This window comes from Anser brachyrhynchus (genome assembly GCF_964034855.1).
Source record: "Anser brachyrhynchus genome assembly, chromosome: 2".
Taxonomy (NCBI): domain Eukaryota; kingdom Metazoa; phylum Chordata; class Aves; order Anseriformes; family Anatidae; genus Anser; species Anser brachyrhynchus.
Genome location: NC_137695.1, coordinates 10,010,692 through 11,164,124, shown reverse-complemented (window position 1 = coordinate 11,164,124; position 1,153,433 = coordinate 10,010,692). Strand labels below are relative to the sequence as shown.

Sequence of the window (1,153,433 nt, the reverse complement as noted above, 5' to 3'; positions counted from 1 at the left end):
ATTGTGTCTGGCTTGTACCGTCCCTGAGTTTTGCTTTTCTTTTTGTTTGTTTGTGTGTTTGTTTCCTTTCTTCCTTTTCTCTTCTCTTCTCTTCTCTTCTCTTCTCTTCTCTTCTCTTCTCTTCTCTTCTCTTCTCTTCTCTTCTCTTCTCTTCTCTTCTCTTCTCTTCTCTTCTCTTCTCTTCTCTTCTCTTCTCTTCTCTTCTCTTCTCTTCTCTTCTCTTCTCTTCTCTTCTCTTCTCTTCTCTTCTCTTCTCTTCTCTTCTCTTCTCTTCTCTTCTCTTCTCTTCTCTTCTCTTCTCTTCTCTTCTCTTCTCTTCTCTTCTCTTCTCTTCTCTTCTCTTCTCTTCTCTTCTGTTAACCATTTAACAAAATTGGTGACCATGTACTTGGACCTTAGCACTTAGTTTATCAGTATATAGACATTGTTTCTTATTTATACTACCTGCATGTTCCAGTTTATGCAATTTTATGTGAGCTCAATTCTTAATCCAGAATAAGTTGATTCACAGACCACCCTGAAATCAAAGCAGATTTCCTGTAACTATTGCCTTAAAAAACTAAACTTGTTACTGCTAACGTTAGCAAACTACAAAGCAACTACAAATCTAGCAAGCAATAAGAGGGTGATTTGAATGTGCTAGTAGGAACTACTTCTTAAACAAGTTTTCTTAACTTGTCAAGACATGTTTAAGTTAGCAAGAACAATAATATCTGAATAATTTATTTAAGCATAAGTATACAGCCTTCCTTCATTAACAACATTAGAGATGTTAAAAGTATAAAAATAAGTTTCATAAGTAAGAAAAGTTGATACAACTTTAAGGTCCTTAAACCTTTTTTTTTTTTTTAAGAACACAATTAGAAAAATTGGGAAAAAAATAGGGTCTGTAGTAATAGCAACAGCTATCATATATTTCTTTTTGTCTCTGTCAGATGTTAAAAAGGGCTAGATAGAATTGTTTAAACTTTTCTTGTTTAAACTTTTCTCTAGAACTGCCCTGGAAAGGAAGCAGGTATGACAGATTTCATCCAAGAAGCTACAGATTTTTAAAATTGAGGCTTATAATAAAAATGCTTGCTGTGATTATGTAGTATTCCTCCTGTGGCTCTATGAAATAGAGAGTAATAGGGAAACTGTACTGCTGTTTGTCGTATTCAAACTGTAATAGCCACCAACACCCACTGAAAGATTGCTGTAAGCCACATCACGCATGTGGCTTACAAGAACATATTTGTGAATTTTTCAGTTTAACAATAGAAGACAGATCATACTGATTATTTCTTTACACAGAAGTATTACTCATTGTTTCCTATTCCAGAGTTTCTTTTTGGAAAAATATTTTTTTGTCACAGTCTAAATACTCAGTGAGAAGGCACAACAAATTCATATTACTGGATTTTGTGATAGGGGCAATGGGAAAAGAAGGAACTGATCCCCAACAACTTGGTCTGAACATATCAAGTAAGGGTATATCCATCTGACATTTATTAAATCCATAAAGGCTGTACTACTTAGGTGTCTAAACAAAGGTATAAAAATATGAGTTTAAGGAATCACATATACATTTTGGCCAGAAACTGAGATGTCAAACCCCTAAACGTGATATATATGTAGAGACTGAGAAAATTCAAGTTACAATGAGTTTCTAAAATGCTTTCCACTACCTGATGAGAACCACTGGTAAATGTTTAGAACTTTGAATGCTCTTTGTAAAACGTAGTAAGAGTCCCTGCAATGCCAAAATTTGTAAGCATAACTCTGAGAGTCAAAAACAATGAATCATGTATGATTCCTCATGCTTTCATATTCCCATGTCATCTGTAGTGTTGGACCCTCTGTGAAGCTGCATTCTGTATCTCTGAATTCAGAGAGACTTTGAAGCCACTTTGAAGTTAAGAAAATTTAGGTTGAGTGAGGCCTTTAGAAAGGCTGTTCTATTTCTTTTGTTTACAATGAAACCTAAAAAAATGCTGTCATGGTTTTGCAGAATTTTTTTTTACAGGCATGCATACAAAAGAGAAATAGGAGCCCACTTTTAATATTTTATAGAAGTGGTTTAGCACAGCAGAACAGGAAACTTCTTTCTTTCTTTCTTGCAGACTCAATAAATCATTCCAGTTCTCCTAAGCTCCAAAGTTTGTTGAATTTCTGAGTTGTAAATGAGCTGGGGCCTACTCCTTACCTTGGGAAGTTTTTGTAACTGCTTGAATGAATGTGAGAGGCAATAAACCACTCTATGCTACAGTAAGAACTTAATCTGTATTCCAGTGAAACTGTGTGGAGAGAGTCCTGTGACTCACACCGTGAAGAGATCGCAAAGCATATACAGTACTTAGCCCATGTGGTATGAGAACAGGGGAGCAAGTCTTTAAGAAGAAAACATGCATATGCCAACGTTGAGACATAATAGTATTCATTTTCTATCTGCTATGGAGTGATATTGGTGGCAGCCAGTAAGGTGAGGACAAGAAGGTCCCGAGAGCCTGCTCAGCTACAGATGAGCAACTGCAGAGAAAACAGAAGTACACAAGGAAAAAGAAAGATCAGTACAGTATTTTTTTTTTTTCAACAACTTTCTTCCGTTAATATAAATTTTTTCCGATTTTATTTCTTATTGTTATTACTCTTCAAATTGCTCCTTTAACTCCATTGACCATGTGAGTCTTCCATCACACAGGCCGTAGGTGGACAATCAGTTCTTATGGGGGTCTAGGCCTTTTGCACAAAACACTGTATATTTCTGAAAAATGTAAAACAGATGCCTTGCAGGCAAACACAGAATACGTACTGCCACAGTAAACTGATGATTGTTTTCAAACCATTGCTTTCGATTTCCCTGCTCATAAATATGATTGTCCAAGCCTCTTTGAGTTTGATAGGAAGAAAATCACAAGACTTTCACTCAAGAACAGCTAAAAGTAAACTTTTTTTTTTTTTTTTTTTTTTTAAGGAGCTCTTTAAAAAGAAGGAGCACTTCAGAGAATAAGGACAAACAGAGCTCATTGCCATAGCTATGTCCTTAAAGCGCGTGCTCCTAGTGAATGTAGTCTAAGACATCATTCTCCTAGCTGGCTCTGAAGAATGACTAACTGTCACCAGGTCTACATTTGAAACAAATGCTTGGTATGTCCTGTTGAGTCACTGAAAATAGAAATCTGACCTGATTATGCTGTCTGTGAATGGTTGCATACTTTTCTATCACAATGAGTAGGTTTTTTTCATTTTAAGATGTGGTTTAGCCCCAGCAGGCAGCTGAGCACCACAGAGCTCCTTGCTCACTCCCCTGCGCTGGGATGGTGGAGAGAACCAGAAGGGTAGACGTGAGGAAACTCCTGGGTTGTGATAAAGACAATTTAACAGGTAAAGCAAAAACTGTACCAACAAGCAAGGCAAAGCAAGGAATTCGTTGACAACGTCTCAGCAGCAGCAGATATTCAGCTGTTTCTAGGAAAGCAGGGTCCATCACATGTAAGTTACTTGGGAAGACAAGCACCATCACTCCAAACATTCCCCCTTCCTCCTTCTCTCCTCACAGATTTTGTTGCTGATCGTGACATGCTACAACATGGAATATGCCAGCTTCCTTGCTGGCAGCGCAGTGCGGGAGGCACAGAAGTCCCTGACACTGTTCAGCAACCACTAAAACATCCCTGTGTTCTCAGCACTGTTTTGCATCATATATCCAAACTACAGCACCATGCAAGTTACAGTGAAGAAAATTAACTTTATCCCAGCCAAAGCCAGTACATGAGATTATGCTATTATAATTCACCATACAACTCAAATCCATTAAGAAAGGTATTCAGCAGCATCCTTACTACCTGAGCTATTTGCAGTAAGGATAAGACACCAGTGGCTTCTCTGATCTCCTTGGTAAAGACCAGAGTGTGACTCCTCCATCTGTGCTACAGCTCAGTGTGGGACTAGTTTGCTAACCAAGGAGAGCAGCTTCTAGTAATGTTCTTTGTGTAAAGGCCTTCTTTAAAAAAATCTTTGTTGAAAAGTTCTTTAGAAGTTGGTTAAATTTGTTGCCGCCCAGGGCATACTCAACATTTTCTTCTTCAGCCTTGGGAACATGAAGGTGAGAACAATGTGATTTAATTTTGCTGGTTGGAGATTTAAATATTGAAGAAAATTGCTGCTCTTCCAGTATTGAAATAGCTTCAACCGATGGCAATACATTCATTTTGAAGTAGATCCTATTTTAAATGCTCTTATCTGAAATAAATTTTAAAACTATTCCAGAAAGACAGCAGGAAAAAAAAAAAAAAAGGAAAAGGAGGAAAAACCACCAACAACTAGAATTTTTATTTTTGAAAGAGTGAAGTTTTCTGTAGCAATACTTATATAAAAACTATTATGTAATGAGAGATTGCAGGAGGTGATGAAGGGGGACTTTAGGAGGAGATAAGAAAGGAGACACTCATAATTGCAGTTATGAAAGCTTTGTAATAGAAAAGGACTTCAGACTTGGTATATATCAAAGATGGAAACAGAACATAAAGTTTTTAAACAGCCTGAGATATTGCTAAATGTATACTCCATCCACTTAATAGACATATCTAAATGTAAATGAGAAGGAAATCAATTCTTGATATGGATACTAAAACATGCACATCAGGATATATGAGTTTACCATCTATGAATGCGTCATTTAACATGCATCATTCAATGCAAAAGAAAGAAAGAAACAAACAAACAAACAAAACCCTAGCTGCACCTTAATTGCATGGGCATCTTCAAAAACTACTCATTTTTCCTATTGATTTTCATTACAACTGAAGTTATAAAAATAAGATGGTCACTATGTGGTTCGAAGATTTGTTTCTTATACCTCGTAGAGGTACTTGTACAGTCTCTGTAAGATTATTTTTCCTGTCTTTGAAAGAACACAGGAAAGTTAAGGACTATATGAAATTTCTTCTCAGGCCAACAGACTGCTTATCCTGCAAGCTACTGTTAGTGACAGTGCAATGATCTTACCCTCCATCTTGAAAATGTGGCTTGTTTTTCTTCTGTTTCTTCCAGACCCTGGAAATGTTGTACTAGATCGGTTGATGATACAGATGAGAACCACGTAATCAAGGTCAATCCAGATACAATGACAGTGTTGCTGAGAATGTGAAAGCACCTACTGAATTTGCCAGTGTTGCTTACAGACTCAGAATCGTCTCAGGTCTGGTGATCTGAAAGATCATTGCTCATCTTGCGTTCCTTCATGGCATTTGCTTCTGTCCACTTTGCTGGAGCAGCATGTTCCCAGCGTTACACCTGACAGAAAGGAATTCAGAACCTGTTCAGCAGAGGGGTCCTGTTTCTGCAGCCTGCTGCTGATGGACTGAAAAATACAAGTTTTTGAAAGCTCCATGTTGCAATGTAAGAATTTCTTTGTATATGATTATTTGGAGAGGGAATGGGGCATATAGTGAGGGTTTATTCAAATCATTTATTTGCTGATAACTATGGTTTAATTATTTAGCTTCCCACATGCCAAACAATGGGCATGCTAGTATATTTCAAATAAATGTTTTTTATTTTTAAATAGTCATTTGGAAAATATTAAGAAGCAAGAGAAAGCAAAGTACAAAATGGATAAATGATTCAAACACTGTGTTTTCCAGCTTGAGATAAACATCAGATAACAAACCCAGGCCCAAAGGGGATGTGTTGGCAATCAATTCTTCTGCTCAGCCAGACATTTATAAATATGATTTATTTCAATTATGTGCTTTTCAATAAACGTCTGAATCTTTGTTTATAACTCTTGATTTGCCAAAATGTTTTGCTAGGAATTTAGAGGATGAGAATATATGATAAAAACTACTTTGACCATCTGTTAAAGGAGAAAACTTGACATTTTTTGGAAGAAACGTGCATTTTCTTCTGAAAAAAATATTGTGAAAGCCTGCTTATGGCATGGTCAAGGAGCAAAAGGAACCTAAAACATATTTTAGCCTACTCTATATGTAGGCGAGTAGCTAAAATAGTTTTTTTATTATATTTATTATTATTATTTTATATTAATACTATTATTTTAACAGCATAACAGGGTTATAGGGAAGTAACAGTGAGTTTCAGTAATCTTCCACTACCTTTACTTAGACAAATTATATGGTTGGAAGAAAGTCTTCTTGGCATTTCATTTCTTTACCACAGTAGTTTGTTATCACAAAAGCAGGCTGGTTTGTGCACAAAAGAGACACGTCACTTCAGAACTTTTTGGAAAAAAAATAATGGAAGTTATTTTATGTTAAGCAAATTATAAACAAGCAGGAACATGACATTTTGGCACATATTAACAAGTCAAACCCCAAAAAACTTGTCGATTCCTATTCACAACGGTCCCTGTAAATATTCTAGTCTTTTCATTGGCTTCAGTTCATTTTACTACAGTGACAGCTAGGAGTTATGTGTTATTTTAAATCTCCAAAACCATAAAGGGATTAGGTCCACATTGTGCTAAATTCTTTGAGGATATATAGAAAAATGCTCTTCCTCCCTGAAGATCTTACTCTGTTATCTTTAGGGTCAGACACAGAAAAGGCAGGGAGAAAAGTTTTATTATGTACATAGAAATATTAATTTAGCAACTTCTGTATTAGATTTTAATTGGATTATGCTGAATTATATTTAAACTATTCTTATCATTTCATTATATTGTTACACAATGGTTTCTTTTTCATGTGCTTTTTGGGTACTTCCTACCCTTTTTCACTCCTACTTTCTCATACAAATACTAAATCCTAACTGCTCTTTTCACCCTTGTTTCCTACGGAAATGAGACATGATTCCGTTTAGTTTGTGTGAGAGAGAGGACAGGAGAGAAATAAATTGTTGTTACAAGTTTTGTGGAAGTATATGGTAAAATGGGTAGAGCCTAATAAAGGGTCTACAGAACCCTTTATTACACACTGGAGCAATGTTTTTACAAAAGGCCACAGGAAGCAGCTCTGCTGTATGTCAAACTGCTTGTGCATACTGATAAACTTCTACTCTTCTGGCACTTTGTTTCAGCATATAACATCTATTTGTAGTTTTAATGATCATTCATACATCTATCTGGCTATTTAAAAATGCAGTTACCTACTCTGCACAAAGAACTATGGCATCTAAATATGCAGTAGGACAGAATTATTATAGTAATTCTCTGTTCCTTAAAATTTAGAACACCCTAACTTTCCTTAGCAAACACCATCCTTCAACAAGAGATTAATCACAAACGAAGGACAAAGAATAATATTAGATAAATATTACGTGTTGAAAATCACCAGGAGTGGTAAAATAACCACATCATCATAAGCAATCCAAATAATTGTAACAGGTATATTGTCAGGGCTATTACTGATACTTAATTGTGATTGCATACAGGCATATATACATATACACACCTTTCTGTGTCACCTTTGACTGTTCAATCTGTTGTGTCTGCAAACAATACCATCCCCATTGTTCTACAGAGATAAGAATCTACAAAGCACCCTTCTGTGGGCACTTCAATGAGCTTGGAAGTAATAATAGCTTTTGAGAAAACACATCTATCATGACTATTTTGTACATGTTTGACTGTCCAGACTGCAAAAAAATATTGAAAGGTAACTACAGATTTTATAGGAAAAATAGATTATGTATTATATATATAATGTCTGACTTGGCTTAGCTTAGAGGAATTATAATCAATTTTCCGGTGAAGACATTTCAGTGTTACACTTTTGAGAAGGTTTTATTAATCATAAGCCCTTAGGCACATCCTATATGAAGTTCTGGCATGCAATGGTATGCTTTCAGCTACACTTCTGCTATTCAGCTGAGTCCAGTATGTAATGCTTTTCTCATCTCACTCTCATATAATTATGTTTATAGAACTGAAAGCACAACGGAAGAGCAATAAAGCCTGAATGTTGATGGAAATGGAGCACAAACACTTGACATCTTTCTTCCTGAGAAAGTACAGTGCATGGACAAACATATCAACCAGCACCTTTGGTATGGTTAGTGTATGAAATGCTTTTGTCTTGAAGAATATCTAATAGTGACCAATTTTTACTTAGCCTCTTATCCATAGGATGAACAAGGCATATACAGTCGGTGCTTTGCTGGTAGATAGATGGACTCTTCTTTCCGGTGACTTCAAATAATGGCACCTTGAGATTTTATTGACTAAACTTTGGAATTCTCTGAACATTAAATCCCTTCTAAGTGTCACAAAAGGGACATCTGAAAATTAGGATACCCTTGTCAGTGTGCATTTTTAATGTTCTGAAATAATGAAGATGTTGCTCAGTTTAAAACCTGCCTTGGTTCCCATTTAAATCAATGGTAAAAATCTTGCTGATTTAAATAGGAACAACAACAAGAAAATTGATGTATTTTTCATTTGAGATTTGCAAGCAGTTTTGCTTGTTCAGCATTCAGAACTATGCTCTACTTGAGTTATGCTCATAGGAATTATTTTTTAAATATAGGAAAATACAAAATCCAAAGCTTTCTTTCAAGCCTTAGTCTGCATATTCCCGGGGATTTTAATGCTGTCTCTTTTTAGCAAGTTACATGTATAAATCTGTAAGAAACTGAACATTAAAAAAGTCAGGGTATTTATATGTTGTCTGATATGAGACAGCTATGCATATATAGAAAATGGAGACATACCACATTTGTTATTTATAATTTAAGTCCTATGAGCAATTTTTCAGAGGAAACTCATTATTTCTTTGAAGAAAGGCTCAGCTGGCATTGAATCTCTATTGGTTATTAGGATTAAGAATAAAATTAAAACAGTGAATCCTCTTATAATAGGGCCAGATCCTCAGAAAGTATAAATGATAACAGCTCAATGGAAGTAAAGCAGGCTATGACGGTTTACATCAGTTTTGGATTTGACCTTCTCCCCAGAAAATTATTTCTCTGAAGATCATACTTCCTATATTTGTCTTACTTTGTGCCTGGCAGAGAATTAATTAACACATAATTGCTTTGGTGAACTCAGGATAAAACTTCTCTGTTCAAGAACTCTATTCATTTACTGATTAACTTGCTTCATGGCTGAGTTAGTCCTGCAGGGTCATGCTGTACTAATGACCAGAGCACAGGAACATTGTCAAGCCAATGAGGACGAGGTAGGCTTGGCGGCATTCCAGGTTCTGTTCAATTAATCACTGAAATTTCAGGAGCTTTGGGGACAGAGTTGAAAAGTAAGTGGAAGAGAAAGTACATGAAGAATTAGATTCATATCCCAGACGGAGGGAGTGGGAGGGAGACCTTACTGGATGAGGCTCAAAGAAAGAGGCATCAAACAGAAATGTGGGGAAATTAAAATAAAAAAAAAATGCAAAAAATAATATGTTACTGTTTTTTTTAACTGTTATTTAATTTTATTATTTTTCTTCTTGATCTTTGCCTGACTATGCAATCTTTAAGTTTGTGTGGCTATTTGCATACATAGAGACCATGCATACATAAAAACTTGTAAGCTTAGATCTCTTTTAAAATTTTCCACTTTCTTTTCACAGTCCAGATTTTCTGCCACAACATGCTATTATATGTGACCTAAAAATTGCTGTGTTTAAGACCCCAAACTTGATAATTCTTGGTAAGGGCATTGAGAATTGCAGATGCTTAATAGCTCACATTCTCAAAGAAAGGTATGTTGTCTGTGATTCCAAATCCCATTAGCGCTACTGAGATAATGCCATGTGCAATGGAAGGAAAGCAGGCTGCTGAAAGATTAGAAGAGACCATGTTTTTTTCGTAATCAGCAGTTCAGTTATTGATTTTTTTTTTTTTAAAGTAACACTTCAGCTAAAACCTTTCAGCAGGTGCTGTAATATGCCAGATTCACGTATGTAAAGGCAAAAGCTGGATTTTATGAAATCAGACAGAATCTTCCTAATTTTGTCTTGGATTTCTGACTAACCATTTTAGACTGCTAAGCCCTGTTCTTTCAAGTGAATTGAAACTGAATTACAGATTTTTTTTTTTTTTTCCTAACTAATCCAGGTGATATTTTTCCCAGGGAAAAAATATTTTAGCTTTAGTTAATTGAGTCAACTAAGATGCAATTAAATTCTATTGAAAGCTGAACTCTATTTTCAGTTTTCATATCAATTAATAGATCGGGTGAAAGCTGCACCTAGGAACTTATGTTGACCTGCAAACTCATGTCAAGGTTGCAAACTGTCTGGACTTGAATTATACCTTATGTTATTTAGCTTGACTTCATAACATATTATGAGAACTCAAGTTTTATTCTTGCAAAGATGAGACACTAGTGCTTCAGTTTTTCAGTCTCTAGAATCTGCTTAGTATTTCGATTTAATTTTGAAAGTGAGAAGTGAGACTAAATTAATTATGTTTGCTCAGCTTTCAGAGTGCTGGTCAAAAGGTTCCACAGAGAAAATCAATAAAGGTAGGAGTTGCTAATAAACTGAAATTCGGCACTGGATATCAAATACTATAAGGGCAGTACAATTACAATTGTGCTGTACAAATTGTGAGGACAATTTTGATCATTTTTTAGATGAGAATCGTAATATTGCAACAGCGTTAGATTAATTATAATGGCAGATGAAGGGATTTTTATTTAAAATAGAGTGAGTTTCCAGAAAAAAAAAAAGGAAAGAAGAAAAAAAAAAAAAGGAAATTAAAGGAAATGGGGAAAGGGAAGGGAAGGCAAGGCAAGGCAAGGCAAGGCAAGGCAAGGCAAGGCAAGGCAAGGCAAGGCAAGGCAAGGCAAGGCTAGGCAAATGAAGGCAAATGAAGGCAAATGAAGGCAAGGCAACGGAACGGAAATGAAGACAAGGCAAGGCAAGGGAATAGGAAGTGTTTCTGAGGCTGTTTTTTTTTTTTTTTTTTTTTTTTTTAATAATTTGGTAAAGTCTAAGCCTCATATTCCAGAGACAAAAAATCCACTACACTGCACATCTGGCCTCTGATATTCTGTATATTATGGCAGAACATTTCTGCAGGAATTTCTAAATATTTCTCTGTGAACCAGTTACTATGGTTTAAAATCCTACCAAATTCCAGCTAACAATATTAATAACATACATGAGATCAAGAGGAGGTTAGACTATTTTTTCAACTATTTATCTTCTTGAACATCTTTCTTCCCAAATAATGAGGAAAATATGCTCTCTTACACTTTTCCCACCCATAGGAGACAGAGTTCTTCATTAAGAAATAAAAGTCTTTGTTAGATTTTTAACCTACCAAAGCAGATAACACATCATGCAAAAAATTCCTCTCTATTTCTGAGTTAGCTGAGATACAGTCAAATGTTGTAAAACCATGCATTGACTCTAGCTAACATTTGTAGATTACAAAATTAAGTTTTTGAAAAAGATCCAGGAATGTGGCTGTGCTGTCTATCAGACAAACTAATTTAGGTAGTGTAAACCTTGCAACAAGCCTTGAGAAAAATGACTGATGTTACAGTGATACAATATTGACTAAAAAGATGTCTGAGAGTTGTTCTTTAATTTGCTACATCGTTAATGCATTGTTGTCTTTGTACAGTGAGGATGGCATTCATCTAACTAAAGGCTGGTTTTCTTTTGAGCTAGTTACCTCAGTCCATGGAGAAGTAATTACTTTTGTCGGTATGGTCTAGGTGGAAATTAGTCTCTTTCTTTAGGTAGATAGCTGAAATATATCAGAAGAATGGCATCCCACAGTACCTCTTAACCTATAAAGAGACTCTGGAGTGACTAGTTTAGTTGTGAATATCTACGCTATTGATGTCTGAAGTTGGGTGAGATGAATGCCATACCTCAATCCTGAATATTAGTTTCTTATTTTGAGGTATTCTCTATTGAAAGTTTAGGACTTTGTATGTGGCTGTATGTTCCTTATTTTACAGCCAAATGACATCAAGGGACCAATAGGTTTTCTAGATTTCTGGGAGAGTGGGAAAAGACAAATCCCAAACTCTGCCATAGCAGATATTAGCTTACCTTTATATACTGCAGCAGTAAAGAGTCAGACAACTCAGGTCTGCGAAAATTTACATCAGGAAAAGCTGGGCACTGTATGTACAACCAGTAAAAATATAGATGAATTTCCAAATTAATTATATCAATATAACTGGAAATTTTACAGTCACATATGAAGTATAGATGTGGTATTGCTCTTTTCTTTCAGTTTTAAACTATACATCAAATCCAAGTGCAAAAGAAAAAAAGCTAGGAAAATGCATCTGATTACTCATGCAAGTTTACCATGGAAATAAGGATTTATATTACCAGAGATATGTAGAAAAGAGAAGATCAGTAGAAAAGTCTTTTTTCTTTCTTCATTTTAAAGGTATGTTTTCTACCATTTTAGGTCTCAAAATAAAGATATCACAAATCACTAAAATAAAGAGGAAATAATTTTCTATTTGGAACTCATTAAGGCAGGGAGACTTCTGTATTAATTATCCAGAATGGCCTTCCAAATGGGAATGTGAAGAAGCAATAAATGGTCAGTCCTCTGCTGTTCACCCACCCCTTCCCTCCCCAGTTCCATTTAGCAACCTGCTATCCCTCCACTTGAGTTTCTGGGATGGGACAGTACATATTGCTGACTGTCTCATGGCAGAGCATCTCTAGGTCTTTTTGGCAATGGAAAAAAAAGAAGTTCTTCAGAGAAAGCAGCAGCAGCAGTAGAACAGCTACAAGCTGGACATATCTAATCACTTGGAGAGATCCAGGTGAACGGATGAAAGGATCTGATTTTGAGTGTATCAGTTTGCCCTTGCAGGTAGTTTGACTGATTCAGAATGCAGGCATACTGTCCTGTAGAGTGAAATAGCTTAGAAGTTAGCAGCTGCTGCAAAAGGCTATAGATTTTTGGCTTGAGTAATCTCATAAACTGGTTTTGTTTTTGCTGTTCAAATTAGTCTTTTTTTTTTTTTTTTTTGATCTAAAGCATCTCAAATCTCAGCATTGCTAGGGTTTTGCTGAAAATTTTGAAACAGGTTACTGGTATTTGAATTTGAATGAGAAGTTGATAGAGAGCCTTTCCCATGGCTTACGTTACAGTAAGAATAGTAGCCTCAGGTTATACTCCCTCTTCTGGCTTCTAGCCAACACCACTTTAAGGTTTTAGTGGTACTTTTCAAAACAGCCAGTCTAAGACTCAGGCCCCTCACCTTCATTAAGAAGGAAGTTATTATATTTCAAACTATTAAATCAGCAATGTGCCATCAGAACAATACAGAGCATGAGACTAGCATCAGAGAGCTGGAAGTAAAGCATTTGCAGCTAGAAAGGTCCAAAGAAACTGCCAAGAGATCTGTTGAACATAGGAGCCTGATCTTTTATGAGAAAAGCAGCACTCTGAAAGATCCTTTTCAGCAAATGAAAGGCATTTAAGTCTTCAAACTCTGCCAGCTTTGCCCCCTCACAAGACAAAACAAACCAAAAAGTTAAATGGCTTTTCTTTTTTTTCTTTTCTTTTTTTTTTTTTTTTTTTTAATTTTAATTGGCATGGCTTTTTAAAAGTTAATTTACTGTTCCCAGACTGGACCCTTGTCTGAAATGGGATATGGAGACTTGTGAAGACTATGTGACAGTTATTGTTATTGAATTTCTTTGAGGAATGTTCAAAATTACAGTGATTCATGAAGTTCCAAAATTCCAGAGGAATAAATTAAAAGTAATGAAGGACATGTGGCTAATTAGCAGGCTGACCACATGCAGTAATTTTCAGAAGCATGTTATTGGAAATTGCTTGTAAGCACTATTTAAAAATACTTTTCTATTTAAAATACTAACACTTTACTAATACTTACTATTTAAAATACTCCATCTGTTACATTTAACAATCCGGAGTGCACAAATTTTTCCTTTGCCTGTCACAAGATGGCACTGTATGAACACACATTGTATCTGCACACCCTGCTTCCCTTGCCACAAAATGCTGCCACAAACCCACCTATACATCCTTCAGACCCTGACAGTCTCATTGCTGTCTCCCTGAAGGGGTTTTGTCTGTGGATGAGTGTTCTGGCTGATAGCAAGCTGCTGTCTATGAGACCTCTTGGAGTTAAAGCTGAACAAGGTGTGCAGAGCTCTGCTCCATGCTCACAACACGTCCAACGTGAGTACAGGGTCTCACCAATTCCCCATACAATTGAGGGATGCCGTAATGAGTGTACATGGAGCCTGTAAGAAATTCAAATTTCTTGCAGTAAAGAATCGGCCCAGCACATCATCCCACATTTCTTGAGCCCAGACCTTTAGGAAGCTCTCTGGAGGTTAGTCTGTTACCTGCTGAGAAGTGTCTTCATTTCATGGTAGGGGTGGCCATGGCACAGGGTGCCTTAGTATCCTGAGCCTGATAATGAGTTGTAAAACAGGCAGATGAAAAGAGCATGGCCAAGTGAAAAGTTCTGTGTGAAAGCCCCCATGCTGCACAGGGTCCATTTACATTCTCCCATCATGTTACTGGCAATGGTGAAACCCTGAAAGATGGTCCCTCTCACAGCTCCTCCAGAAGTTTTAATGGTCAAGGAGGTTGAAAGCTCCTGAGACCACCGACCTGAAATGACAGCAGGTCTGCTTTGGAGGCAGTGGAGTGCTCTAATACAAGGTACAAACATGTCTCGGGGTACAACAGAACCTTGCCAATGGGTTTGCTTTGGAGGCCATGGAGTGGCATGAGGTACAGATGTGTCACCAGATCCTGTCTGGGCATACCTGGCTTTCTTAAAGGCCACTTTTTAATCTCTTGAATTTTAAGTAGCATTGAGAGTGGCTTTTAAATGGCTTGGTGCTGTGGCCATGTTCGATAGCACTAAGCTGTTGTGCCATCCTATGGCCCAGGGGCAGCCTCCTGATCTTGGGGATGAAGGGGATTTGCTCACAGGCTTCTGTGAGATGTCCAGCCTTCAAGGATGACTCTGCCCCTGTGTTAATGATGATAGCAAATTTATTTGTCTCAGAACATCCAGAGTCCTGCTCTGCAGCTTTGGGGGTGCCTGTACATCAGGAGTAGTGGGACCTTTGTGGTGGTGCCAGAGGAATGTGGTGGCCACATGTGAATATGCTCTCTCTGGACCACAGAGGGGACTATTTTGTAACCAGTATGCAGGTTTCCTCTCAGGAATATCTAGCTCAATATCCAGATATGTTATGTAGCATTGTTAACAATGACCCAGGTCCCAGGGAAAAAAGGGTGGTAAGTCAAACTGATAGCATAGCTGCACTGTAACACTGAGTGTACTCATGCAAGCAATTTATCTCATCCGAGACAGCACAAATATTCTTTCTGTTTAATTTCCCACCCTTCCCTTGACTAATTAAACCTGGAATTTTACACTCTGTATATTTATAAAATACCTTTATCACATCTGCTCCATAAGCTAAGTATTCATTTTGTTTTAAAAGTGCTTTTGTAGTGCAAAGAATTGACATTTTATGCTATTTGTGCCTTGTATGGACAATGTTTAATTGCTGGCCCATGTGCAGCAGAATAAGGGCCTGTTTACTCCTATGCTTTTGGTACTTTTAGGCTGTAAATCCCAGTTTGCCCAGAAATGTTTCTGCACCCTGGACAACCATTATCTGTCACATAAGCTGTCTGCACGTTCTCTAGCAGGAGCTTTGCCTGTAATGGTAGCACTTACCTTACTCAGACCCTGCACAGGGACCATTTGTGGTGAGGACCGGCCAGGGACCAGCCCAAATAAACATTTTGTAGCAGGCATTTCTTTTGGAGAACAGGACAGTTCACTACATAGCTCCTTGCTTCTGCCTGTACCTGCCCCAGCATGCTCAGCTGGGCTCAGCTGGGATAGACACGGCCCTGGCGACTGCTATTTCTAGACCCTCGCCCCAGTGAGGGGTGAATATCTTTCTTTGACTTCCAGGGAACATCTGTTGTCTGAACATTATGGACATAATTTATTCATCTTATTTCTCATCTTCTTAGAGGAAGGGACCTCTAGAGATCATCTTACCACCAGCCAAAAGCCAGGCCATAGCTTAGGTTTACCAGAGCACTGTCTAGCCAAGGAATATTTCCAGCAAATGAGATTCTACCACTTCTCTGGGCTGCCTATACCAGTGTTTAATTCTTCTCAGAATTAATATTTTTTTTCCCTTAAATCCACATGAAATTTCCCATAGAACAACTTGTGCTTGTTGTCTCTTGTCCTGTTACTGTGCATCCTAGAGATCTACGGTGAGCTCTTCTCATCCTAGGAAGAATGAGAAGCTTCTCTATAACTACCTGTAAGGTATTGGAAGAGGGTGGCAAGGTAAAGCTCAATTTCTGAGGAAGGTGGACAGACACCACCTCCAAGAGATTTCTGTGTGGTTGTGGGCACCCTGTTAGCTCTCTATACATATAGATATGTATCTCTCTCTACATAAATGTTCTGTATTTCATAAAGGTTTTCTGAATCCATTACATTCTGTTAAGATGCATGTCAAAGGATGTTAGAAATGCCTGAAAATGGCAGGCTCAAAACCCACACCTATTGATGGGAGCTGAACCTGAGTCAAAATCTGCATCTTTTTAAGTCCGAGTGTCTATCACAATTTCAAAAGAGCTTGGCGTTTGAATCACTCCTCTCTCTTTCTGAGGTTTGAAAACCTAACATGAGCTGTAAACAGTGTGCAATGTTTCATTGTGAGCACTGGAATATCATTTAATTGCATTTAGTTATCCTGTCAGTGCTGGTTCTGCATGTTCTGAATTTTTCCAATGTATCACCGAGATCAGCAGTTAATCACAAAAATAAATCAGACCTTACTGTTTAGCTTTTTTCCGTCTTCCTCTGCTTTCTGTGGGAAATTGTTGTCACCAAGCTAGTTATGCTTTTGCAGTTACTTTTCAATGATTAGCTGCACTGAATTCTTCATAAAGCCCTTTTCAAGTGAAGAATCATGTGAAAGTAATAATGCACCTAAATAGTATAACAAATCTTAAGCATAGAAGCAACAAGTTCAATACATTTCTTTCATAATTCTCTCCTTTTTTTTTTTTTTTTTTTCCTCTTCTTGGAGCTGGAGTCATCAGGAGAAAGCATTTATATCCTTGTTGCAAACTAGGAGCTCTCCAATAGAGGCAGGAGTGATACCATCAGACTTTCCAAGGAGCTTCATTGTGGCCATTTATCACAGTCAGATCTTTGAGTCAAGTGCAAAAATGTAGGAAACTAAGGTTATATCAGTTGTCCAAAAAGGATTAAAAGAAACCCAAATAGAAAGAAAAAAAGCAGAAAAAGAAAAACACATTATTTTCCTCTAGCATGCTGAAACTTTATCTAAGTTTGCAGCCAAGATGAGAATATTTTCCATGGAGAAAAAGGATGAAAAGCAGGATGAAAAATGCAATATACGCTGAATCTTTTTTCCCTGAAAATGTGCAATCCAGTTTCCTGGTAGTGATGTTATGAAGTTTGTAGCTGACATTAACTTCATTTCCACACTCTTTCGGAAAGATGTTACAAAGGAAGGGGTTGTTTCAAGGGGAGTTTGGGAAAGTAGTCAACAGCAATCGGGACCCCTACACTATTTCTGAGTGCTCTATTTTTTTTTGTTTTAGAAATTTTAGAGCCTCAAGGCAAAATATCCTACTAACCCCAAATTTAGAGCAAGCATTACTGTGACACAAGAAGTTATTTCTACAGCTTAATGCTTACTGATAGCCAAATCACAAAAGTGTTATTATAACCCTGAAGTCAGACCAACTCTAAGAATAAAACATGCTCTGTATATGGGGGTCCTCAGTGTCAGGCTCCTCGTTTGAAGGGCTAACAGGTGCATCTTGTATGATTAAGAAGTCTTTTTATTCCCCAGCTATTTGCAACACAAATCTTGGTTGTGGAGAGCACTCAGTGAAAGCTCCACAAGAACGAAGACCATGCTGCAAGTAAGCGTGACGTTTTTTACCATTGAATTTTGTGTACAGATCTGCTTAGGTATTTCCCTTGTTAACCATCGGGACACAGTCACTGTCTCATAGGTGAAGTATTGATACAGTAAACAATAACCTTCACTCACCTGTAGTTTTTTCTGAGATACAGAGATGCTGAAGAGGGCAGGCAGGGTTTACATTTGGGACACCCAAAGTCCTCAAGTTTTCATGCAGCTCTCAGGACATTTTTTTTTTTTTTCCCTTATGAAAACTGTCTATTTCTCTGCTGAAGAAACTCTGCAATGGCGTTTGGAAAAATAGAGCAACACTTAATATTATTTAGTTCACATGAAGTAAAATCTAAGGTTCAAATTTATTTGTTTCACTTACTACATATTCAGATAAAATTCCCAAAACAAAATAAGTTACATTTTTGTATACTTTCTCTGGTAGAAATAGGAAATACCTTTGCAGGAACCAAGTCCTTTTAAGTTAAATTTTATTTTATTTTTTTTTAATGAAGGCTGTAGATTTAGGCTGTATCCACACAGAGACCTGATCAGTGCAAGCTGTAAGTGTTAACAGGTTAAATACTTTCTTTTTTTGCAGATATCCTGTCAGTTAACAGGGTTGAAATTCCGGCCTTGCTCAAATCAATGAAAGAACTCCTGTTAACACCTGTGGGGCCAGAAGATTGTTCAAAGAATATTTTTCAAACCAGCAAAATCTTTCCAAGTTCAAGAAACTTTTAGAACGTGACTAACTATGTGGCAGATTTCTGTAAGCTCAGGGAGGGTTTAGAACAAGAAAAATGTCTGCAAGATGCATGCTGCTGAAGTGTGCGGCAGGAGTGCTCAGCACGCAGCAGTGGCATCCATCATAGTCAGACCCACTCTTTGAAATCATATGCTCCCAGCAGATTAGTGAGAGTTTTAATCTCAAAAGACAAATCTGACCCACAATTGAATTCACAGGGCATTGCATTCCTCACGCATGAGTATATGAAAACCCTGTAAGCTCGCGGCTGCACTGCTAAGGACTTCGCAGCGGTATGTGTGTGTCCTCCTTGCACAGACATTGTGCCAAACCCCGGATTTCACTCCTTGTACTCTCAGAACAAATTTACAAGGGTTTTGGTCCTGAATGTTCAGGCCTGCCTAGCAGTAATAGACAAGTACCAGATTTCTTTTAGGGGGGAAAAGTGGCAACAGGTGGTAATCACTGTTGAGGTAAAGATTTCCACCAATGCTCAGCTCCTAGGAGCTTAAACACAGTTTTGAGAAATGGTCCTTGTTCTGTCTTGATGCCTGGCAAGACAAATCCACTCCTTTCCTTAAAATGTTTTGCTCCGATTTGCTTCTACATAAATCTGAGGTTACTTGGTAGAAACACTCCACCAGTGAGAAGTATGAACACTGGTGAATTAGTGAATGTTTGAAAAGGTAAAATTCCTAACCTTACTGCTGCAGTGATTTTGAATACCATACATCTTTTATTTATTTTTTCCCTTCTCTCTATTTTTTATTTTGTGTGTGTGTGTATAGCAAGCCTGGAGAAATGCAATGTTAATGGCACGCTTATGTCAGACTTATTTTTCTAAATGAATACTAAGAATGTTTAAGAGTTCACATAATCCATCTCTAAAAGGGACATTTAACTAATCTTTCTCATTTAATATATATACAGAAACTAGACAGGTTTTCACCCATAAACCTCCTTGGCATAAAACTAACAACAGCAACTTTGCCAGCAATCCATTTTATAAATATTCTGCTAAAACATCTTAGACATGTTCTTTTTCTGGGACTTTAATATTCTGGAGGTAATAAGCTTACACCTTGGAAGCAGCTGACAGTTTGTAAACTCAAGCGATCATGAGTGCAGAAGCCAAAATATTTCTTGTCATAATACATCAGGTCAACTTGTAAGAAGATTTTGTTTGTTTGTGTTTCAAACAGTTGCTACTTGGGTGATTTATTCCAGCTGCTTCAGAAACCAGGATACAAACAATGTCCTGTCTGACAATGAACTGATGTTGGTTAAAACATGGCTTTATTAGTATAAGTTTATTTGCTCATATCTTTGGGTTTGGGTTTGGTTGGAAGAAGTTTAGTGATTTTTTTTTTTTTCCCTTTGGTTTCTTCATAATTATTCCCTTGCTTTCCTGGGCAGTGCAAACAGCACAGTTTTAGGGAGGACATTGAAACAGCTGTTTTTGTGGTATTCCTGCCCTGATAGTCCTCATTATCATTAAGTTTCATGAGGAAAAAAAATAATTCTAATAATTCTGGACTTCTCCCATCCATACTGCTTCTTCAGAAGATAATGGCTGTCTTTTTCAAACTGTCTCCCTGGCAGAATAATGATCTGCTGGGCAGAAGAATGATTGGGCTGCATCTCCTCCCTCACCTCCCTCCACACCATGCATCATTTCCTTTACAAAAAATCTCATATATGTGCTGTCTCAAAGCACATTGCCTTCTGCTGTTTCTGCAAACTTTGGTGCACTGCAGGCCTTCCTGGAAACAACAGTAGCTGAAAATTATTATTATTATTATTATTATTATTATTATTTTAAGTTCAGTTACGCTTCTAAAATAAGAAATAACAAAGAAAAAGGGCTTAAAAGCAAAAGTATGGTATTAACTAAATATAAATATATCCGCTGGTAATGGCACTTTGAAGGGTGTTTCTCAGTCGATTTCTTGCTGCTGGACAGTCCAAAGAGACCAGGAGAACTCTCTGAAATGTACCTTTGGACTCTCAGACTCTTATAGTCTGTTAGGCTACAGGCAATCTCTTACATGTTTTGTAGCAATTATCATACCTAGAGCTGTATTTACACACAATCTGGGAAGACCAAAGCCTTATAAACAAACTGGTGAGAGCAACACGCAGTGAATAATAACATACATGCTCTGATCCTTCATTTATTCCCTCCTGGTCCTCAGCTAGTCCTACAGCCGCCGAGCCATGTGAGGGGAAGCAGCGCTCACGTTGCACAGGGACAGAGCAGCTGTTCTCATGGCTTTCAGCGGGCGAACGCATATGTCTTGAATTACCCTTCTGGAACACAGGGGACATGAAAAAAGAGCCAGGATTTGTCCCCGAGTCTGGGATCGGATGGGACCTCTTGGGACGAGGAGCCTAAATTTGTAGCCAAAGCGTTCGCTGTTTCCCATCACATCGGCAAGCAAGTTTACAAGTGGAAGAGCGCGGCGCTGCCTGGCTGCTCCAGGGAGGGAGCGGCGAGCCTGATGCGGGCTGACAGCAAGCCCCGCTCCGAGAAAAGAGCCCTGCATCACCCAAAAAAACAGGGGAATGCAGATCTGGATGTAAATGTTATGACTTAGGCTCGTTTTTCAGATAAATAGTGCATTTAGCAGCTGTGTTACTTTTTGTGTTAGCGCACATGTATTGCAGTTTTAGGGCACTGAATTATTCAATTAACATGCAGATGGCAAACAATACGAGTTATGCAATAGAGAATCTTAGTTTAAATGTAAAACCTAATAAAAAAATCTAGTAAAGCTATTTGCAGATTCAGAGCGCTATATTATTATGCCCTCCAGGAAAGTGTATACAAATCCAGGCACTGGAAATAAACTAAAACAAGCAGAGCCTGAGAGCTACAAATTCATATGTTGTGACATGTGCGAAGGATGTATATTATACTTCAGTGCTCTAATACCTTAACACTGTCTCCACAGAATTACTGCCAAATTTGTTCTAAGCCAGAGTATCTATAGATAGAAACAGAAATACTGTATGCAGAGACAAAAAAACACTGGTATCTAGAAAATGAAACAAAACACTTTTTTCTTAAAACGCCTAATCAAAGACAAAGTGCTTTTTGAAGAGAGTTACTCAATATCTCAATAACACAAGAACACAGAGGACAGAGGAATATGGAAAGATTCTTCTCTGTAAGGAAACCTTTTGATTAACCCTGGTCATGTGTAGAGCTTGCTAAAGGCAAAGCTGAAGTAGTAGATGCTTTTTCAAAAATGTTTCTAGATTTTCTGGAAGTTGTGGCCTGGACAGGCAGAATTTACCCCTTCCATTATGTATGAAGGAAAACAAACCTCTCCAGTTTGAAGACTTGTATCCTACCACGAGGACTTGTGTTTTGGCCGTCCGGTATTCCTGGCCCATCTGGTTCATCCCATTTGCAGGACCTACACTTTTGTGAACCCTCTTTTTGCTCTTTCTAATACAGATAAACACACAAGATAAGGTCTAGAGGTTACTAGAGTAGTTACTATGGTTTTGGTGGTTTGCCATGCTGCGTTGCTGCATTTAGGCTCTCTGCTCGGTTGTATTGAGACTATTAAATGATGAAATAAATTTTGATGAAATCAATTGATTGTTACTGAGGTAGATACCCATTGTGCATAGTGTTGATTATCTTTTGCTACAGTGTACAACAGCGTTTGTTTCTTCGCTTCTGCAGACAATTTTTTTGCAACCTCATTGTGGGTGCGTAACAGAAGGCGGGCCCTATCACAAAGAGCTGAACTGGATGTTTTTTTTATTTCTGCCTGCAGTTTGAACCCTCCAACAGCATTTAATACCTTCTCATACATGTCCATTTAATTTTGGTCATCTACCTGAAGGCTGTCCATCTAGTAACTGATAATTACTTCGCTCATTTGTGATATCTATGCTAAAAACTTTCCTTTTGGCAGTTGTGGGGTTCACCTCCACCCAATGGATTCATAGTCTTCTCTTGCCCCAAGGAATGCTTATGCAATTTTGAAAAGAAAAATGTGAAGCTTTATAAAGCTTTAGTCCCATCATTAAGCCACACTTCTGGGTCCTTGGCCCTTGTTAGTTTGGTATAGAAGAAGTTAATATCCACAGCGTTGTTAATTCAAGCAACTCCTCAGTTGCCTTTCAAGAATGCAGCCTTTCTAGCAAGCAGCCTTTTTTGACAGTTACTTACTATAACATTAATCCTTTATTTCAAGTACAAATTAATGAATTATTTCCAGGGACCCAAAATAAGTACTTTTCCTTTTAAAAAATTTCAAAATGTTTGGGAAGATAGAATTCCATTAAAAGTGTGAGTCTTTAAAGACAAACCAGGGCACATAATCTTTCCAGGGCATGCTGTACTCCTACAGTTTATGATAACAGTGTTGAAGTTAGGTCTCAGAGCCAAATTCTTGCTTGTGTGCTGAAGTTTGGAAATGCTAGTCAGACAGAGAAAACCCTGGAAAGGGGGCTTTGAATGTCTGGGTATGCAGTAGTGGTAGTGACAGCTGCTGTAGGAGCGCTAATCATGGCTCAAGCCCTGCAGAAAACCAAAGCAAAAATGCAGACATCCCCTCACAGCAGGGAAAATGCAAAATACAAGAGGCAAAAGGCTGATTCAGAGCTAACTACTAAATTGAATTACCCCTGGGAAAGGGTAACTCTCTTGTCTTGTGAGGTTTTTCTACAAGGACATTCCTAGTTTGAACTGCTTTACAACCATCCTTTCCTAACATAGAAGCAACAAGGCGTCAGCTTTCACTTTCTCTTTTTTTGAAAATAAATTGTGGTTGTCATATTTCTGGTAAAGTGTTTGCTCTGCTAGGGGTAATTCCTTGTGATAACTTTAGCCTTTTTCTATCTTTGGGGAAAAGTAATGTGTTACTGGGATGCTAATTCAAGTACTTGGTTGAAATTTAAGAACACCTTGAAATAAAATGAACAGCCATGGTTGGAAAAATCACTGGTATTTAGTTCTTGGCTACCTGGGGAAACATAGCTCCATATCCATTCCTACTGGCATATGCTAACTTGTTTTAGTTTTAAACTGTTATCATTAGACGAAATAGAGTGTGTCAGGCCTTAAAGATTCCAGATAATAGGACATGGCAGTTTGTCATTTTGGACAGAAATAACTACTGCTTCACAGTCAGAATTCATTACTGTCAGAGTAGATCCTGGTTTTAGTTACCATGTACATGACTGACCACGTGCTATGTACTCTTTGTTTTTGTGAAGGGTTGTATGTACATAATAAATACACTTAAGGTAAGAACTTCATGCTCAGTCCTTGCAGTTGTTACTACCCAGGGTGAAAAGACGTGAGAACTCCGACAAGTTTATGAATGAAGGCTAAAACATTCACAGTTGCCAGTCTAAAGTCAGAATGAATCCTTTTTTAATCCGTATAGTTAGTGAAATAACTGAGGTCATTGCTTTTCCAGGTATTTAATAAATTAAAGAGCTGGGATAAGAATCTGTAGTTGAACTTGGCCTGTTTTCAAATACATTTCTGAACCTTCACTGGATTTTGAGATACTTGGTGATTTTCAGATAAGGGAGATGACCTTAACTGACCTATACCAATATTTTTCCTGACTTTTGGTTGTAAATATAATATCAGTGGAACTGAAAATGCCAAATCAACAGCTAGAACTGCATAAGTTAAGTGTTAATTTATTTCTTTACCAACCAAATTCATGAATGCAATGTACAAGCCTAATATGCTTGGACGTCCAGGCCCAGAACAGCAGCCCACAAATATGTCAACATTACATTATAAGGAACAAAAACACTTGTTGAGATCTGATGAGAAATTTTCTCATTAGTATATTATATTGAAAGATAACTACTAATAGCCTTGTGCTCTGCGTGAGCTGTCAGGAGGTCCAATAGCTCTGGGAGTTGTAGAAATAATAATAATGTAACATTAGCAAGTTCCACTTATTTATTCAGTCCTGGAAGGAGAAGATCAGCAGAGCAGCTTCCCCACAATCTGTTGACATCATGGAAAACTATACTTGAGTAAGAAAAATAAAGACGGTATCTAGCCTAGTAAGCAAAGGATGATCATGAAATTCAGGAGAGAGCCAAACTCAACGTTAACTCTGTTAACAAGAACAAATCACTCAAAGTGGGAACAAAAGGCTGCCCACAGTAGTTCTCGTCCAAAATCCACAAAAGGCTCTGGTAAATTGTGCTTCAGAGATTCTCAAATGTCCTGCATGTTTTGTCCTGACATTTCAGTAATTGCAGAAATAGTCCTCTGGGTAAACAGACGCCTTGGTCCCTGCTGTGATTCACACCAGCAGGTGCCTACATTTCTCCATCAAAGACCAGGTCTCTAAAGTTTTCTTCTAGCATCCCAATACACAGCAGGGTGCCTGAATCCAGCACAACACATGGACGCTGCCTCTGTTTCCTCTCCAGAAGAGGGGCAGAGGACACACCACTGCCTGCTCTTTCATAATGACCTTGTTGGTTCCACAGACTAACCAAGAAAGCTGGGATGCCGTGTGGTGGGGATTGCCCATAGCCTGCCCAAATCACCAGGTCATGGGAGAAGCTTCACAACACAACTTTCCCCTTAAAATTGACCCATGATATAATCTCAAACACAAGAAATGCACAATAAAAGGAAAAAAAATGAGTAAACTGACTCTAGCCTCCTTTTGAGGGAATGTTTGGCCTTACGGTTCTTTTTGCAATGGTTATTTTTGTGTTTCCTAGTCACTGTATTTTTTATATAGTGCTGATTGCATGTAAAATGCATGAGCTAAGATGCTGGCAGCAAGTAGCGCCAAAGTGTTTGCTCTCTGGTGAGGCTGCTTCTGGCTTCCTATTGATTTTTACATTCTGCTGAGATTATATAGGGATTAATTAACCCTTATTAATATTTCTTGGTTTGTCTCACCAAACTGAGATGAAAGGAAATTACAACCTTACTTAGAAAACGTGCAGCAGACTGAGCATTATTTATTTCTAAAACAGGCAAAGCATTTTTTGCTAAGCAAACCTTGGCAGCAGTCACCATCCTCTAAAGCATTCCACGTATTTGGCAGAACAAGATGAGGAACAGATGTAAAACCTACCAGTTTGGTGAAACTTCTAAGGGGAAAAAAAAAAAATAAAAAAAAACAACAAGCCAAACCTGTTTTTAATCCAAACCATTTAATGTATATATTTGTATATATTGCATGGTACACATGGAATAATTTTGTTTTTCATTTCTATGTGCATTTTGCTGGATTTCTAACATCATGTAGGTCTTGAAGAGCTTACAAACTTTTGGGGGTTTGATATCTTTTCAAAATTGTACGCTCTAACAAAAGTCTTCCTTAAACTCCCTGATCACCCAAATTTAGGTATTACGGGACATGATCTCATTCTAACAAACTATTTTTGCATTGTTAAAAGTAATTCCTACTTCTGTTACACATTCCTAGACCTACCAGAAGCCAAATTATTTTCAAGTTGTGCTTCTTCACTCAACACAATCTTTGCTCTCTATACCTCTTCTTCCTTCTGATTTCTTTCAATAATTTCCTATTGTCTAGCTCTAAGCACTGTTTGTGGAACACCCTCCAAGGGACTTAATTCTTCTCAGTCACTGAACATTGACCTTTGGAAGGGTTCCACTCTTCCCATCGACTGTGCAGACCAGCCTCTGGCTCTCTTAAATCATCCTCTGACTCCAGCCACCTAATTTTTAGGCACTGCAAGACCTAAATTGGAAGCACACAAGCTCCAGAGTGTCTTCTTGTCCATAATATTTGTAAGATGGCAATCATTTACCTGTGTTATTTTAAGGGGTGTTAAAATATTAACTCTCATAATGTTAATGTGTTAAGGTTTGTGAAGTGCTTGCAGATATGTAAGAATAGATATAGAGGGCTCTGCTACATACCATGAGAATTTTGTGGCCAATTATTTAGCATTAAAATATGTGATGATTATATTGGACAATCCAGGTTGTGGAAAGCAGTCTGTGTAACAGAGGGAGCTATGAGTGCAAATAGTATTTACCACCTTGAATAAAAGTTGCATATTTTCTGCTGTTTACTTCAGACATTCAGCAAAGGAGGAAAAATCTGAATATGGAGTGTTTACTACTGGAGCGAAACACTGATGAGAAATTCACTTTTAGAAGCTAGGCTAGTATACTTTTTCATGGTTTACACTTGGCTGAAGCAAGTAAGCAGAAGCCATTTAGTCCTGAGTAATGCACATATATCTCTGTGATTCTGGTGTCATTTTTTGCTTTGTAACTATGCAGAAGATTTAGTTATGTGGGAAGCTATGAGAGAAAACAGCTGTCTGGCACACATGATGGCTTATCTTAAAGTGGGTGAATCAAAGTAAAACTTGCGGTGTTTGACATTCAGATGTATTAAGCCTGCTGTTATCCAGAGGTCAAAAAGATATTTATAGATTAACTGGTGTTAAAGAAAACATTAACTATTTACAAACTTAGGATACATTCAGGAAAAAAAAGAAAAAAACACTTCTGTAGCCTATTTCTAAGGCATTATTTTATCCCTTGTTTAATGAAAAGACATAAGTTTACTTTTTCCTCTTTTGTTATTTTCAATAGAAAGACAAAATGTGCACTTAACCAGAATACTAGTGTTTATGCGAGGGTGAAATCCCCGCACTCTGACTCTTCAAATGCGGGATTTAAAAGTGCCCATATACTACATTAACAATCCTTCAGCATTATCCAGAAGATGCTTTTTTTTCTTTTTTTCTACTAGTTACGTGGAAAACTGTAGTGACTTTGAATGCCATTGTACAGGAATTCTTGAGAGATGGTGACATTTAAATAATACTTAATAGATAAAGTTTTAATAAAATATCCTTTTTAGGATTACTAGAGGAGTGCAAACTTGCAGAACATCCTTGAGACAGGAGCTCAATAGAAAATTCCTTGTTCAGCTAGTTAGTTGTAAGGACAAAAGATACTGTATTTAAAGTAGCTGTATTGTATACATCTTCTATTTGATATATTTTGTCAGTAGCATAATCACAGGGAGATAGGATTAAATAAGCTAAACTGAGAGGCACATGTTCAGAGCATATTCATATAACATCCCTTAGGGTCTGGTGAAATGGAGCTCTGGAGGCATGGATGGGACTAAGAACATCCCTGGAGGGATTCAGGTCATGGCCTGCTTTAGAAGAAACACCCTGAATATCAGGTATCCCAAAAGGCATTGTATTCCAATAAGACACTTCTGCAGAAAAGTGGTTGGCTATTTTTATTTCTTAGATAGTAAAAGAGCTGAGGCTATGGAAAAGAGTTACAGATTTCATGCATATTGCCAGATAGTTTTGAAATGAAAAGGCAGCTACAGCTGTTTGCCCAGGATACCCCAGAGGTGTGGGGTACCTCTTTTATGGCTGCTGTAACTATGCACTTCAATAATAACCGCATGATGGCAGAAGAGAACAGACATCTGCAGACACAACTTGACAGCCTGACTTATGAGAAGCAGCAAGTTTTGATATTTCTGTAAAGTATTTTCTATATTTATCTACTAAAATATATAAACATCTGGAAGTATTTAAATATACAGCATAAAATGTATGTACATAGTGAATGTATATATATATATTTATAGTATGCATTTAGAAATATATATTTCTGGTAAGTATGAGGAAAATTGATTTGGTTTTAAATTTTGATTGGCCCTACCAGAAACCTGAGAAAGGCACATATATACAAATATATATATATATAAATTAATAAATAAATATATATATATATAAAATAATTGACTCATATTTCCCTCTCATTTCTACAATGCTAAAGATTGAAGAAACTACTTACATTAGTAAGTTGATGGTAGTTTCTTCAGTCTTTAGTGTTATAGAGGTAGAAAGGTGTGATTGAGTGAGTCTAGGATCAATCTATGAAATGGGGAAAAAGATGTACTTTTAAGAGCTTCCATGGTTAGGGAAACTCCAATTTCACTAACTTTTGTCATCTTGTATTAAGTAACTGGAAGAGCAACAAGTTCCAGTCACTTCAAGCAAGAGTAAAAAATGAACTTTGTTGTTAACTATCTACATAGTTATGCTGAATACATTATACATACCAATGTTTAAAATCTCCCAGCCTCTCTAATTCAAAACGATCTCAGACATGTGATGTATTTTTATAGACAGCCTTGTAAAAATTACTTTTCTTGGTTGTATGTCTGGAAAGTGTCAACAACATTGTAGGCACTAAACCAGCTGATAGTAATTACTGGGGGAAAAAAAATGAAAGAAAAAGAATTGGGAGCAAAATTAACAAATGAATTATATGAGGAAAATTAAAAGAAACTTAATTGAGGAAAAGGCTAAGAACCACTTCCCCAGAAATCCGACTGCCAGCTTGCCATCTCATTCATTGTACAACACCAAGTAAATCTAATGTTTCTGTTTCTCATTGTTATGAGGATTAATTAGTGAGTGGTTGCACAACACTTGGAAGAAAACCAGGAAATGCTGAGCACTGTTATGATGAAGTTGAAGCTCCTTGATTTGACGTGGGTGCACAAGTGGATGGCCTCTTCATTGCAAACTGCAGAGAAGTGATACTTTCACAGTGGCTGATTTCTGATTGCAGCTGCATATTTAAACTAAGGAAAAAAAATGTAATTAATGTTTTAATTAGATTGTTATTAAATGTAAGACACAGGTTGCATCAGTTGGCTATCTTTTGCTTTGTGGGGTATGCTATTGGTTTGGAGCGTGTTACTGCAAGGCAACTGCAACAGAAGCAGCAAGAACTCATTTGTGTAGTTTTGATGCTGTGGTACCTGCACTGCAGGGTAAGTAATAATGGCTGGATCCCTGCAGGTGCTTAATTACACAAAGGAAGGAGGGAAAATACGGTGCAAATATCGGCAACCTGAGGCTAAGCTCTGTTTTCTGCAGTGCTGTTTGAAAGTGAGAATAACACGATCCACCTGTGCCCATGGGGCTGAGTGCCTGAGCCTGCAGCCTGGAGGGCACGTTGGGGTTCAGTATGCTGCCGCAGCCCCGTACCTGTCCCTGTCCTCTGCTTTCCATGGGGAGAAAACCAGCCCTTCTGGCAAGCTCTGGTGATATCCAGAGCAGGGAACTGGGATTGCAGGGGATACCCTCAAATATCTCCACCCAGAACCACGATGCAGCCCACAGTTTTCAAAGCAATACACCAAGCAGTTTGCTTTTCCCTTTTTTCCAAATTCCACTGTTCAGAAGAAGCATAGATGAAACACTGTTTGAGACAGCTTTGCCTGAGACAACAGAGGCATTTCTTTCTCCTTCTCTCCCTCTTTCTGTACCTAGTGCTCCCCCATGTTCATACGCTCATCTGATGTTACCTTCAGGAGCAAATTTACATGCTTTAATACTGGGAACTTGTGTACAACCTAATACAGGGATTTCTTTCTGAATTCCTGTCCCCACCTAGAGAAGGAGGGAGTTGAGTCAAATTTCTTTACTGAAAGAGTTGTGCAGCATTGGAATAGGCTGCCCAGGGAAGGGGTTGTGTCACCATCCCTGGAGGTCTTCAAGAAACGTGTGGATGTAGAAGTTAGTAGCGTGGTTTAGTGGTGGACTTTAGTACTAGGTTAAAGTTTAGACTAGATGATCTTAGAGGTCTTTTCCAACCTGAATGATTCTAACTCGTTCTGGAAGATCCATGTGGTTTCTCACACTGGGGCTAATGGCAAAGATTTTCTAAAAAGGGCTTTTTTCATTCATGTCTCCAAGCTTCTCTGCATCAGACCTCCACCTGCCACGATGAGTCTGCTACATTATAATGGGACTCCCAAAATTATGTCTCACCCAGTGCTGCCATTCCTTCTTCCTGCCCCCCAGCCCCAGAAATTCTAGTGAGAACAATGGGTGAAACCTCGTGCAAATGGCCCCACCAACACCTGCACAACTGTGTGAATAAATGGTCACCGTTGTTAAAAGCTCAGTGTGCTCTCTCCGCCCATTCTGTATTGTGGTATAGTATTACTACTGTTGTGGCTTTGATTTCCACTGTAGTCTTTCATGCCGGCTATTGAAATGGGAAAAAAAAAATCCAGAAGTGTCTAAAATCAATTACCATGCAACCTCTGTCTAGATTAATCTCTCACAAACTAACTGGAGCTCCTAACTACAATACCAGTATAAACACTGTCACTTCATTAAAAAAAAAAATCCATAATAAATACTAATTTTCAAACTTTAATTTGTCATTAGAGAATGAAGTGATTACTTACACTCTGGCTTCATTAAAGCTTAATTTTGTGGTTCCAGCTGCCTGCCCACCACCACCTCATCCATGGCTAAGTAGATTTGCCTTGGTGGAATTAGGAACAAGAGTAATTTTGTAATCTGGTTGTTTAACACTAACTGAAAAGGATTATCCAGCTGGATTTTTATTTTTAAAGAATCTGATTCCCAGGGCAAATCTAATCATCCGAGGGGGAAAACCCACATCATTTAGTTGCATGACATTTGGCCTTTCAAGCAGCAAATAGCAGCTACCTGTGGCAACACTGGCAAACTCAACACAGCCTCTCCTTTCAGCAGATGGATCCATTTTTCTGGAATTCAGTCAACAGGATTGAATTGTTTTAATTTTATGCAGCAAGAACTGTTCTGTGCCAAAGTCTGTGCCAAACTCTAGCATCACCTGCGGTATTAACAATCTTAGTGACAAAAATGTTTGTGTTTGTAATCTAAGAGCTGTTAATGAAATATGATTGTAATGTGTAGTCTGTAAATGAAATATGATTGTAATGTGTAGCCTTAACAAGTTTATTAAAAAACACAGAATAAGGGAAACCTGAATGCTGGAAGAATATTTAAGTTCATGGAGGAAGCATATGGAAACACATTTTTTTTTTTGGTAAGCACGATTGTATCAAAATGCAATTAGAAGGGTACTGGAAACCTTTTTAAAGAATTTTATTAACCTCAGAGTTAATCAGTTACATGAGCTGGGACAGGCCCCAGCTAGGGAGCCTGAGTCAGTGGTTAGGGGAGCTAAGGATGCTTAATTCAGGCGATGACTGAGCAGGCAAGAGGATTTGAGTTTTAAGTCTGATTTAACTTTTGTGCTTGAAGCACATACAGCAAGACTGGTTAGGAAAGATTAATTTGTCTCTAAAATTAATTATAATTAATTAATTAATTTCTCCCTAAAAGAAAATACGTTGTGAGTCAGAACACGTTGCTTGGTTCTTTGCTTCTTTGTTTAAAAAATAACCATACTTCTGACTGTACAACAACAGTACAACAATATTCACAATCGAAAGTGACAGCCTGAATTCATTCGTGGGTCATATGAATATGCTTTGCACATTGAGGAAAATTATGAAAGAAATAATCTGGATAGAAGTAGTTTTCTGAAATCTGATGGCAGCAATCACACTTAATCTGGACAGCTGCTGCTTTGCTGCTGCCATGGGATGCGGTAGTTGCTTCCCTTCTGAGGGCACAAGATTAAAGAAAGCATTCAGTATCACTGATCAAAATGTTAAGTTAGATAGCTTCTGTAAAGATGCCCTGTCAGAGCCTGTCAGTAACAGGGTAAGATAATCTGGGGCACAAGCCAATAAGACAAAAATGGAAAAGAGAAGATGAAAAGCAGGCTCAGTCCTGATATCTAGGAGACTATTTGGTTCTGTATACATTACCACAGTGATGTCTGAACACAGTTTATCTGTTAAAGCAGGCATTGTTTTTTTTGACAACTTTAATATCTAAACAGATATTCAGATTAAGTTTTGTCTTTTATCTTTCCAATGAATTATTTATCAGATTTAGCTGCTTTTCACTGTCTCTGTGCATTTATTTTCTTCTATTACTAAAACTGTTACGGTCTCTGAATCTAATATGATTTCATAGCTTTTCCACCTTTCAGTTAATGGTAACTTTTTATTTTTTTCTTTAATAAATCCGAATTTGGTTCAGGGGAGCCTACTTTTAGTTTGAAATTAATGTTTAATCTAAATGTTCTGTGAAAGAGAATCCACAATGATCTTGAACAACTCACAGTCATACTCTTGCTAGAGGTATCCTGCTGTGATAGGAAAGCCAAAAGAACAGAATATTTATATATGTATGTATTTTATTGTACATGCTTCTGGATTTGTGTTCAATTCAGGAGATTGAAGTGTTTCTCTAGGTGTCTAGCCTTCTAGCTTCCATTGGACTGGACCTTTGAAAGCATCCAATAGTGTGTGTTCTCATACCACCTGGCATCTTTGAAATATAATCAAATTCAGCTTTTCCAGTAATCAGTCTGGGAATCTAAAGTGGGGAAAACTGTGCTTAAGACCTGGACAAAATACAGTTCTTGAACCACATGTGCCTGGGCTCACATAAGGCAATGGTCCCCTGTTATTTAAAATCCTTGTGGGATCTGTCAGGGGGTGACAATGAAGGTTACATAGAAGGTGGAGAAGCTGGAGGAGCCCTTCGCAGGGCAGATGTCCCAGATGGTGATGTGGCAAGGCTCTGTCTTGTCGCTGCTGCTTGTCTCCCTTCCCCACCCCTGCAAAGGCAGAGGGGAGACTCCCGCATGTAGTCACCCTCCTGGAGAGCAGATTAATTGCACTCTTGATTGCAATTAAGAATTAGGTAACCTGCTTTGTGAGGCTAGTGCAGTTGTTCAAATGAACAGTTTGTAAGGGATACCAGAAGTTGGACCTCTCATTTTCAAAAAAATTAGTTATTTGAATCGTAGTTTGTGTTACTGCATTGTGCACGACAGCTTGATACTGGTAAAGCAGTATTTTTTTGCAAAGGTGTCATGAGAACAACAGACTGAAATTCAGATATTCACTGTTAGGCTATACATTTGGGGGATTTTTTTAGTGTTACTTTGTATTACCTTTTGCTTGAACAAGCAGTTGCACATGATGGATTTTGACAGAATCAGCAAGGATATTCTGAAAAGCAAAAATTATTTACATCTCACAGCTGACAGAGTAACGGTCCGTCTCTCTGTGCTGAATTCAGCCCTGTGAATTCTGTCTCTTGTGCTTCTGTTCTAGCTGGGAATCAAAACAACACTGTGGCTTTCCAGCCCAAGCAGTTCTGGCAGGGAGCTCTTCGCAGGGTTTTCTGTGGGAAATCCGTGCAATCTCAGCATGCATTTGGCAGACGTGAAGTCAGTGCCATGCTCTGCTCTTTCTGCTATTCCACCACGCTCTGAAAGGTGGGTGTCAGGAGTGTAGCTTTACAAGATGATGTGGCTGCAATCTTCTTAATAAAAAAGTAGGGTGATATTTTACTGCTATTTTTAAGATATAATATATCAGTATTTTCATATAAAGAGAATGCATGTGCTAAGCTGGAAACCTCAATATCCAGGTCAGTGAAGTTATATAAATGAGTGTCTGGCGTTGCTGGTTCTTGAAAAGATAACGGCTGGAGACCAATGGTAGATAGTCACCCTTGTTGCCAGTAGTTTCTTAGTAAGGTAGTCATCCTGGCCTGGAAGATGCTACTTATTCTGTTGCTATAGTTGTTGGATGCCTTAAGTGACCTTCTTATGCCTCTGCAGAGAAGTAATTTAGAGGAGACATAGAGCAGAACGTTGTAACTTTGCAAGGTGAGTTTAATCAACAGAGAGAATTTAAAAAGAAGGGGGGGGGGGGGGGAGGGAGGGAAGTGTCTTCTTTTGATCATTCCATATAAAGTTTGTTGACATTTCAAACTGAAAGTTAGTCCTCTAAAAGCAAACGCTATGAACCCCCCCTAAAGCCATACTGGGACTTCTCACTTCCTCCAGCTCAGTAATACACTGACAGGTACCTGACACTGTTACTCACAGGGCAGAATCAAATGTGGCTGCCGTGGAAAAGTATTGATATAGCAAGAGAGAATGACTTTTACATAGCCTCTAACAGCCAATAATATCTACTTAATTGTCTTATCTATTTTTAACTACAAAAGCACATCTACCTAAGAAAGAAAAACAGCTGACATTTCTCCTGTACATCCATTACTGTGTGCTCTGAGTTGCCTTTATTCATAGCAACCTGAGATCACACTGTTTGCATATGATTTAAATGAAAAGAAATGCCTAAATGTAGCCCTTGGAGTCAGTTCAGACTGACCTCTTTCTGTGTGGTGAGGATATCGTTTTGTGATCCAGATTTATGTGAGGTATGATTACAGCCAGAAAACAGCAGCTTGGCCACAAGTTTTCAAAAGCAGTCAGTAATGGGAGATTTTTCAGAGCCTGAGCAAATTCAAGTTGCTTTAATGGGACCTGCTTTTCCAGAGCTCACATTTGTTTGTCTTCAGTGATGTGAAGGTGCCCAGCTTCTCACTCCCAAAATTCACAGAGTGGTTGAGGTTGGAAGGCACCTCTGAAGGTCATCTACTCCAACCCCAATTTGGAGCACTCCTCAACATTTTTCAGGCTGTTGAGATGATAGAAGATCTTGGACCTTGTTTTTCTAAATCTTAAGTTGTCTTGAAGGTGAAACTTTGGCTCCTAAGCTATGCAGTGATTTTGAACATTTTCATGTCCTGCTCTCCTGCGAGGAGGTGGAAAAGCAGAGGCACGTCACCACGGATCAGAATGTATCTCCCTACAGAGGAACGTGCATCTGAGTCTCACTTGGACTGAACTGGTCTTTGCTAAAGACTGCTTCCAAATGACTGCTGTAAATAGCTCTTAGTTACTGGGGCCAGAGAGGACCTCCATATGGCATTTCCTAGTTGCATCATTTCCTTGCTGGCTGTTGGGACGTTGCAGCCCTGCAGCTCCTAGGTGATGCTCCGACCTTTTAATGACACTCAGCACCATGCACAGTGTTGTCTTCATCTTTCTCATTTGTTTCAGCCTGTCAAACCCTCACAGGAAGAAACTGGAAGAAAAAAAGCTTTTGAGACTTGGGTCTAATGCACTTCGTTTCTCCTTCAGAAAAGTAAATATTTGTGTAATAATCTACAGAACTCCTAAAGCAACCGTGAAATGATCTCAACATAAGATCTCTTGAATGGATCCAGGACATAGGAAAACAACCATCAAAATCTTGTCTACTCTACTTTGACAATACTCCAAACTGGAATTATGGATAAAACATCTGTCCAGGAAAATACCGCCAATAATTCAAGTCTGAAATATAGCTGTAGTATATATATACACGCAGTATAGCTGTACCTGTTGTGCTGGTGGTGAGAAAGTTTCAGGGGACACAGCAACCAGAGTGGTGCTGGGCAGCTGTAGCTCTCCCTCCCGTGAGCAGGGTGTTCCCGATGCCACACTGTGCTCCTGTGTTTACCCCAGTTCAACTCTCCTTAGTTTGCAGAGCCTGGCTTTTTCCCAGCCTCGTCCCTGCCCTTGGAAGATTCCAGCAGGTCTGACCTCCAACTACCTTTTCTGGGCTATTTATAGCACGCCACCTAGGGAACATAAATGCAACAGATATGTACGTCAATATTTTGAAGAATGACTTTGGTTTTTATTTGCATTCATGTTAGTTCAATAAGTCATCTGGCATCATTTGGACTTTTCTAATCAGGCTTCCTTTGCACCACATTCATCATATTGCCTACTCCAGTTTTGTTTTCCCTTTTCTTTTCCCTGCCATCCCTGATTCACTCCATGCTCGAGTTTTCCATTCAGCTGTCTCCTTTGTTTGGAAAAAATGTAGCCCAGGGTATATTCTTTCTTCAGAGTCATTTGTTACTAGGAAATATGCATACAGATCAGTTGGAAAGTAGACCCCAAGTCTGTCTTAGTATGCTCATTTGATTTCTTTCAACGTCCTGTGTACAGGATGTCTTTCTTGTAGATGCTGTATGGTCTTTTGTTTCAACACCTCGATTGTTGTGCACTTTGCTCATCCTCAAGTCATTTCCAGCCTTGCTGTTCTGCTTTGTTTCATGTCTGCACTTCTTGCCCTTTCATCTGCCCTTCCAGATACAAATTTTTGGTTATATCTGACTTCGGTTTTTGACTATTCCAACTTCTCAGACATAGTCTCCTCTAGTCTGATTCCAGACTCTGAATACTGCATGTGTAAATATGGGGAAATACTCAAAGGAGTAGATACAAAGGGAGCAAAGGACCCTTCACTCTTATTTTTTTATTTTTTTTGCTGCTTAGCAATAAAAAGTGAAAAATAATACTGTACATATATATTGCTTTAATAACTGTATGTCATCATTATCTCAAATTTTACTGTGCCCTTATAAAAAAGTATATGCTTCCACTGTGCCGTGAGGCACTATAATAGACTCCATAGTCAGTTCTTGTTTTTTATAGCCTGTGAATAGTACATAATGCCTCTCTTCACAGACAGATGCATTCTGCAAGCATTTAAGTGCTTAACTGGTGGATTCACTTGTACCATGCTCAGCCAGTATCCTGTTTGTACAGAAGTAAAGCTCAGTGATGCATTCGCCAGTATTTAGAAAGTCACCAGAGAATAATATTTAACCACTCTGACTGGCTTCATTTCTACAGCTGGAACTCCTTGATATTGAAAAAATAATATTTTTCTTCCTTCAGCTAACAACTAATTTATGAAACTCTAAGTTGTGGTTCCTGCGCTGACACAAAGAATCTGCTACCAGCTACTGCAGCTGCTGAAACAGGGGATACACATTGGGTGCCTGCTCTGTTCTCCTCTCCAGACTTCCAAATGCCCTAAAACGCTAAGATTTGTCATTTCAGATGCTCATGCGTGACACAGGGGATCAAGAGTTATTCTCCCACTGTCCATTAGGTAGATTTTAAGCATTTTTGGCTACTATTTAGTGGGAATATTTAAATAATGAAGAAATTAGGATGGAGAGTACCCTAAGCTCTGTGGTTTTTATACAACCTCACAAACTGCTGTATCACACCTCACTTTGATCTGCAGAAATTAAATATTGCACCATGGGCACTCCACGAATGCCTCACAGAGATGGCAGCATTCAACACAAATAATGCATAAACAGCCAGGGTATCTGACTAAGCCAAATGTACTACAGTCAGTTGGAATGGTAAAGCTAACTATTTGGCAACATGCTGGTTGGATGTAATACCAAATGTACTGTTTCAGGCTAAAAAAAAAAATAAAGTATAAAAAATAATCGAGAACCCAAAGGAATCAAAGGACTGGATTTTCTTAAGTGTTTGTAGTAGAGTGCTTATGGCTTTCTTCTTTCCAAAATGTCAAAATAACATACTAAAATTCTGTTTCACCTGTGTAATCTATTTTTTAAAACGTTAAAAAGACACTAATAAGGTATGGAATGAAAGCTGTATAGGCTATGTTGACACCTGCAAGTAGTGTAGATACTGAGAGCAGATAAGAAAGTAAACCTACACCATACACACTTCACTAGGTTTTGAGTTGGGCTGAACTGCACCTGTGGATTGGAGCCCAAGAATGTGCTTGGAGTCACCTTCTGGTTTCATTGAAAGGAAAGTCTTTATGCTCTCAGAGACCTCTGTGTGAAGTGAATAGAATCACGGGAAGTGTCAACAAAGCACCATTCTGATCTGGATTAAAGTACTAACATATGTGTAATCTTAGTCATAGAAATTCACTGAACTTTCTTGTAAAATAAACCATCATAGACTATTCTTGCTGCAATTGGACCTATTTTCTCTCCAAACATAGTATCTTGCTATTCAGTGGCTTGACCAGAAACTCATACCTTTGTGAATTTAAATCGCTGTTTTGTAGAAGGTGTAAAATGTACGTGTTTTACTTCATCCCATGTCAGCCCTCAGAATAAGTTTAAAACGTTTACTTCTGCAGGACAATTGCTTCCCTAGGAGCAGCTGTGAAAAATGTGTCTTTTTCATAGTTTGTGGAGCCGATATAGTTAGTCCCATCTGCAGTAATCTCTGAGCCGTCCGTTTTCCAGGCACAGGAAGTGCAAGCTCGTGCACTTGCTTTACCTGCATTAGTACATTATTAAGCCCTGAAGAAGGGTGGCACATACTGGCCCATACTGGGCCATACTGCTAACTGCAACCAGTCTTTCCTGTCCTCTGAACTGTGTACACCTTGCCTAGGAGAGTGCTGAGTCAAAACCACGTTGAGAATTTAATGTTCTAGCCTTGTTAGCTATGTCTCTTTTGCTAATGAAGCAGGACAGGAACCCAGCAATGCAATTCTTCCAAACACTGTGCTGTAAAGGTTGGCCTGGCATGACTGCAGCTTCTCCCAGTTGTTTCCGGCTGTGAGAAGCCCAGGCACTGTGTAGGACGTGATGCAGACCAGAGCAACTCACCGCTGAGGGAACTGGATGCAGCTGGTAGTAGCTCTCTGATAGGTGACAGAGAGCTGAACTGGGCCCTTGGAGCCAGCAGCGGTCTGTGCTATTTACTGCTGTAGATGTACCAGTTATTTTACACGCACAGGCATAACCTCAATGACCTGTTTTATTTAATGTTTTCTGCTAGGCTGCTGTGGGTAGCAGCACTTGTGCAAATGGAAGTTCTTCAAAATGAGAAAGCATCCTGCTCCCCAGCCAGGCCAGAAGAACATGATAAGGTATGTTACGTCCACATTTGTCTTCCTTTAACCACCTCTTCCCTAGCCCAGCACTCACTGTCCCCTTCATATTTTGAGCCTTCATAGAAATGTTCTTCCATCATTGTGACCCGCATTTTGGGGAATGCTAACCTCAACAGGAGCTCTCCTGACATGGTCCATGTACAAAGATGGGGGTGTGCTGGTGCAAGCAGAGGAGCACACGGGGTGGGGGGCCTTCAAGCCAGGACTACTACGATGCACCACCTTAAATTGCTGCCCAGGAACATCCCGTAATTACTGGCTGCAACGTTGATGCCCACCGGTGAGCTTTTTTTTCCAGCCAGCAGTTCTTCTGCAAGGAGGGGAGATGGGACAGGAGTTGGTAGAATTTGTGCTTGCACCCGCAGCAGCAGCTGTGCCTCTTCTCTCTTCTCCCACTGGTTGGAGACTGAACTGCTGCAAGCTTTTATTAGCAGACCTTAATCTTCTTTTGGTTTTCTAATAGTTCCCTCAGTGGCTGTACCTCAGGGCATGGCACACACTGATCTGCACTGGTTTTATTTAGAAGAACAACATTTCCTTCCCCTGTGGAGTCCCTCTTTTCCCTCTTATCTCAGTTCAGAAAGAAACAGGGACCAGGAAAATGCAGGAAAACAAAATGCCAACATCAAATTAATGCTCAGAGTTGCTGAGAGAAAGAAATATACTTCCAGACTCTATTAAATGCATTATTTATTTCTCTAGAAAGCTGAATTTGATGAAGTCTGGAGTTCCATCATCTTTAAAGTGTTTTGCTCAATTCCCCAGCGAGGACAGAAAATGGCCAGAACACGAGGCTGGCTTGAAAAGCTAGCAGAGCATGTCTGCTGCTCAGAGCACAACAAGTTCCCACTTTTCCTCTGCTTCAGAGGGAAGAGACCAGCCTCCTTTCCAGCCATGTCACAGCCCTGACTCGCTGGAAGTTTCTTGGAAAGCAAGTCCCAGTTCTGTTTGTTCATACAAGTGACCATTGCGCAACGTTCTGGCAATACAGTTAATAACACATTTCTTTACTATTTTTTCTCGTTGTGCTGTTTTCTCTATTATCCTTTTGTCAGCTGTTTTGCTTTTTCCTCATCCTTCAAAATATGGACATATGGTTCTTAGTTTTCCTGTGGGTGCATGTATTTAGGTTCTTATGGGAAACGTGACTGTTACTCCAACTTGTTTTCCTGACAAACTGAAGTAGCGTCTCTGTACATCTTCACTGCTATAAATTAAAATCACTGGTTGCATTAAAATAATTTTATTCTATTTTATACCTTTTGTTTCTGATCTAACCCTAGACCGTACTTTTATCTCATTGTAAGACTTCTGCACCTTCAGTAAAACCTGATACTAATGACTAAATTGCAGTTTTAAATCTAAATGTTAGTTAAATTCTAACTGATTTTTCCTCTTCATTTTCTTCTTTCATTTAGTTCAACACATTCCCTCCAATTGGTTTGTGGGATCTGTTATTCCTGTCTTGTACCTCATCTGGGCAGAGGTGACAGGTACTCCCAAATGGTAGTTTTACTTTATAGGGGAATACATTCTAGAGAAACCTTTTATTTTATTATTTTATTTTATTTTATTTTATTTTATTTTATTTATTTTATTTTATTTTATTTTATTTTATTTTATTTTATTTTATTTTATTTTATTTTATTTTATTTTATTTTATTTTATTTTATTTTATTTTATTTTATTTTATTTTATTTTATTTTATTTTCACCCCTGTTTGAAGCCTAAATTGGATTCATGGAGATCAACAAGTTCCAAGGCTACCCATATGAGATGTAGCTATCCCACAAGGTTTATCTTACTATTTTAATTCTTTGCCTCTGGCAAAAGAAATATGTTTCTGTAAAGCTGAACTACTTTATCTGATTGGTTGTTTGTTTTTTATCCCCCAGCAAGCCCAGGTGGTTGGTCACTTTGGCTGAAGGACTGAGACTCTGGTGTTCAGCTCCGGGTTTGGGACTGATTCACCGAATCAAATGTTCTTGACAAAATCTTTGGGGGTAGTGTCAGGCCAATTTACAATCAATCGTTACAGACAGTAGAAGCAGCTGCTTCCCATCCTCTTCCTTTCATTCACCGTTCAAGACAATTTTGGCTAAAGTAGGAGAAATTGTAGGATGCCCATTAACATGCATTACTTTATTTAGCATCTGTATTTTACTCCTCTTTCATTTGTTTCTAAACTCATCTTCATCTGCTGAGCCAAGAACAAATGCAAAAAGTACAAAATCTGGCGAGGCAGCAACAACTGGCAAGTGACTGAAGGGGACAAGGGAAGGAATTTGTTTCACTGAGATTTTCAGCTCATCACTGACATCAGACAAACCCTCCAAGACTCTCAGTGCAACACTTAGAAGAAAAATATTTTGAAACCATGTTTTTAAAAATAAAAATTATTTTGTTTTTCCATTGTGTCTAAAACAGTGACAGTCAATGTTCAATTCATTTGCCTTCACTTAGGTGTGTAGTGACATCTGGGATGCCCTGGACCCACTTGGCTCCAGAAGGGCATGGATATCCCCACAGGTCTTCCCAGCCCCATGCAGGTGACCTGGGTGTCCTGCACCATCTCAAATCCCATAACAAAGTGACTGCCAGGCAGCTGAATTGAGTGCTGAGAGATTTGTACCTAGGGACAGAGGCTGACCACCTGTTGAGAATGCAGTATGAAAGTGATGTTCAGACACTTAACACTATTTAATGTGAAAATAATGTGAAAAAGAATAATTTTTTTTTTTTAATTTATAGTTCACTTTTTTTTTTTTTTTAACTTTAAGATGAGGTTTAGGCATAGTCTTGCAGTGACTTTGATGGCTTGTTGGACTATGTCACCTGGACTTCCCCTTGCCCTGTCTTCCCCATGTTTCCAGCCAACAGCTGACACTAGAGTCAGCTGTTCGATGTTTTTCTGATGTTGGAAGATTTGGTGTGATGCTGATGCTGCTCAGGAGCATTCTGCCTCAGAGACTGTCAAACCCAACCGTTGCATTCAGCTGAAGGTGTCCTGTGGGCCATAAAGCCTGACTGTCAATGTGCTCCTCTGCATAAAGCAGCACGGTCCCTCCTGCAGGACTTCCTCTGGGACAGCGGTCACCAGCACCTCCCTCGTGGATGTGGTGAACTTCCTGGAGAAAATCACCCTGCTGTCCTCTCCCTCACCATTTCTGAGTTAACTGTGTTGATCAGGATGTTAGGAAGGATCTGACTGTGTCCTAGGAAAAAACTGTATGGGGTGACTTTTACTTGCACCGTAAATAGGGAGTGAAAAGATTAAAAAATTGTGCCTTCTTTCTGTCACAAGCATCCAAGGTTTAAGCATCATCTCTTCTGAGTTTGTACGTTCTGCAAAGCTAAGGAAGGACTTTAAAAGAAGGTCCAAAACCCTCATCATGAACCAAATGCTTCTCCTCTTTCTGTCTGATGGGAAGGTGAATTCACTCATTCTTCCACAATGATCTTATGTATAGAGAAACAAAACAAATCAAAAACAACAAACTAAACCAAAACAACAACAACAAAAAACACCTGTGAATTACTCAAGACCTTCACCTTTTTTGTGGCTGCCAAAATACTGGTCTCGACTCTATATTTTACACAGAATGAGATTCTTTTCCAAAGAGCGTATCAGTACTGCCCTATGGCATTTGAAATTGTTAGAATTCTTTCCAAAGAAGTCTAGATCTATGAATGATTTCTTGTAATAACAAACTGAAATAGCTACATCTCCTTTGAAGCTAACAAGGAGCCCCCCCAAACTTCAGAGTGAATCCCACCCCAAAGTATTTGAATAACAAATGTCCCATTTTCAGCTGGAGCCCAACATATACATACATTATGTTGCCTGTTTTCTAGACCACACATTTTTATCACTGATCAAAGCTTAGTATCTAGGTTTATTTTAGTCTTTCACAGAAATAGGATGAAAGCTCTAGATCATTACTTCTTTCTGCTTTTATTTACTGGAAAATATTTCATAACACTTTTAGAGATTAAGATTTGGTAACACTTTATTTTAGCTGTCTTATTATTTTAATTTATGTGGTGTTCTCAGTAATAACAGAGATCATAACAAATACCTTTGGAACTGAAGTGGGTGGTATATGAACACTAATGGAGAGCCAGCTATAGATATTTCTATTACTTTCCTGTTTAAAATTTTACACTGATTTTGAAGGCTCAGATAAATGAATCTGGAGATGTTTATATTTTTGGTGATCAGTCAAACTGGCAATGGAAAAATGGCAGTGTAATAAAATTTAACAACAGCTGAAATGGGAGGAAGTTGAGGTCTAGCTGTAATTAAAATATTGATAGGATGGTGATTCTTCAGCTATCTTGAGAAATACAGGTCGTGTATATTTATTGGATGACTTGTCATTTTCTTTGCTTTTCATGTTCTTTTTGTAGGCTAGCAATGCAGCTGTATCTGAGCCTGTATAGTAAGTGTGCAGTAGGAAGAAAGAACTCAGCACAGTGTGATGTTTAGAACAGTTGTACGCTCTTTTTTTTTGTTTGTTTGTTTTGTTTTGTTTTTGAAGAAGGCTGTGGGAATGAGATGTTCAATTTTCAAAGAATTTCAACTATATTTGTCATGAGCAAAATGCCTTAGCTGTGAGCAGGTCTTCAAGAGCTTTAAAAGCCTCCTGTTTTGCTGAGAACATATCCTATCAACAGGAACGGTTCAACAGGCAGGAGGTAAGAAAGAAAGGCAAATGTTCTTATTCAAAGGAGAAAGACATGTGGAGGAAACCTACACAGAGGTTAAAAACTGCAGGAGTTCTGAATCTCTGACCTAAAAGAAGGAGAAAAAAAAAGTGAGGGAAAAAAAAAGGCTAAAAATATCACAGGAATCCTTGTCTAAGCAACCTGAGGTCTATTACATAACTGTAAATCCTGGCAGCGAGTAGTGCGCGAGCACAAAGTACTCCTCCAGCACTGCAATCCATCTGAGTTTAAAGAGTATTCTATTTCCATTTATGTCCAGGTGTAGTAGTGTTTTATCCCTGACACCAGAAACTGAGATTAAAGAAATGTATACTGCATTGACTGGGACTTCCATGGGTGAAAGGCAGTTCACAGGAACAGAGGGAATTTCTCTAGAAATCATTCATTCCTATAATAGTTCCTACTAAACATTCCTAAGAGAAGCTTTATCCTCGGTATATTTTGCAAAATGTGATGTTCTAGAGATTGATATCTTTTCTGGGACAGTGAATGTGGTGTATGGTGAGCGTATTGCTGGAGGGTGATTGAAGTAACCTGGGATGTCCCTGCATGATGGGACACTCTGGGAGACAAAAGTGCTAGTGAAGTAGACAGCATTACATCAGATTAAAGATGTTTTTTTAGAGCTGTTTTTTAGAGATTCTTTTTAATGCTTTTGCAGACTTCTGGAAGAAATTATTCAATGCAGGAGAGTGAAGGCTATCTGTGAAAGCCACTGAAAGTTGTCTGCTCTCTTCTCAGCTCTTGGGGAGAGCAGAACTGTTCTGTTTTGCCAGAAATGTTCTCCTGAGGTTTCCAGCTCTTAAAAAAATTAATTTCATGCTGTGGGGTGGCAGATGCATGAGATAGGAGACTATCTCTGCCCTAAGGCCCAACTGGCAAGATTTGAAATTGTCCCTCTCTCCCCTAATTACAGATCTCTATTCACTCAAGATCAGTCTGGATGTGAGCATCGGTTTTTCCTGTCCTCGCCATGAGGTGTAAAGGCCTGCAGGATCAATTAAGCAGATCTGACCCAGTTGGTTCTCTGGCACTGTGGAGGCCAGAGGTGTTTTGGTGTCTCCTGTTACCTTTGTGCCATGACTCTTTTCTAAAGTTGATTTCAATCCTTAATATCTTCAAAACTTCAGTGAAAAGTGCTATACAAGTAGTCAGACTAACTGATAAAACAGCTACTTGTAGTCTGAAATTCCATAAAATTTTATGAGTTTTTAAAGATTAACTGAGGGATAAGCAGCGCAGTTAGTTCTCCCCGAGACCTCACCCGCTCTGCAGAAAAGGACAGATAACGATCAGGCATAACTCAGCATCATGTAAGACAGGTAGTTCACTGTGGATTAAAACTTAATCCTTTTAATAGAAACTTCAAGTCCCTATCTCAAATTTCAAGTTACAAGAAGTTTTTCTTTTTCATTGAATAACTTTTCCTTTTAGCCATGTGTTAGTCAAGTCTATTCCAAGGTGGTAGGAACAGACAAAAAAACACATCGACAGCAGAAAAAGGGAGCTCCTCATCCATATTTAGGCAGCTAAATAAGTGCCCTCGCTTGAAGCTGTGCTGCTCACTTGAAGATGTGCCCAGTAGTGTAGGACCCACAACAGATGCTGATGATTATTGACATTCACTTTTAGCCAAACACAAACCACCCAGCTGACAGCTGCACCGGTAATTTGCTGGTAGCCTCAGAGAGGTCAAGGAGCTGTACGGAATTTAGTAACCACCCCTTCTCTTGGTATGGCACGCAGCCAGGGGAAGTTGTAGGGTCCAATACGCAATCATCATAGAGAGAGCGGTAGGATCACAGAATCAAAACAGATGATTAAAGGCTCAAGCAGACTATTTAGTTAGGTCGTATTTATGTATTAGAGGAGCTGACAACTGTAGGGGGACTAATTACGGGACTCCTGGTCACAGCATCCTTTAGCAAAACTAAGATTTCTGTTGGGAAAGGAATCAAAAACCCAATGAAATATTCAGTGCTGCAACTCCTAATGTTTGCTATCTGGCACCAAAAATTTACAATGTTTTGATGGACACCTAAATTGCTATGCCTTAAGTAAATATTAAGTGGGACAAAGAAGGGGATTTAGAGCCACCACAAGCTTAATCAGCCAAACTGAGAGCGTCAGATGAAATTATTTCTCTGTTGCACACAGGTGCTCAATTCGAGACTTTTCTCAGTTGCCTCTGAGTATTTTTATGTTGCACAGTACATCTTTACCTTCTGCTGTCCAAAGCGTGGACTTCCCATACCTTGTGTCCTCAATCAGTTCCATAGACAAATTTTTGGACCTGTGATGACTCAGACTCCAATAAATGTTATTTACAGACATTCTCAGCAGGAGAACTGGAGTCCAGAGTGCACTACAAGGAGAAATGTTTTTAGAACAACTTGCAAACTTTGCTTGGGACTGATACACCTCAGTATGTTTTATATATACAGATATACACCTTCTTAGCTGTAAATTCAGTTATTTAGGCAAAGATAAAGTCCTTTTCCTTTTTTTTTCAAAGGTGACCTGAGTTTTGATGCTTTGTTAATGGGTGGCATATAATACCTGACCAATGCCAGGCTACTTTTTTTGAACTCAGGGCCTAGAAAGATTACAATGCTAGCTCCATTTACAATGCTACCACAAGGCACAGTGTGACCTTTTCACTCCTTTAAGAAATAATTTAATGGGTTCAGCTTCATGAGAATCATGACGACATTTCCAGTCATTTATGTAACTATCTAGAAACTAATTATATCATACGTCAAAAATGGAGAGGTTACTTGGCTAAAGTGGCAAGGTTTGGTAATGTAGTAGGTAACTAGACAGAGTGACTGCAATGCACTAGAAATTTAGGAATTTTGAATTGCTTTGGAAAGGACAATGAGAGGTAAATAATTCTGATCAAAAAATGTGAATGAGTAATAATTAATGAAAGCTGGTAGAAGCATAGCATGGGTAGGAGCTACAGACCTGTTTTTTCTCAACATACAAAGTTGCTACTTGGAAAACTGCAGAGGTGAAATTTGTGAAGGTTTTGTATATGCTCTATGGCATAGATGTAGCAAACAGGTTGTATTTTTATCGTTAAAAGATAAATGGTTTAAGTAATCCTTTTGGCAATCAAGTACTATATTAATGAAGTCATAGATGAAAGAAAAATGTCTGCAATGTCTGCAGCCAGTGGAATGGGCCAAACCCACTGCTTTAAAAACAACATGTGGATAGAGATTTCTTGACACTTTAATTCTCTTATCTCTATTCTGGGAAATACTGATGTATTGGGAGCACTACTTTCTGGTGTTTATATTAGCAGGTAAGTACATTTTATTCCAGTCATGCATTCCAAGATACAGTATTAGAGTAGTTCATATTAATCTTATGTTTAGAGGCAGAATTTTCTTCATCCTGCCTGGAGTGTTCTCATATTGAGACTCAGAATCATGATAATAATTAAACAAACAAACAAACAAACAAAAATAACCCACCTGTTAGGCCAAAATAGACATAATGGAAGAGAAGGAACAGCAGACAGCCTTAGGAACAGATGCCTGTAGCTGCTTAACAGAGTAACCCCAGTTAACAGTTTGTGTTATGGTTTGTGAAGTAGTTTAGGATCCTTCAAAACTTGAATAATGGCAAACTGCCATTAAACACAGTTATGACAAAGCTAACAAGTTGCCTTCATAAAACATTATGAAATGGATAGCTTAGTTCCCTTGGCTAGAAGAGGCTTAAATAATAGAGGCAGAGGGCATGTAGTTCAGAGAAGGGGAATTTCTTGGCTTTTTTTCTGCATCTGAATTAAAGATTTTAGCATTTCCTTTATTCAGAGTATTGGCAGGTGTGTAGTACCTTTTGTTGCTCTGCATGACCTTGAATAATGCTGGGCGTTGCTTTTGCATGGCTGACTCTAATGCACAAACACTCAAGTGTACAAAAGTTTTCGTGAAAGAGCTAAAATATAACCTAATACGACACTTGTACAAGAAAAACTGCAATGCCTGTAGTCCTCAGTGGGAACATACCACTAAAACTTCAGCAAACTAATCAACCAAGAGCAGCATTATTGAAAAAAATGAATCTGCTTGCTGGGTCTTGCCAGTCATGTTGACAGAGGAGAGAGGCTTGTCTTTGAGAGAGAATGAAAATAAAAGCAACTCTTGGATTTGTTTGCACATGTTGTTAGCAGAACAACTTAGCAGTAAAAAGTACTTAGCAGGAAAAAAATGCTTTTCATATCTATTTTATCATTTATTATTGTTTTTATATAGAAAATCTCTTAAGCTCCATAAGATAACACTAATGAATTAAAATAAATACGTGCAAGTTTCACAGTTTGTTCTTGTCCGATGTATATTTTTGCTTTCTGATGAGAAAACAGTGTAATTCTCCCTGAGAGCTGCAGACGTGGTCACTTCATACAGCTGACAGTGTTTGTTATACAATATGAAGAATCACTGTGCTACTACATGAATGTGATGAACTTCCACAGCACTGAAGTGTGTTCTAGTGTGGTGATTATCAGAAGTTTTATTTTGTGGGCTTGACTGTATCAATTTTCTCTTTTGCCCTCCTTCTTTCACCACCTCTCCCTATCCCATCCTCTTCTGCTTGGCCTGGACCTTGGAAGGATGTTCCTTCTGCTAATGTTGTTCTCGTATTTGGGAGTCATTGTGCACCTCTCTGCTGAGCACATCAAAGTCATAGGTCCCTGTGACTACTGAGGGAGAAACCTCAAAAATAGTGAAATTTTGATATTTTGGTGCAAACTGACCTAAGAGAAGGGAAAAGCATCCACAGGCAGGCAACTGAATTTGTGAAAAATATTCTGGGTGCAAATACTAAAGAAATAAGGTTAAAAAAGAAAGAAAAAGGAAAGAATACATAAAAAAAAAAACAATAAAAAAAAAAAAACAGGCTTGGAATCTACTGAAGGATCCATCTGCCTGCTTAAGTAACCAATTTTCTCCCGCACTGAGACTTCTCGTGAACATAAATGAAACATGTAAATTCTCTATATAGTCAATAGAGAGAGAAAGATGACTCCAAGGCTTCCAGAAGGAGACCCCATGCTGCCAATGGAAGGCAGCTGCGTCCCCTCCCTGTACCTTCAGCCTGAGCCTCCTCGGGGCCTACCTAGCATGCTGTTCTCCTGGGACAGCTCTGGGTTTGTTGTGGTGCTCAAAGCAGCAAGGGTGCCGAGTTACAGCCCACCTAAACAGAAGTCTCACCCATCTTCGTCTTCAAAAGGTCACATTAAACTGACCACTTTATGCTGATGATTAGACTGTTCTCACCTAAAATACTATACAAAATATATCATCACATGCTTAAGAGAAGAAACTAATTTCTCACTGTTAGTGAAAGTCTTTTAAAAATACCTTTATGCTACCCCCTTCTTAACATCACACCTGTAAAACTCAACAGATGTATTGATATGAAACGAACACCTCTGAGTTTTAAAAAATACCTTAGTGAGGAGGCTGAAATTCTGGTGTAGCCAGCTGTGTGTAGAGACACTACTTCTGCTAACACAGACAGAGCTAAAGCTAGCAGAGGCTGCAGAGACAAGATGCAATGATATAGGGGTATATACTATTTAAAAATTGCGTGGTTGTTATTTCAGTGGGGATACACCACGACTAATACTGGCTTGATCTTGTAAATACTATCAAACATTCTTTGTAGTGTGGAAGTGTTAGCAGCCTTTGACTTCATTTCTCATGGTGCTTGTAATTCTCCTTTCAAAGAAGGAAAAAAAGAAAAAAGCAAGCAAAGTCTGTATGAAAGAAAGATAATCTGTCTTATGTTATTTAATAAGTTCCTGCAAACCCATGAGCTCAATTCTTGTTCAGCTTTCAAATAGATGTTATCTTCTTTAAAAATGATCGTATCCCAAATGCAGTAATTTTAAGTGCACATTCACTGTGTAGTCCAACAATTCTTGGGTTTAAAATCACATTTTATTACAAGCCAGAACAACAGCATCTTGAAACAACATGTGGATATTCTTTGGAACAGGGACAGAATAACAGATATTCTTGGTCCCAGATGAACTGTGAGGATGAAAAGTCATTTTCCTCTTTTCTCTTTCCTCTTTTCCTTATCATATGCGTGAATGCATATCTAATTTTCTCATGCAAAAAAGCACTTCATCCACAGGACAGGTCACAATCCTCATCTATCTTCTGACCTAGTGATTTAGGACTCTCTACGGAAGAGGTGGGTTCAAATGCCCTGTCAGAGAAGTGTTCCTTCACCTCCCACCCTGCAGTATGGACACTCTTTCCCCATAGCTGAGCATTGCACGAGTCCAGCTGGGTTGGGGTTTTCACAGCAGGACTTCCAGATCAGACCTCGGGAGGGTTTTGAGATATTTTCAAGGCTTTGTGATCAGCTAAACGCCTAATTGCTCAGCACTGTTGAGACATGTTTTTCTGGGCATGGACAAAGCACATATGGGCTTTCTGGCTCTGCAGCTTTTGGAATCTAGAGAATTTAGTTCCAAAAGTTTCCTCGGTTAGAACTAGGAAACTTAAGGGTTATGTTGCCTCTAAGGGGATGTGGCATCTGAACTGATATATAGACGTATTCCATTTCAGCAAGGGGACTGGTCCTTTATATAGACCTGTCTGAGAGGCTTCTGTATGGCATTTGAATTTAAGTTGTTTGTAGGGCTTGCAAATAACAGTAAGTCCCTCCTGGAAATGCCCTGCCACACTGCCTCTGGCACAGGTGGAGTGAGCCACACCATGAAATAATTTGGTTGAGCTGTATACACGGAGAGAAGCCGGGTCTCCTTCTCTTTCTCTCTCTCACCCTATTTTCCCTCTGCTCTCTCATTTTGTCATTCATGACTGATAAATCTGGCAGACAGGGAAGAAACTGATTATTATTATCAGCTTGAAAGAATATAAACTTTCGCAATTCTCTTGTGTAAATGCTGTGCAGCTGTTTGACGGCCTGACTGTCAAGGACCAAAAAGATATTTTAAAGCTTGGACTTTTGCAAACAATGTACTTCTGATTGCTTTTCAGTCAGCTCAGAGGCAGCCTGGTTGTGGAGATGGGCTGACTCTGCCATTCAGGCTGCTTTAAACTGAGAAGCAATGATGAACACAAAATGGAAGCCAGTGTTCAGAGAAGAACCCAAGTGCGAGGAGAGGATGCAGAGGCACCTCGAGGTTTACCTCCGTGCTGTGGGGTGCTGGAAAGTGAGTAGGACAACGGAGTAACACTTTTCAGAGTCTGTACTTTGGTAGTTTCATTGTTCTATAGGGTTGGAGACTTCTAAATTCATATATAACAGATAAATATTGTTGAAGTCTTTTTTATATAAAATGTGGTGGCACTGTGAAAAGAGATGAATGGGGAAGAAAATCAGGTACTCCAGTCTGGAATAGCAAGGGAGAGAAATGTCACACCTCACTGGGATAAGAAACACATTTTAAATAGGGGTATCAGGCTTTAATATGGAGTTAGAGGATGTTCAGGAAAGGATCCTGGGTGAAATTACCCAGATCCTTTTTCATCCATTCATCATGAATACACTGGTAGGCTTTGTTACCCTTGCTTTTCATAGCTGGTACTCCGGGGTTTTCCCTGTCCTAAGACTGGGCCAGGTAGGCAGCCCTTGACTGATTCCCACCCAAATGATCTGAAGAGTCCAATTCATGTTTCTGCAAGGAACCTTCCTCTCAGAGCTATCGTCTGCTTTCCCACTCGTACTGCTTGCTGATCCCAGCATCAGCTGAAGAGTTTTTGGAGTGCTAGAGAAAGTGCTGATAAGCGAATGGGGCATGTTGCTGTGAGTAGAGAGAATGACATTTGTTTTAAGAGGATATGATTTGTTTAAGTGGATTTACCTCTGGTGGTCATCTGTCAGATTTTAAAAATACCATTTGCAAATTCTTCAAATGATACTTTTAAAGCATAAATACTGTTGCACTGCGTTTATGACCACTGTGTAGGGAATTAAACAAGCCCTTTGATTTCCATCAGTTTGGCTGGCCTGATCTTTCTCTAAACCCTCTCCCTGACACAATGCTGTAGAGGGAAATGCTGAAATTCTTACATCAAAAATTAAACGGAAATCCTATTATATTTTATTTATTTTGAATTGGAGGTGAGAGGATGGGGACTACTGCATATTGTGGTTCATACTTCCAGTGTCAGAAAAATTATGTCACTTTTCAGCAAAGCAGAATTCTTTGGCTTCAAAGTGCCAGTTGTAATTAGACCTTTCCTTTTAAAAGAAATTCCCAGTGTGTGTGTAGGCAAGATCAGCTGCTTTCTTTGTGTGAATTCTCAGATTACAGAGCCACTTTTCCTCCATCTGATTTCCTTTGAAAAGGCGTATTTCTTTAGACTGAATTCATCCATTTCCATTGTAAATGTAGCACAAAACATAATTACTTTATAAGAGCTGGAAACTTGGAATGGCTATATTTAGAAGGCAGAAGCCTTAGGATCATTGTCAGTTTTTGAAAAGTTATGACTATGTTACTGTGATGTCAGACAAACACAAAGGAATGTTGTTATGTACTTTAAAAAACAACTGTGCGAATCTAATCCTGCATTACCGTAACACTCATGGGTCCCAAATTAAATCAGTAAAAGTGGCTTAATCTTTTCCTCTTCATTTTCAAAAGTTAGAAAGATACATAAAAGGTTTCTATCTATCAGTTTTCAGTTGTGGAGCATAATCTGATGCAGATGAGGTGAAAGGAGTTTTTTGTTTGTTGGTTTGAACTAGCAAGAATGGCAAGAAAAGATGATAGAAATAGCAGTGGGGGCTCTTGAAAGAGAAGAAAGAAGGGAAATCAGAGGGTGGTCTGAGGGACTAGAGGCAGAGGGGAAAACACAGGCACAGCAGTGAGAAAAAAAATTGAGGACGCAGCCTGAGAGGTGGAATATAATTAGAGGCAAAGAATTAGAGACTTTCATAAGTTGTCGCAACAGATAGAAAAGCATTAATATATCTGGAAAAGGGGGAGAAAAATGTAAATCAAAATGTGAAGGTGGTAAATCAGAGGGGTAATAGGGGGATCCCACAGAGAGCAAACAGTTTTGTCAGTGGAAGGGACCAGAGCCTGCTGGCAGAAAAGCTGCAAAGGTGAGAGCAGCTGCACAGCAGCCAGAGTAAAAGGAGGAATGCGGGGAGCTGAATACAGAGCTGAGCGATGGCTGGCGTGGGCTTGGCACGAACAAATAATGTCAGACCTTTCAAACTTCCTTCTGCAGCTCTGTGAATGAGCGAGAAGTAGAAGATTCCCTGTCTGTGCCTGTAATAAGGCTTTTGACAATGCTTTATAGAGCATTTTCACAAGCATGCTTTGAAAATAAGTTTCTAAATAGAACTTTGACAGGCTGAGGTGTAAAACAGTCTGGGAATAGGTACTCTGCGCTGATAATCAAGGGGGATGCTTCAGAGCCTGGCCTTATTAGCTGTGGAAGGATGGAAAGCAAGAATGCTAATTAAACATACAGAGGATGTGAAGCTGTGAGGAACTATCAGGAGGTTGTGTAATATGATCAGAATTATGGAAGAAGAAAGGAGAGAAAAAAACATCAGAGGAAAAAAAAAGCCCCCAAATTAGGACACGTTTCAATGAGAATAAATCCTGGTGCACACTTTTTAGGTCGGTATAATGAGCTACTATGCAGGAAAGACCGGATCTAGAGATCTAGAGATTGGGCCGGTTTTCTTCTCTCCTTTTTCCCAAATAGACTTTTACTCCTTGATTTTCCCCATCATTATTTGAGAACAATGGATTCACCATCCATTGACATGACCTGATATCACCGTCTTCCCCTTATGGCACTAGAGGTAGAAGGTCTAAAAGCCAGTTTCAATCATTTGCTCTTGCAAATTTCACTTCCTCTGGAAAACAAGGGAATGAATCATTAGCAATCCCAGAAGAAGCAAAGTCAGAATTGTGAACCATCACTAAGCATTTTCTTAAGAAAATGCATTTAATAGTTTAAGTTTTTTGGTAAATCAATCTGACAGCTGGACTCAGCAGTGCAGTTTTTCTTAAAAGTCGAGTTACAGTTTTTGAGTCTTTATTTCTATGTAAAAGTTCAATTGTTGTAATGATCAGAAGATACCTCACCCTCTTTCTCCTAACAGAGATTAGCAATGCCCCTCTAACACCTCTTCAAGTCCTGCTGATGTGGGTCGGAAAAATGTGTTTGCCTGGTGGCAGTTTAACTAAAATTCATTTATAATGATGGGCTTCACTCTCCAAGGACAAGACTTTAGATGCTGTCTTTCCGCAGCAAATCTCTGCGTCTAGAAGCCCTGGGAAGCACTATGGATTCCTCCCAAGCCAGCTCATTCCCCAGGATTTCACATCTTGCTGCCAAAATAAGGTTTGACTGGGATTAAAAATACAGCCACTGCCCAATTGCAGTCTTGACAGGGTTTTAGATGCCACCCTGAATGGGGATCCAGGTGCCAGAGCCAGAGCCCATCCTGATAGGTATTTGCATTGAAGAACGACAAAACCAAATCATTTTAAACCACCGAAAATCATAAAGTTCTGCACATACCAAGCCCATGCAAAGCATCCGTCTGCAGTACTTTTGCCACAGTGTGGAAATCATTGTTCTGAAATTTAATACCTAATCCTTTAAGCGTGGATCTTAGTTACTGTACCCTATGCCCAGAGGACAATTGTCTCCAAAGCCCATCCACTGCCTGCCACTTGTCTTTAACCTACAAACGTTGTCTTGGGCCCCTGGGAAGTTTCTGAACATTTTCCTAGATGCCAATGAAGTGTGTAAGTAAATTGGTATTTCCCCAGCAGTTGGTTATACCACCAAAAACAACAACAACAAAATAAAATAAAATAAAATAAAATAAAATAAAATAAAATAAAATAAAATAAAATAAAATAAAATAAAATAAAATAAAATAAAATAATAAGAAGAAATCAATAATTAAGCGGCTTGGGTTTTTATGCCAGCTTTTGGCATTTGTCTCTGGAAGAGACAGGAAGGTATGTTTATGAACCACTACTCTTACTTGATAGATCAGTTCTTATGTATCCTTTTCTGCATGAATAGAACCAGGGAACAAAGACTGAAATAAAAAAATAATAATAATAATAATAAAAAAACAGGGAATAAAGCACTGAGTTATTTCCTTCCTACTGACAGTTCTGTAAAACCATTGATTTAAATGATGTTCATGAAGCTATAGTTTTTTTTTGTTTTTTTTTTTTTTGTCCTTGCATGTTGTCAGACAGGCCTAGTTATCTTTTAAATAAAACTTAAAAATAGATGTGTTAATGTATACACTCAGAAATGCAAAGTTCATTAGGAAAATGCAAGTATGAATACTTCAAATAATCTACTTATTTTCTTTTAAAAACCTTTGCAAATTGTGTTCCCCTTAATGACTGCTAAACAGAAGCTTTTTTTAAAAAAAGCAAAAACAGTAGGGGAAGGTGGATGAGCTCCCATGCGTAGATTGCAAATTCCTCATATGGGCGACTTACAGTTTACAAAGAAGAGTGCAAAAAGCACCACTGGGTTCAGATGCATGTATATTAAATCCAAATTCTATGTTAACAAAATGACTATTTAAAGCCCTTTATTTCTGCTGGGCTTTTACTGAGCAAAAAGCAGTTGACAACTGTGGACAAAAAGCCCTGAGTGCTTTGTGTTTGTCAAACTGCCTCTTTAGTGGATGTATTAGGAAATCAGAAGCACAAGAAAAATGCAGGTTGCTTCAAGCTTTTGTGTTGAAAATTCTTTAACCAGAGACCTTATCCGACCTTCACAACACATGCATCTTTCATTAACCTGATAATAATACTGTCAGGTTTGTTTTAGGACAAAGAAACAAGAAGAGGAAGGACTTAAGAGCAAGTAACCCATTAAGATTCATCCTTTATTAGACCCCTCATCTCCACAGGTAACATTTAACAGGTTCTGCAGTGACCCATTGCCAATATTTTCACAATTGTGAAAAGAGATATTCTCTGTTTAACTTTATTTTAGCATCTGTATAGATTACATATTTCTTCTGATTGTTCTTTATTTTCTCATAGTCCATTATCTTTATTAGTTAAAATTATAATAACTGCTTTGTTGATATAATATGAAGGGGTAAGTTAATAGAAGCATCAGTTGAATTCCAGGTTACTATTGAAGCCTGTAAGTGAAATGAATGTGATTGAAAAATCTGTCGTGAATAACCCCTTTCCTATTTATTCTTTGGGAATTCACTTGTCATTCATGAGAGTCACAGATGGCTCTTGGACTAGAGGCAATGGTCTAAATAAGATGTGTTGGAAAAAAACTAATAGGTAAAAGAAAAGCACTTCACTAAATAAATTAGTGTGTCAGGGATTAAATCTGTTTTTTTTGTTTGTTTGTTTGTTTGTTTTTCAGCTCCTGCAGAAAAAAATAAGCCTCTTAATTTGGATGATGATCTCCAGGTTATGATGGACCAAGAATCCAGAAATGTTAGTTCATTTTTCCCCTGTATGAATGAGAGTTGCAGGAGTGAACAGATGCTGACCCCTACTCCTCCCTCCATTGTCAGGAGACATTTTTAACCAAATATCTTTAATGTTACAGGTGAGAGGTGGAAAGTTCATAGTCGGCCTTGAGAAAGACAAGTATTAAGACAATACTAAGCTATATATAATACTGGACTACGAATAATATTTTATGATACATGTTATGCACTACATATAAACTGAAAAGTTCTCGTTTGATCTAAAGAACGTACATTGTTTTTCATCATATAAATGAATGAATGTATGGAAAACAATAGTTTTCCATTATGAATGAATGGTTTTCCATGCATTGTTCCAACCTATTTTTTTCCATAGATGGGTGCGAGCAAAAGCCTTATAATTAGTGGATTTTAAAGGGAAACCTTAAAGCTTTTAGAAAAACTACAAATCAAGAAAGTGATGTTACTGCAGTTTTTGTCTCCTTCAGCTTCATTCCTGAGAATTTGCAGCTGTTGAGGTGTTTTATCATTTGAGCTCTGGTTTCAGGCATGCGGATATTCCCTGCCTGAAAAGGACATAGAAATGTGAGGGTCATGTTCAGAGTTATGGAATGGTCCCAGTGTAAGAAACCAGTAAACGAACCGGGGTTAGTCAGTCTGGAAAAACATTTCTAAAAAAGCATATGAAATCAGGAAGGGCACATGAAATCTAGATAAATAGGAAATTGTTTTTCACCTTTCTTCTTAGTTGCATTAATGCCCCTGATTCATGTAATATGATATGACAGATTCAGCATGTACAAAGAATTGTTGTGGATTTTTGTTGTTGTTGTTTCTACATAATATGACTCTGTCACAAGACTATGAATGCCTAAAGAGCAAAACGCAATGGAACAAATGTCCCAAAGAAAAGCCACGCCTTTTGATGGCACAGAAAACATCTGAGTCAACAAGTTCCAAAAGCAGCATGCTGGAGGGGAGGAGAGCACATCACAGGAGCACGCACTTTATGCCTGCCCCTGTTCCCATAGTCATTCCTTGGCATCTGCTGTCAATAGGAACTGGCCTCAAGGTGCTGAGCTAGAAGAGTCATGGAGGCATTATAGAATCATAGAATATCCGGAGTTGGAAGGGACCCATAAGGAAATCAAGTCCAACTCCTGGCACCACACAGGTCTACCCTAAAATTCTCATGTTCTTACTGTGTGCATAGTGTGGCATTTTATTTACAGTCTGTTTCCTAAGATGTACGAATCCAGACTATAGATACCTTTTATTCTGAATTTGGCAAGGCACATCTGGAGCATACATAGATTTCGAAAGAAAAACCTCAAATCTCAGCAGACTGAAGAGCCCAAAGAAGTGAAGAGTCTCTGCCCCATAAGGGTGCCAAGCAGTTCCCCCATCCCATTCCTTACTCTCTTCTTTCCTTCAAAGTTGATTTCAAGACTTCAGAAAGATCACAGAGACTGAAGAAATAAACTATTTTCTGAGCTATTACTGGAGCTTTGCAGTAAATCACATTCTCCAAGATAAAACATTTAATGTCAGAATTTATTAACTTGGAGGTCTTTTACCTGACACATAGATCATCCAGTGACAGGAGCTCTTGAAGGAGGTGGTCAGTTGTAAATAATAAGTTATTTTATTGAGATGCCACACGAGCACCTCAGTTAAAGTATGTCTAAAGTTAATTAAACTTTAAAATCTAAAACAGAATGAAGTAACCAGCTTCTCACACAGGCCATGTGGGAATGGCAACAAGGCCGAGCTCTGGACTAGAGGAAGAGAACACGAACATCTGCAACATCGCTCGGTACAATCCTGTGGCAATTTCAAAACCAGCATTGACTGGGGCTGAGAAGAAAGGCATCCAGCACTCCTCTCTATCAGTGCGACTGCCTTTCACACGGTGCCTTGAAAGGGACAGGAAGGCTGTGTTCCAAAGCAGAGCCCTTCCTATGAGGCAGATGACTAGAGGGATCAAATGCATTTGTATTGTCCTTATGGGTTGGTCTCAGTTTTACTTAGTTCTGTGCCTAGAGCAAGTTAGTTTCAAGAAAAAAAGAGAAAAAAAAAATATATAGAAAGAAAGTGACCTGGTGGTTACCTGTCTTGGGGCTTCTCTCAGCCTCCTGGCAGTTACCAGCTACTGGAGCATGTAGCACTATATCCCATGATAAAGTCCTGGTATTTATAGAGCTGTATTCTTCTTGAAAAACATTATTTACCATAATTTAAAACACAATTGAAAGTCCAATGAAAACATTTCTGTAGAAAGAGGATAAACAAGCAATCTCCTTTTTCAAGGCTGCATCTTAAACCTTTTGTCCATCTATTTTCTCTTTAAACAGCTGCATGTGGCCTGAGGGAAACCCTGCTCGTCTGGGCTGGCTGCTCCTGCGGCAGTGAGAGCAAGGCACCTCCAGGGTAAGCTGGGCTGGGCTCTGCAGTGCTGAAACCAGAGACTGCCTCTCTGCTTTGTGAGATGAGGGCAAAGAGCAGACAGAGAGTAGAGAGGTGCTGCCAAAAGGCAAGGAGCATGCCGGGTCCCAGCCATGCGGCCGAGGCAGGCTCCATCACCACCACAGAGCTCTTAGTGACGGCCTCATTGGGGTGCTTTGGTGAGAAGCACGCTGGTGTAAATGAAGGACTACACATACTGCCTCAGCTAGTTTTTTAGAAGCATCTTGTGTCAGGATGTTGGTACCTGAGTGTGGGTCATCCCAAACGTGTACAGGTGCCTTGGGGCTGTCTCCAGTTAATGCCACGCCTCTCTTGGGGCAGCAGCCCTGGTGCAGCCCTTTCCTCCTGGAGCCCCATCCAGCCATCCTTGGTGTGGGGATCGGGGGTCAGGGCTTGCAGGCGCTCCTGGGAGGGGAAGGGGGGCTGCTGGAGCTTTGCAGATGCCTCTTTGCCTTTTAGGATTAACAGAGTCGAAAAATAGTATAACAGATCATGAAAACCATTACAGGAATATTAATCTTTTCTGTCCCTATCAGAGCTGTAATCATGTAAAGTGCCATCTATCTAGATTAAAATCACGAAAAACAACAACAACAAACAAACAAAAAAAAACACCCTGTGCTTTTAAAATGCAGCAATATCCCCAGTTTTTATACCCTGAAATCAACTCCTTCAGATAGGGCGGGCACTTAACTTTGGGAGCTGTGTTACCTCTCCTCACAGCAAACTCCTCCAAGTTCTGCTTTCTTCTAGGAGGGTTCCCAGCACAACAGCTGATTTCTTTGTGTGCTTCACACAGGTTTGAATCATGGTAAAAACAGTAAAATGGTCAGATTACACTTATCAGGTGGTTTATAATGTATGTCTTTTGCTACTCTGTGGGATTGCATTTTGCTTTTTTTGTGCCCATAAGGAAAAGAGTGGAAAAGAAAAAGGGAAGTTGTGATTTCTTTGGAGGTTTTTGTCATTTTTTTTCCCCAAAAACCCTAAAGTTAATAGTGTTATCATTAGGTGGCATTTGGCAGGGGCACTGTACAAACCTTGTTTCAGAAGTTAGATGACTGAACAATTCACAGCATCCTTACCACGGGTCCAAGATGCTGAATTTCTCATGCAAGGTGCCGCATTGGACAGCTCATGATTGCCGAGATTTCTTGGCAGCACCTCTCAGAAACAACCCCTCTCATTCTTCCAGTCCCTCATGTCCTGCTACAGAAATGCTCTCGGAAAGTAACTCCAGCAGCCTGCTGCAGTTGTAATACAGCATTATGCATGGCGCTCTGGGTTTTGACAGCAGAAAAGATCTCCTTTAACAGAAAGCAGACGTGCCAGTATTGGTCCACAGATGTAACACAAATATGATTATCTGAGGATTCCCACAGTACTGAAAAGTGACCACTTCCCATGTTACCCCAGAAAAGACTTCCTTACTTTCCGTGCTGGCAGAATCCTGGAAACCAACGCCTACTCTGCTGAGATGAGCAATCAGATGAATTTGCTCTGATAAGTTATACAGCAACTCCTAAGCATGATCTTGTGCCTAGTGTAAAATCTGTGGGCTTGTTACATTTATTGTAAACTCAAATATCCCATATAGAATATATGCTAATTTATCCTGCTATTTATTAAAGTCATGCTCATCTTTTTAGACAGTGAATGTTTAAGAGCAGCTGTTTAATTTAGCCTTGGAGGAAGTTTTTTGTGGATCAGACAGTAATATTCAACCTCCTCGTCAAGGGTTTTCCACGTGGGTATTTGTATTATTTTACTGAAAAAAGTACATATTTTTCAAGATTCTTTAAACCAAAGGCCAGGCTGTGTGACTTAAGGAAGCATTTCTGACTGCAGCAGGCTGTGACCATTTACCATGGCAAGGGGCTGGTCCTCAGACCCCAGGCTGGAGTCAGAACCCTTGCGAAGACTGCAGCAGAGGCAGTTTAGTAACGGCGGGTTGAGAATAATGTTGGGCATAGCTCCTATAGTTACAGCATGCATCCTGATCTGAGAGACACTCAATTTTCTCTTTTTCAGGACGCATATTTTTGTGAGGCTATCAGAACAGCAGATAAGCCCCATCTCTTTTACCTGCTGGAAAACAACCCACAAGAAATAGACATCACCTCTATGCAAACTTGCACCAGGTTTTCTGTTGTAATTCTTAAAGGAAGACAAATCTTCATTGCCAGACTTATTTCTGCATAGCTGACAAATGAAAATAGAATGCAAGAAAACCACAATCTGTATGATATCTGCTTTTTATCATCCTCTCTTCCCTTTAGCTCCTTTTCTGAACGGGAAACAGCAGAATGGAAATCAAATGTAAAAGAAAATACATAAATGCAACATGGGAAAATATCTTTTACAAATATTTAGAATAGTGTTGACTTTATGGCTTTAATTCTTGGTAAAAATAGCCCCCAAAACTGAGTGCATGTGGAAAAAATGCAAACTGTGCTCTGTGTCTTCAAAATATAATTGTGTTAATGCCACATACAAAGTCAAAGCAGCACCTTGGGAAAAAAAAAAAAAAAAAAAGGATTTCCTGGTGTAACCAGAATGGGTAGCACAAGCCTATAACACAGTAAATGCTGTCACGTCAGGTCCAGTTTTCACACAGTCTCGATACCACAATGTGTTCAAAGGTTGCCTTTCAAGGTTGCCTTTCATATTTGCCTACTGATACTGTTTTCACAGTTGCAGATTGTTTGCCTCTTCTGCAAACACCAGGTTAACATATTTTGTGAAATCTGCCCTAGATGCTCCATCAAGGCCTCCATGTAAAGGCAAGCACCCACTTAGCTGTTTTCAGTCTCTCAGGACATGCGCTGCACGTGCAGCCTCTGGCTGTAATGACAGCAGTGGTTGTCTGTCACTCCGGTAGGAAATACCCTTTTTCTCTTTGGTTGACACAATTCTGAATGCATGCAGAAGTCCTCAGAAATGAAAAAATCTATCTTCAAATCCATTTGCAAAATAAATACATCTTTGTATAGCGGGGAGGGGGTGCCCTCAGGAGGGTGAGCTCTCCCCAGCACATCCTGCTTGCCTGTCCTAAGATCTGCAGCTACTGACACAGAAAACATTTTCGAAACATGCCACTGCTTACTGAAATATTGGTTATGTTCTGTTTAATCCTTTCAGCATTCTTTTTTTGGCTTTTTTTTTTTTTTTTTTTTCCTTTGCTGCCTTTCCATGGAAACATAACACAGCCTATTGTTTTGTTTAATTTTTGTCATTTGACTTTCTTCTATTGACCTCCTCTAATATGTGTCTGATTCTATTTTTTTTCAGACAAGTTAATGATTCAGGAAGAGGAAAGACATTTTCAGGGCGGCTCGAATATAAATGATAAACTGCAAGTCACATTTGTTTGCACATGGATAGTATTTGTGGTTTCACACTGTTCCAAAGCAGGGGCTCTGCTTCCAAGAGCTGGCTGGGTAGTTGGCCTGTTATTTATCAATGTCCCAAGCAGATGATTTCTGGATGATTTACAGGGCCGTCATCACGCTCTTACATGCAGGCCGAACTGATCCTGCTGCTTGTGAAATACTTAAAGTTGTTAGAAATAAATAAATAAGACTAGAAATTTTCATCAGATAAGCTTGTTGCTAAATGTCTTTCAACATTAGCAGTAATTTGTCTGTAATTAAAGCCCAGATGAATTTTCCCAGCCTTCCCATTCTACATGGTTTGCAAGCAGCTGCAATCCCAACCTGTCCTCAAATCACAGTGAGGTGATTACGCCAATGATTATCGACTTCTCAAAGTGAGAAAGGCTCTGCGGAGATAATAACATCTTTCAAGGTGTACAGGACAGCTTAACTTCATTATTCCAATGGGATTAATCCAGACAGTAGCCTAAACTCCAACATATTCCAGGTGGCTTTTCCTCCTTTAGTTTAGAAACTAGGTTAGCAGAGCCCCAAGGTAGGGATGACACTGCTAGGGAAGAGCTTTCCACAGCCCAGGGAGCATCTCCAGGTTTCTCCTCTTTAGTTTATGGAAGTGAATGACCTAATCTGATGCTGTGCTTGGAAATACAAATTGATCCTAAAAAACCACAGAGCTGTGTGCCTTCTTACTTCACGTGCTTAAAAAATCTGAATTGCATTTCTGTAGTATGTTGGGGAAGTTATCTGTGGTCTATTTAGGAACTTTTTATGATTAAATGATAGGAAATGATTATTTTTACTTCGATCAGTTAAACCGCTCACATTGCACTGCGGTCACAAAGTCTGTGACCTGAGAAAGTTTGCCAAGTTCCATGACACATCTTTCAGTACAACTAAATCATATATAAACCAGTCTTGGGTTACTTTATTTTCCTTTTCTGGGCTGTGGGGAGCTAAAAGAGAATCCATGAGTGTTATTATTATTGCTACATTTACTTGTTTCATTCACTGAGCCTGGGCATCAGCCCTGTGGTAACAAGAAAGAGTCAATAAATATTCTTTAAATCCCTTGCCAGGGTTTCTAAGCTGTATTTACTGCTATATTTGCTGTTTATTTATGTGATTAATTTATATAGATATTTCAAAGAGGATTAAATCCTAGAATATGTAGAGAAGTACGTTCAAATATATTTGTTGGTAAAGATGAAGTGGAAACATTGTAGATTATTCAAAAGCAAATAGGCTGCTTTTCTACCAGTTTCTTCATAGCTTTTATTGTCTGTAAGTAATGTAGGTGCTATCTGAAAGGAACATGGTATAGAAAAAAGGCCTAATTTTGCTAAGAGGTGAACTGGCCAAGGTCAGCCATCTGCCCCTGCAGTAGTGGGTTTTTGTCAAGCTGAAAATTGCTCCTTTTAACTGTGTCTTTGAATATCTCATACGCACTCATCAACACAAAACAGAGGAAAAAAGGCCTGTTTTTCTCAATGAAGACAATTATTTTTACTCTTGATTACATTCGAAACCTAGTTCTTCCAGTAAAGTATTTTATCTAGTTTTTGATAAACAGAAAAATAAACCCAGTAATGTCCCCTTTCTTTACCTATATATAACAGTAGCTTAAAAAATGTAGGGAATGATACTTCATTGTACTTCTGTGATACATTCAGATGGAGGGCTATTTTGATTCAGTTTTCATAAGGACAAGACTCCTAACCAGACCTGCAGCATTTTTTTTCCTTTCTTGCTCTGTTTTCCAAAAGCTATATTCTACCCTGGCAGTATGGCCATTTCCTGTCAGACAAGCACACCAAAAGGAGGAAAACAAATGCAAATTTTCCTACTGAATGATTCAATTCACCTGGAATAACATTTGAAGTAATAAGAGCAATCTTCCATTAACAAAGTCCTGTGCACACTATTTAAATGAAAATGTGTGCTGTGGAATTGCAGCCCTGTCTGTTTCTGTTTGGAAAGGTAAATGAAAACTTTCCAGAAAAATCGGTTATCCTGCCTAGAGGGCACTGATTTAAAAAAAAAAAAAAAAGAAAAAAAAAAAAAAAAGAGAAAAAGCTCAAGTTAAAATACCCCAGGGACTTATAACAGTCATATCTAATATAAGAAAGGACTAATTTACAGGTTATTCACCACAAAAACAAAATTGTAATTTTTTCAGTGCCCACTGTTACTGCATTATGCAGTGTCCTGTTTCCCAGGGTCCTGTCAACTATGTCTAGAGGATGATAAACGTTGATTCTTTCGTAAAGTTGTATTGAATTCTCTGCTTTCCATTTGTTTGAATATTTCTGAGAAAAAAAAAAAATCAGATAAGTTCTGGTATTAAGCTCATAAAAATAAATGTCCTGAATCAGGTCTCACTGAATATTCTGTTTCTGCCTGAAACACTGATTGATGTTAAAAAATATTGATCATTAAAAAGCACATTATTTGGTCGAATACTACAAGGTCAAACTGTTATATGTGCTATTACTGCCTGTCTAAAAGATAGCAAAGAAGGTGAATATGCATTCATTCCCTTTGGTGTTTTTTGTTTGTTTTGTTGTTGTTTGTTTGTTCTCCTGTAAACGGTCTCAAATAGTCATTTTCATAGGTTTAGTTCAGCCAATAGTCCCATTGTAACCACTGCAATAACTGGTTTAATATGGTTATGTGTATGGGTGTGTATGTAATATGTGTATGGGTGTGTGACCAACCAAAGATACTGAACCATACCTCTTATATTCACAATGACTTTACTTTTTTAACACAAAGCATGGCAAACATATCCCATGAGGCCTTAAGAAGGGACTCAGGACAGTAGGAGGGAAGCCAAATAATGACTCGTCTTTTTTAAAGATTTTTGATGAAAACTGTGCAGTGTTTTTCTAGCCCTGAAGTCTCATTGCAATAGAGGATGTGTTTCTGGATTCCTGTGGTTTTTAAAACTACTAAAAGAAGCCCAGTCCTCTAGGTTATCAAATATGGGGCCTACTCATGAGCATTGGAGCCAGAATATGTCAGTGAGGGAGTTCACCAGGAGGTTCAACTCCTCTGAGCAGGCAGGATTGCTGTAGACCCTGCTCTGTGTTGAGGAAAGGATAGGGTTGTGGCATGAGGCTCCAGCCCAGCAAATCTGCAATTTCTGTGCCTATTGGCCCAAGATATAACTTTGTTATCCTTATCCTGTGCTTTTTATTTTATGTTATTTTATGTTATTTTATTTTATGTTTTTTATTTTATTTTATTTTATTTTATTTTATTTTATTTTATTTTATTTTATTTTTTAGGGCTTTTTTTTTTTAAAATCAGTGGTAATAATAAACTCCTGGATTCTTCTAGAGAAAAATTAGTGGCATAGAGTTTTTTTTTTTTTTTTTTTTTTTTCTGTGTGTGTGTTTGATTTAATATGCATGACAACGAAGGAGAGTTGTATTGGGTAGTAAACCAGGATGTCAGTTGGAGGTGTGCAGAATACTGTAAGTCCTGTCATTTGCACCAATGCATGAAACTTGTAATCAGAAAAGTCAGTAAAATGATGCACAAGGAACTGTCCTGGCAAGGACTTTGCTATGTTCCAACTTTTTGCTTTTCAGAACAGGTTGCATTGAAGTGAAATTCAGGATGGGGCTCAGCCATGAAAGTGAATTTTTGTTCTGCTAACTGCTCAGCTTGCAGTTAGCTGTAATTAGCTCTATTGCCCCCCTATTCACGACTTGCTGGCCTCCTGCCACTCTGCTTCATAATGGTAATATAAAAGAACTGAAGTCACATATAGTCTGCTACAACCTTGGGGTGCCAACGCGAGCTCTACTGAGAGGCTAATTAGAAATGTGTTTGTAAAAAGAAACACCCCCATTAAATACAGGATGCCTATAGATAAGAACAATTCAATGAAAGGGGAACAACAAACTGAGACTTACCACCTGCTGCATCTTATTGCTGTAGTTTGGTGTATTCTTATAGTTTTGGGCTCTGCTTTTACATGGTGGGAAGGTTTCCAGTACCTGGATCTGGGATTGGGGACTTCAAAATCATCATTTAATCTAGACTCATTTTTTTCTGGTTCCTTGCTTCAGTGACGGTATATCACGCAAAGGAGCTTAAGCGCAACTCATGTGTTTATGAGTTCCTGAGTGGTCTACCAAGAAGCCATCTAACTCCTGAGATCTTTTGATTCCTGAAGGCATCCTCAAGTTTTGCCCAGTGGAGCCCTCACATGTAAAAGTGTTTTTGCCACTGGAGAGATAAATGGACTTGTAGGTCTTTCCCTGCTGGATGTCTGTCTAATCTTTATTCAGTTGGCACATAACATCTAACACCAGAGGGCTTTTGTAGATAGCTCCTTACCTGAAATTAATGTGAACTCAGTCCTGACCTGCAGGAACAAGCTATGAATGATTCAAAACAGAATTGGGGTTCAAGCTCAAATTCAAATCCCTTCAATCTTCTGGGCATTAATTTTTCCAAAGGGTTGCAGTGCTGATACACAAGAGAAGAAACAGTAAACACCAAGCAGCATTTCTGAAGGAGGTTAAAATTGTCTAAGTTATATTTTCTCTTCATAATTGAGATGTCCTCAGGTTACTGCTACACTTGTGGTTCTCCACAGTACCTCCATGTAGTCACTTGAGAACATTTCCCCAGCTGACTTGGAAGCTCAACTCAGAGTTTGGCTAATTTCTCTGGATTCAAACTGGTTCTCAGCATCCAGGGAATGTAGTCAGACTTCAATACCTGCACATGAACAATAAGATTAACAAAAAGTATAACAAGAAAAGAGTATGGGATAGTAATTACACTATAAAAATTACATTTAATCTCACCCTTTCTTTCTGAGCTATTAGATTCACAAGGTTGCTTTCAATTTCAAATTATCGTAATTGATTTTCCTCTTTGAAAATTGTCCGTCTTTTCTTATCAGAACCAAATAACCTTCAAATTCTTTGACATTATGCACGTTTTTACACCTCTTAAAGCACCGATATTCACATTATTACCCACGCCCACTGAATATGATGCTAAATTTAAGAACATGGAGTTCGCATTTGTGATTAAAAAAAAAAACACTTTGTAGAATCCTAGAATCCTAGAATGGTTTGAGTTGGAAAGAACCTTAAAGCCCATCCAGCTCTAACCCCTCTGCCATGGGCAGGGACCCCTCCCAGCAGCCCAGGCTGCCCCCAGCCCCATCCAGCCTGGCCTTGGGCACTGCCAGGGATGGGGCAGCCACAGCTCCTCTGGGCAGCCTGGGACAGGGCCTCACCATACTCATAGTAAAGAGTTTCTTAAAGGTGATCTAAACCTACCCTCTTTTAGTTTAAAGTCATCACTCCTTGCCCTATCACCGCACCCCCTGACACAGAGTCCCTCCCCAGCTTTCCTGTAGGCCCCCTTTAGGCCCTGTCAGGCTGTTGTAAGGTCTCCCCAGAGCCTTCTCTTCTCCAGGCTGAACAACCCCAACTCCCTCAGCCTGTCTTTGTAGGAGAGGTGTTTCAGACACCTGGTGATCCTCATGGCCCTCCTTTGGACTTGCTCCAAGTCCATGTCCTTCTTGTGTTGGGATCCCCAGAGCTGAACACAGTACTCTAGGTTATCATTACTTACCTCCACTTAAGGGCTCAGAAAGGTTACTGTAAGGAAAAATCTAAACAAGTTAAATCTGAAAATGGCATCTATTGTACTAGGGCAATTGTAAATTTAGTCTACTGTGAAAACATGCAATGGCCCTATTATCATGTCAGGAGCATTTTATTATTCGTACTTTTTAGATTATGTATTTCAGAAGAAGTGGATATTTCCTCTTTGTGAGTTTCCTTCCAGGCAAACATATGGTTATTTTAGTTCTATATCTTTCTGCCATACATTTGTTGCCTTAATATGTTTTGATTTCTTTTAAAAGGAATTTTATTTCATTTCTTTATAGCAGCCTTCATCTTACAATCGCTTCAGTTTATCATCTGTGCTTCATTTGTAGAGGAGAACAGGACACATCTTTGTTTTGAATTCATCTTGTTTTCAGCAGTAAGTCTTGAGATAAAGTGGAAATAATGAGGTTGAAAGCATCATTACACCTGTATAGACACATTGCAGAACTAAAGGAAAGAGAAATAACTACTGTCTACTTGGTAATCAGACCTTTCCAAGTAGCACAGGAGGAGAAATAAAACAGATTTAGCAAGGCATAGTGCTTTTGAAGTAGACAGAGGGAGGAGTGAAGCACAGTGTCTTTCTTGTGCCAATATTACAAATACTTCCTTTTAGTCTCTTACTAATTTTTTTGATTGTTTGAACTAGCACTTTCAACAGTTGGAGCTAGCTAAGGAATGGATTTTATTATTTTTTTTCCATCATTCAGTTCACCTTCAATTAGCTCCTTTTACTAGCCATGTTCAGCATTTGTTCACCACTGAAGTAGCACCTTAATGATTCTGTGTGAGGATCACTTTGTATTTTTCAGAACCTGCTGCTGCCCAGAATTGGTAACACAAGAGGGAATTGAAACTCCAGCTCCCCCAGGTAAGGTTGGATGACAGCTTTTGCACAGATTTTACAAAATAACACTTTGAGTCTCTACTGTGTAACAAAAGCCATTTGTCCACTTAAGAAACACTTTAAAAGCATCGGTCTCTATCTTTGTTTTGCCTCAATGCACTATGCACTAAAAGCTTTATTTCCACAAGGGAAATTATTTTAGAAAATCCACCTGCAAAATGTCCTTATACCTCCAACCTAACTGGAGAATATTCACAGGGGCTTTTTGTTGTTATTGGATTTGGTTAATTAAGAATGCAATATAAAGCCAAGTAAAAATAATTAAATAAACAAGTGGGGTTTCCTTTCCTTCCCTTGTGCCTGACAGTCATATTAATACATAAATATCCTTTCCCTTATTGCCTATTGTCTTACGACAAATCATTTATACTTTTAAAACTGTTCTGTAAATTGACAGTCTCTTATGCTCTGCAAGGGTAAGTTGTTTTCTGCTGGGAAAAGAAATAAGTATAAATAAATCAATTATGGCATAATATAGATGCTTCATGAACATGTTGGTCAAAATCCTTGTGTCTGATGAATACTTCTAGTAGAAAAATTGTCTGCAGTCTGACACATTTGCTGAGTTGGAGGAGCTTATGTGGTCTACTTGAATGCACATGCTGGGACTTTGATGTTGTAGGCTCTGTACAGAAAATAATAATAATAATAATAAAAGAACAGAAACGTGGTTAAAGCCCTGAAAACTTGGAATCTAACCTGCAGGAAGAGGCAGCAGATCAATAAAATTCAGTTAAGTGCATGAAAACAAGGCAGAGGATGGTGATCCCATGAAATTACCAAAATAACCAAAGGTCTGTTGAATCATAGTGGAAAAGGAAAGTTTAGGAAAGATTTTGAAGATAAATTGGTAAGTTTTGCACATATTTGTAGGAGGCTGCTCTCAAACATGAGCGGCATCTGGAAAGAAAGCACTAAGCTGCTATTTGAAAATCTGGCCAAGTACAGGCTAGCCACATCCTCTGAACAAAGATTGAAGTTGGCTTCAGAGGAGAAAAAAAAAGAAAAAGGAAAAAAAAAAAAGATATTATTGGCTGGGAAGGTCCTCAAAAGCCTTTCTTGGATATGATAGAGATGAGGAACTTCAGAGAGAAACAGAAAGAGACTAGTGGCATCGATAAACAGACTTGAAAAATTATCCTTGCAAAGATATTCTTGGTATATATGCAAGACAAGGGACTTACTCAGGCCCAAGAAAAGCATGCTACATTCATGAGAGAAGAATCTGATGACAATCTTATCACAGAATCATAGAATGGCTTGGGTTGGAAGGGACCTCAAAGACCATCCAGTTCCAACCTCCCTGCTATAGGCAGGGATGCCACTAGATCAGGTTGTTCAGGGCCTCATCTTACCTGGTCTTGAACACCCCCAGGGATGGGGCATCCACAGCTTCTCTGAGCAACCTGTTGCAGTGCCTCACCACCCTATGAGTGAAGAATTTCCTCCTAACTTCTAATTTAAATCTCCTCTCTTTTAGTTTAAAATCATTCCCCCTCATCCTGTCATTATCTGATTAAGCAAAGAGTTGCTCCCTATCTTTTTTATAAGTCCTCTTCAAGTACTGAAATATTAGCTGCGTGAATGAATCAGAAATGGTGTATTTAGAGATGGCAGACAGAAAGACACTGTAAGGCTTAGACTGAGTGCTCAAGAACATGAAGGTCAGGCTATGGTCTTGTGTAACCAAATGCTTGATATGTCTGTCCACAAGAACAAGCAGAAAAATACCAGGGAGAATGTTAGTTTTAAATTAGCCATGTTGAACCTAAGCATCTACAAAGTGTTAGAGACAGACTAGGATTTTAGTTTGGAAAAAAGAGTAAATTTAATCTCACCTACATTTATATAGCTACAATACAGATATTACCCTTTACAGTAAACAAAAACAAGGACATTTTGGATATCATTCAGGTGCTTTATCTTAGAGATGCTCTTCAGCAGTAGGATGATGTGAACCCTACAGTTCTTTGAATATTATTGGCTTGATTTTCAGACTACACAGAGAGCCTGTTTTTGTTGATTCAGAAATATCTATATTTGTAGATATGAATCCCATCCATAGGGACAGAATACAGATGTAGAAGTGAGGCATAGGAACAAGGGAAGAATTTATGTTTGTAGATGACATTTACTTAGATAAGATGTACACAGAAAATATAGCTGTAGGGAATCCCCAGAGGGGGATGGAAGAGGACAAAGATTCACAGAAGAACTTTCTGAAGGAACAGTTAGAAAGGTAGGAGAGTTTATTTACTGAAGTCAAGAACTAGAGACTAGGGAAAAGCACAGGAAAGAGGACAAGATGTGGTGAGATGAGCATAAAGGGAAAAACATATCAGAATTTGTCAGCTTTCTCTTGGAATATATAAATGAGGATAAGGAAGCATAAGGAAGATTTGAGGAATGGGTCAAGTTTCTGAGCAAATTCTTTAGCTTTTCCAGAGCTCAGTCTCCATACCTGTAAAATGGGACCACAGCAAATACTGTATCCTGAATCATACTGCAGAGCATGGAGATACTCTTCCTGGAGGCGACAGACAGCAGGAGCCAGAGCCATTCTGGGTCCTTAGCAGAACTTTCTAATTCATTTTGCTTCTCATTGCACTGCCCCAGCTGCTCTGTTACGATGAACCAATGTACTCTTGTTTCCTCCCAGGCCACGTTTTGTAGTGTGCGATGCTTCTTGATGAAGTATAATATGGCAACGCAAAATTTGATTCATTCACTTTATGCCATAGTTCACATATGGTGCACATGAGCAATCGTGTTTCCGTGAAGGTTCTCCTCATTTTGTTTCTTTTCCATCCTTCCTGTCTCTCCTGTCTTCTATCTCTGTCTTTAGGGAGACAGCCTAAAAAGGAAAAATTGCTTAACTGTTCATTGGATGCAGTTAAAAAAGCCTGAAAAGGATGAGGTGGATGTTGTTACAGATACACCAGGAATAAAGCTGGTTAGGGCAAATTGTTGCCCATATATTACTATTCTGGAACACAGACGTCACAAGCAATGAGGAAAGATTTTCCAGTAGCAAAAACTAAGCTGCTCAGCTTGAAACAAGCAGCACAGATTAGGAATTAGGATTCTCTTCTTTCCAGCATAATTGATAAATTGAAATGAAGTTTTATAGCAATGACAGTTCTGTTTCAAATGTGTATCCCACCATTCATTTCTGAATTTCCTGGGGTGGGAGGCATTGATGGTTTTGTTCCATTTTTAAAGCACAGCACTAGTATTTAGTAACAGTGTCATTCTTCTCACTGCAAGATGGTAAAAACTTTCAGTTTCAGTCTGATCCAGGCACTTAAGCAAACTGTTCTTTCTGTATTATGGGAGGAATGAAAAGTTCAGAGCAAAACTACGGGTATGCCTCAAATTTGGGAAAACTCAGACTTTAAGCAGAAGTCTGATGTTGGTTCTTCTCTGCTAAAAATAACGTGCTGTTGGCTGTAAGCCTACTTGGCAGGGGACTTGTGAGTGCCTTCAGGTTTGAAACTCTCTTCAGGTGTTGATTGTCACCTTCTACCCTTTTGGCAAAAAAAAATATGCAGGGAAATTGAATTTTAGGCTAAAAAGACTCAACAGAATTTCAGTAAGTTTATTCATATTTGCAGCTCCATTAAAACTTCAGAAAGCAATTTAAAAGACTCCTTGTAACTTCAGGGGTTACATTTGCAGTGTATTTTAATTCCAACAAGGTTCATGAGTCTCTTAAAATAGAAATCCTTGTTTTCCTTCTTTAGTTCAACAGTGAAAGTTCTGGTTGGATTACGGCTGGTAACATAGGCACTGATAAGAGAGTTTTCAGGCAACGTTAAGACCCAGAGGTTTAGATTTTCTCCTAAAATGGACTACTCAGGATACAAATACTTCCAAGCTTTTTGAAAATGTCAGTGAAAACAATAATATTTTTTGAAATTAAACCTGTTTCTGCCATGCTGGATACACATACCTCAGAGAATCACACAAGTGCATGAGAACTGCAGACTGACCTACATCAATTTGTGCTCTAAGATGAGGGCATAATTTGCTTTGAAAGCCAAAATGCATTTCTTTTCATACTCACAACTACTCATGCCATAAAGGAAGCTAATTTCAAAATGTTTTCCTAATTATAAAGCAACATCACAATAGCACTTTCCTCCAGAATTTTTCTGTATTATATTATACAACACTGAATTATTTATATTTCTACTTAAAATATCCGAACACCTTTGAATCCAGGGCTGTGGAAATGGAATGCTAATATTTAGTACATTTAACTTTTTTTTTTTCCTAATACTTCACAGTTCATTTACATTAATGCACCTTTGTGAGATTATAAATAAACTACGTTATTACATGCACATTGCTATTGTATGTACAATAATGTGTGGCATAGGAGGATAAAACACCACAATAAACTGCACTTTGTGACTTGCTATAAATAAGGTTTCTTGTTTTACTTTTTTTTTTTTTTTGTGTAGCCTTCACCTTCAGTCTGCTTTGGATTTTTGTGTAGGTTGGTTGCAGTGGTCCTGAGGTTTTTAACTGCTTTTTTCAGTGCAGAAGTAGCACGTTTGGGAGCAGAGCTGAACGTGCACTGTACAGGTATAATATGGATAATACAAACGAGTTCACTGGCTGTTGTTTATCTCTTCTTTGCACTGAAATAAAAAGAAATCCAGCTGAATTAGTTGATTATAGAATGACTTTGATCTGTTGTTATGGTGCACCCATCAGAAATGAAAGGCAGTGGTAGGATTGCTGTAGGCTGTGTACTTTCTTTAGAGACAGAGTAGCTTTAATGACGTTGTGCAGGTTGTGGCTGGGACCCTGCTGGAGTACTGCATGCAGATCTGACCCCCTATGTACTGACATCAAACCCTATGAGATTGATTCAGTGCAATGGAATTTAAAACTTCAGAGCTACTAGGAAAAAAGAACCCCTTCTTCATGCAAGGTGGGTTTGGAGGAGCATGTGCTGAGCAGGATGCTCCTTGCCCACTTGCCTGCAGTAGAGAGATGGATGGGCCATGGTCCTCCAGGAGACAGGGTCTTAATGCAGAGGCTGTGCATTGGGTAGCTCTGTGTCCTGATAACCAACTCGCCTCCCAAATTTAATTTGAAATAGATTTTGTTTGCATCATTCAGTTCCTTAACTTATTTGATCTCAGGGGAATCAGCTATTGATTCATATTTAAAATATCTCCAAGAAATGGGTTATTGAGCATTAGGGTAATAACTCAATAATATTCTCATTAAGATGGCAGTTTTAATTCACAAATATAAATTTTGTCTTCAGCCCAAGGTTCTATAGGTCAATTTGTGGGAGAACCTGGTCTTAGCACAGCCAGTCTGGTTTCATAACAACAACAAGGAAAAAATTATTGCCAAATAAAATGTAACTTGAAAGCTCTAAGTATTTTATAAATAGTATTGATGGGGTTTTGCATCCAAGAAAGATCATAATACTAGATATATTAAGTCTCTAGGTTCACTAATACCTGTGATTAGACGCAAATATCTACTTATAATAGGATCTGACTGGAAAGAGTGGAAAGAGTGTTTTTCCAGATGCACAACAGTTTAAATAATTCAAGGACAGAGGAAGATGCAGTTACGTGAATAATAGATAAATCAGCAGACTATGAGGAAAAGATCTAAAATAAAACTGGCTATCTGAAAAACCCTGTTCAGTGACAGGGGAGACAATTTTGATGACTCAGAGGTTGCCTATCTTCAAAAATTAAGTGAAATAGCTGTTTAAGAAAATAGTGGTTTGAGGGTTTACATTGAAACAGCTATTCTGACTATTCCACCACATTTTCAAATATAAACAAGTCTTGACTTCTGAAGTATTTATAAGTTTGGCTGCTGGTGCTTATTTTAAGTTGATGTTTGCAAAAGTTGGATGACTTCAATGATTAATAATAGTGTGAGAGACTGAATAACTACAGCCATCCTAAATGTTTCTGTGTAATACCTTATTAGCACTGTGCTCTCTGCAGTAAAGGTGTCACTACAGGAGATCAGACAGTAACAATATTCTTGTTATTAAGAAGGTAAAATAAAATAATTACTTTTTCTGTTATAGACATTCCTAGCAGTAGTCTAGCTTAATCATGCATGTTCACACCTCTGAATAAAGTTGCTGTTATATATTGAGCTACCTGATAATGGAGAAGAGGTTTGTGTGTTCTCTAACATGGCTGGATACCAGCCCAGGGACCTGATGTGCTGGCCTGCTGTTATGCTGCTACTCAATATGGTTGATATTGAAGGAGATGTTGGGAAATGTAGGTCTGAAGGTGAGAAAAGTGTGAGTGAAGGATTTTTTTGATTCTCCATCCAATAAAACTAAAGCCCAGTTCTTTGAGCCATTATCCCAATTCTGCTGGAAGGAGCCATGTAAAATCAGGCTTACCTGCATAAAGGTTGCACTGGCAGGCAAAAGCCCAAAGTGTTTGGGTTGGAAAGGCTGGAAAATTTGGTCATGCGTTCTCATCAGTCTCCCCTCAACACACACTACTCACAGCAATTAGTATGGTGATTCATATTTGTTAGTCACTACTTTAGTGAATCAGTCCAAATTGTTCTTTCCTCTAAGTGTGTCTTGGAAAACTCCTTGTTCTTTATGCAATTTTCTAGGTATATTTATCCAGACATCAGTCAGGTAGCCAAATACCAATTCTTGTGGGACATTACCAGCCAATTTCTCTCTCCTTAATGAATTATTTATAATTTTCCATTGTCAGTAGCTCACAAACCAGTTTCTGATTGGGCTAATTATGTTGTTGTCTAAGCCAAATTGATTTAATTTTCTCCCTAGACTATCATATGCTACCTTATCAAATGCTTGTCTGAAATCCAAGTATATCCGTGGCACTCCCTCACTTTGATTTTCTGCCTAAAAAACTATCAAGCTTGTCTGGCCAGCTTTATTTTTAGTATTTCCATGTAGTTTTGTTTCCATGACAACCGCCCCATCTATGGACTAGATAGTGAGTTTCACACGGGGCCTACGAGGGCTCTGGGACACCTCGTTGTTTCCAAGCTTTGCTTAGACGTTCACCCAGGCCATGAGAGGGGGTGCAAGGACTGCTCTCCTGAAAGTCCTCTGAAAGGGAAGGACCAAGAATAAAGAAAAAGCATGGCTGGCTTTGGTCCATGCTCAAGCTAGAAAACCTAAATAGACAATAAATGGTTCTATAGAAACAGGAACAGAAAGACATTCCCACTGCACAATGGGAAAGCAGCAAGAAAATTAGGATTGGGAATATCAGAGGCACACCAAACCCTCACAGGGTATGGTGGTTATGACATGCTGCCAATTGCTGTGAATGAAGACATCATTCAAGACAGGATCTATTCCTCTTGTTTCCTAAATTCACAACACCAAACAATTTCAGCTGGCTGGCACACCAAAGGGGCAGGCAGCAATTTGCATCCATCCAGGCTAGCTTCCCGCTCTGCACACTCACAGTCACCGATGGGCAGCACACCACTGCCAGCAGGAACTACAGGATCCCCTGGAGACTGGACACAACCCCGGGCAAGGCAGGTTGTATTAGCTCTGCTGCGGTCCAAGTCCATCTGATGCGATGTGGTGTTTGCTTCAAGATAACCTGAAACTTCAACTGAACTGAAGGATGAAAGCTGAGGCTGGATGGCTTTGACTTGGTCTATCAAACAATTCAGGTTTGTCTTGATGTAAAGCAAAGGTTTCCTTCATGAAAAGTTATGCTTTGGGGAAAAAAATAATACATTCACAATGAGTTTGCTGTCATGATTGCAAAATACAATAAACTGGCACTCTATAGTAAGGGAGGGTTTGTTTATCAGATCAGTAGGAAGTAATTTAAAACTGTATTCCAGTACAATCCTGGGTTCCATATCTGACTCAGTCTTTCTGACAAAGCCTTTTAAATAGCAACCAAACACTGCACGAATGACGTTCAAAGAATGTTTTGTATATTGAAGAATGTTACAATTTTCATAGACCATAGAATCATAGAATGGTTTGGGTTGGAAGGGACCTTAAGGATCATTTAATCCCAAGCCCCCTGCCGTGGGCAGGGACACCTTCCACCAGCCCAGGCTGTCCAAAGCCCCATCCAGCCTGGACTTGAACACTCCCAGGAATGGAGCATCCACAGCTTCTCTGGGCAGCATGGGCCAGGGCCTCACCATGCTCATAGTAAAGAGTTTCTTCCTTAAATCTAATCTAAACCTACCCTCTTTTAGTTTAAAGTCATCAGTCCTTGTCCTATCACTACACCCCCTGACAAAGAGTCCCTCCTCAACTTTCCTGGCCCCCTTTATGTACTGGAGGGCTGCTATCAGGTGAGGGTCTCTCTTACAAGAAAGGATCTGAATAAATACAGGTGGTTAACTGCAGGAGACAGGTCCCAGCTGGGAATGCCAAGGTAGCTGTGATGCTTCACACTGTTGGGGAAAAGCAAAAGTTAACTGCTCCACAGGAACTTCATGTGTTGTGAAGGGGATCCTGAATTTTTGAATTCCTCTAGAATTGGGGTCCTTTCCAGCTTAATTTTCTTTCATTTTTTCATAGCTGAATAGTGAATAAACAAACAAAATTGGTTTTGTTACATGCATGTTATAACTTGCCATGTACTTCCACACTGTTTTTGTACCACTCTACTTTATCGTCTTTACGTTTTAGAAGAAGTCAATGTTTGTACTTAAAGAGATATTCTGTGATTATGTCTAAGCAGTAACATTGAGCATTCTTACATGACTACCAGTAGAATGCTTCAACTGGACTGCTGTTTTCCGCTGCCTTCCAAGGATGTGCTCTCTTAATGTTTCAGCTACCTTATAATTTTTTTCCATAGTTGTAATACTTGAGCAGAGACAAAGGTGAATCACAAATTTCAGACACAGAGACACCTGTGACACCTCAGACATTTATGTAAATGAAATTGTTGATATGCAGAATTATCTAGCAGGAGTTAATATATATGATATGCTTACAAGAATTATTTCAAGTGAAGAGTAATCAAGTATGGTTTTGTAATCCTCCTCTAACTCAGCTTCTGTTTAACAAATTTGTGCTGTCCAAGATGTGCCTTTATATCTGTACTTTCTGTTATTAACTCTCCTTGCTATGACTTCTACCTTTTATTGTGTTTGAAAGCTACTTTTTTTCAGACTGCTAGTTAGAAGCCATGGGTCAGACACATTTATATAGAAAAGCACCACGTGTGGGATGGATAACGGCAATGAAATTAGCATGAAAATCGTTTAGTCTGAAAGAGTAAAATTACATCTATTGTGCTCTCAAGGAGACAATGCATGAAGTACTAAGGGAAGGGTTATAATCAGATACTTTGATTAGGCTTGTGAAGAGAAATACAAAATGCTGCTATTATGAGTACCCATTCCCACAGTCATTGGCAATTTTCATATTTAAGTTTTCAAACAAACAAACAAAGCAAAATAACAAACCCTCCCCACCTTCCTCTTCTAGATTATGAGAACAAGTAGTACCAATTCAGGTCATGCTTTTTTTCCAATACTTGTCGTGAGCTAGGAATCAACATTTTGGCAGTAAATTTTGGCTTAGACTAAACATCCAAAATCTTGGTGGCTTTGCTGAAATTTTTCAGTCTTTAAAGCAGACCTGGAAAGACTAAAAGGTAGAAAATGAATGTACTTTTTTTTTTTTTTTCCAGATATGCAATTCTATCTGTCTATAGTCAAGCTGAGAATTTAGATATGTCAAATAAATTTATGCAATTATTTGGCTATCCATTCCTTTTTCTATCTTTTTTTTTTTTTGACATGAAAGACCTTTCTATTCCCAACCTGCCCTGAAGTGCCACTGAGTTATTTCAAAAACAAAGCCCCTTTTTCCAAAAAACTATTTTCCCTCAAAATGCATGAAGCTGCGCTATCTCTTGAGTCCATTAAATCTCTTTCTGGGTGAAAGCTCAGCAACTAACTCAAGACAGACTGCATTTTTTCAACTTATCCAGACACTGACTACAACTTGAAGGTTCCAGTGAAAGCATCAGTACTCATTTCTGGAGCAGAGACGGCTCTCTTCTGAACATTGCGGAACATGGAAAACCTTTGCTTTGCAAAGAAAAATCAAATTTACCTTGAAATTGAAAAGTTGGAGCTAAGCAGCCACGGCCAAAGTGGGAGTTATATTCTGAATACTGTAGTTTTAAGACTCAGTAGAAATGCTTTTTACAAACAGATTGCATTTCTCTTCTAAATAATACCTTTGTGTCTGGCTGCTAAATAAAAGTCTATGTAATTCCTCTGATAATCCAGTCTTAAAATACCCCCTAGTTTGGAAAAGTCAAGTCCTCCAGGTAAGCTGTCTTGAAGATAAAATGAGAAAATACAAGCTTTCTAGTAACTTCTAATATTGTATTTTTCATGCTTTTTTTTTTTTTATTTTTTCTAATCAGAAAAAGTGAACTTTTCTTGTTTTGTGCTGTATAGAATAAAACTATTTGCCAGTTTATTGCAGGGCTGACTCAAACCTAATCTATAATTAGGATTTTTTTTTAAATTTTATTTCTTCTATGAATAATATCCAGCTGATCTCAGTAAAGCTGTTTGCCAGGTAATTCAAATAAAAAGTAGTGCCCCTTGTTCTGTCATTTAGAAGAATGAACCTACCTAAGCAACTGTTAGGTATAATTGCGTTAAACAGGTTGATTGCAAACAGAATGTTACTCTGCTGCTTTCTGTTTTGTTAAAGCTCGTTGCTAGGGGCCTACAATCAGATTTACATTCTTAAAATGTTGGGTGCGCAGCAGGTGAAATTTTAGCAGCCATGACCTTGTCCTTCCTTTGTAGCACTCTATGACTGGAGAAATCACATTGGGAATGTATAGATAACATTCTTACATACATTATGTTAAAACTAAGGCTTTCTTGGCTGAAATGTTTGAAGCAAAGCTTGGTTTGGCTTAATATAGAACTAATCAAGGCTTCATCTTGATGTGACCCAAAAAAAAAATCACTATCTTTTTCACAATCAGCTCTACTGGCAGTAGACAATTATGCTTTCTTTCACTTGCAAAAATGTGTATTTATAGTGTAGCAGATAACTGTGCACTGGATATATTCTTGGAAGCCAAGATAAAGTCCTCACTTTTCTGCATAAATAATCTGGTTTTGAAAAGCTTATTATGCAAAAATGATGTTAGCAAGTATGCTGCAGTAACTTCCATCAGCAATACCATTGTAACTTATCAGGTAAGCAGGAGTTTACAATGCCACAGACATCTTCGTCTTTGTGGTTTTCAGAAGGTCCATTTTGACCTCAAAGTGTTACTCTTGACTAAAATAACAACCTATCTTTGGGTTTTGAAAAGTCTTTAGAAACTGAAGAAAATTTTCCTCTAAATCAAGACAGTCTTCTCAAGTCATGAGTCTGTCTTTTTCTGTCCTTTCACTATAAACAGATAATCTCGTTCAAATGCGGTTGATTGGACTGGAAACCAAAGTCTTTGCAGACTCTGCAAGTGTTAATTTCAACTGCCAGGGGAGCAAAAGAACTGAAAGGTTTGCTGCTTTGAGAGTTTTGTTTCTTTTGAGGCTTCTTTGCACAATAAACCATCACTAAATTTTCTTGCTGGCAGAAAAAAAACATTTAAACTACAAAATGATTTTTCGACCTGTATTATACTGCAACAGTCAGGAGCTAACTCTGGTTATATATGCTACTAAGCCCTCATTCATATGGACAGCATAGTATTCAAAACTATGAAATATATTATAATAACATGGTTATGGCAATGGTTTTGTTTTTCTTTCTGACAGTGGAACTATTCTCTGCTTAAAAGCTTTAATTTCTTATGCAGGAGGGAATTTCTCCAGGGAAAATCACACACATCAGTTAGAAGGAAGGAAAAACTTGTACTCATAAATTTTAATGTGTAATTTATTTGCTTGTTTCTGTGGATTAGTCGGAAGAAAAATGTGAAGGGCAAAAGCCAGTATGGCTTGATTAATGGTCAAAAAGGCATTTCAGGGATTAGGAATTTGGATGAATTTTTTAAAGGCATTTGGAGTTCTAGGAAGGCTTTTCTAAATGTTTTATCTTAAAACAATACTTTACCTTTGTAAATTGCATAATAATCATTCTTACCATATGGTGAACATAACTGAATTTAAGAGGTCTCATTCCAATTTCACTTTCTCTCATTTAACTCTATTCAATCCATGGCAATATATTCTTATCATGTACTGCAGTAGATGAAAATTGGTCACTTAGAGATAAGAAAAACAAAAACATGTGCTACTAACCCCTAGTTCATATCAACAATATAGTACTAAAAAAAGTTATAAAATATTTGTAAATAACATGGTTATGGGAATGGTACTTCTGCCATCTACCTCTGTCTATAGCAACTAGCTAGGTCCCTAGCTAGAAGGAAAGTAAGGTTTACCTCTAAATTCAACTAAAGCGTATGTTTTAAAGTAGAATTGGAAACATTGGTTATTCCTGTGAAGTAGAGATTAATGTTTACTTTGCAGGCTTAAGCACAACTTGACAGCAAGGATACGCAGTAAGGATCTACTGGAAACTAAACCCGGATTGCTACTACACCAGGCATGTCACCTCTTACCGGCACACACTCCTGTTTACAAAAGTTATATTTTTAAAATTGTTATAGATAAGTAAAAATGTACTTTCAATGACATTGAGAACATAATTAAAGAAATATTTAATGCCTTACTGTGTCTCATTCCATTCCTATAATAACATCTAGGTCTAAATCTAACTGTGTGAAACTTTTTGAGGACTAGAAAAAGTAAAATAAAATAAAAAGAAACAAAGAAATAAAAAGCAAGAAGAAGTAAATCTGAACTAAACAAAGAATAAAGGCAAGAACTTTTCCAGTTTTCAAATAAGCTTCAACCTCATCTTGTTTAGATAAGCCTACAGCAAACTGGCTAATGAGGAACTTCAAACCCAGTGGCTGGGAAAACAACCAGAAATAAATGTACAAATATAGCATGAGTTTCCAAAACAGAATGATGCATAGATGTCTGAATTGTTTCTGGTAGAGAGGCCCATGAATTATATCTGTTTCCTCATGAAGATATTCATAAAGTAAATTTGGACTTCTCCCAACAGAGCTATCAGGTACCATATATATATAGGAAAACATGTACATGAATATCTGGATATCCAGATCATCATAACTAAATATAACAAGTTATATGTGATAAGAAAGGAGATAAAATAAAAGAAAACAAAATCCCAAAAAGTAAAACAGAACTGACTGCAATGGACCAAGAATAGTGCCATTTATTGCAGCAATTTCAAACTGAAAAAAAGATTGAGATGCAGAAAGTCTTGACTTATCACAGGATATCATCTTCAAGCCCTTCCTCTTTGACAGTATCATAAATTCTAGAAAAAATACAGTCTAAATACAGAAGTAATCCCCTCACATATATAAATGAGAATATACAGACCTCTATCAACAAAACAAAACTAGCCAAAATAACCATTAATTTCTCAAAAACATTTCCAAAAATTTCAGCAGAACCACAACTCTTCAATGTGAAGCAAAATCAATAAAAATCACATCAATATAAGCAGTAGAGAAAAATCCAAGAGGATTTACATGAGTTATAAGGAAATTGATACAACTGTTGGAAGAGGTGGTAGTAAATAACAAGATTTGCTATATTCATCTATACTATTCTAAGTTATAATGGCTAAATAAATTATGAAGCTCAAACTGAGAAAAGATCAACAACAGAATTAATAAACCAAAATATGTTACAAAAATATCTTTAAGAGAATAAAGACAAAGCTTAGTGAGAGCAGGGTAGATTTTAACCTGTTTTCAAACACATTTTCAGCCATAGAAGACAAATCAAAGATTCATCAAACAGGAGTGAATATTTAAAATGCACACTACAGATTTTACTATCAGAGAGGTTCTCTCAACATGGTGTTTAGCACTGAATTTGTAAGATTTGGAGATGAAGTCAAGACAGATAAAATGTGAACAGAATACTCTGACAGCAGAACATTGCTTGTGTTTTGCTAATGATATGGCTCTTTTATAACACAATCATCTAGCAGGCAAACAAAATAGAAGTTTTAATCATTAAAAAAAAAAAAAGGATGGGCTAATAAGCAGTCATAAAAAAACAATACTGAGCATACTGAGCACCCAATATTTTCTAATTTTGGCTTTCCATTAGAGGGCAACAACTTGCTTTCATGTACCTTATTTGTAACATGCAGATACAAAGAATAATCAGATGATCATGATATTATGAATTGGGAAGTCAGATGCATTATTCATTAAATCAAATGAAATTTTGTCTCTGCAAATTTAGGAACTCAAGATCAAACTAATCTTTGTTTCAAATATATTATTTCAACATTTATGTATGATTGACTCCACAAATTTAAAAGTAAATGCCTCAGGAAAATAGTAAATACTGAACATAAATGAATTTATAACAAAAGTGTAGACTTTTCCAAAAGTGCACTAATTTCAGTATGCGCTAAGAATTAGGCAATGGAGATATTATAACAGGGGTATCAATACCTGACAGAAAATATGGAAAAGAGCAAAGCAATTTGTGGTACAGCAATGTGTGGGGGAAACTTACAGAATATCAAGGGGATGAAGAAATGGTAATAGAAAAGTTGTTTATTTCTAGATCTCATCTGATTGTATGGGAGAATCCAAATTGAGACAAACCATTGACAATTTTGACACTCAGATCTTTGCACTGTTTTTGTTACATTTTATGCCATGGGGAGAATTATGCCATGGGGAGAACTAATTTCTGAAAGAAACTATTACTTCTCACAAAATCCCTCATTATATCTTTGAAGTTGTTGTTTTTCATGAATGCGGTTTCCTTTCACTTTTCTAACAGAAATACTGACCTTGGGTATTTCGAACCTGCATTTATAAAGCTGATGATGCTGGCAGAATGAATCACACATGCTTACATTTCCAATTCCATTCATATGTCTTTTGAATTGTGTCTTTTTTACACATCATAGCCTGAATTTATACCTTGGAAAATTGAATTGCTGGTTGAATTATAGTGCTAAGTAGCACTTTAGAATGCCCATAGAAAGTTCTTAGCCTCTTCTATTGGCAATATGCAATACTAATTTTTGAAAGTCATTAGGGTTAGATTATCCTTCTGAGGAACTATTTTTTGAAATGAAGAGCTCATTCTTCCTCCCCTCTACCTGCAAATATTCATATGCAGCCCAGAAGACTTGCTTTTGTTGCCAATCACTAGTGCCCAAGCCCCACAGTCACACTCAGCTAGTGGGTGGAAATCAGGGTATGCAGATGCCATTGCAGAATTGGCCTTGCAGGTAACATACTGGGCAGGGTAATTTCTAGGCACAGATAAAATTCTCTAAAATCACTGTAGGCCCACAACTTACTTCTGCCCTGAAACCCTGAAAAAAATAGTCATTGCTGCATTGACCATTGGGTATGTGGCAGGAGGTAGGGGTTCTGGTAACCCCTTTTCCTGTCCCCAGAAGCAGTAGTAACCTTTTCTGTTACTGGCAGGCAGCTCTCCATTGCTGTGTTTTATCACTCCCTTGGTCTGACTTGGATTATTTCATGCTTTCTTCCCTTTCTTTTTCAGCAGAAATGGCCAGGTCTGAGAGTCCCTTATTTTTGGAGCAGGAGAATGAAAATGAAATGGTGTCTACACTCTGGAGAGGCTCTGATCTGGTACTAAAGACTGAAAGTACGTCTGTACGTATAGTGTGGATGAGCTGAAGACCTGGGTTTTGTCAGTATGGGCCAGCCGCACTAAAAGCCTGCCGGAGTATGCTCTCCTAAAATGATTTCCAGCCTGGAGAAAGTTTATGTCCAGACAGGTCAGAGAAGTAACAGAAGAGCTTCAGAAAGTCCCATCCATCTGTAAGATCATAGCACCCAGGATAATCTTCTCCATAACTTCCAGGTACTGAGACTGGACTAACAGGCCTGTAGTTTCCTGGGTCTCCGTTTTGTACCCTTCTTGTAGATCAACAGGCTAGCTTCCAGCCAGCAGGAATTGTTGAAAGAGGTTTATATAAAATCCACAAACTCCTTCAGTACTCTGGGGTTAACCCCATCAGGCCCCATGGACTTATGAACATTCATCTGATAAAACTGGCCCATTACAATTTTGGTGACCACAAATAGAAAATCACTGTTCTCCTGGTCATGGTCCTCAAAATCAGAGGACTGGGCAACCTAAGATCTATCATTTATATTAAAAGTTGAGGCAAAAAAAGGCTTTATATGCCACTGTTTTTTCCTCATCCCTACTTGTTTGGTGACCATCTTCATCATCACTAATATTTTCCTTAGACCTCCTCTTGCTGTTGACATGCTTTAAAAAAGCCTTTTTTTTTTGGTTGTCTGACACCACAATGGCTACTATCAGCTCAAGTTGAGCTTTGGCTTTTCTTGTTTTCTCCCTACAAATGTGAACTGCAGCTCTGTGATCTCATTGTGGCCTGACCTTGCTTCCAGAGATCATATACCTTTTTTTTCTGCCCAAGTTTCAATAGGAGTTCCCTGTTCAGCCAAGCTGGTCCTCTGCCCTGCTTGCTTATGTAGGAGTAAATCCAAGGTGGTATCACTGCCTCTGCTGTGGTCACTCAAACATTATACATGAATAAGCCCTGCGCCTAGAGCTGAGACAGAATCACCTGAACACACTGACTGGCATGCCAAAGAGCTAGTTTCCACTTTCTTTCAGGGGTTTTCTGTCTTTACATTATTGTTATCAGCCCTAAGTGCATCAGTTCTTGCTCTGCTAATGAAGAAAGTAGTCCAGTGTTTTATTTTGTGCTGGAAAAGTCTATGGAATAACTATAAATATATACCCTGCTCCAGGGCTAAGTTCCTTCTGAATGCCATTTGTCTTGAAAAATGTGGAAATTCCTGTGGTTTTAGGCCTTAAATATGTCAAGATACATCCTTTATTTCACTTTGTTCCATATGGCTCGAATATGAATGGATTATTTTTTCATTCTTCCTTTTTCCAATCTGGAAAGACATGATATTTATTTATTTATTTATTTATTTGACTGAAAATTCATTTTCACATTCTTGATATTTCAGTGTTTATTTTATGATTGAGGTCATCATAAAGGGCATCTTTGAGATGTTTTTCTTTCATCCTAGTAGCTTTTTTGATTTTTATTTTTTTTTTATTTTTCTGTGAAAACATTCCTTTTAGTTGAGTGAATTCCATTATTTCTATTGTCTTTTCTATTAGGCTTCTTTAAAGTGAAGTGAGGGAGAAGGAATTGAAAAGAAGAAATGGAACACAGTTCAGATGGAAAAAAATATTTACAGCAGTATTGTTGAGCTACCATGACTGTATCTACTATATTTCTATCATAATATGTTTATAATTTCCTGAATGGCCTGTGCAGTTCTCACAAAGATTGTGGTCTATGTCACTTACGGTCCTTAGAGATAAACAAGTCAATCTTTTTGCCTCAACTGCAACCTTTTCTTTCTGTTTGTTCATGTATTATTTTAGATATTATAGATTAGGAAAAGGAGAAAGCAGATAGCTTGTTTCAGATATATTACTTTTAAGAACAAATCTGTATCTAAGTTACAATTCCAGAAAAGAAAATCTCTTTTTTTTTCTTACATCAGAGCACGTATGAGGTAATTAAAATAAGAGTAAGGTCTTATATTTATTTTTTTAATGAGATTATTTCATCCAAAGTAAGATTCTTATTTAAAATGAGAATATCTCATCCAAAACTTTGTTACATGCTCCAGAACTGAAGGTTCACAGAAGATTAGAAACAAATTTGTGTTCACATTGCTTCGAAAATCGAATCACGTAGATTTGGGCCATTTCTAATGAGCATCACATGGAACTTCCTTTTTTTGGCAAAAAATCGGCAAAAAGACTGTCTTAAATATTAACATCCTTGGTTTTCAGAAAACAAATAATCTATTACGTCGATTACATCAATTACAATATTTTTAAGTACAGACTTGAGTTCATAGGGTCAAAGGAGTCTTGAAAACATTCTGCTCTACTAAGAAAAACTATGAGGTCCCAGTCAACAAAGCAAACCTGCTGGTGGGACCTCATTGACAATTACACACTTTTTTTCATACAGAATCAACTTGTGCAGTAACTGGGCCTTGATAAGTATATGAAGGAGTTCAAGATAGCTCTCACATGCAAGCAAATAAATGCTACATTCAGGACCAAAAAATAAAAAATATAAATCAGTACACTAAATATCTGCTTCTGAGAGTGCTGAGTAGATGTGCTTTAAGCATATTCCTATATCAATCTTATACTTCAGTGGGGAGACTAGCCCATCTCTTGTGTGTAATATGACTTTGACAATAATAGAGGAGACTAAACAATAACAAAAGAAAAAGGGAAGTAATTTTTTTCAGAGGTGCCAGCTCTGGAGCCAGCATGGAGCATTTCTCATGATGAATCGGTTAGCTGGGCACAAACAAGCAACTAAACAAGCTAAAGTTAGTAATAGGCAGCCACAGGCTGAAAGCTTGCCCAGTTTCTGAAGAGTGGGAAGATGAAAGACAGCAGAAACTTTATTCATGCTCTGTGTGTTTGTGTTTCCCTCAAAGTGGGTTATGAAGAGTGTTAAGAGGAAGAAATCTATTCATACGTCCTATATTGTCTGCAACCTTGTAGTCATTCTGTTTACAATCTGGACAGTTGGCCACAATCAAGAGCTTTAGCGGTTTCTTTTGTCTCCTGTGTGTCCCAGAACTCTGACTTTCTGCATTTGCATCAATATGCCAAGTTCTGTGATCTTCTTGTAAACCTTCTTCAAACAAAATTTTGGTTATGCATCTCAGAGCATAGCACCCAAATATTGTTTACTTGCTGGAAGTGCAAGAAAACTCTGTGCGTGTTCTCTTCAGTTTATATCAGGGTAATTCAGAATAAAATTCAGCCCATGTTTTTGGTACTTATTGTGCTTATTTTTTGCTGCTTTTTGGCAAGATACGTCATATTCTGTTTAGATAATGCAGTCTTGGTAACAAAAGATGTTGCTTCATCTCTTTGCTGTTGAAAGTTGGTGGTGTATGGGGATTTGAATGCTGCTGGATTTACTATGAAGCATTAGTGGATTTGTGGAGAACTGGCTACATTGCTTCTCTAATAATAATTGCCAAGAGTTTTAACATCCTCTTCAAAAGTATTGAACTTTCACTGTAGTGGTCCCTCCCTAAGAGCAGAGGTCTGAGTTATATCATTGTTTGCCTGGTCAGAGATTTTGTGAGTCCTGGGACGCAGAGCTCCATGTGCTGGGAACAAAAAACAGCCCAAGGGGAGTGTAACAACACCAGATGTCCACGGTCTTTATACTCAGAGGATAAGAAAGAAAAAAAGAATTGAGAATTTACTTCAATCTTCCTTCCTTACACACAGGGCATAAGTAGCAGTACAACTGTGGTTGGGTGCATGGACATCCGAGTAATTTGTATTAATGCCATTGTTGCAGTTTGTGAATCCCTTTGCTTCTTTTTCTTTTGCAGATGGGAAGTGTGCTCCCCTAAATGCAAATCAATGAGAAGATGAAAATCTTCTGTCCCATGCAACACAGTCAGTGTGAGATAGGGAGTCCAATCCTGTTCTCACTGCAGAACTACTCAGATTTACATTAGCATTGTCGCTGGAAAAGATTTTGGGGTGGTTAGAGAATCTCTGATTTTTTTAACCAGTTTTGTTCAAATATAGTTCCAGATGTGCTTAACACTTCATATTTTCTTCATTTTCCATTGTCAGAAATGGAATTTTGCTTCATTTACTTGCTTGTCTGTTCCTTCTTGCTGTGTTTTTCGTTTGGGGTAACATTCTTATGTAGACAAAAATTCTTTTTTTATCCTAAGTACCTAGATTTCTGTATAGGTTTTTTTTATATTTAAAAATAGGAGAACAGCCCACACTAATCCTCTAACTGCACTATAAATGGGAATTGTCCACAACTAATGTCAGAATCACAACCTAGATACCACTGCATAGACCACTGGTGTTCTTAGTATATTTTTGTGCAACTAGATTAAAATTTCAGCATGAACCTATTATTTTCATTATCTCTGTAGCTGACTGATTTCTTTCCTCGTATTAAAATATTTTTGTTACAAAAACTCTTTGAGTCTTCAGATTGAAGATTTTCTCTCAGAAATAGTAGGTTAAATCTTTGTAATCATGCACTATATGTATTTTTTTTAATCGGTCAAAATATTACCCAGAATGTGTGAAGTATTTTTGAAATAAGTAGCGTAGAATTAAACTCGCCATTTAAAAGGTAGGTAGCACATCTAAGCACCATCTACTAATAATGGGACAAAAGCAACTCCTGAAGAGGAATCCTCTCACTTAAATATCCCAGACAGCTGGAATGAATTGCTACTTCCCAAGTCCCTTTTACTATAAATTGCTGGTAGAAGGGGACAAATAGCTCTGTTCTGACACTTCCTTCTTAGGTGAAGTGACTCCCATTTAAGAATAATAAATTCAAAGAAATGTTGGAGGAAAAAAACAACAACAAAACAAGCAAAAAACTACCACCACCACCAACAACAACATAAAACAGAAGTTCTGTAACTCATGGCATTTGTGTGTCTTCCCACAAGTAAAATTATGCTTTGGATAATAAATGTGCCTATAAATATCAGGTAGCTATGGGAATTTTTAAAGTCTATATGCTGCTGGAAGGGTAAACAGAGACTGTCAGTGCTAATAGGATGGTCCTCTTCCCCTCAAAACAAACAAACAAACAAACAAACAAACAAACAAAAAACGTTAGTCTAGTCACACGTGAAACATTGTAGAGGACAACATTTAAGAATTAAATAAAATAGAAATTGGATCAAAATGATATGCTTAACACACTGGGTAGATTTTACTAGTGAACAAAAACTGTAGCCCACCAGAGCCTGTGAAATCCTGAATGCTCTACAGTGAAGTTCCTTTTCACCACATAGCAAAGTATAACAACCTTAAAAGGAAATTAATTTTTTACCTCAGTTTCAAATGGCTATTTTTTTACCCAACTGGCCTGTTGGCCTTATTTCTTCACGCCTTCTGGGTGTGGTGCAATTGCCTAAAGTAACTAGGAAAATAAAACTAACATTCACATTTTAAAGAAAATGTAGAGCATTGAAGAGGCTTTCAGGGTAGGGTGTAGCTGCATTACCTAAGCGTTCCCTAGGCTTCCAACCTTAGATGCTATCGCGCTGGGGGAACCTGGTGTGCTAGCTTTAAGGAACAGTACGGAGCGTAGAGTGGAGTGGAGACACCACAGCTAGGCTCTGTGACCAGGTGGGGACTCGATTGTTCTTGTGCGTACCGAGACCGATAAGCCGCACTTTTTGCTACCCTGAGCCAACGACCTGTCATGTTTTGACAAATGTTGTACTCTAGTGTACTTTTGCTCATTATAATATCATTATAATACTAAAACACACCTCCATCCCAAAAGCTACCTGCCTCCAAGGTGTGACCACCCCTCACTGAGTATGCGCTCTGGATTTCTCGGAGCCTATTACTTTAAACGGAGACGGGAACATTTTCACCAATCATAACTAAGATATGCTTGACTAGAGTCACTCAAGCTCCACCTAAAAGATAGAAAATAATATAAATTGGCCTAAGAGAGAGGGGATGTTAGGGAAGATACCATCGTAAGGGAAGATATCACTGTCAGGGGAGATACCATCCCAAGGGAATACACCGTTCCGAGGACCTCCTGACTCCTGGGATCAGTCGATGGGCTGAGCCTCTCTTCCCCCCCATTGAGACGCCTTTGGGTGAGATTTGAACACTTGGTTATACTGTGTATCTCCGCAGAAACTTAGAAATCTCTATAGAGTCTTTGTGCTTTTTAACGCATTAATTTCCAGGCTGCGCACCTGTGTATTTCATGCATGCTGGCTTGCTTTTGCAGACAGTAAATATCGCCAGCAATCCAAAGAACCTGTGTACCTGTTGCTGTAATAAATTGCACTTAACTGCATTGTTTCTAGCAGTGATAGTTCTCATTGAAAGCGACAAGAGTAAGGGCTCTATACATTGTGAATACACTGGTGAATCTGTGATTGTGATAGTTCAGTACCCTGAATCCGACTGGACCCGTAACGGTTAATCAGCTACACCCCTTAACGCAACACTGGAATAAGTAAACTTTCAGAAACTTAAGCATACATCTACAGATTTAAGAACTTAAGAGTTACATGCTTTATCAGATTTGATGCTGTTAGATGCTTCAAACTGCTAAAGCCTTGCCCTGAACACGGACCACTGCACTTATCCTTGCTCTGCACATGAGGTTACCCAGCTCTTGTCATACTCATCAGAAACCTCAAGCAAACTAAAAGCAAAATCTGAGGTTACATGAGAAACACAACCGACCTTGCAGTACTTTTCTCTGAGCTGTACAAAGGCTCCACTATATACCCAAGTTCTATGGTCTGTAACTATCCATTGAAGAGGAATGTGTTGTTCTCTCTTTTTCGGCCTGAGTAAAACATTTTTTCCTCTCTAAACATAGGTATGATTTCCCTATTTTTACACCATTGTACTTAAGAACACATAGTCCTAAGTGAGAAAAGGAAATTAATGTATGTCTTAAGCTTAACAGCTCTGCACCCATCTCTTCAGAAAACTCCCTCAGCACAAAGCTTCGAATTGTTCTGGAGGTGGGTTGTGCTCAAAACTGTTCCAGCTGAACCCATTCCAATGTGCAGAAAACAGGATACAAGGAAATAACATATACTTTTATTTGACCAAAATGACCTGGAAAAAATGACAAACTTTGGGATCAAGGTGGCATTGTCAAGACTACCCAGACGCAGGAAAGAAATGGGTCACTGTAGCAAGTACATTTACATTTCACCTGTTTGGTAGTTTAATCATATAATTAGTTAAGTTTGAACCAGGACAGTGTTGTGATGGCATTTAAAAGCTTGTGACAAGAAATCAAAAAAAGAATACTTGCCTGTAGTCTTTGTTCTGGCTGACATCTCTGGGACTGGGTCATCGAGAGGCCCCAGGGTGTTGGGGATTGCTTTCACGGAAGGAAAAGCTGAGTATGGAGTATGGTCAGCTGGAGAAACCTCTATGCTACATGTGAAGGGATGGACAGTTGATATAAGGTACAAAAAACAGGAGAGAGAACAGAGCTGGGAGATAGCAAAAGATGCAGGGAGCAAATACATTCAGAAATGTATTTCAGAAACTGTAATTGTAACAAGGCTTTCCCAGGGACCAAGGGAGATTTTGAAGTGTTTGCTGCTATCCAGTAACAACTAAAACTTTCTGGACTCAGTAAAAGCTGTCCTGCAGGTATATAGGAAGGAAAACTGGTTTTAATACATTTTTATTACCATATTATCCTATCTTCAAAATCAGAATTCTATCCATTTAATGTCGTCTTCTTTTAGTTTGCATTCTAATAAAAGTTTATATTAGTCTGTAAAACCCCCTCAATTATTATTAGCATAGTCATAGTTTTCTGGACAAAGGACTCGCAGTTCTACCTCCAAACCCTGATGAACTTTGAGTCCCACTAAATCAACCTTTAATACATATTTTGTTATGAGAAGACTGAGAAAATGCCATCAGATATTAAGGAATTTCCTCAACGATTACTTAGGAACAATTAGGAACAGTTTCTATCACTGTCCTAACTTGCCTAGTCTAGTGTGACTTAGAAATCCTTATGCCAAGTCATCTTTTCTCTTTCCTTAACAGAAAATATCTTCATTTTCACAGAGACCAGCAAAGATAAATAGCATGTTCACTCACCTTCCTCCGTGAGCACTAAGCTTATCAAGGGATCAGGGGAAATATTAAAAGAAGTCTATTGTCTCAGTGTTTGCTATGTGTAATTGGCAGCTAAGTGAGGGGAACAGAAGTAGCCTGATACTCTACTCAAGGCATATATTCAAGAGGATTGCTCCTTTCCAAGAAGGATTACACAAACACACACACACAGTTTTTCCATTCACATTCTTTGATTCATAAGTTGATGAGGCTAGGGCTGTCATACGACATCTCAGCCACTGAAGGTGAGCACTGGGTTCAATGAGATGATTTCTTTTTGTCTTCTCTTGGATCCATGACATGTACGCGCAATACCAAGGGTATGGCTCTAAATTGTCACTTACACAAAATCAATCTGCATACCTGCAGCCAAGAAGTGTCATGTCTGCAGCATGAATGCACCACCAATTTCTGGTATCCAGTGTTTAACAGTCTTACAGAGTAATAGTAATGTCTTTTTTGACAGAGAAAATTTTTTATTTTTTTTCTTTTATTTTATATTTTTTTTATTTTTTTTTCTTTCTTTTATTTTTTCTTTGAAAAAATATATATTCTGGGATATTATGAGATATTAAGAAATAGATATTTGAATGGAGAAATATTGTTTTACTCCTGCATTGTTTAAGTAATTCCTTATCCTAGAAATAAATCCACTGTTTTCTCCATGGTCACGTGCATCACAGATTGCTTGTGAGCCTGCCATTTCTATCTGCAGAAACTTCCCTAATGTAGGGATGGGTCCTGTTCTTGTAGCATTGCAACAAAAAGAATATCCCTTACACCAAGGAAGGCATGGGATGAATGTAGCCAATGATGAAAATCTAGAGTATTCTTTTTTTGATGACAAATGAGCAAAATGAGTTCCTGTGCACGACAGGATGATGGACAACAGGATGATGGACTTCACCTGTTTTTCAAAATTCTGGAGCTGGAGATGAGTTTTCTCAGCCTTTGACTTGTTTTTCACTCAAAGTGACTATAGGTGTGACTACTATCCTGAAAGTGCCATATCCTCTGGCTATATCAGGCTTCATTGCAGTTCAATCCAATTTATAACTGAAGTTCAACTGATGTATCTAAATATGACTCACTACATTTGGGCAGAATTAGCATGGAAATCAGCTTATTTGCATTTTCCAGACTACATGAAAGTCAGTAGACAAGACCACTATTTCCACAGAGATTCTTAAGCTAAATGAACATGTTAGTCGGCATCTTCATTAATATAGTATTCAAAATGTTATTTCTTAGACTGTCTTCCAGTTATTGCACAATATTCTGATTTCATTTATAATATGTGTAGTGACAAATTCTGTTGATGTCAGTTGTAGTTCACTCATCGCAATTATTGTATAATACTCTTCTCATATTCAAACAAAGAAGTGGAGGAACTATTAATTTTTCTAAAATAATGAAATTGCCATTAAAATGTAATAAAGATAAGAAAATTAAACAAATTCTCTTATGAGTCTGACTGAAAATTAAGCTCAAAAAAATAAATGACTACCAACATCTGTGTTTTTTGTTGCTGTTGTTGTTTTTTCCAAAAGTAAAATAAACTTATTTTAAAAATAAAGCGTTTTGCTGGTGCCATGACAATTTTGTACATCTGTCACATTAGGAGCAACTCCAAGCACTTAAAGAAATGAATAATTAAGGATATAATAAATTTTATGCCACCCACATAATTGTCACTTTAGTAATGTATCACTGCATAAAACAATAGACTTGGAAGGATTCCTCTGGTGCGGAAATATCAGTGCTGACTTCCACCTCAGAGCTACCTTTGCCTCCCATCAGCCCTTCTCCTGAGCCTGAAATCAATACATTTCACACTAAAATCAATGGAAAAACTCTTAGCGATTCTAAAATGCCTCAAAAATGAAGATCTCTTCATAGACAAAAGACAGGATCTAGCCTGTAATCCATTCCTTTTCTAAGCTTGAAGTAGCAATTTTAAGTCTTGATTAAAAGCAAAGCAAACCAAAATTCTAGTGGGCTAGTTCAAAATGTTATTGCAGTTAAAAAAAAAAAAAAAAGTATGATAGTAGATAAAGAAAATAATTCTCAAGAAGCACATAAGAACCAGCATGGTCAATACATCCCCAAAGCTTCCACTGCTCATTTGCTTTAACCTTTTGCCACACTGCTTTGGTAAAACTGTGCTTTAGGAGGAAATTTAAGGGTTAACCCAAGACTAAGCCACAGACACTTTGTTATATTCAAGACTATTGGAGGATTGAAGAATATCTGTTTTGTAGAAAAGAATCTGAAAAAAATTTCTTCAAAATATATTCTACTTCCTTCCCCCACCCCAATTTCCAAAAAAAAAGGTTACTTTTCATTGTTGAAGAAGACCAACTTTGTATCTTTTGGCATGACCAAAGAGATGGTTACATCTTGCAGATAACATCTCTGAGAGCTGCCAAACCTTGTAAGGACAGAAAATCCAATGACTGGGAGCATTATTTGTTTGACTGACTTTGAAGAACTCAGTGATCCGTGAGCAGACAGAGACAAAAGATTCATTTGCAAGGTAGAGCCGTGGGTATGTAGGGCTTTTCTGAGTACTTAGTTTCAGGCCCAGCTAGCCCAGCACATACAGCTAAGAATCTGCAGCCTATTTTCCAGCTTCTAAATAGGGAGAGACTTGGGACCTGATCCAAATCTCAGTGAAGTCAATGGGCATCTTTCCACTGATTCCAATGGACTTTGAACTGGGCTCTTTGTTCTGAACACTGCTAGTAAGCAAAGCTCTGAGAACGTATTATGAGTGTTTGCTTTACTGAGCCTCTTTAGGGAAAAAACTCGTTTGTAAGATGTAGCTATGCACATGTGAGTATGTGGTTGTGTATATAAATTATATAGAAACAGGAAAAAAACATTTTCATAAGCAAACTGCTTTCCTTAAATGACTCCCTCCTGTCCAGCTATTTTTGACTGAAAGTGCTATAAACAGAGCAGGACAGATATTTGTATCTTTCAGGCATGGATTTCTCTTGGGCCAGTGTGAGATCAAACAGAATTAAGTCTCCACTTGAGTGAGACATGGGAGATGTCTTGGTCTCACCACATGTGCATGCAGCCTAAGCTTTCATTGACTCTGTTATTTCTGTTGCTGTCCTTTCACATCTATTTGACATCACCCTTATCGGCCTTGCATTCCCTCCCCACTTCCAAATGTCCTGTGGCTCCTTGCCCTTCCTCCCTCTCCTCCACCACTGCACCCTAATCCCACCCATCCTTCAGAAAATACTGCCTGTATCCTGAATAAACTGCCTCTGCTTCTCCAGAGCAAACCTTAATGACTTGGAAAAAGAAAAAAAAAAAAAAGAAAAAAGAAAAAAAAAGCAAGCCAATGGGAATTTACTGTTAATTCTCAATGAATTTCCATTGAATCTAACCATGACTCTGTTTTAGCTGTATCTGCAATGGAAGAACTTTGCAAATGCAAGCTCAACCTTGGACACACTAACTACTCTTTCTTTCACTGCCAGGCCCCCTTGATTCTCTTCTAGTCTAAGCAATTTTTGCTCAACTATGCATAGGGACAGTTTGAGGATTTTGCATCAACTTTGCTCAGAAAATCATTTTACTATGCCATAAAAAGGAAGAGAAACACAAACAACGTGTGAAGAGAGCAGGTCCCCAGATCTGCATAAGCAGTGCTAGCCTGCTTGCATTTGGCGTGGTGGGACACACTTAGCTGGTGGGCAGCTACAGTGTTAGCTGCAAATAGGTAAGTTGCAACCTAAAAGGAGAAGATTTTGTTTCAGCCTGAGTTTTGGCTGTAGAAAATCATACACTGCTCTCCATCAAGCTGTTTCCCATTCTATCCTTATATTTTGGCTTGCTAAAGTGTTTTTCTTTAGGGCCTGGACAGAGTAGTGATGAATGACACAGGGCCTCATTCATTAAAACCTTGTCCTTGACACTCTAGCATTACACAAGCGACTAAAAAGAGAGAGTAGAGCTACAGCCTGCTCTCATACTGTTTGTGGTCCATTCTGTTCTTCTTGATAATCAGTTCTGGATAAATGACTGAGTGTGATAGGTACGACTACGTTGCAGGCTGATTCTCAGTATGATTAATAAGCCTTTGTTAAGGTCTTCCGTACCAGAATTAACTCAAGCAAAGGTACCAAAACACTACTGATCAGGCAGCCACTCGCCTGCTCAAAACTGAAGAGCAAAAGTTCACTTTTGTACTACATTCAGGGATTTGGGGTTGATTTTCTGGTTGGGGTAGAGGGGAGATGGAAGGGGGCTGGACTCTCCTTATAATCATGTCAGTGCTCCAAATTTCAGTAATATAAATTTTATTTGTTCTTTGAAGACGCCTCAGGGAAAAAGCTCTTTATTGACAACATTATCTGAGAGAAACCTGGATCCAGCTAAAGGCAATGAGGGTTTTTCCACTGAAGTTATTGTGACCAACGTTGTACCTCAAGGACCGTAGATGTCTTAGAACACTGTTGGATCTGTTCTTGCTATATCTGATAAGACATTTCCTGCTAGGGACAATGCTAAAGCACTTACCTGTAGTGAATCCTCTTCAGTACCAACTTCCTTTCAGCTTTCAAGCAAGGCATGAAATGTAAAACAAAGAGCTCCCTTCTCACCTTCTGGACAATCTCTCAGCCGTCTGTCTGAAAAGCCACGATATAGAAGCTTGAAGACTTTTTTTTTTTTTTTTTCTTCACAAGTAGCTTTGTTTATGGCCTGAAAAACAATTTTCACTTGTTGAATGCAACCACAACAGGGACACTCTCAATGGTGACTTCAGGGCTGCTGTTTTGGGGCAAGAATTTTGTCACATTGAGGCTCACAGGAATATTCGACACTGATTCTTAAGCAGGTGACTAAATAATAAGCATAAGTCCAACGTGTTATCTCTGGTGGCTCTAGAAATGCATGCAGTGCACATGAGTTAGGCACCTATCAAGTCAGGACTGAGAACCACCCAAAATTGTGAATAGTTCTCAAAACTATTCAAATCCCTTTTATCTGCTAAATTGGGTTGGACAGTCTTGTGAGAACTGTTTTTTTTATGAGTTTTTTTAGTCCTTTCTGCTTCTCTATAAGCTGTAAATAGCCTGAGAAAAGGCTTTCTCATAGTATTTCAGTTATTCCCGTTCTAGTCCCAAGAGACCTGGGCCAGTGTGAAAACAAAAATGGAAAATAATTTTTAAAATTGCGTAAAAGAAGTTGAAAGAGAGTCTCATGATGAACGGGTTGAGGAGAGAGGACTCAAGTAGATGGTGAGGCCAGTAATTTGATCTGAGATGACTTCCTAAACATAGGAAATTAATGTGACAGTTGACAAGGCCATAAAAATGCAAGAACAGCTCTGCTCAGACCAAAGACTTGTCTAGCCTGGTATCTAACCAGCAGCAGATGCCAAGTTAAAAGTACGAGAACAGCACAAGCACACATTCATACCTCCCTGGGGCTGCTTCCAGTGGGTCGTGTTTTATGGTTGTCTCGAACTGGTGATGGCAGCCCAGTGCTGAGCACTGATTGTTCAGGAGATGGGTTTTGCAGTCCCTTCCCATGGGGTGCGGGGAGACTACAATTGCTACATATCTTCTTTCTACCTCCAAATTCACCACCCACTTACCAGCAGCTTTCCTGCTTTTCAACAAGCAATGCCTGCTTGTCTGGGCCGGTCTTTCCACGTACAGCAGACCATTCACAGGGCACAAGCATTTTATCAGCAGAGTACTGAGTGGAAGTTTGCCTTATACCTACCTAGGAAACAATTTCAAAACAACTGATGGGGGTGAGGGAAGGGTGGATGGAAAGATGGGAGATCAGCCTCCCTCCTGTTAACTGCTACTGTTAACTACAGCTAATTTCTCCCTGTATTCAGGTCCCATCTCATGTGAACAAAAGCAGTGTAGAGCTCTGTCTCCCAGGAGAGAGGCATCAACACAGAAAAAGGCAGCTTCTGCAGTCCAGAGGCAGGCTTACCTGTCAGAAAGGTATTTATTCAGGCAGAGGTGTGTGTGTTTCTTATGAACATGCTGTCCCCCACAGTGTCCATCAGCACACATTACTGGGGGAGGAAGCATCACCCTGAGGACAGCAGTGCATTCATGCCCAGGGCTGAGGGCCACATGCTAAGTGGAAAATGGCAGAGAGCATCATGTTAAAAACAAATCCCAGTGTCACAAGAAGCAATTACAGTCTTTTAAATCAGGATTAAGCTTCATAAGGCAGAGAGGAAGGGAGGAGACCACTTGATCTTGATCCATTTTTTTATTATTGAAACATGTTTATGACCATGTAATATATCTGCATATTATAAAAGGTTCTGCTACCACTAAAACAAAAATCACAGAAAGTCCTGTCATTTAAAAGGAGGCAACATTTAACTCACTAGGGTCACAAGTGTACTTTCTAATCTGATAGGTCAAGTGGTCCCCTTGCAAAGAATGGTATAGGAAAGGGCTCCCTTAGCTGCGGCGTTAAAGTGGATGAAAGAGAATATAGCCATAAGAGGTACTACTTCTGACTTTGCATAGCTGACTGAAGAAGGTAAGGCCAGCAGTATTAAGAAACTGAATAAACCCCATGGCATTTATAAAATCCTGCTCAGCAACACAGCAGGGTGTAGGAATATTCTCCTTACAGACAAATTGTCCTTCCTTTAATGGCTAGGCAGCTGGCCAGCAGGGATTACTAACCTCATTAATATCTCATGTTTAGTTCTAGCTTATAAATAGAGCTGCAATTATGCATGTACATGGTCTATGCAACTAAGTGTTCTTATCATTGTTTCGCTCCTGTCCTCTTCTCCAGTCTCTCCATTTATTTTATTTGTTTATTGTGTCTGAATTTAGACTGTAAGCTCTACAGGTCAGAAACATTTGTTTGTACAGTTAGCATGATAAGATGATCCTGTTCTGACTGGAGCTGTTGTAATGCGAATATAATACAAATGCTGCTAATTTGTTAATGTTGTTAATTTGTATGACAAAATCCTTTTACAGATATTTTTCCAGCAAAGGAATAAGCACTCTGTTTAGCATTATCTGGATTAGAGCACTGGAGTCTCAGGCCAGAAGCTACAGCACACCCTCATTTTTTCCTCTTACCTTAAATACAAAAACAGTTATTAATAACTTTTAATAATATATAGCAATTGCATATTAAGTAATAATTTCCATTATCAACTGTTCTCTGAATTTGATCTGTGACTACAAATGCTTGCGGTTGTTCAAAAGCACACTTCCTAATGAGTAAATGACTTGCAGGAAGAAATAATCCAATGCTAACAGTAGCTACAGATGAACATCATTCTCCATGTTTACAGACTGTTGTTGGACTCTTCATCATTTCATGTTGTAGATGAAATATTATGATGACTGTGCTGCAGAAAAGTAGTTACACAAACATCTTGTAGCTGTGAATTTATAACAGGAAAATTTTTACACTGGTCAGTAAAGCTCAGCTGCACTGATTTCCATTATAGTATCATGATGCAACCCTGAGATTTTGCAGAAATTTCTTGATATATTCCATATTGATATTTCACAGCATCTGAAAATGTCTTTTTTTTTCCTTATGAAATGGCAGTCAAGACATAGTCTGCAATTACTGAAGCAGAAACCAACAACCTCTACCAGCCAGTAATCCAGCAAATCAGTTCTTATTTTTTTTAAAGAAGGATTACTACAGCCTGAAGTTGTGAAAACGAGTCTTGCAACAAACCCATCTCATATTACTTCATGGTAGCTAGCTAGTTCCCCTTTTGCCAGCTTGTCTTTTTCCTACACCCCTTCTTTTGATTTCAGACAGGCTGTGTGAGTGAAATTTTGGGTCCAGCTAACAGATGTCTTCATATTAACCTTCACATAGGAAAAAAAAAAAAAAAGAAAACACATCAGCTGTGTCTGTACAAATAGCTTGGCCTATTCTTGAACTCCAGAAAGGGTTTAAAATTATTTGTATCCTTTCATAAAAGTCAGCATTTCACTTAAAACTTGAGTCCACCACTTCAGCTCTCCTCTCTGGTATTAATGAGCCAGTGATGAAGACTGGAGGCTTGGCTGGCCACATGGACATGAAAAGCAGTCAGCATGGGAAGTGCCCATTTGTGATTGACACCGTGTGCATGTAGTCCTGCTCCTCTGCATCCTCCTCCTCTTCCATCCCTGACTGCACAGTCACTCCAGGGCTCAGGACTGGGACAGGCAGTGAGAGAAAGCACTTGAAATCCTGTTGGTTTGCACCTGTAGCTGAAAAAGGAGCATAGCTGGAGCTATGTGCCTGGCAAACTCTGAATTCATTGCCACAGAACAGATTTGAAGACAATGGTTTGAACCCCAGAAAATATCAACTGGAGATTAAACCTGAAAAGAGTGAAAACAAAGGAGAGCTCTCTGTGCAAGACCCCTGAAAGAGAAAAATGCCTGCTTTCTTGAAGACCTTAAGGATGTTGGTTTTCCAGATTCAATACGGAAAACCTTATTTTTCTTCTTTTTATAGCTGCCATCTAGTCTGGGTTCACCACCAAGATCTTCAAAAGCCACTGAACTTGCTCTATCATTTAATTAATAAATTTATGCATAACTGTAAATCTCTTAATATCTAGACTACGATGTTTTTGTGTTATTTTATTATTTTTAAGCAAGATACTTACTGTTTCCTGTTCTCTGCAACTCACCAATTTCAAATGAAACAAGAGTACCTGGAAAGTAAATAAAGAAAAAATCAACATTGTTTTGTAATGCTCTAGGGACAGTACCAGCACTTTCCATGACCTGCAATTATCAGCTGTTTAATAAAAAGTCCAAATATACTGCAAGTTTGCTTGTTAAAAGCTGACCAATGTCATGATGATAAGGTTAACACGGCATTAATAAAAAACAAAAAATAAAAACCCACAACTATATATTATTCCAGAAGAGATTAATGCAGTCAGAATTGACCAATATTGACTAGCATTTTCAATTTAAGACTCCGTTTGAGGTTCCCTGCAACATTTTGCTTATAATAATTTCACATTAAAACAATACTCCACTGAGAAGTTAGGGAACTCCTGTGGTTTGGAGGATTGTCCTGGCTTCATTCCTAAGTAAATCTTCCAAAATTTGAGCATGTTGCAAAGTTCTGAAAAATCATTCAGCAGAAGAAGCTTGTGAGTATTTCATAGCTAGGTAACTCTCCTGAGATTTTATTTGTACTCAGAATGCTGCAATCCATGCCTGCGCAGCTTGAACTGTTCTTTCTTTGCAATTGCTCTTTTCTCTTGATGGTGCTGAAACCATTATGAAAGTTTCACTGTTCTCTCAATATGTCTACTGTAGGGATGAAAAAGTAATGGCATGGGAGCAGGGGACAGAAGGTCTGTATGAGGGAGGAAACAGAAGAAATAGAGGAAAAATTGTTCAGGGCATAATATAAATATGATTCATAGTTAGCAAAAACTGGAATCCTGAATCCTGAATATATGCCAGAAGAGCACGCTGAAATCCACGAGAAACACTTATCAGCAGGATAAGTCCCTATGCCATACACAAGGATGTTATTTTCCCTTCGTGGCAACTTGCAATGACATCCAAAATTAATCTAAGTAATGTAATGGTTGAAAAAATAAGCTTTTAAAAGAAGAAATACAACAAGATGTGCATAGGTGTCACGTGCATAAGTGTTATGGTGAGGTCTGGGAGATCTAAATCTCGGTGATCTTCTACATCACCAGTCTGGGAGCACTTACCCATGCACCTGTGGTGGCTGCAGAACACGGTAGACACAGAGGAGAGGGCAAGAATCTCTGTCTTTTGGTCTAGTCGCATCCTGTTTATAACTCTGTCCACAAAATTCCCTTCCCCTGATCTTTTTAAATCGTTATTATCACAGATGGCTTTGTCTTGGGACTTTCAAAGCTCATTGTGCTAAAGAGGGAAAGATCCTCTTGTTATACAGCATTTATGCTGGTTTCTTCTCAGTTTGACTGCTTACGTTCTGATGAGACAACAAGGTCTACAGATCTCTCAGGAACCATTTGTTATATTTATCACAGGAACATTTTGGCCAAAAGGCCCTCCCAGACCTTCCTTATGCCACCTGTGAAGCTGAACAGTAAGAACAATCAAGGGCTCGTGTTTTTGAAACAACCTGCTTGGTGAGGGAGCCAGCTGTGAAAGGGCTGCTGTACACTTGAGGTCCGGGTCTGCCATCATTTATTTGCTATTTTCCTACTTGAGATTGGGTTGCCGTGTCTTCTGTCCAGTTCAGTTTCACGTGAGGATATAAGCCATGCTTTTGAGCTGAAGGTTGAACTACAAGTAAAGGGAGGCTTGAGCTAGGACTGAGGAGATCTGTCCTAGGTAGTGTAGTAAAGTTTTGTCTCCCAAATATGCACCCCACAGATACAAAAAGCCCATGGAGAGTTGACTGCTGTCACCAAGGTCCATGTGAGGTGCTGATGTGTTTTGTTGGCTTTAGCCTGGCACAGAGGCATCCTGCAGGAGGTGGTATCCAGTACCTAGAAGATGATGGCCATGGGTCATGTTGGTAGTCGGCATGGTGTGTGAGAGGAATTTTCCCCATACTTACTTTCAAAAGAGTTGAGACTGTAGGTGCAGACAGGCCCTTGGAGGTAGAAGGGAAAATAAGAAGTGTCATAGAGGCTGAAGTTCAGCCAGGCTTCCCTGTCTCTCTGCTACAAAAGACTGGTTGATCATGCCAAACTCAAAGTTGATTTCACTGACATTGCTTGGAGCACTGTCACCAAAGTGTCTTAAAATTGCAATATGTAGGTTGCTAGAAAGTACTGGAAGAAGTCCCAAGCAATTAGACCCCAAGCATTTCAGCCTGGAACACAAAATTAGGTAGTTAGCTTTTGACCTTCATCTCTAGGTTCCTACAAAGGGCTAATAATAATTCCTCTCACCTCAGCTGGGTACTATGAAAATTAATCCATTACATTTGTGAAGTATCCAAATACTCTGAGTGCACAGAACAGCTGTTGAGAAAATTGACAAATCTCCGTTCTGAGGAGGGTTTGGATAGCGTGAATTAAGTAGGATCTCTAAGGTCACATACTGAATAAAAATAAAAGGAAATGTTATATATGCATGCGCTGAATGAGGCAGAGATCTGGGGAAAAATATAATCACATAATAATAGTCCGAATTGCAGTGCACACACCAGAAGGCCAAAAACAAGTTACAGGCAAACTCAAGTCTTCCATTTTGAAAGTTTTGTATGTTTGCCTTTACTGTGGTGCATCCGTCTTCCTTCCTTCCTTCCTTCCTTCCTTCCTTCCTTCCTTCCTTCCTTCCTTCCTTCCTTCCTTCCTTCCTTCCTTCCTTCCTTCCTTCCTTCCTTCCTTCCTTCCTTCCTTCCTTCCTCCTTCCCTCCCTCGCTCCCTCTCTCCCCTCTTTCTTTCCCTCTTTCCTTCTCTTTTTAGAATATCATTTTTGAATGTAGTACATTTTCTGTCACCATGAAAGTGACTTTTAGAGAGAAAATACTTCCAAGCGTCTCAAATTCACTGGATTTTTCCCAGACTTTTAGAGCCTGATAGCATCCAGATCTTGTATAGTGTTCAAAGACATCTAATTAAAAAATCAGAATCTTCAGATGTTTCTGCTCTAATGCACTGAGCATGTGACTCTCGTCCTTACTGTGTGCTGAGATCCAGCAGAACTTGGATCAAGGACTCAGAGAACAATAAACCAAAGTGACAGTTAAAGTTTGTTGGTTTATGTTTGTAAGAGGAATAAAATTCCTAAACCAACAAGAGACTTTGGGCCACTGATCCATACAGCTACATTTACTGGCTTAGAAAATGTTTTAAAATTATAGTTGCAAATCATTACACAGTGCTGATGGGCAGGGTGAGGAAAGAATTAGATAATACTGAGGTACGGGATGAAAATCAAGCTTGTAGGTTCTCTGCCCTGCAGCAACACAGACAAGAGACAAAGAACGTCTCATCCACAGCCATCTCAGGGACTTGAGCAGCAAAAACACTGCCCACCCTTAGTGTTAACAGGTATATACAGAGTGTGCACTTGGCATATGATCTTGGAAAAGTCACTTCATTTCTTTTTACCCGCAGTTCTTGAAAGTACATGTTTGAGCAGCACCTAACAGCATGGAGCCCAGGGCTAGAGCTGTCCCTGGAGGTGCCACAGAAACACAACTCCTTATTAACATTCGGGCTGTGCTGAATCTTTACAAATGTTTGGCAGCATTTGCAAAACACTAGTTATGCTTCCTGCATATTGAAGGTTTCCATGTGTTTTAAAGTCACAGCAGAGGAAGAGCCACACACTGAAGGAGCTGGTGGGAGCTTAGCAGTTCTGCAAATCTGATCGCTTTTATTTCAATTACAGGCTCGTCTTGTCCCATCTTCTTCCCATGTATTTTTGTGAGCACTTTGTGAGAAAATTAATGTTAGCACAATAACTAAAAATCAGGTTAATATGTTATAAAAACAGAATGGAATATTATTACTGTGCAATCCAACCTCCTGTATAGGCGACTAAAATTCTCTGTCTGATCCCTTTACCAAGTCTCAGTTCAGCTACAGCAGTTATTTCAGGAAAAAAAAAATCTCATCAGTTCAACATCTGTCTTTGTTTAAGGATATCTACCCCATTGCTAAATGAGCTACTTAGTAGATGGCTATTAGTATAGGTCAGAAAATACTTTTTCCAGAGACAAAGGAATTTGAGAGTGGGGGTAGGATCCAATTTGGAAAAGCCGGCAAAAAGTTATCAAGGAAATGCATTTCAAGTAAATTTAACCTTCATTCTTCTCTATAAGCACCTGGTTGAATTACAACATCCTCACTCAACTCAGAAAAAAAATAAATGCGAATTGCAACAGAATTCCAATTTCAGGCTGGCAATATGATGATTATACCAAAGCTAAAATATTTTCTATGTGAACATTTATATTCAAAATTATGTGAAAAACAGAAGCATGTTGAAAAAAATATATAAAAATATATAACTATATAAGGTAGGTGCTCAAAATAAAGCTAAAGACATATATTCTTAGAGCAGTATGAATCAATTGTCTCACTCTAAAAAGGTGGTATCCAGAAAAATATTTTTGGTCTATTTAATTTTTCCTTTTTTTGTAGTGGACTTTTGTATGCAGTAAAGTATACTGAGGACAGAGATCTTTGCATTCAACTATGAACCCTCCAAATTCATGCCACCTTATTTATCATGGAAAGATACTAAGTTCCCTGAAGTTTTATGAAAATGAAAGCTGGATCGAACAAGGAAAAGCTCTATCAAACCGTCAGTCCCCATATAGGAGAAGAATGCAATCATAGTTCAAGCCTTGCTACAAAGAGGACAGAAATGTTAGAAATGTTCTAACCATGGGAAAAGTGTCAGTGGGAACCTTACCTTATTAGGCACTGATGAATTCGCTCCTCCCTCAAGATTTTCCTTCCATGGGAGTTCCCTGCACTCATGTTCTCACTTAAACACAAATCCTTAAAAAATAAAAAATAAATAAAAGTTGTATCTTTTTTTTTTTTTTTTTTTAAATATGGGCAGACTGTAAAGTCTGTCTGGAAAAATTAGTATAATAGCAACATATCCCAGATCAAAAGTGACACCTCAAGGCCTAAAGCAGTGAAATTTGAGCTATTCAGAACAGAAAGGACTTTCTCTCATGCTAACCACAACGTTTTCATGGCTTTTTATTATTTCCTATTTAACTTCCAAACCCTTTTAGAAGTGTTTGGCATCCCATTTGAAAAGAAGATATTAAGAACTTACTTACATTAAACACCTCTAATTGCTCAAAAAAAAAAGATCCAACAAAACAAGGTAAGAGTTGATATTTATGGGGGTTTCAAATGGCAGATAACAGATCTATATCAGCAGTGCAATCACAAAGGGCTCAGAGCCTTAGGAAACCATATACTTTTTTTTTTTTTTTCATACTGCCTTTAAATGAGAGGGCTTCAAATTTGCAGACGTATCTCCAGATAAACTTCTTCATCTTAAATCTCAGTATGCAAGTTCATGAGAGATGATAAATTTTCTCACTTTAATGTCCGAGACCCAGCTGACATACAATTTACAGGCTATAACCAAACAGATGTTTTTCTCCACGGTCAGTAAATGAAAAAATATTATAAAGAAATGTGTACACAAATGTTAGCCTAAAATGAAAATGTCAAAGTAATGCTCTAAGATTTGGAACTATGAAAAAAAATTATTACTATTTTGAGGCCAATTGATGTGAAACTGAAAGCACCTTAACCAAAATTATGTTGACACAGCATTGCGAGAAATTTATGCCATCTTCTTAACCCAGTAGTTTTAATTCAGCTTGTTTTCCTGTGTTTATGCATCTTGGGACAGTGCATTTGGGAAAGTGGTGGAGAATATTTTACAAGCTGGAGGGGGAAGTGGAGAATATCTTACGCACCGAGTTCATTCCCTTGTGTGCCTATGTGTATGCAATGAAGTAAAGAAATAAAAGGCAGGACATGAGAAATACTACAGTCTCATTTTGGAAAATGCTAAAAGAAAGTTTACTTTTTGTTTAATTAGCAACTGGAGTAGACAAAAAAGAGAAGAATTGAGTATTTCCTGCCCTACTGGTGTGATTGGAAATACAGTAACTATGTTTGGTCATGTTTTCCGCAGTATTTTGAGCAGATGCCCAAATTTAGTCTCAAGGAAATTTCAAGACCATCTCTTCATTTTATTCAGCCTTGGAGACTGAATGCTGTCTTAAGGCTCTGGAGAATGGAGTTCACCCCCTGGCCCACAGACCAACCTCAGGAAAGATACATCATCTCCCAGGGACTTCCAACATGGGAAATGACAAATGCTCATTCCCTGAAATAAACTTTTTCTGAGAGATGGGCTTAAACCCCATAAGGTAAAGAAAGACCAGGCTACCCTGCATGCTAACTTGATACTTTAATTGCAAGGCTCTGGAGCTAAATGATAATTGTTCCTCTCAGTGGACTTTACAAAAGTGGATCTGTCCAAGGGTGGTCCAGGAGATGAATCCTCACAATGTGCTGGCCTGAGCCGCAGTGCCCCAGTGCACGTGATGGGGAGACAACCTTTGCTCACAGATCTGTCTTCAGTGTTTTTCATAGGTTGGTTTGGGCTGCCCCCACTCACAGTGTTTGTGGTTGCAGTTCTGAGATGTGAAAAAATCCCACATTCACTTTACAGGCCCTGGGGATAAGAGGCTATTAATACATAATAATACTGTTTAATGGATAGAGACAGGTCATGCACAAATCTCTGAGAAACTACCAGACAGATGTTTGTAACCGGGAACAAAGAACTCATGAGGCAAGGTTTGACTCAGGGTGACTAGGAACAGCTACAAGAAGAAAGAACCTTATAGAGCTCTGTAAATAGTATGAAAGCTTGGATTTGATATAATAGTTGCATTGGAGGTATTTAGAAATAAGAATGACGATCAAAACTTTTGGCATGGCAGCAAAGACCTGTGCGAACGCTCAGGAATGTATTTAATTTTTTTTGACCTGATACACAATTATATATTTTTAAATCTGGAGGAGAAATTCTCCATCTTCTGTTTGTGGATGGAACTGGTTTATAGCTGTTTATCTGATTTGTTTATAATTCAGTAGGAAGGATTTGGAAATTAGATTTATCTTTCAGAGAAAGTTATTATAGAGGAATGAAGCAGTTTGGAACAGAAATAATAAACAAGGATATGTATTCATCTTAGCAATACTGACCTTGCAGGAAATTAATTTTTATTTCTGTTTCTGGGTAATTCCAGAGAAAACTTTGCTAAATAATACACAGTTTGTTACTGAAATACATTTTTAAAGTATAAATATTTGGAGCTGGCTACACAGTTTGACCATTTGTATTAGGACCCAGTCCAGCTTTGTGGTGTTAAGGCTGCTTCACCTTGCAGCACCTTTTTAGGATGGACTCCTAAAAGCATAGCCAAGGTCTAGAAACACTGTCAAAAGCTTTTGCAAACCACAGTCTTCCAGGAACATGAACAGGAGTTGGAAATATACCAATTCTTCTCATCGGTGCAGCCTGCTAGCACCAGGATTGAGCCCAGAGTTTTCAGAAGCACATTTTTATTTTGTCCACTAGCAATTGGGGTTGGGACTCACAGCACTCTTCCTTTTTAAAACCTTCCTTTTAGCCATTCCTTGGACAATATTTTTTAAACTTACCCCTGCAAGTTTGTTCTTCATTAAAATAATAAGTAAAATCAAATAAAATGAAATAATAAAATAAAATAAAATAAAATAAAATAAAATAAAATAAAATAAAATAAAATAAAATAAAATATAAAATAAAATATAAAATAAAATATAAAATAAAATAAAATAAAATAAAATAAAATAAAATAAAATAAAATAAAATAAAATAAAATAAAATAAAATAAAATAAAATAAAATAAAATAAAATAAAATAAAAACTTGTGGGAGAAATCTGGATAGTCTTTAGAGAGAATCCAATCAAAGCTAGCCATACTGTCATAGTGAATATTAAAAAATAACCATAAAATAACATGTATCATATATCTTAAGATGACCCTGACATACAGTGCTTCTATAGGAACAGTTAGCACCTTACTCATATTTGCCTAACAAGATTCAAGTAAATAGCCCTTTCTGTGTGCACACAGACTTTTCTAAAACACCCCATACCCCACTTTTCTGCATTAGCCATACCAGCTCAAACTTGTGTGCAATGTTAAGGTCTGTGAAGAAGTATCCCAAATTCCCACACCAATATGGAAGTGATTGGCTCATTCTATCAAGTTACTTATTAATCACTGTAGGAAACTACATGTTCCCAAGTAACTCGTTTGGTCTTGCTAAACTAGTAACTTCTCGGTTATTAGTAGAGTAACAGCAAGCTCTCTAAGGATGACATTAGCCGACTGTCCTAAATCACCGTTGACATTCATTTGAGGATAGCTCTCCTTTGGGAGACAACCTTTATGGATATGTTTACATAGACACTCATGTTCTTAAGCCAGAGGCTTTTCAGTCCTACCAGTACCTGCAAAAGATGTTCCTCCTTTGAATGTCCTACACCTGAGCTGGGAGGAAACCTAAGCGTGCTTCTGGCTGCAGCATTACACATTAGAGACTCATGGAAATTTATTACTTTTTCCCTCTGTAGCTTTACAAAACAGTATATTGGTTTCCCCTTCAAGAGACATATTGCTTTTTTTTTTTTTCTTTATATTCCACTTGTTTTTTGTTCCATGATTTTGCAACGTTCAGTCTGTGTAAGGGGTTGTGTTAAAGGGAAATTCCTTGTGATTATTTTGCTTAGGAGAATATGATATAGCACAGAAATACCACATTCATGCTGCCGAGAACTAATAAAAGCATCTTGGAAGATCTTTCAGTTCTGCTTCTTGACAGAGGTGAGCCATGCTGCAGACATTAACTGATTGCTAATGCAAATTTTGTTTTGGGAGCAGTGAGTTACTGTGGTCATTACTGATACGTTACAAGTCTTTGGAGCTCCTGTTCTGAAATATTACGTTAAACTTCAAGCATAAGACTCCTAGACTTTTTGAGGTATATTTTACCTGATTAATTTATGGAATAAGTGGTGTAAGAATCAATTTATTTGCCAAATAAAATGTCATTTAAAATGGATCTTTCTCTGCTTGCTAGTTTGGGAACACGGTGTACCATGGGTTTGGCTAATACATATTGCTAGTTGATGTTTCTGCCCTTTAAAAAAATATTTTGAGGTCAATATGATTGCAGCTTTCATTTTCTTACAATTAAGTGGACACCAGAAATTCATTTAAAAAAATAAAATAAAATGGCAGATATAATATCATTAAAAATATGAATAATTTTGACTGTCAGCACAAAACAAATGTGCACTTCAAACTAGTTAGCAAGGTGTTTATTAATGGGCACACACTTACACAGTACATGAAAATCCAAAGAGCAAATTAAAACTAAAACTAAAGTGAAAAATAAAAAAATAAAAGGTTGAGTTCTGATGTTGGCTGCCCTTCTGTTCTTTGTTTCTTTATCTGTTTTCAGTTTCTTCTTACATATTTTGGGTAGAGCTGTAGAGGAGTTAAAAATACAGGGATTAATTCCATCACTTGTTCAGCTCCCAGGAAATCACAGCTAATCCCAGATCCTGCACAGCTGCAGGTTACCAAGGAGGATTCTGGAGAAGAAATTTTGTCCTCTTACTGTTTCCTACTTGCCGAAGAACTACTTGCTAAAGACACATTTTCTTATTCAAACTGCTAGAACATGAAATCTAACACCAACAGGACTTCCATACTAATCCAACACCCTGTCCTGAACAGTGGCAAACAGCATGGAATGTAAGGAAGAATATAAGAACAGGACAAAGATAGTTGGCATTTCATAAGTATTCCCTCAGAATCAACTGATTTGTGTTTCCTAATCCAGAGGAAACATCTTTGTATTTAACCTTCTGCAGGTTGTTCTTCTATTCTTTCTTTTCAATGTTTAATCTGTATAAACATTTACCAACCCTAACATCATCTGTAAGGGTCCCTGCATTGTCTGTGTATTGTGTGGGAAAAAAAAAATCACCCTTGCTTGTCTATAGCTTGATAGTTTAATTTCATGCCCCCTAGTCTTTGTATTGAGAGAGAGTACCAGCAATCTTTCAGTATTTGTCTTCATGCCACCTATTTATCTCCCCTGGAATATTGTTTAAAAATTTGTGCCATATAAACTTACTGCTAATCTTCCACATCAAAGAAGGTTTAAGTGAGAAATTGCATGCTATTGTTAGCAGCTCAGTTCTTTCACTTGCAAATTCTTTTAGGATCCTTTGGGGATAATGTCAGCCCTGGCAGTTATGGTTTTTTTTATGTATTTGTTCCATAACTTCTACCAAAATTTTACTGAATCATTGCTTACAAACAAGTCTCTGCTAAGGGCTCTCTAGACTCTTCTGGTGAGATCACAGGTGTAAAAAAATCTATTTGTTTTTTCTTCTATGGCTTATCTTTTTAAAAATGTTGATGTACTTTGATCCTCTATTTGTTATACTGATGCTCTGGCAGGCTTGCTGCTTCTGCAGTGTTTGGAAAAGATTTTAACTATTAGTGTTGATACAATTTTCTGAGTGACAGAGGAGAACCAGGGAACACCAACACTTTAGGAAGCAACAGGGAAATATCTGTGAATTGTCCCAAAGGAATTAGAGAGCGCTGCTCTAAAAAGGTGATGTGGCCAACAGATCAGCTGAAGTTCCTCTACACCAATCCAGGCAGTATGGGAAACAGCAGGAGGAGCTGGAAACCACCACAGTTGGAAACTATGACTTAATTGCTATCACAGAAATGTGGTGGGATGAAACACATGCTGGAATAGTGCAATCAAGAGCAACAAGCTTTCCAAAAGAGATAGGCAGTGAAGGAGGGGCAGGGATTTTGCCCTCTAGGTTAAGAACTGGGTAGATCATGAAGAATTGCCTCTGAGAAACAGACACAAACAGGTCCAGACCTTGTGGGTAAAAATTAAGGACCAAACCAATAAAGGACACTTAGTGGTTGGGGTCTACTATAGGCCACCTGATCAAGGGGAGCCTGTTGACAAGGCCTTCTGGCTTCAGCTACAAGAAGCATTACACTCACACTCTCATTGTGATGGGGTATTTCAACCACCTGGATGTCTGCTGAGAAAGCCACACAGCAAACTGTAGGCCAGGTTGGATAGGGTTTTGGGCAACCTAATCTAGTCAGTGGCATCCCTGCCCATGGCAGGGCGGTTGGGACTAGATGGTTTTAAGGTCCCTTCCAACCCAAGCCATTCTATGATGCCATGACTCTATGATTCATTTGGAAGTTCATCTCCAGTTCTATTCTGCTTTTTCAAGTGCAATCTGTCGATCTTATTGGTTTTCCTCATTTGGGAACAGTCTCAGCTTTTGGAAGTTTCTTTTTTTCTTCTAATAACCTTCCCAACTCTTCTGTACAGCCATACCAGATTTCTTTTTGTCTTTCTATAATTGAACACTTGCCCTGAGTTCCTATATGGAGTCTTTGTACATTTTCCTTGCTGCTTGCCACAGTTTTGCCCTTTGACCATCCCTTTTATTGAGCTTCCCCCCCTGTATGTAATTCTTATTGTTTAAAACAAGAATAACAAGAGTGGCATTTTTGTTTATGTAGCTCCTGTCACAATTCAAAATGACACCAACATCTAGGACTTTCCCAGAGTCATCACTAATCTTTTAACTCACGAGGCTCAAGGGCATCACACTCCATAGAAACTGTATGACTGTTGAGGATCATCCTAAAAATCTTTTCATACTTTATCAGTCCATGAACATTTAATGAAACTCATCATTCTATGACCAATCATCTATTTCTTCACTTTGTGTTAACTCCTTGAATTTGATTTTTCCCTAATGCATCCTTTCTGCAGTGTCATGTCTGCATCTTTTTATTTTTTCTTTCCCAACAGCATTAACATAATCAATGCACTCAGACCTTGGCAGAATGGCAAACCCTTCATATACAAGAGTAGCTACAAAAAAGCTCTGTACCATTCATTTTCAGAAACAATTTTTTTTTTCTTTTTTTCTTTTTTCTTCTTTTTCCAGAAATAACAGAAAGGACCTTAGTTTCAAATTTAATTAGGTAAGTGACCTCTATGAGCAATATATTCAAAATGAAGTAGTATTGAAGTGACCGTGGCTACTGTGGTCAAATCATAGCTGCTGGGTATTTTGAAATCCAGATATTCACCAAATATTGCATTCCCCTGGTAAGTTAGCATCATGGCTTGACAAGTGGGAGTTGGTTAATGACCTTAACAGGTTGCTGAGGAAGACAAGAGTGAAATTACTACCATATGCTATCTAGTGTTCAGTTAGTACAAGGTGGATAGACAGCAGTGCAGAAAGGCCAGAAGGCAAAACAATAAACAGTGAGAACACAAGTAGATGATACTTTGAATCTGAGCCCTGTAATTCATCATTATATTGCAACCAAAATGCAAGTCAGTAACACAGGGCGATGAATAGCAGTTAAGGCACAGAACTGTACCAAAGACTTACAAGATGTGAGAGCTGGGGGCGCTTTCACTAACACAAAAGAGGTAAATAAATAACATCAACATGTAAGCTTAGCATTGCATGAAAGCTGTTGTTAGCATTTGATCTTACAGTCTTTCATGTCTTCCTGTGCCGCTGTGGACTGAGATACTTCTAGTGAGTAGACGCAGTTAGTTCAAGCATAATGTAATTTGGAGCTCATTTACTTCAGAGCAGTCCATGCAATCAAATCTCTGGGATGAAAGCTGTTTTTCAAATAAAAAATATCAACATTAAGGGTTTGTTACCAGTTGGTATATGCAAATGCATTAAGAAAAAGGGGAGAAATGTGGAATGATTAGGAAGGGAAAGCATGCACTGTGTATGTTCTTGCTCTGCTCTGTTTGGACAGAACTTTAACATCACAATCCAGCCTTTAAAAAATATAAAAATAAATAAAAACACTTGAAAATCTCCCCAATTCTTCATAATCATCTTCTAGGACATTCTGAGCTTGTTCCTTTGTTTTGGTTTCTTGTCTCAGCTGCTTTGTGCCCTGTGTCATCTGTAACAATTGTGGAAGGGATAAGTTAAATACCATCAAATTTGGAAAAACAGCTCATTACATCCACTCCAGTCATTTTGCTCCAATGTAAATCACCACATAAGGTGCAAGGCAATAAAGACTGAGCTCCATTGTACTTCCATAGCCTGACCTTAATATTAAGTCCTGAGACTGGTGAGTCAGTTTCTGTCTGGTATTTTGACATTTGCCTCACTAATCATTCTGCACAATTCCATTAAAAACACTATATATTAAAGCAGAAAAATTGCATCTCTTAGGATTAATTTCTAAGTTTCCAACCCAAAACAACATTGTGATTGGGGAAAAACTGAACTGACATTTCAGTTCTGGAGATTTGGTCAGCTAATTGCTGGCATATGTAGTTAATGAACATCATTCCTCAATATATAGTTTGAGTATATAATATATAGGTTGGGCCACAAATGTAGGGCTAAAGGGAACAGGACAAGACTTGGTTTCTCCTGAGAGTTCAGTGATTCCAGTCAGAGCTTCCTCAATATCCACTGCAGCTACTCAAAACCAAGGACACTCAACACCTCCATGGAATCAGAGCAAGAGAAGTTAGATTGAAGTTAGATTCTCAGGTTTTTGTTGGTATTTGGTGAAGAAAGATTCGGGGAATATGGGGCAAGATTCAGCCCATGTATATAGATTTCTCAAGCAAAATGTAAGCATCTAGGGCTTACACACACTTCATTACACTTACTAAAAGCTGTATTTTATGTAATATCCACATTTTGTGCAATACTTCAGTAATAAATGCATTTTCTCAAGAAGTGGAAAATGTGTGTGTCCAGGGCCATGTAAACCTAGACACAACAACTAGATGTCCAGTCCACCAGGCTCTCTGCTGAATGATGTCCTTCATGTGTCCTGAAGCTGGGCCATTATGCAGCCACAAATGTGGCCAGGAGAACACCAGACAAAAAGGGTTGCCATCAACTGGGTGTCAGGAAGTCCTGGTCCCTGCTTCTGTTTTGTTAAACTAGTGCTGTAATAAAATCAGGCCTATCAGTGAGCAAATATTTGTGGGGGTGGCTGTTATTTTCTATCCATATATTTTTAACAACTTTAAAACCAGTTAGCCCGTCTTAGCCTGAGAGAAAGTATCAAAGACGTAATTTTCATGGAAACAGATGACCAAATAGGAAAGAGGCTTATCTGTCACCACCACCAAGTGACAGAGAACGGCACAATCTCAACCCTCCTCCGGTCACACTCTTCTCAATCACAACAATAGCCTTGATTCAAGTTGGACCAAAGAAGACATGGAAACAAAGTCTTCAGCAAACCTGACACTACTACACCACAACAGTTCATAGCTACTTTAAAGTTATTTTTTGGTTTTCAGGTTTTTGTTTTGTTTTGTTTTGTTTTTAGGAATGAATTCTGTTCAGGTAGGCCTTTGTTCTTCACAGAGCTTTCTGGATCCTGAATGGACAAAGGCACCCAATCTCTACAGAATGACAGAGCACACATACGCTCCTAATATTTCATTTTGTGGACAGATCCCTGTTTACCTGAATGCCTATCTTTCTTCACCCACTAACACTGGCAGCCCGCGTCACAACTACCCTGACTCTTCCTGCTTTTTAGATGCTTACTGTTTAACTTGGACACCTGAAGTGGGCGGTATTGATTTTGTCTGTAGAACATTCCTGTGGATTACAGGGGTTTGCTTTGTCAACATGTATTTCTCTCATCCTCCTATTACGTGGCAAAATTTCTCATATGACCTTCATTAATCCATTCCTGATTAGAATGTCATTCAACTCACACTGCTTTGGACTATTAGGCTGTGCTTACTACCATATGCTATTGAATTTTTCTCTTAATGGAGACAGCAATTTTGGACTTTTTAAAAGTTTGGTTACACTAGAGATGAAATTTCTCCTTTTATGTCTCCTGGGTAGACTTGAGCTAAGCAATAGAAATCACACACCATATTGATGATGACATTGAAATCTCATATCTCATCTTTCTAAAATTCTTGTTTTTTGTATTTACCATTAGGCTGATGGTTAGTTGAAGTTTTTGACAGAATGGTGTTCTGAATTCCTAAAGCATGCTGAGCTTCAGTCTTCTTCCTGAAGGGAGTGAAAGAAAAAAATAAAATAAAATCATGTCCTAAACAATATTCTGTCTCTACTCTAAAGATACAAAAAAAACAAGAATCAAAACAACCTCAAACTGTAACTTACTCTAACTAAATATTCACTACATATTTGTTTGGTTCTATTCCAAGATTTTAAAGTCATGCAAAATAGCACTCAATCTTTTGACTATACCGATGTTATTTCTCCCCCTCTTCCTTTACCAGAACTAAGGGTGGCCTGGATTTTTCATCCTTTTTCTATCATCCTTTAGTACATTTTCCCCTCTTGCTGGAGAAGAGCCCAGTATAAGGTTCCTGATACAAATACACTCAGATTACCAAAAAATGAAAATCCAGGTCCAACTCTTGTCAATTGACCTTGAATTTCCTTTGTTTTGAAGGTGTCACAGAACAAAATTCCTCAGAAGGTAGAGGCTGGTAGACTTCTTTTCCTCTCTAGCAAAATTTATGTTGCTTTTGAAAAACCCCAAATGGAAAAATTTATCCCAATGCTTAATATTTGTATTTCTGCCCAAAATAGTCATCATATTTCTTATTTGTGATGGAAAATAGAAATTTTCCACAAGGCGGGCACTTTATATAGAAAACCAATTTGTCTCTGCAAAAAGCCAAAGAATCCAGCAGTCAATTTTCTATAGAACAGCAATATTGATGGAGACATTTGGAGAGGGTCTGCTTACCACAAAATAGCACAGGGGCTTGGGAAAGACCTCTAGAAAAGCTTGATCTGCTGATGCACAGAGCTTACAAAATCCTTTTCACTGGCTGATCAAGTTCTACCCTACAAACCAATTTCTTTCTTTGCCATCACTATTAAAATATTTGTCCTGAACAGCTACCTGGATGTCAATCCCTACATTTACTCTCACCTAGGTTAATCCACCTGCTTTTCTGCCAAATTTTCTTTAGCCTACATAATTCCTTTTCTTTCCTTTTATCTCAGTTTATATTTTAGCAGGTTACTGAACCAAGCTTTCTCTAAAATTCTTATGTCTTCATTTCTTTGCTCTGCACCTGCTGAATTCATCTTCCTTGACCATGGATTGCTAAAATTATACACAACACTCCTGATGAGATCTGAACGGTCCTTTGTGTGTCACCTAGCTTCATTACTTTTCTAACTCTACAGCAATTATCACTCCTATATGTCCTAAGATCACATTTATTTTTCACAGCCATGTCGCACTAATACTCATGTTCGCTACACGCTGTCTTGTACGCACACAAATTCCTGCTACTGCACTTTATCTTATAGAGGAAACACTTGTTCATTGTTCTTTAGCACATGACCTTCCATTGTGCTCTATTAAATTTCCAACTTTTTTCTAGTACTTCATTTTCAGGTGCTCCAGTTCCATAAGATATCCAGATCCTGCTTTCTATTGACATCTTGAATCATTAAGAGATTTTTTTTGTCAAAATGAAAATCATTACTGAAATTAACAAAATAGGACCCTAGCCTGATCTCTGAGGAAATTCACTGTTATTTCTTTTTATCCACCTATTTACATATCTGCATTATTTGCCAGGTTCATTTAACCCCATTTTGGCCAAATAACTTTTTTTTTTTTTTAAGCTCCATCATTTCAGTTTTAACTAGCTATTTCTATGACACTGTATGAAATGATTCACTGACAGCTATTGAGACTAAGTCTGATGCATTTTCTTTGCATAGATTATATGTCTTAGTAAAGTATATGATTCTATTTTTCATTTGTCTTCCCTTCTGTACTTACTCTTCTTTACATTTCTAAAGCCATGTTTGCCATTTTATCAGTTCTATTTTTCTGTAGTTTTTGAGTTTTGTTAGGTTTGCTTGTAGGGCTTGCTGGCATTAAAACAACCCTAAAACCAAGAGGGGCAATTTTCCCTTCATTGTATTAGTATATAAAATACTTGTAATTTTCAGAAATACAAATATTTAATTTCGTCATATCCAACAGAGGACTCAAAAATCACTGATCAAACCTGAAACTTTGTAGTAAATCATAGTTGTCATGGCATTAGCCAAGTATTTTCCGGCAAGTCATATACCCAAATTATGTATATTATTTTTTATTCATAAATTTAAAATATTAGATTCTATTTTCTCTATCTATGTTAATGAACAGAATACCCATTAATTTAATGCATTCAATAGTTATTTATGAAAGGACCTGCCTATAAGGGAAATAGGAAAAACTGAATAGCCTGGTCACAAAATTGGAAAATCTTCTTGTACTGAAGAGACCTTCTCTCACTCTTTTGAAATCACAGAAGACTTGAGAGTCTTACAAATTTTAGGGAGAGAGGACGAAATTGCGTACTTTAAACTAACTATTACAGATTACACTCTAAGTCTTCTGTGAACTGTGTCCCTGTGCCATATTTAGACTGAAGACTTCATTGTTACAGACATCTCTTTAATCAAGCCAATTTAAAGTATATGAGTTCTGAGATTAACATAGCAAAAAAAAAGTCTTCCTTTTTTTTTTTTTTTATATAGAACTTCTCTGTCTTTAGGAATATATTTTTAGTAGCCAAGCTACTTGTAAATTATAGCAAGATTACGCCAAAGACTTCTTTATATCATTATTTTATTGGTTAGTTATTTGCTCTGTTTGGATGTATTTGGCATGTATTGGGCAGTTGGCAAACTGTCATTTTGCAGGCCATTGATAAAATAAAAAAGCAGTTCATGGAGGTATTTGAACATTATCACTAACAGACACAATCCCAGCTATAGCCTCAAGCTACTCTTCATGCCTAGAAACAGAAAGGCACTGTTGGTGATGCTGAACTGGAAGACAATGAAAAAGCTGAGATTACACTTAAGCATTTCCTTAGAGAACTTCCTCTCTATATCACGCTGCTTCTTTGTCTAAGAAACAAGAATAGAATTCAAGAGATTAGGTAGACAGAAGATGACCAGTAATGACGGCAAAATTTCAAAATAGCTAGGCGGACTTTTTGAACGTGAACATCTGCTGAAGGTGTAGATGAAACCCACTGATTAATGTTTCTTCTGTTCATTCAGAGAATCTGTACATCATTTTCACCTCTGAATGCAACTACTACGTTTGGTACTGATGGGTCATCTGTTGCACTGTAGCAACACTGATGCTTCTCACAGGATGGCATTGTAGCCAACAGTCCCCCGGAGCCTGGCAAGGTTTGAATTCCCGGCACAAGCCGGACGCAAATAGCTTGCCCCACTCAGGCATACATACATAGAAATGGCACCTTTTCTGTTGTGCTTTGATCTGTTCATTGAACCAGGCTCAGTAATATCATGCATTAACAGTTCAGAAAAATTACCAAGGCTAAAAATTGGGGGAACTTTCATTTTCTTCAATACAACAGATCCAAACAGCATGTACGTTAAAGGCAGAAGCAAACCTCCCCTTTTTCATGGAAACCCTCTCTAACGTCTATTTCTATTGCTGATGAAATCTTCCCTTAAACATCTTGATTGCAGAAAAACAAACAAACGAAAAAGGATAAAAAAAAATGCAAGATAACTGTAGAGTGAATCTTTGGGAGATTTAGGAATATCTCATGAAGGCTTAGTGTGAAGAGCACTCCTTTTGCACTTTGACTTAGTACTGTGTTCTGCACAAAGTGAAAGAAAAAGATCTCTCTGAGGTCTAGAAAGAAGGACTGGAAACACGTAAAATAACTTGAACAGCTAAAGAGATAACCAGCTCTGGAAGTGGCACGTTGTCTAAGACAGCTTGTACACATGCTTTGAGGAAAATCCTTCTAAGTTTTTCATGCTGCTTGGATATTTCTGGCAACCGTATGTTATGAATTCAGTAAACAATAATTGTTAGATGATTGAAGAAAAGAAAAACTTTTAAACAATAAAAGCAACGGTTTTTTAGTCTCTATATACATGACAAGAACATGATTTGTGGATAGAATGGAAACTGTCAAAACATCTTGAACTCCACAAACAACATAAATAAAGATTCAGCTCAATGGGGCTGATGTCATTGCTTCAATATGGAAAGCTGTCAGCTTCTCCATGTGCCTGACAAAAATCAGCTACTTTTCCCACACCATGTATTAGAGGTTTCTGAAGAGACAGCTGGCCAGGCAGAACAGAAAGTACTTGTCACAGATAACTACTGACATGGACCTTTCCTGTGAAGGCAGACTTTTCCAACATCTGGAACTGGAGCAAGCCTTTTGGCTCCTCCAAGTATTAGGGGAGCACAGAGCTTGCAGGACTTTGGCATTGCTCATCAATGGGTCCATTACCTGATGACGAACTTTCCATTATCACTTTACTGCCCCCTCTGTAACACCTGGGCCTTGCTGATTCCAAGTAATAACCATTTCAGTCAAACTTCTCCACCACCTCTTTTGTAAATTCTCTCCCTTTTTTGGACTTCATCCTTTTCCTCCATGTCTGTGCAATCTGTGCCTAGAGGATACCTCCACAACCTCCACAAAATATCTCTCTTTATTCTTTCCTCCAAATTCGCTAGGACATTCTTGGAAATGACATCAAATCTACACCAAGTGTCTAAATTTATATGCCATAACGCTATCCAGTCTTCGTTGCATAAGTGTATCAGGCTAATTTTTATATATCTCCATATATCAACAGCTGTTTTAATTTCTTTTTGTTCATTATTTTTTCCCTCAACAGCTGGCACTGAACGGTGCTATGTTTAAGTAAAAAGAACTTTAACCACACTTTCCAGGCTTCATCTGTGAATGATTTGTATTCTCTTCAGGAAAAAAAAAAAAAAAAAAAAAAGCACTCAGCCATATCTAAACAAAATCTTAGTATTTGATGCATCTCTTTCATCTGTTGCCTCTTTCATGTCAAAGAATCATCATTAGGAATAGTGACAGAAATAATAACCATTGTTATGGTTGTTGTTGTTGATGGTTGGGAAATATCTGATAATTTTTCTTTTTGTCCCATAACGCTGATTCTTTGAAAACAAAACATGACAAAAATCTGGTTCTGGACAACCTTCTGACAGAATGTATATAAGTTTCAAAAATTCTTTGCCAGTTCTGGGACATGGGGACTGCCTTATACCCAAGATACGAGTTTCTGTCATTCAACAAAAGGAGTAATGATGACAGTTCCCAAGACTGTTTCTACACAGAACGTTAACACTAATTTGTTAATTGGTTTCCCAGGCTACTCAGCTTCAGCAGCCTAATGAATCATTTGCTCAAAGAATCAAACACTGGGATTTGGTGTCTGGCATCCCTTGTGTCCTCAGCTGCTGGGGGAGTCCAGCTGGTGGATAGTCTGCCTGATAGCTCCTCTACACAGGGACTGCTGTTGGGTTTACTGCTGTACCTGAAGTACCTGAAGTACCTGAAGAGCCTTGACACGCAGAAATTTCACCCAGAGTGGTTGCATTTAATGACTGCTTTCTTAGACATTCATCTCACAAAGTGCAAGAAATAACTTCTAAAGAAAAAGATAGTAAGGATTTTCCAAAACCTTGAAATAATAAGACATCAGATTCCTGTAATAGGGAAAAAATAGATAAACTGTCTTGAGATTGCTATTTCGGAAAGCCGTATAGCTCTTAAGAAAGTGCTAAGAGCACCCCCAGCCAGCATATGTCAGCAACCAGGAGTCCAAAGGGGAACCCTGGACGCTGGTCTCAGGAATCAGGGGGGATGCAATGTGCAATTCTTCATTTCCAAGAGGTTTGACCTGGGATTCTGCCCTGGAGTCTGAGAGCTAGCGGCATACCCGGGTTCTTCTCCAACCCAGCTGTTTTAGGAGTAGGCGCAATCTGACATTTCAGTTCAGCTGTCCTGCACAGAACAAAGTCAATCTGAAGGGGTACAATTTTCTGCTATAATGAAAATATTTTCATTACTTGATCATATGCCATCCTAGAAAAAGGTTTTATTTCTACATTAATATGTCCCTCTGCTCTCAGCATGCAGGTCATAACACTGTTCATTACAGTTTGTAGTGTTTCTTTTTAATGATATCGCAGAGGTTATAATCAGATCTATGTTCTTAAAATATGAAGGGAATTTTCTCAAATACATTAAAAAAATATGAAAATTCTCTTCAGCTTTGTCCCAGAAGTGTCCTTGGCTTTGCTTATAGCTAATTATTTTGGGTGGCATAAGACTATTTAGAAGTCTTATGTTGCCTACTGAGCCCCTTTCAGTATATACCACTGAAATTACAGCACATGTGAGACAGCAGAAAGATAAATCTAATTTATTCTCATTCTCAGCTAAAAGCCAGCACATGAACTCTGCTTTTTCTGTGACAATAGACATGGATTAACACGATTCTCACTTTATTATATATTGTAAATGCCTTGTGAGGCAAAAGCAATATCTATACCCCAGTATAAACTGCCCGGCAATCTTACAAAGTTGCCTTAAAACATTGTGCTGTATTGACACCTCGAAAAAAAAACAGCTAGGGGGCACGAAAGGTTTTGTAATACAGTTGCTGATCTGCCCAGGGGTCTCTTGGCTGACCCCACATCACCGTGTAGGTTTGTGTGTGCGTGTCTGCTCCGGGGGGACCGGGCCCGATCGCCTCGGTGTTTTGACAGGCAGCAGGGATCCCAAAATCCCAAAGCTGGCACCGATGCCCCGGCACACCGTCGGGACGGGCACCCGGGACCCTCAAAAAGAAGCCTGAGGGGGTTTCTCGGGCTCCTGGAGGCTGGCAGCGAGGGGCGAGCGCTGCCCACAGCCCCATGGCGGCGCGGGAGCACCTGAGGGGCGGCGGGAGCGACCCACACCTCATGAGGGGAGCGGGAGCGGCGGCAAGGGGGAGGAGGAGAAAAGCCAGCGGCGGAGAGGGGCTGAAGAGAGAAGCGGGAGGGAAGCGAGCCGGGGCGTAGAGGAGGAGCTGAGAGGCGGCGGGCAGGGACTCGGCGGGGCCGGGAGCTGACGGCCGCCGGAGCGGGCGGCGGCGGGGGCAGGTGCGGGAGCTGCCTTCAGCCGCAGGGCGGCGGCCGCCCGCGGGGCGGGGGGCTCGGCTCGGCGCCCCGGGCAGCGGCGGCCCCCGGGCCCTATGGTGCCGCGGCGGGACCCGGCTCCTGCTCGCCGCTTTCCGAGGGGGCCCGCGGAGCGGCGCGGGGCAGCGGAGCCCAACGGCGCTTGGCTGGCATGAGGAACCTGCCGATCCTCCTCCTCCTCCTCTGCTGGAGCCTGGGGCGGGTAAGTCACCCTGCGGCGGGAGGGTAGCGCTCGCCCCTCGCTCCGCACCGCCAGCCCTGCCCCGTCTGCCCCGCTCCTGTCCCGGAGCCGCCTGTGGCGGTTCCCTCACAGCTTCCCCTGTCCCCCTGAGGGGGCTCCGAGGCAGCCGTAGCAGGTGCGAGGGACCTCGGCTGGGCAAACTCTCTCCGGGCGGGAGATACGCGACTTCTGCCGCTGTAATTGCGGAACGGCGAATGATCCCCACCCATCCACAGGGATTTGGGGCTCCTCAGCCCCGCCGGCACCCCGGCAGGTGGCGGTGCCGGGGGGACCCCGCGCCCCCGGCCGCTCCTCAGGGGCCGAGACGGCTCCTGCCCCGGCCGAGCTGGGCTGAGGGGAACGGGCGGCGGGGCCGGACTCCCCGGGCCGGCGGCGGTTGGGTCTTGTTCCCGGTGGTTGTGGCTTCTTCCCGGTTATTGTGGCTTGTTCCCGGTGGCTGTGGGTTGTTCTCGGTTGTTTTAGTTATCTCGGCTGTCCCCGAAAACTACTTCACCGAGAGTTTCTGCAGACACCGCAGAGCATTGCCGTGGTACGGTCTAGAGGGTCATTAGCAATTGTAGTACGTGCACAGTTAATTCCTCTGTAATATTAACATAAAAAAGCATTCAGAATATTAAAATAGTTTTTTTTAAGGTATCTTCCTTCAACATCTGTATATTTTTAAGTGTTTCTTCAGTTGTAAGAAACTTCGGTTTCTTGCAGTCTTTAAAAGTCTACAATGTTTCCAAAAACATGACCTCAAATAAAATAATAATAAAAATCTACCCTCTGAATCTTACCGTTTTGTTACTGTAAATTTAAAATCTGAGACCATTTCCAACAAGAGTTGGGAAAACATGCTGAAGATAAATGTAAACTACTTGTCAAACAAAATGTTTTTGCCAACTGATTGCTATTCTGGGTGCCTTAAAGGTTGTTCAGCCACTAAGAATGCTGAGAGACTCTTCAGCTGGATTTCCAAGTCCCTGTGTACCTTTGTAATACACACTACACTGCACACAGGTCTGTAATCACTACTTACAAAGAATAGCCTACACTTGGTAAAGCAGAAGGAAAGACAGATACGCATATCTGGCTGGCCCTGAAGGCTGGTGAGTGCCCTCAAAATTCATTTTGGGGTTCTCGATGTGTTTCGGGACACCATCAGTGCCACACAGGACTGAGCCCTAAATCTCCTTAGCTGGGTGAAGTACATCTGAAGGAAACTGGGCTGTGTATTGGAACAAAGTATGTTATGGTTTGGCATGCATCCCGTATTTGAAAAGTAATGTTGCATTACCTTAGGGTACTACCAAATATATGTTCTCGAAGTAATCTTCAATATTAGATCACCGGTAGTGGGAAAGTTGTGGTTCTTTTCTAAGTACTTATTTTGCAAATTTCATTCATGGCAGTAGCTGCTTTGATTTACTCCTCATTTATTTAACATTTCCATTAACTGGAATCCACCTTTCCAACACCCATTAATTCTTATACTTTTTGATGAGTAGGAGGTCTACTGTCAGCTAGTGAATGCTTGCAATTGACAAAATAACATTTTTTTATTTTTTTTTTTACAAAATCTGTTATATGGAAGGAAAATGCATTAAAAGTCATTATGTTTACATGAGCCTTTTATTCTAAGTAGGAGCTATCTGGAAAGCACATAATACATAACAATATGCAGTTATTTTCAGTTTAACTCTGAACTTTCTACGATAACTGCTAGGAATCCTAATTTAAGTTAAGGATTTGTAAAAATTCCTTTAAAAAAATACCTGCCCAGAAAGCTTATAATTTAAATAGTCAAAATATGGAAAATGGAAATAAGGTTCTGTTTTCATAGATGATGAAATGACAAACTTTGAGGAGAAGAGACAGATTTCTGGAGTTTCCGTAGAAAACATCTCCTGCTGTTATCTTACAGTTAAGCTACGTTATGTTATGCTTATGGTTATCACGGTGTATTTTTAAAAGCTGTGCAACTGGCTTGCCCACAGGGAGCCCGTGGAATAACCGGGCTCTCAGTCCGAACTCCGGTCCCAGGTTCCAGGTCCCCAATCACACCTTCATTAAGTATTGCAATTTTGAAAAATAGTGTCTGATGAATCAGAGACTATTACCAGATCCTGCTATTAAATGTCTCCCAGAAAAAGTAAGAGACACCACCCTTTTCTCTGTAGCTAAAAGTGTGAGGATGACTGAAGTACAGCATATTCGTGTTTTACTTCATTATGATCTCTGTGAATCCCACTGATGTCAGCACAGCTTCCTAGTGTCTTGTTTCTCTCCCCATCTATATCCCTGTCTCTTCCCATGGACATAAATAAATAGGGGCAGGGCCGTACGTGAGTAAAGGTAATATTGTGTTCATTTAAAATAAAATCTTTTTTTTTTCTTTTTTTTTTTTTTCTCCTGTGTAGGACTTGCTTGAATCAAATAATCATGCTCTGAGGCCTTCATGACATAAAATATACATGGTGGAAAAGGGAAGAAAATCAAAATTTACCATGTCAAAGATAATGCAGTTTGATTTGGTTTTATGTTCTGTGTTTACGTTCTTGCTTCAGTTTAACTCATTGTTTTGTTGGAGGAAGAAAGTATTGGCAAATGCACTAGAAGGTTAAATATTTTCTTGTAAATGACAGTTAACCTTAAAATGCTACAGGCAGGAATTAGTGAATGCTCTAGTGCATTATTTTAACCTTTTGTTTTGAAAAGTCAGTGTGTGAGAAGCTAAAATGGGCACCGTTTGTGTACGTAAAATGTTGAGCACATACTTAGGCAAAAATAGTATCAGTTTAAGTTGTGGATTTCGTTATTAGTAGTTGGATCCTTTATAAAGCATTTTAATTCGTGTCTCAAGACCCTGGCCCATTTGTTAATTTGACACAGGTGAATGGTGTCCATCCAGAATGCAGATTTCATTTGGAGATTCACAAGGAGGAAACAAGGTGCATGGAACTTCTAAAGAATGCAAAACCACTGGACTACAAAGGTAAGAAAAGATGAGCTGTAATGTTGAGACAACTGGAGTATTGAGGTTTTTCTCCCTTTACCTTCTTTGCTAGCTCAATTGCAGTTGTCATATTTCTTTGTATTGTGCTTATAATTTCTATGTATTTTAAAATGCATTAAAAAAAAAAAAAGCTTTAAAAAGCTTTTTGCCTTAAAATTACAGCCACAGCAAATATGTGGTGAGAGGTGTGCTGGGCTAGGCATGCTAGATGGGAGAAAATATGCACTGATGTTTTAGGCTGTTGCTGCTATTATTTTTCACAGGCAGAAAAGCTGCAGGGTGGTTCTGATAGGACCAGCAGAAAGAGCACGTCTGAGGAAAAGTTGAAAGTCTTGGATCCAAGTGTCTCACTCTAGCACTGTTTGAAAGTAAAATACTAGTGGCAGGAATGATCACTGGGTTTTCCAGGCAGGAGACGTTTTAGATACAAGATCAGATTCACCTGCATAAGGCCACAGTCATGCAAAGGAAAAATTGGACACTAGTGTTACATTCAGAAAACAAATTTACTCTGTTACTATAGCATTTTTATCTTCTGTCTAGATAGAAAGAAATACACAGATGCAGATATAGCGAACAGGAATTCGACAGAGGAAAAAGGGAAGAGGAGAATGTATTTTTTTATTATTTTTATTTTATTTTAGATTTTCCTAGATTTCCCTGCTACAGTTTCACGTGAGTAGAACGTAAGATTGTCAAAAACGAACAAACAGAAAAGTATGACAGTTTTCTTTTAAGCTGGTGCTGTGGATAAAGCCATTTGTTCAGCAAGCAAAATGTGAAGGTGACAGATAAATCCAGCCTTGGGCTTCTTAGGAAAGTTGAAAGTCTGTATTTATTATATATATATATATATATATATATATATTTAACTGCCAAATGTACTAATGTTTTGTAATTAGTTATCTTTTGTAAATCATATGCAGAACTTGTGAGCAGAAAGCAGTCTCTATGTCCCTCCTGGTGAAAAGGTAAAAGTGCTTCTTGGAGCGCTTCATTTGCATACGTTACTTGCCCAGTGCTCCTCTGGTAGCATGCAGAGTATTGAAAGAAAGGTGGATTCTCAGCGAGATGTAGAAAAATGGAAGGAAAATTTAGATCTAAGGGCACGTTTTGGGGTTCAAAAGAGAATTTTGATTCTTACAAAGTAAAGTCACATCTAAAACTAACCATTAACTTTCTGTTGTCAAATGCTTTTCAAATGGTTGGAAGGATTTCACTTGAAATTAGTTGAAATGTCTCATTGGTGTCCTGCGTTTTGCTGTTGTAGTGCCGTTATGTGTCACCTCAGAATAACTTGGCTCCTTGGAAGACTCTTGCAGTGCAGTATTTTTTCTTTGGCTGAATTAGGTGATATGTAGTATATTTGCTTTTCCATAATCTCTCCGTTTTGAACAGTCTCTGAAGATGATTATGATACTTCAAGGACCTGCCATCTGCAGTGCCCTTTGAGCATAAACACAAGTCCCAAATCATAATCCCTTCTCCACCTCTTTTCTTGATTTGAATTTGTAAATCCCTCAGTGCGTATTCTAATACCAGTTTGTATACAATGATTAAAAGGATCATCATCAGTTTTGTATTTTACTATTATTTCTCATTTTGATTAATCCAGATCAGTAATTAGAAAAATTATAATAACAGTGAATCTCTTCCAAGCACATTCTTAATGGAATAATTTATTTACATTTAGATTTTTTATTTATATGAGCGATAAGAGAGATGTCTGTTACATAAATAATACCAGTGTGAAGCCATATGGAGAAATAATTACTAGCCTTGCTTAATGAATTAAATTATGAATTAATAAACTCACTATTAGCTGTTACAAGGTTTTGAAAGTGAAGTTTTCTTCAAAATGCATTTTTGTGATCCAGATGCTGGACTGATTTAAGGGTATCCTTGTCACGCACACCAGTTTCATTTTGGGTTTCTCTGGTGAAGAGGTTTTCTGGCAATATTTCTTTCAAAGCCTCTTTTCGCTGAAAGAGTGGGGTTTCCTGAAGACAAAATGCTGTGTAAGAACTTTATAACCTCGAAGCAGACAGTATCTCTGATGCTGTTGATTTAGCCGTGCAGGTAGAGATACAAGAGCGGTGGAAGGATTTATGAATTTAATTGAATGCCTGGCTGAAACAAATGGAATATTCAATTTTGTAGGAGACTGTAATAAAGCCCCTATGGTAATGAACCAGTAGTAACTTTATGTTTAATGTTACAGGAGAATTTATCCTATGCTTCACGTTACAGATACCTTTACCAACAACCTGTCCAGAAGAGCCTGTGTTAAAAATATCTGTTTGTATTTACTAAAATATTAATGTGTCCTTATTTTCCAAATAAAATCTCTGAATTCATACTAAGATGTAAGGAGTATTTTGAACAGAGACATGCAGATTTTCACAGCAATACTCTGGCTGCTAATAAAGAAGAGTTACTAATGAAAATGGGCAAGCTGGAACTAGTCCAAGCCCTAGCTCCACACCTAAAACTTGTATTGCTCTTGAAACATAATTCATTACAATAAATTCACAAAACCCACTTCACTTTTTCCTGAATGAGAAAGACAGTTATACAACCCTTGTCACGCTTTTCTGACTTCAGTATATGATACCTGCCTCACAAAAGTTACAATGAAATACAAGGTCCTGTCTAGAATTTGGAAATGAAGGTTCACTGGAGGCTTGGGTCCCCATTATCAAAATCAGTGGGAATTTTTCCATTAACTTCTTAAGCATCTGGGAAGCCTTCACATCTCTGTGTAACATGCTCCAGAATTTGACTGTCATACACAGTTAATGAGTTTTGGAGGGTCCAGATTTCATAGGACAGGCAGTTTGTCCCTTTGGCCTAAATAGCAACTATGTGTGGAATACCGTATGTGTACTAATACTTCTCATCTCTGTGCTAGGAATATATAAAGGAAAGATTTAACGATGACTGTGGGTTGTTTTTTTCTGACATCATAAAATGATGTTATAGTCATCACTAGCTGCTTTATAAAGTGCTGAAGAGTTACTTCACTGCATAATTTCTGTAGTGTGCCTAAAATTATTGGCTATGAAGTCCATGAAGGACCTGCTTGCTTCATGGTTTAATAAAGCAATAGTGGGTTTTGCAAGGAAACACTGTATAAATACTGTGTAAACATCCTCTGAACAATGTTAAGGGTATATTAAAAGCACATGACTTTCTGATTTGCACCCTTTGGGGGAATTTCAAGCATTAGCCTTTCTTCCATAGTGGAGAGTATTACACTATATTTAATGAAAAAGACACTCTCCAAAGATCCATGGCAGTGCCTTCATTTGTGTAGTGATCGTGATCTTAGCAGATCTAGTTGTTTATTTTATGTAGACAGCATTAGCTTCCATCCACATTTGTTTTCTCCTTCTATAATTTGACATGTAAGGTATGGATGTACCTGAGCTAGAAGCCCAAGAGACCTCTGGCTGTTGTCTTGTTTTTGGCGGGCAGATTAATTCCATTCTAAGTTGCCCATAACTTATGGGCTTTGAGGTTCATATGAGAAAACACTATTTCATACTTTACATTCTACCTATGACCTGTGTTCTCACACAAACACACAAAAAAAAGGTCCCAATTCAAATGATTGCAAATACACAAAAATACACCACCAGTTTCCGTCTTTGCTCAGTATTGAGAATTTTACCTTATAGAGCAACTGATTAATTTCTGTTCACCTTTAAATGAAAAGGGAAATCTTATAATCAACAATGTTGAAACTCAGTTAATAGGCTTTTTAACAGGGTTCTACAACAAAAAGTTCTAAAACAATTTCAGTATGAAAAAATGAAGTCAATTTAAAAAAAAAAAAAATTGGCCTGAGTGGCTACACAGTTAAATAAATCTTTTGAGTTCTTGCTTTCCAAAATGTTTTTTTTGTGAGACCCATATGACCAACAATGTATTTATTTTTACATATGACATCTTAACTTTGAGGAAAGGATGTAGATGGAAAGAAAAATGGCTTTGGAAAGAATTTTGTAAACCTTTCAAAGAGCAGCTTCTTAATGCCCGTAGTAATGGGAAATTAAAATGGACAGGACTACCAAAACGATATGCTCACTTATTCATAAATTTAAAGCAAGAGGAAGCAATGTTACTGTATAATCTAATCTCCTGAACTACACTGCCAGAATTTCCCTCAGTGACTGCAGCACCAAATTTCTCTGAAAGCTGTTCACAATGATGGGAATCTAATATTGGTTGAAAAGTTAGTTTGTCTGACAAATCTCTGCTGTTATGGTTACTTCTACAGTTAGGTGCCTATCGTGCATTCCAAACCCACACATATACACACATACGTATCTCTGTATCACACAAATGAAGGACTGACTCTAAGTATACCAACCTGAAGATCACTCTCTTCTCCATATCAGTAAATAAGAGACGTACACAAAGCTGGATGAGGTCTTTCTTTTGCTGCATGAAAAGAAACCTTCTCAAGGTTCTCTCTTTCTTAATCCTCTCAATCTCATCAAGGTCTTTAATCAGTTAATGTTTGTTTTTGCAGCTTTCTCTGTAAGATGAATCAGTAGTTTAGACTGCAGCACTGCTTAAGAGTTATCTGAGGTGGCGTTAAAAGTAGAGTTTAAAGATAGGGGGACCATGGAACTTCCTTTCACACAGCACCAGTAGCTCATGTCAGGACAACTCTTCTGAGCTGAGTTGCTGCTTTTCTAGCTGCAGAACAGGCATGCTGCTACTTTTTGGTTCATGCATTTTTTTTTCAAATATTTAAGAAGCTGAGGGGACTGTTTTGAATGTTTGGTTATTTGTGGCTTTCATTAATTGGAGTGTCATTGTTAATGAAACCACATAAAACTGTCAACATCTGGGCTTTGGTGTAAGCTATACTTAATTATTTGAGAGCGGAAGACAGAGTGAGCTGGCTAGTCTTTTAAGGAGCTGGGCCATAGGTGAGAAAGCACCTTGAATGAAAGGAGGTATGGGAAGTGTAGTAGCCTATGGAAAACTAATCAACATGAAAAAAAGTGGAGAAGAACAAAAAAATGTCCTGGTCAGCCTCATTCCAAATCTCACACCATGAAGTTACTAAGAGTGACCGAATGAAGCTTTTCTGAAAGGAAAAGAAGCAACATGTGGTTCTATTCTACAATTTTGAAGGTCTAAAATTTCTACGCCCCCAGAAGGTAAGTAGAAATTCATCAGTGGATATTAACAGATGGCATTTGGTACCCTGAAGAAAGTAATTGTACAACCATAAAGGAATTTATTGTAGTTTTTGGAAGATTCTGAAAGAAATTCACAGAAACACACAGTTTTGAATTTGAGTCTTGATAGAGACAACTTTGACCTTGACAGTCTACTCTCCACGACATCCAAAGTTCAGATGCCGTGAAGAAACAGCCCTGAATGCACTAAAAAAATTCCAATTAATAAATCAAATAGCACATAAGTGAGAAATAATCCAAACTAACAGAAATTTATAGTCCCAGTACCTTACATGGACTTTTTTTTTTTGTGTGTGTGTGGGGGTGAATTTTATATGAAAAGAAGATTGATATTTAATGGTATTTTATGAAGAATGGACGGCATGTCTAAATTGGGGCAAGCCAAAGATGAACATAGTTCTTACAGCTTTGCCTATAAACACGTATTTTTCCAGTATAAGACAAAATTATGTTCTTATGGTAAGATAAGAGTGCTGTCTATTCATACAAAAACACATTCTGTTGTCTCCAAGAAACATTTTAAGTAATTAGAAAGCAAGATTTATTTGGTAGAAAATTTGAATGGAAATGTGTTTTCTTTTTCAGAGCTTTTTTTTTTTTTTAATGTTTAGCTCAAAACTTCCATATTTCATTACAGTGCTCTAATATATAAATTACCTTAAAACTGAAATTGACCTACATATTTTTGATATTCTGGTGGGAAACTGTTCTTCAGAAAGGAAATACAGTATTTCTGAAATTTCTTAATTTAGTGAAACCCAGTAATCCTCCAGAAGCCTCAATAACAGCATTTTTGCCATTCCTAGTAATAGGACTGGCTTTTAAAAATCTATAAACAGAAAACATTTTAGATGGATATGAGATAAAGCCTATTGTATTTTTCATTTTGTTTGACTAGTTAAATCTGGTGTATATTGTGTAACGTCCCTAAATTCTTCTCGTTGTGTGGGTGTCATTTTAGTTGATCAGTAATTAAAAAATGTTTATATTCACGTTTCCTCAGCATTTGTGCCTGATCAGAGCCTGTATACATTCTGCAAGGTTTCACAACAGTGCTATAGTTCAGCATAGGCATTGTGGAGCTGCTTTTGGACAGTTTTGCAGCTCGTGACCTCATGTACACAGGAGCGAAGGCCACCAGCTCCCAGGGCCTGTCCCACCCACAGCCAGGGAGCAGAGCAGGCCGGGGCCATCAGGCACCTCCTTGGCGGCATCAGCCCTTGGGTGAGGGTCAGGATCGAGCCTGGTGCAGAGTACCAGGGTTGGGCATAGCCCTGGGATGGCTGGGCAGGACCATAGGGGTGGATCGGAGCCCAGGCCAAGGCAGGCACAGGCGTCGGTGATGAAGCTGAAGACAGGTTCACCCCCAGCACAGCTGAAGGTGAGCCCAGACCTGAGCTTAGCTGGGCAGGGGGAGCGGGGCAGCCCCCAGGTAATGCTGGTCAGGGACATTAAGGCCTATTGGAGTGTTCAGGGTCCAGACTTACATAGATGCAAATAACTTCGGCAAAGTACCTTGGAGCAGTGGTGCTTTTGCTACTGTCTTCTTATTATTACCACTTTAAGCAGTTCTGCTGTGTTTTCTTTGCTTCCAATTTGCCAACTCACTTTTTCTTGATCCCCCTTTTTCCTTTCTTTATTATTACTTGTTTGAAATTGCAGAAAAAAAAAAAAATCAGTCTGTAGTTTCTATATGTTCATAATGTTTCAGTCTTTCAGTTTCTATATGTTCATAAATTCTCATGCAGCCTAAAGTGCATGTTGCAGTGTTCAGACCTACAGTCTAGAAAAGATTGCCCGTAAGAGGTGAGTTTGCTTTTGCTTTGTCAAGTTAAGTACAAAAATCGAAATGTTTCCCTGTTTGAAAAATAAACTATAGACTAGCTGACAACTTCCTGTCAGATTTTCTTTCATTTTGTTTCATGTATCATGCACACTTAGTTTGAAGAAAATTGTAAACTTCTCCTTGAATCGGCAATTTTTAAATACAAATGCAAAGTGCCACCTAGTGGTTAATATATGGGTAAAATGTGTGTATAAACAAAGCTTTCCTGTACAAAGCCACTGTTACAAATTTTTACAAGTGAAGAAGCACGCATAGGTAAGCAAACTTGTCGCTCAAAGACTGGATGTCAGACAGCAGGATGATGATGTGGTAAGCTGAAAAAAATACGTAAGCTGAAAAAAAAAAAAGAAACAAAATTTTGCTGTCTTTTTCCTTTCATTATGAATTATCTACAAATATATTATCTGCAAATGCATTACAAGCACTAAAGACCAAACATTCAAATCAAGTAAGTAATCTCTTTTCAACTAAGAATATCATCAGTAGTATCATCTGGAGGAACAGGGGGGAGCATCAGAGTAGTGACACGGTAGCCAAGCTGATGAGAGAGTCATTGAAAAAAGGTTTTCTGGGAAGATGGATTGTTTGCTTGGATAGTCTGAGTGACTCACCAGGGAAGTAACTGATGGAAATGAAGAGGATGAAAAGAGTTTGTTATGTGTAGGGTGCAGGAGGGTTCTTCTAGGCATCACAGAAAAGAACCCTTTTTTACCTTTTTTTTTTTTTTTTTCCCTTTGCTAGCCTTATTAATAGGTAAAGTAGGAGGCAAAGAGAAAGGCAGTAGAGATACTCAGAAAAGTTAGGCAGCCAAGGCAGAGCAGCAGCTGAGCTGATCTTATAGTGTAAATATCAGGGTGAAAGTACAAAAACATTCAAGGCTTGAGAATTTATTAGAGCTGTATACAAACACAGAGACTAAATCCATGAAATTAAAAAAAAAATGAACATAGATATACTTTTGGATACTTAGAATAAAAGAAACTGTTTTGGTTAAATGTGATAAATATAGAAAACTGCAGAGACTATATGAAATAAACATTGGAACATTTTACTTTTTTTGACATTTTCTAATAAACTTTTAAAAATATTACTGCAAGTATTGATAGAATACTTATTATAACTAAAACATAAAACCTTATTTAAAGATGTTACTTCAAGTGTTTTATATCGGAATTACTTAATATCCTTTCGATACAGTAGGAATCAGGTTTATGTATGTGGGAGATGGGTGAAACTTCCAGAGAATGAGCATACAAAATGATTTTCTGAAATGTGGAAGTGATGAATAACAATCCAGAAATCCTAACACTGACTGAATAAATGGCTTGACAGAGTAGTAGAGAGTGAGTATAGAAAGCAATCAATCAAGCTAGATATTCAATGTGCAGAGGCACATTAAACCTAGCCCTTATCTCGCCTTCATTTTCCAGCAGTATAGATATTCGCAGCGCTCTAGGGAACTCTGCAGCCACTGGGGAAAACCAGTCAATTGTAGGAAGCAATCAATCTGGCCTATTTTCATGTGTCTCAGAATGGGGTGAATTGTGTTCTGTCACCCTCTGACAATATTTTGTGTTTTTGTGTTAACTGTAAAATGAGACTATGGTGGCTAAAGAGCAGTATCTACTTGAAGTCCTGTGAATCCCACCTAGGTCTCCAGGTGTGACACATCTTGAATTTCCAAGATCAGTGGGAAACTAATTGCTATTTTCAGTTGTGCATAGTTAAGCTTATGCTGTACAATAGAAGGATGTTGTTGGGGTGGAAGAGACAAACTGATGCAAGTGTATGAACTTGTTAATCGTATCCCACTTCTGCAGAACAGGTACATTTTGCTAAGAGAAGAAAATGATATATGACTGCAATCTTGTCAAAACTATGTAGTAATAGGAGGGGGAAATGAGGAAAAGTGTAAGCTGAGAGACCAGAAAAGTGCATATTGTTTAACAGTTGTACTTCCAGCAGTCTTTATGAGCACCGTGTTCGGTAACACCAGAATTTCAGCTTTCATCCATAGACCAGTTTTCAGAAACACACTGTATCATTCAGTGAATATAAATGCCTCCAGGACATTTCAGCAGTTTTCTCAGATTTCCTGTACAATAATAAATAAGCCAGTAAATATGCATAAATCGAGACCTAATGTTTTTGGAATTCTGATGACAGCCACTCAGGTTTCACTTCCATGATTGCTGATGCATTTGAATGTAGTCTTTTTTTATAGAAATACATCTTTTGTGTTATTTCATCTATTTGATTTAAGGAGTATGAAAAAGTGTCTTTCTTTTCTCTGGGGTATATACCTGTAAAGTCCTAAGATACTGGGGAAAAACTGGGGTAAAGAGTATATTCCCTGGAAATCATTTGTGACTTGTAATGTTTTGAACAACAAGAACTTGTATACTGTTTTACTTTCTACAAGCTAGCTTCAAGAACTGTTGCAAATTGTATTGATGATTTTGGTTGGAATAGGACTTGGACCTCCATATTTCTATATGATATTTTATGTAAGTGATGCTTGAATAAGAATTGGGGTGCAGGGCGGATACTGATCAGCTGCTTTTTTAGCAAAGCCTTAGCCCAGTCCATATAGTTGCATGGCACAAATTTGTAAAGGCTTCTGAACAGTTTGTGGCTTGCTGTAGCAAGTCCACCATCTTACAGAGTATGTGTTAAATAAAAGAGAAAATTTGTGAAAGTCAACAGCTCTTACAGGCGTGCATGAACACTTCCATGACTCATCTCAGCTCTCACTTGTTACTGAAAATGGGGATGAACTAAAAAGGTCTGAAGTCGCACAAGATGCTAATTATTCTTGTGTACTCCAGGATTTGTTTATGCTGGCTCAAGCAGTGCATCCATCCAAGCCAAACGAGTTTCATTTTGCCGCTATAGTTCTGAGTGCTGGTGGATGAAGAAAATAGTTTCTTTGTCTTTCTGATTACTTCTATGTGATGTTGTCGACATTGTTTCTGGCTTAAAACCAATTGGAAAGGAAGCATGACCTGAATTGGCTAGGGTTAGCATTCTTTTACTTTGCATAAGCCCTGGTGTTACATCATAGAGAGTACGACTTAATTTTAAACTCAGAAAGCACCTAAGCACATTTAAGTTCCATTGACTTCAAAGGGTATAAAGATGACTTGCTCAGATTTAAAGTTTGTATTTTAAATTACGTACAGATGGCCAAGTCAGCATGGCTTCAAAGGTAGTATTACTAACACTAAAAAAAAAAAAAAAAAGCTACAAGTGCCAGAGGGAGTGTAAGGTAAACAGATAAAACACGGGATAGATAAAACTCATGAGCCAATTCTTAATGAAATGCGTGAATGAACTGTAGGGGCAGAAACACTGAAAAGGACACATGCTTTGTGTTTATGAGGGGAAAAAAAAAAAGAGTGATTATCGAGTTTAAGGAGTAGAGTTGCACTGTCAGTCAGTTGCTAAAAACACTCATTCAAGGGGTAAGGATGAAAAACTTGATAAGAGTAAGTTGTGTGCAGGAAGAGGCACTTCTCAGCAGGCTGTGGGATACAGCTGGAAAGAATGCTACTCTCATAGTTCCTACTCCTAAGTAAGTGTCCCTTACCCTAAGGTAAGGCTAAAAGAAGTCAGATATATTGGTCTAGGAGTCAAGAGTCACTAAAGGAACCAAAGTAATTAGTCCATTTTGAAGTAACTGGAAAAAGTGACAAACCAAGGTTAGACACAAAGTACTAAGCAGACAAGGGATCAATTAGAACAAATGCAAATACTTGTGGTCTAGATTTTGCAACTGAATTAATAACTTCAGACTCTCTTGGGAAGAAATAAACATTTTTAGGATTAAATTCCTCTGAACTCTGTTAGGTGTCTGCTTTAGAAATATATGAATTTAAACGTGGGGCAGCAGTGCACCCTTATGGAGATGAGGTTTACCTGTATATGGTGCTGCATTAGCAACCTGGTAGATCAAGGGAAGCAGCTATTTGACACTTTTGAGGCTACATCTGGGCTCCATTTCTGAGCTCCTGTGTACAGAAAAGACATTAATTGGTTCAGCAGAGGGCACGCAGATGACACTGAAATATATGGCATATGAGGACTGACTGAAAGCTGGGTTTGTTCAGCTTGGAGAAGAGTGATCTGATTGCTGTCTTCATCTACATAACGGTCTTAAAGGGAATATGGAACCAGATTGTTCTTGGAGGTGCACAGAAAAGAAAAGAAGCCCGAGCATCAATGAAAGCAGTCTGTAGCAAGGGAAATCCTGGTTAGATGCATGGCAGAATTCTTCACAGAGTAGTCAAACACTGAGCTGGGTTACCCAGACGGGTTCTGATATCTCCATCTTTGGAGATTTTTGACACTTAACTGGAAACGCCACTGACTAATCTGATACAACTTTAAAGTTAGCCCACTTTTAAACCGACCTTGACTAAAGGTCAATATTCTGTGTTTCAATGAATTATACCTTAGGTTCCACTAATTATATTCACTGAATCACCACTAATAATAAAGAGAGCCTGGGGTGGCTAGTGTAGTGCAGATGTCTGCATTTAGTGAAGTAAATCTTAATGTTCAATGTGCTGACAAATGGCAAAACTGCTTTTGCATAGGGGCCCAAATGTCCAAGTGGCAGAATAAGTCATTGCGTTTGGTTAATAAGTTGAGGATAATCATATGGAAATTTGTGTCCACACCTAGAAGAGAAAGTGCGATATTGAGCAGGAAGCCTCAGGTGGTTTTGTTCACCAGTTATAAGTAATGTGGGAAGAACAGTGCAAAAGTGTCAGCTGTGTGAAACACAGCCAGTGGGAACTGCATGACTGTGGAAGGCCTTTCTCAAATATTGTGATGCCTTTTGACAACCACAGCTTAATTTAGTAGAGTATACTACTAATCTTCTACTACTACATTTTCTTTTAATAATGAAGAATGAGGATAACCCAAACTCCTTTTTTTTTTTTTTTTTTTTTTTATATCTCCAAGCTATGAAGAGTTTTCTTGCTCTTGTAACTGTAAGGAAGAAGCAAAGTTTAGTGGACCTGCCCAAGGGATATTTACCCACAATTTACCCACAGCTTGCCTCAAAAAATAGCCCCGTCTCCTGGAGCTCACTGCATAAATATTCATGCATAATACATACAGACATGGAAGGACCTGGCCTAAGCAATTGTCATTGCTTGGATCTTCTGGTCTTACTAACACGGGTATATGGGATGTTGAGAAAAGCTTTGCTATTTCTGAGGTTGCATCAATACAAGGATTCCTCCTGTTAGCTAACAAGGACAAGGATTGTTTCTTCACCTCTTTCCACCTCCTATATTTAACAGAGGTCTTCTATCAGGACAGTTTCTCCAATCTAATAAAATAGAAAATAAAGTCATGGAGAGGAAGAGGTGGAGAGAGAGAAGGAGCATGTACTTCCAGGAAGAACAACGGGCATGTCTGGCCAGTAGAATATATTTCAGGACCAGGCCTGCTCTAAGGACAGTGAATGAATCTGCGTGCTGAGCTCCATATACTACTGGAGGACATCCTGGCTGCTCAGTGCCATCCTGCAGCCTACTGCGTAAGCAAAAACATGTAGTAAAGCTGCCTACAAGTAGTCTGTAGCAGTGAGGCAATACAGAAGATGGGAGGTGGCATAATCGAGAAACACTTAGAATAATATCCCGAGTTGGAAGGGACCCATAAGGATCATCAAGTTCAACTCCAAAACTTCTTCCCCCTCCTCTTACCTGCCCATCAGCTGCCACTAGCAACACTTAGTCCATAAAGCTATTAGACTGTGGCAAGTACTTATGCATTATAAAAGAGATAAATAGCGTCTTCTTTATTACAAATTGCATAAAAGGTGACAGTGGCAGGATGTAGGGGAGGACCTAACTTAGAATGGAAATTTACCTGGGTTTCTGGACCCCCAGCTGAAATAAATACACAAAAGCTTTCTTTGTTTGATTCTCTGTTACTTAGTTTAGGAGAGATGATTTTGTAAGTCCAGACACATTGTTCCAAGAATTCTCCAGTCATGATGCACTCATGATATCTGTGTTGCTGAGTTCAACAAACTACATAAATATTTCTTTGTTATTATCAGTTTGTCTGTTAATGCAAATTGAATAGTTCATTAAACAGTGATTAAGAGATTCTCAAAATTTTGGAGTTGCCTCTAATCTATATTAATACTCATAATTTGCTTATTACATTTTTTATTGTATCTTAGCATTATGCCATCAAAATGACATAGTTGTGATGAGACATATTGCAAACAAGTATATTAACTGACTTAAAAGAAGCTGGTTAATCAGCAGACTTATGATTCCCTTAAAATTTTCATAGAAAATATTATCTTTGCCTATTTCTTAAAATAGTCTAAACTTTCTTGAACTACTCATCCAAAGCTTCTACCAAGTCTTACCTATTTACAAGATATATGTAGCAGGGTGGTTAGAGCCAAACTGAGCTTTCATGTCTGTTATTAATGTTTTTGTTACAGGATGTGTTGGAGTTTGGGATAACATCACCTGTTGGCGTCCTGCAAAGATTGGAGAGACTGTCACTGTCCCTTGCCCAAAAGTATTTAGTCTTTTTTCTGGCAAACCAGGTATTTCATTTTAAGGTTTATTTTTGCTGCCTGCACTTTAGTATTTGATAAAATAATATGTTTAAAATGTTTACTTGCAGTTTACAGGTTTTACTTTTGTAAAGAGTTAAAATAGTAAATTTTTAACAAAGCTATTCATGATACATTGTGAAAAAAAAAAAAAAACAACAAATAATTGTCTTTGTGGTCCATATGGTATTCCTTGAGGAGCTAAACATACATTCTGATACTGCTCATCAAGGCTGAAGACATTGCTTGCTTTTTCTGACCTGTTTATGTTAATTATTAATGCAGCTGAGCCTAACAGACCTCTTTAACAGTTGCCAACGGGTCACATACAGGTTGTTCCTTTTGTGCTTTTTATGCTCCTTTTATACTGTTTTTTAGTGAAACTTGAAAGGAGCTCCTCAGTTGTCTCCTCAGATTGCTGAGACCTGTTTTAAGTCCACGATCTTCTGCACAATCTTGTTGATATATCATGCCATATTGCAGTTTAATTTTGCACTTTGCCTTGTCACTGGGTTTTTAAAAATAGATCATGGAATTACAGCTTTTCATATATGTATCTCAAAATGCAGAAGGAAAATTCTTACCCTTGTTGCCCAGGTGAGAAATCTTTGTCATGATGAACTATGTAAAACTTACCACAGTAAATTAATTATGCCCTCTAAATCTGTCTGTGGAGCCCTTTTCTAAAAATAAAACTTTGTACAGAAAGACTAACTTGGGATATGAATAAAATGCCTTTATTCTGAAAACTGCTGATTAAGTCTTTCTCCAGTAAAAAGCAGACAAATAAAGCAATTTACAGATGAGCAAAGGTTTTCATTCCTGGAGCTGGTGAATCTTGATCAGTTTATCACGGACAGTCTAAACAGTTTATAAAGGAGCAAGTATGTGTAATCTTGACAAAATCTTGTGAAATCTATAAAAGTATTCAAATTACTCAGTAGAAAATGCTATGTTGGCATAAGACAAGGCAAACTAATAAATATCAAAAATTCTTAATGTGAATTAAATCACACTGCTTCTCTTAGCCAAAAGCTAGAGCATGCTTACTCTCTATGCAAAGTTTGGACATTTGATATTTAACAACTCTTAGTATCTTATATTACAGTAACATTTTCTTTTTCCTATCTGAACTCTTCCCAATATTTTAAACTCTATCTCACTTGGGCATCAGGACAGAAAGGTCATTTCCTTTTTATCATTTGCCATAATTTGTCTTATACAGAGCTTTTTTCATAGCCACCTGTTTACTGTTTGCTTGTGGAGCTAATAGGGGGATTTTTTTAGAGGTGCCTGTTCAGTTAAGAGGTCTTTTAAAATCTTGTCATTCTGTAATTTCAGAGAAGGAAGACAGCAAACATCTTGCATGGGTGATTCAATTATGGCCTAATTAAGTATCTCAGCACCTTTATAACTTGTTTATGTTCCACAATATATTGTTTATTTAATTTCTATACAGAACATTGCAACTTCACTTGATTCTTATGGCAGGAAATTATCAAAATATCTTTAAATGAGAAATCTAAATCTTTTTATTTATCCAAACTAGTGAGATTTTTTTTTATTTTTATTTTTTTTTTCCTGGGAGGAAATTTAAATTCTTCTACAAGAATATCTGGAGTACTTTATTATTCATAGAATTCTTCCAAGTCACGTTTAGACATTTTTAATACCAACAATTCTTTAAATGATTTCTTAATTTAAACTGGGAATTTAAAAAAGTAGTTGTCATCTCATCTTTACAGCTTTTGGAGAACTGGCTCTTAATTTCTTCTGTGATGATCAGAATTATAGCTTAAGCATACCACACAATTCTCTGCTGAACATTTAATGACTTCATCTTAAATGACTGCTATAAAAGCAGTCATATTATCCTATAGTGCTTCTGTATTACATGACAATGTACATATATGAATATCAGGTAGTTAATCAGTGAAGTTTCATATTAAAATGTATGTGTCAAGTAACATTATAGGTTTTAAGTGAGGTTGTTATCTGAAATACTAATTGCATAGAAAGATGGTACAGAAATAACCAATGCCTTCCATAGAACATGGCCTAACTGTGTTTAAGTTAGATGGCCTTACAATACTTAGAGAAGAAAATACTATAGCATATTGCGTACATAGTCTTTTTCTTGCAAAAATGGCTTTGACATAGTTTGTGGTTCTGTTAACATGTTCCTCTGCTCTGCCTGATCAGAGAATCTTCATGTACTTTTAAAGTGAAGACTCTTCAGAATGTATAAATAGGTTACATTTACTTTAAAAAATGTCATACCTATGCCAAACTACAGAAGTGGTTCTGTAGTTTGAGAAGATACTGTGGGTTGAGGTCAAAGTCTAGTTACAAGTTGCAGTTTGCCGGTCAACCCTTTGTAGGATATTTACAACTTTCAGCTGAAGACTTTATACAAAGAAGAAATTCCAGTAACCAATGAGCAAGATAAAAATCACAAAGGTTTTAGTTTGGAGTGTATATAAATACATTTAGTTATTTTTGGACAAAGCTGATCTGTGACACGTAAAATTGTTCCTGGGTGATGGAAAACAGACATCTCCATATCATTTAAAGACCAGTAGTAACCTCCAAATCACAGCAATATGTTGTTATAAATTCAAGCATCATAGATATAAAAATTGCTCTAGGAAAGGTGAAGGGAAGTAGCTCAAGATTTAACATTGTAAGGACGTTATAATAATTTTAATGACTGTTCTTTACTTTGACATCGGACTCTTCAGTTTTCTATTGAAGCTGTTCCATATTATATACACATTAGTACATATTCGTTAGAATAAGGAGTAGTATCATGGGTTGCCCCAATTTCATTTGAGTGACTTTGCAAGGGAAAAGAGTCAACTTCTCAGTTCCCATCAAAAGCTTATTTTGAAATAAACTGTTCAAAATTACTTTCCAACTATACTTGCACATTTCCTGTACCTTCCATAACTACATTGTTTCAGTGCTTGGTTCAAAGGATGAGATATGTATTTATTTCATTGTTCTTCAACCTATCAGCAAATTTGGCCTTTAGAATGGATTACCAATCCTACCAAAATTTGCTGTAGCAGTAATTTTTCACCTTAATATTTAAGAACTTTAATAACTCATAAGTTCATTTGTTACTGCCTTCTCAAGAAAGCTTAAATAGGAGTTTAGAACAACTCTCACTTGAATTTCTTTCCTATCAGATTACCTTATCTACAAATTAGCCCTTTTATAGAGCGAGCTGAAAGCCTCCATCCAGTATACTTTAGACAAGATAAATTTCAGACTTTTGCAGATGTCACAGAAACAGCTATTATACCAGAACAGAAGCCTGCAATCACAGCTTGGAATTGTTTTTGTTTTTCTTCAGTGCAAAGGCAACTCAGAACAACATTAAAAGCCAAAGTAAAATTAATGACGAGCACATGAGAGGAAATGGCTGAGTATGCAGGAGAGCTAGGAAATAGAGCACGTTAACAGCATATTTACAGAAGATGACGTTAGATTGGTTAACAGTTCATTGATGAGTAGATTTTTGAATCCTTCTGATTTAAACTCTCAAATTTTGCTTTACAGGAAATATTAGCAAAAATTGTACGAGTAATGGATGGTCAGATATTTTTCCTGACATCTTAAGTACTTGTGGATATAATGACTATGAGGATGAGTATAAGGTAGGAAAAACATTCTTTCTATTCATTTAGATGCTGGGGTTCAAAAGAGCTATGAAACATGGTCTGCTTCCAAATAATTCACATTTTGCTCAATCAGAATTAATGGAAATCTGTAGATGTTTTTGGTAACATCAATTGCCATATGCTTGGATTGCAAAGGTCATATAAGACAAAAACAGAAATGTAGAACTCATTAACCTCTTGAAACTCAAGACTATAAGCAGGTGTTAATTTCAGTAATGGGTCTGTATTTCTGATACAGCAGTGTTACTGGGTTAGTGCACAGTGTATTTTGCATTGTGTTATTTCTAGATATTTCTATTAAAACACACCCTAATACAGTAATAATCTGTTGATAATATATGTACCCCTTGATCACTTGTGTGTGTTTAAGCTATCAGATTTGCATTGGACTTCAAATTGCATTAGCGAGCAGAAATGGTTCAAAAAGCTATTGAGATATCATAAATATAGCAAAAATGGAAACCTTAATTTGTTCAGTTTGCAAAACTATTCCTTGTTTTCTGTTGTTGAGGGTAGTGCTTTTTCCATGACATTTTACCTACTGTCTATCAGTTTGTCTGCTGAGACTAGCAGTGCAAGATTTTGTTCACAGGCATGAGCTCACAGTGTCAGTAGAACTTTTGTTATCATGAACAGATGAAGTCATCTCATGAATACTTTGCTGTTTTTTTCCTGAATTGTAGTATGTGCGGAACAACTCTAGCAGACCTCTTCCAGCTGTTTTGCAGAGGTGTGCTGGTTTCTAGCTAAGACATGAAGTTCTTGTCATCACTTTCTGTATTTAAAAGCCCTTCCATCACTATAGTTGAAAACAGGTAATAAAGAAAATGGTTATGGATGGCTTTACCATCCTTTCTGTATACACATTCCAAAATATCGGTGTCATCTGATTGCTTGGGAACACACACACGCTACTGCTAAAACAGCTGTTTTAAACACTAACATCAACTGAAATATTGTCACATAGTGGCAAAATTGGTCAAGACTTAAATCAAATTAACAGATGATATTATTTCAAGTAGTGAGATGTACTTAATTAAAAGAAGAAGGAAGTAGTATAAATAGAAACAGTTCTTGTTTGATGTATTTATTAGTAATTTGAAGTAGTAATTTGAAATACAAGTTGACTGTACTTGCAGGAATTAACCTAGAGAAACTGGAAATAAGAAGTAGTAGTGACATTTGAATAAGCGTGATAAAGAGCAAATAATAAACCAAAAAGGATAAAAATCAGAAGAAATATGGAAAGCAGGTACAGAAAAAAATATTAACAGCACAATAGAGAGAATATCCTAGACATCTACCATAGCTACTATATGACATGAGTGCATAGCAAGTTGCAGGGATGGAAAATGGAAAATACATTTCAAGCAACATGGCCTGAGGGTCCTTGTCCTCTTTTTTGACGTACCGGTGTCATTGCTCTGAGAATGTTCTTTGCCTGAATATCATAAGTTGGTTATTTTGGTGAGACATGGCAACAACTCTTTTTTAACCTCAATTTGACAAGTCAAAAATAAAAATTTATACAATAGTGCTGGCTTGCCACATGGTAAGTTGTTCCTGTGCAAATACTATATTTTAATGCAAATATGCAATTGTCTTAGGGTTGTTTGGTTGGTTTTGGTAGCTAAAGAAAGGATGAAATTATCAGAATAATCTGAAAAGGGAAACAGGAAAGCATGTGTTTAAATCCACCTCTTTGTGGGAGAAAATATAAATAATGAAAATATCTTTCAGTAGATTTCAGAGATTTCAGGAGGCATTTAAATGCCATCTGTTACACAGAAAGGAGACGTTTTCTTCTATTTGAGCCTTAGAGCTCAGTAGTAGCACCTAAAAACAAAACGTTTTTCCTCAACATTAGTCAGCATAGTACATTTACATTTGACCTAGAATTTCAACAAAGAGTTAAAAATGAAATCCTAAGTCTTCAGGTAATAAATACTTTGGACACAAAAATTTCATGTGACAATATGATTTGCAGGCAATGTATGAGGTTACTCTCAGAGTTACAGTAACTAAGGACATAATATTTTAGGAAAGGTGACAAAATACTTTTCTTATTGTTTTATTTATTTATTGTATTAATTGTCTTAAATTTTCTTTTGTATGCTTTCTCTGAAGAAAATGTTTGCAGAGGAGGTAGAAACTCTCTTTGCAGTTTGCTGCCTGTAACTTCACTGCTGAATGAGTTTCCACTAAATATCCAATTAAGTATTTATTCTGGTCTTTTACGTATTTTTAAGTATTTATTCTGTATTTTTATGGTCTTTTAGGAATTGGACTTATATCTCTAACTTCAAAAGATATATGTATATTTCTATACATATGTGTGTAAAGTATGTATATTTCCATACATATTTTATATTTATTTAAATATGTGTGTATGTACGCACACACACATGTATATGTACCTCCAGATATGCTCCTGTTTGGAGCAATTTTGAATATTATGGAAGAGGTTGAGAGAAAGACATTGGCAAACAAATATTGAAGAGGTGATTAATTCATAGGTACCAAATTTTTAGACTGAAAATGTACTGAAATGAGAAAGTTTAAATAAGACACTGAAAGCAGGTCACCCATTATTTCTCTGCCAAGTTCACTGATACTGTTCAGGGTATGAAAAATTTCACTGTTTCCACAGCTTTCATTGATTTTACTCAGAGTTAAAACATTCAATTTTTATTCCATGTCAAATGGTATTTTAGCAGGTTTTATAAAAATAAAATTTTTGCGTAACATTTTGAAATTAACAATAAGTTGCTGATACAGAATACTTAAATAGAATGTTTTATTTGATATTAGATCTTGGTTTAGTAGTCTTCAGTGCTTGTCTGTATTTATAGACTACTTTGACAAGTGTGACTGAACAATTGTTGTCCTCACATCAAATTGCGTATTTAAACCTTTATTATATACTTCCAATCTCGTTCCTATAAGAAAATTAAACGCTGCTAACCTTCAAGATCATGTTTTAGCTTCATCCCAGTCGTTCAAATAAGTATCTTTTTTTTTTTTCCGTGTGTATTTGTTGAGCTCATGGCACCACAATGCCAAAATGAGTGAATTGATTTGACCGTGCTAGAAAAATATGTCAAGGTGTGTTAACCCAACCCAAGTCTTGCTGCAACTTTTTCTTTCACGTGGACATATTTTGACATCTTTTATCTAGACTGATGAGTATTAGCTGTCCTCATAGGTTATTAGTATCTCTGTCTGCATTACTAACACAAGGCAAGATGCATGGTGAATGTAAAGGACTGCAATATGTACACTTTATTTAAAAGTAATGACTGGGTCAGCCAACACAGCTTTATCTAATCTTAGTCTGAATTGGCCCAAGGTTTATTAAATCACACACCGTACAATAAATACAAGTCACAGGCTACGTGATTTGAATACTTGGGTCATATGAAGACATATTCATGAAGAGAACGATCCTCAGTGCTATTATACATGAGGATACTGTTGCTGTTTGTGCATAAGTGGAAGCATTGTTGGTGAAAGAAATATCCTCCTGTTTGGCAAGTTTCCTGAAGCAACCACTCTTAGGCTGCTGTCATAATATCCTAGGTGTGCTCCTCGAGGTACACAACCCAAGACAGTTGGATTCATGGCAGCAAGGTCAGGTTTGTCTGACTCGGACAAACTCTGTCTTGAATTTCTATAGCTACCTTTAGAAAACAGATTAATTACTACTGTCCATGAAGTGGATCATTGCTCTAGATCATTTGTCATGAATCTAAATTGAATGCTTCCCTCTCAAGAAAATGTAATGCAGGTTGCTGTCTACCAATGCTATTTTGTGTGCCTGTGAGTCATGCTATTGTTATTTACATTACATTCTGCATTTTTCATTACTTTTTCATAAGATGTAATTAAGAGATCAGTATTCCTTAAAATAAATACAAAATCTTCTTCCATTGGCTTCAAGTGAGAAGGACTGGGCTTGAATCTGATATTCTCTCCTGTGGGAGTACAGTGGGAATTTAATTTATTGATTGCAGATTGCCCACAGACTCTGCAAAATGTCTGTACATACTGAGAAAGTTCACATTCACAGGTACACATATACTGGAATATATTTACACAGGAAAGTAATGAGGTTTTTGCGTTGTTAAAATTGTCATCTCTCCTTCATGATTTGAACTTTGAATAAGATGATATTCTTATTAAACAGCTAAAATTAATCTCTATTTTTAGTAGGTACTTTAAGCATTGCTGGTTTCTTCTTTTCTTGGATGATATTTAGGCTTAAAGTGAACTGAAGAGAACCATGTTGAAAAAGGAATATCATTTATTTGTTATATAAAGATTGTTGAATACTGAGGAATACAAATTTTGTTAGATATATTTTTAGTAAATTCTGTTCTGTGCCATGCCATCAAAAAATGTGTGCCTAATAAGAAATAAGCAAATTGTACATAACATATCATCCATTTCTTTAGTTCAGTATATATTTGCACTCTTATATTAAGTGCTACAAGTGTTTAGAAATGGCTACTAAGTTGTTGAAGTTAATTTTACAAAAGGAATGAGCTTTTTTTTTTTTTTATAATATTCACATTTACATTTGCTGATTTCAGTATTTCTAATGCACTGAACTAATTTACTAGGCCCAAACAATTTTATATTGATTGTGCAATTTAAGGTTTTCTGATACATTCTTCCAATATCAATATTTGAATATTATGGAATGTACTCTGACATCTATATTATAAAAATATGAGAGCTCATATTTTAATATAATTGCAAATATCACATCTGTGAATACTAAACTCTTACGTAGAGTATTACAGGAATATACTGGACCCCAGAATAAACAAAATAGCGTCATCTGTGATGATAATGATCATACTTTAATAGTGATATTTTAGTAGTTATATTTTTTAGTAGTTACATTTTTTGATGAAATAAGTAGGGAGGTTTGTGTTCATCTTTTATGTCAAGGGTAATATCTGGTCAATAGTGAAACTCCTTTGGACAAAGAATCCAGTCCTATACTTCATTCGACGTCTTTTGTCCTTTAGCACAGAATTACCCTCTCACCCCTAGAGGTCCTTCCAAACCAAGGCTGACGTGGAAAGATCCCCTGGGTAAATGTAACCTTTCCCAGGAAGTTTCTGCACTGTGTCTGTTCTATAAGCAAACAGAATACTTCTGTCCCCTAAACTTAATAAAAATAACATGAAACTAACTTTAAAGGAAGCATTAGCAGAAAAAGTTGTCCATTATAAGTAAACAAAACAAAACAGTACATAAGAACAAATCTTAGCAAAAATGTATTGAAAGTTACACAAATTACACAAATTTGTAATAAAACAATTTATTTTTATGTGTAGTGTTTTCATATACTTGTAAAACCTATTAAAATTAGTTAGCCAAAAAAAAAAAAAGTTTAAACTTTTTAGCATTAGGTCTTTATTGTCTAGAAAACAGACATAATGTAAATGTTTCCATACAATTGTGAAAATCATAAGCTACTGATTTTTGTAGTGCCTAACCACCAACTGAGTTGGTTTACTGGTTGTAATTTGAGTGTTTTCCTCAAAACATGAAGAGTAAATTGTTGAATTTCAGTTTTGGAATCGGTATTGCTCAAATAACCATGTGAATATTTTGCAAGGCCACCTATTCTTAATCACGTTGCAAAAATACCATTTTTGTTACACATGCAGAAATTTTCATGTCATTTCAATTTCATAATTTTCATTTCAAATTCATATGCATGCTTTAAATCAGTTTATGATTTGAATAGAGTTACAAATTCTAAAGGGGGATTGATATTTTCTCTTTGTTAATATCTTTAAAAAATATATATATAATTTAGTTTTAAATTCTGCTTTGGTCAGTCTATACCTTCTTTGTACTCATTTTACTCCTGTCAGTCTAATTTTTTTATTAAGTCTAGAGGTTAAGCTGAGGTTTAACTATGGCAGACTATGGTTGTCACAAAATAGTAAATAAGGAATAAAATATGCCCAGATTACATAAAAGAGATTAATTTTCATGTGTTATCGGATTTTGTATTATTTTGCCTGTTTTGCAGTAATACAATATGAATAATCTGTTTCTAAATTGTACAACATAAAATACAGAGTAGTGACAAATATTTAATAGCTATATCTAGGTCAGTATTAATCTAAAGTAATTTATTTTTCTGTATTTCAACTGCCACAACACACTGTGGAATTTCATCCTTTTTTTTTTTAATATTTATTAAATACATAATTTCAGAACATCATTTGCCTTATTTCTTTATTTATTGCTGAGTCTGTAAGAGTTATATAGGTCTTACAGGCGTAGTAAGACACTTCTATTTACTCTCATACATAAAATTTAAGGAGTATGATTACATCCATTCTGATAGTGAATCTGGTAAAGTACTTCATGCTAATCAGCTAAGTATTTTGGTTGTTTTTGCAAATCTTAACACACAAATTGAAATAATTATAAATTTTGAAATAATGGATTCAAGATCTATTAGCATCAACTTAGCTTTGCAGTACTTTGAGAAGCAGAGTTATCTTCTGATCAGTAGAAAATCATATAATACTTGACCAGTAAAATGGCCTGAAAGAAGGAATGTGCTTATTCACCACATTTTCAAGCTTGGAATAGATTTACCTAAAAATCTGTGCGTTGTGTGCTAGTATGTTGTATGATAAAATCATTTTGATTGTGTAATTGTTCCTTATTTGCTTGTACTTAGTTTGAACAAAATGGCATGGTCAGTGTTATGGCAATGTCAAAGTACTCTTGGCTGATTAGCTGTCTGCTCCTTCAATGTTGACTTATACCTCCATGTAGCTATTTCGTGTTTGCTCATTTGGCAGGTGGATGGCCAGCAGATAGACTCAGTCCTACTGGCACTGAAAGCTAAACTAAAAGTACACAGGATTCTTGTTTTAGTTTTAGTCAGACTTTTTGTTGTAGGGGTCATGTGTGTGTACAGAATTCCAGAAACATTATTTTAAATAATGTGTGTTTTTTTCTACTGCAGGAAGACATCCTCTTCCTACTGGGTAGAAGAGACAGGAGTCATTTTACATCCAAGCTGCCTGACAGTTACTGTCAAGCTCAGAGTATGTAGCTAGAGGCTAAATTAGAGGCACAATTACATCAGTGCGGTTGGACAACTGATGTTTTGTTAGAAAGTTCATGTGGGGTTTCATCCTTTCTTCATTTAATAATTCTGAACTCAGATACAAGTAAGATAAGTCCCATTTCAAAAGATTTGGTCAAAGGAGTTTCTCTGAAATAAAATATATGCAGATTTTTCAAGACAGTACAGAGGTAACTTCTGTCAGAGAAATTCGGATAGAAGAATGAAACAAGTCCAGCTTTATCTTTGGGCATGTTTCAATCAACCCAACACTATTTAGATTGGATAGAAGGAAGAAATCCTTTACCACAAGAGTGGTGAGACATGGGAACAGGCTGCCCAGAGAAGTTGTGGATGACCCATCATGGGAAGTGTTCAAGGTCAGGTTGGATGGTTTTCAGCGTTGAGAAACCTGTTTTAGTGAAAGATGTTTGTGCCCATGGAAAGGGAGTTGGACTAGGTGATTTTTAAGGTCCCCTCCAAACTAAACCATTCTAAGACTCTTAGATTCTATGATTAGAACAACAGATATTTTCTTTACACCAAATTAAAAACCACTCTCTTATTATAGTCTAATGGCTGAAAAATATTTAAAGTAATGTTTTCAGTTCTGTATTCTCAACACCTGTCATGTAAGTTTGTTCATTGACTGCAAAGACTTTTCTAAGCTTATGCAGCTGAATGGAATTTATATACAAACATCCACAATTGGTGTTATTACACAATAGTCCAACTCCCAGCTTGAATTATGGGGTTTTACTATGCCTTCAAAATCTGACAAGATGAAGGACCTTTCAATTTTCAAATCATATGAATACAGTGAATATAGCTGATATAGTTACATCTGCTTCGATAGGTGACTTGTAGTGTATAAATGGAGGGCGTGGGGAGAATGTCAATATAATGGCTCAGATATCTCTTGTTGTAGAATAATCTACCAAATTTCATAGAATCAAAGAATCATTTACTTTGGAAAAGACCTCTAAGATCATCAAGTCCAGCTGTTAACCCAGCACTGCCAAGTCTACCACAGAACCACGTCCCTAAGCACCAGATGTACACGTCTTTTGAATAGCTCCAAGGATTGCAACTCAACTGGGCAACCTGTCACAGTGCCTCACAACTCTTTCAGTGCAGACATTTTTACTAATATCCAATCTAAACCTCCCTTGGCACAACTCAGGGACATTTCTTCTTGTCCTATCACTTGTTGCCTGGAAGAAGAGACCAGCCCCACCCCATTACAACCTCCTTTGAGGTAGTTGTAGAGGGCAATAAGGTCTCCTCTGAGCCTCCTTTCTCTAGGCTAAACAACTCCAGTTCCCTCATCCGCTCCTCATAAGACTTATTCTCTAGACCCATCGTTAGCTTCCTTGCCTTTCTTTGGACATGCTCCAGCACCTTGATGTCCTTTGTGTAGTGAGGGGCCCAAAACTGAACACAGTATTCACGGTGTGGCCTCACCAGAGCTGAGTGCAGGGGGACAATTCCTTCCTGAGTGCTGCTGCTGGCCACACCATTTCTGATACAAGCTAGGATGCTGTTGGCCCTCTTGGCCACCTGAGCACACTGGTGGCTATCAACCAATACCCCCAGGTCCCTTTCTTTGAGGCAGCTTTCCAGACACTCTGTCCCAGCCTGCAGCATTGCATGGGGTTGTTGTGTCCCAAGTGCACTTAGCCATGTTGAACCTCATACAGTTGGCCTCGGCCCATTGACCCATCCTATCCAGATCCCTTTGTAGAGCCTTCCTGCCCTCAAGCAGATCAACACTATTTCATCTGCAAACCTATCCCTATCTTCCAGTTCAGGGGACTGGGTAACAAGAGAACCAACTGGTCTTACTACTAAAGTCTGAGGCAAAGAAGGCATTAAGAAGCTCAGCCTTTTCCTCATCTCTTGTCACTGTGTTTCCCCCCACATCCAATAATTGCTTGAGATTATCCTTAGTCCTCCTTTTCTCATTTATCTATTTATAAAAATGTTTCTTATTGTCCTTAACAGCAGAAGTCAGATTGAGCTTAAGCTGGGCTTTGGTCCTTTTAATTTTCTCCCTGCACAGCCTGATGACATCTTTGTGGTCCTCCTGAGTAGCCCTCCCCTTCTTCCAATTTCAAAAACTTTTTTTTTTTTTTCTTTCCGAGCTTTAGCCTAAGCTCTCTGTTCAGCCAGGCCGGTCTTCTTCCCTTCTGGCTCATCTTTCAGTACATGGGGACAGCCTTCTCCTGTGCATTTAGGGGTTCCTTCTTTAAGAGTGTCCAGCTTTCCTGGACTCCTCTGCCCTTCAGGAGTGCCTCCCAAGGTATTCTCCCTCCCCCCTACCGATTTTCCATGAAATTTCTAAGGAAATCACCTCAGTAACAAGTTGATAATAGCTGAATCAGAAGAGAACTGGAGTAAAGGACATGAGAATCCCGTTTTGCCTTCAGGGGTTTTGTGGACCATTCACCATTTGCTTTAGCAGATTATTTACTACTGACTTTGGAAATTCACTATTTAAATGACAGTAATGTCAGAAATGGACACATTTGTATTGAATTCTGAGACAGCCTGTAAATCCATTTAAATTGCTTTCATTCTCTTTCAGTGTTCATAAACAATTTTAATAGGAACATCCTTCATTTTTTTATTACTATATTATTGCTTTTGCCCATTCATTTAATGCCTTTGCAAAATTACAGCAGCCAAAGTTGGGTAACATGGCAACATGATAGCAGATCATAGTCTGGACCAGCCAGCTGAGAGCAGACCTGAAAGGAACAATTTGTACATTTAACCAAGAGCACCCAGAGGTTATGAATTAGATATCAACTCTCCAGGAAATTATGGAAATATTACTGTGGACAGCTCAGTCAAGAACTCAATACAGTGGTGTTTACTTCATTGGTAAAGACAGAAGATAGAATTTTATTCCTAAGGTAAGGAGGCCATGAGGCAAAAAAAACCTTTCAATGATATCATTCTCTCACTATCTACCTATTTAAGTTTAGATTCACATCTCAGAAAATAGAGGGCACAAGTCAGAAAGGCAAGTTATATGATGAGTTAATAAGAGGCAACATAGCTGTAAGACATTGATTGTAAGATACAAAATATGTTAGAGAAGGGATTTTAACTTTTGTTAAAGTTTTTATCAAAACTTTTCTTTGCACAAATGTAACATAGGGATGCTATTAAGGAGGAACAAATTTGAAATGGACATCCTGTGTTTTTTTTGACATGCTCTAAAATCATTCTGCAGTATTGTCTTCTGCAAGATGCACTTTAAGAGAAAAGGACAGGATATGCTGAACAAAAATAACATCTGCAGATTATCATATCTAGAACTGGAATGTGTTCATGTTCTCTGTGTGAAGAACTCTGCTCATTTTAGATCTGTTGAGAATGACAAGTCCTTTCACCGATGTCTTACTCTGAATAAATGTAAATAGTAACAGAAGAAAGGAATTAAAAAGATGGAGTCTCAAACTCTGGCTATGCTTTCATCAGTTAAACTGTAGTTTTGAACTAAGCTGAATTGAAGAACATTGTCTTTAATTTGATTTAAATCAGGTTTACTTGAACTACCTTAGTATCTAACTGATTTATAAAATATACATAATATATGTGCACACAGCTGTATATACATATTAAAGTTCCTATATATTGTAAGAATGGTGCAACAGAATATTAAAATCCATAATTTTTATATATTTCTATTTCAAAAGATTATTTAAAGCATACCATAATCAGTAGCTTCTGACACCTGATCTTTAGGTAAATTTCCTTTCAAAAATGTCTCCTCTCTCACTTCTCTGTGATATCTGTGTACCAAAAACTACTGCTTTCTTTTTCATTATTTCAGTAACTTTGAGATACATGCTCGTTTTGTTACATGCTGGCATCGCTATAGGATTGTCTGTAGTTACCAAAAATAATAATATAATGGCTGGTAACATAAGGACACATCACAAAACTGATATTTCTGAATAGTAAGCAAAAAAATACACGCTTTTATGTGGCTAAGATTTAAAACTCTGACAAACTTCATCTGACTACATTGCACAATGTACGCACCTGCATATATTCCAGACAGCCCATGCCTTCTGTACTATCAAAGTAGACCAAGTCTTTGGAGCCTGGATGCAAATAATTTCCTCCTAATTTCTTTGAATCATCATGAGCACAGTGAAGAACATGAATCATAGCATAGAAGAGTCTGTTCTCCTCCACTGACTCCCTCTCTCTCAGGAGAGAGAATGACTAGTTCTGTTGAGCTGATTACCTTTTAGAAGGATTAGATACCATCATTATATGGATTAAGCTAAAGGAGACCTACATTATTGATTTCACCTAGTCACTGGTAGTTACTTGAATTTTTTTTTTAAAATATATTAGGGTTGTCGCTTTCATGATATTATTACTGAGAAAACGTGATATCTGAAATTCTGTGGGAGTTGAACCTCAGTTGCAAAAACTACCAAACAGAGGCAAAAACAAGTGCTAAACTTCATATGATGGCCTTTAAAACAAGATAGGAGAAAAAAAAAAAAAAGAATAAAGGAAAAAAATCTTAAATAAAGAGCCAAAGCTGTGTAATACTTTTACTGCCTGATGGAAGGCCAACAAAGTCAGTGGAGAAACTCCTGAGATAGAGTCATATTGGCTAAATGTAGACACCTATCATCTGCATCTGCTCTAGTCTTTCTAGGTTCCCTTTGTACTTAATGAAGAAGTAGGTGTTTTTACTTCACTGTCCCTCCAAATTATTTTAGATGTCTCTTGTAGGACAAGATGAATAACACTGCTGCTTCTATTCCAAGGTTATAATAAGAAAATTGGTACCTAGTTCAGATGAACTCACCTCTGCAAAATTCAGCAGCTTAAGTGCATCTGTTGCATTCAACAGATGTAACATTAACAGATGAATTAGTGCATCTGTTACTTCACTGTACTATCCTGCACTTTATTCTAACTTATTTTGAGGAAGTAAACAGAAACTGTACATTTCTGGGCATGGAAAACATTTACAGGGAAGTGAAATTGCTTTTCCTAAGATCGACTTTACAGGGATCTCCAAAAAAAAATTATGCCATAAAAAAAAAAAAAATCTAAGTTGAATTGCATAAAGCAGAGAAATTTCAGTGTTTTTACTCAGTGTAATGGAATCCCTTATGATTCCAAGAACAGGGAAAGGAAAAGATATATTGAGTTCAAATTGTTCTTGACATGGAGTAATTCAGAACATATAAGCAGAATTGAGGGTTTCCCATGGGAACAGTGGTCTGACTGCAATTTCCCAATAATAAGTTCTGGTCCAGAATCATTCCTATAAACGTCTTGGTGCATGCCATCTAAGGAGTGGAGTGACCGTGGGTCATTCGTGTCTGTAAATCAGTTGATTCTGTGTTCTTTATTTATGCAAGTGTACAAGGTTCTCTGTCTAGAGCAGCAATGAAGGGAAGAAACGAATGTAGGACCAATGCAAGTCATTCTGAAGTGAAGATGGGCAAAGATATGGAAAAAGTGAGCAAAGGCAATGCAGACTAAACATAGATATACATGTGATATACTTGGCACCAAACAATTTACATATTTCCCAAGCAAATACTTCCAAGCCAAGACAAAAACTAAGGAGAATATACTATCTCTCTCTAGATCTGGTATGCTTAGGCCTTTTAAAATGTTATTAACATCATAAAAATGCACTACATAGATGAGAATTAGATGATGACACAAGTGGTGTCTGTTTTATAAGCAATGGACTTGTTGAATAGCAAATATTGCGTCAGGAGAAGTGGTCCGAAGACAAGAGATATGTTCTTTTCCATTCAAAATAGAACTCAAATGTGAAAACTTTCACTGTACACGGTAGCTTTTTTTTTTTTTTTTTTTTTTAAATCTGGTGGAAACTGACTATGTTCAGAACATCAGACCTTGTCCTGGAACAAGTTTCTTATGTCTTTCAGTCTTGTCCATATCTGTACAGTTAACCACATTGAATTCTTTCCAGTCATTTACATAAGCTTACTTACCACGTATTTTAAAACCTGGAAGGCTGAAATTCAACTTGCAAATCAGAATTCCTAAAGTTAGATATTTATTTGAGACGTAGCTGACTAATCACTGGTGTGTGGAAACAGGGCTTGATGTGTTTGCCTAAACATAGACATCTAGCATCATTTTATACACCACTCCAATTCCAGCTAAGAGGCCCTTTGTCATATCTGCCATGCAGGTATCTTAGATGCCATGGGGCATCTCAAGAAGTACTAGTTGACTACATTTAGGCAAGTACGTACTTAATTACATTGGTGGGATTGTGCTGACCAAAAGGTAGTGTCTACTTAAGAATGAACTGAATGTCTCTCTTGACTGCATTTTTTTTTTCAGGACTTGTTTCTGTAATCAGTATCTCTGGCTGCAGAAGGAGAGCTAGTATGTGTGTTGCTATGAAAGTCAGAAAAGCTGGGTAAACATGATGACAACATTAAACATTGCAAGTGGGACTGTTGCAGATGAGACTGATCTCCATGTGTGAGATTAGATCTCCATGTGTGAGATTATCAGATGTGATAATCCTTTGTGTCAATTAATAGTAAAAGATTTTATGACTCATTTTTGAGAAATTAATGTTATATTCAGTGTCAGGCAGAAGTCAAATACTTGAGTAATGGGTTCTCAAAAACGTGAAATGTTCAAGAATAGCTACTTCCTACCGTTGAAAGGAAGTGTGTAAACTGAAATTACTTCTCATAGTTGCTGGACGATTTGATCTCTCAAGTAAATGTTGGATAACTAGTCATTAGCAACAGAATTATATAAACAGAATTGCTAGTATCTTTATTGTAAGTACATGTATTTTATTAATTCAAATATTCTTATGGTTTCTTACATCAAAATAGCAATGAAAAGTGCATGCTGTCTACCTAGGCTTTAGTAAAGCTTTTGACAGTTTCTCACATCGTTCTCCCAGAGTAACTGGCTGCTCATGGCTTGGACAGGCGTATACTTTGCTGGGTAAAGAACTTTGGCCAGGCCCACAGAGTGAATGGAGTTAAATCTAGTTGCAGATCTGTCACAAGCGGTGTCCCCCAAGGCTCAGTATTGGGCCCAGTTCTCTCCAAGGCTCTACAGAGAGATCTGGATAGGATGGATCAATGGACCAAGGCCAATTTTATGAGGCTCAACAAGACACTGAGGTGCTGGAGCATGTCCAAAGTAGGACAATGAAGCTTATGAAGGGTCTCGAGAACAAGTCTTACAAGGGGCAGATGAGGGAACTGGGGTCATTTATCAGCCTAGAGAAAAGGAGGCTCAGGAGAGACCTTATTGCCCTCTACAACTACCTCAAAGGAGGTTGTAGTGGGGTGGAGTTGGTCTCTTCTCTCAAGCAGCAAGTGATAGGACAAGAGGAAATGGCTTTGAGTTGTGCCAAGGGAGGTTTAGATTGGATATGAGTGAAAAATTCTGCACTGAGAGTTGTGAAGCATTGGGACAGGTTGCCCAGGGAAGTAGTTGAGTCGCAATCCTTGGAGCTATTCAAAAGACGTGTACATCTGGTGCTTAGGGACATGGTTCCGTAGTAGACTTGGCAGTGCTGGGTTAACGGTTGGACTTGATGATCTTAGAGGTCTTTGCCAACCTGAATTATTCTAGGATTCTATATATTTCCAGAGTTTTTCACAGAATCTGCAGAAAAGGGGTTCAAGGCCTAATATAAATATCAGCAGTAAGAAAGTCAACACAAGAGTTTTTGAATGAAGTGAGGAAGTAAAGGAAGGTTCTAGGCAGAGAGAACTAATCTTAAGTCTGAAGAATAGAGACCATGGTACTTAGGTGTACATTTGAGTCAGCTGACTCATCTGTTTAGCAGCAAATGCATGAGCTTGCACGTGCCAAACTCACAAACTCATCTTGGAGTTATTTCTGCTGCTTAGCCAGGCAGACCTAAGACTGTCTTTGGAGCAGTTCTTATAACCAATTCATAGAACTACTCCACTACTGTGCAGCAGAAAGGGTCCTTACAGCTTTTTTAAGATTTTCTAGCACAGTGAGAAACCTGAATGAGAGGGAAGAAGACATTTCCACTGGGCCAGGACACAATTTACATCAAAAGTCCTGGTTTACATGATTACCTTTTGAAGACTATTAGCAAATACAATTTACAGGAAGACAATGTTTGTTTGTTTGTTTGTTTTAAAGCTACTTGGTTAAGCTTTGGTTAAGCTACTTGGTAGTTCCCAGTACAAGATGAGAGCATTTTAAAGTTCTCCCTACGTCCTCTCTTACCAGATTTTTCATGCATGCCTTTAGCATACCTGGAGAGACCCTGCCTCTACTCTGTTACAATGTGATGACTTCTGTTTAGCTGAACATCATTGTTAGTAAAAGGGTATCTCTGCTAATCTTTTTTTTTTTTTTTCTGAGAAAGAGAACAATAAAAATTTCCAGTCAGTATTTAAACAACACAGATTTATTGTCATTGCAACTTCTTTTGCAAATGACATTTATCTCCCTCAAATTTACAATATTTACATAGTGGATGTTAAGAAGTTTTGATTTAGAGACCCTTCTGATTTCTGTTTGTACGTTCTGTAGAAATGTGTTTTAATGGGGCCTCCAAATACCAACAAGATGATAACAAATAGAACATACTGTGGTTCTGCTGTGCATTGTTTCCAAACTTTACAGCCTACATTTGCAACTCCTGATCTGCACAAGATCAGGATTTTTTTATTTTTTTATTTTTTCCCAGAATACTCATGACGCGTGTATAAGGCTGCCAAGTCATTTATTGGAACATCCTTTCTTCATGATTTTGCAGAGCAGGTCAGGTTGAATAGGTGAAATAGGGTGCCCAATGTATTTGTAGCATTCCTGCTGCCATGATCTGTAGTAATTGCTGCTGAGAAACTATCACATTATTACCATAAAATTGCCTGGAGATTGTCTGATGTTCCTTTTGCTATGACAAAAGTCAAATTAAAGAAGCACAGGGGTGCTCATAAGTAGTTGTCTCCAGGCATAGTTTTTAGAGCTGTCCAAAAATGAGCCAAATTGGAGAATATAATTCTGCCATTCTAGCAGGGAATTGAAGGGCAGTTCAGAACTGATTTTTTATGAAATTATGTTGATTTTGAAAAAAAATTAATTTAGAATTATCCTAGAAAACTATTTTAGAAATAACTTCAAGAAACACTGAACTATTTAGAGTCCTATTTAACAAACATGGGATTCTTGTGGAAAAAAATGATCTTTGTCAGGCATCCATTGAAGTGCAAGCTGGTAGTCTCTGGGTAGCTACACTAGAATTAGTCCTTGTGAGGCTTCTCAGTAGAAATATATCCAGTGAAGTCCATATTGACTGCTTACATAGTTACATGAAGTGCTTCACAGAAGTCCTTATAGAGACCCTACATTGTCTTAAATGTTAATATTTGCAGTATTGACACCTAATGCTAGGTGAAATAGAGCCTATAATTTATGCTTGCAGAGTCCCTAGGAAGGCAGTAGGGTTCTCCAAATATGCTGCAGACTTGTTATAGAGTCAAGTCTTGGAGAGAGCAATAAAATAATACTTTATCTTTTACTATTTTAATCAGTCAGGGATGCACCCCCCCCCCTTTTTTTTTTTATAGTAATATTTATTCTTCAGGATTTTAACTGAAAAACTTTCTTTTGGTCATTCTAGTCACACTGGAAACTTCAGTAAGTCTATATTTTTGTATTTAGTCTGCAGTACATGAATATTATGTTAAGCTTACAAAGCGTTACAATGTCAGGACTGCTGTCAAAAAGGTCATCACGTCTTCCTTCTCTAATTAAAAAAAGAGATTTTTGTTTTCTGTGATACCTTGCATACCACTTTTAGCTCCTAACAAGCATGACAGTTGCAATGAATAGTCTTAAGAACTACTGCAGTTAATCTGTTTTCCTCGTTTTTCCCCTTTAACCACAGCTTGTAGTTCCAAGATTCTTAATTTCATTTAACACATTTCATTTAGTCTTGTTCATGATCTGTATAATATGTGTTAAATGAATGTCCAGCTAATTTCAGCATTTGAAATTAGTTGTTGAAATTGCCTCTTCACTTGGCCGTTTAAATTTTATAAAAATAAATATATTAAGTGATTTACTTTTCTTTCTGCTAACTTGGTTTATTTAAAGGTATTGCTTTCTCGCTACTTTTTACAGACACGGCTTTAGAAGCTAGGTGTTATAACTGTGCAATAAATTGAAATTCTGTCTCTTTTACATAGCACATTCTACACTGCTATGAAAAACAATTTCAGAATATTAAAAAACTCAACATTTTTAATATTTTATTTAGCTTCGGTTGAAAATAATCTCAATCTAATGTCTTCGTTGTAAGCACAAATGAAGAAGCTGCTTAATTCTAAGGTATTTAGCATTACTCGATGTTGTCATTTAGAATGGGATTTAATGTAATACGTAGCTGGTAAATTTACACATAACTGCAACCAACAGACTGTGTGCTTCAGTCTGCTTTTCCTCTACTGAAAAAATTCCTTTCCAAGTTATAGCAAAGAACTTAACTAAATAAGGAAAGGGTTGTTTGGGTGGCAAGTATTTGAACACATAGATTACAAAATTAATGGGATTTAGACGTCATTAAAATTAGACTCATGTATAAATGCATTGCTAAGCACACTGGAGCAGAAGGACAGAGAGACTGTCTTTTTCGGAGATGATACATTCCTTCAAACTGTGGCTCATTCTTTATTTCAATTGTTTATGGAAGTTTTTAAATCTCATACTTTCTTTGACCTCACTGACATGGAATAATCAGCTGAAATTGCACCAGTTTGTGCATCTGAGTTCCTGAGGCTGAATTTTCTGCAGATGTCAATTGGCTTGTTATGTTGGATTGCAAAAATATGATGGAATAAGGATGTAAGACATTCTCATCACATTCTGTAGAGCAAAGAATGAAAATAATGCTATTTATTTAGTCTCCAGGTCTATTTAATGGAAAATTATGTAATTTCAGTCAATTCTGCATGTCAGTAAGTGCTTTCTGCATATATATATTTCTGTGCAGGTCAACTTCTATGTAAGGGTGAAGGCAATTTATACCCTTGGACACAGCGTATCTCTGATTGCTCTTACAACAGGAAGTATAATCCTTTGCCTTTTCAGGTATGTATTTTTCATGAGTAAATATGAACAATGGTAAGGCAGTTTTAATTGTTGTTTGATAACTCATTGCTCTGATTTTTAGAAAATGCATAATTTTTACATTTTTTCTCAAACAGCTGACAGTAATGTGATGCTAACATGATTTTTGCTAGCACCAATCATATTAAAAATGTCAAAGCACTTAACAAATGTACAGACATCACAGCCTATGTAAAAAAGAATAGTCATTTAGGAATGGACTTATAAAGTATTTTTTCTTTGATTTTAAAAATTTATACCACAAATTGGTCTTGAAAATGAGGAGGATGCTGGTCTTAACACCAGACAAGTGGGCAGCCATCCTTTTCAGAAGCTTCTGAGTTGTCTTCAGGGGTACTATAATTGAAGGAAATCATTAATTTGTCCAAGAGAAGTTGCAAGGGTGTGGGTGATTGTGCTGAAGGATAGTGTTGAATGGACAAAGTTTTCCTTAGGCAGTGTTGGGAAAGGCAGTACTGTGTATTGTTTTTGCCTTATTTCTGGGAGTTTTCTGAGATGGAAAGGAATCCCCAAGTGGCAAAATACAGAGCAAAATCTTATTATTGATGTCATAGCTTTTCTCACTTTCTCCACCTTCATGCCTTTAAGTTTCACTACTGTCTAATAGAATAACTTTTATATTCTCCATTATTAACCTCATACAACTTTTCAGTTCCACTCTGCACCAAGAAGAACAAGCAAATACATCTCTCAGATTAGCAGGAAAAAAAAGTACATGCAATTTGTAGAGGGCTGCATGTTTGTTTGACAGAGCCTCAGTCCTCTGATGAACTGTTCCTATGCCACATTCTGTAAATCTTTCAGACTAACATAAAATTTTCTCAATAATTAAATATTCAGAGATGATTAAGAGCAGATACATGACCTATGATTGTCTTTTGGAATATCTTTAAAAAAATAAAAAAAAGGAGTCATTCATAGTTATCTTTGGTTTCTACTACCAAACACTACAGACAAATCATGCATCAAAACTGCTAAAACCTACTAACACATTGAAGACATTATATTATAGACATATGAATGTTGTCCATATCCAGAAGTCAGTTGTAACAAACAGATTTTGCAGAGCAAATAACTTCTCTAAGTGAAACTATCTCAAGGAGATTTGGTAGTTAGGCAGTGAGTTATGAATCAGAAGTTACTAAAGCAGTGGGGTTGTCAAAATCCTGACTTTTTCCAGCAGGATTAAGTTTTGAACTCTGGATATTACTAAACCCAGAGATAATTAAAATTGTGCATTGCTGGATTTGTATATGTATGCTTCAAATTATACTGCTTGTAATCCCAAATATGTGCAGTATTATTTTCTGAAAGAACATCGAGTGATGTGGAATTTAATTTAAGTGTAGGCCGTGTGTTCGTGACAAAGAAGTGGAAATTCTTTTTTAGGTATTACTGCTTTACTTCTGCACTCCACTGTAAATTGTTAGTGTTGTCTGGCAGAGCAGATTCAGCCTCAGGGCTTTGCAGTTGTTTAGAGTATCAGCTTAAAGTATCAGCTGTTTTAAGCACATGAAAGGCAGAACTGTTGGGTGTTGAAAAGTGTTTTGTTTTGGTTTGGTTTGGTTTTGGTGGAAGTTTCTGTGCAGTTGCAATATTCTGTTTTACATTTCTTCAAAAGATGGTTGCCACTTTACCAGATTTTAATTTTTATAGAAATAGTACATAAGCTCCCATTATTAATATAAACGACAGGTTTAGAAGCATTGTAAAACAAAAGGATCTTATCTCTGGCTGATCTTCTAATCTCAGAACAAAGACATAGAATGTGAATATCTCAAAATACCTTGCTAGACTAAGCTGGCAGCATTTTTCAAGTTACTACAGTGTCACTCCCCACATAATACTCTATGTACTTACTGTGATTAAAGCTAACTGTAAATTTGCTGGCACAATACTTTTCTCTTAGAGGTTGCCAATTTGTCAGGCACACTCTCATTTCTATAAACGTTTTATGAACATCAAAAGTAATAATTTTGATTTAGTCAAGAGAAGTGCCTTTACCATTCTTAGAATGCATGTTTCTTCATTTTGAATGTCTGAATTTTAATGTCATAAAGTTTTAGAAAAGTGGAAACAAAACAATTGATTTGAAAAGAAGTATTTTTCAGATATTTTAAAACATATTGGTTTGTTTCAACTCAGAGTGAAAACAAATTGTAGAACAGCATATTTCTGCTTAACACTGAAATTCTAGTTACCTTAATATACTTTCTTCAGGGTAACTCCTGTATAGCAAACCTTACCAAAAACATGTCAGTTTTTCTAATATGTGTTTATTAACAAGGAGAAAAATATGAATCTCAATCATTTTTATAAGATGTGCTCCCATGCATTAACTGTCAACATTCCTCACATGACATTTTTCTATCATAACTTAGCCTTATCACAGGAAAAAAGGATAGCACCTTATGTTTCACTGTTAAAAAACAGCATTTTTTTGTTATTCTGAATCATAGTACCTAACCCTAATTAAAGAGACTTTCTTGCCCACCACCTCCAAAATGTTGGTTTGACAGCCTTTTGTAGATCTAACATTTATAATTTCCTCTATTGAAAGGGATGAAGAACTAATAATCTAAGTTAGTCACTCACGAAAAATATTTTCTCCCACTCGCTTCTTGCACGTATCTCTGAGTCCTATAGGAACATGTGATGCAGTCCAGAGTAATAGTGGTATTTCAGTTTTTCTCAGAAGCATTTTCAGCAAAGGACACATACAGCCACAGAAATCACTGATTTTTTAACAACTGATATAAATTTAGCCTGGTATTATGTCCTTTGCCAAACCATAGGCTAGCAAGATGGATCTATTATTTATTTCCCAATGCTCACTGTAACTGTGCTTACTTTAGTCATTGCATTATTCAGTGTTCTGTAAAAATCAAAACCTGAAGACTGCTTGGAAGCTGACATCGCACACCACAATGACTAGCCATAATATTCTATTGTATCTTCATTCTTTCATTGTTCATACTTGCTAAAATGCCCTGGCTTCTGGTTTATATCCTGATGTAGTTCAAGGTTCTGTTTTTGACCAAAAAAAATCTTAACAGTTTGGTTTCTGGCCATTTGCTAAAACAAATATCTGCAAAATGGGAAGATCTTCAAAGGAGTGTGTCTTAAGTGAAATGCCCTCGGCTTCTAACTCACTCCTCCCGAACGCTCATTCACTTACTTGGAAGATTTAATTTGTCATTTGTTTGTAAGGCTTTTGCGTGACTGCTGGACTAAAGAAGCAAAGCTTTACGTCTCACTGTACAGAAAGGATAGGCTCTGCATGCTCTGCAAGCATTTTTAATTGTTCTTGCATAGACTCACATAGTAGGATAAAAAAAAAGCATTATTTAGCAAAATAAAGGAGTTAAAGAAGTAAAAAATGAAACCAGAAAAAAATAGAAGGTAGCATTTCTGAAATATTTCCAGGCTAATCAACGTTTTATTTGCTAGAAAATGAGTGCACACACAAAAGGATATGATAACCTATGTTTACTGTCAACTTATGTTAAAACACCACTGTGATCTTTTGGTCTTTGATATTGAAAAGGTGTAAGAGAAACTTTATTTGTATATTTTGGACAGCACATAATAATGGTGATGGTGATGATGACAAAAGAAAACAACAAGGCAGTACTGACAATATGACAGAGAAAGAAAGGGTAGGCTCTTAAGGTTCCTATTACTAAGAAACAACCAGAGAGTAATACAAGCCTGTTCAAGAGCCTTTCTGTCTTGAAATCTAAAATGCCTGTTTTTTAATTTTTTAGAAAACTTCACTGTACTCGGAACTACATCCATCTGAACCTGTTCCTCTCCTTCATTCTAAGAGCAATCTCTGTTTTAGTCAAGGATGATATTCTCTATTCCAGCTCCAACACTGCTCCCTGTGAAGAGGATCAAACCTCATGGGTAATAAACCTCATTTACTACCTGGCATAATACTGTTGTGTCACTAAATTGTCCTCCTGGGTCCTTGTAAATATTCAGAAATACCGAGTTGTCAGTGTACACAGTTCTGCGGAGAATATAATGACCGGTCAAGAGGTCTATTAGAAGTAACCAGAGAAGAAGTAAGAGAAGTTATTGTTGGTTTGCATGTCCATGTACGGACAGCAGATCAATCTGCCAAAACAAATCACAAACAGCTATAGATGAGAATAAATATAGCCACTGCATTAATCCTGGGAGATTTTAAGATTAAGAGGAGTGCCATGAGATGGGAAGGGTGAAAGGCAGCTTGTCTGGAAGTTTTCCAACAACTCTATCAGGGGTCCAGGGACCGGGCAGATACCAGTGGAGGGAAAGAAATAAGGAAGGAGGAGTTTTCTTTATCCTTTATTTGCAGGAGTTACCTTTAACAAGTCCTTTGTACTTTCTGAATAGGACAGAATTGCTGTGGTCTGTGTCCTTGGCAAGTACACTGGTTCTGGGTGGGATGGAGTTAACTTTCCCCACAGGAGCCCACACAGGGCTGTGCTTTGCACTTGCAGCTGGAATGGTGTTGATATGGCACCACTGTTCTGGCTGTCGCCGAGCCGTGGTGGTACAGCATCAAGGCTGTATCTCCAACCCCTGGCCACAAAGGCCAGTAAAATGGGGCAGGGCAAGAGGTGGGGAGGGACAGCTGGCCTAAATTGACCAACAGGATATTCCATATGACGTCAGGCTCAGCAATAAAAGCTGGGGGTGAAGGAGAAGGGGGAGCTCTTGCTATGAAAGCATTTGTCTTCCCCAAGATCCCACTGCACGTATTGAGGCCCTGCCTCCCAAGAAGTGGCTGAGCATTACTCACTGATGGGAAGTAGAGAATACAGTTTTTCTGCTTTTGCATCTATATAGCCTTTTTTTTTCCCCATTAAGCTACCCCTATCTCAAACTCACAAGTTTGTCTCAATCCCTTCCAGAGGAGCAGGAGCAAGAGAGTGTCTGTGTGGTGCTGAGCTGCTTGTCAGTGTTAAACCACAACAGCACGCTAGTGTGTTTACTAGATTTTCATGCACAAGGGTTAGAAAAACACCAAGTCTTGCTGCTAAAAGACTGCCGACCATATAATATTCCCCATTCTTTACCTCTTTTGTTTCAGCAAAAGAACCCTACAAATATTGCTGAATACCCTCAGAAGTAATTTACTAGAGTTTAAGCTTTTGAAAATAAAATGGATGGAAGATGTTTTTATACAGATGAAGCCACATTATCCCAAAGAGTAAAGTCCTTAGCAGTGACTACCAAGCTGTATGTATGACTCAGTAATCTGAGAGCTTTCCAATGAAGAAGTAACTGTTTTGGATTAGTAGGCCCAAAGTAGGCAATGTAGTCAGGCAGACTGCCGGGGGAGTAAACCATTGTTAAGTGCTTCAAAGGTTGGTCAAAGGACCCTCAAATACCATTTGCTTTTTGCAATTTCTTTTATCCTCCAGTTATTCTTGGCTGCAAAGCCTCATACTTTCCTGTTTGAATTTGTCCAGTTTTGTGGACTGTTGAATAATTTCTGTTGCATTGTACGTGGGATGATCTGACACCAGATGGGTAAGGCTGTTTTGCCTTGCTCTGGCTGGATCCTACCTTCCTTACATAACAGCACACAGGAGTGACCCCTTTCATCATGGGTGTGATGTTCCACAGTTCTGCTGCACACAAAGATGTTTAAAAGTGCACACTTCAAAATGCAGGGTAATTAGATCTGAATAACACAGATCCGTAATTCTGGCTGACTCTTTAAAGAGAGATAGACCGTTCAGCATCTGGAAATGTGCCCGATACAGGATTAGCTGCAGGAGGAAGGGAAAATATTTTAATGCAGGTTTCTGGTATGTAAGTCAAGTATATAATACACAGGAGTATGTGTGGTAAATCTGTAGTGGAATTCTGAAGGGATTTACAAAAAATTTAGACATTCACTGCCAATCTGTTTGCGAGCAGCCATAAACATCAAAACAAATTTTAACTTTCATTTTAAAATACTTAATGTTCTCTGTGTTATATTTTCTGGCCCAGTACTGGTCTGCAGTGGATATCCCTTCCACGCGTACGAAGTCCAGAGGCAAGGTTAATTTTACCAAACAAGATGACTGAACTAAGCTGTTTCTCTGGGTTTCTGTCTTTCTCACTGGATGGCTTATGTCATCTGCTGCAGAGCTTTCTCAGGACATGCCTGTCTATGAGCTGTAGAAGGGGCAAGTAGGTGTCCAGCTTACACCAGAAACCTTACCTTTAGGCAGCTAACATTGGGTGAAATGAATTCGAGACTTTGGACTCCTCTAGTTGTCTGAATGTAGACATGTATACAGGCATGTAGTGTTACTGGGGATGCAGTGAGTTATCCAACACACATGATGGATACAAAGAAGTATCTCTGGGAGACCCATGTCATTGTGGACCAGCAGCTGGAGGCTGGGGTACCTGGGAGCGTTTCACCTAACAGACACCTGTTTAGACAGCGGAATCAATCACTAAACGAGTAAGTTACTTACTTAGGTATTTGATGTACTTGGAATTTTAACAGAAACAGTGCAGGTATGAAGGGTATTTAAAGTGGGGAAAAGAATAAAGCAGGCAGAAACTAGAAGTTTTATTTAGTCCATTTTGTTTAGTCTGTTACATTCACCGTATCATCACATTTCTCAGCTCAGTCTCAGCAGGAGCATTTTTATGTTCAATTCACACATCCCAGATTCCTGCTGGGGAGTGCCAAAGTAGCAGCAGCCAGCACTGTGGAACATCAGCAGAGCAGAAATCTGAAAATTAATTCTGAAGAGCAGCACAGAGACTATAAGTATGGTGGGACTTCATTTTATGATACATGTTTATGTGTCTTGTTAATTAAGAAACACTAAAGAATTTTATAAAGGGAAAACATTTTTAAAAGTCCATTCAGAATTTTTTTTCTAAGTCTGGTTAGAGGATTCAGCATATGAAATTATTCTTTTCACTCAGTTTCCAGTTTAGCCTTTAAAAACTAATAAAGCAATTGCTTTGTTAATTTTTACTGTTAGGAAGACAGATGAAATTTTAATGTATTTATCAGCCACCTAGTGGACGATCACTTAATCTAATAGCCATTCATTAATTAACTATTGAAAATGTATGCTTTTTTTTTTTCTTAGAATTCAATTTCTTTATATATATATATACTGTAACATTTTAAATGTCTCAATTTGCTTGACTGAGGGAAAATAATTTCTACTGAACCTGGGGCTAGCATTACATGGACAGTTAAAATGTGTAGGATATATTAGTAACAGAATTATACACCATCTTTCCTGCAATAACTTTGACCCCTGTTCTCACATTTCAGGTGGGCTGCAAGGCTATTTTGGTGTTTTTTCAGTATGGTGTTATGGCAAACTTTTACTGGCTATTAGTTGAAGGACTTTACCTCCACATCCTCCTTGTGCTAATATTCTCCCCCAACAGACACTTCACAGTCTATTTGCTGATTGGATGGGGTAAGAACTTAAGCATCTTCCAATAATATATATATATACATACATATATATATATTTAATGTGTGTATTAGTCAAATTCAGTATTTCATACCAAGCATTCATGCAGTTTCTGTTGGATGACTTTGGTCGGTGGGCATGAGCCCTTGGGCACATTAGTTCTTCTGTTCAGCTCCAGTGTAGGTACAGCCACTGTGGCATGGAGGAGAGTGGGCACAAAACCTCCATGCTCGTCCCTCTAGTTCCTGCAGACCTGTAAATGCTAGCTTGCTTCTTGGCTGGCTCCGACCTCTGCCAATCTGCACTCCCTGACAACACTCATGGGTTGTTCAGGGATGGGATGGTGTGGGACTGCCACCACAAAACATAATTCAGGCTGTCCTAATTTAGCGGGGGGGGAGAGGAAATTTAGCTGCACAGCAACAGGCTACTTGCCTTTTACAAAAGCACAATGATATTTTCCATCTGTTTCTAAATACACATTCCATTCACTTACAGAAAGTGCAATGATATATATATTTGGAGCAGTTTAAAGCTTCCGGTAATAAGTGGTCATAAAACATTAGGTATTGCTTGGAAATGAGAATAAACCACTGTGGGAATGGTTCCGTATGAAATGATTTACTCTTCGGTTTTATATTGTAGTCCTTGCAAATAGATTGGGAATGCCTAATTTGTATCTATACCCTTATAGGTCATTGTGACAGCTTGCAAGAAATCTAACATACATGTTTTGTGTATTGGTGGTTATAGCTACATTTTTATAAGAAATATGCTCACTTCTCTACAGTATTTGAAACACATTGCTTACATCATATAGCTCATCACATGGGCCTCTCCCTCCATTCACTAAACTGTTTTCTATATGCTGCATATTTGGGAAATAGATGCTTACTAGCAGGCTGGACTTACTTTCTTATGATCATTCTCTAAACCTCTTTATTTTATTTTTTTTTTTAGGAATTCCTACCATATTCATTATTACATGGACAGTGACACGGATTATTTTAGAGGATACTGGGTAAGTATGTCAGGGAGGGAAAGCTTACAGCCTCCATCTGTGCCCATGCTAGTCTTGTCTTGGATCTGGTGGTGTTCATCCAAAGGTAGTTTGCTGTTCTGAAGGAGACAAACACAGAACTTAAAATTTCAGAAATGGCAGTAAAGGGACAGGTGTTTAGGAGCTCTTTGGCATGCAGCCTATACTTCCTGTTTATTTGGAAATGCTAAGGGCAGGAGTGGGCAGAGACAGGTTATTACTAATGTTAGCCCTTGAAACCCACATGTAGAGCTATCTGCCTTGGAAGACAAACTATTAAAATAGGAGTGGGGGTCCTTGTGTTCAGTGCTGCCATACGGTGGTTGTAAGTTGCTGGGCATCCTAATTTGCTAACTAAAAATGCAAAAGATTGAAATCTAGATTTTTTTTTTGGTATATCTAAAATACATTCCCAGAAAAGAAGCAATGTAATGTAAACATATGTAAGATGCATGTGTTCAGGTAAAACTGTCACTAACTAGAGCTAAGCCTGGCTCCTGGCATGGGAAGGGGAGCTGAGGTAAGAATTTTGCAGGAAGATCAGACTTCCTTCTGCTAGCCCCAAGGAATGGGAGAGCATTCCTAGTTAGTGGGGCAAATGGTTTTCACACTCCCATTTTTTGGATTTGTCTTATATTTTTCAATTGACTCTGTTTTTAAACTGAAAAATCATGTCCTAAATAATTTCTAAGTTTTCCTTGCAAGACCTCTAACACGTAGACTGAAGGCTAACTCCTTTCTCCTTCATTGTTACTATCACAGTTAGAGGAACTCTGAAGGGTATTGCTGTTGCTTCTAATTAGTCTTTCAAAGCATTTATTCTCAGAGTACTCAGACCAGAATTGTTGAGCTGACAGTGAAAATTAAATTTTCATTTTTTCAGACAAAGTTTCAGGTTCAGTCTCATATTTTCCTAAACCAGTTCCAGCCATCCGCAACCTAAATATCCCACAAGGAAATTATGTCATTTAAATTGTATCTGTCAGTTGCTTTAGATCTTCCTGCTACCTAGAGGCTATTGTTAAGTGCTTACTGTAGAAGTATCCTGACTCAAAGTGAAACTAAGCTTACTTTCCCTAAAGGCCAATGATCTCCATAATTTCTAATGGCATGGTCCAGCGCATGGTGTTTCAGCTGATTTGAATATGCATTTTGAAAACAGGGAAACAAAAAGTAAACATGGAAAGAAATAAATACCAAATTCTAGGCTAGAACATTATTTTAGTGCTCTTTGACTTGTATATACCAAATACTTCTCTTCATAGGTCATGCTTGCCAGATGCTATTAGTGTCAACACCATTTTCCCTCTTCTTTTTTTTTGTAGTTGCTGGGATACAAATGAGCATGGTGGTCCCTGGTGGGTTATACGAATACCAATTTTAATTTCTATTATAGTAAGTAAACTTTGAAGCATGAATTATATATCAGTTCAGCATTGTGCAGTACATATAGCCATTATTCTTTACTGCTAGTTTCAGACAGGCCAGAATTCTGTTTTAATGAAAAGAAATTGCACTGTAGGAGACATGTTAAACAGATGCCAAGGCCATTAAAATTTGTTGCCTTCAAAATTTATCTGCCTCCTATTAAATGAACAGTTGCTTTTATTTGTATGTTGTTCTTTCTTTAACATCCCTTCTGTTTATGAGCCTGGGGGAAGCAAAAATCTAATTACACTTTTCAATGAAATGCAGATTTGATTTTGCTTGTAAATAGATAGCCCTGCAACTAAGAATCTGATATTATTGTAGCCATAAAAAATATAGCTGTGTATATCTTTCTTTAATTGGTAGTGTACTGAAATACATAATGAACATGAAATATTTGCAAAAGAATACTATTTGAGAATGTTTCATGGAGCTTTTCGTGTATGGAGCTCATTAGAATTACTGGAGTAGCATAATAAAATTCCTGTTCATTGTGATGATAGTGTAATTAAATTTGGGCATAATAATCTATTGTCCATGTCCATTTCTGAAAATAGTCACAGTGCAAATTAATTCATTTCAGATACACGTGCTTTGTTTTTAACATTTCAGTCAGAAAAGTTAAGGCATTATTAGATTACACAAGATTTCAAGAGTCCAGACTAGTCCAGTATTTACACTTGGGCTTTCCTTTCAATCTGTGCCTACTGAAAATCATTTTGAGAGAACTTCCTATCATTTTCATCAGAGTGAATTCTACAGTGTTTAAAGAGAAACAGAGTACATATATGTGTGAAATGACATGAGGTAAGGAAAAGATCATCCCAGAAAAGATGTTTTGTTATACAAAGTAATAGGTGTGCAACAGAACTACAGCATGAAGAGGATACGTGTACCTCAGAGGAGCTGGAGGATGGGGGACGGTGCAGAGAAAAGAAAATATACTCAAAGATGAAAGCAAAACAAACCACCTGGTGTTTACAGAAAGATAAAAGCCTGTTCTCTGGAGGTTCTATTTAAACAGCTATCTGGTAGACAGATGAGACTTCATGTGCCAGAAAGCAGTGCATCTCCAAAGAAATCCTAGACCAGGAGACATAAGTTATCCAAGTGTTCATTGGCAGGCTTGAACTCCAGCTGGCTCTTAGCATAGACTAGTAAACGCATCGGGCATTAAGAAAATGGAGTACTAACTAGTCAGTCAGCAAAAGTCCAATGTATCATAAAACATGGACCGTAATCATGGAGGTGAAGGAACAACCTTGCTCCATTTTTATACTGGTTCTATTACTGCTATCATACGACGGGATTGTACGACATGCAGAAACATTTTGCAGATGACCTTTTCTGGTTTGCCAGGTGCACATGTTTAGAATCTGCTGTTGCCTTCCAGAGACGTCTCTTGTCTTAAGCGGCGTGTTTTAGGGATGAGAGCAGCTAAAGATGGCCAAGTGATTCTGCAACATGATGTACTGTGTTCTCTGATTAGATGAGTCTCCAGAAGATTTGATCATTTTCACATTTTGCGTTTAGGAAGTAAAGCTGTGAAAGGAGAATTCAGAAGTACAAGGAGTTATATAAAGCAGTGATACTCACCCTTTCCTGCTGGATAAGTAACGTATCTTGTTGGAGCATCAGCCTGCAGACATCACATTCGTTATGGCATCTAGGATGCCATACAAGTTTACTGCTGTGCAGAATGCATTCAAAGAGTAAAAGTAGCTAGTGAAATGTCATGTAAAATCAGTCATTGATGAGTGAAAATACTGCATTCATGGGAAAATCGTTTTCAATATATATAAGTATTTTCAGTTACCTTTAAGAAAAAAATAAAATTTGAAGATTTGAAAATTTGAAGTCTTTGAATAATGAGGTCGGTGCTGCCTCCCATTCAGAGATGAAAATAGATCATTGCAACTTCTTTGAATAGGAGTTGTGAAAGTCATGACATTTCTGAATGAAATTATGATGTGCCAACGTCATGCTCACACAGAGCCTTCAGTCAGTTCTTGAGAATGTAGAAGGACTGGAAAACTTAGAATAGTGAAAACAATGATGAGTAACAAATGGTTTCATTATTAGGAAGGACAAAGACTTATAATTAGTCAATTAGATGGACAAAGCAGGATTCTGAGAGAAGCTAGATTTCAGGAAAATAAAGGAAAGTAGAACACAGGAGTTGAAAACCGTTACAGACTGTCTTACGTAATGGCACAGAAGAAAAACACAGAGAATGGGTGATGCTGAAAATCTTTAAGATCAGGAAGAAGAGAAAAGGAGAAAGATTAAAACAGAGACTTTTTGTGAAGATGATGCCATGAATATACTTTCAAAAGAAGGAGGAAATCAAATAGTACTTAGGGAGCAGTAGTTTAACTGCATTTGATTTATCTGTAAGTCCACTTTGTCTTCATGCCATAGTCACTTTTTTCCATTTTCCAGACTTCTCTGTTACCTCCCAACATTTTCACTGGTTAGAAGACTGTATTATCTATATTGTTATCATCCAACAATAAATAGTCTGGTGAGAGCAAGTTCTGAAGTCACTTCTCAAAGTGGGAATGGCTTCAGTTAATGCAGTGTGTCAGAAGCCTTCCCTGGCATCTCATTTTGATAATATTGGCTTGAGAAAAGTTAACTGGCAGGTTTCCATGCTTCATGCTGTACACATTTCAAAGTTGTTTAATTGGAGATGACTATTCCAGGCAGTTAATTTGGAGTACCACCCATTTGGCAAATGCTTCCACAGCTGCCTTCTCCATACTTCCACTACAATAAACTGCTTTCATTTGAGAAAGAGTGGTGAAAGGTTTTCAGGTGGAAATAGTACTTACCTTACTTCAAAGTATCTGAAAAATGTTCATCTTGTTATCTCACATTGCAGCTAGTGTGATAGACTAAATAGCAAGAGAGAAGCAATATGAAGATAGTTTAAATGATGCATGCTCGGGCCATGTGTTTAGACTCAAAAACTCAGAAGTCAGCAACTAAAACAGGGTATCAGCAGCATCTTGGGTTTATTCCAGCAAAGAGGCATCATTTGTCATCACTCTTGCAGTTTCTCTGCATTCACTTAATTTTCTTATTTTACTGTTCTTAGATACTCATTTAACAATATATATATTATATTCTGTTTAAAGAGATCATGTTCAAAGGATCTTCACAAAATCACAGAATGGCTGAGGTTGGAAGGGACCTCTGGAAATCCTCTGGTCCAACCCCCTGCTCAAGCAGGGCCACCCAGAGCTGCTTGCCCAGGACCATGTCCAGGTGGCTTTTGAAGATCTCTCTGGGAAACTCATTTCAGTGCTTGGTTACCCTCAGTAAAAACATGTTTTCAGATACTCAGGAGGAACCTCTTGTGTTTCAGTTTGTACCCACTGTCTCTTGTCCTGTCGTTTTAAAGGACTGAAAAGCCGCAATACTAAAAGTGAAATTTCAGGGCACTGCTTGTTTCATAGTTCATTTGAAACGTATTATTCTAGATCAGATGTATATTTTAAAGGATTTTAACAAATGATTTATTCAATGATAATCTTACAGAAATGAAATTGCTGCACTGCAGTAAGGCAGTGGCAGTTGCCACTTTTAGATCCCAATACCCAGTTTCCTCTGGCTGGATTTACAAGGTCAGTAGCGTCAAGGAGTGTTACAAACTCCAAACAAGAACTCCTTTTTTTCATTAATCCAAAATCGTGCTTACAGAGAGAAAGAAACTTGTTTGAAAACAGATGTAAAGGTAGTACATGAATGACAGTCAAGAATGTGAGTCACCTGTGTCTAGTTTGGCAGCTGATGTGATGCCTCAGAAACCAAAAGGATAACAGTTGTAGTAGAATGACTATTGCAGTAGAAAATAGGGAGACCTGTCAAGAACAATAAGTTATTCTGCTTCTGTGCAAATGCAGAGTAAAGATTTTTTTTTTTCTATTTTCTCCTGTTTTGTGGCTAACAAATATACAATGAAGTGGAAGCTCTCTCCTTGTTCACAAATAATAGCTCCAGTGCATGTGCCATATCAAATGAATCTCCATTGATCTGTACACTATGCTGTGATACGTAATTCTGTAGATAAAATCAGCGAGAATACTGGCTGCTACCTATTACTTTTATAGGAGACTTTAATCAAGTAAAACTTGAAATTTGTCTTCCTCCTGAAAAAGGTGTGTTTACTTCATTAAAGGCCTTCATTAAAGGCCTATATTTTCTAATAACTTCTTTTTTATTTTTCTTTTTCAAAAATACTGAAATTTCCCAGCTTTTTATTTAATCCCTCTCAGTTTCTGTCACTTCACACTACCTGTCATTTCAAACAAAGTATAAAGTACAGAGGGATATGCAGTTGTTACAGTCACAGTTCATTTATTAACATCACAAACTGTACTGGGTATTTCAGAGAAGACACAAAAAGTCAAGTCATTCAACTTGAAAACTTGGTGAACACAAGATGCCAGAAGCCAACAAAGATACTATGGGAATGAGATTTAGGATCTACTGAATTTTTATCTTGAATGTTCTAGACTGATCAGGACCTGATCATAATGATTATAATGAAATGCCTCCATTCTCCTTCTATGAAAGAAGACAATACTACTGTTCCATCTCAGAGAACTGTTATGAGGATAAAATCTTCAACTGCAAGGATTCATTTGCTTCATTCATCAGTGTTCATCAGTACCCAAGGCAGACAGATATGTGAGAGGCCCTCTCCATGCTTGATGGGAGTGGGCAGATCACCCATGCAACAACCTTCTCTTCCCCTAATCCAGACAGAAAATAATAAAAGTCAAGATGAGGGGCAAGAGAGGGTCAAAACTATATGGGACTCATGTTGTCCTTTGGGCTTCCAGTTGTGAATCCACATGAAAATTTAGGGCAACGCTTGATGGCACCAAATCACATCCCATGTCCCATCCTGCCAAGAAATCTGTCTTCAGTTGAGATTTTGGAAGGTCATTGCTGACAACTGGGGCTTTGAAAGGCTTTTGCCAGCCAGACTGGAACTGGTAGCCATGTAGAGGTGCACTGGACGTAACAAAGCTAGTGAGGCAGAAAACAGACAATAGGTTTGACAGTGTAGAGCTTAACATGTTCTGGCAGGAGGTACACGACACTCACTGCTGAGTTGATGAGTCTGACTTGATAAGCATTTCTTTGTGCTGCGTATGGAATGGAGAAGTCAGAAATAACTGTTCTGTTTGTTTTCTTTGCAGTTGAATTTTATACTTTTCATTAGTATTATAAGAATCTTACTGCAGAAGTTAAGATCTCCAGATGTTGGAGGAAATGACCAGTCACAGTACAAGTGAGTCATATTTTTAGACATTACATACAGAACCAAAATAATCTCGGTAAGATTTACAGTGCTGAAACCTGTTAGCAGCCATTGCTGTGATACTATAACTACATTTAATTCAGGAGTACCTACTTTTAAATGTGGTTTAATAAAGATCTTAACATTGTGTTGAAATAGAGATTAACTTTTTTTCAAATACCAAATTCAGCAAACAATAAGCAATTTCATAAAGGCCAACAAACTACTCTTGAATTTGAGTTTAATTCCATGAATGAATATGCTTATGCAAAAAATATGAGGACTACTGTCTTTCATTTAATGTATAGTTATTACATTTCAAGATTAAAAAAAGTTTTTGGAAGGTCAGAATTTATTGCTTCAACCTAATCTAAAACTTTTTTTTTTCCATTTCCAAAATACATTTTAATATTTACATATATTTTAAGAGCTGGAAGGAAGTTATGTTGTTCTCAGAAATTAAAAAGAAATAGCATCTTTGGTTTAAAATAGCGCCTTTGTTTTTCCAAAGGAAAAAAAAAAAGTTTCTGATTTTAGATCAACATAATTTCTGTTTAGGCTTTCTTTTTTTGTGTTGCGATTTCATCATTTAATCCTAACATCTGTTATTTCCACAGCTTTAGAATCACAGAATTTTGGGGGGTAGTTTAAATACATTGCTAAAATTGGATTTATTCTTTGTTATATTACCATATCAGTTATTATTATTTATTATAGTAGCTGCTGAATACGGTAACCTAGAGTCGAGATTCTGTTGTACTGTGTCTTATTTGAAAGCCCAGATAAAGACACCGAATTGGCACTTTTTGACACTAATATGATGTTTCAATGACAAAAAGTAAAATGAACGCTGAAAATTCAAAACCACGCAAGTGTCAATTGGAAATGGGCTCCTGGATAATACCTCTTTAGTTAAAAAATACTGAATTCCTGTTCTAAAACAGCTAAGATCATAGTGTGCTACAGTAAAGGATAACTTTAAAGCCAAGAGGACATTTTGTGTTTTACAATGTGTGACATGTTTAAATGCAAAAAGAATTTTGATGCATCAAGAAGATACTACTAGATAGGCAGAAGGCTGTGCTTCATAGACCTACACAGTTCCTTTTTTGTGTGTTTTTTTGATTGATTTAATTGAACATCTGGGAGAGTTAAATCAACCTATAAGAAATTATGCAGTCACCACAGTATTATTTAACACAATGACATATATACATATATACATACACATATATATATACTGGCATGAAATCTGCTCAAGTTTACTTCTTGTGACACAAACTTTTCTTTGTTTCCCTGTGGTATTTACGTATTTTATGAAAATGAGGCATTCTCCAGCTATCATTATCATTATCATTGCGTCCCATTATTTTTGACAGTTTACTGTAGTGCTTGTAATAGCAACCTTGTCCTTCATTGTTAGGCCTGTGAATTCTTTGCTTTTAGCAATTGATTGCCTGATTAAGTTTGGATTGGATGGTCTTTAGCAGATACCCATGGGAACAGTAGATTAACCTCCTCAAGAAATAGTGCTTCTACAGATCAAATTAAAGGTCTAGGAGGCTCATTTTTCAAAATGCAAATGCACTTTCTAAAATATAGGGAAGAATAAGGCTATTTTTGCCTGGCTCTTTCCTTCACTAAAATGTAAATGAAGTATACAGAAATTATATCACCTAGACAAAAATTATTTAAACAAGAGTGAATTGGAAGTGAAAGATAAGTTTAAAACAAATACTACTCATTTCAAGGCCTGTTTTTCTTCCCTTCCTGTGTGTCCCATTTGCTTGTACCTGGTTCTGTCCTTTTTATTGCTTATTTTACTTCTGCAGTGGGAAGGGTTATGTTGAAATAAAATCAGTTTTCCACTTCACTTGGGAAAACAGGAAATTTGCTGACATCATCATCTTCAGTTGTAAGTGAATTTCTTCTGCCATAAAAACCCTATTGGTCCCACTTACTGGTATCTCCTTTAAGTGTGAGGGTTTTACTATTCTTGAGAAACTTCGCTGTCAGAACTGATTATTTCCACATAGACAGATGCAGCCTCTGCGACACTATATGCAAAGGAAGGCCATGAGGACTGACACAAGAAAAAGTAAAACTGCTTGTAATACTGTGACCTTTTTCTGTTAAAATAGGTGAAATCACAGCAGCTTCCTTTCTTTGTTGACTCCAATTATATTCATCAAAACAGTGATGAATTCTAGGACTCAATATTACAATTTCTTGAATTTCATCTGATGACATCCATAATCATGCATGACTGGTCCTGTATAATCTATAAAACTGATGTTATTAGAGTGAATTGAGTGACAGATTAGAGATAATTAGCAATTCAGCATCTCAGTGGATTCACAGGCAGTTTGTCAAAACTGCCCGGTTTAATAATTTAAAGGTCTTCTTAACTTCAGTAGTGTCTCATGCTAAATTGTATTACAGAATTGATGACATTACAATGATTCATGGGTATATGCTTCATACCATCAGTATAGTTATGAGGTTTTAGGAATTGGGGATAAATCTGAAATTTCTGATGAAAATTTTACAGCTGAGATTATTCTGGATTGCATCTTTGAGGTACTGTTTCCATACTGTGCATATGAAACGTACGGGCAAACCTTATGGTTGCAAATGTAAAGGAAATGAAAATATTAATTTCAGGACATAGACCTTACCTTCCACACAAGAGGAAATGTCTGTATGATTTTGCAGGAAGGAAATATTTCTTTCCACTATTAACCCTTTATGCCAAGTACAAAATGTCCCAAAAGGCCTGATCACAGCTCATGATGCTTTATCGAACATGGTCCTGTGGAATAGAATCATAGAATCACAGAGTCATAGAATGGTTTGGGTTGGAAGGGACCTTAAAGACCATCTAATTCCAACCCCAGAGGCTGTCCAGAGGTCAACAGAAAAAGGATCTTTTGGTTTAGAGAGGCCTTGCAGCTTTTTACCAGCTTTTGGAAGACTGCAAGATCCAGAAGATCAAATACAGCATGTAACTGCACACATTAATTTATAATGTTACTGTGTGGCTAATCTCATAGCAAGCTTGAAAGGAAAACAATTTTCAATAAATGACACTTACTAACTGTTTATAAAACTAAAGTTATATGAGGTTTATCAAAACGACATTGCATCAGGTTCTTATCTTAGTAAAATAACAATTTATCATTAAACGTTTTCTTTATTTTTCTGTTTTATTTACCCAGGAGACTTGCAAAATCCACATTGTTGCTTATTCCATTATTTGGAGTTCACTACACAGTGTTTGCTCTGTTTCCTGACCACACTTCCAACACTTACAAAATAATCTTTGAGTTGTGTTTGGGATCTTTTCAGGTAAATTTTAAGGTTTTTATTCAAGCTTTATTGACTTGGGTTAATGCTGCATACTAACTAATGAATATTGTCTGTTTCCAGGGATTGATTGTTGCAGTCTTGTATTGTTTTTTGAACAGTGAGGTAAGTCTCACCTTTCCTACTGAGGGCGTTAGCTATTGTTTTCAATAAATGTATAAGTGTCCCAATATTCTATGTAACATGAAGCTAATTTAGTAGATTTAGCAGATGTTTGCATTCCTGCTTATAGAATATACTTTTCTGTGCAACAGGAGAAATTAGTGTACTTGGGTGAAGACTTAAGACCCATTTGAAATCTAATTCCTTGGTAACTGAGGTGTTAGTAAGGGCATCTTTATTTGGTGTGAACTAATTCTAGCCTTTTGTACAATCAATGTGTATTGTGCAAGTGAGGTGCAACAAGACTAGAAATTCATCCAAAACCTGAAGCATCTTTCAGTAGGTATTTAGGGGTAATTTGAGAGAATCTAACACCAGCACAGCAGCAGGGTTTCAGAAGTGCTCGGCATGTAGCAGCTTTTCTCATCTTGACTAAGGAAGATGGAAGGAATTCCTGTTGATTCCTTCCTTGTTCCAGCCACTTTTTAAGGTACAATATATATTAAACAGCATTCAGTGTATGACAGGAGGAATCTGTCTGAAGAAGACGCTTGCTTGCACAGGGAATTGACATACAGGTCTCCTGAGTGCTAGTTTGGTCTTTGGTATTCATGAGATGCCTGATTTGGGCCTAATAACTTGATTTGGTTTTAAGTACAAGTGATTAATAACTAGCTAGTATTTTAATAAACACCACTGTGGCAGCACAAGTGATGCAGATCTGATTTTGAACGTGCCCCTGGGGCTTCTCCTCACAGACAGCATAGGTACAGTCTTCTCCTCAATTTTGTAAAACCTGTTTAGAAGCTGTTCCCAGAGCTCCCCATCTGATAGCCAATAAATGTGGAAAAGTTCCTCACATAGAAAGGATGTTTTCAGCCCATCTTGTGCATTTACTTTTTAACACAGGTGCAAGGAGAGCTGAAAAGAAAATGGCGGAGTTTGTGCTGGAAGCAGACAGCAGGCAGAGATTACAGACTCCACAGCTCTTCAATTTCTCGAAATGGATCGGAAAGTGTTTCTCAGCTCCACCGGAATTCAAGGGCTCAGTCATTTATGCAGACAGAGACCACCATGATCTAAGTCAGCTATGTCCCCCAAAACATGCAAAAACTGTGGGATATATCATTCGTTACATGCAGCTTGATGTGGTATTTTCTAAAATGTAAAATTTAGTGCTTTGCTTTTCTACATGTTGGTATTTGGGAAATTAGTTAGTGCAGCCAAACAGGTAATAACAGAAACACCTGCCCCATGGATGCTTTCTGCTTTTTTTTTTAATGACATTCACATTAATTCTGATGTTCTCTTGCCATTTACTAGCCGTAACTATTCAAAACTCATTTGCTGTAATGGTCCCTTTCCCCTCCAACCAGTCTATGAGATAGATGTGTGGGATCCCGTTCAGTGCAGACTGCTTTGGTACATGTTGAAAAGGTTATGATGGGAAGCAGGAAAATTTCTTACATTATATTTATACTTCAGGTAGCATTTATTTCCTTAAGGACCAGGAAATTCCTTCCTAATTATGGAAAACAAAAGAAAAATGTAAGGCTATAATTAACTACACTGGGAGTTTAATGTGCTAATCCAGGAAATCATTAACATCACACAGGAAAAAAAAAAAAAGTAAAAAAAAAAAAGTAGTGCTTCTTGGCTAACTGTATGAATTTCAAAGATGATGTTCCACAAAGTTTGATTCCTATCCTGTTGTCCCCTTTGAAAGTGCCTGGTTTTTATGTTTTGGTGCACAAAGTAGGACTGCCTTTGCAGTCCACACAGAAATGGCTACTGTAATAGTTTTGATTAAAACGTCAGCATTTGCCAATAGTGCTGTTGTAATCACCAGTTGTACTCTTCTGTTTAAAATCAAAGAGATTTGTGTTGATCTTTTATTAAACAATTTTCTGAAGAGGTGCTTTATTGCTAGAGCAGTCTGGCATAGGATAAATAGCCTTGGATCACATTACCCATTGAAAATATCATTTTTATATAATAGTTTCATTGAAGTATATCTAGAACTACTTACTTGGCAGCTAAAACAAGGAATATTGCAATAAAGATGCAATTCCCATTTAAGGAATAATAAAAGTTTTTTAAGCTTAATTCTATTCCTTATCTATCTAAGCTGATTTAATATTCAGTCCTGCCCATGACTCCAGCAAAAAAAAAAAAAAAAAAAATTTACAATCCCTAAAAATTACTATAAAAGGCATAAACAGAAGGAATTCTCAACAACACCAGGTCTCTTATGTAGCCACTTTCTCAAAGAAGATGTAGAACTGATAAGGTCTTATAAATACACATGGAATATTTGCAGTCTTAAAAGAAATAAACCCAGTGATGTTTACTTCTCATGTCACGCTTCACCATGTCCACTCTAAATAACAAGTGGGACTAATGTATATTTGCATGAGTACCTCTGATTGATAAAAGCAATTGCACTGATATTTCAGATAATAGATCATAGGAAGCCAGCAGAATCCAAGGTCAATAATATTGCCAGGGAAAGTGAAGAATAGCAGCAAGGGCATGTCTTGGCAGGCATACATGTACACTCCTGAACATATTAACAAGACTGGGAATATTGTTGGCAGCCATTAAAATGTCTGTACACCTCTTGTTCTGATTTAATGTAGCTATTTATCTGTCAAACACAATTTATTTTTGAGGGGGTTACCCTGGAGTGATACATTGTTATGTTAGATCAAAGAGAGAAAATGCTCCGTGACTGCCCCATGGGGTACACTCGTGAGTGTTGCATGACACCAACCTCCATGTAGTAGGTATTGTTTGAGTTAAACAATAATCAGTTGATGAATTGTTACTTTGCCAGATTTGACTTTAAAGAAGCTAGCAATCACCTCCAGTTATTCAGAGTGTTATAGACTGTTGCTTGGTGAGCTATGACATTCTGGAGTGAAGTAGGCTGCCTAATGGCAGTCATGCAGGGTCAAAAGATAAACCCCTTCACCTGTATTTAAACCATATATATTCATATTCCCAAAGGCTTTAGTCTCAGAAACAGCTACTAACCTTTAGGCTTTCTTCCTGGATCTCTAAACAACCTTATCAACAAACTCCACAAATATATGAAGACACATTTGATCCCCGGGGGCTGCTCCTGTACCTCAATTAAATGCATCTGTGCACTTTAGGCTTTTTTGCCTGAAGTGTCATTGGGACTGCTCAGCTCCCTGAGATTTGAAATGTACGATGTACTTTTTTTTTCTTTTCTGGAATTTCTAGAGTGGACAGGCATACTTGACAAGCATTCAACCACACTTATCTTTATGTTCAAAGGAGATTCTTTGAGTTGACAGAGAAAAAAAACACGTTATAGAAATAGAGATTTCAAGCAATCAGTTCCATCGGTCTATTCTGCAAGATGCATCATCAACTGTATGTATTTAGAATTCATTGTATCCTAGACAGAACTATCTTCATAAAAACCCAGAAGGCGCTGTTCTTACTTCATTTTACTTCCAGAAAATTCTGATCTTCAGATAACCTTATGCAATGTTCCAGCATCAACCCCATCATCATGGGATCTGCTTGACTTTCAGCTGCCTTTTCACACACAGGTATACAGTATATTAAAATGCGTGCACAAACTGAAAGCCAGTTGATGAATCTAGTACTTGATCAGTGTTTTGCATCTTTACAATGCACAGAAACAAGATAGATTCTTATGGCTTCGTTTTGCATTAGATGTTGCACAAAACTGGAGTTAAATGGTCCTGCTCTGCGCTGCGGTAACTCTTGACGGTCAAAAGGACAATACAAGAAAACATCTCTCAGTCCTCTGTCATCGCTAAACATAATTCTTAGGCAGACATCTCTTTTGCTCACATGGCCTTGTCACTTAGTTCTCCTGCTCATCTTTATTCCTTTACTGCCTTTCTCCCTTTGGTGAAAGGGTCCAAACTGCATCATAAAGTCTTCAGAGCAGGAAACCTGTTCGTTTCTTTTGTGCCCATTGATAAGCCATTGAATGGCTTTGAATGGTGGCACCATTCATTCTAAGTGATTTGTATCAGCATTATCTGCTGCTGATGCCCGAGGGACAGTGACAGATTACCCTCCAGTTGCTAATCATGACCAAAATCCAAATATATAGAGTTGACTTAAATTTTCCTTTTCAGAATCGACGATTCTAGGTGCTTGATAAACTCAGATGAAATTCATTGGTCCTGGTTTAGGTATCTAAAAGCTAGATGTCTTTTTCTGAGCTAAAGACTCTTTTTAAGTGCCTTCAGTAGTCATCATAGAGAAATAGGCAGTAGTTGTAAATGATTCATCCTATGTTCAGTTGCTCAAGCATGTAAATTAAACCACCTTTTTCTTTGTACTTACTATACAATGAGCCTAGAATAGAATAGAATAGAATATAAGAAAAGAAAAGAAAAGAAAAGAAAAGAAAAGAAAAGAAAAGAAAAGAAAAGAAAAGAAAAGAAAAGAAAAGAAAAGAAAAGAAAAGAAAAGAAAAGAGAAGAGAAGAGAAGAGAAGAGAAGAGAAGAGAAGAGAAGAGAAAAGAAAAGAAAAGAAAAGAAAAGAAAAGAAAAGAAAAGAAAAGAAAAGAAAAGAAAAGAAAAGAAAAGAAAAGAAAAGAAAAGAAAAGAAAAGAAAAGAAAAGAAAAGGAACTTATATTTCTCACTTCACATTTACAGTTAGGTTAAATGGAGCTCTCCAGAAGAGGCCATTCAGTTACGTTGCTAGTAGATGATACCTAAATACTAACTTTTAAGCTAAATAACTTGGTTGGTCAAAGTTATCCATCAGAAGTGTAATTCTAAAGTTCAAGCAATGGAGGATCCCTCAGTTCATTTGGTGGGGTGTCCCTGTGGTTGACTGCCTTCCATGATAAAACCAATGGCCTTCTGTCTTGTTTTGATTTGCCTGGCTTCAACTTTCAGTTGTTTCTTGTATTATGTTAGGTGTTTGGCTTTTTGTCTTTTGTAGAGGGGTCATACACCAAAACAAAGTGCTCTTGAATACCAGAAATTTTCTTTAAGTGAAGTCTCTTGAATCACTATTGAAATCAAATCTTAATTTCCCAAGAAACTAAACATATAAAATCTCTAAAACCCCGACTGCAAGGCATTTTCTCAATTTTTTCCTGTTTCTCTTCTATGCCCCATTCAGTTTGTAATGGTTTCAGCCACAAGAAGGTGGAAGTATTCCCGTATATCCCTTCAGGAGTGCACACACCATTGACCACATTTCTCCCTCCCAGTTGCAGCTCACCTGGTCATACCATTAAAATCTGTGCATAGTCATATCAGCTGCTGACCAGGAACTGGTTAATGGCATAAAGTGAAAACATTACTGGCCTGTTTTTTTACTGTATATACTAATAACTTGTTTAAAATATGTTGACCTTGGAGTCTGGCTTAGGTGCATTAATGTGCTTTGCAAAATAACCTTAGGATTGTGGAAAGCATCCTTTTAGCCATTGAGAGCCATGATGGCATTCATGACATTTTGAGTTAGACGTATTTAAGTAAGTACTCCATGCACACCATTCTGGAGTGCTCATGAGCGCAACAGATTGCACCCGACCAGGATGGTGATGGGTGCTGCACGTAGCCAGCTGAGGAACTGCTCAGTTTAATCATGTTGGAACTGTACTTTAGTGGCAATAACTTACTGGTGGCAAAAGGTGACAAAACGCTTTACAAAAATCATTCTAGAGTCAAGTCAGAGGCAGCCTGCCCATCTGTAGCATCGACTTCACACTCTGATACACCCCAAGACAGGCTTCCCTCTGCCTTTAACATGATGAAGGGGAAAGCAAGTCAGAGCCTCAGCAAACTGGAGAATCTGTCTGACTGCTTATGAAATAAGGCATTGCCAAGTGCACGGGTCTCACACTCCAAGTGTTAGGACTGAGATGAGTCACTGACATTATTTGTCTTCTATTTTTGTGAGTCCTAAAAAACTTTTCCTGTTGACTTTGAATATGTCCATTTCAGCAAAGTGATTATGAGTAAAGTCCAAACTCACTTTCCATGGGTTTTGTTCAGACATCTTTAATAAAAACTAAGTATTAAATATGCCTGATAAAAAATACAACTGGCAAGTAACCTGCAGAGAAGGCTCCTGTGTATGTAAGGGTTATTGCCTGAGCAATTGCTGTCTGTGATACAGGAAGACCTTTTACTAACGAAGTACCTTCACACTACCATGAGTGCCTATATAAGCTGTGGGCTGTCAGTACTACCCTGACATAACCAAATAGCAGAAGTTAAAATACAGTGCTATTCTGTTGATGGAAAAAAAAAAAAAAAAAGTATTGAATTAATGATGATAATAATAAATTCTGGCGTGTTACAAGGTTACATCAACATAACATTTAAAAGAGCATTTTTTTTATATGGTTTAACTATTCTGTGTTGAACCTGGTTCTGCCCAACGATAACAGCATGTAGTTAAATCTAAGTTGGTAACATTTCCATTGCCAGCTAAACCAGTGGCTGAAATGTCCCAAACTCCTTTATTTCCCAAGGCACTGTAGTAAATTTCTTATAACCTGCAGCTTTTTTCTCCTGGAGCATTGATATGAGCATTGTTTTGAAATTCTCTTTTGTTGTCTTCATAACTTTTTATCTGTCAAGTTCAGTAAAAATTAAAGATGATGTAAATGAATGTGATTATTTTTTACAAATTGTACAGACTATGATGTTGTATAGATTAATGTGTGTAAATAGATTTCCTTTTCATACTGTAACTCACCATACATTTCCTCTGGTTTTTCTTTTTTTGTTCTTTTTTGTTTTCAGTTTTTAATGTCACATACCTAACAGCCTTTTCTGTGATGTTGTATATAAAGCTGTGAACAAATAAGCGTTTACATCTTTATGCTATCAGTGATAATAGTAGTTAATAACACCATAATGGACTGAAGAGGAATCAGAGAATAAAAATTTTAAAGGTTTTGCACAGAACTTCTTTTATTTCTTTCAAGGCATATAACGATGCAGTTTTCTTACTGATTCAGAGGGTCAGGGCCATGCTGAAAGGTGTGGCTAGCTTAATACTTCACTTTGTAATTCAACAGCTGTAAGATGTGCATGTTCAAGAAAACCAGTCCCTACCCAAGTCACAGCACTGAAGAATACATAGCTTCATGGAACATAGGTGTGCTTACATGGATGTAAGAAATGCACATACACAGAGCATAGGTGTATGTCAATACCTGGAGGGCTGGCAGCTATTCTTACCTTACTCCATCTTGCTTAAATGCGTTGTCCAGGTACCTTTCAGAAGTACAGCATAATGGACCTAGAACAAAAATAAAGCTATAGAATTTCTTCTACAGGAATGCTATATAATTATGTATTTCTTCCCTAGAAGATACATGTCCCTATATCTATAATGGGTATTTTTTTGGAAACTAGATGTGCTCAGAAACCAGGTTTTCACAGTTGAAAATGATCTTTGGCCGTTGGCAGCCAAGGGATCCTCAGCAATATGTTTGAAACTGAATTTTATTGCATGGGAAATGAAATGCCAAGGCAGCTCCTGCCATGGGAATGAGACGCACAGAAGGGGGTTCACAGGAGCGAGGCTCACAGTGGTGCGGGCCAGCAAAGGAGGTGAGCACACACCAGAGAAGCTGTGATGTGACAGTAGCAAGGTGCCCCAAGGGACAGTGCGTCCCTCAGGGCAGCAACACCCAGCAGGGATAAATGGTGGAGAGCTGTTTTGCTGTTCCTAATGGACAAGGAAGTCTGGCTCCTTCCGTGTGTATCTGTAGGCACCACAGAAGTTATGTCACCAGGAGGGGTCTTCCAACCCTTTGAGAGAGCTGAGATCTCCCTCTCACAGCTCACGCGTGTGCCTTTATCAGCTGAGTGTCACTCTGAACCTTTTTACATTCAGTTACGTGCCTGCAAAGTACTTTGGTGCCCTTGCTCACACACATGTCCTCTTTCCCCCATTGCTAATCAGGTGGCCCCAGAGCCAGGTCACCTTGATGTCCACGGGTGAGCTGCTTTTAGGGCTGATGAGCCTGGATGGGCAGGAGAGCCAGGGTGCTGGTGAGCAGAGGGGCCAGCAGCCAGACATCATTTTCCTATCAGTGCTGGCAAGGTTTCCATGGCAGGCCTGAGTCCTGTCAGATGCAAAACCTAAAAGTTTTAACACTTTTGATGCTGTCAGACCCCCATAGCTAGAGAAATGGATGTCCCCAGAATAAAAGGAAATGTGCATATTGAGGAAAGGAGAGAATAAGGGAGACTGCACTCAAGAAGCCACTCCAAGAAGCAAGCACTTCTGTTACAACTTCTACATGGTCATGAAAGGCAGTACTAGCTGCAGGAGTCCTTACCAGTTTTGTAACCAACCACTGCCTTGCAGGCAGGCTTGGATAAAGCACAGAGCTCCCACTTTTCCTCTGATTGTACCAAGCAGCTTCTAACTGGGGCATTTGAAGAGCTAGAGGAGATCAGTGCCTGGGATGGTGAAGCAGTAAGAAAGTCTGGCTGCCTTCCCCTCTCCTCCATCAGGCTGCTGAACCTCAGAACCACAGCAAACAGCCCCGTGAGCCCTGACAGCCTGTGCTCAGGAAAAACAGCAGTCTACCCCACAAGCTGCAGGTTGCCGTACAAGGGCAGGGCTCCTGTAAAACCCCCCTACAACGCTGTGCTCTGAGTGGAGTCCGGGGGGGACTTCCTGGCAGAGGAGAGGTCATCCCGGTGTCCAAGGGGGAATAAAATAAAATGCTTTCTATTAATTAAGTCCTATTATGCATTTTAATACCCTCATCTCCCCCAAATAATGTAGGCCGGGATGTGTAGTGAGCTAGCTGACATGCAATTCAGGTTGAACAATCATCTCCAATCATAGTAGGGAAGTATATATTGTATCAAACTAGTTACAGATTTTTCACACAGGCAAAATAAATATTTCTTCTAGAGATATCCTAGAGAATATAATCAATGCCCTGGGTTATTCAATTAAATATGGATATTGGATTTGGAAAAGAAAATTGAAATGAAGAGCCAAGCTCTGTGTTGAAGTCCTTCTGCCTTTCTGAGCTGGTGCCTTTGTAATTGAGACTGCTTTTCAACTGAAGCCTGCTGAGCTGTGAAATTCTCTGTTCATAAAGGCTTTATTTAGCAATAGCCCCCAGCCACTGCTTATCCCTGGTTTCCTGCTTACATTCTTCACCTGCTCTTAATTAGTGCCTTGGGCTTTGGCTGCCTGTCTCTGTGGGATATGAAAAATATTTCACAAATAATGAAGGAATCAATAATCAAGTTTATAACAATATAATTAAAAATGGATTGTGACTACGGGGTATATTTTGTTATGTAGAGCCATATTCATGAGAAGCAATTTGAAAATTAAAATATAATCTAAGTATTATAGAAAATGGTGCTGTAGAGAATGATTGTGTCTTAGCCAGGTGATGAATTAGACATTTTAATCATTCCTGCAGATTCTAGCTTCTGTTATTCAGGTAAGTATCCAAACCATATGGCCTCTGTTAAAAAACACTTAACTTGACCTTATTACTCAACAATAAGAACATGAAGAAAAATACTGTTTTCCTCAAAAACGCAACATCTTTAAAGAATCATTTTCATGATTTTGCCTGTAAAGACCATAACATCCTGTTTCTTGAATAGGGACAACAATTTATCAACTTAGATGCTTGAACATACCCTTTTGAGTTGTAACATATGGAATTGATATTGTTAAAATAAATTCAAAATGATCTTTTAAAAACCCAACATATACCTTGTTCAGTCTGTAGCTCTGGTGACTTGTCCTGGTGCCCCAAATACGAGCTGACTCCAGCTTGGAAGACACAGGCAGTGCTGACTTTTTTATCATGTATCTAATTTGTTTCTATCTAACTTTAAATATCTCAGTTAAGCATTTTATTTACAAATCTCCTTTTTGGCTGAATACAAAGCCAAATATCCAGTGATCCCACCTCTGGGATAGCTCAGGTCTTGCCCCAAGGCAGGGCTGCACGTAGGACCTGCCTGATGCCTGCAAGGGGCTGCAGGGGGAAGAGCCCTGTCCCCATGGTGTGTTCAGCAAACCCTGGCACTGCTGCTGCCCCTCAAACACACGTTTCCCTTTCGCTGGCAGTCTGACAGGGCTGTGCTATAGATATGTTGAGGTTTTCCAATTCTTCCAGCTGCTTGTGAAATCTGAGTTTTAATTTAAACTGAGTGATCACTAGTTTTATTGTCATACTCCCATGACATTCAGTTATTTACTTTACAACCCTCTCTAGCTTCATTGCAGTGAAATATTGAATTTACAGCAATGCTTTGAAACAGCTCAATGAGAAGGGGGAGGGTTTTATTTAAAGGGATTAATATTGAGTAACTGTTCTTGGATGTACAAATGCAGGAGGATCTTTTTTGTTTGTTTTTGGTTCTGCTACCTATGCAAATTTCCATAGAAAGTCAGGTGTTGACTGGCATCCCATAAACTGGGGTTAGAAATTAGAAAAAATATTTGAAATCACCAGAAGACAGGTTTTGAAAAAGCCTAGTGGCATCTAAGAAAAATTCCACTTTTAGATCCCTATTTATATGGCTTAGAGGAATAATGTGGTATGAGTCTAAAATGGTGGAGCATTCAACCTCATGACCCATGCACATATACTTCCCCTTATATGACTACAGGATCTTAACTGCATGAATTTGTGTGATGTTTTGGAAAGAAATCAAAGAAGTTAGAAAAAAGTTACAAACTTTTCCAAATCACAAAAAAAAAAAAAGCTTAAGGTTTCTATACTTTGTCAGTTTTGTCAGATACTCTAACAATGCTATTTCAGACACTGGTTTCAGCTGTAGATTCAGTGTGACATGGCTCCATCGTGCCTGGGTGAACAGACAGCACTGTTGACGTAGATAATTTGGAAGAAAATGCGAGTACTATAAAGAGATTTTTAGTCTTAGATCATCTTCTCCCTCTATTGTGTTCTATATTCATCCCTAGCCTAGAAAAGTTCTTCCAATTACCTATTCATATACTGATCCATGAATAGTACAACTGCACTTCTATATGTGTTCCCAAAATGTCTGTGATGAATAGTTTATTTCCTCTGAGTTGCAGTTATTCCTCTCAGCATTTGGCAATGTTTTTGAGTAGTTTTTAACTTTTCTCATCTAATGTGTCATCAGGTTTAAAATTAAAAAAAAATAAATAGTGGTTTCTCTGAACAATCTGGATACTTGAGTGTTTGGTTAGCTTATAAGTTGGAAAGGGGCTTCTGACCTTCAAAACTAACTTGCAGTTGACTGCTTAAGGACATTTTTAAAATTCAGATTAACTCAAAATAATAAATTAAAAGAAAAACATACAGATTGGGTTTCGAGAGTTTGAGAAAGAAAAAAAAAGGTATGAATATGTGGAATGAATGGGGTCAAAACTAGGTTCTTACTTAATGGCAATAAGATTTTATGGCAGGAAGATAGAAGAACTAAAGGAAGCCTGGTTTGGGGGACCGCATGTAGTAGGAGGTGGATGGAAAAAGGGTTGTGATAGGAAGAGTTTTGCTGAAGAACCTATTTGAGTCGGCCACTCCTTAGGGACAATTTTCATGGGGAACTCCGAATGGTCTTCCAGAGCATTTTCTGCTCTATATACATGAAGCTGAACTAGAAGCTATATTTTAACAAATGTGCACTGCATATAAAACCTGAACTGTTTTGCTCCAGTTCACAGCTAAGGCTGAATAGTTCAGGAATTTAGGTATAATCCACCTATAAACTGACAATCTATATTTCTCTCCTCTGGAATAGAATTTTTACAAATTTTAGGTGATATGAAGGTCCTTTTTTTGGCTCTCCACATATGACAAAAACTTTTCTGAGTAAAGAATAAAGTCAGGAAACACTGATTCATCTGCTAAGGTAGAAAAGGCAAAAAAGCACCAACAGACCAATAAAGCATTTTTACACCAATAAGCAAATAAGGTAATAAGTTTTTTTGGTGAGGCACTTAATATAAATCATGATTCTTGGTCTCATCACCAAAATCAAACACTGGGATGTTGACTATATCAGCTGAAGGATTATGTTTACTGTGAATCCCATCTATAGCCAGTTTGGCTAACTTAAAGACTTTTAATAAATTACCAGTTGGAATGAAACCATAAGAACACGTGCCCCATGGCTCGCAATCCTATTAATTTAAGCCTGGCTGACCCTAGGCTAACCTGTCCTTCATTACAATCAATTTAACTCTGGGAAAAAAAAAAAAAAAAGGTAAGAAGCATATGGCTATTTGATTACTGTAAGGTTTTATCACTTTAAGTATTCAATTTTGAACTACTGCTCTACTGTATCTGCTGGAGGTGTATAGGTGACAGCATGGTACCAGTTAGGAATTTGTGCCCATCTCCTATAAAAGAACATTTTCTTAGAACCATTCAAATATCTAGCTTAGCATATTTCTAGCTTTAAACCTACATTTAATTCCCAACACATAAGATGATCTTAAGGAGCTCATCTGGGGTATTGTTGATCATAAATACAGCTTCATGGTTTCAGCTATACAAATTATATATGATCTTGAGAATCCTTTGCTGATAGTAACCTATCGTACAGCATGTTTGTAATTCTGTTTTTGCACTTCCACATGACACAGTTTATTCTTTTGCAATACTATGACTACTTTATGAAATTTTACATATTTCCCTTGAACTTATACATACGTTAGTTATTTGCTAGCGTTAGTTTCTACCTTGTTACTGTCTCTGGACACACTTTTCAGAATCATTATGGCAGGAGAACAAGAACAGAGCTACAGCTGAGATGACACAGTCATGAGACCCCTCAGAGAAGGAAGCAGATGAACATTAAGCTGGAGGTCCAATACCAAGGCTGGAAGACCAACACCTATAGCCATGCTGCTGGGAAGAGCCTTGAGCGCCCACATGGCCATGGCCAGAGACAGGCAGATATAAGCAAAGAGTGTTTATCAATACGGTGATAGGCGCTTTATATAAATAAATATAAATATATATATATAAAAATGGGTCTGAAACCCATTCCCAATGATCTTGGTGTTGACATAAATCGACACCCCACTAAAAGAACATAAGGAGACAGCTTGGATCAGCTACACCAGTGTTGTCTAAGGGAGTTCTTTTGTAGGCTTCAGTTTACTTATTTCAGTGGATGAGTTTAAGGGACAGCAATATTATCTGGGGCCGTTGTACAGCAGTGCAGACAGCTCTGACCTTGCAGGATGACCTCCAGTGTGGATTCCAGCGGGGTCTCTGGCTCATACATCAGAAGGTCTCACTATCATAGCTCAAGATTTCTGTTTATAATTTCAGATATCTTCTTGCAAATGTTTGTTTTGACTCCTGACATGGTGTGTCAAGTACTGAGGTCACTGTTAATTATGGATCTGATGTATGTTTTGAGAATATGATGGGAGTTACTTAAATCGAGATAGCTTTTATCATAGTTAATTAGTAAGAACTTGAGACATTTGCTGTAGCACTACTTGGAATAGTTTGAAATAGATGGAAATAGATTCTAGCAGGCCTATAAATCATGTTTCAGTGGAAGGAGAAAGCTTGAGTAAACTAACAGTGTCAGATGTTGAAGATATAGGATGCAGTACTACTCATGAGACATAAGAATGAGTAGCCAAATTGCACAGGGGCCAGTAGGCCAGATTTTGTTTCTCCTTTTCTTCATGAAAAATAACTCAGCATTTGCTTCTAACTGAAATTCAACTGAAATTGAACAAGGAAACCATTATGAAAGTCCATCTAGGTCTTTACCTTTCTAGGTCCCATCTAGGTCCACTTTTACCCATTTAGGTCCCGCCTTTACCCATCTAGGTCCATTACCTTTCTCTAAAATTCATCCATTGTAATGTAGACGAAGAATTCAAGCAAGTGGAGACATGAGCCCACTAGGTTTTTCCTTCTAACCCCAAATGCAATCCTATTTTTAAAAATGTTATGTGTTCTGAATGGATTATAAGAACAGCAGACTATATAACCACTTGAACAGCTGAGTAATTCTGAATGACATTTACAGTGATTCCTGTTTCTTCCTACAGCCTTGTTTTTCATACACACTTTCTTTCATCTTTTCTCCCCCACACTGCAATATTGTTTGTGATTTATTACACGCTGTTTTAATAGCAGATTAATGAAACACAGAGATGATGACTGGACTTTAAAAAAGATAGGATGGTGATCTCTGTTACAGAATTAGCACAGAAGTTTCTGAGCAATTAATGGTTATACTTGAGAATTGTAAAGCATATTTAAAGTACTTAAGGATTTCTAGTACATCTCACACCATCCAAATGAGATAATTGTTGTTAAATTCATGTCACTGACTGGGTAAAGTAAAAAAGCTAGAACTTGGACTTTTCCAAACTCAACTACAGTAACAATGATTGAAATACAGAGGTTGCCTACAAAAAAATTAATGTTCCAGAAATAGACAAAAAGACAATTATGTGGATTTACATGATAGGGCTGACATTCTATTTGTCTGCATAATGTCAGATTCTCATAAACTTACTTAAATACCCTCTGACTCCAAGAATCATTCAATTGGATTCTATGAGATGACCCTGCAAAGGGAAATAATCAATATAAAGTGATAATAAAGACTGCAAATATCTGTTATAAATTGAGTTACCATGTATATGCCTGCTAGTTTTCAAGATTTTTTATTTTCTTTTTAACCTATTTATAAATATTTCTACTTGCAGTGATGTATTATAGATAGTACAGCATGGCATATTAGATCACTTCAATGATCTTACAATTGCCTATACCAATAGCATCAGGAAAAAATCTAAATATTGTTACTGAATGGTCTCTACTTTTTTTTTAAAAATTTTTTTTTTACTTTTTTTTTTTACTTTTTTTTTACTTTTTTTTTTTTTACTTTTTTTTTTTCCTGCTTGGACCAGTGCATTTCCTAAGTGCAATGTTTCCATGTTATATAGCACAATACCTCCAGTAGTCTAAAGTTTTCAAACCAACACATTGCATCTCCTTACTGGCTTCTGGTCTCAGCATTGCTCCATGCTGCTTTGCTGCACACCAAGAGATTTTCTTGCTGTTGCTGATCATTGGAGGATGATTCTTACCCTCCCCCAGCCCCTAAGGTAGCAATTTCCAGGCAGCTTATGCAGATGAAAGCACTGTGATACACCAATGTGCTTTTTTTTTTTTTTTTTTTTTTTTCCCCCAGGATTTCCAGTACCAGAGGAATGGAAAGCTTCCTCGCACATCAAATTTCTCAGACTCTACTGTTTCATAAACATTACAGATTAGCAAAAACAGACAATTACAAAATAGCAGTAGACATTGTTTAATAATAAAAATCTTCCTTTTTTGTTTTCATCCCACTTTCCACCAAAGTGGAATTAACTCTGTGGTGTTAGGATGAAGTTTCCTTCTGAAACACTGAACACCAAAGGACTGAACACCAAAGGACTGAACACCAAAGCAAATATTCTCCTCGGTTGCCCACCCAAACTGGAAAGCCTTGCTGTGCCCATTTGTCTGCTACAGAACCTTGCTTTTGTGTTTCTTGCAGTTGCACATGAACACCTTATGATACTTCTTTTTCTGTAAGGGAAAATTTTCTCCTTGTAATTGTGTAATATTACCTGTTTTATACCTTTATTCACATATTTCTGCTTTCATCTGTCATGTCCTTCTGAACAAACTCTAGTAAAACCTTATGCATCATCTTGTGAACAATTTTAAATGCTTTTTTTTGTTGTTTTCCCAGATTCAAAGCATTTTTCTCCCTGTTCTCCCTGTGAGTCTGTGAAAAGATCTAAGGTGGTGGAAGTGGAACAAAGCTACTTAATTTGACTAATATCCCTGTCCCTAATACACAGTGTTTAGGAGCCCATTCCATTCATAGCCCATTCCATTCATTAATAAACCATGAAGCATATTGGCAGTACTTGTGGTTTCCAATTCACAGTATTTACTTCTGAGGGTGATTTGCAGAATTTAAATAATGCAGCACGTACCTTGTATAGCAAGCTCTGCGTGACTTTGTACAAGGAAGAGCAGTTTAATTCTGCATGATTTTGTGTAAAGAAGTGCAACTTGTTTCTGGATGTATCTGGAAAGAGCAACTGAACTGTTTTTGTTGGAAAGTTGTGATCAGGCTGTAAATTAAGCAATCAAACTTTAAATTTTGATACTTCAGAGGTTGTCAATTCACATAATTTGCTAGATTATTTTCACTGAAGTGCGGCTTACAGCTAAAGGATTGGTTTCTTTCTCTCTCCTGGAAACCAGCAGCAGCTAACTGGTGCAGAGCAATCTTATTTTTCAGTTCCTGGTCCAGCAGGCAAGGGAAGGGGATCTACGTATTTTAGCATAGACACAAGGTGTGCTGGTTAAGTGGTCTGACCTTCTGTCTCTGATCTTCTGCCTCCCTGCATAATTATCCCTAAGAAAATCAGCCTGCAAAATATGGTTATTTTTAGCTTAGAGAAGTTTCCCAGCTCTGTTTCACCATGCCACCCCACAAATGGTTATTTTGGCACACTGAGAGTTGGTGTAGGCAAAGAAATAGGGATGGAAGCGGGAAAGCCTTTCAGAGAAGTTACAGGTTGAGTTTTATTACAGCAGGAGCAATGAGTAAAATGTGAATCATAGAATCACAGACAGGTTGGAAGGGACCTCTGGAGGCCATTTGATCCAAACCCTCAGCTCCAGCAAGGCCACCTAGAGCAAGGTGCTCACGTCCATGTCCAGATGGCATCTGAGTGTCTCCAAGGAAGGAGACTCCACAACATCTCTGGGTGACCTGTGCCACACAGCTTTCTGATGCTCAGATGGAACCTTCTGTGTTCCAGGTTGTGCATACTGTGTTTTGCCCTGGCTCTGGGCACCACTGAAAAGAGCCTGGCTCCATCCTCTCTGCATCCTCCTTTCAAGTATTTATAGACATTGTTAAGATCTTTCCTAAGCCTCCTCTTGTCCAGCCTGAACAGTCCCAGCTCTCTCAGCCTTTCCCCACAGGAGAGATGCTCCAGCCCCTACATCATCTTTGTGACCCTTTGTTGGACTCTCTCCAGTGTGTCCAGGTCTCTCTCGTACTGGGGGGCCCAGAACTAGACATAGGACTGCATGTGCTGCCTCAGCAGTGCTGAGCAGAGGGGAAGGATCACCTCTTTTGACCTTCTGGCCATGCTTTGCCTAACACAGTCTAGGATACCAGTGGCCTTCTTTGTGGTTCAACTTCGTGCCCACCAGGAACCGCAGGTTCTTTTCTGCCAGGCTGCTTTCTACCCGGGAGGTCCCCGGCCTGTACTGGAGCATGGTGCTTTCCTCCCCAGGTGCAGGACTTTGCCCTTCCCCTTGCTGAAGTTCATGAGGTTCCTGTCAGCCCATTTGTCCAGCCCGCCCAGGTCCCTCTGGATGCCATCACAACACTCTGGTGTTTCAGCCACTCCTCCCAGTCTTGTGTCATCTGCGGCCTTGCTGAGAGTACGCTCTGTTCCACTGTTCACATCGTTAATGAAGATGTTAAACAGGACTGGACCCAGTACTGACCCCTCGGGTACACTGCTGGTTCCTGGCTTCCAACTACATTTTGTGCCACCGATCCTCACCCTCTAGGCTCAGCCATTTTGGCCACTTTTCCCGAAATGAACGTAGGGAAATTTTAGGACCGAAGAGTGAATGAAAAGAGAACTCAAATAAAATTAATTTTACCAGGTGAAAGATAAGATTATGCCAATATTTCATGTTTAAAATCTGCAGTCCATGAATCATTCAGACTCCTACCAAGAAACAGATTAAGCTCCAAGTGTAGACACCCTGCTACACACAGCAATGAAATATAATTTATATTAATCTTTTGCAGCTCTATACTATCTCAAATAAATGTGTCAAAGTCCTTGAAAGATTTCAGTTAATAAATTCTCCCAGTTTATTAGCTTGATAGAACAAATTGTGTTTTTCCTGGGAGGAAAATTGAATATTTCAAGTATGCTCAGTTGATACAGGAAGTCTGTGGCAGTCCAGGATATAATCCAGACCTTCTGAATCCCAGCCCTGCTATTTAGCTATGAATTCAGCTTTCCTTAGACTCGGCTTCCTCTGGGTCACATCTCTTAGTCTGAAAAAATGTCCCTGTCCCTCTCCTCCCTCCAAAAGAGCTTTAATCCAAAAAAGATAAAGGGTATGATTTTGGGGTGCATTTAGGCACTTTTGATGAAAATTTACACTGAGACAACCCTCAAATTTACCAGCAGATATCCTGGATTGGCACTGATAAAGAAGAGAGAACACAAAAACTTCAAGAACAGACATTCTGGAAAGTTTGAAGTCGTCATGTTGTAGGGTTGAACGTAAAATGCCCTAGAATGAATCAGACTGTCACTAACAAAATCTACTGTCTTTCTGCATCACAACAAAGTCAAACCAGCCATTTTTCTGCCAATTCTCTCCTCTTTTAGAAATATGTGCAAGTTTACTAGACACTTTGGAGACTGCCCTGGGCTATTCCTATGAAATCACTCTGGAGAAGATAGTCTTTGCAATGTGATTTTCTTGAGTTAAAACCTCTTATTCTCTGTTTCCTCCTTATTTGCTATCAGAGTATCAGTATGACTGAGTATCTCAAACCCTGCATTATTCAGAGCTTGGAAAAAAAATGTATGACAGTAACTTGATATGTATCCTGCAGTCCAGACAGCAGCCACTCCAGGATATTCTCCATATTAGGTTTCTTGATATTTATATTTTTTTTTACTTATTTATTTTTAGAATGTTAATTGGTCTAGCTTATCTTCTACTAAAGCTTGATTTTGTGTTTAAAATCCTAGTATTTTCACAACATGGTTCTTATAAATAAAAGGTCTAGGCAGATGCATCCCAAATCCTGGCTGACTCATTGTCCTACCATGCTTTGTTAACACCTTTTCAAGTTAAAATTAAACTTTCTTGAGAACAGGTTACTACAGTTGTATAATCACCTCTTATTTCTACCAGAAATACGTTATCACACACTTTCTGGGACTGCAGGTTCTTCCTCAGAGTAACAATGGCAGTTCATAGTCTGTGGCGTGACTATTGCAGCATTTTTTCTTACTGCTTCATTTTCATACAAACATAGAAAACTGGTTGGAAAAGATCTCTGTGCTACTGGTCCAGTGTTCCTCTCAGGGGTAAACTGTCGCCACCCTCGCTGATGACAGCTTTAGCTTTGTCCAGCCAAGCTTTGAAGCCTCCAAGGAAGGCAAAATATTTCATAGCAGCCCTTTGCTCAACAGGCTTCCATTTCACATCATTACACTTAACTCATTTCTAACATTTCAGTGCCCAAGGGCCCTGTAAGTATATTTCCATTACACAACAAATCTCTGTATAAGGATGTTTTTTCTTGAATTTGTGCCATCAGCAGGTTCCATCAGTAAAATCCTATATTTTTGGACAAAGGTCTCATCTCTCACTGCTAAAAAGATCAGTCTCAAGAATGATTACTGAGGAATTCCTCTGATATCTCCCTCTACCCCAAAAAGTATTGCCTGACATTTCATCTTGTTTTCTACACGGCTTACACTAATCCTCATCTTTCCTTTTTCTCTGCCTAACTAACATTTTTAAAGGGTCACATACCAAATGTTTTGCATTAATTGAAGTATATATAGCTCTTTCTTTGCCTAAGAGATCAGCTCTTATCAAACAGGGATAAGAGATTTTACAACACAGTTAACTGTGACAAACTCATATCTGATTTCCTCCCATTTTCTATTTAGTCCACTTTTTTTCTTAAAAAAAAAAAAATAATAAATTGTTTTAAAGCTATTCTCCAGACATATGAGACAGATTTGGTGCTAAGGACTATTGACATCTTGTTAGAGGACTTAGAGTCCTGAGTGCCAGTGAGTGATATGAATTGGTAGCTGGCATCTTTAATGGCAAGTGACACCCTGACAGTGAACTGACTCCTGTGCAACCAGTTTAACGCAGTTCAAATCTATTTCTCAGAAACTTGTGTCCTACGTGCTGGTAACTATTTAAATGACTGGAAATTATTTTCTGAGTTTCTTTTCTGGCCAGAAGGAAAGGAGCCGTTTGGGGGATTTATAGCCCCAAATTATTGTTTATAGAAACCAGCAGACAAGTCCCTGAAATGTATTATTGTAAATGAGAGCAGAGTTGTTTTATCATTTCCCATGCAGCTATGGCAACAGGAGCATTTTGCTGGAATACTTGAAGTGTGTCAATACACCTGACCCTGTGAGCTGTGCACCAGTTATTTCATGTGGTCAAGAGCCATGAATAATATTCCACATATGCTGGATAACTAAAAAGAAGGTGATCTCAAAAATTATATATAACAGGGATATAGATGATAGGATCCTCCATGGCTTCCCCTGAAGCCATGGGGTTCTTCCTTCAGGGTCCTGTGCAATATCAAGATGAGTCCACTGGCTGCAGCTGGCTCATTTTCACCCCAAAGTCACTCGGTTTATCTACCAGCCATCTAGGCAGTCCCATGGGACCCATCTCCCAGGACCTCCTTTGTCTTTCTGGACCTAGTGTCTTTTTTCCTGTTGGCCACAGCTGACCTTTGCAGTTGTGCTGGACTGGAAGCATAGTGAAGAAGACCTGGCAATCTGTCTGTGAAAGTGATGTGTTGCAGCCTAGGGAAAGCAGGAGTTCATCATTAAATACTTGGTAAATAATGGCCTATTAATAAAGAACAAGGATGGAAGCAGAATAGCTTGAAAATTCATGAGTGCTTTGAAATAGCAGGAGCCAGGTTACCCGGCATCTGAAGTACATTTAAATTCCTGTAAATGTTGTGGGTCGATGATAACTAAACTGCATACTGGAAGGAAACTGGTGATATAAAAAGTAATGAGAAAAGCCAGAAATGAACATTAGTAATTTTCTTCATAAAAAGCAAGTTTCCATGACTCATTCATATACTATCAATTACATGTGTTTAGAGGCTGAGTTTTAAGATTAAAATAGTCAACTAAATTTAACTATGCCATTATCTTTATGTTCTTACAGAAATGTTTTGCCCTGACAATTGCAGAAAACAGCAAACTGATTGTAAGAATAGGCTATGACTGCGTTTACTGCTTATATAAATGTGTGGACAGGGTTGAGAGGTTTTTTCCATTCTTTTAAATATTTGTTTGTCAATGTGAAACTGTTTAATTCACGTCTTGTAAGGGCTTTATTTTTACAAATGCATTTCAATTTATTCATAAAGATGCTATGAATGTGCAATGTGAACTAAATTTCCTAATATCCTGGATGGCAATATTTTTACAGGTATTTACCTGCTCATGTTAGGCCTGATGACTTTCACTTCTTCAACCTTAGTCTATGCTCACATGGAAATAATTTCTTTGAGAATAAGAACATAAATGCCATTATCTATCAGTCCAGAGATAAGTCTACGTGATTAGTCTGTCTGGCAGGAATTTGTGGTGGCTGCAGGGGGACAGTGATAGAAAAGAGAAAAAAAAACTATAGATAAAATGACTCTTTCCTGCTTGCGTTCTCACAGTTTGCAACTATTAGTAACCTGGCAATATTCTGAGTCACAACTTAATACTTATTGCTAGGTCTGTCCTCCATGAATTTGTCTCAACACAACTATATTCTTTTGATTTCCACAGCATCCTCTAAGATCAAGTTCTACAATTTGTTTATATGTCTGAAAATAAATTCTTTTTATTTTACTGTTGTAACCAAATAATTTAATTCAGTGTCCCTTAAGTTTACTATTACAAAGAAATTATGAATAATGCTTCCTTTGTTTTCTCATTTGTGAGTTGACTCTGATACCTCTCTACAGACATCACTATTCTAAATGAGAAAGTGCTAGGCTGTTTAATCTGTCCTCATATGAAAAATGTTTTGTCCCTCTGATCATGTTCTTCTCTCTTTTAATATTTTATCTTCTGTCTTTGCTACACAGAGCTGCACATAGCAATAAAGAAGTGGTTGTACCATTGATTTCTACAGTGTGATAATATGTTAAGAAATACATATAAATGGATCTTAAAGACCCTCACTTAATATTCTTTTACTTTTGACTACCTTTGAGAACCAAGACAGCATTTCCACAAAGCTATATAAAGGAACCTTTCTGAGTGGATATAACTCATATTCATGTGGCTATAGCTATGTATACATACACCTATGGGTTTTATTCTCCATCTGCATTACTTTGTCAGGAGTAGCTGACAGAAATCATTTCCCAAACAAAACTGACTTAAAACAAAATGAAGCTCAAAAAATAAATTTCTGAATCCCATCTGCAATCTATTTGATTTCTTTTTTTCAGAATATTCTACCTTGAAAGCCTCATATCACAGAAGTCCTATGGATTTACCTGAAATATTTGAGCAAAAAGAATTGCTGAACATGAACATGAATACTTCTCTTAGCAGAATTTTATTTCCTGTAACTTTTAGTCTCTCTTTTCCTCATATGGCACAGCAGGAGTGTTTTGAGTTGATTATAATCAGTTGAAAACAGAACATTAAAAAAAATGAATTTAATATCCATTTCTTCCCATTTCTATCTGTAGATGAGCCTCTAGCTTTTTTTCCTCATATGGTTTTACCTGTCTTAGAAAATACTGCAATTACACTCAAGTAAAATCAAGGCAGCCCTTAATTAGACTAATTTGATACCTAAGGAATTGAAAAAATAAAACCCAGTAACTAAAAAGTTACTTCAAATTTTTGGTATGGCTGTACTTGGAAAGCTTGTAACAGAATGTCTCTTCCTTCAGGAGAAATGTTTTTCTCTAAATGAATAAAACCACATAAATATTAATTCTCAAATATTAGCCTTAAGTTCTTTTCACTAACTGTCAGGATCAGAAACGGTTGAGGGATAGTGAGAGGAATTTCAGTTAAAAGCATGACCTTCTTATTAGTTTATCATGCAATATCTAAACTGTTTATAAAATGGGAAAAGGTGAACAACATCATGGAATTTAAGTTAATTAATTAAATTAGATGAATAAAAATAATCTAAGGAAGGAATTTTTTAGAGAGATGCATATTAAATGGTTAGGTATTTAAAACCTAACTGAAATACTACTACTTTCCTCTTTACAAATATGCGATTATTAACAATAGGTAATAACAGGAGGTTAATATATGTCTTCTTTTCAGGAACATATCAGAGCCTCAGTCAAGTTTTCCCCGTCTTAACATAATTGAATAGCACAGTTGCTTCCCTTCTCTGCCAAGTCCTGGGGCGTTCTGGGCAGTAGCTACCTTTGGAGCCATTGAACTGCAAGAGCCAGCACAGATGTGGGTGAGGAGATACCTCTTTAATCACTGTCTTCACTAGCCAGTATCCATCTTGCCAAGTCCTCCCCATGTCTTCTCTAATAATGAAAATGTGTTCATAGAATTATAGAATAGCTCAGGTTGGAAGGGACCTTAAAGACTATTCATTTCTAACCCCCTGCCATGGGCAGGGATGCTATCCACTAGATCAGGTTGCTCAGGGCCTCATCCAGCCTGGGCTTCGACACCTCCAAGGGTGCATCCACAGCTTCTCTGGGCTACCTGTTCCAGTGCCTCACCACCTTCTGAGTGAAGAATTTCCTCCTAACTTCTAATCTAAATCTCCTCTCTTTTAGTTTAAAACCATTGTCCCTTGTTCTGCCATTCTCTGATTGAGCAAAAAGTTGCTCTCCATCTATTTTATAACCCCCCTTTAAGTATTGAAAGGCTTCAATGAGGTCTCCCCAGAGCCTTCTCTTCTCCAGGCTGAACATCCCCATCTCTATCAGCCTGTCTTCATATCAAAGGTGCTTTAGCCCTTTGATCATCCTCATGGCTCTCCTCTGGAACCTCTCTAACAGCCCCACATCCTTCTTGTGCTGGGGGCCCCAGACCTGGAAGCAGGACTCCAAGTGGGGCCTCACAAGGGCAGAGCAGAGGGGGACAATCACCTCCCTTGACCTCCTGCCCACTCCTCAGAATGCAGTTGGCCTGCTGGGCTGCAAATGCCCATCAGCCACTGCTGGCTCATGTCAAGCTTATCATCTACCAGAACCCCCAAGTCCTTCTCTGCAGGGCTGCTCACAATGAGTTCTCCCAGTCTGTACTCATGTCTGGGATTGCCCTGACCCAGGTGCAGCACCTTGCACTTGGGCTTGTTGAAACTCTTTAGGCTCACATGGGCTCACTTATCTAGCTTGTCCATGTGTTCTTTCTATTCTTTTTTATAAAGGCTTTCTTTGCCTTTTCTTCCATGTTACAGGTTCTTTCTTTGCTATTTTTTCCTGTATCTAATATTGATTTGATGGTCATTCCAACATGTATTTCATATGGCTACTCTGACTTTGGCTTTTTCATAATTGCTGTGCACTTATAATTGTGATGCTTTATATTTTCACAACTCATGAAAAACAAACCTGGAAGGATAGAAATGCTATTTTTTTTCAGCAGGAGCACTGAAGGGAGAGGGAATACAAATTTTACTTTCACCTTATTATACAGTTGGTTTAAGAGTTCATAGAATCTTATTTGGGGGCACTTCCATCATTTTTTGCTTGTGTTCAAATTTTTGCTCCCTATTTTGCCATTGCACCTAGAACAATCTGACTTTTAACAAGACAAGATTTTAGTATATACTATATACTCAAATGACTCCAAGTTCTCTGACACAAAACATTCTATTTCATTTTCTGTGTTCTTACAATAAACATTTCTTTTAAAAGCCACAATTTAAGAAGATAATGGGTTGTTTTTCTCTAGAGTATTCCCCAGTCTATAGTCATGCAAAATGCTGTGCATACACAGAATTTGTCTTCCTGCCAGTGTAATGACTAAAGGTTTCTTTTGCACATTCCCCAGTCTCATTTCTTTTACAAATTTCATTATAATTCAGATCTTTAACTCAATCCATTCCTTGATTGTAAAGCACTTCCCCCAGGTGTGAGAGAGGGAGAAGGTTATTTGCACCACATCATGGCAATAGCTACACTGCTCTATTTTCACTGGGTCTTCAATAACTTGTAATGGTTTTTTACAAGGAAGGTTGAATCCAAGATAAAACCTTTATTAAGAAAGGCAAATGATGTACAATAATGAGTTAACATGCTTCTTAAAGACAGTATGTATGGCACTTGGGCCAGCATCTCTCATAGGCAGTATATCTTCTATGCACTCCCTGAAGGATCTGAGTTTATATCACACTATTTTCATGGAATTGTTTTGTTATTAGGTTCATCTCAAAAATAAATGATTTGCTTCTATCCATGATGCACGTTTGTGATTTTCTCCACACTAGATGATTTTATTCTGCCTTTTCCAGAATGATAGAAAATCCTCAAAGCAACTTGAAAATGGCAGATTTAATTTCTCTTTTAGTCACTTGACTTTCTGAGCTACTTCTTCCATTCCTGTGGGGTTTTGCAGTGGCTGACTTATTTGTGAAACAAATCTGACTGTTGCACAGATGTCTTAGATAAAATGTGGTTGTCTGGAATTTATCTGGCACACTTAACAGTCTTGTTCATGTTTAATTCTTAAAAAAAAAAAAAAAAAAAAAAAAGTCTCTAAATCTTGAAAAATGTCACTGAAACAAACTGCCTCTTCCCACCTGCCCCTGCAGGCCCCGGCTGCAGGCAGGGCCAGGGCAGTGCGGAATGGCGGCTCCCCTTTGGGCTGTAGGCCATGGGGGATGTCCACGGGGCAGCAGGGCCCAGCCTGGAAGCCAGGGCCCCCATCCAGGAGCAAGGCAGCCAGGGGGCACCAGGGGCAGCCCCAGCTTCAGACATTGAGCACCTCCCTAGGGACAGGGAGGGCTGGGAGCCTCTCTCCCCAGCCCAGGGAGAGGGCTGCCTGCAGCATCAGGCCGTGGCGGCCAAAACATTAACATGGGGACACCCTCAGGGCCATGACAGCCTGTTTTTACAGGATTTAGTAAAGGATTACTCTTGAACAATGCCAGATAATAAATTTCACTCTTAATATAAATTATTTGTAGCTTTCTTCATTAAGAACCACTCACATCATTCAAGGCCCATTCTCACTTGCCCGTTAATCACGCATTATGCACAGAGCAACAGTTCCCATGCACGGGTTTGCTTGATGAAGGTTTCCATCAAAATGCAACAAGTTTGTGAATGTATTCTCAGCAGAGGCTTGTCTATGAACATTAGTATGCGGTTACTCCAAAACAAATCTATGAAATGCCTCATCTGCTAAGTACTTCAGTGAACTGAGTCAAGGCATAAATTGTCACAGTAAATAAATCCATTCAGATAAATCCAAATCTGCCTGCTCTGACAATTTTTAAACAAAGCCTGTATTTGTGCAGTGTCTTGCAGTCTGTGGTTTTGCTTGGCGTGAACCATTTGTAGAGTAGGCAATTAAATTGCTTCATGGAGTCTCAAAATCTGCCCAATGAGTTTCAAACAAAGCTTGGTTTTATGATCATTTCATATCTCAGCATTAATAAAATTACTGTGAGGTCAAACACCAAGGGAAAAAAAAAAAACAACAACATAATTTTTTCAAAATTATTTAATCAGCTGCCTGAGGAAAACAACAAGAATATATGGATTGTTAATCTCACATTCAGTAGCTCATACTTAAACTGATGCATCCTCAGCAATAAAAGTCCACGTGAAACATATCAGTCTGTAGGGACACCAGCGATAACCAATGATGTTGATCTATGCAATGCCAGCTGAGTTGCTGCCGGGTTGCTACAAACCTCTTTAAGTTAATTTAATGGCCCAATATCCCTGGTTCAGTGTTTTCAGTGAATTAGTATTGAATTAGTTCAAGTTACAAGGAAGTGCCTCAGAAGCCAAGCAGCATAAGATAATTACCATCATGTGCTGACAGGATGGTCTTATTTTTTTCATAGGCCTTGACTAAGCAAATCACTTATTTGCCTGCTTCTCTGGCAAAACATTTATATTCAATTAAGAATATCATACAGATGCAGCATGTGCCTGAGATACAGTATGACCGGTCATCACCTGTTTTTCATGAGATTTAAATAGACTTTGGATCAAGTCCCAGACTGCAGTGGTCTAGATCCATAGAACACTCCCTTAACCGATAAGAACCCGAGAAGGTTCTGAAACTTTATTTTATAAGCACTATGTTATTCAACAGAGTGAAGGGAGGGCATACAACACATTAAATATTATTGGGTTACTTCCTGGTCCTGCAAAATATTATATTACTAAAAATGTTATTGTCTATTGATTCTCTTTACCACTTCTTTGGGCTCACAGCTTGATACTAAAAGCAATACTCAAAAACCATGTGAAATTTCTTTGGGTACAAATGTTCAGTGTACATGTCACTCAAGCTGTGATTTTTACAAGCAGACTAAGTCAGCTCATAGCTATAATACACACTCAAGTGCGTGCTAGTGCACAGTTTACATATGCAAATATCCACTTGCATAGTTTATATGACTCAAGGTTGAGGGCCTTTGAGAATGTCACCTTCAGGGAGCCTAAAATAAAAGAAAATTCAGTGAGCTGCAGAGTAGCATCTAGAACTTTTCACTAATAGCAGCTGTGCTTTCATGTTACTACTACAGTCAAATAACAAATGCAAGAGTTATTTCCTTTATTATTCTTCGTATAAGATATATTGCTCACACAATACCAAATATATGTGTGAAAGAAACAAAATCATTTCACACAACAGTCATTTAAGTGTCCTTTTATTTAATCTCGGTAAGAAATATAACCCACATGCTATTGCTGCTGAATTCAATTGATTTTGTTTATTTGTCTGTTCATTTTTCTGCTTTTATGTTTGAGGTTTTTGCCATAACAGAGAGAGGTGAGATGTGCCATTGAGTGTTCTGTGATAAAATAGCACTGACCTACATATATATCATAAGGATTGCCATACAAAGAATATCAGAAGCTCATTTCCTCCAAGTTTTGTTTAATGAGGTATTTGAAAATATTTGATATATTGTGGGTAAGGGTTTATATGTATGAGAAATTATTCTTTATTCAGTTCTGGTCATTTTTATCCACCCTCTGAGGCTGTTTGTCAGCTTATATTAACATATACACTAGTGGTTTTGTATATCTTAGTTTTATTATTTATTATAATTTTATATAATTTATAATTTTATATAATTTATAATTTTGGGGGAAAACAGACCTTTGACATTTGTTTCTGCAGAATGGACTTCAACCAAATAAGATGGGCAGTATAGTTTAATGCACTGTAGCTATACATAATGTTAAATGCCTTTTGGTTAATGTGCTAACAAGCACTCCATGTAGCCTTAAAACAGGGACAGAGATAAGAATCTTGTATCCATAGCAGCAATTCACAGTAACCAGTCTCTATTTCTACATATTGTCTATTGTAAGGAAACTGCTTAAAATGTTCTGATCATCAGGGGGGAAAGAAACCTAATATCCCACTTGCTGCTTTTGTTAATAGGAAAGTGGAGTGATTAATTACTAAAGAAGGACAAAATGTAATATATTTTGTGGGAACAATGGTGCTATCAGTAAGAACAACACAAAGGGCACATACACAAGTAACAAATCCGTGCTAAATTGCATTTGGGATAAAATTCAACACTGAATTCCTAACAGTTTTCAAAACTGTGAACGTTTTTCAGTTTTCTATCTTCTGTGAAAGTGTCTTGAAGTAAAAAGAACATCTACTGACTCTGAAACCTAATTTCTTTAACATTTTAGTGATATTCATTCTCTCATTAAAGGAGTGGTTTTGCCCTGCAAGGTGACTGTGTTTGAATAATTTTATTCAGCTTGCCATCTTACTCAACTGTTCAGTCCCAGAAGCACATCTCAATATCATACCACCAATCATAGAACTGTAGAATCATTCAGGTTGGAAAAGACCTCTGAGATAATCTAGGCCAACCTTTAACCTAGTTCTGACAAAGTAGGTTAAAATCTAGTACTTTGTTTTTTGGTTTTGTCTTTTCAGTATTTCTTGCAGTTGGGTACAGTGTTCTGTGATTATTTCTACAGTAGCAGACCAAGCACACAAGAACCACAGGCACCAAGAGAAGCAGAAGGTATACCAAGATAGTGACTGACAGCACAAGAACCTGTGTTGTTAATTTAGTTCTTAAGGTCAGAATCATGAAGATAGGTCAATATTCCCTTTATTCTTTAACCTAAACTACAGAATGGGGTGTCAATCACCTTCTGAACAACTACTTTCAAAGAGCCATCTAGAGACAGGGAGAATCAGCTTTTTTTGTTCTCTACAAGGGAATTTTGTCATTTCCTTTTGCAAGGCATTAGCAAAATAATTAAAATTATTAATGAAATAATTTATTATTGACTGTTATTAATTATTTAATCCAGTCTCCAGTCCCAACTCCCACTGGTACTCATGTTTTTCATGCTAAAGACCACTGAGTAAAATACATAGGTGGGTGGTTGTCACCATACCCCAGAGAGACTACTCATCAACAAGAAACACTGGTTCAAGACCCTCCCTTTCCATTTCAGTCTAATGGCTCAGCTCCACTTGGAAGGATGAAGGGTTGCCTCAATTTGTAGTCTGGCATTAACCTTTATGCAAGAGAGTGATAGCATTTATGTATGTGACTGAATTGTCTAAATAATTTTTTTAAATGAAAACAAGTCAGTGCTGTACAAAATAGTTGTAGTTGGCCAGGGACAGGAATGACAGGAATATTATGGCTGCAGGACTGTCTCCTTTTTGTTGTCCTAATGAAAACAGGAAGCCATGGGCCTATCTTTATTTTCATGTGATATTATAGATCTTCAAGAAATTCTGTGTTTATCAGTTCCTTGGACAATTCCATCCTACAATTTTGTTGGGTACTTCTACGCAGAGGACCAACATGTTCTTCAGAAATGACATCTGCAGTTGGATAGAATAGCCACTGGAACAAGTCACTGGATTTAGAGTAGGTACTAGCTTGACACATTTGCTTTCTTTCCTAGAAACCTTAGGCTTTGGAGTCTCCAAAGCATGGACAAAGGTCAGGGATACCTATTCGTTATACCAATCTGGTACATGCTTAAGGGATGTGTTTAAATCCTAGCAGCCTGGGAAATGGTCAAATTATCTATGTGAAAAGACAGAGCAGTGTCAGTAAGTTTACAATGGAACAGACATATCTCAGTTGCAATATTCTCTGGGAAAGCACTTCAAAGAGCTAATTCCTGGAAGAAGCATGAAGTCATAGGCGATAAATCCAGCTAATGTTTATAAAATATGTAGAGTTTTGAAACTACTGAACAAAATACACTCGCAGAAAATCATACAGAAAGAAGACCTTTTGTCCTTGGCCTTATAGGTTTTTGGCAGTCAAAATAAAACACAGGGTGAGAGACACTCCTACTGTAGCGAAGGCAGGAGGTGAACATTTCAGCAGTGGGCTGTCCAGAGTCATGGCTAGGATACAGAGCGAGGAGATGAATAGTTTGTTTATTCTGAAGCTCATAGAACTTTTCACTGGTCCTGAGTGGCTCATTATGTACCAGGTCCTTGCCGAAGATGAAGATATGATTCTTAATATCCTGAAAATGACAATTGAGTTTCATCACTACCAAGCAAGTCATGTCTGCTGGTGAATAAGTGTGGCTTCTCAGCAACTTTGGTGATCAAGCCCTTTGTCAAGGCAAGGAGTCTGGCACTGTGACCCTGGAGAGACATAAATATGTTATCAGATGCCAGAGGGTGACTGGAACCCCAGAGAAAATCTCATCCTTACGGATACATAGGTATCACTGATGACACGAAGACACTTCAAAGAAGAGAGCATCTGAGAAGATGTATACTAAATCACAAAAATAAATAAATAAATAAAAATCTGATGGAATGTTACTTGCAGCATATCCTCAATGAGTTTGTTTCACTGGACTCCAGTCTGTGTGTACGGTGGGTTGTGCCACTCCAAACCCTGGCACCTTTTTCCCAAAGGTCAACGAAAAGCCAGCTCATGCTCTCCATGATTCAGGATGCTCCACATTTTGCAAGGAAGTTGTAGCCCACATGCTGGAGTGATGTGATAAAGTCTGTTATCCGCTGAGGCCATCCAAATATCTCTGCACCCAAGTAAAGTAACAATATTTCAAATATCATTTCCATGAACAGCCACAGAAGTACCAACCTTTAAGTTCCTGATGCAGAATGTTGTTCTACTTCTAGTTACATATGTGTATATACATACGTATTCATATGTATGTGTATGTATAGTATATATGTGTATTCAAAATATACATACATACGCTGCCTTGGAAAAACACTACATGCAACAGCTCATTTCTTGATTTCTTTTTGTTTGGTAAAATATCTATTTAAAGCCTATTTAGCTGTAATTTATTCAAGATAAAAACAAGTTGCAGCATAGTCTCAGTTATGGAAATATTCATAAAATAATGCAGCACCTTTAATAGCTGGAAAAGAATTGAAACTAATAATTAATTGTACTTGAGTGAAGGGCCACATAGGAGATTTTACCTTGGACTTTTACGTAGAAAAGAGGAAAAATAAAGAAATCAAAGGAAAGGGAAACTCAGCATACAGCTCACAGTTCAAGAATGTTTTCTGCAGTAATCAGTGATAAATGTTTCTTCAGAGATATCTATCTCTGCAGGAGGGAAAAACATCTAATGAAATATATGCTGCTGTACAGAAAATTAACCAGTGAGATAATTCATCGTGAAGAGAACACGGTGTATATAAAAATGAGTCAGCATACAGATACATCAACACCGTGATGTTGGAATTAGCATAAATATACAGGAAGAGAAAGAGATTTTTTCGGTGATAGCCACACTGAACTTTAAACAAAACAAAACAAAATGAACAAACCAGGAAGATCAGGACTTTTGTTCTAGTTCTAGAGGGTACTGCCTTGTCATATTTTAATCTTAATTTGCCCTACTTAATTTGACTGTTTTTGTAAATAAATCATAGAATCATGGCATCACAGAAGAGAACCCAGCCTGCTGTAAGAAACCTCAAGAAATCTACTGCCTTGCAACCTCTGTCCTCAAGGATTATCTGAATCTAAACCGTTACTTCAGCACTGTTGTAGCAGGAAGACTGAAGGACCTTTCCTGATAAACCTTGATAAAACATTTTTTTGAGGCATATTACCTCATCTCTATTAAAAATCTTCCATTATCAGAGGTTCACACAGTCATCTAGCAACATGCTTAGCAGCTAGAAAATTTTTATTTTTATTTGGTGGTGGTCAAGATCTTTCAGACTATCGGTCCCCTGATAAACTATTTTCTGCTATAATGGAGATAGGAGTTTACACTCAGACATGTCTATTTGCCATTAAATTACATTTAAAGACTCCAGTGAACAGTTCATTTGTTCTGCATTCTGAATTTTTATAGAAATACCATGCGGCAATTGCAGTAGAAGAAATGGAAAATACTTCTTAAATCATACTGTATTCTCATCTTATAATATTTCCAAGGACATCGGAGTTCTACTTGCTTTTTAACATCTTACTAAGAGAGGAAAAAAGAGAACAAGTGATATAATCTTAAATTCCTCTCTGGTTAATTACTTTCACTGACATTTACATGGCAATATTTTTCACATATTTCAGTTTCCTAAATAAAGGATTGTTCGAGAAAAATGGTTAAATAATCATTAGATCATTATTACCATCCAAAGAAAAAGCATTTAAAATGTCATTGAACTTCATATCCCATAAATAAAGCACTCAGAGATGGAGTACTGTTTTATGAGGGCCAAGCACTATTTTGCGTTAGTATGCTTTTCTCACAAAGACATGTAAAAGGATAGCCCTGCTGCAGTCAGAGAGATAGCCTCATCTTTTATAGGAATATGTTCTGTATCACTGCCATAACTTGACTACTCCCTAATTTAAACTAAGCTAGTGTCAGTGCCTTGTTAATGGCTGTTCTCTATTTGTTATACTTTATAGCTTGCTCTTGGATGTAGCAAACATAGCATATATCTCCCAGCGCAGTTGAAGTAATACAACACTTAACAGACAGTCTTCCAGAGCACACGATGCAAAGTATACAGCTCTGTAGCCGTGAGATGGGGACACATTCTGTCTTTTGCTTGCTTTACTGACTTTGGAGGATTTCTCTTCTGCATTAGAGCTCAGCACCACCAGCCCATGCACTGGCTTCTCCTCTGCTCCAAAGATACTCCGTGCATTTGCTCTTTCATGCTCATGTGGAGATTGTTTGCAGCCATGTTGATTATGAAGTCAGCAGATTATACTCTTTTGTAAGGAGATGCTCCATTGTGTAACATTCACTGTCATTTCACAGAATCACAGAATCACAGAATTGTAATGTTAAACACTAATTTCTGTATTGCACTCTTCCTCTGCTTTTTCTGTCATATACTTACTTAAAGAGATGGTACAGGAAAAAGAAAAAGCATTTAAAATGCTTTTGAGGAGATGTTAGTTTCCAACATTTTTCATTGTTGGTGGTAGAAAGCAGTGAGAAATTCAAGCTTATGTATTCTGCACACCAAAGAGCACTAAGGTGCTTCTGCATTACTGGCGAGAGCAGAGCAGATTTCCGTGCTGTCTCCAGCCACTGTCCCCTTGTGTTGCTGGCTGCTCCCCCTGATGCAGGGTCCAGCTGGGGTCACTTTGCTCCATACTCAGGTTCGGTCCCGGTGGTTTTGGCAAACTCAGCTGTGAGCTTTTCCTTCCAGCTCTGAGTGCACAAACCCAGGCCCAACCTGACAAGGAGAACATGCAGAAGTGTTCTTCAGGATGCCCTGGGTCTCAGGTGCCCAGGGCCCTGGCTCTGAAACTGATTGTGTTTTTGCATGGTAATAGTGTGAATGGCAAATGAAGCTGAATTTTAAACCGGCTTTTCAACCATACTTTTAACCAATGTTGTAAGTATATGAGATAGAAAGAGGAGCATAGAGGTCTGATTAAATTTGAATGTGATGTCCACCAGATTTATTCAGTTTGGAACGAGATGGCATTAAAGAAAGCTTTTCCAGAATTATCCTCCTTTCCCTGAAAAGTTTTAAATTTTATTTGCCCTTCATCCACTGACACGATAATTACTTGGGAAGGGCTATCAAAAGTTGAGCACTGACTTTTTTAGAGTGCTCCTTCCTCGTGAACATTGCGGCATCCATCCTAACAGCACGCTCCGGTGTCATTAAGGACAACTGGCTGAGCAAGAAGTGACTGTTCTGCCTAGTAGCAAATCTTCCATTTCCTTTGTTATCCAGACAGCTTCTTTCCACTGTGGCCAAGGACTGTGTGTTCAGTGACTGTGTTCAGTCATGAGCACACAGTGCAGGCCTGCAGGAAGGGGAAGATGCATATTTTATGCTGCAAGCCAGCACAATGTCTCACACACTTTAAAACAAGCACTTCCTATTTCATAACTTCAGCCAATTCCACAGCTGGAGAGTGCTTCTGTCCCATTGCACGTAAGCCTCTTTCGCATATTTCAAAGTCTCAGTCCTACAGCAGAATTTCTGTACTTAAAGGGAAATGAAAATTTCCTTCATGCTATCAGCAATCTCAAACTAAGTGTCTTTCTTGGCAGGAAGCTGTGGAGAGTAAGTGCTAGCCCAGAGAGGGAAGGATATATCTCTTGCTCCAGTTACATATTCTAATAATCAGAGAAAATTTGCCCTCATCTTGAACAGCAATTACTCTTTGGGAGGACACTGTGTTACTGTGTTCAATTTTCCTCGCTGCTTTGTTATACCAGGTGTCACATCAGCCCCCAGCTGCCCAGTGAAGCTAGGTGCAGACGTGAGCCCAGTCACCCTGTGGACTATTGGAAGACATTCAGATATTAAAATGGAGAGACGTTGCATTTCAGTCTGTCTTTGCAAGGCTGTGATACCTGAAAGATACTTAGGGTAGAAAATAAATCAGGATTAAATGGTCGCCAACGAGACTGGTCCTTTTTCCACAGCAGGAGCTGAATAATACCACTGGTCCAAACTAATGCCAGGGAAGCTTCTTGCTGGACTGGAACAGTAAGAAGACAAAGGAAAAAAACAGGATAACTATTTTATTAATCATCTTTTAAATTATAATAAATTAAGTGGTACTGGCAGTGGATGTATCTGTGACAGATTTGCTTTGGTCTGTACTCAGTGAGAGTAGTGATGGCAATAAATAATGGCATTTTAAAATAATTTTATTTTCAGTGCAAGTCATTCTGCTTTTCATTCCCTTTATACAGCTTAATTTATGTAATGGATTTGTTGCTGTAGAACAGCACTTTGTTCTGGACATTTCACTTAATGCCCTAGAAAAATGGGAAAATGTTTAGAGGAAAGAAATAAAATAACAAAATATATAACATTCCTCAACGTCTTAGAAAAAGCTGGAAAAATTACCTTTATTCATTGTAGAGTAATAGTCTTCATATACATGCAGGGGTTGTTACAGAGTAAGATAATTCACGGTTTCCCATTTCCAACAATGTAAAACCAGATGGAATCAACTTCATTTGCAGTCAGAGGAGATTGGGTTAAGAAAGCATGTGTGCTGCAGGAACTGATAAAGCCTAGAGTAGATCACCAAGGGAGATGAAAGAATCTCCAACACATGAATATACATTAAGATATATGTCTTGGATTATATGTTATGTGTATCTTTTAGATATACATCTGCTAAAGATGTGCTGTTCTTACAGAAGCAGAGTGGGGTAATGGAAGAGCAGGCCTTTCCCATTCCTGCTTTCCATAATTTATTTGAATTTATAACAGGGTATCTCAGAAGAGAGTCCAGCCCACTCAGCAGGTAACATGATAAGTAAATCATAAAACCTCTAGGGGAGATCACTAGCTTTCACTCTCTAGCCGTACCAGTGTCTAGACAGATGTTGAGAAATCTGCTTGCTGTTCTTCACACAAGTTTATGTAGACACGAAAAGGCTGCCTATTCTGTACCTCCCTGTAACTAACATTTAGTCTAATCAGAACCCACTCCCTCAGTTCCTATGAAATTAGTGCTGATGGAAGGTTGAGAGGGGCAGGTTGCTCTTCCTAAGCTGATGGGACTTACGCATCCTTTGGTTTCCCAGCTGAAGACGCCAGCTTGGACAGCACTGGTCATGTCATGGAGTAGAAATGCACCTCCAGGGTAATGACTCTTTAGATTGTGAGAGGTTATCTCACAAATTTCAAATTGAAATCTTACCTTTATTGGCCTTGATGGGAAATTTTCCACTGTCTTCAGCAGAAACAAGGTTTTTCTCTCACATCTGGGTTGGATACCTTTCAGAATGGAGGATGTTTAGTTGTGAACTGTCTGCAGTAACTCCAACACTTTCAGCTGTGGGAACACAACCTGGCTTTAAACTAATTGGAAAATCTGAAACTTTGGAGTCTGTAAAAGCTTATCTGACCAGACACGGCAGTTATGAAGTACCCTCATTGCTTAAGAAAAACAATACTGGGCCCTTACACCACACCACCAGGTTCCTGTTCTGAACATAAACAAGTTACCAACTTTTGGAGGCAGTGAATGCATTTGGAATAACTTCAGGAAGTTAGCAAGAGCTAAAAAGCCCTGGAGATCTGCCTTAGCTCCATTATTAGCCTGTCATGTGCTCATGAAAATTATGCAGTAGCTCCATGCAGGTTTATGTACTTCTCACATCCCCTCCCCTTTTTAGCACCTGCAGCTCTGCACTGTTGGATCACTACTGCCAAAACACTCAACCTGAGGCTTATCCACCCATATATCCAGCAAAGATGCATCTGCTGAAATAGTAATGCAAGGTACCACACTTACCATCACCACACAACTGTCTGCCTTATATATGTGAACCGATGGTTCATGCATAAGGCAGTTTCCCTCAGATATGATGTTTGATCAACCCTCAATGCAAAACATGCTGCCTGGCACTAAGTATGCCATTATCCTTTAATTCTTTACCAGGCTGCCTTTTCAGGATTTCACATGGCATTTCCCTTTCTTACCAATTCTGAATGTCCCAGAGCTTGGAAACAGGTGTGATTTCCAAAATTTGCAGCTTAACCAAACTGCCTTTCAACCATGTCTTCTACACTGTTTGAGCTCTTGACTTCTGCTTTAACAGGTATGCCTACATACAGTGATACAAACCTTAATCATTCTCCTTTTCCACTACTTACCCTCATGTATTAAGATCTTCATAGCCTTTAGACTTTAAAGAGAGATGTTCAAGAGGTTAGTTTATCTCCACTTCAATTGCTACAGAAAATTTAACAAGAGTTATATAGTTGGAGTCCCCATATGCTTTTTCTAAATTACTGTTTTAAAAATTTGAGGCACAGACATTGTTTATGAGGTATGAGATGCTATTTTTGTAATTAAATATTATAAGTCTTCAGAGGTCAGCTTGGCAAGATAGTGCCTAGATGATGGAAATCGCTAAAAGTAATACATGAAATCAAGTGAAGCAAATTAAGGTGAAATTGTAAACATCACTTTGACAGACAAAAACAACTATCAAGGGCTCTAGTAGATATTCCAATGCTGGAACAACATAGCAGGAGCAGAAATTGAGCAAATTTAATAGGAAGTATGTCTGCTGATGCCAGTTAGCAACAATAAATGTAAGAAACCTTGATAAAAGTATTTTGAAAATAGCCAGACACAATAGAATACTACAGAATGGATTTTTAATTTAAAAAACGATTACTGCACTTTTGAATTGTAAAGGAAAAAATAAAAATAAAATAAAAATGTCCTAAAGAAATATCTTGATATCTTTCAGGACATATACAAAGTATGAGGTCACCTGGTTCTTAATCAAAAGCTGAGAAGACCTGAAAAAAAATGCAAACCTACACAGTAAAATTTAAGCTAGCCTCCCTCTCTCTTTGCTGTAAAAAGAAAAAAATAGAATTGGCAAAAGGAAAATTTATTGCAACTGTACACCCCAAGGTTTCACATTTCTCTGCTCGACCTTGCTGTATTTTCCTCTGGGATGTCCTGTAATCATCAGAAACTGGGCTACAACCACTTCGTGCTGCTCCATCTCCAAAGAGCTGCTGAGCCAGCACTTGCTTTTTGCTTACGTTAATTGCAAAATAAAATGAGTTAGCTGAAACCACCTGACTTGTCTCAGCACATTTGGGACAGTCCAAGAGTATGTAAACAACCAGTTAAAGAAGCTGAAACTTGCTTTGCTGCTTGCAGTCGAGGATGTAATGTGAACAGTTCCTCTGATGCAAGGACGCCCACATGTTCAGTATTTATGACTAGTTGTACTTGTTTGAAAAGAGTCAAATGCTTAGGTTATTTTTCATCCGTAAGCTGCTTTGTTTTTAAATTGTATTTTTAACCCTGAGTACTGCCCATCTGTGAGAGCGGGGCAGTATTGTTTCTTCTGGGAACAGTCCACACAAACTGCCACCACAACTCCCAGCAGTAGTACAATGAGAGGAAGCTTATCAGAAGACTTTAGCTTGGTCAAAATTATACAGCTTTGCTGTCCCTGGTCTGTTCTGTCATGCTGAAAGAGACAGCTTTGCATTAAGGCTGTGGTCTCCTTACCATCCATGTCTTCTGGCTCATGCTCAGGCTCCTCTCTGGCACAGGCCAGAGAGCTCAAGGCGGGGAAACGCAGCTGGAACTGGAGGCTGGAGCTGTCAGCAATTCCTGCTCTACCTGTCGGATGGATATGATCAGTGACCAATGTACAAAAGCAGCTATACTCTCTTGAGGGGAGAGAACAACCAAAGCCATCTAGCAGAGATCCTGGAGAGCAGCTCTTGAGCAGTGGAGAACAAGCAACCATTCGGCCATGCCCTGCAGCACAGATTTGTTTTCAAGCGTATGCTTAAATCCACCCTAAGTCAACTAAGTTTACGCTTACCAAGGGTTTGCTGAATTTTTATCTGGATTCATGCCAAGAGAGACAGCTTGCCTCTGAGGGCTCAGAAGGAGTTGGAGAAAAATGTTTTCTGCCTTCCTTCTACCCAAGCGAAGGTTTATGCAGACTGATGCACTCTACTTTAAAAAAGTGACTGAAGTGCAGCGTGGAGCAGGCCTAGCCAAGCACTGATTGTGACACCCCAGTACTAATGTGAAGACATTCAGGATTTAGTAATTTTTCAAATTGTAATGATAATCAGTTGTTACCAACCACAACGACAACAAAAATACCTGAAATGGTATTTGTGTTCAATTTGGCATTTGCACAGTAGACATCATTGTATATATATATATTTATATTTGTGCATGTGTATGTGTATCTATTGTGTGCAACCATACACAGAACCGACAGCCAAAGCAAATGAGGCTTAAATTCACTCCCTGACTCTACAATGATTTCATCCTCAATAGTTTGTATTGTATTGCTAGTCTCCAAAGACAGCTGATGGGATGATGATCTTTGCTTGCATATTTTGGCTATTTCTGTTCTTCCATAGGAGCACACAGCATCATGTGCCAGTTACCTGGTCCCTGAGACTCTGTATGATGGAGGAAGAAGATGGGCAGGTTGTGCAGACACCAGTGAGAAGCAGAAGCACCATACTGTGTTTGTAATAGAAAGTGTCAAAAGACATTTAAAAGGATGCTTCATTTCAGCTTGTACTGCAGGGTGGTTAAAGAGACAGAGCTGAAAGGAGTGGACTGGTCTATGCCTTATTTTCTGCAGAGGGAAGAATTTCAGCTCTCGGCAGCATATCATGCATCATCAGGGCTGTGTGATAGGTAGGTGCAGCAAAACCATGGCCAGGAGGGGTGATGATGACATGAGCAAAATCATTTCATTTATGACTTCAGGCTGTCAGCAAGTACCATCCCCAGAGAGATGAGCAAATGGCACGTTCACCGGCAGCAAATCATATACATGCCAGCTGAACTTACAAAGCACTCACTCCATTTAACCTCATTTTCCCAAAGGAAAAAACATTTCTGAATTTTGATGGGCCTGAATTCTGACCCGCACACGAGTAACCCAGATGACCAGGATTTGTATGTGAGAAGTGAGGCTAGCTGAAATTTAGCAACCGCTCTGTAAAAGTGACTTCATTTTCCTTGATCAGCTCTGGAAATGTTCCCCCATCAGCAATCACCAAGTGCAGGCCCTGTCTCCGTGGGACACCACTCTCTGTCCCTTACACATAAGTTTTAGAGAAAGGAATAAATCATGATCTCACTGATGTAGATGAAAATCTTTGGAATTGACTTCAAATTGTACTTTTGGATTTCAGAAGTCTTTCTAGTGTGACTTATACAGTCACCCTGTTTGCTGCATTTGCAGAAAAACTAAAAAAAGACTCCCTTTCATCCAGCTCTCAGAAATCTTGTACCCAAATTGGTCTGAATTTGGGATAACTCATATTTCCTAGGAGCTTTGTGGAGTAGAGGGTACATTAACCTCTGTGCAGCAGCCATATGCTAGTCCCAGCCTTTAGTTTCTCTCCATGTTGATGTTCACTGAGACAGTTATAACCTCCGTTTTCCAGCCTGTCCAAAGCTGTTAAGTAGCATTCTGGCAATTTAGGGCCACATCTTCATTATTCTTGATGTTATCCTGACCTTTTGGTTTCCATGAAGATATTGAAAAATGAAATAAATGTAATTTGTTATTAAAATATTGTCCATATTTATTAGAGCTTCACAAATGCAACCTGGCCTCTGGATTGGGGACTGTGATTTTACCCATCCTAAGATGAGAGAGCTTTCCATAGTGGAGAGACGTGAGGGGACAGTTCATCCTCTCTTAAAAGAGGTGTTGAAGATACCTCCTTCTTCCTTGCTCCATTTAATAGGATCAGGATTTGTCTTCTGCAAAGATCATTTTTGCAGTGCTTTGTTCCACCTGGGAGAGGAATGGCTCCAAGTGGCAGGGTTCCACCTATGAGCAAGTGAGAGAAACCAAGGGAATTGTGTTATGCTACTCTAATATTACCAAAAAAATAGGCTTTTTTGCTGACAGATGAAGTTAGAAGCCAGCTGTCTAGTCCTGTGTGCCTTCCCTGAAGCAGTGTTTTTAAAAGGGAGAGATTTATAGAACTAATAACGCAAAGCAAGGCTTTAAATTTTATTGTGTAGATATGAATTTACTTCACTCTTCTGCAAAACTTTGGAAAGCTGTGAGCTGATTTTAGCCTTGCTAAAAAGGGGAAAAAAGAGAATAGTCTTTTCCTGCATGCAGAGAGATGAGCTGCAGCCTCAGCACACCTCCCCTCAGGGGCCAGGGACCTTGGACCCCTCTCCCAAAATGAGCCCTTCCCCTGCCAAATCCAACAGAGACACCAGATGCTTTGCAAGGATCATAAGCTAAAAAGGACTGTTTCAGTCAATGCAAGTGTAACTGCTACTGCTTTTCACCCTCCGGACCCATCTGGAAATGTGTGCATAGCTGTAAATAATGCCGTTGTTACTGGAAAGAGCCGGTGCTGCAGGCAGTCACCATCACTCAAGCACGACTTGCAGTAGCCTGGCAGCAGTCCAGCATCCTCATCTGGGACTCACACCTCACACAGACTGGGAGCCAGGCATACCTCCAGCTTACGCCCGGCACTGTTTGCCTGAACACATTTATTTTTAGAAAAAGCCATAAAGAGACTGGCTTGTTATTAAAAGAATAAGATAAAAAAAAATTAGAAGAGCTAGAGCATTTCAATCTGTATATTTTCCAAACAACTAAAATTCTCCTCTCAGGTCCTGACCCCTTCCTATTCTATATTGGATGGCAGGCAAGCGATGCTTAGTTTGTTCTATTTACTTAGCCGGGGGAGCAGTGCATTATAAGGAGATCAGTAATTTTTACCTCATCAGAATATCAGCAACATATATTTTAGAATATTATTATTTATTGAAGAATATTACCACTTATGCATGCATTTTTCCTGTATTTTTCATAATTCCTCCTCGCCAGGTCTAGTTAATATAGTTAATAATGATTTCCACCTCCTCCTCAGGAAGGGCACTACCCTGGAAAGCCTCACATCCTTTCCAGCAGCGAAGACACACAGGCAGAGCTAGTGCTGTCCAAAATCCAAGGATGCCTCACAGGACAGTGTAGCACCGGAGGGTACCTTCCATGTGGATTGAATGAGAAAAGGTCTGTAAGATCTGCAGTACTGATAGCCATTGGATTCGGTCTCTGCATTACATTTTTACAGCTATCTCAATGCTTTTGATCTTTTATCAACATTTTAACAAATGGGAATAAACAAACAGAGCCAAATTCACAGGAGCTGGGACTTGGATATCTGCATTCTTTCACAGAAATCATTATATAGAAACTCCTTCATATAAATCATTAAATCATAGAATCGTTAAATTTGGAAAAGATCAAATCAAGATCATCTGGTCCAACCATCCCCCTACCACCAGTGTCACCACTAAGCCATGTCCCTGAGCACCATGCCCAACCTTTCCTTGAACACCCCCAGGGACGGTGACTCCACCACCTCCCTGGGCAACCCGTCCCAGTGCCTGACTGCTCTTTCTGAGAAGAAATGTCTCCTCATTTCCAACCTGAACCTCCCCTGGCGCAACTTGAGGCCATTCCCTCTAGTCCTATCACTAGTTACCTGTGAGAAGAGGCCGACCCCCAGCTCCCCACACCTTCCTTTCAGACAGTTGTAGAGAGCAATAAGGTCTCCCCTGAACCTCCTCTTCTCCAGACTAAACAACCCCAGTTCCCTCAGCTGCCAGGATTATTCCTTAATCCCATTAAGTGCCTAGGTCTGATATCTGTGTCATCTCTGTAATGTACGCATCTCCTGAGGATGTGGGGCTGAGTGGACAACATCCAGTCTCTCACATGAGGTGCTTACTGCATCTGTTTGAGCTGAAAGGAGCATGGCAGGAGCGTTCCTGTGGCCCATCAGCAGTCCTCGAGGGTAGGAAGGCTCTGCAGGAGGATCTGGATAGGCTGGGCTGATGGGCTGAGGCCAACTGTATGAAGTTCAACAAGGCCAAGTGCCGGGTCCTGCACCTGGGGCACAACAACCCCAAGCAGCGCTACAGGCTGGGAGATGAGTGGTTAGAAAGCTGCCTGGCCGAGAGGGACCTGGGAGTATTGGTTGATAGGCAGCTGAATATGAGCCAGCAGTGTGCTCAGGTGGCCAAGAAGGCCAACAGCATCCTGGCTTGCATAAGAAGCAGTGTGGCCCGCAGGGCTAAGGGAGTGATTGTCCCCCTGTACTCGGCTCTGGTGAGGCCACACCTCAAGTACTGTGTTCAGTTTTGGGCCCCTATCTACAAGAAGGACATCGATGTGCTCGAGCGAGTCCAGAGAAGTGCAACGAGGCTGGTGAGGGGTCTGGAGAACAAGGCTTATGAGGAGTGGCTGAGGGAGCTGGGATTGTTCAGCCTGGAGAAGAGAAGGCTCAGGGGCAACCTTATCGCACTCCACAGGTACCTTAAAGGAGGCTGTAGCGAGGTGGGGGTTGGTCTATTCTCCCACGTGTCTAGTGACAGGACGAGGGGGAATGGGCTAAAGTTGTGCCAAGGGAGGTTTAGGTTGGATATTAGGAAGAACTTCTTTACTGAAAGGGTTGTTAGGCGTTGGAATAGGCTGCCCAGGGAAGTGGTTGAGTCACCATCGCTGGAGGGCTTTAAAAGATGTTTAGATGTAGCCCTTAGTGATATGGTTTAGTGGAGGACTTGTTAGTGTTAGATCAGAGGTTGGACTCGGTGATCTTGGAGGTCTCTTCCAAACTAGATGATTCTGTGATTCTGTGATTCATGCAATGCCACTAGGTCCTGTAAAGTCAGGCCTATAAAGTCAGGTCCTGCAGCCTGCAGGAAAAGCAGGCAGGCCCAGGGGGCCTGAAAGAGACCTTTGTGTGATATCAAACCCCAGGAGGGATGTAGGTGAGGCTCAAACTCCAAATATTTTGTCTCCTGACCAAAGGACTAGTGCTATCTCTGGATCCTAATTTGTTGGTAAGTTCATCAGCATCACAGCTAAAACTCATAGGGATGAAACATCCCATGTGCTTCACACAGCGAGAAAGCTCCCGATTTCCACTCCAGCCTGCCTGCCTTCCCTGCCAGCCCACTACACGAGGATCACACCTCATCACTGGTCCTTCTCTTGTCACCACTTATGTCCAGGTAAACAAGTGTCACTTTGATGAACAGCACAATTCTTATCACCGTTACTTTTCTAACTACTGCCAACTACCCAGCGAACGTAGCAGGCAGACTGTTACAGCGTTGTCATTTATGACACTATTATTCTTCTCTGAAGATTGTTTTCAGCACCCTCAGCATAAATCTTTGTAGCCAACACTTTTAGACTGAGCTCTAATAAAATGCTGGAGACCTCAAAGCTTTACAAACACTGTCTCTGCCAGGGATTTTATTTTATTTTCTTAGGAACTGACTGTCTTTAAAAATAAAAATGTGTTTTATGGCCTGATTTCAGGGAGATGTGAGAATCAACCACACTCTACTAACTGGAATAAAGGCTGTTGTCTTGAGACATCGCTGATGTCTCCATGGCTAACATGCATTACATTATCAGTGCTGGGAAGAAGACTATGAGATATTGTACTTGGGAATGTGAAAATGTCAGAAAACTAAAAAACACACACAAAAAAATATTGGGCATCGTCAGTCTAACATTTAGAAAATTCTGGAATTGATGGTGATTCACAGTGAGACATGGATTTGTTATCTTTGGAGTTGAGTATTGAAAAAATACTGATTTTCTGTTGTGGAATTTGGCAGCAGGCTGAAAGCACCAGCTTTACATCTAGGTGGACAAAACCCACAAAACTCTCCATGTGTCACTGGCAAATCAGAAATGCAAGCTCAGAGAAGGATTGCTTTATTTGTCTCTTTTTATATCATCATAAAGTTTTTACCTCAGAAATGTTGCATCATCCGGATTCTCGCTAATACTTTCTCTGGACAACATATATTTTTATTTATATATTTTTATTGAGGCCAAAGAAACAGGCATTGAAATAACCAAGATCCAAAATAGTACCAGCATAGATTATTGTCACTGTTGCTGTATGGGAGAAGAAGCCCTCTAACACCCTTTTTTTAGAGCGTTTCAGAAAGCCTGCTTGTGAGCCTGTTTGGAGGATGCTGTGGAAAGGCACCGGCCAGATTTTGGGCCAGCCTGATGGGCAGGGTGGTGGTACCCTAGGTGCTGGCACAAGGAGGTGGCAGGGGAGAGAATGGTAGGAGGAAACTGAAAAAAATATGGTAAAACTATGAGTGTGAACAATGAAGACTGCTGTCCAGTTGAGAGCATGATAGCCCAAAATGATATGCTGAGGAATTAGACATAATTTCCCATGCTGCTGGCACAAACAAATATATGAAATTACAGTGTCTTATAGGTGCTCCAGAGAGGAAAGGTGAACAGCCAGTCTGCCTGCAGAAAGAGAGGTCAGGAAAGGTTGATGTGATGATGTAAGAGGTTTCTTCTTTTGCTGTGTCCCTCGTCTTGCCTTCTTTTGCTGTGTCCCTCATCTTGCACACTGCCTATAGAGACAAATCTTGCCCAGATCCCAGCCCCTTCCTGAGCTCCTGCCTTTTCAAGGCTACCAACATCCATCCATACCTCCTGATGTGTCAATGCCTCACACTTTGATTCATCCCCAGCATTCATACAGAACTAGAGCAGGATAGAGCTGCTAGAATTTTATATTTATTTTCATTTATCTATAAGTATTTTATAGTTATTTTCTGTAGGTACACAAGTATTTACACCACTGGTGTACATCCATGCAGCGGCATAGCAGTGTTGCTCTGAAACGTGTAGTTAATTATTTTCACAGGATCATAACTGGGTGGTCAACATTAAAATGTTGATTCAATCAGCAGGGATGACTGTGCTGTTCTGTATAAAGTGTTTTTAAGGCAGCTGTTTCTGTGCTATTTGAGCATTAAATACAGTACATGAAATTTCAGCAGCCCCTTGCAAGTCTGCTGAGCAGTCATGGGAGTTAGGGGTTGAAAACATAATCAGTACTTTCATTCAGACGATGCTCAATACTTTACAAGACAAATGGAAAACAAATGCTAGTAAATCTGTGTTTTTTAATGCATGAACCACCACTGCAGTCTGTTTAGTCTACGCATATGTCAAGGCACATTTCAGTACACTCCAAAGCTCTCTGTGGGCAGTTTTTCACATTTGGATATATTTTCCTATCCTTTATGTAACTGGCATCAAATATTTACCCTTTTCTTCCTTCCTTCCTTCCTTCCTTCCTGTTGATGATTTTATTCTATATTAGAAACATATTTTTAAATTAAATGTTAGGTGATGCTATTGCTGCTATTGCAAATTAATATATAAACGTGCTATAATGCAAACAGCCTGTGTGACAATCATGGTACTTTTGACTACATTTTAAAGGTGTCACAGTGATTGCTAAGTAGGCCATTATGGATGTTCAAGTTTTAAGAATTTATTGATTTAAATTATGTATGTTAATGTACCTATCAAAGTTACAAATGTAGTTTGCAGCAAACTACTTATAAGATATGAATGATAAGCCATAAATAATGACTATGTCTGTAAATTAAATTACTCGATTATGCTGCAAAGATGCACTTTAATTTGGAACAGAAAATTACTTTAAAGTGATTTCAGCAGTTAATTCTTTTAGGATAGCAGAGCTGTATGAGGCATCGTCTTAAGTCAAGCATCAAACTTTGTGACAGTTTACCCACAAACCTGGTTCACTGGGTATTGCTGTGACCCAAATACAATGGATGTGACAGACTGACAAAATAATCACTGAGGACATTTAAGCCAAAATACAAAAGTGCTTTAAATCAAAGTCATTAATGTTTTTGTAATGGGAACAACCATGGGTATCAGCTAGTGCTAAGCTGATGAAGGGGTGAAACGAGTTAATTTTGAAAGAAGTTAATTTTGAACTTCTTTTGAACTTTTGAAATGAGTTAATTTTGAAAGAAGACAGAGACCCATTGTCTCTAAAGGAGTTACAGATACCTTGGAATTTTAGAATACACACACAAAAAATGTATTATAAAAACAACAACAACAACAACAAAAACTATAGTAGAATTTAACCTGAGACTCTGAAATACGAGCTGAGCAGAAATGCAATGCTTAAGCACTATTCCCATCATGTCTTACATTGCTGGCATAGTAGATTGGACTCTGGATGAATTTCAGTAGATGGAATAACCAAAAATAACTTACCAAACATGGACTTCTGTACTTGAAAATTGCATTAGTAGTTAGTATGTACCTAAATGGAAAGGGAAGAGGTTATGGAAGAGTCTTGGAGAGCTAGTGTTCAAGGGGTAGAGAGCCTTTTCTGTACGCCCCAAGTAAATTACTGCATCCACCTTAACATCAGAGCGTAAACCTCAGGGTTGTTAAGGCACAAAGTAACTGCTCAAGGCTTACCTGGAGCTCAGGGCAAAGGTAGCAGTGCTGGATATCCATAAGTAAACTCCTTCTCAAACCTTCTTGGCCCTAAGGGCTCCTAAATACTTGCCAGGGCTTGCTGATCCTTTGGGGACTGTTGTTTCGCTCAGCTCTATGTGTCCAGTATGACAGTGTTCAACGCATTCGTGAGCTTCTCCTTTAGAGTCGCCATTAACACTCACTAAGCAAGGGCAAAACATTGCAATGATTCATTTCAGCTGGATGAGTAATCAGATTTCTAGTTACAGAATGACAGCAAAGAGACACATAAACAAAATATATTTTAAAAAATCCCATTATAAGTCTAAGATCAGTGTCTATTTCTAGTTGTTCAGTGCTTTTTTTTTTCTTTTTTCTTTTTTTTTTTTTTTTTAATCCAGTATCTCTAAGTGTCCCAGCTATTATAACTATGTTTCAGGGACAATTCAGGGCCAATCTGTACTGAAGTCCTGTTGCTCTAATTATTAGGCCCTTTTTGGTTTTTCTTTCTCCGTCTACTCTTGTGAATGCAAACGCTGGAAGATGGTGTGATGATGCATTAGAAGATGCTGAAGTATATAACAGCATTTCAAGTAAAAGGCCTGTCCTTTGATCACTCAGTCTGATACTGTAAAAAGTCATTTAACTATAAGAATTGTATTTTTTTTAGTATATTTTGATTTCTCTTCTACAGGATCCAGTTGGGAGGCATCACTTCTGCAGAGGAAAAAATCTGATGTTTGGAAAGTTTCACCAGGTAACCACTTGTGGGTTCTGGTTCGGGCAGCTGAGAGCATATGGGCGAGATGCAGAAATGTCTGGTGGGAGAGAAGGGAACGTGCAGCACAAACATACCCTCCCCATACAGCAGTGGCTTGCCTTGCTGTGCCTTCCTCCTCACCAGCATGTGGGTGAGCTCCCCACCTTCATGCCCTTCCTCCTTCACTGGCAGGTCCCCACGGTCCTTGCTTTATTTATTAATATCCCCTGAGGAGGAGGAGAAAGTCCCCACAGTCCTGATCCACTTCTACAGCAACACTTTCCTCTACCTATCTATGTGGGTGCCACCTCCTCCCATGCCAGATGGCATCTTCAGTCTTCACCTTTACTATGGGATGGAAGAGAAAAGAGGCAGAACAGATGCCTTAGGATACAGGTTGTAGGTACACCCCCATTACATTTTTGTGGTCTTCATCTCCTTTCTCAGCAGCCGTTGCCATTATACCACAGGCAGCCCCAGCAGGCTGCCATCCTGAGATTTCCCCTGAGAAAGGAGCAGCATTTTGGGTAGTGCTGTCACAGGAGAGTTTTACTGGCTGTCTGAATGGAGATGCTCAGCCTCGGCTCCCCCAAGGTGCAATCCCCAGGCCACCAGTTAAAGTGTCTTCCAGAGAGATTTTGATGCAAACACCCTAAATCTGTGTCTTTTCATTCTGCTCCTGGGACACAGTAGCACCACTTCCCTCCCCTCTCACACCCAACAGAATCCATGTATTTTAATGCAGTCTGTCAGAGGCTTGATGGAGGTAAGGTAAAAAAGATTTCAAATACACTCACACAAAGGAAGATCTTTATGAAATATATGTACCTCCTAGTCTTGACTTGCTGTTTCATTTCATTTGGATCATGTCACTTTTAGCCAAAATTTTACCCAGCCATTCTTGAAGATCAGACATTAACAATCCTCAGGGAGAGCACACACTAGATCCTCACTCAGTTGCTGAAAGATACAAGTTATAAAAATATTGCAAATAACTCCAATATCAAGAACTTCAGAAGCCTGACACTGCAGATTTTTCCTCTGTCATCTGCCAGCCTTTTCAACACAATAAAGACCTATTTGCTAGATATGCTCATAGAGTTTTGGTACCAGTTTCAGCACAAACTGGAGTACGGCTGAAGGGCAGAGCAGTGGAGAGTTGTGCAGCCCTTTCTGAGGCAGTGCTAACCATGCTGCACTGCAGGATTACATATTTTGTCTCTAATTGTGCTCTGCAGCTTTCCACAACTAACTTTTTATTGCGAAGCTGGTACCTTGCATCTGTCATTTGAGAGCTGGAGATAAAATATAGCTATAATGAGAATCCTAGTCTGTCACACTGATGATGGGTTTGGGAGAGAGAATTCTAAATCTGCATTGACATAGATGAAGGCATTTATGAGATTTACAGAGGCTAATCTTCCTTCGGTATCTCTTCATTACAATTGAAGCATGTCAATTGTATCATGTCATAAAAAGCTCTAAGAAATATCACGGAGGAACATTTTTTCTCCCTTTTTGAAATACATCACCATAAAGGTGGAGTGAAGGTACAGAGGTTTTAGAACTCTAAATTTTATCTCCAAATTACCTAAATTTAGATATACGCTATCTAAGTTTTAGATACAGGGAAGTGTGTGTGTGTGTATATATATAACATATTATTTAGTTACCATTTATATTTAAAACTTCCATTGATCAGTATTTCCCATATTCCTTTCTCACTGCAATATTTCAGCAGAATATTTGAAAGTGAGTCTTAAAAAGAAGACAACTATATCTTGTCTTTGGTTCTCTCATAGGAATTGAACGATATCACTGTTCTTCATTATTTTCACCTTCAAAGATCAATGCTGATCAATACCAATCAATAAACTGTGTTTTTTCCAACAATTTCCCAGTAACTAAGTGCCAGTTTAATCCAATAGTTGCCAGCTTCTAAAGTATTACTTTTACTTGCTCTGATATTGTAATTTCCATCTGAAAAGATTCAAAATTGTCCTATTATGGAATAAATAAATATCATTTACATGAAAAAGATGCCTACTGAGGCATGATTAATAAAAACTGAATTACTGTCTTCTATAAAGTCAAAAATAATCTGTTCCTTTCCACAGTATCACAGCTTTTCCACTGCATAATGCAGAGGACTGATTCCCATCACAGGCTCTACCAAGCCTCCTGTAACTAGCTCAGGCTTGGATATCCGTTTGTTTTTATTTTTGCACTTTGAAATGGAACATCTCTCTGGAGACATTCAAAACCAAAACACTAAAAGGGCACACACTTATTGTTGTCAAAATGACAAATCTGTGTAAAGTCAGTCAAGCAGCCAGCAGCTCAAAGACAGCCCATCCTCTGACAGATGAGGCTTACCGGGTACGCCAACAGCTATGCCAAAGGAGTGACAGGAGTCACAAGAACCTGGAGCTTGCCTCTTCCTGAGGTTTGCGCGGATTTGGATCCTGTAACTTGCAAGCCCATAGTTTCCACTGGATTACTGGGCATTTGCTCTTTTTCAGGTTCTCTGTAAGGATGGTAACCCCTTCGCTCACCTCAGCTTGTCCTGTCCCACCTGTAACGCTCCTTTGTTACTGCTCTGCTTTGGAAATCTTCAGTTCTAAAGGAAAGCTACCTTCCTCATGTCTCTGGCAAGATCAAACATGGGTTGCTATTGCCATGTCAGCTACAGCCTGGCTGACCTACCACATCACTGGCCTTATTCTACACCAAAATATGGATTCTGTATTTTAAAGGGTAACAACATATTCCTTTACCGACCTTTCCTGGAGTCAAATAGACTACAAGGACACTGTGCCAGTGTCGAAACTCTCAGGCTCTGCTTGAGGCTAATTTCTACACACATCTGTCTTCCTTGTCTAAACAAGTGTCATTGCAGCAGGGTCAGATGCAATTCGTTGGTATTCCCAGGTGTGACTATCACAGAAAGCACCATTGTACTACTGGACAAGTTGAAAGCGAGCCAACGTTTGAGCATAAATCCTGCTCTAAATACAACTCATCTCAACGTAAAGATGGATGATGAGGATTTGGAACAGTTTCTCTATGAGGAGTCATTAACACACAGGGACAGTATGGGAAATAAACCTTTCTTTATTTACCTGCCAGCTAGTTTCCCATTTCAGATCACACAAGGTCTAGGACACAATGAATGAAATGATCAGCCAGTAGGCTTAAAAGAGTGGTATTTATTTGTGCAGTGTGATTATTTGGTGGAATATATTACCACAATGTTTTTGGAGGCAAAAAAAAAGGAAAAGAAAAAAGAGTTTTAAAAAAGTTATTAGATGAATTAATGGGAAAAATGCCTTCCTTTCGCTTAAACACTGTGAACTGTTACCATCTGAGTCAGAAAATTCCTATGCCACAGATTGCCAGAAGCTTGGAAGACATACCATACTTGGAAGAAAAATATCATAGTGTGCTTCCTGTGTTATTCTGTATTTCTTTCTTCAGCACTTGCTATTGGCACATGTGGGTGGGATGAGACTGATCTGTTGTCTAAATATGGCAACTTTCATATACGGATAGGTTTTAAAAAGACCTTAAACTTCATGGACCAATGAAGACACTGAACAGCTGGAGTGTTTGGTTGATTTTGTGTTTTGTTTTGTTTTCTTTTTTTTTAAGACAGGGATGAAAGGATATGAAATGTAGAACATTGTGCAATCCCTATCTTTGTAAAATATGAAAAGAATGTGAATTGGAGCTTTAACAAATGTAAACTACTAGTCTTTGAAATTGTGGGTAGGTGGTTTTCATTTATGTTTGCACAACAGGGACTCTGTACAGTCCTGATGTTAGTAACTATGTCTTTGTTTAGTGAAATGACCTCTTTGACCAGCCAAAATGCTAAGTATTGAGCAGGTAAACTGAAAGCCCGAGGAAACTCAGGGAATACACAGTAACGCAGAGTCTTTCTGTAACCTAGGTTCTAGGCTCAAACCCCAACAATTCCAGCGAAGGAATTTCATTATACTCGGTGCAAATTCCATCATTTTGGATGAATTAATCTTTAAATGAAGCCCTTTGACACTGTCCTCTGATGTGAAAAATAGTTGGATATCTAAAGTAACCTTAGTAATCATTAATCTTCCAAGTGAAGGTTCGAAGGGTGGTTTCACATCTATTTTTTGTCATTATTCTACTTCTCTGGAATTAATCAGTCTGCCCTTTGGCTCAACTGCATGGGCTTGAAGAGTATCGTGTTACCCTTGCAAATAAATGCAGCAATCAACAAAAATCCCTTCCACCTAAATCATATAAGCTCTGTGGGACAGGGTGTTTTCCTGGTCACTTATTTCAACAGCACAACAGAACTTGACTCCTGACTGGTTGTCAAAGACGATTTTAGATGAGGAAAGTTTATTAACTTTTTCTCTTAATTCTTTGCCTTTAAGGTACAGCATTTGAAGTCTGCAGTACCAAGCAGGGTCACGGTAATTCAAGTCTTGAAGTAGCTCAATGTAAGAGTTCATTGTCTGACTTTGCTCTTTAAAGACCTGATTATGGACTATCCTTTCTCTAAGCCTCTGGAAGAGCTTCTCTGTGAACACAGGCATTTTACCCAGGCTTCCATTTTTCTGTCTCCTGGAAGACCCAAGTGAATTAAAAATGTGGCTTTTAAAATACACATCTAACCAGCTGCTGTGGTACGTCTTTTTTCTCTAACAGACACACACACACACAAAAAAAAAAAAACCAACAAAACACTGCAGTTTGAGTATGAGGCAGGTTGTGAAATCCCCGATGTGCAACAACTGTGGTTTGGACAGGCTGAATGGTTTCGCCTAGTCGCAAGACAGGCAACAGAAAAGAGAAATGGCGGTGAAATTATCAGCTGGTGAGCTCCTGGCAGAACTCCTGGCTATGAGGAAAGACCTCTTAAGAAAACTGTAGCCATCCTGCGTTAGAAAACTAATAATATATTCTAACTGCTCTTAATTTATTGTATTAAACCGAGTCAGCAGCAACAGATTGTCTGACCTGTGCATGGGATTAGTTTCCAATGAGGCTGTTATATTTCAGGCTCCGAAAAGCGAAAACCACTTGACATCTGGGAGGAAAAAGGCAACAAATATATTACAAAATGTAATGAATCCAATAGAAGTAAGGGTTCAGCTAAAGGTGAAAAATAATCATGCTATAAATGTCAATGGGTAGTATGGACTATTACAAAATTTCTTTATTCCTGCTTTTACTAGGATATCATCATTTTTTTTCAATTGGGTTGCACCAGCATAAAATGCAAAGAGAGCACTTAGGCCTCTTTAATTTATAAATATGATATAAATTATTTGGAGCTCAGATTCAATCAGTTTAAAGGCACAATATCAAAAAGTTTCAACTAGATCTACGACCCATATAGATTTTTCTAACCACGTACAAGTGTTGGTGCTTTTATTAGTCTGCACGTGACACTGTCAATAACCCATATGAAGACAAAAGGTTCAGACTTCTTTGCACTCCAAATGAAGCCCCTTGACTTTACTGAAGAATCACCCTGAAGAATACCTCTCTCCATCTGGTCCGATGCCGTCATGTCTATCTAAAGCCAGTTTAACTCAAAGCCATGTTGCACTAAGCCACTGAGATTGATAAACCATATTTTGAGAGGAAAATACGTTTCTGATTACAAATGGAAAATGTGTACACAGCGCAGGCCCCGGAGTGCCTGAATTAGCATCATCACAGAAGGCACAATTACATCTGTGTTTCATATGTTCCCTTGTCATCCCAAAAGCGGATCTGATGGAACGCAGGACACCCGGAGCTGGCCTTATCTTGCTGCAAACGCTCGGGCGCACCGAGGTCGCGCTGAGCGGCAGCCAGGCAGGAGCAGCTGCGGATAACCTCTTCCCTCCCTGGCTGGGGCCAGTGCTCCTCCGAACATGGGAAATGCTGAGGGGTGGAAATGAAATCCAGATCTCTCAGACCTCCTCATGCCTCATACTCGTTAAATATCTTAATAACATATGTGACAGTTCTCGGTGTTTACCATAACCCCCTCGCAGAGAAGGGTCTCCGGGGGCAGATGCAGCACCTCAGCAGCGAGGTGGGGAGGCCAGGTCTGATCGTTGTTAGCCAAGACCGACCTCACACACACCAGTTCTTTTCTTGGTGTGCAGCTCAATTCATTCTGAGCATTTTACTGGATTTACAAACTATTTTCTTCAACACTTGTTCAGAGAATTTTTTTCTGCCTAAAACACCTTTAAATTACAGAAAAATGATCGAGTGCTTTTACCTCTCTCAAGTGTCATAGTCGCCAGCATCCAACCGTATTAGTGTTGGCTGTCCAGGAGAAAACAATCTAGTTTCTGAAAGCAAACACAGAGGAAAGAGCGTGTGTCTGGGAATGCAGGAGGGCGATCAGTGCTATAAACACATGTATATGAAAACAGGAAAAATGAAGACCTGCTGGGAGAAATTTACTTCGTATTACTTTCCACAGTCTTTATAGAAGAAACATCAGCTATGTATGGAAAATTTTCCATTGATTTCTATTGGCTTCAATTCCGTCTATGTGGTATATAAAAATAAATGAATAAATTCATTATGGACTGGTTCACTAGTGCACATTGTCAGACACAGAGGAAGTCTGCATTGCAGCTGCCAATGAACTATCTGCTCGGGAGGTAAAAATCCCCGGCTCCTGGCACCAGCTATTAAAACCCTTCCAACAGTCCAAGATCTCAGGTGATCTGATTGATGGGCATCTTTTCATCACCGGTACAGTGTGTGTATTACCAGTGGCTGCAGAACATAGAAAGGAAAGGCTGGATGAATCACAGCGTTTGTGGGGAGGGAAAGGCTGTGGAAAACCCTACAAGGAAGGAAGGGGACATCTCTTCCTCTCCCCAACTACAGTCAATTGCTATTTGCATAAATGCATTTGCTGACTTAAAAAATAGCTACTGCTGGACAGGACTCATATTTAAGTAGCTCCGGTGGGACATTTCATGTAGTAGTAAATAAAGAAAAGGATGAATAATTCCGCGTGCTACTCAGTTTTCACAGCACCCAAACCACCACCTACCATGTTGTAACATCCAGATGTAGGCCCTCTCATACCAGTTTGAATAATATAACATCAGGATTTACGGTGATTTATTTTCTATCGATATACTTTCTGAAACATTTAGGAACCACTGGTGAAAGAGAAGCTGACTGATTTTTTATTTTTTTTTAAGGGGAGCTGTAAATGGATTTGCCTTCTTCCTTTCCATGACTGAGCAGGCTCAGAAACATGCGGATAAAGAAGCATTCGTTTGTAAATAGACAACTGACAAGGTTGATTGGAAATTAAGTTAGCAATGAAAATATGTCTCATTAGCTATTTTCCTGTCCCAGTATCATGGTAAATTTCCCTTGTTTGCATGCCACTGCATGTGCTAGTGATGGCCAAACTCTGGTCACTTCCTGACTATGTGAATCCTACAGATAGGCCTATTCCAACAGCCTGTGTCATTCAATGAAACTTTAGGTTTGCCTGCTTTATTCCAGGCAATTTCTACACCTAGAATAAACATAGATTTCCATCTCCCTCAGGTAAAAAAAAATAAAATAAAAATAATAAATCTGTCTTTAAAAAGAATAACTATTTTTATGATTTATCTGTGTTCTGCTGAAAATTTTCTAGCTATTAGAATATTTTGCCTTTGCTATGGAAGCTGCAATGCTCCTGTGACTTTCAACACATCTCAGCTAAATGACAGCCACGATTAATTAAAGCAAAATTGCATTTGGTAGGATGGTCACCTTCAGCGCAATTAAAAATAAGTGTTCTGGTACAAAAGAAGAGCCATGCTATTTCTGTTCTCCCAAGCTCTACTGCAAATATAGGCTGACAGATTAATAAAAGCATTTCTAAACAGTTGTAAAAAATCAGCCATCTGATTCAGGAATTTTGTTCCTCAGCTAACTTCTTATTTAGCTACTGAAAACTTCATTTTCCCATCTGTGAGATGACAAAATCCAATGAAAACAATATTAATATTTATGTTCTAAATAGAAAGGGCTTTCAAAGCATGTTCATAAAGTGGAAAATAAAAGCAGAAGTTTATCCAAAACTTTCTGGCATCTTGCATATTTAAAATTTTTCAGCCCTGCTGCCAGGATTTGCTGGCTTAAGATCAAGATGTGATATTTTATAAAAGTTATTAATATGGGTGGATAGTGATTCAGCTTTTATATCATTTAAATGGTAAGATACTATTATATGGGTCAGTTAATTTTAACCACGCTTGATTCTGTAAAAAACACATATTCCAAAATTGCCCAAAGGTGATATATATATATATATTATTGAGACTATTTTAAATGTTTCACAATACCAATTTTTACCACCTAAATTAAGATCATAGAAGCACAGAGTGGTTTGGGTTGGCAGGGGCCTTAAGGACCACCCAGTGCCACCCCCTGCCATGGGCAGGGACCCCTCCCAGCAGCCCAGGCTGCCCCCAGCCCCATCCAGCCTGGCCTTGGGCACTGCCAGGGATGGGGCAGCCACAGCTCCTCTGGGCAGCCTGGGCCGGGGCCTCACCGCCCTCTGAGTGAAGAATTTCTTCCCAGTGTCTAATCTAAATCTTTCACCTTTTAGTTTAAAGCCATCACTCTGTGTCCTATCACTCCACTCCCTGACAAAGAGTCCCACCCCAGCTTTCCTGTAGGTCCCTTTAGGTACTGGCAGGCCGCTGCAAGGTCTCCTTAGAGCCTTCTCCTCTCCAGGCTGAACCTCAACTCCCTCAGGATGTCTTCATAGCAGAGGTGCTCCAGTCCTCTGATCATCCTCGTGGCCCTCCTCTGGACTCAATCCACCAGGTCCCTGTCCTTCTTGTGCTGGGGGCCCCAGAGCTGAGCGCAGGCTCCAGGTGGGGTCTCACAAGAGCAGAGCAGAGGGGGACAATCCCCTCCCTGCCCTGCTGCCCACGCTGCTGTTGGTGCAGCCCAGGACACGGCTGGCTTTCTGGGCTGCAGGCACACATTGCCAGCTCACGTTCAGCTTCTCATCAACCACCACCCCCAGATCCTTCTCCTCAGGGCTGCTGTCAATCCATTCTCTGCCCAGCCTGGATCTGAGCTTGAATCATTCAGTAGAATGTGTACACATATGTACACATATCAGAGCTGCCAGGAAAAATGCTGTAAATGTGAAAACACTTTGGAATCAACAGTGGATGTGTTTTCTTTCACACACAGCTTTTCATTTTTAATTAATCATACTTTTGCATGTCTCTGAAACATGAGAAAAATCCAATACCTTATGTTAACTATTTTAATTTCTCAATCATTCGAAGTAGGTGATGGAAAATTAAGTATTTTTTTTGTTGTTTGAAAAAATTAGTAAGTGCTTACGCATGGAATACTTTCTTTGTACTACGGCATACCAGTACTTCCTACTTTTCTGATCATATTCATGGTCAAAATGCTTACGTCAATAAGCCCCATTGCTAGGTTACAACACAGTGCCACTCTAGTGGTCTGCATTTACCCAGTGGGAAAATGAGCAAAAAAGCAGCAACTTCCATACATTTTTCTCATGTTCTCAAGATAGGCATTGCCAGCCCAAGATACAGTCATATTATTACTTCAGTTTGAAGTTTAAGGGAGAAACCTGGTCTTTTAGGCAAGAAACATTGGCTCAGTATGAGAACTGACTTGCACTCAAGTCTCCAGGCAGTACAAAATAACTGGACTAAAATATTTGGATCTTTGAATTCGAGCACACCTATGAACCATTCAGAGATAGCGACAGGTACTTCTGTATGAAGGTAATCACTGTTCTTTCCTTTTTGCATACCAGAGAAGGAAGAGGGAGAGGATGACTGCATACAGCACAAGACAGAAAAAAAACAACCCATTGTTTACATTTTCCATGCACAAGACTCTTCAGTATGAAAATTCAGGACGGTAAGCACTGAAAGTGATGAAACGATAACAAGTAACAGTTTCTCTCAGAAGACCAGTATAATTTCAACACTTTATTTTGACCTTAAGTTGGGTGGGTGGGAGAAGGGTGGTGGTTCCTTGCATGTGAGTGTGAGAGAGAGGGAGAGAGATTTGTGGTCTTTTTTTGTTTGTTTTTTTTTTTATATGGGTCCTAGTGGTCATGCTCCGCTACCTTACTACAAAAAGTACCTGCCATTTGTTCTCTACCTGAATTACTGAGGTTATTCTAGTGCCCCAATCCACACATATACTGCAGATGTGAAGAAGACAGCTGTCCACCTGGAAGCACCTAACCTAAAACTGAGAACATGATACCTTTCACACTGCAACTGTTGAGGTTACTTGCTTCAATAAGATATTTGAAAGGAAGCAATATAAACATACTATGTACAGGCATTTAAATATATTCTCCAATATATTTTAGAGGTTGATGAAGCAGTACTTCATCCGGCCCGCTGGACTGTGGCTGCTGCTTTTGAGAGGGGAATGTGCAAAAGAACACGAGTTAATTCCCCAAGTGATGTACACTGTGTAAGGCACTCTTCCTTTACTGCAGTGACTTGGCACCATCATGTGGCCACTCTGAGTCTGCTCACTTTAAGTAATAGTTTAGATAGAAAACACTTTGCTATGAATTAATTAAAATTTACAAATGATTTCAATCTACTTTAGAAGTAGAAAGTACATAGCTTAAACATACATACACTAAATTCTGAATGCATTAGAACATTTTTTTTCAAATTGTCCTTTTTTCCCCCCAAATCTCTGCTCTGGTTGACCATGTTTTCCTTCATGATCTTTAAATTTGAAGTTGTTAGCCTACAAAAGTTAAAGGTATTTTCTGTGGTTAATTTTGTTCCAAATTTTACCAATAATGTTCAAAACAGAATAACGTTAGAAACAACTATCCTCTGCCTCACTACAAGAGCTTTGAAATGATTTACAGGATTAAACAGGTCAGTGTTTTCTGTTTTACATCAGAAATCACAAAGGATTTAGAATTTCAGTAAGTGTCACAAGCTCATTATTTCCAGTGTTTGATCCAAACTCTATATATCAGGACAACCTGAGCTTTTGCTATGCTTCAGGGACAAAATCAGAAGTAATGTATCGTGAAATGGAAATTTGTTTGCATGATGTTTCAAGGTAGATATAAGAAATCTTTACCAAGCGTTAGTGTTGTAAAGTCCCAGAGATACAAGTTGCAATACATTCATGTTGCTTACACAGGAGCACAGTTTTATGCTCACCAGACAAAGGTTTACTATTATTTATTTCTGAGTAGAATAATGAAAAACTGTAGTGTAATTTATAGGAATATATTTTCAATATTTTTTTAAAATAAACGTATTTATAATTCTTTCAATAAGGAAATACAGTTCATCACCTTTTTGAGCACAATAAGCAAAATTTGGTTCTATCATTTTTTAAGATAAAATATATCTTTTCATCTGAAACAATGTATCAATTTTCTTTAAAATATATACAAGTTATATACAAATACAAAACTACACTACAAATCTTTTAATTGCGGTAAAAAAACATATAAATATTTTGCAGTAATAAACCCACACAGGTGTCCTGCTTCTAAAAGGACTGCAACAAAATCAAATTTAGTTTTTCAGATTCCTCAGGCTGAGGTAATGCCCACTTCTTCTTTACACATTGAACATCTATCTGTCCGGAGTCCTTGGCCAGCACAACTCCTAACAATCCATTTGTTTTTTCTGGTTCTCCAAGCAGAGCCATAGTTACAACTCTGAAATTAAAAGAAGGGAGGAGGGGAAGTGGGTTGAGACAAAATGAATAGAAAATGATCATTTCAAACGTGTTTTTAGCGAGTTACTTATTGTTAAATGATTCTTTCTTTTCTGCTTATCATCACAGTGTAATACTTTTCCCTTTCAAGTCCCAGCATTTAGCTTTTAACCAGTCACAACCATTTAATGTTTTAATAAGAGGAAGTTCTGCCCCTGTTCACAGATTCCATCATCATTTTCTTATCATGACTTAAAGTTATTTCAAGCTTGTAAAAATGAACTGGATACTTTTTATTGTATTTCCTAAACTGTACGGTATAACAACTTAAAAAAATGTATTACTTTCTCTCAAAACTAGCAGCACTTCGTTACAGCTTGGAAAACTACAAGGAAAATTTTTAGTTAGAAGGATCGTCACCAAGACTAATAACTTAACCCTAGGGAAGACAGATGCTCCTAGCAGGGCACCCAGCAGGGAGAAAGGAAAATCCTCAAGTCAGAAAGGTTAAATTAAACTTCAATTCTGAGTCAATCTACAGGATACCCAGTTTTCTACACTGACTACAGGAACAGCATTGTGTGACTGCCCTGGTATTAGTTTTGGTGAATATATGCTAGCCAAAAATGTTGTTTACTTTGTGACAATAAACACGATATATTTATTTATATTGGTAAACATATGGTAACGTAGGCATTTTAAAATATTCTCCAACATAACTTGCATATTTATTGGGTTGATCTTGATTCAGAAAAGTTATCTTTGAGTTTAAGCAGTCCAGTGATTTTAGTGGGAACAAAATTTTTCTCTGCATATAAACAGCAAGTCATCCACATATAGACATCCATCCATCCCGCTGATAACACCGTTTCTGAATTTGATTTATACTAACAGTATTTCTGTCAGATTATATAAATAATACATAAATATAATCTGAAATTACACTTGCTGTGTTGTCTCTTTCAAGCAGTTTAAAAAATACAGTTAGAAAAGCAAATTCTAAATAAGATTTTATGTTAAGCAAAAAAATCCTCACCCTAAATGCTAACCAAAATGTAGATGACAATATTATTAATATTTTGTTAAAAATACAGTAATGTAATGTACTTACTTCTCTGATGGAATAGTTTGCTTTGCCACAGGCAACAGATCATTTTCCAGGAGATCCCAAATGTAAATATTAGACGATGCATCCAGGACAAAAAACACTGCAGGTCTTGTTAAAGCCCACTGCAGAGCAATAATTGGTTGGCCATTTGTGCTGTCATTCCACTGCATGAGGGGATACTCTGATGTCATTTGATGTAATCTAATGCTTCCATCTGAACAGCCAACCTGTATCATCGGCAAAAACAAAATCTTAGCTGGGAGGAAAACAAATTAAGCAGGATAGAAACTACAAATCAATTCTTGAAAACACCAGGCAGATAAATATAGTTAACTGACTTAAATGATACATATCTACCACATTTTACTGCAAAGATTATCCAGATTTTACCTTTTAATATGACCTTGAGTTCAAAATCATTAAGTCCCACTGAGTATACAGAGTAATTTAATACACTGATCTTGGGAAGAAGCCCCAAATTTCCCTTAAAAAAACAAACAAACAACAAAAAAAAAACTTCTCAAACTATCAACTTCACTAATACTGTGATCACCACAACACAACAGTAGTCTGACCTGGGGTGAGGTCAGAGCCTAGAGGCTAATTCAGAAGGCTACTTAATTAACACGTAATCTGTAAAACCAAGAACAACTTTCAGTAGGACAGACTGTACTTAACAGTATGATGATATTAAACTGATTCATAGAGAACAGCTAGATCCAACGACAGGCAGATATCACTGCTTCCAGATATTCTGTTAAAACCTTTTGTCTTACCTAGTATAACGTTTGCAAGTTTGCTGCAATCTAGGTACAAAAGAAACTACTTCATGAAAACATAAAAGAACTTTTTCATATTACCCTGGGCCATCAACACATAAGGAGGACTTTCTAGGGTTTTCAAATTACAATGACTTTTAAAGATGACTCTGCAAATTGTACTTAGATTCAAAAGGATTCTGCAAATACAAACTTGTAGAAGTCAGTATCACTCTAAATAAATGCATTTGGGAAAAAGGAAAGAATTTCCACAGTGGTAAGTGAAAGTTCTGACTCGGCACATGGTGACACAAAATACATACACAGTAGCCAAACACATTCATTTTATACCTTAGGCAATCCCAATGTAAACCATAGCATATTTAGACATAATACATTATTTAAGAGAGGATCAAGTACAAGTTATATGCAGGTCTAGGTATTTAGGAAATCCTACCAGAGCTAGAGGCAATTTATATTGAATAAACTTTGAAAAGGCAGATAATTAAAGTATTGTGTGTCAGTTTGAACTGCAGGGGCCAGATTTGAAGATAACTGTCCACATGTAGGATGCATATGCTGCCAGGCATACCCCAAGAGCTTGTCAGCAGGCTAGCTGCAAAGCCATGAAGTGGAGAGGAAAGTATGACATGGAATACCCACAGCTGCTCCACAGAGTTTTCTTTCACAGATATCTTGTCTCCAAAATAATTACATCACTAAGAGATATGTGATAACAGTGAGAAACAGCTGAAGTTTCACTCACAGCAGAAGACCTGCTAGCCATGCTGAATTTCAGTAAATCAGAGTAAGTTACCAAGTTAATGGCTGCAGCGAGACTGACATTTGTTTCTATGACCCAGATCCTCCATCTTTCACATATCCAAAGTCACATCAGGACATCATATGTTTGTTACCCTTCATTTCAGGTTGGAATTAGTGAGGTAAATCAACGATCACATCTAGTTAAATACATCAAATTGGAAAACTTCCCTCCATAGGTAATTAAAAATGAAACTTGCATTAAATTATTTTCATACCAAAAAAAGTGACTTTCCAAAAGGGAAGAAATCAATTGCATTGACACGTGTTGATCTTATTCCACTCTCCTGCGGTCTGAATAGCTTTGGAAGAACTTTTAAATCATGTCTTGTACCATGGCCTATCAGACCCTACAAAAAAACACAAGGAAAAAGAATTAAAGCAAAAACAAACAAACAAAAAACTACATTATCAATACTAGAAGTTCATAATTCAAAACTTAAAACTTAAATATTTCATAGAGCAGCTACCTTGAAAGGTCCTTAACAGCTAATAAAAGACTGTAGTAATATTCTCAAATTACAAATTTTACATACAGTCTTCTGGTAAAAACCCAAGTAAATGGGTCTCTATTCAAAAAAAAAAATAACAAGATGAATTGTAGCACATTACTCACAATGTTTGTTCCAACAATGAAATGATTAGGATCAGAAGACAGAAATTTAATAGTCAGTGTTTGGGGTGTTCTCAGGCGCACGTCTTTTGGGAAAAGGCTATGAAAAACATACAGGTAAAAGAAGACAAAAATGTACAGGAATTTTCTCCTAAAGACATGCAAGTACATTACAGAAACTCTTGATCTAAGATTTTTATGAATAGCTCTAGGAAAAGTGTGCACTAAAAAAAAAACAAAACATGAAAATACCGTTAAATAGATCAGATAACAGTAATTTAGCAAAATATAGGAAAAATTAGCTTTATGAGATACACATGTATCACATGTGTAAAATAAAAATTAGCTTCATGAGATACACAAGCCCAAAGGTTTGTTTTCTTACCTGCTAGTCAATTCCATAGTAGAACTATGTACTAACTTCACTTTCCCTCCAGGAATTAAACCTAAAATTATATAAAATAATTATTTAAACTGATTCAAGAACTTTACATTAAGAAAGTGCTATCAGCAAATTAAAACCTAAGCTAATAAATGTAAGGATACTTCATAGTAAATTTGTTTCTTGCAGAAATAGCTTTTGGTACTTAAGAATCCTAAATCATTTGAACTCTTTATTTCAGAATTCAAATCTAAAGACTTGAAATCTTTGACAGAAATCAAAGAAAGAGGACAGATAAAGTGAAATATGTGAACTCAATTATGTGTTTCAGTTCTACGGTATGCACATAAGATCATGCAATATCACTATATAAAACCTAACTCTATCAATGGTGAAAATGCACATTTAATGTCACTTGGATCCTTACCATGAACTACGGTAATAAGAAATGGAACTAATGATTCCAAAAAGCTATTCCATACTACTTGTTAGTAGAGAATAGTGTAATGATTAAAATTATTCAAACCAAAGAACTTCTTGCAGATGAAAAGAAAATGAGTGCTGGCAGAAGCAAACTTGATAATCATCAGCACAGCCTAGCTTTAAAATACACCTCTCTACAGACATACATATCCAAATCTGGCAACTCAACATAGGCAGACAAGGCACAGGAGACTAAAAACTATAAAACTGATCAATATTTCTAGTTTGTTAGCATTGCTTCATTGTTTATATTTGCATTCAAAAATGGATCAGGATTTTATTGACAGCCTTTTCCAGCTAAGTAAGTCTAAGTTTGTTCCAAGAACAAAAAAGAACAAAAGTTATTCAGATGACTCAACAAGGACTGAGTGGACTTGCTTCTTACCATTTTTACAGAATCTTTTTTCTCACAATGAATTAAGTATCTTAATCAAAAGAGGATTTCCAGGATAATTATCAAAATGGAGATGCAGGCAACAACAAAAACATTATAAGAAATTTGGTTAAAACTAAAGAAAGGAGTACCAAGAAAGACATAAAATCTTATACTCCTTGGGAAAAAAAAAAAAAGCTGTTGAGGACACAGGTATCTGCTTTGATGTTCTAAGAAGTGTGGTTGTCCGTGGTAGCAATTGCCAGTGCAGAATTAGCAGATGAGATTCAGATCGCAGTGAAGATAAGGCTCGGGATACCTAACCTACAACCCAAAATAGGAGATATATGTCCTATTCAGGATGGATCTTTTTCCCTCAACAATTTTTCCCTCTTCTAGACCGTTTGATGTCACCACTGATTCTTCTTCCTCCTTAGGAACTTCACCATCTCAAAACCCATGCACTTTATCCTACCTCTACTATACAGTACTTACCTAAATCAGTTTGCGAACCAGACAAATCCACTTTCTTTAATTCTACAACTACCTGAAAAGTCAATATTCAACATTAATAAAAAATAAGTATTTACCAGACTTTAAAGTTTTTTAATTATCTGTAATAACGTATGACATGCCCATCTAAACATTCCTTTAGAGTTAAGTCTAACGTTACAATGATTACAGGTAGATTATCCTCTGTCAATGTCTGCAATGCTAAAAACACCTGCATGTGCCTGCTGGAAATTCCCTTCTGGAAGGCAGAAAATGGGAAGTCACTTCCTACACTTAATTGCTCGCTGGCATCATGTTGATTTGATTGGCAACCAAGAAAAAAAAACAGCGTAAATCCCCCAAGTAAGGAATTTAACACATTTCCTGTGTTTCTTACAACCTTTCCATGAACTCCAAAGGAAAGTCCATTTGGCTCAAACCCACTGCTACTGAAGTTACTTAGAGCTTTAAGGGACTTAACTAATGCTACAGAAGGGAAATACTTTTATCCCCTTATTATTCACATAGCTATTCAGTTCCTCAAGCAAGATAATTCATATGTGAACAACAGGTTCAGGGGTACCTGGGCCAAAGCTGCATCAGAAAAACAGAAGACTGAAAACATCTGATAGAAAGAAGAGCTGTCAGGACAGTATTTAAGAGCAACAGACCTGGTGCTTACCTGCCTCTCATATTTTAGGCAGGGTTATCTTATCCACAGATTTCCACATTTTGCCTCTTGAACATTTATTTAATATAATTACAAATATGACTTCTCACATACATTCAGTACAGTCTCTGAAACCACTGTGATTCAAATAAAACAAAGTAGATGGGTGAAAGAGGACCATAGTCCGTTATTCAATTATTAGAAATATTTGAACATATTCCTGTGAAGCTGAACTACCGTTTGCATGTTTTCATGAATTCATGCACCTGTTAACAGTTTCACCTAAAGATAACATCCTGGCATTAGGGAGTCAGGTCAAAGATTTTGAAGAGAATTCCAATAGTATGGCTAGTTTTGCTGTACTTTTCAGGGCGGAAATTCTAATCAGAAATCCAAGATTTGTGTTGCTGTATTTCAAGAAGTATTTTATTATTCCAACATGTAACACTCTGTTTTTTCCTACATATATTACTCACCCACATATTGAGGATTCCATTTTCATCCATTGAAGCTATCTGAAATGGAGGGCCTGACATTTCTATGGAAGGAACAGTAACAATTCATATTCATACACTGACCTTCATCCTGAATGATATCAAAGGATTTTAAACATTTTCTAGATTAATATATTCTCTTAGCTACATAAAGCACCCTAATTCTACCAAATGAGAAAAAGGCATGAAACTAGTGTGTTCAATTTCACCTACGGGAAAGGCAGATGATCTCTGTCCACATCTTTTAAAGTGTCTAGATTTTGCATGGACTTTGGAACAGAACCTAAACTGTTAATAGATGAAATCTAGTAAAACCTGCAATGTGTAGAACATTTCTTTGGACAATTATGGTTTTCAAAATGAAAATCTGTAATGGCATTAATGACCTCTCCTCTAGCACGCTGCCTAAGAATTTGGAGGCATGAGTATTAAAGTTTCTTTGCAAAGGTTGGTCATAAGAAAATTTAGGCAAAAGACACAGGAAGATGTCAGTCACACATTTTCAGTGCTGTCAGATACACATAAATTGCTGCACTGATATAGATAGGGATTTCTGGACATTACAGGAGGACTAGGAGCTTTCTAAAGGCAGTTTTTGGGTGGTAACTTGTTTTATCATGGAAGAAGAAAATATCTTAAAAAGAGACATTTTAACAGACAAGAACACTCATCGGATATGAAACTGCACTGAATGAACATTACATGAAAATGAGAACAGCAAGTAAATGTGAATGTTATTTGTAATTGATACTACATAGAACTTAGAAGCCAGAATGCAATTATAAACTGGAATTTGGCTATGACATATTTGTTTTAGTGGGTACCTAAAGACCGAGGTTGAGACTGATCCCTTGCACAGCAGTTTACATACCCTCCTGATAAGAGAAGCTTGAGAGCCCATATTTCTGATCAGTGCAGAGAGAGGTTGAGACAGGTTCCACTGCTACTATAGGAGAGGTGTGGTTTACTGAGTTTAGAACACCATCTGTAATTAAGAATAATTAAAAGTAAACACTATACTATTTTCATCAAAAACAACAAAACCTTACTCACTTACTAGCTTATAGGAGAATGATGATTACAAAGCTATGTGCAAATAATGAACTTCATGAGTTTGTTTGTAAAAGTCTCAAGTATATATTGCAAACTCTTTCCTAAATTAATAAACCACTACTAGACAAATCAATGTTTCACCTTCTGTTTCTACTTTTTATTTTCCAAATTACTGCTGCATCATTTATGCCACTGTACAATGCATTTCATTAAAATTTGCCATTTCAGAGCTAGCATGAAGACAGCTATGTTAATTTCATGCTCCACCAGTAACAGAGGAAAAAATAAATCACTGCTTAATAAACAGGAAAGACAAAATTGAAGGAAAATGGCTTTTATAAAGTGTTGTTTAACAGACAGTAGTTATCCTGAAACAAACATTTCACCATGAAAAAGTATGCATTTACCCTTGAATAACATTTTAAAATAAATGTGTATTTAGAGCTATTTCAATATGTGTTCTTTGTCAGATACTCCTGATTTCTGGATTTGCACACTGAAGTTAATCTCATTTAAGACTAAAGGCATAACACTTCTTAAGAAAACAGCATTAAAATCTGCTTGCTCACTTAAGCAACTACATGAAATTGTAAACATGTATATGACAACTAGCCTGCTGTGCAACACAAGACCAAATGTCTTCAATCTACTAAAAGAAATTTAATGTCCCTCAACAACCAGCTAATGTTTGCTTTAACATGGCTACTACAATTAAATATGCTTGTGAACAAGTTTTGGGCATGTATGTGTTTGTGTCCCATGTGTGTTCTTTTGTCTCCTGCACCAAAGAAAAGGAAAATTAAATAGAGGGTCTCATTTTGCAATAATAACATTATAAAAAGAAAAAAAAAAGAAAGAAAAAGAGAGAAAAAACACACCTTTATTGTTATGTGTTATTCTTCATTCCAGGGCACAAGTAAAATGGCACCAATTTACAAATGAGATTGAGATGGATCAAGGGTCAAACTGCTGGAATGTACATCTCATTCCCAGTCTCTCAACATACAACTACGTATATTGAAAACTTCATTAAGATTAATGACTTGCTCCTCTATTTAAATTTGAACTGAAAAGCAATGATAATAGGCATAAAGACCCATTTATTTCCAACAGATTCATAAACTCTGAGGATCTCATACACCAATTCAAATGCAGAGTTAAGTATTTAGGATTGGGTCTAGTATGTCAGTCTGTACTGACTGTCTGACTGTCAGTATGTCAGTCACATGCTGTAAATAAAGTTCTGTAGCTTTTGAATTTGCCACCTATGGATTATAAAGAAAAAGTTTAGAAAAGATTTTGGATCATAGACCAAGGGACCAGAGGTGTAGAAAAAGAGAAATACAATGACAAGAAAATGTCAACGGATGAAAGGTCACCCACAAACACTTCTTGAAAATAAAACTTTCTGAAAATAAAAAATTTGAAAAATAAACTTTCTTCTGGCTTCCCAATATGTAAGTAACGCTAACTTACGTTGTATCTAAATAATGGAACAAATGACTACCACATTATTTTTTCTTCCTGTGGTGGTATATTAGGAACCTTGAAGGAGCATGCCATGACTCTCAATTGGCACCAATGTTAGAGATTTTACTCATATGACAAGTCAGATGACAGAAAAGCATATGGCAAGGTTTTGGCCCAACGTGAGATTAATACCAGAGAGCTACTGGGCCACAAAGTTTAGTCACAGCTTCAGAATCCCTTCAACAGAAGACTGAAAGTAACGGACTTTTGGCTATAGAAGTTAGAATTCAACGTAGTCCATTCCATAAGTTACCTCTGACACTCAGCCTTCACGCACTACTTGTTTGCAATTACATGATTCCCCAAAATTACTCATATATCCTAAACAAATACTAGGTTATACATTGCTGCAATAATTGATAAATTGCCAATAAACAAGCATAAACCTGATTCAACATTTAGATTATCTACATTGAATTCAGAAGTGATAAAGTTACACAGGGGTAATTTTCAGAAATGCATAAGGGTGAGATTCAAAGCAAAGATTGAGATAAGAGTATCTACGTACAAATCAGCTGTAGAAGATCTGTAAGTGAACTAAATCTAATCTATACAATCTATCCAGTTAACCATGCACAGATATCTAAATTAGGATGAGATGAATAGCTTTCTAGATCCTATGGAGTAGCATTGCACTGATTTTAACAGAAGTTATGCATGTATATGCTTTACATATCTCACATGAAGAAACATCAACATCAAGGTGACAATTTGCACAGATTGTGACCTTTAAGTGGTGTTTGAAAAAACTGTGTGCTTGTCTTACATTACTTTGATTTTTTTTTAAATCAAAATTAATACGTAGGTTTAAATGTAGATAAAAAAAGAAACATATTAAGGCAGATAACGATGAAAATTGGTTAATCTAGTGGTTTCAGATAACTTAGTAGATGAGTATTCCATTTTAACATTACAGCAATCCTTAGGTTCTATATCTGGTTCATCTCCCAATTCTCATTGCTTGATGCATAGTTTAACTGGCTTACAATTCTTTACAGCTATTATTGATTAGTATCTTTTACTAGACTAAATATCATCTCTGAACTGTCTAAACTAGATTACTGAGAATCAGTGTTAGTAGAATTTGTAGTGGAATTGTTTCACTGCCCACAAAGTGACTAATCAGAATACATTCAGTATCAGAATGATACTAACCAGTGGAAAAAGTCGGAAGTCTAAATGTCCAGTCAGTTTCACCGAATGTCATACGAGGGTGCATTCTTGAGTCTTCTCGAAGATCCCACACCAACAACGAACCATCTGTTGTTCCAGCAAAAACTAAGGTTGTTTTACTGGGACTAAAGCAGCAACATAACACCTGTTGAGTAGGAAAAATATACATAGTTGATATTATGAAATAGACTAATGTTTGATAAGCTTGAAATATGTTCTTACTAGGCATGCAAAACCAGAAAAAACAGATTACAGATGTTTGCTGCAGAAGGATGATTTACTTAAAAGAGTAGCAAGAAGTTCCGACAACATCTGATCAACGAAATGGAGTCAACATTAAAACAACAACAACAAAAAAAGACTCTCTCTAAATTCTATTGTTAAAGAATAAAATGGAATGAGGTTAGTACTCTGCACACTAGGCTCAGATGTGTTTTTAGAAGATGACATATCTTGCAGCAAGACAAATACATATCCATGTATATATACATACATACACACACACATAATAAAGTCATTTACTCAATGGATGACTATACAATGTTTTTAAAACATACCTCTGAGTCACATATTAAAACTTTCTGAGGACTGGATGGCTGCCAGACATTCCAAACACATATGATGCTCTTTCTTTCCAGTAAAGCAACACCTGCTTTTTCAGGTAATCCATGAACTGAAAGTAGTGCCTGCCTCTGAACGTTAGACACATATAGGCAGGATATTTTCCGGTCTAAACCATTGAAAAAAAAATCAAGAAAGCAAAGAAACAAATAAAAAGTAAATTAACTGCAGATGAAAAAGCATAATTAGCTGCTATAGCAACAACCAAAGAACCTAAGACATAATTATGTCTTATGAATAATTATGAATTCTGTTAACAGTAGATTGCTTTTGAAGCTATACAAGAAAAGAGGAAGGACTGGAGAATGAATCCAACAAAATTAGAAGTAAAGTAGAAAGCAAAAGGGAATAGATTCAGGAAGTTAATAGTATGATTATTCTGGGCATAAGCAAGCCAATAAAGGAGTCTGATCTGATATTAGTATATACACAGAAAATTAAGCTAAGTCTCCAACAGGAAACAGCACAGGCCAGGCTTCTGGTTCATCTCACGTGTTCATGTTAGGATATGTATGTTTTTGTATTACAATAGGTCTTCCTCACACAATTACAGATATTTTTCATTTCTCTTTTCATCTGAACTGTCACTGTTTATATGGGGAAGATACAGCTGCAGTTCAAATATATCAGGCTATATTATCCCCATTCAATGACTTTGCTTTATTTGTAACTTTGGCCCTACTTTCAGCCTAAGAAACCTAGGTGAAATGACACTTTGCGGGACGGCTTTTCAGCAACCGGGGCAAGAAAATATATGCAGGACACCCTGATATCATGCTAATGACTGGCTATACTTCTGGTTCCACAGCAGCTACGATGCTCTGATGTAACCCATTTGAAACCATTCTGTACCGAGTTACAGCAAGATTAGAACAATTAAAACAAAAGTGAGCTTTACATCATCTATATCCTGATATGTGCTGTTTGCAGTTCAGTTATGACAAAGAGCATGGTACTTAGTCTAAGGAAGAGTTCACACTATATACTAAAAGGTGTATAATAAAGTTCCCTTACCATGGAGGAATGGCTGGTTAGTATTTAACTGGAAACAGCTATCACTAATAGACAGACTGGTTTGTCGAGATCTTAGTTTCCACCTGGGCTGTGTTGCAACTTGATCTTCCTCTAGCAAAACAGCAATCACCTTTCAAACATAATTACATTTACAGAAGTAAAAGGGTCGTCTTATCTTTCAGCTTTGCTATTTCTAGCTTTCAAAAGTATGTGGATGAATTTAATAAACCTTTATCAACTTTTTTATTAATTTTATACTTTTGCAAATACAGCTTAACACAGACGTAAAAGATGCATAGCTCTGGTTCCATGCCTTTGAAGAGAGATGAATCTCACTGATAATGAGTATTATTTAAGTAATTTATTTAAATTAGTCATAACAAGTACTGTGAGTGATCTACCACATGGTATAGTATACTTGCACACAACTCACAAAAGATAGCAAGTACATAAGTGTACCTGGCCAGCAGACCGGAGGAAATTTGCTAATCTTTGTGAATCAATTTTAGGTGTTAGAGCTGCATTGGCTGACATCTCCTCGCTTTTTATGGGACCTATGAAAAAACCACAACAACAAAAAACAAACTTCAAGCTTGATTCAAAATGGAATCAAGAAAACCATGAAAAAAATGTAATTCTTAAACCAGAGGAGAGCGGCAGGAATCAACCTCTCCTCAGCAATTACAGTACTGAATAACAAGTTCTGTTGGGGAATCATACCCACTGCCAATAGAAACAGCAATCCAGGAGGAAGAAACTATTTCTGCCACTTATTCCCCACCCTCTCCATCAGGGGATTCAGAGTGTCAACTGCAAGTTGCTACAACGCAGCCTGCCACGATACAAATTCTGACATTAGGAGGATTCAAAAGAGAAAGCTTATGTGCATACATCCCTAATTGACTAAGATTAAATCATTCTTTACCTCCAGATACAAGGGCACTTTCTCCTGGATGCTGTGTCCACTTCTCCAATGTCTCAACTTCCTCAGTCTGAACATCTCTCTCAAGATTGTCCTCATTACACTGAACATATGCCTAAAGTATAAAGACAAAGTGATATGGGTAAAGACAAAGTGATATAGGTAACATGGTGAAGAATGACAGCACGTAATTGAACAGAATTTAAATATTCATTTTAAAATTGATGTGCTCAACCTTTTCTATTTGTAAATTCAGACCTAAGCATCCTGACACAGACAGTGTAACCATTCTGTGAATGCACATTTAACCACATTTTGCACAAGAGTACTAGCCCTACTGAAAAAATACACAACTTCTCCCATTACACGTAAAGACAAAACCTAGGATACCTGGGACAGTGAGCCACAAACATACAGAAAGTTCTTTATAAAATGGGGAAGGAAAACAAGAAATTCCTTTTCTAACACAGAAAGGAAATGGTGTATCTGGCCAAAAAAACTTTGATATTATTGCTTTATTGAAATGATTTCACATGAAACATAACTATTTATTAATAAACTACCCTATTAGCGTTAGTAGCTTTGTTTTGCAAAGAAAACTGTTTTCCAAAACAATAAAAAGCACTTATAGGATTTAAATATTACTATTATGTTACTCACCTGTTTAGTGTTCATTTTACCATAATTTCTAATATACATGTCATACTCATTTACAGGAGGCAAATCCAATAATGAAAAAGTAACCGAGAAGTCCAGATCAATTAGTGGCAGAAGTTCTGCAATCCGTTTTCTTTAGAAAGCATTACAAGAAAGAAACACAAAAATAGTTAAGACCAAGTATGTTTTATTCCACAGGAAAAACAACTTGATTTTGTACAGTACTGCCTATTTAAAAATCCATTGATCTATCTGAAATCCTATTGTTCCACTTGTATGGATGTGTGGATAATGAAAAAACAATCAATCTCTGTCATTATGTTATGTTATTATTTTTAATTCTCCTTCACACCATTCATACACTTCATACACTACTTTTTCACAACCACTGTGGGAACAGATTGCTGAGATATAACTCAGACTCATGCAAGTTGCTTCCTAGTTACAAATCTTAACGACACATTCAGACAAATTCGTACATTAAAGGAATTAGCCTTATAATTATAGTTACGAGTACAGAGTGCCACAGTTCATTTAAGGGATCCTTTCAGTCTATTAATTGGTAGCAATGTATTAGCACGGTATTAAACTCCACAAACCCTTCACAAGCTGTTGTTAGCATGTACACAAAGTTATATACATAGTTACCTATATAGGTTCTATACAGTGGTGCTGTATACATTTGTGTGAAAGGCGTTTGAATCAGACTACGATGGATAGATTCACTCTACTGAACTTCAGTTGTCTGAAGTTATTTATCTGAACTGCTTGCCCCTATTCCCTCTATAATCAGGAGAGAGTGACAAATATTTCAGAAGGCAATTTTTCGAGAGAGGTCTTCCTGAATTTCCTAATCTTTCTCCACTACGGAGAGAGAAAGCCTAGGCAATGGACTCGTATAAAATCTGGACATATAAATTTAAGCAAGATGAGCTAGCCTAGACAATAACATTTCCCTTATGTGAAGATTAGCCACTGATAAGCAGCCAAAAAGCAATGGAATCTAGTATTAACAATAAAACTGAATGTTCTTGGTTTTATGCATCCAAGTGATTTAACTGAAAATCAGAGAGACATACAGAGCTTCATATAAATCAGGAACTCCTGGCAAGTTCCAGAAGAAACAGGCATCAATTTGTTTCTTTTATGTCTTAGAAGTCTCCAATCTAGATCAATTTTAAATCAGTAATAACATGTTTTTACACCAACTGGTGTTATCCCTAAAAGGGAATATGCTGTTTTGGCAACAGCACGTACTGTATAGCATGTCGAATATTTCAAGAAATTATAGTTCTGCAGAGTCCTGAGAACAGCTAAAAGGCTTGCTCTTTAGTACTGCAAGTTGGTATCTAATTAAGTGACTGATGAAACATACAGAGAAACGACAATGCTGGTAACTCACTGTAATAAAATGCTACACAAACTGATATACAGATAAATTTCCATTGTAAAATGACATATAGCAAAGCCTACTAACTAATTACTTTTAGGTTGCAAAATTATATTTTGACTCTAAAACCCACAAGTTTGGAAACTTCATGTATTTCAAATATGAAAAAAATGGCATCTCACATATTGAGGTGACATTTTATATGGATTATTTAAAACACACTTACTTTTGCTTACTAGCCACACTTCTGCTACTTTGTCGCTGATTTGCCTTTTCAAAATCCATGAATATTCCACAAAACGAGTTTCTGGCAGGAGGATATTGCCCTTCTGTGATATTATAAAATGTTGTTAGTGTTATAATTCACACTTTACACTGCACTAAAATGTAAAGCAGCAAGTACAAAAAGCGACAGATTTATTACCACAAAGCTACCAAAAAATTTACTTTGCACATTACACAACCTCTAGCACACTATCAGTACAGTAAGCTTTTTAACTTTAGTGATGAGACAGTCTTTTTCCCTTATTTTGGTCCTTTATCAGCCAATCAAGATGACTGACCATTGTAATTTTCATTTTTAGAAGACTTTGATGCAGAAAGTGACTCTTCCTTTCTTCTGTCATTAGCAGGTCCCTTGTTACTTTGTATACAGTAAAATGCCCTATGACCAATTTAAAAATCGTATCAAATTCACACACACTACACCCGGTACATACTACACCTCTAAATATGAAGTCATCTCTACAGCTACCAGAGAACCTCATCAACAGAAACATAACCGATGCCCTTGGATGAATAAGCAAAACATTGAAAACTGTTGTTATAAAAGCAGCAGTTAATAGAGTAAGTCCAGTATCTGATGTCATCTTGATTTTACTCTCTTTCCTGGCTAGGCGGTAGCCAATTGACCTTAGTATCTAACTTCCAGCCAGGATTGATGATGTTTCACTACCTTTGAGGAAGATTGCTTTTACTAGGTAGTATTTTTAAAGTGCTCTTAACCTTCAAAAAATTATTACTAGAATGATCAATAAACATTTTCACTAAAACAAATCAAAACTTTGTCAAAAAAAATTGTTGTGTAATTTACAATAGAGCAGTAAGTGCTATAGCTCGGAATTTATATTCTCTCTATATATTCTAATATATTATTTATTAAAATTCCATACTGTTTATTAGATCTAGAGTTTCAACTCTGTTATTGATTCCATATTCTTTATTAGAAAAATAATAAGAATAGCATAAATCTTCTGCAAGAAGAAATCCATATTGCAATATAATGTGTCTGACTTGCAATGACAGCTTAACTGAATATGTATTAATGCTGTAAAGACTTAGAGAAACTCCATGCTATATTCTTCCGTGACTGTGTTAGTTCTGCTTTACTGTATGATAACTGGAGTACAAACCTGTCTAAGATTCTTTTGCACAATGATTCTGTACCGCCATTCACATGAGTAGACAGTGCAAAGAGGAACAATTCGTTAAATAAGCAAATGGGATTAACAAATTGCAAAGGATGCGATTCTTTAAATAAGCAGATGGGCACTCAGAAGTATCAGATCAACTGAATGTAAAACTGCAATTCCACAGTCACTTTTCAGAGAAAAACCCTGCATCTTAGAAGTGACATAGAACTACACATTTAAGTAGTAGATGTATTTTTCTCACTTTCACAACCAGAGCAGTGGCTTCAACCTTGCTTAAAAGAAGGCCAATTAACATCACTAGAAGACCCAAACTGCCTGGCACTCCTCCAGTTTTCAAAATCTAAATTCTCTCGTTCTCCTTTTACTGAAAATAAGACATATGAAATGTTAGTCTGTAAATTTTTATACTTCACATTTTAAACGATTAGTAATGCCTCTGAATCATTCTTTAGCAATGTGAAAAGTTACAGCACTTACCCACAAACCCAAGTGACTCATCCAAAGGACCAGATTTCTGCCTTTAAGCAGACTTCCAGAAGAACTGGCGTGTTTACTCATAAGTTGTATGTGTTACTCATACATTTAGTAAAAAAAAAGACTGGTGCCTAGTCACATACCCATGATTGGTTCCTCTTTTTCATTTTTGATTTTCTTTGGCAGTGAAATAGAAATTCTATCATTTTCTGCATTAATTGCTCTTTGAATTTCTTCAATTTCTGATGTTTTGGAAAAAGGAATCTCTCCTAGTTTTTCTTTTTCATCTCCTTCTTCACCACTTTTGCCTTCATCATCATCATCAAAATCATCTTCATAATCCTTTAAAAGTAATAGTACTAATAAACATGGGTTGCAGATATTGTATTCTTCAGGATCTTTTTAACAAATTATGAAATGCGCTAGCAGTAAAACAAAAGTATCATACAGACGGCTACAAATCCTCTGACCGAAAGGCACTTAAAAATAACCATTTGATATAAACACAATGACGTGTTGATTGCGTAGCATTTTTAACTGAGAGAAGAAAATACCCCAGTGTTGTCCTTCAGTGCCCAAGTGCCCAAAATAGACTTTTTTTTTTAATATCCTAAAGTAGGAACTGTATGTTCAGGTGAGTTATGTGTTCTTTAAAGAAAGAACATAATGATCAGCAGCATAAATGATTCATAGACATAGAAAGTTGTTTATTTGCTAGTTTAAATTCAAGCTGCCCTTCAATGGCACCCTCAAATTTACCTAACTTCCATTCTACCTGTTTGCAAGTGCATGCTTAGACACATGCTTTAATAATTCTTTGGAGCACAGCTAAAACAATCCCTCTCATGCTGAAGTAATCATCTAACAAATGATATGAAGAAGCCTAAAAGTGCTTTCTTCTCTCCACTGAATGCAAAGGGAATGCAATTAACGTCTCAATGGCAGACACCACACATAACCGAAGTGGAGATGAATTCTACCTTGGCTGAACAAAGAGGACAATGTTGTTGGTTCAGCTAGCAATGAAAGCCCACTCAGCAAACTCTTCTATCTTAACTTTAAAGTAAACAAAAGAGAGCTAAAAATGGGAATCCAATTAAACAAATTAGTGAAGGGATTGCCATGCATCAATACCTTTTCCAAAGTATTTTTTCAATGAAAAGTAATGAGGCCTTTTCTCTCTCATTAAATTGATAATTTGATGCCATTATTTAAAATATTCAGCATTTTTCACAGTAAACTATTTAAATAATTGAAATCCAGGAAGATAGAAAAAGAATTTTATGAAGACTTCAACAAAAGAGAAAGTTAGTTCCCAACCTTCAATGAAATCTAAGTATATAGCAGAGAGTTTCAACATAACAGTGTATTTACATATTATTTAGACAAGTTAAGGTCACTGTTACCCAGAAAGTATAAGTAAAAACCATGTAACAACCTACAGTTTTCATTTCTATTAATAAAATTAACCGTTATTTTGATACCTGAGAATTATTTCAAAAAGGACAATTGTATGTTTTTACTTACTTCAAAATCATCTTCATAATTTTCTGAAAAGTTATCAAACCCTGTGTCTGAATTATAGATGTGTGGATCTTTAATTTCCTAAACAAAAGTAATAAATGAAACCGTTATATAATCTTATCAAGAATTAGTTTTTTAATCTGCTAAATCTTAGCATAAAGATAGACTAATAGTTGTTCTATTCAAGTATTTCTACATTTTCACAAAAATATGCAACAAATTCAGTTTAGAAATGCAAAGAAAGGTGTATCAGTGATTATTACTGATGTAAAATAACAATTTAAGATGACAAAGGAGAACTCAGCTCTACATTGGGAGGAACACCTGATTTTCCCACCTGTAATTTTACCAGAAAAGACACAAAAACTGATGTGTTGCCTATAAATTCAATAGTATACAGTAGCTTTCATGATGGTGTAACAGCAAAATAAGACTGTTGAATTTTTTAGGGGATTACACCAAAATATCTCTATACCTAAATAATACTGAGGGACCCTATCTGATAATAAAAGAGTGCAGATGTTGGAACCAGGAAAACAGATACATGGATGCAATGAGAAAATAAGTTTTATACATAAATAAATTTGTTAACATTGAATTTTCTACTATATTTTCTTGTGGTAAGATTTATGGCATCCCTGAAATAACTTCAAAGAAGCTGTCTTTCACTAACTTATTGATTAAAATAACATCAAGTAATTACCCTAGCATGATCAAAAAATAAAGAGCTTAAACAATACACACCAATATATCAAATTCTTACTCAGCCTTTTCCTTCAATAGTCTCTTCCAAGTAATAAATTAAATTATCTACATGCAAGGGATTTCAACAGACTTCAAAACAGAAAGGTTTTGAAAGCTTTTATGAAAATTTTCCAGCAGCACCTATTATTTCCTACTTCATTTATAATCCAAGGATAGCAGTTAGTTGTCAAACACCGAGTTAGGCACACATTTGATACTTTCACGACTGTTCAAGAGCTTTCTGTCTCAGATAATATGCTTCAGTCTAAAAACCCATTATCTTTCCACTCCCTGCCAGGACCACAAATTGGAAACTCATGAAATTCATTGTGGGTATTTCAGCAATTTGACTAGCTCAACACCTGCAATCCCATCCTATCAACTGCAACTACAGCATGATCAGTAGCCATTTCACAGAATGTAGTGCCTTCCTCTCCTAAGTAGCAAAGACATTATGCAAGCGTAAGCAGCTTACATGGATACCTTGTTTTTCAGAGTCTAATATCAGACTCCTAGGACTACAGTACTTCAGTCATTCTGGCTGCCACTTTGAGTCATTTCCCAGATCAGTCTTGGGATCAAGAATAGATTGTATTAGTCAGGTTGGCCATCTGGGCAAAACTGGCCAAAATTGGGCAAGATTTCCGCAATTTGTTTTGCCTATAAGGTTGCAGGTACCCAGCAGTAACTAGATCATATGGAAATGTTTTTTTTCCTTATTCCTTTTAGTGAAAATAAATGTAGTAACGCACATATAAATATACTCTTTGTTACACTAACATGTCTGAATCTTTGTATACAGAACTTTCATTTTTATTAATGTGTACGTTTATAACATTGCACCGATGCACATGTAGTTTTTAAACGGCAAAAACCTCCAGCTGTCAGTAGTTGTCAAAATGCTACTGTCCTCCTAAGAGCCTCTTAAGTTCTCATAGGAAATCAGAATCACCCTACCACAGCTAGGTTCCTACTTTAAAAGGCCTCTGGAAAATATATTGTCAACAGAAAGCAAGATGAGGAAGACAAGCTGGATTACCTGAATGACTCTGGCATTTGGAGTAACAAATATATGACGAAATTAAACAGCATAAAGTGCAAACCCATAGAATTTGACAATTATTCCTTTTGAGTTAGCTCCTAAGTAAGGATCTCATCCTCCTAGTTTGCCTCCCATTGTCAGTGAAGAAAGAGAAGTTAATGGAAAAGAAATCCAAACTGCTTTTTTTCCCCACAAATTACAGAGGCAATTTAGGTTCTCACCAGCCAACTCATGCCTAAAGATGAGATGCCTCAGCAGTTGGAAGCAATAGAGGAAGAGAACAGTTTGAATGTATTAGTCACCACAGGGATAAGAGCCGAGCCATACAAATTAAGTCAAAGAATACATCGGAAGGCTTCTTTTAGGAAGTAGTACATGTAAGTATTTATGTCACGTACGGTATCATGCGAAGCACTGATGAAAAGTCAGAGTTCAAGTCTGGCCACCCATATTCAAGAAAAATCAATGCAAACTGAAATAAAGAGATACTAGGATGATGAGAGGAATGAAGAATTTGGCTTGTAAAGGTCAGCAAAATTAAGTCAGAGAAAGAACAAACTTGCTTCGTATAAACTTGTTAGGGGAAGAAAACCCAAAAAAAGTATTTGAACTAAATGCTAACCCTAAGGCAATAATAATAGAAATGTATTGGAAATTAGAAGAAAAGAATAACAGATAACAGAGGTCTTAGAACAGCCTTGAAACAGACATATTCATGGCATGAAAACTAATAGTATGTTTTTGAAAGAGATACAGCTGAAGGATATATGAAAGATAAATATCTGCCCATAGCACAAGAATACAGAAAAGCATGTCTTCAGTCGGTACTAACACATTTTCTCAGATCAGGACCACAATCCTACAATATTCCAAAAGAGAATTTAGATTTTTGAGGATGGTTACAAACAGTTCAAAATATAGATTTTTTTTTTTTTTTTATGATAAAGTTAGGTTGTATCTGCACTGACTGGTCCAAATTAACCCAAATCTAACAGCTTGCATTCTACACTTGCCGAAAACCTATGTTAAGTAATGATTTTTAAAAACTGTCCATTTATAAAAATACTTTCCTCTCTCTTATGGCAACTGTTTTAAGTAACATATACAAATTACATTGCTAACTGCATTTTATTTGGCTTGCACTACATTTTATCTGCCTATGTCAGCTGTTTATAAAAAGAAATGATATAAGTATGTGTACATCTTTTATATTACTTATGTGTAAACTTTTCCCACCTACTGAGAATTACTTTTCATGTGTAGAAGATACTGAAATAAAGTTGAGTAGATGTCTACTTTTAATGCTTGGCAAATTTATACAGAATAAGTCTATTTTCTAATGCTGTATCCAAAAAGAGAGAGTAATAAATATCTGAAGACCAATCAATATACATAAACATTATTTTATCTTGGAATAGCATTGTATTGAAATTCTTATTGTAACTGTCATTAATCGCAAGAAAATCACAACATTCTAAGATCCAAAACTAAATAGTTTTACCTCTTGTCTTGTGTCCCTTCTCTCTTTTTCACTGATTTTTCCTTTATCTTTTGCAGTCCTATTGAAAAAGAGAATGACAATTTCATTTGTTAACTCAGAAGAAAGCACTGGGGTTATTTTGTTTGTTTGCTTTAAGAAAAAATTGCTCTTTCTTCCTGAAAATGAAAAAAATGAAACTTTCCAAAAAAAAAATTTCTACAAATACTTTTATAGATCTGTTTACGATATAAAATGATAATGAAAAAGCAAGTGATTAATTAGCCAAGAATTGCAAAAAAACTTGTTCAACACCTATAATTGCATCAATACAAAAGAAAAATTAAAGAGAAAAAAATATGAAACCTACACGTCTTTGAGTTATTGAGTCTTTGAGTATTAATAGCTGCAGCCAACTGTAGATCAAGATCAGATTGGTGTAATGTGCTCTAAAGCTGTAAATCGGACTGACATTCAAACCTGGTGTTTCATTGAGGGGTTTTATTTTTGAGGACAATGCAATCAGGGCCAGAGAGGAGGAGTAAATCAGCAACCACATCTGCCCTGTAGTGATTTGTTTGATTATTTCAGAAGCTGAGTATCAGACTTCAAGAAGGGAACGTTCTGAGTTCTTAAGAAGTGAGTGAGCGTTCATATATACTGGTGGTTGGACAGATGATTGTACTGATGAACATGAAAAGGCAACAACAAAAATTTGCTTGACACTGAACTGGGATTTAGGGACATTCCTATATGCTATAATGCTTTCCTTGCCATTCAGAAATAGCTAACTCCTTTTTACCAGCTATGCACAACCAATGTCTACCCCGCAACACCCCATCAGCAACAGCTGCAAAATCCAACCTTCTGTAGTCTGCGCTGCTTGACACAGCTGAGTACTGCTGCTAGGAACCATCCGAACATACAGGGCTTATTTTGGTTTTCTTTTTACAGGAATACACTTCCACAATGATAAACTGACTAATACGGAAGTGATTTGTCCCATTCTTAAGAAACTGTTATTATACTTAGCCAACAGCAGTAGGGACTTCAGTGTCTCTGTCGGTGTCCCTAGACACCAGCATGGCAGTCTTCTTTTGAGCTAGGAAGCTAAACTAGGATTCAGGAATGAGAATTGTGACATGACATCCACAGAGAGTTATACTCCAGAAAGCTGTATAGGAATTTCACAAGGCTGAAACATTAAAGAATGCAAAGAGAACTAGAATGTATAGAAAACTTCTAAAAGAGATTTTCCATTTGCTAATAAAAAAATTTGGAAATATTACCCTGAAATTTTACTCTTCCTACTCAGGACAACCTCGACCTTTCCCTTTTACAACAACAGTAGTACTGTAGATATCATCCAGTGGAGCAGCTAAGTAGAGATATTCAAATTGAAATAAACAGTTTAAGAAGGTTCTACATAGGTTGTCATGAACCATACGTTTGTCCACATGACTGCATAGTGAATTTCAGATGGTAGAGCACAGCATTTCTATCTCCCAAACTAAGTGCCTACATCAACATACCTGTAGTTTGCAAGGACTGCAAAATGTCTAATATTACCCTGGTGTAGAAAAAGAATTAAATGGAATAAAAATATACACATTTTTAAATAAATCATCTTGGAGGAAAAGCCCTAGATATTTTGAGAACAAGAGCTCATGCTTAATGTTTCGGTTGTGACTGTATCTTAGTAGATGCCATATAATATACATTTATTTTAAATCTCTGAACTTACCTTACATGCTGATGGCTCATTTTTTCTTCTTGTTGATTCTCCTCTTCTTTTTTGTAGTCACTGTTCTGTAAAAGAAGTCACACATTCACAATTTTTATAGGATATCTTCGTGTCACTATATTAGTAACAATGGCTAAAGAATGCTCTGGGCCCACTGTAAACTGCTTGTCTACACGTGAATTGTTAGCCCAGTTATTGGTCCTGTTTTGCCACAGGCCAAATTTCCTAAGCATTTTCCTAAATAACCCCCAGATATGGCTGAAAAACTGGTAGGGAAAAGGGCTATCCTCCTCCATAGGCATCTGAATGTGGCTATACTGCTTCAAAGAATGGTATTTTAACAGTAGAGACTGCAAAAATTCACATCTGTTGGATCCAAGGACAAAGAATAGTCTCATGCACTTCTAATTCCCAGTATACGACTTGCCTCTTAAACTCTATATTATGATGGCTTTGTCTGTGTTTGGAAATGCACTAAATAGGTGATTCAAGATAAAGTTGCTTTTATCAAAAAAGGAACTTTGAAAGAGAAACATCAGCATAGGCGACTATTATTTGTAACAGCTACTTTAGTAAATTTCCAAGGAAGTCAATCCCCAAGCAAGCTGCTGATAGACTTTTGAATTCTGGTGCAGAAAGTCAGTTACAGGAACTATTTGTGGTGGGTCCCTACATTGAAGATGCCTAGTATTTTCACTAGAACATGTTTCTGACCTTTTCTTTGAGAAGCATGTACATACTCACTCTTTAATAAGTAGAAGAAACTACCCTAGACTACCTGAGTGGTTCTTCGTGCCATAAAACTCATCTCAGATTTTAAGAGTTAAAAATTGCTACAGATTTCTTCTCTCATTCTAGTACAATGAGAACTTACAGAAAACAGTAACATTTCCAAGTTTCTGATTAAATCTCTATGATACATCATCATGCTCTGTATTTATATATAAAACATATTTAATGGCTTCAGAAGTAGAGACAACATAAAGGGATCTATACTCATATGCCTAATTGTGAGTTAGATGTACACGCTCCCTTTATAAGAAACATCAAAATAGCCTCTAAAAAAATCCTGATTTTTTTCAGGCATTCACTACACTTTAATGGACCTTTAGCCTAATCTCTACTTCACAGTGTTAATGAAAATTTTCAAAGTCATAGCAATCAAGAATTTTATGAAAAAAGAAATTTCTAACATACACAAGTTTCCCATTTAGATTTCATGGGTAGAATCGGCTCTGGTTTAGGACACTTAAATGCATATGTAGTATGTTAATCTACAACCTTAGCCTCAAAGTTCAGAAAATGTTGACATATGATCCTAGTATTTTCATTAAAAACAACATATCAACAATTAGAGTGATAAGTTAATGAATTTAAATGTTAAAAACTAACCCTAAGATCATGCTTCTTTCTTTCATTTTCTCCACTTTTTACTCTTTTATTAGCTTCTGTTGGATGTCGTCTGTCTCCATGGGAAGATGCCTCTTTATATCCCTTTGACTTGTGCTTTTCTTCCTCTTCCTTGTCATAAGGTTTATGACTTCTCTCTTTTGAAAGTCTCTCTTTTCCTGGCCTAAAAGAATGTTCTTGTTTTTCCCTGTATCTCCTCTTTTCTTCTTTATCCAGCTCTTGATATTTCTGTAACTTGTGTCCCCGTTCACTTTCTTCAACTTCGATTGCTAAAAATTTGTCTATGCTCTTTTTGGTATTGTTATCCTGCAATGAAAAAATAACATTTAAGAGTTAGAAAGTTCTACAAAACTGTTTTATTTTACAAATCCATCATTTTAATGGTCAAAAATAGACAGATTTGTTAAGTACCAAATCTCTTTCTTCCAGCGTGGATCTTCCAGCCAAATTTTTTATCAAATATGATGGCGAAGCAACTGACAAATTATCACATAACTTGAGATTCTGAATAGTTCTTCAGAAACATTGCGTACTTGGCTACAGAAACGTCTTTGGGTTAGGTAATCTTTACACAATAATTTAATTCTTTATTTACTAGGTGATCTATTGTAAAATAGGATGCCTACTTACCAATATGCTTGAAATAAAGGCATATATAGCAGACAGAAAAAAAATGATGAAGCTGTACAAAAATAAAGCTGTTTGCTATCCAAATTTCATTTTACTTTAAAAAAAAAAAAAGTGAAGTATTTCCTTAAAACAGAATGGTTCTGATATATTTTGTTATGTATTTCGTACGCCTGTGAGAACCTTACTATACATGGCACTCTTGAATTTCTAGAGAGCGGGGTCTGATTTCTTCATTATTTTGCAATTTTATCTTACTTCATTACAAAACACTTCATTCCTTTCTCTTTCTTTACCTTCTTTCCTGTATGTCTTCTTTCTCGCTCTTCATCTCTTGTTTTCTCCTCTTCTGAAAAATATATGTAAAAATTGATGAGCAGACTTTATTATACTCAAACTCTGTACGTAATTAACTCTAGACTAGAAGAAAGCATTTCAAGGATATTGATTTCTAAAACATAATAGCCTTCTACAATAACAGATCATTCATTTGAAATTCTCCCTCCAAAGCTGGTTATTCCTGTTTCCTTCCTGATGAACCCATCTGTTCTCAATTGTCTTTTGTAATGGTAAGAGAAATGACACATGCTACTAACTTCGGCAATAACCCTACAACTTCGGGATTCAAACTGATCACTCAGTACAGAGTGCCAGGGCAGGACTTCTTTCCAAGTCAACTGACCAACAAAAGCAATTAAATCTCTTCAGAGGAAAGGAAACCAGCATCAAAATTCAAAAAAGCACCAAAATAAAACTAAGTTATGACAGGATTCTGTAAAGATTTATATTTCAGTAGTTACTCCAACCTGCCTGTGTTCATCCTCTCTGTATGGCTGCACAGTACTTCTACCTAAATATCAAATATTTCAAAGTAAAAGAGCAACACAAAGCAACATACCCAAACGATGTCGGCTTTTTTCTCTTTTTCTATAATGTTCTTTCTCTCTTCCTTCAGATGGTTTCAGATTATTTTGCAGGTCTGTTTGCTTTATCTCATGTCTTTTATGCTTTTTATCACGTTCTCTATCACTCTCCCTGTCTTTATCTTTCGGTACACTGTATCTTTCCTTATCCAAACTCTGCTCTCGAAGCTTAACTTGGTGTCTCTCTCTGTCACGTTCTCTGTGATGTTCTTTTCCCCTTTCTCTCTCTCTCATTTTATCTCTGTCTCTTTCAACAGATTTAAATCTCTCTCTCTCTCTTGTTCTTTCCTTGCTCTTTCCTCTGTCTTTGCGTTCATCTTTATGAGTGCCTGCGTCATGAACAGCCTTCTCTTTCTGCAGTTTCTTTTCTCTGTGCTTTTTGTCTTCATTCTGACCCTCTGGTTGTGATGCCTGGAGCACAAATAATAATAGTAATATATTAATTAATTTAGCAATCTATTTAGATATAGTATATACACGTGAAAAAAAAATCAATTTCAGGATTGCTAACTGAATTTAATTTCCCTAGCTGTATTAAAATGCTGATATATCTCTATGCTTACTTTGTATGTAAAATAGCTAACACCATGCATGTATTTATTGTAAAGAGAACTAGTTAAGTGAGATTCATAAGCTGCGTTTTCAATGTATGTGGAAAGAATTTGGTAGAACAAACAGTGTAGAACTGCGCATCCTGTTTAGAGTTAGGTCAAAAAATTATCAGAGCATCTTAAAGCTGTTAGCTCACGTAGACAGAAAATGTGCCATCTTGTAAAATACGTAACAGAATCAAAGAGCAATGATAGATAACTGGGGCATCCCGTAACTGCCTTTAGAATAGAAGATTTGCTTTTACTTGAAGAGAAAGCAAAATACAGCATATAAAAGTTGTGAAAGAAAATTTTTGGCCTAGATCCCATGATGATGCTACTATTCCTATCTTTATTTTTATTTTTAACATTATAACAGATTATATTTGAACCTTCTTGAATCAAGTATCAAAACTCCCACTAGTTTCACTACATCCACGATTTTAGCTATTTATTTAATGCAGAACAAACAGAACTTTCTTTGATTGCAGTCAATGAGTACACTGAATTAAACTTTATCCATCTGTTTCACAGAAATGAAAGCCCAACCACACTACTTCTGTTGGAACCAAAACATTTTGTCTCAAATTTGTTTGCTTTAGCCTATGTGGAAGTAGAGGAAATGTTACTGAGTATCTAAAAAGTACAAAGTACTTATACTGTAGCACTGGCATTGAAGCAATGGGGAGCTTTGAAATGTAATTGGCAGAAAGCTAAGTGGACAAGATGAACAAGTAGGATACCTTTTATCAAAGAATTAATGAGGATCTGCACAAGACACAGAAAGAAATACACATATTGGAAAATACCTCTTAAAAAAATACAGCACAAGATGAATATAAACGGTGTTACTAACTGGAGACTGAATACACATTTGGCCAAATGCCTTTGGAGAAAGTAATTAACCAGCTTAAAAGCACATGACAAACATAATAGGTAATGACAGCAATTACAATATATAATACGCATGTAGGAAACTGAGTAAGTATATATAAAGTAGAGCTGTAACTTGGATTTGGGCAGTAGGCAAATCAGATCCCATTGTTTTATGTGGCCACTCTTTCTGAGAAGAAATGTCTCCTCATTTCCAACCTGAACCTCCCCTGGCACAACTTGAGGCCCTTCCCTCTAGTCCTATCACTGGTTATCTGTGAGAAGAGGCCGACCCCCAGCTCCCCACACCTTCCTTTCAGGTAGCTGTAGAGAGCAATGAGGTCTCCCCTGAGCCTCCTCTTCCCCAGACCAAACACCCCCAGTTCCCTCAGCCGCTCCTCACAGGACTTGTGTTCCAGGCCCTTCACCAGCTTCGTAGCCCTTCTCTGGGCACGCTCCAGGGCCTTGATGTCCTTGTAGTGAGGGACCCAAAGCTGAACACAGCACTCGAGGTGCGGCCTCACCAGACAGTGCAGAGTACAGGGGGACGATCACCTCCCTGGTCCTGCTGGCCACACTGTTCCTGATACCAGCCAGGATGCCGTTGGCCTTCTTGGCCTCCTGGGCACACTGCTGGGTCATGTTCAGGCGAGCATCAATCAGCACCCCGAGATCCTTTTCCTCTGCACAGCTCTCCAGCCACTCTGCCCCAAGCCTGTAGCGCTTCATGGGGTTGTTGTGGCCAAAGTGCAGGACGTGGCACTTAGCCATGTTGAACCTCAGCCCATTGGCCTCTGCCCACCAACCCAACCCATCCAGGTCCCTCTGCGGGGCCTACCCTCCAGCAGATCGACACTTCCCCCCATCTTGGTGTCATCTGCAAACTTACTGAGGGTGCACTCAATTCCCTCATCCAAATCATCAATAAAGATATTAAAGAGGATGGACAAGGCATAGCGTCTAGTGGAACAAGCAGTCAATCTTCTCTGTTTAGACTGTCAATAAATGACAGTTGCACCAGGGGAGGTTTAGGTTGGAAATGAGGAGACATTTCTTCTCAGAAAGAGCAGTCAGGCACTGGGATGGGTTGCCCAGGGAGGTGGTGGCACTACTGTCCCTGGGGGTGATCAAGGAAAGGTTGTGCGTGGTGCTTAGGGGCATGGTTTAGTGGGTGACATTGGTAGTAGGGTGATGGTTAGACCAGATGGTCTTGGAGGTCTTTTCCAGCCTTAATGATTCTGTGATTTCTGTAAGGTAACTTAGTATCAAAAATAATAAAAATAAAATAAAATTACCCTAAGATGTTTCTGAAGTTCTTCTGATTTCCAAGTATCTTCTTTGGTTCTTCTCTAGAACAGAAAAGACGGCAAAAGGCAGTAATGAATTTGCAGTAAGAAATCATTTAACAAAGAATATTTTTTCAAAGGAAAGGATCAAGCTATGTATGGCAAGTAGTACAGTATCCTATATAAAATCCCAAACATATAATACATGATTGTTAATTTTTTTTAGAGAAAATTTAGGTACATATTAGAAAACAAAGTAAGAACATTAATGATGCTAATAGCCTAAAAAGAGCATAGTCAATAGATATTAGATAATGTAGTTTGAGATTTATTTTAAAACAGACAAAAAAAAATGTAGCCAACATTTAGACTTGATTTTCCAGTGCCCAAAAAAGTACATCTGCCACTTTTCTGAGGTCAACAGTTTTCATCTCACCACCACCACCAGAATATGATGCTTTTTATATATGATGATTTCCCACTTCATTCTCTGCTATTGCAGGAGACTAACAAATAGAGAGGGACCCTTTTTAAAGCTTGATGAAATGTAATACCTTTGAGAGCACCGTCCCTCCATCAATGAGTACAAAAGTGTCAGAGGAATTGCTGTACACACAGAAATAAATGTTTAGGACAAACTTTAAAAGGATTTATCTAAGTTGCTCACCTGTCTACTAATTTAAAAGTCCTATACACTCATTTAAATCCAAATTAAGATTAGTTATTTAAGCCACACTCGAGTTTAACTCAATTCATGCACCTGACAACACAGGGTCAAAAGATCTGTCAAAAGATATTAAGTGCCACAATTTACTGAACTCAAGAAGTTCTGTGAAACAATTTGACTTTTAAGCATCTGTCCCCTAAACTAAATGTCAAGTTTGTTGCCTTATGAAGTCCGCAAACTAAGTATCCTTGCTACCTCAGACAATTATTTAAGATACCAAGAGGGGGCTCTTCACTCATAACCTAGAAAGACTGGAGTTTTTCAGAACTTAATCTTAAATTCTGTTTAAAATGTTATTCTTAATGTTGTTAAGAATTTTATGATTCTCTTTAACTGTGATTCTAAAGAAAAAGAAACAAAAGCAGTATGATATATTTCTGCAGTCTTAAAGCCAGAGAAAAGTACTTTATTATTTACATGTAAATATTTCTCTCTCTCATTTCCAGTATCAGTTACCTATCTGAGAGCTCAAACAGCATGAATGAGAGCCTTGATTTGACAGAAACAATAGAAGGAGGCTTTCTCAAACACTGTAGCTGTACAAATGCCTCTGGATCTTTGACAGCCTTAAAACATGCCAGCACACCTGAATAAAATTAGATCAAAGTTTAGCATTCCATCACAATTCACTCATCCATCTCTTTTCAATAAAGAGGTTTGTGATGCACTACAGGTAGGGAAACAGTGTCAAAATGAAAGCTTTTAGAGTGTATCTAATGTAATGAAGTATCACAAACCTTGCCACACTTTTTTTCACAGTACTTTGTTCTCTATATTCACTAATTAATTGTAAAATCCAGATTGAAAAAAATAGTAATAATAAGTGTTTTTCCTAAAATATTTTTTCTAAAACTTATAGTACGATTTATATATATATATATATATTTTTTTTTTTTTTTTACAAATTTTGGCAAAAAAATTCATTTTTCCAAAAAAGTGATATGATACCATTCCTTTTCCAAGTGAAGATGTAACATAACTGCACACTGATACGTTGCAGTATGTTTTTTGTCCCTTTATTTTGGAGCTCTAAGAACTTTTCATAACACAACAGCACCACGCAAAAGTTATGTGGGTCCCTAAAGCACTATAAGCCTCAGCCGTTACAGAAGTAGCAGCTATCCAAGACTTTTCATTTATGATCTGAATCAGGAACAGCTTTGGGTGTTTTCATCAACGACCAGGTCCCTTCAGCAGGGAGGTCTGCAGCTGATGCAGCCACACCAACGAGAAGAGTTACTCCTCTAGCGGAATAATCCTTATTCCTCCAGGGGATATAAGGAATAAGGGCTTCCTCATGCTACGTGGGTGAGGGTTTCATCGTTGCAGTGACAAAATCGTGAGACATGAGCCCCAGGGCAGCAGCAGAAGCGCTGGGGCCGCCAGCTGGCTGCGCCCCTTCACGCCCGGGGCCGAGCCTGGCGAGGAGCGGCCTCGACCAGCAGCGGAGGAGCCCGGCTGCCGGCCCTGCCTCCTCCCCTCCGGCTGCGGGCCCTCCTGAGGGGCACGGGGGCGAGGCGGGCCGGCCCCACCGCGGTCCCCTCACGCCTCTCCCGCAGCCCCGCCCGCCGCTGGCCGGCCCCTCACCTTATCGCCCTCCATGGTCGGGGGCGGCGGGGAGCCGCCACCGGGAGGGCACGAAACGGCGGCGGGAGGGCGTCCGGGCTCGCCTAGCGACCGGCGGCGGTGGGCCGGGCGGGGAGAAAGCGGGGAGCCCGCCCCGGAGCGGGCGGTGCTGCGGCCGCACGGCGTGAAGGGAAGAGAAGGGGAGGGCGGCGTGAAATGGCGGGCGGCTGCGCTCCCCTGCCTCCGGCGTCGGCGTGAGGAGAAACGGCGGCGCCTCAGCAACACGTGTAAAGAGCTGCAAATGTAAAATAATAATAATCTCATAAATAGCATCGGAGCTATTTTCTGCAGCAGGGAGCAAGGGACGGCCTGCGGGGAAGGCGGGCGCTGCTTGCACGGCGAATATTTGCACCCTGCTAACGTGCTGCGCGATTTAACAGGCTGACTGAGAACTCCCCTGGGCGCTTGAAGTTCGTTTTTTTGTGTTTTTTTTTTTCTTTTTATTGGGGAAAAAATAAAATTGTAACTACATGAAAGGGGGGAATGAGTTTACTGAAGTATTTGTTATTAACATTTGTAGAAAGCTGATTATCGAGGGGGGGCAAAAGGCGTTTGAGAAAGGCATGTGAGAAACAATCCTGAAGTTCAACAGTTGTTGTCATTAGACTTCAGAGATAAAATTTAACCCTGAGTTCTCGGCCTTAAATAGTCAGTTGGCAAATATATACAAATACGTACATCCTTGATGCAGATTTCTCCTATCCATGTTTTCTTGCTTTGTAACATAAATTAAAAAGGCTGTAAAAGTTGTATCTCTGTCTGGAATATGAGTTATTTTCCTTTATCATGTATCACTAAAGCAAATAAAGCAATTAGGATAAAAACAATGATATTTAAAAAGAAAAAACATTATGGCTTTTAAGAGCTATATTGCACTAAGCATCTATGAATGCTAAACTATTTATAAACATATGAATAATTTAGCTGTCTTTGGTAGAGCAATAATAATCCATAAGCATTTTTATATCATCTTCCCTGAAAAAGTAGAAATGCGTGTACAAACCATCCTGGATTAATTCCAAGAGCTTTTTAGCCAAGGTGGTGAAGTGTTATAAATACATGGAACTATGCATCTGCTTAGTAAAGGATATTCTGCACATGTGATGTCCTCCATACAGAAGCTGAAGGACAAAAACTACCTTTAAGTACTCTAGTTCAACTTGTTTTTAATAACAATACAGTAAGCACATATTACTAAAACCAGTAAATGCGACAGCAATACCAAAGACTGGACAGAACAAAATATCTTTTTTTTTTTTTTTCAAATTCTGGATGTACTATCTACTTCTTTAGAGTGTGCATATGTATTAGTTACCAAAAACAAAAAAAAACCAAAACATTTCAGCTGCCAGTAGCTTTTTATTCCCCCTAGTAGAGTACACTAGTCAAGCAGCTTTATGACGAGAAAAATCACAGATGTGGGAAGGCACCACTAGAGGGATTGTACAGAATTTTGCAAAGCTTAAAGCCAGTGATCAAACAAGCTTAACTGCTGCATGAGAGCACAAGTTGGAGGAACACCTGTGGAATAACAGAGCTAAAATTTGTGCATGTCGTTGTTTTTCTACCATCTATCAAAATAAATGACAGTTTATCACCAATCTAGTGAGGAAAAAAAGAAAAAGAAAAAAAATGTCAGTAGTTCTACTGTTTTTTCTAAAAATGGATGTTAGAGTCATGTGGACACATGAAAAAAAAAAGAAAAAAAAAAGACATGCATTTCTTCTATCACTATACAGCATAAAAAGAAGCCCTACCTTCTCTTGGAAATAAAAGTGTGTTGTAAGCTAGGCTTTTGGTAGCCCTGAGAATTTTGATAAGATTTTAGGTAGTACACGATTTTGTATTTTGTCACTTGTTTTTCACCTGCACTGCTATCTGAAAAACATGAATACACAATAACAGCTTTTTACACTTTATAGTAACGTGCTATTATTTCTCTTTGGATATTCTTCTAATCCTATGATGCAATATTGCTTTTTTCTCCATTTGTGTGTAGAGTGACATACCACAGAATTACAACAAAAAAAAATACCAAAAATATGTACTCTCACAGCAACAATGTGGCAACCCTACATCATGTTTAAAAATTATCATTAAAAACAACAAAAAATATAGGTTTTGTATGAAGGAAGAGACTTACCAAGATCTAGGTTTTGCAGTTCCCCCTCCCCCCCCCCCCACCTTTTCTGCTGAATTCTGAATTTCTGGTGAATTCTGGTGAATTATAAAATTCACCAATTTCTGCTGAAGATGAGAAGAAAACTCAAATACTATTATCAGTGTAGGTGCATAAGTGACCTCTCACAAAGTGTTCAAAATGCTTTTGGTAGTCATTCCTCCAGACCCATAAACAGAAACAGCAAAAATGCGGATCTCTGAAGTGACCTATGTGCCTCTAGTTTTGAACCATAACTTGTAAGAGTACTGTTAGGGGGAAAACAACAACAACAACCACAAACAAACAAAAACCAGATGATGATCAAGGTGAAAACTGAAGAACATATTATAGTGGAAAGTATATATGTCTTCAGCAACAGTAAATATTTGAGCATCTTATCATGGGACTACTATTTATGCATTCAGTGAAAATGAAGGCAGATTGGGTTATACCAGAGATCAGAGATACATGGGTTTGTTCCAAACAACAGAAGCTCTATATACTGATGGTAGAGTCTTCTAACTCTTTTTCTGCTACATATTAGATAATTTGAAGCAGGTAGAAAATATTTATGCTATATGCTAGATGATCTGAAGCAGGTTGAGACAGCAGGACAAAATCAAACCCAGAAGTACACTTAAAATATGTTTTCTATTAATAATGCCTTTTTTTTTTAGCTAAAAACTCCTATCTGTGTAAACATTCTCATATTTCTATTCATAGTTAAAGATTTCTATTCAGTAGTTAAAAATCTGTAGAGAAAAGTTACATATTGAAACAAAGGTGCTGACTAAAATAAGGTCAAATCAAATAAGTATCAAATACTGGTTTTCAGGAAGATTAACTGTTAATCTGGAAGCAACAATTAAAATTGCTTCCAAAACATATTTTCTTGAAGTTGGGGGAAACCTAGATTTTTCCTTTTCATCATATAAACTAAAATTAACCAATTTTTCTCATTCCCCCCCCCCCCAAAAAAAAAAAAAGATTTATAAATAAGATCTTTTTAGTAAGCTATTTTAAAATATATTACTATATATAAAATATAAAATATATTATTATATATGTTAAAATATATTATTGGTACTTACTGGATAAAAGGCATCATAGCAAACTATTGTAATCCCAGGTTTTACTCCAACGGAACCTATTGAGTTTTAAACAAATAAAAAAAGAATCCTATGAAAAGGGGGAACAAACAAAATTGACTAAGAATTTATATAAAGGAATATTGTAATAAAAAAGTATTAATTAAAATTCCAAGGAGGCAACGGGCCTACAAAGCAGGATAAGAAAAGAATAAATATTATCTGAGATAAATGTAATCAGCTCTGTAGCTGACATAATTCACTATAGGATACTTAAGGAAAAGCCAGAGTGATCTCTGTGGTATAAGTACCTTCAAGTGTTCTTGACATGTTCAAGAAGACAGCTATTGTAAGTATCAAAAAATAGGAGGATCAGGAAATAAGTGAATTAGCTTAACAAACCCAAGTTTCTGGAGCAAATTATTCAGCAATTTGCCAACACCAAAAAAGATAAGAGTAAACAAATAACTTCTGTTTATCAGGAACATTGTATCAAGTGCTCTAAGAGAGTGACTTTAACTTAACCCTCAAGCAGCAGAGTTTGTATCTTAACAAGGCTCTTTTGTCTCTATTATAATAATGGTATGCTAATTTCATACCACCCAGTTTCTTCACCAAAATACCATGTGAGGCCAAGTTGGTTATCTACAGAAGTTCTAAGAAGTCAGCTGTAACCTCTTTATCAGAACTTTCTCTTGATGTTACAGATAAATGCTTTCAATTAAATATTACAAGATCTCGCTTTTGTTTTCCTATTTGATTGGCGCTGTATCACTCACCTTTAGTTCTAATTAATCAGACTTCTGTATCGACTAATTCATCATTCTGGCCAGGATCAATGCTAGGTTGTCAGGCCTACAATTATGTGTTCGTCATGCCAAATGCTACTACAAGATTCATTTTTTTTATACTGTGCTTCTCTGATGTATTATTATTGGCTGTACGGGGTACTCTGCCAGTTCTATAACCAGCTCATTTGCAGAACGCACAGAGACATAAAGGACAGCAGAATAAAATGTTGCATATGGTAAAGTGTTAGTTGGCATAACATCATGTTAATTCAATCACTTTTTTTTTTTCTCCTGTTTTGAATTTTAATTTTGGTTTTTGATACAGTAATATTCTGGTTCTGATACTGTGAAGCTAAATAGGGAAGTAAAATGGAGCAATGGAGTCCAAGACCTATAACGAAGGACTTGAAAAAATGAGAAAATCATGACAGTATTTTCAGTAATTGAAGGAGCTGTCAAAGAATACAGCCACTTGTACTAGGTGTTACTCAACCTTAGGACTGAAGAATTCACAAGAAAGTTTATATAAGCAAACCAAGTATTTAGGAATATAGTAAATGCAAACAGACGGACAACACAAAACCACACAGACAAACAACCCCCCACCACATTTACTGTAGTTTGATATTATTGGTATCCAAATGGGTCACAGTCCCACTTGATATCCCCAGTTTAAAAGTTAAAAAAAAAAAAAAAAAAGCTATTGTAGAGTATTATGCTGCCTTGCAGTTTCCCAACCATTTGGGAGGAGTGTTGCCAGCAGGTCAGGGGAGGTGATCTTCCCCCTCTACTCAGCCCTGGTGATGCCACACCTGGAGTACTGTGTCCAGTTCTGGGCTCCCCAGTAAAAGAGGGACATAGGACTACTGGAGCGAGTCCAGAGGAGGGCTACAAAGATGATCAGAGGACTGGAGCACCTGTCGTACAAGAACAGGCTGAGAGAGCTGGGCCTGTTTAGCCTGGAAAAGAGAAGACTGAGGGAAGACCTCATTGATGTATAAAAATATCTGAGGGAAGGGTGTCAAGAGGTTGGAGCCAGTCTCTTTTCAGTTGTACCCATGACAAACTGAAGCACAGGAGGTTCCAGCTCAATATGAGGGGGCACTTCTTTACCGTGAGGGTGATAGAGCACTGGAACAGGTTGCCCAGAGAGGCTGTAGAGTCTCCTTCTCTGGAGACATTAAAAACCCGCCTGGACGCCATCCTGTGCAACGTGCTCTAGGTGATCCTGCTCGGCAGGGGGGTTGGACTAGATGATCTTCAGAGGTCCCTTCCAACCTCAACCACTCTGTGATTCTGTGAATGTATGGCCATTTAGTTTTCTTTGAGTCATCCATTGTGTCTGAGTGCAGGCATCAAGGGAATTTGGAAAGATGACGTAAGAAGAACACAAGTTCCAGTTTTGCTGTGCAATGCTAGTCAAACAGCTTTTTCTTTTGTACTATTTCCTTTCTGACTTTCCATTTCTCTGGATAATTGAGATGAGGTTGTTTTCATTTCTTAAGGATGTGAAGTTAATAGAGCTTCCCTTTTTGTCATTTGTATGTTTTTCATAACTATTTAGCCTATGGGCTAAATTTGCTCTCCCCTGCCTGCAAATGCTAGTCTCAGAGCCCTGAAACTTTTGTGAAAGTTGGCTGAAGAGAGGAGAAAGAGCCCTGACTGCCCCGCTGAGTGGAAGGTTGGGCACTTATATCCAGATGAATAACACTCCTCGTAAATGCTGAGATTAATCAGCAAGGGTGTACCAGCAAACTGATAAGCAAGGACAAGCGATAGCTGCTCCTCCCAAAATTGGTGGGGTTATATTATTGACAAGATAAAGGAATGGTAGGAGGAAGACATGTGAAGAAAGCCTATCTATAAAGGGACATGGGATGCAAACCTGTAGAAAATCAGGATTTATTAGTTCTGCAGATCAGGATTTGTGTAATCCCAAGAGTCTGGATTGTGGGTGCCACCCCAGGTACTCCTATATATTAACAAGATGACAAAGGAGACAGCTTTATCTGAGGATGTGAGAGCAAAACTTCAGGCAGCACCTGTTGTAACCCAGGCGTGGAGTGACCAACCCCTGGCTCCTCTAAGCTGTGTATCAGTCCATCTTTTAATAACATCCCTCAACAGCAAACAGAAAAACGCGAAGCTTTCCATAGAAGGGCGTAACAGGTGGAAACCTTTCAACCACACGCGTGGCTACAGAGACTGGGGAGAAGCCGCGGCGTGCCTGTGAGGAAGCACGAAGCAGCACCGAGGTGCCCGCCATCGCGTGCCTCCTCACAGAGCTCCTCCACCGAGCGGGGAGAGCTCGGTCGGGAAGCGACGAGGGGGTCCCCTCACGGCTCGACTCTTCCTCGGGCAGGCCCCGAGCGGCGGGGAGGGAGCCCCGGGGCCGCCCGGGATTGCGGGAGGCGGTGGCGGCAGGAGGGAAGGGGGCGGCCGGCGCCTCCCCGCGGCTGGGGCCGGGCCGGGCCGAGCCGAACGCGGAAGTGGGCGGCGGCTGGTGTCGGTGCGCGGCCAGCGGGGCCGGGCGCAGGATGCGAGGAGGAGGAGGAGAAGGAGGAGCAGCGGGAGGAGCGGCAGCAGTCGGAGGAACCGCCGCTGCGGCAGCATGAGCGGGGCCGCGGCGAAGCAGCCCCCCGGAGCGGGGTCCGCGGACAAGGCGGCGGCGGCGGCCGCCGGGGACTCGGTGCCGGAGCCGCCGCCGCCGTCGCTGCTGAGCGTGGACGTGACGGGTTTGGTGTCGCAGTTCGCCAGGAGCTTCGTGCTCATCTTCCCCGTCTACGTGCTGGGCTACCTGGGGCTGAGCTTCAGCTGGGTGCTCATCGCCCTGTGCGGGCTCTTCTGGATCCGCAGGCACCGCGGCGGCAAAACCTCCCGCCTGGGCCGGGCTCTCGCCTTCCTGGAGGACGAGGAGGAGGCGGTGCGGCTCAGCGTCTCCTCGGCGGATCTGCCCGCCTGGGTGAGTGCCCAACAACGCCCTTCGGCGCTTCCGAGGGAGCAGCCGAGCCCCGCGGCCGGCCTCGGGCCCGGCACCTCCGTGGTGGCGGCCGCCTTCTCCTCCCCGGGCCGCGGGGCACGGGCCCGCTGCAGGCCCGTAGCTGGAAGGGAGAAGGCGAGGAGCTGCCGGCCTTGGGGTGCCCGGCCCCGCTCCGCCAGCCTCCCTCGGGACCCGGGACCGTCCCTCGGCCGCGGTGGCCTGGCCCCGCCGCCGCCTCCCGGCCCGTTAGCGCCTGAGGCGGCCGCCCTGCCGTGCCCTGACCGCCGCCGCGGACCGGGCTTCCCTCGCAGAAATAAACTTTACCTCAGGCTTTGGGTTACCTTTTTATTATTTTATATCTTTTTTTCCCCCATCGGATGGCAGCGACGCCCGCGTTTGGGACGTCGCGAGGTCTCTGCGATATCTTGTGACTGGGGAAAAAGGTTTTTTTCTTGAAAAGTTGAGAGCAGAGGCTGACAAAATCAGCTTCTTAACGGTTTTAAATAAAGTGTTACTTAATAGGGAATGACAGAAAAATGAGGTGGTATTCTTGGCTGCTTTCAGGGCTGTGAGGGGAGGGCTAAGGTGAGGGCGCTCAGGTGGCTGTACTCAAGCATCGCCGTGGTTGGCTTTAAAAGGTTTTCTTCGAAAGTGGATCATTCCTTTGAAAGTTTGGGGCTTTCTGATAAATATTTACAGCTACCATTTTCAGCCGAAGCTCAGCTTCAGAGCTGACTACTAGCTCTTTGTAATTTTTACCTGTGGTGTTAAATTTCTTTAAACACAGCTAACAGCCAGCCACCCAGCAGCGCTCATCAAGGCCTCGGGTGTCCTGTTCTGCTAGGGTAATCCGCTGTGAGGAGCTTGATGCTATCTTGGTCTCCACATCAGAAGTCTTGGGGATTTCTGCTGAATCTTTCCATGTGATTTTGTTGCTGCCTGTTCTCTGCTGCTCAGTGATAGCCACCCACGTCTCTGCAGGGTGCTCTGTGCAGTGGCTAGGCACCTGGCAGGCTTGCAATGTTCAGTATCCAAGTTGTGGTCTCCTTGTCATCAAACTGTACCTGATGTTACCTGTTCCCAGCTCTAACAAGGAAGTTATGCGAGTTTCAGACATCCAGAGTGAATATAGGGTATAGGTGTGAAATTGGAGGCTTCTTACTTCTGTTTTCTTGTGTCTTTTACCCTAGTTCTTTTTACAAGATCGTGGTAAACATGGGAACTGTGTATAAAAGAGATGAGGTGGTTTTACTGCTTGAAGCTGAGATGTAAGTCTTAAATAAACTGGCCAATAGCTCTTACGTTAGCTCTATGATTGCTTTTTTTTTTCCCTGTTACCATGCAGTCATATAATGGAAATGTTCTGATTTGACGCATTTAAAATAAATTAATTGAACCTGGGTTTGTTGTGGAAGGTTGTGTAAGTAACTATGTGCCAGTAACTAGGCAGTGGATACTCAAGCTTAGTGCTGTGTGTAAACTCTAAATCATGATTAGTTACCTTTGATAAAATGGCAATTAATTCTTGCATGCAGTTGGCCAAATATCTAAAAATTGAGAAAGGGGCCTCTGGACTTTAGTGTACACTGTGGGTAGAAATTCATAGAGAGAAATGAGTGCTGGCTGCAAGCACCTGCATGTCATAGTGCTGTCAGAAAGCAATTGATCAGTATGCAGTGTTTCCCTGAAGGTGTGACCGTCTGATACATCAGTTGGCAGTTGTATTGTAAATCACTCTTTTCTTTTTCTTTTTCTTCCTCTCTTTAATCATATTGTTAAATCTTAAAGGTCTCGTTTCTTTTCCTTCTGCTAACTGTATGCTATATTCTGGAAGTATGCATCCAAATAAACATAGCTTCCAGATTGAATGCAGCCTGGAAAACAGAAGTCTGTTGAGGACTGAGGGCCAATCAAAAGTGGTCTTTGTCTGCTCTCATAGTCATTAAGCTTCTAATGACTCTTTTTGCTATCTGTGTAACTTGTCTTGGACAATGGCTATTCTCTTTCCTTCTGTTTTCTATATGTTATCCTAGAGAATCACAAATTTCAATCATATTTTGAGTAAGAGACAGTGGACAGTATATGGAGCCTGATATCTCTTACTATTGATTGATTACTGTTCCAGTTTATCTCTCTCAATGTGAACTCCAAACTAATGTGTGCTCTTTTGGTTTCTGATCATGGAAATAAAGTTAAAATGCAGCATTGTCTTACCCAAGTAAGTTAAAATATAGGGCATTTTCTATTCTTCAGGGACTAAAACTGAGATGCAGTAAGCTGTTTTTCAATTAGCATTACCTAACATCCTAAACACTTATTTGCTTCGTGGTATCTTTTTTTTTTTTTTTTTTTTACTATTCTTATTAGAAAAGAATTTCAGGTGAGCAGCAATGTATGTGAAGTGTGATTTTTATTATTTTTTCTTTTTATTTTTTACTCTTACCTGCATTACGATTGATTACTGCATAAGCCATTTATCTGAAGTATGCAGTAATACTTCACTGACTTACTTATTTTTAAGAAAGTGGTTATTGCAGGAGTAGTGTGTTAAGATTTGTCCTGTGACTATGCTTAGTTATGATTTGCAAGTAATACTATTGTGCTATCACACTACCGTTAGTAATGTTAATTATTAGTTTCCTAAAAAGATTTAATTTTTCCGTAACCAGATGGTTATATGATAAGAACGTTCTGTTCTGTGAAAGGAATGAATTCAACATGAATATTAAGTCATTTAAAATGTAAATACTCTGTTATTTAAAATATTATGCTTAAAGATCACACGCTAGAACATAAACTCTTCAGGAAGCAATTTTTCTTCTCTGTTCCTTGCGCTTTGTATTACTAATTCAAGTGGATGGGATCAAGAAATATTTTGTTCGCTGTCGTAATAAGATCTGTACTCATAGGCCTGCTAACATGTAGTTATAGCTCTGCTGCGTGTTTGGGAGCTGTCACTGGTTATGTGGGGTGGGAGGGAGGGGAGTTGGGCGCTTTTCCAAGTCATTTGAATTAGGCAGCAGAATTTACAATGCAAAATGACTGGAGATCAAAATGGTCTTTAAATAAAGTCAGTGTTTCCCCTGTCCTAGCAGCGTTTCATACGCTATATGTATTTTATACTGGAATAAATGTAATTAAGATGCAAACATACATAAGGAAAGCAGCAATTAAGAATCCTTACTTTGAATAGGGAAGGTAGGAAACCAGGACTGAAATTTTAAAGGCAAGGCATCATGTTGCTTTAGATGATGAAATTCCATCACTGTTTTAAAAATAGAAGTGGTGTAACCAATTTACTTCATTCTTTCTCAGAACAACCAAAAAGTTATCTAGTTTTTCCGTTTTAGGGGATTTGGGATTGTTTTATGTTACTTTCATGATGTATTTACAGTTACTGTTCAGCATTGTTTTGGATAAGTGAAATTTACTCATCTTTTCTTCAAAGTATAGATAAAGGCCATGCTGACTTTTTTTCCCCTGGATTAATTGTAAATTTGGCCTGGTACCAGGGCCTGTATCTGTGCAGTCTGTCAGCAGTCAGCAGGAGACCAAAATAGGAACAAATCTTAGCGGTTTTAGATAATTGATTCTGAAAACATGTTTGGACAAATTTTTTTGTTTCTCTTTCCAAGTATTATATTATAATGAAACTAAAGTAGTATACATCTTTGAAGTAAAAGTAGTGTCATATTAATATATTAATTACAAATTTGTGATAGTATTTTGTGTCCTATAGACTTGAGTTTCTGCTGTAGTTTGGAGTGATTTTTATGGTGGTATTAATTGTTTTTCTCACCTACCTTAAGGTAAGGGAAAAAGCCTGCCCAAACTGAGATAAACGTGTGACTAGTCACCTGTTCAAGTAAGCCGACTTAGAGTGGTAAAAAAATTTGCTAGGTACTCCTCTTGGGAAGTGGTATGAAATTCTTGTGCTCAGGTAGTATTTTGAATTGCTGTATCATTGCTGTACCTGTAGGGAAGATACTTGTGTGTACCATTTTTGGTAGATGCTGATGTACAGCTCCAGTAATCCATGAATTATCAACCCAGGATTAGATGAGTGTTTTTTCGCAGTGGTTCAGCAAAGTATGGCTTCTGTGGTAATTGCATACTTGTTAGCTGAGTGTTGGATTGAATGTTGAACAAACCCCTAGTGTTTAAAGGATCACAGACTGTTCTGGGTAAAAGTAGTCTTTGGAACATGTGTGAGAAAGGAAATTGTGATTTGTAACTATGAAATGATTTGTATTTAGTCATGTATATCCTTTTTTTTTTTTTTCAAACCCTTCTATGAGCTTCTTGTAAAATACTGTAGTTACGTGGTTAGGGGAATGAAGATTTCAGTATTTACTGATATTAGGAAGGCAGACCCAGTATGTTCGTGGAAGAAGATCAGTTAAGCAGGTCTAAGTGCAGAGTCATATCCTGTACTGAGTTGCATCTGCAGAGTACAGAGGATCGAGGTGGTGGTGCTCTTACTTGTATTTGATATGACAGCTTCTGGATGCTGTAAAATCAAACCTGTGAACTGGATCTTAGATTCAGGACAGGAAGCTCCAAAGACTCCGTACTGATGGCTATTGAATATGTACTCGGTAAACCTGATAAAGCAAAAGGACTTCTGCAATGCTAATTTGTTTTTTAATTCCCACAGAACAAAAAGAGCTTTCTCTCAACTTACAACTTCAGCTAACGCTGTTAGCTATGTGAATTATAGGTGAGTTTTTATGCAGCGTACTAAAACATAAAAAGGGGGATATGAGCCATTGTTACACATCCTCCTCATCCTTTCTCCAAATGTTAGTTGAGAATGTTAGATTCAATATAAAAATGACTTCCATGTATGTCTCCTTAATGCTAAGCTGCATCTAATCAGTTTAGATGGTGAGTGCTGCAGATGGCCATATCCTGTGGGCTGCCAGCCTGCATCTGGAAAGTATGAAACAGCGTGAGTGAGGATGGAGTAATAACTTGTGAGTACTGAACAACTGAAGTCCACATCCTTCTGCCTGATGCATTTTTTTCAAAACTGCCTTCTGTTCTAGATGCCTGATGGTGTATGTATACACACACATGTACTGGGTGGTTTAGTGGTTGTGGGTTTTTTATTTTTTTGGAAGAAGTTTAATTTGGTTCAGTATTACTTCTTGTACCTCAGAAGGTGACCTGGGTGGCTTTCTAAGAGTACGCCATAGGTAAGAATGATGGGTTCTAGGAATGGAGAACCAGGTGGAAAAAAATTAACTTTTATGTTTGACATTGATAATATCTTCTGTTTCTCAAATAAAGTTTTCAGATTTACTGTATTAAAACTATGCTGAGCTGACTTCTGTCTCATACTGCTTTCTGTCATGTAGTAATGGGGTAAGCATCACTGTATGATTCATACAGAAAGATCCTTTTTCAGAGTGTTTATGGTAGAAAACCGTGTGATGAGCTGATGTTTATCAACATGATACCAAATTACTGTAGAAAAATATTGACCTGAAAATATTAGTATGCTTTTGAACTGTTCTTAGGTACAACAGACATTCTAGCTATCTGTGTATAATGGATTTTTTTTTCAGTATAACAAACTGATGCTATCCAACAGTTACCAGTGACTTTTGTGATGTGCTGTTTGTCTGCGTAACTGAAGTTTTGTGCCTTTTTATTATGTTTAAATTTTACTTTCACTTTGGTCTGCCAGTGTTGTTTCCATGCCAGAATAGTCTTTGAATACAGGGGTGGGGCCACCTTGAGCCATATTTGAATAGGTAGGAGTCATAAAGATCTTGTCAGTAAAGACTGAAGCTTTGTGGAGGGGGGGAAGGAAGGCTAGAGTAACAGTCATCCTTTTCTGCCTCTTCCACGAGCTGCTTCTGGCTTTAGAGAAGGATTTACTGCTTCTTGAGACTGTCGGCACATCACAGAGTGTAGTTGGATATGCATTCTAAATTATATTTTTATTTTTATCTTTTTGCATGTGAGAGCCTGCTGGAAAATAGGGAGATGAATCAAGGTTATCATCAAAACATTTTCGTAGTAGTTTACAGTAATGACAGCCTGCTGTAGAAATTTTAAGCATTCAAAACAATTCTTTGGTGTCCCGTTCTTGTATTTTAAAATGAAAGAACAGGTAGCATTTTGTTTCTAGTAAGATAAAAATCTTTGTCTTAAATAATTTGATTTATATTGCAGTTTATTTTTCCTTTTATCCAGCTGTCACTAATTATAGCATAGAAAAAGTTTTCTAATTGCAGACATTGCCTCGAGTGTAACTTTTTGGAGCTTTGCAGCAATTTCTTGCTGACCATATGCCTGAATATGAGCTATGGGTTTACGGAAGCTGTTTTCAAAACGTGTTTTGAAATGAGGTTTTAAAAGAATGCAGTTTTTTTTAAATATCCCCTGTAGCATCTGAAAGATGGTTTGGTAGAGCTTTATAGTATATCAGTGTATCATAGTGTATAGTGTATCAGATTCTGAAAGCAATGGTTAATGATTATAAAGTGACCTATGTCACTGATTTGTTGTGTTTCAGCATGTAAATACAAAGGAATCAATAAAAAAAAAAAGAGTATGGTCCTTCTGGAAGCATTGCATAAACAAGAGATTTTTGCATTAGGCACTGATAATGTAGGTAGAGAGTTGTTCCGAACATTTTCAGCCCATGAAGTCTCATCTTTCTCTTTGTTTTCCTTATTCTCAGACAATATAAATTAAATCTGATACTGTTCTTTCCTATGGAAAGTGGGAATGTTCACCCCAGCAGCCAAACTTAAATCCTTGTCTTTGGATGATGTGTGTGAGCACTTAATGAAACAAAATACGAGGTACTCAAGTGTGAGTAAGAACAGTGGGAAAGAGTATTTTGGTAAGAAAGGGGTGTGTCTTAGTTTGAAACAACTGTTTGAATTAAGTAGGTTATGAAACTGAACTGCTTAGGTCTAACATTTTATCATTTGTATAACTTTTGGATTGTATGGCACTTCGATATTTCTGATTAAGATTTCTATCAGGTGAATAAGGGAAGTATTCTTTAAAGTAACGAAAGAAGATGTTAGATGGGGAAGAATCAAATAAAGAACTTGCTAAAAGTGGCCACCTGTGCAATGGTTGAAGCTGGTTGCCAGCGTGGTGTGTTTGACAGTGTATGTGGTTCTCCAGGATGGCTTGAACTCACCCAGGACCCTTTTCAGTCCCCTCTGCCATACACTAAATGCTTTTCTTATTTTGCAGCAAAAAAGAGGATCTAGACAGCAGTTGCTTTTCTTACACAGTCTTAATACTTTTTCTGCGGAAGCTTTGACATCTCACTGGATGGGAGAAAAGTTCTGTTGGGGCGAGCAGGGAAGGATGACAGTGTAACCGAAGATGTATGTGACGTTTTGTTTTGGAAAATAAGGATCTAATTTAATTTTTTCTTTCTGGCACTTCCCAACTTTTCTGTGTTCTGATTCCATGAATGTCATTCCTTTTACTATGCTTTTCATGTAAATTTTGTGACTAAAATGACCATCAAATCACAAAATGGATCATTGTCATGCCTGGTTAGTGGGGCTGTTCAAACTTGCCACGTGAGCTAATGGAGTAATTGGTAGAACTAATAGATTCCTTCTCCGTTGACTTCAATTAGTCCAGATTAAACTTGCATTGTATGGAAGTTTCATTACAAAGGTGAGGTTCAAGAATCAGAATCATAGAATCACAGAATATTTTGGGTTGGAAGGGACCTGACAGATCACCCGGTTCCAACTCCCTGCCATGGGCAGGGACACCTCCCACCAGGTCAGGTTGCCCAAAGCCCACTGTGTCCTTTACTGTTTTTGAGGGCTTGTGTTCAGCATGTATGTCTTGTTAAATCCATTCCATTTGCCTCATCTCAAGATACTTTGCGTTGATCTTTCTCTTGTTCCCTAACATAGTTCCGTATTTCTCGGAAGCTCACAGTTCAGGTGAGCTGTGTTCTGTCTCTTCTTGAGTCCCCCTGGGGTGTTGTTTTAGGAGGGGAGATGCTCCTCAGACTTTCTGCAGAGCCATTTGATCCCCATGCCCAGCCCAACTCTAGTTTTTATTCCCACATAGCTTCTACCAAGCTCCATGTAGCAGTCTTTGTTGGACTTGCAGAGCTCTTGTTTTCTTTGCAGTTTAAATGGTGCAGCCTTTTGACCGTTCTGTTCCATTTTTGTGCTTCCTGTGATGTTCTTAAAAGAAGAAAGTGAGAATGTTCAAGCTTCTTCCTATTGAAGTTTTATATACATTCTTATGAGTAAGGAACCAGTTTTATTTGGAAAACTTTTATTTGTAAGTGAAGTCCTGCTTTCCTCTGTGTTTCAATAAGCTTACTGCAGAGAGAATCAGGGAGACCAGTAGTTAAAAAGAACGAATCTGGAGTTTCCAAACAAAGTAAAAGTGCACTCCTGCCAAAACAGCTGTCCTGCACCCAGGTGTGTTCTCCCCCGCCTTCCTGTGCCAGCATTAGCGTTTACCTGGCCAGTTAATCACAGGCTTTGTCAGGCTGGATGGGGCTTTGAGCAACCTGGGCTGGTGGGAGGTGCCCCTGCCCATGGCAGGGGGGTGGAACTGGATGGACTTTAAGGTCCCTTCCAACCCAGACCATCCGCTGATTCTATGGCCAGTTCCTCTAGTTAGCTTACTGTGCAGCCACACGCGTGCTGGTGCCTACAGAAAGGAGGCTGGGGAAGCCAGTTTTGATATGAAATGAAGCGGTGCCTTTTGTGAGAGGACCCTCTTAGCAGGGAGTGGCAAGAAACGCTGCTGAGATACCTTTGATGGGAAGCACAGTGTGAACCTGAGCAGTTTATAATGCCGAGCTGCACATCCAGCTTCTCTGATAACATTGAAACAGGCCTGTTAACATACCTAATTATCAAACATATAAACCCTAAGTACTTTGAGCCAACTTCAAAGCCAGCCCCGTTTTTAGTGGGTGGTTGGATCAGATGAGCTCCAGAGGTCCTTTCCAACATGTTGTTCTCTGATTGTTTTTGTTTTAAGCTATCGTTTAATTAGCTTTCAGTCTCCAGCTGCGGCTTACAACTAGTAAGAAACCTTTTCTGCATAAAAAGCCAGTATTTACTTAACTATTAAGTGTACCAGCAACAAAAGTAGATGATGGCTATCTTTAGAGAGAGGTTCTATGGGAGGTAGTGAGACTTCTGAAGTCATTCAGATGCCTGTCAGCTAAATAGCTAGTATTAAGGCTCTGTGCAGCAAATTGCTAAAACACAGCATTTTTCCGATGGAACTCCAGTTATATAAATAACCTTTCGGAGAGGAGCGTTCCTGCGTGAGTCACTGCACCAAGTTTTGTCTGCTACACCCTGACGTGACTACAGGACTCTCGACAGCACTTGGGAACCTGAACCAGGGCTAACGGTTTTCAGCCGAAGCAGCCCAGGATTCTGCATTAGGAAGTTGTTACTAGAAATACGAAACTAGATTTACTTGGCTGAAAATAGCCATCACATGATGGACAGGCATTACATTGTCATTTGGCTGTCCTTATCGTATAGCAGCCTGGGTCAAGTTTACATTAGGTCAAAAGCAGGCTCTTTCCCCTGAGAGAGTTGTGATTGTGAGTTTAATTGCCCACCTTTTTACGTCTGTTTTAATGAAGACTTGAACTGAGAGAGTCTAGTTCAGGCTCTCGCCCTGTTGTTTTCATAACCTTTGTTTGCATTCCTTCCGATAGATACTGGCTCATGTGAATTATCCAAAGCGACTGAAATAGTTTCTTTGGGGAAGGTTTGGAAGATTAGCACCAAATACGAAATTCAAAATGTATTCCCAACCTGTTGTCTGTCGGTATCCCATCACTGTCTGTTTTAAAGGGCAGGTGGGAGGAAAGCAGGTGGATCTGCGTGGAAGCACAGTGTCTCCCTGCTTCATTTTTAAAAGTAACCGCGGGATATGCCGATGTGTGAAGGTGATCATAAATCCTGAAGTGTTCTGGTTTGAATTAACCCTGCAGTATTACCATCCACACTTCTGTTCTTAAAAGTTGTGCGTGTTCAGTTTGAAATAGCTTACTGGGGAAAAAAAATGATCGTGGGAAGGAAGAAAATGCAGGTAGAGCTTAGCAGCTGAGGAAGCTCTTAGTTTGGTGTTTATGCACTATTACTTCTTCTTTGTAATACATGGTTCTTCAAGCCTTATTTCAGCTCCCCATACCTTGATATAAAACAGTATGTGTGCTTTCTCGGATGCCGTTCTTCACACAGCACACTCCGTAGGCTGCTAAGCTTTGAAATCCAACAGTGAGTAAGTTTACAACTTCACATCCAAAATCTTGACAAGAACTCGTGCGGCATTCCTCTGCAGGGAAGAGTTTTACGAGACAGGCTCTGAGGTGTTTGTGCAGCCTTACAGAGCGAGCCCTCGGGGCTTGTTGGTAGTTAGCACGTTTCACCCGTTTGCGTGTTTCCAAGCAGAGTGCCATTACTGCAGCGAATATATATTTCATTTGCAGAAATACCTTTCAATTTCTTTCCTTTCCCTCCACCCAGCCTATTGATTGATCAGGTTAGTTGTTGAACTAGGATGCTAACTGCTTTTGTATGCATGGCTAGGAAGTTGTCTTAGCCTAGTAATCAGGTTTATGGTGCTGACTAACTATATATATTTTAAACTACTGTGTTCCTCACCCAATTACTTTCCTCCTAAAATACTTGGAACTGGAAAGAGAACGCTTTTCCACCCACCCACCCTCTGCCAGTTAAATGTCAAATAGCAGCCAGGAAATAAGGGAATTTTTCCGTGCGGTAGGGAGGGGGGGAATCTGGGTGCTGGCTTTTGAGTTGTATGTGGTACAGGAATATCTGATAGCGATAAATTAGACAGTTGATTAGGTGTGACTGATAAATTAGATTAAAATGTAGTTGTTTCTCTGTCTCTATTTGCTCATGGTAGTCTTCATTTCGGTTTATCTTTTAGGGAAAATATTTGAGCTTTGGAATGTGTCTTTTTCCCCCTCCTCTTTGTAGGGTGTGTTAGGTATGAGCACCGTGGTGATGCGAATGTGCTTCAATTGTCCGTGCTCCTTTGATAACATCGTTTTTCTTACTTCTGTCTTGTTCATTTAAGTCTTTATTGTGATAATTAGCTCTCTGCTAGATTTGTCTGTGTATAAAGCATTTTAAAGAGCTGTGCATAGTAAGTGTTTGTGTTATTTTTGGTCTTACATAGACGTATGGTAATTGAAAACTTCTGCCAACAGTTGTGTTTTTCCAGTTCCTTTGTGTTAGGTTGAACTTGTCTGCGATTTTTTTCCAGTACTTGCCCTACCTTTTACGAGTTCTCTGAAGTGTATTTGTGAATAACAAAATGTTACCAAGCTGTTCACTTGGTTACTTTGATGTGCTGAAAACCTCCCTAATGAATTATTTTTCCTTTCTAGTTCGTTAGAGCAATCCATAGAACCATGGATTTGTTTTGGAAAATAGCGTTTTGTTTGTTTGCTTGTTTACAAATCACTTTCTCGCATAAGAATAAAAACCTTAATTAACAACCTTAATTTTACTGTATGAGATATGAAAAACTACAAAAACGTTACTTTAAAGCAGGGATTCAGGAATTCCCTTCCGGCACACACGTGTTGTTTTTAGTGTACCTGCTTCCTATGTACTGAGCTTTCTGGTTTTCTGGCGCTGCTGGGAGGGAAGTCTGCTGTTCTAGTAACACCACAACAATGCTTCTGACAAAGCTGTCACTGGAAGTGGAGATACCTGAAAGTAGGTATCTTTTTTTATTTCCCACTTCTTCCTAGGGCTCTTTATGTTAAGTCTGGGGAGAGCCTGCACAGCATCGTTCTGGATGTTATGCAGAACTGGGGAGGGATTGTAGTGGGCAGTGAGTGTACATAGGACCTGCTGGAAAATTTTTAAAGATATTCAAGCATTTACCCGGGAAATGGGTAATAGGAAACCTATTATGGCATAGCAGGGAGCAGCGTGTGTTTGTTCTTGCTCAAGACATCCAGTCTTTCATCTTCATTTCAAGTGAGTCTGGTATTTGGGATGTAGAATACTTGGCAGTTTTTTTCTTCCGGTGAGAAGTGGAGACGTTTCTGCTTGAAGTGAAGCTCTCCTGAAGGGATGGAAATGATGGTAGCTTTTCCTTGAAGTTGCTTTAAAGCACTTAACCTTGACTGTAATAACATTGATTCACATCTGTATCCTCACAGTGCAAACAAGAAAACTGTAGAACATCATTTCAACTTTGACTCTTTGAAAAGCAATAGAAATATATCCACTTGCCAGAGAGAGATTATTCCTTATTCCTAAAATTAATGGGTTTTAAGCTCTTGACAAATCACTTTGGAATTTCTTCTCTGAAGTTCTCATTCTTGATTCCAATGGAGCACATGAGCTCCTAGATTAGATGTAACCCATGAGAAGTTGTAAGGTTGCTTGCTTCTTTGCTTGAGGCTTGCATTGCTTGGGGCAATGATTTTCCTTTTTTGTCAGTCTGTTGTTTTGTGGGTTTTGCTGTTCTAGTCTCTTCCAACAGTCAAAGTGATGAGCTCCAGCTCCACTTTCTGCTGCTGTGATTGTTTGCATTCCTGTCTGTCCTACTATAGTGAATGCAACATCTAAGTAAGACACTTATGCTGCAATGTCCCACTGAGTAAGAGAAAGGGAAAAAATCTCTGATTTGGGGTAGCTCAGATTAGTTAATGACATAGGATTTGACATGTCACTATTTTAACAGAAAGTGACTATATTCAGCTTCTGAGGACAAAAAAGAACATAGAGGCATTGAAATACGTATCTCAAAGACAGTGTTAATTTTTTTCACTGTACTTTACAAGTCACTTGATTGAGGACTTCTACATAGGCAAACAAATCTTAACTATGTAGTTAAGAGGAAAAAAAAATTCAACTTAGTTGAAACAAAAATTATCTGTAGGTGAATGTTAAGCTGGCTGACTATTTACGTCCGAACAATTTTTCAAATACATTGACCAGAGTCTGGGCTGTATTGGATGCAACAAATCATACCTAGCAACTGGAATGGTGCATTTTGATTGAGCATCCCTTCTAGAGTGAAAAGAAATAAAATATTTGTCTTTTTTTTTGGCTACTTGGAAAAGTCTATCAAATTCTTCAAAATAACTTTTTCAAGCTGAAATGGTATAGCTGCAAATTAACTACTATTTATGCAGATATCTGAAAGTGACTGTGGTATTTTACTCAGGGGGTTTGATGCTGTTTTAACTGTCATCGCTGCATTCTAAATTCAAGTGATATCTTGTGCAAGAAAGCTATTACATGCGATTAAGGGCTGGATACAGCCCATAGGCTGCTGAAAATATCTATTAATCATACGGGGCTGGGATTCAGGCCTCAAACAACAAAATCAGCAGTAAAAGCTGTAAAAAAAATCAATTGCCAATTAGTACAAATAATGACATTTGCTATTGCAGACTGAAATGTAGGTTCATCCTGCTGAATTTGGGCACCTCATTCGAGAGGTGCAAGCCTTTTTCTGCCATCTGTCTTCAGTCAGTGGGAAGGAGTGAGCTGAATTTTTTGCACGAGGTCCCTTTTCTCTGTATAATAAGAATCTCTGTATAATAAGAATGTAGAGTAATGAGGTCAAAACTCCATTGCTGCTTTTTACCTGCCTAAAATTAACAAAGAATGCTGTGGGCCACGGCTGCTGGATTTTAATTAATGTATAAAGTAAATATTCTACAATAGGACTTAAAAAAAAAAAAAAAAAGATTAGTATGGTACAGCAGCCTCTATTGTAAATCTGCTGAGAGTTTAGGAGATAAGAGTGGCTGGGCTGCAGATACCACTCCCTGCACGTGCACAAACATAACCTCTATCAAGAAAAGTCCAGATTAAGGAATGTGCTGCTTAGGGGCAATCCAATTAAGTGCCATAGTTATTCAGTCACTGTTGTGTGCACAATTCCGTGAAGCTAGATTTTAGGGAACTGATGGACTCCATGGATGATTCTTGTCAGTTCAGACTGTTGCCTTCAACTGATGTAAACTTATTCCCACTCATAAAACTGATATTCACTTTGGTTTTAGGCATAAGACGTTTGGTTTCCATTCAGAACTAGAATTTGCTTAACTGGAATTTAGACATAAATCGGTATTCATTGGAGATTTTCTTTATGATCAATGCAGGCATCTCCAGAGGACTCAATCTGCCCCTGGGGGAAGTGTTTCAAGGTGCCAGGTGTGTATCTGCAGAGGTCCTTCTTTTCTCTGTTAATGATAAAGCAGGTGCAGGTTGACTAGATTACTGTTGGACATGTAAAAGATGGAAATCTTAAATTAGCGCAGAACAAATCATCCTAATGATCACCAATATTTGAATCTTTAAAATTGGAAACCTTTGAAATTGCTGTGAAGCCGTATGTAGGAGAAAAGTTGCTGAGAGGTAAAAGGAGTCTTCCTGGTGTGGAGCTGCAACTGGGATCTAGTGGGCATGATCTGATTACCCCATTGGAGCCGCACAACGTGCAAACATCCAAGGTGGGACCACAGATAGAGATCAAAATGCAGAAATGGAGAGCTTAAGTGTCAGTTAGAAGTGACTCATTCCTTAAAAATCCCATTGTGTGCTTCATGTTATGATTCAATTGCAGGCGGCGTGCTTACAAAGTGACTTACTGCTGCTGTCACCAAGTAAAGCAGTAGTAGTTTATGTTGACCGTTTTTACTGCCACATTGCAAAGTGGAATATAGACTGTTTAAAGTGGTAGAGTTTAGGATAAAGAATATTCAAGAGATCCCAAATGCTTGGGTTATCTGCAGCATTGATGATAATCAGCAATATGAGGGAAGAGGTAACAGCCCTGTGCTGTGTTCAGATAAGGAAAAATGTGTCCAACTTCCCTCCACTCTGTTGCTCCCTCTCCTCCTGTCTGAACACCCAACAATTCCAGCAGTCTAAAGCTGGAACATCCCCTCTCTGTGTCCAAGACAGTACTAAAACGTAGTCACTTCCCTGCTTGCTACCCAGGGTTTGTTTGGAGGGCAGGAACTGCCTTTACACCAGGGCTGGTTACCTGGTGTTTACCCACAGCTGTAAGCACTTGCTGCGCAGGAGCCATGGCTGTGTGTACAGAAACAACTTTCTATGGTTCATGTCACTGCTCATGCTTGATTGGGCTTGGTACCTGGAAGTAAACCAGTGTTGTTCTTGAAAATCTTGGCTATATACTCAAGAGGGCAGTTATTTCACAAAGTTCCACTGAAGGGCTGGTTCTGTAACTGCTTCAGTAAATCTACAGCATATTCTCTCCAAAAATCGACGTCTCCCTCTCTAAATACATGCAAATAAAATAAGCATAGTGAATTTATATTAAAACTAGAGAAATGAAAATGAAGTATCCTTCAAGAAATATATTGCTAAACGTTAAACTTCCTGAACCAGGAGGAGGCAGATTCTTTAGTTTTTGTTTTTTGTATTTCTTTTGTTTTTTAGTATTGCTTTAAAAATAGCCAGGCTTAGAAAGAACACTTGTATTATTATTTTGTGTTTTTTTTAGAGTTTTGTGATTACTTTCTTCCCCTGTTTTTATGATGGAGGAATTCATAACAGAGGCTGAAGAATGTTTTGTCAGAGCGTGTTGCAAGACAACTGTTTTGAAAGATGGCATCGCTGCTGGTTTGCAGCCATGAGAGAGAGCATCTGTGTCCACGGGAAGCTGGAATCTCAGGGGATGTTATCTGGAACCAGGGCCCGCAGGAATTTAGTACGGTGAAGCATTGCCAGCTGACAGCTGGGCTTTTTACTTTATTTAGTCATTTGTATTTTTGTGTTTTCTACCGATACCTTAAAAGATGTCGTCATCTTGAAATCTACTTGTGAATTAAAAACAAACAAACAAAAAAATCAGATGTTGATTTTTAAACTTCAAATTTCCTACCCATAGCAATATTTTATTCTCCTTGGTTTTGTTGACTTGTAAAGACTCGCAGGGAAGGTCAAGTGACTGGAGAACTGCCGCTGCGTACACAAGTCAAACGATCAACAGGACGTTCAAATATCTAGGAGGGTTTTAACTATAACATTGCAACACGCAGCAGTGTCTTGGAGAAAAGGTACTGCGTGCCCGTCGGTATCCATGGACTAGAAGAGCTTGGTCAGTCTTTCGGTAAGTGACAGACTGAAAGCAAGGTTTGCCCTCCTGCTTACTGTGTGTGGTCTAGAACAGCATCTCGTAGAAGGCTTAAATCCTGTTTATTTCAAATTTAACTTTTTCAATGAAAATTGAGTTAATCGGTGTCAAAGTTAACAAATTTAAGTCTCAGTGCTAGCTTTCAGTCTGGTTTTGTCAGGTTTTAATTTAATATTTGTCATAGACACAGTCTCCATGCTCCATGGCCAAGCTGCCCGTGCCTTGTTCCTACCTGCAGAAGGATTCTTCCTGCAGTAGTTCTTGCAGTGTGCAATTTGTGGGATTCCTAGAATTTGTACGAGTTTGGCGGCTTACTTCCTTTGGGCCAAGATTTTACGTATTTTCCTAAGGCCACAATAATGAAATTTAGTTGCATTTAGATCTGAAAACCCTACTGCTTCTGAGCTTCCCACAATATCTTTCTGTTGGAGGCTGTGTGACTGACAATGGGTCTTGTGGCAGATTTGCAACTTGGTGGGTGTAAATGTGCAGATGCCACATGAACCAGTTCAGTGTGCAAAACCGGCGTGCTGCTTTTCAACAGTGGACGTGTTTTTCAGTGGTTTCTCTTCCTTCTGTGGGTCTGACTTAAGCATGCTCGCCGTACTTGCTATAAAATGCCTTCTTGACTAAGAAGTGTTAAGCTCAGTCATGGGACAGTTCGGCCAGGTGAAAGGCTATTGAAACGGACCCATGATTTGGATGAAGACAGGAATTGTGAGCTGTAGGCACAGACTGAAAACATGCTCATAAAACCTCCCCAGTATATAATGAAAATAACTTGTTCTACTTCAAAACCAAAGGATATTCCTGCAGAAGTTCGGTGGGGTTTTTAACTGTGTTGAACATTATCTTCTGTCATTTGATGACATTTTTTTGTTGTTTTTTCCCCTCCAAAGCATCTTTTGTTGACACCACCTAGAGCCAAAACAGTAAGGCTGGTGTACGAGGATAACAGTTAATTTATTTGGGTGGCAGGCTGGGTTTTGGCTCCACCGTGCAGCTCACACATATGAAGTCACACACCTGAGCTTAGAAATTGGTCTGGCTGAGCATGCTTCAGTCTTTCCTTAGCAACCCGAGCTACCCAAACCACACCAAGGCTGTTGTTCCTCCTCTGTGCTGAGCAATGGCAGCAAACTCCGTGGTGTTGGGGTGGGGTTTATAACCAGAAATAGCACAGTGATGCCTGCGATTGCACTGAGTTGGAACTCAATGGTCAGAGCGTCTTCCAGTTGCGTATTTCATTGGTTTCCTGTTTTCAGCGTGGTCCTGCCACGAAGGTTACTCAGCCTCTGCAGAATCTGGGTATATTCAGGGAGGGATCACATCACAGTGCTGCTTTTGTGCTTTGCCCTTGAACATCAGTTGTGGTTCCTGGGTGAGCTGGGCCTTTGATCTCACCTAGCGCAGGAGTCCTTATGTTAAGTGGTGCCAGGGAAGTGTGGGATGTGTTTTGGGTATCTTTTTCTAAGAAATAACAGCGTGTTGTGCTGAAATACAGTCTGCTGGGGCGGAGGGACGGGGACACAACACAAAATGCTCTTAGGGAGAACTGATGTTAGAAACCGTAGTGCATCTGCTTTTAGGTAATCTGATATGAAAACTATTGAGCTTTCTATAAGAAATATGCAAATAACACTTCCTGTCTGTGTCTGTGACTTTCTAAAGAACTTTGCTTGGACTTCCGAATGTTTTAGAACCTGTTTGGGCAAGCTTTTTGCCCTTTCTGGATCAAATGGTAGTGTTACCAGTGAGCGTGTTGTGACTGATTTGTGGAGTGGGTGGTGGACTTAAAGCAACGAAGAAAAGAAATGAATGCGGACAGCAAAGAGCCCGCTAGGTTTCAGAGGGCTCTGGTGGGTGGCTGATGAAGTGCTTGAACCCAAGAACACGAAAGATACACGTGTAAGCTGGCAATGCCATGGCTGGTGCTGTCAAGTTATCTCAGGTTTTCCTCCCCACCAATTTTTATCGCTATGTTAACTGAGACGCAAATAATGTGTTCATGTTGTTATAATGTTCTGCTTTCTGTCACTTCCTTAGCATAGCTTTAGAGTTTCGGAGAGAGTTTATCACAGAGTATTTGCAGGTTCAACAAAGCTGCCACACATCGTCTGTCCGTAAGCCTTACACTTTATGGATGTTATGTAGTAAATTTGTAGTGGTGCAGGTAGAAATGATACAGGAGGATTTCAAAATGTCCATTATATTTTGAATGACTTATGTTAAAAAAAATGCTTTAATACGAAGAATAAACTGGCTAGATGTACTGGATGAAGTTCAGGATGTAGGATGTTGCACACTTTTGCTTCTCTTATGAGTCAGTCGAAACATGTGTGCATATATACTTTTCTCAGTTTAAAAACTGAATAATGAGCATATTCTACAGACTTGTTTGACTTCTCAGGATGCAGGTTAACCCAGCTTTTGAATTTGCATGCTCTGATAGTCTGTTTTAGCTTCAATACTACACAAAAATGGAAGTTCTTCCTTTAGCTCGTTTGTTTGTTGCAGTTTGCAGTTTGCTCATCCCCAAACCAGTAACGTTGAAGTGGTCGATATTTGTCTGAGTTCGCTTAGATTTGTGCCGAATGTGTTGTGAATTATAGGTTTGGTTTTTTTAAAGGTTTCATGCCAAGATGTGCACATTGAGTCAAGAAGATAATTGTACTTTTCAGTAATTAGCTGCTGGTAAGCCAGTTAAATAACAGGAAAGGAAACTGAATTTACCTGCTAAGGAGAGCACTGAGTCTTGCAGAAGATGGTCAGTAGTTCTTGAACACTTTTATCTTTTCTGAAAATTGATGTCCATATTAATCTGCACAGAAGGGCTCCGTGGTCTCATTAGAGATCAGCTGTATAATTTACCAAGTGTTAACGGGGTAAGTTCTCCCTTGTGAAGGAACCTTAAGTGTAATGAGTCAGAACTCCTGACTGCAGGGGTTAGTTAGGAAAGTGGGTGGTGTGTCAGTGAAGTAAGACAAAATTTTCACTGCTTTAGTCTAGTAAGAGTGGTTGGCAATTTGGTGCAGAGCCCAGCGCTTCTTTTCGTAGCTATAGGCAATTCAAAGGATATTAAGTTGTGCTGCCACACTGGTTGTATAAGTCAGTTTGAAAACTAACATTTAGCAATCCAGAGAGGAAATTTTTTCTTCTGTTGATCATCAAGGCAGCGAAACGCTCTGGTATGCAGCAGGGTCCTTGGGAACATGTCTGGATTCCCAAGGGAATTGAAAAGGCATTTGTTATGTAGGCTTAGAAGTACAAAAGATGTTTCTAAAATGTGACAAATTGAAAAGAAGGTGTTAATACCTTTATAAAACTTACAAAGCCTGAAAGCTAAAATTTCAAGGTAATTAAACTTGCTAGGGAAAGGAAGAAGAGGAGTGAAATGACATCTGAGTTTAACAGGATAAAGTAGGCAACATGTCAAGATGTAGTACTGTGCAGCGCTTCAGGTAGCGAAATTCAGCGAGAGCCGTTACAGCTGCTGTTCATGCTACACCTTTCACAGCCTCACCGTTTAAAACCTGGGTTTCTGCTGCCAGCAGTGATTGCAAAGCTCGTGGGAATCCAGAGACATGCGAACGGGGGCTGTCATGAAATGCCCTGCCCTGTAACTACTGCTTACACCAGATGTCTGTAAGCTGGTGTGACAACAAGGCTTGGAGTGTAAATCCAATTCTTGGTTGTTTTGTTCGTGTGCAGTGTTGTGCTGTTCAGTTCTTTACTTAACTCTGCTTGTCCTGGACTGTCATTGGACATTGGCATTTAAAATACAACTTAGTGCAGTGAATGCTCCATGCAGGTGAGATGGGCAAAGGGCACTGAGCTTCTGACCACTTAAGTAGTGAAGGTCACAGCACTGCTGCAAATGTGGCTAGGAAGTGCTCAAAATGGCAAACCCAAGAGCTGGTGTCGCCTCCCGTTATTAAGAAGTGCTCGACATCACTTCTGTTCCAACTGGCAGTTTCCAGGAACGGTAAATCTTTTGTTTCAACCACTAGACGATGGATGCCTCGAACTGTTTTTGTTATGAATTTTCCACTCCCCCTAAACTTGGGGATTGATTTCAGTGAGCCCTTGTTCTTGATGGCTTCTGACTAGCGGGTGTACACTGAGCCCATGTAATGGGAGGGTTGGCTCTTGGCAGGTCTGCAGGCAGCGGCCAGGTGTCAGGGGGGTGAACACAGGGGGCTGTTAGGTCTCTGTGCATACTGCACCTAACCAGGCTTCTAGTCCATGCTTTGCTGCTGTATCCAGTGATTTCCTAAGTGCTTTTAAATTGAAATCCCTTTACATGAAGTATAATGGAATTTTTGTTATTATATTAGATTTTTAAAATGAAAATAAAAAGCCTAGCCATCTAACTATGAGAAGCATAACTTAATTTTCCCAGTCTGTTTTCATGCTGATGGTTTTGTTGGTTTGGCTGGTTTTTGGCCTTCTTGGCCCAGTCCAAACGGATCACTGCAAACTTAGGATCCTTTTCCAGCTGAAAGTAGAACAGAAATTTGGATACAGAGATAGTGAAAAACGTTACAAGATCCTCTTAAACTACAGTGGGAATGAAGCAGTTAGTTAGTCGACTTCGTCTCAATATTGAAGCCTGAGTTCTGGTAAGTGGTACTATGTGCTGGCACTTGAAGATGCTTCTGAAATGAGGCTGCACTAGATCAGTCAGTGCTGGAGGACTGATGGCTTAAAGCTTTCTATTTATAAAGAGGTGCACTGCAGCTGGGGATGGAATGGGCGGAGGGAAGCTGCGTGGTTCCTCTGGCAGCAGCAGTCTGCCCTGTAGGTAGGGTGGATTTTGCACGCGGATATGACAGAAACCCATGCCAATATATTTCCAGATGTTTGAAAGGAAATTGTGTAACCAAGAGTGGCACCGCAAGGATATAGTATTTGGTTTGTGTGTTCTGGAAGCTGCTGATGCTGAGTTTTCAGGCTGAACGGCGTTCCTCCACTTGGGCTTGCAAAGGCTGAGTGTCAGGCTAGAAGTAGGATTTCCCAGTTTCCTTGCTAGCAGACTACTGTTCTGTCATTTTTCCAGAGCAGCTGCTTAGAATGCTTATCCCGGAGGATTTTATTATGGCAAGCTGCTGCTGAATAGGAGGGCTCTGGGTAACTTTGTCTTGCAGCACGCTCGCTCCATCTCTCTTTGTACTCGAATGCAAAAATAGCAGCACTTAAGCAAATTTTATTTAGTTTTCGTGCTGGTGAGTCAAATTGATGAAAAGTAATGTAGTTCTCAACAAGCCTCGCTGCCAGTATGAGTGAAGCATATGTAATAGATGCTGAAGTGAGAGGTATGCGTGGTGAAAATTGAACTTGGGCTTTGTGCTGCCTCAGCATCCTTCAGTTCTGAATTGCAAGACCGGCTTCTGGACGACCATATCAGTCGTATCAGGGCACCGGAGCTTTTCTTTGCAAACACCAGCATCATTTTGAGTTTTCAAAGGCAGCGTTTGTCATTGCAGCTAGGTGGAATATCCAGATAGCAAAGAACTGCAGGATTGTCAGCTTTCTAAATGTAATTCCCAGTGCCTTCTGCAATGAGAGGGGCTGGGCTGGGGAAACAGGATGGCTTTCTCAATTAGTCTGATGTTCATAATTGGTATTTTTTTTTAATATTGAAACAAACTGGAATCCTTGTATTACTTAAATGAGAAAATGGTGGACATTTATAATCACTGAGGAAAAACGGATATACAGTCTTCATGCATTTAAAAACATTATATATTTTCAATTTAATTTAATGTTTTAATTCTAGCACAGCAGAAGGTTTGGGTGTGTGACCCCTCTCTATAGTTTGGGCCTTAGTGAAATTCAGCAGTTTGTGTTTAGGCAGCAGTGACTCTCCTAACTGTGCTGCAGCCTCTTGCAGCATTTTAGGAAGACTTGTTTTATGGTAGCATAGCCTGACTTCACAAAAAAACAGCCTATACACTGCTAATCATTTTCCTTGTCTTACAGCTATAATACACAGAAATACATGTCGGGAAGTTTCCGTTAGGAGCTATCAGGATATTTATCCCATCTCTGTGAGCTACTGTTCATATCAATTTTAAACGGGTCAACATATTGGACAATTTTAAATGGGTCAACAGTAGGACTTTAGCCATTAAGAAGAAGAGGAGAGGAGCAGAGGTGACAGAAGGCTGCAATGCAATACAACTTTCTTACACCATTTAAGGAGTTTCAGTTCCAATACTTGAGGGATATCACTGTTGTTATAGTAGCTTTCCTGTGTTACTATTTAAATCCAAAGGTGTTGAAAATCTGTTTCAGCCTTTCTACTAGAGCCAACCTTTTTTGTGTGTAATCGCCACCTTGTTGAAAGAATCACTTCTTCACCTTGGTGCTCCCTCTGACTGGGAGGCAGACAGCCTGTGGGACAGGGAAGAACACGGCAGACATCGCGCTGGAAAGGTTGTGCTGAGCAGAGCTCTGTAGCTTGTCGTGGCAGCTCCTAGGACTTGCTGAACTGATAGCAGCAGCTCACATGGGATGACGATGTTTGTGCCGGTAGGACATCGTAGGAACATTTGATGTGATACCAAGTATGTGTGTCTAATACCGCTCTCATCTCATAGGTGCAGAGCTGACTCAAAGGGCATGTAATTCTTTTTTTTAAAGGTTTATTTTGTTTTCCGACGTGTTGTCCAAGCATTTCAATGGCTCACATTCCAGTTTATAAATAAATACAATCCTTAACCTTGCTTGGCATTGTGACCGCTTCTTCCATTTAGATAAGTTTCCATTTTTCTAATATTTCCACTTTACTTTCAGGTTTTATAGTGCTCAGAGAGCCCTAGCAATTGATCCTAGGGCCCTTCCCCCACTCCTTTACATTTTCAGATGTTTGAGGTTTGGTTAAAGGCAATTACTGCCAAAACCTGTGCTGCTTATTTTAGGTAGGTTTTAGTTCTAGGACATGGTTAGTCTTGCTGATTTACATAGGCCTTCGTAATTACAGTTTTGAGGAGTACCCTGTGGCTGTAATAGTGTATATGACAAAACTGATTTCCTATATTCAGCCTGCTTCTGGATCTCCCAGATGTTTCTGTTAAAAGCCTTTCCATATGCAACACACGCCCAACGGTTCTCAATAAAGTTGTTTCAAGGGTCCTTGCCTAATTCCCGTACTGACAGCTTACAGCATTTATAATACTGAATATGAATTTTGCTGTGCAAAGGCTAATAATTTTGATATATTTAAGACTGCAAACACAGAATCCATGCCAAAGCATGCTAAACAGAAACAAACTGTGATTGCCAGAAAGTAATGGAAACAGCAGTTGTTTGTTAATTTAGTCAGCAAGTGCCTGTGGTTAATTGCAGTGCTTTGAAGAACCCTAATTATTAACTGTTTCAGCTTCTTTCAGGAATACTGAATCCAGCAGTTCTGCAACAGTGGATGTTTAGTGTTGTTTTTTTTCCTTGTAATTCAGATGATAAGGGAGCTGCAGCATTTCTGGGGTTGAAAAAGTTAGGAAAATTGCCAGAATAACAGTGGAGGTGAATTACTGGGAAGAGAAGATGGAGGTGGACAGTGTAACAGGAGACAGACTTGGCTGCTCTGCTTTCCCTTCCAGCTCACCCTCATTTTACTTTAAAATGACTCATTTTACTTAAAATTACTTTAATTCTCATTGGAGAAGAGTGGATGTCCCCAGCCTGGGTTTGAGGAGCAGCATTTTCATGTTGTGTGGAGCAGCAGAAGACTCGGAGCGTATTCCTCTGTGCAAAGGAAGATTCCTCTGCTGCTGCTCCTCGTTTCTTGAGAGAGGGAATTGCTGGCTGGGATATGCTGTCTGTTAGGCCACAGCTCTGTTCAGCTCTCTCTCGCCTAAAATGTTTTTAGGTCTGCCTGCCTTGCTGAGTGGGACACATTAAAAAGGTGCTAAAATGAGCTTGAATGCTGCTATATTATACTCTTAATTCTCTCGATGCTGGGATTCCTTTTCTTGAATCTTCTACCAAATTTCTCCAGTCAATTTGACTTAAAAGTGTAATGACTTCAGACAAATTAATCTGACAGTTATAATTCAAAGATTCACGTAATTTTAGTATTTTTTCCATGCCATTTAGCTTTAGGCTAAGTTTAAATAACTGCTGCTGGTGTGCTTTCGGAAGGTGATTTAAAGCAGCTAGGTTGCACTTTTGTTCTGAGGATCCCGTAGGATGCTCTCCCTCCACTGATGATGCATGAAGAGAATACGGAGACTAGTTGGGATACCTTTTAGGTTTTGATGTTTAATCTGGACAGATGTGCTTTTGATACAGAAGGATTTTTTTTTTCAGTTTAGCATTCCAAAGTAAGCAGAAGGTATCTAATTTGAGAGACATTTGTGAAATAACTGGAAAGCTGTAGTATGTAGAATATGTAGTTATAGCTATATCAAGGTTCTTGGTTATATCGTGTGACCAGATAATAAAACTGGAAGTGACTAGTCAAGTGTCTTTCGGGTCTTCAGCTGGATGGAGCAACAAGTAATTAAGTGCAATACAAATGGAAGGCACCAGATATAAACTAAGTCACGTGGCCTCAGACAGGCATTTTTTAAACGTAGCTAATACAACACGTTATTTTTACTGGAGTCTAAATTTTTGCCTGTAATCCTTGAGGGGAAATAGAAGAAAAAAAAAGCTACATTGTAGGGTAGCTTTTTTTAAAAAAAAACAGTTTTGAATTGCTTTTATTGCTCTCTTTTCTACATTGTTGTAATATGCTGTTCATGAAAAAATGATTGGTTTGTAGCAAGAAAGTTTTTTCATTTAATTTTATGGAATGTTCTCATCAATAGCAGAAGTTTCCTACTTTCTGTGTAGGTACCTTTTGCGTTGTGTCAGTCACCCTAAGGACCTCTGTACCATACTGTATTTATATCGCAATCACTAAATACAAGTTAAATATAAGGGTTGGCTGATAGACAGCTTGGAGAATGGCAATGTCTGACTACCTAGCCAATGATTTTAAAAAGGAAAATGTTTTAGGGCGAGAGGACCAGTGGATAACAACTACTACTGTGTATATACGTAATATTTATTTTATAGTTGATTATTGATACCTGTGACTTACGCTGAGAGCAGTTCACGATTCTTTCCAGAAGAATGCTGGAACCTAATGGTGTCTGACTTTCTTGTCAATGCTTGCCTTTAGTGACATCTATGTGGATATGTAGATATTATGTAGGTACTCTCTTGCACAGTACTAAGAATTAAATCTAAGGCATCAATATTATTCTTTGCACTTTACAACTCACAGTTTGTTACCCTTTAACATGTGCAACTGCAGGTGTAAACTGGGTTTATATAGTCCTAACCTAAGCAGTAGGAGCACAATGGGTGTGACACGCTAAAGGACAAGTAAATATTAATATGTCAAAAATTAAGAGTCGAGCCTTGTTAAGGTGTAACAAAGCCTGTAACGTAGATAAAGAACATTCCAAAATAATAATTTTGTGTAAGTGGCCTCTTGGTTCTTTCCGAGCCTGTTATTTTCTGTAATTCAGGACAGAAAGCAAAGGGTGCTTGGTGGGTGCAAGAGGGAGATGCTGCTGCCTCTGTCAGTGCATTCAGGTGCATTGAGTGTCAGCTGTGTGCCTAGCATCCTTTGTGTGGCTTATGCTTTAACGAATTTATACCTTAAATCTGGGCAGCAAATCAGAATGAATTACATGTGGTGGTCCAACATCATGCTTCAGAGATGAGTAATTACTGCGAATTAGCACATTTTCTGTCTGCAGATTCAGCAGGCAAATGTTTTAGGAAAAAGACCAAAATGTTGCTTATTAGCACTAGGTCTGGCATAGTGCTGGTTCTTTTCCTTCCTTTGACTTTTTGGCCACTGGAAGCAACTTGAGAATCCTGGGAGATAAAAAATTGGGCATAAGCTTCATTCAGCTGTAATTTCATGTACATATGGTAACCAAGTCGTTGAAAATGTGAAAATGTAAAGTACTTTTCTAAGAAAGCAAAAAACACCCTCTAAATACAGACTTCTGACATCCTACTCACCATAATTTTCTAGGAAATTAATTCTAAATAAAAACTATGATAATATGGGTCTGAAACCACTCAATTTTTAATAATTAATTATTTTTGTCATCACTAAGTGATAGAATTTCTTATAAAAATAAATCCTGCTGAGGATTGTTGCAGTCAGAAGCAGATGCTGTTGATCATTCTTGTGCCACTTGTAGTGGGTTTGGTAGATCTGTGATACACTTGTAAAAAGTTGTTTAGAAAAATAACTGACAATATTGATTCAGGGTCTAGTCCTCCAGCGGAGCTAAAATGTGTGTGGTTAGTAGAAATTAAGGAGTGCTGTGAAGATAACTTGAGCATACTCAAGAATATGGTGATGCTCATCATTAATGCAAGAATTCAATAAAAATCTAACACAAATCATTAAGGGGGCTTGCTTTCAAATTCTGGTCGTTTAAAATACAGTTTTAGAAGTGTATATCTAATTCGCTGTTCTCATTTGAGATGTATATATAATAAAAATAACCAGTAGGCATTGCTGTTAAAACCAGTAGTACAGTCTGTTATGCTATGAAGAGATTAAGAGTTTGCAGATCAGCTGAGACATTGCTTCACAAAAGTTGGTAGATGTAGGTCACAGTTTTTTCATGTGTTCAGGGGCTTTTTGTGCTTCAGAAGTGTGATCTGCATCCTGTCGTTGAAGCTGTTCACAGCTTAAAAAAAAAAAAAAGCGTAGGTCTGCTTCAGCTGAACTACTTCAATTTTTTACCTGTCTTTTGTATGTGGAGTATGTAAGGCTACTAACCATGCTTTCCTTCTGTGTCTGGAAAGCTGCAGCTATTTTTCCAGCTTTTAATTGGCATTTTCCTGTTGTATCGGGTACTTTCATCTACTAATATATCATCATATATATCATCATTCTCTTGTTTCTTGCTGACTTCTGCAGTTGCTTAAAAAAATAAGTTGTTGAAAATGTGTTTTGAAGGGCTATTGATGGAACTTAAATCCATATACCTGAGCTTCAGCTTCACTGAATAAATATTTCTGGTCATAATTTATTGATATTGCAAAAGATCTGGAACAAATGAAAGAAGTGCAGGCAAAATTCTTGCAGTCATGTATGTCATGTTAGAAACCCTTGAAACATGAGAGGTAAATTTTGTTGACATCTTGCACTAGCTGTGTCAGCTATGCTTATTTTTTTTTTTAATTTGTAGTGTTAAAGCAATACTTTATTCCAGATGTCACTATTAAATACATTCTTGGACTTGCACTTCTGTAGTTTAGATATGAGTTCATATTTTATTTCATTGAATTCTAGTATTTTTGTCAAGAATGCTCAGTACGTAACGTGTTGTTGTATATATTACTCATATGGAGATCACTAAGCTTTTCTGTATTATAAATGATTAACTAAAACATTTTTTATATTTGTATTAATTTTTCTTTTTTTTTTTTTTTAGGTCCATTTTCCAGATACAGAGAGAGCAGAATGGCTCAACAAGGTAAGGGTAGTAATTAGCACTACTTAAAAAAACAACAACAACAAAAAACATAGTGGAGGAGATGGGAGGATTTGAGTTTAAAAAAAAAAAAAAAAACACAACATGGAAGAATCGAAGAACAGGATGGTTTTTAACTTTTTATGCTCTTTGTGCATTTGAAGTTTGTAGTTGGTGATCCAGTCAGCCACAAGAAAGAATCATGATAGATTACGTCTATTTTCATGATGTTGAGATTACGTATGATTTTTGGACAATGACTTTAGATGACATTAAAATAATGACAGCTATAATTGCGTGGAAGTCATACCAGCTGTAAACACAGTTTTTTATATTCTCTTTGTCTGGGATGCTTTCCAGTTACTGTAGAATCCTGACCTACAATCTAAAAATAAACCAATTTTGCAGTTTTGATTTGTAACTGTAATAATAGAAGGTACAGATCTATGTACCTTGGGTATTTTAAAATATTTTTCATTCAAAGAGCAAAGAAGAACAAGTAAATTAGAAAATAGCAAATAATGCAAATAGACTTAACCCTCATCACCCTTCTCTCTAGTGTTCAGCATGTGCAGACTGCATTGAATTAATGTGATAAAAGACAAAATTTCTCAATATTACTTTCTTTCCTCCTCCTGTGGTTGATTTGTGCAGGTGTGTAAAATACACAATAATTGAGATGAGAAGTCCAGAAAGCTTTCTTGTCTGTTAAGTGTATGTAAATGTATGTAAAAAGTTACCACTTCTTATGTCTGTAATGAACCGTCTAGAGATCTGGTATGTTCAAAACTTTATACATTTCTTAACATATGCCTTTAAAATTATTTTTGATCATGTTGGAAGTTGTATTCAATGTAGTTTTTTCTTTTTTCTTTTTTTTTTTTCTTAGACTGTAAAGCAGATGTGGCCTTTTATCTGCCAATTTATTGAGAAGCTCTTCCGGGAGACCATAGAACCAGCAGTAAGAGGAGCAAACAACCACCTCAGCACCTTTAGTTTTACAAAGATTGATATTGGTCATCAGGTCAGTTTCTGCTGAAGTTTTTTAAGAGGTTCTACTTAATGTACCATGTTCATGTATCTTGTTTAAATCTACAAAAAAACACTTCTCAAGGACACTGGGTGGTAAGCCTGATTCTGGTTTCTGTTGTAATGTTAAAATAAAAATGTGTTAGGCTTTTTTTAACACTGTTCAGGTTTTGGGGTTCTTTTCCTTGCTGTCTCTCCTGTAGAAATCTGCTGGAGGACAGGTGGGAAGACTCAATGTAAAGTAATTCCTAGTCATGTGGAGTACATAACAACGTGATTTTAATACTGTTCATGTAATGCTTTACATTAAGCGAGCAGGAAACACTATCCTTTTCTTATCAGATGATCCAAGTGCAGTTACCTTGTCTTTTAACAAATTCGTTTTTCAGCATGTGATGTATGGAGTCCAGTCACAAGGCTGCTGGCTCAGCTTTTCCCAGGGCTGCATAGAACAATTTCAGGGAACAGATAGGTGTGTTCACCTGCTGTTCGTTCCCATGAAAGAAAGGGTCATGGTGTATAACTCTCACATGCCTGCAGAAGAGCCTGTTTGACCAGTCCAAGCTAAGAATAAGTTAACGTTATTTGCAATAGGTTGGGCACTACTTATTCTTACCTGCGTGGACCAAAATTTTACTTTCTGAGATTTAAAAAAAAAAAAGGCGCACAAAGTACTTTACATGCTATCTTTTTGTGGAGATTATGGACTATTTTCCATCCGTTCTGACCGGATTCCCCTAAGGAGTAGTTGTTTTAGTTGCACGGGGAGGTGACAAATTGCATTGTCTGAGAGTGTCAGATGTGCTCCAGTATAGAGAAATCAGATGTGTATTGACTTGGGGGGAGGGGAGGAGCATAGAAACTTGATATTAAATCTTTGGTAAATCTTGAAATCTAGCGGTCTAAACCTAGTCTAATTGCCAGAAGGGTTGTGATTGAGCGGATGCTTTTGATTGTTTTGAGCTGAACTAATAGAGTTGCTTCTTTAATAATGCTTAATGCCTTTTAATAATGCTTGTAGTAAATGTCTAACTTGTTTACCTTTGGACATGAATATTTGTATATTCACCTTTATTTCTAATTTAAGAGTTTGATATGATGTATACAGCAGAAGCGTCCAACTTTGATTTGCTTCGTTGTTTCAGCCGCTGAGGATAAATGGTGTAAAAGTGTACACTGAAAATGTGGACAAAAGGCAGATCATTTTGGATCTTCAAATCAGGTAGCCTTTATTTTCATATTACAGCTGTGTCCATGCTTTAGAATATGTGCCTTGTTTGATTGGACAGTTATGCTGGGGTGAGAGGAAAATAATTGCTTTGGTGCACAAATATAGTTACCTCTAATTGATTGCATATGAATGGAGGAAGGAACTGCATGCTGTAAATAGAATTAATCTGAGGGAAGTAGTGTATCAACTCAGTGTGTGACTGCATCACTAAACTAACATTGTTTAATTAAAAACAAAACAAAACAAAACTTTCCAGAGCTAAAGCATGATCGTTTTTTTTTTTTTTTTAAATGCATTAAAACTTTGTCATCGGGTTTAGTCTAATCTAAAATTTCAGTTATAAGATGTTTAGGTATTTTTGTCTTTCCTCAGTTACTTAGATTCTTTATAAACACACTATCAGATAAACAGAATGATAGTAACTTGTGCTCATACCACCAACTGAAGTAAATCTATGTATTATATAATGCTCAGCAGCTTCAGGTTTCTTTGCCCTTTCCTCGTGACCCCTTTTATATAGGTTTATAAATAGATCTAGCCAATGCTTGCCAAAGTCTTTCTCAACACTGTATCTGCAGTTACAGAGTTTTTTCAGAGCATGCTCAGTGAATCCAGTAGCATTTGTGTATTTAGTAGTCATAGAAAAATCGTACAGTGACTACTTTTGCCTTTTTGTAGCACGTGGAAAGGCCAGGTTTGTCAGTCACTGATGATCCATCCAACAGAAGCCTTCTGCGTTTCTTGCTGCTTCCCTGGCAGTAACCAGCAGGACAATTGGGCCTCTCAGCCCGTTTTCCAAAATCAGTTCTGAACTTTGAACTTGGTTATTCTTAATTTTGAAATATTTATCTAAATCCCAACTATGTTGAAGATTCTAGGCTTCTTTATCTAAGATGGGCCTCAGAGTGTTAAGAGAAGATCTAAAGTGGCTGCTGCATACTTTCCTGGGTTTTAGAGTTGGGAGGCTGACGACCTCAGCAAGCAAGGGCCAATGTCTTTATTGAGTTGAATCACTTTGTATCTGTAGGAAGAAGAGAGCTATCCACATCAGGGCTAGGTGGTGTTGGACAAAATACAAGCAGGACTTTTTCTAGAGAGTCTTTCACTGGATGGATGCTGCTAGTACTAAAAGAGAAAATATCTTCAGTTTCCTCTTTGCTAAATATTTGTAAAAATGAAATTTCAGGATCACATTTGCAAAGGAGCACTTTGCTTTTATCTTACTAACGTTCAAAATGTGTCAAAGCTCATGTTAAAATTTAAAAGTCTAGTTTCTGGTGACAACCATGTGTAAGGGGAAAAATCTTAACTACTTGAACAAAGATAAATTCTGAATAAATTGTTAATAAAATAGAATAAATAGAAATTTTACATTTGCTTACCTACATGAATGTAGTAAACACTTGGGGGAAGATAAAGGTTCCAAATCAATAAAAAATAAGATAAACTCTGTCCAATTAAATGTAAATAGTAGTAGAGAAGGCCAAAAACAATTGAGAGATTGAGGAAATTCTTAGTAATAGCATACAGGTGAGTTTTGTCACCTTCTTGTAGCACAAAAACTAGAGGTACCGAAAGAAAGTTTTAGGCTGCAGATTTAAACACACAATTATTATTTTTTTCAATGACATTCTTGAATGGAGAAATTTGCTACCGTTGCATTGGCAGAAGACAAAAGTAAAAATGGGTTCAGTAGACTTTCTAAAAATAATGAAGATAGTCCAAAACACAGAATCACAGATCACTGTAATCTGGGAAACAGTCTTAGTGCTATTCTTAGTTGTCAGATTTTTTTTTTTTCCCCTCTGGGTATCTCCTGTTGACTACATTGACCACATAAAGTATGCTTTGCTTCTGGTCTGATTGAGTACAGCCGTTCGTGTATTCATACACTACTGTCCTCATTAAATAGTAATCTATCTTTGTGATCTGTGCAGGGGTCACAAATATTTCTCAGATATTATGATCTGAATGTATAGAATTTGCTTACTGAATGAGTCTTCAACTTGTATGCTATGTTACAGTGGAATATTCTGTACTACGTTGACTGTTGATGGACCCAGCCAAGTATCTTAGCAGATAAAATCATATTTAACTTTATTACAGGGTTGAAAGTTGTTGACTTTGTATCCTCAACTGCAGTTTATTATTCTTTTACTTCAGTTAGTAGCCATGTTATTGTGGATTTTTCAAAGGAACATACTAATACCCAGTCTTCATTATACAAATAACTTGAGTTCACCTTTCTGCTCTCTCTAATGTGTTGTTACATAATTATATATAGATTGTTTAAAATGGTGAATTAAAAATTATAAACCTATTTTTAAACTGTACAGTCACACTACATTCTTTCTGTCATGATGTGGTCTATCAGTTCCCCAAACTCTGGACACTTAGAATAGTCTGAAATAAATTCCAATGTTGCACGTTACAAGAATTTTTTGGAACTATTGTTTATTTCTGTTTAAAGGCTTGATAAGATTGCATTTGTTTGAATTCACATAGACAGCATCATCTCACATGGAGTGCAGGAGACTGCAGATGCTTTTGAATAAAAGATGTCATGAATGCAGTAACTCTTCCCTTCATTTTCCTTTGATTGCACCTTGTGGCTATTGGTTGTCGGGGGAAAGGGGCAGGGGTCCTACCCTCCTGCTTATGCTGTGAGAGTAATTTGTTTTATCTTGAGTTGATCTTTAAGCCATGAAGAGAGCAACTCCATTTTCTTCATTATTTCCCAGACGTTTCCATAATGAGATTTCACCAGACTCCTAAAAAGTCTGAACAGTTTTTCACTGTACAAGTTAGGTCTTCTGGAAAATAAGAAGCTTTTTGAGAATTCAAAATTAATACAGTTCTGCAACTAGCATACCTTACATGACAATCCTGTATTGGTAGCCCCTTCTTGCTAATGGTTGATATTCCTGTGCACCATAGAAAGGAAAAGATTTCAAACTTGAAAATGTAGTTCAGTAGAGCTATTCAGCATATGAAGTCCCACCAGCATTAATTTGTAACCTCTGCAAATACTATTTTTTAAAAAAAAGTTTCCACGGTTAAGTTATAAAGCTAACCAATTCAGATTTCAGGACTGAAGTGTATCAGTTCTAGGATTTCTCAAGCAATTGATCTTGATGCAGCTTTTAATAATATGACACTGTTTTCCATGCTTTTGTTTATAGCTGTTTGGGCTTCTAAGGATAAGCTTGGAAGAACAGTAAACTACCTACCTGTTTTTATTAGCAGATATCAGATTAAAAAACATAATAATAATAATCTATCCAATTACTACTCGAACAAATTGAGGAATAGTAGTGCTAGAAGATTGAATTAAAGCTCAAAAGGGAATAGGAAGTCTTGCAGTTGCTCCAAGAGACAAAAGTTTAACTTGCAGAAGCCTTGCTTCTACTGCAGGATCTGGAACAAGGTGCCCTGTAGAGGAAAAATCTCTTTTCAACAGTGTCTGCCCTTGCTTAAGCTGCTTTATCTCCTCTCTTAGTTCCTTATTTCATTTTCTTTAATTAGGCAGTCTATTCAGGAAGCTTTTCAGATTTCATTTATCCTTTCCTTATAACCCATATCTTCATAGGTAGCCTTCTTCTCCAGCCAGTAGGTATGACTCCTAGTTTGTTCTTATTGTCTCTCTGTAGAATCATTGACAATACTAATTTCCTTGTGAAATGCCACGAGCTATCATCCTAAATTCCTTGTTAAATCTCAGAACTAGTTTGTTTTTAGACCCAATATGGCTCACTGTGGTGGTTTTACCTGGCTGGGCAGCTGAACTCTACCACAACCTCTCTCTCACTCCCCTTCCTCAAAGGGAAAGGGGGAGAAAATATTATTAAAAATGGGGTCAAGGGGTGAGATAAGGACAGGGAGATCACTCAACAATTATTGTCACAGGGAAAACAGACTCATGTAGGGAAATTAATATAATGTATTGCCTGTAACTAGCAGACTAGAACAGTGAGAACCAAAAGAAAACCAGAAACACCTATCCCCATCCACCTTGTTCACCTTCCTCTCCCCTGGCTGGTGGCCCAGGGGTTGCGGTCAGTCCCTGAGGCTTCATTCCTGCTGCTCCCTCACGGTCCCTCTCTGCCCCTGCTCCACGCGGGTCCCTCCCACGGGATGCCGTCCTTCCCGAACTGAGCCTGCGGGGGCTGCCCACAGGCAGCAGCTCTTCAAGAACTGCTCCCACACGGCTCCGTACCACGGGGTCCGTCCCCCAGGAGCAAACTGCTCCAGCACGGGTCCCCCACGGGCGGCAGCTCCCCCCAGACCCCCTGCTCCTGCGGGGGCTCCTCTCCACGGGCTGCAGCTCCGGCCCGGGGCCTGCTCCTGCGGGGGCTCTCCATGGGCCGCAGCCTCCTCCAGGCCACATCCACCTGCTCCACCGGGGGCTCCTCCACGGGCTGCAGCGTGGAGATCTGCTCCGTGTGGGACCCGTGGGCTGCAGGGGGACAGCCTGCTCCACCAGGGGCCTCTCCACAGGCCGCAGGGGAACTTGTGCTGCGTGCCTGGAGCACCTCCTGCCCTCCTGCTGCACTCACCTTGGGGGCTGCAGGGCTGGGTCTCACTCCTCTCTCCCAGCTGCTGTGGTACAGTTTTTTTTTTCCCTTTCTTCAATCTGCTCTCACAGAGCTGCAAACAGTTTTGCTTACTGGCTCAGCTCTAGTCTAGCCACTGACAGGTCCCTTTGGAGCCGACTGGAGCTGGCTCTGATCTAATGTTGGGCAGCTGCTGGGCCCTACTCACAGAGGCCACCCCTGCAGCCCCATGCTACCAAACCCGTGCCATGTAAACCCAATACACTCACAGCATGTGCAGTTCTGGAGAAGATTCGCTCTTTTAGGAGAAGATTCACTCAGCTCTCTGCTGATACATGTTTGACCTGTATGGAGCTTCAGGGAATGCAGCAGCTAAAATCTGAGGCTGTGTTCTGTGCAGTTAATTTTTCAGCCTTATCACATGGGCAAAATAGATGGGGATTTTACGATCTTCTACAAATCTCTCTGATATATAGGCCAGCATGTGCACAGTCTTAATCCTCTGACCCAGTAAGGGGTGCCCCCCAAAATGGGATGCAAAAACTCTTCAAGGGAAAATTTTCGTTGTTTTCTTGTTTCCTTCCCTCTCCTTTCAGAAAGGCTTGATTCTGTTTTGGCTTAAACCTTGCTCGGTGAATTCATCCAGCTCAGCATGCCCAGCTTATTGAATTTCTAAATATGACTGTTATAGCAAGTCTTTGAATAATTCAGACAACTTTTGATTTGTAGCAAAATAACAACCTCTGTATAGTGCTTCTCATGATTACACTGCATGAAAGTGGGTTTAGGAGCACATAGTGTCAATGAGCCTTTTATAATAGCTTTCCTAAAATGGAATATGAATTGTGCGTCTGTTATTTCCCCAAAATAAGGCTACACCTGTGTTTTGTCGTATGCATCCTTCTGGAGATGATAGCATACTTCTTTGTGTTAATTACTGAGTGTTTTGATGATAGCGGTGATGTTTTGAGGGGCATGTTTTTTTTTTTTTTTTACTGTCTTTATGTTTTAATGTTTACATGTATTTTTTGTGTAGACAGATGCAAAGTATTGCTATATGCAGAGTAAAACTAACACTTGCAGTTTAGTCTATAAAAATGAAATGTTCACTTTTTTTTTTTTTTTTTTTAGTTTCGTTGGAAACTGTGAAATTGACTTGGAGATCAAGAGATACTTCTGCAGAGCTGGCGTGAAAAGTATACAGGTGAAGTTCAATATTTTTCTTTTTTATTTTGATAGCCAGTCATCACTGAATTGTCGTTTGCTGATGAAATCATTTACACATTGCCAAATTACACCACTAATTGTATAATTTTGTTGCTTAATTTTTTTTTTCATGATTGCATAATATTGATATTATGTAAACTTCAGTAACATGACTTAGCTGAAAGGGTACATTCAGATATAGAGCTGTTTTAAATCAGTACCATTTTCTGCTGGAGAAGATAGACATAATTTCACATGAAGCCAGTGCAAGTGTACGTGTGAGATATAGGTTCATGAGGGGGGTTTGTGTACCTTAAAACTCTTTTTTATTTAATATCTCAGTGTTAGATGTGATTATTAGTTTTAGGTATGGGCGATCCTACCTTTTGATAATGTTTCACAAGTTTCCTCAAATTTCTGGTGACAGATCTCTCTAACATGGAGAAAAAAAAGTATGATTTTTTTTTGTCTTGAGATACCTATAAGCATGTACCTACTTTTCTTCTAACACGTATGGATTCTACTGTTTTGTTTGGTACCATATTTGTTTATGTTGAACTATATAATTAATCTACTTCATACTTTTAGCAAAATTACTACTGACATGACATAGTATCATGTAGATGAATGAAACGATCTGTAAGTCCAACTCTTTAGTGCCTGTGTAAATTTTTTTTTTATTTGGATGACATGATGATACAAATACATATATACACAGATAGATAGATATCAAGAATTCTTCCATACTCAGGAACTTCATGAATTAGGAGTGTGAGCATTGCCAGTGAAAAGATTTTGTTTAAAGCTCAAAATAAAGTAAATTCTATTGCCTTTTTTTTCCTCCCATCCTCTAGATCCATGGTACTATGAGAGTTATCCTGGAACCACTAATTGGAGACATGCCCCTAATTGGAGCACTATCACTTTTTTTCCTTAGGAAACCTGTAAGTACTATTATCTCTGTTTCTAGTCTTTTTAGATTGTTGATGATAATAGTCAGTAAACGATGAAGAATTAAGCAGCAAAAGGAAACAACTTGGGAAATCACTATTATTTGGTTGAACTTAGTTTCTCAGAAAAATAGTGCAACACATTTTATGAATGCTAGAAGAAAAGGTGAATAATAATTACTTTGAAATTATGAAACGTGTTGTGTCAGAGCTGTCAAATTTTCCTTACAAGCCTTATGATTAAGAGGAGAGCAATGGATACTGTCTAGGTGATTTGTAAGAAAGCTTTTGATGCTGTTTCCCCTGGCAGTCTGCTAGAGAGCATGGTCTGTGTTAAAATTCCACAAGATCTGTGCAGTTGTTTGGAAAACTGTGGCAGTACTACTCACCCCAAATTAAAGTCAGAGTGGATGTATTGAGATTACCTACTCTGCTGATTAAAGTTTTTATGTTAGATAGCAGGTAAGTGATTTCCATTACATTTACCAGAGACCCAAGTATGAGAACAGGCGAAGCACAGAGATAGAATTGGCATCCAAGTCAATCATGACAGTAGCAGAAGTTGGAGGGGGGAATATGTCACGTAATTCAGTTGGAAGAAGTGCTGGGCCAAAGTGCCTGTTGGAGCAGGAATAATAGCCAAAGCTGCGCCAGCGGTGTCTTGCTGGTATGAAGATGGCATAGCTAGACCAGGATGTGTAAACAAGAGGAGAGCCTGCAAGACATGTTCTGTTTCAGGTATGGCATTTCAACAAAGATATTAACCAACTGGAGAGTATCCAAAGTAGGGAGGTGAGAATTAAGTTGATTGTCAAGGACAGACCAAAAGAATGGGAATTATTTAGTTTAGAGAAGACTGAGGAGAACATATTCTTAAAAAATGTGAAGGGCTGTTATAATAAAGCAGCACACAATGCTTTCTGCATATCCATGGCAGATAGGATAACAAATAATTGCAGCAAGAAAGATTCAGGATGGACAAGTGGAATGAGAGAGAGTCTGAGTGGTAGTGCTAGTGAGGGACTGCAGTAGGCTGCCTAGAGATATTTTGAATCTCTGATGTCTTTTAAGAACAGACTGGATATGCATCCATTAGGACTGACATAAGTATAGCTCTTAACCCTTCACAAGGTTCTGACAAGGATGTCCTCCTTCAGCCTTTTGGCAGTACTTTGCCTGATGCAGCCCAGAATACTGTTAGCTTTCTTTGTTGCAAGGGCATGTTGTTCAACTCTGTGTCCACCAGGAACCACAGGTCCTTTTCTGTCAGGCTGCTTTTACCTGGGTGGTCCCCAGCACGGTGCATAGGGCTGTTCTTCCCCAGGTTCAGAACTTTGTACTTTTCCTTGTTGAACTTCATGAGACTCCTGTCAGCCTATTTCTCCAGCCCATCGAGGACCCTCTGGGTAGTAGCACAACACTCTGGTGTGTCCGCCATCCTCCCCAGTTTTGTGCCATCTGCAAAACTTGCTGAGGATATGCCCTGCCCCATCGTCCAGATTGCTAATGACGATGTTAAACAGGACTAGACCCAGAATTGACCCCTCAGGTACATTGCTAGTTACTGGCCTCTGATTAGACTTTGAGTCACTGATCGCCACCCTCCAGACCTGGCTGTTCAGCCAGTTTTTATCCCACCTCGCTGTCTCCTCATACATCAACAGCTTGTCTATGAGGATGTTATGAGAGACAGTGTCAAAGGCCTTACAGAAGCCCAGATGGGCAATATCCACTGCTCTCTCCTCATCCATCCGGTTGGTCTGTTCATTGTAGAAGCTTATCAGGTTGGTCAAGCGTGACTTCCCCTCGGTGAATCCATGCTGACTGCTGATGATTTTCTTCTCTTTCACGTGCCTGGAAATGGCTTCTAGGTCTACCTGCTCCATCCATACAACAACCTCGTTTCAGAAAAATATAAAGGAGTGTATAATGCACATTGCACGTTTGCTGGGAGAAAATCCTTTGATATTGTATATATGTGTGTGTAAGGCAGTTTCAGTGATTTGAACTTTGATACTCCTTTTAATAGGTACCAGTAAGAGGGGTTAACAGCAAATAGGAACATAATGGAAATTCTTATTATATACAGACTTCTTTAAAGAAAATAATTGTTTCCATCTATGATTCAGAAGTATACATTCCATTGGAAGCTTTTGTGTCTCAGATATGTTCTAATTACACTGTAAAAGTCATGTCAACATTTAACAATTTCAGACTATGCCAGGTCATACGTTGCAAGTATATGGGTTTAGGCACTTTGAAACAGTCTCTGATCATCTTGGTTTTCTCATCAGTCTGCAACTCTGGAAAGTTGATTTAGTTTTCAAGGTGTCAAGGGATGTGTGTGTATTCTTTACTTGAATAGCATCAGAAAGCATGCTATTAGAGTCTTCAGTGAAATCCCATTCTTTTAACAATTATTTTGAGCAGATGTCCTATGGTAAATTTTTGCTGACTCAGTGGAAAGATGGGCTTCTGAGAGTGTTCATGTATGGTATAACGAGACCTTCTAGTGCTGGTTGCTTCTTTCATGTGGCTTGTTTCATCTCTGTAGCGAAACCATGTTTGCTTGGGTAGGGGGAATATAGACTTAAGTCTCAGTAAAACATGTACAATAGGAAATGGTTTGCAGATAATTTAGTGAGCTCTTTCGCAGAAGTGAAGTACTTCATGCCAAACTGATAAAAACATCATTGCTCTTATTTGGAGAGAATTGGGCACCAAATTTCAATTTCCACACATTTCTTTGAAGTGGGTCTAAACATTAGGGAGACGTCTGCTTAGTTTTGTCTCATTTTTATCCTCTGACATGAGTAGTATGGGTTTAGGGCATCTGTTAATGTTCATGTTTACATTGGCAAACTAAGCAGGGCCATGACAAGGATTTGAACGCTGCATTACAACAGTCTGCACTTTGTAATCCTTAGCATTTTATTCCCCTGGTCTTATTTTGCTGCTCCTTGCTTTTATTTTGCTGTTTAGTGCTCTCCCAAACAACTTCCAGACTCAGTACAGCGCACAGTTTGTTACAGGGACTTGCCGATAGGCAAGTTAAATGCAAACAGTCTTTTCTGGGGGAGCAGGGAGAAGAGTTTAGCTGTGTGGACACAGGCTTTATTTCTTATCTATGGGGTTAAGAATGGTCCATGACCTGTTCTTAATGTTGTCGATGTGGCTTGTGTCATCTCTCTGTTCTGTTTTGACTTCACCGAGACGGAAGCCAGCGTGCGCTCCTCCTGCAGACAGAAGCCTTTCTCCTGGCACACTCCGTGCCTGAGCCATGACAATATTATTACGTATTATGTCTGGACTACTTCCTTAGGGTATGCCCTGCAGCTATTGCTTCTTTCTTGCTTTCTAGGGGAGAGGTAGGAAAACTCGCGTAGTAGCATAGCCCTACTGGACAGGGAGGAAGAGATCAGCAACAGGTGTGCTTGTTGTCCCAGGCGGTTCCTAATATTTCCTCTGTTTCCCACTCTCAGCATCATCCTCCAATAGCTTTTGTCCTAACCTTTCATTCCTGCTACTTTCAGGACCTCTCCAGTTGCATTTTTAGCTGCAGTAAATGTTTCCATCCCTCATCCATTCTAAGGTCTACACAATTGCTAAGTGCTCATCTCAATCAACCTGCAACTAAGCCAGTAAACCGAAAATATAGCAAACGAAACACCTCTCATTTGTCGTCAGTAGCTTGCTGAACAAGTGACTTTAGGAAAAACTTTGTTAGAAGTAATTTTGTCTTTAGTCCTATCCCCATCCCACCTTAACAGGGGTCTGGTTGACTTAGTGATACAAAAAAGGATGGGAAATAGACTAAACTATTAAAATTAAAAAGCACCTCACCCGCATCACTCCCCCCCTCCAAAAAAAAAAGTTACAAAATTATTGAAGTATTTTTCACCCTACTTCCATTTAAAAACTAAGCTTGGTGGTCAAGTTCCAAGCAAACCGAAAGTACAGAAAATGCATCTGGAAGCATGTTATTCCATAGTTTTAGGTTATACACAGCTCTTTAGTTTTTTTCCCAAGCAGACTTCTTTCCCCACTCCAGTGTACTTTCTTGGTATTTGTTTTTCTGACTTCTGTAGAAAAATGTAAAATAGTGCTTATTATAGCAGTACCCAAATTCTGTCACCTTACTAGAGAGCAAGTGGCTGCAGCCAAGAAAAGCTTTTCTTCAGTTTTCCTGTTAGGAGAGATGAGGAATTAGTTGGCAGCTAGCCGGAGATTTTGTTCTCATATTTTCCAGTCCAAAGTAACTGGCAACAATTCCACTTGCTCTGTATCATCTGTTTGCTGGCCTTAATGACTATATAAGGCAACACTGCCTAAATTAATAGTTCTGAACATGCTTGTTTAATGAGTTTGCCAGTCTCATATTTCCAAATAATTCACGGGGCTTTTGATGCTGCAAGAGTTATTTATTACTTTGCATAAACTTTTAAAATACTGTATTTTGCTCTTGTTTTTGCAAAGGTACTAAAAGTTTCATCAGCTTATAAAGTATTCCCAAATTTGTAAGACATCTCAAGAGAGAGAAATATGTGCATTCCTAATGTTTTGAAGTTTTCTTTTAAATCTGTGAGCTTCAGTGCTAGAGAAGTTAGCGCTGTGTAAATGGCTAAGGTCTTTCACAAGGTCTTTTTCATGGCTTCTCATTATGTTAGTACAATGTATACTTACCATATGTTCTGTTTCTCAAAGTGTAGTTATCGTTCAGCTTTAGAACAAATTATCACATAGTTAATTAATCTGAATTTTTTGTTCATTTATAGAAAAGTATATGGTTTTTACAACTGTACTGTGAATTGGTAATTTTCAAAAGCTTGTTCAGTGACACACTTAATATTGAAAACCAGTCCAGAACCAGTCCTTTTCTCTTTAAAAAAAAAAACAACAAAAAACCAAACCCACCTTCTAGCCACACCCCACCCTCTCCCTCCCCCAAAAAAACACTATGACCAACAACAACAAAAAAAAAAGCACAGCAAATCATAATACTATTGTTCTAAATAAAGGATGGAAAGTAAGATGCCTTCCAGGAAAAGTGGGCAATTATTCCAAAGCACTTATTTTTATATTCACACTTTGCCCTTCACTTGCTGAATCAAGCTGTGCTCTACACTCTTTACAGATTGATTCTGTCCTTTAGTTAGTTGTGCTTTATTTAATATTGTTTTAGTTTCATTTATTATTGGCTGTCTTTGGAAAATTCAGTGCTGGATGTGAGTTTCAAAATCATCAGTAAAGATGAAAATTAGACTCTAAAGGAATCCTTGCATCAAAAATTACTCTCTAGTGAAATGCCTGGAGAAAAAAAATGAAGTGGTTATGTGGAATACAGAAGAATATTGTTTGGTTTGCTCTCAGTTGATCAAAAAACAAAAAAGCCTTCAGAATGTATAGGACTACGGATATCTTTGCTTTTTAACCTCTTTTAAAGGGCCTTGTGGAACACCTGGATAAATTCTGGAGTGTAGGTACTGCTACAATATATATATGTTTTTTAATTACTCATGTTACTCTTGATTATAAAGTGAAAATCATTTGCTCTGTTACATTGAATGCTTATAATTTGCTATAACATTTTTTTTTTAATTTGAAAGGCTGTGGGATGGTTTCAGGACTGTTTTAAATAAACAAATGTTGCTGCTTCCACAATACCTTAGTCTCCTCTCCCTATGCCCTCCTTCCTTTCCGTGTTAGTGTCTTCCTTTTACCAGTGTTGAAACTTCTGATCCTGAAGGAAGCTGGCTCAGGGAGGTAAGCACGCAGAATATTAAGCACAGCAAGAAGTGACTAGTTTCTTTTCTGTGTCTTTTAGCATCTTGAGCTGGCTCACTAAGGAGTCAGTGTGCCCATACTGTGTGAGGGTATGAGCAGAAATGCAGGAGTGGTAGAAGGATAGAAAACCGTACAAAGGAGAGGCAATCAGCTTGAACTGTAACTTCAAGTAGATGACACTAAGAAGAATAGCAAGGGGTATAGGATTCTCGTGGGACCAACCATGAAGCTTCTTTTGGTTACTTTCATTCAAACTTACCTGCCGTCTTCCCCCCACTATACACCTTATCTGTGTAGTTATTCTCTTGCTTAAATCTTCAGGCAGTTACAACTGAAAAACTACTGCTGGTAAACACAGTTCCTGTGCAAAGATACACATCTGTTTCTTAGAACAATGATGAAAACCAGTGTAATTTCCACTTCGTGACATTGTACGATCTAGCCATGCTTGAGAGACTGGGTTTATCATCTGTTTACTGTCTGCTGAGGAAATGCACTGGGGAATGTCATTTATTAAATTATTACAGTAATATTGCAGTTTTGCAGTATAGAAGTTGTGGGCTGTGTTCTGTTACAGCAGACAAATTTTACTGTATTCCTGCATGACCATTCGCAAATAATAGAAGAGGGCATGTTACTTCCCTTCTTATAATAAATTTCTGAGAAAAAATACAACTTAGCACTGGAGCTGTATCACTGGCAGGGCTGAAATTTGCTCTGTGGAAATCTTCCTCTTCCATAACTTGACTGGCAGGAAGTTTTCCATCAGCATTTTAAAATACTTTGTGGCTTTTCTTCTGAGAATTAGTAGTGCTTTTGGCAGCCAATAAAGCCACAACTCTGGCAGTGTTTAGAGGCTTCCTTTTGTACTGCAATGAGCTATTGCAATGGCACTGTATATTCTATATTCCAGTACGTTTGTTTCAATTTGTAAAGGCTGTTGGTCTTCACTTTGTTTTAGGAGGATTGTTCTATTACCATTTGTTTAAACGTCTATGAACATCAGAACTATTCTTGTCTGTTACTTACACACCCTGGCACTTGTTCTGTGTTGCATACAACTAATTTAGGGATTTATCAAACTTACTAATGTAGTAGCAGATTGGTGTAGGGCTTTATGTTTTTTTACTGTGACATCTGCATGTGTTTTTTTAAACATAATTTAAATTTGCATTGTTTTGCTTTATCAACCCTAAGGTATGCACCGTGCACATTAGATGCCCCTGAACTCCTTCACAGTCTCCTGAAATAGCAAAAGTAGCAAATTCTTTTGTTCCGTTTTTTCCAGTTCTTTTTACTGTCACTTTTCCAGATGATTAATAAGCATTACGTGTAACCAACTCATCCCATCTCTCACATATAGAGAATATCTGGGAACTTTCCATTTCTGTTTTCTGAAAGCTGTCTCTGGAATAGGCTTTGGAAGCTTTCCACTTTTCGTGGTGCTTCTGCCCCTGTGTTACACAGGTGAATTCCCAAACTAGTCGGTTTGAGGGCTTCTTGCCCCCACACCAAGGATGCTTTAAAGACTCAAATACTGCAGATAGATGTCAGGAAGGAAAACAAAGGAAAATTCAGTAAATATTTGGAACTCATAGCTTATGATGGGATTTCTACTCTGTTATATGGTATATGACATGGTTATGCATGATGTCCAGTTTTGGTTGAATGTTTGATTAATAAATTCTAAAATTATATAACCAATTGATCAGACCTTAAGTCAGTCAGGGTTTTAAGGTGCACCAAAAACAGTTCTAACCATTGAGTTTTCTTAAAACACAAAATAGGTGGGGTACTTTTCAAATAGATCCCAGCTTTAATATTGAGTCAGTCAACTAGTAAAGTTTAAAAACTTGCTAGGAGCATTTTTCCATTTGGGGTCCTTGCCACCTTGCAAGAAGGGAGGAGAAGCTGTCAGAACACTGCCCTGTCCCCGCAGCATCTCACTCCCTCCTCAGGCCTCCCACCACTCCCTGTGCATCTCTGCTGAGCAGGGAGAGATGTCGTTTCTGACTACTGACAAGGTGCTGCCTCGATTGGACATCCAGGGCCCAGTATGGAGCACCTGGCAGCCTTTCTTTGCTTTGTCTCCTCTGCCCTCCTGGGCAGCTGCACTCTAAAATCATCACATAAATAGTCCTTCATTTGTGGTATGAAAATTTGGTTGGACCAAATCAGCATTTAAATGTAGACATGTTTTGTTAATGAAATACCAGTTGCAATAAAAAAGTCACCTAACCCTATGAGTACACGTACATCTAATCAGTTTGTTGGACAGACGTTGGACAATCACTGGTTCCCTACATAAGGATTTTATGTCCCTTTTCTTTTCCTCCAGCTTGTGTAATAAAACATTTACATGAATAAGAGGGATTTGTGTCTTGGTACGAGTGTACTTTCAGGTGTGTTGCATTAGTCTTCAGTATAGTCTAGATAAGACAAATTTCTTGGATTTCATGGAAGAAACATTTTTTCCCCACTGCTGTGAGCTGAGGAAGAATTGAAAGAAGTTTGAGTAACATGACAAATGTGCTCACTAATTGGAAACCTGAATGGCTGTCTGAAATCCTGCCCTAGGCCGGTTTGCTGTCTGGTAGCAGTCTGTCTGTTTGCAACGCATCTCACCTCTCTGTCGCAGCGAGTTATGGAAAGACACCACACTGTTTCTGGCTCCTGGCAGAGTTTCACCCGGTGACAAACTCTGCACGCAGTCTTTCCAGTGCCCTGCTCATTCTGCTGCAGTGAACCAGCTGGCATCCCTTGAATTTAGCTAAACCAAGAGAATTATGCGTTGCTTAAAGTACTGACAGAGAAGGAAATTATATTGCTCAGCTACTTTGGACACTTACAGGCCAGACGTTTTTCTGTTTAAGTATGGATTTTTCTGTATACAGTACTTCATAAAACAATTGATAACTAGCAGTCTTCCTTGCTCCCTTTTCTTCCACAGGGCACTTTAGGTTAGTGACGATCCTTTAACTTGCTACTAGAACCACAAGTTTTAGGGGTTCTTCTTCCTCTCCCACAAGTTATGGGATGGTACTGCTCAAAATGTAGAATGAAAAGCTTTGCTACTTGGCTGTGACTGGAAGGCCTTCATCATGCATACCAAGCACTGCAGTAAATTTGACTACTTCTTTCTCCACTGGATATTTCTGTTGTCAGTGCTCATCTGTGTAGTACTGCAGATAACAGCTTCTTTGCTTGAATTTTGTGTTGCTTTTTGGAAAGCTCTTCTTTTTGTACATTACAAAATGTGTATCTTATGCTGGAGCCTGATTATGTTTGGAAGGCAAAAGTGTAAACCAAGGTTTTGAGAGGAATTAACATGAAGGAAAATCAAACAAACAAAATGCATCTGTCACTAATAGCTGTAGATTAAGACCAGAGAGCTTGTTTTACTACAGTGATGTCAGGTGTAATTCCAATTACTGCTGGTCTCTTCAGGTAGAACTGGAAAGGAAGCACAGCATTGGGAAATGTAGCAAGTCTTGTCCACAAGTGGAATTTACCTTCAAAGCCCAAATAGTTAAAGCTTGATTTATGCCAGGAGTTTGAAGGCTTATATCCCTTCCAAAACATTTCATGGCTTAAGATTTATTTGCAAAGCTCTTCTATTAATCCTATAAAGTGCTTAACCTTAGTAATGTTTTTGACTTTCTTAGCCCCAGCTTTGAGTGGAAAATGAATTGTCTTCAACATTTTGGAAACTGACCTGATTTTTGCTTTTTGTAGTTGTTCCTGTACAATGAAAGGATGAATAGAAGTTTCTGATTAACACTTACTGCTATTCTTCTCTAAATGCCCACTATTATTAGCAATAGTTTTTCAGTTTCTTTATGTGTTTAAATTTCACATGCTTCATGGCTTAATGGCAGCTAAGAACTAATGACATTGAACTGGTAGCAGTGCTTTTGAGAAGAGGTGTGTAATAATCAAACTATTGATAATGAGGTTGTACCGTAGGAATGATTATGTTTTATATGCTATGATGCAACCTTACAGAATGCTTTTTAGTCATACTAATTGAAAATCTTTCCATTCTCAGTGATATCTGTTAGGTTCTTTATTTTGTTCCGAGCAGTGGCTGTTAATACAGAGAGCACTGTTATACATGTTTCAGCCTAATGTAGGAGATGTTTCTCACTGCTGAATTTCAGCATGCATTATGTTGCTCAATTCAGTTAAGCTTCTTTAGGTGACAGTGAGGAGTTTTGCCTTGTTAACTGCTGTATGCAAATGCCAAATGAAGCATGAAAAAAATGAAAAGGAAATGCAAGGAATTTCTATTTATTCTGAAAATATCAGTATGTAAAGCTGTTAAATGTGTGATGCAGGTACAAGCATTTAAGAATAAAGGACTACTTTATGGTGTGTATTTTCCTTCTACTTTTCTTATGAATAATTAAAAAAAAAAAAGGAATGAATCTTGTAACAAAATGGATTCCTTGTCTTAAAACAGTATAACATCGTTTCTTCCAGAGTCTTGCTACACTGCATAAATCTTCTAAGTGAGACATAATGTAATGTTAAATAATTAAGGAGTAGCCATCTAACGTTAATTGCTTATACTGTGGAGATGAGCAAATAGATGATAACTGATTACCCTGTGTTAAGAGGTATTCCAACCTATAAGTAAAGACACTTGTAATTAAAATTTCTAGTGTCCAAAAATTATTTTATCACAGAACTTTTTTTGGAAAGCTACCTGTTACCATCTGCTCATGCAATTTGGTCAGTAGTTTGTATTATGTTCAGACAATATCTTTCCTCATAATGTTATTTCATTTACCTCTACTGGTGTGTGCGTCTGCAAGCATGAACTTGGAAGTTCAGGTTTATATTAGATAATATCTGATATTATGGTTTTGCTTTGTCCTGCAAGATAATTACCATACACAGAAACAAGTAAATAAGTGAGAGGATGTCTTTGGAGCATACTAGTTATAAAGACAAAAATAACTTAATTATGAAATGTAATTACCACCAGGCAAATAAAATTTCTCAAATTCAATTTCTCCAATGGTGTATTTCTCTAGTGATGTAACAGCTAAAAAATAAGTGATACTGGCAAATAATACATTTTTTTTAATTTATTTTTTAGCACAATATCTTTTTGATGAAACTTGCAAAATGTGGCTTTAGAAATTTCTTAAAAATGGACCTAAGCTTTTGTAGTAGCATTGATTCTGCAGTATCTTATTAGAAAGCTCCTGTTATTTCTAAAGCTACAGAACTCAAAGGAAGAATGTTACTCATAGTAGAGCAGTGTCTAACATTTCTGTTCTCTATACTGCTTCTATTTTACTGTGGATACTTTGGGAAAGTGTTTTTGGGGTTTGAGGCAGAATGATAAAAATGTGTTGTTTTTTTAATTGCTATCTCACTTTCATAATTTTTGTATCTGTTGAGATATTGAATATAGCTCCTGGGCAAAAATCACTATAGGAAATGGATGGGTAAAGGAAATACTTCATAACTGGGAAGGGAAAAAGGGAGGACAGAAAGGCCCATTTTGTTTCTCGTACCCCATAATTAAATACATACATCTGGCAGAAATTTCTTGTTTACTGCATTTTAACCCACACAATATAAAATTATGTGAAGAAAGAAAATGAATTGAATAGAACTTAATAATGAAATTTTGCTGTCATTTTGAGAGCTGTTCCCTTCTGTCTGATTATGTAATGACAGAATTGAAAAATGGATTTGACATTCATTCTTTTGCAGTCTGGGAAACTTGAAGGGTTTAGAAAAATTGCATTTAACGGAAGCAGATAGATAAACTGCAATGATCTGGATAAACTTGTAGTTATTTAGTTCTAAGTGCCTTGGTTTCTAAATGTTAAACTAAGTCTCATTTTAGTTGTTGGAGGAAGAGTAAAAGCTTCTTTGGATCATTCCCCAGAGGTTAAGGTAGATGTCTATATTAGAGAAGTCCTCTTTCTGTCTCTCTCTTGACTACACAGAGATGCAAGAGTGTAATATGGTAAAAGGAGGTTAAAACAAATTTGTAGGAATTTTCTGAATGGCTACCAGTAGAGCAAGTGCTAAATATTAAGCATGTATTGGAACCTGTGGGTTTATTCACCCTTCTCAATGGCATAGTTTGGAAAGCACTAGTCTTATAGCCTGGATGTTACCAGGTGCATTTTTTCTCTTGTAGTAGATTTGTGGAATCACAGAATGTTTGAAGTTGGAAGGGACCTCTGGAGATCACCCTCTCCAACCCCCCTGCTTAAGCAAAGCCACCTAGAGCTGGTTGCCCAGGACCATGTCGAGATGGCTTTTGAAGCTGCCAAGGATGGAGACTTAACAACCTCTCTGGGCAACACTGTGCCAGTGCTCTCGTCAGCCAGTAAAAAAGTGCTTCCTGATGCTTAGAGGGAACCTCTTGTATTCCAGTTTGTGCCCATTGCCTCTTGTCCTGTCATTGGGCACCAATGGAAAGAGCCTGGCTCTGTCCTCTCTGCACCCTTAAGGTGTTTATAGATAATGATAGCTGCCTCTACACTGAACAGTCCCAGCTGTCTCAGCTTTTCCTCATCTGAGTGGTGTTCCAGCTCCTTATCATCTTCATGGCCCTCTGTTGGACTCTTTCCATCATGTTCATAGAATCATAGAATCCTAGAATGGTTTGGGTTGGAAGGGACCTTTAAAAACATCTAATTCCAACCCCCCTACCATGGGTAGGGACACCTTCCACCAGACCAGTTTGCCCCATCCATCCTGGCCTTGAACACCTCCAGGGATGGGACATCCACAGCTTCTCTGGGCAGCCTGTGCCAGTGCCTCACCACCCTCTGAGTGAAGAATTTCCTCCTAAGCTCTAGTCTAAATCTACTCTTCTTTAGCTTAAAACTGTTACTCCTTGTCTGTCCTATCAGTACACCCCCTGACAAAGAGTCCCTCCCCAACTTCCTTGTAGGCCTGTAGGCCCCCTTTAGGTATTGGAAGGCTGCTGTAAGGTCTCCCTGGAGCCTTCTACAGCCTGAATAACCCCAGCTCCCTCAGCCTGTCTTAGCAGGAGAGGTGCTCCAGCCCCTTGATCATCCTTGTGGCTGTCCTCTGGACTCACCTCACCAGATCCATGTCATTCATGTGCTGTGGCCCCAGTGCTGAATGCAGCACTCCCAATGGGGTCTCTTGAGAGCAGAGCAGAGGGGGACAATCCCCTCCCTCACCCTGCTGACCACGCTGCTTTTGATACAGCCCAGGACACGGTTGGCTCTTGGGGCTGCAGGCGCTCATTGCCAGCTCATGTTGAGCTTCTTATCCACCAACACCCCTAGGTCTTTCTCCTCAGGGCTGCTGTCAATCCATTCCCCACCCAGCCTGTATTTCTGTTTGGGATTACCCCAGCCCAGGTGTGGGACCTTGCACTTGGCCTTGTTGAATCTCCTGAGGTTCACACAGGCCCTCTTCTCAAGCTAGTCCAGTTCCCTCTGGAAAATGTCTCTCATGTACTGGGGAACCCAGAACTGGGCACAGTGCTTGAGGTGTGGTGTGACCAGTGCTGAATAGAAGGCAGGGATCACCACCCTTGACCTGCTGGCAATACGTCATGTAATGTGGCCCAGGATAGCATTAGTCATCGTTGCGGCAACGGCACATTGCTGGCTCATGTAGGTTCCTGCAGTACATCCCATGATATGTATTGTCTTTTACTGTGGAATATTCAGGCATTAAATCTTAATACTTTTCCATTAAAGAAAGGATAATGATTATGAGCAAATGTATTTTTTTTCTACCAAATTATCTGTTACAGGTAGGCTAAGTGCTTCATAGATAACATTGTTGAAATATTTGGCCACTATTACAAAAGTACATTAAGTAACAGTGCACCTTATGTAAGTAAGCGTATTATGTGTTATCTTTAGTCTAAGTATTCATAAACTATTAATAGATCTTTTATGAGAATGGTATGTGCTAATTTTTAAGTAGAAGAAGAATGTAGGGAGATTCTTTTTGCTAGTTTTTAGAAAGATGCAGCATAGTTTCTTGCAGAAATCTTCTTTGTTTCAGCATTTAACTGAACCACCATGATTACTTTCTCAGCTGAGGAATATCAAAATACTTTAAAATGTTTTTTTCACGCAACCTTTCATAGTTCTTCTGGGTTACCGAGATTTGGAAGCATGGTGTTAGTTAAATGGGTTTGGCTTTGTTGAATATATTCAATTAAATTCTATGTAATTAATATAAAGCTTTTAGTGAGAAAGAAAAGCAGCAAGCTTGGTTCTATTAGTTTTCTTATCTAGAGTGAGAAGATTATAGGACTGAAAAGGATATTAGAATTTAGTCATTAATGCCAAGAGCACTGTAACAGAGCAAGTCCCTTTACAGCATTTTTATGTCTAACATTTAGTAAAGATCTTCACTGAAGGAAGTGTACATGATGTAGAAATGAATTATCCCTAATAATTATTATTTGAGGACTTTTCTCACTTCAGTATCTAATCATACTGATACTTTTCTATACTGCACTAATGGTAGAATGGATTTGTCTTTTTGTCATTGATAACAACCTCCTTTGTGATTGCAAACTGTTGTCAGGTCCTTGTTCAGCCTTCTTAATCCAAATCCTTCATTCTTTCTGTTGGTCATGTCTTCTAGATCTCTCTGTGCTTCTTTCGATGCAGCCCAGGATATGGCTGGCTTTCTGGGCTGCAGGCACACATTGCTGGCTCATGTTCAGTTTCTTGTCCACCGGTACCCCAAATCCTTCTCCACGGGGTTGTTCTCAGTCCACTTACCACCTAGCCTGTATTCATGTTGGTAACTGCTCATCTATACCAGATAAATGGTGAATACGCTCTGAGACAGAACCACGTTTCATCATTTGATGTTTGTAGGTAGTAGTTACTACATACTTATGTATGTTGGAGTGTGCATGTGTATAATTATTTACATTGAAGAACAAGGATTGATTAGAGGATGGTGGGTTGTTTTCCTTATCCTGTTTTAAAAACTATCACAAATTATTCGGAATGGAAGAGGTTTTGGTTTGCTGTTTAAAAAATTCTTCGAAACTGGTTATTAGCCTTCCACTGATAAGAATCTTTAGTTATCAGATTCATTTCCTCAGTGCTGTGAATTCTAAGTTGCTTTTCTGTTTCTTTTTCTTTTCTTTTTTTTTTTTTCTTCTCCTTCCTCTGTAATTCACAGCTTTTAGAAATTAACTGGACTGGACTGACCAATCTTCTGGATGTTCCAGGGCTAAAGTGAGTATATGTAAAGCAGTATTTGATACTTCATTCCCCCCATCCCCAACCCCCATAAAACCATAATAAAACCAAGCTAAATCATTTTAGGTTAAATGTCTCTGATCAGTTATTCTTTAATTTAGAATTAAGCAAAATTGCTCAATATGGAAAAGGTAATGATTATGTGTGTAAGTAAATGTATGTCAAAAGTATATCTAGCAGATCTTGCTAAAAATATTTTGAAAAGATAATTTTTAATCTGCTTTTTTTAGTGTTCTCAGCCTTTGCAGATTTCCAGATTCTTGTGAATTTCCTATATGCCATCTCCTAGGACAGCAAAAAGACAAAGAGCCTTATTTTTCAGGCTAGAGTGTTCATAATATCTTGGCTTATGGCTTTGTATGCCAATAAATCTCTAGTTGCTTGTGTAAAGATAGTAAGAAATACCTTAAGAGTGTAATAAAGTTAAATAAACTTTCTAATCTTTTTGTGTGCTTAAAGATTTCAATTTGTTATGTGAGGATCAAATGGGGTAGCAAAAACATTGACCATATATAGTTGGAGAAAATGCTTGGCTTATTCAGAGCTTTTCAAAATACTAAATGGTAAAACCACAAAGAAAAAAGCAGAAGTAGAGGGGAAAACCATTTTTTTTTTAATTATTTTTTATCATTGTAGTGCTGAAAAGATAAGATCCATGAATATCTAAATAATCATCAAAGTTGTAATAGTTACTCAGGGGCTTTTTAATATTGAGGCAGTGGCTAAAGGGATAATAAATGGATCTGATACACACTTGGGTTTTGCAACTAGCCCTTTTATTCGATCCCAGACTCTCAGGAGTTAGCAGATTCCAGATTTATTTTTATTGCCTCAAACCAAGAGATGGAATTTAGGTATTAAATTAATCCTTCAGTGCTCAGTTGCATGACTGAAGTGGTTTCTGCTTTGCTTAGACATGTGAGGCCCTTGCATGGAATCCCAGTTGAGCAGCTTGAAATTAGAACTTGTATGAAGTAGGTTAATGGCTGCAAGAATTGCTTGTTTCAAGCCTGCTTAACACTGCCTCTGAGGAAAGAGGTTTTCTTGACAAGTGAGAAAATGGCTTCCAAAATACAGCTCCTGAGTAATAATTTGCAATTTTGAGGTAACACTAATAAATTTACATTTAGTACTTAAGCTTACAAGGCTCTTGAGATTCATACCATGTCTGACAGGAAACACGAAAACCTCAGATGTAAACAAAGTCTCATTAAGTGTCTCAAGTTTACGGTTTCCACAGCAACTAAGCTTGGCCACATATGTGTATAATAGGGCCGTCTAGATGTGGTATGGTTCCTATAGTAACCGTAACTGGGGTGACTCATGCTCTGCCTTGCCAGTAGATTTCTTCAGTGCTGTATTTGTTTTTCTTATCTGTATGGATAGGTTGTATATTTTGGTATGACAGCTTGACATACTGTTGTTATAAACAGTGATGAACACGAGATGGCTGCTGCCACAGGTACCTTTCACGTCCTGTGGCTGCTGGCTACACATTACTTACTTGTACTTTGTAAACGTCTCCTACCAAATGAGTTTCTGCCTCTGCTGGTGGAAGCTTCCGGCTGTTAACAACTTCCATTGTTCTTTCTATACAACTCCATGAGAAAAAGGACACAAATATAATTCATATTCCATCATTAGTATAGCTCACAGAGGAGTGGCATTCAGATCTCTGTATGAGGAGGATCCAGGTTGTGTGAATACTCAAGTCACATCAGGAGGGGATGTGAAGGACAGGAAGATGAATTCTGTTATGGCTAGTTGAGATATAGTAAAAAATACTCTGTGCAGTCAGATCTGTGCCATTTCTGCACTATGAGTAGAAGACAATACAGGAAGAAAATACACAGCTGCCTTTTCTACCCCTAAAAGTTAGAGAGCACTAACTAGAGAGTAATATAACTGAGTAGGTAACTGTTTGTTATTTTTCTACAATGAAACTGAGTATTTTGAAGACACTGTAATGAACTGCCTCAAGCATTTCACTTCTCTCATTTTCATGAACTGAAAAAATAATTGTACTGAGAACCAGCGACTGAAACAGCTTAAGACTGCGTAATTAACCAAGAACTTTTACATCAACATAAGGATTTAAATAGATACCACTGTCTCTATTGCTTGACCAGTTATTTGCCTCTCTTTTCCATAGGTCACACTTCTTAGTTTAAGTAATGAAATAATAAAAAAATGTTATTTTTACCTTGTATTTATAAAGAATAATTTTCAGCTGAGAGTATCCCACTTGGCTAATATTTGGTTAGATAAGTTTTAAACACCTGGAAGGTGTCATGTTATTTAAAATTCACTTAATTCCTAATTTACAAGCTTCAGTGTTCTTTTCCAGGATGTTCCGTGTTTTTAAAGAGTGAGTATCTACTACCTCGCATGAGTCCCATTTCTCTCTGTAAAATTCTGTGAAATTCCATGAATGCCAGTTCATTTTTCATATTCATTTCTCTGATGTTTTAGCAAAATTCAAGTGTTCATGTTGGGACAACACTGTGAGACTGACCTTCAGAATCCCAGAGTGGGAGTTTGGTCCTAGCAGAAATGATTGTGAATCTTCCAAGTGGCTGGGTTGTGTTGTGCTTCAGGCTGTTTTTGTCTTATTTAGGGAGGCCTTCAGTAGCTCCTTTTGAACATGAATTAATCTTTGATCCTTTTGCTAGGTATTTACGTCTGTAGCTTATTTCGTAATGTATGTAATCATAACTATTTACAAGAGCACAATAACTTTTCTTTCAAGGTAGCTTTGGTACCATTGCCTGCCTGTTGTTCTCTGACCTGGGTCACGTAGAATGATTAATAGAAAAAACTATCTTCGGGCATGCACTTTACTGAATGTAAAGGCAGAGCTTTCTCTTCTTATTGGGTAGGCAAACTGACAAAAGCAGGAACAAAATTTCTGATGTTTGATAGCTATCTGTTGGAGACTTGTCATCAGACTTGTATTTTGAAAAGTATGCTTGTTGCTAGTGTAGCTACCATCACCTCAGCTTTTTCTTTTATTTGTCTTCTCTCGATGTTAAGGTTGTTTGAGATGTTTATCTTAAATTTTTGAGTCAACCCTAACAAAATAATGAGAGCTGTCTTCTCGGCTCGTGTCAGAGAATGTTTGGCATTCAAAAGTTGAAAACTAGACGTTTAGCAAAACTGAATTGAGGAAGTTTGAAAAGCGACGTGTTACAATGATAACTAAAGGAAGCTATTTATTTTCAAAAACATGATTATCTTGTGGTAGTTGTTATTTTAAGAATTACTGAAACTAGATATCTGTAGGGTTTAGCATTCCTGTTGAATGAAAATCTTTGTAAATATGACTGGATAAACTCTGCAAGAAGGGAAGGGGAACGAAGACTCCTATTTAGAACAGATACAAATTAACTCACAGGAGTTGAGAGGAAACTTTGCCTATGAGTAATGTATTAACATCATCCACTAACGCTTCTTTCAGAGAATAAACACGTATGGATAGCCCAGTACGTTGATCTTGATGCAACCTTTAGTTCCCTCTGTTCCTATTGTATTGGATGCCATTAAAAAGCTAGCTATGTTCTATCATGTGTCGTAGTTTAACTGGATTTACAGTAGATGTTTTTAAGAAAATTGGTGCCACAGATCTAATAGGTATAGTGACCAGTCTGTAAACGATTTTTATGGCAACTCTTGCCCCCCCCCCAAAAAAAAAACCACAACAAAAACAAACAAACAAAACAGCTTTTTATGCAGCCTAAAGATTTGTAAGCAAATAAATGAAGTAGTACTGTTATAGCCAATTCATTGAATGTAGTGGGACTGTCTGTAGGAGTTGGCCAAATGAGATACTGTCTCTTCTAAAAGACCTTGATGCAACTGCCAGTACCAGTAGCATTGTTTTTTTTCCACAGTCAGCAGTAATGTTACATTTTGAGGTCAATAGCAAGTTTTCTTCCCTTCTGGCTGTACTTTTTTTGTACTTTTTTTGGAGTAATATTCCTAGCACATTTAGTCCTGTTACAGTTTAGCACTCAGAGCTAAGATGGTAAGTATTTGAGGTTAACTGGTAATACTCCACCCATTACAGTTCAGTCTGTAATCACAGGCTCCAGTTGTTGTCACACCATTATGCCTTTACTTTGCTATGTTTTATCTGAACACTGAAACCTCTCATTACGGGCAAAAATTGCTCAGGAATCTAGTTTTCATCCTTTTGTAGAAATTTTATGTAGCACATCTCTACTTTTGTTTAGCTGGTGACCAACCATCTAACACAGATAAATTTTAACTTAGGAGTTTGAACTGTTTCACTGCTGCAGAAGTTTCAGGAAAGTATTTTAGTGAGAGTGGTGTCATGCAGACAGCTCCCTTACGTGTTTACCCTTATAAACTAGAAACCAGGCTGCTGTGTATGGTTTAAGGGAAAAGTGCAGCTTGACAGGCAGTAATCCTTAGTTGTCCTAGCCCGTCCTCATGGGTACGTTTGTGGTGAAGAAGGGCCACCAAGGGGAGGCAGGCTCTACAGGTTGCAAGTCTCTGACATGAAAGAAATATAAAATGGGCCAGATTGTATTTAATGTGCTAATTCTGTTACGCATCTCTACAATAACAGGTTTGTTTATTGCTAACTGGTAAATTTTCTCCCAAAATGAAAATGTAACATATATTATTTATAACATAATATACATTTATAATATATACTGTATAAATATGCTAGCTGCTTCAGTCAGAACTACTCTCAACTGCAGATTCAGTTATAGAAAAACTTCACAAGGTGATTACTTACAAGTGCTTAATCTGAAAAAATGCATGCAGTAATCAAACATATTATCTGCATCTTAATTTCATAAAGACTGTAAAAGGAGAATCTTAAAGGAAGTGTACTTAGGTGGAGAAACCATTTATCCCTGGAACATCTTCACCAGCTTTAGCAGGAGCACACCTGCAGTTCAAAATACCTCAAGTATTTTTCATCATTTTCTCTCTAAGCATTTTTAGATACTGTTAACCTCTCCCTGGATCCTCATCTTCACTGGTTTGTTCCACCGTATTGTCTTCTGCCAGTGTAGGCAGTGCAGCTAACCAGGGGTGCTTTTCTGACAGCATACTGATCTGTTCTCAGTTCAGACCCAAACCGGGTGAACCCTTAGCTTAGGAAATGTTTTCTGCGTTAGGAGGTTGGGTTATTTAGTGATTCATTACCCGTGTGTTTGTACCGCCACTCCCTTTTTACCGGCACAAAACCTGTTTTACTTCCCTAGGCTATATTTTACTCTTCCACAGAGCATGCTTTATTTGTGTTTCTGTTTAAATGACAGTCCTTCTAGCTCAAGAGTACAACTTGCTTCATAACAATACAACAGCAGTTAGCCAAACTTGCAGGGACAGTTAAGTCATTACTGCAATATAAAAGTAGGTTAACAGTTAACATCTGCTTGGTTATATGCAATGCAGGCAAGAAGACTTATGCAATAGCCCTTTACCCTGGGTGGTTTTGAAAAGGCGAGGGGGAACTTTGGAGAACTTTCATATTCCTGTCCTTGGTTTGTGTTATTCACATATCAGCTGCTTCCACCTGGTGGCCATTTTGGCTAGAATCCTTTATTTTTTTAAAAAAAAAAAAGTTTTTAAAGAATAGATTTGGCTTTTGCACCCCTCAAAAAGGGGTGTCCATTTGATTGTCCATCCAAATGATTGTCCATTTAGGTTGTTAAGCAGCAAAAGATGTAAATGGTAGCTGTTAACAGACTGCTATCCTATAAGGATGTAGAGATTTGTTTTCTGTTCTACACTGATTTCCCTCAAGACATGTTTATCTTATTCTAAAAGTGGCAATAAATGCTCTTACTTAGTTTCCAGATGTGGCTGGAAAAACTGCATTAATACTTAAACTTATTTCAGTGTATATTTTATGTTAAAAAAACGGATCTCAAGTGTTGATATGATTTTCTATAAAGTTTCACTCTTGAGCTGCCTCAGTCTGTGTGACATAGCATGTTTAATTCCCAAGAAGTAACTGAGTATTGTTTTCTCTAACAGTGGCTTATCAGATACAATAATATTGGATATAATATCCAACTACCTGGTCCTTCCAAATAGAATTACTGTTCCCCTTGTCAGTGAAGTGCAGATTGCTCAGTTGCGATTTCCTATACCAAAAGTAAGTATATTTCTGTTAATAGTAATAATTTGGCATTTAATGATGTTGTTGTGTACATATGTATGAATTTCTAAATATAGTTATTGCAATAGTATAGGTTATGATGAATCTGTTCACTTTAAATGACCCCATTTATAAATAATTTTATGGAGTTTGATAATAACACTGAGAAGGACTTTTTTTTGTTTTGTTATAATCTTCCACATATTACATATAAAGCATAGTTCAACTGTGTGGATTAAAAATTATTGTAACTTGTAATTGTATTGTAATACTGTAAAATTATGTAACATGTTTTATATTATTACAGCAAAATACTCTTTACTTGAAAGTTGTTACTACTTAGTGCTACTCTGTTCCAGTAGCATGGCATTTCTTGATATAACTGGTATGTTTCTGATTACTGATGATAATTTCTTTTTTCTTTAAGAATCTTTCTGAGTCTTAGGTGTGCTGTGATATCTCTTGATCCACAGGGTGTCCAAACCAAGTTTCATGTTAAGGAAACTGCAGTGGAAATTATAAAGAATATATTGCATGAACTGTGATGGCATGGAGACTTTGAGATTACTATATAAACTCATCCTTTCTTTTTTTCAGGGTGTTCTAAGGATACACTTTATTGAAGCTCAGGACCTGGAGGGTAAAGATACTTACCTAAAAGGGATCGTCAAAGGAAAGTCAGATCCTTATGGAATCATCCGTGTAGGCAACCAGATTTTCCAAAGCAAGGTCATCAAAGAAAATCTCAATCCAAAATGGAATGAAGTTTATGAGGTATAACCAATAAAAATGTGTTTTGCATTTTGTAATGTGGTCTTCTAAAATTTCTTTTACTAAAGAAAATACTCAAGAAATAATTTTCTTGAGGAACTTTTTGATGTTTCCCTCCAGAAGTCCAAAGTTCTGTAACAAACAGCTATTCTCCATTGATGTATATATACTTTGTCTAGACTTAGCAACAGTAATTCTGAAAAGCACTCTAGTCTCTTAATACCAACATGAACAGAAAAAAAAAATCTGAAAAGCTCTAAACACAGAACCACAGAATTGAAGGGGTTGGAAGGGACCTCGAAAGATCATGCTTGCTCAACTCATAAAATCACATATTTTTAAAGCTTTTGCCTGTTGATACGTGTTAATACACAAAGACACTGCTGTTTCAGTGTTTTATTGTTACTGTGCCATTTGACAAAGCCAGTTAGTTTTACCATTGACAATGCTGTCTTACTGTACTTCCAGGCCTTAGTATATGAACATCCAGGACAGGAGCTAGAGATTGAGCTCTTTGATGAAGATCCAGACAAAGATGACTTCCTTGGAAGGTAAACGTTATGGAGAAAATGTGTGTAGATAGTGAAAGGAGATTAAGTATTTTGATGTAACTTTTTTTTTTTCATTTTGTATTTTATTGCGCTTGTATTTCTGCTGTGTTACTGCATTTATAAATTACTTATCTTTTCAAATTTTGGTAGTAAGTATTTCCTAATTCCTTGGATACTACATGTATGGAAACAAATTTGTATTAAAATGTGCTTGTGTGTATGTATACACATATGTATGTTTTCATAGTCATGAAAAAAATAAGGTAAGTGTTGTGGATTCCCAGAAAAGGGTGCTTTAATTTTTTTTTGAGTTGAACCATACCTGCTTTAATATTCTTAAGCTAGCATTAAATCTTAAAGATATATCAACTTCATCTGAAGAAATAATTATAATTGTGTATCTTCTTCATTAGAGTATTTTTTTAATTGGCTAGCTCAGTTTATTTTCCTCTACGAGGTGATCTCAGCAGTTTGATTAAAGAAAAAATATCGCTATAATGCTTTCGCAAATATTACTCACTCTTAGATTCCATAGGCCTACCCTTAGTGTTTACCCATAAACATTTCAGGGTTTTAGTCAGCTTCTTTCACCAGTAATTTGTCACCTTTATTTCTTGCAGAGTTTTGGAGCTTCCCATTGTTGCTTTCCATACAGAGTAGAACTCCCTTATCTTTCCAGCTCCTTCTCTCTTAACAGGAGCAACAGTACCTACTTCTCTTCTCATTTAAATAAAGAAGTAGGTAGTATTAAGGCTTCTTTTCTTTGCACTTCCCTAATCTTACATTGAAGTGGTGGGGGGGAAGAGTGGCAACTTGATCGTAATATGTATACCAGTACTAGTAAAACAAAAGGCAAGACAAATGTTCATACACCAGCATGCATTTGTCTGCACTATTTAATTTTTAGCAGATTCCCTGGTACACTTTTGGCTTGTGCAAACTAGCGCTCTGTCAGACAATTCTAAAGCATGAATTTGGTCATAACATATGTCCAGGGGCTAATTCCAGTGGGTAGTTTGGATGTGGTCATGGTTTTGAGAACTTGTGTATGAGCCATATTTTGCTAGTTGCACCCATAGCTACAAAATGGGCTCTAGTACAGGCATATTTACTATCATCCTGCATTCCATCCTGGCTCAGACATTTCATTCCCTACTTTTTTCTCTCTTAGGGGCTAAAAGAATAGTACTGTTTTGTTCTTTTGCTGTCAGTGGAAATCTGGAATCAGCAAGCACAGGGTGGGGTTTGAGCTCTGAGTTAGACTTTTTGCTTCCTGTCTAAAACACTTTTTTTGTTTGTTGTTGTTGTTTGTTTTGTTTTCTTTTTTCCTAGTTTGATGATAGATTTAATTGAAGTTGAAAAGGAACGACTTCTAGATGAGGTAAGTGTTGGGTAAATTCTGGTTTAAAAAGCAAAACAAAACAAAAAGGAAACAAAAAATGCAACAAAACATGTTGTACATTTAGTTGTTCTCATATTTTTTCCTGAAGATAGTTCCTGAATAACCTTAATGCTAGAGAAATAGATTCCTTGATGAACAAAGCAGTGGTTTGAAGGATAGCTGAACTGTTGAATGATGCCATTCTTCTGCTGCTGTTGGGTTTTAAGCTTACTAGTATGTGAATGCAAAAAATGGTGTCATGTATTTGATAAGGGATTTTTCTTCCATGAGAATAGTTATTTGTCTGCATTTAACTACTTTTAGACTTTAATTAAACTAATGTAGAAGAAAATGGAAGTTTTATCCTACATATAAGAGCAATTTTATTAGTGATGTTATGTATTAGTTTTTGATGTATTAGTGTGTATTTTTAGAACAGCTTTAAAGAACTCAGAGAATTCTCTTGATGTTTTAAAAATGCTTTTATAGGATAACATAGAGGTTTGCATGCGTGGTTTTGTATGACAGAACTGAATAGTTATACATTGTCATAAAATTTAGTGTGATACAGGACATTTTAAACAACAAATTAGATCTTTTTAGTTTATGCAGATTCCAGCTCTAATAGATTTCTAGTGTGTCTTAGCATTTCCTAAATTTCCTGAAGAGCCAATTGCAGTTATGTATTTCTCTGGTGTCAGATTATTTCACATTACTTTGCTTAACTTTTAGTGGTTTACTTTGGATGAAGTGTCCAAAGGAAAATTACATTTAAAACTGGAGTGGCTCACATTGATGCCAACGGCAGAAAACCTAGACAAGGTATTGAAGGAACACATTACTTTTCTCCTAATATTTTTTTCCTTTTCCTTTTTTTTTTTTTTGTGCACACATTTAAATATGTAAGTGATTTAATTCTTTAGCTGTAGTGAATTTGGATAAATCTGTAACTTTATTCCAAGCTGTCTGTCTTTAGAAATCTCAAATGAGTCATGCCTGTCAGTGTACTTCTGTGGCATGGGATTTTTAAAATGCTTTTTCCTTCTTTATCTTTTCTCTTAATGTTATGGTTCGAGAATATCAGCCAACATTTCATTAGACTTGGAGATAAAACTGAGCATGATATATAGTCTATCCAATTAAAAAAAAAAACACAAAAACTAGGGAGTGGGGTGGAATTCATGGAAATACCTACATCTCTATGGAGACTTAAAAAGCTACTGCTTATGTTTTATAGTGTGTATATGTGAATGTTTGGGTTTGGGAAGATATTTTTAAAATACTTTTTAGGAATGGGACAGAAATAATGTCGTATTTAATTTGCACAAAGGCTCACAGTATGGTTTTCATTTAGGTGCTAACTAGCATTAGAGCTGATAAAGACCAAGCCAATGATGGACTTTCTTCTGCATTGCTTATTCTCTATTTGGACTCAGCAAGAAACCTGCCTGTAAGTTATGTTCTCCTGGATGCCTTTTTCTCATAGGTGTCTCTTGCTTACTTCCAGCATGTCTTGCTTGGTAGTATGGCACACTGCTTCACTAACACACCTTAAGCCATGTGTTCTATTCTTTCTCTTTTTTCAAAACGTGTAATGTAAGGTCCATATTTCTAGTAGTATGGTAATATATTTATATAATTAATAAAACATTACCCTTTAATCAGTGTGATTTTTTCTTTAAAGAATGCTCCTTTCCTGGACTTGAAAGGCTGCATGTTTTTATTATGCAGTGTTTTCCATAAATAGTATGGGATCAGCATGGGGAGTTATAAGAACTAACTGGGAAAAGGCCTACTTCCTTGAATTCAGGTAAACTTGCTTGCTTTGGTTTAGGATATCTGTGGTAGATTTGAAGGAAATGAAGTCCTCAACATGAAATTTATGCTGTGCGGTTGATGTTACAGTGGCAGAATATTTGTATGAGATTTCTGTCAGGTTGGCGTTCGGAGTAATGTTTATTTGCCTGTGTAAAACGCACATAAAACATGTTTCTGTCGTTATATGGATTATACTATGGCAGTGTGAAGTAGTTTGTCTGTGGTGAGCACAAACTGTATTGTAGTTTATTTCAGGTTAGCAGTGTTCTGTTCATGGTTGGAAATTATGGCAGTAATAAAGTAAACCCCACCATAAATAGGTATGGGAAGCACTGAATTTTTCCATTTTTCAGCATTGCTATTAGGTGAGAAATTCTGGGAGTGATGGCTAAAATACTAATCAAAGATCTAAGTTTTCAAGCCTCAGATATTTTTTGATGTGTTTTGCAAATTTGTCCACTCACCTTAAATTTCAGTTAAAATAAAACACTGCATCAAAGTGTAACAAATGAAATCGCGGTAGCCTAAAGGATTTACATCACTGACTAGTGATTTCATTTAGCAAATAGTCTGTTCTAGCATGTATAGAGCAGTGCTTGAAAGCAGTATTATGGGTGATTTTAAAAGCTAAAGGGATGTACCTCATTCGGAATCGTCCTGCATTATCTTCTTAGAATCACTTTATTGAATTTGGGGGAACTCTGTAAATTAGCAGAGAGAGTAAAATTACTCTGTATTAGAGTAAACATAAATAGAATAGAATTATGGCATGCTTAACATTAGTTTCAGAATACTGCAACACACAAAAATGTCTGTCTGCCTTCTGTTTTGTGTGCTAGATTAAATTGAACCCATGTCTTTATTTTTTTGTTAAAAATTACTACAAATGAAAAAAAATACTTAAAAATTTACTTTTTGTTAAAAAATTACTTAAATGAAACTCTAAAAGTTTAAAATACACTGAAGCCTCTTCATTAAAAAGGAATAATTTATAGTTCTCTCATCCACAATCTCATAACAATCCCCTAATTTTTTCCTTACCATCCTGCTTCTCTGGTTTAGAATAGTTTCTCTAGGAAATACGTAGAGGCTTTGTCATAAGTTTTAATTTGTTCCCTTCCTATTTTAAATATTCTTTAGTGTTGTCTCCCTCCCTTACAGAGGTTGAGCTGCAAGCTTTGTGTTTTACCTACTTTTGGAGACAGTTTTTTTGTTACTGTGTTTTAGTCAGTACTTCTGATCGGTAGATCTCTAAACTCTAGGGCATGGAAAGCGGAAGGAAGTTCCTTGCCCAAAGCTGACTAGTTAGCTACAGAATCTCAAATTTCTTATTGCTGTGTCTGATGCTTTGTTTACAGTATAGCATTGTGTGGGTAATGTCAGGGAATGAGGACGGTCATAGCGTGGAACCTTTATTCCTTTGTTTTTATTGTTCTGCCAGCCCATAAATGTAGTTGCTACAAATAACTCAGTATTTAATTGCAAGTCATTCTCTGTCCAGTAATGCGCTAGAATATGCTAGAAACTAGCATTGAACACTTGAAAATTCCATTTACAAGTTTACAACAATAATAAATACAATACTGTTTTAAATTCAAATTGTCCAGAAACAGATACAAAAAGGCATTAAAATTGGGTTGGAGGGAAAATATGGGAGGACAGCTTCTTGTGGCAAGACTTCTATAGATTCTGGATTTCTATAGATTCTGTAATGACAATAATTATATCCTGTAAGGGAATTCCTATACAAAATACAGCAAATTATAGTGAATACAGCTCTTTTTATGTCCATTTGATTGTGATATGGAACAACAGTTATAAGACTAAACATGAAAGTCTGCTAGCTTCTCATGATGTGTTCATATTCATTGATAGGGTTGCTGTAGTGTAATAGTAAAATTAATTGCTCTTTTGGATTGCTTATATTTATGAGGAACAAAAGGTTAAACGACAATGAAGTCTCACTTAAAATTATGCTACTTATTAATAGTTTTGAAAACTTGTCCACAGCTTTTATGTTGAAACTGAAATATTTTCTGGATGAATAAGAACTTTTTATTGCCTTCAATATGGATTTTTTTTTTAAAGTTATTGCTGATCACTGGTACATTTTAGATTTAGCATCAGACTTACTTTGCTTGAGTTGCAGTGGATAACCAAATCAGGCGTTCTTTTGCACAAATTCATTGTAGTTGTCAGATTGTGAGCACTAGGATGATTTATCAGAAATATGTTTTATGTGAAACAGAAATGGTTTAGAAGTCAGGTCTCTAAACTTTCTTAGTTGGAACTGCCATATAAATCTGAACTACCAAGAATAAACCAGGAAAGTTGTGCTAATATATTTCAATAATTAATTAATAAAAAAGCAAAAAAAATATCAAGTTTCTGTGCTACAGAAAGTTTAACTGTTGAAACTATTCATAATGACAAATATTTTTGTTATCTGCTGTTTTCTCTGGAATCCTTTGACTGTCTTCTTTAACTTTCTTGTGTAGTAAAGCTGCTTATGCATTCATTCTGCCACAATCCCATCACTCTGCTTTCTCCTTCCATTTCCATCTTCCTAAGAGTATCTACGAGGGAAACTTTGGGTGTGGATACTTAAAAGAGAGGAGAGCATCGGGACTAGTCTTTTGTGAAAACACTACCTCACTCTATAGAGCACTATTTGTGAGTTCTCTGGTGTTATTTGTATTGTACCTTTTATCTGCCAGAGTGTGGATTAGTGCTACTAAAGCCACTCACTCTAGTGGATTGAGAGCATGCAATTTGTTTTGCTGCATGGTTTCAACAAGTGTGCATTGTTTTTTGTGCTATTTTTCTTGCATTTTAAAGGCTATTTAAATTTCATTGATCAGCATATCATTGGGTAAGTAATTAACCTTTCATGATAAAAACCCAAGATAAGTTTGTTGTAAAAGCTCTTACATTTAGCTTAAATTGGTGATTCATTGAGAAATAAAATGCATACTATACTAGCACGCTGTGTGCTGGCAATTGTTGGCTTTTATTGCAAAGGAAAGAAAATGTAATAAATACTACAACCAACATCCCAGAATCTTTAATGGTGATGCACTCAACATTTCTAAGAACTTGCAACCTTTCCACACAGGTTCAAGTATTGAGCTAAAAATGGGTGTGATTCTTTGTGCATCCCAAACTATAAATTCCCTTGTAAATTCTGTTTCACTCCATGATGCTCCTTGTTTTGCAAATTCCCAAGCTCCTTTTTTTTTTCTTTTTTCTTTTTTTATCTCCAAATTAGTCTGTAGTCAGGAAAATCCAGGCTAGGAAGAATAAAAAGTTAATATTTTTGCTTTAATTTAGTGATAGGAGATCATTGCAAACTAATGAGTCTCTGAATACTTACACCTAAGTCTGTAAACGCAACCTTGGTATCCCCAGAAAGAATGGCAGTCTGTTCCGAATAAGAACTCTCTTGCCAGGGAGGTAGTTATGCCACTGTAGATTGTGCAGATTTAATTTGTAGCTGGCTGCTTTTGATTCGTATCATAAACCTTGATTTAAAAACACTCTTCCTTCTTCTCCCTCCAATAAACCAACAAAACAATCCTTTTCCTGGTCCTTTCAGTTGGTTTCTGTTTAGGAATTCATTTTCCAGTATCAAAAAATCTTTGCATCTACTAACCAAGTTGTATAAAATTTAATGAGCATGATACACAGTTCATAATCATAGATACTTATATTTTTGGAGAAACGTGATTTATAGGTATCACAAGGATTCAAACCATATATTCTGTGGTTCAGTTATCTTGGTGCTAAAACTGATAAGTAGTTGCTGTTTTAATTATAAAAACTATAGAGATATCGTTTTTAAAAAAAGTTTGATTAAAGCGTAGCCTTGATGTTTTTGTTAGAGTCATTGCATTAGAACATTGCATCTAGATATAACAGTACTTAATGAGATACAGGACAAAACTTTCCAAATCCATGAAGCTATTTGCAAGTCAGAGTGGAACCGTTTTAAGATAGCTATGTTTGGGTTTCCTTCGACAGCACTGTCAGCTGGCTTGTTCTGCAGTTGCTGTTGGGTACCAGTCTTGCAGCAACCAAAGGGGCAAGATTTATGGCTGGAAGCTAGGAGAGAGGAGAGGAGAGGACTGTTACAGCCCAGAGATAACAGCTTCAGCAGTTGTAGAACTGCCCATTGTGTTCAGGGGATCTTTCAATGTCTTATGCAGACATTCACACCTCTAAGTTCAGGTATCTAAGTGACATGTCTGAGTTATTTTTGGTGTTTGTGGATGTGTTTGGTGGCTGTTAAAAAGGGATTTCACTTTATTTGGGGGAGAGGAACAAACAAAGCCCTGAATGCTCAGATTCTTTCTAATTGTTTTTATTGACTGCTGGAAACCTGGATTCACGGCACCTAATTCAGACATTTACCCATCTAAATCTGATTTATCTGAAGTTAAGGATTATGAACTATGCTCTTACTATAACTTCTAGAAGTACATAATACTAATTTTATGATATGTTGTCATATATATATATTTTGTATTTAGTGTATGTATATAACACTTAAATTATCTGTATTTTAAATCAGCTCTTCCAGATCAGTCACTGTCTTCTGGTCATCAGCTGAGAGATTTAGAAACTTCTAAAGCACCATCTGAACCCCAAGAAAAAATTAGTGAGTTAACATAAGTAATGAGTTGTACTCTACAGCGTATCAAATTAGCATTTGGCTTAATAATAAAACAGCTTGTTAGGTGCCATATAATTTATGGCCTTGCTATGTTAGGATTTACTGCAAAAGTCATTAGCCATTAGAGAATACTAACCTGAAGTTGGATTTATTTCATTGTTAGATGTCAGCATAGTTCTTGGATAACCGTCCCCTTTTCATGTAACTCAGAGATGCTCAGAACCATAGCAAGACAACTTTGTAATCCAAGGCAAGACCTTTTCTTGGCTTTTTTTTATTGAATAGTCCCATTTCTTCTCCTAGTCTCCTCCCTCCCAGCCTTTCAGCCACCTTCCTCATGGACCTGCAGCTCTTTCCCTTGAAACCTGAAGTCTGGCTTAAACATATTTGCCCCAGCTGGTATCCCTGTTGGCCTTCCTTGCTATGATTCCAGAGGAATTGAGACTTGTGCAATAGCCAGGAATCATTGGTTGCCTACCTTTATAATTGATGACAGAGGTTTGTTTTGGGCTTTTAAAATTCCTTGAAACAATAACATAGGGGAAAAACTGTGTATTGAATTTGCAGGTAAAAATGCAAGGGAAGGATGGCCAGTAAGTTTGAGGGGCAGTTTATGTATCAAAATGATACTGATGAACTGCACATATGATCTGAAATTAGGTGCTTTTCAGAAGAGGACATGTACTGCTCTCATATTAATATGGGATAAGAAAAGCTGTCTGACAGGAGTAGATCTGTAGTCATGCTGTATCATGCTGTTACAAAACAAATACCATCTTGACTATAGAAAGGAGTGTAGCCTGTAAGATGTGTGGACTAATCCTTCTGTTCTGCTTGGACATTAGTAAGGCCCTTATTTTGGACACAGCTGTCTAGGATGGAGACCAGTTAAAATGAATCTAGAGGGCAGCAGTGATGATAATGAGAAAGCTAGAAAATGTGACTAGCAGAGGAAGAATAACTAGGATGCATTTAGCTTTAGGAGATAAAAAATGAAGATGGAAAGGACACAAGGCTGCTGCAAACAAAGTTTTTCATGTTTGTCAGAGAACAAAAAGCAGTACTTAAATTCCAGCAAGGAATATACCAGTTGAGCTTTAAAAAGCCTTTGAATGATAAGGAGAATTAAACATTTTGATCAGTGTATCTGGGGATATTGTGCAGTCTCTATGTTTGAAGGTCTTAAGTCCAATAATCTTAGACCCTAACATATCTAAACAAGTACTTTTGGAAGACTGCTTAATTTTATTTTACAAAAAAAAATACATATTTTTTAAAAAGCCAAACTTCTGCCTCCCCCCCAGTTTCATTATATTGTATGTTCCTTCTGAAACAGAAATGTCAAAACTGAACGCTAGGAATCTTGTCACACAGACTGGCCAATATATGGATGTGACATCCCCAAAGAAAATGTAAAAAAAAAAAAAAAAAAAAAAGTATTTCTGCATGAAGCTTAAAATCTTTTTTCAAATTTTAGTCAATTCTAAGTTTGTATTTCATGAAAGCGTTTCTTTTGGCAGAGCATTAATTATCTTGTTTTCTGTTCATCATCCAGCATGTTTACAAAAGCCACTATGCAATTATTTTTTTTTGCCATATATTACAGCTTTTAAAGCACAATTCTCCCTTTAAATAGAAATATATGCTTGTAAAAAAGCCAGACATAAAATAGGTTTTATGTCAAAAATATATTTGCTGAAATTACCTCTTATGCATTGAATGCCATCAAAATTTTTCCGTAATATTTTTGTAATTTACATGTATCACTTCAAGAACAATCTATTGTTAGTAAAATAAAATGCAAAACTTTGTTTAGTTAATGGAAAATAGTCAGGTGTTTTGTCCTGCTAAATCAGTTCAAACTCCTCCTGTTAGTTTATTTGTATGCCTTCAACTAAGTGAAATATATGTAATTCTAGTTAGCTTGCAGTCTTTATGTCATTCATCTGGTTAAGAGTCTCAAACAACTAAAATTTTTATAATGATCTATGTCTTGTCAATACTTTGAGCATAGTAATTTCTCCCACAAAAGGGCTCCTTCACATAACCATTTGATTTACCAGAGAACCTTCAACGTTGTGAAAATATATGTAGCCAGATTTTAAAAAGGTTCATTTGGAAGGCGATGCTTAGGACAGCAAGCTCTCAATACAACCTGTTTTGTGAAGTTTCTTTTATTATTATAAAAGAGCTGATAAGGGAAATGTAAGTGTATTGAAAGGGCGTACCTTAGTTTAAAAGCAGAATACAAACATTCAGAGAGGATATGGGGGAAAAAAAGCTTTGTCCATTTTTATTTCTTTATTTTTGTTTGTTTTTTTAGTGATCCCATCATTGTTTTGTTTGAAAGATTTTTGGTTTCTTTTGTCCTATGTTTTCATGTAATAATTAATTAACCTAATGAAATTGCTTCATTGCATGACTTTACTAACCCTTCCTGTGTTCATTCTCTCCTGACTTAAAAGCATAATCCATTAGAATTTAACCCTGATGGCTTGAAGAAGGCTGCTGTTCAGAAAGCCCTAAAGGTAAAACTAATATAGTTGTCCATTTAAGGTCACAATAGTAATCGGAAGTGCACGAATGCCTGCAACACTTTCCTTGCAACAGTGAATGGAATTTCTTTTGCCAGATCTATATTTAGTATGATTCAGTTTTATTTACCATCTGATTTCAAGAAATGGTCAAGATGTTGGTAAAATTCTATGGTCTGTGGTAATCTGAATTTTAAATCAGTCAAGTGGAGCATAGGCTGCTTTAGAAGACTAAAATAAATTAATCCTGAGAACTAGCTTGAAGTAGTATTTAAAGAACAAAGCCGACATGAAAGCTAAGACATCTTTTACATACTGAGTGATACTTTACTGCTCAACTCTGAATGACTAGCCAACAAAATCAATGTGTTATGTATTTTCGAATTAATCATTTTTCTGCTAGATGTTTTTGGAAGGTTTTACATCTTTTATATGAATGCTGAATAAATTCAGTCCAGCCTTTTGATACGGAAGACTTCATGTTGAGTGGCAAACTTGGAAGGCATGAACCAAGTTCTCAGGTGGAGGAACTTGGACAACAGGCAGGCTCTAATAGACTGAATATCCTGTCAACAGCAAATTTGTCAGTGGCAGATGTTAGAGGTGTGTTCCTATCTATTTAGCATGAATTAATATTATTTATATTTATGTATGAGAATAAGCAACAGGGTCTTTTTGCAAACTAATGGAGTTTCTTCATTTTATGAAAAAAGGGAGCTTTAGACACCTTTTTATGGGTGAAGAAAAAATGAAACAAATTTCTCTTACCATTTTTCCCACCATCAGCTGGAATGTAATCTGACTTTCTTTGTATTCCTTAGACCTTGTAGTCTGTTGTCTTTGATTAAGGCTATATACCTTTTATTAGAAATCACAAAAGAAGGGCGGCATTCATCCAAGAAAGGAGTGATTTCTACCAGCTTTTTTTCTAAAGGAAAGTATTTTTAATAAGCAGTGTGTCACATTAAAATCAACCAATATTAGTGGAAGTTGCTGTCAAAAATGTAAGTTCAGATCCAAAATTACCTTAAAATACACTCATTCTTAATTTAAAAAAATTAAATTATTTGAATTGTTTGTGACCTTACATGCATAAAGTAGATTTTAACTAACTTTCTGTTTACAGTTTCCCACAGGTAGAACTCAAAGTATATTAACTATGCATACTGTATTGTCTAGGCCTCTTAAACTGCATTAACACCTACTTGAGATGATTAACTTTCATGTCTAACTTTTCCTTCTGACAAATTTTTAGTTAATTTAAAATTTTTGAAGAAACATGTAATTGGGAATGTTCCTTTGTGTATGTAATTTGATTCTAAACTGATGTTTATTTTCACAGTTTGATGTAATGCTATACAGCTGGTGAGCAAGGCTCAGATATGGCAGATGGTTGATTCTCTAGTAAAGAGTATTTGGTAAACTGTAGAAATATACATCAGGTACATTATAGTGAATCTTCCTTCTCCCCAGACTGAAAGTGGGGAATATCAATGTTCTGATATTACATCCAGCTTAATAATAATACTGCCATGTAAATAAAGTGAACTTTCTGAGTTTGGGTTTTTTCCATATCTTCCATCTGTATGCCATACTCATTTTGCAATTTTAACTATGCTTTGTGGGCTTTGGGGGTTGTTGTAATGCTCATTAAAGTATTTGCACCTTTTCAGTTTCATCCAAAGAAAACAGAAAGGAGTCTAAAATTCCAGTTTATTTCTAACGTTTTGTTTTAGTTTACTTAGGGAAGTTGGACACCTTCATATTAATGTGTTCACCAGGCTAGTAATCTGTTCACCAGTCACTAGCCAGTATGCCATTCCAGTCTGTTGAATAAAATGCTGAGAATAATAGATTGTCATACAGTAGAATGCAAATGAATCGTATTTTTAAGATGCAGACATGTAAGTTTCAGAGGAGACATTTAGGAAAACAGTTTAGTCTGAAGACAAAGTTTTTGCTTTTTCTTTACCAGTCAGGAAAGAAAATAAACAGCAATCCCAACCCACTTGTTTTGCTGTCAGTTGGACACAAGGCACAGGAAAGTAAGGTAAGTTCCTGCTCTCTGTACCTGTCTCTGTCTACAGACATTTGGTGGCTCTTTGTGATTGGTATTGGCTATCAAGCCATTGAGCACATGCACTGCTCTAAAAGTTATCACCAGAACTGAAATTTTCAACAAGGAGCCAAAGATCGAATGGGTACTTAATTCAAGCTGTCTGTGAGTAGAGACCAGATTTATAACTATTTGTAGACGTCCTTTCACAGTGGGTTCTGATCTGCAGCTGGGATTCTTGCCACAGTCGTTGTGTAAGTAACAATGTGAGCAAAACACGGGCTTCAAAACACTGGTCGGGATTTGAAAATGCATAGACAGAAATGTTTAGGTTGGAGGGGACCAAGAAGATCATCTGATTCAACCTTCAGTTTAAAGTGTAGGACTGTAGATTAGCCCAAGTGCTGTGTAACTGTCATGAGTATTTCCCTAGAGGAAATTCCACCACTTCTACGGGCAACCTATTTCAATGTTTTATTGTTTTCATGGTGAAGAATTTTTTCATGTACATGAAAAATATGAATTTTCCGTGAAGCAGCTGGTGGCTGTTGTCTCTTGTCCTGCTGCTATGTATCCTTGTCAATGCGTACCTCCACCTGGTCTATAACTACTTTTTAGATATTGGATTAGATCCCCCTTCCACTGCCTTGTCTCTAAGTTGAACAAACTGAATGCCTTCAACCCTTTTTTATATGTCAAGTTCTCCATCATCCTGGTGGTCCTCCAGTTGACTCTCTCCAACTTCTTTATGCTTCTTGAATGGGGGAAGTCAACGTACTGCAACTGGACACAGTATGCCAGGTCTGGCCTATCAAGTGCTGAGTGGACCGATGCTCATCTTTTGATCTCTTGATTATACTCTTACTGACTTAGTCTAGGACATAGTTTGCCTGCACTACTTGCAAGAGTGCACTGCTGACTTAGCTCCTTTGCCCTCTAAGGTAGACACCCATGGAGTACCTCTGAACAGATCCCAGAGCAAGTTGAATCTGGTTTTCTAAAGTCCAAGAATTTTATTCTGTTATTTTTCATCCTCATGCGTCTTAGGATCGTATCACTATCACTGATAGTCACATACGCAAACCAGTCTTACTCATATGTAAGTAGTAGGTACGGAAGAGCTCCACTCCTAGTCAACACCCCAAATGACTGAGAACAACCCTAAGACAACAGTGTGTTGTATCCTAAAACAAACTCCTAATTGCTTAAGCAGCACTGTGCTGCTTTACTAGGAAATGGAGAGCTTCAACTGCTCTAAGGTAAGAACTTGGTTTGGCAGACCCGAGAGAGCTTTGTCAGAAGAAGACCTCATCCATCTCTTTACCTCACCCATCTCTTTTTCCTAATTGGGTGGTGTGTAGCCTGTGATGAGGCCAATGTTGATGGTGATCCCTCTGATACTGATGCAAGGCATTCAGCACACTTGTCTTGTTCATAACTAACCTCCATGTATTCAAGCTGCTCTTTAAAATAAAATGACAAAGGAACAGTGAAGTGATACCTAGAAAGGTAGATAACACACAGTATGGGTGGTTTTCTTTTTTGCATTGAGTTAGTTCAGCCCTTACAGAGAAGTATGACAGGAGAGGGAATGTGCCAGTCTAAATACCTTACGTTTGTTCATAGACTGATAGGAAGTAACAGTTCTTCAGCAGGAGTTGTACTCTATGTAAAGCAACTCATCTGTGTGCAAGCAAAACACATTTTATTACGTTTCTTATGTATAATTTGATATGTGATATTACATACACCTTGAGTGGATCCCACCTGATCTTTAGTTGTGTTAGGTTTTAAACAAATTTTGCAAAGACAAAATGAAAAATGTACTCAACTCTTAAAAAGAGCTTTATTAGAAACATACATAGAACAAACGTATTTTACAATTTGTCTGCTTCCTGTTCTTCCTGTTCTCTGACTTTAGATTCGATACAAGACCAATGAACCAGTATGGGAGGAAAACTTCACTTTCTTTGTACACAACCCCAAAAGACAAGATCTTGAAGTTGAGGTACATTGTCCCATTCTTTAGATACCTTTCTTTTTTAAGACATTTCAGTAGCAATATTTAGATGTTATAGGCTGTTATGACATCTATTATATTGTGAACACCATTACAGTTATGCTTAAATTGGTTTTTAATACTAGGCTATGAAATGTTATTTGCATTTACTATTAAAAAATATAACCAGTCTTTCAGTAGAACATTATGCTTGATGATTGCCACATTTAAATAAATAAAATACAAGGAAGAGAAGTACATTTTGATGTCTGTTTGGAATCTTTGGTCTTCTCAATTGCTAGCAGTAATACAGTTATGTATGGTTGATTTTGTTACCTTTCTCATGCTGAGGAAGTCTTCGCTTTATCCAAATACTGTATCCCCCTTACACTACTGAAATGTTACTCATGTAGTTGTAAATGAGGGCTGTCCTAGTTACTATTCCCCTAACAGTTGTGGGAACTCATTTTTGCACAGACCATTTGGAAACCACAGATATTTTGATCAGGGATCAACTAGATATATATTCTAGATGTAGATGCAGTTGGTTAGTTTTATGTCTTGCTGTAGAAGATAGGGATGAAGAAAATAGGTGTGGAGTATATTTGCTATTTTCTTCTTTGGTGTAAAGTAGTTTTAGGATCAGGGAAACTTGGTTGAAGAACTGTTCCGTGTGCTTTTGTGCTTTTCTTTTTAAATAAAACTGTCATTTCCTTTTCTTTCTGTGAAGTTTTACAAAGTAGATGATACAACATTGTTTATCTTATGTGTTCCTTCAGGTGAGGGATGAACAGCACCAGTGTTCTCTGGGGAACCTCAAACTGCCTCTAAGTCAGTTGCTGGAGAGTGAAGATTTAACTATGCATCAGCGGTTCCACCTGAGCAACTCTGGTCCAAACAGCACTATAAACATGAAGATTGCACTCAGGGTACTCTTAAAACTTTTCACATTGTAAACATATGAAAGCATATTTAAAACTATCATGACTTCTGGTCTTTTATCTTTATGAAGAAGATGGTATGTTTCCTTGAGTGTGTGTCACAATTCCTGGTGTCCTTAGGCCAGCAGCACTACCAAGTACACACAAAGATATTCTCTATTTTAAATACATTCTATTTCAAAACCAGAAATTCTTGGAACAAAACAGTAACCTGCTTTAATTAAGACTGAGGTTCCCCTTGTTTTTAGGCTTGGAAACTGTATGGAATCTCAATTCCTGCTAGTCTCTTACGACTTGATCTTACAGATCTTACAGTCACTGTAAGATCACTGAAATTAACTTTATCTTACAGAAATGGAACTGAGGTCATCATGGTCAAAAAAAAGTAAAGTTTATGCAGAAAAGAAGTACCTTCACAGTACTAGAAAAGTTCAGACCAACTTTCAAGTACATTGGAGACTTCATGAAAAAGCTTGCATGCTTGAAAGTTGGTTTTTGTTTTCCTCCAGGTAAATTATTTGGCATAATAAGTAAGGGCACCTCTTTGGAAGTACTGGAACACTTCTGTTACCTTATGTTACTTGTTCTTTTCTAAAGCACTTTATGTAATGTATTTGTAACATGAAACTATTTCCTATTGTAAATGAATGTAACCAAAATTTTTGGTCCTGGTTTACTGTCTTAATTTAACAACTTGTCACTAAGTACTTCTTGTAGAAACAAATTTATTCCTCTTTTTTGTAGTATAGTAATATTGTATGTATTTTAACTGTATCTAGGTCCTTTCTCTTGAAAAGCAAGCAAGATCTCCAGATCATCAACACTCAGCCCAAGTAAAAAGGCCGTCTGTTTCCAAAGATGCAAGAAAATCATCTTTTAAGCCTCAGGTTCCTGTCTCGCCACCACTTGATTCAAACAAACCTGTTCCAGCCTCCCCAGTGACTGACAGTGATAAAAAGACAGAGGTAGCTGAAAAAAGTCAGCCTCCCAATGCCAGTCCTCAGTGGCCAACAGATCTCAGCCGAAGTTCTTCCAGTCTTCATGCCTCTAACTTCAATTATTCTCCCAGCCACCTCTCAGTCAAGGAACCAACTCCTAGCATAGCCTCAGACATATCTCTGCCCATTGCTACACAGGAACTACGGCAAAGACTGCGACAACTTGAAAAGTATGATGTTAATTACTTGTTTTGCAATACATCTAAGTTGCTTTATAAGAAAATGTTATGCAGCCAAAGAAATCGCTCAGTTTGCGTTTCAGTAATATTTTTTCCTGTTGCAGATTGAGCCTGGAATTAGAAAATCAGCCTTTGAACTTTCTGCTTCCTCTTGGTACCTCAGTTAGACAGATTTTGCAATTAGAAGTTACTACACCATTGTTGTGATCTGCAAGATAAAGTCCACCTTGTTCTCATTACTGCACTGACTATGTAGTGCTGAAAAGAGTGGAATGGTGAGAAGGAAGAATATGTGTTGGTGGAATATTAGTCACACTCACGCCAGTAGTTGCACCACTGAATCATATTAGCATTAAGCCAATTTAAGCTGAATATAGGTGGTCTTCTTCGTAAATTACACAGAGGGATAGTTGACTGTAAAGAATGCTAAGTGGCTGGTCAGTTATTATTCAATTACTGAGGACTGCTGCAACCATGATTTCTTAAATTCTCTATTTTTTTTTCTCTTACCTCAAAGGGCAGCTATACTTACCAGTAAAGGTAGCAGAGCAGCTATTCTACTCTGAATAGGAGAATGGAAGCCATTAGATCCCTATTCAAGTTGGAAGCTTCTCTGTGAATCTAAGTAGATTCATAGAGAAAGACATATGTATATATTTAATTTTTATATTAGTTTGTGAGCAAGGGATTGAACCAATTCCTCATTTTCTGTGTCAGAGTTCATAGAATCAGTAGAGTAATATAGTTTGGAAGAAACCTCTGGAGGAAAGTCAGCCCTCTGCTCAAAGCAAATCTTGCTTCAGTTAGATCAGTTTTCTTGGGCCTTGTCCAGACAAGTTTTTTGCATACGTCCAAGCATGGAGTTTCTACAAACTTTCTCAGCAGTTTCGATGCTTAACCATGCCACTGCAAAAACATTTTTCCTTATTTCCAGTTGGAATTTTTCTAGCCGTAACTTGACCTCTCACTGTGCATGTGTAAGAGGAGTATGACTCAGTCTTTTCTATGATGTTTAAGTAATGAAAGACCATGTTTGCATATGCTGTTGACCATCTCTTCAATCTGTACAAACCCAACTGCTTCTGTGCTCCAGTTCCCCATTTATCTTTAGGGTCCTTTGTTGGTTTGTCTTCAGTTTGTCAGTCTCTCTTTTATCCCGAAAGTGGGGTTAGACTTTATTAATTATGATAAATGTTGAAATACTACTCATTATTTAATCCACAAATTTCATACTTCATTATTTGGTAAGAGTGGTAAAGCTATGGCTAAGGAGGTTCTTTATTGCAAGCCACATGTATCTAGGTACTCTGACCTTTATTTTTCTTATTTTTTTATTAAGAGAATACTGAACTGAAATATTTCATTCTAGCCTGGTTGTCAATGGCCTAGACTATGGGAAACTGATAAAGATATACTCACATGCTAACTTTTGTTTCCTCTCTTCTTTCACATTGGTGCAGTGACAGTTGAAATAGATAATACAATATTTCTGGAAATACTGTTCTGAAATACTTCATGTATTTCAGTTGGATCTTACTGAAAACACGCTTTTTAAAAACATACAATATTCTGCTCTTTCACCACAGTGGAACAACCCTGGGGCAATCTCCATTAGGACAGATACAGCTAACAATTCGTCATAGTTCACAAAGAAACAAACTGATTGTGGTAGTGCATTCCTGCAGGTGAGCATAAGGCACCAAATTTTATTTTTAGTTCTGTGCGTATTTCTTGGTATATGACTTTGTCGTATCTTGATTTACCCTCTTAAGTTGTTCGATTGTGTGGACGGTCTTAATTACTTTTAAAATGACATGCTGACTGTAATTACTTGTAAATACGAAATCATATAGAGTTAGACTTACAACAGAATCAGTTAAAACTGAAGATTTTGCTGTGTTTTTTTTCTTTGCCTATATCAGATTTTAGATGGAAACGGTATGTAGATTTCTATCAGAAGTGTCTAAAATCTTTATCTAAGAGCCTGACTTTTTCGTGGAATGACAAAAACGCATGATTTTTGGAAAGCCACATGTAAGCATTGAATTGGAATTCAAGAAACCTTAAGTTTCCAGCTCTGCTGTCTACTTACCATTTATCTGATCTTGTACAAGTTACTGCTTAGCATTTTTTAGATTTTTTTCCACTTTTCTATGTATTAGAATGTAGCCAATATGTAGCCATACTTTGTGCAGGATATCCCACAGCTTATCTATGTAAGGATTCTAAAATACAATTGTCATAAAGATGCAGATGGTTCTCAAACAGGTGTAACATTTCTAGAAATATTTTTCAACAAGTTTGGTACTTCGTGCATGGGAAACATCAAAGATATGTATGTGGTGATGAAATGAACTTTATTTAAATATAGAGTGCTAAATTAAGGGATAGTAGCGTGGACACGTACTTAGCAATGTCTCATTTATTTTCTAAAGTGTTTTTCCTTGTTTTTCACTGGTCACAGAAATCTAATAGCGTTTTCTGAAGAAGGATCCGATCCATATGTTCGAATGTATTTATTGCCTGATAAGAGAAGATCAGGAAGAAGAAAAACACACGTATCAAAGAAGACATTAAACCCGGTGTTTGATCAAATGTATGTTCTAAACTGTCTGTAGTGGTTCTATATTATATAATTATAAAGCTGCCAAACCAAGATTTCTCAGCTTACCTGAACCACCAGACTCGGTCATACCTTTCTCTTCCTGTATAATAGCTCTTTCCATCCTCCTCTTCCCTGTTTTCACTATAACCCTTCTTACACTGTTACCAGCCATTCCTCTCTTCTGCCTTATCCCATGTTACACTGTGTTTGCGTAAGTAGCTAAGAAGTGGCATGCGCTCTTTGGGCAGCTGGTTGGAACATGAGTGCCTTTTAGTTGGCTAGTGTGGCTAACTTGGCTTTCCTGACAAGAGGCATGAAGATGTAGATTCTGACTGGCCAGTTTTCTGGCTTGCCTCCTCTGTAGGACTGGCTAGCCAGTGTCTGTACATGATCAGATTGCTCAATCAATCTATGTCATGGTACTTCTCAGCATCCAGGGAGTCAGGAAATTTCCATGTGGATTAAATCCTGGCCGACAGGTTGGAACTAATGCAAGCTTGTGCAGTATTTCATTGCATACAGATCCTTATCTTTGTACTCAGCTTTTTGATGATGGTTTCACTCAGATGCATACCTCTTCCTCCCTCACCCATCACTTCTCAATAACAAAGAGCATTCTCTGTAGATGGAAAATTAGTTTGGGGGAAAAAAACAGGTCAGTATATTCTGTCCAAGGAAATCTGTAAATTGTTAGTTAGAGGCTCTGGTAGATACAGCTCGCTCCTGTTTATCCCAGGATTTGTTCTTCTGCACCTTTCAAAGTAAAAGGTATTGAAAAGCAGTAAAGCTGCTTAAGAACTGTAGTGACAAACAGATGTAGATTGTGGTGCAATCCTGCCCTTACTTTCTGTAAGTTTCGGATCTAGCAAACAACATGCATTCTTTCTTAAAAGTTGATAGTTTCCTTGGTGTGAAAATGAGCTCTGGTTCTAGAGGAATGAAGATCATGACTGATCAGTCTTTCCCTTCTGGAGAATAGTGGTGCTGAGCTGTCAAGATAGTAGGATTCCTCACTCTCTTCTCTGTAGTCAGTGATTGGCCTTTTCTTTGTTTTGTTTGTTTGTTGCTTTTAGCAATGGGACAGAAGTCTCAAATGTTTGATGTTGATTTGGTGTTAATATTGATCAAAGTATAGGAGAAAAATTTTAGACAAAAATTTGGGATTTTTTCTCTCATCGTTTATCTCAAGGCTTTTTTGGGGGGAATTTGTTCAGGGAGGGGTATAATTTGGTTTAGATTTTAATTGTTGTTTAGCTGTAGGAACTGAACTTGCACTTCAGGTACAAAATTCTCTCTAAAGCATCACTTTTTCTGTCAGATTTGATTTCAGTGTTTCCCTCCCTGAAGTACAGAGAAGAACACTAGATGTAGCAGTGAAGAACAGTGGTGGTTTCTTGTCCAAAGATAAAGGGCTGCTTGGCAAAGTAAGTTGAAAATAAGCAAATTCCTTTTGTACTGTATGTTGTTACATAAAGATTAAAATTCTCTTGTGATATGAGCTTGTTAGTGTTGACTGACATAACTGATTCAGGTAGGAAGCTTTTAAAAATTACAGATGGCTTAGATGTCAGGTTCAGTAAAGGAAGGAATGAATTGCAAAGGATGAGAGGACATATATCAGACTGTGAGGTAGTAATCTCTTCTAGAGAATGGTAAGTTCTGAGACTGGCAGTAAAAAATAAATAAAAAAAATAACCCTGCATGTTTGATTTATTAATTATACAGTCAGAGAAACTAAATAACAGCCAGTAGAAAACTACTGATATCTCAGGAGATGGTCTGGCAAAATTGCTGGTCTTGAACACAGGTGGCTCAGACATCTTATCTGCAGCAGTAGTGAGAGGCTAGCTTTTGCATTATATCAAACCTAAAAGACAAGAAAAATTACATAGAGAACACAACAAATTTATGCTTAGTAATTAAAATTCCAGAAAATCCATGAAAAAAGAACTACTGGAGGCATTCCTAATGCCAGAAACAGCTACTGTGTTTATACCTTCACTGTTCTACAGGCAGTCATTAAATCACTCTGTTTCCTACACATACGAACAGTATGTTCTTACACCTGTGTAGATTGCCATATTCAAACTCTGTAAAGAGGATGAGAGAGATCAGAATTATGGTCAGCTTATGGTGAATGGTGTTCTTAATTTTCCTGTTGACAAGGATGTCTGTTAGCATAAATACTTCATCTGACTGCCGTATCCCTTGTTCAGAAGTTATGCCTGTGAGGTGCTCTGGGACCAGTTTAAGGGTACAGATTTTTAGGCTAAAACTACCAATTTGAAACTTTACTACAAGGCTACAGGTGGAAGATAGTTATGATGGCATCATTGTAAAATATGTTGTTTATTAATGGCATTACTTATCCTGTAGTTGACAAGATTGTCAAATTTAGTCTTTAAAAGACACAGAATGAAAGACAGAATGCATTAATCACTAATGTCAACTTTCCAGTTATTGATACCTCTGGCATCTGAAGAACTAGCTAAAGGCTGGACCCAGTGGTAAGTATATTTCCTTTATTAATAATAATATTGCATACTAATAACTGGTATGTTAATAGTGTTAATAATACATGCTAAATGTAAAAACGTTTTCCTTTGTTCTCTTTGTTTTCAGGTATGACTTAACAGAAGATGGTACAAGACCACATGGTGCAAGCTAGGCCCATGGATACCGGGAGTTCCTGACACATACCTTTGCCAACCTTTATATATTTTTAAAGCATTGTTCTCACAGATGTACCAATATTATTTTTATAGCTTTACCAATTTAGTTGTTAGACACATCCCCAATAATTTTATAACACTTGGTCATTTTATGTAGACATACAGTTTCTCATTGTTAAATTTTGTATTTTAATTTGCTCAAAAATTTTACATGTTACTGTCATGTGCAATCATACAGTAAAGTAACCTTTTGTGTTTAAGTTCATCTTTATGGTGGTTATACCTATTAGAAAGTGAAAAGATGTTTCCTGCCTTGTTTTATATCTCACCAAGCTATACTGTACCATGTAAATATATACTATTTTTTTATAATTCTTTCATGCTGGTTTGAATTAAGAACAAAATTAGATAAAGGATATAGATATTTTCTTCTAAATGCATGTTAATTTCTTCAAATGAATCTCTTTTGTCTTTGCAGCACAATGGTCTTAATGTTAATCATTTTGTGATATTCTTCAAAAACAAACTGCAGAAAAATGTTTTTACTTTATTGTGCTTCTGGCCCAGTGTGGCAACTTTAAAATGTACAAAACATTAACATTTTAGTATTTATATATAAATGTATTATTGGAAAATCCTGCTATAGAATATTATAAACAGAAATGAGAATTCTATAAATATTGTATAAAGAGAGGTCCATGAATCATGATTTATAAATTTGAGTTTTCATTTAATGGAGTAAACATTACAAGCAGTACAGTTTGTTATACAGGTTCACTTGGGTTTTGTTATTTATTCCTGTACTCTGCAGTACTAAACACGTGACCCTTTGAAGGCATGAGGACATGGATTTTACTGTATTATAAACAAATCTCTATTTAGAACTGTCCTGTCTGCCTTGTTTCACTGATAAGGTATACAAATCAGCTTGCAATGTAAGTTCATACAGTAGGCATACGTACAAAACATATGTTCTTTTTATTATAGAATACTGTGCTAAATAGTTTATTATTCTATACCTTCTGTAATACTACAATGGAACACCAATATGTAAGAAAGTGTGAAACTGAGTTGAAAGTGACTGTCTTTACAGTTGCCTCATTGCTACTTAGTGCGTTTGGTGCATGAAGAAAATGCACGTCAGTGGTCCACACAGCTTTCTTGAGAAATAATGGCGTTCTACTGAAGCATTGCCATAGTCTGCTGCAAGATCAGTAGTGATACTCAAACTGATAAAAGTAGACAGTTGCAAGTTGAAGGGAGAGTATCAGCCTCAGCAGCTGAGCTCACAGCTCTAGTTTTATGAACTATGGGGTGTTTTTGTATCCTGAACTGATTTTTCTTTTGCTGGTAAGTTTTCTCAGACTGTTATTAAAAAAAAAAAAAATGTGCATTATGAATCCAAGAGAACAGTTGAGCTCTTTCAGAGCCAACAGCCTCATTCTTGGATAAGTATGCAATTAGACAGAAGAAGTACATTATTTAGCTAAGATTCTAGAATGATCTCTCAGCCAAGAAAGAATTTTAAAGTATAACAATAAACTCCTGAAATTAGCTTTATTGTAAAATTACTGACGGAACCTTAATTCTAGATGTAGAATATGCCTACATTACTAGATGTACCAAAGTGCCTACCATAGATGTAGCTTTTTGTCTTTTTCAAGTTTAAGAATTGACTTATTTTAGTTTGTCAAAATTCAGTTTAACATGAACATTTCTCACACAGATGTGACACACACATACACCTCTATACAGTGATGGCCTTCTTATTGCCACATTTTGTATGAGACAATTTTTGCAAACAAACCTACATTGTAGATTTTGCTGCTGTTACTTTCTGAGGGACTGGGCAATAGAGGGAGGTTCTTTGTAAGAAACGTTTCTATTTGAAGGCTTCACTTTATATTGGATTGTATGAGTGTCTGTATGCATATATACTCATCTGCTCATACAAAATATATATTATGAAATATGGATTTTCTTTGCTAGATCTCTGTTAAAATGCTAGAAATGAAAAAACAGAATTATTGTTAATGCAATGGAAATTGAAAAAGCAAAAGGTGTTGTAAGAAAGAGGTGTGCATGCAGTAGTTCAGCACAGTTGTCTTTTGCCTTGGTTCAGCCAGAGGTGGAAGAACTTTTGCACTACATCTTAGCCAGTGACTCAGCAGTGTTTGATCCCTAGCATACCGATAAGCAGTAAGACCGATACAGTGCTTCAAGTCTTAAGTGAGGTCTGGGGACAGATGTTGGAAGTCTGCACTTGAACAAAAAGAGCGCATATTTTGTCTTCTGAAGTCTCCAGGGGAAAAGATGCTGTGTTTGGGTAAACACATGATGATAGCACAAAGTGAGGAACTGAATAAATTGTATAGGACAGGTTTTCAAATAGCTCAGGACCCCACATTAAGGATAGGTTCTTAAGAAAAGTGCAGTTCCTATTTAGGAATCTGAAGTGATTGTAATTCCAATGCAAATTCCATAATTCTGATTGGCAGGTATCAGTCATGGATGCCACACTATTTAGAAATGTTCTGAGTGAACCTGGATTAGAATAAGAATGCCTGTTGTTGGTAGTGGAAGCAAACCTCTGTATTGTAGTTACCAGGTTCTGAGTGTTCCGTTTGTATGGAAGTAGCGAGGACAAACACCACTTTTCCTCTGGGCAAGAATTGCACTTCATTATCAAGTCAATGTATTCAGTATCAACTGATAGCTTTTAATGTAGTTCTTGTTTATCCTGTGCCTTAAAATATGAACATATGAAGATGTTTAAGAAATGGCTAAAATGAGCTTTGTTGCTTGTATGTATCAACCACAGTCTCTAGTATTGAAACTGTTTTTAGGATTACTCTGCTTCACTGACATGAAAACCAGCTCTCTTTTACCGCAGTGATCCAACCCAAACTCAAATCAGCATGCATATCACTCAAGTTTGGGTTAAAAGAATTTTAGTTTTGTCTTGAATCCTTTATCAGAGCTGCAGCTAATGGTGAGAGTTGAAATGAGAACAAAGGGTAATCAATTTTGTACAGATTGCCTTTTTTGCTCATGTAATTCTACATTATGATGCATGTATTCAATAAATGGTTCATATGGAAGTCAGTGTGTTGCTTCCCTCTACACACACACACTTTTCGTCTCTTTTGCATTTCCTGTCCTAATTTGTAATCTAAGAAATTTTTATGCTGTTAAAAAAGACAGATGTTCCAAATATTGCAACCTAGGTGGCCTTGCTACGAGGTGTCCAGGCAGATTTGGGGGTTTTATGTGAGAGAAAGTGGAGTGAGAAGTACAGGATGAATCCCTGAACTGGGGAATTCCATGCTTGTTGGTTTGGAACAGGTTCACACATAAATTGAACAAAGAGCGTATTAAATCTTTTTTTTTTTTCTCTCGTAAAATAATCAATTGAACAAATAATCATTATTCTAGTACTTGGTAATTGTCATGAAATATGTTTTCAAATTCACCTGGAACCTAAATAATTATAATACCTCTTCCCTTAAACAGCTGAAACGTGTCTGAATTCCTAATAATCAGTTTTCATCATCCATAGATAAAAGCTGCAGATGTTCATAACCTGGGCACTATTGTATTTTGAAGGGACCCCACAAGATACACATTATTGGTGCTAACTACAGAATTACAAGGTTTGTGTTGTAGAGGGTTTTTTGGGGGGAGGTATGTTCCTCTTTAGCAGAATAAATGGCTTCTGCTGATCAATGGGAGGACAAATTGAGACCCAAATCAAACCTTCCCTTCAGGCGGTAACTGGACCTGCACTTGCAAAGAGTGCTGCCTGTGTCTTCACGAGAACTTGTCAGAGTGTACAACAGTCCAGATGGACTTGGTTACTGATTTGATGGGCTCAGCCAAACCTAGACTTTTTCTTAATATCGGTTGCAATGTGTAAACCGTTTTGGACCATCCTTTAGTTTCCATCTTAGAGCGTATTTGTCAATAATGTTACCAATACAGTTATTTCAGCTAAGAGCTGAAAAAAAAAGTTGTTTCCTATGTGGTTTCTGCTTTAATTATTTTAATTATATTATTTTCCCCCAGACAAACTCTGAATGTTGGATGCTACCTTGGACATTTGGTAGAAAGAACCAAAACTTCAGATGGTCCCCAGACCTATTTGTGGCTGTAGCTGGCTGCTGTAGGATTTGAGCTATTTAATGACAAATATTGTTTTTATGCACCTTAACAGTGTCTAACTTTATCACTGTGTGCTCTTCTGCTAATTTCTAAGGCTTATTGTCAGGCTCTCATCAGTATTCTTTGCCATCTTCTGAAATACATTATTTGAAAATTGCAAAGCAGCTGAAGTAAGAAATCCACTTGTATTTCTGTAAGTGCTATGCCGTGAGCTTAGCTGCCAGATTAGATGACAGCTCTGGGAGCAAAGTTCTCTCATCTGTATTCATGTGATAGAGGTGATGCTCTCTGTTCTCACCATCTGCAGGGAATACTGCTTGCCAGTCACCTACAGTGGGATCCAATTTGAGCAGACTGCTGCATATCTGTTACCTCAGATGCAACTGAAGTGAAGCCAACCTGTCTCCTTTTGTTCCTGTGAGCCCTCAGTAGCCGTACACTTCACTGCAAAGGAGTTAAGGGCTAACAGGGACCATTCTTCCCTTTAACTTCCACACAGAAACAGGTATGAGGACACAAAGCCAGTCAAGATTCCATCCTTACACCGGGGTTGTACGTGCCCACATCCCAGGGGACCACAGCTGGGGTGGCTCTTGGTGTGGGGCAATGGGACCATGGGACCTGTTCCTGACAGAACCCGATAACCCAACTGTCCCCACCGATGGCTGCGCAGCACTCTGCCTGAGAAGTAACGTACAGCAGAAAGTCACGAAGTCCCAGCATCCCGGCTGTCCTGTGACTTCATTTACCAGTGTGCAGTGAGAATCTGTCATGTGACTGTGTGGATCAACTTGTGGTTTCTTGATTTTGTTTTGTTTAATGGAATTGTTGTAAGCAGAAGTTTGAACTAGATGACCTGTGGAGGTCCCTTCCAACATGAATTATTCTGTGACTCTCGAGTATATTTTTTCATGTTAAAATAAGGTAAGTAAATGCATTTTTGGTCCTATGCAGCAGGTCTTCATGGGCATTTTGCTGCCTGACCCCAAGCTCTCAGAGGTGGGCTTGTAGCAACACTGGCTGAGCACAAAAACAGGGGAAAGCTGCAATATTTGATAAGTGAGTATGCAAAAATTTAGTAATTAAAAACATTATGCATAGAATTTGAGTTGTAACGTAGATAATGCTAGCAAAATGACAATTGTCTGTAGGTACTGAATGAAAATTATTGATTTTACTGGTTAACTGGGGAGAGATCCCTAAAATAAATAAATAAATAAATAAATAAATAAAGTGCTCACATTTAATGGTCATTGCTTCCAATGCTGAATTTCAGATTTTTTTTTTTTTTTTTAACGTGGATTTGCAAGCTAATGTGTTATTCGACAAACATTCAGAGACTGGTAACTGGAGCTTCATGCAGATTAATAGTTTAATAAATACTCTGCAAGTCAGTTCCATGCTGCCTTCAGCATGGGAGAAATACTTTCACCAATACTTTCACCAGTACTTCAGGTTATTTTGTGTGCTTTTCAGTTGCTATCTAGAAGTTTAGTTCAAGTTACCAGGTTTCAGTGTTTTCAACTTAGAATCGATAAGGCCCTTTACCTGGTTTGGCATGAATCGAGCTATTCTCTAAGCTAAAGTAAGCGTGATAACCACTGAACAGGTCCTCTGTTGTGACTTTCAGTTCAGAGCTTAGTTGGATAAATGTGACAGACTCTGACAGCAGCATCCAAATGAAGAACTGTTTTTTTTAAGGCATGTCACTCATACAGGTGATGAAAAATGAAATGAAATGAAAATGAGTTCTTGGAAATGGTGTGACTCATAGAATGGTATTTGTGGCAATGCTAAATCTTCGTGTTTCATCAGGTAAATCATTAATATGCAGGTAAAGTGAGTTGGAATTGAAGCCTTAAGATACTAAGATGAGATTTCTGAAACGGTTGTAAATCTTGGAGTCTTATATAACTTTGCTCTACATCGTAGCTTTCATTGTATTTAACATGCTCTTTCTAGTTCAGATTATTGGGAATGAAAATAATACTTACTTTTTAACATTGAATTTGCTTATAAAGCATTTTAGTTTTGCTTGTCTTTCACAATGTGAGACACTAAAGTTTTGGGATTTATGCACATTAGTGCTTTTTCTTTTCTTTTTTTTTCTCCTGAAGACACCTTTATATTCCACTAGATGGTAGTGCAGATCCTATTCTGAAGTCTGCTGCCTGTTCACTTTTTCTTGAACAGCAATTAAGTGGTGTGGTTCCTAGGTGTCTTTGGGAGTGGAGCCTGAAGTCAATGCTGAAAAGCAGTGAAAAACGGGCATACTCTACAATGTGCTCTGCTCTCCTTCTTTACTCTGAGGCACAAAACTGAGCTTCATAATGGGGTTAATAATATGGGGATTCGTTTTGCCAAAATGTTCGTATAAAGGCATCTGCTCATCAGGCACTTGGAAATAAAAACTACTGGTCCATGATTTGAGAAAGCATGAAACTTCTCGAAGATTAAGGTTCTACATTCTCCAAAAATTTGGTATACATCTGTGTCAGCAACTCACACAGGTGTTTCATGCCCTGCAAATTTATCTGCCCTGTAAAATTTAGAGTTGATTATATTACTCCCTAGAGGAGTTGACACAACTCTAATAAGATGAAGTGCAAAAACTTGAAACCAGTCATAGGCAGACAGAAGTCAAATTACAGTTTAAGGCATGGGAAAGGTTCTTGACCAGCATATTTAAACATTATCATGCTTTTAAGCATGTATTTCTACTGTTAGCTCAAGAATGAGGCTAGGGACTCAGGATGTCCAACAACAGTGAAATCCATCATACGGCGATACAATGAACATGGGGGAAAATGGGCAAAGATAAGGCTCTACTAGAAAAATCTTACAAAACAATTTTCCTTTGCTTAAGGACACGATCAGAAAATATATGGCAAATCACATAGTCACAAGGTCTTGTGATGCTAGATCTGTTTGTTACATAGACCAGGAATAATTGACACGTATGTCTAAATGAGTGACTTTGTGAGCACTTCCAAGAGCCTGATTCCAAACATAACCCCAGATGATATTGCACAGAGCAAGTATTACACTCCCTTAATTCCCTATTTATTTGTTTGTATATTATGTTTATTTTATTTGTTTCCCTCTTTATTGTTTGTATATTCCCTCTTTATTCCCTCTTTTATTTCATGGGCTAGGTTGCTAGAAGGCAAGAGTGCTTGTGAGAGCTGGGCTACATTTAAACAACACTTCTTCCAAGCTCAGGATCGGTGCATCCCTAAGAGTAGGAAATCGGGAAAGGGGGGCAGGAAACCTGCGTGGATGAGCAAGGAGCTCATCGATAAGATCAAAAGGAAGAGGAAGGTCTATGAAATGTGGAAAAAGGGCCTGTCCTCTTGGGGGGAGTATAGAAGTGTTGTCAGGGCCTGCAGGGACGCAATGAGGAAGGCTAAAGCCCACCTAGAGATGAGGCTTGCAAAAGAGATAAAAGATAATAAGAAGGGGTTTTTTTTTAAACTATGTATACAGTAAAAGGAAGACTAGGGATAATGTGGGTCCCTTACTGAACAAGGGGGGTGTCCTGGTAACGGGAGACACCGAGAAGGCGGAGATACTGAATGCTTTCTTTGCTTCAGCCTTTCCTTCAGGGACTCCCCCCTGGGACTCCTCGACCCTGGCGGGAGGAGAAAGGGGCTGGGAAATGGAGGGCTCCCCGCTGGTTGACGAGAGAGTGGTTCAGGAGCGTCTGAGTGGGCTCAACGCACACAAATCCGTGGGTCCCGATGGGATGCATCCACGTGGGCTAAGGGAGCTGGCAGAGGTGATCGCCAAACCGCTCTCTGTTGTCTTTGAAAGGTCCTGGAGAACAGGAGAGATGCCTGAAGATTGGAGGATAGCCAATGTCACTCCGGTCTTCAAGAAGGGCAAGAAGGAGGATCTGGGAAACTACAGGCCAGTCAGTCTCACCTCTGTCCCTGGAAAGGTGTTGGAACAGCTTGTTCTGGATGCCATCTCCAAGCAACTGGAAGAGAAGAATGTTATGAGGAGTAGTCAGCATGGATTCACCAAGGGGAAGTCATGCTCGACCAACCTCTTTGCCTTCTATGATGGCACCACCAGCTGGGTAGATGGGGGGAGAGCAGTGGGTGTCATCTACCTTGACCTTAGCAAGGCTTTCAATACTGTCTCTCATGACATCCTGATAGCAAAGCTGAGAAAGTGTGAGATAGAGGAGTGCACAGTAAGGTGGGTTGAGAACTGGCTGACTGGATGAGCTCAGAGGGTGGTGATCGGTGGCGCAGAGTCCAGCTGGAGACCTGTGACTAGCGGTGTTCCCCAGGGGTCGGTGCTGGGTCTGCTCTTGTTCAACATCTTCATCGACGACCTTGATGAGGGAATAGTGTCTGCCCTCAGCAAGTACGCCGATGACACAAAGCTGGGAGGAGTGGCCGACACCAGAAGGCTGTGCTGCCGTTCAGCAAGACCTGGACCTGCTGGAGAGATGGGCAGGAAGAAACCAAATGAGGTTTAATAAGAGCAAGTGTAGAGTCCTGCACCTGGTAAGGGACAACCGGACATATCGGTACAGGCTGGGGGACGACCTGCTGGAGAGGAGCTCTGAGGAGAAGGACCTGGGGGTCCTGGTGGATGACAGATTGACCATGAGCCAGCAGTGTGTCCTGATGGCCGAGAAGGCCAATGGGATCCTGGCATGCATTAAAAGGAGCGTGGCCTGCAGGTCAAGGGAGGTGATCCTCCCCCTCTACTCTGCCCTGGTCAGGCCTCACCTGGAGCACTGTGTCCAGTTCTGGGCTCCCTGGTACAAAAAAGACAGGGATCTCCTGGAAAGAGTCCAGCAGAGGGCCACAAAGATGATACGGGGCCTGGAGCATCTTCCTTATGAAGAAAGGCTGAGAGACCTGGGTCTGTTCAGCCCAGAGAAAAGAAGACTGAGAGGGGATCTTATCAATGTGTATAAATACCTGAGGTGTGGGAGACAGAGGGATTTGGCCAACCTCTTTTCAGTGGTTTGTGGGGACAGGACAAGGGGCAATGGCCACAAGATAGAGCACAGGAAGTTCCGCGCCAGCATGCGAAAGAACAACTTCACGGTGAGGGTGACGGAGCACTGGGACAGGCTGCCCAGGGAGGTTGTGGGGTCTCCTTCTCTGGAGATATTCAAGGCCCATCTGGACGCCCACCTGGGCAACCTGCTCTAAGGAACCTGCTTTGGCAGGGGGGTTGGACCCAATGATCTCTGGAGGTCCCTTCCAACCCCTACAACTCTGTGATTCTGTGATTGTGTTTGTGAATGAAAGAAACTGGGCATGCAGTCTGCAAGAAAAAAGTACAATGGGCTTTGGTTAGGTTCCTGATCTGGATCAGGAATACGGGGAACGCTCATGTCTCAGCCTTGACAAGGCCAACATTGATGTGAGAGACAAATTATGTTCTCCAACTAATGTAGTTTGCCACATACATATGTACACACACATATATGCACATATATATATAAAAGCAAATATAAACAAATCATGTCCATTCTGATATACAATGTATTCATGCTGTATACTAGACAGATGGAACAGAGAGAATCTCCTATCTCTGATGCCTCTCTACACAGTATTATTGTACTTCTGAAACAATTCTTCTCTTCATCCATAAAGCCTAAAATAGCTGAAAGGAGATGGAACCCTTAGAAGAGCTGTAGGTTTCTTATAATTCAGAATGTTGCATTTAATAGGGTTAAAGTAGTCTAGACATGGCAGATGTGACTGGAGTGTTTTACATTTGAAACAAGTGACTAAGTGTACCCATCGATACATAATATTCTGAAGATGCTCAGGATGTTATGCTGTAAAATGCTGTAGTTATGACTACTAATACTTCTTTTGTTTACAGCAGGATGGATTTATCCATGCAAATACTGACATGATAGTTTCTTTTTGTGGGCATTTAATAGCATTTCAGAAATCTCTTTTAATTTTGATGGTACTAATATTTAACGGAGTAAAAGTATCGTGATTTATAACACTGCCTTTCATGAAAGGGGACTAAAAGTCAGAACATAATAATAACTGTTTTATAATAACGCATCTTAATAAAGCAAAATAAATAAAGTTGCACTGTTTTCACACCTGAAACTCATCTTGGTGTGAACATAGAAGGCACCCAGCAGTACCGGTAAGGTCCCACAGGGTGGCACTTCAGTACTTGAAGAGCGTCGAGAGCTACTCCAGGGAGTGGCTTTTTAGAAAAGCTTTTGCATTCCCTGGGCGCATTTTTTTTTCCTTATTTTTGTTCCAGTTAACAAGTACTTTTTTTTTTTCATCTGTAGTGAATTTTTTTTTATTTATTTTTTCTACTTAATCTCTTAAACTCCCAAATTGTTCCATGTTAATATTAATAATTTAAGGGAAATAAGCAGTTTCATGGTCTAATCATGCCACCGTTGAAAACTGACAGTTGCCCCCAAATAAGGGCTAGGATGATTGGCAGTATTACCTTCAGGCAAGGGGAGATCTGGAGAAGTGGAATAGTGTGAAACTTCATCTCTCTCCCTTGCTGTTCAGATTATTTATCAAAGTATGTGAAGATCAAAAAAAAAAAGGAAATGAATGCATGTAAATTATTAACAGCGTGCCTCAGAGGATAAGCAGATTCATGGATACTGTATTAACTATAACAAATTATACATTCAAATGGAAAGAAATAGGAGTAAATTGTAAAAGGTTAGTAGATAATGTGTACAATAATCTCATCAGAAATTATTATCTAGAAAATAACGTTGTTAATAGGAAAAAAAAAAAAAATGCCAAGAAAGCATCTGACACTCAGGGCATTGCTTGTTTGTTTATTTTTACAAGTATTTATAGTGTTGACTCATACAGGTTAAAATGGAATATTTGATACCGTCCAACCTATGATATTCTTGTGAGAGACATTTGTAATTGAGATCTCTCATACAGGCTACCAACAAGAATAAAGACTAGTTTATGAAGTGGTAGCACAAAAGCAAATCTTTATTTGCTGTTGCTCAGCAACCATGTGTGGAAGGCCCATTTTTCATTTTTGCCTTAACTTGACTTGACAGGAAAATGATAATAAATACGAGATTATTATCAAAGGGTATAGATTATTTTGAACAGATGAACAGACATGTCAAAAAGAGACATGTAATTTGGTACTCGTGAATGGGGGAACATTAGAGAAACTGAAAATAGGGTTATAGCTTCATTACTAGCTTGCAGTTCATGCACGATTCTTGAAGAAAAAAAAAAACACTACAAAACCCTATTCTGCCTCTCTTAGTTTCTCTACCTGGTTCTTTAAAATGAATCATACAGTGTTATTCAGTCTGTTGTTATCAATGTCAACTTTTAGTTTCAATACTATAAAAAAAAATCCTTCTGTGGTTGCTATGCAACACAAATTATAAGCTAAAATATGTTTTAGTTCATTTGCTAAATGGATATGTGCCTGACTAAATAAACAGTAGCCAGGTGACTAACGTAGCATCTAATTAAAGGACTAATCAAGGTATTAATAAAATATTCAGACCACACAAGAAACATGATAAACAAATCCATCAGTTTGGATCTAAAATGTCAAAGATTCTTAATATATGCAAAAAGAGTAGACATTAGCACAATGTAGAAATGTCACTTTTCATACTTTTCTATTTGCTTTTGCTGTTCTCCAAGTGTGATAATTGCTCATGCAACTTATTTCAAGCAAACCGCTTCACAAGCTTCTTGCAGTTAGCTGAATCTTAAGAAACAAAGTCAGGTCTTTGGAATCTGAAACAAACCTAATCCTTGACCCTTCTTTATAGCAGAGCAGCAAAATGCTTCCTTCTTTTAGTATTCTGTCCCTGGGAGGCAATGTTTTCACAGGGTGGGGATTAAGGTTGGGCAGGGATCTGTCTCTCCAGGGACCTTTCTCTGTGGCTGCCAGGAGGTTGGTTGATGTTGGTAATTTGCTGGATTGCCTCTTCCACACTTCAAAGGAGACAGGCCTTTGTACAGATGTGAAATGATGTGAAGAGGTACGTGCTTCTTCGGATTCAGGTAAAGACAAAGAGTGGCACAGAACTTCCTGTGTACAGAAGACAGGTTATTTTTGTTGCTCAAGAAAATGAGTTTCTTGACTTCTAACTCCTTCTGCCTTATTGTTCCTTGGGTACACGATCATCTTGGTTACCACTTGTAAGTAATGTAACCCATTCTCCAACTCCTAGAGCAATTTCTATCTGGCAAATATTTGTGTTAAAATCAAGTTATTCCAAAAGTTTCTCATATTAGTCATCTGTTAAATTTTTTAACCAATACAAAAATAGCATTAACTATGGGATAAGCCTATAATAAACTATTTTTTCATCCCATAGTCTTCAAACTATGTAAAAACAAACATATAGTTTACTTTAAAAATGTAACAGGAAAAGTCTGTAATTCAAATATATATGGCATAAAACGTTCCAGTCTTAATTTTGAATATAAACTAATACTGTGAGAGAGAGTAATATCAAAGAAAATTCCATGTTAAAAAATAAATATTAGCAGAATACATAAATACTACTTTTAAAAAGGGAATTTGTACATATAATATGAAATGGAATCAGAATTAGATCACATTTTAAAAAACATTGCAATCCAGGAAAGTCCAGTGAGATGTAAGAATTTATATGGAAATTGTTGGGGTTTTGTTTGTGAAGAAAAGCAGCATATGCTGTACTACTATCAGACAGAGAGTAAACAATTTCAGTCAAGCATCTCCTCTGAACAGCTAACAACACTGAAAAATATTGAGAAGTGTTATGCTACTGCAAATGCAAAACTGAAAGACAGAAGTTAAGCCCTTAACAAGACTTATTGACTCTTCTTGGTTTGTAGAGGAACTCAAACAAATGGAACAGGGAATTTTACAAAATTTGAAACCTGCTTATGTTTAATTCAAGAAATTGAGTCCAACTATTTCTGCTCGCTACAAAATAGGTTTGAGAAGAAACAGAAAGCAGCTATTTCCTGATTTAAAAAAAAAAAAAAAAGTTATCAAAGTGTAAATATCATCTAGCCTACACAGTTTCCTGTGGCAAGCAGCTTGGTTAGATCTTCATCACTTTGGATGAAGAGTATGTAATGCGTGTATTGTTCACCGTGACTGAGATTAAATGTGTAGCTGTCAACACTAGCAACAGGAACATTCTTGGGGGAAAAAGTCACCAAAGTAATCAGCTGGATGTTGCAGGCTTTGTGTGTTGACAGAAATTTTTTTGCGATTACACTATGTCTGTGTTACCAGAGATCTGTGGAAGAAGACATGCTGTTTCTTAGGCATGGTTCTTATTTAGGCTGCATTTTATATTTAGGCTGTTTCTTATACATGAACTTAACATGTTCTGTCCCTCTCTGAAGTCATCAAGACTTAAGAGCTACAGGAAGACAGCAGTGGAATCATAGATTGGCTCAGGTTGGAAGGGACCTTAAGGATCATCTAGTTTCAACCCCCTGCCACGGGCAGGGATGCCACCCATTAAATGCTCAGGGACCATCCAACCTGGTCTTGAACACCTCCAGGGATGGGGCATCCACAGCTTCTCTGGGCAACCTGTTCCTCACCACCCTCTGAGTGAAGAATTTCCTCCTAACCTCTGATCTAAATCTCCCCTCTTTTAGTTTAAATCTGTTCCCCCTTGTCCTGTCATTGTCTGATTGACCAAAAAGTTGTTCTCCATCTTTTTTATAACCCCCCTTTAGGTATTGAAAGGCTGCAATGAGGTCACCCCAGACCCTTCTCGAGGCTGAACATCCCCAGCTTTCTCAGCCTGTCTTTACAGAAGAGGTGCTCAAGCCCCTTGATCAACTTTATGGCCCTCCTCTGGACCCGCTCTAACAGCCCCACATCCTTCTTGTGCTGGGGGCCCCAGACCTGGACGCAGGACTCTAAGTGGGGCCTCACAAGGGCAGAGCAGAGGGGGACAATCCCCTCCCTCCCCTGCTGGCCAACCCTCTTCTGATGCAGCCCAGGATGCAGTTGGCCTTCTGGGCTACAAGTGTGCACTGCTGGCTCATGTTGAGATTTTTGTCCACCAGAACCCCCAAGTCCTTCTCTGCAGGGCTGCTCTCAGTGAGTTCTTCTCCCAGTCTGTGCTCATGTCTGGGATTGCCCCTACCCAGGTGCAGCACCTTGCACTTGGACTCGTTGAACCTCATTAGGTTCACATGGGCACACTTTTCTGGCTTGTCCAGGTCCCTTTGGATGCCATCCCTTCCTTCTATTGTATCAACTGCACCACTCAGCTTGGTGTCATCTGCAAACTTGCTGAAGGTGCACTCGATCTATGTCATTGATAAAGATACTAAACAGCACCAGTCCCAGGACAAGTGAGCATTTATTGTAAGGTGAAAACAGTAGAGCACCACTTCTGTGTAGCCAAGTTCAACACAGAGCAGATCAGCCTACGCTAGGCTGTCCAGCCACGTCCATTAGCAGGAGGACTGTGTAACCTAGCACATCTCCTCTGCCCCAGCTCCCCTGCTCCCACCCTGACCCCAGCCCCACCGCCACGTTCCTCAGCCTCCTGCACCCCACACCCCCCAAAACCCCACCCAGGCACGAGAACGAAAGCGAACACGCCATGTTTCGTTTGTCTTTTTGCTTTAATCTCCTGGATTTCACACACACAACCCCGCACCAGGGCGGGAGAACCAAACCCCGCTTCTACAAAGCGGACCCGCTGCCCGCCATAGCAGCTGGCCCGTCAGCCCAGCACCGTGCCCGCCCTGAGGTGACGGGGGGGGGGGGGGGGGGGGGGGGGGGGGGAGGAAGGAGCGCGGCTCTCGCGAGACGTGAGCTCGGCGCCGCCCGCCCGCGCCCAACGGCCGCCGCGGGACGATTCGAACCCGGCAGCGGAGCGCGCGCGGCGGGGCTCGGCCTGGCCCGGCGTCACCTCAGCGTGTGTGGGGCCGTGCCCGGAGCCCCCCGTCCCCCCGTCCCCTGCCGCTCCGGCCCCCCGACCTGCCCTGCGTGGGACAGCGGTGCCGGTAAGAGGGGAGCGGGGCACTCACCCGGCCGGCAGGAGAGGGGGGGAGCGCGGGCGGGATGGAGGGAGCGCTGCGGTGAGGAGGTTAAGCTCCTGGTGCCGGCCCGTCTCCCGGGGTCGTCGCTTGACACGGGGAAAGGGGAGAAAGTTGTGGTGTTTTGCGGCCCGTCAGAGCTTTTCAGGCGGGTGAATGTTGCCGGCTGGAAGGACGGCCAGGTAGATACCCTGTTCAGCAAGGCTCGTTCTGGGAACGCCGTCCTTGTTAAAAAGTGGAAGTATCAACCAAAACATTATTCCAAGTCTGCTTTTCACACTTTCTTAAGTAATAAAAAGTGAGTTAATACGTACAAGTAGGGCAGCCTAGTACAGTTACAAATCTAAATGTTGATTCCGGTAACTGCAGTAAGCTGTGGGGACATGTTTTTTTCATAACCATGTAGATAAAGCTGTATATAAATATATGCTTATATACTATTCACTGAGACCATAAATGATTATGTTTTGAGACACAGTGCTTTTCTCTAACTTCATATATGTTTCTTTTTCTTTTTTTTTTTTTCTTATAAAACAAGGTGAAAGAAGACCACAATGAAACGTGAAGCGTTTTTGCAAGTTGTGTCTAAAGAGTCGATTGAAGACTTCTTGCGTTTTACTCAGATTCCTGTAAGTAAGCCATGGTACACATACATGACTAATGAGATCTAAGGTCTGCTGTCAGTGCTCAGATTTTTGTGGCATAGCGGCAGAAACTGTTTTTCTGGTATCTGCAAATGTGCGAGAATAATTGTCATAGGAAAGAACTTCCTATGGCACTTAATGGAACATATAAAGGTGTGGAACCTGAAATTTCGCTGTGTCACAGCCCAGCTGATATTCCTAACAGTTGCTTGTTCCATGTGCAGTTTGCATTTTTAAGATAATGATTTATACTATAGTAATACTAAAAAAAAAAAGTTAATCTGTGAAAGTGTCATTGTCTTGCTGTGTAAGGAATATGAGCTCATACACAAACACAGCAGAGGTATGCTTCACCAGCGCTTAATCATTCATTTGATAACTTAAGTTGTATAAACGTTCTTGAGTCCATGTGTAATTGTACTTGGTACTTCTTTCTACCACTGAACATCTTAGAGATGTGAGCAATTGCTGGCTCTAAGTTCAGTGTGGAGAGAAGCGTGAGGAAGAAAAAGCAAATACACTGGAATTTACGAATTAAAAGTTCAGTGTGTCGCTTCTTGTATATGCTGTTTCCTTAAGAAAATTGCATTGTGGTGTTTGCTGCTAAGTTTCGATCTGCTGTTAAGACATAAGCTATTTCTCCTAATCATCTTTTGCTAGCCGTAGTGAATGGTATTGTCAGGTTAGTTTCTTGAGCTTTCTCTGTAGCAGCCTCTCTATTCTTATATTATAAACCACATATTACAAAGAGGGGATCTTCAGGTTAGTTCTGCTTTGCTATATCGAAAGCTAGAGGTGTGGGATGTTTTTAAGAATTAGTTTTTTTTTCATGCCTTCAAGGACCTTGTCAGATAATGTCTCTAACTTTTTTTTTAAGTGGGGAATCTTTTTCTTATTCTGTTTCTCTTGTCCTCATTTTCCCAGCATCAGCACCTATCTACCTACCTTTTATCATCTTAATTTAGATGTTTAAAAAGATCTGTGTGTTATTTTATTGATAAGACTATTCAGTTTCAACTGACGTCACTTGATTTGGGTTTTTGCTAATCTAATCGGTATTTTCTTAATGTTACCTGTATCAAGATAGAGTAAGTTGATAAGCTGACTTCTGTGTCCACAGAGATGCAAATGAATATACTAATGTAGCCTAGATAATAAATCTCTCGTTTCTACAGTAGAGGTCATGTACCATGTAATAAGCCTAGGCTTGTATGTCTCCCAAACGTCACTGAACCTCTTTTTCTAACTAATTTGCTGATTTTTCATTTGCACTCCTGTGTGTAATTATAGATGACAGCATTATTAACAGATTGCCATTGTTTGAAATCTCCTTCCCATTTTTTCCAAATCTAAACACTTTAATAAGAAACTGTTCCATTTAGGATAACACACAGTACTTTCAAGATTTTGTTTTTATTGACTTTGGTCATCTTGTTTCTGTCATCTTCATCTCACCCACCGATCTATCTTAATGTATCTTCATCTTTTTAGTTTTAAAATTTTGTTTTGTCATCGTAATGTTTTTCATCACCAATGCATAAGCGTTATCTTGCAAGAGATTTCAGCTGTGTGTCTTTATTGCTTATGAAACTTAATGCCTTTACCAAAGGAGAGCCTACCTTTTATTATTTTACAGAAGTAACTAGTTGGCTTATCCATTCACCACAACTTACTAGTCTGTATCCTTTTTGTTTCTAGACTACAGTTCCACTCCCATCAGCCTAACTCTTGCCAATATTTCTGGAAACTGTGTATCAGCAGCTGTAATGAGTATATTGGTTAAAATTGTCTTATGATTTCATAGCGTAAGGAAATTTGACTTTCCAGATTACTTTCTGATTGTTAAAGAGATTTGAGTTACACTGTTCATTTTCCTTCCAAACCTTTTTTGACGAAGGGTGTGTGTTTAACCACATCTTATCTTAGGATGAGGACCCTCACTTTAGGATCTTCCTTAAATAATTCTTGACTGATTTTCTGGAGGAGGCTGTGGTAGTGTATTCTGTCCTTTAGAAGTGTATGTGTATGGCATGAAGGGGAAAGACTAGTTAGAGCCTCACTGCTTTCCATAGTTTTCATGTTATAATTATCCTCTGCTTTTTCTACCTATTTAGTGCTATAGCCTCAGAATTTACTTTTTAAATTTTTTTTTAATGTTCTGTTCTTAGTGTTGCTACTACTTTAAATGTCTCTCATTTCTCCCCTCCTGCTTTAACTTTCCATTTCCATCTTCCCATTGCTTTGTTTCATTCGAAGCTTTTAAAATTCCAGGGTTTTGATACTTTTCCTTTGTGATTTGCTTTGAACTTTTCACACTTCTTTGTTTTTAGAAGATTGCTATTCTATATTATGGTGCTATTTATCAAAGTCGTTATCAGGCGCTGTTAAATTTCTCCACTAAGTCCTGTTCCAATTCAAGAAAGCACAGTATTTCTAAGAGAGGAGAGCATGAATCAGATATGACTAGCATACAATGGCATCCTTTTCCCTCAAAGGTTTTGTAATAATTCTATCATATCATCCCAGAGAAAGATCAGAAAGCTCTAGTCTTATTATGGATCTGTTCTTTTTGTTCAAAACGCTACAATCTTAATATCCTGTCTTCTGGGTTTGTTTGAAGTGAAGGGCTGAAGAACTCCCTGTGCAGCCTTTGGTTTATTGTATTTGTTTCCAACTGTAGAATAGAATAGAAATTCTGCTATAAATATGTAAAAGGATCTTTCTTCTCATGGCCTTCTGGGAACCTTCTAACACTTACTGCTGCTTCTTTCATTATTTCCTATTTTTCTTTTTACCTTCAACATTTTTCTTTTTGAATCGTGTTTTTTAATGCATCTGCAAACTAAAAATATTTTTATTACTGGATCATGGACGTTTTGCCTCTTTTCTCCAAAGCATTCTTAATCCTATAAACCTTCACGTCGGTATTGCAAATTACATTTCAGAAATTACTAGTACTTCCTTTTGGCTGTGTCTGTTTATTTTTCTAGTCTGTTTTTCCTTCTTTCCTTTTCTCTGTGTGTTCCCTTTCCTAGCAGGCTGCCCACCCTTTCTTCATGGTTACAGGCTCTTTGCATCTCTAAGGTAAATTTTTCTAGTAAGTTTCTTCAAAATCATCCAGACCAGTCTCCTAGTAAAACGGATATTCCATGTAATTCATCCTTTAAGTAATTAAATGGGTCAAAGATGGTAACATTAGGAGATTGTGCTACCTTTCTTCTTGGAACTCTAGTTTCATTCACGTGTGACCATTTGAGGAGGATTGCCTATACATAGAGTTACAACTGAAAATGTGTTTGAAGATGCTGGCAGAAATTATACATATGATGGGGGGGGGGCTCTGTCCAAAGAGTCCTGTGTCTCAGCAAAAATCCCTTCCCTCCTCCGACTGGATCCACAAGGCTAAAGAAGAGGGTTTGATATGGTGACCACTGACTCAACTGACCAAATTCCAAACTGGTCTCTTATTAAGACTGGTCATGGCTTTCCGGTCAGAAGAGCTTAAGAGCCCAGGAAGCCTGGGGTTGATGTGCTCAGGAGTTACTTTTGATAGAGGGCCTTTAAAATAGCGCAGTATACACAGCGCTGCTTTATGCGGTTTGTGCTCCAACATCTGTAGTGCTTTCCTCCTGACTCTTACGTTTCAAGTCCTTGCATGAGGTTTTCCTTTCAGCAGCTGTCATCGGTCTATATTTAAGATAGCAGAGATATGATCAGTGAATGTAATTTTGTGTGGTTGTTAGCTTCTTAGCTAAGGATATGGAATTGTCTTCATTAGGAAAGAAGTGCTTGGAACACGAGAGACAGAATTTGATGTTGCAGAGAGATGATTTATGTTTAGTAATGTTGCTATGAAGAGCTAAAGACTGAAGTCTTTAGAAAGCCACCCTTGTATCATGATAAACTTAAGCAGCAGGAATTTCATGTGCTATTTTTAAAGAAATAAATCTTATGGAAGGCTTTTTGTCTCTGTAACTGCAAAGGAATGGAAAGTAATCCTTTATGTCAAGAAAGGTGTTAATTTTAGGAAATGAAATAATGAAAAATAAGCCTCAAAACTGATGTGGAGTTGTAATATCTTCTGACTGCTTCACAGAAAAATACATTTGATCCTTTTGACTTGAATGAACTACTTCAAGAATTGCCAAGAAAACAAAAAGAAATACTATGGGAGAAGCTGACACACCTGTTGAAGGAGACCTTGGTGGAGAAACCTGTGGAAACATGGCAGATGATTGAAGATGATGAAAATAATGATTGCATGGACGTTGACGTAGTTCCAGAAATGGTAACAATACTGTAAAATAGCAATATGATAGCTATTTCATATTCACTTGGGAAATAAAATGGAATATTTTCATAGCATCTGTAAACATGGAAGGGTTATCAAACAAGGTCGGTTCCTGACGTCTTCCTGCCACGTTCATAACTGACCTTTTAATTACCGTGCTTGGATTAAACTGAAGTTATGATTGGACTACACTATAGAAGATTATATCTGCTGATGATTTTGATTATCAAAGATGGGACTTGGTTTGGGCAAAACTTCAGTGGTTGTTTTGTATGTTTTATTTCAGTAAACAAACGGTGATCTCTGATGTGCCTTAAATATCTGGCGTATACTATAAAAAATCACTACCTGTTTTAGTATGTCAATTTATTGAATTAAGACTGTGAAATCTAGATTTCAGTGCTCCTCCCCCAGATTATATTTGGTTTATACAGAATTATCCTAACTCTGACCCTCGTTTACTGCTTCTGCACTGCAGTTCATGAACCCTCTAGAATACTGGAGGGAAAGGTTTATTTAATTTTAGAGGGAAAAAAAAGTTCAGAGTGGAAATCACCTGGGAGACCTAGAGGCTTGTAGGAAATCATCATATGTGCAGGGACTTCACATACAAGTAGACACATTTACCTGGATCTAAAGTCACTGGTCAAATCAGTCAGGAGATCTTGCATTTACACAAGACCCTTTCTAGCTCTGGAATGGGTGTCTGTCTGAGTTGTTTTGTTGCAGATGAAGTTTTTTTTTTTTTAATGGAGGAGTGGATACATGTGTACAATCAGCAAGTTATCTCCTAGCTGGACCTGACAGTTTTTCTCGATTTTTTTTTTTGTAAAGGATGTACTTTAAAAACTATGCTTTCGCCTCTTCTTGATAGACTTTAGGTGCCAGTATACTCTTTGTTCAAAACAGAAACTTAATAGCAATTCAGCTTTGCTCTCTGTTGCTAAGGTTGATTTCTTGTCATAATTTTCTTCTGAATATAAATAAACTGCAGAATTGTTTCCTCGACATTGCTTTCTTTCAGAAACAAACTGTAGCTGTGATCCAAGGAGTGACAGCTGTCGTTACTGCTTCCATACCCGCAGTGGATGAAACTGTAAACTATAAAGTTCTTCTAGAATGTGCTTTCATATTGAATGGTGCGTACTTGTCTGTTATACCGTACGTCGTTATAATGGCTTTTAGCAGATGGGTGTACTAGGCTTTTTGTTTGACCCGAGTGGTCTTTGGAAAAAAAAAATTCAAGGACAAAGTTGCTACTGATGTAAGTTCTAATTTATGAAACAAACTTAAGGGAGCATTAAAAATCAGTTACACAACCTAAAACTTGGAACTTAAATAGTTTTCTTTCCCCCCCATCTGTTCACCCAACTTTACTTATTCTGTGGCTTATAGCATTTTGAAGGCAAAATGAGATTCCACTGTTACTGATCCAAAAACTTGGCCAAAACCTTAAAATTAACCAAGCCGCCTAAATACCTACAGTAAGAATAAGCCGTTAAGATGTGTAACTGTGACAACAGCTGGTATATATTGTGAGGTATGCTTAGCGTACTAAGAGACTAGCGTTTTAAATGAATAATATCATTCATTGCAATAAATAATTACTTTATTCCTGTTGTAGGTATTCTTCCTGCGTTACCTGAATCTGAAAAAAGCCTACAGGGCGCCATCCAACGTATGTGTGAAATGTGGTGGGAGAAAGAACTGGAAGGGAAGGAGCAGCTAGGGAAAACTGTATTTATTATATTGCTAAGAAAAAGCCTGAATAAAGCTGCTACGGTATGTGAAGCTATATTGAACTTTAAATTATTAGTGAATATTCCAAGAAAGATCCTCTCCAAAATACATTTTTTTTCAAGTTAATTTGTTTTCCATGTCTTAGTGCTTCTCAGTTAATGAAACCTGTGATACCATATTTGTCACAAATTGTCTTTTTGGGGTTGCTTGCATAAACCACATACTAAAATGTTACCTTCCCTGGAATGAACTTTAAAGATTTTTTGGCATCAGTTTCTCAAGAGAACAGTTTGTTTTACAACCATTTTTTTTCTTCACTAATTTGTAAAGTCCAGTGACAAGGGTTTGAGTAGCAATTGGCTCTTTTTTAATTCAGGTTTTAAGTGGTACCCTCCGTGACTCATAAGAGACTTCTTAAATGGGAAGCTTCATTTTCTGTTACTCTTCATCTCTCTACAAATATTTTTTTCTAGCTTATTTCTCAATTGATAGACTGATTTTTTTTTTTTCCCCATGTATTAGTTACTTAGAGCAATGTGACATATCTTTTGCACTAACCCAATAAATATCTCTGTTACTTGTTCCTTCCTTTTATTTTTCCATGTTAACTGCTTTCATTGTTTAAAGATTTAGAAGTGGAATGATGCAGTTTGCATGAAATACCAGCTTTCTGTACTCGAGCATGTCTTCAGTTGCTGAAAGTCAGTATTACTGCAGTTACACATTTTTGAAATCTTTTCCCAATGATAGCAGTGAAAGTAAATTAATGTTCATAGTTTTGCAATCTGGAAACCTTCTGTCTTTAACAGTGCATTTTAAATTCTTTAAATAATTCTTCACGTTAAAGGTATACCTACGCCACTGTAATGTGGGCTTTTTTTCTCTGTCAGGGTGCAGATGTAATTCGTCTCTGGAATCTACATCAGACACTGTTGTGCTTTGATTATGATTCAGAGGACAGTAATGAAGTCAAGGACTTGTTGCTTCAGTGTTTTATGAGTGTAAGACACATTAAAAAAGAAGAGGTAAGCAAAATTTTATCCTGCTCTGCTTTTCTTCTGTCAGTGGTCTTTGGTTACTTTTAACAGTTTTGCATTAAGCCTTTTGACTGATAAGTTCTGACATAAAGTCAACGATGCTGGGGCTGTTATCAGACTTTTTGCTATTTTTTCTGTCTCCAAATAGGAATGCTCTGGTTTTTGATTTTGGGGTGGTTTATTTTGTTTTTCAAAAGTTTAATGCAGGAGGGAGGTGAAATAACATTTGCTCCTCCTAATTTTTCTTCTGATTATTCCTAAGTAAGTAATGTTGCTGAGCATTAATGACAGATTTACTGAGTTTGAGGTTGGACGGCACCCCTGGAGATCATCTTGTCTAACACTCCTGCTCAAAGCAGTCAGCTCGAGCAGGTTGCTTAGGGTCATATCCAGTTGCATTTCTGAACATCTGCAAGGATGGAGACCTTATAGTCTCTCTGGCAACATGTTACAATATTTGATCACCCTTACAGTTAAACAAACAAAAACCTATTTAAAATAATTTCCTGTATTTCATCTTGTGCCTTTTGCATCTTGCCCTGTCACTGAATACCACTGAGAGGAACACAGTCTGGTGTACCAGCTGCTCCTTCCAGTTTTGAATTACCTGCAAAATTGCTGAGCATGTACTTCTGTGTCACTAATGAACACGTTAAACAGTGTTAGTCCAGTATCACAGAATGGCTTGGGTTGGAAGGGACCTTAAAGATGATCTAATTCCACCCCCGTGCCACGGGCAGGGACACCTCCCACCAGACCAGGTTGCTCAAAGTCCATCCAGCCTGGCCTTGAACACCTCCAGGGATGGGGCATCCACAGCTTCTCTGGGCAACCTGTGCCTGCACCTCACCAGCTTCTGAGTAAAGAGTTTCTTCTTTATATCTAATCTAAACCTACTCTCTTTGTCGACCGCACCACGCAACTTGGTGTCATCAGCAAACTTGCTGAGGGTGTGCTCAGTGCCCCTGTCCCTGTCACCAACAAAGATGTTAAACAGCGCCAGTCCCAATATTGACCCCTGAGGAATACCACTCGTTACTGATCTCCACCTGGACTTTGAGCTGTTGACCACAACTTTTTGAGTGTGACCATCCGGCCAATTGAGGCTCTGGGGTACACCACTAGTGGCTTGTTGCCCACTGGACTTCTTGTTCTGAGCTAATGTTCAAACATGTGCAGGGGAATGCATGTGTCATCTTCTGAAAATGCTACTGCAGGACAGGTTTGTTTGTTTGTTTCTGTCCTCGTCTTCCATTTGGAAAATATCTAGCAGCCTTAGTGCTGTGGTCAAGTGTTGCCACATTCAGGGAAGTTTTTTTTTTATCATCTCAGGAAGCTTTTCCAGTCAGTGCTGTATTTTGCCATCACTTATTTCACCTTTGCAATTTCTTCAGTGATCTGTCTAATGGGAGTCTTATTTTAGTAGGAAATGAATTCTTACTCCTCTATTTATCTGGCAGGTCACTTTTCATGCTTGAGGAAACCACTTCCTAGCCCAAAATACAAGGGGAACCAAAACCTATCCTGGAAGACTCTGAGATAGAGTTCAGTTAAATTGTGTCTACAACCAATTTAGGTATCTATGTGGGAGCCAAATCACTTCAAGTCCTGGGAAGGATTTAATTGCTTAAGCATAAGTAAATGACCAATGCTACATTAAATGACCTAAGTTCTTTCAGACATCCATGTGGGACTGGCACATAAAATACAGGGTCTGTTGTAGATCTCTGCTTTCTGGAAAACCCCCTGAATGTTTAAAATTGTTTTGTGTTTAGGCGGCGGCAAAGTGCCCCAGTCAATGGAGTCAACAGAACATTTCATCTTCATAAAGCAGTTACTTGACAACCGATCACCTGAATCACTCTCCAGGCAATTAATATTCTGGAGACTTAAACATCCAAATTTAGGTGTCTCAGTTTGTCAACCACAACTCAATTACAATATGTGAACTGCCCTTACAGTTTCGGAACGGTGACTGTCTGGGATTTCTCTAGCTCTGCAGACAGGAGATTTAGTGTCTTGCAATTCAAAGTATCAAAACCATTGTCATGTTGCTGTGAAACTACTGTGCTTCAGTTGCAAATCCTTCTGTTAGGGGGTCTTGCATCCTGAGTACGGTTTCAGTGCCACCCAGCTCATGCATATTCTCTAGTCTCCCTGTCTGGGTCATTTTGCTAATGATAGGTTTCTTGTAGCAACATGTCTAACACACCCTCAGCATCTCTGCTGTACCTTTGTCTTAACTTCTGTGTCTAAAATGCTAATAGTCGTAGCTAATATCAGCATGATGTCTGAATCGCCTATCAGGTCTTATATTCTCTTAAAGATTTATTGCTTGCAGGCTTGTTCTACAGTTTATAACAAAAGTATTCCTCGTTCTTTCTGGAGTGTGCATCCAGGGTATAACTCCATCACAGCTTAATGAGATGTAATTCCAGTTGCAATGATCCTGTGTTACCATGGGCTAGCATTCCTGTTTTCCCCTCTGCAGCATGAATGCTCATGCAGCTATGTGATGAGTTCATTCAAAGAGGTAGCTGATCAGTTTTCTTCCTAGGCAGATTGTCAGCTAGATAAATTGCTTTGAGTGGTTTATCGTAAGCAAGGATGAAGAGAATGGGAGGGTCAGGAATATGGTATCCTGACTTTTAGACCAGACTAGACTGATACAGAATTGCACATTTATGCTTCATTGCAAGATCAGGGAGTTCAGTTTTTCTGCCTTCCATGACCGTGCTATTCAACACGAAGTAATATTTCTCACAGGCTTATTATAAGACTGCATTACTGGAGTGAGCCTCTGAATTTATCTGTGTGGAATTTATGAAGCCATTCTTGTTCAGGTGGGGTTTCCAATCAGCTGGAGAGCCCTGCAGAGCATCTATTACTGTGTTTTAGAGGTAGGCCTGTTCTCTCGTCTTCCTTGCTAACCTTGTGTGTGTAAATGCAAGTGCCAAAGTCACAAAGTATTATGGCCGCAAGCACAGCAGTATGAGGTGCTCTGCACCGTGTTGATGGGCTAACCCCAAAGATGGCAAGTTCACAGTCTTACTCACCTATCACCCTTTTACCTCTCAGGATACCGAGGATGCTGATGGCGATAATCAATTCAGGTCCATTGATCACAAGCGGCAGGTTTGATTAGAGTCATTCACTATTGTTCTCATGATCAGGGTCAGTCTGTTGAGATCACAGGAAAAAGGAATTGGACAGAGCTGAATACAAATTTCTGTTGGATGCTTTCGTCACTTCAGGGGGTTCAAAGCTACTTTGTGCCTTTTCTTTATCTTTCTGCCAAGATTGCAGAAGATGAGAAGAGTTTGAGTATGGCCTAACCTTTGCCTTGTTGAGGTAGGAGCAGTAGGTCAAGACTCCCTTAACTTTTCAGTTTGACAAGGATGTTGATGGGAGTGTACCACTGGGACTCCAATAACTGTATTAGACCACCAAAGTTGGAGATGAGTGGCTTTTTTTTATTTTTATCCGGTGTTTTTCTTTCTTGGTAGAAGCATCTCTTGTTTGACAACAGAAAGGATTCTATCAGACTTGTTGACAAGAATCACGACGTTGTATTTAGCCTTTTAGGTCTTCATTTTAATGATCTTCTGCATGACTTCTTGACCTGCAGGCATTTAAGCCATCATTTCCACTAAAGAAGTTTCTGCCTGTATTCTTCCTTCCCTCTGTCCCTACTCGATAATGTTGTAGGTGCCTGGCGTTATCAGCCTTGTTTGAGCCTCTGTTTTCTCATGGGTCTTGACATACCTGTTGGTTATGCTCTGAATGGAAGAGTCTTTGAACTTTATTATTGCGTCTTATGAGTTTTCCTGCTTTATTTTGTCTGGAAAAGTACAAAGGACCTCTGCAATTGTCTGACTTGCTCTTATATATGATCAGACTTCTCAGAGTCTCAGAAGCTGGATACTTTCTTTCTAGGATGACACAGAGCTTGGTTGCCTATACAGATATCATATGAGGTTCTAGTTCCATTGGCAGCTCTTGCTGAGTCCAGAAGAGCAAGGGTTTATTTCTACTCTCCACTGCCTTCCACTTCCTTTTCTTGCAAAAAGTTTTCTTGCTTATGAAAGTTGTCATTATGACTTCTAAGTTGCTAAAAGGAAAGAAAACCTAATTCAGAAAAAAACTTTTCTTCTGCTTTTATGAATTAAAGCATCACCAGGAGGCTGGTAATATTACCTTCTATGAGACAATATGAAAGGAATTGTCCTTGCTAATCACAGCACTTATTTTCCTCAGTGGCCCAGCTGTTCTGTGCTTTTGTTCAAAATTATTTCTGTATCTAATGCTGGAAGAGTTGTCATGTTATCTTATCTGTACCTTCGCCAGCATTACAGTGTCAGCCCAAAATGATGCTGCACTTGACAGAGCTCTGATGACTCTTGATGTGAGGTTCATGAGCTGCACAGTCCCTTATCATTATAGAATACTACCTGAAGTCAGTCTAGAACAGAGAACAGACTGGACATTGGAAAAGAAGACAGGCAGATACACAATCCACATAGGTATTTGTTTCACATTTCTCTTCAGTGGAGTAACAGCAATACTTGAACTAGGTTTAAAAATTAAGAATCGTTACTGTTGAAGTGGCTCTTAAACTCGGTGTTCCTCTAGGGTCTGACTTCCATTTTATATTCGTTTGTTTACTTTTATGTTTTTCCTCCCTTTTCCTTTACCAACAGGGAAGAAGATTCTTGAGCTTTTTGTTCAGCTGGAATGTTAACTTCATTAAAATGATACATGGAACTGTTAAAAACCAATTACAGTTTTTTCCAAGGTATGCATCACAGTTACAGTTCTTAATGATCTTTAGGAGCTTGGCTAAAATTTTGTTTGTCTCAAGCTGAAAAACCTAGTATGTTGATTAAAAAATATATCAGCATCCAGAGACCTTCAAATCTGCTGAATATAAGTACCATATTGTTTCAACAACTCCATTTAATTGTTGCTTTGTACATGCCTGTATATACAATTATAGGTGTAGTAAAGTGCTTTTTTAGCATTAGCTAAAGCAAATGATTTTTACTTAAAATGCGCTGCATTACTTGCAAAGTTGGTGTTAGAGAACTGCAGGTCTGTTCCTGCTTCTGCAAGGTGTTGTTATTTTTCCTGTTAACAACCTCTGGTTTAGTATGGTAAGATTCTAACAAGAGACAGTCTAAATAAGAAATAACTTGTAGGATCATAGCCTGAGAACTTGATTGATGGGTGAAAAGCATGGATTTTTTTCCTTTTGATTATTCAGAGAAATGTTATGTAGGTTATTCTTTGTATTAAAATTAGAGGCTTTCTAATGCTTTCAGTTAAAATAATTTGTGTATGCATTTGTAAACAAGTTAAGGCATTCATTAAGAGATTAAAATATCTGTGCTAAGTTTTGACTTTCCTACTGTAAGAGATTTCTTTTTTTAAGTGCTTGGGTTCATTAATTGACAATTAACTTTGTTTTTCTGTAATTATCAGTGTAGACTTTCAAGATATTTACTTCCTCTAAAACTAATGTTGATTCACGGAACTGAGAATAATAATGGTACTAAGCAAAAACTTCATGCTATTACTTTTATGAGTTGTACATAGGATGCTTTTTTGATAGTGTTTCCCATATGTTAATACAGATCGTTAATGGAATACATTTCAGAAGTTTACTTCAGAGCATGGAAGAAGGTGTCAGGAGAAGCTTTAGAGGTATTACTATGCTTGAAATTTTGTTTGGATAACTCTGCATTTTAACATGGGGAGATTATATGAATTTTCAACCTAGGAAAGGTTCCTAAGCAAGCCTCAAGGAATCCTTTCCGTAAGGAAATGGCCTCTTCAGCATTGCCAAGGAATAAGGAAGTCATGCTGTGAATGTTTAGCCACTGTGATTGGCTTGGTTGTACTTAAGCACCTTTAATTCTGCTGCTGAAATTTTTTATACAATTATGCACATTCATTTAATTTTTTTTTGTAAACACAGTAGTTAGCTGAGATACTGAAACACTTACTCAGTATGTGCTGGGCTACATATTTGATAGCTTAAATATTTACCAAGTTTTTGTAGATTTCCGTGGGAATGATCAAAAGTGTAATTACAGCATCACAGCAAAGCCCCAGTCAAATTTCCACTCCAGTGCTTATAATTGTTTTCTTGTGTGTTAACAGTAGCATGTATGTGTTTTTACTGTAGATACTTGAACATAATTGTATTCAGGATTTCATGTATCATGGAATTCATCTTCCCAGAAGCTCTTCTGTTCATTCTAAAGTTAGAGAGGTAAGATCCTATAAAGCATGACATGAACTAGTAGCATCAAACTCAGATCATAAGCATACAGTAGAAATTTTCCATTTCCAGCTGAAATACTGTTCTGGGTCTGGCTGGGATGGAAATAATTTTATTCATAGCAGCCCATATGGTGCTGTGGTTTGGTGTTTGTTGACTAAAACAGTGTTTTAGCTGTTGCTGAGCAGTGCTTGCGTGGTGTCCCGGCTATCATTTTCCTCAGTGCTGCCTCCCTAGCAAGTAGGCTCAGGATGAGCAAGAAGTTGGAAGGGGACACAGCTGACCCAAACAGACCAAATGGATATTACATTCCCTGTAGTGCCATGCTCAACAATAAAAAATGAGGGAAAGGGGATTTTGAGAAGGCAGCCATTGCTTGGAGACTGGTAGGGCATTGGTCTGGTAGTGGAAAGTGAGCGATTGCATTTGCATCACTTTTTTTCTTTTTTAAACCTCTCTTTCATTCCCTTATTAAACTGTCTTTATCTTGACCCACCAGTTTTCTTGCTTCTGTTCTTTTCCTCATTCCACCAGGAGGGGAGTGAGTGAGCAGTTGTGTAGCGCTTAGCTGGAGACTGGTGTCAACCCACCATAAATACTTATCTGAAAAGTAGTATATTCTGAAAGACAGATCATTAGAACAAATTTTAAGAGGAATTTGCACCAGCAAATTAATGATCAGCATTAAGAGGAGTTTGGCACCAGATTTCCGTGCCAAAGTTGAATAAGAAGCTTTTTAAGACAAGGCACTCATATCTGATCTATACCTTCTCACTTCCCGTGCTTTCCCCCAAATATGTAGAAGCTAGAGTGCATAGTATGTGCAGTAAACAGCTTGATATACCAGTATATTTATCCTGTCTCATATCTAGTGGGTTCCCTTGTCCCCTAACCCAATGTATTTCAAGTAAATAGAGCAAACTAGTATAAGCATCCTATGTTTTATCAGTACAAGACATGTTCAGCCATTACGGCATAGAAGTGTAGGTGTTAACTAACGTATCTGTTACCAGTGCTTGGTAGCACTGTGTCAAGAAAAAATAAGGGTCTGTGTGCCAGTTTTTTTCCCCCTACTGTTGGTTAGAGTTATCTGCCACTAGTGATGTTGTATAAAAAGGCAGAAAAGGACTAAGTACGTGGTCCAGCAAGTGTAACCAGTTTTGGTTGCCCCCAAGGAAATGAAATGCCTAATAATTTGAGAGCAACAACTGTTTTAAACTGTTTTACAGACTGTAGAAGGAAGGTCTCTCATTCACAGGAAGCTGTGGCTATCCCTTCCGTGAATTTGACTCGTTGATGCTCTTGTTTCAATATTATTTACAGAACTAGCTTTTTTTTTTTTTTTTAACTTAATTCACGTTTTTATTATTAGCCAGTACTTGGAATACAGTGCTCAGAATTACTGTGGTTTTTTTTTTGCTTTTGACCTAAAACATTACAGCAACAAGCAAAAAGAGAGACTATCTTATATGTATATGTAACATTATATATGTTATATATATAAATAACAGAGATTATTATAAATATATATATATATATAAAACAACACAGAATGAGTACCCATTCAGCAACTTCATAGTCTGTTGGTGAGTAGGAGCTCAGTGAGTATTTTTCAGGAACTTAAGCCAGAATGCCTACTTTTATAAAAGGTTATCGATGTTCAGTGGTAATGCCAAATCCACATATGAGAAGGGGAAAGTCCTGTTCCCCTACTGTTTATTCATGGCTGCACAGCTCTGCACAGAATTGCTTCTGTTGCAATGTTGATGCATTGAAAATAGTTTTTCATTTTCTAATATAAGTTTCAGATTTTTCCAAGAATATGAAAATAAAGTTATTTCAACAGCTATATTAAGAATGTACGGTATTAAACATACAGATTTTACAAAGTTCAAGTTTAGAATTTTGATGGAGTAGGATTTTGACAGGGCATTTCATTTTATTGAAAATCAGAGAAGCTTATGATCTTGAAAGAGGACAGTGATGTAAATAAATCTCTTGAATTGTGGGGGTGGGCAGGAGTCTTGGAATAAATTTGTAATGCTGCCCATTCTTTTTCAGTATGCAAGAATTTAATTTAAAATGATCCTTTAGAGTACAGTAGTTCCTGTAACAAATAAAAGTGCAAACAAAAAAACAGTTATTCACTTGAGCAATGTTTAGGCTACTTTATTGAAAGAACAGTAGATTTACAAAAAAAGAAGGGGGAAGGCAACAGGTAGAACCCTCCATCATGAATTCAAATTTCTGATTATATCTGTTTGTCAAATATCTGACATTCACTGTTCTCCTAATGAAATCTATTGCAACACAGTAGTGATTTGCCATTAATTCTGGCAAGATTAGATTAGACTTTCTTGAATACAAATAATAGTCACATAGCCTCTTATAAATAACATCATGTCTTAATTTAAATTCATCTGAAAGCCAGGAAAAAGTATTCTTCCACTATAGCATTGTTTCCGTAGATCTGATTCACAGACTTCCCAGTCTAGCTGTAGTTGGGATTACCTGAATTATTCAAGGTTGACACTGGAGGGGCCTTCTTTTCAAAACGCCCAGTGTATGCATATCATACAAACATACCAAGCTACACGATGTCCTTTCTCTTATTCTGCCCTGGTCTTCTACTTAACTTCTTTGCCTGCATAGTTCAGGTATAGTAGAGGCTTTAGGTGACTAAGCACTGTTCCAGCTCACAAGGGGTGGTGCTTCTTGATTTTCATCAGTGTAATCATATGTATTACATCTGTAGATTTCTGTTTGGATAATTCTATTTAACAAATAGCATTCCTTTGTTCTTATCAGAGAAATGGGTTCATTTGTTTGTAGTTGATAGTTACATTGTTGCAAAGTATTTCTGCCAATTAGTTTAAACAAATGACAAGTTTTTTACTTAAATAAAAAGGCTCCTGCAAAGTTGACTCTCTAGCTATGCTTGTCATTCTTATGTGTAGATCTTTATATAAGTTTATTGAATATAATGAATAAATAATGGTGTTTACTAGATCTATTTTTTTTATTATTTTTGTGTCTCTTTAATAAAATATAGTGTCAGTTGATGTGTCTAGTTATATCATGTCCCTTAGCGTGGAAAACTCATTGGTCTTAAGTAAAGGATGAGGCAACTCCACCCCTGCACACTCCCATTCTTGAACGTATATAGCAGCGTACAAAATATTTGTGGTCTTTTTGTTTTTGTCAGATGCTGAGTTATTTTCATAAACAAAGTAAAGTTCGTCAAGGAGTTGAAGAAATGCTCTATCGATTGTACCAACCTATCCTTTGGAGAGCACTGAGGGTAATTATCGTTTTCAGAATATAAGGCTATCTTTCTCCAGCTATTAAATTTTGGATCCCTCCCATGTCTTGTTTTTAATAATATACGTGTGTGTGTGTATATATATATAAAATACATGCATATATATTCATAATTTTCATATTACTAATGGATCCATCACTAGAACAAAGTTTTTTTAGTTTGCTTCTGTCATTTTTTGTTATTTTTTTCCTGTTGTGTTCTACATTGACAGCTTCTGTATAGGGAGTAAAGAACTTTTAGCTGAGAAGATAACAGACATCAAGTAGGTCATAGAGAATTTGCTTTAATATAGCAAAATAGTCCAACTATTGTGAACATAGACTTCAAAAAGGTACAGGGAGGATATTCAAAAATTGAATACAGCAATTATATGAATCATGTAATGATTCAGTACAAGGAAGGATTGTGCATTCCAGATGATTCAATACCTTATTTGTGATAGGTGAAAGGAAATATGTGACTGAACATCAAAATTTGGGTGTTGATTTTTGGTTAGGCCACTGTCTTGCTTTTGTATAGTTAATTTTGCTCATAGTACTGCTGAAGTATTTACCATTTTTAGAGAACCATTGCTGTGACTCAGAAACACCAGTACTTTAAGATACAGAACTTAGCCTGGAAGCTTATAGTTGTTCCTAGTAGTGTGGATTCCTCTCCCAAGCTTGAAATGTCAGTTTAATTTTAGATAACCAGTTTGATGCTCCTATTTTAGCCAGTGTACAAACCCCTAATTTAATATAGTGAGGAACAAATCTTGTTCTGGAACACTGGTTATATAAAAGAAAGAACTCATAAAGGGGCCTCTTTACCCCTCCTTCCTTGCAAAAAGGAAAACTACTTCAGTTATAACAATAAGTATTCATGATGAAACTACTTGTATTCCTCTCTAAGTCTTTAAACTGAGAATGGATGTTTGTAATACATAGTTCTGTTTTCCCGAATTGTTTGTTTTGCAGATACTTAGCACAAGCTTGCTTTGTGGCTTTTATTTACACGCATTTATAGGCCTTTATGCAACCTTAAGTTTTTATAATATAAACCCTTATGTAACTTTATCTGTATTCACATGTTTATTATGAAAAGTAATCCTTACGTGCAAAGATAGCAGAAACAGTTGTGCAGTGGTTGATTATTCTTTAACCAAAAAGTGTATGTTTATTGTGAGATAAGTAGTGATTAAGCTATTTCGTAGCAAACTCAAAAAGTCAAGAACCGTTCGTCTAGGAACTCAAGCTGTTCAAGAAAGTGATTTCTTTAAAGGGGTGTTTTTAAATTTTTTTTTATATCATCATACACTTTAACTTTGACTGGTGAAAAATAGTGTTTTAAATAATGGGAAGTGAATTTTAGGACTTGTAAGATCAGATGAAACTTACAAGAAAGCTCTGAAAATAAACTGAACAAAAAAATTAAAATACTGCTTAAAAAGATTGTCAGTTCCTCAAAGTAGTACGAGCATAGAGGCAAAGAAACATTTTTTTAAAAAATCATTTGAATAACTGAAGGCTCCTCTTAAGTGGAAGAGTCACTGTGAAATAAAATAGTCCTAGGTTCTACCCAGGCATCTACTCTATTAAACTGAAGGCATTTATTCTATTAAAAACTTAAATATGCAAAGACATTAGGGATAAATTCCAATTAATTGAAGGAAGGAATTTAAAATGTGGGTACCCAGTTCAGAATTAAAATGAGCTTAATGGAATTCAGTGTGATGTAGTTTATCAAAATTGACTTTTTGGAATGGCCATGGTAGACAATATCTAGGATGCTGTACAAAAAGAGGGTTTAAGTTAATTTTCGTATGAAATATTAGTGTAGAAGAGCTATTTCACCCTTAATTCACATACTAACTTGTTCCTTAACAGAAATCCTCAATATAGACAAACTTGTAATTGAAAGATTTTCTGCATCTTTGTAGGACTTTATTAAGATTTATAATCTTTCCACTTTTAGCCTGTTTATATTATCCATGATAAAATCAAGTAAAGCACAAGTCCTTAACTAAAGAATGTATAGATGGGCTTTACTTACTTGGACGGTATTAAATTTAGAATTGCTATTAATTTTGTTGGCCTTCAAAAATTTTGTTGGCTTTTTTCTTTTTTTTTTTTCTACCTGGTGATGAGACAACTCCCTCTCCACCCCCAATGAGGATCAATTCAGAAGGGAAATACAAAATAAATTGTAAATAAAGTAATTGTGATTTCCTGGTTTTACTTGGCATTAGTTTCTTTAGTTCTAAATATTACATGGTTATACACTTTTTTTTCTTATCCCTGCTTTTTGTCCGAATAATTCTTATGACAAGGGAAGAAGAAAATAGAATGGTTTTAGCAGGATGTTCCCTGAACTATCTCTTATCTTGTTCCAAAGATTAAGCCTACTTTGCTTGTTTCATTAGATTCTCTCTATGTATGCTTTATTTTTTTTTTAATTGGACCCAAAATCTGAACAGAATTTTTCCTTCTCTCTTCCTTCCAAGAGAAGTGAGCACAGGCTTTTATCAAAGACTACTGTCTTTGATAAATAAAATATTCTCTGGTGGTTATATTTCAGGTTTCTTCCTGAGATGCATTAGGTTTCATCTTTTCTTCATTTCCTTGACTGCTCTGTGTTTACTATCATTTATGAGTCCACAGAGCCAATTATTTTTCACTGGTTGTCTAAATATACACTTATTTCATTTTTCTTTACATTTGGGGCTCTACAGCCAGCAAAATGTGTAGTGTAACGCCCTGAAAATGATTACAAATGATAAAATGTCTGAGAGTTATGAGGCTTGCTTTAGAATTTTGATGAGCTGACTGCAACTCAAAAAACACGGTCCTACTACTTACGTGCACAGATGCAGAACTGAATATGTTTATGTTGGATAAGTTATCCTCCAGGCTTGCTGGTACTTAGTTTCTAAATGCTGTTTTCTTGAAGAAATAGGCTTGAGCTTTTCAATTAAATTTCCTTTCTCTGTGTAAGCTTAATAGTAAAAGCTGTGCTTGAATTCAAGATTCCTGTATTCCGAAGAGCAGCTTTAAGCCCAAGTATGTATGTCAGGTGACCAAGAGAAATCCCAACTGCTTTTAATTTATTCAGCATTACACAAAGCAGAAGGGCTCAGACTGTGACTCTTCAGGATCATTAAAGTTGATAATGCTTTGAGAGCTTATTGTACTACTAGCTTGGGATTTACTGAATGGGTAGAAATGTAAAGTGTAAAAAAAAAATCCTGTTACTATAACTTCTTCCATATATTCAAAAGCTAATCTATCCCACCTACTCCATTAGAAATACGAGATTGCTAGAAGGGTTTAGAGAGCAGTATTTCCAAGGGTATGCTTTTCAATACTAGGTCTGTACTTACCGAAAATATACTTTTTCCTTCATTCTAACAGGCTAGAAACTCAGAAGTTCGATCAAATGCAGCATTTTTGTTTATTGATGCTTTTCCTGTCCGTGATCCTAGTTTTAACGTTGAAGAGATGGACAACGAAATTCAGAAACAATTTGAAGAACTTTTTGTAAGTTTTAATGAAGCTGAAATGCTGAAAACTAACTAAAAATAACATTGGTATAATTAAAACATATGGAATTTTAGGATAGTATTCATAGGAAATACTGGAATGCAGAAAAAAAGAAAAATAGGCTAATATTTCAACTGTCTGTAATATGTTGACAACAGACAACATTGATCCATTTTGACTCTGAAGAGGAAATATTTGGCATTATTTATTAGCCTGTGAATGAAGAATGCTCTTGAAAGACTAGATGCATGAGCAATGATCTTGATCCTTACTTAACCTAGGATTGGTGGAGAGAGCTTTATGTTTAATTAGTAAAGATTCAATGGAAGTTTAGTACTGTATTGCTAGCTATTTCTGAAATGAAGTACAACAGAAAAAAAACAAATCTGTCATACAGCAGTGGATTTGCAATAATGCATGTACTCACATTGTTCTTGTGTTTGTTATAGAATCTCTTAGAAGATCCTTATCCAGTTGTCCGTTCTACAGGGATACTTGGAGTTAGTCAGATAACATCCAAATATTGGGAGATGATTCCTCCAACAATTCTTGCTGATCTTTTAAAAAAACTAATTGTAGAGCTGGCATGTGATGTAACATCTGCTGATGTTCGATGCTCTGTTTTTAAAGTAAGTCTTTTTTCTAAATTTAAAATCGTGATTGTCATTTCTACATTTCACCTGAAGCAAAAGTTTCTAGGATAAGCCACTTTTAGGTGAGGATGCTACTTATTCTGCAAAATGACAGATGCAATAAAGTTCCTAGTACAAGCAAATTCTGCGCACACTTTGTAAGTCACATAATAAGAACGAACAAAATGTCTTCCAGAATGATGTCTGTCTGGCTTTGTGAATCCCAGTCACTTTGCATTTCTAGTCTGATATTCTTTGTACTTTGTTTGTACCTGGTAACTTAGTCGTTTTAGCTATTAGAAGTTATGCTTAGTATGCAGGCAGGTTCTGGTACGTTTCTGCGTCACTAGTTTTAACATATCCCTAGAGAAATTCCCTAAGTTATATTTCCACTTAAAATTTTGTGCATGTGTCAATTAATTTTTAATTTGGAGCTATTTTTGTGTTAATCCACACTTGTTCCACTACAGTGGAGGTCCATACTGAATAAACAGAAAGTGCTGAGTCAAAAGGAGCTCAGCAAATAGAGACTAATTATTAATCTGAAATCAACAGAGTTTAGGGAGCTATTATTGCTGCCACAGAAAGTATTTGACATTGTGTCCTTAGAAGGCAAGACTATGGCCTCAGCATAGATCTAAAGCTGCTTCATCTGAAATGAGTTCACTGAACATGGTTCACTGGAAATTTGAAGTAACTTTTGCGAAAGAATGCTACAGGAAAAATATGCATGCACAGAATCTGCCCCTATTTAATTTAACCTTAGAAGTGTCATGGTCCAGTTCAACAATTTTTAGTTACATCTTTTTTGCAAATCTACTCCTTAAAATTTGTATTTAGCATAATGTTATTTTCTTGCAGTGCCTACCGATAACTTTGGACAACAAACTAAGTCACCCATTACTGGAGCAGCTCTTGCCAGCAGTTAAACACAGCCTTCATGACAATTCAGAAAAAGTGCGAGTGGCTTTTGTTGATATGCTGCTGAAAATTAAAGCTACTAAGGCGGCTAAGGTAGGATAAGTGATGCTTCATAGGTAGCAGACAGGAAATAAAATCAAAGTATTTATTTTAAGAATAATTGTACCTTTGAGACTACTGCAGTTAGCACTGAAAGAAAAAAATACATATTTAATGTAGTAACACTCTTAATTTCAGATTTTCCCTTCCTTATGTCATTAAGCATGTAACTGATAGTTTATTTCTAAGACTTGTGGATTCTGTTGCTGTTAATCTCTTTTAAAGCATCCATTTTAAAGATTTTGATCCAAATGTAGGTAGTAGTATGGAAGTACTTCTTATTAATGATTTTGTGAATTCGACTGAAATTATGGTGTCCATGAAGAATCCTTTAAAAATGATATATAGTTTGTTTGTTTGTTTGTTTGTTTTTAAATTGTGACTGCTCCTGTCGAACTTGCAAGCTTTCCACAGTTGTTCCTCAAGGATGAGGTAACCATAGGCAATAATGCTGTGTCTGGATATTGCTGTGGCAGAGATTTTGTAGACATGGTGGAAAATTTGGCTTCTTGATTGAGCCAAGTACACTCTTGTTCTCTTCTCTCCAACATTTTTTTTTTTTACTTGTTCTGGATTATTATTATTTGCAGTAGGTCCAGCAGACTTCTCTATACTTTTTACTCAGTGGTTGTTGGTATCACAATTCCACGTACCGTTTTCTCAGTGTGTTTCTGTCTTCCCTGCCCTCTCGTGGCCATGCCACGGTAGGACAGTCAGAACAGCCACAGCTGCTTAGCTCAAGTCAGGACTCTTTCACCTTCTAAAATGCTTAATGCCTTTACTGAATTGCTTTCTTACTTTTTATTTACCTATTTTTATAATTTTTATTTGCCCTTTGTGGGCAGGTACTCCAGCATTTTGTTATCTTTCACAGAGATTTTAAACAACTTTGTGTTCTGCCATGGACTCTTATAATACAGGGTGATACTCTCTGCTGTTAATGGTTTACTAATTTCAATTTTCTATTTTATTTTAATCGTGGTTTCGTCTCTTGCTGAGCCTAGTTATTAGGAAGTGCCTCTCTTGTTCTGTGCAAATGCATGATGTAGTCATGTGTATGAATCCACTGTTCGTGAGAGAATTAACCTTTGAATAAATGCTCCGTCTGTCAGAATTTTAAGGCTTCAATGCTCCAGAAACACATCCCTCCATAACACGAGAATTACCTGCTTGCCAAATGTGTGCATTCCAGCTTTGATCACAGGACCTCAGAGACATAATACTAAGACTAGACCACCTCAGTAGCTTCCAAATTCCCCCAAATAGTCTCAGAACACAGGATAAATGGAAGGCCATTTCAGAATTGAGGGCTTTCAGCTTTGTATACTAGCTTAGGTTTACAATGAGGATGTAAATGTACAGTGGCAGAAGTTATCTCTGTGACATTGAACCTCACAGATTGTGCCTGGGAGTTAACTGGTAGGGGAAATGTCACTTGATTCACAGAATCAGCAGAAACAACTGATCAGAGTACTGTAGTTCTGAAAGTTTTTTTGAAATTTTAAGTATGATTTCTATAATGTTATTATTTATTCTCAAAGTACTCAACAAGCATATGTTCCCTTAATCTGATTACATGTCATTTTTATAATTGTCTTATATGTTTTTAAATATCCCTTTCAACATCACTCTGTAACCTCACAGGTACTTGGCACTTGTGCTGAGTTTTAAGTCTGCAGACTTTGCTTTTATAATGGCAGTTTGCTGATCCAAGTATGATTTAAAGGACTGACATCTATGGTCATGACTTGATCCATTAGTATCAGTTATCTGATAGTAAAATCAGATTTTATTTTTATAATAAAATAATATTTTTTACCCGTATAGTAAAATATAAACAAGCTTAATTTTTTAAAAGTTTTATTCAATCTCAACAATGCCCTAAATAATATTTTAATGTTGTTGCTTTGTGTGTAGTCTTTTAAAAACACAGAAAGCAAGGTTTGTGCCTCTGTTAAATGTATGAGAAATTCTTGTTATCTGTCTTGTTATCAGTTATCTGTCATTCAGTGTGAAAGTTCAAGCAAACAGTCTTTTTGGCTTTCCTTATTTTGAATATGCCATAAAATACAGAGGAAAAAGATAATTTGCAACTGCAGGTGTAAAGTTCTTAGGGACTTTTTTAGCCGTTATTTGTTCTTTAGGCATATTGGAAAACTTCCATCCACTCTGCTTTGTTTTTGCATAGTAAAAGATTCGTATCTTCTTAAAAAAAAAAAAGGGGGGGGGGATCAGGTTTATGTGTTAAAAAAAATAGTGTTTGTTTTGTCACTAACTTGCTATTTATTTAAAACCTGTAATGTACATCTCTCTTAAGTCCTGAGGTTACTTCAGTGTGTATTCCAAGCACTTTCTTTTTATGGTAATTCTAGTAGAAATGCCCATAGTTAGGAATCCCAAGGGAATTAGCTGCTGCAGCTATTTTTACTCAAGAGTAAAATAATATTTTTCACTGCCAAGAAATCCTAAATTGTGGTTTTAGGGAGGTTTTTTTGGTCGTCTTTTTTTATCTGGAAGTGCACAGCATAACTAATTCAAGATATTTTCACAAAAGTGGCAAATGTGAGTAGTGTTACTGCTCGCATAACAAGTTGTTTGTTCTTTCTGAATTTCATAGCCTTCAATTACTGCTTTACAAATAAGCTAGAACTCTGCTAATGGTGGGATGCATTGAACATCTGGGATACATTTGGAAAGGGTCTTGCTTTATACACGTTTCTAGGGAGCATGACAAACTTTTAAGTCCTTTGGTCCTACTTTGTTCCATGCTGAGAATACAAAACATGGCGTATTAATGACAAATAATTGTCTTTTGTGGTGATATCCTTTTAGAGTAAATAATTCCTTCCTATATGTGTGGAACTCAATTAGCTTTTCAGTTGTGTTGAGCTGGAATTGCCTGAACTAGAATTTTACTGGTCTGTCAAAGGTACCAGGAGGTTTAGAGGAGCATCAGAACGATAAAGTAGCATTGTTAAAGCACTACACAACTTGAAGTACATCCTGGTATTTTGGTAAAAATGCTCATGCTTTTCTGGTAAATGCTATTCATATTTATTGAGACTTTTGATGTGGCCAACAGTAAATGTGATTTTTTTTTCCTTTTTCCAGTTATACTTTAATGTCTTTTCTCATTTTTTAAAGTTTTGGAAAATCTGTCCTATGGAGCATCTTCTGGCTCGCCTTGAAGTTGATTCACGGCCTGTGTCGCGACGCATAGTGAATCTCTTATTCAACTCTTTCTTCCCCGTTAACCAGCCTGAGGATGTGTGGTGTGAGCGCTGTGTTACTTTAATCCAGATGAATTCAGCAGCAGCTAGAAAGTTCTATCAATATGCTTATGAATATACTGCCCCCACCAATATAGGTAAGGCACAAGCCATTGTAAGTCTTTGGAAATACCAAAATCACACAATGTAATTGCTTTTTAAATTTTCTCTCTCACACTGGTGCATTGTTGGTAGATCTTTTCGGGTTTAGTATATTAGCTTGTGGGTCTTCTTGTTTTTGACACCAGCAATAAACTCTGATGACAACTGTCATAGCCTTTTCCAACAGTAATTTTTTTTGTTTTTGCTCTTCAGTGCTGTATTATACTCATAGCCAATATTGTTATTTGGTGTCTCTTTCCATTTCTCCTTCAACATACTGTAAAATTGTCTAAATCAATATTTATTTATCATGCAAAAATAGTGAAGTAAAATAGCTGGTTTCTGGAGGGATCTCTATGTGGAAGCTTCTATAGGAAGTGAGAAATATTTGTCTGATAATCTGGTAGTCTAAGGCTTTCAGCGACAAATATATGTACTGTAGAGAGTAAAGCTGCAGTTTATAAAAGTGTTATTGAACCAAGTGAGATTGGGGAAAAAAAATGTTTCAGATGAATTTTGATGCTATAAAAACAAAGTAGTCAGCATGGAGTGACTTGGGTAAAATGAAGAAGCCATTGCCCCTTGACTGATCATATTACCATAGTAAGGTACTTTTGAAATACTGTGTTAGGGTATTTCAGCTAGTCGTGCTTTCACCAGGGTGAGCATAACCCTTTCACTTAGATCTAAAGATGAGATCTGCATTAAGCAGTGCAATTGTTCGGCTACTGCGTCTTTTATAACTAACTGGAATGTACATTGGAAGAAATGTGGTAATAGATGTCGTTCATTAAATTAATAGCTCTGCCAGATGAATGTAGGAGTTGTAGGAGCTTTCCCTGATCCTGATTTGACTTTTTTTTGAGTAGACATTTTTAACAATGAAATTGAAGAACCTCATGATAATGTTGCCATTTCTTCATATTTGGCTATATAAAACATTTGTCCATTTTTCCATTTTCATTTACCAGGAAATTTGATATCTTTTTCCAGCTATTCCTGGTTCTGTTGTCTGCTTTTCAGAATCTAGCATTGTACTTAGAAGCATTTACTTACAACTTTCTTAAGAAATAGTAAAGGCCTCATTTATTCTACTTATACTTAAATGTAGCTAAACTGATGCTAACAATTCGGCGCTGCTTAAATGCCTGCATCCAGAAAGCAACGAAAGAGAGTCTTCATGATGATGATGATGAAGATGAAGAAACTGAGAAGGAGAACATAAGTGTAAGAAAGTCCATTTTATGATAAGTTCTGGTATCTTTTCTCTGTGGTGCTTAATTTCAGATACAGGCAGTTAATGATATGACAGAAATCTGAAGGAAAGCAATTGAACATCTGTGGAATTAGAAGGGCAAAACCACTATCATGGCGTTTTCATGCCCCGCAAAAAGAGAAACTTGGTGACGTATGTAGAATAAGATAGAAGGAATGTGGAGCATACTTGAATATTTCTCTAATTCCACTATTTAAAATAAGTTTGCTAGATTTTGCAATTAAATATTTTCACAAAAAAATAATGTAGTAAGATGAATGGAGTTAGAGGTTATGAATGAATCACGGAGTTGATATTTTGCAATAAATGCCGCACCTTTGTGAAATGAATACAAGGATTTTCAATGGTTTTGAAACATTATTTTAACAAATTTGTATTTTAGTATATAATAGGTAACATCATCTAAGTGTTTTTATTTCAGGTGTTGAATGATGTGTTATCAATAAATGATGTGGCCTGCATGGCCAGTTTATTGGAGATCACAGTGATTCTCTGGAGAAGTATTCGCAAAGCACTAGATCACAATGAAGATGCCAAAGATTATGCCATCAGAAAATTTGCTTCTGTACTTCCTGAGTATTTAAAAGTATTTAAGGTAAGTCTCCTTGATAGATTTAATTGTTCTTGTGTTATTCTTCAGGTTGGGATATTTTGACATTGGCCAATATCATCTTCTGCACCCTGTAGTGCATTTGGAAGCCTTGTCAAGTGGAAGTCTTTGTTTTTGCCTATGGCTTTTGCAGCAAAGTATACTGAGTAATGCTGGTTGTTATACTTAAAAACATTCAAGTCAGTTTTAGATAATAGGGGAGTGGAATGCAGTTCATTTCTACGTAATATTCTGCAGTACAGATAGACCAAATATCTTTCTACCCTGAAAGCATTTGGAAGTTGTCAAAGACGTTACTAATCTTTTTTGGTGGAGGATGTAACATCCCTCTTGATAGGTTCTGATGAGCAGACAAGATATCCAGCTTTAGCAAGTGACCTCTTGACTTTGATGTTCTTACAGTGAGTAAGCAGCTTGGATCCAAAAAGACTCATCATCAGAGGCTTATTTTCTAAAAGACTACAGATTGAAGTGAAATGTCTCTTTCCTGAAAACCTAGATATATTTTTTAACATATTATTTTTAAAAATCATCTTTAAAAGGTTTCAGCTCTTGAAATGTCTAAATAGGTAATTATTTCATTTGATAGTATTCGTAAAGCTTGGACAACATATGTATTATTTTTGAAAAGTTTCTCACATAAATTGGCTTTTATGTAATGTAATTGAGACTATGTAGTGGTCTATACTTTGTATTATGATGTGCTGTAACAACCTGTAGTGTATTTCTACATTATTATTACTATTTAAGCACCCTTTTTTTTAAAAGCAGCCTTTAAAAAATTTCTGATTGGCATGAATACTTGTTTGAGGCACTAGTTACTTGAGAAGAGTTAGGTGGTGTCATAATTGTGAAATTAAATAACAGCTGCTTCTTGGAAAATGTAAGCTAGAGCTGTTATTTCTTTTGCAATGGAATATAATCTAATGGAGTTATAATTCTTGGTGGTTGTTCTAATAGTTTGTCGGAAAGCTAAATTATAAAATAGTTGGTAATTGACCTCCAACAATATGAATCAGAAGTCTCAGTGTGAGCCATGTGTTGTTAGGATTTTTTTTTCCACTTCCATTTGTAATGAAAAGAAGAAAATCTTCAGTTTGAGATAATTTAATCATAATGAGTACTCTCTTTATTTTTCCATGTGTGACAGTACACGTACATCATATCATACCCTTTTTTTTTTATTATAGGATGACCGTTGCATGACTCCATTGGTTATTCTGGCATCCTTTATGCCCCCTGCTGCTATTCCTACTTTCAGGTACTATCTTTACATCCAATATGCGATGACGAGAACTCTCTTGTTGACTGTTTTGTTAATATTTCACAAGCTGACATGTGAAATGATTGTGTGGATAAATTAATCCACTAAATAGATCTGCAGAGTTAGTAAAATCTATGTGGTATGTCTTTGAGCTATTGTTGAATCTTTTTTTGGTATTATATTGGTTGATTATCTTTGAATTATTTCTGCACTAATGGATGTAAAGCTAACATCTTTTTCCTTTTTTTTTTTTCCTTTCCTTCTTCTAAGCTGTGGTGTGATCTCCAAACTCAGAAATATTGACAGTGGAGCTGACCAAAGCAAATACTCTACCCTGATAGACTGCATGTGTCACTGGGGACAAGTGGGACATATAATGGAATTAGCCTGTGATTGGTTGTCAGACGTGCTAACCCCGAGAAAGGTGTGCATACATCAAGGAATTATAAGAATACATAAATTCGCTGTGCATTTTTGTTTTGTTTGTTTTGCTTCTTAAGAAAGAGCTTCTTCAATGCTATGTTTTCCTCCTTTGGAATTAGTTGTAAACTAAAATACTAACGTTATTGTACCGGTTTTGTGCTTCATTCTCATTTAGAGCCTTAAAACATCTGAACGACGAGTACGTATCAATGTAACACAGGAATCAAAGCCAGAATTAGCTCTTGATTACATTGAATATTTACTGACTCATCCTGTTAATCGTGGTTGCCTACTCTCTGCACCTAAAAAGAAGCTGAGCCAGCTTTTCAAAATTTTGAGAGCTGCAAAGGTATTATCGTCCTTACCATAAAGAATGCTTATAAAAGGGTGCTTCATATCATATCGTATATTGCCTTACTCAAGTTAGAGGTCTGCAAGAATAAATAAATAAGCTTCATTTATACCACCTTCTGCTTTATAAAAAGGTTTTCCTTTTTATTTGTACTTCAGACAAATATTTGAAACTAGATGTACATTAGTTCAAAATTGTTTACCGGTGGCAGATTTTAACTGCCTTATCATTTTTAGGTGTCTCCAATTTTCAAGATCTAATGTTGAGCATTTTTAAGGGACCTGACTTTTGCAATGTATGGAGTAGTCTGAAAATCTGTTCTGATGTTGCAAAATGAAAGTAATTGAAATTATGCCTTTTCATTTTATTGTGTTTGTTTTTTTCTTATTTTTCTTATTTTAAAATATTTTGTTTAAAACTGTTGAGAAAAAGAGAAGAAACGTTTGAAAGGACTTTCTAGAAAATCTAATGTAAACTGTAATATTTCAGGAAGTTCTTGACTCAATTCTGAAAGCAACCAATACAAGTTCTGTTAGCTGCAATCAAGCAACTAGCTTAAGAGCCTTCAGCCTATGTTGCAGGTTGAGTATTCATCTTCAAAACAAGGTATGGTTATATCTTCTCAGAATAAGCTGGAGTTACAGCTGACAGGATAAGGAAATTCCAAAAGAATTGAACTTATACAAATGGTAAAATTCTGTTGTGTTTTGTTTATTTTTTCCAGTTTTCTGAAGAAGGAAAAGATTACCTGTCAATTCTGAAGGAGGCAGGTGATTGGATAGAAAGTCAAGTTGTACCTTTTTTGCTAGCAACTGATCAAGAGGACGGCATTTCAAAACAGAGTAATGTTTCTCAATTAATTATCCAGGTTAGCGGTCTCTTACTGGATTGGCAACAGCTTGATTTATAAGTTGTATATGTGGCAATTTTATGTTTGCAAGCATAATACAGTGGAGTTTTTGGATCACAACAGAAGATGACTTAGAGGGTGGGGAAGGTGGTGTGATTGTGAGAGACAGGATTTAGATCGAATGATATTTGCTTGCTTGTTTCTTCCTTCCTAAATTTTGCATTTGCTGTCATGGGCAGGGACTCACTGGAGGGTCGATCTGTTTAGACTGCGAATTTGTTGAGACTGTATTGTCTCATTCCAGCATGTCTCTTCATGTCATGTGGGATTACCAAGCCATTGTTACTCAGTTATTCTTGGTGCCAAGATTTTTCTTTTTCCTTTAGTACTGCTATCAGTGTTCCTTCAATTCCTAGGGACAAAGAAGGTGCTTTGGATCATCCCACAGGCTTATTGTCTCCTGAGAGTGTCCCGTATCCCTTATCTTCATTTACCCTTCACAGAAAGCATTTGATTAGATAATGCTTAAGCTAGTTTTGAATTGTCTTGTTATATTTCCCTGATGTATCACTTAACCCAGTGTGGATTTTACCATTGAGCTATGGGTCTTTGCAGATTTTGATCAAGGGAAAGATTTGGACTAACTTTAATTGCAATCTGTGTCCTTGAATGACTCAACTAACCTAAACGTAGGCTGCTTAGAAATTCTCTATGCTGTCTGCATTAGTATTCTAGTCTTAGTGTGTAACAGGTGTGTATCTATGCAGGAAAATGCTCTTTTACTATGCCCTTTTTAATTTTGCAATTCAAGATAGTTAGAGAGGTCATAATGTGCCTGGGTAAATGCTTCGTATCAGTGCCTCTGATCTAGAGCCTGAGTGAAAAAGACAGAGGATTTTACTGCCTTTTGAGAAACATTTTTCTTTGGAGGAAAGAGCAAAGTGTTTGGAACACTCTTTGGAACTCCTGCTTTTCAAAGGTTGAGAACATATCTGGTGCACCTACTCTGAATTACTTTCAAATTTGTTTGAGAACATAGAATTGTGTTAAAAATGGAAACAAGAAACAAAGGGATGTATTCTTTAACTATAGCACTTGTCTGTTCTCGTACACTGAATTTGACCTTTTACATGTTACAGCTGGTGTCAAAGATGGAGATGATGCTACTTCTGTATTCCTATCCATACATAAGAGTGTCCCAGAACATAAAAATATATACCAGGATTTTTATACCTATATAATAACCTTGTGCAGTAGCGCATTTACCACTGGATCCCATCACTTGTATTTTTAAGTATATTTGTCCACTAAGTAGTATTTTTACCTTCAAGGAAGGGTAGACAGGTGCTTATTCTGCTGGACTGTGGAACTATGTACTCTGTTGAGGAAAAGCTGATGTCCTGTGAGGCAGGAATTCTTAATATATGTATTATTTTTTGTCTTCTGCAATGTGAAAGTGAAAATGGATAAACACCTACAAATTTATACATGTTAATCCAACATAACGTCTCAGAAAATTCTTAGTACTGTGAAGATTTTTTGAAGACTTACCCCAACCCATCCCTTATCTAACTTCAATATGTAAAAGATAATTAAACGATTCCTTTGATTTGATATTTTTACTACTTTTTGCTAATACTGAACTGTTGCTTTAAATATGTATATATATATTTTTTTCTGATACATTTTTGCATCTATTTTGCAGGACTACCTGACAGTGTGTAAAGATCTAATAATGGTTGGCCTTGGAAATCTTAAATTTCAAGCATGCCTTTTAGATATAGCACTTGCAGTTATACAAACAGGTACGATATTTTGTGCTAATGTCAACACCTCTACATGCTTAGATGACTTTTTTTTATATTGACAGCACTGTTGCTTTTTGGAGTCTGTTTCTCAAAACATGGTGTTTACAGATTATGCTAGCATCGATAATATGGTCAGAAGTAACAGCAGCTTTTCAGAAAACGGAATACAAGCAGAGAAGCAGTCCAGAGTCATGATATTGTTGATAACTAATGTTTCTTACTTGCTGTTACATTCCAGTTACTGTTATTTGAAATACAGATTATATACATATGCACATTATTGATATATATATATAATGTTAAAAATAAAGGCCAGGCTGGATGGGGCTTTTGGTGTCCCACCTGGTCTGGTGGGACACGTCCCTGCCCATGGCAGGGGCGTTGGAATTAGATGATCTTTAATGTCCCTTCCAACCCAAACCATTCAGTGATTCTATGTGTATAACAAAATTTGTATCAGTGTGCCTTAGGAGACAACATTGTAACACTATTTAAATTTGGCTCACATTTGGAAAGTTATGTTGACAGTAAAGACAGAATTAAAGCTTAGCTCCTGAAGAAATCTACAATCTTTATGCTTCAAGAATTTTTGGAAGGGACACTGGATTTATACTTGAAATATTGATTGAACTGTGTGAAAATTTCAGCTAAAGGTGCTCAGAAACTAAATGTGTCGTCTAGGCTTGGAAACTATAGCTGTTTATGGTATGTAACAGTTTTCGTTCTGAGCTTGTACGTGGTATCTCATTACAATTTTCATATTGTGGATCTCTTTAGAGAGAGGTGGCTTTTGTACTCCAGTGTTACTCTGTGTTCTAAAAGAAATTACTGAAGCTTCTTTGACTCAAAACACTGAGACACATGAAGTGGGAAGTCTTCTCCATGCTGTACAGACTGTCTTCCAGAAAGTTTTAGAATGTGTCTCATGCAGACTCAAGAAACAGCCGGAAGAAGGGATTCAGGTATTATGCTTAAAATGTCTACCTACATGTAGACGAATTCATGCTTGTTACTCAAATGTGAAGTGGTGTTACACTTAGTTACTTTGAGGTTATTGTCCCATTCAACATCTGAATACATTTTTTTCTAACATTATTCTTGGTTTCCTCATTTCCAGTGGATTTTTTTTTTAACTGATGTTGGTCTTGTAGCAATGGAAAAACTAGTAAAATAAAGAACAAGGCATTCTGTTACAACTGATCTTGAACTACCCTAGTACTCATAGATTATTAACCTTATATGCAATGAAAATGGTTTTTCTCAATCCGGAGCAAAGAATTCAATTATATATGTTATGATCTTGGAGGAGAGAAGAAATTATAGCTATTTTTTTTATTTGTTTCAGCATACATCAGCTTCAATATATGGACCATGTCCCAGAGTTCTTCTGACTGTCCTATCTTCACAGAAACGTTAGCTTTTTATATTTTTTAAGAGACTAGATAGTAGTGAGACAGGTGGATAACTGGAAAATGCGATGATCTGCTCTCCAGGACTTCTGAAAAAAAGTTCTTTTTTGGTTCAACCATTGTTTTGTTCGTTTCTTCCAAACTGATGAGTAAACTTTCTACACGTTGCTGATTTCCTCTCTGATCCCTGGTGAATAAAATACCACAATAGCTTTCAAGGTGTGATCTGCACTTTGCAGAAAACAGTTTGCTGAAATATTTTAATTATACTCAAGCAATCTCAAACAGCAGTTTTTCTTCTGTTTTAGTTAATTCGCTCTATTCAAATGCCTCTTGGAGAATTCATATATGCAGTCCAGTACTGGCGTTCGTCTTGCCCAGAAGTTCACCAAGGTGTGCTCTCTACTCTCCTAGATGCAATAGTAGCAGAGATAAATTATGCGCTACAGAAGGTAAAGTTAATGCTGACTCTTTTTTACACTGACTCCTTAAACTTAATGTTAGAATAATAGAGCTGCATTCAGAAAGTGTGATTTTTCTACTGCAGATGATGATTATGTGTGTTTTGGCATGGAACAAACAGGAAACTTTACCGTAGTCATGCTGTTCAGAACCTGATACCAAAAAGACCTAATACAGGGAATCAGAGAATTGCTATCATCTAGGTTATATTTAGAAATGATGTATGCATACTTAAACTTGGAGACAAAAAAGATATTAATTTCTGTTTAGTGTGCTATGCCTTTACAAATAGTAACTAGTAATAAATATTTCCCTTGGTACAAATGCTGTTCATTTGTTTTAGTTTTAGCTGTTCTAATTTAAAATTGTTTTGTTAATTTGGACTGTACACATTTTTTGGTTTAAGGGTGTTCAAAGAATACATGTGAACATTAATTATTTAAGGATATGTCTTGGTTAGCATTATCACTGAAGTATAGATTTGCCAGGATATTTTCTGCACACATATACTTCTTAATTTACAGGTGTTGATGATTTTCATTTTTCAGGCTTCCACTGAAAGAGACTTAACTATACCAAAGACTGTTTCAGACCTTCCACCTCTTTCAAGCAGTTTAATGACCATAATTATGAAGACAGTTAATGTGGTCAGGTAAATGTTTCTCAATGAATTTGTCCAAGGTTGTTAATAATGTAGAATAGTTTATTTTTTGGGTAAAGTTTTAATTTCTAAATTCAAATAAATTTTGAGGAACTGGATGCTTATTAAATTCATCTGCATGACTACAACCTCTTTCTCTTGACATAATGCTTGTAGATACTGACTGGGGGAGAGGGGATGTTTTGGTGTTTTGTGTTTTTTTGTTTGTTTGTTCTTGTTTTTTACTTCATAGAGTTATTTACAAGACTGTTCATATAATGGAGTCCTTTAATTTTACATCTTGGATTTCTCTTGTAAGATAAACGTTAGTCCCCTCAATATAGGAGTATTTAGAAGAGATAAAATATTTACCAAAAATAACATCAATCCTTTAACCCGAATGTCTGCAATAAGGTCACAAATGTACTAATGGCTGTATAAAAAAAATAACAACATTCAAACCTGTTTAAAGTATCCAAGTCCTAAAAGCCCCCAAAAGTAGGGCTATCTGATATTTTTTAAGACTTATTTTTTTTTATTTGCTATATTTGTTGAATGTCTGCTAAAATTGTCACAACTGAATTTTATTATCCTTCCTTTGGTTAGTTTGTTCGTATTCAATTTTTATTTCAGTGACTGTACACATCAGAATATTTTGAATGATCAAGGGGCTAATGGGTATTCCTTAAAAGCCCTGTGATTCTCCGTGACTTAGCACAACTATTCTTAACATCTTCACCTGGCAGGCATAGAATATCTCCATATCTGCTGTCATGAGATTAAGATTTTTTTTCCCTTAATCCTAAAAAAAAAAAAAGGGGGGGGGGGGGACTCCAGAGAGTCTGGCAGTAGGTCTCCTATCTCCTAATACAAATTTTGCTCTTCTGAGAGGCAGCTGTCTGTTGAAGCATTCTGTTTCAGTGAAACACAATGACTTTACCCAGTTTTTCTCAAAAGAGGCACAGAAAGCCAACAAATTCCTCTCAAACTTTTTCTTCTAGTGATCAGATCTTGTCCATTCTTGAAGAAAACTTCTAGTTTGGACCAGCGCTTTGCTATCAGTATTTTGATAAGCATGTATCTATCTTCTGAAATTTATCTTCTTGGTGCAAAGAACATCTAAGTCAAGAGAATGATATACATCTGGTTCCACTGGTCCTTCAGGACTGAGATCTGCTTTTTAGGCTTTTTTTTTTTTAAATCTGTATTTATAGGTTGTAGTGAAGGAGTCCAGTAGTAAATCATTCAAAATCTTGGAAATTATTACTTTTCTGTGCCAATGCAAAAGCCTTTGACATTACAGAATCTGATGCAAACTTGTAATTTGTGAACACACAATCATTTTGCACCATGTTCTGCAGTGTCTGTTATGTTTTCGGTTACTAATGAGTCAATCTCTTGTACTTTTAATTTCAGTTACTTTTAATTTTAATTTTTAATTTGAAACTTTTAATTTCAGTCCCCCTACCAGTGATAATATTGTCACTTGGCAATATTTGACAATTAGGCGAATGTCCTTTTCTTTAGTAGGAAACCATGTAGGAACCAATTACTTATCTCCCTTATATAAGTGTATTTGGAAATAGCTTCTTGTTCTGAAATATTTTATCTCTGCTTGTAGGCTCTTGTGACTCCTGTGGTGGTGGTGGGGAGGCAGCTGTGCTGTCTCTGCAGTGAGTCTTATTACAGATTAATACTATTACAAAGTTCCTTCATGGAACGAAAGACTAAAGTAAACAATGTGGTAACAAAGTCAAACTCCAGGCAGAATACTATCAGTCAGCAATTTAAGGGTGATATGAAATGGAATTGACACTTGGTCAGTTTATTCCACAAGGATACAATAAAGCTAATACAATACACGAGCAGCTTCATGAATACCGATTTCAGAGCTTAAAGTGGTGTCATCGTTTTCTGATCTTTGTAGAAGCTCAAACTTTGCTTCAAAGTTTTATTCACTGAATCATTAGTGGAGGTTGGTTCTTTTGTTAACGACATACTTCAGGGCTCTATTGTGCTGCAATACTAAAAGGAAGAGCCATTAAATTTGAAACTGTCTTGAAAATGTTCACCCTTGCATTTGACTAGAGAAACAGACCTCTTTCTTGACTCCCTTCTTTCATTTTTCTTAATATATTCTCCCAAAATATTACTAAAGTTTCCTGGTAATACTATCATCTCTTGCTAAAAGTGAGTATCTTAAGATGCTTTTTTGCATCTTAACATTTGATTGTATTGTTAGTATTTATCTCAGACTTCACAATGAAAAGTTGTTAGTGTGTCCATGCTTTTGATACCTAAAATGTAGTTGGAAAGTGTTTCAGGGCTATATTCAGCTATAAATGCTCTTCAGTGCTGCTTTTTGAATTGGAAACATTTCCATTTTGTTTTTATGACATACACATTTTAGACTAAAATATTAACTGAACTCCACGCTCTAATTAAGCTACAAATAGAAATAGATTTAAGAGTTTTGAGTTGTTACTAATAATACACTGGAGCCATATAAATATATTTTAAACTTCAGTAGAAATTGAAATTAGAAACTTCACTACAAATTGCATAAGTTAAATTCCAGTAAATCTAGTACCTTTTTCAGATTATCCTTCCTAAAGTACTCCACGAGCTCTTCATTTCTCATAAAAACTACTTATTCTGTGTACAAACTTTTTCTTCCCAAACAGTTTACCATTCTGCTAACTCAAATATTCTCATAGTTTCAGAAGAAGCATATAATTTTCAGTCACCCAATAAATATCCTTTGTCCTGCATGGTATCTTTGAAACTATGGTGGCAGGGTAACGTAATCACAAGCTTGTTGTGTTCTGTTCTGTTTTGAAGGAAACATTATTTATAAAGTATATTTCCTTTATTATTTCCGTAGGTCATTTTTAAATGAATTAATGGAATGCATTCTCTCCAAAGAAATTGAAGAGATTTTTAGTCTTACAGCTATGGTCTGCATTGTGATTATAATTAAAGGTCAGTCGAACTGTTTTTGTACAATATTTTTTTTCTGCTATGCTACTTTTTAAAAGCCAAGTTCTTATAAAATTCAACAGGCACTTTTCCTCATCCTGTTAAGTTACCATTTTTCTAGAGAATTTAAGGACATATCACTTGTACATGATGTTGTTAAGCTTTGGACTTTCAATCTTTGCAGTGAATTTAAAAATACAACTATCTGCTAACTCATATGGTCCACCTCCATATTCTGGTTTGCTGAAAGACACAGTAATTAATCCAGGGCAGTGAAAATCTTATGTCATATCTAATCTTTAATTAAAGAATCTTTTGTGTTAAAAAGATAGTCTATGAAAATACACGTTTATTTTTTGATAAAGCATTATTTTTGTCCAACTTTTCAACATAATCATATTTCAAATAGGTAAGCACAGAGCTTCACTTCTAAAGGATATTGCACCTGTCATTCAAAGAAAGCTGATAACATACAAGGAAACTGCCACAGAAGAATCTGGCAATACAGAAAGGTAAATGTGCTATGGGAAATGAACACTAAACTCTCCTTTCTACAGTAAATGGCTGTATTCTATACTTAGGTAGTACAGTTGGAGCATTCTGAATGATTGCAAGGTTTAAAACAGTGGGTAAAAATCTTGAGATATTGAGCTCAGCACAGTATTAAATTTCCTGCCCATACATTTGCTGTGATTGTAATCTTTACATATTTTGGGGTGGATTTTTTTTTTTTGCTTTTAATTTGAATGCATTATGACTTAATCCTGTTACACTGCAGTACTCAGAAATTCAGTTCTGTTTTCAGCAAGTGTAGGACAAACCAAGTATTTTCTTAAGTTTCTTACTATTAGAAGATTTTTCTCATGGATCTTGGTATTAGGTGTATCAATGAACATGTATGCAGATGTTAAAAATTTAAGTGAATATAACAGTGACTTTCAGAACTTTCCACAGTTGATTTTATTTTGGTCATTTTTAAGATTTTTGTTTCACGTGTGGTTGACTTTTAGATTTTTTTGGGATGAATTTTTTGGGCGGTTTCTTGAGCGTTATTGGCTAAATTGCATTTGCAAGCATTTATTGCAGACCTGACTAAGGCAGACAACTATGAATGACTTAGCCTCAAGTGTTTCAAAATTGCTCAAGTCTAAAATAAAATTTTAACATTTGATCTCTGCCTTGTTATTGAACTGCCTGTGGAAAGAGAAAACATGCAGAGTAGACATTAAGAAGCACAAACAGACTGTGACAAAAACAGACTACTGGAATTTAAATAACGTAACACGTTTTTAAGTACTTCAGAAACTAACTCACAGTTCACTGTGTCCCCTGATTGGTAGGGTTAGTAACTGAGAAGGGTAGGCACGCTGTAGGAAGGATAACTGATTTCTTTACATAATGTTTTTTTTCCATCTCTCCTACCCTTGAATAACAAAACAGGTAACTTATTTTGTGGCAAATAATTCTTCAAGATATTCAACAAGGTGATGTAGGGATAACTAGATAAAGAACCAAATTGGTTATGAACATTCATCCATACTGAAAGAAGCTATCAACGCACCACATTGTTCTGAACATGAGGAGGTTGTTGAAATCAATCAATAAATAAGTAATTCTTTATTTTATTTAACCATTTCTTGCATGGCCCTTCAAACGCTTCCACACTTCCACATCACATTCTTCTGGTGGATCACTGGCCTGAGGCATGTGGCTTTGTGCAAGACAGAGACCTTCCTCAGCTCTGCTGTGACTGAATTTGTGTCCCTCATTTAAAGTCAATACTAAAGTTATGAGAAGCTACTGTATGAAAAAGCAGGTGATTTATCGAGGGGACCACGTAGGCCCTATTTCTTTCCTTTTATGATACTTTAAATCCTTAGAATTTGCACTTGAGTTCTGTCAAGAAGCTGAACAGCTACACTAACTTGTTCTGGCAGTGGTAGAACTTTTAAAGGGCTGTGCAGTAAATATACATTTAGATGTGATTCAGAAGTGCAGGAGATATAGCGGTAGCTTTTTTGCTAACAAAACACTCATTTGCTCATTTAAATCTATTATATCAGAGCCTAAGGGGTGTTATATAGCTCTTTAAATGACATATGTAATCTTAAGAAGTAGACCAGAAAGTTCTGTGATATGATCTACTTCAGTTATATGTGATTAAAATAACGAGATTTATTAAAAAATAAAAAAGTAAAAAAAAATAAATAAAGATCAGCCCATTATTCCTTTTTCTGTCTGACCTAAGCAATCAGAAAACAGAAATACTGCTATCCAGATTTTAAGAGTGGCCTCTGCAGAGGTCATTGTGCTCAGGTAACATAAAATTGATAAAAACAAAAATAAATAAGTAGATAAATAGTCACTGCGTGGTTAGATTTCTAAAACTTCATCATAGTGACTCTGCTTCCTGGGTAGCTCATTTTAATTAGTTACTGAGCTGTGAACAAAGTTCCTTTGGTTGGGACCTAGCTTAGAAACAAAATCAAGCAAAAATAAACGATATTTTTTTCCATTGAGTCATTTAGTGCTGGGTTGCCAAGTGTTCTACCAGAATATTTTTAAAAATTATAATTATGATCTGGAAAAGAAAGGTGAGCAGCAGAGTATCATGATTCGGTTATGCAATTCTTTTAATCAAGACAGTGGCAGAGAATTTAAAGCAAATCTTAACATGATTAAATAAATAGGCACATTAAAATGAATAATTGCTACCACTTGAGTGCACTACTGCCTATAAATTCCGGTAAGAACACAGATAATTGCTTTGTGAATCTATATGAACATCTCTGCCCAGTGAACAGGGACAAATCATCCTACAAGTTGCGGCAGATGAAGAGCATAAGATACTACACAGTGCTTTAATTTTGTGATATATGAATGGCTACCTTTTATCATACAAAAAACAAGAGAGAGTTGTAGATAAAGTTAAAAGCTTAGGAATATGAGCATGATGGTGGGAAGTATTTGTAACCAAAATCAGAATTACAGTATGATAACAAAAAACTCTGCAGAGCTGTGTGATCGTTTCTGATCTTGGGAGGATTATAGAATTCAAGAACTCCCACAAATATGTTTTGAAGTTGGTGGTTTTTTTTTTCCTCCCTTCTCTCCCCAAAAAGATAAAAAAAAAAAAAAAAATAATGTAGGAAAAGGTTAAGAGGAAGTTCTTTAATGATTAGATTTTCCTTGATTAATTATTAGTGCATTTGTGTTAAAGTTGATTAATTATTGGGGCCTTTCTCAGATAGGTGTTCTGCTGGAACAGGCTGGGCTGCTAGTGTCTGAAGACACTTATTTTTAGTGCTCTAGTACCAGCGTGCTAATGTATAACTAAAAGGTGATTATATACAGTCTGAAATGTGCACTGTTGTTTGTAAACGATTTTATCATTGTCTTTTTCCACTCTAATTACCAAGCCCCTAAATGTTAATTATGGTATGCAGCAAGTTAGATGGCAGATAATTACTTTGACCATAATCTTAAAAGACGCGATGTTGCACTGATGCATGCTAAAACATATTACTGTGTTTTTAATTCATACTTCAAGGTATTACTGCTTCTTTCTTCTGAATACATTATCTCCTAACAACTCTGATGGATTATTTTTATTTAGTACCCAGGTATACCATGAAACAGTGATATTCTTTAATTTCCCAAGAGACTTGGCATTCTGTGCCAGCGTCTTAAATTTAACCTAGCAGTCATCTATTACATATTAGCAATGAAATAAATAAGTAAAACTCCTGTCCGGTGGAGTACTTAAACTGCTGCCATTGAACAAGGAGTTGTTATACTAATTTAGAAGCAAAACTTTTCATTGTAATTTAGTCTTTCCTCTTCAGCTGAGCTAGCAGTTTAAGAAGGCCCTGTGGGTCTAAAATTGCTGTTCAGCGCACTTTAAAATTCTGGACAGCATATTGTATATTGAGAGAATTTCCTCAAGAGTAATGGCATGCACATTAATTTAGTTTATAAAATGCAAGTATTTATTTCTAGAAAAAAAAAAAAGGCCAATAAAGCTTCCAGTGCAGTGATTTGGAGGCTAGAGAAGTATTCCATGCTCTGTGAAACAAATGTGCTATAAAATAACACCTTTTTCTTGATATTCTGTATTTAATTAGCATCTTAGTATGTAGGCATTAGAATTTAAACTGAGCTAATGGATGTGCTCAAAGATATTTCTTTAATATTATCATTTAATAGCTTCCGGAACTCCTTATTGCACTCTCATTGTATCTATAAGTACTGACTCTTGTATTGTTTTGTGACATAACCTTGTGTATGACTTTTCTGCCTCCCATCAGCACGTTCACCGCAGTGGTACCTAGTAAAACTAACTTAAATTTGTTTGGGGAGGCTCACCGTTATCCTGAATCATAACTTATTGTCTGCAGCTTGACCAGTGTGGTGGTGATGGATGGACCAACTTTATAGAAGTATTTCTCTGTTAGCTGTAGATTGTAAAATAAATAAATAAAAATAAATAAATTATACAAGGTATCATTGTGTATATCACCACAGTACTTAACTAATTATTAAAATGTGCCATAAAATTAGTACACTAGGTTATTTTGTCAGTTGAGATTGATTATGGCTTGAAGTCTGTTAGCATTATAAAGGAAGAGTATGTGATGGAACCAAGGCAGTCTGAATTCAGGAAGACCTGGCATCAAATACACTGTTAAGAAAATACAGTTTCTTGTTGTATTTATAGTCTTGGTGTCTCCTTGATGAATGCCCTAACTCAGCATGATTAATGTCTGACTTACCTTGCTTATTCCAGGCCATCAGTGTAGGACTGTAATTAAAAAAAAAAAGAAAAAAAAAAAGAAAAAAGAAAGAAAGGATGAACAATATTTGAGAAATACAGGTGGCAGAATCTTTTACAAAGGTAACATGAAGAATATTATTTCATCGTTAACCACTATAAACTTTAAAATATTTTGGCAGAAGACCACAGTCTTTCTGTCTTTTGAGGATGTCTTAGAGCAGTATTAGAAGAAGTTGCATGAGAATGCACCTGCAAAGGCTAGGTGAGTGACAATTTCTGAGAGTGCAAGAAAATAAAAAGGGCCTTCCAAATGGGAATTTCAAAGCTGACCTTTGAGACCGTTTAGGGAGTAATGTGAAACAAAAGAGTAAGAAAGTGACTAAGATGGATGTATAAGCAGCTGAAGCATGTAGTTAATAAGGATAAGACAGAAAGCTCAGGCTTGGGAAAAAATTACTGAGTTGAGAAGAAAAATTATGAAGACTGAAGAATGAGGGTGAAAGGAAAAAAGTAGAAGACTGAAAAATAGCTTATTATAAACTAACAGTAAAGGATTTGACCAAGTTTTAAAAAAATGTAAAATACTGTGAATAAAAGTGAGTTGTGCTTTTAAATACACATGAAATACAGATGATTAAATATTTGAAAATGTGCTTGAATTCACATAGTAAATTAAAATGATTTTTTGTAGATTTCAGTATAGCTAGAGGTGGTCAGCAGAAAAATGGGTAAGTTGAAGAAAAACAACTGGTTTCAAAAGTAATTTAGTAATGGCATATATGGAATAACTTGTCAAGGAAACCTCTTAGATTTCTCTTAGAATTAAAAAATAAAACACTCTTAGAATAAAATAGCTGAGGATTGATCTTAGTATGAGCATGTCTAATCCTGTTTTGCATTCTTTTATGCAGTTTCAGAATCCTGTATGAATCATCTCTGAAAATTTTGGATGAACTTTTGAATCCTTGACCACATGGAAGCTTTTGTCATGAAAACTAAAGGAAGGAAGATGTACTGTGTTAAAAAGCATAATATTATCTTGTAAATTTATTAATAGTTTTATTTTCTGTTACTCTGTACATTTAAAGCAGACAAAATGTACAAAAGTGTGTATAGAAATCATGTAGTAGTAAAGATTCTCAAGACCTGTAAGGAGGTTGTTTTGTATCAAATTGTCATATATGGGGGGAAGTAAAAAAAAGAAAAAAAGCAGTATTTTTGTTTTTATAAAACAAATAATAATTGTATATTCTCATACTTTGAGGTAGCACGTAGCCTCAGACCTGGAGAAAATTATAGAGCCTATTCATGGACATTATAGAAGTCATTTTGAGACACATGAAGGACAAAATAGTGATTGGGTATTGCCAGCATGAATTCACTAGGGGCAAATTCTTCCTGACCAACCTCATTCTCTTTCCTTTTGTGAACAGAGAGAGCAGAGGATGTCACCTTTCCTGTTCTTCGCAGGACTTTTTACCCAGGTTTATGTAGTATTTTTGTAGCCAGATTGGAGAGAGATGGGCTGTACGGATGAACTACAAGTAGGATGGAAAACTGCTTGGACAATCAGACTTGAAGAATAAGAGTGCTACAGTGTCATACTGATAATTAGCGGCATTCTTCAGGGCAGGTACTGTTGCCAGTACTGTTTAACGTTTTAATTAAATGCCTGGGCAATGGAATGAAATGCCGCCTCAGTCGGTTGGCAGATGACACCAATGTGGGAGCAGTGGTTGATATTTTTGAGGGGAAGGGTTGTCTGATTCAGTGGAATCCTGATGAGCTGGACACAAGGAACGACAAATCTCAAAGTTCAACTCGGACACACACAAAGTCCTCCGCCTGTAGCAGACTAATTCTATATACCAGCATCAGCAAGTACAGAAGAGCAACCTTACTGCTGTTCTCTACATGAGGAGGGTTAAGCAAAGACTTCACTCAGAGGTACACATCAAGAAAACATGAGGCAGTGGACACACTGCAGCAAGAGAAATACTTCTTGGACATATGAAAGAAGAAAGCATGAAAGTGAACAGAAACTGAAAGTGGAACAGGAACGGGTTTACCAGAAAGACTGTGGAAGATCCATCCTTGGAGATGAGGAGAATTCGACTGACAAGGCCCTGACCAACGTGACAGAATTTTGAAGTTTGCCCTGCCTGATCTGGAGGTTGGACTATATTATCTTCTTAGCTATCCCAGTTTAAATAAGTTTCATTGCTGTACATTTGGCTATTTTTATAAATTAATACTGCAGGTAGGACAAACATGTAAGCCAGTTACCTAACTTTTTCATGTGAACAGATGCTCTCCTAAAGCTAGTCATACAATGCTGATTGCATGTTATTTTGCCTTAACTGAGGCATCCATAAATTAGATGTCTAAATTCATAATGCTTTTTTTTAACCTATTTTAGAAGTATATCTAGTAGGTATCCACAGAAAATGATTCAGCCAGAGACCATAAAGACAGTGTACAGGGACTAGCTTAGACTTGCATATCTAACACTTAATTATCTTCAAAATGGGGCAGGATGCTTTGCATTTAGTATCTATATAAATGGCTCATTGAGATCTCCAATGTTGCAGGGTGGCACTGACACTGAAATTAGCAAATTTAGCTAAATTAAGACAGACTCTTTATTCTTGATTAGGATCTATGCATAGTGCTGTACCCCCATCTGTCAGGCACCTTTCTGTAGTAGGAGTCAGTAACTTTGTTAGTGCATAAAATTTCACTCCTAGACAGAATCTTATTTAGCTGAAATGATGATATTTTAAAATAATCAAATCCTTAATAAACAATTGTCAGGCTTTGCAAGAGGCAAGTCAGTATGGATATAGGTATGTGGCTATGTGAATTCCAGAAGATTTACTTTATCCACAATGGTAGCCTGAGCCAAAAAGTCTAATGCTGCCCCAGCAGGTAGCTGTAGATCTGCCAACTGTTTATCCATCAACATCTTTATAAAAACTGTGTTCTTTGGCCTTCAGTCTTCTACATCTGTTAACAGGCAGGTGTTCCAGTAATGACCTTTTAAATCTTCTGATGATACAAATTAGTTGATGAATATGTAAATCACCTTCCTTTTTTTCTGCTTTTCAATCTTTCATTATTTGCTCATATTAGATTAGATTAGAAGAGAATCTAAGTTACTGCCTTTTTTCCCTCGGTCTATAGCGCTGCTTTTTCAGTTTCAATTTTTTATGGAATACCTGCTACAGACCCAATATCCCAGAGCCTGAAAGAAATAAAGGTAACTATCAACATCAGAAATAGGCTGATTTCTTCTGATGAACTTAAGAAGGAGATATTGTGAAGGAGGGTAAGAAAACTTAGAGGTGAACCTTTGTCCATATTCTATCGTGGCTGATGCTCAAGTGGTTCTCAAGGGTGTTGAAATTGTTCTGTGGTGGCAGTGGAGCTGGTGTAGAGATCTCAGCCCGGGATCTGGTCCAGTTCTGTTATAATTCCTCTGATAGATGAAAAGCCGTTGGATTTCTGCAACACAATCAATGATGTTCTGTCTTTGAATTCTGTGAGCCAAAGTCTGTCAAGTGCTTTCTCCTTGGGTCTTTGTGGTAAATCTCACAACAAGGTTTTACTTGGTGTTCTCACTGCAAACTAAGTCTTGCCAAAATGTTAAATCCTTATATTTATCTTTTTTTTTTCTTTTCATATATAAATAAATAGTATATTTCTTAAGCTGAATTATCTTTTGGAAACCTGTCAATCAGATTTGTTTTATCTTACTAATTAAAAGTGCCTTTGAAGTGCTGTTGGGGGAGAAGGATTGGTCTTTGCTTCTTGTTGTGGAACGACTGATAATCAGAGTAGATTTGGCTCGCTGTGCTATCCAACCCGTATGTCAGAGGAGTTCCCAGTTTTGGAACAGACCCACTGAGATCTGTTCAGCTTTCCCAAGTTGAACTTTAACTAGTAAAACTTTTTGAAATATGAACAAGATAACTCCTTTCTAAGACAACCTTTTAGCAATTTGCACTGGCAATCACTGTTAATGTATAACTGCCCGAAGAATAAATTTTCTAGTCGAAGTTGTACCTGTAAATGGCATGTCTGGAGCCCTCCCCTTCGTGCACATATATCCAGTTTAAATATTACTGAAGAAACCAATAGCTTTGAACTATTTCATTAATTGTGTCTGTTTTAACCTTATTCTTTTTTGTAAAGGGTCTGGTCCCCTTTTTGATGACAAGGTTCATTTGTTGGTTTCTGACTGGGAAACAAAGTCCAGTGGTCTTCCATCTATCCCAGCTTCAAATTGTGAGCTAAAGAAAATCCAGGAGAAGTCCTCACGCTTCTTCCTTAGCTGAGAAATGTCTTCAAGTTGGGATCCAACTACACAAACTTTGTGGCTTGCCAAGGAAAAGGAAAAAATTCTGCCTTGGCCTCTTGATGTTTACTCCAATGACAGCTGTACTTCACTGTGCATTCAGACTCGCCTGTGCTGTTGCTACCACGTGCTATGTGATTTTAATTACGTTCTAATTGTAGCTTCAATTTACTTGGAAATCATTGGGATTTTTTTACCAAGTTATGCTCTTCGGAATAGATGTGTCCTTAGTCCTCCTTTACCAGTGGGTCGTTTGTCCAGTTGCACATCGTGGTCCTAGAAAAGCTGCACAAATTACATCCATTAGCACTGAGGAAGCTTTAACGGTGGAAATTCACCTTCTGCTCTGTTAGTCAGCATTTTTTCAAAGCAGTATCACAGTGGTAGTTCTGCTACTTACTGCTTATGTCTGTAGGAAGTGGAAGCTGTTACTAACTTTTTTCTCCAGTATGATTTACAGAGGACCACTGTAGTCTGTTCTTTTTTTTGGTACCTTTTCCCTCTTCTGTTCAATTAGTTTCTTCTTACTATTCCTTATAATAATCCTTGTCCTGGTTTTAATATTTTTTTTTACGTGCTGCAGTAACAGATGCTTTGTTGCAAAGCCTTACATTTTAAGTACGTATATTTTTGCTGGAAAGGTACGTGAATCCTGTATGGCCACATGCCTACATCCAAGAACATATAGGACAGAGCCAGCCCAGCCTCCTTTCGGGTTGTTTGCCTATGTACTGCCATGTGCTTTTCTGCCTTTTGGGGCAATTATTAAACACCCAACTGTTTGTACTGTTCGTGTGAATAAAGAATATTGATTTGGCATTTTTTTCCCTTTGTTTCTTAATATAACAATCTGTACTTACTAATTGCCTAAATTGGTACCTGAGTACCAGCTTAATATCAAGAAATGTCAGCTTCATGCGCTGACCTTTCAGCAATCTTGCCATGCTTATTTAAAGAGGCACGTATTAGCAACTTCATTTTCTCAGAATAGCAGCTGAAGTAAAAATGCAGCATCTGTAAGAGGGTACAAATCCAATTAGACCAATCTAAGAGAGTACTTTAAAAAAAAAAAAAAAAAGGAAAAAAGAAGTGGCTGGTTCTAGTGCCAGGCTATTTAAGGCCAGCATGCCCCAAGTCACCCGCTGACTGCTCCATGGAGGGAAAAGCTCCTTTTGCTGCAGGGGCTCTTTTTGCTCCCCAAATGCCAAAAGCAGTGCCCTTTCTTACGCTGTTCTCTGAGATTGCATGCTTCTAGTACACAGTATACAGAAAACGATTTTGCTTGTGGTATTTCTTCACACCGGAAGAACTTCCAAGGGTTGTCGTTTGAACAAGTGACCATCCTTTGTAACAAAAATAGTTCCCTTTCTCTCTTCCTCTGTCCCCGGGTTCTTTTGGATGGACTGCTGCTCTTGACCTGCAGGATGGCTGTTTTCATGGGGCTGTTCATCACACAAAATTCTTCTTTTACAGGGAAAGCTGCTTCTATCAACTGCTTTTAGCCAGTCACCAGCCCTAGCAGTTGAATTTGGCCACGTACAAGAGCTATTAGAGGAACGTTCAGTTTGACAACCACAACAGCTGCATTCAGACATTTCAGTCCATCCACATGGGATCCTTGCAACAATATCCAAATTGAGGACAGTAGCAAGAATGTCTGAGACTTCAACTGTGTGGCAAACTATCCATATTTGACCCAATAATCTCATTTTTAAACAAAAAAAGTAAAAAAGTAACAACAAAAAATGGAAAGGTGGGGGTATTAACTTTTGGTGCTCATAGTTTTGGTTTGTTTATTTGTTTACTTTTTCAGATGTCTGCTCTTGTCAGAATTTAGAAAGTTTACATTATGTTAAGACTGAAAAAGAAGAAACGTAAAACCAGTCAGTCCACAAGGAAATCAAGACCTGTTTGATGCAAGGAACTGAGAGAACTTATGGAAGGATCTGATTACAGCCCTCCCAGTTCCCTGATTTGATCTCCGCTGACATAGACAGCAATATTTGGCTCCCGAGCCATCCATCACAAATCAGCACGCCTTGGGGCAATTCTTACCTTCCCGGTTAAGATCACAGCCTTCAACTGCCCTGAGCGGCACGTTGAGAGCAGGGAACCCAGCTTGCAGGATTTAATTTATCAGTGTATCACGATCCATTGATTGAATGCTTGAAAGCGAACTCGTTTCAACGGGATCAAATATTAGAAAGTGCTCTGCTCTACCTGATGGGGTTCTCCTATGCAATTAGCACAGCGGAACAGGCGTCATGCTTTTGGCTCCTGAAATGTGTTGAATTTGTGGAACTATGTATGTATGGAAACACTTTTATTTATTTTTTAACAGTGTTGAAGAGGAAGAGAATTCTTTCTTCACAAACCTACAGCAAAGACCGTCTTCTTCCCTTTACCTCTTACACTTCCTGTTGCAGTTCCAGTTTAGGATACCTCTTTTACTTCTAATTTTATTCAACTGATAATGAAAATAGCAATTACAAGTTTATTTTTGTCTTAATATCCTTTCTAACCGTGTTTAACTCCTGCTAGTGGCATATTGCACCTCTGCCACATTTTTGCTGTGATATTCCGTTTTTCATCAGTAGTATAGGGGATTTTATGATAGAATTCTAAAATATCTGTTAGAAAACTCAAAGCGGGAACCTCTTTCATCTGCCTCATGAGTCACCTGGAGAAATTCCCCTGTCACGAAGGAGGTGGCATTCCCCTTTCCGCTCCTGGATTCTTTCGAGCACAGTGAGCCCAGGACAGGTCAGGACTCGAGGTGGTTGTTAGCGCAGTGCCCAGGGACCCTCTGAGGGAGGAATTCACCCCAAAAATCCTACCTCTGAGCTTTCCCTGCCCCTCTGCATGGCTGCTGTTGCTCAGCCACCTTTCACCGGGTGGCCTCCAGGCACGGCATCTCTGCTTCTCCCACTCCCCCCAGCCCTCGTTTTTTAATAAGCCAGGAGCTGCCGACCCCTCCATAAGTCTCTCACTGAATGTTAGGATGGCACAAGAAAACACAAAGTTTAAATATTATGATTTTTGCAATAGTGGCCTGCTTTTTCAAAGTTTATAGTGACTCCTTGTCTTTACTGCGAGCAACAGATCAGCGTTTATTAACATTGCATTAGAAAATAAATCTGTATGATTCAACCGGCCCAGTCATACACACTGGTAGCTCCATTATACAGAGCAGGAGAGTTCATGAGAAATGCTCAGCCTAGGAGGAAGATTCCCTTGAGAAGTCAAGTAAGTGTTTTTGTTTGGTCTGTGATGCTCCACCAGAACACTCTGAACCATAACAGAGACCAAAGGGAAGGCTTTTTAAAGCAGTGATTCAGAACAGGAAAAGAGCATCCTGTCTCTTCTATTATTCAACTTATAATAGTTTCACCAAAACCTATGAATATTCTTAACGTAATCTTGTGCTTGCAAAGACGCAATGTAATTTCGGTGGAGTCCAAACAATGTTCCTTTATCCTGCTGCCATTACCATGAACTTTCCCTACATTTTTTTTTCTACTTTTTTTTTTTCAGGTCACAGCAAATCCTCAGCAGCCTTCCTTTAAAAGAAACAGCTCATAGGCAATGGTCTTGTGCTTTCAGACACCAGAATGCCCTGAGCAAGAATTTCTAACATTTTTACACTGGAAACTATGCACTTTATTCATTTATTTATTTATGCTACTCAAAATAACCCATCTTAGTAAGAATTAAGCTATAAAACCAAACTTAAAATGAGCTGAGCTCAGTTCCTGCTCCATTCTGAATTGCTATCAAACATATTCAATTCTAGATTTCCTCCCAGAATTTTTCTCATTAATACTCTATGTTTGTAGCCATACAACAGCTATAGCAAATATTTTGGTCTTTAGGTTCACCACCAGGTTTTTCTCTGTGTCTATTACAGTAAGCAGAGGAACGTTTTCCAGATAGGACACAGAGAGATGAGCTTAGCCCAATGAGTCTTCAGCAATAAGCAGCCCAAGAGGGAGATGCTGAAGAAAGAAGTGGAGAGGAGCACAAGTGGCTGTTGTTTGCTGTCCCTCGCTTCCTCTCACCATCACAGCACGGGGCTGGAAAATGCAAGCACCACGCTGGGTGCTTTGTGAAACCGGATCCTGCTATCCAGTACCTGAAAGCACAGCGTGGAACTCTCCTACAACTGAAAAGTCGGGCACTCGAAAGCCAGGAAACACCAAAATGAAGATGTGCGTAGCTTTAACCTCACCTTTGAGTGAGTATATGTTGAAAGTCATTGCATTTTTAGCTACATTAAGACAAGCTACTTATTCTACACAAGCTTCCCTCCTCAGAGCTCATTCTGAGGATGATTCAAACCCCTCACTGCTGACAACATGGTAAATGTGCAGGTCTTTCTCTCCCCTCATTGTTCAACACACAGCTCTACACCTAACCTGCTGCATGCCATCCGTACCAGCGCTGAGGACAAAGCTGTTAACTTCCACAGTGACGTTACTCTGGCACTTCGCACCGCATCCCCAGGATTTCACAATGATTCATATACTTGTCCAGCTCCCTGCAGGTTTTCTTGTTCATTTTACAATGTATATTGAGACTAAGTTATTTTTTTTCTGTGAAGTTTGGGAGCTCGGTATGAGATGTAACATTGTATAGCACTTTCTACCTCAAAGCACAGCTCTCACCTGTCTTCAGCAGCAGCTGAGCGCTAAGCACCCTCTGAATCAGGCCCCGGTCAGACAACGTGAGGTGCACGCAACCACAGATGCCCAGGGGGAGTACAGCAATTCCTTGGGGCACCAGACCCCCATGCCAATGATTCAGCCGCGCTTTTCTCCTCATGCACTCGCTTTTCCCCTAACTATATGTCTATAATTTCAACTAATGTGGCAAAGACAGCCATCCTGTTTAGCGAACTACCCAAATTCACCAAAGCTGGAAGCTGGAGGAGTACCATGGCTAAAGAATATACGAACGAGTAGCTGAACAGGAGAGAAATTTATAGTTGTGTGGTTGTCCAAGATGTCCTGTTCTTCCATACTCCGCTGATCTTCCTCTTGCTAAGGGTCCTGTACTGGTCATTAACTGAGGGAGGGTACGGGATGCACTCAAGGGGGAGGCACAGGTACAGACTCCAGAGACACTGTTGGCCAAAAGAAGCCTACGGGACATGGGTCCCCCATTTATCAAGTAAGTCATCTTGTCTTGCAACACAGGAATTAAGAGGTCTGAAAACAAAAATACTGTAAGAACAAGCCCTATGGATTACAGCACAGATACTGAACAAAACGACATTACACAGTCTGTATCTCTCCAGTTGTCGGAACCCTTTGGTTAATTTCCAAGTAATTTTTATTTTTCTTGCAGATGTTGACATCTTACAATAGGTTGCTATTTTCCTTCAGCTAAAATACCAATTGGTGCTATTCAGCTGATTTTTCAGCTACTGGAAACTTGTTTTTGCCCTTCAGAAATAGGATGCGTCTCTGTAAGAGTTACGCACATTTGGATTAATTTTGCCTAACACTGTCCAGTTATATGTGCACGTATCTTCATTCATAACATAAATCGTTAAAAAAATCTAGCAGCTGCTAGAAAATGAGAGGCAGTCACATTTTCTCAAATTTGGAGGCTATTTCTGAATACATAGTTTGAACATATACCCTACTCAAGGACTATTTTTAGGTTGTGACTTCAACAGTCATATCTTTCTTACTTTTTTAATTTACATTTTGATAATACACCCTTCTTAATCTACCTGGTGACTGATGAATCAGGAAAGCAAAACTTTAGGTAATCTTAACTATGCTAACAAAATCTCAGATCATTTCAAGATGAAAGTTCCTTATCCTTCCGTCCCTGCCCTGCTTTGAGAAGCATCTCAGTCCCATAGGCTTCTTTTATGACGTTTTTTACAAAGCTTTTAAATTTTATTTTATTATTATTATTATTTATAAAGTTCTCTCCTGTTCAGCTACCCATTCATGTATTTTTAGCCATGGTACTCCTCCAGCTTCCACCTGGATAGAGCTACGGGTCTATTCTTTCAGAATGACGAGGTGCATTAATCTCATTCATCCTTTAATTTAGTACCTGAGGAATAGATTTCTCAGGGGATTAGTTATAAGTTGTAAAATCCATTCACCAGATTTCATATCTTACTGATCACAGTGCAGAGGGGTAAAAACAGATTTTTTTAACTGTTTCTGACCTCCCTCCCATTAAGCATCTCAGAGCTCCTAATCCATTTAAAAATGTGGCTCCCTCTTGACATTTGAAAGGAGCAAGTTTGGAGCAATGGCAACCAAATGTAATCACGGATCACACACCTAGGGGTTTCAACCTGTTCTTCAAGGAACAAGAATCCGTTCACAGAGAAACATCTAAAGTATAATCATTTAATCTGCATACACCGTCTTGATATGCTCAGATGGTAATTTTTTCAGATGTGCTGAGTTCTCTATACACCCATGGAAATCATTAGGAATTCAGGTGGGTTTAACTGGAAATTTGTTTCCAGTGACTTCTGGACAGGCAAGCCACACATTTAGCCTCTGTATTGATTTGAGCTGATGGTGGGCATTAGCAAAAGCCAAAGCCTTTCTCATTTAAGGAGTTCTGGCTCTAGTGCATGTCTGTGACCTGTGCTGGTGCTCATCGAGGCCGTCCCTTCCCCAGTGAAGCACAAGCTTCCCTTTCACAGCCTGACACTGGATACACAGATTTCAGAAGTGGCCTCAGAGTTTGGATCCATGTTTTTGTAGCCCCACCTTGAGACACCGGAGAGCTGTTCTGCACAGGTTTGGAATACCCATACACTGCTGCTTGCACGTGGCTTCATTCCACCCTTTCCTTCTTTCCTACCACATTTATATCAGACACAGCTGCAGCACCCCATTTGATGTAGATACTGCCAGAAGTGCTATTTGAACAAGTCAGCTAGAATTGTAAATGAAACTCAAATAAATTTGGGTTCAGTCCAGAACTACCTTTACAGAAACTGCTCTCCTGCATCCCTAGCAAACAACATTATGGAATTTTTTCACACAGACCCAAAGTACTGTGCACACTGAAGTGGCTGGGCTGGTACCAAGAGTTCCTACAGTTTTAGAAATCAACTCAAAACGCACTAACCTAAGCAACCACTCACAAACAGAGATATTTAGGGCGTCAGTTAATGTAAGTCACATTTATAGTTTTCAGTTAATGTAAGTCACATCTCCTGCTATTCTCACAGGTAATTTTCTCTAGCTGCATTTCCTCTCTTGGGCCCTGAAGACTCCATTTTAGGCTCCTTTCCAGCTGCTCTTTCCAGCAGCACATAAAAACCATTATCATTCAGTTACAGCACAGGGAATAAAAGACCAGCTCACAGCTTCCCAGTCATAACTAAAATCAACCTACTTTTTTTTTTTTTTTTTAATTCTGTCATACAGTTGCACAGTACCTTTTTTTCCTTCTGATTTTTCCTTCTGGCTCCGTACTGAACTCCTGTTTCTCAGTGATGCAGAAATACCTCAAGTAAAAATTCTAACATGCTCCAGAATAAAGCCATTTTCTAATACTGTTTTAGAAGCAAAGAAAGCTTTAAAATAGCTGAAATCAACAGTACATTAAAACATTATTCCTAGATACAACTGAATTGCTGTGAAATTCATAAAATGAATCCCACCACACTCTTCTGTGAACAGAGGCTATTTTATCTAACTACATACAATATGCTGAAAGAGCATTCATTTAGTATTATTCATTGGGTGATACTATAGCAATTTTTTCTTTACTTTCTTTAAAAAAGGTTTCCATTCTTCCCAAACATGAGGGAAAATGTGGGTTGAGTTTATAATTATGTAACAAATACCTAGTCACCCTGTTCCAGACAGCACAGAGGTACCTTGGGGCCAAATGACCTGCAATAAGGTACAGCCTAAGTACAGAAACCACTGTGTACTCATCTGATGACAATATCTGACATCCTCCACACCCTGCAAATAATGGATTCAGTGAGAATTCATTTAAAAATCTCAAAGACTTTGCTAGTTTTATAGACATGAAATCAATTAATCTAACACTGAAAATCAGTAATCTCTATATTGGATGCTAAGATCCTTTCAAGTACTTTTAGTAATACTATGAAATATTCAATACCTGAGAAACAGAGACCACAATCACTGCTGGTAAGACCTGAGGCTGGAATTGCAGGATAAAGTTCTTTGTTCTTAACTGCTTTAAAATATTCAAAATAAATGCTATGTATTAAATATTAGCTTGCTTGAATCCAATGTTTTTAAAAATGTGTACATGAAACGATATGTGAGAAGTTTTCTCTTAAGGAAAGGGTTGAACACACACAGCTAGATAAACATGCACAGACTTTTTCAACATCCCTGAGTAAAAGAAGCTACCTGTAAGTGCATGGTGCAACATTACTGGCAATGTTTTGGATACTTTCAGTCCAAAGAGCTATTACAGCCTCTACAGTACAGTTGCAATAAAATGAAAACAGTATTCTTTTTTAAATCGTGTCTGTTTAAACAATCTTGTCTGTTTAAACAATCTTGTCTTTTTTTAATTTGAATAATTAAAATGTCGATTGCTAGAATTTGAATGTGTGACCAGTACCTCAGTCACTGTTCAAATACCGTCTTTGTCAGATTGTCCTGAACAGGGTCCAGAGCTCGTCAGCCTCCTAAAGCAGTTTATGGCTGTTCACACCCTTAATATGCGAACAGGCAATTGTACTATTCCTCTTGTATTCCTCATGGTCCTCCAAGTTGTGGTTCCATTGATGGTTTTTCTATTCTCATTTTTCACAGACCTCTGAAAGAAGTTCTTAAGTCACAAAGAAGATGCAGGAGGATTACTGCAGCTCAACCAACTCTCTGAGCCCTCAGACCAGTACAGAAGGTGCCAGAGAATGTGTATGCAGTGCCAAGCCTCTAAAGAACTCTATTTGGGTCCATACAGAAAATCTGCAATAAAATCTGTGCACAGACACCATTAAGATTCTTGTATGATAAAGGGTTAAGTAACTGTCTTTATAGAAGACGTTATTCAGCTAAATCATCTCACTGCACTTTTTTCTGACATTAATAGTATTTAACATTTTTCACGTAAAGTCTGTGAATATTTTACCTATGTCCTCAAGAGGCATAAAATATAAATAGTAAAATAGTCTAAATGCTGTCTTGTCTGGGCATGGATATAGCATAAGCCTCTCTATCTCCTTCTCTCCTCATTCCCCGCCAATACATCTTAAAGCTGTGCCAAGATATCTAGGTTACTGAATCTTAGATAAACTGCCTGATAGATATTGTTCCCTGTGGATTTTGGACCCATTAACAGGATAAATGATCTGCAATTAACCCACTCAGAGGCCTTGATGGGGCGGGGGGGAAAAGAGGTGAAGGGGTGGCAAGGGGAAGAAAAAATTAATAAGGTAATCTTAATGTTTTTTGTTTTTTTTTTAAGGTTGTGTTTTTCTATGCAGGTAGAGTGTCTTTAGCATTGCTGGAACTGACCTTTTGTTCGGGCTCTTTATACTTGGATAAACTGACAAAGAGCTCTGTGATCCTGAGACATAGCATGCAGTTGTACCGTGCACAAATACACGTGTACTATTCCGATGATCCCGCAGGTGCACCTATGCTTGTGTATATTTAATTCCCAGTCGTAAATAAAAAACAGGTCTGCAAAAGTTCACAAACATGACCTCACTACCTGAGTACATGGAGAAATTCAGATGCTACCTTTGTGTTTTATATTCCTCATACTTAGCTTTTATTATTTTAATCCTGTTTAGTACATTTTACTCACACTACTTAATTGCTTATAAGCATGTAGAGAGGGTGCTCGGGCACTGGAACAGGCTCCCCAGGAAAGGGGTCACGGCACCAAGCTGTGGGAGTTAAGAAGCATTTGGACAATGTCTTCAGACACAGGGTCTGAGATCTGATTTTTTTTTTTTTGGGTGGTCCTTTGGGGACCCAGGAGTTGGACTCAGTGATCCTTGTGGGTCCCTTCCAACTCAGATATTCTATGAATCTATGTAACTATTACGTGTATTTTCTCTTTGTGTATTTTTATGCCCAAATTATTCTCTGGCAGTGTTCTGCTTTAACTGAATCATATATTTATCTACATTTATCTACCACCATCCAGTTTTTCGTTCATGTAATCTTGGTACCTTTTCTTCTTACATTTCTAAAAACTCTATCATTAACTCAGCTTCTTCCATACTAAAGTACTTCTGCTACCAACGTCCTTTCTATCCTGTTTGCTTTTAATAACAGTATTGAATGGCCCAGTGAAAGAGAGAGACGGAAAAAACAAGAGAGTGACCTTCTTAGTGTTAGGTCACCTCTTTGAATCAAACAGAGAAAATGTGAAGCTTTAAGATCTCATGCCGGGCAGGTGTCCTGGCTACCAGGCAATTTGCCATTCTGGGATCATTCTCAGAAAAAGCCCCTTCCTAGTGGAAGTTTGTTTAAACCACATATGTTTCTCATGGAAAGCCTTAGTCAGACAACACAGCATTTTCAACCAGCAAAGTGTTGAAAACCTTCTGTTCAGCTGTGGTTACCATGGATAAGGATGCAAATCTCTCATATGTAAAAAACCATATAGATTATCCAGCTCTCCTATCACTTTGCCTGCCACGTTTTTTACACCTGTAAGGGAATAATAAAGGCTCAGCTTCAGCAATTAAGGACATGATAAACTTTAATGTTATTCACTGTGCTGAAATTTTCAGAGCTGTAATTCCCAACGCCATCCTCCCGTATAGTCTCACATTCACCTCCAGACACATCGCCAATGCAGAGCTGATACTCTCACCTCTTAGCGACCATTCAGTATCTTTACTAGTTTAGAACCCCTTACCAAAACGATATAAATATGTCCTTACAGAAATAACTTACTAATGCACTCTTCTATTCTTTTTTCAAAACTGTCAAGTCCCAAAGTTTGTTAGAGCCCTGCAGCATCCCTGACTTCAAGAATGGAGTTTCATTTTTTTCTAGTCTTTCTAGTAATTTCCACAAATGACTTACACCCTTCAGGAGTTCTTTTCACACAGCTCTGAAATCCATGGAAAACACCAGAATAAAAACCACAATCAAAACAACCTCATAAGGCTGTTAGGCCTAAGCATGGATGCTTAATTTATTATACAGACTATTAAAAACCTTGGCACCGAGAAATGTCTTGAGAAAAAGATTGTGAACCAGCAAGTAACCTGCATGTGTCATAACATATTTACGCTGTAATTCTGTTATTCATCTAATTTACACACAGACTGAAGGCTTGCAGTTTTTACCCGTGTCATTAATCAAACTCATTTTATGTAATCCTACTGACTTCAATCTGTCTGTTCCCGGAGCTTTAAAACAGGTCTGTGTATCCTTCCTAGGTGCAGCCTACTATAAAACCATAAAATACAGCCAGGCAGGGAATACTTCAGACTTGCCAGTCCTGAGAACTGCTACTTGAGTTATTTCCAAATGCCCCATTCACCTACCGATTGACTCTTCACTCTTTTCTTGACACCTTACTCCCGCCTTTCCTAACCTTGTGTACTCAAGGATTTCTTCCTGGCTTTACTGAATGCTCTTTCTCTCTTGATTTTTCACATTGCTTCACATGCATTTGAACAAATATTATTATTTTGCTAATCCCCTGTACAAAGTGGCTATGAGAATTTTAATTTCCTTTTAAAATCTGCGTAGTATTTGACCATAAATTCACGGGGACTATGCAAATTGTTTGTTGCAGAGCTGCAAGGCCTTTCAATAATAATACCACTATTTTGTATTTTGACGAACAACTTGTTCTTTCGGTGTGCCTGCCATTTGCTCCTTTCTTACCTTCAGTTGTTTTGCAGTTCTCTGCTAATTCAAATGACCTTTTTCCTTGTTCCTACTACTAGCTTTTAAAGCCAGATGGTTTGCATAACCCATGAGAATATACTAATTTATGTTTCAGCGCTTTCATTTCTCATCTTGTCCTTTCCATATAATGCTTTTCCCCCCTTTTTTTGCCTCTACCCTTTCAGTGCTCAGATTTCTTTCTGAACCATTTAAATTGATTTCTTGAGGTAAAGAACATTTGGCTTAAAGGGACCTTTTGGGTTCATGAAACCACTCCCAGGCAAGACGTAAGCAAGCATGTAATAGACCTCAAGGACAGAAATGCTTCAAAACACCACCCATCCCGTTTGCAAACCTTGGGCCAGCACCCAGCAACCAGTGTCCATATATTTTTTTGAAATTTCTGATTTCTGAACCAAATATTGCTCTTGTTTGCAGCCAAGATGCCAGCCTTAACCACTCAGCAAAGGAGGGGACTTTGCACTAAGCTCTAGAAACCATGAATCTTCCCTAGCATAGAGGCTTACGTTTTTCCCTGAGTAAGACAGAATTACAGGAGTCTGCAACTGTTCATCCGGGCACCAGGAGCTGTAAGTGCCCCATTTGGGCCCTGCAGACCTCCACACAGCCCTGTACCCAGAGCCTGGGGTAAGGCTCACCCCTGGGCCACCAGACTTGGCAGGTGCCAGCTGGTCCCAACGTGGTGGCTGGATGCTGTGTGTTGACCCTGGTCCAGCTGCCACTTTTGTCAGCAAGGAAGACGAGGTGGTGGGAAAGTGGCCGTGGGAAGCCCTTTAGCCATCTCATGCTTTTCCAGGATCAGTTTGTTCTGTGGGCTTCCTTAATTTAATTTTCTGGTCTATGGCAAAGTCACTTTAAGCAGATAGATGTTGGGGTGACGGAGGGGGCTGGGACCCAGCCATCCCTCACAGCAGCACAGAGCTGGGTGTCCTGGCCAAACGTGGATCTCCTGCCAGCAAGCATGGCAGCTGCGCTATTTCAGCCTGGGGACTGCAAATTGCTGCGTTGAGGACTCAGTATATGACACTGAGAGTTTGTGAATGAAGAGGCAGTCAATCATAGAAAAATCATAGAATTAGTAAGGTTGGGAGAGACCTCCAAGACCACCTGGTCCAACCATCCCCCTACCACCAATGTCACCACTAAACCATCTCCCTAAGCACCATGTCCAACCTTTCCTTGAACACCCCCAGGGACGGTGACTCCACCACCTCCCTGGGCAACCTGTCCCAATGCCTGACTGCTCTTTCTGAGAAGAAATGTCTCCTCATTTCCAACCTGAACCTCCTCTGGCACAACTTGAGGCCATTCCCTCTAATCCTTTCACTAGTTACCTGCGAGAAGAGGCCAACCCCCAGCTCCCCCCACCTTCCTTTCAGGTAGTTGTGGAGAGCAATGAGGTCTCCCCTGAGCCTCCTCTTCTTCATACTAACTAACCCCAGATCCCTCAGTTCCAATGTGTTTGTGCCTGAGCCCGCTGCTCCCTCCCACAGCCAGACCCAGAGCTCCCAGTCCCAGAGTGAGCTGGGGATAGTGGTGAGTGGTGAGGATGAGGGGACCACAAGTGCCTCAGGTGCTGGAGGTGCTGGCCTGAGGCCTCACAAGGTCCTGCAGCACGGACTTTTCTGTGGAAAAACCCTATGGTAAATAAATGACTACTGAGGAGGCCACAGGGAGAATCCACCCACCTAGCGCATTTTCTAGGACAAAACTTTGACACGGGCTGCACTGGGTTTACACGCGTGAGGCATTCACATTGAATACATCACCCCCCCCACACACACACACACATCAACGCCCCATTCTCGGCCATCTTCGTGTGGGGGCTTCAAGCGGGAAGACTCCGGGGCCCCTAACCCGGGTCAGCCTCAGCCCCAAGCTCCGTCCCCGGTCCTCCCCGCGGGTCCGGGCGCCCCCGGGCGGGGAAGGAGGGAGCCGGGAGCGGGCAGCAGGCAGCGGGGAGGCGGCGCCGCCGAGCGGGAAGGGGCAGCCCCCGCCTCCGCCGGGCGGGCCGGGGCGGAGCGGAACGGAGCCGGCTCGGCGGCGGTCGCTGTCCTGGGTGTTGAACCGGCTGCGGGAGAAGGCGAAAGGGAAAGCGGGCGGCATGGAGTGAGGGGGCCGGCGGCGGCGGGCAAGGGAGCGGGGGGGCGGCAGCCTGCGATGGGCCAGGCATGATGGGGGCGCTCGGCTCCGTCCTCCCTCTGCTGCTGCTGCTGCTGGCGGTGCTGCTGGTGGTGCTGCTGCAGGTCGTCGCCGCCGCCGCCCCGCGCAGCCAGCCGCCCTCCGCCGGCGAGGCGCGGATCGGTGAGTGGGGAGCGGGGCGGGGGGCGCGGGGGGCTGGCGGGCAGCGGGGCCGCGCCGTCCCCTCCTGCCCTCGGGAGCTGCCGGCCTCACACGGGCGGCCGCGCCCGTCCTCCGCTCACCTCGCGGCCACCGGCCCCTGCACCTCACCACCGGGCTCCCCGGCGCCCTCACGGCTCTCCCGCCCGTCCCAGGGGGCTGCCCCGGGGTGGGGGATGAGGCTGTTGGGGACGCCTCCGTGGAGCTGGGCTCCCCTCAGCGCTGCGAACTTCCACCGAGGCGAGCCCAAGGCCCCTGAAGTCGAGGTGGTGCAGTGGGGAGGCAGCCAGCCTCGAAGCGTTTGACCCTCGCCCCAGCTGAGGGGTTTCAGCCCTCATAATTGGAAAATGCAGGAGAGCCCCAGGCCACAGCCCCCCCCCGGCTTTTGGGGGTGACCACCCCTCAGTCGTTCTGCCGAAGGTGGGAATCAGCAGGGCTGAGGTGGTTAAGGCTGGTTCAGAGGTGTCTAAAAATACCCAGTCCAGCCCCACGAAGACCATTAAGCAGCCTCCTTCTGATGAGATGTGCCCAGACGAACCCCTTCCTCTTTTAGAGGACACCTTCTGGATTTAACATCTTGAGGAAAACTCCCCACCTGCTAAAATCCTCCTCATGAGCAAGGAGGGGTCCTGAAAACAAACTCTGTGCATCCAGGGTCGATGCTGTTCTCCCCTGTGACCCTCCCAGGCAGTCAGTCCTCCCCTTGCACTGAGGCACTAGTAGCTGCTCACCAGAATTGTCTCCAACGATACGTGTTAATACAGTCAGTCTCACTTCACTTGTAGTATCTTCCCCAAACTCACCTTAAACCAAGAAGGTCGTAACTTGTTTTTTGTCCCAGTTTAAGAGCTAGAGTGGTTATGGAGATCAGAGAGTGAAAGCTAAACTAGCTGTCTCTAAGAAATCTTCAGAAGACAAAATATAAAATGACTTTCAGTAACAAAGCAAGCCTTTCGCAAAAGTATCCTCATGTATGCTCTGTTTATTAAGGAAGAAAAATCAGCTGACCTTTTTTTTTTATTTTTTTAAATGAGGCTTCAGTCAAGTGGCAATAAAAATGATCTATTAAATGCTTGCTCTAGTGAAGGTGGTGATGCGAGGTTTTAAGAAGAAACATTTTGGACTGGATATACCCCTCCCTTCCTTCTCTCTCTCCTGGTTGCTATAGATATAGACTGTTTCTCCTTTTCTTCTGGGGAGAAAGCTTGCATAAAAATACTGAAAGTAAGAGCTGCAATTTTTATGTTTAATAATAATGTGCTGGGTTCTGCATTGTACTTTCAAACTAGCTACATTTTGATTCACTCTCCCTAAACATGAACTGCCAATCAATCTGGGTCGCAAAATATTTTTCGGTGTGTTGTAGCTACAAAGCAATGTTTGTGTGTTTGTCACTTCCCTGTAGCTTCCCTGAGCTTCTGCCTCGGCAAGGATGCCTGCCAGCCTGTAAAGGCTGTCCTTGGTGGAAGGGAGTGGGGGCAGAGCAGGCTGCATTTACACAGTGAATCCGGTGGTCTAGGAGGTATGGTTCAGAGATCTGTCTGTAGCAGCGAAGCAAGTTCAACCTTTCTACTTCTGGCTGGGATGGGGAAATTGCTGATATCTTACAGCTCTGAAAGAGGGGGAAGGGTTTATTGCATTTGACAAGATGCAGGAAAATGTTTGCTTTGCTGAAACTGAAGCAGTTTTAGCTCTCTCTTCTTTTAGAGTTCCTTTCTTTCTTTTATCGAACAGTGTTACAAATCTTATTAATCTCAAGTTCAAACTATCTGTTATAATAGATTCCATACAATTTTAGTCTACATTTTTAGGCACAAACAGCAGATGCAAATGTAATTTTACAAGGTATCTGAGTCTGGGGATTATTTGTGGTTATAGGTGGAAGATACCCATTTCTTGGAAGATACCCAGTTACCCAGATACCCAGTTTCTTCTTGGACAGTCCCATTTTCTTTGACTGGAAATTGAACGCAGATGCATTATAAAACCTCTATAACACGTGCTGGAAACTGACTTAAAAGCCATGTAATTACAGAAACAGTTTTTATATTAATTTCTTTCTATTAAGTGTTTCAGAAAGTCCTCCTAAAAGCTGATTCTGAAGTAGAAGTTTATGACCTTTACTATTTTATGGGATGTTTTCATCTTATTTCATTCTTTTTGTCTTTTTTTTCCCTCAACTTTTCTCCGTGCTCCCCAACACGGTAGTCATCTCCAAATGGTGATCTGTTTCTTTTGTCACATACTTACAAACTTGTTTAAGAAATTGGAAGTTTTAAGTCATAATTAAATAAAATAACGTATCTTTGCATTTGTGCTTCTACTGCCTGTATAATTCATGAGGCTTTGTAGATTGTTCCTGTGGGAAGGTGTTTTTATAAGATGCAATTCTCAACAAGAGCACATATTGTCTTCTGCTTCTTCCATTTCTTGACATTTATAGTAGTTTTTAAAATGTGAACAAATAAGGAAAAGTATGGCCCTTCTCCCTCTGTCTCTTGCCCAGGTTTAGCCTAGGAAAGATATTATCTTTCCACAACAAAAAATACACTGAGTACATTTTAGTGTTCATTAGTCTTTGGTGAAACAGCAGGATTGGGAATTTAATACTCTAAATTAATCTTTATTTGTTTATAAAACACAATCCATTTGAGATTGTGGAACTTTTTAAAAAGTGTTTTACAAAGTAATCTTCTATAAACAATCTATCCCAATTATGTTTGCTAAATTCTTCAGACTTGGGTTATTCTGCTCCTGTAATGATGGCTGTATAGATTTTTTTCTATAAGTAACTTTATTATTAGCAAATGATTACGCTGAGGAAGAAGTTAAACTTAAAATGTCTTCCAATAAACACTAGGCAGTTACTTTGGTAAAAAATGTGGCTCCACCGAATAAAGTATTTTCATGCAAGTGTGGGCATGCTGCAGTGCCTTCGCATTGACCTCTACTGTGTAAAACAATGCGTATAACCTTCAGTGAATACGAGTATAATTTGGCAATAGAAATTAATCCTTTGTGCTGCTCATCATCCTGATTTTTTTTTTTTTAGTCTGAAGGTTCTTCTTAAATGAGTACTTTAACATGCTGCGGAAATTTCTAGAAGTAGTTGTTCCATACACCATGTAAGAAGTTCCTTCAAAGTTGTATTCAAATCATCGTTTGCAAATTTCTGCAAGTCGAATGCCTGTGATTTTAATTTTTAACCAACAAAAAGACAAGTTGGTCAAATTTCAGCTTATAAACATGTAAGATTCTTTTGAATCCGTAGCTGTGAGCGTTTCTTTTCATTAGCATTTAAATGTGGTTGACTTTACTCAAAGACTTTTATATAATGTTGCATGTAATTTATAGGACTTTCACAAAGTGTGGCGTGTATGTTTAACAGTGGAAAGAAATAACTTCAGCATAGGTTAGGAATTTCCTGTGATTGAAGTTGAACAGAAGTAAGAAATAAGAAGAACAGGGATTTCATTTACCATTGATAGAAAGAATTTCTTCAGTGTGGATTCTTACATTACAAGAGGATGAAATAAATAGTAGGACAAATAACAAAATAGAAAACCCTTGGCTTTGAGTCAGTGCTTCAAATATGATGCAAAGGATGTCGTGAAAGAGAGCCTTTGCCTGTGGCTGTTTCATGGGGAATGGCAAAAACATGGATCTTGGTTTAGTTCTTGTTGGGTGGATGTTGCTATGACAAAATTAACGTAACTATTGTTCTCATTTCACATTGTCAACTATCTTGGAGAACCATGACAGAAACTAGACTTAAATTTTGCTTCCTGCAGCAAGTTTGAGCTGAGCTGAAGCTCACTGAAGTCAATATCAGCCTTCCCATTGACTTCCACAGCGTTTGCATCAAAATTCCAGTTGAGTCTTGCAGCCACTGGCTGAGAAAGTAGGGGAATTAGTTACCATCTGTTCAACAGATAGAATCAACTTGACTTTGCCATGACAGTTAGAGTAATTTTGGACTTCTCATAGGCACGGAGTTATAATGATATCATATTGCTTTGATGTAATTATTAATGATATGTAATTTATGATAATGATAGCAAAGAAACATACCAAGACAATTTAACTAAGACAGTGCTATATACTCATAGTGTGAAGGATTCAATGTGTGAAGTTTCCCTTCATCAGAAGTATTTACTTGCTTTCTTGTATTCTAGAAATGTTTCTAAGTAAGCAGTCATGTCAAAAAGCAATACTAATGTCTAGCTTGATATCAAGGTATGCGTACCTGCTAGTTCCATTGAAAAGGAGATAAGAATATGCATGGATGTTTTTGGCATCAGGTCATTACTGTTCTACACTATCCTTTTCAACTTGAAACATATTGTCCACACCTTCTTTTACTGTCATCTGACTTGTCTTGTATTTGCTGAGAGGTTCAAATAGACAGGAATTGAATTAATTCATTTATGGATAAAAGGAAGTCATCGCAGGTTGTTCTGGAGGTTGTTCATAGGATGGGATTTCTAGAGAGGTTTTCTTCTTTTATCTGCTTACCCAATTGAGAGAAAACAGAGAGTTCTGGAAATACAAGCTCCTTTCTGCTTCACACCTGAGCGTACCTCAACATTTATCTATGTTGTTTGGTGAACTAGAATAATATTTCTACTTGTCTTCTTTTTTCTGTTACCAAGGAAGAATACCAGTCCCCAAAACTTGATCATACTGCACCATCATCATGCCATGCCATCAGTCAGTCTGCCAAGAGGAAATGAGGTTACTCCTAGTTGTTAGATCCTGCAATACTCAGGCAGTTCTGCTAACAGCAAAGGGTACTTAATGTTGGCATGTTGATGATAAATAAGCAGTTGTCACGGTGAACAGCAATGTTTTTAAACATCAGTGTGGAGAGGCTGCCCTTAGTGAGAAAAAGGCAACTGCAGTCCCTGAAGGCGGTGGAGGCCACTGGTAAGTGGGGAGCTGAGGTTCATTGATCAGGTTTACATTGTCTGGAAAGAGAGCGTAAGAATATGAGCTCACATTTAGGTGATTACCATTGGTCATATATATTGAAATCCACAGGAAGGAAGCCAAAAAGTAGTATATATGCCAGCTTCCTCAAACCAATATATGTTTTGACCTCACTTTAAGCCTAAAATTTTGAAAAACCTCTGAAGCTACTCTTACAAGAACAGGATATTTAAGGTCTTGCTAAAATCCGTGTTAGTGTTTATAAGCAGATTTAGGAGTGCATCCAATGAAGACTGAAGGAAAGATCAACCTGGTCCTGGTGATAAAGCTGGCAAAAGATGGAAAGCATCCAAGAGGGAAAGTTCACTGCTAATCTCCACTGAAGACAGGATGCTGAGCTGGATGTGTTTTTGGTCAGGCTCAGCATGGTCATTCTTGATAAATTTAGGAAGTTAAGTAATGTTGTTGCTGGTGAAATGGCTTTATGTTTGCAGATGAAGAATAAACAGGTGAAGATGCAGAAGAAGAAGAGACAAACAGCTTGTTTGCAGGGGAACAATCAGAAGAGAGGCCAAGGAGTAGAGGCATTTGGGGAATGTGGATGTTTAAAAAGGGAAATGAGAAATGAGGTGTAAAAGTAAATGCATTGGAATTGGAGCTCATGAATGGAGATTAGTGTGTTGTATAGAATCTACAAATACATAAACTGATGACTCGATGGGGTTACTCATTCTCATAGAGGAGACAGTCAAATGCAGCAGCAAAATTGAGATGTTCAATGGGCCTGATGGAGGCATGAGAAAATGAGGCAAGGTGACAGGAAGGAAAAGCAGAAACATCAGTTCATTCATTTAGGCCAAAACCATGGCCACAGGGGAGTCGGGTAATGTGTGTAGACTATGTAAAGTTGTCTGGGGATAGCAAAAAAAGATGTATTTCTCCTAACGTGAGAGCTGGGATTCATCTAACTAAACGTGATTATTGGAGCTAATCACTCTAGGTGCCTTTTAACCTAGATCTAGTTTATACATTTCAATTTTTCTTTCCCAAACGTACATAGCTAACACAGGTCAGATAAATATCTCCCAGAATGCAGCTATTCCTTTCCACTTGGTATTGTCTTGTGTAAGTTTCCCAGGACAGGGAGACTATCTCTCTGGCTATAAATATCTACGTGGTTGGTATTGCGTCGTAACAATGCAAAAATCAGACGCTCAGCTTACGCTTGGGGAAAGGCAAGCACATCTGGGGAGTCATTCACCTTTCTTCCCCCACTGAACAGAGCCTAATGACATAGCTTAAAGTGAAGGTAAGTTGGTTAAGGATCACCTCCTGTGTTACTTCAAAAACAGAGGCATGACTTTGAGACATGTAGGTCTCACCAGTAAGCTGGTTAGGAAGGTCCTGTGAATTGTCGGGCACGTTTGTCACGTAAGGGACTGAAATGAGTAATGCTGCTGAAGGACTTCACTAGTCCTGGAAAAACTTTTCCTTGAGACAGTCACCTCTGGTAATTGCAAACAGATAAAAGTGACCTCCGAATGAGATGGAAGAAATGAGCAGACTGGAGTGAGTGAGTAAAGGAAATAAAGCAGGTAAATAAGCAGGTAAATGGTCTGCGGGTAAGATGATAGACAAATGCTAGGGGAGTCTGGTGGTGGGAGAGCTGAAGGAAAGGACCGTGGGACTTTCTAGTTTTGGACAGTCAAGAGAGAGCATGAAGGGCACGGAGGCTAATGTGTCTGTAGGATTACTGAGTTTTCCTATGTGAGTTTTAGGGGCTTTGCTTTGAGGGGGGTTGGGAGGACTCTATTTTTATCTCAACAATTTCACAGTGTCAATAACACACTATAGCATTCCCAATAACAGTAGGGCGTTCAGAACAGCTGTGCTCATCAAAAACTTAGGGAACTGTTTTCTGAAAAGATTAGCGAGGCTTAGCTTTATAGAATTTATTCCTTTTGAGAAGGAATTTTTGAGAAGTAAAGTAGCTTAGGAAATTACTGCATCCTATTTTTTTCTAGAGTTTCTTTCAGCGCAACATACTTGACAAGTACTAAACAGTCTGCTGATGCACAGCCTTTCTCAACTGATAGTTAGCACTTAACACTGCATACCTACTTTGCTTCAAACTAATAAGTTGATAAAACAAGCTATTTTAAGGTGTAAAAATCAGTAACTAGACGTTTTATGGGAAGTACAGCTGGTTGTAGTGGGTGTAAGGTCTTTTCTTTCAGTCATAGCTTAACAGCATGCAATGATGGTTACATAAGCTTGAAATCAGAGCCAACAAGTACAAGGTAAAGCAGAAGGATGTACATGCCTCCCAAAATGTAATATGCTTCCAGATGCCCTCAGAGAAAATAATGCGAGTGAGACCGAGCACACATTACATAATGAACTTACAAAGTTCAACAAAAGGCAAGAACATCCACACACATAAAAAGCTTGTTTACCCTCCTCCCCATTCATCTTTGATCTCTCAGGCTTGCAGCTCAACACATTCTACAAAATACCTTACCAAAATCAATCTTCAGTGCTGAAAGACTGATAGATATTCGGGATTTCAGGCACATCAACATTTTCTGTTCTCATTATTCTGCAGGAGATATTACCTGTCTGTCTCTTGCTGTCCTAAAAGGGCTAAAGATACTCTTCCTTATTAACATTCTGCTCTGCACCAAAGGGCTATCTTTCCCCTAAAACTTTCTAAAGGTGGTTAATACAGTTCAGCTGAACTCTGAGCAGTTCTTTCTGACAATTGCTTTACTTGTAAGGCAAAGGTCTCATCCTCAGGCCTGATGACGAGTTTGTGTGTTAAGAAATGGTCTGTGTTTTTTCAACTATTACCAGGCAGCAGCTTTGCAATACAGAATGCTTGGCAGTAGCAACTGTTTATGGTATTCCCGCCAGGAAATGCTTGATCTTGCCTTTGGACAGAGTATTGTTTTTGCTGAAACAAACAAAAAATTAAAAAAAAAATAAAAAAAAAAGGAACCAAATCACAGCCTTGCTCACAAGTTATAGCAGGGCTGATGTTAGTGCTGGTATCCCTGAAACGCCAACAGGGAGATGGGTTTGGGGATAGAACTATGTCATGCTAATAGTGCCCCTGAATTCTCCACAGCATGAAACTTTGACTTGTGTTGTCCTTATAAAGGACAGTCTCCTATTAACCTGAGTTCTCTGTCGGAAAGGATTTGGAAGTTAGATTTCATATTCTATTTACTCTTCAGATGTGAATTACAAACATGGTAGCAAAGATGATAATCTGTGATTAATGGAGATAAATCACCACCAAAGAATGTGAATGTTAATTCTATTTTTAAAGAATATGTACATCATGGTGTATTTATCTTGCAGAATGATTTGTTATAATTTTAATTTAGATTGTGGAATGCTTTATGTACTTTCTGTTTATATTTCAGCTTTATTTGATATCTAATGTGATAGATGTTAGGCTATCAAACATCTTCAGTGAGCTATTACTCTTATAATGCCCATTCCTTTTCTAGATTTGAGCACAGCTCAGTATTGCAGTATGGGGTTAATGCAATGCCTTGCTTACACTGGCAAAATATTGTACCCAGCTTCTTCTGTGTCCTGCCCTCATGTCTTCTCAGCTAAGCACCGTTTCCCACTGTCACAGCACCTCCGCATGGATTATAGCGACTGCTCCCATTTGTTGGAGGAGCAACCAGGCACTATCCTACTTCTTACTTATGTCCTAAAAGAAGAAAGAAAGGAGGAAGGAGGAGAAGCTGGGAATTAGGCATCTCTCATGGGTTTCTGGAAATAGACGAGTGTTAATGAAGACAAGATCCCAAAGTAAATACCAGGCAAATGAATGAAGGTGAACACATCTTGGAGTTGGTGACATGGCTGACAGCGATAAACCCCAACATTCTTCAGCAGAGTGTTTTCCTTTCAGATTTTTGATTTTATTTGATCTATATTTAAGAAATATCTTTTTATTTATTCATTTATTTATTTGTAACCCTTAAAATCTGGGGTCCAGTTCTTCAATGTTCCCTTTCCTTGGAACGAATGAAATTTCAGTATGAACTGAAATTGCAAAGATTTTAAAATACTCTTGTTAGCACTACCTATCTGAAGGTTTATTCTGGTTAACTAGGTCAGCTCATAGCTATGATTTACCAACATACATTACATTCAGGGGGTGATTTCCACGGGCAAATTGCAGCAATAAAAGTTGCTTATTCAAAATGAATGCAACAATAGTAAAAACAAACGTTGAAGGGAAGAACAAAGTTAACTATGATCTTCTGTGCTAGCTGTTATTTTCCATCTTCAGAGCTACAAAAAAATGAAACGATGTTCTTAGGAAGCAATTACACTTTTAAACAGGATAAAATTTATAATGCTATAATCAAACAGCATTTAAAAAGCAGAATGGGAAGGCTGTTTTAGTAGTCTGCGTGTTTGGTTTTATGCCACCCTACCAGACAAAGATCTACAGTTGAGGGCTTTTTTTTTTTTCCCTGTCCATTTGCTTTTGTTTCTCTGAGTAACACCTGCTCTATAGAGTTGGTAATCTGAAAGTAAATAACTGGGAAGGGAGGAGGAAATGGACACAGCACACAGGCTTGAGAATAAACAGCTGTCAAATGGCTGACATTTTAGAAAGCAGAGCACAGCTTTTATGAAGGATCTGATCCAGCTTGAATGGAGGATCTGATCACACCCAGTTGTCAAATTTTCCTAATTAAATAATTACCTGAGAGGACTTTAGAACAATACTTTATCATCTTGAGGTTGTGGAACTGTTTTTCTAGTTCAGCAGATAGGGAAGAGCTCCGAAATTTTCAGCTCCCCCATGCCAGGCTGGCTGTGCAGGTGGCTACTAGGACCGTAGTCATGCTGCTTTCCCTGAGCTTGCAGATTAGGGAGGTTTATGTCATGCAATATGAGTTTTAGATATGGACAGAGAAACTAAATTAAATAGGAGTGTGTATAAACAGGCGGAGGGTCTCACTTAAGCCTCAGCACGGAGGTGCCAGAATGTGAAATGAGGTGTACGTGTGTTTGGCCACCTAACACTTGTTTAACAGGGTGGGCTTCTTTCCATTATCTTTCTTTTTACCCATCCTGTATTAGGGTAATACTAACTGGCTTTCAGGTGAGGGTTCATCACAGCACAAGAAAACGCGGCTCCCAACAGAAGTGTAACATCCAGCCTTTCATGAAGAACCTCACCAGTTTTCCTGGAACTGTTCAGTGTTTGGTATAAATGAGAACTGTTGCAGGTTCAGTTCCTTCTGACGTTGCTGGTTTTAGTCCAGAGTTCCTGGATTTAAGGTGATTTAAGACATCAAATGTTTGAACAGGGCTTGCCTACAGCTGCTTTTATAGAATACGATTAGCTCTATTTAAGATAGAGTATTAGCAAATAAATATTTGAACATTGTCTTTCCAGCCAATTTTCCATCATCTCTTCCAGTCTGGAGGATAGCCTTCCTTCAGGGGCTCCCACATTTTCCAACAGGTGAAGAATCTATCTACCATGGTTTCTGTTGAGTGAAGACTCATTCTTACCCGTTTTTATTTATGTATTTTTTTCCCACCTTCCAGTCCCTTCAGCTCTTGTCAGCTGTGCTAACAGAACTCTGTTTGACCAGCTTCACCATTGCTGTGTAACCTTTGGAAAGTCCTTCCTGGTTTGTAAAAAAAAAAAAAAAGGAACCATTTGCTGTCTGCAAATGTGACACTTCCTGAATACACATTAGATAAAGTACATAACTTTCTTATTAAGTAGAGCTTCAGAAATTAATTGTACAAATGTGTATAAATTAAAGCAATGAATGCTGATAGAGACATGGTGGGAAACACAAAAACAGAAAAAAAGGGGAAGAGAAAGTGTTAGGAATAAATAGCCTTTAAATGTGACAAAGTGGAAGTTGGCATAGTGTCATAATCTGTTCTGCTGGAGTCAGTACACAACATCTCTTCTTCCTAGTCTTTGAAAGTAAACAATCAGTAAACTAGCAGCTCTGTTGTAAAGCGATTAATTTCATTATGTACTTTCTCAACACTAGTTCATTCCACTGTATTTTACATGCTGTTTATGCATACCTATTTTTAGTCACATTTCATTTGTGAATAATGCATCAGGTATTCTGATGATAGTTTTTTCGTGTCATAAATCACTAGAGAGCTGTTTCTATAATAGTTTGTTACCTGAAAGCTATGATTAAGCCTGCCTGTTTAATTTTGGTTCTGATTGCCTATGCAAATAGTTAGGCATATGCTTAACTATAGGGAAGTGCTCTTGTCACTTAGGAAATGGGGCTGCTCCCTCCTTTTGCTTTCACTGTAGGTCACAAAGCAATTTTGATTATACCTCAAATTTGTATATAATCAGGACTTTTTTTTTCATTTGTATTTGAGAACTTTAACAACATCCACATTTCACACACTAGAAGAGTCTGTAATAACAAATTTCACACTGCTGTCACCCGTGTGCATCTTTAGGGTTACTTAAAGAATTTGTGTATTTCCAAATACCATAATTAGAGCAGGGTTTTTAAATTGAGAATAGATATGAATTCCTGAAATTACTTTGAATCTGCTATTTGCAATGCCTTCTGCAATAACAATGCTTTGTCTGTCGTTTACTTTGTTCTTAATTGATATGGCACACCACTTTAGGATGAGTTAGAAGCTTTGGTTTTCATTCTCCTCTGATGGGTAGGTATCTGGTGACATCTGGGATGGGCTGTAAAAACCTACATTTGAGAAGATGCAAATTAACTGAACGTTTCTCTGAAAGAGGATTAGTGCCAAAAATCCACTAACTGATGCTTTACAACTGCAAGAAACATGAAGGAGTTTGTTTCTTCTCTTCCAAAGCTGATCACCAGTATACACATTGCCAACTCTCCCTCAAAAGAATAACTTTAACTGGACCTTAAAGATCAAGGAGAGAACACCAGGTATCTTGTAGTTAGAGAGCAAATAAATATAAATTCCTGTGATAATCTCCAGATGAATGAATTTTGTATTCACTCTGCAATTTCTCAGTTCATATATTATCTATGTGTAGTTATTCTCCATATGTGAGAAATTGGAAATAGCTTTTTATTCTTGGTCTCATCTCAGGAGGTGCAAAGTTAAATCTGCAAATACATCTTTTTGCAAATGTAAGCTTTTTTTTTATGAAAATTGTATGTTGCTATAGAATTAAAAATTATTAGGAATTTTCCCTTTGAGGCAATTGAGAATTTTCTCCGCAGAAGAGAGACCGCTGTGTGGCTGTGGGGAAAGAAAGTAGGACAGAATGCAGCAAGTGAGAAGTCATTATGGAAATTGCTAAAAACTTCAGTCACCTTTTCCGCTGCATTCTTATCCATGCTGAATATAAACTTGATTCCTCTGAGGAGCTTCCCTGTGCTTTTAACTTGACCCAGAACTCTCTTAAGCCGGTGTTTAAGTTTGAAGACATTGCTAGGAAGATGATACTGTAGCAACGAAAAAGTGATATTTTTTTAGATTTGATAGAAAGCCTAAGTGTCCTTGCCTGAATCTTTTCCAGATTTCACAATAGGAATTTTGTCAATGTCACATGGTATTTGTGGGATGAATTATCAAAAAATAGTCAAGTAATGCAAAAAGGAAAGGGATGATTTCAGATAATAACTCTTGCTTTAAAGTCTTATCTACAGTAACATTTTGGCATTTTGACTAAAGGCAGAACAATCCTGAAGCAGGTAAATATTCTAGATGTGGCCATACACAAACTCTCCTCAAAAAAACCACAACATTTAGTCCCAGAAACTGAATCAGAAATGATGCCAGAATTTGCTTATTAGCCCCTGAAACGCTAATATTTTACAAGAGATAAAATTAAGTCAGTTTTTACTAGTAACTGTTAACATAGTGCTAAGTATTTCTTGCCACTGTGGGCAGAAAATACACGAGGTTAAATGTTGTGTTTTCAGAACTGTTCCAGCCAGGAGTCTCTGTCTATATCAAAGTGCTCCCAGTGGCTTCCCATAGCCATGGGAAGGATATATATAACTTTGGCAGTATAAAAAAAACCCACATGCCTTTGTACTATGCTTTGGATTCCAGTATACATGAGGACATGTGAATGGAAAAGATATTACATTAAGACAGAAGACAGATTTCACATATTGAGCTGGATCTTTCTATTCACCTAAGCAATCCCATCACTTAAGCCTTCTGCTTGATGCAGAAGGAAGCAGTTTAAAAAACTGTAGCAGTTCTGTATAATAGCGTGTAAAAGCTATTGAAATGACTTTATGTGAACTTCTGAGTAAGCAAAATATAGGATTTGCATACACCCTTCAGCTAATTTCTTTGCTCTTAGAATTAGAAAGGAATAGGACAAGGATTTGTTTTATTTCCTGTTTTAAAGACTTTTTTTTTTTCCCAATAATCAGTTACCTTCTGTCTGATTTTGGAGCAATATTCCACTACTCTTCTACAAAGATGCATTCAATTTGTAAAATTATAGTTTCTGCTTCCTGCAATGCTTTAGTAATATGGAGATGTTGAGTGAACACCGGTGAGGTCCATCCCTGTTCAGTTTGTAAGAATTTGTCAGCTACTAGTCCAGGGTAGTGGATTTTTCACATAGAAAAAAAAAATATATAATTAACAGCAGAATCTTTTTTTTCTTAATTCCATTAGCTTAATCTTTTTCCTCAACTTAGTGTGAAATAATAAAAATGAACCATCATGCATAAAATTTTTGTGCGAAGAAAGATTAAATGACAAGCAAACAGAGTTTAAAGAGAAAACAGCTCTGTAGTGCAGTGGAAATATGTAATAGCACAGTGGAGATATGTAATTGAATAAGGTAGAAATGAGGTGCAGTAGGTGTATATTTTACTGATTTACCATGATCTTACACCAGATTGGAGGATATTGTAACCTCGACTGAACCCGTTTTTCATTGCCTTGGTTTATTTTCACAGATGAACCGAGTCTGAAAAAATAGTCAGGTGTGGAAATAAGCAAGCAAAAGATGATAATATTAACAGAAAGTCAAGACAGCTTCCCGAAGATCCATTACTGTTTTGTAACCTCAAAGACAGTTTAAAAAAGCGGAACTTTTGAAGGCTTCTTTAAAGAATGAAGGTGTGAGATTTTTAACTAAACGAGAGCATCTTTGTTCTGCGTAATAGTGCTGTTAGTTATCTGAGTAGGCAATTTAAGACAGAACGATTCCTTGAATATTCTAGCTGTCAGAACAGGATTGTTCAGCTAAAACAAACCTGTAAATATATACTTATTGCTTTCTTTAGAATGAATATAATGCAACAGAATAAATACTTTTAAATCTTCACCCCAAATTACTAATATCAGAAAGTCTCTGTGTTTTTTCTCATCTTTGGCTGTTGTGTAGAGGTTATTTGAGCAATGACTATGAGTTTTTGCTTGAAAAGCAAGAGATTTCAAATTTCCCCGAGTGCAATGAGGCTATCACATACCGTAGTGCTGCCATTTTTAACTTTTTGAGCCATTAGATTTGTGTGATCTTTGGATTAAAAGTGCAGTGTAGGTACTGAAGTTGTGTTTTACAGGAGCAAACAGAACTAGGAAATAAATGTTATTTTGTGATGATTTTGACTCTCTCTCTCTCTGTTTGCTTTCACTCCTTAATTGCAGATGTGAGTGTTGCTTGGAGAGGTTTAAATTTTACATGTTCAACATGTGGAATTTTTTTTTCTTAATGGGACTTTCTCATGTCAACACTTTGGTTTGCTCCATATCAAGACAAAAATGTAAAATGAGGATGTTTTATTGGAATAAGACATTTAAAAATATTATTCTTGGAGAAAGCGAAGTACTGAAACATTAAAAAAATACATTTTTTAAGGTAACACTGAACCTTGCCAGCCTGAACCGCCAGGTCTGGCAGCCTGAGGGCAGAGAGAAAGTTTTGCTATTCCTCGTGCTAGAAGCTGTAGCAAGCTGTACCTGCAATTCCTCGTATGGTTGTGATGGGCAGGATGGAAATCGCTGAGCTACCGCTGTGCATCAGCCAGCCCCAGGCTCGACACGGGGCCAGGCTTCTGTGTTCAGCACATCCATGGTGCACTGTCACACCTCGGGAGGGGGATTTCAAACACCTGAAATCGAAGTCTCACCAGTCATATCTGATTCAGATCACTGCAGTGTTAAATTAATCCCAAAATCCCAAGTTAAATATTTTTATTTGATTAACTGAAAAAGTTTTTTTTTTTTTTTCCAGTTTATGCAGTGAAAATTTTCACCAAAAGTATCTTGTGTAACTTCAATTTTCTGGAAACCACATTGTTAATTGAAAGAGCTGGTGACAGTCTCCAAACAGCTTGTTTATATAAGGATCAGAATATTCAAAGAAGTTGAAAGGACTATTTTTTACAAAACCAAAACAATCTGATAATTTTGCTTGACTAAGAGCAGAATGTGAGTGGAATTGTCTTAGGAAGTGATATTTCTAAGATATCACAACTCCTTCCTAAGCTATCAGCTGCCTGATCTATTTTCTAGGAGGAAAACAACCTAATGCCTTTTTTCCAGCTATCTTCAAAGAATATGATTTCAATATAAATGGTGTTTTTGTATGGAATTTCAGAAGATCCAGCTTTTCCATGAAATGTATAGATATTGTCTTGTATAGGGAATCAAAACAAAAATGGGTTCTGCTCAATGTTCTGCTTATTTACTAATAGACAGTCTGGAAATCATACTTATTGACAGACACGATGAGAAATAACAAATTTGTTTTCAGCTCCAGCAATTTAGTACTTTCTCAGATATTAGATTAGAAATTTAAACTTTTGTCAATTTTTTAAAAACTTCCTGTTGGTAAGAAACGCATCAGCCTTATTTTATTGAGAAAACTTCAGCAGGATGGTTGGTTATGGGTACGGGATTCATTTCAGGTAACGTCAGATGTCTGTAGTTGAGGCAGTCACTCTGTGGCCCACTTGTAGTCCTTGAAGAGAACAAGGCACTTAGAGGGCATAATTGATCTGACCTGTTTTACGTGTCTGCTTCAGGGTGAGGTGAATGCTACTCCAGAAACATTTGGCTAAAAACTCCCTAGCTTTCCATCACCTACTAAAGAAGCACAGGGTGAGTGGAGGCTGTATTAAAGACAAAGTGTAAACTCCCATCCAAACTTTCTAATATATCTCCATGATTTTTTTTAAACTTGAGACCCATATCTTGCCTTCAAAAGTGGGATGGTTTGCATCCTTCTTAATTCTATTATTATTAGCAGTGTCCTTGTTGCAGCTAAAAATCATGTTACGTAAGAGATGAATGTATTCTCTTGCATAGTTTTAAAAATGTAGAGTTTTAAAAATGTAGAGAATGAGAGTAATAGGAACTCTGTAGACAGGTGGCATGATCTTCCCTCTCTTGAAGTACTTTACAGCAATGGAGTATATTAAAGTTTGGGATTAAGTAGTATTTTTGAAAAATCAATTCTTTTGAATTCTTTAAGCAATCTTTTTGATTTGTATATATATATATATAATATGTATATATACATGTATGTATATATATATATATAAAAATAAGCAATTAAAAAAATAGTTTCCCAAGAAAATTGTATTCATTAACTCTAAACTGAAAAGGTGCATGTGAATTCCAGCTTGTTTCTAATCTCAAAAAATCATATTGGCCATGAAAAAATGATCATGAAAATGTACCAGTGCAGGCACGCTTCACTGAAAATACATTCCTTCCTTCTTGTTCTACTGTATAACAGACTTCATGATTTTTGATTATATTTGCTTCATGATGCATTGCTCATATTCAGTATGCTCTTTTATTTTCTCGGACTGATAACTTGTCTTCACAGAATCGCAGAATCACAGAATCGTCTAGGTTGGAAGAGACCTCCGAGATCATCTAATCCAACCTCTGACCTAACACTAGCAAGTCCTCCACTAAACCATATCACTAAGGGCTACATCTAAACGTCTTTTAAAGACCTCCAGGGATGACGACTCAACCACCTCCCTGGGCAGTCCGTTCCAATGCCTAACAACCCTTTCAGTAAAGAAGTTCTTCCTAACATCCAACCTAAACCTACCCTGGCGCAACTTTAGCCCATTCCCCCTCGTCCTGTCACCAGGCACGTGGGAGAATAGACCAACCCCCACCTCTCTACATCCTCCTTTAAGGTACCTATAGAGAGTGATGAGGTCTCCCCTTGTCTTGGCACTGTAAAAAGTGCAGGGAGACTTTTAAGGGATTTTTGTCTTACCTGTGTTCATTAGAAAACAAACCTTGTTTTCCATTCGATGTAGACTGCTTCAAATATAGAAATACTGCTATTTTTAAAAAAATTATTTAATGTAATATATAAAGCTTTTTGTTTTACATTGCCACTGAGTCTCAGGAATTTTAAAGACGTCTGGAAAGGTGCACTTCCAGCCTGAAGGGGTTGACAGATTAGGTCAAAAATGTAATAAATGCAAAGATTTAGAAATTGCTTAAATGAATAGTGGTATAAAAATGGTTAACAACATGCTGTTTGCATAAATTTATTTTGAAGTCACGACAGTGAATGCTTTTCTGTAGTAAGAGGAGATTTTTTTTCAGCTCGTTGGAGAAAGGCAACTTGTTATTAAGTTGTGTGCTGGCAACACAACTGCACTAGGCCAGGTGGGCTGCAAAACTCTTTGTAGATAGGGGTAAGGACCGAGCATTGCTTACACACGGGCATCTTCTACGGTGGTCCATGACAGTCACGAAGGAGCGTGTTTTAAGCTAAGCATTAACAGATAGAAGAGAAGCCATGTCTTGTCGTAAAGAAGAAAGTCCAAATGTATTAGCTGCATGAAAGGAAACAGTGAACAGGGTGATAAGAGCAAAAATACCAGAAGTTGGAAGACTCAGGTTGGGTATTCAAGGAGGGGTTGAAAGGATAGGAGAGGAATATTAGGAAGCAGATAATGAAGAGCTTTGAATGTCAAGTGGTCATAGAACAGGATTTGATTTTTGTCTCCTGCTATGTGACATTAGGCAAATCATGAAGTTTCTTTATTTTTTAAGAGCAGAAAATGTGGATAATGCTTGCATACCAAGTAGAGGAGCTGTGGTGCCAACTCTGTTCTTGATGCAATGTAAATGAAATATTTATACTAATTTCAAAAATCCTTGAATGAACTTAGTAAATGAGTTAGATTTACAATTTCCTTGACCTTACGCTCTATTTTTCAGTAGCACCAATTTACATATTATGCTATAATCAAGATTTCTGCAGAGCTTGACTTCTATATGTAAAGCTTTTTATTTATGGAAAGCAAGTTTCCGCAAGGTGCATTTCTTTATAATCTGTAGTCATGTGGAATAGGTAATGAGAAAGACTGCATCTTTCTGGACTTCACAATCATAAGTTTTTTCTTGACATACATAGATATGAGATTATTACTAACTCGCAAATTTAGTGTCCCTATTCATTTCATTACATTGGAGAAACGTGCAAGATAGTATTGTCAGCTGATGGAAGCAACCCTTGCATCAGTTGATGTATTGATCTTTTTCCCAAATAAGAGCCAAACCTCAGTGTCTTGCCACTAAGATGAGCTTGTAGTGGCACATTTTGTAAAAGCAGAATAAAATATGGCAGAGAGAATGCATCATTCTAGTGGGAACTGCTAGTTTATGTAGACCATTCTTATGACAAATGAGGAAGTTGTAATGATTCAGGTTTGCCAAAGACAGGAGAAAATCAACTGCTTTTTGATAAATTGCATAAAAGCAATAATTTACTTAAGGTTTCACTGTAGTGGGTTGAGCCCCGAATCTCCCGAATACAGCTTTGAAAGAGGAAAATATTCAAACAGTTCAGGAAAACAATGAATTCTACCGATGTCCTTCTTACCCGTTTCTCATGTGCCATTTTGCAGTGCTACTTGGTACCCTTTTCTAATTTATTTGGAACATATTCTTCCATAGTTGTATGAAATTCTAATCTGTACCACAGACAGAGCCCATAAATTGAAACTGCATGGGGAGTTTCAGCAAGAGACTGCAGTTCCTTTTGTTGAAGGCAGAAAATAGCAAAGAATTAAATCTGGTTGTGAGCAGTGTGTGAAGAATGGTTGTGAGCGAGGCCCCCGAGGATTTCACACAGCAGTGTCTCTAAGCACTGCTGTTTACTGTTTCCAGCTGGCTAACGTACAGCGTCTTGTGCTGGTAGATGATGATCAGACCTGGGTTTCATGCACTTTTTTGCCTCTCGTCTGGATTACAGTGGGGTAATACACTTTGGTTTAAACTTACTGTTTCCTAATACAGAGCAGATAACACAGAACACAGTGTTGTATCAGAGCAGGTAACACAGAACATGGTGCTGTGTATATTCATCTACACAGTCAGGGGTAAGTATGTGCAGGTTGTTTTCTGCTCTGAACACTAGTCTCCTACAGTCCAAGCTCAAAGTCTGTATCCTTGTTTACCAGGCACTCACCAACCAGTTTCCTGATCCTCTAATAATCCAAGATATGTAATGGTTCCACCACAGATGTAGGATGAGGATCACTGATAAAAAACTCTGCTTCTCAAAGACAAATCCTGTCTGTAGAGTGGAGAGAAACTTTGCGTAGTTTGAGACTTATGCAGGAAATGTGAAGGAAGACTGAGAACCGTCTGACAGCTGTCACATGCTCTCCTTACGTAGGTTGCACTCTTTTATTTTCTATCCATTAATACAGATACACAGCACAGTGCGCTCGTCATTTCTGAAAGACAAATAAGCAAAAATCCACCAAAACAAATACCTCAGGAAGTGAATGAGCAAGAGTTAGAGACATTTATGAAGAAAAAATGAGAGAGAAGCAGAGAGAAAACAATTTCCAGAAGTTATATGTTAGTCACATCACTTGACATGCACTGGAAAGCAATTGGACATGACAGCAAACCAGAACAGATAATGATATAGAGTTCTTCGTAAAAACAGGATGGAGCTCATATCTGAAGATGATAATCACTCGAAAAAACTTACATTATACTTTCTAAATGTAATATTTTATGCAAAATGAGTGCGAGATTTAGGGGAAACATATCTGAATGCATGAATATGTGGGACTGTTGTTTGGCTTAGTAAATACAAACGAAAATGGTTATCCCTGGTTTTGTTTTGTTTTTCTCATCTATAATGAACAAGTTGCAATTAATATTCCTGTTATATTTATTACAATTATACTTACTAATGATCATGAACCAAAATGCATTTATAAGAGGCAGTGCAATAAAAATCCTCCCTATACTTGCACAAAAAAGGCTTTTGAAACACAGAGGTTTGAGCTGAAGAGAGTTTGGAGGGTTTCCTTGTCTGCAGCTATGGAGTTCTGGTAAGAGGAGGAAGTTGTTAAATTTGTCAGGAAAAAGCCACAATGAGTTGTGGAAACTGAAGGCTGAAGCTAAAGAAATTCCTGCTAAAAGATGAGTATTTTTTAATCACTGGGGTGATAAACCATTGAACCGATTCAAATGGAGCATATGATGCAAGAGTTGTACTCAAACAGAAATTGTGGACTGATTGCGGAGAGCACCTGATGATACTTGATGACATTCTCTGGTGTTTTTGATGTGTTCACCATGGTCTTTTCTGACCTTGAAATCTCTAAATCACGCTTCTGTCTATCTCACGCATTAGGGAGCATTACATGTCACATATCACTGTGAAATGTATTCTGTATAGATTTTCCCCTTTCTGTATAGATTTTCCCCTCTTCGCTGTTCCTGTGCTGTTGGTACAATGTGAATGGTGGTACCTAATAATTCTTCCACAGCCAGGCGATTTCATGGCGGTTTTATGATTTAAGCAAAGCAATTTGTGCTTGTTCTAAATAATGGGTTCGAAGAAAATCTGGCCAACCTTACAAAAACAAAGGCAGGAATGCTGATCAGTTTCAGTCAAAGTCTTCTTTGGTTGCAAAGTGCTGTTTTGTTTTGATGTCTTCTGTAATGGGGTGATGTGTAGGAAGTTGGTACAGGGGAACTAGTTTGTATTCATAATTTTTGCATTGACTGCTTGCAGTTGTATAGCTAAATATTACTTTGTGTGCAAATTGCCAAAGAAAAGGATGGAGGTCCTCTTATTCTGTAATAGTGAGTGCTAACAAAAAGCATTTTTTTATTTTGTTCCCTTTGTGCTATTTTTAAATTGGTGTTTGAGGACTTGATTCTGAAACAGTCAAATCAATAGGAACTAGATAAATTCTGAAGGAATAAACCAGAAAGAATTCCTTAAATGAACACTCATCAGACTTCTTCCTGGTTCTTGCTTTTCACCTGGGCAAGCCGTGGAGAACAGTGAATTATTATAAGGACAGGTCTTGTCTGGAGGACAGTGCTTTTCATCTCCACTAGAACTTTATACACCTTATTAAAATCTTTCTTTGATGCTCTGTCTTAAGCAACATGCAGCAGCCGCATGATGCACTGGAGTTTCAAGTAAGCAATATGTCACATCAGTCCAAACTGGTATGAGCTACATGTTGGAAAGACTGTGCTAAGATGAAAACATTTGGTAGTTTAATGCAGAAAAACAGAAACAATGAGGATTACCTTGTAGCGGTCTCTCACATGTCACTTGCAGTGCTCAGTCTAGGTTGCCACATTGTGGGATAGACAGTGAAATCCTCAACCTGTAAGGGTTTTCCATGTAGGTAGGTGTATATATATGCGTGTTACTGAAACCCCCTCCACGTTCTCATGCATTCATGCACTGGCTCAGTAGTGCTCGCAGCTACTCACTGTTCTCTTACACACCCTCTGTGTCACACACACATGCACGCTTATGTCTTCTTCAGTTTTCTGTTGAGATTCACCGCCAGCATTACAAAGCATTAGAGCCACCCCTGGATTCTTCTGCACTTGTCTATCGAGTTCCCTCTGCAGGGTTTGGGGTTGCATAATCCAAGTATCGCTGCCTGGTCTTACGGTAACTGGGATTGAAGTCACACAGAGAAAAATCGGACTTATCTGAATTTGAAATATCACAGTAATATCTTTTGACCCTAAAGCACTGAATGGATTTTGAGTTTTTTTTCAATAGGAGAGGGATCATTATTCTTTTTGGCCTGCTTTTTTTGCTGCAGTGCAGCTTTTTATGCCTTTTTCTGCAGCTTTCCCTGGTGCGTTGCTCACTGATGAAACCGAACGTATCCCGTGACATCCGATCAGTGCAGGATCAGGCCCCTCATCTTATGCTTAGAAAGGTCTCCTAGTGGCTCACTCTTGCTGTTTGAAGCCTCTTAGTCTCTTAGACTTGACATTGGCATTTCTAAGACTCTTAGAAATGACAGAGAAAATAACGGGTAGACAATGCAGTAATAATAACAACAATAGCCATGCCCTGAGAAATGTGAAAAGATGTCCCCTGCCCTTAGCTTGTTTGCATTAGAATGTTACGTGTAACAACAGCAACAATATATATTTATTTATACATATATAAAGTATGCCTTTTAAGTCATTTTCTGTGAAAGTATCTGTGCTATCAAGACAAATGGGATACAAGTCATTAGGAGGAGTGGTCTAATTTACATGCAGCTCATGTCACGTTTTACAAGAATAGATTAAATGCTTTCCAGCAGCACTAAACTTTTCTTGTTGACAGCAGGAGCAATTGTGGTTCGCATAATAAAACTGGTTATATAAAATAGTTTAACCGTATCTTCCTTCCATTTTACAATGTGAGAGTTTGTATAACTGAAAATGTCAATAAGGAGATAAATGACTGGCTTTCACAGTGAAAAAATCATAGTATAATTTTCTCGTGCCAAAAGACATAGCAGATATCTGTAAAAAAGTGAGATGAGAACAGCTATTTTTGGAGCAGCAGAGGTTTCTTTTAATCCGTATTCTTTGGCATTTTTTCCAGATATTAAAAACTTGTATTTTTTTTCCAACTATTGAAGTAATGAAACTACTGAAGACTTTCTATCCTTTCAAAATTATTAGGAGTTATCTGTGATAGTGAGGATGTACTTCAAAACGATGTGCTTACTTTCTAAAGAAAGGGATGTCTTTGTAGACAGAGAGTTTTAATGTATGGCCATCTTCAGCTTGTCTGAGCTCATGATGCGTAAGTGTCATGGCTGTTTTGCTAAATGACAAGAAATGTTGAAAGTGAGCCAGAAAATGTTTAGATAGTAAAAACAGGAAAGAAAGAATATATTTGATGATCATTAAAGAAGGCTGCTAGCTGATCTCTGTAAGTGCATGATAGAAGCCTTGGAGAATGCGACTGTGTGTCTGGACTTCTGATCAGTGTCGTCTCTTCAGGCAGTAAGGAACTGGGACGTGTCTGTGGCAGCCCAGGTAATCCAGTAGGTACCAACACAGCCTTAATCAGACCAGGGGGATGCTCAGCATGCCCCAAATATGTTGTGTGACCAAGGGCCAGGAGGCACACTGGGACATTCCAGCGGAGTGGGGGCTTTTGTTTCTTCCATATAACTCCGCACTGTAAGTACCTGGGATAATAAGCGACACAAATGATAGCTAAAAAGGTTTGGAATTGTCACACACATTATGTACATAATCTACTTAAATTTGAGATACTGTTTTTAAACTGCTTTAATTGAACCATAATAAAAGGCAGTAGGGCTAGAGCAATGTAAATTATTAGTGAATGAGGCGTGATGAATTTATGTTGACCTGAAATTAAATTGGTTGATTTTGAAAGATTCTTTGTTAGGTTCATTTTTAAGAAAAAATACAAATATTTCATATGTAAAAAATAAAGAAAGCTGGAAATGAAGAGCTGGGGGTTTGGGTTGTCGAAGGCAATTGGCATACAGGTCTTTTCTCTTTTTTGTAAGGGTGTTTTTACCCAAATTCCTCACATAATCTTTGATAAGCCAGATTGCTAAAATGGAGCATAGCAGAAAGCACCAACCGCATTGTGCTTTCTCCATCAGGACTACAAGCAAAATTCAGCTCAAATTACTGAAGTAGAGTTGGATTTATGAAATCGAAGTTGCCTTGAAGTTGTACCTTTGGTGAATTAATGCCTCAGTGAACTCGTGATCTCATAACAACAAGCTTGTATTGTTTTATTTTGCCTTGTTTTTAATTTTAAATTCATAAGAAATCTGTGCTGTGTATGTGGATGATATTTGTGTCAAGCAGTGCCAAAATGAGATTCCAGGAGAACCGCTCGGAGTTCTACTCGGAGATGACAATCACATTTCATTCTGTCCAGGAGGGAGAATTACAAGCAGCTATCAGTACCGGAGGCAGATACATCCATTTGTCGTAGGAGTGGTAACTATTTTTAATTGCTGACAGTTAACAATTCCCTGGAAAGAAGAAACACCTATAACCAGTAATTACAGCCTCTTCTCACCCTGCACCCCTGGAGGATTCTAGCTCCCGCCAACAATTACGAAATCTGGCACTGCTGGACCACGCTGCATATTAGGTTAAACGTGTGTAGCTGTCAGGAAGGGGAGAGATCATGCCCAAGACAGACAACCAAAGTAGGGTTACCTTTCCAGAAAGTCTGAGAATTGCTGCTTTGCAGAATCCTAGAGGCACGGATTGGAATGAGCTGTCAAATCCAGTTTTTCACAGGCTATTGTTGAGTTTATAATAATGAGGTGAAGCCTACCTGCAAAACAGGGTGAAAAAAGAGAAGATTAAAAGAGACATTGAGCTCCACTGACTGAACTCAAGGGCTGCAAGAAAAAGGCTGAGTGAAGTTTTTATACACTTAGCTAAAAACTCTGTATCCAGCTATTATCCAGCTAATAGTAAGTGTTTGAGGTCGATTTTCTTCCTTTTTTTTTTTCTTTTTTTTTTTTTTTCCGTCTTTCCCCAGAGCCTTATAAGGTAAAGGCAGAAACCCAATAATGAATTACTTGAGGTGGCCCTTACAGAACAAATTCCATCTTCTGTAGGTACAGTTCATTGATGGGCTGGTACTATGGACATATCAATTTGAGTGTGATGTCCAAGCTTGGTGTTAAAATAGATTAGCTTTATAGTAAAGAGCAGGAAATTAATTGCATGAAAATAGCCTCAGCATTTTGCTTCCAGTAAGCATGGATGTTTCAGCTTCAGAGCAAATTTTTGCTACCGTTACAGATCTACACTCACGCTTAGTTGCAATGCAAATAGTGGTTCACCATGCCTGGAAAACAGATGTCAGTTTTCCAAGTGTAAACAGTGCAGAAAGAAATACAAATGAAGGAGGCACATGGATGTACAGTGCCTGGCTGGAGGAGTTATATCAGGTTGACTGGATCACGAACACAGACTGGAAGAATGTAATACGTGGCAGTCTGAATCAGTGATTTGGAAGAGATGGCAGATGTAGCCAGAGACACCTTGGTAGCTGAAGGACTGAACATAATGTTTCTGACCATCTGAAAGTGCTATCAGAAATGGTAACTACAAGCTATGTTTTCCTTCTGTTGCAGACAGTATGTACTTGTCTGTTGTTCTACGTTGGATAAAATTGCAAGTGTCTATGTGCATTTTCTTCCTCTGCCTTCATCTTCCTACAGGAAACATACACTTAATTCAAACATTTCTGTCTGCTTGGAGTGAGGGACAGTGCTAAAATGCCGAAAGCCAGAAATAGCAGTTTATGCTATCAGCTCTCTTTGTTTTGCTCAAGGAAGGACTTTATCAGATGGCTTTTGATACAGATTTAAGTTTTTTTTTTTTTTTTAAGAGAATAGAAAAAAATGCAAAATACAGTCTGTTGAGGTGTGAGACCTAATACAAAAGCAAAGTGAGACAGACGGTTTTGCATAGATTTTAGATTCTTACTTGACTGGCAAAAATCCCCCGAAAGTCTCCAGTGATTTAGTTCTAACTAGTTGACAGATGTTGAATGATCTCAGCAAGTGTCTTTGTTGCTGTTCCATAGTAAATATGTAGCAGACTGACTGTTTATAATCTCTGTAATAGGGGATTTGTCAGTCTTTCTTTATTACCTCTGAAATGGATTAGGAGAATAGTAAGATTGCACTGGTTCTTTTACAAACCTGAGAGAGTTAGATGCTCATTTTTACTGGGAATTTTCATGAATAAATATGTCTTCGGCGATTATGCTGAAAATAGGAAGACTACTGGCTGTGCTTCAGCCTTTTCTCTTTCTCCTCACCCTGCTAGATCACAGCACTCTCACAGTTTCCACTCTTTCTAGAATTACTGGGAATTACATTCATCCTTGGACAGAAAGTGCCAGCATCTTGGTAGAGCCAATTTACGATTTTAAGTCTGCTCTCAGTGAGGCAGTAGTAATGAAGGCACAGATCTGGCTGGCTGGATAGCAGAGGTCTATTGTTCCACAGATGTGTGTTTTTCTTTTATCTTTACATGTTTTTTTTCTTTTCATGCTTTTTTGGAAACGAGTTGAAAAGATCAACATGGACACACAATGTAACGCGATTCCAAACTGGAAACCCTTTCTAGCTTCCTTGCTGTAGAAGCACATTGTTGTTCAGCTGAAAAAACTTCAACTAAGTCTAGTCAAATACAAAGCAGTGGCCTGAGAAAATGTACATTTTAAGAAATTGATTAGAAAGCATTACATAAGAACTGGGAAAAAATAAAAAATAACCCCCACAAAGAGCCATTAGGCATATCTGATCAGTTAGAAGGCAAACATGCTGTGTTTGACCTACACCGTAAACATGTAGGGTAACAATATACAACATGATAGACCAGCCTGGTTAAACCACAGTGAACTGTAAAAAGGATGCTCAAGATTCAAGTTTTTATTTGAAAGTGAACGAATGATCCTGTGGTTCTCCTATGGAATCCAAACCAGTTTGTCTTTCTTACCCACTACTGCTAATGGGAAAAAGTTTTGCGGGTTTGTTTTTGTGGTATGGTGAGGAGCAGAAGGAGCAGAAGGCAGTCAAAATAATTTATTACAATGAGAATAGGGTGTTTCGCTCAGGAGATAGACAGCTCACAGTGAAACACAGAAGTGAAAGCAGTGTTAAGACCATCACAGGAGTAAGGTTGCCCTGATTAACTGTTTATCTGAAGAGACATTCGCAGTCTCAGCTCTTCCAAAGTAGCAGCTAGAAGTTATTGCTGATGGATTGGTTCAGTGTTGTTTGGGAACATGGAAGATGGCTGAAAGCCAAAATGAAGCAGAAAGTAAAACTGTTTTATTTACTGAGGTATTAAGCGAACTTCAGCAACTGTTGTTAAAAGCTTTGGATGATATCCAAGGCTGAAGACAGGAGTGCTGTTGGCTCAGGAGAATAAGGAAGCTTACTGGAAAATAGGAAGGTTAATGAAAAGACTACTTATCTTACACACCAGGTCCTGAGCAAAAGACTAGAGCTTCAGATAGAAGTTCAGTGGCTTTTTACTGAGAGCTTCTTTTACTGACTTCTTTTGGAATAAGACAACATAGGACCAGGCCCATATTTTCACACTTTATGTATTTAAATACGTAAATAGATGAGAACCTTTAACTGTGCTTGAATGGTTATATAAAAAATTTGAAATACATCTAAAAGGCGAATATGTCCTAGACATATCCTCAGTTTGATTGGCATTTTTGATTGACATTAAGATCAATGTGATTCTAATCAAGTTAGGGACCAAAACTCTTGTGAAAATGTTGGGAATCTCCTATCTTTTCTAGCAGCCTGGAATGCTGAGAGACTTTGAGGGAAGAGATAAGATTTATACCTTTATATGCCCTGAAGTTGCACAGGTCATTGAAATGATCTGTGCAAAATATTTGTGTGTGGATGCTGGATAGAAGGCAGCTCAGGAAAACAATTTTGTTGCTAGTTTTAAATGCTTCTCTAGTTGTTTCTGAAGTGCTTCTATACTGCAGGGAGGTCATATACCACTAGTTTAACTTATAGGTGGTTCATTAAAACTGGACTAGTTTAAAATTTCATTTGACTTTACCCAGTCACCACAGGAACACCTTTTATATTCTATTTAAATTACTTGTCATCCTCTCCAGTAAACAGACCTCTACAGAATTCCCTAGCTTACAGAGATTCAAAAACAATGAATACTACACAGTGAAACCTGAGATCTTAGCAAAGTAAATGTGTGTGAGGATTCTGCTAGTAAGAGCAGAGTAATGCCTGAACTACAAATCCCAAAGGAACTTTCATCATAGTCCTTTATTATTTCTGAGAACGTTTTTGCTTGCTTTCTAGATGTTGTCAGTATGTTGCTTTTATTGTATTACCTTTGTTTTTCTGTTCAGGATTTCCGTAATACTATCAGGTGCAGATTTACTTGAAGGCATCAAGGAGTCTGTACCCTCCTCTACTAAGTCAAGCCACTTCCATGTCACGTGGGGATACCCATGTGCTGCTAGGCAGCATCCTCGTTCAGATGGATTGCTTTTGTTCCTGAAAGTGAAAGCGATATTGTTCCCATATGTTGCTCTATTTCCTTTAAAAGTTTAATCCGCACTAAAAGACTTCTTAGAAAAATTCTGTTTTATACCCATAGTTTTAAATTTGGATATTAGTTGTGATTTAAAGTATTCTTCATTTAAAAAATATTACAAGCTTAGCTGGCCACTTTCTGGTAACTTGCGTTATATAACTATGTAGTATTATCAAGGTTGCTATAATCAATTTTAAGTAATGCAAGTTTTGTAAGGATTGGCCAAAAAATGAGGAGAGAGGGCAAGCTTAGAACGGCAACAGTACAACGAGGAGCATGTAGGTAGAGGGGCAACAGTATGATTGAAAAGAACATGATAAAACAAACCAACCAACCAAAGACTGCCATGATATTGGAAAACATATAGGAAAATCTATGAGTATTTAGGAAGATAAGAGAAATGTTGATGTATACTACCGCATCTCTTTTTTTTTTTTTAACAGTAATTTTGTTGCTAACATATTTCCTTCAGCTGCATGCGATGACATTTATTCTTAGCTGGAGGGCATAGTCATTTATTTTTCTTTGACCGTACTGCTCCATAACAAGCTATCTCCTGAGTAAAATAAAAAATGCCCAATTCACTAAAAATTAGCAAGGTATTTAATATTAAAATATTTGTGGTAGTGAAGTAAGTGTCAAATTAAGTCTTTTATTTATTTATTTCTGCAGTAAGATCAGAAGTGCATTTTGACAGAAAATAAGGGTTAGCAGTAATTATCTGCTAATGATGAAAGTCTGTGCAAAACCTGCACCCAAATGGAGTCACAGAATCATCAATATATATGAAAGGTCTTCTGTAGCTTATTAAACAGAAAAAGAATAAAAATGCAATGAGATGCTGGTTCTCAAATATGCAGCAAAACATGATTAGTCTATGCTAATAAACCTAATGTCTGACCCAGTGTCTGACCCACAGTGACAGACCAGAGACAATTAAAACAGAGTTTATTAACTTCTGTAATTCACACAAACTGCCATTCACATTTTCAAAAGTAGCACAGATCGATCATTGTGGAAAAAATCCCATATCAAATCAAACTCTGAATAATTTATGACAGTGCCTATATTAAAAATATTCAAATATTTAAGTCCTCCAAAGGCCAGAGAAAAGTAATGAGTTTATATTTATCTTACTTCTTCAGTTTAGTCAAGGTCTTCAGTGTATATCCAAAGAATATTCGGTATCATTCTCTTTATTTTGCTGGTGTTAGCATGCGATGGTCTATCAAAATTACTTTCAGTTCCTTCTCTCCTTATTGTATTTTGGGAAAAAAATATTATTTCTCCTTGGAGTTGACAAAAAGGAGGAAACCCTTTGGTTGAGGATGTAAACACATCCCTATTTAATATGCAGAACCTGGTATAAAATGGAAATGTCAGAATGAAAATGAGGAAGAAGGGTAGAAGATGAAGATCCTGCGTTCTCTGTTACTTTTGCTCATCAATAAAACCTCTCATTTATCGCTAGGTTTATTCATTGCTTTGAAAAATAGATTAAGGCTTTCAGTTAACATCACCAAAGAATGTAATAATAATTCTGGTGTTAAAGATTAGATGTCTATAATTTCAAGACTGGCTTTTTTCTAAATTAGATCCCAACTGCCTTCAGAAAACTCAAGAAAACCTTAAACTTTTTGTGCCATGTGTCACCCAGTTGCTGAGTTTTTCTGGAATTCTGCTGCACTGCACACATATATTTAATATCTCTTTTATGATAATACATTTCATGAGCCAAAAAGTAATATACACTCCTTAAATCCATTATTCAAAACCTACATTTTTGTCACTGCAGTAGATTTGTGGTGAGTAATTCCAACATTTTGGAAAGTAGCCATCAGCTGAATGACTCACAGCAAAGGATTTTACACAAATGCAGATCATAACAGCATAAATTCTTTCATAAAAAGATTGAATCATTGACAGTAAATGTTCTCAATAAAGACATTTTCCAAGGGCACAATTAGTAGTTGGGTGTTTTTTTTTTTTTTTCTTTTCCTCCAGCTTTTGTGCTGTGAAAGAAAGAACTTCTATTAAAAAATATAGTTAAACACTTTCTAATTTAATCTCAGTTTTGAGTAAGTATTGTGCTTTCTCCATATTAAGCTTAGATGTGAAGAATAACGTCTTCTAGTACATGAAAGGATAGGATATGCTTTAGAGAATCCTTGAAGTTTCAGGTGAATAGAACAGTTAGATTCTTGATAATATTACACGGAAGTCCATTTTATTTGTAGTGTCTTTGATAAAAAAAAATTGATAAGAACTACAGAAGGGCATGGCAATGAAAGTTTTTGAAACAAAACAAATTGGTGGCTTCAGTCATTTGAAAGGGTGTTCCAAGGGAACAGGAGATGTTCAGGTAAAACTGTGATGGTGAAAATATGAAAAAAAAATAGAAAGCAAGAGTCAAAACCATGTTTCTAGAAGTGTTAAAAGACTGATCAGTAGGTAGAAAGCTGATACAGTCCAGGTCTCCCTGTACAAATTGATGTTTGAACTGTAAGGGTAGTGCAGGTGGATAGAAAGCGACTTGTAAGTAGTAGTAAAGAAAGGTAACAGCTGGGGAAGACTAGGATTTTCCTTGTTTATATTTCCGTTCAGTTATTTGTCTCTACGGAGTCAATAGAATTAAAATGAGAAGAAGCAGTAAAGATAATGGAGAAGTACTGGACAGGCATGTCTTCAAGAATAGAAACTGAAGGTTTGAAGAAGAAAGCCTTTTTAGAAAGGAATGTGAAAGAAAGCACTAGAAAGTGGTAAGGAGGAAATTATCAGACTCTTGGTAGATGCATATTAATAAAATAAAGAGATTATAATCCCCCAGTTTCCTGTAAGGTTGCTAAAATAGGAGAAAAAAATGATTTCATGATTACTAAATACAAACCTGCTTCTAGGATGAAAGGGAAGATTGCTACACGCCATCTAAATAAAGTAGTTAAGAACAATAATGAAAAAAGAGAGAGCTGTTTGGATGCGTTTGTCTCTCAGACGATAATAGCCAAGTGCTATTTCAGCAGAAGTAAATATCTGAATGGAAAATGGCTCAGAAGAAATCTGTGAGGGAGCAGCAAAGGCAGGCTGCTCCCTGAGGGGAAGCCAGAAGCTGGGCACGATAACATGGCTGCTGGAGGAGGCCGTAGCCTCACCAAGGGCCCAGTCCCACTGCACCTGAGCAAGGCAAGTGGGGAAGATCTGGTGACCCTGGCCAGGCCACCAAGCAACCCCTAGTGATGAGAAAGTCCTGAGGTCAGGCCAAGATATTAAGTCTGGAGGTCTGGGTCTGGATCAATAGGGTACCTGTCTAGGCATTGATATGGTAACAGCACAGCTGCAGTGCGGTTCAGGCTGGGCCCAAGGTCTCAATTTAACAGCAGCAGCTCCTAAAGGCAGAGCACGGAGCCCCCCGAGCCTTCCTCCAGGGATTTGGTTTGCATCAGCTTGAGGCAAGTTGGCCTCAAGCCGCCTTCCTGCAGTGCCCTGAGAGCATCACAGTAACCTGGTGGTTCGCATAAAGAAGAACTCACATGTAAAATACATAACTTGGGCATTCAGAAGAAGATTGGGTGAAGGATAAAATCAGAATAGAACTTTTTAAACTGTTTTGGATTTTCAAACATGTACTTTTTCAGACTATACCAAGGCAAGGATTTGGGTTATATTAAGGGCCAAAGACCTCTCCAAAGAGGCAGGTAGGATGCAGATGGTCTGTTTTGGAGGGCAGGGAGTTGGGAGTAGAGTGAGAGAAGTCAGCCAAATGGATGTGAGCCATGCTGTGCTAAACATTATCAGGGGCACAGAACTGTTGCTGGCCCATCTCATTTATTTTTAGAAGCAGCCTGGAAGAACAAGTAACAGCATCCCAGAGTTATTTGAAGTTATGTGTTTAAGGAACCCTAAGACAAGCTGTAAGGGTATAGTTTTGGTTGTGGTAAGGTAAGTAAGTATCTCCTTGACTTGAAACCAGCCATTCAAGCCATGCGTTTTGTCTGTAATTACACTCTGTCTGTATTGAGTAAGAGCTTCAGAATGTGAAAGCCTATAATGTGAATAAGATAAGGAGTTTCAAAAGAGTTAAAAGCCCAGTTCCTAGTGACTGGTAATGAGAGCTGAGAAGTCTAATCCTTTAGGTCTCAGAAAATCCTATCCAAAAATAAAAAGTGGATAAAGTGTGGGATTTATTGGCTCTGACTAAAAAAATGAATAGTAGCAGCAAGTCTTCAGACAAGCTGCAGACTAGAATAACAGAAGAGAAGTGATATGAATTTTCTAACAAGACTTGTCAGTTTTCCTGTCCTTATTAAGGAGAACAGAACATCTGCAAATGGGGCAGACATGATCTTGAAAAGAAGACCTGAATCAATCATTTCAGCAAAGAACAATCTGTACACATGATTTCGGTTTTGGCAAATCATCAAACAGCTATTAACTGGAAAGCTAAATGGGGTCAGCAATCAAAGCCTGGCTGGAAGATAATAAAATCATAAAAGTATTATAATATTCATTACTTATATATGAATAGTCAAGGCATATTTGAATTACGTGTGGCAGGATTCAGCTACAGATTAAGACACCTGTGTTTAGATGTCTCAATTTAGGTATCCATACGTGAATTAGTTATCTAAGCTTCTCTTATAGTCAGTGTAATCTGACAAGTCTGCAGAGCTTTTCAGTTGATCAAATATGGGTAATTACGTTAAAGGGAACTGAATAGTTATTGGCTTCTGTGTCTGCTGGTTACTTATTGCAGATACTTCATTCTTCAGGTACAATTTGCCTTTAGTCAGATTCATCACAAACTTCTGCAATGTTTACATTTTAAACAAACCATTTACCATTATTTCCAAAATGCTTTGGTCACCCCATTGACTGTTTCTTCAAGTTCAAATTTGTTCCTTCACTGTAATATCTGTATCTAATTGAACACCCAGAAATGTATGTTACAGAGAAATAATACTTGGAATTGAATATCACCTGGGACTTCCATATCCTTCATCTATTTTTGGCTTCTATTTACTTTGGTGTAACCTTGGTCCTATTTTTAATCGGGGAACATTGCTACCTGCCAGTGAACCTGGTAAGAGCTGTTCTAGGTCACGCTCAGGATCCTTGCAGCCCCATACTCTCTCTTTGCCCGTTGTCTATAGTGTTTATCTAAAAGAGCACAAAAGAACAGGACAAGTATACAGTCACAGTTCTCTGGTGTGTGTTGCCAGCCTTCAGAAATTTTGAGCTCAAGGACTCCCAAATCAAAGGTCACATCACTATGTTTAGCTGCTTTTGACAGACTTCTGCTCCGTGAGTTCATCTCACTGGTTTTTGGACTCTTGTAAACTTGTGTCTGTCATAACTTCCTTGGGCACTGATTTCTAGTATTTTAAAATAATTTATTTGAAAAGTGTGCTCTTACTTTATTTGATGTCCTGTGATTATTGCATTAGAAGGGGCCATGTACTTAATACTTCCTATTTACTTTTTCATGCTACATATGAATTTGTAAGTCTTCTTTCATACCCACTCCCTCAGCTAGGGAACCAGCTGAACCCTTTTAGTGATTTTTCTGAATTTATTTATTCAGCCATAACTGCCTAAAGTGATGTTCTCATGGAGCCTTGCATTATAACTCTAAGATCTTGTTCCTTAGACATAATAGTGAGAAGGAGAAATGAGTTCCTGTTCATCTAACCTCTATGCTGGCAAGCACTGTTTACATCCTAAGTGTTGTTAGCCTAATCTGAGCTTGCACTGATGTCAAATACACTTCCTTCATAGGGAGCAGGTAAATAAAAGCAGTCATTCACAGTAATTGTGGTTTTACCTTTTGGACTTTGCTAAAATTGAGAAATATTTTATAATCATAGCTTTTCAAGGGGGAAGAAAATTAAGGTTAATCAAAGCTTTCTAAATCAATAAGAAACTGATTTGGTTCCCTGGCAAACTCTTGCATTCAAGCTTCTTTACTGTTATGTTCATAATATTAAAGTACCTCAGGTCAAAAATAAATAGTAACGTGCAGCAAAGGAACTACCTGAGTTTGGGGGGGTTGTTCTACTAAAAGTACAAAAAAATAAAAATAAAATAAAAATCTGAAATCATATCAGTACTCAGGCTGAAAACTGAATATCAATTTGTCTCAATAGAAGCAAGAAAACTGCAGTTTATTTGTCCTATAACAATACACACTCCGATAGGTATTTTACTATTAAAAATATTTATACAAATTGAGGATGTTATTCCATGGTTTAGTTTTGATTTTTTTTCTTGCTTAACTTCTATATTAAAGCCCAACAAAAGAACAGTTGTTCATGACGTTGCATATAGATACACATTCTAACTAGAAAACCATAAATAGGATAGCCTTTGAAAAATTAAATTAGAAATTAATTAATTGCAATGATGCCGTTGCCTAAACTATTTAATACCTATTTCTAAATCTCCAAATTATGTTGAGAAGTGGAAAAATTAGGAAATAGTAAGTGTGTGCTATTTGAAGAGATTTATAGTAATTATAATAGCTTGGAATAGTCTAACACAGACAGATTGGTTGAGGTAAAAAGGATCCTATAATTTGTGAAGTGTTTGGATGGAAGTGAATGGTAATACGGTTCTGGTGAATTTTTGGTCATAAAAAAACTAGCTTTTTAAGTGCAAAGAAACAACATCAGAATGAAAGTTCTATTTTGCTTTGGAGATGATAATTTTCTTTTTTGCATGCTTATAATTGCTATTAATAATATCTGGTCAATAAAGTTAATTAAAATTTATTAACATTTTACATTTATATTACTTTTTAAATTATAGATAAAAAAACAAAAGAGTTTTAGAATGAAAATGTCAATAGTTTCCTGTTTGGATGGAATTGCCAGAATTTTTTACATCTCTTTGAACTATATGTTAAGCTTAATTCATCTTTTTTTTTTTTTCTTCTTTTTGCCTTAGTAGCTAATTTTGCACATAGCCTGGTGCAGAGCTGGCAGCTCTGAAAATGCAGGTTTTAGCTCTGATGATATATACCAGTTGCTTTTGAAGTGAGGTCAGCTGGGATTTTCTGCCTCTCACTTTGAGCCCTGGAACGAAGTTGGCTGGCTTCAGAGAGCGTCACTGGGGAAGGAGATGCCAGGTGCTGTCTGTCCTCCTCACCTGCCCCATCCCCAAAGCGTCAGCTGTCTGCCAGCTTACGTTTAACCATCGCAGGGCCTGAGTGACTACTTTGGCCATCTTTCTGCATACAGTATATTGTGATAGAATTTGGCCAACGATATTTTTTTCCACTGAGCTACTTTGCCGAGTAAATCTGCATCAAAGAGAAAACTACATTAAATATAAAGTACTATGAATTTTATATTTAGAGACTTTTTTTCGAAGTGGAGATGCATCACAGTGACAAGTAAGTGCAGCTAAGATGTAGCAGTGTGGAATACCAGATTATTTATTGGCAGGCAGAGCAGTGATTTACTTGTGAGAAAAAATCCTCCTCTGTTCTTCTGACAATCACCAATAAATTACTGTATCTTTTCCCTAACTGTGAATATTTACAAACAGGCCAGGAGAAAAAACTATTCTTCATTCTCCGTACATATTTTCTGTGTCCTATATTATGACTTATTAAAGGTATTATGACACTGTTATTTACTATCCCTTGGAATCCACAGCTTTAAGACCTCTCTCTGTCTTCTGTTTAGACATATAATAAGTGAAGTGACATGTTTCTGTCTCCCTTTAAATATGTCCTGTGGATGTGTTAAATTTAGTTGTTGAATTTAATGGAAGCCCCGAGATGAGTTAAAGTGCTGACCTCCTGCAGCAAGCAGTTATCATTCATCTTGCAGGTTTGGGAATGTCACATTCACTTATTGAACTGCTCTTAAAGCAAACATGTAACTGCTCTGGACTCTTCACTGATATAAATTAGAGCGGACGAAAGGTAATTATTTCGATCTATCCCCTAGATTTTTAGAGATTCTTCAATGTGTTAATACTTCTACTCTAACTTGATTACTCAGGTTTCTAGATTTGGAATAATGTTTAATTTTGCAAGAATCTATGTGAGTATTTTAAAATTTAATTTAGCATTTTAGTCAAATTTGAGGCCTAGGCTATAATTTGTGCTAATATTCCTTTTCATACTAAAGCTTGTTCTTCTTATTTTGGATTCTTTTGATGTTGCTGTAAATTTTCCACATCTGGCTGCTTTTGTTGTTGCTTGTACATCTTATAGTTTTTAAATTTTAAAAATTCCATTCAAATACATTTTTAAAGCATTATTTAATTTTCTGTGAAATAATTTTAATGATAGTTTCCAAACAAAAGTTGAGCTAGAGATAGCTGTGTTATCACGTGTTAGGAATTTAGAAATTTCATTCTAATAAGTACAAAAGTAGAAATGATGTAAGACTTTAAAAGATTTGAATAGTCAAAGCAATTCAGTATTGCAAAAATTGGAAAAATTATGAGATGCCTTCTGGAATCAGGATTTTTTTTTTTTTATGTCCTCTAGAAGATTTTTATCCCTCAAAAAGTCTTTAGTTGTGAAACTTGTGACAAGTTATGTTTGAGCCAGGGAACGTGCAGGAAGTCCTAGATAATTTTTTTTTTTTTCAAGAAGCCAGATTTTTCCTCAGTTAATTGCAACAACAAAGTTAATATTACTTTACAGAGCATATGTACATTGACTTTGGTGTGAATGCTTATGTGCTTTATATATAGTAGCGAACTTGACAAAACTAAACAGAGTATTGAAAAAGCTTTACTGCCTCTGAAGAACTTTCTGGGATTGCTCATCCTCCTTGTGGATTGCCATTGTCATTCAGGGGTAGCGATGGCAGGTAGGCTTAGTCTAGACAAATATATCTGCCGCAAAAACAATGACCTTGATTCGGAAGTGGTAGTTCATTCAGCATTGCTTGCTAGCAATAATTAAGCATCAGAATAACGGAGCTTTCCATGGGAGCTAAGGTGAATTTGGGCAAGCAGCAGGAAGGCGTGGAGCTACGAGCAGAGAAAGGAAGTAGGCTGGAAGGAATACAAATGCTGAGCTGGGCTTCAGTTTAGGGTTGGCCACAACTGCGAGTGGAGGACTTGAAACAGTACTTCTGAATACTCTTTTAGTCTACAGAATACAGAAGGAAGTAGTTCTGGCAACAATGTAATAAATACTAACAGAGTAGTTCAACACACATTTTAAGCTAGCACAAAGTTACCCTGCTGCCCTACAAGCTCTCCTGCTCGTCTGCCTTCTCCTGGGCTGGAAGTCATTTCCTTCAGCCCTCCCACTGCCCCTGTCCTCTGCTGGCTGGGAGAAGGGATCCCAGCGAGAACTAACTGGGGGTGAAAGAGGCAGGAATGAATAACCAGGGCTGTGGTCGTGCCGCCTTATGCTCATGGAGTTGTTATTTTCCAGAGCTTCTTTCCTTCCATCTCTCTCTGCAGATAATTATGTCCTCTCCTCCCTGAAGCAGAGCCACAGTAAAATCCTTGCTTATCATCAACCAGCTACTATATTCTGGTGTCATGGAAAGATTTGCTCCAGGACAGGTATTTTTTCTTAGCAAATGAAACTAGCTGCAGCTGGTAATGGGTTGCAAATGACTCAATTAACTTGTCAGATGTCAGAAGTTCAGGATGGTTGTCAGATGAAATTTCTACCAGCTATGAGGATTTTCTGCCAAGTGTGCTTTAAAAATCCTTAATGAAATATCCTGTTTGTCTAAACCTATCAGGATTATTTTTATTTTGCCCTCAGTTCCTTTTATCACTTTTTACTGCTTTATCCCAGTTAGCTTGCTGCAGTTACTCACAACTCCAGGGCTGTTTTCAGTTACTTGTCAGGTCAATAAGTCATCAGAATTTGCTAAAATACATTCATAAAGCTAAGACAAATACTCTTTTGAGTACAAGAATGCAGAATGAAGAGAACAATCTAGCAAGCAGCACCAGCAGTTTAGCAGAGGCTTATTTTCCTTTAGCCCAGTTCCTACACCTGGGGGAACTCAGCAACGTGCTACTTGACTTCAGAGGCAGGGATGCAGGAAATACAGCAACACAACCCTGGCATGAGAAAACTAAGAAACCCAGTGTTAAAACAGTCTCCTAGTGAGAAACAGCGAGTCAATGAACTTGGATATCTTCTGAAAGCATTTTTGTTTTGAAAGTGGGGCTACATACTCCTGATGAATCATGCTGCATCTGTAGTATATCCACGTCCCGATGTGTCACTTCGATAGGGGATTCAAAGAGAATGACAAGTAAAAGCAAGGAGTAACAGTGTGATGGAATGTAAGTAACATTAGAGTGTCTCTTTTTTTTTTTTCCCAACATGCTATTTAAGAGGTCTGTGCTTTGATGTATAATACAAAAGGGCACTGGTGGAGTGAAATGTGAAGGATGGGTAGGCGTTAGTGATGTGCAAAATAGCAAGCTTGCTTTTAAACGCTTTGGCAAAGACCTAGCTGTGAAAAATAAGGCACTGTTGACAACTTGGAATCTCCCTAAGCGTGATGTCCCTTCTCCTTGAGTGGTCTTAATGTTAAAATAGTGATAGAGTTTTAGTTAGGAAAAATCTTATTAACTTGTATAAGGAAAAGCTCAAGGAATGCTTTCAACTTGAGAATGACGTTTCCATTTTTAAATAATAAAGGTATTTTTATTTACATGTATACCCATTTTAAATAAAAGAGGACAGCAAATGAAGAATATTTCATGCTATTTGCTGTTATGTTGTTTTATTCTTGTTGCAACATTTTGTGACAAACCAGGTTAATGTCTTTGTTGATGATCTTCACTTCCTGTCATTTGTCTTTCATGTTGCTTTTCCTTAAATTTTCATATTAGTTTATTACTTCAGATAGATTTTTTTTTAAAGAAATACGTACAATCATGTGCTACTCTCCATTTTAAAAATAAAATTACTAAGCTGCTCTGCTACCTCAACTTGTGGAATAAATGTTTTTATGCAGTTAGAAATCTGATTAAACTTACAGCAGGAAATGCTTTGTTATGCTTTGATCTGAAAATGTTCTTTGCACTTTTATTGCCAAAATCGAATAACACAATGAACCACCCTGAGCAACAGCACACCGCCTTTGCAGAAATAACAGTCCTTGCAGAAGGAAAGCCTGAAATCTGCAAATATATGGGGAAAGGGTGGACTCCTGAAAATGAATTCCCAGATCAAGGTCAGCTTGATGCAGTGCCAGTCTCGCAATCTTCTTCTCCTTTTAGCAAAGGTATAGTCCGATGGGTTAGGTGGTAAAGACCTCTTCTACAGAGCAGACAGCTGCTGATGTGCAGGGTTTGTTGAAGATGTATATAATTAGAATTGGTATTTTTTTTCCCATTAAAACAAAAAAGGAAAGAAAAAAATACGAAAAGATTGCTGCTTAGAGTTTTTCTGCATGTGCACACATAAACAAGATAACTTGAATTTATTAAATGTGTGAATTGCAAGGGGATTTGTTGTACTACATCTGTTACACGCCCACTCTGTGTGGGCGCTCAGAAGTAAAGTGCTTTAGCGCTTTTCTTTTGAGTTCAGCTTATCTGGTTAGCTAGCTTTTTCCACAGAATCACAGGATGACTGAGGTCGGAAGGGACCTCTGGAGGTCATCAGATCCAAGCCCCTGCTCCAGCAGGGCCACCCTGAGCAAGGTCCCAGGCCCATGGCCAGGTGGGTTTTGAAGCTCCCCAAGGAGGAGACCCCAGAACCTGTCTGGGCAGCCTGGGCCAGGGCTCTGCCACCCACACAGTAAAGAAGTGCTGCCTGGTGCTCAGACAGAACCTCTCCTGGTTTAGTTTGTGCCCATTGCCTCTTGTCAGTTTACCAGGCACCACCATGAAGAGCCTGGCGCCATCTTCTTTGCACCTTCCCTTCAGGTGTTTGTGCACATTAATAAGATCCCCGGAGTCTTCTCTTCCCCGGGCTGAACAGTCCCAGCTCTCTCAGCCCCTCCTCATAAGAGAGATGCTCCAGCCCCTTCACCACCTTCATGGCCCTTCACTGGACTCTCTCCAGTGTTTCGATGTCTCTCTCGTACTGGGGAGCCCAGAACTGGACCCAGCACTCCAGGTGAGGCCTCACCAGGGCTGAGGAGAGGTGAGGGATCACGTCCCTCCACCTGCTGGCAGCACGCCTCAGCAGCCCAGGATACCATTGGCCCTCTTTTCAGCAAGGCTTTCTTCTTTGTGGCTGAGTCTTTGGCTCTAACATTTGGCACTTTAAGCTGGAAAACATCTGTTTTAAGTCTCTCCCTTTGCATGCATACACTATGAGGTTTTTTTTAGCATGTACTCAGAGATCGTTTTCCCACAGATCTCTCTCACAGTCAACCTCCATTCAGCAAATAAGTCTAGGTTTAAGGTTGCCTGGCCACACCTGCCATCCCTTAGTTTTCAGAAGTTTGATTTAATGAATACATAGAACTTAAATGTACACAAAAGCTAATGGATAATTAAGGTATATATTCTCAGAGGCATGCCTGGAAAAGGCTCACTGTTATTGGAAATTTTTAAATGTTACTTTAATGCTTATAATGATATGTTCTTCAAAAGGTTTCCTTTGCTCAAGTTCCACACCTCGTTCTTTTCTGGCTTTGGGATTAGCCATCTGGTCTTCAGTCAAGTGCTGACTTCAGCCAGGCTGTCGGAACAGTAGGAGAATATGCCATTCCTGTCTGAATTGAAACAATTGCAAGATATTGCAAGGCATTGCTGATAGTTCAGTGCAATTTCCCTCACTGGCTAGCCCAGTTAGTAATTAGTAATTAGCAATATAAGTCAGGCGGCTGAGACTGTAGGGCCCACGATGACCCATGGGCTTCACTCTGAGAGGAAGCACCATTTCAGGTACTCCTGTTTATCCCCGTAACCACAAATGTCTGAAGAGACTGTGCTTTCCTCTACTGCAGAGCAGCCCATGGGATGAGCCTGAAGCACGTTTGTTGTTGCTGGGTCATAAAAACTGAGCTGTTGTTCATAAGGTCTTTATTATTTTAAGAAAATTGCCCCTGCCGCTGTCTGACCTGTATTTGTTTATAGAAATGTAGATGTTTTCTCTCTAGGGAGTGGATGGTGTTTGTTTGCAGAAGACCTTGGTATACAGTCTGCCATCATGTTTCTGTCCAAGAAATGTAAGTGTAGGAGTTGCATGTGATGGCTCTGGTTATTTTGAGCGGTGCCATGACAACTCTGGGGCTTGCTGGTAGACAAAATTTCCTCCCTAATCCAACCAGACTGTATAATGTATTTAGTCCATACCTACTCCGTTTCCTCTGTGCTCCATCTTTTTGGGAGTTAACCTTTGGTAATTTAAATATTTTGAATATTCTTCACTCTGAGTAAAGTGGGAACAGACAATTCAGTTTAAGAATATGGAGTCAGAGACTCAGAAAGCCTCTCAATCTCTTGGATGGCCTGTTATCTCTTTAAGCTATCATCTTGACCCAATTTACCTATGGATAAAGACTGCTATACTCTAGTGTTAGCACTGCATGCTAGCATGGTGCAGTGGCTGGGGTAATTTCTCAGGGTTCTGATACACAATCTAGCACCAAAGAAATTTTAAAATCATTCCCAGCAAAGTAAGATGCTGTAGTTAAATGACAGATGGCAAACATGCCCTCTGCATCCCAGTTCCTGGAGGAAAGGATGTATACAACCAGAGATATATTACCACCTGGCAATTTAAGAACTTAATAGGGTGGCTGGTGAATGTTTATTTAGGAAGTAAATATTTTAAATAGCCTTGGATTCATTAAGCATTTCTTTCTTTAGCAGTAGCAGAGATATTATCTCTTTATTTATTTATAGATTAATTTTTGCTGTTAGCGTGGAAAAGTAATTGAATCTATCATAGCTAACTTCTTGCACACTAGAAAACTATATGGATTAATTAAATCAGGGTAAGTTTTAAACATTTTTTTTACAAATAAATCAACAGTAGGAACTTTTTTTTTTTCTTTCAGGTTGGTCTCCTTTCATGCTAAGATTACTAGAAAATGTACAGTGCAAATTCAGTTTAAATATAGAAGCCTACGATAATAACTGTCTGACTTGTGCTGAGTGTGTATTATTTATCATCCTCAGTGTTTTGTTTCTGCTATTCTTAGCATGTGGCTTTGTTTCATTCAAGCAGTATATTGTCTGGGAGGACTCTAGGAGCAAACCATACAAGGTTATGAAAACCTCTTTTAATTTTTATTTTAGAAATTAAACAGTGTATGTGAAATATTGATAAGTTTAAGGAACACCAAATACAAAATTGCTTGCATTTGGTTAGGTATTTCTGAAGAAAAGTATTACTAGAAATGTGAATTTAGGTAAAATATTCCATTTTTCTATTGTGTGTTTACCTCTGTAAAGGTGCAGATGCTGTGTGCCATGGAATGCAATCAGTGGGCCAGAAAGTCTGAACGTAATACATCTGTAGGATGGAGATTAGACCTTTGCTGAAGGCTTTTAACTGATAATGAACTGATTTTTTTTTTGTCTGTTTTGTTAGGGAGTAAAAGCAAATCCATTTTGTAAGCATTTCTTAAAAATCATAAATTGCTGTAGAACCTGGGCTTCTTAAATACTGACAGATTCTTGGTTTCAAATTTCTGGGTGCTTATGCTTTCTTCCAAGACACTGAATACTACACTTGCTTTAATTTAGCGCTCCTCCAGACTCCATTTTTATTTGCTAATTCTGACTTTCGGACAATCTTTTCTACTTTGCCTTCTGATCACTTGGACACGATTGGTACAGGGAAGTTGACCATCACAAAATTTGTGTTCTGCTCTGCTTGTAAAGCAAGGTTCTCACATGGTCTGTTTTGTTTCCTCTGCTACAGCTGTCACCTTCAGTTTGCTCACACAGTATTTTCTGTTCCATTTCTTGTTTGTCAAGCGTCAGGAACCTGCTCTTGCTATCATAGTGCAGATCTGCGCTGCTGATTAATAGCACAAGCCGCTAAAAATAGGACTTCTAACAGGTCACATTTGCTAGTAGTAAATTGTTCTGCCTTTTATCCAGCGTTCTCAAATGTAATTTGGGTGATAAAATGACCTCTAATAATCACAAAATGAATGAATCTTTATATTGTTTTCTTAAAGCCATCCTCTGAAAAATGAGAATTTCTTGTATACATAATGGAGAAGGCACCAACATATTAAGCAGCTTAAATGTTATGCGCTGTTATTTTTCTGCCATCAGTGAGGGAGGCTGTTGGGACTGTTGTGAAAGGCACCAGTTGCAAACATCTTCTTTAGTCCTTTTTCAAAGTTGGAGGCTTGCTTTCTTGTCTAATAAAATATAATGATTTGTTGTTTCATTTGCAATTCTGAATGCAGTTGAGCAAATGCATGTGTAAGACATACACGAGTCGTTTTGTTGCCTACATGGGATTATACATTCTGATAATGATGTTTTTTCTAAATCTATATGTACAGTTTAATTATTCTTGCAGTGAAGTTTTACAGTTATGCTTGTCATTAACTGTCATGTGGAAAGCTGAATACAAACAACTGCAGGCAACTATCATACCCCCTGGCACTTTTCTAGAGTACTACTACACAGTTAGGTGCACTGAGCTGTTTTGTAGGGTAAATTTTGTTTCCAAAATGTGATAAGCCTGTACCAATTGTAAATATTATAATTATGTTTAGACCTAAACTGCCAGTATTGATTAATCCGCAGATGTATCAAAAAGATTCTACCTACATGAAATTTTTTGAGCAATGCAGAAGCAAATCGAGCACTGTTATAGTAGAACAGGTGACACAGTTTACACAGTGAGTATAAGAAGTTGCTGTTCTTGACCCTTTTTACCACATGTGGATACATTTCCAAAAGTTTCATCTTCAGGGCTTAAATTCTCAAAGTTTTGTTCTTCCCAAAGATTCATGTACTTAGGAAATCAGTGGCAAGTTTCAAATAGTTTAATTAGACGTATTTGCCCAGTGGAAAGAAAAAGTCAGAAATTTTACAGTAGCTGAAAGAGCTGTAAAACTCTAATATATGAACATTAGCATTTGTATTTTCCTTTGGATACACATTACTGCTTGGATAAATGAAATAAAATTCTTTTCTTAAAATACGCAGCTTGAAAATATTGCTCAGTGCATAAAGGAAGAACATTTCATTAGCATGAAAAATGCTGTTAGTTATATACAATCTGTGCATGTTTGCATAACTCTCCTTACAGGGACGCAAAATACCCTACCCTACCTAAATCTCCTTGGCATTTAGTTCCCAGAAGTCTACGCCTGACTTTGTTTAAAGTAAAAATTGCTACTTAGAGTAATGAAGTACATTAAAACCTTATTTCCAGTCTAGCCTCAATACTAGTATTTGAATCTTTTACACCGTACAACTTATTTTAGGGCTGAAGAATAGGAAAATACTATTATCTTCACTTTACTGATGGTCCAATTGGACTGCAATGAACATGGTAATGTTTCTGGCCTGTAAAGCAGTCTATCTTCTGATGGCTGAAAGTGTTCAAAATTAGTATGTGGGACAAGTAATGTACTGAGAAGGTAAGAGAAAAACAGGGAAACTTTTTGATCTAACAGTGTTGTATTAGATATTAGGAACCAGAAGTCTTAATGCACTGATATAGAAGAAAAAAACAAAACAAAAAAAAACCACCAAAAAACAACAGTCACTGTCTCCTATATTTAAACATGATAATAATAACTTGACAAAGTGTCAGTCTAGAAACTTTTCCTTTTATACTGGACTCTTTTATGCCATCTGTCTAGGCTGTAAGATCTTTAAGGCGAAAAGAGATGCACAAGTGGCACACAGACCACTGCTAGGACTGCTAATTGCTTACTTTTCACAACATCTGGCACACATGATTTAACAGTTTTTTTTTTTCTGCCTGCTAAAAGTAGATAATATTTGTTTACCTGCCTATCACAAGGGCTTTGAAGAGTCTTATGGAAACCCAAGGAATAAACAAGCCCTGAAGGAGAATTGGTGCTTCTCAAACAACACAGCCCAGGTACTGCTGCTAACTCAAAATTTTTAAACCGTGCGTTGCCTCACACTGGAAAGACTTCCTGATACTTTATCCCTGAACATCTGCCACTGGCCACTTTCGGAGCCAGGGTGCAGGTCTGGACACAGCTCCCCTGATGCAAATCAGGCCCTGATGTTCTGAAAATTTGCACGCTGCCGTGGGGAAGCATTAAGATTCAGGCTGGTGATTTTATTGTGCTATCAGTGCCACCTCAGTCGACCGAATGGCTGCTGTCATAAAAGGGGAAGCAAAACATTACATCTTCTGTCGCCTGGGTTTCCTTCTGCTGAGCCAAGGAGATATAAAAGAGCCCTTGGAGTATGGGAATTGAAAAGGTCTCTTCTGTAGATGGTCAGCAGTGCTGCCTTCTACCAAGTGGAAGAGCAGAAACAAAATAGGAGCACAAAGCTCACTGTGCAGGAACAGCATACTTAAGTGAAGCTTGAACTGGGTCACATAGCAGGAATTTATTCTTTTTTCCTTTCTCATTATTTTTCCTGGCTTTGAATGTTTTCCATTAAAAATGAAACCTCTTCAGTCAGTCATCATAAATTAGTCATCCGCTCATGTTTGAGGTATTGGCCCCAAGTGAACCAGCTTACTACAGTTAAATACAATTCAGAGCCTGCGTAGCCTTTCTTTGTGAACTGGGCAAATGAGCCTGAATGTGTTCGCTGTTTCTTTGTGCTTAGATTCCAGCTGCTGTAACTAGTTATGGAGGGCTCCTACGTTGCTCTTCTCCATAAGGACTTGTACCTTCCTGCAGAAAATAACCTGCTGGTGCTGTTCCTTTCATCTTTTTGACTGCATGAAACATCCAGATTGCTTCTAGCCTTTTTTTATCTGCATGGAGCTGTAGAATCTATAGAGTTATCCCACAGCATTTTAGCATATGTTGAAAAATGAAATACTGTCAAACTCCTACAGTACTTGAAATAGACTTGAAATAGCCTTACATTTTTGCTCCTTCACACTTTTTCTGTCGGAATCATTCAGGGATTCAGATGCAGTGGGGTACAGAAATAGAGAATGAACCTCTCACTTGTCAGCTAAAAATTAACCTCTGAACTAAGGCAGCTTTGGATAACTAGAATCTCTCTTCATGCCCACTTTGTGTTACACAGTGTTAGAGCTGCTTGTTCGGTGCTGAACGCATAGTGCAATAAGTGATACCTAAGTTTGCAGGTATGAACGTAGCTTGATTTTTAGCAGCACAGATGATAGTCTAGAAATATGCCCTTTGTTATTCCATCGTACCTATCCACTGTGTCCAGAAATGAAATTTTATATCCTGATCAGTAATATAAATCTGGAGAGAAACATTCAGAGCCAGTTGTAACAAGTGGGAGTTTCCCAATCATTTTAAGGTGGCACGATTTCACCGTCTTCATGTGCAAATAAAACAACTTTAGAAATGGGAGAAAAACTGAATTTTAGTGCCTTATCATAAGCATCTGTGAAGGCTTGAGGAAGGTGGGTACTGTCCTGCTTGAATCTTGTAGTGTAATGATTTTATCTTTTTTCTTTACACACACAAACATACATATGTCTGTATGATGACAGCCTTTGGTTTATTACCCCACAGTTCTACCCTGATTAAATAGTGATGCACGGAAGATTGAAGTATTCATTTCCTTTACCCTACTGTTTTTAAGTAAGCAGCCAGCATAAAGTAAGGTGGTGAAGCCCATTAACCAATTTCATCTCTAATGCTGACTGCAAAAGTACAGGATTCTACATTCCCATTGAGCTGAAAGGAGAAAAAGCTGAGCTGAAGCTTCTAAATCTTTGCCTTATGTCCACAGACAAACATTCCTAAGTTCACAGATGAACGTTTCTAGAATGAAAAATCTTTGTGCTTCCAGAGGTGTTGCTTTGTTAGCTTCCTGAACTGACTTTTAAATGGTGTTGAACACCATAAAAAATGGTGTTAAAAAATACATAACACATGCACACCAAATAAATAAATTAAAAAAAATCCCAAATATGTAGGCTAGAGACAGACCTGTGAGGAATATTCTGTATTTTTTCATTTCTGCAAAGATTATTTGAAAACATTCCTGGCTATGTTCAGTGGATGATTTTGGGCTGCAGCTGTCTTGCTGAATATTCATTATGAAATGAATGTATTTAAAAATAAACCCATTAGGTTTGTTTTAATCGCACAAACTTGTCTTTCACTATGTGCCAGTGACCTGGCATGGTGACTGAAACTCTTAGCCTTAGGTCTCCATGGAAAATCTTCATGTTTTATTCTTCATTTTCTAAGAATATTCAACAATATTTAGATAATATGAAATATTTTTAGGGACAGATGCTGAAAATACGCTCCATATTATTTAGCTGTTTACTACTTTCTGCTTTAAAAGCCAAAGTGGGCCTGCTTTTTCTTGTGCTAGCCCTACATCTTTACCATAATACTTCCAGGCAAAACTGTATGCTTTGCAGAGTGGAGTTATTTTGGATTAGTAAAGAGCTGCTTATAAATAACATAAGGCTTTCTGTGTGACTAAAGCAAAACAAAGGGAAGAAAAACCATATTTCTCCTTTGTTAAGTAGAAAGAAAGGTTAATTCGTTTTCTGTTTTTCCTAGTTTGGTTGAGGAATCTCTTCTGAAATGCAGCAAAGGCACTCCTCCAGCCTGCTTTAACTCTTATTCCTGTTCTGAACATCCAAGATCCTGACTTTGTCTGAAAAGTCAGTGGTTTGCCAGTGAACAGGAACAAGATTATTCCTTTGAGGACAGTGGCAGTCTACTGGGGAAGTATGACCACCCGCAATGCCATAAGATGAGGCATGTAGAAGCAGGCAGGCCAAGGTGACAATGCCAACAGAGCTATTATCGACTGGAAACACTGAACAAACCTTAAAGCCTCATGAAAAAGGTAAATACGATGTACAGTGCCTCCTTTTTAGTTCTTCCTTCCTCTTGAGTCTTTGTATCACAAAATTTCATCCTCATTGTAGCATTCAAAGAATCAGAAAAAAAAATCCTACACATCTAACACACATATATTTAATATGCACATCTGTACATTTAAAATATAGATGTATTCCTGTAGTTTTCAAAGGCAGTCATTGATTCTGTTTTGTCAAAGTGGATGGCACTGGCTGAAAGTGGGAAAACTAACACATAGCAATTACTGAGATTAGCAGTCATGTTTGATCTGTAATTGCAACTGTGTGGTTAGTGCTTTTTATCTGCTGTGCCTCCTGCTGATACAGGTGGCTTGCAGTCAGGAGCTTCTCAAGTAAAGGCATAATGTATGTTATTATTCTTACAAGAAGGGAAGGTAGAAACGAAGCAGAAAATAACAAGAAACAAAAGCAGAGTAGTTTTAGTCTGCCTTCGTCATAAAGGAAAAAAACACATGGAGAAAATAGCTTCCATATTTTTAGGCATTTGTGAGTCACCTTAAATCTCTTAGGGTATTTTAGTAAAAATTATATAAAAACCTTCTACGAAGTAATGGACTAGTAAGTCACTCCTTTTGATTTATTTTCCTTCTTTTTAAAAAGAAAAAACTTCTTCAGCGTGTAGTCATTTTTCCATCTGGGAATGTAAATGTTGTGAAGTGACCTATGTGGATTGGAAAAAGAAAGAAGCCTGGGATATGTTTCCTGAGGTTCTTTGTTAGCTTTCTGTAGTCATACGCTATGCTAGCATGAGCAACGAGAGTATTCACACAGCTGGAAAGGTAAGTAGCTGGGGGGAAGATCTGTGGCCTAAGCTTATTAGCCTGTCTGTAAGGTCCACATCAGTAAACTGTACAGGCTGTGATATCAGGCTGGCGATGGAGCTGTGGCAGAGAGGTGGTGAAGATCTCAGATGAGCTCAGATTAGTCAGAGAGCATTAACAAAGGAATCATGTCCCTAAAAATGGTTGTATCCATAGTGCAAACAAGTTTGGGACTTCTGGAGTGACAAAAGGCTCTAGCATCCAGTAGTTTCTTCTTTTTTTTTTTTTCCTATTTTATTCCCCCCAAAACTTGTAATGTGCAAACACTTTCATGCCTCTTTGTAAATAAAACATTACGACTAAAAACAAGAGTAAATGTGTAGTAGTTATATATTATATGTGTGCTCTACCTTTAACCCATAAATACACGAATTGGATGCCATTAAATCATCATACGTCAATGGGCAGCGCTGCCAAGGATGAGGAAAGCGAGGATTTTCTGGGAGTGAGGGGGCATGCAGGTACGTTCACGTATGGCCAGACAGGAGCTGCTCTCTGCCTGTCTGTCACAGCTGTGCCCTGTCCCCATGCCCTGTTTAACCTGGGAGGATGAAGAGCTGGGTTGCCCTGATGTAAGACTCCAGCAGACGTGGCCGCTCCAAGGGCTGTTGTTTTGTTTAACCTACGTGCCTTAACTTCACGTTTTTAGCTGTGTGAAATTGTTAAAACTGTTTGTGGTGATTACGCAGAAAGCAACACAAAGTATTTTTTGTTTTAGTTGCTTTGATACTCAATTAATAGCTAAAGGGAAGTTGAGTTAATAGATAAAACCTCTTAGCAGTAAAAATCCTGATGCTACCCTGAACGAAATTTAAGCCAAGTCTGCCAAGGGCATGCTTTTCTACAGCAAAATCACAATACAGCTCATCTTCTGTGAACTCCATTTTATTCTTTTTCCATGTGCCCCTCAGTGAAACTGTTCCAGGAACTTGCACAAAAGCAGGAGAACTGTAGCTATGCTGGCTGTTGTTCTGGTCCTTGACCTGGTACTCTTCAGCTGTCTGCAGGAAACTGAAGCCAGTTTCTCCAAAAGGCTGGGACTTGATGTGAATGTGATAGCTAAGCTTTGTTCTCGGCAGAGCCAAACGAAGGGAAGAAGCAGCGTGTTTTGTCCTTGTACAGGCTAGCACATGATAACAGCCTGCTCTGCCATGCTTTGCATTTATTGACATAAATTCTATGAAACAATCCCACAGCTGACAACTTGCAGACATTTTCATTACAATTGCATGTTTGTTGAAAGAACACCTCAAATGAGGTGGAACTAAAAAAAAAAAAAGTTATTTCTGCATTTGGGAATTTAAAAAAAATTCTTGTTCCTATACTTCTGCTACATGATGTATGCTTTGTGGAACAGGGGATAAAGGTCACAAAGCTTTCCTTCCTTCATTCCTTTCTTCCTTCCCTCCCTTTTTCCCTCTCTCTCTCTCTCTCTCTCTCTCTCTCTCTCTCTTTTTTTTAACAGTGTTATAATTAGGAATTTTTGTAAACACTACAGTGATGTACAGAGCACAGTACACATTGGTCTTTGCTGTCTGCAGACTATTAAATTCAGAAACAGCACAAGATCATATTTGTAAGATATTCAACAAACAGAAAGTTTCCAAGTATGCTGTTAAAGACTCTGCTTTAGTGTTTTGGCTGAAGTTCAATTCCTGAAGGAAAAAAGAATATTTTCTGAATAATACTGGTTCATTAAAATAATTTAAGAATTCTTAAGAAGGCTCACATATGAGGTGCCAGACTGACTCTAAACCTCACTGAATATCACGTCTCTCAGAATTATGCAAATGCCACTCAACTTACAGTCTACTGTGGACTGAAGACTCATGACTAGAACTTCATGAAATATTATCACTAAGAATTTTCAGAAAAAAATCCCAGTCTTGAATAAATGAAACTTTGGAATAGGTTTGCGAACTGTCCGTAGAATTATTGTGAAATACCTTCTGTTCTCAGGATGCCTGTGAGAACTGACAGAGCCCCTTTTGCCACGCTGCAATCTGAAGGCAGCACGACTGTAAAGTCAGTGCAGCGTGCCATCAGGAGAGCTCAGGTCTGTTCTTAATCTCTGCTACTGGCTAATCTCTGCACTTCAGACTTTTTATCACTTTAGTCTCATTATGCTTTACACACATTTTTGCAAAGGTTATTTTCCTTCACTTCCTTTCTCAGACTGTTATTTTCCCATTTCCTCTTTTCTTGCACATTCCTCTTCCATAGCACAGTGAAGTGTGTGCCATCTCGTCTGTCAAACCATCATCTCTCTCCAGTGTTTTCTTTCAAATTTCTCATTTTTTCCCAAGTTTCTGAGTTTCCTCATCCATCTCCGTTCTCTGTATTTCCAAAAATAAAATTAAATGAAATAAAATAATCTGAAGTAAGTTTGGTAATCCCTCTCTGGAGATAATTTGCCCTGTTCTTTTTTGTTGCACAGACTTTGGGCTATCATTACCGGTGAGAGCTCAGATCCTGCAGGCACAGCCAGCTCTGGAGTTCAGAGCAGCTTCGTGGGGCAGTGGAGGAAGCTGGGAGGTAGTTTCCTGTTGGTAAATACTGCTACAAATATCCCTGTTCCCTTCTCTTTTCCACTATTTGCCTTCTGCCTGGTAACTCAAGAGAAGAAGGAACATTAATGATAACACAGGGAATGTGCACAGAGGAAGCTCTTATGATGGGAATAAAGATTGCTGCAAAAGTGCAAGAAGTACACGGTGTTTGGTATTTTATGCCGTACTGTCATGATGAGATGTGCAGAAGTTCAGTGAAGTAAGATTTTTGGGGGGATACGCTGCTTTTTGTATGGAATTTATCTTTAGCAAATATGCTTTGGAGACTTTATGATTTCCTCAGCTTCAGTCTTCAGCTCAAGTTTAGGTGGGAATATGAAAGGTATGCAAGACTAACATTCAGCTGTTCTCAGAAGTGAATTATGATCAAGTAGGTCATGGCCCTTGAGCACCAGTGAGCTGTATATAACATGCATTGTACAGTTGTTTTTTAATTGTAACCACATGCAATCATGATGATTGCCGTTCCTGATCTTTCAAAAGGAGTATGATAAAGGATGAACAGATAATTCACTCATGTATTTATGTATGCCGTATTTTCCCTTCCATTAAAATCAAACTTATAGATAAGTCAACCTTTGAGTATAAAGAAGTAATCCAGGCAGAGACTTGAAAACACTCTATCCCTTCATTAGAAGTATCTAATCAGTACATCAAGTCAACAAAGTATGACAGATAATGCTCCTGAAGCCGTACAGATGTGTGCAACTTGCCTCCTGAGGCATGGAGGTCTCCTTGGCTATCTGCTACCCAGCCCCTTCAGGGTAATAACGAGAATTCTTGTCCCAGAGATACTTTTCCTTCCTCTGCCATCCCCTTCCCTGGAAGGCTTCTCATGGAATAAAAATCAAAAGGTTATGTGCTCTAGAGTTCCCTGGCTGGCAAGGAGCCACTTCACATTTTCTGTTGAAATCCCAGCACTTTTTGAGAAGAGATGGAAGGCCTTGGCTTTACTTAAATCACCCTTAAAAAATACTCCTCAGAAGATGTTTGTTTGTGTTTTACCAAATGTTTCCTGCTACCTTTATGCAGCTGCTTATTTTTCTTTAAGGTTCAAAACGCTTCTGTGATGTGGAGAAGTACAATAAGAGTATACAAAGGTTATTATTTGTACTCTGATGATCAGTAGCACTCCAAACATGACCACGTCACCATTCTGTTAACCACTTACAAACAATTAATAAGCTTTAGTATTTAACTAGATAAGACTGGGTAAAATACAAGAGGGGAGTCGTGGTGAAATGATTTGCCCAGGGCAGCAGCAAAAAACAGGACCAAGACTGGGATTCCAGTCTGCTGGATCCTCCTCTGGTGACCTTGCTAGTAGGCCTGGCTTACAGGTAGCTCGATATCCCCTCTTCATGATATCTGGGGGACATGCAACATCAACTGTTTGTTAACATCTTTTTCTCATCTGTTCTGTCAAAGCTCTAAGCTTTTTCCTCCTGCTGCACAAGTTTCACACAAACACATTGGACGTTATTATGTACAGAGGGAAAAATAACAAAGAAAATAAACAACAACAAAAAAGAGAGAGGCATTTGGTCCCTGATTCACAAAGCTGCTCAAATGCATTAATTCTATCAGAATCAATAGGTGTTAGATGCTAAGTTAATGAGAGTTGGGGACTATATTGTTATAATATAGTAATGACTTCTGGCTATGCTTAAAGTTGAAAGGCACCTACATAAACTCTTGAAAACATCCAGACTTCAGGGTTTTTCTTCCCATTTAAATGAATTTTCTCAAGGGCAGTGTTTTCTTGTTAAAAGGATTTTAATGGCTAGATAAACTTCAAAGTCTTCTAATTTATTTTATTCATTTATTTTTATTATTTTTTTTCCCCTAGAGAGAGAAAAACTGTCTTTTGTTTACTTTTTAGGAAGGAACCAGAGTATGAATTCTGGTGCTACTCAGTATACGTCAGATTTTTCAAGTTTCAGAATTATCTCTGATTTTCTTGTCTTCCTCCACGAATTGCTTTAATCAAATTGCTTTAAGCCTTTTTCTTAACTACTTCTCTGATATATGTCGTTATGGTGCCTGCCTCTCAACAGCTAGCCTAGAGAAAAAGACTTCTCACTGGTATTACAGTGGCAGAGCTACTTCACAGAGACACCAGCAGAATGTATGCTGGGACAGCTGCTTCTAATGCCAGCCTCATATACATCGGGGTGATTCAGGAGTAATTAGTGCACAATTAGTGGTCAAAATCAGGACCATTCACTTGCAGGGCCAGATTTTCTTTGAAATTGGTGTAATTTCACAAAAAGTAAGTAGAAGTGAATCATTTTACCCTGTAATGAATTTAAACTACTGTCTGGAATGAGTTTTGAATCAATACAGGAGAGATTGTTATGCTATGTTATCAGCATAACAAAATTGTCCCAAGTCTGCCCTTTAACGTCAATCCCAGACAAGAATGCGGAGCGATGCCCAGATTCACAGTGCCATGCAAGGCCACCAGGACTTGAACAAAGCCACATGGTGCTGCACATTGATTATATGTCAAGGGATAATTTGTATTGATTGGAACAGCTTAGTTCTTAGAAACTTTGCAGAAATTTCTAGTACACAAACATTTATGAGATTCTTGCATTTTTCTATGGAAAAGGAAGAGTTTTAGGCATCTTCACTGAGTACTCAATTTTGGTGGGCTACCAGTATCCCTGTATGATTTATTTCCCATAACTGTCTCCTGATAGATAGTGCTGTAGCTTCATTCACAATTGAAATTCCCAGGGTAAACTATAGATAAATCTTGGTGCCACAGTCCATTGAATTTTACCTAATATTATTCTTTTTTTCCTTTGAGAACTCTAAGAGACTATGACTTTCTTCATTGACTTTCATTATTCTTCTCCAGCACATGAATATTTAATACGAATTACCCTGGGCTGTTTAAACTCTTTATTAAAGAAATTACCAAATGTATATAGCAGTGCCTCTTTCATGAGATGAACGTGGGTGTTTTCATCACTGTAAATAAACATTGTGATTCAAAATTGCATGATAAAGTTATGAGGCTGTTTTTTCAAACACTCCCAATAATACCAATTTAAAACGTTTTCAATATCTAGGAGACTTCAATATGGGTATGCAGAAATAAACAGATTTAGAGCCCTGCCTGGTTCTTGTGTCCCTGTTTGGAGCTCACCTCTAAAGTTTGACTCCCAAACCCACTTGTGCTGTTTTCTCTATTTTGGAATTCTTTCCTGCAGTAAATGACTGTGGACTGTCCCCTTGCTCTTCGGGCTCAACTGAGTTATGAGATGCATTTCTTTTCTTCCCAAGTTGTTTTTACCACATCTGCATGATAATTTACCATGGTATAATTAGCTGTGCAACAGGGGTGGAACAAAAAGGTGAGTGATTTTCTAAGCAGGAAGAGAAAGGGAAAAAGAAAAAAATTACATGTGACAGATATTGGTCGTACTGCTGCTGTCCACACAGGCATCATCAGCTGAAAGATGCTGTACTGTTTGCTAATTAGAACAGAAAAGCCAATCATTCCAGAGCGGTCCTCTGCAACAAATTGTTTCTACTTTTGAAGTCTGCTCAAGACAGCACTGGGAGAGGCGCATTAAACTTAAATATTGGGTAATTACTTTTGGAGGCGATATGACTGTATGAGAATTGTGAATTCTGGTTATCTTTTTTTTTTTTTTCCAAGCACCAAGCAGATACTCATTAAGATTCTCTGACACATAATGAAAACAAAATTTTGGTGCTTATTAGAGAAAAATGATAAACATACCTCTTTTCCTTCCTTTGATTATGTGAATACTGGAAGTTTTCCCAAAGCATGAGGAGCAACTTTAAAGAACTATTTAAAAAACAAAACAAAAACAAAAAAAAACCACAAAAAACTGTCGCTGAATGTGGAGGCTAATTAACTCCAGATGATAGGTCATAAGCTTCTTCCCCATGTAAGTGTCCTGGAAAATTTTATCTTAAGAACTATCTTCCAAAGCACATGACCCCCAGACAGACAGTTCCTAGTTCCTCTATCTAATAGTTCATTACTTCTTCAACCCAGCTCGTCTTAACCCAGAGAGTGGAAGAAGGCTAGAATTGAGTTATAATTAGGACTTAGAATTCATTCCATTCCGCTGTTTTTTAAAACAAGTATACAGGATGAGGCTGACAGTTACTGATGGGTAAAACAAGATTGACAGATATAATGATGGCAGGAGTTCTTTCACAGAATAAATATGACAGAGGCCACTGAACTGCAATGTTTGCTGGTCTACGTGCAATCATACCGAGGAAGGCTTTGCTGGGTAACATCATCCTCTGCTTTACGTAAGCCTCAGTTTTAAGTTTTCAATACCTTATGGCTATGAAAAATACTAGAAGGCCTTGCTGCACACAGATTTTAGGGGCAAGGATATCACGCAGGCACCAGCAGCTAAAAATTTCAGGCTGCTTTTAGATATATTTAAACAGCAACATGGAATTCTTCATTTAGATTCAATGATGTTCAGCCCTCAACTTCTCTGCTAAGTGCACAAAAAGCTTTTTGCTTGGGTCAGAGCTGTGATTTCAGTTGGTGATGGCAGTTTAGTGCCCAGTGAGGAAATTTCTTTTAGCAACTGGTAACAAGTAGAAAGTACTGAATCGCAGTTATTAAAGGACTGGTCTGGATTCTTTCTGAGATTTTGAATACAGCAGGTGAGCACTTCATTAAACATTTTCTAATTTTGAAAGAACAGATCATACACTGAGAGGTAGAGGTGCTAATTTCTTCCCAATATGGGCTAGCAGCATGATTTTTCATGGAGACAATGCAAGTTCTTTTAATATTTACTGTGAAAAACATGACACTAAATCATACATTGCCTGTATCAGCCCATGACATGCCATGTCCTTCTGAGCCCTGGGCAAAATGCAAATGCTATTCCAGAGCTTTTCTAGTGATGGCCTTTCCCTGTCTCCTCCCTTCATGAAGTGTTATTACTGATCACATCTTCAATTATTCTTAACAGTGACCTTTCCTCGGTGCTTTCCAGCAGAAAAGCACTACATCATTGCAATCACGGCATTAGTGATCAGATAAGTTAATAGTATTTTCAGCACGAAGCAATTCCCTTCTTTAGTGGTGGACAGGCTCAGGACTAATTACCTGCAAAAGAAAAGATGTAATTTTTTTTCCCTTCTAAACACAGAAAAGACACAATAGTCCCATTGCACGGTGAGAAATAGCATCATATATCACAGCATTTTTGTACTATTTTGCTTACATAGTGCATCAATCCGCACACGCTGAATAGCAGGTGATATAAAGGAGGCAATGAAGCACTAATATGACCTGTGATTGAGGCTTCAGGGGCAAGTCTTAGCTATAAGCTTAGTACTGACATTTTCCCTTTTTGAATGAGAACTCTTTATTCCGTGGTGAATTATTCTGGCTAGGATCATATTTCAATATACAGTGTACATGAAAAATGATTGAAAGAAGCAATAATTCAGAGTTAGGGAAGTGTTAACGCCATATGTTAACACTTATGGGAAATCTTTTCTTACTTTGGAAACTTTTCATATAAGAGACTACACTATCTTCCAGTTAACCACTGCAGGGATTTCATGTGTCATCTTTCTAATTGTTAATTTGGATTGCAGGAAGGCCTGGATTCTTTCACCAGTGATCAGTGCTTTGTTGTACTAGGCTTTGTACACATACACATGATTAAAAATAATAAAAACATCTCTACCCTCTAGAGTTTACAGTATTACGAAAAACATCAGGCACCTGTTACATTCAAAAAACATCAAAGATGGAGTAAGGGCAGAAGATCAAAACTCAGTACTTACCATGCTGTCACATATTTTTCTCATTTTCTCTCCTGGGAGAAAAGTTCATTTAGTATTCTGTGCTCCTTTAATATTATTTTGACCAAAAGGTAAACTGCTCTTTTAAGCAGTTGTTGATAAAATGTCAGAGGTTCTGACATCTTCATGAAATGTCTGTTTCAATGAGGACTGTTCTGGATATCCTGACAACACATGAAAAATAAAGGAGAATGCATCAAAACATATTCTGCTCCTGAGGAGCACTGAGCAGAGGGAGCAGGATGGAGCAAGTTCTGCCCCTCTCATCTGTTTCTTGGCCATTCTCCTACTCAGCACATTCACCATCAGGGTGACAGATGAGGAATGCTTGAGTATGCTGGAAGAAGGGAAGTGGAGGGCACCTGAGTGAAGATCCAGTCGTTCCCAGCAATTGAAACTGATGAAGAGGTGACAGGTGTGCTGTTTGTAGGGTGAGTGAAGAGAGGGGAAAGGGTAGGAAGGATAATGCCTGAGTACTGTGTGCCAGTGCTTGGGAGGGACAGAAAGAGTTGAACAAAGGTTTTCTTGGAGAGTAGAAGAGAACAAGTAGGAGGTAGAAAATATACTTCTAGAAAAGAGAGTGGAAGAGTTAAAAGAGGGACAGGAAAAATAGGCAAAGAAAAATGGGATAAAAAGGAAAGTTGAAGAAATTGGGAACATCTACATTTATTATCAGAGTGAATGCCAAAATAAAGCTGAACAAAATGAGCAGTAGCTAATTTTCCACATGCAATTTTTGAGTAACGAATAATACATTATACCTATAGTGCCTATGTAACCACACAGAGTTACCGTATACAGTAGAATAAGGAAAACAAGAGGAACCTGTGATCAGCTTAAAGTATATTCTTCCCTGCTATGCTTGCAATTTTGTGTAATTCTAGAGTTGTTAAGCATACGTGTGTAGAAGACAAATGAGGATGTATTGGATAAATCACAGCTTCAGCAGGCTGGACAACATTTCTCTCACTTCTACCAGCGAGAAGAGCATGTCTCTCTCTGTCAGTCAAGTTTTCTGTTCAATTTTCTCTAGAAAGTCATACTTGATACTTCCTTCCAATCAATTTGTTGCTCATTGTTGTTATACATTAGCTTGTTTTTTGTTGGTTCAAAGTTATATAAGCGCAATACTTGTAAAATATAATTCTTAGGCCTTATTTCTTAATGCTGCTATATGAAAATAAACACGAGCTCTATTTACAGCTGTTCACAGGTGGTGCTAATGAACCAGGGAGACACCCCCCCCCCCCCATCAGACATGCCCAGAGTTGATACAGCCAGGTGTTTCCTTTTTGGTTTCCATTACCAGTGCTTTGCAGAATTTACTCTTCAAGGTCTCCTTACCAGAAAGCAAGTAAACCTGAAAGAAGCAGATAAATGAGGAGTGAACTTTCATTTGAAATTATTAAAAAGATTAGAAAGATATTTTTTATTAAAGAAACCTCTATTGACTAAAATCTTGTGATGATATTAGATCATTATGGTCTACAAATGTTAGGAGACATTAGGTGGTTATGTAGCCATTGAATGAAGATCACGAAAGGAAGAGACAGGAGAGTCCTAACAACGGTAAGGATTTTGGAGGTTTTTATTTTCCTAAATTGTGATTGACAAGTATGGTAGAAATTTAGCTTTTATTGTATATTGTTTGTTTTCTTATTTTGATGGTGTAAGATATCTTCTGATAAAGAGAGCCCAAGGCCTCTTTTTTGCTGTAGCTGGTAAAGCTGCTTACAAACTTTGAGCATTTTCATATGAGATGTGTTTAATGTAAAATCATCATAGGCTGTGGTTAATGGGAAAGGATAGAAAAATGAACGCAATACAATTATTTGATCAGTGGATTCAATAAAATAGTTTTCTCAATAAGTAAATTAATACAGCTTTTTTTCTAGAGTAAGCTCAGATGACTTCAGCTCATGCCTGACTATTACAATCTTCAGAGGTGTCTCCTGTAAATCCAAAAAAAACAATATGGTCTAATGGTTTAAACTCTTAAACAAGCCTAACTTGTCTTTGAATTGAGGAAAGCAGAACTGCTGTAAACCTGATAAAAAGAGGAGGGGAATAGTTTTGATAGTGTCTCATGATAAGAGTATCTTTACAAAGAAATTTAAACTTTTAGATCCTATGCTCTAATATTTTGGGTTTGCAACAATGCTTTTTTTTTTTTTCAATTATATTGTACTATTGATTGTCTGAAAAACTATTAGAGAAGGTGGAAGACTTTGATAAGCCCTATGAAATGTACTTTCTTGTCTAGTTAACAAAGACTATTCCATGTAAGTGTAATGTAATATATAGCATAGCTACCCACCCTTATTTAGGCAGTCACAAAGCTTTAAAAAAAAAAATGAGAAAAGGTGTATGTGTAAGTGGGTCTAACACAAATGGTCCTGCTACATGAAGCAGTCTAATAGTAAGCACCTGAGTTATGTCGCTAGAAATTAGTGGATGCATGACAAACCTTTGCAAACCTTTATGCTTAAGAATGTGTAAAGCATATATTTACCCAAGTATATGGGGTAAGGTCCTGCTTACCTGGAGTTTAAACAACTTCTGTATGTGTAAGGGAAAAGCTCTCCCTGTGTTATAAGTTGTGCAATGTAGGCTTGTGTGCCTTGGTTACATGGTGAGTTGATGATGAAGCTTACAATTGAACTTGTTTTTGTGGGTGCTGGTGCACCTATGTGCCACTATAGCATTGTTCCAGCCACCTTTGTTACCACTGAGACGTGGGATTTATTACTAGGGCCATATAAGTGTTAGTGAAAAGGTAAATTGTTAATGCAGATCAAGTAACAAACCTGTGTTCTAGATTAAGCAAAGCAATAATAAACACAATGCTAAAATCAGTTCATTAGGTGACAAAATCTTGACTATCCCTGGATTTTGGTGTGTGCTAACTAATGCTAGAAAGATCTTTTCTTGAAAAGACACATGGGGCTAGCAGAATTAAGCTTGTAAAATAGTCTTGGTGCTGCAATGCCAGGTTCATGTATTCACATTTTACTGCATAAATGACACATCTGAATCTACTGCTGTCTGCACTGAGTTCTTGGAAAACTTAATTTGGCATATTTAGGCATATAATCAAAGGAGTGCCTTTGTGTACCTTCAACTGGTTGAAGCTATATGAAGAATTTATTTAAGGGTTGCTGTATGAAGTAAATGTGTGAGGTGGGTTTTTTTTGGGGGGGACAGGAGGGTGTTGAGGGGTATTGCATCAGGTTTATGTATTTTGGGAGAAGATCACTCGTAGAGGATTTGTTTTATAGAAAATGAAATTTAATTTTGATTCCATGAGGCATGAACTGATTTAAGTGCCGACTGGAAAAAATGCCTCTTCACTCTTCAGTGGTGACTTATTGCCATCATTACTATTAGTTGGTAGATGATATTTTAAATGAAATACGATGCTTCTTAATGTCACAGCAATAACAACAAAAGATAAATTAGTAGTTAAATTAGCACATTGACTGGGTGAAATATACATAATAATTAACACTAGTAATAACTTGAAATACAATATTTTCCAAGGAGTTTAGAGGTCCTTGTAGTCTATTTTAGGGTAATTGTAGATGGATATAGTTTTCTATGCGTTGACTTTATTAATTTGCTCTCCAAGGCATAAATTTTCAAGGCTAATGGCATCAAATGCCTAGTTGCAGTCAGCATCTGATAAGCAACTGCTATCAAAAGAGGAACTAAAACATGGCAAAATCAGTTTTCTTTTGTGCTTTTCATGGAAATGTATTAGGTGATAATGCAAAGCGTATGTAGCAAAAGCAGAGTGCATTTGAGTCAGAGTTCTGTAGTCATGTAGCCTGGCTCTTTATGTCTTTGTATCTGAATGTAATCATGGTGTTCCTCTTTAATCTGAAAAGCAGAAAAATCCAGATTTTAAGTATACTGTGGGACAGCCTGTCTCTAGCAGGTGGCTTTGGGCAGCAGGTGGCTGTGGCCCTCATTAGCAGCTTCCAGGTGTTTTGAAATCAGAAGGGGCTTGCATGAACCAGTCACTGCTTTTACCTTGACTCCACTGGAAACACTTCTGGTTGAAGCTCATCTGACACCCTTAGGATCTACAGCCCAGCCATGGTGGAGTGAGAAATCAACCACAAGACTCCTGTTCTTCCTTGGGCACAGGGCACCTCCTGTAGTGCTTTGGAGGAAAAGGCCATCTCAGGCTTCTGGTTTTAACCTCTTTGAGATCTAGTCAGAAAATCAAGGCAGACAGGTTTTGCTGGGGATTTTTTCCTAACCATAAGAACTTCTCTTTTAGAAGAAATGGCAACCTCAGATCTCTGAAAACAGAAATCTTGAAGTACACCTATTGTTTATCTACTCTGTATTAGTACATAAAGTTTTTTTTTCAAGATTTTAATTTTTGAAGTGATCATTACTGTGCTTTTAATTAGCGCTCCTTCTGTGCTGTGTAGCCTGTGCTGATGTGTTTTGGCCGCTGCCTGCCAATGTTCTTCTCTTAGGTTCTTTATGAGTCAATACCCAGTCAAGGCATCCTTCTGCTCTGCTAGGTTGGCACCAAGGCTGCAATATCTTCAGGGAGTTTTTAGATGCTGTTTCAGGTCAAGCAGCTGCTACAGTAGACTTGTCTGGAACAAAACTATACATGTCTCCAAAATGTCACAAACTGGAATTTGTGGACTGTTTAGACACATGCCGTTCTGCTGTGCTCTGCTTGCAGAATCCTTTCTGAATCTGAAGCTTTCTCCACCTTTCACAAGCTGCCCAAGGAATACTCACAGTTTATCGGTGCATGGGTAAAAGGACAAGAGAACGCTTTTATCAACGTGCATGTTGCAGGCTGTCATCTTTGTTAGGTTGCGTTTGTGGTCTTTGTGGGTAGGTGTGGGTGTAGATATAAGTGGTTCTGCCAGTGCACCAGCGTGACTTGAATTTGTGTAGATGCTTAGCTCAGACCTAGCGCTGTGCTAATAAATCCTGCTGAGAGACATAATTTATTAGTTCAGGCTTAATGATGTGCTAATACAGTTACCTGCTGAAAGGCTGTGCAGGCATACATAAGTCACTCCTCCTCCTGAACTTTTCTTTTAGCAGGGTTAAGACTTGTGTACTTCATAGACAGAGTCTTGAGCCTTTTGTTTTTTCTTGGTTAAATCAACCTACTTAATCAGTTTGACTCTGAATAGAGATCGTTGTACTCTGCTTCTGGGAAGAGAGGATGTGCTCTGGTGTTTAGGTGTGGTGAAGCAGTGTGGAACTGCTCAAGACCATTTGATTTCTATAACTGTGTTATTTATAAACTTAAGGTACTTCCCAGAGATGTTAAAAGGCTTAATTGTAGAAATGTGTTCTCTAGGGCAGTGTCTGTATTCAAAATAAAGCCTCATTCCTTGGAGTTTATCCAGTCCTAGTTGTTTATCTTTGTGAGAAGACAAAGTAAAGAAACTAGTGGTTGGATTAATAGAGTGGATGCCCTTGCCAGTAGTGTGATACTTCACTTTGCTTCTGCTCTCGGTCCTTGTCCCTGTCCCCATGTGGAGTGACCAGAGCAGACAGCATCCTACCTGCCTTACTGCTCTCAGGAATACCAGCAGGAGCTCATTTCAGCTGCAGACAGAGGGGGTAATAACAAATGTCTCATTACCTGGCTTGGTGCTATCAGCCACAGGTGGACTGTGGCTGTCATCCATGAAGATGTGTCCAAGTGGATGAGCTGGGTTTGCCAACAGGGATGCAGTTTCTAGGGTGAGGGACGGGCTGGCATAGCAGGGAGCTGCAAAGGAGGCAGTTTGGAGACAAATTTCCTGCTTCAAATATGGGGGGAGACAATGCCAGGAACTGCACGGGTTTGTCAGCTGTCTGTGAAGTTATCATGGTCTTGTTATGGATGGCTTCATTTTTAAGCCTTTCTCCAAAGAGTAAGTGCTCTTGAGGATCTAGACATAGTGTATGGTTGCAGTTACTAAATCAAAGCCTGCAGCTTTTTAACCTATTTCAAGCATTTTATATCTATTTCCTAGTCTTGTCTCATTGCAGTGTAAATAGCTTGAGGAAACTCCTGATTTCTGGCAGTGTGTAGCAGCATTACTCTGCTGTTGTGTGTGTTGTGTTCAAAGTTGGGGAATGTAAAGTTCCTCAAATTACTAAATAAGAGGAGCACTGAGAAAACCTAATCCTCAGCAGAGGAATAATGGGAAGAAAAACAGCAAAGGTTATTCTGGATGTAACCAGTTAGAAAGATGTACTGTCTAACCAGCTTTGTTCCTGTGTTCTTAACTTTCTGTACTGCCCAATTTAGACTCCTAAGGGCAACCAAATGCCTGACACTTGCTGAGCATTTAATAGCCTGAGGGGACTTCAGTCTGTGCTAATTATCCACAGTTTGAAACCTGTATTAATTTTTACCTTTCTATTGTGTTTTTAGGTTGCCTGTTTGAAGATGACCTTTGCAAATCTTATGAAATCTGTGTAAATGGTAAGTCTTGAATGTTTTGTTTGCTGACTACTCTGTCCTCTGCAGTGTAATTGCTGTGTGGTCAATTTAATAAGCCAAATCTATATATGAATGGGGTGTAGGGGGGACATCAACAACAGGACATGACTGTTCTGGTCAGCAGGTAGGGAAAATTTAATAGACTTAAAAAAAAAAAAAAAAAATCAACCTTGAACAACATCTCCTTTCATGAGAAATAGATAGTAATTAAATTAAACACACTGAAATATGCTAACGTTTAATTTGTCTTCATACAGGATGAAAATAACTTCAGGTTGTTCATCTTTTTAGAGGCTGATGTTGAGTAATTACCAGTCTCCTTTTATTCAAAAGGTTATTATTTATTATAATAAGAAAGAAGGTCTCAAAGAAAGACTACCATTGTTCTTGATTATACTGCTTCCTTTTTCTGTGATTTCACTTGAACTAGATTTGCAGAAGCAGATTTCTTCTGCTCTCTTTCAATTTCCTTTCAGTAAGTAAAAAACAAAAAGCCAACACAAACGTGTGAATGAGTCTAATGGAAGATTAGGAATGACTCTTTTGACAATACTCTAAAATCATTAATGTGCTATATGAAATCGTTTAAGTCTTGATGAAAAAACATGTTTAAAGAGATCTTTTGAAGCAATTACTGTCATAAAGTATGTAGATCTGTAATTATGGATTTTTAAAAATTATTAAATATAAAATTTCTGTTGGTGAGTGTCTGACATTAAGCAGATGTATTTATTTCCATCAAACACAGGAGCCAATAATGTGTCTACTTATAAATGAAATTTATTAAAATCCTAATTTAATGAATATCTAAGATGAATTTGATGTTAAACTCCTAGTATTGTTCATCGTCAGTTAAATACACACAAAGGAGGGAATGAAGGACAGAAATATTTTCTCCCAACTCCTCAACCATAAAATCATTAGACAGTTAGAAACAGTAGATTTATTAACATCTTCAAAGATAATTCTTGTGCAAAATTATAATTTCAGGTTGTTTCTATACCATGCTGAAACTCAGAGGATTTCTGTGCTTGACACAGAAAGGGTAGTGGCAGTTCTCTGCAGCGTTGTGTTTTGCTGATAGCAATGATCTCGAGCACCTAGTTGAGGTCTTCCCAATGCAAGTATGGCTCTTAGGGTCTTATTATAGGCAACAGCTATATCTGTCAGGCAGTATGTGATGGAGGATTTATGCAAGAGATGATGATAGTAAAAATACATATATATTTTTTTTGACAGCGGAAATCTTCAATAAAGATGTTCCTATGAAGGTCACTTAGTTTCTTGCTCTAAACCTGTTTTCTTAGTTATAAATATGGTTTCTAAAAACTCAGCGTGATTTTTCATTAGAGTACAAACTTTGATTGTGGAAATTGTCTCTGAATTCAGAGTGGACATCTTCTATAGATCCACTATTAGTTTGGTGTAACTGTAACTTAAAGAGAGGTCACTAATGAATAAGACAATCAATCAATGATATGTTGTAATGTCTGAGCTTAATTAAAAAAAGGAAAATGTTCTGGGATTCTGTCACTGTGTTTAAGGTTACAGCAAAATGTTTGGTTCGTTCTTCCCTTCTCCTTCCCCAACTGGATGTGTGGTGTCCAGAGTAGATTTTAAATGCTGTCCTTGATGCAAATAAAAATATATCATTGTTGAGAAAATTAACAGAGTATTTGGAAGATCATACTTTGGAGAACTAAAATACTTTCAGAACTTTTTATGTGTAAGATAAAACATGTTTGCTTGTGGATATTCCTTCCAATTTTTCCTGCCCAAACTCCTCCCGGTTCAAGTGCAATCCTAAAGTTCATCAGAAATCCTGATATATTGAAATGAGAATGCTTTGCTGACTTGAAAGCTCAGAAGCTTAAGATTGTGGAGGTCTCTATGCTTGGGAGCAGAGCTTGCTTTGTGTATTGCAAGGTCACAGAAAGGTTTGTCTCCTTCGTGGTTGCACAAGGGTATATTTCTGAAGTACAGTGCGAATGTGGGTAAGAAACAGGACCTACTTTTAGGTAACATCTTTAAAGGATCTGTGATCTGCAGGTCTGAGTCTGACTCCTGCAGGAAGGCTGGTAGTTTTGATCTTTCTCTTGGCCTCCGGCAGAGGTAGCTGAACTGAGTGCGATTTCAAAAATGAAACTGGGTTTCCTTACTGAAAACATCAGTCACACTCTGTTGTTATCTCATACAATGTTATCAACTGGAGACCTCAAGTACTAGTCATGTGTCAGGCTTGTAAAAGAATAACCAAAACATCAGTAACTGAGCTGTTCCATGCTGTTATACAATTTCAAAAAAGTGATTTATTTTTTTTAAATTTGGAAAGGTTTTAATAAGTGAGATTTGTATGAATAAAAAAGGGGATGTTAAAAGAAGCTTATTTGACTGTCAAAAGCAATGTAATCCAGTTGTAAGATCTGGTATAAACAACAACTGTATCAGTTGCATCACTACATCTGTTTAGGTCATATGCCATTTTTGTAGGGCAAAGAACCTGCTGTAATAATGATTGTTGACTTTTCTGCAATTTTCCCTTATCATATAAAGGTCTCTTGGCTTCAGTGATGGGTTCTCACTTATGTTTGTTTAATAGCTCCAGCAGTGTTCATGCAATATTAATTTATTTCCATAAACCTTTTATCAGTTTCCTGAGCTGCACTGACTCATCAAGTGGTTAAAAAGGAACATATTGTTTCATGTTTATTTTAATGGCATGATGATAAGCCAAGCAAAAAGACTGAGTTAGTTTTCCTGAATTTTTTTTTTTGCCAAGCTAGAGCTTCTAGGGGTGAAATGGCTTAGGTGTCATTTATTTTATTTCTAGTAAATCATTACTTCTCATTTACAATGGGAGGCACTGATATTTTCACCTGTACGAAATGCTTGAAGGTTGAAAATGTGAGCCTAAAAAACTTGATATGAAAGGTGGATATGCTAATGAGCTGCAGACACTAATAGAAAATAATCTAGCGTCTGTAAGTTTGGAAACGCTTGCTCCCCAGTAAGTGCTGATAAGCTGCTACAGATGCCAATGACAGCAAGTAACAAAATGTCTTAATTAAACAAGATCTATAGAAGGGGAAAGAACAAGAGAGAAAGTGAGGGCAGGTGTAGCGACAGCTGTGGTTAAGGAGCATTATGGCACTCGCATTCACACACATCTCACTGCCTGTGTTAAAAGTTTAAGTAAATGAGCTAACCCATGTGTTGCATGTGGCATTTTTTTTAACCATTATACCTAGAATGTGCTTGTATGGAAAGAAAAAGAAATATCAGGAAAGAATTTTTAGATGGTCTCTTGAAACAGAACTCCCTCATTTATCCTTGAACACTCCTTGTTCTTATATATATTAAATGTATATATTAACCCTAGTGCAGTCGGTGAAGCAGAAATATGTCATAGTCATGTTCCATTTTGCATTTTAAGTGACAAGTAAAGCAGTTCATGTAAAGTGTCAGCTTAAATAGCTTCCTAGCTGGAAGTCTTAAACAAACAGGCTGCTGAAAGCAGCACAGTGAAGACTAGTGCTTATCCTTTCTTATGAAACCACACTATTGATTTCTGGTAGTGCCACTGGGAAAGATGCCATGTGGTGTAGATAAAGGCGTTCATTTCAAAACAGCCATTCCTTATTGTCCTGGATCTTCCCTTTATTAAACTTTTGGAACTGTTCATTTAGAAGGATGGCATTTTCTCCTTTAGGCTTGCTCTCCAGATATTTTGCCTCAGAAAGAAGCTTTGTGCTGTGTTTTATCTGTGCGTGGATACCACAATATCTCTGCTTCTTATCAGCACAGCCTTTATAAATTGAGGTAGTTTTATTTATGAAAATGTTGCGGCTGCAAGTCTCCTTCCAGCACACAATCATAGCAGGGTTCATGCAGACAAGATCAGATTGTAGAAAACAGCTCTGTGAGGCCAACCAAGAAAGTTAATTAAATACAGTGGTTGGCGCAGTGTGCATCATTAAGTCAAGCCTCACTGACAGCCACTAAACCTCTCCTAGGAAGCCATGCTCTAATGTCTGCAGTAAAGCTTGAAGATGCCATGTCTCTGAAAGGCTTTATAAACAGTTATGCACAGCTGAATCAATATTGCTTTATGTATGCAAGCTGTACTTGTTAGGAAAGACTTAAGCTAGCGACGTGTGTCAAAGGCTTCCGAGCATGGCAGTACAAAGTCATGAGCCCTTCCAAGTTTGGATGGCTCCAAACAGTTCAGAATATTAATGGACTTTCTTCCTAAACCATTGAGCTTCTCGAGCATTTGGAATATGAGTGGTTGCATGTGCTGGTGATGAGCCATAAATGGTAAACATGTGCTACAGATGATAAGGGGGAAGAGTCAGGATCCCTGAAATGGCTTCTTGAACTTAATGTGTTCCGCTTTGGGGTTTTCCAGATCATTGCCTACTAGGACGGAATTACAGAGGGAGATGCACCTCAGCATTGTTTAGCTAACAGATGTCTCCAGCTACATCTGCATTTGCAAGGCAGTGCTCTTACAAAAGCTATCAAATTTTTGTCAAATAACTCTACAAATCTGTGCCTAAGCTTTTCAGTAAGCAACAGTGCTTGTTATAACTAAATTCAGACTTCTGAGGAGTAATGCCAAGTGTTACCTCTGCGTACTGCTGCTTTATTATGTATAGACAGAATGTCTGTGCTTTCCAAGAGTGTGAGCTCTTCACAAATAACATCTGAGGTAAATGGAAATATATGTATATTTGGAGTAAAAATCAGACTGATTAATTAAATACAAAGATTTGGTTTCAATGGTTCCTCTACACTGTTTTAGGGACACCATGGGTTTTTTTTGTCAGACACTTAGGTTTTTTTTTTTTAAATATGCTTTTAATAAGTATGTTGGAAAGATGTCAGAATCTGGTATGATACTCAAGGATAAAATTAAAAAATCTACCATTGTACCATGGTATTCTGAAAACTGAAAAACCCAAATCTTCAGAAATACACAGTTCATTCAACTGAAATCAAGGGCGAATTAATACTTAAATATTCCTAAGAATGGTGCCTTAGTTGCTAATATAATTCACATTTCTTAGAGTTCAAATCTTTTGAAATAATTCTGTACTTGCAGCTGTGGAAATAAACACCAAGATCAAAATTTGCTCACTTTTTTCCCCATGCTTGTCCCTGTGACAGTCATGTAATAAGATAGATGAGACCCTGAGCAACCTGATCTAGTGGGCGGCATCCCTGCCTATGGCATGGGGGTTGGAACTAGATGGTTTTTAAGGTCCCTTCCAACCCAAGCAATTCTGTGATGATTCTATGATGATGAAGAGCAAGGCAATGGCATGGACTTTGTTTGGGATGAAGACTTTTATTTCCCATCAGCCTAGGCACTCCCTCTCCCTTCACGTTAGCTCTCTCTTCCTCTTGTCTTATGAAGCTCTAAGGGCACCTGTATTAACGACAGTGTCAGAGCTATGCTGGGTTAATGACTGGAAGAGAAATTAAGTTTCAGCACCTAACGAGGAGCATGACTGGTGATAACCCAGCAGTCAGTGCCTGGAGGAGTTTGAGGCTTTCTCAGCTCTCCTCCACCCTGCCGTGCTGCTGCCTCGCAAATAAATTGTATCAGCTGAGTTCCTAAACTTGGAGTGTACGCAGCCCAGCTTTCACAAACAGGAACATTTATAATGTTGCAGAAAATTTCTGAACTCGTGGGGCGGGGGGACAGAAATAACAATTTTACCATGAGGTTAAGAACGCCAGCGCAGGGATGACTTCTGCTACAGAGTACCTCTTTTTCTTCTCTTTAATGCTGAAGACAAGGTCCATCTATCTTCCAGTCAATCTGTTTGCCTTCTGTTTATCTCAGTGTGATGCTAAAATAGCTGCCTGTGTGATAGCGGGGTAGAAGTGTCAAGCACAACTGGCATTAAAACTGGAGTAGTGATGAAAGGTGAAGTTATGATCTTTTCCTTAGGAAAAGGAGCTTAGTATGATAATGCAGCTATGGTTGTCTGCGATCCCAGCTGTTGCTAAAGGCTCTGTTGTGGGTTTTTGTGAAGAATCTCGAGTTGGGGGTCCTGCAGGGCACAAAGCCATGATTCAGGCTTCCCTGATGGCCTGGTGTCCGGCAGCAAGAATGAGGTAAGTACGTACACCCATAAATCTGCCACCAGCCATCACAAATCCCTTAAATTCCTATGTCCTGTTAAGGCTTGGTGCTGCTGAGTATTGAGATAAAACTCTGTATAAATAGGCATTGTTTTTTTCTTTCAGCTCAGGAAAGGCCACTGGGGTGTTGTCATCTGGAAAGTTAGTGTTGTGACTTACACTAGTGTATTTTCTCTCTCCAAATATCAGTACTGAGCTTCACAGAACAAGGGCAAGCACTGCAAGTAAAATGGTTCAACCATTTTAAATGATTGTAGGGGATGGGGATGGAGTTTGGTGTTTAATTCACGGTGATTTGGTAAAAAGATTCTGCCTCGCCACCCATACAGGGTTTTTGAGGAGGGTGGGGAGGGCATAGATCACTGGAGAATAAATGTACTTACCTAATACCTCTTTCTTTTACCCATCTTTGTGTATTTGGAATGATAATTTGGATGGTTGTCCAAAGTTCTGGAATTCTTTGATTTGCTATTTCTTGAAAATATTTGGTATTTATTCACTGAATAATGTAGTTGATATGAAGTCTTTACTCTCACAAGATGTGTGTGTATTTTGTTACAACACACAAGAAACAAATCCTGTTTATTTGCTGCTTTTTGAAACTTTTTCTAGGATACATATAATCTATGGTTACTTATAAGGTAGTGGAACATACATTTTCTTATTTTTTTCATTAAATGGCTTTGAGATGCTGTTTGTACATGTATCTTTTATTAGTGTGTGGTAGACCCCTTCATTAACTCTTTTTGGTAAGCTGTGTAGCAGCTGGTGGCCCATTTACTGGAGATGTTCAGAGATGTTCTCTATTTCATTACTCTTTTTTTGTGTGTGCAATAAAATAATTGTAAATTGACATCTGGGAGACTACAGGAAAGTACAGCCAGTTTGATAAAGGCATTAGGGAGTCTCAATAAAATCTGTGCCTGATGAATCATGAAACACGAGAGCCTGAAAAGGACAGTGTGGTCTGTAGAGAAGAAGAGAACACCAAGGGATAATGTGCTGGCAATGAGGTGGAAAGAAAATGAATTCTGGTTTGGAGTGACACTGCAGCAGTGTGGCTCTGCTGAAAATCCATCATGCTTTCTCCCCTCCTGGTGTCAAGGGGACATTTGGAACTGTTGTAGTTTACTTCTTGATTAAGGTGTTTGGATTGTGGCTCCTGAACAAAATAAAATAGGCATTTTTTTTCTTTGAACTGTTCACCTCTACTAAAACCCTGCATAAATATATTTATGTATAAAGAATAGTAATAAAAAGAAATTCAAAACAAAGTAGAGGTGGAGTTGGTGAGTTGGTAGTGATTGCTATGCAGTTACATTGCAATTATTAGGCGACTTCACATTTCAATGAGAGGGCTATTCTTTTTAATCCCAGGAAAAAAAAAAAGTCTTCTAATTAGCATGTTGACTACTTAAAATGTATAATTACAAAAATGAAGTGCAAAACTTCAAATCTATTTGCTTATTTTGGTCGTCTTTGCCTAATCTCTGTTAGATGTGAATCTGTGGTCTTTCCCTTTATCCCTCTGAATGTCAATAAGTGAATACTGTCTCGATGCAATAGTGGTTAACTGGGTGAGTCAGACTAATTATTATCATTGATTATCAAGGTACTTGGATAATTAAGTGTCATTGACAAGAGTATCCAAACTAAGATGGACTAGAGAACATTGAACATGTTTTCTGCCTGAGAAAATATTTTTCATCATCATACTGCTTGTATCTTTTTGAAAACTTCTGTAAACCTGTCTAGTAGTACATATGTTTAAAATATGGGATAGTGAATCAGATAATATTTTCAAAAACATACCATTTTTGCAAGGCCATTAATGACTTATTGTTCACTCACTGTGTTTTGTTGTTGGGTGTGTAGGAGGCAAATCTGTAGACTTAAATGTCTCTTGAATAAGATTCTTTTGAATGTTTCTTGACAATTACAAGATTCTCCATGTTGAAGATGCCATAGCCATTATTCCTACTGCTGCCCCCAAATAAATTTTTCTTCAGAAGTTCTGTCAAAAATCCTCGTTTCCTATCCAGACTGTGCATTGGCTGACTGCTGTTGCATTAATAATCACTTTTGGTTGCAGACTTCATAGCATTTGATAACCACTAATGGATTTTTGGCTCTTTGGTCTGAAGATAACTTGTATGTGAAAATACGTTCAATAATAAATAGCACTATGTCACATAATGAGCTATGGAGGAGGGGATTACTTTAATCTATAATAATCTAAATATGAGATGCAAGCTGCTATGCATATGAAAAACAAATTTAATACATATGATAATCGCTTTCAATAAATGTGCTTGTCCTGAACAGATCAACTAAACAGATGCAAGATTCATTTTTATTTAAAAGAATGTAGGTTTGTCTTAAGTTGTGGGCCTATCACAGGAAGTCCTTATTTTGAGTTGGATCGGGTCACAAGCAGATCATTCATCCAGAAAGAACTAGAAAATATATACCTTCTCTTTGTTGTAATGCTTAAAACTCTGTAATAAGTAAGTGGCAAGCTTTTATGGTATCTGTCCTCATTTAATAAATAGGAACATTCAGAAAGAGAACTAATTAGAGTACTGGTGATTAATAGGTAAAGACCTGTTAATGAAAAGTCTCACTCCATTGTAAGCCATTCAAAGACTTTACTGTAAACAGAATTTTCTGTAATGCCCTACAGCCACCATGGCAACAGCAACAGAAGTTGCTCTAGAGGTAGAAAGAATAATAAATATATTTTATGTTCCCAAACTATTTGTTGTATTGTAGTCCTTTACTTAAATAGCTTTGGCTGCTGCTGTGCATAAGTTGAGAAATACTTGGTTGCTTTAGCTGCTGCATCAGCACGTTCCTGTATTGGCTCTCAGGTAGGATCAACATGATTTAAGAAGGTTGGTAAAAGCAGTGGGTGTTAAGGGAGAGTTAGCACGGAATACAACGCTTAGCTGCAAAGAACTGCAGGTCGTTGCCTACACTTTGGACTGTAAACACTTCAGAGGGAAGGTGTCTATCAAAATATTTTTTTTTTAGTGTAATGCATCTAACACTTGTATAAATACCAAACTTGAAATATTTTTATAGCGAAATTGAAAATCTGAACCTAATCTATTTAATCTTAGTCCTTTAAAGACTCTTATTTAGCCCTCAAATGCATCATCTCACAGACTTGTTGAGAGATGATTAGACTGTACCATTACAGTTTTTTTCTGGAAGTAGCAGGATATGTATGATTGTGAGCAGTTGTGCACACTACAATTTTCAATGGTAAGCATCTCTTGTTGTTAACTTTCGCTGTCCGTTACCTAGCTGTAATTGATTCTTTCTCTCTGAACTTTAGAATAGATGAGAGGTGAATTATCCATCCAAAAACTTTATTATGTGCTGATATGGGGTGGTGGTGGAATTGAGAGTGGAGTTGAAAACTGAGACCTTCAGATTTTTTCTGTCATCTAATCCTCTTTCTTAACTCTGTCTTGCTGCTGTATCTCTGTTCCTCTGAAATTTGGATGAAAAAACTATTGGGGTATATTGACAGGTAGATAAATGGACATTTGGACAGCAGGCTTGCCAACAGTTTTGTATTTTATTGGACGCTTAGAAATAATGAACTGCAATACACAATCACAGTGGAAGTAGCTTAAATGTCTTGCAGATTTGCAAAGTTAAATGAATTCACCTCCAAAAGAAGTTGATTTCTGCTTGTTTTGAATTTTAAATTTTCTCGCTTCTAGTAATAAGCTTAACTGTTTCTTATGTCTGTGATGACATTAGAGTTTGGAAAGCATTTGTTTTTTAATAGTCACCTAGTAGTCATATGATTTCCTCTCATCTTAGAATGTTCCCTTACCTTCACAGTTCCAGATGTAAAGATTTACTAGACTTATGCAATAAAGTTCCTATTTTTCTTTAATCAAACCCTGCCTTCATTTTAATTAATTATTGCTCATGGCTAATGTTAGGTAACTTGTGGAGCAAACTGTTATTTTACTGACATTAGCTATTTTGAAAGTTTCCTCTTGAATTTTGATTGTTTTTGTGTTTCATGGATGATTGTGTACTAAATATTTAATTCTTAAAGGAAGTAATCTCTTATTTGTTAACCCTTCCACTTTTTTTCCTATTTCAACAAATTCTATGAAAATTGTTTGGATAAAAATGGTCAAGTAATGGGCAGCTAATATAAGATAATATGATTCTGATAGACATTTAAGAAATATCAGTCCTCCTCTGTGTCCTGAATTCTTTTTTTTTTCTTTTTCACTTCAGTTTCATTATGGCAAATTTAACTTTGGATGTCAAAGTTCCACTTAATGGTTTTATTAACATTTTTTGAAGTTGAGTCTAGCACTAAGGTTTCCTTTTCTATTAGTAAATCAGTCACTTGTCAGTACTGTCGTCGCCTTTGCCTTGGAACCCCAACTGGTAATCTTTCTCCTCAGTTAGAGCTTACCCATACAAACACTTGACTCAGAAAGTTGTTATAACTGAAGAAATGAAAACCTCTGAAACAACATGTTTTGGTAGTAAAGAACACCTGTTTCAGCACTGCGGTCTCTGAAGGGTGGAGTGCTCAGTGGCCAAGTATTGATGGACCTGTCTAACATTGCACTACAAATTATAAATCCGTGCTCACTGAAAAGGTAATCAGCCAGTTAGAGCCCATTTCATGTCCCTAGATTTAATGCATTGTGAGTTAGAAGTCACTCCTTCTTGTTAGACTTTATTTCAAATTATCTAAGAGAGATTTATAATAGACCCCAAAGTTTGTGTTCTCCCCCCTCCCCCCCCCCCCCAAGGAATTAGGTCATTGGGTAATGACGCTTGGCATGTCATTAAAAATTATCCTCTACAAACGATGCAAAAAATATTTACAGGTTTCAATTTATAGTTTACTATTGATGTGGTAATTGAAAATAAGTTATGACTGGAAGAGAGGTTAACATCGTATTTTAGAATGCAAGGCATCTGCAGCTTCAAACAATTTGTAGAAAGAATCTGAGAACCAAAAGAAAAAAAATTTTTTTCTATCCCAGGACATGAATTGGCCAACATATTTTAACTAAGACTATAAGCTCTGGAGATGCCATACTTTCTCAGGGCTGCGATGGCTTGTGAAGTAATTCTAGTGGTTCCATTCCATGTTGCTTAAACAAGTATCCCATAAATGTAGATCAGCGTGCTCAAATAATACCTTATGATTTTTTTTCCAGTTATGTTTCATACACTTCTGGCTTTGTTCCATCATTCTTGCTTTTTTATTTTTTTGTTTATGGCTATTAGCTATTCCTGTGTAGTACTTGATGTTAGTTGTCCAAAAATTACAATTCTGTACCTGTTAGTCTGTTGAAGACCAGATCTTAGATCCTCCTGGATTTTCACTAATCAGGCAAGGTGGGAATTTGTTTATGTCAAGATTTTTATTTAAAAATTTATTTTAGTATTGATTTACAATATTGCATCACAGACCAAAGGAAATGGTAGTTCAGAGTTCCAGGGTAAAGTGTTTTTCGTCATACACTTCATCCGCATACAGTAGTACATGAGTAAATATTTCCCTTTTTAATTTGAAACTCTCTACATGAGATATAAACGGGAAATGGGCATTTGTTAATTAAGCTGCAGTAAGTGCAAATTTCAGTGCCATTACAAGCTGCCTTTTTAGAAACCATGACAATGACATTAAGAATTTGCTAAACAAAATCTGCTCCTGTATGTCATGCAGTTTACATCCTATTTACTATTAAAAAATTGTTGGCACGGACAGAAGACATTTTGTTAAAAACAGAATAAATAAACAGAATTTTCTTGGTCTGAAATCAGCTGCTTTCAGAAGTGTAGTTTTAGATGGAAAAAGAAGAGGAGTCATAAATTCTTTTTACTTTTTCATGCCTGTTTTTAATGAACTGGTGCTTGTAACATCAGGTGTTACAATTTCATGGAGCAGCAGCTCTTGTTATGTGAACATGCATCTTCATCAGAGAGCTACTTCCTAACCACATGAAAATACAGATCTGTTCATGAAGGAACACTCACAAGGAGCCATTTATAAAAGTCTCCTACAAAAGAATGGGGGATCTTGGTTTTGGGTCCATGTCTGCCTCTCAGAGATGGAAATGTTAATTTTTGCTCCCCAGAAGAGTGACCTGGGGTAATCTCTGCCCGTGGTGTGGCAACTGGTCATCTTTCAGTAAATAACACGGTGAGGAAACATGCAGCCAGAAGAAGAGCAGGAGCTGTTTTGATCCTGTTGTATGGAGTCTGGGACACTTACTTGAATGGCAGTATGTATCCTACAGAAAAGGTGTTTGGATTAAAAAGTAAGAATAAAATAAAATCCAGAGACAATACCAAATCCCCGAAGGCTGAAAACTGCATGTTACTAATCAGCTATGAACAGCTTCTTGTTTTCAAGCTGATGTAAAACTTCCCATACTTAATCCATATCCTGTAGGCTGTTCGTTATGTTATTTCAGCTATGTGTTAGTTTTATACCAGGAATTCTTCTGCAGTCTTTCAACCCCAAGCTGACTTTTTTTTTTTCTTGCTGAAAAGACACACGTTACAGCTATCTAAAAAATGACATAGTCTAAAACCACTCCATTAAGGGAGGAAAAAATGCAAACAATGTGAGAAATCTCATCTATCTCTTGTATAGAAAGATGATTATGATGATGTGTGAGGTTTTCTTGGTGGAAAATACAAATTAATGCAGGTCATTGATTTTAAAAACCACTATCCTTTGCTAGACAAGGAGATTTTGTAGGCAGTCTAACATATTCGCGGAGGAGCAGAGCCGTATGTCACTGCAGCAGGGTTGTCCTTTGGCTTGAATAAAGTGAGAATGTGAAAGATTTTATTGCTGGTCGTAATCAAGATGAAACAGAATCATCCACAATATCAGTGTGGGAGATGCTGCAGTTCAAGTGACAACAATTTTATGGGGGGAAAGATTGATTGATTTGTACTTGTTTACCGGCTGTACCCATGTGTGCGCTGGGTACAGGGCTGTACCCGTGCTCTGAAGGGGTGTCTGGGCGTTGGGAGCTGAACGGCACACCGAGAGGAGTCTTGGAAACGTCTTACACCATTGCACTTGAAGAAATGGTGAATAGTACTAATTAGCGGCCATTTTTATGGAAAGTGGAAGAGAATCAGAGCAGGGGTTTATCTACTCATGATTTCATGGTTTGCTTTTAATGTCTGTGCTAACCAAAGAAGTGGTCAACAAATGCAGCTGATTCTACAAGATCATTTAGATTGGATATTGTGATATATAAATAGGATATTGTGACCTGAACTACTCCTTGCAGCAGCTTTGGTGGGGGGGGACAGGGTCCCCCAAAGCCAGCAGCATGCTCTTCTTTCAGCTGGACTGCAGGAAACCATTCTGCAGGCCTCCTGGGCTCAGTGTTGTTCCTCCACATCTTGCCACTCTGTCCTCATGGTATCAGAGCAGAGTCTGACTGTGACCTGACACCTTTTCTCCTTGACGTAGCCTGAGATGTGCTGGAGTGTGAAGGGAATGCAATTATATGGTTCTAAACTAAAAGAGGGGAGATTTACATTAGAGGTTAGGAGGAAATTCTTCACTCAGAGGGTGGTGAGGCACTGGAAGAGGTTGCCCAGAGAAGTTGTGGATGCCCCAGCCCTGGAGGTGTTCAAGGCCAGGCTGGATGAGGTCTAGTGGGAGGTGTCCCTGCCCATGGCAGGGGGTTGGGACTAAATGGTCTTTAAGGTCCCTTCCAACCCAAGCCATTCTGTGATTCTTTTTTCAAATTGAGTATGGGAATACTGAAAGGATACTGCATGGGGAGATGCCTCAGGACTGCAGAATGAGGAGGGACCCAAATGAGTCTAAGAGAGGGAGAAGGAAGTGAGGGAAATCCCAAAGGTGGTAGCAGACTGTGGAAGGTGGGGGTTCACCTGACTGGGTAAAGAATTCATTTCTGTTGGCTCTTGGAATAGCTCGTATATCATCTCTTGCAGCAGCCAGTTGGGTCAAAAGCACAGAAATAGCTTAGCCTGCCAGGTACCTACACAGAAAACTTGGGCATTGTTTCTATTGACACCCCTTATACTTCAACTTCCATCCCCCAAGCTGTGGCTAACCCAAATTAATATTCATCTCAAATTAATATTCATCTCAAATATTTGTTCTTTAGGTTCATAGGAGTCATCCACACGTCCTACAGTGCTATGTTTTCTAGCAGTCAGGTGTCTGAATATATTAGTAGTTCAGCAGTTTCTAAAAGTTTATGTATGACTAAGAGATGTGTAATGTTTTAGTAAAAGTACAATTCGCTAACAATTTAGAAGAGAAATCAGTAAAAGTTAATAGTTAATGAGACTAATGGAATTTACATGTTATTTCTAAATATATACCATTTGCTGTAGGCATTCTTTGCTTTCTATACTATTTTATATTTGAATCAATCTATAGTAGTTTAAAATATATAGAATATGACTTTATTTTTATATTTTCAAAGTAATACTTATTCTTAAAATGGGAAACTTGCCTTGGGGTGGGAGGTGGGGTGGGGAAAAGTGCAATCCTATTGGGAAAGAATAGAATTAGGGACATTCTCTGTAATTTATTCCATGAGTAACTATCTGCTTGCTTGCATCAAGGGTGCTTGTATAAGGAAGAGGCTAGAAGTCTTTTTTACTTGAGCAGTGAGTTAGCTTCAGTGCCAGAGCTCTGGAAGGTCATATCCAGGATGGAGAGACATAAGGGCATGAAAGTTTATTTTCCTGAATCTTTTTTTTTTTTTGATCTCTGATGATCTTAATCTCAGAGAATATCAAGCATGAAAAAATAGTAAACTAAATTCCGTTGGTCTAAAGTAAGAGTTTATGAAAGAATGTGTTAAAAAAGGCTGTAAGGTACAACACCTGTGTGGACATCCTTTCTGGTCTGCAGGTGTCCCTTAATGGGATGATGTGCTTTTTTTTTATTTTAATAACCCTCGCCTGGTGTTTCTGAGTAGTTGATTTTGTCACCAGTGCCTGAATAAAGCAGGCATAGTGGGTTAAAATGCCTGCCTACTTCTGTTAATCACCGTGCCTGCTTAAGCAGGTTTAGTCTGTTGCCACCTTGCCCTAACCAGCAGTGGTTCAGCAGTAACTGGATGAATTAGCTAATCTCTAAATCCCATTAGTGTTTGTTTTGTTCCGTGCAGTTGCTGGGATGCTGAGGTGCTGGTGGTGCGGGGCTGTCAGCCGGACAGGCTCGCTTGACAGCCCCGTGATGTCGGGGCTGTGATAGAAGCTACTGCAAAGGGCAGCATAAGTGGAGCAATGGAATCGGTGATTCTGCAAAAAAATGTCATTACTTAAGCAGCAGCGTGCTCTGTCAGGGGTTGATGCCAATGTGATGTGTGGAGCTGTGGATGGATGCCATAATGGCAACTCTATCTATATTACAGGGTAATTCCTAATGAATAGATAAAGCCAGATGCCATGCTCTACTCCAGAACTATCTAATAGCCTTCTTCCTATTTCCATCATTATTTCAGTGGCAGACAATGTGAAGCTGGTAAGCAAGAACATTAGAGGTGAATTCAGTACGCTATGTTTTAGTCTCTTAAATCCACCTGATTACTCTGAGGTGAGCCTGAGTAACAAAAACATGGCTTAGAAAGTAGCTTTTAGTAGTGGATTTCAAATACTTGATGTGTGTTCTTTTTGTGTTCCTGTGAGATAATTGAATTATCAGATACAGAAGCATTATGTATGACACAAAGGAAATCCAAAGAAATTGTCATGTCTGAGCTCAGTCTGAGGGAACTAGAAATACTAGTTAATTTGCCTTATATTCAACCATGTACTCTTTCCTTCTGAAATTAGTTGTCAGAGAATGAAAGAGAATCATTGGAATCGGTGTGCAATAATACTATGGGGTGTGGAAGTCTAATGGATTCAGGACTGCTTTTGGAAACAGACAATAGAGGTGGCAAGGAATTTCATAGGTGCAGAAGATTCAGAGAATTTGATGGAGCTGGCAGATACCAAAGAGAAAAAAAGAAATATTAAGATTTATAGAAGTAATTCAGTTGGCAAAGTTTTGCAGTACTTATGCGAACACTTTGAACTTTGCAAATCTTTGCTGTTTAGAATGATTCATTGTCAGCTGCAAGTGGCAGCAGTGACTGATATTTTATCATTTATCATTACCATTTTATCATAGTAAGTGTTCTCTTAGTAAGACCACTGTTCTGTCAGGAAACTGTTTATTGGTTTTCTAATGTCTTATCAGTAAGATGTTGAAACGCAGTTCTTTTTTTTTGTGACATGCCACCTGTCTTACAAAAACAGTTCACGTGTACCTACCTGTAAGCAACATAAACATGGTCAAATGTGATATGTAGTCTTAAGCAAAATGTGTATTGAGATGCTCTTCTGCTATATGAAAGGAGTTTAAAATGATGTTTGTGTTTTGCATACCTGTGACGTAACTTATATAAGTTTTGAAAACTCATATGCTGTTACCTTGAATGATAATAAAATATTGCCTCAGGCATGGCCTCAGCAGATGCAGCTCGTGCCAGTCAGTCTTTGTGCTGTTTTTGCCAGTATCTCCTTTCCCAATCATAAACCTCCTTTGAGACTCTTGGCTGTGCTCTCCGGCTTCCAGACACTCCCTCCCTACTATCTTTGGTGTCTTCATGAGCACAAGCAGACAGCCTGGCCATTTGGATGAATCTCTACCTTTTTCTCTTCCTTGCTCTGGTCAGAAGTATTGCTGATGTGCAAGTAGCACTTGTTGTTCTCTGAGCGATGTGGATGGATTGTCTGGGCTCGGTGTGTCGGGGCTGATGCCAAAAGGATAATGTGGGCTCACCTTTCTACCAAGACCCACATGAGGGTTGTGTCCTGCATGGATGGGGAAGCCTGGTGAGTGTTGGGATAGAGAGCTGGCAGGCTGCCTGTGAGGCTGTATTTGCTTTGCTTGTTTGTCAGACGCGATGGGCCTTCTGTGAAAAGAGGCTGCTGAAGCTGGTAGTGGAGCCCAGACTTTGTGGTCGTTCGGGATTTGCAGTGTTGCCAGAGATCTCTAGTGCCCTGATACTCTTCCTTTCCCTCAGTATGGAAAGGGCTGGCTGCTGAGCTAGGCGTTCCTTATAGAAATGTCTTGTCCTTGGCATGTACCTCTGCTTTCATGCCAGGAATACCCTGGGTCCAGCTGAAGTAATCTTCTTGTTGGCATTGGGAAGACCTGGGTGTATTCCAGAACCAGTGTCTCCTCTGCCACTTAGAACTGCTGGCAGGGTGGCAGGAGGGAGGAAGATGTTCACCCAGGCTTTCAGCTCCTGGATTGAAAGGAGAGAAGGCGGAATAAGATTGATCTATTGCAATGCATTATGTCTTCTGCTTGGCCAGAGGCTTGTCAGTGTTGGCCAGACAGTTTGCATGTGACCTTTGTGCAAATGGAAAGTGGTGTGCCAGAGACCACGTTGTAAGCACGTCTCATATCCTAACCTCAACAATCTGTGAGCAAAGAGCTAAAATGATATTGGGATTTAAACCCAAATTAGAGTGTATCCTGTCCATCCCACAGTTCTCTACCCACTAAGGGTCTCCTCCAATGATCAGAAAATCCAGAAGCAGGAGCATGGTTGCCATCTTTCCTCCTACTCAGCAAAATAGCATCAGGGAAGGTTCTCATGAGACCCCACCTGGAGCCCTGCGTTCAGCTCTGCGGCCCCCAGCACCAGAAGGACAGGGATCTGTTGGAGTGGGTCCAGAGGAGAGCCATGAGGATCATCAGAGGGCTGGAGCATCTCTGCTATGAAGACATCCTGAGGGAGTTGGGGTTGTTCAGCATGGAGAAGAGAAGGCTCTAGGGAGACCTTCCAGTGGTCTGACAATACCTAAAGGGGGCTGCAGGAGAGCTGGGGAGGGACTCTTGGTCAGGGGGTGTGGTGCTAGGACCAGCGGGAATGGCTTTAAATTGGAAGAGGGTAGGTTTAGATTAGATGTTAGGAGGAAATTCTTCACTCAGAAGGTGGTGAGGCCCTGGCACATGTTGCCCAGAGGAGCTGTGGCTGCCCCATCCTTGGCAGCGCCCAAGGCCAGGCTGGATGGGGCTGGGGGCAGCCTGGGCTGGTGGGAGGGGTCCCTGCCCATGACAGGGGTTGGAATTAGATGGGCTTTAAAGTCCCTTCCAATCCAAACCATTTTACACTTCTCCTGACCCGGTAGAGGCCCAGGCTCAGAGCACACTTCTGGGTAAAATCTGACTGCCATGTAGGACAGGGTGCGTATTGGTTGTATAAGGTGGCTGGAAGCATGGATTTGGGCAGTGGGGTTCCCCCATGCTGTGACTGTGCCGCTGGAGTGAGGCATCTTGCAACCATGGGTGATCCCTGCCAGGCTTTGTGAAATCCTCCTGTGACTGGGGGTGTGCCCACAGCACGAGGCCGATGCAGCCCTGTGGATATTTCCCCAGGCCCTTTCAGTTAAGAACAGAGCAGAAGTGCCATATATAAAAACAAGCTAAAACCCCCTTTAAATGACTTGCTGAATGTGATTTGGAGCGTAATTTGGACCAAAACTCTTAATTACTGATAGCGTCTGTGAATCATGATGTCACTTGGCCAGTTCTGATCCTTCTTCCCTTCTCCCATACACATACAGGTTTATTTTGCTGTGCTAATCACAGATGCGGAAATAAGGAAGGTTCCATTTTTAGACAGTCCAGGGGAATACAGCGTTCACATCCAGGAGTATAGCTTGAACAGCCAAATTTTTTTTTTAAAGGAGAAATTACAGCAGTGTGCGCTATCTGGAAAACGCACAATTAAAATGACTTATTCTGTAATAAACATGTATATAGCATAATAGTTATCTTGTGTGTGATGAGAGTATTGTCTGGGGAGTAGTTGCAGCGGCAGAACTACCCTGTTTGCTTTGCAGTTCTCTGCTGACCTGCTTATTAGGTGACATTCTCATTAAACAAGATGAATTTATATGCAAGGTGTTTAGGGGGAATATCGTTGTTGAGGGTCTGTCAGCACTTTTGTTTTAAATGTTTTATGAATATAGGCAAACTGTATTTTAAGCAAGTGCTCATCCTTAGTCAGTAATATGAACAACGTGGCGTGTTTTATTTGCAGTTTTATATGAGAAATTGTTACAGATAAAATCAGGAAAAACCCTAGAAGTGCTAGAATACATCAATTTTATCTATAATTAAAATATTTTACTTTTCAATTATGCATGACTTCAGTTTATAATATTTTCCTATGTAGTAGTAAGGGGAAATGAAATATTTCAGTACAATGCGATGTTTTGCATTATGACATAATGACTTGGTGTGTTTAATTTCAATTTTTTATTATAATACTACACTTGTTGAAAGGAAATCATTTTAGCAGTACTGTTGTATTGAAGAAATCTTTTAATGTGGAGAGAAAATTCTTAACTTCCTATGAAATTTAAATAGCTAAGTCAGTTCTCCCTCAGAATGAATTTCCCTCTCCTCCTGTTCCCTCTCTTAGTCCCTCCTTGAGTTCTCTGACCTTTTGTTTTCCTGCATTAATGCAGCTCTCTCTCTTGACTCCCCATCGGCCTCTTTCTCTTGTAACCTGTGGAGGCAGGCATCCTTTAGAAGCAAACGCAAGAGCGGATCATACAGGAGCCACAGCTAGATATCCAAATACACCCTGTGAATGTCACCAAAGGGTGATGATAGGGCCAATCAGAAAGTAACATTAATAGTCTGGGACATTGTGGTAAATCTTAAAATTTTGCAAGGAAAGGGAATTTTAAAGCTTAAATTTTATAAAACACATTTTTTTTTTTTCCCGATAGAATAGCAACCTGTCAGAAGGCTGTGGAGCTGAGCCCTTAAAGCCAGGATTGCTGTAGTATAACTGTAGTCCGTCTAGGCTTAAGTGTTATCATTCGGTGGTAGCTGGAGCAGTGGTAGGTTCTTGTATTACATGAGATGCTTGGTGGTTATGCATACAGCATAGCTAGGGAAGCCTGTCACTAATGCTTGCACACCTTAGGAAGCCTGTAGATGGTTTCATCGTAGTACTGATGTGTTATTTATCAGTAAGTCAACGTAAGTAGGTGTAAATTACTTTAATGTAACATTGTGCTGACCCTGCTTATATCATAGATGAGCAGATGGCATGGCAAACACTTTGTACATATGCCAGAGAAAGGCAGTGAGACCGAAAAGTAAACCTTAGGCTGAAAATCCTGGGTGTGATGAGCTCACTGCTACCATCTCTGGGCAAGCCGGCTGGAGAACAGCCCAGGTATTGTGACTGTGTGGTGCCTTTCCTTGGGGCTGGGGTGGGCATGGGAAATCCTGGAGAAGACACAGGCTTTCAGGCTCGCCAAAGGAGTTGGATTGCAAAGCTGATGTTGAGCCATGGCTGCTGTATACCGTGGAGAGGAGGATATTAATGACCTCCTCGTCACTGGGTTGCAAGTGCAACAGGAGGACTGGATTCCAGAGGGTTACAGGTTATTTCGGCTCTGCTCTCTTTTAGCACTCTTCCTTGTGTCTGCATTAAGTTGGATTTGGGAAAGCCAGGGAACGTGCTGCTGCATGGGGAAGGCTTGTTCATCTCGCTGCCATGTTGCAGCAACTGGCTGTTCAGGTTTCTGGGTAAGGATTCAAGCTGGTGCTTTTTGGTAGCAGTGTGCAGTACAAAATGTCAGAATGTAGTAGTTTGACGAGCAGTCACTTGCTACCAGAGCACAAATATAATACAGAAATAGGAAATTTAATTTGTAGTGACACATTTTGTAATGGAACAGGTTTCTGGAGTACCTCTGCATGGTTATAAAAAAAAAAAATAAAATAAAATTGTTCAGGTATACGTCAGCATGAAGTTATAGCAGGTATGTGTTGTATAGTATAGTATGTGCCATAATCATCAGGGGCCCAATTCGATCACATACAGAACTGCAGGAGAATATTTCTGTGAAGGCTATGGGAGCTGTAATGACAGCTTATACATGCTCATTTGTGGCCGGGTCTAACTCCTATAGCTTACATACTATAGTGAAAACCCATAAGGAAATACTCTTAAATTCAGAGAAGTTTTGAGCATGAAATCAGTTTGCACCCTCTGCAGCCACAGACTGCGATGCCCAGTGGTGGACTTCAACTGCAGTCTGGATGTGAAAGTCTTCTATAGGGATAAGATAATCTTATCTATAGGAATAAGATGCTCTGTGCCATAACATAGAGGAACAAAGGACTGGTTTAAGGTGGTAACCTCTATAATTTTCATTCTTTTAGTGTTTGACTTTGCACGCAGAATTCTTAGGGGCAATGCTGTGTTTCTGCGAGATGCTTTGAAAAGCAACAGCAATCAAATTACCCTCTATATAATAAATGCTTTAATTTGAAGTGCTTGTTCTTTTGGCAAAATAACACTTTTGAACTACATGTAAATGCCTCCAAGGTGTTGTTTCTATCTTAGTTCCTGACTTGCTGCATAAATGTCCATGCCCCCAAGGGTTATAACTCAGTTAATCACCGAAGCACGTGGTTTCTGTTTGCTGGAAAGGGTGGGAAGAAGCACGCTGAGAAGCAAACACCTCTGTTTTGATTTATCAGAATTCCTTGGGCTGCAGCTGAAGACGCCTATTGGAACCGCAGTGCTTTCCATGCCATGACCCACGCATCAAATACAGATTCTAACACTGTGCTTGAAGTGCTTGTTTTTGTTTCCTTGCCTATGTTGCTAATACATTAATTAAAACAGATACACCTCAATGTGTAATAATTACTTAGTAAGACATCTTCTTTTGTGCCTTTTATCAATTCTCATGCAGGTATTTCCCTTTGAAGTCAAAGAATTTTCAATTGGGGAGACTATATTGTCAGTTAATCATTCAGCCAGCGACAATTAACGCAGATGGTAAAATTAGATGTTGGTGAAAGTATTCATACTGTCACAGCTGCACAATACATGTAGAATTGGAGTTTTAAATACAATAATTTGATTAGTTCCTGTTACTGGTTCACAATAAAATAATAAAAAAAAAGCAATCCAATAGTTGTGGGAATATGCCTCTCATGTGTTGCGTGTTGTAGATTTGTACTACCCAATATCATCAGTTATGTAGTTTGAAAAACTTGTACTGAAATATCTTCCAGGTGATCTCACATATGAAACAAAATGGATGCATACACACAAATACGACATAGTCTGTGCTGCATTCAACAGACAGTAAGAGATGAGCGTAGATATATATTCACAGAATCAGAGAATGGTTGGGATTGGAAGGGACCTCTTCAGGACACCTTGTCCAAACCTGCTGCTCATGCAGGGCCACCTAGGAACGTGTCCAGGTGGCTTTTGAACATCTCCAAGGAGTTTCTTGCCCTCTCTGGGCAACCTGTGCCAGTGCTCAGTCACCTGCTTCCTGGTGTTCAGATGGAGCCTCATTCCAGTTTGTGCCATTGCCTCTTCTCCTGGCCCTGGGTGCCACCAAGGAGAGCCTGGCTCCATCCCCTCTGCACCCTCACTTCAGGTATTTATAGACTTTGATAAGATCTTTCCTAAGCCTCCTCTTGCCCAGGCTGAACAGTCCCAGCTCTCTCATCCTCTCCCCACAGGAGAGATGCTCCAGCCCCTGCATCAGCTTTGTGGCCTTTTGCTGGACTTTCTCCAGTGTGTCCATGCCTCACTTGTACTGGGGAGCCCACAACTTGACACAGTACTCCAGATGCAGTCTCACCAGGAAATCATTCATTAAATGATTTTCTTTAATTTTATCTCTTCTTCTTGGTACTCAGCTAGTGATGTATAATTTCCTTTCTGTAACTTTAATGTCCTTGGTGCCTTAACAGCTGCTCTGATTTGGACCAAGTCTACAGTAGTAACTGTAAAAAAAAAAAAAAAAAAAAAAAAAATTACTCTTCTGCAGTGGAGAGTGGCAATGTTTTTCTTCTCATCGATCTCCTACCATTTAGACCCTAATGAGACGTGTGGTACTAATGATTGTTGGATGCTTTTCTTAATGTTCAGAGGCTCATAGTTTGAAGCAAAAACACCTTATAAGAGAATGTGCTTTTTTTTTTTATTTTAAGATAAAAAGTGTATAATGTTTAGAAGTGGGTTTGACATGAGATTATTGCATTGTATATGAATGAGAAAACTGTAGAGTAGGAACGAGTTGCACTTTCACTGTGAATAATCTACCTTTGTGCAGTCTGGTAAATACCTTAACTGAAAAAGTCTATTGGACCAGTCCATCTGGGATCCATTTAGTTTAAGACGGAGAAAGACATTGTGCTAAGGATACAGCTACTTATATGACAAATGCAGATGTAATTTTTTTTTCCCTTTAAAGGGAAGTTAGAGTAATAATTTTCATAGAACCATATAAACAATTAATTCCCTGTCCATTTCATTTTTTAAGTGATATAATTTTGACCTGAGGAAATGATACACAGTGTATGTACGTGTAGGAAATTTCTCCTTTTTTGAAATAAGTTTTCAGCAAAGACTCAGATTAAGCAGTTTGCCAAAATTCTGGGAGTACTGGGAACACTAATTTCAGACTTTTCTTTAAATTTCACTCCCTATTTTCCTTTGCAAAATTAATGCCCTAAGTGAAGTTTGCAACATATGAAACATTATTTTAATTTGTTTTGTATAAGAATGAAGCTGACCATACAGGTCTTGAAATCAGAGTCTGTGCAGCTGCATAATGCTTGACCTAACTTGGTCTTCTCAGAGGTGAATTTTAGGGTGCAATTTGCTGTGGTTGAACCAACCACGTCTTGTCTCTTCTCCCTTCTCAACCACGAGTCCCTGCTGCTTTCCCTGTGTCAGATCTGGGGGTTTCTCTGGTTTCAGAGCCCTTGTTTCAGATCTGCTTGGGTATCAGGAAGTCTTCGTGGTGGGCTACTCCCTCCCAGACTGTTAGAGTGGGTGCTGGAGAAGACTGATGATGTTTCAGTTTGTCTGGCCCTCACTGAAGTGTCTCTGTGCCATAGTCTCTGCTTCTACAATTTTGCAACCTAATTTGCAATAATGAAGTTCAATAAATTTACCTGTCATGTGCATTGTGGTTCAGGTGTTGCCAGGGGAAAGGTGGACTTTTGAAGTGGTCTCTTTTCTCCCTTTAGAAACAAACTGGTGTACACAAATAGAAAGTCAAAATGGAATAATTCCATTTTATTCAGAGGTTGTAATTAAAAGAGACTCGAGCAATAAATCGTCTACCCTCTTTTATTAAAGAGGTTTTGCACTGGGTTGCAGATTCTTCAGAGTAAATTAGTCTTTTTAGTGATAGCATTAAGGAATAATTAGCAGTGCTATTAAAAAAAAGTCTTTATTTTCTATAGCTAAAGATAAATTTTTCTAAATGAATTCATAAAATCAGTTTTACAAATGGAAGATATGTATAAAAATAGGCACTGTTATGAATAAGTTTTATTAAGAAATAGATTTTTTTTTCTTTAGATTTGTGGTTAGGCACCCAAAAAGGAAGATATCAGAAATTCTTCAACTTATAAGGCCTCCCAGGACTAGAAAATGACTGTGCAATGTGTGCTAGCCATGTAATGGTTGCTGGACTTATGGCACTGCTTTGAAAGCTTCACAGGGCTTCCAATCTCCAAAAGCCCATCCTGATTTTAAAGATGTTATCCAAAGGTGTAATTAAATTGCATAACTGTGTTGGTGTGGTTGCCTCACTGTGAGGTATGCTGGGTAGGAGGTATGCAGCTATTTCGCAGAATACTTCAATTTTGCAATGAAAATTGCAAGTTTCAAGGGAAAGGGTTGCTTCCTGGCAGTGGAAGGAAGCACAGGTGCACAATATCATAATTAAATTTAGCAAGCTTTGCATATTGAATGACCAGGTGTGGGGAAAAAATGAACAAATATATAATCTCCATGTAGATACAAAATAATGTTATATGCGTGTATATAAAAAGAAAGAAATTCTCATTAAGGTAAAAGCTTAAATTATAAAATCCTCTTTAATTTCTTGATTTGTCCTGCCTTTTCCAGTGAATTAGGCTCCCATATTGTGGCTTTTTTTCTTTCTGAACATAAAGCAAAAAGCTCAGTTTCATGAAGAACTCAAGAGGGCAGGAATGATGCTGAGCTAGAGCTTAGTTCTGCTTTACTGATAATAGAGCTGAGATTTAAAAACAAATCTACGAAATGTAATTGCAAAATCTTTAACCAAGCAGCATGCAGAACATCTGCAATGGAATTGGCACCTAAATTAAAGCTAAGCATTAGTTTAAGTTCTCAGGAAGCAAATTAGGAAGCTAACTAGTTCTGTAATTGCAAGAGGGATTGTAATGAACAGAAAGCTGGACATGGGAGGGCTTTTTCACGTTCTTTTCTTTTTTTTTTTATCAATAGTCAACAGTTGTAAATATGCTAACTTTCAAGAATGGTGTGTGTTTATGTAAATGAAGAATCAAAACATTTTGCACACTCATATGTTTTCACTATTCACACTGCAGCAAGGAGCTTCAGTCATGTAGTAGATGCAATCCAGGCAGAAAGAAATGGGCTTCCTTGTATGCTTTTAGTGGACACAGAAAACAGAAAGAGACAAAAAGGAGCTATGATGATGTGGAAAGTATAAACAAAACGAAACAGTAATAACATAATATCAGAAATATTGAATACATTGATGTGAATATACAACTATTATGTGGGTCTCTACAGCTTTCGCTGATTCTTTTAATGCTTCCTTAATATATTTATATTAAATTTTAATTAAATTAGCTTAAGTTAAAATACTAATTACATTATTTAAATGTATTAATAAAATTAAATATATTTTTCTAGTTGTGCTGAATGAGATTATCCATTCATGCTCTGCTTCCTTCCCAGATCACCTCTGAAGGGAAAAAAGCATCTGTAATGTCACCATTATTATTAAGGAAATAATAATTTCTTAAGAAATTAAAGGGCATGAATCTAGTATTACCATTGGAAAAAAATTTAGCCATGGTGTAGTTCATTAACAAATGGATAAGTACGTGCATTGTTTAAATAATAGCAGAAACAGAAGATTTTAAGTAAAGCTAGCAAAGCAAGTAGGAATATGGCTTGGTTTACTTAATCTTGATCTCAGTCAGAATTAATGCAGAGCTGGAGTAGGATACCCTTAAAAAAGGGTTTTAAAACATAATATGCTAAATGCTAGTTAATATAGCTATATGTGAAGAAGGTCTTTCATAACAACAAAGAAGTTAATCTTTGAAAGTAATTACATTTAGCTGATAAAGTTGAATTGCATGTGGAGGGTACTGAGTTTTGTAGAGACTTTGAGCTCTATAACACTTCGAACAACAATTTAGTAGTAAACATGTTTATTGCACATTAACGGAATAAAAACTGGATTGTTGACCAACGTTAACCCTGACCAATGTTAGTCCTGGACTGGATTTTAAAGTAGGGTTCAGTTCTATTTGATTACAAATGATTGGAAAGAACTTATATAATTGCTTTCCTAAAAATAAATTATTGAAAATCCCATGAGGAGTGGGAGGAATGGTTTGTGACAAGGGCACGACTGCTTTTGTGCTTGCTAGCAAAAATAGTTCTGTTACATCCAAATGTAAACTTGCACTTCCAGAACAGAGGAAAAGGTGCCATGCAAAACAGGGAGGGACCGTCTCCCAAGCAGTAACTCAGTAGTGGATATGACTGAAAAACAACCTGACGTGGGTTTTCACTCTGTTATTATGGCAAAAGAAGGTTAATATAATTCCTGCTGTGAGAGCAAAGTGTAACTGGGGGCGTGTGTTTTTTCTCTTTTTCTATAACTTTCATCAAGTCTAATGATATGGTCAGCATGAGAATACTGCATAAAACTGTCATGCCAGTGTACAAAATTATTGCCCAAAATTGAATGGGAAAATAAGAGAGGTACTGAAATGATTTTTAAGTTCGAGAAAATGTTAAGGCACACAGGGCTCAATTTGTTCAATTCTCAAAGATTATTGTGAGATTACATGACTACAATGTGATAGTATTTTAATGCTTGGCAAATACTGTGCACTAGGACCTCTTCAGACATGAAGACATTCTTAATTTAGTTGGTGGGCAAAATTAGACAGTGGGCATTAATGTTATTTGTCACTTGTCTTCAAATAAGTCTTTTTAAAATTACTTTTTTTTAATATGCTTTTTTTAGTTGGATATGTTTTTCTGCAGCGTTGGATAGTTGTTATGAACAGAGGGTTGAAGTGGAAGACTGAGAGGCATGAAGAGTTCAATCAAATGCCCTGATGTGCTATCTTTTGGCCTCAACTCTAGTTATTTAACTTTTATAAAGCAATGGAACAGTTTGGATCACTTGGTAGATCAATGTATAGGACCACACAGAGCAATTCAGGGATGGAGGTTACTCTAAATGTACTAAGGGACACTTGGGATATAATTTGGGAACCAGAAAAATCATGCTCTGCACAGTTTTCTGGCCTGCAAACTACTGTGGGGATACAGCTTGTTATGATGACGGAGTTCCAGCAATTGCTAACATTTTTAACATGGCATTAAGCAGCTCCGACCAGCTCAGATCTAACCAACCTAGCTTCTAGGGTAGGGACTCTTATATTAATCAGAAGGTTGCTATTACTAGCAGTGCTGCACTTATTAATAATAACAGCGACAAAACTTTCATTAAAATGTCCCTCCCAAGCAGAGAAGGTTTGAGAGAGAATTTGATCCTGGATCACTTTCTAAATGAATCCTTAGTTCAGTGTTTGCTTTGTAGGGGACGTTTCTTTCATGGCCAAGAGTCTATTGCCTCACTTCTGGAGGCCTTCTAGTCAGGTTTCTTAATTAATCTTTTCTCATTTAATTTTGTCTCAGAATAATTTATTTCAGTTTTTTTTAGACCTTTTACCATGTGTGTTTTATATGGTAACTATTCATTGTCTGGTCTATCCAATTGCACTTCTTTTTGAAAAGAAATTGGCCCTAAAGAGAAAGTTCTTCCAGAATACCTGTGTTATCAGCAAGGTGCAATCAGACATTCAAATGTGAAAAACATCTTTTCTACCAGTTAATGGTGGTGTCCCTACGCTTAATTCCCCTGTAAAACTACTGACTGACTTGTTGGATTTTTTCCATTAGGTCTAATGGGTGAACTGTGCTCTTTTTTTCCCTTTGAGTACTGTACATGGACTTAAGTTTGTACTGCACGTTTGATGACAATTATGCCAATTTACTACTTAAATTAGTGATAGTTGAGGAGAGAGCGTGATACATAAAGAGAAGAAAGAGAACCTCTAAGTTGACGAGATCTGTCCCAGGCCTCACTCAAGTTGGAGCCTACCCAAAGCACTAAGAAAAGACCCAGTATATCTTTGGGATTGACTTGACTTCTCCTTCGACCCAAAGCAGGATTGTGGTCAGTATCTTCATGTCAGTGGATGGAGTCCAAGGGATGAAGTCAGAGAAAGCTCTGCCTCAGAGAACTGCGGAGGGGGATTCATCAGGCTTAGCCATCGATATGCCCAATTTGGGTGTCAGTCTCTGAGCTGGTTGCCCAAAGTTCCCCTTATACTTGAAAGTAAAATAGGCATTTTTAGGTGGCAGCTAATTGGACACATTTTAGATCTTTGCTGTAGGTGAAGGTGAATCCTTGACTCCATCTCTACAAAAGGTGTGGATAAGATGTCTAGGTCAGCTCTGTATGTGAGACCTACTTTAACCACACAAATCCCATCCATGCTGTCTCAAACAATGGCCACTTTCTGGTACCAGCAGGCAAACCAAGAGAAGTGGCAGGGTACAAAGTAGCTAGTGCAGTCAGCGCTCCCCAGGATAACCATTATCCCCTTCCTTTGATTGTCTGAAAATGAAGTAAGTAGCTGTTGCCTTGCACCCTTCCATTCTTATCAAACTTCTACTGATGAAGGTCTTTAAAGAAAGTGTCAGCAGGAGCACCCACAAGTACAGCCTAGGATCTTATTAACTCCTTGGGGTGGCACGCTAATTACTGCACCGTGAAGACACGCTTTCCCTTTTTCTAACGACATTGTATAGGAAAGACAAGATTTACAGGGCTGGAAAAAGAGGATGAGGGAACAGAACTGTACCCTGGTGGATAAATTGTGATTGAGTCCTGTTCCCAAGATTATATCAAATTTTCACTGAATAGGTGCTTAAGGTACAATGTATTAACCTGTCTTGGGAGCAGAAGCTGGAATTGATAATTGTACTCTGCAACCTAATTGGACATTCGACTGGAAAGAGTCGTGCTTTTCCTTTTGTTCTCTTTCTGGCTTCATTCAGCTTTTCTATTCATTGGCATGGCTTCAACAAAAAGGAGAGGTGTCCCAGCCCCTCTCAAAGCCTAATAGATTGGGTCTCTCCTATGGCATAGCAGATACGGGACTGAGCCCTCTTCAGATTGAAGAACTTTTGATTTCTCACTGCCTGAGCAGAAGTGCTTCCCAGTAGGCTGTATATTTGTGTATTTGTACGTATCCACACATACCTGTAATTCCCTCAAATTTCCTACTAGCCAAGAGCTGCTTTTTAGAAAGATACCAAGTAGGGTATCTTCCATCTCACCTCACTTTGTGAGTATTTGGTCCAGTTGATGCTTTCAACACATGTAGTGGACTGGTCTCCTGGCTTGTTCCAAGATTGTTCCAGTTTGTTACCAAGATCAATAAGAGCGGGGATCATGTTTTTCAAACAGAAAAATACAGGGCTTTACTGGTATTTTTTGGATATTGGTTGGACTTTCGTTTGTAGCCTGGCTCCTGGTGACTTAGTACTGAGGATTTATGCCAGCCTTCAGAAGCAGAGCTGCAATCACTTGTAGCCTTCAGGTCAATCACGGAAACGCTTGTGCTGAGTCTACATAAGGATGTGTGTTGTGGTTTTGATTATTTGGTTTTTCATATTGGGGTATGCTGCAATCCTCAACCTGCCACGATACAGAAAGTAAGTTTTGCATGATTTTTCCTAATGCATCCATGGGATGTGGATATTTAGTCTGAGCACTGCTGGTATGCAGCAAGTCACTGTTGTAGACTTCTGTAAGCATTCTGCAGTATTTTGGAAGACTTATTTTCTTAAATCAGATTTAGACTGGGGCACATGATTTTGTAGCTATACCTAGAATATTGTAAATGGTGTTAGTCTGTGTAACATCGATTTCTGTGCTAATGAAAGTTTAGAGCAATTTAACAATTAAAATAGTCTCCATAAGGAGGAAGGGATCAGACTGTTTTTTATTCTCTTATTCCTGAGATTATTGATATCTTTTTGCAATACACTTTGCATTTTAACAGAAATACCATTGATTTTTTTTCCTGCTATGCTGTCATGCCTGACATGTAAATGCCAGTGCACCAAGCGATCATCTTTAATGAACTATGCATAGGTAGAAAATGGAATACATTTTTCCTTTTAGTAACAATACTCAATGTTTGTATGACATTTTCATTTGTTCCCATGTGACTGTTTTTGATCTGAGGTGGGTAAGTCAGAGGGCATCTGATGATGGAGGAAGGAGTCGTGTTCTATATACTATGCTAAAGTCATTTCTGAGCAAAGCAGTGTGTTATCTGGGGATTATGCAACAGGTTGATTTGATTATTGGTGAATGTACGTAGCTGATTCAGAAGGTTTCTCTTAGATTTAGTTTAAGGGCAGCAATTAAGACACCTAGTAGCACATATTTTTATGAATCATTGGGCTTTATCATCAGTGAATACACTGGCATCAGTATTATGGAAGTTGCAGCTATTTGTAGGTGGGTTTGTTGCAAAACTTGTGCAAATACAGAACTATTTTTTTGGAAAGCTATTTGATATTTCTGGCTAGCCCAAATCATTTTGTGTTTTGAAACTGGCTGGATTTAACCTTAAGTAGTGCAACAACTATTATCTGTAGAACTTGCTGTCATAACTCTCTGTAGCTATTTACTAAGCATTAACCAAAGCTTCTGTTTATTTTTCATGTATTTCTTCCCTCTACGGCACTCTCCCACCCTTTTTCAAAGCCTATAAAGTAGTATTCCTTGTACTGTTGCTGGGGTTCACAAAACGCTGCCTTATAAAACATTTCCCTTTGTTTTAGCAGCAGTAATTGATAGAAAGTCAGGCTCCATTATGCTCTGGGTTTATTGATTTAGATGAATGAGGTCTATTTCTTATTTTAAGGTGTGACTTCAGTTTGATTTTTCACAATACTTTGTGCATCAGTAATGCTCTTCCATCTGTTGCCTGAAAGCATCTGCGAAACTGTATTATGTGAAGGTTAAAATCATTGCTGGCCACTGTCCTAGAAGTCCAGCAAACATTCTCAGGTAAGTCCAAGCAGGAGAAAACTGAACTGTGCCTCTTGTTGTCTTCTACTGAGAATCTGCTTCTCTGCCACATAAACACAAAGATTTTCTTGCTTGTGAAATGGAGGAGTAAAGCAAAAATAACTCTCACAATGAGAAAAAACTTGTACTGAAACCATTCCATTAGTCAGAGCTTAATAAGCACTGTACTTGGATCTGTTCAGAAACCTGTGACAATTCCTGTTTTTTTAAAAAAAATCACTTTCACTGTGTTTTTTAGGCATGGCATATCCTACTTTATTTGCTGTAGCTGATAGTGCTTTGCTTGTAAACCACCTGAGGATGTGGCTGCTTTAAGCCACTGAACAAAACCCCACAGTCCTGCACTTGGAACTTGAGTGTAAGGCCAGGTGAAGCCACGAGAGCTGTAATCACACCAGGCTGAGACAGAGCCAGCTCCTGTAGCTCGGGGATTGCAGGTGACCACATCCCAGAGCCCCCTAGGGAGGCAGGATTAAGTAGTCCCAGGTTATGTTTACTCTTATGGGAGAGGAGGAAGGAAGCTCCACCACAAGCAGTTTGGTGACAGTTGACATCCCAGCCAACATGAGAGCTGGGAGCTGGCTGTGGGACATCCCACAGCTGGGGCTGGCAAGCCCATGTGTATGGCTGGCAGTAACAGATGTGTATCTTTTTGAAGATGCTTTACATAAGAAACGAGGGGCATCCTTGCTTAATTTGCTAAACTGTAGAAGGGTATTGAAGTGTGTGCTCAGGAGCAGGTAACACAGATTTCTTTCTATATACCATGGGAATGTATCTCAGATCTTGAGCTATATTTCTATAGTAATTCAATTTGTGATCTTAAATTTTACATGAGCTTAATGTACTTACAAGTTAATAAAAAATGTATTGCAAAGTTATATTAAGTTACACTGGGGGCAGTTAAATTACAAGTTTAGTTCCTCTTGTTAAAAGTGATCAGAACACCTTTTCTGACAAAAACAAAAACCTACCACCAACAAAACAAAAACAGATTTACATCTAGATTAATTACATTACAAAACTGTTTCTGTTTTTCTACTGAAAGATGTTCAATTCAAAATCAACTGAATGTCTAAAACTGGAATAGTTTAAAAAAAAGCCAGAAGTGGGATTTCAATTTATGATGCTGCTGTTGATTGATATGGTTGTGGTAGAAATACGATACACAGGAATATAACACTTCTGATGGAAAATCATGAAAGTGATTCAGTATGGCTTCTTAACATTTTTGAGCATTTTTATCCAGCCAGCTGAGAAAAATTAAGATCCATCAGGAAGTTAAACAAACAAACAACCACAACAAGAGAACAAAAAATGTTTAGGCCAACTGATATATTGTCACAGAAATGGGACATTTCTAGCAAAATTTAAACTTAGCATCATTTGAAGTCTTACAGTCACACTTGGCTAATCAGGTTTTTATCGTAACTGTAACAGACCACTGCAATTTGGATGCTTTTTTTCCACTGGGACATGTTTCTTGTGCTCGGCACAGCCAGTGTTTCATGTGAGAGAGTCCCTTTCCTTGGGAATGGACACCATGGGCATTACTCAGTTATCAAATAACGGTAATTTGAACGTAGGTCTGTGTGTATGTCAGGTGTCTTTAAATTTCTGTTGGTGAAAAATTCTTTTATATATCGATGAACATTATGCACATATTCTATTGAATATTACATATTGAGAATAAATGGTCGTAGATACTTCACAAGCAATATTTGACTGTTACTTCCCCGAGGAAAGGGCTGCTTGAACAGTTGAGTATGTGAAATATTATTAACAAAGATACAAATTATTTAGTAATTGCTATTGAAATTAATATCCTGGAAAGCATGCATGTATGTTTTGTGATATTATCAACTTGTGAAATGTGCAGAGAATGCCTGATAAGATTACCGTTATTAATAAGACCATAAATTAAATTGCATGGACAAACAAACAGAATTTCCAAAGGGGAACCATTTAAGTTGGTGTTCACCATCCGATACTTCAGCTACGTGACATCTTTGCTGATAGGTAGCTTTTACATATTGACATACATTTTTATTTCACTTTACCTGGAAATGTCAGAAGGAGAGTTCAGGGAAAACAGAACAGAGACTTTAATTAATATTGCTCACGGCGGGACGCAAGCATTGTTTCAGTTTGAAATTAGAGCAGTGCTCACTCAGGCGTGCACTGCTAATATGTTATAATTAAGAACTCATAGAGCAAAGAAAATTTAATGTACAGCATCTCTGATAATGATGCTGCACTTCATTCCTGAATTGCATTACAGCAGAGGGAATCAATGGGGCCTTGTGGTTCAGTTATCATTTCCTTTTGCTTCCAACTGCTGGACAGATGCGCACGGCTGTGCAAAAATTATTTCTTCTATTTTATGGGTTGATTAGAAGTCATCAAAGGCCAGAAATTATAAAAGCTATAGAGATATGATGTATATTCACAGCATCAAAAGCTGCTTTTGAAATTCTATGTATATATTTGTATTTAATTTTTTGCGGTATTAGGAAATTTAGTGTGTTTCTAAAGCTTTTGTCATCTTGTATTCCCAGGTTTAATAATGGACTAAGACATTCCTCACAAAAGCCTTATGTAAAGAATCCTTTGTATTAAAATTTTGCAGGTGGACAACAGGAAGGAATATTGGCTGTAGGAATTGCTGATATGAGGAGGACTAGGCTAGTTTTACCACTTTTGCACTCCACTTGGTCTATTATGAGTCAAAATCAAAACCGTTGCTTCAAAGGTATATACAGAAAATTAGCTACTTTACAGAAATAATAATAAAAAATTACAGTTGAGAAAATAATTAATGTAAGAGATGTTTCATGGAAGTCATGGCAATGACTTATAAAGTATGACAACTGAAACAACAAGAGGGGCCCATTTTGACTTTCTTGTCATGAGAAAGGTTATTTATATTTTTTATCTCATTTCTCTCTTTTTTTTTTTTTTTGGTTCAACATTTTAAAGATAGTAAGTAATGAGCTGGAACCATTTCTTCTCATTTAAAAAGACTGCCCCTAGAAATATGCTCCTATTCTGTTTGTGTTATGGATCTGAGGATGGCATTGTTGCTATGAGGGTGGGAAAGTAAGGTTTGTATTTGCTTTGAATTATCAACTGAACATGTGAAATTGTTGCATCCAGATGGATGTATCTCCTTCTCCATCTACTTGTGAAAAGAGATCATCAGACCTTGTTTTGGTGATGATTCATTCCCAACTGATAGCTTTACATAATTATATGATTCTCTACCCAACATGAAACTCATATTTTGTGTAGTGGTACAAATTTCATTAAAATATTGTAATATAAACTTGTGGTTTTATTTCCACCCAAGGATTTCCAAGCATTTTACAAATTTAAATAAATTAGGACTTATAATGGTTTATCTTTTAAAGAAAATAGACATTCAGTAAGACACACAAGGCTGGAAAGAGTCTGTATCAACCATACAGACTGAATTTTGAAAATGTATTGCTTTCTGATATGTGCTTGTGAAGAACGCTTCACAGAAAACCTAAGTATTAGAAAAAAAGTAGAAAACTAATGGGCAAAGTAAACTTTCAGTGAAGTGAGTTTATAGAACTTTTACTTCTAACAATCACTTTTACATATATACAAGAAGGTTAAATGGTTTGGCTGGCGTTAGAGACTATAAGGAGTAATAGATTCCTTCTCACAGTAGTGTAAAGCCTTAATCCTGTGAGTGGTACTATCAGAATATCAATGACTAGATTCTGCTAGCATGTCAGGCCTAAAAAGTATCAGTTGATAGCTCTGAAATAATCAGAGATATCCCAATTAAAGCCATGTCAAAGCAGGAAGAGGTTCCATTGAGATTTCTCTAGACATTTTATATGATAGTGACATGCAGTGAAATGTGATTATGGGGAACTTTTCTGGAAATAATAAATGTGCATAAAGCTGTTTTCACTGCAAGATACCAAGTCCTCAGTTATTCTGAAAGAGTTGTTGCAGTGCAAACAGTCCAGGTATCTCTCCGCATTTACTGTTTCACTTCCATCCCCCCCTCCACAAAAGATGTGACATGATAAAGCTGCCTCTAAGAATATGAATTATATTAAAACTAGTATTTTGGGTGTGGCTGCCAAATCTTAAATGTAGCACAGCATTAAATGAAGAATGAAGTACTTTATTTGCGCAAATGCAACAAAAAGAGCTTGTACAATTCAGATCCCCGTTGTAGAAACTCAGTAGTCTCCTGCAGTTTCAATTGATCTGGTATTCAGTCCTGCTTTGATTTAGTCTTCAATCCTGTCTTGTAAATGGAACAAATTATTTACTCTACCAATTCTGATTATCAATTTTTACCATGTTTATTTGTTTTATTGCCTGCATTGCCTGACATGACATGAGTCTCATAGGAGACTTTTTCTCTAAGGGTCTTGAGATAGTATAGTGCACCAGAGTTGCCTTTTGAAACTTCTTTGGTTGTACAAATACTTCTTTTTTTCTTTTTTTTTTGGTAAGTGAAGAAAATTCAGTAAGAAAATTCAAAACTGAACAACTTTAATGTCTGTCTTTTCACTGAAGACAAGGTTTGATTTTTGATTTATTAAAGTCACTCAAGTTTGAGGAAGCTTATCTATAATTGAGAACATTTCTGATGTGCCATCTTTGATAGCCATCTCTTATTCTAATAATATGTGATTGTGGTGCTTCAGGAATTTGATGCTAGCATCGGTGGAGCAGAAAGTTCAGACATTTTTGTTCTGCTGTTGAACTGGAATGTGAGCTTTTATTTGAACTCAATGGAGCCTTACAAACTGTATATATTATTTTCCAAAAACTCATGCTGTATAATGATATGCCAGTGCTGAATCATGTAGGTAACCCATTACAGTCCCCAAATTTCTCATCACAAAGTGTCATCCAAGCCACCTATTCCATATCTTGTACTGTACAGCTGATTATTTCTACCTAGGTATAGGTATAGCATCTCACATTTCTCCCTACTGAATCATGTCCTTTTTTTTAATGCCATTTTTCCAATTTGTCAAGATCATTTTGATTCCAATTTTGTTCTCTAGGGGCTTCAAAGAAGCTGCAGGTCTTGTGTTGTGTGCACACAAATGTCACATCTAATAAGCATTCATTCCATTCCATCATCTGAATGATTAATGAAATTACTGAATGCTATTAGACCCAGGACAGACCCTTTGCAGAATCCTACTCGATGCATCCTTTTCTGACATCCTGTTTTGACAGTTATCCATTGATAGGTCTAAATAGGGTCTTCAAAATGTTTTTAGCCATTGTTAAGAGATTTCATCTAGACTTGAAATGAAAATAATGAAAATGTCATGTGGGACAGTACCAGAAGTCCTGCTGAGGTTAACATAAGACATCTACTGACATTTTTCCCCTCACACAAGTGGTTTTATCCTGTCATGAAGAAAATCGACATGGTTTGTCTGTCTGTTCTTTAAAAATCCATATTGGCAAGACTTGTGTTACCTACCCTATCTTAGGTGTTTTTCATTGGCTCCAGGGTTTTTCTGGGACTTCAGTTTAGGCAGAGTAGTCCACATTTCCCAAATGCTTATATCTTCTCTCGCTCCGATCTCAACTCTGAAGATAAGAGTTCTGGTTTGCATTTTCCAGCCTTCTTGAACCACACATTTCTCTTGAGTTTTCTTATATAGCAAGGTACCAAGTGCTCTAAATATTCTTTAGTATGCTTTCTAAGAATGAGTTTCATCGGGACCGTGATTTGAAAGTGTAGAATTTGGTTAAATGCTCACTTACCTCATCCTCGCTTTCGTCTTCCATTTCCTCGCATATTGTGATTAATTGCCTGAAAATCGTTCTCTTTCTAATGAAAAATGGTGCTGAAGTAATTTGAATATTTTCTCATGGTCATCTGTTCTTCTGAGTAACATGCAGTTGCTATTTTCAGTTATTTTTGTGGGGAATAAAAACATACAGATCCATGCATTGCCTAATTATTTTAAAACTACCTATTTTTTTATTTTTATTTTTTTTGTACAATGCAGTTGCAAGGACTTTTATTTGTGAGCCAATTGCAGGATTTTATTACCTTTTCTTTCCTCCATATTTTCCATCTAAGTCCTGCAGAAAATTGAACAAATATCTTCAAAGTGTATGTGTGTCTTTTTCGTTACTTTTCTGTTATTATGTGAACCGTCATCTGATGGACCACAAGCCATCTACCGACCATAGATGAGTAAAACCATGAAGGATTAAATAACCTATTTTCTGACTGTTTTCACTATTCCTGTGTCCTCAGAAGATGTTCTTTTTACCTGTTCCTTTATGTTTGTATACTATACCTTCATCTTTCCAACTTCTGTCCCACTGTGCTCTTGGTATTTTTTTCATATGCTTACAAATTTGACTTCCAAAGTGATTTCTTTTGAAGAGTTTGCAATTTATCTGCTCATCAGATCTCTAGGCTCAGTGAATTTTCTCTTTCCAGAATCCAATTTCACTTCATTATTTTTTTTTTCTTATGAAAACTTCACGACCTTTGCAATTTTGCCATCTTTTGCACCCCCAGCTCCTTTGAGGGGTCTTCAAAAGCCCTTCTGTTTTGCGAGAATAATCTGCTGTTCAGGTCTTTATCGCTTTCACATGCTTTTATGTAAATAAATAGCACAGAGTGTCCTGCTGCATTCTGCTTCCAGCAAGCATTTGGTAGCTCTACTCTTCTACTTTACAATTAGTGTTCTCGTCTTTTTTTCTTATGTAGTTGATGAAAACATCAGAAACCTATAAACACTGTTCAGTAGCATACATAAATGTATAAGTTGATGCCTACAGAAATATGTATTTCTATACAAAGAGCAATCTGGAGTGAAAACGCTGCTGTTGATTTACTTTTGTAAAGGTTTTGCCAAAGTTTGGTTCGTACCTGCTTCCCAGTGCTAATGGTGTTACTTGGAGTCTGCATTTCATGATGTCTAGCCAAGCTTGATTGTTTATAATTAATATAAAACTTGATCTTTGTGAAGACTGCTCCAGCACTCACTCGGATCTGTGACACCATGTAAGTACCTCCATAGATCCAACATTAGAGTGGTCCTAAGATTATTCACTATTCTTGTACTGTTTCGATTTTTCCACAGCCATTCTCTTACAGTTTCTTAGAAATATTTTATGTGACATGATCAGTATTTGTCACCTAAGATTCAGTCTTGTCAAAGATTTACTAGGGGAGAGACACTGCCTTCCTTTGTCCTTGGAAAACAGCTGACTCATCTGAACTGCTACTTCGCCACTGGCTCAAAAAATATTTTTATTACAATGCCAAAATCTTAAGTCTAGAAACTCTGTGGCAGCACGAGTCCTGTACGTGCTGGGATGGTACCACTGATGCACAGTTCCCAGTGTGGCTGCAGTTCGTACAAATCAACTTTTTCTAATTTTAAAACTTTTTTTTTGTGTGTGTATAAGAAGGTACACATTGTCACTTTGCCTTCCTGTGTGTTCTTTTGGTTTGAATTTTCATATAGTTTCTACACAGCTAAGTGAGATATAAACTCATCTTTGAAAATAAAAACTGAGATTCTCATTCTGAAATGTTACAGGGTCTTGCCTTTTTGAAAGCACCAAAATATTTGGGGACTTATGGTAAAAATTATAATTTACAAACAATTTCATAATATGGGGAAAATAACATAACAAATAATTGTTTTTCTTAAACTAGAACCACTAACTTGTCCAGGACGCGTTATGCAGACAAATTTTGCTTCTGTCTCCAATAATCGCCCTGTGTTATTTCCTTGTTTCTGCCCCACCAGTTATAGCAGCGTCTCTTTATTTACACTGTGTGGACATTATCTGTTATTATTCTGTGGCAAAAATAATATAATTTCAGTTGTTGTCTAATGTACTGAAAATTTTTAAGTCATTTGCATTTCAAAAAGTATTAATATAGGGGAAATTGGATAGTTAAATCTCTCTAAAGCTGCCATGAAGCCTCTAAGAACTGGAATATTGAATACCAGACAAAAATGATACTCTTGTAAATAAGATTCCTAGCTGTTTTTCAAAGCCATACCTTTCAGCTATATGATCAGTATTAGAAATAATAGAATATTTCTAAAAGTAGTGATCTTCAGGAAAGATTTGTTTCTCCAGAAATTACCTTCTACGTGCAGATTTTTTTTTCTATGCATCAGTGTGTATCCCAGCAAAGCTATCAGCATGGGCACATCAGCTGTGTGCCCATGTGGATTTTCATTAACATACAGAGGAGTTTAGCATTTACCAGACTGATGGGAAGCTTGGCCTTAAGTAATTTGCTCTTTTAGACACAGATTTTTGCCAGAAGGTCCAATGGCTTCATGCCAAACACAGCTTGGTGTTCTTACCCTATGCATTCTTCAGATGGCAAAGAGGAATTAAGTTCAGGAAGGTTTCAGGAAGTGATTAGACAGCTTTCCCCATTTGACTTCTTGCTGTGAGGGGATCAGCACCTTTCTGTACAGGTAAACGGGTTTATCTGTACCTGTCTTTAGGCCTGTTTTGAAGTAGAGTGGGCAGAAGCTCCCTTTCTCCAGTACTGATGAGAGTTCTCCAGTTCTGATGAGAGCAAATGGGAGGTTCCACCTGGTATCTCTAGGTTTCTCCCAGGACCTCCAGCAAATGTTGCTGAGGATGCCAATGTCACTTCGTATTACTGCATTTCTTGTTTTTCTTCTCTAGGTGAAGGCAAGGACCTTAACTGTTCAGTTTTCTTCTTACTCTTCTAGTAAGATATAGAAGAGATAATTAGAAGAAGTGATGCAAATAAAGATGTTGAGGACAGAGGCTTTATTTCACTTCCATTGATACTGCTTACCTATGTTACTTCTCTTTGTTTAATCCCTGCGTATTAGCATTTGGATTTAGGTGTACATCCTCTGCATCAGCTGCTAGTTGCTCTCTTTGTATAGAATAAATGCATTTTTGCTGCAGCAAAGCCTCTTTTGGCCCCTTCATTTTATTTTCTCGCTGTTTTGAAGTTGAACATGTTTCTGAGGTACCAGATGGCCAGGTATTAAATGCATAAAGTGCATTATTTCCTCCTTCCTCCCTTGCAGCAGTCTGTTCCTGTTCAGCTCTGCAAACAGGAGTGGTTGAGATTAAAAAAAAAAAAAAAAAAAAAAGGCAGAAGCTGCAACTGATATAAAGCCCAATAAAATCAGGGGGCATCGAATATGTCTGAAAAGTGACCAACGTTTAGCAGTCTTAAACTGCTTAGAGTAGTGTTAAATAAACTTGTTGGCTGAAGAAACTTCATTTGCTGTGTGTTTCATGCTGAGTGCCGTAAGAGGGGAGTTTGAAGGAAGGGCTCTTCCTCGGATGTTAATAACATCTGCCATGGACACACTGGGGTCACACACTAGGATTCCTCAGTGCGAAAGTGGTAGGTTGTGTAGTAGAAATAGTTTTCATCTGCCAATGAGCTGAGGTGATTTTTAGCACAAAAGTGAAGAGGTGCGTAGGGAGCTCATGTAGTTGACTCTGCCGTTGTGGACTTGAGGTGGTAATGCTACAGTAAGGTACTGTTGTTCTCCTGTGTTGATTTAAAAATCTTGTGAAATATGGGTAAGACCGCTAACTCTTCACTTTAACTCTTACTTAATATCCAGAATTAAGTCTTGTATAAATAGGGCATGTCTGAATGACAGGTCAGTATAGATAACATATGGATTTCTGGTGTTTCATAACACCAATTTCTCAAATAAGTAGTAGAGCATTTTTGTAGGCACTTTAATTGAGCTTGTTCCAGTAGACAGTGGAGGATAATTTTCCAGCCTTGCCAGCTGGTCTGTATATTCAGGCCCCTTTGCTTCACTGGGTTAAAGTTGTAGATTACTTTTCAGATCTTAAGATTTTGCAACTTACACAATATTCTATAGAGCCAAAAACTGTACCTTCAAGGTTTTTAAGATGTCTTCATCTTTCCTAAGAAAACACGGAGTACTATTTTCTAGGGTTTTGGATATCTGAATGTAATTGTTTGTCGCAGCTCCAGGTATGTTATTACTGTTTGCAAAATATTTTAGTTCATCTCACGGAAGTACTCCTGTAAAACATGGAGTTTTGTTTCCAGAGCTGTGGAGGCTGTAGTATGGAGGACTACCGAAATTACTTGTGACCTTGCCTGTCATTCATTAGTGAATGCAGCAGCAACATTAATCAAAGTGTACTCATTGGAGAATTTTCATCTATAACATACTGCTCTCATAACTCTTCTGTGTTTTTCCTTGTGTCAGCAAGATCTGACGTTTTTAGAGCAGATGTGTAATTTCTGCAAATATGCGTAATTCACTTTACAGGGCATATATATCATATAGGAGATGCTGTGATGTTCAGGCTTTAACATGTACAATGTTTTATGGTTCTTGTGGGCTCGACCTCAATTTATTTGTGTAACAATTTTTTCAAATACTAGTGTGGAAGCTTCAGATAATACAAAGTATTCCTGTCTCCCATGCAAAGTTTGGCTGGTGATCTGTCCTAAAATACATTTTAATCCATGAGAATTAACCCATGGAAATGCTGCAGCACAGCACTTTGAATTAAAACCATGCATAAATTCTACTGACTTCAACAACATCAAAATTTCACCTGCTGTCTTTCTCACTCTAAAACCTGTCATGCTTGGCTGTGAGAACTCAAGCCTCATCGTCCTTCTGACGCCTGGTACAGACAATAATATGACCCGGTTGGTGGCTTATTGCTTCTCATCCTGTGTGCCTGTTCCATTACCTCTTCTCTGTACACTAAAGTGTTGGACGTTTTGTTCTTACTCTTTGACAAAAGTAGGTCAAGAGGTAGGTACATCCCTATTGTCATCCACAGCTCACACTGATGGAAGGAAATCTGTTAACATCTCTCTGCTATCTTGTTATTCTCAGTCTTACCTCTTGCACTCTGTTCCTCTGACCCTGTTCTTTGCAAAGAAATGTCTGAAATTTATAATGTAGGGCTCTATTTAGGAGGAGAATTCAATTATTTGGGAATTTATCCAGGAAAATAGGTGTATTCGTTACTCTTCTAGTACTTCTTGTGAGGATAGCTGTGTGATAGAAAATGTGAATGGAAAGCCATCTGGTCCGTGTCGCTATCCTGAGGATGTGTCTGTGCAGATGGGAGCGACTGTTGTGGAAGCAGCGTACTTGTAACTGTCGCGCTGGGTTCCTCCTCTGTGTATCCTGCCCGTTCCTCGACTGCAAGCCTGGGGCACCCTGTGTGAAACAGGGCCGGCCACGTTATCTCTAAGTGGTCATGCTGCCACTTCAGTTCCTTTGAAACGTGAACAAACAGAAAATTACTGTGAAGTTGAGCTTATTGTTCTCGGTCCTGTATGTATGCACTGCATGTGTCTCGAATTATACATTGTGAAAAGGAGCATTAGGTTCAAATATTATTTTGTGCTGTCTCGTGTAGTCTCAGTCCTTCTTCTCCCACAAGAGGGAGACACAAAATATTAGAGTATTGAGGAAGGAAAGCATCTGGTACAAGAAGACCCTAATTAGCAAGCGACTTTACCATTCCTGAGGGAAAGAAACTCGCAGAACAAGTAAATATCAATAGTGTGGGAACATTTGGTATGACAGAATGTTTTCTTGTAAAAGAGAGAGAAAGAGACTGTGTAAATGTGATTATAGGTTTTGAAGGATGGCAAAATGTTTCTCAGCTAGATTCTGGCTGTGTTGATGTTAGCACATAATGTGGTACAATTGGAGCAGACCTACCAAGCAAAACACACGATTTGCAAACCTGAAATCAAAGCCTGCACGGATTGCAGGAAGTGCTTTCCCCTGGAAGACCTCTAGTCTGGTCCCAGGTCTGGATGTGCTCGTTTGCATTGAAAGGATGAATGCGTGTGCTCTGGTATTGAAACCAAAGTGTGTTCAGTGGGGAGGATGCAGAGATTTGCTACAAAAACACATTACTCATGTGAAATAAAACACCACTGTAAATACACCCTCCTTCCATTTTTGTAAGTCTTCATGCCAAGGATTGTGTTTGATGTGCAAAATTTCATATGGAAACCCTGTCCAAACTCAGGTTTTGGCAGAAATGTGTTTTCTAGCATGAAATCAAAAGGAATAGTGTATTTCCCTAGAAAGAAAAGCAATGTAGCTGGAAGTGTTTTACCAACATCATTTTCCATTACCAAAATGCTTACCACTCTCTGAAAGATAGGAGTTAATGTAAGACTATTTTGTTGAAAAGGAGGACAGAAAAGATGAAGTCTATTTTTTTTTTTAAATGATGTTTACATAGGGACCAATGCTGACAGTCTCCCCTAAAACAGAACAATCCTATCCATCCATTCATCTACAGAGGTGCTCTCAAAACCAAGTTAGTATTGATGGTCACTGTTATGTTCCTCAGTTCATGTGTTTTTTTTTTTTTTTTTGTTGCTGATGTGGTTTTCAGCAGTTGTCCTCCTTCTCAGGAATATTGATTGGTTCCTGCAATCAGAGCCGCAGTGCTTTCTGAAATGTTATTCTTCAACTTTAGATTCTGTCTGTTTTTTCTTTCCTGTGTATTTGTACATGAACAGCCTCGTTTAACTTTAACCTTTATCTTCCTTTTTGAACAGCATGTGCAGGCACTGCTCTAGATGGCACCAGAGATTCTCATGTATCATCCAGAGCCTTTTTGTTATTATTGTTTTTTATTTTTATTTAAACTTGTTTATGGGCACTCTGTCGTTCTGAATAAAATCAGAACCAACCAAAAAAAAAAACAACCCTTTCCACTGCAATAAAATGTTGAATAAGAAAAAAAAGAGATGATGAGAATATTTATTTCCTCTTCATACTCCTTCCATTGCTGCCTGTGCTAATGACAAAGTTGTTTCATTACCAAATGGAAAGATAACAGAATATTATGGGAAAGACAAGTGTTTTGTCCTCCCTCCTTCAGTATTAAGTCTGCAAAAAAAATGGTTAGCTCTGTATAGTTAACAAAAGCAGCAGAGTAGTAACAGCTCTACTGGAACAGGGAAGAAGCAAAAGTCAGAAACCACTTAAGTGAGATGATTCGAGATTGCCTCACCCATTTTCCGGGCGCTGTGCAATGAAATTTATTCGGTCCAGTCTTACAGCAGTAATCCCGGAGAAGTCACAGAGAGGGTCTGGTGTTCTAGGAAAATAAAAGGTAATGTAGAGCTAACTTAAAAAAGCAGGATGTGAGATGGGGAGGATACGTTTATCTTAAATTTATCTTATATAAGTTTATCTTAAATTTCTGGGAAAAGGTTGGAATATGTGTACTTCACAACCTAATTTAATCCTGTGATGGCATAATAATCCACAGGGCTAAGCAAGCACAATAAACCTGACTAAATCTTAACTTCAGGGAGGTTTTTGACACTTGCTTTCTCACAAGCAAGTTGTACAAATATTGTCCAGGAGAAAGCCCTAACCCTGGTGCGTGCCTCACTGATGGATTAAATCCCACTCCAGGATGGGACCTGGTACAGGTGGAGGCCTGGGGGCTGCAGCATCACTGGGATTTTAGCCTGTCCCCTGTGATTCTGGTGAACGCCTCCCTGGGAGGTGGTCACAGATTGGCTGGCTGCCTGTTCGGAGATGCTTATCTGGTAATTTGCAGTGTTTTCATAATGACTTACATGATGCAGCTGAGAGCATGCTTATGAAATCTGCTGGTGATGTACAAGCCAGGAGGGCCTGTCAGCATATCCAATGACAGGCTTGAAATTCATAATGATTTAGGGAAAAAAATAAAAGGATAAATGGCCTGAAATAAATGCAGTGCAATCCTGTAAAGCATAAAGTGCTGCACTTTTCTGTAGTATAGCATGCATGGAGAAGGGACAGCTAGCTAAGAAGCAGAAAACACTGGGATGTAATGCACATCGCAAGCTGTGCCTATTCAGTCCCATCATCGTATTACCAAATAATCAAGTGTCCTACTGGTATGTTTAAGCAGGAATGTTGTGTCAAACGTCTGGGATATAACCCTACTCCAGTCTGCACTGGTGAGGCTTATTCTGGAGAAAGGCCCAGTTCTGATGCTGGAAGGCATCCATTTGTCATGATGCAGAGATGATGTGAAGGAAGACCGATGAAAGGATTGGTGTTCTTTAGACTGAAAAAAAAGAAAAGTCTGGGAGGGGAGAAAATGTCTCCCTGTACCAAAAACAATTACAGAATGGGATATCAAGAGCAAACATGAGGTAAAATGTCCAGAACCTCCAGATAAGAAGTACTGAAGTAGGTTCCTAGTGAGATGTAGTCTACAGGAGAGGTTTAGGGATTTTTGCTCCTGCTCAGGGGTGGGTGATGGGCTGTCTGATCTCACAAGGTCTGAACGCGCATCCTATTTTCCCTGTGATGCCAGCTTGCCTAGGTGGAGACCTCAGAGAATCAAGAGCCAGAGGAACTGTGTGGTACAGACAAAAAATGGAAGCAAAATATGTTCAGCTTCCCAGGACTTTAATCTTTGTGTAGAGAAAGACACAGGTGCAACCAAATGATAGGCAGTAACTGAAATGTGCCAGAATACAAGGGTGTGCTGTGCTCTACCATCTGTTATATTAGTTACGATTCTCATTGCAGCATCCTTCAGGCCTTGCTCTTGTAGAGGATTTTGCCTGCCTACACACTCGTCTTGTATGCCAGCCTCAAGCTTTAAATTGTCTTTAAACTTTGTGAGACATCAAAGTTTTTTGTCACTTTGCTTTTTTATTACAAATCATTTGAGGTATCATATGACTTGTGGGGAAGCATTTGGATGGTATAGAAACCTTACAGATAAAATGGTTATCATATGATGCGTATTGTTATTGAAGTGTCTCCGTTGTCTGTTCTTGAACTTACGTCCTAAGTAAGTAGTGTAAAACTAATTTTCCAGTCACAGACACTTTTATTCACTGGTGCCAATACAGGTCCTATTCATCTGGATGCTGCAGCTTTGAATATGGGATTAAATTTGCCTAATTTTAGCAATTTAGATGTTTAGATATTTAGTCTAAACAATCTAGGCTTTTTCTCTGGGCAATAGGTACAAGGGTTTTTATGGGTAATGTTGAAGGAAAGGACATTGCGTCTGGAAGGAAGGGGAAGTGAAAGCTTTGATTACAAAAGGAATAGGAAACATGATTTATCTTTGATGTGGAAAGCATCTATTTTTTGTTAGCTAGCTGTTAGGTTAATATATTTTGGTGTAATGGCTTCTTAGCATATCTGCTTAAAAAGGTGAAGAACAGTAGAACTATTTTCAGATTATTTTGTTTGGATTTAGTCATGCATATATTTTAAAAGGTATTTTGACTTATTAAGACCTAATTAAATCATTATTATGACTGTGATGTGAATACAAATGTAATGGCATTGAATGGAACAGGCATTTTGTTGTGGGAGCATGTATGCAATCTGTGATAAAGTCATTGCTATACAAATAACTGGTTTGAAGGGGAAGGCAATGTCAAAAAATATCCTTTCAGGTTCTCTTTCCCCAGAGTTTCCTTGTGACATCTGTCATTATTTTTTTTTTCTCTGCTATGTGAGAGTCTGGAAGAATTTGTCTGGATTTTGTAGGTAGAAATTACATAAGATGAATCCCATCCATGAAGTTGTATGTCTATTTGCCTGCAAAAAATTTGCATGTTATTTAAGGAGGAAAGTAAACTGTACTAGGTCTCTACTTTGCACGGTGCGTAGCATACTTAACACAGTCTCACATAACCAGCAATGTCAGTGAAGCTTACTGAGGATTAATATGATCCGGTGTTTGTTACTGAAATCTGTCTTCTGGCTGCTCTCCTGTAAATCACAACATAGCCATGCACATAAAACATTTGGTCATTTATGGGAAGAAAGTTTCATTTCATTCATTTTTGCAAGTTAAAGATAAAACTAGTTCTTGGATGATCTTATATATTGTGCCCTTGTAAATTTTACTTATAAATCTTAGTTTTGGAATAGCAATCTGTCTTTTCATCTTTGGAAACAAAGCCTTTTGAGAAATCATGCAGGGAAATATGTTGAATATTTCCCACAAACTACTTTGAATATGCTTTTTTCCCTTAATGAAATACAAACCTAAGAAATACTTAAGGAGACGTAGTTCTTTTTTGGCTTCTATTCATGATTTCTGTGATTAATCCTTACGAAAAATGTGGTCAACCTTTTAAACACTTGCAGTTCAAACACGGTGTCATTATTAAAAGGTCTGTGAATACTGTTTGAAGTTCTTGGAAGCAATTTGGGACAAATTCCTATTCCCTTTTGGAGGCTGCCATCTTGTGTTCTGAAATCAAAATTTACATCACTGTTCTCTCACTGGCCACTGTAGTTATGAAAATGACTTTTAAATTGTGAACACAGTCTGGTATTTACCCAAATGTGCAGTCAGATATAGTCATCCTCTTGTATTAAAACACTGTGCTCCTAATAATCTTTAAAAGATGCTTACTCGGAAACCCGCTGTTGGTCATTGAGAAGACAACTGTGATATGAAGAGCTTTGCAACCAACTGTTGGTTTTGACACTGAGAGATTATTTTCCTGCAGGTTTTATATATGATCACTTTATACGATATTTTTCTTGTAAAGTTCTTATTTGGAGATAATTTAAGTGTGAGGTATGGATGATTTGATATGAAAGTGCATTTTTGGGCTGCCTCTCCCAACCAAGTTCACAAAGGTTCTTCTGTTTTCTTCTGTTTTATAGTTCTAGATCTTCTTCTAGTTTTTGGCTAATTTTATCTTCTGCAGTATTTTCTTGTTGTCCAAAAAGGTGAATATATAAATAGTTGATGAGTAGATTACCAACTAAGGGTATTTCAAAGACTTGAGGGTTGAGGGGGAGCCATGAAAAGGCCCCCAGTGTAAGAATGCAGCAGACCTGTGCCTTTCAGCTGTAAAGGTGACGAGCAATCTTCTCTACTTTATAGCCTGAAGTGAGTTACATTCAGAACAAATCTAATGTGGGGAGAATGTTTAGCGTTTTAGGAATTTTGTGTCTCTCATACATAAAACTGAGAGCTGGAGCTGGACTTCTGAAAGTTGATGCAAACGGGAACTTTTTGCCTTTTTGCATACCTTAGGACTGACAGGTGTTGTACTTCTTTATAACACAGTATATTTTCCCAATCTCTTTATGGTGTGAGTTAAGCAGAACTTGCTAAAATATCTACTGTCTGTCTTTCTGAAATGAAATTCAGTGATATTTGGAAATTCACTTCAAAGTGATAGTTTCTCCACCCGTCAAGATGTAAGTACTGTGAATTATTTTTTATTCGCGTACGAAGGAAAACGAATGTATATGTGATACACTTGACGAAGAGGTGCTGCAACTGCTCGTGGTTCATCCACGCTCATGATACAGTTATCATCTCCATCTGCTCTGGAGTATGACATACATACTCTTAATGACGTTTCGCTTGTTATGTAAAGCCTTCCATGTTTATTTTTAGCATGAATTTACAGTGGGCTGGACATGAAAACATATTTAATATTATGGTATGTATTCTCAATCATCAAATAAATGCTTGAAAGAAATCAGTGGCAGGTAACAGAAAAGCAAGGCATTTCAACTGTAAAACCAAGTATTTCTTCACTGAAAGGGTTGTGAGGCATTGGACCAGGCTGCCCAGGGAAATGGTTGAGTCACCATCGCTGGAGGTCTTCCAAAGATGTGTAGATGTGGTGCGGTGCTAGGTTAACGGTGGGACTTGATGATCTTAGAGGTCTTTTCCAACCTAAGTGATTCTCTGATTCTATGTGAGATTGCTCAAATGCAAATGTAAAACATTCACTGAATTATGAAGAAAATATGACTGAAAAGCAGTTAGAAAATATACTGTTTCTAAAGCTAATATATAGACTACACTTGCTTTTAGGGTAATCTGTGCAGTTGCTGAAGTTCACTAATGGAAACAAGGAGAAAAAGGTCACAGTGCCAATATGTGGATATCCATAATCCAGCAAAGCAAAACAGACTTTTTTTAAATTTTATTTTTTTTTATCTTTTATTTTTATTTTTTGAGAAAGACAAGTAAAATGCACTATCATTTATTTCCGAAACACTGAACAGGGACAGGTTGTATATTCTGGAGATGACTCTGTCATTGGAGGTCTGCAAGTTCCTTTGTGGCTGAAATCTCGGATGCATTTGTTTATCCACAAGCAGCAACTTTCAAGTATGGTTAGAGAAGAAAGCAAGGGCTCACCATGCTGAAAAATCGATAGCTTCTCAATGGTGCGTTGGGCTGTGTAAAATGAATAGACAGCTGTAGACACAAATGCAGAGCAGGTCAAAATCTGGCACTTTCCTGAACACCTTCAATACCGTTGTACGTGTTAAAGGTGCAAAGCTGTTATCATCAAAATACCAGCAACAACACAAAGTCCCCAGGCTTGCTGCTGTGCTGGCAGTCCTAGAAGATGAAGAAAATTGCAGCCATGTATCACTTCTAAAGACGATGCTAAAGGAGAAGCTGCTATGAGGTGCCATCTTCAGATGTCAGGGGAAGGGATGGATGACACTGTAATTAATTTAAGACTACTGTTGTGCTGCTTCAACTTGGTTAAGCTGGTGCCTTAATAAAGCAGAGAGCAGTGTGTGGTGCTTTCCAGGGAAGAAACAAGAGGAAACGGGTAGTAGTCTGGAAAAATAAAAGCTGCTCTCGAGGCTATTGGCTTCCATTAATTCCAGTTGGATAAACCCAGAAATCAGAAGATCCACAGGGAAAGAAGATTCTTACAGCTAGCAGAAAACATTTAGTGATGAGCCTGTTGCTAAAGGACTGGAAAGGTGTTACGTTATAAATCCTGTATGGAGGACTGGGCCAGGGACATGGTTAACATTTTTCTCAAATTTAGCAGTAAAGCAGAACATATGTTTCTTTGGATTAGCTAAAATATACAATTTGTTCAACTGACTAAATCCCTGTATCATTATTTGTGTCCAAAACCTGGAAAAATCTTTTTTTTTTTTGTTCTTACTATTCTGAAATTCTGAAGTTTTCTTTCCATGAGTATTTTTTTTCCACAGCTAAAGCAAAGAGGCCTTGCCAACAACATCAGTTACTTTTTCATCTTTTTTTTTTTCTTTCAGCAGGAAGGAGATACAGTAATTTTAATGTGGAAAGTCTTCATTTTCATAGGAAGAGAACAAGGGAAAAAGGTAGAAATTAAACCCAATTCAGGCTATTACTTGATGCAGCAAGAAAGAAAGGTGCATCTTAAATGGTGTTTCAACAGACATGCTAAAATTACCTAGCCTAATAAAAAGAGGAGGCTTCATATTTTCAGTGAGGATCAAAAGCATTGAAATGAAATCCTGTAATATTTCCATCCTGGGAGGAAAAATGTCTCTAAAATCTTTTGTGGATTCTGTGATCAAGACTTTCCTCAGCTTGATTGCTACACCAAACAGATTTAAATACAGTACAGTAAGCTTTAGTTAAAGGAGCAAAGTCTTGGTTGCTTTTTCTGAGCTTATAAAGTTCAGAAATTTCCCACAGATTTCCTTCCTAAATTTCCTACCCGTGGAACATCAGGTTGCTGTGGCAGGAAAGGAGAGCAGTGGGGAGGAATGGAGACATCGTCTGCAGCATCCTGGGGTCTCCCCGTGTCAGGGCTGTAGGCAGCACAAGTCACTGAGTCCAGGTAAGCCATTTCTTGTCATTCCCTGGCTCCTTCTAATACTATGACTGCAGGAAGAAAATACACATGCAAGGCTGTAGGACCAAAGAAGTTGAGTGTCCCATGTAGGCAAGCTCTTCTTTTGGGGTACGCTGTGCCTTAGTTCAGTTATTCATTAAGTGACAGTCTCCCAGTTACTCTGCGTCTCTCAGATACTTGTTAGTGGTACTACACAGCTTGAAAAAGCAAAATAAAAATCTTTGGGGATGACTTCCTGCCAGAGGGCCTGATGTGCTCTGTGGTGCGAGTGTGCTGCCGGTTCGTTCTCTGTTTGTTCTGCTTGTCCTACGAGCTGTGCACAGACAACACATTCCTTGGACAGGAAGCCTGAAGGTTCGTCTGGCAGTGCTTTCCATCTGAGACTGCGTGCTCCGAGGCACATCACACGAAGCTTGTCATAAGCCTGGCACGAGGGGATGACCCACCTGTCGTGAACCGATTGTTTAAAAATTCAGCCGATGCTTATTTTTTCCAGCAAGGCATAAACTGCAACTCTTTGTTGTAGCTGTTAGGAGATTATAACGTGGAAATGAGTAGCACTAAAAGGACTCAAATTTTTTTGTAGTGTTTATGGCTTCTCAGAGTGTTTTGTAAACTTCTTCATGTCCTTGGCACTTGTTCCGCAACTGCAACAGAGCGCAGGCAGCAGCAGAATTCATCTGGTTATGGCCTTTCCCTGGCATCTTGGGAATTTGTGAAGCCAGTGAAATTTTCAGGTGTTGTTTCTGCCATCCTGTGGCAGTCCTGATACACTGCAAAGGGCTGATCTTGGCAGGCTTTTCTGAAACGTGGACTGTACTGCGTGATGCTGGGGCTGTGATCAGTCGTGCCCTGATCCTTGTTCTGTTTGAATGGAGTTCTTGTTCCTCATCTGTATCCGTGTGCCACATGACTCAAAGGTATGACAGGAACAATTTGGATTTTCTTCCATATGTGCACTTGAGTATACCCTGCAGCAAGCTGCAATTGTTATTTGTTAGCAAACAATGAAGTTTATTTTTCTCGCAGGAAGCATAATACAGAGGGAGATTCTTTTGAATGCTGCTCTTCGGATAATTATATATTCTTGACATGTTTTTGAAATGAAAAGAAGCAATATCAACTAAGAATGTTCATTTAAAAAAAAAAAACAAAACACACAACTAGTTGTTAATACAGTAGAAGCAATTGATCTTTATTTTTACTTTAAAACGATATTTTTAATGGAATTCCTAGAAAGAAATTCTGTTTTTATATTCACGTATTGTTATTACAGTGTTTTCATCTCTCTGGCATGGAATGGTTAGTTTCTGTATGTGATCTTCATGATAGCTAGATAAATTTTGAATTTTTACTGAAATTTAGTGAATAATGATAATAAACCTTAAATTAATCCTAAAACCTTATATTCTTAAAATCTCCATAGATTAAACCCAAAACATATATAATGAAAACATGACCTACAGATCAGTTTATTCCTCAGTTACTATTTTCTTAAATACATTTCCGTGAATTGAAATTGTACCAGTGGAAGAGCCTGGGGAGGGTGGGGAGGTACAAACAGAAGTAGATTGGGGAACTATCTGAATGCTCCCCCCCACCCTCCAATAATATTAATCTCCATCTTTAAAAACTAACTTATCTTCTAATTTTGCGGTTCTGCATGTCCTTTGGTGCATGCTCTACGTAGAAGTGTTCAGCTTTCTTGGGGTGAGAGGAGGCTGTGTGCTCTGGATGTTAAAACCAGATTTATGACATAAACTTGGAGAGTTCATTCCATATTCTTTGGAGCAGGGACTCTGTGACACGCGTGGCATGTGGATAGTACTCCAGGAGTTCATGTACTGCAAGTCTGTCTGGTTTTATGTGGGACAGCCTATTCATTCTGGTCTATTCAGCACAACCATTTCACTTTGTTCCAGACATGGTCTCCTGAATGGCTTTGGTTTTCTGAGTTTCTATATACAGCTGGGATTACGTCATTTCTAAATGGAAAATTTAGCTTGAAACATTTCTCCAGCCCATCAGAAAATTTAAGCTTTTCAGTCGTTACCCATCTTACTATTTCTCAGGTAGGCATGACGAAACTATATATAGAGAGAATTTTTGAGTGAGGGCAAATTCTGGTTATGCAATAGTAGCAGTTAAACACAAAACAAAATTATGGCAAAATTCATTCCTTCATTCTATATTCCTTATATTAAGATATTTGTATTTTGACTTTTCTATCTAAACTGGGCATTTGAGTCCTTGTTTTCTAACACTCACTGCAAATTGAACTGAAACATTTAGGAACGTAATGGTCTTTGAGTTTGGGGCACCTGCTATATGTTTATACCTTAGGATAGTTACCCTGTTTGTTTGAACTAAGTCACAAATAACTTTATATTTGGTGCATACAAACAATACTTCTATTTTCAGAAAAAAATCTGGAAGATTGAGTTCTTTGTCTGCTTTATAAAACCTGTCTATACGCATGACCTTTTTATAGTTTAAATATGTATCTGTGTGCACTGGGCTTTATGTAACGGTGTGTATTGTACAGCAGAGGGAGTATTTTGTCAGGAATCGAGAAGGCTATTTGTCACTGCATCACCGAGCGCTAAACACATCCCCAGCTTTAGCAAGATATACCATATCTGTTTATCAGAAACAATCAGGCATTAGCACATTAAACAGTATACAAGTGCAGAGGTTGGATGGGATAAGCTTTGAGTTACTAAAACGTTTCTTTTTGTCAGCTTGTACAGAATAGATAACGATATTTCTGAAAATGGAGTGGAAAATGGATATGCATGTTAAAGATGAAATGTTCAGTTGCTATCAGCATTTCTCTGTTCTACAGGCTGTTTTTTTTTTTAAAGTGTCCTTTATGAATTACTTAGTTTTGTGCAAGATTTCCCCTCCTTCTCTTCCCTAAATCACTATTTCCTCTTGTCTAAGGTTTTATGCTCTTTATGCCCAGGTGTGTAAATCTGCAGTAGTCCAATACCTAGTGGGCTTCATAGCTTTTGCCTCTTGTTCTGGAGATAAAATGCAGTATTTTGGGTGTTGGTATGGTGTCTGTGTGATGAGAGAATATGTGGGCTATGATCTGAATCTTCTTCCATTCATGGTAGCACACGAATATATATACACATATGATTTACAATGGACAGGTTGTGCAGCAGGAAGGAATAGGACCAAATAAATACAGAGATTCTTGTTACTTATTTTACTACCATATGGCCTAGGATTTCAGATTTTGGATTTGTACGTTTTGTATAAGGCAGGTATTAGGCAACCCCCTGCCAAGAAATCTCTGCTTATGCTATTACAGAAGAGGTGTTCATTTACAGCTTGGTAACCACAAAGGTAAATTGACTTTTAAATTGATGGTGTCTTTCTGCCTTGTCCCTGTGCTCCCCTCATCAAAACTGATTGTTTAATTCTATTGGAACTACAAGGAACAAGCTGTCATTGAATCCCTCTTTCATTCTTTCTTTCTTTTTTTTTCATTTTCATTAGAAACAATTATTTGTACTTTCAAATCTTTACACTGCTAACAACTAGCCGTTACTTTTAGTAGTTAGAAAAACGAGAAGTGGTTACTATATGCTAATGGCTTAAAATGTTAGCGTCTATTTCTGTTGTTATTTCACATTTCCTGTTAGAGTTTGTTTTGAAAACTAGATTTATTATTACCTGGATCGCAACTAGACTTGGACAGAAACACTGTCCTGAATGGGAGGCTCTTGGCAATTCAGTCTCATTGCAGAAGCATGTCAGCAGCGCAGGGTTCAAACCCTAGCACAGTGTGTTATGACTTCGTTCTTGTAGGCTGGGCTTCTTGGTAGAGATGTGAAGAAACAAGCTGCATTCAGTTCAGTGATGATGTTAAAGACCTCACCTTGCCATTTTGTTTTGAAGGCTGTTTTCATAAGAAGATAGCTGAATTAAAGGCACAAAGACAACTTCTCCGTTGAATAAACAGGAAGCTTCCTGTGACCTTCTTATGCAGTGCTCTTGGTAATTTTTATGTCTTCTCCATCTGCAGAAGCCCTGCTTTATGTAAAAGCACTGTTTTCTTTTTATGTGGAATGTCAGACAGTTCCTCCTTCCCTATCTGGTGCAGATTACCCTGCTGCCTGCTTGAATCCACCCAGTGCAGGGGTCTGCAACTGCACCCAGACTTGGGACCTGGTGTGCTTCCAGGGCAGCTGGCTCTGGTCACAGCCCAGCTGCTGGTTCCAGCTTGGGCTCTGCAAGGTCACTCGTCAACACAGATGTGCTATTTCTTTTTGCATCTGAAACAACAAACTCTTCTAAGCCTTGAAACTTGTGGTAAGACATTGCAAGGTTTCTCTGTTAACTGTGCCCAATGCTTCAGCACAGAATGGGAACTCTGATTTACACTTTAATGCTTTTGGGACCTTCTTTGCCAACAGAATAAGAAACCTTTGTTTTATACTAGCTCTGACTTAAAGCTTGTCTTTAAGAAAAACAGCAGTAGTCTTTAGTTTCTCTCTAGCCTCTACTTACCTTTTCTTTCTGAGAAACTACTGCGTGTGGCATGTGCCTGGTGAGATGCTCCAGTCCTGGGCAATTTGTTCCCTTCAGCCCAACTTTTCTCTGTAGCACAACTGTTGGTCTAGTGGTGGAATTTCTCATTTAAAAGACAATTTCAGTGCATAGGCATGTTAATCCTTCATTTTGATGTCGCTGACAGATGAAGCGAGACAGTACAGTGCATCATGCAGCTATCTCAGAATAATACTTCCATTTCTCACCATTTTGTTTACCATGTTGAATACAGTGTGGGGCAGAGATCCCTGAGCTACTGCTGAATAGTCTAGCTCGAGAACCCAGAAGCAGCAGAGAGATATCAGTGTGGTGCTGTACTGGGAATAATTAGCCTTGCTTGAGAGGCAGGCCTAATTAGCCCATGCACAATGTTGCCCTAACGATGTTATATTCTCTCTGAGACCTCAGCTAATATCCCTGCATGGTGCTGTATAAATGTGCTAGTTTGGCTAGCGCTGACCTGGTGTTCATTGCAAATGGGTAAATATACACTTGAAAGGGTAAATGGGCATCCAGAAAGAACTTTTCCTTTTTTTTTTTTTGGTTTGTTTTTGCTTGCTTGTTTATCATTTGCAAGGGTATGGCATGTATATTTGTAGGGTATCGCTCTGTAATCCTTGCCCACTTGGAGCATCGTATTGAAATCCATGGAGCCACTTGCATAAATTGGAACATAAGCTTATAATTCACTCAGAAAAGAGCTATGTCATTCAAGAGCTTAGAGTTTTAGACTTATGAACATGTTACTTCTCATAGAAATACTTATAAAAATGACTGGTTTATAATCATGCAAATTACCAGATTTGTATCAACATGCCTCGGTGGCAGCAACAGACTTTACTTTTCATTGTTAATTCTGTCAAAATGTTAGACAGATGTGGTTTAGCCAATTAAGAAACTTCCATTACTTTTTCTTGTGCCAAGTTGAAGAGTATTGCTTATGACCTAGCCTCAGTGCAGTCTGTCTTTCATCATTGCTTTCAATTTTTAGTCCTGTGGAGTCCTCCTGTTCTCCATAACTTTCTGGCACAGGCTTGTGGAAAATTTGTCTGCTTAAGTGCCTATTGATTATGGGATTTAATCTTCCTTTCTTTTTCAGCAATGTCAAGGCTGATTCGGTTTTAGCTTTGAGTTGGTGATTTTTTTCCTGTGTTGCTAATACACGTCTAAAATATTTAAAGTAGAACATAAACACGTGAAATGCAGTGTCCTGAAAGATGTGATGACCCAAGTAATCCCCAGATATTTACCTCGTGAATTTCTAAGGCTTTAATTGGGCAAAGTGAGACGTTTGGTACTAGAACGCTGTTATGCCCCGAGGCTGAAAACTTCCCATGCAGCAAACAGCACAGGCATGGCGTGCTGGGCACCTTCCAGGTGGTGGGTGCTCAGCTTCACACCAAGCCGTCCGGTGATTGCCGCTTGGATAATTGACTGTGAGAGCAGCACCAGCGAAATGATTTTGGATGGGTAAGGGGGAAGGTAATGCTTTTCCACACCTTTGTAGATCTCTGAATGCATTTAATGGACGTACTGTGAAAGTTGTGACTTCCACAGGTGTGCAGGTTGTGCTGAGCTGGTCACCTCGCCTCCTCTCACCAGTAAGGAACTGGTGGGAAACCAGTGGGAAACAGCAGTGGGCCCCGGGGCTTGGAGAACCACGTCTGTTTTTAAGGTCCTCTGGGCAGAATTGTATAAACTAAAGCTTTAGATAATACAACGGGAACACTCTGTGACTGTATGTTCCATGACTGAGATACAAATACAAATAGAAATATGCTGTGAGAATGGGCTTTAAAGAATATAGCACTGCAAATTAATGCTGAATGATGTGATCTCTTTGGTGATTTGTGTGTGAAAGTGTTTACTTACTATTAAGCTAACAGTAGGAAAAATTGATTCCATGTTCTACATTGTAATTCTTGCTTTAACGTTGAAGGAATCTTATAAAATACCTATATGAAATGTTATAATCCTTTGTGTATAGATGCAATAGGAAGGTATGAGATACATTATCATATAATGGGCATAGGTGTGATCTTCAGGTTTCTCCTGTCACATTTATTGCATATTTTCAGTGTTGCTCTTCCAGTACATATTTTTGTAAATTCTTACTGGTTTCACTGGGGATCACTGAAAGGAAGAAACATAGACTCTGAAGCACAAAAATATTGCTCCTGTTCAGTATCTTTCTCTGTTGTTATTCAACTGCATTTTTTTTTCTATATCCAAAGTTATTTTATGTCTTTTATCTCAAATACTTAAACCTTCTGAGATTTTCTTTTATTCTTTTCTTGGTCCATTTGATTATGTTTTATGTCTGTTTCCAATGATAATTTTCATCTGAAAAAAGCTATGATGTCTTAGTATGAAACATGATTTATTTTTTTTATTGTCGATGGTATCATTTGTGAATTCAGTCACACACTGAGTGCACCTTGCCAGAATATTAATTTCCTACAAACACAAGAGCAAATACTAGGATGTACTGTACATTTTGATCACGAGGTTAAGTGAACTCAGCTTACTACAGAACAGAATATTGCTCTGCAATTGTAATTTTAGTTCTTCTTGTTGATTATATGTTTAGATTTAGAAGCTTTTTGGGGAAAAAAGCTGGAGAAGCTATCAAAGAGAGTTTTCAGAGTTGGAGGAAAGAGGGGAATTGCGCAGTAATTTTCTTATATGGGAGCTAAGCATGTTAAATATTTCAATATTCACTTTTAAAGCAAATTAGATCAAACAAATCACTCTACTTTTGATCTTTTTCAAAGGCTTCAGACATTTTTGTCATAACATTTTTGTCATTTCTGGTGTTGTTGATGCCTTGACTGTTAATAGAAACAAAACACAACCCCAAACAATTCTATTTCTAAGCAGGATACATAACTGAAAACTATGGCTCTACTGACACCTATGCTCTGAAACAAATATATTTACATTTTAAAGAAAAGCAACCTAATTTATCCACGGTATTACTGCAGTTTCACTACAAGGCTAATGTGGACTCTTATTCAATGTGTGCCCCAACATATTCATCATCTAGGTACTAATGCCTCTAAATTGGGCTTGAAGGCTTTTAGAAGTCAAAATTTAGTCTTGCTGGGGTGATACAGGCTGACTTCTGTGTGGTAGGTAAATGATGTAGGTTGCAGTATACAATATGTACTGAGTCTGCATATAACTGCATTACCTGAAAAGAAATGTCGTATTGCAAATTATTTTGATATGGAGTCAAGTGAAGGGTTGGATGCTGGTTTTCCACAAGAGCTCACTATGAATGGTAACTGGGAGTGTTGTACTGGTGATCTGGGAGAAGAAATTTACCCAGCAGAGCCTGGTGTAAAGAGCTGCCTTTACAAAAACAAGTTGCTGTTGGACTCTAGAAATCTGGGGTAGGTAAGTTCCAGGCAAAAAATAGAAAGAAAAAAGTAGTAATAAATAGCAGATGACCTGATTGTGCTCATCCATAATTCTGCCACCAAGAAGCAGGCAGAGGCTCCTCATACAAACAGTCATAGGTCACTTCCCACATTCATAAGTTCTCATTTCAATGTAGTCATTGGGCAATAGTGGTCCTGCTCCAAAACTTCCAGGTTATCTGCGACTTTATTCTTCCACAGGTATTCTCTGTCAGGTCACTGTAGGGTATCCTTAGAATATGCTGTCCTATCCTCAGAGAGGAAATGAAGCTGTGCTATTGCCATGTGCTCCTTGTGTCTCCAGCCCTAGAGCAGCCTCCTCTTGAAGGGATACTTGTGCTACCATCATCTTATGGAAAAGATCATAATTCTTGGTGGAAAGCTAAAATTCAGCTCAGGGAAACACAGGCTACTGTGATTCTAGAGACTATTTCTAGGCCATTTTAAGGTGAAAGTTGTTAACTGAATTGGTGAAATAAAATTCTGAATGTAGCCAAGAGGATTAAAGGAGATTTCTAGTAGTACGCAGTATTTAATAGTTATGTAGTTGGTACCAGTAACCTCAGTATAATTCAAGGAAACCTTTGTGCATTGAACAGGTGGGTGTAGACCTGGAGTGCATATTAGTTGTCTCCAGCTGTGCTTTGTGGATACTTTCACCAGGTGAAGACTAAACTGGGTGACACTAAGCTTAGCCCTAGAATGAAGGCCCTACTTAAAAAATTGCATATGAGTTTGGTAATTGGAAAAGGGAGTCAACCTAGAATGTGCGATTCATGGAACTAAATTACGAAGCGTAACAATAAACTTTGAAACTCAACTAAACAGTTGTAGTTTGATTCCCCCTGCTTTCTCCTTTGTCTTTTCTCATTTTGCTTATGCTTTTTGTTTTTGGAGCAGGCTCAAAGAAAGCGTGTAAAATTCATGGCAGCACTGTTATAGAGTATTTCAGCCAGATGAAGGGAAGCAGATCCCCCAGACTTGCATCTTGCTAAACATTTTAAATTTCCTTTGTTCTGGACATGGTAATAAACTGCAGAAAGCTAGAAAAAAAATACCAACAGTGTCTTTTGAATTTTGCCTTGCAGTTACCTGATGATTTTTGAACAGAGTTAATGATTTCTCCAATACATGTCATTTTTCTTTATTCATGGGAAACTTTTTTAAAAATAAGCAATAAATAGAGTAATTGTTTGGAGAATGCCTGTTCTTCATGACAGTCCATGTATGTTACAATTTATTTAATGATGAAATTCTAAATAGAAATCCTAATTCAGTCTTCCAAATGTTCTGTAGTTTTGGTATCTAGTCTTTAAGCTCAGCTAAAGAAATTGAAGAAAATTAACATAGATTCTATTCACAATACTTTTAGTATTACATGATCTTATTTTGAACTACAGGACTACTATTATAAATAATATATGTATTACAATGATATAAAAATAGATAATTTTATAAAGTATATAGCCAGAAGGGTGGTCTCATGGTGGGATGAAGGAATGTCTCATAATTCAGATCAAATTTGTGACCTGTCACATTACTTAATATCTTAAAAATTTAAGAAGTTCCACAGTCTGGTGTTCTCCATTTTTCAACCAGAGAATTAATTGAACTGACAAGGTATGAAGAAAGTACTATAAATCTTTTTCTAATGAACGTATACGTCTGAAGCTTAAACCAAAAGCTATACACAGTTTTAGTACAAGCTAGGTTTGTCTTAATCTTGGCAATGAAGTCACTAAGTATTCTCCTGCTGCCACTTTTTCAAGTTGATATTTTGAAAGTAGTATCTTTTATATGTATAGACCACAAGGACAACTATACCATGCCAATCATTTCACTCTATAGCGGGAGTACATATAAATCCAAGGCAGTAGAATAAATCTTTTACAGAATTGTTGCCAAGTAGAATTCCAACAAGAATAAATTTGCTTTCTTCTACTAATGGTATTTTATGTATGCTCATAACAACTAATTTTTTATTTTTCTCTCAGAAAATAGTGGTCTTAGCATTTTTACTGATAAAATTTAGGCATGTTTTAAAATAAAGCATCCCAGGCTGACATGATCAGTGTTTTGTTCTTCTTTTCTGTGAATAGCAGATGTCATAAATTACTGGCTATACCTGGGTCAGTTATCGTCAGTTTGACTAGCACTATGTAGTTATCTGAAAACGTTTGCAGCTACTGAATGAAAACAGCTTATATTTTTATCGTATGGATTTTGAAGAAAATGGAGAAACATAACTGTATCAGTAGTGAGCTCTTGGCTTTGTATGGAATTAATTACTGTTTTTTAAATGTAATATATTGCATTTTTTTGCCAAAGTCTTCTTGATGCCAACAGTCAAAAAATTCCATTTACGATTTAAGAATTATGTTGTTTCACTGCTGATGCCTTCAAATCTACTGTAAGCTATATCCCTACTTGAATTTTAGTACTGAAATGGAAAATTTAATTTGTTCAAGAAAGAAAGTAGACATATTAGATTTTCCACCTGTGTCCTCAAAGTTTTTTATGGTATTATGTGAAATGAATAAAATTATGCTGAATGTAACATTTTTGGGGAGGATAGCGAAGTATGAAAAAAAAGGCAATGAAAACCTGTTAAATATCCAGTAACACTACTTAAGTGCATGCTAAATTTTTGGTGAATTCTTTACCGTGGAATTCTATACCTTTTAAGCTGTATTTGATTTTAAAAAGTCAAGATTTTTCCTTAACATTTTATTAAGTGCCTATAGAGGAATGAGTGATAACATCGTGATTTTCATCCTGAATCTTAATAGAGATTCAGAGAGTTTTGGGAGCTTATCCTGCTCTGTCCAGCCCACCTCTGTCTTACCTCTGTGGAAATCTTCTGCAAGTGAAAGACTGCATAGGGTTGTCCTCACCAGCTCCGAGCAGCTGAAGAAATGCAGACACTTTATCTCATATGCTTTGTGAAACCATTAATAGCTAAGAAGACCCCAACCTGAATATACTTTACAAAGAACAAATTAGAGAATAGTCAGAGAAGCAGGAGGATTAATTCAGGTGAACATACATAAGTGGGTTTGCAGAAAGAAGAGGTGGGGAAAATAATTTTGATATTTCCACACCAGTTTGCTATCAGTAAAGAAAAGTCAAAGGCAACCTGTAACTTCATGGGCCAGAAAAGTCATAGGCAAAATATAAAACTTATTCTCAGATCTTTCCTCTTCCAGATTTCTTTTCCTTTCACAACTTACAAAAGTTTTCAGGTTACTTAATCTATTTCTTCTGCCTTTTTCATGATTTCTGAGCTGGCTTTTCTCAAAGCAGTTGGGCCAGTGTTACGAGACTTCTTGTCTGGTATTGCTGCTTCTTGTTGGAAATGTTTCCTTTCTTTTGTGCATGTTAATCTCACAGTGCCTGTGCACGTTGTTTCTTACTCTTTTATTTCTTGTTCTATTTGTCTTCCCATTCCTTTTTCCTCACCCTCACTGGCAAAAACTAACTATAACAACCCTCTGTGCGCTTGTTTATTTTCTAGTTTATGAAATTACTTGCTCACTGGAAGTGGACAATTGCCCAACATTGTCTGTTGGAAAATGAAGATATTCATTCACTGACAATGAGTATGGTGAAGAATATAGAGGAAAGAAGAGTCTCAGTAGCATTTGGACTCATTTCCATTGAGTTACAATACTGACACTTCTACCTACCAATAAGAGTGGTTGAAATTTAGGGGAATTGTTTTGATTGTCAGAGAGCTCTCCTAATTTACAGAGCTTAATTCTGATAATTAAGTTCAAACTCATTGAACAAAACAAACAAACAAAACAAAACAAAGAAAAAAAAAAAACAAACTAAAAAACAAATACACAACTGAATACCCTGCTGCTTAAACTCTAAAATATAGAATTTTCAAAATTCTGCTTCCTGCCCATATGCAATGTTATGAAAGTCGGTCACTTTTCTTCTGTGCTTTCTCCCTACTAATATAGCTTGGGCTGAACAGAACATTTTCCTTATGAAACTATTTAAAAAGCTAGTCTCTGTCAAAGTGATTTCGTATGCTGAGCTACTGTGACTGTTTGGTGTCAAGACCAAAACCCATAAGCATTTCAATACTTAGTATTGTTTGACTTTAACTCAGCTCCTGCATTCTCACTGAATGTGAACACCACTCTCCTGTGAATTTGGTTGGAGGGCTAGTTCTGTAACTTCTGGTTGTCAAGGTCTAAAATTTTCAGGAGAGGAAATTGCAATAAACAATGTGAAGTCAAATAGATGCCCTGGGTGCTTTGCTGTAATGAATATAGCAGAGAAACATAGTTAAACAGTTCTCAAATCCACTTTATGCACTGGTGACCTGCTTTTTTCCTCAGAGATGTTTACTTACTAAGCATACACCATGGTCTGAATCCATTTATCTGCCAACATAAATAAAACTGCAAAGCCCATTTAAATTAAAAGGTAATAGTAATGATATTTTTTGTTTCAAAACTGCAGAGTTTTAGAAATTGAATTTTTATATTGCTGACTTTCAAACCAGTTTAGTAATTTTATAATCTTATATTTAAAATATATACACATATATATATTGCTTTCAAATACGTTTATACTGTTGATGAAACTAAGGAATTTGCCCTTTTGAAAGATGATCAGGTGTGCAAATCGAGTTACCCAACACAAATGTTAGCAGATGTGTATGTTGATACCAGTTGGGCTTCAAGAAAATATCTTTCAGACAAATTTTCTGTTAATATTAGGGTTCTGGTTTTCACATGAAGACATTTAGCATATTCCCATAGGTCATATTTGTCCTCTACGTCTATTCGTATAAATATAAATCGCTTCTTACCCTTTAGGATGATGTCACAAGTGATATTTATTATCTATTGTTCAGAAATGACTTGTTTTGTGCATGAGTGGGATAGGGAACTGCCATTTGGTTTCATCACCTGGAAGAGGTTGTGAGTCAGTGGACCAGATTCACAAAAGCACTTACGTAACAAGACCTGGACTTATGCAAGTCTGCATTTAAACAACTGTTTGAATGTGAGCATCTGAGAGGGTCTCTTTATGCTGAATGAATAGTACCTATTCCATATTTCTTTTTATTTCCATCAGTTTGTGTATACAGTGCACTGTATCCACACTGTATGCAGAATACATAATTATTAATTTATTCTTGAGTGTTTCAGTGTCAATCAGTACTGTACCATATAAATGTTTCAGAAAGATTAATGAGTTTGCTCAATGGGGAAAAATGATATTTCACCAATTGGGAAATTGGAAACCAGGGAGAGTAAGGCTGAAACTGTCAACACTGAGCATGTATAAGCAGTGTTTTTTTTTTTTTTTTTTAACTCCCTGAGGCTTATAGGTACATTACATGTTAGTGGGTTTACACAAAACCGACTAATGGTATCTCTTGGAGTCAAGAATGATCATCTATTAAGTTCTAATCTCTCCCTAAAGCGTAGATATTTTTTGTGTGGGATGGGGGAAAGTATTTAACTGTGAAGATGCATATGGAACTGAACTGCCAAATCAGCTGCTTACAAGGCAGTCTCCCATGTAAAAGGCTGCCAATGGACCCAGAAGTACTGCTGAGGATGATATGGGACTGCACTGTCACCGCTGTGATGTGCCCCAGGGCATGTTCCCCAGCAGGTGCTGGACCAAATACCCTGGCACGTCACAGAGGAGCTCCAAATGGAGGCTGTGGCTGTCCAGGCCCAGGTTATAAGCAGTGCAGGGCAAATCCCAAACCCCACATTGCAGGGAAGGAGGGATGGCTAGACGCTGCACCTTAATGTGTGGAGGCTGGAGACTCCTAAGGTAGGGGTGGATGGGAAATCATGATAGCCAGAAGAAGGAAGGCTCTGTATCTGCAGTGGTGCCCTTACAGAATAGATATAGGGCCATGGTAACAGGTGAGGAGGAACCGGTTTCCTCTGGTGAGACATAATTGAACCTGAACTGCTCAGAAGCACCAATAAGAAATGAATCCCGTCTTGTCACTGCCAAGATCCTTAAAGTTGGTTGGATGCCTGTGGTGCTCAGACTCCTACATGAGCTGTGCACAAGGATGACAGTGTTTCTTCACGTGGTTTTGAAACCTCACCTTGCTTGCTTCTGCCTTGCTGGTGAGGACCATGCTATAGAGAAGAAAGCAAATGGAAAAGTTATGGTCAGAAATCATCATTGGACAGGTCACTTGACAGATCTGCTTTGTTCAGTGTCTCTGCTCACTCCGTCACTGAATACAACCTGAACATCTATATTATATCAGGATTTTGAAAGCAGACTTCTTTACTACTAAAGTCTTCTGTTTAAACTGTACACACTTTATGATGCAAAATATGTAACAGAATATTTAAAATGTATGTAGCTAAACTCCGACTGAGCTCCATAATTATGTTCAGGTCCTTCCTTCCTTCCTTCTTTTTTTTTTCCCCTGTTGAATGCCTTTTGAGCTATCCTTGAAGAATCAAGAGTTCATTTATCCATTTGCACTGAAGTAATTACGTCATCGTTCCTATCTTTCTTATCTTATTATTGATGCTTATTTGAGACGTTTTCAGGCAAAACAGCAGATTTGATGTCCTTTATCCTGAAAAATAAGCAATATTTTCTGCAAAGGTTGCACGTATTCGTAAGGTATACTAACACTGCAGGACCAAAGGGCATCCTCTTAGAAAGTCACCTGTGGCAAGTGAACGTTTTGTTTTTATTGCATATGCACACTATCTCCATTTTGTGAAGATTTTATTACACAAATCCAGGAAACATCAACTTGTTTGTTCTGTGTTGTCTTGTAGACTTGTGTTTTGCCTGTTCTTCTGACATCAGTGCCACTACAAGCATCCTTCCTCATTTATTTTGGTGTTGAATAAAATATCCTATGGCAGATCTATGCTTAATACATATTGTAACTAATGCATGACTCTAAAAGCTTTCTCATGGTGATATTCATTCTCACTGAGTTACTTTTGAGACTTAACAGTTATATGTTTAACTATAAATATTGCTGCAGTCTGGTTGAACTCAACCATTAAACTTTGGCTCATTTATCACATCTTCTGCCCTATGCCCAGCAAAAATAGATACAGTGATTATATAATCACCTATTGGTAACGTGTGTAGGGGAGTTAGCGTGACTTCCCTCGTAGCGGCGTGGCCTGGATAACCGCAGAGAGGAATGCGAGAATAAACTCTGTGTGAATAGAATATCCAAAACTGCCTGAGAGAACGTTTACCTCCAAAATGATTGCACTAAGGGAGAAATTAAAAAGAAAAAAGTTTGCTTAACAGGACTATCAGCTGGATTGAATGGTATTCAGGGGATTACCTGGAGACATTCAGGAGCTAAAAACAAAAAATAAAAAATGACCAAAAAAAAAACAACAAAAAAAATGAGATAGCTTGAAAAGAAGTATAATAGAGGCATGATAACTTGCTACAGCAGGGAGAGAAAAACGAGAAGATAGGAGTCAAAATGGACATCGCCACTGCTGTAGGTTGCCCCAGCAGCATCCCAGCCTGCAACCAGGAGGGACGGCACATCCCTGCTGAAGGCTGGGGTACCCAGCAGTGCTGGGACCCACCTCGGTGGCTTGTACCTGGATTTGTGAGGCCTTGTTCACTCCTGCAACTTGCTGGACTGAAGGAAGCAGGACAAGTAGGCAGAGCTGGAGGCCCCACATCTCCCAAAGGAGGTGCATGTGCCTGGAAGAGGGTTGTGTGCGTGCACATAACTGAACATCACTGTGGGGATTAGAGATTTTGGAGTTAGCAGTAAAGGGTGTTTAGAAAATTATAAGCATTTACTGTCATTTTGTAAGTGCCTCCTATTGTGGTTTGTCTGTTTTACTGATATTGATCCTGAATGTATAGTTCACTGATTGCCAGTTAATTACGTACCATTAATAAATCAATAAACCACTTCAATCTTGATTTCATTTGAGCCATGTGACTTTGCCATTTTTTTTTCCCCATGAAAACTTTGTATGTAAAATTGAGGAAAAGGAAGATTGAAAACTCCAGAAAACACATAGTGCATGCCTACTTTATTTAGCACCTCAATTGATGTCATGGGTATTGTTAGAATGGCAGCTTAGGAGATCCTGTTGTTTTGGTATGTGGCTCTGAGAGCTCCCTCAGTGTGGCTATTTTAATAAAAACCAATATAAAATAACTCTAATCTTTTATTCCAGTTAGAAGTTTTGATCTTTAATCAAAAGCATAATCTTTGGTAGCATTTTAGCATTTTTTGACTTGTGCTTCCACCAAATTTCCATTGAAACTTCTAGTGCCTCTTTGAATTGGAAAGCTTGGGAGCATGCCATTCAGATGGCCCTGTGTTCATAGGCACAATCACTTTCAGTGACATCTCAGCCTGAGCCATCCTCTGGCAATCACTGTCTATGTTTTGTCTGAAAATGGCTGATTAAAAAAAAAAAAAAGGTAAAAAAATATATTGGTATTTCTAGTACCTTGTGATAGACATTACTTTTTTTTTTTTTTTACAGATGAGTTAGAGTGTTCCACCCCCATTGTGTCTGTCTCTGTTTGTGCATCATATGTTAATAAAAATGAGAAGTGTGTTATCAGTCAAGGTTATATATAAAGGCCAAAGAACCAGGAAGGCATCCAAAATGTATTTATTCTCTGAGCATATATGCTGTTTTCAAATAGCCAGGGCCTGGAAGTTGAGAATTAATGGCCGATTTGAACTTTTACTGCTGTTAATGGCATTGTGTTTTGTGTTTCTGCTATGATACTCTTCATTCGTGCTATGAACTCTTTCTCCAGTGGGGCTCCAGTTCAGAGACCCCAGAACTGCATGGAAAACTGCTCCATTAAATTTGTCAGTTCTGGCTCTAAGTGAGCGTCTCGAAAATGAATTCTGCTCTAAGAGAAGTAAATGCTTTGAGATGTGTAGTTCATAAGGACTGTTTTTGCAGGTGAGCTAAGGAGGCATTGACACATGCATCTTTTGCTGTATCTGGCTAATAGCTTATAAAAGATGAGAAGTATATGGAATTCTAACATTCATTTCTAGCGATAAATTATGCCCACTAAATAATTTCAAGGAAGTGTTTCAACCTTAAGTAAAATTTCTAACAAAAAAATACCAGCATAATTTTTAGTTGATAAGAGGCTCGTGTTGCTCATCTGCAGGCTGTGACTTCCACCTAAACTAATGGATTAATTAGAGGCAAGGTCTAGAAGGAGAAACAGGTTTCAATACTTGTTAGAAGAATATATCCCCACCAAAATATATATATGCAGTCATGGGAATGGTTGTTGACACAGTTTTACAGAGCAAAACATTTAGAGCTAAAATATTATTTAGAGGTAAGCTGGAACTGTACCAATACAGGTGCTGTCATTTTGCTTAACATTTGCGTCTTAGCCACTGGTAGCTATCTTTTTTTTTTTTTTTTAAAAGAAGTGGCAGGTTATTTTGAAAATTGAGAACAATGCATGCAATTGAAATTTTTGTCAGCAGAATGTTTTTGCTACTGCAAACTTCCAGACTTGATTTAATAACAGTCTGCCCAGAAAGTCAGCATCGCTCTGGATGTTGGCTTGTACTGAGAAAAGGAAGTCTGCCTTTTTAAATTTTATGACCATTAATAGGCTATTGCTTATACATTAATCTGTAATCAGGAGCACTTACAGGTGCTTTCCATTATCGGGTGTTTAGCAACCACAGTGGTGACCGCTGCATTCTTACATCCCACATCACAAATCCAGCACAACCTTTTACACTAATTGGCAGAAAGATCCAGAGCTTCACAGGTAATGGAAGCAGAACTGCCCTTCTGTGACACCAGGAATAAATTCAGGCTTGAGGCCAGCTGGCTGGATAGATGTACAAAGAGGAGTTTCTTTGGCTGCGTAGAAAACTGGAAGTTTGTAGCCAGATCTGTCCAGTAATTTCTGAAGCACTTAACAGAGCTGCAGCTTGTGCATCCTGCCATGCAGACGTGGAAGATGGTTTCTGGGGAATGTATAGAGAACTGTGCATCGATAGGTGTGGTATTCATCTTGGCATGATCTATTAAAACTCAGCTGTCTGTATAAACTGTGGGCTCTTTCTATAAAGCTAATAAGTGGTTCTTGTGGCTCGCTATGGATGGCATCAGTACCTGGTTTTGGGCTTATGAAATGCATATATGTATTTCAATAGGTAACATTTCTCAGAGTTTAACCAACTATTAGAAAGAGCACTATGGAAGATTTGTATGCTGTGTACATATTTCTGAGACCTGAGTTCTGCCCTTGGGGAATTGACACTGCTACTGCTCAAAGGAGAAGCTATCAAGGGAAAAAATATTGAAAATCCGAACATGAGCAAATAAGAGATGTTTTATTTCCCCTTCCCCCTTTTCCATTTGCAAAAGATTGGAAAATAACTGATATTGCAACCGTAGTGGCAGAAGCCACTGAGAAGAAAAAAAGGATCTGAAAAAAAAAAAAGCAAATAATATTAGCGCTTTGCTTTATATTATATCTTCATCATAACCTGCTGGAATTACAGTTTTATCCTGGCTCTGACAATGGCAGGGTTGTTTTTTTCCCCCTAGATTAATGTTATTTTTCTTCCAGTTGTTGTTACAGGCTATAAATTGCATATGTTTGTAAATTTTCTGTAAGATACTGTCAGAGCAACTAGACATCTATTTTTATATCGCATGTAATTGCTGTTATTTTGAATTTCCTCAGCCTGTAGCCTGAGCAGATTCTAGATCCCATATATGAATATTTCTAATATTTAGAGATTCATTCTCACTATGTCCCTAGAAGATAGATGAAGACCATGCAAGGGAAGAATCATTTACAACATATCAAATTGGACGAGAACTTCCAATTTTCATGAGAATAATTCTCCCCAGTTCAAACATTATATCAAAAGGTCTCAGTCCTGCACTTATGTCATTTGGTCAGTAGAGATTAGTTCCCATTCTGAATCTTTGTGTATTGAGAACTTGAATGTTTGTGTTATCAGATCCACAGATTGTTTTGATCATAGTTACTTGGTGCTTTGCAATATTAGTACGTGGTCAACCTGTGTATTTCCCTGAGCAGGAGTGTTGCCAAAGGAGATGTATAGTAAATGGATTTTGTGGCAGGACCTTGGCATTTCTTGTTGCACAGAGCAATATTTCTTATTGTCAGTCATAGTTTGCTTCTTGCTAGTTTGAAATTAGTCAGCCTCATCGAAGCCTTGATTCAGCAATCACCAGCGTGAATCTGTGTGGCGCTTGGCTTTAAAGGACCTTTGCACAGATTCACAAGTTTATCAGGACAAACTGGTTAGGAGATTCAGGACATCAGAAATAAAGGTCAAATGTCTGATGTAGAAAGGAAATACCCAAGAAAAGAAACTGTGATTGGGGTAATTTTAAGCACATTTCTTATTAGTTACAGAAAAGAAAACTGTTTGCTGGCAGCCTTGTCAACTTCCATGCTAAGTAACCCTCCAGTGCTCTCTTCCCATTGCACCCTGTACACTGAAACCTAGTGTGAACAAATAAATGGCAAGTCAGATGATATCTGGTTTAATCCAGGGCAGTAGAAATAGAGACATGACTTTTAATGCAGGGGCAGGCACAGCCCCTGGCCATAAAGCCTGTATCAACTCCCGCTGCTTCTTTTTTCCTCCTCCCTTATTTCCCATGAATAGAGTCATGATGGAAATTGTGCCACAGCTACATCTGCACCTTGGTGATTTGTCCTCTTCTGGCTGCTACTGAGTAATTCCGGGGTGCAAGCAGAAAGCTCATCTCAAATGGCTGTTGCTGAAGTTACATGTTATGCCATGTGCTCAGAAAATGTGTTGCAAAATATGATTAGAGAATTTTTGTAGGCCTATTATTGGAAGTCTAATAGTCTTTAGGGACTATATTCTACACTCAAAGGCTCAGAATCATTAAAATCTTCAAAAGTGCCTCAAATCTGTGTTTAAAAATATTGCAACTTGAAGATCTGGTGTCTATCTTCTGTATAGGTCAGCATCTCTTCTTTTGGGTGGTGGCTATCTCCAGCATCCAGCTTAGCAGGTCCACCAAGAAGCTGATTTAAAAGCTTTTTATTTTTGCATGTAGACTACAGTTGCTGATGCTGGACTGATATTTCCAAAACTGCAGTCTTCTGAATGTTAGGTTTGCATTATGATAAATGTACACAGTATTTGTAGCTATTATATGCAATACATAATATATGTTTGTATAGACAGTATCATATCTTGTTAATACATACATAATATATTGTACGTGAACTTTGCTGCAGCAGGTGTATTGGGAAGGTTAAGCCTCCTCATAAAACTTACATGTACATATTTTGATTTTGAATATATCACAGTACTATAGAAAAGAGCATACAGGGATCCAGGATGCAATGAGTGTACGGAGCAAGGCAGTGTCCTTGGTAAAGTACAAAATTAGTTCTTGAGATTCCTGGAAGTGAACGACCTAGCCAGTATTTCTGAATGCCAGAACTACACAAGAATAACTACACAAGAAACACCCAGAAGGCCAGACATTAGAAAATCTCTTTTATCCAAGAAAGCAACCTTCAATTCTTATAAGTCTTAGCTCACCCATGTTAGTGTGAGCAGAAGCAGAGACAGAACTGGACCGCTGATGAAAAACAGATTTAAAGGACTCTAACAGGAGGCAAACAAAACACTTATCTTCCGGGGGGGGTGATGGATTTTGTTTTATTATTATTTCTTTTTCTGCTGTCCCTTTCCTTTGTAGGTATGGAAGTCATTCAGGAATAGGTCGTAGCTGAGGTGAGAGTGCGTTTATGTGCTGTCCTTTGCTGGGCTGTGCTCTGTCCTTGAGTTCCAGCCGCATTCCCAGACCCTTCCTATCCAAGGACAGCCAAGTCCAAAGTCTCTGCAGCTCTGCTGATCAGCTTTGGCTCAGCAATGCTGTGCACGTAACGGATTTAGGGTCATCGGGAGCTCCTTATTAAACTAGACTACAGCAGCTGCATTGCTGTAAGTAGTTAGCTGGAGGAAAAAAGTTTTTATGAGCTCTTGCTTTAATATTTTCCTCTCTTGGTATGAGGTCCCAGTCCTCACCCTGGCTGTGCCTGTGTTTTCAAGTCCCAGACATTTTCAGCATTTTGGGCTCTAAATCTGAGGAGCACGCGGAGCAGCACATCCTGTGTATTCACATATGCGATGAAAATAGATTTTTAAGTTAATTAGCAGATGGCTTTTCAATTCCTCTCGAGTGCCTGATTTAGCAACTTTGTATTCGTGTGAGCGAACCTATTGACTGCAGTGGGAGGCTGTATGAAAGGCTGGGTGCTTACCAGCCCGCTGCCAGCAGCTGGCAGGGTTTAGAAGGGTATCTCCTCCAGTCCCTTCTGTGGATAGGAGAGTAAAAAGGTATCTGTATCCAAGAGGCAAGGCGCTAGAAATCTCTACACCTTCCTGAGCTCGGTGTTCCTGTCAGCCTATTATCTGCTGTTAAGAATGAGACTGCTGGCATTAGAGAAACACAAAAAAGCAGCATAACACTTGTGGGCTCTACCAGCGGTAGACCTGTGAATTAGGGCAGGATGTTGACTCCGGTTTCTTTTTCTTTTTCTTCTTTAGAAGCCTCAGGCCCCCTTTAGGAGTGCTGTCTATATGCTATTAAGCAGTAAAAGCATATGTTAATAGCATCTTACATTTTGATCCTCAGAGAGATTGACAAGTTCCATCTGGCGTACGCAGAAGTGCTGTAGTGTGGGAGAAACTGGAAATGGAAAGGCAAGGGAAAGGGGGAAGGGGATGGCTCCCTTAGACTCCTTGCATCCCAAGACCTGCCAGAGTGGCTGTCTTCGTGGGCTCCAGCCTGAGAAGCATCTGCCTAAACTTGCAGAATCTCTCCTCTCCCTCAACATCACAGACACAATGCTGCCTGTGTCAGAGCTGGAGGCGAACTTAAATAGCTGTAGATACAGAGAGGAACAAAGTGAAGGAGTCTTTTGAAGCCCAGAAACCACTTTGAATAATTTAGGGATCTTCCTTATCATCTTACTGGTTTTGCTGGCAGTTTAGATGTACGGATTCAGTGGCTTAGTTTGTCAGAAGAAAGGCAGAGGTTGGGGGAGTGAAACATCTCACATTGGGTTTTGTCTGAACTTCACTGTGCACAGCCTTCTTCTCCCCCCCTGTTAGCCTCTTTCTTCCCGTGTTGGAAATAACCAGCTTTTTCTGAAAATTTCATTTATTTATTTATTACAATTATAAAGAACATCTAACGGAAAGTTTTAATTTTTATTTATTTATTTATTTTCCCCATGAACATGTTTATTATAGTGGTGTTGAGCTCCCAGCAAGTTTATGCCTATAGATTTGCATTTTGCAATCTCATTCAAATGTCTTATTTCTTGCAAAAATACCTTTACTTAAAATTAGTAATCTGTCCTTTACCTATACAAAGTGAGAATGCTTTTGGAAAAAAAGGTGCACAGAGGCTTGAAATATTCATGAAGGTTTAAAAGTGACTACTGACTTTTGTTTACTATAGATTGTTTTGGCTTTCATGTAGAGGAGAATTGGCTTTTAAAAGAGAAACCCAAATCTCTTCGAATGCTTGGTTTTGGGAAGGAGGGGGAGAACCGACACTGTCTGATGATTTGTTTTCATGAGATGTCTGCATTAGCTCTGAAATTACAGAGCTGATTCGATGGCAAATTGCAAGAGGCTGCTCATTTGTGACTGACCCTGCCATCTAACAAGAAGATAGACCTTAGGCATAATTGGGTTGATGCTGATTTGATCGTGTACACACACAAAAAAAAAAAAAAGAAAAAGAAAAAAAAAAGCTTAAAATAAGTCTTAGATCTGCAGAAGCAAGGCAATGCTCTGTCCTTAAATTGCCCCTTTTGTTGGTTATCACAGGATTTTGCTACACTGGATGACTGCCTATTAGAAATCATATGCCTATTTCAATGGATTGAGAATAAAGTTATTTTTATTGCTTTTTTATGCAAGTACCTTTTTTGTATGTTTTTGTAGAAAGATATATTTGCCCAACATCCTACCCCAAGAAATACTGTGCATTTTACACTGTGTAATTTGGGTGGAAGCAAGAAATCTAGTGAGATTATACTTCCTAAAAGCTGGTCATGAGCACGGGTTTTAAATTGCCTTGGATTAAGAACAGGAAGAATACCAGATTTGGCTGAGGAAAGTGGGATGAGTCTTGACTAGTTTATGGAGAATTGATATTATGGATTTGTTTCCATTTTCTTTGTAAATCCAAGAATACATGAGCCTGTGGACAGAGAGTTTGTCTGGAAAGAAGACACAGTGCTGCTTTCCCTGAGTGTCTGTGTGCGTCTTGGCAGACAAATCTGTATGTTCGATGCCACCGCACATATATGAAGCCGGCCAGCATAACCTCGGGTATCTGGAAGATGTCGGGGCAGGGCTGGTTTCATAAAGCAGGGAATGAGTGAGGGCTGGGAACCTGTGAGATGTGTTAATTCAGCACCTCTCCGAGCCGGTCTTCTCTGCTCCCCTGGGGTGCAGCCAGGCAATTACCCTGCCCCGCTCAGCCACTGGCTCCTGCTCGGACGCCCGTGCAGATGCAGAGGATTGCAATTTGCAGCTGCCTATACAGGTGAAAATTTTATCCAAACACCCTGCTGCTTAAGGACCTTGATTTTGTGCTTCCGAAAAGGTTCTTAATTATTTGGGAGGCTTACCACTTCTGCTAATAATGGGCTTGCTGAAAGACGTTTTGTGTGAGGTTGAGTATTTTGTTCAGGGATCTCATAAGAGATGTATACAAACAAAACATGCCCATAAATATAAACTGATATTTTAAACAGCTGTTCTGAGGCCATATTGCAATGAAGAAGTGTTTTTAGGCTTATTCTAACATCTTCAATGATGCTGCAAAGAGATTCCAACTATTTTTTAGCACGGTTGCAGCAAGCATTGCTGTGTTCATGACAGACTCCTCCCTTTGACAAGGGAGTAAATTTGCATGGCTGAGTTAAGCCCTCTGAAAATAAGGATTTACAATGAATAAAACAGCAATGTACAGTACCCCTTTAATTACCATAGTTCTAAGACAGCATAGTTATAACATGTAATTAAATTTCATTGTATAAATGGAACATGGGCTGTAGTAGGCACATCTTTCATCTTTTGATGTATAATGACATTCAAAATATTCTCTAGTACTCAGCTGATAAACAACTTGAAGAGTCAGGGTCTACAGAGTTGCTTGTTTGATTTTAAATTTGTAAGATTGGCACGTGGTCCCTTTTGACGCTACTGCATTCTGATGTGATCCATTTATCTAATGTCATTAACAGTACAGGCTGAATGTACAATTAAGCTTGAAACTGTCACTGTCAGTGGCTGTTAAAAAAGGGTTGATAAAAATGAGAAGAGGAACCGCTGTTTTGTAATAAGCATCTGTGTTGCTTTTAAGTCAAGAAAAAAAATCAATGAATTTCAATATATGGCTGTCTTCATTGCCAATGTAATTCAATAAATATGTTAATTCACTGTTCTGAGCACTGAAGAGAGTTGAGAGCTTTTTGTGTCATTTATTTTTGTCAGTCCTGGTTTTCATGGTATTATTTTTTGTTTTAGTTAGACTTCCAGCTTAAGTCTAGTAATAAAAATGCTATTAGATTGAAATAGAGAGGAAATATTCTATATCTCAGATTTTTAACAAACTATGGCATTTTTTCTGTATTTTACTTTGTTATTTCTGAAATAATAAACCAGCAAAGAATGAACATATGCTTTTATCATTAAAAATTCTCTTGATGCAAGAACAGAAAAGGAACAATTTTAGGTTCAATAAAAGAATACAGTTTTCAACCCCCATGCAAATTTCAGAGCAGGAACGTCTCCATGACTGTATTGCTAGTCTTTGCCATGAAACATGATAGATAGACTTCATATATTTTAATCCTATTTAGGAATTTGCATGTTGTGTTGCATGAATCAAATCTGAAACATTTCTTTAAAATCTCTTTGACATAATACCATTATTTGCTGGTGAATTATATAAACTGATATGAGAAACACCTGTATTAATATTTCTTTACAAGTGTTCTCTGATTTTGCAATAGCTACATTTGTTTTCTAAAGGAAATATTAAAATATTGCCAAGTACAAGCATTTAGGAAAGTCATGCTAACTACTGTAATAACATTTGCTACTGTGGTTTCCAGCAAAACTAGTAGGTGTGAAGCTACTGGAAAGGAGATGCCTACTTATGAGTGTGCAGAACTGCAGGCTCCTGTGTGTCTTGCCATCACCTCAGGTGCTGTGTTTTGGAAAAGACTGAGAGGTGCTTGCTGAATGAATACAAAAGAGTGCCTGTGTCAGAGGCACTGAGTACTTTTGGGGGCATCTACTTATTAGACTTTTTGTTTAACGTGAAATCTGTCGAGAGACACCATTGTTATTGCCTCAGGCCTCTTCTGATACTTCTCCCTTAATGCTTTCCTGATTAATCTTCTAAATAAGAGCCAAGAAACTTAATCTAATTATCAGAATAGATATATATATAACTTTTTTTTTTTTTGTCTAGTTAATGTCTTTGGCTGCTTGGACCACTTATTACCTAATGTATGTCTGGAAGTGGTTATTCTAAATGTGGCCTTGTAAATGGACAGTGGAAACACCAACAAACCTACAGTTCATAAAATTATCCCTTACCAGTTAATATTTAAGGTAATAACGTAGCAACAGATTTGACAGCTGAACTACTTTCATGCCAATGAAGGTTTTCAAAGGAGACAATCCTGTGTCTCTGTTAACACTTGGCCTCAATTTTTGTAAGATTGATGTTAACCAAGATGACTAATCATTAGCAGAAATGGAAATTACTGTAACTAAAGTAAAACCCATTTAAGGAACTTGATGCTGGAGCCTGTGGTGAACAGAATAACCTCCATCCCAGTTTTCTGGGGCACACAAAGCAGTAGGTCTGACGGCAAATATTGTAAATGCAGCAAGGGAGAGTGGAGAAAAGATCATTTTGCTTATGGTTAAGAAGGCAAGGAGTGTGAGGCAGGGAAATGAAAGCCTGTAAATCTGCTCTGTGTTGAATGGGAAGATGACAGTATAAATCTGGCCAAGATACATCATACCAGACTGACCTGAAAAGGTTTGCTTTGTTTTGTTCTGTTTCATTTTTGAAGGTGAACTAACTTTCTACATGAAGGAAATGAAAGCAATGGCATCAAATGGACTTCAGTAAAGCTCTTAAGATTGTTCCAAATAAGAAACTTTTACTTAAATTTCAGAGTGTGCAGACTAAGAAAGGCATTGGAAAGTGCAAAAAATTGTTAGGATAGAACATGAAAATGGGTAGTATTGGTGAGAGAAGTACTTGGTCGGAGCTTGTTAAAAGAATTTCTGAAGAACTGATTTTGGAAAAGATCTCGCTTTATATTTTTAGTAGTTACTTTAGAAAAAAATACTAAGATAGTACTAATGGAAGCTGGGATACTTTTTTGTTAAAAAGAGGTGAGGAATATTACACTGCAAAGAGCGTGTAGCTGTGAGAAGTAGAGTTACAGGGTCATGTGAATAGTACGAAGTGAAAGGCCATACAGTCGAGAACTAAAAGCTCAACTGTTGGAAAATTTTCAGTTGGAAATAGCAGAAGAGAAGGGCCTTGAATGTATTTGTAAACTGCAGGATGCAGTTGCCTTGATGCTATTCTGAAGAACCACAGACAATTTTAGTACGCATCTATCTATAGCATGGAGGCAGAGAGACACAAGTAGCAAGGGAAAGCCTCAAAAAGCCACCGCCTGCAATACTCATATGGACATTTCCTTTCAGCTGGGTTGAGGAAGGCTTAGTTGAAACTGGAAGTGCACACAGAAGGAAGGCTGGTAATAAGATTAGAGAATGAAGTCTCTATGAATCCTCTTCTCAGTGAGGATGCTAGAGGAGCGCATTTTATTTAGCCTTGCAGATTAAGCCAGATTAAACCTGATGTACAGATGATACCTGATGATACAGCTGATCTCTCTGTTATCGATAAATACCAGGGAGAGAAATTGGCTATGTAAGTTAAAGGCCAGAATTAACATGAGAACGGATAGGTACTAATGATTCGTGGGTAAATTCAGATGCAGAGGATCTTTCCAAGCCTTTAGTCTCTGGAGCAGCCTTTCAAATAGGAACTTAGAAGGAAAAAATGAGAAATGTCTTGAAGATGAAGTTTGATATATTTTTATCAGAGGTATTGTGATGTGCAACACACATTAGCGGAAGTTCCTTTCATTCTTCTCATCCTATCCTTGGCTTTAAACTCAGTTGCTCTTCTGTCCATTACACAAAATTGCACTTCTGTTAATGGTCTCAGATGCTCGTGAGATGCATAGGTGTTTCACAAGAAAAAAAAAATCTTAAAAGAATCAATATCCACTGCTGTTTATGCTGCCTGCTTAAAAATACGTGGATATATGAGCTACAAACAGGACCAAGGCCCATTGTTTGTCCCTGCATCGGAATGATATGGGATGGTCCATCTCTGGTCAGCAGCCAGCAAAATACGCATTGTATTCAAGTGCCCTATGAAACGTTATAGCTCATGAGCTATGTGTGTGGTTATTGGGAAGAGTTTCAGCTGGGACAAAACCATGCCAAAGGCCATTCTGACTTTTAACAATACAGTGTTTAACAATACAGTTTCTAGTGCCCAGGGGCATACTGTAGCATGATTTCATTTACCTGTGCATACGTAGGCCTTGTGCTCTCCCTTGTAATTTGGCTTGATGTGCATATGAAATATAATTTTTATAACATTTTGTTATTTCTACTCTAAAACAATAGATCAAATATTGATATACTGTAGAATGAGATGAAAAAAATATGTATTTTAAAGTTTGTTAAGCTTCTGCTGATTAATGTTTTCTTAGAAACCATGGATTTCTGAAAAATTTTCCTTGCATGTGCTTTATTCCACTTTACTAAGAATAATAAATATACTGAACAGTAAGATTTTGTAACAGGTTGCTAATTTGATTTCTTTTTTTTTAATTTATATTTGGTAAAATACATAGGAAATTTAGAATCTGTGTGTGTAGATATCTGAGAATTTTTCTCATCCTGAATACAGGCTCAGAATGTATTAGGCTTATTTCTTATAAATAATACAGTTTTGAATTCTTTTTTTCTTTTTACCAGTTACATCAGGATTTATCTTCTGTGTATTCATTTTTAAATAAGCACCTTTGCCCTTCTTCCTTATAACCCCTATGTTTGACAGAAGCTGTTTGTAACCATTCATAAACCAACTTAAAGCTGTCCTTCAGATCCCTTCTTGAAATTCTCCTCTGTCAAGCATACAAAGTATGTTCAGGGAGCTGGACTGGTTTTAGTATTGGTTGTTATTCTGCCTGATATTGACAACCTCTTACTTGTGTACCCAAATCTGAATGACACAAATACTCATCTCTCAATCTCTTTGAGGGAGAGTTGCTTTATTTTTTATTTTATTTTATTTTATTTTATTTTATTTTATTTTATTTTATTTTATTTTATTTTAATAGGTATACATGCAATAATATATATATATAATATAAATAAATATATACATATATGGCTCTCTAGTTGTATGCTTTCATTTCAAATGTTTCCTGAACCATCGCTGAAGATGCTAGGTACTACTATGGTATCAATAATAACTCCTGCTGTAAAAGACATGTTGGAAAACTTGTGGAACTTATAGCCTGTGTTCCTTTCCTTTGGTTCTTGGTGCTATTTAATATATGCCAGCTACCTACGAGGACAGTACTGCATGCAAATGTTTGACTTTCCATATAGTATGATCTATCTGTGCCTTCTGCTTTGTTTTGATTTATTTCAATTCTGACTTTGTGCCATGTTATGACATTTGCCTCTTCCCTGAAATGGATGCACTGATGGCCATTATTAAGAGTTTCATGAAGCTCATATTTTTAGCTCTTATTTATTTTTTTTCTAAAAGAGATTATATATATTTTTTTTCCATTATTTGAAGGTGATCTGATTATTTGAAGGAATGTCCTTATGTTCTGTATTTCACATTCAATGTTAGTATTGAATGCTCAGACCATTGCATCCTATTAAATCAAGAATAAACACTTGATACGTAAGTATAGTGCATCCAACTGATTCAGCTGTAGCAGGTACTTCAATCTGAAGTGATTTAAAAATTAACTCTCAGAAATTGACTGTGATAGAAATCACAGAAAACCAGTTCTCTTTTTCTAAGAATAAAAATAAGACTTGAAAATGTATTTGAATACACTTAAATAACTATATTTAAGAACATCCAGCTTAATGCTAGGAAATTAACAGTCATTTTATTCATTTGGAGTAGAAATGCCTTCAACCTTTTAGGGAAAGCAAGAACAAATTACAGCCAAATTTTCATTTCACAAGTCATCTTCATCCAGGATAAGCCAGGGCCCCAAGGTCAATTCTTCAATTTGGTATCCTATTTCCATAATGTTATTCTGCAGTGTACTTTCATTATTACTGGAGCAGTGCTCGCTTTCCTATTAGTTTTATAAATGGCTATGTTAATGCCTTTTTGCAGACAAAACCACCTTTTGTTAATATCCCAGTGGATTTCTTAAGGATTAAAATATATTTTTAAGCAGTCATTGGTTCTATTTATATTTTTTCATTGATGATTAGCCCTTGTCACCTACCCAAAAGTGGCATTGTTCAGACAGAGATTGAAACAGTTTTTTAGAAGATCTGTTGAGTGATTGTATTGACTGAGGAAAAAAAAATAATTAGAAGCTGAAAATTTTAAGAATCTTTGTAAAATTTAGTAAGAGCCAAAGCTGTGCAACAGTAGGAAAAAAAAAAAAAAGGCAGGATATTCTGGCCTGGGAGTAGTCTTTTGTTAAGGTAGGCAAAACTGTTTTCTTTGTCTTTACTATGCTGTTAATGGTAAGAAGTTAGGCTCAACTGAGGTACAGTTATTACCTCTAAATTCTTGCAGTAGTGCCCTAGATAATTAGATATTTACTTCTGCAGTTGTAATGCATAGGTACAGTAGATAATTATCTAAGACAAAAATGGATGGAAGATGTCTGCAGTGTTCAGTAGCGTATATCCTTGCTAGTTAAAAGAATCACTTCTTTAGTGATGGCACTATTATGCCAAGTTTGGAGGAGCTATCCAAATGGCTATGTTTAATTTCTGAAATTAGACTGATAAATGATTGGTACCTGCTCCTGACCTGCTTGCAGCTGGAGCAAAACAAGTGGGTTTAGCACCATTAGGACAGAGTGGGCCTTTGCTTTTGTTCACCGTAGTTCTCTCTTGCTTCCATTTAATCAGGTCTGTCAAGGAATGGTTTTTTAAAACAGAGAAACCATTTTCAGTGATCTTTTTTTTTTTTTTGGTACATCCTGACATATATGTAGGTCTGGAGCTGTATGGTTTAGCAATTTGTCATGGAGCTCAGGTATCTCTGACATACTTTCTTTGATGAATATACTTAGGTTGAAATTTTCAAACATGAATGTTTAAATATGAGTAGATCTGACAACTTAATAGCAATCTGCTGAGTACGGTTAGCTCTTGCATCAACAGAAACTTGGAGTAAGCAGTCACTCTTTAAAACAGGTATATGGGGGAGGAAGGGACATTTTTATTTGGAGAAGGGTGCAGAGGTCCTTGAAGTGATGGACACTTGAACTAGTGGCCTGCACTGTATCGATGGAACCAGTCTAGATCCTAAACATATTTGCATGGTCTCATTAAAACATGCTTATTAATACATGTGAAGGAGAAAGGAGAGCTACTTTTTTTTTTCTTTTTTCTTTTTTTTTTTTTTTTTTCCCATTTAACAGTTTCTAGATGTCCTCTGCCTGTGTTTAGGTAACTCCAGTGCACCTGCTTTCTGGGCTTTCTCAAGAGAGTCTTGTTCCCAATGACGGTGCTGGCATGAGCAACTGCGGTTGGAGATATGTTTTCGGTTCACCTGACCTCAGTGTAGGCACTCTGCCAAATATGTTTAGAACAGAGTCTATCCAGAGTCAATGTAGAGAGGCACTTCTGGAGAGTGTAATTCATCCTACCTAAAATTAGAAGTATCTTCTAAATGTTCTCCCTTTCCTCTTGGAGAGTCTCTTCTTGTAGACTTTGTAGTGTTCTTCATTACTTCTAAAAATCTCCATAGGTCTTGTGACTTCCGGTGTATACATGCTGTCCATTAGTTAAGTTACTTTATATTAAAAACTGTCAAAGAAAGGAAAGCAATTTCATACGGTTCCCAAATTAATGACAGTCTGCTTGCACATTGGTTGCTTTCTATTGGCATCTGGGTCTTAGTACAGACTGCCATTCTTAATCATATTTTAATTTTCAAATAAATTGCTTTCATTATCCTTTCATTTACAATACCATGTGTGCATTACTGCTCATTAATGTTTGTCATCCACTTTGCTGAGGCTGGATTTTTAAATAGCCATGGTTGCAATGCAGTAATTAAAGATGATCCATGTTGGTTTTGTAGAAATTATTCTGAAGCCTTCTTACACACACACAAAAAAAAGGAAACCCAAACTCAGAATGTTGTTGAAAGCAATTCCTCAAATGTATGGGAGCAGCTTAGCAAAAGTGCTTTGACTGTAGGTAAAAGCAGGGCACTTCTAATTGTTCTACTAGAATACCTAAGCCTAATGATGGATCTGTATGGGAAATATATTCCTGTAATTATTGACAAGCCACTTGTTTTTGAGCGTAAAGTCTTGTTTTGTATATAAAGGTAAAGTAAGTAAAGTAATATTTGTTCATATTTCTTCACAAAACTTTTCTTCCAACATCTGTTCAGTATTGTTGGCCGAACTGTGGATTTAATTAAGCCACTTTCTTTCCCCTTTCTTCCACTCCAGACACTAGAAACATGAAAGGACAGAAACAACATGACAGGGATTTTAAAATTACAGTTTTCGAACAGTATCCCCATGGAACAGAAGTCAATACAGTAACAGAAGACTTTGCTCTCATTTTGGCCTATTCATGTTCCCCAGATTGTACATCATAGGACGGAAATGCTTCCCATCTCGGTACTTGCAGTTAGTATTTGCTTCTTTATGACACAGTCTGTATGACTGATACAAAATATGTATCTCCATACTCGTGCCTATCTGGTATTTTTATTCCTTTGTTTCTTACGTGTACGTGCTCAGCTTTGAAAATCTGGCCCTTAGGAATCCTGATGTGAATGTTCGAAAGTAATGTCACTACTGCTATGGCACGGGAGTAAAGGAAAGTTGCACTTTACCAAGAGAGAAATTGAAATAGAATTTTTGAAATATGATATCCTTTATGAATGGCAAAAGAATTAGTTGTTAGAATTTTTGAAATATGATATCCTTTATGAATGGCAAAAGAATTAGTTGTTTTCTTGAACTAATATTTTAAGAAGTGCCTTCAGTGATGAACACAACCTAATGTAACAGGGCTTGGCCCCAAGATGTGGTGCAGTCTTATTGATGGGACTGGAAACTTTAGTCCTATGGTCACCTGCAGTGCTTGTGCATCACAGAAGGTGGTCATGGCTGAACAGGCCTCTCACTTATATCAGGCTGTATTTGCTTCTGAGATGAAAAGATGAAATACATTCTGCCTCTTTCAGTCTATGCTATCATTTCCTTTTAGTGGACCTTGTTACCTCTCCATGACTAAGATCTTACCATCCTGTCCCTGGCACAGAGCAAAAAGCAAAAGTCTTAAGAACCCAAATTACTGATGTTCATATTTTTATTTTTCCTACAAAATCGTTTAATTTATTTAATTATTTATTTTATTTTCAAAATTTCTTTTCTACAATTTCTACTTCATAGAAGTGTAGTGAAGGGAATATGTTTGGAAATATATATTTTTTGGTGTCATATTCAAGTTAAAATAATTCCATATTTTTTATTTATAATGATAAATTATTTGTAGTTATTTATTGTAATTTTTATTCCAAAATTGATACATGGATATGAGTACTTAAAATGGACATGTCAGGTCTTTAGAAGCTTGACCCTTGGTCCTGTTTTTGTTTTCTTTTGGATTGTGTTGGGAGATTCAAATTAGTAGTAAGTTTATAAATTTACTTAATTGAGCAATAGAAGAAAACTCAACACTGCTCTTTTGAACCATCTCTTAATTAGCTTATTATTTTACTCAAGCAGTCTGAAATACATATAAGACCTCCTAGTGTTTATTAGCCAAAAAATGAAGTTGACTGAAAACTGATAGTAGCACCTTCAGCTAAGGTTGAATTCACAGATTTTTTATAGTTTGTTCTTTCATTATGGCTATTTCGTTCATCAAAGCCTCGTGACTTTATTCATACCAAGACATGTATCTGTTCAATTTCATGATTACATTTTAGTTTAGCTGAATCACCTTCAGCATGTGCTCTCCGTTGGTTCTGGAGGAAACTTGTAGCAACTCCTAATTTACCTGTCCAGTCTCATATGTAGGGTTTGGTGGGCTGAATCAAATTTAAGAACATTTTTCCCTAAAGCTCTGGTCATTAAGTATGAAAAGAAACATTGCCTTTATTTATTTGTTGTTAGAAATAGTACTTTCTCTTATTTAAAATTTCCCTATTCTCATTAATCATGAAAAATGGAAGAATAGGAGTAGGTGAAGTTGGTAACATTGCCCCCAGTTGTCTAAACACATTGTCTAGATAAAACTGCAGCTTTACTAGTGAGAGTGTGGTGATTCTTGTATTATATCTTAGAAGTCCAATGCGTGAATTCAATGTGTGAAGTCCTTGTGAAATTACTTCATCAATCCTATTCTAAATCTAGAGAAAGCCAGTAGCCATATCACACTGTATCGTGATCATGTAGAACATTCCAATGAAAGCTCGATCAGTACTTGCAGGTCATATCTTTGTCATAAAGTTCAGCATCAAAGAAAGGTGTATTTATGTTTCTGTAGATCATATTCATCCTATGGGCTACATATTAGAGCAAAGTTTTAAAATTTCCCAAATACCTTATGCTCATTGGCTCAGCTGTAGCCAGTGGCAGGTCCCTTTTGGAGCTTGCTGGAACTGGCTCTGATCTGACATGAGGCACCCCTGCAGCCCCCTGCTACCAAAACCTTGTCCCAAACAGTATTATATGATATGTTCAGCATTTTGCAACTACTTTTTTCTGCTTTTCTAAAATTTTAGAAATGCACTACAGCCATAGATCACTGAGGCTGCATTAGAGACAATTGCTTAAGCGAATAGCTATCTTTGACCATGAAAATGTTCCCAGTGACATCTCAGATTTGCAATGAATTTAAACTTAGTCATGTGCTTAACAGTAGCTGAACGCATTGGAGTTTGTGGGAAGGAGAATGGGTTGCAAATTCACATACTTAAAAATATTTGCCTGAAATCCAAACCTCAACTTTGTACGAAAGACAGAGAATTCCATGAATGTAAAATTCATCGCAGGATATTCCTCCCATTTTCTGGGCTTATGTTAATATATGAAAGACAAAACTTGGAGGGGCCAGAGCTCTCTGCATATGGTGACTTTGGGATGATACAATGGCAAACAAATATATTTTCAAATTTATTTTATAATATCATTGCTTTGTGATACAGTGAATGCATTTAGGTACATTCTCTTACTTATTTACAACACTGCCTTTGGTGAGTAATAATAATATCCTGTACGTGTTGTTTAAATCATGCAAATACAACAACAGTTATAATTCATGATGATTCCAAATGGGCCCAGATTTAAGTTTTCATAAGCAGCTATTCAGTATGGTGTTTATACTAAAAATCAGAATCAGAAGAGATGCAATAAGGTTTTACTACTCCTGTGCATGAAGAATATGAATATTTGAACTGAAAATCAGAATGTGTGCAGGGATGAAGACAGGAGTGAGAAGTAGTAACACTGGTAAAGAAATGTGATATTGTCCGTTTTGCATAGATTGTCTTATTCTGGTCATGGTTATCATGGTTTGAGGAAGATCCCACCTACTGTGAGAAGACATCCCTCAACACATTGAAGCTGCTCGCAATAGCTTTAGAATAAGCAGCGAAGACTTGCTTTGCGGTAATGTAATAGGGATCTGTGCAACCCTGGTCTCTCTGTGTAAGAGGTATCAGTAATGTCAGGGAATTGCTGAGGACCTGCCAACACCATTAAAAAAAAAATCTTGTTTATGTAGGTATATTTTTCTGTTTGTTTTGTGATATTAAAATAAGCAGAGCAGAAAATGATAAATGATTTTTTTTTATTTTTTATTTTTTTATTTTTTGGAGTAACAGTCACTGTCCAGATAAGGTGAGGGCTAAAAGATTTCTCTTCTTCCTACCACATAATATGCCATTTTCATTTTGTGCTGCTCATAACCCTGAGTGTCACAGCTTTCTATTCTAGTCTGAATAGTCAATGAAACATTATGAAGCCGATAAGAAAAGCTGCTCCCCGTTCCTTGGCAACGGCTGTTAAGCAGAGCTGAGTGCTGTTGATTGAGGAGATTAGCTGCCAGAGATAAACCTCCTCTTTCTGCTGCCCTGCTGCTTATCTTTCCACCCATAACAAGTTGCACCGAATATGACAGCAGTCAGCGGCTGAGGCGGAATATGAACTTTGCAGCAAATGAAGTTTGTACAAAAGACTTAGGGTGCTGCCGTTAAAATCTGGAATTTATTAAAATGTGAGGGTTGTTTGCTGGGCTGCCCTTCCTTGGATTCGGGGTGAGCATTTTTATTTGAAAGGGTGATGCCCCAGATGTGACAGAAATGGGATGCTCTGTTCCTACCTTGTCTATTCATAAACACCGAAAATACGAACAAATATTTTAAACACTCTTCCACAGCTCCTGTTCTCAGTGACATGAAAGAAAGAACTGAAATATGCCATAAAACTACTGCAGGTGCTGAATATGCAGAAGTTGGATTAGAGGATTTTGGTTGATGCTTTTGAGAGAAAATGCTGTTGTAGATTAAACAAAGATGTCTGGGTACGTTGAAAATTGCTTATATTCATACATGGCATCTTTCTGGTTTTCGTGCAGCATTTTGTTAACTGGAAAGTCAAGGCTAGGATATGGTGAGGAATAGAAGCTGGTAGGTTTTTTATCTTCTCAAGAATCTTATTTTTCCTCTATATTTTTAAAATGTCATTTAATCCCTTTGCTTTCATTAGTCAGTGTACAGTTCTGTTTACATGACGCTTGGAGAGGTCTCCAGTGAGGCCTGTATCATCACCCTCTAGTGGGTCCCTTGGCTGACCTTATTCTGGCCGGAATGGGAGGTAGGCTTGGCTGTGGTTGAATACCTGGAGGATGGAAAAACACGGGCAGAAGAGTGGAACTCCCAAGCAGTCTTTGTGCAGAGACCTGGGTGAATAGTCAATATGCATCATAAGTTCAGCAATATTCTTGAAATGTGTGTGACTAGTTTCTTATGTCCAGCAGAAACTTCAGAATACAATATTTTGGGCAGAGGCATCTTCCTTCATTTACGATTAAAATCCTTTTTGTGAGCTCTGTTGAAACAAGCTGAAAAAAGTGATGGTTTCTACCTAGAAGAGCATGCAGGTGAAGTCTTAGACGAGGCAAGAGGCAGAGTATTCTCTGCAGTTTTGTTGTCCCAAGCAAGAATCTGCTACTTGATAAGCAATATACTATGAGGGAGAAATTTAGATACAGTATGGCACTCATTAGTGATATACAGTTCCAGTGTTTTTTTTTTTTTTTGCTGATCCTGTAGTCTGGGCTTCCAATTTTTTTGTTTTGCATCTTTGATGAACTGCTGCTTCCTCCTTCTGTAGCATAAATGCTTTGTACAAAACTACTCTTGTATATTCTGTCTTCTTTTAAGAAGTCTTTATACTGAATATACAATTCCTGCATTTAACCACTGAAATTCCAGGAAAATCTAAAGTTTAACTTGAAGCTTAAATTCTCCCCCTAAATTCCATTTTAATAATGGATTTTAGTTTTAAACACTATTTTTAAAAAGCACATTACTATTTATAAGTATCCTCAAAAGTTAGCAATTTCTTGTGAGTTGTATGTATTCTGTGAATAAAATAGGAAGCAATTTGGGGTCTTTGCATGCGCTGCAAAAGCAGAAAAATGTGTTTTTTCAGATGTGTTCTTACCATAATCCGAGACATTGCAAATCTTAGAAGAAGTTATGAGCAGCAATAAAGCTGAGGAGAATAAAATACTTCCCAGTCCTACTGCACATCTCCATTCCCATATCATTTCATCTGTCTGTGGCTTACTTAGAGATACAAAAGATCATCCTCTGTGCTGAAGGCAGACTTTTGCACTGGCAAAGGCTTTTCACTGTAGGGCTTCTTCCATCGCATAGATAATCTCTTTTGCTTCTCTCAATGTCCTTTCCAAAATTTATCACTCATTTTAAAACTTGGAGACCAGAACTCTGTATTCCCATACTGACCTCATCAATGCTGCATAGTGAATGACATCACCTCCTTATTCCAACTTATTGCTGTCATGTTCATCTGTCCACAAACCTTATGAATGTTTTTGTGCTGGAACTCTCTGACTGAACTCTGAGGTCTGAACCAAGCAAGGAGGACAGTGATTTTCTCATTCCTGTCACCTCTTGCTATTAGCAAAGCTGCTTCTGAAATAGCTTCTGGATGCAGCTTCCGATAGGTGGTCCTAGGTATGTAATATATTTAGCTGTTTTAAACATAGTTTGTTTGAAGACTGTCAGATTATTCATTCTGTCCAGTCAGTTCAGCAGAAGCAGTTAGCATTTCTCTGTCCAAGCTTGAGGTGAGGTTCCTGGCTGTCCCAGTACTTGTTTGTAGGCTTGCTTGGTGCTGTGGCTTCTATAGGCATGCTGATATTTCAAACTAAAGCAAGGTGTGGAGATTTCTGAGGTAGCTCCAAACAGTTTTAATCAGTCCACTGGGTGCATTCTGTGCAGTTACCCTACTTTTGAAGAGTTTCCCCTCCCCTTTGTAAAGGAATGCGTTTAGAATTTCTGCTGATGTGTTTAGGTGGGCATAACATAATTTTCCATAATTTTTGTAATACTTTGCAGCTAGGGAACAAGATGGAGATCTTTATTACTATAATTTCATGCATGTCTGAAGTCAATTACATTTAGGAACAAATTCAGTAGCTCAGATTACAAAAGTCATCTGCTGTCTCAATAAATATTGTTCTGCAAAGATCTAGGAAGCTTCAAGTTTGGTAAAGGTCAGAAAGGAAGTTTCACCTAACTAGTAGATGTTGTCGGTAATGAATATGAATGGAATGGTCAGTAGTCATGTTTTCATGAGAATACTGTCTCCTGCAACCCCATAATAACTAATTCTTCAAATACGAGCTCTTGGCACTTAGCTCTTGGACTCCAGTTAAAACTTCCACTACTTTGTTTTTAATACCAAATGAAAATTAATGCAGAAATCCATTCTGCTGAACATGTTTTCTTGCAGAGTTATTTTTGCCTTGGGAATACAGATGCAAGAGCAGCTCTAGTCTGATCACACATTGAAGACATTGCCAGCACCAAAGTGGTTCTTGGCACCAACCGAAAATGTAATGGGGATCCTTGAAGTGACTGAAGTACATCTCAGTGATACTTGGAAAATTAGTGCGCATAAATAAGCATTAGTATATTTGCATGTCATTGCTTCCATAAATAAATCCTTAGTCCCTGCAGTAACCTTTGTTCCTAATTGCATATTCAGTAATAAAAAGAATTGTTCCTGTTTCATCGTTCCCCACTGCGCTGGCTCAATAGTAAACAGTCCAAGCAAAGGGAGCCACATTGCTCTTCCAGGAAGCTGTTGAACAGCTTCAAAATACTTTCTCCCTGCTTGAAACTTGTTCTGATTCAGTTTTGTCTTTTCACTCCATTTCTCCAAAGAAAGTCATAAATAATTAATCAACCAGGTTGCATAGACTGCTAGTCTTTTTCCCATAAAGAACCACAGAATCAGAGAACGGTTTGGGTTGGAAGGGACCTTAAAGCCGATCCAGTTCCAACCCCCTGCCGTGGGCAGGGACCCCTCCCAGCAGCCCAGGCTGCCCCCAGCCCCATCCAGCCTGGCCTTGGGCACTGCCAGGGATGGGGCAGCCACAGCTCCTCTGGGCAGCCTGGGCAAGGGCCTCACCACCCTCAATCAGATAGCTTAATGTTTAAGGACCTATGTGGCTATCTCCTTTCTTTCCATTTTTCTCTGTAGCTATTCTGCAGTTTATCCATATTTTCACAGTAATGATCTGGTCAGAATTTAGTGCAGTATTCTCTCTGTACACTGGAAAAAGCTTTTTCTAGTTGGGGGGTGGTACATGGCTCAGATTTATCTCTAATGAGATAGCAATGTAAAGTAAAAACTTCCATGTTAATCCTGCAGTCCAGAGACTAAATATGCTAAAGAGATAGTTTTATTGTAAGTCTGCTAATACTAGACTTATACTTGAATTTAGGGTATCTTTCCAGTTGGAGAAGGATTTATATGTTTGAGTCTTTCCTCTCTTTTCTCTTTAGTACCATTACTGTCAAAAAAAAAGAAGTTGCTATTCGGATAATTTGGATTGAAAGCTTTTTTTTTTTTTTTTCTTAAAAACATCATAGTTAATACTGAGCATGAAGTTTTGCTTAGAAATTCCTCTTAATATATTACAATTAGAGCTTGGGTATTTTCTCAAAGGTTGCCTCAAATATGGATTGGTCTCTGATGAAAAGTAGATGCAGAAGGATTTGTGGCTTGGAGGCTGCAGAGATCACCTGGATGTTGAAAATGTCACAGAGCATGACAGTCAGAGCTTTGTCATGCTCTCTTATCCTAATCATGGGGACATAAACCACAGCTTTTATACCACATAGTTACCTAGACTGTGGAAAATTTGAGTTTGGATCTCTAAGAAATGCTAAGTTATTAACGCATTATTGCACTGGAACACTACCTCTAGCAGCAAAAAAAAAATAAGACTTGCTCTCTTTTCACCTCTGCTTTTTCCTTTTCTTGAACTCCCTCCTGCCCTTTCCTGCCCAGGAATGGCCATTGTTGCTCTGGTTGGGAGGCCGATGGAGGACCCATTAAGACTGAGGTTTGCTTCTGTGCTGTGAATCACAGAAAGTAGACGTTGAAATCTGGACGTCTCGTACTCTTGGCTGAATAATTTATTTTTTTTTTTGGGGGGGGAAGTAGGCAGCACTTATTTTCATAGCTAGACTGCTCTCTTCTTGCTTTGTTAAACTGTAGATAGCTTTGTCACAATCCTTTCCTTCCCTCTTTTTGCTGTACTCAACTGAGAGTAGGATTTTTTTTTAGTTACTTTCTCTACCGTTTACACATTTTTGTTGTAACATAAAAAAATTCTCAAGGGAAAGTGTGCACTACATTTTGGGACCATGCAATCCACCACTTAAATTATAGGTTAGCACAGAAACACTTTGTGGAATGACATCTCCCTTCTGTTGAAGGTTACATCTTTTTCTGATGAAGGAAGAACAGAGTCCTCCAGAACTTGCTCTCCGAATTACTCCTGAAGACAAGGAGACTGCAGACCTCAGAGGAGCTTTCAGTTGTGCCTCAGGAGGATCTGGAGCTTTGCAAATCCCAGCCCTATCACAGCATTTGCACAAGAGTTAGCTAATACTGTTGTTATTGTGAAATTTTTATCATTTAATACGAGCACTTTCATAATCGCTAGCATGCCATCAAATTGTTTCCATAACCAGAAATATTCTGGATGTTCAGGTTTGGGGTTTCTTGGTTGAAAACCAGCCATGCAGTTTTATCCCTAAACGTCTGTTTCCAAAGAGGTGAAGAAAGGTGTTAAATCTTGTTAGAGCTCTTTCACAGGAGTGTTAAGTGATCTGGCTTTCAGCAGAATTTATAAGTTACCTTTGACTTTCAGGCAGCAGTTTATGTAGTTGCTGATGAGGAATGTATTCACTGGACTACTGCTAATATCCACTACATGGTGTTTTTTTGTTGGATAATTTTTTTCTCAAGTTTAGAACTCCTAACTACTATTTTCCATTTCTTGTGGTGTCTCTATTAAATCTAAAACATAAATCTACAAAAATATACTTTGTGTTTTATTTACAATTGAGGATTTACTTTTATTATGTACTGTATTATGCCCTACACGCTAGCAAAAGCAGAATACCACCACCTATTCTTTTAAAAACAATATGCGAGCATTTTGCTTACTGTCTTAATAATGTGTTAATTCTAGAAATAATTAGCCATAAGTGTATTTTTAGGTATTGTATTCCTTAATTTTAACTAGCTGACCTAAAAACTTCCACACACCTATCAACCGTTAGAATAGGGAAGGCTGAGGGTGGCTGTAACTTCATAGCTGTTTAATCCAGATGAAGTCAAATGCATCTGAAAGCAATAAATTTAGCAGGTGAATAGCGATTGCTCCCGGACTGATCCCTGAGCACGAGACTGCCCACTAGATGCCACTCTTACTGCTCCGAAATGGAAATAACCAAGGACTACTGAGGCTGCGCGCAGATAAGCAAAATAAAATGGTAAAAAGGTTTTAAAAGTTTAACGGGGGGAGATTGCCTCCTACGAAGGCAGCATTCTCCATGGAGCGCTGCAGATTTGCAATGCAGTTAACCATGCTTGCAGGCAGCAGCTTTGCTGAACTGCTGCAGTGAGACTTGTAAGCATTTGCTGTTTGAAAGCATTGAAGTAATATTTTCAAAACGTTACATGAGAAATGACACTGTGGAAGCCACTGCTGCTCTTTGTGATCTCTACCTCGCTTGTGAAGAGAATTTTAAAGTAGAGATCTAACGTATGAACAATTATTTTTTTTTTAATGGAATATTAAAAATATGTTGTTTGCTGAAGAGCTTATTTGTAAATGTTGAGTGTGGATTTGTGGGCTATGTCTTCTGAAATAAGCTTCCCAAAATGCAGCTTAGTGTGCTCTTCAAGGAATGGTATCTTTTTTTCTTTTTGCAAAAGGATTTTAAAACAAACTCCTGACTGGACAGAAACAGCAGGGAGAGAAAAGTAAAATATTTCAACACTCTCCTTCATACTTCCTAGAACATTGAACATTAGTAACCATGAAGTCCAGTGTCATGGGACTTTTGAGATGTAGATATTATGCTGCTCATTGGAATATGGTTTGTTCTTTCCAATCGGCAAATGGGGCTCTAACCTCGGGTTATAGGACACCAAGTATTGGCATTCTTATTAGTCCTGGACTACTCTTGGACCTTATAGCTCCGTAAACCCATAGCCAGGGGAAGGTGAGTGAAGTGAGAAGAAAGAATCCTTTTCTTCCAGAAGGTTTACTTGCTGAAGAGTGGTGCCCGCTGAAACTTGTGCAGAGACAGGGGAAGTCTTCCGATGATAACTTACATGAGCATAAATGAGACAGAGGTGGCAGCAGATGCAGTCTCATCTCCTGCTGGATCTGTGGGCTTTCTTGTTCACATTACAGTGCAGGAACAAAGCACAATGCCTACAATATGGGGCAAAACTTTTTAGACAAAGCTTTACTTCATAATTCTTCAACAATTGTCAGGTAATTAGGGTAAGGAAGCTGAAGCGTTAGTTGGCCTCTGTATGCAAATACTGTTGCTGTCTAGATTGCTTCTTCCTTCCCTGCTGCTACAGGAAACCTGGGCAGCAGCAAGACTGGATGCTCCAAATCAGCAGCTTGGAGGCTCCTCTGCAAAGGGCACTTGTCAGCACCATGCAAAAATTTCAGTGCATGTAGATCTAAATAATTAATTACTGCAGAACACAATCTTTTAATTTCCATCTATTAAGCTTTCATCTGCCTGCAGAGAAACTCCAGTGCCTCTACCAGTCCTCATAGCTTTGCTCAGCAGCAAAATTCATTCAACAAGTACTCAGCCTTTTTTTTTCCTTTTCCTTTTTTTTTTTTTTTCCTGATGTTTAAAACTGGGCCAAATCTTGTATACATCTTTGGATTCTCAGATTAGTCATACACCAAGTATGGTTCCAGGATGGAATATGTTTCTGTAGCCACGGACAGCTTATTAGACTGTTTATTTTTTTTGTTTGTTTTTCTTTTGTAGTAACCACTACAAATGAATGAATCAGCTGCCCACAAATAACCTTGCCTTCGAGGCAAAGTTGGTCACTCTAATTGTCTAAAGACTTTTGACCACCTGCTCAGCATGATGTCTGCTTACCTTACCAACTGAACACGTTGACACGATAAATTTCTAAAAGCTGTGTTTTAAACTATAGTTTTTCATGGCTTCCTTTTACATAATTCAGTACCTAGACGTCAGTCATGAATGTAATGTGGTGCTTCCTTCCTTAGTTGGTAGCATAACTATCCACTAATTCATGTAAATAATGTCCATGGTGTTGTCTCTAATAGAAGAGGTTCATTTGGGAGGTTCATTTGAGATATTTTTGGGCATCTGGGTTAGGTTAAATTTGTTTATTTTAATGTTAGCATCTAACTGTGTAATATGTCTTTGTGAAAATGCAAGCTTTTAAAAAGGAGCTCCTAAAAAATATGTTTGGATTATTTCTCAAATATTAAACAGAGTAACAAAGTAACTAAATACGTAAGGAAGTATATCACCATCTCCCTGGATATATTATTCCTGTGTTTTAGTCTCTTCTTTGGAAACAAATGTAGAAGATATGTAAAAGTCAACATTACAATGCTGCCAGCGCAGATGTTCCCAGATCTAAGTATAACTTACATGGTATTACTATGGAAATTTCAGATACTACTTTTTGCTAACTGTTAGCAAATGATAGCACTTTAATAGCAACCATATGTGTATATTGATCGGTTGTCTCAACCTTCCCTCATTCTGGGCATGTGTAAAGAGCAGATGTCTCTCGCATATTACTTTCTTTCTTGGAATACAATTTTAATCAAAGTTCAGTGCGAACACACTCTTAATGGCTGTAGGCCTACAGTGCTTTTCCTTGGATGGTGGTTATTAAAGCATCAGTCATGCTTTGAACTTCCTCCACCGTATGATATCTTCTGTAAAATCTGGAAGCTTTTCCAGTTTCCTTTTTTTTTTTGTTCTTTTTTTTTTTCTTAATGATAACTGGGCAATTCACTGGGCTATGCTCATTGGAGGTATTTTAATTTCCATTGAAACAGGCACACTGCGGGCTTCTGGGGTCCCATCCGCTGCAGTGGCCCCGCACCGCCCTGCTCTGGAGGTGAGGGCTGCTAGTCTGGAAGGGTGCACCACGTAGTCACTCCCTGTAAAGACTGTAGTATTTTTAGATAGGTTGTGGCAGAGTAAGCTGGGTGGCCTTCTGTGTCCTGGGGTGCATCAAGCACAGCATGATTAGCCGGTCAAGGGAAGGGATTGTCTCACTCTGCTCGGTGCTGCTGTGGCTTCACTTCAAGTACTATGTGCAGTTTTGGGCACCACAGTATAAGAAGGACATAAAACTATTAGGGAGTGTCCAGAGGAGGGCTATGAAGATGGAGGAGGGTCTAGAGGGGAAGATGTATGAGGAGCAGCTTTGTTCAGCCCAGAGCAGAGCAGGCCAAGGGGAGGCCTCATGGCGGCCTACAGCTCCCTCACGGGGGGAGCGGAGGGGCAGGCGCTGAGCTCTGCTCTCTGGGGACAGGACCCGAGGGAACGGCATGGAGCTGGGACCGGGGAGGGTCAGGCTGGGGGTTAGGGAAAGGTTCTGCACCCAGAGGTGGTCGGGCACTGGGACAGGCTGCCCAGGGCAGTGGTCACAGCACTGAGCCTGCTGGAGTTCAAGGAGCATTTGGACAGTGCTCTCAGATATAGGGGCTGAGTTTTGGTTGCCCTGTGTGGAGCAAGGAGTTAGACTTGATGATCCTTGAGGGTCCCCTCCAACCTGGGATATTCCGTGATTCTATTAAAACAAGCTTTGTGCTGTTGTGCTGGACCAAAGCCATTTATGACTTTGGGCCACATCTGCCAAATAGTGTTCTTCGAAAGAAAGAAGGGGGAACTTTTTTTTTTTTTTGGTAAAATGGCTGTCACCTTTTTTTTTTTTTTTTTTTTCCTCTGCGATCTATGCAACTTTAAGGAGCTTTAATGGAGAGGTACCCTGAAAATTGAACGTTCAACCTCAAATTAATCATTTAGGCTTTAAATCTTGCCACAGAAACCTTGCAATCAAATAAAAATCAAACAGAACAATCTAGGAAGATTCCTGTTTATTTATTTTTATTTTTATTTTTACTGCACTGAACTATGAAATCCACTGTTTGCACAACTCCAGTCCAGCTGTAATCCACTGTATTCCCACTGTAAAGAACCTCCTATTTTACCAATGGTATTTACCAACTGCTCCATGGGGCATATTTCTCTTCCTCAACTCTCCTGGAACTGCGTTTAGCAAGAGCTGAGCATTATTTGGTGTGGCAGCTCTTCAAAGCTCGTTGTGCCCATATTTCAAGTACAAAAGCCAAAATAATTTGCAGTTTCTTCCTAAGAAGCCCTAGTGTGTTTGGGTTGCCCAGGCTCATATGATAATTTTTAATTTTAGAATTTAAATAGTTTTTGTTGTATTCAACAGCAGCGGGCTAAAGGTTTCTGAAAACTGGTTTTTGGCCTCTTTTAGATTTTGTGGATGAATTAGCTTTTGTATCCATTAAAATGTCTTTAAATGACACTAATATGAACATTTTTAGTCTATGTTTAAGAATGAATGCTTCTCTGGACTGAAAAATAAATTTGTAATTATGTTTATATTATTTTTTAAAAAATCAAATAATAAAAAAGTGTTTATTGTCCTAATTGTTTATATCCAGTAATGGTGGTATTTCAAAACAGCGCTGGCTATTTCAAATCCTGGTTCTTTAAGAACAATCCTGTCCTTAAAGGTTCTTTAAGAACAATCCTGTCCTTAAACACTGAAATGTTCTGTTCCTTTCTGAATCAAGACTTTATTTATTCCCATTATCCACCCACTTACGAGTGACTGATATTTATATACTTTGCTCATTTCCAACTGCAACAGGTTCTCAAGCCGAGGTGAATATTCCACCCATAATATTTTAATCTGCTGTTATGCTGCTTTATACATCATATGGCAGAAAAATAAACCAGATCTGTACATGTGGTTTCTAAACCTAGTTTCCCATTAAAAAAATAGACTGAGAAGTAAATTTTTAATTTGTATTAACTTAATTTAGCTGTTGTAACTGGCTGGAGGATTGGAAAGGTGAAGAAAGCAGAAGTTGGCTAATTTCAATGGGGTATTTGTATTTAACAGTGAAGGCTAATAATGCCTATTTTTTTTCTGCATCCTGGATTGGTTTATTTTCTTTTATGCCATTATTTGTGTTTAGTGAACAGCTGTGTCTGTAGTTTCCATTTGTAGTCTTTTAGCTCTGTGAAGTAGCAGAGAAAGTAATGGACATTTGCAAATTAATACTTACCGTTATTTTCTGCTAATCTGATGTAGCTCTCCTCTTTGAGCATAGATGTAATATCAGAGCAGAAGTAATTACTGTGTTAAAACTAGTACTGCAGCAGAATATTTTGCTAATTAAACCTGTTGCATTTAAATTGCTTCCTTTGGATCACTGTATGGAACTGAACTGTTTTGAACAATAAATGAACCCAATTTCTTTCTCAGAGGCCTAGGATTGCAGATGGTCAGATTGCATGTGAAGCACCTAGGCTCTGAATTAGTCTTTTGTGTGAAAGAGAGAAAGGTAATTTGAATGTTTGAACTCTCTGTTCCTCCTACACATACACAGGAAGCTTGTCTCAAAATGAACAATTCTCTAAATAAAGACTAATAAGAAGCTAAATTAATTAGAAGGTGTGATTTGAAAAGACATTGATGAGAAGAGTCTGTCATTTTAGACAAATGGAACGGAGCTAAATAAATTAGGCCACATTAATATCTCATTGTTCTGTGAGCAGCTTTCTTTTATTGCATTCATTAGAGGGTACTTCTTGAAATGAGCCTTTGCTAGCCATTATGGATTCAGTTCTCATTTACCAATGCCTAACACACAGCTCCTGCATTAAAAATGTTTCAGCAAATCCTCATAGTTTCTGCAAATTAATATTTATATTTCTGGATGCTGCGCTTTTCATCTGCAACGTAGTAGGCTCTGAACACCAATTTTTTCCTACTGAATTGGCAGTAAAGAAGTCTTACATCAAAAGATTTGGGAGGCAGAAGTCTGAAATAACTTTATAAAATAAACTGCACTCATAACTTATACAGTAGACTCTTCCCCCAAATAATATTATTTCCAGTATTTATTTATTTTGATAGAAAATACCCTGCCTCATGACTTCAGTAGTCCTTTGATAACTTTTTAAAGTGTCTTTTAAAAGGTCCCTTGAGTATATAATTAGGATACATTGGAAATGCGCATCTCATCACACATTTCTTACTCTCAGAAAATGAAATGTATGTTTTTCCTTTTCTTTTTCTCTCTCCTGCAGATGGAATATTTGGGAGATGTCAGCGAGTGCCAGTAATAGACATATACAAATACGACATTTCACCCCCTGTTCTTCAGCGCCTAAGGATCATCCTGGAGAAGCTCTCACACAGAGGTATAGTGAAAAACCAGGACTGAGAGTTAGTCGCACTGAGGGTGACAATTATTTTGTGCTCCCTCTGTGGGGTTGTCTTCAGAAGCTGTCGAGCGCAGTGTGTTCCAGGCCCGGTGGTGCAGACTTTATGAAAGTAAAAAGCCTTCTGACTCACTGAATCTGCAACGAGGGCTTGGCAAAGCAATTTCAGGAGAGGTGCTTCCTCCTTGCACAGTGCGTACCTGTGACTGACACTCTGTATACAATAAAATGTTGGCATCCATGAATGCCGGTGTCATATAAATAAATCAGCAGGAAGGAAAAAATAATTTGCTATGTATATTTGTGCACCACAGCATATTTCAGGGTGCATGTGTAGAAAACACAAAAGTTCTAGTTAGCTAGAAAAAGTTATTAACTTTCTGATGAATTCAGATGAGTCCAGCTTCTCTGATTTCACTACAAGCTGCATTTACTGTGTTCCTTTTAATTTTTGTCCAGCTTTCTGAGGTTTATCTCTTTGCTCTTTCCAAAGATGAAAAGGATGTTCTAGCCTCTGAATGGCATTAACTTGAACTAACAAATCAAAACTTGGATAAAGTGAAAGATGATAAGGTCAACAAACATTTTAGGTACTAATACATGTGATATACCTCTGTTGGAGACAGCTGCAGAATCATGAAATCATTGTAATCTAAATTATTCCTAAAGCATTGTTGGAATGGTTAATTTTGCACTTGTATCATCTGTGTGGGTGTTTGTTCCTAAACAGATTCCAGTTACGATTGCATTTACAAACTAGTCATATTGTATTAATATACTATACTGCAAGTGTGATTACGAGAAAAAATGGATTTCTCAGAAGTTCATGACTATACTTGGGATTGGACTTCCAGGCTGGAAAACACTGGTCTAGGTGATTCAAAAATTTTCCAGGGATTTATTTCCTGTCCAGTGGCCCATGCAAATGAAGCAAACTCTTGATGAAACTTGATTGTAGTATCTCCTGGCTCATTAACAGTTATATGTGTATAGTACTTGAGGCATTTAGATATCTATTTGTCTAAAGGCTGACTTAAGCAAGCAAATTTATGAAAATACTATTTTGTCGGGGCAATACAGTATGGCTGGAAAATCTCTCTGAGTCTGAACATGGTGAAGAAGGGATTACAAACTTATCTCAGACAGCTAAACCGATGTCAGCACTCATTTATGTTGCCTGAATATTGTTGATGAATCACATGTAAAGCTTCCTCCACAGGGATGTCAGAGATGAGGAAGAACCTACAGGACCCCCACACCCTTCTTGAGGGCATATATAAGCCAATGGGATACCCCAGGCCATTTCAAATAATGCTCACCTGCCTCCATCTCCTTGCCTACCATAAGATTTTGGACAGTTCAACTGAACTGAGGTGGCCCCTGCTACTTTGTGCTTCTCTGATTAATAAAACCAGTTTAAGGAAATTTGGTGTTGAAATTTGGACTTGTCTCATATACATATATATATATATATATATTAATAGAAAGAGGATGACAACGAACACAGATTGAAACTGTGGTAGAGAATGAAAGCAGTTTTGCTTTTATCTTTCCTCATTCATGCCATTTAGAGGTGCATACACAAACACATATATGCTTTGAACTGATATAAAACTTTTTCAGGCTGTTTTTGTGGCCTGTGGGTATCCTAATTATGAGAATCTTAAATATATCTGTAAAAGATAGTAGAATGTCCTTGTCCAAAGTGATTGACATGATAAAATCACATTTTTTTTTTAATTCACAGTATCCTTGGCAAATTCTGAAGTGTTTAGTAAGGGCAGAAATACGGAAGGAGCAGAATCAATACAGGCTATCACATTAATGGATTACTGACATCAGGTTGCTCAGGGAAGACTGCTGTTTGCTGGTACTATCAGATGTAATACATCTAGCCCTTAGGACATATACGCTGGCTGTGATGGTCACTTGCACAGTTAATGGTGTTCCCCTGCAAATAGTGTGCAAAACATCATGACCATTTCTGCAGTATAGACGAGCAAGATGTCAAACCCATTTCAGTGTTTCAGCTAGCCTCCAGGAAGGGCTTCATTTTTTTTCAAAAGTCTTATTTTCTTTATCAATGTAATACCCAGCTCTTCTTGTCCTTTCCGAAAGAGTGCTGCCTAGCGCCACTTAGTGATGCCCAGCTTCCCTGGAAGAGATAATAACAGCATCCGTTCTCTCCTTTTTGTGAAGAGTGGGACACATTTCTTTTGGAAGGCTATATTGTAGGTCCCAAGACAAGTAAAACTTTTAACAATGCCTGTATCAAACATTTTCTGGCTTTATTAGTCATATTTACAGTTAAGGACCAGATACTTTGGAGATGACTAAGTGGTTTTCTAGCTTTAAAATTTTATGTTTCTTTTTAATATGCCTTCCATTTTGTTTTGTTTGGTTTGTTGTTTCCTTCATAATGACTTCTTGCAACATTACTCTCTCTTTTTTCTTTTTCTTTTTTTTTTTCCTAGCAATGGTTTGCTGGCATCTATTTCCATAGAGTTAAAAAAAATCAATTGAAAATCTCATAGAATTTACATCCTCATATTTTCCTATTTGCACATCACTTCTAAATGTTTCCCATATTTGGATCAAAGTCCAAATAGAAGGTTGTGTGGCCAGGTGCTATAAACAAAAGACAACATGACAGGAATAGCAAATACTGTTTGTGATTCTGCCAGCTCAGAATGTTTACTACAATAAGGAACCATATGACAGAAATTTAGATGAGTGACACACTTGATGATAATCTCTTTAATAAAGGACTTTGACTAAGATTGAATTCAGGTTTCATAATGATATAGTTTTTATGTCTTCATTACACATTGAGTATATCTGTGTCTAAACTATCTACTAGTAGATTGATGATAGAAATTAATTCCTTGGAATATAATCCGTGGAATATTCCTGTGAAGGAATTGTCTGTTAGCATTCAAATATCCTTGTTCACAGCATTTTCATTCATCCTGTCCTTGATTCTGTCAATTTTTTCAAAATACCCCTCAAGAATAAGAGTTTCTAAAGACACCATTTTTATAAATGTGAGTATCTGTATGGGAAAAGCCCTTCTCCCAGTTGCTGAAACATCACGATGAATCACTTTTTGCAATCGGGGGTGCTATAGTTTATAATTTATGAGGAGCTGAAACATTTCTCATTGTCTGATAAGCAGAACAATCAAAAGAATGCTGTTTAGATAGGACTAAAACATTAGAAAAGGGAATCGAAAGAATTACCAGCACAGAGGTGTGATTGAGTAGTGCCTGAAGGAACTGGAAATACTTATCCCTGTGGTTGGTCTTCTGCATCCTTCTTGTCCAATCTGGGAAATGATACTGCTTGGAATATGCCTGGATTGATAAATCATCCATATACTTTCCTGCTTGAGTTTAAATATACAACATATCTTTTTACTGAAATGGATTAAATATATTATAAAATGTTTTGTGTTCCTTTTGTCCCAACAATGCTACATGAAGGCAAAGTGATCAAATTACTAAGATTCTTAGCAAGATTGTGGAAACATTTCATTTCATACTAATGGTTGATCTATAAGGCTAGAAGTAATGGAATGTGAGATAGGAGGTCTAATCATGGTACATTATAACTCAAGTGTCAGTGCATAAATAGTACTTGAAATCTCAGCAAAAGCAATAATAAAAGAGGATATTAGTATTGCTCAACTTGCTTATTCCAAGAGGGAATTACATTTGTTTCACAGAATGGTTTCTAACCAGTGATTCAGGAGACTAGCTAATAACATGGGACTAACTATGTGAAAGCGCAACTGCCACAGCAATAGGCATTGCTAGAATAAGGAGTTCAGAGATGGAGCCTGGAAGACACACTTCCTTAAGGACACCAGAGCTCAGGGTCAGGTATTTGCTCAGGGGCATGAGAAGTGTCTATCTTAGGATTCTGCCTCTGGGAGTGGCCCCTGTGCCTGTTTAGGGGAAGAATGGAAGGCAAGTTCAAGCGTACAGAAGCATTTCACATGATAAACCCTCTCAGTACTATACGCTTGGTGGCATTAGGTTCTTCTGAGCCAGAAGTCTTATTTTTGTGTTGTTTGTGTGTCCTGTGGACACTGTTTCTAGCACAGTTCTACAGGACACTGTCTATTAGAAACAAAACATGTTACACTAAAAATCAGTCGTTCAGCTTGTGTCTTCTGTTTTACTTAGATTTTAATTAAATTTAGAATCTATGATTCTAAATTACCAGAATCTATGATTCTAAATTACCAATGTTATGCCTTTACTGCAGGAGCCATGCAAGCATGACTATTTGAAAAAACAATCACATTAATGCTTTCGTTTTGCTTGTCTAAGCTGGAGCCATTACTAAATGTTCCCGACTATGCTTGTCACTACCTACTTTTTTGCTTTAACACCTTGTACACAACTTTACTTTCAAAGAAAGCAATTTCTTTTACACTACTTGGAAGTGAGTCCTGCTTGAGGTATTTGACTATCAACAGTGCTAATACAAGAACCAAAAAGAGTAAGATACACTTTTAAATTCATTCATTGTCAGCAAGATACTCTTGAGAGACTCTTGGGCTGTGGAAGTAGACAACAGATTTACAGAACATTTAAAAAAATACCACTTTTTTCCTCTTGTCTTCTTTGCAACCCAGGAAGCTCTTGATGGGGAGTAAAAAGTATTTGTGCTAAGTTTTTTAGACAGTTAAATGTAAGGTAATTAATATAACTTTGCTAGAAGTAATTTTATACTCTTATAGCAAATTCATTTTGAAAACTGAAATGATGTATGATCAGTTAACTTGAAAATTGCAATGAATGTAGCTTGTCATATGAAGCTTGTGAATTACAAAATGGTTGCTAAATATTTCAGTCGGGACTATTTTTCAGGGAAAATTAGAAAAAAAGTATCATTTGTTACTGCAACAAAGGTGATGGACTTGAAAGTGAACTTTTTTATGTTCAGTTTTGAAATAAACTTAAAAGGTATAATGCAATTTTTGCACATATTTGCAAGGCAATTACCATGTCATTATGGAGGTATATAGAAAGCTGAATGAGGTAGGAGAAAGCAGGTTTTTCTTTAGATTCAAATATTGACGTAAAGGAATGCAAACTCTTCTGTTGGCCTTAGGGGAAAAGAAGAAGCTTTACTTGAATAGATCAGTGTGTTTACATGAAATTTTCTGGGCATCAGCTTGCTCCAGACATCAGTGTACTTAGCAAATTCTTTTCCTGTATGGTTGCTGAAACCAGGAGTTGAAGCATAAACCCCCATGACATGCTACACTGGAGGAACGGTTCTGGGACTGGATGTATTTACCTTCTCCTGGTATCACTGTCACACTGCCTTAACTTTTTGGCTCAGTGGACAATAACACTGAAAAAGTTGCGAAGAATTCCTGCCTTTAAGTGCTAAAGCACCACTGATATTTTTTAGGTCTTCAAAAGCGTAAGTAGAACTTCCAAAAATTTAGAATGAGTTTCTGCAAAAGCAGAAAGGTTTTTTTTTTGATAAAGCAGCAAAAAGTAGACATTTTGAAAACCCTTTGTGAATGCCTGGTTTAGTTCATGTGTTTTGCGTAGCACAGAACTGAAAATGCAGACAACTTCCATTTGGTTTCCTGTATAGCTGCTCTGCTCACCTGACATAATCTGAAATGGCATTGACTTGCTCTTTACCATATAACACATTTGTGAAATACGTTATTCTCAGGAAATTGGTCTTTATGAAGAATGTGTTGGCATTACAGAAATTGATTATATGAGCAAAACAGATCCTATGTATTCCGGCAAAGATATTAGAAAGTACAGACGAAAACTTTGTATATACATAAATTTAATTTACAACATATACAACATTTACATATATATAAATTTAATATACAACGTTTTTTGATTTTGCATTGTTTGAATATTCCTCTTTGGAAGATATGTATGTCATATCTATAGCATTATATATTATTTTTTGTTTAAAATTATGATCAATCAGAGCTTTGACTTGTGTTTTTGATAAAATAATACATTAATATGTTTTATAGAAAGGAGAAAAGGTCTGCATGTCTCCTTTGTGTCATGTTTCTGTCAACCAGCAGTGGCAATTGCTGACTGGGATCAGAATGTATCAAATTCTTTGTGGCCCAGATAACTTTACAGCTCTTCTTCTGAAGGAAACATAGAAATTAGTGATAATATAATGCAAATATCAAAGACTGTCGATCAGTTCCTGTCTTGCCTCCTTTGTTTTGAAGATCTCTGCAGCACCTCTTGCATTTTCACCTCTGAATTAATGCTTGGTCTTTTCCATGAAGCTCTCTGTATTGCCTCTTATACAGTTTATTCTATTTCTGATCTTTGAAATTTGGAATCCATCTGTGTTTCCTCCTTCTGTGGAAGAAACTAAAGATGTCTTTTCTTGTTCCTGCCAGAATTCACTGGGCAAGCTCAACAGGCTTCTTTTGGATGGCCTTGTTCTCAACAGTGGACTGAACAACAGCTCAATAGCAGAAAGTCTTTGTATTCGGGTTATTCATTAACATGCTGCCCTGTTAATGATGTCACATGTGACTCTGAACTTCATTCTTACTCTCTTAGATCATTCTTTAAAAAAAATAATACCTTCCAGAGGACCTATGCATGCACTGGGCTTGAAGGTACATGATGTTTTAAAAACACCCTTAGAAACACAGTAATCAAATTGCAGTTCTTATCAGTTGTTCCCACACTTGGAATGTCAGCTAATACCAATTGAAGCATGAGATTACTTCTTTAGGTGCTTTATTCTCTAATAATACCACTTTTGGAAATTGTGAATAACAATCTAGCATATCCAAACTAATTATGTGATTTTGGACTGTTCATCTATAATTCTATACAGCACATTTACACATTCAATGTAAGACTGATTTTTATCATTGCACCACTACTGGTGATTTCTTCCTTGCTTTATATGTTTAATATTAAGGAATTTGTTTTCCTCATCTATTTATAAATTCACAGCATTTCTTTTTTATCTACAGCTTTCATCCCTATCTACGTGGCCTCACGTTCTTTTGTTATCAACTCTTAATGACACCCAGTGTTTGACATTTTTAGCTTTAAAATATGTTCTGAATTCTGAAACATTTAGGCTTACCTTTTCAAAATTGTTTTACTTTTTAAACTTACTCATACAAAACTTCAGTAGGTAGATCTTGTTCCCCGTGTTACACCATAGTATGATTTAAACTTTGGCTTGCTTTAGTCATCAGTACAAATTCCCACAAAAGATTTTTTTTCACTTTGCTATACAGAATGCATATATATATATATACTTTTTTTCACTTCAGATATTTTTATTCGTTATCTTATGGCTTTTGCAGAATGCTTCTAACAAATGTAGCAGTTTCCTGCAAAGACTGGGTGATATTAAGTCTCCTTTTTTAATCTACTTCTGTTATCTTTCATGCCGATTCTTAGCACATACTTACTGTATTTCACACATTTCTCCTGTTTTGTTTTGCCTGTACATATGTGTATGGTCCTCGTTATACAGTGCAGCTCACAATAATGAAGTCATACTTTCTCTCCAACACTTGTCCATTGCTCAGTTTCTCTTTTGAAGCCTTGCACAGTCTTAAAATTGTGTAACAGACTTTCACCCCATTTTGAGTCTTTGATTCCTTTTGCTGTCTGCTGTCTGGTTTCTAATTAAGCATTGCACAGACCCGCATTGCATGCTTAACTAAACTCTCTTCAGTCATTAAGGAATTCTTTGAATATTCTTCCTCTGGTTGACTTGCCATATTTCAAACATACAGTTATAAAACTACTTCCGTGCCCTGGTTTTGGTTTTGTTGTTGGGTATTTTATTTATTTATTTATTTATTTTTAATGCACTATTTTTCACATTCCTTTAGCATGGTTAGATAATAGATTTATTTTCCCTACAGGTTTCCTAACAATGATGAAACTCTTACTCACAATATGGGGGTGTTGACTCCTTAATGTTTTAGAAACTTACCTTTTGTTCCTTTTAGCTTCTATATCTCCACTTGCTTTGGTGAAGAAGTCAAATTCCTGCCTGAACAGCTGCTAACTGTTTGATCCTAGAAAGCTGTGTTGAGTCTTTAAATGCTCCTTCATATTCACTACTTTTTTATTTTGTTAAAAAAATTTCTGTCAGAGATGGAAGGACTCTCTGTCCATCTATCACTCCCTCTTCTAATATTTTTTCACCTGTTCCTAGCTTCAACATTATTGGACCAAACTTGAAGTTCTTATGTGTAATAAATTCCATGAAATGATTTCCTTGAAAGTCTCTAACCAGATAGAGGAGCAAAAAGTGTCACTAGGGAAAAGTCAGCTGTTACCCATTTGTTTAGAAGCAGCTGGCTGTCACATACATATTTTACAGCCAATACATTTTTGGGGGGTATATTGTATTTCACCATCCCCAGCCTGTGTTTTACCCAGCTGACACACCAAAAAGGCTATATGGGACACATGGAGAGGAGCCACAAGCAGAGCAGAAAACTGTAGGGCGGCAAAGTCAGGCAGGGGACGGCACGTGGGAAACTGGAATAAGGTAGAACTGAGCTGAGAGGATCATATCAGACTCATGAGTGGGAACCCATGGTGCTGACAAACCCTTTTTGTAATTTAAAAGCAGTTGACTAAAAAGGCTTTTGGGTGGAGGGAGAGGCCAGCTGACAACCAGCAAGCGATCTGAGTGTGTCCCGGGTCTGGCCCCTGAGAGAGTCACTTACCCTTGTAGACAGCATAACACTGCTTCATGTAATTGATGGTGCAAATAAAGTGTTAAAAATATAAAAAGATCTAAAAATGGTAAAGATATGTTAGTCTTTGCCAAGAATTCAATTCCATAATAATTCCATTTTACATAATCATGTTCCCCCCCCCCCCCCCCTTTTTTTTCCCCATGTTGTAAGTGCCTGATCAGTAACCCATTGGAATAACCTTGCTGTACTTGAATGTTAAGAAATGACCATGGTGAACAAAAGTCTGTTTAAGCAGGTGGATTAAATGAATAGGATGAAGGTCACCCACAGTGACAGATGGCACCTGTGCTTGTTTCTGTACAAACCCAATTGCACAACTTGAAACTGGCCCCACCTTTTTATGTCTTGACTACACAACTTTCTGAGTTTCTCTGAGTTTCCAGGTGGTTTGCAATTGCTGAGCTATTCCTCAGCTGAGACCAGTATAGATTTTGCAAAAGGTTTTTCTCCTCTGCCTTCAAGTAGCGGCTTCCATTTATTGCTGTATTTGCAAGGTGAGATCTTTTGACAGGGTATTTTTCACAGACTTTAAATTCCACATCAGTCCTTGTTGGGAGCTGTCAGTTTATGTCCTTCATGGTAAATGTCCAATACGCAGTATTACATATCTATGCATAGTGAAAAAGACTGTGTGAGAAATTCCTAGGGTGTGTTACTGTATAATTTCCTCTGGTGTTATCCTTAGGTGAAATGTTTAACAACTGTAATTCAAATAATTAATGTTAAATAAAACACAAGTTAAATGTTAAAACACACACATCAGTGCTGGTTTGAGGGTCCTCTGGAGGTTGTCTAGTTCAGCCTCTGGCTAAAAGCAGGACAGCTAGCAACTACATCAGATGTCCTACTGAAGTCTTGAAAACCTCCAAGGATAGGGATTTAAAACCTCTTTGGGTGACCTTTTTGGCCAGTTCCAAACAGAAGAGGTCCTTCCCATATCCACTTTAAGTCTCCCAAACTTGTGACTTCTGCCCTTTGTTTTACTGTCAGCCAAAAGTAGGAAGAATTTGACATTGTTGTCTTTTTTAGCTACCCTCCTTGATATGCCTCCTGGTACCTCCTCTGTCTCTCTTCTAAAAAAGGCAACATTTTGAAGCTTTGGGCTTTTCCTTTTTAAAGAATAACACTTAGACACTTCACACAATACTTGATGTTCATCATTCATTAATTTCTATCCTGATACGCTTATTGTGTTTATCCTCGTTCCAGAAAAAACCCTACATATACTAACTTAAACAAGGTATCATCATGTACTTAAAATATTTGCTAAGGTCAATTCTGTGTGACTAAAGCCAAGCACTCCCAATGGGAAAAGAAACAGAGATTAAAAAGTTCATTAAGTTTAAAATTGTTCACCTAAACACTTCATAAAATACATATGAATAATGAATACATTTTCAGAAGTAAGAAATGAATTGGAAACAATCTATAAATAGAAGAAGGGTTAAACTTACCATCTAATGAAATCCTAATGAATAAGTCAATCAGCCCCAAATAGGAAGGAAAATACATTATCATATGTTTTGAGTTTTATCTCTGTCATTACCCCCAGTCTTCAGTGGAAAATCTCTGCAAGAATGGGCACTGGCTTGTGTTTGCATCTATGTGGGAGAGATGGTGATAATGCATTCTTCCCTTTCCTTACATCAAAATGAACTTCACTTGGACACTGCTTTCAGGCTTGAGCAGAGGGCAGAGATGTTCATAGAGTAATATATTGGTTTGAAATTTAGGAAAATGTTCATCAGAAGTGGAAAATGTTTAGTAGCAACTTATTAACCTGTGATCTAATTCCACCAGTCAAATACAAATGGAATGTGGCCCTCAGTGTGCGTTTCTCACAATGGGAGATTATTTATTTATTTATTTATTTAAAACACAGAATAATATTAGAAAGGCTGGATACCAAATTCAATTCAGAAATGTGGAGAAAAAGCCTGAACCCATCTTAGTGGAACACAGCCTTTTCTCCCTTGTGGGCAATGCGAAACCTGTCTGCTTTTAAATTTTAATTAAAACTTAGATTAGTTATGATCATCTAATCTTTCCTTGGCACTGCAGTGTCTGATCACTATGTATAAGTATCCAAAGTTTAATCTACTTCTGGTCCTCCTAGATTTGACAGTCTAATTAAGTGCTCAACTTTAGCTCTTAGTATGTAAGAAATCTCACTTCATGTTTCAGTAAGATTTTAGATAAAATTGGTCACTACCTATGCTGCTGAAATCTTTCAGAATAATTGGATTGTTTCATCTTCACTACTGCATTTGTCTGTTTTAGGAACCAACAGATTTCCTTCCTGCATTATGCTATAAAACTTATTTGAAGGCCAAATATTGATAGTAAAGCATTACTGACATGGTTCTGGTTGGACTTAAATACATACTTTCAGCATACAATTTAGTATGTAAAATATTATAAACATGCAAAGAGAGGTTCTGTAACTAGTAGCTTATTTTTAATAAAATCCACTCTAACAGCACCTGCAAGCATCTCTCCAGTATTTCTCACGCAAGGCCTTGCCCATCTCTCTATTGGTCTGTTCTTCAGTTCTCTTGTGTTTGGGGCTTTGCCCTTCACCGCATCCGATGTTCCTTGTGACGAATTCTTCTCCTTTGAACTTTGGGAAGAAATGTCATTAACATCTTATTGCTAGGCTGGCATTTTACAATCACAGAAAGCCCAGGCATGAGTCTGTCATCTCCCATTACACACGTAGATCTATTTCCTTACGCCAGTTGCCTCAGTGAGTACAAAGGCAGGTGATCCAAGTTCTGGTAATGCCAGCATGTATTGTACAGATGGAGATGTTAAATCAATTGCTCTTAGCAGCTCTGTGGTTAGCAGGCTTACATTCACTCAACGGGGGTGCATCTCAGCAGTAAAAAATTTTTAAGGGGTTGGAAGTTTGCAGAACCATGACCCTTGCCTCCCTCACCTCCTTCTGGTCCCATCCATTCTCTGTGACAGCCAGTCCCCAGGCCGTGCTTCACCCGAAGCTTCTCCTCCACCAGGCTGACTCGGCTGTTGCTGCACTGAAGGTGTGCGCTCGGCTTGTGGGGATGGCCTTCGTCTCACACAGCCATCATCTACGGTCTGCGTCTACTGGGGCTGTCCATAAACAGCACAGAAAAAAGGCGCTTTCAGGATGTGATTCATCTGTGTAATTTTAGACGACTGAAGGATGAAGTGAATCACATCCTAGATTTCACTGACCATATTGCTTAGGTCTCTGTTGGCTAGGGAGTCCTCGGCTGATTACCTCTGCTGTTTTTTAGTTGCATGAATTTTGTCCTTTTTGTCTCACTGAATGTGATATTCAAGTTCTGCCATGTTTCAGGCCCTGTGGAGAGGTGTTTAGAGGAATTAAGTTGTACTTTAAGGATAAGCAGCTCTGGTGCAGCTTTAATGCAGTATTATACAGGCTGAACAGAACGTGAGAAACAATTTCAAATTCCCAGTGCCAGGGTCACTGAAAAAAATACAAAACAACTTTGCTGTAGTTTGCCCTGGCCTGTACTCTTGCAACATTTTAATTATTTTGCTGAAATCCTCTGGGTACTCATCAGTTATCCGTGTAGCAGCATAAACTAATCAGTGCTCAAATTCTGACCTTTGTTGAATAGCAGGTGCTTAGGCCGTTTCTAATCCTGCTGTGCTATTTTGGCATAAACTTTTTTGTGCAACTCGTGCTAGAATACATCCTGGATTTATCTTGAACTTTAGTTTGACAGGTCATGGTGCAGAGCCTTTCCTGACAACTGATTCTATGAACTTTTCTCATTGGAAACAAGTTCAGTTCTTAGCTTTGAAAATATTTTATAGTCTTAATATTTCCTTTATACGTCACCAATTTTCTTTAAGCTAGGGATAAGATAAACCTGCTAATGTGTCTTTTATTTTCCAGTGACTCCATGTTACCTGGTATTATTTTCCATTATTTTCCTTAAAACAATGTTATAAATCATGCAGTAGGTTGAGATGATGAGTGGATTGACTTAGATTTTTCAGAACATTCAATGTCTCTTCTGAAAATAACAATAAAAAAAATAGACTATATAGTTTTCTCAAATGCTGTAGTAATGGATCAGTTGGAACAATCAAACTGCAATAAGAAGATTTTCCCTGTAACAAAGAAAGTAGGCCTGGAACTTCCTTATTTGAAAATGTTTCATTAATTTCAAAATACAGCACCAGTTTCTGTGTTTTTGTGTTAGTCACTCTTCACTTAAACTACTGAAAGCATCAATTTTTATAATAAAACGTTCCATTTTGGAGGCTTTCACCTCCCTGCTGTTTTACTGAGCAAGTTGCTGCTGAGGGTGGGTGTTGCTGAGAAGGAAATGGCATTGATTTTCTGCATTTTGTCATACAGGAGCATTTGGGGATGTTTCTATTTATTTTCCTTTTCCTTTTAAAAAAAGGTTCTATATTAAAAAAAAAAAAGTGCTTTACAGTGTAATATCTTTTTATTTATTTTTGCTGATATTATTTTATCTACCTTTAAGATTCTTTTTTCAACTTGATTTCTCTTTTAAGTTTTCCACCTGCACTAATAATTTCACAAATATGTATCTGTATAAATGTCTGATTAGCTGACTGTATGTCTCTTGAAAAAGGTGAGTTAGTGAATTGCTGTTACAGATAACTCTAGATATGAAAGTCAGGCATAATGTCAGAAGCCAGCTGGAACCTTGTATAAGAGAGCCTTTCTAACCTTTTATAAGGGTTTCCAAAACATTCAACATCACCCTGTGTAGATGCTGCAACTTCAGTAGTGCAATAAAGAGTGAGCAGCAGGTGGAGCATGCATATTGATTTTAAAGACTTTTGCACTGCAGGACACTGAATCCCAGAAAGCTGGGTTTAAACAACATACGAGAACCCTGAGAGTAGCGCCACCAGTCCTGAGATGGAAGAAAATATCCTGAGGTTGTTATGCACCTTATAAATGGTAGTAAGACAGAATTTTCTTTATGGTGGTGCTTTCTGTATTGCTCAGTACTTTGAATAATGAATCTTATATTTTCAATGTGCTCATTCCAGTTCTGGAAGGTTCTTCAGGTATCTGTGTCTACTTGTGAAAGAAAAGTTGTTGATCAGGGGTTGAATGTATGGAGAATAATCAATGATCAGTCTCCTTACCTGCCCTGCTGTGACGCTGATTAATGGATTTAAGTTCAGTACTTCTAGGCTGAGCTCTCATGTTAAGTACAGTCCATTGTACAAGTGATGCTTACTTTCTTGAAGATTTGTGAAATACTTGCTACAACTCCTATAAATAAGAGATTTAAGGAACTTAAGATCAAAATAAAGTGGATCATTTGTCTCTGGACTGCAGAATTGCTTAGCTTGCTTTCATCGAGTTGGGTAGGCAACAAGTCAGTCATTGCAGGCTGTGTGTATTTTTATAGGACACGGTGTTGGAAGGAAGCTAATTTTTATCAGTGGATTTATTGTAGTAGGACCAAGTACAGTAACATTGAATTCTGTGTATTCATTTCATCTGAGATGGTCTTATACATCACCATTTAAGGTTACATAGCTTTCTGTGCAAGTAATTGTTTTGTAACTCCTACATTTAGAATTGTGAAAATAACATTATCAACCCCAGTAATAATTTTCATTAACCTCTGTATCTATTTGCTTTGTTTACAAGTTAAAGATGAAGGGCCATTGAGACCTGGACTATTTGCTTCAGTTGTCACTGTTGCATCCAGTGTTTCTAATATTGAGCACTGTGAACTTGACCTGCAATGGGAGTATCCAAAGAGAGTCTCTGAGCTGTGCAAATTACTCATTTCTGTTTTGCTTCCTCACTTAACACAGAGGGGAAGCAGAACAGAGTCCAACATATTTTCGTGTATAGGCAAAGCAGGGTGAAAACTTTGTCCGAAGATACCTGGAAGACGCAAAAGTATTTAACTGCTGGAACGTGCAGTCCTATCTTATAGCTGGATCTTATGGTTACATCCAAGCTTTGTCTGAAATAAGCTTTATTGTTATTACCCTGTGGCAGCAAACTGCTCTGTTGAATTTTTACTGTTGGTCCTGCTCTCTCCTTTAAGGCATTAGGTCTACTGACATATTTCTGCAGACTGAAAGAAAGAATCCAGAAGTGATCATTTGTTTTAATCATCTAGCAAGTCTGGATAGGCTTAAAAACCTATTGCTCTGGGCTGGTAAATGATAAAGAGGTGCAATATTAGCTCACTTCAATGATTCATCTAGCTGAATATCCTTTTCTGATAGTTACCAGTAGCAGATATTTGGGAAGGAGGGGAAGAGAGACAGTGAGTACAGAAGCTTTACAAAGCATACAAACTTTTCTCTTGTATGACTTTTGACATTCTGTGGCTTAAGGACTTCACAATTCTTGTATATTACAAAGGAAAACTATTTATGATACGTAGAGGCAACTAAAATACTAATGCTAAAGCAAAAAAGTCATGACCTATGATGAAATAGGAGAAAAAATGAGCAATAATTGCAGGTAGTCAGAACAAATAGTGCTCCCTTAAATGTCCTATGTAGATCAGTGAGATTCATCCTCTCTCTCAAATTCAGTGTATAAATAATAGAAACATTTTTTGGAATATTGTCTTGCCCCAAGCAAAAAATCTTTATTATTCATAAGGACTTTTGAGTTCTCTGAAGAAAACCATATAGCATATCCTGGGATAGCTGTCCTGTTTTTCATTAAAGTAACTCCTACAGTACTTAATAGTTTCTTCTTTTATCCAGGACTTCCAAAGCCCTTTGTGAACAGAACACCTCTTGGCATTCCTCAAAACAACCTGAGTTATTCTGAAGTAGAGCCACAGTCAGAAAAAGTTCTGCATTTCCAAGGGCAAGCATTGCACTCGTGCCAGAGCCTGCGGAGAGCGCACTGCTCCCCTGCCTGCTCCACCAGAGGACTCTTTCTCCTTGATTCTCATTACCGCAGAGTGGTGTAAATGAAGCCTGGGTGTAGTATTTTTATCCTAATGCTATTTAGCCTATCAGCAGTAAAGGTATTCCTTTATAAATGAAAATAACTGGTTTCTTGGAGTCCCATTTAGAAGTGAATATGCTTGCTAGTGATGCATTTCATAGGAGGCTTGTTTTCGATTTTCACAGGAACAGGCCATCGGGCCACTGTCACTTCCTCATTTTTCAGGGTATCACAGAGAGATTTCCATGGCGTCTTCTGTTTTCTTACTTTGGCCGTACCACCGCTGATTCTTATTATGAATTTTTCATACATCGTGTGTTTGTGCTTTTGATGGGAAAGGAAAACATCAGCACCTTCTGGTTTGGGCTGTGAAACAGATGGACAGATTTTGCTGAAAATGATGATGCTGTGGAAAAAGTACACAAAAGTTTAAAAGCAAAATGGAATCTGCCATGGATCCCTTTCAAAACTTATTTTGGCTTGAGAATAACTGTGATCCAGCTGTGGAAAGGAACCAGTTATATGCCCCTTAGTCTTCTGCAAGCTGAGCTCCTGGAAGCTGCGTTCCATCTGCCTCAAAATCTGTGTGTTGGCTGATTTTTCACTAAGAAATGCCGCAGCCTCTGAAGATGGACAGCTTTGGGACTCAGAGTGACTGTGCCATATGATACATCATTTGACTGTTAGGCTGTTTCTTTACGGGCAGTATGCTTAGTAGATAATCTATTAGGTCCATTTGCCCTTTGATTTCTGATATTGCTCTTAATTAGTATGAATTCTGGCCCCATTGAGGCAATGTTGTATGCCACATCTCCCACTGCTGTCTCTGGGATCAAGTTTCATTTTTAAAGTTCTTTAGTGAATTTTCATTACTCAAACAGAAAACCCCAACAAACAAACAAACAAAAAACCACCTTTTTATTTTTCTCTCTCTCTTTTTTTTTTTTTTCTTTCTGTATGGAGTCAATGTCAAGGCTGCTGCTTAGGGAGAATTTTGTTTGAAATTTAAGGTTCGCAGAAAAGCAGTGTTATGATCCTGCCAGAAAAAAAAGTGTCCCACTGTACTTTAGAAGCTGCCCCAGAGCAGTCTACCTGAATCTGGGGTTGCCGTGTCTTCCTTACCTGTATTCTGTTGCAGTCATTGCTATGGATTAGTATTTTGGACAAGATGTCTTTTTAAGTTCCTGTTGGGTTAGCCACTAACTCTGTAGAAGCTGGCTACATGCAGAGGTATGCAAACATAAATTTTAACAGGTGCTCTTCAGAAACTATGTTTATCAGTTTTTTGCCCTGTGAGTTCTTGAAGATGTTGAGCTCACTGGTGTCATACCAACTCTTCAAAGAGAAATGTTGGAGGAAGTGACTTCAATTCACTAGACTGCTGTCCACAGGAGAGCATAAACATCATAATGGAAGATGCCTGAGTATCTCTGGGCTCAGAAGGAGTGTTAAAACCATTCCCATGTTCTGATGGACCTCAAAAAATGTTCCAGCACCCCTAAAAACACTATGCCAGCATGCTGGACAAATAACTGGTTTGATTATTTTGTTTCTGTGTTCCTGCTGAAGAAGCAGGCATCCAAATGAGGCAGCATAAACATGAAACAGAGTGGTTGACTTAATGTTACAACTTGTGTAAAAATCATAACTGTCAAAGACTTAAAAGATTCATCATCTGCTGTATCATATACTGCCTGCCTCTGCGGCAGCATATCCAGAAAAGGCAGCAATCGGATAAAGGCAGTATTGAAGCTAGAATCTTTCCTTTGTGTCTCAGAAGGTTTACACTGGAGACTAATACATCACTGAGTCCATCTATGTTTCTCTGCCCTGCCAAAGTTTTAAAGCTTTATCCCATTTAACATTTATTTATTTATTTATCTATTTATTTATTTTTCTGTTACAGTGAAATCCAAGCACCTTTTAATTTTCAGTATTTCTGTTCTCACTTTGGCAGATGAAGAATTAACGTTATCCTAATTTAACAGGTGGGACAGGAGAGGACTAAAGGATCAGGTTCACAGAGATATGTAAATGTTTATATTTACATTGATTTCAGTGGCAAGTCTCCCACCTGTATAAGATGCTTAAATATGTTTTTTGGACATGGACCGTAGTGATTAGCTGAGATTTTACAGGAAATCAGTAGTGGCACAGGGATCTAAACCCTTCAGTGTTCTTTGAGTTCATCTTTTTGTTTTGTGCTTGCTGGGATTATGTGAAGTCTAAGCCTTCCGTTCCCACCAAGCTGATTTTAACACAATGGGACAGAGGTGGGGAAAGCTGCTTCGACAGCTGTTTGCCTTGGGCATTATAAATGACTTTAAAAAGGCAGAAATGTCTTTAAAAAGGCATTTACAAGTGACATGGCACTTGCTGGGAGATGGGCACTGCTGTTGGATCAGAAGCTATAGGAGAGACAGAAGTAAAATCTCTCTGTATTGTTAAAAGGATCAATATCAGAAGAAGTGTGGGGTAGTAGGGGAAATGAAAACGCAGAGTAGGTAACTGTGATAGTTTCTGAATATTTATAGCCTCTTTTGTAATTTGACACAACTGAAAACAAAGGAGATGCAGCCTGTGTTCAGAATTAAACTCCAATTCTCCAGGTTAAAGGGTGAGATGACCTGTTTGTGCTATCTGCTTTTCAGGACAACATATGGTGTGGTTGATACAGGCTCTAAAGAGTGGTGCTCATACAGCTGTAATGATGGGTATGTGAATATGGTATCAGTTCTCTAGGGAAAGCTATAAATTCAACACAGGGGGATAAAATGAATGCAGTATCAATAAAAAGATATTGCTGCTATTTTTGTCACTTGTGCGCTGACACTCACAGTATTGGCAATAACATGCAGGTCAAAATATCTTCCAAAATGCGATGAAAAACAGTTACTCTGCTCTTCAGTTTCAGCAACTGGGGACACAGATCTGATTTTAAAATAAATAAATATGGTCTCTTGCTTCCACTTTGGTGTAAGGGCTGTTGCTACAGTAGCAAAGGTTACGGAAACTAATTCTGGAGAGGAATGTAAATATCAAAATGTAGGATAACAGGGTAATTATATTGATTGTTATAGTAAGGGCATTTTCTTTCCCTGCATGCAACAAAGTAGTCTTTTTCTGTGTTAAATATAAAAAGAAAGAATAAAGGAAAGGCTGTTTAAAAAAACAGTTTAGAAAAAAAGTGGAAAAATACTTAAAAATCTGCCTGCCTTCAAATATGTGGTCTCCGAGTTCAAGAAGGTAATAAATGATTTGATCTTACTGAATTAGGCTGAGGTTGGCTTGCTCCTAAGAACAGGATTTTTTTAGTCCCTTTGGTCATGAAGGATAAAATTAAGGATAATTGCTTATTCAGTATCTATATCTTTGTAGTACTTCCCTTTCTGTGGAGAACACAGTTGTGAAAAGTGAAGCAGTTACATGCAGGTTAGCCAGATCTCCCCCCCCCCCTTTTTTTTTTTAAACGGTGAGCCCAAATTTAAATAAATAAATTCTGAAACATAGAATTGTGATTCATTTACCCACAATCTACAATATTATCATAGTGCTTAGATGCTCTTCTTATGGACTTTATTGGGGTTAATACAGTACAGAATACATACAGAGAGCTTCTGGAGAACCTGTAAGTTAAGAGACAGCCCATCAGCACTTGAAGACCACCGGCGCAGCTTAAGAAAGCTCTGAAACAATATTGGTCAGTATATAGGCAGTAATTTTGCTACAGCAAGAGCCCTGTGGAGTTGAGGAAAGGGTAATATGTCTTTGCACAAACAATTCACTCTATCAAGACTTGAACTTACAGCTTTAGGCAAGAATATTAGATACCTCAAGTCTGATACATACAAAGGGATTTTTTTTCCGGTTTGGTTGTTTCTGTACCTTCAAAATAATGGGTGAAAGGAAATCAGGAGGTTATTCCTGTGTATTATGACATATTTTTCCTTCAGTTGAAAGTCTGGGAGAAAACTGAAAACCTAGCTGGGGATTTTAATAGTGAAAATTCAATACTGCAGCCTCATTACTGTTCTGTTATGGATTCTGTTCATTCGATATCTTGATATTAGCACTTATGACAGTAAAATTGTTTCACTTTATTAAAATAAGTGTCTAATAATATTTAGTTGGAGAAAATCAAAAGTGCATGCTAATGTCACTCTATTGACAACCCTTCATCCTCGCAGCGGAGCTGCCTGTATTTATGCTACCGTTCAACAGGAGGTTCTCTAAATGTTTGAGGCTGAAGTGGCAGTGAAGACATTTCTTTCAGGTCACTGCTGCTTAATTAGGCAGTGTCGCTTTCAACACTTCTGCCCAATAGTTTTACTTTTAAAATAACAGGCTTTACCAGTCACTTGTGTATAAATATATATGATTTGCAGAACACGGTCTCCAGTCTGAGTATTCCTAAAAATTCATTATAGAGATATTCAGAATGATTTTAAAAGTCTCCTTTTGTAGTTAGAAAACTGGCACTATAAAGAACAGCTTTGGTTTGTCTAATTTCATAACATGCTTGTACATATTTTTAAAAATGAAGTTTATATGTTGCTAATTGGCTGAGGCTTGACTGACACACTAAAATATTTTTAACTGCAAAGCCTAGATCTAATCTAAATCTAATTTCATCTAGTCTAAAGAAGCTTGACTGATTAAAGGCATTTCATTTCATTGCCATGCAATAGATGTGATCTTAGTGCCACCTTTTTTTAGCTGGCTTTTCAAGGCCAGAAGTAGAACTGAAGCCTGTAGTCATGAAGAGAGACAGGGAGTTACGTTGTCTTCTAAAGAAAAAGCTTTAGTGTCTCATCCACAAATATCAAAGATAAAATATGAAGAGTAAGACAACTTAGTGCCCAGTCTTGTTTAAAATGTAACTTGAAACTAACTAAATGAAAGTTATTATCATCATAAGGGTGAGCGTCAGGATAACATCTGTCAGAAGAACAAATATTTGAGAGTGACGATGATAAAAATGCAAGTCTTTCTTCTCTGGACTAACCAGCTGAGCTTTACTGCAGGTGGTATGAAGTCACTTACTGTCATATGGTTTGGGCAATGTGAAAGAAGTTAAAGTTAACTTAATATCAGCTTGAGTGATGTGTACTTTGGAGGAAGAGGTAATATGATTTCTGTAATAGCTGATATTCTTGGGAAAAAAAAATGGTCAAGTTTCTGACCTGTCAGCCCTTTTCTAAAGTATAAAGGGCAGGCATTGAACAGGCATAGCAGCTGAACTGATGTACTCCTGGGTGGGGGCATGTTGTCAAGGCATTTAAAGAGTTATGCTTTGCCTTTTTCTGTGTCCTACTTGTTCTCTGGGTGAGAGATTTTAGCCTCTGATGTTGACAGTCTTTTACAAGTCACATAAAGCTTTCTAGGGTAGAAAGAATAGCTCTGTGTGTAAGTTTCTGGGAAAAAATAATCTGTACATGGAATAATGAAAATTGCAGATGGATCAGAGAAATGTACTGATCCAAGTAAATATGTGCATTTTGGTTGTCTAGGAAGGGGAAAAAATTCCTATTCCATATTGGTTTGTGTAAGTTAGTATCATATTGCTGTCTGTGCCAGAACAAGATATATGAAGAGATATTGGAGATTCTATGGCTCTGTAATTCGGACCCGTTTCCCTCCTGTGTTAACTAGCAGTGGAACTGTGCTGTGGGGTAGCTCTCTCCTGAATTTCAAAGGAAATCTATTTCTCCTGCCTGATGTGACTTTGTATATCTTTATATTTGCTCATACAAATGCCTAACTTTTGCTGTCCTACTAGGACCGCCACGATGTCACATATGACTCCCTCTCAATTATTTGCATGGCGTGATTTTGCTTTTTTAATCTCTTCCAAGGATGGGTACTGCCTGCCCATTGAATCAGTTCAGCTCAGTCCTTCCGTAATTTTTTTGTCCTTCAATAAGGTTTCGAATTTAACCAATTTGTCAGGAAGGCAAAATCTCAAATGTATTCAATGTCTGTGAGCTTTGTGGAAATTGGTGGCTGGATAATGGAGAGATTCCTAAATAAATACCTTTACTGTGGGAGAGGCTACAGGAGCTGTCAGTGATTTGGGTGATGTGTTTGGCTAGGTGATACACAGGTGTTTAAACCACCCACAAAAATCAGAGAGACACCTGGAAAAGAGCGAACATTTTAAAGTGATGAGAGAAGTAAATAAAGGTGAGAAATAGAGATACTGGGATAGGAAACTCTGCTGACATAAGGAGAATGGGGCAGAACTTCAGAAGGCAGCAGAGAAAACTGAAAGGTATTTCTGTGGAGGTGGGACATGTGTCTGAAGGAGTAAGTCTTTATTCTTACTTGAAAAATAACTTATTAAATATGCTGTTAAATGTATGATCATATTCTTGAATTCTGAGAGTTTGCTTCCCCTTTGTAATTGGTACCCTTTTATAACATTTCCTTTTACTTCCCTTCTGTCCACCAAGCTAAGAAGAACCATTCCAATCTTCATCTCTAAACATGGATTCTATATTTTTTTAATCATTCTCACTGTCTGATTTTGAGCCATTTCTTCCTTTAAGATAAGCAGTACAAAATTGCTCAGAGTATTTTAGTGAGGGAAGGAATTCAGAAATTTTAATGTTTTAGTAATAGTAGCAGCCTTCCTGTGTTTCTCAGCATTTTTTCACTGTCCACAGTTGCACATGGAGAAGATTTTCATTTATTTTTCTGCCCTAGCAGAACAGAATTAAGTTGGTTCCCAGCAGCATATAGACATAGATTATTCTGTCCCATGTATACAAATTTGCATTTTTCTGCAGTTAACTTTCTGTTTTCTCACATTCCCACACATTGTCAAGAACCTAATTCTTCACAGTGTTGTAGATTTTGCTTAATCTGAGGATATTTATTAGCCTGTGAATATGTTGGTACCACCTGTCACACCTCCTTCATACACCACTATTAAATAATCCAAGGATCCTAAGGGACCTTATATGTAAGCAAGAGCACTGAAACAGAATTGTTATTTATATCATTATAATTGCAGGAGGAAAAGAGAATTCTCCTTACTGGTATTTTTAGCTTAAATAGAAACATTTTGCATAACATGAGTGTTTACTGGTAGCAAGCAGAAAATGCATTGATGGAAATGTTTAAGATAAACAGTAGGGAGGAAATGCTTGCATGTGACTCAATGTAATTAGAGTATTTTTTTGGTTGATTCTCTCTTTTATTTGCTCTCTGAAAATCAAATTCAGGACTACATACAAGGAAATGGGTAGGTTGCAGGCATATGGCAGTTACAACAGTGCTGGCAAGTGGTGGAGGACCATCTCCCTCTCCCCAAATTAGCCTTTTCTTGCATCTGCTAAAATTGTCCTGCACATTGGCAACCTCTTGGAAATGGGAATTGGTAGGAGCTTCCCGACCAGCAGAGATCCACTGTGCCAGTAGAAGAGCAGAATTTAACCCCTCTTCATATAGCTCCTTTCTTACCAAATGAAGATGTGCTTTGAGAAATAGAATACATTTGACACTGTATTTACCATTCATGTCTACTATGAACAGAATTATTTTATAGACAGACACATTGTTCTCTCACATATTAATTTTTTTAAATGCATTTCACTTCTGCTGACAAGCCATTAAAATTCAGCATTTAAATGTCACACTTTGGCATGTAATTTGCTGTCATGAAAACAACTATGGATTTATTTTCTGGTGAGATTCTTGTTAAGTATTGAGCAATATGTCAAAGCCAAAAAGTGTCATAATTTCTTAAAGGGGGGAAAAACAGAAATCCCAAAACAGTATGGATGTTAAAAATTACCTGCACCAGTAGGAAGAGATTCAACAGCATTGGGTTATATTTTCAATATGGAAAAGGCTATATATTTGTTTTTGTGGATTGCAGTTTTGATATAATTCAGACCTAATATATGTCGGACCGATAAAAATGTAAGAGTTAATTATTGAAGCTGAGTTCAGTCAGTTTTTGAATAGGAGACCACCAGTGCTAAACTGAAGATGCTGTACAAAGCAGTTGTTATGTTGTTGTTCCATTTAATCTTTTCTCTTCTTTCTGTATCTGCTTAAACATTAAACCAATAATGCAGCATGGCTGTAAAGAGAAGTGTAGATACCACTGAGGAATACGCCTTGATCCCCTCTGGATTTTAAAGATGATAGACACTTTTTGCAAGAAGAAGAATATAAATTTCAGTGACTGACACAAACTTAATTTGGACAATTTTCTTTCCTAAATTCCTCCCACACCCGTATAAAATCCATTATACTTATTTAATCGTTGTCCTCATCAGCTGTTCAGTTTTGCTTTATGCTATCAGACAGGCGCTGTATTCCAGCCCACATAGGGCAACGTATTAATCTCAGTTGGAAAAAAAAAGCTATATTTTTCCAGTGCTTTCGTGCTAAAAGTTGTTGGTAGCCATAATAAAAATTATTTTATTATTTGATTTGGCAATATTTTGAAAGTCCAGCTAACAGCTTATTTTTCATTCCCCCATTATCCTGTAGAAATTGCTTTATTCCCTTCATTTTCTTAATACTAAAATATATATGAAATGAAACTAAGTAGCATATTTTTTATTTCAAAATATTTTCACTGAAAACTATTTTCCATGATGTGCAGTAACGCATTTATGCATTTAATAACAGAGTATGTGATTACTTTCTTAGATAAATGTTATATTATCTTTGGGGCTTCTGTAAACTTTCCCTCCCCAAGTGATTTCTCTCTCTCTCTCTCTTTTTTTTTTTTTTTTTAATACCAGAAGCAGTAACAATATGCGTAGATTTAGTGTGACTACACAACAGATTTTCACATGGAAAGTACTTTGAAAGATTTTTACTAACATTTTCTTCCTGTCAGGTTACCCTTTCTTTCAAAGAGCCCTTTTAGAAATTCTGTTAAAATGTGTCTGGTGTCAAGAGCATCAGATACAGGCAGGGATGGGCAAGCGTTCAAAATGACCTGTCATTGTAAGAGGTGAATGGTAAAGAACATTATGCTACTTTGAAAAAAAAAAATCTATCTGTGCTGAAGGCTATAAGGGCTCCTGGACTGCCTGGAAAAGATTTGTACGTCTGGAAATTTTTTTAATATAATAATGAATTTTATTTTGGATATGGAGTTGTTATTTTTTTTTAGGAATAAAATTGACACAATGGCAATGGTTGCTAGAGGAAACTCCCAACCTGGATTTTGCTTTTAAAAGTTCTTCTGTACTCTGCTACAGAAATCAAATATTAAACAAAGAACAAAACCCTTCTCGTGTGTAAGGAAAGATGCCTGCGTTTTCCAGGCACGTCAGCTGTTGGTTGAGATGGGGCCCAGGGATTCGGCACCAAGGGCACTAACCTCGTTACTGCAGGCAAAGAGGTAATCATGTAGCTCTACAAAGTAGTTATAATTGCTACAGGAGTTAATGAACAAAGGCTCTTCCCAAGGCCTCATTGGCATCAGGTTGCTTTTACAACAAAATTGAGTTGCAATTCTAGCAAAGCTCATATGCTTCCAGAGCCAGGAATGGTGCTGGTTACATGGAGCCAGAGATAAATGAAAAAGAAAGTGTCATACTCTGCTGCTAACTAAGGAAGGGATGGGTGATTAACTGAAACTGAGAGCTGGAAGGCTCCTGGCCCACTTTCTGTCACACCTCAGGTCGAGGCAGGCTCAGCTGGAGCAGTGACTGGGAAGGTGAGAAGCAGACGGGCTGTATGAGATCTCCCTGTGACTGCAATGGGCAATGGGGCAATGATGTTTATGGGGTGAGTTCTGCGCTTACACTTACTCCTGGTTATCCTGCTCAAAGCAGCTTAGGGTGCTGGCTTGCACCTGGGGACTTGATGGAAAAGTGACCTGGATGATGGCCTCTATTTACAGTAGGTCAGAGATCAAACCATGCTTTCGCAAGTAGAAACAACAGTGTAAGAAATAAAGTAATAGCATAAATAACAAATAAAACAACACAATAAAGTAAATAAAGTAAATGTCATTAAGAGTATTCTGATTTACTTTCCCTTTATTGTTGCTGCTACTGGAGAAAGGCATAGTTTGGATTTTTGTTCTATTTCTTTTCCCTTCTGGTTTTCCTCATTTTGGAAGAAGTGAGCTTAGTGTATGAATGAAAAAAATCCTGTGCCCTCTGATGATGCTTGCTCTAAACTGTAAATAACCTGTAAGCATAAACAGCACTCAGAACACTGAATCAAGTCTCTTTTCTTCTCTTACATCTGGTTCATGATTTTCCTTCACCATAATGCCCCAGAGATGAATACACAAATATTTTTATTAATAGGTCCCCAGGTTCAGCCTTTAGAATGCTCATCCACTTCCAGTGAGTGAAGCCAGGTAGAGATTGTAATGTTAAAATAATTAGTAAAAATTTCCAAGGTGTATTTGTCTTTGTTAGAGATGCAGATTATGCTTTTATGTCTTTGAATCCTGGTTAGCACTGAACAAGATAGCTTGGATAGCATTCAATATAACCGTGTCAGCACAGTGCTCTTCCTGGGTTAATTAGCCGTACTAAGCTGTACAGTGCTTTGTTTTGTACACATTATAGCTTTGTCAGTTCCAGCTAAGTAGCTCTTTATGTTCATCCATTTGCTGTGTAGATATACTCTTTATGGTCAGTTTTAGAATCTTACTCTTTTTACCATTACAAATACCCAAGCCTTATGTTAAGGTGGGTGTGTCAGATATTTCAGGTTTCAGCTTTGTGCTTACTCTATTTATTATATTTACTTAAGTTGTAGTTAATTTTAGTGATTTCATCACATTCATTATTACAAATAGAGTAGGTTGTGCATTATTGCTTAAGTAGATTTCTGGACAAGTCCTGTGTGGGTGGACCTCCTTCATTGAAATAGCTTGCAAACTAGAAAGCTTCCCAAGTTTGATGCTTTTCTTCTCCTTTCAGAAAGGAAAGATTTTGATTTTATAGATAACTTAGCACGTGAATCTTACCACTTGTGGTAACATTTAGTCTGTGTGCAGGGAACCTGCACAAGGCCAATATCTTCATATATTTATAATGCATAAGCGTCATTTGTCTGGTCCTTCTCCCTGGGGGATTATCTTGTTTGGTGTGATAGTGAGTTTACATGTAAGAGCTTTCTTTTCCTTTTATTTGCTACAAGTTTTCTAGGCTTTAAGATTTGTGATCCAGTTACGTATGGACTGTCTAATTTACAAAAAAAATATGTCTATCAAAATTTCTGCCTTTACATCTGGTCTCAGTAGAGAAGCCAGAGCATGAACAGGCCCAAGACTAAATGATGAACGGTTGAATTCAATGTTCTCCAAATTAGTGAATCAATGCTTTTGTATTTTGTGTGAAGCACATAATCCTCCTCCTACATCTCTGGTTAGCAGATAATTCAAGGCTCCCCTTCTTTGCCACCCCCATGTATTAATAAATAAGTACTGGCATTGAGCGCTTTCCCATGAATGCCCTTTAAATGGGAAATGAGTGATAAATTAGTTTTATATCACCCTGCGCACAAGGAGGATTTTCACCTAGTAGATTTGGGAGGAATTAAACTGTGAAGAAAAGATAAAGATTTTTATTTTTTTTAAAGAGTGATGAAAAAGAAGTTTTGCCACTCCTCTGTGTTCTTCTGCCCAGATCTCCGAGGAGTATAATGTTATTACTAGATAATTGGTCCAAGCCTTTGCACTGCCATAGTGGATCTGAAGTGCTCACCAGGGAGACGCTGTGATTAGAGGCATAGCCCTTTTACTTTTCACAGAACGTTCTGCATCCCAAAACGCAACCTCTTTCTTCCCATTTACATGGCATAGACTGATAGTTAGTGCTTTCTGAATGCTGCAAATGAGCTTCTTGCTACACTAGCAGTTTCTAGGAGTCATAGATTATATTCCCAGGCCTAAAGCTGTTTACTACATCCATCATCAATACCATTAAATGGTAGTTCATCTAATCTGCCTTAAGGGACGCAAGTGAATTTTGTCAAGGTACTCTCAGACAAATGATTGTACAATATACAGCTATTTATAAATACATTTTAAGAAAAAAAAGTACTGTGTGAAAACCAATTGACTTCAAGAAGTAACAAATGAACATCGCATTAGAGGCAAAACATCGCATTCATTCAACAGCTGTGCAAGTAATCCGGCAATGCCAATATGAATGTCAAGTTCAAATTTTACTTCTACAGCCACGTGTATCTAAATGCATGCATGATAGCATCTTTAACTGCATGAACACATAGAAAATTGCAGTATTTTACAGTCTTAATTCAAAAATAGACATCAATACTCATTTATTTCCTCTGCTGAGAAGTCATGGCCAATTCAGATGACTGGAATTGAGTAAGACCTTGGGTAACTCCAGCCAGAACAAAGAACGCCATCTTCCTTCAGAAGCAGCTTTTCATTTTGCAGCAGGGAGCCTCAATGCCTTGTACTGAATTATAGAAATCTGTGGCAGGAAAAAAGGCTCTCTTCTCCCATGGGCAGGGCAATAAAGTAAATATATCTAAACAAGTTCTTTGAAACATTCCACAGACTTTTCTGCAAGATCATACATTGTTAGATGAAAGAACTGCTCAGTGCCAGTTTTTTTCAAAGATTACTAGTAAGATCAAATCCAAAAACAAATTGCTTTCAATGCGAGATAGTGTGATGGACTATTTTATGGCTTACTTTCTGTTTTCAGACCTCAGTTTTTCAGCTTTAGTACTATTCCAAAGAGCTAAGTATACATATAAAAGGAAAGGTGGGATTTTGACTTTCACCTGAAATGCCAATTAAGGCACTAAAATCCTTTTTACAAAAGAAAATGAAAATAATTTTAGAGCCCCAAACCTAGAAAACATTATTCCAAAAGGAACTGAAGTCCTGTGAAATCGGATAGGGGAAAGGCCCAGAATAGAAATTATTATGTAATGCAAATGAATATGTGTGGTTCTGTTTCCTGCTGATTTTTTAAAAATTTATTTATATGTATATTTTTAGACAGTTTTTTGAGGGTTAGGCACATGGAAAGGAAGAAATCCAGAGAAAGACAGTAAGAGTCTGACAGTGATTTAAGCTTCACTTTGGTCATTATTTAAAATTGAGTCTACTTTGAAAGTATTTTTCCTGAAATGGATTGTGCCACTGTCATATTGGAGTATCCTGTGCATTTGCATTGTCATTCACTGGAAAGGCTGTTACAATTCCATTAATATGTTTAGCTGCTTTCCTAAATTTTGAGCAATGTGGGCAAAATGAACCATAGTAACTTGGAATAAATGAATCAAGGAGTGTCATAATAGCAGTACTGAGACAGAACAAATTGCAGAACAACAGATGTAGAGTTAAACTGAAAAATAAAAGGAAAGGACAAAAAATAAATCAGTATTTCTCATCTGTAAGAAATTCTAACATTTGAAAGACAAGTTGTCTTGGGAGATATGGATTGATGTATGGAGGTAAATTTTGATAATTCCTAAACAAATTGTATATAACGAATTGTTTTAGAACTCCCAGAGGTTTGAGAAGCACTATCTACTTGAAGTTCTCAGAGTTTCAAGTCATGTGGATTGAAGAATTGCCAGGATTGCCTGGCTCTCTGCTGGCAGGTTGGAGCTCCCAGGGCTTTTTGTACAGCTTTTCTTTCTAGGCTAATGGGTAGGAAAGCAGATTTCTGTGAAATATTTTCCAGAATGTTTTCTAAACAGAGCCACTTCTTCTGAAAAGTTCTAAACTAATATAAGATTCAAATTATGCCTCCTTTTGAATCGTCACTGTTGTCTACTCAAAGCTAACAGCAGTACAACAAAGCCATAGGCTTTACTTTGGAAAAGATTTTTTTCTCAATATCTGAAATTGTCTCATTAGGCATTGTACAGGCCTAAAGCTGAAATATTCTCCAGTAGTGCTGAGGAGGTATAACCCCAGGTGTGTTATTCCTTCTTGATAGAAAATCACTTCTTCAAATGAGATGGAAAGAAGAGATTGTTGATTGTTGGAGTGGGGAGAGAAAGCATTTGTGTGAGGGAGCATTAAACTCTAAATTGCATTAATATTGGTTAAACTATTTTGTCTGGAAATTGTGCTAAACAGATAACGTCCTGTATGGCTTAGGGATGTCATTAGAAAGAATATCATACTCTAGTATGGGCATTGATCACCTGGTGATTGCTCTTGTGATTTTCTGGTAAATTTGATGCAGCGCAATTAGATTTGCAGTGACCTGGGTGCGGGTCATGTCTCTGCCATTATTTGCATAGAGTTACTCTCACATGGCGGTATTTGACAACAGTTAAACTACTGCCGTGAACCACTATGATTGCTCTCTGCCTTTGATTAGCAGCAGGAAAGTCATCTTGTGACAACATTCAGATATCTGTCTGAAATACAGCATCTTATATTGGTATTTTTCACCAGTAAAAAGATTTCATAAACCCAATTGAAACAACACCAATTCCAAAGTAAATTTTTCATAATTTAAGGTATTGAAAATGAGAAAATGAAAAATCAACTGTCATTATTCAGTATGTAAAGTTTTCATGCAGCTACATGAATGAAAAATACGGTTGTGAATTTATTGTTTTTTGAAAGTCGAAAGAACAACCGGACTAAATAAGATTAAAATCCTACATTAATTTAGAATCATTCTTGCCAGTCTTATCTTTTTTTTTTCTATTGAGATGACTAAGATAATGCTCGTAACTTTGCAAAGAGTAAAATGAAATAAACATACGAGCTGTTGAAGGAAGCTATATCTTCTTTTCTATCAGTGGTTTAGCTTCTACTATAAACTGTGTTATTTTTTACATGAAGTGAACCCCCCACACACACTCCTCATGTTAAGCATTGTACAAACACATCATGAGAGATCGTTCCTCTACCATTGATTGAATTTAAGAAAGCAATATAACAAATAATGGCAAAAGTCATAACAGCGATGTTACGAAAGTCCCCAGATACTCAGTGGTGCTATCAGGCACACTGCCCAGGTCACTAACACCTGCTCAGTGCCCAGCAGTGTCCCTCCTGTTAGTCCTAGTTTGAGATCTCAATCAGCTGTGCCAGGGAAAAAAAAAACACCACACCTGATGACAACCCTGGTTTTGTACTTCCTGCAAGGTGATGCTGCCAGCTAATAATAGGATGTTCTTTTGATTCCCTAAAGGATAATTGTCATGGAGTTCAAGTTGTCAAAACATATTATTAGGATTGTTGGAGGAAGAATGTAAAGCTTTGAATAATCATTAGGCGAAGCTGGCAAAGATAGATGCGTGAATGTACGTGGTTTAGTACAGAAGGTGAATGACAGTGAAGATGGGACCCTTGAGAATGACTGCTTGCTGGATAGCCCTTTGTAGGGATGCTGTGAGTCAACTTAACACGTGGCGAGCTCTGATCTTGTAACTTCTCTCAGCCATCACTGTGTGCTGTTGGCCACTTCAGGGAGCCAGGCAGGAATACTGTGACTGACGGAAATAAAGAAGGCACCACTCGGTTCAGTAAAAGCAGAAGGAAAAAGCTTCTTACCTGCAAATGGAAATTGGAGAAACACTGCTTTTGAATTGTTCAGTGGAAGGAATTAGGATTACAGTGGGCTGAATCACTGTGAGTTTTCCATTTACGTGGCTAAGTTGGCTTGCTTTGTACTGTCAATGTGCAGAAGATGTTGCTGAACCTGAGGCTAGCTAGCTGTTGTTTTGACAATTTGCCTTTTTGCAATCACTCTGGAATCAATGGACTTCTTCAAGTACCGCTACATGCTTGAGTTTCACTCAAACATTTGTAATTATTACAGCTCCTCTTCTGATTATCAGCAGTTTTCTTCTGTTGCCTGTTTCCTTTTTGAACGAACTTCTTTGTTGCCATTGAACCAATCAATACCATGGAGACTTAGAAAAAGAGAAGAGGAACTGAACATAATGCCAGTAATCAGAAGGGTTGTTGTATACAAAGAGGATGAAAAATAGGTCTTTCTCCATGATCCATCCGATAGAACCCTCCTTTGTGTTCCTCTGCTTTGATCTTACTACGAAGTGGAGAGTTGGAGGGGAGAAGTTAGTGATGGGCATGCTGAGCTACCACACACTGTCCATTACCTCAGTGAAGGAAAAAAAAGCCAAAAAAGCTTTGACCCCAAACTGTAAGATACATTTTAAGACATACTGGGCTTTTCTGTTCTGTATTGTTGGGATCATTTCCTACTGAGGCAGATACAGCCAGAGAAAAGAACAAGTGTTTTCAAATATGTTACATGGCCTTTATTACAGCTTCTGTGCCTTGAGGTGACTGTTTGGAGGAAATTGTTGGTAAGTTGAGAAACTTTTACAGGTCTCTTGCTGGGATATGTAAGGTTCAGTTCCCCTGATCTCCCTGGTTCAAGGCAGCCAGGAAAACAATACAAAAAAATATAGGGTTATTCAAAGGCACAGAGGGGTGACAACTTCAGAAAAGTAATTGAAGCGAACAAGACTGTAGTCAGGATATCATAGTGATATGGGCTTCTGGTATACAGCCTTCAGTGTGTGCAAACAAGGCAGTTACATAAAGGTCATTAAAATTTACTCTGCAGGATAAGCACTGTTTAGCAAGAGAAGATCTGAGCTGCTTAGCACAGAAAAGTCACTGACAATAAGGAAAATGGAGAAACAAAACAGGATCTAGAAGCTGTAACACTGAGTCAGAGCAGGAGTGACTGCTCTTTTGAGCGGAGTCATGCCATGTGCAGAGAAGAAAGCAGGGTCTGAGGTCACACCTTGCAGATCTGTGGGAAGGAACCTGCAAGATGGGCTGAGGAGAAGACGATAAAACTTCCTGTGATGTGGGAACAGTGATAAGATTCTGGGCCTAAGGTGTCGGGGAGGAGAGGGAAGGTTGTTTCTTGGGAAATGCTCATTTAACTGGGATTCGAGTAAACTGTCAGGCCTGTGGTCACTCTTGAACCTCTTCCTATCAGCCTTAGACAGAACCGACATCCAACCAACCAAAGTAAAGGCAATCTGTACAGTAACAAAGTCAAGAATATAAATATTGGGGAGGGAGAGATAAGATATTTCAAACACTTTAACAATTACCCTGAAACTAGATTAGAGTGGAATCCAAAGAGAGATCTTTTATTCTCTGCGGAGTAGTATGAGTAATTCTTGTTTTCATTAAAAGTTATCTTTTTTTTTAATGATGTTACATTTGCATTTTTTCCCTTAAAAGATAAGAGTTGATTAACAGTGCAGTGAGTTATATTTCTGTCTTACAAAAGTTTGTTTTGGAAGTTTTGTGGAATTGCCTCTTCAAGCCACGTTTGACTGTCTCAAAGGCCAGGAGCTGTGTTCAGGTTGAAAAACAGGGAGAAGAGTAAAGTGCTGAAGGTAATTTCATTTCCGGATGTTTATGCCAGCAGAGTATTTACGTCTTCCTTTGTCTATAGAGTAGTTCAGAGTAGCCTTAGATCCTAATTGTGGTCAGGTGATGACATTTCCCAAAGGACTGGGTGTTAGCTGAGTGCTGTCAGGGCATTTCCTACAGTGATTTTGCATCCTTTTTCCTTAACATGTGCTGTCTGGGAGGTTTCTGCCAACTGGAAGGAGTCAGAACCCAGAAGAGAATTTGTCAGAGAATCTTTGGTAGCTTTGCATCAGATTGGATGAACCATCCTGTTTGTTCTTTCGTCATCTTGCTAACCCACCATTAATTTACTCTCTAGAACATAAAAGCTAACACACATTGGGAAATAAGAAGGAACCAAACAGTTTTGATCTTCAACTTGCTTCCTTTCAACCTTTTTGTCCCAATAGGTGCCATTTGAAGTTTGAGAACAGACTGGATAACCTTCCTTGCAACATTAGCAAATATATCAGCAAGTTGTTGTGACATTATGTACTTTACTGTCCCTTCAGAAATTAAGTTCAAGTGAAACAAATGTTAGAAAAAGACATATGGCTTATGGGGACAGGTTTACTCTCTAGTGAAAAGTAAAGTTATTAAATGAGCAGTGCCTGCCAATTGCAGAAAAGTTGGCAGGGATATGTTGGCACTGTGTTTTTTTATTTATTATTTACAAGGCCTCTTGCAGGACTTCTGGATACAGCATTGAAAGTGGTAGGTAGTGTATGAATATGCAGAGTCAATGCCCAAATTATGTGTTGCGTTATGAGCAGGAAGAATATGATACTACAAAAACAATCTCAGAAGAATCAGTAGATGCAGGTAGGAAATATCTCACTAAAATAGGTTAGGAAAACCTTTTTTTAAAGATTAGAACTGTGTACAAGGAAAGAACTACTTGTCTAATCTTTTCTGAAGTCAAAGCACAGAGCATTCCTTATTTTTCACCACAGTGTTATTATATAAAGTTGGTTGATCAGCTAAAAAAAACCCAAGGCAATTGACATTTTTTTTTTTCACAAGAACAGTTGTCCTAAAAATCCAGAATAATTAGGTTAATTTGGGAATGTTTTTATGGATCTTAGAACAGTAAAGAAATTCATCATGTTTCCAAAGCATGATCTAGCTGCTAGTGCAAAGGAATCCCAACATGCATGACAGCAGGCACTTCAGTATCAAATCCTGGTTTATTGTTACTAAGAGTGGGATGTAAATATTAATCCCAGGGAGCTCTTACTTACCAAGATACAGAAAGCTTTCAGACAAATGCACCTGAAGTAATGCTAAATCTGAATCTCAGAATATTCTAAGCCAACAGAACAAAAACAAAAAACATTTCCAAAAATTAAATGGTTCTATAGAAATATACTCTCTACTTTATTAAAGATATATATATATATATATTTATTTATTATAATAGTTCACTGAAACTACCTTGTCTCCTTCAAAAGCAATTTTCAAGCAGGCAATAGCCATAAGTAACAGCATGGGGAGGCAACTTAGCATAAGAAAGTGCAACTGGGATCACATGCAGAAACTGCCAAGGGTTCAGGTCTGTGAGGCTGCAGGGCACATTCAGTACCACTGAATAAGCAAAATCCCAGCCTGCAGTCACCTGCAGGGACAACCAGAATCACTTTCTTGGCATCAGGCGTGCACAGCTTAGGAGCTGAAGTGATTACTGAGATCTGCATATGGCCCTCATACTCTTTTTTTTTTTTTTTTTTTTTCCCAATCAGTTGCAAATACTAAACCCTGTAATTGTTTTCCTCATAATAATTTGAATTTATTTTAACCTCTGGAACACTATTCTCTCACATTTTTATATCTCACAAAATATTTATTTTATTTATGATGTTTCTATGCTGAAAAGTTTTTTTTGTTGTTGTTGTGTGTTTTTTTTTTTTAATGCTAGTGTTGAGCTGTGTAAAAATAATGTGATCATATGGTTCGTAGTTTACTTCTAACCGAGTTGGAAAGGGTTGCCTTTGTACAGGGGAAGCTTCAGCTCTTTTGCAAAGCTGGAGCCTTCACTTTCAGTGGAACGAAATGTATCAACATTGGAAGAAACCGAGTCCTATTTAAAGCTGAAAGCCTACTAGATGGGACAAAAACCCTGCATTTTTAAGGGGGAAGAAGGGGGGAGAAAGCCATTCATGAGAAGTATAAAATGTAATTTTGTTTTAAAGCTCACTAAAAGCTATATAGGTCATGAAGACAATCAGTCTTTTATTCTTTGAAATAATTCACATTACAGCCCTATGTATTACCACCCTTATCACAGAAAAGCCTTTAGATTTGTGTTGGCAGATAATTACAAATTGATTTCTGGACCCTCATTTTGACAATGGTTTTGAAAACCTTTTCTTTTTTTCCCTTTTTAAAAGCCTCTTATGATTTCTCCTGCATCATACTGAAGAAGTACTGTCATGATGAGCTGGCCAGGTGTACTAAACCATTTATACAAAAGAGCCATAGAGTACAAGACCCAAAATATTCTGGAAATGAACTGTGAAATGCTGTAGGTAACTGCAGTGTACTGAATTTATGTCTATCTTCATCTTTCATATCATTCAAACTTGAAATAATTTTACAAATAGATGGTAATTTAACAAATGGGTAGTCTAAAATTTTACAACCTGCAGCTTGCTTCTTTCAGTGGCATACCAAATCCTGGTTTCCTTTCATTTTTTCAGCTTTTAACATTGTCAAAAAAGTCTTCAGGAGACAAAAGGCTTAACCCTTCATTGTTCATATTTACCTTCATGGGGTCAAGTCTGTCTCTGAAGATGGCGCTAAGTCATTGCCAAAGTTTGGAACTGAAAATTCTGTTCACAGTCTAAGGCCTGTCCTACAGGTAGTAGCCAAGTTTAGAATAATAATCCCTGCCTTTAGGAGTGTACAGTTTAAAACTCAGCATGTTGCAGCTGAAAAACCCATTTAGGTAAAGTTGATGAGTAGGAAGAGACGATGAGTAACAAAAATAACTGGATATCTTGGCATAGATTTGCTGTGTGCACAATCTGCAGTCAACTGGTGACAGCAATCGCAGTAATCACTGCTCACCACCTGCTTAACCAAGCTATTTTTAAAGTATAACTGAACGACAGCAGTAGTGTTTTGTTTTTTTAATTGTTTATTATTTCAGAGAATTAAATAACATTATCTCAGCATTTGGGATATATCTAAGGGATTCTCGGCACTAAGAATATTTTAGGCACGTAGGTACGTGTAGTAGCCTGTATGACATGCAGTAAACACTGACATGGAGTAACTGGAGGCTAAATTGAAATTTTTGAGTATTACAGACTTTAATGATTTGTTTCTGAGTTGTTTTCCTTTAGAACTGAGACTTTATGTATTATTAAAATATTTGCAGAACATCAAATATGATATAATTTTTCTTAGGGAAAAGAAAAATTTCTTTCTTTCAAGGAAAAAATAATCTGTCAGATATAGGGGAATTGTGGCCATTATCTTTAGCTAATAACCCACATGCATGCCTTTTAAAGTACATTTTTTTTTCCTTCAACTCCCAGAAGGATGTAATTTGTAAACAGTATTAAGGAAAGCATATGAAGTGCCACTATCTTCAGTAATCTGTAACTCTCAGGGGAGGATGCATTTTGATCATGCTTTTTGTTGAGCTTGAACCTGAATCTGAATAGTGCAAAATTTACTTTTTTTCCTGTTCTTTTTTTTCTCTATGTATTTCTTCTAAGTAATTTCTTCCATTAACCATTTCACCTTTCTTTTGTATTCAACTTTCTTTTTCTCTAGCCTCCTTTAGATTAAGATATTCCAGTTTAAAACAAAACAAAAAATAATGAAATCTTTAAAATGGCCAATGGAATACATAAAATGGTATGAAATAATAACAAAAAAGACTAACTTTTTGTGTAATTAAAGTCGTTCAGGAAAACAGGATGTGAGCAGGTTGAGAGGCACTTTTCATTTCTCAGGGGCAGATCCTTAGCTGAAATTAATTATCAGAGTTCCATTTATTTCAATGGGCATTTAACAATTCACACAGCTTGGAATCTGCCTCCTCATTTCCTCCCTTTTTTTTAAGAGTATCTCTCTCTCTCTCTCTCTTTTTTTTTTTTGTCCTTCTTTCTTTGCTGTGCCAGAATGTGTTTGTGTGCATGTTTATATATGTATGAATATGAGTGCTATAGGCACTCTTTATTTTTTTCTAGACAAGACAGTTTAGTATTCTCCTGGAGAATCATCACTAATTTGTCTCTCTGAGGGTGTTGTCCCATTGCTGACATGAATTGTTTCTATAAACATGCCAGCCAAAGGCAGGAATTTATGCCTGCATTTAAAGTATTTAGAATGGGAGGAAAAAAATGAGAGAATGGTTGAGAATAGAGAGCAGTTAGGAATGTGTTCTTCCCTTGAGCTCCAAATTGGATCAGAGAAGAGATGTCATAAGTGACATGGCTTTTTTTAATTAAGGAATATAACTTGAAATGAATAGGATTCCCATTTAATGAATTCAGGTTGTGTGTTCTGCTGTGGACACATATCAGTAGCAGAGGAATTGGATGAACCGCCTAATCCTGCTCAAGCCTCCCTGTCTCCCAGTCGGAGGGAAGCGAGCAGCGTAGCTCAGCTGTGTACAGCGATATTCTTTTGGACCAGTTTCTACGCTCTGGTGATGCAAATGCAAAGATTCATTTCTTCCCTGTAAAGCCAATGCTCAGACAATATTGCAGAACAAACCTTTCCTTACACAAAGGTTATTTTCTCTCTGGAGCATTCCCTTTTTTACCGAGAGGCATTGTAGACTAGAAATTCTCTGAGAGTTCATGACACCCTGAGAGCCTTCCTTTCAGAGACAACTGTATAATAATACCGCGTTGACAGAAAAATCGAGGAGAGGTGGCTTTCTCTGATAGAGAATTTGCCTTTAATTCTACCCTGAAGAGATTGCAATGGAGCACCAACCTTTGTTCTTACCGTAGTGCTTCGCGGCTGTACCAACCATTTGTTAAATGGGAAGTAATTGAGGTTGAAAAAGAATTGAATGAATAAAGCTTTTGGCAGGGAAGGGGAGGAGGCAAAGTATGGGTTAAAGGTTATTCCTTGCAGAAATTTCATAAAATGAGAGGTAATGCAGCTTTTGAGCTGGAATTGTTGGTGCCTCTGGAGGGGACTTGCAGAAGAAAAGGAGGAAAGCAGTTTGCAGGGGGAGACTGAACCTGCAGAAGCACAACGAGAATAATAAACTAGCATCAAATATTCAGCTGTGTGGCATCTTATTGATTATATTAGAAATTTCGCTCTGAGATTTGCAGCCTTGGCCATCTAACTGAGAGTAGAGAGCAAAGGAGGAGCGACTGAGGAGGAGCCAGGCATACAGGTGCCCTTTAGAAGCTTTCCTATTCATGAAATATTTTAGCGTGGCTGTCAGTTGTATTTGCTCCTTCCAGAGGAATGAATGTGCTGTGCATTTCAGTGCTTTCCTGGTTTCTGGGGTACAGGTAGTTTGAAAAATAATTAAGATTATTATTTTTTTTCTGTTTTGAACTTGTATCTGCTTTCAGACCCCCTCCTTCACATTGACACGTTTTTTCTGTCTGCCTCCACAAACCTTCCCCAAAGGAAAAAAAAAAAAAGGGGGGGGGGGGTCTGTCAGGAAAGTTAATCTGGTCTTATTTGGGGCCTGAGGACTTGGGGTATAGGCAGAAAGATTTTATATCCTTGACAGAGTCTGTGTTGACTAAAATACCAACATTATGTAAGCATTAATGTGCTTCCATCTAGCATGCTTTCTGTACTGCTTTGTAGCTATGTGATTTTTTTTTGGTTAATTCTTGTTTTTGAGGTCCAAATCTGTATAAACATATACATTCTTTACTTTATTTCAGTATTATTTTGTGTTCTTCCAATGCACATTTATTGTGCAAAACACAAGGTTTAAGTATTATTGCCCCAAAGAAACAGATTTTTAAGGACCATTGTTTTTGCTACACGCTTATTATTTTCATATATGGCCTTTATGTTTCTACACAGTGAAGCCCATCATTTTCTATGCCTTTGGAAGTCTGGCTTTGAATATCTTTTCATAGATGAATACCATGCCTTATCTGGATAGAAGGATGCTTTCCACTCCCAAAATAATAATGAGATTTAAGTAAGATTGTTTTTAGTGAAATTCCATAGGGGTCGATGCTGGACCAGTTCTTGTCTACAGCCTTGTCAGTAAGGTGGGGATATACATGTACTGGCTGCCAGTGGGGAAAAAAACAAACACACACCTTCCAGATGACTTAAAGACTATTGGAATTGTGAAGAGTAATTAAGGCCTAACAAAAAATTTAGGATGCCTGCCAACATTGGCCATTCAAATAAAATGCATAAGGAGAGTGTGGGCTGGGGGTTGCAATGAGGTTATCCATATTGCTCAGAGATTGCGCTTCAAAACGGTCTTTGGGCCAGGGTGGACATGCAACTCCTCAGGGTTTTCTGTGAGAGCTCTTTGATGTACAAATTAGAATAGTGACTTATGGGGATGGAAGTGATTTATCTATCTATATTGCATTAGTCAGGCAGATACTGGAATATCGTGTTGAGTTTGGTGTCTGTGTTTGTTTAAATTATGTTGGCAAATTGAAGAAGGTACAGGAATGGGCCAAAAAAATAGTTTTGAGAGAACGTCTTACAGTGAGAAGCTTACAGCTCCATCTGTTCTGCTTTTTCCAAAGAAAGAGAGATGATTTGTTTACAGTGTAGAAGTGCCTTAATGTGTTGAAAATATTGGTTACCAGAAACCTCTATAATATAGCAGAGAAAGACAAGAATTGGCTGAGTAGGCTGGAAGCTGAATCCAGATGAATTCAAATGGGAAATTAGAAACAAATAAACAAACAACAGAAGAAACAACCTTAATTATGCTTGATACTATATGAAAAATGAAAGTCTAGATACTAATTTCTTCCTTGAATAAGGCAGCCCTCTGCACCGTATTACTATTGCCAAGCTTGCTAAATAAATGGAGAAGAAAAGTTCAAAGGATTATTCTATGTTGTCAGAATATCATCACTGGTAAATTTTGAGAAGATCTAGATTCAAATTTTGAATTTTGCCGTAATCAGTCATAATGTCAGACTAGTGGCCACTAGCACTGGTAAATACAATACTTCGTTGTTTCATACAAGCAGTATTATAGCAGCCAGAATGAACAGTTTACTTGAGACTGTTGGAGCTTTGCTGTTGTCTTCAGCAGGAGATGGCCTTTGTATTTAACCACTTGGGACTGCTTGGGAAAAACTATATTGTCCAAGAAACATATATTGTCCAGGAATGGTGTCTGTGTTTGCCCAGAGAAGCTGTGGATTCCCCATCCCTGGAGATATTCAAGGCCAGGTTGGACAAGGCCCTGGGCAACCTGATGTAGTGGGCGGCATCCCTGCCCATGGCAGGGGGTTGGAACTGGATGGTCTTTAAGGTCCCTTCCAACCCAAGCCACTCTGTGATTCTTGCAATGAGGGTAGTGCTGCAGGTTGCATCCAGCACTGCGGTTTAATCAAGGTAAACAGGAAGTTAGAAATTCCTGTAATATCTGCAAGATACTGAGAGAAAAATTACCTTTTGCTTTTTTAACTCCTTATTTTATTTTCTTTTTAATCTACAATGCAATCTATAATATTTTTTTTTTTAACATTTTACACATGAATCCAGGCAGTTGGTTATGTTCCTTCTTGAAGATACCATAATTGCCTGTAATTGCTTCCTGCTACTTCTAGGAAGGCTGAATTCAGAGGAATTATTATTCAAAAAAAAAAGTTATGAATCATTTGTAGCTGAAATAACTTTTAAAATCAGGGTTAGTAGATAGTTATAAAACATGTTAATTCTGTAAGTAATGTGTTACAATTAGAAATCATCATTAATTAAACACATTTACAGAATGAGGTATTTCCTTTGTGGCATGTCTGGGTGTTCTCTTTACTTATATTTTTATTACTTGTAATTACAATTCATTACTTTCCATAAAAATGATCATTTTCAGGCATCCTAAGTTAAATGAATGATTCAATAATTAAAAACTAGTGAGTATTTGTTATCGTTGAGGGCGGCAAAAATGAATTGCACGTTCTTGAATTTGAAATGCCAGTTGTGTGGAGGAATCAGTCCCTCGGGAGCCTGTGAGCAGCACTGGCACACAAAAGGAAGGGGGGAGGTTGCAGGGTACAGATATTTACTTCTCCTATATTTATGGCCTGGTAGTCAGGGAGGCTGAGCGTTTGAAGATGCAACTGAAGTGAATCGAGTTGAAGGTGCTTCCCCAAAATCAAATCTTCATATATGTTTGCAGTTGACTGGAGAGAAAGAAAAGTTCTCTGCCCATATTTCTCTGCTTTAAGAGACTCAGGCATGAGAGGGATCTGAGCAGTGTGAAGTTAAATGTGGGCTGCTCTTTCATACCTAGAGAGATCAGAGATTCCCTTTTTGACCGAGTGAAAAATGTCATGCATTTTTTTGGAGAGAAACCATCGGCTGTCCTGGTCCAGAGTCAGAGCTAGGGCCCCTGGACATGGGTCAAGCTTGGACCTCACCCTGCTTGGATGACTTCTGCTGCTCATACAAGAGGTACAGGTGTGTTAGCGTCCATGGGGTGGCCAGCACTATGTAAATGTAGGGTACTGAGTTTTTAGCAGCAGTATCACTTCAGCTAGTGATTTGAAGGGATTTGCCCTGCTGTTCCCGGCCATTTTTTTGATAATTTTAGGAGGTGGGTTAATTGGAGTGTATGTAGCACATGGGACAGTTTCACCAAATTCAGTGGAAACAGAATCAGTTCCAGCATAATTTCTGCAAATTCCTTTAGCTACTGCTTCTGTTTCTTCTCAAACCCTTGAACTGACCCAAAACATTCCAGATCAGATTCTTCATCATTGTGTTTCATGTAAAAATCAGCAATCATGTATCATATAGGCAATTGTGAAGATGTTTTAGCATGATGATACATGAGCTATTATTTTTTTGGTGATTTAAACACAGGTGCACACACACGTATTTAATCTCTGTCTTGTTTCTAAGTTCTGGATCACATATTCTGGGTTTTTACTTTTATCTTCAAGAAAAGAGGAAAGCTGAGGCTTTTGGCAAGGGCTGTGAAGGTAGCAAAACTAATAATTGAGGGGCTCGAATATGAAAACTAGCCTTGTGTCTCCACCTTTGTCTGGAAGAGGAAGTAAGAAGATATTTATCATACATGGATACTGTCATCTGCTTTGTTGAAAAGAGAATAAATATCCTGCCTAAATTCTTTAAAAAAAAAAAAAAAGACTTCAGCTTTATCTGAAAAATAGACTTTATTCCTTTTTCAAATTAGTCATTGCGGCTATGCATGGCATCTCCTGCTTTTCAGTACATTAATTGAAACTGTAATAATTGATGCTGCCTTTACATATTTATTTCCTGTAGAAATAGTTTACACAGAGTCACAGATTCAGGAGATAAAAATAGCATTCTGGTCATGGGCTTCGCTCCTCGACTGGCTGTGATGATAAAAGTGATTTCCTGTTCAGCAGGCAGCCTGGGACTGCAGTCGTGCGTGCATGAAGCTGCTGATTTACAGGGGTGCTTAGCACCCTGAACTCCAGTTTAATTCAGTGGGAGCTTTAGCACCAATAAATTAAAGTCAAGTATGTGTTTGAACGTATTTTATGTACTGTGTGACAGGTTCTGATTACTTTCATTGTTGGATAAACTCAAGCCTGCTTTTCCCCCCCTTACTGAGTACTTTGTAGTGTTCCTTATGCTTACGTAAGGTATTAGAAAAAACAAACAAAACAAACAATTAAAAATATTTCCCTTCCCCAAAGCTCCTGCCCTTATTCTATAGGTGCTTTAGCCTCTGTTCTAATGCAAACAGTAGCACAATGTACAGAAAATTGTTGAAACAGGTTCAGCAGTGTTTATCAATGATGCATCAGGCTTAGCGAAGTGGCACAGGTTTACTGTATTGTGGCCGGGCTCAGAAATTGCTTAGAGACCTATGCCTATTTTCAAGACCACAGATTTTGGAGTCACAGAAAATTCTTGAGACATCAGTGTTTATGATAATTAGATTAAACAGTGTATGTGAGGCAATCAAGTGGTCATATGCTTGAGTGAACTCATATACAGAGGATATAATATCATTAACCACTGAAATACCCATGTCCCAGTAAGGAAAATACCGGGACAGTTAAGAAGCAGAATTTGCACATAAGAGGCTTCATTTTTATCCAGTACCGTATCATATTCTCTGTGTGTTGTACACAATAGTTAAGATTAATTTAAAAAAAAAACAAAACAAAACAACACACAACAACCTTCTGAGGGCTGCCAATCAACCATTCCGAAGGTAGACAAATGTAATTCTGGCATTGCCTGTACTGCCTGAATTCAGCATCTTTGTGCTTTTGCATTACAGTGCAGTGTCTGATGACATGATCACATGCTATATTTTTCTCCATAATCCATGCATCGTTTAGTGCAGGAGGAGAACCTCTTCTTTGGATCACCTGGGATCTGAAATAGCTCCATTTGCAAGCTGATAGTTTAAATTCCTAGCAACCCAGACATGCCTATATAACCACTGAGCTTATCTAAGGTCTTCTTTCTCAGAAAATAAATTAACCATTCAATCCCAAGAGCTAACCATGAAAAAGAAGAAAAATCAAGTCATGCATGATTTTTTATTTAAAAGCATTGCAGTTATTTATTGTTTTTTTACAATTTGAAGTCTCATTAATCTCTTATTATTTATTGACAGTATGGTATGAGCATGAGTGAATAGGATATTGTCATAAATACATTGCTGTCTATTTTATTTCTTTTGAAAACTGCAGTTTTTATTTACTGTCATGAAAAAGAAACAATTTCATGTCCAACTTGGACTGCCGAATGGAATACAAGAGCACGACCGCCTCGCTGGGAACATGTTAAATCAAAGTGGAGTATATTCCTGAATCGAGATTTCTAATAGGAAATTTAAATTGTTTTGAAACCCTAGTTACTGTGGATGCTGGAGGGAAGGAATGTGTTACTGTATCTACTTCTGAGCTGTATTTTGAGAGAGTCTGCATGAGTCGTCAAAGGTGCCTGTGTGAGATGTGACCTTTTCAGTTCGTATTTATTATGTCTTCCCAAATACACACAGTAGTTGTACAGTGCCTGTCAACATTACATTTGGTGAAACTGGTTCTCTGAAGGGATGAGTTCTCTTTCAATCCTTAAATACTCCCCTTCCAAAGCTGGTTCTAATAAAGGGGAAAAAAATGTGAAGAAAATTGTGAGAAGAGCAAGAAACTTAAACTTTCTTTTTCTCTTTTCTTTTCTAAAATCCTTCTATTATCCCATACATCTCCCTGTGATCTATTCTTTGTTATTTCACTTTGTTCTTCCGAGGGCTTTTGCTTTTAGTGAAGTGCAATTATCCCATCTCCAATAACACACCGTGCCTTTATGCTATGTTGTACATACAATGTGTAGGGCACCACACTTTCCAGAAGTGGCTCAGCACCAGCACCTGGTTGTTGCTGCCAGTACTGATCATGGAAGAAGGCATCAAAACACTTTCAGCCTTTCCAACACTTCTACCTCCTCTTCCTGACCTCGAAGGCTCTAATTAACATCCCCGTCTTCCCCCTCAAGCTCTCACTGGGATTGGGTCTACAGCAGGGTGAACATAAGGGAGCAGGATTGGAGCCAATGACAAGAAACACTGAAATGTTTAGTAAACCCATTGAAAACAAGAAAATATTTTGTAGAATAGCCCTGTTACTGGACTAAGGAGGTCCTCTAAGTTGCTGGTCAGCAGTCCATTGCATTTCACTGTTGTTTGAAAACCCATGTGTCATACATGGGTTGGGTGAAGAATTGTCTCAAAACTGAGTTAAATAGTCTCTTCTAAACTAAGTGGGGCATTCCTGTGAATCTCTATGAACAATTCAAAAAAATAAAATTGTTAACTGTAAATATGGGATATGAGTAGTGAGTAGCTATGAATGGCTTGGTTTTGGTTGCAAACAGGAAGATTTTGGAAACTAGCTTTTAACAAATGGTGGTCAGTAGTGTGAAAGCTTAGTACGCTTACCCGAATGCCTGAAGGGAATCCTATTGGACTAGGTCTGGGCTGTGTCATTGCAACTTTTCAGATTTTTCAGTTACGTCAGGCTATCAAAATCTTCAGCAAGCGTGCAGTTGGTCTTAATAATAAGTCCTTCCTAAATCCCCACTGAAAACATGGTTGCACTCATGTAGGCTGGATCTCATCTTGTCTAGCACAAGCTCATCTGTCTTACTGCTTTGCAGTGCTGCAGACAGGGGGAACAGCTCTGAGTACAAGTGGACTGTGATCCAGGCCTTTGGGAGATCCCATAATGTTTGCAATAAATCAAAATAAACTGGGCAGCTGCTCTGTTATGTCCTCCCATTACCCTGTATGTCTTGTTTGAAATGGCAGAAAGTCTTCTATGGATTGAGTGTTTTGGTAGGGAAACAAAAACAGCTTTCAGACCCCTCAGGTAGCCAGTCTGTATGATGGGAAAGCAGCTGGCTGGGGCTTGTCGAAGGCTGGAGTAGCTACAGAAGTGCTGAGGGAAGGAGGAAATATAGAGGAAGACAAATCCTTGATTTTGTGATTAGAGAGTGCAGCCTGTCCAGTGTGGTGCCAACAGGAGGGCCAGACCTACTTCTTTTAAAGTAACCCTTTCTGCTCTCCATGAACATCACAGGAGAATGGGAACAGTAATGTGCAGGCCAACATCGACAGCCCCATGACTTTCATCTTTTTATTTATCTTTTATTTATCCGTGAAAGAGTAACAATTGACCATCTGGGACATTCTTCGTAGTCCTCATAGGGGTGGTTCAAATGGGATCTGCGTGCAGATAAGTAAGCATCATCATCCGCATGTTGAATGCTTCTGTGGGCCTCACTGGTCTTCACGTTGCAGGGGCTTCACTCTATCGTGGCTATATGGGGTGGCAAAACCAGACTGCTCTTATTTTCTCATTTATGAATCAGCAGATAGCCCCGTTTTCTCTCTTGTTGAGCAACTGGAAAAAATAAATAAGCTTGAAAGTAAACATTCCTGGACTTCTTTTTTGTGTTCTGACTTTCTGCAAAAATTTCTGCAGGTGTAACAGCTGTATAATGTATAAATCATTATAAACAAGGCTTGAAAGGAACTTCACTGTTTATACTATAGCTTCCCTGCCTTTTAGCAGTGATGAAAACTGAAAATACCAGTGCATCCTGAATTCAAAGGATAAAAAAAAAAATAGATGAGAGATCATAAAGGGGTAACACGGTTCAGCTAGACTCAGCGTTTGGAATATTAAGCAGATTTGACCCATGCTGAGAAGAGTCTGAAGAGCAAATTCTTCTCAGCACCATCTCTTATGTCAGGACCCTGATTAACAAAGACATTTAAATAATGTCACTGCACTTCATACAATTTGAGCCTATTTTCTCTTTTGTATAGCTTGTGAATATAATTTTTTTTTTACTTGCCATATTTGACCTCTGTCTCCTAATAGTGGCAGGGAATGATACTTTGAATTATTATGCTGAATATAAATGTAAGCTTCAAAAAGTAACAAAGCTTTTGTTCCTTTCCTGATGAAAGCACAATTTTGCAGTTGCTTTAAATATTACAGCTCTAAGTCTGCTGTTGCTACTTCTACTAAGGTTTTCTCAGTGAATTCATTAAAAATGTCTGTTTTCATAGCCTGGCTTGTACAAATAAGAAGCGGGGATTTGAAAGTTCAGGGTAGATCTTGCTGTGCTTAAGCTGCAGCATTGTTACATATGCTGAACCTGTTTTTATGTTACTGGTGGGTAATAATGCAAGCTGAACTCTGAATTCCCTCATTAGAGGTTTAAGTCTCTAAGGCTAAAACTGAGGCTAAGTTTTGATATTTGTTAAGAGAATCCTGGGTGAATTAATATTTTCCTGGGAGCACACAGAATTTTGAAAGAACAATTCTAGAAAGATAAAGGTAAGTAAAAGCCACATGTGTTTTCCAGGCATGTGAAAATAATTTCAAGGGTCACTGGCTTCACAGTTGGAATTAACTACAGGGTAACAGAAAGAGGAAGAGGAGAAGGTGCCTGCTCTTCCATTTTCTTGTGCGATGGGGAGAACAATGATGCTGGGAAAACGTTCCTAATGAAATGATGTTTCTGGAAATACTGCCTTTTTCTCTTCATCATGTGATTTTATTTTTTCTTTTTCTTTTTGGAAACCATCTTAATTAGATCTGTTTCTAGACAGAAAAGTTACAGAGGAGAAATGAATGGACTAAATCTCTCTGCTCATCACACTGAATTGAGGGATTCAGGGAACAAAAAATTTACCATGATTATAATTTCAGCTTTAAAGTGGTTTTCTTCCTTTTTGTTTTTGGAAAAATGGAGATAAAACCACTGTTCATTTGATTAGTATACCTGGAAATGGAAGTAATTTTAGTAAGAACCTGTTCTTTCCGTACTAAGTATCTAAATCAGAGTTCACCAAAGTCTCTGTGCTATGTTTTGAGGTAGCCTGAGTTGTTGTGAGTGACTGCCAACTGTCCAGATGGAAACTGTAAATCAGGCAGCAGATGAATGTGGGATTGTCTCTGCAAAAAATAACATTTTTCAATTGTTTTGCAGATTAGGGACCTGTCATACTTCATCTCCATTATACAATCCTAAACATTTGTAGGGAGATACAGTGAGGAGAAGGAAGAATGAGATGACTAAACAGGAAATTGTATCTTATTTAGATTTCATTGAATTCCATACTATAAACAGGTCGCATTTCTTTCCTCAAGCCTTGTTCTAACCCTGATTAATTCATTGCACTTTGGAAACATTAAAAAGTCACCCAAATTATTCCAAATCATGGCCATCGGTTACAGTTGTATGGGATTAGAGCCACAAAGACTGAAAAGATAGTTACAGAGAATCATTTGTTGCTTCCAGCAGCTTCTCACTTCATTGTCAGAAAGCCAGAAGAATTGGCAAAAGGGCAGCTTTCCAGCACCTTCACACCTGGCTTTCAGCAAGTTTCAAACAAGAGGGCTGGAATCTTTCCTTCTATTAACTGAGATATCTTCAGGGTTGGTGTTTGAAGAGAGAGACTCTGCATTACAAGTTTGGAAGTGTTGTGTAATGTGTGATGCTTTTGCTGCTATTTAATGGCTGCCATGTAATCCATCTCTTCTGTAAAGCTCCAAAATATCCTGCTTTTGTTGCATTAAAATAACAATTTAACAAAGCGTACAGGAATTAGAGGAAAAAGAAGAGTGCATGCTTAAGCGTTTCTATAAGCTTTAGATATCAATGCATGTGGACATCAATTTAAATTATAAGAGAAGTGGCTTTGTTTTTTATTTATAATAAAAATATGCAGTAATGTAATAATCACATTTTCTAAATTCTCATAGAGCACAATAAACATCTTCCTACCAGCTACCACACACTGTCCCCAGGGATTTTACTAAATAGAGTAAAATTGCTGACTTAGGTTATTCATCTGACCTGTGTGTCTTTCAAATATAAGTATAAAGGATTAGAACTAGATTTTTTTTTTTTTTTTGGGGGGGGGGGTATTATTTTGTTTATTTATTTATTTTGGTGAATGTGCTTTGTTCAACAAGGGAATAAAAAGTAACAAAGTATCTCATAGTCCTTTTGTCTTCTGTTTTCCTGAATGTGTGCTTGAGCAGTCATTTTTTGCACACTGTCACAATCTAGGCTGTGTTTTCTTGTTTGCTTTTTAACTATTCCCATTTCAAAGCCAGTTTTCTATTCTAGGACAGTTAGTAGCCTGGCAGCTGTCAATAGGTGGAGACTAATTTATTTATTATTTTGACTGTGATGACTTTTTCTAACAATAAGCAGAAGATCATTATTTGAATCAATGTTTTTTTTCCATTTCACATTATATTTTATTAATGAATATCTCCCCAAGATTTCACCTACCATTAAAACATCATTTTTGTAGCAAGCTTTGCTGACTAATGTCTGTTTAATTAACATGTCCAGCAGCATTTGAGAGTAAAACAAGTGTAGGTTTTGCAAGAAAATGGCTGTTACAAAACCTGCTGGAAAATGAAGAAGCTGCAATGCTTTCCATGGAAAAACATTTCTCTAGGTTGTGCCATGTACCTAGGTGATAGGTACCTATTGAAAGGTACCTATTGATATACCTATTGATATTAGGTGCCTTTCAAGAGGTACCTAATGTGATCATAAAAACATCTCAAAAATAACTGCTTTTGGGTAGCACGTGGAAGACCACAGCAAAATATTTCAGTGCCAAAGGGAAATAAGCTAATGGCTCTTGTATGAAATGGCTATTTCATACAGATTATGCTGAAAAACTAGAATAATTTTCCTGTTTGGATTCATCTTAGTCATTTAGAGTAACTTTTCCTTTCTTTCTTCAACACCTCTTGTACATTGCATGCGTGTTTACACCACGTGTTTCTGAACAAGGATTTTAGAATTTGGACTGAGATCCAAACACACAAATTCTTCAAGGGCAAAGACTGCATCACTTGTCATCGATTCTGCCGAGCATTTAAGAAGAAGTGACATTTACTAGGGCTTGTTTTGAAGATTTATAAATGCAATATAGATTTGTCTAGAATAGCTGCTTCAATAAATGTTGTGCTGTAGCATGTAAGCATGGGCTTTACCACCAGCGGATTCACTAGCGGTTTGTCATCCAAGTAAAAATAAATATTCAATAAACAATTTATTAGGGATGTGAGTTCACTTCTGCTTCATTCCACTTGGAAGGACTTGACATCTGCTGTCTACATAGTGTTATTAAGGACACAAGGAAATGAAGACAAATTAAACGTGGAATTGTCAAAACTATATTAGGGAAACTTTCCCTGGCTAACAAAACTAATGCAAAGAATAATAGGAGAAGGATGTATGCATGAGGATGTTTGAGTAGTAGCAAGGGACAACTGAATCATAATACTTCAATAGAAGTTATTCTTTCCTGAATCTAACTTTTGTTTTAACAAAAGTGCTTTGCAATGCTCCAGTGGCATTTGAAGAACTTACACTGTAAGGAAATATAATTTACAACTATTAAGATGCTCATTTGCACTGCCACATTTGTGTAACTTGACTTTAATGCAAATGATGACAGGAGTAATAGAAACATTTCATATGGCTTCCCATTCCTGTTAGCAACACAAGGCCAGTTAGTGTGGGGAGAGCTGGAAAGGGCCAAATTTGGCTTTGTCAGTGCAGTAGTTACGTGAGTTCCCGTCCATCCCCATCCTGCGAAGCTCCATGCCACCCAAGGCTGTGCAGTGGCTGAGTGGTGGACGTGCTGGGTCCATCTGGCTGAATGTCCCCAGTAGTGCTGGAGGAGAAGCTCCCGTGTCCATCCATTGCTCCATGGTGTAGAAGTGCCTTGGCAGTGGTGACATCTTCTGAGTGCTGCCTGCGCTGTAGCACTTCTGCTGGACCATCTGAGGGATGATCTTACATAGCCTCAGCTGTAAGGTGGGATCACAACAAATACAAAACATTGTGCGCACACATAAAGTATAGCAACTTTGCTGTCAACATGACAGCAGTTTTTAAATACAGAATGGGTGAGGAAAGAGAAACTTGATTGTTTTTGACTACATATCAATTCGGCATAAGAGTGTCTGTGCTGTAGTCTTTGAATTTTGACCAATTTTAATGTATGTTCAAATAAATAAGATGATCAAAAATTATCTTCTTGAGAAACACTGAATACATTTAGATCTATATGCATCTTTTACAAGTATAAAAGATTCAAGGGCATGCCCTTATACTGTGTATAGGAAAAAGAATCAAACCTGACAAACTGCTAAGTATAATGTAATGTGCAAAGGACAGTCTTACGTGGTTGCCAGGACAGAATTATTCTGTTTTTATGTTTGAACCTTTGGCATTTAGTTAAGAAATAATTGACAGAAGGAAATATTTTCTTTCCTATGTCATCTAACATTAGTGGAGTAAAATCTATAAATGTAGTTTATCATATATATATAGAGAGAGAAGTCACTGGTGAGTAGGAATAGCATATTAACAATAGCTTGTTGAATTTGTGATGCCCCATGTTTATATCTTATTGGCTGTAGTAAGTAAAACAAATCAATCCCAGATTCCGGTTTACTCCTTGAAACAAGTAGTCATGAAGTGTAAAATAAAACAGTTGTTTCCCTAGGAAAAGAGAATATTCTTCTGTTTGCAGCTGCTAGCACAGTGTGAGGTGGTGAGAACGGAACACGAGTTGAAGGCTAGGTTTGTAGCAAGTAAATGAGTGAAACAGGACACTTTCAACTGTTTATTCACTCATTGCTCTTTCCTTTCCAACATTTGTTCCTTTGGGGGCAGTGATAGCAAACATTTTCTAGGCAGTTTTTCTGGGTTACAGATTTGGGGACCCAAACCACAAGCATTTTGGAATGAGAGAAGGGCAATTCTTTGTGTTTCCAGTCTTGTACTGGGAACAGCTAAGGAGGACTTCGTGGAGCTCTTGGACACCTTAACTCTCAAATACCTTTGCAGGGACATTTGTTCAGAATTTCATTACTAAGGAGCAGTTATCTGGTCAATGAAACACAGGTCTTATATTAAATAACAGTATGTTTTTAAAATATGTGCAATAGCTTGCTTTTTACTTTGCATCTTTTGTTGTGAATTAGCTTAAACTGCCATCACAGCAATCAGATTAATTGCTGCAGGTTTCATCTGTCATGACTGTTATAAACAGAGGGTAGCACTGCTGATAATTAAGGCTGCATTACATTTTCCAGTATTATTTATATGTGTTGGAGTAGTTTGTAGATGAATAGAATAATCAATATTCCCTTCTTATTACGTTTACACCTCTCTTAAAGAAGAATTAATATGCAGGTTTTGTTTTCTTAACGTGGGAGAAAAATACATGTGACATTTAACCAGGATACCCTGAGGAAGTGGAAAACAAGGCACATGAATGTTCCACCACATCAAAAGTATGGTAATAGGTAGTACTCAATTATCTAGAAATATATCACTATTTCTTAATGCTAGCAGCCCCTGATCAGAAGACTTATCTTCTGTAACAATACTAAGTGAAAGATAAATATGAGCTACACCACCAATGTTTTTGAAATGCTTTAATGTTATTGCTGTTTCACTTCATTGTTTGCTCCAAAGGAGGTTTGCTGCTTTGTATGCCATTCAGAAGTGCTGATGGACAAATTTCTGGAATTAATGGTATTTTTGAAAATGCATTCACTTTCTTGATTGTAGTTGCTAGTCCTTAAATAGTGGAAACACACCGAAGTGAAGAAAAAAAGCAACTACCTGCTGCTCAGTTAATGACACATCGCCACAGCTCCTGGTGGACCCCATTTTTCACACCGCTTCTTGTTTACGCCAGTGCAGCTCTGTGGTACCTGAAAGAGCTCGCAACGTACAGTACAACGTTAACCCCTGAAATTGTGCTGTGGTATATTCGTTTTGCAGATAGAGAAGTGAGTCACAGAGTTGGTGTCACGTCAAAAGTTTAAGGGTGGATTGGGAAGAAGGCAAAGGCTGTCAGTCCCCTGATGTCCATGCTGTTGGTCTCTGGTGTGGGTACAAGCACCATGTGGCTCCCTGCTGCTCCAGGCTACGTCTCAAAGTTCAGTCCTTGCCCAGAGCAAGTTCCCTCTGGTTCTTATGGAGAGCAGTGCAGTTAATGATAGACCCTGGTGGTATAATAGTAGAGCTACTTCAGGATATCCAGGTTGAGCATAGAACACACAAAGGAAAACCTTAAAATCAATGGGGTAAAATGGCTCCCAAGAAAGTTAAGATTGTTATATTCCCTCTGTATGTTTCAAGTCAGGGTTATTTCATCATGGCATGTTTGAGGCATTTTTTTAATGTCAAAGTTTCCAGTAAATGCCATTTAAATTTAGATTTATATAGTTGTATAAGTTGTATATTAATATATAAGATTGTTAGAAGAAAAAAATGATGAAGCTTTTTGTAGTGATGTATTGTGAACAGACATTAGCTAGAACTGTGTTCACAAAGATTGAAATTTTAGGGACTTTTAGTTCACATCTGATTGGTCTAGCTCTTCCACTGTAAATATTTTAGTTAATCCAAAAACTTATTCAGAAAATCACTCGGAGATTCGACAAAATTGCACTTATTAGTGGCATTGTGATAATATCAAATCACAGCTCATAAGCACTGCACATTTTAAGTATTCAGAGATCATCCCAAAAGGCAGGAAAGGAGCTAAAAGGAGCCAGAAATCAGAGTGCATGCATCTGACAGAGCACTGGTGTGAATCTGTGAATCAGCACTACATGAATTGTCCAAAAATGTTATTAAAGCTCAGTGAGGTATTAACTGTGGGAAACAAGGGAGAGAAAATGTACATCAGGTAGTAAACCATGTTGGTCAGAGCTTCTTATCCCAAACCTTTTTCATTGTTGGCTAAAGTAAGCTAAGTGATCTCATTTTTACCCATGGACATCAGCTAGATACATGGGCAGAGAATGCTCCTTAGCTGCCATGTGGTACAGTAATTTGTTAAAAGTAACTGGCTTGTAAATCAGAGGCCTAAGGTGCTCACGCCAAAAATGCCTAAATTAAAACATTTCTGACATCCAATGTGCAGTAAAGTGTATTGTATCCTCCGGTTCATTTGTTGGAAGGTCTAAACCCACAAAGCTTACGTGCACAAGAGAATAGAAAAGAAGATAATTCGAATAGTCTTCAGGCTGAAAATGCCACGTTGTCTTTCTGAGTTTCACAAACCCACATAGGGTTCATTTCTATACGTGGGGTGAATTCAAAATGAAACCTGAGGAACATTAATCAGCTTTTTTGGGGAGCAGTGTGACCTGCAGATTGCTTGTCTTTGCTTCAGGCAAGCCATCTTGGCTAACGCACTGTCCTGGAAACCCCCCGGCTTTCAGCCACCAAGGTCTTTGCAAGGTTCCTGAGGGAACCCTAACTTCTTCAACTGCCGTGTTTTTATTAATAACAATACCAACACTAACAATTATTGTTATTGCTGTTGTTATTGCTGTAGCAAGAGACTGTACAAATGCATGCAATATATGACCTCCTCCTGGAGGAATTTGGAGTCCAGGAGAAATGACTTAAAATTGAAAAATGGAGGATAAAGTTTCACACAAACTATATAGAGTTATGGAAGTTTCTTCTGCCTGTCATTTAAAATTATCAAAGATTTATCTTTTTCTCCTTTAATTTGCATTGGTCTTGATATAGGATAGTGTACAGTGAATAGGAGACTGAGGGCTCTTGCTAGAGAAAATGTTTCAAGTATGTCAGATTTTCCCGTTACACCCCATGAATATACTACAGAACCCTTTAGTCTGGTTCATACTAACATTCCCTCTATACTGTTGTACAAAGATATATACATTGGTCTTAAAGGCACATTAGAACCAAATGCCAAGATGCATTTGCAGCTGCAGATACTGCTGTAGTGCCCAATGTTGCACTCCCTTATATTGACTTCGCATGTGCAATTGCAAGCCCTCATCTGACAGCCAAAAATTGATTTTTCACAAACATCAGTGAGCGTTCAGCAGCTACATGAAATGGGGGTGAGAGCCACTATGTGGATCTGAAAGAACAGTTCTGCTCTGAGGCATTTAAAAATACATGAAGAACTGCAGATCTGAGATGAATTTGCTAATATATGTGTAACCTGTACAGCCACATAATTTTCTATACTTATTTAAGTGCCAGGACGCTTCTGACCAATTCTGCCTTGTTACAAGTGATGTTTTAATTCCCAGATTGAAGGCACTTCAAAAGTCCTTCCCCAGGAACTGTATTTTTCATGACAGTAAGGCTGTCATCCTACTGTTAGCATGAAATGAAATGGATAAAATGAAATGGGAAATAAGGCTGCTGATTTTATATGCATTGTTAACTACTATTTGGACAATATCTCCATTCTTTGCATTGTATGGTCTAGTATTACAACCAATTTCCACATATGAAAAAGATCTTGCATTATGAGATGGGTGAATGGAAGTTTAGAGTGGTGTAAGGCGTCTTGGAAAGGAATAATAATAAGAAAGAAAAAGGAAGGAGAAAGGAATAAAAAAAGCAAAACAGTATTTCAACAGAAAAAGGAAAGATCACTATTCTGTAATTTAATAGCAAACTGCAGAGGATGAATGTGGTAAAGGCAGCTGTTTCACAGTGTAGGACTAGAGTCAAGCTTTTGGGGGGTAAATCTGGAATACTCACGTGCTTTTTGATGTGCTTGTCAGCTAGCCCAGGTGGGTTCAAAGCTCACTGAAACAAGCAAAGCAGGCTCATGTTTATTTTAGTATCATGATTTTGGATGCATGTGAATGTTTCAAGGAGTTCATGGAAACTCCTTGAACTAACAGCATTGAGGAAATGTCGGCATAGTCCAGGGGCAGAAGGAAATGGTGGAATAGAAGATGCATCTTCACTCACCCTATATTAATTTGCTTATTTTTTGACAAGTATGTCACAGCCCGGCCATCACAGAGAGCCATTCAAGTTAAAGATATAGCTGACCATGAATTAATTCTAGGTTGAACATTAATATAAAATTGTAACCATGAAAGAAGTTCCCTTTTGCATATCTTCCTAAAATTCTTTTCTGTGAACAGAACCATCTGCTTTCAAAGTTGAGGGTCATCAGTTTGTGAAGAGGATTATATGACATAGTGGATAGCATGGGATTTATGTCAAGGATCGCAAAATCCTTTTCATGTATCCATTCTGTTCTAGTTTTTGGAAAGTAGTCTATTCTAGTTGGAAGTTAGATGACATATTTTACATTATCATATTATTCTTTTATTACTATCAGCTCTAGTGGCAGAAGAATCTTATGTAACACTTAGAAACTTTATCTTGTATAAACCAATTATTTGTAGCTGTCTACAAGAGATGAAATAAAGGTAAGGAAACATTGCATACTGAGTCCTGTGAGAGTATTTTATAATCTTCTTGGCAAATGAAGCACTCATTTGGCTTTTTCAAATAATAGAAATTCCAAAAAACTGAAGAGAAAAGCCTTCCCTCTACCTTCTGGGATAGTTACTTAGAGTAAATTAAAATCAGGGCTGTAAGAAGATCATGCTAGTAATTTAATTCTATGGAGATTATCACTTTTATGTATAATAAAACAATATATGAAAATTTGAAACTGTAATCCTTAGGCAGCCCTTTCATCTGTTCTTTCAAGTGGAAGCTTTTTGCCGTGTGAGTGAACTGCTGCTGAATTCAGTGACTGAAATTCTTGCACATTATAGAGAAGCTCCCACTAGAAGCTCCAAAAGAGGGCAAAAAACTCACCAGTGCAAACCTGGTACTCAGCACTACTGCAAGGGAATGCAAGAGAAAAGGGAAGGAAACAACAACAACAAAAAATAGTTTATAGTGAAAGCTGGTAGTGACCTTTACTGTGCAGAAGTGGGTTCAACTTCTCTATTATTATTTTTGCCATTAACCTACTGTTGCAACTTGTATCGCAAAATTTCTTTCAGAAGTATTTCTATTTTTCATTTACTCTAACGACATACATCAAGATTTTATCTTTGGTCTGCATTCTTAATTAGAAAAAACTGTAATTGAAAGAATGAATTTTAATACACACACCAACCTCAGTATTAAAGCTGCAATTTTGTCTTAGCCCTGAAATGTGAACATTACTGGGCATGTCCTTGAGATCTGAAAATGGAGGTCTGGGATGAGAACAAGTGCAGATCCTCTAGAGGATGTGGAAAGGCAGCCTGCAGAAAGCCACGTCTATACGTTGACCTGTCTGTTGTGAAAGCAGGGAAGAAAGCCAATCATTCCCAATTCTGCAGACATTCTGACAGCTCAAGTAGGCATTAACAATTTGCAACACATGGCATGGGGGGTGAAATTCTCTGAGCTCTACAACTGAGAGTTTCTTGGCTGAAATGAAGTAGCAGTTGAAGGTAGCTCAGAGAAAAACCTATTTTATCATATGCTGCACAAGGACAAAATGGATAATAAAACCAAAAAGTGGAAAAAATTAATGTCACAATTGAAAAATAATAATATGTTCTGGCTTCAAGTGTGAATACTTCTGAGGTTTTTTGGCCTTTTTATATGGGGATTTTCCTGACAAAGAAGGATCAGGTTTGAGTATATAGGTTTCTGCCAATATATAATAATCTCCTGTCACTTTGAATGGACTTGATATGTAAAAATCATTTTGTTGCCAAAATATTGATGCAGAACTAATCATTTTGGATTTGAAGTGGTACGAGAGCTGGAAGAGCCTCATCGTGTTAGGCTGTCAGGCACAGGTCTCATTAAAAGTGCTCCCAGATCCCTGTGCAGCCTGAGCATCCTTACGCAGGTTGGCTGCTTGGGAGTACAAGCAGGAAGATTTGCACGGCCAAATCCTCAGGTGCTGAGAGCTGTTAGTGCTGCAAAGGAGTTAAACCAAATTCTACTGATGTACACCAGAATGCTTTTGCTAAGTTAAAAAACTGTCATTCTCTTGCCTAGGCATTGGAAGGAATGAAGATTTTTTGTATCAGTAATTTTGTTTGTATCAATAACTCTGAGTTAGATTAAGTTAAGAGGGAGAAGTAGCAGATGAGTGTTTTCAACAGTTGCTAATTAATTTGCAGGCACTAAAGATGTGGTCAGGTACATAAGGAGAGGCATCAAGTTGCTTTAAGATGAAAAACAGACTCAAACCACAGGAAAGGATGCCGTTATGTAGAAAAATTCAACAGCCAAGAAAAGTAAAGACATGTTTGAATATTGATTATTTTTAGATATTTCTCTGTAATTGATATAGTGGCAAAGCCAGTGAAGCAAGGTAAAAATGAAATTATATGATACACGTGAAAAAAACTTTGACTTTACTTTTGGAGGCAGAAGCTATCTTTGCCAATGTGAATTTGTGAAAACTGTTTTCTTCACTATTTAACACTGCTTGCTTTCGATTTGATTTCAATTAATAAAATGATTATTAGACTCTCCGTTGACAAAGTGTTGAACATAATGGGGACCTAGACAATACTAATTTCATTATTATTTTTATACTTTTGGTAATTATAGTCATTGTGCAGTGGAAAGAAAAGATCCAGGAAGATCCCTGATGATAATATGGAAAGAGACCAGATCATATCTGGAGTAATTCCATTGGCTTTGATGTGCAGGTTGGGATTTATAAAAGTATTCATGTCTTGTATTTGCTGCCTCTACATGATCACAATTTTTTCACATACATTAAGGTTACAGAATTTCAATTTAGTAACCAAGAAAATAATTCGACTTTGGGCTCTGTCACCAAGAAGGGTTACTACTTGTGGGTAAGGTTTCTATCTATAGCTTTTTTTTTTTTTCATGGGGACTCACAACCATCAGTGCTGTTGAGCTGAGAGCAATTTTGTACCTGCATCATTTCAGTGGCCACCAGCCTCCTTCTCTTGCTCACGTCTCGGCATTGTCCGCTTGTGAGAACTCACCGGTAGGACGTGCAGGTGGGTAGCGATGCGGGGGTTCATAAGGCTGGGTGTCCCCCCGTACCACTCCCCGTTAGTGACGTGGAAGTAATGTGTGTACAAGAGCACCACTGTGATCCTGCTCAGCCAGTGGAGGCAAATTGTTATAATTGGGTGGTGAGCCGGGAGCTGGTGCTAGGTGTGATGCCGAAGACAAAGGGGACAGGAAATCACTGTACGGCGTCATGTGCTTCTTCCCAACCTTAATTTTGATTGCAGCTGTCAGCGTGGTATTATAATTCTTGAATGTGCTATTCTATTGAGCTCAGTGTGTGGGAGAGATGTTTTTTTGTAACTGAAACAATGCTGGAAAATGATTGGCAGAAGGTTGGCTTTAGAAACATTGCAGTTCTGGAGATAGTTGCATAAGGAGCAGCAGTGCTCACCAATTGCAGAGGGATTTCCTTGAACTAGATGATTTTGCATGCATTTTTCATCCACGTGTTGTTCTAAATCTTATCTGAGTTACAAGTGCTGGGAGATACAGTTGAGAAGGCACAATCCCTTAATTCTAGTTTCTTAAACTCTATAATAAATACTCTGTTTTTCTTTCCTCTGTTTGCTCTCTTTTAATGCCACAGTTATGTTCTTTTTCAGCTTTAAGTACTGTTTGCTTGTACTGGTTGGAAATGCATTTTGAGAAAATGTTAAAATTGTGCATCAGGAGAAAGAAAGTACACCCAAGTTAACAAAAGACACAGTTATGACTAGTGAGAATTGGGATTGCAATGCTTTGCTGTTCTTTTTTACCAAAAACATTATTTCATGGAGACATAAAGACCTACCTAACTATTGACGCCTCTGTCTGCTCCTGAATATATTGCTCAGGACTGAGAGAGATTAATTTCTTGTCTTTATGCAGATACTGCAGATGAACTCTTTCATGCTTTAATTTCAACAAAACTCTTGAGAGTGGCTCTGTGTGTTTTTCTTCAAACTTTTCAGTAATTACTGAATAATCTTTAGCATTTAATAGGGCTAGTATTGGCTTAGAGTTGCAAAGTGAAACTGTAGTGAATTCGGAAACAAAGAATAGTAGTTTTATAGCTATTCTAATTATATATGGAAGTTCTAATTATATATAAGAATTTCAGGTAAAGTACATATATATGTACTTTACCTGAACTTCTTTGTTGCACTTCTAAATCTGAATGTTATCACATTTCTTCTCCGGGATGAATTTTTAACATTAGTAGAAATGTGTAATGCTAGGCAACAGAGAAGTGAAGTGAAACATACATACATATAAATATATATATATCAACCTCCATGTAAAAATAATTTTAATAACACTACGCCAAAATAATCATAGGTGCGTGGTGACTCATTTTTGTGTATTCACATAAGAACTTGTTCTGAGCAGGCTTAGATTGAGATTTGTGAACTGATTTGAATCCATCTACTTACATGGCACATTTGAAAAGGTGAGATTTGCATTTGAAAAGGATGAATCAGATCTAAAAATATCTTGGAGATTCTTCCCCCTCCCAAGGGTCCGGAATCATCTACTGTAGCCATTAACATCTGACATGATTTCAGGTGAAGTGTTTCCTCAATAAACTTGAGTAATATTTTTATTTAAGAAAACAATAAAAAGGAACAAAAAGCAGGTGTCAAAGAACATTTCTGTTTGTTAAATCCCATGCATACTTACATTGGTTCTATCTTGTGTATTATTATTTTCATTACTGGAAAACAATGAAGTTTGTGTTGCAGTACATTTAAATCTTTCCAAAATCGGGACTTTTTTTTTTCCCCTAAAACTTGTCTAAATCCCAGACAACTGCACAGTCTGAATACTTCTTTGGCCTGTTTAATGTTACACCCAACTTCATAGAATCATAGAATCATTAAGGTTGGAAAAGACCTTCACCGAGGCTGAAAATTTGATAAATTCTGAAGTTATTTTTACTTCTGCATGCTCACAACTTTCTCCTTTGGCAGAATGGACAAATTTCCTATTTAAGCTTCTTTTTTTAAATCCAGGCTTAAGTAAACAGAGAATGAACACCACCTTAATACCCTGGAAAAATCTGGAGAATATAACCCTTTTTTTTAATAGCCTGCTGGATAAAGCACTCATCCAAGAAGTGAAATGGCCAAATTCTCGATTCTACTGAGACTGATGATGCTTTAGCTGCATCCTAAGAGAGTGCCTATACCAACACTTCTGTTGTTGACTGTGAATGGTGCTGAAGTTTATAGCATGTGCATGAAATAGTGACTGAGCCAGAAATTCCCCTTCTGAGGCTGGTTCTAACAACCAGATGCATCCCTTCCCATCTGCAGCTAGAGAGGATTTTTCTTTAGGCAGTTTCTTACAGGAAGATATTAGCAGGATCACCAAATCTGGAACTTTTATTAATATTCATTCAGGGTTTTTGTGGTGGTTTATTGCACGTGGCATAAAAGCATAAATTCTCTGCAATTATGTGATATTTAGTTATTAGATAATTACAGAGAATTGCATGGGCAAGTTCTATGAACTAAAGAGTTACTGCAACATCTAAAATCTACAAATCAGATAACAATTATGTTTGGAGTTATATCATTATTATAAGTATAATTACCATGAGATTGGCAGTGCATGTAATTAATAAGTAATCACTGGAATTTGCCTTCATAGTTGCACTTCCCCCTTGTTGTAAAGTTCTTTGTCACAACATTTAAGTATAAAGATAACATAAATTGACCCCCACATGGTTTAGATTAAAACACAAAGTACTTATTTCCTCTGCAATACCAGCTCCTTAATAGTGTAAAAGTGTAGTTTTATGGAGAGAGAGAAGAGAAGGGGCAATGTGGTGTAAATGGGGGAGAAGTGATGGAATCACCTGTGGGAAGCAACTATTAAATGAGTCCAGCATCCAGTTTTAAATCACTCTGTCTTTTAATAGCTAACTAGTGAGATAACTCTTCTCCATAGCTATTTCCAAAAAAAATATATATTTTTTTTAATTATTATTTTTTTATTATATATATATATATAAAAGTTTATTCGTAACTAGCTAAAATTCTGTTAGGAATCAGGTCTCTTTCAAAATCTCATGTCATCTATTGTTTTCCTTGCATTTTAGGAAAAGTTTGATTAATAAAATTTCTTACAGGAGAGAGGAACCTGTAGTTCACTGTTGGATTCACATTGAATAAAACTTTTTGTTTGGTTGTTTTTTTATATTGTTAATATAGGACATACTATTGCCAAACTTTAAAGTTACTAAGCAGTGTTTTGCTTCTTCGTTTGTTTGTTTCTCTTTTTCATTATTTATCAGGTTTTACCTGGAAAGATGATTATACACAGCATGTTATTGGTCAGGAACTGTCAAACATTCACAAAATCCACAACAGACACCCTGATATATTTGTGTCTGAAGCATCTGACACAGGAAGGTAAGTCTTCAATGGTGTTTCTGCTTGGTAGGTTTTGGGGAGCTTTTTCAAATGATGAGAAACGGATTGGTTCTGAAGCTGAATTAAATGCATCACTAAAACACTGTGTAGGTGACAAAAGGAAACCAGTTGTACAACAGCACTGGAAACATGGTTAGGAAAACAGCAGATAGAATGAATTAAAACCCCCAGTCCTGTTCTTATGATTATCTTATGATTATTAAAATCTTATGATTATTAAAAATGAGATTCTGGGCAACCATTAATATCTTCAAACTCTTATTCTTCCAATACACAGTTGTAACTGAAGGAAGATCCTTGCAGGATCTTATGGCAGAAAAGATTGGGACATTTCTGCCTGTACTTTACATTGTAGAAGCCATTTTTCTCGTGGCTTGATAGATACAAAGGGGCAGTTTAGCAGTTATTGAGGACAAGAAGACACAGCATCTGTAATTGTATAGAACAATATGGATGTTTTGCCTGTAAAGTTATCTTCCTACACAGACACATGTATAAATTTACTCTTTTACCTGTTATATTATGCCCCTACAGTCTTTAAGTGCAACCCAATCACACAGCCACCCAGAAGGAAATTTTAAAATGCATACAATTTTAGGAAATGTTAAAAATGGGGAATTTGGCTTTCTCCTACATGGTTTTATGAAAAACAATCTCAAAATCAGTGAAATTCATAGCAACTTCTTTTTGCTAGAAAACTTTCTTCATAGTGGAACAAAGCTCAAGATTCTAGCCTCAATGGCAATACATTGGTTGTTGGATCTTCGTATACTGAAAAGAAGATGAAAACATTTCTATGCTAGAATACTCTTTTTATGGAAAAAAAAAAAAAGCTCTGTAATTGAAAATGCCCAGCAGCTTCATCTGTGTTTACGTCAGTTTGTTTTGATTTAGTTTGTAGAATTTGACCCTGTATTTTGCATATATGCTGATTCTTTTAATGTAAAGGAAACAAAAGCATATCTTAAAGTTACAGTGCCATATACTTCAGGAGAGCAGTAAGGTATAAGTGTAACTTCTGAAAGAGACAGTAATCCATAATTTATCACAAAGCAGATAACAACACATGGTAGAATCCACAAATCTGTTCTCACTGCATAGAGGCACTAAATGCCATTATCGCGTGGATTACTCTCTATACATGGTATCAGAAATGATTTTGAATATCTTGGGGATTATTATTATTTTTTTATAATGGCTGTACCTATAACTTTTATTCATGAGACTAAGATAAAATAGGCCAGATTTCCACAAGCACAACAAAAAAATAAAATGTATAAGAAGATACAAAAAATAATTTAGGTTTTATACTGAGAACAGATGATCACTTTTAGGAGTTCCTGTTGAGATCAGGTTTGAACTGTTTTGCATTTTTAACTAGTACTATACTTTTAAAAAAACACATTTTGTGTATTGGCACTTTAGGAACATCAGACTTTCAAATGTGTTCCACTTATAGCTGTTCCCATTGTCGATAGATTTTCTGAAGTTACCAAGCTGTGCCTCTGAAAGCATTATCTTATGTGCCAACAGTTTAAAACATTAATTGATTTTTCTGGTTGTCCATTTGCAATGTATTCTGTAGGTCAGGGAACAGTAGGAACTTTTTTCGTGGCTTCTTATAGATTCTAATAAAAAGTGCTGTATGCTCAGTGTGCTCAATACACTTGCTAAAGTATTATCAGGCAATAATTAAATAATTAAAAAAGCAACTTAGTGTAGGTATCTCATTATCAAAGAAACATTATGGCAGGGAGACCTTTTATTAAGGATAAAGTGTGTAATAAGACAATATGAAGTCATATTAATGAGTCATTAATCCCCACAGAGTTAGTGAGAGCAAGAAAATAGACTCAGACACTTGAAAGGTAAATTGACTTAGGCTAAATTAGTGCGTATGAAATCTGATGGAACAGAAGACATGGATTTCATCTTAAAAAAAAAAAAAAAGAACGAACGAAACTGGGAGCTTGATTTCAAGATGAAAGTTCTTTCTTTGGTGGCTAACTGGAGTGTACATGGTATTTCCTGGGCCCTTATTAAATTTCAAAAAAAAAAACCATTCTTGAAAGAGGATCCAAGATAAAGGGAAAAAAATCCATTCTGCACACAGGGAATAAATGTCAGTTGTGTTCATTGGTGCAATTAGGCAAAACCACAAACGTTTCCAGCAAGCTTCAATGTATAAAGTGGGGTATAGCATTATTTCTATAATAAAACCATCATTAAGTCAGTAATAAGATTCTCACAGTATTTAAAAGGGAGAAACTCTTTATTCTAAAAAGTGTGGTATCTATTAATAGAGAACATTCTAGAAAAGCATTATATCTGAGGTGCAGAGATTCAGATATTTCCATGTAAAAGCTTCCAACGCGCTGTTTTTGGTAGCATAGTACAATTATTTCTATGGATAAATAAGTATGTACGTTATTGTCTTTATACACTGTAGTTCTTTGTGTGCAAAGTCCTTTTTTCTGTATAAAATAAAACTGAAAATGCTTCCAAATAAGTGCACAACAAGAATTCAGATGACAGTCATTGTACTCACCAGGTGCTTTTACATAGTCCTCTTTCATCCATTTTCCACTATCACTTTGTCAAATTTAAAGGAAATATTTTAATTCAGTTACAATAATAGCTCATTTAATGCATTTTACTTTCCGTGTTAACAAGGTGAACAACAGTGATATATTGGTGAACTACAAAGATTTTAACAAATCTTTCAGAGCTATTTGAAGGATTTTATTAAAGTTGTCATCAATTAAATGTACGCTTTGTCAGTATTTTACATTTTAATTGTTATTTTTTCAGTTTATAGGATAAAATATTATATCTAATATGGAATTTAAACAAAATTTTGAGAGAAATTACTATCTCTGTAAGAAAAAATGAGAAATCATAGACCTCAGATTTTGCTTCTACCACCAGTGCAAGTGATTATACACTGTAAATAATTGCTTGAAAAGCTAACCTAAATACTATCTTTTATCTGTGCATTCAGTTCCCATTAGCTCCAGTGGAAATCCTCAGGGCAGAATTTGGTCTGGTATTTCTGTTTTTCCTTTCTTTTCAAAGTTAGTGAAGAAAGGCAAAGATAGATGTTGGAATTAGTTGATAAATGAAAGTTGAGTGCTTGAAACTGGGATGCCTTCTGTGATGAGAGCCTCTCTGGATTAGTTCATCTCTATTGAAGCAGAAAGCATACTGCCCGTCTCTTTCTAAAAGTGCAGAACAGTTTTAGCCTGGCTTTAAGTTGAAAAGGAGGTGGATAACGTTACGTGCACATCCACCCTCCACAGAAGGGCAGAATTTAGAACTCTGGAATAAGAGAATAATATGACCAGCATGAGAAGGAAGCAAAGTTGTCAAGTTCTCTATAGTGTTCTGTGCAGCTAACTTTATTTTCTTAGAGTTTGTGTGCCCGTTGGGTAGCTGGTGGTTCTCCTGGAATTGCACATGATTGCTTTGGAGGCCCTCAGCATGGGAATGTAAGAAGAGCAGTCTGGGCTGTCCTTCCTTGCATTAAACTTAGGTATATTCTGGGCAGAGAAAGTGAGGCAGTAGTGTGTGATTGTTCACAGGCATTGGTTAAGTCCCATTTGTGTCAGTTGTTCTGTATGTGAGGAAAGAAGTCTGGACTGAGGAGATGGAAGGGTGTGGTGAAGCTTTCACAGCTTCCCTTCCCTGTGGGCTGCAAAGGCCGGGCCATGGCTCTACCCTGAGGTAGGCTGAGTTCTTAGCTTTCCCCTCCTGAGGAGACCAAGCTGCGCCAGCCAGGGCGGCAGGCCTGATCCAGGCCTCCTGCCCCACTGCCTTAGCTCCACGATGCATTTGTTTCCACATCCGAAGCCGTCAAGTTCCCTGCTAAAGCAGAAAAATGAAATTTTCCCCACTCACAAGCTGCCTCTTGGTGGGGGTGGATGCTTTTTTTCTGGTTCTTCAAAGTGAGCAACCCTGTGAGCACTATTGGTTGCGGTGCCACCACAGCAAATTAGATTATTAATTACATTTATCGCTATTAAATTAATCAGGACACGCATTTGATACAGCTGTGAACATTGAAGGAAGTCTGCTACTTTGTGCATAAAGTAATATAATTAAACCCAAGATTTGGAAAATAAGATAAAGGTACTCTCTCGAGCTGTGCTCCCAAATGAGCACCATGACATGAGCTAGCGGAATAAAAGTTTGCTTACAGTAGTGTGGAGGTGTTGAAAGTGAAATGATCCCTTCTCTTCCCGAGCTGGAAAGCTCCTCCACCTGGAATTGTTCTTCACTGAAGTGTGTGGGCACATAGATAGGAAATGGTGGCACCAAAAAGGTGACCCTTTTCTGCATCCCTCCATATGATGTGACACTCACAGGTAACGAAACAGACTGGGGACACTCCCTCTGCTGTCTTGCATGAGGAATGAAATAGCTGCTGGTGTTGACATTTGAATTATCATCATCATTGACATGTTGTTGAGATAGATGAGGAGAGATGGTAATAATTCAGATTCATTGCACACAACGTTCTGAATCCCATATAAAAGCTTCTACGCTGCTGTTGGTTAATCACCTTTTTAGCTTTTCTTTGCAAATGTCACTTAGACCTGTTTAAAATAGTCAAGAAACATTGCTATTTTGCGATTCCCAAGCACTTGAGAAGATCAGAAGAGATACTTTTCCCATCTCATTATTCCCTCATTAAGCTTTTTGCTGGAGCTGACTTGCTCAGTTATTTCACCATGTTCAGGAGTCTTACCATATTCTGTAAATTGCTGTGGGGCCCAAATGGTGTTGATTTTCATCATCATCCAGCAATTTTTTGAAGTCTCGGAGCCATCTTATATCTTTTCTGGGGTGTAATTTAATCATGCATAGTTTCTTTTTACAAATGTTTTCTTCTGAATATGACTTGGCCTCAAAGTAGGCATTTTATTTGATTTATTGTTGGATCATTAACTTTGATTCATGAAATAAATTGTTAACAGTGAATTATTTTTTTATGCTGTTTCTGCTGAAACATTGAATTTTCTGTACTTTTGTGGTTGTTAAGCTTTTGAATGCCTTTTTTTGTTTTGTTTTGTTTTGTTAAGAACTGCCGAATAGAAGTAACTTCAGTGTTTTGCAGTGTAAAACAGTACCTTTTATGTCATGCACATTGTATGTTGTGCGGGCTGGTAATGTTCCTTCCTTTGCTTTTGCTGTACAGGATTTTGGAACAGAATGCAGATAATGAAAGAAATTCTGATCTGGAAAATGATGTGAACTTGGCCAAGTCACTTCAGCAATATCTTAAATATCTAAATATTCTCTCCCAGTCTGCAGCTACAAATTTATATCCAAGGAAGAAGAACGACAAAGCTTCTGTCAAGGTTGTATTTTTAATATAGTTCTTACTTTCTGTGATTTCTGGCTTTCTTTTCATGTGAACTTTCCTTATTTTTCAATTTTCCCTTCTGTCCCGACACCAGACATTGTTTCTTATTGCCTCCTCCAACTGATTATCATAACTGCACTAACCAAGTTCTCCTCAAATGAGTTGAGTCAGCTTCAACACTGTAAACCACAGATCTCTTCTAATCTGGAACATTTTACCTAAATTAGGGACTGATTCTATGTTAGGAAAGAGGGAGAGTGGGATAAAAGCTGTAGCATCTTCACTGGCTGATCTGAACCCCCGTTACAGCACCTGTAATGCTCCTCTCCAAAGAGCTGACAGAACTACTCTGTGAATTCTTGGTGTTTATGGTGCTTAGAGTACAAATAATAAAAATATTTGAACAGATTTTGACAATAGATCTGATGAGTTTTGCCTCAAAAATTCCTACTTATTGATCATGAAGGAAGCTTATCATGACCAATTAAGGTGTGGATTGTATACATAATAGATAAAGCTAGGAAGATAAATCACACCTAGTAAATCTTGGTATTGGCCATGTTTAAAAAAAAAAAAAATAGAGAAAATCTATCTGGTTCCAAATAGAGCTTGATAAATTTGTAAAATGATTAGATGATGTGGATGCATGACAGGCCCTCGTAGTCCTACATCTTTTGCTCAAAAAAGTATGTTTGTTCAAAATAAGCATTGGTTTAAAGAAATAAGCTGCTGTTATAGGGATTCTTTCAAAAAATTGGTATGTGCTGTTTGTATGAATACAGTTTAAATGCAACAACCTTATCTAAAAATGCACTTCAGATTTAGAAGAAAAAAAAAGAAAAAACAGGTGAAGAAAATATGTCCAAGCCAAACTGCTAGCTTTTTTTCCAAGAACTAACTCAGAAACATAGAACTTCTGCAGTGTTTCTGCATCAGCAACTCCCAACAGCAGTGTAAGTTGTATCAACGATTTAATCATGGCACATCTGAAGCGTTGTTCTGTCGAGAAGCTGCAAGTTTCCAGTTTCACTGGTTGGGATGTATAACTAAGCTACGATTCATAGCGTATGTCAATGGGTACTCAGCTGGGGCAGAAGAAACCTGCAGGCAGTGGCAAGGCAGCTTTGGGGATGGATGGCTGACCACCTTTGTGGTGCTTTGCCTCAGCTCTTTACTCGTGGGCACTGACTGCAGTGAGGATGCCCTGCTTCGAATCGCTGGCTTTAAGAGAAGAGAAAACTTGCCCAAGAAGTATTTCAGTGGGTCTGGTGCTGTCATGCAAGTTCATAAATAATCCATATGGCTGAGACCTTCTGTGGGGAAGCCTGCTGTGATAACACCACCCACCAACCTTATCGAGTGTTGCCATGGAGATGGGTACTCTGAAGCCTGGGGGAGTGGGATAAAGATGAGGAAATCTGGAAATGAAGCACGTATAGAAGCAAACTGTACGCTTCTATTTACTAAGGAGCATTCTAAAGCAGCAGACATTGAGCCAGACATGTTACCTATAATTTAAATTTAAAAAAAGAAGAGAGAGAAAGAGACAAAGAGGGAGAGGAAAAATATCTTAAAAATCAGCAATAAATCATGAATTTTACATGATCCTGGAGATGTTTTCTTGTCCTTTGCAAATCAAATGTGACTGCTGTTCTTTAAAAAGAAACAAGAGGGACACTGTGTTTGTACCTTAATTCATTGGGTCATTAATGGAATAAGTTTAAACAAAATAGAAGACACAATGTGTGCTACTCCAGGAAGCAGAAAAAAAATGTAAAATTTAATGGCTAGAAAAGAGTATGAAGGAAAGTAACTGCAGGAGCTGTATTTGATATGGTCATAACACTTGAAGTCGTAAATGACTATCTTAAGCACGTTCAACAAAATCTTGATGTCTTGTTTTGTAGTTCACAGATGAACCTATGTTACACAGTTGTAGCAAGTTCTTATCTTTTTTAGCTTTCTTGCATTACTCTAATTAAAAACAAGGATAAGACAGAGGTACTTTACCCTACTTAGAATCACAGCTTTTGGGCTGTTGCCCTTCTTACAAAATCATTTTCTTTCAAGTATATATTTACCTCTGTTACTTCAGCCTTGCTGTCGGGGAACAGGAGATGTAACGCTGCTCTGGTTGCTTTGATACCTTACCTTCTGTGAAGTATAGCTGAATCTTGCAGAAATTGAGTGCTTCTAGGCAGACTCCCTGAGTGGGTTCTGTTTTGTTCTGAAACTGTCATCAGAAGACTCTGGACAAGAGTAAAAGAAAGGAAGAGAAAAGACTAAGAGGGTTTAAAATAATCCAAAAGTTTTATTTAGTATCTTAACTTACATATTTTTAATCAGTCTTTATAAACTTTTGGTCTTTAGTTTTCCTACTGTGTTCCACATGCGTATTACCAGAATTAAAGTACAGAATTCACCATTTCCAAGCAGAGTACCCATACAGTTATGTACAAAGCTGTAAAATGAGCCAGAGCAAAACTTAAAACAGGAAACTGTCTTCATATGCCTGTTGTTCAAACAGCTGTCAGATAGAGGTTTGATACAACAGTGACAGAAATAACACTGTCAAGCTTAAATCATGTGGTGGAACAAAACCTGTAAGTTTGCCATTTATAGCAAGAGCTCCTTTGAGTGGATTTGGAAGCACTAACTTAGAATGTTTTTTCTCAGTATTTAGACAGTATCTACTGCAGGCTGTAATCTAGCCAGCTGATAATAACTCTGCCAGTGGATAAATAACAGTAAATTGGAAGATTTGGTGAGTTTGTTTCCTGAGGATTAGAGTTGTAAAGAACATTTCACTCCAGTTCAGCTGGAAAGAGTTGTTCAGAAAATGAGCACTTGGTGGCATTTGTTACTTAAGCATTAGCTAGTGGGAATTTGGGTTGTTGTTGTTTCTTTTTTTCTCTCCTTTTTTTTTTTTTTTTCCCACTCCACTTAATGAAGGTTTTACCATTCACAAAACGCTGCATTATCAATCTTTGTGATTCCTTTCTGCTGAACCTGGACTTGGTATGAAAAATAGCATATAGCCAGGCACATGCACAGCATGAGAAAGCTTGGCTTCTCTTACCTACTGAGGCAAGAAATGCAAAGGCTTCAGGTGTGTGAATTCTCCTGCTCATCTCCCCTCCAGTTAGAGCAGACCTCTCTTCCATGGAAAACAAACAAATAAGCAAAATACACACAGACATACATACAGGCACAGACACACACACAGACAAAACTGAAAAAAACAGTCCACGTTTATACATTTCTACTGAAACTGAGAAACAGTTTTGCTGGGCTGTAAGGGATAGCACATAGCTGATATCTCTAAAGCCATCCAGCTGTAAAACCAGAGCTCACTTGGGCTGCTGCTGCTGCTGGTAGCCCTGCTGCTGGGCTCTGCGTGAGCAGAACATAGCAGGGGGTATGCGTGAAGCCTGGAGGAGAACTTAAGTAAAGGAGCTGGAAAAGGGAAAAAAAGGGAAAAAAAAGTAGCCATGTCCACAGTGGACATTACAACAAAGCCGAAAGAGAGGCAACAAAAATGATCAGGATGGAAACAAATGCTGCTGTTGCCTACTTTTCAGCAAGCATTAGCCCAGGCAGTAGGCAGTGATCTCATATTATATATATTTTTTGAAAGTCCAAATGCCTGCAGTTGAATAATTGCATGTGATTTCAATTATGTTGCTTTCATCTGATTACGAATAATTTTTTAGTCATCATAGAAAGAGAAAAGATTTGAAATGTGATCCAAGTGTATTTAAAGGTCTCAAAACCAGAAAGAGAATAAAAATAACTCAGCTGGACTGGCTTCTTTTTTGTTGTTGTTTTTTGTTTGTTTGTTTGTTTTTCCCTTTTTTTCCTCGATCTACAGTTTGTACATATTCTCATGCTTTCTGATAGCCTGGCTTTTTAATTTTTTAATGCCTCAGGCTGATACAAGTGCACTGCTCTGGTGCTGTAGCACTGCACAGGCTCATTTCAGATGCAGCAGCCACGTCCACCACCTAAGGACTGTAGGACTAAGAAGGTTGTCTGCTACACTTCCCCTAATGCTGCATTTCTTGTTGCAGGGGTCTCTGTTTAATGGTTTAGGTTTTTAAGGATAGAAAAAACAAGTCACTGCTCTTGTTCCTTCAGTCTGACTTGGCCTCTGAGGCTTTCAGATGAGGGTCCCACCTGCAGTTAGGGTCTTCCTCAGGCTGGTGTGCTGCTTAGGCCCCAGGACGTAGTGTGGAGAGAAAATTGATTAACTTGGAGTCTTTGGGGAGTTTCATTCATTTTCTGGAGTTTCCTCTTTCTTTGTTTTTTAATTACATGCATTTATTTTCAAGGCATACTTTGTGTATAAATATTGTGTTTGCAGAAATTTCCGAGTCTCAGGTATTCTTCTAAGTTTTAAAGGACTGTTTGGAAAAAACAATCTTTATTTTCATCAAAGAAGGTCTTTGAAGAATCATGAAGGGCAAAATGAGAGGATAAAGAGACTGGTTAGTGGCAGTGAGCTATGGCTGGTTGTTAGATCAGCAGTTCAATGGTGCTGAAAGGAGAAAAGGCGCAAGTAAATACTCGAGGCAGTCAGCTTGCTGGAATCTTGAAGCTTATGAAGGTTAGGCAGGGCATTTGGTAAATCTTATATTTTGGTCCTTGGCACAAGGGGAAACTTTCGACTCTCCCCTTTCACATTCAGGGAAGCGTACTCATAGCTTTGCTGGGTTGAAAATCGATTGGAGCTTTGTAATTGATCTCCTGAAAGAACTAAGATGTGTAATAATTATTAAAAAGGATTATTATTTGTTTTAGAAAATCAGAGTGCACAAATGCTGCGAGATATACTCTGAACTTATCTGCAAACAGTGATTATGCTGATTAACTAGTCAGAAATTATGCAGTCATTGCTTATTTTAATCTGGAGCAGTAATTCAGAAAAGCAGGACCCTTATTTGTCTAACACTGATTAAAATACAGTGCTGAATGAAGATTGTCAGAAATTGATTTGATGGCTGACTGCTGAAAAGCAAAAAACCTTTCTGCAGTGTATACATTTAAATTCTGCTTGTATAAATGGTAAAATTAATATTTCATATACGTTGGATTCTGCAAGAAAAATGTAATTCACCCTGTGCATAAACAGTTTAGTAAAAATATCAGTAATAATTGATAGAGTACCTCCCTGAAGCTGCAGAATTGCCTGTCTATTGGCATATCTACACAACAGCCATTAGAGTAATATTTGAATGTCTCAAAACATTGATGTATTTATTTACTTAATGCCCTTACAAAGTAGGGAAGAACTAATATTCCTATTTCACACACAGATTAGATAGCTTTTCTGAGGTCATGCAGGAATATTTTGGTAGAGCGTAGCCTTAAAGTTAAGCCTCAAATCCCAGATGAGTACTTCATCTGTTGGATCATTTTCCTCTCCATGGCTCTTTTAAGTTAAATAGAAACATTAAGGTCCTCTAACAAACAAACAAAAAACCAAAACCCTAAAAGAACTGGAGAAGAATTCATTTAACCAAATACTAATGTTTGTGTAAGTGCAAGTCAGCCTAACTTCATTTTATGATCAGTGAAGAGAAAAAGGAATTTCCAAGTTATGTATAACTTTGAATATATATATATATAAAATACACCATAATTATCTTGTGTATTATAAATATACAAATGTATAAATATATAAAATAAAACGTGGTAAATTCCACATCTACATGCATCTGTCAAGGATTTCATTTTTTTTTTTTTTCTGGAAGGACTGGTACCTGTACTTTCAAGGGTCTAACAGAATCATGGCTACAAAGCCTGGTAAAATTATATGAAAGCTGTTTGTGTCATAAATACAGACTTTAGAGATCTAATGTGACAAGTGACTTATTTTTTGAGCTTAATAATTTGGCAAGAGAAGATTCTAGTGCCAGTACCATGCCCTTTGAGTCACAGAGTTAACACCTGGCTTTACCTACAGTCTGTGGGTTTGTGTACAATGGGGTGACAGAATGTCCATGAAACACATAGAAATCCTAATCCCTTATCACACAGCTGTCTTATAAAGATTAATAGTTTGTTCAATGATTTGAAGGTGCAAGTGCAATAGAAATGGTATTATAAATGGTGTGTGTCAGATCTGGGGGCTTATTTATAAAGCCAATTCATTACTTTCTAGTAACTAATGGGTGAAGCATTGATTGATAATTTTAAAATCTCAAATACTGACTGGACAATAAGATTTCCTTCTTTTTCAGACCCCTCCCTACCCTTTCAAAAACAACTCTTTATTTTGCCAAATGCCACGTGTTTAAAGTTTTTGCTTCTGTAATTTCTCCTGCAAGTCTGCTATTTGTTTTGCAAATATTACTTGGTGTACTTCAGTACACTGTGCTCAATAAATGGAAGATGGTGGAGCAAAGAAATTTTAAAGTGTATTCCATATTTATTTTTAGATCACAGTCATCAAATGTGAGAGTAGAGTCCACAAAAATTTAAACCTTTTTTTATTTAACGTCTGTGTCAGTGTGTTTGTATATATATTTCAGGACAATGCAACAACCAACTTATGTTTTTTATGAGGCAGTTTTTATGAAGCAGTTGTCTAGAAAATGGTCGGTTGCTTGCAGTGGGGTTGTTATAGATATGGATCCTGCAGATCTCTATTCACTTGCATTTCTTTGGATAAAGGTAGTCTCTAGACTCATATGTTGAAGTTAAAAATATGTTGAATTGGTGCTAACGTGCTCAACTTTTGGCAGATGAAGATCTTCATGTTTCTATGTAAATCATCTTTAGATAATGAGTTAGCTCAATATATCAGCATATGCCTAGAGAAAATGTGTTTAAACATCTTTCGCTGAAACCTTAAGTAACAGACTTATTGACATATGAGCAAACTGTTCTCATAGAAGGGAGGCTGATAAACCCTGGTATATCTATAGGCACTGATCACCACGCTGCACAATTTCTACCATCTAGGGGCTGTTTGTCACCTTATTGGTTCCTGTTCTAATGTTAGGGAGCTCATGAATCTGGTAGCCTGCCTCTGAGGTTGGCACTCAAACCACCATGGCACACGGGCACACAGAATAGACAGCTCCTCACCCAGGAGAATAGTTAGAAGTTGAGTTTATTGAGACGATAGGACAGACTGTCGTGGCATGGACGTGTGGGGCATGGTCAGACAAGTGCACCAGCCAGTATGCTTCCATGCTACTGGTCTGCCACTCCTTCCACAATTAAGGTAGTGCGTTAGAAACTTCATTGTATCCAATAGGATGCAGATTTGTCAGAAACAGAGACAACAACCAGCAGTTACTTATGAAGACTAAAGCCAACAAGTTCCTCAGCATCACGAGAAATGACAACTAATGATAAGAATTATTCATGCAGGAGAGTCTGCTGGAGAAAGCTGAAGGGTAGGCGTGCAGCTAAGAACATCCCAAAGGAGACCAAGAATGGCTGGGAACATTTGTGACTTAAAAGTGAATTTTTTTAAATAGTTACTTATACATGAAAGAACGCAATGTAGTTATCCTATCTTTCCTCTTTTATTTTGGAGGTTGTTTTGTTTAAAAATGGTAGAATACACTGCTCACAATCAAATCTCTGTCAACTGAAATTGCTGCAATGTAGATTATTGAACGCTGTACAGTCAGGCCCCAGACAATTCTGTTACATTGCGGTTTCACAACCAGAATTAGGAAGCAAAGTCATCACTTGTTTTGACCAAAGGAGATTCTGAGAAGCCCTTTTGCTTGATCAGGCTTTTGACACTGCAAACTACAGGATGTTAATTAACAATCTTTGCCATCTTTACTTCTCTGACGTAGTCCTTAAATAGTTTCAATGCTGTTGTAATTCTCAGGGAGAAAATACGAGATAGCTACAGAAAATTAGTGAAATAATAGGTCATATGAGATGGCTGTAATGGCCCCTGTTGCCTTAAGCTTGTGAATCTGTCAGAAGACCATGGGCCTGGTACTGTACCATCACTGCAGGAGGCACTGGTTGTTTGGCCTCTTTACTGGTATCCAGGTTATGTATCAATCTTCCTAGTTCTTTTTATTTCTCCCCCTCCCCCAGTGATTTCTTGCATGATATAATATCAATCTCTACTGTATGCAAAAAGGCCATTATCAGTTGGTAGAGAAAGCTTTTGTTCCACTATTTCTCAGAAAATTGAATTTTTTTCGTCAGGCTTACCTGTTATTTTCAGACAAACCTAACAACGAATTTGGTGCAGAGTGTGTAACATCATGTCTACAGCGCACAGAGGCTTGTAAAGCAGAGATTTCCCCTTCAGCTAGCTTGAAGCCTGCTAAGGTATCCTCCTGACAGTGCAGCACTGCCTGGGAACAGTGAAGAATTAAAGCTTTGTTAGTGTGGGGCTGTGCACGACTGGCTGCTTTAGCAGTGATGCTATAAGGACACAGCTGTACTGCTTACCCAGCTCCGTCCCAAGGACTTTTGCACTGTGATCCACTCCACAACACTGATACAGCCCTCATATTTTGTTGTTGGCTGAACTTCTCTCAAGGCAATGGTAAATGGAGGTGTATGAACTCACAGCTCACACTTTGGTCTAGCAATCGGCTGGTTCTGCTGTGTTGTTGGTGAAATTGGGGTTCACATGAGTACGTGCAAGTTCCTATGTAGCAGGTTGAAATGAGGCAAGTGTGTGCGGTTTGCAAAGTACCTAGACTGCTTCCGACAGAAAAAGCTAAACTCCTTTCCCTCCACACAATGAGTTAAAGTATGAGATCATTTTATTTTTGGTAGCCCTTGGAAACTTTCATTTTAGCTCACAGTTGATGAGGGAAGGCCTGGTGCTAGTGTTTGTTGTGTTTTCTAATTTTAGGGAGCGTAATGTCACTATCTCACATAGACACAGTAAATAAAATAATGTAGGTGGAGTCACAGTCCAACAAATTTGGGTGGCAGCAAACATGAATTAATAACTGAAACAACAAACAACAAACAAACAACAACAACAACAAACAGAAAACAAAGAGAAAAGGCTAAATGAAATTGAGGGAGGGACATATTTTCCTTCTGCATTGCTAAATAATTTTTGTTAGCCTATTTCCCTATAACATTGAGCAAATGTATTCTCAAGAAATGAACTATTTTGTCATAAATTTAATTCCATTCCTTCTGCTCTTGGGCCAGACATTCAAATCTGTCTGCTCCTTGGTGGATAAATTGCATAAATATTTAGCTATGCCTTGTGATGTATGTATCTCATCCTTCCCCTTTTTATTTTTTATTTTTTTTGTAAAACAAAAAGTATAGTTTGTAGACTTCCAGAATGCATTTGCAAGGTGTAATTTAATGTGCCCTTCTGTGAACTTTCATACAGAAAATGTCAGTTACCTACATACCTAAACTATAGAAGACATTGCCCTAACAATTCTATCTTCAGAAAGGTTAGCGTGGGGTTTCTTTGATAATGTGTGAATTATTGAGATAACTTATTTGAAAGGTGGTGAACGAGAGGAAAATCTTTTGCAGATGGAGAAATATTTTTTTTAAATGAGTGTTTTAGCAATTCAGAGTAATTTTTAAATATGTTATATCAATGACATGAGATAATTGAACAGTACCTTATCTGTTTAAAAATTTGTTCCTCATAATAATAGGGAATTATATACTAACCTTACTCAGTATAAACCAGTTTTATACTTAGTAGAGTATTTTTAGTAGTTCTGCAATCTCATAGTTCTACAATCTTGTAGTCTACGGCTGCAGTTATCCGTTGCTGCATTTTTATATGTATCTTGCACGTTTCTGTTGGCACGTACATTTTTGGTGCTGTTTTCTTTGAGATGGCAAGGAGCAAGGAAGGTGTTTGTTTTTTTTTTGTCATCCAAGTTGAGGATTGCCATACAGCTGTGAGAGACCCTTAATTAAGTCAGTCTAAGCTACATCGGATGGGCTGGTAACTGAGTGCACTGTGAAGACAGCTGAGCTGTCGATGCTAGGCTTTAATTAGAACTTCTAATATTTCATCCTTTGCTGCCCGAAGTGTGACCTGTCAAGCTGCCGAGAGGCTGCCCCTTCTTGACAGAGGTGCAGCTCTGAGCCCAGGACTGGCTCTTACTTATATGCAATTTGTATACAATCACTCGGTGTTGCATTTTCTTTCTAGATGCGCTTGTCTGCAAGAGCAGAAAATCATAGATCTGTTACTGTTAAAGGGTATTTAGACTTGTTAAATAGCTCATCAAAAGCCAGCCCAAATCACCTGACCCTAATCTTTCAAAAGTGGTTGAGAGTGTCTAGCAGTTATGCTCTCCCTAGGATTTGGTTTATTGTTAAATCTATAGATGCAAAAGAGGAGGCTGTATGTCAGAGAGATCCAAATTAGCGTATAATTACACGAGATGGATCAAACTGATTTAATGTCTTTCCCTGGCTGAATGGGGAGTATCCTCTCCCTCTGTCATGTTTCTCTCTTTCCCTGTTCTCCCTGCCCTTGTCCCCAAAAGGTCCTCCAAAAGAGGGCAAGGCAGGGAGCATGGAGGTAGGGAAGGGAGATGTGGTGCACATGTCTGCAGAGTGCTTGGTGTGTCTGGGTCTGCTTTGCATTGTCCTCTGCGCTTCCTCCTGGGCGGTGTCATTAAGAGTTAATTACCCCATGCAAAGACCCGTGGACACTGAGAGAGAAATACAGTTGACCAGTAGTTTTTCACGTCCACGATTTGCCATTAAGTATGTAGATAGCGTTCAACTTGTATTCTGACAACTGGCTCCCCCCTTGGTGTTGAGCAGAGCCATGCGTTGCCTGCAGCTGGGGCACTGAACCAGAGCCACAGTGCTGCTGTTTGATACAGGTCCCGGGGGACATCAAAATATTTCACACACGAGGCTGCTTGATCTCTAATGCTATATTCTTTGACACTGTCTTACTCTAGTCCAATTTCTTGGCATTAACAAAACAGGCTATGCCACGTTAAAGCAGAAGTCAAAAGCCTTGTGTTGGTGGATCACAGGCCAAATAAGCCAAATGCCTTTTTTTTTCCTTTTTTTTTTTTTTTTTTTGGTAATAAAAGTTGCATGAGACATAAATCTACAAATTATGATACGGTATCATGGATTGAACCTCTTCAGTCACTTCTCAGGGGGAGGATAACCCTTGAGGGTGTTATAAAATCAACTGTCTGTTATCAGAAGAAATGCATTGTTCAGATGGAGAGAAAAATTACTGTCCATAAATAAAGAACTAGATAAAATATAAAAGTTTCTATTCATTTCTGGAATAGCTTCATGACCTTATATATTTTGCCTTTAAAAACTCTAATAGGAAATATATAAATGATGAATTTTCTATCTGAATTCTACTAATTTCTCTCATCTGGGGTGTGCAGTTTCTGCATTTCTGTGGATGTATTTTGCAGCTGTCTGTCCCAAACCATTCTGCTGTCAGTGCAGAGATCTGCTATAACTCACAGCACTGAGAGTTGAAATGATTACTATCTGAAGCTTCTCAAGTTGTAGTGTAGTTTGTATGACCATTTATACAAAAACAACAACAACAAAAACACGACAGAGATGGTAAAACTGGTTTGTTAAAAAGATAAAATCCTGACTCCAGGTTGCGATCATTAAAAAAAAAATGATTTTAGGATTAAATTATAGTATATGTAGTACTAATTATTATTATTTTTTTTAAGTTTTAAAGTAGTTAAGGGGCATTTAGAGTTTGTGCTCAAAATTAAATTTCTTCAACAAAAGTGGTCCACGAAAACAATAGATGTTTAGATGCAATTTTGGATTTCCTGTTGGTGCATCTTTGAAAATCTGAAACTGAGAATAGAAAAGTTTAGTGCCAGCCCACTCTTACCCCTTTTTTTTTTTTTTTTTTTTTTCAGCATGTATTCAAATTAAAATGTGGCTGTAGGGTAATTGAACCATCTTACAAATTTTTGTTTAATTTGCTGAGTTGTTTTACTTAAAAATAATCAAGGAGTTCAAAATCTATTTAATGGCTGCTTTTACGTTTCTTTATACTTTCAATGGACATCCTGATTACAAATTTAATTTAGTGAAAAACTGAACAATTTCATTTAAAATAGAACAAAGTATCTTTTATATACAACATTTTTTTTACATTTTCTCAGTGTTCTTTAAAACAAGTCATTTTCATTTTTGCTTGCTAGTTTTTGGCAAGTAATCTAAAAAAAAGTTATTCTCAGAAGTCTAGTGAAATACAAAGGAAAATTGCTTTTACTGAATTGTCTTTGTCCAACAGAATACAAAAAGTGGATACATAGTTAACATCAAGTTTGAATATTATCTTTCTCTCTCTAATCTCTTTCTCTTACTTTTTAATAATCTAATAAATTGTTTTGCAAAGTTTTTACCAAAGTGATAATGCCTCTTTGCAAACTTAACGGTTTAAGGGTTGCAATCTATGTACACACTACAGATTCTAATTCTTGTTTTCCCAGTTGGTAAAACACAAAGTGTTATGCCTGTGATTCCTGCATAACAATAACAGTTACGAAGCAATACTGACCCAGGCCTTTCTTTCTACCTTCTACTCTCTCCAGAGCTACATCTATAATGATCCTATTAGGTACTACCTGATGCAAAAACCCAAAGAAAGAGAACCTCCTTTGGCCCACACATCAACATCCCATCAACAGTACGCTGAAAATCCCCGTGGGAGGACCTTCAACCAGCTTCAGCCAGACAAGTTCTCATCAGAGCCAGAATTGGGGCTTGACCAAAAAACTCTGATGGCTGCGCTGCATACGTACATCACTCAGAACTTGTCAGCACAAAGCAACGATAAAAGCTCTCACAGCAGGACTAAAGGGTCTCACATTTATGCTGATAGATTCTACTCTTCTCCAGTCAGCCCTTTTGATGGAACTTTTGCCAAAGGAAAAGCAGAAGATTTCAAAATGAAGAAACCGTTCCAGACAAAGCCTGCGTCTGGAGTGCTGGGGCCAACCTCTGAGAAGCTGAATCATAAATCTGCTTCCCAGGACGAACCAAAGGACCCTCTGAGTGTAGTGGATGGTAAAGTTGATATTTATCTATTTTAACTTACCTGACGTTTCCCTCATGTTCACTGAACATTTTTGAAATATATATATATAGTTATTCAGATACATCTCTTACTATTGACATATTTATATCTTTCTACCATAATACTGAGAATACTAATGTTCACCATCCTAACTACTCTTTTCCTGCAAACATCTACCCACATTCTTCAACCCACCTTCCATATGCATGCAGAAATACATGGCACTTGGTAAGCTGTAGCATTTATGTAACTCGTTATATTTTCAAAGCATTTTACAAACAACACATAATTATGGGTATATCTTTGCTGTCACATCTGTTCTTATGCATGCATCCCACACTATATAAAGGTAATATAGAAATGCCTAGTTTTGTTCAATTTCTCTGCGTCTAACTAGAAATTCAAGGACCATGGGTAAAATTCAAAGTTAGACACAGAAATTAACACTGACATATATTTTGGCACAGAACATATAAAGGGGAGGAATCTCTCAGTTATGTGGCTGCGTGGAAAAGCAGTAATCCAAACAGGTGCATTTATAGCTAGATTTGGCTGGACATCTATAATGACCAACCCATTTGCTGAATTTGCATCTTTTTTATTTTTTATTTTTTGCTAACGCTACTTAACTATGACAACATCCTGATTGCTTTTGTATGTGATAGTTTGACAGATATTTAAATGAACATGGAGTGTAACATCTCATAGGATGCTGTGAAGCATTTTAAGTGCTGCTTTGTAATGCAAGGTGGATTTTCATGTCATGGCCGGGGATCAAGAAGAGTTTAGAAAAAAACTCTCATTCACTTTATTGTTTCTCTAAACTAACCTAACTATTGATGTTATTCCAGTGGTCCAAAATGCCTGAAAAAATGAAAGAATTGATTCTCAGCCATTGCCAAGAAGTTACATCTGTTACACTGTAGTTAACACTATTCCAGTAAATTTAGTGATATATAAGAGGGTTTTTTTGAGTCCCCTCTGTAGTTAATATCATCCATAAAGTTTAAGATTCTTTGATTTGTGGGTGTGGTTTTTTTGGTCATTTTTCTTTTATCTTTTCTCTTCTTTCTTTTCTCTTCATTCCTTTCTCTTCTGCCTTGTCTTCCCCTTCCCCTTCCCCTTCCCCTTCCCCTTTCCTTTCCCTTTCCATGTTTTTTTTTTGTTTTTATTTTTATTTATTTTTATTTTTTAAATCAACAAAACCAAAACCAGAACACACAAAAACATCAAAGTTGCAGCAGAGGAAAGATAATGCTTGCAATCTAAAGGATGCTCAGAAGTGAAAGCATTCTTGGTATGGTGCCCAGAGATAATAGGTTTCAAAGAACGAACTATAATGTAAAATCAAATCCAGGTGGCACTGTAAGTCTCTTGCACAGGTTAGACAGTTTTGTTGCTAGACTCAAAACAAACTAGGCACATGCTGGTTTCATTATCCTCCAGCTGTTCCACTTCACCTTTCCTGGTAGGAGCCAACTGGGAAAAAAATGCTTAACACTTAGAGGGAATAACATGTTTCACAATTCATTGGGTTGTGCTGCTTTGACTTCACATACATAATGTGCCCTGTAGGAACTTCTTCCGTTGCATTAGCTTTTAAATGTTGCATAGATATAAAATTATGATCATTTGAGTAGGAAATAATTTGGATTCCTTTGTATTTTTGAGCCACTTAATAGTCTCTTAAGGAAGTAGTGAGGACAGATAACGTTGTCTTCATGGTCTGAAGTGCTGTCTGTTGGAATGATGATGGTTTGGATTCAAATTTGCCAGGCTGACTTTAAGATCACTTTCTGCTTTTAGTCTTTCTCCAGTCTCTCTGGTGCTTCAGGATCTTTGTATATTTGTCAGTTGTTTCTCTCTTGCATTATCTAAACCACAGAACTGTTCAAAAACTGGAAAGTATGCAGGGCAGTCACATGAGCTCAGTTCTCTGCTGCATCTAATACAGGATTAGACAAAGTAAATTAACTGGCAGAACAATCCAGAAGGTACTGAGCAGATTAGCACTGAGAATCGTGGTGAAACAGTGGCAGGTAAATTAGCTAACAAGGCACCCTGAGGGAGGAATACAAGAGAAGGAAATGTGGAGCTATTTTTTATCAGATTTGGAAACTATTACCTCTAGGAGTAGTGTGATATGTGTGGGTGCTGCCTTTGTAGTCACAGTGCAATAGGGGAATCATTAATCTGCTTTCTGCACCAGCAGTATTTAGAATTTGGCTCAGTTTTAAGTGATTTGTTCTAGTCTACTCATTTTCAGTGCATTAAATATTACAGAATATCTCTCTCTCCATCGCTTTGTTAAGGTCACAAAATTAGTAATTCAGATGTTTTATGGAGCACGAATATTTGTGTATGTTCTCTGTCTTGCAGATCTGTCTTGTCTGGGTGATTCCCAACTGCTGAGGACAGCTGATATGTGGCGTTATGATTGGTTAGAAAAGGACAGTCCACCATGTGGGACTGCTCATCCTGAGGAGGAAGGGATGCATTACGATTTCAGCAAAGTTACTGCTGCCACGCCACTTGTTGTTGAGCAAACTGGCTTTGGCAGTTGCATCAGTGGCGTATGGACCATAAGTGCTCTACAATAAAAAGCTGTTTTCCCTTGCTAAGCTGCTATTGTTACTTACTAGAGGGAATTCAACTGGTGAAACTGATATTAAAAATTATATCATTATGATATATGTGCTTTTAAGGTCATCACAGTTCCATAGTAACTACGAAACACAATGTGCCTCCTTCAATTCAGAGGCTGGAGCTAAAGCAGAAATCTGTATTGCAGTATAAGTCCTGTGAAACATGGCTGAGCATTGCTGACTCTTTTTCAAAGTGGTTTGAGGGAGAGTATAAAGGCTGTACACAGGCATACGTGTGTTCAAGTACATGTGCTCTTTAACTGCTGTCCCATTGCAGTATCACACTGCTTTTTGACCTTTCTACAACAATATTTTCTGATTTTAGGAAATTCATAATAATTCTTTTAAATTATCCAAAGGTGTTTTTAAATAGATGCATTTATATTTATTTGTGTATCAGCCTTGTCCAATCATTTGCAAATGATCTGCAAGAATAAACAAATGCCATAATAAGAATGGAAATGCCCATATTTAGCATGGACATATATTAACAGCATATCCATAATTTCATGAAGTTAGCAAGACTCTTTATGTAGACCTCCATTTCATCAGGCTGTTATAGGCATTGTGGTGACTGTTTATCCTATTATACTGAACACACGATGCTACTCCCTCATATTTAGTACCTTTGGTTACTGCCTTCCTCCTTGGCATTTTTTGTCAAACTTGTAGTTGTTCAGCATGTGATGCCTAAGTTTTACTCACACCAGCAAAAATTCGCATTTAAGAGTTGTTCTTTTGATGAGCTGTGACCAGGTAGCATTGACCAGAGTAGGAACAGCAGCATCAGAGGAGCAGGAGGCTCATCTGTAACAGGTCTGTTTAATGAAACAGAAGGACCCGCAGTGAGCCTGATAGTAGTAACAGGAGTATGGCCTATGGCCATTCATTTTCTCGTGTGATTGCTCCCTGTTCTTCCATTTCCGTTTTGTTTGAGGTTATTGAATATGAACCTGTGCAAGTGGGCTGGAGAGGTAAGACTTGGTGAAGGTAATAGATACAAAGAAAAGTAGATTTTGAAAAAATGAAATAGAATGGAAATGACAAGGCTATGTTGACTGTCTGTTGTTGAGTAGCTCAGTAGTTGGTCTTGACAGCTGGTTGCAAAACAAATGAAACAAAAATCCATGTAGTCCCACCTTAAGAGAGCTATTTTGAATATATATTAACTGAACATAATTCTGTTTTAAGATTTGTCTTAAAATATTGATGTAATGGTCAGAACCTAGCTTGAATAAAACTTGGCAGGCAAATGCAGGAGCAAATTATTTTTCTGAGGCTCAAAATTTTCTTTCTGTTTGGAAACCCCACATTGCTGATTTTTTAAATCAGAATTACAAGCTTCTTTAGACTTGAATCTCTTACAGAATTCCTGTACCTTGATCTGGCTTGTTTATCTTGAATGAATGAACATAGTTTATACAACTTTTACTCAATGACACAATTGCTTTCATTGTGTTCTATTTGCTCAAATTTGCTGGAAATGTCTCCCTATGTATTCTACTAAAAATTTTATAGTATTACTAAACACTGAAGTACTTCAAGTGTTTAAACACATGTAAGTGTTTGTGAAACTTTTTCATAAATCTAATTTCTAGGTAAGAAGTTTACTAATAGCTTGAAAGCCACAGAACCAGATTGACATTTTTCTCAATGTGTTATGGCTAGAAAACAGGGATTCTAATGCAAGGGGAAAGAAATGTAGTTTCTGTTCTGCAGCTGAACAAATCAAAAATGCTTGAAAAAGGTGAGGGACCCTAAAGCAGTCAGAATCATTCAACAGTTAGGAAATGCATCTGGCTTGTGGGAAACTCACGTTTGGAACTCTAATCAGCTGTTTTGGGTATGTTTGTGTATGAAGAAAATGACATTAATGAATGATGTGTTTTCTTAGAAGTCTCTCACTCTTGGCATACACATTTTGCATGACCATACCACATTTTCAAAGGAGTTCAAAAATACAGAGGTAGATCCCTCATCTGCACTAAATATGGTCATTAACAATTCTAAATATTATTGCAGATGTTTGCAAAAACCTTCAAAATCTAATTCATAGATTTTTAACTGCTGTACATCATGGCTTATTCATATTAATGGATAAATGGATACAAGCTCTTGAAAAACATAGTCACTGAAATCATGGTGGTTTTCATTCTTTTGTAGATGCAGTGATGTCAGGTAATCAAACAGTATTCCAAGAATACTTTTTCCTACTGTGATGTGCCTTGCAATGTGTCTTTATACATTTAGTTGAAAAGTTTTAGTTTTGATTTTGAACCGACATGTATTCTGTCTTTTCTTTGCTGACTTTATTAGCTCTGCTTCAATAATTTAGGTTTTTCTGTCATGTTATTGGTCAATAGTTCTATAAAACATAAGAACACAAGTGATACCTAAGCAGAAACTTACTGCTTACTTCTGTAGTAATCTGGCAGTGCTGGTATACCCTACAGCTTAATTTCCTGCATTTCTGCTATGCACCCTTTCCTAATGACCATCTTCTAGACAGTCGGTGTGCTTCTTGAAAACGTTTCTTGAGTTCAGTTTGATCAGGTCTGGTGAAAACTTTTTTTTTGCAGTTTAGATCAATTTTGTCTTGCAGATTATCTTTCTAAATTAAAGCATTTAGTCATTATGTATGTACTATATTTTGTTATATAGGGGGTGGATACAGTACAATAAAAAGTAGAAACGAAAATATTCAGCATTTGCTATTAGCTTCCACCAAATTTTAGTCCTAAACATCTTGGCCTGTAGAGTTTGACACAGATTGTGAGATTAAGTCTTTGACTCTCATTACTGAACACTTGTTTTCCTGTACAAAACAATCTACTATTTCAGTGGGGTATCATAATCTCCATTGGCTGTCACAGTCTGACACAGCTTTATTAACAGTCACACTTAGGTGTGTTTAAAACTAGATGATTCTATGATTCTAACACTGTGGGATCAAAACAAAACAAAAACAAACAAACAAAACAGATGTGTCCAACATCTCAGCCTCTTTTTCCCAATGACAAATAATTAATCACAGATGTCCTGCTGCCTTTTCCTTGGAGCAGAAGAGCCTTTTGCTACTTCTTCTTTCCTAGTGCTATGAGAAGCAAAACCTTTTCTTTAACCCTTCTGATAATATTTTCCCCTTTATCAGGTTGGACTTTAGGAAAAAGTTCTTTGCTGTGAGGGCGGTCAGACACTGGAACAGCCTTCCCAGAGAGGTGGTTGATGCCCCAAGTTTGTCAGTGTTCAGGATGCATTTGGATAATGCCCGCAGTACTATGCTTTAACGTCTGGTTAACTTCGGTCAGGCAGTTGAGCCAGATGATCTTTGTAGGTCCCTTACAACTGAACTTTTGAAAAAAGACAATCGTTGTTAAGGAGAAGATACCTTTCAGAAAAGAATGAAAGATACTGATACAAGCACATATGCTTCTTGTATGCAGCTAAATCTTGTGCTTATGTTGTTTTGTGATCCAGAAACACTAATTAAAGATGTATTGAAGGACCTAGAGAAACACCAGGTGAATGTGGAGAATCTCAGCTCAACGGAACTGGATGAGATTGCTGATACTATTGCCAATGCAATTCAGACTGCTGGCATTCAGGAAGAAACAGAAGAGAGTGCTGGAAAAAATGGAGAAGAAAAGATGGAAGCACAAATGAAGAAAGGAGATACTCAAGGAAGAACAGAAATCCATAATATATTAACGGAAAGCAATGTTAACATACCAGGTATTAATTCTAAGAATTAAGTGCAGCTAAAGATAGCTATCCTAATTTTCCTTTCGTTCATATTAGTGCTAGACTTTTTCTTAATTGTTTTTAAAGAAAACAGGAGGGAAAGTTTTTGTATTTTTCCCCAAAGGCTACAAAATGTTAGCTTTGTTGTTTTCTTTTTACAGCGTATACTTTATTTACCTAAAATACATCTGTTTGTGAACCCTTGGCCTTCAAGCTTCACAAACAAGATAAACCTACACACGCAATTATATTGAAAGACAAATTGCTTTATGCTGTGTGTTCTAATTTTCCATTCTTGAAAATGAGATGTTTAAGCAAAATGATAATGAAAAATGATTATATTCCAAGAATGTGTTTCAAAATATGTGGAAAAAAAATAATTGCATTTTACAGCTAATCATTCCTTGATATACTACAATTATTTTGCAGAAGAAAGTCTTAGACAGGTACACATAGAAAACAACTTGTTCCTTTTCAAGCTTAGGAAACGAAAAGAATTATTATGGTTATTTGCTTCTGTCGGAACACATTTTCATGGTGATACAGATCCAGGAGCCACAGTATTTACCATCAATGAGCAGATTCCCCAATGGTCCTTAAGTTACCATTTATCCATTGTCTACTTTAGGAATGTTATGATATCTACGACACCTAAAAACATATGACATTAGTGACAGTGATTTTAAACTAGTCTTTTTTTCCAGTCAAAAGTAGGAGAATTATTACAGTGGTGATATATTTAAAGCCTTACTTGTGAGGTATACTCTGGGTATTTTAATTGCCAGTTCTGTTTGTAGATTAAAATGAGCAGTCTTGAGGGCTTGTCCTGACTCATGCTGGGAGAAATGAATAAGTCTTAGTTCATAAACTAAAGAGCCAGCATTATTTGAATGAGGTTAATGATGTGACTGCATATCATCACTGTAGTTAAACTGTAACATAGTTTTGGTAGAAAATAGGGCATAGAAATAGCTCTTTTTTTTTCACCAAAATGTGTGTGAGGGGTGTATAAGTTTCTTTTTTCTTTAATGTAAATGCCCATTCAGCCAGCTAAAATAATTCTTTTTCTTAGATATTGATAAACTGATATGAAGATCAGACACTTAATTAGCAAAATAACACCATTAGATTGGCTCTTGAAGTACCCCATCTATTGATCTTGCATTAATTGGCTATCGAAGTGGGGTTAGAATAACAATACTGAATTATACAGTGCTCTTTACTTTGCCCTTTCAGCTTTGATGTCTTAATGTTTAAATTGCATGAAAAGGCCACCACTACAAACAAAACAGCCTATAAGCAGTGTTTGTTTCACATATGATGTTTTCCCTTCATAACTACGTATTTGTGCTTTTCACATCTTACAGACAATGGAGTGCATGAAGCCAGTGCCAGAACTGATCAAGAGGTAGAGTACCAGTATTTTAAAACACAGGTATTCCATCTCAGAATATCAGGTCTATATACACTGAAGGTCAAAACCACACTTTTGAATCATAAGAATGGTTTTATGTCTTGTGCAGATATAATTCAGTATCACAGCATAAAGAGATTGTTGTTGATGCATTGAAATATTAGATGAACATTTATCTAAACCTTAACCAAGATGGGTGTTGCAGTTTTAAGACAAAATCAAGTCCTGTTTTGCCTTTCTTTCAGTTGTAAATACCCAGAGTTTATAAGAGATCCCAAAGTTCAGACAAGTTCAGACTTCTCCCATGGTTAGTAAATTTTGAGTATTGAGATGTTCTATTGAGAACACCCTACTTTCCCCTGTCATTTGGCTTCTGGTTCTGGGGAATGTAAGTGTCATTGCTCAGATAATATCTGGTTTTGAGAGGCAGATGAGTAAACATACTTGCTATGAAGGCACATGTATATGGCAGGGTTCAGAATTCCCTCCCCTTGCATGGCATCTATTATTCTTCAGTTTTTCACTTTATAATTAATTCTTCCAAATTGTTGAATATCAGAGATATTTACAAAGGTTACAAGGAAAAATCCTTGGCTCTGTGTGAGTGTTGCTCTGCAACAATTAAAGCGTTGGTGGGTTATCACCATTATTTTCATCAGAAGTCCAAAGCACAGCATCCTACAAACCTCTAAAAAGAAAATTAACTCTGTCCCAGCCAAAACCATGACAATCCCTCATGAGCTTTGAATCATACCCTATAGACTTAAGTCCTATATTCAGCCATTTTTAAGGTATACTTATCTTTCTTCTTCTGGGTTGCACAGAGCAGAAACATCTCAAAGAAACATTTTTAGAACCTGAAGTGAAACCTTTCCTTTACTATATATTCCATCAAAAGCTAAAACTGCAATAGTCAAAATAGGTAAACCCTCGTCTGTTCACAGTAAAATCTCTTCAATAGTTGCCCATCTACCAAGCAAGGAAAACACACAGGTGGACAATTTGGCAGGAGATTTAACCACCCACATGAAATTCCTGCAGAGATGAAGTGCTGCATTCACAATTGATTTATAGAGGATCCTATGTGTAGATTTCTTAGTGACAGTTTGAACAGTGGATGTGGCAGAAAAGAACGTATTGTGACACAGAGCACAAAGTGCCCATAAGCCATCCTCTCATCCCAAATGTTTGGCTGCAACAAATTTTTGTGTAATTAAACTAGCTAATGAGTTGTTCCAGGCATGTGTTTTGACATTTACTCATTTGCTTATTGTTTAAGGTTATTAGACAGATTTTCTCAGGGATTATATTTGTAATTTAGTGGATCACTCACAAATAATTTCTCACAACAGTTTCTGGATATGAATAAGTGAAATATAATTTGCCACATAATTATATGTTTTCCTATATTTATATTTTTTATTATGTTTGTGTTATGACTTCTGAGACCCAAAAGAGGTATGCATGTTTCCAGTTCCAACACTTAGGCAAATATTCATGGATATTTCTAGTATTTCTCCTTTTCATCAACCTATTTGATTACAAACTTCCACTCTTATCGACACTTAAACACACATGAAATGAAAATGAACACTATGAAAAATTTCATCAACATTTTCTTCTATGTGTTCAAGACAAAGAAAGGGCTATCAAGATTCTGTGATATTTGAAGAAGGAAATAACTACTAATAGAATTTCTTCACCTATTGAACAGTGGCATAATTTAATGTTCTTTTATTATTACTGAATAAATATTGTGTTAATGCATAGTCTTGCAGAATATAGAAATTAAGAAAATGACCATAAGACATCTGTAAGGATAGACTCTATCATATTAGTGTGAATTTGAAGGATTATATCCAGGTTTGGTTCGTTATAACGTGTTTAGTTTTACAAATAATAATATTCTTTTAATACAGGAGAACACTTCAAAACTAGCTAACTTATTGAAAGAGAATGCAGTACCTGAAAACATGCCTAAAGATGTAACACCTGAAGAATCTACCAAGTCAGAAACCAAGAAATCTGAAGACACTGACTCTTCCTCAGAAGAAATAAATGTGGGTGTGGAAAATGTAAAAAGCGAGACTTTCTCCAGGGAGCTGACAGCTGAAAAGAGCACTGAATCTGACTCCAAAGACCCGAGTGAGACTCGCTACTGGATTAAGAATGCTTTGATGCAGGATGGAAACTCCTATGAACAGCCTCAGAAAAATGCAGGACAAGGTTTACAGCTTGAAGTGAAGTCTACCGAGGAGAAAGAATACGGCTATATTGTGACAGTGAAAGAGTAAGTATAGCAGCCAATTTGAATGGCATTTTTAGCTGGATAAAAGATAAAGTCATTGCACCTAATGAAATATGAATGCACAAGCAGAAAATGCCACAGGCTTGACTTTTAATACATCTGAAACTGTTTGCAACTGGTTCCGTACTTTGATGAAAATATAAGAAAACAGTTCTACTTTTTTACAGTTGCCTTTCTTCCAGTGAGGAAGATATTTAGTTTGTAGGTCTTTTGCTTAGACCTCACTCTATCTTCTCATGTTCCAGTGACCTTCCAATATGTCAGTACGTGTGCTTATGGTTAGGATGTGGGCTTTAAATATTTGACTTGAAAGTAGCCTAAATATCAAGGCCTGAGTCATTCTTTGAAAAAAAATGACACAATAATAAAGCACAATATTTTCTCTGTGGTTTCATTTTGATCTGAAAATAACACAAATAGGAATCCAAACATCACATATGCAGCTAGTTTAGAAAGAAAGACCTAATGATTTCAGGTCATGTCACTAATGAATTTGACATTTAACACCATACTTTCAAAAGGCATCTTTTTTTCCCCCTAGTGATACACAGTTTATTATAGGAGCATTTGAGAGTTTAGAACACTGTGAGCACTTTTACATCCTCATCCCCCTGTAAGAACAATGTTATATTTATTTGATTAGCCATCCTAAATCATCGTGTGTGAGAAATCATGAATTTCTAGGATGACCTTACAAATATTTTCCCAGCATTATTAAGAAACTGAAAATTTTGTAGCCTGGATAGATTCTTTTGGCTGACTAAAGCTGATTAATGGGATTGAAGGCAACAGGATTGTGGAAGATTCTTGTTTTGGCCACACTGTGTTGCTTTGAAATGCTTGTGGCTGGGTACCAGAGAGGGCAGCAGAGAGTACAGCTTCTTGTTTGCCTTTTCCCAGGGGCTACACTTCAGAAAGATGCGATTACAAAAAAAGGATGCCATTTTGGGGAAAGAGATTTTATGTAATGCATGGAGACAGACAGTACAGAGGAGAGTGAAAGCTGAGGCTCGGCAGCCTGCAAACATCAGACAGAGAGACAGAGATAGACAGAGGCTTCTCAAAAAAGTAGGGAACAAACACCTGCTCTCAGAGATAATGGAAGGAATATATTTCATAAGGACTCTGAGGTATCCCTGCAGAAAATAATTTATTTATCAGAATTTGAAATCCTGAAGGCAAGGGTTCAACTTGCGAGGACATAGAAGGAAGGAGAGTTATGTTAGCAGATGTTTGCATTGCTATCATATCTCATTCTGAGTTTTAGTTTTACCACTTTAGTGTGAAATTTAATTCAATTCCCCCTTTAAATAAACCCAGCTCTAGAAAGAATCTTTTGGGAATTTTAGAGTATGTGCTCTAAGGGAAGTCCCAAATGATTTGGTGTCCTCACACTTCTGTTAACTTTTCTGTGTGTCAATAGCCATTGTTGATCACTTAATCAACTGCTTTGGATTTAATTAACCAGTTTAAGCTGCTTTTGCAATTACCGTTTTCTGTTGTTTTCCTGTAATGTGTTCAGCCTCCTTGACTGGTTCCTGCTGGAACCCCTAACCCCTCTAATTATTCTTAAAAAACTCCTTCTGGAGAAAGCTACATATTAATCATAGAATCATAGGTGATCCTGCTCAGCAGGCGGGTTGGACTAGATGATCTTCAGATGTCCCTTCCAACCTTGGGTATTCTGTGATTCTGTGAATCATAGAACGGCTTGGGTTAGAAGGGACCTTAAAGACCATCTAAATCCAACCCTCCTGTTATAGGCAGGGATGCCACCCACTCGATCAGGTTTACCAAGGCCTCATCCAGCCTGGCCTTGAACACCTCCAGGAATGGGGCAGCCACAGCTTCTCTGGGCAACCTGTTCCAGTGCCTTACTACCCTTACAGTGAAGAATTCCCTCCTAATGTCTGATCTAAATCTATCCTCCTTTATTTTAAGACTGTCCCTCTTATCCTATTATTATCTACCCATACAAAGAGTCCTTCTCCATCTGTTTTATAAGACCCCTTTAATTATTGAAAGGCTGCTATGACGTTTCCGTGATATGACCCCTTTTAGGTCATATCTTGGTCCATCATGTAGGTTGCCAATGGGGCACTCAGGAGTTTCCTTCTGAGTTTTTGAGACCAGGCTACCAGAAGTTGATGGGAGACCCTAGTTTAACTACATCTCTTGTGTCCTGCATATGAATGCTATGTGAAGCAGTAGAATCTCTTTTTTTTACCCCACCTCAGTGCTAATTTTCCCAAAGCCTTTACACTCACCTCAATCTGGAAGTCAACTTTGTGTCCAATAGTATTCTGTTGACAACACCTCCTTTGACCATCCTGACTTACGTGGCTCATAAATAAGCTCTAAAAGCTTAGAGCCTTCACACACAACTCTCTGTAAGAGTGAAGCTCTGACTTCCAGTCTTCACAGCAGGCAGATTCTCCACTCATCTTACCCGGTTTTCCTCCTAGCTAGCTGATTGTCTTCCCCCAACTTGTATCTATTATTATTCAATTAAACTTGCTAAAGAGGTTCTTTTGTTCAAGGTTTCCTGGTCCTAGAGGACTCCAATACACAAATACAATTTAGTGTAGTTTTATTCATCTCCTTTAATAATTTTAATACAAGAAAGACAAAAAGACATTTCTTACACACTAGATTATTAGATTTTTTAGTAACTATCAGGCAAGATGCTTTTAGGTAAACATAGGGATGTGGTTAAAAATTCTCAGGTGCATTTTGTAATGTTAGATAAAGTTACTTCATATGTTTTGAACCCAAAAGTATATTTATCAAAACAATTTTTGTTTGTAATGTTAACCAGCTTGTTTCACAAAGCACATACGACCTGCATCCAGTTAAATTAACTGACAACTGCTCACTACATTCTTAGCACCGTGAGAACTACTAGATCTCATCTTCTCCAAAGTCACTGTAGAGAAAATGAAAATATATTTTCATGCTTTTTTCAGTTCCTAATCAAGAAAGTATAATTGTTAAGATGAACTAACGATTTTTTTTTTTTGTGTGTGTGTGTGTTTTTTTTTTAACTGGGATGAAATTGCATTTCTACAGCAAACATTCTGTTGCAGGGTGCTTAGCAAGTGGCTTATAACTTTTCTGTGATTTGACTTTCCTCAGAGCTTCAGCTACCAACATACACTGTTTTGTTTTGTTTGGGGAGTGAGGTGGGAGGTTAAACTTACTTGTATTAAATAGGTTTAACTGAAATGTAAGAGTAAAATGAAAACCTCATACTTTTTCAAAAAAGATTTTTTTATATTCTGGAATTTTATGAGGATATATTTTTTTGAGGATAATGAAACCTGTTCAAGAGTTTCTACATGCTAAAAATGGACCTGTCCACCATGCAGGAACAGTGAAATATTTTCTGCAGTGGAAGATGGATCTATTACTTACTAATATTTCCCAGAACCATTTCTTTAGAACATAAAGTGGCCGTAGAGGGCAATTGGATCACTGTAGCTGAGAGTTTTAGTAAATAATTATTTTCATGAATGTTGCTGCAATTGTACTTTTTCTGGGGGAGAGAGGGTAGAGAAAGTGATAATGTTTGTTAACTATTATTGCACAGAAGGGAAATGTTAATGTTCATTTAATGAACATTTCTTTAGTAAGTTTCCTGTATCAGTTTGTTTCGTACTGAAAATCTTACTGGCTGTTTGCAGTAAATAAATAACAGTAGTAAATGGCTTTGCAATAAGTGTGTGCTACACATTTATAAACAACTGTACATCTATCCTCAGACAGTGAAGTAAAGGGACTGGACCTATTCCTAGTGAATTCTTTAATCTATGTCAGTCTGGAATAACTCCTGCTTGAGAGGTGATTGTAGTCTGTAAATACTCAGAAAATTGATTTCACAACTGATCTTTGATACTTTGTGTTTAGATCTTTATGCTTTTTTTTAAAGTGTTCTATTTTAAATATGAGGGAAAGCATAAGTTATATTTGTCTAACAGCCTGAGTTTTAGACAAATTCATATGTGAAGTATTTTTCTAGCAGTAATGAGCACATTTAAGATTATAGATTTAAAATTATGATTTGGGTGTGGTTTATTTCTTTTAGTTCAACCTTAACTTGTGCACATGAAATGAAATTCTGAAATATAACATCAGAGGTACTTATTTATTTTCCCGTAATAGTGTCTTTGTATGTTTCTTCTTCCTCCGTAAACCAATAGGTCATTGTTCCAATCCATCAATTTTATTGGCCATGATTTTTTGGAGCGGCGAAGCTTCTTTTTCATGACTGAAACAGTGGTCTTTTGGTGAGAAAGGAAGTAGTCCAGCATATTTGTACACTGGGGATAATAGCTTGAGTTCTTTTCACCTTGTGATCTAAAAATGGAACTGAAAAGATTATACTCGGTGGTATAGTTGACAGATGTCAGGGGTGATCCATTCACTATTAGATTCTCAGGCTTCCATGGCTTTGCAAGTGTGACCCAAGGAGATATTAAGACTGCTTCAGTGAACTCCTAAGATGCCCGCTTTTAATTGTGCCACAAAGCAAAGATAAACATTTCCATGTAATACTTGAAGAAAAGATTTGTGATAGTTTAAAGACTTGTCAAAATGGCAGTGTGATTGTCAGTGGCAAGAACAATAGGTCACTCCTGCTGTGTTTGTCTAGTGACCTTTCAGATGGTTGGAGCAGTGCAATCCATACCAATCCATAATATCCATCAACACTAAGCTTCGGAATGAATTGACAGTTTCAGTGTAGAAAATTGTCCAGCAAATCCTCCACCGTGCTGCTTCAGCACTTTATTATGCTGAGAAACCAATCAAATTGAGTGATTTACTTTGTTTAGTCTTTTCTCCTTCAGAAAATTGGTATTCTACCACTGTAGGATTTGTGTGAAAGAGGTGTGTTTCTTTCTCAGTGTAACTGCTTTGAACTGTTTCTACTAACTCTAACTCTGAAATTTTAAAGTAATCCTATAAAATACTGATATCTGTAGGATATTATTTTCACTTGCATGGTGCTTTGGCCACAATTATAAAATATCTGCATGTTAAAGTGGGAATATATAGTGGGAATAAATCAGAGAAATCTTGGCCCAAAGAACTCTTCCTGTTTTCCCAAATTCTAGTTCTTCATGTATGGAAAACTTTTTTTTTTTAGCTGGAAAAAAATGCCAGCACTTCCATTTTTCTGGCAAGATATGATCTAATCTGAGGGCCAGTATCCCATATTCAAAACATTTTAAACAGCGTTTAGGCTCCTGAGTCCCTCATGAGGCAATCCAAAGCCAGAACATATAGTTCTTACCATCTCAAGAAAAACTAAACAGTAACTTCTGCTTGCTCAACAGTTTAAATAGTCAAGCTTGTGTGCAATTTGTTAAATATGAGATGGAATAGCTAGACTTAAATTCACTAAGGGAAATTCTAATTTGAGAGTAGAAAGCTCATCTGTTTTCACTGCTTAACAATCATAATCTTTTGGGCTTCAAAGCCAAGTCATACTTTTCTGAAGCCAAGATTGGACACCCAGTTCCTCCAGTGCAGAGGAAACTGTCCTATTTTGTGTTTTATCATAATATCATAGAATCATAGAATCATAGAATGGCTTGGGTTGGAAGGGACCTTAAAGACATCTAACTCCAACCCCCTTGCCATAGGCAGGGATGACACCCATTAAATTATAAATATAAATGCTTTAAGGCATGTACTGGAAGGCATGTTCTATGAGGATAGGCCGAAGACACTTGGTTTGTCTAGTTTGGAGAAAAGAAGGCTAAGAGGCAACCTCATTGCTCTCTACAACTTCCTGAGGAGGGGAAGTGGAGAGGAAGGTGCCGATTTCTTCTCCCTCATAACCAATGCTAAGATGCAAGGGCAAGTCACAAAGCTGTGCCAGGGGATTTTCGGAGTGGATGTTAGGAAAAAAAAATTACCGTGAGGGTGGTCCAACACTGGAACAGGCTTCCTAGAGAGGTGGTTGATGCCCCAAACCTGTCAGTGCTCAAGAAGCATTTGGATAATGCCCTCAGTAACAAGCTTTAACTTTTGGTTAGCCCTGAAGAGGTCAAGAAGTTAGGCTAGAGAATCTTTGAAGGACTCTTCTAACTGAACTATTCTAAATTCTAAGATTTTTCATCTAAATTCTAACGTTTTTGATGTAAGTTCAGGATTACAGACTGCTCATGTTGGCTTGTGAGCCAACTTCTAGCACAGTTGTATTAGTCAATTCCTAGCTATTCCATGTTTTGTCATATGTTAACTCTCAATTCTGGGCTGTCTATGTAAAATTATATAGGTTGTAAATCTGTTCACAACATTGTAACTTGATTGGATAATACAATCATTTCTGTGCTTTTAATTTGAGGTAGCTGGAATTCTGTTCAGTTACTCTGAAAAAGCTGAAAATTGATCTACTGTTCATAGTATGAAACTGCTATGAAAGATGATTAGTCTGACCCATTTAATGTGCAAAGGGTTAGGTTAATTCTAAATGCTTTATACTATTTCTGCACCTTTACAAAGGTGCTAAATGATACTGCTTTGCATATAATGATTACTTTCCACAGGATGATGGTCAGGTTAGGACCCTGAAGCTGCATTGTACAGAACTCTTGGTTTATTCACCAAGTTTTCTGTTTTCCTAGGCAGGTCATTAAAGAATTGTATTTTATGGTCTTCATCATTTGTTATCTCAAACAGAGATATGTAGGGCATTTTAATTGCATTTAAAAATGAAATATGAAATAAAAATGAATCACAATATATACGGCAATGAAACAGGAATGATAGGTTTTATTCTTTGTTACTGGAAGGTCTTGATGTTTCTTAGAAGCTGAGTTTTTGTATTCCATGAGGCTTTTCAGGTCTCTTTAGAAAATAATAACAGAATGTTCTTGTCCTTTAATACAGATATACAAACAGAAACACTGATTTGACCTTCTCTGCATATCTCAATGTCTTCTTTGAAATTATTATTCCATATGCAAGTATACTTTATCAAGGGAAAAAGATTTGTGCACATTCTTCACTTAACTTCTACAACTAGTTTTAAAAACTACACGAAACTCTAAACATACATAACACAGAAAAGCTCTTGGTACTAAAGTCTGTTAAAATCAGCAACGGATAGCACTGCTCACAGGAAAGAAAAAAAGGAAAAATTTTTATCGCCTACTTTATCATTTTCACTAATAGACTCTGCCCTTGTGTAAACAAGTTCCATAAGTGTCCATCATTGAATTTAAAGCCAAAAGTTTTGCTTCTGATAATGAAGTTTGACCCTCTACAAGTGGCATGATGATGTAAATGATACAAGTGGAAAATATTTGCCTATGGATTTATTGACAAGAAACAATTCTGTCATTTTCTCAGCATCATAACCAATAGATAAATGTTAATCTAGAATCTTCCTTGGTTAACTGTTCACACGTAATTATTCACAATCCCTAGTGGTTTTTAGACATATTTTTTTTTTCAGTTTTTTCTCTGTAATCCTCCAGTATTATTGTGATATTTAGTGGCAGAAATCACATCCCCCACATTGCCGCTTTAATGTAGTGTTTCACCTTAATTCTGATGATATATATTCCCACAGGAAAATTATATTTTATGCATTTGTGCACAAGAAAATAACAGAAAAACAGTAGTTATGTGTAACTGTGCCGTAGAGAGCAAAAAATAGAATCATAAAATCATAGAATGGTTTGGGTTGGAAGGGACCTTAAGGATAATCTGATTTCACCCCACTCCCCCAGCTCCCCCTGCCATGGGCAAGGACCCCTCCCAGCAGCCCAGGCTGCCCCCAGCCCCATCCAGCCTGGCCTTGGGCACTGCCAGGGATGGGGCAGCCACAGCTCCTCTGGGCAGCCTGGGACAGGGCCTCACCGCCCTCTGAGTGAAGAATTTCCTCCTAACATCCAATCTAAATCTCTCCTTTTTTAGTTTAAAGCCACTCCCCCTTATCCTATCACCACAACCCCTGACAAAGAGTCCCTCCCCACCTTTCCTGTAGGCCCCTTTAGGCTCTGGCAGGCTGCTGCAAGGTCTCCTTTGAGCCTTCTCCTCTCCAGGCTGAACAACCCCAACCTGCTCAGCCTGTCTTCGTAGGAGGGGTGCTCCAGCCCTCTGATCATCCTCGTGGCCTCCTCTGGGCTCATTCTACTACATTCATGTCCTTCTTGTGCTGGGGGCCCCAGAGCTGAATGCAGCACTCCAGGTGGGGTCTTAAGAGAGCAGAGCAGAGAGGGAGCATCCCCTCCCTTGATCTGCTGGCCACACTTCCTTTTATAAAATCCAGGACAAAACGGGCTTGCTAGGCTGCAAGACCATATAGCCGCCTCATATACTTTTTATTTTTGTGCAGAGATAATATGATAGTCTGTTCTGTTTCCCTTAGCTTTTTTGCCTCCAAAATGTGAATCCTGGAATATGGTTCTCACCTGCTGAAGTAGATTGCTTTACAAGAGAAGAGTCCTTCCAGGGATCCATCTATCAGCTCTTCACCTCGGCAGATATTTTGCTCCACTTTCTATTGGGTCCATCTATCTCTCTTAGCTCTTCACCTCGGCAGATATTTTGCTCCACTTTCTATTGGGTCAAACTTTGTATTTTCACCTCTAGAGAAAGATCCAGAGCCAGATTTTGACTTGACGTAACTGGTGATGAACTGATCCATGACTCTGAGTAGTGGCACCAAGTCAGTCTGGTCCCTTAGGTTGATGAAATGCGATGGGTAAATTTCGGAGTGCAGCTGGAGTCCCAAGGAGTGCCACAATGACTAGCTCATATTTGTATCTCTCTGCTTAGCTGAAAAGAGATAGCTGGAAGATGTTCCTAGTTCCACCCTTCTCTCTTTCCATGCCTTCTGTGCTGCATTAGCAACCCTTCTTTGTGTCTCATGCGCCTGCAGCCAGTGCAAGGATGCCACAAGCTCTCTGTGAGCAGGTTCAGGTCACTATCCTGTCTCCACACTACCAACCCTTAGGTGGTGAGGCTGCATGTTACATATCTCTGAGATAGGAATGGGGTGGTAAGCTGTGTTTTGTTTTTATCAACAGTGGTAGTCATTAAACCCCCGAGATGCTGCAGTGTCTCACAATACCATATGGTCAATACTTCTAGTGCATTACAGTGTTTTTCTGGTAATTACCATGTAGTTCATTATAAAAGAATGATGAATTTTAAGCTTTTAGAATGAGTGAGAAGGAGAAAGACAAAGACTGGGATTCCTGGGAATGCATCAAACTGAATTATAATGCAGTCTATTATCTACCAGTACTTTTTCATCAGTGCTGTTCTGCCCAGATCTGGGAGGTTCAGCTATAAAAATGCAATAATTTAATTTTCATGCCTGATAAATTTTTGGAATTTCCTGACTCAGATAATGTGTATACAATGTAAACATCTGACCACTAAAAATTAGAATGAAGTCATTTATATCTCACTGTAAATCATTTTTATGACGTGCAAACAAACAAAAAAACTTTTGAAGTAGGAGTTCAATGAAGACTAATTCAGAGCACCAAGAATAAATCAGAACAGAGAAAATAATTTAATTTACCTATTAAGTAGATATTTCCACTTGCACTTTTTTGAATAAGGTATGGCACAATCTAAGGACTGTGTGTATCTGCTGAAGAAATAACTTCGGAGTCAATTTCTTAATAGAATGGTGATTGATTTTAGAAAAAGTCCATTTAAAAAATTTTAAATATTTGGATCTGTTACAGAAATGTTTGTGTTTCTTTAATTTCATTATTTTAACATTATGCTGCTGGACATTCTTGGTCTTCTGTAATTTAAACCATCTGCATTGTGTTGGTCTGAGCTTTAAGTTGCCTTGAAGGAAGGGGTTTAAATTTCACTCATTTTTGTGATATTAAGAAAGGGAAGGTATGAAAAGTCAGAGGTGCATTAAAATGTGTATCACCAGTTGCCCTCAGTCTCATTTATTAATTACTTGTATGATGGAATAGTTTGATTTGAAAGAACAATTTTGTATTTTCAGGGCTTTTTTATATCTGAGATTTAGGGCTTGTGACAAGTCAACTTCACCACTATTTCATGCATCCAGCTTAAAAAAAATCCATTAAGAAGTGCTTTGTTGGGGTCCAGACTCTGAAAGAAAGATATCATTATTATAGCAGAGATTATTGCCATTATTTCCATGTTTCTGCCAGTAACAAAGTGTCTGTATGAATTTGTCACTATTAACATAGCTGGGGGTAGTGCTTACTTGAAGCAATACAAGTACAAGCTGGCACAGGGTCACGCTTCAATTATAACTCTAGAGAGTTGATCCTTCTCGACTTCTCAATCACTCTTGTGTTTCCACGATGCCGTTATCTCTCTGACCTTCATAGCCTTACCACTGCCATCGATTTTTACCAGGTGTCATGTGTGTTACAAATTGGTCTGGACTTGAATCTGTCTATATTAGGGGTTTAAATTCACACTTATTGGTGGTGGGAAAAGAGGGGAAAATATGAAAAGTTGGAAATTGCTGATGTGCCAAAACAAAAGTAAGTTTAAAAGTGTTTAAAGGCTAATAAAGCCTCTGGGAAAACAAACAGAAAAAACAAACAAACTGCAGACTAATGCAATAAAACTGCAGTGTCCTTAAAATGATTATGATAACAGTGTCGTGATGTGAAGCAGCTCTCAAACAATCTGGTGACTAGCTCTGTGCTCAGAAGTTATTTGGTTACTTTCATGAATCTTGGATAAATGTGAACAATTTACAAAATTCATTATGATATAACTAAATTTAAGGCACAGACTGAGTTCAAACCAGATAAAATCCATTTAGTGCTGAAATACATTCCTTCTCTAAGTATTTACTGGGGATGAGTGCTTCAAGATGTGTGAAACTACACTGAAACATGGACAAAAGACACAAACTCAGACAGACGAGGCAGGCTGTTGTAACACCGTGGGCTTGATGAAGCACCAGTGCCCAGGACTTTCATTATAGATTGTCATGTGAGTTACTCTCAGGGGCATTGCCAGACAAGAGAAATAAATACAATTTTGGTGTCTAAATATCTTTTAAGCTTGGTGGGCTCAGGAAGAGTTTAATCGTAACACTATAAATTACTTTGATGTTAAAATGGTCCCAATAGTCCTTGCTGTACCACTTACTTCCTCTGTGACCTGAAATGAACCCCTCTAATATCTCAGTTTCTTCTCCTTTGTATGGGATCTGTCTTGGGGTGAGTGAGACTCCCTTTGTGTCTAGAAAATGAGAACTAAGAGTTGAAGAAGGCAGTTTATACTGGTTGTAGTTTATACTGGTTGTTGCAAACCCAATGAGAATGGGAGAGAGTCATCACCCCTGTGCTGCCATGTCTTCCTCTGACATGCCATGTCACCTAAGGGTGCATGAGCACTCTCTTCTTCCATGGAGCATGTGTAGCTGACACCATGCACCATTTACTCCCTCCTCTGGCAAACACGACGGCTTTCCTCTGGATCACAAAGCATGTGTGGGTGGCTAGCAGCTAAATCAGCCGGTTTTTAAGTGTTCTCTGGAGTCAGAGAGTAGTTGTGGCATGAGGAAAAGAGTCATAAAGCCAGTTTCCTGGAGACAGGAGTGAATGGGAAGATGGGACTGAAGGTCTATTGAGGAACCTTGTTGAAACTGTGCCTGTTTATTGTGATGGTATAGCTCTTCCATAGTTCGGTTACTACTGAAATTTGCACGCAAAGAGAGGTTCACATCTTTCTATTTCATACTTCAGTAAGTGAATTTCCAATTATGTTGCATGTTAAAATATTTACTAGTCTTAGCGGAACAAAAGTGAAGAAAAAAGAGAAAAAATGAAAAATGAATAGAAAACGACATGTCCTTAAAATAAAAGGTCTTCTAAGGTTTTCAGCTTCTCTGAGCTGGAGAAGTGCTGTGATCAGACTCTGAAACCACATCAGTGATAAGCCACTTTCACATCGTATGTCTTGGCTATTTATATCTGAAGACCTCTGTGCCTCAGCCTCCAGAAGACCATGCCAGGGACCCTCTCTTTTCCTCTGTGGCAGCACCAGGCCTGGGAGCCCCGTGGGAGCAAAGTGCCTTTTGATGGGATGCATCAGATTCTCCTGGCAGAAAAGCTGCTGCTGCAGCAAAACCACAAGTTGTACCTGCCCTCCAAATCAACAGGAGATAAATGGGATGCTCTTCATACCGAGTTTAAGGAGTGTGACTCACAGAGCAAGGGCCAGGGTGTCACTGCAGATTAAGGACTGGTTATGAGATAGGAGAGAAAGATTCGTCATGAACTGCTGCTTCTCAGCATGTAAGAGGGATTAGTGGTACCCCATGGGCAAATTGTCTCTGTTAGGAAGAACTATGGAGGATTTAGAAAAATTCCAGATGGATTTAAATACATTGAGGGATTAAGGAGCACAATGGTAGATGAAATTCAGCTCGAATAAGTGTGACAGAATAATAGACATTAACAAAAATAGTCCTTTTGGGGAAAAAAAAAAAAAAAAGATATTCTTAAAACTCCTCGTAGTCTGTGCTCTGAGGCAGTGGAAAATTTTGAAGAGAAGATTTTCTGTGTTTAGATACATGAATCCATTGGCATTGTGGTACATGTTTCCAGACTTGAAAATTTAAGAGGAGGCATGCAAATCCTGAATTAAGTAGCCCATTTCTAAAACACAAACTTGTCCAATGTATCACTTTGGTCAAGAATTCAGCAAGAGATTTTAAAAAAGAGAAAGATTTTAGTAAGTAATGAGCACATACATAATCACAGTTATTTGTAGAATCCAGCAATAATCATACTTATTTTTAGAAGGAATACTTTTGGTGCAGGGTATAAGGCAAGAGGGACCAATTCCTGATCTCTCTCCAATCGTTTTCTAGGCTGCAGTGTAGTGGGTGTGCATGGCGACAGGCTGCATGGCTGGGATCATCATCCCAGTCTGGAAACACGGGGTTTGTGCATTTCACAAGGTGCAAGTAGGGAAACATTGTCACTGTTCTTGTGCCTCTGGAGTCAGATACTGGATCAGCTGGAATATGTTTTTTTCTTGTGTAGCATTCTCATTTATTAGGTCAGGTGTCCCTTCTATTTCTGGGACAGGGTGTTTTGCTACTTTTTGAGTGAGTTCTGGAAAACTGCCAGACCACTGGCAATTTCATAGCAGGCCTCACACCTATAAGCTTTTCCTCGGGGAATTGAGGCCAATGTTGAATACTGTTACTGGACAACTACCTTAACGTCTTAATTCCTTGACTTTTAGCAGCGTGAATGAAACAGTACTCAAGAGGAAAACAAATAAACAAACAAACAAAAAACCTAATGGCTTCTGTTTGTCACAGCATTATTTTTCCCAGGGTAGCTTGCTCCCTAGATAGTCCTTGCAAAGCTGTATCTAAAAGAGCACTACTCTCACCCTTCTTCTTTAGAACTTTTCTAGCATTATATTGGATTTCATTTTATTTCTTGGTTCTTATTTTTCTGTTTTTAGTACTGGATTAAGAAAATCAGGCAGTAGCATGTCCAAGGTGTTTTAAAATAATCTCCCATCTTGTGCTCCTTGCTACTGCTGAGAAGTGCCTCGAGGTCTGGGGTTAGTATGTACTGCTGGGGATGTGCTCCCTGCAGCAATTGATCCTGCCCCATCAATGTGGGTGGTTAAAAGGGCTGAAGCTACTGTCACTTATTCAAATAGCCCCCCTCTGCTGGAATTAAACTACTGCATTCATTAGAGAAAATAATAGTAAAACAAAGAGACAGTTCCTCGTGTATCTATAAGTTATTTTGAAGAAGCTCTGAAAGACATCCATACACTCAGAGTCTCATCCCTATGACCAGAATGTACCCAACATACCTGCTGTTTCCCAGGGACTGAGGGAGGATGGCAGCTTGTGCTGGAGCTGGACAGGTTGCTCCTGCCAATTACCCATCACCATCAGCAGGGTGCTTGCTTGCAGCCTAATCAATGCTCTTGCTGCTGCCAAGTGGTTTTAGCAGCCGGAGCAAACTGGTCCTCAGCTTTATTCATTCTAAAGGTGGCCTCTTGAATATTGGACTCTCTAAAGCATTCCATATGATATTCCAGACTCATTTCTTAACTTTCCTTTTTTTTTTTTTTTTTTTAAATTTACCTTGTACTAAGGAGACTCTGCTGCATATTAAGAAATTGATACCATTATAGAGCATTGCTCTGTCAATGAAGGGAAGCCTATTTGATATCAATGCATAAACAGCATTGAAAAATGACCAGGCAGAACTTTGTTAAGTAATTATTTTAAAATAAAGAATGTGTGTATCTTAAAATTCAGTTAAAAAAATCAAAAAAAAATAATTATCTAAGATCAGAACAAAAACAAACAAAACAAAAAACAAACAAACAAAAAAAAACCTTCTACAAAGATGTTCCAGTGTGTTCCTGCTAAGTTGACAACTGCTTAAAAAAATCTTAGATACAAATGCTCTAATACAGAGGTATGCAGGACCAACAAAATTATGTTTGTCAGCTCAAGCCTTCTCTTTTTCTAGAGAAAAGTACCACCACTAGAAGATGCTGACATTGGTGAACCCTTCTAGGCAATTGTCAGACAAGGTCTTTTGGTAGAATATTTTCTGCTTCACTGAGACATGCCAAAGCAGTTGGTTATTACGAGATCCACCATATCTAGCAGTCCTGTGCTGAAAGGCACCTTGTGTGAAGTGTATCCTGACTGCCTTCTGCTTATTACTGCAGGGTTAGAAAGTGAAGCAGGAGGTGGAAGAAATCTCACCAGACTTACTCTGAGCAGTTTTAACTCCTACATCATCAAGGGTGCTCTGGGTACCAGCCCTAAGAGAGAGCTCTGTCCATCATCCTCTTGATGGCATGGAGGTTAATCTGCAGGCATGGAAGTGACAGGGGAAGGTGGACAAAGTGCAATAGAGAACATAAGTGTAACTCATATCACTCAGAAGGAAAAAAAGCTGCTGTCCCAAACAGTTTTCAAGCATGTGTTTGTTTTGCATAAGTAAATATTAGAAAAGTTTTTGAAGTAAACATTGGACTAAATCAAAAATCTCTCCTCCCAAAAGTCCTAGGTGCTGTGTTCAGGTTCTGCTTTCCTCCAGCTGAGATGCAGATTCAACCTAACTGAACACAGGTGTAACCACAATTTTGAACCTTCTTCAGGGGAAATAGGTGGAGTGGAGCTGCCACTGTGCTTGACTTTGGATAGCAAAAGAGAGGCAGTGTGTGAGAGTGGCACTTACCTCCCTAGGAAATGCACTTTCTGATACTTCTTGGAGAGCTGTAGTTAAGCACTCAAGCAACTTTCAGTATGTAGTCATGCCTGGTAATTTTGGTGCAGTGCTCAGCACTCTTAAAAATGGGTGAACTGGACTTCATTGCTTATGTCCTGATTTAAACAAATTTTAGGTGGATTGAATCCTACCTTACTTAAGATTTCACTGGGGACTAGACTGACATTTGGGTTTAAGGAGTGCAATTCCCTATGTCAGGCCTATTTCTGTACTGTAGATTATTCTTCATTTTTGCAGAAAATGATTCAATTGAACTAATCTGACAGGGTTGACTGGATGTCCATTATAGTGCTGCATTACAATTGCTAAACAGAATATTGGAAGGGCACTAGGTACAGACTGGTAAAGACAATACATAATTTGAATGACGGCACTAAGGGAGAATTTTAGAGTCCAGTAAGTAGGTTTTCAAAGACACTTGGCAGTTGGGAGGAGGAAAAACAAATGAGAGCAACTGCTTGTGAGACTGACATAACCTCAGCGTAACTTTGAGCTACAAGTTGCTCTCCTTGCTGGGAGCAGGCTTGGCAAATGCTAGCAATCAAACCATCTGTATAACTGGATCAGATTTTTTGCAACCAAAATGGATCAATTTATGGGATTGTTTTGACAGGCATGTTGGGAAATACAGAACATATAGTTTTCATCATTGTTTACTTCTGTTTTTCCTCTTGTTCCCTTTGACATTGCCCACTGGCTTTTATTAGAGTCTGAGCTCCATTTAACTCAGCATGCAGAGCTGGACATGCTGCCAGTGTCTGCTCCCTGCAGAACTCCTCCTGTTTCTTCATTTACATGTTACTTCCTTGTTCTTTAACCAGGAGGGGAAGCTTTGAGCCTTGAATGCATAAATCATTAGGTCCAGGTCAAAAATACACAATTCATTATTCAAAATGGTTGTTCTCACTCATCAGATTTCTAGTTTATCTTGGGAATTTATTGGAAATGTGGCATCCATCTGTAGCATTGTTTGGATAATTGTGGCATGAAGCTGACCAGGTCTTGAGATCAGCATCCAATATTCAGCCCTACTCTTTTTGGAACGGTCTAATCGGCCATTTGTGAGGCACATCTGGTCCGTAAAACTGTTGACTCCTACTCCATTTGCCCACAGCAGCCATTTAGCAAGGCTACCAATTCAGCAGCGAGAGAGAAGTTACCTTCCCCTGGATCCAGGTGCTCTAAATATGCTGTAAAATCAGTCAGATGTACTGTAAAGACAGTCAGATCCACTGTGCTGAAAAAGTTTAGAATATTTTTTTTGGTAGGAAAACGAGGGAAGTTTTTATTATAACTAAAAAATAATTTTCAGGTTACTTGGTTTTTGCTACTGTATCGTCTCCTTATTTGGTAGGGAGAAATATGTTTAACCTTTGGGGACTAATTGTCCCCAATAGTGCAACTCTTATTCTTGGATCCGGAAAGCACGCAAATCAAATGATAATAGTCTTTTATTTAACAATACTAGACATCTGACATAGAAAGTTGGTATCATTGCCTTCATTTTACAGATGGCGAAACTGAGGGTCACAAGGATGTCTTGACCAGGGTCACCTGATAGGCCTCTTCCAGATGAAGACATTTTTTTCCTCATTCATCCTTTGTTCAACAGCAGATATTCTCACTAATGTATAAAGTGACTGAAGGCAATGGGATTGTTTACATGAGCAAAAAAATTGGCTAGCAAAATCCATATGTAGCAATGACTATGAAGGAAATCACTTAATATGATTGTCCTAGGTCGTGCCAAATTTCTGGAATGAGATTTTAGAAATGACTCCTCATCCCTGTATTTTTCTGGTAAATTGAGCAAATGAAAAGTGAAATATTTAATGGACAATAGCAGAGGAAGATTATAATCCAATGTTCTATTATTTGAATTACCTCTGTAAGTGGATTGTTCCTTAAAATATTTCTGTTTTCATCTCCTTCATTAGAAGGGATTTAGGCATTGGAAGATACGGAATATTATTTTCACCAGGCAATCTAATTTTCCTGTATTCAATGTCCAGTACGATTTGTGGACACATTTTAACAAACAATTAGATAAAGTTGGTCTCCCAAATCTTCTCTTGAGCATTTCAGTGGATTACTTAATTTTCAGAAGTGCTCAACAGTTCACATTGAGGTAAAGGGATATTTATTCCAGCACTTTCATTTAAGATCCATCCCTAAATAAAATAGCTATATAGCCTCGATCTGCTTTTCTTATTAGACAAAACTCCTGATGAAGTTAAAGGGATTCGACTGAATCATGTGTATCTTAGCACAGACAAGTAGCTATGTATTGGGCTAGTTGTTTTTCACATGCTGAAAATGAATATGAGATTTTTCATAGCTATGTCATGATGTTAAATCATGACATCAGAATCTTGCAATGAGCTGAGGAGTCATTTCATCTGAAGACATGATGAAGTGCTACCATATAATGTTGGCTGTGTTTAGCGGAAAGATAAGCCATATGCTCTAGCAGGTATAACTAGTTTAGTACAAGAGCTTTTTGCTGCAAAGTGAGATTAAACAAAAGCAGCAGTGAAATATTTTTCAGATGAGGCTGTTCCAGATTTTAAAACTTTGTATCTATATCAACCCCAAAGGAAATGTTTATACTTCATTCCCCCTTTATTTCTTCATTGTCATTAATCCGTCAAAGTATATTCTACAAATAATATGGGATAGAGATTGTCATCTGAGTGAAACAGAGTTCTGCTACTGGTTCAGTAGGATCTGAATTTGTCAGCTGAAAAATAGTATTTAGGCAAACACTTAAAGAAAGAGATGGCGTTGGAAGACAAAGCAGTAGAAGAAAGTTAGTTGTATGTAAGTTTTGTACACTTTCTGATTCTCCTTTTGTTTTCCAAGCTGTAGAGAACTGGAGCCAGAAAGCTGAAAAGACATATATATAAAACATACAAAAGACAAATATATATAAAGACATATATATATAAATGTAAAGATGTATGACATTTTGTCTTAGTTGCTGTTATTGTACTCAACGAACACTGGCATAGGTTGCCCAGAGAGACTGTGGAGTCTCTTTCCTTGTAGATCTTCAAAAGCCTCGTGGACGTAATCCTGGGCAACCATCTCTAGGTGGCCCTGCTTGAGCAGGGGCTGGACCAGATGACCTCCAGAGGTCCTTTTCCAGACTCAGCCCTTCTGTGATTCTGTGATCTTAACACGGTTAACTTGAAAACCTAATATAAGCACTATCTTGAGATCTCTGCCAGCAACAGCCACATCATCATCCAACAGTTTATTACTTCTAAGGCCAAAATCTAGACTGGATGTGATCAGAAACTTCAAAGGCAATCCAAAAAAATAAAAATTAAAAAAATGTAGTGGCAAAATCAAGGACTTTTAAAGACACAACAGGAGACATTATTTTTCTTTGACAAGAAAGGGTTAGACAGTCTCAAGAGAACTTGCAAAGCATAAATAGAACCTACAGGTAGGTCCTGCTACTTTTCTTTTTCTAGGGCCCTTGACCCTCCCTCGCTTTAAGGAACTGAAATCACAAGCTTAACAGTTCAAATAAAGTCATGGGAATCCTATCCCAATCTTTCTCCCAAGTCTTTGGTCTTGATAAAATACTGTTACAATTTCTGTCTGTACTATTTGTTCCTTATCCAAACCACTATTTTTTTTTTTTTTGATCTTTGCTACTTGATTTATGTAACACTCTGCTTCTATTAATTCTGTAGTAGATGAACCCTTACGATCAATAGAGGAATCATATTCATGAAAAATGACACTGATATTTCTCAGTTTTTCTCGCCTTTGTAATACAGAAACTTCTTTCCATGTAGGGCTGAATCAAGCAAGCAGAAAACCAAGCACAGTACACGAAAGATCCCATCTAACAACTGCTCCATGTGTACTGTGTGCTTGCACCAGGGGGGTATGGGAGGACTGTGTGCTGGAGGACAGGTGATGTTTGCAAATTGTGTTCTGGTAACAGTCCTTGAATAAAGCTGGTCAGATGGGTGATGTGGATGTACAGAGCTGTCACAATGTAGGCTAGTCTTCTTTATGCTGTGCTGGTGGGAACGGTGTACTCGCTCGGCATAAGCCAATCTAGAAGTGATCACTGTACAAGCATACACTGTGTAACACTGAGCAAAATGCAACATGAATTAAAGCAGGAGGGAAATAAAGTGTGGATAATGATGTTGTGGCATTTTTAGAGAAAGATTTTGAATATTCAGCTCATCTACAGCAAAACTATCAAAGAACTGTAATAAGCAGTAAAAGTATATGGCAGCATTTAGAAATTGGAAAAATAATATTGGAAAGTACTCTGGCATGTTACTCATTCTTGATGTGAGTCCTCAAATGTGATAGTGTGATCAGTAATAGTACTGGTACCAAAGAGGATAATAGATAGCAGCATGCCTTTGTAAAGTACACAGGTACCAGTTCTGAAGCTCTGCTGTGCTGTTATGAATGACGGGTTCTTAGCCTGACACACTCTATGTGAGCTTGTGAGCCTGTGTGCCTTAGTTTGCTATTGGATGAAAATTACTAAGACTGCTACTGGATGCCCAGGCTTGCAAAAGAATGGCTTTCCAGCACCATTTTCTTTCTCATTTTCTCTCCTGCATTCTTGCTGTGTTGTAGCATTCAAATGCTCTGATTGCATCCCACATTACTGTTACTACATCGGCTTGTAGCAGCATACCTTGTTTTTGAGGTTGGAGATAGCTTTTGCAGGGAAGGAGGGGGTAAGCGGGGAATGGGAGGTTGAGCTTTTACAAATAAGACTCCCTTGGTTAAAAATGACACCAATGTATGCAGCAGACTTTCCCTGCACCTCTGTGTATACTTGCTATTACAGTAAAAGCCCACTTGCTGACACCAATCATTTCTGTAAAATTTAAGCCAACATCTTTGGGAGAAAAGATTTAATTAACACATAAGCCCCTGAGTCACTATGACAATCTGCTTTCATAGTGATGGGAATAATCACATTTCTACCCACTGTCAGTCCTTGAAATATAGGGATTTTATGAATAATCTATAGTACATTTTTTTTCCTTACAGAAACAATCAGATTCTTTTGTTACTTTCAGACAAGAACATTTCTGTCTCAGACATCTAGAAAAACTCTAAATTTATCTGGTGCCTTGAGGGGCTACCTCTGCCTGTGTGACAGGAGGTCTCTTGAGCATTTTGGGTTAGTAACATGAAGGGAGGCTGAACAATTCCATCCTAACCAAGATCCATGAGACATCCCATTATTTAAATAGAGGTGCCCTTAGGGCAGTGTATGCAGAACCCAGTGCAAATAAATAAATAAATAAGCAGTACTCATTGCAGACAATAAATAAATTTGTGGCCATGATTACAGTGCTATAAAATTGGATTCAAAAACTTTCAATGTGAAGCAGAAATAATAACCTAGGTACAGAGCTTTGAAAAATCTTTCCCCCCTTAGTCCAGTTGAAAAGATCATGTCTAACAGTACGTACTTTTTTGACACCTCCTTCTCCTACTTGTTATAAACCCTTGAAGGAAAAATACAGAACCTTGTTTCCCCTGGGTTAGCTTCATCTAAGTTGTTTCTGATTTAAAGTGGCATAAGTCAGATAAGTATCAGGCTTGTAAGGTTTAATTTTATGAGTGTTTGGGCTTGAGAATAATTCTATAATCACAATTTAGAGCATGTTGTATCTTTTTCTCACTAGAAACTGAGATATCATTTTCTTTTCTTTTTACTTTCTTAATACTTTTGTATTTGGCTTCACTGTACTGAACAACAGTTAAACAAGTTATGATCTGTCTATTAGGGACAACATTCATAACATTTGTAGAGTGGTAGCAACTCTAATAACCTGATTTTTTATAAATACGAATTTTGCATCTAGATAAGTGCTTTTTTAAATGATAGCAGTCCTCTTGTGTTATGCTTGATTGCAACCTGTTTTCTAAATTAAAAAATGTAAATGTGGCATTGACAAAGGTTAAAAAGATTTACAGTGGGTTCTGTCTGCAGTGCATACACACACCAAACCAAATCCTATGTATCTAATCAGTGTCCTCTGGACTGTGTGCCTTGCTCCATTGTTTACTCTCAAATCCATAATAATTTTGTATCCTTTCACTGGGCAAAGATTCATTTTAAAAACTAATGAATTTAAAAATATGCTTTTCCCTTGTCCATTTGATACTGAGCCGCAATTTGACTTTCATTGTTTGTTTCCCTCCTTGTCTCATCAATCCTTTTCCCTCTTTCTGTCCTTTTACTTTATTACATTTTTTATTGAGGACTGAGATGAACTGGTTGCTGCATCATGGGCCCATTACACTTCCTAACAATTCCATTTACACCTTATTGTTTGTCTTATTGCTGGAAAATTCAGGTGATTCATCATGCCTGAAGAAGCACCTGATCCCAATTCCCTTGATATCACGATCACTATGTGACAGGAATACAGTTAGTGGTGGCTTTCAGGCTCTAAGAGGCCAAGGTGATAACTCTTTTGGGACTTTTAGCCTCTCAAGTATTGATGAGTTCCATTTTCGTAACGGTCTGTTTTCTTGCTCCCTTTCAACAGCCCCCTGAGTGTGGAAAAGGGCTTGGAGTTAATAAAGGAAGTGGCAGATCTCCTGAAGCTGCAGATGAGTGCCTTCGATGATGTCAAGTATGTACATGGAATTTGGCCCTTTTTACTTATTGGATTTCTTATTATTTTTGAATGGTTTGTCTTACAAGGAAATAACTACTCTTTAATGTCAAAATTAATGACAGCACGTGAGAGAAAAAAAGAATATTGGGATGATTTTTGTAATGTCTCCTACATACAGTTAGGAACAAATTATTTATTAAACATTATAAAGACTGAAATAACCCTATGCTCCCACAGGGAAAAAACAGTCTATTCAAAGTGCTGTAAAAATATTACTATCTTATTTAACAGGATCTGGGTAAGGCAAGTATTGTAAAGGGTCATCATACCCAGTGTTGCTGAGGGGTAAACAACATGGGTTGTTCCCAACAGATGGAGAAGAACTTCAGTCCCTGGATTTCAGTCTGGCATGTGGCACAACAGGTCATGACTCCTGGCCAGCTACTCATTTAACAAGTCACATGGAGTTCAGCTATGCTGAGAACCCGTTTTTCTTCGTATTATCTGTACTGATAAATGTTCTGCATGTTAATCACCTAAGCTACAAGCTTATGATTTACCATGTCTGGTAAAAAAAAATTAGATTGGGATTTTCTTCAAACACTTTGGTAGGGGCATTTACTTTGCAAAATTTTACTCCTTCCTTTGTAAAACAGAAAGTAAAAATAGTTTGATAGAGAAGAAATGGAAAAGAAGGGTCAGCTGTCGGTGGTTTGTGACAGCTTGCTAGAAAAGAAGTCACAACTTGGTTCACAGAAAATGACGAATTTTTGTGTAACATCCAGTTTCTGCCTATGTTTCAGAGTGTTTGGGGTTGCTTGCTTTTCCCCATGAGTCGTGTTGCTGAAGGGCATTGTCTTTCTCAGCCTTACTTGTGCTTTTGCTTAACCTTCATCTCCAGTGAATATAATTCATCATTTAATGCTATGTTTTAAGCAATAGTCTGAAGATGTTGCATCTTTGCAGGAAGAGTTTATTATTAATCAGGAAAAAAAAGATCTACCCCTTCTATATCTGAATATATGGTGGGAAATGGATTACTGGTGAGAGTCTTTTTAGAAATCTGACAAATACAAGGCATATAAAGTTTAGCTGTTTAGAAGGAAAATATTCACATATTTAGTTTTTTAGAGCTATTCTTTGCATTGCTGAATGACTTTTTACTTGTATTTTATGAAATGTACTTTTTATGAAAACTGAGTTTTGTAATTACAAAAAATGACAATATTTTATGGCTTTCCTTATAAAAAGAATTTGCAACCTTGAATTTGAATACTAGCAGATAAATCAATGTCTGCTGTACATTTAAAGGGATAATTCCATGGAACAAGTTCTCTGCTGGAATCAATGGGTTCTGCTTCATTAACTTCATTCATTTACAGTACAAGAACACTTTCACCTACCTTTCTAATTGTTAGCATAAAGCCTTTTGGTTATTTTTTTATCATTTGATAAATCACAACAACATTGCAATTGGCAAGCTGTAGATTCATTCTCTAATGGAAAATATCCCTCCAGTGAAATAGCAAGCTATGAAAAACCTTTTTCTTTTCTTTAATATGTGACTTTAGGGAAGCTGCTTATTTTGCATCCATTAACATACAGTCATATGACAGTACCAAAATTACTGGTATAGTATAGTCAGTATTTTAAAATTGTGTTATGAATGGTGATAATTCCAAACAGGGCAGGAGTATTTTGTCTATCAGCACAACGCTTTCATCAGTTTTTATATCTCTGTAAAAGGTTATCCCAAATCCCAAGTTAGGGAAGAATTTGTCCAAAATAAATGGTATTTACTCAAGAAAATGAGGTGCTTTGACTCAGGTTAAACCCCTGAAGTGCTACAGAAATGTGGAGCTGGCCAGCAGATAGAGCAGAATTCAAAGTTTTAGAAAAAGGCTTCACCAAGAAAAGAATTAATGCTTTTTGGATTTGTTCTTTCATTATCACTACATATCCATTATTGGAAAACTGTATTTACTTGAAGGCTCTGGTTACCTTCTGAATGGCCTCATGAGGGAACCCCTCAGAGGGGTTTCAGGAAAGAGTTGATGTCATGGTTATTCCTTATCCATCTTTGATATATTGAAGGATGAGAATGAGACCTCTCAGGAAATATTTTATTAGCTTTCTTTTTCTCAGGGATTAATATAAAAAAAAAAAAAAAGTACCAATAAGCTCGAGATCAAAGATTTATAAAGGAAATGGGAAAATAAAAACTACTTTAGTTTGAACTCTGACCTGAGTATGAGCTTGGATTAAAATTCTCAACTCTCTTAGTCTTCCAGGAATTCTGAACAGGAAGAGACAATATAGGGCTGAAAATTTTAGACTATTGCAAAGATTTCAGATTAAAGTCATTTAAATGAGAACCAGAGAGTTAATTTCAGAGTACCAACAAAGCAATCATATTCAATAGTAATAGTGTAAGAACTGAGGACAGAGGACGAGTTATTTTAAAGTGTTAAGTTCTTTTAAAGTTCTTTATATTCTCAAATAAAATGTTCTTGTCCTTTTCTCTGAAAAAAAAAAAAAAGTGATTTAAAAGATACTGCTTTGCAAATACATTACAGCATTTACTTAGTTTTGTCTGCAAATATCTTTCATTCTTCCTTATATATATATATTTTTTGTCTGTCTTGGAGTTTGGCTAAGTGAACAGTAGCTTTTGCCACGGGTTTTTACCGATTCCCGTGTTAGTTCTTGATTTTAGTTGATGCATGGTAGTAATCAGCTTATCTTATCTTCTCTTTCACAATCCTGCCAACTTTAACCGATGGCCTGCAATTCACAGCGTAGCCTCAGGCTTGGCTCCCAGAGTGTTCAGTCCACTTCTACAGTTGGTTTGTTGTCAAGTTTGCATTGACATAAACTTTGCTCACCCTGTGAAGCAGATGATTGGGAATAGATTTGGAGAATACATAATTAGAAATACTTCAACATTGAAGAAAAGATCCAACATGCTAGCTGTCACTTTTGGATACAGCCTGAATCTTTATGGAAGTAATAGTTATGCTTAATATGTTTTGTTAATGGTTATGTAGCTGTCAAATAAATTCCATTATTTCTTATTACATCATTAGAGACCATTAAAAGGATATTAGCATGCTGATGTAATTATGCAAGCAGACGTAAAATGACTATAGTTATGATTTTAAAATCTAATTATGGGTGTCCAATGCCTCTGGTGATTGATTGTTGGACTGGTATCATGGATTGAAGTCAGATGGGTGGTAGTGCTAGGAGAGTTTGTATTTATTTAAAAAATAATTTTACTACTGCAATCTGCAACATTGACCTTCTTCCTGTAATTACAGTTCTTCACACATTATAGAATAAACTTACAAACACAAGAGATTATCAACAGAAGTCCAAATATAATAAAACTACTGAAATCTGTTAGCTCAGCTGTGAAGGTAGAGGAAATCAGAATCTATAATCAAAGACACTGGGTTAGAACATACATGACTTTGGGTTCTCAGAGGAATACAAATCATTTTTATGCTCTTATGTAAAGTTTTCATACTTGGGATATTTACTGAGAACATTGCTAATGGAAGGGGTTCAGCTCAATTTAGCTGAATACCTTTACATAGAAAGCACATTGTTCTGATGTCATAGTATTTCAGACTGTATATCCTACCATTCTCAGCCTCCAGCTAAAAGTGAATTTTTCTGCTGAATATTTCATCCTTTGATGGATATTGCAGTAATACTGGTTTTTTTTTCTTCCTTATTATTTCTCTCTTTAGACTTATATGTTTTTCCCTATTGCCATTGAAGATCTCTTACTGTCCGTGTCTCTATTTTCCAGTTTTGTTCTACTGCTTTGGCTTCCTCCACCTGTACATCTTAATGGACAGTACTCAAAGAACTGTCCTCCCAGGACAGGTGATAACTTGACAAAGAATGTGTGCCATAATTTTTCAACAGAAAACCTGTAGTAGAACACCCTGTATTCCTTCCATAAAAACATTAATGTTTATCTACTACCATTGTTTTGGAGCGTAACAGTAATTGTCTATATAAGCATATAATCTATATATGTAATTTTTGGGATGAACAGGATACTTATGCTAAATTTCAAGTGCTAACGTAAATAGATTTTGAAAGCTGATTCTAATTATCTAATATGAACTGGATTGCAAAGCCATAAAATTTAACCAATATATTCCTTATCATGTACAGTTTGCATGTGTGTCGTATATCCAAGGTGAAGTTAAGAAAACACATCACCAAGCTTTCAGTGTCTAAAGCTCAAACTCAGAAGCCTTAAGTTGGTTGTTTGGCTTTCACCTGATTGTTTTCCCCATCCACACTGAGACTAGAGATGAACTCAGTGTTTTAGCTGAATAGTGTATTATATGAAAAATGAAAATTCAGGTTAACTGAAGCTACGTATGAAAAGTGTATGGAAGCTTCAGCTGGCAAACACCTTTCAAAATTTCTAGCAGCCACAGCAGTGTGGTTTGACATTTTGCAAGTAAAATGCTATAATTTTTCAATTCAAGGTAATGACTCATTTCAAAATTTAATTACGTTTGGGTTATAAGGCAAATGCAAAATAAACAAAAGCATTGATTTCGGACTGAACTCAAGTGATTGTGTTTTTGGGTTGGTTTGTTTTTCTTTTTAAATACAAGTCTTTCAATAATGACTAATTATGATATAGTCTTGAAATACTTGATTTTTTTTTTTTTTTTTAGACCTCTGTCTTACTCCACATGCAGGAAATAAAATGCTCCGTTAATGAGCAGCTCTTCAATGTTCCATTTTATCCTCATTGTTCAATGTGTGGCTTCAGGCTTTATTTACTGCACATTATTCAAATCCTGCTCTGAGGTCAGAAAACCCATTTCTGCTTGTTGTTTTTTGTTCTGTTCTGTTTGTTTGTTTTGTTTGGTTTGGCTTCCTATAGTGCTTTTCACTAGGCTATCAAAACCTTTGACTAACATAAACTGATACATTTAGCTCACATGAGATATGGTGTATTATAAGGACCATACAGAGCTGGCATTTATGCATGAAAAATTAATGTCATAGTATCTACTAATTCGAGGTGTCCAGTCCGATGGCTTTGAGTATAGCTTATACAGCCTCTTCTGTGAAGATCTTCACATGTTGAGACACAAGTCCTGTTGGCTTCAGTTACCATTCTAAGTGCTCAGCAGTCCCAGAAGTCAGCTGTCAATTTAGACAATGCTATCTGCTTCCATAAAAAAAAATATGCCTGAAATGACTTGGCTTCAAATGAACTGAGTCTGAATCTGAATCTGAGGCAGAACTGGATGGTACCAACAGAATTCAAGATAATGATAGACCTTTATGTCCTCATACCTGGTTTGCAAAATACTACCTGAGGTCTGCCAACAATGACGTTGAGGCCCCTTGAAATATATATATATATTTTTTTCTCTAGCACTTGATCACCATTCATTAGGAATATTATTGGAAAACAAAACAAAACAAAAAAAACCACACCACTTTGAAGAGAAAAGCTGCATCTGTAGATACAAAATAAGTCAAGACTGATTTTTCCTTTTATACTGTGGCATGTCCTTAGCATCAGCTATGTTTTTAAGTAGTTCTATATAAACAGTAATCTAACAAAAGATTGAATTTGGGTGGTCATCATGAGAGCAGCTGTGAACACATTCTTGCTATACTTAAAATCTGTTTCCAAGTAGTGTGATTAGAGACACTTTCCACCTCCTCTTCAAAGAAAAGGTCTCACATAGCCAAACAGTACCTATCATTATCTTTGTTCATAGGAAGGGCTGGAACGGTTGGGCTGGAATAATACAATCTGAAAAGCCAGCGAACCATCCCTGTAAAAAGAACTTGGACTAAGGAAGGTGTTTGAAAATCAAACCAAGTGGTGAAAGTTTGGAAAAGCTTTAAATGTGTTCAAATCAGAAGTGTTGGGTAGGCACACTGATGAGTGGAGCTCCCAGCCTCACCTATTATGAACACATGCATTGGTGTTAGTGTCCTAATCGTGTTGTATAGGTTTTGTTCATTGTTTGTCATGTTTGTCATATTCTTCTAACACCTGAAAAACTCAATCAGCCAGTTAATCATATTCAGTCATCCAGAACCTAAACACTGGAACGGTACTTGGTATTTTCACTTCATCATGCTGATGGATTATGACATTTGGTATATGTACGCTCTAAATGTTTACATCTCATGAAATTGTTGGTAGCTTAAAAGGCAGGATAGTGTGATGGAGGCTTATTTAACCTGGTGAGCTGTATTGGGACAGGCAGCACAGTGTCTTCTTAGGTTTCTTTCTCTTTTGGTTTCGGCCTGTAGCATGCAAACTTCACTCTGCTGTAGAAGCTTTCCATGATTCATTTTTCCATGATTCAGTATGATTAATTTTTTCTTTATGTTGGACACCTGTGGGTGAATCTTCTTGCAAAGTTTTTTTTTTTTCTAGATTGGCAGATTTTGCCATCGATACCATTTAGATTTACTACAGAGAGGAATTTTCAAAATACTGTGCTTATAAAAAAAACATACAGTCCATCCTGTTCTCCTTATGGTGCTGTAGTATACAATAGCCTAGCAATAGGCTGAATTTTTATCTGCATTACATTGCATTTATTGTCCAGATATTAAGCAACATTTTTATTTCAGTTTGAACTCTACTATGCTTGGTTTCAATAAAAAAATACCTTTCAAAAAAATTGAAAAATATTTGTCATCTATTCCCTGATTTTAAATAGCAAACCAACAGACTAAGGCTATTTGGCATAATCTTGTTTAAAATGTTATAAAAGCATAACTCAGAAATAATGGTACCACTTTTATTCAAACTTGACTTCTTCTACAGATTTAATGAGTCTGGAAAACAAATTGTCTGAAAAATGTACTGCTGTAACTCATTGCATGCAGGCTTTTATAAGAAATTACATTGTGTTTTCTGGTACATATTGTCTTATTTGACAACTAATTTATAATATAAAGATGCATCAATTTTTAAAGAAATGAGGATAAGGAAACAAAAATAAGGTGGAAGTTTCAACTCTGCATTCCTTTACTTAAAAATGAGTGATTTCTCAGCCTTAGCAATATATCAGTCTTGTGGCTTTTTCCCCTGAGGTATAATATATTTTGTGTGCTTTTCTTTAATAAATGTGCATATAACCAAGATCATTTTGCCTTATCCACTGTAACTTTCCTGCTAGAAAAATATAAAAATATATTAAAATAACAAGAAGGATTTTGGCCTGCAGCATTTTATGAATTCTAGGTGACAAAATAGAAAGACCATAAAAATCTATAGAGACTCTTATAAACAAAAATATACTAAGTTTGGCTTTCCATTACAACATTTAATCTAATTAAATCAGAGGATTTGTACCTTTGTAATCAAAAGATACACAGTTATAGATACAGGTCCATGTACTCATAGGTCCCTACTCAAGAACAGTTTTTTATGGATAAGTGAGCTTCTAAAGTTTATCAATTTTTAACCTCTTCTTTATCTGCTTTCTCTCTATATTACTTTCTGTACATCAAATCTTTTTTTTTTTTAACAAAATTAAATTCCGTAATATGATATGCTAGGGCGGATGAACTGCTTTGTCTGAAGCAAGACACTGAATATGTGCCATTTCATTGAATTTATATAACATTTCACATATTAACACGTAATTATTTCCATTCTACAGATGGGTAAATTGAAACTCTAGACAGTTTTCTTGATATTCCCCAAAATGGTACAGAACTTGGTGACAGATATGAGAATAGAAACATAGAACTGTGATTCTCACTCTTGAACTAAAACTTGCTTTACAAATAGCACAACTAATATTAGAAATGGAAAAAGATTATCATGTAGGGAAACTGGTTATATATATTTTTAAGAAAAGATTCTTTGAAAGATTTGTATAAAAGAATAATCCATTAAAAGAAATATACAAAATGAAGAAGTATACAAATTATCTTTATGATTTTCTTGATCCTCTCTCCCTTGGCTTCTTGATCTCTTACCTACACACAAACACACTTTTATCTCTCTCTGTTACCTGTATGGATGGGTAGATGGATGAAATAAATATTACAGACCTGCTGGCCATTCTGAACAGATAAATCATTCTTTTTCACATTTTCTGTTTAACACCTAGCCAGTAAATATTTCGTATCCAAACCCATGAGCTGTACCACAACTTACCTGAAAGATCTGACTTTTGTCGTGACTGAAAGATCACGATAAATTCCCCTTGAAGTGCCTCCTTTGTAAAGGAAGTAGGTTGATGCCAAATGTCTCTCTTTCACAGCTGGTGGAGGAATCCCAAGATCAAATCTTCTAAGTGGTCTTCTCAGAACTAAAGGAGAAGCCAACAGGTTCTTGAGAGGGCAAGCACTCTAGCTAAAAGTTTCAAAGCTTTTTGAATTGAGGCTGCAGCAAAGTTTGTTTTCTTTGGTCTTCAGTTGTGCTGTCTGATCCTCGTCAAAGAAATTTGTGTCCTGTCTGGCTCCTATTGAAGTTAAAAGGGTCTATTTCTTAAAAGGATCTTATAAAAAGGATGGAGAAGGACTCTTTATGCGGGTAGATAATGACAGGACAAGGGGGAATGGTCTTAAACTAAAAGAGGATAGATTTAGATTAGACATTAGGAGGAAGTTTTTCACTCTAAGGGTAGTGAGGCACCAGCACAGGTTGCCCAGAGAAGCTGTGGATGCCCCATCCCTGGAGGTGTTCAAGGCCAGGCTGGATGGGGCCCTGGCCAACCTGATCTAGTGGGTGGCATCCTTGCCTATGGCAGGAGGGTCGGAGATAGATGACCTTTAAGGTCCCTTCTAACCCAAGCCATTTTATGATACTATGATTAAAAGTCACTTGTGCAAACTGCGGGCAGGGTGACTATCAGTACAGAAGACAGATTTTACATGTGAGTTCAACAGACACTGTTAACACAGGTGTGCTAAAGATAAGTAGGCCCAATGTCAGCAAAATACATTGAAAACCTAAGACTGCTGCATACTAGCCAGACCACCAAAAGGTATAAAGAAGAATGGAAGTATAAATAGAATACAATTATATATATATTTTAATCACATAAATTTATTATTATTTAGCCTAATCAATGGAGGGTGAAAAAAAATCACTGTACATTCAAGCAGTATTTTGAGATCATTTTCCCACTCTCCAAGGGTCCAAACAGTCTTTTTCTTTAAAAAAAATTTAGCACATGTATGTTTTGTTCCTTTAAATACTGTAATTAAGAACCTTATTTGCATTGCAGGCAAAGCTGGCAACTTTCATGTACTCAGCGTGGTGAAAGTGTCAAATTTCATGGTTTGTGACAGATTAATAGAAAAATCATTTTAAAACTCTGCAAATTATTCATAGATCTTGAGTAATCATCAGAGGTTGCATTTTGTGAAGAATAAAAATAGAAAAAACTGAGTATAGCTTCAATCTCTAAATTGAGCGTTGTCCATTTTTAAAATCATTTAAATTGTCAGCTTAGCAAAAAATCTTCACCTTAGATGAATTGAATTGTAAAATCTTTAAAATACCCCTTCATCATCTTTTGCATTGTAAATGCATCCGTATATTTAGAAAAAAAAATGTATATGCATCCGTATATTTAGAAAAAAACTGATTTGAAAAAAATTGAAGTCAGGCAAAAATGTTAGGAGGTCTGCATGGAGGAGCAATGAGCTCCTAGACAAACTCAAACACAAGCAGGAAGCCTAAAGAGGGTGGAAGCAAGGAGAGTGTTGCGGTTTAACCCCAGCAGGCAGATGTGCACCACACAGCAGCTAGCTCACTCTCCCCAGGTGGGATGGGGGAGAGAATTGGAAAGGTGAAAGTGTGAGAACTCACGGGTTGAGATAAAGGCGTTTTACTAGGTAAAACAAAAGCTGTGTGTTCAAGCAAAGCAAAACAAGGAATGATCACCACTTCCCATCGGCAGGCAGGCATTCAGCCACCTCCAGGAAAGCAGGGCTCATCACACACAATGGTTTCTTGGGAAGACAAACATCATCACTCCAAATGTCCTCCCCCTTCCTCCTTTTTTCCCCCATCTTTTATTGCTGAGCATGATACCACATGGTATGGGACATCATCCCTTTGGCCAGTTTGGGTCAGCTGTCTTGGCTGTGTCCCCTCCCAATCTCTAGTGCACCTCCTTGCTGGCAGGGCAGCACGAGAAACTAAGTCCTTGGCTCTGTGTGAGCGCTGCTCTGCAAGAACTAAAAATATCAGTGAATTATCAGCACTGTTTTTATCAAAACTCCAAAACACAGCATGAGAACCAGTGAGATCAGTGCAGCAGAGTGACTTCATGGAGAATAATTTCAGGGGAAGAGAAGAGGGCAGTACAAGGTGTCCAAATAATTACCTGATTTATGATAGCTGTATATGGAGCTTACAGAGGTAAATCTGAGCTGCAACCATCAAATCCAGCCCTAAGTTTTGTTTCCATGTAGTTACATTTGCAATATGTGATTTCTTGGAAACTGTCAATCTATCTAATCTTTCTAATCTATCTGCTGAATACACCACACCTAGCTGCATGGTGTAAACTATTCTACCGAAATGTAAATGATAATAGAAAATCATCCACTAATTGGTGAATTGGTAAGAACAGCAATTAGTATCTATCCTGTAGCAGAGATTTTGCTTTTTCTTCTACAGTACTTGGCCATTGTCAGGTGTTGGTACAACATAATCTTCTTTAACTTTCTCTCTCCATGCTAGCTGCAAGTTGAATACGAGAACATATTTCCATATTTCTGCAGACAATGTTGCAAATGCATACTTAGAATATGTAAGGGATATAAATATGAATAGTTAAGAAAATGTATTTGGGCAGTAATGCAGCATGTTGTGGAACACTGTGCAATTCTACACTTTAAGTTTGCATCTCCAAGAACTGGCAAGACACAAGAAGCTCAATTTGCTGTAATAGGAAAAAGATTTTTTTTAATTTTTCATTGTCTGTAATACATGTGCATAATATATACATGTAAGCAGAAATGTGAGGATAGATATGGCTGTATATTGACTTTTGATCCATTCAGAAAGAAAATTAGGGAAATTTTTTAAAAGTAAAGGTATTAAAGATGTGTGGTGTTTTTTTTTGTTATTGTTTTTTTAGTAATAAGTCTAGGTGATGATCAATATATGCTAGTCAACAGTTCAGGGAAGTTATTTCGTAGAATACATTCTTCACAGGTTTTAACAATACATTCTTCACAATACATTCTTCACAGGTTTCTGGAATGTTTGAGTTTTAGTCAGTACCTGCTTATATAATATAAATAGAATGTGAAGCAATGATCCAAAAAATAAATGTTGGTCAAAAGTTCTGGTCAAAAATATTGGTGAGACCTGAATCAAGTGACTGATGGGTTTATAGCTACATTGAATAACATAAGAAGCCCAAAATAGCATGAGTACGCTTTTTAATCCGTCTATGTATTATATAAGGATGACCAGCTGCACTGTTCTGCCTTTGCCTTGCTCTGTAAATCATGTTATTCAAACATACTGTATTACAAAAGTGCCTCTGTTAATCATGAGCTTTTTTCTGTCAATCTGATTTGACATAAATATGTTTATAACCAACACATATAGTATGTAACCCATTTACACGTGTGACCATTTTAAATTTTACCAAAATTGAGAATATGAAAATGAGGTTTTAGTGCAATATAAACAATGGACATAAAACTTCAAATTCCTAAACACAGGAAGCACAGAAATGTGTACACATTGCAAGTCATTAGTTCAAGCCCACCAAACATTTCCTGAGACAATTACCTTAGCTGCTATAAAATTTACTTTGCACAATCCTCTGGAGCATTACTAATTGCTTTTCTTAACCCCCAGAGATTAAAGGATTTTGAAATGAACATATAGACAAGTGGTGACTCTAATTTCAAATCTAAGCTTTATTAAGGCAAGCTCTGTTTTACGAAATAGGGTCATTAAGAGAATGTTTAATGTTGGCAATATCCAATCCTGATCCCCTCATCTTCCTCCAATCTTGAGAAATAGCACTCTGCCTGTATTTTTAAAAAATCTGGTGCAATCTCAACTCATTTCCATCTGGCATCAGCTCTCTGTCTCATCTTCAAGAATACACATAACCATGTTGGCACTTGTTTCTCAAATCCTTTTCCACTAGGGGGTATGATAGACTGTGACTGTATTTCACAGTAAACCTTCCGTATGATATTGTAGTACTAAAGTACACACACATGAGGGAGAAGAATGGGCACGCAAAGCGTGGTACATAATTTATGGAGATTCAAACCCTGTCATTCATAAATATAATTATAACCAAAGGCTTGAAAGTAATACGGACCTTGCCATATTGAACATGCTCCAGCTCTGTTTATTCAGATCATTCATTTCCTGACAGACAAAATAGAATAAGAACGTTGTTAGTCTGTAAAACAATTAAATAAAAGAAATACTTCTATTTTACACCAAGAATATTGTTTATTTCTGTACATGTTGTGCACCCTCCCACCTTCAGATGGGAAATAAAAACCCAAGGGGAGGGAATATTATTAAATCAGCAATCAACCTTCAAATCATTTTGGTATAAACACTGTAATTATTTCATCTCTAGTAAACAGAATATAAGACAACAGCACATAAGGGTGACAATTTGCAATATGCTTTGAATGTCTTTGTTAAAAAAAAAAACTATTATGGCTGAAGGCGACATTATTGAAATTAAAAAAAAAAAAAGCAGAAGTTGTGACAGCCAACAGAGGGGGTAATTAGTAAATTTCAAGTAATAAATTTAGCAGGTCATTGCAACAGACATTACGTTTTGCACAGGGAGAAGTCACCATTTATTGGCCTTGACAACAGAGTTGCTTACCTTTATTCAAAAATACATCATAAAAAGGTATTCTGAAAAAAAAATGGTAGGTGTGATTATAATAATATAGTCCAGATGCCTTCTAAACTCACAAACTTCTTTTATTTGGGTGGGTATCAGTTCATTTATGTCAGTGGAGTCAACTACACATTTACATAGGTGTAAATGTAGTAGCATACACTTTGTTGGGGAAAAAAATGTTAAACAAAAAATCTAATATACAATATTGCCTTTCTAGATTAAAGGTGCTGCTACCTAACACTTTTAATCTCTTTTAGAGCAGAAGAAACACTACATTGCGTGTATTAGATTTAGTTTACATTTCAGGTGTGTTTTACATTTGCGGTTGCTTTCCTCAGCACGGCTGGCTGAGCACCGGCGTGATGTCGCCTGCCACCGAGCAGGGACACACCAGCCTTGATTTGTGGCAGTGGTTTGTTTGCAATTCATCTGGTCATAAACGCTAGTGTGCACTTCAGCAAGCCTCGGTATTTAGAGTGATGTAAAGACAATTGCCATTAATATTAGCTAGGCTGCGGAGGGTTTGACAGCTGCATGAGAAAGCGGTCTCGCCTAGCTAACGTAAAGTTCCTGGTTAGGAGGTACCAGGGGTGCATTTTGTACAGCTTTGAACCCTCTCTCAGGCTGGTTACCATCTTGTTAAAGAGTCTTTTTGAAAAATATTTTTCAGTCAAATAATTACTGGTTTTGTTTAAGTGTTCTCGTCCAACACATAATGAACAACGAGGAATTCCCCAGAGGGCATCTATTGTTATTGAAATGTTTATTTATTGAGTGCTTTTGCCAGAAGCCCCCCATGAGAAAAATCTCATTTTATGAGCTCCTCAAGCAGTCAGTTCCCAAAACATCTAGCAGAAATGTAATTTTGGCCAAACAATCTCAAGGTCTTTTGTTTGCTTTTAAATAATCATCAGAATACTAATATGCAAAAAGTTGTGACAGGAGGTGCTTTATTTTTTATATTTTGCAAATATTCTAGTGAAGTTGGGCATATGTTGTGCTCGAGTAATTCCTTATACTCAAACATTCAATGATTATAGTGGAGGAAAAACAGTATCCCTCTCAGGAATGTAAGAATAGGCATTTGGAATGATTCTGATTTCTTCTTTCCTGCAAAAAGGATGGTTATTAACTAATAACTTCCCTGTCCCATAAGGAATTTTCATCCCACCCTGTTTTTTCCTCTCTTTTCGTACGTTCTCTCATAAGCCATGAGGAGCATTGCCAGTGCCTGTGGCAGTGCTTACATGGGCACACCTCATCTGCACTGGGCCCTGGCTAACCCGGGTGGAGTTACTGGACGATTGTAATGGTCCCTGGTGAGCTGCAGCATCAGGGCTTGCTTGTCCAAAATTACTGCTGGAGCTGGATATGTGAAAGGATCCAGTTTTAATCTGTATGATTTTAATGATCCTGCTAAGTGCATAGCTGCAGTGAGCTGCAGGGCACAGCTGAGGAATAAGTGAGGTCTGGACCAGAGACAGAAGCAAAAAACTCAGGCAATGGGAGGAGGGGAGGAAACTTTTTGGGTCTTTGCAGATAAAGCCAAAATGTAACTACATCGTGCTTGAAAGTTGGCATGAATTCCAGGCTCTTGACTATAATGGAATACATGGTGTAGATTTCACAGGTTCAGGTCTGGGGCCCTCAGCACTAGAAAGATGTGGACCTGTTTGAGTGGGTCCAGAAGAGCGCCACGAAGGTGATCAGAGGGCTGGAGCACCTCTCCTATGAAGACAGGCTGAGAGAGTTGGGGCTGTTTAGCCTGGAGAAGAGGACTCCAGGGAGACCTTATAGTGACCTTCCAGTACCTAAAGGGGGCTTATAAAAAAGATAGAGACTGTCTTTTTACATGGGCAGATAATGATAGGGCAGCGTGAATGGTTTTAAACTAAAAGAGAGGAGTTTTAGATTAGATGTTAAGGGGAAATTTTTCACTCAGAGAGTGCTGAGGCACTGGCACATGTTGCCCAGAGGAGCTGTGGCTGCCCCATCCCTGGCAGTGTTCAAGGCCAGGCTGGATGGGGCTTTGGGCAGCCTGGGCTGGTGGGACGGGTCCCTGCCCATGGCAGGGGGTCAGATTTAAGATGGTCTTTAAGGTCCCTTCCAACCCAAACCATTCTCTGATTTTGTGATTCTATGATGATTTGGAAGGAATATCTGAAGTTGTTTGTTTACACAGTCCTTGTCATGGGACAGCTGTGTACTGGGTTGTTGCCTGCTTTTATTTGAAGCAGATTGCTAATTACACTCTAAGTGTCTGAGCAGCCAGAGAGGAATCATCATTTCTCTTGGGCTGGGAATTCAGAAAGAAGGACAGTGCAAGACTGGTTATATTCAGTGCATAGTATCGTAAAACTCCCAGGTGTCTGGTGTGGTTGATTGTCTCTGTGTTAGTGATGGAATCAGGGAATGGCCTGAATTTTTGTAAAGAAGTTTATGTACCCTAAGTAAGATATACTTTGCAATTGTTGAGTATTATAGCTGAACATACTATTTAAATGATGCTGATAAATGCTTTATAATTACCTAACATTATTAAAATACATTTCTTGCACATTAATGACTTGACATCTGGAGTGTCCTTCAGCAATAGAATCTCTGCTTTATTTTTCTCCCACCCAGAAGAGTATTTAAAGAAAAGTGATTGATTAATGACAGTTCCTGTTAACTCTGGAAGAGAATGTGCACAGTACATGCTTTGCCAGTAAAAGATTCAAAGTATGTTCCTTAGTATTACTCTGAATCCCTTTGTGACCTCAAAGCAAAGTCTTACAATCAATAATAGTTTTCTTCTACCTAAAATGTAAAAAGTTTAAAGGTATTTCTGTCTAGGATATATGTGATGCAATTAAGTTCACTTCGTTAAGTGCTCTCAGTTGTATGAGTTCAAAATATGAATGCAGAATGGTAGTAAAAGAATAATTTAATACTTCATTTCAAGCCCTGCAGCAAAACTATTTTTCAACTTATTTTATGTAGCAATTTTTCAGATTTCATTCTCTCATAAGCCACAGCTATAGTAGGTCAAAGCATTTTACATGTATGGCTCCTGCCAACGTGCTTAACCACTGAAGCACATGAAGCAGGTATTATTCACAGTATAATTGTAATTCTTCACAGTATAAATGTAATAAAAACTTAGGTACTCACATGATACACAGTATGTAGTTTTCTTGTTTGTTCAGCCCTTGCACTCTGCTCCTCTGAGTTTACATTATAATTTCTACTGTGGCTCATTAACTGGAAATGTTCTTTAAAATACTTTTACTATAGTTTTGTGTGTACATTTTTCTTATGATTGTCATATATATGTACTTAGCACAATATGACAACTGAAAGTTCTGTATTCTGCACATCAGATGTGCGTATAGGTTGGATATTATTGGGATGGGTGGAGAATGAATGCAACATTACATATATGGATTTATTTTTCTGCAAAAACACACAATGAACATTTTTTTTGAAACCCTGAATACCTTACTCTGACATTCTTCATCTCGTTAATTAGTACCGTGCTCTGTAAATGCCTCATAGGTTTTAAAGCCATAAAGGACCATCAGGCTACACCTAAAAAGTTCACCACAGGGTTCCATCACTTCTCTTTATAAGTTGTCCAAATAGATTATTATGTCTATTGTTAAAAGTTAAGTAATTTTTGCCATCTTTCAAAATTAGACATTTGGATCAGATACATCCAAAATCTTTTCCCCAAATATGTTCTTGTAGAGCATGATCATAAATATTCTGAGGCTCTTTATTGTCCCTCTGACTTAGATTCATAACAAGAGGACTAAGCTTGAGTGGATGTTAGGCAAATAAAATTTGAAGTTTTATGTAATCTTCTTGAGGTGTTGGATTCCAGTGATGTTCTATGGTGTTCTTGAGAGAATAACAATTTCTGTGCCTCCATTTTGCCATTTTCGTAATGGGAATAGTATTTACAGGAATGTTTTGAAGTTTAGTTAATGTCTCTGAAATTCTTTCAGACAGGCACAAGACAAGATACACACAAACTTCCACAAGAGGTATATAAATGTATGCAAATGTAGCTAATGAAGCAAAAGGAAGAGGGCTAAATGGTGCCTTAATAGTTTCTCCTTAAAAACCTATTTTGAAAAGGAATATTTTGCCATGTCTCTTGATTATGAGTCTTACATTTTTTAATAATCTCTTCTAGCGTGCTGGGACCAGCTGTGACCTTCAGAGTGCACTCAAACCTCCAAAACATTTCAACTGCAGATATTGCCAAAGCAGCAGGTAAGCTTATCCTCCATTCCCAAACTGGCATTCCACTCTTCAGTTTAGAGGACTGTAGACAGACAACATGGATGGAGACAGCACACTCTCCCAGGAAGATTGACGTTTAGGGAGGGAGACAGCTGAGGGGTGAGTGGCACATATGGGAAAATGAAGTGTAACGTCTCTGAGTCAATTAAAACTGCCTGAGACTTCATTGTTTGTAGAGGAAATGGATTAAATACAGACATGGAGACACAGCTTAGCATGGTGAAAAACTCTTCAGTGTTGTCATGACCTCAGAAAAACAGATTAGATATTTGCAAATGAGAATTTAATACCCTTGCTTTTCTGATACTTTGTTCCAGGAAACAAAAACGGTATTACATGTTAGCCTTAATTTCTGGATCAAAAGATGGTATAAACATACCTTTGTTGGTGTGCGGTTTAGGCAATTTCCATGACCCGTTAATCTTGAGAGTAAACATTGTATAGCTGGAGCTAAACTGCTTCTGAATAAATACCACTGTTCTATGTACTGCTCTTGGCTTCTTATCAACTTGGCTACTAACAGTATTATGGAGGAGCTGTTGACTGAAAGAAATCATTTCTGCAAAGTAACTGAATTGATAAATGATTTGCTTCCAAATTACCCAATTGATAGGTTTTAAAAATTATGAATAAACAAGTTGCAATGTTGCTTGCAAATAGGAATAAAAGAAGTTCATTTAAATAAACATTGGGAGCCCCTAACTGTCCATTAACAACTCCTTCTTCCTTACGGATGAATTCAGCTGTAGAAGGAACTGGGGCAGTTCCAATGCCAGAACCATTCTTTGTGGGGGAAAAAAAAAAAAAAAAAGCGTACTATCAAAATTAGGAAATTACAATAAATTGTTGAATTATGGGACACCCAAATGTGTATGATTTATCTGGTAAAAATTAATATAGCAGTGTCCTACATTGTAAACCTGTTGAATCTCTCTGAAGAGATCAACAAACACGATGCAGCTGGTACAACCTGCCTGGGTTTCCAAAGACTTTTGACAAGGTCTTTCAGTAAAAGTTTCTAAGGAAACTAATTAGAATACGGAAAAAGAAATACACGGATCAGTAACTGGTTAAGAGGGGAAAAAAAAATACAACAGAGAGTAAGAATAAATTATTAGTTTTCTCAAAAAAAAAAATAGATCTCTGCTGGGACTGTGTCATCCAACATACAAATGAGCTGAAAAAGAATGGTGAGCAGTGTGATGAGAAAGCCTGCTAAGAGTACTAAATTATTTACAGTATTAAAGGTGAAACTTGATCTTAGAAATGTATAAAAAAATACTAGACTGAGTGACTGGACTCAAAATGGCAGATGAGTTTCATTACAGATTAATGTAAAAAATTCATATGGAGAAAAAAATAAGCTTTAAATATGAAGTTGTGGGTCTGAATAGACCATTACTGCTCTGAAATAAGATCTTGGTGTAGTAATAGACTAATGAAAACAACAATTCAGTCATCATTATCAAACAAGGAGAGTGGTTGTTTGTTGTTTCTTCTTTTTTTTTTTTTTTAAATTAGCCTTTTATCTAAATGAATAAATAAATAAATAAAATTAGATATACGCCCAGGAGTCAAACATTCTAAATTTAAAAAGTATCAATTTTCTCTTTTCAAACCAGTTAATAAAGTTGCAGTAGCCTGTCAATGTACTTGCTAATCAGTTCGTTTATTTTTAGCAAACATTTTCTTAACTTGCAGATATCTAAAGCCAAAAATAAAAATAGTAAAATGAGCAACAACAGTGCATACTTACATAAGATTTTTTTTTCAGGCTTTAGTTGCAATTATAAATGTTAAAAGTCAACAATGTCTTAAAGAAAATCATTCCAAAAACGTAATTTACCAAAGGAAACTGAAGCAGAATAAATTGGTGCATACTTCCAGGCATGGGTAAATGTATTACTCCATGGTGTCCTGCTATTAGGTAACAACATTCATCCAGGAAATCTGAAAGCAGATCTTGTTTATAGAAAATGAATAGACCTAACTGAGAGAAGAATTTCATCATTCAACACATCCTTAGAAACTCAAAGAACTTAGAAATTGAGCTAATCAGATGCCACAGTAATTATGAGAATGTGAATTATCCAGATTTCCAAATGAATCTATTTCTGCCTCTGTAATGTATGTCCATGTCTCATTATTATCTGTGGCAACAGGTTCTTTGCAGGAACTTGCTCTCATTATTTTTGTAGTATATATAGTTTTGTAACCAAAATGGATAATTTGCTCCTTTCTTTACATTATTTAAGTTTCCATGTAGGGAACTATATTTAAAGTTTTCCATCCTCCCCTGTGGAGTCTGACAAATGTGCAGAGTAGAGAAGGCATGGGACTCTGCAGCAGCTTTGCAAATAGATGTATGACTTAGAATATCTACTGAAAAAATAGATAGGGAAGTATAATAATAAAAATAGTTTACTGTATTGTCCTAGCGTTTGAGATCCATTCTTCTTGGTGTACACAACACCCACACTGAGGAGAGAAAAAGCTCTCTAAAATCCTTCAGCCATGTTCTTGCTGGTAAAACATTTTTTTCTAGTAATCCATAGTTCCTATTCTACGTAAATGTTTTGATTAATTTTCTTTTTGCATTTTCTGGGGCTACACAATTCTACAGGGAAACCTGACAACAGTATAATTTAAATTTTTGTACAGCCTGAGAAAGCAGGCTATACAAAATACCATTAACAATACCTTTATTTGCTCTTTCACTGCAGAGCAGAAATACTGCCAACGTTTTGCCTGCATTGCACACTTTGATGTTCATAATATAGAACATATCTTGCATGGTATAGCTGTCCTCTGGCCTATTTCTGTTTAATAAGTCAGGCTCAATGGTGCATCTCAACATTTTGATGAAATAAACCTTCTCTAGACATAGATGACCTGCTCTAGAAGTAATTACACTTGGCACATGACATCATTTAGACAAATGAGTATGGATTTAATTTCTCTTCAGTTTAAAGGTTAGGAGAAATCTAGCAGAGAACAACTATCAGTAAGATAACTCTATTTATCTAAAATTGCAATATAGTCACTACAGTAATAAGCAATGAATTTGAATTTGTACAACTTAATAGGTACTCCAGAATTACACAATTTATTCAAACACATGTAAAGTAACAATGGTAATTAGAAAATAAGAATCTTCTGAAGTTTCCAAATACAGAATTTTTGGCTAGGATGGCTACAACATATATACTGCTCACATGAAGAGGAGATGCAGGAGAGAAAATGAAATAAAAGCAATTGCTTATGTGTAGTTGCAGCCTTTAAAAAATAAGAATTGTGCTTGTATTTTAATTACTAATATATAAAAATGCAACAGTTTAGGTGTATTAAAAAAAGAGAGGACTGAAGAGCGAAACAATGTATTCATAACATAGGCATATTAGTAAGGGGGGACTAGTAACACAGTGGAAGGCAGTGCAAAACTAGATATTAGTGAATTAGCAGATCTTGTGTGCAGCTTCTTGTTTCTAAAAATGTGATATATATCATTATAGCAATTCAAAAATCTTGATTTCATTGTTGTAAATAGGGGGTTTTGAACATATATTAGAATATCAAGATTTTTATTTTATTTATTATTTTTTTAAATTCCTTTAACTTTTAACTAGGCTATTGATTTATGTTTCTTTAATTTGCTCTTGTCTTGCTGGTGAAACACAGTTTTTCAAAAAGTGCATGGATTGATGGGACCATTAATCTTAAGGAGTGGGTTGCTGAATCATATAAACTTCTTGTCTAAAAATTTTTTATCTCCCAGCTTTCTAACTCTGCAAAAAAAATGCACTGGAGAATTAATTCCCCTTAGGGTGGGGGGAAGCAAAAATCATTATCATTAAAATTAAATTGTATAACAAGTTAATTTGAATAAAGATACTGAGATGCTGCCTGATAAGTATTAGAATGGATAATAACATGCATATAGAATTCCTTAGGAATTTTAAACAACTGCAGATGTTAAAAAAAAATAATTCAAATTCTGAAATATATGAATATGAAAATATTGATGAGGAACCTGCCTCATCAATATGATGAGCACACAACCACTGAAGAAACTCCAGTTTATTACTCCCATTTGTAAAGCACATTCAGCAGAATCACAGTTTTGTCACATCCAATATGAGCCCTGCTAAAAAGGGCTGAGACTCTGACATGAATGTATTTTCATTTCCTTATAAATTCGCTGGTACAAACATCCATTACAAATGTATTTAAAAGAATTAATTATAAAAGTACAAATGATTGGTTTAGATCAATGACGTATTTTAGCTGTTTGCAGCAATTGCAGCATAACCAAAAGATACATTTCAACTTTAGCAAATGTAAGTCTAAGATATTACAGATTATTTTATATGAATATTCTCTTGTATTCATTCTAGTCATGAAATGTAGTCCTCTTTGTATTGGTGGTGGTGGGGATTATCTTTTCAGTTTACTACATAATGTGAATAAACATAATGAACTTCATGGTCTTAAATTTAGCAAAATAAAGAACAGAGAGAAGAGAATTTACCCTACATCAGCGAATCAATCGACGAGGATCTGGTATACAGCTTAAATTGTTTAACTTTCATGTCTAGAAACACTCCAGAGGCTCACTCTGCTCTCTAGCCAATAAGTACTGACCATACCACTGTGGACAGAAAAATTATATATACCTTTATTTTATTATTCATTATTAACAACAACAACAACAAATTCTAGTAAGCTTTCAGGAAGGAAAAAGAGAGAGAACTCTCTTTAGATGTATTTTCAAATAATATAACATTGTATCTTCATATAATAACTCTACATACAATAAGTACGTGTAAAGAGTGCAGAAATGTAGAGGGAGAAATAGCGACAGCAGGTCAGTGAGGAATAAACCATCAACAAGAATAAGATTATGCAAAGTTTGTTGTAGATATACATGTATTTAGTTAAAAGCATGTTTAGAATAATTGATATTACTAATTTATTTCTTCTAGTCATCAAATTCCAATGTCAAGGAATTTGAGCAAAACCTGGGGAATGTCAGTTAATACAAAGAGTTCATAATATTGTGACTTTCTCTCATTATTTTTGCTTGTGATTAAACACTGTTTGGCCTTTGTCTCTTATTAAACCATTTTTGGTTTAAAATGGTTAAACCATTTTTGGTTAATTGTTAGATGTTCTTTGCATAACATATTGCAATGGCAATATTTTTTCACCTTTTTTCATGGTGACCATCAATACAAGACATATGAATTTTTTATTGTCAGAAGCAGGAAACACATTTCTGTGCTAAAAGTCTTCCTCTTCTTGAAGAGGTCCTTCCTGAATTATTTTCTGGATTAAGACAATCCAGAAAATGTTGATTTTTAGCACAAGCTTTGCATATCTCATGAAAAATCTCAGAAAGATGAACTCTGTGGCTTTTGTCACAAAAATGTACATGCTAGCACACCGTCTTGGTTTCCTTTTTCTACCCTACAACAGTGAGCGTGATTATTTTGGAAATATTCATTGGCAAGTCGTTGTCAGACTTATAATTCAGCTGTGATGAAGTGAATGGAGCAAGATGAAAGTCTGCGGTTGAATCCCTTCCCTCTATCTAGATTTTTGTAGATCGTGCAATTAGATATCTTTTTCTCCGAGTTGGTAAGAAGTTGTTTGTCTATGAATAATTTGAAGTTGAAGTGAACTGACAGCTTCTGTGTCAGAAACTTTGAACACTGTAGCCAGAAGGCTGTGAGGTCCATCTGATTTCATTTGCTGTTGCCCTGGTTTAAGGAGGATAACGATTCTTTGGTCTTTAATGTGAAACGTAGAATTTTGACAGCTCTTTTTCTGTTTCTAGGTCTCTTAAGTCTTTTGGTGCAAGTCCTGATTTCTTCTACTCAAGCCTCCTTAGTTCAACTTGTCCTTTTTCACCTCTTGTCCCCTCTGTAGTGGATCAATTGCCTTTCACCTACTGTATTGTTAAATCTATCTGAAGTATTTTCCTCAAATCCTTCCAGTGCTGAACATAGGATGTCATTATATATTTGAAGTATTATTCAGAATCTGAACTGTCTCCTGCACTATCAAATATCTGATACAATGATTAACAATTTTTTAGGCGGCATTTCCTTCCCACCTTGTTCTTCTACTGAAAAACATTACAACTATGCCAGCCAATATCCTCTTTATCCTGGAATAACTTTTAGCAGTTGTGATGGGTGCTACCATTTGGTAAATGTGCCTCAGACCTTAACAGAGGAAATGTCTCTAGTTATGACTCTTCCCCAGTGACTTCCTTCTGACTGTGATATAGGCAGGCCTATAAAGACAGGTAAAAGTTGTGTCTTTGTTAAAGTAATTTATATCAGTTTAAAGGTTAATCATGATTACAAGGATGACTTTTTTTAAGAGCCCTCTGGTAATATAACTTAATGCATTGTACCGTAGAATTCATCTAACTCAGTTGCAGCTGCCTGAAAGTTAGACATTTATTCTAAACTAGTTGTGTGGATTGCTCTACATTCAAGGAAAAAAGATGTATTGTTTGGTGCATAGATGTTGATGATAGGACTGCCATATGTAAATACTGCAGATAAATCCAGGGTAATTGGTCGAAGTCCGGATTGTAGAATTTTTCAGGGTCTTTCTGTAGTCCCTGTATGGTAACATATTCAAAAATATTTTTTTTCTGTTTCTAGATCTCTTAAGTCTTCTAAAGCAAACCTTTTATTCTTCTGCTTAAGTCTCCTTCATTAACAATACCCTTGGGTAACATATTGAAAGCTCTTTAAGGAATCCAAATTAATTTAAGATTGGGAAAATTTACAAAGATTTTGATTTTGAGAAATATTGCCATCTATAATATTGTTAAACAAACGAATTCCTGCAGTCAGCTTGTTCACACCTACAGCTTGTAACATGAGATGAAACTGTCATGTTTAAGTGCAAAGTGGTTCTCTTTCAAGTTTGAGAAATCTCACAGTACATTTTTTACTATGGGAATGAAAAGTCTTCTTCCATATTAAACTTGCTACGTATTTCCTTTCACAGATATTTCAAACTGACCTGTAAATTTTAAAAGCACTGTTTTCAGCTGATATGAATCAACAAATAGATGCCCTGGAGCTCTTAGCACTGAGAATTGGTGATTGAAACATTTTTATTTTTTTTTGGTGTAGCAGCAGTAATTTGTGGTCCAACTGGGAAGACAGTATCAAAAAGTCCCTATACTAAACTATTTGAGAACTAAATTATAATTTACAGCAACGCAAGCAGAAATCCCCAAGTCCAAAACAACCTGCTTAATATCATATTTCGTCATATTATTTGGCAAAATTGCTGCTATTTTGTTTAACTTTTTTAGGATGAGCTACCATTTTTCCAGGAAAATAGAAATATATATACAATACGTCATAAACAAAACTAACACTTACAATTCCAGACATCTTTAAACATTATATTCCTTCAATACAATGTTACGTATTTGCGTTCAGTACACTTAAGAGACTATCTCTGTTCACAGCAGATCCCAAGCATATTTAAATAAATTATTTAGGAGTGATACAAGAAGAAGGAATCTGGTAAGGAAAAGACCTTTATCATTCTAGCTTTTCTGTAAAGAATAGGTAGGCTGATCTAGTATTTTTTTGCTAAATATGTACCTTGTTAAGTAAGGATAAACAAGGGAATTGAAGAAACTCTAAATCAGGTCAGATAGTATTGTAGCCTAGCCTTTATCTGGAAAAGAACGATCAGTAGATTTTCAACCACTAGTTAGGTTGGTTATAATTTTTCAAAACGTGGAAAAAAAGGTAAACCTAGTCATTTTAAACTATGCATGCAAATTAACAGTGGGCACTATGTGGAACAGAGGACAAAGTCATGCCAGCTACTTTAGTTGGTGCAAATAAGAAAATGTTCCTTATCTGATATAAATAAATATCCTACTTTTAATATATACAATTGGATGATTAGCAATCTTGTGATTGTAAGTGCTGGCTTTCCTATCAACAAAATAAAAACAAAATGGTTAGGCAGAGCAGTGCTACTTCAGGGATCTATGAAAAATAACTGTTATTTACAGCACAAGAAAAACAAACAAAAAAAAAACCCACCAAATCAGTTACACACAGAATAGAATCTTGCTTAGAATCAGACTGTCATCTGTTTTTGTTGGAAAAAAAGTAACAACATTGAAAAGCACTCCCCCAGAAGCACGGTGTTTTGGTAGCAGTGTGCAGGGGTGTCCGACCTGTATCTGTTTTCTTGGTAGAGCATGATTTATTTTTGGATGACATCTTGGGGAGGAGGCACAAATATGACCTGGGATGAAAGGGCAGGTGCAGGATTTTTGCCTGACAAATGCTTAGTTAGGAGGTCCAGAAGATTCATGTGTCATCTGTCTTGAAAGTAACCACTTGCATGACCTACTGCTGATAGCTCATGGGGGAATGTATCTGAGAGGGGAAATAATGAGCTCTTGACAGTGGGACAAGGAATTATTTGAGAGCTTTTGGAGAGTTTGCGAAGAGAAGTTTGTTGGGTGCACTCACAAGGGCACACCGGTCAGCAGAATGCAGTCCTTCATTTTAATACTGCCTTCATTTGGAGCAGTCTTTCTCCTGTGGATTGAAGGCAGCTCCAGCAGCTGCTGCTGCTGCCACCTAAGAGCCTGCAAAATTGTTAGATAGTGTCGTGACTACAAGGCAAGTGATCTGATGTTCATTAGATGTTTGTTTTCTGGACTTTCTGTAGTCAAATAAAGTTCGTTTCTTTGTTTTTTTCCTAAGATTTCTGAACCTCAGGTATCCATTCTGACATGTAAGATATGATAGAATCAGATTTATAGACTTTTGATCTTGATTTTATTTGGAGATGATGTTTCCTATTGTCTGACAAAAATTGTATGCAGGATTTAGAGATTATGTAATAATCTGCAAATACTTAATCTTTCTAGTATTATCTAGCCTTTAGGAAAACATGCTAAATCCCTTTGTTCTCTTTGGAAAATGTTTTCTATAAATTTGAATGTTCTAGATTAAGAGATTGTATAGCTTTATGTTGGCTAAAGTCAGAAGACATGCTAGATTTAATCTAGCAACAGATTTTCAAGAAGTATGTTTAAATTCTTTATGCCTCTATTTTCTTAATTCTAATTCTGAAACGTGTATAGGAAAAAGGCTTTTTTTATGAACAAAAAGACTATAACAATGATTTTTTAAAAGATAATTCAGAGAATTGTCAATATGTTCTTGTGTTGCATAATTATTGTCATTTGTTCCTGTGCTGGCTCTGCTGCTTTTCTGTATTTTTTCTCTGGTTGCATCAGTGTAACAAAATCAGGATGACAGCAATCATAAAATCATTTTGGTTGAAAGATCCATCTACTAGGTTATTTAGCCTATCCTTCAGAATTGCGATGGGATTGGCTGGCAGGAGATCATATAGCTAATATTTGATAGTCTATTAAATAAAATAAAAAAAAAAAAAGAAAAGACAGATGAGAAAAAAAATGTGTGTGCCAAAATCCAGAGGGTGCCTCTTGGCAAAGTTTTATAGACATTTTAGATCAGTAACAAGAAAAGGTAGGTAGCTACACCCCATTACTCCTTCCTAAACAGCCAGGTAATTACTTTTGGCATTTTGACAAGTGTTTGCTGGAGTGAAGGTCAAAGCTGTCAGTGGAGAAGATCTATGCTAATCTGCTCAGCTGGAGAAGACTCAGGTAGCTAATGTTTTGTAATTAGAAGTTGTGGAAACCAGTTTTCACTGTAGTTAGGTACTGAGTAGAAGTGAACTAGTAACACAGAGTAATTTCATTTATCATAGTTTAAAAAATTAGCTAAATTGGATGTCTAGGAGTAGGCAAACCACGTGAAATTGGAGAAATATGGGAAAATTGATATTGTGGTACAGATGAAATATATACTTATATGCATATTTATGTATGTATGGTGCTATATAGATGCGTATATATTTATATAGTATATATATACACATGTATGTGTATATTATATGTGTGTGTGTAGCTGGATATACATATAAACAGAGATGCGTAATGCTAACACTTTTGATTTAAATTGAAAAAAAAATGTTGGTCATAAAAGAAAGTCAAAGAAAACAAAAAGAAAAAATGTATTTGTAGAATTTGACTAGGCTGCAGAGTTTTGCTGAAAATTTCATATGCAAAAATTCAGTGCATGTGAAAAACTATTTTTCTTATGAGATATACCAATATCACTTAATGCAGCAATATACATGAACTCCTATAATGGATTTTAAACTGATAAAGTACGTTGGGGAAATATAAGAAAATAAGCACCTCCTCAAAACAAACAAACAAACAAAACAAAACAACAAAAATAAAGCAAACAAAAACAAATACATTAAAATAATTATTAAAATGATGATTTTTATAAAAAGTATAATTTTGTTAGAGTGTTGACTACCTCTTCAAGGCATTGTATTCCGGTTCTAATTGGGATTAAGTAAAAAAATAACTTTTTACCCCTTACTGTACTATTCTTTGTGCAACAATAAGTGTGCGTGTATGTGTGTGTGGGTATGACAGAAAGAGATAAATAGGGAGTTTTTCATAGGAGCTCAAGGTGTTCAGCTATGCTCCCAAAGCCCAGGTATGACCTCAAGCCTGCAGTGATTTCACACATACTTCATCCCCTCTAATTTTGCTTCTTTAAGTGAAATAGCTAATATGGTGACCTTGAAATTCTTAGCATGCATGGAGAAAAAATGCAAATCTTTAAAAAGTAATGTCTTTGGACAGACAGACGTACTGTTGGAATGCAGGTCATGATTGGATAACTTAATCATTGATCTAAACCTAGGAAGATAAAGGTGTAGTATGTTAGAGGCTGCAGTTGGACCTGGACAAGAACCTTGTAACAGATAAAAAGGACCATTTTTTTGCCAAGTTGTTTTTAACCTTGATCAGCTCTGCCAGACAAACTGTTGAACTGTCACCAACAAAGCCAAGTAACAGGGATGCAACACTCATGAAAATATTCCTGTACTACTTTTTGACTTTACATGTGATTCAAAGCATGTAGATAAAGAATAAAAATAAGAGCTAAAGCTTTACATATATGTCTGAAGAGCAGTAGATCCGTCTAAAACATAGACTTTAATTGAGAAAAAAAGATGCTTATTTCTTCTGGATTTCATGATAGGGCTTTTATAGGAGTCAGTTAAGTCTTTTTCAATTGTAAAATCATTGCAGGAAATCCAGAACATGACTGATTTTGGAAGGAGATCAGAGAATGCTTTTGCTTTTTTTTTTTCTTTTTTTTTTTCCTCTTGTCCTTCCTTCTCTGAATGGATTTGTGTATTATGTTACTCTTTGTGACATTTCTTTCCTTGGCATTTTTCCTCTTCAGAGGAATCACCACATATTCATTCTCTTCTTTCATTGCCATTTAACAACTTCAGGGTATATTCTCTGCCCATTGCAGCGATATAGCTGTGAAACTCACGTTAACATTAATGGGAAATGTGCAGCTCAAATCAACCACACTCAGTGTAGTTACTACCCTTGGCTGTAAAACGGATCGGCATGTTCAAACAAGAATTATTTCCACTTAAGAACTGAGAATTCGACTGGGTTATTGTATTATTTTATGTTAAATTAAAAGTATTTTAACATTTAATGCATTTCAAAATGGGAACTCTACCTGCTGTGAAACCTGTTATTTTATATTACAACATAATGTTTTCAAAGGTAGGTGACATTTTAGGCATTTCATTAACATGGCAGCTCCCAATACTCTGCCTTCTGTAAGCCTTAGGAAAATACATTAATGATTCCTATATGACAGCAAATTCATATTTTGTTATGTTACCTGGTAAAGAACATGTACGAATTCTAATGATTGTAATGGTTTTCTCAGTGTTCCTGTGATTCTGCTTTTCTTTTCTGGTCCCTTTTCCTCTCATATTCTATCCATTGCTCTTTTAGTGGTTTCTTGGTGTGTTGCTTGTAGGTAAAGACTATCACAGAATTTAGGAACTCTCATTTGGTCCTTTAGATCTGTAATACTGCAAGCAATCATAAGCATTAGAATTGACATATATTTATGTGTAAAAGCTTATGTATAAAAATGAATTATAACTTGTCCCGAAGAGTTTTAAACAAAATGAGTGGAGTATTGCCATACTGTTAAACAAACCTTTGCTTTAGAAAGAAGGCAATAGGTATGTAAGACTCCTCATTCCAAAAGATGTTTAGATCTCAGATTTCTCCATAAAGAAAATGAAAAAAATATTAGTGGAAAATATTAAGACAGAATGGTTGGTGACACAGACAGTCCAGGGCTTGCTTTCGCTAGTACACGTATACATTCAAGTCCAAATGCTGGTGCCCCTAGGTATGGCTTCTGTTTGGCCGTTAATATATATCTGGTAATGGGTATCAGCTTTTCACAGAATGTACTGCTACTGTTGCTGAGTATCCTCCCTACTTCCTCTTCTGTATAAACATATGCATTTTACATATGTACATTAAACTACTGTTAGTGGCTGTTATCACAAGAGGCAAATTTGAGTTTGTGTTAGAGATGTGCAAACTTCTGTTGTTGGTCAAACCCTAACCACACCCAGGCAATTAAGTGGGAGAAGTTGTCTATGTTGATACTCAGACTTAGGTAGCACAGTTATACCTTTTATATTTATATATACTCTACACTCCTTGACACCTTATTTCATTAAAGAGATAATATGTGGAAAGTAACTTACATATACAGAACAAAAAAAAAAGTGAAACCAGTTAGATCTGAATTTGCCTGGTATTTTTCTTTTGAACACTGTTGGAGATAAAACAGGCTAAAGGAACTAGATATGGCCATTCATACAGAAAACAACTCTAGCAACTCAATCAGTTTGCATTTTTAAGCGTAATATATCCTTCTCTGTATAATTCTCAACTTTTTTTTTTTTTTCCATGCCTGAACTTCATACAGCAAACAATACAAGGAATTCCATTAGATTGCCATTCTCCACTACTATTTTTAAAGAAACAGCTATTATATCTGGTAGAAATTCAAAAACGTTCATTGAAATTGAATGATCTTGAATTTGGTTACATATGTAACATTGAAAATACTTGGCCTTTTGTGCGTTCTGTACTTTTAATGTTTCTTCTATTTATGGATCTAAAAGAGTTCTTGAATGTATTACAAAATACAAGGATAGGTTCTGCCCTTGCACTAAGAGTGATGGAAATCACAGGTCTCCTCTAGCATTACATTGAGCCTATGCTCTTGTATAGACTCAGTGTAAATTGAGCACAGTGTATATTGTGATGCTCTCTCAGGATCACTTCTCAGAGGATGGTATTTATTATGGTAAATCAAAATCTCTATGCTTTTTCTGAAATAGTTATTTTTAATTCTGAAAGATGTCCACATTGCTTAAACTATTGGAGTACAGAGTTTCTAACTTTAAATGTGGTAGCACACAGAGGTAGAACATGCCTGCTTAAAAAAATCTTACTTTTTATTTCCATGAAGGCTTAAACCAATAAAATTCCATATATCTCTAAAGCTGACAGTTATCTTTTATTTAGGATGATATCTGGGAAGATTAGATGGAGAAAAATTCACTTCAGTATTTTAGATTCCTGGTAAATCCTGAGTGAGAATTGCCAGATTTAGATATGACATTTATTGTGATTGTTAACTAAATTCTTATGACAGGATTTTGGTGTATAGAAATGAAAGAGTTTCTCTGCACTTGACATGTCATAAACCAATCAAACTTTGAGAAATATGCTTGGCTAGTTCATCTTTTATCCTAATCCTGGAATATTTCTTTTGAAAGCATCACAAGTAAAAACATGACATTCTAATTTCCCTTTTTATTAATGTTATTATTTTAGTTTATGAACATTCTTTGCTGCTTTCCAAGATCTGCTCCATTTTTAATTTTTTAGGGCATAATTTCCCACATTTTTAATAGAAGACTTTTCTTTTTATCTGTAATTAAATCCGTAACTTGTTATTCTCAGAAGGTTATTATGGATTGTGACTTGACTGTTACAAAAAATTAATGACTTAAAGAGGCTCCTAATATCAATTTAGTGTAAGGATTTAATTTATTATTCATTAATTTTGTATTCATTGTAATAGCAGTAATCATTATGAACTCATTGGGTAGGTATGAGAATGTCATGCACGCTATATTTCCATAGGAATTCAGTTCGTTAGTCATCTCTAGCAAAACATAAAATGCCATTCATGCATTAATGCTGTCACTTGTTTCTCTTTATAATTCTGTGCCTGTATTTTACATAAAGATTTTAATATGTATAAGCTGTACTGGCGTTTAAAAGTTTCAATACATATATAAACTCTCTTGTCTCTCCTTATGGTAACAAAAATTTTACTGTTTAAAAACAGATATCTTTGCACAGCTTACAACAGCATGGAATCTAATTTCACATTTTATTTTAAAGAAAAAATTTCAAATATTATGGGTTTACAATGACAAAATGTGTCAATTTTTGAATTCATACAGTCCTGCTTTTCAAAAAACAAGTGTTCAGTTTGGCAATTACAAATTCTACTTTTTATTTCCAAACTAATTCATGTGTTCATCAGAAGATACGTAATTTCCCGTTTCAAATGCTTTTAATGAAATAGTACTTTGCTTGTATTTAATGATGTTTATATTTTATATTAAAAAGTGTCCAGAATGGAACTGCAATGTATTTTTCACATAAAACTCTCAGTTGCATCATCCTCAACTGTCCTATATTTCTGAGACTAGCATCACTTGACTGGTAAACAATTCTGCTCGTGTTAAAAATGAGTTGAGTGTATGCCTTAGGAAAAAAAAAAAAAAAAGTTGTGTTTAACATCGTGTCAACTAATTACACTGGCTGCCTTGCAGCTCTGCATTGAATTGGAGTTGTCCTTCTGTGCACGGACCCAATCAGTCATGGTCAGCATTGTGTCAGCTAACTCAATTCTTTGTAATCAAATTTAAACGTAAGAGTGGATTTCATCTTCTCTAACTCAGGTGTCTGTCTTTTAGGTACTTTAAGTGTAAGCTAGTCAACCTCAGCTCCCTTCACAATCAGTTGAATGTAATAAGTGCTTCCAGAGGGTAATTCATTTCATCCCATGAGAGGTGTCTGTTTCATCTGTATCTCCTATATCTCATCTATCTCATACATGTCTATTGCGCTTATGATTGGTGTCTAAGATAGGTCGAGTATATCATTCCCTTGAGGATCCTGTTATTCTCCATTAACTACAACGGGAGTCTTGCTTAAATTTAAGGCCAACCAAGATCTCCTAATGAAAGCAAATCCCTTAGATCTGTCTCAAGCACCTTTAGAGCACATTTCAGAATTAATATAGACAAAAATCTGTTGCTGAGGGATAGGCACCATTTTTATGGAGCAAGATATTTCTGCCTTCCTATGTGAAAAGAAGATGGGATGCAGTTTACAAAATAGTGCAGTCTGGAAGCAGTTTGGGCTCTGAGCAATATCCTGTGTGGCTGTCAAGTGCTGCTTCTGAAAAGTGCTGGTTTCTCATGGCTTTGTGTTATCTCTGCCAGTCCCATGCCGATACCTGAGATGCTTGGGCCGTCTCAAAGGTCATGTGCCCTGTGTTTAGTCAACAGAATAGAAAAATGGGTGAAAAGGGTGTCATTTTGTTGATCATGGCATCTGCTTCACTTGTGCTTCTGTCTGTGCACATGAAGTAAGGTTTAGGATGAGTGTGAGGCAGTGAAAATGTTCTTCAATGTCTGTGTCGCCCTATTCATGATGACAAATTCTTTAGCATCTGAAAAGGTTTGTTCTAAGCCTGCTTGAGTCTTAGGAGATTTCCAGCCCTACATAGTTGAGCTATGGCTCTTTCAGTTAGAATGTTACTGAATTAGTATTGAAGTTTGTAATTGCAAATTCTCTGGAAGACCTTGACCTTTAAAGCCACCACCACTGGGACATATGTTTTGAATTTTAAACTTATCTTATTTATTTATGGAAGCCCATACTCTTAAATAAGGAGATGTGAGATACTTTCAATCCTCTTCAAATTAAAGAAAACAGTCTGAGGATAGAAATAACTAACATAAGTATGTAAGTGAAGATAAATGTTAGTGGCAAGGTAGGTCATAGTGTTCACCTGCATATATCTGCTTTTATGTTAGATCAGTACAGAATTATTTATTTTGGTTGGCTTTTTAATTCTGAGTATCCTGGGTGTTCAAAAGGAGTAGCAAGTCATTTTGTAATGGTTTCTTCTACTTCAATGCACATCTGGCTTCTGCTGAGAACAAATTCCATCCACTTAAAAATAGTTAAGTAGTACACATTATTCCTTTCAAATTCTATGAAAAGCACAAACAAAACCTAAAATGTCCTTACAGAACTGCCTGTTGCAATTCTAGTGCTTCTATAGCAGTCATTGGCTCTACATTGACTCTACTCCAACAGAGCTGCCATTTTTTGGCTAGAGTTGGCAATATGTGATAAAAGTAAAGTCACCGGTTTGCACATCAATGAATGAGAACAGCAGGCATTTTTGAAAGATGTTTTCTGGTAGGTTGCAATTGATATTGAAATAGATTTCTTTTAAAGGCTAACTTGGTTCTAATATAAACTGATAAACTGTTACTTTTTTTTTTTCACTTTTTTTTTTCCCCTCTGTCTTCAAATCTGGAGCAACTCTTTGCATTGCTGTGGCCTGGATCATCTACAAGTGTTCTTTCAAATTCCATGGGTTTTATAAAATCTTCTAATATAAACAAGTAATGCAGTTTCCTACACCTAATGCACATATATAACTAAATCTCTGTCTCGTTTGTTGACAAGAGCAGCAGAACATCATTATTCCATTGAAATTCATTCATTCATTTCTTCCTTGGGAAGGGTGTATCCCTGTTCTGGTCATTTCTGCTAGACCAGCAAGTTTTAGCCTTGCCTTGTCTTTTGCTGAAACCATTACCTCACTGAAGTTTGGGTTTGATAACAGAAGAAAAAAAGAAAAAAAAAAAAGAAAGAAAAAAAAAAGAAAAAAATAGCATGATATTTGGGGGTTCTGCTTGGAAGAGGATGTTTCAGCATACATAATTCTATCAGCCATTAAATTCATGTTATTATCCTGCTTGAGCATGCAATGTTTTCTTCCTCTTATTTGTGCCACTTTCTACTCAAATAAGCTACTATGTTATTAAACAATCTTTTTATTATTCTGAGAGTAATTCAAATTTTACTTGAGTTATGAATAAAACCTTCATGAATTTCCATTTTGGTCATATTATCTTATTTAGCAGCTTAAAATGTCATTGCTCTTAAAAATAAGAAAAAAAACATATGCTCCTACATGACAGATGTCATTTTTATCACTTTCACTCACTGCGATTTTTGATTTTTCAGTATTTTCTTGTGATTTCTCTTAGCTTTAATAGGAATAATATTATGTGCATTGTTGGTTGAATTGTGATTTAATCATTTCCCTGTTGTAGACAAATATAATCTGAAAGTGACCATCTGCAAAATTTATACATTCTCTGAAAACTACAAGGTACAAATTTCATAGTACTGATTGTTAAGAGAAACAAATTACAGAGTTATTAACATTAAAAGATGTATTTCTCTAATGAAGCTTTTTTGTGGACATTCTCTTTTACATAGAGTAAGCTATGTCTTCATTGAAGATAAAGCTGAAATAATATATTTTTAAGCCACAGGATATGTAATTTCACACTGCTTTGAAGATAAATCCCCTCTGGAAAATCATATATATACTTCTTTTCACACAGCATACATACATATTCTTTTAGTCTGTATAATAGTGGATTTTTCTCTCAGTAATCCAAAGCAAAATCTTTTTTTTTTCTTTTTTTTTTCTCATGAAATGTAATTAAGGATATATTCCACCATTTTTACAATAGTTGATGACACAATCTAAAAGAAGATCAAATACTAACTTTCTTTCAAACAATTTTTGTGGGATAAATTATTTTCTCAGAAATTTCCAGGTTGGTGAATGCATCTTTAGTTTCTTGTGTGTGAACGGTCTCTGGAGCACAGTTTAGCTTATCAGTAGATGAAGAAAGTGCTTAGACATACCATTTTTTGTTATTTGTTTGATACAAACTGAATAAGTAGTGTTACTAAAAGGAACTACCAACCAAAATGGTAGTGATTTGAGCATGTTCTGTCTTTTAGTTTTCTGTCTCTTCTTTACATGGGCTTGATCCTGAAGTATCTTTTGGGAAGAAAGAAGGGGATGGGATTTTGAAGGGGTGTTTCAAATATTTGGCTTGCAAAGATACCTACTTAGAAGTGGATGTATACCTGTGTCCACATGTGACCTATATGTGTAAGCATTCATTATAGTGTCAGTGGGATTCATTTGCCACATGGAAACATCTGGGGCACCTTGAGGTGTTGTAGCTATCCAAGATACCTGCCAGGGGCTTCACCTTTGGGATGTTTGCATCTTTCTGGAGGCCAGGCAGGGTAACCAACAACACTTGAAAGAGAAGTAGACGTTTAGTTAGCTAAGTCCTACTCCAGATTTCTCATCAATCTGCAGTCAGTAAAGCAGAGAGCTATTCAGATGGACAAAAGTAGGTGTCTGATTCAGAGAGATCTGAATAGTCCTCATAACTCTATTAGCTTTGGCTTTTATTAACTACATCGGGAGCTTAGGCAGCCAGCTAGTATGTAGGCATATCTGCATAGGCACTTAGGTTTAGATGTCTTAATTCGAGGGCAAAGTTCCACTCATAGCTTCAACTGAGTTTAGTGTACTAGAGTTCTTAATGTTTTTACTTATTAAGCACTAAAAGAGTTGTCAATGCTTGTCGTGTGGAGCATGCCAAAATTTTCTATAGAAACCATGTGAGACATCCTTCAGATTTCCAGTTAGTCATAAACAAAAGTTGGGGAAAGAAGATAATCTATTTTTATTAAAATAAGAGCTTGTCTGTTGCTTTCCATGAGTAATTAAAACATTGCTAGTTGCTTTGTGTTATTAGCGGTAACACACTAGTAACACAATGCAAGTGGTACGTGTTCATGAATGGATATGCTTCATTTTTAGGAGCAGAAAGAAATGAAAAGTTTCCTAAAGGTGATTTTTTTTTCTGCGATTGTCCAGTCACAATTCATTGTACTTTTATTGAGCATCTATACCTGGCTTCTAGGAAAGAGGAAAGATAAAATAAATGGGTAGGCAGTTGATTTGAATTCACTAAAATAACATTTTTCTGTAGCATTTGAAAATTCAACATCATTTATCACTGTCAGTATTATAACATCATCATTCCTTTGACAGAAATTAGAGCTATAACAATAAATTTCTGTTTTCAGTTTCTTTTAGAACATTCACAATTCAGGTTGCTATTAATATAGACTGAAGGTTATGATGTAGATTCAACCTTGTTAAAAACATTTCTTCACTTTTGGGATAAAAATTAAACTACATTTAATTCTGCCAATATTAAAACTGGCAAAGAAATATTCTAAATTACTGATTTTAGATACTGGAAAGTGCAGGAATCTGTTCTAAATTTTTGATATACCAAATGAAATAACAGAACCTATATCTGGATTTAATAACAACCATTGATGCATATCAGTTTTTTTAGATGAAATGGGATCAGGGCTTTTCATAATGTCAATAACAAGATGTCATTTAATTGTCCTGATATTTCTATTATTTCAACATGCTACATTTAATTTGAAATGCCCCTCAATCACATCTCTTAATTCATTCTCTTTCTTGAGTTATGTAATTCATCTTTCCATACTAGTGTGGAATCTTCCATAAAGAAGATTGAGGCACTACAATACGAATATGCATATACAATTAGATTCCTTCTCCCATAAGAGACATAGCATTGCTCTGCAGAAAATATCTCCATGCTGTGTATTTGTCTTCTCATTCCTTTTCTGGTTTGTGTGACATCAGAAGCAGATGATATAGGTCAAATTAATTCCATGTTCATTTACATGTGTGACATTATTAAAATCAAAGCTGTGAAGTGCTCTCTGGTTTTTCTGGCATGCTCAGTAATAGCCTAACCAAATTTCCACCGAAGTTATTGAAAAGACTTTTGACTTCACATGGGATGGTTTGCAGCTGTTTAACATATCTAGGCATTTACATTGTTTTTTGTCTTGTGCACTACAACTACTGACTGTTTTCCTGACATTCATTCCTTCTGGTCTGTACTAAAACACACAATGTAAATATGTATAATTGGACTTCCTGATTAATTTCTATAGATGAAAGTTCAGTCTCATCTCAGAAATGCTCTTGGCCATGATATAGGTACGGATTCACTGTTTTCCTCTGCCTTGGGAATCTGAAACTGTAGCCTCAGTCAACATGCTGGTAGAGTATTGGGAGGAGATTCTCAGCCTTTCCTCTAGAAGCTGTCCCACCTTGGATGGAGTAATTGAATGTTCACTGGCCTGGGGTTCATGAGAGCAAATAGAAGCAGTGCACTGTAGCCTGGTATGTAGGTGCTTCCCAGGAGTTTCATTACTCATTTCCAAGTCCTTTCTTCATTGCATATTTAATGTAAATTAGTGAACTATTCATTGGAGAAAGGACTGAAAGTAAGGTCTTCCTTTTGCTGCTTGAGAACTATAGTAATAACATCCATTTTGTGAATAGTCTTTTTTGACTGACCTCAATAATTTTTCCAATTTAGGGGGGATTAGTTTGATCTATCTGACAACGGTGTAATTTCTTCTCTGTTTCATAATGTGCTCTAGTATGAATGTGTATTTAGAGGTTTTGGTGTGAACCATATCATCCATGCTTCATAGGGGGTGCACTTCACTTGTTTGTTTTTCAGTTGCCAGGAAGGTCAAAAAGTAATGAATAAATGTCAAGAAAGATCACTTATGAGAAGTGGATGCTATGCATAATAAACATTAGCACATGTTTAACAAAAAATTTCCTCCAGTAGAAGTCATTCCCATATTAATTTAATCCTGCTGTCTAAGATAATACAATCTCTTTGAAACAGTCTCGATTCTTAGTGCATAGGGACCTTTTCTGGATCAGAGGCCAAATTTCCATTACCTGATGAGCTAATCTGACGTGACAGCCTCATATGCAGATGGGGAATCTCTTGTCAATAGTTTTCTTCAGAGACAAAGAGAGACAAATGTCTATATTCATTCTCTCACTTCATGCATGAGTAACATTACCTTTCAGTCTCCCTTTCACTCTATCTTTATTCAGGTAGTCATTGAGAATTTAAATATAAGCTTTTGTGCTTTTCAGTTAGCTTATGCATGCAAAGCTGTTTACAGAAGACTGGCATCCTTGTCTGTTTGTTTAAGTACAGTATGTATTTTGACATGTAAATTTACATGTGGCATATTTAATCAGTCACAATGATATGCTAATTGGATTCCTGTATGAACTGCATAAAAACAGCATTTGAAAAAAAAAATATGAAGGGAACTTATTACCAGCTGAGACACTTTCTAATCAGTATTATGCATCATGAAAAAACGCAAAGATAAAAGTGATCAATTTTCAGGACTTTTGTAACCAATAAAGAAAATATAAATGAAAAAAGAAAAAAAAGTCTTTCTACAAAGGAGCAGCCCGAAAGTTATAAAACAGCAAGTGAAAGCCATAAATTAGAATGCCAAAAATCTCTGAAATGCCTCTGCAGGTTTTGGATGTTGTTCACTGACATCATTTGTGTTCTGATAAGGTTATAGGTTGATCTTGTCTCCAAAAGAGCAATGACATTTAGACTTCAGCCCTGTCTGCCCTGGGGATTTGCTCAAGTATTTTTAATACATTTTTTAAAATATAGTTTTTATAGGCAAATCTCAAACTTTTTCATGTGCAATGGGTTTACTCTAAAGAGAAAACAAACTATGCTGGTATAAAGCCTCTACAATATATGTATAAGTATAAACCTACAACACTCTTGCATTCCTTTTCTGGTCATTTACCACTGATGCCTGAATTTTGCTGTTAAAGGCAGTTTTAAAGATGATACTCTCTATCTACTTTTTAAACATACTCTGGGATCTGTTCTTTTGTGGCCACTTCTGACTACCTCTTATTATTTTCTGTTCTATGGATGGCTATGCTTAATTGTCCGCTAATTTCTAAAATTTTACTTAGATTTCAAACACAAGAAAAAGACAACTACAAGTATAAATAAGGCCATAGGGTCTCTAAATCATTGGCTTTCCATTGAAGGGATGGGGAAAACTGGTGAAAACATGTGCCGATACAAGAGTAAATTTATTTATGTGTATGTTGTAATTGTTCATTGTGAAATTCTAACTTTCTTGTTGTTGCTTTATTTACTTTTTACCTGCACATGTTTTAGGGAAGGGGAAAAAAAAAAAAAAAAAAAAAAGCTACGTTTGAAACATAAAATAGGGAAGCAATTAGTTTAAATAGTTTAGATGAAATAGTTTTAAAGCTGCCTAGTTAAACTGATGTTTATTTCTTTGTAGACACTGTTATTTTGCTTACAGTAGCTGACTTTTTAGGTTTATTTTGGGGTAAGGCCAAATGAACTGAGAGGACAAGTGTGTGGTAGTCTCCTCACAATCTTCTGCGTATTAAACTCAATCAGTTTGAAACACACCTTTAATTTAACCAGTGCCATTTGTGTGACCCTGGTGAAGTCCCTTCGATCATTTTTTAAGTGGGAAAAATAACAGAAGGCCTAAGCCAGAAAGACAGGTTTCTGAGCTTTTATGAAGTTTGCAAAGAGCTGTGCAACTGTCAAAGGAGAAGTTCTAAAGAACAAATTGTGTAACACGTGGAGTGATGAAAAACACATCCCTGGTTGCACAGCTGCTGTATACCCAACAGTTATTGGCTTTTATTTTAGATTCCTCGCTGTCTGTGAACAGCAACAGTAAATAGTGAAATTTCTTTACTCAGAGTTGGCCGTATAGTGCTCCTGTGTATCATCCTGCTTAAGAGACACGAAAATACACACTTCCTCTGCATGCCACAGAGCATGGGGAAGATTTACAACTTAATCTTTGGTGGTGAAGATTCTGGATCTTCAGCATAGATGAAGGCAGAATATGTGTGCATTTTTTTTTCCCTTGAAATGGGAGGAGGCTTAAGGTATGGAAAATTGCATGTTGTGTGCATGTACAATGTATGGAAAATATATTTTACAACTTGGATCTTAGTGAGATTTTCAGAGTGGTAATATCACAAAATTGCTCGGGCTTCTGTGTATTCAACACATGAGCTTCAACTTCTGTGTATTTGTTGCCTACCTGCAATGTTATTAAAACCCGTGTGTGTGTATAATGCCATAGTTTTCTGAATTGTAAATAGTATTTTATGATGTTCCTGTCAGTGGATTGTGTCTAGATAAATGGCATTGATATGTAACATAACCTTTTAATGATGCTTGCTGTTCTTATTATTAAGTAAATCAATGAATATGTTATCCATAAATGTTCCTCTGTCTTGCCATTTTACCCTACTAAGAAAAAATGAAGCTTTGCAGTGTTCTGTTACCAAAGCTAATGATTCCCAATAGTTACATCTTCATGCAAGGTCATGGAGTACACATAGAATGCTTTGAATTGCAGGCTGCTCCAAAAATGCAGCACCAGTTCCTTTTCTTCTGCCTGTCCAAGGTCTAGACGTGGCTTGCATTCAGACTCCTTGCACCTAGTCACCTAGTCTTAGCTCTCTGCAAGAACAATAGGGATAGAAGGAATCCCAAGATTCACCCTCAGTTGAAGTGCAAACTGAATACCTAACATTGACATGAGAAATATATGACAAATTTGGAAGGAAGGCTGTGTTAGGGTACCAAATGTGCAAAGGACAGTATGGGTGTCTTGTTGAATTTGGTGGAGTTTCAATTTCAAGGCTTTTAATGTTGAAGCTGACAATCAGATTAGCATGACATGCAAAGCCATGTCAGCAAGTTTTGATTAATATTTCATGGTCGCACAGGAGAAAGAGAGTAAAAAAAGAAAAAATAGATGCTATACACAAATAATAAAATATGTTGCGCAGTAGGGGAACTATGATGTTAGATTTACTGTGAATTAGTGGATACAGTGAGACTTGATGAGTGACCTTAGAAAGTCTTTGTCCTGTCTGGATGAATTTCCATAGATCATTTTGTTGACCCAATTAATGAATGGTTGATGGAACTGGGCAGGCAGGAAACCTGTGCGAAGTAGAAGCTTGTTCATGAACACTAGTGAAAGACTGAAAATGTTCCCGTCAGTGAACTGCTCTGTAACAGAAACCATGTTTTACTTAGTTTCAAATCCCAGCGAAGGCACAAAAATTCACTGTTCCCTCACTTAATTTTGAAGACAGAAAATGCATTAAGTGGGAAGAAATATGGTTAAAAATATACTAAGGAGTCAGTGAAAAATTCTATATATGTTCAAGTTATATGGAGATTATTTAAAGACATCATACTAGGAACTCAAACCAAACTCATACCATGTAGTAAAAAAAAAAATTGAGAAAGGCCAAAATTGAGCCAATACAGTAAAACAGAATGAGAATGGAAATTATGAGAAGATATGTCAAGAAACCAAAAGTACATTCAAATGAGAAAAATAGGAAGAATGGTAATGATAAGTTAAGTATAAAAACAGTAAAATAGACCAAAAAAATGGAAAATCAACTTTCAAAATTTATAAAACCTGATAATAAATCAATTTCAAATGAATCAGGTGCTGGAAGCCTTTCACAGAGTCCATAGGACTGAAGGTATTTAAGAATAGCCTAAAGAAAATGACACCATAAGTGGAAAAAAAAAAAAAAGATGTTAACTTTATAAAGCTATGGTCACTATTCTAGCATTTAGCAAGATTTCTATGAAATATTTTTTCTTTATGGAGATGGTGTCTGAAATTGAATCTATGGAATAAATAGGCCAGATTCAGAAGGCTAGATGATACTTGTACAAAATAATTCAAAAAAATCTACAGACTGGAGTAGTTGAGGTACTAAGTGTGATGAGAAAGCCTCATCCTAACAGACCAGAAGATGGCAAATATAATACCAGTTTGTAGAAGAGACATCAGAGAAGATTCACAGGAACTACAAATTACTAAACACAATGTCTATATTGAATAAATTAGTATAAATTATTCCAAGTACAAGACTAGTGGACACATGGGTGTGTATGGTGTATTGGGGATGAGTCAGGTTTTGAAAAGGAAAGTCCTGCCTCCCAGCTTTGGGTTGTTGAATTCAATAATGAGCGTGTGGAGGAGGAAGATGCCATTGACGCGGTTCCCATGGAATTCCAAAGGGCTTTCGACAGTATCACTCACCAAAGAAACCAAGTTGCTCTGGGATAATAGAGAGCTCTTCACATGGACAAATAGTCAGTAGAAAGAAAGGAAGCAGAGGGTAAGAATAAATGTTCCATTTTCACAATGCAGCGTTGTCACCAGCTGAATTCCACAGAGATTTGTCGTCTTCAGCAGACTCACAAATGGTCTGTAAAAGGGAGAGAATCATTTGCTGAGGATGTTGAAATATTCAGGATATTCAAGACTGTGTAATGTTTAAGAAGGACATATGAGTGACTGGGCAATAAATTAGCAGATGAAATTCAATTTTTAAAAATGTTATGTGATACTTAGGGGTGAAAAAAACCTCAATCCTAGTGTTACATATACAGTGATGGACACTGAGCTCACTGTAAGTACTCAGGAGTGACATTTGAAGATATAATATACAGTTCTGTGAAAATGCCAGCTCAGTGCTCAACAGCAGCAGTGAAAGCAAATTAGGTGTTAGGGAAATGAAGAGAGGAAAAAAAGAGAAAACATTTTGTCATTTTAACATATCCACGTTGTGCCCACATAAGCGCATGGAGTTCTGCTCCTCCTCTCAGAAAGGTATATTATTATGGGCAAAGGTATAGAGAGGAGTGACAAGGAAGATCAAAGGTATGGAACGTCTGGTGAACAGGGAATGATTAAATAGAATAGGAGCCTATTTAAAGCTATGTGACTGATAGAAAGATATGATAGAGTTCTATAAAATCATGACTGGCATGAAGAAGTTGTGTAGAATTTGAATATTTCTTTTCTTCCAAACAAGAACTAGGGGCCATCGGTTTTGTTATCGTTTGTATGACAAACAGTCCTTTAAACACTGCATACACAACATCCTCAGTGCTGACTATTGGGAAACAAGCTGACAACGAGCAAAAAAATGTGGGTTTTTATGTTGTTTTTTTTTTTTTCAAACAATGCCTAGTATCAAGCTGACAAAGTCCTTGCCAAAGTTTGTTGTGAATCTTAAACTTTATATGGATTAGAAAAATTGATGCTCAAATTACTGTAAGAATGGTCTATTGATGGGTAAAACAAACAAACAAACAAAACAAACAAAAAAACACTATCTCTGGCTCAGCTGCAGTTGATTGCAGCACTGTTCTGGACAATACATCTACAGGTCTCCCTTTATGCCCTTTTTGTCTAGGCTTCCCTAAATATTTAGGACTGTTTATCATTGGAGACAGGGTTTTAGTCTAAATGGAAATTCATTCCGACCCATTATGACTGCTTTAATATACTGCAAGGAGGGAAGGCAAGTTATTTGTGCCATCAACTGTGTCATCAAGTGACTTATGTATTCTGCCTTGTATTAGCTTTCTGCCACTTCTTTATTGCATTTTGGGCTCTGTATTTACATTTTTCAACTTGATAAACAAGATGTTCACATTTACAGCTTGGTATCATAATAACAATTTAGACTAATTACGAAATCTTTAAGTGCTCCTAATAGAATAATGCTATCTAGAATCCTGTTGGTCCAGATATATTTCTACTTGAATTTATCTGAAATCAATGAAGTAACAATGGTAATAAAGTCTGCTTTAGGACAACTTTTTTCCTCTATTGGTTTCAAAGACTAAGACGTTATATAGATGTGGCTGGTAAAGCTATTTCAAATAGAAAAGCCACAAGGCAGTTATATACTTTCAAATCATCTGACAAGCACATGTGGCAAAAAGAGAGTATGTGCAGAGAACACATTGCAGAATAAACATCAATGAAAATTGGAGAGGAAAGAATTTTGAATCCTTTTGGTTTGTGCTGACAGATGGGGCAGAACATTTGCCTTAGGAGACTTAATACAAAAATAGACATTAAAATTATGCTTCTTTTCCTACTTAAGACAAATCATATGCTATCTTTTTTTCCAGGGAAAGTGTCATATGTTGAAGATAAAGTAGAAAAAAGCAGTATTTGGATATACTTTTGTTAATGTGTGTTTCCTGGGTGTGAAAATTTCATTTACCCTTCTTTAAAAGGATGATAAGGCTTCCTAGGTGTGAAAATTTCATTTACCCGTCTTTAAAAGGATGATAAGGATTCTTGAGTGCCCTAGCCCCCATCTCCTTAAATCAAAACTTCTTTTAGTCCATTTGAATTTTTTGGAGTAATTTGCCCCTCAGATAAGGTATTAAGAGAAAAGTGAGATGACAACTGAAATCAATTGGATACTAGTCAGAAGGTGTAACAGAAACAAAACTTTGAGGATTAATTGCTGCTATTTTATTTTAAAATGCTATTTTTATTTATAATAGATTTATAGAGTGTTTTTTTTTCCTGTTGCAGATTAGGTTTGTTAAGTATAACACGATCTAGTCTGCTGTAAAGGTCTCAAAATTCTTGTTTGATCCATATAGCAACTGTAAATGAAATAATACAGGTGAAAAACATGTTTCTAAGATCTTTCCCATTCAAAAAAACAAGCAAACAACAACAAAACCACCATAGAATGACCACTGAAGGCCCTTTCAGGCTGGAGACTGGTGATTTGTCTGAAGTCGTTGCTAGAATACTCACTTCTTTTGGACTATGCTTCTCTCTTTCAGCAGTGGACGAAGAGATCACATCTCTCTTTGACACTAAGATTACAACTTACAAAAAGATTCTGTTCTTTGGCATTGACATAAGGGTGCAGAACACAGTTGCCACAGGCAGTGAAAAGGTTACCCTCAAGCTGCTGAAAAAAGCCACAAGAGGCTTCAAAGTAATGTGAAGTTACATGCTATTTTAACTTCCTGAAAGAAGTCACAAATATACAGAAAATCTTCCATAAAATCAGGAGTGCCAGAGCTCATGTCTTGGGACTTCTCCTAATGAAAACTGACTACCTCTTTGGACTCTAGAGATATGTGATTTGTGTTTGCATGAATCAGTGTACTAGCCATAATTATTAATAACATTTAGTATTCAAGCTTGAAGTGGATTATACATGGATGTAAGAGAGAGTTTAATTAAGTATAATAAATATTAATTTTGGGGAGAGAAGACAACAGTAAGCATTCTTGTATAGTAAATACTGTAAATCTGAGTTCAGGTTCTGTTTTTAGAAGTAGAATGTTTGGGTTTTATTAACTCCCAGATAAATGATTTTATTTTTGCTCATCTCAGATGAAATACATACAAAATACCCATTTCATGTTTTTGAGGCATGGACACTCAGAAAACATTGCTCTGGGAGAGAAAATAGGAACAAGGCATTGTCACATCACAGCCACATCCATACATGCAGCAGCAGCTTCTCCATGCTAACTATTGCAGAGGACCATGCCCAGGCTCCTTTATTTCACAGAATCACAGAATTGTAGGGGTTGGAAGGTACCTCCAGAGATCATCGGGTCCAACCCCCCTGCCAAAGCAGGTTCACTAGAGCAGGTTGCCCAGGTAGGCATCCAGACAGGCCTTGAATATCTCCAGAGAAGGAGAATCAACAACCTCCCTGGGCAGCCTGTTCCAGTGCTCCGTCACCCTCACCGTGAAGAATTTCTTTCGCATGTTGGTGCGGAACTTCCTGTGCTCCATTTTTTGACCATTGCCCCTCGTCCTGTCCCCACAAACCACTGAAAAGAGGTTGGCCAAATCCCACTGTCTCCCACACTTAAGATATTTGTAAACATTGATAAGATCCCCTCTCAGTCTTCTCTTCTCAAGGCTGAAGAAACCCAGGTCTCTCAGCCTTTCCTCACAGGGGAGATGCTCCAGGCCCTGTATCATCTTTGTGGCCCTCCGCTGGACTCTTTCCAGGATATCCCTGTCTTTTTTGTATTGGGGAGCCCAGAACTGGACACAGTAAGGTTCCTATTTTCTTATTTTAAAATTCTTATTTTCTCAGAATAAGGGCAAGCCAGGTCCTCCAGGTCTCATCCTGGGGCTTTCCATAAACAGATGTGCCCTCTTTAACTTGTCCTTTATGGTTAATCCCATTTTGCATGGTTAATCTCATTTTTTATGTTCCTATCTATACACAGGTTATTGAGTTCTTGAGAAGCCCTTCCATGTCCCAGCCTTCAGACTACCTAATTTATATAACTAAATTAGGAGGACAGTCTTCTTTTGTAGACCTTGGACTATGGGAAGTTTCCCCAGAGGACAACTCAGAGCATCTAAATTAAGCTGCAACTCTGAATTGCCCTGTGTAGGAGGTTCTTTCTTTCCATTGGTTTATAGAAGTCTTTGGAAAATCAGACTCTTTATATAGGCACTGCAAGTTAGATGCCTAACATTAGTGAGATGCCCAGTGGTGGAATACAGGTTGGTGAGACAGTAACAGCAGTTGTTCTCTTCTTTTGGACCTATTTTATGCTAATAGATATTCAAAATTGTTACCATCTGCTGGCTAATTTTATACAAGAAAATATGAGGTCTTACTGTTCTTTCCACATCCATCCAACCATTAGTCCAATCCTGGCACTCCCAACAAAGTTAAAGCACTTCACCTGCCAACAGGTCACTGTTTCCAGCCCATAACAATGGCTACAGGAACGTCTTGGCAGAGCAACACAGACTTTTGTGCTGCCCCTGCCTGGACTTCACCTCTTCTGCGGTATTTCATTCTTACGTCTTTGTAAAAGCAATCAATGAATATACTTGTAAAACTTTTTTTTTTCTTTCTTCTTTTTAACATAAAGCTACTCTGACTGCATTAAAGAAGTATTTCCCGAGCATTAAAACTGGAAGGCTGAACATTCCCAGCAGTATTGTGCTGTGGCTGGGAACCTGACTTTCCTTCCTTTCATTAAGGTTTAAATTAGAGGCAATGTGAGTCAGTTTATGTAAAAATGTTTTAATTAACAGGACCCAGTTGCAGCATCAGAAGTTCTAGTGGAAGTTAAAAAAAATATACCTAGGATTTAGTTCTCTACAAAATACAGCTATCTAAATTCCTCTAGTGTAATGCAAGCTAAGCCAGGAGTTGCTGCCTTGCTGCATTTTTTTTTTTTTTTTTTTTTAAGTTATGCTGGGCCATGATAAAAGAATGCCAGGGTTTCGATTTGAAACCATGGCAACTAGAAGTGGTGATTTGCATGTTTGCATGACAATGTGATGGTGTTATCTCTGGAGATAATGCACATAGGACACATAGTGGAACTGCTCTACCCAAATCTATAAAGTGGGCTGGAGGAAGAGGTGTAGGGAAATCAACTTTGTTGCTGAAGGGATCATGTATAAGAAATGAAGGCATTTTTTTCCCCTTGGGTGGATTGGAAGGTCAAGAAACCTGTAAGTGTGAATGAGTTCACCTTTTGATTCAATATATTCAAATACTGAACTCAACAACAGCTGCTAGGAACATCATCTGGAATAAAAAAAAACTCTTAAAACTTCCTTTTCCAGATCTCTGAATTCCTTGGTCCTCACACATGAAGAAGGTACTGCTAGACAATGTTGCCTACTGTTGACAAGACTTTCTGCTAAGTGATTGCCAGAGGAGACAAAATCAAATAATTGAATGTGAAGCTGAGATTTTTAGCTTCAGTTTTAAGAGCGTGTTTGAAACCAGCCTTGGCTCTAGTGTTGCTACCTCCTTAGTATTACTGAAACAGTACTAGGTGACTTCTTTGATTAATTTATGCAAAAATCTGGCATATATTTGGCACAACTGTCTACAGAGTAACTTTCAATAGATTAAATCAGCCTACCCAAATAGGAACCAGAAACTCTCACAGCAGCAGTGAATCTCTCTGCCATGAATTCTAAAGACGGATCGCAAGAGCAGGGTATGATTTTTTTTTTTTTTCTCATTAATGGTGGTACAAACAGAAAAAGGTCCCTTGAAAGTTAAAGCTTAGCTACTGCAGAGTGTCCTCATGTATTATGAGTGAGAAACAAAGGAAACTGAGAAACTTCAAAGCTTCCTGTGGCATTCAGAGCTTTCCATCTTCAAAGCACCTCTCTCTTTTGTAGTTCTGCTCTGGGTTTAATTAATACATTTTAAATATTGTTACTGTAAACAGCGTCATCTTTGTGTTCTACCCAGTTCTGTTTCAGAGTAATTTAAATTATTTTATGAAGCTATCTGTCATCTTTATTTAGTGCCTCTTAACCTCTTTTCTTTTACAAATGAGTAGTCACCTCCAGTTGAGATTAAAACAACATTGGAAAGGGGTGTATGTGCATGTGAAGCAGTCCAGGAAAAAAAAAATGCTTTGCCTTCCTTTTATCTATGTTCTCTAAAGTAAAAATAGACATAACCCTCTCAGTTCATGTATTAGCAATATTTTAAGATTTTAAGATGGAAAAAGAGAGATTTAGAAGCTATAACGTATCTTTTTTTTTTGTTTTCCTTTGGAAAGCTAACTAAACAACTGCATGAGAAAAATATATAGATGTGAAATTATTCTTAGAGTCTCACTTTTTTATTCATGCTGTCATTAGATTTTTTTCAAATGTATTTTGGGGACTGGGGGTAGGGGAGAAATAAACGAGAGGTAGGCTAGAGAAAACAACATTTTGCATTTTATTAAGCCATTTTTGTCAGTAGAGACTTAAGAAATATTACCTAATTAGAACACATATTTCCTCTTCTACAAAAAATTTTTAGTCTTTCTCTAAAATATTCATTGATGAGAAAAGGTAGAACTTAATATTGAAGAAATGTCATTTCACCAATTAGTCAAAATACCACCTTATAGTTAACATTACTTTTATATGAATCTGAAGGGGCCAATTTTTTTATAGAAATACCACAGAACTAGACATTTTAATATATATTTTTTTTCTGTATTATGTTCACTAACAATAGGAAGAAGAGGGATAAACAGCTGGTGATGTAACTTGAGAAAAAACATGAAAATACTGTCCAGCTTTGATAGGTTATTTGTATGCAGCTGTACTCTCATGGCCAGGGCTCAGTTTCTAGTCTGACTCCTGCCCCAGGACCACGACTGGGATGCTGTGCTGAAGGCAGAGAAGAAGTGTTTTTAAAGCCCATGTAGCAAGATTTCAATCTCTCTCAGCTTTCCAAAAACATGATCCTTCCTGTCCTCCGGGATGTAAAAGAACTTGAGTCAGAGGCCACAGTTGCTAATGAAAGCTTTCTGCCTGACATCCATAGCCCTCATCTCAGGCTTAACACACACGATGATTGCTGCTACCTTTAATTCCTTTTCAAGTCCTCTCTTCGAATCGTGACTCTCATGTCATGATTCAAATCATGACTCATCTCTTCCCTCTCCTATCTGAGTATCCACTGTTATGGCTTCATCTTGTCCCACCATAGGATGTTCCCCAGCGCCCGCTAAACAGGATCAAAGTTTAGTTGTGCTTTAAGTGTCAGTAGCAGTCCCTTTGCTGGTACAGGTTCACTGTTGTCTTTCTATTGCAATAATTTATACAATATCAATATGCGTAAAGTTATTTTTTTGATGTTTTGCAAAAAGAAGCAAACACATCTTCACTTTACGTTTATATGTGTGTGTAGATGGTGCATTTTGACTTTACATCAATGTTACTACAAAGAGTGGAAGAAACACGTACCAAAAATGCGATTTATAAATATGTAAATATCAATCATTGTTTACCAGACTTGTGTTAGACAATTAGTCCTACCTGTTCTTACAGTGTTTTAGGGAAAATATAAATGGATACTAGAAAACTCAACATATCTTTCTGTTACCAATGGAAAATAACACATGTATTCTTAGGTGGGCTAGCTTTGTGAATGTCATTTATTTTTCACCATTTGATTATTCTTTCTTTCTGGTTAGACAACATCTGTTTTGTATTCCTCTCTTACATTTCACTGCAAGTTTCATGCAGGACTTATTCTGTCCTTCCATTTTAATTCTTCTTATACTTCATTTTTAATTTTTTATTAAATTCTGTATTGCAATATCTGATTTTATTTTTCATTTCTCTTATTTAAAAATCTTCTTTCCTCTAAATCTTTTTCACCTCATTTCTATTTTTGCCTCATTTTCTGGTTCTGCAGCATATTTTTGCTGATGTTCTCTGATCCTTCCACTTTTGTAATCCATTTTTTCCTTAGCGTTCTTTCTACTTCCCTGTCTTTTTATGTCCCCTATCCCCAGTCATTCCTCTCTTTGGATCTTGTTCTTGTTGTTTTTTGCTGGCTGACTGTCATTCAAAATACTGCAGTAACATAACAAGAAGATCCCCTGAGACTTCATGAAAAATCCTGTGAAAGCAGCTGGTCTTGTGATGTTTTCAGCAGGAAAAGTGCACAGAAAAATCTAGCTGGACCCAGGCCCCAAATAATGATGCTGGTGAACTACCGGTTTTGTTGTTTCTATAAGGTCTAAGAGTGGGAAGGGATATTCTTCCAGTCCTGACTTGCCCATCTCCCTAACTGTTATTTACAGCATGATGTTCAGGACTTTGGCTTGCTATCAGAAATGCTCTCCCAGTAAATTTTGGAAAAGACCTGATTTGGGGTATTTGTGTGTATGTGTGTGTTTTATTGTGTGTGGGGGTGTTATTTGGTATTTTTTCTTAGACAAAATGTGATTAAAATTCCATTTAAATAATAAAATATTGCTTCTTTCTAATTTTAAATGTCATTTTGAAATTTTGCTGGATATCAGTTCATTAATTTAGCTAAGGCCTTCAAGGGATTTATAAATTAGAAAATAGATAATAGAAAAGAAGCCACTGTAGCAATGTTTTTCACATGCAGTTCCACAACAAAATATATGCTTTCAGTCTATTTGCATGCTTCTATGTAAGGTTATAAATAATAACATTTCTAATAAAGATAGACTCCTAACTTAAAAGATACAAATTTAAATGTGCCCAGAAGGATTCCATGTTTATAAGGTATCATCAGCATTATAAAATGTAATGGCTGGTATTAATGGCTGTTGGAAACTTTTCTTTTTTGATTAAATTATGTTTCTCCTTATGCCATGCAAAATTGGAGTACTCTATCCACTCTTATTCTTATGATGGTTACAGGTAATTGTCAGTGTAAAAATCGCCTGTGGTTATAATTTATATTTTTGGTGGTATCACTATTGGGCTTCTTTTTTTTCTTAATGTTATACTAAATACATACATATATTTATATAACTTTGCATTATGGTATGAATTTATGTTATGCAGTTGGTGATGATGCTTTTGACAGTCATAGTTGATTTATTTTTGCTTGAAAAAAAATCTTACATGTCAGGTGAATCATAATCTAAATATTAAAGTTTACTGAATCCTTAGCTAATATTTTGGTTGAAAGATATAACAGGAGGCAGTTCATTTGTTTATTTTAAAACTACTTATCATTATTAGAGATTTTTATCTTTCACAGGCTAATATGCAAGATTCATCTGCTTGTGTGTGTTTGACTGGAAGTTGATGTTTCTGCACTACTAACTCAAATAAGTGTTTCCATGTGAATACATTTATTCACCAGTTTGTTATCAGAGATTGTGCAGTATTTCAGTCTGGTCTGCAAGTTCTTATTCAAGAAACAATCCTTTCAATAGTAATACTGTTATTTTAGACTTTTTCTAGACAAGTGGTTGGTAGATCAGGATCACATTGAACAGGTAAATATAAAAGTAGTGGCCATCTTTAGCTTTTGTCAATCATTCTAACGTGGCCCTATAAAAATACATAAGTGTGCCAAGTGTTGCAAAATATGGTACTCTAAATATTAAGTGATATTCAAAATATCTTTCAGTGGCATCTAAGGGTCTCAGCTTTTTCTCATGTTAATTTCTGCTCACGTGAAGTCATAAAATATTGCATAAATTACTGTGATTTCATTTTCAGGTGCAAAATCTGGCCCAATAAAAATGTTATATGTATGAAGTAGGGCTGTATAGAGCAAGTATATTCATTTCAGTTAAGTTTTGACTCTTTGACTCTTTATCTCAGTAAAATACATGTTAGGAAAATTTGAAAATAGCAGTAAAAAAAAAAATGAACTTTATTCCAAATAACTAATGCAAATATTATGATCCCTTGTGACCTTTCTATTCTTTCCTACCTTTATTAGCTGAATACATCTTCCTTGTGTGTTTTTTTTTTCTTTTGCCTCCCATTTTCTGTGAATTTTAGTATGTTTCAATCTTAGAGAAATTCCCAATTAGTTGTCTCAAATCAATCATCTGAGATTTCTAGGTGTTAGCATCAACGGAATTTAGATAGAGTTCTCCAGAGAACGTTTGTGAACCAAGCTGATAAGACTCTAGTTTTCTTTGTTTCTCACAATATGGTGAAACGCTTTTTCCAGGTATATTTTTCAAATAGAAACAAAAATAGATCATCACTAAAAGCCACTTTCTTGGTAGCCATAAGAACAAATAAGTCATATCGTCTGTATCTCTTTAGTTCTGAAGTAATTTGATGTACCTGTATTGAACGCGGTGATACCAATTCTATAATTTTATCTAAATAGGCACTAACTTCAGATGAAACTATGAAAGCTAAATAATGCATACACATCAGAAAGCACACTGTGCCCTTTCTATCTTCCCCAGCCCTCTGGTTTCTATCTAAATCAATATCTGTGTACTGCTGTGATGGCTCACAGCACGACGTGCATTTGGAATACTGAAACTGTTACATGCTTTAAAGCAACATAGGATCTTTTGGAAAGGTATTTTGTCCCTCAAAATGCTACTGCCAATGAAGCCCCATATAAATGGTCAATAACGACCAATTGCTTCCATTACAAAATTCAGTGAAATGGAAAAGTAACCCACACAACAGAAAATAAAATGAAGGGAAATTTTTGTTCTTGATTCATAGGAGGTTTTCTCATAGAATACAATATCCTTAGTTGGAAGAGACCCAGAAAGCTTAACTTTGGTAATATATACTTAAAAAAAAAATCTTTATTTGCATTTCTCTCTTGTCTTTATCTCTGTTACTATATGAATTTTTGACAATGTACTGCCTTCCTTATAGACATAAATGAATTTGGCGTGCTGTGTGATTTTTGTCCTTGCTGGTTTTTTTTCCTTCTTTTTTTCCTTCTCTCTCTCTCTTTATTTACTTATTATTTTTTTGGTCTCTGTCTTTTTGTTAATGTAATGGAGAAATATTTGTATCCACAGCGGTAGTTTAATTTTGAGCTGTCATTAAAGTTATAGTTATAGGTCCATTCCTTTCCCCGTAGCAGTACTGGAAATAAGTGAGAATATTTGAATTATTATTTTGAGTACTAGGAATGAAAACAGTGAAATAAAATGTAATGACTGGTGACATGTCTTACAAGATCCTGCAACAGAAATATCAGCCAGTGTCTGAAATTCAGGGATTGATGAGGACTTCCTAACTGATATGTGGTTGTATTATTTCAGCCAGGGCTGAAAACGTATGGGAGACAAAACAAGCCTCTGGCAAAATATGATTGTTTTATCATATCACTGGGAAAGGAAATGCTTCCTGGGTAGCAGCTTTGTAAAAGGTGAAGTAGGTTTGTTTCCTCATTTTTAAGTCTTCCTGGGGTGGATTAACAGGGAGCTATTAAATCTCAGAGTATTTCTTAAATAATGACTCAACAGTTACAATATTTCTCTACTGTTAAAGGACATATTTTTTGCATATAACGTCAGCTTGTAGGTACAGGTGCAAACTTTGTGAACCAGAACAGCCTGTTTTCTGTGATGCAGATTTCGAATAACCTGTCCTGGCTTTTGAAAAGTAGCCTGTCCTGATGATATCTCAAAGAGAACAAAGAGTTTCATCTTTCAAATATGGCCACAGCTGATGTGCAGCCCCCTTGTACTGGGAACATCAGGTTTTCCTTTGCTCACATTCATTGCTGTAGAAAATTTAGAATTTAGAATAGTTCAGTTGGATGGGACCTACAAAGACGGCTGTGCTCCCCACTTCTGCCTGGGCTGGGACTCAGAGGAACATGTGGTGGTAACACATTTATCAGTAAGCTTTTCTTCCCAAATTTGGGGGTGCTCTAGGAAACATTAAACTTCATTCAATTTGTGTTTACACTGGGGCAGTGGAACTGTATTTTGGTCTTTACTGTAGTTTGAAAAAGAAACTGAAGTCTGTGAGTCCAAATGTAGAAATGTTGCCTTAATTTCTTTTTAAGATTTGTTCAAAAAGTAATGGTATTTTTCTGTCATACACAAAGGTCAATCAGTACAGTAAAAGTGCCATACATCTCTTTTGTTTTTAGTTTCAGAATCTCAGGACCATTATTAGAAAATACATTTGCAACTCTTGAGCAACCACTCTAGTAATCATGACTGTACAATGTGCTGTTACTTGAGAAGAAATCCTTAAAAAGAGTGAGAAAGATGAAAGAAAATGGTGCAAGGAAATTGTTTGTTCTTTAGGGTTTCTTTTTAGTTTTTAGTCTTTTTTTTTTCTACATCTGTTTTCAGTAGGCTGTTTAAACATTATATATTTCCATTCTTTCATTCCCATGAGATTAATAATCTTTCATTGATAGCTCTGAGGAGAATAGAATTTAAAAAGAAAATTGTTTTTATATTCAGCATAACAGATCGCTAACTGTGGTCATCCCAAATCTATACTGAGAATTCCCAGTACATACATCATACATATTTTGCACTTCTAAATCCATATGTTACATAAAACACGTGCAGATTCAGTAGCTACAATTTTATTTAAGCAAGGTATTTTTACTGAATTTATTGCGAATTATATTGAAATATTTCAATACACCTTCTAAAATTAGGCCAAAGCATTTCTATTAACTTTCAGTACTAACACCTGAACATTTCCAACTTAACTATTGAGATTAGCTGTGGTCCCTCTTGCAAGGCCATGGGTTTTCTTGCCTTTGTTATCTTACCTGTTTGTTTCAGCCCAGTGAATCCATATGGTTGCACTGAATCCACACAACCAAATCACCAGCCTTGCCACCACTTGTGCTGGCAGACCCCTACAATGAGCCTCCAGTTGGACTTGGTGTGTCCTCTTCTGTCCAACAATGGTTTGCTGCTAGATCCCAGTGTTCACAGCGGTGTCTGAATTGCCTACATCTCTTCTCTCAATCATCCCATAACCGCAGGGCGACACTGCAGTTATGTATACAGCTTTATATACCTAGGATGGGAGATTAATGTTGCACTCTCCAAAAAATTTATGCCTTTCAGACTTTTGAAAATTGACATGGTCTTTATGTATTATGTGCATGTCAGTTTACTTTTGACTTGATAACCATACCACTTGGAGTAGTGAAAGGAATAATAGTAATAGAGGTCTAGGAACACAGATTAAGGGATGTTCTAGCATCACCTTTTTTTCATTTACTTTCAATCCACAAGTGAAAATGTTCTTTTTCCTATTATTTCTCAGAAAACTGAAGCTTTTCTATTCAGTAGGTGAATCTTCCAAACTCCACTTGTGGAAGCCTTGCAGGAATAAAACAGAATTTTATTTTCCTGTATTACCTCAAATCTGTACAGCAGATGATTTTGGAAATCTAATGAACACTTCACTGCTTTGTATTGTAAATTATACACTATTCAGACTTATCCTGGACTTTGATTGTTCCTCCTCTCTGTGGAGGTCTCAATGACCTGTAGAGAAAGAACAGTTCCTTTTCACTCTATTTTTACAGATACTAGTAGTACATACATATACACAATAACATGGGTCAGATTAAAAATCTAAATACTTCCTGGTTCAAAAAATATTTCTCAACATATACAGTCTTCAGGTATTCTTAACAATTTTATGTCCAGTAGGTTTTTACTGAAGCTACATAACTTATCAAATGAGTTACTCTGGTACATATTGTACCTAATCCTATAACTCAGAAAGCACAGATTTAACCCATGGAATTTGGGAGAAGCAGAGATAGCATGGAAATGGGATTCATCTTGGGCAAGAGCAAATTGTCTAGATATTTTACTTACTAGATTTATCATTAATATATTGTGCTATATTTTGTAATCTTAAGAAACTACAACCCCTACAGCCACTATAGTATCTGGTCTGAGTCAAGAGCAATTATATCAACTGTGTGTAGAAGTTTGTTCAAACTGTCTCAGTTAGTGGAAGGACAGGTATGATTCTACTGACTCATGCTGATGTGGTTCCATCTCTGTGATACTTGCATTTCAAATGCTTGTTGGCAAAATGACGGTGAGTTTTCTTTCCATATCATTTTCATCCAAATTTCAGTGATTTTATTGGCTGTGGCTTGCAGAATGCCACGTTCATATCTTCATTCATCTCTCTGTAGACAGTGCTTATTTTTAGTGCTGCAGTCGCCATGGTGCCTGGGAGGGAGAAAACATTTCTGTATAATAATTTGGAGAAGTTCCCTGTTAACATAGTAAAGATTGTCATCTGTGATATCACATCTTAAAAGTAGCAACACTGGGTAGAAAATAATAAAGAAGCAACAACCCAGATTTCCAGTATACTCAGAATGCATTTCTACTACCCGTTGTGTATAGATACATTATGCTGGGATTACAAACTCTGGAGCAGGATGAAGCATCTGGGTTCCAGCAATAGAAAACAATAATTTGATTTATCCATGTCCTAGATAGTATTCTAGTCACATCTTTCTCAGACTTCGTTAAAAGGATGGGGCAACTCTTCCTGAGCTAGATCACTTAAGGTGCATTATTTTCTGGTTTTGAATCCTTTCTTTGACACCTGTAAGAGCCGAGCTAACTGACATCAAGAACAAGGAGCAGTGTATTCCCAGACATGCATTCCCATCCATGCGCGTTCAAGGGTAATCAGCAGTGTCCTGAAATCTTGACCAGTTATCATTTTAATGACTTTATATTTTTCTTCTTACCCTCTTCCTTCTTTCTTGTCTTTTTAGTATCAAACAAATTTCAAGGTAGGCATCATCCATCCTTCTGTGTGTTTGTTGGCCACAAGTATATTCTGAATGCAGTGGGATTTTTTTTTTATTTCTACATTATAAAGGGCTGGGTTTGTGTTGTTTTTAAGTTATATGCAAAACTCTATTTTCCTATTTGCAAAAGACAAACAACAACAACAAAGTGAAAAGCAACAGAAAACATCTCTGGGAAAAAAAAAAAAAAGAGAGAGAACTTTGAAAGATTGCAGTTTTAATCTTGGTGATCTTCTGGCCTAAAGTACTTCCTTGACTTTATTACCTGAGTATATGAGTGCTTCCCACCTGATCAATTAAGTGTTGGGAAATGTCCTGCAACTCACTTATTACAACCGCAAACCAATAGTTTGTAAAATTCACTTTATGTTCTAACTGTCCTGGTTGCTTTTTGTTGCCAAGTAATCCTATAGAAAAGGGGTGAGTTTCCTTATACGCAGATACTGGGTATGAAGTAATTTTTCATGAAATAATTTTAAAGTGAGATTCCTTTCTCAAAAATCAGATGATTTGTTGCTCATCTCTCTACAACTTCAGGGATACAAAGCAGATCATAATTTTGTCATTCATTGCAAAGCTATCCTTTCCTAATAGCCTCCACACTTCCAACAATTTCCAGCAATCTGATGGCTTGTTTGCAGAGATAATCAGTCAGATTTTTCAGTGCTTTATAATCCTTAGTAACAATTGTGTTTTGTTATCCATTGATCATTATCTTGATTACTTTAATTTTTCTCTTTCTCTTTTAGCCCAAGATCCAAGGTCTTCAAATTTATACACTGCAACAATAGAAATCAAAATGATTTCTGGCCACTTTTGAGTAGCTGCTAAGTTCTTGCAAAACAAATTTTACAAATCTGTATCTTTTAACGTTAGGGACAATGGAAGTGAACAGACCTGCAGTAAATTCCTGATTAGAAGAAAACTCTGAACAGAATTCAAACCTTTAGCTATCAGAGGTGTATATGCCAGTGGTATTGGATGTCTTTAGTGTCCTATTAATCAACCCAGGAATATGAAAAGCTCAAGTAAATAAATACACAAAAGAACCAAGAGAAGCACGTCATTTAGAAGCAGTTCATTTCTGACATGACCCATCTGTCTCCCAAAGCACACAAAAACTAGTCCTTCCTAATAACCATTTTATCAAGTCTGACAGAGTTTCTCTTGCTGTCTTAATGCTGTACCGATCTGGGCTAAGCACATTCTGGCAGCAGTTGCGATTCAAATTTGTATTTTGTCTTTTGCTGGAAAATAGATGATTGATTGCCTGTGCAGTTCAGAAACACATGGGCCATTCATTCCTGGCTAGTTTTCTTCATGCACTTTCTACAATTGTCACTGTTTCCCTCAGTTCTTATTATAGAGCAAATCATTCCCTTGCCCCTCATCCTGCTGTGCATTCAAGGTTCCCAGCTGTCCTCATTTTCTCTATTCTTTTAGGAAAATCTCTTCAAGAATCTCCTCTTCAATGCCTTTTCCTAATTTTCTGTGGTTTTAGGATCTCTTGTAGTGCAAACCCACATGGGATATGGTCATTTGCATTATTCAACTCTATTATCTTGTTACTTTAAGCCATGCCACTTTCAATTGAAGTTGTCTAGTGTATTACTCCAGTTGTGGTTATTCTTTGCAGCATTTACTTTGATCCTCTTCTCTAAATGCAGCATTTGAAACCCCTCTCTGCCTGATGCTTTTCTTCTTTTACTAAGTGTCATGTATATGCGATTGCTGACCACAAAATACAGTAGCTTAACAAATATTTGTGCTCTCCAAATGTTTGTCGCGATGCGTGCATTGTCTTCTAAAACACAAAAGTACAGGCATAGGGACAATTTTTTGACAAACCAATTGATGACAGGAGATTTTGGATCTATTTCTAATTCTATGTGACTGAGATAATTAGGGAAAGTGAGGTATGCAAATTATCTGCAGAACAGGCAAGATCTTACTACTTTTTCTCATGAAGTTTCAGCAAAGAAGAATTGATTTAAGTTTCTTGATCGCTTTGGGACTCTGTGGTCTTTATCAGACCCGAAGACAACTAAAACTAATTACTCAAATATGCTTGGGCTCTGGTTTTGTTTTTCATCAGTTTAAGTTGTCACAGCAAACAATTAGCTACGTATCTGTAATGGACTTCATACATCCAAGTGGCTGAGATAGTGGTAGTGTTGGTGGCAGTGTGTGTGGTTTACTGGTAGAGTTAGGTGTAACAGATTGAGGTGTTCTTTCTGTCAAATTATTCAAGAGGTGCAATATCAGAAAAGAAATCTCATTGTTTTATCTAATGATTAAACTTTGATGTGTCACATACAGGAGAATAAGGTAGACAACAAATTTGCTTGGACATTTTCCATACCGAGAAATTTTTGAGGGAGAAATACAATTCAAGTAAAATTTCACTGTTTGTTTCTAAATACTGCTATACCATCAAAAACATTATTGAAGGATTTCATTTAACTGCTTTTTCAATATATTTCTTATGAATAGGTCCCCTAACTGAGGTGAGTTTTACCCTTGAAGATATCAGGTTTAACTTATGGGAAGGTCTAGTTAACAAATTCATTTGCCTGCCTTTCCTATACTGATTTATAATACTAGAAAAATAATAATATTTCATTATTTATTTTTTTTTAAAAAAGATGCTATGTATTTGGACCAGTTAGACCTCTTCATTAGGCTCTCTTCAGGTATGCCTAAATCCTGTCATCAGCCTGGGGCTTTATATATTGGACCTGCTGTTTGTAAAGTGTCTAGTAAACTTCTCCATAAGTATACGTTATCTTATTTTCTGTAGGAGTTTTGATCCAAGCATCTTCCATCCTCATCCCCAATCTTCCTTAGAACTGATTCATCAAGGAAATTTCTTACTAATTGACATCTTTATCAGTCTCTTTTACCAGGAGGATTTTCATTTGATATTATACTTCTCTCTGTCTTGTAGCAAATGTGTATTTTCTTAAAAAAAAGAAAAAGTAACAGTTTGGCATTTATTAACAATAATTTGATTGCTTTCCATTTTAGCTATATCTAATTTCCCTAGTTCCTTATGTCCCCCAAAATTCAGAAGGGTGTACTAAGGTCTGCGTTTTCCTTCGCTGTAAAAATTTATGGGCTATTTTAATACAGATTAGTGAAAGTGCAATACCAAAGCACTGTAGGTGGTAAAACCCAGTTATCATTTGTATGATTAGTTTCACCTTGTAGCCGTGTCTCTGAAAAATGCAATTAACAGTTTCATATTCAGCATAGCTGGCTTTTATTCCTGCTGCATGGTGTGCAACATTTGCATCATAAAAAAAACCCTAATTGGTAAACACAGCCTTGCCAGATTCTCTGCAATTCACCCAATTCTCGTAACGTTAATTGGCTCAGCTTCAACACACATTGGATGGGTTTTCAAAGACAGCCGCAGATTAGAGAGCTTGCAAGCACTTGTGTTTCACAGTACTGACTCCAAGGAGACTGAGGGAGGAAAAAAAAATATTTTAAATTAATGCTGAATGCAGGCGAGCTCTCTTGTCCAATGGTTGCCATGGAAACTGTTTTGTCTGCTAATCTGATAGCAGAGTGCATGTTTATTGGTACACATCTCTAATGACCTTCAGAGACTAAACTCAGCTGGAAAGTAGTATTCTACCACTGTGGTCAGAGACAGCAGCTAAGTGATTACATCCTAAACTCTATTATTGTAGCTTATGCTGTTGTGGTTTTCCTTCCTTCTTTGCTGTTGTTCCCTGCTATGCGTTGCCCCAAAAATGACAATTTGCAGTGCTTAGATGCATATCTTTGGTAACAGATACAGTGTGTCAGGTACAGTATGTAAAGTTTTTGTGGTCCTTAAACTGCAAATACTTGTATTGTTGAGCTGCAGGAATTTGTCACTATTTTGGCTGTAATAATGGGTTATTTGAATCTAAATCTGATTTAGAAAAAAAAAAAAGAAAAGAAAGAAAGAAAATGAAAAATCAAAGAGAAATTGAATAAGATGTGTTATCCTGGAAAAATAGCGAGAAACCTGACTTTCCTCTTCTTGATGAACAAGTTCATTTAGACTCAGTCTCTTAAACCTGAAGAAGGTTGTTTCTGATACAATTAAAAAGATAATTTTCAAAATTCTTACATGCTTTTAAGTAAGAAAAAAATGTTGTAGCTGCTTTGCTGACAGTTTTGGATTTGGCAATAGTAATGCACAAATATTATTGGAACACTACAGAAGCATACAAAACCAAACTCTATCCCAATTAACCAAGTAATCTTTCTTTAAATCTGGGGGTGTATAACTGTTGACTCTGCCTTAATTACCAACATTGCATGCATGGATGCCATACGATAGCCAATTAATATAGGAACTGTCAAACTCATACAGAGGATTGTGGGTTTGTTTTCAAATCCTACAGACCAAATGGCACCTCAGTGTTGGGCAGAATATTCATGTTGACTTCCACCAGGTACAATTTTGGCCTTTATGAATTAATTGTTAACTAAGAAATATCCTTGGCTTTGAGGTATAGTCAAAGGGAAAAGCATCACCAAAGTGATGCATCTCCTGCCTTCAAGGTGCAAGGGCTGCACAGAGTGGAGTGGAAGGGAGAGGTGCAGGAGAGGGTCAGGCTTCTGCTTTGGACCATTACCACTTCCTGAGGTTTGCTGCTTTTTGCCTGGAAGAGAGAACTGGGAAAGCTGCTGCCATGCCTCTTGCCCTGCCCTGCAAGCAGTCCATGAGCAGGCACTTCTGAAAGAATCTCCCATGGGGGAGACAGAGGCTCTGAAGGTTGAGAGACCCAACAGAGAAACACCCGACAAAGGAAGACCGAATAAAGACTGGGAGCTGAGGAGCAGACCAGAAGATGAAAACAAGCAAGGAAAAGAAGCTGAACTCAGGAAAAAAAATAAATTACTCTGCAATAATTTAGAAATGACCTACCTACCTATATCCACCTCCACCATTCGAGTGAGTGGGGATGGTGAAGATCATCAAGAAGAATGCAGGGAAGATCTTGAAACAGAGCAAGTATAGGACTATAAAAGGGGACAGCTTTTAATAGGGGAATTGTCTGAATTCTTTTGTCTACCGGGATGTTCAAACTTTTATTTCCTCACTTAAAAATCTTTGATTTGAAAGTTTTGATCCTTGCCATTAATAAGGAAATGAGATAATTAATATACAGGGGGCTATGTCCCTATTATAACGAGTTCCTTTGTTCTTTTATTATTATCACAGCGTAGGAGATATGTCAGAAATACCACAGATCTACAAGTCTGCCTGGTCTTCAAATCTTCAGCAAATCTTAGTGAATGGCACCAGTCTGTGTCTGTGGTCCTGCAGGCGCTCATCTCCTGCTGCACCTCTCCCACGGTGTTATGCCACCAGCTTTCTGGGGAAAGGGGACGAAACCTGTACTGAGATATCAGGTGTTCCCTTAGCTGAGCTGCAGACATGTTTACATCAGATCTTCAAACTGTGTTAGTGCAGAGAATTTATTTTAAACCTTTGCAGGAATGAGCTTTCAATCCCTCCTTGTCATTCCTTTCCAAGCCTCCCTTGACAAAATTTGGTCATTTGGTGCGGTATCAAATCACCTTGCATTCACAATGGATCATTTCTAGGCTTGACCCCCCTCCCCATTCCAAGCTTTGTTCTTTAAACTGAAACAAACTGGAGATTAATATAAACCCTTCTTTTATTTTCATCTGTATTAGCTGTTCTTTTCTTTTGAAAATACCAATCCCTGCATTTTATAAATTTGATTTAAATTGTTGGCTGCAGCTTCTTCAGCCTAACAGAGCGGTGTGATAACTTAGCAGTGGCTGCAATTCAAAGCTGTTTATTTGTGGAAGGGCTTCAGGAAGAGACCCTGCTATGTGTTATTGGAACAAAACAGGCATTTTCATGCCGGACTTTGATTCTTCTCTCAATGAGATAGAAAAATGCATAAAGTAAAGGCTAGACTGATTTATTTTTTTTTATCCTTTTGAAGTTCTGCTGACCTTCTTTACAAGAGTTGACTTATGTTCACAAAAACGAAAATCTCCTTCAAATCACTGTCAGGTGCTTCTCTTTCACCAATTAAGGCATTTATCTTCATATATATTTCAAAAAATAATGACAATGCCTTCTGTTCTCCTGTGTGAAGAGTATCTGAGACCCTCGGTTTATCTAGAAATTGATTTTTTTTATAGGAAGAAAGGCAGTTGCAGTTTTATTCTTTCCTTTCTGTCATTATTCCTTGAATGCAGTGCTCCAGTCTAGTTCTGAAAAGTGCTTGAGAACCCTGATTTTTTTCCCCTAAATTACCAGCTTATTAATGATCAGCTTTGTATCTGGTCAAGGAGTACAGATAGGGCTACTTAGTAGGCTGTTCAAACCTAATTTCTACATCCTCTTTAAGGCACTAATCCCAATGCCAGTAAAGTCAATTGAAAATCTTCAGTGAGGGAGGACAAAGTTCTAAATTGTTCCATTTCTCTTAGTTATGGTTTTCTCTGAAAAAGCTCCTTTAAAAACAACAACAGCAACAAAACCCACAATCCATTGGCTGTTTTCTGCTTGAAAAGCATGGTTATAGGAAATGTATTATTTGCACTTTAAAAGAGATAAAGGAGCAGAAATGGAAAGCTGAATTTTGTCCCTCGAACTAGAAAAGGATTTATATGAATATCGCTGCTATTTACAGTTTTCTAACATGTATATTCTGTCTCAGTAAGACAATCTTTCCTTAGTATCTGACTCTAAAAGGTATGAATGTACCATGTCTATATTGCTTTACATACTTAGACTAATGTTAATCAAACCAACAATAGTTTGACTTCTTTTTTTTTAATATATAAGGATTCTGGCATCAAAATACATTGAAAATTTATTGAAATTCCAACCTTACATTTTTATAGAAGGTAAATAAAATATATCAGAATGGAAACATAGTCTTTGGTCTGATACAAAATATTTTATTGAAGTTGCTTTTACAGAACATTCCAAACTTTTTAAGTTTCCATCCTAATTTAAAAAAAATATATATATTTCAAATTCACAAAATTCTTTTTTTTTCCTTGTTCACGTCTGATATACTCACATAAAGAAACATTTCTGTGTAAGAATTTATGTCAAATTTGTTATTCTTGTGCATGTATATGTTGACATGTCCGTACAAACTGTTCCATTTTTTAAAGAATTCTATATTATTGTGGGAGGAAAAAAAAATCTGGACTGCCTGAATAATTTGTGCTTGATATGGCCTGTCATCTTAATGATATACGAAAAAATTGATCTATTTTTGTTTATGCTTGGTAGACTGATATCGTCATTGAAATTAAGTCATTCCATTTATTATTCACTTTGGTTATGATGATGGTAATTGTTTCTTGAAATATAATTAGAGCAACTTTTCTATACCTAACTTTCAACCCAGTTTATTTGTAGATGCAAACAATGTGTAAAAGGAGATTAGGTAATTTTTGCTATATTTTACACCTTTTTTTTTTTTTCCAGCACATACGACACAAAATAATGTATCTTTTTTATTTTACCCATAGTGAGTGAAAAGGCATTATGACTGCTTTCTTACAGGAGTACTCAAGTAGTTTTTCATCCCTGGCTACCTTGATAACTTGTGGTGGTGAATCACTGTTGAGTCATTATCATCATCAGTTACAGAGTGCTTTACTGATTTTGTCCAGCTAATGCACGGGTTTTCTGCTGCCTTTCTGTCCAAGGGTGAGTTAGCCAATCATTACAACACCCTGAAAGCAGGTAAATAACACAGGTATCAACCTCGTAATTGTTCCAGAAAAAAAGAAAACTGATATGTCCCATAATAATTTGAGACAGATGCAGAAGTTAAACTGAAGGGAATCTTTTTGGAATGTGTCTGATCTTCAGTTTAGTCTTGTACTTATTCAATTTTATATTTTTTTTATAAATACCTTGCCAAATATAATAGCTTCTGAAGTAATAGGAAAATAAATAAATATTACACATTTCTTGGTTCCAATACTTAAAGGTACTATTTACTGATAAGGAGGGCTACATTTCCTAAAGCGTCATTCTTCTGCATGTGGTTAACTTTAAACTATTGAAGTAATTAGCGCACTTCCACAGCTAAGTTTCCACAGAGACTTTGGAGGACCCTATTACTGAGGAAAAGGACAAATAATTATTTTATTTCACTTTTCTCCTTGTGTAAAACTGCTATGCTAAGTACCTTCTCCATTACTCTGTAACAGTTCATGTCAGACCGTGTCATGTTCTTCAGTTTGTGCTGATTCCTCTTTGCAGTACAAAGGAGTAGTTAAGGCTCTATCAGTGTAGAATACATTTTCCAACATTTAAACTATATTTTCAGGAATTGAATTGACCACTGTAGAGAATTTCAAAAGAAACTCATTTCCAAAACATGCCACCTACATTTTCCTGGCTTTACAAAAACTCTTAAGATAAAACAAAAATCTCTGTGTTTTCTTGACCTTTATCGAAACCAGGCAAAGCATTTGACATATATACTGAAATGAAAATTCAGATGAGACCTGAAATTCATTTGTTCTCAGTACACTTCATCTGTACATAACATCATGTGTGGTTTCAATACAAATTTTGCTTGAGAAGCAAATTCACTCTCAAGTCTTTGCCTATATAGACACACACACAAAAGAATAAGTGCAGCATGAGAAAATTGTCCTACCATTTAAAAATTCTATTTAAATATCCTTTTGTTAAACATGTCATTCTCTATAATAGAAAATGGATAAATTAGTGGTGCTTATTTCCAGTGCAACATGGCTAATTATGTTCCTTAATTCTGTAATCTCTATTTTTCAACATAATATGAACAAATGATCACATAAATCCTGCAACATCAGCCATTACATAGAAAACTTACATTGTTTTATGAGTTTTAGAATTTCTAAAATAGATTAACCCATCCTAAAACAGTCAAAGGGCTGCTTCATGAAAATACTTATATGTTCTCCATCATTAAAAACTTATTCTACCAAATGGCTCAATTCAACGATGTTACTGTTTGTGCAGTTATTTTCAAAGCTGATCCTCCATTCAAGCAAGAGAACTATTTTGAGTTTAAGGTATAAAATATTCCCATTAAAATTCATGGAATTTGCCTTATCTATACAGTCTGAACATTTGGCATTTTAAATAATATAGTAATGGCCACAGAAGACAAGATAGATGAAGAGTAATGCCAAAATGTCAAGATTATGCTGCTTATTCCACTCTGTCATTGACAGAACATATATGTAGGCAAGCTATTGCAAAGCTAAATGGCCACACAACTTGAGAATACAACAGAAGTATAAATATATGCAATAATTCAGAATCTATGCTGTGCATATTCTGTTGACATATATATATACTATATATAGAAGCACAATTAGTCGCTTACTAATTTTGCATGGTTAAATTCTACCTTTTATTCACACTATTTCAGATAGCTCCTAAAGTGCACCTTACAGCTCCGAGATATCAACAGGGGCTTCTGCTGTCGATCTGACTTATTTGCAGGCCTTGATGTGTTCACTTTGAGACACTGGCAGGAACCAAATAACGACTTGAAAGCCATCCATCATTTATTTAGGAAAAAAGCATATCAGAGCAGAGAGACCTGTTTTTTAACCATCTAAGTTTTCTCCAACCTGGATGCAAAAATGAGCAGTGCCTTTAGACGTGCTTTGCAGAGTCCTGGTCCCTTTGTCCCTTTGCTAGCCTGTCAATCTAGACTGCCTTCAATTGGGTTTCTCCTTCTCTCATTTCAAAGTTCCTCTAATTGAAACCTTTTGATATTCAAGCTTGACAATGCAAGTTTACATCCTCCTTGGAGGCAGAGTGCAAAATCTCTCTATTGGCAATTTAGTGTGTAATGCTACAGTCTCTTCTTGCCATTACATTGTCACCTTCCAGTAGAGGCTGGGTCTATAAAACTCAATATACAGTAACTTCTTTCACTGATCTGGACAAGTACAGTTTTCAAAAAAATTGTTGCATCTAGCATGCATTATGGTATTAGATGTCAGCTCCACTGTCACAGATGTGTTTCTCAGTGACGTCTTATAGTACTCCAGCATTGTACTTTAAAAAGCCTTATTCGGTTTGTAAATATTTATTTAGTGATCAAAGTCTGAAAGTAGCTTTCCTTTCTGATTTTTGGGTTATTTTTTCTCTGTCTAAAGAAGGTTTCACAGTGAAATGCCACCTCTAATCTGATTTTCTGTGTCTACAATATATTTTATTAACCCTTTTTTATTTTCTTCAGTGATAGATTAGTAAATTCCAAAGTAGCTTAGAAACATTGCTTAGTGACCTTTTTGTTCTTTGCATTTTTTGAGGAGAAATCAACAAAAGACAACAATAGTAACCTTTCCATATTCATTACCATAAGCTGCACTGACCTTAAGAAACAGCCTTATGATTCCACACTTGTACACAGGGTAAGGCTGCTGTGCTGATTTCAAGAACTTGACAATTTTTCTGTTCTTAGGGCTGTGAGGGACAAAGAAATTAGAAGATATATTATAAAGTCTGTGTGTTCACGCAAGATGGAAAGGCAGATGAATCTCACAAACCTTGCATTGTAAAAGCAAACTTTTGTGGATATTTCCTCAAAAATAAACTTCTAAGTGTTACTAAATATAAAAGTTTAAAGGTGTCTTAGAAATCTGGTAAGAACAGGATCATTTTGATGATTATTTTTGATTTTACTTAAAAATAAGGTTGTTGTTGCTTGTATGCAATATTTGAGAGAATGAAAAAGAATGAAAAAAATGAAAAAATTTAAAAACTATATTTTCTTTCCTTTGTCAGAAAAAGAGGATAGGGGAGTTAGTGTTTAAAGGGCAAAGGAAAAATAGAAAGAATCCATAAGTTCAGCATTGATGAATCTACATTATTGGATTAAGCCTGGAGTTTCTGGAGTTTCTTGATATTTGATTTTGATATCTTAATTAGTGTTGTTGCTAAACTCTACATTGTTTTCTGGGAGATTTTCTGAAAGAAAAGAGGAGGAGAGAAAATAAAAAATACAACTAATATGTGTAACTTGTAGGCTTATCTGGTGAAATCAAAATATTTTCTAGTTCATAAAGAATTGTGTGATGATAAAACTATTGCATACTATATTGAGAAGACTGATGGTTTTAAGAATATATTAGTTACTGAAAACTTAATACGGAATTGTCAAAAAATAGTCAAACCTATATTATGTCAAAACTCTGAACTCCCTGTACTCTCTGTCCTGAATAACCTGAAAAATTACTATGTACCAGTTTTGCTGCCTACCTACAGACCATCCCTTTCTAAATTGTTAATGAATCTATTAAACAGCTAGGGACCTAGAAAGTAACTGTGAGATGCCCTATCATTATCTTTTCACTATGATAAAAATGCACCATTTAATCTTATTCTTTGTTGTTTTTCTCTTCTGACCACTATTTAATTTTTACTTATTTTATTTTATTTTATTTTATTTTATTTTATTTTATTTTATTTTATTTTATTTTATTTTATTTTTACTTTATTTTATTTTATTTTATTTTATTTTATTTTATTTTATTTTATTTTATTTTTGATCTGGGGCAGTTTTCTTCTTTACTTTATAACTCTTTACCTATACTTGTCTCTTATAAGGGACCTTAAAAATTATTTTGGCAATCTGAATAAAGTATGTCAAAAGGTTCTTTTTTTTCTCATTACTTTGTCAACATATCATAAAGTTTCTAAGACGTGCTTTTTTCAGCACAAAACCAAACTTAACATCTTGCTTGTTTTTTGTTTTATGCCACTATCACCAATTCCTCTGTAGTGAACACAACAGTTTGTGGAGCAGGGTTATATGAGGTGATTTTAAAATTTATTATACAATATCATGTTGAAATTTTCTTTGTGTGTGTGTGTGGGGGGGGTGGTGTCTTTTTGCTTCTGATCTAACTGACATACTAATTCTCCAACAGCTGTATTAGTGCAATGGTTGTAAGGGTATTACAAAATATGTCAAAAGAGTAGAAACCATGGGGGTGGGCTATTGAAGACAGCTTTACTAGAAAGTAAAACATAGAGCTATATTCTAGCAGACAAGACGTGGCGTTTCTTCATAGAAACGGTGCTGATTAACCCCTTTATTATCATCATCTTCCAAGTGTTTTGTTTTTTATTTGAACTGTCACTTACATCCACTGGTCAGTAATTGACTGGAGTGATTCTATAGCTCTGGATTGATTTTAAATATAGCTGTGGTGTGCTGCATGGATTAGAAGCAGCAGAGTGCATTTTATAAACATTTCAAATAACTTGAAGATGACCTTTTTCAGAAGCTTTGGATGCTTGCTATTTCTTCCAGAATGCCTGGCACCTCCATTTTGACAGTATTTCATCTTAACTGCTGGAAGGAGCACAAGTCTCCTCTTTCACTGAGGCAAAGGATCAGTTGACTTCTCAGATGGACCTTTCCTTTGCTTCACTGCTACGTTAACTTTTGGTAGTCTTGAGCTATATATATATATATATATATATATATATATTATCATTCTCCTCATTCTCATATCCTCCAAGTATCTTTTATTTGGCTTTCACTTCAAAATCATTTTAGGGTCTCAGATTTTCCTCTTTTTGGTTGTAGTTTATAGTTTCATTGTATCTCTACCAAACACTTTACTTCCAAATTTTAAATAATTTTCATCCAACTTAACTGACCTATTGGATCTTGCCATTAAAGATTTGTTCTCATCTTATGCTTTCTCCATCAAGCCTTTTGATACCCTCCTAATTTTTTTTAAGCATCACTGGTACTTCCTAGGATTCCCATCTTTAATTTCTCAGACTTACAAGAAAGAATACACTCTCACTTGCTTTTTATGCCGTTACAATGGGAGAAAGGAAACAAAAATATGTGACAGAGAAGTAATTCCATTTTTACAAAATTATTTTCCATTAAGAACCAAAAGTATTTGATGTAGCAACAGCAGAAAAATAATGCTAACCCTTGGCTACTGTTTGATTGAGGAAGTCTTGTGTCCTTTATCAATTCCATTAAAATGCAAGCTCTCCTGCATACTAGAGAAATATAAACAGCCTCTGGTCACCAGAAGGTATGATAATAGTGCCATCCCTTGAGGTGCAGGCCATCTGAGTTAACTCTAGTTAGTAACTAGTAGTCCCTCTGTAGTCAGTGCGTTGGAAGTACCTCCAAAGAACAATTCAGATATTCTGTTTTACAAGTCATATACTCTGGTTTAGACATTTATTTTAAACCCCACTTCTGGAGCTGTCTGCCTGCCTCCAGCAACTATAGACAGGGCATAAAAAACAGACACATAGGTGGCAAAATTGGGTGTAATCAGTCCTGCTGTTACTGGAATTTGGAGATTTAGTAAAACCTGCAACTCCCAATATCACCACAAGCCCCCTGAGCAGTTCTCTATGTCCCTGGCTTCTCTGGCAGAATGGAAGAGGGGCAGGATTTTCCCCTTAGATGTTTTGTGCTATATATCTAAAAAGGTCATGATGTTATATCTGCTTCTTAAATGTTTTTTGCTAGATATCTATAAAGGTCATGTTTCACCACAGCCTGAGGTGTCTGTCCTAAGCGGGGAACCGTGTTAGCCTGTTTCTATTCCCAATCTGTCATAAAATACATGCTAAAGCATGAGTTGTGTACTTAGTAATACAAATGTAAAGTCTGCCTTCCTGAAACTTAAACGCATCCAACTGTTTCCAAAACATTGAAAAATAGTCTACATTCATAAAGTACTGCTTTCACTGTCCTTAGTTTTCAAAGTCTTGTGATTATGTGATTTCTTTTCTTTACTTCTTATTCTTTCTTTCTTTTTCTTTCTTTCTTTCTCTTTTTCTTTCTTTCTTTCTTTCTTTCTTTCTTTCTTTCTTTCTTTCTTTCTTTCTTTCTTTCTTTCTTTTTCTTTCCTTCCTTCCTTCCTTCCTTCCTTCCTTCCTTCCTTCCTTCCTTCCTTCCTTCCTTCTTTTTTCTTTTCTTTCTTTCTTTCTTTTTCTTTCTTTCTTTCTTTCTTTCTTTCTTTCTTTCTTTCTTTCTCTTTCTTTCTTTCTTTCTTTCTTTCCTTCCTTCTTTCTTTCTTTCTTTCTTTCTTCTTACTTTTTTCTTTCTTTTGCTCACTCTTTCGCTGTTTCTTTCTCTCTTTCACTCTCTCTCTCTTTCTCTCTTTCTCTCTTTCTCTCTTTCAGGAAAAATGTCTTCAGTTATTGAGGCTACTTTCAACACTTGCAGTGTTTTGCATTTCACAGATGTTGAGACATCAGCTATACCAGGATTTTATCAAGATTCTGGGTCCAGAAAGGATAAAATCAAAATCTCTAGTTGGGGACAGGGTCTTATTTTCCTGTCCTTCACGGAAATATTTAATGAACCCATGTTAATGGCACTGTTAGAAAGGCATTGGTGAGGTCTCAAGCCTGCTTGCATTCCGAATCTTGAGAGGTTGCCCCATGAGGCATCTACAGGAAAAGTGAGAAAACTGCTATTTTCTTGTTATCATTGACAATCATGGAGGACATTATCTTTTGCAACACTGCATTTCTAATTTTCTTATTTGTTTGGGTTTATACACATGGCAGGAATGGGGATGGAACTATAATTTCTCAATTGTACAACCTAACTTCAACTTGAGAGGAAAAAAGCATTACAATTATCTCCTAGCAATAATTCTATCTGAGTTTACGGCATTGAGAATATACTTATAAAGCCAGATGAACTCTTACTTGCAAAGGGCCAGTTCTGTAGTTCACTAGCTGAATTTTATCACATGCAAGGAGGAGAAGCATCAAACTCTGAGCAAGTAATTGCAAACAGTAGATCTTCCCCTTGATTTGATAGTATGGATTGGATAATTTTCCAAATCACTAATTCCTCAGTACAGCGTATGGCACAGGTAGCTGCAGATAACTCAAGCCTGCAAGCAGTCACAAAGCTGACTTGTTCACGGCATTGCTGCCTCTGCATATGTTGGTATAAAATACACAACAATGCTCCTAAGGAGGAGAAAGAATGAGAAATGATAACATTAAATCAATAATCTTGATTTGACTCCTTTTATCTTTGTTCAGCTCAGTAGCACAAGAAAATGAAAGCAATGCTTTCTGTGAGAAATTTGGATAGCAGAGAGCGCTCAGCCACCATGAAAGTAATTTTGTATCTGGAGACGAGCTGTGAAAGCAGCTTTTCTGTTTATTTGAAGGATAGAGCAGAGGCCCAGTGTGGCCAGGAGTTGTTTGAAAACAGCCGAAAGGAGTAGCTGCACGTTTCTCTCTAAGTGTCTTAAATCTCTTTCAGATTAGGAAACCGATCTCATGAGGAGGCATTAAATATGGCACACATCTTCAACCTGCTAAATGGTGGTAGCACTGCCATCATTAGCTATGAGTTTATTTTGGTAGCATGCAGAGATCAGATTGTATAATTACTGCACTGGCTCTTGCAATATGTTACTGGCTCAGACCTTGGCAGACTAGTAGCTGAGCAGACTGAGGAGGTTCAGCCCCAAATAGTCCGATTTTTCAGGATACACAAGCCATATGACACATGCACAAAAAAATGTTCTTAAAACTTTTTACAAATATTGGATGCAAAAGGAAAGATCTATTATTTATTTTTTTTGTCTCTCTCCCCTGCCATCGTGCCCTGCTCTCCTTGTTTATTTTAGACCCAGTACCTGAGTATTACCACCCCCAGAACAACCATATTTGTTAACAGAATTTGGAGCTCACAGTCCAGGCACGTAATTCGTATTATCTCTACAGTCATCATTAAATGGACGACAGCAGTTTATGGGCTAGATAGGGAAATATTTGCATGTGGATAAGGGCCGCCTGTTGTACTTTTTGACTACTACTTAAAATCTTCCTGCCACAATATGGTCATGTATTAGTCTAAAGGGAAGTGGAAAAGACCAAAGCAAAAACTCCTACCAGCTGAGACGATTTAACCTACCATCTGTTTCTGAACTGCCGACTAGCCGCTAGTTACTGAGAAAGCTGCCATCCAGTTAGCCTTACTGCACAGCATATTTCTGGTCTTCTGCTAATGGAGGCAGAATAGGAAGAAATGCATAGATTTTAACTTCTGTGCTTCCTTTCATTGAGATCTTGTAATCCCGTGTGCCCTTATGAAACTAAAATCATAGTTGCAGTCCTTCTGAGGTTTTCTTCTGGTGCCGTGTCTTGCAGATTTTCTACGTTAAATGTGTTGTATTGCTATGTCAAGCACATGGGAAGACTATACTTCCAAACCAGATTTGTTCTGAAGTCATAAGATTATTTCTTGTAGTATTAGCAATTTTTTAAAAACATTTCTTTTCATTTCACAGCTTTTCTCTTATATTACTTTACTTTCCAGTTAATTTACTGGTTCTGAGAGCACTGCAGCTTGGATTTGATCTCACAGACAGTGCTAAATAAACATCGAAGTAGATGGTCTGCAAGTGGAAAGGGACCTAGTGTATTGAAGGAAATGTTGCTAGTAATTCTGTAGGTGGCACTCTTTGCTCTGAATCAATCTAGCCCTTTGCACAGTGCTAGTTGTTTTCTATACAAGATACCAGGATAGGTATCTTTGTTTACATCCAATTTCAGTAGGCAGAGTTTATGCAAAAGGTACTCACAAAGTCAACTATATAGTCTCTACTTGCTGCCCTGAATTCTCATATAGCTGTGTGTTTCTAACTCTTAATGGCTGATGGTGGTGGTGGTGACATGCACTATTTCTTTTTGACAGTGGACACATTCACAGTTTTACTGACCGCAGAAACTGCTGGGTTAATTATTAACTGTTGTTACAATTATTAGCAGAGCTCCGTGTTAAGTTCTGCTGTTTTGGCTCCCAGCAAGTTATACCCGCAGCTGAAATAATCCCACTGATGTCAGTGAGGCAATGCAGAAAGGGAGGTTCAGCCTGGCAAGGAGTGAGGCTGGCTGACTCCGCTCCTGTGCTGGGAGGCTGTCAGCTCTGAGAAGTTAAATTTTGGATGGTTTTCACAGACTTGAGTGGTTTCCTGGGCTGAACATGGAGTGGATGTCTTTTCTCTCAACTGAGGATTGTCAGACCATACATGACCAAGTAACATCTGCATCATTCTTGATGTTTCCAAGAATAGACTTTAAAAGAACTTTTGTCTTTTCATCAACACCTTGCTTAGATTATAGGGGTAAGGAGGCTGGAGATGGCATTTGCTTTATAAAAAAATTATAGGTGAGTTGGGAATGAGACAATTTTCCCTACAGCTAACGGCTCAGTCCTCCTTGCAACACAAAACCCCCTTGTTTATGAAGTTCCCTGGGAGTGAATTCTGGCATTTCAGCCCACTTACTGTGTCTGAAATACAAGACCTTAACTATCTAGCCTTAGTTGAAGGGAATGCCTGAAAGGAGAAACCATGGGTGCGTGCCTCCTTGAACTAGTAACAATATTATCAACTCACTGACATCAAGAGATGTGAGACACTGATGCCACCTCAAAGGCTTCCAGCTTGTTAGCCTTTCACACTCCTATTAGGATGCTCCTAGTCTAGCTCATTGGGTAAATTCAGTAATTGTCTTTAAAAGATTTATAGAAATCTAAAATGTGGCTGTCAGCAGAGTGTTAGAAGCTGCACGCTGGTTAGTAAAAGGAGCACAGGGAAAGTGAGCAAAGTGAAACCTTTACCTGCAGCCACAAAATTTTTAACTTTGACTCCCCACACACGCACCCCACACCCTGTTTTGGGCAGCTTTTAAAGTCTCTTGTTTTACATGCACGGTAATAATTATGTATACTTACTAATGCAAAAGAACTATCAGAACAACTATTTCAACAATAGATGCAACATAGATATTTAAATAAAGATATTTAAAGTTAGATTGTTTATTTCTAAAGAGAGAGATGGAAAAACATGGAAGGGCACGGTACTTTGGCCCAAATTATACCTTCATGGAATTTTATTGTGGATGGCCATATTGGGGATTGAAATATTCTTATCAAGGACCTCTCACTCCTGAGGTAATCAGATTAATAACAAAATAGAGAAAAAATATTTTATTATTATTATTATTAAGCATCCAAATGATTAACATTATAGACACTAAGAATGGAGATGTAGAGGATACTTGTACTGATCTAATTGGAAAAAATTCTCATTTTTAGAAGATTTTAGAAGGTATGAATTTCCTCTTTATGTTGATTGAGTAGTTTTCCTTCTTACGTTTTCTGCAGAGATTAAAATTAATGGGTCTTATTTATATTATATTCTCTAGTTTGCTGGCTTAAAAGTCTTCTGTAATTTGTACAAGCTTTTATTATATGCCATATATAATAAAAGCAGAGAGCTCAGATGAAAATTACCTAATTGATGTTCTCTTTCTTAAGTAAAGATATTAACAATACATAGAAAAGCTCTAAAGTAAAACACCTGTCATTTTGTAAGTTTTGCCTAATACTACCTATTGGACTGATTCAGCCAGTTCCTTCCACTCTTGTTCACATTATGTAGTATTTTGCTCCTTAAGAAGTCATATTGAAATAACTTCTTCTGGAACTATTCCTGGAAAGGTGGATTTTGGCCCCTGATATCAAGTCTCAGCTAACCAAGGTTGCAGGCAAGGAATACTGGCTATATAAGAACAATTATTTGATTGCTTATCATGAATCCACTTGTATAAGACAAACTCACCTTCTTAAATGACCTTGAATAAGAACTACTGAATGTGGGCTCCTGAATACACTTAGATCTTTGATTCTCCTCCTCCTCTCAAATATGTGTCCATTTTTTGCATGGCATGGTCTTGCCTTTAATGTAACAGGAGAGAGCTGGTTGTGCTCATGTTGCTGAGAAAATTCACAAGTATAATGCTCACTACCTCCACTGAGCACAGAGATCATTTTAGAAAATTCTTCCTAAGGTCCTGGAGTTCCTAGCCTATCTTCTAATCACAGGATTAAAGAACAAGATTAGAGTTAGACCAAGTAAGAACTAATGCAAAAGATTTGGCTAGATATTGCCAGGTGGGCTGGGCTCCTGCAGGAAGAATTTCTAAATGGAGCATGGGTAACCTTGTTCTCATCCATCCCCAGACTCCTTTGTGCCAGGCTTTGGAGGTCAGGATGCTTTTCTTCCAGGTGATTTCTCCATATAGCCCATGAGGAGTCACTATCAGCCTTCACAGCCACATGAGCCACAGGCAACCATTTTTTTTTATTATTTTTTTTTTTCCTCCAAGTGGCTCTGTTTTTCCCTCCTAAGAGCCCAATGGGAAGCCCAGCTGTGTGCCAGCCAAGACCCCTCTGTGGCATTTTGGCTTCACTGTTTGATCTGTGCTAAGCTGGTTAAATGTAAAAGTCACTGCAAAACTTCCTGCAGTCATCTTCATGCTGAGTGTACCATGGCCAGGCAGAAAAACCGTTCCCTTGGGTCTGCAAGCTGATACTGGATGTTGCGTAACCATCAGTCTTTGTCTCCTCAGTAAATCACAATGCAATTATAGAAGTATTTTGGGATGAGTTAAGAGGCAGAAGTTTTCTGGACTGTTTTGCCCTGGCCAAGCAAGGAAAACCTGTAACACATGCAGTTTGTTTTCAGGAGTTTAAGAAACAGGTCATAACTAAAAGAAAGACCTATTAAATCTTGGCTGACAACACATACATCATTACTGTATTCCAGTCACTTTGCTCATCTGGAGAAAGACATCTGCTAGGACTTGTGCACTGTGAAAAACTGAGCTTATCAGGCATCAAAAATAGCATACAATTGGAAGGAGAACCAGAGTTGTGAAGTTGATAAGTTTTGTTTATCAAACTACCATGATATGTACAAAGATTTTTTTTTTTTTAACATGGTTTTGCGTGCTGTGTAATATAACATGACTTTTCTGTATATGACAGCAGAAGGTTCAGCACTCAAACTTCTCACAGCATGACTCAACACCTCCTGACAACTCAGCAAATAACAACAGCAAAAAAATCTTTAATCAATTCCTTTACCCAGTAATCTCAATTGCAATCATATAGAATTGCCCATTAGTCTCAATTGGGATCACACAAAATCACTCCAAGTCTTTCATGACTTCATATCCAGCATCTTCCACCAGAAAAAAAAAAATAAAAATTATATATATATATGTGCAGCTAATGAAAAGGTAAACTCCCTGTGTACACATTGACATAAATGTCAAATTTTAATGATTGCTCTCCTTGAACTTCAGACAACTTGTATATACTGTGGGATCCGGCATGAGAAACAGTAAATGTCATCAAGACGGTGCATGGGATGTAATATATTATAATAAAAGGCCAAATGACTTGAAAGTCAGGTTTTTGTGCATTTTTTATGAAAGAAAAATTGACCCATTTCTGTGAAAGATGTCGCTAAGTCATAGTATAATTTTTGTTCGAAAATTGAAGTCAGTGACCGAGACTTGTGTTCTTAGAGACAGCTAGACACTTTTGGAAACGCTTTTCCTAATTAAAAGATACTGGCTGATTCAACCAAAAATGCTTTCATCTTTCATCCTGTAGAAATTGGTACATGGCCATGAAAACTGATTTTTTTTTTCCTCTTTCTCTCTGAGCTTTTGCAGACTTCAGCTGCAGTATGGAAACAGACTATATTTTTGGCTGAGCAGAGACCCTTCTGTTGAAAATAGCTTTGATGTCTAGGAAAGGATAGAAGATGAGTCTTTGCGTTTGACATTTTTCTTGAAATTAAATCAAAGAAAATCTTTATTTCACTGCTTCCAATTTTATATATATATACATATATATACACAACCATATGTATGCATTTAGCAATAAGGAACTAACAGACAAAGAGATCCTATGATTTTAACTTTTTCGTACCTTTATGATTAGCATTAATTCTCTCTTGTGAAGCACCTCACTGTATGAAAATACATTGTAATTCTTAGTGTAAGGCTAGCAGATAATTTAACATGTTGCTTATTTTACATTACTAAAAAGATTCACAATTTTAAAATGAGAATTAAGCATAAATAAATCTAAATTCTGCATTGGATCACTCCCCAGGACATGACTAAATACATTAATTGGTGTTCCCTTTGTAGTAATATCAGTTACCCTCCTAAAATTGTATTTATTTTTTTTCTTAAAGTCAGCTGATCATTATAGCAGGATTAATTTAATTCATGTAAAAATGCATAAGCAGTAACATTTTGGAACTTGAAGACCCCCCTGTTTTGTTTCGCATATTGTGCAACACAAGCATTGATGGGTACAAGGGAAAAAGGAGGAGGGATCAAATGCAATATTAATACTTTCTGAATTCATTGTTGTGGAATTCACAGCAGAACACGGCAAATTGGCCATGAACATCGGAAAATTGTGTGTAGGATGCTCATTTTTGGAGTTTGCCCTTTGTTTTAGAATGTAATATATATGAAATTGCTGTGGAAGGAGAAGAAGAAAGAATGTGACATGGAACAGCAGGGAGCCTGTTTAAAAACACAGTTCAAGCCTCCCACGGTGGTATGGTTTAGTTGTGCAGGGAGAGGAAGCAGTCCTACAGACTTTCCTTGTGAATCCAAGCAACAGAAAGGGCATGACAGAACCGCAGGCTTGATTTCAGTGCCAAGGGCTCGGCAGAAGCAAATCTCTTGGCTTGGCACCCGTCTCCTTGACAGGAGCAAATCGAGTTATCCTGACTTCCCTGCGGGGCAGACAAGCTCCAGAACTGCACAGGCTGGTTGTGCAGCAGCAGCTGAGCATTTGGAGGAAATTAGGATGTAGAATCATACCGCTGACTTCCCTTCATGCCACCAGCCCTTGTGGGGGGACGGAGCACCCAAAGGCCGGGTGCTAGCAGAGGGGAGGAGGAGACGGAGCTTTGTGGACCAAGAGAGCATGAAACCAAAGCACACAAACCAAGATCTCCTCAGGGATGTCTTGATGTGTGATGATCTTCTTCGGTCTCTTGCCCCATTCCCTAAACTTAATTATTCTTCATCTGCCTCTCTTTGATTGTTATTTGCTGCTATTGGTAGCATATGGAGAACTGGCAGCATTTGTGGGACTGGACGCGCAGGCACACTGGAGATGGCTGTGCAGTGTATGCAATTCTCATAGGCATATACTGATACTCTGTATCATAGGCTCTACTAATGTGCAAGCCAAACTTCACACTAAATAATGGTAAACGATTTTGACAGGACTGGGAAAACAGATGTTGGTTTCAGAATCAACCCCTATGACTTGTTTCTTTATCATTTTGTATTGCTGATAACTTTGCTTTGGACTGAGTTCTTGTAGAAAGGAATGTTTGCAGAAGTAACAGAATTCTTCTCAATTTTTATTCATTAAAGTTTTCTGGTAATAATTGCCTGTCCATATTATCTGGAAGTAAATTAGCTACCATCAGGCTTGACAAAGTGCTGTGGATTATCTGTAGGTTCATTCTGTTCATGTTCCTGTTCAGGGCCAGTTCAGTTCAGATGGTCTATACAGATGGTACCGTTTACTTTTTTAAGAAACAGCTAACACAAAAGGAGAATGTTAAATAAATTCCAGAAATAAAAATCCCTGTGCACTTTTTTTTTTTTTCATGTAATACTATTCTGTCCATATTCAGTTTGATAGTCTCACGGTTCTTCTACCAAAATTAAAAACTTATGTTTGGAATGGCTTTATTTTCAAAACATTTCTTCCCCAAAATACAGGAAATATATGTAATCAAACACAGAAATATAGGCAGAGAATTTCAAAGATTCCTATGTTGAAGTGCAGTAAGTGTTTAGGAAGATACAGTTAGCACTCCACAGTAGTTAAGGAGTTTACGGGAGGAATTAGGTGTGCAGAATGCAATTAAACCAAATTGGTTCTGCAGAAATTCTGGGGCCAAAGTCTCCAGTATTAGCACAAGTTCCCCGGGGTCGGTCTCGACCAAACAGTCGGGAGCTCTCGCACTTCTATTGATGTACTCTTCATTAGTGTCTTCCTGAGGCATTGGCTTCAGGAACAGGTACCTGTAATTTTTGGTGAGTTTTCATGTTTTTCTTTAAGAAAACTTAAGTCCCACTTCAGCTCCTCCATAAATATCCAAAGAAATCTATTTTCCGTCTCTTTTATAGGGAAATAAAATGCATACCTTGGTGTTAATTTCATAGCTCTAAAAGTTACTGTGCATTTAAGATAAATTGTGAATTAAATAATTTTGCAGTTATATTAAAGTTCCATAGTAGTAATTGCTATTTTTTCATAATATTTTACCACTTTAGTTGCAGGTAAATGTCTTGGACTAATGCATCTCAGTAAAGAATAGCCTTGTTTTCAAATAGTTTGTTTAAATATTAATGATGATAAGTACACAAAAGCTATTACAAAACATTGAATGAAAAATTCTTCCTTCAACTCCACTTGGTAGAAGCGAGCTTTTAAAAATATTTCAATACATATGCGCCATCCTCTATGCTAAGAATTGCTCCTTAATGTTCCTATGTAAACTTCACATGAAAGGGGAAATCTGCTGTCATTTTTCACTGAGTATCAGCTATAGTATTAAAAGATGTGAAGAGCTAAATTTTCTGATTGTCATGCAGGCTTAATTCATGCATGAAATGACTGTACTTGCTCGTGTTGTAGGAGTACGTGCATAGTGAGATCCTCCTAATGCTGACTACACCCGCACTGTGATACACAGCCCTGCTGTTTGTATGCCAGTGGCCCCTCAGTGCTTCAACCGTGGTGGAGCAGAGTGGTGTAGGCACGTGGGATAATGGTGGTCCTTCAGTTCAGGAGCTTCTGTGTCTAACTAGAAAAGAGAAACAAGAAGCAGGCAAAAACAAAACAAAAAAAAAATAAAACAAAATAAAGGCCTCGCTGTGCAGCTGGGAAGCAGAGTTATGTAGAGCCTGTTTCTAGACTTCAAAGTAGTACAGGTTGCTGCTCCCATCCACGTTTTTCATATTTGAGTCGTGGTTTGAATATGTGATAGCTCTTTGCTGCTCCAGTTTTGTGGGTTTCCTTCCCTTGCAAATGAATCAATCCTTTTGGATTGATGAACATCCATGGCTCATTTCATCAAATAAAATCAAATCTCCTTAGTGCAGTGTTTTCTTTTCACATGTATCTAAAATTATGCGATGACTTGTGTTAAGGAGCACTTGCACATCAGGACATTTTACATATCATGCCAGACATTTGTCAAATTGTACCACTATTCTAGGAAACATATCTTAAAATATTGCTTTAGTGCAAACAGAAATTAATTGCTTTCCTGAGATAGGTTGATGATTTCCTGTGTCTTTGAGTACCTCTGGCTGATTTCACAAGTCAAGAAGTTGCCTAAAGAAATGGTTCACATTGTGTCTTTTTTAAGAGTGATATCCATATGCTGGAATTGGATGTATTTTATATTTGCTCATTGCAAATACCACCTCATTCCTTGCTGACTGCAATGGACATTTCCCAAATGATCTTTCTCCTGCTCTTGATGAGATTGAAGTCAGAGGTAGGTGTGAGGGCCTTCAGCCTGCTTACCTGTGGGTTCCCCCCCTTACACCAAGATTAAGTAGCTCTGGTTGAAAGCAATGGTGGCAGAAGCAGCAAGAGTTCCAGCTTTGCTGCTGCTATTTATTTTCATTGTGGTCATACGTGGTTGTCAGTGCTCAGCTGTGCTGTGCAGTGCATAAACTTGACAGAGCAATGGTTCTCTCAAGTTTTATGGAAATACTCTCTTTTATAAAACTAATTCAGTAAGGGGCTGTGGCTCTTCGTGCATTAAATAAATGCTACTCTTGGTCTCCAAAGTGTTCAGTGGTAGAAGACAATGTTTTTTCATGTTATTCTTACCTACTATATCTGTGATTGACCCATACAAAACCATTCAGCTCCATAAAGCTGTTCCTGCTGCATATTTACTAACATAAGAAATTAGACAGTTTTCTAGAGTTACTCTCTGCTTTTTCCTTTTCTCTTTTGCATTTTCCTAAAACCTTGTTGTGTCATGTATTTTGTAAGGTGTTTTATGAATCATCATCATCATCATCCCTCTTCTACTCTCGGAAGGTCCATAAGGAAGTATCTGGACAAAAAAAAAAAAAAAAAACAAAACTTTTTCTATATTCCTACAGCAATTGCCAAAACAGAAACATAATACTGGCTGTGCACTGTAGTCATTAAAATAATACAAAAAGTTAACAGAAAACAATGAAGGAAACAAGTAAAGTGAGTCTTTTTTGGTCTTATGAGAGAAAAAAGAAATGGTGTTAGAAAATTATGTCTTAATATATTAATACTCTGTCCAGCAATGTAAAACTATTTTGTTATATAGCCAGACAAAAAATACTGGATGAAGGAAGCTTCCTGGTGGTTAGATCAAAAATAAAAAAAAATTATTTACCTGGATCTAACTTTGGCTGTTAAATAAATAGATTATTTAAATCCTTGAAGGAATTATACCTCTTCTCCATTCATTGCTTACAAGGTGATCAGCCAAATTAACAAAAATAGCAATGTACTTCTGTCTTCCTTATACTCAAACAGAAATGAAAGAGAAGACTCTTTAAAATGTCTATTTGTAATCAAAATATTACTGAATAGGTAGTTGGTTTAGGAATTAACCTGTTTTATATTTTGCTATCAGTTCCTTCCAGCTTGCTGGTGCTCTAAGATAGGAAGATGGTAGTCATCGTCTAGTTCTCTTATCATGTTTTGCTGTGCTTAAAATTGTGCATGCATGTGCATGTACATGAGAAGGAAGAGAAAGGCCATCTACTTTTAAATCTGGAATTGTATTTTTCTCCAGATATGAATAAGATGCTAGGTGAGATATGTACCTGGCTGAAGGTTTTCAATTGAGTGCTAAACTATTTACCTCAGTTTGTTGTCCTACAACCTCAGTTCTGAAATGCTGTTTTGACTGAGGCATGAACATCAGATTACTTCATCAGTTTGAATACTCGTAGCAGAATACAGACAGGGTTGGTGTGATCCGAAATAAGCATAGCTATAAACTAATATATAGAGGGAAGTAACGCAGGGGTGATTCTTCACATAGTGTAAATAGCACAGCTCAAAGGACTTTGATGAGTCTGATGATTTCTGCTGGATCGAGTTCAGAATTAGCAACTTGTGCCACTGCTTGGTTCAAAGAACCAACTTACAATTTTTATTCTGCTCTGATATGGAAAGCTTAGAATGAAGATGTGAAAAATTAGGAATGTTTAATTTATTCAGCCTGTAGACTTAGGATTGGTAACTTTTATGAATAAATTTTTAAATATTTTTTCCTCTTCTGGCTAATCTTCTCTAGGCCAAATTTTGTAATTTATCAAGAGACCATAGTTTGAATCTCTTGTTTGCTTTTCCTTTCTTCTCATGCTCTAGGTAAAAGTTACTTTTATTTCCCATAGTGATTGAAATCATTTTCTTTGCTGTACTAACTTGGTTTTGTATTTCATAATTTTCATGCAAATCTAGTGAAAATACTTTGACAAAATATACACCTCATGAATGAAACTGCTTTAAGGTTTAGAAAGCAGGCATTTTCCTGAAACTTTGAAGTTACATATTTGCATTCTCATAGGTAATAAAATTTAAAATGTACCCGAAGGTGTATGTCCTCTCCCGACATAACACCTGAACTTAACATGCAAATGGAGTGTTTTAGTTCATTATAGGAAATTGTTAATTTTAACTTGATTCCATTGTTTGCTTATATATGATCTGTATGGCCTCTGATATATTTTGGCAAAGTGAGAATCAGCTATAGGAGGTATCAGAAAATAGAAGGCTGCAAAGCATGGTAGAAAGTACAACAAGGCATTCAGCAGTAATCTTTCTCGTAACTTAATATGCAGGTTTTATAAGCAAAGTCATGACCCCGTCACAATATTCATTTCTTTCATGGCTTTCATATAATAGAAAAGTTAGTAACAAGATAGGACTTCCCTGCATTGTGATTTTCTTATCATAACTCCAAGCTTTACTGAATTGCCAAAGTATCCTCGGTTACCTACTTCTTCCTCTTGAATCTTTTTCTATTAATAAGAAAGAGCAATTCTCCCTCGTTTATTTTTTCATCTGCACGAGTAAAAGTGGGAGGTCTCAGTGCAGGTACATTAATCGGACAGAAAATACTTTAGGTTTATGTGGTCACACTCCCTGTCCCAGATATGGCAAACATTATGGAAGAGTTGCCCAGCTCAGGCGTGCTGTGAAGTAAAAGATGAGCCCCATGGCTGATCGCAGCCTGCCTAGCCCATCTCATGGGCCAGCTCAGGTTTAACATCCTCTGAGCTCATGAAATAATGAGTGGATGTCTGATGGCAGTCTACGGTGTTTGGCTATCCATCCTTGCTCTACCTGAGGGAATGATGGAGAAAATGAGGTCCAGATACCAAGAGGGTATCTTTTCCCCATAGGATCCTCTAGTTTTCGTAGAGGAAGATGAGGCAGGCCTGTCCCTGAGGACAGGCTTAGATGCAACCTGTCAAGATGGCAAAGCCATGTCCATGCAAGAGGGTTTCTTTTCATTCCCAAGGCCAAGGGAACCTTCATCAGATTCTACCTCTTTCACACCTGTATGAAACATAGGTTTAGACTCCAACTCCATTTCCTCTTTGATCTAGTTTAGAAATGGGAGAAATCATAGGTGCTTGGATTCTTCTCTTCTTCACAAAAATCCTACATTATTAATTTGATTGCTTCTTAGAAGCAGACAAGAACACTTGCCATCTGTGTGAATTGAAAAATCAAGCCCAGATGAAAACTACGTAACGTCAGAACCAAGGTTGCTTCTGCAAAAATTAATTTGGCCCCTTTGAGTGCAAACACCATGACAGTCTTTTAAAAATGAATACTGTTTTTTTCCACATGACCCTGCTTTATGGGCAGTTAGCTTGTGTTTCTTTCCATCCTCTTCATGTAGTATGTGACCCCAGGGCTTTTCTGACCACACATCATTCAAAACCTGCAATGAATACAAAATTATTGCTTGCTTCATTGTTCTCACGGCTATCATACCTTAATACTTCACACAGAGTAATGGCATTACCTGCATAACTCCCTGTTCATTCATGGTTTTGTTATCCCAGTTTCACAGGTGATGGACAGATGCACTGACAGATGAAGAATAAAATAGTTGACAATGTACCAGCTAATTTCTAAATAATATTTCTTTTCATAATTGTAATCAATCTTTATGTGTATATAAGTATAGTTTTAATCTACATCAATTGCAGCTGTAAGTGTTCAATAGCTCAGCTCAATTGTCTTGTATAGAGGCCAGAAAATGAGGAACATCAAACTAATAGTCATCTATAGAAAATGTGATTTGTCCAACATCACATAGGAACTCTGTGGCAGATCCAGAAATGGAATTCAGGTCTTCAGTGGCAGCTGCCTTAACCATTAAATCTTATTTTCTCATTCTGTAGTCCCTTGCTGGTTCATTATATACCTTCCAGTTCCTGAAACAAATGAGGCAGAGAGAAATGAAAGCCTCATTCACTACATAAACCTGATTCATTCCCAGAATACCATTTCTCAGAATACTGTCCACAGTGCACACAAAAAGAGCCGCAGCTATGCCATGGAAAAATAGTCTGTGATCACATAATTGAAGATGGTTTCATAGTAGATATGTTGAAGAGGTCCAAATTGAGTTGCATAAGCAATTTTAATCTAGTATTTCCTACCTTTTGAATACTTGAATTTGAATGGCGTCCTTAGTAATTATTTCTGATACTTTGAAAAGAAATAGTGAAACAGAATTTCCCTTCTGTTGAACAATACTTTCCTTCAGCTTAGATAATCAGAATTTATATCTTCATTGTTATAGTGGAGATGACTAGCACCTGAGCTCTTAAAGTAAATGTTATTCATAGACGGCTACTTAACTTTTATAGGAATCAGTCACTAGAGTGAAAATGAAGTGCACATCTTTTTCAAAAAAAAAAATATCTCTGCCTTTGCATAGAAGTCTAGAAGGAACTTCAGTGTAGACAGGGACAACCTATCAGCTCTGTAGACTAGGTTACCTTTCTCTCCTTGTGTACCGTGTTTGTCCCTTCACTCTACACAAGTTCTGCCCCTTCTCTATTGACTTTTTGTCATCATAAAATTCAGAGCATAATAGTTCTCTGTGACCAGGTATATTTGCTGATTAACAGGTTGCAGGAACTGATAAAGGGAAAAAAGGTGAAGGCATGAGCTATCTAGATTCTACAAGTGATAACAATGTTTGGAGAATAAGAATAGCACGTAACTGAGCTGAAATGCTTTTACATTCTTGAGGACATCCAGAAAGCTGGAATGCAAAGGAGAGTGCCTGGAGTTGGGCAATCATGTGGGGTCCCACATTCTCCTTTCTGAAGGGCTTCAGGTTCTCTCTATCTCCCTCCATCAGAAATTCAGAGTTTCTCACTGGGTAGATGTCCCAGACTACATCAGTGTCCTTTGAAGATCAGCTCAGAGCAATGCCTCCATATGAAGCTGGCAGCAGCCCACCACCGAGCCCATACTCCCCATAGTGCAGAGCTTCCTGCCATGCTTAGACTCTTGGCTTATGGGGGTCACATGAAGATATAATGTCAATTTTTTATGTGTGGGATGAAGTATACTGGTGGGACAAATTTTTCTGAATTTCATGTTCTTAACCGACTCCTGGCTGTGTGATGAAGCATAACATTTTAGATCCAGATTTGTCTGCCATTTTCCATGGTGCTCTATGAACAGTTTTAATGCTGCAGTGCAGAGGCTAAAAGTCAATGAGTCAGGCTTGGGCACGGCTAAATCTATTACTTTCCTAAAGAATTCTGGCTTAGCTTTCTCACTTCGCTTGTTAGTATATTTTTCAGTTTCTGGTTTCTTGGTCAGGAGCCAAAATGTCCTCTCCTGTTACATGCTGCCTTAGGGAAAGGATAATCCCTGTGACTTTGGCAGGTGCCGATAACTTATGAAGGGAAGTAGCTTTTGCAAAGGAGAATTGTGACAGGGAGTGTTGCTCTATAATTTATTCCTATCCCATTTGCCTATCATAATTCAGCTGTGCAGGACCAGCTCATTTGAAATAGCCTCTCGTTTGTTAGCTATTAGTGCATGTCAGATCGCAGAAGAAGCTATGGCTTGCTTGCATATTCTTTATTTTCCTTCAAAGTAACCCAGGTTTCTGTTCACCTACTGCAGCTGTGCCTCACATGAAAATAGGATTTCTTTTAAGTTTCCTGAGTTTCCTAGTAGCTCTTAATAACCTTATTGGCTTTTTTTTTTTTTTTATTAAGAAACGAATTATGCTCAAGAATTAAGATCACATTGGTTGTGATTTCTGCTATGACTTTTACATCTGTTTTGTTGGTTGAAATCCATCCCCATGAATTTCTAGAGAGGATTTTTTTTTATTTTTTTTAATTTTAAGCTTCAGCTTAAAAAAAATATGTAATGTCAAGCATCTTTTTGGCCTTCATTCTGGCCTAATCAGATTTTTATTTTTTTTTTAATTTCTTTTTAGGATATGTGCTATGAAGTGCTTAGAAATTATGAGGAAAATTAACAGTTTGCATAGAAATTAGTTCTGTCCCCACCAAGATGTAAAAGGGATGTGAGAATAAGCCACTGGCACAACCCCCAGTGTTTGTGTCCACTAAAATTCTATTCTGAAGATGCTGTGAAAAAAAGTAGACGATGTTCTGCTGATTGTTCAGGAATAAAATTAACCTTATCTAGGAGTAGAGTTTATCAAACTGAGGTCCATAGATCTCTATTGATCTGTGGACAGATTGCAAAAAAAAAAAAAGAAAGCACACTTTTTCTCACAAGCAAGCAAATAAAAGTAAGAATAACTACAGATTCAAAGTTCAACCTAATTTTTTATATGTACGTAAATGAAAACTCCTGTGATGATTCTGTTCAGGGTGAAACAAGATTTTTCTTTAGAAATTGTTTAAATCACTTCTAAAGATATTAAAATGCGTTTTAATTTCAAAGATTATGAACTACTAGCCTAGAGACAGCAGTTGGCCAGATAGGTCATGCAAGCATGTTATCATTAGATCTGTGTGAGCTCATGCAGCCGACAACAAAAGCTGTACAGTCAGCCTATTCCCTTGAGATCAGAATCTGGCCCTGAAAGGTCAACAACAGAAATTGCATTCATCAGCTCCAAAATAATGAGTCTTCCCCTGTTTTTATTATTCTACCTTTGTGTGGCTGGCACCCACGATAAAACCTTTCGGCCTTTATAGTAATGGTCACCTCAGAGCGTGGTTCTTGCACAAACTTTACGCTAGTTTACCATGTTATTATTTATAAAGCCTGTAATCCTTCCTGTTGGATTATTGCAGGTTCTAATCATTGGATCTCTTGAGGTTTGGTTAGTTTAGTCTGTCAGCATGTTCAAAACTGTGGGGAACACACTGTCGTGCAGAAGGTATATCGCTCAAGGCCAAATGCAAATGTTCTGGTTTGCGTACACTCCTGAAGGTTTTAATTGCTGGAGCAAGGCCTCGCATTTAATAAACAAGTATTGGTAAGGCTCACATCTGGAATAGCTAGGTTTTTTGTTTCGTTTTGTTTTGTTTGAAAAAAAAAAAAGTCTCTTTTTTTATTTTCAAACTGTGGACCAATTCCTTTGCTTCTTTGGAGCCAGATTTATATTTATTCGTTCCCCAAAGAAATCAAGGCTGTTCACTGCACATGCTGCACATCTTAAAAGATTTTATCAGATGTTTTATATACCATTAAAAAGCTGTGGGAAACATTTCTCATGGACTGTTTTTTGAAATAATTCAATATTCCTAATGAGGATGAGAATAAGAAACAGTTCAGCAAAATTAGTCATATGCTGGGCTGTCCAAGGCTGCATGCAAATCTGGGTTTGATGCCACCCCTACTTTTCTTGAGCTTGTGGTCTCAAGAGACGAGGATGGGAATGCTTATTATTCGTCATTGCAGAGAGAGAGTGAGCTGTTAGCTCAAGGTCATGTGGCTCAATCTGGGGCAGAGCAGGGAATGAGACTCCTGAGAGCTTCTGAATCCAGGTCCTCATTTTAACCGCCACAAATCCTTGATATGAAACCATGATTGTCTGATACATTTTGTCCTGCAATCAAAACAAAGGAATAATTGCTCATTTAGACATCATTTCCTACAATGAAGAAACAAGTGAAATCAAAGAGAAGACATGCAAAAATCCTTAATCCACATCTTGGATTTGAAGAACTCTTTATCCAAGCCATGATGAGTTACAAAAAATAATCAGAAAGCTAATGATAATTCTTATTTTTATTTGAGATGAAAAACTAGGAGCAAATTTTGTATGTCGCTTAGATGTGGTGTTCTGTTTATAGCCCTGGAAATTTCTTACCAATTAAAGGCTAGTCCAGAAGTGCACAGGGAAGCAAGACCTTCATTCTCAGCGTTCCATTAGGTTGTTAATTAGCCATAATGTTTATGACTTTCTAAAGCAAGTTGCTGAAACAGGCTTAAGGTAACATTCACGTTCTTTTGTGTTCTGGCAGTGTATAAATTGCCATTTACTGTAAGGTATAGTGTAAGGAAGAATGTAATGAATATACCATTTTGTACAAGAAAAAAAAAAAAGGATTATAACATATGTATTTATTCTGATAAATATACGTGCCAAATTATTTTTTTCTGCTTACACTTGAGTGGGAAAGGACAGATTTCAGGTTAAATCTATGCAGGGACAGCTTCATCTTCTTGCTGATATTTATGAAATTGTTATTTCTTTTTGTCTCAGATAACTGCAAGTTGGACTACATCTTTTATTTCTCTTGTGGCTTCTCCATATTTCTTAAATTACCCCTTTTTATACTTAGAGAAACACATGTAAGGAGGAGGGGGAGTGTGTGATATTTTTTGTGAAGAGCAAAGCCATTCTTAGTCCTGATGGGTTACATTTTACATTTTTGAAAGTAAATTTATCTTGAAGAATAATGGAGTGAAATAGATTTTTTATTTGCACAGATATCTCACAAATTCTGATTTTTAAGCATTGTTAAAAATATCCCTTTTAGTTTTTTTGCAACGTAAGACTTAGAAAAAAACTTATAGAACAAGTTTTATTTAATAAATGAAGCGAGAGCTCCTAGAACAGCTAGGTAGCTATTTTTGGTGATGTTTAGTGAAAAGGTGACAGCACTGACCTTTAGAGTGTTTGTTGAGTACGAGCGAAATGCTTGAACCGTTCACTCTAGTGATGTAAAGCTGCCAAGAATATAACCTATGAGAGTAGGTGCAAGTGCAATAATAATTCTTTATAGACCTAGGGTTTTGTTCTAGCATTTTTAATACTGTGTGTGTTTATCCTTTCTTTTCATATCACATGTCTACTGATGGTGAAGTTCATGTGTGAGCTGCAGTGTAGTATGCCAAAATAAAAGCCAGGCTGCATGGCAGAATACTAATCTGCAGCATGGAGTTAGGCTCATGCAATTTAAATTATGGCCAGAGGTAATAAAAATTCCTATTTCTAGTTTATAAGAGACCCTAACAGCTGTAGAACAGTTCACAAGAGACAGTTTACCCACAGTTGCACTGAGGCTGGTTTATAATGTATGATGAGCCATCTCAGACTGGACTTCTTATTTTTAGATTGTACTATATTTTTGTTAGTGAAGTTAATAGCAGGACTGCCACTGATTTCAGATAGGACTAATAAATGTAGTAGGTACCAATCTGAAAATACACTGATAAAATATATACACCTTGAGAAAAAATTAGCCTATCAATATTATAGTTGAATGGAATGTAGATATTTTCATATTTTTCAGTACTGTTAACATTGGAACGAATTTTACTGAAAAGGAAAATTTCTAAAATATGAGAAGCTTAAGAAAAATTGTATTTAGATTTGACTGAAAATCAAATAGTGGCTTTCTGAAGGCAGTGATCAAAAATGTTGCCTTAGACTTCAGAAAGAGGAGGTTAACCATAAATACTATTTTTTTTTTTTTCAAGAAAACATGCAACTGGAACAGATGTCTGAATGGCAAAAAGAACTAAAATACTTTAAAGAGAAGATGAGGAAGCCAGGTTAAAAGAATTTGAGGCATGAAAGATGAAACTTTTAAAAGGGAGCTTTATATTTAAGTAATCAAGATGAAATTTTGTTGTTGTTGTTGTTTCCTGGTTGATCTCATGTGTTTTAAGCATTTCACAAAATTCTTCTAAGTTTCATCTTTCCTCTCCCAAATTGAGGTCAGTGTAAAAATTAATTATTTGCAGCAGCAAACCAGCTACAAAAGTCTGTAAAGAAAAGTCTTTCATCCTGTAGACTCCACAGATCTTTCACATAAAGATGTCCTTTGGCTGATATGCTCTCAGGTGAAAAAACAGTGTTAAAGTGCACAGTAACAACTATCCAGGCCAGAAATGGAAAGTTAATCCCCTTCCTTTTGCTTAGCAGTGAGAATTTTGGTAAGCAGAATGTAATTAGTGAAACTGGAATTTGGCCATAATGTTTGGGATAATGTCCAATACTTTTGCTCTTACTCTGGACACTGTTGCAAAAAGCATCTTGCTATCTTTGATAATGATAAATGGTGAGCACCTGGCTTTAAGGACCGTTTTTTTTCGTTCAAGGTAAATCAGCTAAGGCTTAGCAACTGGTACTAAATCTCTTTGAAATTATCGTGCCTCAAGAGGTGTGTCCTGAAACTACTGAGGGACTTTGACTCTGTGGGGGTGCACAGCAGGAGAATATTTATGAAGAACATAAGTGGGACTAAGTCCCAAAGGCCATGTTGACCCAAATCTTTGGTTACCAAGGTGGAAAAAGCTAAAAATGGAAACTGACAGTTGGCTGGACAGTTTAATTCCTTCTGCTAGGTTCTTTGCAAACCATGCTTTGCTCCTGGCTAACAAGGTGCCAGCTTCTAAGTGACTGGTATCATTCCTTTCAGTTTATGGACTTAAAGATCAGGTGAAGTTTTGGTCTAGTTTAACCATAGCTTACAATTCTGAAGAATGAAGCCATGTCTAAAGTTAGTCAGTGACAATAAACACGAAAAAGCAGTTGTCCAAGTTGGCCTACTATAACTGCAGTAAATATCTTTACACAACATGAGGCCTTCACTACCAAAAAATCAGCAATATTTTATACGACTTAGCTGGCCAGTGAACATCTGCCTATGAAATATTGTTCAAGAAAAGGTGTTGTCCCTTGTGAAGAAGAATTAACAACTAGAAAAAGAATAGAGCCATAAAGGCAGCAGTGACAGATCAGGGGGCGACTGAATCTCAAACACTATACATATTTCTTTTCCACCAAGGGATTCTTATGGTGTAACAGTATTTTTCATCTCTAATCACTGGTGCTGCGTGTCAGTATCTCTTATTCCTTTCCCGATTTGAGTGACACAGTGTGATATGTCTAATGACAACTAGAACAAATTTCAGTAATGAGGTCACCTTGGGCCTGTGTTACTGTCTGACTGCTGTTTTCCATAGAAATTATTTGTGAAAGCAGACCACATGCTCTGCATAACTTCCTCTGCTTTACTGAGAGTGACGAAAGAGAGATATGTTAAAACTTGCAAGGTGCAGATGGTTAGCATTGATCTATTCCTGATTTTGAGCTGTAAATTGATATGTAATGAGAAAACTGCTACTTTGGTCCTTAGAAAAAAGTTTATGTTTTTGGTTAAATTGCTTAACTTTTCTTTATAAATGTAAAATCATGCAGATTCTAACTGACGATGGGCAAACATATGCCAGCAAGAAAAATAATAAGTGCTTGAAAAATGAGCTTGAATGAAAATCTAAAGTCAAAAACCTAACTTTGCCTCCAGCTCAAGTTGAATTGAGATTTTGGAAAATAATGCAGGAAAGTAATGATCCTGAGAGGCTGAGAAATAATAAGGTTCAAGTTACAACTTTTGTAATGCTAGTAAAATTTTGCTGTTTGCTAGAATACAATATGAAGGATAGAAAAATAAATGTTTCTGCTTCTAGTATGTCAAAGAAAATTGGAAATTTTACTCCCAATGCAGACAAAAGAACTACTGACAAATCCCCTGAGGCTATGGTAGTCTCAGGGAAATCATTCTGTTCTCCGTGGTGCAGAAGGAAATCGGGAACCCTTGGAGAAGAATATCATTTAATTTAGACTAGATTAATTGCAAAGACTATAAAGGATTTGAATTACAGTGATGTGAGGTCCTAATGCATCTACTAGTTACGCACTAGTTTTTACACTGTAAGCATCAGCTTAGTAACAGTATTCACCTTAAGAACAGAATTTCTGTGGGAGTACTCAATAAGTGTGAGCAAGATAAGACTTTAATTATTTTTTTAAGTAGATTCACACAAATTTAGGGAGTTGTTACTGAATAGGAAAACCAATTCAGAACTTCAAAATAGAATGTTATTGAGGTCCAATGAAAACAGAGTATGTATTTGAAAAAAAAAAATCATGCTAATGGAATATTTGGTGTGTACTTAGTGTCCAACATGAAAGAACAATTTCAACTCTACTTTTGGCTTCAGCAGGAAATTGCTGCAGCTGGATTTTCTTCTTGAGTTAATGATGAATAGCAAGCTCCTATCCTTTATAATAGTTCTCTCACTATTAAATAAGGTGATGCTGAACCAGTGGACTATGAAATGTTTGGGCAAGAATCCCCACCAGCAGACTAGCCATTTATCTTGAAAATCTGCACCATTCATCATGAATTGACTGATCATTGTTTTATTAGTTAATGGATTTCATTACATATTTGTGTGCATTTCAAATTCACAATACACTTACAGAGCTACATAAAGACAATCACCAGGCCAGGAATCAAATTATAACTAAATCAATACATCGATCAGAAAGAACATTTCTAAATTAACTCAATTAAGATGTTTTTTCTAGTACATGGTCTTATGAAAACCCATGCAAAACTAACACTGACTGCTTAGTGCCTTCCACAGAGAGCTGTAAAATATTGCCTAAATTGAAAGTTTTGTTGGCTCCTTGTGACACTCATGCTCATTGAGACTAATTGGTCCTGTTTGTGTTCTGACCTGGTTTCAGTTAGGACAGAGTTAATTTTCCTCCTAGTAGCTGGTAGGGTGCTATGTTTTGGATTAGGATGAGAAGAGCGCTGATAACATGCTGATGTTTTAATTGTTGCAGAGCAGTGCTTACACCAAGCCAAGGACTTTTCAGCTTCTCACTCTGTCCTGCCAGCGAGCAGGCTAGGGGTGCAGCAGGAGCTGGGAGGGGACAGACCCAGGACAGCTGACCCAAACTGGCCAAAGGGGTATTCCGTACCACCTGACGTCATGCTAAACAATATATAGGGGTGGCTGGTCGGGGTGGGGGGGCCGGCTGCTCGGGGATAGGCTGGGCATCAGTCAACGGGTGGTGAGCAATTGCATTGTGCATCACTTGTTTCGTACACATTGTTATTAGTAATTCTATTATCATTATTATTATTATTATTATTTTCCTGTCTTAATAAACTGTCTTTATCTCAACTCACAGGCTTCACTTTCCCCTTTCTCTCCCCCATCCCAGAGAGGAAGGGGGGAGGGTGAGCGAACGGCTGTGTGGTGTTTAGCTGCCGGCCGGGTTAAACCACAACACTTTATAGTTAGTCAGAAGGTTAAATTAATTGAAACCAATGGAACTATACCAGTATAAGATGTTCTGATCTCATATTAAATGCTATGAACGTAAAATCAAGTCCACTGTTTTCTCATCTGTAATTCCATTAATTCAGAAAATCAGCATTATTTGCAATTTGTTGCTGTTTTTACTAGTAATAAGACATTAAAAGGAAAAGCACTTTTTTTTTTTTTTAATGCCATATATTGTCACTATACTCATTTGTTGCCTGTTTATGATTCTTGTATTTTAATGTCAATCTCTGTCTTGGTTTGGAGAGATCAATCAGATCTATTCATTGAGAATGTTGCCTGGAGTAAACAGGCAGTGTTCTGCTGGCAGCTGGTATGGGCTTCACTTGAACTATTTTATCCGTTTTTTCCAAGGTATACCCCCTCAGTATTTTCTGGAAAATTTGTGACTGAACTGTAGTATTTAGCATAGGCAATCTGTATCCCAGAGCTAAGTTTAAAAAAAAAAAAAAAAAGATAAATACATTGAACTTCTCTTCAATTTTGGCCTGTAACTTTTAGAAAGTAGACATATGTAGCTGCTGAAATAGACATACTGCTGATGACAATATCTTCCCCATCAACTTGGGAGTCATCTACAATTCTTTTCCCTTGTTCTTTTTTCATCTATAGGCTGCACATATGTATATATATAGATATATTGTCCTATATAGTAATGTTATGTTGCATTCCTTACAGCCTTCCTTATCTGGTTCTCCCTGGGCTGTATGCGTTGGTCATTCCTCAGTCATGCTTCTTAGTTCATTATTTTAGTAATCTTCCAAGTAAGATTTCTAGTCTTCTTACTAAATGCTAAATGTCTAAGCTAAATGTCTAAAATTAAGCTTCCAAATCCACTTAATGTGGACCTTAATGGTCCACAACTAAAAAAAATCTTTTTCTTCTGAAGAGCTGTGCACTTGTAGTGCCCAAGGAAATCAGGACTGTAATTTTCTCTTGACTTTGTGATAATTGGAAATAAAATATTTCATTGCGGTAAAAATTTACTTACTTGAGAGGGAATTGTGGAGTGTAATATTGGATTAGGCATTATTGGCAATATGACTTTCAAACAGTGATTTGAATTCAGCGTTCTCAGAATCCCAAATATTATATGATGCATAATATGCATTATGATGGTGTAGTCGTTCTTTCCAAGGTCTGGTATGTATGAGAGATAATTGGTGCCAACTAAGGAATTTCCGCTAAAGCTCTGGCACTATTGAAATCATCATCAGAATGTCTTTAAATTCAGGGGCAATAGACTTGTTTTCAGACTGCATACTTTAGTTAAGACTTTTTCAGTTCTTTAATGATAATATATTCAGCTTATCTTTTGGAGGATCCTCCATCCCTTGCAGAAAGATATATGGAAAGGAGATAACAGAGCTAGTGTATGTTCTTCATACAGAGGTAGCTCTTCACTGGGACAAGGACTCATTGAGAGCAGCCCTGCAGAGAAGGACTTGGGGGTTCTGCTGGACAAAAAGCTTGACATGAGCCTGCAGTGCGTACATGCAGCCCAGAAGGCCAACTGCATCCTGGGCTGCATCAAAAGAGTGGCCAGCAGATCAAGGGAGATGATTGTCCCCCTCTACTCTGTCCTTCTGAGGCCCCACTTGGAGTACTGCATCCGGGTCTGGAGCCCCCAGCACAAGAAGGATGTTGAACTGTTAGAGCAAGTCCAGAGGAGGGCCACAAAGATGATCAAGGGGCTGGAGCACCTCTCCCATGAAGAAAGGCTGAGAGATCTGGGGCTGTTCAGCTTACAGAAAAGAAAGCTATAGGTGACCTCATTGCAACTTTTCAGTACTTTAAGGGGACTTATAAAAAAGATTTTATTATGTTAATAATTAACCATTAATAATTATGGTCACGGAGGGCCCAGAGGAGGCCCACGGCCAAGGGCCCTCAAGATGAGAGCTCAGTCACTGGGCATGTTTTATTTAGCTCCAGAGGACTAGCCATGGTTACACGAGCTGCAGTAATAGTAATGGTGTTATTGTTTGAAAAGAGATTTGATGGACAAGAGGCAGTAAACAGTAGGTTTGAGTCAAAAATAGAGCATAGATGTCAAAATTCTAGATGATACTGTGTGGGGAGTTGGTAAACCACAATGTGAAGATTGGATGAAAGTGTATGTTGCAGGACAAAATAAAAATATTTTGGCTATAGAGGATTGGTATAGAAAGTTTTACTTGTGGATAAAAAGGGGGGAAGTTATCAATGGCTTTCATGGTATAATGAGTGAGGCTGGAACAGTGGCAAATTTCAGCTGTTTTTTCTGTTATAGTCTTGATGGAAGTGGAAGAGTTGGGGTCCCAGGAGGTCTGTGTTACTGCTGAATAGTCCTGGTAAAAATCAGAAGGCTAAAGAAGGTTGCTGATTCATTAAATCCCCAAAGCTGACTTCCCTTAGTAATATTATAGTGACACAGCTGAAGTACGGAATGATTCTTATATTTTCCCCTGATCAGTGAATACAAGAAATGAACACCTTTGGGGCAAATATTTTTGATTTTTGTTCTAAGGCAGTAAAAAAAAAAAAAAAAAAAAAGCTTAAGAAAAAGAGCTGACAAGCACAGATATTTCTATTGGAATACAGTTCTTATTTTGAAAAAGTTATGAAAATTCAGCATCCTTAGACTATTCCTAGACTATCAAAGAAAATTATATAATACATCTGTTGAGAAATTTACTCAAAGATACCGAATCCATGAATGATTAAAACCATGGGGGAATGAACAAAAAAAATATTCTATTTTATTCTCATTTTATCCCTCAGTGACAAATCATGTTTTGGACAGTTTGAATAGCCATGGATGTTACGACATGATATGAATATCAATGGGAATTACAAACATTAACATATAATACTGTACTGTATTCCTAATGATCTTAAAAAATACTTACTGTTCTTAGGCTCAACAGAAACATGAGTTTTTCTTTCTGGTGTGTTCACAAGGGCCTATGTTGCTCTTAAATGATTCAATAATCTTCGGTTGAAATTCAGGGTTGTTTTTAACATTTTTTCAGTGCTGTACAAAGTATTTCTTGAGTTTCTGGCTGTTCTTTCTTGCAGGGAATAACTGAGACCACAATATCTGAAACAGCAGCACCCATAGTATATTTTTCAGTTGTTTTAAAATTCACTAATCAACAGTGAAAGTTTAAGCTCCTTAGCACGCTGATCTGGAGTGAGGACTGCATGACATGTCCACATCTCATATCCTTCAAACCTAAAAAGGAATGGCCAGAGAGATCTAATTATAAATGTGTCATTCTGTATTTACTTTAAAAGAAAAGCTCATTGAAGGACTCTTAATGTAGATGACAAGTGAACAAACTGAAATGTACCCCAAGCTGATTGCTACCAGAGAGATTACAGGATTAAAGGAGCTGTGTTGCTTTTCTCATTGTCTCTAAAAAAAAAATAATCTTAAAAAAAAATCTACCACATAATATATTTCTTTAGCCTTTCACGTTGTATATCTAATGATAGAAAGGTATTTAATATTTAAGGGAAGCATTATAGTTTGGGTTAATGAACACAGATAACGCAAGTCTTCGCCTTTTTCTGTATTGTCTTGCTATTGTTATATTGTTATCATTATTCATTTTGAGGGAAGCCTAGCTAGGCACTAGCTGCAGGATACATGTACCCATACATAGTGCATCTCTTCTGAATAGTTCAGGCTGGTGTGAGGAAGTCATTTTTGTCCAGTTATTCTGCAATGCAGCTCTCTATTTTCTTAACATAGGTCCTGTCTTTCTCCCAGGGGGAGAATTCTTATTTTTCTCCATCCTTGTTAAAGTTCTAAAAAATTACTCCTCATTTTCCCTATGACTTAACCCTTGCACAAAAATTGGTAAGGCTTAATCAAAAACACCATCTTCTTTTTAGCTACAGGCACTGACTTGGATTCTCTCTGGAGTCAGGATACACTATTTCTCAACTGGCTGAAAGAAGTGCTGCTGAGGGGCATGTGGCAATTGCCCCCTGCTCCAGGGCTTTGCTGCGGTTTCTGCATTGCACCTCTCCCAGAGGGTTAAACACCCTTGAGGGCTTGAGTCCCTTTGCCATGGTTTCCGTCTTTCCATATTGCCCCTCACTTCATGCCTACCCCGTGGGAATACTCTAGCACTGTTTATTTGCATTTTCATGTCCTTGAATACCGGTCAGCAATGCTGTGTATCGCACACTGATTCTGGCTTTCATCTTTTCGAGAGTGGGTATTATTTGTTATATTTCAGGTGCCAGCATGAGTGATTGTCATCCACAGACAGATGTGTTTTTGAAGTAGCAGAAAAAAAAAAAAGATTGACATGACATTTGACATGATTTTAGTCAAGACTTTAGCATGCCATTTGCTGGAATACCTAGTCTAATGAATACCTTTTACTCCTCTGAGATGTGCAATCTAATGTTATGCTATCTTTTTTCCTCTTTGATATCTAAATGTCAATCATTGGTGGGAAAATTATGTTAGTGAATAGGTAGCATGCAATTTATCCCATAGAAATTAAATATCTATCTGGGTTAGTGAAAAGAGTCTTTCCATATCCAAATGAAATTTCTGCATATAATTTTGTGCTTGCCAAAATCCCATTTGCACATATGGAACATTGTTTTTATAAGTTACCTAGGAATGAGTGCTTAATACATGTGATGTTATTGTAAAAATAATTTTATACATGTGCTGCTAACAAAGGGAAAGTTACTGCCAGCAGTAGAATTAAGGCTTTTTCCCCCAGGGAATGCTCTGACCATCGTGTTAAACTAGTAGCTATTGTAGCCTCAGGCCAGAAAAACCACGCTATTTCACCACAGACTTCTTATAGCAACACAACAATTTTTTTAAAAAAATTTATTTATTTATTTAGGAGTTGTGTCTTAATGCAGATATTAAATGCATCAACTCTCAGCTGATGGTAAATATTGCTGTGATACTTTACTCACTTAACGTTGAGTTACGGTGCAAATACGGTGGACATATTCTAGAACTCCTAATTTACCATGAATAATTTCATCATGACTAATGCTATCATAAGAAATTCCAGAGAAATAATAATGATTTTTGTAGCTTCAAAGTGGTATAACAATGTAAACAAACGAACAAACAAAAACTTTATTCTTTAATACATACAGCTTTAAATATCAACAACAATTTGTTTTATGTATTTTCTCTTTTGTGCAAAAGAAATGGTGAAACTTTTCAGACTTAATTTTGGCTCATTTTGGAGAGCATGCATGGCGACGAAATTTATCTGAGAAGCGTGAATAAAGATAAGCTTTAAATTCATGGCTAGACACATTTGGGGGCTAATTGATCATTGCTTTTTTTTTCTTTTTTTTTTTTTAATTCCTAAGGATAAATGATATAGATTTTGGCTAAATAAAAGCAGAAAGAAAATTACCCACTGAAAGAGGGAAGGGTTTGACTTTATAGTGGTGGAGTTTTATGCTTCAAAGGCAAAGAAATGGAGGTGACAGAGCTGTTTGTTTTGTACCAACTGAGTCGGGAGACCTGGCCACAATATGGTCAGTAGGTGTCTGAACCTGTGCAAAAGTACATGTGAAATGTGTAGCTTTCTCCAAACATTATCACTGTTTGCTACCTAAGATAAATCAGCAGTCTGCTGAGGGATTTAGTATTTCCAGGCAAATGGTTAGGTTTCATCCATTCATCATCTTGCCTACTCGACAACTTTTCACCTCTTCTGACCAGGAGATCAATCATGTTATAATTAGGCTATTTGACACTGTTATTGCAATATAAGAAGTGCCTAAGACTACAATAAAATTGCATATTAATGCAGAAATCACAGGAGAGAAACTACCCTTGCGATTCAGAAAATGCAGCTGCTTTGGTTATAGCAGATCAATAATACAGGAATAAATTTGGCTTTATCTTCTAAAATATCACTTAGATAGTCAAACTGGGAGGCTTCCCATAAGGGATTTACCTAAAGTATTCCTACGTCATCACAGCTCACAGCTCATTATATTGGATACAAAAGAGGGAGGGAAACATTTACTCAAGGAAGTAAATGTGTAGTCAAAACTTAACAGGGGATGGGAGTAAATCTTTATACAGGAATATACATGTAAATGCAAATATATGAGTTATAGATTTAAATGATTTACTTCAACCAGACACAAATAGCTTAGTTAAAAATGCCTTCTTTAAGCAACAAAGGTAATAATATTTATAGACCACAGGAAATCTATATGTGATTATGTGTATGTGGAAGCTTCCCATGTGTTTGTTTTATCATTGCAGAACATATTGAACTACCTGTACAAAGAGGGCAAAAAAAAGAAAAAGAAAAAAAAAAACACTATATACAAAACTATCTACAATTATTTATGCAATTATTTATACAATTATTAGAAATTTCATCAAAAATAAAATTTCTCCTTTGGGAAAATACCAATGTTTTAACTTCGTCTCAATCTGCATTGAATTGAGAAGTCGCAACTTATGAAATTCCAGGAAGAAATTTTGGAATAGATGTATTTAAAAACAGCTAGGTCACTCATACTAAAAATTTCAGCAACATCAAAACAGTTAAGACTGACAATCTTAGCACATTAGAATGTAATATTGAATTATAGGAAACAATATTGCATTATTTAGAAATTACATTTTAAAACAAGTGCAAATAGAAATGGAACAAGATTGTATTGACGGGACAAAATCAGGTAAGAAAGCCCAGTGTTCCATTTTTTATTTGAAGCATTTGAATTTTTCTGTCAAATACTATAAAAATCAACATGTTCACTTAAAACTTCCAATTTCAATGAAACAGCATTTTCTGTTGGGGGATGATTCTTTGGAAAAATGTACCAGCACTATCAGATAAATGCTTTGTGATAGGCACTCCTCTGAAAAGGACCATTAATTTTGAAGGTGACAATTTCTGTGGTGAAGGAATAAGGTAGACAAGCACTGATGTTACTGCGTCAAAAGGAAATCCAGATAACTTCTTTCTTTTAAAAGAGAAAGGGCTTGTACATTTGTTTGTTTCAGTAAGTTTTATGTTAGCTGCAGCTTCATTTTGGACTGTAAAGAAGAGGAAATTGTATTGAGTGAATGAATGCATGGGAGAGATCAAATGTGTGTGTGCGCATGTGTCTCAGTGGCCATAATATCATTGGGGTGAGAGAGGGAGTGTGTGCTTTCTCACTATCATGTTATTTGTCGTAGTATTGCAGCAAAGCAGGGTAGGATGCTTTGAATGACTCGTGATCTCAGACAGAGCTGCCTGGCAAACCCAAAAAGCTAGTTCCAGGGTCCCTTTGTGGATAAGACTAATCTCTTAAATATGGATGTTCCATATCCTACCCCATTCTGATGAATTAATTTCTGTAACTTTTCACTAAACATAAAGAAAAGTGCTCAACGTTGTAGTTACAAGAGACATCACACCCCACCCCAACTCCTCCATTCATAAAAACCTGTACCCTTGTAGGTGGACATATCTCTTCATTCATGTACATGTGGAAGAAGGAAAGTACTTTGAAGAGAAAAGCTAATATGCATAAAAGTGTTCTCCAGAGTATATTTTCGAGGAAGTGCTCAAATTCACGCACAACTTTGCTTAATGGAATTTCTGCACCTATCTCCCCTGGAGGGCTTTTGAAATGTACTCTGTTTATGAGCAGCTAATTAAATGTGCTTTCTGGTATGCAGGTAATTAGTTGTTTTTAACAATTATTCAGGTGCTGTAAGTAAAAGGTAACAATGAATTTTAATTTTAAAATGTTGTTTCTTTTTCCACACTGAAATATGTATGCTAAAAGGCAGCTGACAACATCTTTCCAATTTTGCAGCCAAATAACCAAAAAAGGAAAATGCGTTTATATTTTTTTAAAATGTCAGTCTTAAGGCTCTGATCCATAATCCAATGGATTTAGTAGACCTTGGTTTTGAATCAGAACTCTAGTTGTTATAATTGTAGGCACTCATTTTAAAAATATCCATATATATATATGTATACACGTGCGCGTGCACACACACATGCTGAGCTTGAACTTAATCAAGAAAAATGTTCTTTGGTTTATGAGGTCAGATTAGATGATCGCAGTGGTCCCATCTGTCTCTACAATCCATGAGGTTAATTTATTGATACAACTGAAAAATAATGTATAACTGTGCAAAATTAAATTTGATATACGAAGACTGATAGCTGCTAAATAGAAAAGGTAAATGAAATTTCATTAATAGTGACAGGGAGTCAGAGTTATTTGTTCTTTTAAATTTTCCTTATCACCAGAAAGAACATATTCTCTTGGTGATGGTTTGACACCTTTTTTTCCCTTGTATTTGCTTCATTTTCATAACGTTGTAATTCTTGTTACTTCCATAAAGCAACTCTTCATTTTTTTCAGTCTTTACAAGGTCAGCATGTGGTCCAATAATTGTGAGGAAGTATGACAAATATAAAATTTGTTTTGCCTAATTTATGTTGCCTTCACATGTATATCTAAAAAAGAATGAATACCATCTATACTGCAGAAATTAACATTTATGTAAAATAAACATTTTTGTTTTTGTCAGGGTTGATGGACAATATTGTTCTGGTATTGGCAGGCAAAGGTGAACTACCCTGTGGCATAAATGGCACCAATGGATGCTTTGCTTCAGCCTCACAGTGCAAAGTAACTAGTGTTTTTTGATGATTCCATCCCATTACTCTAATTAGTGCTTTCTGTCCCCTAATTACTCTCTATTTAAAATAGTATTATTTAAGCTGATCGGTGGTTGAATGTCTTTCTAATTCTGAAAGAGCAGTGTAGTATTTTCACATTCAGTTTCAGATATAGTAAATCAAAATAGTCCAGCCTAGAGGAAGTAACACAAATATCACATATATATGACTAATACTTTGTCTAGCATGAAGTGACAATGCTTGAAGGCTACAAACAATTTAAAAATATATGTTTAATGCAATCCAAAATTGCATTTTGGAAAGCGATAAAACCCAAAGGTTTGCACAGCCCTGGGAAATGGAAGGCCTTCCTTCAGCTGAGAGTAGAGTGAACACATCCCTACCTCTTCAGAGCTGCTCTTTATACATATGCTGATTTTTGATGTTGATTCTTGTTGGTATTCTAATGTTATTGTGGTGATGGTCAGTGAAGAACAAAGTTTACAGTTGAGTATTGTCAGCAACTTCTACTAGTTATTCAATGTATATCTTTCCTGGAGTGAGAAAGGAGGAGACAAAAGTATGGCTTTCCACAAATGATGATTTTATATCTTTTATTTTAATATTATTTCATATTTATATTTAATTTCATATTTATATCTTTTAAAAATATATATCTTTATCAATGATCTGGATGAGGGGATCAAGTGTACCCTCAGTAAACTTGCATGCAACACCAAGTTAGGCACAAGTGTTAATTTGCTCGAGGGTAGGAAGGCTCTGCAGAGGGATCTGGGTAGGCTGGACCAATGGGCTGAGGCCAGCTGTACGAGGTTCAACAAGGCTAAGTGCTGAGTTCTGCACTTGGGGCACAACAACCCCATGCAACTCTACAGGCTGGGGTAGAGTGGCTGGAAAGTTGCCCAGGAGAGAGGGACCTCAGTGTATTGGTCGATAGCCATCTGAACATGAACCAGCAGTGTGTCCAGGTGGCCAAGAAGGCCAAGAGCACCCTGGCTTGTATCAGAAATAGAGTGGGCAGCAGCTCTAGATAAGTGATTGTCCCCCTGTACTCAGCTCTGGTGAGGCCACACCTCAAATACTGTGTTCAGTTTTGGGCCCCTCACTGTAAGAAGGGCATTGAGGTGCTGGAGAATGTCCAGGGCAATGAAGCTGGTGAAGGGTCTAGAGAACAAATCCTGTGAACAGTGGTAGAGTGAACTGGGGTTGTTTAGCCTGGAGAAAATGATGCTCAGGGGAGATCTTATTGCTCTCTACAACTACCTGAAAGGAGGTTATAGCTGGGTGGGAGTCGCTGTCCTCCCCAAAGTTACAAGTGATAGGACAAGATGAAATGGCCTCAGGTTGCACCAAGGGAGGTTTGGGTTGGAAATTAGGAAAAAAGTCTTCACTGAAAGTGCTGTGAGTCGTTGGAACAGGCTACCCAGGGAAGTATTTGAGTCACTGTCCCTGGAGGAATTCAAAAGAACTGTAGATGTGATGCCTAGGGACATGGTTTAGTGGTAGACTTGGCAGTGCTAGGTTAACAGTTGGTCTTGATGATCTTAAAGGTTTTTTCCAGCTTAAATGATGCTGTGATTCTGTGATTTTTGGTGAAGGAAGGAAGAGCAATCCTGGAGAGCTCTTTCAGGTTTGATAGAAAGAAGCTATTGGAGTCACTGCATTTTGGGTCCATCAAATGCTATGTAAAGTAGTATTTTGGATCTCACCTCATCAAAGGCTTCTGAGGACTACTGGAGTCCTGCTTGGCCTCTGCCTGTCTCTAAGAAATTAAAGATGCTATTTAACCTCACAGGATCAGAGTTCCTCAGTAAAATGCTAATTAAAGGAAAAATAGAGATAGGATTTGGGTTTTCAGATTGAAATAAGCTTTACTGCAATAGCATCATAATTTGACATTCAAGTTTTTGATGTTTTCTGCCATGAAGTAAGGCTTCTTCCTGGTGTCTCAGATATGTTGAAATCTGAATATACATCATGACCTAGAACTGCAAGATACCTATTATTCCTAAGCATGTTCTCTTTACTGCTGAGAGTGCACTTAAAAGAGGGAAACATTTTTGCATGTGCACAAATCTATTTATTTTTTCAGAGAAGGCAGTGAGGTTGATCAGGCATGTTTTATCTTTGGTGAATTCATCCTGACTGTTCTCAGTCACCTTCTCTTCCTTCATATGCCTAAAAATGTATTCCAGGAGGACTGTTAGCATTACTGTGTAATATTTGTTTAATTGGAGGAGTAACTTCTCTCTAGTTAATAGAAATATTTGGAGTATTTATAGCTTCGAAAGACAGCATAAACGTTTTAACATTGTACTTGCCTGTGAGAAATAATATCGTAAACTGTACCACATCTCACTCCCACACTGCTCATTCTGAACCTTTCTTTTTTCTGTTATCTTCACTGACCTCATTCTGTTAGGTCATGAATACATTTTTTAATTGATCTGACTGCATAAAATTAAAAAAAATCCACTTCCCTAGTTCTGATTCCCAGATTTGGTTGTTTTCTTCTTTTGCATTGATGGATGTTACTATAATGTTTGTTGCTTCCGTATCTGTGACATACTTCACAGTGTGACTGAGTCCTCTGATGATCAAATATTTTATAGAGCCACTTGCAAACAGACAGAAGTTCCTATTCACTGTTTAGTTAACTAAACCCAAGATTTGTGGGATGCAGACAGCCCTGGGAAGGTTTCCCAAGTTATTGCAGAAATGACATATCATGTTTAATCTGTGAGGTCAGCTGAGCCTTGATGCCTCACACATTTTCAAATCGATCCTAAGCACCTGTAAGTAGATCTGTAAACCTATTCCTTTGAAGTATATTGCCATGAGAAAGAGCTATATTACTGTGACTTTGGGAGTGCCTTTACTCCCACTTCAGTGCAAAGGATATCCACATGAATACTTAAGTGGGAGGTTGAAATTGGAATTGTATGGTTCACAGCATTTCACTTTAGAGGGACTAAGAAACGTCCTTCTCTCTCTACAGTTTTTTTAATTTTCTTCTGCTGAGTATCACTTGGCCTTTAGTTAACTGAAGGCTTTTTAGGCTGCTGGAAATAAAATATCAAATTAGGTTCAAATAGCTGCCTTTTTATCCTGGCAGATGCAGCTGGCTTCCTCTCACCTGGAACCTTTTTTTAACTTGACACTAGAGGGAAAAAACCCTTCCCCCAAAGCTCATATAATAACTTTTTCCACATTTATCTGCTTTTCTGTTCTGTGGGGAATGTCATCAGTAGGATGTGAGGTCAGGGGATGAAGCATGAAAATGTATATCGCACTGGAGAGCACAGAAAGTACCATTCCTCAGAAACACTCAGTGCAAGTCACTGAAAAAGAGGAAGGTGGCGGCTGGGTTTTGGTGATGAGGACATCTCATGAGCCACCACAGGCCAACAAGTTAAACTCACCACTGCTACTCGCCCCTGAGAACTGTGACTGGGTACTGCACTTCCAGACTTTGCACACTGCCCAGGAAATGCTGAAGAACCTTTTTGATGTCCTCTCCATTTTCCACAAACATCTTTCTGTTCTCAAACAGAATTTACCCTTTGTCTTTTCTTCAGTTTTCTGTGGGGGAGACAAGAAAGCCCACAACCCAGTATCTTCCATTTCAAGCAGGTTCAGAGAATTTGTTCTGAATATCACTATTTTTGTTTTAGTGCTTCTGTTTTTGTTACATATTAGATTTCTCACCAAAGTCCCAGCTGTTTTCTCTTGTCCTTTCTCTATGGTTTTACAATAAAGAAGCTGATGATGAAGCACGGTCCTATCAGACATGTGGCAATCAGCACAGAAGCATGGAAGTGCTGGTTTTCCAGTGAGCTTTACTGGCAAAGCCATTTCTTTCACTTTAATCAGTATTTTTATTGGCTTTTTCTTCTGCACTGAAGCTTATTGGACTCTGCAGTTCTAAGAAATGCAGGTTGTTACAAGGGCATGCAGAAATTCATTGTTTTACGTGTCCGGTAGGAAGAAATACAGAAGGGATTGCTCAGTTGATTGCAGAGATAGGGAAGTGATGCATGACTATTCAGAGTGGATGTTATGATTTGTCCGTCTAACTCTGATGCCAGCTGAGATTGCCATGATGAGCAGAGGTGCAACTCCCAGAAGGTCAGCCTTCACTAGAGCTGTTCCTGTAATGGACTTACAATATATTTTTGTGTTAAGACTTGGCTCAGTTTGAACTCTGCACTGATTGAATTACTTGATGAGGACCAACAAATACAATAATTCCTCTTAGGAGTTTGTGTTTGATAGCACCCCAGTCTCTAATTTACTGTGTGCATGTGCTAGAATGCAAATCATTCTCACAGGGTTGTATAATCAGTGTTTATCCTGACCTGTTATTTGAATAAGTACATTATGTAATGACTCTGATTTTATAATTTTCTATTTTTTATGGAAATAATAACTCTTTCCTTTACCTAATTTGAGACTTGGAACTCCTAAACCTGACTTGATAGCCAGTATTTTCTTCTAATTACTTTTAAAAATATATCTTTACTGTCACTTATTTTCTTTGTATTGTAAAATTCTTACAGTACTGTTCCTTAAGGATGTGAGAAGAGGAAGGACTCTAATGGTGAAAATATTTTGGACCCACTGTTATAGCTGTAAAAAAAAAAAAACAAAAAAAACACAAGTAAACTGCATAATCCATTGAATAAAAGATGTTGCCTTCTTTTACAAATCTTGTCTCATAGTAAGTGTCAACATAAATCACTTAGTGGGCAGGTTGGGACAGATGAATATAGATGGTGTTTACAGTTCTTCTTTTATAATAATAAAAAATAATGATGCGTATATTTGATTGTTCTCTGCTCCATCCTTCTAAGTCACTTTTTCTTTCACAGTATGGAGAGCATTTATCTGCTGTGATCTAAACATCAAAAGTTAGCCATGTAAGTCTGTGTTAGTCACTTTATATTCCCTTGTAGTCAGTAGAGAGAGGAAGGTACCTCTGTTTGCCTTATTTCAAGGTAGGTATCCAGGATATGACAGAGATTTTCCTTCTAGATCTGCCTGTGTCATTACACAGGTGATAAAGTGTGGACTTCAGCATCTCAGTTTTGAACAGTGAGCTATCACAAATCCATGATTCAGATTTTCTAGTTAGAGGTGTTCTCTTTGCATCACTTAGCACCACAGCAGTTGGATCTGAATGTACTATAAGTAGATGGTGGTGGCAGTATCTTTTCTTTAAGTGTGAAACAGAACAGTCAGTAGGAAACATTGAAGTTTAAAATGTCAACCAGCTAATTATTAGTGGTGGCCTGGCTTCAAATGTGGTCTCTTTAGCTTAATGTCCTACTCCTTCACATGAAAGTTGCAATCTGCACATCAGTGTCCTTGCCTTGATCACTGCAGACTTTCTCCTTCTGCCACTCCACATTTTGTTCAGTGCCAGCGTAGTGGCAACACACTCATAACTCATGCAAAAGCTTGGATTAAAGGTGATCCAGGGAAAGCAGAAACAGAGCCTTAGGCTCTGATGATTCAAAGTTTTCTTTGCATCTTGTTCTGAGCTTGAAAAACAATACTGTTACTAATAAGAGTGCATGTATATAAACACTAATAAGTAAAATCACACAAGCTTATCGCTTGAGATGTGAAGCTTGATCTTTGGAACAACATTTAGAAACCCATAGGATTTATATTGTGATACCAGAATATTCTTTGAAGCAAAGAATTAAATACTGTGACTGATACAGATCAAATACTATTCCAAGCAGCATTGCACTTTGAGTTAAAGCAGTAGCAGTAAAATTACAAAAGCATTTAGGAAGTGTTAGATGACCTGTGATAAGTAGGTGTCATCCACATAAATGAAAAACATGGGCAAGTAAGCAGACTAGTGGGATTTCTAAAACCATGAATGAATACCAAAGTAACCAATATGAAATATGATCAAATTTGGTCATGCATTGAGTAACCTTGTTCTGACAAAGTTCTCAGCAACCTATTGTTTTGACTTTATGATTTTCTGTGACTGTGACAGTAGTTAACATTAATTTAGATCATAGAATCTTACAAGCTCCAACAGTTGTCAAATGAATAAATTTTCATTGTGGAAAATGCAGAAGGAAGCAATAATTCCTGGGCTAGTTAAACATAAGATCAGAACAGGACAACTTGAGCATTCAAGTCCATCTCAAATACTTTGTGTTTCTGCCCCAGCAGTATTAAACAGGATGCTTACATTTCAGATGTCTGAGGTTATGTCCTTGAAACCTGTGCCTCCTGCTTTCTTCTGTATTAATAGAACTAGCAATAGGATTTACTTTATTAGATGTATTTTTTAAGTTTAGATTAGAACTATTCAGACTAGATACATCTTTTGTCATCTGTATGTTCTTTACGTCACTGTGACTTCAAAATATATTGCATCCAGCCTGTTCTACTATAACACAAAAAAAAACCACACTGCTAGAATGTGAAGTAACTGAAAGAGACTTGAGTTTTTTATTCCATTTTTGCAATATATTTCTCCATTTTCTGGCCAGTTTTCTTTGTAAATTTGAAAGCTGTATCACTGTAAGCCAAGAAAAATTAGCATTAGTACTCTGATCAGAGTCACATTCCAGAAAATATTCAACCTACAGGTATTTTAAAAACAGATCTAGTCATTTTCTGGGATAGATAATTTACATGCCCATGAAATGTGTTCATCAAGCTTGTTGCACTGCTTTGCCTTCATATAAGCCCAAGATTTGAAAATAGGTATGTCCAGTCAAGAGCTTTGTCCCAGTTATCTGTTTCAAAGATAATTATATTTTGGAGAGACTAAATGCAATAGAAAATGGGATTTTGACTTCTTTCTCCACATTCTGGTTAACTTGCTTCCTTCTGTGTTTTGATGCCTTGGGATACATCACTACTTAGTAGCCCACAGTTGCAACACCCTGAACAGATACCTAAGAGAGCATTTAGCAAGCCAACTCTGGTACAAAGAGCAGGTTGGTTACGTTATGGTTTTTTGAGCTGATTTACTCATCTTCTCTGCAGGACTAATTAACCCAGGCAAAGTGCCAGATTAAATGGTTTTGCTACCAAGTGTAACTTTTTAAAAGAGAATCTCCTATATCTGCTTGGTGTCAAATTTACTATGAGAAGTCATCTGGGCTACCAGCTATCATCAAAGCCCTGCTGGGGCCCTAGAACAGCCATGGAGAGCCAGGATTGCAGAGCTGTGCTGAGATGCTAAGCTATAGCACTCTTAGGGTTGACCAAAACCCTCTCAGCTGTCTGGGGTTTGTATAGAGGATAATGTTACATTCTCTGTTCAAACAGATATATACTGTAAAACACCTGCTGATTTTCAGCCCAGTTTTGTATGAAGTGTCCCTTTGTATTCGCATGCAGATTTTTTTTTTTTCCCATAGAAATTATGCTTCTTAAGTGTAGGCATTAGTAAGCAACAATGATAAGTCTCTGTGTTTCCATATATGAAATTTTATGCTAGTTAAAAATCATGTGTTTGTGATATTCTTATGGTTAGTGAAGTACATGAAGCGTTTGAAATACTGGTGTAACAAAATGGCCATATAAGGGCAAGACACAGCAGTTTGCTATGGCAGATGTGTAATTTCTGTTGTCAGTGGCGCTTACATATCTGCCTTAAGAAGAGAAAAGTTCTTTGGGAAATACATTTCTTGCAATGTAACTTTGCATATTCTGCACCAAATTACACTTCAACACTTCAGGTGTTCTTCCATTCAGAAAAAAAAAAATCAAAATGCAGAAGACAATTTCATTCTGATCTTTACTCTCCAAAAGAAGAAAAAACTCAAAACTCTAACCCTCTATAATGTTATAAACACCATGTATTTTCCAATTCTTCTCTTTGACATCTGTATGAAAGAAAGCAATAAAACCATTCCCACTGGTAAGCAGAATAATAACAAGAAACATAGAATGGGTGATAAAGAGAATATTATCTTTTGCTTTTCTAAACATAGACTGTTTGACACATGTATAGCAGCTTTTTTTTTTTTTAATGGAAATGCTTGGTGTTGACAGTGTAAATATACTTCCATGTGAAGCATTTCAATGATATAATAGCCCTTCTGACTATCCTTCAGCATTTTGTCCATTTCTATTTTAAATGACCCAAACTGTTCGCCTCTCACCACTTCCAGCAGGAGCCTTTTTCACAATCTAATAGATCTCACCTTTAGGAATTATTTTTTCCTGAACTTATATTAATGCATCTTATCTGAATTCCACTCCAGTCCTGTGCAAAAATCTCTGTGGGCTTTCTGAGAGAATTGCCCTCCTTAGTTATTTATATCCTTCAAATTACTAGCAAGGGTTCTCCTTTCCCAAGCCTACCTCATGTTACCCTTATCTGCTGCTTGAGGTAGGGCCTTTTGCCTCATCCCCCCCCGGCTCATCCATTCAAGCGCAGATTCAGCACTCAGAACTACAGGGTGGAGGCAAGGTCTGAAGGGGACTAGAGTTGGCAAAATGAAAACAAAGATCAACACGGAACAAATTCCCATTTGGTTTATAGGAAGGGCTCCATATCATTTCCTCTATTCGGAAAGCTTTGCATTCTTGAGATATACAGAATTCCAAACTGTTTATTTTATAGGCTTTTTGAATTTGGGGAGGAAAAAAAAAATGAGAACCACAAGAGCATCAGGAGTTCAGGAGTCACATGTTGATAATTTTAATATTCATTCCTCTGTAATGCCTTTTGGTAAATGTCAAGTAAAGAAAGACCAAAGGAGTAATAATTTTCCAGTTAGCTGGTGTCCATAGGAGAGAAAAAAATACTAGTTGTAATAAATAAATAATCACATAGAAAGAGTCATTTGAAATGGGAACCAGCTATCTGATTCTGACCCTGCATGTTCTAGTAACAAGGTCTGTCAGCAGAGAAGGAGTTACCAAATCTAAAGCCTTTAAGATTAAGGAAAGACTTAAAGAGTTGAGATCAAAAACCCTGGAGCTTTGGTTCCTGAAGGCAGAAAGTTTTTTTAGATGGGCTGAATACTTGTTTGAAGACTTTGAAATGCTGTGAGATGAGATAATGCTGTAAGACCACAAGAGCTCTGAGGCCTCAAATATTGTTGCCTTTGCATTTCGGGGTCACCTCTCTGAATTAATTTAGAGTATGCTGCACTTAAAAATTGTTAAAATCCTCAAAAAATGTATCTTTAAGTTCTCAAAAAAATGTATGTGTAAGTTAGGATGAATAAAGCCCATGATGCCTAAGATATGGTGGAATACAAATTCTTTAAACCTTTTCAAAAAGAGAGTGAAAAACGATGTGAAGCAGTAAAACTTAGGGTGCAATTCTGGGTGCCCAGCCTCACCAGGACAAAACAGATTTTCCAAAATACAGACAACATCAGTCATGACAACATTGCTTTTCCCTGATTTGATTCTTTCCTGCCTCACATCTAATTTATAGCTGTGCAGCTTGTCTGATTTAGAAGCAAATACCTTGCAGAAATTGTAAATGACAGCATATGGTGCCAAGGTATGGACTATTGCAATTTATGAGCCATAACATTGAACCAAAAGGGAATGCAGTCAGAGTGAAGGGTTATGGTCATAAGGAGGGTGTTTTTAAGGCACAAGAAGACTATCCCAAGCCAGTAACCTTGTACAATGTAGGTGAGTAGCAAGCCTGCTACTATACCGTGATGTTTGTTCCTAGGTTCTCTGAATGAAGAGTAAACACACTTTGAATCTTGTAGGAAAAGTGAAAATCCTGATAGAATGAGTCAATTTTCTGTACTCATATCAAAATATATAATTGTAGTAAATACATGCTAAATACTGACAATGAAATCAAGGAGTTCATGATTTAGAGGGGAATGGAGAAGACATGTAGTAGACCCTAGGCTTCAGGAGATAAGACTGACTTATCAGGAAACCACTAGGTTGGATTCTGTGGAAGAAAACTATAAAGACAAAACAGTTTAGGGGAGCTGATACGTCTCTAGGAACAACAAAGCAGGAGAATGCTCTGTCCTGTTACTCAGGAAAATGAGAGGTACCAGGAAACTGCCTTGGTCAGTCGTGACTGAGTTACAGTACAAACAGGGTATATACAGGAAGGGAAGGCTACAAACAATACAGAAAGAATATAGAACCTAGGATTGTGCTAGGAAAGCCAATCTGCACCAGAGTTCAAACTGGCAAGAGACATCAAGTGCAGCAGGAAGAGCTTCTACCACTGCATTAGAAAAAAAAAAAGAAAAAAAGAGGAAAATGAGGGCTCTCATGAGGGCTGAAGGAGACAGGTTATTTAGTGACGGCAAATGCAGATAGGCAGATGTACTCAGTATTGTCTTTGTGACCTCCACCAAAAAGGTCTGCCGGGACTTTACATGCAGAGACAGTTTTAAAGAAGAGAATCTACAACAATAGAAGGTGACTGAGTCAAAGATCTCTTAAAAAATCTTAATACAGAAAAGTCCCTGGGACAAGATGGGATGCATACAAGGGTGCAGAGAAAGGTAGCTGAAATCAGCGGAAGGCCACTCTATCCTCTTAAAAAGTAGCAAGATGTGGGGACATGGCTGGAGAAATGCAAATATTTCACCCATCTTTGAAAAGAGCAAAAAGAATGACCCAGGAAACTAGAGGCCACTTTGGTCTAAAGAATATTATCAACTGTGTTCTCTTGGAAGTTATTTCTGGGCAAATGAAGGACAAGACGATGACTGGGACTAGCCAGCATGGATTAATCAAGGGCTAATCATGCCTGACCAACCTTACTGCCTTCTGCAATGAAATGACAGTCTCGGTGGATGAACACAGAACAGTGGATTTTATCTACTTTGACCTAAACAAGGCTATTGACATAGTCTCCTATGTCAGAATTCAAGTTCAGACATTTCAGTCTCAATGAGTGGATTAGTACAGGGGTAAAAAACTGCCTGAATTACTGGAATCAAAGGGAACTAATTAATGGTTTGTATGTTATGAGTGAAATAGCATTGTGCAACCAGCAATATTTTCTAGAAGCAGAAAATGTGACAGCCAGGAGAGAATAGTGGAAGTCATGACTGAGATGTACCCCAGTGTCAGTGCATTGCTTGGCTGTCTAGATGCTTGCTCATATTTAAGAAGAAATAGGAAATGAAGCTGAGAGACTTACATTTAATTGTTTGCAGCATGCAGGGAGAGATGTACAGGGGTCTTAAATCCACAGGTGTCTGTAGACTCTTGGAATAGTTACTCTGACAGAAGACTTCAAGCCTGTCTTGTGAGGATTCCTTAGGGAGCATATTAGGGTGAGGATAAGGGAGACAGGTATCAAGGAAAGAAGGAAAGTCATGTGGTGGAGTAGGGACTCCAGGTAGTGCCGCAATACAGACAGGAAAGGAACCTTGAAGAGGCTCTGAGGCATAGGAAAGCCCTCAGACTACTGCAAATTTTCCTAATATTTCATGGTTCCTAGAGAAGTTTAAAAAGACACAAAGCCAATACAACATCATCCTATTTTTTTCTTTTCTTTTTGGCAATGTACTAAGGCTCACTTTAGAATGAATCTTTTAAAGGTACGAATTTCCTCCCAGAAAAAATATTTTTTCCCCTCTCACTAAACTTCATCATAATGACCTGTGGTATATATGTGTTTATTACAATCTTATCATCTTTTCTTGCTCAACAGACCACAATTTGGAATTTGTTGTAATATGTCCTGCTTCAGATGATGATGGTCCACAGCATCCATCCAAAAATTATCACTACTTACAGGAAATACGATTCTGAGTCTACTCTTCCTACTATCCAAGGGCCAGAGGTCATGGTTTTAAGTCATATTCTCTGTCCTTAGCATGTCTTCCTCTAAAGTCAAATTAAATATATATTATATATATATGTTTAAGTTTTGATCTCAATTAAGTACACAGCAACATTTCTGCTCAACATAATGATGGTGGGATTTTACCTTCACATGAGGAAATAAAAGATCAGAAGTACACCAATGTTCCAAAGGTTTTAAACTACTGGGGGTGCTGCTGGCAGTTTAAAGGTGGCACCTTGGACCAGCACCTCACCTTGGCATTCATTCATACTGTTGTGATGACACAGCAGAGCTGCCAAAGCCCCAGGTTAAACCTGGCTTGGCTGCATTTGCATTACACTCCAGTTTTCACACTGTCTCTGAAAGGAATATAAATTTTGCATACGTAATAGAGTTTTGCTTTTGCGAAAGTGTATTAGAAACTGGAAAGAAAATAAATAGAATTAACAAAATAGGCACAAAGAAAAAGTTGAAGAATGAGTATGAAGCTATTTCCCGTGCTACAAGGGCCTTACTTCTACCTTGTGTTAAGGCAGGACAAGTTGAGAACCTGTAATTGTGCTTGCTGACAGCCTGTCTCAAGAAACAAGCATTTGATTGTGATCATCCTTGACAAAGATATAGGGCACAAGCACCCATGGACGCCTAATTTATGGATTTTTATCTCGTTTTATAAACTGTCTGTAGGGTTAAATTGCTGAATAGGAAATGCAAAGTGAGCAGGAGACAAGGTATTTGAAAAGCAGAACTCGAGGAAGGCTAATAATGACAATAGACTGGGGAGATCAGAGAGCTAAAAGACTACTTCAGATAAATAAACAAGTAAGCCTCTGACCTCTCTGAAAATCAGTGTGCTGGTTATCAGTCTAAGAAATAATGTTGCTTTATCAGCTCAATTTTAAATGGGCCCAAAGTACCAAGTACAATGAATTGTTAGATGTATTTATAATAAAGAACCCTTCAGTTAATCTATGATTTTATTGTTGTGCATTGATTGCTGCTGTTCTGTCAAAGGTAGCTTCTCCCTTTTCCCAGAATAATTTTATTTATCTTTCTTCAGAAAAATGACAGTTAGCTGAGGGTAAATATGAGGTATTTAGTCCAGCTTTCTTTAGCTCTATAATTTTGCTTTACTTTTGCATATATATTTTTTCATTCTGAAACACTCCATGGTAGTGTTTGATTGCAAATTCCAGGCTGAGGTGAACATGTTAAACAATCAATATTTATAGACAGTTTTCACTGCTGAACCAAGGGATGTAATGTAGTATCACTAAGTCTGGCTTCAGGACAGTGAGGAATTTCCAGTTCTGGTAGTAGGCTGCTGGGTGACTTGGGGCAAATCACTTTTATCTCATTCGTTCACAACCTTCCCATCTCATATCGAAGACGAAGGCTTTAGCTGACACGGGTATTATTGTATAAAGGATATATTTCCTTCCAAGTCACAAAACAGAAGCAGCTCTGTTTCCTTTTGTGTCCACCTGTAATCAATGCACAGCAGTTAAATTTCAAGTGAATTGAACTGAACCCCTATGAAAAAGTGACCCTGTAAAATCAAGAGGGTAAGTTTCCCATTTGACAGTGCCTCTATGGATCATGGCAGCGAATTCAGTGAGGCACAAAATAGTTATGACCTTACACCAAGATTCATTCCTGAATCAAATTGTGAGTTATGGCATAAAAATTATGCACAAAAAAGCTGTTTTTCAAATTAGATCTAACAAAGGCGTAATTCCAACCTGTTTGGAGAGAATTTACAAACATGTAAAAGAATTTTGTATAATAAATTCATATTTATATTTAAATGCTATCATTATAACTGCAAATTATTCAGTCACCTTTGGTCTTATCAGGCAGGTAACCAACACTGTGCTCAAATAAAATAGCAAAACAGAAAAAAAAAATGCAAGCTCAGTAGGGAAAATGTCCTTTTTTTTTTTTTTTTTTCAGAGTTGAATTCCTAATAAAGTGAGATTAATTGGGCTGTGCAGAGATACACACAGGATTGTTTCAGCTACAGGACTCAGGCAGACATGCTCAGATAGCTTTAGCTGCAAAATGTGAAATATTATGTATGGCTCCTATTCATTTATTCTGCCAAGGGCTATCGTTTCCATGGCAGATCAACAGACTGGGCCGTGTGTCCAGCCATCCCCAGTCTCGGGGAGGGCAGAGAATTCTGAGATGCAGCATTTCACCTTGGCAGCTTGGGCACAAACACATACTCTGCTCTACAATAGCAATTTGTATGAAAGGAGTACCAGATGCAATGATTATTTAGCAATGTCTTAGGTTCCCCCAAGTATGTGCTCCAGACTCTGCCAGGGAGCTTGCCTGTGTATGGATCAGATATGAATTATATGAAAAATGGCAAGAATTATATCCATTAAGAAAAGATATTTTAAAATACACTTAAAGCAAAGGCAATAAAGGAAGCTAAAGAGAGTTGTCTACTTGTTTTGTTCTCACTTTTCATAAAATCATTTTCTCTGGTTCTTCAAAAAAATTGTTGAACATATGTGCAATGCTCCCTCCCATACTGGTGCATCTTCACTCCATGCAAAGGAAGACAATTTTTTATAATGTCTCAATTCCAGATAAAGACTGCTCCAAACTGATTCAGTGAAATAGGCAAATCAAATTATAGTCCCTTTATTATGATCTTAAACATGACTTGGAGATGTTAAAAGGGTTGTATGGAGAATGGATTATATGTTTCCTGCTAGCCAAAACAGCAAAAGATTGCCTTTAATTTGGTTTAGGTAAGTACTTAAAGAACAATTGTCTCCTTTCCAACATCACCTTGCATGATTTCTATTAAAATTAAATACATGGTTTCAATTGTGCTTTAGGCTCTGCTCTGGCCTTTTAAGTGTTTAGTTCTAGAAAAATTCAAAACAAATGGTGAAGTAAAAAATAGTGTTTTTCAAGTCAGACATTGCATTTCTATTTTTCTTTATTTATTGTGTGTGTTTATTTCTATGTTTGTTTCTATAATTTCTTCCTTCTACAAGAAAGTCCCGATTTTACTACAAATGAAGTAATGAACATGGTCCTGTTGAAAGTCAAAATTTACTAATAAGTAAAATAAATAGTGAATAAAAGGAAAAGCTGCAATAAGTGTGAAAAAAAGACTCAATGCCAAAGTTCAATCCCCAAATTAATTTAATTGCTTTATGGTTTGTCTAATGCTGAAAACGTGATATATAATATTAACCATCGGGGGAAAAAAAAAAAGGTTAATTAAGAATTTTAACTATGATGATGTTAAAAAAAATAATCTCTGCCTACTCTATAAAAGATATTTCAAAATAGTTTATTTTTCATGGTCTAGTGAGGACTGTAAATGCGGGTAACATTTGTAGTTTTTGTAATGTCTGTAGTCCAAAAGTCCAAAGTGTCATGTATCTTTCTCTGAATTACTATCTTCATACTATTACAATTTCTGATAACAAGCATAATGATAGAATTGTATGTAACTTGTATGTTCTTCTCAAAGACTGCATTAGTTAAAGCAGGATTTAAACTTACTGGGGTCAGTTCAAACTTTCATTAGATCTGCTAAATATTGAAGGTAAAGGAAGCCTTCAGAATCTGAAATCAATATGTGTTTGGTGGCATCAGATGGTTGGTCTTCCTTTGATGCTGTTCTGCTTTTCTATCCCAAGTGCTTCATGTTCCACACCAAAGGCGACACTTCACTTTGAACAGCTGGAGTTCAAACTGTGCATAAAAAACATATTTAGATACTCTGAGTGCTTTTCCCTTCAGATGTATTAGGTTTTATAAAAATGCTACTTTCCTTTAACACTACTGCTGCTGAAATAATAATTTTAAAATGTGGCATAGTGTATTTTAAGTCGATAGTAAAATTGTACAGGTAATAATAGTTTAACAGAATGGGGTACATGCAGTATTATGATTGATATGATAAAGGAAAATGTATTTATATTTTGTAATTGTCAGATAAGTGGTGGGTTTTGATTCCTTCTGATGAACTGTCGATAGTGCTTGCTGTTTGATTTAGATAGGTTTATGTTCTTAAGATATTTGAACTATAACTATTAATATAATTTCTGCAAAGTATTACAGTCCTATATTTAAAGCTTAATTTTATATTAATTATTATTTAAGTATTAATATGTTTGAATTTAATTTAAAGATTGTAATTGAATGCAATGTTATAATGCATTATTAATGTCTATTATTTAATGTTATTTATAATATCAAACATCTTGTTGATATTTTTAAATAAGAAAATAGATGGGTAGATCATTATACAGTGTGAAATTAGGAAAATGAAAGAGATGCATCTTCTCCTTGTTATCTCTGTTTCTATTCCTTCCTTTATTGCATTTTGTTTCACAAGATATTGAAGTTCTGATGAATATTCAAATATATGCAAATCATATTCCAGCACCATACATCATACACACAAAACACATACACTTTACGTATAATTATATCCTACATATATCTCCATTTTACAAGACCTTGGCACTTTTACCCATTATAGATGAGGTTTTGTGGGAATTAAATTCCTAACTTGACCCAAGGAATTGTCCAGATACAAAATTACAGAACATCTAATTAAGTTGGCTATCAGAAACAAGAGATGCAGCAACCTGTTAATTATCTTGCATTCATCTTCTCACCCATCCTAAAAGTGACAAACAAGCCTCCTTTCTCCTTCATAGCTTCACTTGCAAGACAGCAGGAAGTTCAGATTCTCATTCAACATTTGGTAAAACTAATTGCTCAGAATTGCTCGTTTTTTATATGTGGCACAATGTTACCTGAAGGAGCATCAACTCTTCCTGCTATGTGACAATGTAATATAGAGAGCTGTGCTGTTTTGCTGGTGCCTTCATTTATATAAATTCCCGGAACATCCAAATCCTTTCAGGATAACCCTGCAGGCATTTGTTCCTTGTCATAATTTGTCAACTTTGTTTGTTCAGGAAACTTTTTGGGGGGAGGAAGCTTTTGTAGACCTTATCAGGAATTAATCAAAATAGATTCCTACAATACACAAAATGCTGTGTTTTTCAAATCAAAATATAACAACTGTAACATTCCATTAGCTTGAAAATAGGGTGCTGAGTATTGACTGAAACAAGTCATCAAAGTATTTAATGCAGCATAATTGCAACACACACACACACAAAAGATAATCTAATTATTTAGGAAAAAAAAAAGCATATAGACTGAGAAATAATACTGATATTTGAATCAATTCTGAGCTCAAAAGTATAGTCTCGGATTTATGAGAAAACAACGCCAGAGAATTGTACCCTTCGTGTTACAGTCTGGGTGACCAAGACTTTGGCTAGCAGACCTTGACATCCCCTTCTTTCCATCTTGTATTTTTTTACCCATTGGTTCAGTATCCCTCTTCCTCATGAGATCACCTTATTTCCATATCACACATGTGAATGTGTTTCTGAGAGAGGATGAAGTGCTGTCTGGAAGAGCCTCTATCTCTCTGTAAGCTATAGGGAAAGTAGGTAAGAAGCTTTTACTAAATGCCTAATTTCTAGATGTTTAAAAGTGCATTGTGAGTCCATCTTTGGAATACAGAATACAAAATATAGCCAAAGTTAATCAGAAGTCCTGGGTAATTTTTCCATAATCTTCATCACTCTTTGTTTCCCTGAGTCTGTCTTCATTCCCCCTCTACCTTTGTGTCTATCTGCCTTATGCTTTGGCAGCAGTAAACCACAGTGGTTTCCTTTAATCATGTGCCATTTATGCAGAGAAATTATTCTGTTTTGGGAAGAAATTATGCTGTTTCTTCATTCTTGCTTGTTATTCCTTTTCTTCTATTTACTCCTTTCCTGTTTCCAATATTATTGCTTTCTTTAAAACACTTGGCTAGAAACTTTCCTTCCGTTTTTTCCATATTCACATAATGTTCCATTTTCCAGTTTTCCCAAACTCTTCAGTTTTGCTGTCAAAACCTAGCAAACCCAGCACTGCTGTGAGGACCCCAAACATCAGTTTGGTTTGATTTTTTCCAAATTTCCTTGTTTCTCTTCTTCACTCCACTCTAGTGCTTTTGGACCATGACTCATCGGTTGAACATATCTTAAAGTGCTTTGCTGCATAAGAACAGACTGAACCAGAAATAAAAATGCTTTGCTGAACCAGAGTCTGAGCGGTGATGGCACTCTGGAGGACAGCAACCTTTCCTCATAAAAACAAGCAGTGTCCATTTCAAGTAAGGGATTATCAGTATTTCAAAAATGGCAGGATGGAATTATAGTCTCTTGTGAAGAATCACTGCCTTTAAAGACGTTATATATATATATTTATAGTCATAGAAAAATTTAAGTTGGAAAGGACCTCTGGAGGTCATTTGGTCCAACGTCCTGTGGAAAGCAGTGCCAAATCTGAAGTTAGACTTCTTAGGGCCCTGCTCCACCTGAATTTTGGAAATATCAAGAAATAAATATTCTACAGTCTCTCAGGACAATCTGCCCCACTGCTTAACCATCACTGCTTCACTAACGGAACAGTTTCTTCCTTTTGTCCAGTAAGATTTTCCCATATACCAGCTTGTGGCGTGACATTTGCCTCACATCCTTTTGGTATGATTCTCTGCAAAAGTCTGGCTCCGTCTTTTATAATCATGCCTAGGTGTCAGATGGCAGCAGTTAAATCACCATGTAGCTTCCTCTTCCCCAGGCTGAACAAACCCATCTGCCTCATCCTCTCCTCAAACTCATGTTCTAACCCCTTCAGTGGCCCTTCTCTGGTCTCTCTCCAGTTTGCTGATGTCTTTCTTTTTCAGGGGGGAAGAACTAGACGTTAAGGACCCCAAAATATTACATGAATTAGTCACTGAGTAAAAAAACAGTAGCTGCAAAACACTGGCTAAATAAAGCCGAATGCTGGTAAAATTCTGCAAAGACGAAGAGGAACAAAACAGAACTGCCCTCCATCCCCACAGTGTACAGCAAAGCAACAGAAGGGCACCGGGGAAATTCAAATTATGAAACATTCTTGATGAAATATTAATAAAACCATACTATGGTCTTAATTGCTATAATTTAACACCCTGTATGGTATAAATATTTTAGAAACATGGTAAAATGGAACATTAAGAAGGGGTCAAGGGATAATAATATACATTCATCTCGATTGGCGGAGATGTATACCTCATACTTAATTTATGTTTATATTGCTGTTCTGTACTTATTTCTGAAGGGTAGTGGGTGGAATAAGTAATATGTATATATCTTATGTTGAGACATACATGTTATGTATGTTACATGCATATGTTTGGATTGGTGTAGGACCCTGGTGTATTATATATGTAATATAATATATATATTATATATATAAGGAATGTAAAATTGCTTTCACAAGTGCATCCTTTCCTTTAGAAATCAGTCATGGATCCAGTAGGCTACAAAAGAGGAGTCAGGATATATGCAAACCATTTCCTCACAAAATTATTTCCTAAGGAAGTCGTTGTCTGTACTGGCCTTTTGATAGCTCCTTCTCTTCTCCAGTAACAAATACTTCTTGTAAGGCTGGTGCTTAGCAAAGATACATGCAGGAAAAGCTCTAGAAACCCACCTGTGCTGAGGGAGGGGAGGGTGCTGCACGGATGGCTTCGTGTGTAGCCCTAGGTGGCCTTAGGACCTGTCCTGGTGGGAGAAAGTCTGCCTGCCCAAATGGAACAAACATCTCACCAAGCTTTTAACTCTCCTATAGATTTTCACCCCATAAGGAAGCTATTGTGCTAATTTTTGTAGAAAATGGCATACAGAAATTGCTTGAAATTGCTGACACTCTAATAGTGACCTATGCCTGTGTATGCATAAAGTGGATAGTCATTTCATTTACATTTATCGTAAATTGTATGCAGTAATGATTTCTATGTGTTAAATTGCATAATCCATACAAGTCTGACAGTCTCATAAAGGCTGTGGGCCGATGTCCTCTTTTGAATGCATCAGTGCCAATGAAAGTGGTTTTCGTACCCTTGACAGAGGTTACCTCTGCCTCATATCTGGTATCTGCTGGTGGAACTGCCTCTGCCATTGCTCTGTAAACCATGTCAGTCAAAGTTTACCAGGAAAGCTCAGAAAGTACGAATGGAAGATTTTTTGCTAAAGATGCACATTTTGTCAAAAGGATGAAGGGGTACTCATAGGAGTGCGTAGCTGGCATTTTAAGTGACAGTAAATGTTTTTACCTGCAGGGATACCTCTTGATAAAGAGCATTAGTCCACAATCTCCCACTCTCTCAATTAATCTTCTTCTGTTCTATTATTTCTGCAATTTCTTAATGATTTCTTTTTAAAAAACAATGCGACAGAAATGCTTTTCTTTCTGAACATAGGTTTCCCCCACAAAGTGATCAGAGCTCTGAAATACAGAATGGCATTTTGCCCAACAAGAGGTTTATAATCTGACCTATAATCCACTAGGGTTGAACTGAACCTACAGGGAGCGGGGAAGCCCAGGTATCCTTTTTAACACTTTGTAAAGAAGTCTGAAAAAATGTTTTCAGAGCATTGTTAGAGGAGAGACGATGCCAGCAGAGACTCATGCCAATAAGCACTGGGTTAAGCCTACTGCAAAGGAGAGATCTCCCCATCACTCCAATTACAGAAAAGGAAAGCTTTGCCTTTGCTTCCAGCTGTTCTGGGAGAGCTGATCATAGGGCCCTTTCCTGCCATTTCTCCCTATTTTAACCCCTGCCAATAAATCTCTTCTGCTCCTCTAAACAGTGAAGCGGGGAAAGTGCTGCAGCTTTTAAAGGATTTATAAGGCTTAGCTGATCACATCATTTCCTGTGCCAAAAAAAATAAGAGAAAGAATGCTGTGTGGATGGATGTTGCTTTGGTATGCTGCTATTTTGTTACGTAATGTTAATTCTTTGTCATTTTACTCCTGTCTGTAGCTATTCACTGTCTCCAGATGTTTGGTAGATTTAAGGTCGTTTGCATGGGAAACACCTGTTAGTTTTGTGTTGCACAGTGCTGTACTCTTGAGGTTCCTGGCTCTGAGAAGAATAGGTGATACATTAATAACAATTAATAATAACAATAACAACAACATCAATAATAATAATAAATAGTTATTAGTAATAATAATAGTGATAGTAATATTTTGAGTATGACTTCAGCAATCCTGTCTGCCTAAAGTAAGGATGGCTCTGAGAAAATGTGGAAAATGTGGAAATACTCACTGGATTTTTTGGTATACAGGACTTGTGCTTCTGATAGCTACTCAGCAAACTCTGAAGAAAAGTCTTCTGAGACTGGCAATAAGGACTTTAACCTTTCCCTGTAAAGCTGTCTCATGGTCTGCAAAGCAACAATTCTTCATACACTTCTGTTAAAGTCACGTCTTTTCTGTTAAATCCTTCTCATCATTCCTATCAAACGTGCATATATGTGCATCCATGCATATGCAAATTCTGTAAATGAATTTAGGACAGTCATTTCTGTAGGCAAGCATTCATCCTCTTTATTTTGTACTTCACCCATCCAACAGTAAACATGATGCTTTTTTATGACATGATTAAAGTGCTCTTAAAAAACATTGGGCCTGTATTTCGGAATTTACAATCAGGTTTTCCAGAATCTTCCACTCTTTGCTAATTTTTTTTTTGAAGTAACTCTTTTAAAGTTAACAAAATAGCCTTCCAGATTTTCATTGAAATAGTATTATGAAAAATCATTATGAGTAATGATAGGCAAGTTAACATCATCCCTGTTCACTCCCACCTGAAAGCTTTATTGTGACTCTTGTTACTAGTGGCATCCTTGGTAATAAATATTTTCATTTTATTCTGAGGGCACAGCAAATAGATTTTGTTAGTGAATGACCTTGTACATTAGCTGTGTTATTCATGATTTAGTGAACCAGTCAGTTGAAATATTGCTAATGTTTTCCCAACTCAGTCTTGTTACATTTGTGCCATGAGGATGACATTAAGTGTAGTTGCAGATGAATAACAAATAGCATGGCTTGTAGTCGTGTTTTGGATCATTAAAGAAATGAACCTAGAGGGTACAGTTTTATTAACTGTGGAAGTTGAAGAAAAAACTGGGAAAAAAATGACAGTTCTTGCATGTATATTTATTAAAAATAGAGTTTGGCATGCTGAGAATCAGTGGTATTGCCCCTTAAATTTCTCATATACCAATGCAAACACACTACAGCATCTACAGGCTGTAGTGTGCTTTACACACTACATTTCAGGCTGTTTCCATGAGAAATCTCCAAGTGGTATAAACAGGAATGCTAAAAAAGTATAGCATAATGAAGATGAGGCTTAATAGCTAGAAGCCAATATGTGTATTTATAAATATTATGCATTGCAATATCAAAGAGGGTCAGTGTACTTTCCAGGAGAGTCTTCAGAGGAGTGGAACCCTGCTATAAATGAGCAACAATAGTTCTTAGTTCTCTTTTCCCGAGTCCTTTCATTTGTTTCATACTGAAAAAAAAAAAAAAAAAGAAAAAAAAAAAGGAAATGATAAAAAACGTAGCTGGTAGGCTCCTGGAAGGATGGTCTAATCCCTTCCCTTGCCTCAATGACATATCCATTTCAGAGAAACCACACAAGTGCAGTTAAAGTCCAGATAGCTGTAATTCTTTAATTTCTGTGAAGCTGCAACTATCATAAGTACCAACTTCTGAATCACTTTGCTGGTTCTTTCTACTTAGAAAACACCACAATTAATATTGCTAGAAAAGAGAGAAGATGGGAGAAAATATATTTTAGCTATTACTCTCCCCAGACACTAGGTAGTTAAATATTTTTGTTCCCATTAGATGGAGATGGCCATAGAAACTTATAATTTTTCCACTTTTCCTAAAATGCTAAAAGGACAAGGAACAGATCTTACATAGCAGTTTACATTTTTCAAGAGTACTGGCAATGCCTATATGAAAACCATGTACAGAAAGAGATGCAGTAGATATCCTGAGGGACTAAGATGAGGTATACAGAAGGAGAAAATATTCAAATAGAAGCAAAAAGGAGATACACAGCTCTAGAATATGTAGCTGAAGCAAAAAGGAGATACACAGCTCTAGAATATGTAGCTGCCCTTGAAAAGCCAACTGACTGTTATCTGTTTGATTTTTTGTAGTATTTTCATCACAAGAAAATTAAAACAATCTGTTAAATTCTTAACTATAAATAAAAGAAGGCAGCTAAACTGTTCTTCTATAATGCTATTCCAAAATCCTGTTCATTTAGAAGGAAAAAGAAGCAGCTTTGGCCTTAAGCTCATTTTATGGGGTGTTACTTTCCACAGTGTTGTGAAGGTGAGGAGGCAAAGCCTTCCCCACACTAGGAATGGCTGAGAGAGATCCAGATGGTCCTTCTTACCCTCCATCCCCTGGGACCACAAAGCTTGCCTTGTAATTTGTAAATGTTAAGGCTGAACATATGATGGTGAAGTTTAATGTTAAGCTGACTGGGACTTTAAAAAGTACAATTAAAATGTTGGTCTAGACATTAGCAATCAGCCCAGAAGGGAGATCGCTGAGAAAAACGGTCTGCACTTGCATCAGTGCTCATGCTGCATTGGTCTACTTGAATATATTCTGCTCTGACTTCTGCTCAACATGCTGCAGTGTTTTATCTGAGTTTTCTGTATGGAGATAAAACTTGCCAGAGAATCTTTATTTGAACAAATTTTGATGTTTTGATTTCTGGAACAACACTTTGTTGTTGTTGTTTGTTTGTGCTTTTTTTTTTTTTTTCATTTTCTGCTAACACGGGCTGAATTGGTACACCTTTAGCTATAAATATTGGATCAATATTTTAAGTATGCAAGCAAATTATTAAGCATACATACACTGTATAAAGCATAAGGAAACATGCAGCATGTAATTATTACTGGTAAAGTGGTTAACAGTATTAAAAGTTGTCGTTGAAAGTTCATTGAAGTATGTTATCTATTGTAAAACATACCTAACTAAAGCATGGCTATTTTTATTCTTAGTACTCAATGCTCTTCTATTGATGGATATGGACTTATATGATTTAGGAGACTTTTTGAAAATGAGTTTCTGAAGCTCTGCAAGACAGTATCTACAACAGATAAAGGATATGCATTTCTACAACGCTAATTCATATAAACTGGTATTGTTTATACTTCAGGAACACAACCCTTGCATTGTATTGGGTGTTCTTGGCAAGGGTTTGATAGCAGGGGGGCTGCAGGGGTGGCCTCTGTGAGAAGAGTCCAGAAGCTGCCCCAAGTTGACACTGTGCCTTCAAAACTCCTCTCTGTAGCTGTTACATTGTCCGTAAGGCTGTTTTACTGCTGAAGTATTTTGGAGCTTGTCTGTATATGTTTCTTACAAGGGTTTGCCTATGAGAAAAAAAATGGATTGGTTGACCCAAAATATTTACATATGTATCCATATATATGATCATATATATTCATTATATATGTTTATATATGATGAGAAAATGATACCTATCTCAAGATGAGATAAGTCAACCTCCGGTGATACCTGTTTGCTCCTCTTGACTAGTGAGGGAACTTCAGTTGACATTTTAATTGAGACAGATAGAGTTAGCAGAGAGGGAGCCCACTATTAACATAAATGCTCCAGAGAAATGCAAAAATATTATCTAATATATCCCAAACTCCTCTACTATAATTTAAATATCATATTTTAAAATAGCAGTGTGCTCATTTTAAAGAACAGTTACGGGAAAACATATAATTGAACAGCTATTTATTAAATCAGTAAAAATAAATCAATACAGGCAGTCAGGCAGAAAGAATATGCTTAAAATACATGCCTAATCTATGCAAACAGAGAGCTATGTGAGGTCCTGATATATTAGATCTTTGCTGCTCTAAGCTTCAATATTATCTGGCCATGGGATTTCGGGGACATGGGAGGCAAATGTTTTAGAGAAGAGAAAGTGAGGTCATTTTAGTGAAAGAGTTGAACAAAATCTACAGCTCTTGCTAGCTACTCAAGTATGGGCCAATTCTTCTCTTATCGGAATATGCAGTGCTATTTGCCTGATAAATTGAGTTTTTGTGTATTTTTAAACAGAATTAAAGATAAACAGAGATGGAAAATTCCTTGATTGTGCACATGTAGATTTGTCTATCTCGCACCAAAAACTGTGAGATTCCAAAGGTGCACAGGGAGTGGTGAACACTGCCTGAATTTCCATCTGTTAATTTTATTGGCTAGAGCAGGTTGTAAAGGATGTGTGCCTTGAAAATTGTTGGAGATGCAAACGATATTTTAAATTACTCCAGGCAGCAAGGTACTGCGTCTGAGCAGATTGAAAGCTGAAATGTTGATATCAGAAATTAAATTAATGCACGTGAGATTGAAACAATATCTAATTAAAATCATTTGAAAAATGACTTGAAAATTGAATATGACATAATATTTAGCAGGCTGTCGCTAGTGCAGATATGTGGCTTTGACTTCTCTGTAACCATTTTCATTCTAGGCCTGGCTGCCAGTTAACTAGAAATTACACATGAAGCTACAATCTCACTCCATCACCCAGTAATGAATGGAGGGCAAAATACCTTTTGCCCGCAGCCTGTAAACTTGCTTGTCCATCACTAACTGAATTGTAAAATTGAGTAAAGGGAACCTTCTTCTCCTTGTATCTACTTGAGTTAGTCGTTTTTGTTCCTGGCTGGAGCATTTTGGATTCTTGTGTTGTGTTTCATGACTTATTTACTTGCAGTCTGGTTCTACTCCTGCCCAGGGAGAAGAGTTCACAGGGTGCAATCTCCTAGAAGGAGTGCCCAGGGAGGCGCATAGGTGTATGCTGTTCTTCTGAACATGGGGGTACCTAAGTATCTAATTCAAAGTTCATTAAAATGCGCTTTAATTACTTCCAACAATTACAAGTACAGCAGGTGGGAAAACCAATATAACATATCCAGATATCCGATATTCTAAAAAATTTAGAGAGTGCTGAACTGCCTGTGTCTTTTTTTAATCTGCTTCCTTTCATTTAGTGGTGTGAATGCCTCAGCAGTTTCAGGAGGTGCATCAACCATGCAAAAGCAGGCTTACTCTGGGACTTCTCAACAGAAAGGCCAAACATTACGGGAATCCATTTTCATTGAATCGCAAGAGACAAAGGTTTTTCTGTCTGCCATGTATGCAAGCCACCCATGTGCATGGGTCCACCAGGCATAAAGACAGACTTTCTTGTTCACTCTATAAAGAAACTTTCTATATAATCTGAAGGTAGGGCAGGAGGAAGCAAAAACTAACTAGGTGTAAATAAAGGTAACATCTGCTTGTGTTAGATTTGGGAAATGTGTTTAAAAATTAAAAGCTGTAGTAAATACCATCTCTCTGGATTTCCCTTCCTCCTTTTCCCTTTTCTTTCCTCAAAGACAGGAAAATAGATGAAATCATACTGAATGTATCTTTATGAAAGGGGCTTTGCAACAAGTGTATGGAAAGAGGACGGTTGGTGTAGAATTCATCAGACAGTAAATCTGAATTAATTGCCCTCTATTGTTTTATTGACTGGAGGTCCAGTCAATATAGTTAGTGAGTCCAGGGCATGAATTGACTTATTCTAAAATGGGCATTTAACAGAGGTCAGGGGAATTGTATGGCTGTAAGTACTTTTGTTTTCTGTGTTTAATTAGTTAAAACACACCCTCAAAGTAAGATTCACAGCAGAAAAATAAAGTTTCCTTGTGAGTGACACCATCTTCATATCCTTTTCATACTTAGGATGGTTTCTTCCCTGGAGTGGGTAAATCTGCAAAAAAGCCTCCTGCAGAAATCCTTCCCTCGTCCCACTTGTGCCAGTGTGTGCATCGCTCCCACAAGTACGCTGAAGGGTGCAGTTGTGCTTGGCAACCCGCTTTATAGCAAAGCTTTTTTACTCATTTCTCAGTACTTTTTTCTTCCAGAAGTGCTGTAATGAGACTGGAGGTCTGCTCGAAGCCATCTATAACTTGCTTCTCCTAATAACCAATGGGCTCTGAGGTCAAACCTGCCAATGACAAAACTAGGCACTCAAATTCCTGACTATGCCACTGCCAGATAACTTTGCTGAAGGAAATAAATGTTAGCCCTCAGAAAACACATCAGACCTCCCTCCGGTTAGTGAAGACTATGAACAGTGGCAATCGCTACCCTTAAACACTCAGTAACACCTTCATCGTGCTCTCTAATAGAGCAAAGCCATTAAGTTGTCCCCATTGTAATTTAGATCACAGAAGAGACTTCCACAGATTTTTTTCAGGTTAAAATAACTGGTATACAGAGAGTAGGCAAAATTATTCCACTGTAGCTACGTGCTTAATTATATGGAATACTGCATAAATTGTCAAGTGCAAAGAATTATTCTGATAAATTAAAATACTAATTAAATAGGCTATTGCAGAATTTTGAGAATGTTATAGGGCTCCGCTTCTCCAGGTAATTTGCATATCCTTCATCTAGTGAATTTAATTTAAAGGCCTCCTTTTTTGTGTGTTTGGAAGCCCTTTTTGTTTCAGTGGAAGATTAAAAAAAAAAGGATTTAAATGTAGCTAACTGGGTTGGGATTTTTTTTTCTTCTTTATTTTATTTTATTTATTTATTTATTTATTTATTTATTTATTTTTGAGTAGCTGTTTTTATTATTCCTCTTTGCTGATGAGTGTCAGTCCTGCATTAGTATTTCTGGACCATAAGCTATGGCCATAAAATATCAACTTTGGTGGAATGTGTAATATACCACGTTACCTAGGATTACTGTTTCTAGTTCATGACATTTGCAGCAGAAACATTATCTGCTGAGTATTTGTATTGGAGTAAAAACTTGTAGGTAGTACACTAAAATACCCTTTAAAATGTAGACCAGTTTTCAAAGGATTAGTAGCTTGTTCTAAATATCTGGATTTATTTTCCCACCACTCCTTCCTCATCTATTTATAGGCTATTGACTATGTTTTATCGTCTTACATTCTCAACTACAGATAGCAAAAGTTAAGAAGTTCTATTCAATGTTCAGCAGCTTCAAGCAGCATCTTGATATGTGGTTGATGCTTTAGCCTTGGCACCGCTGTTTTTGACAGAATTTGTTGACCTTCCTGAACTGCTTGTGGAGTTCAAGGGTAGCTAAAATATGCTTCTGTACACGACTGTAGTGAAGATGCTGGAGACAGTTGGCTGTCTCCCCAGTCTGACAGTGCCTGAGCTTGACCATTTTCAGGTTCTGATTTAATCAGTAACACATCTTGACTTTATGCCTCTTAATTTCAGCAGGGTTTATGTTAGCATGGCTGTCAGAGCTGTCCTTTTTCTTTTAGCCAATATCAAGGGGGAAGGGAGTGTTAAATACACTTTATGTAGCAAAGCTTCAAAAAATAAAGTCTGCAGGAAACCTGTGAGAAGAAGGTTGGTCAAATATGTGATAGTAATTACAAAATCCAGTGATTCAGCAGACCTGGTATTTTCTGTTACCTATTCGTGCGGTAGAAAATTATAGACTGGGATTTAAGCCGTTTTGTTTACTTGTACATCATTTATTTTGCAGCCACTCTGCTCCACAGTTTTATTTATCCCAAATTACCAAAGAATGATTTTTAAACTCCAGTTTCTTTGAAGGAGGACATAGAGCTTCCTGTTTTTATAAATCTTCTAAATTTTTGCATTTGTTCGAAATCTGCCATTAAAGTATATGTTGGGTGTGAGGCTGTTGGTGTGCTAGCTTGGCACATCTTTCGATGACATGGCACATCCAAACAGGTGAATGTCAGCATAGCACGTCATCAGCCATCCATGAAGCAACACAGTCCAGAGTCCGTCTCAAAGATGAAAATCAAGCTTGTTTGCAAAGATTTACTTACTCTTTGGAAATTCCTACTGCACAACATATATAACAAAGGAAATATAGCTTCAAATCATTTGATCCAGGCAGCTCTGCTTGTAGTGTAGTCCCAGTGACTCTGGGTAGAATAAATACGTTTGTGAATGTGTAAAGCATGGTATGACTATTATGTGAGTATTGTGCCTATTTTTTAGGCTCAAATCCAGCAAGCCATGTGTTTGATCTAGGGACTCCATGCTCCTATCAGCTCAACAGCTGGGTCAAAAAGCTGGACAGAGCTTTCCTCTCCATTTAAATCATGTGCAAAATTCATCCCTTGATGGAGGAAGTCAGAAAAGTTTCTTGATATTATAGTTGCTTGAATTTTTACTTTTTGAGTCTTTGCACATACAAAGCCCTACATAAATCATTCCACATTTTGGATATATGAGGTGAAAATGAGCCCTGATGAAACGACTTGCCTCTGATATAAATTTGAGTCTTTTGGGTTGCACTTTGGACAAACTAAATAAAACATCATCTCACAATATTGTTTCTAAGAACTGTCTGCTGCAATGTGAATTGTTCTGAATGTTTCAAGCAGCAGCAATTAAAGTATATTTTTCCAAAATGAAAGCAACAAAATATATATTTCTTTTCTGCAGTAATTTAACTGTTTATAATATATTCTGACACACTTCTTGTGCTTTCTGGTAGGAATATTTCCCTCAGCCAACATAAATTGAGAAGCTAAGTCTATCCCAATTGTCCCAGTAATCAATGGAAAGAGAAGGGTACCTCCTGATGTGTGTAAGATATGTGGGATGACTCACCATATTAAATGTCCATCTCTTTCCATTGACTGCAGAGAGAACCTAGATGACTCACTTGGATTAGATAGTCAATGACTAGATGGCTAAAGTGAGGAGAGTTTAATAAGGCTGTAAGGTTTCATTTTTATTAGTAAGTAAAACAGGCCAGGTGTCTGTTTTTTGGCCAGGTGTCCAACTGACACAGTGTGCATCTAGATGGTTAACATCGTCCTATCCAAAACAGGGTGACCTCACCCATACTCTCAGCTGGAAATAATCTCATACGTGTTTAGTATGGGCAACAGTGCTCAAGTCCATGCCCAGGACATTTTTAGGTTACAAGTATAGATGTAGTTTTAGTTATTACTATCTCTATTTTATATTTTTTTGCTGTTTTATGCTTGATTATTTTTGGATGCTTTTACTGATATGGAAGCTGATAAATAGGAAAAAATCTCAATTTTAGAAAGAAAAATATTGTGCATCGCATCCCAGTGTTGTCAGATAAACTATTTATCTTCCCTGCTAGGTGAGACTGTCATTTATTCTGAAATGTCTTACACAGTGACAGTTCCATTGCAGTGGTAAGATGCTGCCCTGCTCCTCGCTGCGAGAAAGACAGTGGGAAGATTCTACAAAAGAGAACTTCCCATATATATTGTGCATGTGTTAAATATGTGATGCTCTGTATACAAGGGAGCAAGAATTAATTTGGCTTGCTTTTTTATATAACAGTGAACAATTAATGGCACACTTATGTATTCAAAACACTGAATAGATGGAGTTGCTATCAGGGAAAAATATTCCATAGATGGTGTAGGTAGGGACTGTCGTGAATTTGATGATGGAGGATAGGAAGGAAGGTTGGTTATATTATAAGTGCTGCAAAATTGTGCATATTTCATCTTTCCCATAACTCTTTCAATCTTAATTTTCCTTGCAGCCCTGAACAAAGAGAAGCTTGAGAAAACAACTGGGCTGAGAATTTTGCAGACTGGCGTGGGGGAGGTAAGTGGCTTGGGGGCATTTTACACTCTCAAAAACATTTTAATTGTTGTGTTTTTTGTATGAAATCCTGGAGCTCATGAACGTTTGTGAACTACCAGTCTGATAGTGCTAAGGGCCTTTTTATGATACAGTTGCATCTGTCAAAATACAATCTGCTGCACAAATAGCACTGTATCCCACAGAGAAAAAAATACCATCCTTACAAGGAAAGTGCAGCCGGCTTTAAGAAATGCATTTTTTTGCTTTGTCGTATCACAGGAACAAAATCCCCAAAGATGAGCACAGCAACTGAAGTCGTTGTATTATTCCCCTTGGTTTAGTTGGAGTGGTAGCTCATCTAGATCAACAAAAGTTTAAATTTGGGGTAAAGGCTCTTCAGCTGTTAGAGAGAATCTGTCAGTGAATGATTTGGTTATTTTGGATGCAACTTGAAACATAAATAAAACGTGTCTGTTATTATGATGATATCACTAAGCAAAAACTCCACCAAGCAGTTCATCATTTATTAATAAAGATGATGCTATCTGCTAAGAACCTTGCATGAACTTCAGTTGATTGCTAATTCTCGTGCTAATTTTGTGTACACAGTTATCTTTTTTTTTTCCTTTTCATTTAAGTAATTTTTCTAGTGGTGAATGTTCGCAGGGCTAGACAAATGCCTTTTTCTTGTGATTACATTATTCTAAGTATTGAGAATAATGAATAACTAACTTGTAACGTGCTGAAGGAATTCAACTACTTTTTTTTTCCTACTGATTTTCATTTTCACTATTTATGGTTTTTATCAGTTCATGCTTAAGAACTTACCTTGCCAGTATTTCTGAGATTCTTTGTATAACTTTACTGACATTTTGAAAAGACTTTGTCCTGAAGAGGTACCATCAGTAAGACATGCTGAGATTCTTGGTGTCAAAACTGTAGGAATTTGATCTTTGAAAGCAATGTAGGTAAAATCATTAGAAAATGAAAGCCAGTATCTCTCCTTAACTGAAGCTGATTTAACTAGTTGAGGGATTCAAGGGTGCCTGAACTCAAGAGCTGGGAGGTATATCCTGGATGCACACCTCAGGATGCCTTGACTTCAGGCCGGAGTGAAGCTTGTGTTTGTGCTGTCCCCAAGCCTTCTTTTCTGGTAAATAACAGGAGAACCAAGACTGTTGCTCATAACTATGGAAGCCACATTTTGTTACCCAGAATTCAATGGAATTCTGCATGCTGATGAAATACCTCCACGTATTTCATCTAATTCCTGTCACTGAATGGATTCCAGCTGGCTTACCATTAAATGAACTGTTATCTTATACATATAAGATAAGTCAATGGAGAAAGAGAGCACTTTCACACATTTGAAATGCAAGAAATTGTCACCTGTTAAATGCATCATTAATCCGTTCAAATAATACGGTTGTTGTAACCATGGTAGTCTAAGCATGTACTGGCAACATAGCCTTGAGGAGTTCCTTGTTCTTTTAAGACCAGCTAGTAGGACTGGGAAAAATTGAAAGCTTTTAGGCTAGAGATCTCCTTACTCTGGTTCTTGTGCTTGGGCTAGTAAGAGTAATCACTTGTCACTGCAGAACTCACCTCTCATATATTTAGGTTATCATTTTTTATTTTTTTATTTTTGTATGGTGATACTACTTGATTTGACAGAAGCTTGTGTTTTACACTCTGCCAAATACGTATTTTTAGAAGGCAAAAATTGAAAATGAATTAACCAAAGGGAAGAAGACATTTGAAGCCTAATATATTACAGGTTACATTTGGAAAAATTAATGTGATGGAAGAGCATTTATTCAACTGTTTATATTTTTTTTTGTTAGATGTGAATTCTTCCAGCTGTGTATATTCCTGTTTCTAAGTCTTATCAGTTATGATTGCGTACATAATGAATACATTTCTGCAGTCTCACCTACATGAAAAATAGTGGAGTGCTGTAACCAAGTTGTTTCTTTGTTGATAGAGTATCAGATTCAGTTTACTTCAGGTTAAATCAAACTACGTTAATCCATTTCTGCAGTTTGTTTTTGATTCAACCTGGTATTTAACAACATCAAAATAGCAAAGTACATATTTTAACACAATGAAAAAAACTTTTATTTAATAAGGAGATTTTTAGCTTCACACTGTAAGAATAAACTTATATGTAATGCTAGCTGTAAATCTAAATCAAGATGCTCAGATCAGAAGTACTTAGAATAAACTTCAGTTTCAGAATGAGAAATGGCCTCTTTGTTTGGACAGTAGGTCAGATTCATGACAAAATTAATGGATATAAAATCTTCACTTGTGGGACTGTAAAATGAAAGGGATTATTTTGTATGGCAAGTTTCATATCTGAAATAGCTCAGAAGAAAAATACCTGAGATACTGGTGGCAAATGGAACAGCTATATAAACAAATACAGGAACCATTCTAAGCTCAGCAATAATTCATGTGTTGCTCTGGACAATGGAATCTGGTTTAGGGCTTGGTCTGTTTTTAACAGGATTTGTGCCTCAACAAGAAACGTTTAGATGCCAGGCTTTGGGTGAAGGAAATTCTCGCTCTTATAGCGAGGAGAAATGCTTTGGTAGAAGGAAACTCTCTCGTATGGAGAGGTGAAATGCTTCTCAGAGCTCCTCAGTCTCTCTCTCAAGAAAAGCATTTCAAAAGCAACAATACAATTCACGCCAAGTTTACTGAGCCATTCAGGCAACTCTGGGAAAGGCTGATGAATTCCTTTTATGCCACTGCATAAACATGTGCCGTACAGTCATTAACAATATGGGTCTGAAGTTTACCACAGTTACAACACACTTCATCATCCCTATGTCATACAAAAGATTTCCACAGCCTCAGTGAGTCTTTTGGATGCAGCTGAATTTAGCTGCATTGTGTAAGTTTAGAGTAGGTTCTGGCTCTACTTCAGGAGGATTAAAATTGAGTTCCTTATCTGCAAGAAAAGCAGCTCATGTGTCAGGACATTAGCTTAAAAACTCTATACATTTCATGTTAAGGTTTGGGTGATATATATATTTCTCCCTCCTTGGGGATCTTCAAAAGCCACCTGGACATGAACCTGGGCACCCTGTTCTAGGTGGCCCTGCTGGAGGAAGGGATTTGGACCAGGTGACCTCCAGAAGTCTCTTCCAACATCAGCCATTCTGTGATGTAGTGCAGAGCATTGTCTGGTAACTAGTGCAGGTAAGCAGAGCTTTTAGGTCATTGCAGAACAACAGACCCTTACTGCTGCTTTCACAGCAAATTTACTTCAACATCTAACATTTGCTGTCAGAATATTTAGGGTTCTGGGAAGCCAGAGAGTTGGACTGGGATTTGAGGCACTGTGTATCACTCCTAAAGAGCTAATTGTTTTGGCACCTATCTCTTTTGTAAGATGGCTATTATACCAGAAAAACAGTAATAACTGTTGTAGAGAAAACCAGTGCCGATGTAAAAATCCTGAAGATGTGTGCATTGCTATATTACCGGTTACCTATGACATTGTATTTGCAAAGACATTTATCTTATACTCTGAGTTTTCTAGCACCTACAAGAACTCTGAAACTCCTAAATGGTAGCCATCCAAGGTTTGTTTGAGTCATTGTCAGACATTGGAACAGGTTGCCCAGGGAGGTGGTGGAGTCACTGTCCCTGGGGGTGTTCAAGGAAAGGCTGGACATGGTGCTTAGGGACATGGTTTAGTGGATGACATTGGTGGTAGGGGGATAGTTGGACTAGATGATCTTGAAGGTCTCTTCTAACCTTAATGATTCTATGATTGTCATGTATGATGTTTGTGCCTCACAAATTCATCATGAGCTTTTCACACTTTCCTGGTTATTCAGATAGGATGAAGCTGCCTTTGAGGTATTTTCTTTTGATCTCCCCCTCATGAAGCAAATCTCTGCAGTCCTAAGGTCACCTTTAGTAGTTCAAGAACCTCCTATAGTTGAGTGTATATGAAAGTGTGAGTGTAAATATTGTGGTGCATATTTACAGAATGCTATAAGAGACATGGCACTGGTAAGAAGCCTGAAGAGCCAAACTGCAGGACTCCATTCTCCTGTCTCCCAAATTGATGGGGAGTGTTGCGTCCCACGTGGAGGGAGATCCTCCTTGGCACAGCATGGCTCCACCTGGATCCAGCTGAGTTCAGGGTTCGGCAGGGCTGGCAGCCCCATCGCATGGAGAGGTCATCCTGCTACCTGTACCCAGGAGCTTCAGCAGCCCTAGGGAGCTCGGCAGGCACCAAGATCCACAACCCCACACAGAGTCCACTGGGCAACCTGGAATTCCTTCCAAAACCCTTAGGAATTTAACCACATTTTTTTTTTTTCTCAGCCTTTAAGCACTTTGAAATTATTACAAAAGCACGGTATTTCTCAGTTCAGTGCCACTCTGAGCTTGGCTGTGATTAGCGTTTCTCTGGTTCAAGCCCAGTTCCAATTCAAGAAATTTTCAAATGGTGGTTCAAATACATGGAAAAATAACTGCTTACGCCAGCGTTTGGCTGAAATTTCCACAATTTCAAGTCAGGGTCTCCAATGGCTCAAGAAAGTGTAATGTTTCAAATCAGTTTCGGGGAGCTAAGAGTGTGATTTGAATAATAATGTATCTGAATTAAGGCCCAGAACAAACCAAGGGAATGGCACTGTCTCTGACCTGGTAAAACAACACCCACCCTGGAATACATTATTTTAAATTAACACAAAATACACTTATCACTGGAACTGTAAATATGTTTGTAGAATATGAAACATTTTTCTAACATTATGACCGATATACAAATTACAATAGTTTTTTAAACAAAGTGGAAATAACCCAAAATATATGTGAAATGAACACTTCACTGTATCTATAGATGTTCTAAAATAGATCAGTGATATTTTGGTGTTTTGAGATATTCCCAATTATAGAAATTTTGATAGGCCTAGAATTATATTGATATTGCGTTAAGTGATGTTACTACAATAAATAAAAGAAATCTGCATTGAAAAATTCTAGTAAAGCTAGAGGATGTGCAATAATAATGTGCAATCTTTGGGGAAGAGGTCAGATTTCTAAATTATCATCTTCCATTGTTTCCAGATTTTGTCATTAATGTCTGTGTGATCAAGAATGATATTGGAGTTGAGTTCCTTTAAAAAATTGGAATGAGTGCAGAACTTGACAAATCATTTGCTATTGCCAAAGAGTAAGGTATCATTTTTTTTCTGATCTTCTCTGACTGCTAAGTAACATTGCCAAGGGTTGGCTTTTGGCTTGCAAAGCCCAAATTATCCAGGGACATATTCTAGCTGACTTTCTTATAGTGCCATCTTTGCAATGCTCCTGCTCTGCAGCAGGTATGTTACCCAGAGGTGCACTGACATAAAAAGGGACGCTGGACCCAAAGTCATTTAGCTCTGATATGGACAGCAGTGTAGCCACAGCAGCTGTGCATGCATCAGTACTCAACTTTTAACCCAAACCACAGTACGTTTTTCAACTGATCTCTTAGCTAAGAGATCATAAAATCACATTATTTTTTTCCTTGTTACTTGCAATGTGTGATCACAGACCCTGCAGCCGGCTCTTACTGTTGGCTGTTGCTAAGTGGTGTGGCTGTGTTGTTTAAGAGTCGAACGAGGTTTTCCAGGAGGATGGTGTTTTGGACCAATAAACATTGCTATGGGCAAGGCATGCTTCAGGTCACAGATGGATTCTTTGCCTTATGGCATGGAACTGTAGGGCTATGGAGACAGATAGGAAAAATAATTAAATGAAAAACTTTAAGGAGTACAATCTTCAAAATATTCTTGGCAAAGACAAAATGAGGATGATTTACTTTATTCCCTCCACCCCCACCACAAATTATAGATTCTAAAGCTGTGTAACCCTTAAAAACTCATAGATTATATATTAAGTAGAATGCTACTGGTAATATACATCTTTTATGGAGTCTTACTGACAGTGAATAATATCTCAGTCTTACAGTTTTGTGAATATACATGTATTGTAGACTGATACTAATCAGAAGTTGGTCATAAAACAGCATTTAAAAGTAATGCTTCAAGGGCTTTAAGAAATAAAGCTAAACAGAACATTAAATTTCTCCAAAGAGAATGATGGAGCTCTATGGCTCATTTATTTAAGAACTTGTATGTTTTTGCAAAATGCATTTTAGCTAATATTTAGAGATAATGTTAATGCTATTTATTAACTATTCATTATGGTACACAGCCCACTAGAGGGCTGCTTTTCTAATAAATTGCATCCAGAGTGTTAATAAATGGCAAAATAAAAACAAAAAATATGCAGCATAATATATATATATATTGTTTTACCCCATTATTTTGTCATATACCTTATGTGATTGCATGTTGTATGCAGGACATTCTAAAACAATACAAATCATGGCCAAAACTCAGCAAATATTTCGAATATGCTTAGCTCTAGGTGTATAGTTAGACTTCCCTTTTAAGCTACTGATAAGTTTAAAGAGATGCCTGGATGCTACTGAGACTGTCTTCTGTCACATATCACACCATCTCTGGCTGTGGAGGGGCAAAATTCCAATGTTTATCCCCTGTATTTGATTTGAATATTGCATAGCAGAGGTATTTTGACATCTGAGTGACAGGTCACAGCTTCAGTTTGAAAATCAGGTGTCAGTAGTAATTTCTTTTCTTGTGCTCTGATTGTGACAACGCCCTCCACCTTCTTTACAAATTTGTAAGGAACACGACAAGAAAATGAGGAGATTATAATGTTAAGAAAAGTATAGCAAACCCGATTTTCAGAGACAACACTCACTGTATATTGATTTATGTTTTCCTCATGAAATATTGTAAAAAGCACAAGTATTCACGTGTCATGTTGGTTCATGAATTCCTTTACAGTAGCACTGTGTGATTTAAAGGAGCAGAAGTGCCAAGTGATGTGGCAGTTGCTATGGCAACTACAGCAATTCAATTTTTATTCAGTATCATGTAAAATGAAACAAGATACTGTTTTCCTTGTGGCTTCAGGAACTTATGCATCCTACCCATGTTGTTTCTTTTTGTCTTTTTTAACATTGTTCCTTTAAAAAATAGCATATGTTTGTTTTAAGGATTTCTCTTTTTTTTTTCCTTTTTTTTTTTTTTTTAGGCCATGTCACACCGCTGTTTTTAAAGCAGAGCATTGCTTAAAAACCATTATAGATTTGCAGAGAAAAGGGATTTAGATACTAGCATTGACTACATAAGCAAACTGCAGGGTAATTCTGCTTAAAAATCAATGTTATTATCTACCCTATGATTTAGCAGCCTGCATTTGATATATTCATAGAGAAGATATGTAAGATCTTTACGTAGGAAGATGTGATTGTTTGTACTAGATATCTTACTGATTCATGAAATTCAGCATCCTCCCTCTACCAGCAGCCAGCTCATTGTGACTCAAAGGGAAACAAAATCTTCATTGTGATGGGATGGCTGGGGAAGCTGCACATGGAGATTAAATTCTGTTTGATTGTTTGGGTGACAGAGCTGGTTGGAAATTTTGGGAAGGGAGATTCTGCCGCCTCCAGAGGGTAGTGCTCGATCCTGGCAGGAACACGTAGATTTCAAGCAATCTCAAATACAGATTTGGTAATCTAGGGAGAGGAAGAGGTGGCGGTTCCCATTCACTCCCCATACCTGTAGCAATCTCCAGGCACCAAATGTTCCCTTGCAAGTCTAAGCCTAAGCAAAATCCAGGCCAGGGACCATCCGTGACAGGCAGCTTCACTGTGATTTGTTTTGAGCCATAAGCATTGAGGCATCTGTTTTCCTTAGAATTCAAATCTGAGTTGCAGGTAGTGAGTCAGACTTTTTTTTTTTTTTTCAATCTAGCTACAAGAATTGTCGTGCCACTTTTTGTCTTTTCTTTTAGTACCAGGCTGTAAAGCTAAATATCTGATCTGTTCTCTGTGAAGACCAAAGGCTTGGTAGCACATTCTCATTCATCCTTCCCATCCTCCCTTTTGCACTTGTGCATTGCTAAGTTTCCATCCTTACAGGAAACATTGCTGTGGTGCTGCTGTATATGCATCACGTCAGCATCCTTCAAAATACAAGGCTTTATGTTTTGGGCATAAAAAATCAGATTTTAATCAGAATATTTTTAATGACGTTCTGAATTTAAGTATGAGGCTTCCATTAATTTAGTTTTGTAGAGGCTAGGTTTTGTTTCTGTTTGTTTTTTGTTTGTTTGTTTGTTTGTTTGTTTTTTCTTGTATCAGCAAGGTTTTTACTGATGAAATAGTATAAAGATTTAGTTAGGCAGATGTTTGTGTTGCTTTCACTAAACATAGTTTTAGTTTTGTTTGCATTTTAACTGATATCAAAGGGGAATGCTGCTTTTTAAATAGGACTGTGATTTAACTGAAATTGTAACTCAAAGCTTTTGTAGAAACATTAAGCAAAGTAATGGCTCATGAACTTCAGAATATCAGGTAGGGCTCTTTATTTTCACTTTGGCACGTGTAGGTGTCTCTGATTGGCATTGCTGGACATTAGGTAGAGGCACCGAGAAAAGAACTTACTTTATAGCTGTACACTGCTGCTTCAGCAAAATACCCATATCAGCGAAGAATTGTATGTGCCTACGTACTGCACACCGAGATCTGTACAGGTGGGGTGTGAGCACAGCATTTTGGCATGCAGGAAAACAGCTCCTGGGTCAGTATGACTGCTTTTAGCGCAATGAATGGATCCTATCATAAAGCGATTTTTCAATGTGAGCTGAGGATATCAAGTGTTTGAGTATCAGAACTTGTGACAAGGAAAAGGGAGGTGATTCTGTGCCATGGAAAAATGACCTGGTCCATTTATGCCTGAGGATCATTGTGGCTGACAACAGTTCAGTGTGCACTTTGCTCTTGCAAGAGGATGTCATTTTGTGAACAATTTCTCCCTCTGGCTCTTTACCTTTAGCAGGTGGAGTAATGACTTCATTTCACAAATGTCAGTGCTGTTTTTATGATACTGGTTTCACTTGGTTGTTAAACTGTTAATTTACAGATCTTTACTAAGTGAATGCAAACAAATCCTGGTCCTCAAAGCTCTGATAATGCACAATGTTTGAATTTTAATTTCCAGTCCATCTTAGATTATGGTGATGAAAAACAATATTTAATCCCTTGTTAACACATGAATAAGCGGAAACTGTCATTTCCCACCAAACAATAACGGGATTATCTCAAGAACTGTCAGTTTATGTGAAAACATTATGTTGCCCAAATTTTCATAAAAATTAGCAGTGGGTAATATTCAAGATCAGAGCAATGGAAAGAGGGAAATCTGCATTCATGGTAATAAATATTCATATTTGTCTGCTCAGGAGATGAAAATCTAATCAAGGGGCTATTGATGCGCTGGCTTTTTTTTTTTTTTTTTTTTTTTTTACCAAGATGTTTCATCTAAATTGGGTTTGATATGGAAATTAGTCTCACTCCAAGTCCTCCAGGCCATGAGCATGCTGGGATAACACTGGAGGTGTCCAGTACATCAGATGTTGCTGCTGGCATCTGCTTCTACAGACAACAAACACAATAAAATAAAATAAAAAATTGACAACATCTCAAGGGTCAACCTCCCAGTGGCTTAGGGTGTAGGGTTGTTCCCCCTACCCCGCCCCCAGACATTTTAATTTTATCCCAGTTAAATCCTCAGTACTGCAGGATTAAAATTGTCGGCATTTTTTGCTTTTGTTGACAATTACCATAAATCAGAAGACACTCTGCATGAAGCTTAATGAAATATGTATGATCTAAAAATGGGAAGAAGATAAGTGCAGTATGCTGCTTTAGGGTTTTGTGTGTGTATCTATGTAGCTGTGTGTTCATATGCACAACCTGAAGAGCTAACCTTTCTGAGTATTTTGAGTGTTGTGCACTGAATGGAAGAGTCGGGCAATTAGCAGCTGGCGAACAAAACAGGTTCTTTACAGTAAAAAATGTATCACATGAATAAAATGTATTGTCGTTTGTCCAAAAAGTGAGAGTAGTATGCTTTCTGTATCAGTTAATATATTCAATTAATACTGTTAAAATGTTCCGTTAAAAAATACATCACCGTGCACACAAAAGTTATGGATGACCCAGTCCTTTTAAAATTCTAAACAACATCAGTAAGTTTATTTAATTCCTGGAGACATTGTCCTGAATAAGGTATGTTTTTTAGATTTGGGACTGGACAACAGTCATATCAGCAGCATTCAGTTGTATTGCCTGTAGCAGGAAAGAGCAGAAAGGAAAGATAAGCAGAGACTGCTCTGAAAGAAAGGGTATTCTTGCTGACCAGGGGAAGAGAATAGCTAGAATATAAATATCGCTTGTTGAGGAAGTTGCATCCTTTCATTATCAAACCTATACCAAATAGAAATACAGAGATATGGCTTGTACTATTTCAGTATTCCAGTAATTGTGCAATAAATCATTGATAGGCAAGTATAAGCAGCCTGCAGAGTGTGGTGTGCTTGTATTGGCAGACCTGATATCTTTTAATGTATAATCTATATTGACATCTTTGTCCAAAATGTTTTTCAGAGACTTTATCTTCCTAATCAACTGCTTTACCAAGCTTAAAAAAAAAAAAAAAAAAAAGAAAGAAAAGAAATGCATGTGGCATATACAGCAGATGGGTATTCAGCAGCATACAGCTGTCTGGCACACAGGTGTCAGATACTGTAAGGCCGTTAGATATTTTATGGGAAATCCAATTATTTGTTCTTAAAATAAAGTCACCTATTCTTCCTGCACCTATTCTACTGGCACTAGAAAGACATGTGCCTGATAGTATTAATGTTCTCTTCTATTACCCATTTGACCAGAGTGGTGCTTAGACCAGAGCTACCTTTTTAGGTTTCCACAAGACACTAAATTGGTTCTCTTAAGGTCATCGTTTTCTGCAGCAGAAGAGCAGCAGATGTGGCTGTACAACTTGATTCTTCTTTCACTTCACCTTCTTACAGGTTTTGCTACTAATTTTAGTGTAAATAATACCTGTTTCATCACCGAGAGAATAGGGAATGCCTCATATGTAACTAAGTAACTTTAACTACAATAGATCAATATTTAAGGTGAAAGATCTAATCAGTTATCGTAGCTTCTACCGAAATGCTGATTTAAATTTAGCTCAAGTAGAGAGATGATGACGATACATTGTTTAGAGAATCATTAAGCCGCAATACATCTCAAGGAAGAGGAAAAGCAATACAGTTCTTCCTATAATTAATATATACAATACTGACTACTCACACTACTAACATCCATAACCTATTTTAACTGCTTAAGATACTTTGTAGTAAGTAATGTCTTTGGGTTCACCACAGGCAAGGGAGAGACATCAGGTGCTCCACAGCCCTCAGCTGGTGTCCCAGGTCCCTTTTCCAGTCGCCTTCTTGGTAGAGAGCTGCTACTCACACTGACTATTGAAGTAACACAGGCAGCTTATAGATGGGTGCTATGATTTTCCCCATAAAAGTACCATACATATGCATGCTCAACAGGATACAGTTCTGTGTGCTGCAGAGTTTTTTGATATTCTGGAGCATTCCTGGTTTCCAGTTAGGATGAAATCAAGCCTTTACCTAGTGGTTGTTCTTTTTGTGGTGTATTTTTTTTGTTTGTTTGTTTGTTTGTTTTTTATGTTTGTTTGGTGAAAGCACAATAGAAGAAAGCCAGACTAGAGTGGACTTCTAGGTCCTCGTGCAGAAGGAAGAAGACCCTGATTTTCTGCACTCTTCTTCCTCCATGTCTCAATTCAATGGAACAGCGCTCATTAACTGCACTGGGTAGTAGCCTCCTGTGATTGTTTCACTTTATGCAGATGTTTTAATATTCTGGACATTTTATGAGAACCTGGGACAAATGGGTGTTCAATATAGCTCCTTGTTCATACCAAGATGCTTATTCTGAGTCAAGCAGGTGAAGGCTTGAACTTTGATTTCCCACAGGAATGCTCTGACACTAAGCTGTAGATGTAGTAAAGCTGTAGTAAAGCTTTATGTCACCCAACTTTTAACAAAAAGTCACATCTTTGTCATGAAAGAAATTCCCTGTTCGAAGTTGCCTTCAACCTGTGTGGATCCAAGAAAAATTTCATTCTGTACCAAACTGATATTTCCTTTCATAAGTCATTTAATTAAAAAATAGGCTGAGTAGATTTGAGTCACAGGGGCATTACAGTAATGCTTTCTAGACAGGATTGGGATCTCACTTGGTACATTCCCACACACAGAGTGGTAGAAAAACGCTGCCTTTGAGTGATCACAGATAATCACTCAAAAAGTCAATACTAGAAAAGAAAGGGGATAAAAATTGTCACTTTTCTTGTTTTAGAAATAAGGTTCTGAGTTATATTAAGTGAAATTGCCTGAACTTGAAAACAAGTCTGTGAGAAATACCAAAGCCCTATCCAGTGCCTGAACCAGATGCTCACCTTTCCTGTCCATTAGTATGCAATTCCAGGAACATCAGGAAGAAAGCTTATCTTCAGACTTGACTTAACAAAATGTTTTAATAATCCTAGCTGTGAAATGCTAGGAGCTGATCTTGGATTTTACAATAAGAGACAAAGTGGCTGCGATATGGTATGGTATGTAAATTATATGCAAAGTGTATTGCCATGCAAATTTGAATGCTAAAAGGAAAATCATTCTTTTTTAAATCAGAGAAGAGTGTTTTTCACCTATAAAAGCCAGAATCTGCCAGCAAGTTTTTTAAAACAAATTGTCAGGATTTCATTACATTTTGAAACATATTTGTCTTTTAATGCAAAATAATTTCAGCTCTTTCCTAAACAAATTCAGTTTCTTTGCTGATACCAAGTGTTCCTGTTTGAGCATAAGGGTTGGTCTAGATGACTTCCAGAGGTTCCTTCCAACCTTTAACCATTCTGTGATTCCATGATTCTGTGAAGTAGACAAAAATGATAAAATTCTGTCGGATAAATTAAATCTTATGAAGGTGACAAAATATTAATAATAATAATAAAAAAGATGAATTGTTAATGTGTGAAATTTTGAACTGTCATTACACATGTATAATACATATGTAGGTATTTTGGTTTCAGTTGTCAAGGCTTGGACCAGATCCAGGTGTGGTTTTTGCCCTCACTAGTCAGTAGCATCCACAGTGGTTAATGACATGTTGCTATTGCTGTTTTGTATCCAATAGACAACAAAATTTTCATTTGTCTATTGTTGTCATGAACTTTGGAAACATTAATGGGCTGATACAGAATATTTCAGGAATCAGTAATATTTTTAGGGCATGACAAGATACACCTGTCTCTTTGGCTCTCCAATAACACAATGGAGCTGCTAAGCATATTTTGTCAGCTGAGACAAGAGAAAGCCGAGCAACAGTAGCTGTGGCTGCTGTCTTTTCTGTTTTATCTTTTTCATTTTGAGCTTGAGTTTTGTGCCAGACTAATAGCCTATGGCAATGGGCTGGGGAAATGAAACTTTTGCTAAGATTAGGGAATGTGCAGAAAACAATGTGTGAAATCCTGATTTGACAAGGATGAACAGACTGGTGAGGGCACAGAGACATTTTGTGAAGAGAAACCGTATTTGTACCCAATGTGTCTAGAAAAAACCTGTAACAACAGAGGTGGCAAAAGATCCCACCCAGGAGACAATAGGCTGATATCCTCATTATACCAGTCAGTGAATGAAGGAGGTGTGGAGTTTATTCTGCCTTTTTCAATTACTGGCAGCTTATATTAATTTATGGTAGTGGAGTGATGTGTGTGTTGTTGTGCTCTGGGGTGATTATTCTTGCAAGACTGTAAGTTCAACAGTTGTCATGCAATTTGGAGTTGCAGACTGGCAATTTTCGTAATTGAATCTCAGGAAATAAACAAAATATGGCAACTTGATACATTTCAAGCAATTAAATTTCCACTGAAATTTCTGCTTTATCTTGGGGACTCCCAGATTTGCTCAGCCAAATTTTCTCACTGATTCAGAATGTGAATAACCTCCAGCAGAGGAAGCAGAGGAAGGCAGCCACCTCTATGTATACAGTGGCACAATGATATATTGTATTGGCACCTGGCCTTGATTTAAAACATGATCTTAGAAACCTGCCATCACACACATCAGGAGAGCAGACTTAGAAAAATTGTATTAGCTATGGCTTTTCTGGCTCAGGAGATGTGGTGCAACAGAATTCCTCTGTTGTGAAAGTACTAATTTGTGGTGTAGGAACTTTTTTCTCCTACCCAGCTCATTCATGATGCATGGCCAATGGCCACTATCTTTCTTATTAATTACTATTATGTAGTACCTACAGGAAACTGCCAGACTGGATTCCCTCATACTAAATACCTGACAGATGAGTAAGTACTCGGGTTTGCTGGGTCATTTTCCTGAGAAGATGAATGATAAATGCAAGTTATTTCTTTGGTGCAATTCTGTTCATTTGCAGAAATTCCACTCCAACTCAGTTTCACAGGACACTGGAGGAGCAGGCAGTTGCAGGCACCCAGTTTCCAGGCTCCCAGTTTCCAGAGCATTGAAAATAATGTAAATATGAACCAAGACTGGTTCACAGTTTCCAAGCCTTCCCTCCATCCTTACCTGCTCCAGTAAGCTGTGAGACCACTGATTAGAAAGGTCTATTAGTAGCTACCCTTGTTCCCCCCAGCTTAGTTGTACAGACATTTAACTGAATCATCTATGATTGGAGTCAACTGAGCTTCATAATCTGCAGAGTCCAGCTATGATTGGAATTGCCTTCCATTTCCCACCACTGATTACAGGGAAAACCAAAGGTTTCGTTGCATAGTTAAATGGGATTTAGTTTCAAAGCTAAGATTTAATAGGTTGGATCTCCACTAGATCTGAGATGCCAAGATGAACCTGTCATACAAATAACTAGGTAAATCTGAGATATCAGAATCTGCCTGCAGTCAGTTGGTTGAAGATGTGAACGGTAGAAATCATGTTTGTCTCATTCCATATTGGTCTGCTTAGCTTGTCCTGAGGAATTCCAGGTGTGATCTTCAACCATTTGTGGGCATCCTTGATCATTTGAGCACTGAGGCTGTGTTTTTACTGGAGTGTGTGAGCACACTGAGCTGCAACTGTCAGATAATCAAAGCCCATTGGGTCTCCCAGATCCTGTACACCTCTGAAAGGCCTTAAGAGGCCATTTTCAGGCCTGTCCTAAGCTCCCTATCCCTAAGATTCGGTTGAGGTGATTTCTTGGAATGGGGCTGAAATGACCCCTGTTGTGGGAAGGATTTCCCTGGGGGGAGGAGGTGAGGCTCTGAATGTGAGGGAAGATGAAGACTGACGTCAGGCTGCACCATGCTATTTTGGATCAGGCTGCACCTTGATACCCCAGTGGTTAACTTACCTTCCATGTCAGCCCTATGACACACTGGCCTTTGCAGCCACTATTCGATAATCTACATCAATTTCATAGCTGATCCCACTGGAGAAAGAGTCTCTTCTAGTAACCTGAAGCCCTCTCCTTACAGGCAACGAATTGCCAAATAGTAACTTCTGAAACACAAAGACAATAAAGATTTCATTTATTTTCAGTTGGTGTTGAAAAGTGGCTTGAGGGTGGCCATGCTGACAGGGCGCTTTGCGAGGAAAGAGGAAGGCGTCTGCTGTAACCAGGGGATACTTCCTTCTTTTCTTTTCCTTTTTCCTTTGTGTTAAAGATGTATGACTTCCCAGTCAGCACAGCTTGCAGCACGCCTTTGTTTTCCAAATTAGAAAAACAAAACAAGCTGTTTCTCAATATCGTTGTTGGGCAGTTTGTTGCATCAAGCTGTGAGCAATGTATGACATGGGAAGAGCCCTGGCAGATGCCAACAGAGGAGATGTGTGATTGGGATACAAAAATAGTCGTGCCACTTGTAGTGTATGCAAACAACTGTGTTTCTCTTCAGGTAGTGTAGAAGCCCCTAGTGTGTTCCCTAACCTTAAAGCTAAGTCACAAGAAAAATATAATGTTGTCATCTTTTACTTTGTTCTTCCTTTCATTGCTGCTCACCCCTTCCTCGGGGATGATGGGTAGTCTCATGGTAGAGGACAGAGTGCTATAACGCCATGAAGAAAATGTGCAGTTGCAAATCCGTACCTGTAGGTAGATACTGCAGTCTGCATAAAAACTCACAGAAATGGAGAAGCTGGGCCTGGGCTCTGCTCACACCAAATCTGTAGCCTTGCACATCTGAAGGGGAAGACTTGTAGGTCCCTTAGGGTGTCTGGATCAGCCAGAAGAGGGAGACAGCTCACACATGTTGTAAAAGTCATGAATTCAGAACAGTGAAACACATTTGAAGTTGCCTGAATGCCTTTTAAATATTTTGCTGGAGAAGGCCTGATTTTCCAGGGCAAGGAATAGTATTAAGATTCATTATTACTGACAGAACAAGTCTATTTGCTAAAAGTTTGTCGAGCATATGTACTATGCTGAATACTAGATGGGTAAAAAAAATCAACCATATTATATTCTACAAGCCATTTCCATGCAGTTCTTCATATTGGGGACATCTTTTCCCTGTCTGTTTTATTTTTTGTTTGTTTGTTTGTTTGTTTATTCAGAACAGATGAGACAGTATAATATTCCCTCAAAAACTGTTTACTGAATTGGCTTAGCATTAATTTTCATTTAATGTTACCTTGGTAAGCCAAAATCAAGAAAAAGGTTGCTCAAATAGAATTAAATTTCAGGTTTCTATCAAACACATAATTGCAGTAGTGTGAAACAGAGAGTAAAAAGCATTTTAAAATTGTGAAAGGGCAATTTTACTCATATATGCCAGTTCCTCATTGATTTTCAGAGTCAGCTTCCAGCCATCTGATGCTTCACATCTTATGAAATATAACACAGTATATAAAAATAAATCAGTCAGAGATCTCAGGATTCCAGTATGCAACATGACAATGTCAGGGGTAAATGAACCCCTTGAAAAAGCAACAAATGTACTTCAGTGACTGCATTTGTTTAGGTTTTATCAACCAGTATGTAGATTTTGTCTGTCTCAACACAATGCAGTCAGCATTTATCTCCTATAAAATCAGTCAAAACAGAAAATCCTGTGTAATCAGTTTTACTCAGAGATGGTTTTGACAGTGGTGGAGGGAATCGCTACTCTCTAGTACTTCTCAGGCAGCAATGCACGTCTGGTCGAGAGTCACCTAGCAACAGTTTGCTGTCATTAGTTGAAGTATAGTGATTAGTTAATAGCCCATGACTTCACAGGTTACAGATTGTATAGTTATACCCAAGTCTTTAGCATTTGGTTTCTTCTGAAAACCCCTCCTCATACAGAAATGAATAACAGGTCAGATCATGACTGTTGTTTATCTCTCCAGTATGTCGTTAGCAATAAGTGCTTCCTTTCCTTCACCCACCTTTCCTATCATATTTTATGTCTTCCAAGTGATTGCTACAACTTAAGCACATTACCGAAAGAAAATTATGAAGTCTCAAAAAGATATCAGTGTAATTATCTGGAACTTTGCCCATATTTTAAATTTTACCTGGGAAGTGTTTAAAGAACTGACTGTCTGCATCTCCCATATCATACTAGGTCTGGGCAAGAGGAGAGACCTTTCAGATTTAGCAGTCATGACCCACCCTTTGCAGGTTTTACAACATGGTATAAATGGGAGGTGACTGCCACTTGCTTAGCTCAAGTAAAAACATGTACTTTTTTTTGTCTGTAACTGCTTTTGTTTGCAAAAGATCCTTTAGCTTTGAGCATAAGGTTTTCATCTAATACCTAACAAATCCTCCCTCTTCTGTGTGATGGCTTTCTGAAGTTTGGAGGGATGCATTCCCTAGCCTGGCAGGAAAAGCAGACTTCTGTACTGCCTAGCTGAATCAGACATTCATCAGATGTGCAACATCTGGTTCTGTATGAAGCCTGTAGCCCACAAGAGGGACAGGAGCATCTCTAGTTCCCAGTGTACTGTCAGCTCTGCCTTATTATTGCTGTAGCCCAAATAACCATGACTGTAAGTCCCTTCCTTGGCCACCTGTGAGGATGTTTCAGAGAAGTATGGTCAAATTTTTCATATTGTCATATTTCACAGTTTTTTCACTCCAGAAAGCATCTAGATAATTGAACACAAAATTATGAAAACATTGGCTGACGGGACCTGGAATCACCTAGTCCCATCTCCTGCTCAAAACAGGGCAGTTGCCAACACTGTATCAAGCAGATTTTGTTCTTGTACAGGCAGTTTTAGGCTCAGTTGTTAGAAAATAAGGACTAATCATGAAGGCAGAAGGAAAAGGATGAACTACTACCTTGCCTGTAAGAAAATGTCATCCTTTGGGTGCTCCTAGTACTAACTTCCTTGTGCAAACTGGCCTTATGCCTTTTCTGAAAACTTGTTTTCTAGGCTCTTTGTTTTTTGCTGACTTCTGGTGACCTTGGTGTGTCCCTAGGACAATGACCTTGATCTTAGCATTGCTGTCATCTGACACACGATAAATAATACTGAGTTATCTTTGTCTTTCTTAACCTGCTCAAAATCCATACTCAAAGCTATATGTCGAAGGCTCTGCATGTCACAGATGTCTTTGGGGTGATGATCTCCAGTGAGCACACAGAGTATCCTTTCCATTCCTACCTGGCCAGGGTGGTGGAGGCCCAGTACTCCCACACAGCAGGAGGAATGCACTCATGACTCTCTTGCTACCTTGTGGACTGGCTGGTGCAAGCTAGCCTTGACAAACAAATCTAAAGTTCCCTGCAGCTATTTTCGCTCTATCAATTACCAGGGGCTTTGGATGAGTGTGCAGCAGTCTTATTTTGCCCTAGTGAAACTTTTAGAATTGACTGGAATTGTTCTGGACACTGCCGCTATCAGAGCTCATTCCCCTGTGCCTGCTGCCAGCTCTGAAGAAGCTCAGTACCGTGAGCCTACAATAGATCTGATTTGAAATGCAGTGAAATCAATGGAAGAATTGCTTTGAATTAGGTGCCACACAAATGCATCAGGGTCATTAGGATACAAGATAAAGCACAGATAGTAGAAAGTCTACTATATCTAACTGTGTCTGTGTACAAGGGAAAGACAAGGAGAATGAGAAGCTTTCCCATATAACCCCACGCCCTTGGGTTCACTTTTCTGGCCTAATTCCCAGCCAAAAACACCACTGGACAAATTTGTTAAAATATATATATATATATAGTACTATAGTACTCAGCAGAGCTGGCCCTATTGGAAGGTGGTGGTGTAGCTGCCTGTTGCATTGTCATGGTTTCTTCAGGGATCCTCCTGGGGTTTCTGGTGTGGACTCACTCCATACAACTTTAGTCTGACTTTTAAGTACCCACCACATAACCTTTGCAAGCCTTCAAAGTATGGATTATGTTTTGTATAACGTATTTCACATTAAAAACTTTTGAAAACTAGAACAAACTAATTTGTATCTTACGTATCTTTGCAAGCTGTTCTTACAGACACAAGGAAGACAAGACAGAGATTTGCTCTGCTTGTATTTTTTACTGGGACTTGCTCTAATACTAATGGTGATGAGGACAATATAAATTGATAAAAAAATGAATATAAAATAATTATGTTTGTACTGTGAACTCAGGATAAAGATATATGACCCATTTTTATAAACTTTATGCTCCTACTTTAATTCCTAGACCATGACCCCCACCTATGCATCATGTAGGACCTGTTCCTACTGATACTTTTAAGTTAGTTAAAGAAGAATATATATATAGTTTAGCAAAATGTGAAGTGCTTTATGAATGCAAGGGTTGCATTTTGGCAATTAAAACAAATATTATGTTTGACTACTATCTAGTCATTTTAAGTTTTGCTCTCATTAATAGGGTCAGATTTTGTTACTGTTGGAAAGGACACTTAAAGACAGCTCCTGAGATTTCTGAACAGAGATCACAGAGGTTAGGTTCGATTGTCATAATGATTTATGTGACTTCTGAGATACTGTACAGCATTAAATATAAACTGCAGGTACAACATGGATATTGCCATTCTAACCATTTATGTTTCATTCTGTAATGATTGGTTATCACTGCACATGCACGAGATGTTTTTGTCTTGCAGAAGTTTTTCTATGAGATTGCAGCAGGATTTGTGCTCTCACTTATTAAACAGCAACCCCAGACCACTACGTGGTGCTACACCACGGCAGGTGCTGTTCTCCACAGAACAGTATTTTTCACGTTGCTGACTTTCTCTCAGTCAGCTGCACAGCAACTTTAAATCATTCATTTCTTTCTTTGTGTTTTGAGGGGGAAATGTAGCTGGAGATTTACTTAACTACCATTTTAGCATGCTTGGCTTTTTTTAAAAAAAACTACCATGTTCATTTGTAAAGTGGTCGATCTGCCTGGTGAAAGGAGCTGTTGCTACAGCCCTGCCTCATTAGCTTTTTAACTGACTGCATTGGATGCAAGCCCTGCCTGAAAGTACAGGGAGGTGGTTTGCTTCTGCTCTCATCAAAAGCAGTTTTCAAGCAGCAGCATGAAGTCATGGGAAGTTATTTGTTAAATTAAGCTGATAAAAATGAGATCAAAATTGGGACCAAAGACTCCTGTCCCTCATCCCCACGTTCAAATATCCTTTTTTATTCTTTCATAATAAATGGTTTTCAGATCCTAGCAGACAGGTTTGGAGTTACTAATGACATTTTGAATGGAGCTTTCCTGTCATCCTCAGGGGAGTGTACACAACCCTGTGCCATGCACTGGAGAAGCACTGCCTTGTTATTTAAGTGACAGCTTCACATGCCAGGCTTTTTTGGCACTGGTCATATTTATTTTTCAATTTGACGTGAGTATATTGTTTAACAATGACTGCATTAAGGTTTTTTATCTCCCAGGTTAGTATTCTGCTATGTGTTTATTTCTGTTTTAATGCCATATTTCACAGTCAACAAAAGCATTGAATGTGGGAGCTTCTGCATCCACTGGCTTTGGGTAACAAAAGTTTTCATTCCCTTTTTTTAGACACCTGTTTTACCAGCTTGTGCATATAAGTGATTAATATTGAAAGCAGAGCCTTCACATCCAAAATACTTGAAAAACCAAGTCATCCTAGATACAAATGACAGATAAATAATAAGTGGTTTATCTGAAGTCTGTATCACGCACTCTGACACAAATGCTAGCTTGGCAGGTGTGAGCAGCATCTGCCCCTGACATCCACCTCTCACATTCACTGGTGAGCTCTTAGTGGTCTCTCTTTCAAAAATTGAGTTCCCTGTGAAAGGACTTGTCTCAAGTTAAATTATCTGTGAGACCACTAACCCTGTCTCCATCCAGGTGTTAAATTCCTAACAATTTCTTTCAACCCTTGGTATCCTGTTTAATGAATATCTTATAGTATCTAAACTACATAGGCTTGGCATGGGTGATGATGAGTCAGAAGAAAGCCCTAGACCATGCCATTAACTTATCAAGTAAAGAACTCCAACAGGAGACATCCGTTACTGTAGGTGTTATTTATTTATTTATTTATTGGTGGTGTTGGTGTTTTTTTGTTTGTTTGTTTTTGCTTCTTGCTTTCTCTTTATATTTAACCTAAAAGAGTAAACTTAGGTATTGGTCTGAAGTGGTATTCCTGTTGAAATAAAAACGAGTGATTTTACATCCAGGTTGGCAGTTCATTTCTCACAGGGTTGTTACAGGTCGTATGATAAGGCATTTCATACTAGGCTTAAGTAAATAGATAATCTTATTTTGCACTTCACAGTACAAATATTTTTCCTCTTGTGGCATTTCTTCTCTATGATAGTTTCGTTCTGTTGTCGTGTTACTAAATATGTCATTTACATCCATCCAATGTATCCATTTACATCAATCCAAAGAGACTTATCTGTAAAAACTGACAGTATTTTAACGGAGGTTTTGTTTCACTAGATGGAAAGTGAACGAATGCCTGAAGGTTCAAAAATATACACCAGGAAATCAGGAAGCTTCTATGAGTAAATGGTTGTTGTGATAAATTTATGTTCATAATTTATGAAGACATGACAGTAGATTCTATGTACCAGCTTTTAGGCATCTGTTTTCATCCTTGCTTTACAGTACGTAATTTCAATACTACATTTTCACTGCCAAAGTGCAAAAAACAGTGCAAAACTGATGCACAACCCAGCAAAAAACAAGGTCTCACTACTCTCAGTAATACGATGTAACCAGTGTAAGCTACTGACTTACAACAAAGCTATGCTGCAGAACCTAAGATTGAATTTTGGCTTATGGAGCAAGCAGGAGACAAATTTCTCAGTGTTTCTGCCTGGAAGGCATGCTAAGCAGCAGCCAAACTATGCACAGGAACTTTATGGTGCAGGTCTGTGAACACAAAAGATCAAAATAAAAACTTTAAATTATAATTGAGGAAATAAGAGTGAAATAAAGCTGTCTGCAGTCTCACCAGTGAGACTTCCTGACCTTTTAATGATGGGGGCACTTCAGTGTACACTGAATTCAGCTTAGCTTCTGTTTTCACCCAACCTGCTAATGGAAAGAGCATGTTTCATTATTGACTCAGGCAGTGGATATTTGCGCTGCTTCCTGCAGTTAGGTAGCTAATGTTTAAAAACACGCTATTTTAATAAAACCAAAAATAAAAAATAAAATAAAATAAAATAAAATAATAAAATAAAATAAAATAAAATAAAATAAAAAGATAAAATAAAATAAAATTAAATTAAATAAAATTAAAATTAAATAAAATAAATAAAATAGTAAAATAAAGGGTATAAAGAGTATCCAATGGGAATAAACATTATCCCTTAATTTCTAAAAATAATTATAATATGCATCTTAAAATTCAGAAGAGTGTGGCTCATGAATAGGAATGTAATTTCATGATTTAAATGCTGATGGTACAGCTAGAAAGCAACTGAAGTACATTATACACCAACCTACCATTCTCATATTTTTCTGTAATATCAGTTCAGCATTAGCAACGCTAAGCCACCTGCTCTTTCCTTAATAGAGCATGAGTTATTAAGACCAATGTTTTAAATTATGTTTATGCTCTAATAGAAAGGATCTGGTTTCTTAATTTAAGTGGTGATTTAGTTTACCTGCTTTGCTTGGCATATTAATTATTAAGTCACTGTCTGAGTGTCATTTGAGATTAAGTCATGCTGAATTGCTTTGAAAAACACAAACAATCAGGAAAGATTGGTCTAAGGAACAACTCAACAACAGAAGACATTAGCATTCTCCAAAGCAGATCATGACTTAGAGGTGGCAAGAACAGTCCTGTGGCCATGGCTGAGCATTTGTAGCTGGGAGACTCAGAAATTCTTTTACACTGCTAAAAACTTCATTTTTCGTTCTTGCTGAGGCTCTTACAGATGGAGTTTCAAAAATACTTTTTGATTTTGAACTATTTAGATTTGGGGCTCAAGCACTTGTCACTGTGATTTGATTTTCAAAACTAGTGAGTACTCAAAGCTACAATTTGAATCAAGTGAGGCCTGGAATACGGGGCATTTTTGAAAATGAAACTTTGTTTTTGGAACTTTACAGCATAAATTACTGGCTCCTCGTCCTGGTCCACAGACTAAGGGAATGATATCAAAAGACAGGAAAGGTGGTGGTGATTAATTGGGATGCATCAGGAAGTGTGGGACTTGAGTATGATGTAGATGGTATAGAATAAGGGGTGGATATTGTCCTGATTTCAGCTGGGATAGAGTTATGGTGCTGTGTTTTGGATTTAGGATGAGAATAATGCTGATAACAAACTGATGTTTCAGTTGTTGCAGAGCAATGCTTACACTAAGTCAAGGACTTTTCAGCTTCTTTAGCTGCAATGACAGTGAGCAAGCTGTAGGTACAAAAGGAGCTGGGAGGGGACACAGGACAGCTGACCCAAACTGGCCAAAGGGATGTCCCATATCACATGGCATCATGGTGAGCAATAAAACTGGGGGGGAGTTCTCCAGGGGTGCTGCAGAGAGTCTGGCTGGACAGTGTTCAGAGGGTGGTGGTGAACAATTGCATTGTACATCACTTGCTTTTTATTTTCTTTTATCATTATTATTATTATCATTATTATCATCTCTTCCTTTTCTGTCCTATCAAACTGTCTTTATCTCAACCCATGATTTTTTTACCTTTTTTTCCCGATTCTCTCTCCCATCCCTCTGCTGAGACTAGGGAGGAGTGAATGAATGGCTATGTGGTGCTTAGATGCCGGCTGGGTTAAACCACAACACTCCTATTTTTAGAATTTCCTTATACAGTAAATGTGGTTTTAGAGTAGAAATTTCTGTAATTTCTAGCTTTCCATCTCATGCATTACCAAGTCCTAATAATTAAAACAGAATCACAGAATCATCTAGGTTGGAAGAGACCTCCAAGATCACTGAGTCCAACCTCTGACCTAACACTAACAAGTCCTCCACTAAACCATATCACTAAGCTCTAAATCTAAACGTCTTTTAAAGACCTCCAGGGATGGTGACTCAACCACTTCCCTGGGCAGCCTATTCCAATGCCTAACAACCCTTTCAAACATTTATTTCCACATTTAGTATTTAAGAGTGAATTCACTAAAACTAATTTGAATTTTGTTTTTAAAAGTTACATCAACTTGAAATGGTAACTTTTCAGATTATATGATATTAAAGTGGAAATTTTGAGCATTCAGTACTTGGAAAGGAAAACTGACCGACCTAGCTATTTTTGAGTGAACATGTTGTCAGCGGCTCTGGTGCCTAGAAAAGGCATGCTGAAAAATTTCCTGTTGGCTCCAGAAATAGAATTTTCTTGGTGTTGCATATTTGACAAGGCAGATTCATTAAGATGAAGGAGTTAATTTTTTGTTGGATTTATGGGTGGTCAGAGCAAAGCATAACTCTGTCAAATTTCTTGGATAACATTGCATCATTTTGCAGGATATGGTTAAGGAGACAACCACTACGGAACTGTAGGATCAGTTGCTTTGTTGGTTCAGACTTTCCTTACAGAACTTTCTCATCTCAAGGGAATGAGAAACTGCTATGTTCGGGGATTAAATATTGAATTCAAGCTCCACTTGATAAAGCATAGCAATCAAATCTCCACCCATACTGTCATTAAAAAATCTGAAGTTGTTCTAACTAGGTGAGAGATTCGTGAGCTTCAGTATATGAAGGCCATATAAATGGGGTGCTCCTGCATTGTGAGGTGCAGTAATACACATCCCTCATCTGCTTAGAGGCATGAACAGATGTGAGCAGATCATGGGATGCCAGAGCATGTTTCATAATCAGGTGGTGTCCATATAAGAGCTCAAAATCCTTCAGCCTCCAGCCTAAATCCCACCATGTTATAGGATGGATAGTGGGAGAGATCACGGACAATGTGAGAAAGCATTGTGACTTTCCTCTCTATCTGTTCTTATACTTCTATTCAGGTACCCCCTAACACTGCTGCCACAGGTGGTGTTTTGAACTATACGCATTTTTGCTCTACCTTAGTATGGCCACTTCTATGTTTTTAAAGACTGAGAAATCCACGTCTCAAGTTTCATTTAGTAATTAAGAAAAGATCAGATCCTGCTTTTGTAGATAGATGCTTATATATCATCCGTGCAAATGTAGGAAAAGATAACCCTCGTCCTGCAGCATGCAAAATAGAAAACTGCTGGAGAGAGAGGCAGAAACCAGTGAACTGTCTTTCCCACTGTAACACAGAATTTCAGAATTTCATTTTTGCACAAATCCCAGTAATAGGATTTCCAGAGATGTCTCCATGAAAACCAACTTACACATGATCCTTACCAAGCTGTTTATCATAGCCAGTGATAGGGATATCACAGCAGGAGTAACTGTGGTTTTGATAATCTTGGTGCATTACCCAGTAGTGCTCTATTCCTGGATTTCTTAAGGTTACGAGCAGATCTAAAAATTCTAAAATTTCTTCCTAATGATAATCTATGAGAGATACAAGGGTGGTCTTTCTGAATTCCCCCCTTTCCAGCCAACCTTCTCCTCCGGAATGAAGAAATCCCCAGCATTTACAGAACAGTGCCTCGCTTTTGAACTGCTGCTCTCATTCAGTTTGTTTTTTGTTTGTTTGTTGTTTTGTTTTTGTTTTTTTTTGTTTTGTTTTGTTTTGTTTTGTTTGAGGGGGGGGGGGATAAAACTCAGACATGCTCTCTTCTAATGGCTAATCCTTCCAGAGCTATATAGTTATAGGTAGTTACTTACACTTATGCAAAGTGGAAATAGAGTGCTCCCAAATGTGGATAGTGATGTTGAACATTCACTTTTTATAGCTACAAGCGATAGTAAATGGTGCAAGAAATCATACCTCTGTGCATGCTCCACCGCGTCAGTTTTTCATTTTTAAGACAGCTGATTTGGACCTGCATAGTCAAGTAGTTTCGTACCTTTTGTTGAACTTCATTCCTTTCTGCAACGGTGCAGCTGGTTTTGATAGAAATTGGCGTGCCAACTTTGCTTATCCCACTTGTTAATACAGCATACAGACATTCTCCACTTCAAATAATGAACAACAATTTCCGTATTGAAACAACGGATTATGGAAATTCTATTTATAGTCTGTGCCAATCAGATGCTATATTGGGTTTAAATGGCAAAGTTTTGGTAGCAGGGATGCTGCAGGGGTGGCCTCTGTGAGCAGAGCCCAGCAACTGCCCCATGTCAGATCAGAGCCAGCTCCAGACGGCTCCAAAAGGGACCTGCCACTGGCCAGAGCTGAGCCATGTGTGACATCGGTTGGGCCTCTGGGAGAGCAGCGTTAAGAAAGGGAAAAAACTGCTGTGCTACAGCAGCTGGGAGAGCGAGGAGTGAGAACCAGCCCTACAGCCCCCAAGGTGAGTGCAGCAGGAGGGCAGGAGGTGCTCCAGGCACGCAGCAGCAGTTCCCCTGAGGCCTGTGGAGAGGCCCCTGGTGGAGCAGGCTGTCCCCCTGCAGCCTGTGGGTATCATGGCAGTACTTCCATCCTGAAAAATTATGTCTTTCTTGTCTGCAACTGTTACCTCTGTCCATGTCCAGCAGATTGATATCCAGAGTTATATTACTGGATATTAGATTGGACATGAGGAATAATCTCTTCATGTAGAGGGTGGTGAAGCATTGGAACAGGCTGCCTAGGGAAGTGGTGGAGACCCAATCCCTGAGGTATTTGAGACATGTGGATGTGGCTCTAAGGGGCATGGTTTAGTGATGGGACTTGGTAGGTCAGTTTGATGCTTGGACTTGATATTAAGGGTCCTTTCCAACCTAAATGGTTCTATGGTTCTAACACTAAATCTTATTTATGTGACCAAAATTGTGATTTCAAAGGACTGCAAAAGCCCAGCTCTATGCAAAATCAAACAAGGTCCTTTACTCTCAGTGGTGAAGTTTAGTGAAGTTGTTAGCATGCCAAATCAAAATATGACCGTACCCAGTTCTCCCAGCAGCCTTGTGCCTCTGACTTCACTGGGATGATCAGGCAGTCACTGTCTCACATGATGGATCACAGATACCCCAGCAACAGCAAAACAGAAGATAAGCTATCTAGAAATATTCAAATATCTGTAAGACTCTTTAACGTCCACAAAAACCAGTCCCAAACTCACTGAAGGAAGAAAATGTCCTGCCAAAAATCACAGCTCTTCATCTTTCTTTTGGATTCTCTCTGGGTCAAGTGGTGGCCTTTGGGACCTCAACCCCTGGGTGTGATGGTCCTGTTCTTTCTGGTGCCTCCCTCGTTCTACATGGAAAACAATGAGGCTGCAGCAACCAGTGGCTGAATCAGGTTTGATTTGGGGACTTAGGGCTTATCAGATATAAGTGGCTATTTGATATGAAGTGGCTATTGTTATCCAGCCTCGCACCAGTTCTTAGCATACAGATGTCTGCAAACACCATTTTCACGTGTGATACTAATTCTGCCTGCCTTAAAGCCCCTATTACTGCCACGGTGTGAGTGCTCCCAGACATTAATGAAGGGATGCTGGGAACCCCTCTGAGGTGCAGTCAAGTATTATAATCACTCTTACAGCTGGGAGCTGGAGCGTAGAAATGCACTGTGAGTGACTAAGCCCACATGGAAAGTCAGCACCAGACCTGAGAATTAGCTTCATTTCTTCTCAGTCTCATTTCTGTACCTTCTTTTCTGTTCTTTCTTGTTCTTTTTCCATACTGTGCTCCCTCCCCTGACTGAGAGCAATATCTGGGAGCTTAGGAAGGAGTTGCTCTGAGAGCGGAACTACATGAGCATCTCAAGGCCAAGAGCACCGTGGTTCACAGGTCTTGTGGGAACCATCCTCTGTCAAACTTATCATAGAAATGGCTTTCTATGAGAAGTTTGACAGAGGACATTTTCTACCAATGGCACATTTCACAAGGACTCATCCATTTTTGAATTTAAAAAATCTCTAATTTGCTAGCCAAGCTATTTTATCAGCTTCTACCCAAGCTACTCATCTGTGTGCTGTTACTATAGCATCCAGCTACCTAGCAGTGTTGAAGTATTTGCTTTTTTGACTGTCCATCAAGGTAGGGAAGTATTGCGTATCCTTTACTTACAAATGGAGAAAGGAATGATAAAGAGGCTGTGCTAGCCCTAGTCCCAGAGGATGCATTTGCTAATCCAGGTCTTCCCAGTCCTAGACCAGCTCCCTCATCACTGGGCCATCCTCTCTCTGTCCTTCATTGAAGATTGTTGAATTATGGAATTATGGGACTCTACTCTCAATAAAAAAAAAAAATCATCCTTTCATCCATCCATCCATCCATCCATCCGTCATGCATTGCTATCACATCGAGAAGCAGATGCACGCATTTGAACCACATCAAAAATAAAAAGGAACAAAGACCAATGTTTACCATAGGATGGTTTGAAATCTTTGTAGTTGGCAACTAAATCAAAGGAATACTTATGTTTTGATGTACAGCAGTCTTAAATCATTTGTAATTTTCTATCACCTCCTTTTATCAACAAATTAGCATCTTGATATATAAGATCATCAGTAAATTGGCAATCAGTACCAAAACGCAAATTTATATTTTAATGTGTGTACAAAACAAAGGGCAATTGTTAATGTGTGGTGTAGCACTTTACATTTTTAAAGGGAAAATAGAAATATTTATGTATGTTAATATATTTGTTAATTTATTCCAGCACCTGCAATTGGTGAATTTCTCTGGGCTTTTTGTCATTTTGATGTATGTGCTGTCCAAACTCTTCCCCTTTCAAAGTGTCTCCTATTTTCATGAACAGGAGGGGAGGATGGGGAGCTATATGAAGGAGAAGGAAACACATCTGCGTCTCTCTCAATGCAAATTTGTAAATCTAATATTAAGAAAAACACTAATTTCAAAGATAAATTCTACATGTAAGGTGAGGGCATTTCCTGTAAACAAAGCAAAGTAATAGTGGATGGATTTAACGCTAACATATAAAATTGCAGATCAAATCCTCCTCCCCCAACAATCATTAATTCATTAATCCTTGAAACCATCACTGCATTGTTTTCTGGTAATTATACACACCTCATATGCTGGCTTTTTAAGACATTAATTGCATGATTAGTTTTATGATTTCTTCTGATTACCAATTAAGTTACCTTTTTCTCTCTTTTTTGTATTTCATACATACCATTAGACTTTATAGTGCTTCTTTTTTAATTTCTCACCTAGCAGGGGTTCTCACACATTCGAAGACTGCATTATCCACTCAATAAACAGAGAGAGAGTTTAATTTTCTGTGTAAAGTATTGGTGTGGACTTGGAAGGATGATGTTTCAGATATTATGCTATCAAGAGTGACATTTAATTTTACAGGGAAAAAAATCTTGTTTTTCCCTGTCATAACAATGTTCACAGAGCATGATTTTAAGGATGTGCAGAGACCAAATCAAGTAATTCTGACTGTTGGCTTAGCTGAAGTTGTCACATCTTCCTTTTTTACCCGACATGTATTGCCAGCTGGTCTTCAATTCTATTAGTGTAATTTCTTATATAGAGTTCTCAGGGCCTGTGCATACATATAAAAGTAGCATCCCATATATCATGCATCAGATGCTCATGCACAATGCTCTCAAAGACGCAGGGGGGAAAAAAAAAGTAAAAAAAAAAAGAAAAAAAAAGAAAAAAAAAAGATCAATGGGACTACAAGTTTGAATAGAACTTAATTTCCAAATCCCCAGTATAACCCTGCATTCCAATTATCTTTTAGCCTGAGTCCTTCAGATGTGGAGAAATCTCAACTTTTTTCAAGCACATTTGACTTTCAGCAAATGAGAACCCTATTAACTGCAGTAGCAATATGCTAATGCCTATACACATTAGGTGAGCACATGGTATTGTTTTTAGAAACTTATAGATGAAAACATTGCACAAAACACAGAAATACAAAACTAGGTGCAAATAAATGTTTTTTACTTTCTATACTTGGACAAAGGCTATGTATGTCAGTTTGTGTTTCTTTTTTTTTAAATATATTGGTGTGCTGGGTACAGCAAATATTTGTGTGGGATTCATATACATATTCTACATCATCTTTGTAGAGTGAAAGCATTACATGTAATAATTATCACCAGATAAGAGGTCTAAATAGAAATCAATTGAAAAAAAAAAAAAAAAAGACCTTACATAAAGGAAACATGGAACTGTCTTACAGACCTTCTCATACTGACTCATAGAGAATAACAGTCTAAAGCATACTGTATCTGTGTGTGTGTTTACGACTATCTGGTATTGATTTAAATGAGTACATGCTTCCAATTTCCTGACAGCTATGTCAGGTCAGAGAATGGAAAGACTCTGGGAGTTTCAGGGTAACTCTAATTGGACCAGCACAGAAAATGAACTCCCAAGTTTTCTGTTGATCCTTAAAATACTTGCTTGCTAGAGCTGTACTACGGTTCTCTAGTAAGAAAAAAAAATGTCCACAGTGTACCATATGCTGTTCTACAAGCACCCTGCGGACTGCAAGTCAGCATGGAGAAATGTGCAAAATTGAAGGTGTTCCTGTAATAACCAGTAAGGACACTTCCAACTCTATAAAAGCTGCAATTTTTTTATAAATTGTAGGAAAAAAAATATCAGGTTCTCTGATTAACCTTTATTTTTCTATCGTGGTTTTCTTTTTTAAGAGATCTTTTAAGTCTATTTCATTCATTGTCCTGCTTGGTATTGAATAATACATGAGGCAGCATCAAAGTCTGTCAGTCCAGAAAATACGAGTAGGGGTGCTGGTTGTCACTGGCCTGACAAGGTCAGGAATGCATTTGGAGTGCCCAGAGCTTGCCATCACCTTTAGTTACAAAGCTTAAAAATTGACTAGCCAAGTGCATTTATCTGTGATTACTTTGGAATTACTTTGGAAGTATTTTTTAGACAAAATCTGCATATTTGGCTCAACTTTTATATTGAAAAAACTATGAATTATTTGAAATATTTTTCCAGCCCTCCCCCCAAATTAATGTGTATTTATACTACTTCTGTCTGCTTTTTTAAGCTATGTCAAACTGTATACTCTGATCAAAGCAAAAATATTTCCTTCTAATACCTGCATTTTTATTTTTTTTTATTTTTATTTTTTTTTTGGTAATTACACTCCTCTGCTTTCAGCCATTCATAACAAGTTGTACTTACATGAAGTAATGAGGTAAGACCAAATGTAGCTAACTTGAAAAGGAAAAGAAGAAGAAGAAAAGAAGTAGCATAGATTTTCCCATTTCTTTCTCTGGCAAAAATTACTTGGATGCTGTTTTTAAAGAAAGATTTGTAAGAAATCTGGAGGAAAGGAAAAGGGAAAAAAGCCATAACTGTGGCTTGCTTTTGTATGAGGCTTTTATCAGCAGAAAGGCAAACAGCATTCCTTTAAAGACACGGTCAACATTTTTCCCAAAAGATGTTTTTGATATATTTTTCTAATTCTGTTTCTTCTTTCCAGAAGCATCCAGATCATCATTTGTCTTTCATAAGGCTGAGGCCATGACAAATACCTGCTTTTGCCCTTCCCTTTGGACACTCTTTATGCCATTATTCCTAAATTAAGGCATTCAAAAGTCAATAGACCTACTTTCATTACAGCAACTCATGGTATGAATTAAATAATACTATAGGATCAAATCATGATCCCTCCTGCACCTTTACAGCACTGTTGGCAAATGTGTTCCTAGGCATAAAAGATCAACTGCAAATAAAATCTCTCTCTCTGTATAGGAATAAATTTATAAATGTTATAATATAGATTAATAACCAGTTTAGTTAATGTAGAGAAAAAGATATACATCCATTATTGTTACAGCCATTATCCCAAATGGTTTAGAAATCAACAGTCTGAAGAAAGAAATTTCGAAATCAACGTACTTCAGAAAGAATATATATTTTTTTAAGGGAGATGATTCTGCATGGCACTTGACAGGCATCAAGAAATGCCCAAAGATTTGAAATCTGTGAAGCATTTCTATCTGCATCCACGTATTTCCTATTCTTATCCTGAGTGCAATGAAGTTTTTGCAGCTTGGTTTCGACATGGAAGTGCCGCCCCGTGGCAAGTCTGGGATGCTTGACAATACAGGGGTTTGTGTTGTGCTGCCACAGTTCAGAGCCACCACAGCCCCCTCAGCCCTTGCTTTCTTCCTCACTCATTCCATTGCCCAGCTTACATGTGCCTAAGTGGTTCCTGGGCAAACTCCTGGGTCTTTACCACTGACCTGATATGTGCCCTTGGACAGGTTGCATACCTCTTCTTCAGTAAACTGACTGTATGTGTGGACAGTATCAGCAGGATGATATTGGCTTGGCAGTAATAACAGCTGAATGTGTTTGTTGCTGAGAAAATGAGTTACTGGCCTGAGAGAATGCTAGGGGTTTTAGACATTTCATTGGTATTTCAGAGAAGATGCTTCCAGAGCAATATAACACATCCTGGAAACTAGAAAGTCGAAACAAGCAGCATGGAAATACTGTCAACACACTCCCTGATACCCTCCAGCCTTATTTTAATAGAAGTATGAATAAATGAACCAGATATTTCTTCATCTTCCAGACTGATGTAACCCAAACTTTTAACAGAAGTTTAACAATATTCAAGTAATTATTTGAGCAATACATTTTTATTCTCTTGCATTTCCTGTATCTGTGGGCTTAGTTTACATTGGATACATGAAATACTGAAAGTGTCATGAGAGGCTTTTCTTTTACTAAGACCACTTGCAGTTGCACTTTCTATAAGCCCAGGATGTTTGGATAAGTAAACGTTTGTTGGTTGTGGGTTTTTGTTTGTGTTTTTTTTCAAACCAAACCACACCTCCAGAATTTCAGTTTCCCCATCACCAATGTTCATTCAAATCCATGTTTGAATTGGGGACAAAACTATCTTCAGTTTACAGAAATGTAGCCATCCATAGCAACCCAAATGGATTAGAACTGCTACATCAGGAAAGTCCATTAGTGCAGTGTAAAGTGCAGTTACAGTATAAGCCATTTTGAAAAGTACAGCTCCCTCTGATCAACCCCCCAAATCCTCTTATTTCTGAAAACACAACATAAAAATGCACATAAGGCTACAGGCCAGATATGTCCAGTACATATTTTTTTAAATGTACATGATCAATAAGTGTCGTTGTTCACTATTTATTTTTTGTTATTCTGCTGTCTTTCATACCAGCCCGATTTAAATGGGCACTGAAGACCATCATGAGCCTCTCATCCACTTCTCTCTCTTGAAGCACCCGAGGAACTTCATGCATTTTCGCTGGCCTCATGTACCAGATAGTGTCCTCACATCAATGAATCGCATGCAAACATGGCATGTAGAAGGCAAAGTCCAGGTGACAAATGACAGGAACTAAAGACTATAGAAGATCCTGGAGTGTGTTATTCAATTCTGGCAATGGCGTATGTTAAAATTAGAATACTGGTATGAAATCCCTGATCACTTTGGTCATCACAATGGGCAAACTGGTGAGCCTGCTTACTCTTCCGACATACTCCTTTACTTTTTTTGCTGCAGAATTCTTAGTTTTGTTCCAAGGGACAGACCACTAAGGAAGCCAACCTAGCCTGTGCATTTTCTACTTGCATTAGCACCCAAACTTAAAACCCCTAGGCCATGACTAGGGGTTCAAGCATAAATAAAGATGGTTTTGGTATCAGTCAGAATAATTGTAGGGCATAAACCACTGTAGGATTATAGGGCATAAACCATTGTAGGATTATAGTTCCCACCATGTACTCAGGAGCTGAAAGCAAAGTGGTTGAGTTCTGGGGAATACAGGGGCAGCCTTCAAAGTGGTGGGGCTGAAGTGCTGCACTAAGCTGCTCTAGTTGGGCATTTCATTTGAGATCCTTTGTCACCTACCTCCATTTTCAATAACGTAATCTTGAAAACTTGTTTCTGAAGACAGAATCCTTATTTATAGGGAGAGTTGTTGCTTTTTTATATTTTGCAGTAATCTTTCATATTAAAATTTGTTTGATATGGAAATATTGTATACTTGCTGCTTTTAAACCCACCTACACACAAACCAAGTTTCTGAATTACCAATAAAAGTCTATAGGCTTTTGTGCACAAACAAAATCAGCTTTTTAGTATGCACCTGCTTAAGCAATTTCTTTGAAAACAGCATACTTGGATTTTTGTTTTTGCCTATAAATAGCCTTGCTTTGTAGAATGCGGCTTATTACAGACTCTTTTAAAAAACATTTCTAAGGAAAAATATGTAGTTGTCCTGATTAAAAATGAATTACATACATCAAAATTAAAGTTGTTTGCAATAACACAACATTCTTCTGCATCTTCTGCTAGCATCAGCACAATCACTGGAAAACATAAAGGGAGAAATCCCACCCCCATCTGAAATTACCATTGCAATGTTGGGGGAGGAGATCTTTTAAGAAAGATTATTTTTCCTGAGCACAAGGCTGATTTTCTTAAGGACCTGTGATTCCCACAGACACCTGGCTCCAGCACATACCTCTAAATCAACATTGGAGTAGGTGGCTCCAGGAGGAGGAAGCCCTGCCTCACACATAGGGAGATATCATGAGGCTGCTTAAAATAACAAGCTATACTACAAAGTATTAGAAAAAAAAATAGATAAGAAACAGTAATTATATCATTATCTTTGAATCACTTAGACACAAAATACCTTTTCCTACTGGCATTAGCTTTTACAAATAAAACTGACTCCTGGGACTATTAAAATAACTCCTTGTGAATGTAGCTTGTTTTTTGATGCAGTCAATCAGGAATTCATGTTCCAGGAGGCTTTGATAGATCCGTGCCATTCTTTGGAATTTCTCACAAAGATTATTTAAAGTTATGGATTGCTGCTTGGATAAGATCTGAAGAAGTTTAAAGTTGTGATAATTAGGTTGTATTTTCATAATCCAGTAATTTGGTAATTTTTGAGTGATGATAGAGAATTTTGGACTGTCATTCAATTCACATGGTATTCATGATGCAAATGGTAGTCAATAGTTGACAGACTACTTAGCAACAGTGATGTTTAAGGTTCATCTCTGTCTTTCAATGGGTGTTTGAGGTGTACATGGTTATCCTAGAAGAAGGCTTTCATGTAATGTTATCTTACTGGGACCGTACCTTTTTTCTTTCTTTCTTTCTTTCTTTTTTTTCCTTTAATGTTTTTCTCATTTCTAGACTGTCATTAAAATATTTCAGCTCCCCAGCCCAGCAGTACTGGATATGTAAGCCTATGATCTAGTGGTGATAGACACATCAAAGTTAATCATAGACTTAATTTAAATGAGGTAACCCAGAAAGCATAACCAATAAATAGAAAGGAAGGGTTTCACCCATTTTGAACCCTAAATCATAAATCCATTATGGTGTACATAATAAAGACCAGGCTGCTACCAGAGCCCCACAAAATTCTTGACCATTCCTTTTTTTATTTGTTTTGGGGACTGTCAGAAGTACTGGCTGATGCTTATTCTAATCTCCCTGTAAACTAGCTGTCTCTGCCATCCTTGAGAGCTTAACAGATAATTATGACAACTGCAGTTCCTAAATTAATTCACTTGAATGTGAAACAATGCAGCACAAGAGCGGAGCACTGTAGCTTGTGCACTTATACTGAGTATTTGCTCATTTTTTGAAGTTGTTCTTGTTTTTCTGCTTTGGAAGCAGTACAGAGGATACATTTGTATGCTGTGTGTTTTCTCTTTGGAAGATAAAACACTTTTGATGGAAGTAGAGACTGTCTTCATTCATGGTAACATACAAAGTATGGTGAAAAGATGCCCCATCTAGACAAAATGAAATTTACTTTAGGTATTTTGTTTATAGCTTATACCTAGCGGCAGGTTGGACAGGATTACCAACCATTACAGTTTCTTGGTGCTTTCTGCTGCAAACTTTCATCATTTGGAAATTTCCAGAATCTACTCTCTGTCTATGGCTGAATTTTCTTAGGAAAATTTCCACACAAACAACCCAGTCATTTCAGAAATTGCACTAGGGAAAATTAGCCTTAGCCAACTGTGAAAAAGTTATGGTATATTTTTCTTTCAAATATTCCAGTGGTCCATCCCTGTTACCTTATCTCAGAGCTGATTGGCCATGGGATCCATGTGACGAGAATTTGCCTTTTGCTCTTTCTTTATGGAAACCCAGATAATCTTTTCCAAATTAGTTTTAAATCTGTGCATATGTGTGGTTTGCACATGTCCTAAAGAAACTTGTGGTATTTTAGTGTCTGAATTCACCAGGGAATCCATCCCCATGGGTGGACAGATGGGGATGAATAAAAAGTTGGTTGTGAGTCATGAACTCGGGAGTTTGTTTCAGACCACACAATCAGTTGAGGCTGCAGAGGAAGCGACCATGGAAGCTACAACCAAGGCTACTACAGAGACCCCCTAGCAGAAGGATCTGGGACTGGATAGGCAAGGAACAAGGGGCGAGTAAAAAGAAGGGTACAGATTTAGCAGGCAGTAGTCACAAAAGCTTTGCCTGGAGTACCTTCCTCCACATTCTGGTCTGAAGTCACAGGTTTTGCCTCAGAGTCCTACATCAGCACATGCACACATGGGGACACTGGTAACGCTTCACCTCTTTCACTGCTCTTAGTGTATTCCAGTAACTCAAACGGTGGAGGTCTGGGTGATGGATATTAAGTTCTGTGATGATCTCGTACATTTATTCAAATTAGAGAGAGGGTATTTGTATCTGTTTTTGTTTATTGTTTGTTTGTTGTAATCAAAATTTGGTGGATGCCTTTGTTTTTTATTATTCTTAAAGAACATCATTGTGAAGTTAAGCCCTCAAAATTAGAAATCACCTGAATTATATTGTTTGTGCACTCTTAATTTGTCCCACTTTTCCATGTATATTAAGATGGAATCTTTAATTACAGACTCCAGCTTCATTTGTATGCAGAAAGCACCAGGTCTGGCAATGAACTAGGACTTGGCGGTAAAGCAAACGATTAAGAGGCCACTACCTCATTTGTTAAGTAAGTTGGAAAGCGCAGAGTGAATGAGATAGGATAGTCTCTTGGTTAAAACAGCAAAATTATTCTGTTTTTACAAGAGTCTTTATATGTACTTAGGTAATTCCCTTAGCCCAGTTTTGTTGGAAAGAAATATTTCTTTCTCATATTCTAGATATAGAACACACTCTGCATAGGGTCTGACTCATCAGGTTGGTGAGCACTTAACCAAAAAAGTATGAACTGGGGAGTGCGTGTGAATGTATGAAGTACTACAGAATACAGAGCCATCTCAAACTGAGTACCCAAAACTAATAAGTACTTTTTGACATAAATTTCTCTGTGCCTCAGATCCCCCTTTTAAAGAGGGAATGTTGCCCGCTCATGTCATAGGCAGGATATTAAAATTCTGGAGTGGTTGTATACTGGAATAATGAGTACCAAAGAAGGAAATGAAAATATTGAAAATTATTAATCTATCATTACAGCTGGCATCTGTCATCAGAGAAGGCTTTGTGTAATGTAAGGTAAATAAGGCCAAAGGATAAACACAAATATAGACATAAAAAGCACTGCACAACTCTTCAGTAGTGGTGAACTACTAAGGGCCCCTGAATGCAGACAAGTCTTCGAGAAAAAACACAAATTCAAAATACAGGCACAAGACTGAGATGAATAGGTAACCTCAATCCTGGCTTTTCCTGCCATCTGAGTGCTTGTTTTTCCAGCCTTAGCCCAGTAATTAAAAGGTTTCTCAGGAACAGTTTGTTCCGGCAGAGAGACACAGGTAAGTCCCACAGGACACTAACAAAACTCTTGTTTTGGGAAGTACCAGCTGACTTTTCCTGCACCCCAGATGCAGGATGAAAAGTCAAATCCCTCCACCTCACTGCAGTACTTCACCCACGCATTTTCCTCTGGGCTGTGCACTGAACTGAATGCTGTCGTCTCTTTGTTCCAGTAAATACTTCATAGAAAATACTTCAACATTCGTCAGAGCAGAGATGGGAATCTCTCCCTGGGGAACGTCACAGCTACTAAGCTACAGTGCAATGCTCACTCTCTGGCCCAATGAATATTTAATTGGGCCAAGCAAAGAGGAAGAGTTTCAGCAGAATGAGCTGAGAGGGGCCTCAGTTGGAAACCCCAGCTCTGGTGGCTTCAGCTGCCCAGCAGGAGGAACAAGTCCTGATCCCATAGGTAGAGGAGCTGTTTGATCAAGGTAGGGGCCCACACCGGGTAGACAGCTGCTCTAATTACTGAGCTGCTAGATGAAAAGGGGCACTATCATCTTGTCCTTGGCCTTTGAAAAGACCAGACCTCCTTTGCTTCTCTAAACAAGGGGTGTAGCTATCTCATTTCAGAATAATGTTTATATGTGAACCCTAAGTGCAAATAAATGCCCCCATGATAGTGACTCCCTGGGTGAGGCAGGGCTGAAGCCATACCTAAATATCTGACATCTACTCAGTAGGCTGGGTAGTGAGGTGATCCAGTGAGGTGGTAGCTGTGAACCTTTCAGTCTGGCCTTTCTTGTACCCCCAAATATCTAATTCAGAGTTGGGAAATGCTCTCAGCAACAGGGTATCTGAGAGGTAGTTGGTGCAGTGAAACTGCCTAACTTTCTTGGGTTACTCTAGCTCAAGGATATATTAAAAAAAAAAAAAAAGGGGGGTGGGTGGGATATTTAGGGATGAGCAAGATGTAGTCTGCATGTTGTTAGGTAGCATCTGCTGGGAAATCTGCATAATCTCAGAGGAAAGCTTTTCATTAATGTAAGATACAAGGTTGCTCCTGAGAAACCTTTTCTGAAGTGTGTTTAAACTATGCACTTCAAAGCACGCTGATGCTTCTGAGAGCCCTTGCTTCACAAGAAACTTTCCCATATATACAAAGGAGGAGAAAATCTCCAAAGTAATATATGGAAATCAGAGGAAAGGCTGTTTGCTCCTCTTGCATGAATGCACCTGACTTTGACACAAGAAAGAAAACAGTAGACAGAAGCTCAAAGCTCTCAGTTGCAGCCCTTTTATAGGAGTAATAACACATGGATTTTAGCCTAAACTAGAATTTTCCCATCAATTCAGTCTGCTGGTTTTTGTGGGGTTTTTGTGGGGTTTTTTTTGTTTGTTTTGTTTGTTTGTTTGTATGTTTTTCTTCTTTTTTTCATGACCTGTCCAGCTTGTATCCTGGAGCATAACACGTGTTGGTACTTTAAGATGCTGCAGATGTACCCTTCTCAAGATAACAGAGTGCTAACAGTAGGTGGAGATACAATACAATTGTTGTGTAGCATTTCCAAACAATCTGTAGCTAGCCTGATTCTCTATTAATTTTAATTAAGCCTTGCAATAAAAACCAACAGCACAGTGAAAAGCGTGAGCAAAAACAAATGTATAGGTCATGCTTTTAGTTCCCTTTAAACAGTAATCTGAAATTTTGTATCAGTAATCTGAAAAGTTGTTTTAGCATTGCAGGTGGAACACACAAACCTAGCTTTAATCTCTGCTGTTTGTTTTTTCTCTCAAAAATTATGTCTTCTGCTTTTCATTTGCCTTAGTGAAAGAAAATTCAAATGGAAGGAAGATGGTTCTGAAACCAGTTCAAGCATCAGTCTACAAGCTGAATTTTAAAATGTATTGGTTTATTCAAGGTTCCTAGTTTATGTACCTTCTTTCTAAAGGAAAGGCAATCAGGAATGCTGACATTCTTTTAATTAAACTTTTGCCTTAGCCAGGTTTGAAACGATGTCTCTGATCTACTCTTTGTGGAAAATAAAGCCAAGCTGTGAGCATCTTTTTCTGTGGGGCTGAACTTTGGAGAAAAAAGGACACAACCAGTTTCTTGCTCTTGCAGCTACACCCACTTTGCTCCCCAGGCAGTAGGCAGTGGGTATTTATATCTGTCCATTTTTATTGTACCCACTGTTTTCCGATTTTTGCAAGCTTATTGTTTTAAAATTCACCATTAATTAACATCCTCTTTACTCACAATAAACTAATCCAGGTGGATACCAGGGAACTATAGCTTTCTTCTTTTAAAATCAGAATGATATTCTCTTTTTGCTATGGCCCTGCCTCTCCTTCTGAAAGCCTCCAGAAAACAGAAATACAAGACCTGGAAATCTGACCAGCACTAGACTGAGGGATGGCAGAAAGATTTGTGTGGATTAAGGTACAGTGAAGTGCTTTTCTAGGAACAATTCTGTTTTCTGAAGATAGCTGTTGTTTTGCTTTCTGCTTTTATGCAGATTGTTTTACACAGTATTGCTCCTGTCTGCTTTTTCATGCTTATCAAAAATCTGATGATAAATACAACTTGTTTTATCCCTAGATCTCCAGCAGAGTTACAAAGAACCTCTAACTAGAGGTAAAGATATAAGGGTAATAAAAATATGAAGTTACTAGGCACACAACAGACTGAGGAAGATCATATGGGGGTACCTACAGGCCTTGGAAATTACTTACTCCTCTCAGTAGCCTCCTTATTCATGATTCCTTATTCCTATGGCAAAACGGGCAGATATGTCACAAAAGATTATAGTAAGATGACAAAAATGAAAGTTAATAGAAAGCTATTTATAAAAGACTCTGTCTTTCATATTGTTACTTTGATGAACTCGATTTTCAAAAAACACCAGAAATTCAAAAGGAAATTTAGGGAATATGCAATCATCTATCACGTGAAAAGTAAGTCACATACATTTCACTGGTGTTTTTTAAATCTCACATCAGATAATTGCTACCTCTGGAAAATATCAGTCTTTTAGTGCTGCATATCATGTTCATCCTACCAATAAGACTTTTTTTCATTAATAATTGCATTAAAATATCACCCCACTCATGTTCTGAAGCAGCACTCAAAACTTAGCAATTACTGAATTTTTAATTACATGATTTTGTTATTTCTTCACTTTCTCTAAGTTTCTTGGTTATGCCCAGAAAGCTAAGAGATTTAAAAAATAAATAAATAAACATTGAATGAAAGAGCACATGCAGCTTGTGTGTAGGTATTTGCCTGTTTCATTGAACAAATTGAATGCTGCATGAACAAAAAGAAAGTATGAAGAGACAGACACATCCAGCCAACAGCAGGCTCCCAGAAATTTAATGACATGGTCTGCCACAACCCAAAATCCTAATATTGAGGAGGGTTACTTCCCACAACTGTGTATTGTGTATTGCATGATTTGGTAGTACATTCTGGCAGTAGAACTTACACAAACTATCATTGGAAAGCAAAAAGGAACCTGTTTTTGAATTGAATTGATCTTCGCTGTTTTACATGATTGTGCGTTTTCTAGCAACAAATTTGTATTTCTGTGGTATAGCAAAAAATGATAATTCATAATACTTCTCTCCTGTCAATACAAACTCATCCTGCCTTCTGCTTTGTCTCCATAGGAAAGTAAGTTTATAACCACATAGATATTTTATATCCATATGTTTAAAACAGCGTGAGCCATTTCAGGATCCTTTAGATCAATTTTATAGGGTCTCATATTTGTTTTAACTTGCATATGGGCAAATTCAGTTGAACCAAGAAGCATATGAAATAATGCACAGAATAACACACAAAATAACACACAGATTTCATTAGCTTAATTCTCTCAACTATTGGCCACAGATGCTCAGCTTTAGTTTGCAGACCATATCTTATAAAGCAGGATCTGTAGCTGCTGGGATCCGATCCCACAGTCCCAAAAAGTCTGGTACAGAGAGCAGTAAGCACCAAACCCATGTCTATTACTTTGGTGAGTCATTTTTGCTTCCTTCATTTACTGTGATGATAACCATCAGTAGCAGGTTTGGTGTATACTGTCTGTATATCTATCTGAGCCCCTAGCTGCAGATATATTTATAAATTGCAAGATTTCTGACATGATAGACAGTATTTTAACAGTAATTAAAGCGTATGATTATGTTGAATCTTAATAGAAACAACCCTACTGCATAGACTTCAGTCTGCCAGCAATGGGAATCTGACATTTATGCAGGCTTTGTGTTGTCTGAAGCTACTGGCCATTATAGCTGAATTGCTGTGCTGCCCTGCTCAGTTAGTCTGCTTCCCAGAGGTGTTTCAAGAGCGTGAAGCCATTTCTTTTCCTCTTTTTGTTTGTTTGTTTGTAAAAAGCCTAGTGAGTTATGTAGCTTTCCCTAGGAAATAAAGACTTTCAAACATAACATTTATTCCTCCCTGACATTTCAAATCTATCTGTTGGTGGTTAAACATTTAGTTACATGGCTATTTTTCTAATGAACTGCCTTACTTAAAAATGAACAATAAAATGCCAGCCTGCCTTAACAGCTGTATTATGGTCAAATTCCCTGGTGACGTATGTGTAACTCTTGCTGAATTCAGTGGGAGCAACGTACATCTGAGGGCAAATTTTGTCTCTTATGGATTGATTGTCAGATGTTTGCTTCTATGTGCCAGATATTCAAAGGCACTTAGCTCCCAGCAACTCTTGTAATGAGGCTTCTGGCTGAATTTTCACAGTCTTTTTGCGAATCTCACATACAATGTGTAAATAAAAATGGGCCTGAGTCCTCATGTTCAATGGGAAGTAATTTATTCTCAGGAGCAGTCCCAATGTGTATCTCGATCCTATTGAGATGATTAAGTACTTATTAACATGAGTAAGAGTTACAGATTACAGCATTCTGTTGACTGTTTAAAAAATCACGAGACACAATTCATATTAAAGTCAATGGGCAGAGATAGGAGGAGCAGGAAGCATTCATTAGAGAGGCAGACTGCACCAGGGTCTCTGGGAGCCTGTGTTGGTCAAGTTTGAGGTGTGATTTTTAAATTGTATCTTTGGTTTTGTGCGTACCACTTCACACTTGCAATGAATTGTGCCCGCAGTTTTGAACTAACAAGGTATCTCACTTTCTCTCAGCTTTTTATCATGGGCAGTAAATCTCACTTGCAGAATTAGAATCTATTTTTTAAATTAGTTTAAGAGAGGATATTGGCAGAGTGTTTTGTTCTATTGTCAAAACCAACTTTCTTTTTGGGCTTCACTGCTCATAGACAGCTATATACATTTTCCTTCCCCAGGTGTACAGCTTGAGGGAATGCTTGGTATTGGTTTCTAGCTGTTTTTTTGGTGACATGGTTTCTGCCACATTTCAGGAGGGACTCTGAGGAGAGTGTTCATGGCTGGAAAAAAATAGTGTAGTGTAGCATAGAATAGAATAGTTCAGTTGGAAGGGACCTACAAAGACCATCAAGTCCAACTGCCTGACCACTTCCAGGCTAACCAGAAGTTAAAGCACATTATTAAGGGCTTTATCCAAATGCCTCTTGAACAAGCTTGGGGCATCAACCAGTTCACTAGAAATCCTTTTCCAGTGTCTGACCACCCTCACAGTAAAAACATTTTTCCTAATAGGAAAATGGGTTTGTGATTCCATGCACCAAGTGCTGGCAATGCATTTGGAAAATGAGACCCAAGCCTGAGCAGTCTGCTTCAGATTTAACCTAAGAACAATATTCAGGGTCTGTGGTATGAGCTGCATTTTGAAAACGTTTCCATATATATTTATGAGTTTAACAGTTGTTTAGAGTAGATCTTTTAAGTTAGAAACATGCATCTATCAGACCTACCACCCAAATCGAGTAGCAGGATCTTTTTAACATTTTTGGCTTGTAAATTAGTTTGCCTAGTGGATGGTGAACATTTATTGTGTTGTGTTGTTTGTTTGTTTGTTTTTATAGGAAACCAGCACGCATAATCATTAGTTTCATTTTGAGTCTAGTCATCATCCATTTATCAAATGAGGTGCTACTTGATGGGTCAATGGTTGACAGACCCATGCAGATTTGTGAGCCAGACAGACTTACACTAGAAACAGCTTACACAAGAGAGAGGGCTATTTCCACACTAGATGTCATTCATACATTCTCATGATAGTCCCGCTGATAATCTAAGAAATACCATATGGTTCCTTATCTTGAACTAGAAATAATGTGATCAAAGCTTGTTGAACATGAGATCTTGGAGCTCAAAAGGTTTGGATTCATGTGAAGAATGTGTGTGTTTATGCACATGTACACAAGGTTGCATTATATCCCATGACTCAAAGCTAAATACCTTGAATTGAGAGGTCATCTAATATTTGTATTTTTTTTTATCATATCATGTATATATACTCTGTAAAGAACTACATAGACCTGCAAATCCTGTGTCACACAATCACAGAACATATTATATCAGTCCCATGTAAGTGCAGCTCAGTTATACCATACATAAAGACGATGGCCTTTGAAAAGCAAAACCATATCATGTGGTTGTTAGAAGACTTGAATGAGCCCATTCTAGACATACGGTCAGGGAGAAAGATGCACAGATCTGGGCAACAGCTGAGCGTATTATTTCAGAATATAGGCGTAACAAAAGAGGCCACAATGAAACCTTAGAGACCTAACTTCAAAACAAAATTATTAATAGCCAAGAGGGTAAAAGCTTTAGTGAAATTCGGAATCCAGTTCTAAATAGGATCTCCACTTCAAGAATGAATAATAGATGGAGTCCAACTGTTCTGTGGTTGAGCACAAATTAGTGATTCATTGATTGTAATCAAAAGCAGCTGCTTGTAATCAAAGCATAGGTTTTGATAGGTCATTATCAAATGATATGCTAATTTTCTATGTATATAAAGAGCAGAGATAGAGCTTGTCAAGAAAGGCCTTGATGATGCAAAATACTGTTTTTGTGAGTTTACCTCAGTGCTTTCTTTCTTATCATATTTTTTTCCCCCACTCACTATTTTCTGTCCCCATAATTAGTTTGAGTTTTGTGGCAGCTTATTGAAAATGTCACCAGCACCTGAGTTAGGCAACACAGCACAATAGTTTAAGGAAGAAGAAAGGTCTTAGCTCTTCCTCTTCCTTGTAACCTTATCGACTCACAATGAATGCCCCTTTCTGGGGGCATAAATTTGTGAGTCTGAATTTTATGAATTGTTTATACAAGTCTTTTCAAATTCACCTGTCTGAAGTTAAAATATCAGCATTTAAATACTCTAATTTAAACACTCATATAGAAATACCTTGCCTATAGGTCTCATAATCTAGAAGTTACCTGAGCCAAAGCTCTATGGAAGATTAATTCCTGTACTGGTATCATAGATCTCATATTTAATTTCAATAACATCTTTATAGTTCAAAACCTTCCTGGTTCAAAACCCTTTGAGAAAAAGAGATTATTTTGCTTGTTAATTGCTAGAAAGTGGTTGTTAGTGTCATCTGCTGGTGGGAGATATCTGGTTATCTCCTTGCTTACTGTGAATCAGCCCAATGAGCCAGAAGGTCATTCATTAGGTTTGCTTGAGCTAGGGCTGTGGAACTGAAAGAGGGAAGGGGGGAAAGCCCACAAGGACAGTTGTGATCCAGCAGTCTGACTTCACAACACAGTAGCCATTCCAGTGGAAATTAGGCCAAGCTCAATGGATTTTTAAAGGACAACGTAGCTATCCCCTTTTACTTTACCTTTCATTTGCTGTTGATCCTTGGGTTTGCAATCTATACTTACTGTTCATTCCCTACCTGCGTTTAGGTGCTCAAGAGGATATTTCCATATCATTATAATGAGGATTTTTTCCATATCAATGCAGCCAGGAGATAGGAGACTAACTCTTCCTAGCCTCCAGCCTTGCTTCCATAAACCATTCCTTATGTCATTGCTAGACCGTGGTTGCAATTTAAATTTAAAGTGCTCTGGCACAGAGAAAGTGGCCAGAGAAACCAAAGGACTTACATTGCCTCTAGCACTGACTTTGCCTATGTATAAAATAAAAATGTATAATCCAGTAAAGAATTAATAAGAAACATAAATTCAGCTTTAAAAAATCACATCACTTTTCTTTGTTACAAAGTTTTTTTTGAGGAAAAAAAAAAAAAAGAGAGAGAGAGAAGGAGGAATGATACCATCTCTCTTATTTTTCCAGGCTCAGCTTTAAGCCATTAGAATTGTTTGAGTGATGGTGAGCTGCAAGCCAAGCCAAGCTGTGAGTTTGGCTTACTGTTCTGCTGACTGATGCATTGTTATTTGAAGTGTTGCATACCTCATTATGTGCAGTTAATAAAGTAGCATTGTGGGCAGATCTGTGGTGCACTCAGGTCTGTGGAGCAGGTTAAAAAGTGGACCAGTACTTAAAGGTTGTGAACAGAGGAAATGATCTGCATAAATTCACGGTGAATAACAATGCTGGCCTTGGAGCCTTGGACACTCTGTTGCTTTCCTGTTTTCTGCTCTAAACCACAGCCAAAACAGCTCATTCTCTCTCTCTCTCTTTTTTTTTTTTTTTTTGATCTCTTTATATATTCACCTTGGCATGTTTCTTCATTTATTTATGAAACTGTATTCAAAAGTCCGCACTGGCACTGCAAGGCTAAAATGTCATTTTCATTTTCTAGGTGAAAATATCTTTGCAATAAACAAGGGAAGTTGAAATTTGCACCTAGCTTCATAGAAAGAGTAAAATATTTCTTATCAAACTGGAATTTCAAAAAAGTTTACTACATTTCTAGAACAGAGCATTTGTTTAATTGTTGGGGAGGCTGTTGGTGGACAGAGAAACAGAGAAATTTTAACAAATTTCACAGTTTTTCAAAGTCTTCAAATAAAGTGATGTCGCATAAAGGTTGTAACAGAAATTTCAGAGCTTTCTGCATCTTCAGAAAGAAACATCTTGAGAGTAGAACAAACAAATAAATCCAAGATAATTTTAGCTCATAGGATCAAATGCCTACTGCTGTTGTGGACATGCCAGTTCTCAGAAGATTAGGAGCATGGTCTGGAGTGTTGGAAGATGTTAGTTTTCTTTCCTTGGCCACTTCAGTCAACTTTCCTCTTTGTATGTAATATGATTTAAACCTTCATGCCCCAAGATGCGGAAGGGGCCAGGGATGTGTCTGCAGCAGATCTCAGAAGCACTTGAGGTTTGATGCTTACAGCCCCTCTGTGTCCATGCACCACAGTGGCTCTCCCTGTGGGCTCTGAAGTCCTCTGCCAGCAGAAAGCATGAACTCCCACCAATGCTACTGAGTATGGCAGGTGAGTTGGAACTTTGCCTCTGTTTTACTGCAGTCCATTTGAGGGAGCACATTTACTCCTGCTGCTCCTACTGGAACACTCACTGGACAGTAAGTTCCAGGTAATCCAGATGTTCCCTGACTTTGAACCACCAAGACATGTCTAAAAGAAACAAGTTCATACATGCTGTCAAAGGTGATATTATATACTTTACTCACAAGAGAGAAGAAGCAATACGTTTATTGATATAATGCAGTGATCTAACAGCTTAATTTTAAATAAAACTGCCTCTTATCAAGATTCAAGATGGCAAGGTACACTTGATTATTTACTGCATAGAGGACAGGGTTAATCAGACATGTCAGGTAGACCCTCCTGTTGAGTTGCAAGGTTCAGAATGGACCCCCTTGCTTTCCAAACTCCTTGAGTTGAAGAGGTAAGGAGCCTAGGGGCAGCTGAATCCACTCCTAGTCCAAAGGTTTGAGGATTGTATGTGCACAATCAGTCCAAGATATAATCGTAGCGAAGTTTACAAAGTTTAGCAAGCTATTAATTACTAACCAAGGATCTGTTGTGGCGAGGAATCGCTCAGGAGGAGTAAAGGATCTCTGCAGCAGGCGTGACCTTGAGAGGCGTCCATGCTCAGGGGGAGATCCTCTCATGTAGCCAGGGTCCATGCAGAGGAGCTCAAAGGGCCCTTGACCTGCTCACTGTTTATGAGGTAGGTGATGGACTAATAGTAGTACTGTTGCATTTTTTCTTTTTTGGTGCATGTTCCATTGGCCCTCAGCTGCTGAGCAAGACATCTGTCTGTCAGTTCCTCCAGCACACCATTTTCAGCTGATACTGTGGTCGCTATCTTCCTGAGCAAGGCCTTGAATGCAACAGCCCCTGTTTGAGCAATACAATGGCCAGACTGAAGGCAAGGAGTGAGGGCAGGGGGGCAACACACCATCACACGTGCTATGAGCAATACAAGACTTCAAAACTTCAATGGGTTTGTAGGTCAGTGAAAACATTTTAAGGATCCAGGTTGACTAGTTTGAAACCAGCAATTGGATCCATAAACTTGAAACAGGCAAAAGGCATACTGTAAGAAAAGAGAAGTGTTTGTGGAAGAAGCACATAAGCAAAAAGCTCTCAGCCATGATTTTATTTACAGGAAGATGAGCCTGATCTATTGTCTTTACTTCTTGTTTGTCCTACAGGGCTCCTTTATATAGCAAAAAATGAGTAAGGCATAGGCAATCAGTTAAACAGAACTAAATTAAAGTTGTTGACAAAAAATCATAATGTGCATTTGATTATTCAGCTTCAGTGGAACAAATATTTAGGGCAGCATTCAAGCTTTCATTGTTTTTATGACCAGTATGTTTGCTGCCATGAACTCAATCATGGCACAATAGGAGGTGAGACTAAATGGTTTGACACATAACAAGTAATCATGATAAAAGAATTGACACTACGCAGTGCAGAGGCTGTTACATTTTTAAATGCAAAATTAATTTCAAGATTGATTGAAGTCTTCTCCCTTTCTTCTAGCAATGGAATTAGCATATTATTGTGGGCCTTCTGCCTCTCTTTGTCTCGTGTATGGCATCTGCAGTGAGTTCAGCAGTGCTTAAAAATGCATTTAGATTTGAGCTTCACAATAACCTTTGTGAATATTTTTACCCCTTGAAACTTCACAATGAATTTGATACTGGAGATGGAGGAGGAAAAGGAGGAGGGGTTGGCATTAGAGGTTCAGAGGATACTGAAGGGCTCAGGTAAATTGCTGGAGATTTAGCACACAGCTCATGCCATTTGTCTGAACATGACCTTGAGAGGACACCCTACTCTGGTTTGAGCGGGGTAATTTTGTTTCATGCACTTGTCAATCTTGTGGCTGTTTCTCCAAAAGCAAGCAAGCGTGCTGAAGGAAATGTGTGATAGTGCTGAGAAGTGGCCCACAAAGGTGTAAGGGATGATTATTAATTAAATCTTCGATGCTACAGTGCAAGGGTTTTTTTGTTTTTTTTTTTGGGGGGGGAGGGTATGTTTGCTGGGCTAGCACAGTTTGGATCTTACACATACAGCTATTCACGTACAAAAAGAATCATCTTTATATGGCAGTCCACACTGTTTTGTGAGTCTTCTTCCTGGAGGCGCTGATGAATATACACTTGCTGGAGGGCTGTTAGAACAGATCTGTGTTCAACAAGATGAGGTTTTTTGGCTCTTGGGTATTCCTGCAGTCTTAACTAAATCTGACTTGTAGGGCATTCCTAATTGCTTCACTAGCTTCAATATGCAGCCACAAATGAAAACGGTCTGCCCTAATTCCTATTCTGAATATCAACAAGTTGTGAAGTGTTTGTGTGGGAGAGAGCTGGCATTATCAGGACAGGGGGTGCATGCAGGAGATTAGCCTGAGGCTGCGGGGGCACAGCTACGAGGGAAGTTTCCTCATCGTCGTCTTTGGTATGCTAATGCTCTTGTTCATTACATTAACTCCAGCATTGCAATTAAAAATAATAATAAGAAAGAGAATAGCAATAAATAGTGCAATGCTTAAAGTACTGAGATAAAATGCATCTGAATCTGCTAACCCTTGTCAGGGAAAACTCAGATTAATCAAAATCTACTAATGTTTACTCATGCTGAGAGAACAGTTTCTCTGGATTTCAAAAATTTTCTTTCATTGGATATATTTCTTTGTACTTCAGTTTGTCTACAACAGAGCTACATGGAGAATAAAGGTCTTACCACCTCAATGATCTTTAAAAGTCCCTCCCAACCCAAACCATTTTATCATTCTATGAATGATATGACCAACAGTAGTTATTCTTTAAAATCAACCTGGTTTAATTTGGCAACAAGTCCTGAGCACTGGGAAGCCAAGCTCTAGGCAGCTTGGGAAACCACCAGGTCCCAGTTACCTCCTTCTGCTGAAGGCTACAACCTGCACAGAGGACCTGGGAGGAGGAGGTCCTCTCCCATCTCTTAGTGCAAATTTGGAGGGTTAATATGAACCCTTGCTCCTGGCCATTAAACCTTTGAATTTAGCACCGAGGTGCAGGCACATTCTTTCTGCCACTTCTGTCACAGCCAGGGAAGCTGGTAGGAGGCCAGAAGAGACCCCTGGAAATAGTTGCATTTTTGCCCCTTGAACCAAATTTCCCGCGCCTTTCGGATCATTTAATTTAGTGGTGAAAAAATGACTGTCAGGAGCAATATCCTTATGGCAAGGAGCACTTTTTTTGATACTTAAGATTCTTGTAAAGGTGATGCACAGATAAGAGGGGCTCCTTCAGACGTCTTCCCTTTTGCTACGAGGCAGGACATGGACATAGATACTGCAGAACTGTTGCACAGTATTTGGTCACACTGGGAGATGAGACAAGGTCCCAGCCAGGCACTTCTGAATGTTTTGCCCAAAATAAATAATGCTAATAAAATAAAATGTTCTAAAACACTCAGAAATGTTCTTTCCAAGCTCGATAAAAAAAATAGAATTAACACCCAGTTTTAAGCACCACATGTGGTTCACTTTATGGGACTAGTCTGGAATTTTCCTCTTAAATGTTAATAGGAGAAACTACAGTTTTTAAAATTTTCATAGACAGTTTCAAGGAATTATATGACCTCAAAAATTGTTTTTAAAAATCAGTTTTGAAATGTTGAGGTACAGATTGGGAATGTTTTCATAACTGCAACCATTTTTTTCTGAAATTTTAGAAGCTATTTTAGAACTTTAAAATGACCAAAACAACAAAACATTGTATATTATTTAAAGTGTTTATGATGATCCAACTAATTTAGTAAAATTTGTTATGTGTCAAAATTGATCCAATTAGTACAATTCAGTTTTTGAAATCCCTTAATTTTCTGTGAGGCAAGAAAGACTGTTTCCAGCTCAGCTTGGCTGCTTTGTGTGTGATAGAAAAGGAGCGAGTTTTGAGAAGACTTGAAGCAATTTAGGGCACTATTTTCTTTCTTACTAGTAGCATCTTAACTGCAAATCAAGCCAACCGTCTGAGCTCCAATGGAGTCCCCTAGTCCTAAATATTTTTAGATATTCAGTAATGCTGAAGTGAAATCTGTACCTTTCTAACCACTTTGATGGGAGCAGTACTTTACTCTGACTAACAGATCCAATGAATCATTGGCATAATCAGTGGCTTATGCTTACTTCAGCAGTAATGATTTCAATAATACATGGATAATTCTTTTGCGTTCATAAAGACAGCTCTAAGCTTTCAAAATCAGGCAATCTGTATTTACTAGTTTGTAGCGATTTCCATTTTATATTTCAATTTTGAATTATTTTTATGTAATTATCTTTCCCCATGAAAATTCTCTGTGTTCACTGAACACTGAAGAGCAAAGTTTCCATTTGAAAAGTCTTAACATTCCAGATGAAAATAGATCCATTAATTACTGTTTTTTTCCTAAATTAATTTCATCTGACTGCCTCTACATAGGGCTTGGCCAGTATTGTACCAATTGGTTTTAATTGTACAGAATAAATAAAAACAAAAGCTTCAAGACATTTAATGCATAGGGAGAACTGGTGTCACCACCTACCATTATGATTGCCTAAAACTCTCCAGAATAAGATCATCCTTGCATTTTTTATAAATGAAGCAATCCTTACTTTGTTAAACCTGAACTTTTCCTTAGAAATGATTTTCCAGGCTGAATTTCCTCAATAAGCAGTGTATACATTTGTGTGATACTTTCTAAGGATGCAATTAACTGGTTTGGCTACAGCAAAGTTACCACAACTGGGCAACCCAAAAGCATGTTCGGTTCTGTTTTGGCAGTTGTTCCCTTGAATACTTGGACTTCATGGATAATGAAGGTTTCCTTCTCTCACTTCTTCCCCAAGGCTCAGGACAAAAAGTAAATAGTGAAGATAAAATATTCAGAAGTTGCTTATTCAGGGAGTACCAGCTGAGGACTTTGTGAAAAAGTGGCTTGTGATTGTGTAATTAATGACAGCATCAAGATACATATTCATGAGCTAGACAAATTCTGGTATTTCCTAATTTTTGAGTGCTTGTCTCTGTGATCTTAAGATTTAATATGTTTCTTCTGAGTGTGCAGTACAATAGTCAGGGTGGGCATCAGAAAGCACAGCTGAGTCCTCTTCTGAACCTGCTGAGACCAAAAGGCTTCCCTGCCTTCTGGGCACTGGATAGGAGCCCAAAGCACCTTGTTGTCTCTCCAAAGGGGAAGTCAGTCCATGGGGGCTGACCCTCCTGGTGAAAGGCAAGGAGAAGAGAGTTTCTTTCCATGATCCAATTTTTCCCTTTCCAAGGAAGTTTTGAGTCTCTTTCCACTTGCATGCAAGTTATCTGTCAAATATAGGTGAGGTGAGGAAACCGGAGGGAAATCACAAGGAATATTTAGAGCATTTTGAAAACAAATGGGGATGTCTGTCAGCATATTTGCTTTAACTATCAAGCTGTATGGCTTAAATACCCAATAAAGGTGTTCTCAGGTCTTAATCACCCAAACCATCTTTATCCATGCTTACATATTCTCTCCACAGTGGTTAGCTCAGTTGGAGTAAAGACAGAGACAGAAAACATGCAAATAAAACTCTTGCATGTCCTTCAGAAGCTGCCTGTGCAGCCTGTAATTTCTATGGCAAAGGTTTGTTGTCTGATGCTGCCAGTGTGGTTTGAAACTGAAACAAAACCTGGCTCCTGTGGAGAAGAAAATATGTCTGAGTATGTCTGTCCTTTTTCATCAATGCATCTAAGAAAAAGTGTTAGATCTAAAATATATAGGTTTTGTCAGAACAGGCTTCTATAAAAATCCAAGCCATAGAAAGTTGCTGTGCCTTTTTAATAAGATTTAGATTTGAAAATAAGTTTTTATAGAACTCTATCTCAGTCCTGCCATGCTAGGCAGAACAGTCAAGGAACCAGGAAACCAAGATAATTTATTAAGTAAAGTATAATTTATTAAGTAAAAAATATGATAGATTAGCTTTTTAACTAATGATAAAAGAAATAGAGAAACCCAATATGTACCACAATAATTACTGAAGAAGTATTCTTATAAAATATTTTGTTATTAAAAAGTTTAATTACATTAGGAACAATTCCTGCCCTAGTTCTTGTGATTATGTACTAGCATGCTTTAGATATCTTCATCCCTCTACAAGAGTGTAGAGAAGAGGAAATATTTTCAAAAAATCCTAGAGGCAGGGCTCTGATCAGAGTACCTGCCATCAAGTTCCTGTTTTATCATTGGCTTGTTATGTTGAAAAACATACATGGGATGTCTTTATTATTATTATTATTTTTTTTCCACCAGTGGATTACATGTTTTGGAGCAAGGACTACTTCAAGGTAATATATCATAATATATATTGGAACTATCCCCCACACACACACATGCATTTATGAGTGTATGTGTATATATACATACATAGAAAAAGTTTTCTGGGGAGAGAGCATTTCATTAATGCTCTTAAACCCTAGAGAGATGAGCACATGCTGCTTTTACACAAAATTTTAATCCAAAAGGAGAGAACCGACTTTACAATAAGGAGCTCTGCAAAGAAAGGATTGCAGACCAGAGCAGTAGCCCTGGAAGTAAAGGTGAACATTTCCCATCAGATTCACTACATGTCCACTCTGGCTGTCGCTTTAGCATATTATGCATTGATTCTATCATCTGTAAAACTTTGGAACGTGGATAACATTGTAGAGAAACATACAAAAAAAGAAATCTTGACTGTGTATGGATCTGTCTTTGAGCTTCCTTGAACTCATGGCTGCTAAGATTAGTAATTTTCTCAGCTGTTTCATTATTTGATGCCTAAAGGTAGGCAATTACAATTTGTATTTGAGTTTCAAATATCCTCTGAAAATCAAGTGACTTACTAAGTGCTTAGCTGTGAACTTAGCCCAATTTCTGTTACTCAGGCTTGAATATATTGGCTAGCATACTTTAAAAGATTGTCTCAAAATTAATAGGCATATGCAAACACAAATCTTGATCTGCTCAGTTTTTGTGTTCCTGCTCCTTTTAATAGGTACTCAAACATCACATATAACCTTTTGTCCATCTCCTTCTCCACAAGGCTATATTTATAAATGGTTTCACCTTTAATATGGCCCTGCTTTCCTATTTTAGAGAACAGAAATGACTTATCAGCTTGGTAGCAGATCCTTATTTTGTCTGCCTCCCACAATCCATCAGGAGAGGGTTAAGAAAAGGACCAGTTATCTCATAGCAGTCAAATTCTTTGTACATCATTGAGTTTTACATTGAACATCTCTGTGTGCTGTCAGCTGCAGAGAAAGAAGATTACACTGTCTGTCTGCTACATGAATACCCTGTAAATACTGCTTCAGTGCAAAAGGCAGATTTCTAATCAGCTATGAAATAAACAGAAACTGCTAGTTATTTTAGCATTCAAATAGTCAAATTTGGTTGCTTTCATGCACAACAGCAATTTACTTAATATATTAACAGGAGTCTAATAGAACAACAGCCAAGATTTCCAAAGTGGTAATATGAACCCCACAAATGAGACAGGTTATGACATTATTTAGAAAGAGCAAGAGGATGTGCAAGGTTATTTATGGATTTGTGTGTGTTTGTTTTCCAAGACAGTTTTAAAAAACATCTTTCCAGGCACCACTCAGAACAGTTGAAACAAAAGCTTTCGCCTGATTTGATAGGAAACAACTGCTTAAAGGGAGAATTGAAGACATAATTTGGATTTGAGCTTTTTAATACATCAGGTTGCATCTCTGTGGGCATGAATATGTTGCAGGTCAGCTGTTTATGGAAATGGCAATGTGGGGTGAAATCAGTAGCCAGTCTTGAACGGATCTGGTTACCTAAAGGATGTATCTGTATAAGACCACATAAAGCTCTGAAGAATTCCAGAGGAGAAAAAAATCTGAATTAGGGCAGTGTCAGTTTCTTGTAGGATAGCCTTGTATCTCTTGAGAAATGGCAGGGATCTTTATAAAGTGACACAGCACTTGCAGAACCAGAGCAAATGTGCAGATTGCTCATTCTACAGCTAGTGGGAATCATAACAGTACAGCCTGCATGGGGCTTTGTTTTTGCAGTTAGACACAGAGACAAATACAAACTTCATAATTAAGGCATCCCGGGCTTTTAAAAAACTCTAACTCTGCTGTTCATGATGTTTCCCTGAGGACTCAACACTGACCAATAGCTGAACTTTTAATGTTGGCCACAGGAGGCTCTTACAAATAATGGCTCTTGTAATGTCCACAGCACAATGAACAGCCTTGCTGCTAGAGATTTACTGCTTTAGAGATTCCTGCCTCTAGAAGCCCCTTTCCTGTGGCACTTGTAAATATGATTGTTCAAAAATTAGTGTAGACCTTTAATAAGGTGCTACAAAGCAGAAGTTTTAAACTCTGCAGAGAAAATAACAGCTTCTTTAAAAAATGATCATTTTTTTCAAGTGATATGACAGAGAATAGAGACACAGCCATCGTTGATGGTTTTCTGTCAACTCAGAAAGAAAATTCTGCACATCAGCCGCCATCCTTTGACACTTTTTTGTTATTTCCTTGTCTTTCTTCAAAGCTTCCATTTTAATTTCAATACTGAGAATCTTCAAACTTTTTGGATATTCTGGTTGCCTCCATTTCTTATGCAAAACTAGAAGCATTAAAATGGGGCTTACAAATTGGCGTGCTGTGATGCTTAATGAATACAATGCTCTGTTGGGGCACAAGGATTTAGGTTCCCACCCCAGTTCTGCTACTGGCCTGCTGATGACCAGAGGTGAGCTGCTCTGCTTGGTGACTGTGTCCTTGGTAAAAACAGGTGTCTTTAAATCAAATGGATGGGAAATGTAACTTGGTTATTGTGGTTTACTGCCTGAAGATCTTAAAAGCTCTTTAAAAGTTGCAAAAATGCCAGGGACACTGAAGAAACTGATATTTTTCTTACATATCCAGTTTCTCCTACTGTTACCAAATTCAATTCCAAATGTGGTTTAAAAATTGTGCTTCTTCAAATCTTGGGCGTGGTATTTCATTCCAGCCTAGCTTGTAAGGAAGAAAAAAAAAAATACTTTGAACTCTTACCCAGGACATTTTAAGAAGGAAAGATGGGGGGGGGGGGGGGTGGGAAATCTTTCACTCTTGAAATCTGGTATCCTTTATTTTTTTCTGAGCTTTGAATTACTAGTTTATTTATTTATTTATTATTTCTCTTTTAATGAAAGTCTTGTGGGGAATAAAAAGAGAATCCTTTCTTGTATGTGACATAAAAGAAATAATAAGTAAAACTGAAAATAGCTGGAAGAAATAAAAACTCTTTTAGTCCTTGCTTTCTCTTGCTTCAGCTTTATATCAGTGTGACTCTCTAGTCTGGCATGGGCAGTGGCAGTCACATCAGAATTAGTGTTTTTTTTTTTAAATGCATTAGGAAAAATACTCATTGCTACAACTAGTATAGAATTAAACTGCACTATTTTCTTCCAGACCTATTCATTTGTTTTCTTCGAGACCTAATTGTCAGAGGTTGAGGTCAGACACAGACATACATTGACTGGATCCAATAATGGCCAGGGTCTTCATGTGAAAATAATTTATAATTTAGGGTAATTTACAATTACATCCTATTTTCAGGGTAATAAAAAACATATATTTTAAATAACATGGAAGCTCTGATCATGCAATCGACTTTGCAATGTATGCTGGCTGCAGACTTGGAGTCAGTTGCAGACCTGGAGTTTTGTTTTGTGTTTACCAAACAGTAAACATCCCATTTCCCACAGTAGCATATAGGAACACTGGCTCCTCTGCTTTGGTGTGTTCAACCACAGATAAGCAAGTCATTCCAATTTTAAACTAAATAAAAACTTGAATTGTTGCAAAAAGATCTGTTAAAAGTACAATAGCAAGTCTAAAAATCAAAATACATCATTCATTCCCTCTGGAATGGATTCCTGATGCTCAAAGGTTTCATTTCAATCCCAAAGTAAATGCGAGCAACTTTGAATAGCTGTGAACCACCTTTTGAAGTTATTTTATATTAAAAAAAAAAAAAATCTCGCAATGCTGTATCCTCAAATCTTATTAATCAATAAAGTCATAAAGTGGCAAGTCAGTCACATCCTCCTGCTAGGGTAAATGATGGTTTAGGCCCTTTCTAAAAATTGCTTCCTTTTTTCCTCTCTTCTCCATCATAGCATTTGTTTTGTTACAGGCTGCAAATGTGCTTTTCTGACTGCACTTTGTCACTCACGGATTCCACCGCACAGTGGGTGGAGAGCTGGGGATTTGTGTTCTGTTTTCATGCAGAGCTGTGCATTAAAAACTGTTCTGCTGCTGTTGTATTGTGAGTGGAACATCTTACCAAACCGGATTAATGACAGTCTTTCCACTCTAAATGAAACGAAGTAAACCAAGATGGTTATTCTGTATTCAGAAAATAAAAAATTTTTATTTAAGTGAGAGAGAGAGGGAAAGAAAGAGCTAAATGCTTAAATCTGTGGTGATTCCTATGCATGTATATTTTGTTGTGGTTCCATTTATAATAAACTGAAGTCTAGTCCTTTAATGAGGAGACAAGAAGCATCAATGGTGCCCCTTGTTATTAGTTCAACTTTTCATTATGAGTAATTCTGACCTGTATAATGAAATCGGATTATGCATGAAAAATGAAGCAATGCCATCCTGAAATGCAGTGTGAAGGTCAGCTGTGGATTTTGTAGCTGTGGGAGAGAAATAGACAACTCATTTTTGAATAGACCAAATAAAATATTTCTGATCCTGAAATACAGTTCAGGAGGGGGTTAAAAGGAATGGGAAAAGAGAGGTGTGGCTTGAACACCCAGAAAGAGAACAAGGAACTGGAATATATTGGCCACGATGGCTTCTGACACAGAGCTTGGTTCCCATCACTAAGTCTCCTTCCTCAGTTTTGCTTTGCTTACACAGGGAATCACATCAGGAGTCTGGGTCAGGCTTCCAGTGCTGGGGATGAAAGCATTTCCACTGTCTGTAGCAGTAGCTCACCTTTTAGTGCTTCCAGTTATTTGCACTTATTTATAAGCAGATTGCTCTTGAATTAATTTTTATTATTTAGAAGTGAAAAAAAAAAACACATTGATGCTCAGGAAGTGAAATTATACAACAATATTGGCTCTGAATTTAAATCTTTAAATACTGTGTGGCATTCTTAAGGTGAAAAGTAGGCATTCTGAAAATAATTATGGCATCTAGTCAAACACCATCAGTGTGATTGGTGTGGATTTAATACATTTAAAGCACAGTTTTACGAGTTTCTTTTTTTTTTCCCACTTTTCCAAAATTTCAATTTTACAAAAGTGCAAGAAACAATGAAAACCTCAGATTTCGATATTCTTGAAGGTAGGTGACAATGATAAAGATGATAAGGAATGAAAACATACATTTCTAAATAACTATTTCAGAATAGAAATGGTTGCAATACAAAAGTGTTACCACTAATTCACTGATTACCTAGCTTGCTGTAGAGAATACTCAACCTCTGTAAAACTGATGCTTGTACTCAAAAAATTAAAATAAAAAAGCGCTCATAATAAAGACTGCAAATCTGTTTAAATTTGGAGAAAAGAATGAAGTTCAGAAATAACTTCAAAAGGATGGCATAAGCAAAATACAGACTGAAACACTGGTTCTGGGAACCTGCAACCTACAGACTGCAAGGAACAAGGTTTCAGATCCAAATCTACATCCAGGACCCCAGGAAAGGCCAATCCCCATTTTCATAGAATCATGGAATATCCCGAGTTGGAAGGGACCCGCAAGGATCATCGACTCCAACTCTTGGCACCACACAGGTCTACCCAAAAATTCAGACCACATGACTAAGAGCGCAGTCCAAACGCTTCTTAAACTCCGACAGGCTTGGTGCAGTGACTATGTCCCTGGGGAGCCTGTTCCAGTGTGCAACCACCCTCTCAGTGAAGAACCTCTTCCTGATATCCAGCCTGAACCTCCCCTGCCTCAGGTTGACACCATTCCTGCGGGTCCTATCACTGGTGATTAAGGAGAATAGATTGGCGCCTGCCTCTCCACTCCCTCTCATGAGGAAGCTGTAGGCTGCGATGAGGTCTCCCCTCAGCCTCCTCTTTTCCAGGCTGAACAGGCCAAGTGACCTCAGACACTCCTCATATGTCTTCCCCTCTGGGCCCTTCACCATCTTCGTAGCCCTCAATTGGATCGTAGCCCTCATTTTGATTTTTGAAAGAGAAAAATGAGCCATATCCTTCCACAGGCACAAACTTTGAAGGGCCTTGCTTTCTTTCACACTGTCAGGGTGAAAGCCGTCCTCATTTCAGAAAGGTCCGCAGGGCTGCCGCTCTTCTTCCAAGTGCTGCTCGTTACAGGCAAGTGTAAGCATATGCCAGACTCAGTGGGAGGACACAGCCTCCATATTCATCCCACAGCAGTGTGAAGTTTCTTCTATTTTCCATCTAGATCAAAAGAATGTGACTCTTGCAAGGGGACGTAAATTCTCTCAGGTCCAAACGGGTAAAACATCCATGATTGGATTATTTTCTTTTCGCTCGTATTGATGTCTTAATTTATTTCTTATTTTTCAACAGAATTTCATAGATGCTTGCCTTGTACTCTACCAAGCTCATCTTTTTCTGTTCATTAATGTCTCATTACCTCTTGTAGAAGTAGGTATGAGGAAACAAGATGATTTCATATTTGGTGTTGTTAAACAGAAGCTGACTTTCTGGGAGGAATTAATGTTTGTCTGTCTGTTTTTTATATTCAGGTTTGTGAAGGACTTTAAGATCTTTTAGATGACAGGAAATACATAAAAGTAAGTTTTATTACGCAGATGAGCAGAACCGATCCTAAAAATGCTTCCACACGATCCCACAGAATTTCATGTGTTAATATGAGGAACTTGGAAATTGTCAGCACTAACAATAATTTGCTGAGCTGCCTCTTTAGAACAGTTATGTATTTCTGAGATACTTGCTTTTGCTCTATAAATACTATGTAAAGAAACATCTCTGTCACTAGATATCTCTGCAAAAGTGACATTTCTCTATTGAAATTCTCAGTTTAAAAAGGTGTTCCAGTTTTTAATCTTAAATAAGATCAAACTAAAGAACTCGATAGAGAAATGACTACTAGAGTTGATCATGTTACAGTCCCCAAAGTAAATCGAGATGCAGTTTACTAGGGAAAGATGAATATCATGGATTTGAGGGTATTGGGAGCTTTGCCAATTTTTTAATTAAAGTATGAGAAAACACGTGTAAGGCTTCTAGAAACAGTGGGAGAAAGTGAGTGCAGGCTGCTCCATTTTATGAGCTTATGCTCCTCCATGGGGGAATTCTGGTTTCTAGTGAAGACTTCACTTTTGCAAAGGCTTGACTTTCCTTGTAAGCTTGATCTGAAATGGAAGACTCTTTATTGTAACATCTGATATATACCATAATGTCTGATTTATCCATTGACTTTAGTTAGCTGTTACTTATCCAAGTTAAACCAAAACTGAGTAGAAAATTTTCATTTAAGTGATCCTTTATTATGTTAGCTCAAAACAAAATGCCGTGCTAAAGGAAGAATCTGAAATTAGTCTTAGTGTGGCGAAGGTATAATTAGCAAGTTTGTAGACTATACATGTTGTATGCTTTACAGAAAAGAGTTAGTTGGATTGGAAGCTGGAGGACTTCCTCTCGGCTTTGATTTCTCCAGAAAAGGAAGATGACTTCCCTTTCCCTGGGCAAGAAGGAGCACAACAAGCTTCAAAATGCCTTCTGGACTTTGGGGTTTTGCATGCAAGGCTCAGGGGCCCCTAAAAAGTTGCCTGCACCAAGCTAGTTTGGGGCAACCTCATTCACATACTGTGTTATCGTCCCTGTGGTTTTAGGTAGCAGGTTCCAAGGCTAGAAACACACAAGGATGTCTCAGGGCTCAGAAGTCCTGGAATCTTGCTTAGGAACAGCAGTTACAGCAAGTTTGAGGTTGATGCCTTGTCTTGGAGATACAGGTGTTCCATATTGGAGCTTACTATGAATTGAACAAGTGTACACTAGGCTTCCTAAAGTGTGATTAGATGTTTATATATTTAGTACTGGGTTTATTTCTTTTACAAGAACAGAATGAGAATCCCAAGACAACTGGTCCTGTTTGCCCTGGAAGTAGCCCAAACATCTCCATTTTATTGACTCATACTCAGCAATGCAAGGTCCATGTTTATGGAGTCTTGGCAGCGCTTGGAAAGGCTGACCCTTATTGTCATTTCCATAACATTAGCTATCCTAATTGGCAAGGTTTATACGGCATACCTAATCCTGCATTTTTGAGATTACTTAACGTCAGAACCACAGCTCTATGAAAGCTTCTGAGACTGAAAATTGTTAATCTTGCATGACATGCTAGAATATCATAGTTCTTTGTGAAGTCCTAATCCAGTGCTTCTTGGATGGTGATCCTAACTGAGGAATAATGGAGGGGGAAAGGGGCTATAGAGTGAAGGCTCTTTTACTGAATGCAGAATCCTCTCTCAGAATTCGTGTTTCCTAAATTCAGAACCATCAAAATGTTTCTTGGAAGTTTTGTTTTACTTTGTGTTTTTTTTTAATCAGGCATCAGTTGGTGTTTAAATGATTACAAGCATGTTATGAAAATTGATCTATGCTCGACTTGCTTTATAGTTAGAACTAAATCATTATTGATTTTGTATTTTTGTGTTAAATTATATATCATGGCTTTAAAGTGCCAAATGCATGAATAACAATGACCCATTTTTACAGATTGTTACATGTTATTCTCCCAGAAGGTGGCAGCTGGAAAGCCCATACTACTACATAGCATACATCTTACTACAGTGTGAACACTTTGTATAGGGGAAATAAGGTTATGACAGAGTAGAAAGGGGGAAGTAAACACTATTCTACACAACACCATTCACATCATTAGGCTTCACAGGGAGTCAGAATGTTATCCTGAATGCTTTTAATGGAATTAATCTCTTTTTTCCCCCCACAGGAAAAAAAAAAAAAAAAGATGAAGTCAGGTAGAATTTTGTAGATAGTCTTAACCTTTCATGTTCCAAAAAACTTCATAAAGCTGTTTTCTGATTTACAGGAAGAATTTACACAGTTCGTTACAAGAATAAATAAACTAACAACAAAGAGAAGAAAAATAGAATTTTCTATATATTCCATTTTTTCTATATAATTTTAATATATATATATGTGTGCTTGTATGTATATTCGTATGTATGTAGGAAAGAAACAGAAGGTCTTTGCAAAGGGAAGAGATTGGAGCCAAGTCACAGTAGTGAGGGGTAGGTCCAAGTGGCAGAAGTCCAAGGAGGACACAAATGTGTCTGTTCAGTCTGGGCTGATAGACCCTAGTGGAAGATCATAAGACATTATGTCAGATGGAAAAATGATGCCTGGTGATCCAAAATGATCAGAACAAACTGGGAAATAAATACCAATACCAGTGGTGAGGAAGCCTGTGATGGTGATGGATGCAAATTCCTGCAGAATTTTTAGAACGATAGAATTTTTTGGACCGAGTCATGAGACTAAAGGAAAGATTGTTTGATGTGGTGATGTGGTACATGTGAGAAGGTGGGTGGCAGCTGCCAAAATCTGAAAAGCCAGGGCTTGCTCAGGTCAGAAGAAGAATTTTGCAGCTGCTGAGACTGCAAGCAGCTTGGTGATTATATAGCAGGAGTAGTCTGACTTGGCCTTGTGTGCCTTTTTTAATTCTGCAGTGAAACAGTTGCCGTTTTATGGGGATGGCTGTACAAATGTCCTTTGCTGAAGTAACACCTGATCTCATTTTCTTAAGTAAAAAAATGCCTCTGAAAAAAATGGAAATGCAAATATTTTATGTTTCGTCAGAGGAATTTCTTAACACAGAATAAGGTGTTTTGTTGTTGTAGTTGTTTTTTTTATATATAATTAAAAATAGAAATAACAACTTTTTAGTTTTTAAAGCAGTGAGCTATGTATTTAGCAGTTTAAGTTAAACTTTGTTAGCTTAGTTTCTTGAACACTTAAAACTGTGGGCAGTAGAAAGTGTACCTGCTTCAGAATGAATTCTGAAATATCCAGCAGAATGTTCTTTGCATCCAAATGGGGAAAATACATTTTAACAGACATTTCTAGCCCCTTAATGCATATCTTAGCTGCAGATATGAAACAGAAAGTTATGACAGAAATGTTGAAATTAAATTAAAATGTAATGCATTCTTGCAGACTGAAAATCAAAAAATTAGCTTGCCTGTGATGAGCAGTTTTGGTGTTGCTAGAATATTAGCTTGAGTTTTGAGAACAGTTTTCATACACGAAGCCTTATTAAAAGATCTGCTAAATCAGCAGCAATAGTTTCAAATTCTGGCTTCATTTTTGCTCCCTCTTTATTAAGAACAATTATAATTAACAGCTTCTGTTGGCGACACTCAATTTTAGCTTTAAACCTTCACAGGAATCTCCAGAACAGCACAACTGTTTTCTGTTCGATGAAATTTAATTGGCTTTAACACGGTTTCTGCTAATAAAATAGAAAAGTAATATATCAGTAGGTGTCCTCCCTTGTTGCTCTCTCCTGTTACAGCAAACCCACACTGGACCGCGAGCGCAATTTGATTCGCAAGTAAATCAGGAACAGTTTCTTGAAGGGCGATGTGTGAGGCACACCACTGCTGCAGAAAGTAGTTTTGATTAGCAAGCGGTTGACATCCTTTTGTGGAAAACCTTGTGTTACAGGGAGCATTTTGCAGCACTTCAGGTGGAGAAATTAAAAGACTATTGATCTCTTGTTCATTAACAATCTCACTGCACTTTTGCCAGACTGGCTGCCTAACGCCCTGTCAAAATTCACTCTTGGCTGCCTGTCATGCATCTGCATACTTTCCAGCATCAGCTCTGCTGGATAATATGACATTTTTTACTTTCTACCTTAAACTCTTCTGCAGTCTTGTTCTGTGATATTTACACTGATCTGGGAGCAGTTGCATATCAGCACTTAGTGAGAGAATCCCTAGGCACACTTGAGTTGTACAAATGTTAAGGCCCCACACTTACAATAAATATTCTAACACTCATACAGTATTAATAATACAAATTCATAATATTTAGAATACATCCCAGGGGAGAGCAAGGGAGATTCAGCTGAGTGTATTACACATCATTTCAAAAAGATTTGGAAACAGCTGCTTTCTTTCCTGGCTCCTGGCAGCTGATGGATGCTGCTGCCGTTGGAGACGGTGCTGTCTGACATCAGGTTATGTATGTGCTGCCGAGGAGCTAGAGCATCCCTCGGGATACAGGGAGCCTCGTGGTACAGTCGTTCAGTGTGATCCAGCACAAGTGGAAGTCATTAGTGCTGCTATAATAGCAGTTGTAGGAAAACCAGTGCATCCATTGCCAAATCTGATGATAATTTCGCCTCTAAAAGTTTGTTCAAGGAAAATGGTTAGTCACACCTGTTGAAAAACACTGTCATTTTTATTTCCCTTAGGAAGATAAATTGCACTTCAATCAATGACAAATCAGAAACATCAGTCACTTTTGAGAGCAAAATCTCTGTGACCAGATGCTGTATTTTTATTCTGGGTTGTTATGGATAGACCCAAACCTCAGGACCTCTGCCTTTGCATTTTAAAAATAGTAAAGATACAGCAGTCAGTGAAAGATCCCATTGAGCAATTGGGATTAGGGTTTAAGGAAAAGATGCTAAATGGAGTTAGGGCTTCAATCCTTTGAAAATCCTCTTCTAAGTCTACATAAAGCAGACATAAGGCCTATATAAGGCCTTATAGTGAAGGCCTTATATAGGCCTTATATGAAAGATGCTAAGGTGAAGACAGTGGTGTGTGTAAGCATAAGTACAGAACAAATTCATACACTTTATCATTTCAAAATACCTGCCCCTTTCCGTTTGTAGGAAGGGTTTGTAGTCAGGACAGTATACTTATTCTGACCTTCTCCAACTCTTGACTGAACAAATTACAATTAAAACTAATTATCAGATTCCCAAAGTATTTTAAATAAAAGGTATTCTGCTAACTACACTTGAATTAGTTGCATGCTATTTCTTCTTGGCCTTAGGTCAGGCCATAGTTCAAGGATGCCTTTTTCATCCACCTGCAGGTACTTTGAGACCTTTTAGCTCACTTGTGTTGGGACCTCCTGTTCCTCCTGATCCCTCTATTATGTAGGAAGATGCTGGGTTATTTTTAGCTAAGCTAACATGGCCCAGGTGTGGATTTTATTTGGTAACAATTGGGATGCAGCAGGTGAGTGACTTTGTCAAACAGGTGTTTTAAATACCATCAAAATGCAGTCTGTGATATTCAATTACTTGGAAAAAAGTCTATAGGACACCTGGCAAAAGTGTCTGTAGTTCCTGGGATATCAATGAAATTATAACCCAGTTAATATGTATTTGTATATAAACATAACAGGTAAAAACTAAACCAATGACTTTTTAATATCTTAAAAACCTTGCTCACATGAGTTACATCAGAGTTACAATGGCTTAGTCTTCTGTACTTAAAGTGTAGCTGCACATTGGTAGAGATTTATAAAATACGTTTCTATATAACTTGATTATGTGTAACTATTCGTCAGTAACAAGCAGAGGCAGCTAACTGAAGAAGCATAGATCAGTTTGGCTGTTGCTATTGGGGAAAGCTGGATATTTCTGGGGGAGGCACAATATGCAGAGACCTTCCCAAAATATCAATGAATTTACAACCTACCAACTGAAGTGATTAAATTTAAGCAGAGGGGTAAAGTTGGTTTGACTTTGTAGCAAAGGTTCTGCAAAGTCCTCAATCTCAAAAAGACTTTGGACAGGGGGAGGGAAAGGGTGACAAATAGTCCACACTGGTAAAGAAGAAGATGTTGAAGTTTCTTTTGTTGCTTCTACTGTATTGCAGAGTGGGAAATCCTTACTTAGCTGGAAAGAACTAAGACACCAAATTGATATTCCTCCCCAGAAAAGCATTTAAAAAAAAAAAAAAAAAAAAAAAAACTATTTCTGCTGTGTTTGAAGGACACGTTTCAGAGGAAATGCTCCACCACTGTGGAGACTAGGAGCCTCCCATACAAATCCCAGAAGCAGGAGCGCAGCAGACGCTGTTCATGCAAACAGCAACTTGGATGTTCTCTTCTTGTCTGTGCTGGCTGGGGATGAGAGGATAACAATGATGAGATCATTCCATTTTTTTCTTTTTTTTTTCCAAACAGGAAAAAGTGTGGAAAGGTGATATTATTTGTAAGAATTACCATATACGTGTCTATGTATGTGTGCTGCCAGTGGTCACCAAAAAGATTACTTGATCGGACAGTTGAAAAGGGAAAACCCTGAACCTGGCTTTCATCGTGGTGGTGGTCCTGGAAATGCCTTTATAACTCCTCAGATTTATGGCTGGGGAAAGTCCCCTTGTGCTCATTTTGTGCTAGTCTCAGGGCTCAGATCTTAATGCAGTCCTATAAAAACACAAACCTGTAATACATGCCTGATTTCAGCTGTAAAAGGCTTTTGTTCCTACCGTGGCCTCCCTTTGCTGGAAATCTGCTCTGCGTGAGCTTTCTCAGTATGTAATTACTTGAGGATCTATAGGTAAGACTTTTCAGTACTTAAATAGCTGGTATATGAAAACTCCGTGGTGAGGCCTTTCATAAGTCAGAGGAAGCTTTGGTGCAATTGATTTGATGATGCAGTTCGCTCTAGGGGCTGGGACTGGTGGTGTCTAATGAAGAATATTGAAAAGGTTACAGAACTTTCTCTTGCTTTTTGTGCTTTTCGTCTTGAATAGTAGAAACAGCCGAGTTCTTAAAACCCGCATTTTTCACTTCTATTTAAAATACAAATCTCTTCATTTTCTGTTTGTTTCAAAACACATGCTTGTCTGCTTTTTTATTTTCTTTTGGCAGTACAAAAATGACTGTTTGTGGTTAACAATTACTGGTACAATTCCCATGTAACTAATTTTTTTGTTTGTTTGTTTCCTCATGTTCTTACTGCAAAAATATTCAAAAATCCAATTTAGGAAGGTGTTGTGCTAAAGGTGTTAGTAAGAGATCATACTCCTCAGGAAGACGTTGGTGGCTGTTTCTTATTTGTAATGTTTTCCTTCCATCTTCCCTCACTTGCAAGGAGTTATCACGGCTTGCAGGAGCGCTGCATTGCGTTGTAAGGGCAACTTCTAAGCCCTGTCAGGGATGCAAGCCAGAACAATGGCTAACGGTACACCACAATTTTCAATATGGCATTTTAGCATGAAATTCTCTGAAGGATGCTGTTCCCTGTGGTGAGAGAGCAAGCCCAGCATTACCCTAGGTCAGGCCACCATTCCCAATAGGTGTCAGTGAAGCCCTTTTTGTGGAGGACTTGGCGAGCAAGTGTTTTCAGTCTCTCTGGAACTATATATTTGAAATTAAGTAAAATATATAGTAATACTACAATTTTTTAAATTAGTCAAAAATAGTGGTATCTCCTCCTGTCTTCTTTCCTTCAATTTTTATGTATTTATTTATTTATTTTAGGATAGTAGAAAAGGCTAAGGCTGTTTTATTCTGATTTGGTTCAAGAAATCTTTAGATAGAGGCCTTAATCTTATGGCACAAAGGCAAATGCCATTGCATTCGTACTGCTTTTATATTAGCAATCACATTATAGCAGAAATAATAATCTCTTGCTAAGCTAATTTCAAAATGATGATAATGACATTGATCTCCTTTCTAAAGTGCTTTGAGATTTACTGATGAATGTCTAGATGCAAGAAATAGATATAAATTATCATCAAAAGTGTTCATGTACAGAAATTCCAAGGAAAATTATCAGAAAATTTAGGTTGCGGAGTTTAGTACTGAGATGGAAAGTCTCTGTTCTGCCATTACCAGCAGCAAAGAGTGAAAATGAACATGAAAATATACATGGCCAAAGAAGTAACCCTGTGTGTGAGCCCCCCCTGCTGCCTGTGACTGCTATTACCAACAGCAGCACTGAGCTCATGTATGAGGTTCAAGGAGAAGCAAAGAAGCTGTGAGAGATGCCAAACTAGGAAGGGATACTCTTCCCCAACGCCCGTTCTCCCCCCAAAAAATACCTCTAAGATGTGCTTTCTAAGAAAATAAGCGTTTTGCAAACTTTGATAAAGATAATAACACTGCTTACTTTCCAAGTCGTAACTATTATTTTCAAGATTTCAGGACAGATTAAAACAAATAGGGCCTTTGGGCAACAAATTAGATTGCATTTCTGCAACTTGAGCAGAAAAAAATAATTTTGCTTTCTTTAAAAATATTCTCTTCTCTGCTAGGTTTTAAATGCTATGATTCCAATAGCAAAGATTTGGAGACGAAAGGGCAGGTGTAAGAATTTATACTCTGCGGCCTTGTAGCTTGTGTGCTCATTTTCACCTGCTCAGCAGGAGAGGAATGTGGGAGTGAGTGCTGCCAGAAGAACTGCAGCAAGTAATGGATTTTGTGCAGAAGTGTAGATATCTAGGCAAGGCAGCGAAGGATCAGGTCCCTTGGGAGGTGTGCAGGAAAACAGGCACACCAAAAGTGGGGTTCCTTCAGTTGAAGTCAATATTGGTAGCGGGAGGTTGGTTGCTCATGAAAATTATCTTTCAGACTAGATGCAAATTTAGCATCCATAGCTAGAAATGAGACCATGACACATTTCAGTGCTTGGATATGCTGTTCTGTAACTGGTGCCAATATGAGCCACAGTATGAATGTATGTTCTCTGTTTTGGTAATTCTGTAGAATTACTATCTGTTTTTATTTCTGCTTTCCAAGTTTAATTCCCAGTACATACTGTGGAAAAAAAATAATTTCTTATTTTGACCTAGACGTGAAGGAAATGGGAAGGAATCCCAATTATAAGTACATCTGTGTGTCCGTCTATCTTCCCATATATCTAACATCTCTCCTCTGAGCTGGTATGAGTAAATTGCAGTAGAATTGCAAAGGTATAGACATCACTGAAGACAGGAAAAAAATACATATTTGAACAATGGAAAACTGATGGAAGGAGGAAAATACAGAGCTAGGTTGCCCACTACTGCAACGAATCAGCTGCAGTGTTAACAACGCAGGAATACTGATGGCAGATCAGGGGTGGGAAGATGAAACTGGAAGGACCGCGGGGACTGAAGCAGACAAGGCAGCTGCACTCCAGCAGACTGCGGGTGCTGGCTTTCCTGGGAAGCCTGTCCTGACCTGCTGTGCCATTCTCTGAAGGCTAGAGACCTTACCTGGAGGTTAGGGACTTTGGGGTAGACTGAAAGAGCCATGGGAGAACAGGGTAAAGCTATAGGGATCGGCTTTAAAATAACAACAACAACAAAAAAAAAAAAACACTAGGTCAAATGAGGTTACATTCTCAGAGGGACTATCTAGAGATTCAAAGCAAAACGTGTGCTCCTAAAATATGTCAGTGGCTACATAGTACCTACCTAAGGAAAAAAAAAAAAAAAAAAAAAAGAAACATTTTCTTCCAGGTAGTGTGGGTTTGCTCTACATTGTGAAATGGTTGCTTGCTCTGTATCAATATGAAAGCTGCAGAACTTCGGGAGTGTGTGAATGTGCGGAATGTGTACGTGTCCTTCAAGATGAAAAGGACACTGGGTTTTATCTGAAAGTCAATGGTAATATTTGCCAAGACTTTTGTGGGCTTTGGCTTAGAATAAACTGGTTTTTATAAGCAGTCAAAGCGAGGAAATGAGTGTCATTGCTTAGCAAAATTTAGCACTCCTGTATGTTTTGGGAACTTCTTCATGAACTAACTAACACAGGTACCAAACGTGAGGTCGAGGGGCTATAATCTCCTTCAGATGTATCTGCTCTTAGCTGAAAGCCTTGAAATTTTCATGCTGTGGAACTTGTGGCAACAAAGTGTCAAGCTGTCTTATGTAAAACTTTCAGCAAATTGTGAATCTGTCACAACTGCTTAAGAAAGCTCTTTCAAGGCAACTGTTGACCTTGGATTTATAACTGTCATGTTTTTGACATTCCCTTTCTTATTTAAGGTGTATATTCACTTTGCACTGTCTTCATCACAAATACAAGCTGAGATTGATGAGACTCATCCTTTAATTCTAGCTTTTTTTCATGACACATCTAACCCATCTCCTTTCCCATCCTCCAGCATGTGCTTTTCATGTTAAGTAACAGTCTAACTTTTGTAAAAGAAAAGGACTTGCAGAGATACAAGGAGAATTAGGTCTTTCTAGATAACATAGCTTAATTGCTTGACTTATTTTTTTTTTAATGTGATTCCTTTCAGGGATGCAAAATGATGATATTTCTATTTTATTTGGTGAAAGTCATGGGAACTCATGCTAAACTTAAAGCAGTGGCTAACCCCTTTGAAGGGGTGGGCTCAGTGTCCTCATTGCCTTGCCAAAGTCTCCAGTAATCTGTGACTTGGCTCCCGTCTTGTTTTGAACCTAGATAAAAGTATTGAATTCAGCATTGTTATTCTTCTGAACTTGTCTCAAACATCTGTCCTGAAGTCTCAGTAATTGGATAAGGTTATTGAGCTGCAGCAAGGGTCCTTCTTCTATCGTACCCACTGCGGGACACACCGCAGTGCATGCCCATAAAGAAGATCTGGTTACTCCTTAATCTGGAAACAACGTAAAAAAGGGGTGCAAAGCAAAAACCTTAAATAAAACAATACAGCAGTCAAAAAGACAAGGTATCTTCCTTATTTTAGACAAATCCTGATACTGAAAAAAAAAAAAAAAAAAAAAAACACATATACTGACACCCTCATCTTAATCACACTGTAGAAACTGAAGGACACTTCTAGGACAGGTTTAGTAAAGGATTAGAGTTACAGTTGCTGTAGGTACACTGAATCTGCCATTTTTGCTCTCTGACCTGTCAATAAATTCTCTTTTACAAAAGCTGATGGGCAGCAACCACTGCGCTGTTATTGAGCCAGACGTGCTGATAGTGACACAACCTGTTAGCATGCTGGGCAAACAAAATGTGGGTTTAGAGACGCATTGCTCTCTTTTCTCTTATGTGAAATAAGGAAATCCTGGCTGACCAGAGCACAAAAAAGATGGGTGTAGGGAAATTGCTTTTATGTCATCTTGGTTGACCTGTTCGGTATTTTTCTGCAAAGAGTTAAACAAGGCCTTTGGAGGAGGGAAAGGGGGAGTGGGACAAGGGGAATGGAGCACAGCCTAGGAAGGGTCGCTTTATAACACCGGGGTTGCTGTTAATTGGGGAAACTCTCTAGCCTGGCTCCAGCTAGCCTGGCAAATTGTAATTTTACCAGGCCAAACCTCTAATCATATAAAATACTGACCCATGTAATTGTCTGGTAGTGGCAGGAGACTTATGTCTTAGTGGCTTATGGAGTTGCAGAAGTGGCCAGTCCTTAGCGAAAGGGATCCTGAGAGCAGGTTGCAGTGCTGTGTCTTGCAGATTAGAAAACTGTAGGGAGGGCTACGTGAGGAGAAACCTGCTTATACACCTTTATTGTTTGTTTTTTTTTTACCCCCTTGACATGATGTGCACCATCAATGAGTAAATATTACTATGTTTACATAGATGTTTGGGTTTTGCTTTGTTGGGTTTTTTACTCATTAAAGAGGTTTTAGAAGTGGCAAATAATGGTGATCCATGCTAACGTAACATGGAGAGCCAGTGCTGGCTGTTCTGACACCCAGGCCAGCCACTGGCTGTGGAAACCAGGCTTGTAAATGGGGACAGGCAAAAGGCTAGTGTGGGCTAACTATGATATCACCACAATTTAGGGAGCTTTTTTTCTAAGCATGTTCCTATGGACGCTTGAGGTACATTTAATTTAAGGAATCTCACAATAATTTTATTTATTTATTTATGGCAAGGAAAAATGACTATTGTTCTGCCTCTGCTTCAGTTGCCACCTTAAAAAAAAAAAAAAGGATGTTTTACTCAGCAAAGCTATGAAATAACCTTAATTTGCCATTAATTTTGTGTCTTAAAGTATATTTTTCAAAGTTTTTGGACATCTTTAAGTAGTTTAAAAGGAAGGAAAGGAGGCAGGTGGCAGGAAAGGGAGAATTAAGAGGAAAGTGTATATCCATTAAGTACATAATACCGTAGCACTAATCCTGACATTAGGTATTTGCGCAGGACCCAAGGACTGTGGCTGATCAGAACCACAGGGTAAGAGTAAAAAAGTATTGTGTTTCATCGTGTTTGCAGGCTGAACCTGACAGATTTTATTCAGATTTTATTTTATTTATTTTTTCCTCTAATTTGAACTTCTTATCTCAGGGCTGTTGGCTTTGGTGAGCCAGCCGAGCTGAATGCTGGGTGTTGCATGTGTGCATAAGCACGCAGCAAAAGCTTGGTTATTGTCTATATTATCTCTGTGCACTGGGCTGTGATTTTTCATTTCGTAGCTCTGTCACAAATTGGTGTGCTTGAACTGGTGACACAAAGGAAAGGATTTGGACACATACTGGCGTGGGTTTCATTAGCCACTGCACTGCCCTGGTCTGAGCTGCTTTTACAGATAAATCCTGTACTCTTACCCTAGAAGTAAGCAACAGAATAATTTTTTAGAGGTATAGTTTGTGTAATCTCCATATGGCAACACTCACATCTTATTTCATTTTACAACAGGCACTTTTTGTTCTGCTAAATGCTTCCTTTTCCTGGGAGGTGAGAGGGGAGACATAGCTTTTCTTTGTTTTTTTAACCTGTGCTATGCATCTATGTCTCATTACAGGATCACTAAATAGATTTGCAACCTGCAAGCAGATAAAATCCTGCTTTGGTTTAGCTGCAGCTTCACCAGCCACCATTTTGGTGCCCTTCGGCTTCCAAAATTTCAGTGAAGGAGAAGGCTCTTAAGGCCTTGTACGATTTTTGGGGCTGGGCTGAGTGTCATGAAAGGAGGCTTTCCAGTGTGGGGCAGGTCAGGGAATCTGCACATCCTGATAGAAGGAGAAGAACATAGGAAAAAGCATCATGAAATCATTGACATGCCTTCCCGGAATCTGAAGTGTTTGAATGTTCATCACATCTCATCTCTCAGCTATTTTTATCCTTTCTGGTCATTGTTATTATTATCATTTATTTTTAGCACAGAGGCCATATTTGCTATGTTTTCACAGATATTAACATGCTTCCAGAGACAGCACCCACCGGGAGTTCTGAGACTGCATTTCTGCAGGCATCACTCTTGGCATCAAAGGCAGTATGAGCTGTTCCCACTCTCCTCCTTTTCATCCCCATCTGTTTATTCCATTCATCCCCAACTGTTCCCTCCAAGGGAGGCACTCCAGTTGTGCCGTGGCCACTTTTTGCAGGGCTGCAGCTGAACTGGGTGACCTCAGCTGAATTAAAAAGATTCTCAGTCCTTTTTTTTTTTTTTTTAATTCTTTAACAGGCTTAGTGGTGAGGTGAGTTTCTGATCTAGTTCACCACAAGACCCTACAGACAAATGGATCAGCAGTACGGAGGGATGTGGGCAGGGAGGAAGAACCATGCTGCCCTGTTTTGCCTCCTAGAAAAAAGTCCTTGAGACTATGACCTGAAGCACAGCCGAGGGTCAGAACCAGGACAGTCATTGTGAGCCTGGTGTCTGAGACCTCCACATCCCTTATCAGAATGATTAGAAATAAATATGGAAACAAACGGTGCTTTTTGATGCATTCTTAACAGAGAAGGTGAATGTGTATTTAAGGATGGAGCTTGGCGTATTGATAGATTTGGCTTTCCAACCGCCTTCTGTCCTTCGGTGGAACATATTCTAATGCCTCCTTAGCTATATCCAGTGCTCTGTGAGGTTGCCTTTATCATCCAATTGTTATCCCTTTCCCAGTCATGCAGGAACAAATTTTGGCTTTCTGTGCTGGCTCACCTTTTAACTTCTCTTGTTCCCGTGCTGTTTGTCTTCTTCACACTGAATGCTGATGAGATGTTATTGGGTCTGTCTTCGGCAGTCATTTTCTGGGTAATTTCTTTAAGCAGCAAACACTAATTCCTCCCACTCTTTAAAGTGCCATATGGGATCAGATTACCAGATTAAACATGAATCCATTTTTGGATGGTATTTCTGTCCCATGCTAATTCTATTAAAATTATTGGCTATCTGGCCAAAAATACTGCTTTCTAAAGACTGACATGTAGCTATTTTCAGGCCAGAACAAGAAGGGCAAAGGGCCGCTTTCAAATGTTGTTTCTAACATCTTTATCACAAAGTTTGCACTTTATGTGAGCATATTGCCAACTGGATTGCATTTGTTCATGTTAATGGGCGCTGAGACAAATGCAAAAATATGCTTTTAGCAGTTATCCTGCTAAGAAGTGTTTCCAATCCCAGCTGACACAAGCAGTAATTTTGGAAGATCTTGTGGGGGCCTCAGCAAGAAAATGTGGCCCTAGAGATTATTTTCATTGTTCAGACAGTAAAGTTGCATACATTTTAGGAGGAGATGATAGTTCACAGGCTGATATTTGATAGCCTTAATGGAGCTGGGTGTTTATTTGTTAAGGGAACTGGCATGAGGAACATGTTTAAATGAACAACACTCTTCTCCTGGATGAGTATTTCTGATGCATTAATACGTAGTGGGTGGACAGGGTTTAGTAGTCAGGTGGAGCCCAGTAGTAACTGTGTATATTGTGTTATTCGCTCTTGCCAATTTTATCTTTTTTTTGGTGAGGGTGAGTGGCTCAATGGCATAGCTCCTGCTCTGGAAAGGAAGAAGGATGTCCTATATTTAATCTGTGGGTGAAAAGTAGCCACATAGTTTCCATACTCAACCCACTGGTTCTCCTCTCCCCATCCAAAGAGGTGTTATGGTGAAGTGTATGGGAATTCCTTCACACCAGAGGCGTCTGGGAGACGAGGGACTACTCCATCAGCCAAAAATGGTATAAATGAGATTTAAAATCATTAGCATGGCTTCTGCCATTACGCTCTCAGCAGATATTGTAAACTTGCAGGATTTGATTCATCATTTCTATTGGTGCAAAATTGGCCGTGACTGCCAAAAAACAATTGGCTGTTCCTTTGCAGCTGTTTTCTAATTACATTAGAATACTGCGGCATCTAATGCAGCCGCTCAGCCGTGGTGCAATCCGCCTTCTCCCAGAGGGACCTTTCCAGACCAGCAACACTTGCTTTCAGGCAAAATCAATAGCAGGGGTGCCTTATGCACCGGTAGCTGTGGCTCTTCCGTCGTGGCCAATTTGTTTCTTTCCCAGGAAGCCATCCCGCAGGATGGCCAACTGTAGAGAGGCCAAGGCTTAGAAAAATTACACTGAAAAATGTCAAGTCATCTCACATCATGCTGGCATACAGCCCAGAAGCATGTAGAAATGCAACCTCATCAAATGAAAAGGGGCTACCGGAAAAAGAATAGTACAGAAAATGCCTTCGCAGCTCTAACGTGTGACGTGTGTCTGGTTTGTGTGCTGTGTGTGGCTCCTGTTAGCCTGTCTCCAGCAGGATGTGATGGAACTGGAAGGTGAAAGCCTGAGCAGAAGAATTAAGCTTCTCTGCAAGGCAAGGCTGCGCAAAATCTCTTCATTCTGGGGAAGAAGTCATCTCATGAAATGCACGATGCAGTGGACCACAATGATGTTTAAAGGTGTACAAAAGTATCGATGATCCAGAGGGTGCAGAGAGGAGAAGAATGTCCTCCATTACCACAGAACAAGAAGTAAGGACACCCTGAAATTGCCAGGCAGCAGAAAAGCACTTTTTCTTCATAACGCAAAATAAATTGAGGATTTCGTTCCTATAAGATGTTTTCAATACTGCATGTTTAAAGGGGGTTAAGAAATTATTAGACAAATTCAAGACAGAAAGATGCATCAAAGGTTATTAAATGCAGTGTTCTGGATACAACTCTAGTTCAGGGAAAACTCAAAGTCTTTGATTGACAGAAGCTAGAAGATTACATTAGGGAAATACCATCTTACTACTTCCAGCTAAATGAAGATGGATTACTAAACAGATGAATTTTCAGATTTCTTCAGTTCCTCTGGATATCTTACAAGCTTTCTTTCCTGAGAATGGACCGCTGAGAACCAAGCTTGGAAAACTGTATTTGTATACATTTTCCATGTCTCCGAAGGGAAGAGGTTCCCTTGTGGTAAACTACCCTGCACCCACGCCCCGCTTCGGTGTGTGCTGCTGGTTAACCTCAGGAAACACAAACTCATTTTCCCTCTCCCCATGCTTCCAGCTTCCCACAGATGCAGCCTTGGGTTTTCTTTCTACCGTGATTCCTTAGACTCTTTCTGTTAGCCTGAGACTTTTTGGAAGACAACTTGAGGCAGGGATAGGCAGATCCTTAGGCAAGAGCTAAAAATCAGTTGAACAGCTTGAGTAGCAAATAGTAAGGGTGCAGACTCCAAAGTTTCTTTGAAGGAAGACTTATTTTTTGCAGTAACCCAGGTACCTTTGCCTTAGGATGGATGAGAAATGTCCATATGTTGTGGTCTGCCCATTTGACAGAGAAATTTTTCATATTTTTTTTTTTAAGCAGAGAGAATTAACATGTCTTAAACCAGAGAGTTTTTTGTCTGCAGGGAATGTTTGGTTATGTCCTGAGTTTCTATTTAAGTAACAAAGAAGTCATCATGTTTTTATGGTTGAAAAGATAATGAAGAGGCAAATTAAGTGTAAACAGACAAGACTGAGTCAGAAGATGGTCTAAAACAAGAGAGAAGCAGGCTGCCTTCATCCCAGTGATGAATTACCTGACGTCCAGTTAGGATTATATTGTCTCTTTCACTGCTAAGGAGAACTTTCAAGGAGAAAGGTAGATAATATGTATTTAAAAATGTTATATATTAATAAAATAATACACTTGTGTTCAGTGCAAGTGCTTGCTACCATCCTGTTTCTGTTTTCACAGAGCTGGGAAAGAGCAAAGCACAAAGATTCGTATCCTCCGTGACTTTTAATCACTGAAGTCCCCTTGGGATTATGAGCTGGGCACCTCCAAAAGAGCTATTTGTCTAAATCCCTTTGGGGCTCTGACCAAGAGCCCAGCAGGCTGTCCAAACCCCTGGCAGGACTTAATGTCTGGTCTGGATAAGCTTTTATTTTTTTTTTTTGCTTTTTTTTTTTTTTCCCTGACCTTTTTGCAGTTCAAGCCTTTAAAATAAAGGCTGACTAATACATTCATTTTGGTGCTTCACAATAATCATTCCCTAGCATCACGAAAGCTGCTTTAAACACGTATATCTGTTGCATCTCTAGTTATTTATTGAATCATGTGAGATATGAAACGGGGAGCCTAAAGATTGCTTGTACGTGCACATATTTCTCCTTTTTACCTGTCTATAAATAATGTACTTCAGAAAAATCAGATCTCTTCTTATTTGAAGAACATGGTTAAGAAGCTTAATATCATTTTCCCCAAAAATATTTGACAGAGCATGATTTAAAGAACTCTTGACATGCTTAATGATGTGATAGAAACAGTAACCTGTGTTAGTTTTTCTAAAGGCTTTCAATATCCTCTGGGTTATGTTGACAAAGATGATTCATATGTCCTACTAAAAATAATTTGAAATGGAAGGTGGGTGTTTGTTTTTCTTCCTGTCCTACAGAGATTATTGTAGAGGATGGCACAGTACATATAATGTGAGAGAGAGAATTAAATACTAGGGGCAGGTAAAATGTCTTGACTTCATCCGTTATTTCAACTGAAGTGGGTTGCTCAGAATTAAGGAATTTTTCTCGCCTTCGCTTTATTTTTATATATAAATGAATATATATCCTTTTGGAAGGATTTATTTGTAATCTTTTAGTGTCCTGTGCCTAACATAATAGTGCTTCATGGGGATAGGTGTTTCCTTAACAGTTTTAGGAGAGACCTTTCCTGCTTTTTGTCATTTCTGTAGCTCCTTGGCTAAATGTGGCAGTCTTCTAAATTCGAGGCTGCAGGCTGGTGAGCTCACTAGGGTTTATAAGGCTGGAAATCTCATGCAAACCTCAGTTGTGGACCACACAAATATGGCACCTGCAGCTAGTGACACCCCAAAAAGTCCCTCAGAGTGAATACTGAGTATTGCCACAGGGGTGGGATGAAGACTGCAGACACCCTTTCTAGAGAGAGATGCTGCTGTTTGGTATGAAAAGGTTTTAAAAGGGAAAAATGCTGTGCAGAAAGGCTTTGGATAATCCAAAACAATTTACATCTGGGCTTGTCAGTGCTTCATTTCCAACTCTGCAGAGGTTCTGGGCATCCACCTTAAGCTGTTATTGCCATTAATGATGATGATGACCCTATTTCTATCTAGCAATGGAAAGTACTTGGGTGTTTCGCCTTCTCATTGTCTAAAAGCAAAGTGGGACTCTGGACTTTTGCCTGGTGAGGTAGAACATAGTAACAGACACTTAACACATGATGAGACCAGATCCAAAGAGGACACAGGATCCAGTGTGGTATAAATATCTATACTGATAGTTAAAACCAGTATCAGTTAGGCATATGAGCTAATAAAATGAGCTTAGCCCTTCAAAGAAATAAAATAGTAATTTACACATACAGAAAATGGGAAAGATTAGCAAGATCTGCCATTTTTATTCTACTCTTAAGTTTTGGGGTTTTCTTTTCAGACCAATTTTTTTTATCCACAGTACATTTGAATTACATCAAAATTTTCCAACCCAGACATTTTACTTACTTGAAATAAGACCTGAACCTGACTGGTTAATTCATACTACAGTTCTTGTTTATTTTTCTGTGTAAGAGAATTGCAAATGTAAGTAGGGTTATCCTACCTTCTGGAGGAATTACTTGGTGAAAACAGCAGGTGTATACCTAAAACTTTTCTAAATTATTTAAACTATCACATGAGAGAAAAATATAATTCAGATATACTGATGTGTTTAGCTTTGCTTCATTTGGAATTTCATCAGGTTAAGGAAAAAGTTACAAGCATTCTTTGTTCTTTATTATTATTATTTTTGTATTCTTATTTTTAGGGTTTCAAAGATATGTAATGTTTCTTATAAGATAGGAAAAAAAGCTAGTCTCTTGTCCAGGTAACTGCATTAGTTACAACAGAGAAACTAAGACTCACAGGAAGACATTGAAGGGGAGATTCCTAAGAAGGATATATCCAAATGACCGTGACAATTTTAAACATTTTTGTTTTCTTTTGCTTTTGCAGATGAGATAGTGTCATCTTTTTGAGAAAATTGCTACAATAAGAAAAGTGTCTGGGAATACAAGTAGGTAGGATGTGCAGATGCTCTGGAGAGAACCTGTGAGAAAGCACAGTGAGGAAAAGAGGCTGCTTTTAGCTGTAGAGTAAAAAGTATGGGAGTAGCTACAGAGCAGTTACAGGTTCAAGACAGGAACAAGCACTGATTAAACTCATTTTGCTGTATCATGATTCACAGTCATCTTTCTCAGTGGTAAAAGTCTGGGAGGTAGGAGGAGGGAGGTAGTTCCCTGAATCTAGGAAGATTATTCACTGAAAATATCCTGTGTTTTTGAATTCTCACCATTATCCTGCACACATTTCATAATTTACAGACAGCATAAAATGTAGTAACAGCATGACCCCTGGGGTCTACTGAATAGCAAGAAATAAAAGTTGAGATATTAAACCTCATACAGTACTTTAAGGAAACCAAAGTAGAAGATTATAAAATCATAACTTATAAATAGCAGTAGTGATATCCTAAAAATGGAAGCAAGTTACAAAAAAAATATAAGGGTCTTTGTCATTTTTATATCTTAGATTCAAAATGTAGATGTTGAGTCTAAGAAGCAGTTATTTACAGAATTTATGGTTTAAGTTTTAAGTGAACGATGTGTGTTTTGTCCCCTCCCTATATTCTTTTGCATTAAAAGAAAGTCTATAGTTTTCACTGACTCCCAGAACTCTTATAGAGATACCTTCCTGACCTCTTATGTTTTGTTTGGGTGGTATTACCTGTTAAGCTATTTTTTAATAACTGTGAATAAGCTGTTCCAGCACTGTTTCAGTACATCTTTAGACTCCTGTTCATGACTAAGGATAGCTAAAAATGAAAAACAATGTCAGACATCATCACTTAAAGAGGCTCCTGGTTTTGGGGTACATCTGTCTTTGCATTCTCAAATGGCATGCCATCAAGGGCACTTACTTTTGGAATGTGCTTAGCCCCAATATATGAAAATCAGTCCCTTTTGTAGTATCATTTCTTTTTCTTTTTTTGTCTTTGAGCATACAGAAGTAATTATTCTTCAGAATAATTTTGAAGACTAGCCTAAAAGATTGTACTTTGAATGTTTTAGCAATTAAAACCCAAGAATATGTTCGCTTTTGTTTGCTATAGCAAGTTTTCAGCTAGCCAGTGAAACTGTATGAATACTGAGTGCTTCCATTTATGCTCATGACTGCTAAAGTATATATGGCTCTACAGAACAATGTTTGGTATCAATATTGTATGCCTTTTCACTTTCTGTTAAGGAGTGGATAATTTAGGTCTAACTTGAAAGAGCACTTGGCTCCAATGATTCTAATAATTGAAATGTATGAGAATTCTGTTTAAATACAAATCTAATCAGGATATCGCTGGTTGCCCAAGTGGAATTCAGAGCGCTCTAATACTTTGATCTATGAAGGTCTTTTCTAACAGGAAAGGGAATTAGTCTTGGTTGCTAAACAAACCAAGTTTGCTTTCTTTTATTTTCCTTTGCCTCTGACGTTTCTTTCCTTTTGAAAGTCTCTCCAATTTTATTCATTTTGTTTTTCTCTCTTTGTGTTTGCTTCAAACACCATCTCTTCTGTTTCTTTCGTATGATTCCTCAGATTCCTTCATTCCATGGCAGTGACCTGCCACTGCTATCTCACTCTTGTTTTGGAGGAAAAAAAAAAAACACTCAGACGAAACATTCTTTTAGAATAATATAAAGCAGTTGCTTTAGTACAGCTTAAAAAATGAACCAGTTCAATCTATGCAAGAAGTGAGGTCTCAATAGCTCTGGGTCTGGCCACTTGGTAGATCTCTGAGAAATTCCTTTTTGAGGGAGAGTGCCAGGATGCCACAACCACACCTAGCCATAGACGACGACCTCTACAAATTCACGACACCCGGAATGAAATCAGCTCAGATTTCTTTCCAGTCTGTTCTTTTGTTTGCATTGCTTCCATGTAATTAATGTGTCCCCTGCATTGTATTTTAGAAATCTTTGCTCATTATTGTGTTTCTTTTGTCACGGGGTCCATCACACCACATTTCACTAAAATATCTTACATTTGTTAATGACATCTCTTATTTGATCACTTTAGTGACAAAAGAAAAAAAAAAAAAAAAGCAAAAGCTTTGCATTTGTGCCATCAATTCCCATTTATAGGAAAAGAAGGATGACTCAATGGCAGTGATATTCTCCATTTTTCAGAAAAACATTAGATTAGTCCTTTGCTATACTGCAGCTTTTCAATGTAACTTGCTCTCTTTGACCCAAATTTACAAAGCCTCAATTTTGCCAAAGTCCTTGTCTGCTACCTACTCCTGACTGACAACTTCTTATCAGCCTAGACCTCCTGATGGATATTCAATAAAAGGGGAACACCAATGAGAGAGAATATTTCAATTCAAATATTACAACTGAGAGTGGATATTTGCTTGCCTTCTCTGTTGGGATGCATATTTATGGACAACCCACTCAAATAATACAGGGGCTTAAGTGGAATTCAAGTTGTTCAATTCCCATTTATAGTTGTATGCTTTTTTTTTTTTTCATCTTCCTTCCTTCACTTCCACCTGGTGTACTGATATAGTTTGTGAAGTTTTCTAGTGAACCCAATATGGGAATTCAGCCTTATGTAGAAACAGCCATTCTATTTGAAAATCTTGAGATTTGAATATTTTAACAATTAAAGGGCTTGAGATCTTCTGTGTAGCTACACCACCTTAGTCTGGTGGCTCCAGAATACATTCTTGCCATATAGAACCATTGTAGGTTAGAATATGAGGGAATTATAACTCTTTAGTATGCAGTTTGAAATTTCCAATTCTGTGCATTACTTTTTTTTTGTCACTTTACACCAACACTTCCCAGTTCCTCAGCTAGCTAAGACAGATTAATATCAAGCAGGTGTGCCAACAGAGACAAGCAAGATCTTAAGCCAGGGGGTTTCTTCTCCTTTTCCTTGTTACCACTTGTGCCTCATAGTTATACGATCTTACTGTCATTGCCAGAAGACTTCTAGTTCAGGTTCCCTGAGCTGTTGTGGACAGGGAGTTTTTCTGTAAGGTTTATGGCATAGTTTGACTAGCGGCGTTTTAATGTCTGTGTCAACAGGGCCTTAATCACACTGAAATCTCTGGGTCTCTTAGATTTACCAGGAGTTCTCCAAGGAAATCAGAATTGCAAAGGCTGAAGAAAGCCCCAGAGGCCTTCCAACTTAATTAGGAGAGAACTCCTTCCCTGTAAATGAAGTGGTTCTTTAAAATGACTTGGATTCTCCATTGGCATCTCCTGACAGTGCTATGATGAAGTACAAAATATTATTAGAATGATGTTTCCCTCTTGTGACACTCTCTTTCTCATATATCTTATGGAAATAGCCATGTTTTGTGAGTACCCATAACATTATTTCTCTTGTGATAAAAAACAGGTAAGACAGGTTTAGAAACACTGTGAAATAACATCTCTGAAGCATTGCAGTCTGGTCTTTTCTATTTTTAAATACAATATTGTGAATGTGAAAATGATCATTGAAAGAACAGTTCTTGAATGAATGGATGAGATAAAATGATTTATAATAGACTTAATCCTATAAAGTGACATTGTCTTGCTATATTGCACATTTAAATTGACACTGCTGTAAAAAGCAAATGGTACATTCTAATATTTATTGTTTTATTAAACACCTTTATCTGCAAAGATGAAATGATTTTTCCACTCTGGTCCAGTATTCCCAGGTGCACACAAAATTCTTAAAAAGCTGTTTCCCTCAGGTTAACTGAACAACAACTAACCAAATGTTAGTTAATGACAGACAAAGCTGGAGACAAGAACCAGACAAGCAGTTCACATTCTTCAAAATTTGCTCAAAAGCCTTTCATTTATGGCTGATTTATCTATCATTCTTCCTTCTGTGTCATTTAACAAGCAAAATACCGCCTAACCTCCTATTTATATATCATAAATTACACATAGTGGCACTAAAACACAGTTTTTCTGCTTAATTCAAAATTGGCTAGAGTCTGCTTATGGCTCACCAGAGTAAATATGAAATAGTTCTATGAGGGTTGCCTGAAATACTTAGGATTTACAGAGATGTTGGGGCCCTTGTTTGTAATATGTGACTATCTGTTTGGTTAAACATTAACAAGTAAAAGGTTTTATACATTGATCAAGTCATTTCAGGGTAGTTAGGTAAATATTTTAAACAGAGGTTCTGCTCTGAGGAAGAAAATAGACAATGAAAATATATTTGAAGGAACTCATAACACAGCCTATGGATGTGCAGAAAGATGGATATGGGGCCTGGTTCTTTTTATTTTCCTGGTTACTCATGATTTTTGTGCTGGTATGAATGAGAAGAATCAGTCCTGAAGATTTTTTCTAGACTTTTCTTCATCTATTTCAACAATAGGAGAAAAGCTCAGGGAAACAGAGAATGTTCAAGTTACTGCTGTTAGGTGATAGTGACGGAGGGCACCGCTCATTTCACAGGGTAGATTGTTACCCAGTTTTACAACCAGCTCCTTTTGCAGTAAAACCCTTTCTGAATATACTAGGTTTTCTTCACTGGGCTGTCACAGATACTTTCATGTTCTGCGTAATTCAGTGATGACCAGTTGCAAAAATCAAGGAGGTCTCCGTCCCAAATTTGGCCCATGGTGACGTCACCGTGGATGCTCTGCAGTCAAGCTAGTGATCCCCTAATGAGTCGTCCTAGTGATTCTTCCAGCTATTGATTCACTTATTGAATCAAAGCTGCTTAGAAACTAACATTAAACAGGGTTTTAAGTGCAAAATATAAAGTAATCTTATGGTCTCCTTTTGGAGTAACACCAAATCGTACATCAGACTTGTCTGTTCTCTCAGTGCAGTTGTGCGGAGAGGGAGAAATTACTTGCTTATTTCAGGGCAGGGGTGGTTTAATAAAAAGAGAAGAATGAAACAGGGTGAGTTTAGCCATTATTGCTTTGATTGCTGCTGGCTCATTAGCATTGGCCACGCTCCTTCAGATTAGCAGTAATTAAACTGTGAAATCAGACCGATTGCCTTAAGCTGAGACACCATACCAGGCTGTCAAGAGAAATCACAGGGGATAAATCAAGGGCCCTGTGCATCTCGGATCACCCTTGGCATGGGTGAGAGTGTGAGAAGCGGAATAATGAGGACATTCAGTTTTTTGTATCTGCTGGACTCTCGGCAGACAAGCTTTGGAAGCGTTGTCATGACGATGACAACAGCAAGGATAAACTCTTACTCCCACTAGCTGTGGTTAATGAAGATGATAATGAAAAATTATGCCAACATTACTGCAATTTTTTTATTCCAACTGGCACTTGTAACCTTACGCCTAATGACACAACACAATAGTGACAGTAATTGTGCATTGATAAATGGGGTAAAGATGCTGAAAAAATGTCTGACTCAAAGATATACAAGTTTAGTTAGCTGAGTAATTTCTTCCAATAAGCATTTGCTTTGTTCTTTGAACTCTCACTAGGTGGTTTTGGACTGTGCATGCCAAAAAACATCTCTAATCACTTTTCATTGTTTACTAAAGAATAGGGCCAGCAATTAAAGCAAAGAGTGCCTGTGTTTTATTTCTTCTAAGCAGAACAAACGCGATCAAGATAAATAACTGTAATAAAACAACAATACTTTTTACAAATTCTGAATGGGTTTTACAAATTTGGTGTTTGTTTAACTGCTGGTTTCTAGGACATCCAGTTTGTCCCACTCAAGATGTAAATCTTCGGTGGATAAATCTCCAATTATATTATGTAATGGCTGTCTCCCCTCCCCAATGCCCCTGCCTAAATGCCACCATTTATTCAGATTGCATTAGCACTTACGTAAGTGTCTTTTACTACCACAGCTCCTAAAGCATTGTGCACGGGAAAGGACCTTTACTCCTATTTACTGATGGATAAACTGAGGGTGTGGTTTAACAATATAATTAAACTGGTGTGAAAACTCTCTTCTGTCCTACTCCAGACACGTGCTACCACTTCCTTCCTTGCACTAAGCCGGTGGTCACCCATGGTGAGCCAGCTTGGATTGCTAAATGGGTGAAAATTTGTTAATTTCATATTTTTATAGTCTTTTACCAGCTCAGCTCCCTGATCCAGTGCTGGGTCAGAAGTAACAGAAGCACGTAGGTAGAAACGGCAGTGAAAGTTAGTCTGACCAAAAACTCAAGCCCCACCTTGAGGCATGAAGGGTGTGCTTGACTTTGGGAAGGGATCTGCACTTGAAACTCAAACTGCCTTCCAGTTAAGCACTACAGGACCGTAATCCCGAAGAGGCTTATGGAGGCTGTTCAAAAAGTGCTCACAGCAAGAACAGTGGCGGCCACCAGTGCTTTTGCAAACACATCTCTCAGTGATTCCCAAGGAGTCACGCGGCATGTCAGGAATCCCTCCTGCTCCCCAGGGCCACCCGATTCCCACTGCTGAAAGGTTGTTGTTGTTTCAACAAGCAAGCATGATACGGACAATACAGAACAGCAAACTCTTTAATTTATGTAGTGGATTCCAACTCTGCTGAAATCCAGCATCCATGCTCCCACTTAAGAAGCCACAGCACTTGGCTTTAAAGAATAGCCTGATTGAATGTGTGAGTATGCTGCAGCACAATAACCTCTCTGGGATTAGACAAATAAATGCAAATGAATCATTTAATGCAAACAAATCACTTAAAGGAGTAAGTGTTGTTTTATTTACTCCAAAACTAACTAAAATAATAGCTCTTTTGATAGCCTTCGTAAAGTGTTTGGATTTTTTTCTGTGTAATGTTGTACTGTTGCTTACCAATGGCCTCATTCCATCAAAGCTTTAGAAACCTAGCTTGTTGGATGTGGTGTTTTTTTTGTTCAGCCAGTGTTTGTTTTGTTTTGTTTGTTTTTAAGAAAAAAGATTAATCACAGAGCATTTGGAGGTGTATCAGATATATGAGGGTTTCTCCTTGTCTAAGTGGTATTTGTCTCTTCAGTTCTTGAAAGGCAGTATTAAGACAGCACGGTAGTGTTTGTGATTCATGGTTGCAATTCCCTTTTTATTGCTGAACACCAGCAGTGAATAGGAGCTGCAGAAGGACACATTTCCAATTACTCTATCTCGGAGTTCTCCATCGCTTCTTAACAGAGATTTCTCTATCTCTGAAAGTGAGTGCAATGCAAAAGTTTATTTAAAATATATTTTCTTAGATATATAACAGAAGTTTATATATATATAAACAGAAGTTGCAATTCAGCCCGAGAAAGATTTACTTACTCTTTTGGCTCTGTTCCGTTTTAGAGTTGGCTCAGTCTCTTCAACCTTGTTGTCACTCTTCTAACTAAATGAATAAAGACAATTTAGCCATTAGAGGAAGGTATTACATGAAGAATGTTGTTTACAAACAGCTGAGAAGACTCCTGAATCCTGAGTGGCGGTCTCTTTGCAGAACGTGACACAAATGGCTTATGGTGAGATCGTAATTCCCTTGCCTTGTAATATGACGGACAGGGGATTTCCAAGTGGGAAACTAAGAGAATGATTTATGCTTCTTGAGGAGGAACGACATCCATATTTCTTGACTACATTCTTCAGACCTTGATGAGTTTGGGCCCTTATTCTATAGTAGAATGGACCAAAGCCTGGTTCCTATCTATGTAGGTGCAGAGATTGATAAGCTCAAATGCAGTTTCTGGTCCATTTGCAGTAGCTTGGCTGGTCCTTCGAGCAACAGTGGGGATGGGGAGGCTGAACAAAAACCTCAATTACATAATCCTTGAGCTTCTTTAACCTTTATCAGCACTAATATTAAAAGAGAATTTAAAAAAAATATAGAAAGGAAAAACATCAAAATATGCTATCTAAACATTAACACAGAGCACAGCTCCCAAACTGACAGAGAAAATCAGTGCTGGGAAGAAGTCTGGAATAAAGGATCAAAAGCAGACACACTCTCTGAAGAAAGGAGGATAACAGTACAGAGCACCATGCACTGAGTGATTTTGATTTAAAGAAAGCCTTTTAAAAGAAAACTCCGTTTACTTTGGAGACTGACAAAAGTTTATACATTCATGAATGAGTTCTTTATGTATTTAAGAGGGATGACAACAGACAAAGGGAATATTTGATGAATGTTCAGGCAAGATTCTGAAAGTCAGAGATCATTGAGAGAGGACAGAAGGTTTTGGCTTTTTCTTACAAATAGCTGAATCTGTTTGGCACTTTGTATTTCCATTCTGTGTGCTGGAATTTTGATAGAACCAGAAAATACATTTGGAAGCTGACTGGGACTTAAAAAATATGAAAGGTTTAGGAAAGTTATGGATCCCATACTTACAAAGCTTCCTTTTCATCATGCTCTGTAATGGAGGACCCTGGATAAAATTAGCAGCTGGCAGAGACAGGACAGCTGTAGAGAGTAGGGCTATAACTTGAATTCGTTGGGAGAACAAGTGGGACAGAAAACAGAGGTAGTTCTGAGACATTTCTGTTTTACCAGCTTCTGTTTTTAAGGCTTTTACTGAAGGTATTTCTTTTAACTCTGCCCTGTAGAAGGGTGAACAAAAAGGACTGGACTCTTGTACTTCAAGGGCATCACTTTGCAGAATGATATCCCAGCGGTTTGAAGGGTCTGTGCAATACAAGCCCACATTTTGGTTTGCTCTTCTGTCCAGGGATGGTAACGTTGGCAGAAGGCTGGAAAAAATAACTGAGAGCAGTAATACCTAAACCACTTCAGCAAAATTTGCTGGAGTTCATCTGTTACAGCACATCTCTTCTGATAAATCAGCATATCTTGACGTTTCAGAGAAAGTTCTTAATTATTTGTGATGCAGTTTAGCTTGCAGAAGAATAGGAGACCATACGTTCAAATACTGCAGATAGTTTTTTAATATGAAGACTAATATTCTAAGGTGGTCAGGTGCCTTCTTGGTGGGCAAAGTTATTATTTCTCATTTCAGAACTTTGGTTGTGACTTCAAATATATAGAAGGCAGAACTGCTGATGAATGAATTATGCTAATGAAACATCATGCCACTGATAGGATCGGGTTACCAAACTTTAGCTGAAATTTTTCAAGATCACTAAAGTAGCTTGAGAACTGACGGCTGTAGCTGGACAGTAGGCAAAAGGGCTTTTGGTGTTCTGCTGCAGGAAAAAAAATAATAATAATAATTAAAATAAAATAAAATAAACATGATACAAATCAGTAATTACTCTTAACCACAATGCACCAGTTCAGAATTGCTAACATGGAAACAGATCATGTTGCTGGCTGAGCTGATGCCAGCAGACCTTATGCCAGATTAAGTAACATTTGCCTGTGCCCATTTACTTCATCTCCTGCAGTTTCCATACAGGCCTTTTCTTTTCCACTCTCACAACTTAATCACTAGAGTCCCTGCACAAAGATTTTCATGTCCCTCTTTCAATGCATGTTCAATGTGTGGCATTCCATGTGGTGCTGTAGCATCCCCTGGTTAGCTTTTTCGCCAAAGTGTTTTCTCTACCTTGTGAAACAAAATACCAATCTTCCTTTGGCTTTCTCTGTGTTGGGCTGTCAAGAGTAGTTGCAAATCAATGCATGGGATACCTCTGAAACAAGGAAGATATGATTATCAAGGCATTTTACTTCTTGTGCTTCTACTTTGAGTGGTGTGGACTCGCAGCTGGTAATAGGGTAGGTTGTCCCAGTGTCCCATCATGAGCCAGGACAGTGAAGGGTAGGCAAAAGTCATGGAGCAGGAATTGCCTTGAGAGGCTTCATACAAGCTGCACGTGGAGGAGGTGCCACATCAGTAGCCAAACTGGAAATCTGAAGTACACCAACATCCTCTACCTTAGGCCTCAGTAGGGAGCACAATGTAGCCCTAATACCTTCTCTGCATGTCTGTGGTATGTCAAGGGGGAGAGGTGGCAGCAGAGGAGGCTGTGTGTCCTGTGGGTGCTCTTCTATGGCTTGTAAAAAACACAGCTTTTCATTATCAGTCAGAGATCGCAGCGGTGAGGAACCACTGTAACCTCCCCAACTATCTAGAGTGACCTTTGCTTTGGCAGACGAAGCCCTGTGCTCCCGCTGCTGCAAACGAGGCAGTTCAGGGCTGTTCTCATGGTGCTTCGATGCCGTTGCCAACGTGGCAGCACCTCGTTTCAGACACAGCAGGCAGAAATTGCTGGGATCTACTCAAAACTGCTCACGGCTGGCACCAGGTGATCCGCAGGGAAGGCGAGTGGTGGCCAAGCTGGCAAGCAGGCACAGATGTCAGCACCATGCCCGAGGCTCATGGCACTGTGTAAAACTTTCAAGCAGATCTACACATTTGGCAGTGGCCATTCAGAGTGTGATTGTGCTAGCAGAGCCACGAGCTGTCTCTGGCCTCATCCTGCATCAGGCTGCTTGCCTGCTGTCAGCTCTGTCTTTGGACTTAGGGGACCAAACAAAACAGTACCTTTCAGTGAGACTTAATCCTTGCTTACATTTCAAAATTCTTCATCTTAAAGTAAAAAAGGCAGCTCTTTAGGGCTTGGATGCATCTGTTTTAGTAGGAAAGTTTGGACAGCAATTGCTTACACCTTCCCTTGTGATCCAGGCTGTTTACCCTCCATTTCTTTCATTTCTATCACTCACTCCATTTTATACCTAGTATTTGAAAAATGATTTTCTGATTGTATAGTCATTCTTAATTTAAGATATATTTCATTTTGAAGTGATTTTATTGATTTAACTTTCCCTCACTCGTGGTTTCTCCATCGCATGTCTTACATGATCCTTATGGACTTACATGTCAAAACTTCTGTAACAGTGGATATGCCCAAACGAACCTTGCAAGTCCTTGTCACCACATAGAAATTGCTCAATTGTGTTACACATCTGAACAGTAACCTTGAAGATGTACAGCAAATCACAATTAAAATTATAGGCTATCATTTTTATATTCATTGACCCCAATAATAATATATTTACAGAACTGATTTCCGTTTTTCTCCTATCTCAAATCTCTCCCTTTTTCTATCAGAAGCAGTTGTTCAGAGCCATTACAATGACGTGTTGTTATTTCATATTCTGGAACCCCCCATAGATTTTCAGTTGTTATAAATGCTGAAGGATTGGAGTAATGAATCAATTTAAGTCAGCAATAGCTTAGCTGTTAACTTCATGCATATCAGGACTTTGCCTATCTGTTCCAATTCATTTGGGCCTGGATCTTCTGTATTATTTATGCTGTTATATATTTAGGAATACCACAAAAGAAGATAATTTGTACATAAAGGCAAGTAATAACTGGTCCTTATGTCATTTGAACATGTATCAGATGTTCCATTCAAGTTTGCCTCAAGTATCTGAATTCCCAGAGAAAAAAAAAAAAAAAAAAAAAAAACATTTCAAGGTTTCTCTAAAGTGACTCATGTCGATATCAGCAGCTCACCTACTGCGGAGCACCAAAAAGGAGGTATATCAATATTGGTACCAACACAAAAAGCTTGTGATGCCCTCTCTGTTTTTTTTACCACTATCGAAACTGCCCTGTCCTTCTGGTAGAACTGAACTATTTTGGCAGAGGTTTCCAGCCAGTCCCTTGTACTACAGCATGCAGACCTTTGCCCACAGGTAACCAACAACTTCTTTAAAAAGGTGTCTGGATCTGCCCTATGGGCAATTTTATGCAAGAATTAAGCAGAAGTACAAATGTATGTAAGGTTAGGTCCTTCAGAACAGTTTTACTCAGTTTTAGCTGTTCTGATTGTTGTAATGCCTTCCAAGAGGAGTTGGAGTTTCTTTTGGCAAGGATTTCATTGATTTCTGAGGTGGCCAGCATGTTGCATATAGAAGCCACTTTCTAGTACTAATAGTAACTAACTATCAGGTGTAAGTGGATAAATGTATATATATATATAAAATTGTATCATTGCTTAGTTGATGTTATTGGCAGAAAAAGATCAAAACTACACATTGCATTGTAGCTTTCTGCCTCTGAATTAGTCACTTCTGGCTTCCTTTACAGTCAGTGGAGGAAAATAGGCATTTTTCAGATGTGATTCTTCTGGTCTATTTTAGATATCTAGTTTAGGACAAGATGAACTGCAGCCTAGAAGTGTCTATTTCTCATAGCTGATTATAAAAGGAGTCTAGACATCTCCCAGAAAAGTAGTCAGCCAGATTGCAGATGTTTTTATTTGGCATTGTGTGTCTTCATGTGGTATGGGTAACTAAAAAGGCTTCTGAGCTCTATTTTGTTAGAATTATTCCAGCACAGTAAATTTAAGCCTCACAACTGAAAATGAGAGATCTTTTTATAGGTTATTATTTTGTAGATAGCAATTAACCACTCAGAAGAGCTGCTAGTTTTGCCACGCACACACTCAGCCACTTCATGCTTTAATGTTAAATTATATTTGACATTTAATTTAAGCTCATATTGCCTTCATTCAAAAATAAACCCTACTGCATTAGTAGTGAGAAGGTGGAAGCATAATTTTTCTCCCCAAATTCACACTCAGTGAAATTTAAACTGATTCTTCATGCTTAGTTTTTCAAGTATATTATGTGCATTCTTCTGAATATAAGTCTGTGCAATTACTTCTCAGATGTGGGGGAAAGAAATCAATGCATCTATCTTAGTAAGAAATTACAACATAAAAATGTATTTTTAATAGGCACTTTGAAGGCTGCACATACTGTGAGGTGTGTTGCCTCCTTGAACCGATTGTAATCAGAAGCGACATAGACCACTATTTATTGGGTATTTTGCAGTTTATTATTGCTGATTTTGCAGTTGCACCCGTGTGATCCCTTTAGCTCCTACAAACTAAGCAGGATAAAGACATAGCTGATGGACACGTGTAATAGCAAGGCACAGGAGGAGGTTCTGCTTGGTATCCTGTCCGTGATACTTACCCTACCTGAGTGAGAACAGAGATCCATCCCACCAAGTCCCTACTGCAACGCTAGACCTGGAAGGTCTATTATTTCAATTATTTCTATTATTTCAAAATAAAAGTAGTTTATTGAGACAGATTAGAAATAGGCCATGTACATTCTCCTCATTGTTTGGCTCTTCAGCCCATCTTGACTGCTTCTGGCTCTCCATGCACATCACAACCAAGACCTGCTGGGAAACAGAAGTATTTGGCAGTGGATGAACTATTTACAAGGTTTGTAGTCATGGGAAGTGGGTGGTGACTTTCTAAGGAGCTGGCCATCCCTACATATGGCTATCCTCAAACCTTTTCAATGATCAAGAGTCTCAGGGTCTTCTAGATACAAACAATCACCCCCCTCCCCCCCAGAACACAAAGTTACAACCCCCCAATGTCAAATAAGCCAGTGTAACTACAGCTCCTCTGTACATTCGTCTTTGCTGTTAAATTGAGCGATTTATCCACCTTGCAAAAGACATTAGCATTAAGGGACATAGTCTTTCTCAGATGTAATTCATTATTAATCTTAATGGGATTATGCTTCAAAGACCACTAAATGCACATCTTCAAAGTACTTAAATTACTCCCTATTATTACTTCTGACAATAAAATAAATAAAGCTTAGTTAAATTCTACATGCTAAACCCAAATTAGTTTTTTCTTTTCACAGTGCCAACCAAAGCAAAACAGACCATTCAAAATTAAAAATTAAAAAAAAAAAAAAATCCAAAACCTCCACTCAAAACCTGAAGGTTTTTAATGAATTGTGATTAACAAATAATCATAAAACCAGGTTGCTGATATTTGAAAATGCATTTTTTCATTGTAAATGTATGCAGCATCAAAAGTATGACTACAGTGAGAGAAGAATAAATATTTAACATCAAACAAATTTCTTTATTAATATAATTACATAGTGCAAAATGCATTTCCTAATATTGCTTAAAAATATTTTTTTAAAATTCATATTGCGAAGCTAACATTATCAACAACAGAATCTAGATAATAGGTAAATAGCTCTTTAGGTGACATTTGCTTTTAAAACAGCAGCGAAAGCCAAAATTTCCACTTGTCTCTGTTTTCTAATGCAAATTCTTCGTAAGCTTCACACAGAATAAACACATCTAAGCTGTGCCCTGGCTGTAAGGAGTTGTGTGACAGGGATATATTTTCCGATGTTTGTGTTAATTGCATTGGATCTGGGCTCTTCCTAGGGGTCCACTAGGTCGCTGCACAGAGTTCTGAGAAGGGAGAAATGAGAATATCTTGGACAAATGGTGTAGAACAAAGCTGCAAATAGACTTGCCAGCTGTTGGGGCTATCCCCAGGCAGCCCCGGGCTGGGGCACATGTCAGTCCGTGCGGTGGTGCAGCCCAACTGCCGTGTGCCTCTCCAGCAGCCAGTGCTCTCCACCTGTAGGTCTTGGTCTGCTGTCATGCTCCCTTCTTTGATCTTTGTTACTCTTCTAGCAAGGCTCCAAAATGTGTTATTTAATTCTGCATCCCCCTGTTAGGGAGGCTTCAAGATACACCATATAACAGGAGGGTTGCTTGTGTTGGGGATTCTGTCATCCAAGCTTATTGCCCAGCTCAGGGATTGTACTTTCAGGTCTCCTTTGCTTATGGAGGCCATAAAACCAGCTTCCTCCCTATGCCTGGGGCACTGCTTGCTCTGTATTTCCTCTAACCCATGTAAAAGACTGGCTAAGGTGAGGGAATTGTTGCAATCTGGCTGTCCCCTTTTCTTCCCCTTTCAGTACCCTTGCTGAGCTTTGCAGGTCCTCTGTTGCCTTCCCTCTCACAGACTGCTTGGGCATAAGTCCCTCTGCCGACCACCATCATCTTTTTCTGACTAGGAGGCAGGTCACTTGGAAAGTCACTGCCTTAAACTTTATGGGGAGATGTTCGTTTAGGGATACTGTTGTTTTGGAAGATGTCCGTTGGTACCATCAGTCAGTTCTTTGGCATTCAGGCAATTGCAGAGGTACCTGAGGCAGTGACTGTACTAAGCGGATGGTAGGAGCCACACCTTCAATTTTCTGGGTTCCCCCCGGTAAACACAATTGATTATAAATATTGGTGATAATTTTCCCCTGGTTACCTGAGAACAGAAGAGCATCTTGGGCTGTCTAAGTCTGTGTCCAACTGCAGGCAACCTCAGGATAGAGTAGGGACAGTGTGTAGTGATGCTTCGTTGATATATTTCTCAGCTGTAGGTGATTTGCAGTCAAGGGACTTCCTGAACCACAGATGGTATCTTTGTGTTTAATAGCCTTTGATACATTTTTCTTTCTTCAACTTGCCTCGAACTTTCCCCTTGAAATGGTGGAGGAGAGCAGATGTGCCGTTCCCTAAATTTATCATGTTACATTCAACAGAAAATATTACACTGAGCAGAGTGTAGAGTCTCCCAATCCCCACAAGTTGTTTTTATTATATATTTATGGTAGTCAGGGCTCTCAAACTTGGTAGAAGCATGTGTAGCAAGAAGTACTCTTTGATTCAGTTTGTCACAACTACAAGTGACAAACTACTATTTGTGTTTCTACCTGTTGGTTGACCTCAGTTGAATCAGAGTGAAAGAAGAAGTCGGGATAAATCTTGACAAACAAAACCAAGAATTTGAGAGGTCATGAAAGAGTCAAACCACGGGGAAAGGAAGGAGCCTTTTTTGAAGTGAGGATTTCAGATACCAGCAAGCTAGGATGAGGCCTCTCTACAAAATTTGGTAGAAAGCAACTGGCTGCTTGGAAAGAGCTGTTGGCCGCAGCTGGGCAATAGCTTGTTGCACGCCATCCATAGTAGGGGGGCTGGAATTAAATGATCTTTCAGGTCCCTTCCAACCCAACCATCCTATGATTCTATGATCGGAGTGCAGTGTTATCTTTAGGGCTCTGGCTTCACCAGGCCTGGGCAATAGAGATTCCAGCATTTGTAACTGTGGCAGTCAAGTTAGGCAGCAAGCCTCGTTTTAGACATTAAAATAGGTGTAATTCTCAAAGTGCTCATTACCTCAAGCCTCAAATTAGAATGACTTGTAAGTGTCAGCAGGATATTCAGAATAAATCAGGATATTCAGAAATGTTTGTGTATTTTGTTGCTGAGCTAAAACTGTTCAGAATTAATATTTTATGTATGGTACATGAGACTTGTTTGTGTTTACATAGATTTTATCTGAACCAAGTGACTTACGATGTTTAGTAAATGTATTAAACTATCCAATGCATCTTTTAATAGTTGCTGTGTCAAGGTTCAACAGAAGTATTTTTAAATTTTGTGAATGCCTGGGGAGACTTACGAACACGGTTTCAGTGTAACAGTGAAACAGAGTTTGTCAAACTGTACCCAATATAGGGTACATGATTTTGAAAAGAAACACTTTGCAATTCTACTTCATTAACTTAAAAAAAAATCTATTTTTATTGTACATTTATTTTTTTATTTTGCAATATTTAATCATTTTGGTCTGCTGTACAAGCTTTGGCTTTATGACATGAAAAGAGGCTCCTGGGAAAGAAGCGAGTCCCATACAGACATCAAAACTGGATTATTTAGTGCCAAAATATCTAAGAATTTTCATTTTACAGCACAGAGAAAGTATAACTTAGGTGTCAAAATCACAGAGAAAAAAATTGCTCTTATAAAGCTTCAGTGAAATGCTTGCATTTATTTTAGGCAAATGGAAACATACACAATGACTGCATAGAGTAGAACAGCTCTTTGACACAGGATTGTTAACAAGTTTGAAAAAAAACTGCATCATTAGGAAGAGAAGAACGAGGAAAGCAAGATCTAGCTTTCTTACTTCTTGATATTTAAGACTTGTATAAATGTCAGAGGCCAGATAACTGACTTTTATTCGTAATGGCCTTAACTGTATTACAATGCATATACGTAGTTATTACTTACAGCGATATATCAGCAAGCTGCCACACCAGGACAGACCTGGTTATATAATATCATGGGGTAATATGCAGACTCGGGAGTTCTCTCCTGACAGGACCTTTGTGTCCTTCTCTTATAAAACATTTAGATATATATAGTCTACTGCTGTAACAAGGAAGCATAAAACATCTAATCCAGCAAGGCATTTATCATCTTCAGTGTCCATGCAATCACTATTTAACAAACAGAAATTAGAAAAGAGACTTAAAGAGACTTTCTTTTAACATTTTTTTTTCTTTTCTGATACATGTCTCATCTAGAGTAAGTAAAGGTGAGCCAACAATGCAAGAATTTTATACAGCTTAGTTAAAATCATGCCATATTGTTGTCTACACTATAGATTTTCCAGTACTGTGAGGGACAGGGCAATTAAGATTGCTCACCTCTCTGTCAAAAGACTACTCCACTCCATTGTTAAAGACAGCATACTCCAGTAAAGCCCGCCATACTCCGAGTTGTTTTTTTTCTGTATCAATTCCTTCCACATTAATATTTTCAGTGTTCACTTGAATATTTCTGATGAGACAATGCACATATATTTCTTAGTGCTTCAAGACCTATGGTTCTGGTGCCATTATTAGTATTTTAGCACTGCATCACTTCTTTGATTTGTTACTTCTAAGATCTTCCACTGCATAATGCCAGGGAGCCTTACCCACTGGAGCTTGCGGCCTTTTCTTAGAAATGTTTTCTCAAGCACAGATTCTCTTTGTATATTAGTATTTCATGCTTTGGGGGTATAGGAGATGAATACTTCCATTTTAAAAAATCCTTGGTCTACGTCAGCATGCTTTCATACCAAATCAGTGTAGAAACCTATATGATCAGACACATACAGTTTCTACAGAATGGAAAGGAAATTCCACAGGTGCATGGGAAGAGCAGGACTTCCAGTGCATTGTACCAGTGGGTAAATTCATGAGAGGCTGATGTAGTCTTTGTGCTTAGAGTTTAATACCAGAGCCCATGCAATGGGAAATGTTGAGAGAAGAGAATAGAGGATGTGATAGGAAGAGAATTCCTCTATTTCTATTTGCCTTGATACCTTTGGAATTGAGGTTAGATCTGGCAGACCCAGCTGATGGATGATTGTGCCTGAAGAAAAAAAAAAAAAAAAAAAAAAAGAGAGAGAGAAGCAAACCATTTTATTACAAAGAAATACTTCCTCTCTGGTCTTAAGCTGCACTCAGTGCAACTGTCAGTCCTGGGAAAAAAAAATCAGCTCCTGATCTAGAGCAATCTAGACTTCTCATTTCTAATTATGTATGTTCTAAGTACGCTGTATCTATACAGTTTAAAGCTAAGATGTATTTTAAATCTAAAAATAAAGATGAGGTCTTGAGTAGTCTCAGAAAAGAACAAGTTATTTCCAGGGCTCATTCAACTTTTATGATCACTTCCATGTAATAAATGAAAGTTCTCCTAAAAATACTGATGTACCATTACCTAATTAAACTATTCCATGCAGTACTACCTCAGAAGCCTGGATGCTTCTAGATTCAATCTCTAGTAAAATGTCCTTCCTACAGATAGGGCAGGAAGTTAGGAAAACACTTGATTTTAATAAGAACTGCACCTGAAATTATGCTGTTTCTCATGCTAATGCAGATCAGTCAGTATGGATGAAAATGTAAAAGGTCAACTCGAAAAAAGAGGGAATTCATCTTCTTGCCAAAGGCCTTCATTTGCATCCCATTGAACCTATTTTGAAGATTTTTTTGTGGATCTAATGAACTCGTGTATGGACCTGTGTACAAGTTTGAATTTTAGCAATGTACCCAAAGGTGTCAGTGAAGGAACTGTGGAATAACGAGAACATCTTTCCTGGGGACAGAATTCAACTTTTCTGGAGGACTAGGCAGAGGAGAGAGACTGTGTCTAATTGTGTGGCATAAATCCCTATGCCCCGCTGCATTTTGGGTCAGGTTCCTCTGTGATCCTTTCGGCTGTTTGCAGAAAGGCCAAGTATGGGCCCAAATTCTCCCAGGACAGAAAATGAGCTACAACTTGATGAAAGGGTTTTCATCAAGTGAAAACCCTTGACTGGTTTCTGCTAAACTTTGCCCTCATAATCACAACCTGCAAGAACACTACTACAGTTATTTTAATTTATATTTTGTCTATAAATAGTCAATGGAAGGCAAAGATTAATGCTCAAAACAGCATATTCTGGTTGATTGTTAGAAGTAACACTATTAAAAAGTGATAGTGCTCAAGCTATAAATGGATGCAATTTAATGGACAGTATTAACAGCAGAGCTGTTCAGTTGAAGCCAAGGCTAAAGGGACTCAGGTTTAATAACTTTCTAATTACATCTGTATAAGCTGGGTCACTTAGCAATAAACTGACAGATTTACATTTCCTTGTATAGTAGGTATTGCTCTGTGTATTAGCCCTACACTAGCATTGCAAATAGAAAACAATTGGGTTGCTTTTTAGTCTCCCCAAATGGTTTAAATTAATGGCAGTGCAGATCAACAAAACGCCTTCACGTGTGTGATTTTAACCTTCATTGATTTTCTCCGTTTCAGGGCAGCATGACATTGGCTAGAAAACCATGCTGATGTGATGATACCTGTAAAGCTGAGCAGAGAAAGGAGGTTTGCATGATGTTAAATTAGTTCCTGGTATTCAGGAGCACACGTTACAGAAAACAGAAGGCTCCGTTCTCCAAATTATAAGTGTTGGTATTATTCCTTAGGGCTAAGAAATTTAACATTATTCTGTTTATGCAATCTGGCATTGGGTTTGCACAAAGGTTTGAAATGTCCTGAGAAAATCTGATGCCCAGCTGAGATGCATCAGGCGAGTTTTCACATAGGGAAAGGTGGGAGTGGCTTTAAACAAACAGGCTGATGGAGATTTCTTCTGAACCTCTTCCACATCTCCAAAGATAGCACACTTTAAATTTTATTAATTGCTGTAGCGCCTGTTACCATGACAGCTAGGTGCTGCAATTACCTCACACCTTGGGGAATTTTATGCTTAGTGCAGCATTCGAAGTCTCCTTCCTTACATTTTGTTTTTATTTTGCTACTTTTTTTTTTTACTTCGGGGGAAGTATTGTAGGAAGCATAGATGCACTGTGAAATAAAAAAGTATCTTTATAGTCCCAAGGCACCACAAGCCATATTTAACTGTGGCCTGAGGAAACAGTAAAATCTAATGATCAATGTGGGGATCAAATACAGTGGCTGTGGTTGATTTTTTTTTTTATTTTTTATTTTTTTTGCAACTGCCCAGGATGGCCAGGATGCACTGAGAAGAGCTCCTAGATAAAACGAACATGCTGCACTGCAAAATGACGTTGACAATGAGCTTTAGTGAGTGAGAGCCACAACACCCTCATCCAGAGGGATTAGCCTGAAGTCTAGCCGTGAGCTTCCGCGTAATCCTGGCATTCCAGCTTTGGGGAAAGGCCACAGAGCAAAAACTGCATTTAGGAAGGATGTCCTTTTCCATCGGGATGCCTTTGAACTGGAGACCTCATTGCTGTAAGCAGGCATGTGGAGTGTCAGAGCAGGGCAGAGGGCACATTGCTGTCAGTCCTGAGACAGAGGTGGAGGAGAAAGAAGGAAGGAGCAGGCTCACACACAGTACTTGAGAAAATACATCTGTTAATCCCTTCTTTAAGGTGTTAAGCAGGCTCAGCTGTCATGCAAGCCTTGTGCTGATGATCCACTACAGCATACTTTTTCTAGAAGTAGCTGATTTGAAGCTCACCTAAGGTACAATATTACTTTGAAGAGTATTTGAAAATTAATGCCCCCTGTGCAAACCTGAACCCTTTGGATTGAAACTATGGATAGTTATTTAGACATTTACACCCAACCAATAACAGTTCATGGATCAAGTTACCCACCTGATGTAGCAGCAGTGCCATTTTATTTGATTTTGTCAGCGTTTTCACATCATAAACCTCAATGCTGTAGTATATCTCAGCTGTTTCTAATCCCTGAGAGCTGAGACTTGGCATATAAATTGCTAACCTATATATTAATTTCAATAGCAGAAGATAAAGCAATGTCTAAGTTATGCAACAAATTATATTGATTTTTATTTTGGTTACAGAAACACTCGCTGCTAAACTCCAGTAAAATATGGCTTTCACCACAAGGAATGGCATGTTCATTATGTTTTATATGAACCGGTATCTTTTATATTTTTTTAAATATTTTTGAAATAGACATTATGTTTACACCAAATAAACTTTGGTTAATATTCTTTTTTTTGTATATCTTAACTCCCTAATATTAGAATGTCATCTGTGAACCAAATGTAGGTCCCTTGGCTTTGGTCTTGTCCTTAATTTATGTAAAGGTATGCTACAAGGTTTTTTTATTTAGGTTTGGTTTTAAGGTGTTTTTTGTTTTGTTTTGTTTTGTTTTTTCTTTTGAATAGTAAAGCCATATATTACAGTATTTGCTGACAAAAATGCACGTCTCACTGAGAGGTAGAAAGATTATTATTGTTCAAATGTCACAGCATTCAAATGTTGAAGAGATTTCAAACAGCATTAATAGAAATACGTTTATTTTAATCTTGTGTATTTACAGGAGAATGTTGGTTATGTTTTTGACCTTAATCCTATTGCTGGTACAAAGGTATTTACCTGTGTGCTGGGAGAAGAGGGAACTTGATTGATTCTGTCTTAAAAAAGGGGAAAAAAAATCCCTGGCAGCTAGAAAATAGCCTCCAGCAAACAGAAATGATGTACCTAGGATATGCAAAACATAAGTGCACTTCATTCTCTGTGTAATACTGCACTCACATGATAGCTTGACAAAATCAGATTTACTTCAGCTGCCTTCTAATGAATTTTGAACATTCTAAAGAGATAGTGCTATTGTAGCTGGAGTGAATAATGTTTGGCATACTAGTATATACCAGTCTATAAGTCAATGAGTTTTCTTATAACTAGGGAGTTTTTACTGAGATGTTAATTCAAACTTCAAAATTGTGAGAGAAAGTCGTATTCTCTGCTGATGTAAATTAAGCTGGTGCTTTCTCCCTCTCCCTCAACCCCTACTGCCCAAACAGACTATGAGGAAATAGTGATGTTCAGCCAATAAAACACAAGCCATTTGGAGATGAGTTGTCCAGCGATTAGTGATCCTGAGCTCAGGGTGCTGTTTCTTAGCAAATTTTGAGAATGGATTAACCTTCTGTGCGCATCCCTTGCACTGCATGTACAACGAGGCTGCTTCTTATGCTCATTCAAATAGTCAGGTATGTGTCATACAGATCTATCAGAGTTCCCTGAAAGAAATATGTGTTGCATTGCATGTGCTGTGAGCTGGGTGCATTTGGAATACACCAAACAGCAGTATCAGCACTGTATTATTGATCTGTCCATGTGCAATAATGCAAATGGGCCTCAAACACCTTTCTTGTGGATAGATCAACTCTACAGTGCATAATCCAGGGTTTCACTATTATAATAATTTGTAGCTCGATGTGTTTTAATGTACGTGATAATACTATCTAATACAGTATATAAAACAGAATAGACTGCCACACATTCAGTGACGTTTTCTGTAAGATTTCCAGGCAAAGCTTTGGTCAATATCACAGCTGTTTAAAAGTTGTCAACAATAAGACAAATTACCCTTTCTTCTGCACAAAAGACAGTAAACTTTGGAAAGTCAAAATACTTGGGAAACTTTGTTAGACAGTAGAGTGCAGTGTGGAGACTGCTTTTGAAATGACACTCATCTGTAGGTGAGTGTTGTCTACTATTTTGTGATCTGTTCTTCTGATGTAAATAGAAAATCCTTAGGAATATTAATAGTAGATTCCTGTGAATTGTCTAAACAGGAAAGAACAGACAGTATTAAAACCAATTCATTTGACATGACTGGTTAAAAAGCCTTATACCATAGTAAATTGTCAGCACTATTCTTTATACCTCTGAACTAAGTTAATGCCTTCACAATTGCTATTCTTTTTATTATCTTTTGTGTAAATAGCTATATTTCCCAAGTTAACTTTTCTACTTAGCATTATATAAAATCACAGAAATGGTGATTGGAAAGGACATGAGCAGGTCTAGGCCAACTTCCAGCTCAAACTGCAGATATCGCCAGCATGCTTTCAAGTCAGTCATGGTATGGTCCTCCTGAGTCTTCAAAACCACAAAGAGTGGAGATTCCACAGCCTCTGTGGGCTTCTGTCTTCATCTAGTCACCACCTTCATCACCTCAGCTGCTGTTCATTGTCCTCAGTATGTGGTCTAGCACTGCCACAAAGAGTTTGGCTCGTCCATCTTTGTAACTAACCCTTTCAACTCCCCTTCTCCCCCTGCACAACTAACTTAGAATATGTGCGTTTGCCTAATGTGCTTTCTGTTTGTGTGTTATTTCTAGCCTGTCCTGTTGCTGTGTATGCTTTACCCAAAACACTAAGGGTGAATTTTCTTTTAATACATCTTGTTCCCACAGTATCCTGTACTACATCTTTTCAAGTCCACTAGGGTAGGATAAATCTAAAAGCATCTGTATTATGAAAAGGTTCCTCTGTCTTCTGATGACTGATTTCAGCAGGTGGAGATAAAGATTTCAGTGGTAGCAAGGAGCAAAAAGTAGGACCAGGTTGTAAATGATCTGCAAGTTAGGAAGATAACCACAGTAAGATTTTGCTCATCTGTGTTGGTTCAGAAACAGTCAAGAAAGATGAGGCTCAAAGGCTTTGTGCACTTATTTTTTTCCCCCACTTTCATTAACCTGGGATGTCCAGCAGGTGATAGCAATTTATGCAAATCCTTCTCTCTATAAGACATTTTACCTTTTGACAATAGGCAACCAAGCAGATGACACAGCTACAGACAAGAGGGTTTTGAAGACCCAATTTAAAATCTGAGCTAACATATTTTTTTCAAAAGCTTTTCTAAGGATAAGATAAGAGTGTAATCCCTTAGTTTGGTGCAAGTGTTTTAAGACTGTGTTTCCAAAATCCACTTTGAATTAGCCTTGAACTTTAAAGCTGTTTATGTCTACTGAACCAGAAGATACCATGTGATGCATATAATAGAAAGTATTGTACAGTTGCTCTTTTTCTCCTCCCCGTCTGACACTCATCTATAGTATTTGCCAAGAAAATCATCCAAAGGCAAAATGTCATAGCTTCAGAAAAAGAAAATGCTAGTCCCTTTGCAGCAAAGGACTTACTAAGCTTCCTTTTCCTTATACTTCTCTAGCCTTACAATGTGTTAGGAACTCATGCCACCAAATATGCTTAGGGTGAACTTGATGTTGTGTGTGAAATCATTTCCAATAGCATGTTGTATAAAATGTTTCTTGATACTTAAAAAGGCTTGGACAAAAGGTTTGCTGCATCTTTGTGAATCGGTACTTTGGGAATCTACATGCTGATGTAACTTCTGAGAGAAAGGTACATCAGGTGATGAGATGTTGGCTTGCTCTCATTTGTAATCATATGTTATTTCTGAAATTAGAGGAAGATGTTGGTCAAACTCTAGTGAATTCCTTTGCTCCTCCTGACATAAGCCTGTCTAGATCTGTTCTATCTTGCTTTCACCTGAAATAGGCATCTTTATCAACTTTTGCACACTTTCAGAATTTATCAATTCTTTTCAAGTGTGAAGTTATCATACTTTGGTCCTTGGAGTAGGTTACCAATTGTGACTTAGATTACTCCTTTATATGCAATGTGGATTTAATTAGGTGTATCCTGTTTTAGCCTTACCTCATCAGTGTGGTTACAATAATGGGGATGTGATACACAAGCACTCTTTGAAAATAACTTTCTCTATTTAGTGGTTAAAAATCTCATGATTATGCCAACTAGTTTATTTAACAAGCCTGAATGTGTTGGTAGGAAGCTTCTAAAGGACAAGGGATAATAGTCCTTTGCTTATGGCAGTAGCACGGTACTCACAAGGTTGATTCAAAGTGTTGCTCTGACTCAGGGAAGTCAGTTAAAGCTAATCCCACAGAAGGGCATAAGCCTCCCATTCTGACAGTTTTAGCACCTGCGCTTCTTAGTGTCCAATGCCTCAGAAGAATTCAGAGTCCAGGTTACCCATTCAGTGAGTAAGAGGGCTTACTGTACAACAGACCCTCCATAAATTTGGCTTGCTGATCAGGGAGCTGCTTAAGGGGGGCAAAAAAGGATTAAGCCACATATCTCTCAGGAAACAGAGAAAATCAGGAAATCTGGATGGGAATTAAAAACCTGAACTTTCTTCTACTAGTAGATTTTTACCCGTCAGACTATTTTCAAGGAAAAAGATAACAGCAGCAGTTGGAGTCAACAGCCAATGCTTTATCTTCTGTCCTGTAGGTCACCAGTTTCCACTCATTCTCAATTTTCATGCTTTGAGAATTATACTGACATGCCCTATCTCCTGGAGATGTTTTAACTTACCAGAGCATTCTCAGACCTATTCTTTGAAGCTGTCCTATTCAAGTTGCATTGTACATGGAATAATTAAATATTTGTTGGGCTAGAAAGACATCATCATAGTTAGGATGCTCTCTTCAGTGAAGCATGGAGACCTTCTGCCTATGAATGTCCATTTCATTTTAAGTATTTGTGAGAGCAGGGACCTACCAAACAGGCAGAGGGATTGCTGGTTTGCAGATTCCAGTAGATTTCATCATCCCCCTTCCCAGCACCGCTAGGATTAGACCAGACCCAATAGCAGCCCTTTACATGGTTATGAAAAGAGTGGTTCTCTTCTCTGATAACCTGACAGCTTATGGTTCTTTGAGACCTCTAGAGACAGGCAGCAGATAAAAAGAAATCTTTGAAAACCATATGTATACTCTAAATGACTAGAGAATAAGTTACGCAGAACTTAGATCTCTGATCTTCAAGGGGACACATGCCACCAGAGCTGTAGGCAACCACTGTAGAGCTTTTCTTCTTCTTCTTTACTTCTTTTATTCTCTTCTCAGACCAAGAGAATCAAACCTGTATGTGTCCATTGGTAAACAGGCATACAAATGCCTAGACCACTGTAAGGTAACTGGCAGTAGCGCCTTTGGCAGCTTTAATAGTGGGATTGCTCTTAGTATTTAGGTTGTTCCAAAGCCAATTTAATTTATTCTGTCATTAATAACAATGAAGGCCCTACCCTAGGTTGCACCAAATCCCTTTCAAAAGGTGCAAAGACCCTCACAGCAGAGTACAATGAACACACCTGCCATCTGCTTTCTACATCTGTAGGTGATGCTTATATTCAAGGGCTAGTACCTGTTACAGCTATTTTGGATTAAACTGCAGAGATGACCTAAATATGGTGTTTTAACAAAAGAGACATTTAAAGCAAATGGATAATCGACAAAGCTTTATTTACAGTGTGTCAGGCCATTATACTAATGTTTTAAATATCTTGCTTTTTGTCTCATTCATCTGTGCCTGAGTGGAAGAAAATCCATAACAAGTGTAGCTTCCTAATGAAAGTAATATGCGCAAGAAAAATCTTCTTAGCTTTAAAAGTAAATGTCACGTTCTATGTAAAAGTTAGTCTTTTGATACTGTTTGTGAGACCAACATCTTATTGAATTACCTTTGTGCTACTTTTCCACTCTCTAAACCCCACTCTTCAAAGCTTTATGGCTGCACATTGGTGTGTGAATAGGCTTATGGATGCTATGAACTCTTAACAAAAAAAAATCCATTATAATGATACTTTACTGTTTCAGGGATATTCACTGTATAACAATCCTAATGGTTCTGGTGAAGTAATAGGTATGGAAATACTGGGTAGGAAAGAGCCTCTCCCCACTTGAGTTTCTGTATGAAAGGTTCTGGCTCTAGTTATCAAGGATCTAACCACCTGCAGCACTTAAACTTGCATTTTATTTTTGTCCCCAGCAGTAGTCCCACTGCATTGAGTAGGACTGCGTGCATGATTAATGTGAACGAGGTCTAATTAGTGAATGAAGTACAGCCATCAGTGCTGCAGACAGAAGGCTATGCCCTGAGCCTGTCCTCCAGTGCCATTTTTAACTCCTGTACCCTTACCCATGCATCTGCACAAGCAGGAGCTTGGATCTGTCTGCATACATAATGTTGTTCTGAACAAATATTTCAATCCAGATGTAATCTACTTTCATATTTTGAGTCCTCTAGAGAATCAGACTAAAATTATTCTTTTTGATTCTAGACTATATCAGAAGTATTTTGGGAACACTTGGTGAATGCAGTGATCCCTTTTAAGGGGAAAAGTAGCAAGTGAATATTTATCTGTCCTAGTTTTGAAAGAACAAGAACATGTCCAGTGGCAGTTAAGGGCTCAGTTTCCCCGTGACGAAGCATAGCTGCTCTGTCCCTCTGAAGTCACTGGAGGAAGAATGAGGTGTGCCTCTACAAAATGTTTCATCCCACAGCCAGAACTGCCTTGTAGAGCAGACTTGCTTCTTTCTGTGGCCCCCATAGCCTACAGAAACTAATTACCCAGTTTAACTGGCCAAGGAAGGTGCCTCAGGTTGTATAATCTGAATCTTTAAGGTCTTTTGCTGCTAAGCTCCATTATGAATGCACACTGATGGCAATGATATCTGCAGTGTTTAGCAATGCATGTTTTACAGAACAAAAAGCAGTTATTGATTTTGGGGGTCTTTTGTGTGTGTGAAGACAGCCAACACCTGATGTGTCAAAGATGGCTTTATTGCATTTCCTAATGTGGCAGGTTTATGATTGGCATTTAAGGTCTTAGGGAATGATGGAATGAATATGATAAAGGTATATTTTTTCTGTAAATGATGGTATTGTTTAAATAAAATAAATAAATAAATAAATAAACTTTTTTATCATCAAATCCCAAATCATCATGCAGGTATTAATTAACAGAAGTAGGGAAAGCACTGGAAGTAAACTGAAGATAATGGAAAAATAAACTGGATAATGGAAAAACTGAGAGGTAGGCAAGTTGGTGGGTGAAGTCAAATTGTACCAGTGCATGTGCACTGACTCCACAAATCATGTTGTTTGTGAAAATACTAGTGAATCTGCAGAGCACTGTGAGTTTTTGTGGGCGCCAAAAAGTCACAAAGTGAATATTCATGGTTTGCTGTTGACAGTGACTTTTTTTTTCTAACGTTCAAAAAATTTCATTCATTGATTCAGGATAAAGGAAATAATGCCATGTTAATTAGATGACAAACTAAATGACACAAATAGTGAATATGTAATAATTAAAAGAAACGGTTCGTATAATAGTTCAGATAAAAATTTTCAGATTGTGAATATTTGGCAAATATTTATGAATTATAAATGAACAGCTAGAAAATTAATTATTGACTTGTGAATTATTTACTAACCAGAACAGATGTTAAACTTGTGCATTATTTAATATGATGCATTTATTTCAGTGCTGAATATAATCTATGAAGATAATAGTGATATTATAACTGTACTACTTAAACAGGTTGATCGGTTGTAATTATTAGTCTTACTTAACAGGGGAGTCAACTATAAAACACAGGATGGGAGATTTTTGAAGGACCCAAAGGGTGGAGTTGCACAAATCTATTGAAAATTAATGAGACATGTTTCTGAATCCCTCCGGTGTTTATGAAAAATCTTTCATAGGGAGGTTAAATTGCATGCCCAGGAGATGTCAAGAGCTAGCAATAGAGCCTGGGAGTTCTGGCCTCAAAATAAATTTGCTACTGATTGTATGCAGCATTTCCTCTGTTTTGGGGTGCATGGTTGGTTGGTTGGTTGATTGTTGTTATTTTTTCATATTACTAGAATGTGAGAATCTTGTTACATACCAGGCTTTCCTAGGTACAGCAAGCAGTCCATTCCTCCGGCCAGCCCGCATTAACAAATTCTTTATCCAGATATTCGTATATTTAGGTTTTGCCATATCTCTTTATTATTTCCTATCTCTTTATTTTTTCCTCTTTTACTGCAAGACTACATTAAAACAACAGGTTGTTCTTGTTGTTGTTGAATGAAACCATCTATCATTTAGCAAACACCTCATTAACTTGAGGATATGTTGTATCTTATATTTTATGGGTGGAGGTGAGATAGGTTGTCTGACTTCTCGTATCCACAGCATATTATAAGATACCAACAAGATCATGAAATTGCAGTGTTGGCACTATAATGATATGAGTGAACTTTGAATCGTTCTGAAGTTCAGTTATACTTTTTAAAATAAAAAATAAAATAAAATAAAATAAAAGTAAAAGTAAATAAAATAAAATAAAATAATAAAAGGATTCCTCTTTGTCCCTTGTCATTCTGTTCTTGGCATTTCTCACAAAGCCACCTTTGTTTATTCCTGCTTTATGGCACTTGTTACAGGAATCTGTCTGAACATCTGTCTATCAGCTGTGATATTTAAATTAACTGCAAGGTGTCCATCTTGCTTATTTTTTAAGCCAGGATAAAAATACTTGGACATCTTGTTTAATTGTATTTTTTTCAGTGCCCAGTCTTATACTCAATTTCTTGTTAGCGGTATTGTGTCAAAGTTTTGCAGCAAGCTCAGAGATCTGACCCAATAGACATTGAGTTCATGATTCTTGTTTGCTAGAAATCCACACAATCTAGAGGCAGGTCTCTTTTGGTGGTTCTAAAGGAGAGTCACATCTTGTTCAAGAAGAATGTGCCACTTGTGAATACCTATAACTTTTCAGCTTGGGCAACAGAGAAACAGATAGAAGATGGTTGTAGTAGTACAAGAAAACCTGTGCGCACATTTTTTTTCTTCTAGTTTATATTCTGCTGTGTAGGGAAACAGATGTTTCAAGATTTGATGGTGAGGCTTTGCAATTTACACAGCAACTTTTGGCAAAAAACTTGAATGTATCTTATAAATTTTAATGAATTGAACTCTACAACAGCCTTGTGAGGGACAGAAGTTCTTGTGTGTCCATTTTACAAATAAGAAAACTCAGGAGCTGAGAAATGTAATGACTTGCAAAAGGTTATACCATGTGTCATGGACAGACATGGGAATCAAACTAGAAACTCTATGACCACTTACAACTTCACCGTCCCAGGTTCCAGAAAAGTATGGAAATCTGTAGAACAAAATACTTTCCTGTCATTGTTAGCTCTGGAGGTCTTTGTATGCTGCCCTGATGAGATCTGGCATCAGTCTGAAGATGGAGATCACCGTAATATCTGCCCCCCGAATTACTTTAGTTTGAAAAGGAGATTATTATTTCCAAAAATGCATTGTTTAATTTGGGGATGGGCACTTTGGAGGATTCAGAGCAAGCTGATAAGCCCTGCAAGTAACATTAGGAATTTGCTGTTATGGAAGTTTTCAGTTCTGCCCCTCACTTGGAGTAGGTGCACTAATACCAATCCCCACTGAGGATTTATTGTTCCACCTTGTGAGGTGGTTTTATGTTGATGCTGATTTTTCTTGACTGCGCAGGCCAAGAGAGGTTGAACAGGGCTCTCCATAAAGGTATCTTCACCTCTCCCCAGACAAGCATCTTAATTTCTCCTCCAAGTGGCCCCATCAGCTCATAATATCTGCAGTACCCCTCCCATCTGCCCAAATCTGCCCTAGCCATTCTAGCCTACCTACCATTAAAAGCCTACAATACCAACTGTGTTAAAAAAAATCCTCCAGGCCTCCAATTTGTTGTTGTTGTGCTGACAATCTTATTAGGCAAATGTAAGGAAATAAATAAAATGTTTTCATCTCTTATTTTAATCCTCTTTTACTTCAGTTGTTTAAAAAAATAATAATAATAATAAATCCTGCCTTTCCTTTAAAATCAAATTGAGTCCTATTCTTATTGAAATGAGATGCATAAATCATTCTGCCAGGACAAGTTGTTCAGATATGATCATTGCAAAAATAATAATAATAAGCTGGTACATAGAAATTAGTGTGAGAACACGTTTTCTACTAGAAGGGGCAAAAAGTGATCTGTAGCAAGAAAAAGTACTCTACTGGGATCCTTTTTAATAAAGAAAAGCAGCAAGCCACTGGAAAGGTGTTAGAGTCAAAGCACATCTTAGTCACGGAGTTTATAGCTGAATTCCAAAAAAAGAGATGTTAAAGTATGCTTTGGTGTTCCTGTAAGTAAAAACTGCTGCACCACACATACTTTATTACCATTTAGAGTTTTGCTGACAAATAGATTCATATTAATATTTTAAATTAATGTATCAGTAAGAGTGCTTGATTTGCCTCAATGATAAATAATCCAGCAGTTCTGTAGATGATGAATACGTTCTCCCTGCTCTTAGACGCTTGAGAGCTGACACTCTAAGGGAAAATATGTAATGCCAGCAGCTAGCGTCCCTGAAATTGTGGCTAAATTCACTACAGGATTTAGGAGCCTGAAGTGAGAAGTGCCAACATCCAAAGTGGCAGTCCAGCTGCCCCCACTTCACTTTACTCCAGTTATTGCCTGTCATTATACACAAGGCACACGCTCTGAATCTGTGCGTTTGTAAGAGAGTATGAACTTTTATAATTCAGCTAGCTGCAATGTCCATGCTGGTTTGTATCATCCACACCAGATCTCTCTGTGAGTAAACCTGGCTGGCCTACTTTCCCCATGATGGCCATGCGATGTTCCTGAGACGAGGTGGTGAAGGTCTCTGGTGCCCAGGCACGGCCACTTCTGTGTGTCAGAGCTTGTCGATGTACTGAGGGCCACAAAAAATAAAATAAAATAAAATCAATTCTAGATCTGAGCATGGGCCGAGAGTTTCTTTTAGAGGCGTGAGGGATGGTGTGGAGGTGATCCTTTGCTTCTCTGCTCCAAGTGCCGTGTGTGCTGGGGAGAAGAAGCAGGCCCTGAGCTGTGGACCTGCCTTCTGACCTGCTGTCTCCCATGTTCAGTGCCACGTTTATCTCAGGTGTGTGAGTTCCTGGAAGCTGTGACCCTCCTCCCTCCAAGTACCATCACATCTACTTCCAGCAGTATTCTCTCTCTTCTGCAAAAAAGGCATGGCTCAAATATATAAGAAGCCTTCCCTCAGCCAAACGCTGCAAGGGAAAGGGGAAAGGAACAAGTGCCCAGCTCTGAGCACACCAGAGAGCAGACACTGCATTTCTCTAAACACCTGCAGCTAGCAGTGACCTGCTGATGCAGGGGAGCAACGGCAGCTGCTGTGTCAATGCTGTCAGTCCAGGCACGATTCCTCAGTGTGCAGCTGAGGAACATGGTCACTCAGCCTGTTTTCTCCATTCAGGTAGCTCACCCTTGAAAATGATGATCTGTAATTGTAGCCCTAAACCATACACTGTAACTGTGAAATAGTACAGTTGCCTGATTTCTTCTCCTGTAAAAAGGACTTGAATTTATTTCCTTTCCCAGTGACTGGAAAGCAATTTATGGCATGGTTGTTCTCTAGCTCTTGATAACAATGAGGTCCAGCTTTCTGGCCAAATGTAGAGTTTATTTTGTTTAACATCTATTTTGTTAAACATGTTAATGTGTTAACGAAATTGCAATCAAAAACATATTTTGTTAGTACTTGCACTCTTAAGAATGTCTCTTATCCCCCTTACCACATGTCAGCAACAAGGCTTACACAGCCAGGACTAAAGCCAAACTTTAGGATCTCTTCATGCAGTATTGTAATGGGATGTAAAGCAACAGAACCTTCTTAATTTTAGATCCTTGGTCTTCTCCTTCTGTTGTTTTTTGTTTGTTTGTTTGTTTCTGTTTTTTTTGTTTTTGTTTTTTAGCAACAGGGAGCAAAAGTTAGAACTTGGTGGGAACCCCACAGAAAGGAAGCAAATAACAATCTTGAAGGTTTTGTTGTTGTTTTCGTTTGGTTTGTTTTTTGTTCTTTTTGTTTTGTTTTGCTTTCTTTCCTGATCATTAGCCTTCGGGAAGATGAATCACCTTTTATTATCCAAAGTGGCATGGAGAGATTGTTTCATAGATGGTATAAATGGTGAGATAGAATAGGCACTGCAGAGAGAAATCCAAAGTTGGTCAGATATTGGGAGATAAGGTATAGCTTGTTCCTAAGCTTATCCCCTGTATTGCTTCATCAGCTGAAGGAATGAAAGTGCTATCAAGGCACCTGGATAATCTGCTGTATTTTAGCCCCACCATGCATTTATTGCAGGCAACCTACTGCACAGGGGAACTTTCCTGTAAAAGAGTTCCATTTCAGCTAGGAGTCTCATTGAAAAAAGTGCCAAATCCAATGGCAAGGATGAGAAGTAATTTGGGGCCTTCCTTTGTCTCTTATTTCCATGTGCATGAATGCTCGAGCTTGTGAAGAGCATGCTGGATTTATCATCCCACACGGATCAGACAGAAGGAGAGTTTGGTCATCTTTCTGAGACACTTCCCCTTTCAAGGGACCAGTCACCCAGCATCACCCTAATTACAAGTGAAAGGGGGCTCTCTAAAAAAAAAAGAAGCATGATGTTTTTAACGTGTCTTAATGCACCCATGCTGTATTCCTACCCTGAAGGAGTGCCCTTTCTGTAGTGGCTGGAAGGAATCGATACACAGCCACTCTTCTGCCTCTTTCATTCAGGAGGGTGCTCAGGGACCTGCCTAAGCCAGCCCTGCAGTTGCTTTAGAAATGCAGAGTATCACAAAGCGATTCGAGTGGGCCAAGATCCAGCCCTCATCCAAGCACAAGAGAAACTGATGTAGAAAGATATCATTTTTCTTTGTCATACATATGATAGTCATGTTTCCAAACCCTGCAATTTCAAAATTGTTTAATTTTCATATAATGTTAATCATAGTTATTACGCTACTCTATGTTATGTCTAGGGGGGGAAATGAGTGGGAAATTTGTTCTGCATGAAACTAACAAATTGAGGTATACAGCAGTCACATGAGCTTGTGTCTACAGTAATTTACCCATTGACTGCATCTTAAATTTCATATTTATTCTATCATACTCTTAATTAAGCTCTAAGCAGTTTAAAGCTTTGAGGTGGACTACTGCTTTATTTCTATCTGTGGTGTATGGAAGTGTGATTCATCCATGTGAATAAAAATAGATGAGGACAGATCTTCCCTAGTGTAAACTGTCGCAGCTCCAGCAACTTGTGTTTTGGAGAGAAGACCAGAGAAGTGGCACAGAGAATTTTGTCAAGCTGTGTTACTCATGGCAAAGCTACAGGAAAACTCAGGGTTTCGGGGCTGAACCTCAGGCCTTTGTGTTGGTCCCTATTTGCATTTTTTCTCCTGTATAAAGGCAGATGAATAAAGAGGTGAACATGGAGAAACTCTCCCAGACAAAGAGAAGTTAATACCTCCTGCTGAAGAAACAAGGTGAGGAGGTCTGCTGAAGAAACCAGCACCTCCCTTTAGCAGGTCTCACACTTCACCTAAAAATAGTCCGTGCTCCCATATGTGGTCAGCAGGGAGCTCTCTGTCAGGGTGATTTCAACACGTTAATCACCTAACTTTGATATCGAAATTCAAGATCTGGCTCTCACAAGGACCACGTGATTTTATGGCATTGAGTCCCTGAACCAGTAACTGTATTTTGCTGATCCAGACAAAGTTGAACACCTGTGTTTTAAAGCAAAGTAATCTATTTCTATGTGAAACTTCTTGTATAGCACTGAATATAAACATAATTACTAAAGATTTAAAATTGGCTTCCAACTGAAAACTTGCCAAGATATGCCTGTGTATCATATCTCAACCTTTCCTCGCTGGGAGCTGTACCCTTCTGCCTCTTGCGAGACGCCTATGGAGCAAAGCCTTGGATCTGTGCGGCTGAGGCACAATCTGGGCTAAATGTGGGAATGCAGCTCTTCATGACAGCAGTGATGTGAAGTGCTAGTGAAAAAATGATACCTAAATATTGCCCAAATGTGGTCTTTCCTTTTAGAAATGGTAAAAATTAGATCAATATCAAAGATCACTCAGCTACAGCTGTACTGTGCATGGCCCTTCCTGGTTTGAGGAGGAAGAACGCTACAAATGCTTATCTTTCTGATTGGCAGAATATATAATCAAAGAAATATATAATCAAAATCTAAAACTTAATTTAAAATGTGTTGCCACTTCCAAAACATGTTTTTTTCTGTTGGTATCTTCAGCCTTACATATACCTTTCCTGATACCACACCTCTCCTTATCTGCACTCAATGTCAGATTCATTCCTTGGGTTTATTCTTCTTTGTCCATGTCCTACAGTTGAGGTGGGAACAAAAAAGACAATTCTGAGAGCAAAGAACAAAAGGTATATTGTAACTATAATAGTATGATGATTATGTAACTTAAAAATTAGCTTAAATTGTAATAAAATACTTCATTTCAGATTTCTCTTTAATGTGGGAAAAGGTTAAAGTACCTTTGAAAATTCAAATAGCTATTTGGACTGGATTATTGGAAGAAAAACAAATAATTTTGCTTGCCATTTTTTAAAGTGCCTGGCCTTCAGAGTTTACTTCTCTCTCTGAGCAAACAATAAATAGGAGGGAAAGTGGGGGAAACAGGAAAAAAAAAAGGGGGGGGGGAAGGAATAGGACAAAGAAGGAATGGGAAGACTACTACTACTAAAAATTCAGAAGCAAACTTCTGAAGAATTCTTGCATTAAGAAAATGAAAGAAATAAAACATTTCTATAAGAGCCTGCAGAACAAAAATTAGTTCAATTTTGTTGTTTTTTCTCATTTTCAGGTTGGCTCTACTACAAAGAAAATGAGAAAACCATCTTTATTATCATTAATCTGGTTCCATTCAGCCATGCTATTTATCTACAGCAGAGCCAGTAATGCAAAGGAAAGATACAATGCCTTATATTATTATCTTCTCTAAATATGCAAGAGTTTATGAATAAAATATTTATCAGCTTTCTTTGTGACCAATTCTGAATTTTCTTTACATTTGCATTATTATTACCTGTGGAGCACCTTACACTTTGGCACATTTTCTTCCACTTCCATATGATCAGTGTCTTATGTAGATGGACCTTCTTCTACTTCATCAAAATCTGTGAGAGTTTATAGTGATCCCACAATCGAAGGATGGAGTAGAAAATATGTAAGATTAATGTTATACTACAGATTGGCACAAAGAAATTGAAATTATCTGCTATAGGACAGAAAATGAGTATCATGGCCACGATTAGCTTAAATTAGGAAATTTTTCAATTTAAAAATTTCTTTTGAGACACCACATTGAAATTCTCTCTGTTTGTGGAGATTGTCTGCACTGTCTCGTTTCAGACATTTTTCTTTCTGTTCATCTTGTTGACTTCTGTGTACATATCTATTCGAAATTATTCTTTCTCTCTGACTAGCTTTTGCTGGTGTTTCTCATATTCTGTGCATTTTGTCATTCTTGATTTTTGTCCTCTCCTTCCTCAATCAGGTGTCTGAATGAGGGATGACAGTGTTCAAGTTTTCTCTAGGGATGCAAAATGGAACAAGATAAAATCAAAAGTTGGGTCATGTAATACATATTTACTGAGACAAAAATGTCTCCATCTATAAAAGAGTGTGTATTTATGTATATATTTTTAAACTAATGACTCACTGGATATGTTGCAGTTTTTAATGGTGCATGAGTAATGCCTGAGAGTTCATATTTAAATGTGAGGGAAATCTTGACATTTTTAAAGGGAATTCTCTGGTATTGTTTCTATGGTAACTTTTCTAAAAAGACGATGTTTGTTTCATTTGATTTTTAATTGCGATCAACAGTAGAGTAATTACTATACATAATGTAAATGAGAAGAAATTTTATTTGTTATGAGCCCCTTTGGACCACCAGGATGCCAAGGGACTGGCTGCTCCTCACTTAAGCCCTTAACTACGGGTCTAAAGGGCTTTCTGTGGTTCTTGGACTTGACTTGGGTGTTGGAAAGCAAGAAAACATGGTGAAAGGCACAGGCAGACAATGGGGAACATGGTTAGCAGGCATGGATATACAAGGACATGGGCATACAAGTAGTCCCCAGCAATGCAGGGTCAAATATTTGGCTTAGTGAAATAAAAGACAGGTTAATCATTCTCATGACTTAACTTAGCTAAAGGAACATTATTAAACATAGTAAATTAAAGAGAATGACTTAGGAAAATTAAGACCCTAAAGAATGCCTTTGCCTGTCCTTTTCTCTACAGCATCTTCTCCATTTGCTCAAAGAGCCGAACTGCAGAATGTTTCTATTAACCATGTGGTTATAATATTAAAAACTTTCAGTAAATTTACATTTTAAGCCATGGAACACTTTAAGATTCAATTTCCTTTCTACCGTGAAGTCAAGCCCTAATGTGCTTTTGTCCCATAAGCAGTGCTAAGTAACATGAGAAGGTCTAAGCTTCAGTTGTGGCCCGTGTTTCTAGGGTCTGTGGTGCTTGGTGGAGACTTACGTTTTCATTCACAGAATGTTTGATCCAGGCACCAAACCTGCAGCTCTTTCCAGGGTGTGCTTAAAGTCCACCCTGAGATCTCCACAGGAGCACAGAGAAGTGGATCAAGGAGACCGGAAGGACATCCAGAGGAAGGTTTTCCATACGTACTCTTTCATTAATTCCTTTGAATTCTCACAGAAATGTAATACATAAAGCTTAGGAGCAGCTATGTTGGAGAATACGTAATTCATTGTGGAAACTAAATTCTGTATGTAGTTTGAGATCATGCAAGAACCCCTACATTTTCCTGAGCTCTGCATTTGAAAGCGTTGTAACATTAGTATCACTGAAAATTTAGAATTTTATATTGATTTAAGAGGAATCTTTGAGATCTGTTAGAAAGCTTTTTGAACAAAGTTATCACATATAGAATGGGTAACTAAAAGGAGGACTAGGGAAAGATGATCTTTTCTTTCAAAAGCCTGAGAAATCCATCACCCAGTGCATGTCGTTCCCAGTGAAGTCAGCTGGAGTTTCATCAACCACCCAGCTATAAGCCTACAGCAAGACCGTAAATGAGAAAATTTCTTATATTCCTGTCATACAACCTTATAGTAGTAAATAGGAGACCTACAGCTGATTCTATTTCAAATATTAAGTTTAAAAACAAAGTTTGTGCTCAGCCTTTAATTTCTTCAATTATTATTGTATATGCCTTATCTATTAGGGCAGGTATTGTGCAGGAAAGTGATAAACAGAAGATCTTTTCAGAAGCTCTGACTTTCCCTCTGTAATTAGCTTTGCATGAGAGGCTTGTCAGCGCATGTCTTACCAAGCTCTGGCATGATCCTTGTGTTCTTTGCCCTTTGGAAACTCCTGATGAAGTTATGGGAATCCAGTGACAGGCATGTGGACGTAGCTCTCAGTGCCTCTTCTAAAACCACTGTTTAAGGGTAAAAGCTCCTGGTAAATCAGCACTGTTGCCCTTCTTCCATTTAATACAAGAAGCCTTCAGTGCTAATCACTTCAAACACCAAGTGACTGAGTGTAGGTGAAAGCCTGGGGAGCACAGATGCATTTAGTTTACATTGACACGCCTGAATCAGTAAAGCAGTGACTCTAAAGTCTTACTGGTTTAAGTAGGATTTTAAAGCTATAGAACTTTGTTTTGAAAATAATAGAAAAAAATCTAATAAATGTGTATGTGTATGCCTCATTACATGCAAAATGCAAAACGCAAAACATAGGATAAGTACTTTTTTAACCATCTTCATGACTCCATATGTAATCTGAAGGCATATATTTAAAGCACATATTTTTTAAGTGACTGTGCGATGTATTTATTTTAGCGTGCTGCCACACGTGATTATTTATCTAGGTTTATAGTTTGTAGTTGCATAAACCGATGTAGTCATTTTTCCATTCCTATAGCCAGAAAGGGTGAAAATGTTTCAAAGCTCCTCAATGCTTGTGTGACTCAGAGAAGAAAAGGGCCTTTCTGAAAGTTATCCAGCCTGTCTCCCTTCCTACATGTGTCAGGATCTTTCTCTTTTTGGTAAGTTTTTGTACTTTCAGGAGCCTACTTATATGAAAAATGGCACAGAGCATGTGCCTGCTTGCTGTACTGCCCAAGGGCCAGTACACCAATTGAAATCAAGGGGCATTTTGTCATTTGCTTCAGCAGGAGGAGAAAAGAAAGAAAAAAAAAGGAAAAAAAAAAAAAAAGTTGGAAATAAGCTGGCTTCCAAATTATGGAGCCGGGGGGTGTGGGGTGGGGAACGACATGATGACTTCATTAGAAGTAGTGCAAGTATATGAAGGATTTTACTGGGTCTCTGGCACATTTGTCAAATTACCAGTTAAAGCCCAGGACCAGTATGACAGAAAGACCCTGTTAAAGGACCCTAAAACAATGGTAACACCAAGCAAAAATCTTAAATTCAGTGGAGTACCTACTGGTGCATAAAGTAGAGTTGGTCTAACAATGCTCATTAAATCTGACAATCATTAAAACAACTTCATATACCAATTAAAATGCTGTCTGAATGCATTGTCATGAAAGGCATTGCTGTGTTTTCTACAAGTATGGTCTTTTTCTGCATGCAGAAAGGGAAGGTCAGTGCAAAAAGAAACTCAGTGGGAGTATATTAAACACATAAAAACTTCGAAAAACATCTGCTTAAGAACTTTAAACTATTTATAAAAGCATTTAATTATTTTAAATTTATAATGCAAACAATTTAAAACTAATAAAAATGTTCTAACATCAGATTCAGGCAGGTTGGAGGTGATTTTCGATCAATATAATGAAGAACAATTTTCTAACATAATCTGTGTTTGTCCTGAGGCCATCAGTATTAGAAGATAAGATAGAGCAATATTTGTGTCAAAGGCAGAAAAAAACACGTCTTGATTTCAGCTCTCATATGGATTTGCAGCACTGGCTACTATTCTGAAAATACTTTTTCTCATGTAAAAGGTGCTAGTTTGTTTTCATCTCAGGAAAGAGAAAATAAATATCCTTTTGACTACAATATTAAAATAGCACTTTAACAAAACTAATCTGCTTATGTTACAGCAGAAAAAACTGATACCTCACAGTTCTCTAAATTCTTGGCATGTACAGTGTTGATGAGTAAAGTTCAGCATTTCAATGACTGCCACGTTTAGTTACAACAAGATCCCTGTATAAAATCATGCATTTCTCGTAATGTTTTACCATTAAACAGGTTTTGAGTTGGCAATTTTATAGAAGCTTCTTAATCAGGCTTTCATAATGACAGTATTTAATCTCTCATGTTAAAACTTCAATTAATATTTTTATATTCTCTGAATATAAACCTAATCGTAATGCAATTAGGGTTTCAGTATTGCAAGCATTTTGGTGAAATATCGATTTACACAAAGCCTGACCCAAAAAACATTTACTATTATGTTCCAGTTGCTATTCTGATTAGTACTGTTGCTTTACAAAGAAGCTCTCAGACTAGGTTTGGCAGGATTGGGCCCTGAATTACAAAGGGACACAGACTGTTCTGAAATAGATAAAGGACATGTTTCAAAACACCTGCTGCAACTCCCCAGGTATTTTGAAACTTTTTCTCCAATATTTAGTTTTCCTTCAGCTGCTGCTGCTGTTCAAATATTTGAAGGATAGAATTATTACTGAATTATGTAGAATGACACTTCTTTTTTTGATGTAGCTACTAACAAGACCGCCTCCATCTTGTCCTGTGGTTTATCTTGAGAAAGAGGTTCACCTGCAAATCTAAAACATGCCAACTTTAATTTAATTTAAAATTCAAAATTCAGTTCATCTACTTGCTTTATGATGTTTTGTCTGTGGATCACTATCTGTAGCAGACAAATGGATCACAAGGATCTATTTTTTTCTTAACTTGGAAAAGTGTAATAAAAGAGAATCTTAGTCTGTTTAAAAATGTATATAAAGGAATCCGTTTTTTTTAATCACTGATTATCTCTACAAGCAATACCTTATTAGAGTGACACTTTTATAGGGTTGTATAAACCAGCTAAAGGTCTCAGCTGACCTTCTTAGAAAGTTGGACCTCATTTCACTAACAGAAACCCCAAAACATTTCTGCATCTCTTTTCTGTTTAAAAATAAAAGTCAAAAGGGCCAGTGTAAATAGAGAAATGATCAATAGAAAAATTTACATTCAAGTTTGTTTGATTTGATGAAGCATAGAACTATTTTATTTATTGAAACTGTATTAATGTAATTAAAATAAATGGAAAATGCACTCTTTATGTAATTAATATTTTAAGCTGTCTCTGAAGAATAGTATGCAGCTTAAATTTAGTTGATCATTTTAAAAATGCAAGACATTAATTAGATTCAAATCTTAGCCAGAATGAAATCATTTTCTTAATAAAGCTAAGAGCTCTAGAATTTGCTTGGAAGTAGAAAGTGTCTGGTGTTGATCTTCACAGATGAGCATGAGAAGATAAGACAGAAAACTCAGTGAAGTTTAGAGGTTAGAATACTACTAAGTTCATTTTCAAATTGTGGTCCTAGACTGTGGTTTTGTTTATAAGAAAGGTGTGGTGTTTCCTTGGCACAGGAGCTCTCTCTCTTCCTTAATACATGTGTTCCCAAAGTTAAGGTAATTTAAAAGTGGTATAGAGGAAGTGAATATTTGGAAAATATTTTTCTTCATAACAGTGAAGGAAATTCAACTTCGATTTGAAGATCCTCATGGACAGAAAAACCTGTGGAAAATCCTCTGCAACATTCTTGGATTTGTATTTAAATAGCAAGGCTGCAAGGGATGTTAGATAAAAATTTTCAACAAGAAAATAACAAAACAAATCTGATTAAATAGCATTTTAGCTTTATCATACATCCTTTACAAGTGAAAATCTGTTTCATGCTGTACATTGTGTATGCATTTGCAGAAAGAAATAACTGAAAATAAAGAATTGCAGGCAGATTTCTGAGAGAAATTAGTGAGAAATCAAGGCAAAAAGGTCAGGGTGGTTTTTAGTATCCAATTATGAAGGACAGATTTTTAGGAAGTCCAAACAGACATTGCTGGTTCTCAGACAAGGGGTTTGTTCTGTTCGAAGTGGAATTATGTTGCCAAATCATTCCCATTCAAATAGTAAGAGCTAGAAAAAAAATGAGTTTAGGCGTAGTTCAAATGCAGCTCTTTATTTTGGATGAATATTGCTGTGAATCTTCAAAATACCAGTAATTTAGATGTGCTGAAAACAGACAAAGTGTCTCAACGTCGTTTTTAGTTTTGATTTCAAGTATTTTCCAAAGGGGAAAAAAAAAAAAAAAGGCATGAAAATTTCTAGAAATTTTTTACTGAAACAGTGATGATATCAAGGTTTTTGTTTTCCCATTTACAAATGCATTAAATCATATGAAAAGATGTACTTAGATTGCCTAAATGTATGTTATTCAATGGAAAATGAGTTATCAAGTACCAGTAAGATGATTCACAAATGAGGGCTGTGAGTAGCAATTCTATGAGGACTTTAAAAACATTTTAGAAGTTTTAAATTAGTAAAATATTCAAAATTATTTCTAACTGGCAACACATCCTAGTGAATGAATAGCACATTAACTAATCTGTTAAAATAATTTCTTCCCTGTGATTTAACTCTCAAATATATTTGCCATCCTTTCAAATGTTGTATTTAGCAAGTGATGACAGTAATGAAAAGTACATGAAAATGAAAAGTATTTTAAATTTCATTTGAAAATCCTCAAAATTTCACTGCTTGAAAAAAAAAATAGTGCATTTTAAGTAGTATTTTGCTGTCTCTTGAGTCTTTTGGCCAGTCTATTTCCTGTGCAAGCAGTTTGTCCCCAGACAGTTCTGGGAAGATGCAATATTTGCCCAGGAAATGATAATTGCAATATTTGTAAATAAGAAATAAAAACTACAAAGCTAATGGAAGTATTTATCAGTTTTAGACAGTTCATTAAAAGGATCAATATGCAAACACACGTGTCCTTTTAATGAAATGTCTTGGCAGGTTCATTTGTCTTTCAACTTAAGTAATACAGGTTAGTAAGCAAATTATGTATGCTGCATCTCTTCCCGGGGCAGGATGATGTTGGAAGAAGAGGAGTGCTATCAGGCTGACAGACTGACAAAGTAATAAGTTGGTACCGTGCACTGAAAATGGAGGTGATTAAATGTTTGGAGAAGCCAAGTTTGCGTTAATCTGAGGGAAGGCTGAAGGATTTTTGTGAGCAGAAGCTGGGTAGGAATGCCAGGAGTACCTGTTCTCCCCCAAACCCTGTTGTCAAAACTCGTGTTTTGCTGATGTGAACAGAATCAGCCTAAATCTGAAACGGGAAGGGTCCGAGCGCGGTTCTCAGGGGTGAGCCTATGGCACGACAACTCTACACTCTTGGAGTGTGGTAGAACAACCCCATAAAGCCGATGGTGATGCCATTTTCCGTGCTGCCCTGTAGATTTAAGTGTCACTCCGGGGCAGGGGGGATGCTTTGGGGCTGCCTCACCGTGGCTTTCAGGACAGGCCCCTTGCCCTCACAGGGGCGCTGGGGGGAGGATCACTGGTGGGAAGGGGAAAAAAATGGAAAAGGGAGAAAAGCTACGCACAGGGCTGCTGCAGTGTCACTGGGGAAGCTGCAAAAAGGCCGCTGAGAAGGCACAAAGCCCTCCTGGCCATGCCCCGATGGGAAGTGGGGACCTCGGGGCGGGGGGTGGCAGCTCCCCCCCCAAATCCATCAGTGATTTGGGGCTCTCTCAGCTCAGGATGGTTTTGCCTGGGTGAAGAGTGCAGGGGCTGCTGCCCCCCGATCCGGGTGTTTGGGGGCAAAAAGGGAAGGGGAAGGGGAAGGGGAAGGGGAAGGGGAAGGGGAAGGGGAAGGGGAAGGGGAAGGGGAAGGGGAAGGGGAAGGGGAAGGGGAAGGGGAAGGGGAACCCCCACCCGCGGACAGCGGAGGGCCGGCTGTGCCCTGCCTGCCACCTCCAGCTGTCGTGGCAAGGGGAAACAATGGGGAGAGGGAAGCAGGAGGGGGTTCACGGGACGGGGAGGGACCCTCCCAAGGACTTGTCCCCTGCACCCAGCAGCCCCCAACTCCTTCTCCCTCGTCCCGCTCCCGCAGCCGGGGATGCTTCGGGGGCGCCCCCGCAGCGTGTCTGGAGGCGTCGTGCTACAACCTGGGGGGGACGGGAAGGACCGGAGTGTGTGTGTGGGGGGGTCGGTTTCCTTCTGGGGGTGGTGCTGCCCTGGCACCTGCGCGGAAAGCGCCGTGAGCGCGGCCCCGCGTGTGCAGCGCCGGGCACAGCGCGGCCCCGCTCGGCCGGTCCCTGCCGCGATTTCTCCCCGCTCCTTCTGCGGGCTCTTTGGGGAACCAGGGCGGGAGGGGGGAAAAGTTTGCACCTCCTTTGCTCGCTACTGTGATTTTTTTAATTATTTTATTTATTATTTTTTTTTAATGGAGGAAGGTCTTTGCAGGAAGAAACGTTGCGAGATTTTTTTTTTTTTTGCTGTATTGTCATGCAAATGATCTTTGGGTTTTCCTTGCTGTCCTGCTTTGATTCTTCGATTTTATTTATTTATTTATTTATTTATTTATTTATTTATTTATTGGCTCCTCCGTCATTGTTCTAGCCCCGCTTCCATCTTGCAAGAGTGACACCCAAAAAAAAAAAAAAAAAAGATGGGAGGGGGGGGGCAACACGTAGGGGAAAAAAAAAAAAAAAATCCCGCATCCACAACAGAAACCCCAACCAGCTTTCCCAAATGAGTGACACAGCCCGTGTCCATTCATCGCCTCACTCCGGCGAAGGCTTTCTGAACAGCCCAGACCTCCTTAGCCAATTGCTGCCAGCAACATGTGGAGGGGAGGCATCGCTATAGCAACCGGTGGATGGGCCATGTGCGGCAGCCGGCAGGGGCTGCGAGCCGCCCGATATAAGGAGGGCAGAGCCGGGGCGCGCCGGCATCCTCCGCCCGCGCCCCCCGGGGCCGCCCGGGACCACCGGTTCCCCCCGGCCGGCCCCCGCCACCGCCCGGGGAGCGCCTGTGCCTGCCGCCGCCTTTGTCTCCGCCGAGGAGGGGAACGGGGAAAGGGGGGTGGGGGGGGAAAGGGGGAACTTTTGGCACCGGTGGAGGATTGCTGGAGCCCGCTGAGGTGCGCCGAGCCCTCCGAGGGAGGAGCCGTGGGTCGCAGCGCCATGGCAGCAAGGTAAATGTGGTGCTGGGGGGAGGGGGGGGGGGGGCGGAGGGGTGAGCCCGGAGAGGGGGAGCGGTGAGGGGGAGAGAGGTTTGGGAGCGGGTGGGGACGTGGAGGAGGGGGAAGGATGGGGGGGGCGCAAGGGGAACGGCCGTCCGCCCCGTCGGGTCGGGTCGCATCGGGTCGGGGGCCCGCGGTGCAGAGCCCGCTCAGCGCCCGCCCCCCCCCCCCCCCCGCAGCCTCCTCCTGGACCCCCCCGTAGCCTCCTCCCGGACCCCAAAGCCCCGGACGCCCCCGGCCGAGCGGTGCCCGGGGCGGGCGGGGGGGAACCCGGCGGGGCTGGGACGCTGCCTTCCCCCCTAGATGTTCCCTAGGCCCGGGGGGGTTGACGCGGAGGCCGCCTCCGGAGCCCCAGCCCGGTCCTGGTGAGACGGGGCGGCCGCGGGGGGGCCTCTCGCTCTCCCGCCGTGGTTCCGAGGGCCGGCTCGCCCGCTGGCACTGGGCTTTGAGGGCGCTTTATCTAATCCCGAAATTCTGGATGTGCCTTCAGCATCAGCATGAGGTCAGCGCTGGCACAGCGGCTTAGGTTGCTCTTGCTGAAGACGCTCGGTTACGCTCAGCTCTCGCTGGCCGTCCTCTTGGCGCTCGGGCTCTGACGCTTTGTGGCTTGGACCTGCTCTGTCCCTCTATTTATGCTTTACTCGGGGCCAAGGAGGAAATCTGCTTCCCGGTGCTCCCCATCCTTTGCTTTCCCGTAACCGCTGCTGAGCCCCTAGGGCTGGGAATGGAAGTTTCTCCACCGTGGTGTCTTCTCTTCTTGCTGCCACCCCAGAGGCGCTGAGCGGCTTCGGGCAGGACGGGCCATGCTCCGGCATCTCCGTCTCACCTACCTCCTCCGCGGGCATGGATGCGGCCGTCCGGTTCCCCGAGCCGTGCGTTATTCCCAGTTCCTCAGTGATGCCGTAGGCTCTCGTGCGGTGCTTTGCCTAAATCCCGACTCGATCCTCAGGAAAGTCTTGAAGCTCTCTAATTTTCCTCTTTCGCAACCGTATGCCTTCCACGCCACAAACTTCTTTGGGGCTCTCGGATATTTTGGCATTTCAGCATCACCTTGTAGTGGGATTCAGGACAATGACTATCGTTTCTTGTAACTCTAACCAGAAACTTCACTTCTGTTTGCCTTTAGGAAGCCAGAGGGAAAATATCTACCATTGAGCAATGGATCTTTGAACTCACTGAATTCTTGATTGTATTCAGTCATTGTTCGTGGTATTAATCCTACTAAAAGGTATAGAGATGCTCCAGAGTGCTTTGTGGTGTTGAAGGTTGCGGAAAGATCATTGTACCCCTACAGATGAATAGATCTGTGGCTCTTGCAGTGACCTTTCTCAGTGATTTGAATAAGCTGCAGTTCCCAGAAACCCATCTGCCTTTTGTGTTGGTCAATTTGTCTAATCTTCCCGACCCCTGGAAGACGCAAAAAGTACCTTCCCGTCCGATTTCACCCTCCTGAGTAAAAGCCTTAAATTGACCTCATTTCAGGTGACGAGCTGACATCTGCTGAAAGTGATCCTGGCATCAGGCGAGTTTTCCGGGGAGGGGTGAAGAGGGAGGCAGAGGACAGCAGCCCCAGAAACCCCATACTAACTCTAAAGATAACGCCTTAAAACACCAACAAGTAGCCTGGACCGTGCAGCTCGGGTTAACGGTGCTGACCCTAAAAATCCCGGCGTGCTCTCGAGGTGAGCACCCCCAGGCCCTGCTGCCCCACGCTGACCCGAGGGGGAGTGCGAGGCAGGCGAGGAGAAGCAGGGACCGAGACCGAGGGAGGTGCTGCTTTCCTTTCCCTTCTTTTTGCGTTCCTATTTTACTGAAGGAAAATCCTGCCTGTAGGCTTCCTGAGGACAGATGGGGGTAGCCAGGTTTGTCCTGATGTAAAGTGTTTCTCGGGTTTTCCAGTAACCTATCAAAACTTAGGCAGCACGGTGCATCCCAACCTTGATCCCCAGTAACCTCGTAGCGGGAATTTGCTAGAAGTGAATTTAAGTTTAGATTTATTTCAGCAAGCAGCCAAAACGGGTATATATGAATACATGTTGTATGTACATCCATACACACCCACACACATCCCTTTCTTCATGTTTTCTGTATTAAGGAAATAACACACACATCCTTTTAGTACCAGTGGCCGAGACTTGGCAAAGGGTCCTTTTAGAAAAAAAAAACTGGTGAACTAAAACTTATTTTACTAAAGTTTATTTTCAAGAAAAACGATTTTCTTGTAGAATTCTTTTCTTCTGCCTAGGCACTTTTTTCCCTCCTTGAATGGCAGATTTGCAAGTACAATTTCATCTGCACAGAGGAACAATAGCTTTCAGTTGCACAAAGGATTTCTCCCACCCTGAATCCAAACCACAATGCCTCTTGCTCTGATAATAGCTTCTGAAAAGATTTTGTAATGCACAGAATTAATACATGATTATTTCCGCCTCACTTCTCTCATTTATTAGATTCTATAGTGAATTCCAAATTAAAAATAGCACCTCTTGAGTTTTTTAACGTTCTAATATTTTGAAACAAATCATATTCTAAAGTTCCCCTTTTTGCCCATGTTTACTAAGAAATCCGTGTTTTTTTTATTATTGCTCAGAAACTAAACTGTCTAATATCAATGTAAAAATCAAGCTATGCAAAAATTGCTAAAAATATAACAGCGAGTTATTTCTAAATGAATCGTGGTGATTTTTCCTTTACAACTGGAAGAAAGGTTGGGCGCAGTAACTGGCAAGCTGGCCTTTGACTCAGAAATACCCTTTTAAATTTACGAAGCGGAATAAAACCTCAACTTCAGTTAGAGTTTTGTTTCAGCAAGGACCAGAATCAGGCCCTGTGTCCTAGAGGAGATAATGAAGTGTAATTCTGCTGAGGCATCTGGAAGGTGAGCTTCCACATCACTGCATGGGAGCTCCTCTCTGTTCTTACAAAGTGTGTTTCCCCCACACTTTCCAACATAGGTGTGAGAACTTATTTACATGAAAGCGTGCATTAAATATTTACTGACATTTGCCTGGAATTTGTTTGAAATGTCGGCTGTTGTGCTGCATCACGGGATGACACCACGGATCGGGACGCTGCTCTTTGATTAGAGCAGTGATTTGTGACTCCGGCGGCACGGCTGCTTCTATTTACTGATGCACTTTTTGGTGTGCATCAAGCGCGTTCTGTCAAGGGACCGGGAAAGCCTCCGTGAGATCAGATCCCATGCATTTTTTTCCCCTCTTGAACAACAGCAACAACAGAACAACCTCAGAGGAGCGGTGTAGCTCAAGCAAGCACTGTTGGGTGGAAGTGGTAGGTGTGATGTTGGGCTGAGGCAGGGTGAAGCTTTGCCTTCGAGCATTTAAGCATGGACCGGGCTGTTTGAAAGGAAGCAAAGCCGTGCTGAATCTCCAAAGCCTGAATATTCAGAGTCACTTCCTAAGCCATCCGATTAGGAATTAGCTGTTTTCCCTTCCCAGGACTCTGTGGTGCTACCCGTTTTTCCAAAAAGGCAATCTTTCAGGGGGATGTCAATATATGCTGTTACATAAAGTTGAGAAAACGCATAGCTACATGGAGCTGGATTTAATATTTAATTACGTGTAATTTATGTGGTCTATTTATTTGTTAAGCCTTAGGGGGGGAAAAAAAGGTGATTTGTTTTTCTTGTTATGCAACAGCTATTGTTCCCCTTCCACCCCAGGCACACACACCATGGCAGCCTGGACGAGCGCAGGGAGAGGTGTTCTGCCTTAAACGACATCCGACTGTAAATGTCAAATTCATAAATATTTAAACATTTTTCTTTCAATTTCGAGTCAAGTCTGACAGGACGCCTCTAATTAACCCTGGGCTCCGTTTCAGGCTGGGGCCTTATTGCAGGGAGGAATCCGAGGTTCAGGCGAGGTGGGGAAATCTCTGCTCCTGCCTGGGAGGGGGAGGGAGGGACGGAGGGAGGGAGCTTGCATCGAGCCGCCTCGGTTCATTTTTACCCCTTTCCGAGTTTGAGGCTTGGTCGGACACAAACCGGGTGAGGGGGCAACGGGTTTATCGGGCTGACCTGGGAGCAGTGGGGGCCGTTTCTACTGTCGGGACCCGTCGCGGGGGGGGGGGGCGGGAGTCGCTGCAGCCCCACGCCCGGTTCCGGAGCGGGACCCGACGGCGGAGCGGGATCGGGGAGCAGGGCTGCCCCGATCCCCGTGTGTGTGGGGGACCCTAAGCACCGACCCCCGGCGGCAGGGAGGGGAGAGGGCGAACCTCCGCGCCCCGACGGCAGCGGGGAGCAGGGCGGGCGGCCCCACGGCCGAGCCCCCGACGGGGCGGGGATGCGGGCGCTGCTCCTCCGGGTCCCTCCCGGGGGGGTCAATCCCCCAAACGTGTTTTTTTTATATAGTATCATTATTAATTTTTATTTTTGCAAGCCCTCGCCTGCCTCGGCACTAGGGACACGGCTACGTGGGCTCCCCGTGCAAAATGCCTCCCGACGTTGTGTGAACGAGGCTAAAGACCCCCCTGCAGCCCCCCCCCCCCCCTCCCGCGGGCAGGTTTCGAGCTCTTCCCCCAGTTTCTGGCTCTCAGTGGGGCGCTGGGGCCGTGCGGGTCCCTACCAGCGCCTTTGTCCCGGGGCCAGCCGCCTCCCGCAGCCCGGCTCTGCGGGGAAAAAGTGCGTGGCCGAGCTGGCGAGCAGCATCCCGGATCACTATCATCCCGGATCACTATAACTACGGCAGGAGAAGGCGAAGCACGCTCTTTCTCTCCGCCGTGTTTACCCAGGGCGCTTGACAGCACTCCGCTCCCGTCCTTCGCATTGTTTCCCTCGCGCAGCCCTTTCCCCCCTCGGCGTTTGCGAGGCTCTTTCACACGGCGACGGGGGAAGGAGAAGCGTTAAAATCCGCCGGGGGGGGAGGGGGGGGAGCAGAGGAAGGGGGGAGCCGGGAGCGGTGCCCCCCAGCCTCCTCCTCGCCCCCCCCCCCCGCGCCGGGGGAGCGGGGATGGAGCGGCCCGGGGGGGGGGGGGGGGTGCCCCCGGGGCTGGGGGCGTAGCGGAGGGTAAAGGGGGAGTCCGGGGGGGGGGTCGTCGGCACCGCGGGGGGCCCGGGCTGGGGTTTAGCAACCCCCCCGCCTCGCTGATGGGAGGCCAAACACAGCGCCGAGGCGGATTAACGTCCCGGGGCGCAGCCGTCGAGGCGGGGGGGGGGGGGGGGGGGGGGGGGGGGGGGAGCTCCGGCACTTTTTTTTTTATTTTTTTTTGCGGGGGCTGTCTATTGAGATGCAGATCGCGACCCCTGGCCCCGAGGGGACGGCGGCCTTTCACCGAAATGCTAATGGCAAAGCGCGGCGGCCCTTCACCTCCCCGGGCCCCCGGGGCCGAAAGCGGCGGCTGCTGCCGTCGGTGGTGCCCCCCCCACGCCCCCTCCCGGCTGTTTGCGAGCCCCCTTTCCCCCCACCCGGGGCCGGGGGGCCGGGGCAGGTGCCGGTGATGGTTGAAGGGGGACACACACACAAGGAGGTGCCCCCACACCCCGGAGCCCCCCGGGACGGGAACGACGGTGGATGGGGAAGGGCCGGGGGGGGGGGGGGGACAACCCCATCCTCCTGGAGGCTGTTGGGATTTGGAGGAGGGGCCGTTACGGGGTGGGGAGGGGGGCGGAGAGCCGGCGGATCCGGGATTGGGGAGGGGGGGGGGGGGGTGGTTGCGCAAACCCTCGCCTCGCCCCGTCGAGCCCCGCTCCCGCCCCCCGCCGCCCGGGGGCTGCCGAAGGCGGCCGCCCTCCTGCGCTGGGCTCGGGCGGCGAGGGAAGCCGGGAGGGCTGCCTGAACCCCGCGTTGCCATTAACTCAGCCTCAGCCCCGGCTAATCCGCGGCACTGAAGGCAAGGAGGCTAATTAATGACAAGCTTTTACAGTCAAGACCGGCGATAATTGCTTTGGTGGCCTTTATGATTACAAGATAAAAATGGACCGGGCCTGACATAAGAGCCACTGTGTACACTGCAAGACAGGAGGAAATTAAGAGCTGGCTAGCTGAATGCGGAGCAGAAAATTACTAATAGAGGAGAGATAATGAATAGGCCGGCTAGGCATTCATGGGGAAAAATCCATTTTGTTACCACGCGAAATGAGGTGGTGGAAAGGAGTTTGCTAATTGTTCTCATCTTGTAGCAACCAGGACTGAGGCAGGGGCGTGCTTTTCAATTCATTTCCCCGGTAATTGTGAGAGGGGGAACGCGGGCCAAATGAGTCTTGCTGCAATTTGCGCGCCTGGTCTTTTCATTTTCATGTTGCGTTTTTAATTGTTGCTAATATAGCTTATAATGAAGCTAATGAGGGGAAATTATCGTACAACTTTTTAGCGCATGGAGACAAGTGAAATGCACGAGAAGGATCCTCTCCTATTGCTGCAAAAAAAATAATAGTAATCCAGAGGACTTTGGAACTATCGGGCTTTTTTTTTTATTATTATCCTTTTCCTTCTACACCAGACAAAAGGAAGGACCGCCACCTACTTCTTTTATTGTGTGTTTTCGTGTTTTATTTTTCACTGTAGGAAAAAAAAAAATATGTGATTTTCCTTCGTTGCCCCCTGTCAGCCTGCGGGGCTGGTGGTGGGGGGGGGACCCGGGGCTGGGGGCATTGCGCGCATCCAACGCGCCCCCCCCCCCCGCCTGTCGCTGCTTAAATACCGCGGGAGGGGACGGGAGGGGACAAGGCGGGGGGGAAGGACAAGCGATGCTGTCCCTGCCCGTCCCCTCGGCTCCATCCCCGGCGGAAAGTTGGCGCTGCCGGGGGCTTCCCCCGACGGCCCCCCCCCCTCCCCTCCTCGCCACTCAGGCGCTGCCTCTCTCTCCTCCCCTGCAGAAGAGCCACGTCCCGCCGCTCCCGCGGCGCGGGGAAGAGGCAGAGTCCGGCAAGTTCTTCCTCCTCACCCTCCTCTCCCTCGCCTGCATCGCCGGGGTCCTGGCGGCGTCGGGGGTCGTCTACTGCCTCCGGCACCGCGCCCACCACCGCCTCAAGGAGAAGCTCTCGGCCCTGGGGGCAGACGCCGGCTCCGACGCCACCGCTGCTTATCAGGTAAGCAGCAGCCTTCCTCCTCTTCTTCCTCCTCCTCCTCCTCCCCGGACCCCTCTCTCGGTCGGGCTTGTTTTGTTTTCGACGCTGCGCCCCCCCCCCCCCCCCCCCAGCCTCCCCTTTCTCCCGTGAATATCCCTGCAGATTCACTGGACCGGCTTCTTACTGCCGGGGATTAATCTCGGCTGTTCTGGTGGTTGCTGTAAATTTGTGGCTAATTAGAAACATTAAAAGGAGAAAAAAAAAAAAAAGAAAAAGCTCTCGCCACTGGAATTCTCTGAAAAAATAACACTAATATCCATAATCTGTCACCCCTGCCACTATTAATAACGAAAAATCTTTACCGTTTATGAGGAATGGATTGCACGGTTATCTGAAGATGTCTCTCTTTTTGAGTAATCGACTTCTTCGGGGTCTGATATGAAAAGAGCCTTTGACCCGATCTGTTGCCACCTTCTGCCATTATTCAGATAAAATGAAACCTAACGCTGATAGATGGGGAGGTAAAGCGGGGCCGTTTCCAGGAGAACAATGGTAGCAGCTGTGTCCCCAGTAGTGCGGGAGCGCTGCGCTGAGGTCTGCTGAAATAAATCAGGGACCTCAGGGTTTCTCTTTCGGTTTCAAAAGTATGGGGTGGAGAGAGAGGCTGCGGCTTCCTGAAGTTTGCTTTAGGTACCGGTCTGGGATGCGCGGTGGTGAGGCGGTGCATGTGTTGTGGTCCTGTGCCACGCAGCCCTGCTCAGCTTTCCCAAAATATTTGGAGCGTGGCTAGAAAAAGAATTCGAGAATGTGTAAACCTCGTTGCTGGAGTATCCGTGTCTGCGCTGCACCGATAGGGTCCCGCTAATGGCACTTTTCTGTCAAGTTTTGTTCTACCTTCTTGCCCTGCTCAGCATCAGACCTTACGGCCTTTCGGTATTCTGGGGCTCAGATGGATTCAAATCGGCAGCAGGGAGTCGTATGGGAAGAAACTCGTATTTCCTTGCAAAGTTTGTGTCTGTCTGGACCTCTCCTGGGTCAAAATTGAGCGTGTTCAGTGCCTCTCCGTAGTTCGGGGAGGTTTTAGTAACGAATGGTAAATACAAATGTTTCCATAACAATTAGCATCCTCAGGGATGGTTTTGCTTTTCAGTTTAAATGGAATTCTTGCTGTAAAAAATAAAAATAAAAATCTTTGAATTACTTTAAATCTTCAAATCTACTTTAATCTTCAAATCTCCTTTAAATCTTTCAATTTAATAAATTCCAAAGCAAGAAAGTGAGATCAGAGGCGTTTCCAGGGGAAAAAAGGAGTGTCCTACAGGACAAAGTGTGAATAAACCAGCAGTTTGTCAGGTTAGTTTTGTTGGCCAAGTAGACCATTGCCATAAATATTTTTGTTTTTAATAGGGAACTTGCTGTTGACTTATTCAAACTGCACAAGTAATAGGTAGTCTTTTTTTTTTTTTTCATTAAACATGAATACAAGAATTCTTAATTTCAAAAAAAAAAAAGCCCTCCAGGTTCCAAAATCACACTTGAAAGTGAATTTGTGATAATTAACAGGACAATCTTCCTAGTGACAGCTCTAATTAATAGTATCTGTAATTAAAATCGTGCCCTTCCAGCAGGAAAATTGTTTGAATTTCTTGGAGTGACCTTTTTTGCCGTTTCTCTGGGGAGTATAGTGGTTAAGTTGATATTGATTTTATAATGAGCTCTGGTTTGTTTAATAAGAATCTGTAATCCAGACACTAAATGAAATGTGTGCTTCATTTCTTCTTCCCGGATTTATATATATTTTAAAATCTCCCTCCTTAGATCTAAGAGTGTAATTTTCTGTTTGAAAACCAAAACAGGCGATGTTTTGAGGATGCTCAGTGTTCCCAGAGCAGGACTGCTGTAATATTCTTTGTTCCTGACCTTTGGGCCCAGTCCTAACCACCTGACTTCTTAAACATTTCCATTGGCTTTTCAGGAGAACTGTGGTCATGAGGAGGAGGAAAAATGTTTTTCCTTAAATACAAAGGTTTCTAAGGGCCTGGCTCTCCTCCCGTGGAAGTAGATGGGAATTTTGCCATTTGTTTCAATGGCAGCAGTAGGAGGCCCCAGTACGGGCAGACAAAATACTTGAGCAGTTTCGATGCTGCTAAGTAGCGTTTTATCAAAATGAATCACTGGGCCTCATTTTGTATATAATAAACTATTCACGTGGATTTGAAGAGAAATTAGGACTGAGCCCTGTTCACATAGTCAACATCACCGTATGCTGAGCTGTGATTTAAATGTAATGGGTATCTGGTGTGGTGCATGTTTTGGATAACATCAATTAGGTCTCAGAAAAGCATCAATTATCCTTTTCCTCATCTTCTCTGATATTCATAGGGCTATAATGTGACCTGTGTTCATATGGGGAAACAAAAAAAACAGATAGCTTTGGAAATTACACCTACTTGGTTCTCTTCTGTATCAGTTAAAGGCTTTGCAAGTATCTACTCAGTGAACTCGGTATATTTTAAAAATATGAAATATTTCAGCAGCTGCTGACACTAGACTTTAAAACGTGATACTCCAATATATTGCTGGTTACAGCTTAAGTGACAATTCAGATTTATTTTTTTTTTAATTTGGAGGAGGGGGGTAGAAATTGGTTGGTATAAAAGGGCCTAGTGGCCCAGTGTGATTCAGAGAGAGCACTGAAACATCACGTTGGTTCACGTGCTTCTCAAAATGTCAGTGGTTTACATCTTCACATAAACATGACTGACCTAAATTTTCAAGATTTAGCCGAGACATTTTTCATCCTAACCCAGTTCAGCCAGGAGAGTTCACTCGGGGTTTTACTCATTCCTTCCTCACCCTGTGAACTTGGAGGAGGTTTTTCCCACAGCTGTTTAGCTGTGTTGTTGTTTTTTTTTTGGTTGTTTTTGTTGTTGTTTTGTTTGTTTGTTTTTGTTTTTTTTTTTCCTTGCAGTTTACACAGTGAAAGACCAGATTGAAAAGGGGAAAACAGACAAATTGTATTGTCAGGGAAATAGCAGGTTGGCTGCTAAGTCTCCTAAGATGCTACTGGTGAGAGCTGGGAGCCAGCCCAAACTGCTGCTCCGCACCAGTTCCCCGCCAGTTCCTGCACCAGGGACCCTGCGCCTGCGCCGCGGAGATGTCCAGCGTCACCCCACGTCACTGCCCAAGCGTTTCTTGTGCGAGAGCACCTACCTACCAGCACAAGGGTTTTTGGTGTAGAGGCAGACCAGGCTTAGGCGGAATGGCCAACACCACTTAAAAGTTGAAGCGGGCAAATGAAATGCCGGGGTGCCTTTGCTAACCGGGCGGGTGGAGCGAGACTGATGGAAGTGGTTGAGTTGAGGTCTGGAGGTTTCTTTGGAGGCTTTCCCGAGGCAAGCAGCTGGCTTTGAAAGCATTAAAATAAGGTCTGCGAGACTAACCCTATTTGAAGAATAACATTAGGAAGGATAGATACACAACTGCAACTTCATTTATCTTTGAATCGCTAAGCAAATGGCAAATTATAGCCTGGTTTAATTAGACTGTGGCTAAGGAGCTTTTCAGAATGAATGGCAGCGGTGTATCTCGTAAAACACTACGTGTGCATGAAACACAGCTTACACAAAGGCGGACACTTTTTGTGTACCTTTTAAACACGTCTCCCGTCCTTTCAAATCACATGTGTAACAATTAGATAAGTCAGCGTCAGTGTTTGTGGATGACTAAAAAGAGGATCGAGCCGCCCTGTCTGCGCCTGTGCACATGCGCACACCTACGCTCGTGTTTTTAATTGTTGCTCGTGTCGCTTTGATCTCCTCTGAAAAGCAAGTTTAGTATGCTACTAGTCCCCTCTCTGGTCCAGGAGATTAGGGCAGAAGCGTTTTAAGAATTTTCAGCAGAGCCTCTTTGATTTATTTCACAGCGCCGAGCAGATTTTCCTCCCGCACTTTGAAGCCTTTCGAACACCACCCAGAGAAAAACGGGCATTCAGACATGGGGGGCAGGCTGCGAGCGGGGCCACTAAGTGCACATCTTACTTGTCACCGCTCCCATTAGCGAGCAATTTATTAACGTAATGAGTGTATATTAGCGGCTGCAGCTATTTAGAGATGCTCGGTTGGATTCAGGGTGATGTATTTGTGAGTCCAGCTGAACCCTGGCTTTTGACCCCTGTGTGGAGAGTGCTGGGTTGTGCAAGATGTTAAATCATCAGCATATTTTATACGTCGAGTTGCAGAACTTTCCTGTGAGCATAATCTTCTGCATCACCGCTAATGCTCTGCAAAATGTTGGCCATAATGGAATTTAAAGGCAAAAGTTGAAATGCATTGAAGCTGGCTTCAGAGAGCCTCCCTGTTAATATTTTATGTCAATAATGTGCTTTTTAATTTTCCTTGATCTCAGCCAAAAGAACTTCCTTTAGAAAGCGAGGGGGCAAAGACCAAACAGTTTACAATGAAGTCCTTCTGCAGCTGCCTGAGGTATTCAAGGTTACATGAGCCGTGCACCGTCAATGCAGCTGGGTTACATCATCCGCTGTTTTAAAACTTGTTCAAATAACTTGATTTGGCAGGCATATAATTGTAAATTATATGTTAAATTCTATATTATTACATGTATGCATTATATATAAATTACATACTCCTTTGTCAAATTCGGTCTTATTAATTACATGATCCTGCTGGATTCAAAGCCACTAAAAACTTCTCTGTGCTTTTAAAGATTTGATCCTGCTGGTATTTTTGGTTAGACAGAGACTTTAAGAAAACAGTATTCACAACAGTTACAATAGGGATTTTGCTACAAATATTTTTAAAGGCTCCAGCAGAAAGAATCTCTACTTAGCCATCATGCCTTTTTGGTGTATTTAAATATAGATAATTCATTGCATCTAATATGGCTTCAGGTTTTAGACTCTAGACTGACTTTCATAAGCAAACATGTTATTATCGTATTAGATCTTAACATTAGAGCAATATTATATATCAACTCCTTGGAAAATTGAATTTTGTGAACTAAGTGAAATGAAAAAAAAAAAAAGGAAAAATGAGCTGCTATTTCTCAAGTTCTCGGTAATATTCAAATTAACATCAGGACCGAGAGCAAAGTAAGCTGGCAAACTGGGGATGGTCAGTGCCCTAAAGCAGAACCTCATGTCTACGTAAAACTGCTTCCTTTTCAAGGATCCTCACTACACTTCAGCAAAAAAAAAAGCTATCACTGAGGATTGAAGCATTCAATACATGAGTATTTAGTAAACATGTCAGTAAGGAATACATTTAGTAAGGATTTTGGTTAGATGAAAATTTTGCCCTAAGGCTGAATGCTGCGAAGGGCTTGTTTGTGTTTTCTTCTGGGAAAACAAGGGGCATAAAACATTTTTAATCCTTTCCTGTCCTTATTAAAAGAGAAAAAAAAAAGTCATCTCACGTGACTGTGTAGTGACAGGACTAACACTAATTGTCTGCAATAAAACATGGGAGGTATATGTATCAGAAGAGCTGTTCTTGTCCATTTAAGGCTGCTTACTGTGTATTATGTGAACAATTTTCTTTAATTAGAATTTGGTCTTAAAATAAATTCCCAATAACCTGCAAATGTATTACATGTAATGTTGTTACATAAAGCACTGGACTTTAAGGTGAGACAGTTTTTACAATCTCCCAAATACTTTGCACAGAAGCCATACGTAGCAGTAATGAGCGAGAAAAAAGAGTTGGGAAGTGTTTAAAGGTGGCAAGAAGAGAGTTTACCTTTTGTTTAAATATTTTATTGGTGTCAGATGGTGGACAGCCAAAGCACAAAGAGGCAAAATGAGAGGTGTACGGATGCGGATCTAACTTCCTTACTAACTTTTTTAAGGATATTAAGCTCCCAGCAGCAGGGAGATGCAAGGAATCCCTTCCTCTGTGTGGAAGATGTTTCTTGTGCTCATTACAAATAGCTGTCTTCCAAGAAGAAGAAGAATATAACCAAAGAATATATTGAGGAATACAACTTTTGTCAGCAACTGCATGCCAGAGAAGGGGGCTTGTCCCAGCCAGGTGCTGCAGCAGGGGCAGTGCAGCAACACTTTTTTTGCTAAAATACTCTTTTCCTTAGACTGGGCAGGTGGAGAGAGAGGGGTTTTTTTTTTGAAAGGAAAATGGGTACACACACAACTCCTGGAAGGGCATGGGTGAGGAGGTGCCATGTGGGTTTAGGTCTGAAGGATGCAATCCATCTTTATCAAGCAGTCAGCTGTTGGTTTGCACAGAGAGAGCATGAAGTAGCTGAGAGCAGGTGATGGTCGGCCTCTCCCCTTGCCACACTTGCTTCATTTTTCCCTGTCTAAAGGAAAAAAGGGCTTGGTGTTCCGTGGAGCAAGAAAAGAAAGGCTCCATACATCTCAAGGTATAGTTTTGGGGTATTTTGGATGTAGGAAAGTGCAAAGAAAAATGAATAGTCAGAGGGGAAATGAAGTTAGTGACTCATTTTTAATTACTGGGAAATTCAGAGTCCTTACCCAAGCAGGCCTTTCTTAGAAAATGTGCTGGAGGTGCTCTGGCCTGGCAGGCTGCATCTCGCCTGGTAAATTAAACCGGTAAATTGCTCAAACTGCCCTGGCATGGCTTCAGGCCAAGCCACCCAGCTTTCTCCCAAACAATCTCTTGCACACAGTTAGCACAGGCCAAGAAAAAGACGTATATCCATTTGCTGGGCAGTCTTCTGAATAGTTTGGCTGTGGCCAGCCCGTTTAGAGGGTGAGTTTTATTACTGCTTTACCAGCCGTGAGCCCCGAGCACCCAGCCCCTGCTGCAGAGCCCCTGCACTGCTCCTGGCCACGCCACGGGGCTGGGTTTGCACAATGGATCGTCTCCCTCCCGTAAATCGATTATGTCCCAGGGCCTGGACCTTTGAGAGAAGCCAAAGATAACCACAGCCTTGCCTAATGGGCTGGAGAGTATTTGATCTGCAGTCCCAGGCAGTACATCATCTCAAGTGTCCTGATTTCTTTCCGCAATAACTGTAGTGTCTTCAGTGGCATTTTTTCTGATGTTATGCAGAGGATAATCAGGCCTGTCTTTCCAACATACTCCTGCCCTTTTTTTCTGTTTTCAGATTTATTTATTTTTTTGAGCAGCTATGTTAACGTGTTTCATATTTGACACATTTGTCTATTGTGTACTCTCTCAACACTCAGCAGCTAACACTGTGATCTGGCTTTCTGAGCCTTTCCTATTATTCCCTCCAAGTGCTATGCTGGAAGGAAAAAAAAGGTTTAAAAAAAAAAAAAGGTATTTTTTAAAGTTTTTAACTGGGAAGGTTTTTATTTTGCAGAATAAATCTTGTACTGGGGTCATGTTCCCTGGAAGAGAGCAGAGGTTAATTTTGCCTGCATAAGCAACAGTTGCAGGTGATGTTTGTCAGGTCTTGTAGGATCCCCCTGCCTGGGAGCAGGAGCAGGTTGCAATGTGTTCTCTGAAGCCTGAGGGTGCAAAAAAAGGCGTTCTCCTTACTGCTTCTGTTCATTCTGCACATCGATCTCACACAGGGAAGTGGGGAATCTTTTGTCCTCTCTGCTCCATGTGTTTGTACTCAGCCTTTGTGAAGGATTCGAAGCTGACCATGGCCACCTGAGTTTTTTCCTTGGTAAGCAATGCAGACTTGGCTGCTGGATGGGACCGAGGGGCAGAAGTAGGGGTCGCATCCTCAGCTTTCCTCTCGGCCTGTAGCCCGCTTGTGCAGCTCTTGGAGGGAAGCGAGTGTTGCCAAGCCAAATATTCTGGGTGGGCTGTGACGTTTTTGCTGGTTTTGTTGTGATGTGAACCATAAGAGAAGGAGTTGGGGTAGAGTAGGCTGGAGCTCTCCTGGGGTCATGCAATTGTCCCGGTCTTCCCAAAGAGGCCGGGTGAGGTGGTGACCTCGTGGGATGTGTGGGAGCAGAGGCACCCCATGGGTGGGCGTTGTGCAGAGCTGCCAGGAGCTGGAGGTGGAAGGAGGATGTGGTCCGTGCTGGCTGGACAGGAAGCCTCATCTCGTTCCTCTCAGCAGGGGCAAAGCTCGGGGGATGAGGACCTCCTACCCCAGATGCTTTCCCTACATTTACAGGCACAACTGAGCTCTAAATGCTTCCTAGTTTAAGGGACGGAGACAACTCGTCTGACTTCTTTGTGCTGTGATTTTTGCTATTACAAGTCCTGAACTCTCACAGCAGCAGTGAATGCCACTGCTTGGGTATTCCTACAGTTGTGCATAATCCAGTTCAAGTTCTCAGCCTGCAGCGTGTAGAGCCTGTGTTCATCACCTGCATTTTTAGAAAATAACTAAGCCAAGATTAAAGAAGAGAGGCTGTAAGAGAGTGTGTCTAGAAGTGAAATCTTTCAAAGAAACAAAATTAATTTTGGGGGAGGATGGGAGGGAACAGCTTTCGAATCAGAGAAAATCAAATTTAGTGTAGGTGGCTTGACCAAAGGGGAAAATGCATTAGGTTTTCTCTAAGCCTTCCTGTCCAGTTTCTAGATTTTCTGCAGGACACATCAGTGATGTTTTATTGATGTTTGCTTGGGATGCCAGCATTCTGAACAAGAAGAGATTTTGATAAGGGAAATGGTTTGTTAAATTTTTAATATTTCAGATGGATAAAATCCTATTCATGTTCTGCGCAGTTTTTATTTTTCTGTCTTCACACCTAGCTAACTCAGTTGCAGGCTTCTTGATGATTCCTGCTTTTTCATTCTCCATAGGAGTGTTGCTGCTTCGCAGAACTGTGTGCAGCAGCATGTAGATCTCAGAAGTGGCTGCTCTTGTCCTGCAAAGCATGGACTGCTCATCATTACCATGATAAAACTCACTTTCAGTATTGGGTTCGCATGCTTACCTTGGCTGGTTAAACATCGAATGTCACCTAACTTGGAGATTTATTCATTTCATGCAGGCAGGAAAGCTCATCCTTGGTCAGGCTGTCTGACAACAGCTGAAATACTTGGTTTGAAGTGGGCAGCAGCAGAGCCGTAACTACCAACCCTACCTATTTTCTACTAGGCTGGTTTGAACATCCTACTAATCTTCCAAAATGTATCAGGGAGAATATTCACATGTCAGAGAAATATTGATCTTTTCTACTAACTATGAATAGAAGAGGGAGGGAAAGATGAGAAGGAAAAAATCAGTATGCCGCTGCTTTTTTGACAACGTGGGTAACCAAAACTTGGATTTTGCCTTTTTCCAGCTTCTCAGCTGGACTTCATCCTGGCTCACTGTGAAGGGAAAATGCCTGATTCTGAGTGAAAAGGGGGGATCTGCTGGGGGAGGTTTCATTGCAGTGGAACATAGCAGAAGGTGCCAGTGGCTGGCCATCCACAAAGGGTAGGAGGACTGATGTGTTGAAGCTGAATATAGTTTCGGGATCAAGAGCAATCTACAAATGTCATTTCATGTGATATAGTGAAATTATGTCACATAGCATCTCTCCTGTACTCTGGGGAAATAATATATATAGTAAAATGGGAATAGGAGCGTGTGAAGTCCATATACTGTCACCCACTAGAGTGAAATAAAGAACTGTAATTCCTAATTAACCTCACTGGAAAGCTCTTGTGTGTGGAATTAAAATATGTAGGAGGGTTGCCTACCAACCTGTTCCAAATTTGAACTTGTTTTTGAAGGTTTGGATCAACCCAGTGGCTTTCCAAGCATTGTTGACTAATAATTTTGTTTGCTTGTTTGAAGACCTTAGAAGTTAATTAAGTGAAAATCAATGATTGAGGCTTCTGCAGGTGCTGGTCACTCCATCTCAGAAGGAACGCTGCAGAAATAGAGGGAGAGAGGAAAAGGTGACAAGAATGATTAATGGTGGGGAAAACTCATACAAAGAGAGACTGAAAAGACAGGTTATTTCTTATAAAACACTAACAAAGTGGCACAGTAGAAAAGTAAAATGTGTATAAGATGAGGAGCTGAAGAAAAAGTGAAACTCTTACTCTCAGTTCTGCATAACACTAGGGCAAAGACTAGTGATTTAGTGATGCTAAATGCATAAAACCTCTTGGTGCTATTGCTGCTTTCTCTGAATGGGAGGTCTCCCTGTATCTCTAAACATCAGTACTAAGATCTGAGTACAAAATCCCTCTCACTTTTTCCAGTATCTCCTGTAATGCTAATAAAGTGGATGTGTAGAAATATTGACCAACATTTTTAATCCTTGAAGGCTTTTGCTGTGTGTGATAGAAAGAATGTCTGTGCTCAGAGATATGATAGAGCTCATACATTTATTTTTTTTATTTTTATTTTTTTAGAATTTAGGAGGGTTTCAACATACTACCAAGTTTTTAGCTCCTAATAACCTCTCTAACTTACTAGCAATGCTGTACTTTATATATTCCTTTCTTCCCTGCTGTTTCCTTGTTCACAAAATTTGCATTTGTTATTCCTAGCAGAGCTAAACCGTGATTTCACTTTTGTTTTCAGTGGGGAATGGGTGGAAAGCAATGACGTTAGTTTTCATGTCAGGAGAGGGTAATGACTGGCACCTTCAACTGTCATGACAGATGATGTTATGAAAAACAAATGTCGCTGATGGCCATCTTTGATAAATACTTCCTCATCCCAGCATCATGTCTGCTGTGTATAGCCTCCTTCCATGAAAAAAAGGATTTGAGCTTTTTAGAAGCTTTTAGGGCTTCTTTTTGTATTTCTCTTCTTGGTTTTAGTGCCTCTGTTACCAGGAATGCAGTTACACAGACTTTAGGAGAAGCAATAATAATCCTTGGAATGGGGTAAAACAGCATTTTTAGACATAAAGTTGTGGCTGTATGTTTGTTTCTTTCCGAGCTAGACGTGGATGCTGAGTTCTGCCGGCGAGCTGGGAATTCTCACTTCTGCCAGAAATGGTCTCCCGTTTTCAGTCCTGCAAGACAATAAAATAGTGGACTTCACAGCCTTAATGTATATTTTTCTTGAGAAACTACAGCTGGCTGGGGACTGCGTTTTTTGCCTGCTTTGGGCCCCAGGCAGCTATAAACGCTGGGAGTGGAAAAGGAAACATTCGTGGCGGTTCTCTTTTAGAGCAGGGGCATCTGCTGGAGGCTGGTCCAGCTTCGGGGGTGTGAGGCAAAGTCAAAATATGTGAGAAATTTGCACGTGGTTGTGCATGGCCTTGCAGGTTAATTCAGTCATTAATACTGTTTATTTGTGAACCATACTGTGCTGTATGGCTCTCCCTGTGCTAGCAATGAATTTACTGTCCAAATTCATATTACGCAGCAGCTGGGGCCACGTCAGCAGGCATTGGAGTTAGTTAAGATGAACAAAGCATGGCAAAGGTGATGTGTGTTTTACACATAAAGGGGCGGTTGTGCTGGTTGTAGGGCCAGTTTTGCAGATTACTGTGGATACAGGACTGCTGCAGTGGGGATGCTCCTATCTGGACCCTACATTCAAGTTTCTTAGCAGAACTGAGGGCTGAACTCTGATTTCTCAATGTCCTAGTTACTCCTTAACATGTCTTTCCTCTCCTCGCTTCACACTTACCATTTACTTTTGATACACTATATGCAACCCCACTTGCAAGGTGGGAAATGCAATTCAGGCACCAGCTTTGGTTGAAACCACCAAAAAATATATTCCTTTTTTTTTTTTCTTTTTATCTTCTGTCTGTGAAGTCCTTTACACTACCTCACGTTAAGCCAGGCATGTTTGATGAAACTCTTCCCTCTTTCAGAAACCAAAGGTGGAAGCTGTCTTGCTCACGCAGGCCCACTTAGAGTGCTCTCTTCTAATGTTGTATAGGATGAAAATCCCCAGCACAGCCACCCAAACGCGGTCTTGAAATTGTCCTGATCCCCTGGCAAGCAGTATTGTCTGCAAAGAAGTTTGTGCTTTCCTGGTGTGTGCAGCAGAGAAAACACTACCTCTATTTCAGGGCAATATCATCCGACCTATGCTGCCATGTCCTCCTTACTGAGTAACCAGCTGGCTGTTTAGATGTCCACCTCATTGATGAGAGTCACTGAAAGAATTAAAATAAGAATATTTTCCTTAAACTGTATCACTTAATCAGTGTCTCTGGTTGTGTGCAAATCTGAAATGTTCACGTCTGCTGGACCTCTAGAGCTGTGCTCAAGACCGGGATGGAATAACGGCTGTTTGTTTTGATTCGGTGGGATAAGACGGTGCAAATGCTTGAATTTAAAAAGAGGAAATAAATATACAAAAATGAAGGAAGAGTCATTTTCCATCTGAGGATAACCATGTTTTCTTTGCCTTTCCCCTCCCACATGACCTTTACTTTCTTTTTCTTTTCTTTTTTTTGTGATGAAAGGAGAATGATAATTACGTGAGTTCCCACCAGGAAACACTTGGAATGCTAAAAAAAAAAAAAAAAAAATTGCAACTTTTTAATTTCAGAAGTCATAATCAAAATTGGGGTTTTGTTAGGAAAATGGGTGTTTGACTGCAGTGCTTTCAAAGAGAAACACCATCCTGCGTTTTAGGTCTCTTAAAATCAAAACAAAGCAAAAGTCCTACTCTGGGGCTCAAGATGTATGGTTAGTGGTGAGGTGCAAGAGTATGGGTAGTAAATTGAACAGTGCAGAGCAAGTCTTTACTGACAATCAAATATATACATTCTGTGGTCTAATTATTTCTGCCCCCACCCTCCGGGATCTATCACATACATGTCTGCATAAATACGAAGTGAATGGAGTGTGGCTATGGAATGCTATGTTTGATGCTGTGGCAGAGGTGTGATCTCTCAAAATATGACTTAGAAACATTTTTCCACTATGTCCCTCTGTTCCTTTCTTGAAGGCGAGCTGATCTCAGTAGTTGCCTTTTCTGGCAGTGACAGCAAATGCATGTAAATATTCCACACATATAAATAGCTCCTTTACTGCTGGACAAAAAGCATGTTAAAATGAAACTAAAGCTTGAAAGTATGTTTCAATAACTCAAAAATAAATGGTAATAAAGCTGTAATTATCCCCAAAGCTACAAACACAGTAAATAAGTTAAAGTTAAATTTATAACACCTGCAAGCATATTAAGTATGCAAAAGCAAAACAAAGGCAGCCAAATGACTTTAGCTTCACCCTGTAGTAACACTAAGCAAATTTGGTTAGAGAATAATGATGTTTGTAGTCCTAGATTCATTTGTTTAAAAAAAAATGAGCTTACTTTATTTTTTCATTTTTTAAATCTCACTGCATTATGACTGCATCTATCGCAAAATGTGTAACTCCATGCTGTAAGTGCAGACTTCACCTCATCCAGTGAATGATACATCCTTAATTTAAAGGAAGGGAAAGATTAATATTCACTTAAACGTACTAAAAGCGAGAAGAATTGAATTCTTAAAGATCTCTTTTTTTTCCACTCCTAGCTTATAAAAGGTTATGTATATTCTTAGTTCTCTTTATTTTATTACAAAGTATAGCCTAGGATCTTTTAGAATTAATACTTAGCATTTTTAATTTAAAACTTCTGCAAAACAATTTTGTTTCACGTGTAAATTAAATACAGGGTTTCTGTACATTTGTTACTTGTTTCTGCTAGAACATTAGGCAGGTCAAGTTGAAAGGGCTTTGTGTACGCTCATCTACCAGTTTTAATAAACAGCATTTTTCTTGGTTTAATGTCTCTGCATTTTTTTAATAACTATACTATGGAAGTGTTTATTCTTTCTTACATTTTTTAAAAATGTAAGGAAATAATTGTGCCACTGTTGTTTCTGGACTAGGTCAGGTGATTTCCATTTGAATTTGTTAAGCAAAAGATTTTGAAAAGACTGGAAATGTCAGGCCTATTTCTTCAACTTTATTTTTGGAATTATGTAAGTCTGGGACTCGGTTTAAAAAAAAAAAAGACTCATGAATATAGAGTAATGAAATTGTGTGTATATATATATATATTATATAAATAAACTAGAAAGTTGAAATTTCCCTCAGATCCCAGGTTCTTGTTGAGCAAGTCTGAGGTGACTGTAACTGGGGAAGGACAACTGTATTTTAGGTAGGAAGCTACTTTCATTTACTTTGGACTGAAAATTTTCATTTATAGTACACCTGGTACCAGCTGGATGTGAACAGTGCACGTGTCACGGTTAGTGGCTGGACTAGGGCTACCTGAAGATTATTGCATGAAATAGGTATTTTAATGAACAGCAGCATCCTAATTCCAGGCAGCTTGGGGATGGAGTGGCTCATCTTTATGAGGAATGAACATAACACAGAGGTGCACGTTGGCTGTCCCTTAACTGGGATGCCCAGTGTATGTCCTTTGCCTGTGATGTGCTGCTTTGAGGTGGCTGCTTTTTGCCTTAAATTCCACTTTTGCAAATAGTAGCAAGAGATGGTGGATATAATGCTTTTATTTTTCCTGGGTGAGATAATGATGGTGTCGTGCAGTTGTGTAGGGTTTTATCGGTGTGGGAGACATTTTTGCCCTGCGCACCATCAACAGAGCCACTCATGGGAGGCTTTGTCCCCAGCCAACAGGAGCGAGTCCTTCACCAGTCTGTGCTGGCCTGACAGCAGCCACCTCTCATGCATGGGGACTCCTTTCCTCAGGCCTTCTGGGGTGTCTTCTCTAGCAGGGTTCAAAGCTCTGCTCCTGTAGAAACTGAATACGGGGGAAATGATTCAATACTGACCATCATTCAGACTGGTTTTAGTGTCAGACACTCCTATCCTCTTACTCCCTACCGGGGTTTATACAGGGTTTTCTCTACCAAAACAAATATTTCAGTAAACCATAGTGAGGTGACTGTGGGGTTCATTTCTGAAGAGGCACAAGGCCTCCTTGGCTGAGAGGAGAGTTTCTTACTCTTCTCTTCAGGTTCAGAGACCCCATCTAACAAAGCAGCATGGTAAGACTGGCTCTCTGTCCATGAGTTGTTGTCCATTAAGCACAACAACTCTATTGATGCCCTTCATTCGATTTGGGTAAACTACATTTATGGCATGATGTGGTTCATTCACAAGTGGACTGTATGGATCTGAAAATCCATTTCTTGTACCTTAGGAAATAATTGCTGCTTTGTGCTTCTCTGTATCTCTGTGAGGACAACCAAGTATTAGAAACACTTTAAAACCTCGTTGGAAGAGGTCCAGGGTTTTTCTGAGAATACTGTTTATGGTTTGTTTAAGGTTATCAATTATGTTTCAAATAAAAAGCTCTCTACAGATGATCATTGTGCTGTACTTTGAACTCATTTAACTGGACATTATTTACAGAATATTTATCTTGGTTATGGCAGTTTTTGTCACACAGCGATATTACTTTTCCATTATATATTGCATGTGACCGCCACATAAGTTTGATAATAAATGTTGGGAAATAAAAAACAGAGTAAGTGCCTCAGTATGATAGCAATTCCCATGTGATGGGAAATAATGTCATAAACTTCAAATTACCTTTTAAATAAATGTTTACGTCCAACCCATCCATTAGATCATAGCCTGAAGGGTCAGGAGGATCATTTCTTCATATTTCACTGTATGCATTATGATTGCTTTTTTAGGTGTAAATGATGTTTTTAAATGAAGAATGGCACCCGAACTATATACAAACAAAGGCTAGACATTACAGAGTTGCTATATGGCAGAAATAGCCTCAGCCACTCTGCTAAATATAGAAGTGCAGCAGTAAACTGAATTCTTTCTTAGAAAATATTTTTAATGGTGCATGTGCTGAGACAATACAGAAATACGTCTGTTTGTGTCATTCATGCAGTTTGCAGCTTTGACATTTTAGTCAAGTCTGAACTCTAACTGTGGTTTGGTGGATGGCTGTTTTGCTAAATGCTTATGAGAGTAAAGATTTTGGAGAAAAGAAAGAGCATACCTGAGCGTGCAGAGAGGTGAATAGATAACAGGTAGTACTGAGGGTTTTAACCACTCAGGGCTTTGCATGCCTGTGAAATGGTCCCACCTCAGTAAGTGCCCAGGGATAGTGTTTCCTGAGAGCACCAGTTGAGAAACATCCCATGTGTTGAGACCCCACTACTCCCAACACCTTTCACAGGAGAGGGCCAGAGCAGCCTGCCTTAGGGATGAAACAAACCCAAATCCCACATTTAGATACGTACCTGCCCTGAGTTGGACATCCCTAGTCCATGTGTCCTGAAGGAATCCATTTGGACCCTCAAAACAAAACGTGTTGAAGCTTTTGTAGATGGCGTTGTAGATGAAGCTACATGAAAAACCCCAAGAGGGGGCAAGATGGTCAGGCTTAGCGGAGGGGTGGCTTTGATAAAGCTGTAGGTGTCCCTAGCACGTGGGGATAGGCAGGTTCCTCAGCCTGGGCTGGCTGGGACTGGGGGAAGGAAGAGTTGCCAAGGGCCATTAGACCAATCTAGAGATTAATTAAACAAAAAAATCTGTTTACAGGCAGGGAAAAACCCATTGTCTTGGTGATTTAAAACACCAATCAAGAAACTCCGTGGTGTTTTTGCTGCAACTCTGATTTGACCTTCCTGTTTACATTAAACATTTTTCTGGCGGTGTACAGTGACGTGCTTGCTTTGTTTAAGGTATTTGACAGTTACAACAGTTCTGGGAATAATTGTTCTGGTTGTATATATGTCAGGAAAGAAATCCTTTGGTATCTGAGATAAAGTTAATTTTTTCTTTAAACTTATATTTGCCATGTTTCTCAACCTTACCATCCTTCATGAGGACCATTAATGTTAAACTGTGGCTTGAAAACAGATTTTCTTAGTAGCATATTAAATAATTTGTCCAAAGCATTTTTAGGGAGGTTAATCTAATCTAGAACCAGTTGGTTATAATATTACTTCTTTTACAACTTACATTTGCTAATATTAATTTCTTAGAGTTCACTTGTTCCTGATTCTTTTTTGTTAGCAGAGGTCTGTAATCCTTTCCACAGCAACCACTTGTAAAAGCAGAGGATTATGACTTGGGGCAGGATATGAGCAGCAGGAACAGATCAACTTAAAAACAAAGATCCTGTCTGAGTACAAATGCTATTGTTAGTAGAGAGTTGGGGTGAGTCAAGTGGCAGGATGTCTATTAGAATAAGACAAATTCATATTTACGCCACATGGCATGCTAGCCAGAAGACACATCCTTTCAGCAGTTGTGTGATAGACTACATATTTTTATACCTTTTACTTTTTGTAGTTTTGTCTAGTCCAGTAAACTATTACCTCTGAGAATGGCTGGTATCTAAACATCTGAACAGCTTTTTGGTTTTCTGCAGATTTATTTTTCTGTCTAAAAAGCTTCCGCACTGTTATGCTTTTCCCAAAATCTGCTAAAAGTAGGGATTTGAAATTACACTACCGCAAGGTCATTCCAAGGTTAGCAACAGCCATTCTGTACTATTGCTGTCTTTTCTGATGACGTGTGTGATCCTTCATAAAAAAGGAGGAGAGGTTTTTTTCCTTTGGCCCTATATTCAAGGTTTGTTGTTGCTGTTTTTGTTTTCTAATATTTGGCCTAAAATAAATAAAGTTGATAACGTAACTAAGAAACTAAGGTACCAAGTGACAGAAAACATTCAAGTGGAAGTGAGGAAAAAACCCTACATTTTATAAATACAGAAAACTTCTACATAAGCACCTCTAATGGCAAATCAAACAAAAGCTCTGGTAAAAGGCAGACAGATGGAAAATGTTTGGATGGGTCTTTAATCATTGCCACATTGAGGCAAGAGAAGTCTCAATGCTTGCTACTGAATGAATTAGGATCCCTCTTCAGTGTCCTAAAGTTTGCAAGGTCAAAAAAAAAATACATACTCCTCAAGTTACATTTCTAACTCCCATATGAAAAAAAGATTTTATTGCAGTTGATATATGGAGTTTTTTAGATCATCCTACTGATGGCACTTGGGCTGTAACTGTATTATCAGTCAATAAGAAAACAAAGGCCCCAGCATTTCAACAGTATGAATTCTTCAGACTGTATTATTTTGTTAGCCTGAGGCAAGAGGCTGCGCTCTTAGGACTCGTCTGTGCAGAATGAGTAATCCGAGACAAATGTGCAGCCACACCGCGTGTGCAATATGTCCAGATCCCATGGACTAGCCTCTCTTGCTGTGCAACACAGGCAGCCAAGTGTCTCTCATGGACAATAGACATATGTTAAAAATGATAATTTTATTATAGTCTCTGAGATTTTACCACACATAAGTGATTCTAAGAGCATTATAACAATCACAGCATAACTGTGGGTCTGTTTATCCCATTAGTCAGAATTTTGTACTGTAGGGAGTTGCTTTTACCAGTAGGATTTTGCGTTATGTAACCAGAATTCTGTATTTTTACATGAATTCTATGCACAGGCACAAGTGAAAATATATATTCACAGTGCAATCCATTTTGGTGTTTTTACATGGCTTGCATTAGAGTGTGTGATAGCTTGAATTTTCTCTGTTTGCCAAAGCTGCTTAAACAATACAATGACAGATTTCTGTTTTTATTCTTCATTAATGTCATTCTTCATCCTCTCTGCCCCACATCAGGGAGGAAGCGTTGTGAGTTTGCTATTTTAATGAAGAGAAATGATGCATCTATCAACTAGAATTTATAGTGGAGGGCACATCAATTCAGTTGCCTTGAGCTTGCTGAGTTTGCATATTCCGGGCCAAGCAGTGCTCTCGATTACTCCTGTGCAACCCCATTAACTTCAGTAGGTTGCACAGTTCAAAAGTTGCTGCGCTGATCGCAGGGCGGTGGTAGGGGAAAAAAGGGAGATCTGTTCGGAAAGTCAAGCTCCAGAATATTATTTTTTGTTATCATGAAAGGCAATAGGCACACAGTCGTAATTAAACTTTTGAAAGGTTAGGAGAGCCAGCATGTAGTAATTTCATTGAGTATTTAATCTTTGTAGATGTGCAGAACAGAACAGAACAGACAGCCTCCCAAAAATCACTGCGGTGAGGGGGAAAACACTTCTAGCCCTGGAAACATATTGTAAATCATATGTCTTCAGTAGAGTGTATCCTGTAATTACTCTTAACCGTAGGTTGTTTCTTCCTTTCTCTCTCTAGGAGCTATGCCGTCAGCGCATGGCAGTGAAGACATCTGATCGCCCGGAGCCGCTGCACGCCTCTCGAATCAATAGCGTTTCTTCACAATTCAGCGATGGGCCCGTTCCCAGCCCCTCGGCCCGCAGCAGCACCTCGTCCTGGTGCGAGGAGCCTGTCCAGTCCAACATGGACATCTCCACCGGCCACATGATCTTGGTAAGGTGGTTTTTCTTCACGGCACGTGCAATGTTGTCAGAATGCGAGATGCCTGCTCAGCTTTTGGCAAGAGTTAACTTTTAAAGGAACGGAAGCTGTCTGTTCACACATCAAAAGTGTTCCTGAGCTTCACTGGTAAGCTTAGCCTTGTATAATTAAAACTAAGAGGATTTTTATTTCCATTTCTTTCTCATTGTATTGTTTATTTTTCTCTCTGGGGAATATTCTTTTATCTCGGACATACAAATTTTTTGTGTGCTTGCTTTAAAAAAGATAAGTCACGCTTTGTCCTTTTGTGCTATTAATTTATGTTTAACTCAGCTTGGACAACTGAAGAAAACTGCTGAATTTCTGATCAGCTTCCCTCTTTTTCTTGTGTGTTGTTATTGTGTAGAGGTATCTGAGCTGAGAATGCAACAGAATATTAGCAATACGGAACATTTTTTTTCATTACTGTTTGAACGGAGAGGGACCTGAATTTTGAGACTAGCCTGAATTTAGTTATCCTTATCAGGATTTCTTCTAAGCTGTATCTCTTCTATGTTTGAAATGATACAAATATCTTCTGTTAATGGGGTCTGCATGGGAAAACTTGGGTTACTTCCAAACATGACTTGCAATTGGTATCAGTGTAGAAGATCGACACGTGAAGATCTGACTGTATGTATGCAGCAGTGTTAGCAGCCCAGGACAGAGTCTAGTGGTTGGGACTTGCTGTTTGATTCTGTCTCTCTGTCACTGGTAGCGTCCTGCTGGGAGAGCTGGGGAGCAACCCCCTGGGTTTTGTGCCTTATTTTCCTCTTCCTTTAATTATTTGGTGTCTTTGTAGAGTACATTGAAATTGGCTGAGAAGAAGCTAGGTGATGGTGAAGATAATAAGTCAGGTGTTATTTTGCTTCCTATATTTGATTTCTGCTATTTATTAGTAGTACTGACCTCATGTAAGCACCCATTCCAGTTGGTAGCATTGCCATGCTTTTGGAAACTTCCCTGTTGTATTTATGCAATTCTGAAGTTTTACAAGTGCTATTTCTGAGAAGGAAGGTTCTCTCCGCGATGCCATACTTTTGGGTCATAGTTTTTCAACTTCTTTCTCTTTTTCTGGATTTATTTTTGGGAGTACAGTTTTCTCAGATGCTCTGAGGTCTTTTAAGCCACCTCACCTAATGGAAAATGGAAATGAAGGTAGGTAAAACCCAAAGAGCTAATTTGACTCCAGCCACATTACTGACCTTCTTCAGCCTTGGTCAGGTCAGCTATAAAACTGAGCAAAAGCAGGACAGGTTTGAAAACCAGACTCTTCATACCAGTGTGTCATCCTGAGTAAATACTTCTTCCCTTGCCCAGTCTTTTCCCCCCAAAGACTTAATTAAATATTGTGTTAAACACTGATACGCAAGTGTGGTTTGGAAGGGGAGCAGCAATGGCAGAAAATCATGTCACAGTTTCTACTGTCCCACTTTTGCCTAACTAGTATAAAATTAACTTGATTTTCACTTCATAGTTAACTGAAATGCTTGAGAAAAAAAGTACTCTAATTGTCCAACCTGAAAATAAATACAAATTCCTGTGGTAAGGTTCTAAGGCAGTATATTTCTATGGAAATAAAAGCAAAATTTCCTATATAGATGGAAATACACATCTGATATTTCCAAACAATTCCTACTACTTTAAATTGAGCAAATTTATTTTTGATTATATTATTAAGAAAAATCTTTAAATAAAAAAAAAATCCCAAGTTTAAAGGAGAGAAATTTGCATATGGGAACCACGTATTCTAGATATGTAAATTTCTGCAAAATTGCAAGAAATAATTTTTTCTTATGTCTGCGAATAAACTTTAGAAAAGGATGAGGTTGGACAAGATCACTCTTACGGTGTTCAGTGTCCATAATTCAGTCAATCCTATTTAACCCTGAATGAACTCATACATATGTTAGCGATCTAACAGCATATGTTATATCTTAGGTGGTGGGGGTTCAGTGAAGGGTAAAAGAAACACTGTAGTGTCTTGAGAGTACAAACCACACAGAGAGAATAAAAATAGTTAATTTGTTTAGTCTAAAGTGAACAAACAAAAATCAGTGATTCAGGGGAGTCTGCGTGTTGTGCTTTGAAATATGGGATGGGGAAAAATTGTTCTTAATGGACACAGATGATACAATTAGGAAGAAAATATGGGTTAGAGTCGAAAGGATGCATTTAGCTTGGATATCAGGGCAAGCCTAATAGGAGGGTCAGGCAGGCAGTGGGGTTGTTTACTTAAGGGAAGTAGTTAAACCATAAAATCAAGATTTGATGAAGGCGAAGCTAGGCTAGGTTTACATGGGAAGATCAGCATCATGCAGCTACAGCACTAGGGCAGATGATTGGACTTGATCAGAATTGCTCATGTTTTGTGTCACTGTGGGTCACACTGAAACTGGAGAGCTGACCCAATTTATGTTTTCCTCAAAAATAAATGCATGTATCTGTAATATTTATTTGCCTGAATTTCTCTCCCTCTGGAGACACAGTAGCTTGTTGAACTTCAGCAATAAAAAAGGCTCAGAGATGAGTTTTTCCTCCCTTTGTCCTGCATCTACAAGTCAAGGGGAGTGAGGAGTCCCGCTTTGAAACTTTTAGATCATTCAGTGCAAGAAATTTTCCAGTTCTTCCTATTTCCTTGTGCCAAAATCCTCTTACCTTTTGAATTTTTATGGATATTTTTCATGAAAGATATCTCAATACCTAAAAAAGCAACAAGAAATATTAGCAAGGGGCCCAGTAAGAATGGCAAATGCCATCTGCTTTGCAGGGTAAATGCACTTATAGCTCTGTAAATGTGTTTTTCAGCTCCACAGTGTGCAGCGAATCAGCAGTTAGTGGAGTTAGAGTTCCTCAGTCTTTATTGTTCATAGGTGCCAAGGCCTCCCCAGAGAACGTGAAACAATGGATTACTGTATAAAGTGGCAGCAGGAAATATTTTATTTTGATATATAAACAGAATAAGCCTTTAATGGAAATAACTTGGAAGAAATCTATCTGCAACTGCTGAATGACTCCATGTAGTCCCTTTGTTGCTCACAGGTACTGTTGGTCAGAAATGCTTCTGTAAAGCTGATTTAGTTTGCTGGAAAGGAACAGCAGGTTGTACCTGAAATGTTGTCCAAAACGCCCGAAACTTGAGTTTGTTGGAGTTGGTGGTTGGCCACAGGTACTCCTTTTTTAGAGGACTGCCTACTTTAGGTTAGCCAATCATTTATAGTACTCAAGGTCTGGAGAAACCAGGAATCTTCCAAGCCGTGTGCTGGTGGGGCAGTCTCCTCACTTAGACTCAAGTCAGTCTTTCAAAGAAAAAATCTGCATTTCTGTCAGTTTCCTGTACAGCAAAGGCAATATCTCTGTACTGCTGACAGTAGCATGAGGTAGTTTATACTATTGGCAGTAGAAAGTAGGGAGGACTCGGGAGGCCCAGAAGGACGGTGATAACAACATTCGGAGCTTTTTTTCCTTTTTCACATTCTTTTTCCTCATACTTGCAGCAGGAGGATGGCCCATATGGCACTTACTGATTCCATCATCTTTCTGAAAGATCCAAGCACTTTGGAAAGTGTAATTAGAGGAGCATGTTTTATGCAGTCGTGTTTGTGGCGCTGACTGGCTGGTTTCAGCATCAACAACAGCAAAGATGTGCCCTCATTTCAGTCACCGTTGATTTTGCATGAAAACAATTATTTTTCAGAAGGTCAGAGCAAGGGAAAGAATAGAAACTCGGAATTGGACATCCATCCACTTTATTCCCATATGTACATCTATATTTCAAGTGCCAAGAGAAGTCCTAATAACATGCCACACTTCCACTGTAGTCCAGCAAAAGGACCAGGGGGTTTTGAAGGTGTCCAGGAGAGATTTAGTCTACTTGACTTGGGCTCCTAATTGATACTTACAGTTTAGGCACTTGATGAAGTGTTGTTTCTGACTTGATTCCATAAACTCACTTTCTAGTTGGTGAAGAGAGTGGGTGGCTATGAAAGTCTCCAGAGAATTAGGCAGACAGAGGTCTTCTCTTTGGAGGCCTCTTGTTCTGCTTGCACTATCCCATTGACATACACAACTTCACAGAATCACAGAATGTTTGAGGTTGAAAGGGAACTCTGGAGGTCACTCTGTCCAACCCCTCTGCTCAAGCAGGGACACGTAGAGCCAGTTGCCCAAGACCATGTCCAGATGGCTTTTCAATGTCTCCAAGTATCTCCAGCTTAGATCGAGGAGTCTCTTTTTTCATGCTCAAGCACAAGTTCAGCACAAGTTAGGGAGGTTGTATCCCTATTTGTATTGTTTGCTTAAAATAATTATAACCTTAATTTTTTATTTTTTATTTATTTTTTAATGAAGAACTGTGCTGCAAAAAGGGAATGTATGCATTTGGTAACATTTTGAGTTAATTATCTGAATACCATGTATGAGAGGGAATTTGCAGAAGCATAACTTATTTTCTGTGTTTTTTCTTTTATTACTTTTCCCTTGTAAAGAAAGACATGCAACATTTGAAGTATTATACATAAACTAGAGTTTCAGAAAGTGTGAATTTCCAAAAGACCCTTTTTGGTAGTTGTTTAAGCTGGAAGTCTGAGGAGTCTTCTCTCTGAGGGTATAAAGCTGGTGAACTATCTGTGATAGTTCTTTCATACTCTACTTTTCAGAAGGAGAAGAAAGTATTGTAATGGGGCTGAACGAGGTAGTGGGAGCAAATGAACTAAAGACTGAAATCAAGGGCCTTGTGTGGAGGAGGTGTAACGCCACTTGATCCTCTTGGCAATATGCTTACAAAACCAAAAGGACCTTCCCCATAGAGAAGGAAAGGATGGCCTCATATAAGAACTTCTTGTCAAAGGAGAGTCATCTTTTGGCCTTTGAGCACCTCCTGGGACACAACCCCATCCAGGGGGACATGGGACAGAGACCTGCTGCTGGGAAACCAATCATAGCCAAGATGTAGAATTTTGCATCCAGTTTCATTGTTATGCTTAATCAATGGAAGACTTGCTGTGGGACTGAGAAGGGTGACAAAGAGGGAATAGTTTCCAAGGTTGCACCTGGGGCTTTTTGATGACATTGGTATCTTATAGTCTCTGCATGATAACTTTTAGATGGTTAAAAGCAATTTTCCCCTCACTCTTGTTTTTTAAAATAAACCTTGTTTGAAAATGAACTCTGTGGGTTATAGATTTTCTTTTAATTGAATGTGGAAGAGTGTGGAGTTGTGTGATACAAGATGCATTCTAACAAGAAAGAAGTGCATGTTAAATCCTCCACTACATTTTGTTGAAATTCCTAGATTTTACTCTTAAAGATGTAATAAAAGCACGAGCAAAAGGCATCTAAATGCACTTCTCTAAATAAAGAGACAAATTTCAGGATGTGAGCGCTGTGCTAGATGCAGGTGTACTTTCCACCTTCAATTTAATCCCTATGCACACAAAACATTTCCTGAATGAAGGAGCATGATGAACAGTATGTGAGCATACTGCACTGCCTGGGGACACATGCTGCAGGCGTGATTAATGCTAGCAGAGACAAAGGTGAGGAGTACAGGTAGGGAAAACAAGGTCTTTGTCACAATTATGGCATACTTGATTATTTAGTGTTTTTGTTTGATTGTTTTCTATTTTGTTTTTTTTTCCTTCTACCACCATTATTTTCGCTGTAATTCTTCATGAATTCAAAGACTATAAATACCCTGTTTAAAAAAGCTTCTGACTGAGAAAACAAACAAATAAAAATCCTCCCTCACATGGGAAAAGAGAAAAGTCAGTGGCAAAGTTTAGTTAAAAGCACGAACTCCTTACACATGTACTAAGTGGATCTGAATCCCAGTTTATTTTTCAATTCCACCAGTATAAATAGTTGTAGTAGTCTCACAAAATGCAAGTCCCAAGAAGGCTTTGGACCTAAAAGCCATTTCATCATGGACAGTCAGACTAGAGAAGCCATGTGGGAAAAAGCTGCTGTGCATATAGCATTACTCAGTGACAAGATAGCCAATATCCCCCAAAGACATAAATACTGTGGATGGGAAAATCTTTACCCCTCTCCCTGAGTTGTCACGTTTTTAGGAACAAGCAGAGCTGGTTGCCTCCTGAAAGATTTTCTGCTGATGAAATGGCATTTATCCTTTCATTTCCATTTTTTTGCCTCCCGCATTTTTTAAATCATTTGGAGACATTTGCTTCTGTTTGTTTAAAGCCAGGACTTGATATACAGGAGCAAAGAAAAGCTACAAAGAAAAGTACAAAAAGTCTTCTTGCATAGAAAAACAGTTCAACTAATAGAACCATAAATCTAATAAATGGATGTATGTTGTACATAGATTTCTCCAATAAAACTCAGAAAACATATTCATGAACATGTTACCCTTTGATTCTTCCATTTTTATTTCTGTTTCATGTTCAGTTGCCTCCCTTTTTCTATATTAATCCTGTTGAACGGTCCTTAGGAAATAACGACAATTACAGAGTCAGTGTTAAGTCAAGAAAAATGTTCATCTTGAATATTGTACAAAATTAATTTCAAAATCTCTTTTTTCCCTAAATTTTTCCCTGTTGGTTATTTTTCCCAAATGTATTCATGATTAGCAATAACTTGCCAAATTTCTGTGACTACATCCTCGTCTGGTGCTTCACAGTGAGGTGTTTATTTCAGCTTTGTACAAGCTGCTTTGGTTGAACACTTTTAGCTATCGTGTACCTTCCCGTTCCTTAAAAAAAGAAAAAAAAGAAAAAAAAGGCTTTTAGTAGAAAGATGAAGAAAGCATCTCTATTAACATTCTAGAGTGCTAATTTTAAAAGTGTGACATTGGGAGAAATATTTGTTATTGAACTAGCTTGTGCAGCTATATGCACAAGTAAAAGAAGGGATCATTGCCACAGCTGACACAAAACCTGGTGGCTATCTGATTTTTCTGATTCTCTCAGGTTCTCTCCATTTCTAGTGAAGGTCCAATTGGTGTCAAGACAAGACTAGTACCAGTTGTAGCAAGTAGCAAAAGAGGTGATAGGAGGTTGTTTAATGAAAATAATTTGCTTTTTGATTCTTCAGATTGAAAACAAGGGATGTTCCTTGGTCCACAGCTGCTTTTAAAGTCTCACTAGTGATAGAAACCAGAGATGAACACTCATCAAGGAGGCTACTGGTCTTTTCTTTTGTCTCCAGACTTATCCTAAGTAACAAACTATTTTTCTCTGTATTTGTCCTATTGTATCAAGTCATTGATAACACAGTGTAGCAGATGTAGCAGTTGATCATTTTTGGATCTAACAGGTGAAAATGCCTATTTATAAGGAGAAGGGCACTAAAAAGAAGGTGGTTCAGAAGGATTTCTCAGGCAGGAGTCCTGGGATGATAATACGAGTTATATATTTCTGAGCTGCTAGCAGAGTTCAGGCATTGAAAGGGAGTGAATTTTGACTCATTGTGGGATAATGAAAGGGCTCGTGCAGGTTGCATACATGATGCACCATTAAGATCAAATAATGTGTAGTAATGGGACTAAACTTCAGAGCTTCTGAAAATACATGAGTTTGGGATGAAACTGCAGTTAGCTTAGTGGTACTTATAAAGAAGGGATATCACTTGGGGGAATGGTTTTAAACTGAAGGAGGGGAGATTTAGATTAGAAGTTAGGAAGAAATTCTTCACTCAGAGGGTGGTGAGGCACTGGAACAGTTTACTCGGAAAAGCTGTGGATGCCCTATCCCTGGAGGTGTTCAAGGCCAGGATGGATGAGGCCCTGGGCAACCTGATCTAGTGGGTGGCATCCCTGCCCATGGCAGAAGGTTGGAACTAGATGGTCTTTAAGGTCCCTTCCAACCCAAACTGTTCTATGATTCTATGATATCGTATTGGCACTGTGTTTTTGCACTAACATACCAGTTGCACTTTAAGCTACCCAGGAAGTCTCCAGTGGTATTTTGGAGATCTTCTTCTCTTCTTGTGGGCTATACCAGCAGAAGTTATTGGAAATGCTCTGGTTAAGATGCCACTGAAGACACCTTAATCCATTGATTCAAGAGTCTGTTTATGCTCATCTTCAGGGCAAGATTAAAAAATATATACATACATACTTCACTTTCTGAAATTCTTTCTGGGATAAAGCCTTCATTTGGCAGTGTTTTGTAAGTGAGGTATCTGAATTTGGGTGATATTTTGAAAATTTAATGTGTAGGACACAGGCAAACTGCTCTTGTGATGATCAAATTTTACATATGCACCCACGACACAGCTGTGGGAAATTTTCTAAATAAGGAGATAAACATTAAAATAATCTGTGAAGTATGGTTGTGGATGACATAGTATTTGTGCTTTATAAGAGAGGACTGTGTTATTTTTTTGGTCAAAACCAGATAAAGTGGAAAGCTATTACCCTCAAATATTCCATCATCCCTAGCATGTCTTTATAAAACACACACTTTTGCTATGAATTTCTCTCTTTTATGTAAGTCTTTTTTTTGTTTCAAGTTGGGTTAATATCTCCTCATTTTTTCTAGTTGATAGCTCTCCCTCTATGGTGTTTTATCTCTCTCATCCTCTTGTCCTAAAACTGTGTGCTGGTGCTTCATGAGGTTGCCCAGCTGGCCAAAAGAAAACAAATCAAAGGTGGGGAGAACTAAGAGTTGCCCCTTGTTTCTGGCTGCTTGCTGTACCATTTCATTGAACTAAGAATAGAAAGGAGGGGTGACAAAGCTCTCACAAGCATCACCTCCTTCAAGTGTGACTTGTTACTGCTCTGGGAATTATTCCCTGCCCTTTTCTTACTGGAATAGCTACGAGGGCTGGCACCAGGGTCCTAAAATGTTTCTGCCCTCAGTCTGGTTAGTAGTAAATCCACTAATGTCTGTTGAAGATGGTTGGTTTCTAGATTCGGCATGTCTTTAAAAAACATTTCTCTGACCATGTATCACAACCGTATTACTTTAAAGATTAATTATGTAAAGGTTTTCCTACTTTTGACCTGGCTGTTTGTACTATCTAAAGCATTCCCATGAATATCAGTAACCCTAATGTGCAGAGCAACTAAGCTCCTATAGCTGTCACAGTGCAGTGAATTGAAGTATGCACCTGTACTTATTTGATTAAATACATGCATATGCAACTCATTCCTTTAAAGAATAAAATAAAATAAAATGAAATAAAATAAAATGAAATAAAATAAAATAAAATAAAATAAACAGTGTCTCCTTACTGGATGCATTATAGTTAGACTCTGAGATTGAAGAGAATCTGATCATTACAAAGGCATTTAAGCATTTTTGCTTTAAAATTAAAAAGATTCTGAACGTGAGAATACAAATAGTCAGTTAATTAGTACTGACTAGTTCTTACATTCTTTTCTTATTTAATTTCAGTGGATCTTAGCTAGTTTTTTTAAAAAAAAATTAAGGAGCAACAAGACATACCATGAGTTGTGTTGTTGCTGTCATCCAAATTCACAGAAAGAAGAAAACATATTGAAGAAATTTGATAAGACCAGGTGGTCTGAGTGAATAATTTTCCTTTCATTAACATATTCCCCTTATTAACTCTGTAATTAATTGTACATAGCTAAGGAAAGCTATGGAAATTGCATTTTGAGATGTATCAAAGCTGACTTTATGCTTCAGACTTCCATGCAATTTACTATTAATGAAGCAAGAGATGGAGGCCCCAAATCTATAATTATTACTTACTATTTGAATGACAAGCAAAGAATTTTATCAGCACAGTTTCAAATGAAAGGGGATTAACAGCTAATGTTGAAATTGTTAATCTTTCTTATTAAAATAATTTTGACGAGAGTGTTTAGCCTGAAAGAGGTTTCTGGAACATCATTTACCATTAAAACAGCTATTTTCTGAAGCTCAGTATGAATTTGTCTAAGTTTGACAGCAGGGTGCAAATATTTTTTAAATGAATGAATATTTTATGGGAGCTAAGGCTGTTCATGTGTGAGCTGATGCCGAGCTGCTTGCTGTGTGCATATTCCTGGAATGTGTAACAGGGTGGTAGTACAATATCCATCTTACAAAAGTAAAGATGTTGACTGAGATAACAATGGAAAAAAGCCACAGCACAGCATCTGAGAACTGAAATTGTGCCCCAGGCTGCATCTGCACAGTGCTGATTAGCAGGTGGGAGCTGTGTCAGAATTGGGCCCCAGATCTTGGTGATATTTTAATGTGACAAAGCCTATAATTATGTCTGGTAACATAGTTATTTCATGTTTAGATAGGCCTTCTTACTCCTTTACGTTGTGGTATATTTTCAGTTTTCGTATATTTTTACCATTGTCATGTATCTTATGATGAAGATATGTAGTAGTATCAGTATCAGTAGTGGGCACTTGCAACCTACATATATGCTTGTGTACCAATATCATATACAGTAATGATATCCTCATAGAAATATAGATATTTGTGAGCTGAGACATATATAATGTATATATCTTTCAAATGTTAATGAAAACTACTTGACATTTCAAAAATTAAAACTTTTCCGTGAAGTCTCCAGTTTTCATCTCTTACAGAAGCACACAATTGAAGCTGACAAGGTTGTTGTCATTGCTCAGGATGAGGAAATTGCAAATATATAGTGACGTAAATGGTGAAAAGCAAAGGAGTGATAAGTTACAAAGTGTAATTTGCGGTGGTCTAAGCCACATAAGGACTGAAGGAGATATATGTTAAACAACACTATTCATGTGCTTGCATCTCATTAAAGAAGAACACTAATGTAAGAGATGTCACATGCCTTTATCAGTGACAAATCTTACCAGCAGAATATATAGAGATCACTTAAATGCTTTGATTAAGACACTATATGTGCAAGTAGATGGACGTTGTATAAAGATACCATCAACACAACAACCCCCATATACCTGCTCTACCAGGAGGCTGCTCTGAGCTGTACCTCTCTGGGGACTTGTGGGGACTTCTCTGGGCTCACTCAGAAAATGAAAGGTTACAGAGTGAACCTAGTGTTTGTAGTCCTATACTGTTCCTTTGCAACATTCTTGCAGGGATATGGTAGCAGGAAGCACCATAGACTGTATGTATGCTTCATTCATCAGGCAAAATCAAAGGGTTTTTAGCTTAAACATAGCAGTTGGTAAACAGCACGCAGTAACAATACCGGAATAAACACTTTTATTTTAAGAGCATGTTTTGTATGTATTATAATTACATGTTGGGTCAAGGACATAAAGATTTCTTCTTAATCTGTAAAAATCCTAACACTCCGTGTAGACCACAACAGTACAGCAGTCACCAGGCCAGCTTGGTAGGCTGTAGTTAAGAGGCAAAATTTGTCAAGGATGAAATTATTGACAAATCCTAAATCAAAACCTTCCTGTACACAGAAATGTTTCTGGTGCAGGTATTTATCTACTGCTTTCCTTTAGTAGAAAGGCACCCAGAAGAACTGATTTGTTTAACCACAACTGCCACACAGAAGCAGCAACATATAACCGCTGGGCAGTGCTGGCTGATGGCCGTTGACTTAGTACATGTGTATCTTAACTGAATTTTGGGAAACTTTGTCCTTCAGGTAGGATTTGGGAGCCTGAAATGAGAAGTTTTGATTAAAGCCACTGGGAGCCTTTCAACTAACTTCAGTAACCAAAATAATAATAAGCTGACTCTTACATAGCACTTTTGATCAGTAGGTTCAAAGCTCTTTTTAAAGGTCAGTATCATTATCGTGTCTCTTTATTCTAGGAAGCTCAGGCACGGATAAGGAACTGTCTGACCACGACTAACCTTAAGGTCAGAAGCAGAGCCAGGAGTAGACCACCATTCTCTGGTGTTCCAATGCTCTGTTCTCACAGCTAATCATATTGGCTCTAATAAACAAGGGATCATATTGAAGGGTAATATTTTTGCCCTTTTTTGTCCCTCATTAGTCTTTTTTAAGAACATGAAAGCATGACATGAAAGAATATGGGAGTTCTGCACCTGGGTTTGTCATATTTGATTCTGCAAGTTTAGTTTTGGCCTCATTATCTAAGAGCAAACTATTCCGTGTTTGGAGAGCTGGCTGAAAGATATTAAACACACAGTGGAAACGTTATGAAAACCAAACCAATGATGTGCAGTCTACGGTTAGTTATCCCTGTGATGTAAAAGGATGCCATGTACTCATTTTTGGGTCTCTTCTAAATTTATGTTTTCTAAGTTTTCTTGAAGAATATATTTTCAATCTGCTAGATCTTAGCCATTGCACACATGCACACACATACCACAATTTTTTGGTTCTTTAATTTTTCTCCTTCTGTTTAGCAGTAAGTAGTACTTGTGCTGTCTGCTCAAAACTACTGCTGTCAGTGTTTTCTCCTTGGTTCAGCAAGCAAAGAGAAATGTTCCAATGAAAAGGCACAGAACACAGGGAAATGTGAACAGTTACTGGTTATAAGCCAAATAAGCTTCTTTCCATAGCATTGTTTGTTTGGTTTATGTTTGTTTTGTTTTTCTGATTTTCTTTCTTATCAGTACAATGCCTTCTTTCTTCTTTTTACATCTTTGTTGGCCTCTACAGCCATCTCTTGGCTTCTTTTTCTGTCCTCTTTCACATTGCATTACCTTTATTATTTTCTTTTTGCCACTTAAAATATTCTCATCTGTAGATTAGACCAGTGTTCCTCAAACTTCTTTACAGTTTGATCTTTTACTGGCTCATATGCTGTCAAGTAAACCCAAGAGTCCAAGGAATAGGTAAGATGTCTTCAGTTTACTTCTAAAGCTTTTCTACCACTACTTCACAATCCCTTTTGAATGCTGTCATGAGAAAAATAGTTGAGAATCACTGAGCTAGGCCAACCTCGCCTGAAAATCTTGTGGAGCATAGATTAAAGGTAACCTAAAAATGGGATATTTTCTGTACATTTGAGAGCTGAGTAGATACCAGCTACATCTTTCTCGTGAGCAGCATTGCTTAGCCTCCTACTGTGTGGTGGTTCAGCCATAGCCGTGAGTGTGACATGGAAAGGGGAGGGCCTGGTGTGTCTTCTCCCACAGTTGTCCCTGAAAGTACTGAAAGTACTTCTGAAGAAAAAAGAGTTTCTTTGGTGCTTATTGTCCTCACTGTCAGTTACTCTAGTTGGGTTGCTTCTCTGCAGGTAGAAACTTTCCCTACACCACAAGAGGAGAGTTTGGGTTGCTGGCTGGTGAATGGCTGAGACTTCATCTCCCAAGATAGCTACATGGGCTGAGAAAGCTGTGGGTGGGAAAGCTTTCTCCTATGAAAAAAGGCTGAGAGAGCTGGGGATATTTACCTAGAGTAGAGAAGGCTCCAGGGAGACCTTCTTGTGGCCTTTCAGTGTTTAAAGGGGTCTTGTAAAAAGGATGGAGAGGTACTCTTTTACTCAGGTAGATAATGATAGGACAAGGAGGAATGGTCTTAAACTAAAAGAAGATAGATTTAGATTAGACATTAGAAAGAAATTCTTCACTGTAAGGGTAGTGAGGCGCTGACACAGGTTGCCAGAGAAACTGTGGATGTCCCATCCCTGGAGGTGTTGAAGGCCACAATGGATGGGGCCCTGGGCAACCTCATCTAGTGGGTGGCATCCCTGTCCATGGCAGAGGGATTGGAACTAGGTGATTTTTAAGGTCGCTTCCAACCCAAGCCATTCTATGATTCTATGACAGCAATTTGCAAACATAGATCTTCCTAGGTCTGGGATGTAGTTCCAAACTGGTCTTTGAGTGCTAAGATTTGACTATTTGTGGAATTCGAAGTTTCCTGGCTCTGGCTGTTATGCGAGTTTTCTAAGAAAAAAACTGATTATCCAGTCTGTTCTTCCCATGCTTTTTCTCACAGGTGACCATATGTTCACTTGCATTTGTGTGTATTCTGCAGCTAGGCTGTGGATATAGTCTGGGTTGCAAGACTTCTTAGATATCATATTACAAATTCTCAATTTTCACACAAAACTGTGTGTGTTTGTATATACAAACTCACACTATCAATTTTTATACCTTAAAAAAAAAAAAAAAGTAGAGGGGTTTTCCTTTGTGAGTCATGATTTGGTCCTGGAGGAATACTGTTTCACTTTTATTCACACATTTAAGAAGGGTAGTAAGAGTATTGCTCCTTATCCCTTTGCTCTAAAGGGGATGTTATATCCACAAAAATAATATTTTCCTTCCACCCTCAAGATGGCCACTGTCTAGCAGAGCTGTAATTTGCCCAACTATCTATAAATCACATCATGTGCTGTATCACTTTGATGTACTTGGTCATGGTTGCATGGGTTTTCCTAGTCTCATTATCTCTGAAGAACTTGACCGTGCTTGAAGAAAAGATTATTTTTAAACATGACGTTTTCAGAATTCTATATTTATCTCCTGGTAATTTTTATATATAGTAAATGAAGATGACTGTACTAGTGCTCTGAAAAGAAACACAGACTTTAATTCATTAAAATCTAAATTTGCAAATACAGTATCCAACCGGGAACCCAAATTTAGATGCTTAATTGAGTTAGCAGAGCTTGTAGAGGAAGAAGGCAGGGAATTTGGTTTTGTGTTTTCAGCTAGGTAATTAGTATGTAGTAATATATTTTTAAAATTTTCTTTTCAGAAAACAACATCATTAGCAGGCATATAAATAAATCAGATATGTCTTGGATTGTGATATGATGTTCAAACCATTTGTAAAAATATATACTGAAGAGATAATCTGAAAAGTAGGTTTAATGTCTAAGAAGAAAATTAAAATTTCCTGTGAGATTGGAATTGGATATCCAATATTTACTGTAGAGTTCAAGGACTTGACTTTTGTTGGTGGTGGTGGTAGTTTTGTTTGTTTGTTTGTTTGTTGCAGTTTTTCTACTACTTTTTATTCAACTGTATAGCTTGTGCTTTTGCTGTTTAACAAAACTACCAAAAGCTCTTCCCAAGACGCCCCATTTGAAGAATTCAGCTAACACTGTCCTTAGTGTCAGTTCGTACAGTGCAGAATTGTCTTTAATAGAGAGGTTTGGGTGTTTGTTTTGAATTTATTTTTGGTTTTAAGAAATGTTATATCACATGCTGTGAAAGAGCAGTATTTGACTATGGTCTAGCCCCCCATTTTTCAAAATAATATTCTTTTATTTAAAGCCTATTAATTATTTAAGAGTTTTATTGTGAAATCTACTCCAAGAAGTACAGAAAGACTGGCAACTGATTTTGGCTAATTCATCTTTTACATTTTTATTACTTAGTTTGGCATATCTTGTACAAATAGAATCTAATGTGCATAAATTATATTCCTGAATTTGTCGACCACTTAAACCTTCTGCTTCTAAACAAAACAAAATAAAAGAAAAAAAAAGAGAACAAACAACAAAAAAAGTCATAATTCCATTAGAATTAGAACATTTGGTATGTTCTAATTACCAAAATATTATCAGATATGTATTCATGAAGGCTGCATAATCCTTAGTTCTTTCTATAAACACGATCACGAGAAAAGTAAAAAACAGTGGTCAAGAAGACTGAGCTCTAAATTTCCCTGCAAAGTAGCTGTGTTAGAGGCATATTCTCTGACCCTGGGAAATTCGCTTCGATGTTTCCGCCCTTTCATTTTCGCATCTGTGAAGCAGCGATGATACTTGCCTCCCCTGCAGAAGAAATGTGAGTACTTTCAGACAGCTGGACAGAAGGAGCTATAGAAATACGGAGACTGTAAGGGAGCAAATTATATTCCTTTTATGGTAATCATCTTCTCCTTTTTGTTGAGGTTTATTTAAAGCAAAGTAATTGCAGGGGTGAAACTTCATAGGCATAATTTAGATTTCAAGAAAGGGGGTAAGGAGGAGGAGATGGAGGTGGTAGTATTTTAAGACCCAAAAGACACCATTAAGTAGATGATAATCCTTGAGAAGAGTTTCTTTGTAGAGTGAATTTCTTTCCCTTCTGCTATATTTAGGAAAAGCTTGGTAGAGTATTTCATAATTAAGCTATTTTTTTTAATGTTTAATTTCTTAGTTATGTTTCATTTCAAAAGTATACATGCTTCCGTTATTCCCATCCTGAGCAATGTTTACATCACGTGTATTTTCCAAGATTTCCTCCAGAGCTGAACGCCTGCAGCAGTCCGCACCAGGTTGTATCCATGCATTTCATTGGGATTTCATTGAGCACCTTTGGCAGCTGGGAGCTGTAAGAAAAGGGATTAGCAAGTGTTTGTCTGACACACAGTGATCCCAGCACCTGCTGATTGGATTGAAGTAATCCTTTTACAAGTTACAAAACTCTATTATCAGAGCATTAACAGAGGGGGAGGCAGTGATATATGCTACATCAAGGGTATATTAATTTAGGTAAACAGAACATAGGTTGCCATTTAATGTACTTGTGAATTACAGTTATTCTCACAAAAGTTGCACAGTAGTCATTTGGTGCATAATGTCATACGCTGCTAATGCAAGGATGTTATTTCTCTAGAAACCCAAGGGCAATTGTTTTGAATTATTTTAGATGGCATGCCTGAAGCATGACTGTGCTCTCCGTGTACATGCTTAGTTGTTTGCAACAATCTTTACATCTAAAAATACAAAGTTGAAACTTTGTAATGTCATTTTTTATTGTTGGCTGACATCACCATTGAAGGTTATTTATTTCCTAATAATACACCTGATTTGAAACATAGTGAAATTATTCTTAGCCAGACTGAGTAGTTGCCTTGTCAGACAATTGCCTCCCTCTATGTTTTTAGTTTTCCTTCATCACCTACCTTATAATATGTGATATTAGTAGTGGTTAATGCCAAGCTACAAGTAAAGCTGCATAGTAGCTTTCAATACTTAATTTAAAAGGCTTCAAAATTACTCTTTTCACTGTTGTATTCAGATACTGAGAAATATGAGAAAAATTAGATCAAAATGTGTTACTTTAGTAATGTCTCCAAGCACTGAAGAATTAAAATATTTTCTCAGCATATTTTATAAAGACAAAAAGCACGCCTCAGGTTTTTGTTTCCTAGATTTTTTTTATTTGTGGTTACCTTAGACAGTTCTCAATTATAACATCAGGAGATCCAGAATAACATGGTACAAGTGAGAAGGGAAAAAAGGGCCTCCATTATGAAAAGAGTTGACAAATCAGATGATGAAATCCTGGCTCCAGTGAAAACAGGATTATTGCCATTGACATAAGTGGGTGCAAAATGTTCCCCAGGATTGAACGTATGTGAGAACGTATAGCCAGATGTTAATTTACTGAAATTTCTTCCAGATATGAGTTCTGTGAGCTACTGACAATGAGTTCCCACAACAGAATTTTGATTTTATTTCATTGATACTTATTGTGTAAAGTCACAGTTCTCTACAGTTAAAATTGAAAACTGGATTTGCCATGTTAGAAGTAAAGTTCGTGCTTTTAACAACAGTTACAGAGTGAAATCTGATATGGATCATCTCTTGGGAGCAGGTATATGCTCTGCATTATTGCAGGTTGGTTGGATCAGATCGTCAAGAACATCCATGTTGTTTTAACAGAAGTGCAACTATTGGAGAAAACTGGGATTTTCTTACTGTGTTGGTTGATTGAAGGAACTATATTGATTGAGGTAGTGCTTCTTGTCTTTAAATAAGGTCTGCTTTGTTAAGCAGGAAATGTAGGTAAGAAATGGGCATTGTATGGTCTGGTTCCATGCTTTCTTTCATGGGCCACCACTGTGAGTATTCTTCATGGAAGCATGCGTGGTGAGCTTGCAGACATCAGTCTCTGCAGGAGCATCACAGCAGCTCAGAAGACTTGACCTTCTGTATACAAGGAAGAGCCCAAAGTAACTTCAGTAGTTCTGTGAAACTGTGTTAGGAGATAGAGGAAATGCTTATACAGTGTAAAAAAATGTCTGTGTGGTCTGAATATGGTTCTTTCAGGATTCTAATAGTGACACATCTTAGGGAGCTTTATTCGAACAGTACTGGACAAGTGTGGGTGCATGAGAATAGAAGAATAACGTAATCATAATTTTAAAACAGAGGAATGGGGAGAAGGAAAGAGAAGAGAAATGTTCCTTTCTATTGCTATTGCATGAGAGCAGACTCCAGCCCTTGAATATAATGGAACACATATTAAAAAAGAAATTGCTGATTATCTAGGGAGAGATTTTTCAAGGGCACAAAAGAGAGATAAGTGTGAGGGTCTCATTTAAGATGATGGGGAAGACTGGAGTCTTTCCTTTGTGTGTTTGCTAATCTCCTCCATCCTTTCCATTGAATAACTGCACAATGAGTAAGAATGTGCATAATTTTATAAAGACTAAATCTTGCCTGGACAAACTTGATTACTTTTTATTTAACTAAAATTACAAAACCAGTAGATGAAGTGAAAACAACAGATGTAATATACCTAAATTTTAATAAAGCCTTGAAATTGTCTCATGAATAGTTAATTGAAAAATTAATGTCAGGTTTTTTTAGAAGACAATTATATGGATTGAAATGTGGCTAAAGGATGATGCACAAAGAGTAATGATTAAAAGCTATATGGTAGTGTCTGGCAAAGTACAGGAATTGGTGTTAGATACAGTTGTATTTAGCTTTTTAAATAGTGATCTGGAAGTGGATGGAAGTGACTGAATGACTTTTACGAATGGTATCGCACTGCAAGGTGGTGCACAGAAGTGATGACAGAGGGATAGTCCAGAAGCTTGGAAAACACACCTGAAAACATGAAAGCAAGGCCTTGATATGGGTAATCAGATAGGGCTCTTAAGTCTCTAACTTCTGTAGTAGGGCAGGGAGATGCTATGAGTGGAAAAAAAGTGTGAAGCCACTAGTGGTAAGGTATTAAAAGGAAGGAATCATGTGCTGTGTTGAAGGCAAATTGGATTTACACAGAAAAGTGTAATACACTTTACATACAGTGAATAAATATAGTGAATGAAAAACGCACCGAAGATGGCAAAGGTTTAAGCAGAATAACAAAACTGCAGAGAGCAATGTAGCCTACAAATTAGCAAGAAACAAAGCCAAAAAAATCAAAAAAAAAAACCTTTATGTAAGTCAGTAGGAGAGAATAATAAAATTGTTTCAAATATAGTCTTTCAGTGTTTATTGCATTTTTGCAGTTGCTATGTAATAGCTAAGGCCAGTTATCTCCCATCTACATCCCTTCTGAGGAAGCTGGTGAAGCACCATGGCATTGCCTGGCCCCCGTAGTCTTCTCTGTCCCCACCACCTCCACGTGGCAAAGCAGGACCAGCTACTGCTGTTGAAAGATTTCATTTCTCTAGAACCTGCAGCATGTGCTGTGCTGTTCTGGGGATCCAGTGAAAAAATGAGGAGAGGAAGGGCAGAGGGTCTCACAGCTTTTGCTGAGGATGCCTGTTTTGGAGGAACTGATCCCTCTGGAAATTATACGTGCTAGGGGTGTGTGAAACTGCTCTTCCTCTCACCCTATTTTGGGCAGTTCACTTTTTTTAATATTGTCCAGGGAGCATATAGCAGGATGAGCAGATGCTCAGCATGAAAAGTATCCCAGGCCAACTGGGATTTATGATGTAGACTTATTTTTCTTAGTTGGAGAAATAGTACATTATGTACCTGGCAGCAATGCTGTGCTCACCCATGTGCCTGTTCCCTGCTGAAGTAGCGAGGCACAGAGCAACAACAGCTTAGATGCTGTCACATCCAATTCTTGCTTTGATTTCCTCTCTCTACCTTCAGAAAAAGCAATAACAGTTTCAGAGCAGTGGTTCTCATGTTCTTAGGTGAAGGGTGTGAATTTGAGTGGTCACTGTTCACAAGGATTAGGATAATGTCCCATCCACTTCTTCAGCTGACATTTGAGATTGAATTAGACCTGCCAAGGTCTGTCAATTTAAGAGTTCCCTATCTTTTCATTAAAGGAGACATCCTCAGTCAGGAAAAGGGTGTCTAATCAAGTACCGTACTGGAATGTTGTCAAAAACAATTGCTTTTTGAAATAGCTGAACATCAGCTAATAAAATAGGCATTTTAAAAACAAATAACTTGACAAATACAAACCATAGCATCTCTGAAGAAGGTGTTTGGAGATAGAATTTAACTGTGATATTTGTTAACCTTAATTTAGCCACAGAGCAAGCATTGGATGCCACTCCTTGAGTAAAGAAAAAAGTAAAGGAAAACAAAGTGGTTTGACACAATATTACAATATCAACTGACAACTCAGGAAGTTTTACCAAATCCAAGCCAGGCCATTGTACTCTTTGTGCCCATAGACTCATAGAATCATCTAGGTTGGAAAAGACCTTCAAGATCACCAAGTCGAACCATCATCCTGACCCACCGATTCCCATCAGGCATGTGGAGTCTGTCTTAGCATTTGCCACAGGTACTGGTTCTCTTGGCCAGAGATTCATTGTCCCTGGGATGTTTCTTCATCTTCTGGCTGAAAGCTAATCTGTTGTCTTATGACTGGCATGTCTTACACAACATATATAGCTTTTACAGCATGTCCCCTCTCCACGTACATTGCTGGGAGAGGGCGTGACTTTGCATCCTCCTTAACCCCATGAAATGTTTGGTAGTGAGAGTATCTCATCTGTGCATAGAAGAGAGAGTATAAACTAGGCTGTCAGTTGTCCTTGCAGGTGAGGCCTTGTGGAAGGAAAATTAAGACTCAATGAAAATTAAGATATGTCAGGAGATCTAGCCAAGCAGGCAGTTGTGTTTAAATATTAGTATGTGCTTGGGATTACAGGACATGTCTTGATGTGGGCATCTTGGTGAGACCAGACCTCCGCCCTTTGCTTTGAGGAGCTTTGCGGAGCATTACAGTAATGGTGGTGACAACTCCTATTTATTTTGCCTGCTGCTGTGGGACAGGGAAAATCATGCACATGTTTGACATGTTGGTAATGAATTTCTTTTGTACCAGCCAAACGCTGCAGAATGTCTCGTGAAAACATCCTAATTAAGGAGTGGATCTGAGTAGACACACAATCTCTAAAATATCAGAAGTTCCACTCAATTTAATGTACATCCAGCAGCTCCCACGAGAGCATTTCAAAATCACTAAGCTTCTGTTTAGCAAAATGGGGATGAGAGCAGGGGCTCGGAAGGACTGTAAATGAAAGATTACTTAACTCTGAGGGAATTGTCTGACTTCTGAATGTTTTCGAGCAGTCTTCTTTCTCAGTAGCTATTTAAACATGTGCATAAAGCAGATGTTCATACTGAGCTGAGCCTTCCACAGGTCCGTTCAAATAGTCAAATGCTTTTCAAGATCTGTCAGGAAGTGTCCTGTGAATCTGATCCACGCAATGCAGGTGTCGAGACTACATGAAAAGTGGCTGTCTGGTGAAAGTAAAGATTTCAGTGTGTTCTCATTTATACTTTCATGTTTAAAACACTCAGGATTCCCTTAAAAAGGAAGGTAAAAGTAAAAAGTTTTCCTTTTAAAGAAGAGGTGAGTTGTTTAAAAAATCATATCCACTAAAAGCAATCAAAATACCTTAACTATGTCATATTTAGCAATTTTATTTTATTTTTAAAACACAATCCTTGAACTTATGAAACAGACAACTAAGAACCACCAGGAAGCTGCTTGCTATGTGCAGCCCTGCCATAGGAATCAAACATTCCTGAACCTTTTCCTACAGTTTCATGGACCTCACAGTATTTTGGAAAGGTTTGGTGTTGGCAGACCCATGTATCTTCATAAAACGTCCCTGAAGTCTGTGAGACATTGGTGATGGGCATGTCAAAGTGAATCAGATTACAAAACTGTGGTTTAAAATGGGGAAGATCTGGTATCTGGTCCTTGGCTGCCTGATCTCTGCCTGCCACATGCAGAACTGCTTTCCTGAGGCAAGAGTCCTGGCCCCGTGGTACTCTAAGATTTCACCATTTTTCCCCCTTTTCCTCATAAAAAAATCTTATATGTCTATATCTCTGTGTAGGAGGGATTATCTTTTTCTGATTTCGTTCAGTGTACAGGTCCAGGCACAGATTTACCAGGAGAAAAGAGCAGGATCTCTCCCTTTCCCTAGCAGCAACAGCCATTTGGCAAGGACAAGCAAGCTGTCAGAGGATGGGATCCTCCCAGCAGCCTGCAGCTTAGGGCTGGGCTCACATTTTCTGACTCCCTCCCCTAACACGAGATGGGACCACGCAGCTCCCTCGGCTCCCCATCAGTCAGATCAAGGCTCTGTCCCCTGACATGCTTTTTGCTTTGTTTGAGCAAGGTAGCAATCACACAGTAGGTGTTTTGATTGTATCTAGGCCACCACTATTTTCTACCTCCTTCAGAAACCCTTCTTCCAACGCAATATGTTTCTGTGTCCTTAAAGAAGCATTCAGGTAGTCTTTCTGGAAGCATCACTTCTTTAATTGCTTTTCAGAAATGGGCACGATTTACAAATCTCGTATAAAGATGCACACCTGTGACAAACCTTGCACAAGACCAAGCTGTGTCAGAAGGTCTTTTGTAACCAAAAAAAAATCATTCCAGCTGCCTGCTTCACCTCTTTGGTGGGGAGTGCAGTGAGTGACAGCTTTAGCAAAGCTCACGTTTGGCAGATGAGTTTGGAGCTTTTTGCACCTTCTGTTAAACATGCCAAGAGGGCAGGATAGCCTTCTTTCTTTAAAGTGTGTCTGGGAAGGACTCTTCGACATAGCAGAGGTGCTCTATGGTTTTCTAAGCAGTTAAATGGCTTTTTATACTTTTTGGTGATTTTTTTACAAGGATATTTTCAAGACAGCGTCAGTATATGCTCCAGCAGGAACCCCTTGTACTAACATGGGGCCCTGAGGCACCCACAGCTCTGTTCCTGACTCCCCTCCAGACCCTCAGCTTGCCCCCTAAACAGCCTGTCCTTTTTTGAGTCTGTTTAAGGATGTTAACTCAGCTTACCTTGTAAAAGTAGTTTGGAGTTTACTTTACAAATATGAACTGGGTGTAATCTGTAGTTTTTCTGCTGCTCTGAAAGGTAATTTGGCTGCATAAATAGACTTGCAAGTACCAGGTGATACTTTTCTTTATCTGATTGTTAAGGGGAGAAAAGATTTATGTTCTTCCCCACCATTCCTTCTTACTACTCTCATCCCCTCACCTGTTTGGAACAATTTTCAGGACCATGAGATGAAGGAGCAGGTTTTTATTTCACTACTGGCAAGCCACCGGACCTGAATTCCTGATCTGGTTCTGTACCAAGCCTCCAGCCTTGTGAGATCTGCAGAAACCTACACCGATACACTCTGAGGGGCCGTCATTCCTAGGACAGCCAGTTAAATTTTCTGTGGAGAAGCTTCTCCTAACACTGTTGCCTTTGCTGAATGCCAGGTACAAGGCACAGACTTTGACAACATATATTAATTAACACCACCTTTTCAGTTCAAGACCTGCTCCATGCCTGTCCCTGTGCAGTATGAGCTCCTCGTGACCCAGGACTTGAACTATGACACTTCAGCCTGGCAATTTTTTAATTCTTCTCAGCAGATGTATTGTTGATGATTCAGGTTTCATGTAACTTGCATATGTGCTTGAACTTTAGTTTTAAAAGGCTCCGGTTTGTCTTGAGCTGTTGCTGTTTTAAGTCATTTTTATCCATGGACTCTTGTTTCTTTTCCATTGCCTGATGAAAAAGACAGTTGTGCTCACGTTTTCTGTGTACTGAAGAAGAAATAGCTTGCTCCCAAAGCTCCACGTCTGGGGGTTTCAAGCATTTCTTCTCAGTTAGTGCTGGTGCATTTTAGTGTTCATATTTTGAATAGCACAAATGAGCTTGACATAATCTCTCTTCAGTAAATGAATTAGTAATAAGGCTGAATGTACTGTGTCCCCAAAGCTCAGGACTCCTGTGCTCTGATTTTTGACTCCTGACCACTCTTCCCTCCCTTTAGGATAAAGTCCAAGTTTCTGAACTTTCAACAGTTTTGAAATCTGGAAACAAACTCTGAGCAAGTACTTACTTGGAGAAGCACTGAATTGTACCTTAAGTCTTCCCATTCTGCTTTCTATCCTGAGATACATCCTTTTAGCTTAGCTTTGAGACTGGATAAGCCAATGCTTAATACAGCATTCTTTTAATTCCAGTCCTACATGGAAGATCATCTGAAAAATAAGAATCGTCTGGAGAAAGAGTGGGAAGCTCTTTGTGCTTACCAGGCTGAACCCAACGCCACCACCACTGCACTGCAGGAGGAAAATATCCAGAAGAATCGCTCACGGGCTGTAGTACCATGTATGTATGCTTTAGTTTGCATGGTTACGTTTTAAGTTCTTGGTACGGTTCTCAATACCCTTTGCACAGTGGTTTGAGAGCTACAGATGACAGGCAAACAGAATACAGAGTAGTGTATATGTGTACTAGAAAATCATAGCTATAAATATTGGGTGGCTGCACGTCCTGTTGTCATTTCAGATACTGTTTATCTTCTTACAAGTTGCATATATGTTACAAAAATGCACGAGTATGTCACCCAGCACTGCTGCTGCAGCTGTGCTGTCTCATGAAATTCAATAGCCAGAGCGCTTTTCAATGCTGGAATATACTTTCTGTGCAAGAGTGGCATCTGTAGCCATTCAACAGAAAGAAGTTTGGCTTGTGTTTAGACAAGTTGGTATCATGTCCATCCAACAGTAATACCAGCAGTCTATAATCAGAGCTAGATGATCTGTTTATCAGATACTCAGCTGTACTGAATGAGCCCCTTTAGGTTTCAGTGGATAAGCTTGCAAACTGGCTTCTCTCTCTTGTAGGCTTACGATGAAAAGAAAAAAAAAAGAAGAAAAAAAAAAACAGACAGTGTTTATATTCCTAGAATTTGCTTTTTCCTGTAAGCAGCCACTTTTTTTGAGCTTGAAATAAAAGCAACATATTTTTCTTATGCAAATATATATCTCGTAGATTACATTGGTAATCCATGGCCACACATTTTATTAAGCAACCAATGAAACAAAACTGAAACTGAGAATATATGCAGAGTCCACAGCAACAAAAATGCTCTCAATCAGTGTGCCCACAATCCAGCTGGGTAGCTTGGCAAACACATATAGCTATTTTAATTTTTAAAGTGCCCTGAAAACATTAATTTTCCCTATGAGAGCCTGGAGAAAGTACTATTCCTGCTTTAGAAATGGGGAAATGACAGGTAACACATTAAGTAAATGTCAGAGCCAGATTTGGAGTGAAGATTGTTTGGAGCTACATAATTTCACTGAGCCCATCAGTGCCTGCATATTTGTTTCAGCGGGATTTGGCTCTCCTCTTAGTGTAGAGGTTCCTTCTGCTGTACTGTGCTGCTTGGGAGAGGAGTGCAGTAGTTGGACAATATAAATTCTCCTGAGCAATATGGAGCTGGTCAAAAGTCTGCAAGCAACACCTGACTGACTTCATTTGTTTGAGGATCAGATCAATTGGAAAGTTCTAAAAATGTAAGCAAGAAAGTTAAAGGAGTGCAAGACTTCTGTGCTCGTTGTGTCCTGAAAAAAAAAAAAACAGCATTTAATAGACATAGTATGAAGCGAAAATTGCTCCATGATAACGTGTATTGATCCAAATTGATCTTCTTGCTTAAGTTGTTCTTGTCAATGTGAACTTACAGTGTGGACCGTCTTAAGCTGTTCCAAGACCCTGTTCCAAAGTTAAGCCAGATTGTTTTTGTTTGCTGCCTTGGAGACAGCATGGGAGTTGCAGGTGTTGCCAGAAATTGATGCTGGTTATTCAGCTGATGCAGTAAGTATGTCTGCATGATGCAGTGAGCAGTGAGATAGGGACCTTCAGACTAGAACAGTCTAATCATGAGTCCAGAAGCATTATTAGCTGTAGCAGGGCTAAAGAGCAGAAAATTTGAGTTTGGGTGTCATACCACACTAGAGAGCTGAGCTATTTTCAGAGCTGAGCTGATAGCCTCTTTTCATCATATTGTGCCACATGGATGAATCAGCCTACAGTGATCAGCCATCAGTTTACAAGTCCCTGCCCCTTGCTTCTTGCATGGTGCATTGTATCCCTGTTCTTCTCAGCACTGAGTCCAGACTGAATCAATACTACCCATGAAGGTATTTGGACACCAACGGGGTGTCTGCAGTTTATTTAAAGCTTTAATTAGAAGTGTTTTAGTGCATTTAAAGTCTCTTAGTACTTCTACAAGAGGAAAATGCTATTTCTTGGCTTTGTTACAGTATGGAAACTTCTGTTCTGGCTATTATCATACTTGGAACTTTCCTTTTTGACTGAGTGCACAAAATTACCTGCCCTTACTTCCCAAAGTTGCTGTGCACTGGTAAACAGCTGTCATGTTATACCCCTCAAACTACTTTGATGATGGGTGAAAAGCATGGCATATAGCTTAAACAAGATTAAATTTTGATAAGATGGCGGTTATTGTACACTCTGGGATTAGACCAAGTTGAGACCCAGTTTGCCCAGGTTTTGACTGACATGCAAACTATAGCAAAAAGTCAAAGATTTGCTTTGAAATAAATTAAGAAGCAAAGTTGATATTCTTTTGATATGCTACGAAGTTGTTATGATACATTCAAAGTATTTGCAGAGTAATGCCTTGTTAGCATTTCCTTACCCTTTTCATACTCATAATCACCTTGACAAGGTAAAACAAGATTGCCAATTCATGCAAAAGATTTCATCTTAGGAAGGCTTCAAAGGAGCTTTAATATCACGTTGTGTTTACTTCACTTTTTCCTTTCTCAACCGCTCTTAAAATATTAGGATATTAAAATATTACTGATTACATAACTGATGTCATTTCTAGATAAACAAGATCTTCAAGCTCACAATTCTATCCTATCTTATTGTTTTACCTGTCTTCTCTCTTTACAAACATATTCTAAAATATTTGGTGGCAGAAGCATCTCAACACTGCACTTAATTAATTACTAGTTTAAAATATTTGAAGTAAAGTAACTCAGACCTTCTAAATTAATAAAATTTCATCCTTTTATCCAACCAACAGGAAGGTTGCCATAATTTAGGGTGATGCAGTGCCTCCTTTTCTGTGTGAACACATGAACAGCTCCATTTGTTGATGTCAAAAAAAATGGTTTTCGCACTTAATTTTCTCGTCTTGCATCTCTGCAAAACACATCAATAGGATCAATACTGCATGTTGTTATATATGAGTGTACGTGTGTATACCATAGATATATACATATATTTTAAACATTTGGGAAATATTTTTTGCAGTGAACATCTTGTCTATCATCACTCTGTCCGCGGGCCATGGTATATATTAGAGCAAGCTGCTTACAGTACATCATGATTCTTCACAGTCTTCAGACTGCTCCACTTTTGCTCCTCAACAGTTGTTCACTTTCTTACTTCAGTGTAGTTCCGTAGAGTGGTTTTATATATGCGTGTATGTGGAGGGGGAAATACCAGTCTAAATCTGTATGGAGGAAAACAGTGGTCCAGGCAAAAGGTGCCATCTTGGTTGTTGGGAGTGACACCCTGCTATGCGATGCCAGATTTCAGACAACCTAAAGTCTCCCATATGCACTGAAGCATCTAATTAATGATTCACTGTGAGCATGATTCTGTGAAATCATAGATTAAGATGCATAAATTTAAGTGGCTCCATGTAGTTGGCTTCATGTGAGCCAAATGTCAAAGCTTCCATTACCACTGTTGAAGTTCTCAGTCAGTGCACTGGTACTGAAAGAGCTATGCAATGCCCAGAAGTAGGTTTCTGGTTTACAGTGAAATTAATAGCTCTAGGGTGACCTTCAGATAGCCTGTGTGAGTTTCAGATGCTGGTCCAATAGGAAAGAAGCCGTTAGGTTTTGTGTCATATCTGTTAACCTTGTGCAATCATCTACTCTACAGTTTCTCATATGTTATGGAGTTGATGTTTAGCCAACTAAATCAAGTCCCATTAACTGTGACCTAGTACACATAAAGATACCTCTATGTAAACAACTAAATTTAGGTGTCTCAGTTTATAAGCTGAGTTTTTATATATTGCAAACTTGTGTTTGCTTTATATTTTATCATTTATCTTCTATTCTCTACACTTTATTGTTTATACGTATATAAAATACAACATTGTGTTGTATTTCTCCTCAGCTATATGTTAGTAGTAGTCTTCTTGTTTAGGAAGCCTCTCTCTGCCACACACGTCTATCTATACATTTTATTTTTCTCTCAGCTGTGCTTTGGCTCAAGTGATAACAAATGCAAAGTAGTGCAGCATTTGTCTGTAGCTATTGTAGATATTTGAAATGATGGCTAGTTGTAGCTTGCCCAGATTGCAATAGCTAGTAACAACATTTGTCTTTTCTCTCACTTCCTTATTATCTTCTCTCTCCCCTCCTATTTCTTCATTCATCTTTCTTGCTTGCTTTTTAGATTGATCTTATATTTCTTACTGTTCTCTCATCCTCTTCCTTTCTCTTTGTATTTTCCTCATTTTCCAGCTCCTTTTTCCTTGCCTTTAACATAATCAATGTGTAGTTTACAAAACAAAAACAAAAAACCTTGTACATTTGGCATTTCCCCATAGTTGCTTATTGCTAATGTTAACATTACTAATTGTTAATGTAATTCTTAGCAAACTGGTGTCTGCGGTATTTTTTTTTTCCTTTTCTGCCTGTTTCTGGAGAGCTATTATGCTAGTTCCTAGAAGCTTTGAGGTGATAACAGGCATAGACAAGCACAATCTGTTCATTGTCAATATGAACACTTAATGCTGCAACTGAACCACACATGGGTGAAAACTCTTGCTATATGCAGAAAACACATGTCCAACCTTTTTTGCACCTGTTTTTTTTTCTTTTTTTTTTTTTCCTGAAAGCAAGTACAATGTCTCACTACTATGAAAGCATTAACTTGTGTCACCCTCTGATAAACCCTACAAGACTGCAAGATAATGATAAGGTACACTAAAGGGAGGATCTAGATAAAATATTATGTTTAAGAAAAGAAAAGATTTCCAAAATTACAGATCTGACACTTGACTTTTATTGGAGAACCACGCTGACATCTGTTTGCTAAATACCAATGAGTCATTGTCCCTGATGTCTCCCACATCCATTACTTGAAAACACCTCACACAGTTTCTTTGGTGATTAGTTCAAACATTTTTGGTATATTATGGATGCGCTTGTTCGTAAGAGCTTACTTAGCCTAAGATATGTGAGAGGTGAGATTTTGTGCATTTAACTTGTGTATCTCCAATAGCCATTTTTTGTTATACATTTTGAAACTTGTTTCAGATCTGTAGATCTTCCTCAAGCACTCTGTGAAAATGCTTACTGTAAAGCATCCTGTAAAAAATCTTGGGTAGTCCCAAGATCTCAGATGTTCATTTTTCTGTTTCTTTTTTTTTTGTGCAGTGGTGCCAAAGTAAAGGTGAACGATATCCATGACCATGCTCCCCTTCTCATCTTCTTGATCTTCATATTCTGTTTAAACCTCACCAGAGAAAATAATTTTATGTGAATAGTAATGAATGGTTCTTCATTTATTTGTCATGCTTTATTTGTCACACTTCTAGTCTTATTCCAGGAGAAGGTTGTTCACATTGGTCATTTAAATTTTCGTGACAAGATTGAGTGACTGTAAACAACACTTTATAAAAGTCATACAAGCACACCTTTTTCTTATTCACATATTGAACTGCCATGAGGTTACTGGTGAATAAATATAAGCAGTACCCAAACCCTCTGTCTTTACTTTCCTGTGTACTACTTACGATGTTTGATACCCCATTTATTGTTACTTATTATTAACATAAGAGTGAGTACTTAATTTCAAAAGCCAACTTGTAATTCTGCTATTAAGAGTGGTCTCATGGGCCACTAGACAAGATATAAAGGGGTCAAGGTGTGTTTATGTACCTTCAGTTTGGCTTTTTGAGTAACTGGTGGAAAGATCCTCTTAAAACATCAGTTTACATGTTCAGCTTGGAAACGCCCAAAGTAGACGGTTACTGGAAGGGCAGCTCCACGACTTCTCTCCACACTGTACTGTGCAGGGTAGGTTTGCTGAGATGTGTGAACCATGCTGATTATGTATCATATACAAGTTGTTTGGGATTCATATTTAAAGATTTAGACATTTCTTGCATAACTTATCTGCATGTGATCTGGTCTTCTCTCTGTAGTCAACAGAAAGAAAAAGGCACTTCTGGTGTGTAATTCGTCTGGCCTGAGACAGCTAAATCAAGATGAGATGATTCATCACCTAGAAATATTTTTTTCTCTTAACAAAAAGTGAATCTAGATGACTGGAACAGATGCAGACATCTGCATTATCACTGTATACATACAGACAAATAAACCCCATCCATTATATATATCCTGAAATTTTAAAAAAGGGCTAGAGTTTGAAGGTTAAAGAATTTAAAGGACAAGGATATCTGCTCTAAGCATAATTGAACTAGCACCAGTAAAAATACCAGTTAAAACACAGTAAAAGAATCGTGATGATGGACAAACAACATGAGTAAATCTTTTACGTCCGGAGTTGCTGTTTTCTTTACTAGTGGTGCCTGACCTGGCTACGTTACTAACAGCACAGGAACATCTGTGTGTGCTCCCATCGTACTTTTATTTGTAGCTGTTATCTGATTTTGTCTCTCCTGTGAGCACCGCCAAGTCATATTGTCTCATCACATCACGCGTAGCACCACACAGCAATGGTGTTTGATCAGGTCACATTAACTTTCTGTCCAGCTCTAAATTGTACTTCGATGTTCTGGCTGTTCATTTTATAGAGAAACCAGATGGACCACATCTATCAGCTTACTTCTTCCATGACCCTGCAAACACAGGAGTGTTTTCTGTAATACTGTTTTTTTCCTAGTAATTTTCCTAGTTTAAATCTTAAACTCCCTGAGCAACACCATATTATGGTGCATCTCATAGAATCACAGAATCATCTAGGTTGGAAGAGACCTCCAAGATCACCTAGTCCAACCTCTGACCTAACACTAACAAGTCCTCCACTAATGAAGACATGCTTTCTTTTACTCAGCCTCCGAAATATCTTAGAGCTTCGTTCCTGAGTCAGGCTGTGACTCTGTGGTTCCATCAAGACTATGCTAGGTTAGGAATCAGAAGGAAATATCCTGTCTGCGATTTACACTGTTTAGCTGTCTTGAAATAACACATTAATCTGACTTTGCATTGTTTAACTTAAAATGAGTAGAATATTTGTATAGCAACTTTCATCTCTTTATTTTTGCCTTTGCAGATGATCATTCCAGGATATGTCTGAAAGCTGAAAATAGCCACGACAATTCAGACTACATTAATGCTAGCCCAATTGTAAGTACAGCAACCTAAGAGAAAGAATCAAAATAATCAGTCCCTGTCTTTCCCTGTTGTTAAAATATGCTAACTTGAGGTACCTCACTGCCACACAACACTGATATCAGTCTCAGGCTGTCCTTTCAAATTGAAGAGAAAGAAATATCCTACAAGTGCATTCAATACTCTTAAGGATTATGTACTAAGAAAATAGTCAGTAGATGGTCGTTCTTCTACCTTGTAATAATGTCAGGTTTTCTGTACTTGATGTTAGTAATTTACTGATCATAAAATTCAGCAATATACCCTTAGCATGGCTTTCCTTTTCTGAGGAGGTAAAGCTTGCTTGTTTTTCACTCATTTTTTACCTAGTCCTACTGCTGTCAGAGGAGGAATGGTTTCTGTAGGTGCAGACAACTGAGTTCCATGAGCTTCTGAACTTCTGGACATTTCCTCTTAGCTTTCTTCATCTGTTGCCTTCCCGATGTGTAGCTCTAGGTTTCTGTGGCTCTCCTGGTTCTTCTCTGAGCTTGCTGTTTTGAAAGCAAGAACAAGTTCCCTCACCACTCGTGTGTCCATTCAAACTGCAAAATAGGTCTACCCACTTTTTGCCTCTGAATACCCCAGCCTGGCCCAGCTCCCCTTTCTCACCCTATGCAAACTGAATATGGATCCTTACTTGTCAGTGAAAAGTGACAAGGAGAAGAGGTCTCCGTTATTAGAAACAAAACAGCTATGATGGAGCCAGTAGCATCGCCCCGTCCGAGCTTCTCAATGGAAATGTCAGGATACCATCTAAGGGGGAAAAAGTACGGGATTCACTTTGCACATGGATCTTATTCACATTACTTAAGTATCTAAGTTATTATAGGGAAACTATGAGAAAGAATTTAGGATGGAGAATTAGCTTCCACTGTAGTGGGCTGTGTATGCCATTACTTTCTCATTTTCCTGGGGAGCATCACTCCCCCAGTTAAATCAGTTCATGTGGGCAAGGCAGCTGACAATTTGCAACAGCATGAAATTACAGGCTGCTTCCTTCTTTCTAATGTTGTTGACAATGCTTCTTCCAAAACAGGAAAAAAAAAAAACATATAAATTGTTCTCTGAGCTTCATAGTCTTTACTTTCAGTTGAGTTCAAAAGCCTAATTTCCTTGAATATGTAAAAATGTTTTATTCAGAGAGTTTAAAAACACATAGAACCCAACAGGCATCTTCAGGATGCTTTTGTCTTTGGCTTATGGTAGAGGGTAGACCACAGCACCCACATGTTTCAGGGATTGCCAGCTACCATTTTAGAGAACAAGGATAGATGCACACAGATTATTGCAGTTTTTGGACTACTTTTAAGTATGTCTCTGCCTAGACCAAGTTCTATCTGGCCCTAGGATTAGAAGATCATCAAAGTAACTTGGAGCTCCAAGGAATATTGGGTGAGTTCAAGCCTTAATTTGACAGTAAAAGCTGAGAGGTTTCATAGCAAGTGCAGGAGTGCAAGGTGTTAACGGTAAGTAAGATACCATATTCTTTTAAGAGCTCGGTTGTAATTCACATGACTACAGGAAGTGGCTTCACAGCATCTGTAGACATGGGGCTAAGCCGGGTTCAGCACTGGCAGCAGCACGGATGGCAGGCGTTTTTACCAAACACACCAGGATGGGCTTCTGTAGCTTGCCCAGAAGTTGTTGTGGAGGCATCCTGGTTTTAGTACACAGATTAGCATGGGTGAGGGGTGAAAACTTGCATGTGTGTATATACCTGTTGCAGTTATATGTCTAGATTATAGTGTAGTTATTCCCTTAATTACACTGATGAGAAAATTTGAGATCAGGTAGTGTTGGGGGTGGAGAAGCAGGACCAAGATATTCCATTGACATAACTGAGAAGTAATTTGCTTTGTCTGGATGCCCCATGGTAGTGCAGGGAGATGGTCTCAGCTTCTATGGCTTTAACTCCTGTTTTAACAGGGGGCTGTAGTCTTGCCTCTCCATCCAGCACTCAAGGGTATTTTCTTCTGCAAGACTAGAAGATACTTCTTTTTTATAGCTTTCTCAGACTCAAGAGTTTTGTACAATAAAATAAGTAACAGTGATGAAGCAAAGTTCTTCTGGTTGTCTCCCTATCTCTTATGGCAGTGTTTGTATGATTAGAGATAAGTGGGCGCACAAATGTTTCACTGGGTTAAGATGAACACTTAGGATCTGGCATAGCCATAGAAAACTGCCAAGAGAAACTTATGATCTCCTCCACCTCTTGGTAGGATAGGGATCCTGCTGTGTGGGAAGGAGTGCCGCAGCCCACATTTACGTAGACAACCTGTTATTCCAAGGAAAGAGATGCTCCAGATGGTTTTGTGCTAACTCAATAGTCATTTCGCTATTTTGAAAGCAATAGATAAAATGTGTGTTTCCTGAAGGTGATGCAGTGGGAGGTTGGTAGGAGGAAATCACTACTTTGCAAGCCCATAGTTTGGAAAGACTCCATGCAAACTGTTTCATTTCAAGACAAATGAGATATCTTAAAGTTAGTGTTAGTGTAATTGTATTTGTTAATCTGGAATTGTTTGTGTACAGTGAGGTAGAATATAGGAGTGATAGAGACTTTACAAGCTGCTTACAACCTCAGATACCTACTGAAATATTATATTGGGCACTTGATTCTGCAGTATTTTCTGCAGCCTGAGCTGGACATACTTACTGTTACTATTGCTGTTTGTTTGAGACATTTTCTGTTAGCAGACACACATTTGATCCACTTTTTTTGTGAGCAAGTCTGCCTTTATTCACTCTTGCAAAAATCCTGTCATTTCTTTCTTTAAGAATGCTGCCTTTCAACTTAAATAACCTCAGTAATTATCGTGTCAATACAGTGATGTTGCTGCTGTTTTTGGGTTGGGAGTGAGCGTTGTAGTGGGCTGCAAGATGGGCATTAAAAGCAGAGGACGAGCACAGCCTGAACTGACGAGAAGAGGATTTCTCCTCCCTGCACGTGTGAGCTGTCTGGCAAGGGAAGGGTGTAAAATAAAGTAATTATATTTGAGCTTCGGGTAGGAAGGCTTCCAGTCACGTACAAGTTGCAGGGTATCTCCAGCTTCTGGGTCAGTGGTCCAGCCTCCAGCTGGGGCTCACTCAACCTTAACTTAAGTCTAAATGAGTGCAGCAGAACACAGTAAAAAAAATCCCCTTGCTAGACAATGGGCTGGCCACCTGCCCACATGTTCCTGCCTTTTAAAAAATGCTACCCCCTCAAGACCTCCTTTCCCTCCAATATGTTGTGAAAACTGGGGTTAGATTGATGGCCTCACCACAGCTGGAAGTGGGTGAGGAGAATCAGCAGAGATTTAGTCCAAGTTCTTCCTGTAGCCATTTAATTTCAATGTAGCATCAGGCCAGGCAAAATGAGTCCTTGGGAGAATTTGCAGGGTAAAAGAGGGGTAGAAATCTGTTTCCCTCCTCTCTGAAATAACATAAAGTACTATGATAATAACTCTGCTATCGGCAGCTGAATGAAAAGCTTGCAATTACAACACAAGGAGACCCTGACTGTGCAGAATAAAACTGTGATAATTACATCTGTCATATTTGTACTTAGTCCTCATTAAATTTCGGGAAAATCATCCAGTAGTAAATAATGTGCAATCTTTGCTTTTAAATCAGAGGTCATGAAAGTAAATGGGAATTCTGTTTTTCCTCATAGGGTGTCTGAGAGAGAAAAAAAATCCCATCAACTACATTTAAAAACTCAGTTTGCTTATTATTGAAGACACCAGACTGAGGAATGTCATTAACGTGACAGTTTGTTCAAACACAGCATACAAATTTCATCACCAAGAATAGACTCCGAAATTCATAATGGCATTCACAGCCAGATTTACTTCTTTCATTCCATTAGGGGTTTTAAAAGAAGGATTTAAAAATTGTTTTAAATTTTAATTCAAACATGAAAATGAGGACTGGTCTACCTTTTTAGTTTTAATGCTGAAATGTAAGTGATTACAAAGTTCACCAGCATTTGCTGGATACACTTTCTTTTACAAAAACTTTTTTTTTTTTTTTTACTTTTATCGATTATCCTTACTCTATAGAGTGCCTTAAATAGATGCATGAAAGTAGATTTTATTGGCATGATAAACACATTGAATCTGGAAACTACCCAGTACCTTGAATCCATACAAATTCTTAAGGCATTAATTAATCAGAGTTCAACTTTCTTTCCATCATGTTTAGTCTCCACTGGATCTCATTCTCCTCTCATATGATTTAGGAATATTTCAGCCAGATACAGAAGATTTAGATCAAGGTAAATATGGTGTGACTGGGAGCACATCTCACCCAGCATTTTTCTCTGTGACAAGTAAGGATCAGACAAGCTGATGAGGAAGGTAAAGGGCAGGAATGAATCGATATATTCATTATGTGAGAGTTCAAAATAGTCATTGATACTCAATGCTTACAATGACACAAAACTGCTTAACAAGAATCTATATGTACAAGGATTTTCTCTCAGTATGTATTGATATTGCTGTATTTCATCAGCATTATCAGAGAAACCATGCAGCGCTAGGATCTCTATATAAAAACTCACAAAAATTCAGGAGTCTTCAGGGAAAACATGCAAAAATAGAGCAACTGGATATTAGAGCTCTTGTAAGAAAAAATAGAGTAGTTTTGGTCTGTGGTCTGGTATTAATTTAACAAAGTTGCAACTAATCATGATAGTGTTCTTCCCATATTTTCCTACCTTAAGATACTGTAAATCAGCTTTGATTACAAGGAAAAAAATTACTGTAGAAAAACACAAGTCGTGCTACTAACATATCTAATAGTTAGGGACTGCTTTCTGTGGTATTTCTTTTCCAACAATAAACATGAATGTTCATCCTGTTTGTTTCCATTTGTCTTTGATGGTGGCAAAATGACCAAAAAATGACCGCTAAAATGGCCATAGTTAATTGCATGGTCAGTTATGGTAATCCTTGATCCCTTTTTTCCCTTAATACAATATTATGGAAACCTAGATTGAAACATTATCACCAGACTTGCTTTTGTTGTATAACATCAGAAAATGAGAATTCAACCATAATAAAACTGAAGTAATAATTGCACCTTTTTTTCTTTCCAAAAATGTCTGTTTCACCCAGTTCTAATGTTAGTCATGTGAATTTTATTCTTTGATAAAAAGCACATAATAAAACATAAAGGGAAAAATCCTGTTATTTTTAAGCAATTGCTAGTGGGGTGATTTCTGAAGAATTTTCCTAAGTAAAATATTGACAAACAGTTGATTTTTGTTTTAATAATACTTGATGGTATGGAGCCTGGTGTTCTCTATTTGTCTTGGAGAATACATTTTTTTGCTTTACTTTGATGAAGTGAGAAATCTCAGGGATTCTTGAAAGAAGATAATGACTACTGACATAAAAAAGCTTTTTACTTGATCCTTGATTAGTTAGTTTAAAACCCATTACTGACTTTATTTCTTTATTCAAACTTATGTTAACTTTGATAGATTAAGATGCCCTTGGTGTTCTCGGTGACCTTGAGAGAATAGAAAAGAACGTAACAAAAACATTGAAGAACTGTCCTTCGCAGTCGCCTGCTCATGTTGATTTGAATGTGACCAGAGTGGTGATTTTTTACATTTTTCTCAAAATACGCGGCCTTAAAACAGTACATATAACAGAAAATAGATGAAACCAGTAATTTCATTTAATTAGTTTAATCTTTGCTCTTACTTTTGTTCAGTTAAAGATCATTTAATAGCGTGATAGGGCTTTCTGCTGCCTTCTATTTGCTCTGAGCAAGGAGAGTTTCTGCTCATAATTGTTTTCTGCACAACACAATGTGCTTGGAATGTAATAATTGTAATTGTCTTTTGAATTATTGTTAAACTGCTGAAACACTTCACCACTCTGTGCTTATTGTAATGTTTGCCACGTTCCAACAGCACCTTTGTGACAGAGGTTGATTAATGCTGAAATGCCAAGATTGTCCTATTCCTGATTTATCAGCTGAATGTTGAGAAGTATTTCCTCCATGACAGCGCTATTTGCATCATCCATGATTCCTTCTGCCTTTGTTTTCTGGCATGTCTATATACAAAAGAATTTATTTTTAGGAGAAATTCAAAGTAAACTATTATTTTTATAAAGTTGGGTGTTTTCACTGTTGGTTATGTTTCCAAGTCAGGCTCTTGAGCTCACAAGTGGAGAGGTGATGTCATTTTCAAGTACATACATGCAGCTTACAACAGTTTCTACAGGGAGTTAGTTTGTAAGTCCTCCTCAGTGCAGATCACTTTTTCTAAGCTAAGATTTCTAGTTACAGTGCAGGAAAACATTTAAGCAGATGATTAAATCCTATGGATCTCTGTGGGATTCAAAACAAAACAACAGAAATTATTTCATCCATCATAGAGCAAAATAAATGTTAAGCCTGACTTTGCTTAATTGCATTTATTGTTGCTTTCAGTGTTTAGTTTGGTGCCTCAGTTCTAACAGAAAACAAGCAAAACAAAAAACATTGCCCATTTTGAAATGGTTCCTAAGTTTTTTCTGCTAATACTGCTTTCTGAAGAAAGTTACTTTTTCCCCAGTCTCAAAATACCCACAGTAGTAAATGTCCTGCTATCAAATTGCTTTTGTCAAAAGGCAAGGTTGAAATTTGTTTTGAGCAATTGCTTGTTGTGAAGAGTTGTTTGCTGATCAGAGAAGCATCCTAATGAAGCTCGGAATGAAATAATGGTATTATAGACACTCTGGTCAAGGTTTCTGATAACCATGGTGAATTAGAATTAAGCTTTTATTCCAAATGGATTCAAGTGACTTCATGTTACCTGTGTTGTGTTGTCATGGAGAATTTTAATATTAAGTCTGGTTTAATTATACATCAGAAAATTATAATCATAAAAGGGTTTTCTTCCTTTTTGCAACATTCATCATATTGTTGTTCTGTTAGAATAACTTACATCTGTTCTTTATGGTTCTTCCCTCTTTTATGTTGCACATAATTATAAGGTGCCTTCTTTTACACTGACATGTACCATCACTGAAAATTTTGATAGGCTATGAATAAATTCAGTAGATTCCTGTTAATGCAAATGTGACTCACATTCATTCTTATTCAGACCTTTACTTATAGAAGAAATTCATGTATTGAGACAAATTTTGCCTTCAGCTACATGGGTATAAGTTAACTCTCACTGTTTTCAATGTCACTGAGTCACACCCGCACATTTGGGAGCTGAACCGGGTCTTTTTTCTTTATGGTCAAAGTTTTGTATTTCCCAGTTCAGGTTTAGAATGAGTTTGTTTGTTTTTTAATCCCATCAGCAGATCTTCTTTTTCAGCAGAATGGTTCCTATGATTTAGAACCAAGAAAGCCACCCATCACTTCAAAAACATTCATTGTAACACACTAATCCTATTTACTCTTGATGGCTTTGTTTCTTAGATTCTTTATTTTTTCTGCTCAGTGAATTTTCTGCTCCTTGAATTAAATGCTATAATTAAGGCCTTTAAGCAGAACTTCCTCTGTTGAGGCCAAATCCATGCATTTAGACAACTCAGCTAACCAGAAAAAGCCAGAAACTGAATTTGTTCCCCATTTTTGCTTTTTTTGAGTTACATGTGCCCTTGACTGGCACGGTGGAAATGGAGGACATATTTAGTTGTGTGGAGCATTCTTAACAGTCAGTGTAGAAAAATGTTTCAGATGGCTCCTAGGTTGCTATGAAACCACGAGTACTGATCTCAAATAAATGCCTTTGTCAGCCACCATGAATGATCTTACGCTGCACACTGAAGACATAGGCTGTTGCTCATCGTGTGTGCTGATATTCATCTGGTAGCATCAGTCTTTTGTGGAAAAAGGTCTACTCTGAGTTTATAAATAGAAATAAAATTCTTTGCTTGCCAATGAAGGATGGAGGGGCAAAACAGTCCTTCAGGAAGTCACTTGTTAGTGCCCTGGCTTACTTTCTAACACAGCAAGGGATTTTCCTTCAAACAAATCCAGTCTGTATTCTCTTTCCTTATTCCAGATGGACCATGACCCCCGAAACCCAGCATATATTGCCACCCAGGGCCCTCTCCCTGCTACTGTTGCTGACTTCTGGCAGGTAAGTTAAACATCTCCTTGAAAACTGAGATAAGGTTATAAACCAAATGTTTTTCTGTGCTTCTAGAAACTTAAATGGATGTAAAATCTGTTGTGCTTGAGTCTCAATATTTGCAAAAACCTTTGCGGAAATGTTTTCCTAAAATTTAGTATTTGGATACTATAGTTTATGTATGTGACAAGCCCTGTCAAAGAAGAGTTCATCTGGAAATTATATAGAAAATACTCAGGGTAAAGTATTCATATTTTAGTGGCAAACTTAAGGCCAGAGTCCATAATTAAACTGTTGCCAAGGACTGGATGATTTTAGAGGGCCTGACCTTCTTAAGGACATAGTCAGAATTCATTGTCATTCTCCAGATCAAAAAGGACCCAGCACAGTTTGCTGTGAATTTTTGCATGAAAATTTACTTCTCACATGCTCCAGTTCCCCAAAATGCTTAAATTCTTACGCATTTTCCCTACCACAGGTAGTTGAGATAAGTGCTGAGTTAAGATCCTGTTGCATAAAGTTAAATAGATCCACAAATTTTTGGACACTTATTACCAATGCACAAATACGGGTTTACTTTGCTCGCAGTCTTTTTATGTGCTCGTACAGCTCTCAGACTTGGACATACACACAGGACCAGGCTAAGTGTGTGCCTGCATAACATGCTGTCTGTTTGTGTGATGGGTATCTGCATTCAGCATTCCTTTGTAAGTGTAAAAGTGTAAAAGTCTGCCTGGAAGCTTATGAAAGCTGTTCATGGAGGAAGTGTTGCAGCTAACTAGGGCTTATTAACAACACAAGCATATGTTTTTATTTTCTGTTTTGCATTATGAATTTAGAAACTTTTGTTCTGAAGATAGAGAATATCTAAGTAAAAATTTCAGGAAAGCTGTTGTGTTTTAGGAGCTTGCATTCAGTTGAAATCGTTGTATTTTGTCATCTGCATCACTTGGTCTGTGATTTTAAACTATCACCTGAGCCCTGTTAAAGACAATTTTATATGCTCTTCATAGCACAATTTCCTACCATTTCTCTGATAAATTTTCAAAAAGTTTGTTTGATTTTGGGTGTCTGGGTATTTAAATGCTCGATCTGAGATATTTTGGGCCTTGTTTTTAGAAGTGCAGTGCAAATGCATTCTGCCTGAAGTAAGTTGAACAGTTGTTCCAGCCTATATTTTCAAGTAACTTGTGATTTTTGTCTTAAAAATTTGGCAATTAGACACAGTTGAGAAGACTGATTTCTTATTCCCTTGCTGAGTGCATTCCTTATATCAGGCATGCTACCTTAAAATATATTTTTAAGTTAAACGTGCAAAATCAAATACCATGTTAGCTATTCTGTAATAGCAGATTTTTAATTGTATATTTTTTCATATTTCTATATTTTTACCTGTAGCTGCATCTTTATATGTTGAAAAAATGTACATTCTCACTTTTAAAGGAGGCATTTAAGAACTTTCATAAGCATTGCTGCCAACACAGAAATCAGAATTAATCATACCACCATAGTATGAAGGAAACATTTTGTTCGTCCATTCTAATTTGAAGTTAGGCAACCTATTTGCACAGAGAATGACTACAACTGAAAAGTTATTTCTTTGTTCTGTGATCCAAGCTGCTTCTATCCAACTCCATTGTCAAAAGTCTATCTCGACTTCTGTTCTTCATGCCATTTGTGACTTGAATTTCTTCATTTTCTTTTACTTTCCTTTTGCTCTTCTTAGCTATTTCTCCTCCCAGTAAAAATCACTCCTTCGGCACCAGGTCTTCTGCTTCATGGACGCTATTTGGCAATATCAGCTGCTTCCCAAGTGTGGCTATGTGTCCACTCTAAATGTGATACACTTGATATGTGTTATTTTACTGGTTCTATTGGTTTCCATTCAAGCATATTTCTTACATTTATTTTGATGATGTCTGTCGCTTCGACATAACAAGCTACCTATGTCAGATTCGACCATGACCCACTTTTCTTTGTTTTTTTTTTAAACTTCCTGCAGATCACATGTCAATATGCTGGTTCAGTCGTTGTGGTTACTGTCCAGATGCAGGAGCAAAGTTTGTATCCATTTTTCACCAAACAGTAGCTATTTAAGATAAAGCAAGGGAAACCTGAACTTGCTAAGGAGAATAGAGTATTAACTTCTTTCAGGGCAGAATTCTTTGATGTTCACTTGAATACGGTTTTCTGTAGTTTATACACATTGTGATGCTGCCACCAGGGATTGTATGAATTCAATTATTCATTCCTGAAACATCTTCTCAGTGGTTCTCCTCCCTCTCCCTCCTCCACTCAGAACCAGCTGATACTGAGCTGTGCTTCTTTTTTCCCCTTCTGTATGCTCAGTGAAGTAGTTTTCCTACTGATAGTAACAACAGTGACCGATTCCAGAGCAGAGAGTTGGGATTAATCTGCTGCTCCTTGTGTAAAGGCACAATGTCATGCTTAGCAATTCCAACAGAGACTCTTGGAGTGTGGCGTACCCTTCTTTGCCAATATTTACTAGATCTATTGCTTCCTCTTTTTGTAGACAGAGCCTTAGATCCTAATTGCATGGTGGGCACCATCCACTCAATTTTAACTTGTCTATAAGGCTACCCCAGCAAGAAACAGGTTTAATCGTTTCCACTCCTGTAAGCAATTCAAGCTGTTTTCTGGAAAACACTTGTCTAGAAAGTATTTCTTTAGCATGAAAGTGTAAAACAACTTTCCTGGCATTTACAGCACAGCTGATATCCATCATGAAATCCAAACTGCTCCTGATCTGTCCTGACTATCTACTTTTCATGCTAAATTCCAGACACACAGTTTCTAAATGTAGTTTGCCTTAAATTTGCATTGGATTCCTCCACCCATCAGTCATACTATATTATACTTATTTTGTGGGTTTTACTTTAGACCAAATTTTTGTTGGTCTGATGGACCAAAGGCATGTTGGCAGGGGGATAAGGCTGTGGATACTTCTGGATCTATTTTTCCAATTTATTTGCATGCAAAAGCAACCCAGTTCCTGAGCTCCAACACTGTTCTGCAGTGCCTGCTCTTCTTGTCTATGTTTTCTGCATGATCATGTGGTCACATTCATTATCTCTATTTAAGACCGAACGGATTATTTAGTTTTGGATAGTATTTTTTCCTGTTTTTATTGGCAGGCCCATCTACAACCAGTTATGTTGATCCAGTGCCCAGTATCTTTGTGCAAGTGCTGTTAGACACTCAGTAATCAAACTCCCATTTACTACTTTCACGTTGCTGGGATCTGAATGAAGATAGTGTCTTCTCTTTCTTTGTCTTCCGGGCAAAGATCTTTCCTAAATCATTGCTGATGCTTTACCCAAGCTCATCCTGTTTAGCATTCTTACTCCTGATGAACAGATCCGTACCTAGTACCCCTGTGGGACAGGAGAGGGACCAGTTTCAATCTTCTCACTAGTGATCACTTCTTGGAAGATTATGTCCTTTTTGGTAATGTGAGGAAGAACAGCAGGTATTGTTCCTCAGTCCCATCTCACTTAGGCCACTAGAGCTGGTGATTAGATTCAACATTTTCTGTACATTTCTGTTCATTTGGGTTTTAATATTAGTCTGAGAAGAATTAGCTTGCTGAAATTTTTTCTTTCAAAGATGCAGTCTGAGCTGGAGATAGTCCAAATTCTTGTATATGGATCATTTTCAAATGGTTTTCAAATGAACTTTATTTATGTTTTAAAAATAATAGTGCTAAAGAAAAAGACATGGGTCTTACTGTGGCTTTTACAATGCTTTAAGGCCATTTCCAGGCATCAGACTTGCACAGTTGTCTGCCCCTCTGTTCCAGTTTTCTTCTCCAGCCCCTTATATCTTTGCCATAGCTTTTATCAGCCAGCAAGCCCCAAGTTAGTTCCAACTTTTCTGGCTTACCTTTTTCTTTGAAAACTTTCTTGCCTGCAGCAGATGTGTTGTCAGTCACCTCATTGATCTGTTTTGCCACAGGGCTTCCTAATCTGTCTGGTTACTCGGTGTTTGCGGCTCAAGCAGAGATTTCATCTCTGACTGCATATCATCTCTTAGACTGCTCTGGAAATTTTCCAGCCACTACTTTAATTAATTTTGAAAAGCCTCCAGCTGATTTAGGTCTTCTTTTAATTTCATCTGGTCTTGTTTTCATCTCTTTTTACCAATTACTATTTGTGAGAGATACTTCCTTCATTGATTCTATTTTGGTTCAGTGGGAATTCCACCTCACAGTTCCCTTTCTTGAAAACTGGATGCCTCTTCTCACATGGTATTAATCCATTTTTACCTGAGTGGTTAAACAATTTGCCAGGTCTGTGTGTTGTTTTCTTCTCAGCTGGAAAGAGAATTCATCATCAGGACAGGGTTTTGCTTTGATATAGTTCCATTTTATTTACAAAGAAAGTACAGAGTTTTATTTCCTTGAACAGAGACAGAATCAAACAGGCGATGAATTCTTTTTTTTTTCACAAACCTCATTCACCCAGTGTTTTACCCCCAGCCTCTCTTTCAGCTTTTTTTTCTACCAGGATCACAATGCTAGTTTGTCGATCTGTGCTGGTGATTTCTTTATTCCTTTTACATGTTTTTTTTTCTGCTTGATTAATTATCTTGCCTTGATTAATGCCTCTCTCTCTGCATTAAGCATATCAGTTTCTAGAAAAACTCATGGGTCCACATGCTTCACATTTCTCTTGTTTTTGATGATAACTTCTGTAATTTCAGTTATCAAGCTCCATAAAAGAGCTTGCTTGTTTCTTGCATTTATCTTGAATGAAAGGTGATGATTTTGTCCAGCAGCTTCAGCGAGATTTCACTGAGCTCTTTCACATAACACTATTAAAATTCAACATCTCTTTGAACATAATTCAAAAGAAAGAGGATGTAGAACATTTCTGATCTATAACAAGTTTTCGCAGCAGGAGTTCCATGTTGTGGATAATTCTGGAGGCATAAAATTTTATTATTTTCCATATGTGCTGGGTTATAATTCCATGAAGTATTTGACATGAAGTACATGCCTTAACTTTTAAAGCATTCTAAGAAGACTAGGAATGATAATATACAAGAAACTGTTCCTTGGAGTTAGGATATTTAGAGCCAACTATCCTTACACAAAAGAAATGTTCTTAATTATGTCGGTTTTATAAATTGCGTATCTGTTAAAGTTCATTGTCGCAAAATGGAGGTTTCTGTAGGAGTCCATAAGCTTTTCCCTCTGGAAAATACAGTCTTATTCTCCTTTTAGAACTGCTAGTGCCCACATTATGCTTTGCTTTTATTAATCTACCAACATTTGCCCTTCCTCTTCTTGGAGGGAAGTGCACTTTCACTACTTTCTTTTTTTTATTATTTTATTTTTTATTTTACCATAGTAGGTGAAATAGAGGGAGAGATGAAGCAGTTCCTGCCAAGTGGCCTCTTAGTTTCCCTGGAAAATCAAATCAAATATGATACATATTTACATAAGTATTTGTTATCTTTCTGTGATTTCCTGTGTTCATTACCAACATAATTAACAAAGTATGTGAACATCATATGACTTCTGTGGAAGGAACAGAGAAATACAATTCTCCTTATTTGGCAGAGAAACAATGGGGTTCAAAGGACCTACAACAGTAAGCCATTGGATTAAATACAGTCAACAATTGTAGTTTGGACTTGAAAATTCCCAGCCTTTTTACCTGAAAAGATCTGTAGCTCAGGCTAGATAGTTCTCCCAATGCCTTAATCCCCCTGGAGGGTCCCAGTCTGACTGGGGTCTTGGAGCAGGTTCCGCACGTGAACAGCACTGAATCCATCACAGCACCAGGAGGACAGACTGCAGGTATTGACCATTTGAAGGTAGGATGCTCTTCCAGGATATAAAAAAGAGCTTCATCCAACATGTTTTGAATCAAACACATGATTTTCATTACCCCATCTTTCCTTCACTACTCACCAATACATGAAATATTCTTGAAATTGAGAATACTCTTCGCTCTTCTTGTTAAAGACACACTATTGCCAACTGCAGCAGAGGTTTACGCTGTTGTGACTAAGGCCTCCAGCTGGGCATGGTGAGACCTCATCTCTGCTCCTTTGATTATTTTCTATTTTTATTGCAAGACTATTAAATGTAAATTGCAGAAAGAGTCCCAGGAGTAAAGACCAAAGCCCTGATCTGAGCCTCGGAATTTAGTTGCCATTTAATTTTCATTGCCCCCAATTCTGCTTTTCTAAATCTAAAACTATTTTATAATATTTTTTTCTACACATATTCAATATATTCAATATATTGTCAGAGTCAGTTCAAAATTTGTCTGTCGTTTTACTCCCAGATCACACCAGCATGTAAAGAACTCAATTCTTGAATTTCAGACTTGAGGACTTGATAAATCTTTGCATGTCTGTTTGGCACCATTTGCTTTTCTTTTCCAATTTTGCAATTCAGAAAAACAAATACAAAATACTGACAGTTGATTGTTTCCCGTGTTAAAAAAGATTAGTCATCAGTGATCTCCAAGGGCAAATACCCATGGACAAGAGACCATGTCCCTGTAGCTGAATGAGTCTCCTTGCAAAATCGGTGTTCCAAGCCCATGGGTTGAGTAAGAGCAACTGTACCAAACCCTCCTGTGCTCTGATTGCTGGTGTCTGTGCTCCCAGTCCACCATGTTTTGTGAATGCTGAAATTAATTTACTGACTAAATTATTTTTCTGCATTTTGTTCATCTGTGCAGAACACAGCGCTTTCAAGCAGTCTTGATTCCCAAGTTTTATTTTCCTTGCCTGGAACAGGACTTCCTGCATGTCTAATCAGTTTTCACCTTCAGAAAGAAAAGCAGATGAGAAGAGAAACAGAGCAATTCAATGTGTAAAATATGCATATTTTAATTTAATAAAAGAAAAACAGCAAGGGAGAGAGAGGCACAGAACAGTAGCCCCTAGAGCTCTAGTAACTTATCAAGCCATGTGAAATAAATATTGCATTAGGAATTCCATAGGCATTCTGTGTACGAGTGTGCGTTTACCATGCTCACTTCTAATTACGGCTCAGGTCAGAGATGGTACTTAAAAGTGGGCCTTTTAAAAATATTGTCCCTCTAATTTTTAAGTTCCACCTCTCCAATACTAAAGTGAAAAGCTAATTTATGAAAGTTTTGGTGAGACTGCCCCCCTTTAACGTGGTTTTGTCAGCACTCCAATACTAAACAGAGTATTTAAATTATTTAATAATAAGGCTTGAGTTATCAGTCTACTGAGAAGAATAAGAGCAGTTCACGTCTCTCAGAGACAGCAGAAGGTACAGCAACACATGCAGTCATCTTGAGTCTGCCTTCCTAATTGACTTCCAAACAAGGGTTGTTGCAACAGCAGGAGCATAATGCATGAAGCCAGCCTGACTGCCACCTGCTTATATACGATCTTCTCTGAAGTCATCACTGCTGCAGTGTGGCTGCTCCTGGCCAGGGTGAGGAAAGCTCTGAGTCATAGCTCCTGAATTCAACTGTGTGTAACTTCAACATGGAGTACTGTTTTCATGTGGTGCATGGAATGATTTCCATTCGCTTCATGTTTTAAAATGTCCTTTTAACTGTAATTTCTAATTAAACATACATTGCTGATAGATAAGTTTTAAAACTACAGATTTTCTTAGTCCTCTGGCACACCTGTGACTTTGCAAACGGACACTGACTTTGTCAGATTTGACCCATTTCACATCAAAATGCGAAGCTATTGTCAGCCAAAATATTTTGCAAAAAGCTTGCTTTGGAATGGCAAGGAATCCAAATTCTAAATCCCCCAAAATATTTTTTTTTAATTAAAAGCTCCCCTCTTTTCTTTAAAACCAATTAAAACATTGAGGGTTATTGTTAAAATAGTCTAGAAAATAACATTTTCTGACTGTCTCAATTCAACATTTTCTATTTCCAGTGGAGAACTTGAAATAAAATACAGTTGAGGTGTGTAATAGGATGTACATAATCTAATCCTGTAAGCGATAATACCTTACTTGTTGTAGTTTTAGGAATTGTGTTTATTCGTGTTGATTTTTTATCATCATTAGAAATTATTTGGGTTTTGTTTGTTTGTTTTCTGCTCTTCCAAACAGTTGCATTTACCAACTATTTGGGAAGCTTAAAAGGCAGAGAAGGTAGATTCTTCAGTTTACTGGAGATCTCTTTCAGAATGCAGCTGGTGTGATTAGCCTGTTATTTTTAGTGAACAGGCTGGATTTAACCGATTATCCTTGTTATTTTCTACTTTTAAATCATCGCATTTTAGAAACTTCTCCACCAGCCCCTGTCAAAAGAACAGCATCTGATTGGAACACATATCTTATCATTTCCCTATCACTAAAACAAAGAAGCAAATGGCTGAAAAGGGGTTTTGGGGTGGATCCATAATTACAAAAAGAAGCTTCAAAATGATCAAGTGTCTGACAAAAATAAGAGGATTCGTATCAACTATTTTATTTACAAGCTAGTAAACAACAGAATTTGTAAATACAAGCTTTCAAAAACATTTGTTTTACAGGATTTGTGGCAGTTGTAGCGCTGATTCTATTTGTGACTTGATTTTTCTCCTTATTTGAAAAAAACAGTTCTGTGCTCCTTTACAAGCAATTCATACTAAATTTAATTCTTCCCAATGCAGAAGTCCTTTGTATGGGACTGGCATGCTCGATAGCCACAGCATGAGGTCTCTCCATGTGGTGGGTTTCATCAACAGGGAATCCTGCGGATGTCAAATGCACTGCTCATCTTTGGGTTGCAGGATTCAGCCTTTAATTTGCAATAAATGGAAAGGGATGGTGTTATTCTTCTCTAAGGAATGTTTTGAGAATGATGCATACAGCAGAACCTCATTAAAGATAATTAACGTGGCATATAGGCTGAAGGTAGACATGTCACACAATTATACAGTCTTCCTTTTTCCACAAAGCATGCACTGCAGAGCTCTGTAGTTAGCTCGTATGCATAACTCGTAGTTAGCTCGTATGCATAACTCAGACTTTATCACTTTCATTCAGAAGACTCCATTCAACGTTCTTTTCCTCCAAGTATTGCCATAAATTACAAACATGAAGCTGCCTATGCAAAGTGATCTAGAAAAGTTTAGTTTTATATGGTTATTTGCCTAACAGTAGTTAACGCTTAGATCCTAAGGCTTAATTTTGATGGGCTCCACAACAAATACCTAAAAAGAAAACCCTCTGCCCAGAGGACCTTACTTTCTCTTTATTTTTATATCATATACAGTAGCTTACTTTCAATTGTGAAGGCATACAAAATCCAGAATTATGTGAATTATTGTGAATTTGTGTCTGAAACTCCTCCTTTCTCCTCTGAGCGCAGCTGAAATGTCACTTTGGTAAGCAAAGGCACTTCCCAAAAGCTGTACTGGTGCTGTGCAGACTGAGGCTCTGCTACCTGCTCCTCCAGTACGGAGACACACTGGCTGGGGCCACCTCCTGAGCACACAGCCCTGTCTGCATACTGGGCACAGAGAAGTGTTGGGTGTTAGGAGCTGTAGTTCCTCAGCCCATCACCAAGTTAAAGATGGGGCGATGAACTGGCCACAGTATAAAACTGTGAACTGCCTCTGACTTATCCCTCTTCTGCTTTATTTGGATAGAAATAAAGATAACATCCCAACGGTCTAATACTTAAATTATTAAGGAAACAAAGAAAAAGTGGTAGTCCTCAAGTCGCAGCCTGTGAGTCTTGGTAAAGATCCCATCTCAATGGTAAGCACGGGAGATGTGGTGACAATTGCTTGTAACAGGGATGATGCCACTACATTGTATTGCCTTCTTGATTTAGTAGGTTTGACTTCTACATTTTCGCGCTATGACCTAAAAGAAATATTATACCCTGGAGTAACTTTGAAATTGTTTGTTTAAATTAACTTTCATTTGGATTTATGCTTAATGAAATCTTCAGAGATGCAGACAGCCCCTCTCTAATGAAATGCTGTATCTCTGAACCAATGAACAGGGCTGCCAAACTGTAAGGATTCCTCTCTAAACGAGTGGGCTTTTATAATGTTACACTTGGGTGGCACAAGCAGAGTGCTAGATGATTAGTTTATGGTCTAGATCATTGTATTTTTATTACACTCATAAAAACTGTGTTTCTCCTCATTTTCGTAATGGCTTCAATGAGCTTCTATACCTTCTAGAGGCACATTAAATCGTTATGTGATGAAAGTACTGATTTAGTGGGGCTAGTTTTAAAGTAAGATACATGTTTTGAATTCTGATCTTAGTCTGATTGCTAACTAAAAAAGGTGAAACTATGATAGAATGAATGAAGACCAATTCATCTTCCTTACATACAAAGAAGGTTGCCAGCTGCGGTCTAAAACAAATGCAAAGACAAAAAAAGATACAAATGATAAATCTACATCTGTCTGAAAAAATAAATTATCTATCAATTTATAGCATTTTTTGGTGTTTTTGCAGTATTGTCAGTTTTTAACAGGAGGATGGGCAGATTACAGATAGTTTTATTTGAAAAATCTTTTCAAGAGAAAAAAAGAAAAGAAGAGATGCTTTTCTATTCCTTATATCCAACTACAATTTCTTTCCCCAGTTCTATCTATATAAATTATAAATAGCCCTATTCTGTGCAAACCCTAGATTAATTTCTCTAAATAATTCTAAGCTGTTTTTAAAAGTTGTTTCAATTATGTTACAAAATGGAAAAAGAAAAAAAGAAAAAGAAAAAGAAAAATGCTATTTGTTTCTATATATGCAAGCTATTCTTAAAAGAGAAGACAACATCATTATCCATGAATAGGAAACCTTTTATTTGATATGTAATTAAAAAAAATAATCCTGAATTGAATGTATCATCTCATCTTTGCACAGTTTAGACAAAGGCCTTTTTTGTTTACAAAATTTACATGTCAATACAGTTGCTTATAAATATTTCTGTGAAATAAACATAACCCTTCACAAAAAGAGTAGTTTACTCTTCATTCAGTAATTTTATATGCTAGCAAAAAGACAATGAAAGTTGTATGCAAATATAACATCAATGTACAGCATAATAATAACAGTTTTTAGTCATTATGCTGTTTGGTATTAATTCATAGGAGCCTTTTTGTTCAGCCATGGGCTGTGTTTGGAAGGGAGATGCAGCAGACCAGAGCATCTCTGCTTGTTTTGCTGTTTGTGTGAGGCATCCACAGATCTTTTAGCTGAGGATGCATTGGATTCCTGTATCCTGTGCCACGGCTAGTCTAAATTGTTAGGAGATTGTGCTGATAGTGAAGATACAGAGTTTCCCTCTGTTTCTGCTGTACCTGTGCTATGACAGTGCACGGTCTGCAGCAGGGGTTGGACTTCCCTTCTAGCTCCAGGAAAAGAGAAAAAAATAAAATAAAAGGAAAAATAAAAAGAGGGAAGAGGAGTGGGGGAGAGAGAGAGAATGAAAAAAAAAGAAGGAAGGAAGGAAGGAAGGAAGGAAGGAAGGAAGGAAGGAAGGAAGGAAGGAAGGAAGGAAGGAAAGAGAAAGAAAGACAGAAGGAAGGAAAGGAGAATAAAGAGAAAGTAAGAAAGTAATGCACATTTGCAACAAATCTTTTGTAATTGTGTCTTTGTTGTTCAGGTGCAACTTTTATGATTCTTTCAGCAACACAGCAGTTTTGTAGCTTTTGCTTTTTGGCACTCTGTAAAGAGAAACAGGACTGAAGATACAAACGGGTTTCGGCAAATGCAACTTTAGCAGGTCAATATGCTCTTAGTGGTGTTTACTTTGGTGTTTACTATCAAACACCACATAGCCGTGTGTTTTGCAAGCATTGTTCAGTATTTCCTTTGTGGATCTGAAAGTTTGACAGAAATGCAGCTGAACACAGTACCGAGAAAGAGGAGAGATTTTGTAGAAGACACAAATTGAAATTGCTGGAAATTCTTTAATATTTCATGGACGCCTGCAAAATATGGTGCCAGTTTATTCAGGGATTTGAAAGCAGCTGCAGAGTAAAAGTGTCTAATGAAAATGAAATAAATTTCCTGTGAATGGAATAAATTTTGATTGTGTGTCTGAGTGCAGTAATTATACATGTCACGCAGTAATTAGGCAGTCACAATGTGGCCACGGTGTCTTTCTTTGTCTGCAGATGGTCTGGGAGAACGGCTGTGTCGTTATTGTCATGCTGACACCCCTCGCGGAAAACGGAGTCAAGCAGTGCTACCACTATTGGCCAGACGAAGGGTCAAACCTCTACCACATCTACGAGGTACCTAAACAAAACGCCGGGTTGTAAACGTGACAGGAAGGGTATGGCTCGATTTCATACGGGGCGAAATGCTGTTTCAGCTGATCTGAGCTGTACGTCGAGTTGAGGTCTCTTATATCCCCTCGGTGTGTCTTTGAGTAGTTTTAGATTTGTGGGAAATTTGGGCGTCGTTTTCATTGCCAGGTAGTTTGCGCTGGGTAAAATCTAGTAAATAATAAGCCAAGTGGTGCAGGGAAAAAAAAAAGGACAATGATTTTGTCTTTAAAGTGGTTTTGCAAGTGGTTGAAATATAAAAGCACGTATTTGTATTTTATAGGAAATTAGTATTTTTAGAACTAGTGAATTTTGCCCTAGGAAAGCCATATGCATATGTTTGTGGAAAAGCCTCTGTATAGCTTTAGTAATTAATGCTATCTATTTTTACCTCTTGCCTCAGTCACAACAAGAAATACACATTTTTATTTTCTGCTTTGCATTGCTACCCCAAAATACCATATCACCCGTTTTCTGGAAGTGTAACCCAGAGAATGGCTGTCGTGTTTTTCCAGTTGTCCAACAGACCAGAGGAAGAAAATAACAACATAATGCCAAATATGAGTAGGAAAATGAGAAGAAATATTGTCATTTAAACCAACATGTGAAAAAAAAAAAAACTTTCTACAAAGACTAACTCTGAAAATAGGCTGTATTTTTATGCTTATTTTTCTACGTGGGTGAAATATTTGACTTCTAACTTCTCATGTGAATTCCTGTGAGATTTTTAAGATCACTCAGAGTGGCCTGAGCAATGCTTTGTGGGCATCTTCGTGTGGAAAGCACCCAGCAGTCTGATGTATTTCCAGGGAGTGCCTTTTGTATTCATATAACAGCATCAGGTTTCAATTTAGGGATTTTTTTTCTTTTACATTAAAACTGACAGTAATTTTTTAATGTTTTCAATGAAATAGGAGTGGCAGCGAACCCCTTCCTGACAACAACATTAATTGCTAAAAAAAAAAAAAATATTTTCACCTCATTGGCCAATTTGCTAATAAAATTTGGTGCATTTCCTTCATCCAAGGCATCTCAAACCTGCAATTCTGAAGATGCGGTTTGCAAGCAAAATCCCTGATCCCCGTTTGTTCTTTGTGGTGTAGGTAAACCTTGTTTCTGAGCACATCTGGTGCGAGGATTTCCTAGTGAGGAGCTTCTACTTGAAGAACCTGCAGACGAACGAGACCCGCACGGTGACACAGTTCCATTTCCTCAGCTGGAACGATCAGAGAGTTCCTGCTTCCACGAGATCACTTCTGGATTTCCGCAGGTAAAGCACAAAGTATGGCAGTTTATTTAAGACGATCCAAATCTGAGGAACTAAACTTGAACTGTCTGTACTTCTAGTTGTGCTTTAAGTAATGCTGTTTTGAAAGAGTGCCCTCAGCCTGTGATGCTGCAATGATAAACTAACATAAAAATCTGCAATAGATTGATTTTTGGTGTTGCCTCACAAATAGACGTACTCACTTCCTATTTAGAGATTGATGCCCTCTTCCCTTTGTACAGCTCTTCAGTGCTTCTGTATTTCTTTGTTTTCCAAGTATTTAGCCATCTGCAACTTCCAAGCCTTTTATGTGGCTCCCCTATGATCCTTATCGCAGGAATCTCACAAATAAAGTATGTAGCATGAGCACACTTCAAAAAAAAGTCACAATGGAGTCATATGGCAATAACGGCATTCCCATGGTAGCGTTTGATTGTGAGGATCACACAGTGAAGCTTCTAGACTTTTTTTGGCTGAAGACAGGTGGAGATTTGAGAAAGCAGAGGGAAATGTTGACAAAGCATGCCCTCTGGCATTTTAAAGGAAGTCAGCATGGCTCTAAAATAGAAACACGCAAAGGCAAAAACTGTGAAAGTCCTTGTCACCTTCTCTAATGTTTGCTGTGTCTATCTAAATTTTAATTTGAAAATTAAAGCCATGCATGATAAATACTGGAGTGAAATAATCTTTTCTTGATTGCAAACCGTGCCCAGTGCATCGCGTGTAGGTGTTAGCATGTACCAGCTAATCCACAGCGATGCGCTTATGACTAATGAAAAGAATCTCCAGGAGGTTTGGGGAGTTGGTTCTCAATCCACAAGCGGCCTCGGGGATCTCCTGTTTTCCTCTCCGTGCTACAATATTATCCACAGCCCCCTGAAGTGATTATACAGGGCTCAGTGCTCAAAAGGTCCAAACTTGTTTCTTTCAGTAAGCGCTTGGAGCTCTGGCTGATGCTGGTAGGAGTTACGCATCGACACCCGAGGGGAGAAGCTGGCTTATGTCCAACGGGAGCTGGCTGCACAGTTGTCTGTTGGCAACGTTACCCTTAAAAACTGAGGGCTAAACGCCACTCTTTATCCATCAGTATTCTTGTGTGTATGGCAAGGATTTTTTAGAGCAGAGAGTCATCTCACACATTACAGGTCAAGTGAAGGAGTGCAGCAGTCGCTGTGAACTGGGGCTAGGTAAGAACATCCGGACGTGCTCCAGGGTCACACCACAAAAGCAATAGAGGAGGAAGGAAGCAGGGCCATAGGATGGAGTTGACACTGAAACTGAATGTACAAGGTTTTCTTCTCTGGGTTCAAATACAGATTTTGATGTGGTTTTTATATGTTGACTTCCCTGTGCTTTTGGCATTGTGGGAGTTGCCTGTAGTGAATTTTTGTGGTGAAAATGCCGAATGGGTTCCACTAAGCCATGCAAGGCTGCAGCAGTGGTGCAGCCCGGCATCCAATTCTGCCCCTTTTTTAATTTAGTGGGAAATTTGCTATCAGTTCTAGCTAGACTACAAATCAGCTAGGACATCTGAAACTTGGAGCACCGCAGCTCCCATTTGGTTCAGTAAGAATTGTGGTCAGTGCATGAACTGCAGGATTAGGTCTAGAGTAAATCATAGTTCACGTCACAAGGAAAGTGCTGTTTAGTGACACTGTGTGAGGGTGAAATAGCTGTGTTGAAGAAGTGTTGTGCGATACTTTGAAAAAGCAAAATTATAACTAGATGAGAAAAGTAGCTGAGCTGCCATTCTTTCCATTTAAAGCAAGTATGGGAATGAACCTGTTAAGATGTAATTGAATTCCGAGTGTTCATTTAATATGTATTCACAGTCCAGCGTAGGGTACCGTAATCATTTGCTGCGTGCAGATTTTGTATGATGAACTCATAATACTGAATGCATAGTAAAATTCCTTCTGAAAAGGAATTTTGGCATGCACTATGGCTGGTCTATGAATCTCAGTTTTCTTGGTCATCTAATGTTGCTGGTTTTTTAAGGACAAAAAAAAAAAAAAGGAATGTATTTGGAATTCATTTATACAATACATGTTTTGCACCTGAAGCTTCCTATTTAAAGTATGAGCTCTGCTGGATTATGACAGCTGAGTCATAAAGTCCCCTGAATAAATGTCTGACAGCGCTGCCATACTTGTAGTAAGGTGGTGCTAGGAAGGGGCTGCTCTCATTTCTTTTAATCTATCTATGTTTTTATGTGCATTCAGTGTGTTTGTATATATATATGGATATGTGTGTATATTTATATATTCACATACATATATGAAATTAAGCATATACATAACCAACCCTCTATTTTTTATAATTCATCACCAAGAAAAATTGGATTCCCAAAATTACCTTGCCCAGAGTCTGTGGGAATATGGACCTTATAATTTTTATTCAAGTAAATTTTGCAAGTCTCTTTGAAAACTGAAAGCTTACATTTCTCTTACTTTGTATCAGACAGGATTTTAGTATTTAGCAGATGCATTAAACCTTGAGGAATAATCTATCATACTTTCATAATGTAGGTATAAATTGCCAAAAAGGGATTAATCTACCTATTTCAAAAATACGTGCCAAAGCCAGTCCCTGAGAGGTGAGGCTACTACAGAAATCACTGGTCAGTTTTAAATGCTTCTGGAGTCCTAATTTCATTTTGAACAATAGACCAATCATTATTGCTCTGGACTAGCTTGTTAGTCATGCACTGATATGTGTAATTAAATATTTCTTGAGCCCAGAGGGAGCACATTTACACTTTAAAGAGGGACTGCTAAGCTAAAAGATAATTAGCATCACATGTGAGGGCTTTGCTTAAAATATATATCTATTATGCTATCACTTCTTGCTGTGTGCAATGGCATTTACTAACACTGCTCACTTTAAAAATGGACAAATTCTTATTTTGCCAGCTAATTAGCGGTTGCCAGTGTCATTTTTGTGATGTTGCAGCTAGTAATATGAGCCCAGTTGCATAGTCACAAAAGTGATCATTGGAAACTGTGACTCTGCTGCAGGGACAATGTGGGAAACCCCTTTTCTGAGCCTCTAACGACCTCTGACCTTTGCTTGCTGATGGTTTGCATGATGATTTCTTTTTCACTCAATGAGCCAAGGGTTGGTTTGTATTACTAATCATTCTTTCTAAGTTAATTCTTCCTGTATATGTTTATATATATATTATATATATTTTCTTCAACATTCAAGAACTTTGCTTACTGATGAATTTTCAGCTCACTCTCATTAGCCAGAACTAAGAATGACATGAGACGTTGCTGCAGTTCTAAATATTTTCATAAACTATATGTAGACAAAACTATGAACCAGCTGGATTGAAACCCTTTGTTTTACTGTGTTTTCTGAAATGTGTGATAATGAAAATGTTTGAAACTTTTTAATAAAACTGGTAAACATAAGGTGTCTTTCCCTAACATGCGTCTCTGGCTGTCTGATTTTCTGATAGGTTGAGTTCAAGTTTGTCACTGAAAGTACATTAGGACTTTGGTAGGTGGCTAGTCACAACATGCAAGTATAGTAGTGCCATACAGGGAACAAAGGAACCACATAAGCAGAAAAAGAAATGGTAAATACCCCTCTGTAATTATTAGCTTTTATGTAATACCTTAAGTGCAGAAACTGCTCTTTTCTAGTGCACATGGTGGGAGGCTAAAAGATGACCATGGGGGAATACAGACCCGTTGTATCAAATGTTGTCATAGACATTTCAAATACAGTTTACGGTATGAGGTAAAAAAGAAATACCAGGCTTTATATTGTATATAAGGAGTTGATCCTCAGATATGATCATCAAGAATTGAATGACTCATTCATGCAAAAATTCTACTGCAGCTTAAGTCATTGAAATTATAGAAGAGTTTTGCTTGGTAGTGCCTGTGTATGTATGCGTTTATGGACAAATAATTGTCCCATTTAATTTCCGAAGTCAGGTGCTTCTCAATGGCTTGCCATTTATTTCATAGAAAGGAGAAAGTTATTCTATTGCATTACTTACATACAAGGAATATAAAAAGAGACAGAATGTCTCTGTGGATATGAATTTACATAAATGAGCAGAAGAGAGTAAGGATTGTGAAAAATCCTAAATCCTAATGTATAAAGGGAATCATTAAGAGAACTTAATATTGTTATCAAGTTTGGTTAGAATCTTCAACAGTAAAAGGCAGAATGTGAAAACCCAGTTTCATGGGACATCATCAGCATCTCCATAGCCTCCTTGCGTTGACTTCCAAATACCCAGACTCCCTGTCAGATTTAGAAGTTTAGGAATCTTCAGGCTATACTGTAAGCAATGTTTAAAGATATATGCATGCTTTAACAGCACAGATGTTAGTGAATAGATGAAGAGCCAAGAACTAAATGATTCAGGAGGTTAGTTATGCTTTCAAATTCATAATAACATTGTAGCACAGTTGCCAAATTCCGGCAGTTCACTTCATCAGTTTAGCAGTTAGGATCCTCTGCAACACTTGGCAAAGCTGGGGACCATTGGATTGACTGGCCATCTCATGGAGCTGCCCTAAGAAATGGTTATATAGGAGACCTTCTAGCTCTAGTTAAGTCAAGCATCTCATCAAGGAAAGTGCAAGGTTTTGATTTCCTGAGGAAATGCTTTGCCAGTTAATCCTTTATTCAGTTTGCCTTGTTAACATATGCATGTATATTTGGTGGTTTTTTGGTGTGTAACAAACTTCATATGCAAAATACATTCTAGAGCAGAAGAGATGGTTTGGGATTTTGGTTTTTGTAGGGCAGTTTAAATAGTTTTAAAACAATTTTGCAAGCTTTATTCTTAGACTGAGCACCTTGGTTTGCTTCAGCACTAGCTAATTCCTTCGTTGAACTTACGTATTGGCAGACCTGTTCTATAGCTTTGTTTTTATTGTTGCTTCATGAGTAAATTCATGAACTCGTAGTTGGCTTTAAAATTAAAGCATCTTGTGATAATCTTAGTTTGGAGCTAACACATGAGACATTTGAGAAAAGAGATCATTTCATTTGCCTAACCAACATTGGTAATGGGATGTTATCAAAGATTTCTACAGCAGCAAAGCAGAAGCAAACTTTAAACAAGGTTATGTATGTAACAACTGCTTGTTATATCAGGAAATTATCAACTGGACTGTTTTTTTAAGGACTGCAATATTTGCTTTTTCTTATTGCTTATTTTTGACAGTTGGCTAAAGAAACAGTGTGTAATATGCTTAATTAATTTTTTGTGTCTGTTTTATTTCAGAAAAGTAAACAAGTGCTACAGGGGTCGCTCTTGTCCAGTAGTTGTTCATTGCAGGCAAGTACAATTTCTAAAAATAGCTTCAGAGAGATTTATGTGCAAGAATTTCATGTAGGTAAAAACAAAATGGGTAAATTAAAACTTTAAATGAATCACTAACCAGAGAGTAAGGTAGGCTGAAGGTAGGAAACATAAATCATCTGTTTTTTAATGCTAAATAATGTTTAGGGTCTGTTTTCCTAATAAAATTATCCTTTCCTGTGATTTTGTAGATGTTGTGTCTTGAACTAAGAATGCATGGCCACCCTTTCAAATGTAAAAAGTACTTTGATTCCTTCAATCATCTCCTTCAAAATGATAGTGGTTCCATGCATTCCCTGCCAATTTAGTCTTTACTTTATTAGCACTCAGTTAAGTTTTTTTCTTCTTCATTTGCTTTCAGTGATCATGGTTAGGAGAGGGCAGTGTTGGGGAGTGGAGACCAACCCACAGATTGAGTAATCCTTTAAGCAGAGATTATTTTTAGGCCTCATACTCTGCTAGAGGCAAACGAAACCTATTGGGTAGGTCACTGGAAAACTTTGCCATAGTAACGTTAATGTTTGGTTTTGGACGTTCTGAGTTTTAAGGAGAACATTGTACGTAATTATTCAAAATACTCTTGTAGACAAGGAAGATAGAAACAAAAAAGCCCTGCTAAGAGGCAGGTTGTTTGACATGACATTCCACTTTTTGTGGGAGAGAGGAGAGGGCGCGTGTTGTGTCACCAGTGGCTCAGTAGTCACCTTCCCCCAGATGCCAGGAGGCCTTCTGCAGATGAGAACAGCCTGGAGCAGGCTCCTTTACTTTGCTTTTAGGAATCCTAAGGAAAGAAACATTTGACACAGAATGAAGATCCTTAAAGTTTCCTGCTCCTCCTTTATGATGACGGATGAAAATGTCTACAATTCGCTCAGTAGTCTTCTGTTGTTGTTTTTTTTTATTTTTTTTTTATTGAGCTTGATCACTGCTTTGTCTTTCACCATTCAGCTTAACTAATGAGATTGTGCCTTTGTTCCTTTCACAGACATAGGAAAAAATATATTGCCATTACCTCCTTCTCTAAGAAGTCATCTAGTAACTGAAAGAAAAAAAAAAAAAAGCCTGTCTACAAAGACTTAATAAAAACGAAGTTTCATAGCCTGCCTGCCTGTAAACAGAATGAAATAATGTGCTTCACACTGTTCTATTATTTTTCCTTTCATTTATTCTTGTACACAAATTGAGCTATCAATAAAAATAAGGGCTTAATTAATAAAACTATATACAGCCTAATTGGTCACACATGCACCTTTTAAAAATTTGGGGGAAGGGAAAGAAAAAAGCTTTTACTTAAGTCTTAATTATGTTTGCTAACAGCAGCTCTAAAAGAACATCACACTGGCAATTATATGTTGATGTCTGAAAGGGACACAAGCTGAACTCCCATTAGGGAGCTTTTCCACTTCCAAGGCTTGGTCTCTCATCTCTGAGGCAAGATTGATGGCACACAAAAGTTAAAGCTGTTTCTCAGGAACTGCATAATATTTTTTTCTGATTGTTGCAACTAAGGAAGAGTTGAAGCAAATGGTAAAAAAGAAGAATCACATGTGATATATAGTGAAGAAAGACTGCAGTCCATCAGTAATCAGATATTTCAGTTCTTAGGCTGGTGTCTGCATGTATTCACTCTGGCCGCTGTGTTCAAATGCAATCCACAACATTTTGGGACAGTGCTGGATAATATGCTGGTCTAGCTTATTCTGCAGTTCTTGAACTCAAGTGCAAGTGACTATAAGCACATTATATGTACACTTTAAGAACAAAAATTACATCCTTTTAGGGTTTTCATGTTACTGACTTTTCCAATGTTGCTTAAAATGTTTTTATTGCATAAACACAACTTGGCTTAAAAAATCAAAACAAAGCCCTTGTATACATGCAGGCTAATCTTCCTTGAACAGCTTGTGTTAATTCAGGGCAAGCTCTCTCTCCCCTTCTCAGTACCCTACATTTCCCTTCATTCAGTCCTCTCCCTCCTTGTGTAACAGTATAACATAATGGCAGGTACCTTTATGTTGAGTCTAGATGCACATTGATAGGCCTTATTTTTTCTTTTTCCCTTTCTGTTGGCAGTGATGGTGCAGGAAGAAGTGGAACCTACATTCTAATTGACATGGTTCTCAATAAAATGGCTAAAGGTGAGAATCGAAAGGCTTGTTACTTCGTTGGTACTGAAAGATGTGCTTGTGTTGCCATGACAACGTGGGGAGCAATATTCACAGAAAACCTGAGAATAAATTAGAGGCAAATTGTACTTTTTCCTGAATGTTCTTAAGTTTCATTTTCATAGTGATTTCAAACAACAAACCCAAATGCAAATGCTTTGTGAATGAGCAGATGTTCTTGTGCTGTTGAGAACTATTTGAATTTTCTAACTTTACCATTTAAATAGTTAGTACAGCTTTTAGAAGAAGATACTTTGAGGCTGTACAATCCTTATTTAGTGGTTTCATGATTTAGGTCCTGGGCTGCTTCATGACTATTGCCCAGAGCATTGTCACCTACTCAGCCACAATGGTCAAGCACAATTGCTTTTTCTTGTAGCTGGCCATTGGCACCATAGTGCCTAGAAGATCTGGTACCAGACAGGTCCCCATGCACAAGGTGCACAAATTTGCACAAATTTGTCTCTTAGGAAAATAAGTGAACAATGCAGCGGACTGAAAATAAGTGCTCTGTTCAATAAGTGAAAATCTAGTGCTCTGTTCACAGTTCTGCCCCTCTATGTTCAATGTTGAACAACTTATTTAACTTTTCTGTACCTTGGTTTCCTTGTCAGTGAAATGTATTTCATGAAGTAGGAAATGATCTGTCTTAATGTAGGTGTTAAAAGTAAAAGTCTATAGATCCTCTAGAGATTGGAATCATTATTTTTATTGATCGTTAAATGGTTCACAATGAGAAGTGCTTAAGATGGGTATCTTTGTTTTTTGAATCTTTTCAACGATGGGTATCTTTGTTTTTTGTATTTTTGAAATAATCTTTGTATGATACAATTAAACCAAATTTTTAATACTGATGCTGTCTTCAAAAGGAAGGAGGGTAAAAGTGGGCAAGTAAACCTGACTGTATATTAAAAAGACATAATTGTCAACTTGATATATCATACCCCTTCCACACACTGTTTATATTACACTGTCATAGAACTGCATTTTAAGAGGAAGAGTAATTTCTGAGGTTGAAAATAAAAAATTGTCATTAGCCTTTCTAATTCTTGTGCTAAGTTCTTAAGCTACCTTGATCTGCCATTGTGTGCAATGTGTTTGTGTTTAAAGAAAAAGGATTAACTGTAATAACATAAATTAATTTATATGAAATAATAGTCCTTTGATTTCTAATCACTTTATGGTTGTTTTAAACCTTCTAAAGTAGTCATATTTTTAGATGTATTTTAAAAATATACTCCACGCTTTGCAGTCATATATTGCATCCACATATCCCAGTCCTGTGGGACATAATGACCTGGTGCCCCTTCAGAAAGAAGAATTCAGCATTTTTTCCTCTGTATTCTGAATGTTAATGTGTCTGGTCACACATACACGTAAAGGGGTATGTTTTGTGTCCACGAGCATCATAGGGAACTTGCTCCTGATGTTAAAAGAAGTTGGCCTTCTCTTCTCCTGTGTCTGCCTTCTCCTCAGCCCTGTCCTGGAGATTTTCCAGTGGGATGAGATCAGTTTTTCATGCTTACTGGAAAATAGGTTTTCACTCAGTGAGGGAATATGGAGATATTTGCAGCACTTGTCCACGTGATGACCTAGTCTTTGAAAACAGAAGCAATGGTATGTAGTAAAATTAATGTACACCTTTGTTACGTGTTTCTTCAGCTCACTTCAGTCGTCAGCAACAAGAAGCTCTAATGAAAACTAAATTTAAAGTATACGCAATTTACTTGCATAAAGAAGTAAATGAGAAGTATTTTCTAGCTTCAGGCTTTCAGCCACTTAAGGGAGGGTTGACTTTGTTGTAAAAGCACTGAAGAATGCCATTTATTGACTCCATTGTAGCATGTAATGTCAAATTCCATTTTAAGTGCGGGCTTAGTGTTTCACAATAAGAGACAAGTCATGTGAAACTGGCCAGAGAAAGGCGTCACAGGGCTTTTTGGAGATCGGTCACCCCCATTTTGTTCTTGACCTGCTCCCCTCTGCCGATGGGGGTGTGCAGCGCGAAATCCCCTGACCTGGTGCTTTGGCTGGGGTTTAAATGAAAGATCAAAGGGCAGAGCGGGCATCTCAGCCCTGCTGAGGTGGGCCTTTCCCAGGCTGTCACACTGTGCGGCCGCCAAAGGTTTTGTTCGGGCGGGAATCGCGGCCCAGCCTGTGCGGCCGGGGCCCTCTTTGTCTGGCCTGAGAAGCTGGAGGCCCAGGTTGAGGATCCAATGTTCGTCAAATGATCAAAGGCCTGAAGCCCTGGACATGAAATCTTTCTTTCCATTTCCTTTTCTTAGAGAATGAATTGCACGAGTGGCAAAGAATGCCGTTTCCAAAGCTTTTATGTGGAGTGCGAGGGCTAACTTCAGAGTCCTTCAGTGCTAAACATAAAAATGTAAGTGCACTTTCAATCTGGGCCCAGCTGCAAGGCCAGCATCTAGTAACATTTCTTTCAAAAAGGCTTTTAAGGATTAAGGCCTTCAGTCTTTCAAAAAAAAAAAAAAAAAAGACTTTTAAGAATAAACTTAGAATAATTTGAGTTTCTTGTTCCACTGTCTGGTTTATTAGAAAGTAGACAATAATGCATTTTTAAATCAAAGTAAATAGAGGAGTACTTAGTTTCGGCAGTGGGAAAGTAGAAAGCAATCAATAAATGCCTTGGCTCTTTAGTGGGGTTTTTAATGGGGTAGATGGAGAAAAGGAGCTCCTTTTTTCATGTAATGATTTACTTCCCTACATTCTCTTGGACAGTTAACTGTAAATGCTTTTGTCATTAACAATTTTTTCCACTACCGCTCATTGAATTAGTGCTAATACTTAGTCTATTAAGCATGTTATAAATTGGTATCTTCTACTATCTCGCCTGTTGCCATGTCTCGTGTTATTTTGTACGCTGAAAACCACTGGGAAGCAACCTGCTCCTAAAGTAGGGAGAAAAAAATCGAGGGCTTTTGTGCTCGACATCTGCCACACCAGTCTGACAGCCCCAAAACACAGCAATGGAACTTAAAAAAAAAAAAAAAAACAAAGCACCCTATTTTAGTGCACGGTAAAGGTTGGGAGGGTGGCAATATCTCCTCAGGGTCCTTGTGTCCCCTGGGCAGGGGTTTCTGTGGCAGGAGGGTGCACAGAGTCCCATACGGAGCCCCACGCCCAGCAAGCCCAGCCTAGCCCCAGCTGCCTCGCCAGCCCTTGGGCCTCCCTCGGGCTCTGCACAGCAGCACGAAGGGTTTCCTGTTGGGTGGGGGTTTTAATGAATTTCTCTGTCCTCTCCACAATAAATATAATGGCTGCATCTGTGTATTCACTCCAAATAGCTACATTAAATAATCTTATTAGGTAACTGGAACAGTTCGAGAACAACGATGTCTATTCAGTCCTGTCATTCCTGTGTCGTGTCAGTGGAAAGTTTTAAATGCAAGTGTGTCCTTGTGTTTAGTTGTTCCAGTAACCCAGCACTGCTATTTATCATGTAGTTTATTACCATAATTATTTTTATTGCTAGATTCATAAGCAGAGCGGTTACCAGGCCCTAATCCTGTCCTCGTCAAAGTAATAACAAAACTGTATGGTAGAGAGATGGGCCTTCCAGTAGCATACCATTGTTACATGAATATGAAAATTTTAAGAGTTATCAAAGTTACCTCCAATTTCCCTGGCAGACAGCTTAGGGCAAGTTTTATTTTTGAGTGAAAAGTTCAGAAATGATGTATTTCAACTGTATGTGCACTTTCATGATTTAAATAAGTACAGAGAATGATGATTGATTGTTTTTGTAGATAACAATGCTTGCTGGATTTTTGACAGGGACTTTTCTAAGGATGATTTCTGCAGAGAATTTTAACTTCCTTAATGTACTTACAAATTTTATCTTCTGTTACTAGGGAGGACAAACTGTTTTAGTTGAGTCTACTTGATATTCCTTCCTCACCCCAAACTCAAAGTAACTCTGAGCTGATCAGTTTGGGGGATTTTTTTGGATGTGATTTAGAGAAAAAGTGGGAATTTTCTCATTTCTTGTCTTTCCTGCAGGCATATATTAGTAACTAAAAGTTTGATATATTTCAAAATACTTTTATTAAGTGTTTCTGGCATGAAAAAGAAAAGAGCAAGATTATGGGTATTCCTACTTTCATTCTTCTGAACTGAAAGGCTTGGATAGTATAGATAAAAGTTTGATTTTTAGATATTAATCCAGCTAGCAGCTGTTTGGGGTTTCCTGACCATCCATTTTCTTGTGTTTGAACTAGATGGAATGAGATGAGTGAAAGGGAAGGTAAATATGAATTTTAAAATCCTTTTAAAGTATTGATTTCAGAATTCTAAAACCCAGCAAAAAGATTTGATTTAATGAAGCTGAACCAATGGTTTCTTCTCTCCCATTCAAAACCTTGGATTATAATTGATGAGCGCATACACTCTGGCCTGGGCTGGCTGTGGAGGTTATCTCTGCAAGTCCTTTCCTTGCCCCCACTACACTATTGTCTGAGGGTCTTGTGAGTCAGCTCCTGAGCAGATGCAGTTTCTACCATGACATTTTAAGGCAAAACAAAAGATTCCCTAATTCGCCTTCTGACTCATCATGATCAAATGATTTTGGCTAATCTGAACCCTTGCTGAGGTTTCGCTTATCTGCTGTGTGGATTTAACAATCATAATGAAGTTGTAGGGTTGGATCCTCTCTGAAAGGATTTTATGAAAGGAAATACTTGCCCATATTCATGATAAAATGGATACAATCTGCTTATTTTTCAGTCTTTATGCAAAGTCTGAGAATATTCTAGTCTTTAGTTGTACAGACACAAGTCAAGAGCACTCTATTTCTGACATACTCTTGGTGAATGAGAAAGTATTTCTTCAGCCCATGATACAGTTTCTCCTGTGAATTTAAAGCTTAATATACTACAAGTGTCACACAGTGGTTGAGAGAATAGGTAGTGTAAAGGAGAAATTAGTTTTTAAAAAATGGTATTTAATGTTAAGAGAGCAAGAAGTGGAATTAGAAATAATTGAAATTCTTGAGAAGAATCTACAGCAGAAAAATTCAGGACTTTAGAATGTAATTATTTTCATGTTCTAAGTTTGAATCTATTCCATCACTGCTCTTTGAGGTTTGTGGGAGTTAGATGATTATCTCTAGGAAAAAATGCAGGCCAGTAAAGCCAAAAAATTAGCTTTTGATTTGTGTGCTATTGTACTACCCACAGGACTGCCTCAGTTCTTAGCAGTGATTTTAACCATAGAATTCTGAAACGTGGCTATTTCAATTTCTGAAGGAAGTTCTTAGTGTCCTTGTAAACATATCATGTGTTATAAGGCCTGTTTTTCAAATAAGCTGCATTTATGTATTGTAACTTTTATGTAATGAGTTACCCTGGAAACACAATTAGGCAAATAGTGCTCATTCTTGCAGCGTTTCACAGCAGATAATTAATCACAATGAGAGCTGGGCCCCCAGCTACATGCAAAAGTGTATAGGGAATGTATAGGGCAGCTTTTTACAGTCCAGCCTGTGATGCTAAGGGAAACCTCACTATTTAGAAAAAAAAAAAAAACCTGTTAAAAATAGTATTTGTTTCCTCTGCAAAATACATGTTGATGCATAAATTTTTAAGGTTTTCCCACATTATTGACACTATACTCATTGATTAATAGTTCATAAAATTAAGATAAAACGTAGCACATTCTACAAACTCTGGTTATAAAATGAATAAATGACAATGAGGAAGGTGGTGTTGGTTGATGTTTCTTGGTGTATGTTGTGTGGACTGTGTTTTTAGATGGATTCCCAGATGGAATATAGAGATTTCAAACAAAAAGCAAAGACATTATTGATGTAATTTCTTTGTAGGTTGCTTTGTTTTTGTTTTTGTTTTTTCCTTTTATATAGTTCAGTGGCCAGGCATTACCCTAAAAGAGCCATATTTCTGACTTTTATTTCAAGATTTTATTGAAAAAGAAGTGGGACCAGAAAAGTGTGGTAGAAAGCAAACCTAATTATTCAAGGTTTGGGGCAAATGAATTGTGAAGAAAGACTGATCAGACATGGACTATTCCTTGGGAAAGGGAGCACGAAGGGGGGTCCCCATAGAGCGTTAGAAGACCCTGAAAGGAATGTATTGATGTCAGTAAGCAGCTTGAGATAGTGACTAATTTGAAAACAAGAGGTCATTGACTGAAACTAAGGAGGAGACAAGCAGATAAGGAATTTGGGCAGCATTTTTTTCACACAAAGTGTAGATTAGAATATGGAAAAGTGGAAAAGCTGGTCATAGAAGTACAGTACTATCAGTTCGAGAACCAGCTTGTCAAATGTTTGGAAAAGGAGAGTTACACACAGAGTGTAGAACTACTTTTTTGTAGTTAATCTCATGCAAGTAGTCTGTAGATGATTTGAAGAGAAGTGTTTAATTGACCAAGATGATAGTCTTCTGACTTTAAAGGGTAAAATGTATATTACCAAACTAAAGTGTAATTATTCCACAACTTCTAAAACTGGACCAGTTTAGTCACTTTTAAGAATAAACTCCGTTAAAGGACAAATCCATAGTAGTTGCATCTTTTATACTCAATCCATGTACTGTCGTGAAAGCATTACCACCTACGTGCAACATGAAATGAAAGTAATGTGAAATGTAGTCCTTACAATTTAATAGATTGACGTGGGCGAGCTGCCTCTGAGTGCCCTGTAAAGTAAATTCTCATTTTCCAAAGGGGACTCCAAGATTTCTTAGGGCAAACTGAGGTGCATTTTCAGAAATGTGATTTTTGCAGTCAGCATCTTAACTTAGTTCGCGTTTGACTCAGCACATGGAGATGAACTGCTTCTGAGGTAATTAGCTGACATTTTGTAGAAGAGGTGCTGAAGGAAGCAGATTGTTTAGAGCTCTATAGGAGCTGACACGGGGGAACACCTATACACAGGCAGTAGCAGCACATCCACCATCCTTGCTGACTCATCATCCCCTTTGTGTGTGTGGGTGCACGCGTGCGTGCATAAATTAAATTTAGGTGCATGCCATAGTATTTTCTAGAGTGATCATGGGTGATTATAGGATATCTTCCCATATATAGAATACAGCTCATTAACTTCTGTTTCACACATTTAGTAATTTAGATATTTTCCTTTTGCTTTTAACTCTTGGAGAAAATCTAGGTGTAACAGAGAAACAATTCCTATATGGTATAAACTGTGATTTGACTTAGTCTCATGCACAGTGGAAGTGAGGATTGGGTCTCACATTAGAACCCATTTGCATGCAGTTACAGTGAGTGGTTTCTGCATGTTTTTTCTGCGTTGACAAAGGATATTAGCTTAAAAACTGTCATGTCAGTAGCGAATTTCTATCCTTGTAAATCAGTGAAAGCTCAGAAGAATTAGTGTCCTGTAGCAGTTTTTAAAATACCAGGCTGCTCCTTTTTCATTTTCGCCTTCCTTTGGATTGCATAGTGATAAAGCCACATAACTTACATTTATACATCCAGGTTACGTGCAAATGCAGTTTTAAAATATTAATATAAAATATGTAAACAATAAGACATTATGCAATGTATACTCTATGTGCATGTGCATGACTGTCACAATATTTTTCCTCACTTTTATTACTTTAAGTACTCCCTTCTCCATTTGTATGCTTCCTTTGCCAATTGGGTTTTTGGGTGGTGTTTTTTCTTGTTGTTTTGGTCTGTTTTATGGTTTTGTTTGGTTTGGTATTAATAATGGTAGTGAAATTTTAATTTGGGTCTTTTTTTGGGTGTATAATAGCACTTATGTATTTAGACTGAGAGTAAAGACTGTTCACAGATTCAGGTATGGGTTGGGTCCATCCCTAACTACATACAGACATGCACAGAGATTTTGTTCATATCAGAGAGAATAAGTGTTTAATGAAAATTCCAGCCTGAATACATTTATCTTTTTTGTTATCTTTAAAAGTGAGTCCCTCACTAGTTCTTTTGCTAATGCTTTTCTCTTCCCATGAAAAGCATCAAAAGATCCTCCTGGCCGATAGCAGAACTTCAGCAGCTACAGCAGTAGATGTCTGGATAAGTACAAATGAAAATTGTTTTTGTTTTTGTAGTTTGTAGCTGTTGTTCAGCTCCCGTTTTCAACTCTAATATTTACAGGTGTTTTTATTTAAAAGGCACTCAAACAATGCAAGTTGAAGCAAGAAAATACTCTTGTGGGTTTTTTTGGGGTTTTTTTTGGTTGGTTGGTTGGTTTTTGTTTTATATTGCAGCAGTTACAAACCAAGAGTTACAACCAGCAGTTACTCTTACAAAACATTTTTCACTCCTGTGGTACTCCCTACACTGTACGGCAGATGGTTTATCTTTTGGTTGTGGCTCCTTGGTGCTTTTTCCTTTGCCATTTCTGTTAAGGTTTCCAAACTGGGGGGTGAGCGAAGAAGGGGAGGGCAGTAGCCACAGAGCACAGATCTCAAACACCATTAGATTTGACAGATCCCAGCATTCATGAGCCTGAAACCACGGTGCAAAAACTCATCTCTTTTCAACATGGGTTCATTAGACCTGACTTTAGCCATATAAACCATTTAATGTTAAGCGTCTCCCCTAACCTAGTTGTCTAGGTCTCCTCAGTTGCCGATGGAGAATGATAAACACCTCTGGAGAATAATTCTCAGGCAAATGAATTGCCCACCAGGGCTCTCCCTCTCTCTCTTAGCTGTTGGGAGAGGAGATGACTAACTCCGATTCGAACTTCAAGGATGGCTGGAGTAGATAAGATGAGGCTGGGCCTTTGAGACTAAGCTAGTTAGTAAATACTACCAGTGTGCCATTAAAACTAATGGTCAGTGAAGAAGTGGTGTTACACTCCCCCTAGTTATGACCCTTTCTTCTTTAATCAGATTGAGTTTGCCCCTCATATGGTGTGATTAAATGTTTTGCAGCAACATTAGGTACTCAATGGGGCAAATGCTGGCTGGAGCAGCTATGCAAGCCGTCCTTTACAAGCTGTCAGTGGGAAGCTGGAGGCATCTAGGGCTTTGGGGGCATTGCAAATCTACAGCATAGCCATGCTACGTCCAGCTGGCTTGGGCGCTGGAAACACCATAGCTGTGACAGTGTAATAGGCCGTGAGCGCTGATTTACGTTGCTAACTCCCCAGAGAGCCCACTGCTGTCTCCATATATACTGTACCACAGCAAGCAGTATAGATAGGCTCTTTTTGTGCATTAGGCTTGTGGCAGACCTGGCTCTAGGTAGCGTCTGTCCTTCTTCAGGAGGGGTCTGTCCTTGGTTCTCCACAGTTCACTGTCTGCCTCCTTGCTAAGGCAAAGCCGAGTGCAGAAAAGGGACAGAAAGTGTTGTGCTAAACCCAAGAAAGCCAATTTGTCAGAGTGATGATGTGGGGAGGGAAGAAAGGCAGCACAAAGCAGAACTTGGTTTGGCCATGAAGCATCGCTTTCAGGTGTGAGTCTTGCAGTCATCACCCAAACACAAAAAACACTTGTATTCTTCCTAAATGCAGACACACAGTGATGAGACCGCTGCTTGTCCTTGCTGACACCGTATTTTTGCCCTTATTTTTTCTCTCACTTGTATTCTCACTCTTTCTTAATGTTAGATGCGATTCTTCCCCAGCATTCCCGACTGCGTGACTCTGAGGCTAAAAGGCTGCCGATCAGCAGCCTCTTGCAAATACTAATTGGATCTTTTTCAGCTTCTAGCAACATCAGTGGAAAGAACGGTATTAGGGACCCTTCCTTCAAGATTTTAACAAGCTGCTTTTTAATCTAACCTAACAAGTCTCTTCGCCCTTTTAGGCCCAATTCAAAATCTGTGAAATGTAATAAATATCAAAAGATGCATTAAGAAGGTAATATCTTTCTAGAATGAAACCAAATACTTACTGCTGCATAAATAAAGGCACTTGACTGGTCATTTCTGTACTCCTCTTACTACCCTTTTTTTTCTTTAATGTTGGGATAAATGCTTCTTCCCACACAGATCATCATCATCACCGTAAGGAGAAATGGTAACAGTACTAATAAACCCATATTTACAACTGCTTGCCATGACTCCTACATCATGTATTCAGCTTTGGAATCACGTTATGATCAAGGGGAACAGAAAGAGGGCTGAGAAAGGTGCAGAGGGTATTGAAAAACAACAACAAAAAGAGTATTTATCTCAGTCCTCTCCTCTCTACTATCCGAGTAGCTTGTAAATGGATTTACCTTTATAACAATTAATTAGGAAAAAAAATGGATCATTTTATAAATGATGGTGTGAAACATAGGGTGAATCTAATGATTTAACTAAAGTGATGCGGGAAGTCAGAGTCTCAGGCTGGGAGAGAAGTCAAATGTGTCTAAACATAGCACCCTAATGACCAAGCTATCCTGTAGGATTCACAGTAGCAGATTTATAGCCATTCTGCAGACTTATAATTGTATCTTTTTGAGGATATGTGCCTGTAGATCTGAAAGTTTTTCCCAGCTAGAAAAATCCTTTTTAATGTAATATTTATGAGTGATACATATTTGTGAAACATTCACAAAGGAAACTGCTCAGTTTGGGTAATTTAAAAAGAAACCCCCCACAAATAACTGCTTTGATGAAGTATTTAAGGATCATTTTATTTTTATAAATATACAGAAAATTCAGAGCATCTAGAATCTAAAATATTCCTTTTAATATAGTGCTTTAATATAAAATTCTATCAGTTTCACAGAATCTGTGCTGCACTTTTTATCAGTAATGAATAAAATAGGATTTTTGACTTTGCTTTCAGTGCAAGTATGTTCAAGCTTATTACTTAAAATCTCAAAGCTTGCTTCAATTAAGCCAGAATTTTCAAACTTACATTTAACAAACATTGAATGTTATTTTAACTGGAAAAAAAAAATCATTGTGCTTTCAGGTACATGATCTCTGTAGTCTGTTGAACTTAATAACACTTTTTAATGATACACCATCATCGTTTCTTCCCACCTGCTATATTAAAACACTTTGCATCTCTCTACAAACTTTGTCACATTCCCGTACCATCACGGTGGCCTCAGTGCTGCTGCAATGTGGAAGGGATTATCCTCCACCGAGTGCTTCTCATGTGTCTTTTGCCTTTCAAAATTGGTCCCCTGCCATGTTTAGGGGGAGGAGACGAGAGGAAAGATTTCATTATAATAGTAATAAAGCTAACATTAGGTAATTCGTAATAATTTTAAATATTGTGAGCTGCTGCTGATCACCTCATGGAGTTTATTGCAGCAGTATTTGGCTAGCTTGTTATTTATTGCATGAGGAACTGGGAATTCAGCTTTTACCCATGCTTTCACGGCGTGCTGGATACTCCACTCGTGCAACTGTCTAAGGGCAAACACTTTAACCCCTTGAGGTCTGCTAATCGGGAGCACCAGCTGTTAAGTGCCAGTGTGCTTCCTGCATTGGTGCCTGCGGGGAGAGAACGGGTTGAAAAGGATATGACCCTAAACTTCAGAAACCGCTGCTCTCCTTGGGGGCAAAATATAATTCAGCTTGCATCTTCTCTTGCTTTCTCTCCGTGTATCCATGTGGTCCTGATGCAGATCGTTGTGCACTCACTGTGAATGCTTAAAGCCCTTAGAAAGATGGTAGTTAATTGCTGAAGTTAAAATCCGCCTTGCAGTGGTATGGAAGTGCTTTCGGAGGTATTTGCTCAGCTAGCCCACTGAGCTGCTGAGGATGGGGGGAAGGCTACAAGTATCTTGCTCACAGTGAATTATTGCAAATGCATGTTCTGTGTGTTTCTGGCTTTTTGTTTTGTTTTATTTTAAAAAAAAAAAAAAAGGATTGCATGGATGATTTTTTACATTACTACCAGTACAATGTTAGTTCAGCCTCACTCTAAGTTAAATCCCTCCATTCATTAGAAGCAAGAAGTGAAACTCCATGTGAAAAAGGAACCCATCACAAACAGAACTCAAATTTATTCCTATAGCATAAAATACAGTCTGAGGTGAAAAGGCAGCTATTATTCTTTAAATGCTCCCTCTTTTATCCCTCTATTATTTTCTGAAACCAGTAGCATCGTTAAACAGATACATATTGGAGGGGTGAAAAGATAAAAAATCTTCTGGTTTTGTCACATTTTGTGTTCTCTTTTACAATTACCTTCAGTGCTGGCCAGCCTAGTATTTTTAACCCTTCCTCTAGATTATTTGCTGGATGATAATAAATTAATGTCTATTAATGAAAGTCTGTTACTAGACTTCACAGTTCAGTAGCCTGAGGAAAACATTTCCAATAGTGGGATATCCTTGGAATCCCTGGGACAAATTCTTCCAGCTCTTACTCTAAAACGTTATATCAAGTTTAGTTTGTGTGTAGGGTTTCCAGATAAGAAATGTTTAAAATACCTTTGTAGCGTGTGAATATTTTGGGGCCATCTCTGTAAGAGCATGATTTGACCCTGATGTCCTTAGATGCAGTTTCCCTCTCTCCAAGTGTCGTGTAATACATGCTGCATTCTGTCACCTGAAATGGCTTAAAAGCATCAAGTATTATTAGGTACTATAGAATGAAAACGTTGTTATACTGTGCTCTTATACTCCCAAATTAAAAAGAAAGCCTCAGCGTGACAAAGATGTTGAATTTGTTGCATATTTCAACAAAACAATTCAAAAGAGGGTTGAAAGCTCCGACTGCAGTCAAACACTGAGCTCCCATCACCTGTGAATGCAGGTTGGGCTCAGGCCTCTCTTTATGCCTTGAAAATATCTTCTTTGTCTGCCTCTTATCACCAGAGAACTTTCTACAGACTACTGCACACATCAGTGGAAGGGAGCTGAATTTACATAATATAGCAGCAATCTAGAGTAAGTTTGAATAGAAAAAAAAAAAGCCGTCATCACAAAATGAGGTTTAATAGTGGACTTGGAATACATTTATTTAAACTCATTTGTTTTAGGCGCAATAAGGGAATAGATGGAGAACATGTAGTGGTGGATGCAGGGGAGGAAAAGAGGTTTGCTCATGTGGAGGGAAAGCAAGTCAGGCTGGCTTCATCCTATGCTGTTGATTTCATCCTTTTTCCTGTGAAGTTTCTTGTTCCAAGACATTTTTCTTCCAAAACAGCTGCCCATCTTTGCAGCACTAGGTTTTCGTGATCAGCTTCTCTAGAGACTCATGTAGTTCCCATCACCAGAGTATCAGAGGCATGCAGAAATTAAAAAAACTGACCTTGGCCTTTGCTTTGCTTTGCCTTTTTGGGCAAAACCTTGCTTTGCTCACTTTTATTTTTTCTATTACCTGTGGCTGGGGACATCAGAAGGTCTTGAGGGTGCAACCCGTGGGTTTGGGGACCATGATCAGTAAAAAATGTTGATACAGGCTTGTACTGGCAAAACACTTCAAAGCAAACTTCCCAGTGAGCACCAGGACTATTCTCACGTTCCAGTGCAAAAGCGTATTGCTTTGGTGTTTTGCTAAATCAGGGTTTTATGATCAGGCATTGTTCATACTATTAGGCGTGTCATTCTGTTAACGATGATAAAAAAGTAAGCATCAGTTCACTAGTAAATGCCTGCAATCTGCATCACAGAGATGGAGGAATTAACGCTATCAAAGGTAGGCTCAGGAGCCTGTCTGGCCAATAAAGAGTGTTATTAGGTCTTGTCGTGAACCTTTTCCCCGTTCCTAATGTGTTAATGTGTTGTCCTCAGGCTAGAGTAGTTTCAAATAAAAAGCATCCCTCACTGGAGGGGGAACACACATGTCTGCAGCCACAGGGAAGCCCAGGTGACACTCAGCATGCCAGCTCCATTGGGACGATCTTCTCCAGGTTCATCCTTGCAGCACACCAAGGTGGCTCATACAGGACCATGATTAACCTTGTCCATGGATGTCAGTGTCTCATATCTTAATTTCTGAGAAAGAGAATTCCTTTTATGTTGAGCCAAGATGATTTTAATTCCTGGGAATTTAACGAAGCCACAAGTAAGGCTGTAAACCACGTGCAGTACTCACATAGCTCTGCTCCCATGGAAGGCAGTGGTGGAACAGGAAATTCCTACCTAATTTGTGTGTGAGACCGAACACTGAAATGAGCTACTGTGTTACACCAGTGCTAGGGTTTACAAAGGTTGTACCTGTACTGATCGTTTCTAGATGAATTGCAACTGTAAAACCTACAACACACTTAAGGTATAATTATTGCTACTGTCACTGTTTTCAGACTTCAAAGCATATGTTGGTATGTATTGTTCTGGTCCATTGTAAGGATGTGGTTTTATGTTTTGTTTTGTTTTTACTTTAAAAAAAAAAAAAGTTTTCTACTTTGTCCAGCACACTCTCCCATAAATTCCTGTACAATGTATGGGGGGAATGGGGCGTGGGTAATGTCTGATGCCTCAAACCGTGGTAGTTAGCAAAAATATCTATGTCAGGTACCTTTTCTAAGTTGTCACTGTTACATTTAATGAATTAATTCATTCAATTTCTGATGCAGCTGAAGAACATATTTTCAAGGAGGCCCTTGCAATCAGTGATCCTTCTAGAGCTGCCCTGGAAGAATGCACAAACAACAGGGGCAGTATGGGTTGGGGAGTGGATATGGGGCAGTCACACCTTGGTCAGGCTGACCCTCTGCCCACCTGCCCAATGCTTTGGCAATGCGAAATGTCCTTGAAAGGTGCAGAAGGGGACAGACGCAAGAGAGCCAAACTCCAGCTGAACTTCTCAGCAGTGAGGGTTTGCAGCCCTGCTTCTACTCTTGCAGTTCATACAGGGACTGACAGGAGGAACCCAAATTCTGATTTCCTCTCAGTCCCCTCCAATAACATGTATCTGGTTAGGCACTCAAGGAAAATGAGGAGCAAGCGTCTCAAAGTGAAGAGGAAATTGAGGAATAAAACAGCATCGCACTGTCCCCTTTGTTTCTCTGGGTTATGATAAGGAAGACGAGGACTCGCTTTTCTCTCCACAGATGATGTTTTAGAAGAAAGTTCCTCCATTTGCACCGAGGGAGGGAGCCAGTCCCCACAGCAGTTAGGCTCTGCCTGCCTGTTTCCTGCATGCTGGCCTTGCTGTTCAGCACTGTCCAGACGCTTAAAGTAAAACCTAAAGAAAATGCTGTGGGTTTGCCATCTCAAACAGCACTCATGCAGCAAGAGGCTGCCAGGTCCTGGGCTAGAAAGCCATTGGCAGGCTCTTGGATCTCAGCTGCAGGTGGCAAAAGTTCACCTAAACCTTGTTTTAACAGCATGAATATTTGTGTGGGTCGGGCCTACTCTTAGAAGTGGCAAAGGGGCACTCGGTGGCATGGCCCCAGCGGACCCTGAGGTTCTGCTAAATATATTCTGCTCTAGGTACAGGGGCGTTCTTAAGAATTTGTTTTTCTCTGGCTTTTCTTGAATTAATGTTAATAAAAACTGCCCCGACGTCTTATTTTTCTATATGAACACAAAAATTGCAGCTGCCTGCCAAGTCTGTTGAGAGATGGATGTAATAATTTTCAGTCGGACTGTTAGCCCAAAGGGAACCTGATAGCAAGAGATTGACAGATGCGGCATGGATTATCTTGTGCTCTGAACTCAGCCCAATTTGTGGTTTGTTGCAGGTGCTAAAGAGATTGATATTGCTGCTACCCTGGAGCACTTGAGGGACCAGAGACCAGGCATGGTCCAGACAAAGGTACTGTCAATAAATCCACCGGGATTTTAAATACATTAAAGGTCTTTCACAGTAGTTGTTTTCATGACAGAAGAGAGAGGGTATGACCTAATTTAACACAGGTCGCTTGCTGATTACTCTGTTTGGCTTCCTACCAACTGAGGTTTATTTATGCTGAAGATTTATCTAGGCTACTTTCTTTGGTGTTTACTGCTCTTTCTTGTAACATCTCCGACATCTATCTTGATTACCATATATGAAGGGCAATCAAGACAGCACTCTATAGTCTACTAAAGAAAATGTGTACGTGAAAAAATGTTCTTGCTTAAATCCTGAATATGGATTGTTTTCTTAGTGTATCTCTGCCTAACTGTGCATGTAATATTTTAAAAGGCTTCAACTCGTTAAAGAAAGTGTAACTGCTGATGGTTTTTTTTTCTGAAAAGAAAGTTTTGAATTAAAGAAAATACAGTTTTTAGGGAAATAAAGTCATTTTTAGTATCACTGAAGGAAAAGCTTATGCCATGCCTAAGGCAATGTCCTTTATGGATGTAGCATGGTGACTGCATTTGTACCCCGTGGTGAGTTGAATATCTTACTCCATAATGACTGTCAGTTGTAATAGTCTCGAAGTTTTATGTAATTTGTAACTTTTAAAGATAGCTGATACTGTGATGGTAGTTCCTTACATCAGGAATGAAACTTTCTATTGTGATTTTCAGTGATGTGTGGAATATTTGGGGGTATTTGCTGCAAGTTAAGAGCTTCAAATATGACAATAAAGTAACCTATTTGTGACATGGAGGCCAAATAAATCTGAATATGACACTGTAAAATACTGAATGAAAGTTATAACCCCAAACTGAGTATCCAGAGCGATGTGACAGCACTCTGTCTTGGTCAGGCAGGAACTGATCGGAACATCTGCAGCATGTAGGGGGTTGCAATTGCTGAGGGAGAAAGGTGAAATAAATCTGTTTTGCAGGAATCATTGGTTCATATCTTTTTCTGAATCTCTTCTTAATCATTTTATCTTCCCACTAATATTAGAAGTGATGCTGGAGAACAGGGGAGAGGTGGGGAAGGGAGGATTAATTATTACTTACCAGTTAAGTAAGTGCATGAAAAATTAAGATGAGCCAGCCAAAGCTAGCTAAGCTTTATCAGCAAGCAAGACACAAAATTGCACAAATTTTTCTTCTGCTTTGATTATTCAGACTGAGAAAAAAAAATGGATATAGCATACAGAATCCAATGTCACATATATTTATTCTGAGGGAAGATGCAAGTCCTGAGCTACTCTGTAAATGCATCCAATTTATATGGCAGCTCTGTAGAAATACAGAGCTCTGATTCTGATCTGTCTCTCAGTTCAGAGAAATTACAGCTTGTTGCCTTCAACAAAAGAAAAAACATAGCTCTGGAACCAAAGAATGAGGTTATGTGAACAACTTCTCTTAGTTAGCTCAGAAATAGTTACCCGAGTCCCATGAAAAGCTCACTAAAGACATGTTTCTCCCCTCCAAACATTTATCTGGAAGAGCTCCAGAAAGGCAAATGTATCCAGTGTTTTCACCAGGATGAAAAATTTTCTCAGGATATTGCTTATCTCTCCTCTTGCTCCTTCTTCCATCATTGTCATTTTCTCAAAACCACCCAAATCACTTATTCAAGCTAATGTCTTGCAAATTATAAATATCTGGTTACATGCTAGCAAGGCACTATCCCCAGAGAATTTTTCTGACGGATTTAAACAAACCCCTGTGCTTTCCCAGCTGAATACAAATGAGGAATATTAGACTCCTGGAGTAATTTAAAACAATGGATTAAAAGTCAGGTTAGAAATGCCAATTACAGAATATCCCTAGGCAAAATAAACACCAACTTACTTTAGCAATGTTATTGTGTTTCCAGCAGGCAGCGCTCCACATTTTCAATAAGCATGTGAAAGATTTGTTTGCAACATTTTGTCTTCTGGTAGGGATCTTTAATTCAAAAGCACTGTATATAATAAATGGTAATGAAATTATCATAACGACATTCTGCATTTCTGAGAAGCATAATAGAAGGTTTGTGGTTTTGTTATTTTTTTTGCAGGGGAATCGTAAAATAGAATTGATATGCCACATGTGAGAGGAAAAAATAATGAAGGAGGAAGTGTATTCTCTGTGATGAGAAAAATATTCTTCGTTTTCTTTTTCTCTCTCCTGTATCTTTCCATGTGCAATCTGTAATGTTTAGCTTCTTTATTTTGGCATATATGCTGCATGCACCTAGTATGTTTTCCAGGGAATTTTTATTTGAAGTCTTAATGAAATGTAGCTTTTTTTCTTTTTATCTAAATATATTATTTCTAAATATATTCATGTTGCCTCTGCGTTATAGCTGGACTGACAACACAATGTGCCTGCCCAGCTCTGTCTTCTAAGCAAAGCCTAGAAATATCTAGATATTTCTATCTGTTTCTGATAGCCTAGATATCTAAGTCAACCTTGTATATGTAAATAGTGCATGTGACTGAGCCGTACAAAATATCAAACTGAGCCTCTTCAAAATTGCTGAAATTACTTCTATCTATCTGTGGTTGTTCTCCTGCAACGGTGTGGGAGGGGTGTGAAGGCTTTTCTTTGGATGGTGGGGGCACACGTCAATGGAAGCTGCACAATCTGCACTTTGCCTGTGTGTATTATGCAGAAGGAAGGACGGGGAAGAGCTCAGCTGCACCATCCCAGGAAGACCAAGTCCTCACATACCTCGTGCATCTTCTTTGCTGTCCCCTTTATGGCAGTGTTTCACAGTCAGTTTTGAGCTCTGGCTGTAAAGATGCTCTGATCAGCCTCACTGATTTAGGGTCACGCCTAATGGAAGGTGGTGGTCTCCACTGAGCTTGTCTCCAAAATCAACGGCTGAGGTTGGAAGTTTCTGTTAATCAGTCCAAGTCCTCATGTGAGATAGCAGCTTCTCCGTGGATGGTGCAGTGGTGCCCTGTGGGGTACCCATCAGTGAGAGGCAGAGGCGCCCCAGGTCTCCAGGCTGGCAGCTCTTCACAATGAGGTGGACATGTGTTGGACCAACAGGGCTTAAGGGCAGATTTCCTGAGTGAAAGACTTCAAGAGTTATTTTCAGCAATGGGACTATTATTAAAGGATTGTAGTCCCTATATTACAAGCTTTTCCTCACAGTAAAATACTCAGATGAAGAGCACGTTAGGTAGCCTCACTACCGTGGCACCAGTTTGGTTCCGGCATGGCACGTCCAGATGAATGCCTCCTCTGCCTCCTCTGCCCTCCAGCTACTCTCACACATTCGGTGCGCTCTTGCTCAGAATATAACTGCGGCTCCTGGGTGGCCACCAGCATTTCCAGCGTCTCCTCTAATTGCAGAGACCTTGAGGCAGGCACGGGCAAGCGTATACACCATTTTCTGTGCCTAATGAGGGTGAGTCCTACTCTTTAGGGTGAATTGATGTCTGATTAAAAACTGCTGGATGCAGTCCAGCAAATGCGCAAGGATGCCACTTTGACAGCACCAGGCAGAGAGCAAAATCCGTGAACATTGGTTTCTCTGAGAAATTATTCTGTTTTAAACTTCTTTTTCCTCTCTGGAACTGTGCTTAACATCGCTTCTCTCTGAGGCATCTCCACACGGGAGATTATTCTGCAGTGGGGTAAGGCAGGGCAGAGAAGAGTGGTGATGAAATGCAGGAATTAGAAGGCAGCCATTTATGAACTATGAGTTGTTTACTTGTAGTTTGTTCTCTCATCCTTACTGCAGATTTCCACTGTTGCAAGTGACTGCTGTTAATCCAGTAATCACCTCTGGGGCTGGCTGCGTCCTGCAGCCATGTGCCACTGCCGTGTCCATACCTGCATCCTTCCCGCACGGCCCTGGCAGCTCCTGCTGGAGGCACCTGCCGGACCATCCATTTCCTAGTTGGAGGCACAGACGCCATCCCGGCAGTGATCTTTGCAGGGTGCATCTCATACCTCGATTCTCAGAGTTGGTTCTTTGAAAGCTCCTAGCCCCGTTTGGTTTAAGCTGCTGCAGTACTTCTGGAAAATCACAATACTTTTGCACAGTCCATGAGTGGTATCCTGGATTTGCTTATGCTCCAAATAAACTGTGCACATTTCTGATAAGAAATAACCAGAAAATCATCGTGTCAGATATTTCAGTAAGCCACATTTCTGAGAAGGATTACTTGCTTAGAAAATATCACACCTGTTAACCTTGAGGAAGTAAAGCTCCTTTGTCCTTCTGTAGGACTAGAGAGTTCAGGAGCACGTTAGGGACACACTTAGATGTGGCCATCCCTGCCTGTGTCCTTCACACCTCTGCTAACCCGGCACAGAAATCTGTTAGTAATTTTGGTTTTATGCTTACAGTGAATTAGCAGCAGAAATGTTCCTAAATCTTCCCTAAGCAGGAATAAAGTGGACTAAACATTGCTAGGTAATTTGTGGGCGCAGAAGAGTAGTTAAAAAAGGAAGGAGAAAAAGAAAAATAACAGGTAAAGGAAAAAGCAGATATTGTTTTATATGGTAGATATAATGTGAGGAAATAGTTTAGCTGATTTCTGCTAGAAACAGTCCTGAGAGAAGCCAAAGGCTCTCCTTTGCAGCATCTCACCTATTTCATACCTCAACTACGTTAACAAGTTTCCATCTTTGTGTCAGAAGGAAATGGCTGGTGATCAGCTACTCCCAAACGCTTCTGACCAAGCAATCGCAATACATCATTGTGTCCCAGTAGCTTAGTTTGTGCTACCAACATTTTTCTCCATTAAAATGACTCTGGTTTCAAGATGCTGTCAAACGTGTTACATAGCGTCAATAATCCCCAAACATTTTACTCCTTTCCGTTGCAGTGTACAGTTCATCCTGCATATTCATATTTTCAGCAATGTCTTGAGGATGCTTGGCTGCAGAACAGTGCGCCAGGCTGTCTGAATTTTTTTTGTGTTATTATTCAGCATGTGCGTTTGCTCTCTCCACAGGAGCAGTTTGAGTTTGCTTTGACAGCAGTTGCAGAAGAAGTGAATGCAATACTCAAGGCACTTCCACAGTGAGCGGCTCGTTCTCCCGGAGGCTCCCGCAGGATCCATTCCTCGTTTCCTCATTCTCGGTCCCTGTGAATGTTCTTGGACACCACGACCTGACCTTAACTGTGTATCTTCTGTTGTAACCACATAGTGATAGGGTCCTTACAAACTCCTTTAGCTGGTAAAAGTTCAACAGTTAGAATGTGTATTCTGGTTTTTTGGGTTTTAAAATAAATTTTAAAAAGTACATTGAAGCCTCGGATTAAGTGACAGAATAGACCGTCTAATTCCTTTCACATCCTGGAAGCCCTGAACGTCACTCTTTGAAAGCACACATTCATGTTCTTAATAGCAAATATACAGTATTGTGGGTAATTAGTGCAGTCAATATAGTCTCAGAAAACAGTGTTTTGTTATATTTTGGAACTCCTCAAAGGCTGAACAAGAGTGGGGGGCCTGAAGGGGATGGTGATTGTTCCTACACAATGCCGAGCGAGGGCACGAAGCAGTGCTGAGGGTGTGAGTAAACACAGGTCCAGGCTCTGGCAAAGGGAGCTTGCACCTTCTCATGCTGGGCTTTGGCAAGCAAACATTTTCTTAACTGTTGTTTACTTTTCAGCTTTGTGCTGTGAATGGAGGAAAATCTGAGTTATAAGTAAATAGGCCTTCACAGTTGTTGCAACTGGGGAGAACAAGCTGGTCACGTTAATGGGAACCTGGGGGACAGTGAGCATGGCAGCTCTGGACAGGTACCTACAGAGCGGAGCAGGCGAGCTTAGACGCACCTCCAGCCATCAGGTACATGCCCAGAGCTGGTGTGGACACAGATTCTTGACTTTAAGGGATTACTGAGGAAGCAAATGGGACTCTCCTCTTTATATTTTTGCATTTCCCTCTGTAAAGCTGTGCTGTGCCATCCTTTTCAGCCAGGGAAGTATATTTCTGTAAAAGCCTGGCTGAAGGAAGAATCACAGGTCTGCATTGTATGATTCTCATCAAGTTTGTCTGAGCCAGACATTTGTTGCACCTTTCAGCTCTTTCCTTGTTCTGAATGATGCCTATTTTAACCATTAAGGGATAAAGAAGCACACAGGTTGAATTTCAGAGATTCTTGTGTTCTCAAAATCCTAATGCCTACTGTTGTGAAGTAATGCTAAAATATGTCTGTAAATGGCTTGGTTATGCAATTCTGCTTGTATGAATTCACTGTTTTAGTTGTGGCACTCTGCTAAAGGGATTGAAACTACTGATGGCAAGTACTCTGATTTGTTTGAACGTAGGGCCTGAGAGTAACATTATCAAATGTTCTGAGGTGATATAGGCTCTGAATTTCATTTTCAAAAGTGAACACTTGGACACTTTTTCACACGTTATCCTGCATTTCTGTGATTTAAGAATTTCTTTTTTTTCCAAAGTCTTAACAGTGTAGTATGCTTGAAACTATATTAGGCTAACTGATTTACCTCAGCACTGGAAAATATAGAATTGAATTTAATTTGGGAAGGGGGAAGCCTTTATAAACTTTTAATCAGTGAAATGTTAAAAATGCAATATTGGAGAGTTTTGATGGCACAGAGGTAACAGGCATCTATCGGAATCAACCACGTTGCAATTTTGTGTTGTAGGTGTGAATATTGGTGATTTCTTCTTTTTAGCAATTAAAGAGTTATTTAAAAAAAACAAGCAGAAAACTTGTTACTTTTCTCCATACTTTTCTGTATGCTTTTCTTGGTATGTGCTGTTGCTTAATTTGTGCATCCCATTACTATGGCAGTACAGAGCAGTTACTGCAGATGCCATCATCCTCTTAAGTACACATACTGTACATTAAGCCACATGTTTATTTTATGGCCTAAGCATTTTAGAGCTTTCCTAGCAATAACTAAAAAAACTAATGGAGTATGAATGAGAAAATTGCCTTTTTCATTTGATAATTTAGGTTTAACAGGATTCTTTTATTACTTTAGCTAACACAAAATTGCAGATCAGGGCAGATGAGATCAGTTTGAGCAGTATCAGCAAGTGTTTGAAGTAGATTTACTGTGAGCCATGTACTGCATCTTTCTGAAAATACAGGTAGTTATATCCATACAAACAGTCCAAGGACTCAGAATTAGGGCATCCTAAGCCAAGCCCTCCCATTGTCAGATAAAATTATTTCCCAGTGCAAGATGCTGTACCATTACCTACTGCCAATGGGATAATGGGTTTTTAGCACAAATTTCTGCCCTGGGATTCATTAGTGTTCGCCTTCTGACCGTCCCTGTGCATACCACAAACATGGCTGACGAGCCGTTCGTTTGCACTTCAGGAATATTTTTTAATTGTTCTTTTGCAAATATTTGCATTTCATAATAGCAATTTCAGGGTGATCCCTATTAATTCACAAGCAGCTGAGTGTGGGACTAAAATATTGGTCTTCATGCTTTGGAGTTTATCTAGCGTAAATTAGAGGGCATTAATCTTCCCCAAGGCTAATGGGGCAGGGATGTATTGTTTTATTCATACTGGTAGCCTGGTTTACACAACAGAAGGATGCAGTGTTACTTAGAGGGTTGGGATATCTCCCACTGAATGTCATCGACAATCCTGTTAATTCAGCCATGTTTTGCACAGTTCTTCCACAAAAAAAAAAAAAAAAAAAAAAAAAAAAGGGTGCCAGGCGTATTCTGTTGAATGTAAATTACCTCACAGATTATTTCATCTGTGCAGGTAGGATATTGTTGATACCTCTCAATAAATGCCCTGCTTCTGGGGGTGAGACTTTGCTGCAGAGCCTACAAGTGAAATGTAGTTTCCGTCGCACCAGGGTGATCCAGAGGGGTTTGACAATCCATTTTCTGGGAGATGCCAAAGCCATGGAAGTACAAACCTGATGAAGCCCCAGAGGTAGATTTCTCATGCAGGGCAGGTATTTCTTTACCCTTCTCACTGCAAATGGGCAAAGGATGTTGTTCAGGCTGCCCAAGGCCAATTACACTGGAGGTGGGACCTGCCCCATGTTCCCTCACAGGTGGAGTTGAGCAGAAGAGCTTCTTCTTGGAAGCCAAGATGATACAAGAGCCCAAGGTCAAATGAGACCCACACTTCTTCCCTGTTCAATATTCTGCTTGATCTTTAGTAAACGAATTGTGATTGAGGCTTGGACTGGTGCCTGACGTGCAGCCATAAACAGCATGTGTTTAATATTGACCGTCCTCGTGTTCTTGATGAAGATGAATCTACAGGTGCTGTTTATGCAGTTGCACTTTTTAATGACATTTAAGGGGGGAGCTGCAGGAGGATGATTTAACCCCAGTGCTCAGATTCCTTCTTCACTATTCAAAGCAGAGGGAAAATAACTTTTCCCCCAAGCATGGCATTGAGCATGGCTGGTTGGCACCAAGGAAGGTGGCAGTGACTGGACCATAAATGCATGCTTATGTAGTCCAAGAAGGTGTCAACATGTTGGATGGGGAGGTGATTGTCATCCGTTGTTGGCAGTTTGTAGGAGAAACAAAGAGCACATCTGTCCTCTCCAGTCTTCACCCTTCCCACAACACGACCAGGATTTGGAGGGACAGAGGGAAGGGACAGCGCAGTTCCCCAAAGCCCAGATCTTTGGGGTTTGGCACTTGCTGGGGGAAAGCAGCGTGGGTTTTGCTGTCAACTTCGCTTGTTTCAGGCATGAATTCTAACCATTGCCCTTGACCATCATCTGTGGGGGGACCTGGTGCAGCCTGGGTAACATCCAGTGGAAGTCCTGGGCAATCCTGAGGGCCAAGAATGAATTGAAAATCCCAGAAAATCCCATATCCATATTAATTCAGTAGCAAAACATGCAAGATTATTTTTATAGATGCTACTAAACGTTTAAAACACTTTAAAATATTTTTTAAAATCTACACCAATGCCTAAATCTTGTTCCTGTCTCTAGCATGCATGCAGAACCAATCTCCATCCATCCCCAGGGGAATGACAGTTATAGTACCTGTAAGGAGTTCATGCTTTATTAGTCAAGTGGAACATTAATAAAATCCAGCCCACTCCATAATTTCCAGAATAGTCATTAATTAAAAAAAATGTTTATTGGAATAGAAAACAAGTATTTGATTAGCTTTGTTACAGAACAATAGCTCTCCTAATTTTTATTCTGCATATTTTATTCTTTGTTTAGAAAATTCTCTTAAGAAGCAGTTGAGATAATTCGCTTTTTAAAACTGTACAGTTTCTATGGTTTTGCTTTTTAAATGAGAGTACACTTTGTAGATCTGATTATTATATTTTTCTGTTAAGATTACATTGGACATTACAAAAGCATTCCCCACCACAGTGAAAAGAAAGCTATCCTGTTGGTTTATTGTAAAAGAAAAAAAAAATAATTAAAACAAAATTGCAGAGCTGTGGCATACTCAATCCAATTAGAGCATGACTCTTTACTACTCTTCATTTACCACATTAGAAATAAATTTACACCAGCAAGATTTCATTTGAAGCTGTCCTTGCATGCTGTTTGTACTGTATTTGATGGCATAATATTGTTTCATTTACAACCTTTTCCTTCTTGTCATTCTATTATATTCTTTCTGTATATAGTTAAAAAAGAGTAAAATAAAAGGAAAAAGATTATACAAAGTATTTTGTTCTACCTCTGTAAAAATCATATTTGTGAATAAAGTCATATTGTCTGTGGAGTACAGTATTGTGAATGCAGCATTAGTAGCTGGTGCTTTGCTTTTATTTGGGGGTGGGTGGGCTCCTCCCTCCGTGGCTGGATTCTGAATCCCCAAGGTGTCCAGGTGGAGCTGACAAAGAGGGGCTCAGGTGTCCTGCCGACCCCATAGAGGTCCATGCTTCATCTGCTGTGAGAAGAAAAAGAGGTTGCAGCCACCTCTGGCTGCGGTGTGTGGCCTCTTCCAGTGCAGCTTCCAACACTGATGGAGGTGGGGGGGGGTCACACTGCTCCAGACAGATCCCCATGTTCAGGCCAGAAGATGAAACGGGAAAAAAAAAAAAGACTAAATTACAGAGATCCTGCTTGTCCAACAGGGAGGGGAAAGAATTTGGACTCTACTTCAGTAATCCATGAGTGTGCATCACAGAGCGTGCAAGGTAACAAGTGGAGTAAATGGTCCCTCTTTCTGTAACATTGAAGGCAGGGAGATGTTTGTGGGGAGGGCAGGCTGATGGGTCAGAGCATCACAAAATGGGTGGTGTGAGCTCTCCAAGGTTTCAGATTTAAAATAGCAGCAGGATTCACTGAAGGATTAGAACGGGTGTTGGAAAATACTCACTGTTACTAAGGTTCCTGCACCGCATAAAATAACCAGTCTTTTCCCTGGGGATAGGAAGTGATTTTCCCATAAACACAGTCCATTATATGAAGGTCTGTATCTTTGCATGAAGTGTCTATTGTTAGCTGTTACCAGAGGCCATCTTTAGGATTAGGCAGCCCTGCTATGGCAATTTGCATGGTGCTGTATCGTGTGCTAAAACTTCGCTTGTGTTTTGAAGAAGACTCCAGACAGTCTGCCACTTACCTGAAAATAACTTGAAAAATATAAATAAACAGCAAGATAGAAGCCATCCTGGTCCAATTCACTCCCTTACCATCAGAAGAATCATATTTTACATTCTTTAACCTTGTTTATGTAGTTGCATGTTTTAATATCTGTGGCTTTCTCAGTGTAAGAAGGTGACTTTCATCTTGGACGCAAAATATATGCACCATCATAGCTATTTTCCTGGTGGTGTAATTTAGGAGGCCTTTCATCTGCAAGATAGCCTTCTGAAGCCTCTGGTAACATCAGATGGAGGACTAAATGAGAAATACATTTAACTATGTAACTACTGGAGCATTATGTATCTTCTAGGCAAACACTAAAGCCATCAGTTGTGCATACATCAATTTGTGCGGCCAACACTTACTTTTGCTTCGTGCTACACAGATAAACATACTCTCACTTTCTACAGTGCTCTCAGATGGTAGGTTAGTGTCTCAGCTGCTGTCAAGGGGCATTGCTTTGTTGCTTTTATGCTTGTTTTTGTATTTATGGCTCTACCTCAGGCAGACTGAGCATTGGCTGTTCGGGCTCTGAAAGAAGCTGGGTTTGAGTTCCAGCTAACACTAGTGAGTGTGAATCCCATCAGCAAGGGGTGTGCTGTGTGAATCCCAGCACACCCGGAGCTGTGGCATGCCCCTGCTCCTGATGCCAGCCCATCTTCCCCTCAGCAACCTGGGGGCAGCAGGAAAGAACTGCCCCATCCGCTGCCCTACCAGCACAGTTATTGCTGCACCTATACAGTAGCTGCAGCTATCTTGAGCTACTGCCATCCCCTATACAGTATGAAAAACAGAGACTTCTCAAGCTATGCAAAGAACCTTGGGGTTTTGTTTTTAGAACTTGCTGTAAAATTTGAGCGCTGATGGGGTTGGTATTTGTGTTTTGCATGCTGAACAAATATAAAGAGCTATGCATCTACAGGGAGGGGTAACCGGTAGGCTGTGTTTATTCTTGGTTTAGTGCTAGTACCAGTACATTGTGTGCTTCAAACAGCTGAATCCTTTGGGAAATTCTTCTTATTGCAGTGAAGTTAAGCCAAAAATTAACTTCTTCCCTTGAGAAAGCACCGGCTATCCCCCACACATGGGTAAATAAATCAGCAATACAGCAAAGAGGCTCTGTGTGGAATACCATCCTGGGAGATACAGACTTAAACTAAGTTTTGGGATATATAGCCGATGTCTTTGCCCTGTACCAGATTTTTCTCTGCAGCAGCTTTGACCATAGTTCTCAAAGATACATGACTATGGTAATCCATCATTTCCAGCAGAGGTTAGAGGTGAGCTTCATCTTAACCAACTTTTGTGTACGTTTAGCAGAGACTTCTACAAACTCATCATAACCATCCTTTGTAGTCAGTGGAGGAAAATAACCATTTCTAAGGTGTAATTTATCTAATCTGGTTTGAATGTCTACTTTACCTTAAGGTGAATCCTGCTATTCACTCCATACCCTGAGACAGGGAGTTCCAAAGTTTACTGATGGTTAGGTAGAAAAGCATTTTTTTCTGATGCTGTAAACCTGTTTCCTTACACATACATCAGGTCACTTGTGAGAAGAAGGGAAGTCATTTCTGATTTTGTACACCAGTCATGATTTTATAGACACCCTTAGTTTATTCTTTCTCAGCTTTTCCTGTTCTATACCAAAGACGTTTCCTCTTACAGAGCTTGTTCCATGCCTAATCAACTTTGCTACCCCTAACCTTACCTTTTCCATTCACAATATAAGAAGGACATAAAACTATTAGGGATTGTCCAAAGGAAGGTTATGAAGATGGTGAAGGGTCTAGAAGGGATGACACATAAGGAGCAGCTGAGGTCCCTTGGTTTGTTCAGCCCCGAGCAGAGCAGGCCGAGGGGAGGCCTCATGGCGGCCTGCAGCTCCCTCACGAGGGGAGCGGAGGGGCAGGCGCTGAGCTCTGCTCTCTGGGGACAGCGACAGGACCCGAGGGAACGGCATGGAGCTGGGACAGGGGAGGGTCAGGCTGGGGGTTAGGGAAAGGTTCTGCACCCAGAGGTGGTCGGGCACTGGGACAGGCTGCCCAGGGCAGTGGGCATGGCACCGAGCTGCAGGAGTTCAAGAAGCACTCGAACAACGCTCTCAGACACAGGGGCTGAGTTTTGGGTGGTCCTGTGTGGAGCCAGGAGTTGGACTAGATGATCCTAGTGGGTCCCTTCCAACTCAGATTATTCTATTCTTCCATGAATCTATGATTTCTATTTCTATTATGCTTACTCTGAGGTGCACAGGGCCCAGGCTGCAGTGCACTGTCGTGTAGTGATGTTTTTCTTTATCTTTTCTTTGGAATTTCATTCATAGCAATAGCATAGCAATACCAAGCTTCCTTGTCTCCCTGGCAATAGCTCGCCCAGAGGTCATCATTGTGTCTTTATTGTTAGGGATGTCTTTCACAATGCACATTTCTTTATGTTTATCAACAGCGACTTCATCTGCCATCTTCACACAGTCATGCATTATCACAAGATCTCTCTATGACACTTCACACTTACTTTTGTTTTTGTGATTCTAGATAATGTGTCATCCACACTCTGTCACCTCACTATCACCTCCTCCTTTTTCACGTTGTTTATACTGGGGAATCACCACCACTTCAAAAACTGCCCATTTCTTCCCAACCTGCTTCTTGTCTTTTAACCACTCATTAATCGACAAAACAACTTCCCGGTAATCCCATGGCAGCTCAGTTTCTGTAAGAACCTTTCATGTGACAGCCTTTGCTAAACACTTTTAGGAAAACCAAATACACAAAATCAACTAAATTACCCATATCAGAGCACTTACTGGTTCCTTCAAAGCCTCTTAGCAGGCTTTTGAGACATGACTTCCCTCTGCAAATGCTGTGCTGCTTCTACATCCCCTTTATGCCATCAGTTACGTAGGATCTAGACACAAGGGGTTGGATGTTGCTTATCGAATAAGACACTTAAATTAAAATGACTTCAGTATTCTCTTGGAGTTAGTGGAGTGTTGCTGAATGGACTTGAAAAGTCTTAGGAAGCTTGGCAGTTCAGCTAGTCCAACCTCCCATCCAAAGCAGTGGCAGCACTTAGAGCGAGTTGCTCAGGATTATTTCCCATTGACTGTTGAATATGTCCAGAGATACAGATTCTCCAGGGTGCTTTTTGTGAAAAATATCTTTTGAAGACCAACTAGAAATTTACCTTGATGCAAACTGGTAGCTATGCAGCTCCCCAAAAGGAGACACCTATATTTGGCCAGCTCCCTTTCAGCTCCACCAGCAAGGTTGTCATTCTCTGTAGCGGGCACTCAGACATGTAATACACATGGAACCATTTATATGTAAGCATCTTAATCCATGAATTAAATCCCACCCTCTGGGCAGGATTCAGTGCTTGTTTGTAAGTGTTCAAAGGCATTGCGGATGCTGTGGGTGTCTTGCTCGGCCTCCAGCACTCATGCCAAACAGCTGAAGGTCTGAAGCCTTGTAGTCTGTTTGCAAACTGTGCTGATGGCTTAAATCTCTGGGGGTGCCTCAAATGACACTGGGTGCATCTATTTAGGGAACTGAATCCCACATCATGTGTCTTCCTGTTGTACTCTGTATCTTCTACTGAAATTGAAGGTATGGGAGGGAATTTCACAGGACAGCAGCTTCCCAAATAAAACCCACCACCCCCAACTGGCAACACCCTTTAAAAACCCTCATTATGCCTGTTTGAACACCTATCAGTACTGGATTAGAGGGAGAGCTATGACTTCTGCAGCAGAGAGTACCATCTGAGTGTATGCCAAGCCCAGGTACGAGGTGCTGCAGTGACAGCAGCAGGGCACAACTGGAGAGTAGCCTTTATGCTGGGTGGCACTGGATGGCTTTGTGTACCTCACAGGTGGTGACAGCCCTGTGTGGGAGCATAAGCAATGTTCCTTTCCAGAACAAGAGGGGAAAAAAGGGAAAAGTGGCCAAAACCAGGGTATTTAGACTTCTGAGTTCATGTAAAAAAAATAGTGAACAGCAATGTTCTAGTAGTACTTGTTTCTAAATGTGGCATCCATTTCCTTCATGCAGGAAATCTACTCCATTTTCCAGCAGATTTCATTTGTGTTGTCCAAGTTAGAAATGTTTGTTCCTGCACACGGATATTACCATAACGCATGAGCATGAGCAAGACCGGTTCTTGCAGCATTACTGATGTTACACCTAATCTGTTGGGCAGAAGCCAAAGCGGATCCAAATCTTTGCAATCCTGATAAAAGCATTGCCAAGGCTGAAAGGAAACCAGTGCTCTCGTGAGTGGCCAAAGGGGGAAAGCAAACCAACGCTTTTTTCCAGAATTGCTTTTTCATTATTATAGATTGTTTCCATGAACAGTAATACACTTCTCTTTTTGAAAAGGGAAGCTAACAACATCTGGTGTGTTTAGCCATGGTTGAAGGAGATGGGCAAGTTACCTGACTCAGTGAGACATTCCTTGCAGAACAGGTGGGCTTCAACATTGACTCCCTATTTTATCTGTTCTGCTCTTCATTTTAAGTAGAGCCCATGATTTTTTTTATTTTTTTTTGTAAGGTATTATAAAAGCTCAAGTAACACATTGGGAGCTACTAGGATTCCTTTGAAATGAATGACTGTTCTGCCCATCCCATATACCTCCATTGCAAAGACCAACAAGAAAGACAACCAAACCAAACTGTTCCCAAGCAATTAGCTGGAACTTGGCCTTCATTACAGTTTTAATACTAAATGTTGAGCATTTTAGATAAACCCTTACATTATGTCTGTTATGTTAAATCAACTTCTTTAAAAGCATAAAGAAGGGGTCTGATGTTGAAGGAGCAAAGGCCTTATAAATCAACCTGATAAGATACTAAGATGACTCTGGAAGGAAAACATTTTTGATGCACTGCTGGTGTGTGTACTTACAGGTATTTCACTCTGAAATACTTTGTTACAGTTGTGTTTGCTATCCCAGAGTTTACATCATGTCTTGCTGCACTTTCTTATGTCACCACATCTCACCACTAATTCCCCAGAGTGTTTTCTCCTTTCCTATCTCATGAGTTCTGCACTCAAAATCCCTGAGACCTTCAGAGGGCAGGGTTTCTTTTCTTGCCACTTCTTTTTTACCTGTGGGGAAAGCCAACCTGAAGGCTTCTAAGCTCACAAATAAAATAAATTTAAAAATAAAATAAACATAAAAAACTCCCTAAATTTTCCTTGCAAAGCTCTTCAGTGAGAAAAGCACTTGGAATCTCAGTCATGCCAAGTTTCTGCCCTGCTGTCCTCTCCTTCTGCTTGACTTCCACTTGCGAGATGCCAAGTGGAGTTGGACATGGCTTGGGTCCCCCTGTCATGAGGGTTTAAGGCATAAGAATAGAAACCTTGAAGATAAGAATGCTGTTAATGTGATCTCTGCAGGAAAAAGGTGGGTCCTTGCTCTACAGCAGAGGTTACATCAGCAACCCCATATCTGCCAAGGAATGGGATGGAAACCTCTGTTGTGATCTGCCACTGTTGTCTTCTCACCATCTGGGCATGTCCCAGTCTCTAATAATCTTGTTCTTCTCAGTAAAAAGAAGAACACGTTTTGTCAGTGCTGTTTGTATTTACCCTGGGACACCTTCACATTTCTGTACCCACCCAAACTTGCTTTTCTGCAAGTAGGTAACACAACACCTAAAGTGCACAAAACCAGTGTCCACAAAGCTCCTTTTAGTCCCTGTGAAAGCAGGTCTTGTGAAAATGGCAGGCACCAACAGCCCTGTCACACATAACCGATACTATTCCCCCCATCCTAAAGCAGACTCCTGCAGCTATGTATACAAGTCTGGCTGGGTCTGACCAGCACGAGTCACTAAGACCATCACATTTTAGAGATTTGCTCTGAATAGATGGCTGATGCTTTTTGTTATACTATTTCTAATGTATGTCGATTAATTAACAATTTAATGCTAGCTGAAAATGCTATTATAGCTTTTACTTTTGGCATCTGTGAAAGCTCATTTAATATTATTAAGGTGTTTTTTTGTTGTTTTTTGGTTTGGTTTGGTTTTTAATCAGGGAAAATTAATTGAATTAGTTTTCTGTGTTTCCCTTTAATGTACAGCGAGATGTGGAGGGATGAGCAGGAGGGAAAGGAAGCACCAGGATCTTGATAAACTTCTCCTGCCTGTACCTGGGATCGGGGAATGCCTGGTGCCTCTGTGCAGGTCAGACATTCCAGCAGATGATAGATAACAGCACAGAAGTGTACCACAGATAGATATTTTTGGAAATACATCAATACATATTTGCTGAATGTCTCTCTTGGGTTGTGTTTCTGTGAATCACTGCACCAAGCTCCTCAGCCATTACCTGTCTGAAGCACTTGGTGTTTAGGCATTGCCCACAGCTGCGTTGTTTGCTGCATCTCTTATCCACCTTCATTCAGAAACATTAAAAAAAGCATAGTTATGCTCTGTCAGGTCATGCACAAAGGACAATTAATGCACCAGTTGTTTGTATTCACTCCCCAAACACCACCGTCCAGCTGTGCAAGTGTAGCACACGTACACATGCACACACACACTCTTTACTCTCCCCATCCCATCTGCTCCCAAACACTTCAGCCTACAATGTAGGCATGGTGGGTGGGATTTGCTTCCCCTAATCCAGCCAGCTAAAAATTAAGTGATAGTCTTACCTAATCTTTTCGGCTCGCTCCCAAATCAGCAGACAGATAAGCACTGTTATTTAGCCCAGAATTGTTTGGGGGCTGAAAGTGGAAAAATACTGTTCCCAGTGGAAAACACAGGCTGGGCGTTAGGTAGGCAGGACTTTACTGAAATAGCCCCTCCTGCAGAAGGAAAGCATCACAAGATGTGGAAAGACATCTCCCTGAAAGCTGCGTCTTTACATCTCCCCAGAAAGCTGCAGTTCTCCAGCATGGCCGGGGCTCTGGTCAGCAAAAGATCATCTCTGATGGGAGCATCATGGTGTGGGTTTGTGCTTCTGGCATCCTCGAACTTAAGTTTGCCAGATGTTCATGATAGGAGTGCAGCTGGTAGGCAGTACCTCCAGGACCGTGAACCCCAGCTGAGAAGTTGCCCTGGCGTGGTGTGAAATGGCTAAGTGGGAATGGAAGACAAACTGTTCTTAATTAAGTTAGGAACCAGATAAAGCCACCTGAGTGACACTGTGGCCGTGTGTCCACACCAGAGACACAGGGTCACCTCCCAGCCCAACTGAGACAACATTTCAGCCAATATTTCACCCATGGTTCAACATTTATGTACACAATGGGGTGTGTTAGGCCAAGGGGGAGGCTATTTCACTTGGTTTTTACCCAAGTTGGATCAATGAAGCTTTTTGCACCGTATCAGGGTAAGATCTCAGAAAGGTGGTGGGTTATTTTTCATAGCTTGCAGTGGTCCCTCCTGACCTCAAAGGCTCTGAGATGGGGCAGCAGCCTTTGAGGAGAGCAGCCTCAGAGCCAAGTGAGAACCTTCCCCCTTACAACCCAGCACAGGAGGAAGGAGAGACCCACACAAATGAAGCTACACAGGGGATTTCTTTCCCTGCCTCCCTTCAGCATCTGATATGCTGATAATGGCACCATTTCATGAATGACAAGAGCTTCTGCCCCTGGAGAGAGGGACATAAATTCATTAGCCAAATGAAGGGTTCGGAGGTGAGTCATGACAGGCCTGGTAATCTGATAAAAAGGAATGTTTCCTCATTAAAATACAAATGGAAAGCTTTATTACTGTTATTTATAAAAATCTATCTTCCCCACTGAAAGGCCAGCAGATAAAGAATATTTTTGTTGTCTCTGGGAAAAAAACAAGGTATGGAAAGGAGGGGACAGGACAGGTTTGCACTTTTCACCTGGCTGGTCTGGAGATTTTATTGCTCCTATTCCTTATGTCCTTCCTCTTTCCTGTCTGCCGGTCTACTATAATCTGGTCTACTTTCCTTCCGTATTTGACTTAGCATAAATGGCTCTACTGTCTCTAAACACCTCCAGGCACTTAAAGGGCAGCAAAATGAGTTTGTAAGGCCTAGCTCACTTTTTTTTCCTGATATTATCTTCTTTTTTTATGCTTTGTTTACATTTGAAAATGCATTTTGTTGGGCAATTGCGACTAATGGGACTGCAAATGTTGTTAACTCTTCTGCTAACACAGTGGTTTTGTCCCACTGCAGACCATACCTTGCATACAGATGTTTGTCTCCACAAACATCTCTGGAGCTGATATATATATAACAGATCTATATACACAACAACAACAGAAATATATATATATATATATATATATATATATATATATATCAAGAGCACAGCTATGTGGATAGCCAACAGATGGATACATGCACCTCCAGACATTTGTGCTGGATAAAATAGCGTCACAGCACTCCTACCAAGCACATGTTCACTTACTCATGATCGGGCATCTATAGCTTTTTGGTGTAGGAGATGTCCACCCCTTCGCTACCATCTTGGCTCTGCTAGGAGCTGGGAGTAATTTTGCCTGTACCAGTTGGTGCCTCTGTGCCCGGCTGGCAGCAGTCCCTCTCGCACCAGCTCCCTGTGCTGACTCCACCAACACAAGGTGGTCCTGACTGGTAGGAAACTGCAAACCCAATAGCCTCCCAGTAACTTCTCTCATCGTAGCTGTAGTTTTGATGTGTTTAAATTAATAAAAAGCAAGACAGTTACTTCTAAAGTGAAAGCCAGTTTCCTAATGGATCTTCAAGGATGAATAAACACTGGCATTCCTCCAGGTATAAAAATAGGGATGGTGAGGTTCATCTTTGCTAACTACTCTGAGGTTTGTATATATAGTGACAGGATCTGCAGTTAATTCTTCTCTCTCCCTTGTGTGGGTCAGGATGCAAAATACAAAGTTAAGATACCTTAATTGCTGCAACTATTCCTGGAGCTAATTTAAAAAACAATTGGAAAATTTTTAATTGGAACATTTTTTAAAAAAATCGATGCCTGGTTTCCATGTATCTTGAGAGTTAGTTGCAAAACTGACCAATTTCTACTGAACAATACAATATTTGGTGACAAATCAATGGAAAAACAATAACTGAATATTTGCTCTTCAAGATGCTGAACCTCTTCAAGGTTCAAAGGACCCTTACCTGTGGCTTGGCTATCCCATACTGAGACTTTAGCCCAGTCCCCACAGCTACTAGTCTGCATAAGAAACTCTTCATTTTTATTTTCAGTTGCGTAAAATTTCTGGCTAGATTCTGCACCTGCTGTAGATGGAAGACTGTAGTAGAATGCCATAAAGTTCTGGGGGAAAAAATTGCCACCTACCATGGCCAGATATGTTTCATCACAAAAATCATTCCAGCTATGGGGAGCTTTGTCTTCATGGCTGCATGAATTGTCACAAATAGCGTTCCTACTATTAGCCTTAAAGACAAAAGCTAGAAGATAATTTTGAACCCAAATTAACATTCAGAAGGTTGTGGTAGATGTAACTTTAAGCATCCTCACCCTTGGAGCTTCAGTCCTTAATGGTTCCATGCCTAAGACTGACATATGTGCCCTGGCTTCTTGTCCTACCATCCGAGAAGCTTGTGTCATTTGCCACATCCCAGCAGAACCTGCCAGCAGTGGGCATTATACACACTGAGGAGTTACTCACGTTCCTAGGTGGCTGCTGGGAGGACCACAGACCAAACAGGGCTTGCATACATGCACAATCAAGGGTTTTTCTCATTGCATCCTCCACAGGTATGTCCTGGGGACATTGGGCTTGCCATGAGCTCGTTGAAGCCAGTATCTCCTTTCAGATGTCCTCTCTGAAGGTGCTGGTGCACCCCAGTGCTGCTGGTGTGCTTTCACCATGAACACAAGAGGTGGTCGGGGATACTCTTTGCTTCCTTCTTTTCCTCTAAGGGAAGGTTTAGGATTCATTGCAGTACTTGCTGCCTTTGGAGCAGGCAGGAACAAAGAGTTTTATTAATCCCAACCCAATACTGGGACCGTCCAGTCTTTCAGAAGGGAGGCAAGTGTCCTATACGTCAGGAGGGCTGGCCTCTCCTCCCACACAGGCTGGAATATTGGACTCTTCATCTTGTCAGCCTCTGCCTGACCCAGCCACCTGCCGAAAGCCCACATGCTACAGCCCCTTGTGTGTGTATGTAGGGTAATCCTTCCCCTCACTCATCTGGACAGCATGTGTTTGCACATGCCAACTCCTTGGTTGGTCCGTGCCAGCCCTCTGGCCAGGTAACAGCAGCTTCAGCTGCCTGAGGCCCTCCCAGGGGATGCAGGCTCCCATTCTGGCAAACCTGGCCTCACCAGGGCAAAGCAGGCTGCACTGCTGGGTCATTGGACTGGGAGAATGAATAATTTTCACAGATCCAGTTAGAGGCTTTCAGATAAATTGCTAAGACATACCAAATGTACGTGACAGAGCGCTAAAAGGTAAAGCTCTGACAACAAAAAAAATTATTCTTGTTCTTCGCTCCCCTGGGCCTTATCCAGCAAATGCTTGGCTTGACTCTTCCATACAGTGCTCTTGGTTTCGGAAGGAACGTTCACAGCGTGCTGTATGGAACTGGGTCCTTATTTTATCCATCTGCATTTCTCCTCTAATTTATTGACTTCTCCAGTTCTGATGATTAGGTCAGGTGGTGTCACATGCTTCAAGTACCAAGGCCAATTAACACCCTTTCTGGGTGACCAGGATTGCTGATCGATTAAGCTGCTCTGTCCCACTGAGATTCCTCGCTGTTGCAAAGGCAGATGCGTGGTCATATTAAACACATTGAAATAGAATTAATGAAAAGCCGAGCCTGAATGACAGCCGAAATGTTTTTTGTTTCTGGAAGCAACCCAAGAAAGGGCTTATTGCGCTCCTCTTCTCAGCACTTGGAAAGAAATAACTACTGTTATTAAAAAGAAAACCTTTTTTTTTTTGGGGGGGGGGGGGGGGGAGGAATTCAGTTCAGCAAATTAGATAGAACCTGCTAAAATGACTTCTGAACCAAACATCCCTCTCCCTTCCAGGAAAGGCTGGAAGTGTAAAATAATTGAAATAATAAAACTGAGGCTTCTTCAAAAGGTCTCCACATTGTGCATATTTCCTTCGGCCTTGGAAAGATGTGTTTTTAAACATTATTCCTAAGCTGTTTGGCTCACTCTCCTCAGTTTTTCAACACCTAAGTTGAAATGGAATTAACTGAATGTAAGTGCCTACATAACCCTGAGGAGCTGTGCTTGCAGTATTTCTTCCTGGAAACCCAACCCACATCCCAGCTTGCTTCATGCTACAAGGGCCAAGAGCCTGCAGGTGCTGGATGCCCTCATAATGGGTAAAGGGGATGGTGGAGATAGGAAGAGGGGTTTTCCTGCTGGAGAAGGTGACTCTTGGCACCATGCAGTGCTGTCCTTTCCAAGACGGGATCAGACTGGCACGAACCAGCACCAGAGCCATCCCTTTAGCATCGAACCAGGTTTTCTCGCTCCTAGTTGGGATAGCTAAAAAGCAATCTATAAGCAAACTCACATAATTTTCTTGGCTATATACATCTTCAAAAGAACATTGGGCAGTTGAAAAGCCAACAAACACTTCTACACAAGAGAAAGTTGGGTGAATATCCCTGCTAGCTTCTACTCTGAATCAAAACCAGAGTTCATGCATGTTGCCCACGCAACAGATGCCCACGCAAGGCAGGTCCAGAGCCGTGGCAGAGAGGCGAGCTGAATCACCGGATGACAGCAGCTTTTACCAGCTTTTTCAGGTAGCTGGAGCCTCAGGCCTCTTAGGGAAGCTCAGCATAGGCACAGTACCGCATTTCACATTAAATAATGCTCAACTTTCCACTTTCTCTTTTGTAAACTGCCAAGAGATATTTCTCTGACACTAATGCAAGCTGAGCTGGCACTGAGGTTTACAGTCTCTGAAAAAAATAATTGGTGAGAGTGCAAGTCAGAAACGGGGCTTGGGAAAGGCAGAGCAAAGCCGGAACGAAAGGAGGCAGAGGGTCCTGTCCCCAGAGCAGGGGTCTGGGAGCATCAGGGTGGGAGGACAAGACAGAAGACATTTGCATTCTCCTTTCAGATGAAAATTATGATTTACCCAAGGGCAGCCATTATGTCCCCGGCTCAGATTTGCACACTCTCTACCAGGCACAAACCCACCACAGGAGTCTGCTCCAAAGAGGATGAAGCCTAACCAGACAAGAGAAATTAAAGTTAAGGATGGCAGCAACCGAATGATTGATTTAGCTGAATATAATGTAGAAAACCTGAATAGGTTCCCAGCTTGACACCCTGGGCTTGCTTGGCAGAAGAGCTTTCTGTGGGACAAAGTCCTGTTCCTAATTTTGAATCCTCATCCTGTGATTTGCTCTCGTGGCAAATTCAGTCCCAGCCTGAAGAGCTGGCAGGGCTCTGCCTGTGCAAAGCACCCTGTTAGCAGCACTAAAGGTCTGGATATCACAGCTCCACGCAGGACATAGGGAAAATGGAATTGCATTGTCCCAAAACTTTCTCTCGGGTATGCAGCTGATTTCCCCTGCGATCTGTAGCTTCTGATGCCTTGGTTTGGATGGTCTCTAATGCCAGTCAACTCATCAGTTTTCTGCAAAAAGAGAGTAATTTTGGAAAGCTGAAACATGGTCTTAATTAACATGCTATTGTGGTTAATCTGTTTTACCAATCCCTTAATAAAGAGAATCAATAGTTACAGACATCAAAGTTGATGAGTTCCCTCACAGGAAAAGAAAAATCTATAAAACATAGATGGCTACACTTCTCAAAGCTGCAAATTAAAACCAATGAGCTCCACTAAACCTTACCCCAAGGTGAACATTACTGGTGTTTTGACACAGTGCACAGCTGGCTCCTGGGCCAAAATTGTTACACAGACCCCACTACAAGCAGGGGTCTTGTGACTACTGCCATCATAACCATGCTAGCCTGCATTGCACCAGTGCATAACCTGGTGGATTTGCAAAACTAGTAAGATTTTTCTTAGTACAGACCATCCCATTGTAGGTGGTTGTGGCAGTTATCTACAATAGTAGAAACATTTGGTCTTGCAGACTGGTTGAGAAAATTTACCAGGCGCAGTATTAACTTGCCTTACCTGACTTTTACTGTGATTGACAAAAGTAAAATGTGAATCATGAGGTACTTAGCTGTCAAAAAATTCTTTTCCATGAAGTATAATATTTTTCAATTTCAAAGTATGTGAGAAAGATTTATCCCTGCAATAATTTGGTGACTTCATTAAAACTCTACAGACTAAAAAAACACCTGAGACCTGGACAACTTCTGCTTGCTTTTGTAGAGCGGAAACGCAGCCACTGCGGGTTAGAGCTTCATTCATCTTTGCAGTTGGTCTAAACCAAGTAGTTCTTGAGTTGGTCGTCTGCATAGGGGTTGCTCCTTTCCCTCTTTTATAGGTATGAGAGACCAGTCACATCACCTAGTGAAATGTTCTTAAATATTGTCTTTAGGACATATGTCAATAAGACACTCAGCTGGACGCAGCCAACAGGACAATTTTAGGGTGGAAGGGAGGGAAAGAACTTCTTCTCCCAGCCTGCAGGGACTATTTCAATATTAAGGAATTGAGGTGTATTGCTAGTATTCTGATTGTCTTTGTATGTGTCTCATCACACTTAATGTTAGTTATGCTTACACTTTGTTTTATGATTTTTTTTTCTATAGTTCTGCTTAAAAATGGTTAACAAAATACTCATACTTCTAAGACAATCTGAATATTGGAACATGTACTGTAGGAGAGAATCTCTAGCAGTGGGAAGACAAACAGCTATGGACCAGCAGCTTTTGCACTTTCCATGCCAAAGTCTTACTTCATTCCCTGTTCCCTCCCTGCACTGAAAACCATTTCCATAGAGCACTTGCAGCTCCCATGAAAGCTTGATCAAGCAAGTTCATCTGTGGGCCATCCAACAGGACATAAGATGTCTGACAGTCCCTTTCCTTGGATGTTGGCATTAGCATGACCCCTTTGGGCATGAAATGGCTGGATCAGAGCACAATTTGCTACGAAGGCCTAGGCTGTAGCAAGTACACGTTCTCCCTTATGCTTGGTACTTCTCATATAGGAATATTGCAATTTTCTAGACTTTAAGTTTTTGATATTTTTCTTGGAGAACAAATTTTACAGAGGTGCCCAAAAGCCAATCAAGAGTAGCCTAAGGAATATTGGTTCAGTGTAGTAGTCAAATACCATTGTTTAAGCCTTTATTTATAGCTAGAGCTATAGCAAAATTTTCAGCTGGGAAGCTGAGCAAACAGGTACTTCCTTGGTGAAGGAAAAGCAGTCTTTGGGATCTCAGGGCCTCTGAGCAAATAGCTGAGTTCATGGTCAGAATTCTTGTTGCTGCTCCCAAGGTGTCCGAGTGACGTGGCTTTTCCTGCACATCTCACTGCCTGCCTCAGGGGGACACACGGGGTGGGTAAGGTGCACCACCGTGAATCCAGTTATCAAAGCAGACCCTTCGCTGTACATTTCCTCTTATCACTACTTCTGTGTCAGAAATGTTCTCTTCCAATTTTCTGATAAATCCTGACTGCTGCCGGCCTGAAGTATTGATGTGACTTTTTACCTCTTGAGTAGGTCCTTCCCAAAGTGGTCTTTTTTACTGTATTTGTATAAAGATTCCGCTTTTGTGTTTTGTTTTGTGTTTTGTTTTGTTTTGTGAAGCTTCAGTACTTTGTGCCTTCATCCACAATGTTATTTCCTGTGTTCTTACATAGACTGATGTCATCTTGACTGTGTCTGAACAAACAATGGGCTAGCTTGCAGGGCTGTGTTGTCACTGGGGAAATCATAGATGTCCAAATTGAAAAAAAGAAAAGGAAAAAAAAAAAAGAGTTAGGTACCATTCCTCCTGACACCAGGCAACCAAATTCCCATAGGGTTTTTGTAAAGCATCCCCCATAATATCTATTTCTCTATCTGATTAATATCTCTTCTTTGTTTAAAAATAAATCTCCCATTCTTTCCATGTTTCTAAAAATATTCACACTTCTAGCTGAGATGCTGCTAATTGGTGACATCTTTGTATTCCGAGTCTTACTCATTCCTCATCAAATAGAAGAGTCAGGCTTCAATGATTCTTTGTGTTGGTGTTAAAAGCTTCATACACTGGATGTCATTCCCCATCCTATGCAAAACAGAGATTGTGGGTTTTTCTTTAAGGTGTATGAGATTTTGAAGGTCATTTTCTTGCTATGGCCCTTGCCCTGCCTTATTACCATTCTCATATCTTCCTATATTCCTCTTATGGCTTCCTCTGAGAGAAAAAACTGCGTATTTTAAAGGCTTGTTGGTGAAACAAAACCACATCTGTGAATAATTGTCCTAATCCAGTGCTGTAATCTATGTGGGCAGGATGCAGATCCACTAATTCCATTAGGATTCAGTGTGGAGGACATTCCTGTGAATAAACACAGGGAAATCAATGACTTCTGGAGGGTTAAAAATATTGACAAGAACAAGACTTGCATGTAGGGTGGGAGTGACAGCACATACAGGATGAAATCCTGGCCCTGCCCATGTCAGGGATAGGAATTTGGAGTTGGTAGTTTAGATTCTACTCATGGTTCATTGTTTTCTTCCCTGCAAGTTTTAAAGACGTAATTATTTGCACAAAAAGAACAGGACTGGCAAATTCAATAAGGCAAGTTTTTGATAAAGGTCTTTTGTTAACTTAGTACCAGACTTGGAAAAATATATATAGCCTTAGGTTGTTGAGATTAATGAAGCACATTTTGGAGGTGTCCGGAACTGGATGCATTAGCAAATGCATCTAAGCCAAGAAAGCATCAGCTAAGAGCAGTGCAAGGTGCTTGACATGGGAACTCCACAGCAACTTAAGAGCACACAGAGGAGCCAGAAGTAAATAAAGCCACAGTGCAACGGGGATGCAATGGGCTGTTCATTGTTGCGGGTTGAGCAGATACAGATCACCCTACATGGAAAGAGAAAGAAAATGGTAAATCTCTCTCTAGAAGTTGCCTGGCTGACATTGCCTCCGTACAGTAGAGCATGGATGAGCAAGCCACCTCTCATTATCACTTCCATCTCTCATGCTGGGTTCTGTAGTGTGATAAAGAATTAGGTTTAGCAAATTAGGTAAGGGAAAGGGAATTTGGAAATGACACCCCTGATGATTGATGATACTAATAAGTATTGTGCCAAGGAAATCCCCTTCCTCCATCAAGCAGGGCATATGCACACACAGCCCTTGCACACCAAATATAAACATCACTGTATGCAATATATATTGAGGTATTTAGAGAAGGGGAAATAAAAAATGTACATGGCAAACTTTATTCATACGATATCTGCACAATGCTGCTAAATATACATACACTATCCATAGAAGCAGAAGTATGCAGAGAAGCACACAATTTATATGCACAGATATATGTATATTTAAAAAATTCTACTGCGCACATATCTCCTTTTGCAAAATAGATAGCAGGACAAAACCACGACAGATGATTGTTAATCTTGTGCTGCAGGAAACTGTAGTTCAGCTCCCTGTTTTTGCTTCATTTGAGGCAAGATTTGAACCTTTCCCCTGGGGGAAAGGAGTTCTGCAGAGGAATTCTTTTTGCTTCAGCCTGTTCATTCAAACAGGGAGAACTGGAAGTAGGTTTATGGTAGGATGTGGGAGGAGGAGGTGTACTTTTCTGCTTCAAATGATTCAGAGTAAATTTTGAACCTGCCTGTCACACATCAATGCTTTAACCACCAAGCTGCACTGGGCTAGGATGTATACAGACTGGCATATATAGAAATGAATACATGGACATACTTGTCCTTATGCTGTCTGCTGGGTGAGCCACATCCCATTTAACCGTCTTCCCAAGGTGTTTTCAAGGCACTGGAGATTCAACCGGAGAAATTCTCACTTTGAGGATCTGTCTTCAGGTCCTGTTTTGGCTCAAGCTGAAGCCCTTAGGTGCTTCTTAGCTATAGGCAGCATATTTACTCGGGTACCTTTAGCACACACAGAAGTGTGTGGGAGCTTAATACGATTTTAGTGACTACAATAGCATCTATCTGGTAGATTTGGGTGCTGAAGGATACCTAAATACCCTTTGAAGAGCTGGACCTCTGTTGCTATGGTGATAAAAACTGTATAAAAAGCTACATGGAATGGAATAAAATATTGTGTTTAAATAGGTCCGCGGAGATCTACAAGTTTATTTCTTTTTTAGGTTTCATATCCATGCCCAGTGATGTGTGCCTACCGTAGCTTCAATCTGCTTCTTTGGGTTGATACATGGGATTAGGTGAAATGGCAGCGCATTCTCTGCTCTCTGTGCAGCAGGCAGCCCATACAGTCAAAGACTTGTCGTGCAGTGAAACCTGGAAATGCTACTTTTGCCCACTCATGGAGAATGTGTTAATCACATAGGAAGCAACTGGTGAGCAGTGCTAGTAGGTATTTGAAAGGTGGTGTAGACGTGTGTGTGTGTGTGTGTTGACTGCAGACTTCTTTGCTGCAGACTAAATTGGGGGCTATTGCTACATGGATGACTGCAAGTGTGAGACTTCGATATTACTCACTCCCAAACCCAGTAACAGTAAAATGAATGCAGACTTCTTTCCTTAGGGTATTTCCTTCTCTCTTCCTAACATTTTAATCCAGAGCACCACTACTGTCGAGAGTCGGATGGGGCTCCCCTACACAGCAGCTCCTCAGTCTCTTTAAGAATCATTTCGGAGCATAAAAAGACTTTGTTCTGCTGACAGCTGAGAGGCAGCTTTTCTCCACTGCAGCATGCAGCATCTCCTTCCAGCAGATTTCCTTCTGAAATTATCCCCAGCTCTTTGTACCATGACGGGAACCTCACAGTCATTCCATTCATATGTAATGGTGAACATTCAGCCCTTCATCTTATACCAGTTTATGGATAAAATTCTTCCAGTCTTCTGCTACATTGATTTTTAGAGAAAACTTTTGCTCTTGGATTTTTTTTTCTTTTTGTTCTAGTCTCCTGGTCTGACTCACTGTCATTTCAGAAGCCCGGAATTGCATTTGTGCTAGAGATAACAGCTACAAAAATTACCAAAATTTTCTAAATCACAGAATCAGAAAAGGTGATTGGAATGGATCTCTGGATATCTCCATTCTCCATCTTCCTACTCAGCTGGACTATCGCCCCCACACAAACAGATCTGTGGCTTTTGTGTAGCTGAGACTCGCAAACGTCAAATCCTGGAGGTTGCACAACCTTGCCACTGAGTTCTGCTGCTGCTGCTGCTGTGCCCTCCTGCTGAAATACGTTTTCTTAATGTCCAAACTCAAATCCCAAATCACAGTGTGTGGTCTTTGTCCTGGCACTACCAAGAAGGATTTGCATTTTCCATCCTTGTAGCTGCCCAACAAGCCATTTTAGTCATTAGTCTGTCTGCAAGTCTCTTCTCTGCAAAGGCCAAACAAGCCCAGGTCCCTCAGCTTCTCCTTGCGAGCCAGGTGCTCGCAGCCTCAGGCCATTTTGGCAGCCCTCCATCAGCCCCTCTGCTTCTCTTCTCTCTGTCCCTCTCCAGCTGGGGACCCAAACCAGGCTCAGAATCCCTGATGGGACCTCACCAGAGCCCAGTACAGAGGCTACCTGCTTCCTTCCTTCTTCAATCTGCTGACCACGCTCCTCTTAATGTAGCCCAGTAGACTATATTAATACTCCTTATTTGCAGTGAGAGCTCAGCGCTGGGATGTATTCTGTCAACATCATCTCCCTCCAGGACCTCTCCAGCAGGGTTGTGGCTCAGCCACTCTCTTCCCAGCCTGCACCCGTGCAAGGCTTCATTCTGCCCAGGTGTAGGACTTCACTCTTCTAAGTAAAGCTCCCAAGGTTTCTGATGGCTCCTGATCTCAAGCTGACCACCATCCTTCTGTCTTGAGACTCCTATCGCTTTGTCTTGAGACTCTAATATCTATTGTACCACACTCCCATTTCACTTTTTCTCCTCTGCAAATCTGCTGTGCAAAAATGTGTCACTGCCTAGGCTGTTGTTGAAGATGCTGAACAACCTGAAATCATGTGGTATTGCTTCCCAGGTGCAAAAAAAAAGAAAATCTGCTGGAGAGGAGCTCTGAGGAGAAGGACCTGGGGGTCCTGGTGGACGACAGGTTGGCCATGAGCCTGGTGGCCAAGAAGGCCAATGGGATCCTGGCGTGCGTTAAAAGGAGTGTGGCCAGCAGGTCAAGGGAGCTGATCCTCCCCCTCTACTCTGCCCTGGTCAGGCCTCACCTGGAGTACTGTGTCCAGTTCTGGGCTCCCCTGTACAAAAAAGGGATCTTCTGGAAAGAGTCCGGTGGAGGGCCACAAAGATGATATGGAGCATCTTCCCTATGAGGAGAGGCCAAGAGACCTGGGTCTGTTCAGCCTTGAGAAGAGAAGACCGAGAGGGGATCTTATCAATGTTTACAAATATCTTAAGTGTGGGAGACGGTGGGATTTGGCCAACCTCTTCAGTGGTTTGTGGGGACAGGACAAAGGGCAATGGCCACAAAATGGAGCACAGGAAGCTCTGCACCAATTCTGATTAAAAAAAAAAAAAATCTTGAGCCCTAGTATTTACCCTGAAGGACTCTGCTCAATGCTGGCCACCAACCAGACATCAAGCCATCAATGACTCATCTTTGAGAAGTGACAAGAAATTTGTTTCCTTGAACTATGGTAAGGATCCTGTGAAACTCTGCCACTGTCATAGCTGAGTACTCCTCCTCTCACTGGGGAGAGCTTCAGGACGGAGGGCATCAACACTGTGGGCACCTTTACCATTGAAGAACATGAGGGCAAAGGGCATCAGGGTGGGATTACGAAAGATTTTGTAAACTACCACTGGACAATTGATGAGTGTATAGGCTGCTGTGGCCACGTTGGAATCACTTCTGTGTTGACCAACTGGTAATATGTTTCTGCTTTCCTTCACTGAAAGGGGGTAAAAGGGCTTGCCTCGATTCATAAATTGACTTACAAGCTCATACCACTACTAAACCTCTTTGAAGCTTAAGTTCCCAAGATGTAGCATCCCTAAACCACTGCTTTATGAAACTGGGTAGCACCTAAAAGCCTGTGGGCATCACAACCTCAAACGTCAGTTTTCCTGAGGCAACTAATGTTGTATTTTTGGACATTCCCAGAAGTTTCTCAGTTTTAACAAGTCTGAGCAGTTCAGCATCTATTTCAGACATGACTCCTGTTGGTATCCACAAATTAGGCATCTGTCTTGCATGCAGGGGAGCCTAAGCTAGTAATTCAGGAGCAAAAGAGCAGATGATACACAGAGAGAAAGACAGCAAATAACCAAAGAAGTCTACTGTGACAACTCACTGCCAGTCCCCTGTCAGTGTCCCTGCAGACCGTCCCTTTTTCAGGATATTGGCTGCCTGTGACATTTTTTCTTCATCCAGCATTCAAATTAGAGTGATCAGAGGCTGACCCGCAGAGTCTAGTTCATCATGAATTTTTTCCTACTGATTACATAAATAATCACAGGAAGGAAAGTGCCTTTTACATTAATACACAATTGCACAAGCTTCTGCAAGAACATAAGGAGAAATATGTTCAGTAGTCATGCCATGCTTGAATTGTCTTATTAATTTTGTGAGTCTAAAGGCTTGTCATCCACAAAGTGACAAAGTTGTCTGTTTAACTTAAACTCGTCTTGATTTTGTAACCTATCAATTCATTTGGAGTGCATGGGAGTAAACATCAGCTTTTAGCATTGATGTTCCTCAGGATTCTCATTTCATGAGGTTCTGGAAGAGTCTATGAATTTTGTGCCTTTTTTATTTTTTACTTTTTTGAAGGATTAATGGCAGAGCCATGAGTAAATTCAAGGGATTATGATAGAAATTTTTGCTAAAAAAAAATGTGCAAAAGCAAAGAAATAGGCAACCTGACATGCCAATCAAAGCTATGGCATCAAGTAGAGAATGAAAGTGGAATTGCCCAGAGGAATGTGATGAAGAGAGACACAGATTTGTGAAAACATGACAAGGGTTAGGTTCTCAGCTGGTCATGTTCAAGAAAATATGGAGACTGTAGTGTAAGGTCAGATTGATCTAAGACTAAAAAGTCTGCCATTTGGGTTATTTGCCTCATGTTTGGTCTCACAGGACAGATGGGAAAATGTAGCACAGAAGTTTTTTTTATCTCAGTTAGCAAAATTTCTGAAATAAACCATCCCAATTTAATCTTAAAATGGGCTTCCCAACAGATGATTGAAGGTCATATGAAAGAAGATTGGAGCCTTTGTATGGTCGTCCAGTTGGGGCAGCAAACAGAAAAAATGGGTCAAAATCTCTAACATTCACCACAGATGTCTTTACATTTCCCAGAAATTAGCCTCTACACCTAGGCTCTGCAACCACTCAGCCAGCTGGCACGAGAGCCCGAGACACCTTTTGAGCACTCTTTCATGTCACTGTGGTAGAAGTTTCCTCTGTTCCCTTCTCTCTGGCATGGTCATGCAGCCTGCTTACGGCTGGCCAGAGTCTCTTCGAGCTTCAGATCTGTGTTCAGCATCACAGCTGGGCCCTGCTGCTACCACAGCTAATTAGAGTCCTGCAGGTCACTGCCTTCATGAAGATGTTTTTGTTGTTCTGGTGCTGAGTACCCTTTTCCTTTGCTACTGGGACTTACCCTGCTTTCAGCACAGAGCCTTAAAGCTCTAAGACACCAGTGGAGACAGACTCTCAGTACAACAATTAGGCTCAAACACAGAGGGAAAGCAGTCCATGTTCTCCTGACACAGCCAACACCACTTGTTAGGTCTTCTCTCTCCCATCTCAGATTGCTTTGTGGTACGTGCAACAGTAGCGTGCTGTAATTAAAGCATTTGGGTCTAGTTTGTTGTACCCCTGGTGGACAGGGAGCTCTGCTGGAAGCAGGTCACATGGAGCAATGTCATTTATTCACCTCTAAGGTGAAGTTTCACAGGCAGGTGGGGCAACCACCCAACTCCCTGCTCTGGGGGGTCAGCCCCCATCCCTGCACATCCCCCTGCTGTGTCCGTTGCAATGGCTCAGCACTACAGTTGCTAAAATAGCAACTGCTATTTTCCTTATGTTACTATTAACCAGACTAGTACATTAATCTAAACTTTCATTTCTTCTTTTCTTTCTCTTTCAGTCTTTTGCCTCTTTAATGATACAGACTGGTAGCCAAGGGGTCCCAAGAGCCAGTGAATGCAAGGAGAACAGTTCGACCACAGCACCCATAGTGAGGAGGCCACACTTTTGCAGACTGAGAGCTACAAGGCTGAGCTGTCCCATGAAACCTTATCTGAAGAAGCACCTGGGTTGTCACTCACTGGAGACTCATAAAGAAAAATGAACTCTGGCCACTGTGATCTTAACATCTTTGTCAGGACATTTAACATCAAAAGCCCGACAGGTAAATGTTGTACCCTCCCAGAGAGTATTTGAGGTATTCTGTTAAGGATGTTGGACTTATCTGCTGTATTTTACCTCATGAAAATGGACACTGACTGTTGCATCATGAGCACAGGTGAAATCAGCCAAAGACTAGCAAGGAAAGAGAAATTGTCTATTTTCTGAGGAGCCTTTAGAAATGCAGCGAACATCCAAAGAGGAAACGTTACTGCAACTGTAAAACAAGAGACTTTCTTCTGTCAGCATATGGATTAGTCTGATGACAACACTGTTATCTGGGTAGGTAAGGAACAAATCCCCTTCTCAAAGAAACGCTGTTTTGCTGATCGACCAGTGATACTTATCAAGAGTTATATCATTCAAGCATCTAGAATTGGATGCTTTGTGCTTAATTTTCAGGGGAGATAAGAATCTTTCTGAATAATCAAACTGTGTGAATATGGATTGCACATAGTGCCAGAGCCTCTGGAACTAGATATACCAGGGTGTTGGAGGTGTCCAACTGCTATTTTGTGTGTTAACTTCCAGACCAGCTATCCTTCCAACCTCCTCAGTACCTAAATTACATAGATGCCTGGGCTCTCCCTTCCCCTACAGGAGTCCTTATGGCACCTGAATTTCTGCTGCTGCTGCTCCCTATCTCCGGCTCACAAATCAAACATTCCCCTGCTTGCTGTGCTCATGGGACCTGAGCTATTCCACGCTGCAATAAAGACATAAATATTCATTAAGTCACAGGGAACAAGAAGCTGTAAGGAGTCGATTCTGCAGCCTTGGGGGCTGGATCCCTTCAACAGGGGGAGAGGCAGGGCTGGGGCCTTCATTCTCTGAACGCTGAATTACATATGCAAAGGTATGGGTCCTATGAAGTGGGAAATAACTGTTAGGGGATTGATTGAGACTGCTCCATCCTGCCACACTCAATACCCCACCAGGTAGAAAGTCTCCAGAAAGAAGGGAGATCCGGCTGTGAGTTTCTGTCCCAGACCAGGCAGAGCAGGGATTTGACTCAAGGTGTTCTCCTCCCCATTGAAAGAAGAACTGGAGGAAGGCTGTGAGTTTGGAAGGGTGTGTCACCATGTTTTGTAAGAAGATGCAGGGAGGCAGGGGAAAGCAGCTCCAAGTATGGCTGCACGGTCCCCTTGTCTAGGTAAGGAAAAATACATCACTGAAATGGATGTCAAGCGACTCAGTCATCAGATTGCAGGGGAAGATCTATCTATACAAGCCCAAACGGCAAACTTTACCAATGAAAAGTTTGTCTTTTAGGCAATTCAGTGCTTTCTGTGAAGGGAGAGGAGGAGAGAAATAGAGGATTTACATTTGTACTTAGAACATAAAACGGCTGTGAGTATCCTAAGCTGTCCTTGTAAATCCAGCCCCAGGTCTGTTGCTTGTTCGTGATTCCAAGTTAATGTTTTTAACCACTTGCTCCTTCTCTCTAGGATTTGCTAATAATAATAAAAGAATAATAGCACAGGAAAAACGTAAGATCCAAGCACCCTGTGGGGCAGTGTCAGCAGCACACAAATGATCGCTCCCTCCCCTGACTGTACTGCAGGCAGTTATCGGTGTCAGCCGAATCTTCCATCTCCCTCAGTGTGGTAGCAGCTAAATAAAAGAGACCAAGCAGATCCCTGGTGTCACCCCAAGTAGGCTGCTCGAGCTACTACAGGCATGGACTTGCCCCATACATTTACCAGTGCAGGAAGCGCTGCTGCGCCTGCATCTCCCCGGGTGAACCTGCAGCTGGTCTGCAGTCCACACCAAGTGTCTGTCTGTCACTGCCTCTCTCTGCTTCTCTTTTGGACTCGTAGGAAATATATTCCTGCCTCTTTTGTCTAACCTTTGTCTTCCAGTTTTTTGTCTGCCTTGTGAATTCTGCCTAATTAGGAACCTTTCAAATTCCCTTGTGGCCTCGAGTTTTCTCATGCAGAATTTGGAATTAGAGCATTTTATGGCTGGTTTTCAGGGCCAGGGCCATGCTTTTAAAGCAATATAATAACAATTAATAATATTTTGCACTTCCATACAGTTTTCTGGTTTTTTTTGTTGTTTGTTTGTTTGTTTGTTGGTGTGTTTTTTCTTTTCCTCTGGGGATCTCAAAGCACTTTCTAAGTGGCAATTAATTAAGATTCAACGTTGTGAGGAGAGGAATGTGTAGGGACACATTTCTTTTCCACTGTAGGAATGCAGCCATCTCCATGGTAGACAGCAATAACTGGTTTAAGACAATTAGTGCAATATATTGAATACCAGACAGCAGTTTCTAGGATAGAAAGTAAAACAATACAATACAAAAGGGGTTTATACAATCAGACTGAAATGACACATTAATTTTAACCACAATGCCAAGGTTAGTCCTCCTCCCACCCAAGGCCAGAAATGCAGCTTTGCATCTTGTAGAGAAAGAAGCAGCCCTGCTAACGGACTGAAGCAGGGCACTTTCAGCCTTCCAGTCTCCACGCAGACCGTGCTGGGACTCGGGCTTGGTCCTAAATCAAGAGCAAATAGTGCCACCTACTGCACCCTCAGCTCCACCAGCTCAGGGGTGACTGCCCAGCAGATGCATCACCCACGCCTTGCATGTGAAAACCAGCGTGTTTTCTAAGCGATGTATACACAGTACATATATACACAGAGAGAGACAGACAACAGAAGAGTTGCTATGCCAGAAAAGAAGCAAACTTCGGCTTGTTTACTGATAGCACTTTTTTATTACGGTGACGAGAAAAGACATGAACATGGACCGAAGCACCAGCTGGAAGCTGTGTATTTTGAGGCCCCACGGTAGCTAGCAGTCATGTCTTGCCTCTGCTGCCTTAGTCTTCAGAATATTAATGAAGGAAAGAGTGTTTGTTATTTCCAACACTCCTTCTCCTTACAAGGGTAGTATTAATGATATAAGGAAGTAAACAATTCACTGAACCACAGAGCTCTAACAGTTATTAATTTCTGAGGAACTATCCTCACACCAATCTAGGAGCTGGAACATTGGAGAATGGTGCGAATAAATATAACACATACACATTCTGCCTTACAAACATCAGGCACTGGTCCAGTTTGTTAAAACTGTTCCTTTGCAACAATCACAGATTCGGGCATTTGACATCTAAAACCAGCCTTGGCAAAAACCATCTAAAAGCCTTGGCAAAACCCAGCACTGCTCTTGTATGCCTGATGAGTGCCTAACCTGGCTGCTGCCTTGTTTTGCTTGCACGGCTTGGCTTGCAAAGAAGAGGTGGTGAATGCTCTCGTCCATGATACGGGGTGGTCTGCTGGTCAGGACACTCTGGAGGTCCTGGAAATGGGAGAACATTTCCACCTCAGGCTGAGGAAAGCAGAGAGCTGGATATTCCCCCTCCTAGTTCAGTGCTCTACTGCCACATTGTTCAAAACATGAGAAGTGGCACCATCAGTACTAGACCCCTGTCTTTAGGAAAGGGTGATGGAGCAGATTTCAAAGGCGTGAAGACAACTAACATTTCCAATGGCTCTCTCTACTTTCTTTATACCTCACAAGTCAGGCAGACAGAAGCAACCTCTGCAGGTCTTTACAGTTGCTTATGCCTTTGCATTGCCTGGAAAAGAGATTTAGGTGGATGTTTCCCTCCCTTTTTCATCTCAGGCTCCTAAATTTCAGCCATGTGTGCAAATTAAACCAGTTGGGTTCTGGCTGCTGGCAGTAGTCCTCACTACCCCTTTGAGATTATCCCAGCAGGTCCTTCTGTGCAGTGCCGGGGGAACCAGACCTTAGAAAGCTCTGCAAAATCCAGGCGGAAAAAGTGCATTTGGGGATCAGCTCTCAGCAGACCTGACGAGTGCAGAGCCAGCTCAAGGCTGATCCTTACTGCAGGTAAAATTTGGTTCTGCAAAAGGCAGGAGAAAAAAAAAATGCAGGAGATTTCAAGGAGGTTTATAGGAAGGAAAAGTTGGGATTCGCCATCCTGGGGAAAGACCACTTTTCTAAGTTCTCTTTGGGCTACTGGACCATCTGCCCAAATGCTGTGTGAATGGAGAACTGGAGATGCTGGACCAGGTGAGAAGGGAGACAGGCCTGGGAAGGAGAGCAGGACTTTCTACTTCGGTTGTTGCTGAGGAGGAGGAAAAGGGGGAGCTGACCTCTAAAGTAGTAATCGTTGGCTCCTACAGTCTCTGTAGCTGTGCAGATAGTGACTGGCCAGACTGGGACCAGGGCAGCGCTATGCCACGTGCCTCATTCTGGTCAGCAGAGCGAGGCAGCCTGCCAGCCCCTGCTGCTGCAGGCACCCACCAGCTGTGCCTGTCCGTAAAGGTGGCCCTGCAGGAATGAAGACTGAGGGGTAAGCTTATATCTTGAAGCACAATTTTTCCCAAAAGCTCTGTCCAGAAGCCAAGATTCATCTCGCTGGAGCCCTGCGGAGGTAAGGGACCTTCCCAAGGAAGCTCCCCAGCACATCGTGGCTTCAACCACCGCCACCTGAGCTTGCATTATCAGCCTGTGGGGAAGGGAATTCATTTTTTTCTGAAAGGCAATGGCTGGTTTAATTTTCTTATATATGAATCCACATTTGATTGCAAGATTTGTACACGGTACTGAGCACAGAGGCCCTAATCCTCACCAAAGCCCCTGGGTGTGCCTTCACTACAGGAACAAATAAAAATAGTGATTGCATTAGGTATCCATTCATCAAAACGGGGTACTGGCTAAGGATGCTGCCTCTTACTGTCCCTCTGTAGTGCATTATCTTCCAAAACAAAAATAATTTCAAATAATAATTTAAGTTTCAGGTTGCTCAAAGCCAGATACTCATAAGGGCAGGCTGTCAACTTTCTAGCACCAATTAATGTATTGATAAAGCTGCTGGAGTAGTGACATTAACAGCATCTTCTTACAAAGATACCTGCAGGTAATATCAACCCAATTACTATTGAATCTGAGGTGGAGGAACTGGCAAGCCTGCCTTAACAGAATTACCAAGATACATTGAATTATTTCTACCAATATGGAAACTAATACAAGAGCGAAGCACTGAGACATATTTGTCTTTGTTGAGCAAAGCTGAAGCACAGATGTTCCCCAGGCCATTCTGGCCCATGTTGGTGATATATTCAGAACTCTGGATGTTTCAAGAAAATACATCCTTAGCCACACTCCCTCTGCTGTCCTTACTGATATTCATTAAAGAAACAGACCCTTAAAGCAAAGACAGACCCACCAACAGAAAGGTGATTTATAACTGAAACACCACAGCCAGAGAAGAGACTTAGCACCAGGGTGGGACATCAAAAGAAAACGTTTTTACGGAAGTATGGGTTGACGTAAACCATTCATCCATTTTTCACTCCTGCAGCAAAACCCATGTGGCCAAACCAGTGTTTAACATCCTTTGGACTTACTCCAGTCAATTCACAGATTCAGCTTCAGGGCGAGGGATTGGGGAATGTGATCAGACAGGAACAGTCACAGGGCATTGTAGTCTGAACAAAAGGAAGGGATGCTGGACGAGAGAAATGGGGACGTGTCCATCTTACGTGGCAAATGGTTCTACTGTCTCAAAATATTAGTGTCCTATTTAAAGAAAGCTTTTAAAGCCCTAATGTGCCCCAACCATGCTACTCACTTTTTCATTTAATACATAAATATACGTACGCATATATGTGCATGTATGTATGTATATATAAATATGTAATTTTTATTATTAAGTGACCCATTAAAGAAACCAAGGAGCAAACAACACACAGGGTGAACAATCCTACTCAGAGATGTTGCTTTCACTCTTTCTCTTGCTTTGGTAGATTATTATATTGTGCAATGATGTCTTCTCACTGTTTTCTCTTAATTATCCCTAATTCTATTAAACAGACAAACATCAACTGCAAATAATTCATGCTTAATTATGCAGTGTTGGTGGTTGATACAGTATTAGCATCAGCTTTTCTTTTAATATTTTGGCAGCACACAAATGAAACTGTTACAATATGTTTAAATAGCCGCTCTCACAGTAATGGTCATGAATCCATCGCGTGCACAGTAGCCTCACCTCCAGCCATGAAAGGCCAGCAGGGACGGTGAAAGGGAGCAGCTCCCATCCCAAATGAGCTTCCAGATGCCCTTGCTTGATATGGATCTGATGGCAGGAGGCTAGCAAATGGTTGCCAGGTGACCCTGGAGATACACAGGAGGCGCCGTCATGTAACACAAAACAATCACTTGCAAAATAAAGCAAAAATTCTCTGGGTTTTGTCATCATTATTATTTGTAATCTCTTCTGAGGATGGAGAAGCCTTGTCAGACCAGATGGGGCCAGCATATATAATGAATGACACACTACACTGCACAGGAACCAGAAGTAGTTGAGAGCAATAGGGTCCCTGGACTGCCAGTATTGCATTAGGGGAAACAGATCCAATTGGAAGATGGTAAAAGACGTGGCCCTTTTCCTGAAGATGCTGCAAAGGTGCCAGACAATGGGCAGCATTTTTTGCTTGAGAATACAAAAAAATCTGGCATAATCTCGTATATCAACCACTGGAGCCACAGGGAGCAGCTCTTTACTTGTGCCACGATAACTTGTACTGGTCCTCCAGGAATCTAAGATCTTCTAGAGTCTGGCTTTGTGTAGCATATGTGCCACAGAGCCTGTGATTAAAACCAGAATAATTTGTTCTGTGCTTCCCAGGTGTAAAAAAACTTTGTGAGATGGGATTTATTTTGCTAGGTGCTTTGCTTTGCTTTGCTTTACTATATTTTTTGCCTGTGCAGAAGTAGCACATTTTCCTGCCCTGTTACACAGCAGCTAAAACAGATCCACGAGCCATGTCCCCATTTCAGAGGCTAAAGTATACCTCAGGGTGGCCCTAGGCTTCATTCTTTCCCTTGGCAACCTCCCATCATTTACCAATGTCCAGGCAATAAGAGGCACTGAACCGATTCCTAGGCTGGATGACAGTGGGCCCAGAGGATGGTTTGGAAGTAATGAGATAGGACAGGCCTTTTTCAGGGAGCTGGTCAAGCTGTTCCAAGCAGATTCATACTTGCGTTAATTTCCAGGAGTAAATACTGCTTGAAGGCATTGCATTTGCTCAGAATAGGACTATGAAGAGGATTTGGTTCTTAACCCATTTGGTTCTTAACCCGTACATTGTACCAAACATAACATGCCAGATACAGTTCTCCTTCCAGGCCCATCGAAAATACTTTAAATGGGTGGGACAAAATAAGTCTGGAGCCAGTGCTGGCCCTGCTTGGAGTGGAAGCTGGGCTAGGTGGTCTCCCATGGCCCACGTCTGTGTGAATGACTCTGGGACCATGTGGTGAGGGGAAGAGGCCTGGGCCCAGAGAGGCCTCTTCAGAGGTTTTGAAGCATCCAAAAGCTCATATGGCTAAAAGTGCCGGGAGTACAGAGACCCTTCTTCGCTGGCTTCACACAGTGGCCAACAACTGAATCGGTGAAGAGCTTAAAACAGCTCCATGGTGCAGAAGCAGCTCCCTGCGTTAACATGGCTGAGTCATAAAGGCCAGAGGCAGCCTTCCGCTAACGCGGGGCTGGCACAAAAGCTGAATAATGAAGGGAAGCTTACGCTGCTGCTGCTGCTGCCTTTACTCTGGGACTTGTTTTATTCTTGCAAGCTCTCAGCCAGTCACTATTCATGCACAGGTGCAACTATAAAGGGGCCAAATGTGGAAGGCAGGGTGTGACTAAGCCCAAAAATGAGCGACACGAATGCATTATTCATGCAGACAGCTTACAATGCTCTGCAATTCCTTTCTTCAGAGCAGATCACTCCGCTATCAACATCAGCTACAAGATTCTTTGTTTCTGACACCTGCCTTTGTGTCTTTTTTACCTCAGAAGCGAGGTGACTGTGTGTTTGCATGAAATGGCTGCTTGGGCCAAATTTCCCAGCAATGCCGGGTGACGCCCTGGGGCTATAAGGGAGCAGCACGGGCACAAGTGGCAATGGGGTCCAGAAATCTTATGCCATCGGTCCCTCTGAGGACAGGAAGGGGTGTGCTGTCATGAACTTTGTTTGAAATACATATTAGAGTTACTGGTTAAAAGGGCGGAAATATATTTAGAGGGTAGAACAAGGAGAGAGGAAGAGGGGACTAGAGAAAGCAAAAAGGAAAGGTTAGGAATGGGGGAGAGAGGAACTTCCAATCAAGACAAAAAGAGAGCTTGAAACTTGACTTCGTTGTTGAAAATAATAGGGTTTTTAACAGTTAAAAGGTTTTAAAAGGTCATTATGCATTTAGCAGCAAAAGAGCAATATGAATTTCTAAGCAGCAACATCTGGAAGATCAAAAGAAATCATACTTCAATCAACATGAAAATCTCTGCTCATTACACGCAATCATATTTAGTTATTAATAGACACCGGCTAGACATTGACATTTTACACATTTCATCCTATGATGCGCCAGGGACACTTCTGGCATTTAGTTTATCATTTTCATCAGTGTCATGGAAAGAGTGACCGATATGACCCCAAAAAATCTCACACTGTCAGTCATCGTAAGTGAATTTATCAACACATACGAAATCGGAATCCACATGAGAGTTTTAACTGTTTGCATACTAAATTACTTCATTCTTCACGCTTCAAAAAAAATTCCTTTTTGCATAATAAATAATGATAAGGGGCAGCGGACAATTATATAGGTGGAAACAATATGCAAAATACTTAGAATTCAAATTTGTTGTGTGAATATATCCAGAAGTTGCTTAAGTAATCAGCTCAGCGGCTGTATTATCCATTGTTAGAGGTTAATACAAAAGCTCTTCAGCTTATATTAAAAGCAGACCAACTTAAACTGTAATTGGCACATGTCCTGTTAGTATTTTCTTTATGTTATACATCTTCCAAATGGTTCAGAAACGCAATTAGGTCAATATTAAAATTAGCTAGTCTGTTGTTTTGATTCAGAAAATGAAGAAGTCTTTGGGAGGAAGGAGTCGGTCCCAAAATAGCATTCACATCAACACGAGCACAAAAGGAGAGCGTTGTAAGCCAGCAGCTCTCGCCGAAACCTCTGCCTTGTGGTGTGAGAGGGAAGGCTCGTAACTGGGAATGGCTTGCTAGACTGGCATATTCGATTTCATGACTGATTTTTGTGTGTAATAATTGCATTAAAAAAATAATGAGAGTGGGTTTCTTTCTAGTTTTACCAATCACTATGGCAAACATGCTGAGACGCTTCAGACAGAAATGTGATTTTACTTCTAATGACAATTATTTTTGGACTGAATTGTAATTTAGTTCGTTAATTAGATCTGTCACTGCATTTTCTAACTCAGTTATTGCATCCTTTGATGATTTTACCAGAATTATACTTCTATTTCTGCCACTTGCATTCTATGCTTTAATAATTCTTCAGACAAATATGCTAGGCGGTTGATTACATTTTGTGGCAGCAGTAATGTAAACCCTCTCCTGTGTTACATTGATTCAAAAATCATGCTGATCACTGAACCAACAAGCCAGGCCAATACTACTCTGAACAAGTGAAGTATTCAGAGGAATTCAGCCAGGAGCAGATTGTGGACATGCTTTTTTAGTTATTAAATTGATATAAACATATACAAGCAATCATAGATGAAAACAAGGTTTTAAAAAAAAAAAAAACAGCACCTTGAGTGTTCTAAAATTCATTTGGTTATCAGCTAAATGAGATCTCATCTACTGAATTATTTCAAAGCAAGTTGACATGGGATTACTATTTATTAATGATCTGGGATTTTTTAAGATCTTTCCATTTCTATAGCTTTAAAAATGAGATTGTTTTTATGTGAATTATAGCTTATTGCTGACCCAGACCTGTGGGTGTAGTTAGAAATTCACTTTTGGAATAAAGACAATGTGATCAAAACAGTCACTTTAAAAAAATCTTCAGCATTTTCAAGCTACCAGTTCCTCAGAGCTTCTCTGTGTATCCAGACATCTGCCAGTCAGGTGCTGTGTGACGCGGACTACAACACAAAGTCCTGATTCTGAAAATACCCACCACTAAACATAGCTGTTACGGCAGCAAGCAACCCCACGAGACTATGCTAGGCTGTAATTTCACTGCCTGCCCTGAACATGGGACAGCCTGTAGCTGCTCTGGAGCAGGGGCAGAACAGGGAGTGTTCACTATTTCCCTCTCTTTTTGCTTGCTCAGGGAAGAAATATCTGCTGTACTTCTCTTTGTGGAATTAAAGTGCTTTTTTCACTCTTCTCTAAGAGAGAGATCACCAAGCCAGAACTCAGCTTACCTAGTTTGCCTTCTATCTTCTTATCCAGTTAAGCCTCAGGCCTAAGAAAATGTATTCGAAACAAGTTTTTTTGGTTTTATTTGTTTGTTTTTATTAACCATATTCTGTGAGATTTTAAAGGTAATTCTCGTGTTTATTGTTGCATTGGATTTTTTTTTCAAAATAACTGTAGTGTCCTATGAAGACGTCCTCTGATATAGCATTCGGCCATTTGGCTCCAGGGGTGCTGTGAATTTCCTTGTAGTGCACTGCAGGACTTCCAGGACACAGGGACCAGCTCATCACTTCCCAATACTCTTCCTTCTTCATTTCTTTTAATTCTTCCAGGGTGCCCAATTTTCAAACCACTAACTACCAGCACAGGATAAAAATATTTGTAATTATAACAGTTCTGCACAGACTTGTAATTATGTCTCTTAAGCTCCATGGACTTCCTTTCTGTAAGTGGATCATTTCTGGAAATGTTGGGCTGTGAAACAGAAATGGTTATTGCTTGAAAAGGCTTTAAAAGACCCAAAAAATGGAGCAGACCCAGAAAATAGAGCAATGCTCATGTACCAGACCACTGCTCAGAAAGACCTTGCTGGAGCAGGAAGGAAACACTGAATGAACACAGCCCTGAGAGGAGGCTGTGCATTATTCTAAAGTCCAGGCACTGAAGCTGAGCACAGACTCTCCTAAAATCCTCTTTCACATGTTTCTCAATGATAAAAGCACACTTCAAAAATAAATAGACTTAATAATAACAGATAGGAATCTGAATTATTAAAAATCCCAAGGATCTGATTAAAAATAGCCAAGAATTCCTGATAGTGGTGCTTCCCAGACTGAGGCACGCAGCCCAAGCAGGAAATGCTGGTGGGGATGAGCTCATGAGCTTGGAAGTGGAGCCCCAAGAGAAGACGTCTGGGAATTTCTGTCTTATCGTCCCTGTGGATTTTTGTAATGCCATCATGGTTTAATCTTGGCAATTAACCTCCTCTACTATAAATGTAGTTAAGAAATTAAGACAGTGTTCACTTGTGTTTTCATAGACTAAAGTAGGGTTTTCCAGGGTATAAACCCACCTGAGTAAACATGCCATGAAAAATATTGGTACTTAATGCCTGTTGTATGGAGGGAGGGAAGAAGGTAACAGTGGCTAAACAGGCACAACAGAGAAAGTTAAAGCACGCAGACGTGGAAAAGGTGTGCCATTTGGCCAATTATTGCAGAATTAGACACTCTGAAGAAAACAAAGCTGTTAAAAGCATGAAGCTGTAGGAGCACCATATGAGCAGGGCAGGCTGGGGGCGGCTTTGAAGGCAAACATCAAAAAGAGAAATGCTGATCTTATAACTACTACTATTTATTATAGTAGGTATTTATACCTACTTGTAACTTTGCAGAAAACAGGTGCAGAACTTTAGGTTTAGGACAGTAAGAGAGCTCTTGGCTTCTAGTGATGCCCGCATGTTCCTTGGATGTAGTGGCATGCTGGCCCTTGTCCCCACGGTTGCTTTTCTCCTGCATGCTTTACCCCAGCTACTGGTTGGTGACAGCACCACGTTGACCACAATCCAGTAAGAACTGGATGTGGTCTTCTCTGGGAGAGAAAAAGGTTCTGGGAGATCCTGGGGTCTGGCATCACACTGGGTCGGTAATTGAGTGGATGAGGGGAGGAGGGGGGCAGGAGCAAGAGGGGTGTCAGGCAAGCAGGAAAGCAAAATGTTTGAAATCGCCCTGTGACATCGGTCAGAATGCTTGTGGAGCAGTGGGGTTCACGCAGGTAAGAACAAAAACCCAGGCTAATGGAGGCCTGAAGCAAGGCAAGGTGGGCTAGCTGTGGGAGGACTGTCAGGAGGGATGCAGTCACTCTGAAATAGAGATGCCTCCGCACAAAACTTGGAGCAGCGCAACTCATTCCAAAACAGAGTCATGCTGCTTCCAAAGTGGTTTAATTAAAGCAGAATCAAAATGTCAGCATAAAAAAAAAAAAAAAAAAAAAAAAAAAAGAGAGAGAGAGAGAGAGAAAAAAAAAAAAAAAGAAAAGAAAAGAACTTTTGTATGAGGACACAAGGCAGCTGATGCCAAAAAACAAAAGTTACAGGGGAGGGAAAAAAAAAATTTCCATGTTGCCAAAGCCCTTTTCTCACTGGAGGGAATTTCAGCTGAATGGCTGCCACTGCCGGCAGCTGGAGTCGCAAAGCGAGCAGGGGAGCAGCGGGGTTCTCATTCTCTCGCCTTGCTGGCCGAGGGCTGGGACAATCCAGCTCATTATTTTCAAAGGCACAGCTCAAAGCAGTAGGTCCGGCGCTTGCTGGGCCCACATTAGTCCATTTACAGCATTTGTCCTAGCCTGTTACCAGGCTTCTGGCAGGGACAGGGATAAAAACAGTCTCTGAAAGGAGGCTGGGCAAATGGCAGTGCTGAAAAGCACTTCTGTTTTCACCATTCGGGGGGAATTCGCCGAGAAATCCAGCACAAGGCAGCATCCAGCTGCAGTGGGGAGCGAGCAGCTCTTTGCCATGTCCCACACCAGGAGGGCTGCAGGGCACGAGCTGCAGAAAATCTGCTGTTGCTTCGACCCAACAAGCTGTCGGTGCCCTTCTGCCACTGAACGTTAAGGCCGGGTCTATGGGCATCCACGTGCATTTGTGAAGTCAGAGGAGGATTGAGGAAACTGAACTTGTGGTTGCTGTTTTCACCTTATACTTGCGTGGTGATCCGAGTAGCTCCTGAGCTGCAAAGTAGCATCAGCCTTTACTTCCCTCCATTCGTGCGACAACCGAATTCTTGGTAGCAGCTCAGGAGCTGGTTTTAGAAATTGCACCTCAATGATAGACTTGATGATAGACAGCTGATGGCAAGAAGAATCTCAGAAAACCTTCAACGAAGACGGTTACTTTTGTTAGCCATTGGTACAGCATTCCTAGTCCACAAACAACAGTGAACAAAATCTAGCAAAATGGTCTTTAACTGAGAAATTTCACCATGGGGCAAATGTTCATGGCTAAGTTATAAACCCAATGAATTAACAATGCTACACGGGAAATGATAGAAAAGCTGTAATACGACAGTGCTAATGGGAATCCCTAATTCTGGTAGATGATTTTCCCTTTGTCCTGTTGTGGCTCCTTTCTTCCCAAGCTAGAAATAAATATATAAGTTAAATGGAATAAAAATGCCCACCTAATTGTGCAGATGCATAGTTAATTAATCACTTAATTTAACCCACTTAGCTTCAATGGGAAAGAAATGTAATCTGACAGTCAAGGCAGCAATATTTTTTCTATTTACTCTAGTGTTTGAAAACATCTACATGTTAAAAACAGTGCCTACACACAAAGGATTGATGCTAATCTTTTTGCTTAATTTGGTTTTAAAAAGATTTTATAGCATTTAATAGGTAAAGTATGCACCCTGGGTAAAAATAACAGTCCCATTAAGCGTCTGGTAAATATTAACAAATTTTATTAAAAACAAATACATATATTTGTGGATAGACAGATTAGAGAGCTACTTAGCTGTGAAAATTTGCTTTGGGCTGAAACTTGATCAAAAAATTGTGTGCTTATGGCTCCAGAGTACACACTGCTCCAAAACATTGAACTGTGTGCTTCATTATACTTTAAATCTAAGCTTCCCCATGTTACTGGCTCTCCGGTACGCATTACCATAATGCAGCATTAAACAAGCCACGCTACGCTGCCTCCACAACGCTTTTCTGTCCAGCAGTGGGGAGCCAGGCCCTGGGGACTGCTTTGGGGTCCCCTAAGGAACGAGGTGGCACCTGAGCCTCGGCGGAGCCCCGACGTCGAGCACGGCCCAGCAGGTTGTGCTCACATGGCTGTGCCTCCTCTTCAACGTGAGCTTTATAGAGATGGAGGCCAAAGGGCTGCCCTGTCTGTCTCAGGCAGGAAGGTAAAACTGAGATTTTTGCCTTGAGGATGAAGGATCGGGGCCAGGTTGCTGGGTCCATGTGCACCGGAGGGGATTTGGGGCTGGAATTACTGATGCTGATCCTGCCAGGGGTGGCAGCGAGCACTCCTCCAGGATCTGTGCTCCTCTCACCCCAAATAGGAGCTGGGACCCTCAATGCTGTGTCTCACCCCAACCAGTAGCCCTGCTGGTTTTGTCTGCTCTTACAAGTGGTCCTGCTGGAGGGAACCGCGGAGGAAAGCTGGGATGCACTCAGCACACACAGCTCTACACTGCACACACCCCACCCTGGCAGGGTCGGGGTGGTTTCCAAAACAGAGGAAAGGGAAGGATATCGGGGACTGTTAGGAGGGTTAGCAACAAAACCCTGTGCTCTATATTCGTGAAAGACTTTTCTAAAAGACTTAAGGAAAACTTCCAAGCAAAGCTCTGTGAGATTACCGATGCACTCAGACATAAGTATGGGCTTAAATCTTGGACTGGGTCCAAAGCTGTAAAGAAATTATATCCTTAACAATGTAGACTGCGTGCCCCTCCACAAGCTATACTGAGCTACTATTTTTGAGGACAAAACTGCCACGGCAAAATCTATTTTTGTTTACAGATGTACACTCACTCATATATGTATATGTATATATAAACATGTGTATTTATATATGATATATATAAATACATATATGTGTGTGTGCACAGCATCTACCACCTAAAGACCCTAGGATGCTTTCAGCACAACCTTCATGACTGAGACCATCTACTCTGAGCTTTATAGGTAATGGATTTCTATCTCACTGGTAGCTCTGGAAAAATGTCACTGAAGTTACTGGGTCTCATTCCAAATCAGCTTGCCAGTTATCAGCAAACAGGGAGATATTTTTAGAATCATTGTAGCAGGTAAAACAAAGTGCTTCATTTGCCAAAATAATTCATTTTCCTTTTGATGTAAGCATTTTAAACTTTTTGATATTAATTTTCAAGCCATTTCTAGCTGAAATGTATTTTCTGATAAAAAAAAAAAAAAAAAAAAAAAAAAAACAAGGAATATACCACCCTGGCACTGTTAAAAAGAAGCATACTATCTATGAAATTATGACAAATATCTCAGTGAAATAAAGTGTATTCTGAAGACTTAATATCACAAAATCTTCCTGGTTCATCAGAAATTTTAACTAAAAAGGTTCACACGGCTCTGTATTTTGGGCCCAGGATGTGGTTCCTATCATAATTTTGAAGTTGTAGACAGACTGGAGGAAGTTTGAGATATGTCCGTAGTCCTCCAAGTTTTGCGCACAATTTCCTCACCAGGCATGCTGTTGGGGTAGGAGACCATAGGGGAGGGACCACATAAGTAAGAAATGGTATTTAGGCTAGAGTAGTCTGGGAGATGAAATATTTACTTTGGCAATGAATGGGAAAACCAACCCAAATTAACCAGGGGGAAAAAAAAAAAAAAAAAGTGGAAGGGGAGCTGCTACTTGTCTGCAGTGGAGCAAAGTACGTTGCTGAACGTGCTTCTGACATATCTCACGGCCAAGAAATGCCTGGAGGTGTGCTTCATCCGGAAGACAGCTCAGCAAACACAGCAGGTGAACAAGTCCTCCTGCCCATCCGCTGTCCCGGCGAAGAGGCTGGTACCTGTGTGCTGCCTGGGAGCGATACCCGGCTTGTGGGATCCGGAGACAGGTGGAGCAAATCAAAGAGAGCCTACAAATTGCTAGAGCCTAAACGTGTAGCAAGAGAATTTAATGAACATTGAGCTGAGAAGACAAGCACAAGCATGTAGAAGAAACCCTGGGCAGCAAATAACATGAGCATACAGACCAGGCCGTGCTATGGTTTGTTTAATGGGAAATACAATGGATGACGGTGGAGGAAAAGGTCTTGATCCTCGGTGAGGCATGAGCTTTACACTCCGAAAGTCTTTCTTGAGAAATAAATTCATACTGGCTCGAATATGGGCATTGTCACACAGAGTGACAAGCGGCTGAGTGGCTGTAAACAAAAGGTAATGATAAATGACACTGCATCAGGCCGCCGTGTCTGCGTGGCAGTGACGGCCAACGAGATACCGTCGCAAAGAGGCTGGAGCTGTCACCGCGACAGCCCGGCTTTATTTTAACATCTCTGCTAATGATCTGGAAAAGGCAGGAGAAACGCACGGCGTTTCCTTCGTTTGATTTTCAAGGAAAGAGGCAAGCCTCTCACCTGCTCCTGGGAGACCCCTGGTATCAAAGCACCGTTCCCCCCCCACACCCTGTCTGCAGCGAGACGGATCGCGGCAAGGCTGCGCAGGCGGTTGTTTGAGAAAGCGCCCGATGGTGGAGGTGGTGGCAGCGATACAAAAGAATACGTAGCAATTATCTGCCCGGCGAAGGGGCTGTCCGGGAGCAAACCAGCTCTTGACGTAAGCAAAATGCAGGAGAGCAGATAGATAAACCTGTGTGTGTCGGGGAAGGGGGTGTTTTCGACAAACCTGCAGGGATTTTTGATCCAAATTGTTTTAAGTATCCATGATATTTCTTCGGGGGATTTCTGATCACCTCCTTTCTGTTGTCAGCGGGTTCGTTCACCCCGCAGAAATGTGCGTAGAGAGGTGAGACGGCATTCGTTACCTGAACGTCAAGGTTTTCAGGGACAAGGGGAGGAACAGAAGCAGGAGGAAGGTCTGAATGGGCAGAGCAAAGGAGGAGCAGAGGCGGAGAAAGGCAGCAGTGTGGCTCAGGCAGAGATCCCACCAAATATGCTGAAGCCAAAGGGAAAAGGACCATTTCCATTTTGCCTTTTTGATGGAGGCAGGAGTGGCTCTGCCATGTCCTGTGCACCTTGCGGCCAAAACTGCAGCAAGGTAGTGTAAATGCGAGAGCGAAAACCTCCAAACGGGGAAAATGGAGGAGATGGCAGACAAAAGAAGCCACAAATAACCCTTCATGCTGGGGGAAGGGATAATCCCTTCACGCCACAACAGGCCCAGGGGGATTGGGATTGCTTTGGTCCACTCCTGTGGCTAATAGAAAGAGGGGGGGGAAAGCAAGCAAACTCTGTTGGGTTTCACCTACACTGTTTCTGACTCCTCTCATTCATAGAGAAGATGGCTTTTAGCAGGCTGCTGAAGAAGCGGATCCTCTAACCACTCCCCTTATTTCTTGATCATTGCTGCTGTATCGCGTAGGTGGTGCTATTGTCAGACGCTGAAAGCCATCAGGATTCAAGGAAGAAAGAGACAGAGCGTGGCAAGGAGAATGAAAACAAATGATTAGTAATTTCTTCAGGAATTCAGGAAATTGTGCAGGTCTGCACTTCTGCCCAGGTTTTGGCAAAGTGAGCACACTGCTGCCCTTTCTCAATTTTGTCTTATTTTCTTAAAGGTGTTTTGAAAAGCGTTTTTTTTTTTTTTTTTCCTTTATTGCTGTGCAGTAAGTCAAAGAATAATATCCCCGTACACAGGGGAGTCCTGCCATTTCGTTGTGATGTGCACAGGGAGGAATGTCGTTGCTGAACATCAGCTGGATGGTGAAGCTGAGAGGTGGGGGGATGTTCCCAACAGCCTGAGTCACATCCTCAGCTTGTCACTGCTGAGCAAACGAAGAGGTGAACTGGCACTGTTTCATGGCACTCAGACTAGTTATTCTCACATCTGCCCCAAAACCTGGAAAGTAAAGGCACTTTACATGTTTGGATGAGATACCTGAATTTGTGGGTGATGTTGGAGTACAAATAATTAGTAAAGATGACCAAGAGAATGTCTAGTAACTGCTTCAGCCTTGGAATATCAAGCATCAGTATGCAAAGGCCTTTTAAACAAATCCTTTCTCATTGCCATCATAAAATAAAATTGGCCCTTGACTCTTTAAAAGGTTGTTTCCCTCAGCTCCGAGTGGTATAAATACAATATGATTTCATGACCGTAGACATGCGGTGCTGTCCAGAGCAGGCTGTTCTGTATCACTGAGACGCCAAAATTTGGCTAGCAAAAGTGGAAACACAGCAGGTAAGAACCCAGCAGAGGCAGGCGGATGAAACTGCTTTATTCTGTTCTGTGCCATGACCCATGTTACAGCAGAAAAAATATATCAGATTGCCGTTCTCTCCCTATGAGCCAAAAAGAAGGGAGAGTTGTGCCTCCCTGAGACACAGTCGTGACCCCAGGTCAAGAATTACTGACACTGCGGCCTAATAAAACTTTTCTCTTTGACTATGGCAATCAGATCACGCTGGGAAACTTCCACCTCTCTTGTCATAAGAGATTCAACAGTCAAAATTCAATCCCATTCCTATTCAAGGGCAAAGATGCCACTGGCATCAGTAGGAGCAGCACGGGTATGAAAGAGTTCAGATGTCAAGTGTGTATTTGCAGAAACTGATTCTGCTGAAGACTATGCAGATATTGTTATGCTGCTCTCTTCCCCATTGCTCTCCTTTTATATTATCTGAGGCAGAGTGCCCGCAGAGGACACAGATGCACCCTATTAGATGTAGAGTGAGTATTGTTAAAAATATCCTCTCTAATACCAACTACATATTTACTCCTTTGTAACCTCATCAACTGTGACACTATATAATTACAGATTGTTCAAGAGTCTTGCCTGCCCACTCAGTGCCAAAATGAAAAACAACTAAAGAAAACATAAAAAGCAAACCAGACAACTGAGCACGAGCCCTCCACCATGTTCCCAAGAGGCTCAGGAACCAAATAAGCACTCAACATCTTAAGGGAGATAATGCCACCCTACAGCATTCTCCTCCACGGCAACTCTTTCACTAAAGTTGTTAACAGAGGAAAACAGCAACACGTGGGAAAGCAAAGGTTAAACAGAGTCAGCACGGATGAGTCACTTTTAATGGTAATTCTTATTTCAGTTGCACAAGTTTTCAAAATAGGCTGTTTTATCTGTGTGTGTGTGTGCGATGATCTCTTCTCTCATGTTGTGCTGGCGCAGTGTTATGCCAGGACCGTGCCTAATGTGCAGTGAAGTGCATGTGTCCCTGATGTCCCTGATGATGTCCCTGAGTGTCCCAGACCTCAGACACTGTCCCAATATCAGACCCACCTGGGCAGAGCATCACACATGCAGAGCTCTGCTGAGCTTTGGGAGCTCTGCGTGGATGAGGCAATCTTCCTACGCAGATCAAGGGGGGGCTTGAGAGACAAAATAACAAACAAAAGAATAAAATGCACTGTGAAATACTGGGTAATTTTTTAAAATGTAATTTAGCAGGTGTTTAGTTATTACCCTGAAAATAAGGCACAAACGTTTTCGTGACTCATATTTGCGCTTTAGTTAAATTCTCCCTCCATAGCTGTAATTTAAAACATTTGCTTCTTCCTGGAAGAAAAAAAAAAATAAAAAATGAAGATGTTTGAAATAAATCACGGCTACAAAATGTACCCCTGTAGGGTACACACAGAAACTACAACACCAGCAAATGTTGAATTCTGATCATGGCTCCTCCTTGGGGAACAGCTGTATTCACCTTCTTATTTTGGCTCCCGTGTTCCTCCTACACTAAACGCTTTGATCTGGTCAGCTATAAATAGTTTATGTCACAGCCCCACAAGCTTGCTAGGATAGGACAGTGATACATTTCTGTCCTAATCTAGTGATGTCTTAGATTGGCAGCTCTATCTTGATATTTTCATAATGTAAAAGTTAAGCACTAATTAAATACATGAATAACTGGATGGGTAGGGTGGGAAAAAAACTTATGAACAGAAGATTGACGGTGAAACGTTTATTATTCCTTTATGTTTGATATGGAGTTGCTAAATTATTTGGTTGGGGTTTTCTGTGATTTTGCTGTGAACCCATTCATGGTCATTTGGCCCCTTTATTTTTATTGAAGGTAGGAGTGTTAAGGACACCTAACTCCATACAGAATGCTACAGGTTTTCACTGCTTCAACCAACACTCATTATCAACCACACGCCTCTTTAAAAAGCACTTTCTACATCTGCAAATGATATAAAGTGTGAGATCTCCACTGGCAGGAAATGACCTCACTGGAGCTTGGCTGATTTATGGCAGATGTGGTCTAGGACAGGGGACTGCATTGCAAGCGTTACCTCCCACAATTGTAGAAATGAGCTGACAGACTGTTTGGGTGTAGGAGAGAGTGTCCAGCAGAGATTTGCTTTGCAAGAGAAAATGTCTCTTTAAAATACACGAAGAGTGATCAGTCACCAGACAATTCCTTTCTTCTTTCTTTCCTAGATAATTTCTTTCCTTTTCCCCATCACTCGCTAGAAGACAGTGTTGGTTTCCAACCTTGCAGCATGTAGAAGAAAGGAAGCTCTGTCAGGGAGATGTGGGGAGAGCAAGGGTTAGGAAGTGCTTTTTCAGAAGCAGAACCTCAGGTAAGTTATAGAATTACTCTATCAATTTATATAGGTATCTACTTGTGGAAAAGATACCTAATAATGGGCTTTCAATCTTGTTGACAAAAGCTTGAACAAGATTGAATGGCTGGAAGTTGAAGTTAGACAAATTCAGCCTTGAAACAAGATGTAATTTTCTGGTAGACAGGGTAATTAAACACTAAAAGATTATCAGTGAAGGTGGGGATCTCACTGCTGGCTGGAGGCTTTAAGGTGCTAACAGCCACCTTCCTAAAAGATGTGGTTCAATTCAACCTCCATGGGGGAAAAGGATTCCCTTTTTCTCTCGTGCACAATTGGCCAGGTGTATATGATTGGGGGATTAGAGATATTTTATTTTATTTTATTTTATTTTACAATTTTATTTTATTTTATAATTTTGTTTTATTTTATTTTATATTTTATTTTATTTTTTCACAATTACAGACTGGCCATCACAGACAAGAAGGCACCAAACAAACTAGATCTGTATTCCAAACGGACAGAAAAAGATGTTCCTAGATACCTGATAAGTATTTCTGGCTTACATGCAGAGAATCATACTGATTGGCAGATTTAAGATTGGAAAGAATTTTTTCGGGTCAAATTGGAAAGAAATTAGTTAAAAGATGGGAGAAGGTATTACTTTCACTAATTGTGATCAATTAGGCATGTCCCATTTAATAAACTCTCTCTCATTGCTGTGGCCTCGCACATACTTGGCAGTACAGCTTGCTCTTTCTGCTCCATGCCTGTAGCACACAACTCTTATCCCTGAAGACATTAGGGCTTTAATCTAAAATCATCATGCTGCACTGAATAGATTACATTGTGCAGGAGATCAAGCTAGATGATCTGATAGTTCTTTCTTATCCTAGAGGAAATTACTCTGAGAAATTAAGGCTCAATGCTGTTTCCATTGATCACAATATGAGTTTTGACACCAGCGTCAACAAAATTCCTATAAATTCAAAGCTAACGTAGGCATGATGCAAACACGCCAACTTACTTTGCTAGTGGCTGTGAGTTCAAGACCTTCCTGAGAAGCTCAAACAATACACCATGCAGCAGCCCACTGGGTCACACGGGATTTGCTGAAGGGGAACTGGGGCTCTCGCGCGCAAATAGCATTAACTATTACACATTAATTATCTGTGCTACTTCTATTCACACAACCTGTATCAATGTTTCTGCAACGTGGGCACTTGCTCCTTATGAAACACCCAGAATTCTGCTATTGTGGCCTTGTCTACAGAGGAATCCTACACACTGTGGAACTTTTTTTCCCCAGGCCATTGTGAGATACATAATGGCAGCTATTTGAAATCCGGCGGAATTACGGGATATGGGGACCATATCCAAAGTCCCATTATCCCTCTTATGTCATTGTTTTATCTCAGTTTGGGATAAATGGCAACATTTTGACCTATTCTATTTGATCATCATTCTATTTGATCATGGACAAAACAGTGTGCTGTGTCACTATGGCAATCGTTGCAAATATGCCGTGGTTTCTGGAGATGCATTAGACATCTCTCTACCGGCTGGCTTCATCTTTCCAAGTCACCTACCAGTCCACCAAGCTGCTTTTAAAGCAGTTTCTGTGGCTATGTTTGCAGTGATCCTATGACCAGCTGCTGCAGGAGTGGGAAGGGAAGGCCAGTGATCAGTTGCTTCGGATTAATTTTTCTGTCTCTTTCAGAAAAAGGCTCTTTCCAGGCTCAGTAAAGAGTGGTTGTGCATGGAAGAGGGTTGTGCAGCAGACAGCAAAGATAAGCATGGCCAAGAAGTTTTGAGATGACACACAGCTCTTTTGAAGAAGACAAATGTAAAGACAAGAAAAGAAGACATTTACACTGAAGACAATGTAAACATTGATAAGATCCCCTCTCAGTCTTCTATTCTTGAGAAGACTGAGAGGGGATCTTATCAATGTTTACAAATATCTTAAGTGTGGGAGACAGTGGGATTTGGCCAACCTCTTTTCAGTGGTTTGTGGAGACAGGACAAGGGGCAATGGTCAAAAAATGGAGCACAGGAAGTTCCGCACCAACATGCGAAAGAACTTCTTCACGGTGAGGGTGACGGAGCACTGGAACAGGCTGCCCAGGGAGGTTGTGGAGTCTCCTTCTCTGGAGATATTCAAGGCCCATCTGGACGCCTACTTGGGCAACCTGCTCTAGGGAACCTGCTTTGGCAGGGGGTTGGACCTGATGATCTCTGGAGGTCCCTTCCAACCCCTACAATTCTGTGATTCTGTGATTCTGTGAAAGTGAGTTTTCTGAAGAGCTTTAATGGTTGCAGCCCATCATGACAGCATGTTGTTTTGGGTCTAGTGATCCCAATGCGCAGCCTCCCAGGACATGGGCTCATCTCAACCTGAGGAAGACAGAACTAAATATAGCAAGTGAATTACGCACAAAAAGAGCCTGCTTATCTCCATTGTCTGGGCTCACTAGACCTGCTGTAGATGTCTTATGTGTAAATGTCTAACCTAAGATGAGATAAATCCCATCACCATGAAGGGGAAGGACTGGGTCCCTATTAGATCACACTGTAGTTAGTGGCTGCACTTCCTTCATTCCTCTGCCAACACGCACAAGGATGAAACAGGACCAAATGTGAAACATTGCATTGCTCTAAGAAACCAAACCAAAGCTCTGTGGCACCAGCAGGGTCTGAGCCACTCAGCTCTCTCTTTCCAGTCTGTATCTCCCAATATCCTCCCATCCAAACAGTAAAAATGTTACAGCACATTTGCATATTATGACAACCAGTCATAATAACCAGTCTGGCTGAGCTTCTGGACTTTATACTAGAAGTTTGTTTCCTAGAGCTGTATCACAGAAATGTGTGAGCCATGTCCCATCGCATGTAAGTGGCATGCACGTTAAGAAGTACAGTGCACAGTGCTATATCCATGTTATATCTGCATTTTTCCTTCATTACAAAACACAGCATTCAAGGACTAAATATGCATTTAGGGGAGCCCTGAGAATGCAAAGAGATAATATAAACATCAGTAACAGAAAGAATCAAACCATGCCGTTAAGCTGTAAAACACTGAACAATCATTGCAAAATTCCTTGTATTTCACAGCACACTTGGTGCACATCTACAGGCCATACCTGGGAAATTAAGGTACAGAAAGTGCCATGGCTCTGAAGTTAAGGGGCCAAGTTGCTTTGCCGTCATTCCAGGGAGGATATCAATGTTCCTCTAATTTTGCAGCACTTCACTGGGGACGTCATCTCAAACCGTATCCACACATATGGTGTTGGTTCTCTTTAACCAGATCCTCGGCCTCCTAGTCACAGGAAATAGTGTCCCTTCTGCCATGAAAGGGCTGCCTATGGAAAGGTTTGTGAAGTCGTTAACCTGCCCACATTGTAGTGGTATTTCTTCAGAAGTTTTGTCTGTCAATTTAGCCTTGTAGTAAGAGGCTGAACTCCCTTAAGCAGTGGTAAACAAAGCACACTCACCACCCACCATCTAAAAGCTCCAGCAAGTGCTCCAAGGCAAAGGTGTGCAAGATGGAAATGGGCTTGACACAGGTGCTATTAAATGCTGTTGCAGAAAAATAAGGGGTGAAGAAAGATCCTTGCTATCCTCAAAACTTAAAAATGAGCAATTGCCCACTATTTTCTACACCTTTGGTGGTCGTGGCACGGAGCCTATGAGCAGGATTTTCACTGAAATGCCAGTCTTTAGCAAACCTGAAGGGGAACTTTAGAAAGAGCAAAGACAGTATGTTTGGGAAAACTCCCAGCAGCCTCAAAGAGGTGAGCCCAGATGGGACGGGTTTGTGTCTGGGAACCTAGACAGATGCCCAGGGATAGATTAAAAAAGGACTCACCATATCCCTGTTCATACTAATAACAAGAGCTGCCTGTCTTAGGGTTTGCTGACAGAGTGTTCCCAGTGCCCTTGACCTGAAACTCACTTTGCTTTTGACATTTCCTGAGCAGCTGGCATTAAACAGTGGGTTTCTTTATCTGGGCTGCGGTACTCTACTTTATCCTTTGTTGATTCTCATCAGCTCCATCACACCATACAATGTTTGTGGATTAATGTAAACTCGATGAAGATTATTGACAGTATAAACCAGTTGAAATAACAGAAAATGCTTTAAAAATATAGAAGCACCTTTGTGAAGAATATGTTTGTGCTAAAGCACTATTTTAGAATTGTTCTAGTTAAAAATGCAAAGCGTTTGTGTTTACAAAGTCCTTAATAGAAAAGGATCCTTAGAAAGTTTTTATTTTTTTTAAGTAAATTGAACAAAAAAAAAAAGCCCCGTGGTTTTAAAAGTAAGAAACTTCTGCTGAAATAACAACATTGAAAATTTTCAAAGAGAAAAATATAACTTTGATATTTTCACTGGACATAGATTTGATTTTCTTTTTCAATTAGATGCTACAGATATAAAGAAAAAAAAAATACAATTCACTTCCTCACCTTCCTTTGTCATAACCACTCCTTCTTTCTGAAGACTGCCTCATGGCCATGGGCGCACACCAACCTCCCACTCATCATGCACCAAAAAGTTCCCTTCCCTCATTCAGCTCCTTCCCTAAGAGCTGCTGCTTTTGTCAAAGCTTCCTGCATCACTTTGCTCCCTGTCGATGGCTCCAGACCTTCTCACACTTGAACTATTGTTGCTATTGTCTGGTATGTATTGTATCCATTTGAGTCAGATTGTTAGCTCCATACCATAAAGGCCTCCAGACCCTCCTGCACCCCTCAGCAAACAAACACGGCCAGGGAACTATGAAATCTTAACCAGGAAAACTCAACCAGGTTACTCTTCAGGAGCTGCTTACAAAATGTCCTGGGGGAGTTGCAGGGCTTGCTGGAGTTGGGGTCTCTCTGCTCAGCAGGTTCAGGCACTCCTTTAGTGGCATTATTTTCATGCATTTTCAGTGCATGAAAGCAGAAGATAGACTGCAGACATAATTATGATGCTTGTTTTTTTCTAAGAATTTTCCACAACCTGGCAGCACAGCCTCCAAAAGAGCTAGGCCACATCTGTTTGAATTTCTTGTGCTTCCTCAGTAGAAGTCATGGAGAGATACTAGCGCCATTTATAGCACTGGAAGTATGTATGTGCTTAAATTGCATATGTGCTTAAGTCATTTGCTGCCTCTTAGCTGACTGTTTAAGCTATTCCAATCTCATGGTGCATGCTCCATTTATAAAGGTGCGGGAATAATCATCTTCCAGTGGGTTAGGAATAGAATATTACATATAAAAATAAAGATCTCTAAATGAAAACTTTAAAACACAATTATTTGGTTCACAAAAACATGACCTACATTTCCTGCAAATACAAACTGTTAATGTAGTCTTCATATTAATGTATGTTGCACAGAACCACTGTCTCTCACACACACACAAAATCAAATTTAATACATCCATATACACAAATGTTAATACTCTGTTTTCAGCAAACTGCATCTCTCAGACATTTCTGAGCTTTAAGCACCATTGGGTCTCTAATGGCACATCTATAGCTTGGATTTTTTTTTTTTTAATGGATTTTGATGAATGCCCTGTCAGGAATGGGTGGGATAGGCAATGCAGTTTCTCCTTAAGCATTTTCTTCAATATAAAACATTTTAATAACAGAAAATAATAAAAGGTAAGGGGCATCACAACTGAAGCTTTTAGGCCAGCTGATGGCTAGAGTTAAATGTGTTTTCTACATCTGTACACGGTGTTTCACAGACTTTCTTCATTTATTATTTTTTCAGTGCTCATTGGTTTTTACACAACAGAACATTTTGTTTAATAATCCTAGAAATAAGGTATCATTCTACTCTGAATCACAGGAGGATCGGATATATTTCATTTTTGTCTCAGAACTCTCACTTAAGTCATTTACTTCTCCCTGAGGAAGAACCATGAACCAGTCAGGATCTGAGGTGTAAAAAGCATAAATTCTACGATACAAAAACTGTAGAATTTCATCTAATTGCCTAGTCATTTCCTTTCTGAGTAAATTGCTTAGTGTGTGGTCACCTTAAAAGCACGGCTTTTACGGGTCTGGGGCTAACTCGTCCCTCACATCGGTCATGAACCTTCAAGGTACCAAGAGCTCCTGATGTGGTCAATATTTGGACAGCTGAGGATGCCCACACTTGGCTGAGTCTGGCCCGTGTGCTAATGTGTGCCAGAATTACACATGCTTACATCTAACACAAAATAAGGATCGGGCTCATTATTTTCTCTAAACCAGACAAATAATTTTTCAGTTCATGTTTGTCCACAGAGGCTTGACACAGAGAGGATTGAAGTCATTTGTCATGAGTAAGGAAAAAAATTCTAAACTTTGCATAGGCTACCAGAGAGGTGTCTACTTTGATATCAGAATTCATTAGGTATAGGAAAATATAATAATTTCTGTAGTGTAACATGCCCCATACTTCGTAATAGATGAAGATTGGTGAAATTAAATGGACGGTAGCAACCTGTTTATTCAGGTGTAAAGTGTGAGATGCTTTGTTTGCACAGGGGGTCCAGCTGGGGAGTCATCTGCGGGCAATAACACTGGCTTTGCAGTGGTGAGGAGCTGCCATGTGGGAGACGGGGCAGTCACAGAGCGCCCCTCTCCAGCCAAGGCTGCTGAAACCATTACTGGCGGCCTGAACTAAGCAGGCAGGAGGTTCTTAAGTTATATTTGGGTAAAGGCATCGTTCACGAGGCAAGAAAATGCAGGGCACTGGCCGGCCTGGCTGCTCAACTCCTCTGACACCATCGCGCTCCGAGGGGACAGTTTCCTCTCCAACTGCTAGAAAATACCACTTCTGCTGTTTGTATCCTATTTGGTCTCTGAACCAAAGGAGGGGGAAAAATAATACCCCAACGGGTCACAGAGTTCAGTGAAAATCCTCCAAGCTTTTCCTGAACAAATAACAGACAGTGACCTCTGGCCCCGTCTTTGCATAAGAATTAACATCAGTATTCAGGAGTCACCGCTGCGACTGGGGACTACGCAAATGCCAGATTCTGACTTAAAACTCTGAATTTTTTTTTTTGATTTTATTATATTTTTTTTAAGAACCCAGAAGAAAAAAAAAAGGGGGGGGGGGGGGAAGGCCTTGCAGCTCATCTGCATTACAGATCAGGCCTCTTTGAGCAAATCAAGCATCCATAATTCATTACATGTTTCCTGCAGGGCCTGGAGACGGCCCAGGCCCTAGCAACAAGAGTCATAGCAACGGCAGCCGGCCCCAGCCAATCGGCGGGCATCTTTCAGGCGCCGCCTAGCCAATCCGGCGAGGCAACAGAGAAGAAGGGCCCGCGCGGCCGGGCGGGAGTTTGCGCGAGGCGGGGCAGTTAACGGCTCGCCCAGCGCCTGACAGGACTGGGCTGGGCTGGGCGGGGGAGCGTTTATTTTGGGGAAAATTGGGTGGTTTTTCAGAGTCTGTCCAACCAAACTTTAACAGTATAGTTAGAGTGTGCGTCAAGTGTGTTGACGCTAAAAAGTGCGGTGGCTTTTGATCAGTGGGGCGCGGAATAATGATTGGCTGTCTTTAATTGTAGGCAGGAGCACATATTCTAAAGCATTTTAACCTCGAGGATGACTTCTCTGAGGAAAAAAGTTGTGTATATACCTAACACAAACCTATTCAAAGCTCTTCCCTAATAAACATTATTAACTGCAAATACTTGTGTAATTTAAAAAACGTGATTTCATGCTCTTGAAACTGTTGGTTTCTTTGAAGCAGAAATAACCTGCTACTACTAATACTCCACCACTGCGAAATCTGCTTTTGAAAGGCTCAGCTTAAAAAACAGATATTTTTTCCCCGAGTTGCACCCTCCGACGAGAATTACCGCGCAGCAACTTTGCCCTTCTGCGCTAATAGCTCCTCTTGCCTCGTGTGACACAACCATTGTTCTGCGCTGACATACGGGAGAACAAAGCAAAAATGCAGGAAGTGGGGACGCAGAAGAGTTGCAAAAACAACCAAAAAATAACGGTGTAGTAGAAGCCGTGCTTGGAAACAAAAGTGCAGAAAGCATTTTGAGCCTTCCAACATGCCTTCCCTTCATGAAGTTTTGTTAAGTGCTGTAAAGTCACAGTACTGCTACATGTGTAAAAATGTGTGCTTTCCTTTCTTTGAGGGGGAGGAAAGGTACTGAGCTTTGTGTAGATTAAATAAGAATACCAGAAAAACCTCCTTGATCACTAAAGGCACAGGAGGGTGGCTTATTGCAGCCATCGTGTTCTGTAAAATAATTCCATTTTTTCTCAGAATGACATAGGTAATACTTTTTTGCAATATTTGTATTTATCGGAAATTTTAAAATACTGCATATCCATGTATACTCAGGTACAGAGGTCTATAAATCCTAGTATAAAACTGTATCTGTTATCGTTTATCTTTGGGGAAAATGAAAAGCAATCATTCATCCAAACCTGAACATGGCACTCGAAGCCACAATACCACAGGTTATCTAGGCAAGCGTTTCACCCTCAACCTAAAAGCCGATCCCAAATTCCACTCTAATGCATATGTTGCTCAGATAGTGAAAGCTGAGATTAGAAGATTTGCTATGGATGCTTCAAAGCACATTTTGGGACCCAGTGCCCTGCATTGAACTTTAACAGATGATGCATAAATTGACTAAAGCCATGAAGGCTGCCAAGGGAAGATTGAAAAATACATTTCAATCTACCCTCATGTATTTTATAAAATGTTGCAAATGACCTGCTTTGTCAAGGCCATGCCTTCTGAGATTGCACAGTTGAAAAAAATACCTTATCACTAACTTTTTGGGTCTAGCAAATGGCTGAGATCTCTACTTTATCATTCATTTCTTTCAACAAATTAGTAGGACTAATTACCATGCTTTCTGTTTAAAAGAGGCTGGTTTTCCTTTGTTTGAAGAGAAGACATTGAAGATTTTTGCAGCAGTGTCTTGCAGCATTTGAACCTGAAATCAAAATGTTTATTTTACCTCAAGAAAAAACAACAACAACAATTAGACACAATGAGTCTGAAAAATAATTACTGGCTGAACATTAAAAATTATATTTTTTTTTCCCTTGCAGGAACGATCAATTTAGCAATTTCATATTTTACTTGCAATTAGACACAAATGAAGACTTGAACATCAGGCCTATGACTGTTCATTAAAATCATTTAATGAACCCTGTGGTCTGCATGGTTAAAAATAAGAAATCGTCTTCCAGGATGGTTAAGTTGTCCCATACCTTTATCCTTAACTTTGACAGATTCAGTGCAGGGCTGGAGGCTTGCTCCCTCTGAAAGGCAGTGTGCTCTAATGAGCTGTTACAATCACACAACTTAAGCTAATGAATTTCTTATCCTCTTATGCGGATAAAAGTTTCTGGTAGAAGTCAAAAGATCTCAGCTTTTTAAGTGGATTTGTACTTTGTGTTTGGGGAGGGAGGGGAGGAAAGGATACCGCGAAGACTGAAATTCGCTGTGTTACTCTTAGCAAGCAGCACTATGTGGCAATGACTTCCTCAATGAAACCATCACAATTAATAAAGGATCCTGGCATCCTCAATTTGAAGCATGGGACACTCCAAGGCAGAGCCGCAGATCCACGGACACGGGTGGGAACAGGAGCTCCTGCTCAAATGAGTCTGGCAAGTCTGTTCAGGAGGGTGGATCCTGTTCCACTGACATCCACAAATGGCTCTGGGAGTGGACAGGAAAGCTCAGTGCTGTGCAGAGAACCAGCACCCCGCTTAGATGCAACAAAGTATGTAGAATAATGCTTCACTTCTATTTGCAAAGGCTAAGTCCTTCGTTTGTAAGGGGTTTCATCTAAAGCACTGATGACTGGCATCAGCTCTCAGCTCCACAGTGGTGAGGTGCTGTAGAATAATAATACCGCACACTTCCACAGAGATCCTAAAGCATTTTGCAGCCATTTACTGCCCAAGCTTCACGGTGTCACGCAGATACATTTCACCTAGGGGATAAAACTACGTTGTTCCACACTTAAGTGCTACTTCCTCTATGGAGACAATGCATTATCTCAGGAGCTGGATGGGAAAGTCCTGAATGATTTCAGTGCACTGACATGAGCAAACTGCAATCACACTACCAGGGGTCAACGTCCGCCTTAAAAGAAGCCATTTGGACGCCGCAGAAGAAGTATGAAGGAGAAGAGGGAGGGAGAGGGGGAGAGGGAGAGGGAGAGGGAGAGGGAGAGGGAGAGGGAGAGGGAGGAAGGAAGGAAGAAAGAAAGAAAGAGGAAGAAAGAAGGAATTAAAAAAAAGTGGAAGAAAGGAAGGAAGAAGAAGGAAGGAAGGAAGAAGGAAGGAAGGAAGGAAGAGAAAGAAAGAAAAAGAAAGAAAGAAAGAAAGAAAGAAAGAAAGAAAGAAAGAAAGAAAGAAAGAAAGAAAGAAAGAAAGAAAGAAAGAAAGAGAAAGAAAAGAGAAAGAAAAGAGAAAGAAAGGGAAAGAAAGAAAAGAAAGAAAGAAAGAAAGAAAGAAAGAAAGAAAGAAAGAAAGAAAGAAAGAAAGAAAGAAAGAAAGAAAGAAGAAAGAAAGAAAGAAAGAAAGAAAGAAAGAAAGAAAGAAAGAAAGAAAGAAAGAAAGAAAAAGAGAAAGAAAGAAAAAGAGAAAAAGAAAAATGAAAGAACGCCTTGACTACAATTTATTCTCCTGTAAATAATGTTGGACTTCTTCAACGGGATCTTTGAATCTTGCTAAGCAATCCACATGCAGGATCTGAGTACAAGTTAATTTACACCGACGAATTGGTTTCTCTTCTCAGCCAGTCTTGCAAGCATGTAGAAAGTCTGTGCGTCTTCTGTGAGCAGCTTGCTGTTCCTGTCATTTGAAATAGTGAAGGCTGAAATTTTAGAATGCCTCTATGGTGTGGAAGTGCACTTTCTACTTTAATCTTAGGGCTAAATTCTTGTTCCAAGGTAAGCAGCTACACAGTGCTTATTTCCCATGGCTCTGCTTTAGAAGTGGCAAAGACCAGCTTGTGGACTTCAGCGGGAACCGCAAACCCAAATTCTGATTAATTTGGCCCTAGGATGTGAAAGAATCAGATCGTCTGCGAAAACATAGCTCTTGACGAGGGATCGTAATTCCAGATTAGCTCCTTAAAGATATTCCCAGACACTAATTCAAAGATGGAAGCCTGCTCATGGCACGAACCAAAACGTGTGAAATTCAGCCATAACACTTGCACTGATTTCAAAAGATTTGGGTCAGGCTGTAAAGGGTCTCCTGCAGCAGCTCAAACCCCAGACATCAGGCAGGACAGCCATTTTTTATTTACTGTTTCCTAGTTCTGGTGTGCACACAGAGGTCAGTAGAAATTTCGCTGTGGATTTGCAGCTGCTCTGGGCAGTGCCACTACGCCCCCCAAACGACACCAAACCTCCACTGCAGCGTTTCCCTTTCATTTGGATTTTAAAGCTTCGCTCGACCAATGCTACCGTGCCCCGGCAGCCTCCCTGACGATTCTTCAGAAAAGAAAACTGGGAACGGCCCTTTTGTTATTGTTTCTTTCCAAAAGGGGCCCAGGTAGTGACTTGTGAGCTGCCTCTATACAAAGCAGAAAGAGGGGAAAAAAAAAAAAAGAAGAAGTAATCCCTCCCGCCCCCCGTGCGCGAGAGAAAGCCGGCGTGGCGGAGAGGGTGTGCGTCCACAGCGAGAGCACGGCTGGGGCAGGGGCTGACCTCCGGCTGCCTACCCGCCACAAAAGGGACCGTGGCATTGACACAGCCCGACTGCTCTCCTTCGGAGGGGACAGATTGAGAGGAAGTGACCCTTACTGCCCCGCTCCTGCGGGGGACCTTGTGAAATAACTGTTGCTCTTCTCTTCCTTCCTTTCTTCCTCCGGCGGGTCAGGGAAATTAAGGCTGAGAAATCCCTCTCTTTTATTTTGTCATTAGAGCCAGAGGAAAAAAAAAAAAAAAGGCGGCTTTTTCCTTGAAATGGATGAGCAAGAAGTTTAGAGATGCTAAGTTTTCACTGTTCACTTCTGCCTTGGAAAACACAAGGTGGGTCCAAAATCAGACCACAATGTTCACAGGTGACGGGGGGGGGGCAGCAGCACTGGCTCCGAGTGCGGCTGTGTGAGTCCCCCTGGCTTTGTTTTCCGAGGAGACCCATTAAATGATCCCTGCAGCTCCGTTCCTAAGATCCAGGAGCAGGCTGCATTCATCGGGAGGTTCAGAGCTGTTCAGCCCCACCACCTCATGGCATCCGGTCAGTTCCTTGAGAAGCCCGGGCCCGGGAGTAGAAAAAGGAGGATCCTGAGGATGGAGAAGGCTGATTTGGGGAATGGAGAGGAAGCAGGAGCAGTTAGGCCCTCTTCTCAGCCATGTCAGCAACCTCAGCCCATCCCTGCTGAAGTTCAAAGAGTGCCAAACCCCGCAGGCCTAAATAAGTCGGAGCTCTGAGGTGACCATCTCATGCCCGGCCCTGCCTCACATCTCTGTGCCACTGAGGGGCCGTAGGTAAAGCATATGGACCCGCTTGTGCCGCTCCCTCTTCAAAGGAGTTTGAAATGTCTCTCAGCTGCACTTGGGGTGAGTCGGGGAGGGAGGGAATGACCTTTGGATTCTGCCTCCAGAGGGAACCTGAGAAAATGACCTTTTGGCCCTTAGCTCCGCAGGGGCTCGGGAGAGGTCGGGAGGAATGACTCTTGGTCCAATCTCACTCTCCACAGGGGCTAAGGGGAAAAAAGAGCGAGAGAATGAACTCCGGGAATACGGGATCACGGGAATTTTTGTCTCCTTCTGAAAAGAGGGGGCATGTTTACTTCGTAGCCCCTGTAAGAAAAATAACCTGCCACTGAGAAACAAGCGAAGCCATTTAAAGCAAGAATGAGCCTCAACTCGGTGACCTAGAAATCAAGGCAGAAAGTAAAAGCCATTAAATAAATAAATAAGTAAATAAAATAATCAGGGATGTCGTGCAAAATCAAGGGGTGCCCTCTGAAGAGGTGTAATCAAGGCTCTGAGCCATCAGTTATAATGGTTTTGATTAAAGAAAGCTGTGCAGAAGTAATCTATTTTATTTTTAAATGGCCTGATTTTCCCTACTCTCTTGGAGGCTGAACCTAGAACAACTTGAAGGAGGACATGAAATGTTGAGTGAAAAAAAAAAAGAAAGAGGCAGGTGAAAAGGCATGTGTTTAATAAAACAGAAAACTCGCATCTATTTAAGTTACTCTGAGTTTTAATGGCACACATTAAAATTGGCTGAAAATAGCACTGCTTCGGTAAAATAAAAACATGAAAGACCTTCCAAATCCTGGCTGATAAAGCCCCACCGTTCTGCATTCTTCCGCAAAACCTGCGGTGTAATTACAGGAGCACTTGTCACGCTGAGCCGGGGATGGGGCTCAGCACACGCTGCGTACCTAGAAGCACAGGGGTGTTTATTTGTTCTGTGTATTCTTCACAATGTAAAAATTGAAAATAAATTTAAAAAAAAATCCTTCCTGCAAACTTCATATCTATTAACAATTTTGAACTTCTTGTTTCCATTACAGCTGAAAGTTTCTTTAAGTCTGGAAGCCTTATATAGGGTCAAACACATTGCCTTTGCTTGATAAATAAAGACAAATAGCAGAAAAGGACCTCAAAAGGATCACAGCTGGGGTGGGAGGGGAGGGAGGTTTACATTTTCTTCCTCAAGAAGGTCAGATGTTTATTCAAGCCTATCCAAGCCTTTTGAACAGAGCATGGGCTGTGCTGGAAATCTCATGAGAACAGCAATTCCTGGAGAGCGGAGGGGATAGCTGCCTCCGGAACAGCCAGCCGCAGCGTGCCGCCTGCGTTTACAGGCTGGCGGTGCACAAGGTGTACCGAAATACAACGTGCAGAAATGCAGCCTGTTTCCAACAACAACAAAAAAAAAGGTTATTGGAATGAAGTGAGATGAGTTCTTGTGATAACCTACGTTGTGGCAGCAGGAATAAAGCATGCGTAATTTCCTACCAGTTGTTGTCTGCCCAGAGCCATGAGTGCCTCCCATATAATGTATGTGTTGGAAATGGGGGCGCTGTGTTTACCAATAGGGTTTGGTGGGTCAACATGCATTTTTGCATTCACAGTGTTCTTTAGGAGAACTTCAAAGCGTTATTGTCAGTGCTTGACTCTTTCTTTTCACGTTAGTTAAAACAACCTGCATAAAATATTGGAGCATGGAGAAGCAAGGGGAGGCCAAAATGTCTACAAAATGAGCAACTTCGATTTGTAAGGTGTGTGTTTCAGTGGATCAGGTCACTACTTAAAACCAGTTCCGTGTCTTGTCATAGACAAGAGATGCCTGTTTGCCCTTGCTTTAATTTTGAAGCCTCTTGGTGCTTCAGGTTCACGACTGCTTTATTTCCTCATTCCAAGCTGGACACACAAACTAATATTCACAGAAATTATTACTTTTTTTATGAAAAACCCATTGTGTAATGTAGCTCTGTGAAAGTGCCGATTGCACATTTGCAATGTAGCGGAGCTGCTCAAAAGCTGCATTTCTTAGCACTCGCTTGGTGAAGATGTTTGTGTGCATGAGCACAGGCAAGGTGCAGATATCCTCTTCACCAAGGTAAGCAGCAATGTTAGAAAACGCCCGCAGCCACAGCTCCCTGTGCAAGGACTGGGAGCTGGAAATACTGCTCTCCCCGTAAAATACCTGAATTCAGACAAATCTGCAAAGTGTAAATCTTGCTTGGAAATTATCTGTGGCCACAATGAATGGGCAAAAGCTTACTGCATCCTCCAATCCCAGCTCATAATTAACATTTGATTTCCAAAAGCATGGCAATCTTGTATGTTCTTTTCAGTAACAGTATGTGTTCTATATTCATAGGGAATCAAAGTTGTATGATGTTTACATTTCCGCAGCACGCTTCAGAGAACAAATTCAGCTATTCAAGGCAGAGGTACTTTTAAATAATATTAAGAAAACAAGAAAGTCATGGAACAGGGGACAAAATGAAGATACAGCCCTCACCTGTTAAAATTACTTTCCCAGTGTGCCATCTGTTGCCTTAGCTTGTAGGGTCCAGAAATAAAATAAGCAATGGTCTGAAATAAAGCTGCTTAACCCTTGCCTGTATCTGGACCCTCCCTTCCCCAAAGTGGGACCACTCTCCCCCGCTATCCAGGAGCACCCTACCAGCACCCTGGGCTTCCTTCGCCTCACCATGAATATGGATATTCCTAGGGGGAAAAAAAAAAAAGAAAAAAAAAAAAGGAAAAAAAAACTGTTTCCCAGTTAAGGCCTGGTATATATGAATGTATGCAAGTAGGAAGCAGAGCAGAGCAAGCACATTTGAATCTAAAAGTGTCCGTGAGAAGACAACATGCATGCATTTAACATCAGAACTACATCCCACTACATCCCTTTGGCATAAACTATGTGTTCCCACCTCCCAACTTCTAGGGAGCGTGGAAAGGACACCGGAGAGATTTTCTGAGGATCCAGAGCACGGAGCGGATGTCTCCTGTCCTGCGTAGGGCTGGGCTCCTCATTTGAATCTGCCTCAGTTTCCAGGTCAGGAGAGTTTAGATCTTTTCAGAAACTTTTTTTACAAGACATGTAGGCATTGACACGCTGCTGTTCTGAGCAACAGTTTAGGGTGAAATGCCCCAGTCGTCATTTATAAGGTCTGTGGTACCCTAAGGTACTTTGGCTGCTGAATCATTGTCCTTCAGAAGAAAACCTGCTGCTTTAACCATGCAGAGAAAGCTGGACAAAAGTGGATTTGCCCAGAAAAAAATAGATCTTTTATGTCATTTCAGGTAGGAGTTGTTTAGGTAGTAGCTAGAGATCTCCTTTGCAAGATGTGCAAAGCAGGAATAAAAATAGTCAGCTCTAAAGGTGCAGAGACACGAAACAAACTGGAACTCCTCACCTAATTTCTCACACTGACAGTACAAATGCACTGACCAAATCCCACATTTATTAAGGACAGAAGGAGAGCCGGGTGTGTCAGGTGCAAAGCTAGGACCTGGGCTCAGCAGACCGTTCTCCTCCTGTTTTGTGAAGTGCCCTTGGTCCGTTCATGTGAACTCTTCACAGGTTGCTCAGGGCTCCCTGGAGCTCACGTTCCGTGTAGGAGAATTGCCGTGAATCAACTGAATTTTTACCACTGAGGAATGAAAAATGCATTTAGTCCACGAAGAATGTATTTAGTCCATTATTATTAAGTGAAAGAGGGCAATGCATGGCTGAAATCCATGCCTTTGAAACCAGTGAAGTCCTTTCTGCTAATTTCGGTGAGTTTTGGTAGTAAATATATGTACATTTGTGTGAAGGGTATGGAAAATAACCAGAAAGATGGCTGGAATCACGGGGGTTATGGTTGTATTTTTATCCCTATCCTGCTGTGATACAACTACAACCAATAGTTGTGGTTGTATTTTTATCCCCACAGGGACTGGTTGCCATGCCTTTAGAACGTATTTTTTTGTCAAAATACCACGAAGCAATGCACGTGTGCTGAAACTCCAACGTCTTGGGTATGTATTATGGCACATATTAGCAGAAAAGAGGAGGGGGATTCACTGACATGTTCTGATTAATTGGTTAACAGGAGCTCCCTCGTCCTCATTACAGCTATTCAGCCATATCACTTTCTAAATCTGAAGACACAATTTTATCTGAGAGTCCATATGGCTTATCAGGAAGCTGTGCATATAGAAAACTACCACAATCCCGACCCAAGATAATATTTATCTAATAGACCATAACAGCTTGGAAAGAGTCAATATGGTCTCTCATTTGAGCATGCATTTTGCTCTGCATTCTACCTATCCAAACACAAGGCATTTACACTGCGAGCTATCTGCCTAGTAAATCCGTTTTCAGGTAATTCTTGTAACAGTGGATTTTTCTTCTTTTTTATAAGAGAGATTATAAAGATCACTTGAACGTATTGTAGCCCGGGTACTAATTTGGAAATTGCTGAGTATTTGCCTGATAGATTGTAATGGACTCTGATGGAGCTGTTGGCTTTTATCAGCTAACCCCACGTTTTGATAGGTAAGCAAATTTGAAAAAAAGCAAAATATTTGCCAAACAATCAGCCAGGCTGCTGGGTGTGACGTGCAGCATCCTGCCTGCTTTGAGTCACCTGGTTGATGAAAGGAGCAGCCTGCCTGCTGCCAGGGCCCAGGGCTGGCAGGAACGAGCCATTACTGCAAATTCTCTCTTATCCTTTCTACTCCGAAATCCAGGAGTACGAAGAGCACCTTGCTGGGGGTTAATGGCTGAGTCGGAAGTGAAGAGGTAACCTTGTCACCTCATCCCGTACAACTCCGCAGAGAATATCCTACGGCGAAGTCAGGCTCACCCTGAAAGTCCGGGGTGCGTCCCTGGCTTTGTGTTCAGAGATCCTTTAACACTGAAGTTAAATAGGCTTCATCTTCCTCTCCCTCCATGTTTTATGTTCTGATTTCTCTCTACTGGAAAAGCAAAGGAAAATAAGGAGAAAAATGGAGAGAAAGGAGGGAGCTTTTGAATATGCAAAAATAAAATTAGCAATAAGACATTGCTTAGGTTTTATTTCAGTGTTTTAATACTGTTCAAAGTGGAGGATCACAACCTTTTCAAAGAACACACAGGTTTTCATGAAAAAGGCATTTAAAGAGAAACTTTTTGACAATTTATTTTTTTCTTTTTCCTTTGGAAGGCCACAATTTGGACAACCAGAGGACAGAAGAGGAGAAGTAGATCTTCCTGAGGATGGACTGCCCAAAATCAAGGAGTGGATCCTTGACATAACCATCTCTGGGAGCCCACACAAAGAGGGATGAAGGTGTCTGTCGCTTTCACTGAATGTAGAGGGACCCCAAGTGGCTGGTGTAGACTATGTGCCTAATTCCTAAATGCTTCAAGTTACAGGAGATGAAACCAGCTTTTTCCACCAAATCCTTTCACTGAAGAGAAATGGAAAAGCAGCCAGGCAGTACCAGCCTTTCCAGTAATTTTCCATAGGTTATCAAGGCAAATCTCCCCACACATCAAGGTTTGCAGCCTTTTAAGTAAATTGATTTCCATGTCGTGTTTCTGCCATCTCCAAGTCATTTGGTGGCATTTCCAGAAGAGGCAGGAGGTGTGGACACTGAGTGGAACAGGGAGAGACTTACTCTGTTGGAACCACACAGAGAGCAAGGACCTTGTGCACTAGAGTTTTGGTAGGTCCTAATGCAACTGTGCTTAAATGGAGTTATTGCAGTTCTTACAGTCATGGTACATTTATGAAGTCAGCCACAGAGTGATAACATAAAAATTTGGATAAATAATGTAAACTGAAATGCAAATTTCTATCAGATTTCACTTTTCTGGAGGACTATCAGTAAAATGGCAGCTGACATAGTGCCAATAGGATGGTATAATGGAAGGTAATACTTAATTTCCTTGAAAATGCATTTAAATTTGATTGTTGAGGGCTTGTCATCAGCTGTTAAGCAGATAGAACAGATATCAAGATCCAAGTCCTTCCTACTAGCTAAATAAATAAACACAATCTGGATCCCATTGAAACTACTGAAGAAACAAGTTACTGTGTGCTAGAAATGACAGTGGCAGATTCTGGCAGTAGATATTTCACTAATGACTGCAGCTTTGCCTAAATTTTTAAGAGGATTGGGGAGGAACCTACAGAAGAATAATGGACCTATTTCTGCCTTGCTATGTTTTGCAGATCTTGGAAAGTGAATGAGGGGAGAAAGTGGGCTTTTCCCCCCATATCCTCTGCTTTTGTTGATGTAGGATGAGGGCACCTAGGAAGCCCCGAGCCTGTTAGTGTGTATTTTGCATGGTGAGTAAGTGTGCTACATTTAATTTCCATTGAAATAGTAACACGGGGTCAACAGTGCATCTCTCTGAGGCTTCCTACATACCTGTATGTCTTGTCCATGCCAGCCTCACACTTTGCTGTTCCTTCTCCAAAGATCTGAATTGCCTCACTTTAATTTTAATTGGTTTTGTTTGTAACCTCCAACGTGTCGGTTTTTTTCCTTACAGAGTGTGTCTGTGCTTGATTTCTTTATGGGTAAAGTCAAAATGCATCAGGAAAGTTCCCGAATAACAAAATGCAGCACTCCAGCCTCCTGGAGTTTAATTATACTTGTGTGCCCACTCCTGCTTCAGTGACTCTTTCAGAGGTTCCCACTCACATCTGCAGCTAAGTGGGCATGTCTTAAGGTGACAGCTTGAGAATGTATATTCAAGTACGTATATAAGTGTATATACTTTTCCATTTCTCCTTTGTTTCTGCCACCTGCTCAGTGATGTTAAAATCACACGCTTGCAATTTAAACCCCAACATGCATTGTTAGGATGTTTCACAATAAAAGCATCGCTCACCTGCCTCCCTCACCTCTCACAGAATTTCACACACCGCTTCCCTGCTTGCTCCCCCTCATTCCTGATTTGACAAAGGGCTCTCCTAAAGCTGGAGATCCTCTTCTTTGGCCATCTCCTTGTCATCCCAGCAGAAGCATTGCTCCTGCCACAGCGTTACGACCTAGCTCTAAGCTGACAGTTGACTATGAAAGCTTTAGATCCATATCAAAATCTGTGACAAAAACTTTCCTTGTAAGATTCCATGGAGTCTTATGGCTCGTAGCATTCTTGTATTTACCTGAAAAATTCTGAGTCCCCTCAATACCGTCAAGCTCCCAAAGTTTAGGGCACTGACTCTAGCAGGGCGGGGGGAAGCCCGTGTTTCTTGGCGTACATTTTTAAATCTGCTTGCTTCAGCCACAGTTGTGCTTCTTTTGTGTTCACTTTCTCTGAATATTCATGTGATTGAATTCTGTTTTCATTAACATTCACAGAAAGTGAACCTCAGAGCTGCACATATATTTGCAGAAGCGGCGCTTTACATTTGCACACTTAGGTATTCATAGCTAAAAGCGCTCACTCAAGGAACAAAATCACTACCATTTCGCCAGCCAGTCCCATGCAAAACTGTTTATTACCCACAAAGAACCGATTTTTGATCCAGCCATAGAGATTTTTTTGCTTGCTCACAAAAAAAAAAAATCATGTGTTTAAGTAATCCAAGAAAATCACTACTTTCTGTAGATTTGTGCAAGTCAAAGAAAAGCTTAGACAGATTATGTGCTATGAAGTATTTGCTCAGAATTTGGATCCTCCTGCCACAAAAGTGCGACCTCTTGTAGACGTTAGCAGTATAGAAACTCTGACACACAGCTGAGCAGAGACAGGCTTTTCAGCAGATACGTTACACATCCACCTGACACAGTTAATTAAAATGTCACTTCTATAGGAGGAAAGGGAGATGAATGTGAGCCAAACAGCTGAGCAGAGAATTTTGTTTTGCCTTTGAGCAATTCACTGTAATTTTGTTTAAACACAGGGTGTGGGTTTTTTTTTTTTCCTCTTCCCATTGTATCGATCAATATAAAACTACAAAATTTACCCTTAAAAAAATAAAAAAGCTGGCATATTCAAACCTGTTCCTTAACAGCTTCCCACTTATTGATCTTAAACTTTTCCATCTATTCAGTGCTGTGGCCTGGCACCCTATCAGCAGTGGAAGACCCCTTTTGATTTCAGTGGGAGTTAGAGCAATCTTGCCAGGAGGGTGTTCAGCATCTAGTGCTGTACTAAGTGACGACGCAGGGTTAAGTCATCCTTCGTCAGGGCGTATGAAGTAGCATGTGGTTTGTTGAAAACATAGCCTAAATGCAAATGCTACTTTGGCACAAACGTCAGGAGCACGTTGCTGATGTGTGTTGATGGCGCAGAGCTGGGAGGTGATCCCGAAACAGAGAAGATTTGGTACAGAAGGAATTTCATCGCACTTTGGACTGGAATAACAGAAGAAGAAGATGAAATTCATTCAAAGTGCAAAATACTGATTGATGTGCCCAGATCACCTACTGCAAGGTAGGAGCTCATCGTTGGGAAAGGACTCGGAGGTCACGAGCTGCTGGTGGGGCAGATGTGAGCCGCCAGCCTGGGGCAGTTGTGAGAAGGCTGTCATCAGCTATGTCAGGGGTAATATTTCCAGGAGAGCTGCGGGTGGATAACCTTGATATCATGATCTAGTGCACTGACCCAATGGCTCAGTGCTGCCTTAAAAGCAGAGACACTAGTCTTGTATCTTTTCCCTGGGCACCATTTCTAGTTTTCCTCAGCCCTTTCTCATAGTCTTCTGCCTGTCAATCCAGTCTCCAAAAAAAAAAGAAAAAAATGTTTTTTGCTGCTTTAAAGGGCTGAATCTAACCATAGAGAAATCCAGAGACCCATATGGTAAATGATAGGAGTGTGTAGCAAGAAGCAAAGCCTGGGGAAGGGGAAAGGTGTAGGTCCTTCTACTGGGAAGTGCCTGTTAGGTCGGTGCATCCCATCTGGGGACAGCTGCTGACATAGTGTCTTTGAGTAAAGCTTTGTCTGAGCAGGAGCTCATCTGGACCACTGCATGCATGGTGATGATCACACGGGGATGATATCTTTTGGTGGTATCTTTGCAGAGCATCCAGAGAAGGGACTGCAGGGTGTTCAGACCTCCTCACTTTGTAGACACACTTGGGGAAGTCAGGTTGGGACTTCCTTGCCCGTTGAAAAATATATATTGCCAGGTGAGAGCCTTTGTGAGAGACTGATTCCTAGAAAGGATAAACTAGATCTCTAGTCTGTGATAGCAACTCCTCAACAAGAAGCCCTGCCTTCAGGGATGTCTCAGAGTCCCCAGAGTCTGGCATGACAGCACACAAGTGCTACAAACACCGTTATACAGTCCTTTTCGTAAACCTATTACGCTGGGTTTGTTTCCCTCTACTGAAAAGCTGGTCCAGAATCTGATTCCTCCACTGGGTAAAAAATCTTCCAATTTCCAGCTAAATGTATTTAAGACCAGTGTACACAGGGGAACAAGTAAACTCAATGGTAAAACAAGAGAAGAGGCAATTTGCAAGATGTATGGCCAGGCTCTTAGTTACAATGTTGAAAGCAAATGCTCACAAGGAAATGAATAAAAAAAAAGGCACAAAAGGCAGATCTACTCAGAGATGGCAACCAACCTCCAGCACCTCGACTCCCCAGGAGCCTTTTCAGCTGCCAGGCCTGGGAATCAAAAGCCCCAGAGGGACCCTGCCTTCAAAACAACTTCTCAGTTTCCATTTCTACTCCTACATGGATGTGGTACCAGCTTGAGGAGCTGCTGACCTGGGTTTCATCCTGTCACCCTCCCTGGGCATCCCTTCAGCATCTCTCACCCTACAGCCACTTGCCCATCTTCATCACAGGGGCTTTGGAGTGTTACAGAAATGGAAATTACCCTGATGACTCTCTCAGGACCCAAACCTGGAGCCTTTCATCCTTTCCCATGCAACCACGCTGCAGCAGCCATGCCACGCAGCGCTACCCCCCTGCAGATACTCCTACTGCTGTGCCGAAATCTGGGGTCCTCAGCATCCATTAACCCATTACGGCACGGTGGTGAGGAGAGCAGGAGCACGGGGAGGCTGGGCAAAACACGAAGGACGAGCAGTTTTCTGCCTTCCAGAAAGAGAACGAGGAAATAGGTCTGGGAAACAGAGCTGGAGGTGGAAGAGGAGGGGTGTGAGAACCAGATGATTTATGTGCATGTGCACATGAGAGAATGAGAAGCAACGACTCAAACTGGTAATTGGTTTGGGTTTTTTATTGATTATAAATTGAAATTCCAAGCTGTAATTAATATCCTGAGCCTGAACTATACCTGTTGTACAGAGCTGCGAACACATCTCTATAAAATGTCATGCGAGGCAGTAGCTAGACATAAATTCCGTGGTGCTCATGATTTCCAGCATGTTGCTTTCTGTAAAGGTCCTCCATCGGTATTAAACATGGCCACAGACACAGCCATGAAATGCTGCTTGGAGACATGTTTCCCAGCACTTTTTTCCTGGGGCCCATTTTCCCCACCTTCCCCTTGGATCTTGAATAAAATAAGTGGAACAATCATATGCGAAAGTAGGTTCAAGACCACTGATGCTATTTTAATTTCTTTGGTTTTGTCATGATTCAATGTTTTTGCTTCGGTGATAGTGATTTACACCCACAGCTGTGAGTTCAGATCTGGGCTTGGGACTGGGCGATTTGGGCTGAGTCGGCAATGCGGTGTTTTGAGCTTTTTTTATAGAAAATTCTTCTGACTTGGCAGGCCTGAAAAGGGGGCAAAAGCACCCAAATGCTTTTATCTGTTCTCTTGCACATGACTTCAACAATAATATAATAATTTTCATTTTAAAGTGCACTAATGCCATTTTAATCATTTATTAGGCAACTACCATAATACAAAGGAGGGGATGAAATGGAATATTTGTGGCTGCAGAGACAGATATCATTATTCAAGGGTGGAAGCATGTGAAAGGGTAAAGGGGGTTTAAAGAGATACTCTTTTGTTGTACTTAACACTGATAAATGACATACAAGTCAGGATAACAGGGCAGAGCTCCTGTCAGGGAGACAATGATAAATGTGGAGGCTGGGACAGAAAGGTCCACTAAACAGAAATCTGTATATGACATGTTGTACGTTTGATAGACTCGTCGGCATGGTCTGACTAATCCACAAAGCGCACCTCTCTGCTCAAATTGTGGCCCTCCAGCACATCTTATACAATCACTGAGCTCGGGTTTGTTTTCCCATTTTCATACGGCAGCAAAGATCAATCCCCCTTAATCAGTGCAACACGCAGGGCTAAAACCGTTGAGGAAAAATGTTCTTATACAAATATTATCGATATTTATTTCAAGCTAATGTTTGTATAATACGAAACAAAAAGCAGTCAGACCTTATATATTATTACTGCTGTCTCAAAAAAATCTTCCTTTTAAAAGGATGCCCGGCATCAGCCAGTTAAGAAAAAGACCCATTTAAGAGAAAACAAAATCCCTAACTATTACTTCTTTATGAACAAAGCAGGATGTCTGTGCTTCATGCGTTAAGCTTCGCACATCCCCTGCTCCCATGCACCATGACCCATCCTTCTCACATGTCGTCGGCATCAAAGAGGAAGACGGAGGAGAGGAGGCAGCCGCAAAAGGCATTCACGTCCTCAAGAAGCAATTTTAGCAGTTCACAAAGCCTTAATTCCGAGAACACGCTCATGTAACATTCACTGCACCCTCTTAACCGATGAGTAAGCCTCGCCCTTTCAATAGGGGGAACGTGCATGAAGGGATAAGTGTGGTATCAGGTAGGAACACAAAGGAAGATTGAATGAAAGTAATTCAGCAAGATTGGTGAGAGATTGGAGGCTGATGGTCAGTCCCCTTTGGATTCCTTTGAGCAGACAGACGTTTTTACTGGCATGTGCTGGCTCTGACTGCACGCTGTGAGTCTGACAGGCGCGGTGTACAAGTGCCGAGCTCCAGGTGGGAACACTTTCTCCTTTACAGCAGGTTATGAATGTAGCAAGTATCATCCCGCATCTTAGCTGCAGCTACTGTGCAGACCCACGAGTCCCAGAATGTGCTGGCGCAGACGAATAAAACGTGAGGCACAGGTGGAGCATGGAAACCCGGGCTTCAAAACTTTCCTGCTCTAAGTCCACGAGTGCAGGGGCCTGAGCCACCTGCAGCACTGTGCTGCTCCTTTCCATCTCAAGTACAGACAGGAGTGATGGACACAGCTACTCCCCAGCCCACAACAGCCTCCTGCTTGGTGAATTTAGGACTGGGAAAGAGGTTGGGATGAACCTCACCTCCCTTCTCTGGCACTGTGCAAAGCAGAAAAAGAGAGGCAGTAACACACGAATATATGTTCACCCTTCTGCTGAAAACACCCTTCTTCCAAAGTCTACTGGGATTGTGGCAGGGACCAGAGATGGTGCTGTTTAAAATATTTTATAGGGAAAAAATGCTGGAGGCTCTCCATCTAGGGAGATGTTGGGCTTCCCCTTCCAACCACTCGCTAAGTTCAGGAAGGCGTCCTCCGACCTCTTCAGCAGAGGAAAGAGGGCAGAGAGCAGCTCTGCAACCCCGCAGCTGTGCAGAAATCCCAGGGAAGGATCACTGGATGGGGATGGCCAGCCCCAGGCCCCTGCTGTCAGCTCCCAGCATGGCAAGTGCACTCCCATGGACTTCAGCCCAGCAAGAGCCCTGTCCCATGGGTGCTGGCGCAGCGAGGTCGGGGGGAGCTGGGTGCCTGCAGAAAAGCTGCGGATCTGGGGGAGATGCCTCCTTTTAATCCCGAGAAGAAACGAGCTCCTTAAATGGTGGCTTCTTTGGGACCACTGCTTTATAAAATCTACATTTAACATTAATACAACAGGACCTCGGTGCCACAATGACGCACTGGCTGGGAGGAAGGAGTGCGCTGGGTTTTAGTGCAGCTTTTCTCCTCGCTGCTGCCCAGTAGAGCTGGCCCTTGCAGGGATAAAGGTTGTTTACCCGCCTGGGTTTGCACATTTACCCAGGCTGTTCTGCATCGTGTCAGCAAGCCGCCAGGGCCCATACTTCCATGAAATGGTCAGCAAAATACCCCAGCAGGTGTATGGGGTCCCCTCTGAAGCATCTATTTCCATAAGGTGTTGCCTTGGCGCTGTGGCTAAAACTGGTTCAGTCTAAACAGATTGATCTGGGGAGGAAAGAGGGAGAAAGGAGAAATATAGCGTGCTGCTTTTGGTCTTAACTCGGTGCCTTTTGTAATGCAAGTATCCGCATCTTGATGCGAAAATCTACTGCCAGCCCCTGGAATCAAACAGTGCACTGAAATAACAGACCTCACAGTCATGACTTTAAAACTATGTTTATTACAAGAGTTTCTCAATTAAATTCAATTTCTACTGCTGAGCCTGCATATTGATTTCAGGGTAGAAAAGTTGGCCCTTCAGGACAGAATGCATGAAAAATACGCTGCATTTTCCTTTCCTTCACTATTACGTTACTGTTCTTGGTGTTAAAATAGGAAAAGGGAAGTTTTTATTAAATGTATACCTTGTTTTTTTCCATTTTATTCCTATAATTTTTGACAAGGAAAGGAAGAACTGCAATAAACTCCAGAGGGATTTTTTAAAGAAGAAAAGTCTATTCAATAGTAATGTAAAATGCAAATTAAATATTTGTTCAGTGTTTAGTTATTCCTCAGAGACCAAAGGAAATTCTCTGTCATGACCTCTGTGCTGACCTTCACATCAAATTAGAAATTTTTGGTGTTTGTGTGGTATCGTGTACATTGTCCCTATAAGCAATTGTAAAGAAGAAATGAATATTTTACGGCGACTGCAATTTGTTTCAAGGATCTGTATTCATTTTGTGCGATAACTGTTCACCGAAGACTACAATTTACCTTTTTACAATTTCATTTAATGATCTGACATTTGAGACACTTCCTAATTAATTCTGTCTCTGCCTAAGCCAGCTGTGATAAATATAACCTGTGCATACAGGATTATGTTGTTGCCTTTAGAAAATACATCCCGTAAGAAAGGCGACGCTTCCATGATAGGACATTCATATCAGCCATATCATAAACTATGAAACTCTTATTGGTAATCTGAAATGGCTAAATAGCTAGTGTGAAATGCTGCGCCAGATGAAGGTGGAAATATAGCCTGTTTACTTCTTCACCAAACATTTTTAATGGTAGAAGTTGTTTTTTAGCGCACAGAAATGGTTATTTCTGAGCTTGGCATTTGCAGGATGCTTGTTTACAGAAAGCTCGCTGCCCGAAGTAGTTCCCGTATCGAACACATTCACACAGGAGCGGTCAAGGTGAGGAAATTTGGCAGGAGAGTGGCGAGTGTAATCCCTTCCATTACACAGAGTTAACGTCTCGGGCAAGGACGGAGCAAGGGCTGTGTCACACTGCTGGGCTAACCGGGGCACGCCATGGTTAAAAAAGTCACCATACGGAGATGGTTGGCTGTAAATCAGCGATGGGTAATTCTTACAGGGGCTTTAAAAGCAGCCGGGGTGAAAACCATTGATAGCCACAGGGCTACCAAGAAGAGCTTAGTTAACTGTGCCCTCTTAGCTGTGGAGCTCACTTACTAACCAGATAAAGAAGCATCTTTAAACCTGGTAAACACTTCTGGATACTGCCCTAAAATTATGCAGTGCAACTTCGAAGTTTTTCCTCCCCTATTTACTTCCGTGTAAATATTGCACATTTGTTCTCTTTTTGTTCAGAAAAATTAAAGAAGGAAGGTGAAAGGGCAGCTTTACATGCCACAGATATGTGGGTTTTATTGTTGTTTTTGTTTTTATCAATGAGCAAAAATCTCCAGAATAAGATTATAACAGATCTCAAGCTGTCCATTATTTGCTATTATATGCTATAGGTCATGCTGTAGAGGAAATAGCAATTTAAAAATAAATAAATAAATAAATATAAAAAGGAATAAGTCTAATAGTTTTAAATTACTGTTTCTATAGTGACTTTAATAAACATTCTTTACAAGATGAATTTAGGTATTGAGGAACATAAATGTTTCCCACTTTCTATTTCAGACAAAAATTGAATTATATTTGCAGAGATATGCTTTAGACACATTTGGCATGTCATCCCCAGCTTGCCACTTTTTCTGGATGATTTTTATTTTTACAGAGAAATAGTGGATGGGCTGTGAATATTAGTTTGCTCAGCCTGGAAGAAATCGTAATTTGGCAAGAGTTGGCTCATAATAACAGGAGCAGACTTGATATGGAGAAGGGAAATTCTGCAGCTGCAAATTGGACTCTGCAGGAACTTCATGAAGTCCACTGTATGAAGTTTTGAGCTTTAATGCTAGTCCGAAGTGATACAAACAGCATTTTTCTTTTCTTTCTTTTCCTCCCGTGTCTGTAGAACTACTAACTTTAGGTGAAGTTAGATTTTTCGTTTTTAAACAGAAACCCTTTTGAACCAGCAGAATAACGCCTCCGGTTGGAGTTCTCCATTTGAGAGGGAGCAGCAGTGAACGGGCGCTGGAAGCTTTCACGCAGGTTACGGCTGGTTTTAGTTTTGTAGTGGAGGTGTCCCTCCAGTGGCTCCTCAAAAAAATGCAGCGATAGGGAAGCTGGTGTTTTATTCTGTGGAAAAAAAAGGTGTTCTCACGTCTCCCAAAGTTAACGACACTCCTTACTACCTCAGGAAAAATGTCAATATCAGCTGGAGAATTAGGCAAAGATGTCAACACTCACATCTCCTAATGGAGTTCAGAATATCCGAATGACAAGAAATGTAGGCATGTTCTCTTTAATGAAAAAGCATTACGAGCCTTCTTTATTTATCCTATTATGTATTTACATCTCAGTTCTCGGAGTCTTAATAACAAGGCCCTGAATACACGTCTTACCCCGAAGAGTTTATAATCAAAGTGTAAGAAAAAAATAGACAGGAAATATGGGGAATCATGAAAAATATATATTATTTAGCATAATATACTCGTGTAGTCTGTGTAATATCAAAGGTGGCTTTT

General features: G+C 38.4%; 5 protein-coding genes and 8 long non-coding RNA genes across 28 annotated transcripts; 5 read left to right on the top strand and 8 right to left on the bottom strand.

Annotated features, from left to right (window-relative positions):
* Positions 1-25,439: 25,439 nt before the first annotated feature.
* LOC308190693 lies at positions 25,440-29,288 on the top strand. The gene is made up of 3 exons (XR_013947453.1): positions 25,440-26,374; positions 27,697-27,797; positions 29,043-29,288. It is a non-coding gene; the product is annotated as an uncharacterized lncRNA (long non-coding RNA).
* A 36,705-nt stretch (positions 29,289-65,993) lies between these two features.
* Positions 65,994-76,379, bottom strand: LOC308188832. The gene is made up of 3 exons (XR_013945798.1): positions 76,186-76,379; positions 71,184-72,249; positions 65,994-66,904 (listed from the first exon to the last, which is right to left on the bottom strand). It is a non-coding gene; the product is annotated as an uncharacterized lncRNA (long non-coding RNA).
* A 46,341-nt stretch (positions 76,380-122,720) lies between these two features.
* On the top strand, positions 122,721-185,174 carry VIPR2 (vasoactive intestinal peptide receptor 2). Of its 2 annotated transcripts, XM_080581708.1 has the most exons (14): positions 122,721-123,416; positions 126,330-126,432; positions 127,098-127,128; positions 140,000-140,107; positions 143,681-143,778; positions 161,958-162,055; positions 165,862-166,003; positions 169,389-169,539; positions 170,497-170,557; positions 171,901-171,970; positions 177,217-177,308; positions 180,536-180,665; positions 180,747-180,788; positions 181,695-185,174. In XM_080581708.1, the coding sequence occupies exons 2-14, from the start codon at positions 126,409-126,411 to the stop codon at positions 181,866-181,868; spliced, it is 1,221 nt and encodes a 406-aa protein (XP_080437834.1). In that variant the 5' UTR covers positions 122,721-123,416; positions 126,330-126,408; the 3' UTR covers positions 181,869-185,174. The 2 variants fall into 2 exon arrangements, with proteins under 2 accessions (XP_080437834.1, XP_080437833.1); XM_080581707.1 differs by lacking the exon at positions 127,098-127,128 and having other exon boundaries at positions 122,725-123,416.
* A 1,885-nt stretch (positions 185,175-187,059) lies between these two features.
* LOC308190394 lies at positions 187,060-191,893 on the bottom strand. Its single transcript, XR_013947152.1, has 2 exons — positions 190,535-191,893; positions 187,060-188,071 (listed from the first exon to the last, which is right to left on the bottom strand). It is a non-coding gene; the product is annotated as an uncharacterized lncRNA (long non-coding RNA).
* A 16,439-nt stretch (positions 191,894-208,332) lies between these two features.
* On the bottom strand, positions 208,333-219,248 carry LOC308190188. Of its 2 annotated transcripts, XR_013946991.1 has the most exons (4): positions 216,927-219,248; positions 216,122-216,291; positions 215,620-215,747; positions 208,333-211,833 (listed from the first exon to the last, which is right to left on the bottom strand). It is a non-coding gene; the product is annotated as an uncharacterized lncRNA (long non-coding RNA). The 2 variants fall into 2 exon arrangements; XR_013946990.1 differs by having other exon boundaries at positions 208,333-215,747.
* A 7,684-nt stretch (positions 219,249-226,932) lies between these two features.
* LOC308190189 lies at positions 226,933-228,598 on the bottom strand. Its single transcript, XR_013946992.1, has 2 exons — positions 228,097-228,598; positions 226,933-227,935 (listed from the first exon to the last, which is right to left on the bottom strand). It is a non-coding gene; the product is annotated as an uncharacterized lncRNA (long non-coding RNA).
* Positions 228,599-240,066: 11,468 nt separating this feature from the next.
* Positions 240,067-274,949, bottom strand: DYNC2I1 (dynein 2 intermediate chain 1). Of its 4 annotated transcripts, none has more exons than XM_080578235.1 (25): positions 274,894-274,949; positions 271,603-271,876; positions 269,298-269,351; positions 266,515-266,950; positions 265,913-265,965; positions 264,972-265,295; positions 263,580-263,644; positions 261,860-261,917; positions 258,576-258,653; positions 257,192-257,390; positions 255,368-255,470; positions 253,755-253,884; positions 253,098-253,209; positions 252,632-252,726; positions 252,173-252,302; positions 251,095-251,267; positions 250,520-250,682; positions 247,653-247,766; positions 246,764-246,825; positions 245,621-245,672; positions 244,273-244,333; positions 243,891-243,987; positions 243,493-243,624; positions 241,698-241,921; positions 240,067-240,587 (listed from the first exon to the last, which is right to left on the bottom strand). In XM_080578235.1, exons 1-25 carry the CDS (start codon positions 274,908-274,910, stop codon positions 240,416-240,418), a joined length of 3,378 nt encoding a protein of 1,125 aa, XP_080434361.1. In that variant the 5' UTR covers positions 274,911-274,949; the 3' UTR covers positions 240,067-240,415. The 4 variants fall into 4 exon arrangements, with proteins under 4 accessions (XP_080434361.1, XP_080434363.1, XP_080434362.1 ...); XM_080578237.1 differs by lacking the exon at positions 271,603-271,876 and adding an exon at positions 269,843-269,894 and having other exon boundaries at positions 274,894-274,922; XM_080578236.1 differs by lacking the exons at positions 271,603-271,876; positions 274,894-274,949 and adding exons at positions 269,843-269,894; positions 270,964-271,576.
* Positions 274,950-278,144: 3,195 nt separating this feature from the next.
* ESYT2 (extended synaptotagmin 2) lies at positions 278,145-362,735 on the top strand. Of its 3 annotated transcripts, none has more exons than XM_080578561.1 (23): positions 278,145-278,643; positions 306,276-306,317; positions 307,204-307,338; positions 308,489-308,565; positions 314,259-314,331; positions 315,188-315,277; positions 330,236-330,291; positions 336,334-336,454; positions 337,055-337,231; positions 337,697-337,779; positions 339,112-339,160; positions 339,893-339,982; positions 340,515-340,610; positions 348,116-348,178; positions 350,160-350,234; positions 352,162-352,248; positions 353,019-353,168; positions 353,960-354,348; positions 355,944-356,042; positions 356,822-356,953; positions 358,281-358,386; positions 359,420-359,469; positions 359,585-362,735. In XM_080578561.1, exons 1-23 carry the CDS (start codon positions 278,293-278,295, stop codon positions 359,628-359,630), a joined length of 2,637 nt encoding a protein of 878 aa, XP_080434687.1. In that variant the 5' UTR covers positions 278,145-278,292; the 3' UTR covers positions 359,631-362,735. The 3 variants fall into 3 exon arrangements, with proteins under 3 accessions (XP_080434687.1, XP_080434688.1, XP_080434689.1); XM_080578563.1 differs by lacking the exon at positions 278,145-278,643 and adding an exon at positions 294,593-294,789; XM_080578562.1 differs by lacking the exon at positions 348,116-348,178.
* On the bottom strand, positions 309,855-314,250 carry LOC308188979. The gene is made up of 2 exons (XR_013945919.1): positions 312,595-314,250; positions 309,855-311,387 (listed from the first exon to the last, which is right to left on the bottom strand). It is a non-coding gene; the product is annotated as an uncharacterized lncRNA (long non-coding RNA).
* An 11,646-nt stretch (positions 362,736-374,381) lies between the features above and the next one.
* NCAPG2 (non-SMC condensin II complex subunit G2) lies at positions 374,382-431,418 on the top strand. Of its 2 annotated transcripts, XR_013945918.1 has the most exons (30): positions 374,382-374,795; positions 375,367-375,457; positions 379,569-379,760; positions 380,788-380,902; positions 381,388-381,545; positions 382,394-382,528; positions 387,241-387,335; positions 388,174-388,243; positions 388,728-388,814; positions 392,029-392,124; positions 395,535-395,660; positions 396,113-396,292; positions 397,157-397,309; positions 400,460-400,682; positions 401,798-401,913; positions 402,384-402,557; positions 403,763-403,833; positions 404,107-404,260; positions 404,435-404,608; positions 405,101-405,217; positions 405,336-405,479; positions 407,167-407,266; positions 408,047-408,231; positions 408,987-409,130; positions 409,689-409,792; positions 412,665-412,762; positions 413,169-413,271; positions 418,445-426,124; positions 430,683-430,773; positions 431,338-431,418. XR_013945918.1 is itself a non-coding variant. In XM_080578560.1 (29 exons), the coding sequence occupies exons 2-28, from the start codon at positions 375,383-375,385 to the stop codon at positions 418,500-418,502; spliced, it is 3,447 nt and encodes a 1,148-aa protein (XP_080434686.1). In that variant the 5' UTR covers positions 374,382-374,795; positions 375,367-375,382; the 3' UTR covers positions 418,503-418,544; positions 418,971-420,250. The 2 variants fall into 2 exon arrangements, 1 of the variants encoding a protein (XP_080434686.1); XM_080578560.1 differs by lacking the exons at positions 430,683-430,773; positions 431,338-431,418 and having other exon boundaries at positions 418,445-418,544; positions 418,971-420,250.
* A 4,336-nt stretch (positions 431,419-435,754) lies between these two features.
* Positions 435,755-1,081,283, top strand: PTPRN2 (protein tyrosine phosphatase receptor type N2). Of its 4 annotated transcripts, none has more exons than XM_080579571.1 (23): positions 435,755-436,058; positions 499,971-500,021; positions 598,526-598,639; positions 660,531-660,648; positions 665,867-666,029; positions 678,577-679,051; positions 685,184-685,438; positions 686,815-686,882; positions 688,781-689,151; positions 710,996-711,082; positions 728,135-728,214; positions 844,908-844,972; positions 976,241-976,453; positions 995,429-995,623; positions 1,019,653-1,019,800; positions 1,026,773-1,026,846; positions 1,034,870-1,034,947; positions 1,047,050-1,047,169; positions 1,048,306-1,048,472; positions 1,053,724-1,053,777; positions 1,055,875-1,055,939; positions 1,071,517-1,071,590; positions 1,076,566-1,081,283. In XM_080579571.1, the coding sequence occupies exons 1-23, from the start codon at positions 435,926-435,928 to the stop codon at positions 1,076,635-1,076,637; spliced, it is 3,240 nt and encodes a 1,079-aa protein (XP_080435697.1). In that variant the 5' UTR covers positions 435,755-435,925; the 3' UTR covers positions 1,076,638-1,081,283. The 4 variants fall into 4 exon arrangements, with proteins under 4 accessions (XP_080435697.1, XP_080435698.1, XP_080435699.1 ...); XM_080579572.1 differs by having other exon boundaries at positions 435,758-436,058; positions 686,815-686,855; XM_080579573.1 differs by lacking the exon at positions 435,755-436,058 and adding an exon at positions 494,924-495,127.
* On the bottom strand, positions 943,975-967,926 carry LOC308189505. Of its 2 annotated transcripts, none has more exons than XR_013946400.1 (4): positions 962,491-967,926; positions 960,205-960,295; positions 959,412-959,490; positions 943,975-956,011 (listed from the first exon to the last, which is right to left on the bottom strand). It is a non-coding gene; the product is annotated as an uncharacterized lncRNA (long non-coding RNA). The 2 variants fall into 2 exon arrangements; XR_013946401.1 differs by lacking the exon at positions 943,975-956,011 and adding an exon at positions 956,018-957,288.
* A 39,882-nt stretch (positions 1,081,284-1,121,165) lies between the features above and the next one.
* LOC308190846 lies at positions 1,121,166-1,132,110 on the bottom strand. 4 transcript variants are annotated; one of them, XR_013947526.1, is made up of 4 exons: positions 1,128,180-1,132,110; positions 1,124,761-1,124,989; positions 1,123,931-1,124,023; positions 1,121,166-1,123,836 (listed from the first exon to the last, which is right to left on the bottom strand). It is a non-coding gene; the product is annotated as an uncharacterized lncRNA (long non-coding RNA). The 4 variants fall into 4 exon arrangements; XR_013947527.1 differs by having other exon boundaries at positions 1,121,166-1,124,023; positions 1,128,180-1,128,401; positions 1,128,995-1,132,110; XR_013947528.1 differs by having other exon boundaries at positions 1,121,166-1,124,023; positions 1,128,180-1,128,401; positions 1,129,510-1,132,110.
* Positions 1,132,111-1,153,433: the final 21,323 nt, after the last annotated feature.

Bases quoted from the DNA above. Each gene is read 5' to 3' on its own strand.
- VIPR2 (XM_080581707.1), top strand. From the start codon at position 123,366: ATGAGGAACCTGCCGATCCTCCTCCTCCTCCTCTGCTGGAGCCTGGGG. The intron at 123,417-126,329 runs GTAAGTCACCCT...AATTTGACACAG, and splicing joins TCTGCTGGAGCCTGGGGCGG to GTGAATGGTGTCCATCCAGA. The intron at 170,558-171,900 runs GTAAGTATGTCA...TTTTTTTTGTAG, and splicing joins ATTATTTTAGAGGATACTGG to TTGCTGGGATACAAATGAGC.
- DYNC2I1 (XM_080578234.1), bottom strand. From the start codon at position 271,914: ATGCTATTTATGAGATTATTATTATTTTACATTTGCAGCTCTTTACAC. The intron at 266,951-269,297 runs GTAATTTTATTT...TTTGTGCTCCAG, and splicing joins AACTTCAGAAACATCTTAGG to GCATCACAACCAGAGGGTCA. The intron at 263,645-264,971 runs GTTAGTTTTTAA...CTTCTTTTACAG, and splicing joins GAAAGAAGCATGATCTTAGG to AACAGTGACTACAAAAAAGA.
- ESYT2 (XM_080578561.1), top strand. From the start codon at position 278,293: ATGAGCGGGGCCGCGGCGAAGCAGCCCCCCGGAGCGGGGTCCGCGGAC. The intron at 308,566-314,258 runs GTAGCCTTTATT...TTTTTTTTTTAG, and splicing joins ATTTTGGATCTTCAAATCAG to TTTCGTTGGAAACTGTGAAA. The intron at 352,249-353,018 runs GTACATTGTCCC...GTGTTCCTTCAG, and splicing joins GACAAGATCTTGAAGTTGAG to GTGAGGGATGAACAGCACCA.
- NCAPG2 (XM_080578560.1), top strand. From the start codon at position 375,383: ATGAAACGTGAAGCGTTTTTGCAAGTTGTGTCTAAAGAGTCGATTGAA. The intron at 397,310-400,459 runs GTAGGATAAGTG...CATTTTTTAAAG, and splicing joins AAGCTACTAAGGCGGCTAAG to TTTTGGAAAATCTGTCCTAT. The intron at 404,261-404,434 runs GTGTGCATACAT...ATTCTCATTTAG, and splicing joins ACGTGCTAACCCCGAGAAAG to AGCCTTAAAACATCTGAACG.
- PTPRN2 (XM_080579571.1), top strand. From the start codon at position 435,926: ATGATGGGGGCGCTCGGCTCCGTCCTCCCTCTGCTGCTGCTGCTGCTG. The intron at 666,030-678,576 runs GTTGTATTTTTA...TACTCTCTCCAG, and splicing joins ACGACAAAGCTTCTGTCAAG to AGCTACATCTATAATGATCC. The intron at 685,439-686,814 runs GTATTAATTCTA...CACATCTTACAG, and splicing joins AAGCAATGTTAACATACCAG to ACAATGGAGTGCATGAAGCC.